General features: G+C 38.5%; 20 protein-coding genes, 8 long non-coding RNA genes and 2 pseudogenes across 49 annotated transcripts; 15 read left to right on the top strand and 15 right to left on the bottom strand.

Annotated features, from left to right (window-relative positions):
• Window positions 1–5,858: 5,858 nt before the first annotated feature.
• LOC132131713 (lysophosphatidic acid receptor 3-like) lies at window positions 5,859–14,100 on the bottom strand. The gene is made up of 3 exons (XM_059543801.1): window positions 13,946–14,100; window positions 12,615–13,372; window positions 5,859–6,353 (listed from the first exon to the last, which is right to left on the bottom strand). Exons 2-3 carry the CDS (start codon window positions 13,354–13,356, stop codon window positions 6,022–6,024), a joined length of 1,074 nt encoding a protein of 357 aa, XP_059399784.1. The 5' UTR covers window positions 13,357–13,372; window positions 13,946–14,100; the 3' UTR covers window positions 5,859–6,021.
• Window positions 14,101–16,588: 2,488 nt separating this feature from the next.
• Window positions 16,589–19,723, bottom strand: LOC132131388 (mucolipin-2-like; annotated as a pseudogene).
• An 8,879-nt stretch (window positions 19,724–28,602) lies between these two features.
• LOC132131387 (chloride channel CLIC-like protein 1) lies at window positions 28,603–34,804 on the bottom strand (annotated as a pseudogene).
• Window positions 34,805–50,745: 15,941 nt separating this feature from the next.
• On the bottom strand, window positions 50,746–58,479 carry LOC132131436 (chloride channel CLIC-like protein 1). Of its 5 annotated transcripts, none has more exons than XM_059543453.1 (12): window positions 58,461–58,479; window positions 57,371–57,549; window positions 53,960–54,079; window positions 53,584–53,694; window positions 53,263–53,487; window positions 53,002–53,142; window positions 52,763–52,862; window positions 52,551–52,648; window positions 52,279–52,425; window positions 51,623–52,204; window positions 51,241–51,318; window positions 50,746–50,909 (listed from the first exon to the last, which is right to left on the bottom strand). In XM_059543453.1, exons 2-12 carry the CDS (start codon window positions 57,539–57,541, stop codon window positions 50,832–50,834), a joined length of 1,851 nt encoding a protein of 616 aa, XP_059399436.1. In that variant the 5' UTR covers window positions 57,542–57,549; window positions 58,461–58,479; the 3' UTR covers window positions 50,746–50,831. The 5 variants fall into 5 exon arrangements, with proteins under 5 accessions (XP_059399436.1, XP_059399437.1, XP_059399438.1 ...); XM_059543454.1 differs by lacking the exon at window positions 58,461–58,479 and adding an exon at window positions 57,668–57,686; XM_059543455.1 differs by lacking the exon at window positions 58,461–58,479 and having other exon boundaries at window positions 50,746–50,896; window positions 51,237–51,318; window positions 57,371–57,862.
• A 22,423-nt stretch (window positions 58,480–80,902) lies between these two features.
• Window positions 80,903–83,814, bottom strand: LOC132131633 (uncharacterized). Its single transcript, XR_009428908.1, has 3 exons — window positions 83,749–83,814; window positions 82,916–83,053; window positions 80,903–81,995 (listed from the first exon to the last, which is right to left on the bottom strand). It is a non-coding gene; the product is annotated as an uncharacterized LOC132131633 (long non-coding RNA).
• A 7,397-nt stretch (window positions 83,815–91,211) lies between these two features.
• LOC132131162 (prolyl 3-hydroxylase 2-like) lies at window positions 91,212–139,729 on the bottom strand. The gene is made up of 15 exons (XM_059543150.1): window positions 139,140–139,729; window positions 111,249–111,401; window positions 110,944–111,133; window positions 101,873–102,004; window positions 101,074–101,201; window positions 98,882–98,971; window positions 96,930–96,970; window positions 96,765–96,856; window positions 96,291–96,418; window positions 96,056–96,151; window positions 95,656–95,806; window positions 94,563–94,680; window positions 94,336–94,411; window positions 94,110–94,250; window positions 91,212–91,519 (listed from the first exon to the last, which is right to left on the bottom strand). The coding sequence occupies exons 1-15, from the start codon at window positions 139,545–139,547 to the stop codon at window positions 91,427–91,429; spliced, it is 2,037 nt and encodes a 678-aa protein (XP_059399133.1). The 5' UTR covers window positions 139,548–139,729; the 3' UTR covers window positions 91,212–91,426.
• A 1,334-nt stretch (window positions 139,730–141,063) lies between these two features.
• LOC132131996 (claudin-1-like) lies at window positions 141,064–144,606 on the bottom strand. The gene is made up of 4 exons (XM_059544207.1): window positions 143,812–144,606; window positions 143,570–143,734; window positions 141,719–141,800; window positions 141,064–141,609 (listed from the first exon to the last, which is right to left on the bottom strand). The coding sequence occupies exons 1-4, from the start codon at window positions 144,020–144,022 to the stop codon at window positions 141,450–141,452; spliced, it is 618 nt and encodes a 205-aa protein (XP_059400190.1). The 5' UTR covers window positions 144,023–144,606; the 3' UTR covers window positions 141,064–141,449.
• Window positions 144,607–146,172: 1,566 nt separating this feature from the next.
• LOC132131913 (uncharacterized) lies at window positions 146,173–146,956 on the bottom strand. Its single transcript, XR_009428971.1, has 3 exons — window positions 146,830–146,956; window positions 146,676–146,725; window positions 146,173–146,547 (listed from the first exon to the last, which is right to left on the bottom strand). It is a non-coding gene; the product is annotated as an uncharacterized LOC132131913 (long non-coding RNA).
• Window positions 146,957–153,409: 6,453 nt separating this feature from the next.
• LOC132131995 (coiled-coil domain-containing protein 50-like) lies at window positions 153,410–173,756 on the bottom strand. 3 transcript variants are annotated; one of them, XM_059544205.1, is made up of 13 exons: window positions 173,410–173,756; window positions 166,245–166,307; window positions 163,395–163,524; window positions 159,894–159,984; window positions 159,572–159,668; window positions 156,520–156,679; window positions 155,852–156,489; window positions 155,220–155,344; window positions 155,094–155,138; window positions 154,899–155,003; window positions 154,705–154,799; window positions 154,517–154,620; window positions 153,410–154,433 (listed from the first exon to the last, which is right to left on the bottom strand). In XM_059544205.1, the coding sequence occupies exons 1-13, from the start codon at window positions 173,456–173,458 to the stop codon at window positions 154,414–154,416; spliced, it is 1,722 nt and encodes a 573-aa protein (XP_059400188.1). In that variant the 5' UTR covers window positions 173,459–173,756; the 3' UTR covers window positions 153,410–154,413. The 3 variants fall into 3 exon arrangements, with proteins under 3 accessions (XP_059400188.1, XP_059400187.1, XP_059400189.1); XM_059544204.1 differs by having other exon boundaries at window positions 155,852–156,679; XM_059544206.1 differs by lacking the exons at window positions 155,852–156,489; window positions 156,520–156,679 and having other exon boundaries at window positions 173,410–173,754.
• Window positions 173,757–175,491: 1,735 nt separating this feature from the next.
• On the top strand, window positions 175,492–176,396 carry LOC132131602 (uncharacterized). Its single transcript, XR_009428901.1, has 3 exons — window positions 175,492–175,629; window positions 175,714–175,807; window positions 175,899–176,396. It is a non-coding gene; the product is annotated as an uncharacterized LOC132131602 (long non-coding RNA).
• Window positions 176,397–181,986: 5,590 nt separating this feature from the next.
• Window positions 181,987–189,213, top strand: LOC132131290 (platelet glycoprotein V). Its single transcript, XM_059543320.1, is given in 2 exon segments — window positions 181,987–182,026; window positions 187,351–189,213. A coding segment is annotated over 1 exon segment (1,854 nt). The 5' UTR covers window positions 181,987–182,026; window positions 187,351–187,359.
• A 1,345-nt stretch (window positions 189,214–190,558) lies between these two features.
• si:ch211-117l17.6 (regulator of G-protein signaling 21) lies at window positions 190,559–194,788 on the top strand. The gene is made up of 5 exons (XM_059543229.1): window positions 190,559–190,993; window positions 191,094–191,159; window positions 193,457–193,500; window positions 193,602–193,768; window positions 194,143–194,788. Exons 1-5 carry the CDS (start codon window positions 190,917–190,919, stop codon window positions 194,320–194,322), a joined length of 534 nt encoding a protein of 177 aa, XP_059399212.1. The 5' UTR covers window positions 190,559–190,916; the 3' UTR covers window positions 194,323–194,788.
• Window positions 194,789–199,492: 4,704 nt separating this feature from the next.
• Window positions 199,493–202,769, top strand: LOC132131497 (regulator of G-protein signaling 21-like). 2 transcript variants are annotated; one of them, XM_059543539.1, is made up of 5 exons: window positions 199,493–200,313; window positions 200,450–200,509; window positions 200,625–200,686; window positions 200,797–200,963; window positions 201,871–202,769. In XM_059543539.1, the coding sequence occupies exons 1-5, from the start codon at window positions 200,198–200,200 to the stop codon at window positions 202,057–202,059; spliced, it is 594 nt and encodes a 197-aa protein (XP_059399522.1). In that variant the 5' UTR covers window positions 199,493–200,197; the 3' UTR covers window positions 202,060–202,769. The 2 variants fall into 2 exon arrangements, with proteins under 2 accessions (XP_059399522.1, XP_059399521.1); XM_059543538.1 differs by having other exon boundaries at window positions 199,498–200,313; window positions 200,622–200,686.
• Window positions 202,770–206,751: 3,982 nt separating this feature from the next.
• Window positions 206,752–209,410, top strand: LOC132131180 (regulator of G-protein signaling 21-like). The gene is made up of 5 exons (XM_059543172.1): window positions 206,752–207,233; window positions 207,322–207,408; window positions 207,615–207,676; window positions 208,006–208,172; window positions 208,262–209,410. Exons 1-5 carry the CDS (start codon window positions 207,127–207,129, stop codon window positions 208,439–208,441), a joined length of 603 nt encoding a protein of 200 aa, XP_059399155.1. The 5' UTR covers window positions 206,752–207,126; the 3' UTR covers window positions 208,442–209,410.
• Window positions 209,411–213,064: 3,654 nt separating this feature from the next.
• Window positions 213,065–221,087, bottom strand: LOC132131069 (ubiquitin carboxyl-terminal hydrolase isozyme L5). The gene is made up of 11 exons (XM_059542992.1): window positions 220,883–221,087; window positions 215,997–216,060; window positions 215,805–215,910; window positions 215,590–215,715; window positions 215,446–215,507; window positions 215,222–215,352; window positions 215,082–215,145; window positions 214,896–214,998; window positions 214,704–214,817; window positions 213,610–213,708; window positions 213,065–213,278 (listed from the first exon to the last, which is right to left on the bottom strand). The coding sequence occupies exons 1-11, from the start codon at window positions 220,956–220,958 to the stop codon at window positions 213,234–213,236; spliced, it is 990 nt and encodes a 329-aa protein (XP_059398975.1). The 5' UTR covers window positions 220,959–221,087; the 3' UTR covers window positions 213,065–213,233.
• A 918-nt stretch (window positions 221,088–222,005) lies between these two features.
• LOC132131386 (glutaredoxin-2, mitochondrial-like) lies at window positions 222,006–222,470 on the bottom strand (the record flags this gene model as incomplete). The annotated part of the gene is made up of 2 exons (XM_059543400.1): window positions 222,006–222,155; window positions 222,288–222,470. Coding segments are annotated over 2 exons (333 nt in total), but the record flags the coding sequence as incomplete, so codon positions are not given.
• An 8,008-nt stretch (window positions 222,471–230,478) lies between these two features.
• LOC132131844 (uncharacterized) lies at window positions 230,479–231,847 on the bottom strand. Its single transcript, XR_009428957.1, has 3 exons — window positions 231,469–231,847; window positions 230,929–231,199; window positions 230,479–230,685 (listed from the first exon to the last, which is right to left on the bottom strand). It is a non-coding gene; the product is annotated as an uncharacterized LOC132131844 (long non-coding RNA).
• A 6,893-nt stretch (window positions 231,848–238,740) lies between these two features.
• On the bottom strand, window positions 238,741–245,915 carry b3galt2 (UDP-Gal:betaGlcNAc beta 1,3-galactosyltransferase, polypeptide 2). The gene is made up of 2 exons (XM_059543208.1): window positions 245,704–245,915; window positions 238,741–241,847 (listed from the first exon to the last, which is right to left on the bottom strand). The coding sequence occupies exon 2, from the start codon at window positions 241,585–241,587 to the stop codon at window positions 240,274–240,276; it is 1,314 nt and encodes a 437-aa protein (XP_059399191.1). The 5' UTR covers window positions 241,588–241,847; window positions 245,704–245,915; the 3' UTR covers window positions 238,741–240,273.
• Window positions 245,916–417,628: 171,713 nt separating this feature from the next.
• Window positions 417,629–436,756, top strand: cfhl3 (complement factor H like 3). 2 transcript variants are annotated; one of them, XM_059544157.1, is made up of 8 exons: window positions 417,629–417,822; window positions 419,244–419,426; window positions 419,504–419,677; window positions 419,762–419,938; window positions 420,134–420,325; window positions 420,492–420,671; window positions 436,320–436,495; window positions 436,584–436,756. In XM_059544157.1, exons 1-7 carry the CDS (start codon window positions 417,753–417,755, stop codon window positions 436,493–436,495), a joined length of 1,152 nt encoding a protein of 383 aa, XP_059400140.1. In that variant the 5' UTR covers window positions 417,629–417,752; the 3' UTR covers window positions 436,584–436,756. The 2 variants fall into 2 exon arrangements, with proteins under 2 accessions (XP_059400140.1, XP_059400139.1); XM_059544156.1 differs by lacking the exons at window positions 436,320–436,495; window positions 436,584–436,756 and adding exons at window positions 426,504–426,680; window positions 426,760–427,486 and having other exon boundaries at window positions 417,636–417,822.
• A 1,737-nt stretch (window positions 436,757–438,493) lies between these two features.
• On the top strand, window positions 438,494–741,018 carry LOC132131954 (complement factor H-like). 8 transcript variants are annotated; one of them, XM_059544147.1, is made up of 20 exons: window positions 438,495–438,651; window positions 438,867–439,034; window positions 439,129–439,234; window positions 439,345–439,421; window positions 439,594–439,776; window positions 439,901–440,068; window positions 440,239–440,433; window positions 440,513–440,680; window positions 440,774–440,950; window positions 444,440–444,616; window positions 529,855–530,028; window positions 530,159–530,332; window positions 530,471–530,647; window positions 530,729–530,884; window positions 531,030–531,209; window positions 738,723–738,917; window positions 738,997–739,164; window positions 739,254–739,430; window positions 740,418–740,612; window positions 740,735–741,018. In XM_059544147.1, the coding sequence occupies exons 1-20, from the start codon at window positions 438,582–438,584 to the stop codon at window positions 740,923–740,925; spliced, it is 3,276 nt and encodes a 1,091-aa protein (XP_059400130.1). In that variant the 5' UTR covers window positions 438,495–438,581; the 3' UTR covers window positions 740,926–741,018. The 8 variants fall into 8 exon arrangements, with proteins under 8 accessions (XP_059400137.1, XP_059400130.1, XP_059400134.1 ...); XM_059544151.1 differs by lacking the exons at window positions 440,774–440,950; window positions 444,440–444,616 and adding an exon at window positions 529,559–529,735; XM_059544150.1 differs by lacking the exon at window positions 444,440–444,616.
• LOC132131957 (uncharacterized) lies at window positions 686,209–688,002 on the top strand. The gene is made up of 2 exons (XR_009428978.1): window positions 686,209–686,287; window positions 687,223–688,002. It is a non-coding gene; the product is annotated as an uncharacterized LOC132131957 (long non-coding RNA).
• LOC132131956 (uncharacterized) lies at window positions 692,396–692,848 on the top strand. Its single transcript, XR_009428977.1, has 2 exons — window positions 692,396–692,464; window positions 692,587–692,848. It is a non-coding gene; the product is annotated as an uncharacterized LOC132131956 (long non-coding RNA).
• Window positions 741,019–742,072: 1,054 nt separating the features above from the next.
• On the bottom strand, window positions 742,073–761,464 carry aspm (assembly factor for spindle microtubules). The gene is made up of 30 exons (XM_059543705.1): window positions 761,073–761,464; window positions 760,249–760,392; window positions 757,742–759,194; window positions 757,543–757,611; window positions 757,328–757,429; window positions 757,100–757,246; window positions 756,762–756,998; window positions 756,124–756,191; window positions 755,852–755,993; window positions 755,555–755,685; window positions 755,264–755,439; window positions 754,985–755,130; window positions 754,811–754,896; window positions 754,447–754,659; window positions 754,069–754,273; window positions 753,810–753,952; window positions 753,548–753,676; window positions 753,260–753,454; window positions 747,670–753,117; window positions 747,396–747,545; window positions 746,997–747,163; window positions 746,750–746,909; window positions 744,739–744,948; window positions 744,404–744,553; window positions 743,706–743,897; window positions 743,354–743,546; window positions 743,119–743,273; window positions 742,814–742,990; window positions 742,519–742,691; window positions 742,073–742,440 (listed from the first exon to the last, which is right to left on the bottom strand). Exons 1-30 carry the CDS (start codon window positions 761,361–761,363, stop codon window positions 742,338–742,340), a joined length of 11,355 nt encoding a protein of 3,784 aa, XP_059399688.1. The 5' UTR covers window positions 761,364–761,464; the 3' UTR covers window positions 742,073–742,337.
• A 969-nt stretch (window positions 761,465–762,433) lies between these two features.
• crb1 (crumbs cell polarity complex component 1) lies at window positions 762,434–781,566 on the top strand. 2 transcript variants are annotated; one of them, XM_059543645.1, is made up of 13 exons: window positions 762,434–762,937; window positions 765,313–765,909; window positions 766,741–766,936; window positions 767,174–767,313; window positions 767,537–767,719; window positions 769,156–770,085; window positions 770,355–770,908; window positions 771,545–771,710; window positions 771,928–772,846; window positions 774,496–774,540; window positions 775,967–776,089; window positions 776,322–776,448; window positions 781,228–781,566. In XM_059543645.1, the coding sequence occupies exons 1-13, from the start codon at window positions 762,853–762,855 to the stop codon at window positions 781,444–781,446; spliced, it is 4,284 nt and encodes a 1,427-aa protein (XP_059399628.1). In that variant the 5' UTR covers window positions 762,434–762,852; the 3' UTR covers window positions 781,447–781,566. The 2 variants fall into 2 exon arrangements, with proteins under 2 accessions (XP_059399628.1, XP_059399629.1); XM_059543646.1 differs by lacking the exon at window positions 781,228–781,566 and adding an exon at window positions 776,531–777,646.
• Window positions 781,567–785,207: 3,641 nt separating this feature from the next.
• dennd1b (DENN/MADD domain containing 1B) lies at window positions 785,208–875,215 on the bottom strand. Of its 3 annotated transcripts, XM_059544101.1 has the most exons (23): window positions 874,822–875,212; window positions 874,173–874,237; window positions 845,872–845,915; window positions 834,222–834,271; window positions 833,402–833,521; window positions 829,388–829,457; window positions 825,491–825,571; window positions 825,113–825,172; window positions 821,256–821,309; window positions 820,649–820,759; window positions 815,918–816,018; window positions 814,535–814,580; window positions 812,913–813,014; window positions 804,522–804,647; window positions 802,007–802,108; window positions 799,632–799,722; window positions 798,652–798,692; window positions 797,680–797,718; window positions 796,290–796,346; window positions 794,866–794,952; window positions 787,891–787,970; window positions 787,495–787,714; window positions 785,208–786,970 (listed from the first exon to the last, which is right to left on the bottom strand). In XM_059544101.1, the coding sequence occupies exons 1-23, from the start codon at window positions 874,836–874,838 to the stop codon at window positions 786,377–786,379; spliced, it is 2,358 nt and encodes a 785-aa protein (XP_059400084.1). In that variant the 5' UTR covers window positions 874,839–875,212; the 3' UTR covers window positions 785,208–786,376. The 3 variants fall into 3 exon arrangements, with proteins under 3 accessions (XP_059400084.1, XP_059400086.1, XP_059400085.1); XM_059544103.1 differs by lacking the exon at window positions 845,872–845,915 and having other exon boundaries at window positions 874,822–875,215; XM_059544102.1 differs by lacking the exon at window positions 825,113–825,172 and having other exon boundaries at window positions 874,822–875,209.
• An 8,456-nt stretch (window positions 875,216–883,671) lies between these two features.
• lhx9 (LIM homeobox 9) lies at window positions 883,672–895,713 on the top strand. 4 transcript variants are annotated; one of them, XM_059543755.1, is made up of 6 exons: window positions 883,672–883,824; window positions 886,364–886,574; window positions 887,552–887,754; window positions 888,405–888,760; window positions 891,662–891,864; window positions 892,282–892,884. In XM_059543755.1, exons 2-6 carry the CDS (start codon window positions 886,401–886,403, stop codon window positions 892,534–892,536), a joined length of 1,191 nt encoding a protein of 396 aa, XP_059399738.1. In that variant the 5' UTR covers window positions 883,672–883,824; window positions 886,364–886,400; the 3' UTR covers window positions 892,537–892,884. The 4 variants fall into 4 exon arrangements, with proteins under 4 accessions (XP_059399738.1, XP_059399739.1, XP_059399740.1 ...); XM_059543756.1 differs by lacking the exon at window positions 883,672–883,824 and having other exon boundaries at window positions 885,617–886,574; window positions 888,408–888,760; XM_059543757.1 differs by lacking the exons at window positions 883,672–883,824; window positions 892,282–892,884 and adding an exon at window positions 894,196–895,713 and having other exon boundaries at window positions 885,623–886,574.
• Window positions 895,714–901,764: 6,051 nt separating this feature from the next.
• nek7 (NIMA-related kinase 7) lies at window positions 901,765–985,736 on the top strand. Its single transcript, XM_059544107.1, has 10 exons — window positions 901,765–901,975; window positions 938,870–938,943; window positions 945,757–945,894; window positions 949,288–949,350; window positions 953,474–953,584; window positions 956,111–956,219; window positions 960,977–961,084; window positions 971,137–971,231; window positions 982,872–982,985; window positions 985,195–985,736. Exons 2-10 carry the CDS (start codon window positions 938,896–938,898, stop codon window positions 985,303–985,305), a joined length of 897 nt encoding a protein of 298 aa, XP_059400090.1. The 5' UTR covers window positions 901,765–901,975; window positions 938,870–938,895; the 3' UTR covers window positions 985,306–985,736.
• A 33,849-nt stretch (window positions 985,737–1,019,585) lies between these two features.
• On the top strand, window positions 1,019,586–1,024,334 carry LOC132131601 (uncharacterized). The gene is made up of 3 exons (XR_009428900.1): window positions 1,019,586–1,019,901; window positions 1,020,327–1,020,593; window positions 1,023,536–1,024,334. It is a non-coding gene; the product is annotated as an uncharacterized LOC132131601 (long non-coding RNA).
• A 627-nt stretch (window positions 1,024,335–1,024,961) lies between these two features.
• ptprc (protein tyrosine phosphatase receptor type C) lies at window positions 1,024,962–1,035,002 on the top strand. The gene is made up of 26 exons (XM_059543398.1): window positions 1,024,962–1,025,197; window positions 1,025,519–1,025,713; window positions 1,026,141–1,026,245; window positions 1,026,373–1,026,507; window positions 1,026,906–1,027,052; window positions 1,027,172–1,027,318; window positions 1,027,991–1,028,202; window positions 1,028,318–1,028,378; window positions 1,029,272–1,029,374; window positions 1,029,474–1,029,505; window positions 1,029,594–1,029,697; window positions 1,029,777–1,029,867; window positions 1,029,967–1,030,034; window positions 1,030,189–1,030,225; window positions 1,030,431–1,030,528; window positions 1,030,736–1,030,861; window positions 1,031,000–1,031,157; window positions 1,031,466–1,031,601; window positions 1,032,189–1,032,335; window positions 1,032,456–1,032,546; window positions 1,032,670–1,032,800; window positions 1,032,969–1,033,103; window positions 1,033,202–1,033,324; window positions 1,033,419–1,033,585; window positions 1,033,669–1,033,804; window positions 1,034,150–1,035,002. The coding sequence occupies exons 1-26, from the start codon at window positions 1,024,981–1,024,983 to the stop codon at window positions 1,034,429–1,034,431; spliced, it is 3,384 nt and encodes a 1,127-aa protein (XP_059399381.1). The 5' UTR covers window positions 1,024,962–1,024,980; the 3' UTR covers window positions 1,034,432–1,035,002.
• A 59,673-nt stretch (window positions 1,035,003–1,094,675) lies between these two features.
• Window positions 1,094,676–1,114,948, top strand: LOC132131075 (uncharacterized). Its single transcript, XR_009428844.1, has 3 exons — window positions 1,094,676–1,094,800; window positions 1,104,615–1,104,758; window positions 1,114,652–1,114,948. It is a non-coding gene; the product is annotated as an uncharacterized LOC132131075 (long non-coding RNA).
• The last annotated feature ends 12,005 nt before the right edge of the window (window positions 1,114,949–1,126,953 follow it).

The following is a 1,126,953-nucleotide window of genomic DNA, read 5'->3' as shown; positions in this document are numbered from 1 at the left end:
CACTGGGGTATATCTGTAGCAATACATTGTATGGGTCAAAATTATATATTTTTCTTTTATGCCAAATCATTAGGATATTAAGTAAAGATCATGTACAATGAAGATATTTTGCAAATTTCCTACTGTTAATATATCAAAACTTCATTTCTGATTAGTAATATGCATGGCTAAGAACTTAATTTGGACCATTTTAAAGTTGATTTTCTCAATATTTAGATTTTTTTTTTTTATGCACCCTTAGATTCCAGATTTTCAAATAGTTGTATCTCGGCTAAATATTGTCCTATCCCAACAAAATATACATAAATGGAACACTTATTTATTCAACTTTCAGATGACAGAATGAGATTTATTCACCAAATGTGCACAAACAAACTCAGAATTTGTTGTAGATTCTATGAGCTGTGGAGTATTACCACAGCATATGTCCCAAAATCTATAATACCATGTGCAAAAACATTTATTATTCTAAATCTCAGGTCTGTCGTTCACTGCCTTATTCTGACCACAAGTGTTTCTGACATACACTGTAGACACAAAAGCCACGGGTGAAACTTTTTGATTCAGTCCCTGACAGGTTTTTGGCAGTGAACTGATTCCACCATCACTGTAAAACTCAGTATCTTTAACAATAAAACACCATCATCTTTTTAAACCTGTCAAAATGATCAAATAAATCCCCTACATCGTGATAATATTCATTAACCCCAAATAAAGTCATAAAATCATGCACTTACCACAGGGAAAACTAGAGCACAGGTTTCCCACAGACTCATATCATCATGCTCGTCAGTTTGGATTCACAATGTGCAATTTTTTATTATATCGCAGTCATAAAACCAAGCAAAAGTATTTACACAGCATTTTTTGAGTCTTAATGGAAAGATTTATGAATAAGCAACAAGAATAGTTATGATCAAATAAAGTATTGTTCCAAAGTCTGGGGTCAGTTTTATTATTGTTCCAAAGTCTGGGGTCAGTTTTATTATTGTTCCAAAGTCTGGGGTCAGTTTTATTATTTTTATTTTATTTAATTATTATTATTTTTCAGCAAGAATGCATTGCATTGATCAAAAGGTATATAAGGACCTTTTATAATTTTCAAATTCAAATATAATCATATGATCAATATGATCATTCGAGTCATTTATTCATTCATTTGATTCGTTCAAATAGCTGATTCATTCAGAAGTAAATGGTTATTTATGAATGGTTCATTGAATCATTAGGCTTGTTCGACTTGAAGCAGGTCATCACCATCAGACCGATCGGTGTGTGACATCAAAGTACCGCAAGAGCTTTAGAGAGCAGATGGCTATTTGTGCTTTTGAATCGCTTTTGCAGTACTTTGATGTCATACACCGATCGGTCTGTGCAGCGCCGCATCAAAGCCAACGCATCCGCCAATGGTTCAACGCGGCAAATGGTTCACCAAATTTGTTCAAAACATGGATTAAGAAATGAAATGCCGCTGTGGGTTGCTCGGGGACGAACAGTTCTGCTTTGTCTTTATCTTCTGGTTGAAAATTGAGCTAAACAGACAACATTGTGTCTAAAATAACACAATATTAACTTCTTAATGAACTGTTGTATAAGATGAGTATGACATTTGCACTCGTGGGATATTGTACTTAGCCTACAGCTCGTGTGATATTTCTTAACTATGTGATGTAAATATGAGACAAAAATTGGCATTTGGCATTTTGCAACATATCTTGAATTTTAGGTATATTTTCTAGGCTCTATCACACAGTAAGTTGTTGTTGTGCCTCATATTAGTCATCAATAGACTGTATTAAATGGCAGATGATCCACGTTAATAATTTTAATGTGTTATTTTTCTCCATAATTAATTAATCTAACGCGTTAAATTACCAATTAATATATATATATATATATATATATATATATATATATATATATATATATATATATATATATATACACGTACAGTGGCATGCAGAACTTTAGGAACCCCTTGCAGAATCTGTGAAAAAGTGAATAATTTTCAAAAAATAAGAGAGATCATACTAAATGCATGTTATTTTTTATTTAGTACTGTCCTGAGTAAGATATTTTACATAAAATATGTTTGCATATAGTCCACAAGACAAAAAAAAAAAAAAAAAAAAAGAAATAGCTGAAATTATTATAATAACCCCATTCAAAAGTTTGGGAACCCTTGGTTCTTAATACTGTGTGCTGTTACCTGATGATCCACGACTGTCTTTCTGTTTTGTGATGGTTGTGCATGAGTCCCTTGTTTATTCTGACCAGTTAAACTGAGAACTCTTCTTTAAAAAAAAAAAAAATCTTTAAGGTCCTGCAGAATCTTCCGTTTTCCAGCATCTTTGCATATTTGAACCCTTTCCAGCAGTAACTGTATGATTTTAAGATCCTTTTTTTTTTACGCCGAGGACAATTGAGGGACTCAAACACAACTATTAAAAAAGGTTCAAACATTCACCAATGCTCCAGAAGGAAACAAGATGCATTAAGATCTGGGGCGTGACAACTTTTGGAATTTGAAGATCAAGGTCAATTGTACTTCATTTGTGTTCTGGGAAACATACAAGTATCTTCTGTTGCTTACGAAAGACAGAACTAAATGAAAAAAAAAAAAAGTTCAACAAAATAAGAAAAATGTTGACATCTTCATTGTGTTCAAAAGTTTTCATCGCTTATCCTGCCTATAATCCTGTTTGACTGATTTGCTTCAAATCGGGTGATTTTAGGTCAGAGTTTTGCATGTGACTCAGTGGTGCTCTCTGCTATAATTGCAGATCGAACGCTTCCGGTGGCTTCTCTGTTTGCAGTTTAGAATGCAATAAGCGATCCAGTCATATATACAGTATATCAGTGGTTAAATGTAAGTCTGAATATCATTTTGTGTGATCTTTATAGCCAAGCTGAAAAATGACAACGGATAATTTACCTCAAATCTTAAACTAAAGGAAACTTAAACGTTCAAGATGTTAGCAAAAATGTGTATTCAGTGGCAAAGAATGTATCAGCCAATCAGTGTGTATTTTTAATAATGTTAAAATGGTTTAATATGTATGAATTAGATTAGGCCTACTAATCAATTTCGTTGCGAATGCAGTGTGTACCTTGTGTACATTTCCTGTTTCCCAGTGTGTTTTCTTTATCAAATCATGAGGACCTGCAGGTGACCATTGATAACATTTTTGTTCAGGTATCAACAGAAAAGGCTGGTTTCCCAGGAACCACTGATCTGAAGCACCGTTGTAGTTTCGTCATGCTGTAATTATACCGTGTCGCAACTCCAGGAGCATGACTGGAGCTCAGGTGAGACAATCTGCAGCAGCTTGTTGCAACAGAATTGCGTAAGATGGGCAATTTCTCAATTTCAGAGCCTAAAGAAAGGAAATCAGTTTATTTTGTACCCCTGACCTAGTCTCGCGAAACCGAATTCAAGGCAGCTTTCATTGGCCAAGGCCCACCAATGAGACCGTTTGACCGACATGTCAAACAACCAATCACAGTTCGTTTCGTTCAGCGGCTGAGGGGCTGTTAAGATGAAAAGCTGAATAAGAACCCAATAATTTTAAAGAGTTTATCAAAAATTGCATAGGTAATTAAAAATTCGACCTTAAAAAGGTCGTTTTCCGCTATTTTGAGATCTGTGGTTATATTTCTAGTTACATTTATTTCAGTTTTAGTATTTCTACTTATTTCTGTTAGTTGCTAATATGTTATGTTAATTTCTGTTAGTCTAATATTTCATTTTAGTGCAGCTTTATTTGAATTACTAAAAAATATTTTAATACTTTTAGTTAACAATAGCATCAACTTTCTGTGAAAGATAAAGTCTCAATTTTGAAAAATAAAATTATTGTTTTTATTAAGAAGCATGTTATTTAAAAAAAAAAATATCATCGTATTTTAGTTCAACACAGTGAAATAATATGTACAGATCAATCAATTCACATTATAACAGCAGTTAACTTGACAAATTAATTTACTTCATATTTAGAGATTTTGTTTATGTTTTACTCCCACTCACAGTGAGTGCATTGGTATATATATATGAAATAAGCAACATTTTGTACAATTTGAATTGTGTAATATTGAATAATGGGAATTCTTTAGACATGAAACCACAAAAACAAAACAAATAAGAAGTACGGATATGTATTTACATGGGCATATTTGAGCACTTATTCATGTATTACATAATCAACATTTTTATCTAATATTCAACTATATACAGTAAATCTTTTAAAAACATCCTCACACATGAAGAATATGAAAATGAAATGCATATGAAATCTCTCAAATGCTTCCATTAATATCTACATCAAGTCAACATATGATCTACATACTATATACATCAATTTAAAGATGTAAAAAAAATATGTCAGACTCCTTTTAAACAGTACATTATACATAAAAAATAATGTAGATTCACACAGATTTATGGCAGTACAGTAAACTAATGAGATCTGCTGAGGATCTGGGAAAATGGTCAGAAGATGAATTAATGAGGAAAAGTGAAACTTTACAAGTGCCTTGCTGTGGGAGACGTGACGTGGTGGGTCATGTACATACTCGAACATGCTGCATGGAGGCGTTTATGTGGGTGACTTTAACTGTAAATTAGGGCTGGGATAAACGATTATTTTTTTAACGATTAATCTAGCGATTATTTTTTCGATGCGTCGATTAATCTAACGATTAATTTTTCAGACCGGTTTGATTTCGATTATCTCCCCATTAATTAACAATTTATACATGTTGATTTACATAACTGAATGAAAAAAACAAATAAAAGACTAAGAATGCATTACTTTGCACTTGTATAGAGATAGCATTCAATAAAACCTTGAAGCTTTGAAAACACATAGCTTACTGAAACAAGCTTACTGAACACATAGGGCCTAGCTTACTGAAAAAAAGTTCTTCTTTCAGATGAAAATAACAACAACTTGATGTCTAGCATTCAATAAAAAGTTCACCCAAAATACTTGTTTAGAGCAATTGAAAGAATACAGTATGTAAATGTAAACTTTAGGGCTTTAAGCTAATACAGAGAGTGCTTTTCCAAAAAAAATAATAATAATAATAAACAGTGGGAGCCAGCAGCCTGTCATGGAGAAAAAAAAATCTCCGAATGCTCCACGTGAAACTTTGGCGTTCCGCCCTTTTTCTATCGTGTTTAATGATTTTGGTTAATATGCACGAGGGAGGGAGGGAGAGAGAGAGAGAGAGAGAGAGAGAGAGAGAGAGACATCGCTCGTGTAGTTTGAAGACTGAATGCGCGAGCGCGCGTGAAACTTTGGTGTTTCGCCCTTTTTCTATCGTGTTTAATGATTTTGGTTAATATGCACGAGGGAGGGAGGGAGAGAGAGAGAGAGAGAGAGAGAGAGAGAGAGAGCAAGACAGCGCTCGTGTAGTTTGAAGACTGAGTGCGCGAGCGAGCGTGAAACTTTGGTGTTTCGCCCTTTTTCTATCGTGTTTAATGATTTTGATTAATATGCACGAGGGAGAGAGAGAGAGAGCAAGAAGCGCTCGTGTTGTTTGAAGACTGTGAGTGCGCGCGCAGCCGGGGCTCTCTCTCGTACGCGCCCTGTCACTGTCACTCACCGATCAAATAAGGCTTTGACAGCCGCCAAAAAAAAGATCAATGCAGAAAAACCCCTGGATTGGTTATATAACGTTGGACAGAATGTTGATCCGGCCATCGCGTATATTCAGCGCACATAAGGTAAACGTTTTGCAAACGTTTTTTAGAGAAATAAAAACAGGTCGACGAATCGATGCGCATATTTTGCGTCGACGTATTTTTTGCGTCGACGTCATTGATGACCTCGACGCGTTGTCCCAGCCCTACTGTAAATGGTAGAAATAATGCATTGCTTTGCACTGTCATTAAATTCCCTTTGAGTTCTGCTCTGACTTTTCATCTCTGAGGGCAGACTGCTGGAGAATTCAGGAGCAATAGCACATCAGGATGATAAAAATGGCTCTCACAGAGTCCAAAAAGAACCCGGCCCACCTTCAAGACGTCAGTATCTCCGTTGTGGAGACCTTGCTGTCCTCTGCGTTGTTCTCTTTCAGGCTACTGTTAGTCTCCCGACCAGAGTTGCGCTGAATGTTGGCCCTGGATGACCTCTGTCGCCTCGTCCCGCTGTAAATGCAGCGCATCAGGTTCTTGATAGTGGTCCACATTTCCTCATCTCTGTAGGAGTAGATGATCGGGTTCATGACGGAGTTGAGGACGGCGAGGAGCAGCAGCCAGCGTTTGAATTTCAGTACTTTGCATTCCTCGCAATTGAGTCCATCCATGAGCAGAACCACAAGTCCAGGGGTCCAGCAGATCACAAATGCTCCTAAAGAGACAAACATTAGGGTTTCAGTTTTTTTTTTTATGATAAAAATATACATTTGAAGATATCACATACATGTTACACATATACGTGTTTATTAATACATAAATAAACATTTAAATAAAACAAAAATGAGTTTTATATTATTTTTATAAAAAAAATATTGTATATAAATTAACTTTTTTTATTTATTTGTCTAAATATATATATTTTTAAATCTATGCTTTATTCTAATAAAACTTATACTAGTAACTTATATAACAGGGTTGAAAGTGTTACAGTTTAACCTTACGAAGGTTATGAAACAAGTTGATATTTAATTTTTTTTTCTTTCCTCAAGGAAATGAAAACAGAGACATTTGCCATTGGTTCCCTCCACAGTTCGTCTCCTCTCACAAATAGTAAATATGCCTTGCTGCACCCCTAAGATCAACCTTAAACACACATTTCATTTTGCATTGTTGTAGACACTGCCGTGATTTTCCTCATTGTTTGTTTTAACTACATTTAGAGAATGCGTTTCTGCCCCAACATGCTCAACACTTTTGTTTTCGATCCTCAGTAGAATGATTCACAGCAACAAAGCTGCTTTCACGGTTCCCCATAATTCTTGTAAATTCATATGAAATCCTGTCTGTACGGCAAAACAAGCTCAGACAAACAGGACAGATCTCAGGTGAGGAACATGTAGCAGCATGTCTTTCGAGATTAGAAAACACTCATGAGGACTAAAATGAACAAAGAGATCGTTGTTTTCAGATGCCAGAGCTTCTCCTGACAAAGCCGTGCAAAACCCACCTCCTGTTTCACTACTAAAAATTATTTTCTTAATCCGTATTTTTGTCTTTTTTAATAGGAAAAATATTCTTACATATAAACCCTGATGGATTTAATTTAGTTTCTTAATTCATTTTAAAAAAGTTTAGATATTGTTCCTGTAAAACATGTCATAACCTTAGTGGAGCGTGTGTAAGGCTGGAGAAGGATTAGCCCTCCCCTGGCCATGGGTCGGAAATTAATGGGGGCTTGGGACAAAATGTCGCTCCACAGTCAGTTAAACTAAATCCATTACAGCTGTCATGAATGAAATCAATCTGTTCATGTTGCACTTTACAACCAATCACACACGATTCCGTTGTGTTTATGAACGCAACGACCAATCAGAAGCGTTCAGATGAGTGATCATCAAATCCTAAACCTCATCAAATGGGGATTCCTCTGTGGTTTCTAGTAAGTTTACCATTTAAGTGAACACTCGTTCTCTTTAATCATATTTAATGGTTGTGGAGGAGGACAGAGTGCCATGTTTTCTGCAGATGTGCACAGAGTTGTAAGAGCCCTTTGCATATATGCATTTATCACATGGCATAACAAACAGCAGTGGTGAGAGGGTTGGGTACGGAAGGGCCACAGAGCCTCAAAGGGGCCACAACTATTTTAAAAGAAGACCTTGAAAGATTTTTTAATTGTGTAACAGACCATATAATGCCAGCACTGCTACAGATGGAACAGGAATCAGGCATAAACAATAAATGAAACTAAATGAAGTAGTTACCTCGCAAAACTTTTGAGTGTTTTGCAATCAAACACAAAAGTTTCTCACAGGATTATAAAGGTTTTGCAAGGGAGCACAAAGTTCCTTTTTTCACAAAGTTTAGAGAGCAACTGCAAAGTTTCTCAGGAAATGCAAAGGTTTTGTTTCTTGGGGTAATGTGAAGTTTTGAGAGCAAGCTTGGGGAACACAAACATTTTGTGAATGAATGCAAAGTTTCTTTGGGAAACAAAGGTTATGCAAGCAAACAAACTTCCTTGGGGGAACGCAAAGTTCCCCCAAGTTTTTACGGATGATCGCAAAGTTTATTTTTCTTTTAGAAAGAACACAGAAGCATTCAAATACATATATATTCCTCCAATCTCATATTTTCCATCACGATGTACAACCCGATATTACGAAATTTTAGATTTAGTCCGAGAGCTCTCAGTCCCTCCATTGAAGCTGTGTGTACGGTATACTGTCCATGTCCAGAAAGGTAAGAAAAACATCATCAAAGTAGTCCATGTGACATCAGAGGGTCAGTTAGAATTTGTTGAAGCATCTAAAATACATTTTGGTCCAAAAATAGCAAAAACGACGACTTTATTCAGCATTGTCTTCTCTTCCGGGTCTGTTGTGAGAGAGTTCAAAACAAAGCAGTTTGTGATATCCGGTTCGAGAATAAATCATTCGATGTAGCCGGATCTTTTTGAACCAGTTCACCAAATCGAACTGAATCGTTTTAGACGGTTCGCGTCTCCAATACGCATTAATCCACAAATGACTTAAGCTGTTAACTTTTTTAATATGACTGACACTCCCTCTGAGTTAAAACAAACCAATATCCCGGAGTAATTCATTTACTCAAACAGTACACTGACTGAACTGCTGTGAAGAGAGAACTGAAGATGAACACCGAGCCGAGCCAGATAACGAACAAAAGACTGACTCATTGGTTTTCAGATCACCAGTACTTCTTTCGGACAGTTTGATTCAATAAACCGGTTGAAGAAACAGTTCACCGGTTCTTTTGCGCTCGACGTAATGACGTCATTGGCGATGATTGCCCTTGATTCAAGCCTTCGGTTTACCCGCACTCAAAACATTAGCACAGAATCAATCACCAAAAGAATCAGTTTGGTTCAGACGCAGTGTGTGTCAGTCTGCTTCACGCTGAATCACACATGCGCAGTATCATCAGCTCCTCGGTTCTCGAATCGAACGCGTCTGACAGAAACGGTTCTTATCTCGTGAAAGAGTCAGTCTATTGTTCGTTATCTGGCTCGGCTCGGTGTTCATCTTCAGTTCTCTCTTCACAGCAGTTCAGTCAGTGTACTGTTTGAGTAAATGAATTACTCCGGGATATTGGTTTGTTTGAACTCAGAGGGAGTGTCAGCCACATTTTTTTAAAAGTTAACAGCTTAAGTCATTTGTGGATTAATGCGTATTGGAGACGCGAACCGTTTAAAACGATTCAGTTCAATTTGGTGAACTGGTTCAAAAAGATCCGGTTGCCTCGAATGATTCGTTCGCGAACCGGATATCACAAACTGCTTTGTTTTGAACTCTCTCACAACAGACACGGAAGACAAGACAATGATGAATAAAGTCGTAGTTTTTGCTATTTTTGGATCAAAATGTATTTTCGATGCTTCAACAAATTCTAACTGACCCTCTGATGTCACATGGACTACTTTGATGATGTTTTTCTTAACTTTCTGGACATGGACAGTATACCGTACACACAGCTTCAATGGAGGGACTGAGAGCTCTCGGACTAAATCTAAAATATCTTAAACTGTGTTCCAAAGATAAACGGAGGTCTCACGGGTTTGGAACGACATGAGGGTGAGTCATTAATAACATAATTATGATTTTTCGATGAACTAACCCTTTCATTTTGATCTTTCTACATGTACACGGAAAATGTAAATTTTTGCACATGTGAAGTGAATATTTACGAGAAAAAAAGAAGGTACTTTTTCCAGTGGTGAGGTTTCTTTTCTGTTTTCAACAGAATTTCTCAAAAGAGGAGTTGTGTAATGGATTAATGTAACCTTTACCACCAATCATGCCACAGGACAACATAGAAATAATGTAGCATGCTTCTGAAACCCAGGCATCTGCTTTTATCTTAAGTTCGTACAAGAAATAACTGATGAGTACTGGGCTATGAATCTTCACGTATCTTCATTATACTGTCTCTCCAAAAACAATCCCTCCTGAAAACAAAGCGATCTCATCTGGCCAAAAACGGATTTTCACACATGTGAGCAATTGCTGTTAAAGACAGTCATGCATCAAGTATGAGTTTCACGCTCTTTTACTCCAAGGCAACAGGCCACTGGTGCTGGTGGTTTGATTCAGATGCCAGGCAGTGTAAAGAGCCACCTTGTGCAAGATAATTATACAGGCCTGGAGGAAGCCTGTTGTGCAGGGAACAAATGACTCCTCCACTTTGGCCCTATTTGCAACTTGAAGCAGTAAGAGATACTCCTATAAACTTGTATAAAACCAGATTTTCTTTCTCTGCAACATGCTGGCCTGACATAATTACATTACATATATGAATATACACTTTCTATAAAGAGCATTTTTGAGAATTTTTTAATTAATAATGATACTTAAGTATCTTAAATACTTAAATGTATTACAAAAAATAATTATATATATATAATATCACATCATGTATATTTACTTCACTGCTTATTAATATTTTAAAAAGTTGTGATGCAACTCTACAAAACATATTAATTAAAAATTTATTAAAATATATTTAACTTGAAAATCACCTTGAACTTTTTATTGATGAATGATGAAAATGCACTTTCACCACATGACATGTTAAGAGTTATTAAATGTAAAAAATTTTATTGTTTCCTTCCCTTTATCACACACTCTTATTTATCAATGGCCTGTTTGCAGACAAAACGTCTGGTAGATTGTTTGAACACACACTTCATAATAAAAGACAAAGTAAAACAAAAGGCAAAAGAAATCCAACCTCTGAATTTATGATGGCAAAGATTGCAATGGTGGAAGGTTTTGTGTTTTGTGTCTCATTGTTAACTCTTCAGTTTCTCGTCTACATCTCCTCATTCAAGTTTAACATCTCCAAAAAAATATGTAGATATCTGCCCGCGGTTAACAAGATATGAGATCACATCTTTCCAATCTAAATATCTGTCATGTCTGTATTAAATTTGCAGAAATATTTACCCACCCTGTCCCACATTTGAGTGGGTTACAAGTCTGGCAAGAAATATTTGAGACCCTACAAGCCTCCGTTGTGAGTAAAATTAACATATTCAGCAGTCTGGGAGCATTTATCATGCTTACAGACTAAAGGCGTGGACTTTGGACAGCTCATCAGAGCAATGGAGGCTTGTGGGAAAACTATAAACCAACATATCCTGTAATTGCCATTGAACTTTGAGTGACTGAGGAGTGATGATACATTCTGATACATATCACAGTCTGGAATGCATGTGGCGGTTCAACGAGCCATATTTGTGCAATGAATTCACTTTCAATTTTATCAGACTACTTGACGTAATTTAGTATTGGCATACTAAGGGATAGTTCACAAAAAATACAATAAAGAAAGAAATTCTGTAATCATTTACTCAACATCGCGTCATTCCAAACCAGTAGTGGTGAACAAAAATAAATATTTTTACCAAGACATCAAACCAAAACTAGTTTGGATAATTACATTTGGGCAGTTGGGTAATTTAACTATTTATGCCTTTTAGGGTGTTGTCATTTCTGGTGATAAAGCAGTTGTATAGAATGTCTTCGGAAAAGAGGCGAAGTCGAACAAATTAAACATACAGCTACTTGAGCATAATTTTTGGTAATGGGGAAGAATGCTCAGACAGCTGACATGTTTACTTGTTTTAGGTTGTCCACATTGTTTACATGAAACAGAAACTGAAACAGTCAAAACATAATTAAAGTTTTGGTTAAAATGCATACTGTTTAGTCAGCTGAATCTGCCAAAAATGTTTTTTCAAATGCAGAGATTTCAGTGCATCAATACAAACTGGTATGATTGAAATGGCAAAAAACTATGGATGAAATAGTTTTGCTGGAACTTTGTATTGATGCACCGAAATTTCTGCAATTTCCCGCCACAAAATTCATACATTTTGACAATTTCTGCCAAGTATTTTCAATATTTCACTGCATCACTACAAACCAGTATGCATTTTGTTCTTCTGTTAAATGTATAAGACAATTTTAATTAATGAACGCTTTAACCATTTTTGACCATACAATGAAATTCAGTTGGGTCCAAACCCACAAAAGACTTTAATGCAGTTAGATGCCATATTGGATTTAACACAAAAATGAGGCTGTGAGGGAACGACTACAGTATTTACAGTAGCACACACTGCACAATGGTCTTAGATCACATAACTTTTATGGGGTTCTTGCCTACATAAAGTTTTTGGAATGACGTTTCATCAGCTGAACAATTAGTAATGATGTTAAACTACAGTACAATCCATTGAATGCACTGTACTTCTATCCTCTTTTTTATTCCTGTCAAAAATGAAATATGCCTAAATCCTGACTAAGGACTCCACTGACTTATAAAATCTCTTCTTTTGCATTCCAAAGAAAAAATAAGTTTGCACAGGTCTAGAACAACATGAGCATTTTCATTTTTGGGTGAACTATCCTTTTCGGAAGACCACATCTAAAGGAGCATCTCCAGAACTTACCAAGTACGGTCATCACAGTTTTGATGAGCTTGACTGGCGTCCTCTTCCGATGAATAGATCCAGAAGTGTGTGCCTTCAGGACAACAGTCTTTCTCGTCACATAGATGTATATCCTCAAGTATATGCACACCATTATGAGGAAGAGAACCAGGTTGGACATAGACCAGAAGATCAGGTAGCTCCGGCTAAAGATGGGTGCCAATGTGGAGCACTGGTCCAGACTGCAGATACAGTTCCAGCCCAAACTAGGAACGGCCCCCATAAATAGAGATATACCCCACACAAGGGCAATCAACAGGGTCACGCGCCGTTTGGTGAGGTTACTGTGAACCTTCCAGTTCATGATGGAGATGTAGCGCTCGAGGGCGATCACCAGGAGGTTGGTCAGAGACGCGGAGAGACTAGTGTCCAGCAAGCCCTGCCGAAAGAAGTAGCCGTGAACGGTGAGCTCGCGAGATATTTCCCCTGTATTGAACATGAGATACACGTAAGCGATCCCGGCGAGAAAGTCTGAGGCGGCAAGGTTGGCGAGGAGATAGTAGAAGGGGAAGTGAAACCTCCTGTTTGTCACCACTGCCGCGATAATCATGGCGTTGGCCACTAGGATGAAACAACAGCAGATGGATCCAGCGCACTGAACCAGGATGAGCTGTGTTTGGTCCCATTCATTTGAGGTTATGTTGCTGTTGTTGTAGAAAAAGCCCATGGGCTTTTCATGGTAGCATACGTTATACCTGGCCATCTTTGGACAAAAACCACTATGAATGGAAGGAAAACAACAAATAAGTCGGCTATATTTTATAAGCTTCAGTTATTAGTCATTTATGGGAAACCCCATAATTAAAAAAGACAAAATGCACAAAGAAATGACAAAGAATGCAACACTCAAACATAACAATAACATCCAAATAAATCTAAATAAAATAAAGACTATCCATATTGCCTTTTTAAATACACTATAAAATAGTTTGTTTTTCACATCTAAAAATATATATTTTTTTGCAGTTAGTTTTTTTTTTTAAGTATAACGTATTTAGTTCAGTCTGTACTGTAGCATTTTTACATTTTTAAACCGTTTATCCAATGTTTCATCGCCATTTTAATCACATTTTGTCTTCTCCAGTTGGTTTTTAAACTGTAGTGTATAGTCTCTAAATTAGTATAAGCCCAAATGCTGTCTCAGATTGATTTGCATGCATGTTGCACCGCAGGTTACAGTCAAAACAAACCACATCAATCAAAATCTCACGAGAAATCAAGTTCTGGCGCTATTGTCGGCTCCTTAAAACATAACCAGATGTATGATCCAGTAAGTAATACAGCTCTCTTACCAGTGACAGACCCGTCAGGTACTCGGTTCACTCTCCATGTGTAGTCCGAAGTATCGCGCAATCCGGCGTGACTCCACAAACACGAGACGACTCTGAAGTGAAGTCAGTGAAGTTTCTGCAGGAGTTGGATCTCGAGAGTTTTAGGGAGGAGAGTGTGGCACTGAACTGATAGACTGTCAGTCAGTGAGGGCGTGGTCAACGCACACCACCCGCAGTGCCGAGGCTTTAGTAAAAAGTAAATAAAAACTCAACGCTATAAAGTTTTTCGAAAAGGAAATAACGCTAACGCTTTTCATCTAACCACGAGTCGAAGACCTCAAGTTTTTAAGTAAAAAACTTTACTAATTTAAGATTGCGCCACTGTAGAATTACGCGTTTATGAGGCGCTTTTTCTCTGTCAGCGTCTATTTCATAATGTTACGCAATTTTACTCAGGTGTGTGAGGTAAAGGTGGATCCACAACATTCAACATCATCAAATATGAAGATTTTGCTCTTGAAAGTATGGCACCTTAGTGAACATTTAAGATTTAAGCAGTCATAATGAGGAAAACATGTATGGAGATTGATAGGAACGCTATTTAGAGGAGAAACAAGCCATATTCATAAAGAGATTTGTTTTTATTTTGGCGCAGTTGCTCTGCATGTCATCATTGTGATTGTAAATGTAAGCCTATGTAAATATTTAACTGTCGGAATGGGCTTAGTTTCATTGAATAGGACTGACAATAAAATAAAATAAATACATAATTAAAAACATAATAGATGTATGTGTCAGAGCAGGTAAATTACAGATTTTGTGTCTGGTTTGAGATTGAATTTCATTCCTTATAGAAAGAAGAAGTGAAACCATCATTCTAAAACCAAGCATTTCTGGTTTAATTGGTTTTTGTGGTCAAGAAAGCACCTTTTGCAAAACTCTCTCTTTTAAAACCCATCTAATTTTACAAGCCTACTTTGAATAACAAAGCTTTAACCCAAACCCCCACCCGTCCGCCTGCCTGCCCAAAAAGGAAAAACACACACACAAAGGGCGTCTTTTAGTTTGCAAATACAAACTCTTTTTTATTATCTTTCATTCCCGCACCCAAGGTCTTTCTCCCAGTGATTGTTTGCTTACTAAGAAAGTCACGTAGGAACTTGTCTGCCTTCCCTGTTAATTGTGGGATGATGATGATAATGAGCTGTGATTCACATCATAAACTGTGATCATCTCCACCAAGACAAAAGTTACCTTAGCTGAGTGGGCAGTTGCATTCTCCAGTGTTGCATATGCACATTACAATCATTCCTTAGACACTTCTCATATTTGAAGCACACTATTAAGAGACTTTATCTTTTAAATATTTCGAAACACCTTTGACTTAACATAGCAAAGGGCTTATATAAATATCAGCACAAATGTGTAATTTAAAGCGACTTCGCTAATGTACAACATGAGCAGACAATCCAGATGAAACATAAATAATATCATAAAAGATATTTCCTCTTCTATCCAACATTAGACGGGGATAATTTTACAGATAACACATCAGAAAGCATCAAACATCTTCTGCGACTGTCATTTGACCCTGAAAACACTTAATTGTTTGCTCTTAATTGCACTTTAGTGCACTTTGGCAAATATGATTTTGCCGTGTATCCGTCTGCTAATGCAGGTTTTACCGGTTCCTAATGAAATTGCCATGTATACAGGAAAATTTAGCTTCCTGTGTAGTGCATGGACCATGTATACATAGAGTGGTAAATGTTCACACAAACTCTCCCTTATTAAGCTGCAAATCCATTGCAGTTTTCAGTAGAGTCAACACTGAATCAGTCGCAACGGTCAACTGATGAGAATGATGGTGTAATCTTTGGGAACCCTGTAAAAGGGACACAAATTTGGCATGTTTTCAAATGCCAGTTCATATATTTGTACATAGATGACCTGAAACCAGTCTTTGAAATGGTTTCTGTCATCTTTGAACCACCTCACAGTACAATTTTGAGTCCTGATGGTTTTATCAGTGCAGATTTTGGTTGCACAGCTTTCAACCTTTATATAAATGTGTTTGATTGCAGTTTCCAAAGGAAGTGAAACTAAAGATTCCTAAAGAAACTCGTTTTTTAGAGTCCTGAAAACTCTGCAGGTTAGTTTCAAGTCAAATTAGGTAAGTTCCCTTAAAATACTATCCATGTAACACTTTTTTGTAAAGAAAAATTTGGTTAGATCAGTAATTAATATTTTACAGTTTGGGGTCAAGAATAAAATTAAAACAATTAATTAATCAATTAATATTTTTCTATTAAATTGATCAGATGTGATAGTAAACATTTTACACATGTTACAAAAAGAACAATGTTTAAAAAAAATAAGAAAATGTTTTAATACTTTTTTTTATACAATTCTGTTTTTAGTCTAGGCTTTATTTTTGATCATATAAGTGCAGCCTTGGTGAACATATACTACCTTCAAAAATAAACAAACAAATAAATAAAAATGGTCTATTTTAACAATAAATGTGTAGTTTTACATTTATAATACATATACAATTTCTATTTAAACATGCATTAGTTATCATTTTTAAAGAACAACTTTGACCATTTATTACAGGGGTGATAAAAGATGCCAGTATAGACTGAATCACTCAGCCAACCAGGCAGGAATAACAAGTTTTGCTTTCTTCCAGATAAAAAGATAATGAAATTTAATGGTCCACTTGTAGAGAAGAAACACCAGTTCTAATCTGAAGAGATGATGGAAGATTCTCATAAAACCCATTTAATCCCAGAGTACTGTAATATCCATGTTATAATATAATCAGTGCAGCATAAGTGGCTTTTAACCTGATACAGTATTTAGACGCAGCATCAAATTATAGCCGGGCTTTCCCTCGCATCTGACACTCAGGCAAACAATGAGCCCTCCTTTCAGAGTTTCGGTTTCACGTTATCTCGCATTGCAACCCAAAACAGCTAGAAACTTACAAGACAAAAAGCTCTGGCAATATTCCCCAGAGGGAAGCAAACAAACAAAAAAAAACAATAATGGGCATCATTATGGGGGCAACTTTTTCTTTTCTAAACTCTCGTTTGTTTACCGTTCCTGCAAGGCAAGGGGAAGCCTTCTCCATTTTTTTCCCTAAAGAGAACATTTCTCTGTAATCAGCACTTTGCTGGGTGTGTCCGTCTTTCTCTCCCACCACTAATTCCATTTCTCATGCCATAGTGGGCTGACCTCAGCTCTGGAGGAAACACTGCTGCCCTGCAGCTGATGTCTGTGATTATATACTGTACCTTTTACAGCAACACAGCATAACAGAAGGGTAGACAGTCTCGGCTTCGCCACACTCTGCGCCGACCCCCTCCTGCCCCTGGAGGGGGAAACCCTCCTTCTGTCCCATCAGAAACCGCTGGAGCTCTGTCATGGGGAAGCCTGTAGTTTGGTTACCCTAGACAAAATTGAGAAGTTGATACGAAACGCTACAAGCGTGTGTAGTGCAGCTTTAATAGTTCTGAATTGTAATCAATCTACAAGGAAGGTTCATACAGCAATGAAAATCATGCCACTGTTTACTCACTCTGAAGTTGTCCTGACTCACACTTCAATTTAATAAATAAATAAAATAATCAAAAGACAAAGAAAGAAAAAACAAAACAAAGACTACATCCAAACAAAAAAAAAAACAACCAAACAAAAAACAGAATGAAACAAAACTAAAACCTCAAACAAAAAACAACCCCTTTCTAAAAAAACAAACAAAAACCAATAAAAAAAGAATGAAAAAATAATAATACTTTCCCTTTCCTCTGATGTTTTGACTAAGATAAAAAAAAATTTACCTAACAAGGAAAATAAACTGTGTTATAAAGCGTTATATAAGCCTTACAGGGAAGACCGTTTTCATTGTTGTTGTTTTGTTTTGTTGCATAAGAAAATAAAATGAGGTTGAAAACATGACTAATTGATGTCAGTTTAATTTCTGAATCTATTTTGAAAATAAATAGTTTTTTTACAGTCATAGTCACTCATTTGATCTTATATTGTATAACTAATAAGGCCTCTAAATTCAAAAATAACTAAATGTATTTATTATATTACCATTAGTCTTTTTGCCCTTCTTATTAATTTGTTTTTTATTATTTGGATAGTCAAAAGTTGCTAGGAAATAAGAGGATAGAAAGAGGTAACAAGACTGAGAAATGTGTTGAAACATGTGCGCTAACCACTAAACCATGGAGAAGTTCTAGTCACAGTATGTTGAGCTGATGGTACCTTGACGGTCTCGTAAGCGTCTGTGATGAGGGCGATGAAGAGACTGAGCACCATGTAGATGAAGAGGGAGATGAACGAGTAGAGATAAGTTCGGCTGTACAGCCACACCATTATTGTGATCTTTTGCTCAAACTCTAGACTCAGACCTTCAAACTGACCCGCATACAGATGGTAAATGCATGGGAGAAGACGTGGACAAAGTATGCATGAGACCATATAATTTTATATTATATTAGGTCAATAGATGGCTCTTTAAATATAAGTCAACATATACTGCCATCTATTGCACATAAGAAATACTACACATCTCAATTCATCCACAGAATGTGTAGCCAAGATAGATCATCCCTGCGCAACAGCAGAAGCACAAGACCTTTGGTAATGCTGCTCGCATAGTGAGGATAAGCACCTGTGTTGTAATACAATTAATTTAGGCAATTGCAATTGACACTGTAATATGACTAGTGGTCAATAAAACAGATGTACTTCACTTTGGCAAACTTGCTATACAAATTTTACCATCATGTTCTGAATGTGATTTTGTGCATTTTTTTCTTACATTGTACATTACATTTACATTGTATCCCAGATACCTTATGACGCCCACCCAGACCATTAGAGTTGACGTTCCCAGGAAGATGCTGATGATCATAGTTGGTCATGCTCTGAGAGGAGAAAGGAACTTTATTAGCGTTTGAATGTAGGCCAAACTTGTGCTTCCATTCATAAACATTTCATAAAACAGTTTCAAAAGAAAAGCACCTTAGCCTGTATTTCAATTTTTAGTATCGATCCAGTGATGGCCATAACATCACTGATGATCACTTTCAAGAACTCCCTCTGATCATCTTCACACACTTCCGATTATAATTCCCAAGACAGAAGCTAGAAAACCTCTGCAGAGAGAGGAAGTGACATGTGAAGAACACTGACAGGGCACAAAATGATCCGAATGGCATGAGTTCACATTGAGTCACTATGACAGAACATTGAAATTAAAAAATGTTAACGTATCTGTAATACTGACAGGCTTTAATGCAGGTTCACCTGAAGTAACCTCAGAGCGAGTATAATAGAGCGTGTGCAGAGCACTGCAGAGCTCAGACAGACTATAATAACAAAGCAGACAATCTGCAAAGAATTCAATTGGGTTTATTCAAGTAATACAAGTTAAAATTGGTATAAATGGATTATTATGCCTGAAACTGGACCTTACCTTCACAAGAAAAATGTCTGGGAGCTCATGAGAACGAACAGTTTGCAATTTGATTCCTTTGAGCGAGAAAGTGATCTCAATATCGACAAGCCTGTATTTCAAACAAAACCATAACCATTACACAGTAATTAAGAGTATTGTTTAAATATTTCGGTTATATAGTTTAGGTTCAAAAACCTATAAAAGTACAACTCAAAAAATGAAGCAATGTTCACTCTCCATGTTTTAGAAGACTCTGGGTCAAGACTTAAGCAATCTGGATAAATGATTTGTCTTATCTGAATAATGTTCATATTAACTGGCATTTTCTCTCACACAAAATTGTAACACGCCCAATCTTAATATTAGTACAATTTATGAATAATAATTTAGCCGTAAATAAAATGACCCACATGATGACCTTTCATCTGACGACGACGACCTCATTCGACCGGGACGATTCCTCACGCCGCACGCGCATTTTGTAATTGCCAGAGTATATTTTCAACACCGTGGAACCTGGTAAGTGGTGTTTCATTCTCAGCGAAGTGATTTTAATGTTTATTTACTTATTGTCATTTTACAAGAACGATTTGATGTGAGAACATGCAGATATGTTGTTTATATTGCTGTGTGTAGCCTGTAGTGTAGAAGTAACATTGAGGGAGAAAAGTTTCACAGGCATCGAGGGATCTGGTCTTTTTTATGTTATTTGACTAAACCAGTGGTTTTCAGCCTGTGGTCCGCGGCCCCCTAGTGGGTATTGCGGCCGCCAATTATTTTCTGTTTATTTCCAGTCCATTCTAGGGCTGTGCGATTAAAAGAAATCGTCATAAAAACACGATTTGAGTGTGCGCGATTACTAAATCCCTTTAGCACGATTTTCCATGGCCCTGACCTCCCGCGGTATGCTATCCGATCCAATCAGAATGCAACACCCCTAGCGTGAGAACAGAACAGACTGGGCATATGTCTAACTCCAGCTTCACACACTGTCTGTGATGCGCCTTTTTTCCGAGCCCATGTTGACGGATCAGAGCGTTCACACTGCACACGGTAAAAGGCTAGAAATAAAAACGTGCAAAAATAATTAATATCTAACACATGACCATAGAGAGAGTTGATAGTGCACAGGACGCAGTTTAAGTGAGATAAGACACGTTTTAAGTGCGCACACTCTCTCCGCGCAAAGCAGCGTGTATCTGAGCAAGCACGTCTGGTTTTGTGACAGCGCAAAGGAAATCTGCGTGCGAACTGAGAGATTTGCACTCATGCATTATTTTAATGTGCTTTCGCGTTATATTTATGTGCTCTCGCTGCTGACCGCATACACATACTGTATTCACACTGCAAACACCTGAGGCACCGCTACAATTAATGAGCTCTATGAACAATGCATGGCAAAAAAAAAAAAAAAAAGTCCCTGTACACGTGATTTATTTTTTTGCCATAAGTCTATACATTTTGTTACATCTTTAGGCTACTATAGGGATAATTTTGACTTATATATGTTCTAGAGACGTTACAACTTTTTGATAAAGTTCTTATTGGTTTGGTTTCTTTTATCAAAGAAATCTCAAAAGGTTTTTTTTTTTTTTTGTCCATATCGCACAGCCCTATTTCATTCAATTAATACAGTTAACAATCTATTTCTGAGTACTACAATAGCGGGGTCAGTTAATTTTTTTGAAAATTAATTAAATTAATTGAAAATTTGTGGTTGTGTGGGCCGCGAGTTGAAAAAGGTTGGGAACCACTGGACTAAACTATTATTATATTAAAGTACTTATTTATTTTTTAACACGTAGAGTGCCTTCAAAATAATTATCACAACACTGGTAAGGCTTATTCAGATTTTCTCATTCTCTGAATTATCATTATGAAAATAAAAACAATTCAGAAATGAATTAAAATATAATTATATTTGAAATGTGATGCAAAAATTTTTTTCCACAATAGCAACAGTGTTTACAACAGCAAGACCACTTTAGCCTGTAAACTAAATCATATCTCTCTGAAAATAAATGTAAAAATATAAATGTCAATAAAACATGCATAATATACCTGACCTGACATCAAAGTGCAGTGTGAAGGATATGAATAACAAATGTAGCCTGTCATTTGTTTACATTGCAAAGGTGTTCAATTTAAACAACTACATCAGTAATAATAATATTAATCACTATATTCCAGTGTATCAGTTTTTTAATGTTTTGTATCAATATTTAAGGTGGACTTATTGATTAGGTGCAAGAGTAGTAGTGATGGTTAAAATAATAGATTAATGCTGAAATAGTAAATTGAGCCTTGTTACTAGATGGACAGAGAGTGGAAAGTAATAGATCAGATGAGGAGATGGAGATAGAGGAAGAAAAAGAGGGAAATGTAGAGGCACAAGTGACAGAAAGAGAGCAGGGAACAGCAAGCCAGGAGACAGAGGCTGATGAGAAAGAGGAAAATGTAGAGGCACGAGCGTTTTCTATAATCTTTTACTATAACTGCTGCTCCTAACTATTCTGTAGAACAGAGAAGAAAAAGCCATCAGGTTGGGACAATTTAAAACATTTCAGTTTCTTATCCCAGAGCTATTATTAGGTGGAAATAAAATATTTTTTTAACTTTTAAACTTCTTTTCTATTGTTTCTTTTTCAAAACTGCATCAGAGCATTTGCTGCTGTATCAATACATAATCATCCATATCTATACGCGAATCAGCAAGGAATGCATCACAATATATTGCTGTATTGATATTTTGAACAGCGCCATTTAAAGCCTGTGCCCCTAAAGCACCTGCCCCTCCAACGGTCTCTGAACACCCCTGTTCAGAGGGAGTGTCAGCCATGTTAAAAAAGTTAACAGCTTAAGTCATTTGTGGATTAATGCGGACATGGATTACTTTGATGATGTTTTTCTTACCTTTCTGGACATGGACAGTATACCGTACACACAGCTTCAATGGAGGGACGGAGATCTCTCGGACTAAAGCTAAAATATCTTAAACTGTGTTTCAAAGATGAACGAGCAGAGCAGCAGAGCAAGAATTATTACTGGAAGGGTATGCTGAGTTAGAAAAAATAATTAAAACGCCAGGGAACACTTCAAAGTGTAAAAGTGCAAAACACAGGAGAGAGGGCTGGCAAAAAGTAGCAGACAAATTAAATGCGTAAGTGTTCCATGTTATGGTTAAATCACTTATTATTACAGTATATATTCTTATTTTAATAATTTCATAATTGCTTAATGTCAGAGCCAGCTCAGGACCCACTAGAACATGGGTAAAGTGAATTACAAGAACATTCTTCAAACTGGTAATCCTATCTTCTTCTACTGTTTAGTATCTGTTACCAAAAAAATTTAAATGATGTGTTTGCCTGTTTATAATCAGCAATCAAGAAAAAGGCGGAGCAGGAAAAAACAGGTGGTGGTCCTGTACCCCCACATTATACCCCGGCAGAAGAGCTGGCCATTAGGCTAAATGAGAACCGACCCATTGTAGAGGGCATCCCTGGGGGCAGCTCTTCCTTAGACCTAAAGCCAGGGACCAGTAACACCTTAATTACATGAAATTAGTTTTAAATCATCTTGCTACACTGTAAATAATTTGTTGCTACGCTAAATTAAGTATGTCTATAATCCAAATGGCTGGTACAGTCATTTCAACAGATAAATATTGAGTCAATTGCTTTGACTTGTGAAGGTAAAAACTGCATAACTTAATGTAAAAATATTTTGCAATATGTTATTGATCATATTTTTTCCTAGTGGATTGCAATACCATTGAGTTCTCCTCTTTTGTGTAGTTTTACATAATACACCAACACGTTTACCTGAAAGGAACTCCAGAGTAAGTGCTAAAACACTATTTTTCACAAAGAGCAGTATAAAATGCATGGGCGCGAAAATTACATTTTAAATTAAATTCAATTTTTTTTAAAGAATTTAAATTAAATTCTACTTCAGGCTGGGGAGCAGTGCGTCTGGGCGTACCTGCCTCAGGCCTGTGATCGGAGTCACAGAGAAGGTGGCACATAAACCGTTTGGAATTGGAAGCGGTTGTTACGATCGGAACCCAGGGAAACACAGGAGATGAGAGATCCAAACGCAGTGTGGTTTATTTAATGGGTAATCCAAATCAGAATCCAACAAGCAAGGGTCAAAACCATAAATCCATCCAACAACAAACAAACAGGGAAGGAACAGGAACGGGAATAGGAACTGGAACAGGAAACTCGGAAGACGAGGAAACTCGGAAGGCGAGGAAACTGGGTGACAGAATGAAAGGACTCCATGAAGACAAACAGAAAAAGACCATATAATATAGGGAGGGTAATGACTATCAAGTGAAGACACCTGAATGCAATTAACAGGAGTGCAATTACTGTGATGAAGGGACAAGGCTATGTGGGAATTGTAGTGCCTACGGTGAGGTGCCTATGGGGAAGTGAGACCACTAGTGGAGACTCAGGGAAAAACTGACAACATGTCTGTGGTCTCGTACATAAATCGCCAGGGCGGCGTGCGCTCCAGAGCTCTATTCAAACAGGCAGCGAGTCTCCTGTTGTGGGCGGACCGACACTTAATCTCGATAAGAGCGTCGCACATCCCCGGTACTTTGAACCGTGGAGTGAGCATGCTTTCGAGTAATGGAATTCCTCAAGGAGATGGAGGCTTCACCCAGGATCAGATCAAATGATTTGGGAGGGAGGGCGGAAGTGGATTTGTTTGCCATGAGCGAGAACACGCACTGTAAAACGTTCTTCTTGCTATCTCACTCCCCGCTGCCGGGAGATGCTCCGACATCGCGTTGGCCCGAAGCCAGCTCATACGAGCTCAAAACTCACTTTCAGTCAGCAGCGAGTGTTTGACATAACGCGATCCGATGTGGATTATAATCACGTAATCCGGTAGTTGCCAGTGTGTGATGAGCATGCGTGGCACAACAATGGGGAGCAACAACGTGACAGATGAGGGAAAAGACCGTTTTGCCTGTAACTACGAACTGTAGTTTCTATATTTCTGTAGATTTGTAAAACCTTTATTTTGTTAGTGAAAATACTACAGAGGGGAATATATATCCGATAAACCTGATCAAAAACCACTATGGCAAAAGCCCTCAAATATGGAGTAGATTGCACCAGAGAGGTTTAAGAGGCTGAATCGACATAAGACAGCAACGTCACCATACAATTAAAAACAATATGTTTGATGACTAAAAATAGCTATTTTGTGTGTGGATATAATAAAGACACAAGTTTAAAATTCATAACAAATTTAATAAAAAACTGGATAAAGCCATCAAGTTCTTAAAAGAACTCCAGCACAGAGAAACAAACAAAAACAAACACACACACACAGCAGTTTGGCAGGTCTGGAAACAGATTGGGCCACCTCCAGTCCGGATTCTGCAGACAGAGGGGAGACATGAGCACATAACTTTCCGAAACACTAGCAGGTTGTTTACTCCTGTTACTTTGCTCTGTGTTGATCAATAAAGAGTAAATGTGATGATACACAGGGCAACTTTTTGAGCAATGTTTCTGGGCAATGTTGCCATAAACGGTCAACCGGATGAGACACAGGGCCCATGACCGATCTAAATTATCCAGATAGCAATGTATTGTATTTTTTCAATGGGAAAGTTCCCAAGCAACAATCACTCGGCAAGACTGCCCAGCAACAACGCTTAAAAAGTTGCCCCGTGTACCATCAGCTTGACATACAGTCAACCAGCTGAATTGTCAGGCACTGATAAGAACTTAAATGACAGCATGACTATGAGAGGTTGTTCTAGTTAACGTTAATGCTATGTTCAGTGTGTCATTAACTTAACGTACATATTTGCCATAAATGCTACAGGGACAAAGTGCCGATACGTCCTCAGTGAACGTTTATTTTGTTGCTGTTGGCACAAAGTGTGCAAGAACTGCTAACGTTAACTGTATGTGCTGTTGTTCTATGCTGTAAACACGTTTGGTTATAGCCACCTATAGCTAAAGGTAAATGATATTATTAGGCTAACGTTAGTTGGACAAGTTATGGGGTTAACTGGCTAACGCCAGGCTTGGTGAGCCGGTTTCTGGGCAGTTTTAATGACAGTGTATAACGTTAACGTACTGGGGTGCAATAAAGTTATTCTTTAATTGTCACATGTCACACAGCTACTTAGTCGAGCGACCGCTTACCTGACAACCCATCTGTGACGAGTGGGGCGGGGCCGAAGGACGTGGGAACGGAGCGAGGCCGGTGGAGTGATTGGGAAATGAACGACACCTGTTCGATCCACCGGTCTTGAGTCCCACGGAGGAGATGGAAGGATATAAAACAGGAGCGACGACAGTGAAGGACGAGAGAGGACCAGGCCTGGGTTTTAGTTTGTGTTTTGATTTTTATTTGTGCACGTCAGTCGTCCGTGAGGGGCTGACGCGCTGTTTTGTATTTATTTTGTCATTATTAAATATCAGTTGATTGTCTGCCGGTTCCCGCCTCCGATGATTATGGAGTTTTGATTATTACAACATCCTGTGAGCGTCGGTCTGTCCGTCCTCTCCCTGTGCTGCCCGCAGGCACTGTCAGCGCTGTGACATCGGGAACGGTAAATGACAATGAGCCCAGCCCACCTATCTGAGAATTGTCAGCTCTTATTCTGAAAAAGGCTAATTAAGGGGGCGTGACATCACATTGAAGCAATACCCCTGATTGGCTGACTACACGTGTGGATCGTAGTCACACACTCTGCGGAAAGATAGTGCCAAAAAGATCTCTAGACGTGTGAAGAGGGATCTGTGAATGCCCTGTGATCTGCATACACAGATTCAACACTTGCATGCTTAGCTTTGCACAGAATGTGTAAGAATGTCTATTTACAGTGGTTTGAAAATGCAAGTTAGACCATTTTTGTTAGCAAATTGTAAGGAGGGCACTTGTAGATTTCTTAATGGAAAGAACAGCGAAACAGCTGTGCCAAAATTCTGAAAACAAATGCAAAACAATCTACAAACTAATAACGACCCTCATGTGCAGACAAATTACTTTGCATTCATTAAAATTCTGGTTTTCAAGTACAAGTCACTGATTTCTATTTGTGAATTTGGATGTGTTTATTTGTGGATTTTTAATCTTTTTGTAGATCATGCTTTGTTTGAGGACTGTGTATCTATTTGTAGATCTTGTTTTACATTTGTGGATCATAAAGATTTTGTTTGCGGATTTTATATCTATTTGTAGATAGTGTGTTGTGTTTACAAGTTGTAATATCTATTTGTGACTTTTAGTCTGTCCATTTTCAAGGGTTTTGGCATCATTTTACCCCCATGGTTATCTTTCGTAATCAATAACCGGATAAGTAGGTTGTTAAGCTAGCTTTGAATAACTAGTCTAGCTGCTAGGTCTGCTGTTAGCTGGCAGATCATTTGGAACACATAAGTTACAGCTAGCAAGAAACGTTGAGAAATGTACTCTTCTAATCATTACACTGGGTGTCTACAGTAGTTAATGCAACTTTTGATATAGGAACTCGAACTCCTAATATTTTACTGTAAGCAGTTATGGAGATATAAACACAATTGAAGCACTAACAGGATTTTCATTCAGATGTCTCATTTTGCCGTGTTTATTACCTGTCTGCGGGAGCACTACAACAATCTGTGACGCTATAGGAACTAACTCGGCTAATAGCTGCCCTGATTGCTGCCTTGCACTAGGAAATAAATAAATTACTGTTATAAATGCAAAACGTCACTAAAACCTATAATTTTCACAATAATTTGTAATGTTCAAATATATTTGTCAGGGACCCCCCAAAATCCAAAAATTAATTCTTATGGGGGATCCCTAATGACTTATGGAGGGTCCGGAACCCCCCTCATTTCGAACCCTGCACGCTCGCTGCTGCTGCTGGGGGGACACTAAAAATTGTGTGAGACTTGACAGTCACGGTAGCATGGTCTCGGGTTGTTTCCACCAGCATAGCACATCTTTTAATTTAGTAGTTTATTATTTATTAATAAACAATCTTTTTCTAAGTCAGTGTGTTGACTGCAAAGATAAAGCTTACGATGTTGATTTGCCTTCTCTGCAGTAGGCCTACAGTGCATACACCTTCAGAGAGATACAACTTTCATACGAAATACATAATCAGAAAGTATTTGTTTTTTATTTGAATTGTTTTATTTTAAAGTAGAAATTTCAAGTCTGTGAGGCACATAGCCTGTACTCTGTTTTGTCTGATTTTTTTGATGCGCTCCAGTTGGAAACCGAGACAGCAGAAAGCACATCCTGTTAGTTTTCTGTAAATTTTACAAAAGCACAACGTTTTTGTTTATATTTCCAGTTGTAGACAAAATTTGTAGTTTTGAATGATTTAATACTCTTAACTGCATCAGCAAAAAGGAAGCCGTATTGTAAGTTGCTTGAGGAAAAAAATTATATCATGCCGACATCTCCAAGGGTTGCATATGATGCATGTGATAAAGCTGATGCGGGAACAGACGTTATGACATAGAATCCAGAAGCGCTGCACCTTGTTTACAAGCATGCGTCTTGATACTCTTGTGAATGGCGGCGGAGACTGACCCGGAGAAGAAAAAAATCATTAAATAAATTTGTTATTTTTGTTTTCTTTGTGCACACAAATTATTCTGGTCGCTTCATAAAATTAGGGTTGAACCACTGATGTCACATGGACTATTTTAACGATGCCCTTACTACCTTTCTGGGCCATAAAACATTTCAGTTGCTTTGCTGTCTATACAGGGTCACAAAGCACTCTGATTTAATCAGAATTTTTTTAATTTGTGTTCTAAAAATGAACAAAGGCCTTACGGGTTTGGAACGACACAAGGGAGAGTAATCAATGACAGAATTTTCATTTTTGAGTGAACTACTGTATCATTAAGCGCACTTTGGCTTCCACACACACTTAGAAAAAGGCTAAATTCATCAAACATTTGGTCAGGGCCAGTGCATGCCTAGGCGAATTAGGCATGTTGGGTGGCATCACAGTCAGGGCGCCAAAAAGGAAACATTTATTTTTAAATTAATATTATTGGACATTCATTTGGAATTATAGCATTCATATAGACAAGTTAGTATCCGTTAATTACTCTAATTCTAAATTAACTTTGCTTCATACAGGTGGTTTCCCCCAATTTTGTTTAATTGTACCGGGGCACTTTTGTCCAATTTGGGGGCTTGGGGCAAAAATGTCACCATCAGACAAGGCCAGACTAGGGCCTAAGTATCTCAGACCAGGGCTGGACTAGGGCCTAGATTTGAACCCCATGAATGGTTTTACTGTGGAGCGTCACCCCCTCCCAAAGCTTCCTCATGCTCCCTTAGTTGAGGAGCTTGTCGCTGTCCTAGAGCAGGAGGCGGCAGATCCCTTCGCCTACCGAGCCGGGGAAAGTGAACTGCTTGATGTATAGCTGCTTGAGCACTTCCATACATGAACACCTGAGAGGAGAAGATGCCTTAGTATGATAACAAATAAATGATCCTACAGTATGTTTGCTGTCCACAGCTCTTACAAGGATGGCGAGTGCAATGATAACCAGCACAGGTAACTGGAGAGTGACCGGTAGATCCTTCAGCAGGGCTCTGAGGAACTCACTGATTCCCTGCCCAATTTGCTTCAGGGGATCAGTGATGAAACTGGTTATGGTGACCGTGATAGCCTAGAATAAAACCCCATAAATCTATTATTAATGCATTTCACCTCTGGTTACAACTCTCATAACAGCTTTTGGAACAATCAGATATCTGATGAACAATAACAATATAAGAAATATTAAAACTAAACAATTTATATAATATGATATAACTTAAGATTTACAACAAATGCTGACTACTAATCTACTGCTAATATTTTTGTCTTGGAAAACACTACCATTCAAACTTTTTTTTTTTTTTTTTTTGAAGAAAATCTTTTATGTTCACCTCATGTTGTATTTATTTGCTCAAACATAAAATAAAACTATAAATGACAGTGAGATCAGTGAGATATTACTAATTTAAAATAACTGTTTTTAGCATAATTTCAGCATTTTTCATTCACTTTCATTCATTTTTCATTCAAAAAAAAAAAGAAAGTGAAGAAGCCGTGGCCTAATGATTAGAGAGTCTGACTCGCAATCGAAAGGTTGTGAGTTTGAGTCTCAGGCCGGCAGGAATTGTGGGTGGGGGGAGTGCATGTACAGTTCTCTCTCCACCCTCAATACCAAGACTTAGGTGCCCTTGAGCAAGGCATCGAATCCCCCACTGCTCCCCGGGTGCTGCAGCATAAATGGCTGCCCACTGCTCTGGGTGTGTGTTCACAGTGTGTGTGTGTGTGTTCACTGCTCTGTGTGTGTGCACTTCGGATGGGTTAAATGCAGAGCATGAATTCTGAGTATGGGTCACCATACTTGGCTGAATGTCACTTTCACTTTTTTCAATATTTTCACATGATCTTTTAGAAATGCTCAAAAAATAATTTCTTATTATCAGTTTTGAAAACAGTTGTGCTGTTTCATACTGCTGTTATATATGTTTTGCATGATTGAAAGCACTTATGTGAAATGGGGATCTTTTAATATAAACGTCTCTACTGTCACTTTTAAATAATTTTTAATGCATTCTTGCTGAATGAAATAGTTAATCTCTGTAAAATGAAAAAAAATCTCTGATGTTCACTTTTGGTTATTATTTGTTTAGATTTTTTACATATTTTCTAAATGGTTTATTGTACTGTTTTTGCAATTAGGTTCAGATTATTTTACACCAAATAATTCATCATAGTATAATGACTAGCTAATCAGTCAGTATCCATTATCAGTCAACCACTATTCTCTTGTCAAGTTAAAATTTCTGTTGTTGGACACTAAAAGAAACAAACCTTTGTTGGTGGCACAAGAAAAATGGTGTTCACCAAAGGTTCACCGTCATGCACAGTCAACAGCACAAGAATAATTACCATATAAAGATGGAACCAGTGTGACGATTGTGCACCAGGAAAACAAGGAGAGGGAGAGATCCAATTGCAGGTACGTTTATTTAACAAAAAGGGTAATCCAAAAAAAACAGTCCAAGGAGACAAACAAAACAAAAGAGGGAACCGGATGGAACGGACAGGGAACTCGGAGGACGAGATAGCAAGGGTAAGTCTCAGGAGACGAGAACATTGGTGACACGAAGGGTAAGGACTCCATACAAACATCAGGGAAAGACAGGTATTTATAAGGAGACTAATGACAATAGATTGCCTGCACCTGGTGCAATTAATTGGAGTGCAATTACTGTGAAGACAGGACCAGACTAGAGAAATTATAGTGCCTATGGTGAAGTGCCGAAGGAGAAGTGAACTCACTAGTGGACACCCAGGAAAACAGAGACTGACAGCGTGACATTACCCCCTCCCCCATGGAGCAGCTGCCAGATGCTCCACCTGAAACCAAGGGAAAACCAACAGATAAAGAAACTAGGAGGGAGGTGGAGCAGCGGAGGACTAGGGGGAGGGACGGAGGGCCAGAAAACATAATACACAGAGACAGGAGAACCAGGTAGAATGTGGAAACAGAGACAAACCAACAAGGTTAAATGGGGAAATAGAGACAAGACAACCAGGTAAAATGGGAAGACAGAGACAAGAGAAGTGTAACACAAAACAAGGAGTCCAGGAGGGTGGTGGACCAGCGGAGGATCAGGGGGAGGGACAGAGGGCCAGGTCCAAAGGAGGAAACAGACAGAAAAACAAAAGAAAAACACAAAAACATAAGTCCGTGAAGGACATCACGTGATGCCCCTCAGGGCGGAGCAGAAGACCACCACAACCATGTGGCCAGACCAACGGGAGGACGAACCTCTGGTAATACTATGGTGTTTCTACTGGATTCCAGAAGATCGGTGCTGACTTGACTCTGCTCATGAAGATTATTGGTGACTTGCATTTGTTCATGAAGATCCCAGGTGACTTGACTCAGTCCTTGAAGATCACCAGTGACTTGACTCTGTCCTTGAAGATCACCAGTGACTTGACTCGGTCCTTGAAGATCACCAGTGACTTGACTCTGTCCTTGAAGATCACCAGTGAATTGACTTGACTCTGAAAGGTCAATGGTGACTAGCCTTGTCTCTGGAAAGTCCATGGTAGCTAATCCTGACTCTGGAAGGTCAAAGGTGACTAACCCTGACTCTGGAAGGTCAATGGTGACTAACCCTGACTCCGGAAGGTCAACGGTGATTAACCCTGACTCCGGAAGGTCGACGGTGACTAACCCTGACTCCGGAAGGTCGACGGTGACTACCCCTGACTCTGGAAGGTCCACGAACACCTGACTTGACTCTGGAGGGTCAACCGGAACCCAACTCAACTCTGGAAAGTCAATGGACACTTGACTCCACTCTGGAAGGTCAACAGCAGCCTGCCTTGACTCTGGACAGTCAACTGGAATTTGACTCGACTCTGGAAGGTCAACAGGAACTAACCCTGACTCTGGAAGGTCGACGGTGACTAACCCTGACTCTGGAGGGTCCACGAACATCTGACTCGACTCTGGAGGGTCAACCGGAAACTGACTCAACTCTGAAAGTCAACGGGCACCCGACTCGACTCTGGAAGGTCAACAGGAATCTGACTCAACTCAGGAAAGCCCAATGTAACTGCCTTCCTCTGCAGTGGCTCCGGGCTGGCGGCTATCTTGTGCAATGGTGCTGGCTCCGCAGACGTGACGTGAACAGTCTTGGGAATCTCTAGGATTTTTGACAGCCTGGAGAAATAATCCAAAAATATCTCTGCTGCCATCTTGGGCGTTGGCGCTGAGCTGGCGGCCATCTTGCACTGTGGCGCTGGACTGGTGGCCACTTTGTGCTGTGGCGCTATGCAGGTGTCCATCTTGCCTCCTGGCGCTGGGTTGGCAGCCATCTTGTGCTGTGGCGCTGGACTGGCGGCCATCTTCCCCCTTGGCGCTGGGTTGGCAGCCATCTTGTGCTGTGGCGCTGGACTGGCGGCCATCTTGTGCGTTGGCACTGAGCTGGCGGCCATCCTGCATTGTGGCGCTGGACTGGTGGCCACTTTGTGCTTTGGCGCTGTGCTGGCGTCCATCTTACCCCTTGGCGCTGGGTTGGCGGCCATTTTGTGCAGCGGCACTGGACTGGCGGCCATCTTGCACAGCGGTGCTGGCTCAGCCGATTTGCATCTCCTCTCCCCTCTCTGTTCATAATGGGGAAATGGCGGCTCCCAACCGAACCCCGGGTCAACGGGAGCCCACAGTGGAGATCGCTGCCGGACCTCCTCTCGACTGCTTACTCCGGAGCGACCTCCCCTGGTTCCACGGAACACAACCTGGCGAGTACCCTCAAAACCATTTCTCTCCCGCTTGATGGCTGGGGAGGAAATTGGAGCAGACATACCGCTGGATCTCTTGGATGGAGTCCTTCTGTGACGATCGTGCACCAGGAAAACACAAGGAGAGGGAGAGATCCAATTGCAGGTACGTTTATTTAACAAAAAGGGTAATCCAAAACAAACAGTCCAAGGAGACAAACAAAACAAAAGAGGGAACCGAATGGAACGGACAGGGAACTCGGAGGACGAGATAGCAAGGGTAAGTCTCAGGAGACGAGAACATTGGTGACACAAAGGGTAAGGACTCCATACAAACATCAGGGAAAGACAGGTATTTATAAGGAGACTAATGACTATAGATTGCCTGCACCTGGTGCAATTAATTGGAGTGCAATTACTGTGAAGACAGGACCAGACTAGAGGAATTATAGTGCCTAAGGAGAAGTGAGCTCACTAGTGGACACCCAGGAAAACAGAGACTGATAGCGTGACAACCAGTTCCAGATCAAGCTAATAAAAAAAGCAAACAGCAAGCATTCTCCAGAACTGGACAAACCAGGGGACCACAGACCAGACCTCAGTTCTGATTATGGCTATGACAATCAGAACAATCAAAGCAACCTGTAAAACAAAACAAAATTATTATTATTATTTCTGAGATTGCTGGAAAACGCCAGTTTTTTTAATATGATTTGAATGTAATTATTTAAATTATCTTTGAATGCTTTTAGAAGAACTGACCTTCAGGGCGGTATCAGCATCTACATAAAATGTGTCTTCAAAACGCCACTTCCAGGATTCGTGGTCGTGGAGTTTGAATCTGAGCAGAATTTGACTGAGAGCCTCATCCATGGCTCCAGTGGTCCAGTCGTTCTCTTCATTCAAAAGCTTCTGGATCTCCACCAGAGACTGCTTTGACAGCTTCACCTCAGCGTCATAATGCTTGGATGTCTGTCCATCATTAGGCTAAAGATTACAAAAAAAGTTGATAAACCATAACCAATGTACAGCAGATTCATGTTGAATCAGTTCCCTGGAGTGAAAACACAGTCACATACCAGGCGAAGTTTTGAAGTGTCTTTAAGAAGCCTGGAAAGGAATCTCTTGAATACTGGAAGACATGCTAGACTTTTAGAGGTGGTGGTCTCCTTCTTTTTCTGTTCATCAAACCAAAAAAAGAGATAGCAATAATATAATATAACAATATGGATATAATTATACAACATATAGTTTCAGTAATTCTGTAGTGCTGAATGGTACAATACGGGACTTTACCAGTTACTATGGAAATTACCATTGTACCAAGTCCAAAAAAACATGCGACTTTCATTTTAGTATAGAGGTCTACTAAAAACAGTTGTATTTAAATATTCTTCAACTCTTTCTGCAAACTCTCTGGTGTCTTGATCCACTCAAATGCATCAGGACACTGTTGTATGGTCATATGGTATTAGAACAAGGAAAGTAAACAGTGGCTGAATTTTCAATTTTGGAGAAACTATGCCTTTAAATTTCATTTGAACTATAACATTTACTGTAAAATACCTTGTATAATTTACAATGCAAAGTTTGAATGGAGTCTATTTACGATGGAAAAAAATGTAAAGCAGAGGGATTTAAGTGTCCTCTAATCACTGTAATACAGTATGGGTCACTATACTTGGCCACACATCAAGTCACTTTCACTTATTGATTCAGTTTATTAATAAACTTCCAGATGGTTTACTAATGTTTTACCATTGCTGGTTTTCTCATGCACTTTGTCGTTGGGTCGTAGTTTATCATGTCATATGGATCAGTCCATGCATCATCCTCATGATCCTGGTGGATATTTTCATTTGCAATAACAAACAAACTACAATAAATGAGCAAACTCCAGAAACCAAACGATGAACAGATTGACACCTTCATAATCCCCTCTGGAACAGAAAAGTAAACAGACTTGCTGGTAAAACAATTACTGATTGGTTGTTATAAATGATGTAAATAAAGTTCAGAATCAGCTTTTGTGGAAACACATTGATGGCTAAGCATTTCCCCACGTGATGGAAGAGAGTTCCTTATGGTCACAGCTGTGTCAGCCATAGATTCATAACCGAAAATATTCAAACAGTGTTAATTTTGTCAACGAAGACGAAAACAAAAATATTCGTTAACAAAAATTTGTGACAAAGATGAGACATTGACAAGCTAAAACTAATATCTGATGATGAAAAAAAAATGACAAAATTTATGCCACGTCTTCATCAATAAGATGGGATGAGACTATAATGTTATTTGAGGTCTACTGGACATTCAAAATACATCCTATAAAATACGGTCTTGTCCTTCAAAATGTGCATCCCTGTCATTGGATTGCAATCGGATAAGGGGCATTTGCATATCTAGTCTCTGTATGGCAGCTGCAGTGGATACATAGACTACCAAAATGCGAACTAGCAATCTGAAACAATGGCCTCAGCACACGAAGGGGTAAGGTGACCAGACGTCCCGTTTTTCCTGTGAGCCACAATTGGTCAATTAACTTAAAGGATAGGCAGATTCACACTAATAAAAGTGCTCTCTCACGCACGCTCCACTAATTCAGTTCAGATATACAGCATGCGATCATTCTCAGGGCTCAAATACACACACAGCAGTCCAAATGTCTATTGTGTAGAGTATATCACGGTAAAACAGTCAGTTGAACTTAAAAAGGTGGGTGAAAACTGTGTCAGTATATGCATGCCTTCTGTCTTAAAGGGCCAGTATTCCTAATAAAGTACCTATCCATGTCATTAGTGTTAACCAACAAAAGATGTTAAATAAATGTACTACCTACTGTAAAAATACCTACTGTATCTGAAAAAATAGTTTAATTTGTATCTGTTTTGTATTTGTCTTTTCGTGCTTCTTTTTCAAAATGTATAAATTATATATATATTTTATAATCTATATTACAACCCGAATTCCGGAAAAGTTGGGACGTTTTTTAAATTTTAATAAAATGAAAACTAAAGGAATTTCAAATCACATGAGCCAATATTTTATTCACAATAGAACATAGATAACATAGCAAATGTTTAAACTGAGAAATTTTACACTTTTATCCACTTAATTAGCTCATTTAAAATTTAATGCCTGCTACAGGTCTCAAAAAAGTTGGCACGGGGGCAGCAAATGGCTAAAAAAGCAAGCAGTTTTGAAAAGATTCAGCTGGGAGAACATCTAGTGATTAATTAAGTTAATTGATATCAGGTCTGTAACATGATTAGCTATAAAAGCTTTGTCTTAGAGAAGCAGAGTCTCTCAGAAGTAAAGATGGGCAGAGGCTCTCCAATCTGTGAAAGACTGCGTAAAAAAATTGTGGAAAACTTTAAAAACAATGTTCCTCAACGTCAAATTGCAAAGGCTTTGCAAATCTCATCATCTACCGTGCATAACATCATCAAAAGATTCAGAGAAACTGGAGAAATCTCTGTGCGTAAGGGACAAGGCCGGAGACCTTTATTGGATGCCCGTGGTCTTCGGGCTCTCAGACGACACGGCATCACTCATCGGTATGATTGTGTCAATGACATTACTAAATGGGCCCAGGAATACTTTCAGAAACCGGTAAACACAATCCGCCGTGCCATCAGCAGATGCCAACTAAAGCTCTATCATGCAAAAAGGAAGCCATATCTGAACATGGTCCAGAAGCGCCGTCGTGTCCTGTGGGCCAAGGCTCATTTAAAATGGACTATTTCAAAGTGGAATAGTGTTTTATGGTCAGACGAGTCCAAATTTGACATTCTTGTTGGAAATCACGGACGCCGTGTCCTCCGGGCTAAAGAGGAGGGAGACCTTCCAGCATTTTATCAGCGTTCAGTTCAAAAGCCAGCATCTCTGATGGTATGGGGGTGCATAAGTGCATACGGTATGGGCAGCTTGCATGTTTTGGAAGGCTCTGTGAATGCTGAAAGGTATATAAAGGTTTTAGAGCAACATATGCTTCCCTCCAAACAACGTCTATTTCAGGGAAGGCCTTGTTTATTTCAGCAGGACAATGCAAAACCACATACTGCAGCTATAACAACAGCATGGCTTCGTCGTAGAAGAGTCCGGGTGCTAACCTGGCCTGCCTGCAGTTCAGATCTTTCACCTATAGAGAACATTTGGCGCATCATTAAACGAAAAATACGTCAAAGACGACCACGAACTCTTCAGCAGCTGGAAATCTATATAAGGCAAGAATGGGACCAAATTCCAACAGCAAAACTCCAGCAACTCATAGCCTCAATGCCCAGACGTCTTCAAACTGTTTTGAAAAGAAAAGGAGATGCTACACCATGGTAAACATGCCCCGTCCCAACTATTTTGAGACCTGTAGCAGAAATCAAAATAGAAATGAGCTCATTTTGTGCATAAAATTGTAAACTTTCTCAGTTTAAACATTTGCTATGTTATCTATGTTCTATTGTAAATAAAATATTGGCTCATGTGATTTGAAAGTCTTTTAGTTTTCATTTTATTAAAATTTAAAAAACGTCCCAACTTTTCCGGAATTCGGGTTGTATATATAAACAACTATAATTTTTTATAAGTTGTTCCCTTTTCACTACTGTTAAAGTTACCAAAATTAATAGCTACCAAAATAAATGTTGGTAACTGCAGTTTGACTAAATAATTAATAAAAGTTGAAAAAAATGCAACGACTTTTCGTCGACTAAAACGAGATTAAAATGATGAAAGTCTCAAATGACTAAAATGTTATTAAGACTATGAAGCATTTTTGTTTGAAGATAAAGACTAAGACTTAATCAAAATGCCTGTCAAAAATAACACCGTATTCAAAATCCGCGAACCTCTTTGTTAATATATATATATATATATACAAGTCAAAAGTTTTTGTAAGATTTTGTGTATTTTTTTTTTTTACGAATTATCTTCTGCTCACCAAGACTGCATTTAAAAAAACAAATAAATAAATCTTACAGTTCAAAACCTTTTGACTGGTAGTTAAGACATTAGGAAAAAACAATTTAAATGTGAATAAAAACTATCAACTGCGCTGACAGTGTGGACATATTGTGCTGTTTACAATTCCTTTGTAAAAAATAAAATAAAAATAATACAGAACTATCTGTATTTATGAACTATATTTCAATAAAAACAACTTGACTTGTGAATTTATACATATTTGTCATGCAAAATAATTAAGCATATTTCAATAAAACCTTTGTCTAACTTACCTTGACATGTAAAGCTTGACACCCTAGCAGCTATCTATCACACAAAAGGATGGTTGTTGATGCCTTTGCTTCGCCTCACTTTGAGAGTAGAAGTGAGCAGGAAGGTGGATTTATGGGAGGAGTGAAATATGGGCAGTCAAGACAGACCAGCTCGTAATTGTTAAAATGTTGCTAATAAATTGGATGTAATTTAAGCTCTGTTGCTTCTATATTAAATATCTATATAAATATAAATAAATCTAATGAACAGGAAGAGTGGGACGACTGCAACACTTTTTGCATTTCTTTAAGATTCTCAGAGTTTGTATTGGAAAGCCCGAATATGAATACATTAGCACCACATCTGTCAGCTACCCAATCACGGTATGTACATATGATAATAATTTATAATTTAATAGACAAATGTAGTCAAATGTTGCAACTGAGCCCATAACAGATGATGGTTGCAACAGTCCACAGAGGCAGTTGCACATTCATTAAAATGTACTACAATAATTATTAAATATCAGGCAAGCTTTTAAATTAATGCTGTGATAAGGGACAGCATGTGTGTCCAAAAAAAATCTGAAGACGAGTGCAGGAAAAGCAGAACTGGTGGAAACATCCTCTACATTGGATGAATAAGTAAGAAGTAGAAGATTAAATGACAATGCAATGTTGATTGATAAGATGTCAGACATTGCATTTATGGCAGAAGTCGTTGTTCAACACAAACAGAAAGCCGAATAGAAAGAATCAAATAATCCTGAGGGCAGCTGGGAAATATTTGGATATGGAAAGAGTAATGGTGGAACAAGTAAATGAGTAATTAAAGGCTCAGATCTCAAATACACAAACAGCATGTGGTGGATCTTATTGGTCTCATCTATTCTTCAGTAGAATGCTAGGAGTTTGATAGCAAATGGTCAGGAAGGAATTAAGAAATTTATTTCAGATGGCATTTTACACCTCAGGTCATTTGTATTCAAGAAACTTGGCTCAAACCACACTTGAAATTTGTTTTAAAAGGATACACTGCAGTAAGAATAGACAGGAAAGTTGGAAATGGTGGTAGTTACATTCATTAAAACTGATGTAGCCTATAAACAAGTGAAAGTGAAAGAAGAATTAAAAATTCAAATTTGGTCAGGATCACAAAAAAATTTGAATAATACATTTGTATAAGATTTTGATTAGATTAAATAATGAAACACTGACAAATATAGGGGGAGAAGGTAGCCAAAGTGAGGTGTGGTGTGGTGATTTCAATGCACAAAATACATTATGGGGTAGTATGTACACTGATCATAATGGAAGAACGGTGGAAGAACTCTTAGAAATGAAAAATCAAGTGTGCATTATTGATGGGAGTTATACTAGGTTGGATATATCCAAAAGTAGATATTCAGCTATTGATTTAACAATTTTGTCTGAATGTTTATCTAAAGATAGTGGGTGGAAAGTTATAAGTATCAAAAACAGACATAGAAAGGGTTTCTAGATGGAAGATTAAGGCAGCAGATTGGAACGCATTTCAGTGTGAATGTGAACCAAGATTACAACGTTTGAACAGTTATAAAGATGATGTAGAGCAATATAATAATACAATCTGTGAAATTCTTTGTGAGTTTGCAGAAGATGTAATACCGTATTTTTCTGACTATAAGTCGCACCTGAGTATAAGTCTCATCAGTCCAAAAATACGTCATGATGAGGAAAAAAAAACATATATAAGTCGCACTGGACTATAAGTCGCAGGACCAGCCAAACTATGAACAAAAGTGCGACTTAGAGTCCGGAAAATACGGTAGGTAAAAGTATAGATAGACAGAAAAAGAAAAATGTGCCATGGTGGACTGATGAGTGTAGTAAAGTAGTTAAAAAATAAATAGGAGAGAATATTGTGATAGAATTGGTGAAAATGTAGATATCAGCGATGTATGGGGAATGATTAGAATTAATTCATTCATTCATTCATTTTAACAGTATACCAGTTTTAATAAGTGGAAATAACAAGTTATCAGTTATAACTGTTTCTCTATCTCTCAAACAAAAAAACAGCTATAAAAATATTTGAAGGAGGGATCAACTGTATTACTTCAAAATATACTCATCAATAAAGAATTTTCTCAAACCTGTTTGTTGATTAAGTTCTTGTTTTTATGCAAATATAACCCACACTTGTCAATGACTCGATTCTTCAAAGATTTCCATTTATACCATATATGAATAACCCATATTTGTGGTAGACCTTCTCAAATCAGATAAAAAAAAAAGACCCAATAAACTTAATGAAATAAAAACAAACAACAATAGTAGAAATCAAACAATGGCCCAAAATAAAATAAACCACAGAAAGCCTAATCATTGGAAAGAATACTGGTATTTGTGATAAAGTCCAGAAACATAACTGTCACGGTTAATGGGTCTGTGCGTTCATCTTGCGTCTCTGTCTGATTGTGTGCATCTGTTAACTAGCACCGCAGCTGCGGTCTATAAGCACCAGCTGCAACTCATTTGCACTTCCTTTATGTTTGGCTGGCAATCCTGGTCGTGTTGTTGATTCATTAATTCTTGTCCTGTCTCTCCTGTCTAGTTGTTGTTCCTGTTCTCGTCCAGTTTGTTTTTTTCACGGTTATTCCTCGCCCACCTGGGATTCCTGCGCTGGGTTAGAGTTACTGCAGCTTAATCGGTCTGGATGTTATTCCTCTGGAGTTTATGCCATTGTCTTCCAACTTTTCTCATTGCTTGCTCTATATATATCAATACATATATATGCAAATAAACAATTTTTTTCCCCGCACTTGGATCTCGAGACTCGATCATTGTGACAGAACGAATCAACCAGGATGGATCCAGCGAGCTCGGCAGAATTACAAGACTTTTTGACCAGCAGTAACTCGCGCATGGAGCGCCAGGAGGATCAGATGATGGCCACGGGTCGTGCTGTCCAAGTCCTGGTTGCTCAGGTTTCGGGACTTACCAATCAGTTTCAGCGGTTCAAGTTAGAGACCGTTTCTTCTCAGGAACCACCTGCGTCCAATCCACCAGTTGCCGTGGATCAAAGCACCCGTTCTCCTGAGCCTTGTCTACCACCACCAGCTTTTTATTCCGGAACCCCAGTTGTGTCGCTCAGTTATATTTCCTTCAACCGTAAACGTTTCCCACCGAGGAGTCAAAGATAACTTTCGTTATAACTCTGCTCACAGGTCGAGCGGCTAGCTGGGGAACCACCATGTGGGAACAGAGACTTCCGTGCTGCGCCTCCTTCCAAGCTTTAATCGTTCCAAGTTTCTTGTTAAACAACGGTTTTGGTGGCCAGCCATGACTCGCGACATTCTTTTTGTTTTTTGCTTGCTCTGTCTGTGCTGTTTCGAAGTCTTCCAATCGACCCCCTAGTGGACTCCTTCAGCCCTAGTTAGTTCCTTCGAGACCCTGGTCCCACATTTCATTAGATTTTGTTTCGGGTCTCCCACCCTCACAGGGAAACACGGTGGTTTTGACTGTGGTGGATCAGTTTTCGAAGGCAACTCATTTCATTCCTCTGCCTAAATTACCTTCTTCCAGAGAAACAGCAGTTGCTGTCATAGATCACGTTTATCGTTTACATGGCCTCCCGATGGACGTGGTCTCTGACAGGGGGCCTCAGTTTGTTTCCAAATTTTGGAGAGAATTTTGTAAATTGCTGGGGGCGACAGTTAGTCTTTCTTCTGGATTTCATCCTCAGAGTAATGGTCAGACACAGAGGCCCAATCAAGATTTAGAACGAGTGTTGCAATGTTTGGTTTCTCAGAACCCCTCCTCTTGGAGCCAGCAGCTCTCATGGGTTGAGTACGCACATAACTCGTTACCAGTCTCAGCTACGGGCATATTGCCTTTTTTCAGTGTAGTTTAGGGTACCAGCCACCACTTTTTCAGAGTATGGAATCCGAAGTAGCGGTTCCCTCTGCCCACGCATTTGTCCAGAGGTGGCGACGCACCTGGACCAGGGCCAGATTGACCCTGCTCCGGGTGGGGTCAGGCACCAAGGTTCAGGCCGATCGACAGCGGTCGAAGCCTCCCGTCTATGTCGTAGGTCAAAAAGTGTGGCTTTCATCAAGAAATATTCCTCTCCGATCCGTCAATAATAAGCTTACACCCAAATTTATTGGCTCATTTACTGTCACCAAGATTATAAGTCCTGTGGCAGTCTGCCTCAAACTCCCTACGGCATACAGGAGAATTAATCCGGTGTTTCACATATCTAAATTGAAGCACGTTTTCACCCATTAATCAACCAGTTTCCGAGTTCCGAGAAGCTTTTTTGAAGCCTAAAGTGGGTGAAGCCGGCCATCGCCATCTTAGCAGTGCGTCACTTCCAGATAATCAAAAATAGACAAAGAGGCGGGACATAGGTGGAGCTGAGGTGCCTGGTTGCTGAAACCACGTTCGCCTACCCCAAAACTACATACAAATCAGTTTATGGTCATTTTGTCAAATCTGAGCTTTTCGCACATGGTGTATGCTCTTCTGTATCAGCCACAAAGATACATATTTACTTGTTTTTACACTTTGACAGAATGGCGCTACACTGATTTGGAGAGACACAGAGTAGAGGAATTGTTGAAAAGTTGTTATTTTAGTTTTTTTCATGTAGATAAAGTATTCTCGACGCTTCATAATGTTATGGTTAAATCATTGTTGGCAGATGGAGTATTCTGACGATGCTTTTCAAACTTTCTTGGACCTTGACACTGTTATTTATTTGGTAGTCTATGGGATAGTCTCAAGTCTACCAGTTTTTATCCAAAATTTCTTAGATTGTGTTCCAAAGATGAATGAAGCTTTTACAGGTTTGGAACGACATCGGGGTAAGTGATTAAAATGCCAAATTTTAAATTTTTTGGGTGGCGTAACCCTTTAAGGAAGGCACCGTATAAAGGCTCTATGTAGACTCATTCATGCAGACTACAACTGAAATCATCCTGGGAATCAGTGGGAATCTCCGTAGTGTTTCATCAGTATAAGATAAGACGTTCTTTTTTATAATCCCCCGTACACCCCCGTAAGGATGCTTATTGTTTGTATTTTATCATAAAATTGACAGAAGGCTGAGACTTTGTAGTAACAAAGCACAAAGCTGTGATTATTGGGTTGCTTGCATGATACTAATAATGAATTAAACTTTAAACATAATTTCCAAGCATTAGCATATACTGTAAATAAAACGGCTTGTGAACAGACAAGACTCACATAACATTGGAGCATTGGAGCTCATAAAGGGGGTGGCATACACATTTTTTGCATATTGGCCCGGGGCTGACTCCCTACGACCGTGATCATAAGGCTTCAGTAGATATCAACACATGAACAATAGGCTACTGTATGAGTTACAGCCTTATTTTAATAGACATAACACTTGTAAAAGAAAATCTGTCGAACTGGGTAAACCAGTTTCAAAACATTTTCAAATAGGCCTATGTTTAACCGTATTAATTATTTAGCAGTATACAGGTCCTTTTCAAAAAATTAGCATATTGTGATAAAGTTTGCTATTAATTTGAACATGTAGAGTAGCTTACAGGAAACTGCTCTTGTAATAAGCAGCTGTATGGCATTAAAAAAACAAAACACAAAAGCAGAACTCTGAAATAAAAGACATCTGCTGATCATACAATTATCTACAGTAGTTTTTCTAAATGAGGTCTACTGTATAATGATTATTTTTTCTTTAGAGACGTGTTGTATTAATTATTACCAGTAAGCTAATTAAAATTAGCCTATATTATTAAATTGTATTATTTCATTTAAACTGTAACTGTGAATATATTTGGACATTCCATGTTAGTCACTCTATAGCCGTACATGATTTTTAATTGTAATATTGCTTGAAAAGGGATTTATAATGAGTGCTAAAAAAACAATCAATTATTTATGCAGTTTATTTTAATATCAAAGTCTAGGTAGGCCCTCTGTGATTACATAACCTGAGGCTAAAAGCTGTGATATTAATGCTGTCGGGTCTCTGGGCTAATCACCTGCCTTTTTGGTGTGTGTGCGCGTGTGTGTGTTGGGATGGTTTGACAGCTCACCGCGTCTGCCTGTTTGTGTTTTCCCCGCCTCCCTTGTTTCCCCGTTGTTAACCTTAATTGTTCGCCACCTGTTCTCTATGTCCTTCTAATTTTTTCCCCTTTATTATTCCCTGTGTTTCTCTGTCTATTGTCAGACTGTTGTTACTCTTACCAATAGCTCTGATCATCTAGCAGCTCTTTGTACTCACCTTGTCGTGTCTTGTCCTCAGGCTCCAGTGTGTTTAGCTGATTTCTCTGCCCTTGTTCTTACAAGCCCAGAGCTCCTAGTAGCTTCCAGCTGTCATCCCTCCGGTTCGGCGGTTATACTTACTTCTGTGGAACTTTACTCATCTGCTTTGACTCATCTGCTGCTCATCCTGTCACTGCGAGTGAAACCTGTGAAACGTGACTCATCTGCTACTCATCCTCTCACTACGAGTGAAACCTGTGAACAGTGACTCATCTGCTCTGTCTCCTCTGTTTGAATAAAGCCTTGAGTTTACCCGCATCTGAATCCTGCCTGCTCTCTCCTGACAAATGCTGTCCACTAGAGAGAGCCACATGAAACGGAATAGGCCTATTTAAACCTTATTTTTAAAAATCTATTTCCACACTTTTGAAAAGAAATGAATAACAATTACATTTCACCAAGATGTACTGACAGTATAGTTTTATATAATCCGTGTGCATTGCTTATCCCAAAGATTTGCTAATTGTTACAATTTTCCTAAATGCTGTCTTATAGTTTCTTGATTCCTAACACACAATTCATGAAATAATTGACCCCTTTCTCACAACTATAAACACATTCTCGTAACAAATAAACTTGTACAAACTTCCATGTCAAAATTTAATTTTCCAATCAAAAACCTTTTTTGTCTATTAATAATTAATATCAAACTTTGGCCTCAGATGACAAAACCTACAGTACAAATACACACACTGTAAAATCCAATAGTTTACCTTACTTAAATATAATAAGTTATCTTTACTTAGATGTTATATTTACTTGGTTTTATTAAGTTACAGCTAATTTTAAGGCGAATAAAACAACTTGCTGCAATGAGTAATTCCTATTTAAAATATTAAAGTAGCTACAACAAAACCGATGACATGAATTCACCAGTGAGAGGCAGCAGTGCTAATGTGTTGCTAATGTGCAACACAACAACAGAAGAAGAAATAAGGACGGTTAGAGAATATGCACAACAAGCAATGTTTTGAATTTCTGCATCGAATTTGCTGAGGAAGACGTAGAGAGACTGCTTGCATTTTACCTCTGGAAAAAGACTGACTACTTCTACACCAGTGGTTTTCAACCTGTGGTCCGTGGCCCCCTAGTGGGTCACGGTGGTATTGCAGGTGGGCCGTGGGAATGTCTACCCGCTGCCGAGCTCTGCCTGGATCTGGTTTTCCTGTTTTGCTGAGCGGTGCCAGCCAGAGCTATTTTCTGTACATTCTAGGGCTGTGTGATTAATCGAAATCGTCATAAACTCACGATTTGAGCGTGCACGATGTCTAAATCGCTTTATAGCACGATTTTCCGCGGCCCTGTCCTCCCACAGTATGCTATCCGATCGAATCAGAATGCAAAGCGCCTAGCGTGAGAACAGAACAGACTGGGCATATGCCTAACTCCAGGTTCACACACTGTCTGTGATGCACCTTTTTTTCGAGCCCATGTTAACGGATCAGAGCATTCACACTGCACGCGGTAAAAGGCTAAAATAATTAATATCTAGCACATGAGCATAGAGAGAGTTGTGAGTGCACAGGACTCAGTTTTAAGTGAGAAGAGACACGTTTTAAGTGCGCACACTCTCTCCGGACGAGAGCAGCGTGTATCTGAGCAAGCACGTCTGGTTTTGTGACAGAGCAAAGGAAATCTGCGTGCGAACAGAGAGATTTGCACTCATGCATTATTTTAATGTGCTTTCGAGTTACATTTACGCGCTCTCGCTGCTGAGGCACCACTACAATTAATGAGCTCTATGAACAATCCATGGCAAAAAAGAAAGAAAAAAAAGTCCCTGGTTAAGATAAAGCTCTTATTGGTTTTCTTTTGGAAATATGTTTAAAATTAATCTTGAATGCATTTATGAAAGTGAAAGTGACATTCAGCCAAGTATGGTGACCCATAATCAGAATCCGTGCTCTGCATTTAACCCATCCGAAGTGCACACACACAGAGCAGTGAACACACACACACACTGTGAACACACACTCAGAGCAGTGGGCAGCCATTTATGCTGCGGCGCCCGGGTTCGATGCCTTGCTCAAGGGCACCTAAGTCATGGTATTGAAGGTGGAGAGAGAACTGTACATGCACTCCCCCCACCTACAATTCCTGTCGGCCTGAGACTCGAACTCACAACCTTTCAATTGCGAGTCCGACTCTAACCATTAGGCCGCGACTTCCCCCACATTTATGACTGTAAAGCATATCTGTGTGTGTCAAAATCGTGATTTAAATCGAAATTGCAAAATTGCTCAAAGAAACCGCAATAGCACAGCCCTAGTTCATTCAATAAATACAGTTAACAATCTAGCTTCTGAGTACTAAGTTATTAACCCAACAATAGCGGGGTCAGTAATATTTCTTTTTTGCAGTGGCCCGCGCAAACATATGTGTTTGGTTGTGTGGGCCTCTAGTTGAAAAAGGTTGGGAACCAAGAGAGTAACACTCAGTGTTGGGAAGGTTACTTTGGAAATGTAATAGGTTACAGATTACAAGTTACCCTATTTAAAATGTAATAGTAGTGTAACTTTTTTAATTACTTTAATAAAGTAATGTAACTAATTACTTTTGAGTACATTTTGATTACTTTTATAAATTTCTAATGAATGTTAATTTGCAACTGTTAATCATCTTCAACCATTTTACACCATGCAGGTTTAACCTTACAGTAGTGCTCAATACTGTCAGACTTTCATCATTCTTCATCACCTGAATTAAGATGATCACATTTGAACACATCCACCACACAATCAGACTTTAGTACTGCCTTTTACTTAGAGATTGATCTGCAGTTCAAAGCAGATTTAAAATCAAAAGAAATAGTTTATAGATACTGTTTTTGAAACCAAATCTTTGCATAACTACAGGCATCTAACTGCATCTAACAATGGTTTCGGGAAAAATAGTTAATAAAAAAAATAAAGGCATATACATCAACTCAAATACGGTTATCTAATAAGCATGTGTCCTATTTTGTGTACTAAACTCCTGAAACATTGCTGTCTTTTTGAAACACTGCTGTCTCTTTGTATATGATATGATGATAGTTTCTCAAAGTAAGTAAAAAATGCTCATGAAGTGACTGTTCTAGAGATTAATTTCCATGAGGGGCGGACTGGGAAAAAAAATAGGCTGGGAAATCTCACACTCATACACCCACAACACATTCTGAAACATGGACAACACTATTTTTTTTTTTGGACCTGACATGAAAAAGATTTGAATCCTTAGGTTGGGGGACTTGCAACGTAATTAAGAGTTCTCTCCTGAACTGCACCTTCACTTCCATTATCCATCCATCTCTCTCATGACTTTAATACTGAAGATTTTTATTTGACTTTTACCATGTTTTGTAAGTGCAATTTTGTTTTTTTTGGCAAATTAATTACCACTTGTATTTATTTTTACTACAAATTCCATAATTAAACCACGGTTAGTGCCATACCATAGGCTATATTAATTTTCCTAAGGGTTGTGTTTTTGTATCCACTAGCTCCCCCTAAACCTATGATAAAATATGATGATTTGTCTGCTAACTTACTACTGGAACATTACAAAAGATAATAATGACGTCGTTTATACAGTATTTTGAGTGATTGCGAGCAATGTGCTGCTGCTGCTTGACTAAGTAAACAAAGACAAAACTACATTAGCATATTTACAGATGAAACTGACCTGCACCTGAAACCCTGAACAGAAGTGTCGCTTCTCTGCTCCAGCTGTGCGCTTACACAGTTCACTCCGGTCTCTCTCTCTCGCATTGATTACTCGGAGTCTGATCCAGACCGTTCGGCGGAGGCGCGGAGAGCGCGCGAGGCGCGAGCCCAACCATTGCCAGTCACGACTAACCGATTCATGATTTATTAGAAATTTAATTATCGAATGGCGGATTCGGAAATAATCGCTTTAGTATATTCGCCCTGCAATTACACAATAACAATATTAAAGTAGAAGGCCAAATCGTCTGCCAGGCCACCGGGAATAGTCCCGGTTCTCCCGATGTCCAGTCAGCGCCTGATTTCCACAGACACGCAGAATGTGCAGGATTCATATTCAGTCTTTTTGCGGCTTAATATTCACAGACATCAGTCCATATCGGGTTTTGATTCAAGTGTACTGACCTACTTTTGATTTATTCGTCCAAAATGTGGCATATTGCGTCCGCGTTATAGGCTGAATTCCATTTTTATGACTGCCCAGATAGCACACGCACGTCGCGCAGACATCTGTGTGACGTCGTCGTTTTCATCTGGAAGACGTTTATATTAGGGCGTGTGCTCATATGGTTTACGTCGCCGAGACATCATTGCCAGCTGTTAGAACGACGTCTAGGCTATGTAAATAAGAAGTAAATAATTTAGAACGTCGGCAATCCGCTCTTTTAAAGATGTTCAGCAGATGTTCATACATCTCCAAGACATCTGATTTATGTAGCCCAGACATCGTTTTAATAAATAATTCCTTCCATTAACAAAATTAATTCCCATAAAATGCAGCCGCTTGTCACGCTGTACGAGAACTAACGCAACTTCAGCAGGCGTGTACCACGTTAAACACAGCAAACAAAACAATGTTTCATAGCAACGGCAAACCGCGCTAAAATCTAATGAGGAAACATAACACTTACAATCTGCTGTTCTCTTCTGTTGCTCGACTGCTTCTTCTAAAAATTACTTGCAAAGGTAAATATGTAGCCTACTTTTACCTGGCTTTGGACATACTCTTCCTGCGTGAGTCTAGTCTACATTAAACCACGTGCTGCTGATGCTGCAATGCTGAGTGCGTGGAGAGTGTTGACGAGTTGTGAGGAAACATATATGGATTCTACGAATGTGTTTTCCGCGTCTCGGAGATTATGGGCCATATGTCTTAGTGCAATTTGGGAAAGTATAAGCTGTATGTGGATGTGTGTAAATATTCAAATGTAATCCTCTTTGTAATCGTTACAATTTTCATAAGTAACTGTAATTTAATTACTCATTTTTTCTTAGTAACTGTAACTGATTACTGTTACATTTATTTTGTAATTAAATTACGTAACGCCGTTACATGTAACTAGTTACTCCCCAACACTGGTAACACTGACCCCTCCTCCTCCTCCCTACATGGTCTATTCTATGTTAATTGCATAGAAATAAACCCCCGATGCAAGAGTGTGAGCGCAGGGGTGGTATGTAATATTATGCATGTTGTGGACACTGTGTTTCGTCTATAGCAATGAGCTGCAAGCAGTGTTTCTATTCCTCTCTATTATGCAGAGTTTGTACACTCTTGGATTATGGCAGAGGCATGTGTTTGTGTTAGATGGTTAGGTTTGTTATAGTGATAATATTTATGTATAATTATTGGGTGGTGGTTTTGAGTGGTTACTACACTGTGTAAGATTTGTGCCGTGACCAGTGTTTGATTTGTGTTGATTTTATATTTATTTAGTTTGTTAAAGAGTGATAAAGTTGTTTTGAATTTTTTTTTTTCTGTTTGACAGATCTTCCTTTGTGGAGTTCTATGTAAATGGACCTCTGATGTCTAGGCCCTGCTGTTTTGCTTATGATGATTTTTTTTCATGTAAGTTTTAAGCTGATGGCCATATACTGATGTTTGTTTTGAAGTTATTTCTTTTCTGTGATTATTGATTTTGTTAGTCGATTTCTGTTTGTACCAACCGCTAAGGGTCTATATGATGGGTGGTGAAAAGTAGTTTTTAACCCATTTTTCTTTATTCTAGGAGCCAGTCTCTGTGGGAGTAACATACTTTCCTCTGGGGTCATCTGGGCCTTTCCTTTACTGCATGTGGTGTGAGGTTTTCAGCACCGCATGGATATTGATTTGACAGTGTTGAGTTATTTGCATTATTCACTACACTGTTTTAAATTTGTTGGTTGGTGCACATCAGTGCATGTGTGGTGTGTGCTCTTGAGGTTGTGGGTCCCTGGCCCAGTGAACTTTTCTCTTCTTCCTGCAGACTTAGTTGATCTTGCATTCATGAATTGTGTGTTATGATTTTAATCTTTGACATCTAGACATCTTAAAATTATGATTCTCTCTTGTTAGATGGTTATACATGTGAAGTTGACTGCTTTACTCAGAGATTTCAGTACTGATTGTTAATAAAAGTGTTGTGCTCGGTTCTTCATTCACTAGCTACAGAACTTGTGTTGCGGTGTTTAATTATTTCCATGGGTATCCATAGTCGAATCAAGTTTGATCACTGTCTATGGCATGATATTAGACCAAGTTGGACCACACATGTACACATTTCTAACTGGCTTGCATTGATGGTTAACAACCTCCTTATGGCAAAGCGGATTCTACAAGCTAACTGAAAACTGAAGAGAAGAGGTAAACGCTTAAATATATCAAGCCTTAAAGATCTCCTCATAAAATTGAGTTTGGTATCACTCTGAGGAACTGGTTTGGCACCCTTGACGACAAAACAGCATTAACGATCAATACTTTTCATCAAGCAACGAGAAGCCACCTTTAATTGGCTCTTTCTAACATCTGAATACTTCAGCAGATTTGATTAAAAATCAGACTAAACACAAAGAAAAAGTAGCAAAAATTTATTTAAATTTCAGAAGAAGAAAAACATTTAATTTAATTTAAAAAAGTGATTGAGAGAGTTGAGAGATCATTTTATTGCAGTGTTTCTTGAACTGGAGGTTTATAGCTTGAATAAATGTCTTCTTCAGCAGTAAGATCTGCTGGTAGCCCCTGCACAAACCAAACACAGATTTCTGGTCAAAATGATGCAAAATAAACACACACACACACATATATATAGTAGGGTATAATCAATGCGTTTAGTAGTGAGATATGGCAGATTATGTATTTGGCATGTTGTTTATTTTATGAAACTGCTTCAGGTTTGATGGGATATAGGCTACAGGACAAGCACAATGAAATTAATACTGCAAATGTGCAGGCACTATAGACAACACACACACACACACAAACTTGTATACAAATACAGATGCAACAGAATCACAAAACATATAATACATCATCAGCTATCAGATAAATGTAGCTGTAATGACAGACATACAATGTTAAGCTTGCAAACCATAACCTGCAGCTTCAGGTCATTTTGAGAAGCCAATATCCTTTTAGTGCACATGAAGTGCTGCAATGTTTGAATTAAAGGAAATAAAATAAAATACAGAAAAAAAATATGAATAATATAAAAACATCACAGGAATAAATTACATTTGAAAATGTATTCTAATAGAAAACAGTCATTTTAAATCGTATTAATATTTCAAAATATAAAAAAAAAATCTGTATTTTTAAATCAAACAAAAGCAGCCTTGATAAGCATAAGAGACTTAATTTCAAAAAGATAAAAAAAAAACATACCAACTTCATAATTATGAAAGGTAGAGTAACCGTGTATGTATGTTTATTTATGTATTCGTGGGGATACTCACATCATTCTCTTGATTAGCTCCAAGTGTTTTCACATCTGTTTGAGCCGAAGGCACATTGGTTTCAGGCTCACTTCTGTCTACACTCCTTGTGTCTTTCTGTTCTTTTTTGTCCACAGTTGCTGCAGTTTTCTCTTTTTCATCAGCTTTCACTTCAGGCTCTGCACTTTCATTTGTACCAGTATTCACCTCCTCGGTCCGCTGCTGTAAATCAGTCTCATCGTCGCTGTACATGTTACCTGTAGCGCGCACAGTCTCTACCCTGTGAGTCCCTCTGGAAGCGTCAGAAAGGTCCGGTCGGAGTGTCATGCTTTCCTCGTGTCTGTTTTGGGGGGCAAGAGCATCTCCAACCCTGAAGCCCTGGTCACCTGCTTGGTTTCCTGCTTGATTTACTCTGTTTCTATTGTCCTGGTGCACCTGTAATGGCTGTGGAGCGTCACCCCCTCCCAAAGCTTCCTCATGCTCCCTTAGTTGAGGAGCTTGTCGCTGTCCTACAGCAGGGGGCGGCGGATCCCGTCGCCCCCCGAGCCGGGGAAAGTGAACTGCTTGATGTATAGCTGCTTGAGCACTTCCATACATGAACACCTGAGAGGAGAAGATGCCTTAGTATGATAACAAATAAATGATCCTACAGTATGTTTGCTGTCCACAGCTCTTACAAGGATGGCGAGTGCAATGATAACCAGCACAGGTAACTGGAGAGTGACCGGTAGATCCTTCAGCAGGGCTCTGAGGAACTCACTGATTCCCTGCCCAATTTGCTTCAAGGGATCTGTGATGAAACTGGTTATGGTGACCGTGATAGCCTAGAATAAAACCCCATAAATCTATTATTACCTCTAAAGTCAGATTATTTTACACTTAACATTTTCACAACAATATAATCATCAGCCGACCACTAGTCTCTTATCAGTTTTAGAAAGATACAAACCCTTGTTGGAGGCACAAGCAAAATGGGGTTCACCACCAGGACCTCGTAATACATTTTGCAAGGATCATCTTGAAGAGTCCAAGTCCGTCTGTACCACTCTAAAAGAAAATAATAATAATAAAATTATATATATATATATATATATATATATACACAAGCATAAATTATTCAAGTTTTTGAATAACAACTTCTTATAACAATAATTACCTTACCTGAAAAACTGTCCTTCCAGTCCAGCGTTTTCAGCCCAGTGCATTTGTCATTGAAGCTCTCCACCTCCACAATGTTCTTCTTGTGTTCTGCAAATGCAACCTAGCCATGGAGAAATATTTCAACCTAATTAACTCTTCATTGTACAATACAGTGAACACATCTTTCAACTCTTCAGGCATCTGTTCAGTACTGCTTAAGCAAAACCGTCATGCACAGTCAACAGCACAAGAATAATTACCATATAAAGATGGAACCAGTTCCAGATCAAGCTAATAAAAAAGCAAACAGCAAACATTCTCCAGAACTGGACAAACCAGGAGACCACAGACCAGACCTCAGTGCTGATTATGGCTACGACAATCAGAACAATCAAAGCAACCTGTAAAACAAAACAAAATAATTATTATTATTTCTGAGATTGCTGGAAAACACCAGTCTTTTGAATATGATTTGAATGTAATTATTTAAATTATCTTTGAATGCTTTTAGAAGAACTGACCTTCAGGGCGGTATCAGCATCTACATAAAATGTGTCTTCAAAACGCCACTTCCAGGATTCGTGGTCGTGGAGTTTGAATCTGAGCAGAATTTGACTGAGAGCCTCATCCATGGCTCCAGTGGTCCAGTCGTTCTCTTCATTCAAAAGCTTCTGGATCTCCACCAGAGACTGCTTTGACAGCTTCACCTCAGCGTCATAATGCTTGGATGTCTGTCCATCGTTAGGCTAAAGATTACAAAAAGGAAAAGCTATTAAACCGTAACCAATGTACAGTAGATTCATGTTGAATCAGTTCTCTGGAGAGAAAACACAGTCACATACCAGGCCAAGTTTTGAAGTGTCTTTAAGAAGCCTGGAAAGGAATCGCTTGAATACTGGAAGACATGCTAGACTTTTAGAGGTGGTGGTCTCCTTCTTTTTTTGTTCATCAAACTAAAAAACAGCAAGAAATAATAATATATTTTCAGTCATTCAAAGTGCTGAATGGTACAATACTACATGTACATTAGACATTTAGCAGAAGCTTCACTTATCCAAACCAACTTACAAATGAAGACAATAAAAGCAATCAAAACCACTAAAAGGGCAAAAATATGTAAGTTTTATGACAAGTCCATGGTAATTTTTATTGGACCATGTCCAAAAACATGGCAGTACCATTTTGTTAGCTAGGCAAGTATATTTTCATATTGCTCACCTCTTTTTGCAAAATCATTAGTTTAGAGGTGCAGTCAACCACATCAGGACACTGTTGCACTTCACAGGACTCTGAGCTGAATTCCCTCCTCTTGGTTGGCACATTTGGGTAAATGGCAGACTGTTAAAAAACAAAATAAAAATAAAAAGTTTTATTATGAGATAGATTTGTGTTGACAGTGCTTACAAGACTTTATGTGATAAAAGTACGAATCACACTTCAGTGAGTTCAGTGAGCGATCTGCTGACTCACTAACTGTGAATCATATTGTCAGAAAGAAATCGTTTACCTGAGTTTAAGGGATAGTTCACCCAAAAAAGAAAATTATCTCATAATTTACTCACCCTCAAGCCATCCTAGGTGTATATGACTTTCTTCTTTTAAAATGAATCCAGAGTTACATAAAAAATGGCCTGGCTCTTCCAAACTTTATAATGACAGTGAGTGGGTGTTTCTTGTCAATAGTCTAAAAGAAGTCCAATAAAGCGCCAAAAAAAAAGTGTCCCACACAGCTCTGGGGGGTGGATAAAGGCCTCCTGAAGCAAATCAATGCGTTTTGTGTCAGAGGATTTTGATATAAGCCTGATATAAGAGACTGGTTTTCCCTTGCTAAAGTAAGGGAACTTTGTTTCCTTTACTTACTGACCTCACGCTACGCCTATGTCCTACTTCATTCACCGGAATAACCGTGTGTACAACAGTTACAGTAAAACTAGAGATTATAGTTTGTGAAGTTTTAAATATTCATATTTTTCTTACAAAAACTTGAACCCCCTGCAGCCATATGGAGCACTTTTTATGATGGATGGATGCACTGTATTGGACTTCTTTTGGACTATTGACAAGAAACAACCACTCAATGCCATTCTAAAGCTTGGTGCAATATAAAGCTTGCCATTATAAAGAGCCAGGTAATTTTTTTGGTAAAACTCTAACTGGACTCGTCTTAAAGATGAAAGTCATACACACCTAGGATGGCTTGAGGGTGTGTAAAGTATGGGGTAATTTTTCTTTTTGGGTGAACTATCCCTGTGCAATCACATGAACTGTTGTTTTGCAAGTCCAGGCATTTCAAAAAGAATCCAGATGATTTGGAATTTTGCACAAGGGTTAAAGATTTCCACTAGCAGATTTTACAATGGTTCATTTAAGTCATGTGAATATGTTGCGCAAGAGATGGGCGCTCGAGTTGGTGACTTGGACTTGAGTCACCTTTTTATAGACTTCAGAATGGACTCGACCTGAAATGACTCCAGACTTGACTTGAGGAAAAGGACTCGTGAATATCTTTTATCCTTAAAAGAGTCATTTGATGTCATTTAAAATTTTTCTTTCTCTTTGGAGTGTTAAGAGCTCTTGATACATGAAGAAGATCTGTAACGTTGCTAAGACTAAAGTCTCAAATCCAAAGAGATATTCTTTATCAAAGTTGAGACTCTGCCACGCCCCCCTAAAAAGGGTTGTTCAAACATGCCCCCACATGTCTACGTCACTATGTAGAAATATTTGCGTAAGGCCGTCCAAATTATTAACTGTCTTTACATTTATTTTGAAAGATGAAGCTCGCGATTATGAAAAGGGGTGTTACATTTTCGATGGTGTTCGGCCAATCACACCCTAATAGGTGTGTTCAAATTAAAGCAGTGCTGTGCAGACTGATGGGTGTATGACAACAAAATATCGCGAGAGGGGTTCTAGAGCATATTTGAGCGCACACTCTTACCTTTGAAAATAGATGAGGAGCATATCTTTAGTAAAGCGGCGTGGAGAGAGGGGAGGGGGCCGGTGATTTCAACCTACTGCCTAAGGCCAGCATAGCTTATCAATTGCACGTGTTTTAAGCCTTGCCAATTTAAACATTCAAAACAGTTTAAAGCATCCAAACAGAAGACACAGAAAAACTCACTAGAGTTTGCACGCAGAGTTTGTTGCGCACACAGAGAGCCGTGCAAACACCAGACCGAGCGCTTCCTCCCATGCCTGAGTGAACTAAAATACCTTCCCAGTTTAAACATACAAGCACAAAAAGACATGAAAAGCTTAATTCAGCACCTGAGCACTGTTCGGTGTGTACAGTGTGCATGCAGACAGCTGTGTCTACAGGGCCTTAAACAGCGAATTGAGTATGGTCTCTTCTTGCTTTTGAAATGACCAATACCTACAAAATTGTCACCTCGAAAGTATCTTTGAAAAAATTGTTGTGAATCAGTGAAAGTAAACAGTTGCGAAAAAAAATGGTGTGTATCATATTGTATTATCTCTTAAAGTGATCGCACCTAATTTACATTAGTGACCTTAATGTTAATCCAAAAACTGAAATGGTGGAAAACCACTCGCTGTTTTATACTGAATTACTTTGTAGTTTTAACAAGAATTAATCTGCATTTAATTTATACAGTAAAGACTATGCAATGCTATTTACATTTGATTATTCATTTTCTGTATCTGGACACCTACAAACTTGAAAAAACTTAAATGTCGTTTAATTTATATATTTGTGCTATTTACACAATTTCAAACAGGGCCCACCAGTAAAACCTTCACCGGACTCAACCACAAACTGCCAGCCGCAATCACCAATAAACAATTATTCTTTTTATTATTATATATTGTGATAAATATGGTTATCTCAAATATTCTTGAAATATTGTGATATAATTTTGAGGATATATCGCCCAGACCTGATGATGCAGATGATGTGGTTATTTTAACAACAACAGAAACAACAAAACACTTGCACTTCACCTTTCTGCACGTATCACTTTCTGGCACTTTTTTGACATCGGGGTGGAGTTTTTTTATATATATATAAAAAAAAAATAAAACATGCAAGTTTTAATCCTGGTGAATAAAAGGAAACGATCCACTCGCCTGTCTCTACTCATGGCGGGGCCTGGATCAGTGAGCTACGTCTTGGACCGATGACATCACTTCTAGGGAGGCAATGTTACACACGCCCCCATCCCTTGACTCCACCACCATGTCAAAACAGTGCCAGAAAGTGAGACGCGCACAAATGTGACGCACAAAGGAAAAATGGTATTACAAGCTCAAACTTGACTGAAACGCAAAATAACCATGGGAAAATGTTTTGCAAAATCATTACTTTTGCACGGTTTCATTTATATTTTGCAATACTTTTTGTTAGCAAAAAGCACATTTATCTTTTCTCAACACTTTCATGTTCATTTGCAAAACTTTATTGTTTTGCTTATATATTTGGCATTATATTGACTCCATATGAGTCACCACACTTGGACACATGTCAATTCACTTTAAAATTGACAATGCAAAGTTTGAACGGAGTCTGTTTTTCACCGAAAACAATGGATTTAAATGCCCTGCAACCAGCTGTAAAATAGGAAATAACTGTCTGGTTCAATAAAAGCATTTTTTTTTTTTTTTTTTTACCTCTGTGGGTTTTCTCATGCGCTTTGTCGTCGGGTCATAGTTGAGCATGTCATATGGATCAATCCACGCGTCATCCTCATCCTGGTTGAGATTTGCATTTGCAATAACAAACAGAATACAAAAAACGAGCAAACTCCAGAAATCAAACGACGAACAGCTCGGCACCTTCATAATTTCCACTGGAACAGACAAGAATGAGAAAACGTACTGGTCAAACTGCTGATCGATTGTTATTATAGTGTAAGTTATATAAAGTTAAGATTCAGTGTCCTTGGAAACTGTTTATTATATGTTGACCAGATCATCTGTCTAGCCTACATATAAGTGTCAAACTCATTATCACTGAGGGCTACTTCTTCATTATGGCTGCCATCAACGGGCTGGTTGTAACTGTAAGACTGTACAAATGTTACAAAAATAAATAAATGCAAACTAAAGTATTTAAAAAATACCTTTTGTGCAATACATTTCTACATTACATTTAGTAGATTACAACACTTTTAATAATAATAATTATTATTATTATTATCATTATTATTATTATATTAAATAGCAAATTCACACACATAACGCGTCTATAATTAGGCCAGAATTGCAGATACCGGTCTTAACTTCCAAGGTTTAGAGAAAATATGAAATGTTTATTGTTATTATAGGTTATAAAAGGTTTTATAATTAAATACATCTGAAAGGCAATCTAAAATGTATTATTTAAATTATTTAAATTACCCCCAACCTCCAAACTAGAGTCCTCCAGCGAATTCTGCCCATTTCCAGCACTGTATCTAATGCACACCAAAGTCCATTTCTCCAAACAGAAACATAAACTTTTGGTATTGATGCGCATTTTCATAATTCACGATATAAAGCAGTATATATATATATATATTTTTTTTTTTTTTTTTGAGACAAGCATATGCTAAATGTTGTGTTGAACAGGAGCGCGGGCCTTGAGTTTGAAACATGTGCTCTAAAATGTACTAAATGCATCTATCGACCGCTTAAAAGTTACAAACTGACGGCTAAATAATGACAAAATACATAACCAACAAATAATAATAATCGAACAAGGAACCAAACATTTCCTTACATAATGGAAGAACTGGAAGAGTGCTGTCATATACTTCCACATAGAAAAACACATCTAGAAACAAAACAGTAATTGTTCAAAACCTCAAATAAGGAATCTATGTCCTCATATCTATGTGCGTGATGGTTCTTCGTTGGTTTAAATCCATGACTCCATGTGCACTCATCGCCCCCAAGCGGACAGTGTTACTATCTACAGTTCAACCTTGACTACCGCAACAAATGGATCGCAAAATAAAAAAAATAAATAATAATAATAGAAAAAATTGCTTGTAGATGCATTCATGTATATATGTATATATATATGTATATATATATGTATATATGTATATATATATGTATATATATATATATTAAATTAAATTTATGCATTTAGCAGAATAATATATATATATATATATATATATATATATATATATATATATATATATATATGTATTTTCATATATTGTGAAAACCTAATTTTCATCAAATTAATCAAATGTTGCATTTGTGTACAGAACATTATAGTGATCATCTCATTACAGATTTGTTTTAGAATGAAAAAAAAAACTCAAGTAGAAGAATCCGTGAGCCATTCATCAAGCTAAATCTCATAGTTTCAAAACTGTGTTTATTACCATGTTCAAATAAATTACTAATACATACTCTGTACATCAGGTAATTGGGAGAGTCCTTTACCTGTCCTCTGTATAAATACAAAAAGGTGCTGAATTCATGTGCAACAGTGATGCATATTATGCATTTAAATACATGCATTAGGAAAATGACATTCCAAAATAAACGCGTAAACGTTTCCACGACACTGAGGAAGACGACTTCCACAAATCATTTATCCTCCGTATTTACAGTGTTGGTTCATTTACAGTTATTTAAATGAAGACATGAATGAAGATATTCTTGCTGCATAAACAGTTGCTGAATGAGTGAAGTCCATAGTGCAATGTGCTATACAGTGATCTAATGCCTTGAATCTAATGCCCAGAGAACCTCACCTCAAGGCACAATTCAGTTCACATTTTCAGTTTCATTCAACCGAAATAGCAAAATACTATTTTGTGTTTGTAAGTTAAGAAACGTCAATAGTTTGTTAGCCCTTATCTGAATTGCAATACATTTGACAATAAAGCTGTATCTTCCAGGAGTGACATGCGTTTCCAGATATAGACGTGACTGTTTTGTCATGTGAGTGTACTGGAGTAAAGTTACAAACAAACACACACGGACACACTGTGATCTGTCCTTCTCAGTCTGAGTGCAGGTGTTTTTCTGTGCTCTTCCATGAGGCTTCTGCTGTGGGTTAAGGCTGACAGGCCCACAGTGTGACCGTCTTACCGGCTGAGGAGGACAGCAGGGACATGTCTCTGGTGTGCCTCCGGCACTGAATCACTTTATCAGCGTGTTCAGCCACCACAGTGACCGGCAGGGTTTGGTGAGATCCCCTGGAGAAAATCAACTCGCATTAAAAAAGGCATTCGCAAATTTTGCTTCCAAAATGTAACATAAAAAGTACAGAGATTTATATTATTATTATTATACTAATTAATATGCTAACTTTTATTACTATGACTACCTCTGCTACTATTATTATTAATATTATTATAAATCCCACTGTACTTAAAACAATAAAAACAAAATTTTTAATGTTGTTTATTAATATACACATACAATAATTAGTGCTGTCAAACTATGAATCACATTCAAAATAAGAGTTTTGTTTACATAATATATGTGTGCGTACAGTGTATATTTATTAAAGAAAAATAGATTGACTTGTAGTTACTCATTACTTCAGCACCTGAAAAAGACATTGTTTTTCCATTCCCACAATTCATTAAGCAGCACAACCATTTCTTAAGGATGGCACAGTTTTGTTTGTAATAGTAAATGCTGCTAAAATGACCACTGCAAGTGAAACTTGAAAAACAAAAATTATTCTTGAATTAAAAAAAAAAATCAGTTACATTTTTTACTGCACTGTGTGTATGTGTGTGTGTGTGTGTGTGTGTGTGTGTGTGTGTGTGTGTGTGTGTGTGTGTGTGTGTGTGTGTGTTTGGGTTTGCCTAAACTGTGGGACCCAATATTCCCACAAGGACAATAAATCCTTTTAACAATAAAATTTTATAGATAAACACACAAATAAAGGTTAGGTTTAAGAGACAGAGCGTATAATTATCTCAGTTCATATACACTCAAAAAAATGATTCAAGGCCTTCTTAGGTAGCTATGACACATTTAAATTGTGTTCATTTTATTTAAATATAGCTAATTGGGGATAATACACACACATATGTGTATATATATATATATATATATATATATATATATATTATATATATATTTAATATAATATATATATATATATATATATATATATATATATATATATATATATATATATATATATATATATATTAATATATATTTAATAAGTCTAACATAAAATGTATAAATAGTGTTATCTATGAGATTTATTTTAATTTGCTTAACTCAAATTAATTTGGCTTCGGAGCGCGCCATTTGCGCATGTGCAAGACAAGGGCTGCGTCCGAAATCGCATACTTTCATACTATATAGTAGGCGAAAAACAGTATGCGAAGCAAGTAGTATGCAAGTAGTATTTATTTTACTGTCTATGGTAGTGGGTGCTTCTCAATATCCCTACTCGTCTCCTCGCTCCTCCGTCCTCCATCCTATGACCCGGAAACCGATCGAACACAGCCATCTTGAAGGACATCTCGGGTGCTTCTCAATTCATATTTGTGCATCCTCGTTTCCTTTCCTCGCTTCCTTTCCTCGTGTCTTAGCTCCACCCTTTCAGGATGCGAGGGAAGGACGCAAGGAAAAGACGTGAGGATGGAGGACTTGAATCAAGTGAAATGATTTATCCTCGCTCCCTTCAGCGTTACTTCAAAGTGTCATCAGCTGTAATTAAAGGGATCTGCCCTTATGTTGTTAAAGTTTGTTAATTAAGACATTCATAAGAAATATTAATAAAGCAAGATGCCCTGTTTGAAATATATGACATGCATGGTTTATTTGAAGTGAAAAGGTAAAATATAAATAAAAATTGTTACAACAGATGTGAAGGGGGAGGAGAATTTATACGTGCGTCACGTTAAGTCGATAAAATACTTCCGCATAGGATACACCTGTGTATCCTCGCTCATCTCTCCTCATGAAGCCTCCTCCATCCTCGATCCTCGTCTCCTCGTGGTGCAATTAGAGAATTGAGATGTCCTTCAAGATGGCTGTGTTCGATCGGTTTCCGGGTCATAGGATGGAGGACGGAGGAGCGAGGAGACGAGTAGGGATATTGAGAAGCACCCATGAATTCTTCACGAGGAAGTCTTTTATCGACTTAACGTGACGAACGTATAAATTCTCCTCCCCCTTCACATCTGTTGTAACAATTTTTATTTATATTTTACCTTTTCACTTCAAATAAACCATGCATGTCATATATTTCAAACAGGGCATCTTGCTTTATTAATATTTATTATGAATGTCTTAATTAACAAACTTTAACAACATAAGGGCAGATCCCTTTAATTACAGCTGATGACACTTTGAAGTAACGCTGAAGGGAGCGAGGATAAATCATTTCACTTGATTCAAGTCCTCCATCCTCACGTCTTTTCCTTGCGTCCTTCCCTCGCATCCTGAAAGGGTGGAGCTAAGAAACGAGGAAAGGAAGCGAGGAAAGGAAACGAGGATGCACAAATATGAATTGAGAAGCACCCAGTATGTCCGAATTCTTAGATGTACCCGGATGGCCTACTACTTCCGCCCGAATTACCCATACGATGGACACTACTCTATCCCATGAGGCCACGGGAGAGGACTCGTCATACTCATATTCATACTCATATTCGAAAATAACGGAAAATCGTGACGCCGCTGTTTTGAAGTGTAAGTACCTTATGGATAAACGCTGTTCATTGTGGTTAAAGTGTACTTGTTTAACATAATCCAAGAAAACGACTGATTTGTTAAAGTTTTACACATTGTAAACTAATGAGACTATTTTGTAAATTGAGTTTAAAAATATGTTTAATAATCATTATCGATCAGAGGCTGTGCCTCAGCTTGTTAAGGCTGCTTTCTACAGACGAGGCTCGTTAAGTAATTTAATGATATAAAGTTACAAAATTTAAGTAATTGAAACAAGTTAATTTACATTTTACTAGTGTTGATATTTTGAAAAAAATTGTTGTATAACTTACATGGCAAACTATTGTTAATAAGTGCCTCAGTTTGATCATAAATCATCAGTAATGTGTAAATCCTGTTCTGATGTTACAGAGACTGATGAACACACTTGTAAAGCATAATTCAGAAAGTAACGTTATATAAATGAAAATTAATCTTAACTACTCACTCTTTCCATGTATTTATGTTAGGATCATCACTGATTTATGCTGTTTTTTTATTACAATATTAATTTCCAGGTATTTCCAGTTGCTATTTTGTCAGTTGCAAAGTGCTTAATAGCAAATAACTTTTGAAGCACTTGTGTGCATGCACACTGATTTTGTAGCAGTTTCCAGTTGTTTTTAAACAAGAAACATCTTAACATCTGAAGAATGTTGTCTTGAGAATGGGTGCCACACTTTAGAGAAATACCAATACACCAGGTCACATTTAAAATTATTCTCTCTATTTATTTGTTTATTTATTTTTCATTTCTACAGGGATAAGAGCACAAAGCTTCAGACAAAACTACATTAACATTTTCGTAAAGTAGTGTAATAGAGTTTAAAGCAACAGCAAAAGGGAATTTCTTAAGACGTTTTTATAATAATGTCAGGAAAATAAACTTCAGCAGCTTCAGGTCAGTTTCTGTATGTGTAGAAGATGAGGACTTTACATTTGGGTATCAAAAATGAGTGAAAAACAGTGGAAATCTAAAATTTACCCCAGGGATAAAGTAATACATATTGTAAAATTTAACTTGTTGCAAATATGTTGGTATGATATGTTATGTGATATGTTACTAGATTTTCAAATAACTGTAATATGAATTCCTGGAGTGTAATATATTTATGTGTACATATAAATACACACACGTTTAAATGTAAATATTTACATGTGTATTTATACATATTTATGTGATTTATAGTATATATAAATTTCATTAACACCATTAACAGCTCCTGCAACCCATCCTGATCACCTCTCCAATCAACCGCTCTCACCATTCACAACTCCTGCAACCAACCCTGAATGCCTCTCCAAACAACTGTTCACACCACTCACAACTCCTGCAACCCACCCTGAACACCTCTCCAATCAAGCGCTCTCACCATTCACACCTCCTGCATCCCCCCTCTCCCCTACACCTGCAATACAGATCAGCGAGGATGCGGTGCGCCAGGTCTTCAGGAAGCAGAAAAGGAAAAAAGCACCAGGCCCAGATTGTGTTACACCAGCCTGTCTGAAATCCTGTGCTGACCAGCTGGCCCCCATCTTCACAAAGATCTTCAACAGATCGCTGGAGCTGTGCGAAGTCCCTTCATGCTTCAAACGCTCCACCATCATCCCCATCCCAAAGAAATCCAAAATTACAGGACTAAATGACTACAGGCCTGTGGCTCTAACGTCTGTAGTCATGAAGTCATTTGAAAAACTGGTGCTGGCCCACCTGAAGGACATCACTGGACCCTTGCTGGATCCTCTTCAGTTTGCCTACAGAGCAAACAGATCTGTGGACGATGCAGTAAACATCGGACTGCATTATGTTCTGCAACACCTAGACAGACCGGGGACCTATGTGAGGATCCTGTTTGTGGACTTCAGCTCTGCCTTCAACACGATCATCCCAAACCTCCTCCTGCCCAAACTAACTCAGCTCTCCGTGCCCACCTCCGTCTGTCAGTGGATCAACAGCTTCCTGACAGACAGGCAGCAGCTAGTGAGGCTGGGAAAATACACATCCAGCACCCGTACAATCAGCACCGGAGCTCCCCAGGGCTGTGTTCTCTCCCCACTGCTCTTCTCCCTGTACACTAATGACTGCACATCTAAGGACCCCTCTGTCAAGCTCCTGAAGTTTGCAGATGACACCACACTCATCGGCCTCATTCAGGACGGTGACGAGTCTGCTTACAGACAGGAGGTTAAAGAGCTGGCTGTCTGGTGCAGTCTCAACAACCTGGAGCTTAACACGCTCAAAACAGTGGAGATGATCGTGGACTTCAGGAGAAACCCCCCTGCACTCCCCCCACTCACCATCATGAACAGCACTGCGACTGCAGTGGAGTCATTCAGGTTCCTGGGCACCACTATCTCTCAGGACCTGAAGTGGGACATTCACATTGACTCCATTGTGAAAAAGGCCCAGCAGAGGTTGTACTTCCTTCGCCAGCTGAGGAAGTTCAACCTGCCACAGGATCTGCTGAAACAGTTCTACTCCACCATCATCGAATCCATCCTCTGCACTTCAGTAACTGTCTGGTTCAGCTCAGCTTCTAAATCGGACCTCAGAAGACTACAGAGGGTAGTCCGGACTGCTGAGCGAATTATCGGTACAACCCTCCCATCTATTCAAGAACTGTACTTATCCAGAGTGAGCAAAAGGGCTGTTAAAATCACTCTGGACCCCTCACATCCAGCACACTCCCTCTTTGAACTGTTGCCATCTGGTCGACGCTACAGAGCACTGAGCACCAGAACGACCAGACACAGGAACAGTTTCTTCCCTCAGGCAATCCATCTTATGAACATCTGATAATAACTGTGGGACACACTACACTATTTATATTTATATACACTACACTTTTTTATCCAACACACATACTTAGCGTACACGTAAATCTTTTGCACATAATATACATGTACATACATGGAACACACGATACTTATTTATATTTATATACACATACACTTATTTATCCAAACACACATACTTAGCGTACAGTTACAATTTTTCCACATAATATACATGTACATACATAAATGCTCTTTTTAATATACCTGCCATACATTGTCAATTTGTATATTGTCAATCCTTACCCACCTATTTGTATTTTTTTGTATTGTTTATTCCTTATTGTGTTTTTTGTTCTGTCGCTGTTATGTTGCACTGCGGAGCTCTGTCACGAAAACAAATTCCTCGTATGTGTGAACATACCTGGCAATAAAGCTCATTCTGATTCTGATTCTGATATATTTATATTTCTTAACTAATATATGTATATCTTGATTTGACAGTCTTAAAATTACCTTCATAACTTACAGAAGCTGAAACAATAGCAATATGAGAACATGAACTGATTTGCAGAGTCTTAACCTGTTCAACTGTCCTACAGGTAATCCTGCTCTTGAAGAGCTGCACACTGTCGTCTGGTGTGACACAGCTGTGCTCAGATTGTCCCACACATGCTCTCCTGTGCTGACTTCTTTTTGGGGTTCCAGTGTATTATCGTCATGATCCTCCACAACTTCTGCATCAACAATGTCTCCATTCAGAAGACTGAGGTTGTGGAGCACTGCACAGCATGCAACAACATCTGCACAAAGGCAGGACTCACTTCCAGGGCCTTGAAGAAGAAGAAGATGGAGCACAGCTTGTCTTCATCATCCTGATGGCTCTCTCAACAATGTTCTGTGCACGAGCATCATTGGTGTTGAATCAAACCTGTGCAGGATTCTGTTCAGGCTCTCTGTATGGAGTGATGAGGCAGATGTGTGCACTCAAACAAGGACACACACCATCTCCCAGGATGTGTTTTCCTGCAGGTGGATACAGGCCTTCAGTGTAAATAGAGCTGTTCTTCAGCACGCTGGCATCATACACAGACCCAGGATACTCAACAAACATATCATGGGACTTCTCCTGCTGGTGACCTGCAGCTGAACAGAATGAAACCGCTTCCTGTTGAAATAACACTGGGCTTCACTTGCTGCTGGTTCAGTTTGTATGTGACAGCCATCCAGTTACCAGAAGAAACATGTTAAACATTTTTGCTAATATATCTATCTTTATCTATATCTATATATGTGTGTGTGTGTGTGTGTGTGTGTGTTGTCTATGTGTATTTATGTATATATTGGGATGTGTGTATATGTGTGTGTGTTTCTGTGTATATTTCTACAATGTATTTGTGTGTATTTATGTGTATAGGTGTGTGTGTGTGTGTGTGTGTGTATTTGTCTAAGCATTCATTCATTCATTAATTGATTTATGTTCCTTTTGTGTAATTTTATTTGTATTCATTTATTACAATAAATTACTTTATATCCTTACATAAAATCAGGCTGTCATTCTGTTCACAGATGTAGCTGCTGTTATTCTGAGGTAGACAATTAAAAGCTAAATTTATATTTAGTAAAGGATTTACAAGCTGTCAACGAAGGCGTGATCTGCGAACAGCTGACCGACGCCTGCTTTGAATTGTTAATTCAAACGACGTAAAAACGCAGACGAAAGCGATAGTAGATTGGGCTCTTTAAATTTACGCGTTGTTGTGACGACGTATGTCACGTGACAATGTCAACATGGCGGATGTAGTACGTCCGAATTCCATTTATACTACCCACATTCATACTATATTGAACGTACTTTTCTAACGGTCGAGTAGTACGTTCAAATTCAAATGTAGTACCCAGTACGCAGTATGCGATTTCGGACGCAGCCAAGCTCAGAGAAGAACAATCTCAGAGAGCGTTTGTGTCCGCCATTTTCTCGTCTGCCGCCAAAAGGACTGCTATGTCGTATTCGTTATTGGTAAGTATTATATTGTTTGAGTATTTGTAATAAAGAATTTACCTAACTGTAAGAGAATGTTTAACCTATCATAATTTTGAGTGAAATATGCAACAGCAGTAAAAGTTGTGCGAGGTGAATTGTTCCAAGTGTCACTTCGATAGCTTAACGTACTCACGCAACTTGCAAATTCTTTGTTAGACCAGTCTAACGATTCAGAATGTGCCTGTAACTGTGCAAAATTGGTTCTTAACTAATTGGTTTGATATGTGGATTGATATATCCGTCATAAAATGAATTGGAGGCTTGCGATCGCCGCGATTGTTTCGGCGCCGAGTCTATTTTTTGCTGCGTCACTAACGCTGAATTGGCCACAGTGCATTGTTCTTGATCCAATTTGACCTGCCTAGAATGAAAAATAAGACATTTCACCATAAAATCCATGCCCATGGGAAATCAGGGGTAAGCCTACATCAGAACTAGGAGTGGAACGGTAGGTACATGTACTCGTATTGAACCGAAACGATACGGGCGTAACTGCTCGCTGCATGAATATACACGGAGAATACACGGTATAAAAATTAATAAAACCCGCGTGCAAATGAATTAATGTAATGCGGATTCTTAGGGACATATAATCTGTAACCCCGCTTTAGTTCTGAAGCTTCGTATAATGAATCTGCGATGTCAAGATTGCAATGCTGGAATATGGTGTGTGTGTGTGTGTGTGTGTGTGTGTGAGAGAGTTATTGTACAGCTTTCTGCAGTTGGCTTATTTCAGTCTTGATTTCCCCCTGCATCCTGAAAGGCCTGATGATCTACCTGACTGAAGATACACTCTTTCTTCAAGGAGTAAGTTATGTGGTAAGGGATTTTTTTTAAATTTATATAACAGTTCTGTTAATACTTTTATGTTTTATAATATATGATTGGTTATTACTAAATGCTAAATTTTCATTTCATAATAAAACAATATATATTAGTGGAATAATAAGATTTTGTTTCATTATGTCCACTGCTGTGTGTGTGCACTTTGGATGGGTTAAAAAAGCAGAGCACGAATTCCGAGTATGGATCAGCATACTTGGCTGTATGTCACATCACTTTCGTCACTATTGAAAAGCTTATTATCAGGCCCGGATTGGCTAATCGGGAGCACCGGGAGGATTCCCAGTGGGCCGGTTTGTTTTTGGGCCGCGACACCGGTGTTGCATGCCACTGGTTTGAACTATGCTGTACATAGACTGCCTGAACTCACTATTTTTATATATTATTTTTTCGCAGCCCATATTATGTTGGATCATATCCGTAATAAAATCTCTATTGATAACTAATCGTTCTTTTTGCGCAAATCATTGTTTTATTTGTAGGTGTGGCAGAAGGCTTTAAGACCAGGCAGAATTGCTGCTCCTGCTTCACAGCGAGCGAGGCTCGCGCTAACTGCACCTTCACCGTGCGCTTTTTAATTTACCAAATCAGTTTAGTCGAATGCAAACAATTTATTTATAATGAGCCCCACATCCAGCACGGCAGGAAAACATTTACTCTACTTGAGGGAAGACGTCTTTCATTGTTAATTAATGCTGTTAAACAGAGAGGGGGAAAATGCATTAAGTCTACAAAATAATAAATAAAATAAAATCCTTCTAACGTAGGCTATTCTTAAACTTGGATGTCATTATTAAAGTAGGCTACAAAATCCAAGCAAGTGGTCCACAATCTCTAAGTTTTCTTTAATTGAAAAAGAAATAGCATTTTCATTCATCCAAAGGCTAAAGTTGCAATAATATTTTAGTTCAAAACTTTAAGAAAAAAAATGCTTGATTGACTGATGCTTCATAGACCTTGTTATGCTTTCAAATGTAATGCCAGTTTTAATTTCACAGTATTTTTACCTAAATTACTTATGTCACAATTCTATGATGGTACAATTTCTCAGGCTGATGACATTTTTTGTATGACATTAAAATTATTTTTAGAATAGTTGTACATAAATAGCTTAAGCAAAAAAATTATTTTTATTTCGGATAACTTTTTAACTGCAGGCAGACTAAAGGCCCGTTCACACCAAACACGATAACTATAAACAGGGTGTCCGCGGATCCTTAAAAAGTCTTAAATTCCATAATGTAAAAATAAGGCCTTAATTAGCATTAAAATGACTTAAATCCGCGTTTCAAAGGTCTTGAAAATACAATCAAACCGACACCATAAAGAAGATTTTATTTTCATTTTAAAATCATGTAACATTTCGTCTATTTGTCACGCAGAAAAAAATAGGCGGAACCATCTAACAAATTACAAGTTCACGGGGAAATTTGATAGGTGCGTGACTGGATCGTTAGCAAATGGTGAATATTTCTTGCTTTAACCATGGGGAAGTGCAGATATAATGAAAACTGGTTACATAACCCTAAATTTGCGTTGTGGTTAAGACCAGTTTGTGGCAATGCTTTCGAGGTCCGGTGTATATTGTGCAAGAAAGTTTTAAAACTCGGAACAATGGGGATCAAAGCTTTGGAGACCCGCATGCAGTGTGAAAAACACAAAGCGGCTGCGGAAACCTGTCGGAAAACAACGGGTATTTCTCAGTTCTGTTCCGTTGCGCCCACCTCAGTGCCACAGAACGCAGCTCCATGCCTTACTCCAGTATCTGCATCCGCTTCAAGCACAGCGGTTTCTACACCACAAGACATCCGAACAACGTTTGGCTCCACTGCAACGCTCAGAGCTGAGGTACTCTGGTGTCTGTGTACTGTAACAAAGCACCAGTCCTATAACGCTAACGATGCTGTTGGGGACATTTTTCGAACCATGTTTCCCGATTCAGAAATCGCTCGTACATTTGCGTGCGGTAAAGACAAAACTGCATTCATTGCCAGATTTAGACTGGCTCCTTACATAACCAAACTCCTCGATGCAGATGTTAACAAGGAAATGTTTGTTTTAATGTTTGACAAGAGCCTTAATGAAATGTCCAAAAATAAGCAATTGGACTTGCATGTACGATATTGGGGACAAGATCACGTCCAGTCAAGATACTTAGGTTCACAATTCATGGGACGTGGGACAGCTCAGGATTTGCTTCACCATTTCAAAGTACCAACCCATCACTAATCATTTTTATGCATTCTAGCTAGCAGTAATTAATCTTTTTTGATATGTAGTGTGTATGTATATATTAGACACATTAATATTTGTAATGTTTTTCAAAGAAGTTTCTTATGCTCATCAAGGCTGCATTTATTTGATCAAAAATACAAAAAAATAAATAATAATAATTTATTAAATATGTATAGCCCAAGTAATTTATTCCTGTAATGGTAAAACTGACATTTCATCATCATTACTCCAGTCTTCAGGATCACATGATCCTTCAGAAATCATTTTAATTAGCTGATTTATTATTAATGTTGGAAACTTTAGTGCTGCAATATATTTTATAACCTGTGATAGTTTCAGGATTCTGATAAATACAAAGTTATAAAGGAATAATGTTTATTTAAAATAAAGCTTTTGACTGACACCATCAGAAAAGGAACTAATAACTTTTCAGATTTTGATGAAAGATTACCATAGCAAACTTTTTTTTTTTCTCTGTGTATTAACTTGCACGGATTAATTGTTCCTTCTATCAAACGGATGTACCAGTGATTCCGTTCCTTGCTTGGCTGAACTGATGAAGGTAATTCTATTACTGCACTCTACTCTGATAATGCTAATAATTAATCTGATCATTTTAATTGTAATCTTATGGAAGTTTGCATAGCTTAGCGGACAATGGTATTAAGCAAACAAAAAGAACAATACTTGTTACAATAGTATACTACAATAGTCTTTTTATGTTGAATGTCAATTAATTAAATTGAAATAAATTAAATGAAATATTTGGGTAACATTCTTTGTGTGTCTTTTGGCTGAGGTATGCTGAGGCGTTTTGTCAAGAAAGAGGTTCTCAAGGATATCAGTTCACTGCAGCTGGTGAGGCTGGATGTCAGTGACAAACAGAGCTGGGTCAACCTAAAGGAAGTAAACATGGGATTGGGTGCAGAATCACTCCTTAAGGTATTCTTTCACCTATAAAATTGTAATTTTGATGGATTCAGCTGAAAGCTTGATTTTATAAAAGGTAATAATAGGTTATAATAGGCTGTTTACATCCTCCCACCAGGAACTACAGAAACAGAAAAAGATAGGTGAACTCACAGCCCTGGAGTTTAGGAAAGACTGTGTCAAGGTTATGTATACCATCACCCAGAAAGTACAGGAAAAGAGCCCATTAAAGTATCCTGTAGTGAGGTAGGTGGCCTGTTTGGACCCCAGCATGATGATGTCTGACCCTGACTGGTGCAAGAGCAATATGACAAAACTGGTGCAGAGGTTTTTGCAAGCCCAACAGTTGTCAGGAGGTGTCTCTGCTGGTAGGAAAGAATAGTTTAGTTCTATCAGAGTGTATTAAATCAAGTTATGAAATATGCTTTTAAATGTCAAAAATGACTTGTGTAAATATTATGTATTAATTTATATGCATACATTTTTATAATTAAATGAATATTATTTTGTTGTTTTCTGCAGGTGATGTTATAATTCAGCAATTCAATGAATTTTTATCTGTTTAAAATGAGAGCTTATTCTCATACAAACCAACAGAAACCAGGCTAGACATATTCCTGCATGGAGTTCTTGGGCAGCGCGATGAGTTATGGAGCTTTTGCAAGAAACTGCTTCTCCTGTCCCATGGGCAGGCAACAGTGGAGAGAGGATTCTCCATTAATAAAGAAGTGGAGACCTGCAATATGCAGGAGGAGACAATGGTCAGTCATCGACTAATATGTGATTGTCAGCATCTGTGGGGGGCTCCTCAATGTCCCTATCTCAAAGGAGTTACTGGCCTCTGCTGCATCTGCTAGATCAAGATACAGAATGCACCTTGATCAGCAGAAAAAAATCAAAATCACTGATGTCCAGGCACAGAAGCGCAAAGCTTTGGAAGACGACATCGAGGACCTGAAAAAAAAGAGAATTCTGATCCAGGTATCTTTGAGCCTGCAGAAGGATGCTGAACAGCTTGCAGAAGAAGCTGAGGTAAAAAGCTGGCACCTTGATGGCACAGCTCATTACAAAATCCAACACACTGAGGAAGCGATATAAAGAAAAAACAAATGAATTACAGCAAATTGAGACCGAGTTGGATACAAAGGGCAAAGAACTGAGATCTATACAGTAAAAACCCAATGTTCAGATTATTGGCATGCAGTGTACATGCCTCATGTTACTGCTGTGCAGTTTGTTTGAAATCTTTGTAGGCTGTCGATGTTCTGCCTAATGTTTAGTCAGTCTTTGCGCTATGTTTTGCAATTTATTGTTCTTTCACGCCTTCAATATGTCAATAAACAATGTGTGTTAAGGATCGTAATTGGTGGTATTTGCTGTTTGCAGATTTGTTGATATGAAATTGGTCTTAAATTTAATTCTGCATGGTATTAAAAAGGTCTTAAAAAATCTTAAATCTAACTTTCAGAAACCTGCAGATACCCTGTATAAAGATAAAGATAACGATAAAGATATAGTTCTAAAAATCGTTCTCAATATTTAAGAATAGCAGAGTCCACACTACAACTATAACGATAAAGGCATAGAGAAACGGTATCGTTGGAATCATTTGCAAAACGATTTTTTCCATAGACCGTAAAAGAAATGGACACAGCGACCCCATTGGAACTCAATTGAGACAAGCGAAACCCATTTTTAGCGATTTTTAGCACTTCCGTTTCTGACGCGCAGACTCAAACTAAGCTTGATGACGTCAGCAACCTGTCTGACAGATGTAAATCTTCTTGTAGCTGTGCGTGCAAACTGCCACCGTTAATCTTGCAGAGACGGCGAGTTTGAGCATGGAGTTCTTTGGCATGAGTGAGCAGGAGTACGTATTCAGATTAATTATTTTGTATAGTATTTTAAAATGTAACGCCAGGGCTTGTATCTATGGGCTTCTCTCTTGACGTCTCCCCGATTGCCTGCGAGCTTCTCCTGTCTGTACGGTAATTTCTCTACTGTGCGACAGAGAGTCGAGTGGTTATGATGCAATCGTTAGCCTATTTTTACACAAACTATTTCTACGGGGCCATAATGTAACATAGAAGGTAATGAGCCCTTTATACATTGTCGTGTATCTTTAGAAATAAATAATGGACAAATGGAGTCTTTAAACGCCTCAGATGTAAAGTTATTCGCTGTCAAAGTGACGCCAAAATGAATGGGAGTCAATGGGATGCTAACGCAAGTGAAGTTCTGCTACAAGATGGCGGCACGCGGCCGACTTCAACTTCCGGTCGACTTCCTTCCTGCATGTTTTTTTCCAGCTGATGAACAATACAAACATTGACATCCAATCAGAATCAAGCCTGCTGTAACGAGCTCGAGGATTTAAAGCAGCAGACGCACATGCGCTCAGAATAAACAGACGATATCATTCGCTGGTGTGGACGCTAATATCGTTATCTTTATAGTTATCGTACTTGGTGTGAACGGGGCTTTAGGCCTACATTATGGTATACAGTACAAATATTTGGAACGTGCCTTATTCTGTCCATTATTTTCTTAAAGAATAAACAATACAAGAATAAACATTATTTTCTTAAAGAGTAAGATAAGGAATCACAATTGTTAATTGGCTTGTGACTTCCCTGAAAGCGGCACCTTGCTCAAAAAAAGCAAGAAGTCATTGTTGGAGATATGCGAGCAAAAGATAATAGAAAAAAATTGTATAAAAGAAAGTGCAAAGGCGGCACTGAAAAGACCAGAATCAAACAGTCCAAGAAGTTAAGGAAGATGTTGAGTTTCAGACTGAAAAGTAGCAATGCAATTTGCTGATTACTTTTAAAATATGAAGGGTCAAATTCACTTAACCAAAGTGTTTTGTGTTTTGTCCAGGCCACTGAGGATGCAGAAAATTAAATCCCAAACACAGTCATGGAGATTTACAAAATCCAAAAAGGAGATTGTACAGAAGACATCGGAGTTGTGGTCGAGGGCATTAAGGTTTTGAGCAACCTAGACTGCGTGATCCTGGCATTCATCAATCTGCCTCATTTATGCTCTTGATCTTAGTTTTCCTGAAAACCTCAAGTATCCCAAAAAAACCTTTCCACTGCATTTCACTGCTGTCATTAAAGGACCTGCTGAGATCATTTCAGTAATCGACTTGTTAACTCAGGTGAGAATGTTGACGAGCACAAGGCTGGAGATCATTATGTCAGGCTGATTGGGTTAGAATGGCAGACTTCACATGTTAAAAGGAGGGTGGTGCTTGAAATCATTGTTCTACCATTGTTAACCATGGTGACCTGCAAAGAAACACGTGCAGCCATCATTGCGTTGCAAAAAAATGGCTTCACAGTCAAGGATATTGTGGCTACTAAGATTGCACCTAAATCAACAATTTATAGGATCATCAAGAACTTCAAGGAAAGAGGTTCAATCCTTGTAAAGAAGGCTTCAGGGCGTCCAAGAAAGTCCAGCAAGCGCCAGGATCGTCTCCTAAAGACGATTCAGCTGCGGGTTCGGAGTGCCACCAGTGCAGAGCTTGCTCAGGAATGGCAGCAGTCAGGTGTGAGCGCATCTGCACGCACAGTGAGGCGAAGACTTTTGGAAGATGGCCTGGTGTCAAGAAGGGCAGCAAAGAAGCCACTTCTCTCCAAAAAAAACATCAGGGACAGATTGATCTTCTGCAGAAAGTATAGTGAATGGACTGCTGAGGACTGGGGCAAAGTCATATTCTCTGATGAAGCCCCTTTCCGATTGTTTGGGGCATCTGGAAAAAGCCTTGTCCAGAGAAGAAAAGGTGAGCGCGACCATCAGTCCTGTGTCATGCCAACAGTAAAGCATCCTGACACCATTCATGTGTGGGGTTGCTTCTCATCCAAGGGAGTGGGTTCACTCACAATTCTGCCCAAAAACGCAGTCATAAATAAAGAATGGTACCAAAACACCCTCCAACAGCAACTTCTTCCAACAATCCAACAACAGTTTGGTGAAGAACAATGCATTTTCCAGCATGGTGGAGCACCGTGCCATAAGGCAAAAGAGATAACTAAGTGGCTCGGGGACCAGAATGTTGAAATTTTGGGTCCATGGCCTGGAAACTCCCCAGATCTTAATCCCATTGAGAACTTGTGGTCAATCCTCAAGAGGCAGGTGGACAAACAAAAACCCACTAATTCTGACAAACTCCAAGAAGTGATTATGAAAGAATGGGTTGCTATCAGTCAGGATTTGGCCCAGAAGTTGATTGAGAGCATGCCCAGTCGAATTGCAGAGGTCCTGAAAAAGAAGGGCCAACACTGCAAATACTGACTCTTTGCATAAATGTAATGTAATTGTCGATAAAAGCCTTTGAAACGTATGAAGTGCTTGTAATTATATTTCAGTATATCACAGAAACAACTGAAACAAAGATCTAAAAGCAGTTTAGCAGCAAACATTTTGAAAACTAATATTTATGTAATTCTCAAAACTTTTGGCCACAACTGTACACCTTCGAGTTTATCCAGAAAACCTAATGAACTTTGATGGACTTGAATGCAAAGATCCTGCAACTCAAAATCAAGCTGTTTGCATGAGATGTGCAATAATTTGAATTATTTGAAAATACATGCACACACACAAAATTTTTTCCTTTTTATACATTCTTACATGCTTTTTCTTACACACTTTTTGTGTATTTCTAGTTAGTCATTTATGTCTTTTTAGGGATAGTTCACCCAAAAATGAAAATTTTCAACATTTACAGATCCTGGAGTTGTTCCAAACCTGTATAAATGTCTTTATTCTGTTGAACACAAAGGAAGATGTGTTAAAGAATATGGGAAACTGAACTGTTCTGGGCCACCATTGATTTTTTGTTGTTTTTTTTCTTCCTACTATGGAAGTCAGTGGTGGCGCAGAACTGTTCAGTTTCCCATATTCTTTAACACATCTTCCTTTGTGTTCAACAGAATAAAGACATTTGTATATGTTTGGAACAACCTGAGGATGAGTAAATGATGACAAAATTTTCATTTATCCCTTTTAAAGTTCACCCAGATATTAAAATTGTCATTAATGACTCACCCTCATGTTGTTCCAAACCTGTAAGTCCTCCGTTTATCTTTGGAACACAGTTTAAGATATTTTAGATTTAGTCCGAGAGCTCTCAGTCCCTCCATTGAAGCTGTGTGTACGGTATACTGTCCATGTCCAGAAAGGTAAGAAAAACATCATTAAAGTAGTCCATGTGACATCAGAGGGTCAGTTAGAATATTTTGAAGCATCGAAAATACATTTTGGTCCAAAAATAGCAAAAATTACGACTTTATTCAGCATTGTCTTCTCTTCAGTGTCTGTTGTGAGCGCGTTGTATGTATTTTCGATGCTTCAACAAATTCTAACTGACCCTCTGATGTCACATGGACTACTTTAATGATGTTTTTCTTACCTTTCTGGACATGGACAGTATACCGTACACACAGCTTCAATGGAGGGACTGAGAGCTCTCGGACTAAATCTAAAATATCTTAAACTGTGTTCCAAAGATAAACGGAGGTCTCACGGGTTTGGAACAACATGAGGGTGTTTTTGACTTTAGAATTCCATAAACTGTTCATGTGCTACAAAGGCTAGAAAAAAAGGCTTCTAAATAAAGATCTCAATCAAGATTTGTCTCTTGTCTTTATAGGGTGCAAAAGAAGGATTTCCTAATAGATTTTTCAATGAAATGTTTTAAGTTTAAGAAGCATAAAACTAATTTTATAAATGTATCCATTGTATAATGGAATGTATCCAAATGGACCAACTTGATTACATTTCATTACATTAATTGGTTTTTTATGGGTTGGGTCTACATATATTTATTGGATGGAAATCCTGCCCTCAATTAAATTGAGTTTGTCCAATAAGTAATTTTTTTGAGTGTATAAACAAAATGATATCAATAAAATGTGAGGTTTAGGTTTAACATCTTTATCACAGTATATTAAACCAAATAAATCATAAATTATTACATAAACTCATTTAAACATAAAGAAATTAATTTAATATAAATACTAAATATATTGATCATAAATCCATAAATGTTCTTCAGTGGGTTAGAGTCAGTCTGTTGTAATTATTATTAACTATAGAAAAATACATTTAAAAAAACAACAGTAATCTATGGTCTATTTTAGGTAAGTAAATCATTCTGCTTCAGTGCACTATGGCATCTGCTTAGTAAATCAAGACACTAGAACTTGTATATTACATATATAAACCTCAAACAATGTAAACCACAATAAATCTATATCGCAAGCCCTTTTCAAACGTAGCATCATTTCACTAAATGTGATCCAGAGGAAAAAATAAGCCTTGATTTATTGTGCCATGCAATCCTGTCAGCAAAGATAATCTTGCATGTGTTTGCATTAGTGCAATGGAGACAATGGGAATTAGATCTGACCGATTTATTACTGAAAGTTCACTACATGCAACCCTCGTATCTGTCATTTTCCCCACATACCTCCCGTCTGTCTCACTCTCTCCATCAGCAGCAGCGGCAGCAGCAGTGCCGGTGACCGGCGGAGAGACGCTCTGCTCGGATCACATCCACTCAGCGCGCCGCTGCATTGCTGCTCATTGGTCTGTTGAGGTTCTCTTATAAATTGTGAGTTTGGGAATCTAAAGTATGACACTATGTGGATCGGAATAAGATTGTATTGTATTGTATTATAAAATAGAGAAAGTTAGATTTTTCTTCATTTGAAATATTTAACATTTCTCAGAATTATGACACTTAATGAACAATATTTATTTATACTGTTTATTTTTATTTTATTTTACTAGAAAGAATAAAAAACTGCTGTTGCGCAGTAAGACCAATTGATGGCAGTATGAAATCACAAGACTGATCCGACTGATGTTTTCGATTTCACCAGGAACTCATCGATGTGTACATTGCTGACCTAATCGGTGAATGGTTGAGCTGAGAGAGAAACTCATTTTGCAGGAGTGGTTTTAGGAGGCCAAACAAATTTGGAACGATATCACATCAAAAAATTTTGGGTGAAATGTGCAGTTTATCCTGTAAACTATTTTGTTGCGTTCATGAATGCAAGGACCAATCAGAGGCGTTCAGATGAGTCACCGCTGAAACACGCTGGTAGATAAGATGAGATAAGAAATTCATCTCACAGTGTAAATAGATCTAGAGATTATTATGGGGGTTTGAGAGTGCTTGAACTCGCTGGACTGAAGTGGAAATGTTCTTTGATAATGTAAAAGTTCTTTGCTTTTGTACAATGAAAGTGTTACAGGCTTATTAGTAACTTACAATGTTTATATTAAATTCACATAAAATACAAAGTCAGTCATTAAAAAAATATTTTATGTTTTGACACCCATGTAAAAAGATGGATTTTAATGCATAAAGTTAATAGATTACACACTATTAAGCTACTTTGCCCATCGCCCATTATAGATAATCCATAAAGGTGCAAAATATATTTGAGAATCAAGATACTTCATGATATATTTTGGGAATATTTAGAATTATATATATATAGTAATAAACCCTGTTTAGTTTGTGTCACCCCGTGTCAGTTTTTTTTCAGTAAGGACATAAGCCTTTATCAGTTAAGCATACCGTGGTATTGTGGTTGCTGTGTGTCACATGACAAGCATTAGAGCAACCCCCCACCCCACCTTCACTCGTGCCCCCTCAAAAGTGATGAGTGCAAGATGCCCCTGACATTGCAATACAAAATTATGTGTCAAATAAATGAATCAAGATGAAACATTAATTTTAGTTGAAATTGTTATAGATTACTCCTAGAGATTGCAGTGATACATGACTGTGGGAAATGACTGAATTTATCTTATTGTTCAGATGAACAAAGAGATGAATTGTGTCCCCTGAAAGCACAAGTGGCCCCCGTCTAACCACCTCAGTTACTTTGGTCTAGAACTGCCCCTGCATTTGAGATGACCTTAGATAACACATGCACGTCTTCAAGATGTCTGTTAAAGATTGTTTCATTTGGAAACTGATAAACATCTGTAAAAATCTGTTTCACCTAGATTAAAGACATTTCCTAAGTGTAGGGTTACCACTGTTTTTTTCCCCAGACACTTCTTGTTCAGGCTTTGTTTTCCTGTTTTATACTTGCTGAAGGTAATGATCGAAAAGTAGTTTGACCAATAACGTGCAGGCATTGCTATGCAAATACACACACATATTAAGTTGGTGTGTGCGACTTTTTTTGAAGCACCTTTGTGCTAGTCTCGCGGAGCTTCAGAGTCAAGCATAACATCACTACTGTATTTGTCAAATATCTTACAAAGTATTAACTCAGTGTCCAAATTATAGTTCAACAATTGATTCTATTTTTGTGAGTCTTCCACTGTTCAGCTTTTGGTGAATCTAGGTCACAAAGGAAGTGCATGAACTGATACATTTTGGGTCACCCAAGTGTCCATCAATTCCTGTCTGTGAGCATGACCCTGTTTGGCAAATGCCTTCAGTGTTTTTTTTGTTTTGTTTTTACGCATTAAATGCAGATGCAACTAGGACAGCATTGTTCTCTGCAGGACTGCGTCCAACTTTTTGCTTAAAACTTTCTGTGCTGTTGTTTATTTATTTGTTTATTTTTTTACTGTCCTACCTCTGCATTTCATAGGCTACTTAATTAACATCTATTAATGACGTTTTACACCAGAAAAATCACAAAAAATAAAAATTTGTGGACGGAAAGATTTTAAAAATGTTTTTGCAAAAAGTGTCCCATGCTCACCAAGGATGTGTTTATTTATTTGAAAAATACAGTAAAAAAAAAAAAAAAACATTAATAATGAATACATGAATAAAAGTATTAATTTCTTTAAAAAAAAAAAAAAAAACATACAACAAAATCAATCATAAAGTACAGCCAATCAGAAGAGCGTGTGAGTGGGCTCTATCCTCTCTCAGACAGAACACCAGTATACTACTGTATCACAATCGAATAGAAATCGATAAGTAGGCCTATAAAAAATAAACAATTTTATCAATGTTCAAAATACATATTCAGCGACTAACATGGAAAGCACTTGTTTGTGCACACAGAGTTCACAGTTTGAAAGTTCTTCTTTCATTTAAAGGAACACGCCACTATTTTTTGAAAATAGGCTCAATTTCCAACTCCTCTAGAGTTAAACAGTTGAGTTTTACCATTTTCAAATCCATTCAGCTGATCACCAGGTCTTGGCGCTAGCACTTTAAGCTTAGCTTAGCATAGATCATTGAATCTGATTAGACCGTTAGCATTTCACTCAAAAATGACAAAATAGTTTTGATACTCTTCCTGTTTGAAACTCTTCTGTAGTTACATTGTGTACTAAGGCCGACGAAAATTTTTTAATTTGCGAACCTGAAAATAGTCCCATGCTAGTTTGTGTAGTTGCAGCAATAGCAGAGCTGCTGGTGACTATTTTCAGGCGCTGCGTAATATCATTGTGCCTGCTGCACACGTGGTACGGCAGCAAAGTTTCTTAAATATTACGCCCCTGAATGAGAGTATACTTAACTAGCTATATCAGCCTAGAGAATCACATCTTTTAATTTTCCGTCAGTCTTAGTACACAATGTAACTACAGAAGAGTCGAGTTTTAAATAGGAAAAATATCAAAACTCTTTGTTCATTTTTGAGCGAGATGCTAACTGTCTAATCAGATTCAATGATCTATGCTAAGCTAAAAGTGCAAACGCCAGACCTGAAGATCGGCCTAATGATTAGAAAACGGTAAAACTCAACTGTTTAACTCTAGGGAAGTTGGAAAATGATCCTATTTTCAAAAATAGTGATGTGTTCATTTAAGTTTTTTTCAAGATTTGAGGTAGGTTATAACGTCGAGTAACGTTATCACATTTTTGGTCCGAATGAAACGAGGCTGTGAGGGGTAGAAGTACATTGCGTTCAATCGATTGTATTGTTGTTTAACAACATCATTGTTCAAAAAGCTTCAGTAGAAAAAAAAACCACAGAACAGTGTTTTCAGTTATTAGGAGTTTTGATATATACAGTGCGTGCCATTGCAAAGACTGTAAGTATGTCCTTCACATTTAATATGTGTTAAATTCAATATGGCATCTAACCAAAGTAAGGTCAATGTCTGAGTTGAGTTATGTTGAAACGGGTGTTCAAAGAAAATTCTCAGTTCCTTTAATGACTACATAAGAATTAATGATTCATAAGTATGAAACAGCTCAATTCCTTATTTTCTTCTCTCATTTGCCACTCTCACAGTAGGCTATGTGGTTTGTTTTCTAATCATGGTCGATTCATCTTTATGTTGGTTCTGAAATGCCTAGACCTACTTGTAGAGTCACAATAATATGCTTTATTAATTGCGAGTGGAAAAGGAGTGTAGCAGATTTTTCTTTTCATTGTTTTTCACATGTATTTGTAACCACAGAATGTTTCAGTATGATACAACTGAAAGTCATTAAAGGAAAAATATCAGGTTTTCTCATGTATCTCTTTCTGACAAAAAATGAAAGAAAGAAAAAAAGAAATATTTACATCTTACCATCTCGGGAAATGCTACATTACAAAATTTAATATGTGTCCATGGTAAGGCATTTGAAATCAGATATTTAATATATTTCTGTCATATGTAATGCTTATGGCCTGCGGATTCTGTTGCTTGAAAGAGTGTCGTACTTCCTCAGCGGTTTAATGGTATCAGTTTTTTTGGACTGCACGTCGCAAATGTCCATCTTGGTCTGGTTTCGCCTCCAGCAGCTTGATTCCACTGGTTTGGTGTTCTCATAGATGTTCTCTAGAAACACATAACATTACAGTAGAGTTACATCAAAAGATTTAACAGTGCAAAGCACAGGCCACGCTGAGGGTATGGAGGAAAATGGTTCTGCTGTGAACGCTGCACCTAACGGCTCGAGTCTAACCACAGACAATGAGAGGCAGTCTAATCATCAACTGGAGCTCACTCTCATAGCACTTAACCACATGACACCCACACTCATCCCGCGCTCAATAGGCGACCAAGGAAATGTCTGACCGTGTACATAGATGTGTAAAAGGATGTGTTGTTTCTCAGCAGAGTCTCGTATGAGGACCCCAAACAGTCTTTGTGAGAATATTTGTGGCATAATTTGGATTACAGCAAGAAATAATCTTGATTATTTCCTCAGTTTATAGCAAAAAGTATAGTTATAAGCTAGACATTCATAACCACAAGGCTTTAGCATTGAGAGTAAGGTTAGTTTAGTAAAGTTCTACAATCGTTGAACATTATCATTATGGTGATATGTTGAACTGCTTTATGATGCTAATGACATGCATTTGAAATAATCTTTTTCAATGAACTGAGCCACATACAAAATACACTGTAAAAAAAAATCCAAGCTGTAAATAAAGATTATTGGAGTATGTTTTAAAGAAAAAAATTAGTTTAGTCATCCAAAATTTCACGCTTAATTCATTGTTTTGCTTGTAATTTCGTTGTAATTGTTGTAGTTGTAAAATTCACTAGAGATTTCTGATTGAAATTTTTTTCTTCACTGATTTTTTTTTTTTTTAAGTGCATAAAACGTGATGATGTGAGACGGACAATGAATTGTTGGATTTTAACGTTAGATTTCCTCAAAGTTAATATAGTTTTTGTTAAAAAAAATAGTTTGGCATTAATTGGCGAGAGTTTTTTTTTTTAAATGCAACATTGAGTCATTGTAAATGTACCTTCAGGTTTGCGAGTCAAGATCCATATGACAACAATTGACACAAGTAGCACTACGCATCCAGCTGCCAATGCTAGCCATATCCACCACTGATCGCTGATGGTCAGTGGAGGGATGCTTGTTGTTGGGATTGTTGTGGCTGTAACACACACAAGATACAAAAAAAATATATATTGTCATTCGGTCAGAAGTGTGGCTCTTCCTATGGCTGCAGTGTTATCGCTAGATTTATATTCTCGACGCATACATGCGTGAATTTGATTATGGAGTTGTATTGAATCAAATATGATAGCAATCTTTTATTTATATATTTATATTTGAAGGGAAAACAATTGATTGCTTTGTAGGTATTTTTGGTCTTGAACTCCAAAAATATATTATCATACATGCAGTGGGGTCCAGAAGGCTAAAATCACATTGGAAATCTGTGGTTCAACGCTTAATTTAATCCTGGACAAAAACAGTAAGGTTTAGGAAAATAAATAAACTGTGAAATATGAAAGTGATATTTTAGATTCAATTGTATTAAATTAGAAAATAAGGAAAACTAGTGGTCTCAGACTACTGAACCCCACTTTGCAGTACTATGTCAGTTGGATGCCTGAAATTCATTTTATAGCAATAGTACACGTTATTTCCTAAAGACTTATATCAGAGAACACATGATATTACTGATATTTTGAGACAAAACTACACACGTACCACACGTGGTTATAGGAAAAGTAGAATCAGTTGTTATCATGCAGAAAATTACTTGCGGAGCTCATACAAGTGACCAAATGGTGTTGAATTGAGTATTTAAAAGTTTAATGAGAGAAAGAAGCTGAATTTTACCAATGTTTAAGCAAGTTGTTGGGGGATCTTGTGTAGTTAGATTTTGTGTTGTTTCCTGCATCTGTGTTGTATATTCAGTGGTGCTGTTGGCGTCTGTAGAGTTAAAAACATCATTGAAAGTGGTTAAAACTGTGAATTGTTACTTTCATACATTTCAATAATGGATTGTGAGCAAAGGTTTTAAAATGTCTTGATGAACACTAATGGCTTTCGACAAAGTAAAGCAACTGAATTCTAAAGCTTTCGTCAGGATTGGAAATTTGGTTATTGGTATATTTTTATACGTTGTCTTTATTTCCCACAATCATCGGATCTGAATTAAGCCATAATGTAACATAATAAATAGTTGGTGCAGAAAATGTTTCACAAATTAGACGTGAAAAATTCTCATGAATTTCATAATGTCTAAGTTTTTGGTTTGCCCACTTCTGCTTTAACGACAACAAGCCTCGATGCATGAACTCGTAACATTTGTGTAAAATCTGATCATCATTTTTGCCAATGTGATTTGAGAATCATCCAAAGCACCTCTTGTGCTTCATTGGAAGAAATATAATCTGTACAAATGAGTCCACATGTGCAGTGTCACAAAATTACTTATTTAATAAGTGACCTAGAAATATATAATAATATATATATAATAATATATCATAATTTTACATAATAACATTTCTATTTTTGATCAAAGCCTTTACTTACCAACCAGAACTTGTGTTCCATGACTGCATTTTTCTTCTAGAACAGGAATATCTCTTATAACCTTGCAGAAGTACCATCCACTCTCACTGAGTTTGATGGAATTAATGGTGAAGCTTGACCAGGTTAAGCTTTCTGTTTTTTTATTAAATTTTTCATGTAATCCTTTTGTTTCAGAATTACAGTCTAATTTAGTAGGACTGTAGTACCACTTCAGTTTATAATTTCCACCGGGCTGAAAAGTGCAGTTAAACGTGACCGAGTCTCCTTCACAGACTTTAATGTACTTTGGTTTTAAATTGACTTTGAGTTCCTCTGGACTTGTATTGCTGATCAAAGATCCTGTTGTGGTCATGAAAAGAAAAGAATAAAGACCATTTATTGGTTGTCTTTATGTACAAACAATAGGTACATGATTAGAATACAGACATCATGGTAAATTGTTACATTAGTTGATCACAGTCGAGTTAACTAACAGCTTTAAAAGCAAAATATTGAATGGCATTTGCCTGTAATAGCTCAATAAACACTTCAAACAAGCTATTTTGGGTCTGTCAGCCAAATTAGTTCATTTGTGACTTCAACACAAAGTTTGTCCATAACTTAGAAGTTATTTCCAATACAAATTAATCAACAAACAATTTTAGCATCAGACATTATAATGTAAACCACGGCTAATTGTCTGACTAAACAGGCTAGGTTTATTTTTGAAAGCCAGTTCCTTAGTCAAATATAAAGTATTTTTACAAAATTTGTTCATATGGGGCATGTTGTCACAATTGGAACGTACCGTTAAATTATGTAATATGCTATACACAAATTTACACAGTCAAACAGTTATGAAACACAAAATGGTTCTTGAATCAGAGAAAATGTAAAAGATAATCCGTTGTTTTAGTGAACAAATACTTTAATTAATAAACTACATTTATAACGTAAAACACGAGTAATAAAACATTTACTGTAAAGGACAAAATGTACAAAATGATTCTAATTGAAGAGATTTTAGAACTAGATGCTTGACACTGATTTACAAAACTGCTCAATTAAACACACCTTTGTGTAATAATCTCAATATATAATATTTGCTGAGATGAAGACTTCTAAAAAATGCTGAGTTGTTTCAATTCAACTTTGGGTAAAATATGGACTAACCCAGTTGTTGGGTTAAAAATGTTAAAATTTAAACCAACATTTGGGTAAATCCATATTTGTCCCAGAATTAGATTGAAACAACACAGCATTTTTTAGAAGTGTAGCCTTGGTTATATTTTGGTCATAAAGTGTCAAAAACTCTTCACAAATAAATATCTGACCAATTCTTTGTGTTAGATTAAATCCAAATCCAAACTAACTAGTCTTTTACAAAAGCTCAAATTTCACTTACCAGTGAGTAAAAGAACAACTATTATAGTGCACCGTCGATCCATGCCAAAGCTGGGCACAGAGTGGGTCTGGAATAATAAACCTCCTTCAGAACAAAATTAGTCTTAGCAAGAAGAAAAAGACTAATTGATAAATGATAGATCCAACTTCAATGAAAACAGCAGCTGGAGTCTTTAAATGAGAACGCACGAGTCTTCCTCGCTCGCTCGTGGTGATGGTTAAAGCTCTTGAAGTCTAGCAGAGATACCTAGACGGGTTCCTGTGTGGTCATGCGTATATGAATAGGTTTCAGAGCTATCTGTTGATAGCCTACGAAAAATAGTATATGCTGTCTTCCTGTAGAAGCTTAAGTCTACTAGACATTATTCAAGTAAGCAATGATTTTTACAAAAGTAACAAACAAGATACTGTACAATGCATTATATAACACACAAAAGGTGAAACTAGAAAATGAATGGTTTCAAAAAATTGTAAACAGTAGACTTACTGCTCTTAAAGTTGCTTTGAAGTAACACACTCAAGTTACAAGCGTGAAAGCAGGTCAGCAGCATGAACATGAAATGAGAAGAACCACAAAAAACTCGACTGACATCCGACGTATCATGAAAACACCAGAGATGCTTTCTGTTCACACGCAGAAACAGCACTGCTCGAGAATAATGCCCCCAAGATGCATTGAACACTTTTGGACCTTCAAGACACTGTTGTCATCCAGAGAAATATTTCATATCCATAACATTGGAAAGGAAATTAGCATCTGCACAAGCTTTCTTAAAATTAATTTAACTTTTCTGATTTGTTTAATCAACTGGTATTTATAGTGAATATTTTAAGTCATGCACTTTAAACCCTAACAAATATATTTTGGGATTCACGTGACAAAATACTTTTTTGGGGGGCCTTATACATTCGACTTATACAAACTCTAGTGACTTGCTGAGAACTGATGCAATGGATGTGGTTTTGATATTAGACCTAAAATCAAGCCTAAACCACTGTTTAAAAGTCGAACTAAACATCAAACTGAAACAGAAAATGTAATACTGCCATTTTTTCTTTAGAGATCAAGCAAGTTGCATTTGTATTGCATAATCCTTATATCACAAAGAATGCAAGGACAAATATATATATATATATATATATATATATATATATATATATATAAACACACACAATTTGCATACAGTAAAAGCAGACTTAAGTGTACATTTAAATACCAGTGAGAAAAAGACCATTGTTCAAATGAGGAAACTGGCAGAAACGAGGCACATTTCCACTTTCCACAGAAAGATATGCAACACAAGAACTGAGGTTTTGCATGCCCACAACAACAATAATAATATGTATGTATAATAATACAAATAATAATGATAATAATACAATTTTCCCACTTTGGCAGATGAACTGATGAACTTGTGTTTTGGGTTTATATGCAGACAGTGGTCATACATAAGATGGCCAAATTAACTTGAGTTTCCATTATTGCATTTTTGGCTAATTACAAGAATGTCTCTCAAAACCAGTACCACCTCACTGTGTAATTTCCACCGGGCTGAAAAGTGCAGTTTATAGAGACTGAGTCTCCTTCACAAACTTCAGCGTACTTTGGTTCCAAATAGACGTTCAGTCTTTCCCCTTGACTTCCACCAATCACATCTCCTGTTGTGGCCATGAAATTAAAAGAACAGTAATGTATTGTCTGTTGCTAAACAAGAAGTATATGACTGGAAACTATTTCTGTATCTTTATGTATCTCTATGTATCTATTCTTTGTGTTCACAAAGAGTGCTATATAGTGTATTGAGAGAAAAGCTCTATTAGTTGGACCTGTTGTCATGTGTGTCAGTTCCTGTTTTTCCTTATTTGGTCTGTTTCCGGTCCTTGTTTAGTTTGATTATAATTGATTCCCTGTACCTTTCTGTTCCTTGTTATCCTGCCTTTATAAGCCCATTGTCAGGTCTACCAGTTATATATGTTTGTCTTCCTCCTGTTCTCTCTGTTGGAGCGACTCCTGTGCTGGATTAATAAAGACTGTTTTGATTATCCTTGGCTCTGTGTTCCTTCCGGCAGCATAGCTTCATAACCCAACAATAACTAGCCCTTACAATTTACTCTTATTAATGTGGTGAAAACCAAGTTTCCCTCTACTTACTGACCAGAATTTGCATTTTATTGCAGATTTCTTTTCTTGTTTCTTTGAGAACAGGAAAATCTCTCTCTCATGCAGAAGTACTATCTGCTGTCATTGGTCGTATTGGTCATCCACTATATGGGGCAAGTGGTCACAGTGAGACACTTCCATTTCATAGCGTGTTGTACACTATTTAACAGTTCTCTGCAAAATGTAATCCGGTTTTATTTATCCTTCTGTTGTTCATATATATATATATAAATATATAAACAACAAAACACATACTGCTAATTTTAATCTTATAAGTTTAACACAACACAATGCAATGCTTAAAGGGTTAGTTCATTGAAAAATCCTAATCATGTTATTAATGACTCACCCTAATGTTGTTTCAAACCCATAAGTCCTCCGTTTATCTTCGGAACACAGTTTAAGATATTTTAGATTTAGTCCGAGAGCTCTCAGTCCCTCCATTGAAGCTGTGTGTACGGTATACTGTCCATGTCCAGAAAGGTAAGAAAAACATCATCAAAGTAGTCCATGGGACATCAGAGGGTCAGTTAGAATTTTTTGAAGCATCTAAAATACATTTTGGTCCAAAAATAGCAAAAACTACGACTTTATTCAGCATTGTCTTCTCTTCTGTGTCTGTTGTAAGACAGTTCAAAACAAAGCAGTTTGTGATATCCGGTTCACGAACGAATCATTCGATGTAACCGGATCTTTTCGAACCAGTTCACCAAATCGAACTGAATCATTTGAAACGGTTCACGTCTCCAATACGCATTAATCCACAAATGACTTAAGCTGTTAACTTTATTTAATGTGGCTGACACTCCCTCTGAGTTCAAACAAACCAATATCCCGGAGTAATTCATTTACTCAAACAGTACACTGACTGAACTGATGTGAAGAGAGAACTGAAGATGAACACCGAGCCGAGCCAGATGACGAACGAAATATTTCATTTTTGGGTGAACTATCCCTTTAATTAAAATACAGGTAAACACCTTTGAAAAATCTATGTGGAAAATTAGTTAATGTTAACTTACATTGCTCCCTATATTGACAACATGTCCTAAGAGTGTACCGTATAATCAATATACATATTTTTTTTGTGTAAAACACATGGCAAAATTTTAGTTTAAAAGACAGAATTCACATAATTATATGTTTACTTTATATGTATTATACAATAAATCAATTCTAAATCATAATTACAATTTATTAAATTACATCTACACACAAATGCTTAAAAAGTACAGAGAAAACTACTGCTAGAGAAACACATTGTGACTATTTAGTGTGACTAGCCCCAGCCATATTTATTTCCCAAAACATTTCACTTTCTACATGATAGATTATATCAAACAATGTTCTTTACTCAACAGGCTTTTAAAATAGCATAAAGCTCACTTACCTATAAATAAAAGAGGAAAGATTGTCCTGCACAGTGGATCCATGTCCAAGTTAGCATAGTTCAGAATAATACTGTAAATCACCCTGAGACTAAATAAAACAATAAACTAAAAGACAACGATGAAGTTACTTGGAACTTTTGTAAACTGCATCAAACAAAACAGCACCTGGACTCTTTAAAGGAGAACACCTGAAGCTTTTCGGTTTACTCAGGATGGTTAAAGCTTTTGAAGTCTGGCAGAGATGCATAAATGGGTTCCTGTGTGGTCATGCATTTTTATAAATATATAAGTGTTATATTAATAGCTTCTGATGCCGTCTTCCTGTAAAAGAGTCTGCTAGAAATTGCTTAAACTACACTATGCACCTTATTTTTAACCTAAGATTACACAGCCATTTGTTACTTGAATGTGCTAAGTATCTGATTTCATCCACTTCCAGTTATTCTAGCTGTACAAAAACAGTTTGTGATATTGCTATGCTAAATGATATTGCAAACTGGTATTTGTTATCATTTTATTATCAGATTTATGAAGACATTGGTTTGTAGAGCAAAAAGTTTAACTGTTTAACACATTTTGTCGTTCTTCCAGTTATTTATCTATAATGACTAATGAGTTGAAACAGATTTGGAGAAATTGGCATGAGCATTGCATCACTTGCTCACCAATGGATCCTCTGCAGTGAATGGGTGCCGTCAGAATGAGAGTCCAAACAGCTGATAAAAACATCACAATAATCCACATGTAATGCACACCTCTCCAGTCCATCAATTATGGCCAGTTTCTTTTTTTGCTTCACAAGACATTAACTTACGGATTGGATTCATGTGGATTATTGTGATGTTTTTATCAGCTGTTTGGACTCTCATTCTGATGGCACCCATTCACTGCAGAGGATCCATTGGTGAGCAAGTGATGCAATGCTCATGTAAATTTTTCCAAATCTGTTCTGATGAAGAAACAAACTCATCTACTTGGTCTGAGGGAGAGAACATTTTCAGAAAATGTAAATTTCTGGTTGAACTACTTCCTAAAAAACCTGATTAAACCTAAGGGCAAGCCAAAGTCACTGTCAAATATTTTGCATGTTTGTTGTGTATTAAAAAATTAGTGCAAGTAAAGGACACAAGTAAGTTTAATTCAGTCTTTAATTTAAAATACATATTGAAAACATGTAATTAAATATCAGTGAGAAATAGTGGCCATCATCCTTGTTCAAATTCGACAAGAGCTGAGGCAAGTGTGCAAAGCACATTTCATCTACCCATAGACAGAGAGATACACGAGTCAATGAATTTGAAAGGAAAGGACAATTAATATGCCACATTTAAGTTCAAATTCCTTGAAACAGGAACAAATAGCATCTTTTATTAAAAAGTTTCCTAATATCAAATGCTAACGCTCGCTATTATAGCAGTATACGATCACACTACAGCACAGCTCGAGTCAGATCATTTGTAAACAGTATAAATTAACTCTTTTGAAAGCATTGTGGTGTCACAATGTGAAGGAAATCACAGTGCACTGTTAAAAAAAACTGAAGAATCACAGAAGAATATACAGTAAGTACAGAACTGTGCAAATCCAAAATTTTCATAGTCTGTTTCATTAGGTAACTTGTGATTATGTCTAGTTAAATAAACTTGAATATAAAATGCATCCAGTATAATGTATATATACTCTTGTACAGTGTAAATTCAGTCTTTGGTGGTATGAATGTCAAGTAAGTCAAACCATACTTTCCTTGATAGAAATTTAAATTATATTCACTGTTTCTTTTAAAGTCAACATAAAAATATATTCAAATACCACGGTATATCGTTGTCGACTTTGATTTCGTGTTGACTTTAAAGGTATGCAACGTAATAAATGTGAGCTGAGATTTTATCTGCACACATGATAATAACAATGCTAAAATTCTCACAAACAGACAGAAACTAAATAAAAACCAAATTTCACACAGTACAAAAATAAAATCATTCTGATCATTAAATAAATAAGAAATGACGTGAACCCTGTACTTTCTCTCCCATTGGCTGATGCACTATAACTCATCTTTAGTGTTTATGTGCAACTCTTGGTCCCTCACAGGATGATTATCCAAGCCTTGAATCACCTCATCAGCTTGAAGCCTCTCCTGCAATTACATTTAAAACACATTATATTTCGTCAAATTTAATACATCACACATTTTTTTGCATTCTATTATTAAACATTATTTATTTCAACACTAAACAATTCTTAAAGTGTTTAATGTTTTAAAATAAAAAACTTAAATTAAATGGTAATTATGACATTTTTACAAAGAAACTGAAACGCTGGCCGATGTGGTGTTGGAGGTTGGAGGTTTTTTCACCTATAATTGTGTGGATTTCACCTTCCATCCGTGAAACCAGAGTGTGAAGGATGAATTAGCAGAGCTATAGCACAGCTGTGCATAAAGTATTGCAATCCACACACAACATAACGGGATGCACTTCAGATTGAAAAGAGGACAGTTTGTTGGTGTGTGCCTCGCGACCTGTGACCAGGACAGCACATTTTTGAGGTGTGTCGAGAGCCACAGTATCTAGGGAAGTGTTAGCATATCACCACAAAAGACATACCTCATCCTACAGGAGTTAACTGTTGCTTTCTAAAGAGGAAGAGGTAGCTTTCTAAAGAGGAAGAGGTAGCTTTCTAAAAAGGATGCGATCCAGATTAAATCCAAAAAACAAAACAACAGTTGTTGCAGAAATAAATGTGCACCTCGACTCTCCTGTTTCCTCTAAAACTGTTTTTCAGGAGCTCCTCAGGATTAATATTCACGGCCAGGCTGCTGTAGCCAAACATTTGGCCACTTGTGCCATCAGTTTGATTAATGCCAGCAGGCAGTGCAGATTTTGGCTTTTGGACAATGTGAAACATGTATAGTTCTCTGATGAGTCCAACTTCATTATCCCACATTTGTGTTGAGATGCCCCAAAGAGGTTTACCACCTGGACTGTTGCATGCCCAGAGTGAAGCACTGCGTGGATCAGTGATGGTTTGGGCTGCAATATCATTGCATACCTTAGGCTTACTAGCGAACCATATTGGAGGACCATGTGAGCCCAATGGTTCAAACATTGCACCCTGAAGGTGGTGGCCTCAATCACGATGATAATGCACCAATAAGCACAGCAAGACTGGTAACAGAGTGGTTTGATGAACATGACTGCTGAATGAAGCTGAACATATCCCCCATGGCCTTCACAGTCACAAGATCTGAATTCTATTGAGCCACTTCGGGGTGTTTTGGAGAACCCCAGGAAACGTTTTCCTCCACCAGTATCATGGAGTGACATGGACACTGTACAGCAAGAGGAATGACTCAAAATCCTAGGACTTGATACGGTGGCCGAGAGAGCTCAACGCGCTGCAATTTAGAAAACATCTCCATCAGTTTGACAACACAAGTGTTACAAATCCTCACAACACATGCATAAAATGAAATGCACTCCAAATCCTCACAACACATGCAAATTAACAAACACGCTGCAAATAGCACTGACCACAATGGAAATGTTTCAAGGAGACCCCAAAAAGTGGCTGGGATTTGCTTATTGTGCAGTGACTACTGGTCAGTGGTGAACTGAAAGGTGAGGTTTTTTTAAACACCCTGATTGCATGATTCCTTTATATTTTGGATATTATTAGCCTAAATAAGCTGAATAATTACATGATTAACTGTGAAACGTTACTAACTTTAACATCCTCAACTAAATATAATTTCAAGGGTAATGAAAATAAATTTGCAATGCTTCATTAATTGTTTCTTAATATGCATGTGTTGTGAGGATTTGCAGCGTTTCGTTGATGAAGCGCTGGTGAAGTCTCAAATCTCACAAATCTCAAGTGAAGATATGTAACACTTGTGTTGTCAAACTGATGAAGATGTTTTCTTCACTTGCTGATGTTTTTTCAATTTGCTTGTGTTTTCTTAAGTTGCAGCGTGTTGAGCTCTCTCGGCAACCGTAACTTGACCTATTGCTAAATTGAAAAAAAAAGTAAAAAGTTCTCAAATTTAATATTATATATATATATATAAAATTTGAGTGGGTAAAAAAAGAAAAAAAAAGAAATATGTCTAAATGCTTGGTTCTTTAGAAGTGCATAACATCTTACTTCCTCCTTATAACCTCACCACAACTGAGAACACCTCATGTTCAGGCCTGGGTTTTCTTTTTCCCCCCAGGTTTTAGATATCAGAAGCATACAGAAGTTTTAATAATACAATGCCCTGTTTATTTCAAAAGATGAAAAAATAATGATTATATTACCCTTCTAACAGTGTACGCATGTACATACACCACAGGTATTCGTTCATTTAAAGTGGTCAGGGTTCACTGACATGCGTGTAGAAATACTCCAGGTCAAAGGCCTTAGAAACTTGTGTGCTTAGTGTATATAAACACAATGGGCATCATGTTAGTGTGTTGTGAGAGCAGGAAGTGGTTTAGTGGTTTGCGAGCACTCACTGGTGGGTATAGGTGGCCATATGTGGCTCAAGACTTATGCTTAATGTACAATGGAAAATTCCACTTCCTTTAAAATGACATTTTCCAACAAGACAAGAATTTTAGTGATATATATATATAACACATTCATGCCACCATGTTAATATAATGTCATTGGTATTACTAAAACCTAAACCAAGACTGAGAAATAAACACTGAATGTGCTTGTTATGACAGACATGTCCTCACCAGCTCCCTGTAGAGGGGGTCTAAAGTGAACCAGAGCGCCACAGCACACCGCTGCCCCCTAGTGACCGCTCGCACACCGTGTGGGTTCTCCCCGCCAGACGAGAACCCCACCATCCGCCCGCACCTGGGCTTCACCGAGGCCTGCGACGGGAAAACAGAGCGTTTAACTGCCAAACTCTTCCTGAGACGACAGACACATGAGCAAAACACAGTAATTCTTCCTTACGGTGACGGTCTTGGCATCTATTTCTGTAAAGATGAATTCTCCGCCGTCAAAATTGCCGTTCAGATACAGCAGCGCACTGAATCACCAAAAAAAAGAGAGAGAGAGAAGAAATATAATTAATATCAATTGCTTTGTGTGAGACTTTGACAAAAAATGACAGATTTAGTTTGAAGTACAACTATTTTGAGTGCTGAAGAGGGTTTTAGAGCAGTTTTAACACTTCTTACCTGTAGTCTCGGTAGGTGTAAGCAGGCGGCTCTTTCCAGCACTCATTCGCTTCTGGGTCCAGAAGACAGTTGTCAGCATGTATTGGATGACTGAGGTCATTTCTGTGGTCCTGCTGACCTGATAAAATAAATTATAATTGGACAACTCTGGACAACAAAACCAGTCTTAAGTGTCCTGAAATTGAGATTCATACACCATACATCAAGCTGAATAGCTAAGCTTTCCATTGATGCTTGGTTTATCAGGATCTGACAATATTTGGACGAGATACAACTATTTGAAAATCTGGAACCTGAGGGTGCAAAAAAATCAAAATACTGAGAAAATCCCCTTTAAAGTTGTCAAAATTAAGTTCTTAGCAATGCATATTACTAATCAAAAATTAAGTTTTGATATTTTATATATTATATTATTTTACAGTAGTAAATTTACAAAATATATTCAACATATCTTAACTTAATATCCTAATGATTTTTGACATAAAAGCGATAATTTTGACCCATACAATGTTTTTTTGGCTATTGATAAAAATATACCCTAGCGACTTAAAGGGATAGTTCACCCAAAAATTTTAATTCTGTCATCATTTGCTCACCCTAATGTCATTCCAAACCTGTAAGAGCTGCTTTATTATGTTGAACAAGAGAGTATTTTCTGAAGATTGATGATAATCAAACAGTTGGTGGTTGCCATTGACTTCCATAGTAGGAAAAAATATATATTATGGAAGTCAAAGGCAACCACCAACTGTTTGATTGTGAACTATCCCTTTAAGAGTGGTTTTGTGGTCCAGGGTCACACACACACACACACACACACACACACACACACACACATATATATATACAGGGCCGGAATAGTACTCATTTTCAGCCTGGCCCACCTTAGTTCACGACTGACAATATCAAAATAATGTAATTAAAACCTCAGAGTATATGTCTACAATAGTGCACTGTTCTCTAAAGCCTTGTAATTCGTCGTATTTTTTCAAAAATATAACCATTTCCAAATTGCAAACTTCATTATTTTCTGACTTAAGTAATCAAAATGTGTTTTAGTCAGAGGTAGAAACTGAGAGCTGAGGTGACGTACCAGATATGGCCGTCCTACACACAAGATGTGTGTATGAGAAATGAAGAGTAGAGTTTAGCATGAAGTATGACTCAATTATCCGCCTGGCTTTCTCGCTGACATCATAAAAGAGGCGGGCACTTTTTAAAGGAGCACGTCCCTCATAGCCATACTGCAACGATAAATAACGAAGAATTGATCATTAATATTCTAACGTTCATGACTGTTTAATAATTCATGACCCTTTGTCCAATCAGAATGTACATACATTCCAATATAACACAAAGTACTGATGAGAAATATTAATTAAAACAACTATTTTATCCAATATTTGTGTGTGCTACATATTTTTTATGCTATTGGCACTGTAATATGGAGTTAATGAGTCACACTAAGAGTTAAAAACTCAGAAAGATCAAACCTTCAGCGTTTTCAATACTGTCGCCCCTTCGAATTTCTCATTTGGTGTGTGTGGAGACATCTTCCCCTTGTAGCCGTCGCCAGCTGCAGTGACACTCTAAGGAAATATTGAGATAACAACCCATACGTAACTGTAAAGTCACAGTACATCTGACATTAAATGAATTAAAATACTATATCACATGAGCTGATTAGTTTCAGACACTGAGAATGGCACAACAGCAGTAGGCGCTCACGTGTGCCAGATGTTTGAGCTCAGAGCACTGGTCCTCACTGATGACATCATCAAAAAGCACCCTCTGACTCCCATTCAGGGTGATCGAGTTCTGTACGAGTCGTACCTTCTCATACAGCAATGGACCGCCTATATACACACACGTATACACACAACCACAAAGGTACTTTTAATAACCAATAAAAATGGTAAAACACTGAAACAGTAATAAAAAATATAACTAATGTGCAGAAGCAGTATATTGTAACCAGGCGAATTTGTGAACTGGATCAATTGGTTCATTGAAAACAATCAACTTTTTGCAGCTTTGAGGTCTCTATATGCCAGGATTTTCATATCTGGTTGAGTTACTCAGTATTATTCTAACTTATTTTTAGTCCCACTTCTTTGATTTTTGTCCAAAGTTATGTTTATGGTAATGTATCTTGCCTTTTAAAATATTTAGTTCATTTAAAAGTCAGAAGCGGCATATCACCTTCCCGCAGCTCTTGTAACTGAGACACTGTGACATTTCTCTTTGCTGATATTGGCACATAGTCCATCCAGCCATTTGTACCAGAAGGAATCCTAAAGACACATATTCAAAACATAAGCTCTGAATATTATCACTATGCTTTAATATATTAATGAAAACGCCTACCTATTAACATCTTCTCTTCCACCTGAACTGCTCCAGTAGTTCTGAGGAAAAACAACAATCAGAAGCGTACATAAAAAAAATTTGAAATGAAGAGCTGTGCATTTATAATAGCTTGTTGATGACCTCACCACAAGGAGGCGATGTAGGCTCTCAAATCTAACAGGCGCACCTGTTCCCTGTTACAGCTGTTACCTGATCGAAACATTTCCTTGTTCATGTTATAACTCATTCCCATTGCCTACATGTTACATCTGAATTTGTTTATGATATTCAGTTCCTCATATATTTACAAAGTGAACTTTTAGTTCAATCTGCAAAAATTGTTTTCAAACAGGCTTCCCCCTGTCTTCTATTGGTTGAACAAACAGATAGTCCCGCCCACTGGAGCTCTATAAAACTGTTTGGGATCATCAGACATCGGAAATACACTTGAAAATGTCTTGAAAATTTTTATTCATGGTTTATGGTTTAAACCTGTTTTCACCAGAAAAAATAAATAAATATATGTATACAGTATATATATATATATATATATATATATATATATATATATATATATATATATATATATATATATATATATATATATATAGTTTAAATGCTATTTTGGCTTGACAAATGAAAAATTCTGCAGAAATTATCGTGGGTTAGAATTGTATTTATTTATTTATTGTTTTTGTTCTTTTGTCATTACGTAACAGAAAAGATGATGAATATTATATATATATATATATATATATATATATATATATATATATATATATATACAGACCTACATTAAAGGCAGGGTAGGTAAAAAAAATGTATAAATAACTTTTTTTCCAAATTTGTTTAAACTTTATTTATATATCAATACATAATTAAAATGTAAGTACTCTGAAAAGGAAAGTATAAAAATCGAGTGACTGTAGACCTCTCACGACTGTTTTAAAGACAGCTCATTATTTCCATTCACTCCACCCCCTCCCTTCTGGGCTCCTTCCAAAGCCTCTACTACGGCTCGCTAAGTAATGTTATGTTAGCTATATTACGCAGCTACGTGTGCTAATGACACATGCTTCATGAAAAAAATATGTATGATCAAAATACAAAAAGAAAGATTTACCTGTCCAGCAGAAATAAAGCCATCAAGGAGTCACTTTTCAGCCCCTTGTGTTCCCTCAGTTCTCGCCATCGCTGGAAAGCCACGCCGATATAAACTCGCGTTTTATTTCTTTGTTTATCCAAAGACTTTTTGTTCATTGCCTTTTCTTATACTGTTACTGTCTTCCTTTTTTGCCTGGTTTGCCTTCACTAACTGCATAGGCTGGTCCTGTGAAATTTGCTTGCTGTTTCTCTGCCATTGTTTTGGTATTCCTAGGATCCGTGCCTGTTGAATTCCTCAAATCAAACGTGCACACGCAAGTGGGCAGGTCATGTGTGGCAAAAGGGTGGTTGCCATGGTTGCGAGAGAGTGACAGTCGCCTAAGCCAATCCTATGTTTCGTCCCGAAATGGAAATAATGAGCTGTGTTTAATACAGATTAAACGGTCTAGAGTCACTCGATTTTTATACTCTTTTTATCAGAGTACTTACATTTTAATTATGCATTGATATATATAGAAAGTTTAAACAAATTTGGAAGAAAGTTGTTTATACATGTATTACCTACCCTGCCTTTAAGTAACAATATGGATTCTAAACATTTTGTTGGAATTACAAATATTTTTGATTAATATTATACCTAATTTAAGGTTTGAACAAATCCTTAAATATATGCCGCAAACTAATAAAGAAAAAAACTAATAGCTTAGAGTATTTTTTTTTCAATGTTTAAATCAACTACAAATTACTAGCTTGGTTACTCTGCATATTACTCTGCATATTAAATTGGTATAGACAGAAAAAAGCAGACTTTAGAAAACTTTAGAAAAGCTTTAGAAAACCATTTCTGGTTCATTTTGTGTACTTACTGCTTCAGTATAGGGGACTCCAAGATTACTGCTGCCGATGAGCAGCAGGTCTAACTCCTGTTTGTGCTGCTTTAGATACTGTTCAGCTTCCTGCGGCATAAAAAAGCATAGATAGACTGATTATATTTCCCACATGCTGTAGCTTTAAGATTATGGCCCTAATTATTTTATCACCCAAACATCTAGTCTACATCACAACAAAACCTGGGGGATGGGTGGTGTAGTCTCAGTCTAAAACATTTTTCAAGATTTTTTATTAGTAGTCTCTGGCACTCATTTAAAGCAACTTGTTGTAACTGCAGCAAAGTCTGCTGCTTCTAAGTGTGGTCGAGACCACATCAAACGGCAGCCTTGGTGCCCTTTTGGGGAAAGAGTTACATGGGTAGCTTTTGCGGCTTAGTGTTCTTCGAATACAAACAGCTCGCAAATTTTTTCAGGGAGCTTTGTGGTGTTTCAGTGAAACTTTCAAATCAGCTTCGAGAAGACTGTGCTGTCAGCACAGCATCTCAGTGGTGAATTAACAAGGTCCTGGAGGAACTAGAAATGGGGCCATCAGACATTGAAGTATGCCCATATACTGTAGATGTAAACACTCTGCAATGGGGTGCAAAAGAATATACTTAGCTGTTATGAGCTAAGAACTGAAGGATCTTGCAGTGAAAGATGTGTTGAAGCCCTCTGGCTCTTGACTTACCAAACTCATCTGGCTTTTAGCTTCCAGGCTTTCCAGCAAAAGACTCAAGAGTGTGTGGATCCATAACTGTACATCTTGGATACCGAACCCACTAAACACATAATTATTCTAGTGTTTTTATGCACACTGGCATCCTGCCAAACTCTGCAATTGGGAAACAAGTATACTATAGTGATTTCGTAATAGATCTGGACTGGGAAGATCTGGATCTGTTCAAAAGCTGCAAATGGCAATCAAAGAACTATCACCATTATGAATTTGAACTTGCACAATGGTGACTGTTGCTAGTTTACGATAAGTTACTTTAAAAACAAGCATCAGCTAAAGAGAACAATAAATTGAGACCTTTAGAACAATATATATATATTTACTGTTTATTTCAGTTAAACGTTTATTTTATTTCAAGTAACTGATCATGAACTAGGGCTGGTCTGAATACCATTTTTTGAGCTTCGACGCTTCCGTAGTAATCAACACCGAATTTTTGAAGCTTCGGAGGGAGCGGCTGAACATACTGTATTCTTCTCTCTAATAAAGGCAGAAATCTCTGTGTTTGTCTGTCTGTTTCCATTTTATTTATGCCGAGAACCGTTTATCCAGTCGACTTCACGCGTGGGGGGAGGTGGTGTGATTTGGGGATGGGGGTGGGTGTTGCTGTGGACCCAAGGGAGTGCAGTGTTGCATTTTGGTACAATATAGACATGCAACATGTTCCGAATTAATAAACTGTTAATAAACTACAGAACAGCGTGAGCCGAAAGTGGAACAAAAGTGGATATCCTTCAGGAGTGTCAAAGTAGTCATTGGATTGGTTGAATTCTACAGGATTTCCGCGAGACGTGTGTGTCCACCTGGAAACAAAGATACAGTGAAACAAAACCCCTCACGAAAGAAGAAAACTGTCGTGTTTACAACTGTGACGACGAGCGCCTATCAGGATCAACTAAGCACTGGATTTTCAAAAGTATGTGAGATATTTAAAGTTCGTGGCATAGAATCTTTAAAATATGTCAGAGATGTTTCACACACAATGGTCTGTTAATGTGGCGACATTTCAACAACTCGAAACGTGATGATGAACGAAACGAACTGTGATTGGTTGTTTGACATGTCGGTCAAACAGCCTCATGGGCGGGCCTTAGCCAATGAAAGTTGCCATGAATTCCAGACCTTCAGTCTGGATGGCAGGTGTTAAAAAAAAGTGTCTCAAAATTGAAAATCAAATGCCAATCCACCGAACAAATATTAGAATATTCTGGTCCAGTCCTATCATGAACATGAATTACTCATTCATAAATAGACTTTTATGCACCACAGTTATATAGGTCAACCTATTCATTTTACTGTGTGTGCAATCGTATTCTCCACCATGAATATGTTCTGATGTCAGCCATACATTTCACTTTCGCCTTACACCATAGAAGCCATAAAGGCCTTAAAGTGCTTGAACCCCAACAATTGATGCTTTTTTTCTGCATGTTGCACTGCCATGTCTCACCTTACGAGGCTGGCCATCATATCCTAGCACTTCCCTGTAATACTCCACATTCTCAGTCATCGACTCTTCGCCTTCGTGGAACAACAGGTAGGTCAACGCGCACTCCAACGCCTCCTCATTCCTTCCAGCTTAACACACAGAGAAGAGAACCAGTTATTAAGTTTTGCCACCAGGGCTCCGTTTCTAGGGTTTTACATCCTGTGAGCCTGTCAGATTTTTTGGAGTCATCTTTTCCTACAGTCACGTTTATTTTCTGACCCACATTCTCAGAAACATTCACATTCCTGGCCAGTGACCACGATGGAACATAAACCAGAGGGATGAGCGAGTGGAAACACACGGCTCTGAGACTTGTAAAAGAGACGGCACTCACACACACACCTGAATGACTTGTCATTTTATGAACAATAAGCAGTGTTTGTAAAACTAAAATTTCTCATCTCAAAGCAAAAGTTCAGCTTTGACATTTTCAAGAAGAAATCAGTCAAGTCTAAAATATTTATCAGACTCTTCCTCTCCTTCACCGTGAGTAATTTCACGATTAATGAGGTTCTCTCATTTAAAAATAATTTTCAAGGTGCTTTTAATCTGATTATAATTACTGTTGACATTTTATTTCCAATACAGGCTATTTCTAATTTGACTGATGGAAGACAGTAGTGTTGTAGCCACGATCCAAGGAGAGAATTGGGGTCAGATACCAAATCAAGCCCAATGAGTTTAACTCCAAGACCAGACGTTGTAAAGTTGAGTACAAGAACTTTAATTCAAGCCAGTTTTGACCTATATGGAGGTTTACCTTGGAAATAGGCAAATTGCAGGTAGTCATAATGCAGTGGCAGGTAGTTTTCCATAGGCGACAGGCGACCGGGGCGTGTGGCCAAGTCTCGGATGCACTCATGCTGGCAGTGAAGAATCTGTGTGTAATGATCTGGAAGACAAAAGTTCAACTTGATTTAGATAAGGGGTCTCAAGGTCAAATCAGCTTGGAGCCTCTAGCCAGTTCGTATTCTCAATCTGGAACCAGTTGAAAAGTTACGACACACATGCAGATGCTTGAATTAGAACTATTTACCATTACACTCTCAAAAAAATAATGGTTCCAAAAGGGTGTTTTTGCAGTGATGCCGCATAGAGGAACCATATTTGGTTCCTCAGAGAACCTTTCAGTGAACAGTTCTTTCAGGTCCTCGATCCATAGATGCCAATAAAGAATTTTTATTTTTAAGAGCATTTGTGGAAAAACCGAAACGGCATTGTGGCAGGATCTAATTGCTTAATTACACACTGTAATTCTGGTTGGTAGTTGAGAATGTGATCCATGTCTTTTCCCAGAGAGTATGGAGTGAGATCATCTTACTGGGATTAAATCAAAGATGTCCAACCAGGGTGCTGGTGTAATTCATGTGGACAATGTTGAGGATTAAATTAGAGAGCTGAGAAGACTTTAAACTCACTTTAAAGGGTTTCATTATGGGTAGTAGGCAGACTGTTCCCACGTCAAAGTGGGATTAAAAAGATGATTTAGAGCTATCAAAAGAGGTTTTAACAGGCATATTATGGGATGGAGAGGCTTTTGTCAAATTTGTTCTTTGGTAGTGTATTCATGTATTCACAAAGGCATGTAACTAGCTCTTGATTGCTTTTGTAAATATAACAAAGATAACCTTGAAGCCACCTAAATCATGCAGACCAACCCATCTTTTGTTAATATGGCAGAAAATGAGCCCATAATTGTAGTAGAGAGTCATGTCATTGCATACTAAAAAAATACATACTAATATACTCTCAGATACGTTAATGTGCACAAATACACCCAATGGACAGCAAATGTCAGTGACATCACTCCAAATATTTTCCAGGGAGTCCTTGCTGAACTCTGAGACATGCCATCACAAAACCCCCTGAAGCTAACGTCAGAAACACTGACAACCCCCTTGAAGAACAAGTCCTCTCACGATTGCCCAATCCTTCACGTTTAGGCCACAAATAAATGTCAATCATTCAACAGCCGTTCACATCCTTCCTTAATCAACAGAATGCAATCAGCAATGATTAAGAACCATTATGGCAGCTCAATGACAAGCATTGTTTTTTTAAAGGGGGGGTGAAATGCTATTTCATGCATACTGAGTTTTTTATACTGTTAAAGAGTTGGATTCCCATGCTAAACATGGACAAAGTTTCAAAAATTAAGTTGTACGTTTGACCTTCCGGTTTGTCACAAGTTTCGGAAAGTTTTTTTCGAGAATGGGTCTGTGTGGGTCTGTTTTTCGAGAATGGGAATGGGTCTGTGTGGGTCTGTTTTTCGAGAATGGGTCCTAAGGGCACTTCTGCCGGAAGAGCGCGCGCTCCCGTAGAGCAGAGACATTCACTGATCAGAGCGAGAGCGTCGCGAAATGTCACAAAAGAAGTGTGTTTTTGGTTGCGAGGGCAAGACAACCCTGCACAGATTACCAAAAAAAAAACATTAAGGGACCAGTGGACGGAGTTTATTTTTACAGAGCATCGACGGATTTGTTCAAGTGTTTTTGTTTGTTCCCTTTCATAGGTCACTTCAATGCTGCGGTGACGTCACCACTATGGGAACACCTTCGGTGTGACGAATGTCTGAAGCCCTATACCATCCCGCCAATCCTATTGGCCAAATAGCGCGTGGCACCGCCCATGCATGCGTACGCATATATATACCTGGTGCCGCGCGCCATTTCACTCAGATTTCATTCCTTCAGTAACGAAGCGAATCTTCTGTGCCCTATTATCTCGCGTTCAACAGCGATCGTTACGAGCAGTATACTCCTCAACCGCGGACGCGATGAGTCAACGAAAGGTAGGAGCCGTATGATGGGTTATCACGAGGAGGCACTTATGAGAGGTTCGTTGCAGCCTCTCTACAGGTTCTCTCCTTGATAGCCTACGGCTACAGTAATATATATATATATATATATATATATATATATATATATATAAGGAAAGTATCCGCGCTCTGGAGTGTATTAAGTCGCCTCGCGTCTAACCCCCACCGTTTCGCTTCTGCGGTCGCCGAGGCCCCGCACGAGGTGTTGGTTAGGGGCGATATGTGCGGCTTGACTATGAACACAGTGATGCTCTGGAGTTCGATGTGCTCGCCCTCCCCCACTCGAGCGCGTTAATCAGCAGTTTTGCTCTTCAAATATGTTGTCCGAGCTGCGGCCTCGAACTCTGAGTAGGCTCTGGCCGGCATACGCGGTTCTCTCCCTCCAAGCGGACAGGAGAAACGCGCCTCTCCTTCCTCAGTGAGCTATTTATGTGGCTAAATCCTGCCGTGGATACGCTTCAAGATTATTCACAACGAAACGCAGCGAGTTTGACGCATGCGTTTTCCTTAAAGTTTGCCAGGGACTGTGCCCTCCACCAGAGAGTGCTGTTGGATTGCTAATGCACACAACCCTCTCACTGCAGTCCCCACACTCTACATTGTCTGCCTCGCAGCAAACAGTGCTTCGAGCAGCATTGGATTGAGCTGTAATGCCAAACGTTCCCTCAGACACTCTGCGCAATCCAGCTTTCAGAATTCGAGGGGCGATTCAAGGGTCCTGCACAGACGACCCATTTATGACGGCTCGCACAGCCGCCGCTTTTCGCTAGCGGCAGAGCCCGATGTTCAATCTGTTGGCCTAATTACTGCCGTGGACACGTTTCAGGATTATAAAACAACAAGACGCCACGGCTCTTATGCATACACTTCCCCTGTGCACGAACGCCACGAGCTTTTCGTGCACGGACATTTTAACATGTATGACAGCGTTGCAGGAAGCAGGAATTTTTAGACCGATAGTACGGTCTCGGGCCGTGTGTGAACGCTTGCCCGACAATTCTCTATGGGTGTTACGCACGATTTGTCACGGATACACCATTCAGTTTCAATAAGGCCCGCCTCCTTTCCGCAGAATTCTTTCCACGGTGGCGAAACCGATGGAAATAGCGGTGCTGCGACAGGAGATGTCAACTCTGCTGAGCAAAGGGGCTATAGAGGAAGTACACCCCTCTCAGATGGAGGCAGGGTTTTACAGCCGTTATTTTGTGGTAAAAAAAAAAAAAAACACAGCGGATTACGACCCATTCTGGATTTACACCATCTGAATCTTGCACTCAGGCCGAGGAAATTCAAGATTTTGATGATCATCAGGAGACTCAGGAAGTTCCTCAGATTCGCTTTAGAGGGCAAAACGGATCAGTACTTCTCAAAGTGCATGGATGGATCTCTGGCCCCGTTGCGGCCCCAAGGCGTTCGTGTTTGAACTATTTTAGGCGATTGGCTGGTATTAGCCCAATCGCAGACTCAAGCACACTCTCATAGGGATCTTGTGCTGAATCATTTAACAGCCTGGGCTTACGCATGGAATGTTTCACCCCGTTGTCTCCGCATCGGACGATTCCGGTGACATGGTGGTGTGTGATGTCGCTAAAACTATGTATGTCAATCGAATTCTCCTGACCGGAGTTCGGCTGGGGATTTGCGCTTCTCGAGAGACTGTCACGACGGATGCTTCTTTGACCGACTGGGGAGCTGTTTGTCAAGGGAGTTGGCACATAAACAGGTTGGAATTACTGGCGGTTTTTTTCTGGCTCTCCAGTATTTCTCGAATCTGCTGATCGGCCGTCATGTGCTGCTCAGATCAGACAACACAGCGGTTGTGTCATACCTGAATCATCAGAGAGGATTATGCTCTCGCCCCCTGGGCAGGCTGGCGAAACATGTTCTTTTGGTTTCAGAACTAAATTCTATCGATCCGAGCTGTTCATGTCCCCGGACGTTGGACTTCGGAGCGAATTTGCTATCCAGGCTGACTCTGGAGCAAGCGGAGTGGGGATTGCACCCCCAAACGGTGAGTCTCCTATGGCAGATTTTCGGGGAAGCGAAGTGGATTTATTTGCGTCAAGCACGACTACGCATTACCCGCTTTGGTTCTCCCTATGCCCTCCAGCACCCCTGGGCTTGGATGCATTAGCCCACAACTGGCTCAGGACCAGTTTGTATGCGTTTTCCCCCAATCCGTCTGATTTTGGCGGTATTATGCAGAATACGGATGGACAGGGTGGAACAGCTGCTGCTGGTGGCTCCGCGGTGGCACACACACAGTCGTGGTTTGTGGATCTGATCAATCTGTTAGCGGGCTCTCCATGGGAGATTCCCCTCAGACAGGATTTATTATCACAAGCACAGGGACTGATTTGGCACCCAAGGCCAGATCTATGGAATCTGTGGGCGTGGCCTCTGAGCGGAGTGAGTTCATATGTCCCGGTCTTTCTGCTGAAACTACCGAGACTATACTGAATTCTAGAGCAGCTTCTACGAGACGCTTATATGCTTTCAAGTGGAGAATGTTTACGACCTGGTGTGAAACTCATAATATGGATCCAGTTTTACTGCCCAGTGGCGTCAGTACTGGAGTTCCTTCAGGAACGTTTTTCGGATGGAGTGACACCAGCTACCCTAAGGTTTACGTGGCAGCCATTCAGCTTACCACGAATATATAAATGGTGCCTCAGTGGGCCGTCATCCACTGGTTTCTCGTTCATACAGGGTGCGCGACGGCTGAGGCCTTTCCGCCCCGTGCGAGTTCCTTCATGGATTTTCCATTGTGTTGCATGGTTTATCAGGGCATCTGTTTGAGCCCTTGGAATTTGTTCCTGACTTTTATAACACGGACTCTGTGGAAGTGTTGTTGCGACCACCTAATTATGTCCCTAGGTCGCATCTATCCCTTTCGCTTTCAGCAGGTGGTCCTGGAGGCTTTTTCCCCTGCTGTGGCGAAGTCTGGAGATCTAAGTCTTGCCCTGTGAGAGCATAAGACTTATTTGGATCGTACTGCCCCATGGTTGAGTCTGACCAGCTGTTGTCTGTTTGGACAAAGGAATAAAGGCCATGCGGTTACAAACAACGCATGTCCCATTGGCTGGTGGAGGCAATATATTTAGCCTATGAGGCGCGCGGGCTCGCTTCGCCCTTAGGAGTAAAAGGTCATTCCACGAGAGCAGTGGCTTCTTCTCAAGCCTTTCTCAGTGGATCTTCTATGGATGATATCTGTGCTGCGGCAGGCTGGTCCTCACCGAACACTTTTATCAGGTCTTACAGTCTGGATGTGAGGATGGCTCCTGGCTCCCGGGTTCTCTCCGTTTGAGCAGATGCTTCCTTGGATCCCAGCTTTCAGGTACGTCAGGCGTTATGGTATAGCGTTCCCATAGTGGTGACGTCACCGCAGCATTGAAGTGACCTATGAAAGGGAACATCTCGGTTACGTATGTAACCTTGGTTCCCTGAATAGGGAACGAGATGCTGCGGTTCTGGCCATGCCGTACCTTGATAGCATTCTTCTTCAGTCATGAAATCTGAGTGAAATGGCGCACGGCACCAGGTATATATATGCGTAAGCATGCATGGGCGTTGCCACGTGCTATTTGGCCAATAGGATTGGCGGGATGGTATAGGGCTTCAGACATTAGTCACATCGAAGGTGTTCCCATAGTGGTGACGTCACCGCAGCATCTCGTTCCCTATTCAGGGAACCAAGGTTACATAAGTAACCGAGATGTTCCCTGCATTTCGAAATGCTTGTTTTACAAACAAGGCCCAGTTTGACGCCGGATTTGCATATTGTTTATTTCTTAAGGATGATGCAATCCCAACGAAAAAGGGTCACGATCGTGTGTTGGAACCGCAGGCGGTGAGTAAAACTGCTTCAAATATCTCTGTGTTGTTAACTTAGCTATTGGCGCGTAAGCACATCAAGTAAACCTTGTACACCTTTAAAGAAAAAAAAAAGACGACAAAGTGGAACTTAGTCATTTTCCAAAACCGCTAAGCAAACATATACAGTTTCAATACCAGAGGTGGGTAGTAACGAGTTACATTTACTTCGTTACATTTACTTGAGTAATTTTTTGGGGTAACGAATACTTTTCGGAGTATATTTAAAGATGGGTACTTTATACTCTTACTTGAGTAAATTTTTGGGGGAAAATCTGTACTTTTACTTCGTTACTGTGGGCGACGCTCCTCTCGTTACTTTATCTTAATGCAATAAATGTTATAAATGCTTCAGTTTGTTCCAAACGCGCCGTCTACTTTTCTCTGGGCAATGAGCGATGCCCATTCGCGAATGATTCATTCTTTTGAGTCAATACTGTTCAAAGGCTTGATCAAACCAATTGGCAAACGAGTGAATTGGTTCATGAATTAGTTTGAATGAGTCGTTCAGTTCCCTGCCGCACGCGCTGAGCATCTGAAGTGGTTCACTCGGAGTTGTAACGTTTAAGAACAGAAAGAGCGTTGAAAACGTGGCTGGAACTGCACTGAATTGAAATCTGCAAAGGTTATTATTTGCTAGCGATGGAGATCCTTATTAGATGAACACCGCGTGTGCTGTCTACTGTTTAACAGGTAATAACTTGGGCTACATTCGATTACAGTACACGATACCACTGTGACATTAGTTTGTTGTACGTGTGTGGCTTATAACAGAGGGGAGTCAAGTTGAATGCAGCTTCCAAAAGACAAAAAATAGCCGATTAAGATTTTATTAATTTTAATACAATCACACTGGTGCAAGTCAGCTGCTAAATTCAGATCTGTGATCGCTTGCTGGCGCTGAGCCAGAGATAGATGTGTTTATACCGCGCTGCGCATTATAACAAATCACACATGATTCTTTTGAGCTTATTAAGAGGTGTTCAGATGAGTCATCGCTAAAATGCCGGTGCTTCCTTCACTCGCTCACTGACTGAATACCTCTTTCTGGCGAATTCTCTCGCAGGAACAACAAAGTGCAGATGTGTGTACGAATCTTTAATTAAGATATTGATTTCACAGTGTTAACAGTTTCAGTGATTTTAATGGGAGTTTCTGAGAGTGATTGAAATCTAGACTGTCAGTGAAAATTATCTTTAATAATGTAAATGTTATTTGCTCTCTTTCTGAACAATGAAAGATTAGTAGCAATATTTAAATCACATTAACTTTCAATGTTAAATTCACATTTAATATAAAGTCAGTCGTATTAAAAATATGTTATGGCATGACACCTATATCTGTTACTTAAGTAAACAGACAAGCTTTTATAATAAATTACATAAATTGGAGTAAAGGATGATGAAATATATACATTTATACACACACACATACATTACATACATTTTATCTATATATCTAAATAAAAATAGGCTCAGTATATATGACCCAAAGTAACTAGTAACTAACTACTTGAGTAGATTTTTTATCCGATACTCTTTTACTCTTACTCAAGTAACTATTCAAGACTAGTACTTTTACTTTTACTTGAGTAAATATTTCTAGAAGTACTTTTACTTTTACTTGAGTACAGTTTTTGGGTACTCTACCCACCTCTGTTCAATACATACCACATAGAGACGTCCTGCTGTAGTCATTGCTGCTGCTGCTCTCGTTCAGTTTCAGCCTCGTGATCTGATTCTGGATCATAAATAAACGGCTGAATCTGACTGTTAGCCATGGTTTGTTTTGGATGATGTTTTTTTTTTCTCACGGTAATGTCACAACTTCCAAACGCTCTCAACGCAAAAGTCTACTCGCGCTCGTGATTCTTTAGCTCCGCCCACACGTCACGCCTCCAGACGCTCGTGTTTTTCCGAAAAAAATCGGCACAGACTATTTTTCTCTTATAAATATAATAAAACTAAAGACTTTTTGGAGATATGAAGGATGCAGTACTCTATAGGTAATCAAGATTAACAGGAGATTGAGTGAAAATGAGCATTTCACCCCCCCCCTTTAAGCCAGATGTTAGGCGGATGTTATGACATAAGTGTTAGAGAGTTTTGACTCCCCGTTTGACTTTCATGGACTTTCACGTAGTTAAAAGATGTCAGTTAGTTATATTAGCTGTAATTAGTGCCCATCATGCAACTATTACAGCAATTTTACTGAAATGTGACAGCCTAAACTGAAAGCGGCTAAAAACTATTAGTCAGCATTGAGAGATCTTTGTCAATATCTATGAATATGATGAATGAAAATATGTAATAAATGAAATACTCCACAGCTGGTGTCAAGGATTTTTTTATTTATTTATTTTTTTGCACACCAATGCTATATTTATTTGATCAAAAATACAGTAAAAACAGAAATATTGTGGAATTTCTTAGCAATTTAAAATAGCTTTTTCTTTTTTAATATATTTTATAACGTAATTTATTCCTGTGATGCGAAGCTGATTTTTTTGCAGCATCATTACTCCAGTGTTTAGTGTCACATGATCCCTCAGAAATCCTGCCCTGCCTTTAAATGGCTATGTTTTTAAAATTGAGGTCAGTTGGACTGTGTGTGACCTGCTGAATTTCAAACAGTAGTCTGGTTTTGAGCAAGAATGCAATCCAGACAAAACATGGCTCATATTATGCATGCTTAACAGACATAAGCCATGTAACTTCACAGGATTAATTTAAAATGAACAGCTTCTGTATCGATACATAATGAACCATAAAAGTGAATCCAAAAGCTTTGATCCAAAGAAGCTTTTCAAGTTGAAAGATTTATTTGCAAAACACTGTACAGGGCAGCTGTATGTCACACTCTTTGAAGCTGTTCATTATTGTCAGACACAACAATAACGAATTATACTTTAACTTTAACATTACTCTTGCCTACAAAGAAAGGACTTGCATAGAGGTCAAAGAACGGGAAGATCTCCATTTCTGGAAACACAAATAGCTCTGAAACATGATATCCACAACAGAAAGTCCCAAAGAACCACTTGAGAATGGAAAATTCCCAGAACCTTCTCAGGACCACAGATGATAGCTTTACCACATTAAGAGGAAGCAGAAAAGCTCTGAGTAAAAAAGCATCTGTACCTGAGATTAGCTCGTAGAGGTTGTATTTGTACGAAACATGATTCTGCTCATCAAAGTGCTGCGGTCCTTCACAGAGGGCCCGACACTCCAGATCGGCGCGGTAATACTCAGTCAGAGCCTCTTCAAAAAACGTCACAGACTCTTCGTACTTGCTTTTGTTGTAGAGCTTCACCCCAGCAAAGAAGGCTTTCTGTAAATAGAAAGATGCACTTCATGATGCTGAACGTGTTTCAGGCTTTGTAAGGTGCTCTTGGAGGTTCAAGAAGCTTCAAACAGTGCCGTAATTGGGGTCAGCAGTCCCTCACCTGGTGTGGACGGGATTCCCGGTCAATAAAGTGTTCCTCTTTTACACCCTTCTGGGCTTTGTACTGCTCCAAGTGCTCTCCCATCTCCACATGCTCAGGGTTGGCTTGGAAATACGTATGAGCGGCAGACACAGCTTTGTCCAGCTGCCCAAGCTGTTTTGAAAAGAAACAGAACACAGAAACATATGAAAAAAATCTACTTTGGAGGCCCTCTCTGGCACAATTTTGAGTTTTACAGCCCAAATATTGAAAAATGGCATTGCAAAATATGTCAATTAAAATTGTAATTGTGATTTCAGGTCACATAAATGCAATTATCTGTAAGAAAATTACCAAACTTTGTGTGTAATATCACAATCTTTAATCAAATCATAATGAGAATTAATAATAATAATTAAAAAAAGGTACATTCTGGTCTAAACTGATCTTTTCGACAGGGAAGCTCCTTTCGGCCTCTGAAAGGGATAACAAATTTAAATAAGTCGTGGACTGTTTAAATCATAATTCCAATAAATTCTGCTTTATCACTGGAGGACAAAATGTCAAAACAAATTCACGGAAGCCATCAGAGGTTATTTTCCGAAATGAAATCTGTTCTGCAGATCTTGAATTGGCATCAATTTCTTTAATCCTTACTAGGAACAATACATTGTATGAAAAGAGGTCTGTTTTAGGTTTTTACTAACTCACGCATTGCAAAAATTATGACAAAGTTAATGATGAACACATTAGCAAGAATCACTTGGATTTTTTAGAGTTTAAGACCACAAATCACATCAGAAGGCTATCAGCATCAAGACTTCCAGGGGCTCGTTCTTCGTACGTTGCTTATTACATCCGAGATCAAATGACACATCCAAGATGATTTCATCGTGCTAATCATAATCCGGCTAATTGAGTTCTTCGAACACACCTGTTGTTTATGATTAGTATCGCTGGATTGAGTTATCTGAGATAACTGCGCGTTCACGCGCTGGTTTAAAAGGGGATATGTATCGATAGTAGAAACATTGATCAGCAACGCTGCTATTGGCTGCTCAGTAGTGATGTGTCGTTCTTGAACGATTCGTTCATTTTGAACGAATCTTTAATGTGACTCGGGAAGAACGAGTCGTCTCGGGGAGTGATTCGTTCAGTCGCGCATGCGCATTATTCTATAGGTTCTGTTCTAGTAGTAGTGATTCACCATACATGTCTATGGATTCACCTGTCAGTCAATGGAGACTTGAGCCGGAAAGAGAATTGATTAGTTCATAGTTCGGGTCTATCGGGTTTTTGACTCGTTCCTTAATCACGTGACAGCCCCATACGCTAACCCAATGCAGTCTGAGTCGGAAAGAGAATTGATTAGTTCATAGTTCGGGTCTATCGGGTTTTTGACTCGTTCCTTAATCACGTGACAGCCACATACGCTAAAACCAATGCAATATGAGCCGGAAAGAGAATTGATTAGTTCATCTCATGAGTCTTCGGGTCGGGTCGAGTCATTCCTTAATCACGTGACAGCCCCGTACGCTAAAACCATAGACAGTAAAAGAATGCAGTATTGAGTCGGAGAGAGAATTGATTAGTTAATCTTTCGGTTCTTCGGGTTGTTCGTTCTTTTGTCCCGTGATGTGACAACATTGGCTAGAGTAATTATTAAATCAGATTGTCTGTATAAACCATACTTTTGTAACATATGACACTTTATAAACATTAAAAAACACTGTGTACATACTTTTGAATTGTTGTTTATTGTTTATTTTTGTGCCATTAAAGCTTTGTAACAAAGAGGACAACTATTCCAAAATAAATCAAAATAATAAAAAAGTATAATAAAGATAAAACTAAAAGATAATAAAGCCACAGGGTCTAATAACCTTAACAAATGAACTTTAAAAGTACAATATAAAAAAAGAAAAAAAAGAAAAACTAAATATTGCACAACAAGCTTTGCTTTTTTATATATAATAATTTAAAATGAATACATTTTAAAATAAATAACACTTTTGTGCCAAAATAAAAACTTTATATCAAAGAGTATAACTATTCCCCAAATAATTTTAAACCATTTAAATAAAAATAAATGAAAATGAAGAGATACTAAAGCTACGGAGCCTTATAACAATAACAAATTACCTTTAAAATCACAACAACAACAAAAATATTGCACAACAAGCTAGTCTTTTTCTAAATAAATAAAAATAAATAAGCTTTAAAATAAATAACACACTGTGGCTATATTTTTAGGACTTGCTTTAAGGCATGTATGCATTAAAAAAAACAAGCTCCCTGACCTTGGATGGGCTGAGTCTGTTTCTTCTATCTGAGATAATCTGCCCAGTTTTAGAAAAAATTCTTTCAGATGGCACAGATGTGGCCACAATGCAAAGTCTTGTCTTTGTGACTTCAGAAAGGCTTTTGTATACTGGTGAACATCTCCTCCACCAGGCCAGAGGGTCTGATGTGCGGGGTAAGAGTGGCTCTGCAAGGTAGGCCTGCACCTTTATAGCATCTGATGTCTTAGAAGAGGTAGCAGAAGGCCTCAAGCTTGCTACCCTCTCGTCAAAGTCTTCCCAAAACATGGCCCCTGCACTGGCAGTAGCACCAGGATCTGAAGTATCCTCCTCACTCTGAGCTGGGTTAAAACTGTTAAAGCTGAAGTTATCATAACCTTAATGTTTTAAACTAACATTAATAATTCAAATTAAAATTTTATTTGCTTTTAATGTATATGTCATTATGTCCTTTTTTGAGCAATCTTCTTATACATATATTACACCAATATGTCAAGTCTGCCTAGGAAAAGCAATTATTATACTAGCAAACTCAAAATTGGAGTAAAAATGAACAAACTAGTATAAATACTTTTTATTGTAAGCTTGAATTATTATATTATTATATAGCCTAGTGTTTATTTACCGATAGACAGTCAAAAAGACAAATTAATCAATATTTTATTTATAACAGGGTTTTATTTATTTATAAAATAATAACAAAACACAGATCCTCAACAAACAGTAACAAAAACACAGTGACAGAAATGTCAGAAATAGCGTATGGGTCTGTCACGTGATTAAGGAACGAGTCAAACTCGACCTGAGACCCGAAAGACTCATGAGATGAACTAATCAATTCTCTTTCCGACTCAAGACTGCGTTAGTTTTGCGTATGTGGCTGTCACGTGATTAAGGAACGAGTCAAACTCGACCCGAGACCCGAAAGACTCATGAGATGAACTAATCAATTCTCTTTCCGGCTCAAGACTGCGTTAGTTTTGCGTATGGGGCTGTCAAGTGATTAAAGAATGACTTAAACCCGAGGACTCTTGTCAGATAAGAGGTGAGGTGAGCTAATCACAGACTGAAGACCCAGGTAAAGAAGGAATTTTTTTTCTGTATCTTATAGCATTTTAGTTTTGTATTGTTTTTAGTGGGATCAACGTTTGCGTAAGTACTAGATGTGTTGGGGAAGTAACACATAACATTTTCATTACATTTTGCTGAAATGAACGAAATGACTCGAAAAAAGATTCGTTCATTTTGCTGAACGAGACTCAAAAGTCCGAGTCGGTAAAATGATCCGAACTTCCCATCACTACTGCTCAGCGTGGCCAAAGAGCGCGCACAGTTTTTCTCCTCAGCAGAGCAAGATAGTCGAAGTTTATTCGGAATTTTAATGTTTAATCAAAACGCCAGGGAACACCTCAAAGTCTGCAAAAGCCAGGAGAGAGGGCTGGCAAAAAGTAGCAGACAATTTAAATCCGTTAGGAGTGGCCATGTTATATGTTTTTTATCACTTATTAGCCTATATTTTTGTATTTTAATAATTGCATAATTATTTTGTTCATTGTAATGTCAGAGTCACCACACTAGAACATGGGAACAAATAAAAGTGAAGTACAAAATATTCTACATGGTATTTTTTTGTTATATTATAGTCTCTTCTCTTCTATAAAAGGCACTGTTAAATAAATGGTTGTCTGTTTATAATAGCAACCAAGAAAAAGGCTGACAAAATAGAAAAGATCTTAGTAGCCTACACTGTAAAATATTTTGCTGCATTAAATTAAGGCTGTATAGTCATTTCAACTGTTAAATCTTGAGTAATGATGAATTGCTTTGACTTGTGAAAGTGAAAACTGATAAACTTATGTTAATGTAAAACTATTTATTGAAGAAGAGTTCAAAAAGAGTTATTGATCACATTTTTCCCAAGTGTAGTTCATTGTAATGACATTGTGTTTTCCTCTTTTGTGCACTTTTACATAATACACCAACACTTGTTAACTTAAGTGGACATTTTCTAACTTTCCAAAGGAAAGAAAGTATAAGACTTTGTAATGTCTATTTGTTTCCATTGCACTGGACAGTGAATAAACCCTCTCAGATAACTGTCATATGGAGGAACTAGCCTACCTGCAAGTGCATAATAACTTTACTTAATTTATACTTGTATGCTTTATGGCTGCAGTATAAGTTGCAGGATTCCACATCTACAGAAAGGCCTACAGAATAGTCTGCACAGATAGAGGAGACATAGGCCTACAGGTGGGCAGTGTATAGCCAACTTATCCTTTTTATTTGTTGCATGAGGCATGTGTCTAATATCTCTTGTTGCAGGCACTTGACCACTGGCTTTTCTTTACAAAGAACAATTGAAATAAAACTCAAGGAACTAAGCATATTTGTCTTTTATTAAACATTTAATGAAAAGTGTTTTTTTGGCAATGTTGTGTAATATGTCACAGGCCCTGTCAGGTGTGCAACCCTCAGACTTTTCAGACACTGAAATCTTCCCTTTAGATAGCCAAAGTTAATCTCATTGTGTGCCCTTGTCCTGGAGCTGCAACTGGTTTGGGTCAGGGAATGGGGTCATAAAACCCCTGTCTGCAGGCAGGAACATGTCATAATCACCTATGAAATAATGCAGTTCTGTTAGGATCAGCATAAGTGTAATATAGTTCGATATTTAATTGTGGAACTTTGCTTACCACTTTTCAAATAATGTGCATAAATGTGAATCTCTGCAAATTCTTAAGTCATGCACAGATCTTGGCCATTTGCTTTCACATTTGTGATATGGAAGATTTGTCAACTGCCTTTTTTTATTTGATATAATATTATTATTCTGGAATATTAAGAATCACAATAGTAATTGGGCTGCACATTTACATTTTGAACCCCCTTTCTGTTCACATAATCCCCTTCATTGAGGCCTTGATGGCAGTCTATGGTCTAGCATAAGCCTGAGTGACATATACTGTAATCAGCATGGCCATGATTGCATGATCTTCATTAAAAAAAATATTTAAATAGTCTAATAAATACTATAGTCGTCTAATAAATAAAAAAATAAAAAACTGCTTAAAAAACTGCTTTACAACTTTGGGTCTAAAGTGGCTTGGAAATGTCACCAAAAAAACGAAAACTGTTTTTTAAACCTAAAAGCACCAGGCAAACTCCGAATGGCACGACAGACAGCACTTTCCATCAAGTTCTCCGCATCTCCAATAGTAGGCTATAAACGAAAGAGCCACTCGCAAATAATCTTAGGGTACAGTTTGTTCTGTAGTTAAAGCCAACTCCGACAAGTCGAAAATAAATGTGCCTTTCCAACAAATTAATAATGTAAACGACAATCTCAAGAGTCACGAGAAAAAAAACATATATATATATATATATATATATATATAAAAATATATATATCTCAGAAAGTGCACTATCGCGCTGGACTTCCCGTATCATCTCCGTTTATGAGCCGCGGTCTAATCCTGTTTACATGAAATAAGCCTGCTCGCGAGCAGGTTTAAGATTGCGCACCTGTTGCTATGACAGCAAGTCCGGGATGAGCTTCGAAGAACCAAACAATCCAAGATCATGCCAAATCGTCAACAATCAAATCCAGCTAACTGAGTTAGCGACGTACGAAGAACGAGCCCCAGGTCCAAACAGATTATGATTTAATTAAGACTGAACACAAAAGCTTTAGTTTTCAACAAAACATCCTTAAATACATAAACTACGTACTGCAAAAAAAATTAATAAAATATCATGTATTATATTGGATGGTGCTTTATCATTCTTTTTGAAGCATCCCTTGGTCACTATTTGTTTTGTTTGTTTGTATGGAAAAGAGCAGCTTAAACTTCTCAAAATACCTTGTTCTGTGTTCCACAGAAGAAAGTCATACAAGCTTGCAGTGACATGAAGAACCTTCATGGAACCAACGTACAACATATGGTTCTTTATAGTGGAAAAATTTTCTTTATAAAGAAATATACTTCACAGTATGCAAAAATGGTTCTTTTCAGAACAGTTCCCTGAAAGGTTCCTTTGGGAAACAAAAATTATTTTTCTATTACGTTGCTACAAAAGCCACTCTTGGAAACCTTTACTTTAAAGACTGTAGGACAATGTTATGGAGCTTCTGATGTCTCCAGATACAACCATAAATGGACCACTGCACAGTGGAAAAGATGATCCCCAATCATCCACGTTTTTTTCCCCTTGTCTTTTGCGACTCGGCCAGGGTTTGGTCTTTTATGTTAGGGAATGAGGCAGGGAGACTGAAGGCTTAGGAGGACATGCTTGGTTACCTCTGAAAGGCCAAAGAGCAAGCTGGCGTCGACTACATTCCAGTGTCTTCTTTCTACTACCCGTCGTCCATACACACACACACACACACACACTGCTGTGTGTCCCAGCTGCGAATGGATCACAAAAACCATGAATGAATACAGTAAGGGGTATTTTTATATCCCATCCAAATGCTGACCTGTCTGCTTTCATCTAAAGCAGGTCAGATTCCAGGAGCTGAAGCCAAGACACGACTTGGCCCCTCAAATCTGACTGTTATGTTCAGTCACCTCACCTGGCATGTTTATCACATGTGCAACAGTAGCGTATCAAAAAGTCCTCATGCCCTGACAAATCCTGTAATAGTCACAGAACAGAGACCAAAGAGTTCACAAGAGGTGACTGAAAATGGCCCAGCTAGACACAAAAGCTCAAATGCAGCTAGGATCTAGTCTGGATTGGTGCATTGTCTGCTTACATTCACACATCTCTCGCAGCTGTTTTCTCAATTCTATTTACCAAAAACACAACAGTTTACCAACAACACAGACAAATTTTTCTCAACAGTTACATCATCTTCAAACAGATATTTTTGTCCAAACTAAGTAAATGTCAAGGTAAATGATGAACTGATCTATTGTGGCACAAAACATCAGTCAAAACAGATCACATTTTCTTCCACTTACAATGTCTCAACTAACAAGAGTCAATGAAGAGGAAAATACAGTCTATTTTACCCAAGTATCCCATGTTGACCTGTCTTTCTTAATGGCAATTGAACCTCAAAGGCTGGTGGGAATCCTGTGGATGGTGTCATCCATCCTCTCCACACACATGTTGGTTTAATAATGTAATGTCTGAGGAACGTCTTTAAAGCAGGATGAACAGACAGCCTCTTTCATTACAGCAAAGCCATGGGATAGCTGGAAAAAGTAAAAATAGGTTTACAGTAATCCAGCTACTGTATGCTACCGCTGAATGGAAGTCTGTGTACGTGGAGTTTGGTTTTCTAATGGTTTCTTTGGTCGTCCCCTTACTTAGAAGAGGTGTTCGGCTGTAGTTGATTAGTTTATACATAATTAGAGGGGAGATCAAAAGATAACTATTTAGATTAAAGGGCAGGACTAACCTGTTAGCCATTTTGTTTGGTAAACAGTACTTCTATTGTGTCTGAAAGAAAACCCTCAGACGATAACATCTCATACTCTTTGAAATGCACCTAATCAATTTTTCATTTAAATTTGTTTGGTTTTTCTTCGTAACACTAACTTTATTAGTAGTATACCACATTAATAATACATTAGAACAGCTCTACACAAAAACAAAAAGATCATGTTCATGCTGGTCTAAAGTGTCACATTAAATTAAAATATTTAATGCACTACATTTTTGCATCAAACATTCATCTTGGTGTGAACCACCATTCAGACTTCACTTCAATCAAATTAAGAGTTTTTTTTAAATGTTGGAGATGTGGGCTGCATCAAAAAATGTCATACTTCCCGACTATGTAGTAGGCGAAAAACATTGTGACAAAAGAAGTGTATCCGAAATCATAGTACTCATAAAAGTGTAGGTAAAAAGTACCCCGGATGACCTACTACTTCAGTATGATTCTGAAATGTGCATAAAATGAACACTTTACTACCCTAGGAGGCCACAGGAGAGGATTTATGAATGAAAGTGTTGCAATGCAACTGGCACTGGTAGGTCATGTGATAATGACATGGTGAATGTAGTACGTTCAGATTACTTTCATACTATACTCATTCATATTACATAGAACTTAATCATTTTGCAGTCGCAAATTACTTCAGCAAAAAAGTACCATTTAAGAGACTATGCGATTTCTGATGCAGCCATGGCCTACAGGGTCGCTCCCTGCTCCAACCAAGGAGATTCCCATTCCCATTCCCATTTTAGTAGCACCGGGGTGTCCAAACCTGTTCCTGTAGGGCCACTGACCTGCAGAGTTTAGCTCCAATGTCCACAATTAAACACACCTGAAGCAGCTTATCAAGATCTTCAGTCTCACGTGAAACTTCTAGCAAAGTGTGTTGGAGCTGGTTGGAACTATAATTTGCAGGACATTGGCCCTACAGGAGCAGGATTGGACACCCCTGTCAAGGAAGTTTCTCAGCTGTATCCCCTATTTGCCTCCAGACTTGCCTAACCCATCCCACTATTTCCTTTCTCTTCCCTACTTATAGCAATCCCATTAAAAGCTTAAAAAGACCATAAAATAGTATTAGGTCTATAACTCATTGCAGGCCATTTTCCTAAATCTTCCAGCCTTCCCTTGCCTGCTGCATCAGGAGAGATGGTTTTGTTTTACAGTTTATGAGTTGAAATCCTATTGAAACATCATTCATCTTCCATTTGTTTTTTGCCCCACGACTATTTGACCCCAAGTATCTGATAAATGCACACAGTTAATAGTCCTCAACATCTTCTGTTCCAGCACCTTTCATGTCACTTCATGGGATCTCTTGGCCTGGAGTGGAGGGGTGAGTCAGCCCTCCCTCAACATCCTCCACATTCCTGCAGAGCCCTGGGCCTGAGAGAGGGCAGCCCCCTCGGATCATCGCTCCCGAACTCATGCTGGCTTCCTAATGACCAGACTCCACACTGAGAAGAGCAACATTTGTTTAAAAAAATAGCCTAATTTATCTCTTGTTCAAATATGAGCCTGATCTGAACTTACATTCATCCCCCTTCATGTGCTTTTCATGAGCTGAATTGAGCTAAAGTTTTATTCAATATACATCACAAAGAACTTTTTTTTCTGATGATGTTTAACGATGAGTTCCTCTAGAGTTCAAAAAGCCCATTAAGTCTCTTGTTCTAGTGAGGCATATCAGTTCTGCTAGTGCACTGTTTAAACGCATGGATTGGAAACCGAGCGGGATGGGGGTGCTGTACTTAAGAGTTAAATCTAAAGCAGGCCTGGACTTTGTTCAAATACAACAGACCTTTATAACGGAGACATTTGTATCACAGTGTCTTCACAATGCTGCCTTTCATTCTCCTACGAAGCACCAGCACCCTTGATTTTCCTCCCTGGAGGTCTGCGTACTGTATTTTGTCATGTTGCAGATGCCCATCTGCATCTGTATCTCTATACTGAGTGTAGGAAACTGAGCAAAAGCTACTCTATTGGCTCTGACAGGTGTGAACGCTCCTGAATAGCCCTCATAGGGCCCCAGTGAATTCTGGGAACCCTGAGGTTCTGAATGCAAAGTGATGAATGATTTGCCCTTTGTGATTAACAAGTTGACAAGTTTTTAATGCAAACTCAAAGTAAATACCAGGTATTGGGGTTTCTAAGTCTGTTGGACATTTCTGTCACGTTTTATTGTTCGAACGAAGAAAATTGTAAAACGTTTTGGCAGTTATCAATGTTACTCCTATTCTGCTTGCTTTTTATAAAGCACCATAAACATCCTGTCAGTAAGCTTAGAAAGTCTGATTGATGTTTGTAGAGTTAAGCCCGTTTTTCAAAATCCCACGCATAAAATACTGTGAGCACAATGCAGCAAGTTTACAGCAACTAATGATTTTCTTGTCTGTACTGGATGTGAAACTTTTGTGCGAAGTTACACAATAACAGTCAAACAGAACAGATTTGATGTTTAATTTAGTGCAACAGTGCTTTTTTTTAGCAACTTTAGTTAAAGAAGTATTTTTCCTATTCATTTTTTCCTATCGTGAGATGTAGCTTAAACAACAGAGACTTTGATTTGAACCAAAAACGTTTTTGAAAATTGGACAAAAAGACAAAAGGAAAAAGACTGTATACTATATCAGCTTTCAAGAAGGAAAGGACTACAATCCCATGAAGCATTGCAAACGACATATTAAAAATTTAATCATAAAAATGTTTCAAATATATTTATTGAAAAATATACATACAAATATATGTGTTTTGAGAGTTCAACTATGCCCTTCACATTTTTTTGGCACAATTTATTTGTTGAGATTCTCTGATTGGTGAACGTTTCTCCTGAATTGTGGGTTATGTCGATTTTTCAACAGGAAATCCAGAGTAAAACAAAAAAATATTTTCAATAATGCGGGCTGATGGCTTCAACATTAGCATCTACCATCAATATCCACATCAATAGCTCACAGTGGGTCTGTCTTTAATGGTTTAAAAGTCAGCATTAAAAATAAATTCCTCAATGCTCATCCGATGAGTTCTAAATATGAAACTAATAAGATTTTAACTTCCAGAATCCAACTGTTGCACTTTATACAATTAAGTGATGCAGAATTGTGGACCAATTAAATTTTTGCAAGGTTAAACTTCGAATTGTATTTATTTATTTATTTTTGTCATTTTTGCCTTAGGACAGTTTTTAGACAAGAAGCAAAGTGGGAGAGATGGGGAATAGGATCGTGTCTGTGAGCCGGGACTTGAACTAGAAGCGCGATGGCGTTATGTGTCGGTGAGCTACCCACGAGGCTACTCCAATCAAAAACCTAGATTTACATGGAATAGGTAGTTTGACCTGTTAATGTTTGTCAATTCAAGTTATGCTGTTGTAATACATTTTAGCACAGTAATTACTAATTAAACAATTGAAATATCTAGAAGCACAACAATAAAAATATTCAACATTGTGCCTCATCAAGAGGCTAAAATATGGGGTTTGTAAAAAGTTTAGTGTTATGAGGTTTGAAAACCTATCTGTTTGTTGGTTTATGGCAGTGGTTGCACAGGCCAAAACTAAATGTATCCAAAGTGAGCCAATCATAGCTCCTTGTTTCAGATCACAGCATGAGGCAGTTTAATTAACCCAGGGAGACTGGTGGAGGAGGTGCAGTGGCCTGTTATCTTTGGAGTAGTGGAGTGCTTAATTTTTGACAGTAGCCTGGCTAGCAGCACTTTTGGCTGACTGCTGTGGTGAGCATACCAAGTGGAAGCCCCCTTCAGCCTGGGAGCCGCCAAAAGCATCTCCCCCTGAGACCCATCCTGGACCCCCACTGAAGTAAACACCCACTGTACTTTGACAAATGGGAATAAATTGCTTTCTTGGGGGCATTTCTGGGAGGTGACCTCTTTCTGAAATGGGCTGACTGTTTTATTATTGCCTGCCTTCACACCCTGATATAATTATGATTGATGATGAGTGGTTAATTTAATAACACTTTTGGCCAAGGAGGTGTTTCCAAACCAAATCATCTGCAAATCAGCATTTTCTAAAGTCTCAATTTTCGAGGCTCGAAAACACTGGGGTAGTCTAAATGACAGGCATTACCATAGCAAAAGTTATGCGGTTTAAAATGAAAATGCACTAGTGTAAATGTAGCCTTAGATTTACTACTAACTAATTTAAAAGTGCATTAACACAACAAAATCACTATCTAAAAAGCTATTCATAACAACCAACAATAGGGGTTACAAGAGATTTTTAAATCATTGTTTAAATCTTTAATTTCAAAACTTAGAAAGTAATCGAATAAACTGACTAAATGTCATTAATTGTGTTTACATGCAAAAATCATCTCATAATACAAAGCGACAATAGTAGAGATATTAAAAATACCATCTAGTTTTAATGTCAAAAAATATATAGATATTGAATTACCTGACTTAACAGCAATCATAGTGTTAACATGCACAAATCTAAGTTTCTGTTAGGTTTTGCTTAAATTGTTGACCTTTCGTAAAAAAAATAAAAAATAAAAATAAACCAATGTTCAAGGCATTTACATGACTTTTACACAAATGTTGGCTGCATTCAATAAAAGCAAGAGCAAAATCCACATGAACCACAGGAGATCTGACATGATTTCCAACTACAGAATCAGCTTTAAGAGAGATGGTAAAATGAGCAGAAATAATGAAAACAAAACTGCTCTCCTGACTTCTACACTGACAGAAATGGGTCAGATCAAAAGGCTTAAGTTAAGTTTGGCCTGCCATGTATTTATGAGAGGCAAAGGACATGAGGGCCAAGCCCAAGGGGGGCAGTGACAACACAACAGGTCATCTCTTATTACACTGTGTGATTCAGTAGGTCAGGGGTGGTGACCTCACTAGGAGACGGCCCGGCCGGAGCCACGAGTCTTTAGTGGTCAGGAATCCATGGACGTTTGAACTGGGACGGTTGTAAAAAGGTCAAAGGTCATGACTGGCAAGATCTGACACATTCCTCTTGCAAAACTTGGAAATGCTCAAAACAGCTTATTCACAAACAACCTTCTGTCAAAACTAGCAATTAAGCCTGGGTAGGTTAAATGCGCTAACATAATTAGCAGTTCTGTCATTATTAAACTTCAAGTCCATGGAAACAAACTCAGGTTGTAAAAAATAATAATAATAATAATAATAATTAAGCAAATAAGTACTTTTTGTGTTTATATAGACCAGTTTTATACAATGTATGTGTCCCAAATCATTATTTCTCATGCTAAATAAAAATGCTAATGCTAATGAATGCTTAACAGAGCTCACATTCAAGCATCATTGTTCACTGTTGTTCAGTACTTTAAAATTGTAACTTTTCATGCCATCCACCAAAATAAACCTAGACTAACTGACAAATGTCAACTAAGGTTCATAGATGGAAAGTTCCAGTGAATCCAGAAAATGACAAAGCCAAATAAGGAATCTCTCAGAGTGCAAATTAACACTGAACACACTAACATAAAAAACACAGGTTTTGATGTAGCTGAAAGGCCTTCTGTTTCCTTCATTAAAAGCATCATCTGCTCTAGAGGTAGAAACTTTGAGCTTTATGTTGAGACTATAAATTTGACTGATTTCAATGAGTTGGTTTAAAGCCATAGGGACTCAATTAAAAATACATTTTACTTTTGCTTGAAAGAGGGGATGTCTTTTCTCTCAAAAAAATCCTTTGCCAAAGAAAATTTGTTAACCTGAAGCAGTCTTGGTTGTTTGACGCAAAGCATGTGATTTTTAACAGATGCTTAAGAGCACTGAGCAGACAAGGCTGATTTTTAAACATTTAGTATCTTTTTTTCATGAAGTGACAGAGAAAACAAACTAGCAAACCAGATGCACCTGGTTTGCTCAAAGTGTTTCAAACTCCACTCTAATCAGGAAAGTAGGATAAATAATGCTACTATAAATTATTTAAAAGATTCTTGGCTTAATTGTCGCTCTTTTCTGTGCATTTCCCCAGAGTCCTGTAAACCATATAAGCTTGAAATGCTGAAAATGTCATGCGCTTGTTTACCCTGCCTCTGAAAGAAGACCTCACAGTTATTTCGATTTAATTGGCAAATTTGTTTAGCAAAGATCAAGTTTTCTGAGTTGAGAAAACATATGTCTGGTTTAGATGTTTATGTACTATGAGGATTGACTTCATTATCTCAGCACACACTATAGAGTTGCATAAAGCGGGGGTTCAGGGCTTAAAACTTCTTAGAGCATGGCCAAATACACATCCCACGACATTCCTTAGTTACACAGTGGTGTGCTATAAGCATTTGTGAGCAGACGGTTTACAATTACGCATCTGTTAAATGTAAAACAGCATTGCTTTTACCACTGAAAGAAACTGTTCCGTTCAGAAAAGTTTAATTATTTAGTGGCTAAACACAATTCTAGAGCACAAAGCCCTTGATTATTCTACTCAGACGTCAGTATAGTGGTTTTATTCCAAGTCGGTAAACTTCAGTAATCAAATTGTAAATAGCTCTCTGGATTCAAAATGGGGGGTTGAGCAGGTCTGCAAGACTAACACACCTTTAGAAAACAACACTGAGGTGTTAGCTTACACCCCTGATGGTTTTAAAGTATTTATAAAAAGTATTCAGAGCTAGAGATTTTCCACTTGACTAAAACTGTGAAATGCAAAATAGTTGTATTAAAAACCTAAACACATGTGTGCCCTAGTGAAAACATTGATATGGGTTGCCAGAGTCTATTTATAATTTAAGTTAAGAACTTGTGGTCTTCCCAGTGGCACATGCTAATGAAAGAGCTGCTTTCATGAGCAGAACGAGCCCTGAGAAAAGTCACAGCCTTATATAATTTCTTCATTTTCTATGTCGCAATAATCTCATATACTAAAATAAAATGGTAAAATAAAACGACATTTGGATTTCCTGAAGGAAATAACCACGCTCAAAAGGCATCAGAAAAGTTTTTGTTAAAAGTATCCAGAAAGGGAAAAAGAAAACCAGAGCTCTCTTCCAAAACCAAGTGAGCTGCCTACTAATTTTAGCCATCATAGGCATGTTCACAAGACAAGGCTTGCTCCAAATATAGGGAACATTATATTACCTAATAAGATACCTTATTTAAGAAAGTTTCCAAAACAGTAACAACAAGCTACCTGAAAATATTAATTCAAGATGGCACAAGTTAAGAGAAATGGGTCAATTTAATTCAGTACGTAGTAAGTTTGATTAAGTATTGATAAAATGAACTAAATACATTTGTATGGTTTTTGTATTTATGCATTTTTGCTTAAAGTATTTAGTTTTCAGCTTAGCAACATGGTAACGTAAAAAAACTACTAGAATCAACTGTGAATTATGTTTGCTTCATAGTTTTGCATCATTACAAGCACTTTAAAGACTATTATACCAAAAAACATGGGGACAAAAAACATGCTAAGAAAGTTTGCTAACTTAGCTTGTTTCCCATCCTAGTAAAGTTGGTCTTATTTGCTGGTATAAATGATTTAAAGGTGTTTTGAGACTTGTTCACACCAGCTTAAATCAGCTAAGACCAACAAACCACCTTAGGTTTCTTAATTCTTGACCATGACAGGTGAACCCGACAAAAAGGTGTCCAGAAGCCGCTAATAATATTGTTGTTTCTTCTGGAACATTTAGGAGTGTGTCAAGCAAACATTGAAAATGTACCGTGACCACAAGCACGTGTTTAAAATAGTCAGGGAGAGTTATTATCTCTCTCTTGTACCTTTAAAAGAGCACCCAAAAACAGTCTCCCAGAACAGTGAGTCCAACGATTTTACCAGACCTGCATTTAGTCTACACTTAAGTGAGTCTGACATAGGATTCAACAAAAATGCTTTTCAGCTTCACATACTTTAATTGGAAACACAGTGCATGCTCTCAGCAATTTCTGGGTGACTCGTGATTAAACATTAGTCATACGCAAGTCTGTTGGCAATCAATGAGAGAGCACATTTCTGTGGTTGCAGAAACAGACTAGCATGCATTTACATCATCCGCTACCAAATTCTGACAGCAAGGTACGATCCAGACAAAAATGTGCCAGTTTTCCTGTGGTATTTCCTATTTGGCTAGTTAAACAGAAAAGATGTACAGGCTGTGCTTTCCACACAGGTTTAGCTTTAGAGCATGTTAAATATAGATATCTCGGACAGGAGTAATGTACCATACGCTATCCTAAAGGTTGTGAGACTCACTCAAGCATTTTTATGGGCCGTGCAGGAACTACTTAAACGTTACCTTAGGCACAATTACGCAAGAGTACAGCTTAAGTTATCCCTTTACAATGATAGCCATCTTTAAACATGGACTCTACTAGTGGGTATGGAAATATAAAACACAGGATGTCTGTATTCCTGAAAAAAAGGAAAATAACAGACTGCATTGGGAGTCAACAGAATGGAAGTTCTGCCGGTTACGCTCCTTGGGACCAAGGCAAGCACACCTGGAGGCCTGGTCAGGGGGTTAATTAAGCTTCCAGAAGAAGCCAAGAATGACACAAAGCCAGATGGCATGTCATCATTGGTATAATTAGTGTTATGATATGCCATTATGACCTCAGAATCGCAGTGCTTCTTAATATCGAACTACCAACATTGTGGCAGCGATAGTAGAAGGATGGAATGATTGGTAACAATAGCTGAGATGATCAAACTTGACTGATGGTGTGGTTGAAGGAGGGATACATCACAGTAATTTTTGGACTGTGAGATCACCCTCATAAACCATGTTTGGTCTAGACAGCTAATTTGGGGGAAAAGAAAATGCATGTCATCCATGTCTTTCTGGTTGCAAACTCCTTAAGTGTCCTAGTCGAACTCAAAGGACCTGACCTAGAAATACAGTTCACATAAATCCCTCAGCTGTATTACAAGGTTCAAATTATGTTATACAGGGAAAAGGTGCATGCTTCAAAGGATTACGTACTAAAACTCACAGCTGTGGTGTACATATTAATAACTGCAAGCAATTTTCCCCTTTAAATCACTACTTGGGAGTTCTTTAAGACAGTTTCAAAAGGGTTCAGAGTGCAGCTATGCCAAAGTGTGGGAAGTGCAGATGGAAGTACTTAGTTACCTTCTCTACTGAAATGAAGGCACATCCATTGTCGAACAATCCCATTCCACACACCTCCCAAGATATCTTGATGCCATTAAATCCCAGTCAGAAAGTTGACTAAGTCAGTCTTCAAGAATCAGGAGTTGTCATGTACATGGCATGAAGAGGAAGGAATAATTTCCCTAACCTTTCACGTAACTGTCTGTTGTAATTCAGATTGCTGCTACTGTGTTTCATGTTGACAAAAGGTCAAAATTAACTACCATGCAAGTGGCTGAAAGGAGACCTCGGAGTATAGGGAAAGGGTGACAGGCAGCTTTAGAAATGAAATAATTGGCTGGTGGTTTTGGAATTGAGAGGAAACCAGATAGGACACATTTTAAAAGCTTTGGAAACATGCAGGAAAAACATTAGTGAGGTAATAGGTGATGTTCCCAATAGGGCAATTGCAGCAGAGTGTATTTAATTACAGTGCAGTTGACAGCTGAATGCTTGACTTTAAATGCTTTGACTTTCACTGGCACTCCAAACGGTAAGTCAAAGTAAGCTATAGTTACAGGCCGACATAATACCTAGCTTCTGTGAAAAGCTGAGGGGCTGCAAACTTCCATGTTCTTCTCTGACAGTTTTTGGGTGAGGCTTAAAGCAAAAGTTCACAGAGGAAGGGACCAAAAAGGAACCTCTTCCCTGTAGCTCTCAAATCTCATTTGGGCATATTAACATTTGGCACATTAAAAATGCTTTGTGTCAAGTTTGATGTCTATGACAATCAATCATGGAACTGAGAAAAATTAAACTGGGGAGCTACAGTGAATGTGATTTTGAGTGGATAATAGTTTAACAATTGCTCTGTTGATCACCCAAAGCTATATTTGGCTTTGTTAAATTTGGAATATAATGCACAAATATAGTTAATAGCAAAGATGAAAGTTTTTTTTTTATAAACCACAAATAAAAACTTCAGCATTTCCGAAATTTGCAGTCCTTTGCAGGAGGGTATTATGGCTTTCTTAAACATATCAAATCTCATTGAGACACCAGAAGTTTGAGGCCATGACAGCCTTGGTGAACTCAAGGTAAAGGACTCTTAGATTGTGGTGTGTGTTCCCAACTGACAAAACAATGATTAAAAGGACATCCAGGACATGAAATAACAGATTCCAACACTTCTTTTGTGCTAACATGGTGTGAAAATAATCACTCAATAATGATGTGTAACGCTCTGTGTTAGAATTCATAGAAAATGCTCTCCGAAGAAGGAAATACTGCCTGCAGTATCAATGAAATCACAACTTCTATAATACTACCCAACAGCATCCTGGAATGATGGTAGCTCATGTTAACTTTGAGGTTTCCCATGACAGAGCATCCAGTTCATGTTTGCAACCAAAGTAGGAAATGGGATTCTAATACTTTCAGGTGTTTTTGCTGTGTGTTGTGATATCTATTGCAGAAAACAAGCGATAGAGCATTTCATATGCATGTATGTTTGAGATAACAGAACCTTACTATGGTTCCCATTGACAGGACAAGCTCATAAATCTCACATAAATATAATTTTATTGAAAGAATGTCCAACATTTGCAGTGTTGTAAATATACAACCAGCCAACCAGGAGACTTTAATATTTCAGAGACTCCTTAAACTCAAATCAAAGCGGTCTGTAGCTAGATGATCATTGTGTTGATGTTTTGATGAAGTGCCTGTGGTTTCTACTGCAATGACAACACAGATAAAAATCTGTTTTAATGGAACAAAAGTTGCAGGTTTAACCTGCATCTCGATAGTGTGTATTGTTAAAAAGTCCCTATGGAGTTTCTTCTGTTTGAAGATTTAACATTGAAGAGCACTCAAGAGTAGCCAAGAGAATAGTTAAGTCAAAAAAAAAAAACTTTCCATTGGTTTATTGCACACAATTCAAGCTTGAACAAGTGCCTTGAAAAGCCAACAAGTAAAGGAAAATTCCTCACCGCAATGTACTAAGGTGATCTGATGATTCCACAAGTCATGAAAAACAAATCGACTAATTGTGGTCGAGAGGTGTGATCTCCAAGCTGAGAAATTATTGGTGGAAATTTCTGTTGGGAAACATGCTCATGTCAGAGTTGAGGAAAGCAATGATTAAAGTTATGTTGAGCACGCCCATGACAAGAACGTACAAGAAAATGAACAAGATGCAAATACCAAAATGATTTTTACATATTAAGGCCTGAAAAAGCAAATGACAATCAAATGATATTTTAATGATCAAAATAAACACAAAACAAATAAACAAAATCAAAATCAAAACACAAACTAAAACCCAGGCCTGGTCCTCTCTCGTCCGTCACTGTCGTTGCTCCGGGGGACTCGAGACTCGGGGGACTCCGTGGGTCTCGAGACCGGTGGGTCGAGCAGGTGTCGCTCATTCCCAATAACTCCACCGGCCTCGCTCCTGTTCCCACGTCTCTTGGCCCCGCCCCACTCGTCACACCGACATCATCCTTTTGGCAGACATGCTGAGACTACACACTGTCTGTGCTTAAAGTAGGTCTACCACAAGTGTAGGACTGCACTTTCATAAATGATACCAAACCCTCAATGATTTTCACATGTACTCTGCACATATCTCAGTATGCTTACACTACACAAAACAACCAAAAAACCAGACAGGTTATATCAAATAATATCCGTCTACAATAGTATAACAAAAGCCACCTTTCCACTATCTCTGACAAAAGACAAGCAACAGACTGGAAATCATTGATTTCCAATGGAGAGTAGTAGTGTGGGAGCTGCATGGAGTTCCATGGCAATGCGTTAAAATATTTGAACATCTGTGGCTTCAAAGCTTGCCACAACTCTGTTTATCAATGGCTCTGGCTTTAACTGAAGCGCTACATTTACACCACATTAAGTGTGCCAAAACTGTATTTTTTTATCTAGTATTAAAACTATCAAAATGTAAACTGACAGTTTGTTTCACATCATATGTAGGCTTGCCAAATTGGCGTGAGATTTACATGAGCAGAGTGAGAGCGTGTGACAGATCCTTGAAGCGTGTAGTCTCGCTTAGTCAGACCTGGAATCTATAGCAGCTTTTATTGGCCATGTCCCGCCCATGAGTCCGTTTGACCGATATGTAATAAAAAACAATCACAGTTCGTTTTGTTCATCATCACGTTTCAAGGCGTAGAAATGTCACACAGACCGGTGTGTAAAACTCTCTGACATAGTTTAAAGATTAAATGCCGCAAACTTTAAATATTTCACATACTTTTGAAAATTCAGCATTTAGTTGATCAGGATAAGCGCTCATTGTCACAGTTGTAAACAGTGGGCTTTCTTCTTTTGTGAGGGGGTTTGGTGTCACGGTATCTTTGTTTCCAGGCAGAGCGTTAAAGAACACGACACACACGTCTCGCAGAAATCCTGCAGAATTCAACAAATCCGATGAGGACTTCCGACAATCCTAAAGCGTTTCCACTTTTGTGTGCCATATGCATCAGACGTATAGCCAACAGTCCGTAGGTGTGACTAGGAAGCGTGTGACTCATGCAAAATGCGTAAGAGTTTGCAACCCATTCATTATATTCATTAAAAACTTTTTTAAAACTTTAAATGTAAAATTAAATTAAAAAATTTGCCATGGTGATAAGCCGAGCGTTATGGTTGCTTAATGACCAGTTTGAAAGGGGGAGAAATATGGCAATAGTATCCAAATATCGCTGAAAGTGGAAAGGCAGGGGTCCTCTCTATGACATCATTTTCTGTTTATGATTTCTTTTTTCCTCCCAGTAAGCAAAGTTAATAAAGTTATGCCTCTCTTAGGGACGCTCACATTTCCAGGAAAGCATTTCGTTACATTCCAACGCTGGACAGACTAGTAATTCTTATTTATGTTGTAAACATGAGACCTCCTCAGCTTTTTGTCAAATCCCACAAGATTAAATACATGAGAGAATGAAAGTGCAGGGCAACATGGTTAAAGGGCCAATAATCTCTCCAGTTTAACAATTTGCCAACAATGGAGTAGTGTACTTAACCCCACTCACCATTTGAGACCAAGCTGATACTTCCCCATACAGCTGTCTAAAGATTCTGAGTTCATACTGAGTAATTGTCTTAAACTTAAGCAGTAAAATGGAATAAAGTTTATGCACATTTTTACCAACTGAAGAACTTCAAACCATCCGTTTCCAGGGAATTGCTGCACAAGCAAATAACATACACTGTCAATAAAATGAGCAAAAATCTCATCATCTGCCAAATAAATTGGGCAATGACTTGAACAGGATTATGTTTATGTCCAAAAAACAAGATGACTGATCGTTTTTCCATGCTCACATGTGCTCCTGACTCCTTCCAACAGTGCTCTACATCCCATTGCAACAACACACTAGCAGGTACTTGTTGACAGCGATGTTAGCAGTGGTTTACGGAGGTGTACTATTACAAACAGATGCAGACATGTAGTGGAGTTTGTTCCAGGTCATTGCATGGTCCTGGAAAATAAAGCCAACCTTTGCTTGCCATTTATGAAAGAGGCAGTGAAGAAGTGCTGTAGATGAGGAGATGAGAGAAATGGAGGAATGAAAAAAAGTTTTAAACTTGTGTAGTAGATAACATTTTTTTCATTGCTGTGGACATGGTGTGTGGCCCGTGACGTTATGTTGAATTATTGCATCTAATAAAAAGACACATGTAAATAATGCATGCTTTACTTGCCAAGACATTTTTAGTGCAGATAAGACATATTATCATGGGTTTCAGTGGGCTAAAAAAAGATGTTTTGCAGAAGTTCACACTTCACCTTTCTGAAGCTGTCAAACTTCAAAATGGACAAAAACATAAATAAATAAAAAAGAACATTTAAGTAAATGGCTACTTGTTGGGATATTCTTCATTAAAAAAAAACTATCATTCAGCTACATAAAAGTTATTATATAATGTAATACTAGTCTTAGCCTCATACATCACGCCCAGGGACTGTTGGCTAAACATATGATGAATATGGGACACAAAAGTGTAAACACTTCAGGAGTGTCAGAGGCATCATGGGATTGGTTGAATTCTACAGGATTTCGCCTGGAAACAAAAATACTGAACAACTGAACGCTGGATTCTCAAAACTATGTGAAATATTTAAAGTTCGCGGGATAGAATCTTTTAAAATATGAGAGTTTTACATGAGAGTGTTATTGTGGTGACATTTCCACACCTCAAAACGTGACAAGGAACGAAACGAATTGTAATTGATTTTTTGACATGTCATGTCGGTCAAACTGCCTCATGGGTGGGCCTTGGTCAATGAAAGCTGCCATAGATTCCAGACCTTCAGTCTGAAAGTCTGGCTATCGGAGACTAGAGTAAGACAGACGGCTTTTATGATACTAATCAGTCTTTTTTGGAAAAAGAATCACACTTAAGAAAATGTTTTATTACAAAAAAAAGAGTACTTGTAATAAAAAATAATACACTTCAAAAGAATATACTTAAGCGCAAAATGAATGTAATGTTTTCAGACTCTAAACTGTATTTGATCTGTAATTGCACAGAAAATGTATTGGTTTCTATTACATACATTTCCCTATTAAATGAAGTTTAATTTTAGAGTGCTTTTTTGACCCCACTTAAGTGGGACTTAAGTATGAATTTATATGTAATTTAATAATTACTTCAATTGTCTTTGAAATATGGTTTAAGTGTATGCCTAAATGCACCAACAAGCATTTATGGCAAACTAAAATATATTTTATTTCTACTGAAACACTTATGTCATGTATTTGAATATATATAATTACACATTAAGTAGCAATTTAGTACATTTAAAAGATCTTAACTTGAAAATGTTATATTAAATAACACATCAAAATAAGTGTACTTAAAAAAATGTGTAAGACACATAGTCATGAACATGTAAACTCCTTAAGTGCACTTAAGTGGCCTTTTATTTAATTAACATTATATTATCTACAAATACAGTTACAGTTATTAAAAATATAAGTTTAATATTTAAAGCAAACTACAAATGCACATTCAATATATAACAAATTGCAGAGGGTGGTGTCAGTATATTTTAACTGCATGGAAAAGAGCAGCATCAACATTCTGCAAAACATCTTTTGCTTCCTAAGAAAGTAAGTCACACAGTGAGGAATGAATTTGAATTTTAAGGTGAACTATTCCTTTAATTTACTCTATCTGCCTGACACTACATGTAAGTTTAAGAGGGTTAAAACTGGACAAGGTCTCATATGACCAAAATAGAAATGATTTCCTTTTCACTGACACATGTGCGCCACACGCAGAGCTATTGTTTTGATGGATTTCCTGTCACTTCTATATGCAGGCAGAGGTGCACTGCAAAAGATCAAGTTTACAGCAAAGGCTACAAACATAAGGTTTTCTCTAAATATGATTTGACAGACACTGAAACCAGCATGAGGCCCTCTGGAGTTTCAAGACAACCATTTACCACACTCTGACGAATTTGCTCTCAGAAGCCCAGCTGTCTTCAAATTTTTGATAAACATTTGTAATACTTAACACTGTTCTTCATAGACTCTATAGAAGAAAGCCATAAATTAATTCAAAATAAGCATGAGAAAAGCCAAGCGTGATAGAGGAACCCTGTTCCAGACTGCAGTCAGCCATTTGTCAGAGCAAACAGATGTTTGCTTGGCTAAAGCATCCTGTTTTCAACTCTTTCTCGGGCTTTGCCAAATTTGCCAAGGGTCTTTTCATTCACTGGCTTTGCCCAACAGCTCTAGGCCTTTCCTGGGAATCCTTATAGAGTCACGTTATATCTGACGCAATTTTACGAGGAAATAAATCAAAAAAGATCCATCTATGAGGGACCGAAAGTGGAATATGCAACGTAAATCAAGATTTAACAAGAAACGACTGTATATCTGTGAGCTGAAGTCGAATCTAACCAAAGCCCAGTTGTTTATCTCCACTCTCCGTCTAGAACAAAATTCTGGCCTGTGATCTGGAAAACAAAGGCCCTCCATGAGATACGAATCTGCTGGATGGAGCAGCTCGATCTTGCAGAATTTGCAGACTCTTGGAAGCGCACGCAATCCAGTGGTCGTGTTTTCTTCATCGTAATCCCTGACTGGGCCACTTATTGTGCAATGAAATAAGGCAAGGTGCCCAAACATTCCTGCTGCGCTGTTACGCGCTTAGAGTGGGTCATGCAGAAAATGTTTGGCAGAGGAAGAGCCATGCTGTCTGGCTGAGCGTGATGATGGGCATGAACCAAACCCCGCCGAGCGGCTGGGGAAACCTGACACACTCACACACACACAACGCAGGTGTACTGTTTGCTTAGTATTCAAGTCCTTGCATAGCGCATGGGTAAATGATTAGCTTATTAAAATGATAACATATACGATGGAGTTCTATTCTAAACTACAAATGGATATTTTCTCGACCACTGTTTTTGTTCAGGGTTGTCGATGAAGAAAATAATAATGGAAAGAATGTGATACGATGCTGAGCATAATGTGTTTTCATGATGTTATCTGTTCTTGCATTTGTGGTATTACAATAGAATTTTTTTTTTTTTGTAAGGTTCTGAAAAGAATGAAAGACAATAACAGCGACATTGAGGTCACGTTTGGGAAACTAAACTTCTGAGTATCAAAATAAGATATGATTTTAGAGATACACCCAATGATTAAAAAAAAGACTATTTCTTTAATTACAAATTTATCATGTCTGCTGATAAAAGTGAGAAATACACATTTTTTTTTACATTTAACAGTTAGATAACTCATTATAAAGATTAAATAAGAATCTTAATTTATAGAACTACCACATTAAACTTTGTATAAATAAGATAATAATAATATTTGCAATCTTTGTAGCAATATGGTGGCATAGAAATAATAATTGTAATTTTTTTATTATTATCATTTTAACTTTACATTCTAAATTAATAATTAATTTAAAATTTTAATTAATTTTATATTCATTTAAAATTATTATTTAAAACATTGTAGCAATATAATGGCATAAAATAATTATAATAATTATTATTATTTAGTAAATACTGTGTCATAATAGCAGATATAGCTTTAAATAAAGAAAATAATACTTATAAACACTTGTAATCTTTATTTTTATTATTCTAATTATTTGATAAGTAAACAGAGTTAAAACAACTTAAAATCTGCATAAAAGCTCTTAGACACTTTAAATAATCATAAAATATTGTTTTTTAAGTAAAATTATCTATTTTGAGACTGATAACACTGAAAAAAAACAACTGTTTTTAACAACTGTTACTGATTCAGATTTATTCAGTGCAAGATTCATCAGACGGATTCAAACTGGTAACTTACAGTACCGTGATATTTTTAAAAAAAAAATGATCGTACTGAACAAACTTCAAAATATTTGTTTGTGCTTTAATCAGACTACACATATTTCAAACACTTTTGCACAAAAAGTGTGTTTTTTTAATCGTACCAAATTCAATTCAGACTGCAAACTCGCATTCATAACTCCGATAAAATATTGTTTTAGCAGTGAGCATACAATGAAACAGTGCAGAAAACCATTTCTCTGCAGTCTATCCAAGTTCACATAGTAAAGCCACAGTAGCTTTTCACATGACAAGATCTATCTACAATGCGAGAACGGGCATTTTTGAAGAGCTTTGATGCTTCTGATTGGTCCTTTTAATGTAAAAGGAACTAACCAATGACAGAGCACCAGGGGGCAAGACTGCTAGCACAAAAATCCCCCTTTCATTAGCCAAAGCAAGCTGAGGCCTTTGCTTTCAGAACAGCAAACACACTTTAAGAGGAAAACAAAATATTTGCTTAGATAAATGCTGATTGACTCAGGAACACAAACACACAGACTTGTCAATGAAGTAACAGTTGGCGCCTGTGGCCACTCCGTCCAGGCCGAAAAAACCCTCATTATGCCAGTAATATGATGGGAAAGGGGGCCGTATGGTTAAAATATCAAAGAGCGGTAGAATGTTATATATTTTCACAAATATCACCCCATACACACATAGTCATCTCTTTATGACATTAACTGAGCAGGAGGGCTGACAGGAATGTGTCTGATCTCTCACCCTGGTCATCAATAGAACTGTGTGACTTCATCTACTGAAGTCTAAACTACCGCTTTTCTCTCTATTAATCACGTTCTGTCCCTGGGCAAAGGCACGAGTCTGGTTTGGCTCGCACAGAGCGCTGCTCTCAGAATCTGTTCCCATCTGTCTGGACTGCGGTCCAAGCACTGTTTTCAATATCGCAATCATTTTAGGATTTTAAGTTGAAGACTTGTTATGACAAAACACAGCTGCCTGTATTCCTTCGTCTGTGTGAGCCTATTCTGCCTGTTGATATTCTATAAATTAAAAGAGTACTGTAGTTCACCCAAAATTGAGAATTTCCTGAAAATGTATCCTCAGGCCATCAAATATGCAGTGGAGTTTGTTTCTTCATTGGAACAGATTTGGAGAATTTTAACATTGCATCACCTCTTCAGTGAATGGGTGCCGTCAGAATGAGAGTCCAAACAGCTGATAAAAACATCACAATATTCCACAATTAATCCACACTACTCCATTCCATTAAATTAACATCTTGTGAAGTGAAAAGCTGTGTTTGAAAGAAACAAATCCACAATTAAGACCTTACAACTTTTTTTATACACTTCAAACAAGTGCACTGTCCATAATATTACCTTTTACCAGTAAGAAAAGTTGTCTCATCTGAATCAGGAGAAAAATATGCACATATCAGGATTTCTTCATGAGCAAACCCAGTTCTAAACAAATATATAGGACTTTTTTCCCTTTTACTCGAGAAAGCATTATGATGGATTATGTATTTTAGCCAGAAGCAAAGATTTCACATTAAAATGCATTATTGATGGATCTGTTTATTACAAACACACAGCTTTTTACTTTTTTAGGATGTAAACTGATGGACCGGAGTGGTGTGGATTATTGTGATGTTTTTATCAGCTATTTGGACTCTCATTCTGACGGCACCCATTCACTGCAGAGCATCCATTGGTGAGCAAGTGATGCAATGCAAAATTTCTCCAATTTCCTCTGATGAGGAAAAAAACTAATCTACATCAAGGATGGCCTGAGGGCGAGTACATTTTCATCAAATTCTCATTTTAGGATGAACTATTCCTTTAATACTTAAAAGAGCTGGATTTGAAATATGGTCCTGACAACCTATTAAAAATCTAATAGGTGTCAACTATCTAACAATTTACTAAGGTAATGATAATATCCACACACAAAAAATAAAAGAAAGAAAGAAGCATAAAAAGTTAATATCACATGGGGGAAAAAACAATAATATCGTGTTAATACGTCTTCAAATCTGCAAATCTCAAATATTCTTCATTGGTTAAAAGAAGCTTCCAGAACCTTTCTGTTGTTTTGTATAATATCCTTGATTAACTGGTTAATGAAAGTGGCTAAAGGTTGAAATAGTCCAAACTTTGTGTTCTGTATCGCAAACTTTAAACCGTGAGCCAATTGTAACAAATTTTGAGGAGGATTACAATGAATGTGAATCATTTGACGTTATGAGACGTGCAGCCACAAACATTCTAGAGTTTTCCTCTGTCCCATCCCCGTATGTGGCTACAGTAGCTCTCAGGATTGCGTAACGAGCATTTCGTTCCACAAAATACAGGGGACTAACACAAAACCAAGTCCGTGTGTCAAAATTGTGTGAGCTGCCTAGACAACTGCTAGACAACTGCTAGACAACTGTCCAGCACAGGCGCTTATGACCAAAAAGATTTCATTTGAACTTTCAAACGTACATAATACGCAGAAAAGTTTGATTCGAACCTTCAAAGATGAATGAAAACATCCGGTTTGAATGACCTGAGCATGTACAACATGTTCGATTCGAGCACACATGACATCGTAAACACAAAATCCAGAACATGTTGGACTCGAACGTTCGATTTGTTGCGTCATTCAACAGGTTTCATTCGAACAGATACAGTACACTGATGCTCAGAAACCTTCAAGCTCTCACATGTGACGCTCAAATTCTGCTTCTGTACGCATCTCAGTGCTTTTAAACGGAGCCTTTTTTAAACGTGTACTCACTTTTCTGTAGGCGAGCTGCAGGTAGTTATAGGGAATTCTTCTATTGAAATCTTGAATGACATCCTCACTAACTTTATGCATGGACTGGGCTCCGATTTTTTCCTCGATGCATTGATTTATACAATGCGCCCTATAGAGAATAACTTCAAAAATCGCATCAGTCAGAAAGCCGTCAAAGCGATGCTGTTCACCGCATTTCAGCCGGCATCTGATTCTGCTCTGGCGCACTTCAGAGAAACTGTTCAGCGCGCCCTCCATGTACCGCACGACACTGCCATAGTCTCCTATATTAAACGCATCCACTGCGTTATCATAAAGCAGATCGAACGGTTCCAGGGTGGTAGAAGACAGTAGAAGTGAATGGAGGATAAATGCCAATAAGCCGTAGATTTTGGAGTAAACATCCATGTTCTGAAGCTGCTGCGCAAAATATAATGCGCTCTGGGAGTGAACAATAAACACCGTCCCGGCGAGTCTAGTGTGGGATTTTACAAAAGAAACTGGCTAGTGAAAGTGACGGCTTGACTAGCGTAAAGCTTCAACGCAGTTTCGTTGTTACTCATAATGAATGGCGACATTTCAGCAATGACCCCCGTCCCTCCCATCCATTCTGCACGAACTCCTCCCCTACAGCCCACACAAGAATAACAGTTGTCTACCATGACGACCCCCAGCTGCCTGACTTATTTATTGAACGGCGACATAATGATTTAGAACACAAAAGAAACTTTTGAAATATTAACTTAAAGTCTCTATTACAGACACAGAACGTTCTAGAGAGGTCCTCATAAAGCCCTCGAAAGCGCAGACCTCCTGTCGCCGATTCAACAACTCCCTCTAGAGGACAGAAATCATACTGCAGCTCTCCTGAAAATCCACAATGTTTTTTTTTTTTTTTTTTAGAAAATTCACAATGTTCAATATACGTTCACATCAACCATTACATCACTGCTATCATTAGATTAAAAAAAAAATTAAACGAGTAGGATAGGCATATATTCAAGGGATAATTAAGGTGCTGAAGCTTCCGCTAAGAAAATAATGCTACACAGAAGTAAAAATAATAATTAAACACAAAAAAATTATTTTTTTCGTGAAGCCCGTTGTTTTCAGCGTCTGCCATCTCATAAACAACATCCCCAAAACTGCTCTGAGAGATAAACATTTGTTCGATTCATTTGAGATAAAACTACGATCATGTCCCAAACAAAACTCTTCATGGCAACCCGTCTGTACAGTAGAATGCACTTAATACTACTACTGTTACTACTACTTATAAAATGTAAATTTAAGGAATAATCACACAAATTTTCCTACGTTTTAATTTTAGCAGTAGCCTACCCAGGACTGTGTTTGCCAAATACAGTTTTAAAATTATTTTGTTAAACTTTTAATACATTTCTGCAGACTTGTATATCTTTCATGATTTTAGTTGACTTTTTGTTGTTGTTGTTGTTTGTGAATTAAATTTAAATAATCAATTAAAACATAAAAAGTCCAGAAAAAAAAATCATTTTATTGAGAAAAACCTGAATTTGGAAACAAAACGCAATTTGGGGGGGGGGGGTGAACAAAATTAAATAAAATGATTTTCATAGGGCCCTAATCAGTGGACCATCCTTGTATATTTCAACAATATGGCTATATTTTTGTTACTAATTCAAGCTAATTTTACAGTTTATCTGTTGATATAAGATCACAGTGCCCCTTTCCTTGAGACTCTTGAGCTTGAAGACATCTAACAGTTTATCCTCAGCATGTAATACCATAAATAATATTAAAATAACATGATTAAAAGCATAGTAAATGTTTGAGTCGCAAGATGGCGCCAATAACACATTCAAACCAGTGTTTGGCGCGAAACCAAGAAAGCTACACGCAGTGTCAAGAGAGACATACTAGGTTACTGATTTAGATTTTTAATACTGAAATTATTTAATTATAAAACAACCAAACAAGCATGAAAACCTAAAGCTGTCTTACAAGCTTAGAATCTTCTTCGTCTTTAAAAATACATAATATAGTACAAACATCCCTAATACTGTAACACTTTTACTGGATTATAACGCCACTTTCCTCTGTGGTCAAGGCAGAACTTTTAGTTAAGCAATCCCAGCCTTCTCCTTTTCTAGCAGCTAAACTGATTCACAGGTCAAAGTTCAATGTCGTGCTCTTCCCACACATCTAAACATACATCAGAAGCTGTTAAATCATATCACGTTGATGTTAGTCAGCAAAAATAAGAACAATATATGCAAAAATGCAGTAGTTAACAAGAGTTCAGGTGGTATTCAGAAGGTCTCACGATCATTAAACATATTCTTTTCCAGGATTCACGGAGACCGGACGCTTGCTGAGAATTTTGTTGGATTGTAGATGTGTCACGCTGCAGGCGCATAAGAGGATGCCTCCAAATAAACAAAGCACAGATGCGACAAATGCACCAATCAGAGATCTGCCGACCACATACCTACAAAGACCCAGCACAGGTATCAGTATTGAACATCGACCTTTTAGATTCCTAAAGGCATGATGCTCCAATGAATATCAGAAGATATATGAAACAGAACAACACCTACCTATCCGTCTGTGTCTCATTCTGGAAGAAAGCATCAACAATTTCATATATAAACCAGCTGGTTATGCCCAAAGCAAACAGACCTGGTGATAGAAAGAAGAACAAATATATATATATATATATATATATATATATATATAGACATAAGGCTGAATTCTATTTGTAATTGTAGATGTGAAATTGTAGATCATTCTAAGGATAATTTGCTGCTCAAGAAACTATAACAACTGCTATTATTATTACCAATGTTGAAAACAGTGTTTTTGTAGAAACTGTGTTATTTTATGAATAGAATGTCAACATTATTTATTTGAAACAGATTTTTTTTGTAACATTATAAAATATCTTTGATGTCACTTTTTATGTCACAATTTAATGCATCCTTTTTATAATTTTGAATAAAAAGTTTATATGTAAAATATCCAGTATTTTTATTCAGCTCTGATTGACAGAACAGAAAGTTCAAAATAATTTATTTAAATATTTGTTTTTGTAATATTATAAATGTCTTTATCAATGTATTATATCCACCGAAAGTATTAATTTGTAACAGAAAACGAAATAATAAAAAATAGAAAGTTCAATTTGAAAAAAAATCTTTTGTAACATTATACATTTCTTTACCGTCATCAAAAGTATTAATTTAACAAAGTAATCCTTATAAAATACTGTACCTTTTAAGTTTTCTACTCATAAATGCATGTAAATGGTTTCCAAAGAAATATTATATTAGTTTAACTTTAAAGGTGCTCTAAGTGATGTCACACATTTTTTAGGCCAAAACATTTTTTGTCACATCCAACAAACATCTCCTCACTATCCGCTAGCTGCTTGTCCACTGAACACATTGTAAAAAAACGGGGTCTCTCTAGACACCACAGGCTCCACAAACTGGGCTCACCCGCACCACAAAACATAACAAACTGCTCCAGCCAATAACCGACAAGAAAGATTTGGGGGTGGGGTTTGGGGGGTTAGTGCACGGATTAGGAGGAGGGGAGGGTCTAGCTAGCCTCCGTTTTGTTTGACAATAATTTGAACGTCAACAAGAAGTTACAACTCCCGGCATCCCTTAGAGCACCTTTAAAGGGATAGTTCACCCCAAAATTAAAATTCTGTCAATAATTATTCGCCCTCATGTCGTTCCAAACACGTCCTTTGTTCATCTTCGGAACACAAATTAAGATATTTCAGATGAAATCGCAGAGATATCTGACCCTCCATAGACAGCAACGCAACTGAAATGTTCCCAGGTCCAGAAACGTAGTAAATAAATATTTTTTTGCGCAAAGAAAAAAAAATTACATAATTTACTCAACTATTCTTCTCCCCCGAGTCACGTCTTCCACCATTTTAGAAAGTATTACAATGCATACGCATGCCTTCCTCTTAGCTTAAACAATGATTACGCAGATTACGTTTATGCACGACTCCCCCCCCTCAACACACCCCCAATACGTTCCTGGGTACTTTCCAAAAGACGCAACTTGAAGAAGAAGAATGGTTGAGTAAATTATGTTATTTTTGTTTTCTTTGTGCCAATAAAAAAATCGCAAAACTGAAGTTGAGCCACTGATGTCACATGGACTGTTTTACTGATGTATGCTACGATTCAGTTGAGTTGCTGCGATTTCATCAAAAATATCTTAATTTGTGTTCCGAAGATGAACGAAGGACTTGTGCATTTGGAACAACATGAGGGTGAGTGATTAATGACAGAATTTTCATTTTCGGGGGAACTATCCCTTTAAGCAATCAAGACATACAACATATACCATATAAAATCACTTCTATACAAATTAGGTTTCACTCCAGTTTCTGGCTCCGGTTTATTTGGGGTTTTTGAACTCACCACCACACACAGAAAGGATTCCCCCTAAGAAGGCAGCTCTATCTTTCAGCTTCTCGTTCTCTTCTATACATCTCGTGCACTTGAGACCAGGAATGGCCACCAGTGCTGCAAGGCTTGAAAAGACGATGCTGACGATCATTATTGCTCGGCCCAACTGGATTTCATCTGCAACAACACACAGCAGCGGTAAGAACAGAAGTCAGATGACAGATGGATCCATAAAGCACTGGACAGATACTCACAGGTTTGATGAAGAAGAGAATTGTAGTTTGTGCAGACCACAACAGACGACCTGTCTACCGAGCACTGCATCCACAGTCCTTCGTATTTGTCCTGAAACACAGTCTTGTCGTTGTCATGTCCTAGGATTTTCCATTCATTTGTAAATGTGCCTATAATAAGGCCACATAATCCAGTAATGGACAGAATATAAGCGATGATCTGAAGAGCCATGGATGGATTAGAAGACGAATGCACAAGTGGATTTTTCTGTCTTTAATACTACGTGTCCACTGTACTGTAATGCAAGCTGAGAAATCTGGGCTGCTATTTATTATCAGGAGAGTAGGTGGGAATCAACCGTCTTGTCATTCGTAGACAGGACATTAGGTCAGATTTCCCTGAAAGCAGTCCGGAAATATCCAGCTTGAACTCGTCTAGGTGTGAAGTAGCGGTCAAAGTTTTGGGTTGGAAAACAGAAGGTTGTTGGTTCGATTCCCTTAAAATAAGTCAATCCAGATAAAAACATGCTATAAATAAACTATTGCAATTTTATTCTGATTTACTAGCAATGAGGAGGTAATAGATGAGTAGCATTTCATGTGAAATGATGTGATAACAGTCAAACTACACAAATCAACACATTCCTTCTGATGATAAATGCACCACGATCATGATGAATCTTACGGTTTGTTTCACTCCTATTTACTATTGACAAATCCAAAAGATATATTTATCATTTCCATTTATAATCAGGTTTCCTCCTTTTTGTGGGTTGTGATTGTAACACGAAACAAATAGGTTGGTGGGCAGATGGAGACTATAAGTCAGGAAGGCAATTCTTGCCATCCACTACGACAAAATGAATTACCTTTTATCTCAATTCTAGAGCTGTTTCATTGTTAATTTAGAAGCATTTTTAGTATTTCTTACCTCAATCCTTTGAATTTTAACAATATTTATTATTACAGTGTATAATAAATGCAGCTTTGATTAGCACAAAGACTTCTTTCAAAAACATTTACAAATATGAGTTATAACAAACTTTTGACCACCGGTGTATGTGAGTATTTATATATTTATCTACAAGGATTTGTATGTTGCTGTCTTTTTTTTTTTAATTTTTTTTTTTTATTCAGATTTCAACTTTATGTGGAGGTCAGGATAAAATAACCTGGGAAACATTTTGCAATGCCTATTCTTTTATTTATTGTTAAACTTTTTAAATATAATTTATTTTAGTAAAACACCTTAAAAACAAATGTTTTCGATATATATATTATGTGCAAATGAAGAACTGCTTTTTGTTGAGACTCGAGGAGAACTTGTTTGTGTGACACTTTGAAGTAAACAGTGGCTTTAAAGAAACCGAAGAATCCATGCCAGAAACACCAGTGTGATCTACTGCATGCGTTGGCTCTCACACAAAAATGTATTTCAGTATTCAGTATGATGACTGTACAAACACATACTCTTTTTATCGCACGAGTCATTTGTTGCTGCAATTTCCTGTGATTTCATTCTGTTACATCTCCTCAATAAGCCACAAGATTTCAAGCAAATTTTTTTGTTCCAGGCACAAAAGGACAAATTTGATAATGTCTTATATATATATATATATATATATATATATATATATATATATATATATATATATATATAAGGGCATAATCTAGTGCCATCTTGTGTTCCTTCTTTATACTATCTGATTGAAAAGCACATTATCAGTGCTGCAAAGCAAACTGTTCACTCAAAGATCATTCCAGTTATTCCTAATGTGAGTTTCTTTCTTCTGTGCACATTCTTCTAAAATAGCTTCTTCTGTGCTCAACAGAAGAAAGAAACTCATCCAGGTTTGGAACATCATGAGAACGCGTAAATCTTTTTTAGGTGATCTTATCCCTTCAAGTAAGCATAATAATAATTTAAAAAAAATTAATAAATCTGCTTAAGAGTGGCTGAATGAAGAAGAAAATGACTATTTGACTCATATTATACAACTCTTCCTAAAACGATAACTATATTAGTGTCCACACCAACAGATACACTATTTAGGCTTTTATAAGTTATATTTTATTTCCTGCTACTTCAAATGCTCTGGCTCTTAAGAATCCAGTCCCAAAAAAGAAGTAACTATATATATATATATATATATATATATATATTTAGAATATTTATCTTATCAGTTAATAAAATAAATTGAATTATAATTGTATATACTTAAAATGTATACTTAATCTATTACATTAAACACTATTTATGTAATAAATATATATATATATGTTTTTTCTGGAATTATATATATATATATATATATATTTTAAAAAATATATATATTTTTTTATAATTTATATAAATTATAATTTTATCTTTAGCAGGGTTAATTCAGAATAATCAGGGCATTTCCCCAGTCATCTCGATGGCAGAATGTGTCCAAAATGACCTACGTTCACCGGATAAAGTTTCTTAATGACTTGCGTTTGGAACTTAATGGAAATAGCTCTAAAGTGTAAGTGGACAAGCAGTCAAACGTCAGTTACTTGTTCATGTGAGAACTCATGGTGTGTGTCCTTCAGGACTGCGTCTGCTGCTCTCAAACCAGTCCGATGTCATTCCTGGAGACACAGCCCGGGGCCCAACGACACACAACTGTGGGAGTGTATGTGGCTTTCTCTCTCTCTCTCTCTTTAAACCACACTAGTCTGGTGTGGACTGAACAAGATTTTCTGAGGGAGCAGGCTACTACAGGTTACTAGGCCCTAAAAACACAGAAGAGCAAGCAAATAAATGAATAATAACATTCAAATCACTCACTTATAATTCCCTCTGCATATTACGATGTGGAAAGTATGTGGAGGAAAAAATAAATAAATACATAAATGCTCACTTAGCCTCAGCTTTAAGTTCGACTCGAGTTTAAGGCTGGAGTTTCCATCTCTGCAAAAGAAAAACAAAATAACCAACAGGGTGGACTTATTTTGTAGAAGCCTGATCAGTATGTTTTTATTCAAACAGAATAAGTTTTTACATGCATATCGAACCTGTTTGAGGCTGGTCTGCAGTGTGAGTCGACACACCCTCATGTGAGCACCTGTACCGGTTTTTCCTGAAGATGTGCCGCAGGCTCAGCGGCCCGAACAGAGTCAACGACCAGAAGAACGCAACGCCTATAGAGCCACATTCACATTCACATTCACACACCCACAGCCTCCACTTCACAGTCACGGACGAGGACAGTGTCGAGGCGAGAGCTTTAAAGCTGTCTGGAGGGTGTCAGCTCTGAGTGTTGGGTGTTTTCGGGTGTCTCGGAGCGCTGTGTGGAGGATCGTTCAGGTGAGCCGCTGTCATCACTGACAGCAAGGTTTAGTGGCGCGTGGTTGGACGTGCTGTTAAATACGATAAAAGTTAACACTTACAAGTTTTTTTTTTTTTTTACAGAGACTAGGTGTACATGTTTGGTGGGTTCCTGCGCTCTTTCCTGGAATGTAATTTTATTTTTATTTTATGTTTTTAGCACGCATGTACACCTCTCAGGGCTTTGGTAGTTGTGTCGCGTCTCACGATGCGTCGCGTTTTTAAGATGGCGCGTCAGTCATGCTGCTGTCTGTTCATAACTTATTTATTTTTATTTATGTGGTCCTCAAAAGGAAATGAGAATCCAAGAACGACAAGGGAGCAATAATAATAATAAAAAGAAATAATAATAATAATAATAAAAGGCAGTTTACAGGGTGTGTGCGCGGTTTTTTTAAGTTCCACAGTAACTTTTACAGCTAAATCACATTTATAAAATGGAAAAATAATAAAAAATAATAATACAGCAGAAACCGAAAAGCAGTAGGCTAAATAGACCCAGAAAGGCGTCTGTAATACTTAAAAAAAATTAAATTATATATACAGTATATAGTAGCTAATACTAGTATACTTAGAGCTTTATTTTTAATACTTAAAATTAATAGGTTTGGCATGTTCAAATGATAGTTCAGTTGCATTTAATATTTTTGAAAGTAGGCCCACTTGAATATATATATATATATATATATATATATATATATATATATATATATATATATATATATATATATATATATATATATATATATATATATATAAATTCAGGTTTTATCAGAAAATCTAACATCGTATTAATTAGCTTTGTTGCATTTCACTGCATTTCTTGAATTTTCACTGTGATAAATTGATTTTAAAAGTAAAGATGTTCCATATAACCCCCTGGTTTATATAAGGCTATGTAATAAAAAAGCATGTATGATTACTATACACAAACTTTAACATTTTTCAAATATGATCGGAAGAAGTGATAAAATGTTGAATTAAAACAGAAAAAAAAAAGTTTCGGCTGAAATATTGCAGCACTATACTGCTTGAAATTTAATATTCAGCACCGATGCTCAAAGATAATTTCCTGTTAAAGCCTGTTAAAGTGGACATGTGGATGAAATTTCAGAAACATACTCCTGTTCTGTTTCAGATGTTGCATAAAAGCTGTTTCCCTGCAGTTTCTGACCTGCAGTGCACACTGCTAGGAATCGTGGCTGAGATGAACAGCAGGATTTCAGTCATTGTTTCTAGTATTGTGCGCTGCAGACATTCAGCTTCTTACCATGGACTGCCTCGAGCCATATGCACAATCCCAAGAAGAAAAGTCTCGAACACAGTAAATGTATGGCACACATATGTACAAGAAGTACTCTTGAGTGCCGCTGGATGGCAGCAGAGCTTAAGGAGAGTGAGGCAGAAGCACAGGAGAGGCTTTCTGTCACCTGTGAGGATCAGTCTTCGGCATGCAGGTGAACCCATAGACATAATATACGTAGACGCCTCATGACGTGCTGGAGCGTGATCCAGCGTCGCCGCCATATTGGTTGGGTCTCTCCACTCAACGCTAGCACCAGAGTCAATCGGAGTCAACGGAGAGCGAGCAATTATGCCCGTATTTTGTGCAGCTTATGGTTGCAATAACCGACGCATTATTGATACCAGATCGCATGGGATTACATTTCACAACTAAGATTGAATAAGATTGAATAATAATTTAGGTTATTTTACCATTTATACAATTAAGTCATCGTAACTAACTTTACTTACGTTTAACGTTCAGCAGAACTGGTAACTTTCTCTCATTATCTCTTGCTGTTTTTTTCTCTCTCTTCACACACAAGGTTTCCCAGTGATACAGGCTTGAGGAGGCAATGGGAAGTTGCTATAAGACGGGAGGGTTTTGTTTTTGAGAACCATCATTTTATGCTTGTGTCATTTGTGGTGTCTGTATTTCACAAAGTAAGGCTGCACCACATCGCAAAATTAACTATCCTGGAGTTACAGAGTGCAAGCATACGCAAGAAGCTGTGCAAAACAGTTCTTTTTAAAGGATTTTAGCTCCCCAGTCCCAGTTGCAAGCCTGACAGGGTAATGTAAGATGCTGGAATGACCTGGAATTATAACGTTTACTTTAGGCCTTTAAACGCCACACCACCAATCTAACCTGCACCAGCTCTTTTACTGCACTGGTCACTGTACTTTACACACATGCATTTGCACTAATCATATTTTGCACAGACTGCACACTGTTCTAGCTATTACTGTAAACTGCCTAAAGCTGTTACTGTACAAAGCACAGTAAACTATTTCTATGAAAACATCATTGCACTACTGTTATTCTGTATATACTGTAATACATTGTTTAACAATACTTTTACACACTCATCCAACTGTATTTATTATCACTGTTCTCACATTGCTGCTGTTCATAATGCATATATAATCCTACATTGCTCTGTTCATAATGTACATACAATCTCTACATTTGCATTCCTATTTATATTCTGTACATACTCTGCTCAATACTGTATATAGTAATTCCACTATACATTCTGTATATCATAGCTTCACTTACTCTGCACTTTTATGTATATAAAACACTATATTCTTGCACTTCTGGTTAGATGCTAACTGTATTTCATTAGCTCTGTACTTGTACTCTGCATAATGACAATAAAGTTGAATCTAATCTAATCTAAAAAAAAATCTGAGCTGGTACAGTATATATGGGAAGCTTGTACGTATATGTGTTACAGAAAGTGAGTGAGTGAGTGAGTGAGTGAGTGAGTGTGTGTGAGAGTGTGTGATAGTGTGTGCGTGTGTGTGTGTGAGAGAGTGTGTGAGAGTGTATATGTGTGTGTGTGTGTGTGAGAGAGAAATAAATTCAAATGAAAAATCAAACTTGTTTCTTTATTAAAATATAAAATTCATTCATTTATACATTTATCAATATTCCTGTGTGAGTGTGTGAGGGAGAAATAAATTCAAAATAACAATCAAACTTTAAAATATGAAATTCATTCATTTATACATTTATCAATATGCCATTGTTTGTGTGTGTGAGAGAGAAATAAATTCAAATGAACAATCAAACTTTTTTCTTTATTAAAATATAAAATTCATTCATTTATACATTTATCAATGTGCCATAGTCTACCATATGTCTTTGTTAAAGAGCGTAATACAAAGTCTTTCAACATGAAAGCAGAATTTTTCAATGTGTGACAGCGTCCTGTATCATAACTAAGTCTCTGCCGTTTGTAACAAACCAAACCGTGTGAAAATCCGGTAAAAACTCGGGGAGTTATGATCATTGTAGTTGAGGATACACCTTCCTCGGTAGAAATAAATGCGGCGGGCGGCGCATTGGGGACCCATCCAAGATGGCGCCGCGCTGATACGTCCGCTCCAATAGGCAGCGTCAGTCTATGAGGCGTCTACGTATATTATGTCTATGGGTGAACCTGCCCAGGAGACTTTGAATTCATTAGTAATTCAGTGTTTTCTGCACAGGATTTTGCATTTCATCATTTATTTCCACTGATTTTAAAGCTTCTGTTTAATTGCTGTTGTCTTAAGTTAGGTAGTTTTATGTAATTGTCCAGGATCAATGACAAATAAAGATGAAAAAGAAAAATATCGGGGGGAAAATCTTGTATATGTAATATATATAGAATGTAAGTTGAATATTCATGGTGGTGTTGTGGTTTTCCATATATATATATATATATATATATATATATATATATATATATATAAACAATCATTATTTTACTTAAAAATATATGTTTAAAAAGCAAGCTCCCCTTTGTGATATCACTTCCTGTTCTGGTTTGTCAAAATGGCTTACTGGTTAGTGATTATACTGTTTAAATCATTTTAAAATTAAAGTGCTTCAAAACTTAATAAAGAAATAATAGAATTCCAGACTCCCAGTGATTTTAGCACTTTAATGATCGGTTACATGCTTCTTTTCACTGTACATTTAGTCAAATGATAATTTGCAACACTGCTCTTCTATATTATAGATTTTTTCATAGAACTATTTTATTTTTAATTTTTCACACATTTAAAAAAAAAATCACAGATATTTAAAAGGTTTTTTTGTTAGAAATAAACAATTGTTGTTAAAGATAAATCGGGACAAATGGTTTTAAAATTGTATTTACACAGGTGTTAAATATTGGTAAACAAACGGAAATCAAATAATAGCAATACAAAACAAAAATCAAAGCAAAACAAAACTTTTGTAAAGTTTACACACTTAACTTCACTGATCCTTTCACTTAAGTTATTTGTATCAGATAAACTGGATTACAAACACTCACCACTGACACAAACTTTCCCTTTTAAACTCATTTATTTGGTATGTACAGTTGGCCATTGGAAGCTATGAGAATGTGCAAGATACAAACGTTTCCAGCAGCAGCTGATTGAAAAATAAACAGCCATGGACGTCTTCTTCATATGTTGAGTGGAAAATGCTTAAGTCTCTTGTCGCTCGTCACACATATACATTTACATCGGCATATCAGGTGCGAAAACTTCAGTTTGTTTGTTACAGCCTCAAGCACAACATCTGTAAACCGGATGTTTTTCTACCGGATCACACGACCATCAGATGTTGACAGTTTTACAGCAATACTTTTCTAGAAATCCCTGAATGCTGAATGAGATTTGGCACATAACCCATCTAGCCAATTACTATCAGAATGGTAAAGTACAAATTATCTTGTCAAATGCTACAGTGTGTTGCAAAATGCACCGTGTTATGCACTAGATTGAAACGGCATTAAAGAGAGAGAGAGAGATGCACATTCATCACTAAAACACACACGTAACGTGATTCAAAACTGATTTCAGCAAAACAATTCCACAAGAAAAAGTCTTTAAATCCCCTTTAAGCGTAGCAGCATGGACGCATTATATTGGATGCATTTCTGGCCATGCCTTTCGCTGGAATGCACGGATACAAAGAAGCATATCGTCGAGAGCAGAAGATGCGAGCTCTAGCGTTCTAACACTGGTCTTATAGAGGCACTAATGCGATTCAAAGTAGCTGCTGTGTCTAGTTGTATCTGTACAGGATGCTACATGTAGCCTGCACAATCATATTTCCATTCCCAAAAGCCTAGAGGTATGCAATCCCTTCAAAACACAGGAACATGGGATGTAAGCGATGACTGTAAGGGAAAAGGGAGAAAACCCTGAAAGAGTGAGGCGCATTTGGCACTTTCCGTAAACAGGGTAAAAATTTGACTTTTTTTCCAAGCAATAAATGCTAAATAAATAAATAATAGCTTCTTAAGAGGAAACTATTAGATATGCTAGATAAATTATTTTATATGTAGCTAGTATAAAAAACATCAAATGGGTTTGTAAGATATCACAAAAAGTATCATAATACTGTTAAACCGATTTTAATTACTAAAAAAGTCATTGGTATTTGATCCCAAACTAGTGAGCTCACTCAGAATTACAGATTAATTTAGCGAAAATGTGCAACACAGTTTGTATATACTTTTTAAAATTTGTTCGATTTAATCCCCCCCCCCCCCCTTTTGCTAGAAATAAACAATTGAGGGAAAAACAACAACTGTTTTTACATTGTATTCAGGGATTTGCTTAAACTGCGAAACAAAAACAGACTCTAACAAAGAAAAACTGCAAGCAACACAACAAACAAAAAGCAAAGAGCAATGCAAAAAATAAAATAAAGCAAAGGAAAGGAATGCAGTGAAAAAAAAAACAAGGAAAACAAAACATTTCCAAAGGTTACACAGTTATTTTTTCTGATAACTTGATGAAAAAAAAAACGTAAAAAAAAAAAAACAAAAAAAAGAGAAATGAGGTTTTTATATTTTGATTTAGAAAAGTTAACAAAAATAAATAAGTTTAAAAAAATCTAAGAAAAGCAATGCATAAAAAATTAGTAAAGAAAAAAAACAGAAGGTTATCCACTTATTTTCATGGATTTTTTTCGTCCATGAAAAAACCCACAGACACACAAACACAAAAAAAAGAAAAATAATTCAGGCCCTGTGTTTTTTTTTTCAGTACTCTGTTCATTGAAAGTGCCAGATAAACGCCAATCACTTGTTTGCTGCCTTGATCTATTTGCTGGTCAGTTTTTACGTCCCTGCTTAAAGTAAGTTTGACACCAAATGCAAAGCACTGCAAATCTGAACACTGATATATTATCATGAATTACATAGAATGATGCAAGCAAGAAAACGGTTTACATCTGTGCCATTAGCAATGCCACTAACATGCCTTCACTTGTATTTTGAATTTTTATTGAATTATAAATAAAACATAAAAATATATAAAAATGAGTAGAGATGTTTTTGGCCATTTTTGTTTTGTTTTGTTTCCAGATGATGAAAATTCATATAGACCCCATAGAGTTCACATTCAGCCAGCATGCAGTTGAACACTGGAGCACATCAGTCCTGAAGCACCTATGAAGCAGATGAGAGAATCGCTACAGACACTACAGGTGAGATATCACAAAAACAAAGGCACCCGAAGACGGAGCGTCTCGAACCCTAGCTGTACATGAGCCCTCAGTGTGAGTAAAGAGTCTCTCATTAATGATATGAAGGCAAAATGAAGAAGCACTGACAACCTTGATATTAGATTTGATTCGAAGACTGAACCTGCTTCTTAAGATGCTGAGATAACTGGAATTTTGCATCTCCACAAATTGGATCATTCCCAGTTTATGCTAACAATCTCTTCAGGTCGATCGAGGAAAGCGTAAAACAATCAGCGTTAAAAAAAAATATGGATCAAAAAAATAAAATGAAATATATCCTCTGAAAATAAATCAATAAATACAAAGCACAAACGTGTGCTGTATATAAATTCAAGCATGTTTTCCATTAAATAAAAACAAACTGCTGGAAAATTGCTGTATCCTGAACTCAACATGGAATCAAGACGAAACTTCATTTATAGATGCCAAGAGAAAAGGGATGTTCATAAGAGCTGTGCAGTAGATCCCTTCCTGTCCAGTCATCCACAATAAGACAAGAACATGAGAAGCATACAGGAGTAGTTCAGTACAGTAGTTCGTAGCTCCAGGGTAAAAGACTCTTTCACAACACGAAGACGTGACATTGGCTCATCTGATGCGATGAACTGAGAAACTCCAAGAGGGAAAAATAAAATAAAGTGTCAGTAGCTTCTTCCGAAAGCCTCAAAGTACTTTTGAATCGCTTTCTCCTCTATTGATTCGCAAAATAAAGGGCCGAACGAACTCATGATTGGACAGCAGTTGGTCACGGTCTGTAGGGGGCACCTAAAAGAGGACGAGATCAAGACGGCCAAAGTTAAAAAGGCATTCGAATTTAAAGAATCATGCTTTATTGGTGTAATGTGAACCTTTGTATGGCTCTGGTCTTGATGGAGGGCGAGGGGAGTAAGGGCTGTCTGAATACGCGTAGCTCGGGTTTATGTTCTCGTAGTGCTGTGTTGGAGGAGGCGGCCTGAAGTAAAGAACCGAGAGAAACATGAGACTCCTGTAGGACTTCTGACAGAGTGAGTGTGTTAAGGATTTAGAGAAGTGGTACCTCGCAGGTTTGTGGTTGCGTGCTCTCTGGTACTCGTCCTCTCTGATGCGCGGCTCTTCTCGAATTCGTGGTCGGACGACTTCTTCTTGCACTGGCTAATATGACAGAACAGAAGAGAAGATGTCAGTGAGAGTGTGCTGACGAGGGCAACATCACCAGGCCCACGTGAACATTTCTGAATGGATGTTGCTTACCTTATATTCCAGCTCAGGCCGTCTTCTCTCCATCACTTGTTTCTCCTTCTCTTTTGATCTCTTATACTCCCTTTTCTCTTCCTCCATCAGCCGTCGAGCTATTTCCTTAAAATTCAATAACAAAACAAAATAATGTTTTATCTGGATGTTGCGACATCTCTGAAAGTGCAGAAAAAACTATGAACCATGCCATACCTCATCTTTTGCAACTTGAGCGGCTCTTCTGTCAAACTGACTCGCCTGTAAAAAAAAAAAAAAAGTCATGGTTATATTTGTGGATTACAAATCACCAATAATTACAACCACCAAGACTCAAGATACCTTGATTTCTTCTTCCTGCAGCCTGCGTGCCACCTCCAAGTCTTTGAGCTCCTGGTCGCTTAGGTCTAAGTGGGCCAGTCCATGCGTTGCCTCCTTCAAGCCAAATTCTCCTCGCACCTTCCGACCTGCAGGGGGCATCAAAGGACATCAGTCCACATTGTAAGCATAAAGAAGGACACACTTAAAGGTATAGTTCACCAAAAGTTCACCATACTATGGAAAAAATGACTATGGCTACTGTCAACTGTTGGTACCAACCAACATTCTTCAAATTATCTTCTTTTGTGCTCAAAAGAAGAAAGGATCTTATGCAGGTTTGGAATAACAAGAGGGTGAGTAAATGATGACAATTTTCAGTTTTGGGTGAACTATCATTTTAGGCCTTGTGACCTATTGACACAGTAACCCAAGCAGTCATTTTGGTTTGGTATTAAGAAAGATTGATCTAAAAAGGCCCAGATTTAGTGCACAAGATTCCCCCGAAATTATTTTAGAGAGTCCCGATCCAACAAAAATGAGAAACCCAAATCACCAATGCACAGGAAAAAGGAAATCTCTAAAGCACTCCCACCACCAGATGGCACCGCAAAGTCCAAGCAGGTTCACTCAAACACATGGACCTCGGTCCATACCTCTCTCTTTGGGAGAATGACCAGAGGACCGGTCCTCATTTAGGGGGCCTCTGAGAACGGGCTCCTCAAACACCTCATTAGGACCTGACGGGAGCCTCTGCCTGTTCCTGAGATCCTCCCACTCCAGGCTTTCCTCGGGCAATCCTGTAGTTGGGGTGAGACTGTAATCGTCCAGTTCTCGGTCCCTGCTTTTGTGCCTCCCTCTGTTCCGATCTCTGCCTCGTTCTCTTTGCCTGTCTCTGCTACAGTGTCCATAGCCATTTCGGACCATCTCCTGGTCCACATTCCTGCCCCTGTCAACTTGCTTGGCATCTCCGCTAAACAGCCGATCTTGACTTCTTGTCTCGTTCCGATCTCTCGACCTTTCTTTGGTTCTCCGTCCATCCCTTTCTCGTTCTCGATCCCTGATCCTCTCCTTGTCCCCGTCTCCGTCCCGGCCGGCAGAGTAATCTCTGGGAGGTTTCTCCTTCCGGAGCACCACTGGCTCCAGGTCATCCCATTGATCTTGCTTCTTCCTTCTACGAGGTTCTGTGTCATCGAGATCAAGTGGTTTGTTTCTCTCTCTCGAATAATCTTTTGGTCTTCGCTCAGGTGAGCAGTACTCTGGGACCCGTCCCTTGCTTGGACTCTCTGGATGCCTAGATCGGCCTAACTCAATAGGCTCATACTCTGGATATCGACCATGGCTATTGGGATATCTTTTTCTGTCTGGCTCTGGAGAGTCATACGGGGAAAGAATTTGATTGTAGTCGTGATTCTTCCCTTTTCTGTGACCTGGAGAAGCGGAACGGGGTTTCGACTCTCGTAGGTCCAGTGGAAATCGGGGGGCTGTGTGAAAGTGAGTGTGAAATGGAGGAATTCAAGAACAAGGAGGGAAATAAAGCTTAACCAGATTAGTACACAAGGGTTAGTTAATTTTGGATGATGTAGAAAGTAAAATGGTAAATAAGGCTACTGTTTGACAAGTAGTACCAAGCCATTCAAACGAATAGGTTAAAGTCCAAAATTAGCTAATGCCATGCAAGCCAAGGTCAAATGATTGGAGAACATTTAACTTGTACTTTTAAGGCAATTAAACTGTATCTCATTTTTAATGTAAAAATATAAATGCATTATTGGTTAAAAATGTATTTATATTTACATAAAACATTTTCTTTTTACATTTACTCTTTTTGATCAATGTACTTATTTAGCAGGTTTTTTTTCCTTTGCCGTTTTGTCACTCATATACTATAGCATACTACAACTTTGTCACAAAAACTGAATACTCTGTTGTGATTTGAATTAATTGCATGCGTCTCAACGCATGGAGTTTTGGTGGAGAGAATAATATTGATAAATATAATAGACTTAATCTACTGTTTACAAAAAGTATTGTTTTGTCAAATTTATAAATGGAAAGTGCATTTGGCTGAGTGTTAATTTTGAATCCAACTCCAGTTTAGCACATTAGAAATGTCTGCATATTCCTTATTCAGAATGTTTAATAAGGAGTAATTTATGGATTGGGACTGAATATATAGCTAAAAATGTGTTGTTATGTCAAGTAGCTGGCTGCAAACAAAATATACAAAATTCTTCACATATTTCTTAATCTTAATGCCTTAATCTTTTTTTCTACAACCAAATCTCAAATTAGTGTGTATGGCAGACATATATAAATAGGCACATGTGCATTTTCATTCAGATTTATGCCCAAAACCAAGCCTTTTTCAATACTATCAGACATCAAATCATTTGTTTATCCTTCTACAAATACTTCCTTATCACAGATTCATGCATCAAGGATTCAGCTAAACATGTCTGATCTCCTCCCCAACACATCCCTACAGAAGCACAGCCCAGGCCTAATTGTTAGCATCCTGGAATGAGAACGGAGCCCAGCTATGCGGTCACAGTTTGAGAGGAAGAGAGAGAGCTAAATATACTCCCTAAGATGCTGAATCTTTTATGTTGTGACCTGTAGGTGGCTGCTCACTTGTGCTTATCATGTCAGTGTCCTTACAAACAGACTATCAACAACATGAAGCAATGCACTATGTGCTCAAGTTTCAGTCTTTTTGGGTTAGAGGGTTTAATTAATTCATTAAACACCCATGAATGAATGATTTGAGCATGTTTAATAAGGCAAACAGACCCTATGGGTACGATACCGGGTAACCAGCAGGAGACCCTGAACACATTTAAATGATGGCATGAGAGAATGATTACATAACATGTAAAAGCAAACCGTGGGATGCATGGGCAGCCAATCAGGGAGGGTGGTTAACAGATGCCGTGTTGACATGAACTTGTTTGTCCAGTTCGGTAGCATTTGTCACTAAATGGTAACCCATTAGGAACGCAAGAAGGTCTGCTGATGTTTTTTTAGATGTGAGGCAATAAAGCCTTCCCAGAGTTCTCTAATGTTTACTAAACAAACATAAATTGCAGACTAATATGTGGTCAAGTTAGTTGACATTTTGTTTAACTACACAACATAGAGTTCACATGCTTGGGGCTTTAAATACATGACATTAGTGTTAATTACGGAAATTACAGTACCTCTGAAACAGTTAAACAGGAAAACGCACAGGAATGTTAAAACTCTAATGTCCTTCTACTGACTCACTCCCATTGTTAGTCCTAACTATATATGAAACAAAACTATTATATTTTTTTCTAATGTTTTAATGTTAGTATTCTTTATATTTGAGCATTTTCTAACATACATTATATATTTTATGTAAGCTACAAAATATTAATGCTATTAAAACTGTACAAAAACATACATGATTAACCAATCATTTGGTAATTTTTATTTTCAAACATGTTTCAAATTCAGTAACTGGATTCAGAAATTAGTTCACTCAACCAGTGTTATTATTAGTTTTTATGTTTATTAGTTTTTGTTAAATATGTCTTTAAATATTTAGCTGGATTCAGCAATTTATTTACCCCAAAATGTTATTTTGAATTATAATTTTAGTAGTATTTATATACAATAATTTTTTTTATAATATTTTGAATTAGCTTTTATTTTTATTTCCACTTGAATTTTTGTAAAATGTTTTGTGATTTAGTGTTTTGTCATGTTTATTATTTTTTATAATATATATCTTTTTAACTTAAAATTTATTTTAATTTCAGTTTCAGTCATTTGAGTACTTAAATGTCAACTTTCAGTTAGTGAATCACTAACTATATTCCTCAATTAAGTCACACATAATTTCTGTTACTTTTTATTTTTAGATTTAATTTGGTTATTTTTAGATTACTTATATACTATTATTAATCTTCTTAAAATTGAATTAGCTTTTATTTTAATTTGTACATTTTAGTGATTCTGTTCTGCGCTTTAGTAATTTTTTATTACAGCTGATTTGTTACTATTGTGTCTTAACACTTCCCAGAAGGATTACTTGTCTTTTGACTGATTCACTGTAAGAAAGAGTTAGCTGTTCGTGAATCAGACTGCACTGCTTGTGTTTGTTTTTGCATGCTACAAACAAAGATGTGTGTGTTTTGTCTTTGTGTATCCATTGAATATAGACTTCAAATTCACTACTGTGGTAAAATGTGATGTGGTGCTGTAGACTCAGTGAACAGCCATGCAGGAAACACTGCAAAAGCAGATTTTCCAGTATTCAAATGTGCTGACCGATCCAAACCCACATATTCTCTTCTGCAAACCCCATCTTTGCTTGATAGCACACTTTCCACCAGAGGGCATTTACACACCTTTATCTTCGTAGTACTCCTCAGAGTTTGCTTCCATCTGCTTTTGTCGTTTTCTCTCCTCTTTCATCTCTCGCTCCTGCAGCTTACGGGCGATGGCCTGGTCGAACGCATATAAACATGAATTCAGAGGAATGAGTGGGGAAACAAGCATTGCAATGCTGTAACAGTCATGGGTGTGCACACATCTATGCTTTTCTTATGACCAACACATAGAGTATGCATTCAAGTGTTACAAACACAATGAGGTCATGTGACTGCTGTGGGTGTGGCCAAACTGACCGACCTGAACCGATTGTGTGAATGTGTTGTGAAAGACTCCCACCTCATCTTTCTCCTCCTGCTGCCTCTGTTGTTCAGCCTGCCGGACCAGTTGTTCTTGAATCTCCTGAGCAATTTCAATGTCGCTGCGTTCACTGATAGGACAGAGAAAAGAAAACACTTGTGTTTACACACCGAGTTCTCATATCAGCCACCATGGCTTTCACTTCCTGTGCCTGAGATGGAAGTGTTCTTGGAAGACAGACTGCAAAAAAAAAAAAAAAAAAAGTGTTTGATGATTTAAGTGCCTTAAGTTGTCCATTATTCACATTAAAGGTCCTATGACATGAAAATTTCACTTTCTGAGGTTTTTTAACATTAATATGACTTCCCCTAGCATGTATGTGGTCCCCAAGTTTCTAAAAATTTTAATCGGTGTAAATCGAGATTTTGCTATCTTTCTCTGCCTTTGAGAAAACGGAAGCTCAAACGGTCTGATCTGGAATCTCCTCTTTGTGACGTTGTAAAGAGAAATGTTACCTCCCCTTTCTCTGCTTTGCCCGGCCAAATATTTACATATAATTCAGTCGCAATGTCAGCACAGGCGTTATAAACAGAATTTTATGATATGGATTCGACAGCACCGGCACAAACAGTGAGTAACAGTGTTTATTAATGCCTGATCTGTGATCAGTGATTTCTGATGTGTAGTTAATCATTCAAGTTCACACAGACTTTCTTTCTAAATCGTTTAATACTGTTTATGCATCAGTGAATCAAGCCAGTGACTAAACGATCAACTTCACGTTGTTTCTCTTAGTAGCATGAAACAAATCTGTTATTTAAATTGTGATTTAACTACAGAGAGCGATCAAAGAACTGCCGTTACATTGAATGACGCTGTTATGCTGCACAACGGAGCTCTTACTGTATTCATGTGTTTGCTGTTAGTTGTGGTGAAAGCATTTTGTGAGAGAAAACGTGTTGCAATAATGACGAGATGACATTCACGCGATAAACAGACTCTGTCTACTCAATGCTCATCACTGCAGCCATTCATGTGATGGGAAAAGATCGATAAAATAATTATATAATCAACAAATCCACGATTTGTTAATCTCGACAGCTGTAGTATATGTATAAATATATATATATATATATATATATATTTATTTGAGAGGGGTCCACACGTAATACGCATTTCAAATGCAAAGATGTCAGCCAATCACAACAGTTGTTGTTTACTCGGAGTCTCACAGCAGACACGCCCCTTCAAACAGAGCATTCAAGCCAGAGGGCTAATATCAGGATATAAAAAATGCTTTTTATTTCTAAATTTTAAATGTAAAAATGATACTAACAATATAGGTACACCTAAGGAAACATTAAAAAGCATTTAAAGAAAAGGAAATAATCCATGTCATGAGACCTTTAAGCTTGGAATCATACAAAAAAAATTTGTTTTGTAGTATTTATTTAATAGCATGTTGAATATACGTTTATATTTTCAGAATATGTATACTTTGAAAAAATCCCATTACAACCTAGTCAGTGTAATTAGTTGGACTTAAGACATGTTTAAGCTACACAAACTTCTCAGTCAAGTAGCACAGAAGACAACAACTATTAAACTATTAGGCCTAACATTGTTTTTAAAAGAAGTGCTATGCTCACCAAGGCAGCATTTATTTGCTAAAAAAACACAGTAAAAATAGCAATATTGTAAAATTGAAAATAAAAGCTTTTTATTTTAATATACATTAAAATGCTATTTATTCCTGTGATGTAAATCTGATTTTTCAGCATTCATTACTCCAGTCTTCAGTGTCACACGATCCTTCAGAAATCATGCTAATATGCTGAAAACAGTTGTGCTGCTTAATATTTTTGTGGAAACCATACTTTTTTAGTCTTAGTATTAATTTATTTTTTTTAAAAAACATCTTTGTATTGAACTGATTTACAATCTGCAACAGTATCTTCTATCTTTTTATTTATTTTTTTACAGTATCTGAGCTTTGGAAGGAGTCTCCCCTCAGGCTCATGGGTCGCTCACTCTGCCCCGCTCAAACTCTGACGATAGCATCAGCTCAGAGACCTTGAGACATCGCCCAGCAGGAAGGAACACTTTATCCGCATGTGTCATGAGCAGAAGTCAAAACATATTACTGCCACAGTGCACTACGAGAAGGCACTAGGGCTGTCAAAATTGCTCAAATATGACGTTCGAATAATCCCTCTAAAAATACACGAATATTCGAACTATTCGAACATCTGGTGGCGCATGTTGTCCATGACGCGCATTACGTCAATAACAGGACAAAATAATACAAAGAGACATAACTACTTGTATAGATAATCTATTTAAGTTTAAACATATATGACAACGTGTTACCTACACAAAAAAAAGAAAATCAACTAATGGCCAAGACTGCAGACCTCACGCTCTCTCACCCTCACGTTCTCTGCGCATAATGGTTTAAATGAACAAACTAATTTTTGTGCAAGCAATTTAAGGTCGCGACTGTTGTCCCAAATATAGCAGGCTTCATTCAGTGATTGAAACAATATTATTAATATTAATTTAAGTTTTACAGCATATAGAACTGACATTGAATGCTCCGAGCGAGCTATGCTGTGGTAAACATGGAACTTTTCCTTGACATGAAACGATAAATAATCAAACCTCGGATGCATTGCTTGACAGAACTCCCCGAAGCCTGCCCCATCCGCGATACTGATCGGTCTCATGTCCTTAAAAATGAACGAAATTATTTTATCCGCTATGGCCTCTTGTCGTGTTGCAGACAAAGTGCTTGCGGCGAGCGATGCAAAGTAACGTTAAGTGTCAAGACGTGACTGTGTAGCTGGAGTTCCACACATTATGCCATACTCATTTGGGTGCACATTTTTGAGATGTGACCTCATGTTGCTAGTGGTCGAATGTGCGACTCCTGTGAGGCTGTGACCTGTCCCTGAACCCTCAGGCACGCTAGCGCGCCCACTCGCAAAGCAGACAGCCACGCCTCTACTACCGGGGGCGTTTTTTTTCCACATTTCTTTTTTATTCAAATATTAATTTTCACCTTCGAAATTCGTTTTTTTAACTATTCGAATACATATTCGAAGTTAGAATATTCGTTGACAGCCCTAGACGGCACAAGGCCTTCGTGTTCAGACACAAGGTCAAAGCGCAGCAGGAGCCAAACTCAACTCCAACTATTAGGTTTGTGTACGTGAAGTGGAGACACAGCTTTACATAATGTCAACATCTGAGTGACAACACGAGTTATCAATGTCTGATAACGCAAGTACACACTCATGTACTTTCAGCTCCTACTTCCAGCTCTTATCTCAACAGACAACAAAACAAGCACGATTTCCCAACTGACTCTGCAGCAGCTGATAATACTGAGAGCTTCGGTAGATATGAGAAAAGAACAGCCTTCTTCTCCGCATTAAGTTGGCGTTCTTCCACAGATACAGTGCAGTTTGACCTTTAGCCTCCACATGATTATCTTCCTGGCCTCATGTAGTCTTGTGGTGAGGGTTTCAGGTGACTCACATGCGGCGATGTTGTCTCTTGCTCTCGGCTTTGGCCCGCTGGTCCTCTTCCTCCTGCAGACGTTTGGCCACCTGCAGGTCCTGCTGCACCAGACGGCTCTTGTTGACGTTGGATGCCAGGTGGCTCTCAACTGGAAGAGTAAAGGAAGGGAAACCTGACGTTAAGACATTCACTTCGCACCATGTCTTATACAAATAAGTGACGCAAACGATATCTCAAATAGCCTACGCTGTGTATCTGAAGCAAATGACTGGTTTAGCAAAAGCTTTATATATGGGTCACACAGATTTTTAAGAAAACATTAAATATATAAAATAAATTAAAAACATTGAATTAGTTTAGAAATTTAATACTGTGTAAATAGTAATAATAATAATATATTTGTGTAATTATTATTAATATTATTATTACTATTATTAGTGTTTGACGATAAATCGACAAGGCCGATATATCGGCCGATATCTGCCATTTTGCCATTTTGTTTGTCAATGTGTTCATTATTAATTGGATTTCTTCTTATTATTCTTCCTTCTTCTGCACAAGTTAATGGCAGCCCATAGAACCGCTTGCAGGAAAGTTATGAAATTTGACACACTGATAGAGGACAGTCTCAACATTAAGGCCGCTTGTGTACCAAAGCGTTTTTAGCCAGTTGAAAACACCCAGCTGTGAACGCTTGAGAGCGGAGCGTATTTTCAGCAGCGCTGTGGTTGCTATGATACAGAATATCCACTGACATTATATGGCAGAAGCATCATGAAAGAAATGTTTCACAAGCATTATTTTTCATAACAATAATATGGCAGTCTGGCAAAACAGTGGAGGAGCTATGACCTCACGGTTCCATCATCCCAGAGTCAATGGGTTTTCTGAATGAGTTATATAAACTAATTCATATTTCTAGTGATTATATTTATACATTATTTAGCCATTTTGGCTAAAATCATCCTTAAAAGCTTTAATTACACATTATTGCAGTTGAACTGATGCTCAATGTCATGCTTCGCTCCTCACCGAACAGTTTTCTCAAATGAAACGTTAAATTCTCATGAAGTGACGGTATATGAGTTTGTGTCCTCATATAGTGACAAACGGCATGAGACTACAAAACAGCGAGCACCCGCGCATCTGCACCTGTCACCCACAGAGATGTAGAATTTGCAGAAGTAATATTTAAATAGTATTTTGCAGTTTAATATTCCAAGACACTAGTATATATTCAGCTACAGCCTGAAGCCCTGCGCTTAGACTAACACAGAAGCGACTGAACGCAGCTGCGGGTAACGAATATACTCGAACTTACTACCGGTACTACAGAGAAATATATATATATATATATATATATATATATATATATATATATATATATATATATATATATATATATATAGATAGATATATATATATATATACATATAGATAGATATATATATATATATAATTTTTTTTTGATAAAAATAACCTAGCACTATTCATAATTATAAATAATCATTCTTAAAACACAATATAAAAATTTTAATATTCAGTGAAAACTACCAACACAAAAACATTTATAAATAAATTAATAATAATAATAATAATAATAATAATAATAATGATATAAATGTTAAATAAGAAGAATAAAAACAAATGACAATATTTTTGTACATTCATTTTTGTAAAATTAGTAAAACACAACTGTGGATTGACAATTGAAAAATATGACAATTCAGTGACCACAGATCATGTTTAGGAAAGGCAGTACATCTTAGACACTGATGCAATTCTAGCAGACATTGTGCCTCATCTTCCCAAAGTCTGAACACTTTTATTGATCCTGTGACCATGAGCGCACGCTGTATTTAAGAAAAATCACCAGAAAGAAAAAAAGCTATAAACTGAAACATTTATGTGATGGATAAACCTGATGTCAGTCAAGCTGGAAATTTTTTTTACAAGGAGCCATTTTGAACGGTAAATAAAATAGAGAACGAGAATGATGAAATACTTCAAACTAAAATAAAAATTAGAAATGCTGCAATGGCGACTTACCCTCACATGTTCATTTATAGTATTGATGCAGCAGATCAAAGTCTTGTAATCACATAGAAATATGAATTTGCCAGGAGACTTTTGAATAACTGAATTTCAAAAGAGAAGAGCTGTGTCTCTAACAACTGTCCACATTGCAAATCTAAAAGAGGGAGATGTCAGATCTTTCCAACGCCATAAAAAGAAAAACTCAGTAAAGCCTCTTTAAGAAAACACAAGAGCTGTGAAGTGCAGCTGGAGGACATTGAATCAGATGCTTTGTCTAAAGTGCCATTTCATTAGAAAAAAATTCTATTTTCAACAATGTATGAAGCACAGCTCACACAGAAATCACTTTCAACCCAAGCAGCTTTCTGCTGGTCAACATGGGGAATTCGAGTAACCAGATGAACTCATCTGCTTGTGGAAATCTTTCGCCCTCACATGAAGTTCCCAAATGCGTGGATTCCTACTGAAATTACTAGACATTGAAAATTCACCAAACAACAGTAAATGTGACCGCACAATTACCACTGACCCCTCAAGAGCTCTTTGTGACTTTGAGCATGGTTTCCTCAAAATTAAGTGCTAATAAATCCATGTGATGACTTCTGGGATCTGTGGTAAAGGTCTAAATCCTCACACTGCAGTAAAAGGGGAAGATGCTGAGGTGAGTTTGGACTTTTCTTTTCACTGTCATTAATGCTCTGTTAAGGATTGGAAAACACCACAGTGGCTTTGAATGACTCATTTGGTGTCAACAAACAGCTTCAAGATTCCAGGTCATAACTTTCCATGCATTGAAGTTCATTTAAGATGGAAAGGGTCGAGAAGACTTACTTTCCTGTTCCTGAAGGTTGTGGGCAAGACAGTGGTCTTCAAGCACAGCAAAGTCCCGGCACACTGCAGATAGACAGAAAGAAATAGAGACCAGATTATTTACTGTTAACAAAGAGCTAAGTCACAGTTAACCGGAAAAAAGGTTTAGCTGAATATCGTCTACGAGCATTTATCTGAATGTATGGCATAATGTACTCACACTTTATGTGTAAGAGCACTTTCCTTGGCAGAAATACATATATATCTACCAGTTCACATTTACAACTCTGCTCTGTGTTTGCAATACATAAAAAAACATCAGTTGATTTTCGCATTGGTCTGAACAAAAACAGCAGATGAGCTGGTTGAAAATGCAAATACATTCTCTGCCAGCAGGTGGCGCTTTTGGAACTGCAGAAATATAACGGTTTCCCTGGTAATGGCTGTAAACAAGCAAAGCTGCACTCATGAATACTATATATTTATATGAAATCAAAGATTTTCTGAAGTTCCCTTCAAAGATACTTTCATATGAAAATGCTGCCTTCTGATTTTGAAACGCACAGAGCTCATGTTTATTCAACAAAGTGAAAGCTTTTTGGAAAATCTATTTGTGGCTGGCTGCCACAAAAAAACAACAACAAAAAAAAACAATGTATGGGGAATACTGAACTTATACTACCATTTAAAAGTGAGATTTTTTAAAAATAAATTATTAATTCTATTCGGCGAGGATGCATTAAATTAGAAAGTGAAAGTGAAGTGTGGTGGCCTGTAGAGCTGGTGACCTGTAGGGCTGGGCAAAAAAATAAAAAAATAAAAATAATAAGTTGTTTAACGTTAAGAAACATCAGAATATATTACTATTTAGCAGTCTTAAGACTCAAATGCTACTACTGCTAATACTTATTAATAAATCTTTTTTTTATTATTTTAACAGTAAACCTGTGTTGTGCAGCACTTTGTTTGCCAAAAAATAAAAGGGTTTAATGTTCATTTTATTATGATTAATTAAATTAATGTTTTATACATTCATTTGATTACCAGAAAAAGAACATTTTATAGGGAACTATTATTGTTTAAAAAAGTACCATAAACAAAAAAAAAAGAAAAAAAAATAGGTTTAAAATACAGGCCTGTGGTTCTTAATTTCTTTTTATGAATTTGCCATTTCTAAAATGTTGCAAGCTGTTATTTTTGTAGGAATATCGATAGCAACTATATTCACTCAATGTAATAATAATAAAAAAAAAAAAGAGAATCTAATCGAATGCTTGCGAACCGAATCGGGACATCTGAATCAATACCCAGCCCTCGTGACCTGAGACTAGGGCTGCACGATATTGGGAAAAAATGACATTGCGATATTTTATTTTTCTGCGATATTGCGATATTTTTTCTTACAAACAAAAATGGGGTGAGCACACTTACATTCTCATTTTAAATGATTTAAACATCGACACCACCATATGCGCGAGGGAGAGAGTGCAAGACAGCGCTCGTGTTGTTTGAAAACGGCTCGCTCTCTCTCTGTCTCTCTCTCTCTCTCTTTCTCTCTCTCTCTCTCTCAATTCAATTCATGTTGCTTTATTGGCATGACATACAAAAGGTACATATTGCCAAAGCATTGCACATAGCAGAATAGAAACAAACAAAACAAAAATACATATATATTTATAAGAAAAAAAAATTACATGCAAAATAAATCCATATACATTTCTATAAACATTGATGGTACTTCTAATGTGTCTGTATCTCTGTCTGTCTCTCTCTCGCGCGCGCGCTCTCTCTCTCTCTCTCTCTCTCTCTCTCTCTCTCGCACGCTCTCTCTCGCGCGCTCGCTCTCGCTCTCGCGCGCTCTCTCTCGCGCGCTCTCGCTCTCGCGCGCTCTCTCTCGCGCGCTCTCTCTCTCGCGCGCTCTCTCTCTCGCGCGCTCTCTCTCGCGCGCTCTCTCTCTCGCGCGCTCTCTCTCGCGCGCTCTCCCTCTCTCTGTCTCTCTCTCGCGCTCTCTCTCTCTCTCTCTCTCTGTCTCTCTCGCGCTCTCTCTCTCTCTCTCTCGCTCTCTCTGTCTCTCTCGCGCTCCCTCTGTCTCTCTCGCTCTCTCTGTCTCTCTCGCGCTCCCTCTCTCTCTCGCTCTCTCTGTCTCTCTCGCGCTCCCTCTCTCTCTGCCCTGTTAAACTTGCATGTGGTTTTCAGTCCTGTCAATTATAAACGTTCACTCTATGATGGTTAAGCTGTGCAATTAATCCGCGAATCACATTCGTCAAGGGCAGGGGAGTAGCTGGCCCGTACAGTTAATGAATAACGGATCAACTACGACAGCCTACATCGCACATCCTGCGATGTGACTATCGTGGATTCGTACATCGCGATATCGATGCTTAAACGACACATCGTGCAGCCCTACCTGAGACCCTTGGGTTACAAGTCCGACTCTCTTACCATTAGGCCACAACTGCCCCAGTTGATCATAATATTACAAATGATTACTATTTTAAATAAATGCTTTTCAAAAAAATATAAATAAATAAATTAGGAAGCTCAACTGTTTTCAACAGTGATAATAATAATAAATAATAAATAAATAAATAAATAGTAATTAATAATTATTTCCAGAAACCTTAAAAAAAATCTTGCTGATCCCAAAACATATATGAATTTGGCTATATGGCAAAAATTTATGATAAAAAGATACAAAAAAATTCCCTTTGAGCAGTAAAGGCTATATTCACGTAAAACATAAAAGATAAAATAACATAAAAAAGACAATACAACTCTGTTTTGACAACATACAATAATATTCTATAGTTGAATATCTAAAACCCTTTAAAATATATTTTTAATCATTCAAATACATATCAAAATACATCTATCAAAAAATGATGTTTGTGCTACAATGCAAACCTTTTTTTCTGTGGAAATTCTGTGGAGTCTGCATTACTCTGAAACTGCAGTGGAACAGACCATTATCACCTCAGTTATAAATACAACTCGAGAAACTGAAACCACGTCCTCCACATCCTCCCAGCGGTTTAGACAGGTGCAGGTGTAGAAGCAGTGAAATCCACCTCTTGTCTTAATTGTCTTAAGTGACAGATGACACAACCAACACCCTCAAGCCTTCGATACAAGCTCCGCTAACCCAAATCAGATAAAAGCTACTTTTGCATTTCGGTCTGCAAGGAAAGCTGCTCTACTCTTTCTGGGAACTGAACGTGATTAGCATAACCAAACACACGCTTCAGTTTCACACCATAATCAGACACTGTGCTAAAGATGTGAGGGACTTTAGTGGCAGGTTTATTAACGATGTGAAGGAACCATTCACACAATACTGATTTACCTAGTGTCCAGTGTTTGTATGCTTAGCTTGGGTGAGATGAGGATAAGATTAAGCCAATTCTGTGATTAAAGCCGTCACCCATCAGCTGCTGATAGGCTTTTTCACTGGCATCTTGAGAAGAACAACTGCGGAACCAAGAGTTTAGGATATTCATAGTGCTAAATGAGGAACCAAGAGCAAAATGTGCATCTTCTGTTATTTCAGTCTACTGGCTGGTGGTGAAACAGTGTTATCTTAATGTCCTATCTGACAGAATTCAGAGAAACGCTGAGAATCATTTGGCAGGAGGAACCAAGAAATTTCTATGATATTTTGATATTAATTTATGATAATAAACATCTTGATGCTGACTGTGCGTTTACTATAGGCCTCATAGGCTAATTTTAGTGATTCAGAGGCCAATTTGTTGAACCGGTGCTGGAAATGACCCTTTTTTCGGGGCTATATGGTGAAGTTATGTGGCTTATCGTTATGAAAACTGGATTTATGGCACAGTTAAATACTAGTGGTAAACCAATATGGGCCAGGTTGACAAATTTGAGATATAAATAACAAATAAGTGTATTTATTTACATTTTATATAATAAACAAATACACTACTGTCAAACAGGTTTGAAGTATAAACAGATATATTGTGAAATATTACAATTTAAAATAACAATAATAATCTTTTTGAATGTTTTTTGAAATATAATTTATTCCTGTGATCAAAGCTGAATTTTCAGCATCATTACCGTGTCACATGATCCTTCAGAAATCATTCAAATATGCTGATGAAACATTTTCTTATTATAGAAGTTTATACATGTAATTTTGAGACTATTTTTGACAAGATTCTTTGAGGAATAGAAAGTTTAAAAGAACAGCATTTAATTAGAAATATCCTAAATCCTCTGTAATATTATATCTGATTTTTTTATTCTATTTTTGCTAAAAACGCTAAAATTAAACTTGTTTTAATAATTCATCATCAATTCAAGTTTCTCAATTGGGGTTAAAACCGCCACAATCTAATATACCATGTTTCAATGATAAAGGGCTTTTACAAAAAGAATATGTTGGCGAATCTTCTCCTAATATTTAAAACTTATGGGTCATCCTGGACCAACAGCATATTTGGCAACGAGTATAATCATTCTGGGATTGAACTGTAAGTAGTTAAATAAATGTGTGAGAACGTGATACCACACAGAATGAAATAAATACAGCCTAAAGTGACAAACAGTACGACGTCAATTAAAATGTCTGATTCAAGTAACAACAAGGAAAAGCAGTAAGTTCTTCAAAGCAAACACGAAACCAACACTGGTCTTAGCTAGGCAGCAAAAAATGTCAATTTTTTTTTTAAGCCTGCACATTTTTCAGCCAAACATCCCAATCTTTGCCTTTATGAGAAAAGAGTAGCTGCAACACAACAACAAAATGCTGAATCCACATGCACAAAACCACAAGGACATTCTTCAAGGAGAAACAAACAAATTCATGCTCGTTGCTCGTCTTCATCCTGTTAATATGCTGAAAACATTCAGATCCACATTTGCATAAACATGCGTAAACTTTTAAGCGGTACCAAAAACTACGACATTCTGTAGTAGTGGTGCACAATAAATATCGGCCGATAATCAGTAAAGCCGGTTCTCTAATCAGCGGTAAATTCCATCAGGTGCGTGATTTCTCAGAGCAACTGTTAGTACACAGAGCTGTTGTTAACTGACAAGCTGTGCAAATCCACATTCATTATCAAAACTGATTTGCGCAGCTTGTCAGTGCTGACGAGATGCGCATTAATTATCGGCCGATATTTATCGTGCACCCATATTCTATAGTTTGCTGTCGAGGTTTTCACGTGATTTGTTATGGAGTTAATATTAAAAAAAAATAAACAGAAACGGATTACAAAAACCCACCTTTGTGTATATGAATAACTGAGTAATATACACGCTAAAAGGGTTCAATGATTCACGAGGCTCAGCTGTGATCAACAAATTTCATACATGTGCAGCAAGTAAATGGCTATTATACTACTTTCTTTTTTCTTTTTAAGCATTCACAGGCACAAAGTCACGTTTGTTGTTTGCAAAAATAATATGATTGGTATGGCATCCTACATATTATCCATCATAAAATGAATCTAACTTCAAAAGTAGACCTCAAATTAAAATGTCTTAAAAGTTGTGAATATGGCCTATCCCGTTTTTTTAGCTCTAAACCTTCGGGACTGTATTTAGGGCAGTTTATACCTTGTTGATATAGTTTATTTCACATTAAATTGTTACCTAGAAACCAACATTTGGTCACAAATTAGCTAGAATTACTTGATTTTTGAAATTCAGTTTCAGACTGAATCTGAATGAAAAGCACTTAATAATAAAAACATCAAACTCCTTAAAATTGGTGAATTTGGCCTGTCCCACTTCTAAAGGTCTTAACCTTCTCGTATTTAAGTTAAAGTAACTTATATTATTAAATTCATAAACAACATTTGGTCACCAATTAGCCAGACTATTTGGATTTCTGTTCCACACCAATCATGGAATCTAAATGAAAAAAGCTTGTTTTAAACATCTTAAAATTTAAGAGGTCTTAACTTTCTTGACTTTCTGTATTTAAGTTAGTCTTTTTTATTTTATTTTTTACTTTAAATAAATAACTATTAGCAATTAGCTAGAATTAGGCCACTTGATTTCAGAATTTCAATTTCAGATCAATAATTGAACCTAAACAAAAAGTAGCAAATTTTTAAACAACTTTACTGCATTTAACAGTTAAAATCATCTACTGTAGCTATATGCAACTACAAATCAACATTCGGCTCCCAATTAGCTTTGTTTTTTTTTTAGAAATTCTGTTTAAGACCAACAACTGAATCTTGAGTGAAAAGCACATATTGAAACTTGCTGATTTATGATGTTGTATTTTTATTTTATTTTTGAAGATTGCTGGTAACCAAACGGTTAACGGTAGCCTGTGACTTCCATAGCATGTTTTCATATGGATGTCAATGGCTACCAGCAACTGTTTGGTTACCAACATTCTACAAAATATCTTCTTCAATGTTCAAATGAAGAAAGAAGCTCAGAGATTTGGAACGGCATGAGCGAGAGCAAATAATGGCCTAATTTTCATTTTTGGGTGAACTATCCTTTAATGTCAAAATCACTTATTAGATATGAAATAACTAGAAACCAACATTTGATGCCCCATCATCTAACGTTTCTGGTTTCAGACCAATATCTGAATCTGAACCTATCACAAACTGGATTTGGGGCAGAAATGACAGGGTCTGTAAACACTAATCCATCCTGTACTTGAGGATCCTGCAAAGCTAGCTTTTTTTTGCTTTTTTCGGTAAATAACATGATCAGTCATCAACAGCTTGTGTTGCACCACAGTCATTTTCATGATGAATCTCACAACACATGTGCCAGCATTCACACTGCTGACCGCACACACACACACACACACACACACACAGCAACTAAAGCTAACGTCAGGCATCTATTACATGATATTTGAGTCAAAACAGGCCTGAATTCAATCCCTTTCTCTTTCTATATCAGATGAATATTAATAGCGTTTTCAATGGCTGTTTGACTTAACGTTAACTCCCTTCAGTAAATATCTCCGTTCATGGTACAAAAGGTAACCAATTTCTTGACAGTCAAAAGTACCGTTTACATTCGTAATTCAGAACAACGTTAATGATTTTTAACCGTGTTTGGTTGTTTTGAATCATCTGAATTAAGCTCGCGTTTATTTAAACGCAGAAACACACAATGTACGCGCACCACCAGCACCACCACCATCATCATCTTCATCACCTCCTTCTTCTTCTTCACTCACCCTCTTTTACCCCCGGCAGGTTGTTCTGATCAATAGTAAAGTCAGCCATGTCGTCGTCGCGTAATGTTTATCTGGGGTTTCTGAAGGTTATTGTTTGACAGACTGATGGCGGTTTCCGTCAGATAAATGAATCCCGATCGATGTCTTCAGTAATGTGGCGCTCTGATTGGTTTCTGTCGCCAGCCGAGGTTTCTGTCCCTCCCTCTATACACAGAGCAGATGAATATTGTGAGCTCACACACACTCACTCACACAAAAACACCGAGGAAAAGCAGAGTGTGTGTTTGATACGGATTGCAGGGAGGGTCATCACGCGCTCACAGTCTGGCACGCAGAGGAGCGCGCGCACGCGAGCAAACACACGTCACACACTATGGTCACACACACACCAGTCTGAAGTAGGCTACCTGCATGTTTTGTACGAATGTTAAAACCCAGTTTATGGTTGGTATTTAAGTTTGATGAATGCCAAATTTATTTCAGACCAATATAAATACTTATTAATCGATTATTAATTTCTCTATCACACTTGGAAAATGCAGCAGTGCTTCCACGATTTTAAAATCTTAAAAAAATATAAAGGCGTGTGTAACTATACGATAAAATGTAAATGTGTTAATATAAAAAGTTAGGTATGGTTAATATTAATATAAATTAAATAGGCCTACTCTATATGTAAAATATAGAATAACCAAGTATATATTAATGGATGAATTATTTACTGATTATTGTAAGAAAGCTTAGAGTTTGTATCAAATGAAAAAAAGAAAGAAATCAGCATTGTAACAAAATATTTTATTGTAAATACAGAGTACACTATTTGGTGAACTATTATTTTAAGAAATATAATTATTACGTTAATTATTTTATGATTGGTAGATATTGGGGGAGAAAAAGAAAATAGAAAAAGTTATAGGCTAAAATATCTAACACAGAAAATAACATGAACTTATATATTGTTTTAACACGAGGATATGGATCTGATTTTCTTTTTCAGGTTTTAATAGGATTTCTATTAGATGGACAATGCCTTATACCTTACCCAATACAATAGAAAAGAATTTAAATATTTTTTTTCTTTCTGGTAAATATGCAGCAGAGTAAAAATAATTTAATAAGAATTAGAAATATGATTTATCATTATTTTTAAGAAATATATAATTGTTATTCTAAATATTTAATTGTAATTAAATGTTATGTAAATTGTAAAAAAAAAAGAAGGGGGGGGCAAAAATAAGAACACAAAAAAATAAATATTCTTTTAACACAACCTTTTGTTAATTATGGATATGGATCTCAATGTCTTTAAGTCTTTATCCAATTGGAGTATCTATCAGATGTAAAAGCCACCAGAATATTATATATATATATATATATTTATATTTAAAAAAAAATTCTAGGCACTGACTCGTATATACTTTTAGTAAAATGAAAATGCCAGAATGCCAGGAACATTTAACCATCCCCAGATGAATGATCACCAGTGATTTACTCCAGTCCCAACATACACCGCCTCTGACTGATTGATTGTCACTGGCCATGAGACCACATCAGAGCATCAGTCCTGGCTGTCACGGACCCTTTTTAGAGACGGAAGGTACACGTCACACTTTTGATGTACAGCAATGACACATCCTCACACCTGATTAAATGTATCCCATCTGATGAGCCTTCAGCAGAAGAGCCTTGGGTCAGGCAGGAGCAAATACACCCCGGGATCCTTCCCTCAGTGCCATGGAAAGACTATCCTCAAGAAGTCTTCTTCCACGACTTGCTTTTTTACTTCTGTTTGGTGCTCTCAACTTTCACACAAGAAGCTTTGCAAGTCCAGGTGAGTACAAGCCACTAATTTGATCTAAATGGCTGGTTGAAATGACGTTTTTGATCAGAGAATTATTTTAACCAGTCTCTTTGTATCTTAATTGGCTGATGGTGTACTACATTTCCATTATTAGTCAACCAGGTTTTCCATTCAAAGGATGATTCAGACGTCCAGAACCAGATTTTGGCTTTTCTGTGACGGAAAAACATCATGCCTGTTCAAGAAAAGGATGTAATAGGTAAATAAAGGCATTTTATTTCTGTGTTGCACAAATTGTCTTACCCCTAGCAAATGTATATGAATTAAAAGTTATTAAACATTCTATAATCCGCAAACCTAAACTTAGTTACATGTTCCTCCTGAATTGCAGGGCTACAAAAATCGCAGAGCTGCAGGAGGTATGTTTCATTTTGGTCATGTCCAATTCATAATTCATTAAGCGACTATTATTACAAAAGCTAATTGTCAGCTTGCTGTTTCAGCTTGCATAGAGAGAAGAGAAGCTTAATGTCGAAAGAAAATTGGTGTTAAATGCAATAGAAAAAGAGAGATTGATGACCAGCAAAAGAGATGATGGTAGGTGTTGCTTTTTATGGACAGATATAATGTATTTCTTCAATGCAGTGTCAATTTCATAAATGCAGATGTATTATTATTATTATTTCAGCCTGTTTCTGGAAATACTGTGTTTGAGGATCTTAAACTGAAGAGCCTGGAGCAAGAAAATCTGCAAAATCATCTAATGCCTTAGATGTGTCAAACAAGCAGAACTTTTTCAGATATGGAATTATATGGATTCATAATGTGTCATGATGATCACGATAGTTACAATGTACTCATGGCTGTACTCTTATTACAAAAATTCGGTTTATTTAAATGTCATATCAATAAAACATCATGAAAAATATTGATTTTACTCTTTCATCTCATTGTGCAAAATATTCCTTTTTTTTTCTTGAGTTCAAAGAAACATGTATACATTATTAAACAATTGAAATAGTAAAATTATGTCAAAATAAAATCAGCTAAAACTAATTGGCTTTTAAGGGCTTTTGTCTCCCTGTAGTGTTAAGACTTTGTTTGACAACACATATTACACATATTATCTCTCATAACTCATACAGGTTTGGAATGACATGAGGACCAAAAATGAAGACAGAATTTTCATTTTTGGGTGAACTGTCCTTTTAAGGACAAATATGAATATGAACAGAGAGAATAATGGACATATATATATATATATATATATATATATATATATATATATATATATATATATATATATATATAGACCCAAAGAAAGAAAAGAAAGAAAGGACAAAAAAAAAAAAACTCATCAAGACGAATGCAGGCTTCCATGTGGGCTTCACTGCAGAGTATGATAAGTGTAAAAAGGGAAGAGCTATTTCCAATATGGCTATTAAAAGCAGAATGCATTCATTTTAACTAGACAGTCTTCAATACTTGTGAGAGGTAAGTTCAACATTGCTTCTTCATTCATTCGTTTCGGTAACTTAAAGGAATAGTTAGCCTAGAAATTAGCCTAGGGAATTGAACGTTTCGCGCGATACGCGCGTTAAGCCGCTTGTCCACCAGCGTCGGATCAATTTTTGTTCCGACGCAACGCCTGTGACGTTTTCGCTGCTTGGGGGCGGAATTTGTGGGCTGGACATAGTACGGACGTCATTTGTGAAGTTTTGGAGGGGAAAATACTTTTTTATCATTTATTTATCATTTTGCAATGGATCGACGACGAAGACTCGCTATCATTTCTATATATGTCCAGGCTGGAATCATATATAACCGGAAAGTTAGAGACCGCAATAATTAATTTTTCCTCCATTTTAGCTCCTGGAACTTTAAATATGAAACCATAGCAATGGCCATACACAAATTCTCGCCGCCGAGTTTCCATTGGCTGCTGCACCGCGTTTTGACGCTCTCATTTGCATAAAGTATCCACCGAGATACTTTTTTGACGCGCTGCTGTTGACCAAATCGACGCGACGCGACCCATCATGCTTTGCGGGGCGTTTTTGCTGTCTGACGTAGTTCCATAGGAAATGAATGGGCTTTGACGTCACGTCAGAAATCCAGACGCTGGTGGACAAGCGGCTTTAGGCGCGAATGGTGCTTTTGTGCATTTAAGCGTTTGACGCAAATTCACGTCTGCCGCCCGAGTTGAAAAATTTGAACTTTGGCGTCAATTCGCGCCGCGTTAACCAATCAGGAGCCTGCTAGGAGTCACTCAATAGTATGTTCCTGCAGCCTCCGGTTGTGTAGGAATACCCTTCTCCACTCAATCAACAAGGAGGAACGACTGATGTTGTCAGTGAGCAGTGAACCAGAGCTATATTACAAAAGTTCATTTTTCTATAGAGACAGGAATAAAAAGGACCTATATATATATAAAACATATTAATAGATTAATTGAATAAAGGCCAAAGATAAGAAACGTTTCGTTTTACTCCAAACGAATTATATTTTAACTTGAACCACTAAAGAGACATCAGAGCCAACGGCAAATGTCAGAGGGTCTAGCCGAGGTGAGGCTGCTCTTGGCGGATACTTGAGCTCTGAGCTCCCGCTGATCGCATGAAGCTCATCTCCGAAATCGGCGAAACACATTTTTTTTAAATAGAAACTGTCTTTCTAAATAAATCACATATTTGAGTTTAAAACAACTACATTCTCGCCTGAAATACTTTTACAACTACATTTCATGACAACAGTAATATTTAGAAAAGTATCCGAATAAAATGGCGGTTGAAAATGCTGAGTGAACTAAAGCTGGCAGAAGCCCTCCCATGACGCGAATTCAATTTAACCGGCTCTTCTTAGTGAACCGGTTGAACCAGTTCACCAAATCGAACTGAATCGTTTGAAACGGTTCACGTCACCAATAAGCATTAATCCACAAATTACTTAAGATGTTAACTTTTTTAACGTGACTGACACTCCCTCTGAGTCAGAATAAACCAATATCCCGGAGTAATTCATTTACTCTAACAGTACACTGACTGAACTGCTGTGTAGACCGAACTGAAGATGAACACCGAGCCGAGCCAGATGACGAACGAACACGCCCACTGCTGGAGAAGTTCTCGTTCTCGAGTCAAGAGCCGGTTGCATCGGTTTTCGGATCACCAGTACACTGAACTGAGAATCGTTTCTGTTGGACGCGTCCGATTTGAGAACCAACGAGCTGATTCTCGTTCTCGAGTCAAGAACCGGTTGCATCGGCTTTCGGATCACCAGTACACTTAACTGAAAACTTCGGACGCGTCCGATTTCAGAACCGATGAACTGATGCTACTGCGCATGCGTGTAAAGTATTTCGTAAAGTGTGATAAAAGATCTATATACATTATTATTATTATTATTATTATTATTATTTTTTAAGATGATTGTTTCTAATCTGTATATTGTAGATTATGTATAGGCCAGAGGGGGTTTCAGGGAAGTTGGACAATAATTAAGAACTCTAAAGACTCTATGTTTAATAGGAATAAGGGATGATTTATGAAATATGTGTACTGTATTTATAGTTAATGATGACACATTCACAAATTGAGTTTGTAGTAAACAGAACATGAACACGAGTAGAGCAGCTGATGATACTGAACTGCAGCACGTGCCGGTTAGAGTGTTTCTCGTTCTCGAGTTAAGAACCGGTTGCATCGGTTTTCGGATCATCAGTACACTGAACCAAAACCGTTTCTTTCAGACGTGTCCGTTTTGAGAACAGAGGAGCTGATGATACTGCGCATGCGTGATTCAGCGTGAAGCCGACTGACTCACAGCGCGTCTGAACCGAACTGATTCTTTTGGTATTTGATTCTGAACTGATTCTGTGCTAATGTTATGAGCGCGGGTAAAACGAGGGCTTGAATGAAGGGGCAATCTGGCGAAACGTAAGTTCATTTAATAACAAATACATCGCAATGGTTTATGTATAGTGGTTTCTGCGGTGATGACACCTAATTTATTTACTTTATATCTTCAAGACTTAAATCCTCATATGCACATTATTGCTGTTACTGTATTTGGGTGCGTTGTTGCAAAACTTAATTGTAAACTTTTCATGATTATGAAGTTTTTATTTGACGAAAGTTATGATTACTGACTATATATTTTTGTATGTTTGATAGACGTGACGCCATTACATCATCGCCAATGACGTCATTACGTCGAGCGTAAAAGAACCAGTTAACCGGTTTTTTCATCCGGTTTATTGAATCGAACCGTCCGAAAGAACCGGTTTGCGGAAAAGAATCGAACTTCCCATCACTAACGCGAATTTGACGCTCTATTCGCGTTTGGTGTGAACACAGCATTATGATAACACCACATGTAAATACTTGGTAACAGTACCTGGTTGAGTGCCCAGGTGGCAGTATCGTGTAGTGATGGGAAGTTCGATTCTTTTCCACGAACCGGTTCTTTCGGACGGTTCGATTCAATAAACCGGATGAAAAAACCGGTTCACCGGTTCCTTTACGCTCGACGTAATGACGTCATTGGCGATGATGTAATGGCGTCACGTCTATCAAACATACAAAAATATATAGTCAGTAATCATAACTTTCGTCAAATAAAAACTTCATAATCATGAAAAGTTTACAATTAAGTTTTGCAACAATGCACCCAAATACAGTAACAGCAATAATGTGCATATGAGGATTTAAGTCTTGAAGATATAAAGTAAATAAATTAGGTGTCATCAGCGCAGAAACCACTATACATAAACCATTGCGATGTATTTGTTATTAAATGAACTTATGTTTCGCCAGATTGCCCCTTCATTCAAGCCCTCGGTTTACCTGCGCTCATAACATTAGCACAGAATCAGTTCAGAATCAAATACCAAAAGAATCAGTTCGGTTCAGACGCGCTGTAAGTCAGTCGGCTTCACGCTGAATCACGCATGCGCAGTATGATCAGCTCCTCTGTTCTCAAAACGGACACGTCCGAAAGAAACGGTTTTGGTTCAGTGTACTGATGATCCGAAAACCGATGCAACCGGTTCTTAACTCGAGAACCAGAAACACTCTAACCGGCACGTGCTGCAGTTCAGTATCATCAGCTGCTCTACTCGTGTTCATGTTCTGTTTACTACAAACTCAATTTGTGAATGTGTCATCATTAACTATAAATACAGTACACATATTTCATAAATCATCCCTTATTCCTATTAAACATAGAGTCTTTAGAGTTCTTACTTATTGTCCAACTTCCCTGAAACCCCCTCTGGCCTATACATAATCTACAATATACAGATTAGAAACATTCATCTTAAAAAAAAAAAAAAAAAATAATAATAATAAAAATGTATATAGATCTTTTATCACACTTTCCGAAATACTTTACACGCATGCGCAGTAGCATCAGTTCATCGGTTCTCAAATCGGACGCGTCCGAAAGAAACGGTTTTCAGTTAAGTGTACTGGTGATCCGAAAGCCGATGCAACCGGTTCTTGACTCGAGAACGAGAATCAGCTCGTCGGTTCTCAAAACGGACGCGTCCGACAGAAACGATTCTCAGTTCAGTGTACTGGTGATCCGAAAACCGATGCAACCGGCTCTTGACTCGAGAACGAGAACTTCTCCAGCAGTGGGCGTGTTCGTTCGTCATCTGGCTCGGCTCGGTGTTCATCTTCAGTTCGGTCTACACAGCAGTTCAGTCAGTGTACTGTTAGAGTAAATGAATTACTCCGGGATATTGGTTTATTCTGACTCAGAGGGAGTGTCAGTCACGTTAAAAAAGTTAACATCTTAAGTAATTTGTGGATTAATGCTTATTGGAGACGTGAACCGTTTCAAACGATTCAGTTCGATTTGGTGAACTGGTTCAACCGGTTCACTAAGAAGAGCCGGTTAAATTGAATGATTCGTTCACGAATTGGACATCACTAGTATCGTGCCTTAAAGGGTAACTAAACCCCTGGTCAGAGCCTGACTCCACCCACTGACAATATTTGAAAAATGCTGAAAAGTGGGCAGATCACAGCGGAGATAGAGAGGACGAACCGAGGGCGGGGCTGAGCGAGTGCGGCGTGAACCGGAGACCCGCAGTGACGGATTGATTGACAGCTGCTGTCAGAGACGCTAAAATGGAGAGTGACTGTAATGACGCAAGTAGCTTTGCAACAGAGCGATCATTTGAAGTAGAGGACTTTTCTCCCCCACTTTTACCTAAGTGGAGGGTGTCGAGGTGTGTGTTCATATCAATTCGAGCAACTGGCTCAAACTGCGGTCTTAACTCCCGCATCACGTCGCTTTTAACTTGAAGATCTAAATAACTATATAATTGATATGCTAAATAGATGCTATAATAGTCTATCCTGATCGTTTCAATACTCGCAATTCCAACTCCTGACTCACTTCAGTGATTTTGACGGAACAAGATGGTTTTATACTGACAAGGGCGTGGTAGCTCGTACCAAAGGGCGTGGTGAGCTGGAAACTGCTTACGTCACCTGCCACCGCTTACGTCACTTGCCACCGCAACATCCAAAAGGAAAAATCAACTGCAGTAGCCACCGTTCAACCTGAAGAGGGCAGCACTCAGACGTTTTTACACCATATATTATAGAATTAAAACACTTTATACTCAAATGTCAAATAAGTTACCTGAAACAATGAACAGCACTAATAAAGCCCCATTCTTATAGATCATTAACTAAAAAAAGTTGGTTTAGGGTTTAGTTACTCTTTAACTCTGACAACTGTCACACAAGAAGAAGACGCAGCACTCGCAGCTACAGTACTCTGAGGAGAGCTGTGTTCATCAGAGTAAGTTGTTATTATTTTACTAGTCATAGACTGAGAAATATTATATCACCTATTAACAGCAGTTTTCTGTGTTCAAATACTTAAGTAAAGGGTGATTATTTTAATAAGTACCGCGTTTTCTTTACTCGTCTTATTTTTGTATTTGCAATCAATACGGCCTGTGCGTAGTAACACTTCATTTCTTTCTTTGTTCAAATCTATAAACAGTTACACGATTAAAACGGGTCTTGAAAATCTGAGTGACCACATTGCTACATTAAATTCTGTAAAATGTTAAGTTGGTCACAGTGCCATGCACTTAATGCCTCATCTTTATGGAAGCATATGGGTAGCATTATTCAATTTGGGATGTAATATTCAAAATGACAATGCAATATGTAAAATGGCAATGCATTTCTGTATTTTCCAATACATTTGTGCAACGTTTGGTGCAAAATGAATTGAGTTTTAATATGTAAAATGAATACTAATTGTAACGCTTTATAAGTTGCAAAATTAAAATGAAAATGTATTACAGAAATTATTAGATATGTCTAACATGTTCAAGCAAAAACTGTGGGAAAATGATCATTTAAATGCTATTTTTCTTAATTGCATTAACACTCACAGTCAAGACACTTACGATTGCATTTTCATTCAATGTCCCGCAATGAATGTAGCAAAATTTAATGTGCACATTGAAAATGCATTCCGAGCCGATCACGTGTCCGCCCCCTCAAGCCACGTCAATCACTACGTGAACAAGGCGGGGCTTGCAGAAGGTCAGAGACTCAAATCTCAAGAAGAGGATTCAAGTGAGAGAACATGGACAAGACAGTTGGTCCGTGTACGTTTTGATCATTTCGGTTTATGGCTTCAATATTTCATTCGCACTTGTGGGCGGAGCTGAAACGCTGCTTTCATCTGATTGGTCGAATCGCTCCACCTTCAGCTCTGTCTTTTCATTCTTTCAGGCAGAATAAGAGTCAGTGCGAGTGAAGCACTGTAATGTCTGAAACCACCGCTCACTGTTAATTAGCATAATATTTGAATCAGATGTAGCTGGACACATAATTCGTGCTGCTGAGACCTGCAAATTATTTCTAGGTTGTAGTACTGTATGAATATTGTCCCACTGATAAATACAGTGCAAATAGTTCTCTCTCTTTGGATAAAAGTGGAAATAAAAATCAATAATAGACTGAACAGTTCCATGTCTGTAACATTTACCACTCTCATATTTTAAGTCATAAGGCACTAGGTATGTGTGTGTGACAATAATAAATAATTGTAAAAATGTATATAATAATAATAATAATAATAATAAACTTTATTACAGACTCACAGGTCCAAATAAAAAACAACAACCACTGACAGTACACACAATACAATAAAAAACTTCAGAGGAGACAACTATACCAATGCTTCCATAACTTGGACTTATACCGTGAAGTGCTAAACTTGATGCTGATCAATGCCATAATTATGTAATTCTCTGAGTTATTCAGCCGACATATAAATTTGTACATAACATTTCTCAGTGTGGCTTGCAGTGTATTAACACCTGCAGCCACAAACATCTCACTGGCACTACACCAGCGTGGTCTTCTCAGCAGAATTCTTAGTGCATCATTGTAAGCTACCTGGAGTTTATGCAAGCTAGCTTTGCTGAAACTAGACCACAAGTGTGCATTGTGGAGAGGAGTGCAGTATGCTCTGAACAAAGCAACTTTCACTCTATCTGTGCACCCACCAAACTTGCGAGCCAAACTATTCGCCTGAGCATATAAAGAACGGCATTGCCTGTAAACATCAAGGTCATCCTTCAACTGGTCTGTAATGAGATGCCCAAGATACTTGTATTTGCTCAAAACTCTCAAGGTATTACCTGCCAATTTAAAAGGAGGAAACATTAGACATTTATCCTCCTTTGTTCTGCAAATCATCACCGCACTCTTGTCTGTATTAAATTTCATGTCATGAACAGTTCCATAGTCAGAGCAAACATTAAGAAGCTGTTGAAGACCAACACTGCTAGGACTGAAGACCACAAGGTCATCTGCATACATAATATGATTCACTAAAGTGTTACCTATCATACACCCAGTGTTACACGAATTCAGGCAGACAGAGAGCTCATCAACATACATATTAAAAAGAATAGGGGAGAGGATTCCACCTTGTCTGACCCCGTTCCTGACCCCAAAAGAGGCAGAAACACAGTGGCCCCATTTTATAAACATAGACTGGTTGGCATACCAGTAGGACAGAATTCTCACAATACATTTAGATACACCTCTCTTACTCATTTTATCAAATAACTTGCAGTGATTGACGCGGTCAAAAGCTTTTGAGGCATCAATAAAACTCATTAGAACTGAGGAGTTCTTATCTCTATAGATATTAACAATTTCCTTTAAGGAATATATGGCCATATCTGTGCCATGTTTAGATTTAAAACCAAATTGGTTGTCAGTAGAGGGGATAATGTCCACAATTCTGCTCAACAAGATGCTTTCAAAAACTTTAGACAATACACTAGCAAGGGCTATTGGTCTGTAGTTATCAGAGCAACCAACCTTACCAGACTTATCCTTGATCACCGGCACAAGCAAGACAGATATCATTGTATCCGGCAGGAAACCATGAATTAAAAAGGAATTAAAACAGATACCAAGAAGGGGGGCTAACCTCATGCTGGCATATTTAATGTGCTCAGCAGTGATGTGATCCAACCCGCTTGCTTTATTATCTGCTAGCTTATTTATAGTGCGTGATACCTCATGTGAAAAAATTGCCTTAAAATCAACACACTTAACATTATCAGACATATAAATATCACTTTTAACACAATTACACAAGGTCCTGTAGTGCTGTCTCCACATCTCAGCAATATTCTCAACACCTGAGATACCATCTACAGTGCATGGGGGTGGTATACTACATTTGTTAATACCCTTTACCTCTTTCCAAAATTCAGTAGTGTTGTTATCCATTACCTTCTCGGCCATAGATTCTGCCCTCATAGCTTGCTCATTTTTACAGATAAATCTGACAGCATATTTATACGCTGCATTAGCATTTTTCATGATTTAAACGCTAACTTAGCTTCCTCATGATATCCGGCCACATACTTATTCCAGCCAGGCCTCATTTTTGTAATGTGCTTCCAGTCATTACAGGTAGGATCACTACACCTGATTGCTTCACTGGGAAGACTGCAATATCCTCCCTTGAAAGGGTAGACCAGTCCAAAAAGTCAGTATTACAATCATAACTATCACAAGAGAGCATTGGCATATCCTCAACATTTATCATATATAGTTACATTTCTAAATAAAAATAGTAAAATTAGCTCTGTGCTGCTCAGTGCTCCTGTAGCCTACCCCAGAGCGCCCTCTCGCGGCTGTAGACGGTAATGTTTTCTCTTGGTTCTGAATAAATGCAACTTATAGTCATTCAAAATTCAGCTCAGATCTTCAGACTCGTCTAACTCGTGTTGCTGTATAACTGGCTCGACTTACCTTCCCAAAAAATCCTATTTAATTTTATTTGATAAATTTAACTATATTTATTTCCACTTCACTGTTATCCAAGGAGACAGAACTATTTGCACTGTTTTTATCAGTGGGACAATATTTATACAATACTATAACCTAGAAATAATTTAATTTAACTGGCCAGACTTACCTTCCCGAGAAATCCTATTTAATTTTATTTCATAAATTTAACTATATTTATTTCCACTTTACTGTTATCCAAGGAGACAGAACTATTTGCAATGTTTTTAGCAGTGGGACAATATTTATACAATACAGTATACAACCTAGAAATAATTTAACGGGGTCTCTTGCAAGTCGCAGCAGCACGAATTATGTGCCCAGCTACATCTGATTCAAATATTATTTGGGGAATTATTATGGGGGAATGGGTGGCGTACACGTGATCGGCTCGGAATGCATTTTCAATGCGCACATTGAATTTTGCTACATTCATTGCGGGACATTGAATGAAAATGCAATCGTAAGTGTCTTGACTGTGAGTGTTAATGCAATTAAGAAAAATAGCATTTAAATGATCATTTTGCCACAGTTTTTGCTTGAACATGTTAGACATATCTAATCATTTCTGTAATACATTTTCATTTTAATTTTGCAACTTATAATGCGTTAAAATTAGCATTCATTTTACATATTAAAACTGGTGTATGAAATGGCAAATTAAAGTTATGTAATTTAATTTTCATTTTCATTTTGCACCAAACGTTGCACAAATGTATTGGAAAATGTAAATGTAAATACAGAAATGCATTGTCATTTTGCATATTACAGTCCAAATTGAATAATGCTACCCATATGCTTCCATACATCTGTGGTCATTCTTCAATAAGGTTCATTAGTTAATTACATTAGTTAACATATATAAATAACATAAATAATAATGAACAATATTTCCACAGCATTTATTCATCTTAGTTCATGTTAATTTCAGCATTTACTAATGCATTGTTAAAATCACAAGTTGTGTTTGTAAACATTAATGTACTATGAACATGAACATTGAATAACTCGATTTTTATTAATGAACAAAGATTAATAAATTGTGTAATAATTGTATTGTTCATTGTTCATTCATGTTCGTTAATACATTAATGTTAACAAATGGCATCTTATTGTAAAGTGTTACCATTAATATTTATTCATCATACTGTTGAACTTGACAGTATTTTCTCTCTTGTTATTTCATAAGAGCTTCAAAGAAGACGGAGAAAGCCAGAGTCTTGTGCTCTGCGTTTATCAGTATCAATATTATGCTCGTTGGGTGAAAAAGAAAAACTCAATAAACAAAGTAAAAAATAATTTGACTGATATCTTCCCCACCCCAAGGTTTCTATAGATATCAGGATATATCGACATTGTGAATTCTTATGGCCACAATAACCGTGATATGAAAAATCTAATATCGTGACAGCCCTAATTCTTATGTCTTTCCAAACCTGCATGACTTTCTTTCTTCTGTGGATCATAAAATAACATATTTTGGAAACAGTTTTCTTATCAATATAATTAAAGTCAATTGGTTCCTAAGGTGTTTTAGAATGGACATAATTTGATCCGATGCTGTTTTGGACTCAGTGAACAATAAAAAATTAAATAAAGCAGGAAGAAGTTCACACAGCCTTGGAACAACATGAGTCATCCCTTTAAGCATGACCAGTTTTATTTAATGTTTTCAATAGTAGAGCTTATTTTTATTGTACATGCTACAATTTATAAAATGAAAAATGATCAGTTATATAAAGAAGATGACTTTTATAATGACATTTGCCTGTATTTGTTCCCCAGTTTGAGAGTATGTGGTTCACATTTGTTCTACTTCAACTTCTGCCTTTGCTCACCCTCGGTGCCCGTTGTCCCGATGGGTGCGTTTGTGACATTAGGGGTTCTGCAGAATGCACTGGGGACATCACTGACATACCCCCTCTCAACCCAGCTGCAACCTTCCTACTCCTGCTAAACGACACAAACATAAAGGTCCTCAAAGACAGAAGTTTTCAGCCGTTCTCTCTTCTGATACGACTGATGATCACGCATAGCACTCTTGACATCATCCAACCAGAAGCCTTCCATGGTGCTCCACAGCTTCGGTCCATCAAGCTCTCTTCAAATGCACTGTCTGTCCTCCCATCCAAGGTGTTTAATGAGTTGAGTAACTTGGAGGACCTGCAGCTAGATGGTAACCGAATAGCTTCCATTAGTTCAGAACTCTTTGAGGCGTTGGTCAACCTAACTGAACTAAATCTGAGCAAGAACCGCCTTTCGCAGCTGGACGCCGACGTCTTCCAGAGATTGACCAAGCTGAATTACCTAAACTTAGCTGATAACCAACTGAGGAACCTCCCGAAGACCCTTTTCCACAACCTCCGGCAACTCAAATCTCTGGTGCTCTCGTCCAACCAGTTGGAGACTCTTGAAAGTGGTTCCTTTGACCATTTAAGCAATTTGTTGGTGCTAATGCTACAGAGGAACCAGATCCGAGAGATTCCTCCACGTCTTTTCTGGCACTTGCCGTCCCTGCTCACCCTTTCAATGTCGAGCAACCAACTCCAGTATATTCCAGCCAAGAGCTTCTACTACTTACCCAACCTGACCAAGCTAACCTTCTACAAGAACCCCTTGATATCTCTACCTTACCAGCTAATGGGACACATGCCGAGACTCCAAGATCTGTATCTTTATGAAACCAATCTATCCACTGTCCCTTGGAACCTTTTTGCTAACATGACCAACCTACGGACTCTCAATTTATACTTCAACAAGTTGACCTCACTACCAAAAAGCCTCTTCTGTTGCCTGCCCAACCTGAAGAAACTGTCTCTGAGGAACAACAACCTTCGGGAACTGGACCCAGAGCTTTTCTCGAACTTGAATAGCCTTGAAATTCTGATGCTTAATGAGAACAAGCTTGAGACTCTCCCATCGGCAATCTTTCGCAACACCTCAAAACTAGAAATGCTAGACCTGAACCACAACCATCTGAGGTATCTCCCAGGAGATGTTTTTGCACACCTAATGGTGCTAAAGTACCTCTCTCTTAGCGGCAGCAAATGGAATTGCGACTGTAGCATTATGGGTATTGCAGAATGGATTCGTGAAAACTCAAAACTAATCAGTGACTTGGACAAAGGAGTAACATGCTATGAACCATATCGCTTAGAAAACCATCCTCTACAAACTCTGACTTACGCAGAACTCCATTGTGGTGTTTTCCAGACAACATTTATTGGTTTAAATGCCATTACCAATAGGGCTCCAGTGAAAACAGCAAGAAATACTGCGACTGCAACTACAACGACTTTTCCAACAGCCACCTCTCTACTTTCTGATCATATTTAGGTGGAACAAGGCTATGGTAACAACAATGATATGGCATTCTACGATACAATTGTGCTGGGTAATGAACCTCAAATTGTGCACAACAATCATTATAATGGATGGGTGTACCTGTGGACTGTCCCATCGACGGGTCCCTACAGTGGCTTCATGATGGCTTTGTACATTGTTCTCTTGGTCACTGGTGTGGTTCTGATCGCGGCAAGCTTATATGCATTGTATCAGCTTCATAAGATGATGCGGGTGTTAGAAAAAGTCACTATGGGAGAAAATCAGAGACTAATTGCTAGAAGAGTACGAAGCTTCCAAATCTAACTCAAAAGAGAGTCTCTTCAGTTATCCTACAGCAAACTGTTTTACCTTATAGTGCATATTGCAATTGGTCAAATTCCACTTCCTATTTATCAGGAATATTTTGAATTTTTCCAATTTTACACAACAAATCTGAGTACACATTATTTTTAGAACAGCAGCTTTTGTGACAAGTTTTAAAAGATATATAATCATTTTCATAAGCATTCATTTATACAGCCATTAACAATTAATTGTTGTTTATATTCAAATAGCCTACACATGTTTTCCATTCTGCAATTTCCAAATTCCAGTGTTTTACCATCACAAAACTGATAAGGACACACCCTTGGTGGTTGTTTGCAAAGCTTAAGACCAAATAAAATGTTTGTGCCTTGCGAGTGGTTTCTTTGCCTTGTTTGCCACCTGGTGGTAAAACAACATAAAGCAGAAGTTATACAATATAGAGCAGAAGCGAAATATGCATATGCTGACATATTTACAATATATATTTTATAATACTAATTTCCACAAATTATTTTGTTTTTCTATTTATAATTACTATATTTGTTAATTGATTCTTTAAATTATTATTATATATTTTTTTTATATTATACTGTTTAAATTACTATATATTTAAATTATATTAATAACATTTGTTAGACTATGATAGCCTACTTATTTTTAAACGTGCATAGTGTCAACCATTGTTTTTATTTTACAATACAATGATTGCTTTTATTTTAGATTAGATTAGCATAGTATAATACAATAGTATAGTATTAGTATCATTGTTATTCAGGGGAAATAGTGAAGTGTGTCTAACAATAATTATTATTTTCGTGGCACTAGAGGCACAGACGTCTCACACTTCATCTTTAATCATTAAAACAAACCACCGCGATGAAAAGATGCGGCTAAACTCAATGTTTGCACATTAGCCCACTATTGCAGCATGGTTAAGCTCACACTGTTATCAAATTCTTACCACTCCCACATGACTAACAATACGCCTCAATGAACGAACCCACCGTTGATGTTTGGTGTGACTCTGAAACTCAAAGAAAGTGTTCGTTGTTTGGGTGTATGCTCGTCTGTGGGCGCGGTCCATCCGCACATGAAGTGTGAAATCTCCTGAAGATCTCTATTACAACATAAACAGGATGTTTCACTTGTTTGAAACGATCCGGTTCTCGTATAGACTAACGTTACTACAAAACTGAAATAGGCGTCGACGTTAGAGTCATGTTCTATAGCTTTCATTAAATGAAGAAAACAGTTAGTAGCTTTACAAAAAAAAAAAAGTTAAGAGTTCTAGCTCTTAGACCATCCAGATCTCGTTACACTCACCCAAAAAATAGTAATATTGACGTACTATGTCCGTCTCAAACATCTCACTGAAGGCCTAAATGTTATTATATATATATAATCTTCAACTGTTGCTCTGTCATAGCAACAAGAGAACCGTCGCAATATTAGACTACACGACGTCTCCAATTCAAGAGTAAACTTGTGTGAATATGCGTGTTTTATGAGTCACGGAGATCAGATTAAAGACTTCGTCGTGTCAATGGCATCCAGAGGTTTGTGTGAACATGTTCAGGTATGACAAAATCCCTCTCCAATTGCCTGTCGACCGTATATACAGACGCTAGACGGGAAAAGTCTGTCAAAAACACTAAACACATAGAGGAACATCCTGAAGAAATATTTCCCGCCACTCCACGATGCCTAAAATGGTTTCCCCGAAGAGTCGGATTTACGAGTTCAAGGACCTCCTTCGGAAAGAGAGACAACCCAAAACGTAAATGAATTTTACTCTTCTCTGCATTCAATTGTTTTGAATCGACTGAAAGATGGACATTTATTGAAGTGTTGATTTTAATTCGTGTTCTGTTGAGCAGGAAAAAGCAGAAAAACAATATCCGATGTGTTTCGATTCAGAAAAATACTGAAGACTCTCATGATCAGTAAGTTTTTTGAATCATACATTTTTAACTTTAAACGTAACATTTCAACACTGAAATCATCAGTTTATGAATCACCCAAAATGAATGCATAAGCTTATATATATTTACAGGGGCGTAGCACCAAATTTTGGGCCCTGGGTACAAACCATCTTGCTGGGCCCCCAATACCATAGTGATACCAATGGGTAAGGTATTGCATTTTTATCATAAAAACACTTAAAATGTAAACAAAATAGGCCACACTCTGATTAATATATTTTTGTTTTATTGTCGAAAGTACTACTTACTGAGATGACAAAAGGTCTAGCAGGTCCAAACCTGGACTAAATCAAATATACTGTAAAGCAGTTCTGAAAATGACCATACCAAATGAGAAAAACTTTGGTCTGAAACACAAACTAAATAATGTCAGTTTTTACTAAATGCCCATTGACGGGTCTTTGCATGCGCAAATTTGCTGATCAGGTCCTTAAAGTCCAGTTTTTTGGCCAACTGACTTTCTACAGAGAGTATGGCAAGGCTGTTCAGTCTATCCTGGGACATTGTTGATCTTAAATAGTTCTTTACAAGTTTAAGTTTACTGAAAGCACGTTCCCCTCCAGCAACAGTCACTGGTAGTGTACAAAAGATCCTCAAGCCAATGCAAACTTTTCCAAAAATGCATAATTAACATAAACTAAAATTATTAATGTTTTAGTTCACTGACTTCATATTCATTTATGTAGTTTTAATTAGAGAAATTGTTCATAGTACAGTACATTCATATGAAAATAAGCACCTTTACAATAAGAATTTTTGCAACCACCTTGTTTATAAAATAAGGCATTTGTAAGCCCAAAAACCGAGGTACAATCCATAAATTTTGTGTGGCCTCACATCCCTAGTTAACACTGAGTCTCAGTTCTGTTTGCTGCTGGTTATTAGATTATATATGATAGCATAGAAATCATATTATTTCGCCTTTAAATCATATTGTTTCACCAAGATCTGAATTTAGATCATAACCATAAAATCTGTAGCAAAAGCCTCAAGCTAAAGCTCTTCAATGTCAATATTCACATCTGTTTTCTTTCTACAGTATTAATTGTATAAAAATGCTTTCTAGCTGCATTTTGTATATGGCATTCAGCAGCTCCAGTGGTGAATGAGTATTTGGAAATGTGTCTGGAGTGGCAGTGTGTTGAGCTCCGTCTGCTTCTCACTCCCTGTTATTTACGTAAGGGATAATGTATAACGTTAGATTACATTATCCTCCGCTTCGTGTCGGGGTCCTGTTCAGCCTGTCGGGGTTGTTATTCGTTATAACGACCGCCTCTCTATACATTATCCCGCTTATTACATGACTACCCACAAAATAAATAAATAATTTGCCACGAATTATTGATTTAAAAGGAGTTTATTGATTTAAAAACGATTGTATTGCTTCCGCCAAAGAAAATAGTCCGTTCCGCGTCCATAGCAACGCGCTGTTTTTCATGGCAACGGTCTGTTATACTTCGCAGCGGTCTGTTATCAAGAAATAACAGACCGCCTTCTACATTGGAATTCAGCCAAGCCATGTAATAATCAGAAACATTTTTTGCTCGCTATGAAGGGTGTGATACTATAAAGTATTGGTATATTATTCATAAATGCAAACATAAATGTATGCTATTCTACCGGGAGTAGATATTTATGTTAAAACAATGTCAATGCTTGATGATGCATTTGGAGCTCACCTCTCTTTTCAAAAAAATTTGTGAGCAACTGCTTGCCCTCATTTGCCCTTCTCTCTTTATTCTGCTTCTCTTTTTTCGTTTTTGAGCCCCTGATTTTCCTTTCTTAAGGAGAGACATGACTCTTCACGGCTCACTCCAGCTCCTGTCTCATCAACTGATTCAATCACCGCGGGTCCGCAGCAGAAGCACCTGACCTGCGGGTCGTACCATTTGCATTGATTCGAGAGGGGTGTGGGGCCCTGCACAGCATGAAAATGATTTTTTTATACCAAACCAGCGCCTAACTACAAGTTTAGTTTTGCACAGGAACTTTTTTAGTTGTACATAAATGCTATACAAATGTTAGTGCATGTTTATGTATGTATAGAAAATTGACTTCTAAGGGCCCCCCCCCTGCCTCGGGCCCTGGGTACTCGGTACCCTTTACCCCCCCAGTCCGACGCCCCTGTATATTTATATAGCACTAATCATAAATTTTTTTTTAAATACAAATGTCCATGGAGTCTTCATAAAACGATTAGAAAAAAATGTGTAAAAATAAAAAGAACTAATTTCTTGAAAATTCTTCATCTTTTTAAGACAAGACCATGGGCCAAAGCTAGCTGATCTGCTTGAAAATAGAGGTTAGCTCACCTACCAATCACCTCTATATCATTTATTTTTATATGTATATAATTTTTTTATTTTTTTTTTGTATATAAATAAATGTATTCCTTCTGAACAGACTACCTGGATGCCTTTCATTCATTTCTCCAGTCTGAGTTTAGTGAGGAGAACATTGAATTTTGGCTTGCCTGCAGGGAATATAAGCGGATGACTTCATCTGGCAAGCTCTCTAACAAAGCAGCAGATATCTACAAAGAGTTTCTCCATCCCATGGCTCAAAAAGAGGTCAGTATGGGAACTCATTAAAGTGTTAAATAGAGTAGAGCCTTTCTAAAACAGTTACACTGCATTATGACGCATGGAAATAACATTGGACCATAATAATGCTTATTAATTGAGGGGGACAGAGAAGGGTGTTTTGGATAGTGACTGAAAAGTTGTAGGTTCAAACCCTAGAGAGGAAGACACCAAATTTTTTCAAAAATAAATGTGCCATTGCAGGTCATACATTAACTTTTTAAAATGCATTAGTAATGCATCAAAAGAAAAATAAGGCAGAATTTTTGCATTTGCCATTCGCTTATCAAGCTAAACACCACTGTCACTATAGAAATATACTTCAGTCATCTTTCATGGATGTAAATGTTACAATTTCACAGGTAAACATCGACCATCACACTCGTGAGAAGATCAAGAGATCCCTGGTGAAGCCTGACCTCACTTGTTTTGATGAAGCAGAGATGCATATATACAGACTTATGGAGAAAGACTCCTGCCCAAGGTTCCTCAAATCTGAGGCCTATCAGAACCTGAGGAACTCAACCAGGAACCCAGTGTAAACCACTAATTCACTGGAAAAAATGTTTCTTAATGAGCCGGCGCGTAGAAAGCGGACATATGCACGTGGTTTAGAGGAAATGACAGAGCAGAACAGAAAGTATTTGGTGTGCAGAGGCTCAGCTTCATTGGTTTGAGTGATAAGATGAATGAGAAAAAGAAAAGTGTCGCCGTTACAGGAAATGATCAAGAATGAATGTACATTACATGTTTTCCAGCGTTATTTGAGAGATGGGCTGGTCCGTTCTGTGAAATGGGTGCCTTTTATAAATGTTGGTCTTGAAAGTAGATTTCTTTTAGACTGTATGAAACAAATGTGTTTAAGTGTTGAGAAATTGTATTGAGGAATCTCAAGATTAACATTGTTAGTTGACATCAAACAGCATTTTGCAAAAAAATAAATAAAAAATTGAAACACCACAGGGGACCAGTTACAGCATTTAAACAATTCATTTAAATAATAATAATAAAAACTATGAAAATGGAAGTCAAATGGATTTTGGAATTTTTTTTTTGTTAAAGAAATATGGTGGTTACAGGGTTGACGCATAACCTAAAACCAACTATCTATCTATCTATCTATCTATCTATCTATCTATCTATCTATCTATCTATCTATCTATCTATCTATCTATCTATCCATCCATCCATCCATCCATCCATCCATCCATCCATCCATACATCCATAGTCTATCTATCTATCTATCTATCTATCTATCTATCTATCTATCTATCTATCTATCTATCTATCTATCTATCTATCTATCTATACAGTATATCTATCTATCTATACATCTATCTATCTATCTATCTATCTATCTATCTATCTATCTATCTATCTATCTATCTATCTATCTATCTATCTATCTATCTATCTATCTATCTATCTATCTAGAGTTGCGAGTTGCCTTTAGGCTATGTGTCAACCCTGTTTTCTCTCTCTCTCTCTCTATATACATAATGTATACTTTGTGTTTAAGAAAATTATTTGAAAGTAATGGAATAGTTCATTAACAAAATGGTAAATAAAAAAATCTGTCTGTCTGTCTGTCTGTCTGTCTGTCTGTCTGTCTGTCTGTCTGTCTATCTATCTATCTATCTATCTATCTATCTATCTATTTTTCTGTCTGTCTGTCTATCTATCTATCTATCTATCTATCTATCTATCTATCTATCTATCTATCTATCTATCTATCTATCTATCTATCTATCTATCTATCTATCTATATGTCTGTCTGTCTATTTGTCTGTCTGTCTATCTATTTGTCTGTCTGTCTATCTATCTATCTGTCTGGCTGTCTATTTGTTTGTCTGTCTGTCTATCTTTTTCTGGATTTATTTGTTTATGAAAATTCCATGGAATGTTTAATTGATGGAATGTTTATTACTAAACAGTAAAATATGGCAGTAACAGGGTTGATGCCAGACCTTAATGTATATTTTTGTTCAAGTTTTTATTTTAATTAGGAATCTAATGAGAAAAGTTTAAATTGAAAGCTCAGAGGAAAAGTTTGAGAAGCAACAACTTTAATAGACATCTTCATATGTTCTCCATTATCTTACTACTGAAGAACCAAAATGTCTTATTTACTTACAAACATTCACTTTACACTCACCCCCCCCCCCACCATCACCCCCCCCCCCACACACACACACACATACTTTATGTACAGATATGCAGTGAACCGCAGATGAGCTTTACTTAGAAAATCTGTGGACACTGCCTAATTATGAGCAGAAAACCAATTCTGAGAAGACGTTTTCCACACTCTGAGAAGAACTGTGTTTTGGTAACATGTCTGACCCTATCTAACTGATGCAGAGATGAGCCTTAAGTGAGAGACATTCCATAAAGTACAATAATAATCCATGTCAGTGCTTGACCCCAGTGTGACAATGACTCACTTCCTAAGATTCATAGCTTAAAAAGGCAATTCAGAGTGTCTAAGAATACTATGTTTGATTAACCTAAAATTCCACCAACACAGTGAATGTCAACGGTCTGATGCATGTTAGATCTCCCTCAGCTTATGTCCTTCTTGGGGAAGTTAATTCTATAATAAAGACACCGCTGATTTAAGACTAATGGAAATATCTGTCATCATCGGATAAAAAAAAAAAAAAAAGAATATATATATATATATATATATATATATATATATATATATATATTAATAATATATTATTCATTATTGATATTTCAATGTTAAGTATCAATAAAATACTATAATATATTTTATTAATATTTTGAATTAATTTTATTTTTACATTTATTGCTTTATTATATTGCTTTTGCTTGAAAAGTACAACCCGAATTCCGGAAAAGTTGGGACGTTTTTTAAATTTTAATAAAATGAAAACTAAAGGAATTTCAAATCACATGAGCCAATATTTTATTCACAATAGAACATAGATAACGTAGCAAATGTTTAAACTGAGAAATTTTACACTTTTATCCACTTAATTAGCTCATTTAAAATTTAATGCCTGCTACAGGTCTCAAAAAAGTTGGCACAGGGGCAACAAATGGCTAAAAAAGCAAGCAGTTTTGAAAAGATTCAGCTGGGAGAACATCTAGTGATTAATTAAGTTAATTGAAATCAGGTCTGTAACATGATTAGCTATAAAAGCTTTGTCTTAGAGAAGCAGAGTCTCTCAGAAGTAAAGATGGGCAGAGGTTCTCCAATCTGTGAAAGACTGCGTAAAAAAATTGTGGAAAACTTTAAAAACAATGTTCCTCAACGTCAAATTGCAAAGGCTTTGCAAATCTCATCATCTACAGTGCATAACATCATCAAAAGATTCAGAGAAACTGGAGAAATCTCTGTGCGTAAGGGACAAGGCCGGAGACTTTTATTGGATGCCCGTGGTCTTCAGGCTCTCAGACGACACTGCATCACTCATCGGCATGATTGTGTCAATGATATTACTAAATGGGCCCAGGAATACTTTCAGAAACCGGTAAACACAATCCGCCGTGCCATCAGCAGATGCCAACTAAAGCTCTATCATGCAAAAAGGAAGCCATATGTGAACATGGTCCAGAAGCGCCGTCGTGTCCTGTGGGCCAAGGCTCATTTAAAATGGACTATTTCAAAGTGGAATAGTGTTTTATGGTCAGACGAGTCCAAATTTGACATTCTTGTTGGAAATCACGGACGCCGTGTCCTCCGGGCTAAAGAGGAGGGAGACCTTCCAGCATGTTATCAGCGTTCAGTTCAAAAGCCAGCATCTCTGATGGTATGGGGGTGCATAAGTGCATACGGTATGGGCAGCTTGCATGTTTTGGAAGGCTCTGTGAATGCTGAAAGGTATATAAAGGTTTTAGAGCAACATATGCTTCCCTCCAAACAACGTCTATTTCAGGGAAGGCCTTGTTTATTTCAGCAGGACAATGCAAAACCACATACTGCAGCTATAACAACAGCATGGCTTCATCGTAGAAGAGTCCGGGTGCTAACCTGGCCTGCCTGCAGTCCAGATCTTTCTCTATAGAGAACATTTGGCGCATCATTAAACGAAAAATACGTCAAAGACGACCACGAACTCTTCAGCAGCTGGAAATCTATATAAGGCAAGAATGGGATCAAATTCCAACAGCAAAACTCCAGCAACTCATAGCCTCAATGCCCAGACATCTTCAAACTGTTTTGAAAAGAAAAGGAGATGCTACACCATGGTAAACATGCCCCGTCCCAACTATTTTGAGACCTGTAGCAGAAATCAAAATTGAAATGAGCTCATTTTGTGGATAAAATTGTAAACTTTCTCAGTTTAAACATTTGCTACGTTATCTATGTCCTATTGTGAATAAAATATTGGCTCATGTGATTTGAAATTCCTTTAGTTTTCATTTTATTAAAATTTAAAAAACGTCCCAACTTTTCCAGAATTCGGGTTGTATGTTCACTTCTTTTTTTATTATTATTTATCGAATAGTTCATTACTAAAACACAGGAAATATAACTGTAACAATTATTTTTTGTTTGTTTGTTTTCTTTTTTGTGGCTACATATGTGCGTTTAAGTAAATTAATGTTTTGGACATTATTGGACACCAATGGCTTTTATTCATATATTAGCATTTTCCCGTCTCAACCCATATGTTGTCACTCAGATGTGAGGCTGATGTGAAATCATGTGGTAACACGGGTATAAGGAAATGTATTTACAAAGGCGACTGTTAAAAGTAAGCTCCCATCATCCAACTGTACAGTGGATGCGCCAATTATTCATGAAACGTTTCACCAATCTTTCACAAAATCTCTCCATCATCTGCTGCCAAATACACAGTCACCATGGCAACTAAAAGGAAATGAGTAATGTTCTGAGGCGCTGACATTGCCCGAGGTACAAAATTGCTCAATTGCGCACAATGGAGAAACTGACAGTGTATAGAGCGCTCTGGTCAGGTGACTCTGAGGATGTCTACACACGCTGTCACTAACACGGTGTCACCGTATATATATATATATATATATATATATATATATATATATATATATATATATATATATATAAATATTGTAAAAGTTTAATAATTAGTTTTTTTTCATTATTTTTTTTTAAATAATCTTCAATGTAAAATGTACTTTAATTTTTTTTTTTTTACAAATATCCTGAATTATTAGTTTTTTTGTTGAGCTGAAATGTAAAATTACATTTTACAAACTAATGCAATCTTATCTTAATAAAATATCAGATGACTTCGATTTGATGAGCAAGTTAAAAAAAGTGAAGTTCAAAAAAATTTATTCATTTAATTTTTTAATGATTTTTTTTTGCACCACGACTTTGACAAGTTTTTAAAATATATTTTTCAATGTCAAATGTATTTTTACAAATATCATGTTTTTGTGGAGTTGCACCACACAACATTTTACAACCTGAACTCATCTTCTCAGAATGTTTCTGCATGTTGGTTGCACCATATGACTTTGATTTGATGACAAAAGTTTTATATATTATTATATATTTTAAGATATTTTTCAAGATGTACTGACCTCCACAAACAGTCAAGAGGGTCTACATGGGGTCTGCCACATGACTTTAATTTGACAACAGATGTTTTTTTTTATTTTTATTAACAAATGTTATGAAATAATTCATAAATATGAGGGCCTGTGATGCACGTTGTTTACTCAACCTGACTTTAACTTCTACAAACAAAAGTTAAAATGAATATTTTGTTCAAGAAAACAATTGCAAAACATGATTTTAATTAGTTGGATCAGCAAATAACCATCTTCAATACTTCTGTATTTCTGGCCATACATCTCTTTGATAAGTTTCATTATAGGTTCTTCTGATCAGCATGTTGGTTCCTAAAAAAACCACCAGAGACCTTGCAGAACTCCAGCACTTGTCCTCTGACATCAGGCAGTAAAATCTTTTGGTTCTAATTGAGGCTTTTATTTTCAAGCGCAGGTGAAGCTAGTTACTCATTATCTATATGTTTGCAAACTGAATCATTTGTGCAACTACTTCAATGCTAATAAAACAGAAAACAAAGAGTGATGAAACGGCCAGACCATCTCATTTGCCTCTTATTTCCATTTGTGCTCCATTACGGTTAGGCCCTGTTTACGTCTGTAGATAAGTGAAAGACCCAAAACATGCAAAGTCATCATTTGCTTATCGGCTATTTTAGCAAGGTACATTTGTATTTACATGGCTAAAAATATGGAGAAACAGGCTATGCTTTTCGCACATGAGCTGTTAGGGAGGAGGGGGAGGGTTCGATGGGGCTTCCTCTTTGTGGTCCCTGTTGGTGACACCAGCACCTAAGCAACCGTCGCAGGGCATAAAAAGCAGAGCCGGATACGCAGAAGGGAAACCTGTAGAGTGTCAAGTGCAGTATGATCACTAGCAGGAGTGCATGGCTGTGGATTCCTGGGCAATAAGCCCTCGCTCTACCATGCCTGGCCTAATCCCACAACCTCTCCCAACACATCTCAACATGGACAGAGACGACTACAGGAGAAACAAGACCTTGTAAGTGTGATCTACAGGCATTTGCACTCAACTATCAGCTCAGGGGGAATCGATTGTGAGTCCCAGCATGCTTTAGTGTAGGTTTGCATGTGTGAAGCGTAAAATGCAGACAACAAAGCTGACTTTCTCTCTATAGAGGAAAGAACCTCATGTGCCGACTAAAGTGTTTGTTCACCAGTTCATCTGCTCCTGAGAGGTAAGGAAACAGTGACACATCTTATAAGGACACCAGGTCCAAAATAGTTCAAACAAGAGTTATTGCTTCTAATCCAGTTACGGTCAACTAATGGAAACCCGTTTGATCTCAGCAGGCTAAGTTTAGAAGACACCCAACAATGGTCGCAATCTTTGGAGCGACTTCTCGGCTCCAAATGTAAGTCTTTTCCAAAGCTATTTTTGGCATTGGTTTGCTGAGGCCAGAGTAAACTAAAACACGAGTAAATTAAAGAGGTTTTCATTCGCACCGTGTGTTTTGACGCGCAGATGGCCTGGCCACATTCCGCACCTTTCTGAAGTCGGAGTTCAGCGACGAGAACATCGAATTCTGGTTGAAGTGTGAGGACTACAAGAAGATAACGTCGTCCCATAAGATGAGCTCGAAGGCGAGGAAAATCTTCGAGCAATTTGTGGAAGCTGAATCTCCGAAAGAGGTACATGACACACAAGTCAACACCCTGTCGCTATATAAATCAATGAGGCAGTGCTAGTAGTGTCTGTTGTGTTGCGATATGTTTTCAATAGAGTTTTTGACATGCTGCAGAGCCACTTTATGCTTTTATTTTCTCCATTTGTATGAAAAGAACTTTATACATTTCATATTGAATATATATAGTAGCAATACAATTTTATAAGAAATTAATTATTAAAAATTTGCTTTCATGAATAATATAATACAAATAATAATTAATCATTCATTGGAAGTACATTTGTATTGAAGTTGTATGTATATACAGTAGTAATGTAATGTAATTCTCATTCAAGTCAATGAATAGAATATACTATTATATATTTAAAATAATAATTATAAATAATTGCAATGTAATGTAATAATGCTATTTAATTACAATAACAATATTAAAATAATAAAATATAATAAGTACATTTGTAATGGATAAGTATCTAAAATAAAGGACGATATGTATATAATAATAATATATAAATATATATATAAATGAAATAAGAGTTATTCACCGCTAAAGTCTAGAAGTGAGTGTACAGCTGATTGGTTCATACTTGGATAGATTATGGACTGGCAACTAAAGCCATTTTCCTGGGGCCACTAACTGTCAGGGGCCCCCAGCAGAGGAGCTTGATCCCTGGAAACAGGCCACGGCAGATCTAAAACATATATAGATATAGAAACAACTATTGATTGTGAAATAAACAAAGGAATTAGTAATATTATCTGATACCGGCCTCTTCACAGCACAAACTATGGCTTCTGAACACCTTAATGGTGCGTTGTTTTATACTAGGTATGTCACTGTCTCTTTTATTTCTCACAATTGGTCACTTCCAGTGTACACATAGTGTCAATGGCTCTCATTTGCATCGCAGATAAACATCGACTATCAAACACGGGAGGAAATCAAGAGGAAAGTGAAGAGTCCGACGCCGCAGTGTTTCGACGAGGCTCAGAAGATCGTTTACGGACTGATGGAACGCGACTCTTACCCCAGATTTCTACGGTCTGAGATGTACAAGACCCTTCTTGAGTCCTTTGCTGCGGATAATGCTCAAACATGACTCTATGGATATATCACACCGAAGCTAAAACTGGAACTGTCTGGTCTTGCAGGACCAGAACCCTAAAGCTTGCGCCCCTGCCGTGTGGATCAGACCCCAAAAGACCCTTGAGACTAGAAGGAGACAATATGGAGCGATGGTTGGGAATGTGCCATTGATATCAAAGTCCAACATGTTACTGAAGCACCATTAGTGCTTCTTAACCGAGGCTGCTTCCTGTGTAGATAAGGATGCAGCTCCTTCAAGCCCTTCCGGTGGTTTCTGAAGCTACAGTGTGGGCACAACACTATTTTATTTTCCTGGCACTTCCAGAAGATCTTTAAGAACTTCTTCACCATGTCCTACAATGACTTTAGTAATGAAAAGCTACCTCAGCCAATTAATTGGTTGAGTTAGTTTGGACACTTTTGTGAGAGGAACTTGACACATCCTATTTCAACATCGGTGTCTTCTTGCCACACAGATGTATAACATTAAAGAAAGTGTGACTTTATTACCTTCTCGAGAGGTCAAGTTTAAATATATATAGTTTACAGTTGTAGCATATGTGCCACACACAAAAACTGTAGGCATTACCTGTAATGTTAAAACGTTTAATTTAAATAAATATGTTTTCTATTTATTAGCCACAGCCACTGGTTGGATGTTGATTTTTGTTCTGTCCACTGTCATTTTTGAGGAGAATAAAATAAAGATTAGACACTGTTGAACTTTTGACTCTGTTTTCCTTTTTGTCTTTGGTTTATGAAGCCCTTTGCTTTTCTTTTTTGCGAAATACAAAAAAAAAAAAAACCTTGAAATAATGCAATCACCTAGATCACAGATTTGTATTTAAGAACAAGCAAAATATTTCTATACTTTATATTATGCCTTACTTCCAGTCAAATAAACTAAAAAGACACACACACACACACAAAACATTCACAAATATTTATTCTTTTAAGTATTCTGGCCAACAAGACGAAATGATTAATGAATTTGCTATTCTAGCCAATAACCGATAAACGGTATTATTTTATTATAGATTTTATTTCCCCCCCAAAAAAACACATTAAAATGTCAAAAAGTTCCACTATCGCTTAAGTTTTTGGAAACAATTCCACTATCACTTAAGTTTTTGGAAACAATTCCACTATCGCTTAAGTTTTTGGAAACAATTACCGATAAATACCGTTAAATGAAAAAAATAACCAATATGGTGTCAGTATGTTGTGTATTCCCAATGAAATGTCTTAGCTTTACCGTGTTGCCTCTTAAGCTAATTTATCCTGTTTAAAAGGTGTTTTCACTGCAAAACAAGATAGTACATCCACTACTGATACTGTATAAAATACCAAATACATCACTTAATGTGAACTTTACAGCTACTGTCTACTCATTCGATTAATATAAGAATTATCCTTTTCTAACCGTTGGTCAACAGGTCCCATGACTACACAGTGAAACAATTACCTTTGAAACGGGAACAGACGAGTTTCAGTTCCCACAGAACAGGGAATTAAGAAAGAAAGACTTCATAAGTGCCAGAGAAGTGTGCATCGCAGCGGCTGCTGAAAAGTCATGAGATCTTGCAACTCGCACATTTCTGCTATTGCATGTCTAATGTTGCTAACCTAGTTCTTGACGCAAAGCCTTCCTCTATGAGACTTGCCATTTAGTAAACACTTCACACTAATTGTAGGGACTGTCCCGCTGGATAAACTTGAATGTGTTGGTCTAGGGCACATAAGCAGAACTGTGACCATAAAAACTGACTCCTTTTAGGGACTTAAGTCTTTAGACATCTGTTTCATGGTTTCTCGTGCAGAACGCTAATGCCTAATTTAGTTTATAATGAATTTACAAGCTTTAAATATAGAGCCATTCAGTAATGATGTCTATTTATAGTCAATTGGGAATGGTAATGTGCCGTGTCTTAGAAGCAAGATTTCCCAGAGACTTGGATATGCTAGAAAATGGTTCATTTCAAGTCATGAATATTAGCTTGTTAGCCTGTTCGCATATTGTGTTTACAAAGCACATGCCAGTTTTGTGTGTACTTTATGTTGTAACAACATAACATGAATGCATGATTTAGCAATTCTAATAACAGGCATAACTAAAAAACAATCATTCTGTTTCGGGACATACAGCTCTACCTTTGTAAGGTTTTGAAACAGAGCTAATAGCTAACATAAAAAACTGTTGTTCAAAGATGACCAAAAGAGTTTTGCAAGGGGTGAAAACTGGTCAGAAGATTCCAGAGATGAACTGTCAAGCTGGACTAGAACATGACTGCTTTATTGATTTCAATCTATGAATAGTAATTCATTAGCATGTTAGCATATTGTATTTACAATGCACACAATGGTTATATATTTAATGGGAGTGTATGTATGTAGATGTTATATGTAAATGTTGTTTAAATGTAATTTATGTTGTAGAACACACATCTTACGCTTACATAGGCCACAACAGGTTTTGTGTAATTTATGTTGTAGAATATAACATGAACGTTTATTCAAGTAATGCTAATCAACGTCATTACTGAAAAACATTCATTCTGGACAGATTAACTTTTGTACTTTTACTTTTACTCGCACACACACACACACACACACACACACACACACACACACACACACACACACACACACACACACACACACACACACACACACACACACACACACAAACTACAAAGCATGAAGGTTATTTCAAGTTCACCAAACAAGCTGCCTCTTTTATGGGAAAAACATTGTGCACCCTCACCAAAAGACGGTGCTCTTGATTTCATGCTAAGGTACTTTTGGAGTCCCCCCATGAGTACAGCACATGTGTCATTGCTGGGAAATACCTCGTGCGTAAAGCTTTTGGACTATCGTCTATTCGAACGGAAACTTGGCAACAATCTCGCTGGGAACCACTTAAGAAACTCACTGATATTTACAGTCTGACCACCATAACAGATGATAAATCTTTTAAAAACACTGGGTCTGACATCTGCAAAGCTGCACAATATGAATGGGGTCATAAAAATGGACTTTATATGGAGCAGTTGTAGCGAGTCCATTTGGTAGGTCTCCTAGCGTGTCTTTTTCCCAAAAACGCTGATCTTCTGAGGTTTACTAAAAAAAACCTGCCTCAACAGCAGATGTTAATCTTTGCAATGACAGTATGACATAACAAATAGGAAGTGGTCAGAAAAGCTCATTGTGTTGCAAAAAGATATTATTCATGCAAAGATGTGGAAAATGTGGAAAGATAGCATTAAAGATGAATTCTTTTTAATTGGGCCGGAAACCAATAACCTGGCAATGACCTTAACAACCAAGTCGCACAAACACATTTTTTGTGAAATGTAAAAAATTCAGTTCTTTGTTAGTGTATCGCTTCTGTAAGTGCATGGAAGTTTCAACTTAGTCCAATTTTAATGATCCCATGTCTATGCAAATCAATCTATTTTCCATACCCTCTTTAGCACCATATAAGGCATTGACACTAATCATGCGCATATCAGAATTTGCATCTCATTGACTAAATGAATGGAAACATGCATAGTTCTGATGCCACACTGGTGACAGGAACAAACCGCTCTATGTGTGGTATTCAGGGATGTGTCCTCTTTCCAGCACCTATGGCTGAAAACCAGTATTTCATGTTCAAAGTGAATAGGATTAGGTGAATTACACAGTGTACCATTACTATGACAAATGCATATTTCATAACTATTTCCATCTATGTTCTAATTTGAGACATCACATGCATGAGGATTTGTAGATAGATATGTATGTATGTTTATATATAAATATATATTGTAATATTTTATTTATCTATATATCCATCTGTCTGTCTATATAAAATGTATACGTGTATATAATATATTGTAATATTCTATCTATATATCTAATATTTATATCAAAATTATATAATCATAAAGGAAAACTGCATATAACCATTTACTGTAAATATATATAAAAAGTGTAATATATAAATAAAGCATATATATATAATATATATAAATAAATATGCATATCTGTGATCCATACAATGTTCACATGCCCAATATCATAATTTCGCCATCTGACTTGAGAAATGCACATGTTGGATGGAGTCTTTTGAATCTGATATTTAAGTTGCATCAGAAATAAGTTAGCATTTACCATCTGGTCATGCAGTTTGTCATGCAAACAGTTCCTGTGCAGCAGTTAAATCAGTGATAAGGGACGTTTTTGCATTAGGCTCCACTCTTAAAGACAAAACAAATTCTCATGCTCAAGAATGGCTAAAAACGGTTTGTCTGTCAGCTGCAAACATTTTGAGATAATTTAGTCAAGGGTTCAATCTTGTCACAGATGTTTAATCTTCCACCACACTGTGTGTTTATTGGTGAAACCCTAAAGACACGAAATGTGATCTACTGCTCTTTTTCTTCAGGAAATGCATTTTTCGGTATCATCTAGTAAATCTGAAATCCTTCAACCGATGCAATAAGCACACTGATCATTTTAGCCTGATGCTTACAGTTAAAAAGCAAAAATGGCACAGATTTCAAGTTTTTTTAGTAGTCTGACTCATCCAAAGTAATTAAAACGCTGAGCTTTTTTTTAGAAACAAGTTTCTATAAATAAAGCACTGTGGAATGCTGGTTGGGAACAAACCTGTTTGCTTAGTACTGTTTGTCTGAGACGGATATTGCGTCAACATCCTCAAGTTACAGACGTGACTCAGTATTGATCGTCTTGAAACGTACACATGGTCTTGGTCTTTATTTTCACAACTTTGCGCATTCTGTAATAAAAACAATCAAAATGATTTAATAACACAAATGGAAAATTAAGGGGAAAGGGGTTGCATGATATCAAATAATGTTAAATAAATCAAAACCTAATTTCACAGACATTAATCCTAATCTAATGCATTCCAAGTCAAAAGCTGATGATTATTTGAGAAAGAGCTGCACACTCACACACTGATGCAGGGCGGCCAATCAGATTCTTCCCCTGTTGATAAGGCCCCACCCAAAGCACTGAAAATGGTATAAAACCCCCACACTGCAAGTCACAGCATGTTTCAGTTCAATGGAAAATGATGGATAGAATGGCAAAAATGAAAAAATCAACGCAAGATTTGAGCAGGGAGCGTTTGATCTACTTCAGGAACCCTGATACGACTACAGAACAGAACGAAATGAAGTGAGACTTGCATTTTATCACTTTGCTTTTTGTTTTATGCAGAACAATTAATCCGTGGTTGCTAATGTTTCTGGATTATGATTAACAGACAAACAAACTGGAGATCGAGAATGTTTTTTAAGACTTTTCCTGTGAGAGAATCATGCCACACAATGCCACAGATAAAATCATACGGGTGAGCATTAAAAATACTTATCTTTTGCATAAATCACTAGGCATATGTGCATGTATTAAAGTGGGATAATGGATTTATTAAAAAAAGATGTTAGATGAAAATCTAAAATTTTAATCTAAATAAAATAATAAATAATTATATTAAATTGAAATACAATTATTAATTATTTAAAATTAAATAACCCTTCTCTCTTTAAATTCCCACAGGCCAACTACTATAGAAGTTACTCGATGGGCTCAGTCTCTGGACAACTTGCTGAGTAGCAAATGTAATTATTATTTAACTTATGAATTTTATGTTCATCTTTATAATATTTGATTAAATCATTTTTTTGAATATTTTCTTTTTAGAATTTCTACAAATATAAAATATGATTTGTTATTTATTAATATTCCATAATAACTATACATAAAATCACATATATATGTGTGTGTGTGTGTGTATATATATATATATATATATATATATATATATTAATTTTCATATCTTTTATCACACGCACACGTGTACAAAAATTTTCTTATTTTTTTATTTTAAGTTGGAAATGCACCACATAGTGTAATGTTAACTGATTGGATTAATATCCTCATTTCTCAGGTGGATTAACTGCTTTGCGACTTTTCATGAAGTCTGAGCACAGCGAGGAGAACATCGAGTTCTGGATGGCTTGTGAAGAGTTCAGAAAGATCAGGTCCAGATCAAAACTCAAATCCAGGGCAAAAACCATATACGATGAATTCATCAGGCCAGATTCTCCAAAAGAGGTGAGGTTTAGTCAATGACAACAAAGCGGATTCATTTTCATTTAGCTGCACCACACATTCTCTTGATATCTTTCAATTCTTCGCTCTAGATCAACCTGGATTTCTACACAAGAGAGTCCCTTCACCAAAGCCTTCTGATCCCAACGCAGTGGAGTTTCAAAGCAGCCCAAAACAGAGTTTACTTCCTGATGGAGCACAACTCGTACCATCGGTTCCTGGACTCTGAACTCTATCAGAAGCTCTGCAGAATTGCTGCAGGAGAGCGATAATGTGTTCAGATGGCCGGTCCGTTTTAGAATGCTGTGCATCCAGTGTTTCATGTTCGATGTAGTGATAGTGCTACTGTGATTTCAGTGTATTTAAATATTGCATATTTTGCACAGATTTGTAGATAGTTAAGACGAATGTCTGGCATTGGTATTGAATGTTCACATATGTGACCCTGGAGCACAAAACCAGTCTTAAGTCGCTCGGTATATTTTTTAGCAGTAGCCAAAAAAAACCATTGCATGGATCAAAATGATCGATTTTTCTTTTATGCCACAAATCATTAGGATATTAAGTAAAGATTCCATGAAGATATTTTGTAAATTTCCTACTGTTAATATATCAAAACTTCATTTTTGATTAGTAATGTGAATTGCTAAGAACTTCATTTGGACAACTTTAAAAGGGGATTTTCTCAGTATTTCGTTTTGTTTGCACCCTCCGATTCCAGATTTTTAAATAGTTGTATCTCATCCAAATATCGTCTGATCCTAATAAACCATACATTAATGGAAATCTTATTCATTCAGATGAAGTAGACATTCTAATATTGAAAAATTGACACTTAAGGTTTTGTGGTCCAGGGTCAAATATATATTATGTTTTGGTGTTTACTTGTAGGTCTTTTTTATTATTATTTTTGCTTTTCAATGCAATAATGAATCATTTTTGGATGAAATAATTTTTTAATTGTCATTCCAGTACTTTCTGGAGTTTTGGGGGCACTGCTAATAAAACAAAATGTAAGCAAAAGGTGTATAAATGTTTAGCGGCTGACAATGGATTTTTATTTTATTTTTTATCAGCATTGGTTAATATTGAATATTTAATTAATCATACTTATTTCCCCATGTTTTTTTTTTACTCTTAGATTTTTTTTTTTTTACCTTTGCTATCATCTAAACGTTTCTGAAAGTTAATCTATAAAAACACCAATAACAATAATAATAATAAAAATATAAATGAATAATATTCATTTGTCATTCCATTCTACTGTAAATAATAATAGTAAATACTGTAAATAAAAGATTATTGGAGTAAGTATTACAGGAATACTTTCTCCTGTAATTCTATTCTTTCTACTTCTACTTCAGAATGTAAAGTTTAAATTCATGTGCACCATGATACTTGTCAATCTCTGTAAATATTTGTGAAATTTACAAGCAATATATGAGTGATAATTATTTCTACACTATTTTTTAAGCCTTCCTTTCTGGATTAATAATAATAATTATATATATATATATATATATATATATATATATATATATATATATATGCAACCAAAATGCTATAGGTATATTGTTATTATATACAGCAGATCCTATCCCTTCCTACTTCATATTAATTCAAGTTGAAGTGTAAATTCAGTTGCATCACAACAACAGAACATTTCACAAACATCCTTGCACTGCTATTGGTTAGGCAAACAACTAGCCCCGCCCCAAACTCACAACATTAATTGCTCTGATACCTTTAAAGTTATTTTTAGATTCTGAGAGAAAAAAACCAAATAAATGCCTTTCAAGTAAACGATCAGATCAGTTCAACCCATGACCAGTTTTACAAGTTTGTCTCATTAACCAAAACAAAAGTAAAGTGCAGTTTGCGCAACAAGTTCACCCACATTTGATGAATTATTGCAGACTTCAACTCTCCAAACATTTACAGTATACTCTCACATACTCACGTCATTTCACTGGTATATCGAACTTAATCATCTTCCCATTTAAGGCATGACTGAAAGACCTGAGATGTACCTGCAGAACAAAACAAAACTCACGTAGAGACAAGCACTGAATGCACATAACAAGCAGAACATTCTGAGCTTAACATGTTTGTTTTGTTCCAGCTGCAAACAGCACACGTTTGACACAGCTAAATGTGTGTGTGTGTGTGTGTGTGCAAGGGGTTTAATTTACCTCCAAGGCACATCTGTGTTCCTTCTGGTCCTGTAGATGATCTCATGGCTGTCCGACACTGAACAGACACCCAACACTGCGTCTGTTTAACCGATTCAAGAACGTGTTCACAGACTCAACACCTATTTACAAACAGAGCTGGCTTTCTTCAACTCAATTGCCATGGTTCACCTTCATCTCTGCAGTGGGCCTGGGACACTTACTGGATGACTAGCTTGATAATATATGAATCTCAAAGCAAGTGGCTTTTATTTTAAAGACATGGCATGTTTTTCAAAGCAAAATATTTAAAAATGAAAAAAGAAAATTATGAATGGGATGAACTTTACCAGTGGTGACTCTGCTAGGAGACATGGACTTTATTACCACACTAAAAATCAGCCTGGGATCAGTTGGTTTAAAGTTAAAAGGCAAAATGTATTAGAAAAGAAAAAAAAATATTTACAATTCAGACTTAAAAATATGTACTTGTGATTCACACACACACACACACACACACACACACACACACACACACACACACACACACACACGCACACGCACACGCACACACACACTAAAAAAAATCCTTCCACAAATTCTGAAGTGTGACTTCAGAGTTTAAAAATACTTTTTGGGGACAATAGATAAATTAACACAAATGCAATTTAAAACAAATGTAGTAAACAAAAAAAATAAAAATAAATAAATAATAATAAAAATTAATAAATACTTATTACATTTATTCAAATATGACTTAAGTGTTGAAAAAGACTTCTGAAGGCAGCTAAAAAGCAGCTATAGAAAATGTGTTTCTCGAGACTTCTGTAGTGTGAAGGTATTCAACACATGTTGATAACGCAGATGTTCGGAATAGTTCTGAAATTCAGAACATGTTCACAACTTGCACACTATTAAAGACATAACTCAATTTTGTTGTTGTTGAAAAGAGTAAGATTTTTCACATCATAGGATCGAACTGGACACTTTCACAGTGCGTGCGCGCGTGCGTCACACAGCAGGTAATGGCGATATCATCATCACGCACCGGCGCAGTTTCGCGGTATTATCGATGGCCTCGATCAGCTCTGACGGCACTGATGTAAGATAACGCGTTCTTTCACGGCGTTGTGACACGGTTATCATGTACTACAGCGGCTCTGTGAAGATCACTAGTAGTCTTGGGAGTTTAAAAGAATGTAAATAAACAGTCCGGCAAATATAGAAACGCAAGTCACTGTGTAAACGACTGTCGCGCGCTGCGAGTACAGATGAAAAACACAAGGCTTGCCAAACTCTCGGCTGATTTAAGCCTCTGCTTTAACGCTGCAGACCATTGAAAGGCCCGTTCAGCTTTTTTTGAACACTTACTAAAGTGTCCACAACTTCATGTGTACGCCTGCACGAGAAAGGCAAAAGTCCGAAAATGCGAAGGCTATACGTTATACCTACTTGAAAATGCGCGTGCTTTCGCATGTTATAGTTATAGCACCTCTAGCGTCATCAAACGGAATTGCACAAATTACCACCGCTTTCATTCAGAGAAGCGTGGATTGGACTTATTTTTTTTTTTGCATGAATAAAAGGTATTTTTCATGTTTTCATATATATATATATATATATATATATATATATATATATATATATATATAGTAAAAACTTACTTAAACTTAAAATAATAATGCCGTAGTATATAAATAAAGCCAAAATAATACTGGCCTCTATATATATATATATATTAGAAGAAAAAAAATAAGACATTGAAATTACCCATTACTCAATCAGTGAATATTTCTGAGTAATTTCATTTTTGAATTTAACACGACTTTTAAGTCATTGAAAAAAAATTAATTATTAATAATAATAAAATAAAACTGTTGAACATTCGTACAAAATGACTACAACTCATATATAAACAATAGTTTATAAATAATATTACAATGACATGGCCTTATATATTTTGCAATTAAAAAACCACACACATGGAAATTACATGGAAATATTACCCATTACTTCACCAGTTAATATTTCTCAGAGTACTTACTTTCATTTTTTAGGTTAATGTTTGATTTTAAAGTCAATGTAGACAAAAAAAAAAAAAAAGATGTTGAACATTAGTCCTGTTATTTGTCAATGGAAACACACACACACACACACACACACACACACACACACACACACACACACACATATATATATATATAATTAAACACCTTTTCTGCATTAAAGCCATATTGAATAGCTAGTGAGTTATTTTTGAGGATTGCAAACATGCAAATAGAGATATATTTTCAATACTGGTTGCTACAGTTGGAACAACAATCCTGACGGCAGTCTCTCTGCCCACGAGTCTGCGTCACACTCCCAAATTAAACATCCCAGATGACAGGAAACATCAGGACAAAAACCAGCTCTACTTACAGACATGAAAAACATGTAAAGCAAACCAATCCTTTGAAAACAAGAAGCAGTTTGACATTGCTTAACAGACTGGAAGAAGTTTTCCATGTGATATTAATACAGATTTATGATACATCATAATTTAAAATCTTTCTCGATTCGGCTGTTACTAACCGAAGAGATTTACCATTCTGATTATGCACATTATTAATAGGTCATGAATAACAGAATAATATATAACTTAGTGCTTTAATGTACAGTATTTTACAGCAATTTAAGTAGTCTTTCACTGTGTGCTAATAAGAAAAACATGAAACAACACTATTACTGAACAAATGAAATTTATATGAAAATAAGACATTATTTAAACATCTCTTCGCATGCATGCACAGACATGAAGGAAATGACAGCTGCTCCTTTTATGGATACTGAAGACAAATGCACATCAAGATATTCCGTGGCATAAAATTAAACTGGGTCTAACAATGTGGGGTTACTTGGCTTCTTGTATTTTTTTGGCACTTTGTTTTTCCTTTGCCTGAAGAAACAGAGAGGAGAAGAAAAAAGACAATTTCATTTGAGAATTTTGAATATGAATACTGGAATATTTCCAACACTGCACTCTGGGTGTATAAATGCAAATGTACTAGCGTATTATATGGATGGTCTTACTGCAGAACTATAATAAGTTTTATTTATTTTTATTGTTTTTGCATAATACCATTTAAAGTTCACTGTCTTATTTGCTGTAAGGTTTCATGCAAATCCAATTACCAAGAGAACAACTGCAAGCTCAACAGCAAAGTCAAGATAACGAGACAGCACTGTCCTCTAGTGGTGTGAAGACACACTGGTGTGACTGGACTTACCTTCTCCACCAGTGGAATCAGCTGCTGATATTCAGCCAGCGTCTTCAGTAACTCCATTATAAAGGGCAGGTAGTTGTGCTTCCTTCTAATGTTCTCAACCTTCAAAAAAAAAAAAAAAATAAATAATTTTTTGATTAATTTTTTTTTAACGTTTCATATTCTTATACTTTATTTAAGAAGCATTTTGCAACCACCACCACAACAATAATAATAATAATAATGTTATTGTTTTCATCACTGGTCCTTTAAGTTTTCTTTAACTTTGTTATAAAATATCACTTTATAATAATTATTAATTATAATAATAAAAATAATATTATTATCATTTATTTATATTTTATAAACGAAAAGTAAAAGTAAATCAAAAGTAAACATAATTATTAAAAATATTATTATAGAATTACAAATATTATTATTATATAATATAAAATATGTGTGTTATAACTAGTTTTTTATAATAATTTTAATAATATTACTATAAGAGTGATATTTATAACTTCAAAAATAAATAATAATTATTATTGTTATAAAGTTACATTTTTAAAACATAGTTTTTGAAGTGTCAATGAGGAAAACAACAAAATTGAGATATTTGACATTTCATACTTTATACCATATTATAGTACGTATTAATATAATTCACATTTTTAAAACAAATTAGGAAAATAATAATAATAATATTACTATTATAATAAAATCTATTTATAACATATATAACTTAAAGGTTATCTTTTTAATGATCAATGAGGAAAACAAAAAATGATATTATTAATAATAATGTTATCTTGTTTTAATAATATTAAATAAATATTTAATAATGTTAAAATTTATGATGCATTATACTCATTTGTAATATAACCTTTTAAAAGACAAATTAATAATAATAATAATAATAATAAGTATTATTATGATTATGATGATTATTATTAAGTTATATTTTATAACATGCATAAATACATTTTTTGTATTGTTTTTAAAGGCTCAACAAAGAAAACCATATCAATAACAAAAAAGAAAAGTAGAGTTATTCTTAATAATACGCTATTAACAAATGACTTTTTAAACGCTCACTGACGGACAAAAGATGTGCATACTTTGTATCTTTTAAGTTTTTGGTTCTCTTCATCGATCAGGAGCTGGTACTTGGCGATCTCTGACTGGATAGAGCTGAGATGATTTCCACTCTGGTCAGTGTCCATCGGCTCTTCCTGTGAACAGCAGAAACGTCTTTAAACAACCTTCAACATTCGGTCGTTCCAGCATTTGACGCAGTCAGAAGATCTCACCTCTGCGAGCTGCGCCTGCAGTTCAACGATCTTCTTTTCATAAATCATCTTGCGGTCTGAAACAATGGCCATCAAGTTGAATCGAATCTCACCCTCGCTGTATCTGGATGAGTTCAAAAGCAGAAATGCTTCAATAAAAAACGGTTCTGTAGAAATATCACTGGCTCAAACCAGTTTGACGCTTACTTCTGTATTCTTTTCTCAATGACGGGCCGCACAGCACTGATCCAATCATCCTGGTCACACACACCTGAGAATATAACAAAATCATTTAAAAACACGAAACAACCGCTCAAATACAAACGATTCAATGCCGATTCATCTACCCAGGTCTATGGGTCCTTCACGAAGTCCGTCCAACTCATACAATCGGCCGTTAACAGGAACATAGCTCACAAAATGAAAAGCGTCCTCTTCTTTAGCCGACGACTTCGCGTCAAACTCAAACATCTGTTGTCTAAAAAAAAAAAAAAAGACAATTTCCAATTACATAACATTTCTCATATGGTACAACAGAAAACAAATGCACATAAAAGCAAGTGAAAATAACCTGGCGAAGCTGTTGTGAACTTGTCGAATCACTTCAGAGTTACTGAGAGCAAGGCCCTTCATCTTAAACATAAAAGACAAAGACAAGCTTAATAAACAATAATATTGAAAAATATCCATTAAAATAAAATATGCACCAACTTACCGCAGCATCAAAACTCTGTGAAAACTCTTTAAATTCGGACAGCGTTTCCCCGAGGTGCATATCAGGATGCGTACAGTTTAACAACACACTGACGATCGCTTGGGTCGCACAGGCATTATTGATGACCTGAAACAGTTTGCGAATATTCATTTCTGGTTATCCTTTTTACACTTTGTTACAGATCGCTGGATTTAATGAAATGCATGACTGTGCACCTGCTTGGCGAAGAAGATCTGATCCAGCCTTGAGTCTTGAACTATAGACCCCGCTGGCTCCTCACCGGGTTGCCACTTGAAGAGGAAAATCAGTCCATGAACGGGCCTGGAATGAATTAGAAGTATATTTCATTGCAGTTTAAACACTGGAGGAAGACTGGATATAATAATTGATTCAAGGATGTTGCTTACTTGAGATTTTCAAAGTTTTCTGGCTCCATGCTCCATATCTCTTCCACCTGAGCGCCTTTGCACCCTGATGACAACAACAGAAACATGAATCGATGCTTAATCGAAGATTCAAAACCCACAAATTTTGCCTGTGTATATTCTGAATGTAATGTTCAAATGTACCAGTAGGGCTGCACGATTATGACAAAAATCATAATTGTCGATTATACCCTTGACATTGTAATTGTGATTATTAATTACTTTTAGTTCTTTTCTATAAAATTAAGCCTCAAACGTAAACTATACATCAGATTGGTTTCTACTTTAAATTAGGCCTATAGAAAAGTAAAAATATGAATGGCATTTTAAAGTTATACTAAAACTAAAATTAAAATAAAAAACCCTTAAAATAAAGAAAAAAAAACGCATCTTAAGCACGCAGAATAACATAAGTGGACTTTGAATGATTACGTTATTGTGGCATCCATAATTGTAATCGTGATTAGAAATTCTATTAATCGTGCAGCCCTATGTACCAGTATAAAATAATTTTAAAAAATCCTTAATCTTATGTTTGATTACACCATTGACAGTCCAAAAACATTCAAAAATACCAACAACGCTCAAAAATAGTGTCTCAATTGAATCAATAATGCCTAAACATGATGTGAAGTGAGGAACACTGGGCAAAATGCCCCCCCCCCAAAAAAAATGCTCATATTGTTCATATTTTTACACAAAAATATGAACTGAATCCTCAGATATTCGGAACGTGACATAAAATGAATTGACTCTTTGTAACCTGCATATGATATTCGAAGACACTGAATCAAATGTTTGGTTGATGTCCACTTATTAATTAAAAAATGTATTCAATATTCAGAACACACAAATGATGTCCAAATAACGTTGACCAATGACATGCAAATGATGCTCTATTATAATGAACTGAAGGTTTGAACACAATATGAATGTCCAAAATGTCCACAAAAATATGAATTGAATGTTCAGAACGTGTCCAAATATAGAGTTCAAATGTTCGTAATGGGACCAGGGGCCAGTTGCATAAACTTAGCCTCGGTGTTAATACAGTGTCTTAAGAACTAGTCTGACCAACTAGCAGTCATAGCGTAGTCCATCCGTACACGATTTGGGATGCTACTTTACTTATTTAAGGTATACCAAAAAAAATTCCAAAATCCTCATCACTAATATCTTGGCATTTGATGTGTTTATTGAACCAATCAGATAAGAGTGAATGGAGAGTCAGTGACAGCCTCATATGATTGACTTCAAGAAGGTGAACCCGCCCCTTCCTCATGCTCGGGTGAGAGAATCTTGCTAAAACTGTACGCACTAGTATACGGGTTACTTCTGAAACCTTTTGTCCTACATATGCAGTCATTTAGACATTTGCAAATGTTTTACACATACAGATTGGTTTTCTACGCAGTCAATCCATTTTTGCAGTTTTTTTTTAACTGTTGTTTTTGCTTGCGAATCACAGGCTTGCGGTGCTTTGGACGTATTCCGAAAAAATAAATAAATAAATAAATAACCTGTGCCAAAAATGTAAGCAGTCCGAAGAATAGAAATCATATTTATTTTGTATCAGCATGAAGCAAGCTGCAGTTTCTCACTGAATGAATAACAGTTAAATTAAGCAAATATTTTTTTCTTACGTGCTTGAAAGACGATTTACACCTTTACAAAGATTATCTTGAGCATGCAAATTGTATTTACCCTTACAGTCTTATGTACACTTCCACAACTCTCACCTTTCGCATGCAAATCTTTATGGCATCATTTTACCTCCATACCATTAGACACAGGTTAAAAGCAGAGGTGGAAAGTAACGAATTACATTTACTCGCGTTACTGTAATTGAGTAGCTTTTTTGTGTACTTCTACTTTTTTAAGTATTTTTTTTAATCTGTAATTTTACTTTTACTTAAGTATATTTTGTTTGAAGTATTGTACTTCGCTACATTTTAAAACACATTAATTACTGAGTAAAAAAAAAAGTCAGTAAATAATGGGCAGGAGGGCAAACTGGCGCTAAAATCACAAGAAAGATGCAGACGGACAAAACAGGCGTTAGTGGTGCAGACACCGCTGAAAACGAAACCCCGTCATATTCTGAAGTTGAACTCAAGGAAATGAAGTGAACCCCTGGCCATATGTATGCTCTATTATGCTGTGTATGCTGTGCTTGCCTAGGGAGACCAAACTAGCAGTTTATAAAATCTCGACAAGACATCAACCCCACGTAAGCATATAGAGGTGAGCTAAATAATTGCGTCATTGCATTGGTGGTTAAAATGATGCTTTGACATTTTAGCAAGAGGTTTTGCACAAATTAGCCAAAAAGACTGGTGCGGAGTGTGCGATATATATTGTCTGCGATAATATCATAATTGTTGTTTTAATGATGTACGCGCGCATTTAGAGTGTTCTTTCACTGTGTGATTCAGTCTGTTGAAATGCATTTAGAATGAAATCAATCAAAATCATTTAGAATCAAAATCACACAAAGAATGCTGTCTTTTCCTCTAAAAATCATAATCACACACACACACACACACACACACACACACACATATATATATATATATATATATATATAGATCAGTGGGGATTTCTTTAAGACTGCAAGGGAAGCTCAGCTTCCCCTCTAATGTAAAAAAAACCCAACGGTCAAATATGTACTATTGTGTATTATGTATTGTGTTAATCAGCTACATGTCGGCTGACTCGATTTTCTTCTCATACATTCCCGTAGCGTCACAGTGCATTTCCCTGTTGAAGCCGAGCGTCCATTGACTTCAATGGGGCTGCTTTGAACAGTTTTTTTCAGTGCTCCGAAGCTAGACGGTCATTGGATAAATGCTGCGATTATGTCCCGCCCACGGACGCTCAGCGTCTCTGGAGGTGAATGAAGACTGGGCTTCCGCGTGATGATTGGAGGATCTGTCGATCTCCTTTTGACTGACAGCGGTCTGCACCATAAGAAGTCGGCGAAGCTGTTTCACGCTCAGTCCCATGATCGCGGATTTCTCAAGTGTATTCGAAAGACAAACTGCGGCAATATTTCTTGATATTTGTAAAATGCAGAACCACCACAAAATTAAATTGGTAACTAAGACAGATTGAAAATGTGCGCGCGCACACACACACACACACACACACACACACACACACACACACACACACACACTATAGCCATCTAGTGGTTAAAGTGATTTATTACAATTTTTAAACTGAATTTCCCCAAAAATGGGCAAAAATCTTACATTAAACCTTATAAAATTATCCATGGTATCCCCATGTATGAAAGTTAGAAATCTGGGTCTTTTATGAAGTGAATTTTACCTGAAATGCTTTTTTCTTTTTTTGTAAAAAAAAAAAGCCTATTTAAATAAATATTTATTTATTTATAGAAATGTAAAAGATTTAAATCCTCCAAAAACTGTACAAAGTTTAGTAAAAACATAAATGAACAGAGTAAAATTATATTTGTAAAAAATGTAAATATTTTACTATTACAAAATGAAATGTTATTGTCTGGGGTCAAAAAGACCCCGAGTGTCATTACAAATGAAGACCATTAGAGGGTTATAATGTAGGCCGAAAATGAGCTTCCCCTCTTTGAAAGACCAGCAGCCGCCACTGATATATATATATATATATATATATATATATTTTTTTTTTTTTTTTTTTTTTACAACAGGACAGTAAACTAAGAGACTTGCGTTTTAGACACCATATTGCCATTGTTTTTGCTCTATTTCTACAACAAAAATTTATTCCAAACACAGCCACCAAAGCAAAATTTTGCATCTCTGAGCAACATGACAGTGTTTCGTTTCTGAATGAATCAACTGTTTAAATGATTTGGTTCAATCGCAATGACTCACTTATTAACAGTGACTAGCTGACACATACTGGCCATTTTAATTTCACATTTAAAGTATCTTTTGATTTTTTTTTTTTTTATAATTAAGTTTTTATAATTTCAAATGAGTATTCAACATTTTATGTCTGGCATATCAAAACATTATTCATGCATTTGTAACTGCAGGTTAAATGCATTCTTGTCCTGCACTAAACAGTGTAATACATCTAAATGTCACGTCCGATGAAGCTTCTGCATTTCCTCTGTATTGAAAAGATGAGTTTGTTGATACTGATTTGCCTGGTAACAGCCCAAATGTTTTATTATTCTAAATAACTGATTCCTTTAATTAAAAACAACTAGTTTGAGATTAATAGACCTATCCCAGGGGTGTCAGACTCAGTTCCTGGAGGGCCATAGCCCTGCAGAGTTTAGTTCTAACCCTGCTCCAGCACACATATCATGTAGTTTTCAAATAAACCTAAATGATTAGATTAGCTGGATCAGGTGTGTTTAATTAGGGTTAAATCTAAACTGTGCAGGACTGTGGCCCTCCAGGAACTGAGTTTGACACCCTTGGCCTGTCCCATTTTTGACTCCCTCCCACTGGTTAAAATGTAACTAAGTAATTTTTACTCTGAGTAAATTTTAAATGAGCTACTTTTTACTTTTACTTGAGTGGATTTTTTAGACTGGTACTTTTACTTGTACTTAAGTAAAATTTCATTAATGTAATGGTACTTTTACTTGAGTAGAATATTTTTGTACTCTTTCCACCTCTGGTTAAAAGCAGCAGCACTGTCTCATTCCGCTTTTTATTAACAAGTGTAGTGCAGCGCTGACTCCCATTCAATTAATTCTGTGAATTATATGGATTTAAACGAGATTGCTGGCTGGCAGGGAATCACACCCTATATAATCTACAGATCTTGCTGAAATTCATAATCACTCAGCTGAAGCAGGACTGAAGCCCGCACCGCTAGTGTCTCTAATATAACATTAGAGCGCTCACCAAAGCCCTTGATCAGTTCTGTGAAAACCCCCGGGTCGCTCTCCATGAGACACCATTCTCCAGCGCTTCCCGCCATCTCTGGAATTATTATTATTGTTTTTTTTTAATTGTAAACGGAAAATTGTGTTCGTGTAGCGGTTAGTCGAGGCTAATGGGACTCACTCGCGCATAAGGTACTTTTCCCGGCATTCCTTTCGACATGCGTCATGTTTCTGCTTCACGTGGTGCTTTAGAAATGTGAGGCGCGCTTCTGCCTCCACGTGTCCAGGAGCGAATTCGAGATGTTCTTTACATTTTTATTTTAACATTTTAATATTTCAAAATGTTTACATTTTCATTTAAACTATGCCAATATTATGTCAACACACGCTTTATATTAATATATATATTAGCATTTAACAGAGCTTTCAGACTAGAAACAGGGTTGACATAATTATTTTCATGACTATACATTACCATGGAAGCCAAAATAAATATAATAATAATAATAATAATAATAATAATAATAATAAATATATGAGGTAACTATTTTTTTTAATCATACAGTTCAGACCATTTGTTTTCTCGCAAATTCGAGTTTATAGCTGTCAGTAACAGTTTGTCTTTGTAATTGCGAGATCCAAAGTAAAAAAAAAAAAAAAAGTGTGAGTCATTTTTTTTTTCAGATTAGCAAAAAAAATCTGAAATATAAACAGGCTTCCATACATTACTTCTCAAAGCCAGAAAGATATTTATTACCATCAATAATTTGTTTACAATGATGAAAATAAGGTTTTATATCAATCCAGTTTGTGTGCTTACATCAGAAAAAAAATGTGCACAAACATTTTTGTAAAAGATTTTATTTGGAATATTTATGTACATTAAGAAATGCTGAGGTATTGTACTCAGGTAAAAAGATGTAATCTAAAATGCTTAGTGTAATACCATTTGGTATTGTTTTTTTTGTTTTGTTTTTTTTTTTTACACAAAAACATACAGTGCATAATAACACCAAAATAACAATACTTACAACAAAGTCAATCAATCAAATACATATTAAAATAAAACTACTTAACCTCTGTTTGGGCTGTTCAAGGGTGACCAATGTGTATAAATACATATTACAAAACATTAGGACTGATTATTGAGCGCTGCCTGAGCCCTCGGGGCTGGAACTCAAACAGCATGGCCTACACTGTTCAGTAAGAGACAGAAGTTTCCCCTGCTGGTGGAGCTGTTTTGTATCTCTGCCTCCTCCAATGCACTGCCTGTTAATAAAGACTCTTAGCACCTGAAAGAGTTGAAAGGATTAACTTCAACAACACCATCTAGACAAGAACAATAAATCTAATTGCGTGCATAATTCCAATCAGCATCCAGGACTGGAACTGTTTTATACATATAAATAAACAGCAAGACTCACTGTTATGGCACCTGTCATTTGCGCTAAGGTCTCCTTGAGACGTCTACCATCATTGTGCTCATCCAGTTCAACAACTTTATATGCAGCTCCGATCTCAATAAAGACATTCTTCGCCCTCTTACAGTATGGGCTTGTGGTTTTGGAGAATATCACAACACAGTTACTGGAGACAACATTCTGTATAAAAAAAGATCCAGGTTAATAAATAAAAACAGGTATTAAAGGCATAACATATACGAAAGGGCTGCACGAGTTGGGGATTTTGTAATAATATTTCAATATGAATAAATAACTATTATTAATAGCAATTATATATATATATATATATATATATATATATATATATATATATATATATATATATATATATATATATATATATATATATATATATATACACATTAAAAATACACAAATCAGTCATCGTTTCCAAAAAGAATTCAATGGGTCATCTAGTTAATGCTATATATTAATTAGGCCTACAACAATAAAATTAAATTTCATCATGAATATACATCAACAATATCACATTAAACCACAGATTCCAAATTCCAAAATGACATTTCCCTTACATTCAACTTCCAAAACTGCATTCATGTTACATTCATTTAGTTGACTAGTGCTATACGCTGTATAGACAAAAACATTAATGGCATTATTAAAAACACTTACACTGACAAGCTACGCAATATGGTGTTCATAATTAAATGTGACTCATCTGCGATTTAAAACTCTATATTGCATAACTTGTCAGTGATGTACGATTAAATTATGATTAAATGCCGCTCCATCTGAAAGCACGCGATGGAGATTCATCACAGAATGGGCTTTACTGATGAGATGTACATGACAATCCCATGCGATTTATCATGCAGCCCTAAGTTTGTTTGGTGATAAAGTACAAAGTAGAAGAGGAAAACTAGGATGCCGGGTGCATTAGAAAAAAAACTATATATATATATATATATATATACTGTCTGAGTAGGTACTACATTTGAATTGACTTCATAACTGTTAAAAAAGTACATTCTATATGAAATCCGGATATACTACATCCACCATGTTGCTACTGTTACATTTAATGAACCTATAAAAACAGCATAAGCCTTCGTCTCCTAAAGTAGGTTCACGGGTCGTCCGAATACTTCAAGTGTACTTTGCCACCAGCCTGTCCTGTTCATTGGACATTGGACACTTGTTTTCCTCTAGGGGGCCTTAGTGGCTCAGGAACCCTAAATTCCCATTAATCTGCATCAAAATTCTAGAATGACTTTGTATCATTGCAGATATGTGCACACTATATTTTTTATGTATTCATTCAGAGGAATGCCACTTGAAATACAAAAACAGAAATTCGCAACAGTATTCCGAAGCCTTAAAACGCCTCCTCCATAAATCATACACGGCATTGATTGGTTCACCAGTGACGAGAAAAGGAACAGATTTTACGTGCTTAGTCACACTTTACAGTACTAACTCTATGGCCAGTGGCACACCCAAACCTTAACATCCATTTAATTAAACCCTTAACAGTAAAAGTACATTTCCTCACATTTGTATAGCTATCTTATTTTTAATATTTAAGTTTGTGCTATCTGTTTCACTTCTGAAAATGAGAGCATGTTTTAATGAGACTCTAGATTCATTAGCCACTGGACGAAAACAACTAGAAGAAAAACAAAGTGCAGTAAATGGTAACTATTTGAGCTACAAACCAGTGTGTTTGCAGTTATGACAGTACATTAATATGATAAGAATGACCAGTTTGCAGTATCAACCAGCATAACGAGCTGTTTTGTACAGAGCCACCAACATTCAAATGAACATTAAAATTAAGGGGTATAGAGTTTTTTTTGTCTTTGTCCTTCTAAGTTACGTTTATAATTTTGCATCCATTGGGTGGCACTATGCCATTCTGTAAAATACATTACACAGAACCAATACAGGATTATTTTTTTCTTCTTGTGATCTCAGTTATCCATTTTTTGGGGTCCTCCTTTTTATGACAAGTGATTTAATGGTGCTCCATATCTCTGATTTTCACAAAAGCTGCCATATTGCCATTTGCAAGAAAAAATAAATAATAAAAAACATAAGGCAATTGATTTTTCTACCCACTAATCCTTATGAATTAACCGAAGAGAATTAAGGCTGTTCTTGTCACTTTGTAAAAGAACATCAGTTATCCATCTCATAGTTATTCTGTCGACAATACATGTTTCGAAAACCCAAACAATGAGGAATTCAATGTTAAATTTTAAAGCACAGAACTGGCCCTAAAATTGTCATATAGCCTGAGGTTGCAGCTTTCTCTCTTTTAGCAGATTTGAAACAAAAAGAAACTTTGAATAATTTATTGCTTACATATTTTAAAGTTTAATGGCCTGAACTCCATACTCATTAACATTGTGAAAAGAAGATAAGCAGTGTGTCTTCATTTTTCACTTTTTTTGTAATAGGCCTCATACTTAAGGATGCACTTAAGGAAAAGTTTAGTTTGTTGTCCTAAATTTCCAGAACCTGTCCTTATAGGATCTCTGTTGTAATTCACTCTTATTTCAAACCAAGTTTTTTTTTAAGGGTTCAGTTCCTATGAAAGACCCATGTGTGTATATAATGAGAGAATGAGAGTGCAAACAGCTGGTAAAAGCATCACAATAGTCCACAAGTAATCCACACCACTCCAGTCTATCAGTTAACATCTTGTGAAGTGAAAAGCTGCGTGTTTGTAATAAACAAATCCATCATTAAGACTTTTGCTTCTGGCCAAAATATGGGTTCAAAATCCTGCAGTGAAAAAGTCCATCCACTGTTCTCCTCTCACATTAAAATCCACCCACATATTTGTTTAGAACTATTTAGGTTATTTTTTCTGCTTGTAAACAGTGCTTCACCTGTGCATATTTCTCTCCTGATTCAGACGAGATTACTTTTTCGAGACCCATACTTTTTTACTGAGACGAGACCCATGCTTTTCCATAATGATAAGTATCAATGATGACAAAATCGAGTCAAAACTAAAGTTACAAAGATTTCTAGAATGTTAATAGACCTGTGGGACAACATAAGACAAAAAAACCCGGGAAGCAATGCTTTAGACCATGATCATTAATTATTAGTTATCTTATTATGAACACAAAAATCCATAGGCCTTTATAGTGCAAAAGCACACTCACTCTTCTTCGCTACAGAGGCCCTGTAATCTTTTTTTTCTTTTTTTTTTTCTTTTGCCCTGTTCCGATCTAGCAGTTGTCAAGGGGCTGTGTGTAAGCCACATGTCACAGTAATGGCGAAATCCTCCTTAGTATTTACAGTCTCATGACAAGTAATGACCGCCATACACGAACCGTCGGCGAACTCATTCCCCACCACAGCCAGGAGCAGACGCCCCTCGCCCACGCTCCCTTCAGTGCAGTGTCATCGGAATATGCCCCGCTGATTTAATATCTGTTTGCTGCATGCATTTGCGGGTAGCCATGCAATCAAGCAAGAGGCCACTGCTGCGGCTGCTCTCATAAATCATCGTCCCTGGCGGACAATCATGCCTGGCTTTATGGAGGCAGGCACTAGTGAAGCCACTGATTACATTCACTGCCTTATTAAAACCGTTCCCGCCGATGGAAAGGTGTGCCTCTTTATTTATCGGTCTGGTGTCATTTGCGGACGCTCTGTCTTTCACTCTTAAATGATTTGGCACAGTAATGGAATGACGCCTCATTTGAGTTCACAGGAGGAGAGGGTGCCGTTCCAATAATCTCTCGAGTATCACTTCACTGAACTGCCCGCGATTCCTCCCTCCTGTCAAAGCCAACTAACATCTCCTCCTGAAGAAGGTACAACAGACTCGTCTTGGCAATAAGCTGTGGCATTTCGTTAGAGAAGGTTACTGCACTTTGTCACATAAGGGCTTGTCTCGAATGCTGCATTTTGCACTTTCAGGTGGGCTTTAGACTTTTACACTAGACAGAAGCCATGGTTGCAACTGATGGGGTGAAAAATGCTAAATCTTTGAAAGATTTTGCAAATGTCAGGGAAAATGACAGCTGGGTTAGCAAATTCTCACTATTCTAATTGCTACGTTTTTTTTGCTTTAAAGCACAAACACAAATTGCTTTTAAAAATACCAAATTATAACAGTGCACCACACCAACAGCTCATCTGCAATAAAACAGCTGAACCTTGCATTAGATGTATTTGCTTCTACCACATGAACACATCAGAAGTGTAATTCGTCTGAAATAGAGTTCAGAAATGATATGAGCCATAAATGAGATCAAATGTAAGAGAACAGAAACGGAAGAAAAGGACACAGAAGAACAGTAAGGGAATGTGAATTAGATAAAATAATAAAAAAAAAAACAGACTTGAAGAAGTGAAGATAACTGTGATAAACTGCTAAATATAACATTTTTAATTTTGCTGGTTTCATTTAAATTGAAAAAGATAGCAATATAGAGTGAACGGCCCTCAGATGTGTTTTAATACTGTATGATGGGGGCTTCTGCTCTGTATTCAAGAGGGATGGTTTGCCCTTGGTGGCATTTGTTGAAAGGTCACACATTGGTGATCCCAGTTGTTCAAGGTCTCAGAAGGGATTTCACAGCTTCTTGAGCACAGTAATCCACTGGTGTCCATTCAAGACGGCAAATGAAATCCACCCCAAAGAGGGACTGGGGGAAATAGATACCTCCACCTGAGTGGAGCGCCGCTATAATTGGACAGTTCCAGGTGTGAAAAAGTGTGAATCATATTTTGATTGGGAGGAAAAAGCAATATGTCATGGAGGCTTCACAGCTTTTCAAAGATACAGTGCAAGGCTGGTTCTGCTGTGTATCAAGAGAGATAGAAACCCCCCCCCCCCCCCCCCGCAGTTGATGAAGTACAAAACCTTCATTAGCTACTTCTTAAAGGAATAGTTCATCCAAAAATTTTAAATTGACTTTATTTGTAATCACCCTTTAGCCATCCAAGATGTAGATCGAAACTGATTTTGAGGAAATAAGCATTGCATTGTCTGATATTTATCTGTTAAAATGGTTCCATGTACACTTGGCCACATAAATGTTCCCACAAAAACGGATGTAAATCTGATTCTAATTCCCATGTATACGTAATTTAACAGATGTCACATCAACGAATGCAACTTATTAATAATATTATTACAACAAACTCATTAAACTGTGAAAGTTAGAAAAAAGTCTCTTGAAAAAGAAAAAAGATGAACAAAGTCAGCATATGAACAGAACAAATAATAACATGAACAGAAATGCAAATGCTACACTAAAATAGTTTGATTTAATAAAACTTTATATTAAAATATCTAATAATGCAAAGATTAGAATTGAAAACTCATTGCACTTTAATAGAAGCCTACCTCTCGAAAAAACAAAACCGAAAAGAAAAGAGGCTGAACTAACATGGGACATAAAATGAAAAATTAAAATGACATACAGTACAGGGACAGACTCACATCTATACACTATATATATTTTTTTGGCTGTTATGTTTCCACAAAGAAACTTTAACAGCACAAAAGCTTCTTATTATTAAAATGTTCTTCACACCAAGACAAAAATGGTTATTTTAAGAACTGTTGACTGATATTTTCTTTTGACAACTAAAACCCATTCTTCTATGGCATTGCTGTGAAGATCCACTTTTTGAACCTGTAGCAAATTTGCAGAATTGATATTACAATTAACTAATCTGTTTAAACATTCAGTGTAATTTCAAATCAAGAAAATATTTTCGTGTCCATAGAAAATAACTTTCTTACATTGCTAGTGCAGTAGAGCATGAAACAAGATCAGGAATTGTTAAAGGGACATTATCCACAAGCAGTCACAGAATCAGAAACTCATGTAATTTGTGCACAGAAGTTTTATTAACTAAACACTGACACACACACACACACACACACACACACACACACACACGGGGGTTATGTAAGTAGATGAATGAAACCAGAGAATGCAGCTATGGAAAATGAGTCAGTTAACCACATGAGTGAAACCATTAGTGCCATTTTAAACGTTGGTCTGATACTAAACCTAACTAAGTTTTGTTTAGTTAAATGTGTGATATTTGCATTGCCTTAGCCGTTAAAACAAGCATCTGGATGCAAGGAGATAAGAGTGCCGAAGAAGAGAGAAGAGAGCAGTGGGTCACGGATGTGAGGCCTTTTAACTTCTGTTAATTGTTGATTTTTCTGATGTAAATAACGTCATGTGACTATTCACAGGCTGTTTTAATTATAGTATAAATGCTTTGAAATAATATTTAGTGTTTTCAAGTCCATTTAATGTAGCACCCAAGCCACCCAATAATCGCAATAAGCATTGTGCTTTTTTATTATAACACAAAGTCTCATGCTTCTGTCAATTTTAAGATCAAAATACTAACAATAAATATGTTTTACTCTCTTTTATTCGTAGTGAGATAACTACCGGTACATTCATCTCAGTTCAAGTGGCATGTGAATCAAGGATATTTTCCTTTTTATTATTTGCAGCATGAAAATGAACATGAATAAATATTTGAATACATATTGAAAAAATAATAATAATCAGAACAATTTAATACAAATGAATGTCTCATGAAACTGATCAATTAGAGTTTCAAAAACGTCTATAAGCCTGCGTTTTACTGCTGTGAAGTTAGTGTTGAGAATGACAGGTTGGATGCTTTTTATTTATATAGGTGTAATTTTCTAATTATCACTCAATATAACATGATTTTATTATCGTAATTTTGACTTTATTCTTAAAATAGTATGACCTTAATTTTATTTATTTAGTTATTTTTCAGCGTGACACTAAAATGCCGCTGGCTTTTTGTACTGTATGCAAACACAATCTTGGCACAGTGGCCCAAAAACAAAACAAAACAAGTAAAAAATAGTAATAAATTAAGTTAATGACACTGGCTCCCCATATCTCTTTATTGGATGAAATGCAATGGATTACATAATGAAAGAGTTTTTAATTTTTTATTTGAATGATTTTGTTTTGAAGTAGTACTTTATAGCATTCTATAAATATGTTTATCATGTCAGTGAGGCAAGCACTTGCTGAGTTTCAGTTCAGTTTGTGTGAAGCCTTTGTGCTCAAGATTGAGACTGCAGAAAGTGATCCTGTTTGTTTTCTTTATTTTACACAAGCACAATATATTGTTGATATTGTGATAGCACACAAATAAAACTATTTGCAGTTCTGAATGATGTATACTCTCTCCTTTATGAGGAAAAATTATGCCATATTTTAATTTTCCACTCTTACAAAAAAAAAAAAAGTGATCGTGTTGGTGCCTCCATTTACTTCAAATCGCACATCAGCTTCCATTCTTCACACAGAGGATTAGGTATGTATCACACATTTATCTTCATTTTTTGTACTGTATACTGTGAAATGCATTAAGTTTTTTTATGTCTCAAATTGTCTTTATTTGAGAAGGTTATACTGATCAAACATATGCTCAACTCACTGTCTGGTGCTGGCCACTGCAAAATATAAAATATATTATTGTAAAATATAACAAATAATTGAGTGTCTGATCCAGGTGTTACAAACCTTTTAAGAGTGCATGACAGACACATTATATTGAATTGATTTTCTGTAGTTCTACAAAACAAATAAATCAGAAACCTAAATGGAGGAGGAAGCTGAGACCTGAAATATTCTAGATAAACTCTCTCGTCTCCATACTGTACGCTTTGAAGGTATTCTCAATCGTATCAACCTGTCACTTGATTTGTCAGCCCTTCATTTCCCCTCCAAATAGGTGGCCTGGATCTTAAGACACATCTATGTTATCAGTACCTTTACGCCCAAGACGTTCAGCATCCTCAACATTGGAGCTTTTATCAGTTGGCTTCAGAAACTCCTGCTGCCCGCCAACAGCTTGACTACTTTCAGGAATTGCGTTGACCTTGCAGCATCTCCTTATCGAGGCTTCAATAATCTTTTTTCACAGTAAAACACATCATGTGTTAAATGACAAGTAAGCTCGCTCCTCTACTTCCCATCGTGTGACTGCCGTCTCTCTCTTAACATTTACCATTTCAGCAGTTTATAACTGCTAATACATAAATAATATATTTATAACTGTATACTAAATATTGTCTTTGAAATGGCTCTTCTTGTTGAAGGAACAAATTGTGTTTGCTAAACTCTGATAGCTGATGTAGACTGTCTTAATGTAAAAAACAGAATACATTGTGCTAACTGATAGCATGGTTAATCAGCATATGTTGTTAGTATTGTTTCAACACCCGATTCACAAAAGGTACAAGCGTATCAGTAAACTATGCAAATACATTTCATCATTTAATGAAAAACTGTTGCCACAAACAAAGATTTATTTTAATTAAATGTTGTGTTTAATGCAATTTAAATTGCAACTAAAATTTTGCATTTATAAATTGAATTTGCGTGACAAACATAAACACGAGCAAAATCTTCATGGGGAAATTTTTGACCTTTACTTGAAATTCCTGATTGCATGAATTCCTATTGAAATGACAGGATTTCAGCTTATAATATTTGCAAAACAACAGTAAATGTTTACACAAATTTACATAAAACCAGGTGTGTTTTACTGAAAGGAATGTCTATTACTTTAATATGATCTAAGATATTTACACACATTTTTTTTCCTTCTGTTTAATACAATTTTGAATAGAATGGAATTTTATCAAGAAAAACATATTTAAAAAAGGAAGTTGGCATCTTTGTAAAGATGAACGTCCTCAAAACATTTCCTTCAGTGTCTTTTAAGATGGCATGGGTCATTTGATCAAGGTTAATGATTTATCTAAAATGTGTTAACATCTATTTGTAGATTTCATTGAAAAGGAAAGGCTCCGAACCCCCAACTGCTCCCCAGGCGCTGCAAAGAAAAATGGCTGCCAACTGCTCCGGGTGTGTTCAAATTCTGAGTATGTCGTAATTGGCTACACATCATGTCACTTTAACTATTCATGAAAACACTGGTTTGAAGCTCAGATAGTGTGACCATTTACTACACTTTGTAATTCTTCTAGTTATACAAGTCTTGCACATTTACAGGAAATAGCTTTCTTTCATGTTAACAAAATTAGGTTAAACACCACTCAACCAATGCAGTGAGTTGGGGGTGGCACTATGGGTGCATTTGAAATCACGCACTGGCTAGTAAGTAATACATTTGATTTGAAACTTACTTTGCAACCTTTAAAAAAGTTTGTTCCATAGCAAATTGTTTTGAACTAGTGGTTCGGAGGACATATAAAACTGTCAAAGTCACATGATTTTAATAAACAAAGCTTTGTAATGCCATAATTGTTTAGAAATGTTTAAAAATGTCAATGGTTCACCAATGGTTTTATACGTTTGGCCTGAGTTTTTGTTGCATTTACACAGTTTTGACCAGCAGGCGTCAACTAGCGTGAGGAGTTTTGAGCGCTTTGAAACTGTGAATCATTTTGTGAAGTGATTCAATTGATTCAAATCTTTAAAAAGGTTTCACTATACCTGGGTTCTTTCACCTACTGTTTTTCAAATACTGTGAATTCAGACATACAATTCTTTTGCCATACTTTTTTGTTTTGTTTTTTCACATACCGTATAGTATCGGAATAGGCATATTTGGACACATCATGTTTTTTTTTTTTTTCAAATATGCACCATTTATTTTAGAAATAATTACACATTTAAACTTCAGCAATCTTTAAGGCCTATTCACACCAGGAATGATAACTATAACTATTGCGATAAAGTTCTAAAAAATGTTCTGAATGGTTCTAAAATTGTTATAAATACATAATAGTGGAGTTCACACCACAACTATAACAATATCGGGATAACTTTCACAATAATTATTTTTCCCCAGCTGATGAATGACAAAATAATGACAGCTAATCAGAATCCATTAGAATTTAAAGGGCTCACACATTTTAAACAGCAGATAAAAATTGAGGAGCAGCTCTACACAGCAAAATACACAAAACATACAATTCTCTCAAGTATTCAAAATTCGTTTTCGCGACCGGCTTAAGCCTTCACTTCACTCTTAATCTATATTAACTGTTTAGATGCACTCGAAATATAGCACGCTGGTTAAAGCATGTAAATGCATCAAGAACAGCAAAAACTGAAACTTCATGCAGTGACAACCATTTTACAGAAATTATATGCAGTGTGTACGGAACTGAACTGAACAGCGTATTTAAATGTGTATCAGAATTGTGTCTTTTCTGTATGTGTGGTGCAAGAAATCACACATTTATTGCATGTTGGTATGTTCTGACTCATGAATAATGCCAGATTTGCTGGGGGGGGGGGGGGGGGGGGGGGTTGGGGATCACACATTTCTTGCATGTTGGTATGTTTTGACTCATGATTGTTGCCAGATTTGTTAGGAAAAAAACAAAAACAAATAAAAACAAGCTCATATAAACCACAATGTCCTCAAATCCAAATGTGTTATCTTGGAATAAGTTACATACCAAAATATTGCAACTGTATTAACTCCATAAACTGGATTGCTTTATGAGCCGTGCCCAAACAACAAGCTCAAAGACACTTAAAGGGAAACTCTACCCCAAAATGAAAATTTAGATGGTGTGGATTCATATATAGTAACCGTTCCTGGTGTGAACAGGCCTTTACTTGCCAAGTTAATGTATACAGTATGAATCACACACATACATTCTTAATTTCTTCCCACTCAGTCCATCACAGGTGTCTTTCACAGTTTCATATATCATTCTCTCTGGCCGTCCCTCTTACACTTTTCCTTTCCTCCTGTGCGCTGTGATGTGTCTGTCACTTTCTCTGTCACTGCCATTCCCCTCCACCACAACTCCGCAGATCAATGGTTGGTTACCATGGCAATGCAACAGCCCAGTTCCTCCAGTGGATCATAACACCAAGGCTACCTGCACCCAACCATACTTCCTCTGGCTCCGAGATTTGAAATCGTCACCCACCCGTGAACATCCCTCTCAAGATAAACAGCCAAGAATAGCTGTTCACACTACAGACACATTTCAAATGCGCATACCATTTTTGTGATCATTTCCTAATGCGGGGCAAGATGTTTTCAAAAACAGCAGCCTCTCACTGATGCACTCGCCGTATAACGTGCCATGTTCATGCTTGAAGAATCTGCTCCCGCGGAGCGGAGGAAGTCATTTGTTTTTCCTGTCATTCCTGGATGCGCCCTGCCCCGCTTCCCACCAGCGCTCGCTCCAAACACATTGAGCTGATCCGCTTTATTTATTGAATGACAGATGGGCCAATTATCATAAAACCAAGAACGGTGCCCTTTCCTTTTCAAACAGTTGACTTCATTATCTGCAAGAGTGGAGGGGAGGATGGAGAGGAAAGATGGCGAGCTTCGCACCCTGCCTTCACCTCTGGAGCCTGACCTCACAAAAATAAGGTTTCCTCGCATAGTAACAAGTCCTGCGAGATGGAGCAATGGGAAGGGGCTGGAATAAGCTCGCGATTGGCTCTTTATAAGTGTGTGGAACTTTATCTGCAGGAGATTGAGGAAATTAATAAAGTGCTTCTGCAACAGCAACACCTCACGAAAGGTGATTTTGAGGAAAAAACGAAAAGGAAAGGTAAGGGCCTGTGACAGAGGAGGGACAGCCATATTAAACTAATATTTTTTATATTATTACATTTCTGATTTTTAACAAAGTATGGCCCTGTCCCAAATGGCATAATTCATGTGCACTTGTGGTCTTGCAGACTTGCAACAGCCACCGCGTGCACATGTTCATTAAGTTCACGAGACCGTAGGGTGTCCCATTCGTCATTTTAGCTTTCAGAAGGGTGCTCGCAAGCGCCACCTTTGTGGGTGCTATGTGCTCCCTTGATGTACATTTCTGCTGTGGCCGCATGGGGCGATTGCTGTGGCAGATTTCTACCCAAGAGGCATTACATCACAAAAGTGTGGGAGGGTTTAGGGTGCGTTTTAGGACAGGGCCAATAACAGCTGACAGGACAGCCCACCCTTGCTCCACTCCACGCTAATATATAGCTCCTACAGTATATATATATATATATATATGTGTGTGTGTGTGTGTGTGTAGGACGTTGGAAGAAGACTGACTGGTTGGAATGTGTTTTAAGAAGCTTTATCTAAAAAATGTTGACAGAATAAGTTAAAGCACTTCCTAGTGGTTTACTGCAGTTACATATTTAGAAAATCATTAATTTTTTATGACATCTAGTGCATGACTGAACTTGTTTCAACTGTTCTCGATCCGGTTCCTGTGTTTCAGTTCTCAACAAGCTTAAGTGAAATCCCTCTAGATCGCCTAATGAAAGCTGTGGACATTAGAGGCCTTTCAAAGACCTCAAGGGAACCCCTGATGCCTTCCTCAAGTTCTGCACGACATACCAGACTGACATACTGACTGTCTATCTGGTTATATTACACATGCTAGGGAAGCAGTCAACCCTGGAGTCTTGCTCCAGTTGACAGCTTGAAGGGTGTTACCATGAACTGTGTTTCTTGGGAATTGAGATGTAAAGCTTTAAGACCTTCCAGCAATAAGGCAGCTTTATTATTATTATTATTTTTTTATAAATATGCTTTTCCAATTAAATAAATGACAGCGAGAGAGTAGCAAGGGTTCTTCCTTTTGGGAATTTTCAAAGCAGAGTAGTCAAATGTAGAATGATTCATAGGAAAACATTAACATTGTGGGGATTTTCATTTATATGATTGTTAATGACATTCTCAGAGGGTTTGAACCATTTTGGTGATCTCAAGTTCAGATTAATACTATGCGTCATAAATTATGAATCCACTGTAAACAGAAATGGTCAGGGTTTGCCGCTTTGGCACAGACTCTGTGGACCACTAAATCAATTGATAGCGCAATAAAAAATTCATGCGAACTTGAAGTGTTTGAAACACTGTGCCAACAAATTCTTTGAAATGTGAACTATTTTATAGCATATTTCTTGTTTAGGACTTTTAAGATGTGACTTTAATGTCATAAATGTGAGGAGATCTGTCAGGTTTTAATTAAACCAAGATAAAAGAAATTCATTTTTAAGATATTTGTTGTTGTATAACCAACAGTCTTCAATGAAAATGCATGTCATATATCAGGTTTGAGTCAGACTCAAATGAATATTTATTCAATATTTATGAATATTCAGTTTTTATGAATAATTAACAACTTGCTGTGAAATACACAAGCCTTTTCATGCTGCAGTATGGATTTTTTAAACAGACAAAAATGTTTTTAGAAGGGATTTTCAGTAAAAACATATGCTATATAATCTTATTTTACAGCTATTATCATATAATATCTTGAGTGAAAATGCTTTGGAGTTGGTGGATATGAGAAATTATACAAAGATATGCACCCATTAATTGTGCTAGTTGTAAATGATCTCTTGCGTGTTTCATTTTGATAACACATTGTCCATGATAATTAGTTGCACTCCATCACCCTGTCTATCTGCTGCTGGAATCAGGAACTTGTGGAAGAGAGACAATTTTGGGAATATTTACAACAAATGTCAGCCATCAGCCGAATTTGACGGTTGAAAAAAAAATACAAATTAGTGTGAGCTTGTCATGGGGTTACAAAGGGTTCATAAAGTGTGAATGATTCTTAGAGTCAGCAAGTCATTTAGCCAGAAGTAACAAATGGCCACTGGAGGCCATTATGTTGGATATAAAGCTTGTTTACAGTGTTTTTGAACAGATAAAATTGTATGAGGGTTATAAAGGATGGGTTCTTGTTGATGCGTGTTATGTGGTCAAAAATAGTGTTGGGGTCTGTTTTTTGTCTGCTTTTTCAAGAGCCTTTTATAGCAGTGTTGCCATCATGAAAGCAAGCTTCTCAGCTTCTACACCTCAAAACAGATAAACACATTGATTTCTCCATTCGGACATCTCCTGGAAAACATAGCCATTACTACTCAGAGAAATTGTGCAGTGTTGTGCTCCTTAAAGAAGATGTGTCTAGATGTGTCTAGGATATGTCTAGTCCTAGAAAGTACTGGTCTAGGACTATATTTCCTCACTAAAGTTCTACATCCATGAGGAGAATGTTTTCAATCAGGTCCAGAATGGATTTGTTTTGCACAAAAGTAATCCTGCATCGCTCAGTTCTCCTGTACATTATTCATCGTTATGAGGGAGTCAATGGGAAATGAGAGTATCCATTATAAATAAAAGGAACATAAAAAAAAAAAAAGTTCAAAAACATGCTCATCACAGAAGTGTCATTTGTGAATAAACTATTAGATATGAACACAAAGAACATCATTTAACTGACTCCGATGTATTCACACATTTTTATTAATATTTTTACTCCCATTTGCTGTCGGAATGAACATGTCTGAGTTAATGAGGAAAGTGGGTTTAGCTAAACTCACTGAAATTCTTCACAATGTTCTTACACGTTAAATTTTGCATGGTCTGGTAGCCTTGCAAGGAAAAAGTGCTCTACGTACTAATCCAACTTGTTGGATATTTCAATTAAAAAGGTATGTTTACTTGCACAACAGATCTTGTAACCATGGTTATTAAAATAGCAGGCTGTATGATTAAACAGTGGTTACTATTCACTTATTATAAAGGAGAGGTTTAGTGCTGTGTTGTAAATGTCCCACATGTACATGTTTCGGGAAGTCGTGGTGGCCTAATAGTTAGAGAGTCAGAGTTGCAATCGAAAGGTTGTGAGTTTGAGTCTCGGGCTGGCAGGAATTGTAGGTGGGGGGAGTGCATGTACAGTTCTCTCTCCACCTTCAATACCATGACTTAGGTGCCCTTGAGCAAGGCACTGAACCCCCAACTGCTCCCCGGGTGCTGCAGCATAAATGGCTGCCCACTGCTCTGGGTGTGTGTTCACAGCGCGTGTGTGCACTTTGGATGGGTTAAAAGCAGAGTATGAATTCCGAGTATGGGTCACCATACTTGGCTGTATGTCACGTCACTTTCACTTTTTTAACAACGATCCCCAATTTATCACCCATTCCCACTTGAAAGGCGGCAACAACTCAAAATCATGAAGCATGTGGGCTCAGGAATTACCTTCCTTAAAGGGGACACCGCATGCCCATTTTCACAAGTAGGTATGATTCTTTAGGGTCTTCATGAATGTCTGCAATGTATTTTTAGGCTTTTTAGGAAAAAAAAAAGGAGTGAATAGTTTTTTATTATTGTAGGGTGGTTGTGTCCACACACTATAAGGCCCATTTATATGCAAACGCCATGTAAAAGTGAATTTTGCATCCGATGTCTCCTAAGAAATCTGCCAAAACTAAATTCGCTTTATATGTTTACATATCAAAAAATGACCATGCAAAGTTACACCTTACTGATTCAATGAGAATTTCTCTTTTTCATTCTCATTGCTGTGCTATAGGCTTTTGGCACTATTGGGACATTCATCATACTCTGGTACCTGCTATATTTCTGGAAACACGTCTCTGGGGCAGGGCCTTTGGCGACCCACTCCATCATGGTGGACATCAGAGTTCTTTTCCCAGGTTCACTTTTCACACGTTTAGAGCAGCACAGGTTTTCAATACTGATCAGTCAAAGCCTCTTTCCTGTTCATTCATCACTCGCCCCCAGTTATCCCCCCACCCCCGGTTTCTCTCTCTCTCTGATAAATCTGTGGGACAAACTGTTGTGGATGAAATGCGATAATCTTTCTCTGTGATTGCACGCGGCACGGCGGAATGAAAGATGCTTCTGTTTTATATTCTCTCGCCCTTGGCCACGACTTTGATTCCTATTAATTGAGGGAGATAAATGCTTAACAACAGATGAGGATTTAACGGATTGCAATGCACTGGAATTGCAAGCTGTTGTGTGAATTGAATTCCGTCTAGCAAGAACATTATTCTTAATAGATGGTTTTAGGGTCTAAAGCAATGAGGTCCTAGAAATCTCCTGATTCTCTGGAAAATTTGTTACATTCTCACATTTAAATGTAGTGATTTATTTATAGTCCATATGATGCATCAAATTATCTTTTTTTTTTTTACAAAATATTTTAACAGGTAAATTATGCTGTTCATAAACAAGTAAAGTTTACCACTTCTTATTTTTTCTTACTATATTTATATTAGGCAGAAGGGATGTGAAATTTCAAGAGAATGCAAGTAAATTTATGTTTCCTCTGTTAAAGTCTGTAGTTAGTATTTCTGGGTGGATGTAAAACCAAACTTAAAGACAAGTATAGGCCTACAAATGAAATGACACATTATGCCATAATTATGTGAAACTCAGAGTGCTTATGATTTGTTAGAAGAACAATTATAAAATGATCTGTTTTACATGATACATCATTCATGACTGCACTATGAGATAAACGACTGCAAAATTCTCAAGTTACTGTAGTTCATAAACAAGTCTTTACCACTTCCTATTTTTTGTTAATATATTTATACAACACAAAAGTGACATGAAAACAAGTAAATTGTTCCATTCTTACTCTGAAGTAAAGTCCCGTCTTTTATCTTCAAAACAGTTTCATTTGTCAAAGTTTTCCAACAAGTATAGGCCTGTAAATGAAGCAGCTGCATGGTTTGTGCCACAATGGTTATATTGTGAAACTCAAGTGCTTATGATTTGTAAGAAGGGTACACTGAAATGTCTTCTGAGTCACCTGTAATTGATGCGCAAATTCTGCATCTAGCACTTATCGTAGTCACTCGAATATGTGGTTAATTCAAATTAGACTGACAAATGAGCAATGAAAATGATAAATAAACCCTTCAAATGTTGCCAACGTCAATTTAATTGGATTTCTCTCTGCTAATGTGTTGTGAAGCCCCCCCCCCCCCCCCCCCCCCCACTAATTATATATTTTGACCCAGAGCAACATTATCTACTTTATCATTAACGCATTAGTCTTCGGTTCCATCAGGGTACTGATTCTGGGATTTTTCAAGTCTCATTTTAATTTAACGTAGAAAATGGCGATTTGAATGTTGATATTTCTCCGTAATGTTTTGAAATTTTCATGAATTATGCAAATTTTGACAACTAAGGCATGTTTAGTTTTGCAGCTGAAGAGTGCAACTGTCTTTAAATGTCCATTAGAAGTCAATTATTTTCAGTAATGCTTATTTTATCAGATTTATGCTGATGACAGTTTGTGGGGGTCACTGATGTCAACTTTTCATGCTTTGCATTGGCTATATGTGAGTTATGACAATTTTACTGTATTTCTTTAGTGCAATGTGCCTGATCTATATAACTGCATTTTAAAATTGGGTTTCAGCTCTGGCTGAGTAACATTATTTGGACTGTGTCATATTAATTGAATAACACTGGAAGAGACCACACCTCCAAGCCAATATGCTTAAGAAATACATTTAATAAATAGCTTTAACTTGCCCTAATCAAGGGCAGACCTGTATATTTAGTCAGTGTAAAGGTTCGAAAAATATTATTTTGATCTGACATCTATGATGCAATTAAATTCCATATATTATCTTTTACACATACTGTTTTTATAAATGGTTTGGTTATAGTAAACCATTTGCAGGTGTTAGGTAGATAAAAAAATCAACATCATCTCAATGTCAGAGGTGGACATCATTGAGAATAAAATGTGTCACAGTACAGATACACCACCATATGATATTCTTGAGTTTCTTCTTCTTTTGTATATAGAAACAGTGAGGATCTCAATATTGGCCCTTGGTAATATCACTTGAACGTTAGCTTGTAGAGGAAGTAGTTCAGCAACCTCTTAATATGTCCCGGTTAATTGGCACCTGAAAATGGCGGGGTAACGCCACTTGATGGTTTGTGTTGTGCATGCTAGATATTGCACACGTAGATATTTCTCACTTCCCTTTAAAAAGACAGGTTTACAATACATATCTCTCTGAAATTAAAAAAATAGTTTTAATCGACAATACCAAAAAAACACTGTGCTGTTCCCTACCTCAAAAACTGCTGAATTTTGCACATGCTGTGATAATACTACAGTACCCTGAGCCCTGGCTAATCACCGAAGACCTTCCCACTGCAATTTCCTATGGCGCGGCCGCCCGCTCTTATCCTTCGCCATGTTAAGGCAAGGATTGTGCTTGTTGCTTTGCAAGTGACTCCAGTATTTTATGAGTTCGTTGGGCTGGAACTGGTGAGAGGTGATCAAGTGACTGTATTTGCAGCTGGAATATGACACTCTCCAGTGGTTGAAGAGAAACTCATTTGGTGGTGGCACTGGGTCGATCCGCAGTTTGGCCAGGCAGATTCCCACATACACATCCTCGAGGTGAAGGCGACGAATGCTCAACGAGGCATTGTAGATTTTCTCCGCCATGTCCCCCGAGAACACATAGCCCGTCCCAGAACAAAAGATAGGATATCTCTCGCTGGAATACAGCTCTGGTGGCATGTACCACTTACTGTCCTTGTTGCGGTTCGGAGCGTAGCCTCTCATTAGGTAGCCTGTGAAGTAATTCTGTCGAGGTGCCATGTTTGGCTTCAGCAGCTTTTGGATGAGATATTCTGTGTTGACAAACATGTCACTGTCCGTCTTCATGACATAGCGGGTGTGCGGGCAATAGCGAGCAACCCAGTTCATGCCCATTAGCGTCTTGATGGTAAGATTGTAATAGGTGTCCAAGAAGTCCTGCTGGATGATGTCATGGTACTGCAAGCTCTCCTCCTCAATGGAGCTCTGAGGATATGCATTAGGTATCCTTCCCAACAGAAAGAGCCGCACGAACCCATAACCCATGGCCACGCTCTCATTGCCCCAGGTCCGTCTGATGGCGTTCCTTGCCTCCAACTGCCTTGGCGCTGCAGCAATTAGCAAAACCAGGAAGGGACTGCTTTCGTTGCACTTATAGGGCTCATTAAGCAGCCAGTGATAAGGCTGGGCTGCCAGACGCCCTCCCACTCCCATTTCCCTGTGCAAGCTCTTGGTGTTACTGTTAGTGCTCGAATTGTTGCCACTCGGCGAGATCTCCAATCCCACAATCCCACGGGCAGTGATCTCAGCCTGGTAAGAACTAAAATTGAAGTTAACAGATGGTTTGGGGAGCACATAACCATTGTCTTTCCAGAGGCTTCGCAGTGAGCTTTGGTTTCCCTTTGCACGCTCCTTGTGGGGGCGCAAACCCCGCATGGTATAAACCAAGGGGTTGTCTCGCAACCAACTCCGGCCCTGCAGCAAATCCTGATGGCAGTAGATTAGAAAGAGGGCGAAGAGTGAGGCCAGCGAGAGAAGGCCTGCTACATGTGTGCGGAAGAGTGACCGCTTGACATTCCAGGTCATCTTGATGGGGCAGCAGTGTCGCCGACGCCACTGCATGATGTAGAGTGGGGCTGCTTAGCAAAGCGCGGCGGTCACAACCAATCACATCAAACATGTGTTGCAAACAGCCTGAGGGTTATCTGAGCTGGCAGATGGGTGTGTTCAGGGTCGCAGGTGGACCTACGAGAGAGATGACTAACTGTTCATGAGAGTTGCAGGAATGCGTTTCTCTGACACTCCCCAGTGACAGACGGTCATGCTTCGGGGCAGTTCCCTTCTGAAGGACGACTGCTTCCTCAGACTGATGTCTCTGTGATCTAAGAATGAGGAGATAAAAACAATGAGTAATACTGAGAAGTGTCACAGTAGAATGGATAGCAGAAGATCTTAAATTACGTTGACTGTGTACCGTGTACTGCTACAGTAGTAGTATTGTTGGTAAATGGCATCGCCTGCAAAATCCTTGGTGATTTTGAAACAGCCAAGGTTTATGACAATATAAATATTATCTCTAAACCACTAACGTTATGTTTTTTTCAGTCTCCTGCATTTTGCGGTACATGGCAACACTGTGGGGGAGATTGCTAACTGGGATCTTTGCATATCATGAGCTAACCTTTACTGCCCCGCGTGAGAGTTTAAATTGCAGGTTTGCACAACATGGCATTCAGTGAGAACACTGCTGCCTCAGAGGCCCTCTAAGCCACCTCCCCACCCAAGATGCACTCTTAAAGCCAGAGAGGGGAAGCATTCGTCAAAATGAATTTTCAGGCTCCAGCAAGCAGTGTTGCAGCATCCGCAGCCAGAAGCAGCGAGTGATAACAGCCCTCACCCCTTATTCACCCTGCACCTTAAACTTATCAACACTGCACCAAAAGGAAAGGCCTCCCTGCCAGCAATTTCCTCTCTTAACTGTTGCTTTCTCACACTTGGGGTTATTAGATTCTAGAACCTCCTCCCAGTAATGGTGATCTAAAAATAGGAAAGAAATATTTACAAAGGTAAAACAGGGGCCTTGTTTTTGAAAGTCATGTTTTGTTCTAGGATTGTTTAGAGATCATCAAAGGAGGAAGTGCTCTATGACATATTCTATGACAAATACGGCACATTTTTTTTAAATATATATTTTTTAAGCATTAACATAATATGACAAATAGGTAATTTTAATTAAATATCTGAATATAATTGAATCTTATGTATAATCATCCAATCATCATTTATGATCTTCCATTATATTCCATTTTCTTATACAAATTGCAGTGTTGACTGCACTCATCAAGATCAACCATTTAACCCTGTTAACCAAGTTATTTTAATAACGTCAATATTTTTTACACTGTAATATTTTAAGTATATATTTAAAAAATATTTTTTAATTAATGAGAAATATATGCCTTATTTAAAAATGAAATAACTTTTTTTCTATTTTAATATAGTTTAAAATATAATTTATTCATGTAATGGAACATTATTGTTTACAGCATAATTACTCCAGTGTTCAGTGTCACATGATCCTTCAAAAATAATTTTAAAATGCTTATTTGCTGCTCAATAAATATTTCTTATTTTCACTTAAATAGTTGTGCTGCTTAATATTTTAGACTAAACTTTTTTTCAAGATTATTTGATGATTACACAGAACAGAATTTGAAATTACAAATGTCTTAACAGTTACTGTTGCCAAATTGTATGCACCCTTGCTGAATAAAAGTAAATAAATAAATGATTGACTCCAGACTTTTTAATGGTAGTGTAACAAATTGTGTTTACGTAATGTTTACTGGTTAAAAATAAAACCACACAAATTATAGGGTTATAAACTGAATTTGTACATGTCCCAAAATTTTTTATTTTTTTTGTTGTTGCAACAGCTGAATCAGAGGATGATAACCTTTTCAACCAAATGTGCTCACCCAGCATGGGCAATTACAGTAAGATGGAAAGAGGCTGAGTCTGGCTTTACTTTAAAGGTTAATACACTTCAGAACAGAGCGAATGAAATGCTCCAAAGGTTTCCATTGTCATCCATTTGATATCTTGTAATGAGAGCCTCACTAGAGAACGCTATGTACTGCACTCACTCTGGTGCTAGGTGTTTTTGTTTTTGCCAATATGCATGCTTGTTTGGAGGAACAAGAGACTACATAAATATTTATGCATTTGTTAACAACGGAGAGGAATTAACAAAATCAGCTGCTTTCATTGTTTTAAGCTATACCAGTTTTTGCTTCATACGGTTACGGAAATTAGGAGCGTGATGTGGCCACAGCGGTCAGCAATTAGAAGAGCAACATGAGACTATTTCACTTCTAAGAGGAAACACCTGCAAACAAAGTTTATATGATGGAGATCAGCATAATTCAGCAAGCAGTTTACCCTATAATAATAAATGCAGGAGCTTTTTAATGCACAGCTCCCACATGATTTTTGTAAAAAATATTTCCCATAGCCAATGCATTGTTGAGATTTTTCTACTGGTTATCCAAGTATCCATGTAAATACTGGTTACAATTGAATAAGTGAAAGGTAACATGTCTCTAAAAAGGAATCAAATTTGCATTGACATCCATTTGCGAGCCTGATGAATAATTTGCCTTGCATATTACGTTTATGTAAAATATGTTTAATGTCAAACAAACATTTTCCCATAATTTGAGCATAATCCTTTCAACAAAAATAAATAAATAATGGCCAATGAATTACAGATTTAAAAAAAAAAATGGATAAAAAAATTAAAATAGGGAGGGAAATAAGTGCCATGTACAACCATAACAAGCGCACACAAGATTCAATCAATCCCCAGATGTGCTAGTGATTCTCTCAGAAAGACTGATTAATTTGACATTGAGTGTCCCATGTGAAAACACTCATCATGGGTTCTGAATTTTCATGGTCACGGTTCATATCTTTGTTGGTTGTGTTTATATATATATATATTAGATATGTCACCATATTTTTATGTTTGCTTAAACATATACGTAATATGGTGCATACTGAGACACATTCGGGCAATGCTTGACATATAATTGCACTCATTACTCAAATGCCAGGGTCTTTATAAACCTCATTCAGAAGTTTGCGAGCGTTCCTTTGAAAGGTGAGTTTAATGAATCACATATCGTGAGGATGAAGCTCAAAGCATTTTATTCTCAGAGCATCTGTCATCCATAACTTGGACTGAGATGAATACCATCCCTACAGTTCTGCTGAGAGAATTGTAGCCAAATTAACACACACACACACACACACACACACACACACACACACACACACACACACACACACACACACGCACACACACACACACGCACACACAGTGGAATAATTCGTACAAGACAATTGAAGCATGCCAGCATACATCTTGGACCTTGCAAACTTCAGCAGGTTGTTTTTAACTGGGTTTTTTTTTTATGTCAATTTGGCTTATGTGACTAATCTGATGTTTCATCTCCCATGAGAGCAAATAGGTTTGTTGATTCATGCACATTACTGTCACAATCTGCCGGCCTTTGTGCTGAACAACGTTACAGTCCTTTTAATGAACTGCAACATATTTGCTGCATTAATATTAATAAAATGGCCCTACTTTAAAACTACAATTAGTCTTTATGCTTGCATTTGCATTTTACTCACAATGTTTTATTATCTGGGCAACTGGAAGAAAGACTTGACAAGTCCTAGCTGGTCTTTTATAAGATCAGCACAGCTTAAAAGTGCTTTCGAACACAACAATGAGCCGTGGGTGGTGGTCAGTTCGCAAAAGTCCATGCCTCACCCCTCACATTAGATCTGGGGTACTTCTCCACATTTTCACCACCTGGCAGCAGCTGCATTTCCAGCAATTTTTGTTTCTTTTATTAGTCCATCTGCTATCAAATTAATATCCAATACTGCGGTCTTGGGTGGAAATTTGTATTTGATGTTTTTAAGGCTCCTGGTGTGGACAGTGTTCAAGCATTTGATATGCAAGTCTTCTGCATTGCCCTTTAAACATGGCCATCTAAACACTGTTTACACACAACTTAGAGTCGAACTAATTACTGATCCATTTTCTTCCTCAGTATGCATTATGGGCTTTATAATTGAGCTCGTTACCCTTAAAGGACACCAAAGAGTAATTCGAATAAGGGAAAACAATATTATATTGAGATATCTATACATTATGAGACCTACCTCACTCTGTGACAGAGTGGAAAGATGCGTGCGCCGTCTGTCGACCCACACCACGCGCCATCATTCCCTCCAGCACTACCAAAAAACCAGAAGACAGACCCTCCAGCTACTCGCAAGAACTTAGTCTCATTTCTTCGTTTTCCATCTTGAATTCGTGAAGCCGAGCCCCTCCTTCCATCTGCCAGGAGCTATTGTTGTCTGGCGCTGTACACATTAGGTGGTACACAATTGTGGTACTGTCATTGAAACCGCTAACGTTACTTTCGCTTCTTCTTCAGTTAAAAACCGAATGCCTGTTAATTTCGCCGCTGATATAAACAGCAGCGAGAGGCGGGAACGAAGAATAAAAAAAAGAAAAGAAAAAAAGAACTTTAACGGTCACATTCTACATCGCGCGTCTGCAATCATTATGAGGTACGTCCAGTGAAGTAACGGGGGGTGTAAACAGCGGCGGAAAGACAGTAGGGCTGCTGTGGCGGATTTTTCCTGTCAGAATAACGGTAGCAAGGCCCCTCTGTGTCTGGTCCAACGGAACACGACCCTGAAGTGCAGTAGACGGCAGCGAAGCCTCCCCTCTTCCTCAAATGATGGGAGGGAAAGCAGCTGTTGAAATGACGCCGCTGCTCAGACTGACTGACTGACTGAGCCCCTGCAACGTCACCGCCTACTAATGGGAGAATCCCACGTGATCCATCTAAAATCACGCCCACTCTCCAAATCCCAGCCAGACCCCTTCAGTCCCTGCGTCCGATCAGAGTGAATTCGTTTATTTTGACGAAACATTTTTATTTTTTTGCAATGAGAATTGGTAGTAAGTAATTATTTTGTAGTAAATGTTTTGCCAGTGACTGTGTGTGTGTGTGTGTGTGTTTAGCTTGAAACGTGAAATTAACTCGCCCCACCATTAGATTAGATTAGATTAAATTAGATTCAACTTTATTGTCATTACACATGTAAGGTACAAGGCAACGAAATGCATTTAGCATCTAACCAGAAGTGCAATAAGCAGTAATAGCCTACAGGATATACAGTGTCTACAATATGTTACAAATTTACAATAAATATACAGATAAAGCAGGACTATGGACATACTTTAAAGTCTTTTAAACAATATCAGCATGAGATACAGATAGGTGTACTAAGAACATAGGCTACTATACAGATGGATTATGTGTATGTACACCATAAGCAGAAGCTATGAACATAGGAACATCATTTACACTAGTGCAATAGACATTAAAAAAAGTGCCTAGAAAAACATTTCACTGTGCAAATCATTCAGTATTCCGGCTGAACAGACAGTAGTTCAAGTAATAACAAGTGTAACTGTTTTATTTTTTTTGTAAACCAGATGTATTGATGAGGAGGGGGCAGAATTCCGTAAGGAGACAGCTTTAGGGAAAAAGCTGTTCCTGAGTCTGCTGGTCCTTGTCCATAGGCTTCTGAAACCCCGTCTGAGAGCAGGAGGTTAAACAGTCTATGGTCAGGGTGAGAGGAGTCCTTGAGGCACTGGTGAGCATTCTTGACCACTCTGGAGATGTTTGTGTTTCAGGACAGGTTATCCAAGATGGTGGTTCCCAGGAACTTGAAGCTTGTTGTCAGTGCACCATGCAGCCAGGTGCTGTATCTCCTCCCTGTAGGGAGTCTCATTGTTTTCTCTGATCATCATTTTAATTTTTCATTTCATTTATGCATTTTAGCAGACACTTTTATCCAAAGCAACTTACTTACATTTTTTTTACCAGTATGTGTGTTCCCTGAGAATTGAACCCATAACCTTTTGCGCTGCTAATGCAATGCTCTACCACTGAGCCACAGGAATCACTGTGGTATCATCTGCAAACTTGATGTTGGAGTTGGATCCATGCACAGGATTGCAGTCGTGGGTGTAGAAGGAGTAGAGGAATGGGCTCAGCACACAGCCCTGTGGTACGTCGGTGTTGAGTGTGATGAAGTAGGTGTGGCCTGACCTAACATGCTGAGGTCTGTTGGTCAGAAAGTCCATAATTCAGTTGCAGAGGGAGGTGTTAATGTCCAGGTGTCCAAGTTTTGTGGTCAGCTTGGAAGGAATGACAGTGTTAAATGCTGAGCTGGTCAACAAACAACATCTGTACATATGGGTTGTTACTGTCCAAGTGTGTGAGTACCGAGTGCAGCACTGTGCATACTGCATCATCTGTGCTTCTATAGCTACAGTAGGCAAATTGGTGTGGGTCCAGTGTAGGTGTTAGGCAGTTCTTGAGGTGTGCTAGGACCAGTCGCTCAGTCAAGTCAACTCAAGTCAAGTTGAGCTTTATTGTCAATCTGCTACATGTGTGGACATACAGTGGAACGAAATGTCGTGCCTCACAGGACCACGGTGCTACGTAAATACAGATATACAACAAAGTAAAATTTAAATATACTATAAATAAATGAGTACCTATACTTAAACTAAAAAATACAAACTATACAAATGCTACAAATAAACACTGTACCTATACACAACTAACCTACTAAAAGATTTTGAATATGTATATACTATATATAAATGTTTACCTATACAAAGCACTTCATAACAATATGTGTGAGTGCTACATGGCAGTAGTCATTCAGGCACATCGGGGAGGAGTGTTTCGGTACTGGCCCAAATAGTAAAATAAATAGTAATTAAATGGTTTAAAATTTGGACAACTTGTCCCAATAACAATGTGACAACTATTCTGTGTGACAACTAGTCCCAGTCTCACTGACCTGAAATGAGGCGAGTTCTCACATCCATTGTCTATCAGCCTACAACACATTTCACATTTTCTAAGGTGTCTAATTTCACCTTTTTCTAATTATCCAATCCAAGGGGAAATGCACTAAAAGCTGACTTGACCTGTGTCAGCACTGGCCGCAGGCTGTTGTGAATACCACATAAGGTATCACTGTGGTTTCAGTGAGACTGAATAATTAATAGAAGCCCTCTCGTTGACAGAAGTACTTTGGGAGCCATTAGCTCAGGTACCTGACCAGCGTGAGCATATTATAGAGAAAGAGGTGATTCTAGAGAGATTGATTTCCCAGCAAACTGATTAATCAGAAGCCGGCACATTAAAGGAATAGTTTACCCGAAAACGACCCAACCAAAATTAATAATTACATCACTTGCTTACCAATGGATCCGCCACAATGAATGGGTGCCTAAATGGGAGTCTAAACAGCTGAAAAAACTTCACAATAATCCATAAAACACAGAGTCCATCAATTAATGTTGTGTTATTTTATTAAACAAATTCATTATTAAGACGTTAATAAGACTTCAAACTGCTGCTTCTGGAAAAACATAGCTCCAGTGAAAAAGTCATCTTGTCTGAATCAGGAGAGAAATATGCACAAGCACAATTTACTGTACAAGCAAATTAGTTCTAAAACATATATGTTGTGGATTTTGATGTGAGAGGAGAACAGGGATGAATTTTACACTGAAGGAAGCATTATTATGGATTATGGACTCATATTTTAGCCAGAAGCAATGATTAAAACTCCTTAATGATGGACTGTTTCTTACATTAACACGGCTTTTTGTTAACAAGATGCTGATGATTGATGGACTGGAGCTATGTTGTAGATTGTTGTGATGCTTTTATCAGCTATTTGGACCCTCATTCTGACGACACCCATTCACTGGGATCTATTAGTGAGCAAGTGATGTAACAGTACATTTCTCAATCTTTTTCGATGAAGAAATGTTTTGGATGGCCTGAGGGTGAGTACATTTTGAGCAAATTTCTATTTTTGGTTGAACCATTTCTTTAATAATGTGAGATTTATTTGGGTAGGGATTTCCTAGCAAACACCAATAGGCAAAACATAGCATAACTGATTTATAATATTCTAGATTGCCAAAAAACAGTAGGCTTTTATGTAAAAAATTACACTGTTAGGGCACTATGTATATATATATATATATATATATATATATATATATATATATATATATATATATATATATATATATATATATATACACACACATATATATACATATATATACATATATATATATGTATATATAGTTCAGCTTATTAAACTTTGAGTTCTTGAACTTTTATTTTGAGTAATATGGTATGCCTTGGCACATAGTGTATAGTTCTAGTTTGCAGAGACAATAGCTCTGTTCCAAACCTAATGAGCTGCTTCACTGCCTACATAAGCAGCTACTTTTCAGGCAGCATCCGTACTGAAAGGAAATTGACTTTCTTAATGGATGTTCTTAGTGTAATTGTGAACGATTAACTGTTGCATGTGTTTGCAATGTGTAATCAAAATATAATAACCTGTTCGTGTCAGGAACACAACTGGACACAGATGCAGGTTACAGTGTGAGACCAATTTATTCAAAAAGTCAAAAAGAAAAACTCCCTCCAACGAACAGAAACAGGCCGGGAAATAAGGTAAAAGGTCCAACAGAAAAACAAGAGACTTCAATGTCCTTGCATAAACACCTGGCAAACACAACGGCGCGGCCGCGTAGAGAGTGGAGAGGATTCCTTAGATTCCGGGAGGCCAGTGACAAAATCAAGGGCCAAATGTGACCAGGGGCGAGAAGGGATGGGCAACGGGTGGAGCAGACCAACGGGAGGCGCATTGGAAGACTTGTTCTGAGCGCACACCGAGCAGGCAGCCACGAACTACCTGACATCCTTGGCCATGGATGGCCACCAGAATCGCTGACAGATGGCAGCCAGCGACCTCCGGACTCCTGGATGACAGACCAGCCTGGATGAGTGACCCCACTGGATTACTTCAGAGCGCAACTTGGTGGGAACAAACAGATTACCCACTGGACCCCCCTTCGGCACAGGCCCCTTAAGTAGGGCCTCCTCTATTCGTCTTTCAATGTCCCAAGAGAGGGATGCCACCACCACCCCTTTGGGCAAGATGGTGTCTGCTGACTCCTCCCCCCAGGAGCCTCGAAGAGACGAGAAAGAGCATCAGGCTTAACATTTTTGGACCCGGGCCTGTAAGATAGGTTGAAATTGAACCAGCCAAAGAAGATAGGAGCAGAGATAAAACGGGACTTTAATTTATCAAAGGCCTCCTGTGCCCCAGTATTTCACTTGAACGGTACCTTGGGAGAGGTGAGTGCCGTTAAAGGTGCAGCAATCTGACCAAAGTTCCGGATGAACCGCCGATAGAAGTTGGCAAATCCCAGGAACCGCTGCAGAGCTTTACAAGAGTCAGGAGCTGGCCACTCGGCAACGGCCCTTACCTTACAGGGGTCCGCTTTGATCTCCCCCGCAGAAACAACGAACCCCAGGAACGGAACCGACTGGGCATGGAAGACGCACTTCTCCGCCTTAACATAGAGCTGGTTCTCCAGCAGCCATTGTAACACCTGGCGAACATGCTGAGTGTGTACCTGCAGAGATGGGGAAAATATCAAGATATCATCAAGATACACAAAGACAAAGTGATTCACCATGTCTCTCAACACGTCGTTAACCAGGGCCTGGAAGACAGCTGGGGCATTGGTCAGACCAAATGGTAGGACCCGGTACTCAAAGTGTCCCGTGGGTATGTTGAAAGCTGTCTTCCACTCATTCCCCTCACGTATGCGAATCAGGTGATAGGCATTCCGAAGGTGTAGCTTGGTGAAGACCTTGGCTCCCTGCAATAACTCAAAGGCAGACGACATAAGAGGCAAGGGGTACCTGTTTTTAATAGTGATGTCATTCAGGCCTCGATAATCTATACAAGGATGCAAGGAGCCGTCCTTCTTCTTGACAAAGAAGAACCCAGCACCTGCAGGAGATGAAGAGGGTCGGATGAGACCGGCTTTGAGGGATTCATTAATATATTTGTCCATGGCCTCTCTTTCACGGCCTGAAAGGGAAAAACAACAGGAGTTAAAGACATCACCAAACTGAATTGAGACAGGAAGGAGAGTGCGAGAGGAGGGGGGATGCAATAAAGAGGTAGCGCTCACCAGGATCCCCCTCTTTACTGGTGAACCTTGACTCTCAACAGACAGCCTGCTGCGAAGTGACCTGATTTGCCACAATACAGACATAGCCCTAGGGCGAGGCGTTGCTGCTTCTGTTGAGGAGTGAGCTGAAGGCGCCCCACCTGCATAGGCTCAGGCTCAGTGGTTTCTGTGGGGGAAACAGATGACGACTCCTCAGTCCTCCAGGGTAGACGAACTGCCAGGCGCTGATGATGGCGACGAAGGCGACCCTCGATCCGCAATGCCATGTTAACAAGATCGTCAAAGTCACGTGGCAAGTCCTGAGTGGCCAGCTCATCCTGGATGTCATCCTCTAGCCCAGCACGGAACATAGCTCGACAGGCCCCCTCATTCCAATCGCAGGTAGCTGCCAGAGTCTTGAAATGAATCGTATAGTCCGTCACTGAGCGACCCGCCTGACGGAGCTGTGCTAGCTGGTCAGCCGCTTCCTGACCTCTGGCAGAGCGGTCAAATAGCCTCTCCATCTCCTGGCGGAAATCTTTAAAAGAAGCAAAACAGGGAGCTTTAGTCTCCCAGACGGAGGTTCCCCAGTCTCTAGCCTTGCCGGTTAGAAGAGTCAATACAAAAGCCACTTTGGACATCTCAAGCGCGTATGTGCGTGGCTGCAAGGCAAACACCACAGAACACTGGGACAAGAAGGCCCGGCAGGAATTGGGGTCCCCATCATAGGGTGGTGGGTTATTGCATCGGGGCTCAGGCTCATGGCGAGGAAGATGGTGAACTACACCACCCTGTGCAGCCTCTCGTTGCAGCTCTTGGATGCGGGTGGTCAGCTCAGCCACTTGGTTGGCTAGGAACTCCACCTCCCTTGTGGTGTTCGTCAGTCTAGTTTCGTGCTGGCCCAAAAGAACACCCTGCTGGGTGACTGCGGTTCTGACAGAATCTGCACCTGCTATGTCCATCTTGGCCAGATCGTCTTGTCAGGTCAGGAACACAACTGGACACAGATGCAGGTTACAGTGTGAGACCAATTTATTCAAAAAGTCAAAAAGAAAAACTCCCTCCAACGAACAGAAACAGGCCGGGAAATTAGGAAAAAGGTCCAACAGAAAAATAAGAGACTTCAATGTTCTTGCATAAACACCCGGCAGGGGGCGCCCAACGGCGCTGCCGCATAGAGAGCGGTGAGGGGAGGAAGCCACGAGAGAGCCAGTGACGGAGCAAACAAAAACTCTTCTGAAGAATGCCAGTGCCCGGTCTAGGAAATGAGGGAGGGGAAAAATAGAAAAACAAAACAAAACCAGTAGCAGCAAACAATGGCACGACAGAACAAGACTTGACTGGATCAGACAGAATGGCTACACATGGACTATTGTCGAACAACTATCTGGCACCGATCGGCGCGACAGACGGAAATAAATAGAGCAAGAGATGAACAGACATTGAATTCAGGTGAGCGGAGTCAAACAATTAGAAGCGGAAACTGTAGTGATGAGGGGGAGGGAGGAACGCCACAGATAGGTGCAAGACGAACGATCAAAACCAAAACAAAACACCATGTGCACACGAAATGCAGACATATACAAAAACACACAAACACACCGAAGAACAGGGTGATCAGACAGCGGACATGACAGTTTGTCCTTTGAAACTCCACACGAGTTAGTGCTCTGCATGGGAGACTTGACTTATTTATTGTCACTAAACTGAATCTGTATTTACACATTGTATCTGTTCAAAACCAAGTGGTTGGCATTCAAGGTTATTTTCCATGTGTGTCCCTGGAATTGAATCCATGACCTTGGTATATCTGGTGACATGCTAAGTTATCTACAGTTCTAAGAAAAAAAAGCCTACTTCACAATAAACCTACTTCAAAATGCCTTTAGAAATGAAAGCGTTCATAAGATTCACTGGATGGACAAATCACTCTCAAGCATGCAAAAGGGAATACAGCACTTTTGAATCAAATGCACCCATTGTTGACTCCAAACAGAGTTTGATATTTGCATGTTGCTAAGCTAGCAGACAATTTTTATTGCTACTTCAGTACTGAATAAAATCATCCATTTTAATAACAGAATAAACTGCAGTATTACATTTAATAAAATTGGAATGGAACAAATAAATCATATTATCAATTCAAAAACACATCACATTTCTGAGAGATGTATAGAACCATTAAAAGCACTTAAAATATACTCCTAATAGACTGCTGAAGGCAAGCAAAGGTTTACATATTCCTGATAATGGTTAACTTTAGCAGGAAACAGGATGTTTGCAGTCAGTGAACTCATGGCCAAAACACTCTCAAAAGCATGAAAGACATCTTTACAAATTCAATGAGAGGCTTGTGTTGCTTACACATTATTAAAATTGCTTCAAGTCAAATAGTTTTTAAATAAGCCCCTAATGTCCAAATGTCAAATAATGTCTTAACTTTGATAAAAAAAATCTGCTAGTTAGAAAACTTAGATATAGATATACACAGAAATATAAATTTATATATCTAACCTGTGTAAATTAGAACCAAGCTCAAAGATTACTGTAAAGATGGAAAATCTTCACTGTAAATTTTTTTTAAAATAACATAAAATGTAGAGGCCGTTCACACATAATGAGTTGTTGCATTCTATTGCACTGCCTTTCCTTTATTTTCCTCTGTAAATTTGCGCTTGGTGGACATGCTTGACCATTGCTGTCGCATCTTTTGCAGCGTCTCAGATGACATGGTGTAACAAAAATTCAGCGCTCTCATTAAATATATTTTTAGAAATGCAGTGAGTTTGCTTCCTTCATTTCTGAGAAGATCATATCAGGAAGGCGATTAGCACGTCCTCAAGTAATGCAGAGGTCAGACAGATTCGACTGCAACATCAAAAAGTTGCACTATGTCTATTTTTGAGGCAACTGATAGCAAAATTTTGGAAGAAATAGTACAGCACCTAAAATATTTTTTTCAAAAGTGTGCTTAACTGTTTAGAAGCAAATCTCTCACTTATTTCTGGGACATTTCCAAACTCCCTGAAAACTACAGTTATTAAGCCCCTCCTGAAAAAGAGCAATCTTGATAACACCATTTTGAGGAATTATAGACCAATATCAAATCTTTTATAGGCAAAATTATAGAAAAGGTAGTTTTTAATCAGCTGAACAAATACTTAAACTCAAATGGATACCTGGACAATTTTCAATCAGGTTTCTGACTACATCACAGCACAGAAAAAGCACTCATTAGATAATAAATTATATTCGCTTAAATTCTGACTCTGGCAAAATATCAGTGCTGGTATTGCAGTGCTGCGTTTGACACTGTCTATCATAACATACTACTAGAGAGACTGTAAAACTGGGTTGGGCTTTCTGGGATGGTACTCAAATGGTTCAGGTCATACTTCGAAGGGAGAGTTTATTATGTGAGTATAGGAGAGCATAAGTCTAAGTGGACGTCCATGATATGCGGAGTCCCACAAAGGCTCAATTCTTGCACCGCTATTGTTTAGCCTGTATATGCTCCCACTAAGTCAAATAATGAGAAAGAACGAAATTGCCTATCACATCTATGCTGATGATACCCAGATGCACTTAGCCTTATACAGCCCCATTGACTCCCTCTGCCAATGCATTGATGAAATTAACAGTTGTATGTGCCAGAACTTTCTTCAGTTAAACAAGGAAATAACTGAAGTTATTGTATTTGGAAACAAATGCATACCTTGACTCTAGAGGTCAAACAACTAAAAATCTAGTCAGGAATCTTGGTGTGATTATGGAGACAGACCTTAGAAACTTGTTCATGCCTTTATCACCAGCAGGGTGGACTACTGTAATGGTCTCCTCACCGGCCTTTACAAGAAGACCATTAGACAGCTGCACCTCATCCAGAACTCTGCTGCCAGGATTCTGACTAGAACCAGAAAAACTGAGCAAATCACACCAGTACTCAGGTCCTTACACTGGCTTCCAGTTACATTTAGGATTGATTTTAAAGTACTTTTACTCGTTTATAAATCACTCAATGACCTAGGACTGAAATATATTGCAGATATGCTCACTGAATATAAACCTAACAGACCACTCAGATCATTAGGATCGAGTCAGTTAGAAATACCACGGGTTCACTGTGACGACTGGGTGAAGGAGGAGCTGGAAACAAGTGCGAGTTAAACAGTTTAATGAGTATGAAACAGACAAACAAGGGTACAACACGATGCTGGGAAAACGACAATCCAAGATGGCGGTGAGGCGGTGAGGAATCTGGATGGTGACGGTGAGAAGGCAGCAGGAGAGGATGGCACAGGAAATGCAGGGAATCGAGCCGAAGGTAAGTCGTGATGCTTTGTGGAAGTGCGGAGAGTGAATGAGGTTCCGGGGGAAGACACGGACATCCAACGCAAAAAACACAGTAGCAAGAGACAAAAATCAGACATGAAACAACGTTCTCACAAACACAAGACGTGAGACAAGCCAATATATAGGAAGTGTGTAATGAGTGACAGCTGCTGCTGATGACAATTAACGGAGACGCCCACAAACTAATCAGTGCAGACGCGAAACACACAGACTTCACCACAAAGTGCAAAACCCAGAGATCACGCTTTACCAACCGTGACAGTACCCCCCCCCCCCCCCTCTAAGAACTCCTCTTGGAATTCCCAGAAGGGCCTACCTGCTGATTGTAATCATCAATAAGGGAGTGATCCAATATGTCCCTAGCAGGTACCCAACTCCTCTCCTCCAGACCGTAACCTTCCCAGTCCACCAGGTACTGGAATCCTCGTCCCCTCCGTCTCAAGTCCAGAATACGATTAACCGAATAAGTCGGTTCCCCATCTACGAGACGCGGCAGCGGGGGAACCGGAGTAGGCGGATTAATACGTGCATAAAACATGGGTTTAATTTTGGACACATGAAAGGTGGGGTGTATCCTCCTGTACGCGGGAGGTAGTTTGAGGCAGACTGTCACCGGACTATTGATCTTGGTGATAGTAAACAGGCCAATAAATTTGGGAGCTAATTTATTAGATACGGAACGCAGAGGAATGTTACTGGTAGAAAGCCATACCTTTTGACCCATGTCGTAAACGGGAGGCTTTGACCGGTGGCGATCGGCCTTGGTCTTAGTGCACTCCCTCATCCGGAGCAGAGTCTCGCGGGCTCTGGTCCAGGTGCGGTGGCACCTCTGGACAAATGCGTGAGCAGAGGGGACCGCGACTTCAGATTCCAAAATGGGAAAAACTGGTGACTGGTAACCTAAACTGCACTGGAACAGAGAAAGGCCTGTAGCTGACACTGGTAACGAATTGTGAGCGTACTCCACCATAGAGAGTTGTTGACTCCAGGAAGAAGGATTCTTGAAGACCAAACATCGCAACGTCCTCTCTAAATCTTGGTTGGCTCGCTCAGACTGTCCGTTACTTTGGGGATGATAACCCGAAGACAAGCTAACTGATGCTCCTAGCAATTTACAAAACTCTTTCCAAAATTTGGATATAAATTGAGATCCCCTGTCAGAAACCACGTATACCGGGAGGCCATTAAGCCGAAAGACGTGATCTAGGACGGTGACCGCTGTTTCCTTGGCTCTCTGTAATTTGGGCAAGGGAATGAAATGTGCCGCCTTCGAGAACCGGTCCACTACGGTCAAAACGACCGTCATGCCATTAGAGGGCAGGAGGGCGGTAACAAAATCTAGTGCGATGTGGGACCAGGGTCTCGAAGGGTTAGACAGCGGTTGAAAAAGCCCATCAGGAGGTCGGTTAGATGACTTCCCACTGGCGCAAACTGAGCAAGCCAAAACAAAATCGCAGACGTCACGAGCCATACGTGGCCACCAGAATCATTGTTTAACCAACCCATTAGTTCGACTTATCCCTGGGTGACAAGCCACGTTAGAGCAGTGACCCCACTGGACGACTTCGGACCTTAACCCCTCCGGCACAAATAAACGGTTCGGTGGACAACCGGGCGGAGGCATTAGCCCTTGTAAGGCCGTCTTGACCTTCGACTCGACCTCCCATACGAGTGCTGAGACCACTAATTTCTCAGGTAAAATACACTCGGGAGTCACCTGGCGGGTCGGAGGGATCAAAAAGACGTGATAAAGAATCGGGTTTGACATTTTTGGAACCCGGGCGGTACGATAAAGTAAAATCAAAGCGACCGAAAAAAAGTGCCCACCGAGCCTGCCTGGAATTTAGTCTTTTGGCAGTTCTAATGTATTCTAAATTCTTATGATCGGTCCAAACAATGAAAGGTACCCCTGAGCCTTCCAGCCAGTGACGCCACTCCTCTAAAGCTAATTTGACTGCCAACAACTCTCTGTTACCAATGTCATAATTGCGTTCAGCAGGAGATAAAAACGCGATGGGAAAAAAACGTGCACAGATGTACCTTATCGTCCGAGACAGCACGTTGGGACAACACTGCTCCTACCCCCACCTCTGACGCGTTGATCTACACCACGAACTGCCGTGTGGGATCAGGGGCCACAAGGATGGGAGCCGAAACGAAGCTTTTGAGGTTAGTGAACACAGTCTCAGCTGCGTCCAACCACCTGAACGGAGTACTGGGAGAGGTCAAGGCTGTCAGAGGTGAGGCTAGTTGGCTGAAATTGCGAATGAAACGCCGATAGAAATTGGCGAACCCCAGAAACCGCTGTAGGGCCTTACGGGAATCTGGAGATGGCCAATCTATCACAGCCTTAACTTTGTCAGGGTCCATACGTATTCCCTCGGACGAGACGATATACCCTAGGAAGGGAACAGACTGTGCATGGAATACGCATTTCTCCTCCTTGACAAAAAGCCCATTCTCAAGTAACCTCTGGAGCACTCGTCTGACTTGTTGAACGTGTTCCTGGAGAGATGAAGAAAAAATCAGTATGTCATCCAGGTAAACATATATAAACTGATCTACCATATCTCTCAACACGTCATTAACGAGTGCTTGGAAAAACTCTGGCGAGTTGGAGAGCCCGAACGGCATCACCAAGTATTCAAAGTGCCCTCTGGGGGTATTAAAGGCGGTTTTCCATTCATCCCCCTTCCTGATGCGGACTAAATGATAAGCATTACGTAAATCCAATTTTGTGAATACGGATGCTCCCTGTAACCTCTCGAAAGCTGAAGACATGAGTGGTATCGGATAAGTGTTCTTTATCGTAATGTTGTTCAGCTCTCGGTAATCAATGCAAGGTCGCAGAGAACCATCCTTCTTACCCACAAAAAAGAATCCCGCCCCTGCTGGAGAAGAGGAAGGACGGATGAACCCAGGTGCTAAGGAATCAGAAATGTATTTCTCCATGGCCTCCCTCTCAGGAATAGAAAGAGAGTATAACTTGCCTTTAGGCAGAGACTTACCTGGCACTAAATCTATGGCACAGTCGTAGGGACGATGCGGAGGAAGAGAAGCAGCACGGGACTTACTGAACACCTCCTTCATGTCCCGATACTCTGCGGGCACGTTTGGCAAAACCATGTTCTACTTCTGAAAGACAGAAACGGGGACAACAGGACAAGCAGAAACCAGACAAGACTCATGACAACTTTCACTCCAAAATGTGACTGTGTTGGAACCCCACTCCACTCGTGGATTATGTTTTATTAACCAGGGGTGACCTAACACAATGGGAGCTACAGGGGAGTCCATGAGGAAAAAGGATATGGTTTCACAATGATTGCCAGAGGTGAGCAGAGTGATGGGTTCTGTGTAGTGTGTGACGTGAGGCAGTTCCTGGCCGTTGAGTGCGGTGACATGGATGGGAAGAGAAACAGGCAGGACAGGAATGTTCAGGTGACGTGCAAGGAGTGAGTCGATGAAATTACCTTCGGCTCCGGAGTCCAGAAGGGCGTGACAGTCGTGAGTGTGATTCTCCCACCGCAGTTACACCAGAAGGAGAGTTGATGATGTGGTTGAGGACTTCCCAGCGGAGATCCCACCCGATAGTAGCCTCAAGTTTACTACCGGGCTGGCTCTTTTACCGGGCAGGTGAAGATGTTATGTCCTGAGCCTCCACAGTACAGGCATAGTCCTTGGGACCTCCGCCATTCTCTCTCCCTCCGGGACAGCCGAGCTCTACCCACCTGCATGGGTTCGTGGTCGTCGACGGGACCGGCAGCATTCTCTCGACATGAATCCACTGGCACATGGCTGCCAGGGTGCGGAACTGAATGGAGTAATACGTGACCGAAGAGGTTCCCTGATGTAAGTCTGAGAGCTGGTGAGCGGCTTCCCTGCTGGCCGCGGCTCGATCAAATACCCTCCTCATTTCCTCCGAGAGGGAGTGGAACGAGGCGCAACACGGATGTTGATTTTCCCACACCGCCGTCCCCCATAGGGCGGCCTTGCCCGACAGTAGAGTGAGTGTGAACGCCACTTTAGAATCCTCGCTGGCGAAGGTGCGGGGCTGCAAGGCAAAGTGCATGGAACATTTAATTAGAAAAGTTCTGCAGAAAGCTGGCTCACCGGAGTAGTTTTCTGGCGCCGGAAGTCGCAGCTCTGGCCGGAAGTGGTCCTGGGGGGTCTCCCGGGGGACGGGCGGCGCAGGCGGTGCGATGGGCGCAGTGGGAGAAGTGAGCTGATGGATCTGCTGGGTGAGCTCGGACACCTGTGCCACCAGTGCTTGGATAGTGCGTCCGGTGTTAGAGATGCTCTCCTGCTGCTGATTCATGCAGTTGACACTGGGGTGCATAAAGTCTGTTAGAGTGTTGGCGCTCGCTGATTTCATGATGGTGAGAACGTTCTGTGATGACTGGGTGAAGGAGGAGCTGGAAACAAGCGCGAGTTAAACAGTTTAATGAATATGAAACAGACAAACAAGGGTACAACACGATGCTGGGAAGATGACAATCCAAGACGGCGGTGAGGCGGTGAGGAATCCGGATGGTGACGGTGAGAAGGCAGCAGGAGAGGATGGCACAAGAACTGCGGGGAATCGAGCCAAAGGTAAGTCGTGATGCTTTGTGGAAGTGCGGAGAGTGGATGAGGTTCCGGGGGAGGACACGGACATCCAACGCAAAAAACACAGAAGCAAGAGACAGAGATCAGACATGAAACAACGTTCTCACAAACACAAGATGTGAGACAAGCCAATATATAGGGAGTGTGTAATGAGTGACAGCTGCTGCTGATGACAATTAACGGAGACGCCCACAAACTAATCAGTGCAGACGCGAAAAACCCAGACTTCACCACAAAGTGCAAAACCCAGAGATCACGGTTTACCAACCGTGACATTCACACAAAACAAGGGGAGTCCGCCTTTAGTTACTATGCCGCCCGCAGTTGGAATCAGCTTCCAGAAGAGATCAGATGAGCTAAAACATTAGCCACTTTTATATCTAGACTCAAAACTCATCTGTTTAGCTGTGCATTTATTGAATGAGCACTGTGCGATGTCCAAACTGATTGCACTGTATTTTACGTATTCAATGCATTTTATCTAAAATCACTTTCTATTTTTAACTGTTTTAAATTCATTTTAAATCAATGTTTCAATCATTTTCAAAGTTGTTTAATATCTTGTTTTACTTTGTAATTATTTTTTTTTTCTTTTTCATTATTATTTTACTTTCTTTTATGTAAAGCACTTTGGATTACCATTGTGTATGAAATGTGCTATATAAATAAACTTGCCTTCATCAGAACAGATTTCAGCAGAAATTCAGCATTCCATAATTTGCTCGCTAATGGATCCTCTGCAGTGCCATCAGAATGAGAGTCCAAACATCTGCTAAAACATCACAATAATCCACAAGTAATCCACATGACTCCAGTCCATCAATTATTGTGAAGTAAAAATCTGTCTATTAGTAAGAGACAAAGCCATCATCAATATGTTTTTCAACTCCAAACATTACCAGCTGAAACATGAATCCACTATCCATAATATTGCTTTTTTTTTTTTTACAAACGTCCATGAAGAATAATCATTGAACAAAATGTTAAGCTAACGTATATGTCTACTTGCACACTGACCTCATATTTGTCTAGCACATAATGCAAATGCTGATCTTATTATTTATCTTCTCATAAACATTTGTGGGAATGGATGTGTACGCAAACATCATCAGCGCACGCAAAACATTGTGACATCTGGCACACACTAGTTATTTCCAGAGACCTCCAACACGTAGAGTGTTTCATATTGCACTTGGGCTGAGCTGTTGTGACTGAACCTCACTCATCCTTTGTTTACTATTTTCCAGCATTTGCGCTTTCGACATCAAGAGCAAAGATGAAAGACGATGCTCAGACTTTAGCATTCAAATTGGAGCATGAACAGCATGGGAAGTGTCGAATCACATATAGTTGTTGGTTTGATGTGGAAACAAGCACAAGAAAGAGCTGATACCACAAGATCCACGGCAAACTGAATACAAGGCCAAAATACAATATTACTCGGTTACACCTGTTTTGGCATTGTGTCAGAAATGATTCTGCAGTTTGTGCACTACATCTGCAAGTTACAAATAGTAGATGCTGGTAGGGTTGTAAAGTATTTGAATAATTATGACATTATTATGTTTTATTTTAGGGATGTTTTATGTGAATACAGTTGAAATCATGATTTGAGTAACACTTTCTATGAAGACCGTATTTATAAAACATTATAAAGGTATTCTTAAGGCATTATAATGAATGCATAATGCATTATAAAAGACCTTATAATATGTTATATCAACTCATGAATAATCATAACAACAATTATAATACTTACGTATTTGTGGTTATAATTTTAAGAGTATGATTATTTATAATACACCATGAACACCATATTAAATCTACTTCATTTACAATATAATAGACTGTATCATATCTTGACATTGATTATTTAAGATCTGCACAGTATCTTACTACAGCTTGTGAGTGGTTAGGTGTTGAGTGTTATTTGAGTGTTTCCTGTGGAGCTAATGTTAATTAATTGATGTGAGATTAATATTCCAAATGAAAACAAAAAAAATGCAATGTTTTATATGGTTACATTTTATTTTGATGGTCCCCTTAATCAGTCGACTATAAGCAACTTTGCCACTACTACATGCCATTTAACTCTCATTGGAGTATTAGTATACTCGAGAATGGTAAAATCTACTATGGTAGAATAAGATGATGTACTTGCAAATACACTTATAGTCAGTTTATCTGTTGGTTTACCATCAAAATAAAGTGTTAGCATATATTTACAGTAGCAGACATACTAATACTCTAATGACCACTAGTTGATATGAAGTGACAGACTTACTTATCAACAGCTGTCTAAAGGGTACCATCAAAATAATCAAACTGATATTGCAATAAAAATAGTTCAAAGCAAATGTGTCAACACAAGTGGATGCAACGTGTTCATTGTTATAAATAATCATACTCTTAAAAACTATAACCACAAATAAGTAAATATTATAATATATTAAAACTGTTCTTACGAATATTCATGAGATGATACAACATATTATAAGTTTTTTTTTTATAATGCATTATGCATTCATTATAATGCCTTAAGAATACCCTTATAATATATTATAAATACGGGCTTCATAGAAAGTGTTACCATGATTTGTAATCATAATGACCATTTTAATATGTAGTAGCCATTAAAGATAAACTATGTTCCTCTAAAAATCCCACCCTTTTTGACTAATGAATGTCTGGATCATGGTTACTACAGTTATTTATTTATTTATTATAGAAATTGCTGAGGATATTTCCAATTATCAATCTCTGAAAATTGTTTATATATATATGTATATACACACACATACATATATATATATATATATATATATATATATATATATATATAATATATATATATTGTTACGGATCACTCGGAGACAGAGGAGTAACAGATGAAAGATGTAGTTTATTAAATGGACACAAGCAGAGGAGCGGGAAGTAAGGAGTGGATGGGTGCTGGGATCCGTGCCGGGAAGGAGGGTACCACACACACGCACCGTGGGGTCTTTGGGAGGATCTTGGAGGTAATCCTTGGAGAGAAGACGGAAGAAGAGACTTCGGAGGTTATCCTTGGAGAGAAGGTAAAGAGGAGTTAGTCCTAATAGTTAGCGCAGGAATTATCTTGTCGCGAACGTGACCGGACAATGACTGAGTGCGTGTGTGTGGCTTTTGTGGTGCTGAGGTGGATGAAGGTGATGCGATCAGGTGGTGGTGATTAGTACTCAGGTGAGGGTGTGTGTCGTGATTGTGTGGAGGAGGAACCTGGCGTGTTTGTGACAGTACCCCCCTCCCCAGGGCCCGCTCCTGAGGGCCGGGGACCCAGACGTCGTGGTGGGCGTCCTCTACCCCTGGGAGCTGGTCGGTTGGGGTGTCTTGAGTGGAAGGTATCCAGCAAGGAGGGGTCCAAGATGTCGTTGCGTGGGACCCAGGAGCGTTCCTCTGGACCGTAGCCTTCCCAGTCCCCTAGATACTCAAGCTGCCCACCACGCCGCCGGGAGTCCAGGATGTCCTTGACCGAGTAGGCTGCGCCGTCATCTAGGAGGAGAGGAGGGGGGGCTTCTGTCTCGCCAGGTTCTGTGGAGAGAAGAACAGAAGGATGGTGAGGTTTCAGGAGTGAGACATGGAATGTGGGGTGAATCCGGTACTCGGGAGGAAGTTGCAGTTTGTAGATGACCGGATTGATCTGCTGAGTGATAGTGAACGGGCCAATGAATCTGGGACTAAGCTTGCGGCAGGGTAGACGCAGGCGGATGTCCCGGGTAGACAGCCAGACCTTCTGACCGGGTTGGTACTGGGGGTACCGGCTGCCGTCCTGCGTCTACGGAGCGCCCGTAGAAGTTGGTGATGGGCCGCGTCCCAGACCCTCTCGCTCTCCCGGAACCAATAGTCGACCGCGGGAACGTCAGAGGGCTCTCCAGACCAGGGAAACAGGGGTGGCTGGTAGCTGAGTACGCACTGGAAGGGTGTGAGTCCGGTGGTGGGTTGACGGAGGGAGTTCTGTGCGTACTCGGCCCACCCCAGGAATTGGTTCCAGGAGTTCTGGTGGCCGTGACAGAAGGTATGGAGGAAGCGTCCGATCTCCTGAACCTTCCTTTCCGTCTGCCCGTTGGACTGCGGGTGGTAGCCGGAGGACAGGCTGATGGCCACACCTAGGAGGGAGTGAAATGCTTTCCATACCCGGGAGATGAATTGGGGGCCCCGATCGGACACTATGTCCTCTGGGATGCTGAAGTACCTGAAGACATGGTTAAACATCAGTTCTGCCGTTTCCATGGCAGTGGGGAGACCCTTCAGAGGAAGAAGACGACATGCTTTAGAAAATCTATCCACAACAATCAGAATACATGTGTTATTGTCAGAGGGAGGAAGGTCGGTCATGAAATCCACTCCCAGGTGTGACCACGGGCGGTTGGGGGATGGGCAGAGGATGGAGTTTGCCAGATGGTAGATGGCGAGGACTCTTGGACATGGCGCAGCTGTTACATCCACTCATGTACCTTCTGACATCCGAGGCCATGTTGGGCCACCAGAAGCGTTCGTGTAGCAACGAGAGGGTTTCATTGACCCCCGGGTGACCAGTGCCAAGTGATGTATGGGTGGCATGGATGAGAGGAGTGCGAAGCGGGTGAAGAATAGCGCCCAGCGGGCTTGTCTGGGGTTGAGTCTCTTGGCTGCCCTAAGGTATTCCAGGTTTATATGGTCAGTGAGAACTTGAAAGGGGTGTTTGGCTCCCTCCAGCCAATGTCTCCACTCCTCCAGGGCAAGCTTGATGGCAAGTAGCTCCCTGTTGCCAATGTCGTAGTTCACCTCCGCCGGGTTGAGCTTCCTGGAGAAGAAGGCACATGGATGGAGGCGGCTGGGCATCCCCTGCTGCTGAGACAGGACCGCACCCACTCCGGTGGTAGAGGCGTCCACCTCCACGACGAATGGTAAATCTGGGTTAGGATGCACGAGGAGTGGGGAGCGGTCGAAAAGGCCAGCTTCAGGGCCTGGAAGGCTTCGGTGGCGGCTGGAGTCCAAGACAGGGACTTGGGCTTCTGACGAAGGAGGTTGGTTAGAGGACTGGTGATGGTACTAAAGTTCGTCTGTGAATGAATCGTCTGTAGAAGTTTGCGAAGCCAAGGAATCGCTGTAGTTCCTTGATGGTGGTAGGAACGGGCCAATCCTGGACGGCGCTTACCTTCCCCTCGTCCATCCGGATGCCACTGCGGTCGATGGTATAGCCAAGGAACTGCACTGAGGGCTGATGGAATGAGCACTTCTCTGCTTTTAGGTAGAGCTGGAAGTCCCTCAGGCGTTGCAAACCTCCATCCTTCTTGGCCACGAAGAAGAAACTCGAAGCAGCAGGGGAGGTAGATGGGCGGATGTATCCTTGAGCCGGCGCCTCCCTGATGTAATCCTCCATGGCCTTCTCCTCGGGAACGGATGGGGGATAGATCCGTCCCCTAGGCACTGGTTCACCCGGCAGCAGATCTATGGCACAGTCCCATGGCCGGTGTGGAGGCAGCTTGGAGGCCCGCTTCGGGCAGAAAACATCACTGAAGGGGGCGTAGCACTGGGGTATGGAGATGGATTGGTTGACGACAGGGCTTTCAATAGAGGTGGTGTAGACTGGTAGTGATTCGGAGGGACGTTCCACGGGAACTGGACAGCCGGAGATACAGGATTGAAAGCAGGCTTCGCCCCACTTCAGGATTTCTCCGGTCTTCCAGGAGATTACCGGGTTATGCTGCTCCAACCACGGGCGCCCTAGGATGACGTCAGCGGTGGAATCCTCCAGAACCAGCAGATGAATGTTCTCATGGTGGAGTCCAGTTTGGAGAGAGATTGGACCCACGGAGTGGCGTACATACTTCCTGCTTAACGGCCTGCCGGTGATGGTGTGGATTTGGTAAGCGGCCGCCGTGGACGAAGTTGGGAGACTGAGTTGACGGCAGAGGGCACTGGAGATGAAGTTGCCGGCTGACCCAGAATCGAGGAGTGCGGAAACTGGAAGAGACACATCAGCCGCATTAAGTGTCACAACAGTGGTGAGTGGTTTCATAGAATATCGTGAAGGAAGGATGGCACTCACCATGGGACGAGGAGGACGGACGGGGCATATGCAGCTCCGGATCTATTTCGCGTATAGTAGTTTCTCTAGAGAGAGAGAGAGAGAGAGAGAAAGAGAAAAGATATCTAATTATTTGCATTGATGATTCCATGTAGAACTTTTAACATCCATAGGACCTTTCCATTCCATAAAAGTTTCTATATAATGGAAAAAAAGTTATTTGGATCATTAAAATGTTCTTCAGACTAAGAAAAAAAAAAGTTATTTTAATGTTCTTCTAAGGTATCACTGGAACCCCCACCCCCTTTTCAAAACTGTAATTTGTACTGTATTCATTAAAGTACTTTTTTGAAACTGTTTATAGGTTAATTAATGATTTCCAAAGTTTAAGTGAAACAAAGTAAAACAAATGTTGTGAAGATATTACATTAATGATTTCAAAATGATAGAATTCCAAGGTTTACGTGATTTGGCTCAAGCAAGTGTTTTACAACTTTACAATGGGCTTTTATGTCTCTTTAGTGGTTAAACATAAAATATCATTCGTTTTGGGTAAATCTAACAGGTAATCTTTGGTCTGTATTCAATTTGTCTATATGTTAAAATGAAAATAAAAAAGGCAAATTGATGTAATATTTCGTTTCATTGTAATGACAGTATATATACACATTTCCCTGAACTAAGTACATTTCTGCGATTATTATTATGTTCAAATGAATACGAAAGGAGGCAGTGGTATTTGATATCCTATTTCGTTTTATTGTAAATATACAGTGAGGAAAATTGCATTAGCCATGGTCAGCTGACTGAAGTTATCTAGTACGCTGTTTGCAGAATTACCGGACTTGCATCGTCGCCGACATCACACTCCCGAGTCGAATGCGCAAAGTCTGAACTACCGAGGATGCAAGTCCAAAATCAGCATACTTTGTATTGAGAAACGCGCGCAGACCTACGTCACCAGTCTGCAGAAAGCAACAGGTCTGGGGGGAAAAGTTCCTGGGAAAAAAGGTTCCTGGTAGAAATGTTCCGGGTAATTTCGGTGGAAATGAGGCATTTGTTTACAAAAGGAAATAAAATTTACACAAATGAAAACACACCAACCAAAATCCTTATTTACAACTATAAACAAAGAAAAGTAAAATAATACAAATTTGAAAATCCTTGGACAATAAGAGAATGAGTGGTGCTAAACAAACGAAAATAACAAAAGCAAAACATTCACAAACTAAAGCCGCGTTTCCACCACTGGAACTTTACCCAGGAACTAGGGACTTTGAGCTGGTACTCCATGTGTTTCCACTGCAGGAACCAGAGTCTATATAAAGTTCAAGGTAAAAAATTGCCCCTCAGAAAGTCCCTGCTCACAAGGTTTTTTTTTTTTCAAAGGTCCGGAACTTTCGGGGACAGGACTTGGGTGCTAAACATGGGTGCATTCATTACTCCATCTGTTGGCACTAATGTAACTTTGACCTGCAAAAGCCGCGCCAGTCCATCAAAAGTCTGATTAAGAAAAAAATCAATTTTATACATCATCGTTTCCGTTTATATAACGTGTGAATATATCCTCTATGGTATTCTACAACAAAAACAATCAGAGCGCCTCGCTATCACTAGTTTTATTTTGATCTCCAGGGTCCGCTATTAGCTTTTAGCCCGTTAGCATCAGCAAGCGTAGTTGCAGCTAACTGCGCTTACATTGCTAATACTCTATTCACACACATTACCACTGCTGTACTCACTGTTACGTGCTTTAATGGCGGATGAATGTCTCCACTCTGTGCAGCTCGAGCTCGAGGCCGTGGGAAAGCAGATTCGCGACCTGGAGGTGAGACAGGCCCAGCTGAGAGAGCGGAGAGCCACGCTGGAATCATCCCGGGCTGACGCTCACAAGTCCGGGGTAAGTTTACCGCGTGCTGCTAACAGTCCCACCACGTCTACACCGTGTGTTTCTCTGCACAGGCCCGGTGCACCCAGGACGCGATCTTCCCAGATGTCCTTCACTGCGACGCCGGGACACCACGGACCCTGGGTGCATCCACAGCGGAGAGCGCGAGCCGGGTCCCGAGCGACGACTTCTCCCCCTCCTGCCTTCGACATCTCCATCCGTAACCGCTTCGCTCCCCTCCGCGAGACAGGACGCGACGCTGTGATCATCGGAGACTCCATCGTCCGACACGTAAGTGCTACGTTAGCCGAAGGTAAAGTGCACACTCATTGTTTGCCTGGTGCTCGTGTTCTCGATGTTTCTGCGCAGATACCCGCGATCCTGAAGGCCGACGAGAGCCCCAGAGCGGGCGTGCTTCACGCCGGGGTTAACGACACCACGCTGCGGCAGACGGAGACGCTGAAGAGGGACTTCAGGAACCTGATCGAGACGGTTCCCAGCACGACGCCCGTGGCGACGATCGTCGTGTCAGGACCACTGCCCACGTATCGACGAGGACACGAAAGGTTCAGTAGACTTTTTGCTTTAAAGGAATGGTTGTTATCATGGTGTAAAGAACAGAAACTGCTATTTGTTAATAACTGGAATCTTTTCTGGGAGCGTCCTAGGCTGTTTCGCGCTGATGGATTACACCCCAGCAGAATCGGAGCGGAGCTGCTCTCTGACAACATCTCCAGGACACTTCGCTCCATGTGACTAGTAAGACAATTCTCTAATAACTATTATGATGAGTTTTGTTCCACCCGCTTAAATGATAAAATTACTTGCACTGTAAAAACTATTAAGACTGTGTCTGTTCCTCGAATAGTGGGGTCAAAATATAATGTAGGATCTAGAAAAAATCTTATCGTAATTAAACCAGAAAAATTTAAAGTAAATGAACAAAAACAATTTTTAAAGTTTGGGCTCATAAATATTTGATCACTCACACCCAAAGCAGTTATTGTAAATGAAATGATCACAGAAAATAGTTTTGATTTGCTCTGCTTGACTGAAACCTGGCTAAAACCAAATGATTATTTTTTTCTAAATGAGTCTACTCCACCGAACTACTGTTATAAGCATAAGCCCCGTCAGACTGGTCGTGGCGGAGGTGTCGCAACAATATATAGTGATATTCTCAATGTTACACAGAAAACAGGATACAGGTTTAACTCTTTTGAAATACTTCTGCTAAATGTTACACTGTCAGACATGCAAAAGAAATCTAATGTATCTCTTGCTCTGGCTACTGTGTATAGACCACCAGGGCCTTATACAGAATTCCTAAAAGAATTTGCAGATTTCCTCTCAGACCTTCTAGTTACAGTTGATAAGGCGCTAATCATGGGAGATTTTAATATTCACGTTGATAATGCAAATGATACATTAGGACTTGCGTTTACTGACCTAATAAACTCCTTTGGAGTCAAGCAAAATGTCACCGGGCCCACTCATCGTTTTAATCATACACTAGATCTAATTATATCGCATGGAATCGATCTTACTGCTATAGATATTGTACCCCAAAGTGATGATATTACAGACCATTTTCTTGTATCGTGCATGCTGCGTATAACTGATATTAACTATATGTCTCAGCGTTACCGTCTGGGCAGAACTATTGTTCCAGCCACCAAAGAAAGATTCGCAAATAACCTGCCTGATCTATCTCAACTGCTATTTGTACCCAAAAATACACATGAATTAGACGAAATTACTGACAACATGGGTACTATTTTCTCTAATACATTAGAAGCTGTTGCCCCCATCAAATTGAAAAAGGTTAGAGAAAAACGTACTGTGCCATAGTATAACAGTAATACTCACTCTCTCAAGAAAGTAACTCGTAGTCTTGAACGCAAATGGAGAAAAACTAACTTGGAAGTTTTTAGAATTGCATGGAAAAACAGTATGTCCAGCTATAGACAGGCTCTAAAAACTGCTAGGGCAGAGCATATCCACAAACTCATAGAAAATAACCAAAACAATCCAAGGTTTTTATTTAGCACAGTGGCTAAATTAACAAATTACCAGATGCCACCTGATTCAAATATTCCACCAACGTTAAATAGTAATGACTTTATGAATTTCTTCACTGATAAAATAGATACATTAGAAATACAATAGCGAATGTAGATTCTACAGCGTCTAACACTTCAGTTTCATCCATCGCACCCAAAGATAAACTGCAGTGTTTACAAATATAGGACAGGAAGAGCTAAATAAACTTATCACTGTATCTAAACCAACAACATGTTTATTAGATCCTGTACCCACTAAATTACTAAAAGAGCTGTTACCTGTAGCCGAAGAACCGCTTCTCAATATCATTAACTCGTCGTTATCTTTAGGTCACGTCCCAAAACCATTCAAGCTGGCGGTTATCAAGCCTCTTATTAAGAAACCAAAACTAGATCCTAGTGTACTGGCAATTATAGGCCTATTTCAAATCTTCCATTCATGTCTAAAATTTTAGAAAAAGTTGTGTCTGCTCAATTAAGCACCTTCCTGCATAAAAATTATCTGTATGAAGATTTTCAGTCAGGTTTTAGGCCACACCATAGCACAGAAACTGCACTTGTTAAAATTACAAATGACCTGCTCCTTGCGTCAGATCAAGGCTGCATCTCATTTCTAGTCTTACTTGATCTTAGTGCTGCGTTCGACACCATAGATCATGACATACTCATAGATCGATTACAAAACTATACAGGTATTCAAGGGCAGGCTCTAAGATGGTTTAGATCCTACCTGTCCGATCGCTACCATTTTGTTTACTTAAATGGGGTGTCATCTCATTTATCATCAGTAAAATATGGAGTGCCACAAGGATCCGTCCTAGGTCCCCTTCTATTTTCAATATACATGTTGCCCCTTGGTAATATTATTAGAAAATACGGAATTAGCTTCCACTGTTATGCTGATGATACTCAGCTATATATCTCAACGAGACCAGATGAAACTTCCCAATTATCTAAGCTAACAGAGTCTGTTAAAAATGTAAAAGATTGGATGACAAATAATTTTCTCCAATTAAATTCGGATAAGACAGAGATATTAATTATTGGACCAAAAAACACCACACAGAATCTTGTAGATTACAATCTGCAGCTAGACGGATGTACTGTTACTTCCTCTACAGTCAAAAATCTGGGTGTTTTATTGGACAGCAAATTGTCTTTTGAAAATCATATTTCCAATGTTACAAAAACTGCATTCTTCCATCTTAGAAACATTGCCAAGCTACGAAACATGTTATCTGTTTCTGATGCAGAAAAGCTAGTTCATGCATTTATGACCTCTAGACTGGACTATTGTAATGCACTTCTAGGTGGTTGTCCTGCTTCGTCAATAAACAAGCTACAGGTAGTCCAAAATGCAGCAGCTAGAGTCCTAACCAGGTCAAGAAAATATGATCATATTACCCCAATTTTACAGTCTCTGCACTGGCTACCTATTAAGTTCCGTATCAGTTACAAATTATCATTACTTACCTATAAGGCCCTAAATGGTTTAGCTCCTGCGTACCTAATTAGCCTTCTACCACGCTACAACCCATCACGCACCCTAAGGTCACAAAACGCTGGACTTTTGGTAGTTCCTAGGATAGCAAAGTCCACTAAAGGAGGTAGAGCTTTTTCACATTTGGCTCCCAAACTCTGGAATAGCCTTCCTGATAATGTTCGGGGTTCAGACACACTCTCTCTGTTTAAATCTAGATTAAAAACGCATCTCTTTCGCCAAGCATTCGAATAATGTATCTCTTAAATTGTGAGTGTAGTTGCATCTGCATTTTTATTCTTTAGCTTGGGTTAAACTAATTTTACTTTGTTGGATCAGCAGCTATGCTAAGAGAAGAGATGATGCTGACCCTCAGAGGACCCCAGATGATGCTAACCTTGAATCAACAAACAGAACTAACAATTATTGCTACATGTGTGACTGCATCATATAATTACTATTTATTAATATTGATATTTATATAATTATATATATTTATATTATATATATATATTTATATAATTAATAATATTGATAGTTCATCGTCTAGCTGACTACGTCTTGTATTATTATTATTATCATTTTTTTTCTAAAATCCTGTCATCCTGCACAAACTACTAGCTACTACTTAATATTGTAGAAACATAATTTTCTGTAAAGTTGCTTTGTAACGATTTGTATTGTAAAAAGCGTTATACAAATAAACTTGAATTGAATTGAATTGAATGCTGAGTAGCCTTGCAGAACTCACTTTTAGCCAAATTCGATGTTAATGAAGCATCAGCAAGTCATGAAACCCCATAGCCAACACTGACACATGCTCAGTCCAGGTAGCTGTATATACAACCCAATCATCTAAATATTCACTACAGTTAGGTACATCCGCCATCACTTTGTTTACTAACCTTTGAAAGGTAGCAGGTGCATTTCGAAGGCCGAACATCATACTCCACATCACGAGGAAATGATGGTTCTGATTCACAACTCACAACAACAGTTGAAACCACGGGCCCTGTGTTCTCCTCTGAACAGTGAAATGCTTCCTCCCTGGAATGGTAAACTTTAAGCATATTAATGACACACATGTTTTTGTCTCTTACAGTCAGGTGTCTCAGTGTAATCAGTGTCACTTTTTTTTACCCACTACCTCATGAGTACCAGCAAGACACGCAGACCCTGGAATTGGTAGTAACACAAGTACCTTGTCACCCACTGAAAATGAACAAGACTGTGGTTTTCTCAAAATATCCTTTCATGCTAGACTGAGCAACTTTAGCTTCTTTAGCACACACACACAGGCTTCCTGTACTCATTCAGGAAAAAGAGCCACATTATTAAGAATGTTCTAAGTAGGACTTAAACAGTTGTCAAGACCCAGCACCTTTCAGTTGTCTTCGAACACTATGTCCAAACACCATTTCAGTTGGACTAAACTGCAGAGACTCCTGAGTAGTTTCACAAATAGCAAAAAGAACAAATGGCACACCCTCGTCACATTCGTTACCTGTCTCTCAGCAATTCTTCTTCAACATTTGCCTTAAGTGTCTGGTGAAATCTCTTAAGCACACCTTGACTCTCAGGATGATATGTACTGGAAATTTGATGACTGATACCCAGCGAACACAAGGTTTGAGTGAACAACTTAAAATTTGACATAAAATTTGTGCCTTGATCGGTTTGTACTATCTTTGGCAGACCAAAAGTTAAAAAAAAATTAACCAATGCCTTAATGACTGCTTTGGAAGTAATTTTTCACGACACACATTATTGTGAGCAAGAACTGATGGCCAGGAAATAATTTCATTTGGTTTCCTTATGACTCGACAGGTAGGGCATATACGACAAACTGCAACATCCTTTTTCACCCTAAACTCTGTCCCCATCGTCTTTTTCTGGTGCACGAGTGGCCACACAAGCTGGAAAACATCAGGATACCCCAGAGTTAATTCTTCTGTAACCAAATTAAGAACAGGTTTATCCAACACTTTCAAAACTGGCAGCATTCTACCCCCGGCCAAATCATGGCCCAAAATGAACTCAACAAACAGGCACTGGCAACTCAGGTCGAACACCCATGTCTACAAAACCTGCAACAAACTCAGTCTGTAAATACACACTATGAAGCGGCACTTTCAATACTTCCATACTAAAACCTTGCACCAGGACACTAGAACCAAAACAACACTTCTCTGAAAAAGGCAACACATAACCCCAAATGAACGAGTGCGCAGCTCCAGTATCTCGCAAGAGTCAACAGGAGCTGGAATACTTGACCAACAGGTTGTCCACTGGCAGTTTGCTGACATTTTTAATAGTTCTTTTCACTCACTAATTCTCCATCGTCTAAACTAATTGAAAACAAAACTAGAAAATAAAGAAATCTTCGGTGTTCAACATGCCATACTTAAAGGTTCACTAACAAACAAAACAAAAATTACACAAGGTTGCACTCGCTCCTTCCCTAGTGTGTCTAACAGAGATAATTAGTCATATAAAATACTTCCTTTTCATTTCCAGAGACAAGATGCTCTCTGTGACGAACTGAAGAAGCAAGCAAGCAAGTGAACCACCACTAAACAGCAGCATCAAACAAACTGCCATGAAAAAAAAAAAAACCTCCAAGCTCCTCCTCCTCCGTTCTACACGGCGTATTTTATCTTGAACCAGTTAACGATTGGACTTTTCACAAGATGATGATGATAATCATGAAAGGTCAAATTACCTGACCAATCACAGCACCTAAAAACTGAGAAACAGCAGAGAGCTGGAAAACAAGAAGAAACCAATAAAAAGGGGAGAAATACAGCAACCACTAACAAAAAGGGTATATACAGTACAGACCAAAAGTTTGGACACACTTTCTCATTCAAAGAGTTTTCTTTATTTTCATGACTATGAAAATTGTAGATTCACACTGAAGGCATCAAGGGCTATTTGACCAAGAAGGAGAGTGATGGGGTGCTGCGCCAGATGACCTGGCCTCGAGATGGTTTAGGGGTGAGCTGGACTGCTGACTGAAGGCAAAAGGGCCAACAAGTGCTAAGCATCTCTCGGGGAACTCCTTCAAGACTGTTGGAAGACCATTTCAGGTGACTACCTCTTGAAGCTCATCAAGAGAATGCCAAGAGTGTGCAAAGCAGTAATCAAAGCAAAAGGTGGCTACTTTGAAGAACCTAGAATATGACATATTTTCAGTTGTTTCACACTTTTTTGTTATGCATATAATTCCATATATAATTCCACATGTGTTAATTCATAGTTTTGATGCCTTCAGTGTGAATCTACAATTTTCATAGTCATGAAAATAAAGAAAACTCTTTGAATGAGAAGGTGTGTCCAAACTTTTTAAAAGGGGAGGGAACAACAATCCAAGCATGTAACAATATATATAGCTTTACCTTACACAGTTTCTTTCTCTTTATATCACTGGTCAAAAGCCAAAGATATATAACAAAATTATATTTAAGAAGAATTAAATGTAGTATTTATTTAGTTTTTTTTATTTTAAAAAAATGACTAGATATCGTTGACTTTAATTGAAAAATGTTATCAAACCAAAGGTCCACTGCCACTCCTTCACCCAGTCGTTACATTGTGTTATTATGCGTACTGTAAGCCGTCATTTTATTCACATAATTCTAACAGGCCTGCACACTACTGCGGCTTGAATCTAAAAGTAAATCTTGATGTAGATAAGTAGTGGCCTACAAAGTGAAAAATTTATTAAATTCCAATGGCTTTGAAGTTCAGAATCATGGTGGAACTCTAGAAGTGGAGCCTTCACTGTTTGCTGGGAGGAGGATTTTCACACTCTTGTTTTTACTGAACCCAGAGCAATCGTGTCTTTAATAACTTAATAGGGAAAAATACCTCCTACGCAGAGCATCCTCACGTATTTCTCAAGATAGATAAGCTAGATCGTCAGGGAGTGAAGTGAGAAAAAATGAGCAGTTGCATTTTGTGGAATGAACCCCAAACCACGCATACACAACCATAAGAGAGATTAGCCCTTTATTTCCATTAGGTTTTCTTCGTCTAGCTTAATGAGCTTCCTCGTAGAATACCAGCTTCCAGGGAAAGTGCATTGTGTGACAGTGTGTACAGTTTACACTAAGCACTAATGGAGCATTGCAAAGCAGCGCCGTATAAGGAGCTCATAAAGCATCTCATGAGGCAGGTTCATTTGGGGCCTGAATGTTATTAGGACTACACGGTCTCTCATCTACAGTCACAAACACCCAAAGCAATGTGAAAGCTATTAGAAGCAGTTCCAGAGGTATTTAGCCTGTAGTGCATACTGTACTTCTTAAAGTCTCTTTATAGGTTCATTAATGCCTTCCAAAGTTGAAATAAGTGATTCTGCTCAGACTGCAAGGAAAACATGTCGTGATCTAAAACTGTGTACAAACTTAGATGGCAAAAATAATTATTTTAGAAAACTAAATTAAAAAGTTACATTGTAATGGCAAAAGTATATAATAAAAAATACATATCAACTAGACCACATACATATGTAAATAAATAATATATACAATTTTCATATAATATATCATATAATATATATATATATATATATATACATATATATATATATATATATGTATGTGTATATACACACACTTTTATTTATTTACATTTATTTATATATATATATTTTAATTTATTGAATTTATTGAATTGATGAATTTTTATTTTATTTATCAGACTAATTTATTTATTTTGTTTTGCTGTATTTTGTTTTGTGTTATGTTAGTTGGAGTAAAGCCTGTCTGACATGCTGATGTATTGGCCTCCTCTGGGAACAGACACACAAAATCCTGTTTCACGCAGCCCTTCAGAACTCCCTCAGTGGAATTGCTTTGCTCTTGAAATATACAATTAGTTATTCCTGTTTGGAGCAATCAGGAAACGCTTAAATAGCCACACTCAGCCTTTGGTAGGTGCGTACAACGTGTGGATCCTTTCTCTCCACATGTTCTAATGCACGTCCCTAGGGTACACCTGTAGTGTTTTTTTTCTAGCCCATATCATTTTGATTACTGCTGTGTAAATTGTGCATATATGCCACATAAACATTGGCTTTAAGCCCTGCTCCAGTCCAAGGTAGTCAAATTGTGCTTTATTAAATCACTAGGGCCAATGGTGCACTATAAACCCAGCTGTTTGGCAGGATAAAGGGAAGTCGTGGCCTAATGGTTAGAGAGTCGGACTCCCAATCAAAAGGTTGTGAGTTCGAGTCCCGGGCCGGCAGGAATTGTGGGTGGGGGGAGTGCATGTACAGTTCTCTCTCCACCCTCAATACCACGACTTAGGTGCCCTTGAGCAAGGCATCGAACCCCCAACTGCTCCCCGGGCGCCGCAGCATAAATGGCTGCCCACTGCTCCGGGTGTGTGCTCACAGTGTGTGTGTGTGTTCACTGCTCTGTGTGTGTGCATTTCGGATGGGTTAAATGCAGAGCACAAATTCTGAGTATGGGTCACTATACTTGGCTGAATGTCACTTCACTTCACACTTTTAAGGTCCAGTTTAAATCACGTTGTACTACCTGCTTGCGGCATTGACCCCACTACACCCTTGCCACGTGCAATCAACAAAGACATAACAGGCCAAGCATGCAGGCAGCACTGCTATTAGCTGCTCCTTTTTCAACTCGCTAAGTGTTTTCCTGGCAAACTGAGACGTTTTTTTTTTTTTCATTATTTTGCTGCAAAAGGATTAAATTTAGCTTGTTACGTAAAATAGGCTAAAACGAAATAAACTCCATGGCCTAAATTTGGGTTTATTGACTTAGCAATTACCTTCTTTACATCTTCTCAAATCCACAAGGATTAGCAAAAAGACGACAACTGCAGCCGTGCTTATGGGTTCACATGCTTCATTACTTTCCATCATCATGTTATCATCACTTTATAAACATGAGGAATTAATCGACTGAGTAGAATAAACAATAATGATAAACATCATCTGCTTTTGTATTATTTTAAAATTACAGTATCTTTATATTTTAATTGTATTTACATTTATGTATATTATTTACGTCTCATATAACAGATAATATATCAATACATTAAACTTTAAGCAATACGTATGAGGAACTATGCTAAATTGTGAATAGCCAGGGTCTTAAACCAATGTATGGTGGTAGGAAGAGACACTGCGGTCATATACCCCACAAATACGGTCTTAACATATAATATGATAAAAAATCTAGTGTCTCTGACTTCCTTCACCATAGTGCAGCTTCATTTCCATGGCAATAAAACACTGTTTGCCATCTCCATTTGCCTGGTAATCTGGGACAATGCCCAAGCAAAATAGCACATTTACCAGCTGTGATCTGTGTGGAAACTGCTAAAACCATGCAGCCAAAATCCACATAATGCTTTTGCTTTAGCTTCCTACTCAAAGCGTTTTGTAAATGCTTCGCCTCAGCTCCACGCCGGTTTTTCAATGTCCCATTTGTACAGCTGTTTTTCCTGTAAAGTTCTTTTCAAAATGTTTTTAACAGAACATGAACACAAGGCTTATTAAATGGAATTATATTTCAGCAGTTCGTTGTGAGGGCAATACATTAGTATCACTTCCCTAAATTTAGCAAATTTACACAATTCTATGTGAAAGGAACACTTAGACATGTATCTTTCTTTCAGACTGTTAATTATATTAACACTGTTTTTAACACTTGCTGATGTGATATGGCTTTAAAACACATTATGCTCATGATCAGTGGGATCTTAGCTTTCTCTAGCTTTCCTTCAGGCAAAAATCGAACTTTGCTCTTCGCTCGCACATACTCTGCTCGGTGGTATGTTCTGTTAAAGAGATCATCTTTGAGCAACAGCTCATTTAACATCTCTGTACTATATTAGATATTTCCTGATATAACAGTAGTACAGTCCTATATTTGCCACAGCGGCGTATCAAATAACATTCTAGCAATGTAACTTTGTGATTCCCATATTTGTCGTGGCAACATTATAGTGGTATGTTACTGGATTGCGGCAAGTAAGTCATAACCAGGGTCATGTCTAGAACATTTTAAATCGAGGGAGTGGGGCCAGGCTGGGGAACTGCCTCAAAAAGGGTGGCTGTAAAATGAGCATGTGGCCAACCAGATTTCTGTGGGGGCCAGCATTTAGACCAGCCAATGTACGTTCCCTGATAACAGCAGTACAATCACTAATATTGAGCATCTAAGGTGCCATTTACACGACAACTTTTTCAGCCAAAAACAGGAAACTTTTTATGCATTTTGACTGTTCGTTTACCTGACAATGGTGTTTTTGGGACTGAAAACACATATTTTTGAAAAAGGGGTGGAAAGAACAAGATTTTGAAAACGGCAACATTATTGTTTCTGTGTAAACAACCAATATTGGAATATTTGGAAACTGTGACATTGTGCGTGTGTAGTACGTGTTAGGTATGTAGACATGCGCAGTATGTGTCAATTTTAAACAACCATTACATTACCATTGTAATGGTCCATTACCATTACATCATAAGAACGTCACTTCCCTATAGGTACTGTTTATCAACAAGGTGACAGCACCAACTACTGGCCTGGCATAAGTAATAAAGTATTTTGGGCCGTTTTCCTGCATATGTATAAACGCAAGTCATTTTGGAAACATTGTAATGTATATGTGAAACTTTTAAAAATGCAAGAGAAAAACGTTTCAATTTTAGACTACATCATTGTCGTGCTAATGTAGCCTCAGTCTCAGACCCATCAATGCAGCTTCAAGTTCCATTAATTGACTACAAACAATAAATGTATTCCTTTCAACTGGTTTTATACTAGTTGTCACTTAAAGGTCACTTTATAACTATAAGCCTATACTTTAAAGCAATATATTTGGATTATTAAAGACTCTTGTTTTGTGAATTCCTTGTCCTCTTGCTCCTGGCTTCCTTGTGTAGTGTGACAGAAGAACCGACCTAAACAGTTACCTCTGTTTGTTTCTGTTTTTTCCCAGTATTTTTCTTTCCAATGTGCTCGAGCCCACTATGACGAAGATCCAATTGAACTGCATCCAATTCCTGCAGCGATCTGTGAGCCAGCGCAATACCAAGCGATTGAGTGGAGGATCGCCCCGGATGGAGTGCCCAAACCGCCAGACCAGGTGTGAGAGCCGGCTACAAAACCCACCATGAGGGAGAAAGCCGCGGATGGTGTGGGCACGGAGAGGAGCTCCGCCCCCTGCATCACGGCTGGTGTGAGCTGACTATGGATCAGTGTTGGTGCCTAAACCAGGAGGGGGGTCTAATTGACTGGTAGTCTGAACTGGAGATCGAACTAACCCCTCTCCTCTCTCTGTCATCTCCGCTGGTCCCGTCCAGCCCGCCTTCATATTTGGTTCACTCTTCCAGCCCTGAGGGGCTTCCGGTACTCCAGAACACATTCCTCAAAAGTGCACTCAAGTGCCTGTTCCTCGAAAAGCTTCTCCTGCACCTGCTCCCCCACTGTTGGTCGGCCCCCAGGAGTCAACGGCCATTCCTCCTCTATGGCTCCTCTCTCCGTCAGCTCCACCGTGGGTGGACATCATGGTTGTGACCTAGGTCCAGCTGGACTCCTCTTGCTCCAAGCTCCTTCTGTCCCCTTCCTCCATTGTCTCCACCCTGGACTTTGTCTGCCAGCCCCCTCCCAGATAACCGTACCCCTCCTGAGCCTCCTCCCTAACTCCCACCCACTCCCCTCCCCATTTTGTTCCTACGGCGCGAGGATGCATCTTACAGAAGGGGGAAGCAATGTCACATACCTGGACTCATTATGTTGTGTTTTCCCTCCACATGTGTTCCGTGTTCCTGTTAATTAGTTATTCCATGCACTTGTGTTTCCCACAATTTTCTGTCTTTATAAGCCCTAGTCCTTTCAGTTTGTGTTGGTCAGTTCTTTATGTCTGAATGTCTTCCATGTGCTCTATGTCCTCCATTTGGATTATTAAAGACTCATGTTTCGTGAATTCCTTGTCTCCTCATTGCTGGCTTCCTTGTGTAGTGTGACAATCAGACACTTGCATTAAGAAAGCAAATATTGTCCTTTTTTAATAAAATTTTTACCTATTCACGCCAAGAACTCTAATGATGAAGAGAACTATAGCGCCAACAGACAACAATGTACTGTTTATTAGAAGTATGCACTGTAGTTATGTCATCTATCACTTTAAATGCTTGAGCAAGTCAAGTAGATTCTGATTGGCTGTCAGTTTTACCATTTATCAGCCAGGAAATATAATCTGGGGTGTTTTTACCAAAGCTTTGTCAGTAAACTATGGTCGCAAGTTCTGTTGTTACCAACATAAGTCAATGATTTGGTATTTTCAAAATCTATAGTTCCAACAAACATTATCAAATTTCTCTTCGCTGTGGTTACCTTTCATAGTTTCTTGTTAGCAGACTTTGCAGAAAATAGATTATCCATTTGAGCAAAATAAACTAGGTAACGTAGTGTATTCCTTCATTCCATACATATGATGTACAAATTTCATTCTAGGTCCTTTAGTTTGTTAAGAGAATTAAAATGCTGATTTTAAAGAGTGTGTGCTTTAGTACCATGTATATATACCATGATATAAGGAAACCCACAAAATAATGGAAAACAAAGGCATGGGTTGAATTATGTGTGTGGCGCAAAGTTCCTAAGTTTTCAGGAGCCAGCTGTGACTATCTAGTATGTACTTCAAGATACATCAAGAAATGTTCAAGGCTCCTTGTTTTGCGTCAGTAATGTTCATATGAGGTCAATGTCAGGCCTGTACATTTTTCTGGGCACTTTGTGGACCTTGTGTTATGCTCCATGGACTACATTGTCAAATGGTAATGGTGGCTTTATAGACATGCTTTTGTAGCATTCCATGGAGAGCCACTGAGGGAAAAACAGATAAGTCCTTGTTTTCCTCTTCGCAGTTACCTCTAAAAAGGCAGACATTGAAGGGATCTATAATTGGTGAGAGCTTGAAAGGGTACATGCTCTGAAACTGCCACATGCCTCACATTAATGAATTAAAGATGAAAAAAGAGCCCATCTCTCTCCCACTCACCCCCTCTTTCATTATTCTAAAGGCATATTCTCTTAATTGGTCCTTTTACAACCAGCAAGGGCTCCTCTCTTCAGCTTTCATTTTATTTGAGGTCTGTTCAGATTGACTGCGCCAGCGGTGAAGACCAGTCTCATTCAAGCGGTCGCATGGAAGTACAGTAATTCTGTGATCACTGTAATGCTATGAAAGGAGACAGGAGCCTGCCCTTAGATATCTTCTCAAAAGAAATCCATTAGAATAAATTACTCTTTGGAAAAGAGATGAAGAGTTGGGACCATAAATTCCTTAACCTTTTTTTCCCCACTTGAAATGTTCAGGAAAGCTGAGAAAGATATTTCACCAAACTATATATGACATGGCTCTGGAATTCTTGATTCTGACTGGTCGATCGCAACATTGTGCAGTCACATATTTTCATATAATGACCACATACTATTATATTTGACCATCACCCATGGCAGTTTGATTTCATATCTACTCTATTAGTAAGCACTCTTACTTTTTTAATAAGCAACTTCATGTCGTGAGAACCACATAAAGGTTTGTTTTGTGACTGGCTTTATTTTGGTACATACTGTATGTCCTTGCAAAAACTAAACAAACACACAAAACATGAAATTCTGTTGACATTCGAAATTTACATAAATTATATGTTCCTGGATTTTTGTGTTTGTTTTTCTTGGAACAGCATTACAATAATTTGGCATCAACTTCTGTAATCTAGATTTAAGATGTTTGGTTAAGGATCACCTGACAAGAATGTCATTCTCAGAATAACCAGGGATTATTAATGTATTATTCATATTACAGTTGCGCAATGCAATGTATAGCAGTTTAGGCAAACTGCACTCTTTATATTTTTCTTTGAGAAAAGTTTATGTTTGAAGCAAAGCTTTGATTGACTTACTTTTATTGATACGTGTTTGCCTAGCTTTAGTCTGCATGTCCCATTATTTGGCACTGGAAATGTATGAGATTCTAAGAATCATACTATTTGGCACTGGAAATGTATGAGATTCTAAGAATCATACTATTTGGCACTGGAAATGTATGAGATTCTAAGAATCATACTATTTGGCACTGGAAATGTATGAGATTCTAAGAATCATACTATTTGGCACTGGAAATGTATGAGATTCTAAGAATCATACATACACACACACACACACACACACACACACACACACATACATACATACATACACATATATATATATATATATATTAGGGGTGTAACGGTGCACAAAATTCACGGTTCGGTTCGATACAATACACTAGTGTCACGGTTCGGTTCGGTATGGTTCGGTACGTTTTAGATACAGCAAAAAGAAAAAATTAGCAGATAAATTTTCCTTGATTTTTATAAAAATGTTTTATTTATTAAAACTAACAAAGTATGTTTTTTTTTTACATTGAACAATGATGGAGCTATTCTTTACCCATATTCTATGGTGTTTTCTTAGCAGCATACTGTATAAAACAAAAACAGCTCCTTATAAAAAAAAATGAAAATGTTATATTAGTTATGAACAAATACAAAGATGTAACTTTTTATATGGAACTCTATAACTCTTTATATTGAGTGTGTTTTTACTCAATTGGTTCTCTATAGGGCTTATGTTTTTTGGAACAAAGCAGGAATTACGGTCTGTCTGAAATGGGCTCGTGAAGGAATATTGTAATGGGGCTCAATTACATTAAGCATGTTCTTAAAACCTACGTTTTCCACTACAGCACAGTTACTCATTGCGCGGCTCGTCAAGCTATAACTGGCGGCTCGCATAGTAGCTTAAAGTATCACACTGCCACTTGCCTTCAGAGCATGTGAGGCGGGAGCGAGCGGGGAGCGCGAGCGGGCGGATCTTGGACAGAGCGCAGAGCGGCAATTTCAAAAGGACGGTGGACGGAGCGTCGCATTTCCCGCTCCAATTTCGCTCTGCTCACACCACGAGTCTGAAGCATGCTCATTCAAGCCTGACCCTGAATCCATTAGTCTTGCACAGTCATCAACAGTAGACTATTTTTAAGCAAAACGGCTCAATAATGGGGTTCAAAAAGTAAAATGAGAATTCATACAGGTGTAGCATATCAATATAAGTCGCACTAAGACTGCTTTAAAACTTTCACTGAGACCTCAAACAGAAAGCACAAAGCCTGTCTTTAAATTTGATTTCGTTTTGTATTAATTGTATCTTAATTTTAATCAAGGTTTCATCAACCAATTGTCTGGATTTAATAAGAAGTAAATAGAAAATAGATAACCACAATACGAAGGAGCCGGTGTGAACCTGGAGTTTGTCTCATGAATGAACCGAAACTCAGCGTATAGCCTACTTGCCTCACAGTCCCGACACATAGGCTATATATAAAGATTGAAATGTCTACTTTTAAACAAAACAATTCAAAACGAAAGAAAACACTGCTCTCCCTCCCATATGAAATGTGCATTTCTCTCAGGCGCATACTGCGAAGATCACGAGTCAGCATCTTTCTAGCCGACAGACATAAAAAAAAATTAAATGTCTTCTGCTATATTTTACATATTCATAATCATTAATTTTGCCGGTTCGTTGTGACAGCTTTTAGGTGCCCTTAAATGTAACATGAATGCATCAGCACTGAAAACATAGAGATTTTTTTTTCTTTTGGGGGCATTTTGTTTGGCATGCATGCCAGCTTTCGCTCATCCCACTATTAAAGTAATTCTGGTCTTAAACGAAAATGTATTGGCCGTGTTATTTCTTTTTTTGTGGGATGTCCAATTTATATGTAGAAATGCACATTTGCAAAGGTGACTTAGTATGTTGTCGTAAAAGTGGCTCGCCTTTTGATTTTGCTCTGCCAATGTGGCTCTTGTGAAAAAAATAGTGAGGATCACTGCACTACAGAGTAAAGGTCCTTTCACACTGGACGCGATTTTGACGCGCGAATAATTCGCGCGATGGTTTTATTTTTTGATCAGCTGTTTGTGTAATGAGTGCTTTCACACCGAACGCGAATGTGCTGAGGCGAAAAAACGACTTTTATTTTTTTCGCTTAGATGACGATTTTTTTTACTTTTGAGGCGACAAATGATTTGATGTCTGCATAAAACTAGACATAATAGATTACAGAGAGTTTTTGGGGCATCCTTTCACTAATTTTATTCACTGCAGAAAGCAATAAACTCTAAATATATTGTTCCGGGTTTGCAAAAAGTGCTACCTTTTCTTATGATGGATTGGTCCAAGGAATTGAAGACCCTGCGATTCTTTACTGGAAATGATAGTCTAATAGAATTCAATAGCCAGCCTGATCCATATGTGGAAATGCGACTAACAAGGCATGCTTTTCAGAGGCGTCATTCGTATAAAAGGGTTAGTGTCAGGGTACAATGAAAGAAATTTTAATGGAGGGAAATTAGATGCCTCATTTTTGTGCTGCTTATTATTGCATAATTGCAAAGGCTGTTACAAATGGCATGCAAAACTTAAATTACCTGCTAAAAGCTCAATATTCAATGAAAAGTTGTGCAGAGACCGAACATTTCGTAAAAGGTTTGAATTTCCTAAGTCAAAAGTTCTTGGTCAGTATGAAGCTATTAATCTCCAGATGGTACTAGATGGATTCTTTTATCATTTTTAGCATCCTCGCCTTTTCTGTTTCACCGGTTTCACTTTTCATCCATTTTCTGCTCTGACACCAACAAGCATTGATTTTCATCAAGAATTAAGTAGCTTAAAAGGCATCACTCAGTACTGCAATGCTAGCCTTCCCTGGCAAGACATCTTTCACTCTGTTTACTTAAAGCCAGCCTGTGTGAAGGATTCAATTATAGTGATGACCACAGACATTTTGTTCCAACGGTAAAATATGAAGTACCGTTTGGGGTTAGTTCACTCACAAGTTAATTCTGACATCAATTTACTCACTCATATGTTGCTACAAACGTGTAGGGCGTTATTTCTTCCATGGAGCACAAGAGGAGATTTTTATCAGAATGTCCTGGCTTCTCTTTTCCATAAAACCAAAGTAAATGAGGCCAAACGCTTACAGTGATCTTAAAAAAAAAAACCTTCAAAGCATGATAAAGTCTAATTAAATTCTCAGATGCCGTTTATGTTCACATGCAGAAGAGCACAAGAGATTTATGACACTGAACATTGTTGACAATTTGACCATTTTGACTCAATTAATGTATTCCTTGAAAACAAGTTATTGTAGATTAAAATTAAAAACATTTAATGAAATTAAAAGATAAAAAAAGAAAGAAAAAAACAGGTGATGATAAAAAATAATTTTTAATTAAATGTAAAAAAAAAAAAAATTCTGAAGAATTTACATTTTAAAATGTATTAAATAATGTCACATAGTATAAACATTACCTAAAGAGAAATAACATTTTACTTACTCATCTTGCCTTCTCATAAAAAGGAAAAAAAATATCAGATATATATTACAATAATAATATATAAAATACAATAGTTTTTAAAGGAAAATGTAAAAAAAATGGATATGAAAATCAAAAGACATTAAATGTACATCAATTGTACAGTAGAATGACTCATATCGTTGCATGGACCATTTTAAGTTTACTTTTATAGTGCTTAATTGTTATTTATGGAGCTTGTCAAAGTCACTTTGATTGTGTTGGAAGAGCTGTGAACTTTTCTGCTCAATATCTCCTTTTTTGATCCACCAAAGAATAAAAGTTGACATCAGGGTTCTAAACAATAATAGATTTAAAATTTTGGGGTGAATTTCTTTTGGAAAGATATTATTGGGTTTAGAAAATGTCATTATGGCATCAATTATCTTTATCCAGCTACAAACAGTACTACATCCTTACTATCCGAGTTATGTTAACCGAAAATAGCAAAGTTTCACTGAAGGACTTGTCAGCCGGTTTCAAAACAAACACCATAAATTTCCATGTTCTCTGCGAGCTCTTCAATTGTTTCCCCTTTGGGGCTCAATTTATACTCCTGGGGAATGTGTGTCAGAATTCCTGGAGGATTCAGAGTATTTTGGGTTGTGATGAGAATGATTCGTGAAGCGGAATTTCGCTTTAGAGTATGAAGAGCTGCCATCTCAAGTAACGACAAGCCACAGTCACTGGGATGAATTTCCACAGCCCAGCAAATACCAATTTATGGCAACAGAACGAGGCTCTTTGGTGTGTGTTAAGGGTGAAAAGTCAGTACTCTTGATGTTTGAAGTGTGTGTGTGTCGTTTCTGCCCTTCCTTCTTGCACCGCTGCCCTGTCATCAAGTTTCCTTCCTGATTACGGACCAGTGTTTCTGTCTTTTTATCAGCCTCTGTGGAGCCAGAGCCGAGGGGATGAAGGAGCCTGACAGAGGCAAAGCCAGAGGAGTGGAGTCCCAAGGTGCAGGATGGTCGGTGCCAGACTAAGGTGGAGCTGGAGGAATGAGGGAGCCTGGCAGAGCTAATGGACTTCAGGGCCACGGCGGAGAGGAGGGAGCTAGGAGCCATGGTGCAGCCGACGGATCCACGGGCCAAGGTGGAGTACGGGCAGTGCTTTAAGTGGCCCAAAAGAGGTGCCGGTACTCTATTATAGCATATATATGTATGTATATATATATATATATATATATATATACATACTTCCCTCATCCCCTGAGGTAACTACAACTATATTGAAGGGGTTTTATATACAGCAGTCAACAGACGACCTTATAAGGGGGGGGGGGGGTAAGGGGGGTGTCTGCGGTCTTGGGTGACGGGATGGGGGGCTTATGATATTAGACTTCGTAGCCTATAACTGCACTCTTGTACGCGTGCATCACTGTCCTCCTCGCAGCTGCAGAAACTTGTGCTCTATTCATCAAGCTTCAAAACAAAAAGCGGACAACAAGGTCGTATTGTCTTTGTGCAAATAGATTAATTAGATAAATGAATATCTAAATTCGTGCCTAGCCGCCTACGGTATTTTTTTAGAACTTAGAAAAAAGATGCTGCAGCCAATGAGCAGCCGGCGGGGGCTGGTTGCAGGACGACTCAGCCTCCGCAGACAGTTTTTAATGTTTATCAGACAATAACTACTCAAGATTTTGCTTTAGTATAATTTTCGGGACAATTAGGGCCAGATTCGCGACAACAGTTTAGATTTCAGGCAAAAGAATAAAACCTCTATTAAAACGGATGAGCGTACCGGTACGCTAAAAGCACGTTCTGGGTGCACGGAGAGGTGGCGGTATGCTCAAGAGCTATATTTGGAAGTGGCGGTACTGAGTACCGGTGCGTACTGGCCCACTTAAAGCACTGAGTATGGGCATAGAGGCTAGATGTGGAGTCAAGGGAAACTCCAGCCACGTCTATGCTGGAGGATGGCTCACACTGTCCGCGGCTTTCTCTCACGTGGCTGGCTCTTGCACATGGACTGAGGTCACTGCCTCCGGCTCCGCAGCTCTACCGCTCTCTCTGGCATTGGCTTGTCCGTCGCGGCAGGCTCTGGCCCTCCGTCAGTGGTGGGAAACACATGAACATAACAAATAGACCTGACAGGGATGGACTGCACAGACTAGGACTTAAGTACACAGGAAAGAATTAGGATAATTAACTAAAAACAGCTGGAAACAAATGATGACCTAATCAGGGAACCTAATGGAAACAGGAAGGACCAAATAAGGAAACACAGAAACAGAAACAGGGCAAAACATGACACAAAACAGTCCAGAATCCTGACAAGTGAAAAGAGAAACAATCATAAAATTACTAAAACATAAATCCCATTTAAAACGAACATTTAAAGTATAAAAATTAAAAGATAATTAAAAAAATTATATTAAAAAGTTTAAACTGAAGTAAAAAGTTTTTAAAGCACATACTCACACACAATTTTTACAGTTCATTTTACAGTTCAATTCATTATCCACCATAAATACTTAGATGTGGACACAAGGAGCATAATTTCTTTGAAAATAATCAGGTGGATCAGAAATTACCTGAAAGACTTGGTGACCAAACAGGACTGAACTCACCCTACACCCTTTAAATAAACACAAAGTCAGCAGCTGTCATGCATTTGTTTAAGTGCACTGAGCATGGCTGTTTGCTACAGGAACTGCTTGAGGATCTGAAAATGTACACATTGGTAGAATGGGATGAGTGGGTTTTCTATTTGTGATGCGTGGAAACGGAGCAAGAAAAAAAAGCTCTTTAAGTTCTCGGATGTGCATTATCAGGGATTTAATTTAGTTTCAGCAACCTTAATGGCACAGCAGAGGGTTTCCTAATAAGTGCCATGGTAACCTATCCACTAAGACAAGATAAAAATGACCTCCTTTCAGAAGAAATGCTGCAGAAGTACTGACAGTACAAAAAGTAACTGTAAATGGGTGCATTATAAAAGAACAGTTAGATAAGGCTGCTTTTAGTGTTCACTTGAGAAATTTTTCACAAAATAGTCAACTAAATATTTGGCACTTGTGCAAAACAGTCATAGATCTTGATCTCACATTGACATAAAAAGCTCAACATAAACAAAGGTGAATCTATTTATTTTGTTAAAATGACAAACATTCTGTTCTACCTGAATGTCCTGATATAATATCTAGCATCATCAGCTGACAGTCTTTGTATAGCAGATACAGGCGCATGTAAAAGATGTTAATAAAAGCATAAACTTCGAATGTTCACGCTGACATACAGTATGTCTTTGGATTATATTTTTGGATGGACAGCAAAATGTAGACAGCAGCTCAGATGCAGAGCAGATGGCTGACAAATGTCCTGGCTAGAAGCAACGTTCTACATAATTTGATAATCCTCTGTGCTGCTACTCTGTTTTATAGCTCAGAGTACGGTGGCCGAGACTTAAGAAACTTAAGAAAACACATGCAAATTGAAAAAACATCAGCAAATGAAGAAAACATCTTCATCAGTTTGACAACACAAGTGTTGCAAATCCTCACAACACATGCATATAACGAAACGCGCTGCAAATCATCACAACACATGCATATAACGAAACGCGCTGCAAATCATCACAACACATGCATATAACGAAACGCGCTGCAAATCATCACAACACATGCATATAACGAAACGCGCTGCAAATCATCACAACACATGCATATAACGAAACGCGCTGCAAATCATCACAACACCTGCATATAACGAAACGCGCTGCAAATCATCACAACACCTGCATATAACGAAACGCGCTGAAAATCATCACAACACATGCAATAACGAAATGCGCTGAAAATCCTCACAACACATGCAATTAACAAACGCGCTGCAAATAGCACTGACCACAATGGAAATGTTTGAAGGAGACCTAAAAAAGTGTCTGACCCGACTTGGATTTGTTTATCGTGCAGTGGCTACTGGTCAGTGGAGTTGTTGGTGAACTGAAAGGTGAGTTTTTTTTTCATGGTGTTTTTTAAACACCATGATTCCTTTATCTTTTGGATATTATTAGCCTAAATAAGCTGAATAATTACATGATTAAATGTAAAACGTTACTTAAGATGGCTAACTTTAATATTCTCAACTAAATATAATTTCAAGGTTAATGAAAATAAATTTGCAATGCTTCATTAATTGTTTCTTAATGTGTATGTGCTGTGAGGATTTGCAGCGTTTCTTAATTTATATGTGTTGTGAAGTATTTGCAGCGTGTTTTGTTGTATGCATGTGTTGTGAAGTATTTGCAGCGTGTTTCGCTATATGCATGTGTTGTGATGATTTGCAGGGTTTCACTATATGCATGTGTTGTGATGATTTGCAGTGTTTCACTATATGCATGTGTTGTGATGATTTGCAGGGTTTCGCTATATGCATGTGTTGTGATGATTTGCAGTGTTTCACTATATGCATGTGTTGTGATGATTTGCAGGGTTTCGCTATATGCATGTGTTGTGATGATTTGCAGGGTTTCGCTATATGCATGTGTTGTGAAGTATTTGCAGCGCGTTTCGTTATATGCATGTGTTGTGATGATTTGCAGCGCGTTTCGTTATATGCATGTGTTGTGATGATTTGCAGCGCGTTTCGTTATATGCATGTGTTGTGATGATTTGCAACACTTGTGTTGTCAAACTGATGAAGATGTTTTCTTCACTTGCTGATGTTTTTTCAATTTGCATGTGTTTTCTTTAGTTGCAGCGTGTTGAGCTGTCTCGGCCACCGTATCAGAGAGACTGTACAAGCTTCTTGTAGGAGGAGCAAAATTGAGTCAGACTGAGAAAACAAGAAAAAAGTGAAGGAAAAGACAAAAAATAAATAAACCAAATAAATAAATAACTAAAATGAATAAAAAAATAAAAAAAGTGAGAAATTTGGATCTGAAGACAATCTGGATGCGAAACTATATAACATTACAAAGCTCTTATTTTGGTTGTGTAAATAAGTAGAAAAGCTTAACATATATTTAAATTAATGCAGCAAAATATTTGAAACGTAAATGAGATTAAACAGGGTTTTGCATTGAAGTTAACTAACACAGTATACACAATCTTATTTTGGAAGATGGAACGATAGAATAACTCCTTTCCTTAGCTAGTAATGACTCTCTTATCACTGAAGGGCTGTAATCTTAAAAGGCTTCCTGTGAAGTTTTCTTGTGTGCAGAACTTTAAACATTTAAACCATATTTAAAGCACCAAAATGTATGGTAATGGCAACAGTGAGCCCATTCCTGCCCTCTTAAAATGTGGCAAAAAGAAAACTTTGTTATTTTATACAAATTATTTTTATAAAATTTATATTTGTACTCTTAGCAACATACTAATTCAAAATTTTCAAATAGGATGAAAGCACATGATATTCCCTGAGCCCATTCCTGTCCTCTTTAAAAGTGTCTAAAAGACCAAAAAAAGTTGGTGGAGAATGTGGGCAAAATATATTTAAAAAAATACTTTAACATTTGACATTTGAAATCTCCAAAACAAACATGCCCCTACCCCAAAAGGGTCTCGCCCCTATTTGATAGCACCGCCCCACACATACATACGCAACCCAGGCAACGATTATTTCTATGAAGCAAAGCAAAACCAATGTTACACTGTGTCTACACTGCACGTGAGTGCCACGGCGCGACAAAATACTATGGAACTTGTTTTAACCAGTGATGCTGTCTACACCATATATACAGTATACAGTATATATTAAGGGTGTGACGGTTTGCTGAAAAAAACCGAACCGTTTGGTTCTCCACACACAGTTTGGCATGCCGTGGGACCGCGCTTCAACTTAAATCTGACAAAGCATCTGTAATATGATTTGCTACAAATAACACGTAAAACAAACAGGGTTCAGCTAATATATGTTTCTGTTGATGGATGCGCATTCCGGTTTCCCAGACATTACAACAACAGCGATGTAAAAACCAAAAAAACCTTGGACAAACCATCGACTCTTGTTAATGCGAATGCCGTATGCTGGAATATTCACGTCATTTATCCTACCATCACCCGGGTGTTGATAGCGCGTGCACACAGGTGAGACCTGAACAGCGCACGTTGATATCTGTGTTTAAACTAAACTCATTTAAGCTTTGCCAGTTTAAACGTTTAATAGCCAAAGGACACAAGCTCCTGCGTGCACTCTTGTGCAAACCCGCGCCTCAGAACATGCGCAAATATTAATCTCTCTCTGAAGTATTGTTTGAATAGACAAATTCACACAAATATTGTCAAAGAAATGTATTGCTGAATCACGTTACAAAGACCGAGAACTATGTAGTACTGAATTGGTGATTTTAGTTAGATAAATAGTTTTACACCATTTTTGTGTTTTGTGTTTTTGGGCGGACCTGAAATCATGTCTTGATGATGCACCGGAGCCTCTGAGAATGGCCCCTCCCCTAAAACTAAGAGGTGTGTTCGACTTGAAGCAGCGCTGCGCAGACTGATCGTTGTGTAACATCGAAGTACCTTAAGAGCAAAAAATAAATAAATAAATGTGTATTTCACGAGCGCCAACCTCCCGCTCTCTCTCGTGAGGCCAATAAGGAAGTGACTAAAACTGCAATTCATCGACTGGCCGCTTGAGGCTGGCTGCAAAAGGGAGTCGGTCCCATAGACTCCCCATGTTAAAATGCCCAACTTTACAGCAGGAAAAAACATGTTTACAGCCTGGTTCAAAAAATGATTTTGGTCTAAATAGCTAATTTTGCCCTTCATGACAGCTGTGAGGGGGATGAATTTTTTTATAACTCATCCGTTTAAATTATATTAAGACTTAAAGTTCTGCATAATTAAGGGCGTAGCCACTTGAGTGACAGGTGGATTGCCGCTGCTGACACTGCCGTCGTGCTAGGTGGGTGTGGCTACAGCAACTAGCTCCCGCCTTTTTGCCCTTGTTTGATTGTCCGGGAGAGGCGCGCGGTGACGCGCTGCCAAGATGGCGACGGCCCGCTCTACACACTTTAGGCTTCAAAAACTCTCTTCAGGAGTCTACGGGTGACATCACGGACACTACGTCCATGTTTTTATACAGTCTATGGTATTTCATCATTGAGGATTTCTTTCATCATTGAGGAAGTCAAAAAATCTTGTCTCGTGCTCGTGAACCCAGTCTCGTGTCTCATCTCGTCTTGAGGGATTAGTATCTCTTCACATCCCAACACAGACTTTAAATTTAATTTAACTCCAAAACTTCTCAATAAAAACAGCTGGCATTTTTTTCCAGAATGGACTATTTTATAATTTTATATTTTTTGTACATGAGTGTTAGCTTTTTTTTTTTTTTTTGGAGTATTAGTATTTGAGTACAATTCCAAATCTTGAAATAAAATAACTAAAATGTATTGAAAATCAATTCAAGTCACTCAAGTCTGCCTACTGTATGTAAAAAAAAATTACACTTATGTTCATGGCAAAGATTAAACAAACCACATTCTGTCATAATCAAATCTGCTTTGAAACAACTTCCAAAAACACATGCATATAGCGATACTTTTGGATATTATTAGCCTAAATAAGCTGAATAATTACATGATTAAATATATATATATATTATATATATATTAAATATATTCTCAACTAAATATAATTTCAAGGTTAATGAAAATAAATTTACAATGCTTCATTAATTGTTTCTTAATGTGTATGTGCTGTGAGGATTTGCAGCGTTTCTTAATTTATATGTGTTGTGAAGTATTTGCAGCGCGTTATGTTGTATGCATGTGTTGTGATGATTTGCAGGGTTTCGTTATATGCATGTGTTGTGAAGTATTTGCAGCGCGTTTCGTTATATGCATGTGTTGTGATGATTTGTAGGGTTTCGTTATATGCATGTGTTGTGAAGTATTTGCAGCGCGTTTCGTTATATGCATGTGTTGTGATGATTTGCAGCGCGTTTCGTTATATGCATGTGTTGTGATGATTTGTAGGGTTTCGTTATATGCATGTGTTGTGATGATTTGCAGCGCGTTTCGTTATATGCATGTGTTGTGATGATTTGCAACACTTGTGTTGTCAAACTGATGAAGATGTTTTCTTCACTTGCTGATGTTTTTTCAATTTGCATGTGTTTTATTAAGTTGCAGCGTGTTGAGCTGTCTCGGCCATCGTATCAGAGAGACTGTACAAGCTTCTTGTAGGAGGAGCAAAATTGAGTCAGACTGAGAAAACAAGAAAAAAGTGAAGGAAAAGACAAAAAATAAATAAACCAAATAAATAAATAACTAAAATGAATAAAAAAATTAAAAAAGTGAGAAATTTGGATCTGAAGACAATCTGGATGCGAAACTATATAACATTACAAAGCTCTTATTTAGGTTGTGTAAATAAGTAGAAAAGCTTAACATATATTTAAATTAATGCAGCAAAATATTTGAAACGTAAATGAGATTAAACAGGGTTTTGCATTGAAGTTAACTAACACAGTATACACAATCTTATTTTGGAAGATGGAACGATAGAATAACTCCTTTCCTTAGCTAGTAATGACTCTCTTATCACTGAAGGGCTGTAATCTTAAAAGGCTTCCTGTGAAGTTTTCTTGTGTGCAGAACTTTAAACATTTAAACCATATTTAAAGCACCAAAATGTAAGGCAATGGCAGCAGTAAGCACATTCCTGACCTCTTTAAATGTGGCAAAAAGAAAACTTTATTTTATACAAATTATTTTTATAAAATGTATATTTGTACTCTTATTTGAGTATTATCTTAGCAACAGACTAATTCAAAAAAAGTGTCAAAAAGACCAAAAAAAGTTGGTGGAGAATGTGGGCAAAATATATATAAAAAAAATACTTTGACATTTGAAATCTCCAAAACAAACATGCCCCTACACCAAAAGGGTCTCGCCCCTATTTGATAGCACCGCCCCACACATACATACGCAACCCAGGCAACGATTATTTCTATGAAGCAAAGCAAAACCAATGTTACACTGTGTCTACACTGCACGCGAGTGCCACGGCGCGACAAAATACTATGGAACTTGTTTTAACCAGTGATGCTGTCTACACCATATATACACAGGTGAGACCTGAACAGCACACGTTGATATCTGTGTTTAAACTAAACTCATTTAAGCTTTGCCAGTTTAAATGTTTCATAGCCAAAGGACACAAGCTCGTGCATGCACTCTTCCGCACCGGAGCCTCTGAGAATGGCCCCTCCCCTAAAACTAAGAGGTGTGTTCGACTTGAAGCAGCGCTGCGCAGACTGATCGTTGTGTAACATCGAAGTACCTTAAGAGCAAAAATAAATAAATAAATGTGTATTTCATCAATTGAGGATTTTTTTCATCATTGAGGAAGTCAAAAAATCTTGTCTCATTCTCGTGAACACAGTCTCGTGTCTCATCTCGTCTTGAGGGATAAGTATCTCTTCACATCCCAACACAGACTTTAAATTTAATTTAACTCCAAAACTTCTTAATAAAAACAGCTGGTTTTTTTTTCCAGATTATTTTATAATTTTATATTTTTTGTACGTGAGTGTTAGCTTTTTTTTTCATTTTTTTTTTTTTTTTTTTTTGGAGTATTAGTATTTGAGTACAATTCCAAATATTGAAATAAAATAAAAACTAAAATGTATTGAAAATCAATTCAAGTCACTCTATAGTCTGCCTATGTAAAAAAAGATTACATTTATGTTCATGGCAAAGAATTAAACAAACCACATTCTGTCATAATCAAATCTGCTTTGAAACTAACTCTGACCCTTCCTGTGTAATTCTCCCACAATTCAGTCACACAATCAAGATATCAGTTCAGAGTATTCTGGCCTTTACCAGAGGACAAGAGTCCAGATTGATTTTCTTTCTGTCTTAATTCCTCCCCACAGTTTTAAGGGCAAATGAAGTTCTTCCATTTAGCTGCAGGCGACTGCTGCCATGCCACAGTGTGAGCCTGACAGTCTGCTGTGAATTTTTCCAGCTACATGTTGTTTATTGCACTATAATCTGACATGGTCTCATGTGACAGATTTAGCTGTTTTTTTATGTTTATAAAACATAAATTTGATGGTCTAAAATTGGAATGTTGGAGTCACATTGAAAGCATATGCGCACACCTGTGACTGCACATCAATAATATCAAAGTGCATAAAGAACAACTGAGAGACTTTTACAAAACCATTACAAAAAGTACAAACAGTCACTGATGCTCTAGAAAGAAACAATATGTATTAAGAGCCTGGTCGTAAAAACCTTTAAAACTTTTTGAATTTGATGATCGGGGTAAATTGAACTTATTTTATCTTCTGGGAAACATGTAAGTATCTTCTGTAACTTCTAAAGTGCAGTATATATATGTGTGTGTGTGTGTGTGTGTGTGTGTGTGTGTGTGTGTGTGGTAATGCTTTACAATAATCTTTTAGTTAAGGTTAGTTAATGGGTTAACTAACATTAACAATGAGCAACACATTTGTTACAATATTTATTCATCTTTGTTAACATTACTTAATACACATACAACTGTTGATTGTTATTTGTGTAAGCATAAAGTACGAATGTTAACAGATGTTAACTTTTAATTTTAATAATGTATTAGTAAATGTTAAAATGAATCAATGTTTAACAAGTATTGTGCATTGAACCTTTGTGCTGTATTTTCTGTTTTCAATATGACATGCAGTTTTCATATGCTACGCTTTATGTAGGGCTACCCACTAAAAATTTTTTGGCCTCGCCCCAGTCATACTGACAAATAAAAAATGTAGTTTTAAATAAATTTTCAGCTTTGACCAATATATATCCAATATTGTTACTGATAAAAAAAAATAATCTCAGCAGATAACTGATGTGGTACTGGTACATTATGCATCGCTGCAGAAAAACATTATTTTTAACATATTTACTGAGTGTGATAGCACCAGTATGACCTCAATGAAAAAAGATTGATAAATGGATTGGCAAGTGGCCATGAATAAATAGGAAATGCATCTGCTTGAGTGCATGCTGGAAAATGGACCTACCACAGATAACAAAATGATCCCCCTTGGAATGGACAGGTAGCTAATGTGCCTTAGCAAGACCCCTCATTGCAGCTAATTCATGCTTCAGTGGCACCTCTGCGATATGGAGCCACATCCACCGTCAAGGATGGAGACACTGCAGTTGGCTTTAAAATCCTTTTCACTTGCAGACGTATGGTAATGAATAGATATTAGCTTCCTGGAAAGTCGTCTTTGTGCTGATTCATCTGAGTAATAAGTACCTTAAGCTGGAAACTGTCTCAGTAAAAGTATGGGGCTATTCTCTAATGTGCACAGTTACAAGGCAAACAGAAAATGTGTGTGCAGTCCCTGCTGAGAGACCTCAGTGTGCTTCCTTCCTAGTATTGGCACACAACAAGGCTCTCAGCAGGAGGTGTGGACATCCTCCTTCTCACTCTCTCTAGCTCTTACTTGGAAAAGAAAAAAAAAAAAGATTTTTTTTTTGGCCACTTTTATTGATTCATTCAGCAGGGAAAAACATCAGGAAATAACATGAGCCAAACTTAAACTTTTGTCACCCATATTCGACTCTATGACCCTGTTTAACCCATGTAGTAACATCATTCTCAAAGTTTTTTGTGATTGCATTGCAAGTGTAAGGTTTCATTCAATTGTCACATAAAAAGTATCTAAAAAGAAAGGAAAGACCAAAACCGAATCTTAACCACTTAAGACATTGGTTCTCGGTACTCTGGTTCACTAAATGTGAAAATAAGACCTTAGATAATGTGAGAGTAAGTTAAGAGCCAAATATCTCCCTTCATTTAACATCTTCCGACATGTAATCCTCTGCAGATGTGCTTCATTGCACCTAATCAAATAAATATGTAATTGAACAGGGATGAACTGCCTGACTGCTGCCCATCGCGTGGGAGCACTTATAGTTTCAGGAATTTGAAATGAATGCATTAACATATTCATTCTACAATCACTGGGAAATTACTCAAATTCATTCAAATGAGCAGAAAGGTTTGGCTGGTTAGCATGGTTCAGCTAGCCCTACAGGTGGAGGTGAAAACAAAACAAAAAAAGATAAGCAGCTGCTACTGAGATGAATGGGAATACTAACAGCTGTCTACACATTCATGATGTTAACAGAAAGCTTTCTTCAGGTAGACCTGCTTGACGCTAACGTTAGCTTTTAATAGATATTTTACGTCTCCTTGATGCTAACAGACACATTTCTTCATGTATTATTTAACTCCCTATTGCTAACATTAGCTTTCTGTGAGTGTTATAAACCTACTAGATGCTAACATTAGCTTTCATGGGTATTTGATGTTAATGAATTAGCTTTCTTGATGTATAATGCACCTCTTTGATGTCAACAGATGGCTTTCTTCAAGTTGCTATTATAGCCTTTTTGATGCTAACATTAGCTTTCTTTGGTATTTGATGTTGACAAATTAGCTCTATTCAGCCATAATACACCTCCTGATGCTAGCTTTCTTTAGGCATTTTAGACCTCATTGATGCTAATGTTGGCTTTTTGCAGTTATTTTTGACATCCTTGATGTTGACATTAGCTTTCTCAGGAATTTTCTTGAGGTACAATATTACTTGATGCTAACGTATAACTTTCCCCAGGTATTATACAAATCTTTGATGCAAAACCGATAGCTTTCCCATGGTATTATAGTCTCCATGATGCTAACACATAGATTTCTGTAGGTAATATAACTTTATACTTGTTTTTAAGACATTAATGATGCTAACATTACATTTCTCAATAGCTTTCTTCAAGGTTCAGACAGCCATACTATTTCTGGAGTTAACAGATTGATCAAGAAGATGATTAAAACAATGCGATGCTCTTAATACAATGAATGATAAAGTGCCATATGTCTTAGTGTTTGCATGGAACATTTTACAGTAATGCTAATATTACAAACTCAGAGGGAATTATTCATGGCCACACACAGCTGCTACAAGGGAAAATGAATTTTCTTTATACATGCTCATGAAAAAAGGAGTCATACTTCAGTTTCTCAGTGCAAGAATATAATGTCATAGGTCTTCTTAGCTTAACATTTATGGCCTGTTTCACACTGTATACATAAATGGTGTAACTGCAACATCAGGTTTGCACTGTGCCTTCACACCGACAACACTTCTGCCGCATGACAAAGTTAAACATAAAATTAAATTTGTTTCTGTGTTAACAGATTTAATAATCTAATTTATTTTTTCATTTGTGTGATTTTCTCAGTAAAAATGTAATCTGCTCATAATTAATATATGAATTACTTAAGACTGAAAAAAAAAATCATAGAAATCAAAATATTTCAACCCCAAATAATTAGTGAATTTTTCCCTTTATTAATGAATTCTGCAATATTTCTTATCTTTCCAAGTGCAACAGACTTGTGTTTAATTGTTAACTTGTAATTTCCCTCTAAATTTCCTCTGTTCAATCACTCCCTGCGGAAATTTAGCTGAAGCTTTATTAATCAAAGCCTTTGACTTCAGGAAGGATTTCTGTGACTGCTGACTCATAAAAGTGATGTAATGATCCTGTTGTGTTGATTGCTGACATCAGCTCCGTGTAATTCTATTTAAGCAGCCATTTATCCTCAAGATTTCATCACCCTTGCTTTCAGTGACCGAAATGAACCCCTTTATATTTATCTTACAGCTGAGCTTTGGGGCAGCCGGTAAAACATCTAGCCTCCACAGAAAGATGTCTGTGCTCAATGAAAACACAAATAATAACCAGACCTTTATATTTGCTACCAAAACTCAAGTGGTGCATCTAGAAGGTTTTGATAGGGCTAATCTAAGTGTTTGTCTACTGGTTCAAAATTAGAAGTGCTCACCAATAAATTTCTATAATATTGCTAATCTTGCATAGCCAGTCTTGGTAGTTTTAGCATATTCTGACCAAGTACCATCTATTTAAAAAAGAAGAGACCTACTGACTGACAAGTAAAGTTAAATCAAATCATACATAGCCAAATCATACAAATTCATATAAAAATAGCAACACTGGTAAAACAGTTTCATTTTCTCATGAAAGTCCTTGGTCCTCAATTTGTGGGTCATAGGTCTGTTCTGATGTAGTTGAGTACAATAATGAAAAAAAAACATTCAATTCAAACAACAAAACAAACAATACTTAATATAATCATGATAAGGTAGGATACAAAAAATGAATGGCCTGATCAACCATACTCTTTGTTGATGTTAAAAGGTGTTGTTTTGAACTGAACACAATAGTATTTTAATGTAAATGTCATTGCAATGTGCAAACTAGTATTGGCAAATTGGTGGCAACAAATTTTGTAAACATTTTGTATTTGAATTTTGTATCTCACTTGTGAGTTTTCATATTATCAGCTTACACCCCATGGATGGATTGGTTTAGGGTTGGGACCTTCATTCTTATCATAAAAGTCATCGATCTCCATACAAATCGAAGCATACAGATTCATATGAAAATGGCAACTCGTAAAAGAGTTATGTGTTCTCATGAGAGTGAACTCCCAGTTAGTTTATACTAGCCAAAATTAGCCAGATGCTAACAATAGGATGTGCATGGCATGCCATCATCCTTGAAAACCATGAACAAAGCTATCAAAAAAGAAAACAAGAAAATATTATTGACTACATTTTTTTTCAATACTTAACCCTTAAGTATTAACGACACTAGTTTAGAAAAAAATACTACAAAGCATTTGAAATATATTTATTTTAAGTGTACCGATAATCCATTTACATATTTATTAATAGCATGCAATTGTACTTTTGGTATACTAAACTGGTACACTTAAAGTCTGCTAACCTAATAATTTTGTGCTTTAATGCATGTTAATTGTGCGGAAGTAGAGGTCCAACTAAAGATATATTTAAGTGTATATGATTTTTCTAAAATGGAACTATTTCATGAATACTTCAGGTACACTTTAAATATCTTGCATTTAAAGACTAATATTATAAAGAGATCATACAATCCTTATTAATAGTGATATTAAAACACATTTTAGGGAAACATTTAAGAAATATGCATTGTCTATTAAAGAAATACTCCAAGTAAAGTTTAATTATAATTTTATATCAGTAAGTCTTAAGTAAGTGGCAGAAGTTTTTTTTTTTTTTTACTAGATGATACTTTTTCATTGTACCAAACATCAATAATAATCATGTACATAAAGCTCAATGTCTCATTACAACAGGGCAAACAGGAAATGAGAGAAATAATTTCACACATGTAATTTTACACGTGTGCGAATCTACTGGTGGATTCTAGGGAACTTTATTGCTCACTGTAAGCTCTACAAAGATCGCACCTCTACAAGGCTGTGATTAAATGGGACTGTGCCAGGGTCATTAATATGCACTGCTCATTACATCACACTCATTTCTCCGAGTATGGTGTTTCTGGTGCTAGCGTGTGAGGTGTTTTCACAACCCGATGACACCTACCTTCTGTGTGCTATGGCTCAGGAAGTGTCTGAAATGTGGGCCGTAACAGGTGGCGGTTGACAGGGTACTGCATCTTCTTGTAGCCCTACCCAGTCTTTCTGGCGAACTGAGAAAAGTCTCAAAATGGTGAGTTTAACGTACCCCATTGACTCCGGGAATGTGCATTGTAGTGGGAGGTCCACGATACAAAGGACTCCAGGACAGTCGAGGCGAAAAGATGGGCAGAGTGATCTAAATGATGCATGAATCTCCCTGAAGGCACAAAAACTGCAGAGGAGCATTCTAAGACTCGTCATTAATTAATCGGGCTGTTGAGTGTTTTTTTAAGTGCACTCGAAAAAGGATGAGTAATCTGTGTAAAAGCAAACATATAAATAAAATGTGAATTTTACAAGTTAATTTAGTGCAATTAATTATAGAAAAAGAATGGTGTGATAAAAATAAAATGTATTCTCTTTAGCAATTGTGAAGCTACACAACTTTGAAGCACAATATAACTATGTATATATATATATATATATATATATATACATATATATACATAGTTCACCCTAAAATTACATTTTGCTAAAAATTTTCTTACCCTCAGACCATCCAAGATATGGATGAGGTTGTCCATCAGAACAGTTTTGGAGAAATTAAGCATTACACCACTTGCTCAACAGTGGATCCTTTGCAGTGAATGGGTGCCGTCAGAATGAGAGTCCAAATAGCTGATAAAAACATCACAGTAATCCACACCACTCCAGTCCTTTGGTTAATGACTTTTGAAGTAAAAATCCAGATAAAATTTGAGTCCTCTAACCATAGTGTGGTTAGTCATCTGAATCAGGAGAGAAATATGCACAGATCAAGCACAGAAAATAGTCCAAAACAATGTCAGTGTATTTGACGTGACAGGACAAAAGGGAATGGATGGACTTCATTTTTTTTAACTAATCTTTTTTATAGACTCATATTTTGGCCATAAGTGATGGTTTAAAATTATTTTTAGGTTTCATTTTGTTTCTTACAAACAATCAGCTTTTTAGTTCACAAGATCTTAATTGATAGAGTCATGTGATTATTGTGATTTTTTTTAAATCAATCTATTCGAACACGCATTCTGGCGGCACCCATTCACTGCAGAAGAATTTTTCAGCAAATTTTGATATTTGGAGGGTGGGGGGTGGGGTACTGTTCCTCTAAGCCACCTAAGATCCTAGTAATATCATGTTAAGCTTCACATACACATACCTTGGCTGAGCACACTGCACTAAATGGATGGTGCTGGAGAGTTCAGGGCCATTTTAGCCTGTCTTAGCCTTTTATTCCTACTTAGGCCAAACCCTCCAAAGACACTGAAAAAAGCAATCGCACACTGCAAGAGCTCGGACTTCACTAAGACTATCTGAGAACACCGAAAGGGATTTCAGCATTCCAAGATTGTCAAGCAATAGCTTGGATTTAATATGCCTATTGTAAACTTTTTTATATTTTGCATATCGAGCTCCTTGTGTTCTTAGCGTGGATTGAATTAATATTGATTCAGACCGTGGCTAGCTGGCTCAATCTCCAACAATAAAACAAAGAATATGGCTGTTTGCAGACTTAGGTGGCCCGGATCTATCTATCCGCTCCTACCCTTAAAGTGAAAATTCGCAAGAATAGCAGATTACCTTGAGCTCGCCAAACTGGAAAAGCCAACAAAAGCACTTTATTCTCTTTTCTCCTGACTTAAGCCTCTGTCCTGGCCACAGTGATTTATCGATTCTCACTTGTGCAACCTGAGTTAAGGAAGGCCTGTTTCCTTGTTTCCTTGGTTACTGTGCTCTCACTGTTATAACCTAACAGTTTCAGAAGCTTTGCCCATAAATTGTCCAGCAACAAAGCTCGGTGTGGAATGTGTATGGCTTTTATCTCCCACAATGAGTTATTTTCAATTACTGTAAAGTATTAATTTAGCACATAAGGTTATGAAGCTGTTTGTTGTTTAATTCAATGCAGGCCTTTACACTACAGGTAGAGTTGTAGCAACAATCATGACACACATATAATTGTAGGCATTCCTTTGTTTTAGAAAGTTGTGGGACACAGATGTTGCAAGTTGAGATGTTTTTTAAATTGCCTATTGATATTAATTCGATTCTGCACAAATTCGTTAACATGATGTTAAAACATTAAGTCTTGATAAACAATAGATGTGACCGAATCTGAAACGTTTATTCTCTAGCAGCGCATTTCTAAGTCAAATGTAAGCGAGCTGCTCATAAACTAGAGAATATTGGCAGTTTCTAACAGCCAACCCACCACTAACCACAACAATCACTCAGAAAAATATAAAAAAATGACTAATTACAGCACTGGATTGTCACTCACAGGAAACCTGTGAGAAAACCTCTTCTTGACATTCTGAAGATGCATCCTCTCTGGTACTTACAAGTCTGCAATAAGCAAATTCATAAAGTGGTTTAGAGGAAAAGAAAAAATCACAGACAAAAAGTGATTGACATGCCCCACTCAAACTCATATGTTAAAAATGTTATCAATAAAAATGACTTTGTCAAAAAAGAAACAAAGCTGTGCCTGTCTGTTTTGCTGCTTTTCTGAAACAATGTTAAATTAATGTGACACGACAACTTGTGTAGCAATTACTAGTCTGCAATTAGTCTGCTGAGCCTAAGGCCATGATATGCTAATGATAATGATGAAGAAATTAGGGTGTCAAAAAAAAAAAAACAATAAAAATCAGTGCATGAGAGTTGAAAAACCACAACATCTTGCTAATGTGTAATATCTAAATTAAAATCAGCGAGCATGATTGATAAAACGCTTACAGCAGGTTTAGCCTACTTGCATATGAATGTGAGTGAATGAAATGTGACTTTAAATATTGCTGGCTTTCTTCTTACTTTTTTGATCGTTCTGCTGATAACTTTCCAATTTCAAGAGGCAGAACGTCAGAATAGCTGGTGAATGATCAAGTCTCAGTCATTTGTGAATCATGTTGGAGCAGTAATAGTGTTTCATATCTTCAGAATGGTTAGGCTGTTTATCAGATGCGTCTTGGAAAACATTTTTATGTTTATTTACTTCATTTTTATGTGTACTTGGGTTAACAATACATCATTATAAATCTGTATTAGAACACACTGTCCCTGTTGGAGAAAGTTCCAAACATAATGAAACATTCTATTGATTTGAGGAACAGCTGACCCAAAAAATAAGATGTATAAAAAAAATATGCATTTTGTTTTGCTTTATCCTTATACTGTACATCCTTTACTGCTGTGACCTTCTCTGAGGACCTTATTTGTCCTAAATCCAGCCTGAGCTTGGTCTAGGTGACGTGGGCCCAGAGCATTTTCATCATCTTTTCAGTGCATTTTCTCTTCTGATAGGACATCTAGTAAACATGTTTCAGACAAGTCAATCAGCTTTCTCTCCTAACCAATCAATTGAGTGGCCAGGGCTTAAAGCGCCCTGGAAATAGATTGAGGATTTCAAACAGTCCAGAGTGCACTTAAGCATGAGGATAAATCGGCTAACATTTCCATCCGCAGCCCAGCAGAGCATATTAATGGCTGTTATATTTGGTTTTGGTCACATCTGACCGCCAAATAATGCTTTTAAAGCTTCCACTCGACGTAGTTTGACTGGAAAAGGGGAATACAACAACTAGAGGCATCTGCATTTTCTGGGGTTTATGGATTTGAGCTGTCTGAGGAAGCGAACTGCTGCCCACACACAAAACAAGATGCCGAAGATAAAGCAGGAGGTGACATTTAGGGCTTGCAAATGCAAAATCTAAGGGCTTATAATGAGGTCTGGGTTCGTCTCTTGGTTTCTTGGATTTATGCTCAAAGGCCATGTTTCTAACTTTGGGCTCACAGAGGATAGTGCAAATTCCATCCTGCTGTAAATGAAAATGTACTGAAATTACAACTTGCTCTGGGCAGCAATGTAGTTTTCAGCCCAAAGCATACACCATGGCATTCATAATGCATTTAACTGCCGGAATGTGAAGTCTTTCTGAAGAAAACAAACGATGCATTCAAAAATATTACATTTCTATTTTGTTTAATAATATAATATAATATAATATAATATAATATAATATAATATAATATAATATAATATAATATAATATAATATAATATAATATAATATAATAATATGACCTGGGACAATTACTTAATTTACATGAATTATTGTTCGTTTTATATTAGTCTTCAAGTCAGATATTTAGAATTAGTTGTAATAATTTTATGTTAATTTTGTATTTATATTTTATTGTTATATATTCTATTATTTATTTTTTATTTGTAATAATTTGCCAGTGATGCATCTGTTATGACCACCACATGTGTGATCAGTGTTGTTAACAGTGTGTGTGTTGCCGACCCTGCAGTCTGCTTTCGTTGTCACTAGTTCGTCTGCATTTTGCTGCACTCTACAGCGTTTTGTGGCTCCAGGAACTGTCTGCAGCATCAGCAAATGTGGCACTTTTCAACGGATAATCTCCCACGATAAGAGCCCCACCGACCCATTTCACATTATCTGATGTTATCACACAAGCCCAAGGTCCAATTTCTCAGTTCAATCACAAAAAAGCGAGCAGATAAGAAAGTCACCCTCAACTTACACACCTTGATGAGCCAATGAAGATGAAAAGCTGCATGAGAGATAGCAGGCTTTTGTGGGACGGGGTGAAGATCTTCGGTCATCAGAGCCATCCAGTGGGTCAGTCCTGTTAATCAGGGTCTTTTAAAACATGAATATGTCAGTGTTGTGATTTAAGAAGATTTCTTTAAAAAAGGTTTATCAGAAATGTGCTTTGATCAAGCTCAGACTCTTTTTTTTATCAATTATAAATTATTTACAAAATTCCAATGCAATAAACAAGACAGAAAGATACAGAGCTAAAGTTAGCCACTGATCAGAACAGAGGGACTGGGAGTTAGCTTACATGAGGTTGTAGACTTGGAATGCAGTCTTGATTTTTAACCATCTTTTTACATTAAAATAAATTAAGAGTTTGGTTCCAAAACGTGATAAATCCATTTTGATTCATTTGAGTCAAAATGTGGTTTCTTTACCAAGAATGTGGCAAGATGAAAACCACTATGTTCTATTTCAAACATTCACATAGCATCTTTAGGTTATAATAACATAAAAAAAATGTAAATCCAGGTTTTGATTTTCAAAGATTTATTATAAAACTGTATTATTTTTTCCCCCAAAATGCAATAAATCTATGGTATTTTTTTTTCTTCTCAAAATGCAATAAATCCATTGAATCAATATGGAAGTTATTTTTCATATTGAAACTGATGAAAATACACAACATAGAAAGTTGATACACATAATATGAACTTGGTCAATACTAATCTTATATACAGCCTCTGGACTAAAAACACATTCATCAGTAATCGCTTCCAGCATGAATTCAGCGGATCATCTTGTTAATGCTATAAATTAATTACAGCAATAAAATAACAATTCATCATGAACAAGAACATGAACAACATCACATTAGACGACAGAAATTCCAAAATTACAATTTCCTTACATTCAACTTCCAAAAGTGCATTTATCTTTGCCATGTTACATTCATTTTTCGTTGACTAGTGCTAAGTGCTGTATTAACAGAAACATAAATGCCATTAATTAAAACACTAACACTGACAAGCTACACAATATCACGTTCATAATCGAATGCAATATAGTGTAGCTTGTCAGTGATCTATAGCTCTGTGTATTAAATGCATCGGAATAACTTCCATCTGAAAGCACATGATGGAGATTTACTGGTACTATTAATTACAGAACCTGCTTTACTGATGACATCTGCGCATGACAATTACATGGGATTTATCGTGCAGCCCTTGTTTGTTGATCACAAAGTACAAAGAAGATGAGAAAAACTAGGATGTTGGGTGTATTCAAATGCACTGCTATTATTGTCTAGTGTGTGGAATGGTCCGATATGTTTGGTTAAGTGGATATAACACATTATGCAAAAAAGGGTGACTGGAGTTTGTCGCGTTTTGCAAAAAAAGGGAGAAAACATGACCTAATAATAATCAGAGCAAAAATTTCAAAATTCACAAAATGCTAAATATAAAAAATCGATTTTGGGTAAACTGCTTGAGGGTGATATTGTAATTTTGTAAATTCCATCCAAAATATTACACTCAAATATAAAGGTGCTTCACAATGCCATAGAATAACCTTTTTGTTTAAATGGTTCCATAAAGAACCTTTAACATCTGAAGAACCATTCTGTTTCACAAAAGTGTCTTTTTGGTGGAAGAAGGTTCTTCAGATTATATTCAATTCAATTCAAGTTTATTTGTATAGCGCTTTTTACAATACAAATCGTTACAAAGCAACTTTACAGAAAATTATGTTTCTACAATATTTAGTAGTAGCTAGTAGTTTGTGCACGTTTGACAGGATTTTAGAAAAAATAAAAAAAAATAATAATAATACAAGACGTAGTCAGCTAGACGATGAACTATCAATATTATTAATTAATAGTTATCATATGATGCAGTCACACATGTAGCAATAATTATTTAGTTCTGTTGTTGATTCAAGGTTAGGTTAATCTGGGGTCCTCTGAGGGTCAGCATCATCTCTTCTCAGGTGTTCTGGATCCAGACTGGAGCTTGTGTAAATCCTAGTTACCACGGGATGTAAATCCCATGGCAAAACATAGAAACAAAACAGAGACATCATTAGCATAGCTGATGTTCCAACAAAGTAAAATTAGTTTAACACAAGCTAAAGAATAAAAATGCACATTTGATCAGATGCAACTCACAATTTAAAAGATACATTTTTCATATGCTTGGCGAAAGAGATGTGTTTTTAATCTAGATTTAAACAGAGAGAGTGTGTCTGAACCCCGAACATTATCAGGAAGGCTATTCCAGAGTTTGGGAGCCAAATGTGAGAAAGCTCTACCTCCTTTAGTGGACTTTGCTATCCTAGGAACTACCAAAAGTCCAGCGTTTTGTGACCTTAGGGTGCGTGATGGGTTGTAACGTGGTAGAAGGCTAGTTAGGTACGCAGGAACTAGACCATTTAGGGCCTTATAGGTAAGTAATGATAATTTGTAACTGATTCGGAACTTAATAGGTAGCCAGTGCAGAGACTGTAAAATTGGGGTAATATGATCATATTTTCTTGACCTCGTAAGGACTCTAGCTGCTGCATTTTGGACTACCTGTAGCTTGTTTATTGAAGATGCAGGACAACCACCTAGAAGTGCATTACAATAGTCCAGTCTAGAGGTCATGAATGCATGAACTAGCTTTTCTGCATCAGAAACAGATAACATGTTTCGTAGCTTGGCAATGTTTCTAAGATGGAAGAATGCAGTTTTTGTAACATTGGAAATATGATTTTCAAAAGACAAATTGCTGTCTAATATAACACCCAGATTTCTGACTGTAGAGGAAGTAACAGTACATCCGTCTAGTTGCAGATTGTAATCTACAAGATTCTGTGTAGTGTTTTTTGGTCCAATAATTAATATCTCTGTCTTATCCGAATTTAATTGGAGAATATTATTTGTCATCCAATCTTTTACATTTTTAACACACTCTGTTAGCTTAGATAATTGGGAAGTTTCATCTGGTCTCGTTGAGATATATAGCTGAGTATCATCAGCATAACAGTGGAAGCTAATTCCGTATTTTCTAATAATTTTACCAAGGGGCAACATGTATATTGAAAATAGAAGGGGACCTAGGACGGATCCTTGTGGCACTCCATATTTTACTGATGATAAATGAGATGACACCCCATTTAAGTAAACAAAATGGTAGCGATCGGACAGGTAGGATCTAAACCATCTTAGAGCCTGCCCTTGAATACCTGTATAGTTTTGTAATCGATCTATGAGTATGTCATGATCTATGGTGTCGAACGCAGCACTAAGATCAAGTAAGACTAGAAATGAGATGCAGCCTTGATCTGACGCAAAGAGCAGGTCATTTGTAATTTTAACAAGTGCAGTTTCTGTGCTATGGTGGGGCCTAAAACCCGACTGAAATTCTTCATACAGATCATTTTTATGCAGGAAGGTGCTCAATTGAGCAGACACAACTTTTTCTAAAATTTTAGACATAAATGGAAGATTTGAAATAGGCCTATAATTTGCCAGTACACTAGGATCTAGTTTTGGTTTCTTAATAAGAGGCTTGATAACCGCCAGCTTGAATGGTTTTGGGACGTGACCTAAAGATAACGACGAGTTAATGATATTGAGAAGCGGTTCTTCGGCTACAGGTAACAGCTCTTTTAGTAATTTAGTGGGTACAGGATCTAATAAACATGTTGTTGGTTTAGATACAGTGATAAGTTTATTTAGCTCTTCCTGTCCTATAGTTGTAAAGCACTACAGTTTATCTTTGGGTGCGATGGATGAAACTGAAGTGTTAGACGCTGTAGAATCTACATTCGCTATTGTATTTCTAATGTTATCTATTTTTTTCAGTGAAGAAATTCATAAAGTCATTACTATTTAACGTTGGTGGAATATTTGAATCAGGTGGCGTCTGGTAATTTGTTAACTTAGCCACTGTGCTAAATAAAAACCTTGGATTGTTTTGGTTATTTTCAATGAGTTTGTGGATATGCTCTGCCCTAGCAGTTTTTAGAGCCTGTCTATAGCTGGACATACTGTTTTTCCATGCAATTCTAAAAACTTCCAAGTTAGTTTTTCTCCATTTGCGTTCAAGACTACGAGTTACTTTCTTGAGAGAGTGAGTATTACTGTTATACCATGGCACGGTACGTTTTTCTCTAACCTTTTTCAATTTGATGGGGGCAACAGCTTCTAATGTATTAGAGAAAATAGTGCCCATGTTGTCAGTAATTTCGTCTAATTCATGTGTATTTATGGGTACAAATAGCAGTTGAGATAGATCAGGCAGGTTATTTGCGAATCTTTCTTTGGTGGCTGGAACAATAGTTCTGCCCAGACGGTATCGCTGAGACATATAGTTAATATCAGTTATACGCAGCATGAACGATACAAGAAAATGGTCTGTAATATCATCACTTTGGGGTACAATATCTATAGCAGTAAGATCGATTCCATGCGATATAATTAAATCTAGTGTATGATTAAAACGATGAGTGGGCCCGGTGACATTTTACTTGACTCCAAAGGAGTTTATTAGGTCAGTAAACGCAAGTCCTAATGTATCATTTGCATTATCAACGTGAATATTAAAATCTCCCATGATTAGCGCCTTATCCACTGTAACTAGAAGGTCTGAGAGGAAATCTGCAAATTCTTTTAGGAATTCTGTATACGGCCCTGGTGGTCTATACACAGTAGCCAGAGCAAGAGATACATTAGATTTCTTTTGCATGTCTGACAGTGTAATATTAAGCAGAAGTATTTCAAAAGAGTTAAACCTGTATCCTGTTTTCTGGGTAACATTGAGAATATCACTATATATTGTTGCAACACCTCCGCCACGACCAGTCTGACGGGGCTCATGCTTATAACAGTAGTTTGGTGGAGTAGACTCATTTAGACCAAAATAATCATTTGGTTTTAGCCAGGTTTCAGTCAAGCAGAGTACATCAAAACTATTATCTGTGATCATTTCATTTACAATAACTGCTTTGGGTGTGAGTGATCTAATATTTATGAGCCCTTATTATTCTTATTCTATCCCTTAATATTCATCCGCCATTAAAGCAAGTAACAGTGAGTACAGCAGTGGTAATGTGTGTGAATAGAGTATTAGCAATATAAGCGCAGTTAGCAGCAACCACGCTTGCTGATGCTAACGGGCTAAAAGCTAATAGCGGACCCGGGAGATCAAAATAAATTTAGTAATAGCGAGGCGCTCTGATTGTTTTTGTTGTAGAATACAATAGAGGATATATTCACACATTATATAAACGGAAACGATGATGTATAAAATTGATTTTTAAGTTAGAAATAGTCAATGAAAAGAATATAGTGACGGAGCTCAAACGCAGTACAGCCGCCAACAACAAACAGGAAGTGACGTTGGAGAACAATATGTAACTACCTTTATAAAAAGGTAAGAAGGAGATGGTTCTTTAAAGAACCTTTGAAGGAATGGTTCTTTGTGGAACCAAAAATGGTTTGTCAATGGCATCACTTGAAGAACCTATTTAAGCACCTTTATTCTTAAGAGTGTATGCCACAAATACAGTATGGTGAGGACCTGAAAATGCGGTGCATTACAAGAATGGGGCTGTTAATTATATGGCTGTCGATGACTCTGGCCATTCCTTCTGATAAGGGGAAGGAAATGAAAGCCATAAGAAATGACACCAGGGCTAGTATTCACATGTAATTGCTCACCCAGGGAGGAAGCAAAGAGACTTGTGGTCTAGTGCTCACCCGGGGTGTCAGGTTCTGTCGGGATGATGAAACTCCACACAGCCCACAGACTAGCTTTGAGACTGCAAGGTGCCAGGGGGGACATCAATTTTTGACTTTATAAATCTAAAATTGATGAAATATGAGGACACTCTTCACTGGCTATGGCTTAGTTTTATATTTTAGAGGTCCTTTACTGTAGTCGCTCGGGATCCGGCCCCTGATTCATGTTACAACAAAGCTAAGAGCCTTTGAAATGTGCGAGTTTGTTCCAAATACCGCAACACTGTGTACAGCAGATCTGATTTCAGCCACTTCATCTGATTTTCACTCTGCTTATCATATGGAGGAATTCAAAATAATCAGTGGATTTGCACGTTTCTTCAACTATGGGCATTTTTGGACCGCGTTGGCAAGTTTCGGACACAATGGCAATTCATAGTGCTTTAAAAATAATAATAATAAATAATAATAATCACTAAAATAAAACAATGAATTTAAAAACTTTGAAGATTATGATTTTTTTTAATGAATTTAAGACAGTTAAAAATAGAAAATGAATATTCATACATAAAATACAGTGCGATCAGTTCGGACATCGCACAGTGCTCGTTCAATAAATGCACAGCTAAACAGATGAGTTTTGAGTCTAAATTTGAATGTCACTAGTGTTTTAGCACATCTGATCTCTTCTGGAAGCTGATTCCAATGGCGGGCGGCATAGTAACTAAAGGCGGACTCCCCTTGTTTTGTGTGAACCCTTGGTATTTCTAACTGACTCGATCCTAATGATCTGAGTGGTCTGCTAGGTTTATATTCAGTGAGCATATCTGCAATTTATTTAGGTCCTAGGCCATTGAGTGATTTATAAATGAGTAAAAATACTTTAAAATCAATCCTAAATGTAACTGGAAGCCAGTGTAAGGACCTGAGGACTGGTGTGATATGCTCAGATTTTCTGGTTCTAGTCAGAATCCTGGCAGCAGCGTTCTGGATGAGGTGCAGCTATCTAATGGTCTTCTTGTAAAGGCCGGTGAGGAGACCATTACAGTAGTCCACCCTGCTGGTGATAAAGGCATGAACAAGTTTCTCCAAGTCTTGACTTGAAACTAAATATCTAATGCTTGCAATGTTTTTGAGATGATAGTATGCTGATTTAGTTACTGCTTTGACATGACTACTAAAACTAAGGTCTGTCTCCAGAATCACACCAAGATCCCTGACATGATTTTTAGTTGTTTGACCCCTAGAGTCAAGGTATGCATTCACCTTGAGAACTTCAACTTTGTTTCCAAATGCAATGACTTCAGTTTTCTCCTTGTCTAAGTGAAGAAAATTTAAGCACATCCAACTGTTAATTTCATGAATGCATTGGCAGAGAGAGTCAATTGGGCTGTAGTCATTTGGCGATAAGGCTAGGCTAGTGAATCTAGGTTTCATCAGCATAGCTGTGATAGGCAATTTAGTTCTTTCTCATTATTTGACTTAGTGGGAGCATATACAGGCTAAACAAAAGCGCTGCAAGAATTGAGCCCTGTGGCACTCTGCATGTCATGGATGTCCACTTAGACTTATACTCTCCTATACTCACATAATAACCTCTCCCTTCTAAGTATGACCTGAACCAGTTGAGTACCATCCCAGAAAGCCAGACCCAGTTTTCCAGTCTCTCTAGTAGTATGTTATGATAGACAGTGTCGAACGCAGCACTGAGATCTAGCAATACCAGCACTGATATTTTGCCAGAGTCAGAACTTGAGCGAATATCATTTATTTTGTAATGAGTGCTGTCTCTGTGCTGTTATGTGGTCGGAAACCAGATTGAAAATTTTCCAGGTATCCATTTGAGTTTAAGTTGTTCAGCTGATTGAAAACTAACTTTTCAGTAATCTTGTCTATAAAAGGAAGATTTGATATGGGTCTATAATTGCTCAAAATTGTATTATCAAGATTGCTCTTTTTCAGGAGGGGCTTAACAACTGTAGTTTTCAGGGAGTTTGGAAAAGGCCCAAAAAAGAAGTGAGGTGTTCACCACTTCTAAGAGATCTGCTTCTAAACAGTTAAACAGTCTTTAAAAACAGATGTGGGAAGTGTGTCAAGATGGCAGGTGGATGATTTTAGGTGCTGCACTATTTCTTCCAAAATTTTGCTACCAATTGCTTCAAAAATAGAAATAGTATCTTCTTTTTTACATCTAGATAAACAAACATACAAAGGGGTTCTCTTGGGTTTAAAGTGTGATAAACTCCAAAAAAGATGTTATTCTGACTCTGTGGTGGTCAGGGGAGTTTTTTTCCCAGGTGGAAGGTGAAGGCGTGGCTGTAGTTGAGGCCTGCATAATGTAAAATTGATTTGAACAGTTTGATAATACACTGAGGTATATTCCATATGCAGAAGGCCAAGACACACAAATCACCTGAAGTGGTCATAGATGTCTCCTGGGATGCAAAAAATTAAAGTTCTGACAAGAGTATAGTACAGTTAAGTACAAGAGTAAAGTACAGTCTCACAATGACCAGAAATAACCACAAATGAAAATGGTTTACTGTCAAAAACACTAGTTTGCCTCGGATGATTATAAAATGTATATGATGTATATGTATATGAATAATATATATATATGAAGAGTTCAGTTTCAAAACGCGATAAATGCCATTTAAAACATGTTTTATTGTACCCACGCACTCTAACACAGTAAGAGTGGCACTTAAAATACACCCGGCATCCTAGTTTTCCTCATCTACTTTGTACTTTGTGATCAACAAACAAGGGCTGCATGATAAGTCCCATGTGATTGCGCATCTCGTCAGTGAAGCTGGTTCTGTTCGCAAAAACTGGATGGAAACATGGCTAGTATTAGTATTTTTATTAATGTCATTTATGTTTTTGTTAATATAGCACTTATCATCTAAATGAATGTAACATGGCAAAGATAAGTGCACTTTTGGAAGTTAAATGTAAGGGAAATGTCTTTTTGGAATTTTTGTGGTCTAAATTTATATTGCAGTTCATGTTCTTGTTCATGATGAAATTTAATTTTAACGCTGCAATTAATTTATAGCATTAACAAGATGACCCATTGAATTCACGCTGGAAGCAATGACTGATGGATATGTTTTTAGTCCAGTGCCTGTTGTAGGGGAATTTACAGTTAAAACCCAAGGACCAGATATGTCGCAATGAAGACCAGGAGTCAGAGATGAGTTCAATTAATAATAATAATTTTACTTGAAGAAAATAGTTTGCAATTTCATCAGCAGAAGTCAGCTTCAATACTCTCGACGGAGTTCGTAGGCCACCCCCCGTACAACTCAAAATCAACCACAGTTATACCCTGACAGAGGATACTAATTGCGTCAATACATAAGTCAACAAAATTCTGATTGGTTCCAAAACCTAGATAAACTCTCCAAAGACGTATATCTGATACGCTGGACACTGGTAGTTGATCGTTTGTCCTGGGACTGTCTGAGCTTCTCCCTGTACAGACAGATACTAACACACATACACAGATGAAGGATATGGCAACTCGGCATCCACTCCTTCACTGTATATAAGATTAGTATTGACCAAGTTCAGAGGCTGTCATATGTGGATCAACTTACTATGTTGTGTATTTTCATCAGTTTCAATATGAAAAATAACTTTCATATTGATTCAATGGATTTATTGCATTTTGAGAAAAGTAAAGTATCATGGATTTATTGCATTTTGGGAAATATATATTTATATATACCTATATATTATATTTATACATATATATATATATATATATATACCTAAAGATGCTATGTGAAAGTTTGAAACAGGTTTTCATCTTGCCACTTTCTTGGTAAAGAAAACTGTGAAATGCTAACTGTTCATAACTGAAAGTCAACCGTGTCCAAAAATCAACTGTGGACCCCATACATTTTATTGTATGGACAGAAAACCCAACAAAATAACTATTTGCTTCTTTCATAAATCAAGTTACTGCTGTATTGGAGCGCACATAAAACTGTCATCTTTTATATTCAATAAATGATTGTTTGATAACAGTGTAATTCCAGGATCACAGGTGGAATCAAAGCTTCCATTAGCTGCCTGTCAGATGGATGACAGCGAATGCTGTGTTCAATAAAAAAGATTAAACACGCAAGAGAGCTGTGACCCTAGTCCAGGCAAAGAGGCATGAAGTCAGGCGTCAAAATGATTTTCATAGCAGATTAAGCTGGCAGCCAGGCCGTTTCAGAGGCGGCGCAGCAAACATTCTGGATTAGGATCAGTGCTTATGTGCTCGTTTAGATGATTGCGTTTCAGGGAAAGTTGCTTTAATCGCGTTTACTGAACACAAGGATTTATCTGATCCTCTCGGTCAACTCAGATCATTTAATTAAAGTATTTGTTGATTTCGTCTTGCAACCAAACCCTTTAATATTGAGCCAACCAACCTGGAAACCTGTGCCAACCATCCCTGTGCTGTGCCCACAATGTAGAAAAAAAAGATTCTTACGAAAATGTGAGTTTTGGGGGAAAAAGTAAATAAATACAAATCATGAAGGTCCACCTCAAAACCTAAACCTTAGTGGGTCATTGGAATGTACAAAAACATATGAATGACACTGTACGAATATATATAAGTTGATGAGAATGTGTTGGATATCATGTCTTTAGTCTTTAGTAATATATTTTTGGATATTTAATGTATTTAAATATGCATGCTTTTTAATAAAATTATTTCTGATTTTTTTTTTTCACAGATAGTTGACTCATGAGTATTAATTACCTAAAAAGTGTGATCTCTGAGTTCATTTGCATAACCTAATTATTACTCTTGAGTCACAGACATCCATGCTGTCATGGTATTGAGATACAGCATCAAGCCAGTTTTATGTTTGCTTAGAAATTATTATAATATTTACTTATACACAGATAAAGGATCTAAAATGTTTGGTGTAGTTGGCAGGATCTAGTAGTAGTAGATCTAACTGAAATATTAACAGTTTGACATCAAAATATATTTCTATAATATTATTCATTTTATAGTGAATAAAATCTATTTTTATATGAATTTGTAGGTTTGATTCGAATGGCATCACATGGGTTTTGGGAAAAACTAAGAAGCATTGTCCAGACCTAAACCTAACCATCGGTGGGCCATTAACAAAATGCACAAAAATATGTGAACGTGATTGTATAAATTCTCGTTGGGGTAGTCAAACCTGAAATATAATCAGTTTGACAACAAAATATAATTAGAAGTGAATAAAAGCATTCAAATAATTGTGATTTATTTATTAGAATAATAAATGTATGGATCAGAGCAAGGACACTTTGACCCATTTGAAACAACATCAGGTGCAAAAAAAAATAAAATAAAAACAAACATCAAATTATGGTGTAAATTTAAATAAGGGCTTGTAATGTGAGCCAAGAGATGCAAGACATATTTCAGACAATGGGCGGAAAGCTGCCTTGGGTTACGCAAATATAATCATTAACATAAATGAATTTGCTAAATGATTCCTAGAATGCGCCAGTATGTACAATCCATGGCAGCTCTAGCTGGGGTACTGGGAGAAATATTGCATATTTTGAACAAATCGCTCTAAAACTGGGCTGGCCTTTTTTTTTTATTTCACGTGAATTTGAATAAGCTCTGATGCTGCTCTAGATTCCTCAGTGGAAAAACATTTAGCTGGTCTTTGAATGAGAATAAGGGCTGAATATCTGCATGGTCAGCCAAACTATTTTTGCTTCCCCCACCGGTTTGCACAGCGGTAAACACTATCTAGGTTAGTTGGGGGGGTGGCTAGCCTAGAACTTTCTTATCCTATAAGGGAACACCAAGGGAATAAAAAAGAGAATCCAGGAGCAATGATTTTCTTAGGTACAAATAAACTGGGACATTTTTTTCTTCTTCTTTAGTTGATTATTGAAGAACCGGAACATTTCACTCTCATTTGCACCTGAAAGGCAATCCTGGATAAAGAATGAAGATAAATTATTCAACGAGTGAGCGATTTAGTGGATGTGAGTGTGGCTGTAGAGTGCATTAACTTGACATTGAATGTTTCAAATGATTTTTCTTAAAATGGTTGATTTAGCGTAAGCAGTTAGAAGCTAATCCATCTCAGCAGGGATCTTACATGTAGGTAGACAACCACGAAGGATAAGCCAAATCTTGCCTGCAATTTCCCCCAACAAGCTTTCCGAATCCATTTGTCAATGAAAGAGGGAGTCTTTGGATTTCCATCAGACCAATATGTTTGAGCCTCTATGACCTCAACACATGAGAACCGAACTGTACCTGCTAAGACAGAAATTTCACATCCTAATTAGAGAAGGATGTTTATAGTCTAATCAAATCTTTTTACTTCTCAAACTGACTGGAAGAAAAGAGAAATGAAAGCGTCTGGTTGAGTAGCTTGAAGTGACATACAGAGCTGGAGTTTTACATTATCTAAAGATAAAACTATTGGTGTGCTTACTAAAGTTGTCAATACCGTCCCTCCTCAACAAAAATGAATGAAAAACAGTCGGGAAATGTGATTTGTTCCAACTAATGAAAAGAGCTTTTCTCAATCAGTTAGCATATGATAAGCTGTTATCTCTTATGAAAAAGTAGACTTAAACACACTTTTAATAGGAGCACTTATCACAAAAATAATACACTTAATGCAATGTTTTCAATACCTAATTGCATGTTAATTGCAATTAATGAAAATGTATTATTCAGATCCTATTAAATTCACTTAGCTGAACTTCAGTGTTTTTTTAACAGAAGACAGAACAAGACAAGACAAAACAAAACTAAACAAGACATAACACAAGTAAAAAACAAAACAAAACAAACAAAAACAAAGCAAAACAAGGCAGACCATAACAACAAAACGGATAAGACAAGACATAAAACAAAGACTGAGCTGTAAGATTTCTTATCAAAGGCTTACTGGAAACGCAAATAAAGGAAAATGTGCAGTTCAGCCATTTTAGCTTGGATATTCAATATTTATACGTTATACATTTGCTATGGTGTAACTGTTGAAAGTCAAAGACACATTTTTATAATATTACAAAGCCTAGGTACAGCTGTTGGATTTTTCTTTTTCTTTTGCCTGTTTTATCATCTGCCAGGCAAAACATCAAGAGAAAAACACCTGTTTTAAACAAACCCCTAAGTGTGAGAAATAATAACAGTGATACTTTTCTTAACAAACAACCGATGCAAGCCATCTTTTTATCAAAGTGGATTTTGTCTAGTCTCCAAAGACCCTCCCGGCTGGTAAAAAACAACAACATTTAATTTACGTCATAAGAGAATTGTTTAATTATTCATCGTGTTGCGCAGTGAATTCATGCTCAAGTACCCTTTAAAATCTGCTTGACATAGGTTCTGTTCAACTGCGCTGAAGGTTCAACAGAACCTGATTTTCCCAGTTGTTTCCTAGACTCAGGGTGACCCATACAGTCAAAATCAGTGCTCTTAGGCGCACATTTTCCCTCTGTATACTGAAGCAATAATGATGAATGAAATCTCTTTTCCCCACCATTTCACTTCAGGGTGTATGCAATATGTTGCTATGGCAACCATATATTGCAATGTTTCATACAAGCCTAGCTCCATTATAATGCTGCTATCTAACACTGCAAGCACTAATGAAATTGCAAAAAAAAATAAAAAATCATATACAATAAGTTTTGGCCCACATTTGGGATCCAAAATCAAAATAAACCATTAAATAGAAAGGACGGAAAGGATTCTGAACAACTTAAACAACAATTAAGAAATATTAATTAAATTCAATTCAAGTTTATTTGTATAGCGCTTTTTACAATACAAATCGTTACAAAGCAACTTTACAGAAAATTATGTTTCTACAATATTTAGTAGTAGCTAGTAGTTTGTGCATGTTTGACAGGATTTTAGAAAAATAAAAATAATAATAATAATACAAGACGTAGTCAGCTAGATGATGAACTATCAATATTAATTAATAGTAATTATATGATGCAGTCACACATGTAGCAATAATTGTTAGTTCTGTTTGTTGATTCAAGGTTAGGATCATCTGGGGTCCTCTGAGGGTCAGCATCATCTCTTCTCAGATGTTCTGGATCCAGACTGGAGCTTGTGTAAATCCTAGTTACCACGGGATGTAAATCCCGTGGCAAAACATAGAAACAAAATAGAGACATCATTAGCATAGCTGCTGATCCAACAAAGTAAAATTAGTTTAACCCAAGCTAAAGAATAAAAATGCAGATGCAACTACACTCACAATTTAAGAGATACATTATTCAAATGCTTGGCGAAAGAGATGCGTTTTTAATCTAGATTTAAACAGAGAGAGTGTGTCTGAACCCCGAACATTATCAGGAAGGCTATTCCAGAGTTTGGGAGCCAAATGTGAAAAAGCTCTACCTCCTTTAGTGGACTTTGCTATCCTAGGAACTACCAAAAGTCCAGCGTTTTGTGACCTTAGGGTGCGTGATGGGTTGTAGCGTGGTAGAAGGCTAGTTAGGTACGCAGGAGCTAAACCATTTAGGGCCTTATAGGTAAGTAATGATAATTTGTAACTGATACGGAACTTAATAGGTAGCCAGTGCAGAGACTGTAAAATTGGGGTAATATGATCATATTTTCTTGACCTGGTAAGGACTCTAGCTGCTGCATTTTGGACTACCTGTAGCTTGTTTATTGACGAAGCAGGACAACCACCTAGAAGTGCATTATAAGTGCATCCGTCTAATTGCAGATTGTAATCTACAAGATTCTGTGTGGTGGTTTTTGGTCCAATAATTAATATCTCTGTCTTATCCGAATTTAATTGGAGAAAATTATTTGTCATCCAATCTTTTACATTTTTAACACACTCTGTTAGCTTAGATAATTGGGAAGTTTCACCTGGTCTCGTTGAGATATATAGCGGAGTATCATCAGCATAACAGTGGAAGCTATTTCTGTATTTTCTAATAATATTACCAAGGGGCAACATGTATATTGAAAATAGAAGGGGACCTAGGACGGATCCTTGTGGCACTCCATATTTTACTGATGATAAATGAGATGACACCCCATTTAAGTAAACAAAATGGTAGCGATCGGACAGGTAGGATCTAAACCATCTTAGAGCCTGCCCTTGAATACCTGTATAGTTTTGTAATCGATCTATTAATGATTTTACACAAAAATGATTTGGTCACTAAGCAGTTGTCTCAGACTTTTGTACCCTGTATAGTGATGAATTGAGAATTGCTTGCTGTTAATGGCTTACACATCAAAGTGACTGAACACATCAAAGTCACGTTGGCCTATTCATTTAAGAAATGTCTCATTTAATGACATCACTGGTAAAAACAGGGTTAAAAATTGACCATCTTTCTCCAGTTGATTAATCACAGTATAATTAAGAAAATTATTTTGTATTACAAGCTAAGTTTAAATATGCAAATATAGTTTTGTCTAATTAAAAATGCCCTAATTTGCATAATTTTCCAGAACACAGGTTAAAAAAGGTTCAAAAGTCTTGTTTCATTATGCAGACATATTAAAGGCTTTTAGAGGGGATTTGGATTTCTCTTATCACTCCATAAATCAGAAAATACTGCCTGAAACAAACACACACACACACACACACACACACACACATGCAAACCATTTTCACCATGTTTTTAGAAAAAAAAAAAGTTATATAAATCAAGTTAATTATATATAAACAAATTCCTCTGAAAAAAAAAAATAAACACTTGATAAAACTAAACACATGCTAATGGGGATATAGAGTAATAACTGATATTTATGTTGATTTCATACGAATATCTGTTATACTGTTAGAAATATCTTACTGATTCACATTACAAGCATCATAATTTCATCTAACTTTTTGGCCATATTAAAATCAGCAACTGCACTTGATTTTTCAGTTTTGGTCTCTGAATAAAATTGAGGTGTGTTTTTTTTATTTAAAGTTTTTTATTATATTTTTTGAGCTCCACATTCCCACTATATCATAAAATATGAGACAAAAACCTGGTGTATAAAATGTGATACTCATCAAAATGTCATCCCTTCTCACTTAAGCTTATGCTACGGTACTCTCTTGTGAACAGAAGTACTAGAGTTAGCGGAAACGTCTCAGTTACGTATGGTAACCCTCGTTCCCTGAAGGAGGGAACGGAGACGCCACATTGGTGACCGACGCAAAATGGGATCTACCAAAGCGCCATGGGTGCTGCCTCTTCCAGTGCCCTGTGCAAGCAGCCTGCACCCCTATTAAGTGTAGGCCGGGGCTCGGAACAAGTAGTTCCACTCACCATTGTCAAAGCACTCTGGGTGAGATTGGATAACACTGGGTAAACGTACCCGTTCCGCTTGGAACAGGGATGCTGCGGAAGCCCCATCCTTCCCGAAGGAGGTCTCGGGGGCAAATACACATATAGCATCCGTTTAGGAGTATATGGAGAAATTTGAGGTGATTAAAACCCTCTTGGAAAGGCAGAAGTCTGCCAGGGAAACACGGGCTCTAAAGGCTATACCGTGGACTATACACATACGAGTACCGCTTAGGTCTCAATATGGAACCCGGCCTTCCATGGTTCTCACAGATTCATCATGAAGGCCTGGCACCGGACGTTCCGCCGCGTCCAGCTGCTTAGGGTGATGGAGGATCTCAACAGGGTCTACAGTACGGACACTCTGGAGCAGTTTAAGCAAGCCGACACTAACCGGGGCCTCCCGAGGAGGAGGATGAGTGAGGTCCGGTGCTTGGCCGTCCGCAACTCTCCGTGCCCTCCTGGGACCCAGAAAGGAAGAAAACTGCTCTCTCATCGAGATTTCCAGATTCTCTGCCTGGCCCTCCTCCAAGGGAGGGAGAGGTGCCTGCAGCCGAATCGTCATCCGACAGCTCTCCCTCCGATGCTGACATCGACATCTGGTCGGGGGGAGGCCCACTGGATACCGCTGGTACTATTTAAAGAGGGCCCAGCGCATTCCGTTGTTTGCCCCACTGGATCGGAGGTGCAAGAGGAGTGATGGTCCCCAGAGGGTTGCCACCACTGTAATCCTCAAACCACCCGCGCTACTGCCGGAAGTGGTTCTCGTCTGTCGTCTGCCAGAACGAGACCGACATCGCGGCAGCAGCAATGGGACTCCACCCCCTGAAGGTAGCAGAGCCTGGTTCGCAGCTCCGAGAAGGCCACCTCAGCGTGCTCGTTGCCCAGACACGTGAGGCAACGATCGTGAGAATCACCCGTTGCCAGGTAACGACCGCACCCAGAAACGCACGGGTGAAACGTCATCCTTATAAGGATACGTCGTCTTCACCAAGACGCACCCGTGAAGCTCTTTTAGAGAAATTTTCTCTTTAGGAAATGCTCTTTTAGTGCTGAGGTGCACAGGGGAATTGGCTGCTTGCAACACGACAGGGGTAGTGCAGCCTGAAGTTTGCAATCCACTCGACACAGGAACGACCGCCGCTGAAGCGCCGTCTCGCCAACAGACGAAGCTTCCGAGAGGGTGCTGAACTTTAGTTCACAGCAGACACAGTTGAGAAGAGGGATACTAATGCTCGGCTCCGAAGTGAAAAGCTGGTATGCATTGCACCTGCTGCCTTCTTATACTCAAGCTGTGATCAGCAGCAGCTGGATGCAAAAATAATTGCATGCCAATGTGCATTGGCTCGTTTAGTTTACACTCGAAGTAGATTGGTCTATCGAAGCGATATCCCATTTTGCGTCGGTCACCGACGTGGCGTCGAGAGTGACCAACTGAAAGGGAACTATAGTGTTTATGAAGTTTTAAATATGGATATTTTTCTTACGCAAACGCATCGCTCCGCTTCAGAAAGATTAATTAACCCCCAGAGCCATTGGAACAATTTTTATGATGAATGGATGCACTTTTTATGTGCTTCAAAGTCTCAACCACCATTAACTGCCATTATAAGCTTGGAAGAGCCAGGATATATATATATATATATATATATATATATATGGTATAACTCCAGTTGTATTTGTCTGAAAGAAGGAAGACATATATACACCTAGGATGGCGTGAGAGTGTATAAATCATGGGGCAATTTTCGTTTTTGGGTGAATTATCCCTTTAACACATCTTCTGTATAAGTATGCAAAAAGATAATCGGTTTGTTGAAGAAGATCATAATGCACCCAGCACTTTCAAATGAAAAAAAAGCCTTAAATGAGTAAATGTAATGACTCACTGATGTGTGGACTCTGCCATTAAACACCTACACACTGCTTGTTGTAGTGTGTCGGGTTTCATTTTCTCTTATTTATGCTCTCGATCTGGTAATTGAGAGACATAAAGTGCACCAGGGGTCAAGGATGTGTCCCCCTCCACACACCTCTCTGGTATGATGAGGAGAGACAAACATCCGGTGTTGTATTGAAGAGGTAATCACCTTTATCCGTTCTGCCACATAACCCTCTTCAGGTTATTGATAAACAGCCAGTACTCATTTCTTTTCATTGGAGGTTCCTCTCTGTCTGCTCTGCCTGATGAAACAAGGGACACCTTAAACACAAAGACCTACTTTCCCGGATTCAGGCTTTGGTGTCGCTTTACCTTAATCTGGGCTGTCAGAAAGGGAGCTCTTGTTTGGCTAAAGACAGAGAGGGATCTATCCGAGAGCCACGAAACAGCTTTTTTTGCGCCGGTCAGAGCAAACGTGGATTGGTGCTGGACGATCCTAATGAAAACCAGATAAAGCCTGCTGGAAGAGCCTCCCCCACTGACAGATGGACAGAACAATCACTCAGCTCAGCTCTTAGGCTGCACCAGTGCTTTTTCATCAGTCTGTGGGAATAAAGTGCTTTCATCAACGTGTTGTGATATTAATTTCTTACACAAAGCCTGCTTCTGATATTTTATATGAGTTTTGCTTTGAATTAAACTAGTCCAAGAATGAAAAACCTTATCTCTATGAATTCTGTCCATATAAATATCCTGTTAATATATAAACAAATTAAGATATATATATATATATATATATATATATATATATATATATATATATATATATATTTCAGTAATTCAACTCAAATTGTGAAACTCGTGTATTAAATACATTTAATGCACACAGACTGAAGTAGTCTCAACAAATTAGGATACTTCATAAGACCAATAAAAAATGTATCTATATATAAAAAATTAGTGAATTGTTGGCCTTCTGTAAAGTATGTTAATTTACTGTACATGTACTCAATACTTGGTAGGGGCTCCTTTAGCTTTAATTACTGCCTCAATTCTGCGTGGCATGGAGGTGATCAGTTTGTGGCACTGCTGAGGTGGTGTGGAAGCCCAGGTTTCTTTGACAGTGGCCTTCAGCTCATCTGCATTTTTTGGTCTCTTGTTTTTTCATCTTCCTCTTGACAGTACCCCATAGACTCTCTCTAGGGTTCAGGTCTGGTGAGTTTGCTGGCCAGTCAAGCACACCAACACCATGGTCATTTAACCAACCTTTGTTGCTTTTGGCAGTGTGGGCAGATGCCAAATCATTCTGGAAAAGGAAATCAGCATCTTCAAAAAGCTAGTCAGCAGAAGGAAGCATGAATTTCTTGGTAAACGGGTGCAGTGATTTTGGTTTTCAAAAAACACTACAGACCAACACCAGCAGAAGACATTGCACCCCAAATAATCACAATCTGTGGAAACTTAACACTGAACTCCAAGTAACTTGGGCTATGAGCTTCTCCACCCTTCCTCCAGACTCTATGACCTTGGTTTCCAAATGAAATACAATACTTGCTCTCATCTGAAAAGAGGACTTTGGACCACTAGGCAACAGTCCAGTTCTTCTTATCCTTAGCCCAGGTAAGACGCCTCTGATGCTGTCTGTGGTTCAGCAAATTCCTTGACACGTCTGTGTGTGGTGGCTCTTGATGCCTTGACCCCAGCCTCAGTCCATTCCTTGTGAAGTTCACTCAAATTGTTAAATCGATTTTGCTTGACAATCCTCATAAGGCCGCAGTTCTCTCGGTTGGTTGTGCATTTTTTTTTTCTCCACACTTTTTTCTTCCACTCAACTTTCTGTTAACATGCTTGGATACAGCACTCTCTGAACAGCCAGCTTCTTTGGCAATGAATGTTTGTGTCTTAGCCTCCTTGTGAAGGGTGTCGATGTTTGCATCTGGACAACTGTCAGATCAGCAGTCTTCCCCATGATTGTGTAGCCTAGTGAACCAAACTGAGAGACCATTTTGAGTTGATTAGTTGATTGGCATGTCACCATATTCTTATTTGTTGAGATTGTGAATTGGTGGGTTTTTGTTAAACGTGAGCCAAAATCATCACAATTAAAAGAACCAAAGACTTACTTCAGTCTGTGTGCACTGAATTTATTTAATACACGAGTTTCACAATTTGAGTTAAATTACTGAAATAAATGAACTTTTCCACAACATTCTGATTTATTGAGATGCACCTGTGTATGTGTGTGTGTGTGTGTGTGTGTGTATATATATATATATATATATATATATATATATATATATATATGTGTGTGTGTGTGTGTATAGTCATGATTGAATTATCATTAACATAAAAAAGACCTTACACAATGGCCAACATGTAAATAAATATTTTAAATAATAAAATGATTCTAAGAAATTATTCTAAAAGTGAAAATAAGGTCTTAACTTATAAATAACTTAACATAGCTATAATTATGAATAAATGTGAAAACATAAATTAGCAAATTAATCAATTTATAATGATAAAAAATAAAGAAAGTCTTAATGCTAGTTTTATAAATATATATAGATGGAAATAAATTATTAAATAAAAAAGTCCTCGTTGAATGATGTTAAGAATGAAAACATGATCTTAATCATGTCGAACAGTAATATATAAGCAGCTCTTAATGTGATGGTTATGTAATTTGGCTCAGTATATCAGCACTCAGTGCTGTAAGTAGGGAAATGACGAAACAACACAAGCCATCTCACCTTTTACCAGCACAGACGTAATGTGACAAATGGCGCCACATCCATCTCATTTTCCCTGCCAGTGATTTCCGGTGTCTTTAAGCCCTGGAGGTTGTTTGATAAGAATTTGATTACGGTTTCTTCTTGCAGAAATTGAACACTGATGGCTACCGGCACAGAAAATTCCTTATCTGGGATTCTTGCTGTGGTTGTGCGCCTATTTCAATCCCCCTAAGGAATGGATTCGGGGGAACGGTAACTACAAAACAATCCAAAATAGATAACGTTAATTTGTACAAGCATGTTCAGGGGAGAAAAGGAAGGATATCCTTGAAATTAGATATTTGCACCCAAAATGTAATGATATTTGGTGTGCAAATTGCATTGTATATCATTTTCATTTTCACTTTGGAGTCTTGCAGTGACTAAAGCCCTATTCACACTGCATTTTAGGATTATCTAAGGGCCTTGTGTGATTTTGACCCCCCCCAACATCTAAATTTCGTGTGATATGAATTATATTATTTTATTTTTTTAAACCTTTTCTTAAGATGTCTCTAATGCTCAATAAAGCTGCATTTATTTGGTCATAAATGAAGCAAAAAAAGGAATATAGTGAAATATAATATATGCATCATTACAATTTAAAATAACCATGTAGCGTTTTAATATATTATAAAATGTAATTTATTATTGTGATGGAAACATTGAATTTTCAGCATCATTACTCCAGTCCAATCTATTATGCTGATTTATATTAGTAATACTGAGAAGTATTTTCAGTGTAATTTTGTGTAAACCATGATACATGACCATAAATAAATAAATAAATATTTATAGAAAGCCTTGCATCATAGGAATCAATTATATTTTAACATTTATTTATTTAAAAATTTGAATCGCTAATATATATTTATACATATGCGCACACACACACACACACACACACACACAGATATAATAATAATAATAATAAAAAAAATAAAAATAAATAACAATACTGACAAAAATACTCACAACTTACAGAAAATGCTCCTATCATGTACTTTTGGGGAAATTTAAAAAAAAGTTTAACTTGAACTTGATTTTGCATGTGAGACAATTGTCATCCATAACAGCTAAAAAATAGGACAGCTGGAGTATCCGGACAGTTTGTCTCTATTAGAGAGAGGGGGAAACACAGTAAGATGGAGACGGGGATGTGGAGCTATAGAGCTCAGTGGTAATAGGTTTGGACACAGTTGTGTGCACAGTACCAAACTCCACAGACCCTGCTTATCGTGGCTCAGGAGATTTGGTTTTGTAGGACACATACGTCTGTGGTTCAGGAGAAGGTTTCTGTGAAGTTTGCTTTTCACACAATATGAAAGATTACAAGAGTTAAAACGTTTGACTACACACAACTTTCTGTGGTTCTTTTATGGGTTCAAATTCAGGCTAAGCACACAAAATATAATATAATGTTTGTTTTTTGTTTTTTTTTACTGGACCCCTCTATCCTAATATCTTCTGCAAACGGTACATACACGTTTTCAGTTTTATTACTCTTCAAGTTTCTGGTCTAATACTTTTTTAGTCGTATAGTTCAGCACGACTGCTATTTTTTCTTTTTATCCATGTTCACAAATTCATCTGGGTGTCTCCAATCAAAAGCAAGCATGCTTGGTTACTTGCTGCAAAATGTTGTGGATTTTAGTCAGAATACATGTGGACAATGGAGATTTCTTTCTTTTTTTTCCCATAAAAGTTGTGAGATGTTGCTGGAAGCAATCCCTGCTGATGCTCAGTGGGGCTGAGCTTTTTGAACCAGAAAGAACAAAGACCCAAAAAGGCTGCTCTTGACAAGGAGAGGGAAACAAGGAGCAGGGAGCGCGAGGGGCCGCATACTATACTTGGTTATGAAAAAGAAGCTGTGGATATGAGAGGATATCGCTATAATTTGACATTTGCAGTCAGAGATGAGATTCAATTTAGAAAGGGTTCTTGAGAATCACAAATTGCACAGGCTCCTTTGGATGAGCTCCCATGCTCTTTTTCCAATCCACTTCCAATCGCTCATTGCTCGCCTCCAGAAAGGTTAGCTTTGGTTTTTCCCTCAGCTGGCAATGTTGTGCGCTATCTCTTACAGTCCACACAGCCCTATTGGGAAGCTTTAACCGCTCTTATCTAATTCCAGTATATTTATATTTGACTTTATACTCAACAATGCCAATCCACAGACCTGAATTCTCTTATGTATTTTTTACTTTTTTTGCCAGATGTAATTGTGCCAAACTGGGATTAGAAAACTTTTGCCATTTCGTAATCCATTTGTTGGCATGCTTTGACACAACGCTGGTGCAACATTTAGTTATTAGTAGATGTGGCACTGGAGATCCTAGAGAAATATTTGATCTTTTTTTTCTCTTCTTTACCTCATTTGCAAACAACCTGGCTACAATAAGCTCATCTCAGAGAGTAAATGGAGAGCTGTTATCAGAGCAAATAAACCAGAGTAAAAAGGAATATTCAGGAAAATATTGAAAATGCAGTCAGTTGCTCTCTCATGCAATGATGACCTTAAGGTAGATAATAAGCCCTATTGAATGAGCTTGATTTCTAAAAAATATAATAAAAATAAATAAATAAAAAAATAAAAATAAATAAATTAATAATAATAATAATAAAAAAAAATTACTTGACCTTTTTATGCACACAAATCATGGCTGTTATTGTTGTCTAAAACAAAAAAAAAAAAACAAACAAAAAAAAATATATATATATATAAAACTTTTCATTTAAGTTTGTACTAAAAGTACAAATCCTAAACTTCAAATAAAATAAACAAAGGAACTTTACATTTTATATTAAATAATAAAGAAACTTACTAAACTAACTAAAATTGAAACTAAAACTAAACATTTAATCTAAATCAAAATATAAATAAGTACTATAATAGTATTAATAAAGAATACTAAAATTACACTCTTTTTCTATCAATATTTAATAAAAATACAGAAAAAAAATAAAATAAAATACAACTTTTCCAGAAGGAGGGTTTGTAGCACATGGACCCTACTGTAAAAAAACATGTGAGTTATTTTGATGTTCTGTACATTACTAAAATTCATGTTTTTAAACCAACACATGGTTTTCAGTGAGTGGAACAAAACTGACAGAAATAATGATGTGCACATCTGTCATGTCCAATACCCCAGAGATAAAAAAATGATGAACTAATGAGCCTATTTACAGTACATACGTTAAAGCACACATAACAGCTTTGCTGACAAAACCCAGTCAGGTATTGGTAACCAAGGCGTCTTATTCAGCATACATACACTAAAGATAATAACTCTGATGGCCTAATGCTTAACTTGACAAGACAGGCCAGTAAACAAAACCAGGTTCCATTACAGCAACAGAATAAGCAGAAATTCAACAAACATTTCTCAACTATACAAACATAACAAGTGTTTGGTGTTAGTGGCTGTTGACAGAGAAAGATGTTGAAATGTATATTTACAATACATTTATGCATGCGGCAGACGTTGTAATCCATATATATTATCAGTGTTTTTGTTCCCTGGGAATGGATCCCACGACCTTGATGCTAGCGCAAAGTCTTATCAGTTGAGCTGCAGGAGACGTTTAGCATTTGTGGCTACAAGAATGTGATTTGATTCATTTCTCCTTCAGTTAATTGGTCTGATGTTTGGTTTGGTGCGTTGCTTCACACCACATGTGCCTTCTGCTAACTTTAGCAGTTTGTTTTGTTTCTGTGTTGTGTGGAGTAAAAAATAGCCAGTTATGTTTGGACATTTGTGAAATGTTAAAGTAAACATGGACAAAATATCGCAAGGATCCATAAAGCAAACCCACAGACTTCGAACTTCATTGAGTTTTACACCACATCCGCAGTGCTAACTTTCACAGGTTAGCTTATATCGGCTAGTTTTTGTTTGTAGTGCTCTGTAAAGTGAAACAACCCAACACTTTTAATATAATAAAACCATGTTTAAATTTTCGGAAGGGCATTTCTAGCCTATCTAAATAAACCATACCCTATAGCCACCAGACATTAGTTGTCAAGCATAGTCTCACTAGTTTATTTATTTCACTAACAGTCCCTCATATAAGTATTTTCGCTACTCTCTGTAACTATACCCTACATTTTAGCATCTTCAGCATCTCAATATCAACTAAAACAAATTAAAGCAGGTAGTATGCCTGAACTGAAAACCAGTTTTAACGTCTACATACTGTATCTATTGTGCTTATTCCACAGTTTTGGACCTCTGGTTTGAAGTAAACAAATTACAGCAGTCCTAGCGCTCAATCTCAGCACATCATACTTTGGAGATCTGCAAACCTTGCAAACACCCTCACATACTGACACTCTCCAAAGTTTGAAGCAGTACATTATCTGCAGGACTCCAACCAAGGCAAAAGGGAAAGGATGACAGCAGGATATAGATATAAAAGCAGAAAAGGAACTAAGGACTTGAAACCAAAGAGAAATAAGTCTGTCAGTCTGGAGGCTCTGGGGAGCAGCGTAGCACCTGAATCTGCTGCCAATACTTTGGAAGAAAAAAGTGAATATCTTCGTCCTTTGACAGTCGTCTCATATTTGACTGATGGACAGCCCAAAACAAGTAGTAACTCAGATAGCACTAAAGGAGATGAAATTGTTGAAAATGTCTTTACCCTGAGCATCAAATTCCCAATCTGACTAAAATAGCGATGGCATTTGCTTTTTGCCTTTGCTAAAGTTTTCTCTCACATAATGCTACATACTTCAAAAAGCCTGTGGAGAACAAATGCTGTGGTTGAAGTCTCACAAACCACTTTATGGCACAGTTTCAAAATAGCACAGTGCAAAAAAAAAAAATGTGTGTGTATATATACAACCCGAATTCCGGAAAAGTTGGGACGTTTTTAAAATTTTAATAAAATGAAAACTAAAAGACTTTCAAATCACATGAGCCAATATTTTATTCACAATAGAACATAGATAACATAGCAAATGTTTAAACTGAGAAAGTTTACAATTTTTTGCACAAAATGAGCTCATTTCAATTTTGATTTCTGCTACAGGTCTCAAAATAGTTGGGACGGGGCATGTTTACCATGGTGTAGCATCTCCTTTTCTTTTCAAAACAGTTTGAAGACGTCTGGGCATTGAGGCTATGAGTTGCTGGAGTTTTGCTGTTGGAATTTGGTCCCATTCTTGCCTTATATAGATTTCCAGCTGCTGAAGAGTTCGTGGTCGTCTTTGACGTATTTTTCGTTTAATGATGCGCCAAATGTTCTCTATAGAGAAAGATCTGGACTGCAGGCAGGCCAGGTTAGCACCCGGACTCTTCTACGACGAAGCCATGCTGTTGTTATAGCTGCAGTATGTGGTTTTGCATTGTCCTGCTGAAATAAACAAGGCCTTCCCTGAAATAGACGTTGTTTGGAGGGAAGCATATGTTGCTCTAAAACCTTTATATACCTTTCAGCATTCACAGAGCCTTCCAAAACATGCAAGCTGCCCATACCGTATGCACTTATGCACCCCCATACCATCAGAGATGCTGGCTTTTGAACTGAACACTGATAACATGCTGGAAGGTCTCCCTCCTCTTTAGCCCGGAGGACACGGCGTCCGTGATTTCCAACAAGAATGTCAAATTTGGACTCGTCTGACCATAAAACACTATTGCACTTTGAAATAGTCCATTTTAAATGAGCCTTGGCCCACAGGACACGACGGCGCTTCTGGACCATGTTCACATATGGCTTCCTTTTTGCATGATAGAGCTTTAGTTGGCATCTGCTGATGGCACGGCGGATTGTGTTTACCGACAGTGGTTTCTGAAAGTATTCCTGGGCCCATTTAGTAATGTCATTGACACAATCATGCCGATGAGTGATGCAGTGTCGTCTGAGAGCCCGAAGACCACGGGCATCCAATAAAGGTCTCCGGCCTTGTCCCTTACGCACAGAGATTTCTCCAGTTTCTCTGAATCTTTTGATGATGTTATGCACTGTAGATGATGAGATTTGCAAAGCCTTTGCAATTTGACGTTGAGGAACATTGTTTTTAAAGTTTTCCACAATTTTTTACGCAGTCTTTCACAGATTGGAGAGCCTCTGCCCACCTTTACTTCTGAGAGACTCTGCTTCTCTAAGACAAAGCTTTTATAGCTAATCATGTTACAGACCTGATATCAATTAACTTAATTAATCACTAGATGTTCTCCCAGCTGAATCTTTTCAAAACTGCTTGCTTTTTTAGCCATTTGTTGCCCCCGTGCCAACTTTTTTGAGACCTGTAGCAGGCATTAAATTTTAAATGAGCTAATTAAGTGGATAAAAGTGTAAAATTTCTCAGTTTAAACATTTGCTACGTTATCTATGTTCTATTGTGAATAAAATATTGGCTCATGTGATTTGAAATTCCTTTAGTTTTCATTTTATTAAAATTTTAAAAACGTCCCAACTTTTCCGGAATTCGGGTTGTATATATATATATATATATATATATATATATATATATATATACACACACACACACACAAAACACACAAACACAGCTGGATAAAGTCACATAATACAAATTCCTTAATGCCCAAAGTATACTTCAGTTTTGACACAAACACTAATGTACACGGACAGTTTGTTGTTGCTCATCTTTAAAGGAATAGCTCACCCAAAAAGTCAAATTTGCAGACAGTTTACTCATTCTCAGGCCGTCCAAGATGTAGATTAGTTTTTTTTCTTCATCATAACAGATTTTGAGAAATTTAGCATTATAATACTTACTCACCAATGGATCCTCTGCAGTGAATGGGTGCCATCAAAATGAGTCCAAACAGCTGATAAAAACCATCAAAATAATCCACAAGTGATCCACGCCACTCCAGTCCATCAGTTAACATCTTCTTATCTGAAAAGCTGCATGTTTGTAATAAATCATACATAAAAAGTTTAACTTAAAAAAAAACGCAGCTTCCGGCTGAAAAACGAAAAAGTCATCTCATCTGAATAAGCAGAGAAATAAGCAACAGATCGAGCACCATTTACAAGTGAACACAGTCCAAAACAGTTGTAAACAAATATGGCGCAACAGTGGATGGACTTTTTCACTGGAGGAAGCGTTATTATGGATTATGAATTATGGGGAAATTGTATTATCTATTTCGGCCTAAGGCCACAATTTAAAGTTAAAATGCTTTAATGATGGACTTATTACAAACACACAGCTTTTCACTTCACAAGATGTTAATTGATAGGGTCTTGTAAATTATTGTTATGCTTTTATTAGCTGTTTGGTACGGAGCCCCGCACATGACATGCAAGAAAAAATAAATAAAATGTGCGCACGATTTACTAATTAATTCCCTCAATGTACTAAAACGTGGACACAATTACTATTCCGTTCCCTCGATTTACTATTTAGTTCACTCAATTTATAAATTGTGCGCACGATTTAGCAAATCGAGTGAATGCAATAGTAAATCGAGGGAACCAAATAGTAATCGTGAGCACGTTTTAGTACATTGAGGGAATTAATTAGTAAATCGTGCGCACATTTTATTTATTTTTTCTTGCATGTCATGTGCGGGGCTCCGTACCAAACAGCTAATAAAAGCATAACAATAATTTACAAGACCCTATCAATTAACATCTTGTGAAGTGAAAAGCTGTGTGTTTGTAATAAGTCCATCATTAAAGCATTTTAACTTTAAATTGTGGCCTTAGGCCGAAATAGATAATACAATTTTCCCATAATTCATAATCCATAATAACGCTTCCTCCAGTGATTGTGTACACGATTGTGTACACGATTTAGTGTACACGATTTAGCCTAATATTTTTTCCTGTATGTCACGTGCGGGGCTCTGTAGTTTGGACTCTCATTCTGATGGCATAAAGAGTCTATACATAGCACACAATGATTTTCTCGCAACACATTCTGAAATTGCCTTCACCTCTTAGTCAACAATACGACTTGTTCAATTCAAAACTAGATGGTTTTGTTTGTTTTTTTTAACTGGGGGACAAAACCCAAAAGCTCATTAATCACTGGATAAAGATCTACAGCATATAAAATTTAAAAGTCAGAAAGGAAACAAGATAAGACCAGGAAGAACAGAAACACACAGAATACCAAGCAAACAAGGGATGTTAAAACAGAGACCAGAAGGGAGTGTTAGGATCTGACTTGAAACGCAGTTGTGAAGTAGCCAGACCAAGTCAAATCAACAATGGGCATTTTTAAACCACCGGATAGACATGCTGAATGATTTATTTGTGCATGGTATCTAACAAACTATTAACTTATATCAAATGACCTTTAGCTTCACTTTGGTTGTTTGTCGCTAAATCTACCATTCAAAACTTAGAATATTTCTGACTCAACTTAAATTTGTGTCAGAATATGGCCAGATGAAGTCATCTTAGGAGACTCTTGTGGAACAAAGAATTCACTTTCTTCAAAAAGCCTGCAGAAAACAAATGGTGCATTTGAAATTTCACATGTCTCTCTCACAAATCTCACTGCTTTATGGCTCGGATTCAAAACACAAGTACAAAAGAATCCCTTGTGACAAAAACCTCAGCGCAAGTATACAGCTATGTTAAGTCTGATAGTACAAAATTCTTGCCACAAAATAATGAGCAACCCAAAGTACTGAGAAAACAGCCATTTAACTGCACAACTGAATTAAATTATGTGAACTCTACACTTGCAAACAGCTTCTAATTTCAGTTCGTGGACTTGATGTGACCTACACAACACTTACTAATCTTGTTCCCTTTGTGCAGTTAGTGATGATGGCATTGTGCTGGGAAATTTGGAACCTATCATCGACTGAGGCCTGGTCCGCGGCAATCACTGGGCGGCAGGGTTTAATAGTGCTCAGTGGTGATTGGAACCCCCTAAGAGATTAAACCACAGTCTTTACATAATGAACAGCTTAATGATGGAATTACAGAGGCACTTAATGGCATCGTAAATACTGTCATCGCCCATGCCGACTGTTCCAAAAATGTATTAACCATCTGTAATTGGGGCATTAAATAACAGTCAGTTTACAAAAATCATTCACAATGATGTTACCTGGAAACTCCTTAGAAATGGTTAATTATTGACATTAAAACAATCAGTAGTGCATTTAGAGTGATGCTGGCTGTAGGGAGTCACAGAAAATGGCATTTTTAATAGATATGACAGCCTTCCTTAATATGGCTAACAATGTTCATGCAGCAGCTAATGTGCTAAAACAGACATTACTCCAACATAGGCTCACCTAAAAATGTGCCTCTACCTAGATTTTTGCAAATCTCCAAAAATGTAACTATACTTATATTTTACTGCAGTTTCCAGCTGAAATTAACACCAGTGCTAGCAAACCGTTCCCTGCGCAATACTTTTACTATATTGAATGATTTGTAAAGAATAAAAACTTTTGAAAATAAAGCTTTAACGCATGGTTGTTTGAGCAAATGCATTTTTTATCTTAGGTTTCCTTTTGTTAACACTATTGGTAGGTTTTAGTTTAGGTAGAACGATATTTGTATACGTTTGTTACTCAATGCCACATTCTTGCTCCTGACAACATCTCTTCAGCACATCATGCCTCCATTCTTCTCAAGATGTTTTGCTAAATTCAGTGTGCAGTATGTACCGTGCATGCCTCCAGATATTATGCTTCCCTGGGGAAATCCGGCTTCGACAACACACACAACCCTTCCTCTCAGTTCCAGCTGAAATCCTTGCAAGTCGAACCTCAAACGGCTCAGCGCTGAGTGCACGTAGCCACACATGCAGCTTCTCCAAGGTCAGCAGCTCCCTTCTTTCCACTCGACTTCAGCAACTCGCGACTGGCAGAATCGAAAAAGTTTTTTCTTGCTGATTAAACTCGGAAGGCGTTATGCAAAAAGTGTCTGATCCCTCTCCCACACTCGTGCTCCATGCTCTTATTTAACAAGATCAGATGTTATGTCACAGCAAGGTGCAATTTTCATTAACCTCCAGCTGCGTTATGATTTGAATTTGCCAGCCCTGCAATTAGTTGATTGTGATTGATTGATGAAGTCAGTGGCTCCCTCCCTCACTCCTTCAAGGGTTCAGGTAATTCTTTCAGAATCCTTTGCTCCTCCCCCTCACAGCTTGTGCATTATTCTCCGACAGGCTTTTCACGTTTTCTACTTTCATCCACGAACCAATGTGTGATACAGTGTGAAGGTACTGATACAGTGTGGATTATGACATTATTCTTATTTTGTATTCAAACTGAATCATAAGAATGACTGCTGTATACAGTGGGATCAGATCGTCTTCATTGAAAATCTGCATTTTCTGCAAGTTTTAGGATTTCATGAAACAAAAACACAATGACGTAAAATTAGATTTCTAGGTCACTAATCAAATTGTTATCCTAAGTCGGCCATTTCCACAGATTCTTATGTTAAAGTAAAAGCTTATTTGTGACATTGACCATGTTGACTCTTCTGTACAAAAGGTCAAATTTCCTTGTCCCCAATAAACAAATTGCAAAATGGATGTCATTTCAATTGTGTTCTCAGAGTTTTGGACCTTTAAAATGTGACACTGACTCACGTGAATTCAATATTTGCTTTGTTCAAAACCTTGCTAGGTTTTCTGGATGTATTAATGGTGGATTTTTGGAGGTGGTTGGATACCACCAATAAATAGACGTCTGACAAAAAGTGCTGTGGGATTTACTTTGGAACAATTTTCAACTGAAATTGCTACTAAATTTCACAATTACAGAGAAACAGCTAATCACTCATTGATTTAAACATTTATTTAGTAGAAATACTGAAATAGTATTTTCTAGTAAAATGTATTCCATTATTCAACTTTGCTTATGAAGGTGCTTAGGAGTGTTTTTGTGAGCACTGATGGCTGCATCATTATTTGAAAATAGGTTTCAAGGCATTTGGATATATCCAAGTAGATATACTGTACTGCATTATAATTTTGTGGTTTGCAGTTACTCCTGACTCTAACTTCAAAAGTTCTGTCAAAAGTCATTTTTGAGGAATCCAAAATAATACGTTTGCCTGCTAAAATATGTCAGTAAAACCAACCATCCAAAACATTGTTTTTTCTCTTCTATAAATTTTTTTTTCAAGGGCCAAAATGCACAGTTATGCATGCATAACTTAATTTTGATGACATTATTTGCTTTAAAAATCGGAATAATTGCACTATTACATATTAACATGTTAAATGCCTAAATAAATGGCACAAAATAAAAGCAGAATTTTTCACTCATTCACAATTTTATGGTTCTGGTCAAAACCTAGTGAACTTCACAGGCAGTTTCTCTTTAATGTAGCATCCTTACTGAAATGTTACCTCTTAAGTGACTGATTTGGAAAGATCTATATAGGCAGCAAATGCGTCATTCAAACAGTTTTATAAAAAGTTTAATGATAGAAAGGCTTGAAAAATAAGATGATGTGACATGAAAACGTCTCGGTTACGTACGTAACCCTCGTTCCCTGATGGAGGGAACGGAGACGTTATGTCGAACGACATATGGGGTCTCACTTGGGAGGCCAATCATCTCTGAATTTAAGAGAAAACGCCAATGAAAATTGGCTAGTGGATTAACACACCTGAGCCACTCCCCGAGCCACGGGTATAAATAGGGCGACAGGTGCATCCACTCATTAGGTTTTACGCTGAGGAGCCGAGAACGTGTTCCGGCAACAGCGAACGGTTCAAGGTTGTGGCATGGGGACATAACGTCTCCGTTCCCTCCATCAGGGAACAAGGGTTAAGCACGTAACCGAGACGTTCCCTATCTGTCGGTCACTACGAGTTATGTCTAACGACATATGGGGTCCTATGGAAAACGCCACAACTTGAACATCGTCACAACCCTGTGGCGCTGCAATTGTCGACAAGCCCTGGCATGCCACAAAAGCTACGCTTAAGGTCGTAACCTTCCCAAAGCCCCAGCGCAAATTCACTGACCTTGGTACCGAAGGGGCCAAAGGGTGAGTACATCGCTGCTGGAGAAGGCCACGCTGCTGTTCCGCCCACATAAGTTAATGGAAGGGATTTCAACCTTCAGAGAAAGATAGCTTCAAATCTTCCCTATTTGTTCTTTCAGCTTTGGCAAGACAATGGGGAAGCGAGCCTAGGAAAAGGTCGCTACGGAGACCACATCCTACCCGTAGGGAGGTGACATGTGGATATACCGATATGGACTGACCCAGGGGGCAGTACTACATATGGAAGGGGTCTCTGAGGCAGGTCCTAACTTGGAGTAGGGATGGAACGGCTGCCAGAAGAGACTGACAGAACTGGTCTGTCAAGGGAAGACACGGGTTTGCCAAGAGGGAAACCTTACCATGGAAGAATACCCATATGGGATTACCCGTAGGGAACCAAGCCATATGAACACCTAGCCCAGTACAGGGGCTGACTGGAACTCCGGGCATGCTAACGCCAGTACTGGGCCTGGCGACAGACTGCTCCGCCAAGTCTGACTGCCGAGGGTGCTGGAGGATGCTCGACCAGGGTACGCCAACCGGGGAACTCTACTGGGAGAAGAAAGGCGCTCACATCCCCGTGTTAGGGGGAATGGCGCAGCAAGCGTGACACCCAGCCAGCCCTTCCCGCCAATTACCTGTTACCCAACACACGGGAAGAAACTGGCTACACACGGAGGTTGTAAAACCTCGCAAAGGTTTTAGGTGTCGCCCAGCCCGCAGCTCGACAGATGTCTGCCAGAGAGGCGCCGTGCGCCAGTGCATAGGAGGAGGCCACACTCCGTGTGGAGTGGGCCCTCACCCCCAGGGGGCACGGCTCGCCTTGGGAATGGTAAGCCAAGGCGATGGCATCCACTATCCAGTGGGCCAACCTCTGCTTAGAGACAGCCTTCCCCTTCTGCTGACCTCCAAAGCAGACCAGGAGCTGCTCAGAGCTTCTAAAGCTCTGGGTGTGGTCCACGTATATGCGAAGCGCTCTTACGGGACACAGCGACGCCAAGGCTGGATCTGCCTCCTCCAGGGGCAGCGCTTGCAGGTTCACCACCTGGTCTCGGAAGGGAGTTGTGGGAACCTTGGGCATGTATCCAGGCCGGGGTCTCAGGACAACGTGAGAGTAGGCCGGCCCGAACACAAGGCACTCTTCACTTACCGAAAACGCTTGGAGGTCCCCGACCCTCTTGATGGAAGTGAGCGCGATCAGGAGCGCTGTCTTGAGAGACAGGAACTTAAGCTCGACTGAATCCAGCGAATTGATCCCCGAATTGACTCCAGATCAGCTGGACCGTCTGGGGATGGAGTCGCCATTCCCCGGGGAAAGTGAGCTGTCGTGAGAGCGCGTCGGCTGCACGATTGAGCTCCCCCGGGATGTGGATAGCGTGCAGCGACTTGAGCACCTCTTCATGCACCTCCGGGAAGAAAGGCACCGGAGCAGAACGAGGTTGTGAGCTGCGTCCCGCGCCGAGAAACCAATCATCCAGCCGCGAGGGCTCGGGACTGGGCGGTGTAGTCACCTCCAGCCCGATACTCACGGCTGCCCGGGCAAGCATGGCCGACAACTTCAAGTCAGATTCGGCAGCAGCGAAACACCCAAGGGGGGCAGCCCCGCCAAATCCTCATCCTCAGAGGTCAATAACCCATCCCCCGATTCAGCGATCGACATCTGATCTTCGGGCGGCGCACCGAAAGACACGCTGGGACCGCCGTGAGACGGCCCAGCAGAATCAATCGGCAGCTGCACGGGACAGGCGCTGCGGGAGGAGTGAGAGGTCCGTGGGGCGTGGCCCGGCGGAGAAGCTCTCACTGTAACCCTCAGATCTCCCAGAACGCCAGCCGGCGGTCCTCTGCTCGAGCCAGAGAAAACGGGACGGGTGGCGACAGAGGGGTCTGCTGCACTCCCCTTGAGGAGTGAGAGACGCGATCGCAGCGCTGCCATGTTCATACGCCCACAGTAGACGCTTGAATCATCCACGAGCGCAGCCTCAGCGTGTTGGACGCCCAGACACTGCAGACAACGCTCGTGACCGTCCACCGAAGACAGGAAACGACCGCATCCAGAAGGACACGGACGAAACGGCATCTTGAAAAAGACGCGAATCGCCCGTGATTTGCTCTTTTAGAAAACTGTCTCGTTTAGCCGAAGCGCCCAGGGGAATCGCCGTCACAGGGACACCGCTGTACCGCGCCTTCACACAGACCAGGAACAGCTTCTTTAAAACAAAGATGAATGGCTTTGTAGTGACTGCTCTCATCGACTACTCGGCTCCGAAGCAAAAATCTAATGAGTGGATGCACCTGTCGCCCTATTTATACCCGTGGCTCGGGGAGTGGCTCAGGTGTGTTAATCCACTAGCCAATTTTCATTGGCGTTTTCTCTTAAATTCAGAGATGATTGGCCTCCCAAGTGAGACCCCATATGTCGTTCGACATAACTCGTAGTGACCGACAGATAGGGAACAAGAACTATTTAAGAATATCTATACTTTAAATGTATTTGCGAGTTGGGAAGTCATAATTACAATGTCAGGTGCGTTCAAATCATGTTGGTCTGAGTAAAAAAATAAGTATAAAAATAATGTCTATAACACAAACAGTGTGTGTGTGTGTGTGTGTGTGTAATACAATTTCACTAAGTATCATCAATACAGACTCTGCATCCATTAAGTCCACCATGTTTTCTAAATGAAGCACGCTCAACTCGGAAACTCGTAATTAGAACTTTACAGTACTGTTCATCTGTGCTTAACTCATAAATACAACCTTTACACTATAACTTGAATGCACCATGAATTTACAGAGCAAACACAAAAACCATTGAAAATCTTCTTTTTATATATCTAACAAATTACATGTTTTACTGACTCATCTTATGATTTTCTGTTTTTCCCACAGAGCTAATGCATTTTGGTTGCCTTGTCCATGTAAAGGATATATGTGACACTGGCTTGGAATTCAGCCAAAACGAGGTATCTTCTGAGGCAGCATACAGACAGCTCACTAGGTTATGGAACGCAGCGTATTAGTCAAAAAAAAAAAAAATGGAGCCAATTTCCATAAAGTATTTTGTGTTTAATCCTGCTGTCACAGCTGAGGATGATTTTGCTGACATGTGAATATAGCCTCAATTTTTTACCTTGCAGCCCAAGCCTGTCCGCGGAGAACTCAAATATTGAGCGTAGCTACCTTTATCACAGGATTCGATCGATACATCATTGCACAGCTGTCAAATAAGTCATATCAGCCACGTAGATTCCAGCCTGCCTGTCTGTATGCTACTCTTTTCTAGCCTGGCTTGTTTTCACTGGCCCCTTTTAAAATTGGAAATAGCTTTGGCAGGTACGTTCGAGCTGCTCTAACAAAAGGTGAACCGTCATCTAGGTAAAGGGTATCAGACGTGGCGCCCTGTAAAGTTTCTGGCACTCGTCCTGAGTGCCGGCCAATTCCAGGCTGGATAAGCAACACAAAATGTGTCTCCTTGCTGAAAAAGCCAGACAATACTCCAGTGCCAATTAGTTTGACACTGTTGTAAAACACAGGCGATGTATCCTGGAAGAACCCTGCTTGCATCATGCTTCATGCATTGGTAATGACAAAAGAACTTAAATTGCCTTTGTCTGCTGCCCTTGAAATTTTAAATCGCTTGCTCTGTCTCCTTCCATTTGTCTTTCATGGTTCCTGGTCCCAGAGTCATATTCTTTCAACAATATAAAGTGTTGTAAAAATGTCCGGATGCCTTTAGAAATCTTGGTTTAGATTTGATTTAAAGAACAACCTTTTTTTTTTCTTTTCGCGGAAAATATGTGTTAAGCCAACTGCTATCTATAAAAAAAAGGATCTATCAGTGGCCCTAACAATTATTTTGACAGTTAAGTCATACTAAAAAACTGTCATTGTCATTGAATGCCATTACTCAGATATGAAATAACAAGACAGTAAGCAGAGGCACAGTTGAAAACATATAAAAAGAGAGAATCTGTTATGTTCCAACTTCAGGGTCAGAATTATTATTAAAAATAATAAGAAACAGAAATCTAATTAGAAATTTTCATCATGGATTTGCCCATTTTGTACATGGTATTAGACTATATAAAGGGCCTTTTTACACGTCTTATCTTGTCAGCAAACATCATTAGCTGGTTCACCATGTGGATTCATATTCATTAATATCAGAACATGTGGTCTATTAGATTAGCTCAAAGAGTGTAATGAATATAGCGATAAGGAAATTAACATTTTAACTAATGCAAACAGTATACTGATTATTCAGAAAACACACTGTATGTGCAAATTAGTTGATTAAATTTTTATATGGACCACGCGTTACATAAGAATATTAGTTTATGAGGCAATAAACGCCTATTTATGGCAAGCTACTTAGATTTCCAAATACCCTCCCAGTATGAGAAATATAAATGTGCTTATTTCCAATAAATATCTGCCTATAACATCTGCTCATTTGGTCCAGTTTGGCTCGCTTTGCTTAGCAATGGTACTTAACCTCCAAACCAGCCATGTATCTAGCATTTTTCAGTGAATGATGAAAAAAATAGTAATAATAAAAGGTTAATTGCTAGCATTTATCATTATTTATTATTATTATTATAAAATATTATACATTTGAGACTTTTCCTTGCAATTATGTGTAGAAAAAAAAAAACTAGAATGACCAGACCCAACTCTATAACTTGCAGTTATGAGATATACATTGAAAATTGAGAGAAAAAAGTCAGAATTGAGGGAGAAAAATTCCAGACTCTTGCCACTTCACCCTGGACTCCATTTCCCATAATCTTTTGACCGGACTCATCATCACTTGCAATCACCTGTCTCTCATCACCTCATCAGTCTCGCACTATAAGAACAGCACACACACATGCTCACATCGCTGGTGATTGAATGTTTAGCCCTTCCATGTTTTCTAGTTTCCATATTCCTAAGCTTTGCCTTTTTCGTGTTTTGATCCTTGGACTGTTACCTTGTTTATGATTGTATGCTGCCTGCCCTGAACTTCGCCTGTTTAGTGAATTACTCTTTTGGATTGCCTTGTATGTACAGTTTTGCTGGTGTTTGACCTTGCCTCTTCGACTACGCCCTACTAATAAAGCCTGCAAGTGGATTCCCACTCCGTTGTCACAATGCCTCTATCTTTACAAGACCACTGAATGTTGTGGCTGACCAATCAGAATCCAGCATTCCTGGGTGCCACATATTAAAATAGTGATAAAATACTTGTTTGCCGGGTAATCTAAATAACTTAAATTTACACTATGAATTAATATGCCATCTCAAAAATAAAAAAAATTAAGTATACTCTATACATTGTTTAATTGTGGCACTCAGTCTACTGGTGTAAATATACCTCCTAAATAAGATAATTTCCACGCCAATATTATGTGCTGATAAAATATTCAATTTCCACCACAATACCAAAAAAATAAATAAATAATAAAGTAAACACACATAAATTATATTTTAAAGCCTTTTTATACAGTATTCTGCACATTCACTTATATAGGTGCATATGGACCATAAACTTTAATGATTAAAAACCCTAGAAAAGTGCCAGATGGTGTCAAAAAACAGGTGGCTTATTATCTTACCACAGCTTTGCACCTCTGCCTCAGACAATAAAATGCAAGCACCATTTAGACACAGTTAAGAGTAAGTCAGCTTCCACTTCCGGGGGTTTGCGGTAATGAGCAATGCAGTGAAGTGAGAGAAGCCATAAAGATAATGAGGATCCGGGCTCCACAGAAAAACTCCACCAAAGATGGCTCGAAAACTCTATGTGACCCTGTTTACTAGGAGATGCTGCTTGATGCAGACCAATGGCATTTCTTGAAGGTGAACTTTTCATAAAAGCATTAATTAGATGTACATTATTTTTGGTGCTCTATCTGGAATTTAATGATCATGGAACGCTTTTCAAATAATGAAACATTTTAATGGACATATTATGTTATAAAAATATTTCTACTGATTTATTTGCAGTCCTCTGCGGTCTAGATTATTACTTGTACTGAAGCCAATTTAGATCTTCAGAAGAGTAAAATTAGGATATGCAGCAAGCACACACACACACACACACACACACACACACACACATATATATATATATATATATATATATATATATATATATATATATATATAGGTATTTATTTTGGAGGAAAAACCTGACATGGAATTGATTTAAATAGTAATGGTACTGAGAATATTGATAGCTGAACACATTATAAAATATTACATATTATTAAAAAATATTAAAAATAAATAAGTACAGTTAACAAAACATAAGATTAAAGCATTTTTTGTCATAGTATATAATAAATAATTAATGATTAATAAATGTCATTGTTAATTATTAAATTATTTTATCATTAAAAATAAATGTAATTTTTTCTAAATAATATGCTAGATAAAAATTATTTCTGAATGATACTGTGGAAACCTCTATAAAAACTGAAAAGGTTATCAACATATTGAAAACAACAAATGGAGAAGCACAGAAGAGTTTCCAATAAATTTTACGTTTTTCATTTTAGTGTCCATCATGATTCCTTGTTGTAAAGCACGCAAAGCTAGGCTGACAAAACCGCGAAGTACACAATTTCAGCAGAATGATTTAAAGGTTTAAAGGCTATTTCCGATCCATGAGGTTACATCTCCATAATGGCCTCATTATTCATGACTATGGCCTGAAACACTGAGGTTGAGGTAATGAGCTCTTCGCTAGTTGTTGAATATCACCTTTTCTGAATCATTATGAATTCTCATACTCAAAAATTCAGGCCAGTGGAGACAATACTGCTGTGAATGCTCTTCCATGCTTGCTATTAGTTTTTAATACTGACCAATGATCAGTTTTCACAAAATAAATATCTCTGAGAGTCAACTAGACAGCAAATAAATAATGTTGTATAAAAATTAAAATTAAAATTGTGTAATACCTTCAGGTTCAGGTACTATACAAATTCTGCTGAAAAAAGAAAACCAAGTAAAGCCTAAGGTGGGTTGTTGGTCTTGCATGTCTAAAACAAACGTGAACAGCATCACATCACATCACATTACGGTAAGTCAAGTCGAGGTTGTTCACCGGAGCAGAAAAGCTGAACATCAACTCAGAAAGTTTTATCAGCTGCAAGATTAAAGCAACATTAAAATGGATAAATAACTATTTGTATGCGTAAATAACTATTAAATACATGACCATTCAAATGTTTGAGCTCATTAAGTTTTTTTCTTAAAGAAATTAATACTTTTATTTAGCAAACACACATGGATTGGTTGCTTCATGTTCTGGTTCCTGTATGCCATGCTGCTGAGTGGTTTGCGATTGTAGCTCCTTGTAGCGTTGTTTTTCTGTTGGAATCTTATGATCACTCTCTGTTGTTTAAACTGATAAAATATAACTTATAAACAACTGATATTCCATTTGTATATATATATATATATATATATATATATATATATATATATATATATATATATAAACTGGATGAATAGAAAATTTCCTGCTGCTAAACTTTTAAAGGTGTTAATTATTGGACCAAAAACCTCTGAATGTAATAACCTAGAACACTGTCTAACACTTGATGGCTGTGCTTTCGATTCTTTGTTATCAGTTAGGAGCCTAGGTGTGCTATTTAATAGCAATTTTTCCTTTGAAAACCATGTTTCTAGCGTTTGTAAAACCACATTTTTCCATCTTAAAAATATATCTAAATTAGGACGTATGCTCTCAATGTTAAATGCAGAAATGTTAATTAATGCATTCATGAAATAAAGGTTGGATTATTGTAATGTGTTATTGGGTGGTTGCTCAGCATGCTTAATAAACAAACTCCATTAATAGCATTAATCAAGTCAACCGGAACTGGGAACACTACCCATAATACCATCTAACTACTCTTTTTACATATATAATGAATAATGGCACAACACCAAATACATCATATCTGACTTGTGCATGACTTGCACCTTTTTTGTGCAAAGACCGGCCATGTTTTTAAGTGACAAGTACACAGTATACAGTTTGTGATGTACTTGATCCTTAATCAAATTCATTTAAATTTTTATAGACTTAGGAAAAAGTAGTTTTAGATTTACCATACGTGCCCACCAATTAAAGCAACATAATCTAGCCATGTAAGTCTACCAAAACATCTGTGACGAATTTGGCATACCTGCCCTACCCAGGACACTGTCTGTGCTTGTGACAAATATCCCAATAAACAGTGAAATCTTGGGGCCCCCGGAAGACACGAAATGCATGGTCACTCTAATTAGGTAGAAGAACTGAACGTATGATCAATAGAGCATCTCTGCGCACTGTAACGTCCCATTATCGGCGTGGCTCATCATTATAGCAGTTTCGACCTCTATTTTTCGTCATGCCGGAACTCTCCACTGTCATTAGCTGTAAATCAGAGGCAGAACATGTGGTGGGTTAAGGAGACACTTTAATTATGCCAGCTGCAAAGCCGTTTTGGCCTGACTCACCTCATGCCACATGGCCATCCATCCACGAGTGCAACGGCGAACGGCGCTTTGAAGCCCACACACGCCATGGGATGACCCATAGCAAACAAACAAGCTGATTCAACTCAGTTCATCATTCTAGTCAAATAAAAGTGAAATAACGAGCAAACTTCTCCAACTCAGTGTTTGAACAATTCTATCAACTTTTCCATTTCCTCCAAACAGGTGTAGCTGTGTGTTGCCCAATTGTGAGCTATTGGTAAAATGAGGTCTAGTCCTTTCTCAAATGGGTGCAGAGGGAGGTTGTCACACCTTTATTGTGATTAATTAATGTTTGCTTCTCAACACAAGCTTGAACCACGGAAGGAAAGTGAATGTTTCTTCATTTGCGTTGTCAGGATTACAAAGGGGAAGGGTAATCCAAATCAGCTTGCTAGACAACAGCTGCTTTATCATCATTACAATGGGTTTACTGGTGTCTGTTTGGGGCTATTTTCTAACCGTCTACGAGAAATAAATCTATAACTGAAGTTGGTTGTTTGTCACTGTTCAGAGACCTCTGAGAGCTGCAAGAATAGATAGACTCTTCTGGATGTAGGTGTACATACGAGCAGGGATGGCCTCAAAGGATGGTCATACTGGTTGCTAAAGTGCTCTGAATGAATTAGTGAATCAGACCAAATCTTAAAACAAATCATTATTCAAAATAAATCATAATTAAAAAAATAAATAATAAAATACATTTAGAAATAATCATTATCAAAAAGGACTGAAAAAGTCATTGAAATTACTGTTCTGTTGAGTCAAATCTTTTCACTGAATCTGATAAACCAGTTCACAATGTGGTCTGAATGATTCATTAGCGAATCAGTACAAATAAAGTATATATGTATGTATATATATATATATATATATATATATATATATATATATATATGTGTGTGTGTGTGTGTGTGTGTGTGTCTATATAGATTAATCTAGATTAAAATGGCTCATTTGAATTCTGCCAAAGGCATTCAGAATATGTGTGCTACCCAAATAAAATAATGACTAAAGGTAGTCTAAGACGATAAGTCTTTTAGAATGGGTTTCTCAAGCCAAGTGGTGCATTAGACCGGTGGCTCATTTCCTGTTTCCAAAATGCATCACAAACTGCTTGAGAAAGCTGTAAACGAATTCCACATTGCACAAGGTGCAAACAACCTTACGTCTGTTTCACACATAGTCCGTCTGCAGTGCGTATGCGTTGCATTTTTTTTTTTTACGCACCCATGTTAACGGATTCTAGCGTTCACGCGGTTGCGGTCCATCAGTGTGTTCCAGGAGCGTAGCGTCTGCAGCAGTGCAGCGATCGTTCACGTACCGAGTAGCGGTATATATATATATATATATATATATATATATATATATATTAAGCTTTTCAAATGCCATAAGTGAATCTCAGGAGAGTGGAAAAAAGGTACATGACCCCTTTAAAGCAAACTCACTTGTTATGTATGGTGTGGCTCCCCACACATCCTTGAGATATGTCTTATGGTGATTGTCTTTTTCTCTGTTCACTTGTGAAATTATACCTCTGTGATCATCACACCGGGGAAAGGAACATCTATAACCATGCATCATCCTATTTTGGGCCCTCAAAACAAACACCAATAAAGCGCAGATCCTTGGAGAACTGCAGGGGAGGATTTCAAAGCAATAAAAGCACCTCTTGCTTTGTAAATATTTGTTTAGCACCTCAGAAAAGAAACGCACACGCAGACAAGTAAACAGGACTGGGGCTAGTTGTCACACTGGCTATATCTCACTAAGTCCAGCAACAGAAATGCATTGTCTCTAATAGTGGTTTTGAATATTCTATATATATATATATATATATATATATATATATATATATATATACATGTTTTCAGCCAAGTTAATTTCAGAACGTCAGTCGAGTCTTTGAATCAACCTCCTTTTGTGATCTGACTTGGTTTTTAGTATATTTATAATATAGTAGGCCTTCTATATACAGTGATAAAGGCTATGTTGATTAGTATTGCAATATAAATATAGTTTATTCGTACAAAGATACCAGAGATGGTTGAGATAAACCATTTAGTCACAATCATATGTTTACTTCATACCTCATTAGTTAAAACGTCTCTATCTGCATTTTATTCAGCTACTGCTACTCAACAGCATATTTTCCATTTTAGTGATTTCCTGGAAGGTCATATATGATTTATTACTTCTATGAGTTTCACTTATGGATTTACTGCCTGAAAGCGGCCTCCTCTGTCTTCCAGTGTGAATGAAACAGACATTGAATTTTGTGCACTCACTAATGCTAACAACACCGTATTTTAGGTAAAAAAAATGGAAAATAATACTTTTGCGCTCAGTTTTTCTTCCAGTGTAGAGGAGACTGTGCATGATCACAGACAGCCTTGTCATATAAGGGAAAATTATTATTATTATTATTATTATTATTATTATTATCATCAGTCAGGCCTTGAAAACAGAATAGCCTGCATTTCTTGTCATTTATGCATATTTGTATGTTTATTTTATTTATTCTTTTTAATTTATTTAGTTTTATGTATACTTAATTTATGTTTTGTTTTTATTTGTTTCATGTATATATATTTACAAGCTCACTTGCAATCCTCTCTTTTTAAATCTGTTTAAATATTTTTACATATGTTGAATGTGTTCATTCATCACACTTAAATATAGAAATTGTCATTTTATGTGCTTTCTCTTCATGATGATGCTATGATGATTTTTACACTAGTGTAAACACAATTACATTTATATAGGGCCCCACAACCCTACAGTCTGGTACTGGCATAATAACATTTAAAGCTGCAGTCGGTAACTTCTGACGCTCTAGCGGTTAATAAACAGAACTGCTTGCGTCTTGCGGAAGAACATTGTAGCCGGAGCTACTTCTCTCTGTTTATGTCTATGAATAATCACAAAGGTACCGGGTTACTCCGCCGTGGTACCCCCTTGAAGCAATCTAAAATAGTCTGAATATAAACACTTATTATAGATGTACCCTAGTGATTCAGGACAGGCTAAAAACACGGTTTGGAAAATGGATTCATGGTGTACTCGCTTATTATATACATTTTGTAAATCTTGAACACAAAAAAAGTTACGGACCCCGCAGCTCTGATTGGTTGTTTATTACCGGGAGAGGTCGAATTTCTGCAAATGGCAATAGGACCACTCGGAGGAGCCAGAGGAGCTTGATTTTTTCACAGATTATCTGTCTCATATTCTACTGTCAGGACATAATGACAGGTTTCACAAATACATTTTTACAAAAGTTACCTACTTCAGCTTTAATATAATATTATTTCATAATTTTATTTTATTATTTAAATTCATTTTTAAAATATTTCATTATATAATAAAAGGCATATTATATTGTACTTTTAAAAAATAAAACTTACATAATTATCATAACCCGAGTTATATCAAAATGTGTACAGTATACAGTATTATATAACAAATATTTTACAAAGACTAATTTGAAAAGAATATAAATAATTGCCGTAATTATACATGAGCAGGGACGTGCACAGACATTTTGAGGGGCAGGGGCTCAAGTGAAATAAAGGGCACTTCTCATAATTAGGTTTTTTTTTTTTTTTTTTAACAAAAAAGTATATATATATATATATATATATATATATATATATATATATATATATATTAACGCAACTCTGACTTCCTTTTAAAAAAAAATAGTTTAAAAAGTTAATTAATTTTATCTTCCTCAAACTCACGCAATTGTTTCATTTTCAAAAGATGTCTACAAAATAATCAGTTCACAGAAACCATGGTCTCCTTAGTATTCACTATAGCAGTAAAGGAAAGCATTCCACAATGTGCATGTTTTGAAAACATTTTCTATGCTACTAGTTTCAAGTATATTTGAAGAGTTCAGATGCAAAAGCCAGTGCCATCTGAAATTTTCTTATGAGCTTTTTTTTTCAAGCTTGTATTTAAGTTCAGTAATTTAACTTAAATGACATTTAATAGGTAATTGTCATTGCCAGTAATGTGAAATAAGTGAACATAACATACAAGCTTGATAAAAATGATCATTATTGAAGGAAACTTCAGATGGCACTTAGAGGATTTTTCATCTGAACTCTTCATATTTAGAATAACCTAAATAACTGCATCAAACAGAGGGGCATGTTTTACTAATAATTTGTTTATTTTTGCACAAGGCACTACATCGTTTTAATTATTTTGGTGTTATCAGAATACATAACACTTTAAAATTAAACTTACCAAAATAATTGAGTAAAAATTCAATAAAAGCCAATGTCATGTATGTATTTGTGGTGGTATGGAATACTATTTTATAAAGGTTTCGAGGAAATAAAAAAAGTTAAATTACTTAAATAGTTAATTTATAAATATTGTTATTTTTAAAGTTTAATGTTAACTTATTTCTACTCAGTTTTATTTATTAATGTACCAGATGCAGTTACTCAGATTTACTACATTTTTTAGAGTGTATCCTCCATCTGTTTGCATCTGTAGATTTCTTCTAAATTCACCAATTTAGATTTCTAAATTTCAGGGGGAAAGACTCTTGATGTAAGTCAATAACTGGGGACGTTCTGTATGCAAATTAGGCGTCAACTAGTTAAAATGCGCACATTTGCATCTAATTGACAGGGAAATGCAGGTAAATAGGATAAACAAAATAACTAAAGCATATCACCTGGTGGTGATATATGCTTATTTTATTAACTTATTTTATTACATGGCTTGGTTGAATTCCAATGTAGAATGCGGTCTGTTATAACCAACAGACCGCTGTGCGGAGTATAACAGACCATTGCCATGAAAAACAGAGTGTTGTTATGGACTCACAGGATTCTAACCGTAGAGACGGAGCGGACTATTTTCTTTAGCGGAAGCAATACAATCGGGTTAACAATCGGGGGAGAGGGAGAGGGAGCGCTTCAGAACTCCTGACCTGATATTTAGATACTATATTTCAATAAATATATTTGTTTGACAGGGAAGCTGTGTGCAAACAGAAATATATGTAATTTTTCAAAAATAAAAAAAAGCATCCCAGAAAAAAGGGCACTTTCTCTCCAGGAATAAAAAGGGCAGGTGCTCAAGCCCCCTTTCATGTCTATGTGTGCACGTGCCTGTACATGAGTAATTTATGACAGCTTAATATGGATAACAAGGAGCGGCACCTAAAATAAAATATATAAATATAATAACATTAATAATAGCAAAAATTAGCAATAATAATAAATCTGTTGGAATATTAATAAATTATTTAACAAAATATACTTTTTTATTTTGAACATTTTTATAGTAAAATTTACATAATAAGAACATGCATTCCATTAAAACGTTTTGTCAAACTAAAGACCTCACAGGCTCTTTAGGTTGACAACTATTCTATTTATCAAATACTGGTTCCAGTCATGTCTATAATGGCTCTCGGGTTAAATTTACACACATTAATATAGCTGTCAAAATGTCCCATGCTATTCAATTGACCTTTTCCACATCTGCGCTGTATTTACGTCAGAGAGCCGACGCAACAAAGACCCAACCACCACGTGTCCTTTCAGTCACCCCGTATGTGTTTTATAACCAGTTTTTGTCAGGCTGTGAGAATAATAAACCGTTGATAAATACTTTCTAGTTTCCCTCAGGCCATTTGTTAATGCTCAGAGTTCGTAGAGCCAAGGGATTCATTTGCTGTATTGCACTGACTTGTCTCTCCTCATTAGATGTGTCTCCATTGTTTAGCTTAGGTGGATGTGTAGAGAAGTTGAAAGTGCTTTTCCTGATACATACATTATCAAATACGCAAGTCCCTGTATACAAACACAAAGACCAGAACTGCCTAAATATGTGAACATTTCTTTTTTTACAATTAATTATTAAAATGTGATGTTAGTCTTGTTGCACAATAAATCCTCTATTTCTAGCCGAAATCTGCCAACTTTACATGTCAGTCAGATGCAGTTCCTTTCAAAGTGACCAATCACAGATTCACAACCTGAATGAATTTAGAAAACATAGTTATTTTAGTGACTCACAGGTTTAAATTGTGTGCTCATTAGGGTGATTGTTTTGTGTAAATGTATATGCAATGCAATACAGAAATACTTATACAAACAGCATGGTCCATTTAGTTTAGTCAGGAATACTGTCTGCTATAATGTATATATATTTTTTTGCAAATACTTTGAAATGAGCAAGGCTGATGGTACCTACAACCAAACACTAAGTCCACATTCATCCAGGTAAATTTTAAAATGCATCTTTTGCCTCTGAATCCAGTCTTTTACTAAAGAACATCCTTAGATTTTAATCCAAAAGTATTATTATATGTTCTGATATGTAATCATAATTCTGTAATGAATTTTCCGTCTCATTCTGTGATCATCAGTCACATCGGGTCACAGGAGGGGGTTGTTTAACATTCGTTTAACATTCAATTATTGTGTTTTGATGCCATGTTACACTTGCATCCTCGCGTATGTTTTATGAAAATTTTTGAAAATTAAATCCACATAAAGTCAGTGAAATGTATATATATATATATATATGTTGGTATATATACCATATTTTGTCGTTTGGAAAGTCATAGAAACGCTATTGTGAATGTGCAACACTTTTTTAATGGCCATCAATGGATAAACCAAATGGAGTAGTTACAGCACTGACCAGCGGGGCAAACAGATCCATGTAACTAGTCAAGCAAACACATGCTGAGACATCCACAGCATCCCGATTTTTCAGTGAGGGGGAAGACTTTTTGATGTCTAGTGCTGCTGAGAGTAAACTAGAGTGAGAGGGAATGCTAGCCGAAGGCTCGTGAACACCTTGACAAAATTTCAGATGGCAGTGGTGTGCAAGGGAGAAATTTGATGATACTTAATCTGCGTCACTGTCACTGCCACGCTAGACTCCAGGGATATTTATAGCGATCTGGAAAAAAAAATGGTGTGAGACAAAAATCTCACTGATTCAGTACTGTCATGTTTGTTCAGGAGTTCAGATGCGTACATATAGTTCCATTTCAAGGGAACTTCAAACTGTGTCCTCTAGGGGTCGCTATGGGGAACGCCTCATCATTACCCGTGTCTGAAGCAAACATTGATAAAACACCAACTACATGTTGGCCAGCGTTGGCCTTGTGCTTTATTTCTGTGGTAATCTAGTGAGTGGGTGGCCAACATGTTGTTGGTTTTTTTTTAATGTATGCTTCAGACACGGGTCATGACGAGGTGTTCCCCATAGCGACCCTAGAGGATGTAGTGTCTTGTTCCCTACTCAGGGAACAATGGTTAAATAATGGTTAAATTTTCATCTACAGTGGTCTGCTTTTGCAGTGATCTATACTATAGGCAGGGCCAGATTAACACTTTGTTGTACCCTGGGCAACAATATTCAAGGGCCCCATCATCACGACCCCAGGATCACCATAATATGGTCATATACAGAATATATTACTGTAATATACAGTAAATATACTCAATACTTCAAATTCTAACTGTCATCAGGTGTATTTTGATTTACAAATATTTAAATGCTCATAGAACTACAAATGCACTACTATGTCCCCTATCAAAGACATTCACTCACATATGATGCTATGAAAACAAAACACATCAGCATCTGTATAATCTGGTAAAATTGACCCACTACATTGAGAGGGAGGGAAATATCCGCCATTTTCACAAAAATGAATAAATAAGCAACCACTTTCAAACCATTGTTTATTTAACAACATTTATTCCCAATAGAAATGTATTGAATTGATATAGCTATAACAGAAGACCACAGACAACACATCAAGAAACATTTTGGTCCTCAGCTCATTTTAAGCAGAAATCACCCTGACAGGGTGACCCTGTTTCCTCAGAATTCAACAAGGCAATCAAGTTATTAGTCCAACACAAACAATTTGAAATCTGCCAGTTTTCCCTCCACAACAATATACAGCATTTTAATAAAGCTGGCACCTCAAGGAAAAAATAAATAAATAAAATGCAGTATCACTATTATCTGCTCATAAACATTTTTATCCTAAGCTCATTTTAACTTGTTTTAAAATAGAACAACAACATATCACAGCACAATTAACCAGTTAAACATTGTAGTGCTACATAAACATTTAGAAATCTGTCAATTTCTCTGAAGAAGACAAGACAGAAATAAATGCTACATAATCTGGCAAAACACACAATTTTAGTCCTAAATAATGAGGAAGTGCATGTTTGAATTTGAAATGCCTTCATTTGGCAAACACATCTTACAATGGCTTTTTTCTGGACTTTGACTGTGCAAACTGGTGTACAGTATAACATCTTCAAAATCAAGGCCACTAACAAGTTCATGTCCAATAGCTAAAATAGAAAGTGCAGAGCCGTGTCTGTGACACAATTTCTCTCTAGAAGACAAGATAAAAATAAATACTACAAAACCTGGCAAAACACACAATTTTAATCCTAAATAATGAGACTGACTCTCAACCGCTCTCAACTCACGTTCAAAGTCATAGGCAGCGCAGCGTCTCTCTGTGCAGCGCAAAAGCCCGTGTTGACAGTTTGTTTAATGTAAAGCGGGAGATTACCAGATACAGTATTTTGCTCGTGCCCTTGCTGCCCTGGGCCCTTTAGAGGTCTTGGGCCCCTGGGCAATTGCCCAGTTGCCCGTATGGTTAATCCGGCCCTGACTATAGGTATGTTCATATTTGTTTTTGTTACGTTCACAAACATGAGATATACTTGAAAAGATGTGCTGGTCAGAATATGTAATATGTAGATTATGACACAGACTGATCAAACAAATTAGAATACTTCATAAGACCAATAAATGGGTGCAGTGACTTTGGTTTTCAAAAAACACAATGGACCAACACCAGCAGATGACATTGCACCCCAAATCATCACAGACTGTGGAAACTTAAAGGGTTGGTTCACCCAGATAGCAAAATTATGTCTTTAATAACTTACCCTCATGTTGTTCCAAACCCGTAAGACCTCCGTTTGTCTTTGGAACACAGTTTAAGATATTTTAGATTTAGTCCGAAAGCTCTCAGTCCCTCCACTGAAGCTGTGTGAATGGTATACTGTCCATGTCCAGAAAGTTAAGAAAAACATCATCAAAGTAGTCCATGTGACATCAGAGGGTCAGTTAGAATTTTTTGAAGCATAAAAAATAAATTTTGGTCCAAAAATAGCAAAAACTACGACTTTATTCAGCATTGTCTTCTCTTCCGTGTCTGTTGTGAGAGAGAGTTCAAAACAAAGCAGTTTGTGATATCTGGTTCGCGAACGAATCATTCGATGTAACCGGATTTTTTTGAATCAGTTCACCAAATCGAACTGAATCGTTTTAATCGGTTCGCGTCTCCAATAGACGGGGAGGAGACCGGTCTGACGCCGGTTTCATATGAAATTTAATGGGACTGACTCTGAGGCGATCGCGAATTTGAGTACAGTTTATGGAGCTAGATTCTATAGCCCGTAATAGCCCCGCTAAAAAAAGCCTAGCGACACCCGTTATTCTTGTGTACATTTCAGAGAACCAGGGACAAATATTTCATTTGATTGCTCAGGCAAGATGCACCGAAATCTGCATTCTTATTTGGTTTGGTGCATACCGGTGCCATATTGGTACTGGGTGTCGTTACCCAACCCTATTCAGGAATGGCTTAACAAGAGGAATATGACGACTGTAGTCAGTTGTGTGATGGTTCTTGATGCCTTGACCCCAGCCTCAGTCCATTCCTTGTGAAGTTCACTCAAATTATTGAATTGATTTTGCTTGTCAATCCTCATAAGGTTGCGGTTCTCTCAGTTGGTGCATCTTTTTCTTCCATACTTTTTCCTTCCACTCAACATTCTGTTAACATGCTTGGATACAGCACTCTGTGAACAGCCAGATCCTATGCCAATTAATTCATTACATTTATATATCTATTTTTAATGTTAATCAATTAAAATAATCAATTAATGTTTGTGGCTTAGCCTCCTTATGCAGGGTGTCAATGATTGCCTTCTGGACAAATGTCAGTATTCCCCAGGATTTAGTAGCCTAGTGAACCAAAATGAGAGACCATTTTTGAAGGCTCAGTAAACCTTTTCAGATGTTGATTAGCTGATTGGCATGTCACCATATTCTAATTTCTTGAGATTTTTGTTAAATGTGAGCCAAAATCATAACAATTAAAAGAACCAAATACTTAAACTACTTCAGTCTGTGTTCATTGAATTTATTTAATATACGAGTTTCACAATTAGTTGGATTACTGAAAAAAAAAAAAAAAAAACGTTTCCACAACTTTCTAATTTATTGAGATGCACATGTCTGTCACAAGTCTGTGACTTATATAACACAATTAATGTTAAGTGTGTTTTGCAAGCATTAGATTGCTGCAGAATGAAAGAGGTAGAGTACATGGGCCCAGGTTTATTTTTATAGCATGTTTCCCACATTGTAATGGTTTCAGTTTAGTTTTAAACAAATCTAGTAAGGCATGAAATTCATAATAAATGTTGTTTTTAGTGAATGGGGTTATATTTATGTTTGTTTACTACTTTATATACATTTAATTCCTGTTCTCCCATGAATAGAGTTAAATGTAAAATATTTGTTGTGGAGTCAGGGGTCTAAAATAGATGTTTATGCTGTTTGTAAAAGTTTATTTATCTGCATTATTACTGAAAATAATAGTAAGATGTGAGTTATACAATGATGTGACTTAATAAGATAGATCACCCCAAAATGAGAATTCAATCATCATTTACTAACCCACAAGTTGTTCCAAATATGTATGATTGTCCTTCTTCTGTTGAACACAAAATTATGTTTTTTTTTCAAGAATGTTTGCAATCAGAGATCAAGATCAATACTACAGATTAACTTCTGTAGTATTGGAGCTAACTGTTTTGTTACCAACATTTTTCAGAATAACTTTAATCTGTGGTTCTCTCTCTCTCTCTCTCTCTCTCTCTCTCTCTCACTCACTCACTCACTCACTCACATGCAATTTTGACCTGGTCTGACATATTTTTTTTCTGAATGGTTCTGGTAATGAGAAATAAGTGGTCAAATTGTGATACCATTACCATACTAATGGTCAAAACTATATCCATCTGCAGTCCTTTATTTATTTATTGTGATGGCATCACAATCTGACCACTATTTCCCCCTCATTAATAGTACTGTATTTTCTCAAAAGATTAGTCAGACTTAAAAGATTAAATTGCACAGGGTCAAATCTGAATCCATCTGCAGTCCTTTATTTGTGCAGCTTATTTTCCAGCAAATACAAATTGGCTACTTTTTTTCACAATAAATAAATAAAGGACTGCAGATGGACACAGTAACTTTCCACTGAATTTACCTACTCCTGTAATGTTATTTCCACCAGCATGATGCCAGATCAATACTGTAACACTTTGATGAACTGAACACTCATATACTTAGAGTCATATCAAGCTTCGATTGCATTCCCCCCCTTTTAAAGTCTCCAGCCAGAAATGACTTTCATGTCCAAAACAAACGATTTAAAAAAAAGAAATGTGGCCAGAGGCAAATATGAAAGGTTGTGCATCTGTGAACCATGTGCGAAGCCCCCAGCAGCCGAGTACTGGTCGTCCACCTCGTCAACATTAACTTAAAGAGATATGTGACACCTTCTGTCATACTGTATCTCCAAGTGCGCAGAAGAAGACCAGTCATGAGGATCTGACAGTTTTGCGTCAGTGCTTCAGACACGGGAGGGTCGGGTTTCTACTCAGTGCTATTCCTGGAGGACAGACTATCTCACTTTCTCCGATTAGCTCTCTGTCTCAGGCTGCAGACTCTTAGAGAGGAGTGGCAAGTGAGCTCGGCCATGTTTTAGATGATTGGAGGAGGTCTGACCCCGTGGTCCACTCCCTGCTGTTGTTTTCAGAGATCCAGAGACAAGAAGAAGGAGTTCTGGAGGAGAGAGTTCTGATTTCTTACTAACTTGTCAAAGCAAGTCGGTCTGCTGGGCTTGTGTGAACTATATATATATATATATATATATATATATATATATATATATATATATATATATAAACAGGCATTTGAAATTTTTATATAAATTTCATAATATTACTGTATTTTTGATCAAACAAATATAGCCTTGATGAACATACAAAAAAAAAAAACATAAATAATATATATATATATATATATATATATATACCGGTATATATATATTGAATGGTAAGGTACATCATTACAGATGAAAGAAAAAATTATAATAAAATGGGTGCTCAAATATTTTTGTTAATTAGGCAAATAAATATCCTGAAACTCAATCAATTCTTGGCTTGGATAATTTAGAAGCTAAGGTATACACCCTAGTAACTGCACAGCAATGCCCTGGAAGCCAGGCATAATGCATTAGATCTGTCAAACACCTGATATGACTGACTCATATATAATTTTTCATATTCAGATAGTGCTGGTCATACCAGTAGATAAATCTGTGATATGATTTCCATGCAGCTTACAGATTCATATGGCATTAATAATTCCTTCACCTCCAAAAAAGTAGTAGGCATTCAAGTTAAAGGTCTGAGCCACAGTAGATCCCTTAGACTCTTTTATTACAACCTTTCCTTTTTTTTCCATCCATCCACTGTTCTGACCATGAACGGCCAATTGGGCTTTTCACAAATGTCAAACAGCATTATCATGCAGAAACTTCCAGATGTGAATTCAGATGTTAATATCAGTTCGGATATTAATTATACAGTGCAAATTAAGGGGGGGGGGCCTTCTAACCGTCATTACTTTCTCTCGCTTAGATGTTCCAAACCTGCAAGACTCACTTTCTTCTGTGGAACACAGATGGAGATATTTTGTAGAACGCACTAGTCGATCTTTTCCATACGATTGGCACTGCAGGGCTTTTTGCCTACTCTTCCCAAAGAGCACCTGTGCTCCTAAGCGTAGAAGCACCTACAAAAAACTTACAAACAAACAGCTAGCTTCAAAAATACTGCAAAAGTGGAATTTTAAAGTGTCCTTCATACAACAAAAGGAATCTATAAGTTGTTTGACATAAAAGGGTCGAAATGAGAAATAAATGATCTCTTTCAGGTGGCCTGTCAGTGCCTTTTGAAGAACACCTAATTACTTGGCCTTTATCCGCACTTGCACAAATACAGTTAGCACTTCCGTTGACAGTTTATGACACAGTCATTAGCAACAGCACAGGCAGTATTTTTCCTGTTAGCTTTAATGAAACGAGGAAGATAATTCTTTGGGTGTTGTTTTCAAGCAGCAGCTTCAGTGTTGCAGAGTCGCTGCAATGTATGCTGGGAAGAGAAATGTGATCCATATTTTAATAATTTGCATCCAGTATTCAGTCTGCCATGAAAAATTAAACAGCATGTCCTGGGGGACCCCGGTAATGATGCAAAATATCACCAACCTCTTATGGAAAGTTCACTATAAAAATAGCCTGGAACTTAAGTGCGATGTACACCTTCTAATCACGGGTTCAAACTGCCATGGTTGTAAGAATGCTCTTTATTATTATTCATATAATATCAACAACAGTTAATAATGTGTGAATCGCCATTTAAACCCCACATGCAAAAGGAATCTATATATGTATATGAAGACTGTGGTTTAAATTAAAGAGGACAACTGATTATTTTGTGCCATTTTCAGTTATGAACGTGCGCACACATGCTAACGGCTTCAAAGGAGGAATTATATAATATATCATTCAGCCTGAAATTATAACTGAATTAAAAGAGAGAGAGAGAGAGAGAAAACAGGTGGAGAAATCATTGCAGGAATAAAAACCTAATAATTTATCCCCAGAATTCAAATTCACCAAATGCTTCATGAAAGAGTATTTGTGCTGCTTTTAAGCAATTAAATATGTTCATGCATTAAAGGCTGGAGATATTAAGTCATTCTTGTTAATGTTATTCTGTGGCCATGGTAACAATCCTCCAAAGACAGGCAGCTTGGCCATTGTCCTGTTACATTTCTAATGACGATTACTACGTGGGGAAAACTTAATCGGAATTTGCACTTCCTGAATTCCTGGCTTTCAAAGTTGCACAATCGTTGGCTTAATGAATCATTATCATTTGATATTTCTGCAGTGTTGTGCTTGCCAGGAATCAAAGCAACAGGCATCTGTAATCACAGATCTGCCAACTCACTAGAAAATGCCAAACAACAACTGAACAACATTGAGAGAGAAGACCTTCTATACTCCAGAGCTTTAGTAGCATTTATCTATATGAATACAGTATATATCCATCTCCATCTATCCATGTGAATATATACTGTATATTATCACTATCTATCCATCTGAAAATATATATACCCATTTCCATGTCTCCAGCTAAATATATATATAATCTCCATCTATCCATCCATCCATCCATCCATCCATCCATCCATCTGTAATAATACCACACATTTTTATATCAGGAAACACAGCTATGAAGCTTCATCCTGCAAAACTTTGTTCAGCTTCAGTTATATCAGGGTTAGTATTTTTCTCTAATAGCTCTGTTCACCCACATCTCTCATGTCACCGAGTAAAAGACTGTAATGAGAGGTTGTAAGCACACGCAGTACAGCATTTGCACATATGTGGCCTGTCAGCTTACAAGGATTTCTAAGAAAATGCTGCTGTGCGCTCTTGACATGGAACACTTTTCATGGCATTCTGAGACGCAACACTGTGTCTGCTTTGTAAGCATGGAACTTCATGTATTGGTTCACGATTGTATATGATTTAGGATAAGAGGTGTTGAATGCTACTTTTCAACTACTGATCCAAAATTTACATATAAGTTTTCACTCATCACAGTGTACAATGCCAACGTTTGCATATTTGACCATTTTTGTTTAAAATTGTAGCCCAATCCTGCAGTGTGGGTGGTCCTTACAGTAAGGTTCTCTAGTGTGCTTTTGAGTGAAATTTAAATTGTTACTACTTTTATATTTAATTGGGTTTAATCATAACACACTAACACCTAAGTGAAAATATATTGTCTAGACTGTAAGAGAACAGACAGGTGCAATCTAGAGCCATTCTCATGCCCCACACCCAACTCTCCAGGTTTATTGAGCTCCAGACCTCCCCTGATCTCAACATCTGTAATCTGTCTGAAAATGATGAATGGCAGCAGGGCCAAAATGCTCACTCCACGGGGCAGATGGCTTATCCTGCAACCCCTTGTTTCCTGATAAATCAATCCTGAGGGTTTCCAGCTCGCAAAAACCTAGCAAGAGATGTCCGAGTCAAAGAGAAAAACAGTTCGGGCTACGAAGCTCAAAATGAACCCCATATGATTTCCTTTCTAAGTCATAAATTACATCTCACTATAATGATTGGAGAGGAAATGGTTTTCAGATATCAAATCTTGAGTATTCAAGTATTAAAATCTGAAAGCATACCGCCCCAATAAAATAAAAAAAGAGACAACTTGCAACTGTGCCACAACCCAAATACAAAGGTTTGATTTCAATATCATGCCATATATATTTCATTACAGTCCTCATCTCTTTGGAATCACTTGATGCAAACACATTATACTTCCACATATTTCAACATCTTGACTAATCTGTTGGTAGTTAGAATTCCGAAGTTATTTTTAGAGGTTACCCTCATCATGCCACGGTCAAAGTGATGCTTTGAGTTTGCAAAATCATGGAGTATTAAATCCTGTCTTCACTGTTTTGAGAAATCTGTGTCTCCGTCTTGTGATGAATTATTCATGCAATGCTGAATAAGGCCTTTGAAACAGTCTCCACTGACATGAGCCATGATTTTTTAATAGCAGGAGAGTAAGTCTTCTCAATGCAGAAGTGAAATTTTCTCTTGAAAACCTTTTTTGGATGAACTCGCAACATTCCCACTTATCAGATATTTTGCATTTTGACTGTGTGATGACACCAGCAAACAAGTGCTAAGTGAAATGAGAAAAGACTCAAGTGTGTCACAGGCTTATTCCCAAGATGCCAGGTGTCACATTTGGAAATTGCCAAGTCTGCATTTCTAAAATGACTGAATCGGCGAAATTACATAATTTCTCCTCTTACAGTTTATTTATTTATTTATTTTTACAGTTTCAAGTTGAAAATGAAGTTTTTTTTTGTGAATTAACAATGTATTCTTCTGATGAAGACTCAGTATTTAACATTTTAATCCACAACAAATAATTCTTTTGGACCAGTCTTTTGAGTGAATCTGTGACATACAGTGCAATCAAGGTAGTCCAACTGATGAACAAGTAACTCTTCTGAACAGGTCCAAAAGTAACCAGTGTAGTCCGATTCATGAACAAATGACTCTTATGAGCTGGTCCTTCTAATATATCATTAAAACACACATGCAAATCTACAGCATAATCAGTGCATTCTGATTTATCAACAAATGACTCTTATGAACCAATCCTTCTAATGAATCTTTCAAAGCTACACACAAACCGAGCATACAGTTTGGATTGGCAGTTCTGTTCTGGGCAAGAACTCTCAGCACATCCATGGTGCCAAGCATGGATAAGAGCAGGGAGAAGAGCATTTTAGAAATTACTCTGATTCAAAGGGTAACAGAAGACTCTGAATCATGATTCTCAGAATCAGAATCATGACTGGACGAGAGGAGGAGCTGGGGATGGAGGAGGGTGATTAGTTATTAAGCCAAAGCAAAAGCTGCTAATAATAATAAGGACCTTATTTATGGATACTGTGGTAGGTGTCGTATCCTTATAAGTAGATATGGTTGAGCCGAGTGTCAGCTGACGCAAGCTTGACTGACGTGACCTACCAGAACAAACGCTACGCTTGATATTTGGACCCTGTTGTTAAAAGTTAAAATTGTACCAAAAAAGTCAGTTAGAAGGTTCCCTGTAAAATTGGCTAAGAATTGCTTCATATAGGCAAATTAGCCAGAATATAATGAAAACAAACTAGAATATAAATGAAAAGACATTAAAGAAGATCTCATTTGTAATTTCCTTTGTTACATTATTCATTTTTACACATCAGCCTTTGCTACAATGCACTTAACCAAAAGCACTTACTGCAGCACAACACATGATCCATATCCAGAAAATAGACCACCTCAGTTTAGCTGGGGTGCAGGAGAAAACTATACATCCATGCTCCCAATCTTGTGCCAGTGATTTATTGCAATGTCTATTTTTGAATAATGTCTTCTGACATCTGCTCTAGTCCTGCCTTTTAAATGGAGGTATGGATCTGTCCCGCTCTGTGATTAATTATGAGAAAGTCATGGGTTAACACTGACAGGCAGCTCCAAGGAGAGCTTAATTCATACAGACAAGACGTATCTACAGTGAGATACTAACCCCAACCCACCCCCACCTCAAACCCTCACAGACACACTCGACAAATATGAACCAAGCGATGGGGGTGAGACTATAGCTCATAGACATTTTAATTAGTGCTGCTTGCTGAGGCAAGCATCACTATAACCACTGCTTATACTTAGAGCAGTTGAATTAACCTCTATGGCTGAGTATTAAACTTCAGTGCATTAACTCATTCTTCTTTGCCTGTGCCACTGACACCTGTATGACACCTCAAACTGTGAAGACTGTTGAGAAGTGTGCTATTACATTCCAAAATGTTAGAAAATATGAGTCAAAAAATATTAGAATGTGTCATAAAATATCATAAATGAATCTTATGCATAAATGAAGATTTGCAACTCTTCTAAATCCTAAATATAATTTTTTTAATTTCAATATCTATCTATCTATCTATCTATCTATAGCAAATGACTGCCTTGATAAAAGGCTCACTGAATCAAAAATGCCAACTCATTCTGCAAAAAACAAAACAAACAACAAAAAACTGCTGTGTGTTGTTAAAGGGTTAGTTCAGCCAAATATTAAAATTATGTCATTAATAACTTACCCTCATGTTGTTCCAAACCCGTAAGACCTCCATTTGTCTTTGGAACACAGTTTAAGATATTTTAGATTTAGTCCGAGAGCTCTCAGTCCCTCCATTGAAGCTGTGTGTACGGTATACTGTCCATGTCCAGAAAGGTAAGAAAAACATCATTAAAGTAGTAATCAAAAACTATGACTTTATTCAGTATTGTCTTCTCTTCCGTGTCTGTTGTGAGCGAGTTCAAAACAAAGCAGTCTGGATATCCGGTTCGCGAACGAATCATTCGATGTAACCGGATCTTTTTGAACCAGTTCACCAAATCGAACTGAATCGTTTTAAATGGTTCGCGTCTCCAATACGCATTAATCCACAAATGACTTAAGCTGTTAATCGTTCACGAGTCAAGAACCGGTTGAAGAAAACGGTTCACCGGTTCTTTTGCGCTCGACGTAATGACGTCATTGGCTATGATTGCTCTTGATTCAAGCCTTCGGTTTACCCGCGCTCATAACATTAGCACAGAATCAGTTCAGAATCAATCACCAAAAGAATCAGTTCGGTTCAGACGCTCTGTGTGTCAGTCTGCTTTACGCTGAATCACACATGCACAGTATCATCAGCTCCTCGGTTCTCAAATCGGATGCGTCTGACAGAAACGGTTCTTGACTCGAGAACGAGTCAATCTTTTGTTCGTTATCTGGCTCGGCTTGGTGTCCATCTTCAGTTCTCTCTTCACAGCAGTTCAGTCAGTGTACTGTTTGAGTAAATGAATTACTCCGGGATATTGGTTTCTTTTAACTCAGAAAGAGTGTCAGTCATATTAAAAAAGTTAACAGCTTAAGTAATTTGTGGATTAATGCGTATTGGAGACGCGAACCGTTTAAAACAATTCCAGTTGGTGAATTGGTTCAAAAAGATCCGGTTACCTCGAATGATTCGTTCGCGAACCGGATTTCACAAACTGCTTTGTTTTGAACTTTCTCACAACAGACACGGAAGAGAAGACAATGATGAATAAAGTCATAGTTTTTGCTATTTTTGGACCAAAATGTATTTTCGATGCTTCAAAAAATTCTAACTGACCCTCTGATGTCACATGGACTACGTTGATGATGTTTTTCTTACCTTTTTGGACATGGACAGTATACCGTACACACAGCTTCAATGGAGGGACTGAGATCTCTCGGCCTAAATCTAAAATATCTTAAACTGTGTTCCAAAGACAAAATGAGGTCTTACGGTTTTGGAACAACATGAGGGTAAGTTACTAATGAGATCATTTAGATTTTGGGGTGAACTATCCCTTTAAGAGATACACGACTGTTCTGCTTTGGCTTTGCTTGGAACTATTTTTGCCATTAATGTTGTGTTTAAAATTTAAGTCACTTAATATTAATTTTTTTTTTTTTTTTTTTTTTTTACTGAATTGTTGTATAAAATCATTTTCACATTTGCAAACATGCTGATACCCGGGAAACAGCCCTCTTGGTTGTGTGGTGTTGCTTATCATCATACACAACATTTTGAATTTTCACCACATTATGCCCGTGTTTATTTGTGTGTGCTAGTTGCACACATTTGTTTTGATTTCTCTATGTGTCTCTCTCTCTCTCACACAAAAGCAGGCTGTGTGAGCCTCATGTGCCTCATGTGACCCTGATACTGTCAATACATTATCCGTTTTCAGTTGCCGCTTACACCGAATGTAATAACATAAGAATCATTCTTGGCGAAGTTTTGTGCTTGTCTAGTTATATTATTAAGTTTTAATCAGGCTACTTGTCTGGACAGACAAGTAAAAATGTCTTTCACTTGCTACATCAAACAAAAAAATACACTGGTTTAATTGACAAGCATTAATGTCAAGCCCTGATTTATCCCATCCAAGTGCACAGACAGACAGATACATACTAAGACTCAAATCCGCGGCCCTAGGGTTACAACTACAACTCTCTACAACCATGGCCACAACAGCCTCATCTCTTAGTAATCACTTTAAGAAAACACGTGATATTTCCTCTACATGTAGAGTTGCAAGATTTCTGTTTGTTTGCTAGGTATTGTATTTATGTATTTTAAAATAAAACAGTCCAATAAAAAAAATAAAAAATCCTTGCATTTTGCCATTAATTTAAATTAATTCTACAATTTACTCGTAATAATACAATTACAATTAAGTAAGAAAAATACAAACTAATGTTAGGTAAAAAATGTTAGCCTGAATGCACTGTAAGTCACTTTGGATAAAAGCGTCTGCTAAATGCATAAATGTAAATGTAAATGTAATAAAATAAGACACTCATTTGCCATCACCTACAGCCATAAACATTTACTCTGAAAACTGTCGCTAAATGTACAGTATAAGTGAATGAATCGGAACAAGGTTTTTTATTTTTTATTTTATTTTTTTTACATTTTTTATAGATTCAAAAGGACTCTATTCCCTGGGATCAATCAAAATCAACACCACTGACAAAAAACACAAGAGATACCACCAAGAAAGCAACTGCATAGTAAAATCTTAGCAACCACTTTCAACACACATACATTGTGACAGTCAGTTTTACTTGGATATGTACCACTTACATAACACCTTTTGGGAGCAAAATCTGCAACTGAGTATCCATTAGCAAATTTTAAACGTGAGGGTATTTTGCCAGCCGAGCAAAAAGCTGTTGGATCCAAAAACACATCAAAGCAAAACACAAATGTCAAACAAGACAAAAACAAACAAACAACAACAACAACTATATATATACAGTATATATATATATATATATATATATATATATATATATATATACAACCCGAATTCCGGAAAAGTTGGGACGTTTTTTACATTTTAATAAAATGAAAACTAAAGGAATTTCAAATCACATGAGCCAATATTTTATTCACAATAGAACATAGATAACGTAGCAAATGTTTAAACTGAGACATTTTACACTTTTATCCACTTAATTAGCTCATTTAAAATTTAATGCCTGCTACAAGTCTCAAAAAAGTTGGCACGGGGGCAACAAATGGCTAAAAAAGCAAGCAGTTTTGAAAAGATTCAGCTGGGAGAACATCTAGTGATTAATTAAGTTAATTGATATCAGGTCTGTAACATGATTAGCTATAAAAGCTTTGTCTTAGAGAAGCAGAGTCTCTCAGAATTAAAGATGGGCAGAGGCTCTCCAATCTGTGAAAGACTGCGTAAAAAATTGTGGAAAACTTTAAAAACAATGTTCCTCAACGTCAAATTGCAAAGGCTTTGCAAATCTCATCATCTACAGTGCTTAACATCATCAAAAGATTCAGAGAAACTGGAGAAATCTCTGTGCGTAAGGGACAAGGCCGGAGACCTTTATTGGATGCCCGTGGTCTTCGGGCTCTCAGACGACACTGCATCACTCATCGGCATGATTGTGTCAATGACATTACTAAATGGGCCCAGGAATACTTTCAGAAACCACTGTCGGTAAACACAATCCGCCGTGCCATCAGCAGATGCCAACTAAAGCTCTATCATGCAAAAAGGAAGCCATATGTGAACATGGTCCAGAAGCGCCGTCGTGTCCTGTGGGCCAAGGCTCATTTAAAATGGACTATTTCAAAGTGGAATAGTGTTTTATGGTCAGACGAGTCCAAATTTGACATTCTTGTTGGAAATCATGGACGCCGTGTCCTCCGGGCTAAAGAGGAGGGAGACCTTCCAGCATGTTATCAGCGTTCAGTTCAAAAGCCAGCATCTCTGATGGTATGGGGGTGCATAAGTGCATACGGTATGGGCAGCTTGCATGTTTTGAAAGGCTCTGTGAATGCTGAAAGGTATATAAAGGTTTTAGAGCAACATATGCTTCCCTCCAAACAACGTCTATTTCAGGGAAGGCCTTGTTTATTTCAGCAGGACAATGCAAAACCACATACTGCAGCTATAACAACAGCATGGCTTCGTCGTAGAAGAGTCCGGGTGCTAACCTGGCCTGCCTGCAGTCCAGATCTTTCACCTATAGAGAACATTTGGCGCATCATTAAACGAAAAATACGTCAAAGACGACCACAAACTCTTCAGCAGCTGGAAATCTATATAAGGCAAGAATGGGACCAAATTCCAACAGCAAAACTCCAGCAACTCTTAGCCTCAATGCCCAGACGTCTTCAAACTGTTTTGAAAAGAAAAGGAGATGCTACACCATGGTAAACATGCCCCGTCCCAACTATTTTGAGACCTGTAGCAGAAATCAAAATTGAAATGAGCTCATTTTGTGCATAAAATTGTAAACTTTCTCAGTTTAAACATTTGCTATGTTATCTATGTTCTATTGTGAATAAAATATTGGCTCATGTGACTTGAAAGTCTTTTAGTTTTCATTTTATTAAAATTTAAAAAACGTCCCAACTTTTCCGGAATTCGGGTTGTATATATATATATATTTTATTATTATTTTTCTTTTCAAAAACACTAAACAAACAATCAAAGTAGAACACACACAAAAAACAACAACAACAACAACAACAAAAAACTAAATAATACAACACAATAATGAAATGAAACAAAAACAAACACCCAAAAAAAAAAAAAAAAAAAAAAAAAAAAAAAATCCAGACGTGAGCACCCAAACTAATAAATAAAATAACCAAAACAAAAACACATACATACAAAAACAAAAAACAAAAAAAAACACACAAATTCAAACTCAAGAGTCCCTTGTCAGCTGAACCAATTGCCACTGAAATTTAATAACTTTGTACATAAATACTCTTTGATTGAAAGCATCAAAACCCAGAATATATATATATATATATACACGCACACACACACACACATATATAAAAGTAACCTCACAAAAGTGTAAGCGAGGCAGGACAAACTGAACTTAACTGGAGAGAACTTAAATACCGGTGATGATGAGGTGCGCACAGCTTAACAACCATGACAACTAAGAAAAATGATGTAAAGAATGAAAACAAAGTCCAAACAGAGTGTGAGTGTGACGCTCACGTTTCCTTTCATAAAAAATCCAGACTGCCAGAGAAAGTCCAAGGGTCAAGAGCATGGCTGATGAAAAGCTTAAACAAGTCTGACAGTATACAATCCTCCATGTCTTCCATGCCACATTTACAATAATCATCAAAAAAACAAGTCTTGAAAGTGAAAAAGTGAAAGTGAAGTGACATTCAGCCAAGTATGGTGACCCATACTCAGAATTTGTGCTCTGCATTTAACCCATCCGAAATGCACACACACAGAGCAGTGAACACACACACACACTGTGAGCACACACCCGGAGCAGTGGGCAGCCATTTATGCTGCGGCGCCCGGGGAGCAGTTGGGGGGTTCGATGCCTTGCTCAAGGGCACCTAAGTCGTGGTATTGAAGGTGGAGAGAGAACTGTACATGCACTCCCCCCACCCACAATTCCTGCCGGCCCGGGACTCGAACTCACAACCTTTCGATTGGGAGTCCGACTCTCTAACCATTAGGCCACGACTTCCCACGACTATTAAAGACTTTGAAGTAGCCTCAAATGCATTTGATCTGAGCAACCACCATTATTTAAAGGCTTGTTAAACTTGGCTTTCTCTGAAAACAGGCTGATCGACACAGCAGCAGTGTAATCTGAATGTAAAAAGCTCTGGCGGAGGACTAAAAATTGTTTATTTATGAAAAAGACATCTCTCTGAGTGGGAAACACGCTCTCAGATGACAATCTGTTCTACACTTATTTTAATGAGACTCCCAAGTCAAGGCATCTTCTTTTATTCAGTGTTGAGGAAATTGGAGTTGGAATATGAACGGTAACAGTCGTCAATATTGAGCAGTCTTACTTTCTCTGATCTCCTTATTAAGAGCACAATTACCAGAGAGTCATTGAACTCGGCTGAATAAGAATGCGTTATTGTTTTTTTCTTTTCAAAAGGACCACACATCATTAGCTTCTGCTCCAGTGACAACGTGTGTTTTGTACAGACAGCGGGTTTTGTTTCACTGAAACGACTGTGTTAAGCCCAAGGGACAGCTCTTTCTTGGGGTTAATTGTTTTATGTTTTAGTTTCTTTTGCAGTATATATTGAAAACCACACACAAAAAAAAAACACAATATAATTGGTTATTCTCTTTACTAACACATTTATCCCACCCTCAGGCAGCTCAGTGCAAGCATGCTACATTCTAGTAAATCACTGGAACATGACCTGCAACATTTCCATGGACGTCTGCCATTGACTACAAGCTGGAAGGGAAGCGATAATGGCATTGCATTGTGGGAAGCAGTAGCCTACCTAAGCTAGTGAGCTCTGGATGTTGCAAAGAGGAAGTTACTGCATATACAGTAGTATATCATCAAGAGGAAGTACCCTTCATACAGTCTCTGCGAAAATATATATTTTAATAGTGTCTTTGCATTATTACTTACTACTCCTAAAAAAAAAAATGCATTATTTGTTATTATATTCCTTATTTGTATCATAAAAGCTAGCAAAACCAACTCAACACAGACACCAGTAACTTTCTAAAACTGCCAATGCACAATATATTCAGCCGTTGACATGAAAAGGTCGGAGCAGTTGACTGAAGTGAACCAGAGCTTAAGAACTGAGACTAATTCACTTGTTGTTGTAAGTATAGTACAAAAGCCTAGATATTTATACAGTAGTAATAGTGCTACTTTTACAGTATACATGTTTACAAGTTGTTCTAGTCACAATTCATTCAGCATTTTTTAAACCCTTTTTGGAAACGATTCATAATTAAAACCAACCATATTTTGTTAAAAAAAAGCTAATTTGCAAATCAAACAATGTAATTACTTTCAAAGAGCCTTTGAATAGAGCATTCCTTTTTCTGTGAAGAAACTCTGTTTGGACCTGATAGGAGCAGAGCTTAATTTGAAACTAAAACACTTTGATCTCTGATGCATGCTCAGTCGGCATAAGCTTACATCCAGAAAATGGCTTAGTTTCTCTTTATGAAAGAAAAATAAGGTAGTATTTTACAAACGACAACAGTGATAAACAGTGTTTAGAGGGTTTCATTTAGTATGAATCTCAATAAATCCAGGCAGCGATAAATACAACACCAGCCTTTGAGGAATGATTTACAAAAAGTAGCAACAACTGCTTTAAATGAGTAGTTCACCCAAAACTGAGCCATCTATCCATAATATTTCTTTCACCAGTGTAATTGTCGTCTTGTTTGAATCAGGATAGAAATAGCACTGATTGGGTTTACGAGCAAAAAAAGTCCAAACCCTTTTTTTAAGCAACCATGTTAGTTAACTTAAAGTGAATACACCTTAATGATGGATTGTTTATTACAAAACACACAGCTTTTCACATCATAAAACATTATCTGATGGACTGGACTGGAGCGGATTATTGTGATGTTTGAATCAGCTGTTTGAACTCTCATTCTGATCATTCTGATCTCATCCACTGGTGAGCAAGTCATGTTGTGCTACATTTCTCCAAAGCTGTTCTGATGAAGAAACAAACACATGCATATCTTGGATGGCCTGAGGGTGAGTACTTTTTCAACAAACTTTCATTTTTGTGTGAACTATTCCTTTCCTATAGTTTTCAGTAGAGTTACAGCAGCTTGGCACCTTTCAAAACAGACTTTTCCCACAACAAGCCTCTTTTTTTATATATATATATAGTTTCTACTGCACTTGCTCACATTATCTAGTCTGAAACACTGTGAAATCAGTCAAGGAAATGTCTTAATTATATACACCTATATATAAAGGCGATGATGAAGTTCCTTCTGATTTTTGCCTGTTACATTACATATATCTGTCCAGTGATGTATACTTCTTAAAGCCCCAATTTACCTCATTTTTCAAGGACAGAAGAAAGCAAAGCGATGTCATTAGAGCGGATACAGTGCTCTTGAATTATTGCTTGGCTTTATCCATTTTCTGTGATGTACTGAAGCACCGGCAGAGTACAAAAGCTCTTACACGGTTAAGTTGGAGAATAATTTGGCTGGAACTAATTTATTTATTGAAACGACAGAATGATATAGCACCGCTCCAGTGGAAGGGGGATGAGGCAGGTACGGATCAGGCAACTGGAACGTTTCAGAATTAATGATGGCGAGGAACGAGAGACTGGGGAAAAACAGCCTCCACTGACACCCACGTCTCAAAACAATTGACTGTGCAGCTGAGTTATTAACAGGTAATATTTTGGTAAGTGCTGGTGTGTTCACATCATGTCAGAATTACCATAATTATGAGTTTCAAACTAGTCAAGTCTTTGTCAAACTTGTAATTATACTGTGCATACTTATGAATCTGATGAAAGTGCTGGCTTTTCTAACTTGACCATTAAGAAAAAAAGGCAGCAGCTTCAAATGTTAAAAGTAGTTGAATACCTCTATAGACACAAAAATGCTAAAATTGCTACATTTTTTCTTTTGACTTTTTACAGTAAAAAATTCTAAATATCTAAATATCTTTTAAAAACATTTGAATTTACCTGAGAAGTAACAATGCGATACTATATAAAAAAGTATTTTATTTTTCTTCTAAATATGGGTTAATATACTTACTTTAAATATAACTTGTTTATAAAACCTGTGGGAAAAGTAGACAAAATGCACTCAAAATAGTCATGAGAGTTAAAAAATAAAATAAAAATAATAATAATAATTAAAAAAAAAATATATATATATATATATATATATATATATATATATTGTAGGTTACATGTAGATTCAACAGCCTGTAGATTCAAATGAACCTAAAAATGGGTTGCTGACAAAACTGGTTTGTTACACTATTCAGAATTGATTTTGTTAAGACTATTAAGGATTACCACTATCTATTCCCTGCGTTTCCCAAGAAATGGTCAATGAACCTCATTTTGAGGGTCATTAAATCCTGCTAAATAGATTATATGCTGTTCAAAATCGGCCGGTTGACAGTGAATCAGTGGAAAAGGATTATCCCAGTTCATTCCATTAGTAAAATAATAATGTTTTCAAACAGACATAATCCAAGGCTTCAAACTCATACCATGCATATCGCTGGTGGGAATGAGCGAGGATGATAATACAGAAAATGTCTTCCATTACACACTGTACTATCAATAAACGCTCTTTTTGTGACTGCAATACTTCGGCACTGCAGATCCAATACATGGAGCGAATCTTTAATGAGCCTGACATTTAAAGACAGGCAAGGAAGAGCAGACCTCGACAGGGTGCATATAAACAGCTCTAGCACCTCTCTTTCTCTCTCTCTCTCGGTCCAATATTCCTCCATTTTAAAACATCCAAGGTACGTCAACCGCTGTAAAAGACTTTTTGCAACACTGAACTGTGAGTCACCCATCTCCGACACATCTGTAATTTTTCTGACACAGTGACAACACACCATCGAGATGCACGGAGCAACCGGGGACAGCACCTCCCATGAGTTCACCGCCTGCTTTTAGCAGCTCCGGCGCAGGACAGCGAGAGGAGTCTGTTGCCTGATAACCTATGGCAAGTGATTCTTTGCCCTAAAAGGTGTAAAAGTTAATTTTCCTAGAACAGCAAGAGAAAGTGTTTTTGTAAGCATCTCGGTTTGCTTTTTAAAATTGTATTTGGAGCTGTACTATTTACACCTCAAAGGGAATGCAATGATACTTTGGTTTCCCTCAGAAAAATAAAGGTTTATGAATCATTAAAAAAAAAAAAAGTATCAATCCCCATCAGATAATAGTGAATTCTGAAGCTCAGAATATAAGTCTTTCATGTCAGGTCTAATGTCAATGATGCTAGTGAATTCACAAAACCAGTCTAACTGAATCACTCAGAGCTTTTCCCAAGTGAATTACTGAATCAAGGACAAAACAAAAAACACAAAACAAAACAAAAACACAACGCTGATATATTTTTATCCTTTTTTTTTTTGAGAGAGCTGAATCAAGGCTACAAAAAACTGAAAAAAAGAAAAAGTTTAGTGTAAATGCTACTTTTTATTTTATTACGCCCACAAACTGGAGTTAAAAAACAAAAACAAAAACAAAAATGGTGTAAGGCTAATTATATGCCGGTCATGACATTCCTATTTTTTTTTTTTTCAGGGAAGCAACTGAATGACAAAACAATACTTTACAGTAACACCTTTATTAATAAAATGAAATACAACATTTCTTATAAATTGCAGTATGTGCCTATAAATAACTTAATCTGAATCTAAATATAGCTACACTATTAAATAAATAGACAAGTGCTGATGTTTAAAGAAAAACAAATGCAATTCACAAATATGAGTCTAAATTGACATCACTGGCTCTTGTATATATCATAAAGAAACATGCCACAGTTTGAACAGGCAAAATGGAGAGCACACAAACTGACATTAAATACACTGCAAAATGAGTACACAGCATCTGCAAAATGGATGGAATATTAAAAAGAAACAAAAAAACCTGCAAAAAGATTTGCACAACAAAAACAACAGCATAAGGATTTGAAAGAACATGAATGTAAATAAATAATGACAGATTTCTAATTTCTTGGCACATGACGAGTTTAATGTCTTTCTCCCTTTACTGTGTTTGTGATGGCTACTCTGGCAGTCCCCTTTAGGAAAAAGCTCCTGCTTCAAACACAGCTGCGTAGTCTAAAGAAACAGTCACACATGTTCAACACATCCTGACAGCTCTTGCTTTTCTTCTCTACGGTTGATGAAAATACAGCTTGACATAAATGCTATAAGATAAGCCTATAGTAGTTTTAATGAGCTGCATATCTTAAACAGGTCGAAATGGAGACATAATGTCTGAAGGCGTTTCGCTTTGATGCGTGTCTGACAGCAGTGTGCACATTCATGACGATTGCCTTTTCTTTGCATATTTTCACTTGGATTTTCCGCCATTTTTGTCATGCGTAAAGACCTCAGGTGTCATAGTCATTCAACCTGAGGCGCTGTTGCAAAGTTTCGCAAAGTTCCCGAGATCCCCTTCCTCAACTGTGCCCTTAAGCAAGACGCCTAACCCCAGGTCGCCCTGAGGGATCCCGACTCCTCGTCGCTCCCAATAAAAATCACCTCGCGCATGTAACCGAGCAAAAATACTGGAGTGAATAAATGCAGTGACATCTTAAAGTGTGACAGGAAGGCAATTTTCAATCAGCTGTGCATGTTTCACAGCTCTGACAGGGTGCTGCGTCTGAGAAAAGGCATCTGTCTTTGCGATATCCTCGAGGACGGGGTGATGATTGGCCGGCTGGCTTTGTAACTCATGAAGTCTGACTGATCCTGACCTCTCATTCCAAAAAGTCGCGATCACAGCTGAGCCCGTCTCTCAGATCTATCACCCCAAATATCTAAAAGCTTAGCTCAGAGATCTGATAGTGGAAGGCCTTTGCCCTGCATCGTACATCGATCATTTAACACCTCTGTCTCTTCTGCAGAGGCAAACCGAGGGTGAGGGGGTTCAGACTAAACTTGGCAACGAGATTGACAGTTCGGGGAATTCAGACACATAGACTTGTCTGTTTACCACTCAAAAGTCAACTTATGAATTTGGGTTGCATTTAACAACGCTGCCAACTGTGGAGGCATGCAAATGTTTAAAAATCCGTTGAGGTTCATAAAACAGGTAGTGTATTATCTTTTTACTTCTACTAAATATTTATCTAATGTTATTTATGTATAGTTCATAATGGGCAACAGTTTTTATTATTATTATTATTATTTATTTTTTTACAATGTTAAATAGTATTATAATGTGCCTTATTACTCATTTATTTTACTACTTTATTTTTTCTATAAAGCTGACTCTGAGAAATCCACAAGAATCCTAATGAATACTATATTCATAAGAATACTATAACGTACATGTTCTAGTAATAATAATAATTTTCCTGTGTTTATAATGAATTAGATTAATTTTAACACCAGGTTTAACACCATCAGCTATTTAACACATTTTCCTAATTATTTTTTACTATTATACATTTTTGATGATGTTTAAAGACTGGTTGGAACCAGCATGACAGCACACATACACACACACACACACACACACACACACACTCATAATGTTGAGCTTTGATTATAATTGCATTCCTACAAATACTGCAAATTATTATCAGGCCCATCTGTATTTAGTTTCTAAATAAATTTGCCTTTTTAAATTAAAAAGGTCGTTTTCTGACATTTCTCTGCTACTGCCAATCTTCAAACAGCTGTTTTAAGATTTAAATGTATCTGAGGATGATCTAACCTTCCGTTTAACATGGTCATTATGTATATGCCTCTGCGTACAAAATGAATTTGGATGAATTAAATTGATCAAAGGTGAAAGTAAAGACTTTTATAATGCTAAGAAATAAACATGTATTTCAAATAAATGCAGTTCTTTTTAACTTTCTATTCATTTAAAAATCTTGAAAAAGATTGCATCATGGTTTTCAACATTTTTAACAATACAAAATGTTATAAGATAAGATAATATAAAAAAATTTAAATGTTCCCAAATATCATAGGCTTCTCAGATCACTGTTAGCCATCAGTTTCAATGTCTTTTCTACTCAAAATATAGACAAGGTTTCATGGGATAATTACAGTTGTAGTACCATAGACATAAAGCTAGTGGGACTCCTCTCATGTCCTATTCTTCATTCGTTTCCATGGTACTAATGTCGAGACCAGTGAAAGCGAGCCTACTGTAATTGAACACACTTGCAGGAAAATCAATCTGCCGCTGTTTGAAGTCAGAACCCGGAGTCCAATCCGCACTCCCTCCTTAAGAGTACTTTCATCCCAGCTCCCATTTCATAGTTATTATCACTCTCCCACTCTGACACTGGCGTGAAAAAAAAAAAGTCTTGTCCATTATTGACTCGAGTGTTTGGTATTCTGCATTGAGAAGTAGTTTTATCTGCAGAAAAAGCCGCATGCTGGTTAAACACAACAGCCATTTGATGAATCTTTATATTTATACACTGATTAGATAAAAACTCACTGATTTATACACATAACCATTTTCAATTTACATTCACTGCAATACAACTACGTAATTGACAGATGTCTGAAGCTGTTCGATTCCAGACGTTTGGAATAAACTCATCATATCGTATACTTTATGCTATATCATTTTCTAATTTATGGAGTAAATACTAAAATTTTGTTTAGTGGCTTTTTTTTTTTAAATACAAATTTTATCATATATCATATATAGATCAATGGCTGTTATGGTGTTTTAGTGATGAACAACTGTGTTTCTGAACGAATCAGTATCACTATACAATAGGGTTCAATTTGTTAACAGTTATTGCTTTAGGCATTATCTAATTTAGGTTAATGTTATATTTTAAAAAATTCTATGGATTATTGTTATTTTATATCTATTCAAAAAACATTACATGCTAATTTATACAACTTGAAAATAAAGTACTTTCAAAAGTATTACCAACAAATCTGCTGAGTGAATGAATGAAAGAAGCACTCACAATTGTCACCTACAGAAAAAGTCACTGAAACAATTAATGAACAAATCTATAAAAGGTGTCTTTTTGGTGAACTGAATTAAAAGATTCAGTGAGTCAATCACATGAATCAATTTTCCATCTACTACCTCTCTGTCACGGTTGGTAAACCGTGATCTCTGGGTTTTGCACTTTGTGGGTGAAGTCTGTGTGTTACGCGTCAGCACTGATTAGTTTGTGGGCGTCTCCGTTAATTGTCATCAGCAACAGCTGTCACTCATTACTCATCCCTATATAGTGAAAGTGACGTGACATTCAGCCAAGTATGGTGACCCATACTCAGAATTCGTGCTCTGCATTTAACCCATCCGAAGTGCACACTCACAGAGCAGTGAACACACACCCGGAGCAGTGGGCAGCCATTTATGCTTCGGCGCCCGGGGAGCAGTTGGGGGTTCCATGCCTTGCTCAATGGCACCTAAAGTCGTGGTATTGAAAGTGGAGAGAGAACTGTACATGCACTCCCCCCACCCACAATTCCTGCCGGCCCGAGACTCGAACTCACAACCCTTCGATTGCGAGTCTGACTCTCTAACCATTAGGCCACGACTTCCCCTTAAAAAGCTAGCTCTCCCCATCGGGGAATCGAACCCCGGTCTTCCACGTGACAGGTGGAGATACTGTCTAGATACAGTGGGGTCACTGCTCTAACATTGCTTGTCATCCAGGGATAAGCAGAACCAAGAGGTTATTTAAACAACGATTCTGGTGGCCACTTATGGCTCGTGACGTCCACGATTTTGTTTTGGCTTGCTCAGTTTGCGCCAGTGGTAAGTCATCTAACCGGGCTTCTGATGGGCTTCTTCAACCGCTGTCTGTTCCTTCGAGACCCTGGTCACATATCGCACTAGATTTTGTTACCACCCTCCCGCCCTCTAATGGCATTGACGGTCGTTTTGACCGTAGTGGACCGGTTCAGCCACAGGCCTCTCTCCATTTCAGTGCAGCTTAGGTTACCAGCCACCAGTTTTTCCTAGTCTGGAATCTGAAGTCACGGTACCCTCCGCTCACGCATTTGTCCAGAGGTGCCACCACACCTGGACCAGAGCCCGCGAGACTCTGCTCCGGATGAGGGAGCGCACTAAGGCCAAGGCCGATCGCCACCGGTCAACGCCTCCCGTTTACGTCGTGGGTCAAAAAGTGTGGCTTTCTACGAACAATATTCCTCTCCGTTCCATTTCTAACAAATTAGCTCCCAAATTCATTGGCCCGTTTAATATCACCAAGATCATTAGTCCGGTGACAGTCCGCCTCAAACTATATATATGGCTTGTCTAGCGTCTTGTGTTCGTGAGAGCGTTGTTTCATGTTTGTAACCCGTGCCTTGCTTTCTCGTGTGTTTATGCGTTGGATGTCCGTGTCTTCCCCGGAACCCCATCCACTCTACGCAACCACCATCAAGCAACACCACTAACCTTCGGCTCGCTTCCTGTGTCACCCTCTCCTGCTGCCAACTCACCTCCGCCTTCCGGATTCATCATTCCTCACCACCATCTTGGACTGTGCATTCCTCCCAGCGTTATTTGTGTCTCAGTTTTGTATTGTCCCATTATTCTCATTAAATATCATTAACCTCGCACTTGCTTCCTGCCACTCCTTACACAGTCGTTACATTCTCAGCATTAGTCTGGGACATGAAGTGTTTTGGAAAGCAAAGAGGCAGAGTGGATTTGATTTGAACACCTATGAATCAAAGCATCAGTTCATGGGAATCGACTCCTAGCCTTGTGAATGTCCTACAAATAAGTAACCAATAAGTTTACAAACAGTTATTCCAATTTAATAAACTATTTTGGAAAAAAACTGCACAATTTGCTAATTTACAGTAGGCATTAAATGCACAAATTGCATTAAGTACAGTTTTTAAGCATGCTTGGTATTGCAGGTGCTAAAACATCCCAGACAATGCATGTAAATAAACGCTATCAACAGTGCAATTATTTCATAGTAAATTCCCACCTAAATTATTTCTGATAAAGAAATGTAGAGCAGATGACTTAAAAAAGTCCAAAAAGATTTGAAGAAAAATAAATAAATAATATTTTGTTACTACCCTCAAACTTACTAAAAACCTCATTAGACTAAAAATATAAATAGACTTAAAAATCTACGTGTTGCATGTTTGTCAAAGGTGTACATAGTCGTGACTGCCTTTTAACATCCAATGTCATTAAAGTTGAGGCACGCAAAATGACTGCTCAGCGATAAACTTTTAATTGCTCGGCCGTCTCCAGGCAGAGACGGTGGTTGCAATTAGCCAATCCAGGGAATACACAAAGCACCGCAAAGCCCCGTCATTTTTATCTCCTGGAGAAGTGTCACATACTGTGGAGAAGAAACTCAAATTAAATTTGGCTGTAGCGTCTCCTAATCACCACAATACAATGTGGGAGAGCTCTTTTGAATGGCGGCCATTCAAGTCATATGTCTTTGATTACAGATGCGTTGTTTCACATTACTGGCAGACTTCAAAATACCTCTAGAATCTTAATAGGCAAAAATGGTGAGGGGAAAACTCACATTTGTGTCATTCACGCTGCCTTCTCCCTCTGCAGGACTCCAGCTGTAATTGCGAACAGCACTTACGTTAATGCCACAGTTTCGGGTGATACATATTGTCATTTTTGAAATCCTGCTGAGTTTGAACCCTGCATAATGTATTTAAATCCATTAGGAAGCATAACACAGTCTATCTTAAGTTGTGAATATTATGTTAAAATAACTGAAATGTAATGCTTTCAAAAGTTTGACTGTATAGTTACCTTTCTTCCCTTAAAGATGGATATTGCCGAATCGCTCTTTCCTTATCAAAAGAACCAGCCCCAAAAGTACATCTCAAGATGGCTATACCTCAAGGCAACTTGGTTTTCTGTTTTCGAACAGAGCAAAGCAGCAGGCTGGGGTGACTGAGTATCTTTGGTCTTCAATCCCCAAAAAATAAAATATGTACGGTGAATCATCCTGTAATACAGTACCTGTACTATGTTCCAAAACTTACTGAGAGGTCTACATAGACAGCACTATAGGTCTTAAGCACACTCTTAATATTGTTTAGGCCAAATAATATGCAGAACAATTCAAGATGGCGGACAAGGTAAGAGAAATGTTGTTTATACCATCCTGGCTTCATGAGAAAGTACAACCCTTCGAGGATTAAAAAATAAAAAAGTATTGAGTACATATTGGGAATGTGTTGATAGATTGTGCCAGGTTTATGGCTAGACTCGTTTTACCCATTTCAGCAATCAAGTTGTGCATTTTCTACTCGTTGTTTAGAATTAGAACCGGTTATGCCGGATATGCAAATAAATCACAGGAGAGGCTACCAAAAGTAAGCTAGCTTTGAAAGCACAAAATCTATCTATCTATCTATCTATCTATCTATCTATCTATCTATCTATATATCTATCTACCAATCTATCTATATATATATATATATATATATATATATATAGAAGGTGCACAGTGTCATTCACACAAACACTAAACACCATTATCATAAACAGTATCAACACATGATACTGAAATAATGCAATAAACATTAATTTAACAACTTTGGATGAAAGCTAAAACCCTAATGTACACAACTGATAAGAAAAATCTACACTTACAGTTATTCACCGTATATAGTATGGAAACTTACTGACCCATCGGCCATGTAAACGGGTGCGGTTCCCATCCGGATCGCGGGTCCGGCAGCTCATGTCTTTAGTGGCGCGGGAGTCCCTCAACGCACCCTTCCTGGACCCACGAGGACACCAGTGTGCATGCACGGGGAAGAGACCGGTCTCCCGAGGAGAGGCGCGTTGGGCTTTTAAACAGCGGCGGTGATGAGGCTCCATTTCCTTCAGGTGTGCCCCATCACACGCCGCCAGCCATGACTCGTCCAGCGCCCCTCCTCTCACACACCCACTCCAGTCGGGAGCCTGGTGAAGGGCGGCGATTTAGGACGGGGTGCCGGTGACAATCAGGGAGGAGGCAGCTGACTCGTCACATTCCCCCTCCCAAGCGACATCACCGTCATCAGGGTGCCGCCCACACGGGAGTGCTACCATCCTCCACCAGGCTCTAAACGGTCGGAGTGGGCGGGGATTCCTCTCTGGGCGGTCCTCCCTCTCGCAGCGCGCCGGAACAGGAACATAGAAACCGGGTTTTAGTAACAGCCTCAACCACCCACAGGGTAAAATGACAATAACAGAGAAGTCACTTACCCCTTTTGTGGTTGGGAGGCTGTCCCCAGTTTTCCTCCGTCCCAGTCCGGGTTCTCGCGAACGTTTGCAAGCGAGAGGGAGTGATGTCACCAGATGTTTCCCAACTGCGCTGTCTAGGCTCCCCCTTGCCCGCATTCTCCACCACTGTGACGGGAGGAGCACAAGACAGACACAGTGGGCGTGGCGTCAGGCCTCGGAGAGGCTTTTATTAACAGAAAATAAAATAAAACGGGATAAAGGTGGCCAAAGGGGAAGAGCGTCCAAAATAAACAGGGAATCTGGTGTCCTCGTCGTGCTGCGGGGTTTGTGTAGGTCGGGCAGCGTTCATTGAGGAAGGGTCCAGGTAAGGGGCGGAGTCCGGCGGGTCTCAGTGGGACAATATTCATACAGTACTACAACCTAGAAATAATTTGCAGGTCGCAGCAGCACGAATTATGTGCCCAGCTACATCTGTTTCAAATATTATACTAATTAACAGTGAGCGGTGGTTTCAGACATTATAGTGCCGCACTCGTACTGACTCTTATTTTGTCTGAAAGAATGAAAAGACCGAGCTGAAGGTGGAGCGATTCGACCAATCATATGAAAGCAGCGTTTCAGCTCCGCCCACAAGTGCAAATGAAATATTGAAGCCATAAACCGAAATGATCAAAAAGTACACTGAACAACTGTCTTGTCCATGTTCTCTCACTTGAATCCTCTTCTTGAGTATTTAATCTCTTGACCTTCTGCAAGCCCCGCCTTGTTCACGCAGTGATTGACATGGCGGGAGGGGGCGGACACGTGATCGGCTCGGAATGCATTTTCAATGTGCACATTAAATTTTGCTACATTCATTGCGGGACATTAAATGAAAATGCAATCGTAAGTTTATTGACTGTGAATGTTAATGCAATTAAGAAAAATAGCATTTGAATGATAATTTTGCCACAGTTTTTGCTTGAACATGTTACACATATCTAATCATTTCTGTAATACATTTTCATTTTAATTTTGCAACTTATAAAGCGTTAAAATTAGTATTAATTTTAGATATTAAAACTAGTGTATGAAATGACAAATGAAAATTATGTAATTTCATTTTCATTTTGCACCAAACGTTGCACAAATGTATTGGAAATGTAAATGTAAATACAGAAATGCATTGCCATTTTACATATTGCATTGTCCTTTGGCATATTACATTCCAAATTGAATATTGCTACCCATATGCTTCCATATTTATGTCTAAAGTAGAATTAAAAAGAAGTATCAAAATATGTGCACATCATTATTATTAACGAAGGAACTGTGCCCCAATTCTGGGTATGTGCAGCTGGATGGTTGAGGTCCAGAAAACCAATGAGGTTGCTTTAAAAGTTTTTTTACATGTAATAATAGTTGATATTATAAAAACGACTCTTTTAAAAGTTTACATGCCCTTGAATACTGCGTGTCATTTTTATTAATTTTTTAATTTTTTTGTCATGGTTGTTTGTGAGTTCCTTGTTTGTGCTCTGTTTCTGCCCACTGCTCTTTAGAAAAATCTTCAAGGCCCTGCAAATTCTTTAACAAAAATGAGAACAAACTGACAAATTTAAAATGTACTGCTTTAGCGGTGTACAAAATATTTGAGGAGACGGGAAGGATTCTTCAAATGTAGGCCTATTTTCTTGTTTCTGTAAATCAAATAAAGCTTGTCTCACAGAGTTCTCCACTATAAAATCTGATCAGGGAAATACTCTCATGCAAGTTTTTGTTTGTTTCACTGGCTCTTCTTCATCCCAGTGGTCTCAGATGTTACGTGGATGCACATTTTACATTACATTACATTCATTTAGCAGACGCTTTTATCCAAAGCGACATACAAATGAGAACAATAGAAGCAGTCAGGTCAACAAGAGAACAACAACAGTATACAAGTGCCATGACAAGTCTCAGTTAGTCTAGTACAGAACGCATAGCCAGGTTTTTTTTTTTTATATAAATAAATGAAAAGACAAGAAAAGTGCTAGTATTAGTTGGTTAAGTGCTGGAGAAAAAGATGAGTCTTTAGATGTTTCTTGAAAATGAGTAAAGACTCAGCTGTACGAATTGAGATTGGGAGGTCATTCCACCAGCTGGGCACAGTCCAGAAAAAAGGTCCGTGAGAGTGATTTTGAACTTCTTTGGGATGGCACCACAAGGCATCATTCACCTTCAGAGCGCAAACTTCTGGAGGGCACATAAGTGAGTTTAGGTTTGTTGGTGCCGTGCCAGTGGTCGTCTTGTAGGCAAGCATCAGTACCTTGAATTTGATGCGAGCGGCTACTGGTAGCCAGTGTAACCTGATGAGGAGAGGAGTAACGTGACCTTTTTTTGTCTCACTGAAGACAACCCTCGCTGCTGCATTCTGGATGAATTGCAGAGGCTTGACAGTATATGCAGGAAGGCCTGCCAGGAGAGCATTACAATAGTCCAGTCTGGAGAGAACAAGAGCTTGGACAAGAAGTTGGGTGGCTTGCTCTGACAGGAAGGGTCTAATCTTCCTAATGTTGTATAAGGCAAATCTGCAGGACCGGGTCGTTGTAGCAATGTGGTCTGTGAAGCTTAACTGATGATCCATCACAACTCCTAGGTTTCTGGCTGTCCTTGAAGGAGTAATAGGGGTGGTGTTAGCGCAGTGGATAAGACGCATGCCTGTGGTGTGGGAGACCCAGGTTCGAATCCACTGTGAACCGCCAGTGTGTCCCTGAGCAAGACACTTAACCCCTAGTTGCTCCAGAGGCGTGCGACCTCTGACATATATAGCAATTGTAAGTCGCTTTGGATAAAAGCGTCAGCTAAATGAATAAATGTAAATGTAATGTAAATGTAGTAATGGTTGACAAACCCAGCGTTAAAGAGAAGTTGTGATGAAGCAATGGGTTAGCTGGAATCACCAAGAGTTCTGTCTTCTTAGGTTAAGCTGAAGGTGATGGTCATTCATCCAGCTAGAAATGTCACTCAGACAGGCTGAAATTCAAGCAGCTACCGTCGTGTCATCTGGTTGGAATGAGAAGTAGAGTTAGGTGTCATCAGCGTAGCAGTGATAAGAAAAGCCATGCTTCTGAATGACAGATCCTAATGACGTCATGTAGATGGAAGAGAAGTGGTCCATGTACTGAGCCTTGAGGAACCCCAGTAGCAAGGTGTTGTGACTTAGAAACATCATCCCTCCAAGACACACTGAAGGATCTGTCAGAGAGGTAGGACTTAACCCACAGGTGTGCGGTTCCAGGAATGCCCATCTTTCTGAGGGTGAACAGGAGAATCTGGTGATTAACGGTGTCAAAAACAGCAGACAGGTCCAGTAAGATGAGTACTGAGGATTTTGAAGCTGCTCTTGCTAGTCGCAGGGCTTCAGTAACCGAGAGCAGAGCAGTCTCAGTTGATTGGCCACTTTTGAAGCCAGATTTGTTGCTGTCCAGGAGGTTGTTCTGTACAAGGAACATAGAAAGCTGGTTGAACACAGCTCACTCAAGTGTCTTTGCAATGAATGGAAGAAGTGATACCGGTCTGTAGTTTTCAAGAAGAGCTGGATTTAGAGATGGTTTCTTGAGCAGTGGGCTTACCCGAGCCTGCTTGAATTCTGAGGGAAATGTTCCAGAGTGAAGAGAGGAGTTGATAACGTGAGTAGGCGAAGGTATGACTGAAGAAGAGATCGCTTGAAGGAGGTGGGTGGGGATCGGATCAAGTGGACAAGTAGTAGGATGATTGGACAGGAGAAGTTTGGAAACGTCCATCTCTGAGAGTGGGGAGAAGGAGGAGAAAGAGTGTGCGTCGGTCATTGTGAAGTTGCACAAGGTTTATGAACTGTTGCCAAGCTGTTTACCTCTGGCTTTGTTCCTTTTTGTTTTCTTTTCTCACTTTCATAGAACCCGAATTCCGGAAAAGTTGGGACGTTTTTTAAATTTTAATAAAATGAAAACTAAAAGACTTTCAAATCACATGAGCCAATATTTTATTCACAATAGAACATAGATAACATAGCAAATGTTTAAACTGAGAAAGTTTACAATTTTATGCACAAAATGAGCTCATTTCAATTTTGATTTCTGCTACAGGTCTCAAAATAGTTGGGACGGGGCATGTTTACCATGGTGTAGCATCTCCTTTTCTTTTCAAAACAGTTTGAAGACGTCTGGGCATTAAGGCTATGAGTTGCTGGAGTTTTGCTGTTGGAATTTGGTCCCATTCTTGCCTTATATAGATTTCCAGCTGCTGAAGAGTTCGTGGTCGTCTTTGACGTATTTTTCGTTTAATGATGCGCCAAATGTTCTCTATAGGTGAAAGATCTGGACTGCAGGCAGGCCAGGTTAGCACCCGGACTCTTCTACGACGAAGCCATGCTGTTGTTATAGCTGCAGTATGTGGTTTTGCATTGTCCTGCTGAAATAAACAAGGCCTTCCCTGAAATAGACGTTGTTTGGAGGGAAGCATATGTTGCTCTAAAACCTTTATATACCTTTCAGCATTCACAGAGCCTTCCAAAACATGCAAGCTGCCCATACCGTATGCACTTATGCACCCCCATACCATCAGAGATGCTGGCTTTTGAACTGAACGCTGATAACATGCTGGAAGGTCTCCCTCCTCTTTAGCCCGGAGGACAAGGCGTCCGTGATTTCCAACAAGAATGTCAAATTTGGACTCGTCTGACCATAAAACACTATTCCACTTTGAAATAGTCCATTTTAAATGAGCCTTGGTCCACAGGACACGACGGCGCTTCTGGACCATGTTCACATATGGCTTCCTTTTTGCATGATAGAGCTTTAGTTGGCATCTGCTGATGGCACGGCAGATTGTGTTTACCGACAGTGGTTTCTGAAAGTATTCCTTGGCCCATTTAGTAATGTCATTGTAACAATCATGCCGATGAGTGATGCAGTGTCGTCTGAGAGCCCGAAGACCACGGGCATCCAATAAAGGTCTCCGGCCTTGTCCCTTACGCACAGAGATTTCTTCAGTTTCTCTGAATCTTTTGATGATGTTATGCACTGTAGATGATGAGATTTGCAAAGCCTTTGCAATTTGACGTTGAGGAACATTGTTTTTAAAGTTTTCCACAATTTTTTTACGCAGTCTTTCACAGATTGGAGAGCCTCTGCCCATCTTTACTTCTGAGAGACTCTGCTTCTCTAAGACAAAGCTTTTATAGCTAATCATGTTACAGACCTGATATCAATTAACTTAATTAATCACTAGATGTTCTCCCAGCTGAATCTTTTCCAAACTGCTTGCTTTTTTAGCCATTTGTTGCCCCCGTGCCAACTTTTTTGAGACCTGTAGCAGCCATTAAATTTTAAATGAGCTAATTAAGTGGATAAAAGTGTAAAATTTCTCAGTTTAAACATTTGCTACGTTATCTATGTTCTATTGTGAATAAAATATTGGCTCATGTGATTTGAAATTCCTTTAGTTTTCATTTTATTAAAATTTAAAAAATGTCCCAACTTTTCCGGAATTCGGATTGTACTACAAAGAACAATAAAATGGACATTCTTTGCTTCAAACCCAACTACATTTTGCCAATTGTTAATAGATTGTTTACTGCTTTTGTGAATTCGCAAAACCTAGACTAGCCTGAACAATAGCAAATTTTGGAAAAACAAGCTAGGTTAACGTAAAACTGTAGTCAACATTTTTGACAAATGTTTTTAAAACAGTTCATTTTTTGTGTGCAAGTAAAATTAAAATCAATAAATAAAGCGTGCAACTTCGCGAAAGCACTGTATGTTTTTTCTAGCTTGATTTTGCCAGCCAAGCAGCTACCATTGACATAAATGGACCAATACCAGAAAGGGAAAAATATAAAACTAAAAGATTTTATTCCTCTGACTGTTAAACTGTTTCAGTTTGATTCAGTATGACTCACTCACAATTCACCATTCACAACTATTCTGAAAATGCAGTTTCTGCACAGCCATTACTTGCTACAATAGTGAAATTAATTTTCAAAGCCATATGCATTCAGTCTTTTGTTTTCTTTCTTTCTTTCATTCTTTCTTTCTTTCTTTCTTGTTGTTGTAGTACTTTTTTCTATTTACCACTAAAGACTTCAGTATGTTCACTTTTGCTACTAGCAGCATTAACTGTTCTTATAGATAGACAGAATTGTAAGTTTTTCTGATGAAAAAGCACAAAACAGTGCTTGATATAACACCTGCAGCTAGATATTAAATAACTGAGTATAATAAATGACTCTAAGGATTACAGACACCTGAGAAATAGTGTAAAACAAGCTGTCCAAGAAAATGATTACATTAACTACATCAATTTATCTTCCTTATAACATTCGTGTCTAAGATCAGTCTGTACGAATGTAACAATGTATCTTTTTCCTGGTAGCTTTGCTGCATAATATGAACCACATTAATTAAACTCACCCTCATGTCCCTCAATAAAGCAACTAGTACAGGTTTGGAATGACATGAGGGTGAGTAAATGATGAAAGAATTTAAAGTTTTGGGTGGACTATCCCTTTAACTAACTTACTATAAGGTAGAAAAATATTTATGCTTTAACCATATATCTATAAACTCCTGAACATGTTTATAAATTAATTAAATTGCTCTGTTCATTTTGCAAACAAATATTTAACAAGGTGCACTAACCAACCCATCACCCGGCAACCAGTCTCCAACACTGTGCTAGTACCATTTCTTTCCTATCACTTTATTGCCTTTCCTTCTCAAATAATAAAATAATTACAACTCAAATCAATACTATATTTGCACTTATTTACTTGTTCGTTGAGCAAGCCATGCAGTATGCAGTAAAACTTAAAATAAACCTGGTCATTATCGCAAATAAATCCAATGAAGTTTATGCAAGTCCTGATTAATAAGTTAGTTTTGCAACTACCTCACCCTTACTTAAAAGATTTGAGCACACTGGCAAAAAAAGTAATTCTCCCTCTACAAACATCAGTTCAATCAGATTTTGGGTGTGCTTGCTTCAAAACATAATATTCCCTTGGGAAATTACACAGGATTGATTGTATAATTTAGTTAGTGACAAATTTTCAAAGACTGAAAATGCTTACTCCAGCATTGTATATTGATGTCTGCAAAGATCCATATTACCAATGTGTTTGCAATGTTCTATAAGCCAGCAGCTTAAACCGACCTTGGGTTGGCTGCAGTATATTCCTTTAGGACACGTGCACATTCTGTGCAACTTGCATATAATATTTACATTTATATTCTCAGCATGCGTCTTCCTACCAAAGTGATTTACAATAAGTGAAGAAGTCACGTTAAATGCCAAGTACCAGGGCAGGTAGATGATCATGCATAACATTTGCAAGCCTTAAAGGGATAGTTCATCCAAAAATGAAATATTCTATCATCATTAACACACCCTTATGTTGCTCCAAACTCATAAGCTCTTTTCTTTTTTCTTTTTTATAACTTATTTCTAATCAGTAGATGGTTACCAATAAAACAGAACCTATTGTACTACAGGTGACTAATAATGCGTATACGCGTTAATCGACTCCAGAGGGTTAATCTTTCATGTAAATTAAGTTGTTTAATGCAGGATTTTTCAGTGTTATATGGAGTCTTCACTCTGACAGCAATCAGTAGGGACATAGCATCCTGGCTTGCACAGTATCGTCAACTCACTCATCAAAACTTTGGTAATCCTCAGCAAACTTCGTCACAGCTCATTTGGTTCTTGTTGAGTCCTCGGTAATCCTCTGCAAACTTTGACAGATGGTTGAACTGGCTCAATCGGTTCTTTTCGAGTTGGACGTGCTACTTTGGCTCTGCATCCTGTGTCATCAACCCAGAACTAAAGTTCCATTCAGTTAGATTTGTGTACCGGCTCGACTGGTTTCTTCCTGAGAACTGACTCATTTAAAAACGATTAAAAACGAAAGAACGATTTGTTTAAAAACTGAACATAACTATTCAGGAGGCAGATTGTAGATTATTTCTCAGACCAGGAAATCTAGCGATTGTGCACTTGCAGCCAGGGGAGTCCAAGTATAATAGGGTTCTGAGGTGATTCAATAATAAAAAGTCTGATGGTTTCCTTGTGCAGAGCTCCAATTTTAAAAGAGATGTCCCCGGTGTTGGGGTGGACATGGACTGACCCACACAGCCACTGCCAACAAAGAGTTACTGGGAATTAGGAGAAGATAATGAGTTTTAGCAAATCAACATGAATGAAGTTAGCCGCAGAGTAAATCATAGCCGTGGAGGTGACCAATCTGCCATTAAAGGTAAGTGTAACTCAACACTTGAGGAGTAATAAGATTGCAAACTTAACACAGTGGTGTTTTGTTGGGGCAGACAAGTGGGACATGAGGTTCTCATGGGTAACCAGCATGTTAGAAGAGAGATCCATGCATGAACTGTGTTCCAATTGGCATGGTCCCTACACAGTTCATTGCTCCCTATTCCTATGAAGTTTACTTAACCCTGGAAAATTATTTATGGTTTTGCACTATGCCACTACCTGCAGCATTTTCACAGACAGACAAAACTTGTGTGACTAGCGGAACTAAGTGTGACATAATATTGTTGGTGTTGGTGACTCAGTCTCCTGTGAGATGCTTTAGTCTTGTGTGGGCAAGACGGAGAAGTTAATGCTACTGTGAGTGATTTCACAGTAGGATTTGTCTTCGTCCACATAAAGCAATATAATATATATATATATATATATATATATATATATATAAAATATATATATATATATATATATATATATATATATATATATATATATATATATATAAATGATTTGTGGAAAACTGTGCAAGGACCTGTCAGTATTCTTTATTTGTGCATAGATAATCGTTCATCTTGTTCATGATATGATGTATTGCACACTGCTGCAATCTATACAGTACAGACCAAAAGTTTGGACACACCTTCTCATTCAAAGAGTTTTCTTTATTTTCATGACTATGAAAATTGTCGAGTCACACTGAAGGCATCAAGGGCTATTTGACCAAGAAGGAGAGTGATGGGGTGCTGCGCCAGATGACCTGGCCTCCACAGTCACCGGACCTGAACCCAATCAAGATGGTTTAGGAGTGAGCTGGACCGCAGACAGAAGGCAAAAGGGCCAACAAGTGCATCTCTTTCGGGGAACTCCTGTTGGAAGACCATTTCAGGTGACTACCTCTTGAAGCTCATCAAGAGAATGCCAAGAGTGTGCAAAGCAGTAATCAAAGCAAAAGGTGGCTACTTTGAAGAACCTACAATATGACATATTTTCAGTTGTTTCACACTTTTTTGTTATGCATATAATTCCATATATAATTCCACATGTGTTAATTCATAGTTCTGATGCCTTCAGTGTGAATCTACAATTTTCATAGTCATGAAAATAAAGAAAACTCTTTGAATGAGAAGGTGTGTCCAAACTTTTGGTCTGTACTGTATACACATGCATAACCTGTAGAATGTTAATTCTGGTGAGTAACTAAGCAATACAAAATATATAAATAAATAAAATCATTATTTTATTATTTTTAAGATCTCTTTTAATACATAATCTCTCTTACATTATAATGATTATTTATAAATGTTCAATATAGACTAATACCAATAAATAAAAAATAATTTTTAATGTCTGCTGTTAATTGTATGGTGCACATCAAATTATGATGCAAGTTTACTAATCAAACCCAAAACATAGTTGCATAATTATAGTTACATAGACTATAATTTAGTAAGAATGAAGTACAAAGAGAACACTCCACTATAGTCTTGCATATTTAAAGACTGAAGATTTCCAGAAAGAAAACAAGATAGTTCATTCAATCATTGATCTAGATATTTCTTTACCCTTAAGATATCTCAGAAACCAATTTATCAGTAGCTTCAGCAGGTTTGACATGCTTTAAGCCTCGCTGACAGAAAATCAATGAGCCCAATTAGGGTTATCCGTAATTTCTCTGAGAAATGATGACTCAAATGATAAGAACCTCTGAGATTAATAACCCAGAAACTAATACTTAAGGGCTTTGTGAGCTAGCGAGAGGTAAAACTGCAGTTAAAGAGTATGTCTAATGATACAGCGACAGAACTTCCTACCTTTGTGCTGTTTAACCAGTTTAATTGGTCTTCAATTTCATTGGCTTCCCTGTTGCTGACACTGACAACAGAATTGTGCATTAATCCCACTGAATTACAACATTCATGGAGATAATGTTTTGAATAAACTTTCCAAAGTGTGTGAAAAAAATCTAGATGTTTCAAAGCAACTGATCGTGACTATGCATTATTTGCACTGCTTCTGAGCTAGCATGATAATTCTTCATTTAAATAGGTGTTTATGAAGTCCACAAAACCCAACTTGCAGAGTCAAAATAAATGCAACAGTGAAGATTATTACCGCTGGGCTGCAGTGTAAATATGCAGGAGGCAGGGGCAAGCGTTGGGTAGTGCTTCATTATCTATCTGTCTGGCCTACATGCAGCCCTTCTTCAATCATAAAATATTGCAATTGCTGTCTCATTTCTGACTATCAATCAAGAGAGCCACAGTTTGCTTCGCTAATGGACTGCTCTGACTGATTCCTCTCTGTGCAGTCGTCTGGGCATGGCAGCATTACGAGTCATGGCAAATTAAATTACTGCAAGCAAAACTTCTAAAACTATTTACTGGGCAAAAGTGACACTGCAAGCACTGGAGAAATGGGGGTTGTGGGAATGTCAATCAGATTATTTGGAGATATCATAAATTCATAATGTTCACATGGCCGAAGTGCAGGGGAGTGTATTGGAGGGATGCACAAGTCATGTGATTGTCAGAGGCAGATGGTGATGCATGAAGTGGGGGCAGGACACGAGGTGCTTCAGGCAAGGGGAGTGTCTGATAAGGAGAGAGGCCTCCCTAATTCCATCCGCTGGTCTAATGTGTTTTTAATGCAGCCTGTGACTTATGTTCCTGTCAGAGTGTGCTGCCGCAGAGGGATTCCAAGACAGTAGTCGGCAGCAGGCGAAGACTTGGAAAGTTGGCAAAGATTAATCGACTAGTGAGGTAAATGCAACTTGATCAAATGTGCATTGATGAGAAAAAAAACCACAAAGGGGCAAAACCTATGGTGTGGAAATGAGACACTAGAGTCATCTTAGCATTTCTTTAAATGGGCCTGTTGTTCCACTGTGAATTGGTGTTACAGTGCTGATTGCCCCCAAACACTTGTATTGAGTCCCAATAGTGTTACCATCCACAACATATTCATTTCCTAAACATACCAATGAGGTACCTTGCTTACCAAATCAGTAAAAAAAATTTACAAAACACCTTATGCAAACTTTTGAGACTCACTAATACACCTTTTACCAAGAAAATATTGTTGGTTTTTGTATCGAAGCAATTGGAAAACTGGGGGAACCACTTTCTGCTCTAATAAAAGTAACAGGAGTTTAAGGTATAGACTATGATTTGGGAACAACATTTTGCATCAGTCTTGTCAGACTTGCTGGTCTAAAAACCTCAGTTGGTAAGGATATTATCCTGCCCCCAATTCTGTGATGTTTTAGGTAGAGTTGGGGTACTTGATTCTAGACTCAGAATCAAGTACGCCAAGTGACTCAAGTGCAGTTATGAATGACATCGGACTTTCCACGCATTTGGATAAATTTGTACTCCAACTTGACATGGAATTTTTACGAGAACAATAGAATCAATGTTGTGTACAACAAGAAAGATACAAAATATGTAGCAGTATAAAATTAAGATAAGGCATTAATAAAAGTCTCCCATTAAGACTAGACTGGTAAAGGACTTGGACTCGCCAAGGTGGACTGAGTTCACCAGTTCCACTTTTAAGACCAGCAGGGGACAGAGAGGAACAAATCTTTCTGGCCCAGGACTACCAGTGGAAACACATTGAACTTTTGGCACCAGCACCCTAATGGTGGACTAAGGGAATACGTTTGCTAAAAATATTCTCTGTGCAGCACAGGGTGAATGTTTGAGAGGGACTTCGCTTACCTCTTTGATGTGCCTTCTTATCTCCCCGACCTGATAATACCCTTCCACTAATCATTCAAGTAGGTGCAGGACGGTGCTTGGTTTCAAGCTGGGTTTTAAAATGCATGTATTCCTTTCTCGAAGGCCCCAGGGATCATCCTTCCCAGGAAGCCGAAAGTCCAATAAAACTACACACAGAGTAATGACATGCATTACTGCCGCCTGCATGCATGTGATAGATCAGCTCCTGAAGGTGAAAGCAGACCTGAAAAAAAAAGACTCAGCCACTGCTCTACATCTTCAAGCCTGCAGCAAGAGATTTCTGAAGGTGAAGGCTTCACAGTCAGCTGTGGCCGGCCTCAGCCTTGAGTCAGCTCATAAATTTGCACCCTTCTCACAGATGAGTTCACACTTAGGTGTTTCCAAAGAAAGGTCACTCATTGGCTGTGGTTTTATTATAGATAGATCCAAATCTGATACACGTGCCATTGTAGATGAGCACTACATGCTGCTTTACAATATCTCTTATCTATTATCATAAAGATGGCACAGTCTTAATTAGTTTTAGACTGATTTATCAACTAAGCAGATGGTAGAAATGATCAGATGAACTTAAAGCTTTGAGGAATACGAGGTCACCTGCAGGTTAACTGCAAAATGACACTTAACTTAAAACTATACAAATAAACAGCAGTGTCATATACAGATATAGCAATATAATATAAATTTACTTGTCTTGTTTATTATTCTGTGAAATCGACAAACTGCCACTAATCGTTGGGCAATGGCTCCTTTAATGTTCCAAAGCAAAATATCAGTCGCCTCATTGGGGAGGGTAATTATGCCCTGTTTCTGGACCCCATCAAATTCACACAAAAACCAATATCACCACCAACCCCCCCCCCCCCCCCCCCTCCCTCCACTCTCCAACTGGCTAATCTCACCACTTATGGGCCATATGCTTCCAAAACCAATCTGAGGTTCAGAGGCTGATGAGCCATGTGGAAAGACCAAGCACAGTCATTCATTTAGAAATGAAATTACAGAAGCCCGGCGCCCACACTGCCTAGTTCTGCCTTTTTCCCCCTGTCTACTTATGCAGCCAAAATGTGCCTTAGCATTTCCATAATTGGATTATTCCCCTACGTATTCACACCCATTTCCCCACTGTGATATTACATTTGATCTAATGGTCACTGCAGAACTGCGGGTTGCATATGGAGAACGGTAAAACAGACAAGCTCAGTTTGATGAATTCCTGAACAGTAGAAGCTTTTGAAGTATGATTGCATGTGTGTCGAGACAACAATGGTGCTGGTAAGGGCTAAAGGTTACAAACTGGCCCGTGTGTGCTCTATCGCTGGAGGCATTTGATCCAAATGCTGGAATACAAACACTTTTTCCATTTTGTTGTTTCCATGCTTTCATATCAGAACATGATATTTGTGATTTATTGATGTCTTTGTTCTCTGTATTACTCTTGTTGACCTCCTGGGACAGCTTAGTCAAACCCGCCTGCATAATTCAGAAACAGCAGCTCGAAAGAACCTAAGACTCTAAAAGGTTTGCTTCCGAGTAAATGTCTATAAAGAAATAATGATATCTGTAGCATAATTGTGGCCATATATGATGCTGAAACACTTAATAAATGACAACTGAGAGACATTAAAATGTTTTTATGTGCTCTTAAAATTTTATGGACCACAGTGAAAACAAGCAAAAAACCCTTATCAAACAAAATTGCAATTCCCTCTCATTCATGATCCAAATGGGTACGATTACTTGAGTTATGATTACTTTCTGCACTATTTTCAACTCTAAAACTAACTAAAATTGTGTGATTTGTACATTGCATGGTTTGCATGATTGACATTTAACAACAAGACAGCAAAATCCCATACACTTCCACTGATGGAGGAACCTGAGCCATATCTAGACACCAAAATATTACAGTGTATTGACAGTGAAATCTTTTAGGCCCCTAGGAGATAACTCAAGCACTCTATCAACCCAAACCAACTCTGAACACTTGTGCATCCACATACTTGTGCACCCTGACAAGCACCTCCCAAAAAATATAATAAATCTAAAAATCTAAGTAATATGCATTCTAGCATTCAAAAAAAACATTGTTGATAAAACAATAATATTATATTTATTCACATGAATTAACTATTTTTGTTTGTACCAATAGTTCAACCTACAGTTCATAAAAAACAGAACTTACCTTTCCTTTATTATTATTTTTATTATTATTATTGTTGTTGTTATTGTTTTTGTTAGCACTAAGCAAAAACAAATGAATACAAAAAGCAAATAAATAAATAAATAAAACAAATGAAAAAGCAAATTCAATATAAATCAAAGTGAAATTATGATAAATTACAATTACAATTATTATTATTATTATTATTATTATTATTATTATTATTATATGCCCTAATTAAAAGATAAATACATAAAACAAATAATAATACTAAATATATAACACAAATACAAAAATAATAATAATAAAAAAATAAGCTAACTAATGTATTATGTATAAAATAAATAAGATAAACTAACAAATAAACAAATACATAAATAATAATAAGCAATTAAAATAAAATAAAATAAAAATAATACATTGCACAATATCAGCTGCACTTACTTTGAAACATTTGACAAATTCACCATCTTTCTTACATATTGCATCACCGTAAAGGCCATTAAATGTGTTCAACCTCCCTGAGACACAATAATGCTGCAAACATGAAGGGACAGGGTCGAATCTCAATTAGGTCAGTGCTTGAGAATGATTTAGATATGCATTGTGAAAATAAGCAAGCGGATATTCATATATTCTCTTTGATGTGCTACCTCGGTGGAGAATCAAACCCCGCGATGGCATATTTTGAGTTCACTGACGGAATGTTGCACATGTTTTGTGTAACCCTGGAAGTCTATTGCTAATGAGTCACAGGTGAGCTCAGCCCCAAGCACCCTCGCCATCACACGTTACCATGGTTATTTCTGGAGGTTAGGACACATGGACACACACATTCGTGACCTCTCAAACACAGACACACACTCACACTCAAAACACACTTATTGACAAGTATTTCAACGGAGTGACTCACATCTGTTTGCACACATTTCCCAGCTGCAGTCACCTCATCACCTAGCACAGCACATACACAGAGGCTTAATTGCTCAAACATAACTGGACAGTCAAAGGTTCAGGCATCCTGACAAGGTGCCTTTCGCAATGTTGTTTCATATTTCAAAGTAGGTTAATTGATTTTTTTAGGTGCAAAAACAGACATCTCAGATGTCTTTCACAGAATTCTACCCAGAAATCTATATTTCAAGAGCCATTGGAAAGCTGGAAACTTGCCATATTGCTTTTCAAATAGACCTCTGTGCTTCTTAACATTTTACAAACCTAATAGGAGTCCTTGCTGATCGCACAAAGCAACTAAAGATTCCATGAAGCTCATGTCCTTACCTATTATACACACACACACACACACACACACATACACACACACATACAATTGCACATATTTCTATATGTCTGTTTCTTATCGTGTTATTTGTATATGAAAAAGTGTTAATTTTATATGATTTCAACAATATGCATACGTACTTCTCCCGTTCAGCAACATAAATTTGTGTTTTCAATTTTTATCCATCACGCTCATGAATCATAATCAGAGGAGTCTTGAAGTCTGCAGTCAGACCTTCATTAATACAATATTTTATTTTTTTATTTTTATTTTTTACCTGCTGTTTGTTTTGCAACACTGTAAATAATTCATATGACCAAAAACTTTGTGGTCTTACACAATTTGTAATATAAACATCTTTTAGCATGTATCTGAGAATGTATTACAGGAAATGGCCTATTAATGAAATCGAAAGCTAATGAAAAACAAAAAAAAAAGAAAACATGAAAATGGAACAGTGCCAAAACTGACTGTGGTTAACAGTTGATTTTGCATCACTGAACTGTTTGAAATGATATGTCGTTTGTCCTACAGTAATGCATTCAACTGCCTGAAGTTATGACTGATGGACCAGTCACCCTTCCTGCCACGAATGGCAATAATGCATTGATTATGCTGAATAATCAAATTATTCATTCAACAATCAACAGCTGTTGGCAAGCAGATATGCTTTCATGTACCACAAGAATTCTGCCTTGGGCAGCATTGAATATTTATGGACTAATCACAAGATTATGGTTCACATGCATTCTTATGCTATGAAAAACACATACTTTGTCAAGGTAATAAAGCCAAATAAGCAGAAACCAACAGAATGCATTTAATATTTGATGTCACATTCGCTCTGCATTCGCTTATTTATTCGATGCCTGTGTTATTTAACTGGTTCAGTAAAGGTATTATGCGAATCAGGTAACTGCAAAAACACCCCCCCAAAAATATCTGTGCTAAACACAATTTGCATGCTGCAGAACTCCATCATTATTAGATTAATATTTGCTCCATCAACACTTAAAATTGTACACAAATGCTCTTTTAAATAAATGTTGTCTATCTCCTACTCTTTTTGGAATTTCAAAGAAACTGCAATAAATAAAATGCCTTATTTACCTAATTTAAAAAAGGCTATTTGCACTGAAAAGAATAAGAGTGATTTAATTTAAATGGCTCTTGTATAAAGCACAGTTTTGAACTGAAATAAAGATGCAAGTGACGCAAGCATTGCCTCACAATTTTGTCATTGATGTCTTCAAGCTATTTATTCACTCATTCGTGTGTTGCAAGTTAAATTTAATTTGCATTTTTTTCTCCTGTAGTCACGAGTCATGCCTCCATTCAGTCCTAAGATAGTCAAAAAAATATTTAATTTCACGCTTTTTATGATGGCAAGAATAAAGTCGAGGACATGTTTCATCATTTTACAGCGTCACATCTCTGCTTCTGAATTTCTGTCAGAGGTCATTGTAGCATTTCTCAGCTGAGTGTTTGTTCATTTGTCTGGATGCTTGAACGCTACCATCTGTTGAGTCAGCAGCATGGAAAAGTTCAAAATGCAGAGGCCGCAGCACACGGCTCGTCAACTGGAAAGCCGCGGCTTTGGATTGATAAAAAAATAAATAAAAAAGATAATGCTTAATAATTTGAAAATATGCTGTTGTGTGTCACATGACGAATCCACCCACACCTCTCACTCATACCCCCTCAAAAATAATGAGTGCATGACTCCCCTGCTTATACCTTAAATAAAATATTATTTTTAAATTAAATAAGCTGTCACAGAGTATGAAATAAATACCCTCCAAACCTGCATTAGCTGTGTTCCAGGAGGAATGCCTTCGCCTTGACACAATTAATATTGATATTTCCACAATATTTACGCTTGCAGAAATATACATTTGTTTACATTTTGCAGAACAGACAGAAGAAGATCCTTCAATGTGCATTTGGTTCGTTATGTTCAGATGTTCGGTAACTTAGCGGTCATGTGAGAAGTTTTCACTCTTCTCCATGTCAGAGGTTATTTGTACATATATATTACATACTTTAAAATATAAATTATTTCAGTGATGCAAATCTGAATTTTCATCAGCTATTACTCCAGTTTTCAGAGTTATGAATCTTCAGAAAATAATTCTAATATAATGATTTATTTCCATTTATTTTATTTCGCTGCTTAATATTTTTTGAAATGTGTTACATTTTGTTTAGGATTATTTGATGAATAGAAAGCTAAAAAGAACATCATTGATAGTAGATCAACATATTGGAATATTTTTTAAGAATTATGTGACACTGAAGACTGGAGTAAAGGCTGAAGAAAGTTTTTTTTTTAATCCAATACTTTTTTACTCTTACTCAAGAAACTATTCAGACTAGTACTTTAATTTTTACTTGAGTACAGAATTTTGGTGCTCTACCCACCTCTGGTTGGTATTTGATAGAATCAGTGATGCCATGTGTCTCAACAAAATGTTCAGGACCTCCAGCAGAAATATAGGCCCACAACATTAAAAATACAGCAGTATATTTCATTTTACACAAGGGGTACTTTTTTTATCCCTGTGTTCATCAAACCCATCTTTAGTGCTGCTAAAAAGCAACATTTTTAGTTACATCTGACATAGAAGCCAGTCCTATTTGAAGTTCCAGCCGTGTCTGACAACAGAATATGCTGGAGATTGTTTTTTGGTGAAAGCATTTTCTTTTCTTGATTTTTTTTTCTTTTTTCTTGAAGCCCTCCTAAAAACATGTGGTGACGTAGGTGCTGTTTGATCATTTTTTAAAAGGTTTTCTGACCCGAAACTCAACCTTTTTCTGCAACTCTGTGATCCTTGAAGAGTCTTTGGCCACTCAAAGTCTCCTCCTCAGCGTGCATTTGGACTATATAGACACATGTCCTTTTATTATTTTTCATGATGGTGGAAATAGGAATTTTCACTGCTCTAGCTCTTTTCTTAAAGACACTTTCTAATTTGTGAAGCTCAATTATCTTTTGCTGCACATCAGAAATATATTCACAATGTTTTTCACATTGTGATGGGTGATTAATTTGGAATTTGCCATTTGTTTTGATTTCCCTCCTGTTTATATTTCTGTGAAACAGGAAACCATGGTTGGATAATTTCATGTTTCGGATATATTTTACTAATAAGAATTTCTAGGGGTATACCAGTAATTGTGTCCAACATGTAAGTGATATATGATGGACAAATATAATTTATTTCATAATGATATTTCCCCCCATTTTAAATTCTTATTCTCCAATGAAGAGTTAGATTTTTGTGATTTGTATTTATTTATTTTTAATGAAAGATCAAAAGGATTAACAATGCATATTTATTTTCATAGCCATTTATTTTCACAGCCTTCTTTGATCATATTTATAAAGGGTACCAACAATTCTGACTACATGTGTACAGTAGGGGTGGGTGATATAGCCTCTGAATTATCTCACAACATTTCAAGAATATTTGCAATATTAATATTTATGACAATATACAAAAAAAATATGGAACAATGTTTTATTGATGATTGCAGCTGGCAGGAAGCAGCATTTCTTAGTACAAACACAAGGTGGCAGAAGTTACTTTAAAAAAGTAATAAGTTATAGTTACTTCTCACAAATAGTAACTGATTTACATCATTATAACCAGGGAAAGTAAATGCGTTATTTAAAAAAAATAATAATAATAAATTCAAGGGCCCTATAATACACCCAGTGCAATGCGACGCAAGGCGCAGTGCAAGTGTGTTTGCTAGTTTCAGTCCGGCGCCATTCGCATTGTCCCATCCAGCGCCACGTCTTTTAATAAGCAAATGCATTTGCGCTTATTTGTGCGCCAATGGGCATTCTGGTCTAAAAAAGAGGTGTGTTCAGGCTATTTTAAGGAACTGAAAATAGACTGCGCCATAGACCAACTCAAACCTGGTCTGAAGTCTGCCGCAATGCTTTTTCTTTGTTATTTAAAGAGCATGTTAGTATAGGCAGGTCCACAACGCACGTACTCGCTGCTTATTAAACACATGGACGCACAGCAGCACACAGCACAAAGCCAAATATTAAAAATTAAAGGATTGCAATGCATAAAAATGTTTTGCAGGCTAATTACGTATATATATATATATATATAAATATATATGCCAACCATTTTTCTGTCGTTAAAATAGCAAAAGTGAATTTGGACACGCCCTGAGTGCACCTGTGCCATGCACTTTACACTTTGCATTTAGAACGTTAAAATAGGGCCCCAAATATGTCAAATAACTTGGATGCCTCCAATATTAAATGTTAATTGAATGAAATGGACACCGCATGGAATAAGTTTTTATTCTTAAACATTGTGCACTAATACAAAACAACAATTTAAAAATACTTAAAGTATTCTTTTTTTCTTTTTTACATTCTAGCTGACATTATAGCCTACCAAAAGCACAATTTAACTTAAAATGAATAAGTTACTAAAATAATATTTTGTGGCCATTTTTGAGACCACGTTCTTGAATAAGGCTTGCAAATAAATGCAGCCTTGCTGAGCACAATGTACCACAAAGTATTATTCTATATTATTACCAATAATGAAAATAATTTTTTATGTTGACCGTTCATATATAATAAAATATATTTTCTTTAAGCGTAATATTGACAAAGAGTTTTAGATATTTCAGTATTTTTGTGTTGATAGGAGCTGTTCTTATTTGACTGGAAATAGAGGTCAAGATGGCCACCAAGTGAAGTGACTTGCTACAGGAATCACCTGGCTCAACCTCCAACACAGTTACATTGAAAGTCATATTCATAAAAATACCCACCTGCATAATGTAAAGTACAAATTTTCAATAATTTACCTTAAAAAAGACGAATTGAAACAAAGATGCCTGATATGAGTTTTCAGATTTATCCTGTATTGACAATAATACATAGTAACTCTTTGCAGAAAAATGCAAGAGAACAAACCCACATAATTAGCAATCCAGCAATCCAAATCTAAACTACATAAAAAATGTAGACTTATGTAAATACTATATATTAAAAAAGATCACGAATACATTTGATCAACACATTTTTTTAATTGATTAATAGAGCATCAAAACGCCCCAATAGCAAAAGGTAAATTCAGATTATTATGACTATTATAATTAGTCACAACGAGCATTTTTAAAGCTAAAAGTAGGTGAATCCGGCCATCGCCATCTTGGAAGCGCATCACTCCCTGATCATCATAAAAGGGCATACAGGCCGGAGCTGGTTGCTGAATCCACAACCACCTAGCTCGATGGTGGTGAGAGCAGAGGCACCTGTCACTCAAGTGGCCACGCCCTTAATAATGCAGCACTTTAAGGCTTAATATAATTTAAATGGATGAGTTATAAAATAATTTCACCCCTCACAGTTGTCATGAAGGCCAAATAAGCTATATAGACAAAATAAACAAACATAATTTTGAACCAGGCTGTAAACATGTTTTTTCTGCGGTAAAGTTGGGCATTTTAACATAGGAAGTAGATAGACTCCCTTTTGCAGCCAGCCTCTAGCAGCTAGTTGACGAATTACAGTTGAAGTCACTTCCATATGGGCTTCACGAGAGAGAGCAGGAGGTTGCTGCTTGGATTAATCACAAGCAGAAAGAAAACACACACCTGATTTTTTACAAAATAATATCTTTCAGTAAATTCTTCCATCAAACGCCACTGATATGCAATTAATAATCCACTCTTTTCTTCCCTAAACACTCCAACTAAATAGGTGTCTATAAATTTTTCTCTCAACAAGATGGCCACCAAAGGAACACAACATGACTATCATTAAAAACAAAGACAAAAAACAATCACCCTGTAGAGGTCTGTCCTTCCATCTCCCCAGTGTTTGACTGCAGGCTATTAATAATGCATTGTATAAGACATCTTTGTTCATGGTCATGGCATATGTCCATGATTTTTATATTTTCTCAAGGTAGCTCCATGTGCCATAGACATGTGCAGTTAAATCGATCATTATAGACGTGCAATTATTTATATCCAAATCAAAACCCTAATATAAAAATAATATTGAGGAACACCTCCAATTAGACTCAAACTGGGTTTTAACAACATTTCTAGAAACAAAAATATATTATTTTCAACAGTTAATCAGTTTGTTCAGATTGTTTGCTCTTATATAGTGGATTCCTTTCATATTTGAAAGTTATTTAGTCATTAAACAGATTTGAGTGGTTCACTGTTTTTTTTTTATGAAAATCAAAACAATATAAAACATTATATATATATAATTCTGTCTATTGCTTGCTTTAGGTAATAATAAGCAATGCTAAAATGCAAATAGCAATGATTTTCATGAATAAAGCACAATTTATAATGCTACGTGTAAAAATGCTGCACTTCTGTAGAGTATTTGCCACTGTATGTCTTATTGATTTTGATTTATTTCAGTTTGCCACTTAACACATACCCCACACTCATGCAGGCAAAATAAACATCCTGGACTAAACCCTTCTACAGAGTTCTAGACTTCCTATGTGAAGCAAAGAGTCATGGTACATAACAGGACCTCATGCTCAACTGTTCTGTGCAATTAGTTCCCCAGGGCTTTGTACTAAGTCCGGTGCTGTTATCAAGCATAATATGAAAGTATGAAAGTGAAAGTCATGACATTTGCCAAGTATGGTAACCCATACTTGGAATTGGGGCTCTGCATTTAACCCATCCAAGTGCACACACACGGCAGTGAGAATTAAACACCCTCGGCTCAGTGGGCAACTATATATCCAGCGCCTGGGGAGCAACTGGGGGTTCAGTGTGTTGCTCAAGGGCACTTCAGCCATGGGTATTGAAGGTGGAAGAGAGCGCTGTTCATTCACATCCCCTCACCTACAACTCCTGCCAGCACATAGACTCCAACCTGCAACCTTTGGGTTACAAGTCCAACTCTCTAACCATTAGGCCACAGCTGCCACGTGTGATTAATAATGATCAATATAATTGATTTTTCCTTTTTCAGCGGTATTGGACTCGTTGCCAAGTGTAAAAACCATGTTTGGTTCAAGAACAACTACTGCTATCTTAACGACTACTGCACTGCTCCTTAATTTCAAGAGTATGGTATCAGAAGAGCACATAGTGCACAGGACACAGACAAAAAAAAAACTACAACAACAAAAACAATACATGTATAAAATTGAATTGTGATAAACAGAGAAAGATGTTTTTTGTCAGCATTGTGGCTAAGGGGCACATGCTTATTTTGTACAGAATTTTAGACTTGAAAAGAGTAGGACGTAGAGTGTTTTACAAATACACAATCATTTAAATGTACATTTTAAAGGTAGCAACAGAAAACATAGCTAAAAGAGCAACCATAGTGCCAGAATTTTTAAACTTACAACTTTTCAACTTACAAATTGCTTACAGTACTTTGCTTACTCTGGATATGAGATTGGGAAAAACGAAAGGATTTTAACTTTGGTTAAAAAATTATCGACTTCACCTTGTATTTAGGGCATTTTATCCTCCCAGTAAAATTATTTGTAATTTAATCATTTTGAAGTCGCTGTGTCTTTTTGTTACAATAAAATGACAGAAATACAGTATCTGAATCAAATAAAAGTAACATATTTTGCACTAATTATAACTGGGAAAATATGTATTTCTTCTTTGATAATGCAATGATCCCCCACCCCCGACCTTCATTCTACGTTTTCTTGCGCGTGACCTGTGATAATTAACAGCTACACACAGCCCTCCAGAGACGTACAGATGAACGCTGTTGATTTCGTGCTCTTGTTTTTTGCTTGTTCTGTTGGTAGTGTGGAACAGGCTGTAGGCGGCCGGCAAATTAGAAATCCTCTGTAAGCTCAATAATTAGCTGCACACCCTTGAACCTGAGGAAAACTCCTCTGTGACATGAATGAATTGAAGCTTTTTCCAAATATCTTACCCAGAGAGTGTGGTGCAGTGCGCTGCGAAGGAGTACCAACAGATGTCAGTCAGAACTGAGCTCAGCAAAACATTTCAAGGACATTTGGACACAGTGGTATGTGCTATGCTTTATGGAGCACATTATTTTATTCAAAAAAATAAAAATGAAAATATAAGCTGTGGTAAATCTTCAGAAGAATGTATTAGAAACAGTCCAAAACTTTACTCTGTCAGAATAGTAAGGAGTGGATCGACAAAGCATGTGGCAACAATTTACACAATGTGTACATGAGAAACAAATGTCAGAATATAAGATTACACTAAGAAAACAACTGAGACAAGCTCAGAGTGGAAATTCAATATCATTCTGGAGTGAATTCCAATATACAGAATTACATGAGGGAATGTACTGAGGGAATTTGCGTTAGGCCTACATCCAGAAAGCTAATAAGCTTAAATCAATATTTTCTGTTTAATTTATTTATACGTTAGTAATCAGTGGGATAATTGATCAGATTGATCCTCGAGCCTGTTTGAATAGCAACCTAGTTCACACCAACAATAAATATAATGATAACAATATTAGCATGCATACCAACAAATCATAACGTTCTGCTTATTAAAAACAAAATCTGCTGTGTTGTCCTCTGTAGCTTTAAATGTTCAAGGACTTTAGAGAAGGGTAGATTCTGATTGGCTGTCAATGTTTTTAACATTCATAAGTAAAAAATAAATAAATAAAACCTGATTAAAATTATTTTTAAAACTAAATATTTATCGCTACATTGATACATTTATAGTCCTTGGTGTGAATGGGCCTCAAAGGTGAAATATGAATTTGCTGATAATAATAATAATAATAATAAAATATATTCCACACAGTCATGTAATTTAAAGAGTCAATTTTATGTTACCTTAATTTTATGTCAATTTAATTCATTTAATTTTTACCCATCTTTTTTTACCCAGTTGTGGGTCCATGCATTCCCTTAAAGCTTCCTCGGACGTCCCCTAAGTAAGACTGTTATTAGAAATAACTTTCTAGCTTACCAAGATGCCACTGAGGTTTGCTTATGGTTTTATTGTACCTCTTCATCAATGGTGTCACTTTCAGATAACTTGCTCTAAAGGTAATTGACGGGTGGGAAGTGCACTAAAGATAGGTTTCTACAAGTTTAGGACTTGACAAGTCTTTGATGGACAGGACAATCCTGAAGCTGCAGTTAGTGGCTGCAGTTTGTACTCCAATGGGTTCAGATCTTTACTAGGAACAGACTGCTGTAGCCCTATGATTCATTTTTAATCTAAAATACAAAGAATTGCATAGAATAGTTTAACAGCACAGGTTTAATATAGAAAGCCACAACAACACAGCAATTATATGTAATGTATAATTATGTAGAGATGGTGAACTAATTAAATGCATAAATATCTATTACTTTTTTCGAGGTTTATGCATATTGTGGATCAAGATGTTTTGCATAAACCGAATATTTATTAAAGTAAATGTTAAGTTGACCAAAAATAAAATTAGCCAAAAAAATAAATAAATATTATATACACAAACCCGATTCCAAAAATGTTGGGACACTGTACAAATCTGTGGTCAGTTCTTTTTGGAAAACTGGGACGCCATGTCATCCGGACTAAAGAGGACAAGGACAACCCAAGTTGTTCTCAGCGCTCCGTTCAGAAGCCTGCATCTCTGATGGTATGGGGTTGCATGAGTGTGTGTGGCATGGGCAGCTTACACATCTGGAAAGGCACCATCAGTAGTGAAAAGTCTGTCCAAGTTCTAGAACAACATATGCTCCCATCCAGACGTCGTCTCTTTCAGGGAAGACCTTGCATTTTCCAATGTGACAATGCCAGACCACATACTGCATCAATTACAACATCATGGCTGCGTAGAAGAAGGATCTGGGTACTGAAACGGCCAGCCTGCAGTCCAGATATTTCACCCATAGAAAACATTTGGTGCATTATAAAGAGGAAGATGTGACAAAGAAGACCTAAGAGAGTTGAGCAACTAGAAGCCTGTATTAGAGAAGAATGGGACAACATTCCTATTCCTAAACTTGAGCAACTTGTCTCCCCAGTCCCCAGACGTTTGCAGACTGTTATAAAAAGAAGAGGGGATGCCACACAGTGGTAAACATGGCCTTGTCCCAACTTTTTTGAGATGTGTTGATTCCATGAATTTTAAAATCAACTTATTTTTCCCTTAAAATGGAACATTTTCTCAGTTTAAACATTTGATATGTCAACTACGTTGTATTCTGAATAAAATATTGAAATTTGAAACTTCCACATCATCGTACTCTGTTTTTATTCACAATCTGTACAGTGTCCCAACTTTTTTGGAATCGGGTTATATATATATATATATATATATATATATATATATATATATATATATTCACCCTCAGGCTATCCAAGATGTAGATGAGTCTGTTTTTTCATCTGATGCCATCTCACTCTAAATTGAACTGGCGATTATGGCAGCGGATACAGTCATTTTCAAATGGACTTCCACTTATCATCAATAGTTTCATTTGCTAGGGATGTTACTTCTCGCTTTGTCATTCACCTCACGCATCAGTCTGGTGGGCTTTTGATCACTGGGCTGTGGGTGTGATTTAAGGTTTCTTTCATAGTTTAAGAACTCCCGGTACCAGGGACGTGCGGTCAGGGTAGGCAGGGTAGGCAGTGCCTCACCAAAGGAAATGTTGACATTACATTTATTAATTCCAAGAGCTTTAATAATTCACCACATTATTAATTGCATTAATTTTATTCCAAATATTATTTTTTTGTAACAAAAATTTTCAGGAATACACATAATATACTCATTTTGCCATTGTTTGCTCCTAAAAACCGTTGTTTCATGCAGGAAATTCAAAAGCCATGGCCATTGAGGCAGAAGTGAGCGGTGCCTCTTTGGTCCATAGAACGTAGTTTATGTAGATTTGCGCATGCGCAGTCAGTTCTCATGCTGTCTTGAATTATCAACATTGAGGCAGAGACCGAGCTTGCTTCATGTCACGTGATCTACTCGCTCTCACTCAATCCGCGCGCTTCCCGAATACTAGCATCTAGTATACTTGCGTGTCGGTGTGTGCGCCTAGCAGTTTGTAGGAGCGAATAAGCTGTTTTTGTACTTTAAAGCTGTACTGCTGACGCAATGTTTTCTGACTGTAGCCTGGCGCGCCGTCACCAGACCAAAGGTGTGTGTGTGTGTGTGTGCGCCGTGGCTGTCTGTGCGCGTTTGCGCATTTTGATGGAGTGACTAGGCTGCCGCGCCGCCTCCTTCTCTGTGTCCCGCACAACACATTTGTTTGTTGTATAAGTCATAAGATAGATTTGTCCATTAATTTGATTATTATATTTGATTGTGCATTAGCCTCACATGACTGACTTTGCTGAATGCAAGCAGCGATCTGATGATGCCTAAAATGAACTTGGGTTGCTAAATTAACTGAATTAATATATGAACATATATTCCACACATTGATAGGTCACAGCCTACCCATGACAAGATTTCACCGCACGTTACTGCCCGGTACATTGGATTTTAGTGTGCCGAGGGCTTCTGGAGGTCATCCGTGTGAAAAACGTGCTGCATGTCTGCTGATGCCAGCTAAATCATCATTAGAAATGCACACCACAAGGATGAACTTTGAAAGATGGTTTTAATAAGCAATAAGCCACTCGAGGCCATGCATTCCAATGAATTTTACCACAGTTTAGGGTTGTTAAAAAGCTCCTTAATCATGGTAAAAATCAATGTAACAAACAGGTTCAAGTGCCTTATGGCTTTCATTAAACGGAAGAAATTGCAGCATGATAAAAGTGTTTTTTTTGTTTGTTTTGTTTTTGCCAAATCATTTGTTGGCGTAACTCTAGGATGCTTTTGGTTGCCAAAAAATTTAAATATAGACGTCAGCTGATGTGCTCACAATTATATGAATATCAGCTATTTTACAATGACTTGGAACATGCATTCAAATGCCACAAAGACATAACATTTAGGAAAGATAAAATTTTTAGAAACATTTTTGTTTTTATTGTGACAAGCACCACTTCCCTTAAAGTTTCTATTGCTGCAATACCAAAAACTTTTAATATCATTACTGTACTTTTCAATATATATATATATATATATATATATATATATCACATACATGTCATGAACCCTGATATATTTTAGAAAATACTTGAAAATAATAAATCATTACATATCATGTAAGCACAAAGGGTTTTATTACTGTTCATATTATACCCTTAATTTTATAGTACACTTTAATAAAATTAAATGTACAGTAATTGTGTCAGTAATAAGGAGGATATTTTGATTTTGATAAAAAAAAAAAAAATCATGATGATGATGATGTAACAATGCATTAATATAACAAGTACTGTGCATCTGCCTTCAAGTCCTTCCGGGAAATCATAATTATATTAGCATGTCTGTACAAGTGATTTTTGTTTGAAAAAGACTGTTTTTAGAAATATCGTGTTTGCTATATTTCTTTCTTTTTATTTTTCAAGGACGCTCAAAGGAGACACATAAGTTGTAAAGGATATAAATTATGTTGTAAATTATGTTTCCTCTATGTATTTTCTCCTTTGTGTACAGCCACAGCATGATGGGAAATGTAGTTGAGTCTCAAGCTCACAAGCTGGTGAGCTCATAAACAAGCTAAATGAGTAAATCCTGCCTATTCCTTCATCAACAGTATAGAAAATTCACACAAAATTATTCACAATAACAACATTTCAAATACAAGTTTACTTTACATTGCACACCCCCAACTCAGAGCAGCACAATGTTTTCATGTATGCTCAATTCATAAATAAAATCATTCTACTACTTGATCTGGTGAGTTTTTAGAGAGATTCACTAATATGTGGCCAGACCTCATAATGGCAGCTCCACAACAAGAGAGTCCCTTTAAAAGCAGCAATAAACAAAAATGCGAAGCAGTCGCTGACAGCTTGGAGTAAGTGCATCTCAAGATTAAGTTTTTGTAATGCAACAGTCCATAAAGCTCCAGGGACGAGAAGCCCGATGAACTGCTCAGCAGGCCAACATCATGTTCAAAGAACAGTTATCTCTCTTATGCTCTGTAACATGTTGTAAGCAGACACACAGCTGTCATCTGCTCTGACAGTGATCCCTTATAAGAGCCACTGTGTGCGTGTGTATCAGGAGCTACATATGTCAAATGGAAGAAACTCCAACTGTGCATGTTTACATTGCTGCAGCTCATGGACTACTATCATGTCAAGAATTAAATCAACAGCTGGGCATAAATACTCTGAACACTGCAAATTTGAATGACAGCCAAATCTGCACATGTCTGTGGTTTTGCGAGAGAATGCAAATGTATTTGCCAGTAGACGCAAAAGTTTTGCATGCAAGAACAATGTTTCTCTGGGGAACGCAAAAGTTTTGCCAGAGAACGCAAAAGATTTAAAAAATAATAATAATTATGCCAACTCGCATTTTTCCCACCATCATGTCACTTTAGAGGCTCCATATTAGCCAATACATATCGATAGTGTGATATAGCCAGTGATCTAAGATTTTGGCCACACTTCCCATCTAAGTCATTCATCCCACATGCACTTCATGTAGGCTCCACTCCTTTTTATTTTGTTTGGGCACAACACATGGTGTAACTATTGCCTTAAAGCTTCCAAGTGGCCTACTCTGGCTCGATTACTATTCCTGAGGTAAAACACGCCCTCCTCATTACCCTACCAACAAAGAAATGTAGCATTAAATAAATGTGGAAATTAATAAATATAGAAATAAATACGTAAATAAACACATAATATGGATATAAATAAATAAATGTATTAATAAATAAAAAGGAAAAGAAATGTGAAAAAATAAAAATAAACATTTTATAAAAGAAAAAAAGAAAACGTTTATTCACTGCATCGGATTCATTGGTGTGTAATGATGAATTTCTCCAAATCTGTTCTAATGAAGAAACAGACTCATCCACAGAGGCCAATTCAACACAGCAGGATGCAACGAGAGTGTGGAAAGTGTCTTTTTTTAACTCCAGGTCTGTGGCATGTCAGATCGCCCTCTGTGAGATCTGTACAAATGAGGCTGCTGGGGAAACAACAGTCCTGCTAGTAGTTTTAGCATTCAAATGTGCATACATGACATTGTCATTCTGCTCATAGTTGCTGCCAGTCTCATGCTCCTGAATATCGCTGCAACATTTGCAGGAAATGGTTTAGATTAAGCTGAACACACTTTTAATGACTACATGCCCATAAAACAACCTATCAAACTGGATCGTTTGCACAATATTTCTCTTTCAGAGGTGCGAAGTGAAGAAAAAATGGTGGAATGCTGCTGTTTTACTGATTGGTTAGAGCAACTCTTACGGTTGCTTTCAAACTTTAGACATGCACCACAGAAGGAAATGAGAAGAGATCCTTTAAAAGCAGCTGCTGTGTCATAGTTTATTGTTCCACATCCGGGAGAACAATTTGATCAAATCAAGCTCAGTAGGTTGACCGAAGAGTTTTTAGTAAGCCCAAATGAATACAATTTCCATTTAATGTGACCTAATAATTGAGTTTAATAGCACAACTGAGAGAGAGAGAGAGAAAAAATGAGAACTCATTTTATTATTACCCTATGCATCAGCAATCAAATGTGAATTCGAAAGAAGCCACACTTGCAAGTTTAAAGCAATCTTTCATTTGGATTCAATCCTATTTCCAAGACATTTGTTGCATATTTAATGCAAGTCCTCATTCTGAATGAGGGGAATAGCTAATCAGGATATGAATATTTAATTACTTCAGTTTATTCACCTTGAATCCCAATTTACAGGGCATGGAAAGACACCGATGTGCGATCATTTCACATAACTCCTGATTTTCTTTTTTAAAAGCACTTTGTTATATGATTAGTTTGGGGAAAAAGAAGAATAACAGAAAGCTATCAGGATACGTTTCTGCACAACAGTCAGGTTACAAGCAGCTTTACTTTTACCTCCTTGTGCACCTGCTGTTTCCATGGTGATTGTGATTGGATAGGTAGTGGGTAGTTAGCACCAGGCCCAATCAGGGTCTATTGGTGGGGTAGGGGTGCTGGAAGACAGTTAACCAACACGCGCATGACACTTCAATAAATCAAACGGTGGGCAATCAGAAAACCATCTGGGACTAATTGCTCTTGGTGAGGAAGAGACATGGAGAATCAATGATTGCAAAAAGCCTTGTTAGACCTAAGTGAGGTTAGCATCGCATGATTCATATGACTTCATTATAAACTTTACGTTTATGGTGAAGAACATGAACACTATCAACACCATCACAGACACCAACAAAAATGAGACAGAACTATTAACAATTTTATAAGGCATTGTGACAGATAATATAAGCACAATGTGTGTGTATGTGTGTGTGTGTGTGTGTGTGTGTGAGTCTGTACATTCTCTCTCTCTCTCTCTCTCTCTCTCTCTCTCTCTCTCTCTGCAATTGCAATAAATTCCACAGAAACTGTAATTTATCTAATTTTATTTCTACAAATGTAAGCTTTTCTGAAATTTTTTTACAAATTAAAAGTGAACGTCAATATATAAATTAATAATTTAGAGGATTTATAGGATTTATGTATGTGTGTATGCGTGTATAGTTATACAGTTATGTCATAATTATTCAACCCTTATTCAACATTTCTGTTTTTAAGTCACTCAGATGGATATTAATACAATTATAATACTTTATTGATGTATTTTTTCCTTGGCTGAACTGTTTTCATAAAATTATATATATATATATATATATATATATATATATATATATATATGTGTGTGTGTGTGTGTGTGTGTGTGTGTGAGTCTGTATAAATTGTATACATTTTCTTTGATAGCACATAGTTATATTATAATAATAGAAATACATTTAATTACTTATTTTTTTATTTAGTTTTATTAATTATTATTATTTTATTTTTTTTAAATTTATAATTCTTTTAGATTATATTTTAATTATAATTCTATATTATAGTATCAGCTGTTTTAAGAGGTAAAGAGTGATAATGTCATAATTCAGAAAATAGATACAATGGTTCATTCTAGTCAAGAAAATTCTACTGACCATCCCTGACATACACATATTTCTAAACTGAAATCTTCCCCCATATTTTAAGAAAACATTAGTAAATCTATCCAAAGATCATTCCTGATGACAATTTAATGAACGCAATGTTTTTTTTTTTTTCACACTTCTAGTGAAGTGCACACCCTTTGTATTGGATATAGTCATTGGCATTCACAAATAGCTGATCTATTTTACTGCATATATTTGAAGCCTAAAAAATAAAACTGCAATAAGCATAAAAATAACTGTTATGGTCTTATCCGATGTGCAAAATCAGATAGTAGAGAGGTTCCTCTCAGCACAGAGGGACCACTGACCCGTAGTGGGCACTGATATCAGTATAATGACAAGCTTCCATGTCAACAGCGCTGGAGAGCACTTGACTGGGAGGATGAGTAAGAGATGGCCTCGAGGCCTGTGCCAGAACTGTGTTTTTCATTTATCTAAATGAACGGAAGATGCATCACACTCTCAAATTTGCATTCCTGCTCCACTCTGTTGTTCATTAATGGCTGATGAATGCAGCTGTGTACGAAAAAGGTTTGTTAAAGTCCTTTAGCACGGTTCATGAATACTTTCTGGCTTTCATTTTCTCTCTCCTCCTCCTCCTCTGCCTCCTCCTCCTCCCTGCCATCGAGGCAGTGTCTAAAGTAGGTCATCTGTCAACCACCCACCCATTATTCTCTGTTACCTTTATGGAAGAGAATGAAGCAGGAGTTTGCACTTTGCCTTCAGCCAAAGGAAACCTTTAGACCGGGTCTGACTCTGAGGACCACTGTAGCCCAAAGTGTGCGCAAATACCTCCCACATCCATAGCTGTATGGACTTTGATGGAGCCATTAATCTTGCCCGGGATTTAGCATTTGGCCTTACTGTTCATTACTTGGGCCTCTGTTTGTTGGGTTAAATGTAAATTCATACAGACATAAATAAAATGCTTCGATCATAGGTCAACATAAAGTTCTCTTAGCAGTATAAAATATTAAAATTAAAAAAAATCATAACAGAACTATATTTTTTTATTAAAGAACTGATTGGATCAAAAATATTTATTTTTTATTTTTTGTTAATGCAAAATAATTTTACCCCCACATATCACAGATGCAGAACCTGAGTTTACCAAGTGAGACATGTTCCTGGGACAACATCTTTGTTGTCCCTGGAACAACATTGTGATTAACCAATCAGATTTGAAGAACCAGTTTATAGATTTTATGAAGTTTACGCTTAAAATCACTGTTTGGTGCTTGTACATCAGTGTCATTCATCTATCATTTCCTCTGATTTTAAGGATCACTCATGGTTAAGGTTAGGTTTAGGTGTAGGGATGTGGCCAAGAATACATTTTTGGAGTAAAATGTTGTTCCAGGGTCAACAAAATATGTTGATCTAGGAACACATCTAACTCAGCAAAATCAGGACGTGCATCTCAGATAATTTGCTCGTCCACGTAAGAAGACGACTGATACGTTCACAATATATCTATATAAACAGTGAAGCATTTTACAACATGCTACTTTCTGTGGTACAGATACTGTGAGTTCTTGTGGCATCTGGATAGATCCTGAGGAACTTATTCCAAGGGTCATTTCTGTCCTCTAGTGGAGGATATAAAGTATTACAACAGCATTAAAGGGGAAAGACCATCTAGTTTTCCTCAGAGTATACAACAAATAAGCATGTGTCCTTTATAAGTGGCACATAGAAAATAATAATAATAATAATAATATCTATAAAATCTTTATATATATAATAAATATTGTTATGTGTGATTTTATTTATACATTTACACTACTGCTCAATAAGTAGATCAGAGTGGCAAAGAGAAATTATTCAGAAAAAATAATAAGGAAAAACTCAGCGACTCAGCATCAGTGTGGAAAGGTCTAAAGGAGATCACCAATTACAAGACACCGTCCCCCAGCAATCCATCTAATGAACACTTGACAATAACTGGAACACACAGCACTATTTATACACATACTCTTATTTATCTAACACACATACTTAGTCCACACTTCAAATTTGCACATAATTTACCTGTCGTTTACTTACAAAACTGTCTATTGCAATATATCTGCACATACAATTGACAGTTTGTATACTGTTATTCATTACCTTCTTGTTTGTATTTTTTATTCTTTTATTATGTGTTTTTTTGTTCTGTTGCTGTCATTCTGTCGCAATGCGGAAGCTTCTGTCACAAATTCCTCATATGTGTAAACATGCCTGGCAATAAAGCTCATTCTGATTAAATATTTTGGAATATTACATATTTTCTGTATTTTTTATCATATAAATGGAGCCTTGGTTAGCTTACTAAATAAGATGGCTGCAACATCAGCCAACAGAAACTGATTTCACTTTCAGGGACTGTAATTTTGTCCATGGGACCAAAAGTAAAGACACAGTTGAAGAAACAACCTGATATTCATGTATTAGCGGGTGATGCAACCAGATCAAAGTTCATAAAGGGTTTTAATTTCTCCATACTCAATACTGTGCCACGTGTTCACAAATGTCCTAGATCATCTTGCTTGACTCTCACTGAATAAACTTTACTCTGGTTGCATCACCCGCTGATATGTGAATGTCAGGTTATTTCTTAAAATACTTTCTGTTGCCTTTACCAAATTCAACAAGAAAGCGAAAGAAAACAGAGGAAGATGAGAAGGCCTCAGTCTTTTTTGGGATTTGCTCCTTTGCTCTTTCCTGTTATTGTGCGAGATGAAAGATATCAGATAAAACTTTATTTTATTTTAAACTAAAAATCCTTGTGGGCGGTCACAGGGGTGGTCTGATACAAAAGCTTCCTCCATTTAACTTTGGTAAATGATTCACTTTTTGATCCCCCACTATACAAATGCAGACCAAAAAAAAAAAAAATCAAAAAAAAAAAAAAAAACTACAGCTCAAGACAGTTTGTGAGGCGAGCTGAAAATGCGAGTTCCTGTACAAATCATCAGCTTTTCTTGCTTTCTGTTTTCTGTTACCTTTGTGCAAGGACAAGGTGAGTCTATTAATTTTCAGACGTAGAATGTTATACATATTATATATGCACATCCAACACTTTTTACTGACCTTAAGTGGTTTTAGAAGGTGATCTAGTTCATCTTTTTGTGTGTTATTTGTGCTTCTCAGAATGTCTTGGAGAGGACATTACATACAAAAACACACAACAAGTTTTAAATGTTTCATATGCTGATGGTGAATCAGTAAGCGTGAACTGCATGACAGGTTATATTGGCTTTTATAAGTTAAAGTATAAAAATGGACAATGGCTGATGTTCATTGCACAAAGATGCTCAAGTAAGAAAACAGCCAATATGACCACTTCATTTTTTATGAAATAAAAATTTGCACCTGAACAGATTGGCACTCATCACAGTTGTTTGATTTCTGTAGAGAAAAAATGTGGTCACCCAGGGGAAACACCAAATGGTAACTTTAAACTTGTAGAGGGAAAAGATTATACTTATGGAGCAACAGTGGAGTATACTTGCAAGAAAGGGTAAATGTACTTCATGCACAGCATTTTATTCGCTTCCCTCTGCTCTCTTTGTGAATTCAGTTCAAATATGTCCTCTTCAACTTGACACTTCTTCTACTTAAAAACTTTGTGTTTGGTTTGTAGGTACAAAATGATAAGCAGAATCAATCGGCGTCACTGTAGAATCAAAGGGTGGGATAATTCTGTCCCTGTCTGTGATTTTCATTGCATGGTACATGAAAACAATTCTAATCTATGAATGATACCATTGAAATTTCCGGCCAGCTCTGTGATAATTATTTACCCATCCAGAAGGTTTTTGAGGCACTTTCTGCCTGTCAATGCAGTTGTGCAAAATTTTCATGTTGGGAGATAAACATCGGAAGAAATCGGTAGAAAATTGGAAACTGACAGCTCCTGTTAATGATGTGCTTGAGTTGTACTTAATAGTGAGCGGCCTAGATGCTGGTGTGGGAAACAGGCGTTGCTCCAATGTTTAAATAACATTTCATGGAGAGCGATTTATCAGGAAACCCAACCTAAATCAGTTCATTTATTTCACAGAGGTGAGATGCCCTGTGATTCACACAGATGGAGAAGTGACTGCATCTGGCAACACAAAGGAAGGAACTTATGGCGATGTTATTCATTTTGAGTGTGTATCTTCTGACAAAAAGCTAGACAGAAATAGTGACATTCATTGTACGGAGAACGGAGTTTGGAGCGGGCCCGTTCCAAAATTCATAGTTTAATACCACAGTTTCTTGATTTATTTAAGGGTCAGTTGAAATGCTTAGAACCTTACATAACTAATCCTGGAAACATTGTGTATAGCACAGATACAATCCAAACATACACAAAGCAGTAGTCATATGTACTGTATAACTTTTTTTACATACTTGACATTTATTTGAACTTAGCTTTGCATTATGTCTTTACAGTAACTTGTCAGCTTGAGGTATCCGAACCTGAAGTAATAAGAACCATTCCAATGGGAAAAACAAATTTCAAAGCTGGAGAAACGGTGGTGATTATCTGTTCTGCCAAAAACCAGGCCTTTAATAAACAGGAAACATTTACTTGCACAAACAATGGGAAGTGGGATTACAAGCCTACTTGTAAGGGTAAGATAGTAGAGAAACACTTCAGGATTTACTGCTGAACTCACTGTGTTACCAAAAGCATGTGAATCTTGTTTCAGAGAGCAGATGTGAAGTTCCAATCAACCAGCACGTGTATCTCCCAAAATATTACTTTAGTGGAGATCTGAATTTGGGAGACAAGAGATCTTACAGTTGTGAGTCTGGATATCGTAAATTAGCTGAAGTGGTCACATGTACACGAGACGGATGGACACCAAAACCACTGTGTGCTGGTATGTTCTGTCCAATGTTAAAATCTTCAAAAAGTCATATAATTTAAATTCTATGATTATGTGGATGTTTGGTTTTTTTTTTAGAAATGATGTGTAATCCGCCAAAAATTCCAAATGCAGAGATTGTGGGACAACCGAGAGCAATCTACAGAATCAATTCAAAAATACAATATAAATGTCGTCCTGGATTTGAACCAGAGGAGCCTGTAGAAATTACTTGTAATCCCCAGGGCCAGTGGACAGGCATACAGCGATGCTCTGGTATGTTACAGCTTGATTTTATTTTATTACTTTTAACTTGTAAGATGCAATATAAATTCTGACTGAATGATCCATGTTTCATATGTGCAACTATGACCATACATCAGTTGAATTTTATATTAGCATAATACTAATAAAAAGGACTACCGTTAAAGTATTGTTTAGTATTCAAAAATAAATTATCTTCATATACAGATGGTACCTGTCAGGAGCAAGAACTCAAAAATATAAAAATTATATTTGGATATCCGAGCATCGCTTTACCTTATACACCTGGACATATCTTAGTTTTTCGATGCACTGATGACAACATGAGGTTTTACGGCCAACGTGCAATTGAATGCCTGCTAGATGGGAGGTGGAATTACCCATATCCACAATGTGGAGGTACTGACATATTCCACCAGCTTTGTTATAGAATGTGTTATACATGTCTATAAATCAGAAGCAAAGTGTTAATCAAATTTAATAATTTTCTTCTATCTGAACTACCATCAACATTAACACCTTACAATGAACTAATTGTATCTTATATATGTTTTGCTTCCTATAGGAAAGGTTCAGTGCTCCCAACCAACAAAGAACTTGCAGTTTGTGACACTGTCAGATGAGAAAACTGAATACAGCAACTTTGAGATACTGCAATACACATGCAATAATCCTTACAATCAAATTCCAAGAGGAGTTTTGATGTGCCACAATGGAAAATGGAACGGAACGTTTGATTGCAAAAGTGAGTCGCCAATAAATTTTGCTGTTAAAAGTTACTGCAGAAAGATCTGAGACATAGAAACATTCTCACAGATACACATTATTGGAAAATTGCCTACTTCCCTCTTCTCAAGTTTTAATTATGAGTTTGTCATGTTCAAGGCAAGTGCTTTGTTGTCTGAAGGAACAGGACTCATGGCCCATTCATGAGTTCATTCTTGCCTCTTTCTAGGGGCAATCTCATTAAAGCCAAAAAGTATAAAATATATTTAGTCAATATCCAAAAGGTTTTGAATAAAATGTATCATTCCATTCATTAGTAGCCATATAAACATTAGACAATATAGATATTAAGCTTGATGACAATTCTGCAGTCTCGGTCGAATAAATGCTATCTTCACTTTGTTCAATACATAACGTCAAGAGAAAGCAATGTAGATGCTGAAGGGAAAACAAATACAACTTTACAGAACTAAAGCTATGTTTCTCCCATCAACTCCAAAGGCATGTGAAGGCAGCATCAATCCTACATTATAGGCTATTTTCTGATGTGAGAACCCTAATGTGTGTCTGTATATTTAGTCTGTGCATTAGCTCTTAAAATGACAGCAGCCTAATATACCTGCTGCTGTCTGTCATTTAATGGTAATTAAACAACCCAGGACAAAAATAAAATCACTCACAGCTGGTGGCTAAATAGCATTTGTAGCATTAATAAAGATTTTAAAATATTGCATTTAATAGACTAATACTATACACTTTTATTTTATATTTGATTATTCAATTTCTGTACCTGAATACTTCTATGAGTCAGACTTAAAAACTTATAACACTGTTTATTTCATTTGTACCGTACCTTTTGTTTTGTTGTTTTTATTTGTGATACTGCTTGTAATTTGTTTATTTGTATTGAAACTGGAAATAATAACTGAAACATTTAAAAGAATATATTAGAACATGAGGTTACGCAAGTCAAAAAAAATATTATTTTTTATTTTATTTATTTTTTTGTGGTGGGACCAATGAAAATTTAACTGGGTCAACTTTGACACATGCCCCACTGGACCAGTAGAAACTAAACTTAGCATTAAGCCCTGCTCTTTCTAATTTAAAATGTGGAGAATGCTAGATCTAACAAGCCAAAGCAACTGATGAAAATAACCATCGTTTTTACCCTTCCAGTAAAAAAAATGTGCTTAAATGCAATGTTATTATAGTTTTGCTTTTTTAAATCATTGATTATCGTTTTCAATTTAGCTTTACATTTAAGTTTAGTTTTAGTTATTTTCATGAATGGTTTTGTTAGTTTTAGTTTAGTTTTTATTTTACAAACACATTTCTATTTAGTTTTGATTTTATTTCATTTCAGTTATTGTTTTAGTAATTATAGTTTAGCAGCTAACAGAACACTTCTAATGTATACCAAAGAAAGCAAAGCAAGACATTTATTTTCAGCAAAATGTAATGTTTGCACAGTTTACAGTTAACTCTTGATAAAAATAACATAGGTTTGAGATGCCAAAAAGAACCAAACAAATGCACCTTAAATGTACACAATACATGATGAACATGCATATGAACAAACATACATATTAAAGATTAAATCTTTTTGCGTTTGTGTGTATGTATTGAATATTAATTTAGCAAAAACAAACTAATACAATCTTAAAGGTTTCAAATGTGCATGTGTGTAGTGTTAATATTACTTGCACTAACAGACTAGAACACAATCTTCAAGTGTGTGCGTAGTGTTCAATTTTACTTTAAACAAACAGACCAGAATAAAATGTATTTATCAGTTAACTGATGTTGCTGTCAGCCTCACCTAACCTCACATGCATAAAGCGCCATCTACAGGTAAATGTATTATACAGCCTGTTTGGTTTTAAACCAAAACACGTCAGATTTTCCGCCATGGGATGAGAGCTTATTTATTATGAAAACAAATACTTATTTTTGATAACTATTATTTTATTTCAGTTAGTTTTTCAATAACTTTTGATAGTTTCGTTTCATTTGTTCAAAATTTTACATTTTATTTCAGTTAACGAAAATGTTTTTTTTTTAACTAATAGTTTTCATCTTAGTTTCAGTTTACGTTTACGAAAATAACCTTGCTCATAAAGTGACCATGTTGAATGGGATAATTAGCTGCTCCTCAGGTGGTTCCTTTTTGTCTCCATGTTGTACATAAAAATTTTGAAATGCATATCTATACCCATGGGTTATCCCTTACATACGGAGCCCCATTGTAATGGAGTTGATGCGGAAGCCGATGAGAACTACACAGTGAAACAAACACTTGATAAAGCAGAGTAAACTGGCAATCCTTCACAAAGATGCAATGTGGTGGCCAAGTTAATATGGCCGCCAAACAGGAAGTAGCTGCAGAAAAAGAGCTCACAGTCAAAACTCAGGCAAGAGCTCCCTCTGCTGGCCTGGCGTTACACCCGCACATGTCATTCAAGGAAAACATTAATAAATCGTGCGCACTTTTTAATAATTATTTTCCTCGATGTACTAAAAGGCCTACTCATCTTATACAACAGTTCATTAAGAATTTAATATTGCGTTATTTTATACAATGTTGTCTGTTTTGATCAATTTTGCCAGCCAGAATAAAAGCCAGATAAAGACAATGCAGAACTGTTCATCTCCGTGCAACCCACAGCAGCATTTCATTTCTTAATCCACGTTTTGAATGAATTTGGTGTACCATTTGGCACGTTGAACCATTGGCAAAAGGTTTTTTTTTTTATGTGCATATGTGTTGGCTTTGAAGTGGCGCTGCACAGACTGATCATTGTGTGACATCAACCAACAGTACCCGTGAGAGCGATTCTAAAGCACAAGGAGTCGTCTGCTCTCTAAGCTCTTGTGGTACTTTGATTTCACACACCAATCGGTCTGATGGTGATGATCCGTTTCAAGTTGAACAAGCCTAATGATTCAATGAACCATTCATAAAGAACCATTTACTTCACTCCTGAATTAATCAGCTATTTGAACGATTTAAATGAATGAATAAATGACTCAATGACTTGATCATTAAGACATTTACCAACACCAACTGGCGGTTTTAGTTTATTATTTAGAGTATTATTTCATTAAATAAATAATTTCACATTTTCATAGTAATAATACAACCCGAATTCCGGAAAAGTTGGGACGTTTTTTAAATTTTAATAAAATGAAAACTAAAAGACTTTCAAATCACATGAGCCAATATTTTATTCACAATAGAACATAGATAACATAGCAAATGTTTAAACTGAGAAAGTTTACAATTTTATGCACAAAATGAGCTCATTTCAATTTTGGTTTCTGCTACAGGTCTCAAAATAGTTGGGACGGGGCATGTTTACCATGGTGTAGCATCTCCTTTTCTTTTCAAAACAGTTTGAAGACGTCTGGGCATTGAGGCTATGAGTTGCTGGAGTTTTGCTGTTGGAATTTGGTCCCATTCTTGCCTTATATAGATTTCCAGCTGCTGAAGAGTTCGTGGTCGTCTTTGACGTATTTTTCGTTTAATGATGCGCCAAATGTTCTCTATAGGTGAAAGATCTGGACTGCAGGCAGGCCAGGTTAGCACCCGGACTCTTCTACGACAAAGCCATGCTGTTGTTATAGCTGCAGTATGTGGTTTTGCATTGTCCTGCTGAAATAAACAAGGCCTTCCCTGAAATAGACGTTGTTTGGAGGGAAGCATATGTTGCTCTAAAACCTTTATATACCTTTCAGCATTCACAGAGCCTTCCAAAACATGCAAGCTGCCCATACCGTATGCACTTATGCACCCCCATACCATCAGAGATGCTGGCTTTTGAACTGAACGCTGATAACATGCTGGAAGGTCTCCCTCCTCTTTAGCCCGGAGGACACGGCGTCCGTGATTTCCAACAAGAATGTCAAATTTGGACTCGTCTGACCATAAAACACTATTCCACTTTGAAATAGTCCATTTTAAATGAGCCTTGGCCCACAGGACACGACGGCGCTTCTGGACCATGTTCACATATGGCTTCCTTTTTGCATGATAGAGCTTTAGTTGGCATCTGCTGATGGCACGGCGGATTGTGTTTACCGACAGTGGTTTCTGAAAGTATTCCTGGGCCCATTTAGTAATGTCATTGACACAATCATGCCGATGAGTGATGCAGTGTCGTCTGAGAGCCCGAAGACCACGGGCATCCAATAAAGGTCTCCGGCCTTGTCCCTTACGCACAGAAATTTCTCCAGTTTCTCTGAATCTTTTGATGATGTTATGCACTGTAGATGATGAGATTTGCAAAGCCTTTGCAATTTGACGTTGAGGAACATTGTTTTTAAAGTTTTCCACAATTTTTTTACGCAGTCTTTCACAGATTGGAGAGCCTCTGCCCATCTTTACTTCTGAGAGACTCTGCTTCTCTAAGACAAAGCTTTTATAGCTAATCATGTTACAGACCTGATATCAATTAACTTAATTAATCACTAGATGTTCCTTCCAGCTGAATCTTTTCAAAACTGCTTGCTTTTTTAGCCATTTGTTGCCCCCGTGCCAACTTTTTTGAGACCTGTAGCAGGCATTAAATTTTAAATGAGCTAATTAAGTGGATAAAAGTGTAAAATTTCTCAGTTTAAACATTTGCAACGTTATCTATGTTCTATTGTGAATAAAATATTGGCTCATGTGATTTGAAATTCCTTTAGTTTTCATTTTATTAAAATTTAAAAAACGTCCCAACTTTTCTGGAATTCGGGTTGTAATAAAATTAAGAAAATAAATTATTTAAGTTATAGTTCACCCAACCAAAAATGAGAATTCTGTCATCTTTACTCACATGGTCCAAAAGAGTAGGCTATCTGTAATCAATTTTATCAAACAAAATATTTCTTGCTGAACATACTTTTTGTAATGCCTGTTTGATGCTTTACACAACATTTACTTTAAATGATCTTTTGGGAGTAATTTCTCCAAGTTTGATGTGTGATTAATTCAATTAATTAATCACCACATCATGTAATTAATTAGATTAAAAATTTAGTCTAGTCTAAATATATTTGAGCTATACTCCTAGAATCCGTGTTTTCATTATTATATGGTAGAGGGTGCTAGTACACATCTTCTGCACAGAATAAAAAAATTAAAAAAACAGATGAAGAAGAAAAAACAAAACAACAGATACGAACACTAATCTAACATGATCATCTGACATGAAACAGCATCAAAACTGTAACATTATGGAATAAAATGTTGACCGATGAAGAGGTAATAATTACAGTCAAGCTTTTGGGTGTTGATCGACTCCATCTACGTTTTGATTATCATTCTGAATCCAATTCATAGTTTTTTTTTATTTTTTCAGCTTTTTGTTCAGAATGTTATTTCTTTATTGTTTACTTTTTTATTAAACTTACCCACATTAAAGTGTTAAAAAAATAATGCATGCAGCTAGAATAAAATGTTTACAAGCAGATACCCTGATCTTTCTTTAAATGTTTTGTATGTTCAGATATTCATATAACAAAATTTACAAAATTAAAACCTAAATAGGGACATAGCAGTATACTTAAAGTATGATGTAAAGTTAACTTAAAAAAAAAAACTTATGAGTATACTTGCAGCACTACACGAATACTTATATTTGTATACTTGCTACGTAAAGTATACTTAAAAATATACTTGAACTTTACTTAAGTATACGTAATAAAATAAACTTGAAGTCTACTTTTTATTAAGGTTTTTTTTTTTCCTGTATGCCATGTCTCCGTACATTCCAAAAGGATGACGCATAAAAACTTGAATGGACATTATAATGCTGGATGTATAATGGATGTAAATGTAAATGTGATATTGTTTTTTTTTTTTTAGGTAGGACCTGTCCACCTCCTCCATATCTTCAACATGGAGACTACAGCATCAACAGTACAAAAGATGAAGTGATCACAGCAGTATCTTACACTTGCCAGTTTTACTATGTGCTTTCCAAGCAACAGGATGTTTATAAGTGTGTGGATGGGAAATGGGAGACTCCTCCAAAATGCCTGAGTGAGTCATTTTTGTCATTTTAATTTATGATAGATTTGTATTGTTTTTAATGTTATGTTTATGCTTGACTCTGTCATAGGACCTTGTGAAATTGATTACATTGTTGAGAAGTACAATCTACAGCTTCCTAAAGAAAAGGTCTACATAAGGCATGCTGAAAAGTATAGACTGAACTGTAGAGATGGATGGAACACTGGAAGTGAGATGAAAGCGTATGTGGATGTGTCGTGCTCCAACGGGAATCTGCAGATTGACAAAAGTTGTGAGTATTGTTTCATTTTCAGAACCTGAATTAGTCATATTGTTAATCTATACAATTATTGATTTGTTATTTATTTGGTTGTTTCTTTAGGTAACTAAGTTTTAACTGGACGGTGACTGAGGTACCCCATTAAGTAAAAATTAGACATTTATTTTTATACAAAAGAAGACATCCCTAAAAAGAGGTAATAAGAGATTTTGTCAGGTTTAACTCACTTCTGAGTATGAATGTATAGATTTGCCCCATAATAAATTTAAGTATCTACTGTCAGTTATCAAGTTCAGAGAAACTGTTCTCAGAGGACTCAAGTAAATCTGTAATATTATTGCAGTTTTTAATGTGTTTGGTAGGCCATTTTGTTTGTACAATGTGATCATGACAAACTATCAATATCACTCGAAATTTCTCACAGGAACCACTTGGTGGTAGAGTTGCTTCACGCTTTTTGGCAAAGCACTAAGACAATGTAATCATAACATTATGACTTTTTGTAAAGCTGCTATGTGAAACACTCTATACAAATAAATTTGCTTGAATTAGCCATTTTCCATTGATTGTTTATTTGGTGAAAAAAGGTAACAGTAACTGATCTTTAAGAAGTGACATAATTGGTTTTCTACTGCATGACAAATAGTTGTCACAAGTACATAATGTTTCATCCATTATTATAAAGCGATGAACACATACTTTAATTTCAGCCTTCAACCCTGTTACTGAACCTATGAAACAGTGATCAAATTAATAATTTTCTTTAATTTATAGGGAGTTTATCAAACCTTTGGTCCAAAGCTACTGTAGCACCTGAGCTTAATTTTATGGGAAATGTAAAACCTTGTTGCTTATTTTGGATTTTTTATGAATAGTAACTAAAACTGCTCAAATAATGTTAAGTTTTTCATTTATGATAAATGTTAAAGTTCGGGGGGGGGGGGGGGGTGAGGGGTTGGGGAACACTCATTTTGAACCTTTTGAATGAGCCAAAACTCAGCAAACACAAATATTTGCATACAAAGTAAAAGACCTTTGAGTTTAACATATCAGTGTTTATCAATCGCCCACAGTGTGAGATCCAGTAAATGACGTCCAACTTGTACGAGAAGAAAAAACAACAACAAAAAAAGAACCAATACTTATATAGTCAGTGTAAGAGGATCATCTATGACATACGGGGACAACAACATGTTTTTTTTTTTTTTTTTTTGCATTATGTATCAAAATCTTTATCTATCTCAGATTTCAATTGCAGTTACAGATATATTTTGCAATGTGTAATTGCAAGTTTGTATATTCTGAAACTTCTGTCATCTCACTCATTTCTGTAGATTTTTTTTCTTTACAATGCTTTGTGGGACAGATACATTTATCAAATACTGTTCTTCTTAAAATATAATATACACTAACCAGAGGAAAAACATAAATGAAAAAAATGATCAGGTGTAATCTGTACAGCACAGCAATTAAAACATTGATTATTTTGCAACTTACTTTTTGCTTCCTGTTTAACTGTATATTACTTAAATGTGACTTCAGAAGTTTGACCTCTCAAACCTGTCTTTTGGTTTATCAAATGTGAATTTCAGTAATAATTGTTGTACACAGAGAGGTCTTTGTTAAAAGTGATGTCTTGTTGTTGATCCACAAAAAAGCAAGGGTTTCAGAGAACTCAAAACTAGAGTTTCTATAAAAATCTTTAGCTTCATATTTCAGTAGTTTTCATTAGGTTGTCGACAAAGTGAAGGCGGTTTATTATTTGTAATGTCATTTTTCTTTTTTATTTAAATGTTATAAATATTGAAATGCACTTCTTAAAACGTAGAAATATCAAAAAAATACACTTAAATAACCTCCTGTGTATTCAGCTGACAAATGTAAACGTCAGAAAAACCTTTTGTTTTAATCAAAATATATTTGAGCATGTTCATGGAATGGTCTGATGTAAAAGCATCCACCTTTTGACTTTAGTAAATTATTAACTTTTTAATCCCCCATCATACAAACAGAGACCTAAATCAGAAAACAAAAGCATTTGTGATATGAACTGAAAATGAGAGTTCCTGTACAAATCATACATTTTTCCTGTATATCGTGTTATATAAAGTATGGTGAATATTCTGTACTAGAGATGGTTTTTGGTAAATACACCATTTAATTTTGTAAACAACACATATAATCACCATGGTTGTTTTAATTAAGACATTAACTTTTAGTCATATTAATGAAATTCAGTTGATGATGAAGAGCAGGCAGAAAACTGCATTAGAAGAGACTGCATGAATCCATGCACAACTGAAGGAGATGAATCAAGGAAAGATCAACATGAATTCTGTTCTGTATTATAATGAAGATGATCATGCACATTACTGATGTTTAACACCTAAGGAGGACAAAGATGATACATTTTTTATGAATTAGGTCTTTTATATTATGATTCTTTGCATTGCATGAATTGCATGGCTTGTGCACCATAAACTGCACATGGTCGCACATTGTCTTACTGAATGACACATTGGCCTTGTGTAATAGTATAATGAAGTGTCACAATATGTATTTGTTGTCTTTGTTTACTGTCAGCACTGTATTCTTGCTCTTGATCTAATGAAATAAATTGAGCTCTTTCCAAATGGGCACTTATGCAGTTTTTTTGGTGTCTTAATTCTAAGATAAGTATGACTTCCAATTTACATAGTGGTATGTTTTTGAAAAGACAACCTAAAAAATATGTCTAACAGTTTGTTGCCAATGATGAGAATATATCTGTTCATTGTTTCCTGCTCTCCCATCCCCAGGGGCCCAGTAGAATCATCTGGAAGAGCAAAACAATTTACATTTCAAATGGCTGTAAATCAAAATCTGAATATAGTTTTAAAAGAAAATTGGCAGGACAACTGCTTATGCTATGTTTACTAAGTAAACTAAGTAATGTTTACTAAGTTTACTAAGTAATGTTTACTAAGTAAATAGGTTTTGCAAGTTCAACATGGGTTATAGGTCGAAAGTTGAATGAACGAGTACTTTTGTCCTTTTGATTTCTTACAGGATGAGTTGTTGTTGCCCATAACACGCTAGCATTCTGCTAATGAATGCTGATTGGTCAGTGAAGGACTGATTACGACCAGAGATACCGCTTGATGGCATCCGAATCAGAATCAGCAGGATCAGAATGTTAAGGCGGACTTTTTCATCCAAGTTTTTCTTTTCAACACAGGCTAAAGACAGAAATGTGGTGCATGTGGAGTATGCTTGGTCTTTCTGTTTTTAGAGGCAATGTGTGTTGCAAAACTCATAGCGAATATGAGACTAAATGGATAACCGTGGTCTCAGTCTGAGGTCTCAGTCAGTCCAGTACAGACAATAACTCTTTCATGTTTTAGGAAGGGATCTAAATTACAAAAGTTACAAAAACTGTATAACAGAAAGTCATCATCCGGCAACGGCCCTACCGTGTCCCAGAGGCTCGTCGGCAGGCTATTGAAGAGGAAATTCAACAAATGCTGAAGTTAGGGGTAATTGAGCCATCAAACAGCCCTTGGTCCAGCCCTATCAATATGGTCCCCAAGCCCGACGGCACCCTCCGCTTCTGCAATGACTTCCGCCGCCTGAACGAGGTCTCGACGTTCGACGGCTACCCCATGCCTCGGGTTGATGAACTTCTCGATCGCCTGGGAAGGGCCCGCAATATTTCCACCCTGGACCTCACCAAGGGATACTGGCAGGTTCCCCTATCTGTAGCCGCCAAGCCCAAGACCGCCTTCAGTACCCCTGGTGGGCACTGGCAATACCGGACCCTCCCGTTCGGCCTACATGGGGCCCCAGCCACGTTCCAACGTATGATGGACCTCTTACTGCGGCCTCACCAGGCCTATGCCGCAGCATACCTGGATGACGTGGTCATCCACTCCGAGCGCTGGGAAGACCACCTGGACCGTCTGTGGAGGGTGCTGATGGAGCTAATCCCCGGAAGTGCCATCTGGGCTTGACAGAGGCAAAGTACCTGGGCTTCCAAGTCGGATGGGGACTCATCCGACCACAGGAGAAGAAGGTCGAAGCGATATGGTCTGCACCCAGACCCAGCACAAAGACCCATGTATGAGCGTTTTTGTGAGTGTGACGAGCTTCCCGATTCCACATCAGCGTCGCCCTAGTAATTCACAAGGAGCACCGGCTCGAGGCTCATCACGGGCTGATCGCCCGCACCTGCCTCTCATCAGCCGGGCCTCATATAAACATCATGCACACAGGAAAAGGGTGAGAAGCCTCTCCACAAGCTAGCACACTGACTCTCCTCTCTCTGCCTTCCAGAAAGCAGCCTGTGACTGGAAGACATTGCCACGAGCACTCCACACTCACCTGCACCTGGACCCGAGTGAGAGCACCTGTGCACGCCGAATCACCGCCATCACCCCCGCAACCCTTCACTGTATAATAAAATCCACCCTCCGGGGCTTTACACTTGAGTTTGCTCCTGCGTATTCCTTCCACCCCGCCACAATATATATATATATATATATATATATATATATATATATATATATATATATATATATATATATTAGTTATAAAATGTATAGGAAGTTTATCAAACCTTTGGTCCAAAACTACCGTAGCACCAGAAGCTTAACTCTACGCTAAATGTAAAACCTTGTTGCTCATTCTGGAATTTTTTTTTATGAATAGAAAATAAAACTGCTCATATAATGTTTACTTCTACATTAAGGATGAATGTCAAATTCAGCCTTTTGAATGAGCCAAAACTCAGCAAACACATCTATTTACATACAAAGTAAAAGACCTTTGAGTTTAACATATCAGTGTTTATCAATCGCCCACAGTGTAAGATCCAGTAAATGACATCCAACTTGTGCAAAAAAAGTTTTTTTTAAAAATGAGGAGATGAGGAGGATCATCTAGGTCATATGAGGACAACAATAAAAAATTTTCATTAAGTATCAATGTCTTTATCAATGTCTCAGCTTTTTCCACTGCAGTATTGCAATCGCAATTACAGATATATTTTGCAATGTGTTATTGCAAGCTTGTATATTCTGAAACATCTGTCATCTCACTCATTTCTGTAATTTTATTTTATTTTTCTTTACAATGCTTTGTGGGACAGATTCATTTATCAAATACTGTTCTTCTTGAAATATAAAGTACACTTACCAGATAAAAAAAAATTATCATGCGTAATCTGTACAGCACAGCAACTAAAACATAAATTATTTTTGCAACTTACTTTTTGCTTCCTGTTTAACTGTATGTTACTTTGAAGTCGATTAACGTTTATACGCGTTATGAGGCATTATCTCATGATAACACCAAAAAGAACTTAAATTGCACTTTCAGTTTTGATAGTAAAGATAAGAGCAATACATCAATCAAATCTGTAAAGGGTCTACTTTTTTTGTATACAAAAAAAGCTTGAATATGCCCACACAACAGAAGACAACGCAGTGAGTGTTACGGTACACAGGCGTTGCAGGACCTCCGCAACGTGGTGACGATGTTCCGCTAGGCTCCGGGAGTAAATGAGGATATCATCAATGTAGACAAGGACGAACTAGTGGAGTAACTCCCGGAGCACCTCATGAATGAAGTCCTGGAATACGGAGGGGACATTGACTAGACCATACGGCATGACAAGCTATTCATAGTGGCCAGTAGGGGTGATAAACGCTGTCTTCCACTCGTCCCCCTCATGTATCCAGATGAGGTTGTATGCACTGTGGAGGTCCAACTTGGTGAAGACAGTGGCACAACGGAGATGTTCCAGGGCAGCAGGGACAAGAGGAAGGGGATAGCGGAACTTGACAGTGATATTGTTCAGTGATCGGTAATCTATGCAGGGCCGCAAGCCTCCGTCCTTTTTCTCCACGAAGAAGAAACTGGAAGCAGCAGGGGAGGTAGATGGACGGATGTAACCTTGCGCCTGTAAGCGGACTGACACAGCGATGAATACATCTTCTACTCAAGGGTTTACTGGTTATTGAATGGACCTGGTAGGCTGACGGCGTTGCAATGGTAGTGAGATTGATCTGGCAGCAGAGGGCGCCAGAGATGAAGTTGCCGGCTGACCCAGAATCGTGAAGGTCAGAAACTGGAAGAGAGATGTCAGCAGCAGTATAGTGGTGAGTGGTTTCATTTGATACTTGAGAATCACCATGGGACGAAGAGAGGGTACAGGGCATATGGAGATGATATGCCCCGGGGATCCTCAATAGAGGCAGAGATCCTTGGCCAGCCGCCTTTGCCGTTCCACAGCAGAGAGTCTGTTTGAGTCGATGAGCATGGGTTCGCTGGCTGGTTCTGGGGAGCTGATGGTCTCTGGATGGCAGAGGGGTGAGTTGGTGTACAACTGGCCCTGGTGCTCTTTGAGGCACGATTGCATATGAGTGGCGAAGCGGATGGATAGTTGGATGAAGCGTTCAAGGCTTGCTCATTCCATCCGCTAGTGGCCGCAAGAGTCCTGAACTTAAGAGCATATTCATTGACAGACATTTAGAATAAGACCGGATGACAGAGTTATTTTGTGTCCAAAGGGAATCGGCCCACTGAAGCGCTTTACCTTGAAGTTGTGAAATCAGGAAGGCCACTTTAGATCAATCAGTGGGGTACAAGTGCGGTTGCATCTCCAGGACCAGTGAGAATTGGAGTAAGAATCCGCTGCAATCCTCCGCCAAACCAGAGAAGGGCGCCGGCTTAGCCATGGGACTTGCATGCACGGCGGGTGAAGAAGCGGTGGTGTTGTTACCGGAAGTGCTTGCAGGTGATGGGGATGCCAGAAGGGAATCCGGAGGTTGAGAATACAAGACGCTGAAGGTAGAGGACACACACACGCACACGATGGAGACAGGAAGACGCTGGAGAGAGGTAAGCAGAGTTATGGTTAGTCCTTAGAGTACGTGTGTCCTTAGAGTACGCTTACTGAGTGCGTGTGCGTGGTATTTATGGGAGTGGCTTGATTGCAGGTGGATGAGGAGCAGGTGGGTGTGATTAGTATTCCGGTGAGGGTGTGCGCTGTGATAGGTTGGTGTTGGAGCCTGGCGTGTCTGTTACAGCGGGACTGTTCTTCAAGTTTTTTATTTTATTTTACTGTTTGCTTTGTGATGAGAGGAATTAGACATAATTCACCCCAAAAAGATGTGATGTGGTTGAGGATTTGAGGTTTGGATTTCCTCAGAAAAAAAAATGAAGCACTTTATTCAGCAGAGATCATAAACATGAGTAAGTCTCTTTTTATTTATTTATATACTTGCACTAGTTTTCATATAACGTGTAAACATTTTACTAGTTAGACTTTTCCCAAAGACTTTTTCCAACCTTTAATTCATGACTAAATGTATAATCAAGTGAAACATTATGAAGTTTCAATAACAATATACAATACTATACCATTCAAAAGCTTCATGTAAATGATATAAATGTAACAAATAAATGTAACTGTAACAAATGTAAAACATGCTGCAAGCTGCTATTTCAATTTTTCCCCTCTAAAAAACCTGAAAAAAATATTCTCAGCTCTTTTCAACATTAATAATAATAATAATAATAATAATAATGATGATGATAATAACAATAAATGTTTTTTTTTTTTTGTAGAAAATAAGATTGTTAAAAGGATTTCTGAAGGAGTGTGTGACTGGAGTAATGATGCTAAAAATTAAGTTTCAAAGTCAACTTTGATTGTTCCTAATAAACTGTTTAACTGCACTCCCAAGTGGATATTAAATTATGTTGTGGGATAATTAAATATATTCTAAATAAATTAAAAACATAAAATTATTTCGTCACATTCTTTCTTGTAACTCCTCCCTCTCAGTGACACTCAGCTGACTGAAAGGCTCATTATGCAGCTCATTATGCAGGCTTTTGTCTTCTCAGGTGTAAATCACAATGATATTCATGATAGTTGAAGCCTACTCACATATGACTTTTACCAACAAAAAGTGTCTTAGAAAATTTAAATCAATATATTGTTTTCTGTGAGTGAGTAAACAAGATGATTTTCACATAATTTAGAAAGAAAATTCTAGGCTACAAGCTCCAGTTCTCAAAAGTCCCGGGAATCAATGTTCTGTATGTGTTTTATTGCCTTATTCAATTGATTTAACATTTTTAGTTTTTCACTAACCACGAATAACCTTTTTTTTCTCAAAAATACAATCATGTACATACATGCTGCTCACATATTATTATAGCCCAGTGTGTGCTGTTTACAGTGAGACTAGACTTTAGCCATTTAGATGTGTATAAGAAACTGAAAAAAGCACAAATGTCAGGGCATGACAAAACTTCTCCAGGATCCAAAAATACCCTTAGAATCCAGAGGGTGAAATGTGACTTTAGAAGTTTGACCTCTCAAACCTGTCTTCTGGTTTGTCAAATGTGAATTGCAGTAAATATTGTTATACACAGAAAGGTCTTTTTGTTGATCCACAAGCAAGCAAGAGTTTCAGAGACAAAGACCAAAAAGTTCTTAAGTGAACAAAACTATTTCTATAAAAATCTTTAGCTGCATATTTCAGTTGTTTTCATTAGGTTGTCGACGAAGTCAAGGAAATTCACTATTTGTGATGTCATTTTTCTTTTCAATTTGATTTAATTGACTTCAATTTAAATGTTATACATATTGTAATGCACTTCTTAAAATGTAGAAATACCCCAAAATACACTTATTCTGTATAACCTCCTGTGTGTTCAGTTGACAAATGTAAACGTCGGACACATCTTTTGTTTTAATCAAAATATAATTGTGCATGTTCATGGAGTGATCTGATGTAAAAACATCCACCTTTTGAGTTTAGTAAATGATTACATTTTTGATCCCCCATCATAAATCAGAAAACAAAAGCATGTGTGAGATGAACTGAAAATGAGAGTTCCTGTACAAATCATTCATTTTTCCTATTTCCTGTTTTCTGTTATACCTTTGTGCAAAGTCAAGCTGAGTTTATTAATTTTATTAAGTAGAATAATATATAATATGTGCTCCTGTTTGTGTACTAATTGGTGTATTAATTGGTGTTGTTTGATTTAGGGGCAATTGTGGCCTAATTGTTGGAGAGTTGGATTTGTAACCTGAAAGTCAAAGGTTTGAGTCTCAGTACCAGCAGAAATTGGGAGTTAAGATTGTCTAGTGTGAGCACACCCTAATTATTCTCCCAGATCCCTCACACACAAGTCTCTACCCACATAGGAAGTGTCCCTGCTGTGATGGGATCTATGATGATTTAATCAAAAATGTGGAATGTTGCTGTAGACTGTATTATAAAATATTTTGCAAATAAGTGCACATGATGAAGTGTACAAGATTGTCTGTGGACACTACAAAATTCTGCTCAAAGTAAATCAAAATTTGTCTGATACGAATATTTGTTTAGGTAAGATCTGTCCACCTCCTCCATATCTTCAACATGGAGACTACAGCATCAACAGTACAAAAGATGAAGTGATCACAGCAGTATCTTATGCTTGCCAGTTTTACTATGTGCTCACCAAGCAACAGGATGTTATAAGTGTGTGGATGGGAAATGGGAGACTCCTCCGAAATGCCTGAGTGAGTCATTTTTGTCATTTTAATTTGTGATAATTTTGTACTATTTTAATGTTGTTGTTTTTTGTTTTGTTTTTTGTGTCTGTCTTAGGACCTTGTGAAATTGATTACATTGTTAAGAGGTACAATCTACAGCTTCCTAAAGAAAAGGTCTACATAAGGCATGCTGAAAAGTATAGACTGAACTGTAGCGATGGATGGAACACTGGAAGTGAGATGAAAGCGTATGTGGATGTGTCGTGCTCCAACGGGAATCTGCAGATTGACAAAAGTTGTGAGTACAATTGTTTCTCACTTTTTCAGATTGTTTTCAGTTTATATACATATTTATGTGTTTGTTTGTTTTTTGTTTAGTTGTTTTTTGGCAGGTGATATACACAATAAATGAAAATAACCTGGATTTGTAACTGAGGTAAAGCAGCCTAATTCATTATAAGAATAATTGTTGAGAATGTTCAACTTTGAAATTTGTGTTTATTTTTAGTGCTCTAATAATGTCACATTCCCTAAACATTTCTCAACATATAATTATGTATTTGTCATATATTTCTTGTATTAGATCTGAACAACCATCTAAAGAAGGAAGAAAAATGAAGAAGGACAGACACACACACACACACACAACCATGTGCATACTGTGTATATCCTTCAGTTACATATTCGAGTTAGTTAAGTAATTGTTACTTTTATTTCTTTTGTGTCAACATATTTCTTCAACCCTTGCAAATAAAACATATTAATGACTAACTTTGGTGTTCTTTATTTCAACATGTTCCTTGCATTGTATTTATATATAACATATAGAAATCAGTCTTTCATTCACATCTAAATGAACCCAATTGTAAATGAAGTGGCACGCAAACTATTAAAACTGCCATATTACTAGCAAGAGAGTTACTCTATCTACAGGTTTATACAAGCGGTGTCATAATAACTCCATACTTCTGTTTCTATAATAAGGATAACAGATTAGTAGTGGAGAAGGCGCGCTCAACTCCCACGTCGTTTAGTCGGTGCGAGTGATAAAGTTATCCAGAAATAAAAAAGAAAAAAAACGCACTCTCAAGAAATACTTTTATAAATTCATTCGTACCATGTCTTACACATTACAGATAACAGGATAACAGATTACACATAAAACATTTGGTGAAAAATTAATTGTTTAAAAAATATTCAATTGAATCTTGTTTAAAAATACTTGGTTAATACAAGATCCATGTGACACTGTGGAAAATGATATTGCCTACAGAGAATTCATGACTAATGCTGACTTTCATTCCTTTCACATATTAAGCAAGGGTTCAGGGTTTGGTAATAGCAATTTTCTTTTTTCCTGTAGCAGTTAATACACCAGAAGGGCACTGTGCATATTATCTTTTTTTTTTTTGTTGAGATAAAACTTTGTCTCAATACTCACAAAACACTTAGTGACAGCAGTTTACATTATGTGTTATTCATTTTACTGTCTACTATACATACATATAAAGTACATAAGTTACTATATACTGTACACTTGAAGAAACCTTCATTAGGTCATATAGGAGACAACAACAATTTAAGCAGCATCAATAGGTGTCAAACTCTTCTTCTGCCTCTATTTTTCATCAGCCCAACAGCTTGCTCAATTCTAATGGAAACATTTTGCAATGGCAGTTACAGACAGGTTTTGCAATGAATGTACTATTGCAATGTTTGAAGGTTTGAAAGTGTTGTGGATCTTTTACCATTTCACTCATTATAATGGGACAGATTCATAAATCACATGTTCTGTTTGAATCAGTCATAATGTACATGAACTGGTTAGAAACATATAACAGGATGAAGCAGTAAGTATGGCAGTTATTTTGGAATCTGCCCTTTGTTTCCCGTTCATACGTTACCTTAAGTTTGACTTCTCTAAGTAAGTTTTTTGGTGTGTCCAAATAACAAAGATGAGTTGCTGCATCAGATAAAGTTTTTTTTTTTTTTTTTTTTTCTCACTTCCAGGAAATATTACAGGTCTGGTGTAAGAAAGACGTATTTTTAACAAGCAAGCAAGAGTTTCAGAGACAGACCAAAAAAGGTTGCCTACTTGTGAACTGTGCTCAAAATGAGAGTTCTTGTAAAACTCCTCGGCTTCGGCTTTTGGTTGCTTTCCTTAAATTTTGCTCAATGTCAAGGCAAGTGATTTATTATAATTATTATTATTATTGTCTTTATTCATTTGAATGTCTTATTTACAGAATATATTTCCAACTTAAATATAAATATATTATATGCAGTTCCCAAAACATTTAACTGTACAATTATCTATGAATGTTGACTTGTTGTGCATGTACTTCAGCATTTAATATACATAAAACATCTTTGTGTAACATTTGTTTGTGCTTCTCAGAATGTCTTCGAGGGCACATTAAATATCCAGACATAGTACCAGCTGAGAAAGTTTCATACGCTGATGGTGAAACAGTGAAAGTGAACTGTGTGACAGGTTATACTGGCTTGTATAAATTGAAATGTGAAAAAGGAGAATGGAAAAATACCATTGAGCGACCATGTGCAAGTAAGAGAATTGGGAATATACGATGGCCACTTTTTTTTTTTTTTTTTTTTTGGTTATTAAATCATGTAAAGTAAAACTTGTCTGATTTCTGCAGAGAAAAAATGTAGTCATCCAGGCGACACACCAAATGGTGATTTTAAACTTACAGAGGGGACAGAGTTTGTTTTCGGAGCAACAGTGGTGTATAAATGCAAGAAAGGGTAAAAACAAAATGCTTGTGCTTTTTTATTCTCTTTTTTTCTTGTATGAAATGTAAACTCTCCTCTTTGAGTCTGACACTCTTGTACTTGTAAAAACATTGTTTTCACAGGTATGAAATGGCAAGCAGAATCAATCAGCGTACCTGCAGAGCTCAAGGATGGGACAACGCTGTCCCTGTCTGTGAGGGTACGATTTACGAAAGTCACTGTTTTTCCTCTTTCTTTCTTTTTTCTCTCAGTCATATGCTTCTGAACCAATTACTCATAAGCTTTATACAAGAAAATCATAACTAATATTATTTATTTATTTATTATTTTGTTTTATTGGTTTCTTTATTTTTCTTTATTTTCATATTCAGTGGTGAAATGTCCAGCCATCCGAACAGATGAGGAGGTGACTGTGTCGGGTAACGCAGAGGAGGGAAGTTATGGTGATATTATTCGCTTTGAGTGTGTATCTTCTGACAAAATGATAGACGGAAGTAGTGAAATTCACTGCGATGAGACGGGAAAATGGAGTGACGTTGCTCCAAAGTGCAAAGGTTCATTTCAATTGATTATTTTTTTGTCTGTCTGTATCTTCATTCAATGATCACAAAATCCTGTCCTTTAATCAAAGCATAACTTTATTTATTCTTATTTATCTCACTCTCACTTTTTATACAGACATAACATGTACAGCACCTGTCATACCAAATGGAAATGTTGTTGATTCACCGCGAGAATACAAGAAAGATGCCCCGTTAAAATACAAATGCTATGAAACATTCAAGCCCAGGGAGGGAATCCCCAAATGTGCTAAATTTGGCTGGACTGTGAAACCAGAATGTGATGGTACTGCAATACTTCCAACCATATATTTTTCATAATGCAAAAGACTTGGTAGCATCACACATGAACTGAATCATTCTTGAAAAAAAAGGATATATATATATATATATATATATATATATATATATATATGTCTTCTTACCATTAGTTCTATATAATTATGTCTTCTACAGAAATAACCTGTGAGCTGAAGTCAACCACAACTGGAGTAAAAAAGATCGACCCAGATGGAAAGATTATTTTCAGAGCCCGAGAAAGTGTGGAGATCACCTGCTCTGAAAAACACTGGATCTTTTTTACTAAAGAATCCAGAAAAACATTTACATGCAAAGATGATGGAAAGTGGGACAATGAGCCTGTTTGTGCAGGTAAGGTTATAGAGAAACATTTCTGGATTTTGTGATGAATTTATTGCATGTTATTAAAAGCATGTGAATCTTGTTTCAGAGATTACATGCGACGATCCACGTGACCACCTTCTGTTTAGACCATTCTACTGGGGAACAATGAAATTAGGAGAAAAACAATCTTACACTTGTGTGTATGGTTATCGTAGAACAGAAGCAGAGGCCACATGTACACGAGACGGATGGACACCGAAACCACTGTGTACTGGTGTGTTCTGCTGTAGAGTATTACAATCTTTGTTATTCTCATAATATCAATTATATGATTATGCTGATGTGTTTTTTTTTGTTTTTTTTTTAGAAATTATCTGTGACGTACCAAAAATAAAAAATGCAGAGATTGTGGGACGTCAGAGACCAAACTATAGAATCAATTCAAAAGAAGAATATAAATGTCACTCTGGATTTAAACCGGAGACGCCTGTACAAATCACCTGTGATTCCGAGGGCCAGTGGAAAGACATACAGCAATGCATTGGTACAGTATGTTACAGCTTATTGACATGTTGCTCTAATTTCATTAAATGTTGTAAAACTCCAAAGGGAGATATTTCATCTTTAAAAATCCCTTTTCAAGAACTTCACAGAATGGCTCGTTTGGACTACAGCGTTGTTTTCTGGGGCTTTTGTTATGTCAACAAAGCAGCCCATTAATTATCATTAAAATAATTCCCGCCTACGGCAATTTGAATGGTCGGGGGGTGGAGAGGGTCGAGGTCATGGTTAGAACGCTTGGTTGAGTGCATCAGGCAAGACGACGACGAAGTAGTGCTACACATGCACCTAAATAATTATGTATGTAAATATGTATGTTACAATTATGAAAACTTTTTTATTATGAATTGCTGATGGTACAATACTGGACAATGATGTAATGTTTAGATTTTACACTTCAATTATGAGACTACAGTATTTCCCATGCATTGAGTGTGGGTGTTTTTATATCATTGTATTTCTGAAGAAAACCAACTGTCTTCAAAAAATGTTGGATATAATTTCCATTTCATCTTGGATGTAACAGTGACATGTTTGGTTTACTTAGCTTCTCAAGGCTAAGACATAACTCGTGAGAACATGATGATATGTTGTGGCCATTTTTATTTAAACATTTTTATTAATATGAAACATTTAATTTAATATCTGTATATTATTATTAGTAGTAGTATAACTTTAACTTATTAGAGCTATATTTTTGTATTTATTGTTATATATGCTTATTTCCCCTTTTCAATTTATAATTTCAATATAATTATGCTAGTATTTGCTAGCCTACCATATATTTAGCAAATAAACGCCTGCCAAGTATGCCAGTAAAGTTTTAACTTTATGATTGTATTTATGCCCTTGTGTGATGATAAATGAGTGTGTTGTGTTTTTATTCACAAATGAAACTACGTGAATGATTAATTCCTCAATGAAACACTATATTATTTAAAACTACAGTCTATTAATTAGCTGAAATAAAATTAAATATGCTCAATTTAAACTACATTACAGCAAAAATTCCAGTCAGGATAATCAAGCTTTATTGGCATGTCAAGCATTTACAGTTGGCTATTGTTTATAAAAATAATCAGAACTTTAAGCAAAGTAATTCGAAAGGTAGGGGAAAAAAATGAATATACGTAAACATATAAAAATATAAACATCAAAAATAATAATAATAATATACAAATATTACGGAAAAAAGACAATCAGTAAATGAACTTACAAGACTGTCGGATAATATATATATATATATATATATATATTTTTTTTTTTTTTGTAGGCCTATTCTTTATTATATTAAACTTAAATTGAATGCTGACTATCGCATGTCAAACAGTCCGGTAGCCAAGGCCTATGGTTAATATAATGATTTAGTAATGTAATAATAATAAAAAAATAAATTATTTTATTTATATATTTATATAAAATTTCTTAATTCAAAATAAAATATTAATGAATCCATATCTGATAATCCCGGGCTGCTATGGTATTGCAGGTTTGTTTATGTGGCCACAAGAAAAATGTCGTACCCTTAACATAAGAAGTCGTGGCCACGAGTAATGGACGTCGTTCATAAGGATGTTGTTACCTCGACAAAATTATCTTGTGGCCACGACATAATATCACATTCCCACGAGTTAATATGACATTCCCACAAATTAATATCTTGTGCCCATGATGTAGTATCACGTTCCCACAAGTTATTATGTCATGGCCACGACAAAACTAAGTGAATCGGCCATGTCACCTCCCGGGCACCGTAGGTAAAGCTGTATTTGTGAGCGGAGTGCTGCTTTGTATACAGAGTTACCGGGGAAACCTCGATTTCTACCACTCCAACAGTGCCTTATGTGAATATGTAAATTTGCATATATATGACACAACAAATAGAGTCTTAGTCTGTGGGAAACTGGACTATGGTATTAATAAATTCAACTGTATAACAGTTTCACTGCAATTCATGTTATAATGTTAGAATTAAAGAACAATTAACATAATACATATGCACTTAACTGTACATAGTAAATGTAGTTATTTTTAAGCGGTTGTTGAGATCCTATCTAAAATGTGATTAGGCAAAACAAACAAACAATAAAAGGAATAACTTTACCACTCTAATATGTCGTGCAATATATGTGCATGCAAAGATTCTTTGCGATCATTTTGCTCTATATTCTCGGGGTCTGAATCAGGCTAAAATCGATATATTAATATTGACGCCATCCTTAGCTAAACCAAAGCAGATGGAACTTGCTGATTTGGCAAGGGGCCTGGCAGTGCTGAAACACCGTCTAAGCTGTTCGCCAATCACAAGACACTGGGACAGCTAACCAACACAACACATTTTGTTTTAAGTAAGGCGGGCTTTAATCAAACCCAGAACTAATCGATCAGAGCTGCGTAAAAACATTTGTTTGTCATATAACATTTTGTTTGTATAACAGACATTTCTTGCTGGATGAAGGGCCATCACCTTCAACTCAACCTAGCCAAGACAGAACTGCTTGTGGTTCCAGCAAACCCATAGTTTCATCACAATTTCATCATCCAGTTAGGGACATCAACCATTACTCCTTCAAAAACAGCCAGAAACCTTAGAGTTATGATTGATGATCAGCTGACTTTCTCAGACCACATTGTTAAAACTCTCCGGTCCTGCAGACTTCAGATTTATTCAACATCAAGACGATCAGGCCCTTTCTTTTGGAACATGCTGCACAACTCCTTGTTCTGTCCGGGCTGGACTATTGCAATGCTCTCTTGGCAGGTCTTCCACCCATTTCTATCAAACCTTCACAAAGTCACTTTTACGGACCTTTAAATTAAATATTCCCTCCTGGTGGAATGACCTGCCCAACTCAATCCGAGCAACTGAGTTCTTAGCCATCTTCAAGAATCGGCTTAAACCCCATCTCTTCCATCTTTATTTGACCCTCTAACTTTAGCACTCACTATTCTAATTATATTCTTAAAAAAAAAAAACGTTTTCTAATCGTTTTGTATTCTGTTTTCTTTCCAGTTATTATACAATTAACAAAAGCAATCATATTATTATATTATTTAAAAGTCCTTGCTACGTGTACTGCGTTTAAGCTAACTGAGACTTGCACTTGTGTATCATTGCTTTTTGTTGATTGTGGTTCCATTGTCCTCATCTGTAAGTTGTTTTGGATAAAAGCATCTGCTAAATGACTAAATGTAAATGTAAATATATTTATCTTTTAGACAATCTTATCGCCATTATTTACCGCTGGCATGTTACCTCTTTTCCTCCTCTTCTTGCATTTTTCACCCTTCTGGCTGCCAGAAGAATGAGTCCTCTTCATGCATAAATTATCAAATGCAACTATTATTTTAAAAAAAGTAACCCCATTCAAATGTTTACATATGCTTAATTCATAATACTGTGGTTGAGTATAATCTTTGTTTTTCCACATAATATTAATTATATGATTATGCTGATATTTGTTTGTTTTAGAAATTATGTGCAACCTACCAAAAATCACAAATGCAGAGATTATGAGAAGTCAAGAATCAAACTACAAAATCAATTCAAAAGTAGAATATAAATGTCGCTCTGGATTTGAACCAGAAAAGCCAGTACAAATCACCTGTGATTCCGAGGGCAAGTGGAGAGGCATACAGCAATGCACTGGTATGTTACAGCTTATTGATATTTTTCTCGAATTTCATTAAATGTTGTAAAGATTATTGATATTTTGCCTCAAATTTCATTAAATGTTGTAAAGATTTTTTTTATTATTATTCTAAATTCAGTCAAATTATTATATGCATTTGTGGTCAAAAGTTTGCATACACTTTGCAGAATTTGCAAATTGGTAATAATTTTAACAAAAAAAAAAGGGAGATGTTTACATTGTTACAAACGTTATGGGCTCCAACCTGGTTAACTTACCTATTGTTGATTTTTCTGAAGTAAATAACATTATGTGAATTGTGACTATTCTCAAGCGGTTTTATTTACAGTGTTACGATCTCCTCCCAGTCTAGGGGAAGTAACAAAGAAAAAGATATTTAAAAAGGGGGGGGGGGTAACGTTAAAACAAAATTACGTGGAGGATACACTTCGGCCTCAGGCTTCAGAGTGAGAGCAAAAACAGATTCAAGTCCAAGAAAAAATATTTATTTCTGTTATAAATTGAAATGGTTGACAAAGGATGGGAATAGGTCTTCCAGAGAGAGCAGGGCCTAAAATAACAAAGAAAACCAGAGGCTAACTAAGGTTTAAGAGAGCTATCTGCCCTGTACCAAAACTAAGATGAAAATCAAAAACTTCCCTGAGCTCCCTCTTTTACCAAAAACAGGAGAAAAAGAATGTAGAAAATAAAAAAGGCACCCTCTCCCTATATTTCCTAGATAATCCAAAATGAACAAAGCTAATAACATTACCTACAATACCTTTTAATTACCCACAGGTTGAGAAGTCAACACTAGAAAGCAAACCTGATCACTTCTTAGCACCAAGAAATGAGTATTAGTCCACTCACAGTTCTCACCATAATACACAAAACACACAATCTCAGTTTGAGGCTGGGGGAGAAGTGTCCCTCTCCATAGGCTTCTCTAAGTGCTGTATTAATACTCTTCGGCTCAGACGAGGTGCAGCTGATGGTAATTAATCTGAGTGAGAGAGAGAGAAACAGAGCGCAATACAGGGCAGACAAGCATTTTCTTAAAACAGATTATATAAAAAGACCCTGGGACCTAACAACGGTATAGGCTGATGCTTGGAAATTGTTTTTTAAGTCCATCCGCTAGTTGTAGCACGCAAACCACTCAATAATCATAGTTGTCAAATGTAGTTTTGTGCTTTTTTACTACAAAGTCTCAGCCTTCTGTCAATTTTGATTATGATAAATTTTTATTTTAATTTTTTTGCCTCAGTTTAAACTGCATGTGAATCAATGAATCAGAATCAGAATGAGCTTTCAGTTAATGAAGAGCAATTCCAGATCAGGGCAGCACATCTTAAGCCTGGTTCACACGGGACGATTTTAAAATTGTCGGCCGATTTTCCAAACCTCAGAGACCCCACACACGGCGATAAAAAATCACGGGTCTAACAGTGTTGGTCGTACAGTGTGTGGTGTGCAGCCACACGGCAAAATCAACACATCACACACGAACCGATTTGACTCCCGAGCATTCCCAGGTCAGACGGGAAATCTCGCAAAATCCCTCGAGATCAAACGTGACTTCAGAGTAAACAATCATGGCGGACGAAGAGGATGCAGTGGCCATAGTTTGTGCTTTGTTTGTAACCAAAAAAAAACATAAGAAAAAAAGAAAAGGCGATGGTCAAAGAAGTGGAGACAAAGTCCTCCATCTCCGACGTCCACCGGACTTTCTGGTGCGCCAAGCCGCCGACTGTTTTGATTTTGTTTCCCGGTACTTCCTCGCCGCCTTGTCACCTCGCTTTCTGATTGGCTACACGCCACAGTTCACAGGCTGCGTGATCGTTTGTCCCCGGGGGAAACCACACACGAGAAGAAATCGGGCCAAATAAATCCAACCTGTTGGATATCCCCGATTTGAGATCGGAGCGGTCCCAACGTCCTTCCGAGCAGAGGAGAGCAGTCTTAACACACCACACACGGGAGGAATATCTGATCAGATTATTTTACGATAATCGGAGCATCCTAAGATTGTCGGAAGGTGTCAATCGGGGCTAAAATCGGCCTAATTATCCTGCCGTGTGAACCAGGCTTTATTTAACACTGTAAAATCTGAACACCATTCGTTGATGTAAAGACATGTCTCGCTGCCGCACGATTTCCCCAATGATTTTCGAACAGTGATGATTTTCCGATAATTTTTCCTGATTATATTTTCCTGTTTAATATAGCAGAACAAAATAAACGTTAATATTTGAATGCAAGCTGAAAAAAAATCAGAACAATTTAATACAAATGAATGCCTAATGAATCGATCAATCAGAGTTTTTAAAAAAAGTCAAAAGAATGACGGATGCCACAGACTTTTTTTTTTTTTTTTTTGAAGGAGTAGGCCTAACTTCATAATATATCATGTTTTTACTATCGTAATTTTGACTTTATTCTAAAAATATTATGATGTTAATCTTATTGATTTATTTATTTTTTTCAACGTGGCACAAAAATGCTGCAGTACAGGCTACTGAATGCAAATACAATTTTGGCAAAGCGGCCCTAAAAACAAATAAAAATGTTAATTAAAAAAACAAAAGAAAGAAAGAAAAGCATCTTCAAAGATTAAATAATGAAAGAGTTTTTGTTTTAGAGTGTTTTTTTTATTGTTTCATTTTAAAATAGTAATTTAAAGCATTCTATAGATAGGACTATATTTTGTCATGTCGGTAAAGGCACAATGTTGAACCTTTGCCGTTCCGAATGATGGATAGGTCTACTCTTACCTTCATGAGCAAAGATTATGGCGTATTTTTAAGTTTCCATTGTTATTACAAAAATAAATGAATACATTTAAAAAATCCAAGTGATTGCCTGGCGAAGCAAAGCGCACATAAGCTTCCACTCTGCAAAAAAACGATTGGGTATGCGCCGTACAGCGCTAATTTATCTAGGATTCATGCTTAAATTAATACTGTGAGATGCATAAAGTGTTTTATGTCTGTTTATTTTAAGTTGTGTTGGTTTGAGAAGGAAAATTAAAAAATGTTACATCTCATTCACATTTTGCTCCAATTTCATTAAATGTTGTGAAACCAGAAATTCAGTCAAATTATTATATACATTTGAACACACACACACACACACACACACACACACACACACACACACACAATAAAATAAATAATAATAATAATAATAATTTATATATATATTATGTTTACAGATGTTTACAAACAATGTTCAAGATCAATTTAAAGTTGGATTAAGAAAATAAGTAACCCCCTTCAAATTATTACATATGCTTGATTCTTAATACTGTGGGTTTTTACACAGATTATCCATATTGAGATTTATCAATGCTGCATTTCTTGGTGATGACAGTCTAAAAATAAAATAATAATAATAATTAATAAATAAAATAACATTAATAATTAATAACAACCACAATGATGAAATATCTTTGCTTTGCCCTCAGAGAAATGCGGACCACCACCAAAGTTCAGCAATGCAGAAACAAAAGAAATGACAAACGAAGAATATAATACAGAGGAGAGAGTTGAATACAAATGCTTTGATAAATACATAATGAATCTGCAATCGCCCTTCTCCAAATACTCTACCTGTGTAAAAGGCGAATGGAAAGGGAAAATTTATTGTTTCAGTAAGTTTGCACACTACACTCCATATATCAGTGAGGCTTTTCTCACTGAATTTTTATTTGTAAAGTTGATGTAATCTCCTAGTTTACATTGAACATTGTGATGATGAATCAATAAATGTATATTTTAACACTGACAGTAACATGTTTATTTCAGAGCCCTGTATAGTGACAGTGGAGGAAATGGATAAAAGAGGGATAAAGTTGCGGTGGAAGGCAAATGAAAAGATGATCTCACCACATAATGATTTCATTGAATTTGCATGTCAGGGCACCAAAACATTTAAAGCCAAAAACATCCCAAGACCAACATGTAATGATGGAGTGATGCTTTTGCCTGAGTGTGAGGAATAAAACACTGATGAAGCATCAGTTGTAATACTAAGCAAAAACAAATGGAGCATACAAAATAAAATAAAAATTTCCTCATTTCAGTTTCTCTGTTTTGGATTTCTCGCAACTTAAAAAAACATTTGTGCATGTACAGTATGAAACCATGAACACATTTACAGTTGTTGTTGTTTTTAATGGTTTACACAATTTTGAAAACTGGGTTCTTTTTTACAAAATATAAATCACAATTATCCAAACACCACACTCAATTTGCATAATTCCTAGATTGTTTGCAAAATGACACACTTCAGTCAAAACATGTACACTTCAGTCAAAACACATTGGTAAAAAACAAATTTTAGGAAATACAAATAGCATGTGCTAGATTTTTGGCCAGACATTGTTATGTAAGGGATAATTTAGAAATAAAAGTGACAAAACCACAACATTCTTTATGATTAGTTTGAGATATAGGAAGAAAGTACACAAATAGGCCTGCTATAAACTTACCAAGCACTGCACAACACTGATGCTGCAGACTGAATATTTCAAGTATTTCAATACTTAAGAGTATTTCTTACCATAATCAGTTACAGTAATCAACCAACAATGAAATCAATGAAACAAATAAAATCTGTAAACAAATAAATAACTGCATGAATACATACACTTTGACTCTGAAGAAAAACTACTGTAAAAGCAAAAAGAATACTGTAACTATTCATCATCTCTCTGCAGGGGTGAACAAAGATGAATGGCAAAATTAAAAGATGATACACACACAGAAGGATAAGTCCTCTTCATGTTTTAATTAGCAAATGCACAACTAACAAATGCAAATGCATTACTCCATGCGTCTTATAGCAACATGATGGGGTTTCGTTCCTGAATGAATCAAACATTTAAATTATTTGGTTCAATCACAATGACTCACTTATTGACAGTGATTTGCTGCTGCTTACTGGCAGTTTTAATTTCACATTCAAAGTACCTTTTTTTATCAAAAAATTCAATTATTAGTATTCAACGTTTTATGCACTTTGTTTTAAAAAATAAAATGTATGTTCTATTATATGTATGCGTTTAACTACTTTTTGTATGTTGTATAATATTGATCAATGTTATATTATTAGGCTATTGACATTTTTGATTGTTCAAATGGTCTGCTGTCTGGCAATTGCCTGCCCCAGGCCATAAGATTTTATCCACATCACAGGCTATGTCTTCATTGTCCAGGCACCGTTGGAAAAATCACCTTGTGTGATGAATCCACCCCTGCACATAAGCTGCTTCGATATGATAACAGGTCTGCTCCATGGCCTGAATGAGGGGCAAATGGTCATAGGGCCGTAGGTCGTATACCTTCCACCACCATGTTAAAAAAAACTCTTCTATTGGATTCAGGAAAGTGGGAGTATGGGGGAAGGTATAAGACTTCAAATTCAGGGTGCTCATGGAACCAATTCTGAACCAGAGCTACCCGGTGGAATGAGACATTTTTCCAAACGACAATGTACTGCATTAGGTCCACTTGGTTTAGTGTTGTGATAATCTTGTGCAATCTGTCAAGAAATGCAAGTATTAGATTTGCATTACAGGGTCCCAGATTTGCATGGTGGTGGAGGATCCCATTTTGTGTAATAGCAACGCAAAGGGTGATGTTAACCCCTCACTGCCCTGGCACATTGGTGATGCCCGGTGTCAATTACATTTCTCCCTCTACTTGTTTTCACAAGGTTAAATCCAGCTTCATCCACATATACTGTATACATTCATGTTGAATTTCTGCAGCATCCATTTGCAAGACTCTCTGAAACACAGTAAAAGACAATACGATGCTATTCAATATCTATTGCACAGTATTTTTTGTGCCAGAACATTATGAGCAGTGAACAACACCACACCAAGATGAACAATACATACCTACATATACTCATTGCGCAGATGTTTCACTCACTCTGAATTTCTGTCAAATGGTACCCGATACAGTTGCTTGCAGTTTTTCTTGATTGCTTAAACACATTTCTTGAAACTATGCCTCGTATTCTCAAAACAGTAAACACGAATCCATTAACTTCTAACTCAATTCACCAAACGTCCTATATTCAGTTCAAAATGAAGCTCTCCACTCAAAAAAACAAAATCTTGCTGAAAAAACAAACTTTTCTCTCAGATATGACACACAGTCACAAACACACACACACGTCACAGTTTTACACATTGATGAGATAAATTCAAAACAATACTACAAAACAGGTAATAAGTGTGGTACTCCCCAAATGTTTTATTCCTTAATTTAATGTACTGTGGAAAAAATAATTATTCTGCCCCAGTCTCCCGTTTTTGGTCTGGAACAGGCCAAAGAACCTCTTCAACATCACAGGCTCCTGGCCTTGGACAGGCAGCGGGGGTAAAATCCTCTCGCATGCCCTGATGTCCTTGTGTCATTGTTCACTAACAAGAGAGTCAAAATGCTCAGTCATGTTGTCAGTATAACACTGCACTCTGTTAGTATTACCTGATATAAACTGTGACAACAGTTTGCATGACAGTTACTGTGTTGAAATGCAAAAAGCTGCACTTATGTATGCCATATATCCATTTCAAAAGTACTAATGTACACATTATTGTATGTGGGGATATTGATTGAAAAAGACCTGGATATGATTCACAGTTACACTTTTACTAGTGGTCTGACCACCCCCACCCCTACAAAAACACACACATTACAATGTCTTTCTGTGAAATAGAAAAGAATAAGAAATATGCGCACAAAGGTAAAAATTAAAATTAGAAAGTCAGAATTTGTAACTCTTGTGTTGTCCTCTTGCTATATATGCTTTCCAATTGAAGGTTCATGAGATCTACCTTTGAGCTATTTCAGAGAACTATATAATACATTTTGGGAAACATGACAACAGCAACTGATAATGTAGGAAATCACAGATGGTAACTCTTTATAATAACGTTCTGTTATAAGTCATTTATAAATTATTAGTTAATGATGAAGTAATCATTTACAAAACATGACTATTCATTTATAAACGATTAATAAGTAATAAGTTAACATTTTAGTAATGTTTTATTAATTCAGTTATAAGTCACTTATAACTTATAAGTTAAGTATGAAAGAATCATTTACAAAACATGACTATATGTTCATAAATGATTAATGAGTGGTAAGCTAACGATTTACAAATGTGTTGTAAGTTATCTTAAAAAAAGTTGAAATCATGAAATAGATCAAATTGATCATTAGTAGATGGTTTATAAGTTATTAGCTGATAACATTATTTATCACTTATAAATAACTGAAGAATTTATGTAAAAAAAAAAATTATGATTATCTCAATAAACAATTGTTAATCATGAACAAATGATGAACAAACCATTAGTAAATGATCAGTATATGATTTTGGGGCGAATTTGTTAGCTGCTCTGTGTTCAAAAGCACAAACATGCAGGTATGCTAAAGCACTATTTTTAAGAGTAACTCATTTGTTTTGAAGTGGATAAACATTTATAAATGCCTTAGTCAGGTGATTCCAGTGGCTTGTGTTAAATCCTTTCACTCATCAGCACAGACTTGTGTTCTCTATGGAGTGTGTGGTATCTAGTGATGAAGTGAACCTCTCAACTGCTTTTACGTCCCACTGAAGCTTACATCAGGTGCACAGAGTTAAAGACTCCATGTGTGTCAGAGAAGACAGCTGTCTATATCCTCACCAGTCAGTACTTAGTACACACTACAAAGTGTTCAACACCTGTTATAGATGATTTGTAAACGCATGAATAAATCATTTACAAAGCTTTCTGCATCCCCTACTCTAAAGTGTTATCTATTCATCACTTCTAAATGTGTTACGTATCACTTGCAGATCTTTATAAATTATGTACAATCTGCAGTTTGTAAATGTACCATGTATTTGCCATATGCAAAGGTTCTGGTATACCTTTCAGTTACAGGATATACAAATCCCTTATATTATATTTAAATTATAAATATTTTTATGCAAATATATTTTACTATTATATAGATATCTTTGAGCCTCTAACTCTCTCCTTATACACAACTTTTTAGCCACTTAACAAAAATAAAAACACATTATAGATAAATTGACAGAGACTATTATCTTAGTTAATATACTATTTTATAAAAAATATCATTTTAATCTCCCTACTCCACCCTCATCTCACTCAACACAATTTGGCATGTCGCAAACAATCTATGGTGGTCGCAAATCACAAGTGACAGCCAATAAGAAGCGAGGTTTGACGTCACTGCCGCAAACCAGTGTCGTTGTGTTGAAGCGCCAATTTTGAAAGTATTAACGGATGAGGTGGCAGCTATGTACTGTTATTAATGTATCATGATTATATTACGGAAAACAAATATTTTTCTCATATGATGGTATCGTACGTATTCTGAAGACTTGGAATAAAATGCACAAAATAATGGACTACGTTTATGGTGCGTTTTCATGTTATGGTGAGCAGCTGTCGCATGGGAAACAAAATTAAAAATAAACAATTAAGTGTTGATTAAATGGAGGCAGAGTGTTAATTTATTTATTTAAAAAAAATTAAGTTCAAGCTTGGGTAAAGTGATGGAATGAGATGGATCATGTAACAGGAAGATCTGCAAATGATATGTAACACATTTAGAAGTGATGAATAGTTTACACTTTAGATTAGGGGATGCAGAAAGTGTTATAAATTACTTGTGTACATATACAAATAATTTGTAACAGGTAAAAAAAAGGTCTACTAGTGATATGTAACACATTTACAAGTGATGAATAGTTTACACTTTAGATTAACAGGTGTTGAACACTTTGTAGTGTGTACTAAGTACTGACTGGTGAGGATATAGACAGCTGTCTTCTCTGACACACATGGAGTCTTTAACTCTGTGCACCTGATGTAAGCTTCAGTGGGACGTAAAAGCAGTTGAGAGGTTCACTTCATCACTAGATACCACACACTCCATAGAGAACACAAGTCTGTGCTGATGAGTGAAAGGATTTAACACAAGCCACTGGAATCACCTGACTAAGGCATTTATAAATGTTTATCCACTTCAAAACAAATGAGTTACTCTTAAAAATAGTGCTTTAGCATACCTGTTATAAGTGATAAATAATGTTATCAACTAATAACTCATAAACCATCTACTAATGATCAGTTTGATTTATTTCATGATTTCAACTTTAAGATAACTTACAACACATTTGTAAAATCGCTAGCATACCAATCATTAATCATTTATGAACATATAGTCATGTTTTGTAAATGATTCATTCATCATTAACCAATAACTTATAAGTGACTTATAACTGAATCAAAAAAACATTACTAAAATGTTAACTTATTACTTATTAATCATTTATAAATGTATAGTCATGTTTTGTAAATGATTAGTTCATCATTAACTAATAATTTATAAATGACTTTTAACAGAACATTATTATAAAGAGTTACCTCACAGACAAATGTACACTATAAGTTGTATGAATACAGTTTTTCCTCGATTGCTTAAACACTATAAGCAGGCTTTTGAGCTAAAATTTCAAGGTCATAATGCCATTTTGTTGATGTGTGACAGGGGTGGATCAGACATGCAAGAGGATTTTACCCTCGCTGCCTGGCTAGGGCCAGTATAGCCTGTGATGTGTACCAGATTCTCTGGTCTGTCCCAGACCAAAGGTGTGATGCTGGGGCAGAATTTCTTGATGTTTGGTGTAATGTACTTTACAGTACGTAATGAATAGAAAATGTGCAAATGTATACACATGTTCATCATGGGAGAACCACAAGGAACACAACTTATAACTGGTTTTTGTAGTATTATTTTGAATTTATCTCACCAGTGTGTAAGGGTCCGTGTACCTTCGTATAATTCGTTTTTTAATTTAATATTGAAATCTGAAAAATTAAAAAAAAAATGCACATTTTTCTTTTTTCATTTGTCCAAACAAAACGAAAAATCAAGACTTCGGCTTCATTTTTTCGTTTTTACGTTCAGGGACAGAAAACGAATAAACAACTTGAATATTCGATCCCTACACTGTAAAAAATAATTCTGTGGCTTAGTAAATATTACAGAAATTTGTAACTTTATTAGCTTAATAAAATCTCTGAATATCGTGTACATGATTGTTTGAGTTAAACATACCAAAATAATTGAGTAAAAATCCATCCATATTAATATATTTAACAAACTCTTAAAATTTGAGTAAGTTTACTCAATTAAAACAACGCACCCCTCCCCCACCCTCTGACGTGACGACAACTCGACGGTTGGTTGAGTCAGTGAGCGCAGGCAGTTTGAACTCTCCAGTCTCCAGACAACAGCTCTCTTCTCAGCGTCGCAGATTTGGTGCATTTCCTCTGTGAAATTCAGGTTTGTGTATGTTTTATTTTATCTATAAAATAAAATATAAAAATCATATCTTTTAAAAATCTTTAAATCATATTTAATGCAAAACAACATACAGAGGCGTAATTCGACACCTAAACGAGAGTCGCGCCTGTCTTTTTGCATGATTGAAATGCTTTGCATAAACACATGACTTCATTCCTAATGATAATAAATATAATTATTATCATTTGGATGATAAAATGTCCTCAGAACTGTCACTGTTTGTTTATTGGCAGGTTATGTCAGTCACTCGCAGTATCTATCGGCTGTGAGTGAAATGCAGGACGGCGGTATGAAGTTCAAAGTTCATCCGCAGAGGCGAGTCCGTCTCCGGCACGAGGACCAGCGCTGATCCGGTGGATATTGGGTTGATTTGATTACACTTGAATTAGGCTACCTGAATTTTTAAATATTTATTTTTTACTTATAAAATGTTTGTTAAATGAGTTTAAATGTAGGCAATATTGTATACAGTGTAAAATGTGCTGTATTGCTGTACTCATTGACAATAAAGGCCAATGTCATGTATACTGGTGGTTGTGTAGAGTACTATTTTACAAAGGTTTAGAGAAAATAAAAAGTTAATATTACTCATTAATAAAAACAGTTAATATTACTCATAAATATTGTTTTTAAATGTTTAAATGTTCAATTATTTCTACTCAATTTTATTTGTTAATGTACCAGATGCAGTTACTCAGATTTACTTAATTTTTTTACTTGCATTTACTCAATTCATACAGTATATTTCATTGATTTAACAGCTTTAAAATTTACTAAATTTTTTTGAGTGTAAAAATGTTTCACCAATAAAATTGAGTAAATAATAGTTAAACTTTTACAGTGTACATGTGGGCGGGAATGAAACGCCCCCCTCCGCTGATTGGTCAACCAAACATTACAACATAATAATAGTCCTAAAAACATAATAAGAGCTTCTCTACGCTTCTACGGATTCTTAACGTGTTTACTTCTACTACATTTTATCTCTTTCTATTCATCAAACAGCAAGATCAAAGAATATCTTGACACAAACCATACAGAGGCAGAGCCTTTTGGTCCTTTGACACTCGGCTGTTTTATTATAGTACCCACCTATCAAAATCTGTCTGGCAAAGCTGCGCGACGCACTGCAGCACAGGGAGAATATTGAATATAGCCTATTGTAGCGAAGCGCAGACCGCTATAAACATGTAGCCATAACTTTTCTTTTAGACAATATGCTGCATTTTGGACTATGGGGGAACTTAAATAAAAAGACATAAATGAATAGAAATTAGCACATCTATTATTTATTATTTTTTCTATTTTGAGTTTTATACATAAAGCACTTTATGCAAATTTCGGAAACCTAATCTGTTATCCCAAATGTTTACCTTATGCTGTGTTCCAGACAACTCGGATACAATATAATATTTTTTTTATTATATTATATTCTATTGCATTATATGTACAATATTATACTTTACATAATAATAATAATTATATATATATATATATATATATATATATATAGCATAGAGAGAGAGAGAGAGAGAGAGAGAGAGAGAGAGAGAGAGAGATTATTTTGGGGTCCAATAGGTTGCTGGTTTCCGTGCAAGTCAGCAAGTCATTTACAGATTATCAATGTAAATTTTGAAGTATATTTCCTATATTATTTTATTAATTTTGTCAATAACTTGCTGACGTGCAAGAAAAACAGCTATATGTATTGGACCTGAAAATCACGTCTCTCTCTCTATATATATATTTATAATTATAATTATTATTATCATTATGTAAAGTATAATATTATACACTCTACCACTCTACCATTATAATATAATATAATATAATATAATATAATATAATATAATATAATATAATATAATATAATATAATATAATATAATATAATATAATATAATATAATATAATTGTTATTATATCCGAGTTATCTGGAACGCAGAGATATTAGGTAAAAATTTCAATTAACGATTGTGTAGGCCTACTACAATTCCGAGCCATTCTATAAGATGACATTTCATCACTTGACAAACGGATAGCGACTCGTAGCACTTAAAGCATGGCTACGTGCAACTGTGTTAAGTGCATTTTTGGGAAACGCACATGAAACAATAACGAACGATCGTAAAATGACTCGTAGAAAACGGTCTTCAGCTCTAAAATCGATCGTTATCGAGAAACGCTGCCCAGATTAACGAATGGCTTACACAAACCGTACCGAGGCAAACCCTACAGCGCTTTCTTTAGTGTAGGCATAAATTATGCAACCTACCAGTGAAACATTTAGTTTATCATGTAAATATTAATTTACTTCGCACCTGCACTCACAACTTCTACTAGCCTACACTGTAAAAAGTGAACATGGGTCTAAGTTGGATTACTAGAACTATTTGAGTCTATTTACTTCGTATTTCTGCTTTCCTAATCGTAATTGATTATTGTACACTCATTCAACTTGAGCGCATAGAAATTCAAAGATACTCAAATATCTCACTTTCACCCAAAGTATAATTTCCCTTTAAAAGGATCTCCGTGTCAGATGTTTTTTTTTCTGACGTCATGACGCACAAGCCCGATTTCAACTTCTGTTGCTCAACTGACAAACGCCATTTTTTCTCTCTGGACTCGGATGAAAAAGGTAGGTTGGAAGTTTATTTTAATTAATATACTCGAAAATTCAACTGTTGGACGTGTGTTTTAGTTGTTTATGAGTTTATTGATGTTGTTTGTGAACATGAATACTAAATGAAATCGTAATTAACCAAATTTTTGAACGTACGCTTGCGATATAGCGTTACTGAACATGTTCTATGTATACAATATGTTGCATTTAACGTTACTCGTTTGTTTTATAAAAATGTGTTCAGTTTGGATCTTGGGAGTGTGTGTATAAAATTATTTTTTAAATTGATGTCTCCTTAAGTTAACGTTAACCGTCTGTGCGCGCGAGATATTGGAAATGCGTTGGGCGGGAAGTGCTCGGAGAGCGGGATAAAAAGCTCGAACTTGATTTCCTGCAGTAAAGTATTGAGTATGCTTTCAATGTAATGTTTGTCTGTTCTTTTATTTGTCTTTGAAAACGTTAGCTCTGATTTAATCATCGATACATTTTTTCGCCCAGCCATGATTTTAATAATGCCTAAAACATCCAGAGCAGTTTGACCAATAACAAGCAGGTATTGTATGTAATCGACCAGTCGTGGGGCTGCGTGTGAGAAGGTGAGATCTAGAGGGAACGATCAAAGTAGTGATGCCCAATTCGTGAACGAATCGTTCAATTTAACCGGCTATTCTTAGTGAACCGGTTGAACCAGTTCACCAAATCGAACTGAATCGTTTAAAACGGTTCACGTCTCCAATAAGCATTAATCCACAAATTACTTAAGATGTTAACTTTTTTAACGTGACTGACACTCCCTCTGAGTCAGAATAAACCAATATCCCGGAGTAATTCATTTACTCAAACAGTACACTGACTGAACTGCTGTGTAGACCGAACTGAAGATGAACACCGAGCCGAGCCAGATGACGAACGAACACGCCCACTGCTGGAGCAGTTCTCGTTCTCGAGTCAAGAGCCGGTTGCATCGGTTTTCGGATCACCAGTACACTGAACTGAGAATCGTTTCTGTCGGACGCGTCCGATTTGAGAACCGATGAGCTGATTCTCGTTCTCGAGTCAAGAGCCGGTTGCATCGGTTTTCGGATCACCAGTACACTTAACTGAGAATCGTTTCTGTCGGACGCGTCCGATTTGAGAACCGATGAGCTGATTCTCGTTCTCGAGTCAAGAGCCGGTTGCATCGGTTTTCGGATCACCGGTACACTGAACTGAGAATCGTTTCTGTCGGACGCGTCCCATTTGAGAACCGATGAGCTGATTCTCGTTCTCGAGTCAAGAGCCGGTTGCATCGGTTTTCGGATCACCGGTACACTGAACTGAGAATCGTTTCTGTCGGACGCGTCCGATTTGAGAACCGATGAGCTGATTCTCGTTCTCGAGTCAAGAACCGGTAGCATCGGTTTTCGGATCACCAGTACACTGAACCGACAACCGTTTCTTTCGGACGCGTCCGATTTGAGAACCAATGAACTGATGCTACTGCGCATGCGTGTAAAGTATTTCGGATGTGTGATAAAAGTGTGATAAAAGATCTATATACATTTTTATTATTATTATTATTTTTTTTTTAGATGAATGTTTCTAATCTGTATATTGTAGATTATGTATAGGCCTGAGGGGGGTTCAGGGAAGTTGGACAATAATTAAGAACTCTAAAGACTCTATGTTTAATAGGAATAAGGGATGATTTATGAAATATGTGTACTGTATTTATAGTTAATGATGACACATTCACAAATTGAGTTTGTAGTAAACAGAACATGAACACGAGTAGAGCAGCTGATTATACTGAACTGCAGCACGTGCTGTTTAGAGTGATTCTCGTTCTCGAGTCAAGAACCGGTTGCATCGGTTTTCGGATCATCAGTACACTGAACCAAAACCGTTTCTTTCAGACGTGTCCGTTTTGAGAACAGAGGAGCTGGTGATACTGCGCATGTGTGATTCAGCGTGAAGCCGACTGACTCACAGCGCGTCTGAACCGAACTGATTCTTTTGGTATTTGATTCTGAACTGATTCTCTGTGCTAATGTTATGAGCGCGGGTAAACCGAGGGCTTGAATGAAGGGGCAATCTGGCGAAACGTAAGTTCATTTAATAACAAATACATCGCAATGGTTTATGTATAATGGTTTCTGCGCTGATGACACCTAATTTATTTACTTTATATCTTCAAGACTTAAATCCTCATATGCACATTATTGCTGTTACTGTATTTGGGTGTGTTGTTGCAAAACTTAATTGTAAACTTTTCTTGATTATGAGGTTTTTAACTGACTAAAGTTATGATTACTGACTTTATATATTTGAATGTTTGATAGACGTGACGCCATTACGTCATCGCCAATGACGTCATTACGTCGAGCGTAAAAGAACCGGTGAACCGGTTTTTTCCATAGACAGTAAAAGAAATGGACACAGCGACCCCATTGGAACTCAATTGAGACAAGGGAAGCCCATTTTTAGCGTTTTTAGCACTTCCGTTTCTGACGCGCAGACTCAAACTAAGCTTGATGACGTCAGCAACCTGTCTGACAGATGTAAATCTTCTAGTAGCTGTGCGTGAAAACTGCCATCGTTAATCTTGCAGAGATGGCGAGATTGAGCGGGGAGTTCTTTGGTGTGAGTGAGCAGGAGTAAGAATTCTGATTAATTATTTTGTATAGTATTTTAAAATATAACGCCAGTACGCCATATTAAGTTAATTGCCTGCGAGCTTCTCCTCCTGTCTGTACGGTAATGCAACAGAGAGTCGAGTGGTTATGACGCAATCGTTAGCCTATTTTTACAAAAACTGTCTCTACGGGGCCATAATGTAACATAGAAGGTAATGGAGCCCTTTATACATTGTCATGTATCTTTAGAAATAAAAAATGGACAAACGGAGTCTTTAAATGCCTCAGATGTAAAGTTATTCGCTGTCAAAGTGACGCCAAAATGAATGGGAGTCAATGGGAATGCTAACGCAAGTGAAGTTCTGCTACAAGATGGCGGCACGCGGCCCGACTTCAACTTCCGGTCGACTTCCTTGCCGTCTGGTTTTTTTAACCGGTTTATTGAATCGAACCATCCGAAAGAACCGGTTCGCGGAAAAGAATCGAACTTCCCATCACTAGATCAAAGCGATTAAAATATGCGTTTGTTCGTTTGATTGACTTGAAGCATCGCTGCGCACAAATCCAAAAAAAAAATTAAAAAGTGCGCCACAATGCTTCAAGTCGAACGAACAAACACGTGAAAGTGATTCGAAACCATAAGGAGCCATCTGCTCTGCTCTTTATAGCTCTCATGAATGTTACACAACGATCAACCTGCACAGTGCAAATAGCCAAAACCTGGATATTTTAGGCATTATTAAAATCCTGGCTGGGACGTGTCCCGTATGAACGGCGCATATGGTCAATCTACATTGGGTGCGTCTCAATCAAGCTCCCTAGTTAAGCAATCAGAGCACTGATCCGGGAGTTAGCCCATTGACTGATTCCCTGATCAGTGCCCTGACTGAAAAAAGGAAAAAATGAAAGTGTTGTCAATGAGAAAATGGCTCTCACGTTTGCTTACAGACGGCAGGAGGTAGTGAACCAGGAGCTCAGTGTCAGGGATTTCAGGGCGAGGTAGCCTGCGCTTTTCAGACATTACGAGGTATTGAAAGAAGTTAAAGTTCTAGTTTTACTGGCTAAATACATTATTTGAGTTGATATAATACAATTTTGCATGTGCAGTTTGACTGTTGTTGACTTTTTTTTTCTGATTTCAGATCAATGCAGAGTTCCATAGGCTTATGGCTGTTCCACTGGAAGACACGTTCTTTTCACAGTTAGATGTATGCATGAGTCAACTAATCGGAGTAATCTGTTCCAAAGGAGGAGCAACCCCTGAGAAGACTGCTGCATTTTTCACATTTTGGATCAGGTACGTCTGTGTTTTTTTACATATCAACTACACAATCTTATTTTAGTCACAGTATGTTTTACAGTAACATTTAATTGTTAAATACTTGTTTCATAGCATGGAAACTTGAAATTGTCATCACCACCTAATCAAAATGGACAATTTAAAAGTGATAGTTCACTCATAAAATAAACAAAGTCTGTTAATTTACCATCCAAGATGTAGGTGACTCTTTTTCTTCAGTAGAACAGTAAATACGTGTTTATTTATTTATTTATTTATTTTTTAAGCTGAAACTGTCATTTGTGATTTATTGAATGAAAGTCAAAAAGAATAATAAAAAAAAAACCTGTGGGTCTTGACAATTCATTGAGGTTTTATGAAGTGAAACGATTCGGTCTATGCAAGAATTATTTTTTTTTACTCTCAAAGTGACTAGCCATTGACTTGCATTATATAAAAAGTCACCTACATACATCTTGGATGGCCTGTAAATTAACAGCAAATTAGAATGTTTGGGTGAACTACTGTGTCCCTTTAATCAAGAATGATTAAATATATTAGGGTGTAAAGCTAATTGTTATCGATTGCTTTATCACAGACTGAAAACATTCACGTGAAAAGAGAGTGTGTCCTGAAGGCCCTCGTTGTTTCCTGTGGGGAAATCCTCAAGGAGTAGGCTACCTTGTGAGTTGAAAGTCTGCATATTCTATTTTAATTTTTTATAAAGTACAAAATGTGTTTTCTAGTTATGAATGAAAATAATTATAATAATAATGTACACTACTCTAGGAGAACCAGCAGATGACTGCGAGGGTGAGTTGGAGCAGCTCATCATGGCGGTGTATGTTATTCGGAAGGAGGGGGGAGAACATCAAGAACCACAGGCTGACATAGGTGTCTTCATCAAGGGTGTTAAAGTTCTGAATGGGCTGCCTTCGTCCACATCAGCTTGTGCCTTGCTTCTCGGGATGATATACATCATCAATCTGGCTTATCCAAAACCCCTTCAGTTTACATTCGAGGTATTCCAGAAAGTTCTCTTGCAGCTCGATCAGCACAAGATGACACCAAAAGTTCAAAGTCTTTTCAGGAGACTACAGTGAACTTGCAGTAATGTTTGAATGTGCATGTGTTTGAAAGAATGTCTCTGTTTTAGTTGAATGGTTCATGTGTTCTTATTGTAAGACTATCTATTTGTTCGTCATATGTCTAGTGTGTAGTTGTTTGAATCTGTAGTTGATTGGTTCCTTTTACATTGGTGAAAGGGTAATTACCTATAACTATAAGCTGTCAAAAACATTTTCCATGAGCTGTTTTAAGGTTTATATATATATATATATATATATAAACAATGCTCAGTTTAGGGCATTACCTGTAAGCTGTTCTAAAGCACTTATAAATGCACTTATGTGGTTCTATTTTAAGAATGTTAAAGGGATAGTTCACCCAAAAATGGTCCAAGTTGTTCCAAACCTGTATGAGTTTCTTTCTTCTGCTGCACACAAAAGATGTTGAAAAATGTTGGTAACCAGACAGTTGACTGTACCCATTGACTTTCAGTCTTTTTTTTCATGCTGGAAGTTGATGGGTACGGTTAACTGTCTGGTTACCAATATTTTTCAACACATCATCTTATGTGCTCAGCAGAAGAAAGAAACTCATACAGGTTTGGAACAACTTGAACCATTTTTGAGTGAACAATTCCTTTAATTGTTTTTAGGTGGTTCATTTAAGGGCATAACAACATTTTATATTTATTTTTATAAAAATATGCAGTGCAAAGACAACGGTAATGGTTGTAAAGTGTGGCAGTAAATGAAATCTCATTGGCACAACAAATATGAACAGTTTGTAATGATTTCTCAAAGTTTGTAATATGGAAAACACTGTTAACGTATAAATGAATTAATGGTAATAAATATCTCCAAAGCAAGTTGAGTCTTGTGTGATTGACCTAGTGAAATTAAGTTGAGAAAATATAATTATTTAGGTTGAGGAAACAATTTTTTTAGGTGTTACCAATTGAAGTATTTTTTTCAGTTGATCTAACTGTAGTAAAAATTCATATATTTAAGTTGGAATGCAGTGAAATTAAGTTAGAATAATGTAAATAATAGGACTGAATGAACTCAAATAATATAAGTGTGATTAACCTAGTGAAATGAAGTTGATAAAACGTGATAATTTAAGTTGAGAAAACTTAATTTCTTTAGGTGTTAACAATTGAAGTAATTTTTTTAAGTTGATCCAACTGTTCACTTTTTACAGTGTATACATCTTTGTGCACTGCAGCGCGGGGAGAATGTATTAGACAAGCGCAGACCACTATTAATTTATGTGAACATAGGTAGTCTAAGACAATAAGCTGAATTTATTTAATTAATATTGTGTAATGGCCATCTAACTGATAGCATAGAAAATTTTTATTTTCTCTGCTAACTAAACCCACGTCACAGAACCGCTGTGTGACTCACAGTAGGTGCAAAGAATGGTGTATCGTTCCTTAAAGAAAAAAAGAAAGAAAGATCCATTATTACAGACAACAATTCACTGACCAATTATTATAGATAGCAACTTTGATTTTATTTCTGAATCAATTAATGAAGCATTTTTAACGAATATATTGAATAAAAAGCTTATTTATTAACACAATGAAACACCGCCACCTAGTGGTGATATTACTTTCATAATTCAAGCTTCATTTTCATTTCATTTAAAAAAGAATTGTTAATATTTCTGTATTAAAAATGTTGTATAAAACAATCTTATTTCATTATACATTTGTATTTGCTATGTAAATGCACGTACAGCTGTCTGATCAGCATTAAACTGTAAATACATCTATAAAAGTATCTTCAGACACGGTCTATATCTCTGAATACTGATTTAATTTGTAACAACCTATTGTCATATTATTCTAATGTTTTTGATGTAAAAAATTTACATTAAATATGATATACAAAAGGTAAAATGTAAAAAAAAAAAAAAAAAAAAACATCAACAACTGAAAATCAGGTGCCCCTTATGGGAAAGTTAATTTCTGACACTGATCTATGGTTTATTGTTCGAAGTGTTATTTCAGGGTTTTGATATGTTCTTATAACTCAAATGAGTTTACATTCAAATCATGACGTCGAATTCACATTTCACTAAATTCAATCACTGGAACAAGCACTCTGACGAACCATTAGTCCCTATGCTAGTGGGAAAACAACCTATGATTTCCGAAATTTGCATAAAGTGCTCTATGAATAAAACTCAAATTAGAAAAATAATAGATGTGCTAATTTCTATTCATATCTGTAATTTTATTTAAGTTCCCCATAGGTCAAAATGCATATATATGTATAATTATCAACGTGCCGTGTCTTCTAATTAAACTATAATTTCTCCGGATTTGAAAGTTCGTGGAAACTGTCGGGATAATGTAAGTACACAACTAAAAAATATATATAACATAGATATAGTGATTTCTGCTATTTTTAAAGCAGAAAAATTACATATTGTGCCTTTAACTGTGGAAATTAATATAGTTAAATTTATTTAATAAATTTGAAATATATTAGTTTTATTACATACTAAATTGAATTATGTTTCTCTTAGTCTTCTTTGTTGGGCTTGAGAAAGCCAACATATATTTGAACATAATTATTAATTATTATGTAATTATTAGTAATTGACACCGACTAAAACTTTAATGTTTCACCAAATTCAGCTCAGATCTTCAGACTCACCTGACTTGCGTTGTATAACTGGTCACATTTTTTCCTTCTCAAAAAAATCGTAGTGACTTTAGTTATCTGAGCAATGAAGGCCTTAACACTTAATGTCCACTAGAGGGGGCGACAGAATTTCTGTTTACATCAGTTTAAATGACAAATAAATACATGGATTTCATGTGTACTGCCATGAATATGCCATATCTGTTTAACACAGGTTATTCAGTGATAGATGGGGTGGGGTATACCTTAGCTCAATGATAGCTGTATAATATAAAACAACTAACTACTACAGCTGGTGCCAAATAAAAATTATTATGTTTTGGAAAACTGCAAGTCAGATGTACTTGCACAAATGACTTGCTGTTACATAATACATAATATTTTTTTTTTGGCACCAGCCGCAGTTAATGTTGACAGCTAGCAGGAGTGTGGTGGGGTGTGAGGTCTGTTTTGACCAGTGGATGGAGACCTCAAGGCAGTGCCCTAAATCTAAATGCAGATCTGAAGATGTTGTCTTTATAGATTACATTTTCCATTGTACTTACTGCCACATGCAATAACACCACTGACCTCCAGGAGTACTCAGAGACTGTCAGTGCCTACATCAACAAGTGTATTGATGATGTAACGGTCACAAAAACCATCACTGTCCGGGCCAACCAGAAGCCGTGGATGACAGGGGAGGTCTACAGACTCCTGAAGACACGGAACGCTGCCTTCAGAGCTGGAGATGAGGTGGGCCTGAGAACAGCCAGGGCCAACCTGTCCCGCAGCATCAGAGAGGCTAAGAGACAGCACTCCAGGAGGATAGCCCATCAATTCAGCGACAGCAGAGACACTAGGAACTTGTGGCAGGAGATACAGACCATTACGGACTACAAGCCCCCACCACGGACCTGTGACAACAACATCTCTCTGCTGAATGAGCAGAAGACCTTCTTCGCTCGCTTTGAGAAACTAATCAGCACCACTGCACAGAAGACTCCACCTCCTCCTGGCGACCAGGTGATGATGCTGACCCCAGACAGCGTGAGGAGATCCTTCAGCAGGATCAATGCACGCAAAGCTCCGGGTCCTGACAAAATCCCTGGGCGTGTACTGAGAGACTGTGCAGCAGAACTCACTGATGTCTTCACAGACATTTTCAACATCTCACTGAGTCAGGCTGTTGTTCCCACATGCTTCAACACTACCAACATCATTCCAGTTCCGAAGAAGCCATCTCCATCCTGCTTCAATGACTACCATCTTGTTGCACTTACTCCCATCCTCATGAAGTGTTTTGAACGGCTAGTCATGCACCACATCAAGTCTGCCCTCCCCCCCCACTCCCTGGACCCCTTCCAGTTTGCATATTGGTCCAACCAGTCGACCGATGATGCCATCTCTACTGCAGTCCACTCAGCACTCACACATCTGGACAAAAAGGACTCATATGTCAGAATGCTGTTCATTGACTTTAGTTCAGCATTCAACACAATCATCCCTCAACAGCTCATTTACAAACTGATCCAGCTGGGGCTCAACACTTCGCTGTGCATCTGGCTGTTGGACTTTCTGACTGGAAGACCTCAGGCAGTACGGGTCGGCAGCAACACATCCAGCACCATCACACTGAACACTGGGCCCCCCCAAGGATGTGCTCTGAGCCCCCTCCTCTTCACTCTACTGACCCATAACTGTACACCGTCATACAACTCCAACCTCTTTATTAAGTTTGCAGATGACACGACTGTGGTGGGTCTCATTAGCAACAAAGATGAGACAAACTACAGGAGCGAGGTGAGCCGCCTGGCCAAGTGGTGTAGTGACAACAATCTCTCTCTGAACGTGGAGAAGACGAAGGAGATTGTTGTTGACTTCAGGAGAGCACAAACTCAGCATGTTCCTCTGACCATCAAAGGTGTGACTGTGGAGAGAGTGAGCAGCACCAAGTTCCTGGGTGTGCACATCACAGAGGACCTCTCCTGGACTGAAAACACCACAGCACTGGCCAAGAAATCACAACAGCGTCTTTACTTCCTCCGCAAGCTGAGGAGAGCCAGAGCCCCAGCCCCCATCATGTACACCTTCTACAGAGGCACCATCGAGAGCATCCTGTCGAGCTGCATCACTGTGTGGTATGGCGCCTTGCAATGCATCCTGCCGAAAGACTCTGCAATGCATAGTGAGAGCAGCTGAGAAGACCATCGGTGTCTCTCTCCTCTCCCTGCAGGATATTTATGGAACTCATCTCACTCGCAAAGCCCTCTGCATCAGAGGTGATCCCACCCACCCGTCACACAGCTTCTTCAGTCTGCTGCCATCAGGGAGGAGATTGCAGAGTCTCCAGGCCAGGACCAGCAGACTGAAGGACTATGGGATGATTATAGTCTCATTATGATTAATAAATGCACACACAATTATCCATGTACTAGATAGTTTTTGTGAATGTATTTTACTAACCACAAACAAATGCCATTTAATTTGAATCTGTGGAATTCGGGATTGAATGAGTGTGCAGCAATTTGTACAAATACAGCCACGTTTGTGAATAAACATGTTCTGTTATCCATTAATAAATCAAAAATCGCTCATTCAAAAATGAATCCGTGCATTTGTGGATCAGAAGACACGCGTGCATTAATTGACATCTTGTTCGAATCGATCGTGTTCGGTTCATTTGGATTTTGAGACTTCCTTTTCGCAGTTTACAGCATTCCACCCACCCACACACACACACACAACTAACGAACATGCAGTGCTATTCATTAACGTGAACACGATTCATAAATGCGTGTCACTATACAATGAAACAAATGCTTTTCAACCGGTGTATGTAGAATTAAGAATTACATACATGGGCATCAATTTGTACAAATAAAGTCATGTTTGTGAGTATACATGTTCTGCTTTGTATTAACGTGTGACCATTTCCGCGTGCAAAAAGGAATCCGTGGATTTCTGGACCAGGCGACACGCCTGCATTTATTGATTCCTTGTTCGAGTCGATCCTGTTCGGTTCATTTGCATTTTGAGACTTGCATTCCGCAGTTTTCAGCACTGACGATCCACACGCAACCGAAAGGCAAGGCAAGCAGCTACCACTAGATGGCAGTCGCAGAATTACCGAGCTGGTAGTCTTCAAATTTATTTAGTTAAAAAATAATGATAATAATAACGTTTATATTAAAATAAGTTTTAATTTGTATCAAGCTAATTGTGTACTAATTATCGTTTGTCTTTTTCGATTGCTTTATTTGTACGTTAAATGTAAGTGTAGTCACGTGGCTTACGCAATCACCAACCCCCCACCATCGATCGGGTCGAATCTAGTTTTTGACAGAGCCATTTTTTAAATCGATTATAGATTGTAGGACACACTACGTCATGGCGGGACAACCTGTGCCAGTGACTTCAACTTCTGTAAGTAATATTTTAATAACGTTCAGTGTATTTTCTTTTCTTTTTTTCATTGATGGTAGCAGTAGCTACTAACATAGTAGAGAACCGCAGCCTAATTTAAATTTATGAAGAATTTTATAAGGCAAATTTTTCGGCACATTCGATGAAAGAAAATAGGCCTGTGTGTAAGTAAGAGCAGGAGAAGAAAAGTGATTTGACAACAACTAACATAACAATTTTGGACCTTAACATGTTTCTAAACTTGACTCAGGTTAATTGTTTACTGAAGTGCATCGTGGCATATTTTTGTGTTAACTTGTTAATTATATTTTTTAAATAGAACACTGTAGAGAGTATGGCTCAGGCCCTTGTCACAGCCATCTCCAGGGAGTTGTCCGCGGGCCACACTCAAAACAATGTTTCTGCACCTGTCAGGCCTCCTCAACGTGCCTCTAGCAACACCTTTACTCCCTCTATTACTCCCTCTATTATTCCCTCTAGTACTTCTTCTATTACTCTCTCTACCAGCACTGATGCATCTGCCAGAGTCAACCAGGCTTTAAAGAGGTAGAATTATTATATTAACACATTATTTAATGTTTTGTTTTGTACATTTTTGACAAAAAAGTTTTATATCATATTTTAATTATAATGTATTATTACTCATTCTCTAAACTGAATGCAACTTCATACTTTTGAATGCTGTTATTAACTTGCATTTTCTTAGACAGTTTCCAAATATGTTTAGTGCAAAAACCGACGCAAAGAGAGGCAAAGGTCGCATTCCAAAGACAGTGCCTATCAAGTGCACAGACCTCACAGTCTGTGTTCTACCATCGCCAACAACCCTAACCCCGAAGCCTACAGTAGAGCTGGAACTGGCACAAGCAGGGTTGGGGAAAAGGGTAGTGACAATTGCAGAGGACTGCAAACATATGGATGTAAGTGATTATATGTCTGATTATTTGGTATATTTGAATGCTTTTAGTATTTAAAAAGCTATATGCAATGTTGACATTTGTTCTATTACCTGGTGTAAATTTGAAATCTTATGTTTGACTTTTCATGAATTATCTATTTATAGATAGTAACAATTATGGAGGAAGAGTTCCCCAAACTTCAACCACTACAGGGACGGTGGATGTTTTATAAAGCAACTGGTAAATATGGGCATTTTGAGCTTGTTTGAAAAGCTCAGTTAACCAATGATCATCTATCAATTTGGATCCATTCATTACATACAAATTCTGTTGCAGGAGGAAGTGGCCAGAGAAGATTGACTCTCATCTCCATGGACACAGAGGGTTACTCTGGTCGGCAAATTCGGTCTGTCTCGAACTGTGGAAAAAATGTCCTTTTTTTGGTGCCCCTTCAGGAGGAGATGGACACTCAGCCTCTTCCCTACAATTCAGCAGAATTTGCAAAGATGCCAAAGGTGCCCTGTGTCACCTGCAACACCACCATGCCACTGCAAATGTTGGCTTTGCATGCCGAGGAGTGCAAACTAAATTCCAATGTGAGTTTTTTACACATCTGCACCAATTGTGAGTTTTGTATAGCCATATTGTCACAGCAGCAAAATACGTTTTTTATTTACGTTACACACAATTTGGTTTTTATTTAAATAAATATATTTGATCCACAATGACTGTATGTGTACATATTGTGAAACATGTTCACACCAATGACAATAACTTTAACTAATAACTTTAACTAAATGTAACTAATGTAACAGAGGTTAATATAATTTTAAAATGACAGGAGAAGATTGATCTTCTCATTGTGGAGGATGGTAATGACAACTTAGAGGAGGAGGTCACAAATATTGCTGCAGGTGCCAGAGATGTTTCCGAAGACAGCCTTGCGGTAATGCTTATTTCTCAAATTTGATTGCATTTAAAACAAGACTTACTTTCCTGCTAACTTTTACTTTTTGTATACATTTTCTTGTCATTACAGATGTGTCCTATATGCCAAAAGGAGTTGCCATTGTCTGTATTACCTTATCATGGCAGTTTATGTGCTGAGAGGTATAAGTTGTGTTTTTAAAATTAACTTTGATATTTGCTTGGCACTAAAATCTTATTATAAGGATTTATGGATTTATGCAGTCAAGCCCGTGGTTTCACAGACAAGGCTTAAGGTGGTCCCAGACTTAAAGACAACTGTTTTAACTAAAAGCATATCTTAAAGGAATAGTTCACTTTAAAATGAAAATTCTGTCATTATTTACTCATCCTCAGGTTGTTTCAAACCTGTATGAATTTCTTTCTTCTGCTGAACACAAAGGAAGATATTTGAAGAATCTCAGTAAACAAACAGTTAACTGGAGTCATTGACTTCCATAGTAAGAAAAAACTTGAGGGTGAGTAAATGATGACAGAATTTTAATTTTAAAGTGAACTATCCATTTAAAATATGTAAGTGCCATACTTTAAATATGTCAAGTAATGTTTTTTTTCTAAGGCATTTTTATAAAAGCTACTTAAATGTCCTAATTGACCTAAGGCCTAATCCTGGCTTAATCTAAGTTCTGTCTGTGAAACCAGGGGCCTATACCATGAAGCCGGTTTAGGTGGCTAGCCAGCTATGTTTCAGCTTAGTTTCCACCAACCCTGGGTTTTAGGTACTATGAAAGTAGCTTGGCTTTAATCGGAGTTTGTCGCCATGGTATCTTACGCTGCATGGCTAACCTGCTCCGGGGCAGGCTATGTTCTGGATTAGAGATCTCAGACTGAAGTTTGACAAATCAGCTGTGGTCAAAGTGACACATCTGATGCGATAAAGTCACTCCACCTGTTTCTGCTCCAAACTAAAGGTCACTACACAGCAATTGATTTTTAAAGACAAAATCTTGTGGCTTATAGTAATGCTAATTTAGAATAATACATTTATATGATTTAAATATTATTTAAGTAATTATTATACCGTTAATCAATCACAGGTACAATTTTAGTTCATCTATTATTATTATGCAGAGTTTAAATGAATACATATATAAAGGTCATATAAATACGCTTTAGAATCAATAGATGAAGCTATAAAATGACTACATGTTCAGTTCTCTCTATACCTTTATCAACTGTATAAACTAACTTCACAAATTTTACTTGCACTGATATACAGTAGTGAGACTTTTACTTTTAGTCATCCTCTTATAGACAGCTGTTTTCTTCTTGCTGTGTAAATGTGTTTAAAATCGTAATATTTTAATTTTATTTAATATGTGAATCGCGCTGCTTCTCTTGCGAGAAATGAATCGCAGTTTCACTCTTTCTCAGCATGCGATTGGCTGTTCGGTAGTTTGTTCAACTAGCATCATGGTACAGGCCCCAGGTCAATATGTATACTATGTTAGGCTATACTTGACATTACAAACAATAAAAGAAGGCATGAATTCAGTTGTTACGAAGGCTGCTATGACCCATAGTTCTAAATGCTTGTGAGATGGATGGAGTAGGATTGTGCATAGCACAACAACATAAACATTAAATTCTTTACAACTGCATCAGTGTTATTTGTAAGTTAAATGTTTTGTATTTTCTTTTGGTCTAAGATCATTCAGTACAAGTGTTTTTGAAGATGACATGGAGCAGCCAGGGCCATCGTCTGGAGGTCATTCATCCCGTATTTCAGGACCATCAACAGAAGGTGAATTATACAATTGTGAATGTCTACAGTTATGGTCATACATTTGTGAAGTAATTAATAATTACATTTTATTGAATGGTATTTTATGATGTACATAAGTGAAAATTGTTGTATGCATTTGAGACACTGTTGTAAATTAAGTGGAAAAATGTTTAAACTGCATAAAATGAAAAGTTCTGAGACTTTTACAGATTGAGGTCATCTCAATGCTACTACGCTCATACAATTCGAATCAAATGAAACTTGATCTTACATAAAACCTGTATACATTTTATGACTCTTGTTCTTTATAGGGGCACATACTCAAAAATAGGATGAATGCATGGCTTGACTACATATGATATGCAATATCTCATGGGCTCCAACTATGATTATCCAACTACTTATCCAACTATAAGTCATTGTCTATTTAGTTTGATAAATTATTTTTAATGGTTCTAATTATTTTTCTTTTCTTTTTTTTTTTAGAATGGAAAACAGTGGAGAACCCTCAGGAGGCTGTACAGCTCTTCTTTGAGCATTTGCGTGAAGGAGGTAAAAGGCAGCCAACCCTTTTTCTGACACTGGATTCCAGGGATACTGATGAGGAACGGGACAGGTCCCTCATTTCATTTTACAAACAACAACGTGAAAAGAACCAGTGGGCTGCTCCATTTAACTGTCACATTCAAGGTATCAAGTTAACAACAGATGATGTTTCTAAAACATATAAGTCAAATAAACAATTTACATCTCTAACACATATATGATAAAAATATAAGATTTAATTTTATAATAATTGATAGCAATAGCATTGATACATGATGCTGAACCTGTCCTGTAGGGAATAAGTCTGCATAAACCAGTAAAACTTAATCTATGATTATTATTTATTAATGGAACACTAATTCTTCTTTGAATATTTGGTGTTTTGTAGGAGACGCTGCAATTGGCATTGGAGTGACTAGACATATCCTGTCAACAGCAATTGCTAAATTAAAGCATGGATTTAAACTGAACTATGGTATGAAATATTGCTAATGCAGTTTTCACATAATTTAGCAAATTTACAGGACTATGCATCAAGTTAAGTGAAGAAGTACATTTATTTAACAGCCATTTTAGGGTCCTCATAGAGAGTTATGTTTTTTGGCAGGCAGTATTTTTTGTTGTTGTTGATGGCCTTAACTATCTAAGGGCCTGAACAATGTTTAGTAAACAGAAAATCTAATTTACCTTTAATATGAATCAAGATGTATCTAGCATTGCTATATGAATCAGACACAACATTATCTAGCAATCTATGTTTCTCAATCCAGCTTTAAAACTGGTAACACCTTACAATAACTTTTCTTTAGTTAACATTAGTTAAGTTAATTCCAACATTTACTACCGGTAATACATTATTAAAATCAAAAGTTGTACTAACTAACATTAAAAAGATTAATAAATATTGTAAGAAATGTATAGCTCATGGGTATTTCATTTTACATGTATTTACAGTTAATACATCAACTAATGTTTACAAATGAAACCTTATTTTAAAGGGTTGCCATAAAAAATCTCAAAATTTAAGTTTAAAAAAAAAAAAATATATATATATATATATAAATATATATATATATATATATATTTTTTTTTTTTTTTTCAAGCTTGTTATGGAGTGTAATTTTCTAATTGCAATGTATTCTTATCAGGAAATGCAGCAGAGACCACTCTGTTTGAGGGGGAAATAGACCACCTTTTGCCCTCTGCATCAGCTGTACTTGTTGAGAGTGAACTTTTTGTGATGGCTGGAAGAATGATTGGCCACTCGTTAATCAATCAAGGTCCTGCTTTGTCAGGCTTAAGCCTGGCAATAGTTCATTCTTTGACAGGGGGCACAAAGGACACAGCCACCACAAATCTCTGTTTAGAGGACTGCCCAGACATTGAACAAAGGGAGACGATTCGTCTAGTGAGTAAAGAAAATTAACCAGGTCTTTCAACAGTGTTTTGTGGTTTCTGATGAAATGCAGACATCTAAAAAAATAGCTGCTAATTCTGTGCACTAAATAATGCTTGTATTTTATAGCTGCTGAAAGATGAATGGACTGAGGATGAGACTTCACAAGTATCCAACCTTTGTTTGGAGTTTTACTTTGCAGTACCAAACAAGAGGAGCAACAAGATGCTGCTCTTCCAACAGCTTCTCACTCATGCTGTAATATATTCTGTGTCCTCCTTTGTTGTCCTCAACAAAACTACAAAGTTAACAAACTTCATCAAAGAATCTTATAGTTTATTATACATATTCATGTAAAATACATACTAATGATTATTTTTTATATTATATTATTATTTTTATAATACTGAAAATTATCTTAATTTACAGGTCCTTGGCCAAGTCGGAGCTCAGCTAAAACAATTAAAAAAGGGATTGAAGGACACTGGTGTCTGGCCACTTATCAGCTGTAGACCAGATGTGTTACCCCTGCTGTTCCCAAGAGAAAGTGAAGCTGAAATCACACCTGAGGTAAATTGTCAAAATGTGCAGAATTATAAATTCACTTGAAAATAATATTTGTTTTGGACTTTGGTAGCATGACTTGAACACTGAATTCATATTTTTTGGAATTACAGATGATCCTGCAAGCCATCCAGTGGCCCCAACCACATCATACAGAAGACAGCGACGACAGCGATGCTGACGACATACAGCCTGAGAAACTTAATCTCGTTACAGGCCTTTTGAGAACCTTTGTTGAACATGGTAAATTTTTGTCTAATAAATAAAATATTATTTTTTTCCTGTTATATGTGACCATTAAACAATAACTTATTTGTATCTCTTTTTTGTCTTAGCATCACCCAGCAACCTGAGGAAACTTCTCAAATTCTGGGTTGGATGGGAAGTAGTGCCACGCACCCTCACGCTGGAAGTTGTTCAGTCCAGTGGACCAAACCAATTACCAAAGGCATACACTTGTCAAGAGCGCATTCGCCTGCCAGATCACTATACCTCCCTCTCAGCTCTCACAGCTGACATGATGGTATGTCTGCAGTCTGTGGACAGTGGTTTTGGCCTTGTGTAGATGTTTATGAATTTCTAAAATTTGTCTTTGTTACTGTTGCTTGTCTATTAAATATGCAAATGTTAAAATAATATAATAACCTTTAATTTGGGCCGTTCACCCATTTTTGTGTTTTACATTTTGTAGTTTAATGAGATAGACTTAATGTTCAATGTGATATGGTCAATAAAAATCGTATCCAAAAACTCAATGTTGTTTATTTGAATTGATTAAATTACATCTTATGGTTGAAAAAATATAATGTTTAGAAAAATCACCTTAAAAGCATTTCTTTTAAAAACATGCAACACTATCTAATTTTCAGCTAGCAAATTCTCAACATATTGAACTGTATTCAAATAAATGTCCATGCCATTGGACTCAGAGGGTTGTAGAGGATTAATATGTTCTCTCAGCATCTCCACTTGCTCAGGAGTTAGAGGGCTGTCGAACCGTGGAACATTCACCACAGTGTGTTGATCCACAATGTACCCACTTTCCTCCCAGTCAATGTAAGGAATGTTCATCTCCTGAAATAAAACAACAGGGAAAGATTCACTGTTTTATTACTAAAGACTAATATTGGTTAATTCAATTAGTGTTACAATCATCTTGAAAATCAACTTGGTCTGTAATATTTGGATTAAAGGCATAGTTCAACCAAAAATGAAAATTGTCATTTACTTACCCTCAAGTTGTTCCAAACCTGTATGAGTTTCTTAGTATAGTATTTCCTTCCTTTTATGAAAGTCAAAGGGTGCCATCAACTGTGTGGTTACAAAAATTATTTAAAATATCTTCTTTTTTGTTCAACAAAAGAAAAACTCGTACAGGTTTGGAACAACTTGAGGGTGAGTAAATTACTACATTTAAATTTCTGTGTAACCTATCCCTGTAAAATGAATTTTTCTTTGTATAACTGCTTCAGTACCTCTGGGTTGTCAATGGGATTTTCCATCTGACCAACCACCCACAGTTGGTTTGGTGAGAGGTTTTGCTCCGTTCTCAATGGGTGGTTGTCCCAACCCTCACGGAACACATTGAGGTTTGCTTGCAGTCGGGGCAAAAATACATAATGGCAGCAAAACAGGTGAAGAGTGCTGCTCAAATCCAGCATGTCCTGCTCCTCTAGTGTGTGCAAGATTTGGTAGAACCCGCTGGTGACTCCCATCCAGAGATCACGCCAGAGTCTCTCTACTCTTAATTTTAAAAAAGACAAATTTCAAAAAAGAATTACATTACAAGTATTTTAAGTAGTAAAAGACATTTAAACAATCTTAGATTAATCTGTCTTGCCTCTGATTGTGGACACTTTTGCCTGCTATAAAGCAATTACTATCTGTCCCACGTACAGAAAACATCAGACGAGCCACGCCAACATTCTCTCCTCTCTGATCAGCTCGCACTCTAAACAAGAATATAACATACATAATGAAGTTAATGAAGTTAACATACATACATTTTTTGTTAATATATCATCAAATTAATATTTATAAAATGTAATTAATGTCAAATGTATTAAATGTAGATTGTTTTTAACTTGCTAGTCTATAGGAAGTTATTTTATTTTTTTTACATATTTTTTTACAGTACGCAATAAAAAATTATAAAAAAATTATAGTTTTACTTCAGTGGGTATCCAAATTCCTCAACAGCCTGACTGAAGAAAGCTAGGGTTGTGTCAGATCGGTTGTTGTCTGCAGCTCCCAGGTACATTATCTATACAAAAGACAAGCATTTTAACACACATATCCAGTATATACTGTACTTTTGGATAAAAATGTGTGCTCACCTTGCGTGAAAAACCATCGATCCCAGCAAAGATCACTAAATTGTACCTGTAGAAAAATGCAATGCTTTTGACCTGTAAACTCTTGAATAATGTTGGAAATATTAAAACAGTCTATTGTAGAGCATAGTACATTTATTGTTTAATACATTCTCAAGTTACCTGATGAGTTTATGGTTTGTGTCTATATGTACTAAGTACTTTGGGCATGGCACTGAGTATGTTCTTCTGATTACACATCCCAACTGATTCATTCTTGAGAGAATCCCAAGACTATCCACCCGGTGCATTGATGCTTTTACTCTGCTCCACTGCAGATGATGACCTTGCGCCTTAAGTGTCCCTTTAATCAATCTGTAGCCTGCATGTGGCATTCTTTCTTTGACTTGGGAAACAAGTCCATCAAGTTCTGCATCAGTGCAGGTACTGTAAAATCCCCTAACTGATAGATTGTTTTCGGCCATCCTCCTAAAGAGTGTAGCCCGGGAAACACCCAGCAAATTTGAAATAGTTTTAACAGGGAGTCCAATCTCCAGAAGATAGGCAATGTGATCTGTAGGCACTACAATCCTTGGACGCCCACTTGAACTTTGTCTTTCCACCTGAACAACTGATTGTGAAATTTGAGTGCGTCTGTGAATCTGGATTGCATTATGGAGTTCAGTTAATCTTTCTGTCACATCCTGAGACAGATGAACATGCTGTGCCACAGCATCAAGAAATACTACTTCCTGCCTACATACAAAATCCAAATAATCAATGTCAATCTGAGGTTGCTGAAGAGCATGTGTAACCCGTGCAAGTAATCTCTCCAGAATGTGGTCATGTAGTAATTCCTAAAGAGACATGGAATTAAGAGAAATGAAATAAAGAAACATGGAAAAATTATGAATGATTAAAATAAACCACGTTTTACATACGGTACATGTTAAAATTTATAGAACGGAGTAAACATTAACTTCATTAAGATTAAACTACGATGCTGGTGATGACGGAATTTGCGTAGGCTACTAACGTTACTTGACTAACGGGAAACCCAGCATTCTAGTCATGTTCTGGTTAGATTTGTCATCCAGTTATTTAGTTAAAATTTGTTACTTACCCAACTAGATTGTTGGTTTAAAATGGTATTATCCATGTTTTAAAGTTTTTTCGGGAGAATGCGAACAATGTCCATTGTCACCCACCGGTTGTCAAACTAGGGCAGCCCAGCTCGGTAATTCTGCGACTGCCATCTAGTGGTAGCTGCTTGCCTTGCCTTTCGGTTGCGTGTGGATCGTCAGTGCTGAAAACTGCGGAATGCAAGTCTCAAAATGCAAATGAACCGAACAGGATCGACTCGAACAAGGAATCAATAAATGCAGGCGTGTCGCCTGGTCCAGAAATCCACGGATTCCTTTTTGCACGCGGAAATGGTCACACGTTAATACAAAGCAGAACATGTATACTCACAAACATGACTTTATTTGTACAAATTGATGCCCATGTATGTAATTCTTAATTCTACATACACCGGTTGAAAAGCATTTGTTTCATTGTATAGTGACGCGCATTTACGAATCGTGTTCACGTTAATGAATAGCACTGCATGTTCATTAGTTGTGTGTGTGTGTGGGTGGGTGGGTGGAATGCTGTAAACTGCGAAAAGGAAGTCTCAAAATCCAAATGAACCGAACACGATCGATTCGAACAAGATGTCAATTAATGCACGCGTGTCTTCTGATCCACAAATGCACGGATTCATTTTTGAATGAGCGATTTTTGATTTATTAATGGATAACAGAACATGTTTATTCACAAACGTGGCTGTATTTGTACAAATTGCTGCACACTCATTCAATCCCGAATTCCACAGATTCAAATTAAATGGCATTTGTTTGTGGTTAGTAAAATACATTCACAAAATCTATCTAGTACATGGATAATTGTGTGTGCATTTATTAATCATAATGAGACTATAATCATCCCATAAAGGACAGGTTCACCCACCAGGCTGTCAGGAAGCTGAACTCCCTCCCGAACTTGCCCCCCCTCCCCTCCCCTCTTCTGCCCCAGGCACCACTGAACTTTGAACCCCGCCCCCCCCCCCCCCCCCCCCCACACTAATATACGATGACATGCACCAATCACTTTGTGCAACATTGGTCTGCTCACTACCTCATTCACCATGGAACTAACTTCATTCCACTAACTCATCAGTCAGTTAAATAAAATAACTGCTCTTGAGCCCTTTGTCACTTTATTCAGAATTAATAAGCTTTTGTTTTTGCACTAGAAAATCTTTTATCTGCACTGTTTTTCAATTCATTGATTTGCACTCTATCTGCCATTTGCCTTGCGCTGCTTTATTTAACTTTATTTTTAATTTTATTATACTTCTTTTTTTACATTCCCTTATTGTATAATTGTATCTACATTTTATATTTGATCTAGATTTTTAGGCTTTAATGTTAATGTTATCTGTGTGCACCGGGGGTCTGAGAGTAACGCAATTTCGATTCTCTGAATGTATGTACTGTACATGTGGAAGAATTGACAATAAAGCAGACTTGACTTGACGTACACTTCTGCATGCAGACACCCAACTGTACAAATTCATTTATAGATTTAAAACTCAGTCCTGAACCTGGAGAACCATGTTCTGCAGAGTTCAGTTCCAACACACTTGCTTGGACATTGCTACTGATCCTGAAGACCTTGCTTAGCTTAGGTGTATTCATTTGGGGTAGCTAAACTCTGCAGGACCTCCAGGAGCAGGATTAAGAGTCCTGACATTAGCTCTTTACATTCAGTGCATGTGATTTATCAACACCTAATACATATTTAAATATACAGCTCATGAAAAATAAAAGTTCCAGATGGACAAACATTAAATGCATAAACCAGTGTGAATAAACAATATCTTGAAATAAATTTGGAGGTAGGTTGAAAAAGCCAGAATGGGAAGTTTTAAGTAGTTGTACCGCTTGAAGTGTGAAGTTTATTCTTGTACACAGATATGGCATATTCATGGTAGTACACATGAAATTCATGTATTTATTTTTCATTTAAACTTAAGTAAACAGAAATTATGTCGCCCTCTAGTGGACATTAAGTGTTAAGGCCTTCATTGCTCAGATAACAAAAGTCACTAGGATATTTTGAGAAGGTAATTCTGACCAGTTATACAGCAACAAGTCAGACGAGTCTGAAGATCTGAGCTGAATTTGGTGAAACATTAAAGTTTTAGTCTGTGTCAATTACTCTCATAATAAATAATAATAATGTTCAAATATATGTTGGGCTTCTCAAGCCAAACAAAGAAGACTAAGAAGAGAAAAATAATTAAATCTAGTATGTAATAAAACTAATATTACAAATTTATTTCATAAATTAACTATATTAATTTCCACAATTAATTATCAATGTCAAAAACACATACCTAGTGCCTTATGACTTAAAAGATGAGAGTAATAAATGTTACATAAATGTTACAGACATATTATCATGGAACTGTTCAGTCTATTAGGGAGGCTAAGCGCAGAGAAGGCTGCTCCAATATATCTCAGCTCTTCCATTCAGCAAAGTCTCACTGAGAAGGTGACTACAGCTGAGATGTATTTCACATCTTTTATTGTGGAACATAACCTGCCATTCCATGTGTGTAGGCACACAGGAAAGTTATTTAGGAAAATGTTTCCTGACTCTGAGATTGCAAAAAATTATGCATGCTCTTCCACTAAGATGGCAGCTATGATGAACCTGGCACTGGAACCTGAGTGTTCAGAGGATTTGTACAAGTTAATCCGGACAGAAAAAAGGCCATACAGTATTATGGTTGATGAAAGCAATGACATCATGTGTGAGAAGGAGTGTGCTATTTTAGTCAGGTACTACAGTGAAGCACATGATAAGGTGACAGTTGGATTTGTAGACATGCCAGTGTGCAATGATGCTAAAGCTGCCAACATATTCAATTGCATTGCATCATCCATGCATGACAAAGGCCTTGAATGGTATAATTGTGTAGGATTCAGCAGTGACAACTGTAATGTCATGATTGGTAAAAACAACTCTGTCTTATCAAGAGTGAAAGAAAAGGCACCTTATATATACAGTGTTGGCTGTCCAAGTCACTTGGTTAACATAAGTGCCAAAACTGCTGCTAAAGAGCTCTCAATGTCACCTGAGGAATTGCTAAATGATATCTACTACTACTTTGAGAAAAGTTCAAAGAGAAGAGAAGACCTTAGGGAGTTTCAGGACTTTTGCAATGTAGCCCAGCAGAGAGTACAAAAGCACTGTCCAACACGTTGGCTTTCTTTGGGAAAAGGTTTGGACCATCTGCTCAACCAATGGCCAGCCTTTAGTTCTTATTTTGAATCACATAGTGAGAATCAGAAGTCCTGTGACATTCAGAAGAGGCTCACAGACCCCACTATGAAACTTTACACTTGTTTTCTCCACAGTGTCACACAGTGCTTTTATAAATTTAATTTGATTTTTCAAAACAAGACACCAGTTCTTTTCAAGTTAAATGAAGAACTCCTGCATTACATAGCAAGCAGATTTATTGCGGCAAAGGTATTGAGAGAACTGAAATTGCAGGAGATAGATGTGAGCAACCCTGAAATTCACTGTCCAGATGAAGAACATTTTGTTGGGTTCTTGACGAGGAGGCATTTGCTAAGTGTGGAAGCACTCTCCACTCACAAGACGAAGCCATTCTTCAAAGATGCCAGAGCATTCTATGTCAGAAGCTTTCAAAAAGTAAAAGAAAGTTCCCAATGAGAGACCAAATCTTGACAAATCTGTCAGTGGTCAATCCAGAGAACCAAGATGATGTGAAACCAGAGCAAATTTTGAATTTGGCAGAGAGATTTCCAAATGTGATGAAGGTAGATGCTAGAGAACAACTCAATTTGAAAATCCTGGATTATGTCAACTAACCTGGAAGCACTGGTACCAAATTACAAGAATTTACCAGTGGATGAGTTCTGGGGGAAGCTGTCCAAAGTAAGATCTGTGAGCTCAGGGCAGTTGAGATTTAGGGAGATCAGTCAGCTGATGAAGGTGCTATTGGTGTTGCCAAATTCTAACTGTGATGTGGAAAGGGCATTCAGCATTGTGCGTCACATCAAGACAGAATTTAGGAGTCAGATGTCTCACCAAACACTTGTGAATCTGATGTCTTGCAAGATAAACAAATTCATTGACACAGAGTGCTATGAGGTTGAGGTTTCTGGAAAGTTGCTCAAATCTGCGAAGCAAGCATCAACAAAGTACAATGAAAGCTTGCAACAAAAGTAAAAGGCATAGGAAATAGGCCTAGGCCTAGATGTAGGCTACATTTGGTGTGTATGTAAATAGTTACTTCATTGTTCTGTTAAACTCAGCTGTATTTCGGTATACAAATAAAGTCATCTTCTGTGGTGAAATGTAATATCCTTGTCCTCCTTCCTCTTTTTTTTTTTTTTTTTTTTGGGGGGGGGGGGGTGCTTCGGGATACCTCCCTGAAATTACTTTTTGCAGGTTGGGATGTCTGCAATACTTCAAACAATTTTCCTAAACTCTTAACTGACCAACACACCTACAACACACAACTGACAAAACAGTTAATTTTATGCTCAAAATCACACATTGTAACTTAAACTTCAACACATATCAAATTACAATAATACCCTAACACATTACATCTGCCAAAACAAACATGTCTCAAAATCTAATTATTATTCCTAAACACTAACACATATTCTCCTTCAAAAGGAACATTTTGTCAAACACTAACTGTACTGGCCTCGTTGAACCCACATTCAATTGTCCAGCAAGTTAAACACCTTCATGCAATAACTCCCGGAACCACGAGGTGATGTTGAGAGTGTAGCTTTATCACATAAATGGTGTGAAACTGAAAATACATAAGTACATACACTGATAAGTTACATATTCTTTAACAGTTTTCTATATTACGTATGAGCAAACTACTGTTTATAGTGACTACTCAACTCAATCAATAGATTCACTATACTTTCAAAAATATATTAACTTGTAAATAATATCACATGTAAAAGATGAAAGAATATGCATTGTATTGGCAAGCATAAACATGCCATCCTAAATAACATCAAAATAAACATCTTTAACTATACAAAATGCAATAAACACAATAATGAGTAATGACAAAACAAGATGGCTTACAGGGAATGCCAGAGGATGTCCTTTGGATTAATGAATGCCCATAACATGAAAGATCTCTCCCTCTGATTCAGTCTCTTATTGATGACATCACTAATTGTATAGGATAATACTGATGAGGTCACTTTCTAATTTCTTGCTAAACCTCATATGACCACAAGAGGTCGCTTGGCTACATGATATCACACCTGACAATGTCAGGACACTCCCAATCTGGGATCTTTGAGATACCACACTCTATGATGAACCTTCAGATTGGGACATTAGAAAGACCAGTTCTGAGATAGGCCTGTAGTAGATCTTTGTCATGCCTTGTTTAACAACCTTCTCTTCAGCTTTCCTTATCATTCCATCTTCGCTGGGAACAGCTTTCGCTATTATGCCCATAGGCCATTCATTTCGTTTGGCTTGTTTCTCTTTAAGAAGGACAACATCTCCCTCCTTGATGTCAAGCTCTTTTTGTGGCCATTTTTTACGACATTGCAGAGTGCTCAGATACTCTCTGTGCCATCTATACCAGAACTCATCAGCCAGCACTTGAACACGTTTCCACTGGCATTTCAACATATCTCCTGTGTTGATGTCACTGAGAGGAGAGGAATGTGTACTTGTTTTCTGGGTTAACAGAAGTTCTTTGTCATCATCTGGATGAATTAACTCAAAACTGATTTTCTCCTCTGGAGCCCAAACCAGTTCACCATGAAGGAAAGGAGGTCCTGTCAACCATGTGGTAGTGAGGAGCTTGGAAGCTGGAATGGAGCGTGAACCATGATCAGCTGGGTTTTCGTCTGATGGCACATAATGCCACTGCTCAGGTTTTGTGGACTGCTTAATTCTTTGCACTCTGTTATTTACATAGATGTAGAAGCGTCATGACTGGTTGTAAATATAACCCAATACAACTTTGCTGTCAGTATAGAAGCTAATTAAATTGAATTCCACTTCTATTTCTTCACTTATGACTTCTGCAATCTCTACGGCCATTACTGCTGCACACAGCTCTAGTCTCGGAACAGTAAGATCAGGCCGTGGGGCAAGTCTCGACTTCCCTAGCACAAAGCCCACTTCTCTAAGCCCGTCTTTGGCTATGACTCTGAGATATGCGACTGCAGAAATAGCCTTGACTGAATCATCTGAAAAAACACATAGGTCCACAATCTGAGCTTCAGGGAGAGACATTGATGAGTATGTGCGGGTTACATGAATTTCACTGAGATCATGCAGAGAATTTTTTGCCAATCCATCCATCTTCCTTTGAAACTCTCAGGGAGGCTTGAATCCCAATCACCGCCTTGCACCATCATATCCCTAAGCAGTAGCCGACCTTGTATCGGTGCCAGGAAACTCAGAGGGTCGAACAGACTGTTGACCACTGACAGCACCCCTCTTCGTGTATATGGTCTTTCTGTTTTTGGAATGTGAAATGTCAAGACGTCTGTCGTGATACTCCATTTAACTCCGAGACTTCGTTGATCGGGTAGGTCGTCTACAAATAGATTAAGATTCTGAAGGTCTTTGGCTCTATCTTCCATTGGAAATGCATCCAACACCTCAGCTTTATTTGAGGCCACTTTGTGGAGCTTGAGGTTTGAAGCAGCTAACATTCTCTGTGTTCTTGTGAGGACGTCAATGGCTTCCTCAACAGTTGGGAATGACTTCAGTGCATCGTCCACATAAAAGTCTCTTTCGACAAAGTGGTGCACATCTGTGCCAAATTCATCTTTTCCCTCATGTGCTACTTTACGTAGCCCATAAATGGCCACTGCAGGTGAGGGGCTGTTTCCAAACACGTGAACTCTCATCCGTTAATCAACAACATCTTTTGCTGGATCATTGTCTTTATACCAGATGAAACGAAGAACATCTCTACAGTCCTCACGCACAAGGAAGCAGTGGAACATCTGCTGGATATCTGCAGTAATTGCTACTGGCTCCTTTCTAAACCTCAAAAGAACACCTAGCAGACTGTTGTTCATGTGTGGCCCAGTAAGTAGCACGTCGTTAAGTGAAACATCATTAAACTTGGCACTAGAGTCGAAAACCACACGTATCTGATTATGTTTCTGGGGTGGTATACTTCAAAAAAGGTCAGGTACCAGTACTCTTTGACTTCTTGCACTGGGGGAGCAAGCTCTGCATGGTGGCTGTCTAGTATTTTCTGCATGAATTCCATGAATTCAGCTTTCATTTCTGGACGTTTCTCAAGTGTGCGGCTCAGAGCCTTGAATCTACTCATGGCATAGGACCTGTTATTTGGCAAACACTGCCGTGGTTTTCGAAAGGTTAATGGGGCTACCCAGCTGTTTGTAGAATCTTGAAAGAAGTCATTCTCCATGGTCCTGAGAAACTTAATATCTTCTACAGAAGGTGCAAGTTTATTGTCATTCACAGACTGGCGAAACACTGATTGGCCTGTCTTCTTTGTTGGCTTCTCTCAGATTATATTGACTATTTTCAAGAGAAAAGTGTTGCAAAGGAGACATGTACTTTTCTTTGACTGACACGTAGCTTTCACATGGGGGAAAGTTACTTGGTCTGCCACTTTCAAGAATGTAGGTTTTCATACTAGTGACCTGTGAGGGCTGATGGGCTTTCCCTAGACACACGTCACCGATAATCACCCAGCCCAGATCTAGCTTTTGTGCAAATGCGGCTTCATTTGGCCCAGTGATCTGTCTGCGGACCTTGTGAACTCTTAACAAGTCTCTGCCAATCAGCAACAAGATTTCAGCTTTTTCATCAAGAGATGGTATTTCGTGAACAATGGACTTAAGGTGACAGTGACATGCTGCTACTGCCGGGGTAGGGATCTCATCCCTATTGTCTGGAATCATATTACATTCCAATAGTGTTGGTAATAGTGTTGTCAAAACTATCGATATTTCGATAAATATCGATACTGAAATATCTGAACGGTACCAATACTAATTTCCCGAAGTATCGATACTAGCCGCGCTTTCACTTTCACTTCTCTCCAAAGGCGCGTTGACAACCACCACACGCGCACGCGCACTCGTCTCATTCGCTCTGGTTAGCAAAAGTGAAGTGAATGGAAAGATGGCGAGTGCAGCCCCCGCGCGACCGGCTTTGGTTGATAAGGAACACAGCAGGATTGCTATCTGGAAATATTTTGCATATGAGGCAAATGAACATGGAAAGCCAAAGGACACAAGCAAGCCAATATGCAAGAGATGCTACAGAACAGTGCTAACAAAAGGCGCTAACACCACTAATATAGCAAAGCACATGAAGACCGACACCCGGATCTGTATAAAGAATTTCTCGAGGTTGGATTTATTATTATACATTACTGGCACTCTATCCTCCAATTTGATACTGTTAAGAGCTTTGACACAATCTGTATTGTTAAAAGCACTATATAAATAAAGGTGACTTGACGACTTCATGTCGATCCAGTGAGCACTGTTTTCGCGTGTGATGCATGCACGTTTGCGTTTAAATATGTTCATAACGTTAATATATTAACCCTCTGAAGTCGATTAACGCGGATACGCGTTTTGAGTCATTTTCTCCCGATAACCTCGAAAAGAACTTAAATTACACTTTCAGTTTTAATCGTACAGATAAGAGCAATACATCAATCGAATCTGTAAAGGGTCTACTTTTTTTTGGATACAGACATAATAACAACAAAACTTTGTGCACTTATAAAATAAAGATAACAAACAAGGTGTGCTGTCTGCAGCCTTTGTCTGCGCTGATCTTTATTTACAAACACGTCATTAAAATGACCTATAACTCCGTGAATACTCAACGAAGAGACATGAGAGAGATATCTATAGAAAGCTTGACATGTCTACTTTTAAACTAAACAAGTGCCGCCGAAAACAGATATTCTGTGAGAAAGTAATCCATATGAAAACAACGCGATGTCTGTTTTTCATGTCTCCCCATCTCTGTCTCCCTTCATTACATCTAATGTGACCACGCCCCCTGCGCTGAACGCGCTATTCAGATTCAAACTGAAGCGCGCGGCTTGAATACACCCATAACAGAAGAAAAAGCAGCCAGACTGTTCTTCAAGTTTTTATTTTACTGTTTGCTTCGCAATGAGAGGAATAAGACATAATTCACCCCAAAAAGATGTGATGTGGTTGAGGATTTGAGAAATGGATTTCCTCAGAAAAAAAAGAATGAATCACTTTATTCAGCAGAGATCATAAACATGAGTAAGTCTCTTTTTATTTATTTATATACTTGTACTAGTTTTCACATAACGTGTAAACATTTTACTAGTTAGACTTTTTCCAAAGACTTTTTCCAAACTATAATTCCTGACTAAATGTATAATCAAGTGAAACATTATTAAGTTTCAATAACAATATAAATCCTAAAAAACCTAAAAAAATTCTCAGCTCTTTTCAACATTAATAATAATAATAATAATAATAATGATAATAATAATAACAATAAATGTTTTTTTTTTGTAGAAAATAAGATTTCTGAAGGATTGTGTGACTGGAGTAATGATGCAACAATTTGTTTGAAAGTCAGCTTTGATTTTTTTCTAATAAACTGTTTAACTGCTCCCCCAACTGGATATTAAAGTATGTTGTGGGATAATTAAATATATTCTAAATAAACTACAAACATAAAATTATATAGATTTAATTTGTTCTCACATTCTTTCTTGTAACTCCTTCCTCTCAGTGGCACAGATGACTGAGAGGCTCATTATGCAGCTCATTATGCAGGCCTTTGTCTTCTCAGGTGTAAGTCACAATGATATTCATGATATTTGACGTCTACTCGCATATGACTTTTACCAACAAAAAGTGTCTTAGAAAATTTTAATCAATATATTGTTTTCTGTGAGTGAGTAAACGAGATGATTTTCACATCATTTAGACAAGCTCCAGTTCTCAAAAATCCCGGGAACCATTGTTCTTTATGTGTTTTTTTTGCCTTATTCAAGTGATTTAACATTTTTAGTTTTTCACTAACCACGCATAACATTTTTTTTCTCAAAAATACAATCATGTACATGCATGCATTTCACATATTATTATAGCCCAGTTTGTGCTGATTACAGTGAGATTAGACTTTTAGATATTTATAAGAAACTGAAAAAAGCACAAATGTCAGGGCATGACAAAACTTCTCCAGGCCCCAAAAATACCCTTAGACTCCAGCTTTTATGACCGATGAGCAATGCTCAAAACTAAATCAGATCTGAAGAGTCTGTTAGCAAACATACAGGGGGGGAAAAAGAGTGAACATGGAGAGGGTTCATCATCCAGAGAAGATGAGGGTGCAGAAACAGAACTCAAAAATGAGTTTTCAGTATATGAAAAGATGCCTGAAATCAGTGCAGGAGAGGACCCACTCACATGGTGGAGGACACATGAGACAACTTTACCTCACCTTGCCCAGTTTGCTAAGAAGTATCTGTGTATCTCTGCTTCAAGTTCAGCTTCAGAGCGTGTATTTAGTACATCAGGGCTCATTTGCAGTGAAAGAAGGGCACGACTTACAGAGGAGCACATTGACATGCTGGTGTACCTAGCTCAAAACAACTGTAGGATACAGTAATGGGTGTCAATCTCACTCACCTATGTAGAGAAAATCTGCATAAAACTGCAGCAACAGATTCCATTTAATTATTTTGTTTACTAATTTGATACTTGATGCATAAGATTGCACTGATTTTGTTTTTGCTTGAAGTTTAAGTATCTTTTGTTGACATTGTGATTTGATTTTACTTGGAAATACAAAAGATTTTTTTTTTTTTTTTTACTTGCACTTTATTGGTTTTTGAATGTAATGCAATCTGAGAGGCTTTTGAACAAGTGCACTACCTCAGGACATTTTTGTTAATGTAAAATATATGTTCTAGACTTTTTATCTATATGTGGTATCGAAAATGGTATAGAATATCGATATTTTTCAAGGAATCGTATCGAAGTTAGAAATTCTAGTATCGTGACAACACTAGTTGGTAATGAAAGACTCAAGGTACCATCAACAGGCTCTATTGTGTAACCAACAGCTCACCTGCCAGCAGTTTCAGTTACTCCAGAACAAGTCTTGAGTGTGAAGGGAAATGTAGGTCCTTGTATGTTAAACATATCAAAGAACTCTGATCGTGCAAGTGACCTGTTACTTTGGTCATCTAGCATGGCGTACCTTCTTTTGTATTTACTGGGATTACCATCTGGGTACACATTAACTAAACATATTTTTGAGCAAGATTTCCATTTTAAACCCCCACTACATACCTCTGTGCACTTGGGTGAAACCTCAGTGTAAGGTATCTCTTCGTTCTCCCTGCCATGCTGTTCAAGGGAAAGAGAGGGTTTGGAAAGCCACGGTGCTTGACCTGGATGAAGGGCTGATAGGTGTTTGTCACTTTGGCATTCAGAACACTGTACAACTGCCTTACAGTGTCGAGCCACATGTGAGTTAGATGCACAGCATTTGAAACAGATATTGTGTACTCTCAGTATTCTTTTATGCTCATCAATCGTCATTTCTCTAAATCCTCTGCACCTTTGTAGAGGGTGGGATTTGCGGTGTACAGGGCATTGCTTATCTGGGTCTTCAACAGTGGGTGAAGATTTGGGAGTAAGTGTGACATCTGTTTTTTGGACAGAGATTACTTTACGACCATGGGTTTGACTCTCACTAAACTTGTCCCTTTTGTATACTGGTAGAGAGAATGATGTGACATGAAAACTGGGGTCATTAAAAGCTTTGGCTTGTCTCCGCAGAAAATTTGCAAAGAAAGAAAAGGGTGGAAAGGCAACTCTGTGTTCCTGCTTGTAGTGAGAGCCTTCCATCATCCACTTCTCTTGGAGTCCATATGGAAGCTTCTCTACTATGGGGTTCACTTCCCTAGCCGTATCAAGATATGACAGCCCCGGCAGGTATCCTTCTTGCTTTGCAAATTCTATTTCAGAGAGCAAATCACTTAATTCCATAAGCCTTTGGCGTTCTTTAGGAGCAATTTTGGGAAATTTTTCCAGTTTTGCAAACAGAACTCCCTCTATAGCTTCTGGTGACCCGTACATTTCTTCTAACCTCTGCCATATTAAATCTAACCCATAAGCGGGGTTCCTCACGTTTACTGATTTAATATGGCGAGCATGCTGTGCTGAATCTGGACCTAGCCATTTAATTAGGAGATCCATCTCCTCTCCTGCCCTAAGATCCAATGCTTCAACGTTACTAAGGAATGATGATTTCCATGCTAGATAATTTTCTGGTCTATCATCAAATCTTGTTAAGCCTGATAGTTCATGCATCTGGGAATGTTTCTTATAAAAATGAAAAAAAAAATTATAATAATAATTATAATTATTATGCTTAATAATTTGCCAATATACTGTTGTGGCTGCTGTGTGTCACATGACGTTCCCCCCACCACCACTCACTGTGCCCCCTCAAAAATAACGAGTGCATGATGCCCCGTCAAGTCAAGTCAAGTCACCTTTATTTATATAGCGCTTTAAACAAAATACATTGCGTCAAAGCAACTGAAGAACATTCATTAGGAAAACAGTGTGTCAATATGCAAAATGACAGTTAAAGGCAGTTCATCACTGAATTCAGTGATGTCATCTCTGTTCAGTATAAATAGTGTCTGTGCATTTATTTGCAATCAAGTCAATGATATCGCTGTGGATGAAGAGAAACTAGGCTCAGTTGGGGGGCCAGTTCTCCTCTGACCAGACGAAACCAGTAGTTCAATTCCAGGCTGCAGCAAAGTCAGATTGTGCAGAAGATCATCTATTTCCTGTGGTCTTGTCCTGGTGGTCATCTGAGACAAGGTCTTTACAGGGGATCTGTATCTGGGGATCTAGTTGTCCTGGTCTCCGCTGCCTTTCAGGGATGTAGAGGTCCTTTCTAGGTGCTGATCCACCATCTGGTCTGGATACGTACTGGATCCGGGTGACTGCAGTGACCCTCTGATCTGGCTACAGACTGGATCTGGTGGCTACGGTGACCTCAGAATAAGAGAGAAACAGACTAATATTAGCGTAGATGCCATTCTTCTAATGATGTAGCAAGTACATCGGGTGGTATGGGAAGTGTTCCCGTTTCAGGTTTACCTACTTAATGCAACCTAAAAACGGATTTGGATATTAAAAGCATATTCGTATGTTATGTGTAGGCCAGGTTAAAGAGATGGGTCTTTAATCTAGATTTGAACTGTGTGTGTTTGAACTGAGTGTGCCTGCCTCCCGAACAATGTTAGGTAGGTTATTCCAGAGTTTAGGCGCCAAATAGGAAAAGGATCTGCCGCCCGCAGTTGATTTTGATATTCTAGGTATTATCAAATTGCTTTTTTTGAGTTTTGAGAACGTAGCGGACGTAGAGGATTATAATGTAAAAGGAGCTCATTCAAATACTGAGGTGCTAAACCATTTAGGGCTTTATAAGTAATAAGCAATATTTTAAAATATATACGATGTTTGATAGGGAGCCAGTACAGTGTTGACAGGACTGGGCTAATATGGTCATACTTCCTGGTTCTACTAAGAACTCTTGCTGCTGCATTTTGGACTAGCTGTAGTTTGTTTACTAAGCGTGCAGAAAAACCACCCAATAAAGCATTACAATAATCTAACCTTGAGGTCATAAATGCATGGATTAACATTCCTGCATTTGACATTGAGAGCATAGGCCGTAATTTAGATTAAATTTTTGAGATGGAAAAATGCAGTTTTACAAATGCTAGAAACGTGGCTTTCCAAGGAAAGATTGCGATCAAATAGCACACCTAGGTTCCTAACTGATGACGAAGAATTGACAGAGCAGCCATCAAGTCTTAGACAGTGTTCTAGGTTATTACATGCAGAGTTTTTAGGTCCTATAATTAACACCTCTGTTTTTTCAGAATTTAGCAGTAAGAAATTACTCGTCATATAGTTTTTTATATCGACTATGCATTCCATTCATTTTTCAAATTGGTGTGTTACACCGGGCCGCGAAGAAATATAGAGCTGAGTATCATCAGCATAACAGTGAAAGCTAACACCATGTTTCCTGATGATATCTCCCAAGTGTAACATATAAAGCGTGCAAAGTAGCGGCCCTAGTACTGAGCCTTGAGGTACACCATACTGCACTTGTGGTCGATATGATACATCTTCATTCACTGCTACGAACTGATGGCGGTCATATAAGTACGATTTAAACCATGCTAATGCACTTCCATTAATGCCAACAAAGTGTTCAAGTCTATGCAAAAGAATGTTGTGGTCAATTGTGTCAAACGCAGCACTAAGATCCAATAAAAATAATAGAGAGATACAACCACGATCAGATGATAAGAGCAGGTCATTTGTAACTCTAAGGAGAGCAGTCTCAGTACTATGATACAGTCAGAATCAGAATCAGAATCAGAATGAGCTTTTATTGCCAGGTATGTTTACACATACGAGGAATTTGTTTTCGTGACAGAAGCTCCGCAGTACAACAGAATGACAGCGACAGAACATAAAACACATAATAAAAGAATATAAAAATACAAAAAATACAAATAAGTAGACAAGGAATGACAATATACAAATTGACAATTGTAGGCAGGTATATTACAAAAATGCAGTTATGTATGTACATGTATATTATGTGCAAAATTTAAGTGTATACAAAGTATGTGTGTTAGATAAATTAAGTGTATGTGTATATAAATGCCCCTCCTTGAACTGCCACCTTAACGTGGTGGAGGGGTTTGAGTACCCGAATGACCCTAGGAGCTATGTTGTCCAGGGCTAAATGCCCCTGGTAGGGTCTCCCAAGGCAAACAGGTCCTAGGCGACGGGTCAGACTAAGAGCGGTTCAGAACCCCCTTATGAGAAGACAAAATCAAAGGACCGTGACGTCGCCCGGTATGGCGCAGCCGGGGCCCCACCCTGGAGCCAGGCCTGGGGTTGGGGCTAGTATGCGAGCACCTGGTGGCCGGGCCCCCCCCCCACGGCTCAGCCCGAAGGAGCGACGTGGGGCCGCCTTCCCGTGGGCTCACCACCCACAGGAGGGACCGTAAGGGGCCGGTGCTTAGACAATCGGGCGGCAGTCGAAGGCGGGGGCCTCGACAGCCCGATCCCTGGACACGGAAACTAGCTTTAGGAACGTGGAACGTCACCTCACTGGCCGGGAAGGAGCCCGAGATTGTGCGTGAGGTTGAGAGGTTCCAACTAGCGATAGTCGGGCTCACCTCTACGCACAGCTTGGGCTCTGGAACCACACTCCTCGAGAGAGGATGGACTCTTCACCACTCTGGAGTTGCCCATGGTGAGAGGCGGCGGGCTGGTGTGGGTTTGCTTATAGCCCCCCAGCTCAGCTGCCATGTGTTGGAGTTTACCCCGTTGAACGAGAGGGTCGCTTCCCTGCGCCTTCGGGTCGGGGATAGGTCTCTCACTGTCGTTTGTGCCTACGGGCTGAACGGCAGTGCAGAGTACCCAGCCTTCTTGGAGTCTCTGGGAGGGGTGCTGGAAAGTGCTCCGACTGGGGACTCCGTCGTTTTACTGGGGGACTTCAACGCCCACGTGGGCAACGAAAGTGACACCTGGAGGGGCGTGATTGGGAGGTACGGCCCCCCTGATCTGAACCCGAGCGGTGTTCAGTTATTGGACTTCTGTGCTAGTTACAGCTTGTCCATAACGAACACCATGTTCAAGCATAAGGGTGTCCATCAGTACACGTGGCACCAGGACACCCTAGGCCGTAGGTCGATGATAGAGAGATCTTCAACTCCCACCTCCGGCAGAGCTTCGACCGGATCCCGAGGGAGGCTGGAGATATTGAGTCCGAGTGGACCATGTTCTCCACCTCCATTGTCGAAGTGGCCGCTCGGAGCTGTGGTCGTAAGGTTTCCGGTGCCTGTCGAGGCGGCAATCGCCGAACCCGGTGGTGGACACCGGAAGTAAGGGATGCCGTCAAGCTGAAGAAGGAGTCCTATCGGGCCTGGTTGGCTTGTGGGACTCCTGAGGCAGCTGACAGGTACCGGCAGGCCAAGCGGACTACAGCCCGGGTGGTTGTGGAGGCAAAACGCTGTCGCTGTCACGCTGTCACGTCTTCCATTGAGGAAGCAGAGGCTGAGGGCTCAGATGTGGACTCGTCCATCACCCAAGCTGAAGTCACCGAGGTAGTCAAGAAACTCCTCGGTGGCAAGGCACCGGGGGTGGATGAGATCCGCCCTGAGTACCTCAAGCCTCTGGATGTTGTGGGGCTGTCTTGGCTTACACGCCTCTGCAGCATCGCGTGGCAGTCGGGGACGGTGCCTCTGGGATGGCAGACCGGGGTGGTGGTCCCTCTTTTTAAGAAGGGGGACCGGAGGGTGTGTTCCAACTACAGGGGGATCACACTTCTCAGCCTCCCTGGGAAAGTCTATGCCAGGGTACTGGAGAGGAGAATCCAGCCGATGGTAGAACCTCGGATTCAGGAGGAACAGTGTGGTTTTCGTCCAGGCCGTGGAACACTGGACCAGCTCTATACCCTCTACAGGGTGCTGGAGGGTTCATGGGAGTTTGCCCAACCAGTCCACATGTGCTTTGTGGATTTGGAGAAGGCATTCGACTGTGTCCCTCGCGGCGGCCTGTGGAGGGTGCTCCGGGAGTATGGGGTCCGGGGCCCTTTGCTAAGGGCTATCCGGTCCCTGTACGACCGGAGCAGGAGCTTGGTTCGTATTGCCAGCAGTAAGTCAGACTTGTTCCCGGTGCGTGTTGGACTCCGGCAGGGCTGCCCTTTGTCGCCGGTTCTGTTCATGATTTTTATGGACAGAATTTCTAGGCGCAGCCAGGGGCCGGAGGGGGTCAGGTTTGGTGACAACACGATTTCGTCCCTGCTCTTTGCGGATGATGTTGTCGTGTTGGCCTCATCAAGCCAGGACCTTCAGCATGCACTGGGACGGTTTGCAGCCGAGTGTGAAGCGGCTGGGATGAGAATCAGCACCTCCAAATCCAAAGCCATGGTCCTCAGTCGGAAAAGGGTGGCTTGCCCACTTCAGGTTGGTGGAGAGTTCCTGCCTCAAGTGGAGGAGTTTAAGTATCTTGGGGTCCGATTTAGAAGCTGAGCTGAACCAGACAGTTACTGAAGTGCAGAGGATGGATTCGATGATGGTGGAGTAGAACTGTTTCAGCAGATCCTGTGGCAGGTTAAACTTCCTCAGCTGGCGAAGGAAGTACAACCTCTGCTGGGCCTTTTTCACAATGGAGTCAATGTGAATGTCCCACTTCAGGTCCTGAGAGATAGTGGTGCCCAGGAACCTGAATGACTCCACTGCAGTCACAGTGCTGTTCATGATGATGAGTGCGGGGAGTGCAGGGGGGTTTCTCCTGAAGTCCACAGTCATCTCCACTGTTTTGAGCATGTTAAGCTTCAGGTTGTTGAGAGTGCACCAGACAGCCAGCTCTTTAACCTCCTGTCTGTAAGCAGACTCGTCACCGTCCTGAATGAGGCCGATGAGTGTGGTGTCATCTGCAAACTTCAGGAGCTTGACAGAGGGGTCCTTAGATGTGCAGTCATTAGTGTACAGGGAGAAGAGCAGTGGGGAGAGAACACAGCCCTGGGGAGCTCCGGTGCTGATTGTACGGGTGCTGGATGTGTATTTTCCCAGCCTCACTAGCTGCTGCCTGTCTGTCAGGAAGCTGTTGATCCACTGACAGACGGAGGTGGGCACGGAGAGCTGAGTTAGTTTGGGCAGGAGGAGGTTTGGCATGATCGTATTAAAAGCCGAGCTGAAGTCCACAAACAGGATCCTCACATAGGTCCCCGGTCTGTCTAGGTGTTGCAGAACATAATGCAGTCCAATGTTTACTGCATGTTTGAAGCATGAAGGGACTTCGCACAGCTCCAGCGATCTGTTGAAGATCTTTGTGAAGATGGGGGCCAGCTGGTCAGCACAGGATTTCAGACAGGCTGGTGTAATACAATCTGGGCCTGGTGCTTTTTTCCAGTCTAAATCCTGACTGGAAATCCTCACATGTACCATTGTTCTCTAAGAAGGAATATTATTGTGAGGATACCACCTTTTCTAGTATCAAAAAGGGAGATTCGAGATTGGTCTATAATTAACTAGTTCTCTGCGGTCAAGTTTTTTGGTTTTTTGATGAGAGGCTTAATAACAGCCAGTTTGAAGGTTTTGGGGACATACCCTAATGACAATGAGGAATTAATAATAGTCAGAAGAGGATCTATGACTTCTGGAAGCACCTCTTTTAGGAGCTTAGGTGGTATAGGGTCTAACATACATGTTGTTGGTTTAGATGATTTAACAAGTTTATACAATTCTTCCTCTCCTATAGTAGAGAATGAGTGGAACTGTTCCTCAGGGGGTCTATAGTGTACTGTCTGATGCGATACTGTAGCTGAAGGCTGAATGGTTACAATTTTATCTCTAATAGTATTGATTTTAGAAGTAAAGTAGTTCATAAAGTCATTACTGCTGTGATGTTGGGAAATGTCAACACTTGTTGAGGCTTTATTTTTCGTTAATTTAGCCACTGTATTGAATAAATACCTGGGGTTATGTTTGTTTTCTTCTAAAAGAGAAGAAAAGTAATCGGATCTAGCAGTTTTTAATGCTTTTCTGTAGGATAGGTTACTTTCCCGCCAAGCAATACGAAATACCTCTAGTTTTGTTTTCTTCCAGCTGCGGTCCATTTTTCGGGCTGCTCTCTTTAGGGTGCGAGTATGCTCATTATACCATGGTGTCATACTGGTTTCCTTAACCTTCCTTAAGCATGAAGGAGCAACTCTATTTAAAATGCTAGAAAAGAGAGAGTCCATAATTTCTATAACATCATCAATTTGTTCTGAGGTTTTGGATATGCTAAGGAATTTGGATACATCAGGAAGGTAACTTAAAAAGCAGTCTTTTGTGGTAGAAGTGATGGTTCTTCCATACTTGTAACAAGAATTAGAATTTACAATTTTGGCTATATGAAGTTTGCAAAAAACTAAATAATGATCTGAGATATCATCACTTGGCTGCATAATTTCAACACTATCAACATCAATTCCATGTGACAGTATTAAATCTAGAGTATGATTTCGACAATGAGTAGGTCCTGAAACGTGTTGTCTAACCCCAATAGAGTTCAGAATGCCTATAAATGTTGATCCCAATGCATCTTTTTCATCATCAACATGGATATTAAAATCACCAACTATTAAAACTTTATCTGCAGCCAACTATTAAAACTTTATCTGCCTTTTAGACGCGCCTCATGTTTATAACAGTAATCTTGGGTGGTGGACTCATTTAAATAATGTAATCATCAGGTTTTAGCCAGGTTTCTGTCAAACACAGCATATCTAGATTATGATCAGTTATCATATTATTTACAAAAAGTGTTTTCGAAGAAAGGGATCTGATATTCAATAAGCCAAGCTTTATCATTTGTTTATCCGTATTGCATCTGTTTTTTATTTTTTGAATTAAATTGTTAATCTTAACTTAGTTTGGGCGTTTTTTGTATTTTCTAGTTCGGGGAACAGACACAGTTTCTATAGTGTGATATCTAGGTGAAAGAGTCTGTGCTGAGAATTAGCTGACTTCTGTGATGTGAGGCAGCTAGCAGATGGTCAGTTTAGCCAGTCTGTCTGCTTCCTGACCTGGGCCCCAGTTAGTCAAGTATAAACACTAAGACTATTTGTCATATTTCTAGAGAGCGCCACCCCAGGAGGGATGAAGACCATCTCTTTTCAACAGGTCTGCCCCAAAAGCTCGTCCAATTCTCTATGAAACCTATGTTATTCTGTGGGCGCCACTTAGACATCCAGCCATTGAGTGAAGCAGGGAGGGGACCAGAGCATATTACAGTGTCTGACATCATGCTTGCAAGTTCACACACCACTTAAATGTTATTTTTAGTGATCTTCGACTGGCGAAGTCGAACATCATTAGCACCGGCATGAATAACAATCTTACTGTATTTACGTTTGGCATTAGCCAGCACTTTTAAATTTGCCAAGATGTCAGGCGCTCTGGCTCCTGGTAAACATTTGACTATAGTGGCTGGTGTCTCTATATTCACGTTCCGTACAATAGAATCACCAATAACAAGAGCACTTTCATCAGGTTTCTCAGTGGGTGCATCACTGAGTGGGGAGAACCTGTTTAATGTTTTGATCGGAACAGAAGAGCGGTGTTTTGACCCACGACTACGCTGCCTCACTGTCACCCAGTTGCCCTGCTGCAGGGGCTCTGTTGCCGGAACCGAACAATGTACAGGAATCCCTGAGCTAGACGCATCCAAAGCCGTATCTAGAGCCCTAACATTCTTACTGTCCTCAATTAAAGTTTGGATGCGTCTCTCTAATTCTGAAATCTTTTCTGTCAGCCTAACTATTTCCCTGCATTTATCACATGTGAATCCCTTATCTGCGACAGAGATAGATAAACTGTACATGTGACAAGAGGTGCAAATAACAATAGCAGGAGAAGCCATTACTCACCGTGCTTGATGAAATATTCTTACCACGGTTGTTTGATGAACTTGAGAAAAACTGGAGCGAGAGAGAGGAGAGGAGAAAAAGAAAACAGCGATAGGTTCGAATGAAAACGCTAATGACAAGCTAACGAGTGCTAACGCAATGCAGGTGTACTGCACTCATGGGTATAAAATAAAAGTGAACGATCAAAATAAATCTGAGAAGATTGATCGATAATATCAGCCCCTGTGCACATTTAACTTTTCCAGCCTCTTATTGCTACCTGTCCCAACTTTTTTTGGAATGTGTAGCTCTCATGAAATCCAAAATGATCCAATATTTGGCATGACATTTCAAAACGAGTTTTAACGAGTTACTAAGTTGGTATAGCCTACTTATCACAACATTGTCAATCGCAAACGCTAATTTATTCAAACGTCTCACTTCCGAACTACCTACAGTAGCTTAATTTGCGGAGGAAGAAGAGAAAGCACCCCTTATGATAAATGAGCCAGTAGTTGAGAAACAATAACTTTTCAGAAATATATTTTTTGATAAATGAACCCAACACTAGCTATGTCCTTGCTGGAGTGTGATATGATTTGTGTCATGTGCAGGTGCGATGGATCACATACAAACCAATAGGGTGTCGGAATGGCATATGTTTATACTTCTCATCCAACCACAATCAAATTTACTCCATCCAGATGGCACAATTTATCTGGATAAGTTTTTTTTTTCAATGATGAAAAGCCGAAATGAAAACAAGCCAAAATGAAATAGCAGTAACGAACCTATTTTTCAAATGTAAGGAGTAGAAAGTACAGATAATTGCGTGAAAATGTAAGGAGTAGAAGTAAAAAGTCGGCTGAAACATAATTACTCCAGTAAAGTATAGATACCCAAAATTTCTACTTAAGTAAGGTAACAAAGTATTTGTACATCATTACTTGACACCCCTGATCCCAAGCAACCAAACCCAATCGTTGTCCAGCATGAACACTGATAGGTTCACCTATTTGGGTAATACTATAGCTCACTCTGCTACACCATGTTGATAAACTAATTTTGGGCACAGTTTTCACACATACAGGTATATGGAAAGGTGGCATGAAGGCATTTTAAGTATTGCTCACAGTAAAATACTGAATTTCAGCCTGGCTCTCAAATATATCATTAAGGTTTGCACAATGTACATATTTAGATATCCTGTTTTCCATTAAAGATATCATTCCATTTCATTAACAAAAGGTTTTAAACTACCTTACCCCTAAGCCTCTGCCTTTCTATTGATGGAACAGGAAAACTTTTATTTGTCGTTCATTGAAGTTATGCTTGGGATTAGGGTTAGGATCTCGCTAAAGGAGTAATTTCTCTCAACATAGTAACACTTCATTGCTGACTTAAAGGGTTAGTTCATCGAACAATCAAAATCATGTTATTAATAACTCACCCTCATGTCGTTCCAAACCCGTGAGACCCGTTTATCTTTGGAACACTGTTTAAGATATTTAAGATTTAGCCCGAGAGCTCTCAGTCCCTCCATTGAAACTGTGTGTACGGTATACTGTCCATGTCCAGAAAGGTAAGAAAAACATCATCAAAGTAGTCCATGTGACTTCAGAGGGTCAGTTAGAAATTTTTGAAGCATCGAAAATACATTTTGGTCCAAAAATGGCAAAAACTACGACTTTATTCAGCATTGTCTTCTCTTCCGTGTCTGTTGTGAGAGAGTTCAAAACAAAGCAGTTTGTGATGTACGGTTCGCGAACGAATCATTCGATGTAACCGGATCTTTTTGAACCAGTTCACCAAATCGAACTGAATTGTTTTAAACGGTTCGCGTCTCCAATACACATTAATCCACAAATGACTTAAACTGTTAACTTTTTTAATGTGGCTGACACTCCCTCTGAGTTAAAACAAACCAATATCCCAGAGTAATTAATTTACTCAAACAGTACACTGACTGAACTGCTGTGAAGAGACAACTGAAGATGAACACCGAGCCGAGCCAGATAACGAACAAGAGATTGACTCTTCTCGAGTCAAGAACCGTTTCTGTCGGACGCGTCCGATTCGAGAACCGAGGAGCTGATGATACTGCGCATGTGTGATTCAGCGTGAAGCAGAACGACACACAGAGCGTCTGAACTGAACTGATTCTTTTGGTGATTGATTCTGAACTGATTCTGTGCTAATGTTATGAGCACGGGTAAACCGAAGGCTTGAATGAAGGGCAATCATTGACAATGATGCCATTACGTCGAGCGCAAAAGAACCGTTGAACTGTTTTCTTCAACCGGTTTATTGAATCGAACTGTCCGAAACAACTACTGGTGATCCTAAAACCAACGAGTCAATCTTTTTTTCATTATCTGGCTGAACAAAAGATTGATATATTACAAACATGATAATATCAGCAAAACATACTTTTGAACCACGATGCCATGTTTAATATGGGTTAAAAGATAGTCCAACCTCAAACAGTGCTGCGGTTGACCAGGGAAATTCACAGCTGGGCAGGGGTGTCATACTTCCTTATCCATTTATGGTCATTTATGATTGTGTTTTATTGATAGGTAAAAATTGATAGCCTGAATGGACTGTAAGTCGCTTTGGATAAAAGCGTCTGCTAAATGCATAAATTTATGCATCTAGCCTTAATCTATAGATTCCTCTCATTAACTATGTAAGGATGAAAGAACCAGAGATATTTTGATCTCCTGAGAAACAGACAATATAAACGTACACGGCATCTTCGAGACACCCCACAGAGTGGAGGTGTGGGAGACCTCCTTCCCTTCTGACCATTTGTTTAATTTTAAATCCCTTCATCAATACATGAAAATGTCAATGCAAGTGAACTAACACTCATGTCTAGTATCATTTGAAATTTCTCAAATGACATGACGCAACTGGTACAATACAGACAATACAGATCCTAAGAGTCAAGTGATATCTTGATTACCCTGATAGGAGTGCCCTTTCCTAGGGTCCTCAATGTAAATTACCTTCTGTTCCCATTGAATAGTAAACCACTCAGGTTTGGGACCTGAGTTAATGCAAATTCCTATTGTTAGTTCCTGTCTCCATCTCGGGGGATGTTTGTCTTGGTCTGAGGTATTTAAACGATTGTAGCAAAAGGATCAGGGCGATTCTGTAGCCAGAAAGCCCGTAGTGTGTCTCTTCACTTCATACTATGTATAGTTCAGGTATGCATATTTTATTTTTAGATGCATCTTTGAGAATTTGATGTTTTATATTGATATTATTTGATATGTTTGAATTGGATATGTAATTGGCAGAATACATACTTACCTGACTGCTAATAAATTGTTACATTTGATTTTATTCTTTTTTACTCTGTAATTAATGATTCTAGTAGATTATGTTGAATCCTTGTTAGCTACATGAGCACCCAAATGAACGAGTTTATATAAAATAAAGAGTTTAACTAGAATAATCAGATGTCAGAAGAATGCTAATTAGAAACAGACATTCAACCAATTTGCATTGCAACCTAAATTTGAGGTCATATTGAAATGCAGTCAGATTAATGGAGTCAGATTGAATACTAAAATAGAGTCAGATGATTAGATAATAAAATGGAGTCAGATTTGAGTTTAACCTAAATTAAACTCAGACAGAGCATGCAGGAAACCTTCATCCAGCACCGGATACCTTCCTTGGACAGAGTGCCTGGACCTTACAACTATAAAAGATGATTTTTTTTGACCAAAGACAAGTGCATTTACTAATCAAATGATGTGCTTCTAACATTTACATTGTAAATTACATTGTTTTTTAAAATTATTCACTTTTGTGTTTCTGTGATTTGCTATTCTCTACCATTTGAACCATAGGAATAAAAACCTAAAAAAATAAATAACAAAGAAATCGTAATGAACATGCATAGTTTTGTAACCCAGAATTTTTTTATATGTCAAGCTCATTTAAAGACAAACAGAGTGCCCAAACTTCTACACTGCATCCTCTGTTACCAAGCTCCTTTTGGCCACAATGGAGAATAAAAAAGCAGTCAATTACAAAAATTTATCCAGGGAGGACTTAAGAAATAATAAATGTAAACAAATGAGAACAGGTGTGTAACTCAGAAATATGTAACAAATAAAGTCCTTAAAAAGTAACTTTATTTGTTACATATTTCTGAGTTACACACAAACAATTATTAAGAACATTGCACATTTTACATTTTAATAGCCAATGCATTTAATTATTTAGACATATTAAGTTTTGGTAACAAAAAGGTTTTGGTATTTCAAAAGGGGCAAACATTATAGAAAATAAAACAGCTCATATAATATTTAGTATCGCATTATATTTTGTTTTGACATTTATGTAAAGGTGTGTGGCAGCCTTTTTTAATATTTATTAATTAATTTATTAAGTAATTATTTTTTATGAAAACATAAATTACAACAAAAACTGCATTTATAGGATTTTTTAAAAAAGGCCCCATTTCAGATGTATTCATTGCTTGTGCTGAGACTCTGTTAGCACGTGCCAACCATTTGCAAATAAAGTTAAAGACCTTTGAGTTTAACATGTCAGTGTTTACCAAGTCCACACTGTAAGATCCAGTAAGTGACATTAGACTTTTAAGGTTATAAATAACAACAGTTTTCATTGTGAGACAAGGAGGATAAGCAGGCCATCTAGGAGACAAGAGCAATTTAAGCAAAGACAGATATGCGTCAAACTCTTCTTCTGTCTTTTGTTTATCAGTTCAATAGTTTGCCCAGTTCTAATGAACACATTTCACAATGCAGTGGATAAATATATTTTGCAAAGCTGAGTGTTGGGAAGGTTTCTTTGGAAATGTAATAGGTTACAAATTACAAGATACCCTATTTAAAATGTAATAAGCAGTGTTACTATTTCAGTTACTTAAAAAAAGCATGTTAACTGATTACATAAATTTTATAAATTTCTAATGTTTTCAACTGTAAATCTCAGTCTGTGTAGAACAAGGCAGGAAACCAGGATAGTAGGGCTGGGTCTGCCTCCTCCAGGTGCAGTGCTTGCAAGTTCACCACCTAATCTCTAAAGGGAGTGGTGGAAACTTTGGGCACATACCCAGGCTCAAGATAACGTGAGAGTTGGCCGGCCCAAATTCCAGGCACGCTTTGTCAACTGAAATGCCTGCAGGTCCCCAACCCTCTTCACCGAAGCCAAAGCCGTCAGGAGTGCAGTTTTCAATAATATAAACTTTAGCTCTACTGAAAGCAAAGGCTCGAAGGGAGCCCTCTGCAGTGCCGCTTATAGAACCACTGCAAGGTCCCAAGAGGGAACTTGCTGAGGGCGAGGTGGATTGAGCCTTCCGGCCCCTCTCAGGAACTTGATGATCACATCATGCTTCCCAAGAGACTTGACTTCAACAGGTGAGCCAAAAATGGTGGCACATAAACCCTTCAGGGTGAAAGGAGACAGCCTTTGTTCCAACCTTTCCTGAAGGAAGGAAAGCACTGACCCGATTGGGCATCTCCAGGAGTCCTCACAACATGAAGAACACCAGTGACAAAGAGTTTCCACTTCAAAGCATAGGCGTGTCTGGTGGACAAGGCTCTAGTTGAAGTGATGGTAGCAACCACATGAGGTGGCAAGGTACCTAAACCTTCCGTGACCTGTCCAGAACCCACACATGTAGGTTCCAAAGATCGGGACACGGGTGCCAGAAGGGGCCCCGTCTCTGAGAAAGAAGGTCTTTCTTCAGAGGAATAGGCCTGGGAGGGGCTGTCGTGAGGAGTACAAGTTCGAGGAACCAGGTCCGGTTAGGCCAAAAACCGATCCAGTGGGGTCAAGGGAACTACAGGCATACCCACGGTGGGGCAGCGAGGTGGAGCAGAGTTCTCGAGCCTGCTCTGCATGGAAACTGGCAAGGGAAGAGGAGAACAAGAGCGGCGAGGAAGCACGTCGCCTACTGTCATTCACTGCCTCTCGGGACCTGGAGGTAGAGGAAACAGCTCTTTTAGTGAACAAAGGATTCTCCCCCGGCCCTCCTCCAGGGGAAGGAGTGGTCCTGCTACCATCTACTGATGAGCTAACATCCCCAAATCCGGGTCGCCCATCTCAGGAACGCCACTTGGCCTGACGCTTGGCAGGTTTAAGGGCAGAGATGGGCTGCACCGCCCTTCTGTGGCCGTCTTCTCTCTGTGGCCGGAGTGAACGCTGATGCTGTGGCCGAGCGGTAGTGGAGGAGACCGCAGGGGGTGCCCACGGTGACGAGAAGGTTGAAGCGGCTGCGCCGGTGGCAGAAGGCAGCAGCAGGCCGCCAGGGCAGGATGTCCTCAGACTGCTGGGCAAAACTGTCTACTGCGTCACCGAAGATGTCAGTCTGGGAGACCGGGGAGTTGAAGAGCTGAGTCCGATCAGACTCCCTCATGTCTGCCAGGGTCAGCCATAAGTTGCGCTCCTGGACTATCAAAGTGGACATCACCTAACCCAAGGGGCGCACAGTAACCTTCGTCGCCCAGAGAGTGAGGTCGGTAGCAGTGCGCGCCTCCTGCAAAACCCCTGGGTCAGCACTGCCCCCATGCAGCTCTTTGAGCAGGTGTCCATGGCATGGAGGGCAGAAGTGGCCTGACCCGCAGCTTTGTAAGCCTTAGCCACAAGCGTGGATGAGAACTTACAGGCCTTAGAGGGAAGTTTGGGACCACCACGGCATCCAAAGGTGCTCTGAAGACACAGTTGCAACGCAACAGAACGCTCCACTGGGGGGATCCCAGAATACCCCTTGGCCGCTCTGCCATCAAGGGCAATGAAGGTGGAAGAAGCACCAGAACGGTTTCTGGCAGTTAAAGGTGCCTTCCATTAACTGGTCACTTCCTGGTGCACTTCCGGCCAGAAAGGAACCAGCTGGGGGTGCTGGCGATCAGCACAAGCAGCCCCCAGGAACCAATCAACTCTGTACCTTTAAGGTAATCGAGTCTCGATCTTAACGCCGAGATGGTCATGTTCCCGCAATGAGAACATGAGTCATCCACAATTGCAGTCTCAGCGTGCTGAAAGCCCAGACACGTGAAACAGCGATCGTGGCCATATCATCCGCACCCAGAAACACACGGGTGAAATGACATCTTTAAAAAGATGCAAATTCAATCCGTTTACTCATTTAGTGAGAGAAAAAGCTCTTTCAGAGGTGCTGAAGCACTCAGGGGAACGCGGGAGCTGACTGCAGGAAACCCAGACGAACCACTGAATCACGCCGTCACACCAACACCAGCTGTCTCGCTTGTAAACACTCAAGTGAAAGCAGCAAGTGATGTGCTCAGCTCCGAAGAAAAAGCTTGAGTGCGACTTGCTCGCGCTGCTCCTTATATAGCCGCACTGTGGGGCAGAGCTCGCGATGCAAATTCCGCAGACCAAGGTACTCTGTGTAAAATTGGCTCGTTTTGTTACCACTCGAAGGTGACTGGGCTCTCGGGCGAGATCCCATTCATCAGTCTCTTTCTGACGTTACGTAGAACGTGACCGACTGAAAGGGAACCAGTACTTTTACACTTTTACTTGAGTAAAATCATGAGTTGATACTTCAACTTCTACAAAAGTCTTTTTAAACCCTAGAATCTATACTTCTACCTGAGTAATGAATGTGAATACTTTTGACAGTGGTTGTTTGAAAGAGTAAGTTTAAATTAATTAATGGTACAAATACAAAAACTGATTAATATACTTCTTTTCTATCTAGGTTCCGAGCCCTTTTAACGACTATCGTGTTTTTGAAGGAAGAAGAAATGGAAGAGACCCATCTTAAATGTCAGTGCCATTGTCGTGTCTCAAGATGCACACCAGTAAAGTTCTTAAGGCATTTTTATAGAAGTTATTTAAATATCATGATTTAACCAAGGCCTAATCCTGGCTTAAGCTAAGCTCTCTCTTTAAAACCCTGTTCAAACATGGAAGTTATACAATGAAACAATGTTGTTGTTCTCACCAGGCATGTACATACATTTAATTTACTTTATGCTCTAAAATGAACCCTTATGCCACCTCACTTATGCCTCTGCCACCTCACTGCATAACTTCTGATCAGCTGTGTGTCATGTGGGTTAACCTGAAACCTGTTCTAAAGAAGGATCACAGGTGCACTGAAAAAAATCATGTACACCCTTAAATCAGATTTGCCCCTTATAAAGACTGTAACTTTAAAGTTTGCTCTTCACAGAAAAGTTGTCAATGACAAGCCTGACAATACCCAAAGGCCAGCTCTTTTTACAGTAACCAGGTATTTATAAGTGTACAGTATGTATTAATATGTATTCATCCCATGTTGTATTTGCCATAATTACAAGATTACAACTTGGAAAAAGAATTTATGTCTTTGTAGAACTCATAATTACCATCTAAAATACCTCTGACTGCTGCAGATTAAGGGGCCGTTCACATATCGCGCCTAAAAACGCGTGGAAAACTCTAGGCGCGCCGCTTTCTCCTTCTTTGAGCAACCATGACCCACTCTCTCCATTAACACGCGGAAATTTCAGCAAAGGATAAATGGATTTGCAGCACTAAGAATCGCTTGCAGTAGCTTTGCTATTAAAGTTATTTAAAAATGACTATACATATACAGCTTTGGTCAGCTTTTAACTCGATGCGGTGCGGCCGCACCAGAAAAAAACGAGCGCGTCGCGCACGCTTCCATTATGAGCGCGCATACCGCGCCATATAGAGAGAGAGTTGCGACAACGGAAGTTCGAAATGTTTCGTTGTCACGTGATTCATGTAGACTTCAGATAGTTCCAGGAAGTGCGTTGGCGGCCATTCAAACTGATAGAGTAGTTACCACTCGTTAGCTTGTCATTAGCGTTTTCATTCGAACCTATCGCTGTTTTCTTTTCTCCTCTCCCTCGCTCCAGTTTTTTTTCACAAGTTCATCAAACAACCGCAGTAAGAATATTTCATCAAGCACGGTGAGTAATGGCTTCTCCCGTCATTGTTACTTGCACCTCTTGCCACATGTACAGTTTATCTATCTCTGTCGCTGATGAGGGATTCACATGTGATAAATGCAGGGAAATAGTTAGGCTGACAGAGAAGATTTCAGAATTAGAGACACGCATCCAAACTTTAATTGAGGACAGTAAGAATGTTAGGGCTCTAGATACGGCTTTGGATGCGTCTAGCTCAGGGATTCCTGTACATTGTTCGGTTCCGGAAACAGAGCCCCTGCAGCAGGGCAACTGGGTGACGGTGAGGCAGCGTAGTCGTGGGTCAAAACACAGCTCTTCTGTTCCGATCAAAACATTAAACAGGTTCTCCCCACTCAGTGATGCACCCACTGAGAAACCTGATGAAAGTGCTCTTGTTATTGGTGATTCTGTTGTACGGAATGTGAATATAGAGACACCAGCCACCATAGTCAAATGTTTACCGGGAGCCAGAGCGCCTGACATCTTGGCAAATTTAAAAGTGCTGGCTAATGCTAAACGTAAATACAGTAAGATTGTTATTCATGCCGGCGCTAATGATGTTCGACTTCGCCAGTCGGAGATCACTAAAAATAACATTAAAGAGGTGTGTGAACTTGCAAGCACGATGTCAGACACTGTAATATGCTCTGGTCCCCTCCCTGCTTACCGTGGTGATGAGATGCATAGCAGATTGTCATCACTCAATGGCTGGATGTCTAAGTGGTGCCCACAGAATAACATAGGTTTCATAGACAATTGGACGAGCTTTTGGGGCAGACCTGACCTGTTTAAAAGAGATGGTCTTCATCCCTCCTGGGGTGGCGCCACTCTTCTCTCTAGAAATATGGCAAATAGTCTTAGTGTTTATACTTGACTAACTGGGGCCCAGGTCAGGAAGCAGACAGACTGGCTAAACCGACCGTCTGCTAGATGCCTCCCGTCACAGAGGTCAGTTAATTCTCAGCACATAGAGACTTTTTCACCTAGATATCACACTATAGAGACTGTGTCTGTTCCCCGAACTAGAAAAAACAAAAAACGTCCAAACCAAGTTAAGATTAACAATTTAATTGAGGTTCAACAAATAAAAAACAGAAGCAATATGGATAAACAAATGATAAAGCTTGGCTTGTTGAATATCAGATCCCTTTCTACGAAAACACTTTTTGTAAATAATATGATCACTGATCATAATATAGATGTACTCTGTTTGACAGAAACCTGGCTAAAACCTGATGATTACATTATTTTAAATGAGTCCACCCCCCAAGATTACTGTTATAAACATGAGCCACGTCTAAAAGGCAAAGGTGGAGGTGTTGCTTCAATTTATAACAACGTTTTCAGGATTTCTCAGAGGGCAGGCTACAAGTACAACTCGTTTGAAGTAATGGTGCTTCATATAACATTATCCAGAGAAACTAATGTTAATGAAAAATCCCCTGTTATGTTTGTACTGGCTACTGTATACAGGCCACCAGGGCACCATACAGACTTTATTAAAGAGTTTGGTGATTTTACATCCGAGTTAGTTCTGGCTGCAGATAAAGTTTTAATAGTTGGTGATTTTAATATCCATGTTGATAATGAAAACGATGCATTGGGATCAGCATTTATAGACATTCTGAACTCTATTGGTGTTAGACAACACGTTTCAGGACCTACTCATTGTCGAAATCATACTCTAGATTTAATACTGTCACATGGAATTGATGTTGATGGTGTTGAAATTATTCAGCCAAGTGATGATATCTCAGATCGTTATTTAGTTCTTTGCAAAATTCATATAGCCAAAATTGTAAATTCTACTTCTTGTTACAAGTATGGAAGAACCATCACTTCTAACACAAAAGACTGCTTTTTAAGTTATCTTCCTGATGTATCCAAATTCCTTAGCATATCAAAAGCCTCAGAACAACTTGATGATGTAACAGAAACTATGGACTCTCTCTTTTCTAGCACTTTAAATAAAGTTGCTCCTTTACGCTTAAGGAAGGTTAAGGAAAACAGTTTGACACCATGGTATAATGAGCATACTCGCACCCTAAAGAGAGCAGCCCGAAAAATGGAGCGCAGCTGGAGGAAAACAAAACTAGAGGTATTTCGTATTGCTTGGTGGGAAAGTAACATATCCTACAGAAAAGCATTAAAAACTGCTAGATCCGATTACTTTTCTTCTCTTTTAGAAGAAAACAAACATAACCCCAGGTATTTATTCAATACAGTGGCTAAATTAATGAAAAATAAAGCCTCAACAAGTGTTGACATTTCCCAACACCACAGCAGTAATGACTTTATGAACTACTTTACTTCTAAAATCGATACTATTAGAGATAAAATTGCAACCATTCAGCCGTCAGCTACAGTATCACATCAGACAGTGCACTATAGACCCCCTGAGGAACAGTTCCACTTATTCTCTACCATAGGAGAGGAAGAATTGTATAAACTTGTTAAATCATCTAAACCAACAACATGTATGTTAGACCCTATACCATCTAAGCTCCTAAAAGAGGTGCTTCCAGAAGTCATAGATCCTCTTCTGACTATTATTTATTCCTCATTGTCATTAGGATATGTCCCCAAAACCTTCAAACTGGCTGTTATTAAGCCTCTCATCAAAAAACCACAACTTGACCCCAAAGAACTAGTTAATTATAGACCAATCTCGAATCTCCCTTTTCTGTCCAAGATACTAGAAAAGGTGGTATCCACACAATTATATTCCTTCTTAGAGAAAAATGGTATATGTGAGGATTTCCAGTCAGGATTTAGACCGTATCATAGTACTGAGACTGCTCTCATTAGAGTTACAAATGATCTGCTCTTATCATCTGATCGTGGGTGTATCTCTCTATTAGTTTTATTGGATCTTAGTGCTGCGTTTGACACAATTGACCACAACATTCTTTTGCATAGACTTGAACACTTTGTTGGCATCAGTGGAAGTGCATTAGCATGGTTTAAATCGTACTTATATGACCGCCATCAGTTCGTAGCAGTGAATGAAGATGTATTCTATCGATCACAAGTGCAGTATGGAGTACCTCAAGGCTCAGTACTAGGGCCGCTACTCTTCATGCTTTATATGTTACCCTTGGGAGATATCATCAGGAAACATGGTGTTAGCTTTCACTGTTATGCTGATGATACTCAGCTCTATATTTCTTCGCAGCCTGGTGAAACACACCAATTTGAAAAACTAATGGATTGCATAGTCGATATAAAAAACTGGATGACGAGTAATTTCTTACTGCTAAATTCTGAAAAAACAGAGGTGTTAATTATAGGACCTAAAAACTCCGCTTGTAATAATCTAGAACACTGTCTAAGACTTGATGGTTGCTCTGTCAATTCTTCGTCATCAGTTAGGAACCTAGGTGTGCTATTTGATCGCAATCTTTCCTTAGAAAGGCACGTTTCTAGCATTTGTAAAAATGCATTTTTCCATCTCAAAAATATATCTAAATTACGGCCTATGCTCTCAATGTCAAATGCAGAAATGTTAATCCATGCATTTATGACCTCAAGGTTAGATTATTGTAATGCTTTATTGGGTGGTTGTTCTGCACGCTTAGTAAACAAACTACAGCTAGTCCAAAATGCAGCAGCAAGAGTTCTTACTAGAACCAGGAAGTATGACCATATTAGCCCGGTCCTGTCAACACTGCACTGGCTCCCTATCAAGCATCGCATAGATTTTAAAATATTGCTTATTACTTATAAAGCCCTGAATGGTTTAGCACCTCAGTATTTGAATGAGCTCCTTTTACATTATAATCCTCTACGTCCGCTACGTTCTCAAAACTCAGGCAATTTAATAATACCTAGAATATCAAAATCAACTGCAGGCGGCAGATCCTTTTCCTATTTGGCGCCCAAACTCTGGAATAACCTACCTAACATTGTTCGGGAGGCAGACACACTCTTGCAGTTTAAATCTAGATTAAAGACCCATCTCTTTAACCTGGCATACACATAACATACTAATATGCTTTTGTTATCCAAATCCGTTAAAGGATTTTTAGGCTGCATTAATTAGGTAAACCGGAACCGGAAACACTTCCCATAACACCCTATGTACTTGCTACATCATTAGAAGAATGGCATCTACGCTAATATTTGTCTGTTTCTCTCTTGTTCCGAGGTCACCGTGGCCAGCAGATCCAGTCTGTGTCCAGATCAGAGGGTCACTGCAGTCACCCGGATCCAGTACGTATCCAGACCAGATGCTGGATCAGCACCTAGAAAGGACCTCTACATCCCTGAAAGACAGTGGAGACCAGGACAACTAGAGCCCCAGATTCAGATCCCCTGTAAAGACCTTGTCTCAGAGGAGCACCAGGACAAGACCACAGGAAACAGATGATTCTTCTGCACAATCTGACTTTGCTGCAGCCTGGAATTGAACTACTGGTTTCGTAGTTCTGGAGAACTGGCCCCCCAACTGAGCCTGGTTTCTCCCAAGGTTTTTTTCTCCATTCTGTCACCGATGGAGTTTCGGTTCCTTGCCGTTGTCGCCTCTGGCTTGCTTAGTTGGGGACACTTCATCTACAGCGATATCGTTGACTTGATTGCAAATAAATGCACAGACACTATTTAACTGAACAGAGATGACATAACTGAATCCAATGATGAACTGCCTTTAACTATCATTTTTGCATTATTGACACTGTTTTCCTAATGAATGTTGTTCAGTTGCTTTGACGCAATGTATTTTGTTTAAAGCGCTATATAAATAAAGGTGACTTTGACTTTGGCGATTTCTGGTAATAAGGAGTCAATAAATCCATTTATTTTATATATTTATACAACACACCGACATGTGTAGGTAGCATGAGTATGTAATTACAGCGATGTTGTTTTTAAAATATCAAATCAGGTCATTTTTGAGGATTAGTGTTCAATTACCGTTATTTAAAAAACTTATTTCAGGCTAACGTTAAGTTGTATAAACACGGGTTGCTGTTGCCTTTTACGTTACATATTGTTCTTTTTTTCACTTATCTCTTGTTAACTAATGTCATATTGATGACTTTCAGATAGTACAGAGATAGGCTGGTGACAGGTAATTTTCAGCTCGCAACGCACAATGGGTCAACTAACTGTTAGCAGCAGTAATTAGCATGTTAACTAAATGTAAAATGAAGCTTATTGTTTACATTTCTTACAATTACATATAGTAATATAATTATGTATTATAGATATGATATCCAATGTATAATTCTTACAATACTTATTCATATATATAATTATATATTACGAGATTACTTTTTCTTTGCATTTTTATTCAAATAAATGCAATTAACTATATACAGCAATTAATGAATACATTTCTAATAAATTTAATAGCATGCCAGGCATTTTGTATGAGTCCTTTCTTTAATGTTGTCCTTGCATAGTCTCCACCATGGTTTACTGTGCTGCATGGGGATGCTCCACTCGGTCAGAGAAAGGTGTGCAGATGTATGGCTTTCCTGCTGACATGGAGAGGAGAAAATAATGGTTGGCTCAAGTCAGCAGGAGCAATCTAAATATAAATAAAAATTACAACAACAACAAAAAATTGTTATGTAATTATACTTAAATTTATTTGCACTTTTTTACATGGAAAATTATTTTCCTGAGTTTCATGGTGAGACATTGCAGGGATTCATCAGTGTTACCTATAACATGCATTTAACCACCATGTGATATGTACAGTATGTGGGTAGACAAAAAAAAAAAAAAAAAAGTTATGTGTTGAAACTAAACTCAAGTCACTCTGCAGGCACATTTTGAGGCAAACCAATTTGTCATGACCAAAAAAATTCAAGAGTAGGCTGAGACCAGATGCTATTCCCACAATCTTTGTGAATCATCCTGTGGTAAAAAGAGGGGGGCCCCTGCTCCACGATGCACCCCTAGACCTGTAAACATACAGCAAATCACTGCTGATCACAGCTATAGAGTATTACAGGTGATACATATATTATAAGTACAAACTCGTACTAGTTGAAGTAATATTTCTAATTTTGAAGTGACGTGACATTTTCTATATTTAAAATTAGCAATACCATGTATTCTGCCTCTATCATTTTGAAAGGTTGAGGAAAAAAAGAATGAGAACACTCAGAGAAGGGAAAGTGACAGTGAAGAAATAGAGGACATGGCTAGAGAGGAGAGACAGGGACAGGTGACACTACTCAGTCAGTCAGCAGCAAGTCAGTCAGCATTCCAGTGAACCATCAGCCAGTTACCTGGGTCTATTAAAAAAAAATTAAAGAGACAAGAAAATATATACAAAAATCCACAGGCAGCACTAGGAAAAATAAAGAATGAAAATGCAGCTCTCAAAAAATTGTCCCCTTAGCACTGTGGCACCAGTAATCCTCCACCTACCAGCACCCACAGTATGTTACTTTTATACACTAACAAGTTTAAGTATGTAATACAGTAGTATTATATAATATACCCAGGTTATATAATATAGACAGGTAATGAATCACAATGACTAAAAACACTCCACCCATGTTTTTTCAAACTCAATTCACTCTAAATGTATATCAATAGGGTGCATTTTATTATTAAGGAATTAACTTATTTAATACGTGTAATAAGGAACAAACTTTATAACTAATAGGCTATGTAACGTTAGCTAACTTTCCCCACTCTGCAAAAAAATATCTTTAGACTGCTTTTCTCTAATTCCAAACACGATGGGTGAAACTGAATTAAGAGAACAGATTTTACAATTAATAGGGTGTTCGTTATTAACTTTATTCAGCTCCAATCCAAGCCTAATCCGTTAGTTATCTGATAACATCCCTTAAATCTACTCATTTAATGAGTAATAATCTACTAGAAGGTTTTAATTTACAATTAATTGTTATTTAGATGTACTGATAATATACAATCTTATTATTTAAACGTCTTACCTTTTAAAAGTGCGTCGCAAACAGTTTGTTCTGCTGCATCTCTACGGCGCGGCATCGGTTTGCTGCTACTTCCGGGAACTTTTGAGAGGCTCCACGAGCCGCCATTGCTGTAAAAAAAAAACGTTCCATTGGAGTCAATGGAGGTGTCGCAACTCTCTCTCTATATGGCTTTGCATAGACCAATGCTACTTTTGCATCATCGAAGGGACACTCCCCTTTTTGGGGGAAAACAAACGGATATCCCCTGAGAACAGAACTCGCTCTAGAGCGTCTAGATCTGCAAAGTAACCGAAGAACAAAACAACATGCCCAAAAGTTGTTGCGTGGTGAGCTGCACCTCAAATGTTTTGAAAAACCCTGGTTTAAAATGTATACCTTTACCATGCCAAATAAAACAAGCAGAAAGGAGAATGTTTTGGCTTCGGGCGATAAAGAGGGAAGCACCAGATGGAGGGTTATGGGACCCCAAGACACCTCACACATATGTATGTGGGAAACATTTCATAACAGGTGAGCCGATTATTTCATTAATTCAACCCCCCCAAACTATCTGTATACATGAAGTAGTGTACTTGCTAGTTACTGGTTTAAATTGTTACCATACCAACTAAACCAGTTAGTGCAAGATAGCATCTAGCTATGGCTAGGCATCTAGGATACCGCCTAGGGTGTATACCACAGTTTTTATACCATATGCTTGTACTGAAATGGTATTTTACAATGTTAAACCAATTCCAGGAAACCATGTTAAAGAACCCCTGCACCCAGATTTTGTGCCCACAATATTTCCTCACCGTACTGTGTCAGACCCAAACCAGAAATTAGTCCAAAAGGTATAAACACGCCAGGAAACGTGAACAGACGTCACCCCTTCTAAAACGCAAGGTGGCAAAAACGACTGCTGTGAGCCCAGATCTACCTACAAGTAAGTTAAATGATATGCACTCGTTGAGATTGTATTAAGATGGTCAGGCTAAAGCTGGATTGGGGTTAGATGTGCAGGCTAAAGCAACTTATTCTTCTCGTTAGTTGTCGATGAAGACCATTGCCCAGTTGACAACGATGACGATGTCCCTGATGAAATGCGTCTTCTTATTCTTTGGAGGAAAATGATGGAAAGTGCCGACAGATGACTGGACTCAGCTGGACGATGATTTTGAGCCTATTTACATTTCTTAACCAGTTTGTGAAGAAGCGAGGCTACATCTCCCTTCCACCGCGGGACCAGCTGTTTATTACACTGATAAAACTACGTCAAAACCCATCCTTTTTTTCCTTAAGTCACGTTCTGAAAATGCCTCAAACAACTGTCAGGCAAATTTTTATCCGATGGCTTGACCTAATGTATGGGAAAATTTCCTTTTTATTTCACTGGCCTGATAGAGAATGTTTTTCAATGATATCTCCAGAAATGAAGGCCCAGTTCCCACGACTCACAGCAATCATAGATTGTTTTGAAATAAGGTCAGAGTACCCCAGCAACCTTAAAGCTAGGTGAGTGTCACAAGAAATGTCTACACACTCTCACATCCCATATTGAAATAAAAGACTAGATAACATTGTTATTATGTATCCTTTCTTAGAGCAAAATCATACTCTAACTACAAGAAATGGACAACAGCGAAATATTTAATAGCATGCAGTCCATCTGGCAGCATTACATTTTTGTCAAATGGATGGGGAGGAAGGGCCTCTGATGTGCACATTGTTCGACAGTCAGGATTCCTGTCCTCATTGTACCATTCTCCAGGTGATCAGGTAAAATTGGAATTACGTGTATCTCAACTAACCACATTCATATCATTTGATTAGGGTGTCATGTCACCACCCTCTGGTGAGAAAGCAGAATATAGATGATACAATGCAATATTATGGTGGATTTGTTTTATCTGTAGATATTGGCAGACAGGGGGTTTACACTCCAGGATGATTTTGCCCTCCTCGGTGTCGATCTGCTAACACCATCGTTTACGAAAGGGAGGAAGCAGTTACCTGGGAGAGAGGTGGAAATGTCTCGTAGGAAGTCAAACATCCGGATTCATATTGGTAATAAAACTAGATTATTGTAATGCCTTTTTATTTGAAAAGTCAATGTACATGTCACATATATGTCACATATATGTCACATAGAATTTGTGTAGTATTTATTTTGTTTTCATGAGCTGGTTAAGAGGTTAAATAATACATATATATAATACATATCAACATATATGAAGAGATATGTATATGTGATAGCAATATATTGTCTTCTATGTAGCATATGACGGCGTCACTAGTGATACAGGAACATATGTCATATATTGCATTTCTGTATGGGTTTTTTGTTGTTGTTGTTGTCCTTGCAGAGAGGGTGATTGGTGTGCTGAAAGGTCGCTTTCACATCCTTGACGGTCCACTCCCTCGCTGTCTGGTTCAGTCTGCATGGGACAAAAACCAAGGGCAAGTAACAGTTGACAAAATTGTAAATGTTTGTGCAGCACTTGTAAATATGGCACAAAGTATTATTAAATAAATGCTCAAATATGTTCAATAGTGTCTCTATTTTTTTTATAGATTTAAAAAAGATTATTATTTTTCTCACCTCACTTTGTAGCACTGTTGTCATCAATCGTGGGTGAATGTGTTTTGCCCAGAATCTGCTGATCACGTCCACCATTCCGTTAATGAATTCATCATCTTTTAAGATTCTAAAGATGGTGGTCTGCTGTGGGGTCCAAGTAACAAAGTCTGCATATTGTGCTGCACACACAAACATTTGCAGATGAACCTTTGGCAAGGAGGAAGGGGGAAAGAAAGTATTATTAAAATGTGCCTACAGTATTTGTTAAAGAATATCACAATTTTGTGTATAGCTTTGCCTTTGCAGAGTAAACTGTACCTGATTGTAGTAAGCATGGTTAGGCTTCAAAGAAAACAATGTGGAAAGGTGCCCTTTCTCATCATCTGTCCAGCTAACTGACTGCTGACCTGCCCACTTATACGGACACTTTACCTCCACCACACCCTTGCCGCAACAATCGCATGACACATAGGCATCACATGATGCACCAAAGTATGGTTTTTCATGGCTGATTCTAAAGCCTGATCTGTCCACTCTTAATTCTTCATGCATTTTGCATACATCTTCAGTTACCAATATGTTGGTAGATAATTGGTCAGTGGCTGGGCTAATAAACTGGGCATATTTGTAGGTCTCTAGGGCATGTTTTTCATTGTCTCTTTTCATTGTCTCTTCCCCACTTAAGGTAAGGACTATTTATGTTTTTAGCCTCTGACATGATTGTTCTGATTACAGTGTTTGAGGGTTTCTCTAGAATAGTGTGAAGAACAGTGTGAGCAAACGAGCTGGTGATTCTTCCTACTCGGTGCCTGCGCCAGGCCTTACAGGCTGCCTGCATTACAGTCTCTGCCTCCACTCTGTCTGCCTCTTCCTTGGTAAAGGTTAGTGTTTCAAACCACGAGGAGTGGTGTGGTGTGGAGCCTGCATATATACTGAAAGTACTCAGCACCACAGGACATTCACCTGTCTCGTGTAGCATTTGTAAAAATTGTGCTTGTTGGCTTGCTGAGGCTTTGGGCATGGGTCTTTTGACCTTACCTATGACTCTCCTGCCTCTGTCTCCAAAATCTATTGAGCGGATTTCTGATGGCTCAACTTTTTTTGTAGAAACAGCATTCCATTGGCAGGCTATACTGGTACTTGCAGTGGTGTTGATGCCCAGGCGGACTGAGGCTTCCAATTTATACAGAATTGCACCCACATGGGAACAGCTTTCCCCTAGTCTAGGGTAAAAAAAAAAAAAGACAGTGTCAATTCCACGAAAACGTAAGCACAAGTACAGTATGGATCTCTTACCCGGCCATGCAGTTGCAGTGAGCTGCTCTAACTTTGCCACTATTTTCCACAGCTACCCAGGTGTTGTGGGGTTGCTAGTCACCCTCCAAGAAGGTTTAACACTGCTTTTAAAAACAAAGCACTTGTCTGTTTTTATGAGTAAAACAGCCTGGACCCAACCACTGACGAAAAACTTATGGCCCTTCAGGGACCTTTTGTTTTTCATTGTTTCTGATGTGTACAGACCTGTCAAACACAATTTCAAACAGATATTGTTTAGTCCTAGCCTGCGACTATTTCAACCGTAAATTAGTTAACAGCCAAGGTAACGGGCCTAATGAGAGCTAACGTTAATCGTATTTCTAACTAGTATAGCTAGTCGACAACAAAACTGTCAATAGCTTAAATCAAGTGAAATATGATCCAAGTAAACCACCAACTCCTCTTGACATGGCCTCATCGTCTAGTTTATCATACTGTGAATGTGTTAATGACAAAAAATAGGCTACTTACTTGGTGATTCCACGAGATAATGGTAGATGTCTGAATAGTCCATATTTGGCCACTGCGTGGGGTCATTAATCCAGTTTTCGACCATTTCAAAGGGACACCTCTGTAAACCCGTATCCAGAAGCTTCTTTAAATACCGCTCACGGTCCTCGGCCGGCAAAGAGAGTGTGTATGTTTGTGCCATTTTTGCTATCAAGAAACTAGAGCGAGTTCTGTATCAGGGGAATCAGTTTGTTTTCCCCCAAAAAGGGGCGTGCCCCTTCGATGACGCAAAAGTAGCGTTGGTCTATTGGAAATAACGAACTTGAGCGCGCCAAAGACGCGATATGTGAACGGCCCCTAATTTAGGTGTCAATAGTGTTGCCATAGAAATGCACAGTTCCCAGTCCAAAAACATGAAGTGCTCCAAGTAGAACATGGTGTGAACACAGCACATGATCTTGAGTATTTGACAACGGCATTATCTAGCTTGGTGATGTCTATATCGATCCGTTTCTTCCTCTGTTAGGACGCAGCTGTCAAGACAGACTCCATTAAGAAAACCTCAGCATTGATCAAGCAAGTCCACATCTAATCCATCTAGAGTGGGAATCATCTGGGAAGAAAACTTTGTAATGATTGAACCTACCAATCTCAGGCCTTCTATGTCCATTTTTTTCAGACTGATTTATGCCCTGCATCGGGACTGTGTTTGAAAAAGCACTTTATATTTTATTCAGCAGGTAATGCTCAACCAGAGAAAAGATGAATTAGCACCTAAAATTCAGTACTGCCAATATTGTGCAATAAAACCTTGTATCTTTGATGCAGTTTGTTGTGATTCTGAGATAAACGTAAGTTTTATGATAGTTTGTTAAACTATTTTTCTTTTCATGTCTTATGGGGAAATGTTTTTTATTTAATTTTTTAAGATGTTTTGTGTTTTTAACTTAACATTTGGTATTGAATTAAATTAAACAAAACATTGCATGAATGTTCCTTTATTTGTTTACTTTTTTCTTAATTTTCTAGTTTGACAAATTAGAAAAATAAAATAACTGATATAGATTCAACTTGGAAAGTACATTTTCATTAAACTTCATTACATTTTCTTTACATTTACTTTACATATATTCTATTTAACATGTAAAAGTAGGATTTCTTTGCAACAGGCTAAGTGTAAATAATAATTAGATGCTAGTTATACTTTATACTGGCAGAAACATTTGCACCTCAGTATTGTTATACATTAACAGGATGCAATAATATCAGACTGTAAATGATTATATTTATTACAATAATAAATAGTTTAAACACTAGTTAGGCACTTTACAACTTTTAGAACATTTTGTTCATTTTTATTGAAAATAAATTCTAATGTGACATGTGATGGGAAAAGTGAGAAGAACGAGTTCGGCAAAATCCGGACTCTAACCCAATCAATCATGTTACAAGCTAGTTTTCCATGCCGAAAACATTACTGCCTACACCATTGAAGCCGTTATTCACATGTTTCGTATTTAACCTTATGTGTCGATGGAGCTACAGGAGACTTGCACTTAGTAATAGACACTCAGAATAATCTTGTTTTTCATTTGCTTTAAGATTATTTTTATTACCACACTGGCATATAATTTTACTTAAATAAAATGCACTTAATCCCCCCCCCCCCCCTTAAAATCCCCCCAGGAAACAAGACTAGAAGTATCTTATATAATTTTCTTATATAGAAAATGAATCTTTATTTTATCATTTATTTATATTTGTACTTAGTAAGAAGAGCATTTTTCCAGCGTGCATTAATGAAGTTTTTAAAAAGGGGGAGGAGACCGAAAGACACGTACTCGGTTACTAATGTAACCTCGGTTCTCTCTAGAAGAGGGAACGAGTACTGCGTCTTAGCTAAGACGCTACGGGAAAAGTCTCTTTTCACGATACACTGAAGCAAAAAATTATCCTTAATTTTGAATTATTGTAAAGCGCATTTGCAGCAGCACACAGCCATAGGCGAGACGGCTAGCTCGCTCATTGGCTGCTCTGCGGCAACTGCATAAGCCTATCGAGCGCAGGCTGATGCAACATCAGACCAAAATGAGGGTGCTCGCGCCCTCCATGCCACTTCCCACCGAAACGGGTGTGGCCTAGCCCTATAAAGGGAGCTCGAAAAGGCTGACTCACCTGATTTATTTCATCGCCGAAGCGAACCAGAGTGAATCGTACGCACGGCAGAGAACGCAGTACTCGTTCCCTCTTCTAGAGAGAACCGAGGTTACATTAGTAACCGAGTACGTTCTCTTACGAGAGTTCTCTCGTACTGCGTCTTAGCTAAGACGCTACGGGAACCCAATGTAAAACGTCGTGCGTGCAGAGATCACACACCAATAAACCTGGAAGCGACGCCCAGGATTTACAGTGCACAATCACCAGAGGGACTCACAGAGAGTCCTAGAACAGGAGGGGAAAACCCTCCGTCCCATATCTAGCAGAGTCCGTAGACGCGGCAATATGACATCACATATTCAAGGCAAGGCCTGACCAATGTGGGAATGTGGGTCTTACGCAATACTGCCCATATAACAGTCGGCAGCGCATAGCACTTGCGGTCTCAGAGTTCCAATCAGGACACTGATTCAACTATACCGACAACAGCTTTGCTTGCAGAGCGGGAACCTCTAGGTTATAGAACCTGATAAATGTAGATGGCGAGGCTCAGCCTGCCGCCATACATATATCCTGTAAGGAAATCCCACTAGACCACGCCCACGATGAGGCGACGCCTCTTGTGGAGTGCGCTCTGACACCCAGTGGGCACTGAAGGCCCCTGGAAGTGTAAGCTAACGCTATAGCGTCAACTATCCATCTGGATTGGCTCTGTTTCGAAACAGCCATTCCCTTGGAACGTCCACTGAACGAGACAAACAGCTGCTCAGTCTGTCTGAAGACAGCAGAGCGAGACACATAAGTTCTTAAAACCCTAACGGGGCAAAGAAGACTCGAGTCTCCATCCTCCTCTGACACCGACAGGGCAGACCGGGAAATAACCTGAGCCCGAAACGGTGTGTTGAGGGATTTCGGCACATAACCGTGCCTAGGTTTGAGTATGACTCTTGAGTCATTAGGCCCAAACTCCAAGCACGTCGGGCTCACCGAGAGCGCGTGCAGGTCACCCACACGCTTCACTGAAGCGAGAGCCAACAAGAACACTGTCTTGAATGACAGATGTTTGAGGCTAATCGTTCGGATAGGCTCGAAAGGGGAACCTTTCATGGCCTCCAAATCGTTGAGAGGTCCCATACAGGGACTGACGGAGGTCTGGGAGGATTCAGCCTCCTAGCTCCTCTAAGGAAGCGGATGACCAAATCGTTCCTTCCTATCGACTGACCGAGCGTTGTCTCAGAAAACGCTGCGATAGCCGCCACGTAAACTTTGAGCATGGAGGGGGCTCTGCCCTTATCCAACAGCTCCTGTAGGAAGGAGAGAACCTCCGTCATCTCACAACTAAGGGGTGAACGTCCCCGAGCTGTGCACCAGCTGGAGAATACTGACCACTTCGAGGCATATAGCCGTCGAGTCGACGGAGCTCTAGCCTGAGTGATAGTATTTAGCACTCCTACTGAGAGATCAGCGGGTAACCGTTGAGCGCCCACACATGGAGGGACCACAACTCTGGTTGAGGGTGCCAAATCGAGCCCCTGGCCTGTGAGAGGAGGTCCCTCCTCAATGGCACTGGCTACAGGGCAGTGTCTGCTAACTGCATCAAATCTGGAAACCATGGTTGGTTCTTCCAAAGTGGTGCTACAAGCAGTACTGAGCATCTTGTTTCCCTCACCCGTTCTATCACCTGCGGAAGGAGGGAGACGTGGGGAAAAGCATAGAGCGGGCAGCACGGCCACCTTTGTGACAGCGCGCTTTCGTTCTTGGAAAAGAACGCGGGGCAGTGAGCGTTTTCGTGGGACGCGAAGAGGTCCACTTCCGCCCTGCCAAATCTCTCCCACAGCAGCTGGACTGTCTGTGGGTGTAGAGACCATTCGCCCGTGGGAATGTTGTTTCTGGACAGTTTGTCTGGACCCAGATTCTGTAGCCCAGGCTCTGATTGACCTTGAGACACAACTGACCGGATATCCACGCTCTGCGCGGTACTTGCGCTTTGAGCCAGAACTGCAGGGGGCGCATGCGGAGCAGGCCCAACTGAAGAACTGGTGATGCTGAGGCCATGAGACCTAGCATCTTCTGAAATTCTCTGAGCGAGAAGGTCGCACCGCAGCGGAGAGAGCTCGCTGCGCGCTGAATGCCCAACGCGCTGTGGCGACAGCCGCGCCGTCATGGAGCGTGAGTCCAGAGCTATAACCAAAAACAGTATCGTCTGACTGGGCTTCAGCGAACTCTTCGTCCGGTTGACACTGAGACCGAGTTTCTCGAGATGATCGAGTAAAATGGCCCTGTGTTCCACGAGCTCTGATCGTGATTGAGCCAGAATCAGCCAGTCGTCCAAATAGTTCAGCACTCGCATGCCTCTGAGTCTGAGAGGAGCAAGCGCTGCGTCCATGCATCTCGTAAACGTACGAGGAGCCATGGACAAGCCGAATGGCAGGACTGTATACTGGTATGTCTGGCCCTCGAAGGCGAATCTCAAGTATCACCTGTGACGTGACGCTATCTGTATTTGAAAATATGCATCCTTCAGATCTATCGACATGAACCAGTCTCCTCTGCGAATATGCGCGAGGAGTTTCCTGGTTGTAAGCATTTTGAAACTGCGTTTCGCCAATGCTTTGTTCAGCTGTCTTAGATCCAGTATGGGTCTGAAACCCCCGTCTTTCTTGGGCACTAGAAAGCATCTGCTGTACAGCCCCCCTTCGCTTTGAGCTTGAGATACAGGCTCCACAGCCCCTTTGCTCAACAGTTTTGATATTTCGGCTCGAAGTAGGTGTGCTACTTCTGTTTTGACCGTAGTTTCGACGCGCGCTAAAAAGCGCGGAGGTCGTCGAAAGAACTGTAGCGAGTAGCCTCTCTTTATAATGTCTAGCACCCAATCCGAAACCCATGGAAGCGCTAACCATGCGTCTTCATGAATGGCTAAGGGTTGGATGCAAAGCGCGCTCTGTTGGCTGGGCAACGGCAGCGCTTCGATGTGCTGTAACATGGGCGTTATGCCTGTGACATTTGAGGCGGGGAGCACGCTGATCACAGCGGGCAGATCGCTTGTCCTCGACCCCGCCACGGTGCTTAACCGAGTGAGGGAGGGCTGAGCGGGTCCCGTGGGACTCGTGCTGTCTGTGAGTAATTGTGGGCTGTAAGCGTGCACATTTACTGCTTTTGACTTGCTGTCTGCCTGGGCAGAACGAACGTGCACGGGTTTCGTTTTTACAGAAACCACATGACGTGTGTGACATAGTGTTTGTGGGCACTGAGGAGTGGACACGTTTACTATGTAGTGCGCGCAAACGTCGCTTTTATGGGCGCGAGCCCTGCGTGAAGGGCTGTGCTTATATGTGGAGATGGGCACTGAGCAGTGGGCATCGTCACTACATTTATAGCACCATCAGCCGTGGCCGGGACACCAGAAATTACACTCTTTTCGGGAAATATCTGGGTAGCTGTGAAAACGGCTTTCGTGTGCAGGCAAGCGGGCAACTGTACAGGCTTGCGCGTTGCAGAAGATGCTGAGACAGTCACAATTCCTGGAACTGAAACAGTGGCGCGCTTGGGTGAGAGATCGGCCACAGCGGGACTCGTACACCGGCGCTTTCCTAGGAGTGCTAGGATGACTTCGCGGCTTCCGGTCTTACCGCAATCCTCTGCCATGGTCCCCGCGGCGTGGGGCGACGGGCGGTAGAGCGAGAGCGGGGCCTCGAGCTGCGTTGCTGTCGCTGTTGTGATGACGCAGCAGGAGGCGAGGGGTGTGTCTGAGAGCTTCGCGGGGCCGGTCTAGCACGACTCGCTGCAGAACCGGAGGCCAGCGCAAGTCAGCGGGGCGTCGAGGAACGCGGTGCGTTCAGACTCTGCCATGTCTGAAAACGTCAGCCAGAGATGCCTCTCAGCCACAGTAGCGGAAGCCATAACTCGTCCCATAGCCTGTGCAGCGGCCATGGTGTGTAATGCAGACGCAGCCTGCCCAGCAGCAGAGAAGATCCGCGCGAGCAGAGATGACGTCATGCGGTAGGGTTTAGATGGCAACACCGCTTTCGTCGGCCATCCAGCAGAGGGCGGGCAAAGGTGCGTCGATATCGCCTGTTCCACCGGCGGAAGTGACTGGTAGCCTCTGTTTTTAGCATCGTCCAGTTCGTGAAGCTCAGGAAGAAATGGAGCGGGCTTTGAATTCGGAGGAGAACGCTCACCCGGAAGATAGCTACCATCCAGCCGGGAACGAGAGGTCTCCCTCGCTGAGTGGGGCTCTGCACGAGCCGCAAGAAGGCATCTTTAAAAATACGCAAGCTCTTTTACGAGTGTGTGTCGCAGGGCGAACACACACACACGCATAAAGAACAGTTGGATATAATAGAATTGAAAAGGATATGGGCGCCGGAAAGCGCAGCAGGAACGGCAGTGGAAGGTGGCGTTGGCCAGCAGCTTCAGGAATGGCTCGTCCCGCTGAGATGCTATCAGACGACGCGTTGCTTCTTCTCGTGATCCAACGATGCGTGAGCTTCGCTGAAGAGATGAAAAATCAGGTGAGTCAGCCTTTTCGAGCTCCCTTTATAGGGCTAGGCCACACCCGTTTCGGCGGGAAGTGGCATGGAGGGCGCGAGCGCCCTCATTGGTCTGATGTTGCATCAGCCTGCGCTCGATAGGCTTATGCAGTTGCCGCAGAGCAGCCAATGAGCGAGCGAGCCGTCTCGCCTATGGCTGTGTGCTGCTGCAAATGCGCTTAACAATAATTCAAAATTAAGGATAATTTTTTGCTTCAGTGTATCGTGAAAAGAGACTTTTCCCGTAGCGTCTTAGCTAAGACGCAGTACGAGAGAACTCTCGTAAGAGAACTCTGGGTTCATCAAAGAAAACCTGCTCCTGACCAGGTTAGGTTCATAGAGTAAGTTACCATGGTTACCATGGTGAATATAAGTTAGCTCTCTTTCAGCTCTCTTTTAGCTCTCTTTTCTCTTTCAGCTCTTGACTTACCCTGCTTTCTCAGGTTTGACAAACCTCCCATTCTGAAACAGAAAACCTAGAGTTTCCCTCATTTCAGGGTTAACATACTCAGAGTTTTCTCTTAACCTTCTTTGTGAAACAGGCCCCAGGAATAGAGAAACTGGACTTCAGGTGAGTAGGTGTAAGTACAGTGGCTCCCTGAAGTATGTTCATGTGGTGTAAAGTAAAACATTCACATTCCCACCCTCTTGTAAAAAAAAAAATAAAAAAAAATTGTTTCAATAATTATCGTCCTATTTCTAGACTACCGGTTTTACTCCATTACAACTTAACAATTCCAAAACAACTCAGGGGCCCCATTTAAAATATATGAATTGCTTGCGCCGAGACTCTGTTAGCACATGCAAACCATTTGCAAATAAAGTTAATGACCTTTGAGTTTAACATGTCAGTGTTTACCAAGTCCACACTGTAAGATCCAGTAAATGACATTAGACTTTTAAGGTTATAAACAACAACAGTTTTCATTGTGAGACAAGGAGGATCAGCAGGTCATCTAGGAGACAAGAGCAATTTAAGCAAAGACAGATATGTGTCAAACTCTTATTCTGTCCTTTGTTTATCAGTTCAACAGATTGCTCAATTCCAATGAACACATTTCACAATGCATTGGTTTAATAAATTTTGCAATGCTTGTACTATTGTAATGTTTGAAGGATTGAAAGTGCTGTGAATCTTCTTTCTTTCATCTCACTCAATTCTAATGAGACAGATACATTCATCACATTATGTTCATCTTGAATCAATATATAAAAAATAAGAACCAGTTAAAATTATTTTAATCTCATTTTGACTCAAGAAGTTTGACTTCTCTAAGGTATTTTCTTGGTGTGTCCAAATAACAAAGATGAGTTGCTGCATCAGATAAGCTTTATTTATATATTAATTTATTTTAGGAAATATTTCTTGTGCTCAGAGAGGTCTGGCGTAAGAAAGACATTCTTTTGACACTAGTAAATGATTTACTTGTTGATCCCCAGCAGACAAGAGTTTCAGAGACTGACCAAAAAAAAAAGTATTTGTGAACTGAGCTCAGAATGAGAGTTCCTGTAAAACTCCTCGGCTTCGGCTTTTGGTTGTTTTTCTTAAATTGTGCCCGATGTCAAGGCAAGTGATTTTGTTGTTGTTGCTATAAATTTGCATGTCTTTTTCATGCACATTCATGTGGTTTTAGAGAGTGTTCACTAGTTGTGCATTTAATATACATAAAACAGTTATGTCTTTTTTGTTTGTTCTTCGCAGTATGTCTTCCAGAGAACATTAAATATGAAAACACAGAACCAGTTGAAAAAGCTTCATACGCTAATGGGGAAACAGTGAAAGTGAACTGCATGACAGGTTATACTGGCTTTTATAAATTAAAATGTGAAAAAGGAGAATGGAAAAAAACCATTGGGCGACCATGTGCAAGTAAGAGAATTGGGAATACAATGGTCACATAGTTATTAAATCAATGTTACCATGTAAAGTAAAACGTGTCTGATTTCTGCAGAGAAAAAATGTAATCATCCAGGCGATGCACCAAATGGTAATTTTGAACTCACAGAGGGGACAGAGTTTGTTTTTGGAGTAACAGTGGTGTATAAGTGCAACAAAGGGTAAATATGCTTATGCTTTTTTATTCTCTTTTTTATCATATGAAATGTATACATTACTCTTGAGTTTGATAATCCTTTTACTTGTAAAAACATTGTGTTCACAGGTATGAAATGGGAAGCAGAATCAATCAGCGTACCTGCAGAGCTCAAGGATGGGACAACACTGTCCCTGTCTGTGAGGGTACGATATCTTGAAAGTCACAGTTTTCCTCTTCTCTTTTCTTATTTTCTCGTATCTCTCCATCGTAGAATAGTGACTCATAAGCTAGAAGAGAATTATAACTAAAGGGATTTATTGATGTATTATTGAGTGACTGGTCTGCTGGTTTCTTTATTTCTCTTTATTTTCATATTCAGTGGTGAAATGTCCAGCCATCCGAACAGATGAGGAGGTGACTGTATCGGGTAACACAGAGGAGGGAAGTTATGGGGATGCTATTCGCTTTGAGTGTGTATCTTCTGACAAAATGATAGACGGAAGTAGTGAAATTCACTGCGATGAGACAGGAAAATGGAGTGACGTTGTTCCAAAGTGCAAAGGTTAATTTCCTTTTTTTTTATATGTATCTTCACCCAAATATCACACGCCTCCACAATAATTATTATTGTTTCTCTCACTTTTCATACAGACATAACATGTACAGCACCCGTCATACCAAATGGATATGTTGTTGATTCACAGCCAGAATACAAGAAAGATGCCCCGTTAAAATACAAATGCTATGAAACGTTCAAGCCCAGAGAGGGAATCCCCAGATGTGCTAAATTTGGCTGGACTGTGAAACCAGGATGTGATGGTAATCCACCACTGTGTTACATAATAAACTATTCATATGGGAAATAATACTCAAATACTTTCATAATGTAAAAAAAAAAAAAAAAAAAAAAAAACATGGTAGGGTCACACATGAACTGAAACATTGTAAAAAATAGATTAAGTCATTTATCCTTTAACATTTAGTCATTAACCTTAAATTGAAATTTTCAAATTAAAAAACAAACTACAAATTAAGTTATCAATCAGTTGAGTATGGCCAAATGAGACTAAATGTTTAAATAATAGTTTGATCTTAGTTTGACTTTTATTATAACTTCAAGGTCAAGCTTGATGAATGAGGTCCGGTTTTTTACTCACTTCTTACTTTTTTAATAACTACTTACTACAAAGATTATAAATTCAAATCATTGTTTCAAAATACTGAGGATATTTTATTATTTTATTTCTCCTTTTTCCTTTTTCTATTTTTTATTTTATTTTATCATATATATATATATATATATATATATATATATATATATATATATATATATATATATATACAGAATGATCTGTCTCCTGCAAAAGACAAAGCATTAAATCTAGTTTCACAAATTCTTTATGCTTCATTTCTTACCTTTAGTTGTGATTAATTATGTCTTGTACAGAAGTAAACTGTGTGCTGAAGTCAACAACATATGGAGTAAAAATTATAATCCCACAAGGAAAAACTATTTTCAGAGCTAGAGAAATCGTGGAGATCACCTGCTCTGAAAAATACTGGTTCTTTGGTCCAAAAGAAACCAAAAAAACGTTTACATGCAAAGATAATGGAGAGTGGGACTATGAGCCTGTTTGTGCAGGTAAGATTATAGAGAAACATTTCTGAATTCGGTGATTAATTTATTGCATGTTATTAAATGCATTGTGAATCTTGTTTCAGAGATTACATGTGAAACTCCATATGACCAGCATGTGTATAGTCCGTATTATTACTTCAGCGGAGATAAGAAATTAGGAACGAAGAGATCGTACCATTGTGAGTCTGGATATCGTCCAACAGAGGCAGAGGCAGTGGCCACATGTACACAAAACGGATGGACACCAAATCCACTCTGTGCTGGTCTGTTCTGCTGTGGAGTATTACAATCTTTGCTACTAACATACTATCAATTTTAACTTGATTGTGTTGATTTTTTTTATAGAAATAATGTGTGCAGCGCCTAACATTGCAAATGCAGAGATTGAAGGAGGTCAGAGGGAAAAGTACAAAATCAAATCCAGAATACAATATAAATGTCACTCTGGATTTGAACCAGAGAAGCCTTTTCAAATCACCTGTGAATCCCAGGGCCGATGGAGAGGCATTCAGCAATGCACTGGTCTGTTACAGTTTATTGACATGTTGCCTCTAATTCCATTGAATTTTTGCAGTATCCAATCAAATTATTATGTATCTGTGCATTGATGAATTCTTATTATTATGATGGATGTTTTACAGCTATGTGTGCAGCACCCAACATCACAAATGCAGAGATTGTGGGAAGTCAGAGACCAAACTATAGAATCAGTTCAAAAGTACAATATAAATGTCTTTCTGGATTTGAACCAGAGGAACCTTTTCAAATCACATGTGAACCCGAGGGCCAGTGGAGAGGCATACAGCAATGCACTAGTATGTTAATTTTATTGACATTTTGTCTTCAATTTCATTGAATGTCGTGATACAACTTGATTATTTATTCAGTTAATTCATCACATATCTGCAATAATGAATTCTTATTATTATGATGGATGCTTTACAGCAATGTGTGCAGCACCCAACATCACGAATGCAGAGATTGTAGGACGTCAGAGACCATACTATAGAATCAGTTCAAAAGTACAATATAAATGTCTTTCTGGATTTGAACCAGAGGAACCTTTTCAAATCACATGTGAACCTGAGGGCCAGTGGAGAGGCATACAGCAATGCGCTAGTATGTTAATTTTATTGACATTTTGTCTTTAATGTCATTGAATGTCGTGATACAACTTGATTATTTATTCAATTAATGAATCACTTATTTGCACTCAAAAACATATTAAATCAGAATTTTGAAATTGTTTTCTCACAGAAATGCCAAAACTGTGCTATACATTATTGTTGGAAAATGGGTTCATACACAAAAACTCCTCCAACAAGGAAGAAATCTTTTACTCCTGCGACACGGGTTATAAACCATTCTCTGGGAACTGGTGGGATTCAGTGACATGCAGAAAAGGATCTCAGTTTGATGAGCCTCGCTGCATCCGTGAGTTTTATTACTTTCAGTCTCAGGAGTTTGATGAATGATAGTGTACTGAAAAGTGCTTCCTGTCATTGGTCTTTACAGGGGAGGAAGAATGTGGTGCTCTTCCCAGTGTTCACCATGGAAAACTAACCCTTCTTGATCGAGAAACCGCTGATGTGAAATGTGATCCAGGGTTCATGTCAACTGAACGCTCCATAAACTGCATCGATGGTAGATGGGAGAAACCAGTGTGTAAGAGTGAGTGTCTCAAACTCTTATTCCATATTTGTAATAGGAGCAGCTGTGCATCCAGTGGGCTGTAGAATATAAACTCTCAACAATATTAATGTCTTATTGGAGTTTGTGAATTTCAATATATATATATTTTTTTTCATTCTTTCAGAGGCTATGCGTTGTGGCATTCCTCCAAATGTGTCAAATGCAGTCATAACATCTAAACCTGAAGAATTTTATTTACCTAAATCTACCGTAACATATGTATGTCGAAGATTATACTTAATCCGTGGAGAAAGTACGGTTTCCTGTCGTAATGGAAAATGGGAAAAAACACCAACATGTCAAGGTGAAGATCTTTAAAGTCTTTTAAAACTTCTTACAGATTTTAAAATATCATTAATGTAGGTGAAAATCAAGAGAGAAAGATATTTAGATACTTGAAAATCAACAAGAAGAACATTAAATGGCCAGATATTTTTGTGGTAATGATGACATTAATTACAAAATCAATTAGCTTTTTTTGAACACCCAGAGAAAACAGAATTTGAGTTTTGGCACTTTTAGGCTATCTGCACTTGATTAATATGTCAATGTTATGGTTAACATTATTATTTGATCTTTAATATGCTTTTAAAATTGACTAGTCTTTTTTTATGGTAAAACATAAGTATTGATGATATTCTGTAGTGGACAATTTATATCTCTTTGAGGAAAACAAACACTTTTAAAAACAAAATTAGCAGGAAATGACCATTATAACCAGTAGATGGCAGCAGATGATCACGCATTAGCTGAGCTGCTATTTCCACTCCCTAGGTCTTATCATATCTTGCTTTAAAGCTTATTATGAAATGACTATTATAACAAATGTTAATATTTCTATTGTATACATAAATATGAAGTATATGAAGGTCAGGAAGTCACAAAGTCACATGTCATTAAAAAAATAAAAAATAAACAGACCCCAACAGCCAGTTAATTCTTAAACATTTTAACTAGTTAACCACAAATTAAATTAGTTAATTATTAGTGATTAATAATTAAATAATAATGTATTAAATACCTTTAATATATATATAATGTAAAGGCAATAAAAAGACAGCTTTTTATCACAAGACAAGACATGCACAGCTAAAAAATAAAATATAAATTATATATATATATATATATATATATATATATATATATATATATATATATATATATATATATATATATATATATATATATATATATATGTTGTATTTAATTTGTTGTATTGAAAAGATTCACCAGTATTTGTATGTGTAAGTGTATTTTTATTTAAAAAAAAATTGGTGTATTTATTTTTGTTTTTGTGGTTGAGGGAACACGTGGGGAAAAGTCCTCTGTTCAACACTGTATCACTGAAAGAAATCTCGGCTCACAAACTTTTACACCATCGACAAACGAATGCACAGCGTTTTTAATGCCAGAGCTGACAAACATGTGTAGTGATACAATGTTGTTTCTACATAACATCTTACAACCCTCTATGGACACCTTGGCAATTGAATCGCCATTGGCTAGTAATGATTTTAGTTTAATCGCCTGTCAGTCAAGCTTTATAATAATCAAGTTTCATTTATGAATAGAACTTTAGTAATTAGAAGTAAAATTGATAACCATGTTTGAATTCTTATTAGTCTTTTTAACTGAACATTTTTAACTGGACTGGTGGTGGTGCTTTTTTAGTCATTCAGTGTTTCTGTAAAAAAAAAAAAAAAAAAACATTGGGGGAAAAAAAAACGTACAAAAATACTGATAAGATAATAATACGATTCCTACTAATAAAAACTACAACCCGAATTCCGGAAAAGTTGGGACGTTTTTTAAATTTTAATAAAATGAAAACTAAAGGAATTTCAAATCACATGAGCCAATATTTTATTCACAATAGAACATAGATAACGTAGCAAATGTTTAAACTGAGAAATTTTACACTTTTATCCACTTAATTAGCTCGTTTAAAATTTAATGCCTGCTACAGGTCTCAAAAAAGTTGGCACGGGGGCAACAAATGGCTAAAAAAGCAAGCAGTTTTGAAAAGATTCAGCTGGGAGAACATCTAGTGATTAATTAAGTTAATTGATATCAGGTCTGTAACATGATTAGCTATAAAAGCTTTGTCTTAGAGAAGCAGAGTCTCTCAGAAGTAAAGATGGGCAGAGGCTCTCCAATCTGTGAAAGACTGCGTAAAAAAATTGTGGAAAACTTTAAAAACAATGTTCCTCAACATCAAATTGCAAAGGCTTTGCAAATCTCATCATCTACAGTGCATAACATCATCAAAAGATTCAGAGAAACTGGAGAAATCTCTGTGCGTAAGGGACAAGGCCGGAGACCTTTATTGGATGCCCGTGGTCTTCGGGCTCTCAGACGACACTGCATCACTCATCGGCATGATTGTGTCAATGACATTACTAAATGGGCCCAGGAATACTTTCAGAAACCACTGTCGGTAAACACAATCCGCCGTGCCATCAGCAGATGCCAACTAAAGCTCTATCATGCAAAAAGGAAGCCATATGTGAACATGGTCCAGAAGCGCCGTCGTGTCCTGTGGGCCAAGGCTCATTTAAAATGGACTATTTCAAAGTGGAATAGTGTTTTATGGTCAGACGAGTCCAAATTTGACATTCTTGTTGGAAATCACGGACGCCGTGTCCTCCGGGCTAAAGAGGAGGGAGACCTTCCAGCATGTTATCAGCGTTCAGTTCAAAAGCCAGCATCTCTGATGGTATGGGGGTGCATAAGTGCATACGGTATGGGCAGCTTGCATGTTTTGGAAGGCTCTGTGAATGCTGAAAGGTATATAAAGGTTTTAGAGCAACATATGCTTCCCTCCAAACAACGTCTATTTCAGGGAAGGCCTTGTTTATTTCAGCAGGACAATGCAAAACCACATACTGCAGCTATAACAACAGCATGGCTTCGTCGTAGAAGAGTCCGGGTGCTAACCTGGCCTGCCTGCAGTCCAGATCTTTCACCTATAGAGAACATTTGGGGCATCATTAAACAAAAAATACGTCAAAGACGACCACGAACTCTTCAGCAGCTGGAAATCTATATAAGGCAAGAATGGGACCAAATTCCAACAGCAAAACTCCAGCAACTCATAGCCTCAATGCCCAGACGTCTTCAAACTGTTTTGAAAAGAAAAGGAGATGCTACACCATGGTAAACATGCCCCGTCCCAACTATTTTGAGACCTGTAGCAGAAATCAAAATTGAAATGAGCTCATTTTGTGCATAAAATTGTAAACTTTCTCAGTTTAAACATTTGCTATGTTATCTATGTTCTATTGTGAATAAAATATTGGCTCATGTGATTTGAAAGTCTTTTAGTTTTCATTTTATTAAAATTTAAAAAACGTCCCAACTTTTCCGGAATTCGGGTTGTATAAACACACTAAGGATTACTAAGGATTAATGAGCTGCTGGATTCATGAATATTAAAAGAGACAATTTGATATTAATCAGGTTTGGTGTGTTCGCTCGAACTGATTTGCTGAAATCAAAACAGGGATGATAATAGGTAAGCGCCAGCCAATGAGATTGCCGTCCGCACATTAAATTCACCTACTACCGGAAAACCGGCTGTTCTCAAAGGGATAGTTCACCCAAAAATCTAAATTATGTCATTAATAACTCACCCTCGTGTCATTCCAAACCAGTAAGACCTCAATTTATCTTCGGAACACAGTTTAAGATATTTTAGATTTAGTGCGAGAGCTCTCCCTCCATTGAAGCTGTGTGCACAGTATACTGTCCATGTCCAGAAAGGTAAGAAAAACATCATCAAAGTAGTCCATGTGACATCAGAGGGTCAGTTAGAATATTCTGAAGCATCGAAAATACATTTTGGTCCAAAATGTTTGGACTTTATTCAGCGTTTTCTTCTCTTCCGTGTCTGTTGTGAGAGAGTTCAAAACAAAGCAGTTTAGTGATATCCGGTTTGCGAACGAATCATTCGATGTAACCGGATCTTTTTGAACCAGTTCACCAAATCAAACTGAATCATTTTAAACGGTTCGCATCTCCAATACGCATTTAATCCACAAATGACTTAAGCTGTTAACTTTTTTAATGTGGCTGACACTCCCTCTGAGTTAAAACCTCTCTAGGTTATGTATGTAACCTAGTTCCTCGAGTGAACGAGACGCTGCGTCAAACAACACATTGGGGAACGCGCTTAGCATGAGCGACTCTGAATATCGTGTGTAATCAGTCCAATGGAACTGCGTGACGTCACAGGCGGGGTGAAGTAAGCGACCACGAAGCTATAAAAGAACGTGCCGCACAGCTGGCGTCAGCTTCGAGTACCAGCAAGCGCCGGCAGGGGTGCCGGGGGTATGGCTCCGAGACGCAGTGTCTCATTCCCTCGAGGAACTAGGGTTACATACGTAACCTAGAGACGTTCCTCTCCAGGAACTCGAGCTGCGTCAAACAACGCTTTGGGGAACGAGTACCAACGCCGCCAGACTACCAAACCCCTGCCTAGTGTGTATCCGAAGAGAACAGCTTAGGACGAGAGGACAGAAGCACCTGGAGTGACTGGCATGTCTAGGCCATAGAATTTAACAAACGTAGAAGGCGTGGACCACCCCGCAGCATTGCAGATGTCTAGCATGGATACACCTGCCTTGGAGGCCGCCATACCCCGAGTAGAGTGAGCCTTGGCTCCCGACAGCGGTGGATGACCAGAGGACTCATAGGTGGCGTTGAACTATCCAACGACTAATAGTCTGCTTAAAAGCAGGAGAACCCCTCTTGGGGGGACCGTAGCATACAAGCAATTGGTCAGTCTTTCTCCACAGGGCAGCTCTGTGGACGTATGCGTCCAGAGCTCGAACTGGACACATACAATTTAGCTTCGCTTGGTCGGGCTCCCGAAAAGGAGGAGGACAGAAGGCCTGCAGCACTACAGGTGGTGGTGTAACAGAGGGAACCTTAGGAACATATCTCGCTCGAGGGTATATGAACGCTTTGGTCATGCCAGGTGCAAACTCAAGATAAGTGGGGGCCACAGAGAGGGCCTGAAGATCTCCTACTCTCCGCAGAGAGGTGATAGCCAACAGAAAGGCGGTTTTAAGCGTAAGATGTCTGTCTGAAATATCTTGAATGGGTTCAAACGGGGGTTTGCACATTGCCTCAACACCACAACCAAGTCCCACGGGGGAATATGGGACCGTACTGGAGGTCTCAGCCTCAGCGCACCACGGGGGAAACGTGTAATTAGGGGGTGTCTTCCCAAAGACTGGCCATCGAGAAGGGCGTGGTAGGCCGCAATGGCCGCCATGTAAACCTTCAGCGTGGAGTGGGTCAACCCTGAAGAGAGCCTGGCCTGTAGAAACTCCAGAACTGTACCAACTAGGCAGTTTGCTGGGTCTAGCTGAGGTCCATGAGGTGAAGAGTTTCCACCTCAGGGCGTACAGTTTTCTCGTTGAGGGAGCTCTGGATTGGAGGAGGGTCTCAACAACCTCGGTTGAGAGACCAGCTGCTAATAGTTGTGCCCCCTCAGGGGCCACACCCACAGCTTCCACAACTCCGGGCAAGGGTGAATTATCGTGCCCTGCGCCTGTGAGAGTAGGTCTGTCCTGATCGGTACCTCCCATGGAGAGCCGTCGAGGAGCGAGACCAGGTCTTGCGAAGCATACTCGGCCCGGCCAGAATGGGGATACAAATAACAGACGGACCCCGTCCCGGCGTACTCTCGCCAGAACTCCCGCCAGAGCAGAGCAATAGGGGGAAAGGTGTACAGACGAAGCCTCGGCCAGGTCTGTACCATAGCGTCCAGTCCCAGAGGAGCTGGATGAACTAGAGAGAACCAAAGGGGACATTGTGATGTCTCTTGAGTCGCAAAAAGGTCTACTTGAGCCCTGCCAAACACTCTCCATATCTGCTTCACCACCTCTGGGTGAAGCCTCCATTTCCCGGGCCTCGGCCCCTGCCTCAACAGTATGTCTGCTCCCATATTTAGTTTCCCAGGAATATATACTGCTCTTAATGAGAGGAGTTTGCTCTGGGACCACACAAGGATCTGGTGCGCCAGCTTGTACAAGCGGTGGTCCCTGGTGGTTGATGTAAGAGACCACTGATGTGTCGTCGGTGCACACCAACACATGGTGACCCCTTAGGTCTGGGAGGAAGTGCTTCAGTGCACGATAAACTGCTAGCATTTCTAGACAATTGATATGCCATGTAAGATGGCGACTGCACCCTGGGCTTCTGGCGTCAGGGCTTCTTGGCCGAGGACTTCTTAGCTTCTATGACTGCCCTAAGATCTTGTTTAGGCTTAGAAGACCTCGGCATGAGAGGCGACGCTCTGTTTTTGGGCCTCGCGATACGAGGAGCTAGAGTGCGGCTGGGGCATCTCCCGCCAGATGCCCCAAGAGAGCGACGAGGGAGGAACTTATGGAACCCCACCACTTGTTTGCGGGCCTCCTGAAACCTGTCGATGACAGAATTGACTGCATCGCCGAACAGGCCAGTCGGCTGGATCGGGGCATCCATGAGGCAGACCCTGTCCCGCTCTTTCATATCAGACAGGGTCAACCATAAGTGCCTCTACGCGGCCACCATAGCTGCCATGGACCGCACAATCGCTCAGGCGGTCTCCTTGGTGGCAAGGAGGGAGAGATCAGCGGTCCTTCTTAGCTCTGAAATATCATGGGGACTTGATCTCCTCTCCCTCGTCTAGCTCTTTAAGCAGGTCGGCTTGGTACGCCTGTAACACCGCCATGGTGTGCAGACTCGCACCAGCCTGACCTGCAGCCGCATACCCTTTGCCCACCAAAGCCGATGTTGTTCTGAGTGGCTTTGAGTGTAATGCTTGGGCCTTCAGAGACGATGCCGCGCCAGGGGACAGAAAGCTCGCGAGCGTCTGTTCCACTCGGGGCATCGCTCTATAGCCGTGCTATCCCATCCCCACCACGTTGCCGTAGTAATCAGATGATGGGATGTAGAGGCGGGCTGAAAATGGGCGTTTCCACGACCTGGTGATCTCATCATGCAGGTCGGGAAAGAATGGAAGGCCCCAGCTGGGAGGTGGCTGACTTGCGTGCAGGAAGCGTTCATCAAGGTTGCTTTGCTGCATTTTGGTCATTTTCTCGGCGGGCCACTCAATGCTTAATTTGGCCACCGTGTGAGTAACCACCTCCAAGAGCTCCTCATATTGTGGCAAATGGGGTGGCGAATCCCTGTCGACAGACTCCACATCAACCTCCTCGGAAGAAGAGAGGCGGAGCGTCAATCCCTTTCCCTGGGTGGAAGGAACCGCAGAGTGTGCTTCCGACTCCAGAGATTGGGCGCCAGATCTGGCGGAAGTGGAAGGAGACAGGGACTGGCCTGTCTCCATTCCCTCCACCAAATCTACTTGCGAACCCCACGAGTGCAGCCGCAGTTGTGCCTCGGCAGAAGCGGGACCAGCACCACGGGGAACGCTGGTGAAGGCCCCCTCCTCGAAGAGGGCCCTCCGGGAACGAAGCAGCCACACCGACATTCGCTCACAGTGTGGACAGTCGCCCCCCTCGAGAGCCGACTCAGTGTGTTTCGCTCCCAAGCAAACCACGCATAAGCTGTGTGTATCCCCACCCGTTATATATCGCGGGCAGGGAGGAACACAGAACTTATAACGTGATTTGGAATCGCCTTCACTATGCTTTGATTTCGCCTTGCTCTTCGGCATGACTTGGAACTCTAACTGGACAGACAACAGTAAATAAGACTCACAAGAAAAACAAGTGACATTCACACACAGAGCGCTTGCTGAAAGACACTCTGGCTTCCTGGACGGGGGACGGGGGACGGGGGACGGGGCACGTGCTTTTATAGCTTCCTGGTTGCTTACGTCACCCCTCTGGTGACGTCACGCTCTTCCATTGGACTGATTACACACAATATTTAGAGTCGCTCATGATAAGCGCATTCCCCAAAGCGTTGTTTGACGCAGCTCGAGTTCCTGAAGAGGAACAAACCAATATCCTGGAGTAATTCATTAACTCAAACAGTACACTGACTGAACTGCTGTGAAGAGAGAACTGAAGATGAACACCAAGCCGAGCCAGATAATGACTCGTTCATGAGTCATGAACCGTTTTAGTCAGACATGTCCGATTCGAGAACCGATGAGCTGATGATACTGCGCATGTGTGATTCAGTGTGAAGCAGACTGACACACAGAGCATCTGAACCGAACTGATTCTTTTGGTGATTGATTCTGAACTGATTCTGTGCTAATGTTATGAGCCCAGGTAAACCGAAGGCTTGAATCAAGGGCAAACATCGCCAATGACGCCATTACGTCGAGCACAAAACAACCGGTGAACCGTTTTTTCCAACCAGTTTATTGAATTGAACTGTCCGAAAGAACTACTGGTGATCCTAAAACCGATGCAACCGGTTCATGATTCGAGAACGAGTCAATTGTTCGTTCATAATCTGGCTCGGCTCTGTGTTCATCTTCAGTTCTCTCTTCACAGCAGTTCAGTCTGTACTGTTTGAGTAAATGAATTACTCTGGGATATTGGTTTGTTTTAACTCAGACGGAGTGTCAGCCACATAAAAAAAGTTAACAGCTTAAGTCATTTGTGGATTAATGTGTATTGGAGACGCGAACCGTTTAAAATGATTCATTTCGATTTGGTGAACTGGTTCAAAAAGATCCTGTTACATCGAGTGATTCGTTCGCGAACCGGATATCACAAACTGCTTTGTTTTGAACTCTCTCACAACAGACACGGAAGAGAAGACAATGCTGAATAAAGTCGTAGTTTTTGCTATTTTTGGACCAAAATGTATTTTCGAAGCATCAAAATATTCTAACTGACCCTCTGATGTAACATGGACTACTTTGATGATGTTTTTCTTACCTTTATGGACATGGACAGTAGACCGTACACACAGTTTCAATGGAGGGACTGAGAGCTCTCGGACTAAATCTAAAATATCTTAAAATGTGTTCCGAAGATAAATGGAGGTCTTCCTGGTTTGGAACGACATGAGGGTGAGTTATTAATGACATAATTTTGATTTTTGGGTGAACTGTCCCTTTAAAAGCTGAAGTCTTCCATAGGAACGCTGTTATTTTGACAGGAAAATACAACAAATAATATTGTTTAAATGTAGCACGTCAATCCCCTATCTCTCTCTCTTTCTCTATGTGAGTGTGAGAGAAAGCGACAGTGATTTGTGCTCTTTGACACTAGAGTTTACGGTACATTATACAGGTGCGCTGCGGATCCATTGAGGAAAAAAAAGTTACATATGCGAGTGATTTACTCGCAATGTGGAGGGTTGACTTACTAGCCACAGAGCTAACTTCTAAAACAGTACTTGAAGACTGGAAATAAAATGCATCCCCCGGACAGTAGTTATTAGACACTCGGCCGATAATACTGTTTGTTAGTTTGCTTATTAAACACAAACTGTCCATATAATCTAAAATGGTGCAGAATGCTAGAGGAAAATTTAATTACCGGGGTCTGACAGAGACGTGACAGTATGCGGAAACTTGTGCGCGATAACAAATTCAACTCTTCACGCGATCTTGTATATCATGAGCGCGTGCTATAAAACGTACTGTAAATAACCAACAAATATATCACTCCGCCAACTGCACTAACTTCAGCTGCAAACGCTGTACTGGGAACAACGCCACCGTTCCGAGCCCGGTTTACACTGCCTTTCTCCACGGAATCTTCACATTTGGAATAAGAAAAGATCAAGCCAGAGGGAAAAACTATTTTCTTAGCTCAAGAAAGTGTGGAGATCACCTTCTTTTTTACTAAAGAAACCAGCAAATCATTTACATGCAAAGATAATGGAGAGTTGGGACAATGAGTCTGTTTTTGAATATAAGATTATAGAGAAACATTTCTTGATTTTGTAATGAATTTATTGTATGTTATTAAAAGCATGTGAATCTTGTTTCAGAGATTACATGTGATAATCCACATTACCAAAATGTCTATTATTTCTAACTATGAGTTATTCATTAAAATCTCGAACCCCCTGAATTTCATTTAGGAACCCCAGTTTGCGAAATGTTGAAGTAGCCTAATATTTAATGCACTTCATGTTGTTAATGACAACAAATGGAATATATTTTCTTTTTCTTTGTATTTTTATATCAATATGGTACAAGATTATAAGCAACTATTTAAATCAATGTGAAAAGCGAGTTAAAAAGTAATCAAAAAGTAGTCTGGTTATATTATCTACAATGTGTAATGTAGGCCAAATGGATTATGTCATGGGTGTCGCTAGGGCATATTTAGGGGACTATATTTGTGATCGCCTCAGTCGCCTTTAAATTTCATATGAAACTGGTGGCAGACTTCGATCGGCTCCTCTCCGTTTTTCAGCATTTTCTTTTTCAATCTGCAGACTGCAGCGAGGCAGAGTGACAAACAGACAGAGGTGGAAAGTAACGAATTACATTTACTCGCGTTACTGTAATTGAGTAGCTTTTTTGTGTACTAATACTTTTTAAAGTAACTTTTTAAATCTGTAATTTTACTTTTACTTAAGTATATTTTGTTTAAAGTATTGTACTTCGCTACATTTTAAAACACATTAATTACTGAGTAAAAAAAAAAAAAAAAATCGCTCCCTTGATACTACGTCAGTAAATAATGGGCAGGAGGGCAAACTGGCGCTAAAATCACAAGATCACAACGGTCAAAACAGGCGTTAGTGGTGCAGACGCCGCTAAAAACGAAACCCCGTCATATTCTGAAGTTGAACTTGAAGGAAATGAAGTGAACCCCTGGCCATATGTATGCTCTATTATGCAGTGTAAGCTGTACTTGCCTAGGAAGACCAAACTAGCAGCTTATAAAATCTCGACAAGACATCAACCCTTCGCAAGAATGTAGAGGTAAGCTAAATAATTGCATCGATGCATTGGTGGTTAAAATGAAGCTTTGACATTTTAGCAAGAGGTTTTGCACAAATTAGCCAAAAAGACAGTGGTCAGGAGTGTGTTATATATATCGTATGCGATAATATAATATTTTTTGTTTTAATGATGTGCGCGCGCATTTATATTGCGTTCTTTAACTGTGTGATTCAGTCTCCTAAAATGCATTTAGAATGATCACAAAATTGAAGATATAGGGGCAGAAAATTCACATATTTATATAATTTCATATATTAAATCAAAATAACACAAAGAATGCCGTCTTTTCCACCAAAAATCATCATGTATATATACATACATATATATAACAGTTCAGTAAACAAGTTAATTAAGAGACTTGCGTTTTAGACACCATATTGCCTTTTTTAGCTCTATTTCTACAACAGAAAATAATTCCAAACACAGCCACCAAATCACAGTTTTGCATCTCTGAGCAACGTGACATTGTTTCGTTCCTGAATGAATCAACCGTTTAAATGATTCGGTTCAATCGCAATGACTCATTTATTAACAGTGACTTGCTGACACATACTGGCCATTTTAATTTCACATTTGAAGTATCTTTAGATTTTTTTAAATAATTAATTTCTTATCATTTCAAATGAGTATTCAACATTTTATGTCTTGTATATCAAAACATTATTCATGCATTTGTAACTGCAGGTTAAATGCATTCTTGTCCTGCACTAAACAGTGTAATACATCTAAATGCCACTTCCAATGAATCTTCTGCATTTCCTCTGCATTAAAAGATGAGTTTGTTGATACTGATTTGCCTGGTAACAGCCCAAATGTTTTATTATTCTAAATAACTGATTCCTTTAATTAAAAACCACTAGTTTGAGATTAATAGACCTATCCCAGGGGTGTCAAACTCAGTTCCTGGAGGGCCATAGCCCTGCAGAGTTTAGTTGTAACCCTGCTCCAGCACACATATCAAGTAGTTTTCAAATAAACCTAAATGATTAGATTAGCTGGATCAGGTGTGTTTAATTAGAGTTAAATCTAAACTGTGCAGGACTGTGGCCCTCCAGGAACTGAGTTAGACACCCTTGGCCTGTCCCATTTTTGACTCCCTCCCACTGTTAAAATGTAACTAAGTAATTTTTACTCTGAGTACATTTTAAATGAGCTACTTTTTACTTTTACTTGAGTTGATTTTTAGACTGGTACTTTTACTTGTACTTAAGTAAAATTTCATTAATGTAATGGTACTTTTACTTGAGTAGAATATTTTTGTACTCTTTCCACCTCTGCAAACAGAGGACAAGGTCTGTATCGATATATTGTTAAAATATCTGTATCTGCGCAGTTCTTTGTCAATGGCACACCGCGGCGGTTTCCTCCAGTGAAAATGAAGATCATATGAAAGCATACTTTATAAAACAATCATGTTGCATTTTCAGTTGAAAACCATTTGACAGCAATTTTTGGTATAAAGGTTAATTATACCATGGCTATTAGTCTTTTTTTTTTTTTTTTTTTATTGTTATTAGGGTTATACATATATATATGCTGAACTAATTTATAAACGCAACACTTGTTTTTGCCGCCATTTTCATAAACTGAACTGAAAGATCTGATACTTTTTCTATGTACACAAAATGCCCATTTCTCTCAAATAGTAAATGCATACATTTTTCTGCTAAATGCATAAATATAAATATATATATATATATATATCAGAGGTGGAAAGTAACGAATTACATTTACTCGCGTTACTGTAATTGAGTAGCTTTTTTGTGTACTTCTACTTTTTTAAGTATTTTTTTTAATCTGTAATTTTACTTTTACTTAAGTATATTTTGTTTGAAGTATTGTACTTCGCTACATTTTAAAACACATTAATTACTGAGTAAAAAAAAAAATCGCTCCCTGGAAGGTATGTCAGTAAATAATGGGCAGGAGGGCAAACTGGCGCTAAAATCACAAGAAAGATGCAGACGGACAAAACAGGCGTTAGTGGTGCAGACACCGCTGAAAACGAAACCCTGTCATATTCTGAAGTTGAACTCAAGGAAATGAAGTGAACCCCTGGCCATATGTATGCTCTATTATGCTGTGTATGCTGTGCTTGCCTAGGGAGACCAAACTAGCAGTTTATAAAATCTCGACAAGACATCAACCCCACGTAAGCATATAGAGGTGAGCTAAATAATTGCGTCATTGCATTGGTGGTTAAAATGATGCTTTGACATTTTAGCAAGAGGTTTTGCACAAATTAGCCAAAAAGACTGGTGCGGAGTGTGCGATATATATTGTCTGCGATAATATCATAATTGTTGTTTTAATGATGTACGCGCGCATTTAGAGTGTTCTTTCACTGTGTGATTCAGTCTGTTGAAATGCATTTAGAATGATATCAATCAAAATCATTTAGAATCAAAATCACACAAAGAATGCTGTCTTTTCCTCTAAAAATCATAATCACACACACACACACACACACACACACACACACACACACACACACACACACACACACATATATATATATATATATATATATATATATATATATATATATATATAGATCAGTGGGGATTTCTTTAAGACTGCAAGGGAAGCTCAGCTTCCCCTCTAATGTAAAAAAAAACCCAACGGTCAAATATGTACTATTGTGTATTATGTATTGTGTTAACCAGCTACATGTCGGCTGACTCGATTTTCTTCTCATACATTCCCGTAGCGTCACAGTGCATTTCCCTGTTGAAGCCGAGCGTCCATTGACTTCGATGGGGCTGCTTTGAACAGTTTTTTTCAGTGCTCCGAAGCTAGACGGTCATTGGATAAATGCTGCGATTATGTCCCGCCCACGGACGCTCAGCGTCTCTGGAGGTGAATGAAGACTGGGCTTCCGCGTGATGATTGGAGGATCTGTCGATCTCCTTTTGACTGACAGCGGTCTGCACCATAAGAAGTCGGCAAGGCTATTTCACGCTCAGTCCCATGATCGCGGATTTCTCAAGTGTATTCGAAAGACAAACTGCGGCAATATTTTTTGATATTTGTAAAATGCAGAACCACCACAAAATTAAATTGGTAACTAAGACAGATTGAAAATGTGCGCGCGCACACACACACACACACACACACACACACACACACACACACACACACACACTATAGCCATCTAGTGGTTAAAGTGATTTATTACAATTTTTAAACTGAATTTCCCCAAAAATGGGCAAAAATCTTACATTAAACCTTATAAAATTATCCATGTTATCCCCATGTATGAAAGTTAGAAATCTGGGTCTTTTATGAAGTGAATTTTACCTGAAATGCTTTTTTCTTTTTTTGTAAAAAAAAAAATATCTATTTAAATAAATATTTATTTATTTATAGAAATGTAAAAGATTTAAATCCTCCAAAAACTGTACAAAGTTTAGTAAAAACATAAATGAACAGAGTAAAATTATATTTGTAAAAAATGTAAATATTTTACTATTACAAAATGAAATGTTATTGTCTGGGGTCAAAAAGACCCCGAGTGTCACTACAAATGAAGACCATCAGAGGGTTATAATGTAGGCCGAAAATGAGCTTCCCCTCTTTGAAAGACCAGCAGCCGCCACTGATATATATATATATATATATATTTTTTTTTTTTTTTAAAACAGGACAGTAAACTAAGAGACTTGCGTTTTAGACACCATATTGCCATTGTTTTTGCTCTATTTCTACAACAAAAATTTATTCCAAACACAGCCACCAAAGCAAAATTTTGCATCTCTGAGCAACATGACAGTGTTTCGTTTCTGAATGAATCAACTCTTTAAATGATTTGGTTCAATCGCAATGACTCACTTATTAACAGTGACTTGCTGACACATACTGGCCATTTTAATTTCACATTTAAAGTATCTTTTGATTTTTTTTTTTTTTTATAATTAAGTTTTTATAATTTCAAATGAGTATTCAACATTTTATGTCTGGCATATCAAAACATTATTCATGCATTTGTAACTGCAGGTTAAATGCATTCTTGTCCTGCACTAAACAGTGTAATACATCTAAATGCCACGTCCGATGAAGCTTTTGCATTTCCTCTGTATTGAAAAGATGAGTTTGTTGATACTGATTTGCCAGATAACTGATTCCTTTAATTAAAAACAACTAGTTTGAGATTAATAGACCTATCCCAGGGGTGTCAAACTCAGTTCCTGGAGGGCCATAGCCCTAACCCTGCTCCAGCACACATATCATGTAGTTTTCAAATAAACCTAAATGATTAGATTAGCTGGATCAGGTGTGTTTAATTAGGGTTAAATCTAAACTGTGCAGGACTGTGGCCCTCCAGGAACTGAGTTTGACACCCTTGGTCTGTCCCATTTTTGACTCCCTCCCACTGGTTAAAATGTAACTAAGTAATTTTTACTCTGAGTAAATTTTAAATGAGCTACTTTTTACTTTTACTTGAGTGGATTTTTTAGACTGGTACTTTTACTTGTACTTAAGTAAAATTTCATTAATGTAATGGTACTTTTACTTGAGTAGAATATTTTTGTACTCTTTCCACCTCTGATATATATATATATATTTATGATGCTCTATTGGGTTGAGATCTGGTGACTCTGGGGGCCATTTTAGTACAGTGAACTCATTGTCATGTTCAAGAAACCAATTTGAAATTATTCGAGCTTTGTGACATGGTGCATTATCCTGCTGGAAGTAGCCATCAGAGGATGGGTACATGGTGGTCATAAAGGGATGGACATGGTCAGAAACAATGCTTAGGTAGGCCATGGCATTTAAACGATGCCCAATTGGCACTAAGGGGCCTAAAGTGTGCCAAGAATACATCCCCCACACCATTACGACACCAGCAGCAGCCTGCACAGTGGTAACAAGGCATGATGGATCCATGTTCTCATTCTGTTTACGCCAAATTCTGACTCTACCATCTGAATGTCTGAACAGAAATCGAGACTCATCAGACCAGGCAACATTTTTCCAGTCTTCAACTGTCCAATTTTGGTGAGCTCATGCAAATTTTAGCCTCTAGTTCCTATTTGTAGTGGAGATGAGTGGTACCCGGTGGGGTCTTCTGCTGTTGCAGCCCATCTGCCTCAAGGTTGTGCGTGTTGTGGCTTCACATATTCTTTGCTGCATATCTCGGTTGTAACGAGTGGTTATTTCAGTCAAAGTTGCTCTTCTATCAGCTTGAATCAGTCGGCCCATTCTCCTTTGACCTCTAGCATCAACAAGGCATTTTCGCCCACAGCACTGCTGCATACTGGATGTTTTTCCCTTTTCACACCATTCTTTGTAAACCCTAGAAATGGTTGTGCATGAATATCCCAGTAACTGAGCAGATTGTGAAATACTCAGACTGGCCCGTCTGGCACCAACAACCATGCCACGCTCAAAATTGCTTAAATCACCTTTCTTTCCCATTCTGACATTCAGTTTGGAGTTCAGGAGATTGTCTTGACCAGGACCACACCCCTAAAAGCATTGAAGCAACTGCCATGTGATTGGTTGATTAGATAATTGCATTAATGAGAAATTGAACAGGTGTTCCTAATAATCCTTTAGGTGAGTGTGTGTGTATATATATATATATATATATATATATATATATATATATATATATATACACCGCGTGTGTGTGTGTTTATGGTACTTTACAGGTGAAACTAAAATCACCAGTAGATGGTGGCAATTCTATCTTAATGAGTGAGCTGAGTGAGTAATTCAGTAAACCAATAATTTCAAATTTGGGTGATCCTCAAATGTGACACATTATAGTCATATCTAGGCTCAGTAGACTGACACATCATGAAGCACCATTCAAGGATGTCTCTAACTGAAGGATCTTTAGGAGACGGTCTTCGTTTTACATCCTTTATTCGGTCTGTTTTGAAGGATGCATCAAGTGTATCCTTCACTTCCTTCATTCACCCACAAAACATTAAACACATTTATTTTCTTTAAAATAAATATATACAGTATATATTTATTTGAAGTGAAGGCATTATGTTTTAATAATGCCGAATGCATAATGTAAACCACTGGGAAACCACAGATGGTTGTTATTACCTGTACTGTACCTGTACTATACAATGCTCTATTGTGAGTAAATCACTCTCATATCATGAGACAAAATTTCACACTAGTTGACTAAATGTCAATCTTTAGCCACAGACCAATAAATTGTTAGATTTCACTTGCCAGAGTTTGAGAATATGTTTACCACAGATGTTTTCATTCACCTACACTTGAACATTGAGAGCATTTGAGACGCTGCTTCCTTCACTAGTGGACAGAAATAAGACAGAATCTCACTTGAGTGAATGCAGACAACGTACTGTAATTAATAGTCATGAGCCCAACAGCTTATTAGACCATAGCGCATTTTATATTATTATCAGTGGTAGAATTAATAGTAGTATTTTTTCTTTTATTATTATTTTTAGATTTTTATTACAGAAACTGAATTATCAATAAAATGTCACGCATTACTACCATATAAAAAAATAAATGCTTAATTGCCCGATTAAGTTTTCTTATGCTTTCAACAATATTGCAGCACTTTGTATTTATTTGTATATACTTTTTTGCATATTGCTCCAAAAATATTTTGCATCATGTTAGATAACATTATTTTTATATATTTAACTGCTTAATATTCTTACATAATATTGTGTTCACTGTATTTCATATTTTGATGCAATTTATTACAATTGCAATTTATTATTTATTTTTTATACTATTTATGTAGATTGATACATAAAATTGCACAAAGTAATCAAATTAATCTGTTCACATAATGAATCAAACTTCCCAATACTTTCATAACAGTGAGGAGTTTCAGAGCCACATGCTGCCTCTGCTGTTAGATAAAAGTCCCTTTTTTTCTTCAGCTTTAACTCAGTTTTCCTAGCTGTAATGCTGCTTGTGCAATATCATATTACAAGAAATGTGATTGTTGTGCTAAACCACATTGCAAGTTGTTAGCACATTACTCCTTATTAACATTAGACCAGATAAAGCATAAATGTTTCTGAGTGTATAAATATGTGACAATTCTCTGCCTTCTCTAGAGGTAACATGTCCTCTGCAGCAGAACACAACAGAAGACTTAAAAATTGAAAGACTCCCTGATATTGAGGGTCCAGCCAGACCAGGACATACATTACATTTTTCATGCACTGGACAAGACCTGATTTTAAAAGGACACACAGAAATCACCTGTCAGTCAAATGGAGAATGGAGCAGCCCTTTTCCTACATGTGAAGGTAAACACAGAGAAATTAAATGTTTCTGACTGGCTAAAGATAGATCTGATAGTGAATGGAGCAGCCCTTTTCCTAAATGCATCAGTAAGGACAAAGATGCTGAAGTTTAGTACAAATCTCTTCAGCACACAAGTTTCTCTTCACTCAGCAACCACGCAGAACAACCTAGCAACAGCACGAAACAACCTATAAACTAGCACTGAAAGTTTGCATGGATAAACAAACATGACTCAAATTTTCTCATTATGTATATATATATATATATATATATATATATATATATATATAAAACCACTGCATGTACTACTGATGTACTGATAAAATGAAGAAAATCAAGTTATTCTTTATTAATATGTAATGCAGGGATTGACAAACTTTTTTGTTTTGTTTTTTTTGTTTGTGTTCTTTTACAAAGCACTACATGATGCCCAAATAGAAATGTATATGTATTGTCCGGACTTCTGGTGGAAAGGAAATATAGAGACTGGATCTCTTAAAACTTAAATTGAATACCCCTGCCCCTGTATAGGGCATTATCAAAAATCCATATTTGCAGTGCAGAGGTGACACAAAAGCAGAATCAGAAGTGGTATTAATATGTTTACACTGCATTTAAAATTGCTTTTATAAAGCTAGTTTTGTGTGTGTGTGTGTGTGTGTGTGTGTGTGTGTGTGTGTGTGTGTGTGTGTGTGTGTGTGTGTGTGTGTTTGTGCTCTTTTTTTGTGACATATCAGGACACAACTCTGTATAATGACATGGGTATGACACAGGTTTTACAGGTTTTTTGAGAAAGTAAAAATGCACAAAGTTTCCTGTGAGGGTTTGGGTTAGGTGTAGAGTTGGTGTAGGGCCATAGAATATACAGTTTGTACAGTATAAAAACAATTACACCTATTGGATGTCCCCACTTTTAAAAAAAAACAAACGTGTGTGTGTGTGTGTGTGTGTGTGCGCGCGCACGTGCGTGTGTGTGTGTGTGTGCATGTGTGTGTGTCTTTTAAAGGGATAGTTTACTCAAAAATCAAAATTATGTCATTAATAACTTACCCTCATGTTGTTTCAAACCCGTAAGGCCTCCGTTTATCTTCAGAACACAGTTTAAGATATTTTAGATTTAGTCCAAGAGCTCTCAGTCCCTCCATTGAAGCTGTGTGTACGGTCTACTGTCCATGTCCAGAAAGGTAAGAAAAACATCAAAGTAGTCCATGTGACATCAGAGGGTCAGTTAGAATTTTTTGAAGCATTGAAAATACATTTTGGTCGAAAAATAGCAAAAACTACAACTTTATTCAGCATTGTCTTCTCTTCCGGTCTGTTGTGAGCACATTCACTGCAGTGTAGTGATATCCGGTTCACGAATGAATCACTCGATGTAACCAGATCTTCTTGAACTGGTTCAAGAAGATCCGTGTACATCCACTGATTCGTTCGCGACAGAAAATTCTCGGACTGAATCTAAAATATCTTAAACTGTGTTCCGAAGATGAACGGAGGTCTTACGGGTTTGGAACAACATGAGAGTGAATCGTTAATGACATAATTTTCATTTTTCGGTGAACTAACCCTTTAAGGTACTTTACAGATGAAACTAAAATCACCAGTAGATGGTGGCAATTCTTAATCTCAGGTCCCATGACATGAAAATTTCACTTTATGAGGTTTTTTAACATTAATATGAGTTTCTCTAGCCTGTATGTGGTCCCCCAGTGACTAGAAATTTTGACAGGCGTAAACCAAGCTCTGGTTGTCCTGCTCTGCCTTTGAGAAGGTGAGAGCTCAGACGGGCCAATCTGGACTCTTTCCCTTATGTCGTTATAAGGGGAAAGGTTACCTCCCCTTTCTCTGCTTTGCCTGCCCAAACATTTACATATAATTTAGTCACAATGTCAGCACAGGTGTTACAAACAGACTTTTACAATATGTATTCGACAGCACCACCACAAACAGTGAGTAAGAGTGTTTATTAATGCCTGATCTGTGATCAGTGATTTCGGATGTGTAGTTAATCATTCAAGTTCACACAGACTTTCTAAATCGTTTAATACTGTTTATACATCAGTGAATAAGCCAGTGACTAAACAATCAACTTCATGTTGTTTCTCTTAGTAGCATGAAACAAATCTGTTATTTAAATTGTGATTTAACTACAGAGAGCAATTAAAGAAGCTCCCTTTATATTGTTCGGAGCTGTCAATCACACAACGCGAGTATATCTGCACACTTGCCCAAACTTCCGTTATAATGAATGACGCTGTTATGCTGCACTACAAAACTTTTACTGTATTCATGTCGATATTGTGTTTGCTGTTAGTTGTGGTGAAAGCATTTTGTGAGAGAAAACGCGTTGCAATGACGAGATCACAGCATTCACGCGATAAACAGACTCCGTCTATACTCACTGCTACATCATTGCAGCCTTTCATGTGATGGGAAGAGATGGGAGATTTAAAAAAATCCTGCTATAATCAACACTTCCACGATTCGTTAATCTCGACAGCTGTAATAGTAAAAAAACATGTAGTAAAAGTAATTTGAGAGGGGTTCCACATGTAATATGCATTTCGAATTAAAAGATGTCAGCAAATCACAACAGTTGTTGTTTACTCTGAGTCTCACAGCAGACACGCCCCTTCAAACAGAGCATTCAAGCCAGAGGACTAAAATCAGGATATAAAAATGCCTTTTATTTCTAAATTTTCAACATAAAAATCATACTAACAATATAAGTACACCTCAGGAAACATTAAAAAAAGCATTTTAAAAATGAAAATAATCCACGTAATGGGATCTTTAATCTTAATGAATGAGCTGAGTGAGTCATTCAGTCAACCAATAATTTCAAATTGGTTTAATGAAAATTTGGGTGCTCCTCAAATGTGACACATTATAGTCATATCTAGGCTCAGTAGACTGACACATCATGAAGCACCGTTCAAGGATATCTCTAACTGAATGATCTTTAGGAGACAGTCTTCGTTTTACATCAGTAGTAGTACTTATACTATACCTTCTGTCAAGATGATTTATGACTTTGACAGAAAGTTTTACCCTATTGACCTAGTTAGTTCTAAATTATATATTTTGACGGCTAGTTTTAAAGGTATAGGAAACACTTCCCACGCATCGATCATGTGGTTTTGACAGAAAGTTTTACCCTATTGCCCTAGTTAGTTCTAAATCATGGTTTTAGGAAACCCTCCCTTATGCTGTTTGAACTCTGTGCCAGTTAGGTTGTTTGAACTTTGTGGCAGTTATACGGTTATGTGTGTGTGTGTGTGTGTGTGTGTGTCCCACTCCCCATTACATTCATGAGCAGTATATAAATGGGATCGGTGAGTTCTACATTTATATATAAAACATCCTATAATTTATATAATTAATTATCATGCTAAGGTTAAAAAACATTTCAGTTATTTCACATTCATATATAAAACATTATATAATTTATATTATATAATAATTATCATGCTAAAGTTGAAAACATTTTAGTTATTTCATATATGTGACAATCAGTTATTTCACATTTATATATAAAACATTCTATAATTTATATGATATTTATATAATTTATATAATATAATTAATTATCATGCTAAAGGTTGAAAAACATTCTGTTCTTTTAAAAAATATACTGAAACCGACTGTTTCAGATAAAACAAGATCCATCTCCAAAAAATGTTTTTTTTTTTTTTTTTTTTTTTTGAGAGGTGACGGAGCTGTTTTCACATCGCCTTTGATCCTGACCCACAGTGCTCCCAGCGTCTGCGTCTGCACGCTACAGTGCACACTCGTCGGAATTTACTAACCAATCATAATATCTTTGAAGCCATTTTTTAATTAAAACCAAACGTATCTCACGCGGGAGTAAGATGTTTTTGGCAGTTTTCTGACGGTTCACCTATGAATTACGGTTGGTGCGCGGCTAGCATCTCTTGTACCCCTCTCTCTCCCTCTCATGCTTTCATTCGTCTCCAAGTCTTATTTTCTTCTTTTAATGAATATAAACACATTATACATTCGCAAACAATATAAAACAAAACATTTACAATAGTTTTAGTCATCACTAAAAATATATATTTTAACAGGATCGTGGAAAAAATATATAATTGAACAGAACGAAGAATATGGTCTAATTTTTTACAGTCTATGTTACGGTGTCTTTAAACCATATTACATTTCATTCCTGTAATAAAACATACATCGCTATTTTATCCGATGTTAGTGACTATATTCATAAACTATGGTATGCTGTTTTTATTTTATCTGCTGATAGAGATATTTTAACACTATATTCATAAAATGCATGTGTTATTTGATCGTTAATGTCTCAATCATAGCCGTACTGTTTGTATGAAAAAATACTTTTATTTTGAAAATATGACGACGTCCTGTGAAAATACTTTTATTTTGAAAATATGACGACGCCCTGTTGACGCGTGCTTAGCTTTCCCTGGGGTGTAAGCGCTCCCGGTTAGGAATGCAGGTTCTACCGGTCTTAGTGAAACGGCTTCTCCTGTGGAATTCATACGCACGGCATATTAATGATTATTGTATCAGCCTTAAACCTACCAACGCAGTAAACGGTAGTATAACTGATCTTTTTCAAAAAGCTGTTTAATTATTTATTTTAACCGTACGCCTACAGTACCACACAATAAAATGCTGCATGCACGTACGTTTTTAAGCGATCTGAATTATGACTACCCTATACATTAAGCATAAACCGCACGTACCCTGTTATATCAGTATAATATCCACGTCGCTATACAAATCTGTATTTTGATAAACCATATAAACGAGCGGACATACGCATGAACATATCAAGTTAAAAAGAGACTTATCTCTATTTTAAACAATATGAAAAAAAAAAAATATATATATATATAGAATTATATATGACAACGTGTTACTAAACCAGAACATACGTTTTAAACAAGTATTCATCATGTTTATAAAACACATAGCAGTAACAGACATGTTACTAAACCAAACCAAATCATTTATCATACATGTTTAATCATGTATTCAACATATACAACATATACAAACACGTTTTAAACATATTTTAAACAAAAACTAATCATAAACGCCGCCTTCTCAAAATTACAGACATGTACAATCATGCTGATCACATATTATGTATATTTAGACTTTTAGCCACTCAGACTCCAGGGGTTAAAGAATATGGAAATAAATAATTATATAATGACATCATCATCCTAAAGCAATTCATTAAACAAAAAAAGTATAACTTAAAAAAAAAAGATAACTTGTTTTAAATGTAATAGCATAGTATATAAAATAAACATTTCTGATGATACATATAAAAAAATATTCCTTACATTTTTAGACCGGTGAGAGATGTCCAAACATGAATGTAATATCCCCAAAATAAAATAATACGACTTAAAAAATAAAATAAAATGTTTAAATCATAAACAGAATCTCACAGGTCCTAGTCCGGGTATTCTCCTGTATGTGAGACCTGAGGGGGTGCTTCACACACCCCGCGCGCGGCGAGGGTGGAGTTCCAGACCGCATGATCTAAGCCAGAGGGGTACATTATTTCAAAGCTAACATTAATGTAATGCACACACACACACACACACACACAATGAAACATGATGCCAAAGTCTTTCCGTATGTTTTAAAAATAAAAATATTGATTTTGCTTTAAATGTATGCTACATTTGTTTGTCATAGCATAGACAGGTTTAGATGAAGTTGTTTTATCTTTTAGAAGAATTCTTTCAGAGAAAGACCCTCGATCGTATTCGGTCATTAAAGATGGTTCAGGAGAGATGGGTTTCTGGACCCACGCATCCTAGAGATGTAATTTGAGAACTGCGCTTTGCTACGGTCGTAAACCTTTCACATATCTACGGTACTTTCAGACACAGAACAGGAAAGACATTTGCAGGGCCTCTGTTTAACCATTCCAAAATACCTCCATTTAAAAGCAAAATTAAAATATAAAAATGACATCTAACGGCTGTAGTTCTATTTTATATTAAAAGTATCCTTACTATCCATATTATATTCTTTATTTAAAACAATATATTTAACCGGCAGTATCCCTCCAACGTGCGTTTTCCATCAGTTGTTTGGCCTTCTGGCTTTTTACGTAGTGTTTTTCAGTTACTGTAAGATCGCTTTACACTAGTGTAATGAAAGTTAACTTTTCTTAAAGTTTATAGTTGTATTTTACTTTATCCGCATCCTTCTATCCTGTAGATTGTATGTGTACTGTAAAATAACAAATATACATTTTGCTTAAAGTCAGTAAAATAATTACACCAACAATTTTAAACCTGTTTAAACACATTGTGTGTCACTAAACCAAGGCACGTCGTCTATCGTCTTACTTTTTAAATAACCTGATGAGCAGCATCATTTCTGCATATAATTTATGCACCCAAGTGCTTTTCTCACACGAGTAGAAAGCCCTTTCTCTTTGGATGTGTTTGCCAGAAACATAATTTCTACATCAGAAATTTTTTTTAAATGTACGACTGAACTTCTCTCATTCGACAGAAATACTATTTTCAAATTATTTACCCGGCCTATAACACTCGATGTAAATGTTCTTACCTGGAACAGAAAACATACGCTTTGACTATTTTGTAGGCATTGTGTAATGTTAAATGGGTTACTAAAAAAATTAAAGCACCGGCAGCTGTGATTTTCAAAAATGAAAGAAATGTACGAGCTAAGGATGTGTCAACTATTATCATCATTTCCTTTTGACCCGGATAAACCGGTAATTAATTTTCTATGCGAGTGACACAATATACAGTTCTCATACTATTTGTGTAAATAGCCGTGCTAAAACATTTATCACTATTTTGCACGTCAACATATCATGTCAAGGGTGTTTCACATCTAAGAATCACAATGTTTTGTAAATGACATTTTTCTTACACCTCGAGATTTAACCGTATCAAGATTTTGGACGACCGTTCGCAATTTGTTTTTCGGACCGTACGTTTTTAGGCGATCTTTGTGCGGCATCATCGTAATAGGAATAAATGAAAATTAAGAAATTAAGTTACAGTTTTTCTCTTCGAGATATTTCTTTTAGCGCAACTTTGTGTCTGTCCAAAAAGTGTGATTGCATGAAGCATCGACGCAAAAAGGAAGTCTAGCTGTTTTACACTTAAAACTATTACAACATCAAACGTTACACTCGTTTAAGTTTCCACACTCTTGTTGAGATACATTTTTTTTTATCCATAACCTTTCGTGTATTCGAGCGACCAAATCACTAAGAAAGACAGTATAGCAAGAAAACTAACGTTTACAACGCATATATAATTCAGAATACAATTGTTAAAGTTTATTTATTTATTTATTTTTTTAAATTTGTAAATTATATTTTTATTACTCCGTTAGATTTAGTCATTGTGTTCGGATAGCCGATGACACAATTCACATTTTGTTTTAAGACTCCTGTAAGTTCATGCTAACTCTCGCGCGGGATAGAGAGCGGGGTGAGCGCATTCTATTCATTTAAATTATTAAACATTTGCCCAAACTTTTTTTATTATTTTGACAAAACACAACACGACGAAAATGTAATTAGTTCCTATCTCTGCTGTACGTGTGTATGTGCTAAACATCTTTGCTTCTCCACTTCTCCAGATTTGTTAGATGGGCTACCGTTGTAATACAATCACATTTGAGAACTACGATGTTCTCACTTTTGTAACGGTTATAGAAAAATGCCGTACACACTTTTGCATTTCACAATTCAGTGATTTTAGCTGTAATGAGCACATAAGACAAAAATTGTCAACGTGTGACTCGTAAACATGTATAATTTTATTTATTTATTTTTACCAGAGATAGTCGACCGATCTGTTGACACGTTGTTTCGCAATTTTCTGATGAAGAGTTTTCTCTGACTGCGGTCAAACATACAGTCCCTGTTCATAGGAATTTTACGGCATAAAAATATCGCCCCTACATCTAGAGATCTTGTTCATATAGCCGATGACCACGTTCACATTTTACTCGTCGTACTCGTTTCAACATTTCCGCTTGACATTAAAGAGTAGGCCTATCCCCCTTGGTCGTAAGCATCAGCATCTACCGCGTGCTGAAATTTTTCTGCTTTGTCCACTTTTGACGGATTTGCTAGAGGGACTATGTCACCTCGTTGTAACGTGATTACGTTTAAGATCCATAAGGTTGCGCTACATTCACCTGAAAAGGTTATAGACACACTCTTTTATAAAGCAAAATGTGAATCAGAATAACAAATACCTAATAGTGAAATCCTCTCTTCTAAACTATTGTGAAAAGTTTTAATGCAACTGTAAATATTTTTTTTTCTACTACTGTATACATTATTGTTTCGTTGTCTTTGTACAGTATTTAACTCAATAAACCGGTGTTGATAAGTCGTTCATTTAAGTGAGAGGCGGGATGATTTTGACTGTTTTAGTCATTCATCGTGCTTAAGGTCTGATCCGGAAAACGCGCTACGACTGGAACTGCGCTTTGTCACGTCTAAATAACCCGTTCTCTCTTTGTTCATTTCATAAAATATTTGATCTCTTACGTTATATCATTATACTATCCTAGTTTATATCAGATACAAGTTTGTTTCTTCATATTTCTCTTACATCTACTCCCGTCCATTCTACCCCGTTAAGAGTATCCACGACTGTATACTCATTGTAGGTCACTTTGGATTAAGACGTATGCTAAATCATTAAAATCCAAAAATGAACTCTGAGAAAGAATATCCAGTGAAGAGATTCAAACTTTTATTTCAACAATACATTTTGAATATACAACCCGAATTCCGGAAAAGTTGGGACGTTTTTTACATTTTAATAAAATGAAAACTAAAGGAATTTCAAATCACATGAGCCAATATTTTATTCACAATAGAACATAGATAACGTAGCAAATGTTTAAACTGAGAAATTTTACACTTTTATCCACTTAATTAGCTCATTTAAAATTTAATGTCTGCTACAGGTCTCAAAAAAGTTGGCACGGGGGCAACAAATGGCTAAAAAAGCAAGCAGTTTTGAAAAGATTCAGCTGGGAGAACATCTAGTGATTAATTAAGTTAATTGATATCAGGTCTGTAACATGATTAGCTATAAAAGCTTTGTCTTAGAGAAGCAGAGTCTCTCAGAAGTAAAGATGGGCAGAGGCTCTCCAATCTGTGAAAGACTGCGTAAAAAAATTGTGGAAAACTTTAAAAACAATGTTCCTCAACGTCAAATTGCAAAGGCTTTGCAAATCTCATCATCTACAGTACATAACATCATCAAAAGATTCAGAGAAACTGGAGAAATCTCTGTGCGTAAGGGACAAGGCCGGATACCTTTATTGGATGCCCGTGGTCTTCGGGCTCTCAGACGACACTGCATCACTCATCGGCATGATTGTGTCAATGACATTACTAAATGGGCCCAGGAATACTTTCAGAAACCACTGTCGGTAAACACAATCCGCCGTGCCATCAGCAGATGCCAACTAAAGCTCTATCATGCAAAAAGGAAGCCATATGTGAACATGGTCCAGAAGCGCCGTCGTGTCCTGTGGGCCAAGGCTCATTTAAAATGGACTATTTCAAAGTGGAATAGTGTTTTATGGTCAGACGAGTCCAAATTTGACATTCTTGTTGGAAATCACGGACGCCGTGTCCTCCGGGCTAAAGAGGAGGGAGACCTTCCAGCATGTTATCAGCGTTCAGTTCAAAAGCCAGCATCTCTGATGGTATGGGGGTGCATAAGTGCATACGGTATGGGCAGCTTGCATGTTTTGGAAGGCTCTGTGAATGCTGAAAGGTATATAAAGGTTTTAGAGCAACATATGCTTCCCTCCAAACAACGTCTATTTCAGGGAAGGCCTTGTTTATTTCAGCAGGACAATGCAAAACCACATACTGCAGCTATAACAACAGCATGGCTTCGTCGTAGAAGAGTCTGGGTGCTAACCTGGCCTGCCTGCAGTCCAGATCTTTCACCTATAAAGAACATTTGGCGCATCATTAAACGAAAAATACGTCAAAGACGACCACGAACTCTTCAGCAGCTGGAAATCTATATAAGGCAAGAATGGGACCAAATTCCAACAGCAAAACTCCAGCAACTCATAGCCTCAATGCCCAGACGTCTTCAAACTGTTTTGAAAAGAAAAGGAGATGCTACACCATGGTAAACATGCCCCGTCCCAACTATTTTGAGACCTGTAGCAGAAATCAAAATTGAAATGAGCTCATTTTGTGCATAAAATTGTAAACTTTCTCAGTTTAAACATTTGCTATGTTATCTATGTTCTATTGTGAATAAAATATTGGCTCATGTGATTTGAAAGTCTTTTAGTTTTCATTTTATTAAAATTTAAAAAACGTCCCAACTTTTCCGGAATTCGGGTTGTACATGCATACATTGAAGTAGGTATAAATATGATCAAATTGTTATTCCAAACAATAGGGATGACATCACAAGTTATCTAGCCAGAAAAGAAAATCTCGGCAGGCCCTCAAGTTTTGTTCTATTATGAAATTGACGACGGTTTCAATAATTTCATGTATCGCGAACCCATAATGTTTAGCGACTAACATCACACACAAATCCGTTATGCACGTACACAGACAGAGAGTCTCGTTAATGTACATCTCGTCGCTACATTCGGCCGTCACATGCAGAATCTTTCTGGTCGTTACACAAATCGGCACCTTGCTGGTCGTATACAGGCTTGTCAAATCGGGCCATGGATTATTTTTCAGGCTTCTTACAACGTCCATTTCTTTCTTGAGATTTGTTACGCGCTTGGAATCCATCGTACAATCATGATTCGGATCAGACGTATCGTCTATGATTTTACGCATCAGATCAATCATTTGCTCTCTGTAACATTGTTTAAACATAGAGTCTATGTTGGCTTTTACAGGACACATCTTTCCTTCGGCACAGCGGCACTCCACTCGCTCATCCGCAGCAGCGCTGGTAGTGGCAGACATCCTTTTCAGAATATGTTCCAAGACGTAAACCGAGCGTTTTTAAAATCCACGACGATCCAGGCCTTGTGCAATTTCATTTTCAAGACGTAAACTGAGTGTTTTTTAAATCCACGACGATCCAGGCCTTGTGCAATTTTTTTTTATCGTTTTGATCGTTGAAGCCGATTCTGACAGTCCACGTAGATAATGTTTTGATTGACAAGATGTTGCAGTAGCTCCATCGACCGTGCTGTATCCTTGTTCGCAGATCATAAGAAATCCTGCGATAACTGCAGAGTTTATGAGGTCAGCCGCTCACAGGGGATAAAGACTAGCCATAGTCACGAGGAAGTAGTGGTGGATCTTCTGTACATTCGAACAAAAAATAAAAATGGGTTGGAGGCGTTGCACTCAAAAAGCAGAGGAGGGTGAAGGGGCCCTGGTTAGGGTTTGACTTGCGAGAAATATCTGATGTAAACTAGGATAGTATAATGATATAACGTAAAAGATCAAATATTTTATGAAATCAAGAAGATTCAGAGAGATATCGCTGCGTATGAACAAAGAGGTTGATGGCAAAACTAGACAACAATCCGCGAGGCCTAGGAATTACACTTAGTTGGTGAAAATAAGATAAGAATGTGAAAGCCCGTTTAAACAAATTTAAACAGAAAGAATGAGCAAAGTCCCGGAAGCGTACGATTGTACTTGTTTAGATTAGATTCAACTTTATGGTCATTATGCAGAGTACAAGTACAGAGCTAATGAAATGCAGTTAGCATCTAACCAGAAGTGCAAGAATATAGTGTTTTATATACATAAAAGTGCAGAGTAAGTAAAGCTATGATATACAGAATATACAGTGGAGTTGCTATATACGTACAATATTGATCAGAGTATATACAGAATATAAATATGAATGCAATGTAGGGATTGTATGTACATTATGAACAGAGCAATGAAGGATTATATATACATTATGAACAGCAGGAATGTGAGAACGGCGGTAATAAATACAGTCGAATGAGTGTGCAAAAGTATTGTTGAACGATGTATTATACGCAAAAAAAATAAAAAAAACAGTAGTGCAATGATATTTTTTGTAGAAATAGTTTACTGTGCTTGTACATTAACAACTTTAGACAGTTTATGGTGTAATAGATTTAACCATGTGCAGTTTCTTAGCATAATGCGATTAGAAAGTGTGTGGTTTACAGTTCGCTACGGCGCGATGAGATCTAGAGTCCGTTAAACACGGCAAAGTCAAGAAATCTCGCAATTTTAGGGCGAAAGAGTTAGAACAAACATTTGTCTATGCGGTGTTAGGCTATATTGAACTCACGGTCATTATAAAGTTTTGTATGTTTATTTTCATTTCAACATATTAATGAACGCTGTTACAGATTTTGTCTTAGTAACGCGCAATACAATAGTTTGTTAAAAGATAACGCTATGGGCTGTTTACTAACCTAAACCTGTAACTCTATCATAATTATTTAAAATAACTATAAAATTCATTCGCGACGCCTATGTAACTGACTAAAACTAATATGTATGCTAAACAAAACATTTGCGGTTGTGAAAAAATGACGTGAATTAATAGATGTCAGAAACTGCTCGCCTCGTGTTTGCTTAAAGAAGAACGGGTTATTTAGACGTGACAGCGCAGTTCCAGTCGTAGCGCTTTTTCTGGATCAGACCTTAAGCACGATGAATGACTAAAACAGTCAAAATCATCCCGCCTCTCACTTAAATGAACGACTTATCAACACCGGTTTATTGATTTAAATACTGTACAAAGACAACGAAACAATAATGTATACAGTAGTAGAAAAAAAATATTTACAGTTGCATTAAAACTTTTCACAATAGTTTAGAAGAGAGGATTTCACTATTAGGTATTTGTTATTCTGATTCACATTTTGCTTTATATGTTTATATGAGTATGTCTATAACCTTTTCAGGTGAATGTAGCGCAATCTTATGGATCTTAAACGTAATCACGTTACAACGAGGTGACATAGTCCCTCTAGCAAATCCGTCAAAAGTGGACAAAGCAGAAAAATCTCAGCACGCGGTAGATGCTGATGCTTACGACCGAGGGGGATAGGCCTACTCTTTAATGTCAAGCGGAAATGTTGAAACGAGTACGACGAGTAAAATGTGAACGTGGTCATCGGCTATATGAACAAGATCTCTAGATGTAGGGGCGATATTTTTATGCCGTAAAATTCCTATGAACAGGGACTGTATGTTTGACCGCAGTCAGAGAAAACTCTTCATCAGAAAATTGCGAAACAACGTGTCAACAGATCGGTCGACTATCTCTGGTAAAAATAAATAAATAAAATTATACATGTTTACGAGTCACACGTTGACAATTTTTGTCTTATGTGCTCATTACAGCTAAAATCACTGAATTGTGAAATGCAAAAGTGTGTACAGCATTTTTCTATAACCGTTACAAAAGTGAGAACATCGTAGTTCTCAAATGTGATTGTATTACAACGGTAGCCCATCTAACAAATCTGGAGAAGTGGAGAAGCAAAGATGTTTAGCACATACACACGTACAGCAGAGATAGGAACTGATTACATTTTCGTCGTGTTGTGTTTTGTCAAAATAATAAAAAAAGTTTGGGCAAATGTTTAATAATTTAAATGAATAGAATGCGCTCACCCCGCTCTCTATCCCGCGCGAGAGTTAGCATGAACTTACAGGAGTCTTAAAACAAAATGTGAATTGTGTCATCGGCTATCCGAACACAATGACTAAATCTAATGGAGTAATAAAAATATCATTTACAAATCAACAAAAAAAAAAAAAAAATTTTTTTTAACAATTGTATTCTGAATTATATATGCGTTGTAAACGTTAGTTTTCTTTCTATACTGTCTTTCTTAGTGATTTGGTCGCTCGAATACACGAAAGGTTATGGATATAAAAAAAATGTATCGCAACAAGAGTGTGGAAACTTAAACGAGTGTAACGTTTGATGTTGTAATAGTTTTAAGTGTAAAACAGCTAGACTTCCTTTTTGCGTCGATGCTTCATGCAATCACACTTTTTGGACAGACACAAAGTTGCGCTAAAAGAAATATCTCGAAGAGAAAAACTGTAACTTAATTTCTTAATTTTCATTTATTCCTATTACGATGACGCCGCACAAAGATCGCCTAAAAACGTACGGTCCGAAAAACAAATTGCGAACGGTCGTCCAAAATCTTGATACGGTTAAATCTCGAGGTGTAAGAAAAATGTCATTTACAAAACATTGTGATTCTTAGATGTGAAACACCCTTGACATGATATGTTGACATGCAAAATAGTGATAAATGTTTTAGCACGGCTATTTACACAAATAGTATGAGAACTGTATATTGTGTCACTCGCATAGAAAATTAATTACCGGTTTATCCGGGTCAAAAGGAAATGATGATAATAGTTGACACATCCTTAGCTCGTAGATTTCTTTCATTTTTGAAAATCACAGCTTCCGGTGCTTTAATTTTTTTAGTAAACCATTTAACATTACACAATGCCTACAAAATAGTCAAAGCGTATGTTTTCTGTTCCAGGTAAGAACATTTACATCGAGTGTTATAGGCCGGGTAAATAATTTGAAAATAGTATTTCTGTCGAATGAGAGAAGTTCAGTCGTACATTTAAAAAAATTTCTGATGTAGAAATTACGTTTCTGGCAAACACATCCAAAGAGAAAGGGCTTTCTACTCGTGTGAGAAAAGCACTTGGGTGCATAAATTATATGCAGAAATGATGCTGCTCATCAGGTTATTTAAAAAGTAAGACGATAGACGACGTGCCTTGGTTTAGTGACACACAATGTGTTTAAACAGGTTTAAAATTGTTGGTGTAATTATTTTACTGACTTTAAGCAAAATGTATATTTGTTATTTTACAGTACACATACAATCTACAGGATAGAAGGATGCGGATACAGTAAAATACAACTATAAACATTAAGAAAAGTTAACTTTCATTACACTAGTGTAAAGCGATCTTACAGTAACTGAAAAACACTACGTAAAAAGCCAGAAGGCCAAACAACTGATGGAAAACACACGTTGGGGGGATACTGCCGGTTAAATATATTGTTTTAAATAAAGAATATAATATGGATAGTAAGGATACTTTTAATATAAAATAGAACTACAGCCGTTAGATGTCATTTTTATATTTTAATTTTGCTTTTAAATGGAGGTATTTTGGAATGGTTAAACAGAGGCCCTGCAAATGTCTTTCCTGTTCTGTGTCTGAAAGTACCGTAGATATGTGAAAGGTTTACGACCGTAGCAAAGCGCAGTTCTCAAATTACATCTCTAGGATGCGTGGGTCCAGAAACCCATCTCTCCTGAACCATCTTTAATGACCGAATACGATCGAGGGTCTTTCTCTGAAAGAATTCTTCTAAAAGATAAAACAACTTCATCTAAACTTGTCTATGCTGTGACAAACAAATGTAGCATACATTTAAAGCAAAATCAATATTTTTATTTTTAAAACATACGGAAAGACTTTGGCATCATGTTTCAGTGTGTGTGTGTGTGTGTGTGTGTGTGTGTGTGTGTGTGTGTGTGTGCATTACATTAATGTTAGCTTTGAAATAATGTACCCCTCTGGCTTAGATCATGCGGTCTGGAACTCCACCCTCGCCGCGCGCGGGGTGTGTGAAGCACCCCCTCAGGTCTCACATACAGGAGAATACCCGGACTAGGACCTGTGAGATTCTGTTTATGATTTAAACATTTTATTTTATTTTTTAAGTCGTATTATTTTATTTTGGGGATATTACATTCATGTTTGGACATCTCTCACCGGTCTAAAAATGTAAGGGATATTTTTTTATATGTACCATCAGAAATGTTTATTTTATATACTATGCTATTACATTTAAAATAAGTTATCTTTTTTTTTTAAGTTATACTTTTTTTTGTTTAATGAATTGCTTTAGGATGATGATGTCATTATATAATTATTTATTTCCATATTCTTTAACCCCTGGAGTCTGAGTGGCTAAAAGTCTAAATATACATAATATGTGATCAGCATGATTGTACATGTCTGTAATTTTGAGAAGGCGGCGTTTATGATTAGTTTTTGTTTAAAATATGTTTAAAACGTGTTTGTATATGTTGTATATGTTGAATACATGATTAAACATGTATGATAAATGATTTGGTTTGGTTTAGTAACATGTCTGTTACTGCTATGTGTTTTATAAACATGATGAATACTTGTTTAAAATGTATGTTCTGGTTTAGTAACACGTTGTCATATATAATTATATATATATATATATATATTTTTTTTTCATATTGTTTAAAATAGAGATGTCTCTTTTTAACTTGATATGTTCATGCGTATGTCCGCTCGTTTATATGGTTTATCAAAATACAGATTTGTATAGCGACGTGGATATTATACTGATATAACAGGGTACGTGCGCTTTATGCTTAATGTATAGGGTAGTCATAATTCAGATCGCTTAAAAACGTACGTGCATGCAGCATTTTATTGTGTGGTACTGTAGGCGTACGGTTAAAATAAATAATTAAACAGCTTTTTGAAAAAGATCAGTTATACTACCGTTTACTGCGTTGGTAGGTTTAAGGCTGATACAATAATCATTAATATGCCGTGCGTATGAATTCCACAGGAGAAGCCGTTTCACTAAGACCGGTAGAACCTGCATTCCTAACCGGGAGCGCTTACACCCCAGGGAAAGCTAAGCACGCGTCAACAGGGCGTCGTCATATTTTCAAAATAAAAGTATTTTCACAGGACGTCGTCATATTTTCAAAATAAAAATATTTTTTCATACAAACAGTACGGCTATGATTGAGACATTAGATGCGACGACATTATGTCAAATAACCATGGGCGTAGGTTTGGTCTCAGCTTTGGTGGGGACACCCCCATACCCCAACAAACACCCCCCCCCCCCCCCCCCCCGAAATTCTTCTGTTGTAAGATACCAGTGATTTAATGGTGATTTTCCTTTTTTATTTCAGACTGTTGGCAATACAGAATATTACAATACAGAAGTGAATCTACTTCATCTCATTATATTGTATCCTGACCCCGATATACCATCCTGTATACTGTCCCTAAAGAGCTAGTATAACTGTATAATCTCAAAAATGCACTCTCAAAAGAAAAAAAAAACACCTGAGACTGTGTAATGCTGAACAACCAAACGTTTTATTAACAAAAATTATGTACATTAGTATCTACACTAACAAAAAAATACTCTGCAACAAGGAAACAAATCTAAATAAATATAATAACCTTTTTCTATTATAAACACCATTTACCCTCCCACTCACGTTTATGTTGACTGCAAGATTCTAAGTTAAGGCTTATTGACATTCAGTTACTTGCTAACGTAGCATTCTATCATCCTGGGTAACACATACTGTCACCAGTTAATACTATTTTCCACAGTAGAATCTTCATTTGAAAGCCTAGTCAGTCAATACTGCTAGTTTATTTATGTGGCTAGCTAGTTATTTTGCCTACTTACACTCTGACTCTGCTTTATGAAAAAGCTTCTTATGTCCCCTTTTTTCTTCTTGGGTGGCATCTCCAAATTACAAAAAGGGGCAAAAAAACGGGAATATTAAAATGTTTTTACTCTGGCCTTTGTATGTGGCAGAGAGACAGCCCTGGTAACTTACCGTCGGCGTCGTCAACATGCGCACGCGCGCACACACACACCACCACCCGCTCGCTGCTAGTGCAAGCACAAAAGTAGTCCCGGCCCGCGCGTGTAGCCTGTCAGATACCCCGCCGCCAATCAAATTACGGCGTTTCTTGTACTGTCGTCGTCCTGGCCGTTAGAATCGATCCAAATAGCAGTGCAAAGATCCAAATAGCAGTACAAATGAACTTGCTAAATATTGGTGGGGACAAATTTGTAATCTCAAAGTATTGATAGGGACTAGTACCTAGCGTCCCCCCCTAAACCTACGCCCATGCAAATAACACATGCATTTTATGAATATAGTGTTAAAATATCTCTATCAGCAGATAAAATAAAAACAGCATATCATAGTTTATGAATATAGTCACTAACATTGGATAAAATACCGATGTATGTTTTATTACAGGAATCAAATGTAATATGGTTTAAAGACACCGTAACATAGACTGTAAAAAATTAGACCATATTCTTCGTTCTGTTCAATTATATATTTTTTCCACAATCCTGGTAAAATGTATATTTTTAGTGATGACTAAAACTATTGTAAATGTTTTGTTTTATATTGTTTGCGAATGTATAATGTGTTTACATTCATTAAAAGAGGAAAATAAGACTTGGAGACGAATGAAAGCATGAGAGGGAGAGAGAGGGGTACAAGAGATGCTAGCCGCGCACCAACCGTAATTCATAGGTGAACCGTCAGAAAACTGCCAAAAACATCTTACTCCCGCGTGAGATACGTTTGGTTTTAATTTAAAAATGGCTTCAAAGATATTATGATTGGTTAGTAAATTCCGACGAGTGTGCACTGTAGCGTGCAGACGCAGACGCTGGGAGCACTGTGGGTCAGGATCAAAGGCGATGTGAAAACAGCTCCGTCACCTCTCTAAAAAAAAAAAAAAAATTGTTGGAGATGGATCTTGTTTTATCTGAAACAGTCGGTTTCAGTATATTTTTTAAAAGAACAGAATGTTTTTCAACCTTTAGCATGATAATTAATTATATTATATAAATTATATAAATATCATATAAATTATAGAATGTTTTATATATAAATGTGAAATAACTGAATGTCACATATATGAAATAACTAAAATGTTTTCAACTTTAGCATGATAATTATTATATTATATAAATTATATAATGTTTTATATATGAATGTGAAATAACTGAAATGTTTTTCAACCTTAGCATGATAATTAATTATATCATATAAATTATAGGATGTTTTATATATAAATGTAGAACTCACCGATCCCATTTATATACTGCTCATGAATGTAATGGGGAGTGGGACACACACACACACACACACACATAACCGTATAACTGCCACAAAGTTCAAACAACCTAACTGGCACAGAGTTCAAACAGCATAAGGGAGGGTTTCCTAAAACCATGATTTAGAACTAACTAGGGCAATAGGGTAAAACTTTCTGTCAAAACCACATGATCGATGCGTGGGAAGTGTTTCCTATACCGTTAAAACTAGCCGTCAAAATATATAATTTAGAACTAACTAGGTCAATAGGGTAAAACTTTCTGTCAAAACCACATGATCGATGCGTGGGAAAGGGTCATAGGTTAACCCATGAACTCATTCCGGAAGTTCAACCCATCCATCATAAGGTCACCGGAAGTTCAAAGGTCAAAGTCATAAATCATCTTGACAGAAGGTATAGTATAAGTACTACTTACATCCTTCATTCGGTCTGTTTTGAAGGATGCATCAAGTGTATCCTTCACTTCCTTCATTCACCCACAAAACATTAAACACATTTATTTTCTTAAAAACTAAATCAGAACCCTGTATTGCTGAAAATGAATATATTTGAAGTGAAGGCATTATGTTTTAATAATGCGGAATGCATAATGTAAACCACTGGGAAACCACAGATGGTTGTTATTACCTGTACTGTACCTGTACTATACAATGCTCTATTGTGAGTAAATCACTCTCATATCATGAGACAAAATTTCACACTAGATGACTAATTGTCAATCTTTAGCCACAGACCAATAAATTGTTAGATTTCACTTGCCAGAGTTTGAGAATATGTTTACCACAGATGTTTTCATTCACCTACACTTGAACATTGAGAGCATTTGAGACGCTGCTTCCTTCACTAGTGGACAGAAATAAGACAGAATCTCACTTGAGTGAATGCAGACAACGTACCGTAATTAATAGTCATGAGCCCAACAGCTTATTAGACCATAGCGCATTTTATATTATTATCAGTAGTAGAATTAATAGGAGTATTTTTTCTTTTATTATTATTGTTAGATTTTTATTACAGAATCTGAATTATCAATAAAATGTCACGCATTACTACCATATAAAAAATAAATGCTTTATTGCATTATTGTAAGTTTTCTTATGCTTTCAACAATATTGCAGCACTTTGTATTTATTTGTATATACTTTTTTGCATATTGCTCCAAAAATATTTTGCATCATGTTAGATAACATTATTTTTATATATTTAACTGCTAAATATTGTTACATAATATTGTGTTCACATTATTTCATATTTTGATGCAATTTATTATGCATTTTATTTTTTATACTATTTTTTATATTGATACATAAAATTGCACACAGTAATCAAATTAATCTGTTCACATAATGAATCAAACTTCCCAATACTTTCATAACAGTGAGGAGTTTCAGAGCCACATGCTGCCTCTGCTGTTAGAAAAAAGTCACTTTTTTTCTTCAGCTTTAACTCAGTTTTCCTAGCTGTAATGCTGCTTGTGCAATATCATATTACAAGAAATGTGATTGTTGTGCTAAACCACATTGCAAGTTGTTAGCACATTACTCCTTAACATTAGACCAGATAAAGCATAAATGTTTCTGAGTGTATAAATATGTGACAATTCTCTGCCTTCTCTAGAGGTAACATGTCCTCTGCAGCAGAACACAATAGAAGACTTAAAAATTGAAAGACTCCCTGATATTGAGGGTCCAGCCAGACCAGGACATACATTACATTTTTCATGCACTGGACAAGACATGATTTTAAAAGGACACACAGAAATCACCTGTCAGTCAAATGGACAATGGAGCAGCCCTTTTCCTACATGTGAAGGTAAACACAGAGAAAGTAAATGTTTCTGACTGGCTAAAGATAGATCTGATAGTGAATGGAGCAGCCCTTTTCCTAAATGCATCAGTAAAGTCACAGGTTTACTTTGTCCAGTTTTATTAGCAGTATCTGCAAGCATCACTATTGCTCATTTTAAAGTAGATGCTGAAGTTTTTTAGAAATCTCTTCAGCACACAAGTTTCTCTTCACTTGAGCAAAAAAACAAACAACTAGCAACCACCCAGAACAACCTAGCAACAGCACGAAACAACCTAAAAAGTAGCATTCAAATTCTGCATGGTTGCACAAACATGACTCAAATTTTCTGTATATATATATATATATATATATATATATATATATACAGACAATTTAGAAAGAAAACCACTGCATCTACTACTGATGTACTGGTAAAATGCAAAAATTCATATGAGGGGCCGTACAAGACTTAATTCATTCTGGCACTCTCACACACTTACATTCTTCTTACACAAGCATACATTTCTACTCTTACACACACATACATTCTCCTTACACATATATATATATATATATCTACTATCACACACACATACATGCTCCTTTCACATACATATACACACATACATATATAGAATGTATGTATGTAAGAGAAGAATGTATGTAATAGTAAGAGAGAGTATGTATGCATGGCCGTAGCCAGGCTTTAAAAATTAGTGAGGTCCAGGGGGTTTCTATAATAACACCTATAAATACAACTAATTATATACTCTAACACTTGAAAAGAGACAGAAAGTTTGATGTTTTTGGAGGGATGCTCATTTTTAAATCATACCCTATTTATGGCATCAAAGTTTGTTAATAATATACTTATGGGGTGGATAATTTTATCAATTGTTTATTATACATGCAAACATACATATTGCCCAGAAGGTTAAAAGTGTGTCATGTTATATTGACACGATCAACTCGGGTTCGAATCCACCTTTTGGCAGTTTTTTCTCCCTTTTCAAATTTCAAATCACATCAGAAAAGCATTTATTTTCAATGAAAATTAAATAAATAATCTAAAAGTTAAGGGTAGGTGTAGGGAGGGCTTTATTGTCCCAATAAGGTGGCATTAGTGTAAATAGCCGCTGCCTTTTTTGATACTGCCAGAATAATGCCGTCGATGCAATGTTGCCAGATGTTGCTATTAAAATAAACAAAAACCTATAAATAAATAAAATAAACCGAAATTATTTCAAATATTTTGGAAATTAGAGAAGATAAAGTTATCGTTGACCCTAAACCGCAACTTCCTACTTTATTAACTTTCTAAAGTGTTAAATTAAGTGGGAAAACAAGTCAAAAAGCTTATAATAGCTGGATCTGGCAACACGGAGGCTACGTCTTGCTCTCTCGCTCACAACTTTCTGAAAACTTGTTCACTTCGGAAGCGTCTCACAGCCAGGGTTCGAAATGAGGGGGGTCTGGGGTCTCTATATTTGTCGGGGACCCCCCAAAATCCAAAAATGATTTATTATGGGGGGTCCCTAATGACTTATGGAAGGTCCGGGACCCCCCATAATAAATCATTTTTGGATTTTGGGGGGTCCCCGACAAATATATTTTAACATTAAAAATGATTTTGAAAATTATAGGTTTTAGTGACGTTTTCTATTTATAACGGTAAATAATTGATTTCATAGCGCAAGGCAACAATCAGTGTGTCAGGGTGCGTACTAGACAGAGGACTCAGAAGCAGAGTAGAGAAAAGGAGAATCTTTATTCTCGCCACAAAACACATAATAACATAAACAATAATAAAATGCTCTGGCGCACACAGAGATCTCCGAGCTGGCCGGCACACTGCCGACCACTCGCGCTGCCGGATCTCCGAACTACGTGTAGCAGGGTGGTGGAATCCACTGTAGGGAATGTCATCCACCTGTGCTTAGTTTAGTAACCCCTCCTCCTTATTTGGTTTGAGATATATAAAGGACATGTTATGGCCACTTGGCATGGGTCCTTGTATTTCCCTCGTGACGTCATCCGTGGTCGCCACAGGCTTGGATTGTAAGCTGCTCTTTTTTTTTCCTTCCCGCTGCTTTGTGCTGGCTGCCCACTCTTCACCGTGGCATTGATAGCACGTCACTCATATGGTCTGACTGAGCCGCTATATTGAATATGGTGTGCAACTACGAAGCGGTTTGCGTGCAGGATCATCCCGTGGTATGTAGGATTATAGTTTGCGTATTTGTAATGTTTTCTTTTCCTGTTTTAATATAGTTTCCTTATGCTCTGCAGGGCTCTCCTGCATAACTGAGTCTTTTTGGGCTAATTAGTGGGAAGTGAGCATCAACACTGAACCGTGATCGCGACTGCGTCGCTGTTTTGCCTCGACCTTTATCACGATAGCAACCCAGCGGTTGATTCACGTTGCTATCGGGGTGTAGTGCATGGTTTCGAGGGCAGGCTGAACGTCTCCCCGGGCCGCCGCATATGGAATTCCCTTGGTCTAACTTGGAATCAGCATCTCGTGTCCACCGTGTGGTTGTTTGATTATTTGGTTTTCCTTGGTTTACGTTCAGTCCGTGCCTCATCTCTGAGCACTGTAAACCGGAGTGAACTTGGTTTATTTCAAACTGTTAACCTGTTTTTGTTACATTGTGCTATTTTGTTTGTGCTAAGTGGTTTAATTTCTTGAATTATTTGATTTATTTTGTGACATTGTTTTTTTTTTGTTTATTTGGGGGTATTGTACTTTATAAACGTTTGTTATTTTTGTTTTATTTATTTCTTTGAGTTTCTGTCAGATTGTAGTTATCAGTTTGTGTTTTCTTCTTTTTTTTCTGTTATAGGAGCTGGGTCTCTGGGGGGTGAAGGCGAGGCTGCCATTTGTGTGGTGTGTTCACGTTACAGTGCTGTGTGCCTGCTGCCATCTAACTTTCACGTGTGCATTTGGGTATTTGTAGTGGACTATTGTGGGGGGGGGTTCGTTCTACAATTTGGCAGCCGACCCGGACCCCCAGCTACCGCTCCTGTTGGCCATTTGGTTTTCTTTAATGGGAATTGATTTATTGTGTGTGTGTAGATGCAGATTGATGGTGTGCCTCCCTGTTTATTATATGGCCAATGTAGAGTTTTCACTTGGAAGTTTTTAGCTATTTATTGGTCAATATCGACAAACATAATAAACTTTTTTTTTATATTATTCATGTCTCCTCACCCACTCATTCAAGACGAACCTGTGTGCCCTTAGGGCTGTTATTTCCCCAGTGGTCTGGGGTGGCGTAGTCGACCATACATTGTCATACATATGCATATTTTGTGTTAAGAGTGTGGGAAAACACCCTTACAACCTCCTTTGCTTTTGTACCGCCACGTTACAAATTGGCGTAGTCGGCAGGATTACTTTTTTTTTTGGGTGTGTTGGGTGAGGACGTGACTATGTATATTTAAAAAAAAAAAAAAAAGAAAGAAATATATATACTTTTGCATACTTGTGTGTTTGTATCTTGTGTTTTTTTTGTTTGTTTGTTTTTGAGGCAAAACAGCGGCGTAGTTGGTGTGAACTGGACCTCCCCTGTCAGTTGGCTTCCCTCTACGATTGGTGAGTGCATTATTATGGAGGAAGAGTTGCAACAGTTAAGAGAGTTGGTGGCGCAGCTAAAAACTGATAATGAAAAGCTCCATCAAGAACGTACTGTTGAATTTCCGGGTCCCAGTGCAGCATTTAGTGCTCCAGTAATGCCTGTGGGGGAACCCGTACCCTTGGGTACGGGTGCCACCCAGCCGGAAAGATTTGTTTTTGTGCCTCGAGATCGAAGGTGCCCAAAGTTTAATGGCCATACGGGCATCAGCATTGAGGAGTGGATTGAGGAAGTACAAGCGTGCATGCAGTTGCGTCACCTCTCTGTGACTGATAGGGCATTTTTTTTGTTTGACCATTTGGAGGGGGAGGCACGGGAGGAGATCCGGCACCGTTCCGCGGTTGAAAAAGGGGACCCAGACAAAATTCTCTCCGCATTGCGAGAGGTATTTGGTTGCTCTCAATCATATGTGGCATTACAGGAGGCCTTTTTCTCACGAAAGCAGCGGGAAGGGGAGACTTTGTTGGAGTTTTCCCTCGCTCTAATGAGCCTCCTTGAGGGCGTTAAGCAACAGTCCCCATACGTAATGTCAAATTCTGAGAATCTGTTACGCGACCAATTTGTGGAACATGTAGTGGATAGTTCTCTGCGTCGTGAACTTAAACAGCTAGTACGCCGCCAACCTACTTCTAGTTTGCTGGAGGTTCATAGAGAAGCAATAAGATGGGAGCGGGAGGGGATGCCGGGTGGTGCACGTGGGCGAAGTCAGTCCGTTCCACTAGTCCCTTTGATTCAATATGGGGTACAGGGGGGATCATCGTCGACTACTACCAGTTTGATGCCAAACTCTGAATTAAGTGAGTTGAGGGAAATGTTAAAATCCCAACAGGTACAGCTGGATCAGCTCACTAAGGGTTTGGCATTATTACAGGGTCCTGCCCCTGCCGCTCGGAGTCAATCTCCTCACCCGGTGGGTTATTCCTCGTATCCACGGAATAAATTTTCTAATACTAATCCGGTAATCTGTAGAAGATGTCAGCAGCCGGGTCATTTTGCTAGGGAGTGTGATGGGGAACGTATCCCTTCTCGTTCTAAGTCTCCCTTTACGGCTCCTCGTGCAGGGGGGAGTGGGCAGCCTCATCTTCAGCGGCCGTCGGAAAACTAATTCCCACCGGGCTGCAGAGCCTCAGCTCGGTTGGGGAAAAGAATGGCTTAGACGTTTGTCAGAATAACAGTCCGGTGCCTCATTTGATGTCGTCATGCCCGCATTTGGTTGTTCTTATTGGGGGGGTTCAGGTGCCTTGTCTGTTAGACACTGGCTCTATGGTGTCCACCATTACTGAGAGTTGCTTCGTACAACATTTCGAGCCATGGGGTCAAGATCGCCTTCGTTCGTGCCAATGGTTGCAGTTGCGGGCGGCCAACGGTTTGGACATCCCTTATATTGGGTACGTAGAATTGGATGTAGAACTCTGTGGCAGGTTAGTGTCAAATTGTGGGGTGCTTGTGGTCAGGGATCCCCCTGGCGGCTTGTGTTCTAAAGTACCAGGTATTGTGGGAATGAATATTCTCAGTCGTTGTTACCAGGAGCTTTTTGGGCAACATGGTCCTGCTCTATTTGAATTACCATCCTTACTGCAGGCCCCCAATTTTGTAACACAGGCATTTCAACACTGTCATGAGGTGGGTGCCCGTTTGGATGTCGATCGGGTAGGTCAGGTCAGAATGCAAGGCCGTCGAGCATGGCGTATTCCAGGTGGTACGTTAAAACTAGTACTGGCAACTTGTTCTGAGAAATTCACGAAGGAGACTGTGTTATTTGAGCCTGCAGAGTCGGGCCTACCAGCTGGATTGTTAGCATCAACATCGTTGGTGCGGGTGAGTCGCGGAACTGTCTCCGTACCAGTTGTAAACGTGGGGACTACGGACGTAGTGTTATATCCTCGAACCCTCTTGGGCTCTCTCACAAGGGTTTATGTGGTGAGTTTGCCCAAGGGGGTTACTGAGGTTAGCTCTGTCATTGCTGCTGTTGGCTCCCATAGTGCTCAGGTTGCTTCCACTATGGAGGAACAGATTAGGTCTATTGACCTATCTGTTTTGTCATTACAAGATCAGGACCAGGTTAGGGCCTTATTACTGGAGTATCAGGGTGTGTTCTCTGCTCATGAGGGAGATTTGGGGTGTACCAGTTTACTGTCACACGACATCCCTTTGCTGGATGACATCCCTGTTCGGCAGCGTTATCGCCGGATACCACCCTCAGAGTATGAGGTAGTGAAGGCCCACATTGATACACTGTTGGAGTCACGGGTTATAAGGGAAAGTTGCAGTCCGTATGCTTCCCCGATAGTCTTGGTTAAAAAGAAGGACGGTAGTCTGCGCATGTGTGTGGACTACCGCCAACTGAACTCCAAGACTAGGAAGGATGCTTTCCCCCTTCCGAGAATCGAGGAGTCCTTGGATGCTCTAACAGGTGCCCGCTGGTTTTCCACTATGGATTTAGCCAGCGGGTACAATCAGGTTCCTGTTAGTGAAAGGGATAAATCTAAGACTGCGTTTTGTACACCATTCGGGCTGTTTGAGTGGAACCGGATGCCGTTTGGGCTGTGCAATGCCCCCGGTACATTCCAACGCCTCATGCAACGGTTGTTCGGTGACCAACAGTGCCAGTCACTATTATTGTACCTAGATGACATCGTAATATTTTCATCTTCTGTGGCACAGCACCTGGAGCGCCTGGAGGTCGTCCTGAGTAGGCTGAAGCGTGAGGGCCTTAAAGCAAGGTTAGAGAAGTGTTCATTCTTTCGTCCAGAGGTAGTCTATCTTGGTCACGTAATATCAGCGGACGGCGTTTCAACTGACCCAAGAAAGGTTGAGGCGGTGGCTCGGTGGCCGAGGCCAAACCGTGTTTCCGAGCTCCGCTCCTTCTTGGGATTCGCTAGTTATTACCGTCGCTTTGTGGAGGGGTTTGCCAAGTTGGCGGCCCCTCTGCATAGGGTGGTGGCGGAGTGTGGAAGTGCTAGGCCCAAGAAGCGAGCGGAGCAGAGTTTTGCTGACGCTTGGACAGCTCAGTGTCAAAATAGCTTTGATGAGCTCAAGGCAATGTTTGTTAAGGCCCCGGTGCTTGCCTACGCAGATTTCTCCCGACCGTTTATTTTAGACGTAGACGCCAGTCTGAGTGGGTTGGGGGCAGTCCTTTCACAGGAACAAGATGGGAAGGTGAGACCTGTTGCGTACGCAAGTCGCGGTCTTAGGCCCCCCGAGCGTAATATGCTGAATTATAGTTCAATGAAACTTGAATTTTTAGCGCTCAAATGGGCCATGACCGAAAAATTCAGAGAGTATTTATTGGGCAATAAATGTGTAGTGTTCACCGACAATAACCCTCTCAGCCATCTTATGATGGCGAAGCTTGGTGCCACCGAGCAACGGTGGGCGGCACAACTGGCATGCTTTGATTTCGAGGTCAAGTATCGACCAGGCAGGGTCAATAAAAATGCTGACGGCCTATCAAGATGCCAGCCCCCAAGTAGAGGGGTGTTGGACAGCATGCTGCCAGGAGCGGCGGTTCCTGCCTCCATACGGCATGCTGAGAAACCAAGGTCTGTCCCTTTCGTCAGCCAAGCCTCTGTGGTGGCCTTGCCTGGGCATTCCCCCACCGACTTGAGCTCACTACAAGAGGGAGACCCAGTGATTAGGGAGGTCTTATTTTTTTTTAGGAGGGGTAAGTTCCCTGGGCCTGATGAGCGTCGGCAGCTCCCTAGGGATGCTTTGACTTTACTTCGTCAGTGGGATCGTTTGATGGAGTTAGAGGGAGTATTATATCGTCGCATTTTCCGCTCTGATGGTGGCGAGGAGCTCTTTCAATTAGTGCTGCCTTCTGCCTTGCAGGTGGAGGTCTTAACAGGGTTACACTAGCAGCACGGGCACCAGGGTATCGAACGCACTACAGAACTGGTGCGCCAGCGCTGTTATTGGCCAGGCATGTCGGCCATGGTGGCGAAATGGTGTCAAGAGTGCGAGAGGTGCCAGGCTGCCAAAGATCTGCAGCCGGGTGCCCGTAGTTTTATGGGTCATTTGCTGGCTTCCCGACCAAATGAAATTGTGGCCATCGATTTCACCCAGCTTGAAGTATCCTGTTCGGGATTGGAGAATGTTCTAGTAATGACGGATGTCTTTACAAAGTATACTATTGCGGTTCCTACCCGGGATCAACGGGCTGAGACAGTAGCTCAGGTACTGGTTACTGAGTGGTTCTACAGGTTGGGGGTGCCTGGGAGAATTCATTCTGACCAGGGCCGTAGCTTTGAGTCATTCTTGATCCAGCAACTTTGTAAATTGTACGGCGTTGAGAAATCTCGTACTACCCCTTACCACCCTTCTGGTAATGGGCAGTGCGAGCGGTTCAATAGAACATTGCACAACCTATTGCGCACCTTACCGGTTTCACGTAAGAGGGACTGGGCGTCCAGTCTCCCTCAGGTGCTCTTCTCCTATAACACCACCCCGCACCAAGCCACTGGTGAGTCCCCCACTTTTTAATGTTTGGCCAGGAGCCACGACTTCCCATTGATTTTTTGCTCTGTAGAGTTCCAGAGCCGGTGGCTGGCGACGTGCACGAATGGGTAGTGGAACATCAGACAAGGTTGAAAGTGGCGTTTGAGGGAGCACGAGAACGGCTGAGACTGACTGCTGACCGGCGTAAAACGCATTTTGATCGACATGTTCGAGATACGCCCCTGGAAGAGGGCCAGTTGGTTTACCTCCGCGATTATGGCATTAGAGGGCGCCATAAAATTCAGGATCTGTGGAGTCCAGTGGTGTATAAGGTGGTAGAGGCTCCTAGATCTGGGGGTGCAGTGTATAGCATTGCACCTATACATGAGGAGGGTAAGGTGAAAAGAGTTCATCGGTCGTTACTAAAGGCTAGGATTCAAAGGAATCCTACCCCGGTTGTACTTGGTGGGCCAGTAGGGGAGCTCGAACAGGAGCCGGCGGAGGAGATGGAGGAGGCAGATTTCTGGCTAGTAAGACCCGAAGGCCCCCAACTCGTGTTGGATTCGGTCGACTCTGCCCCTTCAGTACCCGAGCTTGGAGTCCCAGGTGAGCAACACCAACCCTGTGGCATGGGGGTTGGTCCAGTGTTATCACCTGGTACCTCAGCTATGGAGCAGGCTCCTGTTGAGGTTTGCCCGGTGTTATCTCCAGGTTCCTCAGCCATGGAACAGCTTTTTGCTGTTGAGGTGGTCCCAGGGAGACCGAAGCGGGCCACAGCTGGCCAGCATTCTAATATTCACCGCTTGCCCAGGGCTGTGGTTGAAACGGCAATGGTGGCTGTACCCCCGGGCCTGATGTCTAATACAATACTTGCTTTCTTTAGACCTTGGGACTAATTGGGGAAAGTAAGCGAGTTCATCGTCGGGGCGACGATGTGTAACTGGGGGGTAGACTGTAGCAGGGTGGTGGAATCCACTGTAGGGAATGTCATCCACCTGTGCTTAGTTTAGTAACCCCTCCTCCTTATTTGGTTTGAGATATATAAAGGACATGTTATGGCCACTTGGCATGGGTCCTTGTATTTCCCTCGTGACGTCATCCGTGGTCGCCACAGGCTTGGATTGTAAGCTGCTCTTTTTTTTTCCTTCCCGCTGCTTTGTGCTGGCTGCCCACTCTTCACCGTGGCATTGATAGCACGTCACTCATATGGTCTGACTGAGCCGCTATATTGAATATGGTGTGCAACTACGAAGCGGTTTGCGTGCAGGATCATCCCGTGGTATGTAGGATTATAGTTTGCGTATTTGTAATGTTTTCTTTTCCTGTTTTAATATAGTTTCCTTATGCTCTGCAGGGCTCTCCTGCATAACTGAGTCTTTTTGGGCTAATTAGTGGGAAGTGAGCATCAACACTGAACCGTGATCGCGACTGCGTCGCTGTTTTGCCTCGACCTTTATCACGATAGCAACCCAGCGGTTGATTCACGTTGCTATCGGGGTGTAGTGCATGGTTTCGAGGGCAGGCTGAACGTCTCCCCGGGCCGCCGCATATGGAATTCCCTTGGTCTAACTTGGAATCAGCATCTCGTGTCCACCGTGTGGTTGTTTGATTATTTGGTTTTCCTTGGTTTACGTTCAGTCCGTGCCTCATCTCTGAGCACTGTAAACCGGAGTGAACTTGGTTTATTTCAAACTGTTAACCTGTTTTTGTTACATTGTGCTATTTTGTTTGTGCTAAGTGGTTTAATTTCTTGAATTATTTGATTTATTTTGTGACATTGTTTTTTTTTTTGTTTATTTGGGGGTATTGTACTTTATAAACGTTTGTTATTTTTGTTTTATTTATTTCTTTGAGTTTCTGTCAGATTGTAGTTATCAGTTTGTGTTTTCTTCTTTTTTTTCTGTTATAGGAGCTGGGTCTCTGGGGGGTGAAGGCGAGGCTGCCATTTGTGTGGTGTGTTCACGTTACAGTGCTGTGTGCCTGCTGCCATCTAACTTTCACGTGTGCATTTGGGTATTTGTAGTGGACTATTGTGGGGGGGGGGTTCGTTCTACAATTTGGCAGCCGACCCGGACCCCCAGCTACCGCTCCTGTTGGCCATTTGGTTTTCTTTAATGGGAATTGATTTATTGTGTGTGTGTAGATGCAGATTGATGGTGTGCCTCCCTGTTTATTATATGGCCAATGTAGAGTTTTCACTTGGAAGTTTTTAGCTCTTTATTGGTCAATATCGACAAACATAATAAACTTTTTTTTTATATTATTCATGTCTCCTCACCCACTCATTCAAGACGAACCTGTGTGCCCTTAGGGCTGTTATTTCCCCAGTGGTCTGGGGTGGCGTAGTCGACCATACATTGTCATACATATGCATATTTTGTGTTAAGAGTGTGGGAAAACACCCTTACGACCTCCTTTGCTTTTGTACCGCCACGTTACATACGGATCCTTTGACGGGAAAACAGAAGGTGAGACTGAGACTTGGAACCATACAAAACATGGGCAAAGACAAAACAATCTACTCACGACGACAGACAGAAAAGCAGAGACATATAAGGGAGTGGGGGAACGAGCGACTGGTGGGGAAGAAACAGCTCGTGATCTGCACAACCCCGCCACGATCAGCGCTGATTGCCCAGACCACGAGCTACCGAGCAGACAGGACAACACAGACCGCAGGGGAAGCTGAGACAGCACCCTGCACCATGACACAGTGCAGCTATTAGCCGAGTGAGTTCCTATACAGCGTCACAGATTGTTGTGGTGCTCCCGCAGACTGGTACTAGATGAACGCGCAAAAAGAGACACCATAAAGAGTGAATTCCTGAATGAAAACCCTGTAATTACTTCGATTGTGTTGATATCTCCATAATTGCTTATAGTAAAATATTAGGAGTTCAAGTTCCTATATCAAAAGTTGCATTAATTAGAGATACCCAGTGTAATGTAGAAGAGTACGTTTGTCAACGTTTCTTGCTAGCTGTAACTTATGTGTATGAAGTATACTTGTCCAGTCAGTGATTACGAAAGATAACCAGGACTTAATTCAAGTCTGTGAGTTGATTAAAGTGAATGTGATTTGAGCATGACTGCACATGAGAGCTTGGTAAGCAATCTAGGAAGCTAATATTATTTTTCTTAATTAGCATCCTATACATGGAGAGAAAAAGAGGAAAAGGAAAGATCGACTTTTTTCAAGTGTAAATTGTACTTATGTGATAACATGGCTGTTGTTGGGGGAAATTGTAGATATCAGGGATGCAAAAACAGCGCGCTTTTTGGTGCCTCCCGCCTAGTGTTTCTTTTACTCTCTATGGTATCTGCAACTACATCAAATTCTCATCAAATTCTGCTTTAAAAAACTTCCTGTCAATACAGAACGAAATATGCTGTAGCCTATTTTGCCGTCAATACTGCCAACGTTTTCTTTGTTGTATCTGTAGGCTATACATTTATGTTAAACATCCAAATGTAGACTGGTCTGTCGGCGCACAGAGCCACATAGTCGCAGACAGAAGTTCGTGAACACCGAATTCCCTTGTCTTTCTTATCGGTGTTTGAACGAAAAAAAATGAACGATGTGTTCGAAAAAAGAAGTCAAATTGCCCGTCTCAACGAATTTCCCCGTAAATGCAGTCAGAGAAAGAAAACGGATGCCTGTCATTACCGGTATTAAATACATGCATTCATCTTAAAGGGACAGTGTTGCCAGATCTCGCGAGACAAATAAGCAACCAGGCCTTTGAAAACAAGCCCAAAACAAGCGACTTTTTCTACGGAACCCCCCTAGGTTCTGGGAAGAGAAAAATAAATAAACTGTGTGCATGGTTTTACAATTCGTGGGGACGGATATTAAACTGTGGGTACAGATTGTCAAATTACATCCATGTGGACAGATTGGTAAACTGTGCGCAGTTTTATAAAACCCAATATACCTGCAGCTGTTTGTGTCACCAAAGTTAATCAAACAACAAAAGAGACAGAGAAAATACACTTTTGTAGCTAAAGATGAACTGTATTAATTATATGAATCATATTTAATGTATACATTGAATGCAGTGTTATTTTACATTTGATTATTCGATTTCTGTAACTTAATACAGTTAATTTTGCCTGAAAAACCAAAAGTACTGCTTTATTTCACATGTATTTTTGTTCTATTGCATTTATATATATGCTTGTACTTTGTTTATTATTTTCTATGCAGAGGCACTCTCTTTTTTGATCATACATTTGTTTGCTAATTAATAAAATTTTAGGGACCCCCCCCCCCCCCCCCCCCAAGAGTCCCGAGTCATTTCGAACCCTGCTCGCAGCGATCATTTTCATACCTCGGACGCTAAACATTTTGAATTATACATGCAGACATTCATATGAGGAGTCTAGCATCAAATTTGTCAATCAGAGAACACATTTTATTTTCGAACATGAACAATTTACCGAGGCCCGGACCTCAGTGACCTCATAGCTGGCTACGGCCATGTACGTATGTATGTGCGAGAGAGAGTATAGTGGAAACGGAAGGCGTTTTGTTTGTAATGGAGGGTAGGTTGGGTGCGATTAGGCTCACCGGGTCAGGTCTTGATCAGCATGGCTGAGGCAGATGAGGCAGTCGCAAAAGTATTATAGCAAACTATCTGGGTTTTTAAAAATAAATAAATAAATATTATCATCGTGAAAAGGTTACATGGCCTCGTCCTTTGAGTGAGTTGTGATTGAGGACGTGGGCTCAGCCTCAGTCGTGTTGACAGATAAACGTATTATAAGCGTCCAAGGTTTTTTTTTTCACTTAATTGAGTTAATTAAGTGGGAGTTTGCAAGTAAGGGACAAATATCTTTATATTATTTAAATAACTCAAGACTCATTGCGGTTTATATATTTTTATTTACTTATTTATTCATTCATTCATTCATTCATTCAATTGCAGCTCTACTTGCAGTAATAACTCAGTGCTAGATTAGTGTTCTATAAGCGCCACCTACTGTCAGATATTGAATCTGCATTTTCATCAGAATCCGAAAGAGCTTTATTGCCAAGTGTTTACACACAGAAGAAATTTCGTCAGGAGCTTCCAGTACAGAAAGTACAAACCTAGTGCAGACACACATATGATTAAGGAAATAAAACTAATAATAATAAATAGTAATAATAAAATTCATTCAGCCCATCTGATGTTTTTGTTTTATCCACTTGCTTCATGTTGCATATATTTTTTGTTTGTATGCTCAAGGTTAGTTTGGCCAGTAACAGAGCAAAATAAACATTTAATAAATGTAAAAAAGAAAAAAAAAGAATAAGAACTAAATAAATTGGCAACAAGAATGGGAATCGGCTCATTTGATTGTAAAATGTAAAAAAAATCCTGATCAGTACATCCTTCACTGGAATAGTTAGGCCTACCTAAAAAAACCTGAAAAAGCATGGTTTATTTATTTATTTATTTTTTATCTTTGAACTATTGTACCTATTTGTGCAAAATGGTTATTTATTACAATACAATGTTACAGTCAACAATGAAAACAATGAGTCTTATTGATTGATTGATTGTGGCAAGTCCTGTGAAAATTTTGCAAGGGCAAGTAAAAAAAATTAAACCACTGGCCGAACCGGACCAGTAGAAAATGTCTTTAGCGTTGAGCCCTGTTAATGTAATCAAAATCAGTGTCTTAACACTTGTACACAGATCTGTAAAACACGTAGGTTACATAATGATATGTTCAAGTTAAAAACATAAAATATGTACTTGAAAAGAAAAAAGGATGACTTTGAATAGCATAACTGTAAAATTGTGAGGAAGAGCTGATCAGGTCTTGCACATGTATTTCCTGGTCTGAGAGTGACTTCCTGCTTAAACAGGAAGTAATGGATACCAAAAAAGATAGAATTATATGTATATAAAAGGAGAATTCATGTGTGTGAAAGCAAAAAAAAAATGTATGTATGTGTAAGTAGAATGTATGTGTGTGAGAGAGAGTAGAAATGTATGTATGTGAAAGGAGAATGTAAGTGTGTGAAAGCAAGAATATATGCATGTGAAAGGAGAATGCATGTGTGTGAGAGTGCCAGAATGAATTATGTCTCACGTTATTCTTTATTAACATGTAATGCAGGGATTGACAAATTTTTTGTTTTGACTGCCAGACCATTTTCTCCTAATATATTTGCTTGATGTACCCTAGAGATTTTAAGGCAATACATTAATAATTAAGTAACACAATTGCATGTTCAGGATTCTCTGTTGGTTAATGGTCACATGACATGCAGTTAAACATATACAATCTTTTTTTCTTTTCTTCTTCTTATTTTAGAAAGTTATCCAATATTTATTTTAATTTACAGTTTAATGATTTAATTATTCGTTTTTCATTAAACTCTCTGTAGTTCCTGTAGTTGCTTTAGGCACCCAATTTTGGGAAACGTTGATGTAGCCTAATGTTTAATGTACTTTATGTTGTTAATAACAATAAATGGAATATATTTTCTTTTTCTTTGCATTTTTATATTGATATGGTACAAGATTATAGACTACTATTTAAATCAATGTGATATGCGAGTTCAAAAGTAATCAAAAAGTAGTCTGGTTATATTATCTAAAATGTGTAATGTGGGCCTAATGGATTACAGTGGCTATTATCTACAGTTTCTGTCATGTAATTTGGAATCAGTAAATACAATTTTAAAGTAGGCTAATCTACCCAGCTTTGCAGACTTTGTAATATTTCTTCATATTCCCAGGGGTGATGCAATATTTATATAGGCGGAGGCAAAGCAAGATACTTCACCGTGCCATCTAGCACATTGTGATTGGGTTTACGCTGTCAATTCAGCACCATTTTACTATTTCTAGATAAAGTGAATAATACGTCAAAACAACGGAGCTCAGGGTCATTTATTGCAATGATCTATCAGCGTAATATCCTCTAATATTTTTATCTAGAAACGTGCTTCAGAACCTCATGCAAGCCCTTAATGCTAAAGCGCCATTAAGAGCGGCAGATGAGTGTTACATTAACAACAGTAGTAGAAACACAAGTAAGCATCAAAAAACATTCATACTTTTTGATAAAACACTGCAGAAAACAACAATGCTGCAAATATATCTGATCATTCAAACAAGGTTTGTGACAAGACGATTTTTTTCCATCTACATTTAGCATTTAAAATGTATAATTTTAAAATAAACATAATTGTTATAATTGGGAAAAATATTTGTAGATGGCAAGGAAAGACACCAAACCTTGAAAGTACTAGATAACTTTGTTTTCTGCTCATGATGAGAGCATCCTGATTATCACGTACAGCGTTTTTTGCATGTTTTAGTAGATACTTATTTTAGCAAAATATAAAAATGGTTCAAGAGGAAAAATCCATACAGTATATTTTCTGTCACATGGCCTTCTGCCTCATATATGCAAATTTAAAAATAATAATAGCTTAATAAAACATCTGATCTTACCTTTAAATATTCATATCAATTTGTGATCAACTGATAAAAGTTTTTTTTTTTTTTTATTCTCAGATGCCACTGATGCAGCTTTGGCTTTGAGGACTCACTTTTGATGACTATCTTGACTGTTTTTGTTTGTTTGTTTGTGTTCTTTTACAAAGCACTACATGATGCCCAGATAGAAATGTATATGTATTGTCCAGACTTCTGGTGGAAAGGAAATATAGAGACTGGATCTCTTAAAACTTAAATTGAATAGCCCTGCCCCTGCATATTTGCAGTGCAGAGGTGACACAAAAGCAGAATCAGAAGTGGTATTAATATATTTACACTGCATTTAAAATTGCTTTTATAAAGCTTTTTTTAGGGTTCTTCACAAATGAAACTAAGACTACCAGTAGAAAAAAACCCTACAGTATATATATATATATATATATATATATATATATATATATATAGTTTTCCTAGCTACAATGCTGCTTGCACAATACCATATGACAAAAAAATTAGATTCTTATGCTAAACCACATTGGAAGTTGTTAGCACATTACCCCTCAACACTAGACCAGATAAAGCATAAATGTTTCTGAGTGTATAAATATGTGACAATTCTCTGCCTTCTCTAGAGGTAACATGTCCTCTGCAGCAGAACACAACAGAAGACTTAAAAATTGAAAGACTCCCTGATATTGAGGGTCCAGCCAGACCAGGACATACATTACATTTTTCATGCACTGGACAAGACCTGATTTTAAAAGGACACACAGAAATCACCTGTCAGTCAAATGGACAATGGAGCAGCCCTTTTCCTACATGTGAAGGTAAAAACAGAGAAAGTAAATGTTTCTAATTGGCTAAAGATAGATCTGATAGTGAATGGAGCAGCCCTTTTCCTAAATGCATCAGTAAGTCACAGGTTTACTTTGTCCAGTTTTATTAGCAGTATCTGCAAGCATCACTATTGCTCATTTTAAAGTAGATGCTGAAGTTTGGTACAAATCTCTTCAGCACACACGTTTTTCTTCACTTGAGCAAGAAACAAATAACTAGCAACCACCCAGAACAACCTAGCAACAGCACGAAACAACCTAAAAACTAGCATTAAAATTCTGCATGGATAAACAAACATGACTCAAATTGTGTAATTTCCAAATTTAATTCGGATCTTGTTTTTATTATAAAAAATTACATTATATCATATGTGTGTATATTATATAATTATATCATATGATATTATATTCTGAATATCTCTTCAACATATTGTCTTTTCTTAAACATTTTATTCAAATTACCTCATTCTCAAATGTGTATTACATTTATAACATGTTCTATGCTTTAGGTCAGACCACCAGTTGTGGACCACCACCAGACGTGAACGATGGAGATACAATAGAATTAAAAAAAGATGAATACAATACAGGAGAGAGAGTTGAATACAGCTGCTTTAGTAAATACACATTGGATCTGCGTCCACCTTTCTCCAGATACTTGACCTGTGAACAAGGAGAATGGAGAGGGAATATTAAGTGTTTAAGTAAGTATGAGCACTCTTCACCATAAACACATCATGATGTAATCTTGTGGTTGAAGTTGTGTGATGATTAGTTCATGAATGTATATTGTGACACTGATTGTGACATGCTGGGTTTATTTCAGAGCCCTGTACAGTGACTCTGGAGGAAATGGAAAGAAGAGGTATAGAGCTGGCCTATGTTAATCCACAAAAGATGTTCGCACCCCATAATGATCACATCAGCTTTGCGTGTCAGTGGGGCAAATATTCAGAAGGTGTTCCCCTGAGACAACAGTGTAATGATGGAGTGATGACTTTACCTGAGTGTGAGTGATGGTGAGAATAAATCACTGCTGAAGCTACAAAAACAAGTGTAGCTAATAAAACAAATGTAAAAAATCCCAGTTCAATTTCTAGATTTTTGATTAATTTCAAGTAAAACTAAAGAAATGCTAAAAGCAACATTTAAAAATGTGCATGATAAAAGTGACATTAAGCCATTTAATGACAGCTAAGTGATATGTACAATATGTATTAAATAAAATAACAATAAAAATAAAAAGTTGCAAAAAAAGCTCTGTAAGACCAAAGACAAAGTAGCAAAACATTTTTTTATTTTGTAACTTTTGTCACAATTAAACAATGGTCTTAGTTTCACACTGATTACAAATTTGACCACTACATGCTTTTAAGTATTATGATCCTGATTTATGTGAAAGACTAATAATACATAAATGATAATCCTTTTAATATCTATATGCTCTCTCAGCCACTGTAGTATTGACACATTTTTTTATGCTTACTTTATGGAGATTTGACAGTTATCATCATCTTTTAAAAAGAAAAAATGGAATGCCAGCCATGCCATATGAAATGTTCTGCAATTTCAGAGATGACAATCTATATAAAATACAAAATAAAATAAACTATTTTTAGGCTCTGCAAATAAAATAAAAAAGGCTAATATTTTTGTTCAGACATGAACAAAGTTACAATACTGTTTTGATGAAGCCCATGACTGAGCCATTTGGTATCCAGACTGAATATTCAGACTAAAGACAGTGAATTGAATTGCAACATGAATTTGATGAAGAGAGCTGTCGAGTTTATCAAATAATTTTTTGGGGGTGGAGCAGAGTCCTGTTTGGTGGGGCAGAGGGAAGATGACGTTACATTATAGTTCCGTTATAGACTTAAAAATTCATATCATCGCCGCTCAAGACTGTTCATGAATACATCTTTTGGAAAAAAAAGGCTAATCTGAGGTTTTCATCAGTACTAATTTATGTTTAATACTACAGAAATCTTTGTGTTGATTTGTGTTGAATAAGGAAAGTTAATTAGCCTTTAAAGACTAAATATTTGTTAGGTGATTCAGTCAATACTGTTTTAAACTTCCATAGGTTGCACAATAAATAATAATACCATGTTTGCATATCATGTTTTTTTATAATAAACATATCAAACATACAAAAAAAATAAAGAAGGAGAATCAGTGGGAGGGTCACACATTTCACATTATTCCACAAGGAAGAATCCCTGACCAGTTTCAATTACAAAACACATGCACGAGAAGTGATACAGGGCATGATTGTAAGACTCCTTCCCCTACCCCTCATCTTCTTCCGTGCTCTCTGATTGGCTGTAGTCTCTCAGGCTAAGTTCTTGAAGTGTGTTCTTGGAAGGGGGTAGGGCATTACTGTCTCGTATAAGCATTAGGAACTCACTTGGTGAAGGGAATGACTGACCAGTGGCTCAGACAAAAGTTACCTTGACAACGCTGTGTGTGCAGAATTAAGTGTATTCCATCAGTTGTTGCAAATAAATATTTATTTAAATGCACATTTTCAAAACTCTTAACACAATTAGCACAGCATCTGTCTTTTGTGGCCATACCATTCACACATTTCATGTCGTTTTAACACAATATGCATTCGGTGAACACATTTCCACATTTCTTACATTTTCTTAACAGACAAGCTATACCTCCCAACAAAATTATGGATTTTTTTTTGTGCAGGAGCAGTTAGAGATGCAGTGAGAGGTGCAGGAGCAGTGAGAGATGCAGTGAGAGGTGCAGGACCAGTGAGAGGAGCAGGGCCAGGGAGAAGAGCAGGCCCAAGGAGAGGGCAAGAGTTGTAAGAATGTGTGGGAGATGTAGTGAGAGGTGCAGGAGCAGTGAGAAGTGCAGTGAGAAGTGAGAGGTGCAGTTTGAGTTGCAGGAGCAGTGAGAGGTGCAGTGAGACGTGCAGGTGCAGTGAGAGGAGCTGAAAGGCGTGCAGGTGCAGGAGAGGAGCAGTGAGACGTGCAGGTGCAGTGAGAGGAGCTGAAAGACGTGCAGGTGCAGGAGAGGTGCAGTGAGTGGTGCAGGAGCAGTGAGAGGAGCAGTGAGACGTGAAGGTGCAGTGAGAGGAGCTGAAAGACGTGCAGGTGCAGGAGAGGTGCAGTGAGTGGTGCAGGAGCAGTGAGAGGAGCAGTTTGAGGTGCAGGAGCAGTGAGAGCAGCAGTGAGACGTGCAGGTGCAGTGAGAGGAGCTGAAAGACGTGCAGGTGCAGGAGAGGTGCAGTGAGTGGTGCAGGAGCAGTGAGAGGAGCAGTGAGACGTGAAGGTGCAGTGAGAGGAGCTGAAAGACGTGCAGGTGCAGGAGAGGTGCAGTGAGTGGTGCAGGAGCAGTGAGAGGAGCAGTTTGAGGTGCAGGAGCAGTGAGAGCAGCAGTGAGACGTGCAGGTGCAGTGAGAGGAGCTGAAAGACGTGCAGGTGCAGGAGAGGTGCAGTGAGTGGTGCAGGAGCAGTGAGAGGAGCAGTTTGAGGTGCAGGAGCAGTGAGAGCAGCAGTGAGACGTGCAGGTGCAGTGAGAGGAGCTGAAAGACGTGCTGGTGCAGGAGAGGAGCAGTGAGAGGTGCAGGAGCAGTGAGAGGAGCAGAGAGAGGTGCAGTCAGAGGTGCAGGAGCAGTGAGAGGTGCAGGCCCAAAGAGAGAAAAAGGTAGAGTTGTAAGAATGCGTGGTGGTGGCATTCCAAGGGCTGCAAGAACAGTAGTCAGTGATGAACTTCGGACCACTATCATTGACCATGTAATCAACCATGGTCTTTCACTAAGAGAGGCTGGTGAAATAGTGCAGCCAAATTTGAGGTGGTCAATGGTTGCCTCCATTATATGCATCTTTCAATAAACAAACAGGTCAGGATTGCATTTTACATGGATTGTTTCTATTCTCACTTGATATGTCAATAAGGTCATGCAGTAATGCATATGTGACCAAACACGGAAAGTAGGGACACAAGTCGATTCTGGGGCATTTTGAGTTATTCACAGTTGAGTTATTCTGAAAGTGTAGTCTCCAAGCTTTCTAACAATGTGTAACACTTGGAAATCTGATAATATTTGGAGAAGTTGTGGCCATTTGAAGGTAGGCACTCAAAAAAGCTCAAAAGGGGGAAAATGGCCTCTAAAGATTGTGCAGTTTTCACCTGTTCTCACCTGTTGGGACACAATAGGGCTCATTTACATCTCATTTAGATAAGCCATACCCCCTGTAAAGCTCCCCCTGTCAAGCTGCATTGTTGCATAGCAACGACAAACGCAACGGGAAAAATCGGACTGCATACTATTAATAATAAAGGATAATGTGCATTGTAAATGTCAGTAATTTATCTTTTTTGACTTTTATAAAAATTATTTAGAGGCTGAAATATGTGAGTTTTATTTTTTTATAAAACCTTTTTTGTCAAAACTCTATTTGAACTTGTGCATTGTAAATAACGTTGCAAGACACTCCTTTAAAATCTGGCCATAATTTTTAATGTTATTATTTTAATGTTTATGTAAACAAAAAGTACATATTGATGCATATTTTATTAGCTTTTATTAACTTTGATGTTTATGGAAACTCACCCCATAAGAAACAGAAAAGTATTCTTGCAGATCTTGTTGCCTCCAATAAAAGAAGTCTTTTGGGCACACTTTCTCTTTGTCGGGGTCTTCTTTGTGGATGTAACCATCTCCGAAGTTTGCACTGTGTGTCTGTTTGCCTCTAAATGTCCAATAATTTGCATGTCCTTCCTTACAGGAAGTTGTGGCCTGAACCCCCCAACTGCTCCCTACATAAATAGCTGCCCACTGCTCGGGTGTGTGTGTGTGTTCGCTGCTGTGTATGTGCACTTTGGATGGGTTAAATGCAGAGCACGAATTCTGATTATGGGTCACCATACTTGGCTGAATGTGACATCACTCTCAAAAGAGTTCTCTTTTGTCCTCGTGTAGCATTTACAGTCAAAGTTACGGATTTTCCCCATTTCTCTGTCTTTATCCCCATCAAATGTTACTATCGATATAGCCTCTGATATCTTACGGTCCAACTCGTCTGACGCCAGTCCGATACATTCTTCCTCGTCTTCATATTATTCAGTCTTATGATGCAGTCTTATTATGCTCAGATCGTCTTCAGAATCAGTGAGCACTTGTTCATAAGCATCCGGCTTGTCGAAGAAGTACTTCAAAACATTTTCGGTGTAACGGCCATGGTTCAGCTCGTCTGCGATAATCTTTGCAGCGTCCATCTTCACTGAATTTTGATATCAGCTAGAGCCGACCAGAGCGCTGCATAATAAGTAACCACGCTTCCCTTGGAGGGCGGGGGCAATAACAAAAGAAACAAAAGCCGGCTTATCCAGTATGGAAATACACACAGACAATGACACGACTCTGCTGCATGCTAGAATCTCCGATTTCAACCTCAAAATGTACGCTCTTAAATATACCAATACTGCTATCTCAAACACGGAGAGGCTTCTTTGTGATCTCAACTAACAGATTCTGCAAAAAAAACTAAAATCACCAATTTTGATTAAAAAAAAAAAGGTTTCTTCCTCATTTTGCTCGAAAGTTGTGCTGCCGACTTGTGTCACTGGTTTCCGTGACCGGTCACATACAGTATGTAGAATCTTTTGTCCCTCTAAAGAATGCAATGTCTTCCACCCTCTGGGGGAAGAGAAAAGCTCCTTAATATTGATCAAGAGCTTGCCATTGTAGAAATTGTTGTTGCAAATAATGCAATGCAACTTCATGAAATTACAACTAGAACTGCAGAGGACCATGAGATATATGACAATATCGATAGCATCAGCCTCACAACCATTATGCGGACATTGTCCAATCACAGAGTGCGGAAGAAGCAGCTCTACACTTTTCCCTTTGAGAGGAAGAGTGAGAAAGTCCAGGAGCTACGACGACAATATGTCCAGGTATAGTGTATATTCAATTCAATGTCAAGTTCTATAAGCGTTGCACTTTGCAAGTAGGTAACCTACACAGTAATAGGTTACAGTACAGTATGGTATACAGTAATGACATGATTTACATAAACTTTCAGAGAGTTATGGAATTGAAGGCCAACCAGGCCCCTCATGAAATCATATACATAGATTAGGCAGGATTTAATATGGCCAAAAGGACATAAAAAAAGGAAAAAGGGCCAGGACAGAGAGGGGCAAACATTACTATGTGTGCAGCAATTGCAAATGCAGGATTACTCCTTTACAGATATCAGGTTGGACCCTATATACCGAGTGCCTCCTTGCCTTTCTCAATGATCTCCTCCAGTGCCTGGTTCCAGAGCAGGATCAGGAGGGTGAAAACGTGAGGACTTTTGTAATTACTTGGGACAATGTGTAGGAAAAATTTTTTTTTTTGCTTTTTACTGGAATGCTTTTGAATGTGAACATTACTGTACATGTGGACATACAGTTCCCAACCAAGAAATTTAGCAAATACATGTAAACCTGAAATTCTATGCAGTTTTTGTAATGTCAACAATAGCCAGTATTTTGAAACCTGGTGTACTTTGACTGCATGTACCTTGTGAAGTGAAAACAAGTGTTATTCTTTACAGAATAATTTCATTTTGAGTCAGATTTCCAGTGTTTTGGTAAAGTTGGTGTGTGCAGAGAAAGATGTTCTATTTTGAAATGAAGAGTTAGTATATATTTAACAAAATGTGTTTTTTAAAGAAAATTATGCATTTGGCCAATTGTGTTTTGTAGGTGTGAGTCTGTGTTTAGAGTTTAGAAAAAGAATCTGAAGTATGGGTAAGCGCTTGTTAGCGATTGAAAAAACAATTTATTTTGTAATTCTTCAGTGGCTTTTTCTGTTTATTTTCCTTTATATTTTGTATTTTCACATAATAAATGACAGCTAGATTGCATTTTTTTTTCTTGCATTCTTGTTTTCTATATTTTTCTAATGTCCTGTTGCAAATAAAGCCTTTACTACAGCAATTGTGTCTCTTTTATCCACCATAAACCGTTTATTGCTCTGAGACGGATCACTCAATTTTTGTATGAATTTCTGCAACAAAATAAAATACATGCATTTACTAAACCCAAAAAGAAAAATAAACTGTAGTGTAAAACACAGTGATCAATGCACTATTCTGTTTATTTAGGTCAGACCTGACACCCAAAATAATGCAGTTACTGTAATTGCATTTGATGTTAGTGTTTTTATGATACTTTGCTATGATTGACTAAATGTTCCTGTTTGGAAAAGAACATGTGTTAGTGTTTTGAAATAATAATGTAGTTTATTGTGTTGGTGTACTATTGTGACTTGAAACTTAGTGTTGGAGTTTAGTTTGCAATGTGTGATTTTGAGCATGAAATGAAAAAAAAGTCATAGTGATTGTAAAAACTGTAAGAACAAGCAGTGCTTGAAGTACACCAGTATACCAGCACTTCAGTATTTAGGTATTTAGCACACTGGCACTTCTGACATGTTGCTGGTATACTGAGTCAAAGCGTCAGTGTCTGGGTGATTTGAAATGTCAATATAAAGAACCATATCCAGGATTTCATTTGAAACCAGAAACATTCTGGAAAGTTCAAGGATCCAGTAAAGGAATGCATTATTAATAAGTAGGGATGTAACGATTAACCGCTAGTGTAATACTCCTGTAAAGGATGATATTAAAGGAATGAGCGTTCAAGTAGTATAGTATCAACACAGTATTGACTTAGATGCTGTTACTGTAACCACAAATCACAATTTATGACACAAGGCCAGATATGTAAATAGTTCCACTCGACTACATAGTCTTCTCAGGGCGTCATACATACACTATCAGTGAATAAGCATGAAATAATTTATGAACATATCAATCATTTGCATCTCGAAAAACAATCAATATAGAGAACAGCCTTTTTTACAAATCAATTACAGCAATAATGGTGTGCCTTGTGTACATTTTATACCTGTAAAGGATGATATTAAAGGAATGAGCGTTCAAGCGATGTTTCTTCACCGATGCTTTATCATGAATGAAGCATATCGCGAGAACTCCCGCACGCAGTGGCGCGCACCTTTTCATTCAACCAATCACACACATCCATCTCCAGCTGATAATATACATATTAAATCGGAACGATAACTCTTATGAAAAATCCCGAAATAGTTGTAACATGTATTTTAATTAACACAGCATTTATAATGTGATAGAAACGATAGAAATCAAATATAAATCAAATCAAGGAAAATGGAAATTGCTAATTGTGCATCATGTCACATGAAATGTACACAAGAATAAACTGATAATAATTATGATAATTATTCAGGATACCACACTCTCCCCCTCAAAGTAAAGATGTCGTCCCGACATCAAATTGCTTAATTAGTCACAGTAATGCTCAATTCACAGTATTTAAACTTCTAGGTTTAACCAGCAGTTATCTCCGACATCAGATATGACAGTACTGTTATCAACAATTTCCTTGTACATTTTTTCTTTTACAATTTTTTTTTTAACAAGCAGACATTTACAATGGTGATATTGCCCATCTTCCAGTCCTTAATAGTCAATAGACTAGAGGCACATGGTTGTAAATTGTCCTATAAGGTAGTGTAAAAAAATGTTTTTAAACTGCCAACAAGTCTCTTTAAAGAAAAAAAAACAGTCCATTCATCTGCTCCAGCAAAAATGGCAAAAAGTTCCTCGCAAAGGGAAAAAGATTCAAAAAGTGTCAACAAGATAGTCTCAAAGTGTCCACAGTTTCAAGACTGCACAACAGTCACTTTCTTAATATCTGATAACAGTCCATGGTTTTTGTTTTGCCATAGTTTCTTACTATGCGCAATACACAGTCTCTGGTTAATGTGCTATATAGTGGCATTTCATACCTTCAACACAGTCCATACAGTAACTAATTATGGGAGTTAAGTTCATGTGGTAGCAATTCAGTTAATAGCACATACTGTATAAGGGCTGGGGGCAACAAAGTGGTGTTGCTAACCAGGGTGTCACAGCTGTCATTCCCCTAGATGCAAAGTGTGGGTAGTGGTTATTGCCTACTATCTGCACATTGTAGCATGATGGGGTCCCAAGATTGTCATATGTAAACTTTTTAGGTGGCTGTCGCTTTCTCCTGGTGAACTGGTACCTATTTTCCTCCTCTGAGGTCCTGTCCTTGGACACAGGCACTTCAGTTGTTTCATTAACAGGTAAGTCTCGTTGCATTGTGTCAACAGTTGATTCATTTTCATCAAGTTCTTGTCTTTTTTCAGGTACAGAGGCAGGTTCTGGAAGACCTATCTTTAGTTCGGCTTGGGGTGACTGTGGCCTTGATTCCCATACTGGAGAGCTAGATCGAGGTACAGAAGATGGCTGGCTGTGGTTGTAGCATATCCAGTTTTTCTAGAGAATCACCGCTTTCTCGTGGTCTTATCTGATAAGGCTCCACTAGGAAGAAGTACTCATCCTCTTCGCTTTCATTATCACACTCTGGTTCCATTCCGCTTTCCTTGGGGGGCTGAGTTCTGCTGTTCCTTGGTTCCTTTGGTTTGGAACTCCGAGGTTTGATTTTAAGAGGTAGATGGTCACATGGAAGAAGAAGATTGCGATGCAAAACTCTTGATCTACCCTTACCCTGCTCAGGTTTTACTTCGTAAATTGGTGCATCACTTGCAACCTGGCGTGTGACAATGTGAACTTCATCTTCCCAGTAATTCCTCAGTTTCCCGGTTCCACCTCTTGGACTCAAGTTTTTCATGAGAACCCTGCTTCCTGGGAACAGGTCAGTACACCTCACTCTTTGATCGTAATTTCTTTTGTTTCTTTCAGCATACTTGTTTGCCTGTTCTCTTGCTATCTCACAAGCTTCCTGCATCCCTTTCGTCCATTGTTCCATGTACTCACTATAACTTTGAGAGTTGTTGTCTGAGTTGAGACCAGAGAGAGCATCGATGGGCAGCCTTGGTGTACGGCCAAACAGCAGGTGGAAGGGTGAGAAGCCAGTCACATCACATCTAGTACAGTTATAGGCAAAGATTAACTTGTTGAGTGCATCCTTCCAATTCGATTTTTGTTTTTCAGTCAGGGTTTTCAGCATCTGCAGTAACGTCCTGTTAAATCTTTCCACCTGCCCATTTCCCTGTGGGTGGTCCTTGAGCCAGCGACACCACTGTACTTCCTCAGTTGGGTGAGTAGCTTATTTTCGAATTCTCCCCCTTGGTCGTGGTGAATCCTGGACGGAAACCCAAACTTGAGGGCAAAATCATTGAATAATCGTTCAGCCACTGTTTTTGCTGATTTTGAGGTTGTGGCATAAGCCTGTGCAAATCGGGTGAAGTGGTCGACAATTACTAAGATATACTCATAGCCCCCCTTGCATTTGTCCAAATGTAGAAAGTCAATTGACACCAATTCAAAAGGGTGGGTCGTTTTGATACTTTTAAGGGGTGCTCTTGTCTCACGGCATGGTTTCTTTTGTTTGATGCAGGAGCAGGTTCTCAGGACATAGTTCTCAATGTCTTTCTGCATGTAGGGCCAGAAGAACCGATCCCTAATGAGGCTTGTGGTGCGGTCAAGGCCCTGATGACCCATCTCATCATGCATTTCCCTTAGAACAGTTTTTTGAATTGAGTTGGTAATACCAGCTGTGTCCTTTGAGATGTGTGGCGGAAAAGAATGCCATGTTCATCCAGCTTCAGCTTATCCCATTCTCTCAGAAGAACTTTGGATAACGAGTTGGCCAAACGCCACTGCTGAGGAGGCCTAGTTCCTGTTTGCAAGTGTTCAATGATCCCTTTAATGTCCTTGTCATCCTTTTGTGCTTGTCTAATTCCTTCTTTTGACAGGGGTTTGAGGAGTCCCTCATTTTCCTCCCCACATATTAATACATTCCGACAGGCTACAGAAAGGGAGACATCTGGATTATTCTGGAGCTCCACCGCTTGAATCACAACTCCCACACAGTCACACACAGAACTCCTCCGTACATTCTCTCATTGTAGTTTCCAGATCCGCTGGCATCCTGGAGAGTGAGTCCGCATCTATGTTTTCTTTACCTGGACGGTAGCGGATGGTAAAATGGAAATCTGCGAGCTCTGACATCCATCTACACCCGGTGGCATTCAACTTTGCAGAGGTCAGCACATAGGTCAATGGGTTATTGTCACTAAACACTGTAAAGGTTGGTGCATATTACAAAGGGGCATAATTTTAGGGCTAAGAACTCCAGCTTCCCACTGTGCAGATGATAATTTTTCTCTGCCGCTGTCAAGGTCCGGGAGCCATAGGCAATTATTCTCAGCTTGCCATGCTGGTTCTGGTATAGAACGGCACCTAATCCTTGATTGGATGCGTCTGTATGGAGGATGAACGGCTGGGAGTAGTCTGGAAATCCTAAGATTGGAGGCTCGATCAAGCAGTTAAAAAACTTTTCAAGGATCTCTTGATGGTGTTCTGTCCACTCAATTGGTTTACTCGATGACACCACATGATTCGGTTTGTTATTTTTTTCTTTGTCTCTTCCTTTTCTCTGTGGCTCATTACCATCAGCCTTACCTTTTAGCAGGTCGTAGAGGGGATTGGCGATCCGGGAGAAGTCTTTAATGTATTGTCGATAATAGCTGAGCAGGCCCAGAATCTTGCGCAGCTCTCCCACAGTGCTTGGTGTCTGTTCTTTTAGTGCCGTTACAGCAACTGTGTCTGCTGGATCAATACGACTGCCTTCAGCTGAGACAATTCTGCCCAGATAGCGCACCACCTTCTTAAAGAGCTCACATTTTCTGGGTTTTAACTTGACTCCATGGGACTGCAGCCTTTGCAGCACTCTCCTTACTGCTTCCACCTGTTCGTCGAAGGTCTCAGTAAAGACCAGGATGTCATCTAAATAGGGTATGCATATTTTGTCTCTCAAATCTTCCAGACTTTCCTCCATAAACCGTTGGAATGCTGCAGGTGCATTCATGAGGCCGAAAGGGATACGGATCCATTCATAGAGACCCCAAAGTGTTGTGAATGCAGTAAGGTACCTACTCTCTGGGGACATGAAGCCTTGATGGTACGCCTTGCCATGGTCAAGCAGAGAGACCTACGCATTGCCCCCAAGGCCGTCTAGGATATCCTGCACCCTGGGTATTGGCTGGCGATCAGGGATTGTTTTGCTGTTCAGGTCCCTATAGTCAATACACAGCCTGGGGCTGCCATCCTTTTTACGGACGCAGACAATTGGGGACGAATAAGGGGAATGAAACTTAGCCACCCATCTTTGAGCAATCAGGTCGTGTAAGTAGTCCTTCATTTCCTGGTATAATGGTTTAGGGACTGATGTATACGTGCAGGCAACAGGGGTGTTATCATTTAATGAAATACTCAGTTGCAACCCTGGAACACAGCCAATAACATCATCTGACTTCGAGAAGGCATGACATTCTTCCCGCAACATCTGCTTCACTTGTTGTTGTTGAGGCAGAGTTAAATGGCTCAAATCTACTGGAGGGTCCCATGAATCTCCGTTGCCATCTCCTTCCATTGTTTCCGGTAGAACCTGAGTGACAGAGGTAGTGGCTGCAGACTGTGGGTTTGCTATTGGTAAGACGGACTTGACTGGCTGCAAAGTTCCTATCTCGGTTCTACCACTGAGCATGATGTCATGGTCTGTTCCATTCTGCATAATGGTAGTAATCACTGGGCGGGCTCCCCTTTTCAGAATGTGGAGGGTATCAAAAAGTTCAAGGCCATCAGGGTACAGTGGGTTAACAGGTGGTTCAAACAGCAGCACACTTTCTTGTTTCACATAAGGCACTTTTACCAAACACTGAATTTGCATAACGGTGTGCTTTGGTATGTTTACAGGCTCTTTCATGGTTCTTACTATGTACTCGCTGGAAACATCTGTAGTCACCAAATTGATGAGGGTATGTACACTTTTCTTCTTTATGCTGGGGAAAGCATTTCTAACAGTCCTGTACAAACACACATTAGTCACATCATGAGATCCATTTGTTCAATTCTGTCTCATTATTTGTGCTATCACATTATACCCAATGATGGGTCTGGACAATTCATGGTCCTTCAAGACAAGCACAGGAATTTTTTAACTCTTTCTCATCGGTTACAGGGGATGCCAGCTTGAAAGTCAATTCCACCCATCCACTGTATGGCATGTTTGTTCCATTGGCTGCCACCAGCCGCAGTCTGTCTGGTGCTTCAGTTGCCTCAGAAATGTTTCTCAATGTCACTGCAGGTGCGTATTTGGCTTTCCACTGCTCATCTATAATGCATACTTGAGAGCCTGTGTCCCATAATGCTTCTGTTTTGTTTTTCTGTAGATAACAGGTCACAAGGCATTGGTTGCCTACTAAGGACGTGATGGCAGAATGCTGGTTAACTTGACAAGGGGCAGCTAAAATATTATCAAGCGACTGAAACTCAAGCTGTCTCTCAAGGCCCATGCTACATTTCTCGTATTTTGGGGACTTCCCTACTGCTCGGGTCACACCCTGTCCCTTGGGGGCAACCCGCTCTTGTTTAACGGAGCTCCTATCTGAGGCCTGGCACCTTTACTCCTACAGCCAGCTGAGAAGTGCTCGCTGCTGCCACAGTGGTAACAATGGGTGCAAGGTTCTTCTGCTTTTTGCTGCTGGCAATGGAAACATTGTCTGGCTAATGAGGAACGGGGCTGGCGGAACTGACGAGGGTACTGTTTTGGTGGCACCATGTACTGTTGAGAATAATGCTGCTGTGCTGCAAAACTTGATGGCTGAGTTGCATAATTGAAGGACATGGGATGCTGCGGAGGAGAAGGATAAACAAACGGCTGCCCATGGTGAGTTTCTGGCACTGAATAATGCTGATTAGGCTGGAGGGAATGTTCTTGTGAAGCAGCAGACAACTGAACTGGGTTTGCAGGTGGAAGAGGTATTTTCTGTTCCCTCACCTGTTGTTGGCTTTGTGAGAACTGGTGTGGAGACATGTATGGACCTGCCTGTCGTTGATATATAGCTGTATCTGGCTTCCAGGTCTGATGCTCTTGAACTTGGGTCCATCCTGATGTCTGTTGGGAACCCTGAGATGAGATCTGATGCTGTGAGGATACTGCTGCTGCTGGTTCTTTGTTGTAGACTGCAAAACACTGCTGAGGAACAGTTAAGGGCTGTTGGATTGTCTCTTTAATCTGCATGATATCGTCACTCAGGCTTTTCAGTTGTGACATTAAATCAAACTTAGACTGTTTGGACTGAGATTTTTGTTCAGGGGCAGGCTCGTTTGGCTGCACAGCATTAACGGTAACATTTTTCTCATATTTTCTTCTGCTTTGCCTTTCAGACTCGTTGGAACAAGCCACATTGAGTTTCTCCAGCAACACTTCATCTGGAATGGTGGGATCTGATAGATATGGTTGAAGTTCACTTTGGATGCGGTCGTTTTGCAATCCAGTCAAGACTGTGTGCAAAAACATATTCTGAACTAGTGCAGGATCATATTTTAACCCTGAGTCATCCTCCTGAGAAGCAAACAAAATTTTCTGTCTCAGATCAAGAGCTCTTATTAGGAAGCTTTGTGGCGTTTCTCTAGAGCGCTGAGCTTCTGTGGTGAGCTGCTTATATAGTTCAGTAGCCCTTTTTTTATGAAAATGAGAACGGAGTATCCGTCTCAGCTCAGGGAGTGTTAATCCTGCCTTTCCTTCTAGATAGCTCCGCAGCTGAAGCCCTGGTGTGATAGCTCTGATGACAGAATCTACTATTTCCTGTTCGGCATAGCCCTTATTGAGTCCACCTTCTATCTGCCGTGCCAGACTAGAAAATGAGAGCCGGTCTTTCTGCCCTAGATCTCCTATGAGACCAGAAATCTTGAAGTCTTTCTGCCATGTTGGGGTAACTTGTCTCTGAAAGTTGGGTTGAGAATAAACTTGGCCATGGTCTTCATATGTATGTCTGTTTGCTGCATTTTGTGGTGCTGTGGAACTAATGTGCATGGCAGAAAACAATTCAGTTGCACTTTCTCCACTTTCTTGCATTGCCCCCTGGACTGTGTTAACATCTCCAGGTTTATTTTCCACTCTCTCTGTAACCTGTTCTGAAGCATTAATTGTTATTCCCATTAGCTGGCTCAGTTTATCATTAATTGTTAAAAGTTCAGCCATGCCGCCATCTTCTAGCTCTTCTAGCTCAGCTCTCAGTAGATAATTACTAAGAAGTCGCAACAGGTACAAACGAGTTACATTTGTCTCATCCTCTCGTGTCAGGTGAAGGAAGACACTGAGTTTTGCCAGCTTTTCAAGTGATAGTGTGCATAATTTCTCCCCAATTTCATCCTGAAGATGTTCAAGCTCCTCCATTTTTGCAACTGTGTAGACAGGCTGTTGATAGTAGTGTTTACCTTACTGACTTGACCTGGATGCCACTGGTCACAAACTGAACCCCCCGCGCATGCACTGCTCAATAGACTTTTTTTCTTTCAACCACTCGTCCTGAATGCCTCACACTGCAGTTCATCTGGGTCACTAAAAAAGGGGATGATGTTGCTAAATGGGCTCTACCGGTCAGGGAGTCACTCCAACGTACATCTATCCCAGCGGTGCCTCCAAAATTGTAATACTCCTGTAAAGGATGATATTAAAGGAATGAGCGTTCAAGCGATGTTTCTTCACCGATGCTTTATCATGAATCAATACAAATGATGTGAATTGCACAAGTGCATAGTCTCACACTTTTCACCAGTACAATCACAAATGCATAGTATCAACACAGTATTGACTTAGATGCTGTTACTGTAACCACAAATCACAATTTATGACACAAGGCAAGATATGTAAATAGTTCCACTCGACTACATAGTCTTCTCAGGGCGTCATACATACACTATCAGTGAATAAGCATAAAATAAACTCATAGAAAAAGGAATAAGGAATAACAAACATATATAATGAATAAAATATAACATGAAATGCATACAACAGTACATATATGTTTTACTTCCATGTCCTAATAACCAGCGTGCAATTTAATCACGGCACATTTATGCTAACCATGTGCTCCGGTTTGATGGTTAACATTAAACCGAATTTATGAACATATCAATCATTTGCATCTCGAAAAACAATCAATATAGAGAACAGCCTTTTTTACAAATCAATTACAGCAATGATGATGTGCCTTGTGTACATCTTATACCTGTAAAGGATGATATTAAAGGAATGAGCGTTCAAGCGATGTTTCTTCACCGATGCTTTATCATGAATGAAGCATATCATCTCGGTTACGTATGTAACCTTGGTTCCCTGAATAGGGAACGAGATGCTGCGGTGACGTCACCACGTATGGGAACACCTTCGGTGTGACGAATGTCTGAAGCCCTATACCATCCCGCCAATCTTATTGGCCAAATAGCGCGTGGCACCGCCCAGCATGCGTAAGCATATATATACCTGGTGCCGCGCGCCATTTACCTCAGATTTCATGACGAAGAAGAAAGCTATCAAGGTACGGCACGGCCAGAACCGCAGCATCTCGTTCCCTATTCAGGGAACCAAGGTTACATACGTAACCGAGATGTTCCCTTTCATAGGTCACTTCGATGCTGCGGTGACGTCACCACGTATGGGAACGCTATACCATCACGCCTGACGTACCTGATAGCTTGGATCCAAGGAAGCATCTGGTCAAGCGGAGAGAACCCGGGAGCCAGAAGCCATCCTCACATCCAGACTGTAAGACCTGATAAAAGTGCTCGGTGAGGACCAGCCTGCCGCAGCACATATATCATCCATAGAAGATCCACTGAGAAAGGCTTGAGAAGAAGCCACTGCTCTCGTGGAATGACCTTTTACTCCTAAGGGCGAAGCGAGCCCGCGCGCCTCATAGGCCAAGGAAATAGCCTGCACCAGCCAATGGGACATGCGCTGTTTCGTAACTGCATGGCCTTATTCTTATGTCCAAAACAGACAAACAGCTGGTCAGACTCACGCCATGGGGCAGTACGATCCACATAAGTCTTTAACGCTCTCACAGGGCAAAGACTTAGATCCCCAGACTCCGCCGCAGCAGGAGAAAAAGTCTCCAGGACCACCTGCTGAAAGCGAAAGGGATAGATGCGACCTAGGGACATAATTAGGCCTTGGTCGCAACAACACTTCCACAGAGTCTGTGCTATAAAAGTCAGGATTTATCCGGAACAATTCCAAGGGCTCAAACAGATGCCCTGATAAACCATGCAACACAATGGAAAAACCCATGAAGGGACCCGCACGGGGCGGAAAGGCCTCAGCCGTCGCGCACCCTGTATGAACGAGAAACAGTGGATGACGGCCCACTGAGGCACCATTTATATATTCGTGGTAAGCTGAATGGCTGCCACGTAAACCTTAGGGTAGCTGGTGTCACTCCATCCGAAAAACGTTCCTGAAGGAACTCCAGTACTGACGCCACTGGGCAGTAAACTGAATCCATATTATGAGTTTCACACCAGGCCGTAAACAGTCTCCACTTGAAAGCATATAAGCGTCTCGTAGAAGCTGCTCTAGAATTCAGTATAGTCTCGGTAGTTTCAGCAGAAAGACCGGGACATATGAACTCACTCTGCTCAGAGGCCACGCCCGCAGATTCCATAGATCTGGCCTCGGGTGCCAAATCAGTCCCTGTGCTTGTGATAATAAATCCTGTCTGAGGGGAATCTCCCATGGAGAGCCCGCTAACAGATTGATCAGATCCACAAACCACGGCTGTGTGTGTGCCACCGCGGAGCCACCAGCAGCAGCTGTTCCACCCTGTCCACCCGTATTCTGCGTAATATCGCCGAAATCAGACAGATTGGGGGAAAACGCATACAAACTGGTCCTGGGCCAGTTGTGGGCTAATGCATCCAAGCCCAGGGGTGCTGGAGGGCATAGGGAGAACCAAAGCGGGTAATGCGCAGTCGTGTTTGACGCAAACAATTCCACTTCGCTTCCCCGAAAATCTGCCATAGGAGACTCACCGATTGGGGGTGCAATCCCCACTCCGCTTGCTCCAGAGTCTGCCTGGATAGCAAATTCGCTCCAAAGTCCAACGTCCGGGGACATGAACAGCTCGGATCGATAGAATTTAGTTCTGAAAACAAAGAACATGTTTCGCCAGCCCGCACAGGGGGCGAAAGAATAATCCTCTCTGATGATTCAGGTATGACACAACCGCTGTGTTGTCTGATCTGAGCAGCACATGACGGCCGATCAGCAGATTCGAGAAATACTGGAGAGCCAGAAAAACAGCCAGTAATTTCAACCTGTTTATGTGCCAACTCCCTTGACAAACAGCTCCCCAGTCGGTCAAAGACGCATCCGTCGTGACAGTCTCTCGGGAAGCGCAAATCCCCAGCCGGACTCCGGTCAGGAGAATTCAGTCAGGAGAATTCGGTTGACATACATATTTTTAAGCGACATCACACATCGCCGTGTCACCGGAATCCTCCGATGCGGAGACAACGGGGTGAAACATTCCATACGTAAGCCCAGGCTGTTAAATGATTCAGCACAAGATCCCCATGAGAGTGTGCTTGAGTCTGCGATTGCGCTAAACACCAGCTAATCGCCTAAAATAGTTCAAACACGAACGCCCTGGTGCCGCAACGAGGCCAGAGATCCATCCATGCATTTTGAGAAATACTGATACGCTTTGCTCTCTAAAGCGAATCTGAGGAACTTCCTGAGTGCAAGATTCAGATGGTGTAAACCCAGAATGGGTCGTAATCCGTCAGTGTTTTTTTTTTTTTTTTTTTTCCACAAAATGACGGCTGTAAAAAACCCCGCCTCCATCTGAGAGGGGTGTACTTCCTCTATAGCCCCTTTGCTCAGCAGAGTTGACATCTCCTGTCGCAGCACCGCTATTTCCATCGGCTTCGCCACCGTGGAAAGAATTCTGCGGAAAGGAGGCGGGCCTTATTGAAACTGAATGGTGTATCCATGACAAATCGTGCGTAACACCCATAGAGAAATGTCGGGCAAGCGTTCACACATGGCCGAGACCATACTAGCGGTCTCAAAATTTCCGCTTCCTGCAACGCTGTCATACATGTTAAAATATTCGGGCACGAAAAGCTCGTGGCGTTCGTGCACAAAGGGCAGTGTATGTATAAGAGCCATTGCGTCTCGTTGTGTATAATCCTGAAACGTGTCCACGGCAGGAATTAGGCCAACAGATTGAACATCGGGCTTTGCCGCTAGCGAAAAACGGCGGCTGTGCGAGCCGTCATAAATAGGTCGTCTGTGCAGGACCCTTGAATCGCCCCTCGAATTCTGAAAGCTGGATTGCGCAGAGTGTCTGAGGGAACGTTTGGCATTACAGCTCAATCCAATGCTGCTTGAAAGCACCGTTTGCTGCGAGGCAAACAATGTAGAATGTGGGGACTGCAGTGAGAGGGTTAGATGTGCATAGCAATCCAACAGCACTCTCTGGTGGAGGGCACAGTCCCTGGCAAGCATTAAGGAAAACGCATGCGTCAAACTCGCTGCGTTTCGTTGTGTATAATCCTGAAGCGTATCCACGGCAGGATTTAATCCAACAAGATAAACATTGGGCCACGCTGCTAGCGAGAACGCGGCAGCTGTGTGAGCCGTCATACACTGGCCATCTTTGCCAGCCTCCGTGCCGTCCCTCAAACTCTGAAGGCTGGATTGTGCAGAGTGTCTGAGGGGGCGCGCGAATGAGAGCTCAGTTCAATGACGCTCGAGGTGCCTTTGCTGCGAGACAGTCAATGTTAGAGAACATGAAGGAAAACGCATGCATCAAACTCGCTGCGTTTCGTTGTGTATAATCCTGAAGCGTATCCACGGCAGGATTTAATCCAACAAGATAAACATTGGGCCACGCTGCTAGCGAGAACGCGGCAGCTGTGCGAGCCGTCATACACTGGCCATCTTTGCCAGCCTCCGCGCCGTCCCTCAAACTCTGAAGGCTGGATTGTGCAGAGTGTCTGAGGGGGCGCGCGAATGATAGCTCCGTTCAATGACGCTCGAGGTGCCTTTGCTGCGAGACAGTCAATGTTAGAGAACATGAAGGAAACGCATGCATCAAACTCGCTGCGTTTCGTTGTGTATAATCCTGAAGCGTATCCACGGCAGGATTTAATCCAACAAGATGAACATCGGGCCACGCCGCTAGCGAGAACGCGGCGGCTGTGTGAACCGTCATACACTGGCCATCTTTCCCAGCCTCCGCGCTGTCCCTCAAACTCTGAAGACTGGATTGTGCAGAGTGTCTGAGGGGGCGCGCGAATGATAGCTCAGTTAAATTACGCTCGAGGAGCCTTTGCTGCGAGACAGTCAAATGTTAGAGTGTGGAAACTGCAGTGAGAGGCTTAGATGTGCATTAGCAGTCCAACAGCGCTCTCTGGAGGCGGGCACAGTCCTAAGCAAACATGAAGGAAAAACGCATGCGTCACATTCGCTGCGTTTCGTTGTGTATAATCCTGAAGCGTATCCACGGCAGGATTTAATCCAACAAGATAAACATCGGGCCACGCCGCTAGCGAGAACGCGGCGGCTGTGTGAACCGTCATACGCTGGCCATCTTTGCCAGCCTCCGCGCCGTCCCTCAAACTCTGAAGACTGGATTGTGCAGAGTGTCTGAGGGGGCGCGCAAATGATAGCTCAGTTAAATGACGCTCGAGGAGCCTTTGCTACGAGACAGTCAAATGTTAGAGTGTGGAAACTGCAGTGAGAGGCTTAGATGTGCATTAGCAGTCCAACAGCGCTCTCTGGAGGCGGGCACAGTCCTAAGCAAACATGAAGGAAAAACGCATGCGTCACATTCGCTGCGTTTCGTTGTGTATAATCCTGAAGCGTATCCACGGCAGGATTTAATCCAACAAGATAAACATCGGGCCACGCCGCTAGCGAGAACGCGGCGGCTGTGTGAACCGTCATACGCTGGCCATCTTTGCCAGCCTCCGCGCCGTCCCTCAAACTCTGAAGACTGGATTGTGCAGAGTGTCTGAGGGGGCGCGCGAATGATAGCTCAGTTCAATGACGCTCGATGTGCCCTTGCTGCGAGACAGTCAAAGTTAGAGTATGGGGACTGCAGTGAGAGGGTAGATGTGCATTAGCAGTCTAACAGCGCTCTCAGTGAAGGGCATAGTCCCTGGCATATTAACATGAAGAAAAGCGTGTGCGTCAAACTCGCTGCGTTTCGTTGTATATAATCCTGAAGCGTATCCACGGCAGGATTCAATCCAACAAGATAACATCGGGCCAAGCCGCTAGCGAAAACGCGGCGGCTGTGTGAGCCGTAATCCACCATTTGAAGAGCAAAACTGTTGATTAACGCGCTCGAGTGGGGGAGAGCGAGCACATGGAACTCCAGTGCATCACTGTATTCATATTCAAGCCGCACATATCGCCCCTAACCAACACCTCGTGCGGGGCCTCGGCGACCGCAGAAGCGAAACGGTGGGGGTTAGACGCGAGGCGACTTAAGAAATACACTCCAGAGCGCGGATACTTCCTAATGGCGTTAGTGCACAGGGGAAGTGTATGCATATTTTACTGTAGCCATAGGCTATCAAGGAGAGAACCTGTAGAGAGGCTGCAACGAACCTCTCATAAGTGCCTCCTCGTGATAACCCATCATACGGCTCCTACCTTTCGTTGACTCATCGCGTCCGTGGACAGGAGTATACTGCTCGTAGATGATCGCTGAGAACGCGAGATAATAGGGCACAGAAGATTCGCTTCGTACTGAAGGAATGAAATCTGAGTTAAATGGCGCGCGGCACCAGGTATATATATGCTTACGCATGCTGGGCGGTGCCACGCGCTATTTGGCCAATAAGATTGGCGGGATGGTATAGGGCTTCAGACATTCGTCACACCGAAGGTGTTCCCATATGTGGTGACGTCACCGCAGCATCGAAGTGACCTATGAAAGGGAACGCGAGAACTCCCGCACGCAGTGGCGCGCACCTTTTCATTCAACCAATCACACACATCCATCTCCAGCTGATAATATACATATTAAATCGGAACGATAACTCTTATGAAAAATTCCGAAATAGTTGTAACTGTCACAGGGAGCCTGTGACCTAAGACTAAAAGGACTTTTATTTTGAAAGAACTGCTGAAGTACTTGTACCCCAATAAACAGTTTACACCCATATACACACACAATCTACATGCCGGCAAATTAACATCCTATACTAGATGTGTGGTTATTTTTCTGTTTAGGTGGTGTAATAGGCTCTCTGCTTAGTTCCATGTTTTTATATAATTTTCTTTTCTTTTGTTGGTTGTTTGTTTTGTCTCAATGCTAAATATTTTGTTTTGTTATATGATTTAACCTTCAAAGAAACCACACCAAACTCGTTTACAAATGTTAACAGTTTATTTCCTCGGTAACAAACTAACATGTACACATAAAATACTGTTATACTCACATTGTGGGTCACCTCTCTACTGGCAAACCCATGTGCAGCGACGGCTGCCATTTTAAAGCTGCTAATTGCCCAATTGGAAGGGCACTTTCATTGTCAGTGACATCACAGGGGGAAATCAGGGAAACTATCATTTCTCAGACATTTTTCTTTGTAATGTGGAGACAAAATTTTGTAATTAATAATGTGATGCATAGGTTGCATGTTAATACCATTTATTTAATATATTTGTATAGTTTTATCTTGCCTTAAAATTATCATTTATTTATACATGGTATGTTCCTGAAGTGGGAGGAGCCTAACGCTATAAAAGGGCTCCTGGTAGCCATTTTTCAGGAGAGTGTTTAGAGTGTTTGGAGTGTGGGTTCACTCCTTGTATTTTTGGGCCTGAATATTGGCATAGCCAGAATACATGTGAAACTCTTATGAATTTATATTTATATTTATTTTGCTTTATTTTTGTTACTGTATATATTTTTGCTTGGGAATCACTTTTGCACCAAAATAAACACACTGGATTGAAAATTCTTCTCCATCATCATTGATTTTACACCTTCACCGACGGTACACCCTAACAAGTGGTGTCAGAAGTGGGATTAGTACCGGTCAAGTGACGTGTGGGGGAGATCGCCTTTTCTGACATGCCTCCCAAACTAAGGAGTCAGCCTGTGGAAGGCACAGTTCAGGATGTGGACCAGGGTGCCATAGGAGGTGACCCAGAGGCAAGTGAGCAACCTGCTGAGGTTCCATCTGCTGGAGGGGAGGCTGCAGTGACGGCTCTTTCACGGATGTTTGAGTCCTTCATGCGGTATCAGCAAGAGCGAGATGAACGGCAGGAACGAGAAACAGCAAGACGAGAGCAACACTACAAAGTTCTCAGTCATCAAGTCACCCAAATGCAGCTCGATATGGAGCGTTCCCGAGTTTCAGGCACAGACGGTGATGGAACAGCTGCCAGGGTTAAAAGCCAGGAGCCAAGATTGGCCAGGCTTGAGGACACAGATGACATAGAACACTTTTTGACCACTTTTGAGAGACTGGCGGAAGTTTACCAATGGCCGAGAGGAGACTGGGCCATACGCCTAATACCCCTGCTTACAGGCAAGGCCAGGAGTGCTTTTGTGGCCATGAACTCTTCCCAGACACAGGATTATGACCAGCTGAAGGAAGCCATACTAAAAAAGTATGAGATCAGCACTGAGACCTATCGGTTAAGGTTCCGTTCTTTAAATACCCCTATGCATGAGTCACCCCAAGAGCTCTACACCCGTATTAAAGATCTGTTTTGCAAGTGGGTCCAGTTCAACAAAAGCAGCAAAGACAACATAATGGAGGCTATGGTGCTTGAACAGTTTCTACGGGTGTTGCATCCAGAGGTGAGGACCTGGGTCAAGGAACGGAATCCAACCACTGCTGGACAGGCTGCTAACCTGGTGGAGGCCTATATTTCTGCAAGGAGGGGTCCAGGAAACTTCCACTATACTGGCATCCTGCAGGCCACCAAGGGTAAGTCTGAGGGTTTGGGGGTGTGGTCAAGCTCTAAAAGCCAAGCTAAGATTCTGAAATCTACATACATTGAACCCACAACATCTGTTCCCCTACCTCAACCCATAGTCAAAAATGAAGTTGTGTGTTTTAATTGTGGTGAGCCAGGGCATACTAGACCGCATTGCCCCTTGAAAAAGCCTAAGACAGCTAGTCTCTGTTATGTTCCCCGACAGTATGCAACCCCTAAACATGACTTAGAGCCAGTTGTCACCGTTTTGTTGAATGGGAAACCACTTCCAGCTTTGGTTGACACAGGTTGTGCCCACACACTGGTAGAGGCCAAATATGTACCCAGAGATAGCTGGAGTGAGGAGGAGACTGTGACTGTTTGTTGTGTTCATGGGGACAGTACTAATTTGCCAACAGCTGAAGTCTACATTGAGGTGCATAATCAGCCATATCTCATGAAGGTTGGAGTAGCGCAGAGTCTGCCATACCCCATTTTGCTAGGCACAGATTTACCAGTGTTGGTTGATTTGGTACAGGAGACGGCATGGTGTGGAATAGTAACAAGGGCTCAGGCTAAGAAGCAAGAACAAAACACACCATTCCAAGAAACTGAGAAAACACTGCAATCTATGCCTTTTTTCTGAGGTTATTGTCACAGAGCCAAAACCTACAGCAGAGGATAGGCTGCAGCTACGTAGAGAGTGTGTGGAAAGCTTGATAGAGACCGCAGAGCAAGCTGAGAAACCAGAGGAACCTGACTTGAGTGATGCAGATATTGTCATTCCAAATAACCTAGCTAAGCTCCAGAATGAAGATTCCACCTTAGCTGACTGTTTTAAGCAGGTACAAAATAAAGAAGTGAATGCTTGCTTGGATGAGAGGTTTGTACTGAATAATGGTCTCTTGTACAGAGAAAGTAAGGAAGACGGGATTCAGTTGGTTGTACCCCAGACACAGAGAAGGGAAGTATTAAATCTAGGTCACTCCATTCCCTGGGCAGGTCACTTGGGATTTATGAAAACCTTAATGCGGATTGCAAAGAGGTTTTATTGGCCCAGAATGTACAGCGATGTGAAGGAGTTCTGTAAGATATGCCCTGAGTGTCAGCTTGCTGTTGGTCGTACCCCTGCTTATGCCCCACTTATTCCATTACCTGTTGTTGACTCTCCCTTTGAAAGAATAGGAGTGGATATAGTTGGCCCACTGGAAAGAAGTCAGGCAGGGAACAGATTTATTTTAGTAATTTGTGACTATGCTACAAGGTACCCTGAGGCTTATCCCCTTAGAAAAGTCACTGCCAAACAGATATCCACAACCCTTTTGAGATTTTTTTCACAAGTGGGCATACCACGGGAGGTTCTCACAGACCAAGGACCCAACTTCATGAGCCATACCCTACACAAGGTATATCAACTGCTAGGGATTAAGAGAGTGCGAACCACCCCCTATCACCCTCAGACTGATGGGCTGGTCGAACGTTTTAATCAGACCCTAAAAGCCATGCTCAAAAAGTTTGTCTCTGAAACGGGCAAAGACTGGGACAAGTGGCTGCCTTTCCTTCTTTTTGCCTATCGGGAAGTACCCCAGGCCTCAACAGCATTCTCCCCTTTTGAGCTCCTTTATGCCCATCCTGTTAGAGGACCCTTGGATGTGCTGAAAGAGAGCTGGGAAGACACACATAAGCCCAGTAAGCAAAACATTCTGACTTATGTTCTCAAGATGAGAGAGCAACTCCAAAAGACCACAGCTCAAGCCCAAAAGAACTTGCTCCAGTCCCAAGCCCAGCAGAAAGAGTGGTATGACAAAGCAGCCCGAACACGCAGTTTCAATCCTGGTGATAAGGTCCTTTTGCTGTTGCCAACATTGGAAAACAAGTTGTTGGCGAAGTGGCAAGGTCCCTGTGAAGTAAAGCGGAAAGTGGGTCCAGTGACCTACGAAATCGAAATTCCTTCCAGAAGCCAGCCTCTGCAGGTATTCCACATCAACATGCTAAAGAAATGGCATTCCCGTATACCATCATCAGATATGGCCGAAAGCACAGCAGCCCCAGTGATGGACAACACTATGTTTGTAAGGGCAGTAGCAGAGGAGGAGGAGGTAGAAGAGCAATACATCCCTGGACATCCAGGCAAGAGCGAACTAAATCTCAGTCACTTGACTGAGAAACAGAAACAGCAGCTGATGGGATGCTTACCTGACCAACTTTTCATGGAGTCACCGGGTAGAACAGACCTGATCAGTCACTCCATCATTCTGAACAACCCCAAACCCATCCGGCAATCTGTCTATCGGGTACCTGAAAGACTGCTGCCAGTGATGAAAGAGGAGCTAAAGACCATGCAGAGTCTGGGGGTAATAGAACCATCCACCAGTGAATGGAGCAGCCCTATTGTACTGGTACCTAAGAAGGATGGCACTCTCCGGTTCTGCCTGGACTTCCGTAAACTGAATAGTGTCAGTAAGTTTGACCCTTACCCCATGCCAAGGGTAGATGAGCTGGTTGAAAGACTTGGAAGAGCAAAATACCTCAGTACTCTCGATCTCTGCAAGGGGTACTGGCAAGTTCCATTGAAGCCAGAATGCAAGGAGCTTACAGCCTTTAAGACCCCATTTGGACACTTTCAGTTCCAGGTTCTTCCATTTGGGCTTCATGGTGCTCCAGCAACATTTCAGAGAATGATGGACAAGATTCTCAAAGGCACGGAAATGTTTGCTGCAGCCTACTTGGACGATATTATCATCTTTAGCCAGAGCTGGGAGGAACATCTAGGGCATCTCCAAGAGGTGCTAAAGAGGATAAAGACTGCTGGATTGACCATCCGCCCAGACAAGTGTGGCCTGGCCAAGGCTGAGACCCAATACCTGGGGTATGTACTGGGACATGGGGTGGTCCGACCACAAGTTGGTAAAATTGAAGCCATTAAAAATGCTGAGAGGCCTGTGACCAAAAAGCAGGTACGGTCCTTTTTGGGACTGATTGGCTGGTACCGAAGGTTTGTACCAAACTTTTCAGCCCGGGCAGTTGCCCTGACTAACCTCACCAAAAAGGGCCACCCAAACAAGGTGAATTGGACTATGGACTGTGAAAAGGCCTTCCAGGATTTGAAGGACTCTTTATGTAAGGAACCACTGCTTCAGAGTCCTGACTTTGAGCAACTGTTTACTGTGCAGACTGATGCTTCAGAGCATGGCCTAGGAGCTGTGCTGTTGCAGGGTGAACAAGGTAATCTAAAACCCATTGCCTATATCAGTAGGAAGCTCCTTCCCCGAGAGACAAAGTACTCAATGGTGGAGAAGGAATGCCTTGCCATTAAATGGGCATTAGACTCTCTGCGATACTATTTGCTGGGACGCAAGTTTCGGCTAGAGACTGACCATCGGGCACTAGCCTGGTTAGGCAAAATGAGGGACACTAATGCCCGAATAACTAGGTGGTTTCTAGCCATTCAGCCCTTTGATTTTGAGGTGCTGTACAGGAAAGGAGCACAGAATTGTACCGCTGATTTTCTCTCAAGGGCACCTCAAGAGGTGTCAGGAGAGGGAGGGGGAAATGTCACAGGGAGCCTGTGACCTAAGACTAAAAGGACTTTTATTTTGAAAGAACTGCTGAAGTACTTGTACCCCAATAAACAGTTTACACCCATATACACACACAATCTACATGCCGGCAAATTAACATCCTATACTAGATGTGTGGTTATTTTTCTGTTTAGGTGGTGTGATAGGCTCTCTGCTTAGTTCCATGTTTTTATATAATTTTCTTTTCTTTTGTTGGTTGTTTGTTTTGTCTCAATGCTAAATGTTTTGTTTTGTTATATGATTTAACCTTCAAAGAAACCACACCAAACTCGTTTACAAATGTTAACAGTTTATTTCCTCGGTAACAAACTAACATGTACACATAAAATACTGTTATACTCACATTGTGGGTCACCTCTCTACTGGCAAACCCATGTGCAGCGACGGCTGCCATTTTAAAGCTGCTAATTGCCCAATTGGAAGGGCACTTTCATTGTCAGTGACATCACAGGGGGAAATCAGGGAAACTATCATTTCTCAGACATTTTTCTTTGTAATGTGGAGACAAAATTTTGTAATTAATAATGTGATGCATAGGTTGCATGTTAATACCATTTATTTAATATATTTGTATAGTTTTATCTTGCCTTAAAATTATCATTTATTTATACATGGTATGTTCCTGAAGTGGGAGGAGCCTAACGCTATAAAAGGGCTCCTGGTAGCCATTTTTCAGGAGAGTGTTTAGAGTGTTTGGAGTGTGGGTTCACTCCTTGTATTTTGGGCCTGAATATTGGCATAGCCAGAATACATGTGAAACTCTTATGAATTTATATTTATATTTATTTTGCTTTATTTTTGTTACTGTATATATTTTTGCTTGGGAATCACTTTTGCACCAAAATAAACACACTGGATTGAAAATTCTTCTCCATCATCATTGATTTTACACCTTCACCGACGGTACACCCTAACAGTAACATTTATTTTAATTAACACAGCATTTATAATGTGATAGAAACGATAGAAATCAAATATAAATCAAATCAAGGAAAATGGATATTGCTAATTGTGCATCATGTCACATGAAATGTACACAAGAATAAACTGATAATAATTATGATAATTATTCAGGATACCACACTAGCTGATTGAAAATCGATTCAAATATGTGAATAATCAAATCGGTTGAGATGCTAAACAAATCGTGATTCATTTAGGTGTATGAGTTTATATGAATGCATGTCTAAGGGGGTCTTACTATCTTTAGAAAAGTTTAGATAGTATTTTTTTTTGCGTCTTTATATAATGCATATTTAAGTTCAAAGTGCAGTGCTGCTTCCTTTACAGCAAAAACCAAGGAAATGCATTAAGCGCCACATGCTGGCAGTGCAGATATTTTTATGTATAGTTTCACAAAAAGTCAGTTTGGTCATTCTGTTTTTGCTAAACAATTTCTAAATTAGGGTAAAAGAAGGTGTGTGGGGTCTTCTGTGTGGTTTATATCCAGATGTTTGGGCTAAACATAAACTGGATTGTGGAAAAGCCAACATTGACCCTGTTATTATTGAGGGACCGATACATGCCCCTCATAAACAATACCCCATTCGACCAGAAGCAAGACAAGCTGTGGCAGAGATTGTGGCAGATTTGGAAGCTGAAGGAACTGTCCGATGAGCTTCTTCTACTACCAACAGCCCTGTATGGCCAGTCAGGAAATCAGATAACTCATGGAGACTAACCATTGATTAGACAATACTTAACAGTGTAACGCCAAAACCACATCCTATTGTGGCTAAGCCTGTTACCATTTTGAATGATATTCCAAGAATGCAAGAATCTTCACAGCCTTAGATGTGCTGTCAGCTTTCTGGTCTATACCTATTGATAAAAAATCTAAAGAGAAATTGTCCTTCACTGTCGGCGCAACCCAGTACGTTTGGAACAGACTTCCACAAGGTCTTAATATTTCTCCTGTTGTATTTCACAGATACCTGGACCAGTTTTTAACTGAGCGAAAAGCTGAAATTGAGAGTTCAGGAAGTGTTTGCCTCCAATATGTTGATGACTTGTTGATTGCAAGCCCAGATGAGAATAGTCACATATATGCTGTAAATATTACTCTGCAAGCTCTAAAAAAAAGGAGGATTCAAGGTTAACCCTGACAAAGCACAGCTGGCCAAAACTAAAGTTAATTATTTAGGCCAAGAAATATCTGCTGAGGGAAGGAGATTGACAACAGAGTGTGTAGAGGCACTGCAGCAAATTCCAAGACCCCTGACAGTTACAGGGATGCAGAAGGTGATGGGATTTTTCAACTATTGTCATCAGTATATACTGTAACTGATTTTGCCAGCCTCACTAGTCCTCTCATTGATCTGTATAAAGGGGGGAAGCCTGGAGTGGAACAGATAAAATGGACACCTGAAGCTGAGGAAGCATTTACCTCTATGAAAGAGAGGCTGATTTCAGCCCCAGCCTTGGGACTTCCTGATGGTCGTTTGCCATTTCATTTGTGGACCAGGGTGGGAGATGAGACCTACTATGATATTGCACAGCTACATTGCACCACTTATAAACACAACCCCACAAACAATCAACACCTGCTTACTGATTCACAACCCCAAGGGATAAAATTCATCAACATTTATGTTTCTTCGTTATTTTGGCCAGGAACTGGAGGAGTTCAGGTACCAGACGAGTCCAGGCACTGGTGAATATTTATTACTTTTTCCTTTCCTTTAGATAACTGGGACGTAATTACACACATAGTACACTGGAACATTTCATGGGTTGGGGTATTTTTCTTTTGTTTTGTTCTATTCCTGATTCCTTATGTTTCTATTCTTCTGTCCTTTGTATGTATTTTTTTCTTTGGTTTGCTTTTCCTCTCCTTACTATCACTCCATTAGGTGGCAATGATGGTGCGGAACTGACGGCCCGGTAGTTCCAGACGGGGGAGATGTAGACCAGAAATGTATTATTTTAATATTATTTATATGTATTTGTGAAGTTTTAGTGCATGATGAAGTTATATATACTGCATGAGTTAAAGTCTGCATGAACATGTTAGGATCATATGACAGACACAGGGAGAAGAGCTAATTTTGACCATACAGGAATGTGTACATGCAGGAACGTGTGTACATGTAACATGTTCCACTGATGCCTAGGGTGGCTTGTTCTTTCCATCGATGTATGTATATATATATATATATATATATATATATATATATATATATATATATAAATATATATATATAAATATATATATATATATATATATATATATATATCAGCTGATTTAAGCATGAAGTATACATTCTATTTTAAACAAACTAACATGTTTCTGTACCTTAAAATAAGTTCAAAACAGCGCTAATGCAGAGAAAACACAGGTGATTTCATCATAGATGGCAGAGAGAATCAAGATTCACGTCCAGATAGCGGTAAATTAATAATTTATGTTACTGTTTTGTATGGCAGCTTAACTGGTGCTTATTTATATAAAAAATGCTCTAAACATTTGTCTTTCTATCTTTCTCACTTGTATATATTTATTTATTTCTTAGTTTATTGATCATTATTTCCTGTCTTTCATCTCAAAGCAGCCCGAATCTGCTGTTCACTCCTATACAAATAAAGGCGACCCAACTTGATAGTTCAGAGCACAGCATGTTGCAACAACAAGCATATTGGAAATGACAAGAGAAAATAATACACATTGCTAATATGACCACATAAGCCTAGCAAGAGAATTTTACTGAAAATGACTTAATAAAACCTAAGCCACATGAATAGACTTAGCAACAAGCATGTTGACAATAACACGAAAGCATTAAAAGGAGCTTAGCGTAGCTTCATGAAGACATTCAGAGCTGTGACGTGGATGCTTGAACTCTAGATATCCTTCTTGATGCGGGGAGTGCGGATACCAACTTGTTCTTGAGTCAGTCACATATGTATATGATGAAAATTGGATGACCTCAGTGCTTTAAAAAGAGTGTGGATATATATAAGCTCTGATAAATAAGAAGGTGCCAACCCATTTAAAATCTTAAAAACAAACAATAAAATTTTGACATCGATCTTAACAACAGTTTGGCAAATCTTTTGCCATTACCATAATGGATATGTTCTGACTCCTATCAGTGTCAGTGATTTGATAATGTTATGTAGCGACATCTGGTGGTATTTGGAGTCATTGCGCTTGTAAGGAGATCGTCAACAGGTGTACATGCAGACTGAATGCTCCACCACTAGCGTTATTTGTCTATCCTTGGAATAGATCCATCAGTGAGAATGGTCGCTCAGTTGATTAAAGCCTGGTTCACACGGCACGATTTTAAAATTGTCGGCCGATTTTCCAAACCTGAGAGACCCCACACACGGCGATAAAAAATCACGGGTCTAACAGTGTTGGCCGTACAGTGTGTGGTGTGCAGCCACACGGCAAAATCAACACATCACACACGAACCGATTTGACTCCCGAGCATTCCCAGGTCAGACGGGAAATCTCGCAAAATCCCTCGAGATCAAACGTGACTTCAGAGTAAACAATCATGGCGAACGAAGAGGATGCAGTGGCCATAGTTTGTCCTTTGTTTGTAACCGGAAAAAAAAACATAAGAAAAAAAAGAAAAGGCGATGGTCAAAGAAGTGGAGACAAAGTCCTCCATCTCCGACGTCCACCGGACTTTCTGGTGCGCCATGCCGCCGGCTGTTTTGATTTTGTTTCCCGGTACTTCCTCGCCGCCTTGTCACCTCGCTTTCTGATTGGCTACATGCCACAGTCCACAGGCTGCGTGATCGTTTGTCCCCGGGGGAAACCACAAACGAGAAGAAATCGGGCCAAATAAATCCAACCTGTTGGATATCCCCGATTTGAGATCGGAGCGGTCCCAACGTCCTTCCGAGCAGAGGAGAGCAGTCTTAACACACCACACACGGGAGGAATATCTGATCAGATTATTTTACGATAATCGGAGCATCCTTAAGATTTTCGGAAGGTGTCAATCAGGGCTAAAATCGGCCTAATTATCCTGCCGTGTGAACCAGCCTTAAGTAGTTCAAACATGTGTAGACGTTCTACTACTGTTGTCTAAAAGCATTTATTTTCAGTGAAAATCGGGTTAATGTTAATCCTGATGCTAAACTGCCAGCATGTATTTAGCTGGGCTATATATTCAGAGTTAGCAGGCTGTTAAGCTTAATTTATGATTATTCATTTACCAGTGTTTTATTTAGCCCATTTATTTATGTTCTTTGAGTGAATCATATTGTAATATGTGCTGTGGTTATTATATGTATGTTGATGCTGCACACATTTGACTGTAACATAGTGTTTATTTTATACTGTATAGCACGAACTCGTTCGTCTGTCTCACTAGCATTCCCCACACTGATGATGCTAAAAACAGGAACTACCACTCACTTCCGCCGGTGGAACAGGCGATAGCGACGCACCTTTGTCCGCCCTCTGCTGGACGGCGGCAAAAGCGGTGTTGCCATCTAAAGCCTCCTGTGTGACGCTGCGTCGGCACTACTAACGATGGCTGCTTCATCGAAGCGCAGGTGTACGAGTTCCGCTGTGGCCGAGCTCTCACCCAAGCGCACCGCTGTTTCAGTTCCAGGAATTGTGACTGTCTCAGCGTTTTCTGCAATGCGCAAGCCTGCACAGTTGCCCGCTTGCCTGCACACAAAAGCCGTTATCACAACAGCTTCAGCAACGCAGCTCGAGACCCCCGTTCTCGCTCTACTGGCCGTCGCCCCGCGCCGCGGGGACCGCGGCAGAGGATTACGGTGAGGCCGGGAGCCCCAAAGCCATCCTGGGAAAGCCATCTACGCATGCTGCATGACGCTGCGTCGGCACTACACACGATGGCTGCTTCATCGAAGCGCCGGTGTACGAGTTCCGCTGCGGCCGGGCTCTCACCTAAGCGCGCCGCTGTTTCAGTTTCCAGAGATTGTGACTGTTTCAGCGTTGTTTGCAATGCGCAAGCCTGTACGGTTGCCTGCACACGAAAACCGTTATCACGGCTACCCAGATATTTCCCGAAAAAGGTGTAATTCCTGGTGTCCCGGCCACGGCCGAAGGTGCTATAAATGTAGTGACGATGCCCACTGCTCAGTGCCCATCTCCGCATATAAGCACAGCCCTTCACACAGGGCTCGCGCCTATAAAAGCGACTCAAGTCGATCACGCGCACTACATAGTAGACGTGCCCACTCCTCAGTGCCCACAATCACTATGTCACACGCGTCATGTGGTTTCTGTAAAAACGAAACCCGTGCACGTTCGTCCGGCCACGGCCGATGGTGCTATAAATGTAGTGACGATGCCCACTCCTCAGTGCCCATCTCCACATGTAAGCACAGCCCTGCACACAGGGCCTGCGCCCATAATGTCGACTCAAGTCGGTCGCGCACACTGCATAGTAAACGTGCCCACCCCTCAGTGCCCACAATTACTATGTCACACGCTTCATGTGGACGGTTCCAGAATCCGCTGGAAGCGATGCTTTTACGGCGCCTCAGCGCAGCGGAGAATGCAGGCTCAGAGAAAAAGGCCAGGCGAGTCCTCAGAGTCACCATGGCAACAGCTCGCAGTGGGGGCATCCGCCGTCAGCGAGCGAGCGCTGCATGATCTTCACCCAGGCAGGAGACACAGATGACGTACCGGTCTCCCTCGCTGAGTGGGGTTCTGACGAGCCGCAGGAAGGCATCTTAAAAAAGACGCGAGCTCTTTTACGAGTGTGTGTCGCAGGGCGAACACACACACACACATAAAGAACAGCTTGTATATAACAGGATTGAAAGGATATAGGCGCCGGATAGCGCAGCAGGAACGGCAATGGAAGGCGGCGATGCCAGCAGCTTCAGAATGGCTCGTCCTGCTCTTACGAGAGCTCTCTCGTACTGCGTCTTAGCTAAGACGCTACGGGAAAAGTCTCTTTTATCGAAATACTGAAGCAAAAAATTATCCTTAATTTTGTATTTTTGTAAAGCGCATTTGCAGCAGTACACAGCCATAGGCGAGACGGCTCGTTCGCTCATTGGCTTGTTCAGCGGCAACTGCACAGCCTATCGAGCGCGGGCTGATGCAACATCAGACCAATAAGGGCGCTTCGCGCCCTTCTTGCCACTTCCCGCCGAAACGGGTGTGGCCCAACCTTTAAAAGGAGCTCGAAAAGGCTGACTCACCTGATTTTTCATCTCTTCAGCGAAGCTCACGCATCGCTGGATCACGGAGGAAGCAAGCGCCGTCTGAGAAAGCACATCAGCAGGACGAGCCATTCTGAAGCTGCTGGCATCGCCGCCTTCCATTGCCGTTCCTGCTGCGCTATCCGGCGCCTATATCCTTTCAATCCTGTTATATACAAGCTGTTCTTTATGTGTGTGTGTGTGTTCGCCCTGCGACACACACTCGTAAAAGAGCTCGCGTCTTTTTTAAGATGCCTTCCTGCGGCTCGTCAGAGCCCCACTCAGCGAGGGAGACCGGTACGTCATCTGTGTCTCCTGCCTGGGTGAAGATCATGCAGCGCTCGCTCGCTGACGGCGGATGCCCCCACTGCGAGCTGTTGCCATGGTGACTCTGAGGACTCGCCTGGCCTTTTTCTCTGAGCCTGCATTCTCCGCTGCGCTGAGGCGCCGTAAAAGCATCGCTTCCAGCGGATTCCGGAACCGTCTTCAGCTCAACCGAGCTCGCCGGTTCGCCCTGCTTCACCGGCCCCCCCTGCATCGCTTCCCGGTGGGCAGCGCCCGCTGTTTGCCGGCGCGTCGTCCGAGGAAGTCGATCTCAGGGCCGCGTCGGGGGAAGAGGACACGCGCTCTCTGCTAGCTTCGGGCAGTGAGGGCTGGGCGAGCTCCGAGGATCTCGCGCCTTCTGCTCAGAAGCCCAGCAGACGAGCTGACATCGAGAAGGAGCCGGGGCGAATGCTCGTGTTGGCCGCGATGAGTCTCGGCCGCGAGTGGTTTGCACCAGCGCCCCCCCCCTCTCGTTCCCGGCTGGATGGTATTTCCCTTTCGGATGAGCGTACTTCTCAAAGCCCGCCTCATTTCTTCCTGAGCTTCACGAAGAGGTGGCGAAGGCTTGGAACGCTCCATATTCAGCACGAACTCGTTCGTCTGTCTCACTAGCATTCTCCACACTGATGATGCTAAAAACAGGAACTACCACTCACTTCCGCCGGTGGAACAGGCGATAGCGACGCACCTTTGTCCGCCCTCTGCTGGACGGCGGCAAAAGCGGTGTTGCCATCTAAAGCCTCCTGTGTGACGCTGCGTCGGCACTACTAACGATGGCTGCTTCATCGAAGCGCAGGTGTACGAGTTCCGCTGTGGCCGAGCTCTCACCCAAGTGCGCCGCTGTTTCAGTTCCAGGAATTGTGACTGTCTCAGCGTTTTCTGCAATGCGCAAGCCTGCACAGTTGCCCGCTTGCCTGCACACAAAAGTCGTTTTCACAACAGCTTCAGCAACGCAGCTCGAGACCCCCGTTCTCGCTCGGGGACCGCGGCAGAGGATTACGGTGAGGCCGGGAGCCCCGAAGCCATCCTGGGAAAGCCATCTACGCATGCTGCATGACGCTGCGTCGGCACTACACACGATGGCTGCTTCATCGAAGCGCCGGTGTACGAGTTCCGCTGCGGCCGGGCTGTCACCTAAGCGCGCCGCTGTTTCAGTTTCCAGAGATTGTGACTGTTTCAGCGTTGTTTGCAATGCGCAAGCCTGTACGGTTGCCCGCTTGCCTGCACACGAAAACCGTTATCACGGCTACCCAGATATTTCCTGAAAAAGGTGTAATTTCTGGTGTCCCGGCCACGGCCGATGGTGCTATAAATGTAGTGACGATGCCCACTGCTCAGTGCCCATCTCCGCATATAAGCACAGCCCTTCACACAGGGCTCGCGCCTATAAAAGCGACTCAAGTCGATCACGCGCACTACATAGTAGACGTGCCCACTCCTCAGTGCCCACAATCACTATGTCACACGCGTCATGTGGTTTCTGTAAAAACGAAACCCGTGCACGTTCGTCCGGCCACGGCCGATGGTGCTATAAATGTAGTGACGATGCCCACTCCTCAGTGCCCATCTCCACATGTAAGCACAGCCCTGCACACAGGGCCTGCGCCCATAATGTCGACTCAAGTCGGTCGCGCACACTGCATAGTAAACGTGCCCACCCCTCAGTGCCCACAATTACTATGTCACACACGTCATGTGGTTTCTGTAAAAACGAAACCCGTGCATGCTCGTCCGGCCACGGCCGATGGTGCTATAAATGCAGTGACGATGCCCACTACCCAGTGCCCATCTCCACATGTAAGCACAGCCCTGCACACAGGGCTAGCGCACATAAGATCGACACAGATCGGTCGAGCGCGCCGCATAGTAAACGTGCCCACTTCCCAGTGCCCACATACACTATGTCACATACGGCGCGGGGCTTCTGTAAAAACGAGGCCCGTGCACGTACATTCTGCACAGGCAGACAGCGAGTTGAAAGTGGTAAAAGTGCACACATGCAGCCCACGGTTACTCGCAGATATATCGAGTCCCACGGGACCCGCTCAGCCTCCCTCCAGTCGGTTAAGCGCCGGAACGGGGTCGAGGAAGAGCGATCTGCCCGCTGTGATCAGCGCGCTCCCCGCCTCAGATGCGCAGCACACTCGAGCGCCGCCGTTGCCCAGTCAACAGAGCGCGTTTCGCATCCAGCCCTTAGCCATTCACGCAGATGCATGGTCAGTGCTTCCAGGGGTTTCGGATTGGGTGCTAGGCATTATAAAGAGAGGCTACTCGCTACAGTTTTCTCGACGCCCACCGTGCTTTTCAGCGCGCGTCGAAACTACGGTCAAAACAGAAGTAGCACACATACTTCGGGCCGAAATATCAAAACTGTTGAGCAAAGGGGCTGTAGAGCCTGTGTCTCAAAGCGAGGGGGGGCTGTACAGCAGATACTTTCTGGTGCCCAAGAGAGACGGGGGTCTCCGGCCCATACTGGATCTAAGACAGCTGAACAGGCATTGATGAAACACAGTTTCAAAATGTTCACGACCAGGAAGCTCCTCGCGCAGATTCGCAGAGGGGACTGGTTCATGTCAATAGATCTGAAGGACGCGTATTTTCAAATACAGATAGCGTCAAACCACAGGCGATATTTGAGATTCGCCTTCGAGGGCCAGGCATACCAGTTTGCAGTCCTGCCATTCGGCTTGTCCGTAGCTCCTCGTACGCTTACGAGGTGCATGGATGCAGCGCTCGCTCCTCTTAGACTCAGAGGCACACGAGTGCTGAATTATTTGGACGACTGGCTGGTTCTGGCCCGATCATGAGCGGAGCTCATGAGCTTATTGGTCTGATGTTGCATCAGCCCGCGCTCGATAGGCTGTGCAGTTGCCGCAGAACAAGCCAATGAGCGAACGAGCCGTCTCGCCTATGGCTGTGTACTGCTGCAAATGCGCTTTACAAAAATACAAAATTAAGGATAATTTTTTGCTTCAGTATTTCGTGAAAAGAGACTTTTCCCGTAGCGTCTTAGCTAAGACGCAGTACTCGTTCGCTCTTCTAGAGAGAACCGAGGTTACGTTTAGTAACCGAGTACGTTTTACAAAAAAGAAAACAACTAAGATTTCAGTAAAGAAAACACTCAACTTGGAGTCAAGGCTGAGTCAAAGTCTTATTGTTGATATTCGCTGTCTGTCTAACAATACAGAGATGTATCTGCCAGGACAGAATAGTAAAATGATGAGCACACAGCGGGAATAGACAACAAATAACTTTGTGAACAGTGTTGGGGTAGTTACTCAAAAAATGTAATTAGTTACTAGTTACTAGTTACTTCTGTAAATTGTAATTAGATTACTTTACTAGTTACTGCATTTGAAAAGTAACTTCACTACTTATAACTTTACTTAACTTTTTATTTTTCTCAACTCCTTTTTAATGGTTACATTTAATTGTATTCATCAAAAAGCATGTCTCATTCATTTAATTCATAACACATACATTTTCACAGCAATTTATTAAAAGTTGAACAAAAATTAAATGTTCAGGGCCCTATGAAATGTTTTATTTTTTCTTCACCATATGTTTTATTTTTTTTAGCATGTGTAATTATTTAAATGCATAAAAACAACTTCATTTATAATTTTTTTCTTAAAATAGCCTTATGAAATGTTTTTTTCTCCTCAGAAATTCTGTTGTGTATTTAAATTTTTCTGGTTATCAAATGAAGGCATAAAACAAAACAAATTTAGATTTTATTTTAAAGATAAATTGCATTTCTTTTTTCTTCTTCTGAGAAATATATTTTCAATCTGAGTATGAACAATAAACACAAACTATGCAGCATATAGTAAAAACAATTGCACAAATTGTCTTCAACAATACAGTGCAATAACAGTGCAAATGATTCACAAACTACACACAAAATGAGTGAGAAATATTCAGAGTGCAACAGAAAAAAATAGTGCAACTATCTTTATGAACTGTATAATTATATAATGATTTACTTAGTGTACATAATGTACATATTATAAATGATCGGTTCGTTGGCTGTAATCTGTGTCAGAATCGATTTTACTGGGACATCGCTTTACGACCCAAGACATAAATCCCAGTGCTTTATCAGATATGTGTTTCATCCTTGTTTTTGTTTTGTTTTATGTCAAAGTACTCTGTCGTGCTTTTTCTGAGAGTTTTCTCATGCAAATGTGTTATTGTGTGTTTGTATTCATGCACTCACGACAGACTTTACTTTCACTTTGTTTTCGTTCATTTTTCAAAGCAATAGGCTATGTTAAGTAGTAGTTCAAAAGAGTACTTATTGGTTTAATATGGGAGAGTTTGAACCAATCTGGGCACGGGGGTGGGACTAAGCGTCAACAATCATTTCTGTTTGGCTCAGAGGAACGAAAGCATTGGTTTCTTCTGACGAATCAATGTTGTCAAAATGCGATGACGTAATCACATACACTACGGCACCTCTGAATATCCATAATGAGTCTTTGAGGGTTAAGCGCTAAGATCAATCGTTATCGGGAAACCCCAGCCAGAACTTTACACACAGGCAAACACCGCATGTGTAACGCTGGAAAGCGCGTTCCTATAGTCTAGTAAAGTAGTGTAGTTACCAATATTATAAGTGTAATGCGTTACTTTACTTCGTTACCCCAAAAAGTAATATAGTTACTGTAATCCGTTACTTTGTAACTCGTTACCCCCAACACTGTTTGTGAATAGCACTCAGAAGCATAAACCTACAGACTCAATCAAGATATTGCAAAGATGAGTGACAACGGTGACGGAACACGTCAGTCTCAGCTACAGAGAAGGTCTAGAGTCTCCTCTTCTCTCAAGTCCTCCATAGCCTCAACTCGGACATCTGTCAGCACTGCTGCAATGAGGGCAAGGGCCAAGGCAGAAGCAGCAAAAATAAAGGTGTCTTACGCAGAGAAGGAGGCAGCTATCATGAAAGAAAATGTAAGCATAGAGGCCAATCTTCATGTGTTGCAGCAAGAGTAGGAAGCTGTAGCAGCATCAAAAGAGGCAGCAATATATGAAGAGGCAGCAGCAGCTGAATATATGGAAAGAGACCTTCTTGGTGAGTTTCAGGATTTGACTTTCAAAGATACAATAAAACGCACCAAAGACTACATAGAAACTCAATTATTTGAACAACATGCTAACCAGGAGCTTTATCATGGTACGCCACAGCAGCCAATCCAACAGGACAAAACTCTAAGTCTCCCATGAAATATTAACGGGGCACAAAATACAGTGTATAGACCACTTAAGGAGAAAGAAAATTACAAACCCATTGCAGAGGAGCGCTACGCACCTCCACCTACCCATAAGGCTCCTTATATCCCAGACAAATACCCAGCAGCTACCTTTCCAACACCTAATCAGGCCCAGTACGAGAGATACTTACCGTCAACTCCTCAGACAGCTGACCTAGCCCAGTATCTGGTGAGAAAGGAAATGGTGAGCTCTGGGCTCCTTGCCTTTGATGACCGTTCAGAAAACTATTGGTCATGGAAATCGTTTTTCCTAGCAGCAATAAGGGAGCTAAATCTATCTGACCAGGAAGAGCTTAACCTCCTCGTAAAATGGCTTGGGCTAGAGTCATCAGCACAAGCCAAGCAGTTAAGGTCAGTGCATGTAAACAATCCTAGAGCAGGTGTGTATATGATATGGCAGCGCTTGGAAGAGATGTATGGAAGCCCAGAGGTTATTGAAAATGCCCTACTGAGAAGACTAGAGACCTTCCCAGTCATCTCTAACAGAGACATACACAAGCTTGTGGAATTAGGTGACTTACTAAGACAGCTAGAAGCTGCTAAAGCAGAGGGGTGCTTGCCTGGACTCGTATATCTAGACACATCAAGGAGTGTTAATCCAATAGTGGAGAAGCTTCCTTTCTCCCTCCGGGACTGCTGGATAGGGCAGGGATCCAAATACAAGGAGGATTTTCAGGTACCCTTCCCACCTTTCAGTTTTTTGTGAACTTTGTATGTTCCCAGGCAAAGACCCGTAACGACCCCAGTTTTGCATTTAGTCTTTCCTCTACCCCAAGCCATGCCAAAGTCGAAAGGTCACCAAAATACCTCCTCAGAACAACAGTGACAGTCAGAAAAATGGCAGTCACTGCTACAACTACCTCTCCACAGGCTAATGCAGCTGCCAAGGTTGAACCGGATAAGCAGTGTCCCATACATAATAAACCACACCCGCTATCAAAATGTCATGGGTTTCGAGGGAAACATCTTGATGAGAGGAAAACATACTTGAAGGAGAATTCAATATGTTTTCGATGTTGTGCCAGCACCAAGCATATGGCCAAAGATTGCAGGACAACACTTAAATGTAATGAGTGAGAAAGCGACAGACACATATCTGCGATGCATCCTGGAACTGCCCTTGGTCGCTTGGTGAGCAGCTGCAGCACGCTGCTGAGGACGAGCAAAGCAGGAAGTGTGAACCACAAAAACCTCCTATAGTCACGTCCAAGTGTACAGAAATATGTGGTGGCTCTACCAAGGCCAGATCCTGCTCAAAAATCTGCTTGGTTAAGGTTTATCATGCAGTGAATCCCCCTGTACTCTTAAAACATGCTCCGGCACAGTGGAGACTGCAGGGTGGAAGGTGAAACTTCCTACTCTGCTAGAATGTAATTTCCTACCTGATGACAGATCAGAGATCCCAATGCCTGAGTGCACTAAATACTTTCTTCATCTCACTTCTGTGGCCGATAAGATCCCTCCTCTTGACACCAGTGCTCCTATTCTCCTCCCCCTAGGCAGGGACATTTTGAGCATGCATAAGGTGCTTGAACAGCGTAACGGGCCTCTCAACTCACCATATGCCCATCGCCTTGACCTTGGCTGGGTCATAGTTGGAGAGTTATGCTTGAGTGGTGCTCACAAGAACGAAGAAGTTAATGTCTACAAGACACATGTCCTTCAAAATCGACGCTCCTCTTTCCTTGAGCAATGTACCAACAAGATTCACATTATGGAGAGAGTACAGGGTCCAGTGCAGCCTAGTCTTCAAACATCATCTTACACCCAGGAGATCTTTCAGGAAACCTGTCGAAATGGTTTGGGAGAAAGTGTGTTTCAAAAAACACTTGAAGATGAGAAATTAGCTATGTCAGTAGATGATAACAACTTTCTCAGAATAATGGAAAGCGAAGTGTACATGGATGACAAAAATCACTGGGTGGCACCCCTACCTTTTCGTTCGCCTCACAAGCCCCTTCCAAATAACAGAGGACAGGCCATCCAGAGACTCTCCATTATCCAACGCTCATTCAGAAGGAGACCTGACATGAAACAGCACTTTTTGACTTCATGCAGAAAGTCCTCGACAACCAGCAGGCAGAAGCGGCTCCTCCATTGCAACCAGGGCAAGAATGCTGGTATTCACCTACATTGAGTGTCTATCACCCGCAGGGAAAATTTGGGTGGTTTTGATTCCAAAGCAGTGTTTAAGAATGTCATTGAATGACGTGCTCCTCAGCAGACCTAACCTCAACAACACTCTAGTTGGAGTTCTACTAAGGTTCAGGAGGGAGCAAATAGCCATCGCAGCCAATATTGAACAAATTTTCTATGGGTTCAAGGTCAGAGAGGACCATCGAAATTTCTTGCGATTTCTGTGGCACAGAGACACTGATTAGGAGATAATTAACTTCTGGATGACTGTACACGTGTTCGGGAACAGCCCGTCACCCGCTGTAGCAACGTAATGCCTGAGGAAAGCTGCAGAACAAGGAGAACAAGGATTTCGTCTACATAAATTTTTATGTTGATGATGGTCTCATCTCAGTATCAAAGGAGGTTGATGCCATTGATCTCCTGCAACGCACAAAGGCCCTACTAGCTAAGTCTAACTTAAGACTTCACAAAATAGCCTCAAATAGTACAACGGACATGGAGGCCTTTCCTCCAGAAGAATGAGCTAGTGACTTTAAAGATCTAGATTTAGGAGCAGACCCCTTGCCCTCACAACGCGGTCTGGGTGTAAGCAGGGAACTCCGGACTGACAGTTTTACTTTCAGAGTGTCAAGAGATGTAAAACCATTCACTCAGATAGGCATTCTGTCAACTGTAAACAGTCTTTATGATCCTCTTGGATTTGCTTTCCCCATTACAGTGAAAGGCAAGGCACTTGTAAGAGTCCTGTTCTTCGAGCAGTATGAATGGGACACGCCATTCAAAAAATAAATACAAAAAAATAAATGTAAAAAAAATACAAAAAATAAAACACTCAAACTGGAGTCAAGCCTACTGAGTCTTATTGTTGATATTCGCTATCTGTCTAACAATACAGAGACGTACTATATCTGCCAGGACAGAATAGGATGGATGTTTAGAATAATAGGCTAAACACACACACAGATATAAATAGAAAAGAAGGAGAAGCCTAAAACCAGCCCACGTCTGAGCTATGACTTGAAAAAAAAGCCCGACTCCAGTGGTATAAAAATAAACTTAAAGCCCAGGCTCTGCCAAGGTAGGGATTGAGCCATTAATTAGTCAAAAGTCAAAGTCAAAGTCACCTTTATTTATATAGCGCTTTAAACAAAATACATTGCGTCAAAGCAACTGAACAACATTCATTAGGAAAACAGTGTCAATAATGAAAAAATGATAGTTAAAGGCAGTTCATTATTGAATTCAGTTATGTCATCTCTGTTCAATTAAATGGTGTCTGTGCATTTATTTGCAATCAAGTCAACGATATCGCTGTAGATGAAGTGACCCCAACTAAGCAAGCAAGAGGCGACAGCGGCAAGGAACCGAAACTCCATCGGTGACAGAATGGAGAAAAAAACCTTGGGAGAAACCAGGCTCAGTTGGGGGGCCAGTTCTCCTCTGACCAGATGAAACCAGTAGTTCAATTCCGGGCTGCAGCAAAGTCAGATTGTGCAGAAGAATCATCTGTTTCCTGTGGTCTTGTCCTGGTGCTCCTTTGAGACAAGGTCTTTACAGGGGATCTGTATCTGGGGCTCTAGTTGTCCTGGTCTCCGCTGTCTTTCAGGGATGTAGAGGTCCTTTCTAGGTGCTGATCCAGCATCTGGTCTGGATACATACTGGATCCGGGTGACTGCAGTGACCCTCTGATCTGGACACAGACTGGATCTGGTGGCCACGGTGACCTCGGAACAAAAGAGAAACAGACAAATATTAGCGTAGATGCCATTCTTCTAATGATGTAGCAAGTACATAAGGTGTTATGGGAAGTGTTTCCGGTTCCGGTTTACCTAATTAATGCAGCCTAAAAATCCTTTAACGGATTTGGATAATAAAAGCATATTAGTATGTTATGTGTATGCCAGGTTAAAGAGATGGGTCTTAAATCTAGATTTATACTGCAAGAGTGTGTCTGCCTCCCAAACAATGTTAGGTAGGTTATTCGAGAGTTTAGGCGCCAAATAGGAAAAGGATCTGCCGCCCGCAGTTGATTTTGATATTCTAGGTATTATCAAATTGCCTGAGTTTTGAGAACGTAGCGGACGTAGAGGATTATAATGTAAAAGGAGCTCATTCAAATACTGAGGTGCTAAACCATTCAGGGCTTTATAGGTAATAAGCAATATTTTAAAATCTATACGATGCTTGATAGGGAGCCAGTGCAGTGTTGACAGGACCGGTCTAATATGGTCATACTTCCTGGTTCTAGTAAGAACTCTTGCTGCTGCATTTTGGACTAGCTGTAGTTTGTTTACTAAGCGTGCAGAACAACCACCCAATAAAGCATTACAATAATCTAACCTTGAGGTCATAAAAGCATGGATTAACATTTCTGCATTTGACATTGAGAGCATAGGCCGTAATTTAGATATATTTTTGAGATGGAAAAATGCAGTTTTACAAATGCTAGAAACGTGGCTTTCTAAGGAAAGATTGCGATCAAATAGCACACCTAGGTTCCTAACTGATGACGAAGAATTTACAGAGCAACCATCAAGTCTTAGACAGTGTTCTAGGTTATTACAAGCAGAGTTTTTAGGTCCTATAATTAACACCTCTGTTTTTTCAGAATTTAGCAGTAAGAAATTACTTGTCATCCAGTTTTTTATATCGACTAAGCAATCCATTAGTTTTTCAAATTGGTGTGTTTCACCGGGCTGCGAAGAAATATAGAGTTGAGTATCATCAGCATAACAGTGAAAGCTAACACCATGTTTCCTGATGATATCTCCCAAGGGTAACATATAGAGCGTGAAGAGTAGCGGCCCTAGTACTGAGCCTTGAGGTACTCCATACTGCACTTGTGATCGATAGGATTCATCTTCATTCACTGCTACGAACTGATGGCGGTCATATAAGTATGATTTAAACCATGCTAATGCACTTCCACTGATGCCAACAAAGTGTTCAAGTCTATGCAAAAGAATTTTGTGGTCGATTGTGTCAAACGCAGCACTAAGATCCAATAAAACTAATAGAGAGATACACCCACGATCAGATGATAAGAGCAGATCATTTGTAACTCTAAGGAGAGCAGTCTCAGTACTATGATACGGTCTAAATCCTGACTGGAAATCCTCACATATACCATTTTTCTCTAAGAAGGAATATAATTGTGAGGATACCACCTTTTCTAGTATCTTGGACAGAAAAGGGAGATTCGAGATTGGTCTATAATTAACTAGTTCTTTGGGGTCAAGCTGTGGTTTTTTGATGAGAGGCTTAATAACAGCCAGTTTGAAGGTTTTGGGGACATATCCTAATGACAATGAGGAATTAATAATAGTCAGAAGAGGATCTATGACTTCTGGAAGCACCTCTATTAGGAGCTTAGATGGTATAGGGTCTAACATACATGTTGTTGGTTTAGATGATTTAACAAGTTTATACAATTCTTCCTCTCCTATAGTAGAGAATGAGTGGAACTGTTCCTCAGGGGGTCTTTAGTGCACTGTGTGATATGATACTGTATCTGACAGCTGAATGGTTGCAATTTTATCTCTAATAGTATCGATTTTAGAAGTAAAGTAGTTCATAAAGTCATTACTGCTGTGATGTTGGGAAATGTCAACACTTGTTGAGGCTTTATTTTTCGTTAATTTAGCCACTGTATTGAATAAATACCTGGGGTTATGTTTGTTTTCTTCTAAAAGAGAAGAAAAGTAATCGGATCTAGCAGTTTTTAATGCTTTTCTGTAGGATATGTTACTTTCCCGCCAAGCAATACGAAATACCTCTAGTTTTGTTTTCCTCCAGCTGCGCTCCATTTTTATAAGAAAATAGAGAGTCCATAGTTTCTGTTACATCATCAAGTTCTGAGGTTTTGGATATGCTAAGGAATTTGGATACATCAGGAAGATAACTTAAAAAGCAGTCTTTTGTGTTAGAAGTGATGGTTCTTCCATACTTGTAACAAGAAGTAGGATTTACAATTTTGGCTATATGAAGTTTGCACAGAACTAAATAATGATCTGAGATATCACTTGGCTGAATAATTTCAACACCATCAACATCAATTCCATGTGACAGTATTAAATCTAGAGTATGATTTCGACAATGAGTAGGTCCTGAAACGTGTTGTCTAACACCAATAGAGTTCAGAATGTCTATAAATGCTGATCCCAATGCATCTTTTTCATTATCAACATGGATATTAAAATCACCAACTATTAAGACTTTATCTGCAGCCAGAAATAACTCGGATGTAAAATCACCAAACTCTTTAATAAAGTCTGTATGGTGCCCTGGTGGCCTGTATACAGTAGCCAGTACAAACATAACAGAGGATTTATCATTAACATTTGTTTCTCTGGATAATGTTATATGAAGCACCATTACTTCAAACGAGTTATACTTGAAGCCTGCTCTCTGAGAGATCCTGAAAACATTATTATAAATTGAAGCAACACCTCCCCCTTTGCCTTTTGGACGCGGCTCATGTTTATGACAGTAATCTTGGGGGGTGGACTCATTTAAAATAATGTAATCATCAGGTTTTAGCCAGGTTTCTGTCAAACAGAGTACATCTATATTATGATCAGTGATCATATTATTTACAAAAAGTGTTTTCGTAGAAAGGGATCTGATATTCAATAAGCCAAGCTTCATCATTTGTTTATCCAGATTGCTTCTGTTTTTTATTTGTTGAACCTCAATTAAATTGTTAATCTTAACTTGGTTTGGACGTTTTTTGTTTTTTCTAGTTCGGGGAACAGACACAGTCTCTATAGTGTGATATCTAGGTGAAAAAGTCTCTATGTGCTGAGAATTAACTGACCTCTGTGACGGGAGGCAGCTAGCAGACGGTCGGTTTAGCCAGTCTGTCTGCTTCCTGACCTGGGCCCCAGTTAGTCAAGTATAAACACGAAGACTATTTGCCAAATTTCTAGAGAGAAGAGTGGCGCCACCCCAGGAGGGATGAAGACCATCTCTTTTAAGCAGGTCAGGTCTGCCCCAAAAGCTCATCCAATTGTCTATGAAACCTATGTTATTCTGTGGGCACCACTTAGACATCCAGCCATTGAGTGATGACAATCTGCTATGCATCTCATCACCACGGTAAGCAGGGAGGGGACCAGAGCATATTAAAGTGTCTGACATCGTGCTTGCAAGTTCACACACCTCTTTAATGTTATTTTTAGTGATCTCCGACTGGCGAAGTCGAACATCATTAGCGCCGGCATGAATAACAATCTTACTGTATTTACGTTTAGCATTAGCCAGCACTTTTAAATTTGCCAAGATGTCAGGCGCTCTGGCTAACGGTAAACATTTGACTATGGTGACTGGTGTCTCTATATTCACGTTCCGTACAATAGAATCACCAATAACTAGAGCACTTTCATCAGGTCTCTCAGTGGGTGCATCACTGAGTGGGGAGAACCTGTTTAATGTTTTGATCGGAACAGAAGAGCGGTGTTTTGACCCACGACTACGCTGCCTCACCGTCACCCAGTTGCCCTGCTGCAAGGGCTCTGTTTCCGGAACCGAACAATGTACAGGAATCCCTGAGCTAGACGCATCCAAAGCCATATCTAGAGCCCTAACATTCTTACTGTCCTCAATTAAAGTTTGGATGCGTGTCTCTAATTCTGAAATCTTCTCTGTCAGCCTAACTATTTTCCTGCATTTATCACATGTGAATCCCTCATCAGCGACAGAGATAGATAAACTGTACATGTGGCAAGAGGTGCAAGAAACAATGATAGGAGAAGCCATTACTCACCGTGCTTGATGAAACTTCTTACTGCGGTTGTTTGATGAACTTGTGAAAAACTGGAGCGAGAGGAGAAAAAAAAAAGTCTAGTTGTTTGATGAAAAAAATATGAAATGTAGTTGCAATAAAATGGGTTAAGAATCCCTACAACGGCAGCAGCAGAGGACAAGTATTCTGCTGCACAGAACTGCAGAAGAACTGATGACAGCACGGTTTGATCTTTGACTAACCTATCAGCAGAAAGGGGTGTTTAGGAGTTAGGTATGACTCCCTAACCCTAAGGTTGTGGGTTCAAGTCTCGGGCCAGCAGTACCACGACTTAGGTGCCCTTAAGCAAGGCACCAAACCGCCAAATAATCTCCGGGTGCCGCAGCATAAATGGCTGCCCACTGCTCCGGGTGTGTGTTCACGTTGTGTGTTTGTTCACTGCTGTGTGTGTGCAATTTGGATGGGTTAAATGCAGAGCACGAATTCTGAGTATCGGTGAAAAAAATTTAAAGTAAGTGATGTGACATATGGCCAATTATGGTGATACTTGGCTGTATGTCACGTCACTTACTTTAACTTTTTTTTAACTCCCGCCCACATTTAGAAATAAAATATTCAAGCTGTTTATTCACTTTTATACCCCTGAACATAAAAACGAAAAATTAAGCCAAATTCTTGGTTTTCGTTTTTCACCGCAGCATGGAGATCAGGCATGAGAGTTTTGATCTGCCACCCAGTCCTATAAGTGTCACATCACCATGGTCTGGGTTCTCTGAAAAGGAACCCGTGCAGAATGGCAGAGCTCATCTCACAGCCCGGGAACAGCTGTATCAGTTTGCCCAGGGGTTGTCTCTCTATTGTGCCCCCACAAAAGGCAACCTCCTTCTGTAGAAAGGTCACGCATGGTAAGCATGGCTGCTGCTCTGCTGCCCTCTTGTGGCCCACATGGGGGATTTCATGGACATTGAGCTGGCTAAACGCTGGGGTTTTCCTGTGTTTAATCTAGCTAAATCAATCTCTGCCAAGACACTTTGCGGTACTCCTCTCACCAAGATAACAGCCATCATGGGACTCATTCACTTGATCACATCTGGAAATCACACAGAAGAGATTTGATTCCTCCTCATTCACTCTCCCTCCACTCCAGTAGTTTTGGGGCACACCTGACTTCCTAAGCACAACCCTTTCATTGATTGGACTCACCACACTGTATTGGAGTGGAGTCCATTTTATTTGTCTCAATGTTTGGTGTCTGCTTCATCCCCTGTCAGGTCTGTTTCTGTGTTAAGGGGGAGCCAGTTGACCTAGCAAATGTTCCCCTGGCTTAATGGCATTGCGAGTGGTGTTAAGTAAGTTCCTAGCTTCATTCCTTCCTCCGCACCACCCGTGTGATTGTGCGATAGCTTTATTCACTCTCCGGTCCTGAGAGGGAGTCCATGAAGAAATACATCAATGAGTCTCTATAAGACTTCTTCCTCTCCAGCTAGGGTGGGGTTTTTCTTTGTAGAGAAGAAGGATGGAATGCTCCATCCCAGCATTTAATATCGGGGGCTAAAAGAAATCACAGCCAAGAATAGCCATCCTTTGTCGTTGATGTCTTCAGCCTTCATACTCTTGCTGGGGTGACCATCTTTACAAAGTTAGACCTGTACAATGCTTACCACCTAGTTCAGATTAGGAAGGGGGACAAATGGAAGTTAATTGGAGGAAGATGCCTTCTTCTATCGCTCGGGAAGTAATAACGGTAAACCTGAAACGGAGACTGTATCCTCTGTATCCTCTTCGCAGTGCCCATCATGCCATCCAACCAGGTGGTTGTGGCGGTCACCTGGGAGATGAAGTCCAGGGTCTGCAAGGTACTAGATGGTGTTACTATCCTTGCGAGATGCCCAGATGGTCTGTTATCTGTACAGGAGTCGGTTCGAGCCAGCATCCTTCAGTGGGGCCAATCCTCTAGACTAGCTTGCCACCCAGGAGTGGCTCGGACACTTGCACTGATTAAGCAGCGGTTCTGGTGGCCATCGGTAGATTGTGTTGTCCTGCAGTGTGCGCGGTGGGTAAGGGCTCTAATCGACCCCCAGTAGGGCTTCTCCAACCACTGCCTATCCCTGAGACCCTGGTCCAACAATGCCATGGATTTTGTCACAGGCCTACCCCCCTCTGGTGGCAATACCGTGGTGCTTACTGTAGCGGAAAGATTCTCGAGGGTGGTTCATTTTATTCCCCTCCCCAAAATTACCCTCAGTGAGGGAAACAGCTGTCATTAGCCGTGTTTCCACTGTCAGGCCAGTGCGAGCCAGGGCTTAAAATGGGCCAGGTGGGGCTAATAGCCTCGGGCCAATAACACAGAGGCCAGAATAGCGCAGCGTTTCCACTGTCGGTCCTGAAGCACCGCTGCGCTTCACTAAAACACGCCCTTTACACGCCTCTCAGGAACAACGTCAAGAAACCCCATAATTTCACCAACAAAGAGAAGTTATCAGAAAACTAAGAAATAAGTCTCTGAAACTAGCACGATCACAAAAATGAACATGATAAAAGTGGCCGTTTGTTTGCATGCTTTGTTAAATATTTAAATTCAAAAGCATCAATGTTTTACTATAGAATAAGTGATACATTGATCATAATGAATTAATTTATCAGGACTTAAAATTAGTCACACAGAAATAAATGTATTTCTAGTTTATTTATTTTTAACGCTTAAGCGTTATGAAAATAGCTTGCTTATTCAGTCGAGTCTGTTTCTGTTTATTTTTAGTCACAGTAGCCTATATACGTCACATTTAGAATGAATGATAATATCTCTATTTTTATAAAAGCTCCCTAACAAAAACCATTATTATATTTTCATGATAGGCTACATGGAGCTAAACTCTCAAGACGAGACTTATGACAGATAAAATATGTTACTAAATAAATTCACGATTGTGATAGAGAATAAGAAGCTGACGTCTGATTTCTCCAAGTGGTTGCATTTATCATGTTTACTATGGTAACATTAATATTTAGCGTGCATAGTCTTTTGCATTGCTTATAAATATTTCTGCCTTGTTAAGTGATTATAATCCACATCGGATCAAGGCATTTCAAACATTCGCTGATGATTGAAAGTGAGTTTTTAGCTCAACTTATTTTATAAAGTCTTTAATACTGGTGTTAAAGCTGTTATCTTTCTGAAATGATCTTTAGCGCTGAGCTCTCCAGACGATAGAAACTCCGCCTTTGTTCATAACCACTCCTCTAGCCCCAGCAGGCCCGCTTTGGCCCAAGGTACGATCAAGCCCCAGAAGTGACAGTGGAAAGCGACTGGCCCTGGCACACACTAGCACGCCCTGTTTAAGCTCCACAGTGGAAACGTGGCTATTGTCTTTCATCATGTCTTCCACGTCCATGGCCTCCCAGTGGATGTGGATTCTGACAGGGGTCCCTGATTTACATCTAGATTTACATCTAGACTTGTGATAGTGAGCCTACCCTCCAGTTACCATCTGCAGACTAATGGTCAGTCCGAGCAGGCCAATCAGGACTTAGAGAGGGTCCTGTGTTGCGTGGCATCAGCTGAGCCTTTGACGTGGGGTTCCAAATTAGCCAGGGTCGAGTATGTACATAACTACCTCCCAGTCTCATCTACAGGACTGTCACCCTTCCAGTTCTGTTTAGACTCCCACCCCCCTTTATTTCCTCCACAAGAATCTGACACCATTGTTCCAGCTGCGCATGCATTTATTCGGAGATGCCTTCAGACATCGAGGCTCGCCAGACAAGCCCTTATCTGGACTGGCGAAAGGATCAAGACGTCGGTGGACCATCACCGCTCTAAGCCCCCACTTTATGTATGCGGTCAGAAGGTTTGGTTGTCAACCCAAGACATCCCTATCAAGCTAACCACATGTAAACTGGGATCTAAATTCATTGGACTTTACATTGTTGCCAAAGTGCCTAATAAAAAATGACCTGAGGCGAAGGGGTAGAGGTCACCAATATCTGGTAGATTGGAAGGGTTATGTTTCGGAGGAGAGATGCTGAATTCCAGCTTATGATATACTGGATTGCACTCTCATAAACCAATTCCATTGGCGTCATGGTGCCTCTTCCGGAGATGCCAGAAGCCATCCTTGAGGGGAGGGGTTCTGTCATCCTCGGCACCTCTTTCTCTGACTCATTCCTGCTGTTCATTCAGACCAATCAGCATTAATTTGCAGCACTGTGCGCTCCATCAGTCCCACACCTGTTACTTATTTACCCTTCCTATTTATTCCCGTCTATGGTTTCTCTCTGTGTCAGTATGCCATTTGTGCTATGTCTGCTATTACCTTGCATGTTTTGAGATACCCTCTCTGCAAATAATTTTATACTGTGTCCAGGATTCTCAGGCAAGGATTAATTAATCCACTGGATAACATGTCTGGATTGGGAGCGCTAGACTGAACTCCTTTCTGTCATCCTCCCAGCCATCCATCAAGTTGATGTGGGTACTGGTAGCCCTGTTTTCTCCCAAACTTTTTGTTATTTCTTTTTGATGTGATCATCCAAATTTCTAATAAACTTCATTCTTTTATTTTCTAATAAACTTATTTTTTTCATTCTCATTATTCTTTTGGCACAGCACTTGAGTCTTCCTGTTTTGTTTTGTTTTTTACATCAATTTTTGTGTGACAGGTCTTCTAAAAACAGGAGAGGGTGGTCAGTGTTGTAGGGACCACTCACATTATCCAGAAGTGCACTTTTACACACAAAATCAGCCCAAAGTGGTGGAATTTTACTGTATAAAATACGGTCATGCAATTGAAAGAACCTTAACACCTGAATGTGTTTCCTAGTTGTAATTTACAGTTTAGGAAAAATTTAAGTACTGAAATAACTGTAATTAATTAAATGTTTAGAAATATTTTTACACGTATTGATAGATTTTTTTCTGATTTTAAAGAAATCATAATTCAATTCAATTCAATTCAAGTTTATTTGTATAGCGCTTTTTACAATACAAATCGTTACAAAGCAACTTTACAGAAAATTATGTTTCTACAATATTTAGTAGTAGCTAGTAGTTTGTGCACGTTTGACAGGATTTTAGAAAAATAAAAAAAATAATAATAATACAAGACGTAGTCAGCTAGATGATGAACTATCAATATTATTAATTAATAGTAATTATATGATGCAGTCACACATGTAGCAATATTTGTTAGTTCTGTTTGTTGATTCAAGGTTAGGATCATCTGGGGTCCTCTGAGGGTCAGCATCATCTCTTCTCAGGTGTTCTGGATCCAGACTGGAGCTTGTGTAAATCCTAGTTGGCAAAACATAGAAACAAAATAGAGACATCATTAGCATAGCTGCTGATCCAACAAAGTAAAATTAGTTTAACCCAAGCTAAAGAATAAAAATGCAGATGCAACTACACTCACAATTTAAGAGATACATTATTTGAATGCTTGGCGAAAGAGATGCGTTTTTAATCTAGATTTAAACAGAGAGAGTGTGTCTGAACCCCGAACATTATCAGGAAGGCTATTCCAGAGTTTGGGAGCCAAATGTGAAAAAGCTCTACCTCCTTTAGTGGACTTTGCTATCCTAGGAACTACCAAAAGTCCAGCGTTTTGTGACCTTAGGGTGCGTGATGGATTGTAGCATGGTAGAAGGCTAGTTAGGTACACAGGAGCTAAACCATTTAGGGCCTTATAGGTAAGTAATGATAATTTGTAACTGATACGGAACTTACTAGGTAGCCAGTGCAGAGACAGTAAAATTGGGGTAATATGATCATATTTTCTTGACCTGGTAAGGACTCTAGCTGCTGCATTTTGGACTAACTGTAGCTTGTTTATTGACGAAGCAGGACAACCACCTAGAAGTGCATTACAATAGTCCAGTCTAGAGGTCATGAATGCATGAACTAGCTTTTCTGCATCAGAAACAGATAACATGTTTCGTAGCTTGGCAATGTTTCTAAGATGGAAGAATGCAGTTTTTGTAACATTGGAAATATGATTTTCAAAAGACAAATTGCTGTCTAATATAACACCCAGATTTCTGACTGTAGAGGAAGTAACAGTACATCCGTCTAGTTGCAGATTGTAATCTACAAGATTCTGTGTGGTGTTTTTTGGTCCAATAATTAATATCTCTGTCTTATCCGAATTTAATTGGAGAAAATTATTTGTCATCCAATCTTTTACATTTTTAACACACTCTGTTAGCTTAGATAATTGGGAAGTTTCATCTGGTCTTGTTGAGATATATAGCTGAGTATCATCAGCATAACAGTGGAAGCTAATTCCGTATTTTCTAATAATATTACCAAGGGGCAACATGTATATTGAAAATAGAAGGGGACCTAGGATGGATCCTTGTGGCACTCCATATTTTACTGATGATAAATGAGATGACACCCCATTTAAGTAAACAAAATGGTAGCGATCGGACAGGTAGGATCTAAACCATCTTAGAGCCTGCCCTTGAATACCTGTATAGTTTTGTAATCGATCTATGAGTATGTCATGATCTATGGTGTCGAACGCAGCACTAAGATCAAGCAAGACTAGAAATGAGATGCAGCCTTCATCTGACGCAAGAAGCAGGTCATTTGTAATTTTAACAAGTGCAGTTTCTGTGCTATGGTGGGGCCTGAAACCTGACTGAAATTCTTCATACAGATCATTTTTATGCAGGAAGGTGCTCAATTGAGCAGACACAACTTTTTCTAAAATTTTAGACATAAATGGAAGATTTGAAATAGGCCTATAATTTGCCAGTACACTAGGATCTAGTTTTGGTTTCTTAATAAGAGGCTTGATAACCGCCAGCTTGAATGGTTTTGGGACGTGACCTAAAGATAACGACAAGTTAATGATATTGAGAAGCGGTTCTTCGGCTACAGGTAACAGCTCTTTTAGTAATTTAGTGGGTACAGGATCTAATAAACATGTTGTTGGTTTAGATACAGTGATAAGTTTATTTAGCTCTTCCTGTCCTATATTTGTAAAGCACTGCAGTTTATCTTTGGGTGCGATGGATGAAACTGAAGTGTTAGACGCTGTAGAATCTACATTCGCTATTGTATTTCTAATGTTATTTATTTTATCAGTGAAGAAATTCATAAAGTCATTACTATTTAACGTTGGTGGAATATTTGAATCAGGTGGCGTCTGGTAATTTGTTAATTTAGCCACTGTGCTAAATAAAAACCTTGGATTGTTTTGGTTATTTTCAATGAGTTTGTGGATATGCTCTGCCCTAGCAGTTTTTAGAGCCTGTCTATAGCTGGACATACTGTTTTTCCATGCAATTTTAAAAACTTCCAAGTTAGTTTTTCTCCATTTGCGTTCAAGACTATGAGTTACTTTCTTGAGAGAGTGAGTATTACTGTTATACCATGGCACAGTACGTTTTTCTCTAACCTTTTTCAATTTGATGGGGGCAACAGCTTCTAATGTATTAGAGAAAATAGTGCCCATGTTGTCAGTAATTTCATCTAATTCATGTGTATTTTTGGGTACAAATAGCAGTTGAGATAGATCAGGCAGGTTATTTGCGAATCTGTCTTTGGTGGCTGGAACAATAGTTCTGCCCAGACGGTAACGCTGAGACATATAGTTAATATCAGTTATACGCAGCATGCACGATACAAGGAAATGGTCTGTAATATCATCACTTTGGGGTACAATATCTATAGCAGTAAGATCGATTCCATGCGATATAATTAGATATAGTGTATGATTAAAACGATGAGTGGGCCCGGTGACATTTTGCTTGACTCCAAAGGAGTTTATTAGGTCAGTAAACGCAAGTCCTAATGTATCATTTGCATTATCAACGTGAATATTAAAATCTCCCATGATTAGCGCCTTATCAACTGTAACTAGAAGGTCTGAGAGGAAATCTGCAAATTCTTTTAGGAATTCTGTATACGGCCCTGGTGGTCTATACACAGTAGCCAGAGCAAGAGATACATTAGATTTCTTTTGCATATCTGACAGTGTAACATTTAGCAGAAGTATTTCAAAAGAGTTAAACCTGTATCCTGTTTTCTGGGTAACATTGAGAATATCACTATATATTGTTGCAACACCTCCGCCACGACCAGTCTGACGGGGCTCATGCTTATAACAGTAGTTTGGTGGAGTAGACTCATTTAGACCAAAATAATCATTTGGTTTTAGCCAGGTTTCAGTCAAGCAGAGTACATCAAAACTATTTTCTGTGATCATTTCATTTACAATAACTGCTTTGGGTGTGAGTGATCTAATATTTATGAGCCCAAACTTTAAAAATTGTTTTTGTTCATTTACTTTACATTTTTCTGGTTTAATTACGATAAGATTTTTTCTAGATCCTACATTATATTTTGACCTCACTATTCGGGGAACAGACACAGTCTTAATAGTTTTTACAGTGCAAGTACTTTTATCATTTAAGCGGGTGGAACAAAACTCATCATAATAGTTATTAGAGAATTGTCTTACTAGTCACATGGAGCGAAATGTCCTGGAGATGTTGTCAGAGAGCAGCTCCGCTCCGACTCTGCTGGGGTGTAATCCATCAGCGCGAAACAGCCTAGGACGCTCCCAGAAAAGATTCCAGTTATTAACAAATAGCAGTTTCTGTTCTTTACACCATGACAACAACCATTCATTTAAAGCAAAAAGTCTACTGAACCTTTCGTGTCCTCGTCGATACGTGGGCAGTGGTCCTGACACGACGATCATCGCCGCGGGCGTCGTGCTGCGAACCGTCTCGATCAGGCTGCTGAAGTCCCTCTTCAGTGTCTCCGTCTGCCGCAGCATGGTGTCGTTAACCCCGGCGTGAAGCACGACAATCAGGACTTAGAGAGGGTCCTGTGTTGCGTGGCATCAGCTGAGCCTTTGACGTGGGGTTCCAAATTAGCCAGGGTCGAGTATGTACATAACTACCTCCCAGTCTCATCTACAGGACTGTCACCCTTCCAGTTCTGTTTAGACTCCCACCCCCCTTTATTTCCTCCACAAGAATCTGACACCATTGTTCCAGCTGCGCATGCATTTATTCGGAGATGCCTTCAGACATCGAGGCTCGCCAGACAAGCCCTTATCTGGACTGGCGAAAGGATCAAGACGTCGGTGGACCATCACCGCTCTAAGCCCCCACTTTATGTATGCGGTCAGAAGGTTTGGTTGTCAACCCAAGACATCCCTATCAAGCTAACCACATGTAAACTGGGATCTAAATTCATTGGACTTTACATTGTTGCCAAAGTGCCTAATAAAAAATGACCTGAGGCGAAGGGGTAGAGGTCACCAATATCTGGTAGATTGGAAGGGTTATGTTTCGGAGGAGAGATGCTGAATTCCAGCTTATGATATACTGGATTGCACTCTCATAAACCAATTCCATTGGCGTCATGGTGCCTCTTCCGGAGATGCCAGAAGCCATCCTTGAGGGGAGGGGTTCTGTCATCCTCGGCACCTCTTTCTCTGACTCATTCCTGCTGTTCATTCAGACCAATCAGCATTAATTTGCAGCACTGTGCGCTCCATCAGTCCCACACCTGTTACTTATTTACCCTTCCTATTTATTCCCGTCTATGGTTTCTCTCTGTGTCAGTATGCCATTTGTGCTATGTCTGCTATTACCTTGCATGTTTTGAGATACCCTCTCTGCAAATAATTTTATACTGTGTCCAGGATTCTCAGGCAAGGATTAATTAATCCACTGGATAACATGTCTGGATTGGGAGCGCTAGACTGAACTCCTTTCTGTCATCCTCCCAGCCATCCATCAAGTTGATGTGGGTAGAACTAGAAATGAGATGCAGCCTTCATCTGACGCAAGAAGCAGGTCATTTGTAATTTTAACAAGTGCAGTTTCTGTGCTATGGTGGGGCCTGAAACCTGACTGAAATTCTTCATACAGATCATTTTTATGCAGGAAGGTGCTCAATTGAGCAGACACAACTTTTTCTAAAATTTTAGACATAAATGGAAGATTTGAAATAGGCCTATAATTTGCCAGTACACTAGGATCTAGTTTTGGTTTCTTAATAAGAGGCTTGATAACCGCCAGCTTGAATGGTTTTGGGACGTGACCTAAAGATAACGACAAGTTAATGATATTGAGAAGCGGTTCTTCGGCTACAGGTAACAGCTCTTTTAGTAATTTAGTGGGTACAGGATCTAATAAACATGTTGTTGGTTTAGATACAGTGATAAGTTTATTTAGCTCTTCCTGTCCTATATTTGTAAAGCACTGCAGTTTATCTTTGGGTGCGATGGATGAAACTGAAGTGTTAGACGCTGTAGAATCTACATTCGCTATTGTATTTCTAATGTTATTTATTTTATCAGTGAAGAAATTCATAAAGTCATTACTATTTAACGTTGGTGGAATATTTGAATCAGGTGGCGTCTGGTAATTTGTTAATTTAGCCACTGTGCTAAATAAAAACCTTGGATTGTTTTGGTTATTTTCAATGAGTTTGTGGATATGCTCTGCCCTAGCAGTTTTTAGAGCCTGTCTATAGCTGGACATACTGTTTTTCCATGCAATTTTAAAAACTTCCAAGTTAGTTTTTCTCCATTTGCGTTCAAGACTATGAGTTACTTTCTTGAGAGAGTGAGTATTACTGTTATACCATGGCACAGTACGTTTTTCTCTAACCTTTTTCAATTTGATGGGGGCAACAGCTTCTAATGTATTAGAGAAAATAGTGCCCATGTTGTCAGTAATTTCATCTAATTCATGTGTATTTTTGGGTACAAATAGCAGTTGAGATAGATCAGGCAGGTTATTTGCGAATCTGTCTTTGGTGGCTGGAACAATAGTTCTGCCCAGACGGTAACGCTGAGACATATAGTTAATATCAGTTATACGCAGCATGCACGATACAAGGAAATGGTCTGTAATATCATCACTTTGGGGTACAATATCTATAGCAGTAAGATCGATTCCATGCGATATAATTAGATATAGTGTATGATTAAAACGATGAGTGGGCCCGGTGACATTTTGCTTGACTCCAAAGGAGTTTATTAGGTCAGTAAACGCAAGTCCTAATGTATCATTTGCATTATCAACGTGAATATTAAAATCTCCCATGATTAGCGCCTTATCAACTGTAACTAGAAGGTCTGAGAGGAAATCTGCAAATTCTTTTAGGAATTCTGTATACGGCCCTGGTGGTCTATACACAGTAGCCAGAGCAAGAGATACATTAGATTTCTTTTGCATATCTGACAGTGTAACATTTAGCAGAAGTATTTCAAAAGAGTTAAACCTGTATCCTGTTTTCTGGGTAACATTGAGAATATCACTATATATTGTTGCAACACCTCCGCCACGACCAGTCTGACGGGGCTCATGCTTATAACAGTAGTTTGGTGGAGTAGACTCATTTAGACCAAAATAATCATTTGGTTTTAGCCAGGTTTCAGTCAAGCAGAGTACATCAAAACTATTTTCTGTGATCATTTCATTTACAATAACTGCTTTGGGTGTGAGTGATCTAATATTTATGAGCCCAAACTTTAAAAATTGTTTTTGTTCATTTACTTTACATTTTTCTGGTTTAATTACGATAAGATTTTTTCTAGATCCTACATTATATTTTGACCTCACTATTCGGGGAACAGACACAGTCTTAATAGTTTTTACAGTGCAAGTACTTTTATCATTTAAGCGGGTGGAACAAAACTCATCATAATAGTTATTAGAGAATTGTCTTACTAGTCACATGGAGCGAAATGTCCTGGAGATGTTGTCAGAGAGCAGCTCCGCTCCGACTCTGCTGGGGTGTAATCCATCAGCGCGAAACAGCCTAGGACGCTCCCAGAAAAGATTCCAGTTATTAACAAATAGCAGTTTCTGTTCTTTACACCATGACAACAACCATTCATTTAAAGCAAAAAGTCTACTGAACCTTTCGTGTCCTCGTCGATACGTGGGCAGTGGTCCTGACACGACGATCATCGCCGCGGGCGTCGTGCTGGGAACCGTCTCGATCAGGCTGCTGAAGTCCCTCTTCAGTGTCTCCGTCTGCCGCAGCATGGTGTCGTTAACCCCGGCGTGAAGCACGACCGCTCTGGGGCTCTCGTCGGCCTTCAGGATCGTGGGTATCTGCGCAGAAACATCGAGAACACAAGCACCAGTCAAACAATGAGTGTGCACTTTACCTTCGGCTAACGTAGCACTTACGTGTCGGACGATGGAGTCTCCGATGATCACAGCGTTGCGTCCTGTCTCGCGGAGGGGAGCGAAGCGGTTCCGGATGGAGATGTCGAAGGCAGGAGGGGGAGAAGTCGTCGCCCGGGACCCGGCTCGCGTCCTCTGCTGTGGATGCACCCAGGATCCGTGGTGTCCCGGCGTCGCAGTGAAGGACATCTGGGAAGATCGCGTCCTGGGTGCACCGGGCCTGTGCAGAGAAACACACGGAGTAGACGTGGTGGGACTGTTAGCAGATCGCTGTATACTTACCCCGGACTTGTGAGCGTCAGCCCGGGATGATTCCAGCGCGGCTCTCCACTCTCTCAGCTGGGCCTGCCTCACCTCCAGGTCGCGAATCTGCTTTCCCACGGCCTCGAGCTCGAGCTGCACAGAGTGGAGACATTCATCCGCCATTAAAGCAAGAAACAGTGAGTACAGCAGTGGTAATGTGTGTGAATAGAGTATTAGCAATGTAAGCGCAGTTAGCTGCAACCACGCCGCTGATGCTAACGGGCTAAAAGCTAATAGCGGACCCGGGAGATCAAAATAAAACTAGTGATAGCGAGGCGCTCTGATTGTTTTTGTTGTAGAATACAATAGAGGATATATTCACACGTTATATAAACAGAGACGATGATGTATAAAATTTATTTTTGAGTTAAAAATAGTCAATGAAAAGAATATAGTGACGGAGCTCAAACGCAGTACAGCCGGCAACAACAAACAACAACAAACAAATCATAAGAATATTTGTTATTTATTCTGTTCTAGTCAAGTCAAGTCACCTTTATTTATATAGTGCTTTAAACAAAATACATTGCGTCAAAGCAACTGAACAACATTCATTAGGAAAACAGTGTGTCAATAATGCAAAATGATAGTTAAAGGCAGTTCATCATTGAATTCAGTGATGTCATCTCTTTTCAGTTAAATAGTGTCTGTGCATTTATTTGCAATCAAGTCAACGATATCGCTGTAGATGAAGTAACCCCAACTAAGCAAGCCAGAGGCGACAGCGGCAAGGAACCGAAACTCCATTGGTGACAGAATGGAGAAAAAAACCTTGGGAAAAACCAGGCTCAGTTGGGGGGCCAGTTCTCCTCTGACCAGACAAAACCAGTAGTTCAATTCCAGGCTGCAGCAAAGTCAGATTGTGCAGGAGAATCATCTGTTTCCTGTGGTCTTGTCCTCGTGGTCATGTGAGACAAGGTCTTTACAGGGGATCTGTATCTGGGGCTCTAGTTGTCCTGGTCTCGGCTGTCTTTCAGGGCAGTAGAGGTCGTTTCTAGGTTTTGATCCACCAACTGGTCTGGATACGTACTGGATCCGGGTGACTGCAGTGACCCTCTGATCTGGATACAGACTGGATTTGGTGGCTACGGTGACCTCGGAATAAGAGAGAAACAGACAAATATTAGCGTAGATGCCATTCTTCTAATGATGTAGCAAGTACATAGGGTGTTATGGGAAGTGTTTCCGGTTCCGGTTTACCTAATTAATGCAGCCTAAAAATCCTTTAACGGATTTGGATATTAAAAGCATATTGGTATGTTATGTGTAAGCCAGGTTAAAGAGATGGGTCTTTAATCTAGATTTAAATTGCAAGAGTGTGTCTGCCTCCCGAACAATGTTAGGTAGGTTATTCCAGAGTTTAGGCGCCAAATAGGAAAAGGATCTGCCGCCCGCATATTCTAGGTATTACCAAATTGCCTGAGTTTTGAGAACGTAGCGGACGTAGAGGATTATAATGTAAAAGGAGCTCATTCAAATACTGAGGTGCAAGCACTAAGATCCAATAAAACTAATAGAGAGATCAGACGATAAGAGCAGATAATTTGTAACTCTAAGGAGAGCAGTCTCAGTACTATGATACGGTTTAAATCCTGACTGGAAATCCTCACATATACCATTTTTCTCTAAGAAGGAATATAATTGTGAGGATACCACCTTTTCTAGTATCTTGGACAGAAAATTGTGTGTGTTCTACTCACAAAAAAAGTATTTAACATTGGTTTTTAAAATATCTGCACTAGTGGAAAACAGTTCTACAGGAGATAAATGAAAGTGAAATTGTATAACAGGTAAACCAGCTTGTTATATTTGTTATATATGTTATATAAAAAAAATACTCCTTTTTTATGCCCTGTTGACGGACAAGCAGGAGAGAAAATATTTAATTTCTGATTTGCTGAACAATGAGACATAAATAAATTGTGCAATAGCAGAGGGTCCTTGCAAATTATTTTATTTGGTCCACAGTTTTGCCTCATCTACCTTCAAAAACATCAATTCCAGTATTTTTGTATTTGATCTTCCTATACAAAGAGCATTTCATGTTTGCACAGACTATTTGCTTTGCAGTGGTTCAGTTTGTTGAGTATGTAAAATGTGTTACGACAGCGGTTCCAATGGACCTAGGTTCAAGTTATCAATGTTTATGATTACATCACACATAGGAGAAAAGCATTACAGGGTCTTTTTCAATGTATGTGTGTGTGTGTGTGTGTGTGTGTGTGTGTGTGTGTGTGTGTGTGTGTGTGTGTGTGTGTGTGTGTGTGATTAAGGATGAAATATGCTCCTCCGTAAGAATGACTTTATAAGGTGTTCAGGTCTGGGTATTAAACATACAAAATATGCAGCATTTTACAAAAGACAGAGTGGAGGAAATAAATGGTATAAATCAAAGTGTGACAAACCTCCCGTCTTTGCATTAGCACATTATCCTATTTGTCTATATGAACGTCATAAAACCTATTCTAATCTAGGCCATAAATTCAATGTTTTCTCAGATTTCATTTAATTCATGACTCAGGTTACATAGTTGTGTCATGAATTTACCCAAAGACTTGAATCAATCGACTCCTCCCCCCTTCCCATAATGATGAAAATCAAGGCAATCATTGTAATAGCTCAAATTCAACTTCTCCTTCTGAATGTTCATATCCCACAATGCACACTCTCAATACTGAACAATGAAATGGTAAAGCTAGTGAGAAAATGGCTCCACCTCAATAGCTATACAACCCAAAATATTATTTTCCAGTATAGCTGAGACAGAGGTCTTGGAGTTCCAGATACTGAATTGGTTTACACTGTCTCCAGAATAAGTCATCTTCTTAATATGCTGAACAATGACAATACAACTGTCAGAGAGTTGGCTTCAGTTTCTTAAGTTCAAACTAAAACCAAATGGTAAATTGAACATTAAAACAGCTGGATTTGGTGTATGTTCCAATTGGCTGGATTTTAATGATCTCTGCCAACGTATAGGACTGCAGCTCTCTTGGCAGGGACCTGACAGAGCGCAGTGGATTTTATTGACAAAATAATAACAGACTCATATTTATGTAATCTAGTGGTGCTCAACACAGAAAGTACACCTCGTGAACTATCGACTAATAACTTAAGAGTCTCTCTTCTTCACCTCAGATAAACCCAAAATGCCAAGCATTGGATGGGTTTGAAACTGCAGAGAAAATCAAAAAGTTGTTTTGTTCTGTATCTGAATACCTGCTATTTTTCCTAACTGCTGAAATACCAGCCATTGTTTGAAGCTACCCATCAACTTGACTATCACTGTAAGTAAATGACCCTAGTATTTGGAAGTTTAGGCCATGTGCATAAAAATATGTTTAGAGGGTAGCATTTGGGAGGGATTGAAAAAAAAGCAAAAAGATTAGCAAAATTCTTTTCAGTTTCAGCCATTGTAGGGAACATGCAAATATGGAAACGAAGATGTTTTGTCTATTCCTGAATGTTAATATCATAAATAGAAGGAATTGTGAATGTATGTAAGCCATGTATAACTGTCATTTTGCAAGATGACTTTCCAAGGTATTTGGATCCCTTTTTTTTTTTGCTTGTCTTTCAGATCCAAATAAAATAATGAAATGTGTGTGCGTGTGTGTGTGTGTGTGTGTGTGTGTGTGTGTGTTTAAAAGAAAAACAATCAGATGTAAGCCTTTTGTAATCATTAACATTTTCATAAGTAACTGTAATTTAATTACAGTTTTACTTTTTACTTTTTACTCAGTTACTGTAATTGATTACAGTTGCGTTTATTTTGTAATTAAATTATGCAATTCTGTTACATGTAACTAGTTACTGCTCAGAGAGGTCTGGCAAGGAAGACATTCTTTTGACAGTAGTAAATTATTAACTTGTTGATCCCCAAACAGGCAAGCATTTCAGAGACTCCAAAAAAAAACTGTGAACTGAGCTCAAAATGAGAGTTCCTGTAGAACTCCTTGGCTTCGGCTTTTGGTTGTTTTTCTTAAATTGTGCCCAATGTCAAGGCAAGTGATTTTGTTGTTGATGATATTCATTTGAAAATCGTTTTTTATTTAGATTTTACTGACTTCGATATAAATGTTATATTGTATGCAGTTCCCAAAATATTTAACTGTACATTTACATTTAACATGTAGATTTAGAGAGTGATGACTAGTTGTGCATGTACTTCAGCATTTAATACACATAAAACCAAATATGTCTTTGTGTAATATTTGTTTGTGCTTCGCAGAATGTCTTCGAGAGAACATTATATATGAAAACACAGAACCAGTTGAGAAAGGTTCATACACTGATGGTGAAACAGTGAAAGTGAACTGCGTGACAGGTTATACTGGCTTTTATAGATTAAAATGTGAAAAAGGAGAATGGAAAAAATCCATTGAGCGACCATGTGCAAGTAAGAGAATTGGTAATATGATGCCCACATAGTTATTAAATCAATGTTACCATGTAAAGTAAAACTTCTTTGATTTCTGCAGAGAAAAATGTACTCATCCAGGCGATGCACCATATGGAAATTTTGAACTTAAAGAGGGAATGGAGTTTGTTTTTGGAGTAACAGTGGTGTATAAGTGCAATAAAGGGTAAATATGCTTATGCTTTTTTATTCACTTTTTTTATAATATGAAATGTATACATTACTCTTGAGTTTGATAATCATTTTACTTGTAAAAACATTGTGTTCACAGGTATGAAATGACAAGCAGTTTCAATCATCGTACCTGCAGAGCTCAAGGATGGGACAACACTGTCCCTGTCTGTGAGGGTATGATTTCTTTAAAGTCAGTGTTTCCTCTTTTTTTCTTTTCTTTAGTTTAATATCTCTCCATCATAGAATAGTGGAAAGTTAGAAGAAAATGATAACTAAAAAGATTTTTTGATGTATTAGTGAGTGACTGGTCAGTTAATTTCTTAGTTTTTTCTTTATTTTCATATTCAGTGGTGAAATGTCCAGCCATCGGCACAGATGAGGAAATGACTGCATCGGGTAACACAGCGGAGGGAAGTTATGGTGATGTTATTCGCTTTGAGTGTGTATCTTCTGACAAAATGATAGACAGGAGTAGTGAAATTCACTGCGAAGAGATGGGAAAATGGAGTGACGTTGTTCCAAAGTGCAAAGGTTAATTTCCTTTTTATATTTAATAACTCACTACATTTATTATAAATTCAAATCATTATTTAAAAATTCTGAGGATGTTTTATCATTTGTCACGTCAAGCATCCCCCCTCCAACCACACTTCTTTCTTTTCTTACAACATTTTCTTTAACATTCTATTAAAACACCAAGCATTTTATTTAAGTGCTGCTAATAAAATCAGTACATACCCTTGTATATGAATATGACAATAATAGTACTTTATAGGGCTGGGCGATATAGCCAAAGTAATTATCATGATAAAATGTTTCATATAGTCGATATTGATAAATGTAGTACATATCAATAATTATCTTGATAAATGTAAAAAAAATAATAATAATTATCCTGAGTGAAAGTTTTAGAAACCAGAGAGTTGACTGTGGTATTATCATCAGAAACATGGCAAATATTTGCTAAATGTGAACATTTCACATATTAACATGACATGTTCCCTTTCGAAAGCTTCAGTCGATGCTGCGATGCTCAGCGCATTGGGAAACGTCTTATACAAATAAGATCAGCTGTGAATAATGTGTGTAACATGTCGATAGAATTGACCCGGTGGTAATATAGCCTTGGTTGATGACGTCATCGGGCGTGCGCCCGCAACACGGGACTATAAATAGATACGCCACAGGTGCATCAACAGGTCTTTTGTCTTCAGATCATTCTGTGCATGTGTGCGTCAGGAAGATTCTTTTCGTCAGCTACAGATCTTTGTAGGATGAGTCAACGAAACAGTAAGTGTTGTGTTCCTCCATGCTCTCGTCCTATGTATGAGCTGGATACCAGACATGGGGACTTGTGACTTGGTGACTTGGACTCGAGTCGACTCGAGTCGCTATTTTTATGACTTGTGACTTGACTTGACAAAAAATAAAATACTTGAGACTTGACTCGGACTTGGAAGTTAAAGACTCGGGACTTGACTTGACTTGAGACAGGATGACTTGAATGACTTGAGTGTTAATCACATTATGTTTTCAGTTTGAATATAAAATATATAAATTATTTTAAAAAAATAAAATTGATTACTCAGCTGGAGCGCAGGCTGAGAATCGCGTTGTCATGTCATGACATCTTCAGTCATGCCCTCTCTACCTTACGCAGACCACGCCCACTTAGATCAGATATCACATCACATCAACATCTCAGCTTGAGGGGTACTGAGGGTCATCGCTTTTGTCGTCAATAATTCGCGCCTAAAAACGCGTGGAAATCGCTAGTCGCGCTGCTGTCTCATTGTTTCCAAAGCGCTCGGGCAGTTGCGCCCCTGAGGCGTCGAGCGCGTCGCGACCGCGTTGCTTCCATTATGAGCGCGCATACATGGTGGGATAGGCCACATAGTGCTCGGCTTGCAGACAAGACTCTCGAATCTTATATTTTGCAAGTGCAATACCTTGTAATAGAGGTAATGACTTACGGATGTACTCTGAGAGAGAGATTGTGTGTGTGTGTGTGTGTGTGTGTGTGACAGAGAGGGAGAGAGAGAGAGAGAGAATCACACTCGTGCTTCACCTGATGAAGGAAACCCAAACTGAGTCTGACTCCAATCACAACCCCAACATTCAGAAACTAATTGACAAAAATCTGAAGTATAATTATGATGAAAAATGAAAAAAATTAATTTGAGCTCCAAACCAAACTCCAGTGTTATTCGGCCCTAAACAGAACCACAAAACTGGCAAATTACTTATCACTCAAGCAATTAAAAGAAAGACAAATCCTTTCAAAATATCGACTCAGTGATCATGATTTGGAAATAGAGATTGGTAGACATAAAAGATCCTGGCTACCGAGAGAAGAGAGACTGTGCAAACACTGTGAGCTGAATCAAACAGAGGATGAGAAACACTTCCTTCTGGTCTGTCCCAAATACAGCACTACAAGAGAAACATTCTTCTCACAGTTTGAAGCTTTGAATCCTTCATTCTTGTCTCTAAATGACTCCGAGAAACTACTCTATATACTTGGAGAGAATGAGACGGCAGTCACAATAGCTGCTAAATATTTATACACCATACACACCATACGAAAGGGATAATTTATTGTATTCAACTGTTTTATTTTATATTCTTAATTCTATATAATTACTATTATTAATATTAGAAATATTATCTGCTGCTGCTATTTTTATTGTATTTTATTGTAATCATATTTTATTCTGTATCTAAATGCTAAATTTGGCAATACTGTAACTCAAATGTCATGCCAATAAAGCAACTTGAACTTGAACTTGAGAGAGAGAGAGAGAGAGAGAGAGAGAGAGAGAGAGAGAGAGAGAGAGGAGGAATGTAAGAAAGTTTAATGTTGTATATAAACTGTGTTTGAGGGGAAGTTGTGGCCTAATGGTTAGAGAGTCGGACTTGCAATCGAAGGGTTGTGAGTTCGAGTCTCGGGCCGGCAGGAATTGTGGGTGGGGGGAGTGCATGTACAGTTCTCTCTCCACCTTCAATACCACGACTTAGGTGCCCTCGAGCAAGGCATCGAACCCCCAACTGGTCCCTGGGCGCCGCAGCATAAATGGCTGCCCACTGCTCCGGGTGTGTGTTCACAGTGTGTGTGTGTGTGTGTTCACTGCTCTGTGTGTGTGCACTTCGGATGGGTTAAATACAGAGCACGAATTCTGAGTATGGGTCACCATACCTGGCCGAATGTCATGTCATGTCATGTCACGTCACGTCGTTTGACAGAGAGAGAGGGGGGGGGGGGTGTTCAGAGAGGAGTCTGTTGGATGTTTAGCTGTTATTTGTTTTATGGACTCAATGTTGAAAATGTAAAACATTTCTGTTGGCAGAAGTGAAAAATAAATAATTTTATGAAGTTACAATTTTGTTTGATTCCATGATGTATTTTACTGAACATGAGTATTTACAATGCAAATCCAAATTATTTTAATTTACTGTTACTTATATCTTGTCTTTTAACTTTATTAAGATCAGATTCTGCAGGTAAAATTACAATAAGGTGACTTGACTTGGACTTGACTTGACTTACTACAGGACTTGACTTGACTTGACTTGACTTGACATAACTTGTGACTTGACTTGACTTGACTTGCCCAAGAAAAAAATACTTGGGACTTACTTGAGACTTGAAGGTTAAGACTTGAGACTTGCACATGTGTGACTTGGTCCCATCTCTGCTGGATACACATGTTTACTGTTTTGTTTGTTTGGGGGAAGAGCAAGCAGTTATGGCTTTAGAGACGGGCGAGTGCAAGCATTGTGTACTGCTCTCAGTGAAGATGCTTCATGCTCATCTGAACTATTTTCTGACTGCATCCACCTTTTCATCGGAGGGCTCTCATGCGGATTTGCAGGACGAACGAGCTACGGGCTCGTCCCTTTCGCTTGCGGTGTCACCGGATCCGCGCATCCTCTCTCGTGATCTCGAAGTGCACTCCGGTGCTTCTTCGGTACACGAGGAGTATGATATATCTCTTGGGTCTTCAGGCCATGAGCAGCCCGCCTCTGAGCGTTCCTCTCGCGAGAGGAAATCAGTCGAGGAACTGCTCGAGGTGGTTACTCGCGCGGTGATCATGTTGCAGCTTGACTGGCCACGTGAACAACAGACCCCCAAACGTAGTAAGCTGGAGGTTAGGTTTCTGTCGGGTGGTAGGAGAGAGAGACCACAACATCAGTCTCTCCCCTTTTTCGAGGACCTCCATGATGAGCTATCGAAGTCATGGAGCAAACCGTATACTTCAGATACTTCATCTGTGCCCTCGACGTTGACTTCTTTTTAACTATCGTGGATGCGAAGTTGCGGGGGTATTCAGAGATGCCGCGGGTTGAAGAGACGCTTGCAAGCTATCTCTCGCCCGAGTCTGCATCCTCGGTTACGAAACCTACTCCCCCCACTAAGCCTTGTAAATTAACATCATCGCTAGTGGGTAAAGCTTACCAAGCTGCATGTCAGACTGGTGCTGTGCTGCACACTATGGCAGTGTTACAGGTGTACCAGGCTGACTTGTTGAAGGACTTGAGTGTGGGCAGTACAATCGACGAGGAAGTGTTCGCTGAGCTTTGTCGGGCCACAGATTTGTCCCTCTGTGCGACCAATCAGATGGCTCGTGCCATTGGCCAATCGATGTCAGCTTTAGTCAGCAAGGAGAGGCATCTGTGGCTTAATTTGACAGGCATTAAGGAGAGGAAACTTTTTTTTTCTTTTAGACTCTCCTGTTTCTCTATCGGGCCTGTTTGCGGATTCGGTTAATATGGTTGTCAACAGGTGTAGGCAGGTGAAGAAACATGAAGCATTCGTTCACTTCCTTCCTCGCGGCACTCAAAGGGAGGGGCCGTCAGCCACCCAGCCTCGCCCAGGTCCTTCAAAAGCCAGGGAGGTTAAGAAGCAGAGCGTGGCGAACCGTGCTCCCTCTCGTAGGGATTGGAGACAGGTTCGCCATGCTCAGCAACCTCCCAGGCCAGACATCAGGACTGTCCTTGATAAGAAGTTCGCCAACAAAAGTCTTGCCTCTTGCTAATAGCACCACGTTGGCTGAACAGTGTATGGTTCTCTGGGATAATATCTCTCCTCGGCGGCTCACCATGGTGATTCCGGAGAGGAGGGACCTTCTGTCTCAGGCAGTGGTCACGATATTCCATCCCAGGCCCGACCTGTGGAATCTTCATGTTTGGCCCCTGAAGGGTACCAAATGAGGAACACAGGGCTTTCGCCGGATGTTATTAATATCATTCTTAGTGCTAGGGCTTCTTCCACCAGACAGAGTTCTCGAGGGTCTGGTTGAAACCCCCTTTGAAACGTTAGAATCAGCGTCTGATAAGACTTTTGACTCTAAAATGTTTTTTCTCATGGCAATAAGGGGTGCCCCCTTACAACAGGTTTGTGATGCGGCAGGTTGGTCCTCTCCGCACACATTCATAAGATTTTATAGTTTGGATGTCCATGCTACTCCGGGCTCTCATGTCCTTGAGTCAACATCACAAGCTAATGTCTGAGGCCTTCTTGTGGTTTGATAGCACACCTGCACAACCTTAGGGGTCCAGACATTTTTCAAGCACGGCGGTGTGGGTTTTCGAAAGGGAACTTTCTCGGTTACTAAACTGTAACCTTGTTCCCTGAGAAAGCGGAATGAGATGCTGCGCTGCATTGCCGTACTGAATATGTCCCAGGACTGCTCTTCAGACAAAAATTCCTGTTGATGCACCTGTGGCGTATCTATTTATAGCCCCATGTTGCAGGCGCCCGCCCCGATGACGTCATCAACCGAGGCTATGTTACCACCGGGTCAATTCTATCGACGTGTTACACACATTATTCACAGCTGGTCACGAATAAAAAGTTTCCCAATGTGCTGAGCAGCGCAGCATCTCGTTCCGCTTTCTCAGAGAACAAGGTTACAGTTAAGTAACCGGGAACGTTTTGTCTACTAGACATGCACTGAGCTTGAATTGAGATTTAGATGTACATTTATATTCATTAACAAAAACCGTAACATCTGTAAAAATTATAAAAAACCTACTTTTATATGGTAAAATTGCACTCATGACTAAATTATGATTAAAATTGTTTTTTAGGTGGAATTTGGCTAACGCAAAGACAGAACTCGTCTCCGAGATGAAACAGCTGCTCGTTTGTGAGCAAATAGCCTAATTCTGATACATGCAATGACTATCCATTATGACATGTAGGCATTTATTTATTTATACATATATATATATATTTTAGCCTACAAAAAATTGTATGCATTGCAATCCTGTAATTTTTAATACTTGGCATGTTTGTGTGATGCTGTGCGTTCCTGTGTTTAATAAGCAGTGTATATGTTCTTTAAATAACAAAGAAAAAACATTTTGGCAGACTTTAGACCAGGTTTGAGTTGGTCTATGGCGAAGTCTATTTTCAGCTCCTTAAAATAGCAATGTGCCAGCAATGTGCCTGAACACACCTCTTTTTTAGACCAGCATGCCCTTGGGCGCAAAAATGAGTGCAAATGCATCTGCTAATTAAACAACGTGACGCTGGATGGGAAAATGTGTACAGCGCCGGACTGAAACTAGCAAACACTCTTTCGCTGCTCTTTGTATTGCAGTGCGCCGGGTGTATTACAGGGCCTTTAGTGTTACTACAGTAAATCCATGGTGAATATTTGTGATTTGTGGACTGAAAAGCCTTCTAACTGGATTGCTGTTGCACAATATTTCTCCTGTTTTCTATGTCAGTGTCGTTGAAAATGTCAGTGCTGTTTCATCAGGCTTTAAACTAGTTAAAATTACCAATACATTTGTGGTTTGTATTGGAGAACTCTGCACTGAACCTGTTTTTGGTGTAAAAAACTCTACAATCTTTATAAGCCGGGAAATATAATTAAATATAATTTAAAAAATCTGAAACTGCATTTCATGACCCATTTAGCTTCCACCAGCCTGTATCTCTGCATTTGTAGTCAACAGGGTGCGGTACATAAATTAATTTGAACTAAACTGAAATTGTACAAAAATGAAACCGTGTCAACTTAATACAAAGTAAACATTTTCCAGATATTATGTGAATTACTTTGGCTTTAGTACAGTGACAACATGTAAGTTCACTTTTAAGGGAACTTCGAACTGCGTTCTCTAGGGTGCGCTATGGGGAACACCTCGCCGTGACCCGTGTATGAAGCATACATTGAAAAAACACCAACTTGTTGGCCAGCTACAGCCTCTGACGTCACTACCGGCGTGACTATAAACAGGCACCGGGTGAAACCGTCATTCTCTTCTTCGTCTTCACTGACGGTTCTGTTTGAAGTGTGCATTTGATCTTTCTCTGTATATCATGGCGACTACTAGCAAGCGTTTAGACAATGTGTGCATCTGTGTCGGCGTTGTTTGACACCCAATGACACACACGATCTTTGCGTCATTTGTTTGGGTGAAGAGCACGCATGCAATGTCTTTGAGGAGGCAATCGGCGTGCATTGTAAGCGTTTTTTCAAGGAAAAAAGCTCCGCTCTCATTCGTCTCTCTTCCGAAAAAAAAAAAGAACAAAAGGCAGTCATCTGCTTCCCGCAGTTCAGGACCTACTGCTGCTGAGGCACGAAAGGGGAATGAGCTCATGAGAATACAGGTGGATCTGTTTGAATGTTTTAAAGAGGGGTTTTCTCTTTCGCGCTCGTAATGGCGGCGGACGAGAGAGAGCCTCAGGAGGATGATGTTATATCTTTACCACTATCTGATACTGAGGTTAGTGCTCTGCTGGGTTTCTACCCAGGGAAAGCAGGAGATATTTGAGGTTGGTGAAGAAGCTGAGGATGAGCCTTCTCAATTCTCCTGCCCTGCGTATTTAAAGCTGTTAGAGGTTATGGATCGCGCCACGGCAAAGTTGGACTTGCCATGAAAATGCGCTAACAAGAGGACAATGTAAGGCCATTAAAAAAAAACCCTCAATGAGCGTTTTCTTTCTGACCATAGCCCTCCAGCTCAGGTGAGCCTCCCATTTCTGCATGATCCCCATACAGATATCAAAAAGAAATGAAAGAGGCCGTTTTCTTCTCACATCCCTCGGTTTTGGCATTAGAGTAAATCTGCTGACATCGAGGTGATGCGCGGAGGGGATGCCCCCTGTAGAAAGAGCTAAAAAAATACATTCTTTCTGCTGGGGAGACATCCTCTCTAAAGCTACCTGCTTGCCATCTAAGCCCCTTCAGAAATTCACCTGGCTTAGATGGCAAGGCATACCAAGCAGCAGGTCAGACTGTGGCTTTGTTACACACGATGGTGGTGCTTCAAGCATATCAGGCTGATCTGCTAAGAGACCTTGGATGGAGGCAAGAGCCTTTCTCCTGATCAGGTAGCCATGCCGCACCACGGACCTCTCTCCATGCTACCAAGCAGGCCGCCACCACCATGGGCGGGACTAGGGTGGCCATGGTGGCAGCGAAGTCTGTGGATGAACCTGGCAGACATTGGGAAGAAAGAAAAGGTTTTCTTCTCGATACTCAGGTTTCGCCTTCTGAACTCCTTGGTATTTCTGTTGAGACGGTGATCGAGAAGTTCAGTGAGATGAAGGCGTGCTCTGCTGCTTTCAGATCCTTCGTTCCACGATTGGTCCAGGTCCGAGCCCAAACAACATAGGGGTCCTGGCCTGTCTCAATCTGAGGATCAAAGTCGGGCACAGAAGGCTAGTGTCGGGTCTCCTGTGGGCAGGGGTAAGAGAAATCGTGCGTCATGTGGAGGTAAACAGAACCTAAGGCATGTGATGACGAGGCAGCGTTCTCGTCTGAATCAGAGTGATACCGATGGAATCTCCTCATTCCCTTCAGGGATTTTTTACTTCTGCTTTTATCTTCCCCTTCCTAATTCCCCTGTAACCACCAGCTTCCCACCAGATCGAGGTAAGGTGGAAACATCTCGCATAACAGTCTCCTATACTGGACCTATAATGTTTTTGGTTGGTTTAATGTTCATAGCAACCACCTGACAAATGGTCCGGACTAAAAGGAGGCGCCCCTTGAGCGGGGCTCCAGCACAGGAGGGTGGGTGAGTATGTAACCCTCTCTGTATACACTTATGTGTATTTAATTGCTGGTGGTTATGTGTCTACTAATAAATTCTGTGAGTTTCCTTTGCAGTGCTCAGTTACAGTGTTTACTAAACACTCGCCAGCACCAGCCATCTGGCTTCATGTTCCTGTATTAGGTGGCTGAGATCACAGGTTTCTGCGGGAGCCTCCTTGATCATCAGGCCAGGCACAGCACTGCAGGGAATTTCATGGATGTCCGGCCAGGTCACCCTGAGGGGTCTCCTGGCTGCTTAGTGGTGCTGTCCCATCTAGAGGGAAATGGAGGTGGCAGTTACAGAAGTCTTCTTGTATATGCTGCCTCAGGTGATGCTCCCCTCCCCTGAGGTTTGTAAAATTGAGCTTTCCTCTACCGTGTGATTCAGTGCCTCTGCGATGCTTAGGAACCTTTAGGTACACATGCTAAGCTTTGTGTACTTTCTCAAAACCACATGGTAGTCAGTGTGCACGTGAAAACTTTGCACACTTTCTAAAATCCACATAAGTGGTAAGTGTGCATGCAAGACTCTGCGCACTTTCTGAATTCCTGTACGGTAAAGGTTACGTGCTCCGCCTCGTTCCCTTTCTTGAGATGATTAGACCTTGGTTCCTTGGGCTTCATTCAACCAGTGTGTATTTATTTATACACTCCAAGCATCGCTTCCCTCAACATGAGGGGCTATTTGGGCGATTCTCATGGTAGTTTAGCAGCGCTCCCCTTTTTCCAAAAAGGGTCACCTATGATCGCGCTACTCTGAGCTCGGAGTTCTCCTCTCATATGAGACTGAGTTCTCTGTTTTTTCCACAGAGCGCTTCAGTATTGTTTCCATAGATCAAGTTGATGACTCTCAATCATACTGTTTTGAGATGCAACATTCCATCTATGAGCTGCTCTATCAGAGTGCCACGAGAGCCCCACCTTAGAACAGTATTTGAAAATCCATGTTATGGTAAGTGTGCACGTGAAGTCTTTGCACACTTTCTGAAATCCACACTGTGATAAGTTCACACACTAGTATTCTGCATTCTTTCTAAAATCCTATATGGTGAGGGCTTCGCACGGTTGCTTTGTGCCCTTTCTTGAGTTGGTAAAAGTCCCATTCATCTTGGGCGCCACTCCACCTATGTATCCTCGGATACCTATCTAAACAGGGTGTTACAGGAACTGTTGAGACAGCTCTTTCAGCAAGCTTATGCGTAAGCTAGCGGTAGCACCTGTGTGACAGGCAAGACTTGGTAGAAAATGCTAGGTTCTTAGCCATATCCCTTTAAAGGAATCTTTCCTGATTCCAAGCCTTCAGCTCTACCCTGGGCCGAGGCCCTAACAATTAAGTTGGATATGTAGCTTAGGCCTTTGGCCGTAAGGGGTACTGTCACAGACAGCCGTCTAAACGTCCCAGTGGAAATGGTAGAGTTTGTACTTAGTGCTCGCCATGATTCTGGTCTGCACTCCCCTCAGCATGGCAGCATGGTTATACTGTTCCCCATAGCGCCCCCTAGAGTACGCAGTTCGAAGTTCCCTTGAAAGGGAACATCTCAGGTTACGAATGTAACCATGGTTCCCTGAGTAAGGAACCAGACACTGTGTCCTCTAGCTCCCAGCCATACTTTGGACGCTAGCTTCAGACGAAGTGAATGCCTATTTATAGTCGTGCCGGTAGTGACGTCAGAGGCTGTAGCTGGCCAACAAGTTTGTATTTTTTCAATGTATGCTTCAGACACGGGTCATGACGAGGTGTTCCTCATAGCACCCCCTAGAGGACGAATTGTCTCATTCCCTGCTCAGGGAACCATGGTTACATTCGTAACCTGAGACATTTTTTATTTAATTTCAGTTTTTTTAATTTAAGCTTTTTAGGTTCAAGGCATCTGTAGTTGCATTTGGTGCAATTGTTAGATTTAAAACTGTAATATAAATAAGACACAAACACACAAAAAAAGAGATCAGCAAAAGATCTGAATATTTTTATTTTCATTAAGAATCTTTACATCATTAATCAATGGATTTTTTATTTCTTATTTTTTTTATTTGGGTTGAGTTCAAAACATTTACAAAACAAACTTTCAAGCTGCAGGACGCCCATTTGTGTCCCATCTGACATTTCTGATTGACGGTTCTGTGGAATACTTGATTCTGATAGGTCAGTCACAAGGTCTGTTATCCCAGTAAAAGCTGATAACACAGGCTCATCCGGGTAACTGAAGTTAGCACTATAGGCTTGCTAGAAACTTTCTCTTCATGGTAGCTTTTTGCTTGCTTAGCTAATAAAATATTTAAAATAAATTCAGTATTGTGTACAATTATTCACTCTCTCATTTCTGATGATTGTTTTGTACACTGTAATTGATTATAAGATAACTTACAAACTGGTAAGATTTTAAAACATTTTCAAAACAATAAATGGTTTGACTGCACCGTATGCCTTAAAAGTCCTTGTAGTTTGAATTTGCTGCTTACTTGCAACTGCTGTCTTCAAAGAAGCTGTGTTCAAATATTTCAGCATAAATCAATATTTTGTGTCTAATAATTATGTGGCAAGTAGCCATGTAATAAGCGGTATAATGTACATCCAGCCGGTTATCACAGAATAACCCCCTTCATTGTAATACAACAACCTGATCACCATGTTGGGGGTTAATCTGTGTAGCCGCACTGGGTTGTACATTATAATTAACTCAAATGATATATAGGGAATTTTAATAATTAATCAGGAATATGATTTATATATATCTCATATGACAGTTAAAATTATTGAAGATGAAAAATAGGTCAATTGTATATATCAATAACTCATTACAAGGCACTGTAATTTACTCATTAATATGTCGATATTCTAGCAAGTTCGTAATTCCAGATTAATACATTTTACCAACCTTTCCTATAGGTGGATACTTTGGTCACATGACGATTTCACAGATTCCAAAAATGACATTTATAACTGATAGAAACACGACGTTACATTCATATGCAGAACTACACACATTTAAAGTTTGATTAACACACGATAAAATTGTAGATACTCCAATTTTTGATTATGGAAAACATATAATGCACCAACAAGCAATACTCAATACATTTAGAATACATTGAGAAAATGAAAGGGTACTATTCTCTTTTCTAAGAGCTATCTTTCCTGTCCTGTTTCCCCAGTGGGATCATAAAGTTTTATGATCTGGTCAGGGGGATTACAGAATCATGACTCTTATTTGAGAACATTAAATTAGGAGAAGCATTTCTAATTTACGAGTCAGCAATTTATAATCATCGCATAACAGGATTAACCATTCTATGCAACACACAAACCTATCAAAAAAACATCTTATTAAGAACTTACATAAAGAGCGTAAAGAAAAGTTTGTGTGTGTGTTTAGGAATGTGGGTGTTTCATTTCTCCTTTGAGGCTGCTCGCGTGACTGTGGAGTTTCTCGTCCAGAGTGTCGTAAATAATTTAAATCCAGCCAGGCTGGCGCCAGGCCAGGCATTTAGTTTAGAGAGAGTTGGGTTTATATGCCTGAATTCAAAATCTACAAGCTTTGGGTTTGCATTGTTTTAGATTCAACTAACAATGATTCATTAGTTCAGAACCAATGAATCGATGAACTGCATATCCGTTACATCCCCTCTTTCCGTCGGATGAAGTCCCTGTGTGGACATCATCGGACGGCAATCATCACGATAGGCAGATGACAGGTGAATCATGATGGTCGTGTAGCAGGTGGATCATGATGGCAGGTGGTTCATGATGGCAGGTGGTTCCTGGAGCTGAGGTTTCAGCTTGATGAGGTTCGGTGTGTTCTTTGACTTGGCACCCCCTTTCCGGGGATTCCATCGGAGACCTCCAGCTACGGTTGTCGTGAGTTTGGCTGTAGAGGTTCGCATCTCGTTGAGTCTCCTGTATAGGATGAAGGTCACGCCGAGGGTCAGGGTGTGACCAATGACAGTGGAGATGCACCGTGCAGTGTCGGCAGCAGTCCAGGCTCAGACCGCAGATGACTGGTTCAGAACGGGCTTTCGAGACAGTGCTTGGAGGGCTGTGTCGACTGGAGTAATGTCAATGTGTTGGGTGGCACCTCTCGGTACTTGAATCCACATGCTCTGGTCAAGCAGGTTGACACGGGTGGCGGTGTCATGCTGGTCGTAGGTCAGTGTAGCTGTACTCACTGGAGTGTTGACGAGCCATCTGTCACCTACAATCTCTACTTTATGTTTCTGTGACTTGTGTACGAGGCTTGGCTTCGGCAGGGCAGCGTGTGTCGCTGACCAAAGGTTGCAATGCGCAGGTTCCTTCAGCGTTGTCTCTGAGGAAGGGTTTGCTAAGGCAAAGATAATGAATGTCTTTGGTCAAAGTACACATGTGCAGGTTTGGGGCCAGGTACAGCTGTGTGTCGCTGTCGTGGTAGGCCACCACATCTGGAATGTGTGTCTTGGTGTGGGTGTTGCTTTTCCACACCCTGACACTGACAATGTCTTTAAGTCTGTAGACTTGGCTTGACTCGCTGATGGGTTGGTTCAGGAGCACATTCACTTCTCTCTGTTTGGGATTGACGTGCAGTAGGATGGCGCTATCCAGAGAGTTGGCCAGGTGTATTTGTAGCAGGTCAGCTGGCGTGGTGATGGCGTAAGCCAGCACAGTTAGCACAAGGCTTAAGGGTATCATGTATGGTGGGGTTTTACCCGTGGTTAGGCTGTCATTGGAGGAGCAAACCTCCCACAGCATGTCTGTCATTAACGCTGTAACCAGCTGAGTCTGGGCAAAGTCATTCTGGAAGACAGTAAGCAGTGGTTTCGTGGAGTTTACGGTCTGGTTCGCTGCATTGACACTGGACATACCAATGTTAAACGTTCTGCCGGCAGCAGCGGCTCTGAGCAAAGCTTCTGGGAACTGTTTGGAGTGGTGGTGGTGTCCACCTAACTCCATTTGTGTAACAGTCACTTTCTCATGTTGGCTGAACATGTGTTTGACATTGGCCTCAGTGTGAGTGAGGGAGTCTTCTCTCCATCAGACACCTGTCCAGCTGTATTGGGTTACGGTGCTGGGGTGTGCTCTGTCATCGGTGATCAGGAGTCTCAGTGGTTCTCTCGGTGGCAGCTGTCCTCTCTTTGGCTGACAGCACAGCACGGCAAACCACAGCAGCATCCTGGTACAGATAACAGGGAGAGAGAGAGAGAAAGGGGAGGAAGAAACAAGCGAGGGCTGTCTTTGGTTGGACAGGGCAGTCTCTTTGATTCGTGGGCGGCGACTGGGTTTAGCTCGCCCTGGCCCATGTTTTGCCACATCTTGCTGCTGGCATGACACTTGCTTCAGTGTCTTGTCAGTGGCTCTGGTGCTGCGTTGTGCAGCACATGATGCGTCATGGAAATATATTGGCATTTTCCCCCTTTTGCTCCGTGGCATTACAAGCCCTGGCATTTTGATGTCAGACGGTGCACAACCCACAATGTTGTTCTGTGCACGCAGCATGTCCTTTGTATCATGCAGTGGTCTGGGGCGTTGGTTGTCAGTGACTGTAGACTGGTTGCCAGGGTGGATGGAGGGGTCTGAGAGGTGGTTAAGCAAAGTCATTATGGAGGTTTCAGAAGCCCACATGTCCGCTATGTTGGTCTTTGTAGACAACGGAGTCAGCGTAAGCATTTCTGAGGTAGGCAGTTTAGCTAGTAAAGTTCTTATGCTGTGTGTAATCACTTCAACCTTGAATGTGGGTGGGTGGGTTGGGAGTGACCACAGCCTGTTGTTTAGTGCCCCAGTTTTGGCAAGGGTGTCAGTTTGATCTTTTAAGTCCTTGTCTAGACCTGGTAGCTTCGAGTTTCCTTTTACCTTCTTCCAGTACACAGTCACATTGTGTGTTTTTGTGATGTTATCACATTGCTGGAACAGGTGTTGGTGTTTGACTGGCTTGTTGTTTGCAGTTTTGAAACCATTCTGTTTACAGCACGGAAGATGGCACACGAAACTGAGTCTAGCATAGTTACAGTCTGTACAGGTTTTGTTCAAACAGATGTTGAATTCAGCTGGTGAGTTGGCATAGTCGAACAGACACCTGTTGAAGGTGAACTGTCGGTTGCCAAATGCGAATGGTGGGTAGCCCCTCACAGTTAGTTTTGAGGGTGGGCCAGATGGGGGCTGAGTAGGTGCTGTTGCGTGGATGGATGACACCTTTCTCAAGCATAGAATGAATGACCTCCTGCACTGTTTCATGTGAGGTGATGCGAATCTTGTACTTGTACTGCTCACTCCTTTTCGGCCCACCCCCTTTTCGACAAGGCTGCCCAGGAATGTTGGCATCGGGGCAGGTGTAACGATCGATGGGTGGTTAGGACCGGTCTTGTGTAGCTCACTGCGAAGGCAGGTAGTCAAAGCAGCATTTTCTGGTACCTTGGGTTTGTGGTACCTGGTGTGAAGAGCTGTGCTGTCTCATTCAGGGTGTGCAGCTGTCAGCTGTGGAGCTTGGGTGATGCTGTCACCTTGTGATGCCATACAGATGGCAGTTAGACACTGTGTTGGTTTCAGTTCTTATGCTTAGACATAAGATGTCTGGTTCATCTTTTCATGTAAAGAAGCTCTTTTAGCACCCTCAGGATCTCTGCTGTCTCAGACGTGGCTGCCCTGTGTTATTCTGATGTTGGCTCAGGATTGAGCTTACCAGTGTCATGTCGAGAGTGGTTCCACTGCCGGCTGTCGGGGCTTTGTGTCCTGGACAGTGGGGATCGGCTTTTTTTGGGTCGCCGGTCCCAGAATCTTTCAGAGCACTCGCTCTGGTGCTTTGCATGAGCTTCACCATGATTGTGTTGCCCTCTGCTGGCTTGGAACGGTATTGACTCTCTGTAAAAAGGTCTGTGACTGTGGTGTTGTGGGGCGTCCTCTAGGGTTAACTCCAAGCAGTGCTAAGAGACAGAGATTGCGGAGTTTTTTACATTCTTTTAATAAATAGTCTTTTGCTTGGTGCAAGCTTTGTGGGATAAGTTCCGTAACTCTTGTGTAGTCATGGTACGCGGACACATTGGGACTCTGAGATGAAAACTCCAACTGGCATGTAGGTTTCGGAGGAACAGAGTTTTTAAGTCAACATCCTGTTCCATACCTGGTTCGTTGCATGCTCCGAAGTAGGCTTTTCATAGCTGACTATAGCAGGTCTGTGGGTTTTCAAGTCGGCCCTGTTTGAGGTCCATAGTGTTAAGGAGCCCATGGTGTGACTCTGGATCAGAGAATTCAAGAATCAAAGTTTTTAGCAGTTGCTGGTAGTTCGCTTTGACAGTCTCTGGTTGACGATCCAGAAAACTATGCACATCACGGCTGGATGGGATTTTTAACAGGTACAATGTGTTCACAGCTGTCACGTTGGTGACAGTTTGCAAGTGAAAGTCAATGTCTTGTAAATAAGCGTGAACGTCATGTCCTCCTGCAGGATCTGGATTGAACGTAGGGATTCTTCTGGCTTGCTTGTCAAGTTCTCGGTGAGCCGTGCAGGGTTTAGTGGCATGCATTCTCTGGAAGGGTTCTCCCCCCTCCGTTGTTGTCAGGTGTTCTTGTAAGCTGGCTGGTGATTTCCTGAGCTGTGGGCTTACACCCCCTTTTTCAGCTCTGGGTTCTTGGCTGAAAGGGTTGGAGTAGCGGGCCGTGAGAAACTCTGTGGTGTGCATTTCTCCGATCCAGCCACTCTGTGATCTGTGAGAATGTTTCAGTTCTGTGTGAACAGTGTCAAGTTCATCTTGGAGCTCGTCTCTCTGCAGAGTAAGCTCGTTGATTTTATCTCGGGCCGCTTGCAAGTGTGTTTTGCAGGCCCAGGTTTTAGAGTCTCTTTCTTTCAGTTCAGTCTCTGCTCTTTTTAGGAGAGCGTCACCTTGCTGGAGTTTTTTGTTGAGTTCTTTTCTGGCTTCTCTCTCCAGCTGTTCTCTTTGATGCTGGTTCTGGGTCTCGAGGAGGAGCTGATCAAGGCGACTCTGGGTTCGGGCCTGGTCCTTTCAGGCCTCCTCCGCTTGAAGCTTAAGCGTTGCTGCTTGCTGTTCAAGGTCGATGTTGCTCCGTTCACTGAGCCGTGACTGGGCGACGAGAAATTGAACCAGGCTTCCGAGGATCCTGGCGAGTTCTTTGTAGTAATCGCTTTGGGTTGGATCGTTTGCCATCAGTTCATCTACCTCGGTGTCTAGTTGCTCTGGGTGCTGCAGGTTACTGGCGTCCTTGTGTAACGTATGACAGACACAGGATGTAAATGCAAGGCGTTTTTATTGATAAACAGCAAGATAGTCAGAATCACAGTGCACAAGCGCAGGAGACACACGCGACGGACACAAGGCGGATGGTGGTTGACGCAGGGACTTCGGTGGACAGCTGGTGGTGGTGCTCGATCCAGTGATGATCCCTTGTATCCCGGTGAGTGAGTAATCCACGTGAAGAAGTGGTAATCCAATGTAGCGTGACGATCCAGGAACAAACGACGAAGACAGGAAGACTAGGCAGGTACAAGGACACAGGAACAGCACGGGAGCACATCGGGGAGAAAACAACGATCTGACAACATGAGACACCAGTTACTGAACTTAAATAGGGACAAACAATTGAAACCAGCTGGCGCTGCTGATCATCGCTGATCAGTGACCACACACACACACACACACACACACAACAGCACGCAAGACAAAAGAGAGACAGTGAATTCATGAACCGTGACAGTACCCCCTCCCCTAAGAATGCCTCCTGGCGTTCCTTGGCGGACTTACCTGACCATTGTAATCATCGATAAGAGAGTGATCCAGAATGTCTCTAGCGGGAACCCAACTTCTCTCCTCTGGACCGTAACCCTCCCAGTCCACCAGGTACTGAAATCCGCGTCCCCTCCTTCTCGAGTCCAGAATACGATTAACCAAATAAGTAGGTTCCCCATCTACGAGACGCAGTGGGGGAGGAACCGGGACAGGCGGATTAATCGGTGCCCAAAACATGGGCTTGATCTTGGAAACATGGAAGGCGGGGTGAATTCTCCTGTACGTAGGAGGAAGTTTGAAACGGACTGTCACCGGACTAATGATCTTGGTGACAGGAAACGGGCCAATAAATTTAGGGGCAAGTTTATTAGAGGCGGAGCGGAGAGGAATGTTCTTAGTAGAAAGCCACACTTTTTGACCAACGACGTATACGGGAGGCTTTGACCGGTGGCGATCGGCCTTTGCCTTGGTGCGCGCCCCCACTTGGAGAAGAGTCTCACGGGCTCTAGTCCAAGTGTGGTGACACCTCTGGACGAAGGCGTGAGCGGAGGGGACCGCAACTTCGGATTCCGTACAGGCAAAAACTGGTGGCTGGTAACCTAAACTACCCTCAAACGGAGTAAGGCCCGTAGCTGACACTGGTAATGAGTTATGGGCGTACTCCACCATAGAAAGTTGTTGGCTCCAGGAGGAAGGATTCTTGGAAACCAAACATCGCAATACTCTCTCCAAATCTTGTTTGGCTCTCTCTGATTGACCATTGAGACCATTGAAGAGAGACTAACCGTTGCTCCTAATAATCTACAAAACTCTTGCCAAAATTTGGACACAAATTGGGGACCCCTGTCGGAGACCACGTCAAACGGGAGGCCATGTAACCGAAAGACGTGATCTATGACAGTAACCGCTGTCTCCTTGGCTGAAGGTAATTTGGGCAAGGAAATAAAATGAGCCGCCTTCGAGAACCGGTCCACGACTGTCAAAACGACAGTCTTGCCCTGGGAGGGCGGGAGGGCGGTGACAAAATCTAGCGCGATGTGGGACCAGGGTCTCGAAGGGACTGACAGCGGTTGTAGTAACCCATCAGGGGGTCGGTTGGACATCTTACCAGTGGCACAAACAGAGCAAGCCAAAACAAAATCACGGATATCACGAGCCATTAACGGCCACCAGAATCGTTGCTTAACCAAAAAACTGGTACGATTGACTCCTGGATAACAAGCTATACTGGAGCAATGACCCCACTGAATGACTTCAGACCGATACTCCTCAGGCACGAATAACCGGTTCGGTGGGCAATCGGGCGGAGGCGTTGCCCCTTCTAAGGCCTTCATGACCCTCGATTCGACCTCCCATCTGAGAGTGGAGACCACTAATGTCTCGGGTAAAAAACACTCGGGAGTAGACGGGCGTTCAGAATGGTCAAAAATACGAGATAAAGAATCGGGTTTGATGTTCTTGAAACCCGGGCGGTACGAAAGAGAAAAATCAAAACGGCCGAAAAAAAGTGCCCACCGAGCCTGCCTAGAGTTGAGTCTTTTAGCAGTTCTAATGTATTCTAGGTTCTTGTGATCGGTCCAAACGATAAAAGGTACCCCAGAACCTTCTAGCCAGTGCCGCCATTCCTCCAGTGCTAACCTGACTGCCAACAACTCCCGGTTACCAATGTCATAATTACGTTCGGCAGGTGATAAACGATGAGAAAAAAATGTGCAAGGGTGAACCTTATCGTCTGTGGCAGAACGTTGAGAAAGAACTGCTCCTACCCCCACCTCTGACGCGTCGACCTCCACCACGAACTGCCATGATGGGGCAACGAGGATGGGAGCCGAAACGAAGCGGCTCTTGAGTTTGGCAAATACCGCCTCAGCTGTATCGGACCACCTGAACGTCGTTCTGGGGGAGGTCAAGGCGGTCAGAGGAGCGACTAGTTGGCTGAAGTTACGAATAAAACGTCGATAAAAATTGGCGAATCCCAGAAACCTCTGTAGGGCCTTACGGGAATCTGGACTTGGCCAATCTATCACAGCCTTAATCTTATCAGGATCCATACGCACTCCCTCAGATGAGACGATTGAACCCTAAAAAGGGGACGGACTGTGCATGAAATACGCATTTCTCCGTCTTGACAAAAAGCCCATTCTCTAGCAACCTCTGAAGCACTCGTCTGACGTGCTGAACGTGCTCCTGGAGAGAAGAGGAAAAGATCAATATGTCATCCAGGTAAACATATATGAATTGATCGACCATATCTCTCAACACGTCATTGACGAGTGCCTGGAAGACCGCGGGCGAGTTGGAGAGCCACAGCTGGTGGTGGTGCTCGATCCAGTGATGATCCCTTGTATCCCGGTGAGTGAGTAATCCGCGTGAAGAAGTGGTAATCCAATGTAGCGTGACAATCCAAGAACGAACGACGAAGACAGGAAGACTAGGCAGGTACAAGGACACAGGAACAGCACGGGAGCACATCGGGGAGAAAACAACGATCTGACAACATGAGACACCAGTTACTGAACTTAAATAGGGACAAACAATTGAAACCAGCTGGCACTGCTGATCATCGCTGATCAGTGACCACGCCCACACACACACACAACAGCACGCAAGACAAAAGAGAGACAGTGAATTCATGAACCGTGACACCTTGGGCAGGAAGGGGGTCGTCACTGCTTTCAACCATGTCGAGAGGTGGTCCCCGTGGACTGCTGGACTGGATGACTGGAACATCCTGGCTCACTGTAGGTGAAAGAAGCACAGCACACACACAAAAAGACCAATGCAAATCCGTTCTACGGTTAACGAGCTATATTCATACGGGCTGTGCCGTTTATGAGAATTTTGGGGCTAACTGATGCAAACAGTCAGACAGTTCAGTAGCCAATTAACTTGGGTCAACAAAGGACCTGAAATGGAGATTTGACAGGCAGTAGCCTAGAGGGTCGCGTGATGAGACCGGCTGCTGGTTGTCGCTCTACTATTTAGCTTCTTTGGTGGCTCTCACAGGTTACTGTCTCTATGTGAAATGAAAGAAACAAATCACAACAGAACAGGGGATAGAAAAAGATCAAAGTGAAACACAACACTTGAAATGAGATAAAAACAATAGTAACACGATGTGTTAGTGAGAATACGGAGGCCTAAGCCTACTGCTAGATTTTAAGATAGGGCCAACAGGTGAGTGGGGCTATCTGGGTTGGAAACCTAGAAAGATGGTGTGGCTTGAAGAAGCAATGGGTCAAACACTTAAAATATATCCGGGGGAATATCTAATATTCTGTGTCTTATAATAAGTGGATGGGTTTTATCACATTTGGTTCACCTGGGTGAATTGAAGCCATTCAGGTGGAAACCAGTGGCTTGGTCAACCTCTCCGGCGCTCCCCAAACACTCAACCGCGGTGTCCCTGGCCCTCCGTTACTCTGGCATTGCGCCCTCTCAAACAGCTTGTGACTTTTAACACAACCTGGCAACACCAAGATGTCAACCGCCAGACGGCACTGCAAAATTGGGCTGTTCCCTAGAACCCTCTCTTAAAAGAGAGTGGCCCCCGTTTTAGGCCTCGGATTAGGTACTGGTCCCAGAGATTGCATTGTATGTGTCGGCTGGACTGTTTGACTACCGTTGGAGTGCCAAATTGCTGATGTCTCCACTGCGTGCCGCAACGGACAGAGATAAGAGGAACCGTGTTTCACTCACAGCCAGTGTCGGTAACGCTGGTCGGCCAACCTTGCTCACTGGAAACCTGAGATGACTGTCCAATCACCAAGGGAGTTCTACAATTAAATACACAAGGGATGAACAAAGGAAACTTAAAGTTAATAAAGGTTTGGTTTGTTTAACATCAATTGAGTAAATATATATGTAGAAAGGAGAGGTAACAGCTTTACCTAATAATGATAAAACAAAAACAAAACATTATGATAATGATGGTAATTATCAAAATAACCTAAGCCAAAAGAGAGAATAAAAAGAATAAAAATCAAAATAACAAAAGTCCGGAATGAAACACGGGAGAAGAAGTAGCTGGTTTTCACCACAAGGGGGCGTACTCCCTCTCTGTGCTTAACCTGGTGAGCAGAAAACTTAATTCAAATTAAAAATTCAAAACTGGTTTAAATTGAAATTTAAAATAAGCATGTAAGAAAAATCAAAAGGAAAATTAGAATAATATCCTCTAATAACCAATGATAACAGTAAGGTATCATTAATAATTATGAAGTTAATCAAAAAGGAAATATGCAATTCAAAACAGAATTGAAAAGGGAGCAAAGAGAGCTGAGAGCTGTGAGTCGATTTAACAGGAGACTGCCACTAGATGGCTTACTTCTAAGTGGGTCAATCAGTGGTTGACCTGAAAAATATAGATTTACACTATTAAACAATTAAATTTTAATTCAAATCATGTTTGAACCAAACTCAAAGTAAATGTAAACAGTCAAAGGAAGTATAATTGTCTAACCTGAAATAATATTCGCACGAGCAAAGCTGTAAATGCAAATAATTAGAGAATTTAGACATCTAATTCAATAAATCACAAGGGAATAGGGATTTAGCAGTGAGCGCATTATCTGTAACGGCCACGAGATGGCGTAATTGCACTCATGCAGGCTGACATCAGAAGGCAGGGCGTAATTTTGAACTTCTAAACAAATGACGCCCTCTGGTGTTTAGTAAGCGGAATTACAGCCGACTTCAATGTGATCTAAATTCTGAGCGCTCGTCAGTGCTGATTCTCCAACAGTGCTATACTGCACAAGAGCTTACGGCAGGATTCTTTTCACTGCACTAAACACAAATGTGAACAACAGGAATTTTCCATCTGTTGACTCCCATAAACATTTATCAAAATAGCACTTATGATTTAAATGTTTTAGGTTTACAATCGGGTAGCTAAGCCAATTTTAGACTAGGAGTTTTTATCGTTTATTTTTGAATATCACTGTGGTTCACCAGGAATTCAATAATGATATGTAATAAACAAGGCCTTTTTCAGGACAGGCTAAAAACACTGTTTGGAAAATGGATTCATGGTGTACCCGCTTATTATATAAAATTTGTTAATCTTGAACACAAAAAAAGTTATGGACCGCAGCTCTGATTGGTTGTTTCTTACCGGGAGCAGTGAATTTCTGCAAATAGCAATAGGACCACTGGGAGGAGCCAGAGGAGCTTGATTTTTTCACAGATTATCTGTCTCATATTCTACTGTCAGGACATAATGACAGGTTTCACAAATACATTTTTACAAAAGTTACCTACTTCAGCTTTAACTGAATCAGAGGAACATCGCTCATGTTCAGATTTACATATTGCAATTAATAAAAGAGATTTCTTCGTCTTTTAATTATTAATATTAAAATGTTCTCACTGCAGAGAGATCTTGGTCTTTCTTAACAGGGGACTTTTAACATTATTAATAACCTTTTAATAAATAATTAATAACTTTTAACAAAATTAATAAAGAAATTATTAATAACCATATACACAGATTGAACTGGATTGCTCACAAAACGAAGTTTGAAATGCGCGCGTTATCTCCACCAAATAATATGTAGCCGCACTGGGTTGTACATTATAATTAACTCATGATATATAGGGAATTTTAATAATTAATCAGGAATATGATTAATATATATATCTCATATGACAGTTACATTAAAATTATTGAAGATTAAAAATAGGTCAATTGTATATATCAATAACTCATTACAAGGCACTGTAATTTACTCATTAATATGTCAATATTCCATTCTTCATATCAATTATAGTGATATCTCTTACTGTAAATTACCGCAAATCAAACAGTGGTTTGTCCAGCAAACGACAGTAAGATTAACTTATCAACTTTCAATAAAGTTATCACTTCTTATAATTCAAGGAAAAATATTCTCTGGCCATGAAAACATTATCCTATCATTATGAAATTTCAGTTACTAAAAAGTAAAGAGCTTGTAGGTAAAGATCAGACATTTCATTGACTCGTGATGTGAGCGTTTTAGAAAGAGGCAATCATGAATATATATTGGTTTTTAATAATTGAACTAATAATACATCAAACTACAAATCCAACAGAGTAAATACACGTACGACATTACAGACAGTAAACTTTGTACAAGACATAACGGAATCCAAATGAGGGAGAGAGAGAGAGAGAGAGAGAGAGAGAATGAGTGAGAGAGGATGAGAGAGAAGTGAGAGAATTAGGCACGATCACAGAATTACACTCAATTATGCAAACTCACAGACAGTAACCCTTGAAAGACAACAACGAATCAAATCACCTTGAACAGGTAATAGACAAACTTTAAGCAGCATTTAAATTGTGGTCACGTTGTGACTCGCCAGACCAGCGTGTGCGTGAGCGTGGTCCTTTGTAGCTAGGCGTGTTTTTTCGTGTCTTCCGGGGCTGCTGTGGAATCGCGCGATATTTGAAAGTTCCAATGAGCTAATGATTCAGAATTCGTCTTCCTCGTGTAGAGAGGAACTTAGTAAGTAAAAGAAATGAAAACAACGGAGATGAAAGCTCCCGAAGGAGCCATGAGAACGGCTGTTCTCTCAGCCGCCGTGCTGAGAGGGACCAGACAGGGACAATAGAGCGAAGAAGAGCAAGAACGGCAAGAGAGAGCGGGGAAACTTCCTGGGTCAGTTCTTATGGCTTGACTGGTTCACGCCTCTGTTTGCGTGAACAACCAATGAACGTCCGCGATCTGAAGCGGGAAAAACGTTCCTTTGTCTCTGGGGAACCACCCACTCTAATAAATTATGTCTTATCAGATTTCAGCAATGATATTCTAGCAAGTTCGTAATTCCAGATTAATACATTTTACCAACCTTTCCTATAGGTGGATAGTTTGGTCACAACATGACGATTTCACAGATTCCAAAAATGACATTTATAACTGATAGAAACACGACGTTACATTCATATGCAGAACTACACACATTTAAAGTTTGATTAACACACGATAAAATTGTAGATACTCCAATTTTTGATTATGGAAAACATATAATGCACCAACAAGCAATACTCAATACATTTAGAATACATTGAGAAAATAAAAGGGTACTATTCTCTTTTCTAAGAGCTATCTTTCCTGTCCTGTTTCCCCAGTGGGATCATAAAGTTTTATGATATGGTCAAGGGGATTACAGAATCATGACTCTTATTTGAGAACATTAAATTAGGAGAAGCATTTCCAATTTATAAGTCAGCAGGATAACAGGATTAACCATTCTATGCAACACACAAACCTATCAAAAAAACATCTTATTAAGAACTTACATAAAGAGCGTAAAGAAAAGTTTGTGTGTGTGTTTAGGAATGTGGGTGTTTCGTTTCTCCTTTGAGGCTGCTCACGTGACTGTGGAGTTTCTCGTCCAGAGTGTCGTAAATAATTTAAATTCAGGCATTTAGTTTAGAGAGAGTTGGGTTTATATGCCTGAATTCAAAATCTACAAGCTTTGGGTTTGCATTGTTTTAGATTCAACTAACCGTGATTCATTAGTTCAGAACCAATGAATCGATGAACTGCATATCCGTTACATCTGCATACATTGCAGATAACATTTTCAATATCAAATTATTATACTGTATATCTACACTGTAATAGCAATAACATATTAAACATAATTTTGAAGAGTTCTGAATCTGTTTCCTCACAGCAAAGCAGAAATTGTGTCCTGATCCATCCGTGGAAAATGGGTTCATATACATCCACCCCTCCAACAAGGAAAAAATATTTTACTCCTGCGACACAGGTTATAAACCATTCTCTGGGAACTGGTGGGGTTCAGTGACTTGCACAAAAGGATCTCAATTTGAAGAGCCTCGCTGCATCCGTGAGTTTTATTACAGTCAGTTTCAGGAGTTTGATGAATGATAGTGTACTGAAAAGTGCTTCCTGTCATTGGTCTTTACAGGGAAGGAAGAATGTGGTGCTCTTCCCAGTGTTCACCATGGAAAACTAACCCTTCTTGATCCAGAAACTGCTGATGTGAAATGTGATCCAGGGTTCATGTCAACTGAACGCTCCATAAAATGCATCAATGGTAGATGGGAGAAACCAGTGTGTAAGGGTGAGTGTCTCAAACTCTTATTCCATGTTTGTAATAGGAGCAGCTGTGCATCCAGTGGGCTGGACAAAAAAAATCTCTCAATAATACTAAAATCCATCTTATTGGAGTTCAAAAATCCCAATACACTATTTTTTTCAGAGGTGCATTGTGACATTCCTCCAAATGTGGAAAATGCATTAATGATATCTGATCCTGAAGATTTCTATGTACCTGGATCTACCGTAGCATACGTATGTCGGAGCTCATACTTAATGAATGAGAAAAGTACAGTTGTCTGCCGCAGAGGAACATCGGAAAAACCACCAACATGTCAAGGTGAGGTTTTGGTTGGTGATTTAAAAACTGCAGATTAGAAAGTTCCAGATTAGAAGATTATTTTAAAATGAGAAATTATAAAATGACATAATTATGGGTAAAATCAAAAGAGACATTTGTAAATCAGGAAGGAATAGCATCAAAACTCCAGATAAATTTGTGGTAGTGGTGCCAATATTTACTATACAAAGTCAACTTGCTGTGAAAACCTATCATCGTTTAAGTTTTGGCACTCTGAGTCCATCTGCTAATGCAATGCTACATGCTATTAAAATTGACTTGTTCTTCTCTTCTGGGAAAACAGCAGAACTACTGATCACTCATTCTGCATTTCCCCTTGCAATTTTTGGTTAAATCAAATGCTCTCTACAATCAAAATCCAATCAACTGTTTCCGAGCCACTGTATATATTATATATATATATATTAATATACTATTTTGCATATTGCTCCAAAAATATTTTACATAATGTTAGATAATATTATTTTAGATATTTAACTACAAAACATTATGTTGTATAATTAATATTGTTCAAATTTTATAGATTCTATTTTATAATATATTTCATATTTTGGTGCATTTTGTTTTTAGTTTATGATACTGTTTTTATATTAAAATGCATGTAGCACAGTAATCAAATTAATTGGTTCACATAATTAATCAAATACAATAATTGAGACTTCATGTGGGGTTATGCTGATGTGTGTCAGAATACTTTTGTAACAGTGAGGAGTTTTCAGTCACATGCTGCCCCTGCTGATATATTAAAGTCTTTTATTCTTTTGATTTTAAAAGGACAGAGAGAAATCACGTGTCAGTCAAATGGAGAATGGAGCAGCCCTTTTTATAAATGTGAAGGTAAACACAGAGAAAGTAAAAGCTTCTCACTGAGCAAAGATAGATTTGTGTTACACAAGCTTACTTGACCAGATCTTTCTGTTTTTAGAAACAAAATGTGTTGCACATCTAGCAGAGAACATTAGATCAGATGAACACCGGGGGTCTGAGGTCTCAGTCAGACAAGGACAGACAATAACTCTTTCATTTGTTAAGAGTGGATCTACATTACAAGGACAGAGCAAAATCACCTGTCAGTCAAAAGGAGAATGGAGCAGCCCTTTCCCTAAATGCATCAGTAAGATCACAGGTTTACTTAGTTGAGTTATATTAGCAGTATCTGCAAGCATCACTATTGCTCATATTAATGTAGATGCTGAAGTTTGGTATAAAAATCATCAGCACACAAGTTTCTTTTCACTTGAGCCAAGAAGCAACAGCACAAAACAACCTATAAACTAGCACCGAGGTGACAGGTTTCCATGAATAAACAAACACGACTCTTAATTTGGATCTAGTTTTTATTATAACATATTACATTATTTCATATGTGTTTATATAATATCATTATATTATATCATATATTCGGTATATCTCTTCAAAATACATTATTTTTCTTAAACATTTTATTCAAATTACCTCATTCTCAAATTAGTGATGTTTATTACATTTATAACATGTTCTATGCTTTAGATCAGACCACCAGTTGTGGATCACCACCCGACGTGAAAGATGGAGATACAATAGAATTAAAAAAGGTGAATACAATACAGGAGAGAGAGTTGAATACAACTGCTTTAGTAAATACACATTGGATCTACGTCCACCTTTCTCCAGTATGGGGGTATTATTGTTGCATTATTCCAAATAAATAGATTATGACCCACAAATAAATGTAACGAGATTCACAAAAATATATCTAATTCACAAATAAATGTAAAGAGTTTCACAAAAAAATATAAAACTCACAAATAAATAAAATGAGATTTGCAAATAAAAAAAAAATATTTACAAATGTGTTTTATGTCACAAACACAACTCTACCTGGCATTTATTTGTGAACCGCTGTCTGTGCATTTGTAAGTCGCTGCACGCATGTGCGAATTGCTTCTTGTGCATTTGTAAATCACTGCACGCATTTGTGGATCGGTTCCTGTGCATTTGTGGATTTGAAACACTTCTAGCGTCGACGTGCAGATAAATCTACAAATAAGTGGACTCCACCCACCGTTTACTCAAGCCAATCAAATAACGGCCACATTGAGCGGACCAATCGTAGCACGTTATCGCTTCAACCAATCACGTTTTGGCTTACAGCCGGGGTGGGGGTGGGGGTGGGGGAACGGCTTGCCATACAACAACAGACAGTCAGTCATCAACATGGCCGATCAGGAGGCAAGACAGGTGAGTGATGCTAAATAATTACCACAATAAATCAACTGAAGTTAAGCAAGGTTCCTGTTATGTCAATATTGGTCATAACTAATCGATATTTATTTTACATTTAGGATTAGCTTATAAATAAACTTTTACGGTAACAAGATTGATTGTAACGTTAGATGGTTTTGCCAGCCAATTCTGAAGAAATGTGTGGAGTTGTGTGACGATTTTGACTGGGCCTGACAATTTTTAGTAGGGCTGCCAACTTCCACATATCGTTATAGCCTCATAGCATAATTGCCTGAGTCATTTTTTGTTTCTTCTTGTTTTCCAAAGACATTGAAATATGACTTAGGCAATTATGCTATGAGGCTAACGATATTATACAGTCATCACGTGTTGGTTAGGGGGTCATGTCGTTACACTGCATGTGAGACGCGGTTTTCCCCGCAATGAATCAGGAAAACGACGCCTTGTCCCTATTAACTGAGCCTTCCGTGTCAGTATTTTATATTGATTGGTTTTATGCATTTTGTTATATTCAGATTTTATATTCAATAAATAAAATAGCGTCCCATCTCTGATACTACGATCATGCGTGAACTGAGCCTGTGGAACGACTTGAAAGAGGGGGCTAAATGCAAGTCGTTATTTGTAATGCAATGTGAGTTATTACATGACGTGATGCAGCCCAATTCGCCTAAAAGTTACTTCTACTAACGTTACGCCCTAAAAGTATGTAACTGTTAAACTTTTTGTGAAGAAAAAAAATATAATTTTGAGTGTGTAGCAAAAGAGTAGACAATCTATAGGTTGTGTGGACATTATTTGCGTGCACGGATCCACACGTAAATCTACCGGAAATAGTAGACCATCCGGGGACTTTTGACATAGTTCTTTCAACATACTATGCTTTGGGGCACACTTATTCTATTCTTGCTTGCATATTATTTTTGGATGGATTGTATGGACATTGGAATTTTTAATGCATGGATGAGCATTGAAATGAATGAACTATCAGAAGAAAAACAGTTCTCGGAAAAAAATCTGAATTCCCATTACTAGTGAAAAGTTGGCAGCCCTAATTATTATTATTCCTTGTATTCAAATAGAATGTTTACTCGATTACATTAACCTACAGTTTGTCCAGTTAAATATTAGGCTATAGCTGTAGTTTGTGTTAAAATTACTGTTTGTGCAGGGCCTTTCTGCACAAGTTGAGAGCGCTGCTCGGGCATTAGTGCAGATTATCGCCAGGGATCTGACACCAGGGCCTGGCCACTCCACATCAAACCCCCCACAGACACGCATCCCCTCTCCCTCTGTATCTTTGCCCTCACCCTCCCTCCCTTCCGATGCTAGAGTGTCCCAGGCTCTGAAAAGGTTTGGCTTATATGAAAGCATTTTTGTTCTGTTTGATCTTGAAATGCACTTAAGTTTTCCACCTAAACCCAGCTTTCATTGATGATTTCATTTGATAAACCATTTCATAACTAACTTATTCTTGTTTTGGCTTATGCATTTAGGCAATTTCCTGCAATGTTTAGTTCCCAAGCCGACCAAGCCAGAGGAAAAAAGCGCTTTGTGGCACATCCAAGGCAAACAATTTCATCAATTAAAACAACTGAGCTCCAAATATATGTTTTATCTGAACCTGCTGCTCCGAACACACCAAAGCTCACTCCGAGCAGTTCAGAAGAGCTTATTTTAGCTCATGCGGGACTTGGCAAAAGACTTATCACTTTCAATGAGATTGCCAAACATGATGAGGTAAGATGATTGTGTCTTTTAGAAAAAACATAAGATGCGCACATCTTTTGAATGTATTAGAATACAAAAATAGCTTAAATATTTTAGAATTAGCCCTTGTGTGTTGTGCCCAATCTTATTTACACCCTATTGTATTTGTGACCCGTGCTTGCAAAATGAGTCGCAATTAGCAAATTTTCAAAAATGAGTTCTTGTTCACATTCTGTACTCAATAAAACCTTCAAAATGATGTATGATTTGTTGGAATCAGACAAAAAAAAAGCTACAGTTTTCTGAAAGTTCCAAAATCACAGAGCAACCATACCTTAAAGTCCTTGGTAATAAAACCAAATATCTATTGGAAAAGTATATATTCAACTTTTTTCCCCATGATACCACAATTGTTTGAGTAACATTAATGAAACAGACAGCCTATATAAGAACTACTGTACAGCACAGATATAATATAATGTTACACATCAGATGATTTTCCCCAACAGTTAACCAAACATTCACTTTAGACATAACAGATAGGCCTAATGTTTGCGTGAATACTGGCCAGAATACATATTTTGAAATACTGTAATTCTATGTATATATCTATAGAATCTTTGTGCACACATTTTTTCGGATGTGTCAGTCAGCGCGAGTAAGAATGTTTTGTCAGGATGAGTTTGAAAATCACATTTCATTGGTTCAGACTCATGCCATCAAGAATTCACTATGAATATTCACAAAGTTGTAACACTGCGCTTTAAAAAATACCAAACTTGTATTGAGTTCTGAGAGGAAGTGCCAGTCGTCCAGAAGCGAGTAGAGAAAACTAGGTGCTCCTCTCAGAAAAGACACAAACAAAGATACTTTTAGATGTTTATTTGCTATTTGGAGCACTGGAATTGCTAGATGAGGGCTTAATGAACTCACACTTTTTGTGGAAACCCAAAATTGACAATTTCACTTGTTTTACCTCGTTGTAGCTTGTAATAAGCCTGTGCGCATTCCCACTCATTTTGCCAGCACGTGTCACATATATTGATATGACTAACTGTATGACAAATGACAATTGATTATATCTTCATTAGATTTTTGATCAACTGGAGAATGAGTTTCCAAAATTAAGATGCCTTAATAGAAGCTGGATGTTTTACAAAGCCACTGGTAATGATTTTATTTGTACATTTTATCCTGCATTTGATATATTAGTACATATTATTACAAGATGCCAGTAGAGAATTGTCTCCCCCTATGTAGTTTGAATTCTGTATGTAGTATGAAGTTTTATCTTTCCCTGCTACCATCAATATGGAATTTTTTCATTCTTTTGCCACAGTTTTGCCTCTCATTCCTATGTTCCCAGTGTCCTATGTTCCCCATATTTATATGGCACACAAGGAGCATATAACTATGTTCCCCAGGCTATAAAGTATGTTCTAATCACAGATTCAATTATCATATGCTGAACTGAACTTTTTCTGTACTTCTAACAACTTTCCAAATTTCATTTGGATATAATCACAGACAGTACTCCACTAAATATACCTTCTCCACCAATCAATCTCAAGTCAAGCAAGTGAATTAATAGAGGGATCTCTCTCAGTGTTGTTCAGTCGAGCTAGTGTTAAATTTGACGTATTTTATTGTGGGTTAGGGTTTAAAAAGTTTACTTTGTGTGTTAACATCGGCTACCATTTTACTGGGTAACATAGGTCCCATTTTTTCATGGATTTCTTATGTGCCATATAAATCTGGGGAACATAGGACCCTGGGAACATGGGTATGCTCCCAAAGCATTACATACTTTCTATTAGCTCCCTGTTTAAATTTCTTACAGAGTGGCTATATGACCATATTTATGTCTGACGTTGGAGATGTTAGTAATTGAAATTAAAGCCGTACCCAATTTTCCCTCAACATCTTGCTTAAAAGTCTGCTAATTAAATTAGAAAAATGTTAATATCTTTAGATTGCATCTTACTTTGAGACTTGCTTACTCTCACTAAGCGTTTGAAAGCAAGAAATTGAAATATTGATAGGTTATGTTCTAAGGCATGTGCCTGAGCATCAGACTTTTTTGACAGGCGGGTTTTTTCACTTGCGACAATTTACTGTATCTTGCCATATGATAAAGCATTGAGACATTATAGACATACCAGTATGACTTTATGTAAATCTATTTTGAAACTATTATTGTAAAAAATGCTATAGCCTACATAATTCAAATGACTTGTCAGGGTGATAAATTCATGTAAATAATTCAACTTGATTGCTGGGTTCTTGTGATGTGCTGTACATGTAAAAGAAGAGTGTTGGAACTGACAATACTCAAATATTTACATTTCTATTCAATAAGGTGGAAGTGGGCGCCGAAAACTCTCCATGATTTTAACTGATGCTGAGGGCTACTCTTTGCGTGCACTCAAATCTGCATCCAACAATGGTAAAAATGTTCTCTATGTGGTTCCAATTCAAGAGAAACTTTCAACAGAACCCCTACCCTACGATGCTCCTGAGTTTTGTAAAATGCCCAAAGCAAACTGTGTGTCATGTGGCCAGAAAATGCCTCTTCAGATGCTGGCTCTACATGTAGAGGAATGTTCAGTAAGTTATTTTATATATTCTTTCTCTAATTTTGTTAATGTGTATTCACTAATTTCATCTAGTCGAGAGCATTAAAATAATGAATGCGAATTGTGAAATAGAAAGCCGAATCTGAGCAAGATCTGGAGGATGATACTGAAGAATTTCAGGTTACAGACACTGAGGATTCATTTGGGGTAATCTATATTTTTATATTGCTAAATATTGTAAAATTGTCGCTTCAATTGTTTTAATCTCTTAAATGTTTGTTTTACTTACAGACTTGCCCCATTTGCCAGACAGTGATACCAACTGATTTACTCCCAACCCATGCAAATTTCTGCATTGACAGGTTGTATCACTTGTATTTTTGCAAAACTTTCTAAAAATGTTAAATTTGACAACTTCAAAACCTGAAATTCACTTTGTTTTTGAAAGAAGAAATAGTCCCAGGGATGCCACCAATAACAGTCCCCATCAGACAGAGGAACTTCCTGGACCTTCTTCAGCTGTGGACTCATCTGTACAAGCAGGAGCTAATTCAAACGGTAACCTTTGTGAAGTATAATTTATTATAGTATACCAAGTATAATGGAACAATGTAGGGAGCTTATTTATTCATTCATGTTCATGAGAGAATGGTTGATTGTTTTTATTGTTTTTATTATGATCACAGAATGGATGAAGATTTTAGATCCAGGCATGGCGTCTGTATTGTTCTGCAGGACTCTGCTGAGGGAACAGAGCCAGGCAAAGCCACTGCGTTTCCACCTGGATTTAAAAGACAGTCCTGAGGACCAAGAAAGATCCATTTTGTCTTTTTACAAGGCAAAGGGAGTGAACTGGGCTGCTCCACTGAAGTGCATATTAGAAGGTAATTGTTAGCAGATTTATGAATATTGTAATCGAAGCCTTTCTCAGTTCTTTCCTTTTTTTAATTTGTTGCAGAATTTCTTTTATATAATCTTTAATATGTATTAGCAGAAAGTCTTCATAGCATTTCTCTTACATAACTTATGTTCTATAGGAGATGCTGCAATTGGTGATGGGGTCAATAGACACCTCCTGAGTATGACTATTGAGAAGTTGAGGACTGGTTTTTCTCTCAATTTTGGTATTCATTCTATAATTGCAATATTGTGTCTATCATCCTAATTTATACAAAAAAATTCATGATTATTAATAGTGTACCATTAAATTATTTTTCAGGTGTAGCAGATATAACACTCCTGTTTGAGGGTGAACAGGATCACCTTGTTCCATGCTGCAGTCAAACTCTGCTCGATAGCGACTTATTTGTTGTTGCTGGTCGCATGATTGGCCACTCATTTCTTCACGGTGGCCCTCTGCTTCCTGGGATTAGCCCTGCCATAATCCATGTGTTGGTGGGTGGTGCCATTGAGACTGCAGAGATTCATCTGAAGGACTGTCCTGATTTGGATCAGAGGCATACTATCCAATTGGTAGGTGCAAAACATTTCTATCATCATACTGAAATGAAAATAGGATAAATTATTTCCCTGCATACTTTATACCAGTCTGTGGTAAACTCATATACTGAATATATAATTATCTGATACTAAGATTTGATTGTAATAAAAATGAAGTATTGTAATTGCAAGCTTGTAATAAGAAAAATTATCAGCTGGAAGGTAATCGTCCCATTTCTGAGGAGGAAAGGGAGGAAATCACGAGACTTTCTGTTATGTGGGATCTTCCTGGGTTTTCTGAAGACCACCGGAAATGGCTCTTTAACAGGATGCTGCAACATGCTGTGAGTGTTAATCTTTTAATATCTAATCTTATTTATTACCTTGTTCATTTTGACTTTACTGATGTTGGACACACTGATTGTTGCACTGCAGGCGTTTAGTGACTAATAAGAGTTCCTCAGATCCATTAATTCCCAGAGATGTGTAAAGAAAACACTTCCTTGAAATAGTTGTATTACTGTACTTGATTTCCCTAGGTTTTGTATAGGACTAAATGTCAAGTAAAGCAGCTGAGGTGTGGAATCAAAGAGACAAAGATTTGGCCATTTATCACTGAAAGAGAAGATGCTGTTAAAGTGCTCTTCCCAAGGGCAAGTGATGCTGAGTATGGCCCAGAGGTATATCCTTCAGATGAATAGACGCAAATTCGTCCTTGTGCAGTTTGATTTGGTGATTTGTTACATTTTAATTTTAGGTCATTCTTCAGCACATTGTTTGGCCTGTTGCTGAATCAGATGACGACGATGACGACGACGACGACAGATTGCGCCCTGAAGTTGTCACTCGCCAAATACAGTTTCTACGTGAATACATTCAGAAAGGTAATATGTCCTTTTTCACATATTTGTCAAAAAATATTTGAGCTCCTGTTACTGAATACTTTGAAAGTCAAATTGGCAACAATCATTATTCATATTGTTTTTTTTTTAAGCTTTATCATAAATTGTTTGTTTAATTACATTAATTCTGTAAAAGTATTGTTCAAACTGTTCATTGTAAGACTTCTTTTAAAGGGTTAGTTCACCCAAAAAATTTAATTTCTGTCATTTACTTACCCTCATGACCCGTAAGACCTTCCTTCATCTTCGGAACGCATATTAAGATATTTTTGATGAAATCTGAGAGCTTGCCGATCCCTCCATAGACAGCTACACAACGACCAATTTCAAGGCCCAGAAAGGTAGTAAAGACATCGTTTCAAACAGTCCATGTGACTACAGTGGTTCATCCTTAATGTTATGAAGTGCTCAAAAATAACAACTTTTTTCAACAATTTCTTCTAGTCTGCGTCAGTCTCATACGAAGTTTACATTGTAAAGACAGTGCAGCACTTCCGGAATGGAGATTCTTTATTGTCCGTGGCTGTTCACATGAGCACCACGATGGTGAGCCGGTGTTCTGACGTACATTGCGGAAACGCTGCACTGTTTACTACACAGACAGTTGAATAAAGTTGTTTCTTTGTTTGTTTTTGTGCGCACAAAAAGTATTCTCGTCGCTTCATAATATTAACGTTGTACCACTGTAGTCACATGGACAATTTTAACGATGTATTAACTATCTCTCTGGACCTTGACAGTGATAATCATGTTGCGGTCTATGTAGGGTTTAGAAAGCTCTCAGATTTTATTAAACAAAATCACAAAAATTTGTGTTCCAAAGAACGAAGGTCTTACTGGGTTTGGAACGAGGTTGTGTACAACCTTACAAAAAGTGTTGAGTTGTTTGTATGCATCTTGTGATTTTGTCCACACAGCTACCACAGACCAGCTGCAAAAGCTCTTGACATTTTGGACTGGATGGGAGGTGCCATCCAAGAGCCTGCAGGTTAAAATTTGGAGGGGGAGGTTTTTCAAGGCTTCCACCTGCAGCAGGACCCTAATGCTTCCTGCTGACATACTTACAATGGGTGATTTCACTTCTACTTTGCATGCTTGTGCAAACACAGCATCGACTGGATTTGGACTTGTTTAAGTCCAGACACTTTCAGAATATGTCGTTTGTATTCATTAATTCCCATATCTACAGTTCTTGTATACAACTGTTGCTTCCTTGCAGATATGAGATTTATCAACCAACTTGTTTAATTTAGGTTTTTGCTGTCTATACAAGCAATTTAAAATCCTGTGGAAACACAGCATATACACAGGCACTTTCAGAATATGTGGTTTGTATTCATTAATTCACATATCTACAGTTCTTGTATACAACTGTTGCTTCCTTGTAGATATGGGATTTATGAATCAACTTGTTTAATTTAGGTTTTTGCTGTCTACACAGTTTGCAATTTAAAATCCTGTACAAATACAGCATATACTGGATTTGGACTCAGTTAAGTCTAGACACACATTCTTACGCACTTCATTTATTACATATCTAGTTCTTTTTGTAGGCACCTGTTAGAAATGTTGCCTTGCACATAGAGAAGTAATTCAATTGACTCATTTACATTTGACATTTTCATTGTCTACCATTAGTCATTTAAAATAAACTACCTCAAGAAATAAAATTTTACAATAAATCTCATTCTTCCAAAGTCTTCGTCTTTATTTTACATATCAAAATTCTTTACATCAGTAAGTCTTTGATAGATTGTACTTTATATCCAACTACATATACATTTACAAATGTATTATAATACAATGGGTGTCTAGACAGTTTACAACCTTGCTGTCATCTGGTAAATCTATCCTCTGGCCAAAGGACTCAAAGACCCTGCTTTTACATTCATGATGACAACAAAAATTACAACTGCAGAAAAAGACCCTTCAAATGACCCTTTCTTCAACCAATGTCTGTACATATGTGAGAGTCTGGAGGTATATGTCAACTCCAAATGACTCGGACTCCTGCAGTGGATCAATTTGTGACACAAGCTGCTCAAGTTGCTCATTTGTGAGTTGAGGCCTCTGAATTGCAGGCACATTGACCCCAAAGTGAATTTCTTCAGTGTCTCCTCCACTCTCTTGTTCAACTGCAGCAGAATCAGAATACTGCATCTAAAGGTAAACAGAAAAATCATGACTGTGGTTCTGGTCATTTTAAACCAGGGGGGCACAATCTTGCAGTGTTCAATTCCAACACGCTTGTCTGTAACTGAATGTTCCTGAAGATATTTTTTAGCTGGTTCAGGTGTGTTTTTTTAGGGATGGAACTCTGCAGGAAGGTAAATCTCCAGGAACAGGATTGGGCACCCCTGTTTTAAACAAACATTTCTACCACAAGAAATCAGTAACAGACACAATTGTAAGGTTTCAAAAGATTAAGAAATCAAAAACAAGAATGTACTATAAGAGGAAATAATTACCTCAGGGTTACTTATTGGATTCTGATACTGGCCAGTCTCCCATAGCTGATTTGGGGTTAGGTTGCTCTCTGTCCTCATGGAATGGTTATCCCATGCATCCCTGAAAGCATCAAGGCTAGCTTGTATGCGAGGTAAAAAAACATAATGACAGCAGAAGAGGTGGGTGAAGCTGCTTAGATCAAGAAGGCCACAATCCTCAAGATGATGTAAAATGTTGTAGTACACAGTGGTGACACACATTCGAACATCCCGCCAGAGGCGTTCAATCCTGATAAAACAGCATGTATAAAAATGACTGACATGGTCTGTACTAACTCATAATGTAATGTCAAGATTTTATGTTTTGAGAAAATTATGAACATTTTATTACACTAACAATACTTATTACATAATGTACACTGATTACAATATTAGCTACATGGTGAAAAATTCACAAGCACACTGAAATTGATGTTGAGTTTAAAGGATTAGTTAACTTTCAAAACAAAATTGTGCTGATAATTTACTCACCCCGATGTCATCCAAGATGTCCATGTCTTTCTTTCTTCAGTCGAAAAGAAATTAAGGTTTTTGAGGAAATTATTCCAGGCTTTTTCTACACAGAATGGACTTTAAATGGCAACCAAATATCCCAATGTTCAAAGAAGGTTCAAATGTCCGTCTCAATGCAGCTTCAGAGTCTCGACACGATCCCAGTCGAGAAATAAGGGTCTTATCTAGAGAAACTATCGTCATTTTTTTTTTTTTTTTTTTTTTTTTATATACTTTTTAACCATAATTGTTCGTCTTGTGCTGGTCTAAAAGTGTCTCAATGTTCTTTTCTTTTTTAAAGAAAATGACAGATAGTTTCGCTAGATAAGACCCTTATTTCTCGACTAGGATCGTGTAGAGACTTTGAAGCTGCATTGAGACGGATATTTGAACCTTATTTGAACAATGGGATATTTGGTTGCCATTTAAAGTCTATTCTGTGTAGAAAAAGCCTGGAATAATTTCCTCAAAAACCTTAATTTCTTTTCAACTGAAGAAAGACATGGATCTCTTGGATGACACCGGGGTGAGTAAATTATCAGCAAAAAAATTTTTTTGAAAGTGAACTAATCCTCTAACCATCATCCCAATAAATGATACCGAGTAGGAATGTGTAACATTTACCTTTGATTGTGCACACTCTTGCCAGCAATGAAGCTTGCATTCTCTGTTCCTCGCATTAGAAACATCAGTCGCGCCACTCCTACATTTTCTCCTCCATGATCTCCTCGTACTCTGTAAATACATTTTAAAAATGGACTCTTAGAAATTGCAAACAGGTTCAAATTAAATGATGACACCATCAACCAAAGTAAATTAATTAGTAAATCATAAAGAAGTAAAATGGTCTATTTTGTAACATTCCATTCAAGTAACCCCAAACATCACAATGAAATTGCACAGGCTTTTTACATGATTGGTATAACAAATAAAAACAATTCTAAGGGGCAAGACTGTACAGCGTTACTGATAAAACTTACAATTTAGTCTTTGTTAAATTTGTGGGTTATAAAACATTACCTTAAGGGAAAACCAAACTCATCTACTGCCTCTTCGAAAAATCTAAGAGTTGTTTCAGAGCGGTTGTTGTCTGCAATACGTAAATACATGATCTGAAAAACAAAAATCACCCATGGGGCAAACATTATTTTTTGAAAGAATATAAAATGTATATTTTTAAAATACAGTTAATTTATATTACAGTTCTTCTTACAAATGGATTCTACACAAAGTAGGTTTAAATGTCTTACCTTTCTTGAATATCCATCCACACCCCCAAAGATAACCATGCTGTATCTAATTTAATGGAGAAAACATCAGAGCAAAAACATGTTGCATGACAAAAGAATAATATTACTGAAGTATTTGTCATCATATTAGCTTTCCCTTTAGCCCTAAAATAGACAGCTGTATATCTCTTATACAGACTCGTGTCTAAAAACTGCATGTTACATATTTTGGTAACTGAATGTTAATAATATTTGCATACACATCACATTTTTTGACATAAAAATATGCATTCTAAAAAAATAAATTTACATTACCTTATGAGCTTATGGTTTGTATCTATATGTAGAAGATACTTGGGGTATGGTACAGAATAGGTTCGCCGAGCAACACAGCCAAGCTGGGACATCCGTGAGAGAACACCGAGACCATCAACACGATGCATAGATGCACGAATTCTGTCCCACTGTACTCTATGTCCTTTGGCAATGAGCGCTCCTCTGACAACCCTGTACCCTATGTTTGGCATTGTGCTTTTGATTTCAGACACCAATGAATCAAGTTCTTCATCTGTGCAGCTGCTGTAGAGGGAAGTGACTGACAAATCACATTCTCTCATCCGACGATAGATAGTTGTACGAGAGACCCCTAAAATTTTACTGATGGTTTCCTGGGGTAAACCAAGCTTCAGAAAGTGGATTAGTCTTTCTCTTGATAAATGGATTCTAGGACGTCCACATCCTTGTGATCTTTCAATCTCCACTAAAGTTGCCACCTGCTGACCTTCCTTGTGCTGCTGAATAAGTGAATCCAAGTCCATCAAACCTCTGACCAAGTCCTGTGAAATCCCAATGTTTTCTGACATGGCAGTAATCAAAGTCATTTCTTGACGACAAATAAATTGCAAGTATTCAATGTCCAGAGGAGGGTGTTCCAGAGCATAAGTCACCCTGGAAAGTAGTCTATGAAGGACTTGTTGCCTCACTGTGTCCTATAATGCATTACCACATAAACAAAACATTTGTTCAATGCAATAAACCTTGTTCATAATGAAATATTAGTCTAATGATTGGTGAATACTGCACAGTATAGAATTTATATTCTTAGATTTTGAAAAAACTAAGTGAACAGTAGATGGCTAAAAATATTTTAAACCGTAGCATGCTACATCATGACATGAGAGAGAGAGATCTCACACACACACACACAAGCGCGCGGCGCGCGCGCGCACACACACACACATAACGTTAAATGTTTTCTTTCGGGTATTATTACAATGATGCTGTGATTAGCATCACTCACCTGTCTTGCCTCCTGATCGGCCATGTTGATGACTGACTGACTGTCTGTTGTTGGTCTCAAGTTCCCGCCGTCCCCCCCCCCCCACCCCACCCCGGCTGTAAGCCAAAACGTGATTGGTTGAAGCGATAACGTGCTACGATTGGTCCGCTCAATGTGGCCGTTATTTGATTGGCTTGAGTAAACGGTGGGTGGAGTCCACTTATTTGTAGATTTATCTGCACGTCGACGCTAGAAGTGTTTCAAATCCACAAATGCACAGGAACCGATCCACAAATGCGTGCAGTGATTTACAAATGCACAAGAAGCAATTCGCACATGCGTGCAGCGACTTACAAATGCACAGACAGCGGTTCACAAATAAATGCCAGGTAGAGTTGTGTTTGTGACATAAAACACATTTGTAAATATTTTTTTTTTATTTGCAAATCTCATTTTATTTATTTGTGAGTTTTATATTTTTTTGTGAAACTCTTTACATTTATTTGTGAATTAGATATATTTTTGTGAATCTCGTTACATTTATTTGTGGATCATAATCTATTTATTTGGAATAAAGCAACAATTCTAACCCCATACTCCAGCTACTTGACCTGTGAACAAGGAGAATGGAGAGGGAATATTAAGTGTTTAAGTAAGTATGAGCACTCTTCACCATAAACACATCATGATGTAATCTTGTGGTTGAAGTTGTGTGATGATTAGTTCATGAATGTATATTGAGACACTGATTGTGACATGCTGGGTTTATTTCAGAGCCCTGTACAGTGACTCTGGAGGAAATGGAAAGAAGAGGTATAGACTTGGTCTATGTTAATCCACAAAAGATGTTCGCACCCCATAATGATCACATCAGCTTTGCGTGTCAGTGGGGCAAATATTCAGTAGGTGTTCCCCTGAGACAACAGTGTAATGATGGAGTGATGACTTTACCTGAGTGTGAGTGATGGTGAGAATAAATCATTGCTGAAGCTACAAAAACAAATGTAGCTAATAAAAAAACATATATTGTTCTCAATTCTGTATCAAGATTTTGGATTTATTGCAAGTAAATCTAAAGAAATGATAACCGCAACATTAAACATTTAATGCCAGCTAAGTGATATGTACAATATGTATTTAATAAAATAAAATAAAAAGAATAATAATAATAAATAGAAAAAACTATGAAAGACCAAAGACAAAGTTGCATATATATATATATATATATATATGCAAATGAAAAAAACACATGCGAATATAAAAAAAACACCTGCAAATTAAGAAAACATCTTAATCAATTTGACAACACACATGCTGTAAATGCTCACAACACAAACAAATAAAGAAATGTTCTGCAAAAACAGAAACACTCTGCAAATGCCCACAATACAAAACAAAACAAATAAAGAAACACGTTGCAAATAGGCACAGACCACATCAAAAATGTTTAAGGGAACAGCAAAGTGACAAACATGGCTGGGACATATTTATCAATATTTGCTTTGAAAGGTGAGAGTTTTGTTTTTTTAACATCTTGCTTTGCTTCTTCTTCTTTCCTTTATTTATTTTTTAATTATTAGCCTAAATAAGCTGATGAAATACACAATTACTGTAACTGTGAAAGCATGTCAGCTGGCTAACTTACTTTACAACTTCCTTTACAAAAATTAACCATATGGTTTTACTTTTACAGTTTTTATGATTTGCTAAAACACAAATTATCACTAGTTTAAAACAGTTTGTTAAATAAAGCACTCTTTCTGCTAAACCTTAAACACGTTCAGGTAGTCAGGCTCTATTTGCAAATCCCTTGCACTTTTTTTTTAGCAAAACTCTAAACACATTCTCATTCACTTAAACACTTATCACACTGTGATGCAATTGTGCTGCAAAATGCTAAACCAAAGTGGCAAAGGTTAAAACAAAACTAAAGCACAGTTGTCATCATTTACACACAATGAATCAAAATCATTCACACTTGTTTCTAAAAATGTTCAGAGTGCACACGTGGCACAGGTGACTGAATGATGATACGAACAATAGATGGAAACAATCTGAGAAGGAGAGGAGGAAGAGTACATGAAAGAAGTGAAGGATGAGGAGAGAAAGAGTAAGGTTTAGAGTGTTATCAAGGCTGGATCTGTCAGACCAGAGGGATTTTTCTCTTTGTCAGCAAAAAAGACTACATTACTTGTGATTTGGACTAAGTCCTCAGGCTGGATGCAAGCATGCAAACATGATGCTGAGACAGAATTAATCTCTCATTCACCCTGATTTTACACTTGCACAATTAACAGTATTTGAGTGTATTGTAACATACTATTCATTTAAAGTTTTATTTGACCTTTTTGGCCTTTGCAGTTGGACTGCAGTATTTTTTGCAGTATCCAAGTGCTGAACATATAGAAGCATTCAGTACTAACCAATATTCAGCACTATACTATTCTTGCAGTACATACAGTAGGCCACAAACATTCTCACAATTCCTTTACAGTTTTTGCCTATTGCTTACACACTTTTTTGCAGAATTTGGCTCTGAATTTTGAAATTCTTGCAACAAAACCATACACACAATCACCATTTGATAACCACTGGTGGGCTTTATATAAAACACTGCAGTCTCTGAGTTTCTATTTTATTGTCATTTTCTCAGACTCTGTAAAACCCAAAAGTAGAATTTCTGTAGTGATCAAATAAGAGTTTTTACAAGAAACAAACATTCTTACAGAAATAAAGAAAAGTAGAATCATAAATCATCAAATTTAGCACAGGTGATCTTCTCGCGGGCTAGGCATTGGGGAAAAAATTACCTTGTATGCCAAATCCACCTATTTCCACCGCCACGCTGAAAATAATTCCTCAAGTGCATTTAGAAAGGGGCTGTAAGGGGGCAGATATAAAAGTGTGAAATGGTTATGGTTGTTGAACCAATCTTGCTCTGGTCTGTCCTTCACAACTGCATGTAGTGCATCTTGAAATTCAATGATCTGTCATGTTTTGTAGAGACCTAGAGTGGCATGCTCATGTAGGACTCCTTGGACACTAATTGCAGCACACAAGGTGATATTTCCCCCATGCTGCCCAGGGACATGTACAAGAGCCCTTTGTCCAACTACATTATGGCCCTGATGCCTGGTTATGGCCAGATTGAATCCTGCCTCATCCACGTAGATGAACTTATGTGGCAGTTCCGAACTGTCTGTAACAGAAAATATTGAATAGTAATAACAGGTGATTATGTTTTTGCAGTGCGTTTCTGTTTAGCACAGCGTTTCTTTGTTTGTGTTGTGAGCATTTGGAGCACATTTCTTTGTTTGTGTTGTGAGCATTTGGAGCACGTTTTTGTATTTGGTTGTGTTGGGAGTATTTGCAGCATGTGCTGTCAAACTGATGAAGATGTTTTATTAATTTGCTGGTGATTTTCTATTTGCATGTGTTTTCTGAAGTTGCAGCACGTTGAGCTCTCTCAGCCACTGTAGTAATGACACATTTTCTATGCATTCTTTATAGAGATTTCACAAAAAAGACAAACTGGAATGCCAGCCATGCCATATGAAATGTTCTGCACTTTCAGAGATGACAATGAAAATCTTAATGTAAAATACATCAACTCTTTTTAGGCTCTTCAAAAAAAAATATATATATATCATTGCACAAACATGAACAAAGTTACAGTTCTGTTCCAATGAAGCCCAGATAATTACTGGCATTCAGACTGAATATTCAGACTAAAGACAGCAAATTGAATTGCAACATAAATTTGTGAGGAAGAGAGCTTTCGAGTTTATTAAGTAATTTTTGGGGAGTGGAGTTCTGTTTGGTGGGGCAGAGGGAAGGCGACGGTTGCTTTCAGCTACATTATACACTTCAAAGATTCATATAATTCAGTATAATTAAAACAGTAATATTAAAATATCTAATTCAGTAATAACTATATAAATGAAGCATTGCATAGGCAAGCAGATGAGGTCGGAATATGAACCCTTTCGGTTACTTGACATTACCTCGGTTCCCTGAGATAAGGGAACGAGCATTATGTGTATGGGAAAAACTAAATTTTTCCATTCTGCTGAAGGTTGATTTTTTTCATGTTTGTGTAGCAGCTGCACAAACCGATGGTGCTTCGACCCGCCAGAAAAGGCCTGGCCGACCGCTATATGAGTTGGCCCATAGCACTATTCATCAGATCATTCGACTGAAGCGACAGTCAACGATGCGCGCAGCTTGTAGTTTGGACACTTCATGCACTCAACTGTTGCAGCTTTAATTATGTAGCGAAGTGGGAGGGGCTATCAGGCTCTGATTATGAATGACAAATATAGTGCGTATTTGTGACTCGGCTAAAGTCCTTTTAAGACAAGTCATTCGGCGGCCATCTTTGAAACACCTCTCGGGCATGCAATTACAACTCCTATATCTTTGAATAGGTAAACATCAAAATCTCCAAAACTGTTCTCTAAGCTTACAATTAAATTTCATATTTGAAATCACCAAAGTAATCTGACAACAACTGTATCATAAATTTCTTCATTTTCCGCTAAAGGTTAATAACAAGGAGGATAGTGCAGTAAATGGTAAAACTGTTTGCACTATAAACCAATGTGTTCATAATTAAGATAATAAATAATAATATATGATAATATAATAATATGATAAGACACACCAACTTTAAATATCAAGCAGCAAAACAAACTGTTTTGTTTAGCTAAAAATAGCTGGACGGAGTGGACGCAGAGGAGACTGGAAGCCAGACCCATAGAATTTACAAATGGCCAAGCCCATCTTCAAGAAAAAGGTGGATAGAACATGTTTATTTATTTTTTAAATGCCCTGTTCACAGAAAAACAGGAGATATATTTTTTATTTAATTGTAAACGATTTCATATAATCAGCTTCTGATTTGCTGAACAATGAGACATAAATAAATTGTGAAATAGCAGAAGGTCCCTTCAAATTATTTTATTTGGTCCACAGCTATGCCTCATCTACCTTCAAAAACAAAAAATTCCAGTATTTTTGCATTTGATCTTTACATACAAAGAGCATTTCATGTGTGCACAGAATATTTGCTTTGCAGTGGTTCAGTTTGCTCAGTATGTATAATGTGTTACGACAGCGGTTCAAATGGACCTAAAGTCACATTCAACAATATTTTGGATTACATCACACATAGGAGAAAAGCATTACAGGGTCTTTTGTGTGTGTGTGTGTGTGTGTGTGTGTGTGTGTGTGTGTGTGTGTGTGTGTGTGTGTGTGTGTGTGTGTGTGTGTGTGTGTGTGTGTGTGTGTGTGTGTGTGTGTGTACATACTGTATATATGCAGACTTTGAAACTAATTCAAACTGCAATTTGTTTACAAAGTTTACAAAGAAATTTTTGGCATTAAAGGATATGAAATATTCCATATTCATGTATTTCCTTATGTTGTCTTTTGTGTTTTTCTTTTTTTTTTCATTTCAATTTTCACAGAAATTATTAATAACTGCTGATAATTTCCTTTGTATGTAATGAATAAAAAATAAATAAATGCAAACCTGTACCTGGATCAGCAGCAGCAGCAGAATTTGGACAAATCAAATATATTTTTTCACATACAAAAATAGGCACCCTTGGTAAATATGATAAAAAAAGGCTGTGAAAATTAATGTAAATTGTTAATCCTTTTGGTCTTTTATTTAAAAAAATCACTAAATGTATCCTTTCATTGGATAATAAGAATTTAAAACGGAGGGGAAATATAATTATGAAATGAATGTTTTTCTCAAATATTGGTTGGAAACAATTATTGGCCCCCCTAGAAATTCTCATGAATAAAATATCTCTGAAGTATATTCCCATTCATATTCACAATTTTGAGCACTCCAGCATGATTATAAACATGAAATCATCCAGCTCTGGCTTCCTGATTCACAGAAATATAAAGAGGAGGGAAAACAAAGCCCAAATTCCCTTAATCATCCATCATAATGAGAAAAACGTGGCTTAAAGAAAAGAGCTAGAGCAGTAACAATTCCCATTTTCACCATCAGGGCAATAAATAATAATTTCCAATCAACAGAAAATGTTACGAAACTGCCTGGAAGAGGACGTGTTTCTATATTATCCTAAAGCACGGTGAGAAGGAGAGTTTGAATGGCTAAAGACTCTTCAAGGATCACAGCTGGAGAATTGCAGAAATTCAGCCATGACTAACACTTTAAATGGGACTGGCTTATCTGATCAGATGAAACTAAAAATGAGCTTTTTAGCAAGATGGGTTTGGTGAACACAGAGAAAAAAAGTATGTTTACAATTAAATATACTGCTGTAATCTTGATGTTGTGGGCCTATATTTCTGCTGGAAGTCCTGGACATCTTGTTTAGATACATGGCATCATGGATTCTATCAAATATCAACAGATAAAAAATCAGTAAGTGGCTGACTGTTATAAATCTTATAATGGGCCATGTTTGGATCTTCCAACCATACAATAACTCAAACACAAACCTCAAAAACAACACAGAAATGGGTCACTGAACTCAAAACCAAACTTCTGCTATAGCCATTCCAGTCCTCTGACCTGAACCCTATGGAAAATGAGAGGACTGAACTGAAGAGGAGAAGCACCAACATGGAGCTGGGAATCTAAAGGGTTTGGAGTGATTCTGGATGAAGGAATGGTCTCTGATCTCTTGTCAAGTGTTCTCTAACCTCATCAGGCATTATAGGAGAAACACAAAATCTCTGTGTTGGTTGTTTTGGCTAAGTCCTTGGGGCATTTGCGTGCATTTGTGAGCGTTTAAAAAATAAAATGTATGTATTTTATAAAAATAAAAAGTCTCTGCTCTCTGTGTCTCTCTTTTCGAAAGAGGGGTAGACATCTGCTTCCCTCGAGCTGTTGAGGTTATGGATCACTCCGCGGCAAGGTTGGACTTGCCGTGGAAGCGTGCTAAGAAGGTGATGTCGCGAGGTCGTCTCGATGAGCGTTATCTTTCTGGCCATATCCCTCCAGCTCAGGTGAGCCTTCCATTTCTTCCTGATCTCCTGACAGAGATCAAGTATAAATGGAAGAGGCCGTTTTTTTTACGCATCCAACGATTCCAGCATACGAGTATGCAATATCGGGGTGATGCGCAGAAACGGTTTCAGGATGAGGAAGCTGAGTTGTGCCAGCCTAGCAGATATCTGGAAGAAAGTAAGGCTTTCTTCTTGATGCTCTGGTTCCGCCTTCCAAATTTTTCAGTACCTCCGTTGAGACGGTGGTCGAGACATTCAGGGAAGTGAAAGCATACTCAGCGGCCTTCAAACTTTCATGAACAACCAAGTCTAAGCCCGAACATCAGGTGTCTTGGTCCGTCTCGGTCTGAGGATCAGAGACGGGCACAGAAGGCTAGTGTCATGGCTCGCACTCCTCCCCCACTTGCTGGTAGGTGTATGAGGAATTGTGGGTCAAATGAGGATAGGCAAAGGGAGGTGATCCAGACAAGGTGTCATCACTTTCGTCCGGATCAGAGTGATACTTGAGTATCTGCTCACTCCCTTTGGGGGTTTTTACACCTCCCCCTTCCTAATTCCCCTATAACCACCAGCTCTCCACCTTACCGAGGTTAGGTAGGAACTTCCTGCAATACGGTCTCCTCTTGAGCGGGGCTCCAGCACGGGAACCAGGGTGGGTGAGTATGATCCATTCTATATATATTCTATATATAAATATATATATATATTATATATAAATATAAATTGCTGGTGGTTATGTGTGTGAGTTTCTTTGCATTGCTCAATCACAGTGTTTAAAGTGTTTACTAAACACTCGTCGGCATTATGTCCAGCTGGTATGATAGCCCTGATTCCGGCTTCATGCTTCTGGTATCAGGCGGCTAGATCAAAGGTTTCTGCAGGATCCTTCTTGATCATCAGCCCCGGCACCGCACTGCAAGGAATTTCTTGGATGTTTGGCCAGGTCACCCTGAGGGGCTGTCTGGTCGCTTGGATATCCCTTCTTGCTGACGCATCGAGTGGGAAGCGGAGGTTGCAGTTACGGAAGTCTTCTTGTATATGCTGTCTCAGGTGATGCTCCCCTCGCCAGAGGTTTGTAAATTTGAGCTTGCCTCTCCCGTGCGGTTCGGCACCTCTGCGATGCTTAGGAAGCTCTAAGTACACACGCTAAGCTCTGTGTACTTCCTGAAAACCATATGGTAATGAGTGTATAGATTGAACACACTGCACACTATCTAAAATCCAAGTAATTGGTAAGTGTGCACACTAACACTTTGTGCACTTTCTAAAATCCACATAAGTGGTAAGTGTGCACGCAAGACTCTGCACACTTTCTGAAATCCAGTACGGTAAAGGTTACGTGCTCAGCTTCGTTCCCTTTCTTCGAGATGGTTAGACCTTGTTTCCTTGGGCTCCACTCAACCAGTGTGTTTTTATCGCTCAACATTTCAGCATGAAGGGCTATTGTGAGCCTGGCGCATCAGGTAAAATGGGTCCTTCCTTCGTCTCTCTGATGCGCTGAGTTTTTGGCTAGCTTGCAGTACTCTTACCCTTCTGATTCTCATGATCAGACTGTAGGTCGAACCCCCTGTCTTGTTGAGAGTTGGGGTTGTGCTCCCTCAGCTAGGTAGCCTACTGCTGGCTGTTCCGGCATGGAATATGCTGCAGGTTGAGCCCCCTCTCGAGAGAGAGTTGTGCTGTGCTCCCTCAGATAAGTAAATTTATTTCTAGCTGTTCTAGCTTGGAGCATGCAGTAGATCGAGCCCCCCCCCCCTCATTTGAGAGCTAGATAATTACTGCTAGCCACTGCTAAAGCATCATTACCATAGATCGAGTTGATGACTCTCAAACATTGTTTTGGGATGCACCATTTCATCTGTGAGCTGAATCCCCCCCCCCCCCCTTTAGAACAGTATTTAATATCCATGTTATGGTAAGTGTGCAACTAAAGTCTTTGCGCACTTTCTGAAATCCACACTATGGTAAGTTCGCAGTACTCTGTTAGTACTCTGCATTCTTTTTTTAAAAATCTTATATGGTGAAGGCTTCGTGCAGTTGCTTCGTGCTCTTTCTTGGGTTGGTAAAAGCCTCATTCATCTTGGGCACCGCTCCACCTATGTATACTCGGATACCTATCTAAACAGGGTGTTGCTTTTATTGATCTGTTGAGAGAGCTCCTTCAGCAAGCACTATGTGAAAAGAGGAATTTCCGGGATAAATATGACGTGGGAAATTTCAGTGAAACTTAAGGTGTACAACCCATGAAGGAAAATTTCCGATACAGGATATTTCTGAATACACACACTAGACGTGTTCAGAGATTTCCAGTAAACCAGCCCTCATAAAAACTTAACAATGTTTTACTTATAATAGTAAAAGTGTATACTATGATTCTTGGCAGTTTTACTGCCATTTCTATAACAGTTTTATTACAAATAGGCTACCTGTAATGTAGAGTCAGAGACGTTCAGATCCAATTGCAGTATTTATTTAAGAGTGGTCAGACAGGCATAAATCAGGAACGGCGTCAGGTATGTCAGGGATATCCAGAATCAAAAACAGAAACAAGCAGAAGTCGGGGCAGGCGGCAGAGAATCAAAGGTGGAATACACAATCCAAAATCAGACATGGGAAGAACAAACACAGGGAAAATGCTCGGAAATGCTAGATGGGGCTAAACAAGACTTCGCCCTGAGTTGGCGTGAGTGTGCTGCTTAAATGTGTGGATGTGTATTAGCTGCAGGTGTGTGATCAGATGCAGGTGTGTAATCATATGCAGGTGTGTGTGTGTGTGTGTGTGTGTGTGTGTGTGTGTGTGTGTGTGTGTGTGTGCGCAATCAGTTTTTATATCAATTTATATCAGAAGAAAGTAAGGAAAATTTTATAGAAACATTTTAAATTAGCTATTTACCAAAGCTTAATGTTAAGTTTTGTAATGGATGTATTTGAGTGGGTTTATGTTTTAAAATTAGTCTAGATATCTTGATAAACTACTAACTGGTAACTTATTTAGCAACTGCTACGTAAAGTTACATTTTTAAAAGTTAGCTTTTAATACAATATACATGTTTATTGATTAATGTTAGTTTAGCTAGTGTACTTTTGTTGGCCACATATTCCCCATTGACACATTCTGCTCCTCTGATTTCAGAGTCTCCAAACACTGCAGCTGACTTCTGAATCCCCGGAGACAGACTTGTAGGAGAAATGGTGTGTCTTCATTTGTTAATATATCATAATATTCAAAGTGCAGCGTAAATTTCACTAGTTTTGTTGATGTCTGTGTTCTAGATTTCATTTTTCTGTAAAAATCTACAATGTCTTTTGTTTTATTATGATGTGATTGAATGTATATGTATGTTTTAATGTGTATTTGTATTTAATGTTTTTAGGTCAGATGGCAGATGTTGCCATTCTTCTGGAAAACTGCTGGTCTTTAAAGAACAGCCTTCAATCAGGCAACTTGAACAGTTTTTGAATATCATTCTATTACTAAAGTTATATTTTATTCAGTTACTAAATCACTTTGACTACCTTTTTTTTAATTATTAATGAAGTTTATTTTAACAAAGTTTAGGAGAAACATTTCAGATGATCCAACCAATTAGCATCAGAGGAAGAGGAGTCTATATATCGCCGCTTTTCTCACCTCCATTCTCAGGCGACAGCAGGCCAAATATGCTTATTCTGTCTATCTTATACACATATGTGACATTGTGAATCGCTGTACAGTTCAGCTAACAAAATAAAGTCTCGGTTACATATGTAACCCTTGTTCCCTGAAGGAGGGAATGGAGATGTTACGTCAGAAAGAGACTGACGAATGGGATCTCTCCCGAGAGCCCAATCACCTTCGAGTGGTTACAAAATGAGCCAATGATACTCCGAGTACCTTGGTCTGCAGGATTTGCATCGCGAGCTCAGCCCCGCAGAGCAGGTATATAAGGAGCAGCTTGAGGAACTTCAAGTCCCCTGACTGGGGAACTTACCTGAGGGGAATAGCGCACGTATCCAGTCCGTGGAGTGGAATGGCGAAGCAAGCGGATTTACAATGCGCAGGTCCTTAATGGCCCGAAGGGGTGAGTACCCGGGAGGACACATGCTCTACACGGAGATTATAAAATCTTGCGAATGTGTTAGGTGTCGCCCAGCCCGCAGCTCTACAGATGTATGTTAGCGAGGCACCATGCGCCAGCCCCCAGGAGAAAGCTACACTCCTAGTTGAGTGAGCTCTCAACCCTTTGGGGGCATGGCAGGTCTTGAGCCTGATAAGCCAACACAATAGCATCCACTATCCAGTGGGATTACCTCTGCTTGGAGACAGCCTTTCCCTTCTGCTGGCCTCCGTAACAGACAAAGAGCTGGTCTGAGGTCCTAAGGCACTGAGTTCTGTCCACGTAAGTGCGGAGCGCACGTACTGGACAGAGCAGCGCCAGGGCTGGGTCTGCCTCCTCCAGGGGCAGCGCTTGTAATCTCACCACCTGATCCCTAAATGGAGTGGTGGGAACTTTGGGCACGTACCCAGGCCAGGGTCTCAAGATAACGTGAGAGTTGGCCCGCCCGAATTCCAGACACGCTTCATCAACTGAAAATGCCTGCAGGTCCCACGTCTGGCTGGGCCAAAAAGGCGCAACCCTGCCCTCGTCCTCCCTGATCTTGCACAAAGTCTGTGCAAGCAGGCTCACTGGGGGACATGCATACTTGCGCAGGCCCAGCGGCCAGCTGTGTGCCAGAACGTCCATGCAAAAGGTGCCCTCGGTCAGGGAGTAAAACAACTGGCAGTGGGAATTTTCTGGAGAGGCAAACAGTTCTACCTGAGCGTCTCCGAAGCGTTCCCAAATCAGCTGAACCGACTGGGGGTGGAGTCTCCATTCCCCTGGGCGAGACTGCTGCTGTGAGAGCTCGTCGGCTGCACGATTGAGCCTGCCCACAATGTGAATGGCACGAAGCGACCTCAGATGCTTCTGACTCTGCAAGAGGAGATGGTTAGCGAGTTGCGACATGCGGCGGGAGTGTAGACCACCCTGACGATTGATGTACGCTACGGTCGCAGTGTTGTCCGTATGGACCAGAACGTGCTTGTCCTTCAGCAGGGCCCTGAAGCAGTGCAGAGCAAACCGTACTGCTAGCAACTCGAGGCAATTGACATGCCACTGAAGTCGGGGTCCCGTCCAGGAGCCTGCCGCAGCATGCCCGTTGCACATGGCACCCCAGCCCATGGCAGAGGCATCTGTTAACACAACAACATATCTGGACACAGGTTCTAGGGGCACGCCAGCACGTAGAAATGAGGGGTCCAACCACGGGGTTAAGGTTGGCAGGTAGGCTGGAGTGACGGTCACTCGGAGCTTGCCCAGTTGCCATGCCCATCTCAGGACTCGGTCGTGAAGCCAGTGCTGAAGCGGTCTCATATGGAGTCCCCCGAGCGGTATGACTGCCACCGTGGATGCCATATGCCCCAGGAGCCTCTGAAACAGTTTCAGTGGAACCGCCCTCTTGCCCTTGAATTGTCTCAGGCAATTCAGCAGTGACAGCGCGCTCATTCGTAAGCCATGCGAACATGGCAACCGAGTCTATTTCCATACCGTGAAAAGAGATCCTCTGCACCGGGGAGAGTTTGCTCTTTTACCGGTTGACCTGAAGACCCAGTCGGGCGAGGTGTTTGAGCACCAGATCCCTATGCTTGCACAATCGTGCTCGAGAGTGAGCAAGAATCAGCCAGTCGTTGACGTAGTTGAGGATACGGACACCTCGTTCCCTGAGAGGAGCCCAGGGCTCCCTCTGCGACTTTCGTAAAGACATGGGGAGACAGGGCTAACCCAAATGGGAGAACCATGTACTGAAATTCCTGCCCCTTGAAAGCAAACCGAAGAAATGGTCTGTGTCGAGGAAGAATGGAGACATGAAAGTACGTGTCCTTCAGGTCGATCACTGCAAACCAATCCATTGAATGAATGCATTCAAAAATGCACTTGGGCATTAGCATCTTGAACGGGAGTCTGTGCAGAGCTCGGTTCAAGGCACACAAGTTTGGCCGTAACCCACCTGTCTTCTTCAGTACTATGAAGTAAGGGCTGTAAAAGCCGGACTTCATGTCGGCTGGAGGGACCGGCTCTATTGCGCCCTTTGCCAGCAGGGTCGCGACCTCCACGCGCATGACAGGAGCATCTTTGCCCACCATAGTCGCACGAACTGAATCGCGTAGCCAAGCCTGATCGTCCGGATGAGCCAGCGGAAAGGCCTGGGAAGCTCTAGCAAGGCTCCCAGAAACCGATCCAGCGGGTTCAAGGGGACTACAGGCATAACAACAGTGGGGCAGTGAGGTGGAGCAGACAGCCCCGGCATGGGAGGTATAGCATCCCTTAGTGGGGGCAGAGTGCGGGCACTCGTCTGACTCCAAGTAGCAAAGAGGGCATGAGAAGGCGAAGCATTCTCGAGCCGGCTTTGCGTGAAAACTGGCAAGGGAAGAGGGGAACGAGGGAGGCGAGGAAGCACATCACCCACTGTCGTCCATGGCCTCTTGGGACCCGGAGGTAGAGGAAAAAGCTCTTTTAGTGAAAGTTTGGGTACCACTGGCCCCTCGGAACAGAAAGAAAATGAGAACAAAGGATTCTGCCCCGGCCCTCCTCCGGGAGAAGGAGTGGTCCTGCTACCATCTACTGGCAAACTGACGTCTCCAACTCCAGGTTGCCCATCTCAGGAACGCCGCTTGCCCTGACCTTTGGCCGGTTTAGGGGCAGAGATGGGCCGCGCTGCCCTTCTGCGGCTGTCTCCTCGCTGCAGCCGGGGTGAAGGCTGCTGCTGTGGCCGAGCGGGAGTGGAGCAGGCCGCAGGGGGGCGCCCTTGGTGACAAGCAGGCTTAGGCAGCTGAGGCGGCTGAGCCGGCGGCAGGGTGGAGGCAGCAGTGGGCCGCCGGGGCAGGATGTGTCTGATGGCCTCAGACTGCTTCTGGGTGGCAGAGAACTGCTGGTCAAAGCTCTCTACTGTGTCGCCGAAGAGGCCATCCTGGGAGACCGGGGAGTTGAGGAGTTGAGCCTGATCAGACTCCCTCATGTCTGCCAGGTTTAGTCATAGGTGGCGCTCCTGGACCACCAAAGTGGACATCACCTGACCCAAGGAGCACGCAGTGACCTTCATCGCATGGAGAGCGAGGTCGGTAGCAGTGCGTGCCCCCTGCAAAACCCCCGCGTCAGCACTGCCCCCGTGCAGCTACTTGAGCAGCATGGCCTAGTAGACCTAAAGGGAGGCCATGACATGCAGGGCAGAAGCGGCATGGCCCGCAGCTTTGTAAGCCTTGCCCACAAGCGTGGATGAGAACTTAAAGGCCTTGGAGGGCAGCTTGAGACCACCACGCCATGCGGAGGCGCTCTGCAGACACAGTTGCATCGCAACAGAATGCTCCACTGGGGGAATCCCGGCATACCCCTTGGCCGCTCTGCCATCGAGGGCAGTGAAAGTGGAGGAAGAATCAAAATGGTTTCGGGCAGTTAAAGGTGCCTTCCATGAACTGGTCACTTCCTGGTGCACTTCCGGAAAGGAACCAGAGGGGGGTGCTGGCGATCAGCACGGGCAGCCCCCAGGAACCAATCATCCAGCCTCGAGCGCTTGGGACAGGGTGGAGGATTCCACCCAAGCCCGATGCTCACAGCTGCCCCGGAAAGCACGGCCGTCAGCTCGGGATCAGACTCGGGCAACGCTGGCACTTCAGAGGGAGGTAACGCAGCCGAATCCTCATCTCCTGAGGACTCAAGCCCGCCTTGTGATGCGGCGATCGACATAAGATCCTCCTCCCGAGCCCCGAATGAGATGTCAGGAGCCTGAGAGAGTCCAGCAAACTCATCCGGAAACTCAACCGGCTGCGGCGTTTGTGAGGGGGGGGGTGGCCAGAGGAGGCTGGCTCAACAGGGAAGCCCACACGGTAACCCTCAGATCACCCTGGCCACCAGCCAAAGTAGCCCTCTTACGAGAAGAGGAGCTAGAACGGGGTGTGGCAGAGGGGACTCCATACCTTTTAAGGTAATCGAGTCTCGATCTTAACGCCGAGATGGTCATGTCCCCGCAATGTGAACATGAGTCATCCACAAACGCAGTCTCAGCATGCAGGAATAAGGACAGGCACGTGACAGAGCAATTGTGGCCATCACGAGGAGCAATATATCGACCGCACCCAGAAACACACGGGCAAAATGACATCTTTAAAAAGACGCAAATTCAGCCCGTTACTCTGTTAGCTTAATAGAAAAAGCTCATTTAGAGGTGCTGAAGCGCTCAGGGGAACGTGAGAGCTGGCGCAGGAAACCCAGACAAAGCGTCACACAAACACCAGTTCATTCGTCTTGAAACACTCCGTGTGAAAGCAGCAAGCGATGTGCTCGGCTCTGAAGTGAAAGCTTGAATACAAGTTGCTCGCGCTGCTCCTTATATACCCGCTCTGCGGGGCGGAGCTTGCGATGCAAATCCCACAGACCAAGGTACTTGGCGTACCATTGGCTAGTTTTGTAACCACTCAAAGGTGATTGGGCTCTCGGGCGAGATCCCATTCGGCAGTCTCTTTCTGACGTAAAGTAGACTGTGACCGACTGAAAGGGAACTGCCAGTTTTCATTAAATTTGTATTATCATGTTATGTTTCATCATTCTAACTTGTGTTTAAACAATGAAAACTGTACAATGTATTTATAGAAAAAAGTGTGTTTTATTATATTTTTACAGGATCCTCTGTTCCCAGACCTAACCATTCATCTGAAGGACAGTGAAAATATGAACCCTTTGAACCACTGGTGACAGTTTCCACGTGATAAATAGAAAGGACATGGCAGAGAATGATAGGGGTATTGATATTTCAATGAAATTAAATATAATTTAATTACATTTAGTCTGCTAGTCAGAATTATAGCTGATTAAATAAAAATATATAGTGTTTCACGTTTGTTTTGGGATAGTGTTCCATGAGTCCTTTGTCCTCAACAGTTTAAATGATCCTCCGGAAACGTCACTTTCTCAGGTTTTCCAGCATCTTTTGCATATTTGAACCCTTTCCAGCAATGAATGTATGATTTCAGATCTGTTTTTTTTTTACACTGAGGACAATTGAGAGACTCATACACAACTATTTCAAAAGGTAAGCACATTTATTGATTTTCAAGAAAGTAAAAATTTATTTAGAGACACAGGGTGTGGACTCTTTGATTTGGATGATCAGGGAAAACTATTTTTTTCTGAAAATCAGTATAAAAAAAGTATGTAGCTTCTGAAGAGCAGTACTAAATGAACAGATATGAACTTTAAAAAAAACAAGAAAAATGTAATCATCCTGTTCAAAATGTACGCCTCAAACTCTTAATGCATTGTATTTGGAGCATCAGCGAACAGTGTTTTCACCTTTTATAATAGTTGTGTATAAGTCCTTCATTTTTCCTCAGAGTGAAAAGATAGATCTCAAAATTATTAGTCATTGTCAGATGGAGCCAAATATTCAGAAGATGCTGGAAAACCAAAGAAAAAACGTACTCGGTTACTAAACGTAACCTCGGTTCTCACTAGAAGAGCGAACGAGTACTGCGTCTTAGCTAAGACGCTACGGGAAAAGTCTCTTTTCACGAAATACTGAAGCAAAAAATTATCCTTAATTTTGTATTTTTGTAAAGCGCATTTGCAGCAGTACACAGCCATAGGCGAGACGGCTCGCTCGCTCACTGGCTTGTTCTGCGGCAACTGCACAGCCTATCGAGCGCAGGCTGATGCAACATCAGACCAATAAGGGCGCTTCGCGCCCTTCTTGCCACTTCCCGCCGAAACGGGTGTGGCCCAACCTATAAAAGGAGCTCGAAAAGGCTGACTCACCTGATTTATTTCATCGCCGAAGCGAACCAGAGTGAATCGTACGCACGGCAAAGAACGCAGTACTCGTTCGCTCTTCTAGAGAGAACCGAGGTTACGTTTAGTAACCGAGTACGTTCTCTTACGAGAGCTCTCTCGTACTGCGTCTTAGCTAAGACGCTACGGGAACCCGATGTAAAACGCCGTGCGCGCAGGGATCACACACCGATAAACCTGAAGCAACGCCCAGGATTTACAGTGCACAGTCACCTGAGGGACTCACAGAGAGTCCGGGACAGAAAAAAGGGGGAAAAACCCTCCGTCCCATATCTAGCAGCATCCGTAGATGCGGCAATATGACATCACACAGCCGAGGCAAGGCCTGACCAATGTGGCAATGCGGGTCTTACGCAATACTGCCCATATAACAGTCGGCAGCGCCTAGCGCTCATGAATTCAGAATTCCCCTCAGGGCCCTGATTCTTCTATACCGACAGCAGCCTTGCTTGCAAGGCGGGAACCTCCAGGTTATAGAACCTGATAAATGTAGACGGCGAGGCCCAACCCGCCGCCATACATATATCCTGCAAGGAGATGCCAGTAGACCACGCCCACGACGAGGCGACGCCTCTTGTGGAGTGTGCTCTGACGCCCAACGGGCACTGAAGGCCCCTGGAAGCGTAAGCTAACGCTATGGCGTCAACTATCCATCTGGATAGAGTCTGTCTCGAAACAGCCATTCCTTTGGAACGTCCACCGAACGAGACAAATAGCTGCTCCGTCTGCCGAAAGGCAGCAGAGCGAGACACATAAGCTCTTAAAACCCTGACAGGGCAAAGAAGACTCGAGTCTCCATCCTCCCCTGACACGGGCAGGGCAGACAGGGCAATAACCTGAGCCCGAAACGGTGTGTTGAGGGATTTCGGCACATAACCGTGCCTAGGTTTGAGTATGACCCTTGAGTCATTGGGCCCAAACTCCAAGCACGACTGGCTCACCGAGAGCGCGTGCAAATCACCCACACGCTTCACAGAAGCGAGAGCCAACAAGAATACTGTCTTGAACGACAGATGCTGAAGGCTAACCGATTGGATAGGCTCAAAAGGGGGGCCCTTCAAGGCCTCCAAAACCGCCGCGAGGTCCCACATAGGGACTGACGGAGGTCTGGGAGGATTCAGCCTCCTAGCTCCTCTGAGGAACCGGATGACTAAATCGTTCCTTCCTATTGACTGACCGGACGCCGTTTCAGAAAACGCCGCGATGACCGCCACATAAACTTTGAGCGTGGATGGGGTTCTGCCCTTATCCAACAGCTCCTGTAGGAAGGAGAGGACCTCCGTCACCTCACAACTAAGGGGTGAATAACCTCGAGCTGTGCACCAGCTGGAGAACACCGACCACTTCGAGGCATACAGACGTCGTGTCGACGGAGCTCTAGCCTGAGTGATGGTATTTAGCACTCCCCCTGCGAGATCAGCGGGTAACCGTTGAGTGCCCATACATGGAGGGACCACAACTCCGGTTGAGGGTGCCAAATCGAGCCCCTGGCCTGCGAGAGGAGATCTCTCCTCAACGGTACCGGCCATGGGGCGACATCTGCTAATTGCATCAAATCTGGGAACCATGGTTGGTTCTTCCAAAGAGGTGCCACAAACAGTATTGAACATCTCGTTTCTCTCACCCGTTCTATCACCTGCGGAAGGAGGGAGACGGGAGGGAACGCATAAAGCGGGCAGCACGGCCATTTCCGTGACAGCGCGCTTTCGTTCTTGGAAAAGAATGCGGGGCAGTGAGCGTTTTCGTGGGACGCAAAGAGGTCCACCTCCGCCATGCCAAATCTCTCCCACAACAGCCGAACTGTTTGCGGGTGTAGAGACCATTCGCCCGTAGGGACATTGCCTCTGGACAGCCTGTCTGGACCCAGATTCTGCAGTCCAGGCACATGCACCGCTCTCAGCGAGCGCACGTTGCGTTGAGCCCAAATCAGGAGGCGTTCCGTCAGCCTGTACAGGTTTCGGGACCCGAGACCGCCCTGGCGATTTATGTAGGACACCACGGACATGTTGTCCGAACGGACTACGACGTGGTGATCCTTGATATAGGGACAAAAGCGCGTCAGCGCATTCTCCACTGCCAGCATTTCCAGGCAGTTGATATGATGGAGCTTTTCCCGTTCTGACCATAGGCCAAAGGACGGTCTGCCTTCGAGCAGCGCTCCCCATCCCAAAGTGGAGGCGTCTGTCGACACCATTTTCACACTCGGGGAAGTCCCCAGGCTTACACCTGATCGGTACCAGCCGTTCGCTGTCCAAGGTGCTAGAGCCGCAACACAGCTCTGATCGACCTTGAAATGCAGCCGGCCAGACGCCCACGCTCTGCGCGGCACCCGAGCCTTCAGCCAGAACTGCAGGGGGCGCATGCGGAGCAGGCCCAGACGCAGAACCGGAGATGCTGAGGCCATGAGACCCAGCATCCTTTGACAGTGTTTGAGCGACACAGTCGCGCCGCAGCGGAAAGAACTCGCTGCGCGCTGAATGCCCATCGTGCGCTGTGGTGACAGTCGCGCCGTCATGGAACACGAGTTCAGAACTATACCCAGAAACAGGATCGTCTGACTGGGGTTCAGCGAACTCTTCGCCCAATTGACACTGAGGCCGAGCTTCTCGAGGTGATCGAGTAAAACAGCCCTGTGGTCCACGAGCTCCGCTCGTGATTGGGCCAGAACCAGCCAGTCGTCCAAATAATTCAGCACTCGTATGCCTCTGAGTCTGAGAGGAGCGAGCGCTGCATCCATGCACCTCGTAAACGTACGAGGAGCTACGGACAAGCCGAATGGCAGGACTGCAAACTGGTATGCCTGGCCCTCGAAGGCGAATCTCAAAAACTGCCTGTGGTTTGACGCTATCTGTATTTGAAAATACGCGTCCTTCAGATCTATTGACATGAACCAGTCCCCTCCGCGAATCTGCGCGAGGAGCTTCCTGGTCGTGAGCATTTTGAAACTGCGTTTCATCAATGCCTTGTTCAGCTGCCTTAGATCCAGTATGGGCCTGAGACCCCCGTCTCTCTTGGGCACCAGAAAGTATCTGCTGTACAGCCCCCCCTCGCTTTGAGCTTGAGACACAGGCTCTACAGCCCCTTTGCTCAACAGTTTCGATATTTCGGCCCGAAGTATGTGTGCTACTTCTGTTTTGACCGTAGTTTCGACGCGCGCTGAGAAGCGCGGTGGGCGTCGAGAAAACTGTAGCGAGTAGCCTCTCTTTATAATGCCTAGCACCCAATCCGAAACCCCTGGAAGCGCTGACCATGCATCTGCATGAATGGCTAAGGGCTGGATGTGACACGCGCTCTGGTGACTGGGCAACGGCGGCGCTCGAGTGTGCTGCGCATCTGAGGCGGGGAGCGCGCTGATCACAGCGGGCAGATCGCTCATCCTCGACCCCGTTCCGGCGCTTAACCGACTGGAGGGAGGCTGAGCGGGTCCCGTGGGACTCAATATATCTGCGAGTAACCGTGGGCTGCATGTGTGCACTTTTACCACTTCCAACTCGCCGTCTGCCTGTGCAGAATGTACGTGCACGGGCCTCGTTTTTACAGAAGCCCCGCGCCGTAAGTGACATAGTGTATGTGGGCACTGGGAAGTGGGCACGTTTACTATGCGGCGCGCTCGACCGATCTGTGTCGATCTTATGTGCGCCAGCCCTGTGTGCAGGGCTGTGCTTACATGCGGGGATGGGCACTGGGTAGTGGGCATCGTCACTGCATTTAAAGCACCATCGGCCGTGGCCGGACGAGCGTGCACGGGTTTCGTTTTTACAGAAACCGCATGACGCGTGTGACATAGTAATTGTGGGCACTGAGGGGTGGGCACGTTTACTATGTAGTGTGCGCGACCGACTTGAGCCGACATTATGAGCGCAGGCCCTGTGTGTAGGGCTGTGCTTACATGTGGAGATGGGCACTGAGGAGTGGGCATCGTCACAACATTTATAGCACCATCGGCCGTGGCCGGGACACCAGAAAAAACGCTGTTTTTGTGAAACATCTGGGTAGCCGTGATAACGGCTTTTGTGTGCAGGCAAGCGGGCACTCGTGCAGGCTTGCGCATTGCAGAAGACACTGAGGCAGTCGCAACTCTTGGAACTGCAACAGCGGCGCGCTTGGGTGAGAGCTCGGCCGCAGCGGAACTCGAACACCGGCGCTTTCCCAGCAGTGCTAGGATGCTTTCGGGGCTTCTGGCTTCACCGCAATCCTCTGCCGCGGCTCCCGCGGCGCGGGGCGACGGCTCGAAGAGCGAGAACGGGGTCCCGAGCTGCGTTGCTGACGCTGTCGTGATGGCGCAGCAGGAGGCGGTGGGCGTGACTGAGAGCTCTGTGGGGCCGGTATAGAGCGGCTAGCTGCAGAACTGGAGCGCTTCGGCAAGAAGTGCTTGAACGCCTGCGAAGCTTTCTGGTCCTCGGCGAATCTCTCCACAAACTCGTTGACGGAAGATCCAAAGAGGCCGGCAGGAGTTAGCGGAGCGTCAAGAAACGCAGCGCGCTCAGACTCCTTGATGTCAGAAAGCGTCAGCCACAAATGCCTCTCAGCCACCGTAGCGGAAGCCATAACCCGTCCCATGGCCTGTGCAGCGGACTTAGAAGCGCGGAGGGAGAGATCCGAAGAACTCCTCAGATCCGCGAGACAGATCGCTTCAGGTCCCATCTCATCCAGCTTGCGGAGAAGATCGCCCTGGAAAATCTGTAGCGTCGCCATGGTGTGTAACGCAGACGCAGCCTGCCCAGCAGCAGAGAATATCCGTGTGAGCAGCGATGACGTCATGCGGCAGGCTTTGGATGGCAACGCCGCCTTAGTCCGCCGTCCAGCAGAGGGCGGGCAAAGGTGCGCTGCTATAGCCTGTTCCACCGGCGGAAGTGACAGGTAGCCTCTGTTCTTAGCACCGTCCAGTGTGGAGAATGCTGGCGAAACAGATGAGCGGATTCTCGCCGAGAATGGAGCGTCCCAAGCCTTCGCCACTTCTTCGTGAAGCTCAGGAAGAAAAGGGGCGTGTTTTGAGCTTGAGGAAGAGCGCTCATCCGGAAGATAGCTACCATCCAGCCGGGAACGCGAAGGGGGCGCTGGTGCAGACCACTCGAGGCCGAGGCTCGCCGCGGCCAACGAGAGTACACGCATCAGCTCCTTATCGATATCCCCCCGTCTGCTGGGCCTCTGAGCAGCTGGCGCGAGATCCACGGAGCTCGTCCAACCCTCACTGCCCGAAGCAAGCAGAGAGCACGTGTCTTCTTCCTCCGACGCGGGCCTGAGATCCACCTCCTCCGATGACGCGTCGGCAAGCAGCGGACACTGAGCATCGGGAAGCGATGCAGGGGAGACCGGCGAAGCGGAGGGAACCGGCGAGCTCGGCCGAGCTGGAGGCGGTTCTGGTAGGCGCTGCGAGCGGCGCTTCTTACGGCGCTGCGGCGCAGCGGATGATGCAGGCTTCGAGAAGGATGCCAGGCGAGTCCTCAGAGTCACCATAGGCATCAGCTCGCAATGAGGACATCCGCCATCAGCTAGCGCGAGCGCTGCATGGTCTTCACCCAGACAGGAGACGCAGATGACATGACGATCTCCTCGCTGAGCGGGGTTCTGCACGAGCCGCACGAAGGCATCTTTAAAAAGACGCAGCTCTTTTGTGAATGTGCGTCGCAGGGCGAACACACACACAGAGTATAACAGAACAAGGATTATAAAGGATATGGGCGCCGGATAGCGCAGCAGGAACGGCAGTGGAAGGCGGCGGTGCCAGCGGCTTCAGGATGGCTCGTCCTGCTGATATGCTCTTCCAGACGGCGCTTGCTTCCTCGTGATCCAGCGATGCGTGAGCTTCGCTGAAGAGATGAAAAATCAGGTGAGTCAGCCTTTTCGAGCTCCTTTTATAGGTTGGGCCACACCCGTTTCGGCGGGAAGTGGCAAGAAGGGCGCGAAGCGCCCTTATTGGTCTGATGTTGCATCAGCCTGCGCTCGATAGGCTGTGCAGTTGCCGCAGAACAAGCCAGTGAGCGAGCGAGCCGTCTCGCCTATGGCTGTGTACTGCTGCAAATGCGCTTTACAAAAATACAAAATTAAGGATAATTTTTTGCTTCAGTATTTCGTGAAAAGAGACTTTTCCCGTAGCGTCTTAGCTAAGACGCAGTACGAGAGAGCTCTCGTAAGAGAACCAAACCCAAAACATAAAAACAGCTGTGGGTCATCCAGTGTATGTAAACTTTTGAACATTTTTATAAATTATATATTTTCATTTTTATAAAATCAGTAAATGTAAATATCTATTATGTAAAGTTCCTTATTCATGACAGTACTAAATATAAATAGCATACATTATGATCCCTCTTATTTTGTTAAGATGATTGTATATTCTGCTAGGGCACAGATGGGCAATAGCCACCGGGGGACCATAGACAGGCTAGGGAAACTCATATTAATGTTAAAAAACCTCATAAAGGGAAATTTTCATGCCATGGGACCTTTAAATGACAGAGAGAAATCACCTATCAGACAAATGGGGAATCGAGCAGCAATTTTTCTTAAATGTGAAGGTAAACACAGAGAAAGTAAAAGCTTCTGATTGGCTAAAGACAGACATGTGGAGTATGCTTGGTCTTTCTGTTTTTAGAGGCAATGTGTGTTGCAAAACTCACAGCGAATATCAGACTAAATGGATAACTGTGGCCTCAGCCTGAGGTCTCAGTCAGTCCAGGACAGACAATAACTCTTTCATGTTTTAGGAAGGGATCTAAATTACAAAAGTTACAAAAACTGTATAACAGAAAGTTGAAAATAATAATGTGTGTGTGTGTAAACATACAGTATTTATATAAAATTTTCTAAAATATAAATTTTGTATGTGTTGCGGGTGGTGGGGGGGTGTTGGGGGGCTGGCTTGGCTGGAGCAGAGTCCTGTTTGTTGGGGCGGAGCGAAGGTTACGGTTGCTTTCAGCTACATTACACAGACTTCAAAGATTCATATCATCAGCGCTCTAGACTGTTCATGAATACAGCTTTTGGAAAACAGGTAATCAATGAATCAGCCTTTAAAGACTAGATATTTGGTAAGTGACTCAGTCGATGGTGTTTATACAGTTAATTAACTTGTAAACTGTACATTTGTTATGTTTTACAGCTTAAAATGAAATACTGTAAGATATTTCTCTTTCTTCTATTAATGATCATGGCCATCTCAACAAATGCTCAAGGTAACACAATGATACACAGAGTAGCAAAACCAGATGTTTTAAACATCCAATTTGTTGAACAGTATATAATAATATCATGTTTATATATCATGTTTCATTTATGATATCTGTCTGAATTGATATATTGTTTTTGTTAATTTTCCATGAAAGTTTATTGACAATAAAACCCAAATGTAGGTTTAAATTTGAAGTAAAGTTAGCTGTCATTAAACTGTCGCTCTGGATTTGAACCAGAGGAGCCAGTACAAATCACCTGTGATACCCAGGGCCAATGGACAGGGATACAGTGTAGCAACTCATAATGTAATAAATGCACATAATGTAAAAACTGCATATAATGTAATACATATTACATTATTATTGTGATAAACTGTTAATTATGTTATAATTTTTTGAGCTTATAATGTATTAATTTTTTGAGCTCATAATTTAATAATTTTTAAATGTAACAAAAAAAATCACATCATTTAATAGGCTATTGTATGAGAAATGTATTACATTGTGAAAAGTTTTGGGAGTAACGCATTACAAAAGTAATGCATTACAGTAACATATTACTTTTTGCTGTAATGCAGTAATGTAATGCATTACTAATCAATTTTAAGTGATATTTTACTCGTAGGCTACATGTTCAGTAACGCTTCTCTATTATAGATCAGTGGTTACAACCAGGGGCTTTTTTAGAGGGGCTTCACTCATTTGAAAAGGCTGAAAGCTGTGTCAAGTTTTAGCTCCTCCCCTGATCTGAGTCTGCATCGATTCAGCAGGTTTTTCAAATTTGTTCATAAAAAATGCCTTCAGTTCAAGGACATAGATTTTAGTAGGGACACAACTGAATTGTTCCTAGCAATAGTTTTGACCAATTAAAATATATTTATATGTAACCACTGTCATTGTCATCATACCACAGGCATTACCTGCAATGCTAAATTTACAATATTTATTTTGTTAGTGCACATTGCTAGTATTAAATTTAACAATTAATCTGTGCAAGTTAATCCTCTGAAAAAAAAAGGTTGTTTTGGAAACTTTAATCAAAATTTGTTCATTTGCTTTTGCTCTGGCATGCCTTCTCTGATGATGTTAGTTTGACAGCTTGGGCAGAATATGCTTAACCACGCACCTCTAACCATTAGTCTGCTGTGAGTGAGAGATGAGAGGAGGAGCGCAAAAATAAAACCCCGTCCTCCACTCAGAATGCCGTTTAATTTGGAAATAAGCCACATCAATTCAGTTACTCCCAACACTGTTTAGAATTTAATACATTTCTCACACAATAGCCTATTAGATTATGTGAACTTTTTATTATTACCTTTAGAATCAATTCAAAAGTACAATATAAATGTCATCCTGGATTTGAACCAGAGGAGCCTGTACAAATCACCTGTGATTCCCAGCCTCAATGGACAGGCATACAGCAATGCACTAGTATGTTACATTTTAGTGACATTTTGCCTTTAATTTAATTGAATATTGTGGTACAACATCATCACATTTCTGCACTCAAAAACAAATAAGAATTTTGAAATTGTTTTCTCACAGAAATGCCAAAACTGTGCCGTGAATTATTCTTGGAAAATGGGTTCATATACATCGACCCCTCCAACAAGGAAGAAATCTTTTACTCCTGCGACTCTCTCTGGGAACTGGTGGGGTTCAGTGAGATGCAGAAAAGGATCTCAGTTTGAAGAGCCTCGCTGCATCCGTGAGTTTTATTATTGTCAGTCTCAGGAGTTTGATGAATGGAGTGATGACTTTACCTAAGTGTGAGTAGCAGTGAGAATAAATCATTGTAAATCGAATGTATCAAATAAAACAAATAAAAAAAAAAATCTTAATTCAATTTCTAGATTTTGAATTTATTGCAAGTAAAACTAAAGAAATGCTAAAAGCTAATTTTAAGAATTGTTTTTACAAAATGTTGAAATTTTTATGATGTATGATAAATGTGTAGCATTTGATATGAAAATAAAAAGGTAAGGACAATGTTAATATCTGTTATTCATTAAAACATCTATCATTATACATCAAACATTCACACACAAAACCAGTTCCAAACTGGAAATGACTTTTTTTATAGATTTAGTTTGCTGTCTTTCTTCATCTCGTAGTCAATTGATTAACACTTGACTAATCCAGTCTCTATTATACAGCAAAAAAAGATAAAAAAATATGGCATACTGAAACAGCTGGGCATTAACCAGACATTATGGCTGTTGGCCAAAGTTATTTTCGTGAAATTATATTATTTTTACCTATAAAAAAAACTGTAGTTTTAATCCTTGACCTATAGTATATTAAAACAAATGACAACTTCTGAAGAATGATTAAATAAGTCCATTTATGATGATTGGCAAAAAGTATTTTATATAATTTGAAAAAAAAAAAAAAATACAGAATAGTATTTTGCATTTCAAACACATGTATTTGAAATACTGCCCATCCCTGCAAAGATATTAGCAAGATAAATTTAAAAGAATGAATTGGAATCCACCATCTCTCATATATTTTCTTAATTTTCATAATCATTGGCACAATTTCTACAATTTTACATTTTGCACTTGTTCTATTACCAGGATGTCACAAATCAAATGAGAATTTATTGATGCTGTTAAATGAAACCTATTTGTACAACAACAAAGGAATTCTGAGAAACAAGTGCATTGAGCCATACAATGAAATTCTGGAAAGACAATGCAACACAAGCATCACTTTTGCTCATATTGTAATATGTACGCAAATTGGCACATAAACATTAGATGCAGATACAATAGAAATAAAAAAATATGAATACAATACAGGGGATAGATTATTTCATATCATATTATATTCTGAATATCTCTTCAAAATGTAGTCTTTTTCTGAAACATTTTATTCAAATTACCTCATTCTCAAATTAGTAATGTGTATTACATTTATAACATGTTCTGTGCTTTAGATCAGACCACCAGTTGTGGATCACCACCAGACGTGAACGATGCAGATACAATAGAATTGAAAAAAGGTGAATACAATACAGGAGAGAGAGTTGAATACAGCTGCTTTAGTAAATACACATTGGATCTGCGTCCACCTTTCTCCAGATACTTGGCCTGTGAACGAGGAGAATGGAGAGGGAATATTAAGTGTTTAAGTATGAGCACTCTTCACCATAAACACATTATTAAGTGATCTGTATTTGAAAATTAGCATAAATACTACAACCTGGTATAATGCATCTCTCCTTTTTAAGGTTAATGTATATTTTACAGTGTCCCTGTTCAAATAAATAAAGTAAATAAATAAATCTTGTTAATCCACAAAAGATGTTCGCACCCCATAATGATCACATCATCTTTGCGTGTCAGAGGGGCAAATATTCAGTAGGTGTTCCCCTGAGACAACAGTGTAATGATGGAGTGATGACTTTACCTGAGTGTGAGTGATGGTGGGAATAAAGTATAAGTGTAGCATCAGCTGTACTACTAAGAAAAAACAAGTGGAGCTGATCAAAATAAAAAATTATCTTTACCAAATAATGTTTTTTCTGTTATGGATTTCTTGCCAGGAGAAAACAAACAAACAAACAAAAACCTAAATAAATACTAAATGTAAAATTATAGACTTGTTAAAATGATATTAACGATTTTAACTTATATTTTTCCTAGATACTGCAGGTCAGTGTGTTCATTGAACAGCCCAATGAAACATTGATAATGTGAATCAGTTACTAATTTATAATATAGAGTGAAACTGGAATGAAACATCTCTGGTCAGATGAGTATTCACACTAGCCATGCAAAATGTTCACATGAATTCAAGACAGTTTGCACTTCTAGTTGACAAGTTTAAGTAAACTTTATGGAAGCAAAATAATGACTTATGTCTTTGAAACAAAAAAGCATGCTGAATAGCACTAACTGAAAAATAATGCATTGAATTAACAGTTCTTGCATTTTAATGCCTTGAATTTCCAGGGCTTGCATTGTTAGGTCCTGAAATTTTATATAGTTGTTCATTTAAGCTGTGAATATTTCAATTAAAAATATTTCACACACTTTTTCATAATTAAAAAATCAATAATTCATATTCACGTTCCAGAATTCACTTCCAAAATATTAAATCGGTTAAAAATACGATGTATAATATTCAACAGGCAAATTTCGGTCCGTTTTATTTCACTTTCCAAATTCGCTTCCACAAATTCAGTGGTTAAAATTCGGCAGATAATTCGCCCTTTCACATCCGGGAGCTGCAGGAATAGCAGTAGAGCACAGAGGCATGATCTCTATCTACTGTCAGTCGCTCACCAACAGGTGGTGCAAGCGGCTGTTAAATAAGGCCAAAGCAACAGGTGGATTAAGTAATACAGTTACAAAAACTGATCTGCAGAAATTAAGCAAGCGCTAAGTAGAAGTTTTGATTATCGGGGCATGTGGAAAAGCTGATTGTGCGTATGTTTATTTCAACCTCTTTGCTGTTACCAAGTAAGCAGCTATGATCAGCAGTTACTTCATCTTGGCTGAGCTTTCAACGTTGTTACGGGAAAGGATGAAGCTGAATGTTTAGTTCTTGTCACATGACCCGCGGTGCGCTTGCGGCATTCTGAAAGTTGAGATGTTTTTAACTCGATGCTGTTCAGACGCGCCTGGAAAAAACGGGCGCGTCGCACCGCGTGCGCATCGCGACCGCGTCGCTTCCATTATGAGCGCGCATACCGTGCGCCTACATTGGAAATAACGAACTTGAGCATGCAAAAGACGCGATAAGTGAACGCCCCCTAAGAACTGCGGTCTTCTACAGTACTTCAAATATGCCGTGGAGAATCACAGAAAGTGACCGAATTCAAGAACATTGTTGCAGCATCTCTCATGCAACGAATAAACACCGCTAACTTGGAGAATACAGTGAAAACTCCTCTTCTCGCGTCTGCCCTAGACCCTCGGCACAAACATCTCAGGTTTCTCGATGAAAACATGAGAGAATTAAGAAAAAAAACTTTATTTGAACATTATCAGAACATTTTCCTTGATGCAAGTGGTGCGGATGCAGCCGCCGTCACCAACGATGAAGAGGATGCAATAACAACTCGTAGGAAAAGGCTGGAAAAGGCTGAGCCAGTACTTCAGCGATGATTACAGAGAGTCCAGTCGAGACGAGTGGGAACAGTTCTTGCTGGAGCCATGTATTCCATGTATTCCACCAGATGAGGATCCAATTCAGTGGTAAACGAAAACACGAAGCGCTTCACAAAACTTATTCGCTTAGCACACCGTTATTTGTGAGTCCCGACAACGTCTGTGCCGTCAGAGCGCGTTTTCTCCGCGGCTGGCCTTATTGTTAACAGACTAAGGAGCCGACTTTCCCCCAATCATGTTTACATGCCCGTATTTCTTAACAAGAACATTTGAAAGAATAGAAAAAAAGAAAAAAAGATTTGCTGACAGTTTAAAAGTTAAGTGTACAATAGCCTAATTGCTGCAGGCTGCTTTACGTTTTTTCTTTGTTCACTTATTATTATTTTTTTGCTTTTAATCTGTACTTTTATTTGTTTGCACGCATTGTTAAAGGTTTTCAGCTACAAAACACGATGTGTAATGTTCAAGCTTATTGTGTGTAAGCTTGTTCAAAATGACGAAAACAAATGTTGCTGAAAAATGTCTGACTCATTAAACTTAATTTAAATAAACGAATATTCGAATATTCTTTTTTTTGTGAGCTCAAATAGTCGAATGTGATATTTGTGGAAAACGCCCATCCCTAGTAAGTCAGTCTTGTATCTAGCAATGTACTACAACTGTTGGAACATGAAAACCCTTTCCAGGGATCTTTAATATGTAAATGATTGTATACTGTAAATATATGAAGGGAGGTATTGGCAAAATCTCATCTGTAGAAAATCACTATGAGAAATACAAGATTAAGAATTTGACTTTATTTAGAATTTTAATTAAAACACATTGGACCTTTTAACCCAGTCAGTGGAGTTGTCAGACGGTCCCTTGGGTGAGGTAGCACGTCAATAATTTCTTCAGTTTACATTTTCAGAATATACCTAGATTGTTTTTAACTCATTTTTTTATGTTAATATAAATTGGTTGCATATTGTTAAAACTAATCATGGTATTGATATCCTTGTGTGACTGTCGACTTTATAGACCAGTGGTAATGGAAATCAATTATAAAGAAAATGCAGCGCATTGGATTCTTTTTGATCCCATTTGCTTGCCTGTATATAGTTTGCATAATCCTCAATAAAATCTATTCTGAGATCTGAGGTCTTATTTCACAGTATTAATTGACTGAGAAGCGTTACTCGTCATTGGGGAATTCTGGAGTGTGACGTGAGGGGATCCCCAGTATTACAGCACAGCGACGCACAAGCCATGACACAAAGTTAGGCAAACTAAACAACCGAAAGCAATATGTGTCTTCCTTAGATGTAATGTTAGTTCTGTAATTCAGCGTTGGGTAAAACACCATTATAATCTCCTTTGAATGGATTGCCATTTTGAAATAAATTTAGTAGCAGAGCTACTGAAAGCGATTTTTTTTGTGCTGCAAATCCATTTATCTTTTGCTGAAATTTCCGCGTCTTCATGGAGAGAGCGCGTCATTGTTGCTTAGCCTCAGGAGCGCTTCTGCCCGAGCACTTTGGAAAAAGGAGAAAGCGGCGCACATAGCCTTTTCCACGCGTTATTAGGCGCGATATGTGAATGGCCCCTTATTCATTCATTAATTATTTTTTAAATAAATTAAATAAATTATTTTATATATATAACATGCACTTTTTCTTGTTCCGTAACTTGCGTTCATATCCACATCTGTCTGTATATAGTTTGCATCATCAGTAAGATGTGAGTTTGTCTTTAAATCGCTGTCACTGTTAGTGCGCTGAGCCACGTGTTTTCTTTTCTTTAACAGATTTCTGAGGGAAACCGCGTGAAACCTTGAGCGTTCGTTCATATTTTACATCTGCTTAACTGTCTATATAGTTTGCATAATCATCAATAAAATGTATTCTGAGATCTGAGGTCTTATATCACAGTATTATTTGACTGAGAAGCATTACTCGTCATTGGGGAATCCTGGAGTGTGACGTGAGGGGATCCCCAGTATTACAGCACAGCGACTCACAAGCCATGACACAAAGTTAGGCAAACTAAACAACCGAAAGCAATATATGTCTTTCTTAGATGTAATGTTAGTTCTGTAATTCAGCGTTGGGTAAAACACCATAATAATCTCCTTTGAATGCTGCTTACTTGGTAACAGAAAAGAGGTTGAAATAAACATACGCACAATCAGCTTTTCCACATGCCCCGATAATCAAAACTTCTACTTAGCGCTTGCTTAATTTCTGCAGATCAGTTTTTGTAACTGTATTACTTAATCCACCTGTTGCTTTGGCCTTATTTAACAGCCGCTTGCACCACCTGTTGGTGAGCGACTGACAGTAGATAGAGATCATGCCTCTGTGCTCTACTGCTATTCCTGCAGCTCCCGGATGTGAAAGGGCGAATTATCTGCCGAATTTTAACCACTGAATTTGTGGAAGCGAATTTGGAAAGTGAAATAAAATGGACCGAAATTTGCCTGTTGAATATTATACATCGTATTTTTAACCGATTTAATATTTTGGAAGTGAATTCTGGAACGTGAATATGAATTATTGATTTTTTTATTATGAAAAAGTGTGTGAAATATTTTTAATTGAAATATTCACAGCTTAAACGAACAACTATATTACATTTCAGGACCTAAAGATGCAAGCCCTGGAAATACAAGGCATTAAAATGCAAGAACTGTTAATTCAATGCATTATTTTTTCAGATAGTGCTATTCGGCATGCTTTTTTGTTTCAAAGACATAAGTCATTATTTTACTTCCATAAAACTTTAAGTAAATCGATTATTTTTAGACTCTTCAAACCCTGAAGAATGTTGTTCACATGTGTTACCAGTGGAATAAAATTGATTAAATTGCATAACCTCAGCTAACAAGGTTACAAACAAGGACAAAGTAACAGGGTCACCCAGGCACAAAAGTCCTGTTCTCTTACGAGAGCTCTCTCGTACTGCGTCTTAGCTAAGACGCTACGGGAAAAGTCTCTTTTCACGAAATACTGAAGCAAAAAATTATCCTTAATTTTGTATTTTTGTAAAGCGCATTTGCAGCAGTACACAGCCATAGGCGAGACGGCTCGTTCGCTCATTGGCTTGTTCTGCGGCAACTGCACAGCCTATCGAGCGCGGGCTGATGCAACATCAGACCAATAAGGGGCGCTTCGCGCCCTTCTTGCCACTTCCCGCCGAAACGGGTGTGGCCCAACCTATAAAAGGAGCTCGAAAAGGCTGAATAACCTGATTTTTCATCTCTTCAGCGAAGCTCACGCATCGCTGGATCACGGAGGAAGCAAGCGCCGTCTGAGAAAGCACATCAGCAGGACGAGCCATTCTGAAGCTGCTGGCATCGCCGCCTTCCACTACCGTTCCTGCTGCGCTATCCAGCGCCTATATCCTTTCAATTCTGTTATATCAAAGCTGTTCTTTATGTGTGTGTGTTCGCCCTGCGACACACACTCGTAAAAGAGCTCGCGTCTTTTTTAAGATGCCTTCCTGCGGCTCGTCAGAGCCCCACTCAGCGAGGGAGACCGGTACGTCATCTGTGTCTCCTGCCTGGGTGAAGATCATGCAGCGATCGCGCTTGCTGACGGCGGATGCCCCCACTGCGAGCTGTTGCCATGGTGACTCTGAGGACTCGCCTGGCCGTTTTCTCTGAGCCTGCATTCTCCGCTGCGCTGAGGCGCCATAAAAGCATCGCTTCCAGCGGATTCCGGAACCGTCTTCAGCTCAACCGAGCTCGCCGGTTCGCCCTGCTTCACCGCCCCCCCCCCCCTGCATCGCTTCCCGGTGGGCAGCGCCCGCTGTTTGCCGGCGCGTCGTCCGAGGAAGTCGATCTCAGGGCCGCGTCGGAGGAAGAGGACACGCGCTCTCTGCTAGCTTCGGGCAGTGAGGGCTGGGCGAGCTCCGAGGATCTCTCGCCTTCTGCTCAGAAGCCCAGCAGACGAGCTGACATTGAGAAGGAGCCGGGGCGAATGCTCGTGTTGGTCGCGATGAGTCTCGGCCGCGAGTGGTTTGCACCAGCGCCCCCCCTCTCGTTCCCGGCTGGATGGTATTTCCCTTTCGGATGAGCGTACTTCTCAAAGCCCGCCTCATTTCTTCCTGAGCTTCACGAAGAGGTGGCGAAGGCTTGGAACGCTCCATATTCAGCGCGAACTCGTTCGTCTGTCTCACTAGCATTCTCCACACTGATGATGCTAAAAACAGGAACTACCACTCACTTCCGACGGTGGAACAGGCGATAGCGACGCACCTTTGTCCGCCCTCTGCTGGACGGCTGCAAAAGCGGTGTTGCCATCTACAGTTGTTGCCAAAAGTTTTGAGAATTACATAAATATTAGTTTTCAAAAAGTTTGCTGCTAAACTGCTTTTAGATCTTTGTTTCAGTTGTTTCTGTGATGTACTGAAATATAATTACAAACACTTGTACACTTGTACTGACAATTACATGACATTTATGCAAAGAGTCAGTATTTGCAGTGTTGGCCCTTCTTTTTCAGGACCTCTGCAATTCGACTGGGCATGCTCTCAATCAACTTCTGGGCCAAATCCTGACTGATAGCAACCCATTCTTTCATAATCACTTCTTGGAGTTTGTCAGAATTAGTGGGTTTTTGTTTGTCCACCCGCCTCTTGAGGATTGACCACAAGATCTCAATGGGATTAAGTTTCCAGGCCATGGACCCAAAATTTCAACATTCTGTTCCCCGAGCCACTTAGTTATCACTTTTGCCTTATGGCACGGTGCTCCATCGTGCTGGAAAATGCATTGTTCTTCACCAAACTGTTGTTGGATTGTTGGAAGAAGTTGCTGTTGGAGGGTGTTTTGGTACCATTCTTTATTCATGGCTGTGTTTTTGGGCAGAATTGTGAGTGAGCCCACTCCCTTGGATGAGAAGCAACCCCACACATGAATGGTGTCAGGATGCTTTACTGTTGGCATGACACAGGACTGATGGTAGTGCTCACCTTTTCTTCTCCGGACAAGCCTTTTTCCAGATGCCCAAACAATCGGAAAGGGGCTTCATCGGAGAATATGACTTTGCCCCAGTCCTCAGCAGTCCATTCACTATACTTTCTGCAGAAGATCAATCTGTCCCTGATGTTTTTTTGGAGAGAAGTGGCTTCTTTGCTGCCCTTCTTGACACCAGGCAATCTTCCAAAAGTCTTGGCCTCACTGTGCGTGCAGATGTGCTCACACCTGCCTGCTGCCATTCCTGAGCAAGCTCTGCACTGGTGGCACGCCGATCCCGCAGCTGAATCCTCTTTAGGAGATGATCCTGGCGCTTGCTGGACTTTCTTGGACGGCCTGAAGCCTTCTTTACAAGAATTGAACCTCTTTCCTTGAAGTTCTTGATGATCCTATAAATTGTTGATTTATGTGCAATCTTAGTAGCCACAATATCCTTGCCTTTGAAGCCATTTTTATGCAATGCAATGATGGCTGCACGCGTTTCTTTGCAGGTCACCATGGTTAACAATGGAAGAACAATGATTTCAAGCATCACCCTCCTTTTAACATGTCAAGTCTGCCATTTTAACCCAATCAGCCTGACATAATGATCTCCAGCCTTGTTCTCGTCAACATTCTCACCTGAGTTAACAAGACGATTACTGGAATGATCTCAGCAGGTCCTTTAATGACAGCAATGAAATGCAGTGGAAAGTTTTTTTTGGGATTAAGTTAATTTTCATGGCAAAGAAGGACTATGCAATTCATCTGATCACTCTTCATAACATTCTGGAGTATTTGCAAATTGCTATTATAAAAAATTAAGCAGCAACTTTTCCAATTTCCAATATTTATGTAATTCTCAAAATTTTTGGCCACGACTGTAAAGCCTGCTGTGTGACGCTGCGTCGGCACTACTAACGATGGCTGCTTCATCGAAGCGCAGGTGTACGAGTTCCACTGTGGCCGAGCTCTCACCCAAGCGTGCCGCTGTTTCAGTTCCAGGAATTTTGACTGTCTCAGCGTTCTCTGCAATGCGCAAGCCTGCACAGTTGCCCGCTTGCCTGCACACAAAAGCCGTTATCACAACAGCTTCAGCAACGCAGCTCGAGACCCCCGTTCTCGCTCTACCGGCCGCCGCCCCGCACCGCGGGGACCGCGGCAGAGGATTACGGTGAGGCCGGGAGCCCCGAAGCCATCCTAGGAAAGCCATCTATGCATGCTGCATGACGCTGCGTCGGCACTACACACGATGGCTGCTTCATCGAAGCGCCGGTGGACGAGTTTCGCTGTGGCCGGGCTCTAACCTAAGCGCGCCGCTGTTTCAGTTCCAGAGATTGTGACTGTTTCAGCGTTTTTTGCAATGCGCAAGCCTTTATAAGGTTGCCCGCTTGCCTACACACAAAAACCGTTATCACGGCTACCCAGATATTTCCCGAAAAAGGTGTAATTTCTGGTGTCCCAGCCACGGCCGATGGTGCTATAAATGTAGTGACGATGCCCACTGCTCAGTGCCCATCTCCACATATAAGCACAGCCCTTCACACAGGGCTCGCGCCCATAAAAGCGACTCAAGTCGATCACGCGCACTACATAGTAGACGTGCCCACTCCTCAGTGCCCACAATCACTATGTCACACGCGTCATGTGGTTTCTGTAAAAACGAAACCCGTGCACGTTCGTCCGGCCACGGCCGATGGTGCTATAAATGTAGTGACGATGCCCACTCCTCAGTGCCCATCTCCACATGTAAGCACAGCCCTGCACACAGGGCCTGCGCCCATAAAAGCGACTCAAGTCGATCACGCGCACTACATAGTAGACGTGCCCACTCCTCAGTGCCCACAATCACTATGTCACACGCGTCATGTGGTTTCTGTAAAAACGAAACCCGTGCACGTTCGTCCGGCCACGGCCGATGGTGCTATAAATGCAGTGACGATGCCCACTCCTCAGTGCCCATCTCCACATGTAAGCACAGCCCTGCACACAGGGCTCGCGCACATAAGATCGACACAGATCGGTCGAGCGCGCCGCATAGTAAACGTGCCCACTCCCCAGTGCCCACATACACTATGTCACATACGGCGCGTGGCTTCTGTAAAAACGAGGCCCATGCACGTACGCTCTGCACAGGCAGACAGCGAGTTGAAAGTGGTAAATGTGCACATATGCAGCCCACAGTTACTCGCAGACATATCGAGTCCCACGGGACCTGCTCAGCCTTCCCCCAGTCGGTTAAGCGCCGGGACGGGGTCGAGGAGGAGCGATCTGCCCGCTGTGATCAGCGCGCTCCCCGCCTCAAATGCGCAGCACACCCGAGCGCCGCCGTTGCCCGGTCAACAGAGCGCGCTTCGCATCCAGCCCTTGGCCATTCATGCAGATGCATGGTCAGCGCTTCCAGGGGTTTCGGATTGGGTGCTAGGCATTATAAAGAGAGGCTACTCGCTACAGTTTTTTTGACGCCTCATAGCGGGCGAGTGCTGGATTATTTGGACGACTGTCTGGTTCTGGCCCGATCACGAGCGGGGCTCGTGGACCACAGGGCCGTTTTACTCGATCACCTCGAGAAGCTCGGCCTCAGTGTCAATTGGGCGAAGAGTTCGCTGAACCCCAGTCAGACGATTCTGTTTCTGGGTATAGTTCTGAACTCGTGTTCCATGACGGCGCGGCTGTCACCACAGCGCGTGATGGGCATTCAGCGCGCAGAGAGTTCTTTCCGCTGCGGCGCGACCGTGTCGCTCAAACACTGTCAGAAGATGCTGGGCCTCATGGCGCAGAGCGTGGGCGTCTGGCCGGCTGCATCTCAAGGTCAATCAGAGCTGTGTCACAGCTCTGGCACCTTGGACAGCGAACGGTTGGTACCGATCAGGTGTAAGCCTGGGGACTTCCCCGAATGTGAAGATGGTGTCGACGGATGCCTCCACTTCGGGATGGGGAGCGCTGCTCGAGGGCAGACCGTCCTTTGGCCTATGGTCAGAACGGGAAAAGCTCCATCATATCAACTGTCTGGAAATGCTGGCAGTGGAGAACGCGCTGATGCGCTTTTGTCCCCAAATCAAGGATCACCACGTCTTAGTTCGTTCGGGCAACATGTCTGTGGTGTCCTACATAAATCGCCAGGGCGGTCTCGGGTCCTGAAACCTAGCAGAACGCCTCCTGGTTTGGGCTCAGCGCGACATGCGTTCGCTGAGGGCAGTGCATGTGCCTGGGCTACAGAATCTGGGTCCAGACAGGCTGTCCAGAGGCAATGCTCCTACAGGCGAATGGTCTCTACACCCGCAAACAGTCCGGCTGTTGTGGGAGAGATTTGGCAGGGCGGAGGTGGACCTCTTCGCGTCCCACGAAAATGCTCAAAAGAACGAAAATGCTTTTCCAAGAACGAAAGTGCGCTGTCACGGGAATGGCCGTGCTGCCCGCTTTATGCTTTCCCTCCCGTCTCCCTCCTTCCGCAGGTGATAGAACGGGTGAGAGAAACAAGATGTTCAATACTGCTTGTAGCACCTCTTTTGAGGAACCAACCATGGTTCCCAGATTTGATGCAGTTAGCAGATGTCGCCCCGTGGCCAGTACCGTTGAGGAGGGACCTCCTCTTGCAGGCCAGGGGCTCGATTTGGCACCCTCAACCGGAGTTGTGGTCCCTCCATGTGTGGGTGCTCAACGGTTACCCGCTGATCTCACAGTGGGAGTGCTGAATACCATCACTCAGGCTAGAGCTCCGTCGACACGACGTCTGTATGCCTCGAAGTGGTCGGTGTTCTCCAGCTGGTGCACAGCTCGAGGATATTCACCCATTAGTTGTGAGGTGACGGAGGTTCTCTCCTTCCTACAGGAGCTGTTGGATAAGGGCAGAGCCCCATCCACGCTCAAAGTTTATGTGGCGGCCATCGCAGCATTTTCTGAAACAGCGCTCGGTCAGTCAATAGGAAGGAATGATTTGGTCATCCGGTTCCTCAGAGGAGCTAGGAGGCTGAATCCTCCCAGACCTCCGTCAGTCCCTATGTGGGACCTCGCGGCAGTTTTGGAGGCCATGAAAGGTCCCCCTTTTTGAGCCTATCCAATCGGTTAGCCTTCAGCATCTGTTGTTCAAGACAGTATTCTTGTTGGCTCTCGCTTCGGTGAAGCGTGTGGGTGATTTGCACGCGCTCTCGGTGAGCCAGTCGTGCTTGGAGTTTGGGCCTAATGACTCAAGGGTCATACTCTAACCTAGGCACAGTTATGTGCCGAAATCCCTCAACACGCCGTTTCGGGCTCAGGTTATTGCCCTGTCAGCCCTGCCGGTGTCAGGAGAGGATAGAGACTCGTCTTCTTTGCCCTGTCAGGGTTTTAAGAGCTTATGTGTCTCGCTCTGCTGCCTTTCGGCAGACGGAGCAGCTGTTTGTCTCGTTCGGTGGACGTTCCAAGGGAATGGCTGTTTCGAGACAGACTCTATCCAGATGGATAGTTGACACCATAGCGTTAGCTTATGCTTCCAGGGGCCATCAATGCCCGTTGGGCGTAAGAGCACACTCCACAAGAGGCGTCGCCTCGTCGTGGGCGTGGTCTACTGGGATCTCCTTGCAGGATATATGTATGGCGGCAGGTTGGGCCTCGCCGTCCACATTTATCAGGTTCTATAACCTGGAGGTTCCCGCCTTGCAAGCAAGGCTGCTGTCGGTATAGTCGAATCAGGGCCCTGAGGGGAATTCTGAGTTCATGAGCGCTATGCGCTGCCGACTGTTATATGGGCAGTATTGCGTAAGACCCGCATTGCCACATTGGTCAGGCTTGCCTCGGCTCTGTGATGTCATATTGCCGCATCTACGGATGCTGCTAGATATGGGACGGAGGGCTTTCCCCCTTTTCTGTCCTGGACTCTCTGTGAGTCCCTCAGGTGACTGTGCACTGTAAATCCTGGGCGTTGCTTCAGGTTTATTGGTGTGTGATCCCTGCTCGCACGGCGTTTTGCATTGGGTTCCCGTAGCGTCTTAGCTAAGACGCAGTACGAGAGAGCTCTTGTAAGAGAACGTACTCGGTTACTAAACGTAACCTCGGTTCTCTCTAGAAGAGCGAACGAGTACTGCGTTCTCTGCCGTGCGCACGATTCACTCTGGTTCGCTTCGGCGATGAAATAAATCGAAGCGCCCTTATTGGTCTGATGTTGCATCAGCCTGCGCTTGATAGGCTGTGCAGTTGCCGCAGAACAAGCCAATGAGCGAACGAGCCGTCTCGCCTATGGCTGTGTACTGCTGCAAATGCGCTTTACAAAAATACAAAATTAAGGATAATTTTTTGCTTCAGTATTTCATGAAAAGAGACTTTTCCCGTAGCGTCTTAGCTAAGACGCAGTACTCGTTCGCTCTTCTAGAGAGAACCGAGGTTACGTTTAGTAACCGAGTACGTTTTTTAGTATCAAGTCCTGTTTGGTGGGGCCTTCAGCAGCACAGGCTTCACAAATTCATATCACAACTGCTGAAGTGTGCTTATAACTACATCTTTGGAAAACAGCTAATGAGTTTTTCATCAGTACTAATTTATGTTCAACAGTCAAGAAATCTTTGCATTGATTCATGTTGAATAAGGAAAGTGAATCAGCCTTTAAAGACAAAATATTTGGTATGTGATTCAGTCGATACTCTGCTAACAAGCCATCTGTTATATTTTACAGCTTAAAATTAAATATTGTTAATATTTATTTCTTCGATTAATGATCATGGATGTCTCGACAAAAGGCAACATTGAAACAGATTAGCTAAAGCAGATTTAAACATCAAGAAATCTTATTAAAATGCAATGTTTGTGTAAAACAGCTGATAATTTATAATGCTTGTCTGAATACAGTGGTTGTTGCTTGTTTTCCAAATGTAGGTCTAAACCTTGAGGCCATTCTGATGCAATGCAAAGGGATGATGGCTGCCCTGTGTTTCTTTGCAGGTAACCAATGCTAACAAAAACCTGATTGGAGGTGCTTCTTCCCTCCTTAAAATCAGTCAATTATTATTTGAAAACATTGTTTCTTGAAACATTGTGTGAATGTGTTATTGACAACATTGTATAATTATTACCAGAACAACATACTCAAAATATTGGAGTTAAAATGTTCTTTCTTCGTTAAACTGTCACATTAGAATAATTTTTTATTAAAACATTTCGTCACCTCAAGCCTCAATGATGTTCGCATTACGTTCTACTAATGTGGCCGAGAGAATGTTCTTCCTTTTGTTATCTTGAAACATTGTCACAATGTTTAATTGACAACATTTTATAATCTGCTCAACAACATCCTCAAAACATCCTCAACACGTTACAAGAAGAGTCACTTAACATTAAAGGAACATTCTTTTAAATTATAAACTTTCTTTCAAACATTTTTAAAATCTTTTACAGAATGTTAGCCAAAGTTCTGAGAATGCGATTTTATTAGTATTTTTTATTATTTAGTAAAAAACTAAAATAAAAATGTTTATTTTCTACAAATGGAGAATGGAGCAGCCCTTTTCCTAAAGTTTTAATGTGAAGGAGTCTGAGGTTTCAGTCATACCTTGACACTAACTGTAAAACTGAAAAAAAAAATGCCTATACATTAACTAAACCTTTTAACTTACCTTTTAAAGCATTTTATTAAAGGCCTCTCACAGCGCATTACATTGGTCATGTTTTTTATAGTATTACACCATAGAAAATACAACTTGCTAATATTGAGACTTGTTAATGAAACATTGGTTTACAGTTAATACTGTTTAAAACGAATAAAAATCAAGCAAAATGTATTTAATTAACTGAATATGGGCCATCACCACACCAGAAAAATGCAGACACAGTATGCCAAAAAATGAATATAGTTATGGGGAGAAAGTCAAATACATGTGCTATAATAAATTTACAATGGAAGGCTCCCCCTACATGACCTGTGTGCAAGTGCAATGGAGAGGATAAACTACATGTTTAAGTAAGTATTGACACGTACCCAGGTGCGTCACTAGGCCCTTTTTAGGGGGGCTTCAGCCCCCCTAAACTTATGCCCAGCCCCCCTAAAAAAATATTTGATTAATACATTTTTGATCGCTTCAGTCCCCTTTAAAAAAACTCATTTGAAACGGCGGCAAACTGCGTCAAGTTTCGGCTCCTCCCCTTATCTGAGTCAATCTGCACGTAGTGATGGGATTTATGGCTCTTTGAGGGGATCCGGATCTTCGCGATCCGTTCCTTTCAAAGAGCCGTTCAAAAGAACGGCTCTTTTGGCTCTTTTTAAATATTTAGTCAGTTTTAAGAAGCCAGCTTGGGGGCATCTCAGTTTATCCTGGAAATAATCACTGGGAGGAATGATGAGGTGAGATTTGTAGCCAAATAATTAAAACTCAGATATCACACACCAATATCTGAGTTTGAATTATTCTGAAATATTGATTATTACCTCATTTGTCATGTGTGGACTATATTCCATAGGGTTGCACAAATCCCTCTGCTTAGACAGTGACATCACTATTTTGGATTTACCTTTAGTACAAAGTGTGTGTGTGTGTGTGTGTGTGTGTGTGTGTGTGTGTGTGTGTGTGTGTGTGTGTGTGTGTACATACTACATACTATTACTACTGTAAACTTTGCAAATAGGACATCAGCCCCTTCAAGTCAATGAACAATAACAAAGTGGGCTGCAATGAACATGCACAACTAATAACTAATATCATCACGCTATAAAGGGTTGGCCTGCGCTGGGTGCGCCCCTCCCCCTATAACTGTTCTTTCTCGCGGAGGAGCTCATTTGTGTGCATCTGTGTGAAATACGCATAGGAAAAAAGAACGACAGAAAGAACGGCTCCCCTCCAGCCGCGACTCGGCTCCCATCGTTCATGTTTATGAGCCGTTCAAAAGAATCGGTTCGTTCGCGAACGTCACAACTCTAATCTGCAGGGGCGCCGAGCAGAGCGAACACCAGAGAGCACAAGGTGTGTGTCGTGTGTGCGTGCATTTATTGATAGATTGCTAATGCTATGATATTACATCTGCATCGGTGCAGTTCTTTGTCATAAATGCATTGCAGTTTACATAATGTAATGTTACTGGAGCATTGGGAACACACGGGACGGCTCGGTTTCTCATCCAATACCAATACGTTTCACTGCGTTCACCTTCAGCCCTTGTGTGATAGTTGTTTTTTATTCCTACAAAAATGAAGTGATTAACACCCATGAAAACATACTTTAGATTCAGAAAAAGATTTATTTTCATTTACTTTTTAAAATTACAGACATATTATTATGTATTTTGACATTACATTATGCAGCCATGCACAGAAATGATTAAAGACACACATCATTGTCTGAAAGCACTAGATGGTCCAGAGAGAGAATGTGGAGTTATTTTGTTTTGTATTATTAAATATAGTTTTGTATTAAGTAATAATGAATCAGGAGGAGTGTCATGATACATAAATTAGAGTAATCCTAGAGTAAAGGGATTTTTGATTTTCTTGATTTATACTATTTATACTAGATTTGTACTTGATTTATAGAAGTGGCAAATTGATAATTCATGTTGTTATTTTTAATAAATAGAAATAAATACAGAACAGATTAATCATATTGCCAATAGACAATTATATTAGTACATGGTTTGTCTATATTCTTAATGAATATTAGCTGGTTAGTTTAAATACTTAAAATGACATCAATTTTCATGGGGTGACTTTATGAATATCCAACCGTATTGTTGATTATAAAGGCTAAAAAGCTAAAAAACAAAACTAATTTATATTTTATTGTAGATGGATATACAAAATTTTTTCTTGTCGTGCGGGAGTAGGTCTGCAAATGAGCAACAGTCAGGTGAGAATAGAACGTAGACAGCCTCTCACACACACAATACCACTGTGTTCCCAAGATTCATTTCAGTCATTGAACCCTGACATTGTTTTAATTGTCTGCCAATTTCCCAGTACATTTTATAAGAAAAAGCAGTGGTATCGTCAAAGGAAAAAATTCCTATCTGAGGTTTGTATGTGAGCATAGAAATGCAAACAGTAAAATGTTGTGTTTGTACTGGAATCATGTGTGCGTGTGTTTGTCCAGTGAATGAATCAGGAGGTCTTCATTGTAAAAAAAAAAAGAAAATCGACATTCCCTATTTTCTAGTGGTCACATCCAATAATTATTTTTTTTATTACAGTGTTGTATATGGCTCAGTCAGTACTCCTACTCCCATATATGAAATACAGGGAATACAATGGAATAGTGGATTTCAGTAAGGTTAGTAGCATACCACCCTACCCTAATAGTCAAATAATATTTTTTTAATCATACCCTTATTGGGGGCTGAGCCCCCCTAAAATCAAAATCCTAGAATCGCCCCTGCACGTACCTGTTTTAGTAGGTCTTATTCTCATAGATTAAGTTGTAGGTTGTGTGGATTAATTAATGAATGTATATTGTAACATTTACATGTTGGGATTGTTTCAGAGCCCTGTTGAGTGACGGTGGAGGAAATGGATAAAAGGGGTATAGAGTCGCAGTGGGGTGGATGACAAAAAATATTCTCATCACATAAGGATATAATCTCCTTTGCATGTCAGGCAATTATTTAAAAGAATAAAATACCTTAAGAGAAACATTGACAAGTGGATGTTATGCTTCCGCGTCGGTGTGCATGATATCAACACTTCATTAATAACAAAGTTCCACTGAAAAAAATAATAATTCCCAAAAGCATTGATGGAATAAGTAAAGTGTTGTAGGTCTCATGCATTTCATAGACCCTGCACAAAAGTCACTGACACGTTATGTGGTAAATCAAATATTTAAATAAAATGTTTGTATAAAAATACATCCTTTGTGTCTTTATAATTCATTTCATTTTGTTTAATATCCTTCCATGTCATGTTTAGGAAACAGAAACAAATTATCTACAGCATAAATCAATCTTGAAAGGGTTATCAGGCCTGAGAGTCTATTTTAAAGTAATAGCCATATAAACCATATGTTCTCCTGTGTATTACATGGCTATTTTTTCTGTTGGTGTGGACCCTAATATAATTATTGCTCTTGGTGTGCAATACCAGGTTTGTGATAAAGGAAGAGTTAACAACAACAGCAAAAATACGAAGAGAATCCACAATGTTTTTTGTTTTTTTTTACTATCACCCAGATATGGGGGGAAAGAAAATACCTTTGTTATTAAACTTTTGACTTTGTGCCATGTGCTCTGGGTTTTCTGCTGATTACAAATTTGACCAATGACATGCTTATATATATGACCATGATTCACATGAGACAGCAATAATACATAAATGATGGACCCTTTTATATTAATATGCATTAAAGTGTATTTGGCATGCTTTCTGTGCTTATTTTTTAGAGCTATAACTCCAAAATAGCCATGCTATATGACTGTTCTGTACTTACATATCAGACAAGTCTACGTAAATATATAGACTTTTAAGACTCTTCAAAATAAAACATTCAGCTAATATTAGTTTACAAACATGACCAAATATTTACAGTTTTGTTCTGATTGAACCCATAAAATTATTGAGCCATTTTGCATTTTTGACTAAAAAACTGAAGTCCTGAAGAGGAGGGCTGACAAGTTTTCAACAAATCATTTTTGGGGGCGTTTAGAGCAGAGTCCTGTTTGGTGGGACAGAGGGAAGGGGAAAGCTGCTTTCAGCTACACAGACTTCAAAGATTCATATCATCAGCGCTCAAGACTGTTCATGAATACAACTTTTGGAAAACAGGTAATCTGAGGTTTTCCTCAGTACTAATTTATGCTTAATACTACCGAAATCTTTGCATTGATTTGGGTTAAATAAGGAAAGTGTATCAGTCTTTAAAGACACATTTCGGTAGGTGATTCAGTTAATACTGTTTATACAGTATATTAACTTTGTAAACTGTACATTTGTTATGTTTTACAGCTTAAAATGAAATACTGTAAGATATTTCTCTTTCTTCTATTAATGATGATGGGTGTCTCAACAAATGCTCAAGGTAACACAATAATACACAAAGTAGCAAAACCAGATGTTTTAAACATCCAATTTGTTGCACAATCTATAATAATATCATGTTCATATATATCATGTTTCATTTATGAAGCCTGTCTGAATTCATATATTGTTTTTGTTCATTTTCCATGAAAGCTCATTGACCATAAAACCCAAATAGGTCTAAATTTGAAGTAAAGTAAGATGTCATTAAACTGCTCTGATCTGCTTTATTCCATTAAAACTATAAAAGCTTTCTTTTAATAATGATTGATTTTTTTTTCTTCATCTACAGAAGTTACCTGTGAGGGTGAACTGCTCTTCAATGTTGAGATTGTTGTTGGAATTCCAGGTAAGGCTCCACCTTATAAACCTGGACATATTTTAGTTTTTCGATGCACAGATGTGAACCTGAAGATGCACGGCCAACGAACAATTGAATGTCTGTCAAATGGAAAATGGGATTATCCATATCCAAAATGTGGAGGTATGAAGAAATACTGCAATAATATACCTAAGTATTTAAGAATTGTTTTTACAAAATGTTGACATTTTTATCATATTTAATAAATGTATATATTGTATGCAAATGTATACAAAGTTAATTTCGTGAATTTATATGATTTTCACCTATAAAAAACTGTAGGTCTAATCCTTGATCTATAGTATATTAAGACAAATGACAACTTCTGATGAATGATTAAATAAGTCCAGATGGACGAGACTGTAATGACTAGTATTTAATCTCTCTCTAGATGTAACATGTCTTCTAAACACAAAAGAGAACAACATCAGACTGGATCGATTCCCTGATTTTGAGTGTCCAGTCACACCTGGATATAATTTAACATTTTCATGCACTGGACAAGGACTGATTTTAAAAGGACAGAGAGAAATCACCTGTCAGTCAAATGGAGAATGGAGCAGCCCTTTTCCTATATGTGAAGAAAAACACACAGAAGGTAAAAGGAATAATTTGCCCGCATATTATTATCTCAATCATTAACTTTTACTCATTAAAATATATGTAAAAATTGGCTCACAACTCATCGGCTCTTCAGTCTGTCTTGATTTGGACAGAGAAGCAAGCATCGAGAACAACATAGCAACCACAAAGTTATGAAATAGTAATGTGGCAGCGGGTTTTACATAAATAAACACCGTAATCCAAATCTATTTACCATAGAAAAATATAAAATTAACCCAGACAACAAAAAATAAGTTAAATACTTTGTTTTTCATCTCCCAGTGAGAACCAGCAGCTCTTCAGAAACTTTTAAACAATTCAACAGAATGTCATTTTCTTTAAGCACATTAATAATATTTCATTAATAACATTTTCTATGGTTCAGCGGCATAAAAAAGACATCTGGCTAATACTGAGATTTGTTATTGCCAAATTTCCTTGCTGACAACAGTTTAAAAATAAAATGTGGCCCAACTCCAAACATGAACCACGAGAATGCAGATACAAAATAAAAAATGTATACAATACAAAATAGAATGAAAATCTGTTTAGTATTTCTCTGCAACTGCACTATACCGACCCTCCCATAAGACACCAGATTTAATTAAATGAGATATATATATATATATATATATATATATATATATATATATATGTCCTTCAGACTTGTTCTTAAAAGGTTGTCATGTCCTCAGATTTAGAAATCAAGAAGTAACAAACAGGTCTGATGCTATTCAAGAAAAGAAAAAATTATTAAATAACAGAAAACACATTTTAGTTGCTTCACTTTAAATAAAATATGTTTATCTAAACACTGGGTAAACATCTTAAAACCAAAAAACCTCCATACATAATTGGCCAACAAATGTTAACACTTAAATACAACATAATTATGTCTTGTACAGAAATAACCTGTGAGCTGAAGTCAAACACATTCGGAGTAAAAAAAATCAATCCTGAGGGGAAAACTATTTTCAGAGCTAGAGAAAGTGTGGAGATCACCTGCTCTGAAAAATACTGGTTCTTTGGAACAAAAGAAACCGAAAAAACATTTACATGCAAAGATGATGGAAAGTGGGACAATGAGCCTGTTTGTGCAGGTAAGGTTATAGAGAAACATTTCTGGATTTTGTGATGAATTTATTGCATGTTATTAAAAGCATGTGAATCTTGTTTCAGAGATTACATGCGACGATCCACGTGACCACCTTCTGTTTAGACCATTCTACTGGGGAACAATGAAATTAGGAGAAAAACAATCTTACAGTTGTGATTATGGTTATCGTCAAACAGCAGCAGAAGCCACATGTACACGAGACGGATGGAGACCAAAACCACTGTGTACTGGTGTGTTCTGCTGTAGAGTATTACAATCTTTGCTACTAACATAATACAAATTTAATAATTGTGTTGATATGTTTTTTTTTTTTTTTTAGAAATAGTGTGTGCAGCACCTAACATTCCAAATGCAGAGATTGAGGGACTTCAGAGATCAAACTATAAAATCGATTCAAGAATACAATATAAATGTCATCCAGGATTTGAACCAGAGGAGTCTGTACAAATCACCTGTGAATCCCAGGGCCAGTGGAGAGGCATAAAGCAATGCACAAGTATGTTACAGTTAATTGACATGTTAGAAATAAAAAATAGAGAGGATGCTACTTTATGATGAAAAACCTGAAGTATTATGAACAAACCTGAATTTATCCAAAGATACAGGACTGGGAAGTATTTCAAATACATGTATTTGAAATATAAAATATTATTTTGTATGTAAATACCTTATATATATTTTGCGTTTAAACATTTAATCTGATAAATACATGTATCAACCTCCTTCTTAGACTGCTGATTTCCTGCAGGAATTTGAAATACTATTTTGTATTTAAATACATTTAATCTTAGTTATTTTTTTTGTTTTTAGTAGTTTTGTATACTTGTTGATACATGAAATCAGCAGTCTAATAAAGAGGTTGATTGGCAAAAAGTATTCCATGTATTTTGAAACTACAAAAATACTAAGATTAAATATATTTAAACACAAAATACAAAAAAGATATTTTGCAATTCAAATACATGTATTTGAAATACTGCCCATCCCTGCAAGGATTGATAAATTTAAAAGAATGAATCCATCATCTCACATATATTTCTTTGAGAATTTATTGATGCTGTTAAATGAAACCTATTTGTACAACAACAAAGGAATTCTGAGAAACAAGTGCATTGAGCCATACAATGAAATTCTGGAAAGACAATGCAACACAAGCATCACTTTTGCTCATATTAATGTGTGCGCAAATTGGCACATTAATAGGCACGCAAGTAATGCCTCATTTTTTTTTATTTTATATATTTATTTATTTATTAGGAGGGATGACAGTCTGAGGCTAATGTGGGCTACCACCAAACGTGAAAGATGCAGATACAATAGAACTGAATAAAGATAAATACGATACAGGGGAGGGATTATTTCATATCACATTCTATTCTGAATATCTCTTCAAAATAAGTATTTTTCTGAAACATTTTATTCAAATGACCTCATTCTCAAATTAGTAATGTGTATTACATTTATAACATGTTCTGTGCTTTAGGTCAGACCACCAGTTGTGTACCACCACCAGACGTGAACGATGGAGATACAATAGAATTAAAAAAAGATGAATACAATACAGGAGAGAGAGTTGAATACAGCTGCTTTAGTAAATACACATTGGATCTACGTCCACCTTTCTCCAGATACTTGACCTGTGAACAAGGAGAATGGAGAGGGAATATTAAGTGTTTAAGTAAGTATGAGCACTCTTCACCATAAACACATCATGATGTAATCTTGTGGTTGAAGTTGTGTGATGATTAGTTCATGAATGTATATTGTGACACTGATTGTGACATGCTGGGTTTATTTCAGAGCCCTGTACAGTGACTCTGGAGGAAATGGAAAGAAGAGGTATAGAGCTGGCCTATATTAATCCACAAAAGATGTTCGCACCCCATAATGATCACATCAGCTTTGCGTGTCAGTGGCGCAAATATTCAGTAGGTGTTCCCCTGAGACAACAGTGTAATGATGGAATGATGACTTTACCTGAGTGTGAGTGATGGTGGGAATAAAGTATAAGTGTAGCATCAGCTGTACTACTAAGAAAAAACAAGTGGAGCTGATCAAAATAAAAAATTATCTTTACCAAATAATTTTTTTTTCTGTTTTGGATTTGCCAGGAGAAAACAAACAAACAAAAACCTAAATAAATACTAAATGTAAATTGAAATATTAACCATTTTAACTCTATATTTTTCCCAGATACTGCATTCATTGAAACATTGACAATGTGAATCAGTTACTAATTTATAATATAGAGTGAAACTGGAATGAAACATCTCTGGTCAGATGAGTATTCACACTAGCCATGCAAAATGTTCACATGAATTCAAGACAGTTTGCACTTCTAGTTGACAAGTTTAATTAAACTTTAAGTAAATCGATTATTTTTAGACTCTTCAAACCCTGAAGAATGTTGTTCACATGTGTTACCAGTGGAATAAAATTGATTAAATGGCATACAGCTAATATTAACACACAAACAATATACATTCATTAATTCATCCACACAATCTACAACTTAAGACAGGCAAATATTAAAAGACAAAACTAGTTTAAGAGAAACATTGACAAATGGATGTCATGCTTCTGCCTCGGTGTGCATGATATCAACACTTCATTAATAACGAAGTTCCATTGATAAAAATAAATAAAATTCCCAAAAGCATTGATGAAATAAGTAAACAATAAGTGTGCTAGATACTTGTAAGTGTTGTAGGTCTCATGCATTTCATAGACCCTGCACAAAAGTCACTGACGCTTTATGTGGGAAATCAAATATTTTAATACAATGTTTGTATAAAAACACACCCTTTGTGTCTTTATAATTAATTTCATTTTGCTTACCACCTTCCATGTCATGTTTAGGAAACAGAAACAAATTATCTACAGCATAAATAAATCTTGAAAGGGTTATGAGGCCTGAGAGTATTTTGAAGTAATAGCCATATAAACCATATGTTCTCCTGTGTATTACATGGCTATTTTTTCAATTGGTGTGGACCCTAATATAATTGTTCTTGGTGTGTAATAACAAATTTGTGATAAAGGAAGATTTAACAACAACAACAATAAAAAAAAAGAAATTCATTTACTCACTCATGTTGTTCTAATTCGGTTATTTCAGTCAAAAAGGACACCAGAACATGTGTGAAATCTGGTTCTTTTTAATATTCAATTACAGCACTTTAAATGAAATCAATTCCAGACAGCACTTGTATTTACAGAATCTCACAGCTAACTTGTGCCCTCTTTCAGCACAGACCCCAAATATGCATCTATAAAACAGGCTTCCACAACATTGATAAAACAAAGTTTTAAAAAAATATATATACACAATACAAAAACAGTATTTACAATACTGAGCAACAAATAAACACTTTGTTATAACTTTTTTCTTGCTGCAATATTTTCAAGGCACAATAGCCAGAGCGTTAGCCAGCATCTGAATGGCACGGAGAGGATCCACGATGTCCTTTAATTTGTTGCGCCGTAGAACCCAATCTGGAGCAAACCTGAGGGAAATCAGAAGGTTGGTGGGAATCTAAAGACTACAGTGAGGTAGATTTCATAGATAGTGGATAATTCCATACCTGGCCACTGGTTTTGATTTTCGAGGAGTGGCTTGGAGGAGAAAACTTCCATTGAGAGAGGTGTTCATTTTCTGTCTGACTTTGTTTCTCTCTGCATCCATCTTGTACTTTCGAAGCGTGAGTCGGTAGATGCTACGAATGCGATCCAAGAGCTTTGTAAGCTTTCGAACCTCCTGTTTAAAAAAAGACATTGAAACGATTGCTTTCATGACATTAAAAGGCTACAGGTTCAAGGTGGGCTGTATTGATTTTTCTTTTCTTTTATTGAAACCAGTTGCTTGAAAGGAACACCTACCATTGCTCTTCTTTCATCATGGACTAAGAGGACCAAGAGAAAACAAGTCTTGGTGAAGATGCTGCCTCCTTTTTCTGCAACCTTATCTCCAGCCTTTTCACGGTAGATCTGGAGAAGATCCAGTAGGGTTTCTACGGAGTTGTCCACGTCATAAACTGCATCAGTGGTTCTGTTGTACTGAAAAATACATTGAAATTAAAAGAAAAAACAAAAATCAACATCGTTATATGGAATTAATTAATCAGCATATGAGGTGATTTAATACAGATTAACAACCCTAACTCCTTAATTATAAGGCAACATACTTTTGATAAGTTGAGAAGGACTTGAATGGATAGTGTGATGATCTCCATTGAAGGCACACTTCTGTTGCAGCTCCTTATCAGAGTGAAGATGGTGTGCGTTGCTCCACTTTCAACAAGACGTTCACAGCACTCTGGTGAAAGTCTGGTGGCAGTTTCTTGAACCATGACAAAAAGATAACATGAGCTATCATTTTATGAAATGGCCAGCCTCCTAACTTTAAAAACAAGCTCTTACCCAAATGTTTCAAGGCTGCAAGAATGTACGCATAATTCTGAAATCCGAGCAGGTAGCTTAGCGCTGTTGTGGTCTTGTTACACAGCTTGTCCTCTTCCTTCACCCCTTGATTAACTTCCCTGAGACGACGCCTCATGGAAACGACTTTGCTTGTGTCATGATGTTTTCTTGAACAATGACCCCTCCAGAGTGCCTTAAAACAATTCATCCCATTATAAAAATGTAGTTTTATAATTAACAGTGATTCACCCCTAAAATTAAAAACACTGCCAACACCTATATTAACACTTTTGTGGTCTAATGGAAAAAGTGAGCAAATTAAACGCATATGTATTAAATTAAGACATCATACCTGTGCCATTATTATTCCACGTTGTAGTCTGTCCTTGCGACGTCTCAGAAGGAGCTTCCTAACTTCACGCTGGATAGTAGCGGCAGCCTTGTTGCGACGATGAAGCCAAGTTCTCACTGCCTTCTGGGTCTTGATGATGTCTTCTCTGTCTTTAAGATATCTCTTTCTCTGCAGTTTTGCCCTGAAACATTGCTAGAAAAGTGGGGCAGAGAAAAAGAAAAATTTACACAGAATTTATTATTATTAAAAGAGTAATTCAACGTTGGCAAGACAGGGTTTCAACTAAAAGTTGGCTCTCTATATGTAGTAAAAATTATTATATACTACCAACATTGTGACAATTCAAAGCTGATTGAAAATCTGTGAACTCACTTTTTAAGCTAAATGCATAACAAGCAAGCGTTAACCATTTATTCCATGTTATCTCTATAAACTTGCTACGTAAATTGGCTTTGTTAGCCAATGCATGTAAAACGGCAGTAAAATTCATGAAGACAAGATGACAACTTACAAGATGCTTTTTCTTGGTCACACGAAATCACAGTATTGATTTTAAATTCGGTGCACATGGACAATGCATACATTTTTGTAAGAAATGGTCCCCAGGGAATCACATATTATTATGTGTCTGTCATGGGTTGTGGGGTAAAGTCACTATGTAATTAAGAATTTTTAGTTTTTTTGATGATTAAATGTACCTGGATGTAAAGGACTGAAGAGATCTTCCTCTTGGCAGATTTTAGAGCCCAGTGTGCTCGCACAGCTCTCTGAATCCTTATTGCACAGAGATGATGGTAAACAGCAGCTGTGAAACGGAGGCGTCTTGCAGCACAAGCCATTTCTTTTACCTATAAAGGGCACAGGTTAATACATTGAAATACTGATTAACTTTTAGCATACTGAGTCCGCTCAGTTACTAAAGAATCAGGGATGGGCATTAAGTAACCTACTCAAACTAGCTGGCTGCTTAACAGTTACTTTAATTATCACAGCCTCAATTATAACATTACTCATACATATAAAGATAACTTGCCTGTCGTCTTGCAAGCCAACCGCGCCACAAAGCCTGAAGATATACAGCAGCATTATGTCGTCGTCTTCGATTTTCTTCTTTAATTCTGGCCAGGCGTAAAACTCGGAAATGGTGCTGTAGGATTCTGGCAGCATCCTTCTGTTGGCGATATCGACGTCTTTGGCTAAAACCTCTGAAAGTTGACTGTATCTTCACAGTAGCTGTTTTTTGCTGCGAAGAAAAAAAATAGACTCAAGGCTTAGGTGATGATTTCAAAAAGTTGCTAAACAAAATTTATGTCAAAATCACATTTGTGAATAGTAGGATTGCTTCAATCGCTTCAGCGGTTGTTTGGAAGTCAAAGCAAAAGTTTTCTATGTAGCACATCACACTAATAGGGAAATCGACCAAAAAACAAAAAAAAACCTGGTCAAGGCCTAACAGACCAAAATAAATACTTGGCAACACAGGCAAAATTATACAGGATAACATGTCCCTTCATAAATAAATGGACTTTGATAACAATTTCCCTGAAACTTTTTGTTTTATCTCCTGATAACAAACTTTAGCTAGACTGTGCAACAATTACATCACTTAGTAAATACACACTAAGTCAGTTTTGCTTACCTGAATTTATACAAACTGGTGACAGTTTTTTTTTTATCATTAAAAAGTTTGACACAAAGACAATAATAGCTCTTCAAATAAATGTTTAAAATCATGTACGCTTGCATGAAAAGACTAGTTGTGTCAGTAGCCTAAAAAAAGATTTATGCTACATGGTGCAGGTCGCATTAAAAAGGCTGCCATGTTGAATATCACATCTCCTATTATTGAAATTATATATATAAAAAAAAAAAAATATATATATATATATATATATATATAAAATAGGGCTGCACGATTATGTCACAAATAATTGTAATTGCGACTATTAATTACGATATCACAATTTACATTTAATGATTGTAATTGTACCATTGTTTAATGCAACTGCATGCCATATTTTTATATGAAAATGAACAAGCTGAAATCACTAACTGAAAAACTTTATGCTTTTTTATAGTATTAAGCTTCAAAAATGTGAACTATACATCGGAGTGGTTTCTTTCAATTATAAAAAAAAAATTTGAAACATGTTTATTCTACTGAAGTTTTAAGCGGCCATGCATTATAATATTTTTTCCTTCTTGTTTTTTTGTTATAACGACTTAATTTTCTCGTTATCTTGACATAACGAGAGTTTGTTTTCTCGTTATAATGACATGACAGTTTTACTGTTGCTATAGTAACGAACTCAACTTTGACAGGCATCTGATGGACAACCATGCAGGCGCTCTTACTGTAGCCTATATTTCAGCAAATTTTGCTTCGCCTAGGTAATAACGTCTACAATACTGTACATAAATAAACGCTGATCAATCACTGTTGATTTTTCCAGAGAACGTTTTGTTTTTGTAATTAACATGTTTAAATGGCAACACCACGGACACTTCAGAAGGATGCAGAACTATTCTAAGATCTTTTAGAGCTGCTTGGATTAAACTCACTTTTAATTTTCCCTTTATTTGAAATAAAATTATATTTAATTTTTCATTTTTAGTAGTCATTATTTGCTGTGACAGATATCATGTGCGTTACAAACTTCTGTTTGAAAAGAGCGTTCATGTGTACATGTAGTGTATGTGTGCGCAGAAAAAAAACGATTACAACATTATAAAACAAAACTGAATTAAATTAGCCTATGCACTTAACATATAGATCACATTTCTCATCAATATGTTTAACAATAAAGAGTAATAATAAGGAAAAAAAGCATATCACAAATAGCCTACATCGTTAAATCAAGTCCTACTGTAGACAAAATTCTTAATCTCCGAGAAAATTAAGTCATTATAACGAGAAAACGACTTTTGTTATGTCGAGATAACGAGAAAATTAAGTTGTTATAACGAGAAAACAAGAAGTTAAAAAAATTATAATGCATGGCCGCTTAGAACTTCCGTATTATTCCCACAAAAAGAACAAGTACCTTGTGAATGCAAGCTCTAACTCTTTGACCTCTCCATAGCGCCTGGATGTATATAACAGATTTTCTAAACCTCAGGAAGTCAGCATGCTGTTTTCTGGCGATTAGAGTTTCCCTCCATCTTTGCTGAATGACTCGGACACTGTGCTGGACTGCTAGAGATCTTAAAAGGAGGATGACACATGGCCATGTGACTTCTTGTGACAATTTAAAAACAGAATAGAATAATCTAATATCCTTTATGTGTTACCTTGAACGTTGGCGTCTTGCTTGAATACACCGACTAATGGTTGCAACAGCAGCTTGTTTTAAAATGTAGTTTCGTCTAGCTATGCATCCTCGGAACCAGGCCTGAATTTTCAGAACAGCCTGTGCTCGCACAGTATGTTGTCTTGTTTGATAAGCCCGAAATGCTGTCTGAAGCAAACCAGAGACAAACATAACATGAAAATCAAATCTACTCACTTAAATCCAAAAATCTCAAACAGGAACATCAGCAGAAACACAAAAGTGTATATTAAACAAACAGAAATAGAAGCAGGATTTTTGCATTAACATGCTAGAGGTTCAATGAAAAACAAAAATTAATAAAATTACATAAAACTTTTTTTTTTTTTTTTTTTTTTTTTAAGAGTTGTTACATGCTTACTTGTATCACAACAGCAGACTTTCGCAGTTGAAGAAACTGTGCACGCTCTCTCTGGCAGAAACGGAAAGCTCTGTAATACTTCTGTATGACCAAAACAGATTCCTTGAGTTGCTGAAACTTGCATCTCTCAATCATTCCTCGGTAATGTGCCTGTTTTGGGGTAAGAAAAAAAAGTTTGACCTTCCCAGTTAAGCCTCCTAGTCACTTCTGTTGAATATCCGTAGTGAATCAGGATTAAATAAATGACAAGACAGAATACAAGTATGATGCATACCTGAATTGTGATAGCACTTGCACGCAATCTCTGAAATCTTCTGTGCTCAATGTGTCCACGCACTCTAGCCTGAAGGATCTTTATGCTCTGGAGTGCCTTCAGATAACTGTTCCTCTGCTCCACTGTTGCCCTATGAGCTCTGCAGTGCTTTTGGAGGGTAACGGTTGCTGCCTGCAACCTGCAGTATCTTCTTTGGGCCACAAACATTCTATAATGAGCCTGCAACTGCAGGACACTTGAGCGAAGCGTCAAGTAGCGTTTGCGGTGTAAATGCATGCGCATCACAGACTGAATCTTGATTGCAGCCTGCCTTCTTTTTACAAGCCTCCTCACTAGCATTCCACGCAAGGCAGATTGCAAGGTAAGTGTAGCTTGCTTAAGAGCAACAAAACCATTCTGATCTTTCTGGACCAGTTTAAGTGATCTGTACCACTTCTGGATGACAGTAGCGTTTGCTTGCATCCTTGCATGCTGAACTCTGGCACAATGGCCTCTGTATGCAGACTGAATTGTGATTGCTGCAGCCTTTTCTTTGAAGAAACGCTGTCGTTGGACAGCCATCTTTAGGTAGGACTGGATGGTTCTTGCAGCCTTACTCTGTCTGGCCAATTCTCTCCCCTTCATCCCTCTGAAAGACTTCTGCAGGCATACAGTGGCAGTTCTTACCTGCTGGTATCTATGCATCTGCTTGTCTCGAAGTTTCAGAGCTCTAAATCTCTGTTGGAGGACCCTTGCTGCCCAGCGTTGTCTCTTAAATGCTAACCTTTGCTGGTACATTCGGAAAGCAGCCTGTATGATGATGGATGCTTCTTGCTTTTCTGCCAGTTGTCTCCTTAGAGAGTGTCCTCGAAAAGCTGCTTGAAGGAAAATGGCGGACTTTCTTAAACGTAGATAGTTCTCCCGATCTGCTCTAGCCTTGATGTATGATCTGTAATGGCCCTGGATAATAATAGCGGACAACCTCATGGCCTGGAACTTAACCATCTCTTTGTGTCTCCTAAAATGAGACTGAATCAAGACAGCTGCCTGACGCTGTTGTAGTAGTTGCCTTCTAACCTTAAGACCTCTATAACATGATTGAAGAACAAGTGCACTATGGTACATTTCAAGAAAATGCTTTCTCTGCTGTTTTGCTTCCTTTGTGTCATGGAACCTTCGTTGAATGACAACGGCAGCACATTTCATGGCTAAATACCGTTTACGAGCACTATAAGCTCTGAAGGTGGCCTGAACACTGGCGGCAGCCTGATGCATTTGCTTCAAAGTCTGTCTGGACTTCATGCCACGATAAGCTGCTTGCAGAATCAAGGCAGCACTCTTCTGTTCCTGCAGTGCTGCCATCTCTCGTCTCATCATTTTGTTAGCTCTGAAACGTTGCTGAACAGTACAGACTGCCTGCCGAAGTTGCTGGAAGTGCAACTTGAGAATGTACTTTCTCACATGGGACTGAATGATTGTTGCAGCTTCATGCTCTCTTCGGATCTGTCGCCGGACCTGCATTCCTCTGAAAGTTGCCTGGATTGCAACAACAGCTTGGCGCTTGGCAAAATAGTCTCTTCGATCATGCCTTGCTACCAAAACAGATCGATAGTGTCGCTGACAGAATTCAACAGCAGCTCTTATGGACAAAAAGCTCTTTCTCTGTTTGTAGACATGGTACTTCCTTTGAATAATCGTAGCTGCAAAATTCATTCTAGCAATGTCACGGCGTGTGCGATTTCCTCTGTAAATAGCCTGAATTGCAGTAGCACTATGCCGTAGCTTCAAAAAGTTCTCTCTTGCCTCTTTTCTCAGTAGATGGCACCTGTATTGCCTCTGTATGACCAATGCAGCCAGTTTCATAGCTTGGAATGGCACTCTAGTTCTGTACATTTTGTACATTGCCTGAATCACAGAGGCTGCTTTATGCTTTTTGTCGATTTCTTTCCTTACCCTCATCCCTCGGTACATAGACTGCAAAGTGATGGCAGCTGATCTCATGGAGCAATATCTTTTGCGTTGTTGCCTTGCACTTACAGTTGCTCTGTACTGTTGCTGAACACGAATAGTGGCATTTCTGAGAGTAAGGTAACCACAGCGTTGCTTGTATGCTCTATATGCCTTCTGGATGATTTTTGCAGATTTGTGCCTTCCTGCAATTTGCTTTCTTACCATCAATCCACGGAAGGCTGACTGGATACATATGGCAGCTGTTTTTATGGCTATATATTCCTTCATGACAGTATTTTTGGTCATCACTGCCCTGAATCGCTGCTGTAAAACTGATGCAGCCCACTGTTGTCTTTGGTAATTTCTGAGTTGGGAATGTCCACGGAAACGTGCCTGAATCACTGTTGCAGCTTGGTGAGATTTTCTTAAGTAGCTGCGAACTTTCATTCCCCTGAATGCTGACTGAATAACTACAGCAGCATTTTTCATTTGCAAGTAAGTAGCTTGCATGCGTTTACCAACTCTGTAGGCTCTGTATTCCTGCTGTATGATGATAGCTGCGCACTTTGCAGCAAGAAAGGCAATGCGTACCTTATGCATTCGGAATTGAGCTTGAATGATAGTGGCGGCTTGATGCTCTTGTCTCAGATTTTGCCTCACTTTGGAACCCCGATATATGGCCTGTAGAGTTATAGTTGCCTGCCTCAAATTGACGTAACGGCTTCTTTCAAACTGTCCAAGTGCTAAAGCCCGATGCCGTTGCTGAATGACAATAGCAGCACGTTTTAGAGCTAAAAACCTCTGACGGCAACAAAGTGCTCTTATCACAGACTGAATCAAAGTTGCTGCTTTGTTTTTCTTCTGCAGTTCTTGTCTTGCTCTCTTGCCACGATAAGCACTCTGTAGCACAATGGCTGCTCTTTTAATTTCAGTGTATTCTGCGTACACCTTCCGTCCATCTCTGAAGGCTATGTATTGTCTTTGAATGACTATGGCAGCGAATTTCATGGCTAAATAACGTTTACGAGCACTATAAGCTCTGAAGGTGGCCTGAACACTGGTGGCAGCTTGATGCATTTGCTTCGAAGTCTGTCTGGACTTCATGCCACGATAAGCTGCTTGCAGAATCAAGGCAGCACTCTTCTGTTCCTGCAGTGCTGCCATCTCTCGTCTCATCATTTTGTTAGCTCTGAAACGTTGCTGAACAGTACAGACTGCCTGCCGAAGTCGCTGGAAGTGCAACTTGAGGATGTGCTTTCTCACATGGGACTGAATGATTGTTGCAGCTTCATGCTCTCTTCGGATCTGTCGCCGGACCTGCATTCCTCTGAAAAATGCCTGGATTGCAACAACAGCTTGGCGCTTGGCAAAATAGTCTCTTTGATCATGCCTTGCTACCAAAACAGATCGATAGTGTCGCTGACAGAATTCAACAGCAGCTCTGATGGACAAAAAGCGCTTTCTCTGTTTGTAGGCAAGGTACTTCCTTTGAATGATCGTGGCTGCAAAATTAATTCTAGCAATGTCACGGCGTGTACGATTTCCTCTGTAAATAGCCTGAATTGCAGTAGCACTATGCCGTAGCTTCAAAAAGTTCTCTCTTGCCTCTTTTCTCAGTAGATGGCACCTGTATTGCCTCTGTATGACCAATGCAGCCAGTTTCATAGCTTGGAATGGCACTCTAGTTCTGTACATTTTGTACATTGCCTGAATCACAGAGGCTGCTTTATGCTTTCTGTCAATTTCTTTCCTTACCCTCATGCCTCTGTACATAGACTGCAAAGTGATGGCAGCTGATCTCATGTAGCAATATCTTTTGCGTTGTTGCCTTGCACTTACAATTGCTCTGTACTGTTGCTGAACACAAACAGTGGCATTTCTGAGAGTAAGGTAATCACGGCGTTGCTTGTATGCTCTATATGTCTTCTGGATGATTTTTGCAGATTTGTGCCTTCCTGCAATTTGCTTTCTTACCATCAATCCACGGAAGGCTGACTGGATACATATGGCAGCTGTTTTTATGGCTATATATTCTTTCATGACAGTATTTTTGGTCATCACTGCCCTGAATCGCTGCTGTAAAACTGATGCAGCCCACTGTTGTCTTTGGTAATTTCTGAGTTGGGAATGTCCACGGAAACGTGCCTGAATCACTGTTGCAGCTTGGTGAGATTTTCTTAAGTAGCTGCGAACTTTCATTCCCCTGAATGCTGACTGAATAACTACAGCAGCATTTTTCATTTGCAAGTAAGTAGCTTGCATGCGTTTACCAACTCTGTAGGCTCTGTATTGCTGCTGTATGATGATAGCTGCGCACTTTGCAGCAAGAAAGGCAATGCGTACCTTATGCATTCGGAATTGAGCTTGAATGATAGTGGCGGCTTGATGCTCTTGTCTCAGATTTTGCCTCACTTTGGAACCCCGATATATGGCCTGTAGAGTTATTGTTGCCTGCCTCAAATGGACGTAATGGCTTCTTTCAAACAGTCCAAGTACTAAAGCCCGATGCCGTTGCTGAATGACAATAGCAGCACGTTTTAGAGCTAAAAACCTCTGACGGCAACAAAGTGCTCTTATCACAGACTGAATCAAAATTGCTGCTTTGTTTTTCTTCTGCAGTTCTTGTCTTGCTCTCTTGCCACGATAAGCACTCTGTAGCACAATGGCTGCTCTTTTAATTTCAGTGTATTCTGCGTACACTTTCCGTCCATCTCTAAAGGCTCTGTACTGTCTTTGAATGACTATGGCAGCCCGTTTAATTTCCAAAAACCGTGTCTGTGCCACATATCTGCGGTAGTTCGACTGAATGATTTTGGCAAATCTGTGAAGTTGACCGATCTTCCTCCTCTCAGCACGTCCTCGCCAAATTGCTTGAATTGTCATTGAAGCAAGTTTAAGAGCCATATACTCTTGTCGTAGCTTGCCTCCAAGTACTTTAGCTCTGAATCTCTGTTGCAGAACAATTGTCGATCTTTTTAAATGTAAATAGTGCCTTTGGGCCATAAACCGCCTGAAAGCAGTTTGAATCAGAAGTGCAGCTTGGTGGTGCTGGGCCACAGATTGTCGGACCTTCCAGCCACGGAAAGTGGCTTGCATAGTGAGAACTGCCTGTTGAATCTTAACATACCTCTTCTGTTCTGCTCTTCTTAGCATGCAGGCTCGAAACCACCTCTGAATCAAAACTGCATTTTGCTTCATTTTAGATATGCGATTTCTGACAAGGTAGGCCCTGAATGCACTCTGAATGACAATTGAAGCATCACGCTTTTGTTTTAAAGCCTGGAACTTGCATCTTTGGAGGTGACCTCTGAACCATGCTTGAACACAAACGGCTTTCCTTTTCATATCCAGGTACTGGGACTTACAACACTGCATTCTGTACCATGCTTGAATGCGCAAGGCTGCAGCATTTTTTCCCAGCAATTGTTTTGCATGCCACTTCCGGAAAGCTGCTTGGATCACAGAGGCGGCATGGTTTTTCTTTAAGAGACTTTGAATCCTCCAAGCTTTGAATGATTTCTGTTGGAGGACAAGAAAATTTAAATTAGCTATCTAGAAGACAATCCATAATTTATTAATTAATTAACTAACTGCTGAAAATATTATTTAACTAGGTAGAAAAGTACAGGATGAGCTGTATTACATATCATCTTGAAAATACCTGAATTATAGTTGCAGCTGCATTTTGAAGAGCAAAATGTTTCTCTTTTTTCAGCACTCTCAACTTTTCCCGTGCAACATATCCTCTCCAGAATGTCTGGATCCTGATGGCTGCCTTATTTTGCTGAATCAATCTTCTTCGCAAAATGAACTTCCGCACAACAGCTTGGATTTTAGTAGCAGCCAGGTTCTTTTGCTGTGTATGCAGAGCATATTCAACATCAGAAAAACAATCTAAGCATAACAAGGTTCCAAGCAGCTTTACAAAGTAGAAAAACTGTACCCTTACCTGAATAAGCTCAATGTCCTTCTGTAGCTTGTATCTCCTCCATGCACCCTGGATGATCCGGGCTGCTCTCGTTTCATTGCGGAGATCCAAAAGACGGGCACAGAGGAAAGAGAGGTAGCACATGACAACCTGGGTTAAAAAAAAAAAAATCACAATTTATCAATATGCATTAAATATACCTTCATATAAAAACTTATTTCAACACAACCTCAAAGTTTTGCTGCTTACCCAAAATGTGGAAGGGGATTACAATCATTTTTACCTTTTCATTTGGGATGGTGTTGGACATATCTTCATAATTTATCATAGCAGGAACCCCTCCAAGATAAGACACGGCAGTGTTCACCAACTGAAAGTTACTTCTCTCATTCTCAAGTAGCTCTCTGAAGTTTACTAACGGGGATTCTGAACACAAGGCAAAAAAAAAACATTACAAGACATTTAGTGTTAAAATGTATAAATTACCACACTATTATGGGAATGCTTGATCTATTAAAAAAAAAGTCATTTATTCAAAGTACCAGTTTGTATTGTGGTCAAATTTTCAAAAGAGCAGTCTGAGTCACTTGAAGAATTATTGAGCTCCATTCTTCCACGATGGCCACATTCAATGGTCTGTGTGGTTCTCTGTTGAATCTCTTCTGCAGGGAGATGACCAGGATGGTAATGATGAATGAGGTAGCACAGGATACGACCATCTGAGAATGACACCGTGAAGTTTTCAGCCTGGAAAAATAATGGAGAGGTACTGATCAAAGAAGGATCCCAATGCTGGATATCTTATACACTCATGTATTATTAACACTGCAATACTGCGATACAAAACCAAATACAAGTTTGGATCAACAAACCTGTATTGCATGCATAAACGAGCAAACTCTTTCTTTAATGTGACTCACCTTTAAACTGTAGAACTCACACACTGCACTGACCCAGTCCATAAGCAGTGTCACTTTTTGGCTGGGATGTTCAAATGCTTGTCTTGCCTTCATCCTGGTCACTGCAACCCCACTGTTAGACATTAATGAGGCCAGCTTCTGTTTTGTCCTCCATGTTTTTCTGAGGAAACTTATTTCTTCTTTGAGCTGATTCTCATCAAGTAGCACTTCCACCTATAGAGATAAAAGTGCATCAGAATGGAAGATCAATATTTAAAACAGTCACACATACAATATCAGAATATATTAAAATAAGCATCAGTCATACAAATGATTTATTTTTAAAAAGTGACTGGAAGATGTGTTATTCAGCCCTGATCGATACCTGGAAGGCAAATATGATTTTCCACAGGAGGTTTAGGGTCTTTTCCCTGTGTCCATCCACAATGTCTCTGGAGTCAATGTTCGCTCCTTCAAAAAAATTAAGACAAATTCAGAATTCTTTTTTTCATTCAGATTCTAAAAGGCACTGTTAGTTATTTCACATCAAGAAACGAACCATGCTCATCTCTAAGGTCAACTCCTTTGTCTTTCAAAACCTGTAGAGCAATATCAACATTGTGCACTTTCTGCAGGCGGCTAATAGCGGGTATCCTCAGCCTTCTAGACAAAGTCCAGTCCAGAGTGAAGAGCTCCATGACTCGTCTGAAGATGAATATAGAAACATTTAGTGCAGATATATATATATAGGCTTTCTAAATCTCAAATCAAAATATTGGCTTGTGTAACAACAATTTTATTAAGATGCATGAACAATAAACATGCAAATCAAACATACACCAAACGAATGCCACATCTCAAGTCAACAGCAAGTTTCTTCACGGCAAAGTTGAACTCATCCAGAGGTGTCTGAACGTGGGATACAGCTAGGCCCAAGTGGCTGAGGTGCCGTGACAAAATGCCTTCACCACTGAGGAAGTCCCGAGAGAACGCAAGGAGCAGATCTTTGCTTGACTATAGGAAAGGAACAGAAAAAAAGGGCGCTAATTACTTGAAAATTACTTATTCTGTTTTATCTGCTTTTATGCTACCTTTATTTCCAGTTTACTATATAGATAGACCCACAAACCTTAAATTCAGCATCCATGCAGAACAAACAAGGATCATGTTCGATCAGTCTGGACTCTTTGGCTTTATCCAGGAAGCAGACCAGCAGGATTAGTTTCTTTAGAGTGAAGCGAGAAAGCGCCTCCTCGTGGCCTGATGAGTGAAAGTGAAAAATAAAGAACCTGTTGTAGAAGACACAGTGACACACTTTTTGCAAAAGTAAGAGATAGTATTAAACACTATAAAAAAAAAAAGAAGTAAAAAAAAAAAAAAAAAAAAAAAAATCTGTACATTTATTTCATAAAATAAATTCAATTACCATCTCTGTACAAATGGGGCACTTTAGCATGCCTGAACTCAGCAGCCAAGTCTGGGTTCCACAGCAGACGTCCAAGAATAAACATGGCCAGTCCCATGACATCACTGTTGCTTTCAAGTGATATTAGCTCTCCATAGATTGTCTGAAACAAGGAATGGGTAAGAGATATGTCATACATGAAATCACAGTGTAGCCAATGAAATAAAAAAAATAATAATATTGTCACCAAGCAGACAAATTAACATTACGTTTTCACAAAGAAAAGAAAATACCTCAAGTCCAATTCGCAGCCAAAGTGGATTGTATGATATCAGCCAGTTGACAACTTTCTGACGCTCACCTGAGAAATAAACATAATAGGTGAAAAAAAGGGAAAAAGATTCACCATAAGACACAGATAAAAGTACTGCATTAAAGGTGTTGATTGTAGGATTGACACCGAGTGGTTGGACTAGGTATTGCAGACCTAATTCAAAATATTGGAGAGGGTTTTTTTACCCAGCCCCTTCTCTTCAGACTTGGTTAACATGTAGGTTGCCAGATTGACGAAACCAACAGTAATGAGCGTACTTGATGATGAATGAAATCAATTATGCTATGTTTTCCGCCAACTGGCAAATACAATTGGGTAAACTGGCAATGGGCGGATTTCACAAGCCAAAACAGAGACCGACATTCCGGCCCGGAATTCACATTTTCAAAGGAGAATAAGTGACTGTAGCATTGTTTTTCAGATAAACAAGAATGTTAACTTATGTTTCTTAAATATCTGCTTACATATTATGGCATTTTTCATGAGACACTGAAGACAAAAAATAAATAAATTAAAATCAGTCAGATGTGCAAAGAGATTTCCATGCCCTAAAAGCATAACTCACAATGACAAAACATATTGTTTTGCATCTCATACCTATGTCCTTCCAGAGATGTCTGTCCTTTCGCACAAGGAGCCTCTTGGCTTCCACTTCCAGTTCCAGTCTCTGGATGGCCTTTACCATCGTATCTGAGGTAAAAAGCTTGCAAGCTGCTCGCCGAAGACGGTTTAGCCGTTGACGGGCTGTGTAGGTTCTAAAGGACATCTCTTCTTTTGTTGGTGCTTTGGGTATGTTGAATTTGTCGTTCCCCATAGTTAATGATAATGCATTCACTAAGACACAATAAATGGGATAAAGATGTTAAAAGAATGCTGCGGAAATTACTTAAAATGTTTCCAATTCGAAGTGTACGAACAAAAACAAAAGCACCCACCTTTGGTAACTTCTGTAGCAACTCTGAAGTCATCCGGAGTGAGAACATAATTCATCCACCAGGTGAAGCCCTGCTCCTGCTTCTCAATCCATCGCTCATCATAAAACATGTTCTTTGCAGCAAATGGCAGTGGATGTCTTGGTATGGCTGTCAGGATTTTTACAATGTAAGATACTATACCTCTTAAAATATAACAAAAATTATGAGACTATAGCTGTAAAAACATACCAGTGTGTGTCGGCTTCATAAAAGTCAGATTGGCCTGTGCTACAGCCACGATCCTTGCAGGCTTTCGACTCGAGCTGCTCAGTGATTTCACAGACCGGCCATCTATATCAGTCAAATACATTTAAAATGGTATTTCCACTAAACTTCTGGTATGTTATTCAAAGTCGAATTCAAGGCATGCCTTTCTAAATAGGAGGAACACAATGTATTCTCACCTTTCGGAGTCATTTTTGGAGAGGATTTCATTGGTGGAGGTTTTGTGAACTTTCTTGAGCTTGGTGGAGCTTTAGAAAGAAAAAAAGAAGAGGTTTTAAAAGAATCTCCAAACGTCTCAAATAATGTACACTAGAACGTATTTGATAATGCATACTAGATTTGTTGTATGACATGCGTAAATAAGTACACTTGGCTTACCTTTAGCTTTTCGTTGCTGTCCCGATGTGGTCCTTGACGTGAATGTTTTTTCATGGCTTGGTCTTTCTGTCGCATGTGCTGGAGCACGGCTCTTTTTCGCTCGGACATTTGACTTGTCTTCCGAGTGAGCTCTTAAAAACTCATCACTTTTTCTCTTTTTGCTCTGCACAAATTTACTGCATTCCACAGGAAACTGGTCCTGATTAAGACCTGGTTGCGCTTTGTCACAGACGTTACCAGCTGCAGACTCCAGACCGCTTGACGGACAGCTACTAACAGAAGGCAAAACCCGAGGTCGTATCGGGGATATAGAGGACAAAAGCTGCTCAGGAGGGGATAACTTTGAGGCTGGCTTCTCTTTTGTAATCTGTATTGAAGTTACAGGAAATCTGGGCTCTAGTGCCACATCTGGACTTGAATCTGAGCTAATGACAGGTAAAGTGGAGATACTGTCAGGAGAACTTGTGTTGGATTCTGCATTACTAGGTTCTGAGAGCTCCAAGGTCTTTTCCAACAGCCTGCGCCTGGAGGTTTTCTTCTTACGCAAGCCTGGACTCTTGACAGAGGCTTCTGCTTTGCCTTTGGTCACTGTGGTAGAATTCACAGGAAACTTCTTGGGACCACCAGGAACAAGGGTATCATCCACTTTATTTGACTTGGTTACTGTAGTGCTGCTAAAAGTTAACGCCTTAAGCCTTAATGCATCAAGATTTGACTCAAGGCCTACGACTTTGTTGGGTTTCACACAGTATGTCAACCTTGGGTGAGCACATTCAACTGGTGGTGAAATGACCGCAGCTGCTCTAAATGAAGTTTCTGGATCTGGTTTTTCAGACTCGAGAGAATCTGAAAAATCAAAGCTTGAGCAAGCATTAGGTGGACTCACCGCATGCGACAGATCTGATCCTATAACATCCAGAGCATCTTTTATAGTCAGAGACGGTTTCTCTAACTCTCGACTTTGATCTTGTGCAAACTGTCCAATCACTGGAAGTGGACTCTGAAAGCACAATGGCTTTCCAAACCTCTCTGAAGTGCTGGCAGGAGAGAGTGTTTTATTCAAAACCCTCATGATTTCTCTGCACTCTGCTTTATGTGAAAACGGCACATCCTTGTTACCAGGTGTGTCCAACAATCTCTCTGCTGGTACTAAGACGACCACTGGCGAATTCTTTTGCAAATGCAAATTATCAAATTTATCTGTTACAAAAGCAGGCTTTGACATCTCAGGAGTGGAGAGCGGTGCATTCGCTCTTGTGACATTGGAGCAATAGGCAGACCGTTCCTGGTTTAATGGAGACAACGGGTTGGATGTTTTATCTTTTCTGTATTGCGACTGGCGAGAGACATGAAATGTCTTATTTGCAGACTTTATTGGCATTGAAGACACTTTCTTCTCTCTTGAGGGTGCCGGGACACCCTTCTTGGATTTAATTGAATCCCATAAGGATTTCTGCAAAACAAAAATGTATTAGCACTCAACATTATCCTAAAAACACACATCCTCTGTACATTTTGAAGTGCCCCTTTCATGCCAATTTCAATATTGCATTTCATGCAGTATGTAATGTAGCTGTATGAATGTAAACGATTTGCCAAGTTGTAAAGCCGAATGTGCATGATAAATAAAGTTATTGTTTCTAAAAATAAAAACTCGACTCTGAACAGCCTAAGCGAGTCGTTAGTAATTTGAATTCCACTTCCATGACGGCTAAACCATTTTGCATAATTCCTACCTATGTTCTACAATGGCCGGCCACAAACGATTTGACCCCACCGAGAAACAAGCCATTTTACTAACGACTGCTTCTCTAATCTAAATTAGATAATACTAGATTATAAATAATAGAAGTTTATATTTTCTATTGAGCATTCAAAATACAGAACTATGGCAATGGGTGTATCATTTCTGACATGCGCTGTACGTGGTAGACCAATCACAACAGACTGGGCCATCTGACCAATCACAGCAGAGTAGACTCACGGAAAGGAGACTGAATCTTTGAACTGCTTCAAACGAATCGTTTAAGAATCGTTGGAAAATTAAGTGATATTAAATACATATTTTGAGAAAACTAAAGTGTTTTTTGACCATGCATGCATGTAAACCTATTGTTGTTTCCCACTTAAACTTATGCTTATGCAAAAATGTGCAATATCCTTATATTTATTTGTTACCCCTCCATCCTAGAACATTCCTGCATCTCACTCGATCCTATTCCATTATCATTTATAGCACAATTGTTTATACACTTATTTATTTGCCAATTTGTAATTCTCCCGTAATTTTTTTTTTTTCTGTGTGTTGTTGTGTGTCTGTTTACTGGAAGCTTATGTCACTAAAACAAATTCCTTGTATGCGCAAGCATACTTGGCAATAAAGCTCTTTCTGATTCTGATTCTGATTCTGATTGTAGGAGACTCCCAAAACAATATTAGGAACATTAAAAATGGCATAATAGGGTCACTATAAAAATAAATCGGAGAGAGACAGAAAGAGAGATTACTTTTTTCTTTTTCGTCGCCTCTGCTTTCCCAAGCAAAATGGCTTGATGTTTAACAATACCATTTGCAACTAAGCAGAGGAGTTCTCGAACTCCACCTTCTTCCACTGGGGTCCAAGTGACAGTTAAAATAATGCTGTCTTCAGGCTGAAAAATAGAGAATGCACTTTAAGTAACTTTCCTTCAAGCTGTTCCAAACTTATACCTTACTTTCTTCAGTGGAGCTCAAAATGAGATATTTAGCAGAATGTTCGTGCAGCTCTTTTCCATATAATGAAAGTGAATACTGTCTGAGCTGTCAAGCTCCAAAAAGGATTTTAAAAAAGCATAATAAAAGAAGCCCATTCAACTCATGTAGAATGTACCATAAGTAAATTTAGGTCTTCTACAAAAATATGCATATATTCAAATATAATGTGTCAAGATATGTCCCATCAGGTTTGACATAAATGACCACACATCCAATGCAGCTGCTTCTCTTGTGGTTTTGCAATCTATAACATACTAATTGTTAATATGCTCATATTTAGACACATAACGTTACATTTTGAATGTTGTCCACAGAACAAAGAAATATAAACAGATATAGGCGAATTAATAAATATTTTCATTTCTTGGTGTATTATGAACTACATATTGCAATATTTAGAAACCTTATTAAATGCATAAGTTACACTAATAAACATCTCACAAAAAACGTCTCATTCCCATAGCACGATATTCTTTTATTTTAACATAATTGTAATATGCAATAAACGTTTCATTGTTTTGTTAAGCTCGAAAGCTCACTAGGTTTAAACACATCTTTTTGTTAAGGCTTAACTTACTTGTATTGTAAAAGACTTCTGATCAACCGAAAAGCCTTTAGATGCTGAAATTTTATCCACAATGACTGTCGTTGTTGCATCCTCGGTGGGATTTTCGATCCGTAAAGGCAGAGATTTTGATGATCCCAATTTGATCGTCCCAAATGACAAGAAAGGAGACCTAGAAAACTGAATCAAACTCAGCACGGGAATTGAAGAGTTGTTTTCCTTGCCGGGGTTATCGCGACTACAATGAAAATCAAATGTTGGACTAAAGTCCAAACACTCCGCTTTCGCGACTTTAAACGACATGTTTGTTACTCATCTAAATGAACGGCGATTCGGTAACGTTACATCCATGTGTAATTGATGCAGAGCTGCGTCGAAATAACGTTTAAAACCAGAGTACGTAGTCGCAAGTTTTGAATTTGAGAACAGACCAGGCGGCCAATCATCTCGCTGCAGCTAGCAAAATTGTCCAATCACTGCAATCACAACAAACTCGAACCAATCAAAGTCCTAGGATTCCTTTAAAAAATCTGTAGACACGCCCACAGTGCAGGAAGCTGCTTCACGCACGTTCAACGTTGAAATGTAGTTCAGACACTGCTGTTGTTCACGGTTTACTGATTGGCCATTTGTCGCATGGATGTGGTTTAAAGTGTAAAGACGCGAGCATGCATATTTTGTGCGTTTAAAGCGTTTCTCCACAGCACTTATGATTTCGAAATAAGTCACGAGAATAGAATACTTATTTGCAGTAGCTGTTGGCGTTACAAGTGTTTTTTGCCCCTTTTTTTAGCTGCACAGGAGAAAAGAAAGAGAATTTGCGTTTGTTTTGAGGGTTTTAGTATACAAAACCTGGTGATGTGTTCGTGTATTCATATCTTATGCCAATATGCTCTTGCCTATGTATGTTATTGTTTCCTCTTAGTTGTGCTTAATTGTAAAACTCAAGGTGACTTTTAAATTATAATAATAATTATTATTATTATAGATATTTCCTATTCTTTTTCTGTTTGTAACAATCCAATTTTATTTTAGAAAAATTATGGTTTCTTATATTCACATTTTATGAGAAATGTATATGCTCGTATGTATGATATTATATTTTTTTTATATTGTAGAAGTAGGCTATGGAAGTGTAGAACTGCAAGATGTTTTTTTATAATAATAATTATTATTATTATTTTCCTATTTGTCTTCTGCTTTTCATAACAGACCAAAATAATCCTTATTTTATTTTTCTCTTAAATTAATTTTATTTTAAACCTCACCATTTTTTTTTTTTTTTTAGAAGGTGGAGAATTATTACTAACCACAGATAAAACATTTAGAAAATACAGATTCTCCAGTGCACAATGTTCATGGCTTGAAAAACAAATGAGCAGTGCACATTCTTACCCATGAATCCTTGCAGATGGCATTTTCTGTTTTGCATTAAATTAACCTTAAGAGCTTTTTAAGAGAGTCATTAGACTAGAGTGGATGGAAGGCCATGATTGCAAGAGGTTGAAAAGTACTGCATAGCATTTTGTCTGCTGCTCCTTATTTAATATCCAATGTTATCATCCCTTTCTAATTATTATTCAGACAGCATGTTTGATGGCCCCTCTCTGTTCAAGTCTTCACCAATCCCCAGACGCCTCTTTGTATTGAGGACTCAGAGAGATGCGCCTCATTGGTGCACATGTGAATCAGAGCATGCTAACACTCAAAGAACAGACAGACACACTGGAGGATGCTTGAGTAACACACCGTGATCATGCCAGCTTGCCACCTATCACAATGACATCCAAGTATGGATATGGATCTTACGGTTTTGGGTTCGATGTGGCTCCGATTAGTTACATGTGTCTTGTTTCTTCTTCTGCAGTGGACAGAAAGTAAGTAGTCCAACCTGTTGCTTTATGCAGTAATGACATAATTGTTATTCAACTTGTGGGTTAGTGTTCTAGTGTCATAGATCAGAGATTTACACATGTAAGACATATTATTATTATTATTATTTATTTGTATTAAAAAAATTTTTTAGTAGAATTTAAAGTATTAATTCATATTGACCTGCAACTAAATTTTTAGTGCATAGTGTTTATTCAGGTGATTTTTAAAAGTGTAAAGTCAAACACTTTACTTGATGGTTTGTGTGTGTGTGTGTGTGTGTGTGTGTGTGTGTGTATTTACTAAATGCAAATGTTCTTTTATGGATGGAAAAGCCTTGATATTATTCCCTTTTGCTTTGAAACAGCTCTGCATGAGTGTGTCCAGGGGTATCGTGACCGCAGTGGCACTTAAGAACATAAAAGGCTTTGCATCAGAGACACTTTTTAGAAACAGAGCTGCGCTTTTCATTTTCTGGACTCTATGCACATTTAAAAGGATTGGGGTTTGCTTTCATCACAAGCGAAAATGGCATTTAAATGTGCACAGTTTTACCATAGTGTAACATTTGCGTTTGATGCTTTGCATTATCTTAGTAGAATTATAGAGTGAGTGCTGTTTATATGAACATATGGTTTGACATCCTTGTGTTTTTGGGATGTGTGTGGGCTCATGCTGAGCACTAGTCTAGACTTCCTATAAGCTGATCTTACTGAAATCCCCCAAAACAGACAAGTCAGGTCCCAACTGGTGAACATGTTAAAATATCAACATCTGATTTGAAATTAAAAGAAATGCAGTGAGATTAACACACTCAAAAGTTATAGACTGCATAGCTTTTAATATCCTAAAAACTTGAATTTCATGCCTTAAACATCAGCTAATTTCTATAAGCATTCCCTCTCAAAGGCCCCTGAATTTGAATGAGAGGCAATCCTGATAACAACATTGCCAAATTGCGCTCATGATTGCTTGCACTATTAGCCTTTGTCTCAATGCACAGGCTGAAATAAAAAAAGACACTGCAGACTGCAGGGTTTGAATGGGGTTTTGTAGACACCCCCTTAATGACTGACTTATGTCTATTGGTGGTTTTCATAGCAACAACTGCAAAAGAAAGCTGGAAGTGTGGAATTCGTTGCTATGGGGACATAATTTGATGCTTTGCTGCGACTCCAAAGTTTGCAAACGTCCTTGTGCTGCGAGTGTCTTGAATAGGGCTGTCACAGAGGTTAAGCCGTTTTTTTTGGATAGATAAGAGCGCATTGTTCCGTCTGGCATTTCCGAGAATGACCAGCTGAATACAGGAAGGAGGCTTTTATTTACATGTGCTTTATCTAAAGCTATCCAGACCTGCGGTGTGTAGGTCTGACCAGTCAGGTTGATATATGCATAAACTGAAACTGAAGAGTGGCAGTTTTTAAAGTTAAATACTTTCTCATATCTTTAAAAGGTAAGACGTTAGCCAGAATTTTTGCACGCAACCGGTTTAGGTTTATCTTGTGCAACAGAGGTTGAGTTTTGCAATTATCTTAAAGAAACAGATCTTTTCTTTCGTATTGTGACACATCTGAGAGCCTTCTGATCCTGCATAGACAGCAGTGCATCTGACACATTGGACATTGTTAAAATAGTCCATATGACATCAGTGGTTCACTAGCAAACTTTTAGAGGAGAATTTAAGGGGAAGTGTGCTATTTCTGTGCTTACAGACATTAAACTTTCCAGTGAGCGTGTGTCAAGCACCTGTGTTTTGGTATGAGCTCAAATAGCATATAGGTTGAAAGGCTATGGATTCTTGCCAAGAGTTTGTATCAAAACTAGAGTAAAGCAGTACATTAGAAAAGCAAAGTTCAATTGCCTTTTTATTTTGTCACTATATTTTCCAGCTCTAATCTGCTCAATGCAACTGTAAGCAGAAGATATGAGGATATTATAAACGTCAACATCATCATTTTTCATTTTTCATCATCAGATTTCAGATTTTCAAATAGTTGTATCTCGACCAAATATTGTCCGATCCTAACAAACAATACGTGAATGGAAAGCTTATCAGCTTTCAGATAATGCATGCATCTCTATTTGACATTAAGACTGCTTTTGTGGTCCAGGGTCACTTTTATTTCATTGTCATAATCATAAACACACTGGTTTTTGAGCATAAAAAGCTTTACTATTTACTGCACTTGTTATCCTTCTAGGTATTTACCTATAGTACCTAATGAGCCTTGCACATTCACAGAAAATAGTCTGCTTCTGCATTGCACAAGGCAGTTTTCTGAAGCCTCTGTTACTGTTTCTGTATTTTGTCCCATGTGCACTCGGGAAGACTTTCAACACGAATGAGTGTTTTTTATTATTTTTTTGCAAATCTCTGTAGGTTTAACACTTCTCCAGACCTCAACGCTCTGCCTGGACGAGCCCTGCCAAAACAGGGCAGAGTGCAGGGAAGCCCCATCTGACGTCCTGTGCCAGTGTCAGTGGCCTGCACCAGTCCTGCCCAGCACGCGTTGTGATTCTTCCAGTGCGCTCTGCCAACTGTCCATCTGCCAGGGCAATGCAACGTGTCAGCCCACCGGTGCCCACCCGGGGGAACTAGTTTGTCAGTGTGAGCCCGGCTTGTTGGGGCAGGAATGTCATTCTAGTGCCCAGCTCTGTGCTCAGGGGCTGTGTGGGGACAGTGCCCAATGTCTAGCGGTGCAAGACAGGAACCCAGGGTATGCATGCATCTGTCAAGAGGGTTACACCGGGAGTTTTTGCGAGAAAAAGGTGGACCATTGCTCCCCCAACCCCTGCCGCAACCGTGCCATCTGCCGCAGCAGAAGGGAAGGCCCCAGCTGCTTCTGCGTGCCGGGATTCCAGGGTAAACACTGCGAGATCGAGGTGAATGAGTGCGTGTCATGGCCCTGCAGAAATGGAGCCACCTGTCAAGACAAGATAGGGCACTACATCTGTCTCTGCAGGCCAGGATACACGGGTAAGTGAAGCGAGCGAGGGTCAGACTCACCTGTTAGACTGACATGTGGAATGTCTAGAGTAGGGCCAAATGCAAGCACTGCCATCTAGTGGCTGAATGATGCTGTTGCAGCCTGAAATGCAATCCTGGAGAAAATCCTAACATTCTCTTATGGAAGACTACACATGCAAACATGCAAAGATCTATTTTAATATAGAAGAAGTTTGAGAAGTTATTATGTTTAAACTTATTTTACTGTAATATGTTTTAACCCTAAATGTGTATGTGTGTGTGTGTGTGTGTGTGTGTGTATATGTATATATTTGAAATAATTTTTAGAACCAAACTGTTCAGGCAAACACAATACTATGGAAGTCAATGCCAAAAGTTTTCAGTCCCTTAATAAACTCCCTTATTACTATAGCAAGTACATGTCAAGTGCTACCATAAATAATTATTAAATTGATGATATTAGAGTTTTAGTTTGAAGAACAGAATTCACAAAAAAAAAAAAAAAAAGGTTTTTGAAGTAGGTGTTTGCAAGAGAAATCGAGCATTAATTAAACTTTTAACAACTTCCTTCTGTGACAACAAGCCCCAATCTCTTAAAACTTACACAATGTGAGAATTCATGATTCAAAAGCTGCTTAAAAAAATTTTTTTGATCGAGTGAAGGAAAAGCTGTGGGCAGCATCTTAATAACCATAAAGACAGACTGGGAGCTTCCAGTTCGAGTCTGTTTGATCCAGGATGAGGCCTGTCCAGATGGCATGTGTAATAAACCATGCAAAGATCTGGACAAAAAGCGGATTGGCATCTCTGCACTCAACACCCGTGTCTCTGATGTTCCAGGTAGCAGCTGTGAGGTTCAGATTGATGAGTGTCAATCACAGCCCTGTCTCCACGGCGGCAGTTGCCATGACCACATCAATGGCTTCTCCTGCACCTGCCTGGCGGGCTTCCAGGGGGAGCTCTGTGAAACCAACATCGATGAATGCAGCGACCAGCCATGCCAAAATGGGGCTCTGTGTGTGGATGAAATAAACAGGTACGAGGTACAATATATTTCCATGTTAGGACAGAACTGACACTTTTCAATTAATCTATCCTAAAACCTATTCTAAAATTGTTTCATCAAATTCAACTCTATTTACATTGTAAATGAAATAATAAAATTTGTCTCTGCCTTACCACACAGAAAGTAGGTGTAAATCACATGCACTTTATTGCTGAGTCTAAACATATACTGAATAATTCTGTGAATTTCTGTGAAATCATTTTGCAGCTACCGCTGTGACTGCTCACAAACTAACTTTACTGGTGTTCACTGTGAGATCCCGCCTCCTCCCTGCTGGTCTCAACCCTGCCTCAACGGGGCCCTCTGTGAGGATGGAAATGGCAACTACACCTGCAACTGCTGGCCAGGTGACTTATATAGAGCTCACTTGTGTAAACGGGAATGTAATCGAATTAATAGATTGAATTTAGAATGAAATATGGTGAATCTGGTGTACATATTTATTTATAAAAAAGGGGCTATGCACATGATCGGTATATGTATTAATATTGAAATCGTAATGGGTTTAAATAATCTTGGCAAAGTAGGACACTAAACTTCATTAGGCTGTCTCTGATATCTGTGTGGCAGGTTTCGAGGGTCGTAACTGTGAGACAGATGTCAGTGAGTGTGATAGCAGTCCCTGTGTGAATGAAGGCACTTGCATTGAGTTCTCTTGGAAACCGCTTTATGGCACAGAGTCCCTGCTTCCTACTCAATACAACCCCAGGCATGCTTCCGGCTTCATCTGCAAGTGTCCACCACGATTTTCAGGTATCTGTAGACTCACAAACTCATTTATACTTTTGTTTCACACTTATATTTATTGAATATCGAACTGTTTACATTTAGGATCAAGACAGTCTTTCTACACCCTGTGCCAGGAAATTGGTGTCAAATATAAGATTATTTAATCCTATGTCCCTAAATCAGACGGTTTTGAAAGAAATAGTTTAAATAAGGATAAGGTTATAAATCCAGTACTGTCTCAAGTAGATCAACAACAGGTCACTGTAGGCCCTAAAGTCTTTAAAAATCAATAACTCATGGACAGCTGAGTCAGAGAATCAATAAATCCTAACTGTTTTAATGCCTGGTTAAATTCTGGGCAAAATGTTGCCTACAATGAGCATATGATAAGCAACATCAGGTTGTTGCAACTATACATCAGAACTGTCTTGGCTTTCTATCCAGTTTGCATAATGGAAACCAAATCATGCATTATACAACACATCTTCCAGCATAAATTCACTCTACTGATCCTAAAATTACAACATTTTTACATTTTTTGATTATACAGAAGTGTCTGTCTTTCTGAACATCAGGTTACCAGCTCAGGACATGACTCAGAAGCGGAGGCTATAATTGGGCTTCGCATTGTAAGATGCTTAGGTTGCATTAAGCTAATCCCCCGGGAGCTGGCTTTGATGGGGGCCTAGTGTTGCAGTCCACAGTTTTTCTTGAAGGAACGAATGTACACAGGTGGCTGTCTGTTAGGATGGCCTTTGCTATAGATGGATCCATCAAAAAGCAGTGTGACTGAACTGATGTGTGGCAGCTGAATGGTAGACTTCTAATGCCATGGAAGCTTTAGTTTGGATTTGGAGTGTACTGTTGCTCATGTCAGGTACATTTTCAATTTTTTTAATGGCATTTTGGTTGTATTGATCATTCTCAATGTGAATTCGGTGGTGAAATAAGTTGTGCTGGAGGAAAATTAAAAACCAAGGCTAGTGGAGTTTTTCTGTTTAAACATACAATGAACTTGCAGTGACTTTAGGTCATCAGTGTAGCTACGTTTTTTCTTTTTTCTTTTCTGTTCACAGTTTCCATGATGCATTATTCACAGCTCCTTAATGTTTTATCCAGGCGTTTTAAACTTATTCAGTAACTAAATTCTCATTCAGTAAAAATTGTAACAATAACAATAAGAAAACTCAGTTGGCAGTCATACAGGCATGATGTTGCATGAGTGTTATGCAACTAGCTTTGCATATTTGTTGACCTGAGGGATTATTGACTAAAACATACTCATGTTATCCCCCACGGACACAAAATTGGCACAATTTTAGCAAATAGTTTTAAGGATAAACTCTTATGAAAACAATAAGAACTTGTTTTATAATTGCAGTGAGAAAAGTTCATTCTTGGGTTTGTTAAATGTTTATTTGTAAGGAACTAAAAATCCACTCTGGGATTTCCCCTTTTAGGTGCCTTGTGCGAGCAAAATACTACTGCTTGTACAACCAACCCGTGTCACAACAGAGCCACATGTGAAGACTTCCTGAGCAGCTACAAGTGCATCTGCCTGTCTGAAAGCCAAGATGGAGTTCTCTACGGTGGACTCAATTGTAGTGAGCCCCTGGTGGGTTGCGAGGGCCACGAGTGCCAGAATGGGGCGGCCTGCATGCCCTTCCTGAGCCAAGGTGTACATGGCTACAGTTGCATCTGTCAGCCGGGCTACACCGGTTCTTACTGCCAGACACCCACCGTATTCTCCTTCGAGACAGTTGGAGGATTCCTGCACCTGCAGACCCCGCTGCTGGGTGCGGAAACATACTTTAATATCACCCTAAGCTTTCGCACAGTACTGAAGAACACAGTGCTCTTTCAGAGGGGCAGCGAAGGGGTCACCCTAAGCCTGGAGCTGCAGGAGACACACCTGCTTCTTGATCTTAGGAGTGACCCTCAGCCAGACTCAACCAGCTGGACTCTGACACTGCCTAAGGATGTATCTGATGGCGAATGGCACACGGTAGAGGCCGTGCTTGGAGAGGGTACCCTGCTGCTACAACTACTGGAGCCATGCCAGGATGGAGATAACTGTGGTGCAACAGCCCAAGTGGAGACCGGTGCCCTTGAGCTGGAGTCAGCCCTGCAAAGCACCTTTGTTGGAGGCTCGAATGAAGGAGGGGGCTCTGGCTCATTCATTGGCTGCATGAGAGACTTGTTTGTGGACTCGCAGCTGATGGTACCGGAGGACTGGTTGAGCAGCTCAGTAGTAAATGTCCTGCAAGGCTGTAGCCATCATGACAGATGCCTTTCCGGTCCATGCGAGAACCGTGGAAAGTGTGTTAACCTTTGGCAAGGTTACCAGTGCTCATGTCTGCGACCGTATGTGGGACAAAACTGTGCTGAGGGTAAGAACACCGGGACTGACCTCCCATAAACCTTGTCTACACTGGAAATATCCACTGTGGTGTTGTGTTTTTTTTTAAAGCAAAACAGAAATACTCTGTATATGTGTAGATGTAGAGACGTTGATAGCTTAGCAATAAATGTAAAAGATCACAGGATAAACCTTGGGGGGGTGCTTTATGTTTTTTTGTAAGGCTCCGAGTTGCAATAGAAAAAGTATAATGGTTCTAGAAACTCTTTAAGAGTTGTATGTCTTCTCTATCTCATACAGAGTACATTACTGCGAGATTTGGCCAGGAAGACTCTGCAAGCTATGCTGTCTTCACCATCACCGAACAACTGGAATCAGACGCACTTTATCTATCCATGTTCTTGCGTACACGGAAGGAGTCTGGTATTTTGGTACTGCTTGCCAACAGCACCACTGAGTACTTGCAGATGTGGCTGGAAAAGGGAAAACTCATAGTACAAGTCAACAACTTGACGACTTTAATGGGTAGAACTGTGGTTAATGATGGTGAGATCCATTTTGTCGGCATCACCATTAAGGAGGGCACGATGACTCTGCAGGAGTCAGATCATGAATTCGGAGCAATGAATGTTCAACCTGTTTCCGTTCAGTTTGAGGATGTGGTCTATGTTGGTGGACTGCTTGATGGGCAAGAGACATCTGCCTTTGGTGGCTATTTTAAAGGGTGCTTACAAGACTTGCAGCTCAATGGGAGGAAGCTAGAATTTTTCCCACTTGATGCTTCTGTGTTTTCATACAGGCCTGACCGCATCGTTACCGTTACTGCAGGCTGCACCAGTGATGACTCTTGCTCTGTAAGTTACAATGTTTCGTGAGCCCCCAAGTGTCATGAGCTCTTAACTGCCACAGTTCAATGATTAGGTTTGACCAGATCTGGCAGCTATATAGACAAAACCCACTTATCTCACTTGACATTTATCCTCTTTGGCTTAGATAAATGTTAACATTCATGACTTTGGTCATGTTAATCAAGAAACTAATCCAAAACACTGGCAAGATTCAAACATTTTTTTTTAAATCTGATTTGATTCAATAATCCAATAAACAAATAATCATATAATGTAAGTCCCTGAGTATTTATGCTGCTATTCATCACTGTATAAATGATCATGTATAAAATGGTGTGGTGTTTGCAGGAACTCTATCATATGATAGTATTTATTCCCTGACATAGATTAAATGTAGTTAGCTGCCTTTTATTAGCAAATAGCCATGTAGCTAACTACAGTGTAGCTTGACAATTGTGGCTTAACAGTTGTTTTAACCAGTGGAGAAAAGCTTTCCAAGCTACAAGCTATTCCTAATTCCAAACACTTGATCTTACTATTTCCAAACCTTTTCTTATTTTTTTATAATAATGAATAAATGTATATTTTTTAAACTTTTAATTTAAAGTTTTGTATTGTGTCATTTTTATCTTTCCATTCCAGAAAAACCCTTGCCAGAATGGTGGCATGTGCTTCTCTCTATGGGACGACTTCACATGCAGATGCCCTCCTAGCACAGCAGGGCAGCACTGTGAGGAGGTGAGTTGGTGTGAGCTCACCCCCTGCCCACCACAAGCAACATGCCGGACCCTCAAACAGGGCTATGAATGTGAGTATTTTAGAAGTCTGACCTCAGAAGTATAAAACACAGTATTCAAAAATCATTAAATAATATTTGGATAAATAACCTTCCAGATTTACTTTCCCGAATAGAGTCAGGAAAGAGATTTGCTGAGAGCATCTAGCAGACTTTAACTAAGATTGTTTTGTGAATAAGTCTAATTCTCAAGTTTTACGTAAACTATTTCTGCCTTTGTTTTACATAGGCATTTCTAATGTCACTTTTCAAGACAACACCACTCTTGTATACCATGGGAATGGGCTGATCTCCCGCCACCTGACAAGCATTGTTTTCAGTATCCGAACACGTAAACGCAATGCGGCAGTGTTACATGCAGAGAGTGAGTCTGACTTTGTTACGGTATCCATTCAAGATGGCTTTCTGATGCTAGAACTTCTAAGTGGACCTTCTTCATCATCAACTTTGACACCAGTAACCCTGCGCAGCCCAAGGCCAGTGGCCGATGGAGAGTGGCATGCAGTAGAGCTGTTAATGGCCAGTCCCTGGGCTAACAGCTCCCAGTGGATCATGGTCCCTCTTAATGAAAAGGACGAGCCTACTATATCTGACTCCATGACCGGAAATCTAGACTTCCTTCGAGAAGGTGTCGATATCCTTCTAGGAGGACTTGGCCCAGAGTCTGGATGGAATCTGATTGGTTGTCTGAGTAATGTTGAAATCGGTGGTATTGTGCTTCCATATTATAGTCCTGCCGAGGTGAGATTCCCACGTACACAGGAGGAGAAGTTCAATAAGGTATCGGAGGAACCTGTCCAAACTGGCTGTGTTGGTGAGGTGGTGTGTGAACCCAACCCCTGCTTGCACGGGGGAATCTGTGACGATCACTTCAACCTTTTCCAATGCTTCTGTCTACCTGGCTGGGGCGGTGATCGCTGCGAACTGAATACAAACACCTGTGCCTCCAACCCCTGTCAACACGGATACTGCAGTGTGCAGGACCTTTCATACAGCTGCACATGTGAGAGTGGCTACACCGGCACCAACTGCGAGGTTAAAGTGGACTTATGTGCTGGTCACAAGTGTGCTAACGGCGGGACCTGCTTGCATGGCTTCAACAACTATTCCTGCCTCTGTCACGATAGGTTTACTGGGCAATATTGCAAGTGAGTCTGTTCTAATGTTTGTGATGCAGTTGGCTAGTTGACTTGTTCATTACTACTACTGGTGATACTTTGGTTTTTGAGCAAACCCCAAACTCAGGGGTCCTCAAATCTGGCCCGGAAGTTCATTAGCTTGCAGCTCAAATCAAACCACCTATAATTTGGAAGGTATTATTTAGCTTGCTCTGATGTTTTTAATTAAGCTTGGAGCTCAACTCTACAGGGTAGTGGCCCTCCAGTGCCAGATTTATGGAATCCTGTCCTAACCCTAAGTATTAAACATCAGAATCTGAATCAGAATCAGAATGAGCTTTATTGCCAGGTATGTTCACACATACGAGGAATTTGTTTTCGTGACAGAGCTCCGCAGTGCAACATAACAGCGACAGAACAAAAAACACAATAAGGAATAAAAAATACAAATAGGTGGGTAAGGATTGACAATATACAAATTGACAATGTATGGCAGGTATATTAAATTGAGCATTTATGTATGTACATGTATATTATGTGGAAAAGTTTTAACTGTACGCTAAGTATGTGTGTTGGATAAATAAGTGTATGTGTATATAAAAATAAATATAAATTAAATATAAATATAAATTATAGCCAATTAACATTGGCTTGTAACTGGTTCCTTGTTCCCCTGTTGTGATACAAACATGAGTGATCCCTCAAATCATGTGGTTGAAGAAATGTTGGTTGCTTGTCAAAGCACCTGGACTAGATGGGTGAGCAATTAAACAGGTGAAAAAATGTCATAGGCTTACCCTAAAAGAGGAACCCGAGGCATATCTAGGGACCAAAAATTAGGGTGAGCTCTTCTGACTTTGCCTAGGACGCTACCACAGAAACCACCCTAGCATTGGGTTTTGTGAGGAAAACACTGCCTCTTTCAATTAAAGAGTTTATTTTAACTTTAGCAGATTTTGTGGAGGCTATGTGCACACAAAAGCCTGATTTAAGGCTTCTTAACCAAGGCAATTCACAAATACGTCTGTAAGGAATAGGGTTTGTTCCTTCTGCAAAACACTGAACCAAGTCAAGAAGAGACTTGCCTTAGATATGAAATCAACCTGGTGTTAAAAAGCCATAGCTCAAGATGCTACTCCACTTTTCAAAGGAAAGAGAATGCAAAACAGAAACTCAGACTTTGTACATGGAAACAGGCCACAAACCTCACACAGTGATTCCCATAAAAAAAAATAAAAAAAAAGAAAGCAACCTGAATGATTCAAGATCCCTAAGAGACTGATTTGTTATGAAGGTAATGCAAATCATATAATTGCTTTTATGGTGTTGTTTATGCTAGCTTGACTGCAGAGACGTGTCTGCTGCCATGCGTGTCATTTGAAAGCAGTAATGGTAATAATAGTCTCTGTCGAGAGTGGCCATCCTCCAGTGGATGTGGTAGGCCTTCAGGGTGGCATCTAAGGCAAGTCTGCAGCCATTTATCTCATAAACATGTTTTGTTGCCAGACTGCTTCATAGCACTCCTTTGAAACTGCCTTGCAGGCAGCCGGGAGACATAATACATCTATCTTTTTCCCCACTGCAGAGTTAGAGAGTACTTTGGTGTAAAGTTTTGCTACTTCAAAAAATAAATGACGCTTGCTGTTTGTCTCTTTCCTGTTCCCTTTGTCTCACAACAGCACTCCGACTGAAGAGACTCCGTGGTACGTAGTTGTCAGGAGCGTGTAAGTGCCTATTTACTATTGATTTGTTTTTAGATTTATCTTCTTTTTTATATTTTCTCATTATTTTCTTCCTTCATTTCTTCTTCCCTTCCTTCCTTGTCCTTCCTTTTTTACTATCCCCATTTTCTTGCTTTCCTCACTTCCTTCAATTTTATTCCCCATTTTCCTTTTTCCTTAGTCTCTCTACTTCTTTCTTGCCTTCATTCTTCCTTCCCTTCTTACTACTTTCCTTCTCGCTATCCCTTGTTTTATAACCTTTCTCTCCATCTTTTATTTCTTTCTTTTTCTTTTTTCTTCTCTTCCTTGGTATCCTTTACTTTCCTTCCATTTTTTTATTTTTTTACTTTTTCTTCATTCCTGCTTCCTTCCTTCCTTTCTTTTTTCCCTTTACTTTCTTTTCATATCTTTTCCCTTTTTCTTTCTTTCTTTCCATATTTTTCTTTTTTTCTTTTATTCATTCCTATTTTTTCCTTCTCTTAATTTCTTTCTTTCTTTCTCTCTTTCTTTCTCACTTGGAATCCTTTACTTTCTCTCCATATCTTTCTTTCTTTACTTTTTCTTCCTTCCTGCTTGCTTCCTTTCTTTCTTTTTCCTTTACTTTCTCTCCATATCCTTCTTTCCTTACTTTTTCTTCCTTCCTTTCTTTTTTCTTTTTCCTTTACCTTCTCTTCATATCTTTTCCCTTTTTCTTCTTTCCTTCTTTCTTCCATATTTTTCTTTTCTTTTTTCTTTTATTCCTTCCTATCATTTTCTTTCTGTCAATTTTTTTATTTCTCTCAGATTTCTTTCTTTCTGTCCTTTACTTTCTCACCATATCTTTCGTTCCGTTTTCTTTCTTCCTTCATTCCTTCCTTTTCTCTCTCTTTCTTTCTTTCTTTCTTCTTTTTCTTTCTCTCTTGCTGTCCTTCACTTTCTCTCCATGTCTATTTCTTTTTCTTCCTTCCTGCTTCCTTCCTTTCTTTTTTCTTTTTCCTTTACTTTCTCTTCATATCTCTTTCCTCTTTCTTTCTTTCTTTCTTTCTTTCTTTCTTTCTTCTCCTGCAATAATCAATTTCACATTGTCTGTGTAAAGTAAAAGAAAACCAAAATAAGTAACATTTCCTTTCTTAAAACTCTATTGAAAACTGTATTTGTCATTTCATATCTTGGTCTATACAGAATAACAATAGAGGTGTCTTTATATTAGCTGTATGTTAATCCCCATATATGGCGCCGGTTTATTGTATTCTTTTTGTCTTGTGGTCAGTGGTCCATTCACATGTTAATGTCATTATTCTAATAGTGAGCTAATCCTCTTTTGTGCGGGACAGAGCAGTGGGGGGGGGGGGGGGGGTCGTGATATAGTAAGTAGAGCCCCTTACATGGCTCTCAAGAGGAGAGGATGGATTCTTCATCATCTGTTATGTTTCTTTCTCCCCATCCCCAGACCGCCCAAGCTCCCGGTGTCCATCTGCGGGGATGAACAGCAGAACTACACTTGTTTCAATGGGGGGAACTGTTCTGACACCAACATGATGTGTGACTGCCTCCCCGGGTTTTCGGGTCACTGGTGATTATTCCTCATCTTTCTTTGTTCACATGATCTCATATGTACATGTTAATGAATTTCAGGGTAGTAATTATGCGATGCTATTAACCAGTTTTAAAATGCATGGAATATTCATATTCAGAACCAAATATTAATAACACCACTTACCGAAATATTTAAGTTTGTTAAATATAAGTTTATGTTAAGTTGAAGTAATATTAAGGTTTGTTTCCAATATACATTTGTCACGTAGGTGCGAACTAGATCTTGATGAATGTAGATCCAACCCTTGCTTGAATGGCGGCTACTGCCAGAACATGGTCAACAAGTTCCAGTGTGTCTGTGAAATGACCTTCGCCGGCGAGACCTGTGAAATCGATGTAAGCGACATTTACTTTTACATGGCGGCTTTGTTTTGGCAAAACCTCTTCCAGTTTCTCTCCTACCTCATTCTTCGCTTAGACGACGAACCTGAGGTGGACTGGGGTGACAATGAGTAAACCGGTCTTTGGTGAAGGCTAAGAAAAGGGCTGGTGTAATTGTTTTCTACACAGGTTTAATAAGCTGGAATGGTACAAAGACTCAAAATGTTGCTTCACAGCTGGTGTATAAGATTGAAATGAATATATATTTAAATGTAATTCAAGTATGTATCAAGTAAGTAAATGTATTTGCAAACGTGTATTTGTTAACCTCTGTATTATTTGCTAGTTTGGGAAAAACTATGTGCAAGGGCTCCATTATTTACTGGATCAGGCCAGACGACATCTCAGTGAAATCTCTTAGTGCCTTAAGATGACACGGTTTCATAAACAAGACTGTCTCTAAAGCAAAAAGTTATATTTTGCTGTACTTTATTCAGTCCTAGTGAGAATCGTAAAAATATGTCTAAAAATACCCTATATATATATATATAAAAATAACTACACATTTTGGGCATTTTTTAATTTTGCCTGCGAAAAATAACCGGACAATGGTAAATGTAAAAGCACCTTAATTGCAGTTCTTGTTACTTTTTTAAAATACTTTTTGTCTCACCATTTTTGCGCTACAAATAACTGATTGATTTTAAATCCCATTGCATAATTAATCATTCCAATTTGATAACTATTGAAAGAATCCTAGGAAATAAAATGTTCCGTCAACACCTAAAACCAAAGTTGATTTATAATACATAACACATTTAGTTTCATTTTAAAAAGCATGCATTTCTTAAAGCTAGACAACCTAAAATGGCTTTTAGCATAGAACACACATTTCTGTTTAGGGAATAACAACATAACATTTAAAGTTTCATTTGGTATTTAAATACATCATTTTCCTTCAATTTTCAGAACTGGTTTATATTCAGCAATATCGCACTGTTGATAAACTCATGGCTCTTTTGTATCTTAAAATCAATATATTTTAAACCAATAGTATGTCGCACTCAACATTTCAGTAGTCTCCAGTGTTATGTGTTCATCTGTCTGTTGATGTCTGTTAGCGTTCTGACCAGATTGTGTACAGTGTCTCTCACATCCTGTCTTTAGATGACTGTCTTCAATAAAGCATTTCTCTCCATCCCGTCCATCATCATTCTGTTGTCTGTCCTTTGTCGGTTGTGTTTAGCTGTCACTCTGCTGTCATCACACATCCAGGGACTGTGCCAGTGGCACATCATGCAGGTTTTGAAGAATGTTTCCGCAGATTTTGATAGACAGAGCCACTGAACTAGATGCAGCAGACACATCAAAGATTCAGCGGCACTGTGTTGACTTTTGTGTAATCTTGACACCATAGGACACTGAGACCACACAAAAGTGTGTACTGTGCAAGTCTGAAACAGATTTTTTCCAAATGCAACTTACAGTACATCAGTTGCCCTGACAGCTTTACTCAGAGCTATAAAGGGTACATTGGATACACATATTGCAGGAGAATCATATTGATTTAGTTTACAGTTCACACCTACATGGAATTAGACACTAGTATTACTAGTGGAGTTCTTTAACTACATATTTTGGCTGCATCCACCCTTCTAGATTTTTATAGTCTCTTCTATTAATGTAATGGTGGTCCTGAAAAGTAAAACAGCTTATTAAGAAGTTGAACTATAAATACTTGCACTTGATGTTTACTCTGCTTGGATTAAATCAGACCCTAAAAAAAGGCATGCATTTCAGGTCAGATTTTAAAAGATTTTTCTAGGCAAATATTGAAATGGTTGAGTTGAATATATGGTTTGACAAAGTTTAAGGTTACTGTGACTGAACTGAAGATGTCCTTCTATTCATCTTGAGAGCAGTGTGCAGGTTAAAGATAGCCATGTTGCACTCTTTAAATCCGTTCTAACAGGATCTCTGCTGGTGAGAGGATCTTATCTCACGCTAAGACACGTTACAGTGTCGCTCTCAGAGCTTTGCTGTTTTCTGAAGGACTCGTTAAATCAAAATCAAACTTTTGTGGCTTTTCGTTTAAATCTGAAGATATCTGTTTGCTAGTGTACTCATATAAAAGTACTTTTAACAGACAAACACGTTTAAAACGTAGTCCCTCTCTTTCAGGAAAAAGGACTAATAACATTATGGACTACAAAAACAATTTGTCCAGTCACATGCTCACTAGAATATGACTTGGTTATGTCCTTCCCAAACTTTTCATAATAAAACAAAGTAAGCATATTGCTGCAAAATAAACTGGCAGCCTACTTACATAAATGGGTGAATCGTTTTACTGAACCGGTGCAAGCATTCAAAGAAACCGATTCACTAAAATGAATCAGACTTAGCGATTCTCTTCACGAAGAGGTCGGTGTGCGAAATATGAAAATTGCGTAAAATAGCACTAATGCTTCTTAGGAAAAAACAACAACAACATTTCAGTCTTTCTAGTTAAAGTTTCACGTTTAATTCAATGTCCCTGTAGTGTTGTCAGGTATTAGCCACAAACTGATTCGCAAGATAACTATCTAGGTTAACTATAAATGATTGAAAATATTTCAGTTCTATTACTAATGCAATACATTTAAAAAAACAAAACAAAAAAAAAACATGTTAAAATAGATCATTTATGCAGAGTCAATGCAACGGGGAAGCAAGCCCAGCTCTTGAGGCCTAGTGTTTTTGACTGCTAAAGCATAAATGTGTCTCTGTGTGAGGAATCTGAAGGTCTGTGGTTCTGCTCCATGTCTGCAGAGAAAGTTTGTGTCTTCAGAGTGACAGAATAGTGCTTGGCCAGCAGAAAGACACAGCGACGCTCTGTGTGAAATGCAACTCAGCAGTGCATCGCTGCAGGTCTGAGAAACGAGGGGGGAATATATTGGGAGAAGCTTATCACAGTGACAGGGTCGTTTGTCTGCTGGAAAGTATGGCTGTCTCTTTCTTTCCCGCTTTCTCTCACACACATAAAACCTCGCCTTCAGAGCAGGAGATGAGCTCGACTCAGAGTTTCTGTGGCCATGAGCTTCTCGCCTGTCGCTGTTGCTTCAACAGATGGAGCCCAGTGTTGGGAAGGCCTGGGCTGGATGATCTAATTTTGGTCCTGAAGATCAGTCCTTCTACTCTGCAGTAGAAAATGTGTGAGAAGCAGTACTGATTCTTAAATCTAGGCACTATATACAATTTATAGCATAATTATGATATAATAAAGTATAAGTACTTTTATATATATTTTTTTTAAATATATCACTATTATTGCTATAATTTATTTGATTCTTTCAGAAGGTTTCATCGTTAAGTCAGTAGGTGGTGACAAGTGACTGTATATTAGTTTTGAGTTGGAATTGTTTGGTTAAACGATCTGTTAAAAAATGCTGATAGATTCAGAAACAAAACAATATGAGTGAGTCATTAAGTCCCATAATGTAACTGAATTCCAAAATTCTGATGCATTCAAAAACTTGTGACAGGCTTCCTACACATTTTCTGTATCATAATTCCATACTTTTCCAGTCTTAAATTCCAAACCTCTCAGTAGAAAATGAGTCATAGGCTACAGCGTTAATTTTAGCTTCATATACAGTCATATATATATATCAGGGGTTTGTCTATTGATTTCTCAAAGAAACAACATAAAGAGACCCTAAAATAAATAATAATAATAAATACAGACTTTTGCATGTACACAATTAACTTTTTTGTGCCCTCAAGAAACTATGCTCATATGCTCATGGGAATTTATTTGGCATGCTTACGCATTACAATTTCTTTTTATATTCCTTTGCACATCACTGCCATCTTACTATGAATAAAACGAGAGCATGGATGCACATGAATTAATAGAGATCCATTTGCTCAAAATGTTGCCTTCCTTATGGTTTTACCAATAATATCAAGGCTTAATGTCCAATTTAACACATCCTCTGGCAGTGGAGAAACCTTGACATGAAAAGGGCTGACAGGTGTGTGCATTGTCTTATTTGCCAAGTTCAAGGGTCTATAAAAATGACTGGTACTGTAAAAAAAAAAGATTATGCACATAAAAGATTGTCTTTTTTTTCTATGTGACAAAACAAAAATTGAGTCATTCATTCAACCCATTTGTTTAAAACGCTGTTTTCTGGAACAAAACAAATTGCTCAAAATTAATTCACTGAATCATTGGTCAACTGATTTATTTAAAAACACGGATTCATCCAGGAACGAAACATATGAATAGGTCTCTCAACAGATTGGTGCAAAACATTTGACATATTTAGGAACATATAAGTGAGTTATTTAATCAACTGATTTGTTAAAAAAAAAAAAAAAAAAAGGAGCATGACTGTCTAAATAACATATGTTGTGTTTAAAATGTACTCTATTGTATTAAACATTTTTATTAAGCTTAATGGTGGAACATCTATGTTAGTAAAAAGTTAATTTAAGCATCAAGTTTGACTATGGTAAAAATGTCGAGAGAGGTAGCAGATTGGGACGCTGGGAGCAGATGACTGTGCCAATAAATATAAAGAGTAGCTCACCTTATGAAATATTTTCAGTATGGCGGTGTACATAGACTGAGCCAAGAGAATCTCTATGTGTGTATGTGAAGCATATTAGTGTTGACTAACATCTTAATATAGATTATACATCTTTATTATGCTGTCAAGCGTCAAATCAAAACTACTCTATTATATTTAAAATATCACTTTTACTGACTTCTCATCGCTAACTCTGCCCCGTCTTCTTTTCCTCCAGCTGAATGCAGAGAACATGTCGTCTGACATGTTGCTGTCCATCAGCCTGGTGTCTGTGGTTCTGTTGCTGGTTCTTTTTGGCGTGGCCACAGCTTTGGTCATCACGCAGAACCGACGGGCCACCCGGGGCACTTACAGCCCCAGTCGACTGGAGAAGGAAGGTTCAAGAGTGGAGATGTGGAACATCGTGCAGCCTCCACCAATGGAGAGACTCATCTGAGCCAATCAACCAGTGCTCAGTCAGTCATGCTGTTCGTGGCTTGTTGGTTTTACAAGAAGGAAGAAGAGCGTTTTATTCATTGATCATGTGGCAGCTATCATCCGCTAGCTCAGGGCTGGGCAACTTGTCCTTAGTTTAGCTCCAATGTAAATCAAACACCTGAACAAGCGAATCAAGGTTCTTTAAGATCACTAGAAAGCTACAGACAGCTGTGTTTGATTAGGGTTTTGAGCTAAACTCTGCAGGACAGTGGCCCTTCAGGACCGAAGTTGCCCTGAGCTACATATTAGTCTTATAAATTTTCATTTTGGTTGGACAATCTTCCTCATAAAGGATGTTTAATTAAAATAATATGGGATGAACACCTCCGAAAAGCTTTGTTTTATTTATTGGGGTATTGTGAAGTGTTTTTAATCAAGATAATGCTGCTCAACAATCACGGTTAATTAGAACATATTTAATAGAGGTCGGGCCAATGTGATTTCAGCGGTTCAAACTAATTCGTTTTATGAATCAAACCTGGTCAGGACGTGTCAAGGTCTTATATTTATGAATATAAAAGTAACATTTGCAGAAAAAAAATTATGCGCACACTTCTGGGTCATTTCACGAGTCTTTCCGATTTCTTTATATTTTTACTGTGCACATGCGTAAAAGTTTCGCGTAAGTGTGCAAGAGTCTCAGGATTTCTTTTTTTTTTTATGTTGTCACTTTAGTTCTGTAATAAAAAGGCTCAAATTTTTCAAATACAGTTGATTTTGATCAACATCAACACTTTGATGCTGTTGTTCTGTAAAGAAAATTGTGTAAATGGTTTGTGTCAATTTTAAAAACAATAGTTTTACCCTTCAACTGATTATTGTTTATAATGCTTTACAATACTTTAAGCTGAAGTGAACATTCAGTGAATAAACACAGGTGAGTTGAATGGACATTTATTATTTATTACAGTTCACAGTGCATACATTGGTACCAGTAGTTCCTGTTATAACACATCAGACCGACCTAATTTGTGCTTGAAAACGATATAACTGCACAAAGAAGCACGCGGCAGAATTCATCCAGCATCATTCACTCAAAAGCACTTCAACTTACAAACTGAACTTATCACCTGGTGATTCCATATGTACGTACCAGCAAACATGTAGCATGATTGGTGTTTATCATTACAGTATATTGAATAAAATCAGCTATACAGACTTTTTGTGTAACAAGAGCATGTTGCGTTGTGTTGAACATTCAGAAGCAGAGTTTGAAGAGTCCAGTGATTCAGCTACAGCAGCTCGTTACTCAATTTACAAAAGAATTCAACAGCAAAACATGACGGAAAATTAAGAACGTCACAATTGTACGAAGTAAAACCATGTGAATGGTACCATGGTTCTAAAAGTTGACATCGTATTTTGTCGCTATAAAGAAGTGCGCTCATGCATCTGTAAAAGAATTCCCAGCGTCAAAAAAAAATATAGAACTTTACAACAAAAATGCACATCAATAACAACAGCTTTTGTAAACAGGAAAGAAGAATAAAAAAGACTTTGGGTAGCACTTTCCTCAATGTATGTGGTGACTAGTTTCAAGTAGTGTTTAAATTTAAACAGCTGTTGAACAGTAACTGGTTCAAATTTAATGTAACCCAGCAAAATTGTAAAAATAATGACTGTTTTCATACAGGTTTCCCAAAAGATTACACAGTTCAGCTTAAAAAAAAAAAACACTTGGTAGTTTCTATGCTGCAATATGAACTGTGACCAGATTTCAAATAATCCTAAACATTAAATAAAATGTTAAATCTCTACTTTAAAAACAAATACGTAAGTAAGATAGAAAAGGGGTTAAATATCTTTTCAAGGCAAAATTCTAACTATTCAGAATTTTCAGTCATTACCAAAGACAAATATCGAGACGTTATTCAAAACACAGAGCAGACTTGAAGTCATGGACGACAACGATAAACCAAACTGTACGTTTTCTAAATACAAAGTATAAAAAACAGTAAAGATAATAAAAATATGCAGAAAAAGCAATGTATTGGTAATGAATTGGTAATGAACAGGCTGATGGTCTTTCTTGCATCAACCATATATTTACAGGTTGTTAGGCAAAAAGCACAACTTTTCTGACATCCTCCTATTATTTACTATTATTACAGTATTTCATGTTTCGTTTTGAGTACCAATATCTAGTGATTTAAATCTAAATTCAAAGACAAGACAGCATCACACGCATGAGAGTTTGGTCAAATTTATCATTGTTATGCAAATATTGGTGGGCAAAATCCAGTCATTTCAATAGGAATCCACACAACTGGGACTTTTCATAGAGATTTTCCCACATTTTGTAACTGGTTCAAGTTAGATGGATTCTGCAAGTTGATCAAGAGAAAGTTGCTTGATTTTAAAGTGACTTCAGAGTGAGCTGTGCTTCATACATCGCTACACTATAGACAATGGACCTTTTATTGCCCACAAAATTTCTCTAATCTGACCGCACTTATACTGATAAAGAGCTGCTGTCTATGTAGACTGTATTAAATCAGTTATGCATGCGATTCCATTTATGAGCTGCCTATCTAAGGAGCAGACAGCCCACTAGTATCTGAAACTATATTATTCAAGCAGATAAACTCAGTTAAGGCACAACCTTGCATTTAAACAGGGATTGGGGTTAATATAATTTCAGAAGAACTTCCCTTAAGTTGTTCGAATGTTAAAAATAGTACACATATATGGGATCAAGTTTACAGCAATACCTTTGAGCAATGTTATCAAAAAAATAAATAAAATAAAGGTAATTCAGACTTTACTCAGAATTGCAAAGATATAAACTTAGGATTCAGACTTTTTTTCCTTTAGAAATTCATACAATAAATACCGTTTTGTGGCTCTTTAACTCATGACTGATCACTGTAGCATCTTCAGTTCAAGCGGCACATGAACTGATCACTATATCACAAAATAAACATAAATGATCAGAAAAAGGTATCTTGTTTCAACCGCGGAAAGAAATCGATACCATTTTTCAAGTTCAAGTCCACCAATGTTAATCTAGTCTTCTGTCTGACTGGTTTGTCGGACAAAATGACAGACATGTCCTGCATGTTTTGTGGGTGCCGAGCATATAACACTGATTGGGAATTTGCATAGTTCATCAGCACATCTGATTCGTTCAAAGGCTGAAGCACAGTTTCAGGACAGCTTTGAGTTAAACCGCTACATTAATAAGCCTAGCTTGAGACAGGGGTCCTAAACTTTGAATGCTTTTACAGCTATATCGTTACCACAGCAGATTACGCAGGAGGGGAGAGGAGAGTCATTAAAGTGTCAGACAGAATGGCACGTGTCCTAAATCACTCTGTTCAACAGCCTAAATAATTCACCGGCCACTAAAGAAACAAGTGCTGGATCTAATGACCACTTCCTGTTTGGTGTAGCAGTATAGCTTTGAAGGGGATGTCCACAGCTGATATGAATGAAATGAGTGAAACAGAGGGTGAGGTAAAGCTTTCTCTAACTTAAATGACTGGAAAGCAGTTGCGCTTGCAAACCTGCAAATGTCAGTATTCAAGGAGGCTAGTTACATGCAAACATCTGTTCTTCCAAACCGTACAAGTTAGCAATTTAGGTAGCTAGCTAGATGTCTTGATGCACATCAAACCACCATGATAGTAGTCATAGCCATAGATGAAGACACCCTGCATTTGAATATGGCTACTTCCCTATATAGTAACGTAGGTGAAAAACGGTAAGAGAACAGAGTAGTACAACTGAATCCATGTTATTTATAAAACTGTAGGCAAAAAGTACACAGCTTCTCACTACTTCCGACAATATTTTGAAGTGCACATTCAATGGATCATTTACTATCCCTTGAGGCCATGGAAAAAAGAGTCGCGAATGGCAGTGAAGTGACGCAATAAGTCACATGACAATGGCAAAATGGCAGATGGCACACATTCATATTTTAGAGAACAGACTTTCTGAAGGTTAATAAGTTAGCGCCTCATAAAATACAGTAGCTAATCAGACAATAGTTACGATAATGCTGATACTGCACCCCTTGTGGCAACACTGAGAATGCAACATGTACGTGTTACGTTAGAAATTTCACAACTTTGTGTGAAACTGTGCCTGCTAGATAGAAGCGTTTGTGTTCTTTGAGCCTTTGTACAGAATAAGGGGTTTAAAACATTTATTTGTAACTAAGTATTCCCTTTTGCACTGGGCATTGGCAGCACCAGTATTTTCACACTTCAATATTCAGAAAAATCAATCTATATTCTAAGTTCTTAAAGTTCTTAGTTCTTAAAAACATAATTGGGATTTTTCCTCTTGGATAAAAGCATAAACCTGAGAATTGTTATGAAAAAATAGATTTTTTCCCCCCAAAAAATAGCAAATTGAGAACCAGTCATCCACCTGGCATGGATAAATATCTCTTTACAAGACGTGCGGCATGCAAGAGAGTTGTTAGCAAGATAGCCAGCTACAGTGGCACAGTCAGGAAATACTGTGTAAAAGCTAATTAAATCTGTTTAAGGCATTATATTAAGCTGAGATTGGCTGGCTATTTAAATACTTTCGTACCGTTTAGTAAAATATACAGGGAGAAGTCCATCCCTCATCCACAGTGATTTAGCGAAACAGTGATTTGAAACTACGCATGTGCAAATCATCTGCTGAATTAAATAAAACTGAATGATGAATGCTGACATAAATCCCTTTAAACCTTATTTTTTTGTCCTTTCCAACCACCAGTTCTGAAAGATACCGTTTGTTTCGAACCGAATGTGAGAAATAAGAGGACCGATTATTCACATTCACTACAAAAGACCTTTGCAAACACTTCATGCAATGAGTGCTGGTGTGAGTTCAGAGGATAGCGTGAATATGAAAAGAGAAAGGTTAGATGTGAGTGTTCTGCCGTTTTCTCAGGATTTGTCCAGGCTGGTGTTGGTTTGAATGTGTGTGGGCTCCTGGTTGCTTTTGAGGTCCATGCTGATGCGACACATGGACTCGATCTCTTCTAGCAAGCCTTCCTCTTGAGTCTCACTCCCTCTTGCTGCCATATCTATCTCCTGGGGCTGGTTTTCCCTCTCCCATGGAACGAGGACTGAAGGTTGTCCTCCTGATCCCTTCTCCTGGGCATGCTCCTGAGAGGGCCTCTGGGTTTTTCTGGAATGGACCTTCTGTCGGCAGAGGCTGCGGCCCGTTGGCGACTGGTTGTCCGGGCTCAGCTGGGAACTGGTGGCAGTATCAATGTCCCAGAGTAGCGAGAGTTGAATAGTGGGTGTCTCAGGGAGAGTGTTCCTTGGGTTTTTGGAGACCTCTTCATTGGTGACGTCGTTGGGAAGGGGAGGACGGACAGGAAGGGAACGGGAGGGTTGGCGTCGAGGAGAAGGTGGGAGATGCTTACCGTGAACAGCGCTGTCGTCTTGACCCATATTCCATCCGCCTTGTTCTCCATTTCCTACTTCACAACCGGCCTGAGCAGGACTACTTCCCAGTGGGGACTTGCAATTTTTCTGGAAACAGTACAAATGACACGCTCACAAGGCCATGTCGTTGTTCATGCACACATTCATCTACAAAGCACTAACAATTGTTAGTAAAAAAGTTAAATTTAATGGTAAAAATAGTTTTCATGTTGGGAAAAGAACCCTCTTAAAACTCTTATTTTTCTATTAAGTTTCCAAGATTTTAATACGGGTTTAAAAGATTATTTTTGTTTTATAGAAACAAAATTAAATAAACTAGATTAAAACAATAAACTAAATAATAATAATAATAAAATAAAATGTATAAATAAATAAAATGTTCATCTTTCTAACAAACAGTAAAATCTTGGAATAATTAAATTAAAATGATTAATAACAAAATTTATGCATTTTCAAAATTATTAAAATAAATAAATATTTACAAATATTTAATAAATAAATAAATATCAATTATACCAATTAGTAATAGATTAAAAAAGTCAAAATATTTAAATAATTAAAATAATAATAAAAATAAATAAATAAATAGATAAATAAAATAAATTCCTCACCGTGGAATTGTAGTCCAGGTCTTCCATTGATCTGAAAAAGTCCAGGCTCTTGGCAGCGGACAGTCGCCCTTGTTCAATGTGGGAAGTACTGAGAGAGTCCAAAATCTCCTCCAGCAGATTCATCTGGCCCGTTTGACTAACTTCAGACTGAAACTCTAAATCAGAGTCATCACTGTCCTCATTATATGACGCCACCTCCCCGCTGTCCTCAGAGGATATTCTGCACACACACACACACACACACACACACACACACACACACACACACAAGCTGTTAACTCAAAAGCCATGTGGGAGGGGAAAAAAGCACCAGAGGGCAGTGTTGCCTTGACGAATGGATGATGTTTACCCATAAAAGGTTTGAAAAACATACTGTAATAGAATTGAAACACCCACCTGCTGGCTGTGTCATCACTGTTGTCATAACCGTCCAGAAAACACAGGCTCATGTGTGGAGACGACTTTGGATTTTGATGCTAAAACAGAAGATCGACATGTTAAAATCCCACCTAATCTACTAAAGCAACACATTTCCTGAAAGAAACTTTAAATCTCATGTCCTCATTATAGAGCGACGACATTAATTCCGGTCCCCGACGTAAGTGCTCCTTCTGCTAATCCCTTGGCTTTTATAACACACCTGTGTAACACGTTTAATTGGCAAATTAAAAAAATGAAGCATTATAGGGCACAGCTTCATGCTTGGCCCCAGGCTTTAGGGTTTGCCATTAACTAGCAATCCACGAAGCAAACACGCACACGCAAACACGCCGCCACTCACTAAAGTAGCCCATAAACTGCTGTTTGCCACATTATCAAAGCACACTACTAAACCAAAGCCCTTTTACAGAGGCTGGGGTGCGAGAAACCGGACAGATGGATCAGATCAACTGGTCAAGTCTCGCCGTAATGGCTCGGCCAAGAAGCTTCTTGCCATCTTGGGTATCGCTGCCTGCCGAATGGGTTAACCGCCACCATGTCCATAAAAATAGCTAAGAGATGTGTGTACCGAACACTTCGACATTGGAATAAACTGGAACACATGTTGGGCACTGATTGCCCCACTCGCTAGTAGCCAGCAGCTATTATGAAAGCGATTACGGGGGGTTCAGGCCTTGAATCCTCCAAAAGGCTTTAATGGATTCCTGTGTCAGGCCCATAAATCTGGCCAGCAAGCCACTTTGGCTCAAGTGAAGGGGTTGGATGCACCTGCAGAACTGTGTCACGTTTATTTGGTGTTGGCTGTGTGTGTGTGTGTGTGTTTGCCCTGCAACACTGCTTGCAGTTATGTTGCCCCTTGAGTTGCGGAGCAGGCCGTGTTGTTCAGAGAGCGGCCCCTCTCTGGTGCTTTCTATCAGCAGAGGTGTTTATTAAAACAAGGTGAGCGCAAGTTCTCTGCAGGATGGCAACACCAAGCCTGAATCTCAAACGCCAACCGGAAAAAAGGAAACTCTTATCACATACAGTCAGGTATATGTACTTAAAAACAGAAGAAACCGTTAGTTAAATGCTAATTATTTGAATTATCAGATTTATTTTCATCCAGCCAAGCGGAGTCCTTTGAGATCATTATTAAAAGTAAATATGACCGGTTTGCTCACACAAATATTGCCGCTACAAGACTAAAGTGGTTGCTAGGTCACTGAATAGTAGTTGCTAAGGTGTGTTTTGAGTGTTTTTAGCATGTTGCTACGCAGCTGCTACAATGCTTGCTAGTTTTTTTCTGAACCAAGTCAAAGGAAGCTTATACTTGGCAATATTGGCGTGAAATAATAGTTATAGTAATGCTATTCTTAGCAAAAGGCTAATTACGCTTCAAGACAACACAGCAGAGGATGCTGGGACGTAACAATTAGATAAAGTCAGGCCTAAACTACATTCTTTAGTTCTCTCAACACATTTTAACTGGCTTGCTGCCTATAAATACTGTATATACATGCTATAGTACTCACATGCTATAGTGGTTGCTAGTATGTTGATTTGGGGTTGCTAAGGTGTTTGGACAGTTTTGATCATGTTGCTATGCAGTTTGTAAGTCAAACTAAGTTTTTATTAAATGTTATAGGGTTTGTAAGTCTGCATCATTAATCAAAATAAGGGCTGCAAGAACAAAAACAGAAGAATAGTTAAAAACATTTTAAAATTAAGCATTAATATTGTAATTTTATAGTTGTACTGTAAGGTACAACAACAACTTTTTTTCTCAGCTACTCTAACGGGGCCATTTACACCGGTTTCAGACAAAAAAATCTAACATTTTTGTTCGTTTGCATAGAACGTGTTAGGTTTTTTTTCAGTGTTAGGTATGTAGACATGCACAGTAGATGTCGATTTTAAAGGCAAGCATGAACAAACATAGACAACAGAGTTTGTTAACACTTCTTCAGCAAAGTGTGGATTTACTTCACTAATACTACAACCAACCATAGACACATAATATCCAACATAAAGTGACATAATCATCACTTCCCTACAGGTACTGTTTACTAACAAGATGACAGCGCCAACTACTGGCCTAGCAGCGTTTTTGGCCATTTTAGCGGATACGTGTAAAAATGAATCGTTTTGAAAATGTTATCATGTATACGTGGCCTCAGTTTTTTTTTTCATTACAATGAATAGTGTATTTATATTACTTTTTTTATGAAGTAATAACAATAACAACAATTATAAATATTATTATTATTAAAATTATACTGACATCAGTCACAATTTTAAATAAGAAAATTTTAAATCACAATTTTAAATCAGAAAAATAGCACTTAAGATTGTTTCTACAATCGTAATAGTAAATAGCAATGCTTGTCTTAGCAAATCACTAATAATGCTCTAAGGATGACACAGCAGAGAATGCTAGGAGAAGTAACATTAAGACAAAGTCGGCCCTAAACTTTACCGCCACTTCATTCTTTCCAAAGTATGTTGTGAAACAAAGTCAAAGGCCAGGAAAACGAATCAGGAAATAAATTTAAATAATAAAAGCCATTCGAGCCACTGTTCCGAAACGGACCAAAACTGCTGATTTGGAAAAACAAGGAGACATGTCCATTTGCTTCTTTTACATGTATCCTAAATCAGCACGGACATATTGAGCCGCCATAGGTCAACGTCTGCTCCTTAAACTGCCTTTTCAAATCCACACGGAAAATGGGCTGTCTTCAGTGGAGACTTTAAAACCATTAAAACTTCATCTCTCTTGTCAGGGCAGGCTGTTTTAAGAGAAAATCCCATTTTGCTTTAAGCGTGGCCAAGATGTAAGCAGCAGCAACAGGGCTTTGCATTGCAGCCAATCGTCTCGTCGATTTAATAGCCAGGCTTACATTATATATTTCATATGCTATTTCAGACCAGGCACTGATCTCATGCTCTTGGCAGGCTATGGAAAGGGAAGATATGCCTGGAAAATGCAAACAAAACCCCTGCGCCTCCAAGCCAAAACTTAAGCCAGCATCTGTTGAGCTATTCAAGCAGTTCCTCTTTAAACAAAGCCCAGGACCCATTTTTAGGCAACTTCCCTCCAACTGGGTCCAACTAAAAGCAAATTTCTGAATATAAGAGCAGGAGAACGCAAGAAAGAGTCTGGATGTGTGTGTCATTCGTGAGCATCCAGTAGGTGGCACTTTGGTTACAGTCGAGAGGGACTCCTCTCCGCCTGTGAGCTTTACATCTCCGTCTCATCAACGTCTCATGCAGATGTGCAGCTTCTCTCTGTTTGCAGCAAAACGTCCACCGGCTTTTTCTCCATTTGTACGTCAATGTTTTTTGACACCCAACAAATCCATCTCGACGCTGGCAGTCCTCCAGACCTAAACAGTTTCACAAAGCTCTCACTGGGAGCTCCATCTCAAACGTTCACACATTCATGCATCCAAACAAACAGCCATGAACCCTGTATGAGATGAGTTTAGAAAAAATAAGCCATTTCTAAATATAACTTCACTATGAAATGCATTTAAAAGAATTTCAAGTAAATGCCCATTTTACCTCTGTGGTTCAATTTTGAATGAAAAAGTACATTCAATAAGAAAATAGTTTTCATTATTTTAAAATATAAGAAAAAAAGGCTCTCTTTGAAATAATAATTAATAGTGTAAAATATGAGCAAGAACATGTTTGATAAGAATATTATGGGTTTAATCGACAGTGCTTTGTGCCATAATGTTGACTATAACATCTATTATTTTAAAAATGACTATTTCCCTACTCTTTAAAAAATGTATTTAAAAATATAGGTTACAGTGAGACATAATGGAAGTGGAGGGAATCTGTAAATATTAAAACACTCATTGTTTCAATAGTAAAGCCACAAAATGTGAGTGTTAACATGATCATGACTAGTTCCTGATTTCTTTTTATTTATTTTAAGAAAACGAGGGATAGCTTGCATTGAACCTGGAATATTCTTTAAGAAATTAAATCAGATTTATTTTGATTTCACAACTTGAAGAGTTTCGCAGCTGTAACGCGATCGTGTTTACAGTGGTCACTGCTTAGGGCGGTATGTAAATGAAGGTGGAAGCTCATAAGCCGGAGCAGGAAGTGTGTATGAATTATACACAACTTGAACAGAGCTTTTTGGACTCTTTAATATGCAGTGCTGCTGAACTGGCCACGGCTATAGGGGATCCATCTGCTGGCTTCATCCAGAGAGTGTGTGTGTGTGTGTGTGTGACTCAGAGGAGGCAGCCTCAACACACACACACACACACACACACACACACACACACACACCCACCCACCCACCCACCCATAGCTTCAGATGCGGGGAATAAGCAGGAGATAGAGATCAGCTCCACTCTGCCCCAGGCCCTGCTACTGACACCCAGTCTGGCTTTCACAGCCCCTCAGACTCGACCTGAACACCAGCCCCATGTACTGTACACTGTAGACTCAGAAAACACTGCTAAACTTTTCTGTATTTACATTATATTTATATTTTTTGTTCAATAAGTATAATTATTAAAAATGTAGTTTTACGCTAAATTATTAAATTAATGTTTTTTTAAATGTTCATAATCCTTAATAAAAAGAAATGTATACATATTAGTTTCTGATTGGTTGATTGTAGTCTAAATTGCAAAGTACCACTGAAAAGTTTTTGTTTTCCCACGCAACTGATTTCCCACATTAGCTGAGAGATGGTTTCATCTAGGATCTCGCTTTCCTCTCACATAATAAAATAAATTCTATGTAAATCAGTGCTTCATATCCATTAATTTATTTAGAATGTCGAGTCTTTATTGCACTGGGGTCCTGATCACTTTGTCTGGGTTTATTTTGGGTCCTAAAAAAAAAAATCTAGAAAACGGTTTTAAATAAATCTTTTAATTTGTTTTTACCCTTTTTCACTTCGCAGATTTATTCTGCTGAGATTTTAATGTATCTTACATTTTTTTTTATTAAATTATAAAATGCTAAACTTAAGCATTTGCACAAATGTTCTGATATTTTTGGACACTATTACAGTTTATAAGAAGCTTCAGGTCTCATTATACTCCAGCATTTCTCCTATTTTAATGAACACCAGCAGAAGTCTGTTAAAGAAAAGAGCACGTTGGCCTGGCCCTGAGACCCCGTCACCCGGTGCTCTTTTGTTCTCTGTTAGACTGTAACGAATACTGAACGGTGCAGCGGATTTATTTACTCATTGATCGTGTGGAGGGTCTTTGTGGCCGCCATGTCCACTCTGGTGCACAAACACAGCAAAACATGCGCATGTATGTGATGAGTCTGAGAGCTCTGATAAAGCCGAGGGTTTCCTCGGGGACGGGTGAGTGGAGGGAGTTGGCCGCCACCTTTAAGAAAAGCTCTAATTGGAGAAACTCTGTCTCTACACCTTTTCACGCCACCTATTCCGTTCTCTCCACCTCTCCCCGACAACAAGGATGCAACTAATAGCCACGCTAATTAAGGGCTGGATGGAAGCCAGCGCTCATGATGGCGTGCAGGCGGGGAGAGATCAGGCCAGCCGTGGCTTTTGTCCAATGCCCTTCTGACACGGGGTGTGGAGGTGTGAGCATTGTAAGGGCAACAAGGGCTGGCTGTTCATGCCGGAAGTGTAGCAGAAGTGAGATATTTTTACAGCTAATCAACACTTGGACCATTCAGCTCTGCATTTTTGATCAACATTCGTGTTGCTGAGCTACAGTTGTTGAAAGCCTCAGTAACGAGAGTGAAGGTTCTTTCATGATCCTGGTCGACTGCTGATGAATGTGTCTCTGACTAGGCAATTTATAATTGGTTTGTACCTTTGTCTGTTAATAAAATATCTTGTATTTTAAAAAACATTTTATATCTTAAGTGCAGTCATGAAGTCAATGCTGGACACTTGTTGACTGCTATTCCTTTTACAGCTGGTTTAATATATTAAAAATTAATAAACTTAAAATAAACAGACAAGCATTAGCATTGAAAAGTTTGGACATTTTTTTTTTATATTTTCATTCAGCAAGGACAATAAATTGAATTAAAAGCGACAGTAAAGAAATGTATTGGGTTAATAAATACTGTTCTATTATATTTTTGATTCATCAATATATATATATATATATATATATATATATATATATATATATATAAACTGTTTTCAACATTGATAAATATTTTTTGAGCAGCAAATCAGCCTATTAGAATGTTTTCTGAAAGATCATGTGACACTAAAGACTAGAGTAATGATGCTGAAAATTCTAGGAAGGTGCATGTGTGTTTGAGCTTTTGCGGGATAAGGTATGTTAGGGTGCAAAGAGAATGAAACCTACAGCTGCCTAGTTATAACTATAGCTAGGATACAATTTATAAAGCCTAAATAAAATGCTTAATGGCCACATATCATGAAAAACTTAAGTTTTCTAAACACTAAAATATATGGCGCCTATTGAGTATGAACTACGTTAAGAAGTCCAATCTATCTTCCAGTTAAAACAGAGCTAATTTAAATATGGATCGAAATGCTATTATAGCAAAAAAAAAAAAAAGGGATAATTTAATGTAAAAGAAACACTAAAATATGCTTTTATACACCAGAAAGATACAGTGTTTTACCTAGTGATACATCAAAACCGCAGCCTCGTTGCCAGTCCAAAAACCAGTGGCCTATTTCAGTTGGAAATGGAGAAAGGCCAGTGAATGGTATGAATCCAGGCCACCTCCTGCTTCTATGGGGGGCTCACCGCTTCCCTGCCTGGGCTTGGCAACACATCACTGCATCACACACGCAAGACACACACTACACACGGCCGCTTTAGCCACAGCTGCCAATCAAGCCGCCCCACGTCGGCTCGGACTTACTGGTGTGCAAATGGGCGCTTCTTTCAGAGCGGACTGTCCGTGAACCCCTTCCCCGTGTGTGTGAAAGAGTGTGTACGTGCTCACCGCTATCCTCTGAAGTCTCCTAGGTGAGAGGCTTTTAGTGCTGGTGGGAGAACCTGCACAGTACGGGCTTTCCTCCTCTTCAGCGTCCTGTGGAGAAGCAAAAAAAAAAGAGAGAAACTGAGAAACCATGCATAGTGCATTCTTAATATGTACCCAAATTTGTCAGTGTTTCCAACATTCTTAAAAAAAAAATCTTATTTTACTTTCCACAGAAAAAAAAAAAAAAGTTATTAGAATTTTTTTTTTTTTTTTGCCATTTTATAAAGTTTTGAAAAAAACAATCACTTTAATAGGAATGTGCACTATCGGGAGGTTTAAGTGTAAGTTAAAGAGCTCTATGCAGATTTCACCACTGACACAATTTTTTTACTCGTAAATTATCAACATAATTTCCCTTTGTGACTGGAGCTTTCCTCCACTTTAGGAAATACTTTCTTAATATTTACTTATTTGTATTGTGTGCAATTTGTCAGTGTGTTGTTTAGCTTTTTCAAAATATATGTTGTGTTCCACAGAAAAATACTTTTTTTTTTTTTTTTATTAATTAAGGAGCGGTCACATTTATCGTTGCTCTATGAATTTTTTCAGGCAAAATCTGTGAACTTTTGTTGGTAAAATCCAGTCCAGTGACAGCAAAGAAGTTCCCTATACAGATTTCCCTCATATTCAAGTTAAAGTTGATGCTTCATGCATTGATTTTTTTTGCTTGTGAAATTTAGGCAAAATTGCCCTAATGTGACAACAGCTTTCATACTCTTAAGCATCCTGTTAAAAAAAAAAAGAAAAAAAAAAAGTGTGGAAACTGAGAAATCACACATAATACTTGTACCCAGTTTTATCGTGTGCAATTTGCTATGCTACAAGCCCATTTGAGCCTTGTACCGCATAATTATTTATGCGAACACACACGTTCAAATCTGTTTTGGTTTAGCTGAAGCCGAGCAGACAGAAGCAGCGTATCAACTGTGAGAGGTCTCGTCTCCTCTGGGCTGCCTTTCCAAGCTCCTGGCCTGACAGTTCACGCCACATTTGCCTTATCAAAGACATCAGTGTTATGGAAACATACATCTCGTTACATTAGTTTTGAAGAAAACACTCGCTCGCTGATGAAATATGCAAAAAATATGAAAGGTGGTGTTGGGGAGGGGGGTTGACATGACAGCCCATCGCCAGAGGCGCACTTGTTAGAAATGTACACTCCCGAACAAAGCGCTAAGCAGGTTTCACAAGCCATTTAAAACCCTAAGCGCGAGCCATGGGTGAAGTCACGAGATCCATCTTAAATAGTGTGTGTGCATGAGCCTGTATGAGTGTGAATGTGAGAGATGGTGAGCTGCCTATCCAGCATTTCTGGGGATCAGTTAGATGCTTTTGAACGCCCAATATATACCGTTTTGACAGAATGAGAACTCTGAATAACTCACCTTTTGTGTAATCTTGTCCTTCATGTCGCGTATTTTCCGTTTCGCATGATTTTTGGCCTTTCAAAAGAGAGAGAAAAGCTACTCAATAGCTACGAAATTTGGGAAAATCAAACCATAACCAACAATGAAATGTTAAAAATCACATTAAAGGGATAGCTTAAGTTTACACAAAAACAAAAATGTTCTATTCACCCTCATGTAATTTCAAACCTGTAAGACCTTTTCTTCTGTAGGACATAATAGAAGATATTTTGAGAAATGTCTGTTTTTTCCATACAATGAAATTCAATGGGCTCCAGAATTGTTTGGTTCCAAACCATTTTGCACAAAAGAAATCAAGCTACCATCCCATTTACCATCACATTGGCAAAACTTAGCAGGTGAAATCCAGTTGTTTAAATAGGAATCTGCTTGCGAAGTATGCAAACTATGTTTTCACTTGTATTTAAATTAGTGGTACAAAATCATCATGTTGACCAACAGAAAGCTTTATAGTTTGAAAGTGAACTTTAGCAGAAGTTTAACTGATCTTTTTAAAAGTTACTCTTTGGCAAAACTTTTGCTTAATTCTGATTAATTTCGCTAATGTGACCACACAACTACACTGCAATTCTGGTCATCATAATCCCCATCTTATTATCCTCATAAACACAGTGATGTAGGTCTTAAGAGACAGTAAACAGCTGGAAAAGAAAATCCATATGTAACAGTATATTTATATTGAATACAGACTTCTGTCTTAAAGGGGAAGCTGTCCAATATGAATGGTCCTGTCTGCCATTCATATTAATCAAACAACAGTGAGAGAAAATCTCCCCTGCTCTTGACTAAATCACTTTTGTAACTTTAATAAGAAATTAAGAAATAATAATTATATATTTATATACATGTATAGAATCTATACATAATGAACATGTTATTTATATCTAACTATCGGTCTATCTATCTATCTATCTATCTATCTATCTATCTATCTATCTATCTATCTATCTATCTATCTATCTATCTATCGATCATTATCGTGATATAAGATTTTGGTCATATCACCCACCCCTAAAAGAAAGCAACACCATTTTCAAATGACATGAGGGAGAATAAAGCACAATAAACCATACTGTAATCTTATGTTGTCAAAAGTACCGACCGTGATACAATTAGGTACTGAAATTTTAAATACAAGTGGGAAATTGATGTTTTTAAAATTTCAGTACCAAATGGCATTTCGTTCGGTACTTAAGACAACACTACTGTTATCCCACATCTGCTTATAGCAAATATATAGTTTTATATATAAATATGTATAGTATTTACTATATATTATGTACTATATATTGTATAGTTTTGTTTTTTTTAATCTAAAGCTGGAACACCTTTTCCCCTGTGAACTTACCATCTGAAGGTTTTTCACAACTGGCTTTGCTCTCTGCCGCTATGGAGAAGAGAACAGTTTGCTGAGAACATATGAATTTTCAGAGAACGTGCTAGCATTTTCCGTAAGAATTTAGATGAATAAATCTCACATAAAATAAACACACCTTTACTGTCACAAATCATTAACGGCTGAATAAACACCTTCTTCATGTTTTGCCCCAAAGCAAAGAGAAACACCTTTGCCATTAAAGCAAACTATTTAATAGTTCTGGTCCCTTTATACAAGTGTGGCACCAGAGAGAGGGACGCTCATAGCATTGAATGCTATGTTCTTGTCTGATTTCATCTCTCGTTCCTGGATAACATTGGTCTTTACCGGATGAATGCTGCAAGGCTAACACGCTAAACCTCTGAAATCCACCGGGTGCTGCCGAGTTTACATCCCAAAGCCTTGACCGACATGACGGCGCCACGGCCCTTTCTTATGGATTTGTGTCAGTCAGAGGATGTGAACTTTACACAAAACCTTTTGAAAAAGGCACTCCAGAGAACTAATTCGGCTCCGGCTGACGGACAGAAGGAAGGGAGAGAACGCAAAGAGACAGTCAAAAAGAAAACAGGCGCAAGAGACAGCACGGAGAGAGGTGAGAGGAAGACAGCAGAGGGAAGGAGAGAAGAAAAGAGGGCTTTGCTTTTGTTCAATCTAAGTAATGGCTGTGTTTCCTGCCAGAAGTCTCATGTCATCTCCAATGACTGGCTGTCATATCATATCAAGCCTGTCTCAACGTCTTAACTGTCCCACGCCGCGGTTTTCACCATCTTCCCTGGCATCGCATCTCTACTTTCAAGCGATTCGCTCAACTAGATACGTTTCATCACCTCATAACCAACAGGAAATAATAATGGCGCTCAGCTGCTTTGGGCTTCATTATTCAGCTGAAATTAACATTAACATTATGAGCAGAAAAACTAATAATTGCCTGCTGCTTACCATCTTGGTGTGAATCCACTGTTGATAAGACCTCGAATTACCTAAAAAACAAGGCCGCATGGGAGTGTTAATATTAAATTCAGAATAAAATATTATTCAGAAAAAAATGTAAGATTAATAAGATTATATGTATTTCAAAAGTTTGGGGTCTGTAAGGAAAAATTAATACTTTATTCAGCAAGGATGAGTTAAACTGATTAAAAGTGACAGTAAAAACAATGCAACAATGTTACTAAATATTTTATTATAAATGTTGTCTTTTGAAATTTCTATTCATCAAAGAATCCTGAAATAAAAATTTACAACACTGAAAATAATAAGAAGTTTTTTGAACACAAAATCAGCGTATTAGAATAGTTTAGGACCATAGAAGGATCATATGACAAAATTCAGTTTCACAATCACAGAAATAAATACATTTTAAAATGCATTAATAACAAAACAAAAATTGCAACAATAATCACACAAAATTACTGTTTTTACTGTATTTATTTTTGATCAAACAAATGCAGCATTGGTGAGCATGAGATGACTGTGCAAAAAATATTCTGAATGGCAGTGCATGTATATTCAGAAATATATAATTACTTCATTATTTTTGATTCAGTGTCACAGATTATAAATAACATGAAAGAGGAATCTGACAACTTTTAAATAAAAGAAAACTTAATGTAGTCTAAAACTTGGTGAATCAGCTACTCCGTTAACTAGACAAAAGAAAAAAACTAATTAAAAAATTTAATGTCTCTATATAGCCTGACAACTGCTCCCTTCTTATTTGTATGGAAAAGAGCAGTATGTACCCTCTTCAAAATTTCTTTTTGAAAATGAGTAAATAATGACAAATTTCATTTTTGGCTACTTCCATTGAAATCTTTCATTGTTTAATGTTATTACAGCTACTGTTTCCTAAGAGTTGAAGTCATACTAGTGTGTGTGAGCCATTTTCACTCTTTGAAAGATGGAGAGGTGGCACTCACTTCTACAGAAGCCTCCCGCTGTGATCTCCTCTTCATAGACGTCTGTAAAGCCCCTTCCTGCATTTAATTTGGCCAGTCTGCCTTCAATAAACTGCCGTCATAAATTAAAGTATCACAGGTTATTAAGGAAGAAGGGGGATGGAGAACAACAGCAAAACAATTCCATCTAGACTGCTCTAGACGTGGTCACTGTGTGTAATTTACAGCAGGTGATGGATTAGCATGGCAGAGGAGAATGTTGTGTGAGCAATGCCTTTTGGGAAGTTTAATTTCCTCTCGTCACGTCGAGGACATGTAAGGGATCTAATAAATATGCCTATTAAAGGTAAGCCTATAATATTTATTTGAAAATAGTTTTAAGTATAGCAAAAAAGGCGGAAATAAGTCTAATCTAATAAAAAGTACCAGACAAATACTTGTATTTATGCATTACAACAGTTCTTTTCATATTTTACCAGCACATACCTGCTGTATTTGTATAAAATGTTTGCATTAGAAATACAGTAAATAACTTATTTCATATTGCATATAAAATTTACATTGAAATGTTTACATTTGTCTATATTTATACAGTTTTAGAATTGTATAAGTATGTTTGTGTATGAAGTCATACATTTTATGTAACGTTTGTAGCACAGAATGGTTATGCGTCAGTATTTAATACTGAGCGTCAGGGGTTTTACTTTGAGTGGAGCAATAGTGATGCTCATTGTAGTGAACATCACTTACAAATCACATGTGCTTCTTGATTTTTGAACCATTTTTGAAAACATTCATTTAATGGGACCACTGTAGTAAAAGTAGGCCAGAACAGGTCTCAGGTGTCCCCGTAACTGGGTAAGGACATCTCTAGGGGTCACACCTTTCATTGGACTCTGCTACAGGGTAACTTCATTACAATCTCATAATGAGTGATGAGACCACAGGATTCAGCCTCAGCAACACTACAGCCCAATTACAGCATGTGATCAGGCCAAATTAACATCTATCCGAAACCTCGTCCGTCCGTATCGGGTTACAGACACTTTCGTGCCATTAATTGGACACTGCTCCGACCTATCTGCTTGTTTTGGAGACATTTTAAGACTAGTATCTTAGAAAAAACACTTGATGATGGAGATGATGTTGTTTGCTTTCTAGAACAGCATTTTTATTTTTAACCTTATATTAAGGTTGCAAAAATGTTGCCATATGGTATGTTCAGGGTAAATGCATCGAATGTGTATAAAATTATACTAGTGAATGAAGTTCTTTCCACATTTTTCCAGCCAGTGTTGCCTCGATTTGTCCATTGTTGAATGTGGCACCATATTTACTGACACATATTTAATGACTTACCGTCGTTTGGCAAATAAACAATTCACGGACAGTTACATATGTATTCCCAACCTTTTATTATGTAAAGCTTTTTGTTACTCCTCAATTGACTAGCGAATTCATAGTAACGCTTCCGCAGCACTGTTCGCTCCCAAAAAAATGGGATCGCGAAATGGTTTAGCGAAGTCAAAGCACATTTCTGCCATTTCTATAATAAAAGTTTTGTGATCTTCATGTTCAATTATGACATGAACAAAAGGCAGCATTGCTAGCTGGGGAAACGTTTCCAAGCAACTAAATTTGCTGAACGAAACAATGCAGCAAAAGCACTGCGTCTGAAGGTGTTGAGAGGGTAGTGATGAGAGTCCGGAGGAAGAACCGGTTAACCGGACCCGTGCAGACAGGGAAATGGGGAGATGCCAGAGCGCTGCAAGCTCTCTCTCATTGGCAGGGAGATCGTGAGTTAGCACCAAGCGCTGGGAGACGTGGAAGGGGCCAGGGGAGGGGTTAGGAGACAGAAAGCAGGTCGTCATTGACAGACTTTCCCCACAATCTCTTGGCAGCCAGCCTCTACTCGTTTCTAGGCAAGGCTGGCCTCCAAGCGGATGTGGTTCATGGTCAGAACAGGGCCAGCAGTGCTGGCCTTTTGCAGTACAGCCAAGTTGGAGATAAGATCCCAAAGCTACTGCACAGGCGGGAAGTGGAGATGTCTTTGAACTGCTGGTCACTATCTGGGTTTTGGAGGGAACGTTAGGCGGATGGTGCATCAAGATGGAGATGTGATTAAATGTGCTCGTTCTGGGTATAAATTAAGACTTTAGCTGAGGGGGAAGGAAAGAGACTCGAATATCATGGTTATAAATAAAGCTGGAGGGAGCATTGGTTCAAGTGTATGCAAGATTCCCTAAGAGTTACTGTGTGTTACAATATGTTGAAGGCATATCTATATAAAAATAACACACTTGTCAACTAAAAGCCCAAAACAGAAAACATTGCAAATGTGGTTGAGTAATTTATGGTTGAGGCGGAAAAACTGTTTCCACTCGTTTCCACTCTACCTGCTTGAAGAGTTGCAGGTTCACGGCCATCTCAAGGAAACTTCTCATGGTGCTGGAGCGGTGTGCCACGAAGCTCTTCTCACAGAATGTGATTGGCTCTCCCTGGGGATGAGAAAGCTCTCTTTAATGACTATAGACAGTCCGCTATTGGCTAAAACGACTGAAAACGGTGGTGCTTCATCCGAGACTCATAGACAGATGTTTTGTTTGACTGTGCTCGCTTGTTTATCATCATCACCCGTTGCAATCAATTACATCATTACAATTTCTCCCCAAGTCGCATGAAAATAAAACAAAAAATAGTTGCCAGGAGAGAACTAATGTTTGATAGGAGCACACACTTTGGCTGTATGTGTCAATGAGAAAAGATTTGACATCCTGTGGGCTTGAAAATGGATTTCAATACAAATTTTTAATAAAACCTTTTCTGGGCTAATTCCATTGTAACGTTATGTTGAAAGCGACTATGTAAGAATGGTTTAAAGAACAATTTTTACAGAAATTTGATCTTGTCTGTATGTTTACTACCTGTAAAGCAATTTTTATATAAACTGCACAGAATATAAATATAAATGGTTCAATTTTTAATTGAACAGTATTCACAGAAATTTGTACTTGTATGTCTACTACTCATATCTATTGGTAAAACTATTCTTATACAGATTACACGGCACTGTTGCAATGAAAGCAAATATTTATGTACGAATGGTTTTGAGAACAATTTTAACAACTTCGTTCTGGTTGTTTAATTGCATTTAATTGCATGCGACTATTTATGCAAGTATAGTTTTACAAACAAATTTCAAATAACTCCTGCTTGTTTTTACATATACTATTAGTAAATCATCCCTATATAATTCGCTGCACTGAACGGAGCATGACCACTTAAAGAAAGTTTATGATTAATTTAAACTCTGCGTTTTTTTTTTTTTTACATAAATATAATTTATTATTAATAATAGATTGGTTTTACTAACAATTTTCACAGAAACTCAACATGCTTGTGTATCATTTGTAAAACCCCTCCTGCTTATCACACTGAATTGAGTATGATTACATGCATTTTAACAGAAATTCTAATGAAAGTCTCAGTAGCAAGAAAAGCCAACATTTCTAGCAACCTTTTTTCGTTTTAATTACAGCCCAATTCTAAATTTGTATAACTCACTTTCACAGCAGCTAAATGGCGTGGTGTGCACATTTATTACCATCGTTCCTGGTGCTTGGGGGTCAATAGCAAAAGAGCCCCATGAGGTATTGCACTACAGTGACCTATATAAGTAAATGATTGCCGACTCTTGCATGGAAGCTAATTATGATTTCCCTGCATTGTTTCATTTACAGCTCAGTTAGATGTCGCCATTCTGCTAAGACACTGATGGGAAAGCATACGAGCTCCATAAAGCAGAGCGGTATTTCACACAGATGATTTGTTGCAAACCTCCTTAGAAATGCAGCACACAGAAGAGAAGCCATTATTGCAGGACATGACAGTAATGCTGGTGAAATACTGGGTCTGCTATCCTATTTCAGAAGCATACAGGAATTCAAGGAGGGATGCTCTGAAATGATGCATAGATTATGAATTTAATTATAATAGATTGCAACTAATGCAATGTTTTCAGCTAAATAGCACTGCAATGCTGTCATTTCAAAGACCTGAGGGTGTTTTTTTTGTCTCAGTAATAACAAAGTGAAATATGAATCAAAATAAAACAGCACAAAGGCTGATTTTCAATTGTTCGACTCAGAATCCTAATGAGCTATAGGGCCGACTGTCAAAAGAGCACTCCGTATTTGAGCTTGTGTTTTAAAGCAAATGTGAAGCAAATGAAAGTGGTGAGACTGAGGGCCTTCCATAAAAAAGGACGAATAAAAACAGTGGTAATTCCATGTAGATTTGTCGAAAATGTGCTCAATTGAGGCAACACTTTGAAGGCTGAGAGTTGTGCAGACTTGACTTTGAGCATGTGTATTTTTTTTCTAGTGGCGAAAAGACAGTTTGTGCACAACCGCTGAAACATCAATAATGTATCTTCGCTCTCTGGGTCTACACAAACCAATTACTCTCTGCCTTGTCAACAAAGATGGCCACATTTGAGAAACAGAGAGCACCCTTTGTTTTCCTCAACACCACTCACAGAACCGTGAGGCACATCTCACGAGTTTAGAAGAGTCTGACAAAAGTCCACAAAAGGCCTGAGACTTCAAAGAGACAGTCCAGGCTTTTCCACATCTGACATTTCGGCTATGCAGACAGGCCCACCTTTCCCTGCACCTGTTTTTCCCTTTATGTCTCATGAAATGGCTTTGACTCAAAAATAAAAACCGGCCACTTCTTTAAGTTAAAATTTTACAATTTTAAAATTTGAAATAAAAATGAATTTTTTTCAATAAAAAGCCTTGCAGAAATTATTGTATTATGTATCAAAATGATACATGTTGATACGTGTTGATAATGTGATGGTAAGGTGATTCTTTGTGAAAAGCTTGAAGTGAAGAGCGACAGTCTTACAGGTTTATATCTCAGGGCGTCCCGATAGGAGCCAAACAGTGCAGCCTGAGCATGCAGAAAGGCCCGAGCCACCCCACTTCCTGTAGCAGTCGACTGCTTCTTCAGCTTACTCTTCAGACTGGAGACCTGAAAGAGAGAGAGAGAGAGTTAAATTAACACCTCTGGAATAGGTGGAGGAACAGGCAAACCCATTCAGAGTGTGAAGTGTCACATTTACAGGTCACCCCCACCCTAAAATATAGAGAAAGAAATAAAGAAAAGCCTTCTATCTCTCAAGAGCACCTGCTGCTCTGTTAATTGAAGCGATGGAGCCGTGTGTAGGGGTGGGGCCACAGAGCAAAAAGACTGGCAGGGAATCTTGGAGTCTCGTCCCCTTGCTTTCTTTGCCTTGTACCCCAGCTACTTCCAAACTCTCTCATAGTACATACATGTACTTTCATTATTTCATGGTATACACTACTGTTATCCACCACTCGCTGCTGCTTAGTTGCGTTTCAAAAGACTTTAGTACTGATGAACATAACAGATTAACGCAGAAAATTAGAGAGTTCATGTTGTCATAAGTCAAAAGATATGCCCCAAAGAGAACATTGCAAAATGTCATAATATTAAGAAAAATAATTCATCACTTCAAGTTAAATAAAAATTATTCTGGGGGAAAAAAATACAGCAAAACTGTTTAATTTATTTGATGTTAAAACCACTTGACATTTTCAGGATAAGGTATTCATCATACAAAATATATTTTTTCAATATATAAACTAATTAATTAACTAAACTTAAAAGACAATTATGCTAAAAGTAAACATTTTATTTGATGTTAAAACTACAATTTTGTTGAAAATACAAAAATAAATACATAATAAACATTAAATTGTTTTAAAACGTTACCTCTTTTGTAATTACTCCATAAACAAATATAAATCTGCATTATTGTACATAAATGCATGCTTCATAAATAAATTCATCAAGGAAAATCATCTGAATTGCATGTCCCCTTCAGATTTTTCCTCATACTCCCAAGTCTTCTGTATCGAATCATCCAAGCCTGTCATGAGACACAGCGGTGCACAAACACATGGGGATGATCCATGAAGCGGTGCTTGATCCAGGTAATGTAAGGTTAACCAAATTGATTACGTATGCTGCGTCGCTCACAACCATCTGTTGGCAATTCATTTGCACGCCTGCAATTCACACTGAGCAGCATGCATATCAATAATCAGTTTAGCTTCCTTCATTAGGGAAGATCAAGCGAGGACCATAAACGAGAGCATTTAGGTGATCCACTGAATACCAAGAGGCAGTTGGGTTTAGAAACACAGGTAAACCACCTGGCTGAATCGTCACTGACCCTACTGATCCTGGAAAGAGGTTTTGCATTCAGGATGTTCACAAACTGGCATTTTTCCATATAGAATGGATTTCATTTTCGTTGAATTTTGTTCTATTCGTCTCTATTGGGACGTGCCTCTTTTTTTTCCACAGTGTCCCTGAGCTGGTATGGTGAATCCATAGAAGAAGCATCAAACAGGAAGTTTAGCGGCACTAAATTAACAAATGTCATCTCCATATTCACGCTGGCTAAGTGCTTTTATGTTTATGTAAAGTTGCCGCCATATTAATATTTCATGTTGATGCGTTGTCTTTTTTCCCCTCACTCTCCCCGAACAATACGTTAAACATTAATTTTTGTAGAATCAAAGAAAGCAAAATGCCACTCACGCTCAGGAGAATGTGCAGCATACCCAGTGGGCAAATACGAGGATATAAAACAAAAGGTTGTATTTACATTTAAGATTTCAATTTATATATTTATTTTTCTTTGAAAATATTATTTATTTGTTTGTTCTTAATCAGTTTAAATACTTGAGGTATATTTAATTGGCATTAGATTTTTTTGTTTTATAATTTATTTAAAATATTATAAAATGTTTTCAAAAATTCTGACATCTATAGAATAAAAAAAATACTGTATATAGTCATATTTAAGTCTGACTTATTATTAATCAAGATTTTAAGTCAGATTTAAATTACAAATGCATAACATATATAAAATAAAAATATATAATAATTTTAATATTGTTAAATTGTTAAATATTTTCTAAATTATTTGAAATGTATAGAAAGAGAGAATAATTATTATAAAATGTATCTATATATATATATATGTGTGTGTGTGTGTGTGTGTAAAAATATAAAGTAATTTACATTTTCTAAGTCTTAAACATTAAATGAATAATATATATGTCTAAATTAAGTTTTCAAAAAGATACACACACATTATATATTAAAATTACAACCTTTTAAATTATATAATATATATATACACCTTTTAAAAAAAATACACTTACATTTTAAAAAAAAATCTTAAACATTACATAAATATTTAATGTATATGTGACCCTGGAGCACAACAGCAGTCTTAAGTCACTGGGGTATATTTGTAGCAGTAGCCAACATTACACTTTATGGGTCAAAATTATCGATTTTTCTTTTATGCCAAAAATCATTAGGATATTAAGTAAAGATCATGTTCCCTGAAGATATTTTGTAAATTTCCAAATTGAAATATATCGAAACTTAATTTTAGATTAGTAATATTTATTGCTAAGAATTAATTTGGACAACTTCAAAGGTGATTTTCTCAGTATGTTGATTTTTTTGCACACTCAGATTCTTGTTTAGATATTCAGATATCTTATTAGAACTTTTTTTTATTATTTACAGAATTTCTTACTGTACATTACACTTCAATTTTGTCCTCTTTCAAGATTTGATTCACAAACCACGATTTGTGACACACAAATTCAAAGACAATGGTGATAAACTTCAATTGAATAATTGGCCGGCACAAGCGTGGCCAGAAATTGATCAGTCAGACTAATTAACCGCTACACTTTGAGTTACATTAACGAGATATGAGCGGGGGGCATCAGAGGGGAGCTTAGCTCTACAGGTGATAAACCTATTTGGCAGTGACATTTTTTTAGTGTAAAGTCATTCAGCCTCTGATCTGATCAAAGGAAGACTCCCCCATTGGGTCCAATTATAACGATGCTATTGTAGGAGGTGGATAGTGAGGGAGAAGATGGGGGGAGTGGGGGGGTGAGTTATGTTGAGTTATGATATTCATAATCTATGCAGAGAGGCCTTTCCACTATAGGTCTTCTCCCCATAGCTGTGATCTTTTCAATTTACATCAAGCGAGGATGGCTGAGGATGAAAGTGCAGCCTCCGACTCGCTGAGCCCGCGGAGGGCAAACACAGGGCCTCATTAAACTCTACTGCATGGACTCCCCAACAGGGTTTGAAGTGCGTCAAGTAAAGAGCACAGGGTCAGAGGTGGCCCTGAAAACAGATCTCCATTTAACTCACCAGCTGGAGATGATAATTAGCAGGTGCATCACTGTCTCCTGCTCTAAAGGATGAGACTACGGAGATCTGCTCTGCAGTGGGCTTCTATTATACACCGAGTTTCAACAGAAGACCACTTCTGAGACGCTCAGTCACTCACACACACACACGCCGGCCCTCATCTAGAGCTGAGCTGTTTATGGTCAAGGGATTTTAATTCATTGAACTGGACAAGCCGCGGACAGGTGCTACACACAGACATATCCTCACACACATATTATACACTTCTTCTGCCAGGCTTGTAAACCGAGATCTGATGGATTTTACAGCCTGACTGGGTATTTAGAGTGGAATCTATGTATTACAACAAAACGTACAACTTTTACCATTACTTGTATTTGTCATATTTTTATATTACTACTTAAACTTGTGAGACAAGAAAATATGAAACATTTATATAAAAAGCAACTGAAAAAATTGCCTAAAATACACAAGAAGAAAATTTGAAATTAAAAGCATTTAAGAAATGTGGAGATAATTATGTAAATAAATCCGCTCACAATATCATCAGGTTACACTGTGACTCTTTCGGAGTATGGCTGAAAAAAGACGGAGGGGAAAAAATATGTTTTGTTAAGGATTCTTGTCCAGGGATGGAAAGCCGTTGGGAGGCAATTAGTGGACTACAAAGAAAAAAGAAATAGATATGAAAATCTTCTGCTTTCTTTTGATGTGCACTGTGCAGAAAAGTACATGTACATGCTTTCTGAATTCACATCCTTTTAGAAATACAAAAAGACAAAGAATATTTTCATTGTAATGCTAAAGGATCGCTGACAAAAATGCAGGTCAGTGTCTTAATACACAGTAAACATTTAGACACATGTCAGACATGCTAAAAGATTTCAGACAAAATGCAGGTCAGTGCTTCTTAGTTACATAAAATATTTTCAATAAATAATATATATATATTTTTAACAAATAAATAGAAAATGCTAAGATTTCTGACAAAAAACTCCCACGTTGAAAAATACATTTAAAATAAAAATACAAAATAATAATAATAATTATTATTATTATAACACTACAAAATAATCAAATACATTCAGAATCTAATATTTATATTTAATAAACCTAATATGAAATGAAATTATCATTATATATATATATATATATATATGGTCACAAATATGATGTGATATTTATTAGACAGTAATAAAATATGAACATAAAAAACTGAACTGAAACAAATAAGCAAAACAAATGACCACTCAACAGTGTTCACTAGTTAGCATTCACAAAGCAAATTACTGCATCAATCACTACTTCTTCATATGCTAACATAAGCATGCTGAATGCGCAGGTTACTTGATTTTGGCATGTGGAAGATATACAGCAAGTCTGTAAAAAAATTAATTATTAATACGTCTCAAAATGTACTTTTCATTATTTTTTAATACATTAAAACTCTAAAAGGTCTGACTGAAAAAGTCCTTTGAATGTAAAATTGCATGATCTTTAAGACATCTGCATTTGATTTGAGTCTGACACTCTGCGCCTTCAGAGTTTAAAGCAAAAAAGTGCCAATCAAGTACAGTTATTGTTCATCCACAGACCAATAACGCCGGTGCCTTGAGGCCTGGACACTGCATTAGCCCACTCGGGGTGGAAATGAGCCCCACCTGTCCCGCACAACAAACTGATCCTTTAAGAGGCTCCTGAACGGATTTGACTTGCGATGCCCTGGAAATAGAACGAGGGCTGAAGAACGCAACATTCCCAATTTCCCCCAACAGTAATTGTTTGGTGTGTCAGCTGATGTAGTGCTTGTTTTTGTTTTCTCTCGAATCCCAATTAAACACCACGCCGGCTGATCTCAGAGGAGGCATGCCGATATTGCGTTCTCTCTGATTAATTTTGGTAACCTTCATTTTGGAAGTTTAATATACACGAGGTGGGTGTGCAAACTCAGATTCTCACTGTTGATCTAGAACATAAACGACCAAACGCAGGAAGTACAAATACAAGTTGTGTGGAAGAGATGAAAAAGGAGACAACCGGAATGACACGAGCAGCAAAGAGAGAAACTGGAAAAGTAAACAATAGATCTGGCGTAACTTGAACAAAAGTAATAAACTCAAAAGGAATATTTTATCAAAACCGTCTCAGGATTGATACAGGACCTGTGAAAACGGAGAATCGCACCAAATAAGATTTCAGCGATGTTTGGTAGCACAACGGATTCATAATTTTCTATTTTTAGAGAGTTTTAATGATTGCACAAGTAAATACCCCAATACCCTGCTACCGAATCCAATTATAATTGAATAATAATAATAAAAAAAAAAACAAGTTTCACAATGTTTAAGGAGGAAAACACCATTTATTTTGTGAGAGCGCAAACTTTCCTTTTAACATAATTTATTTTCTTTTTCTTTTGCAAACGCAACAACCACCTTCATTAAAATCTCCTAAATATTCATAAATTCAGTTCTTGATGCAACTATAAAAACTTCAGCACCAAATATCTTCTAAAACAAAGAAAATATAGTGTGAAAAACAAAGTTAGCTTGAAGAGTTAGACTAAAAAGGCATTAAAGTAATATTTTTATTTTAATATTTCTATAAACGTTGGATCAAAAAGTCACGTTATACTCACGAAACAGAGCGCACTGACTTGAACAAAATAAAAAGTAGCATTTAAAGTGTTACATTCATTTTGAACCTTTGTGTGACACTTTCAAAAAGTGTAGTGATTAAAACCGCAACCCAAAAAACAATCCGTGGACTTTCAACCCCGTCCCATCTGATGTTTCTAATAAAAAGCATGTTTGAAATCATTCTCGAATGTTCACCACATCCTCTCAGAGCCACCGCAATTATCATCTCTATTTGTAAAATCCGTAGGTTTGCGCGGAACGGAATCGCTACTGGCGTGGTAGCATTTCTAATAGTCAATAAATCTAAAATATTAAGTGTGAAATTGGGGAAAAACTGCCATTATGTGACGGAGAGCGGAGAGCACAGCATAGGGTCTCGTCTGAAAAAAGGGCCAGGTAATTCAGGACAACTGTCACCCCTGACCTGTCTGAGAGCGGATCTAGTGGTCAGACTCTCCGAATAATAAAGTCCACATGGTAAAAAAAATAAAAAAATAATAATAAGTCTTCAAACGTTTAATTAGATGAATCTCAAAAGGTTCGGCTTGAATCAATAAAAGACTTGGGTGGAAAGAAGAAAAAAAAAACAAGAAACGCTCCAGGGTCAGTTATATTATATTTTGCTTTAGAGTTGTAAAATGCATTGATTGGGTTTTTTTAGAGGCTAGAAATGCTCAAATTTGTTAATAAATGTGTTTTTAAATCATTAAGGAAAAAAGTGAATCAAATTAATTGATTCAATTAAACTGAATCGACTGGTCCTTTTTTTTAACACCAATTTGCAGCAAACACCATGTGACAGACAATTTAAGAAGAAGTACAAATAAATAAATAAATAAACCTAGAGCTTTTGCTCAATTTAAACACATTCCTTGAGTCATGAATTTTAATATCCCCGAAGGTATGATAACCAGAGGGAGAGAAAAATGAATTTTTTGTGGTGAGAAATGTATTATTGTAGGTGACATTTACATTCAGGTGGGGTAATTTAACATGATATGAAGAATACGTTCTATCATTAGTCAATGAAAGATTGCGCAAGAGGATTAAAGCAAACATGGAGCTGCCACTTAATTTATCACACTACGAAGACAAAGAGGTTTTTTCTTTCCCCTCCGTCAGTTTCAAAAGACCCGACTCTTTTTTTCTTTTTTACAACGCTCTCGGTTTGCAATTTAATTTACAAATGGGATGCCAGTGCTGAAATGGCATAACAGAACAGGCTGACTTTTTCTGCTTGGACAGACAGCAGCGGGATCATGTAGGAGTGTTAAAACACCCCCCCACCCCCAGCAGCAGAGAAGAAAAAAAAAACACAAACACGTTTCTTTATATTCAAGAGGACAGATGACAGCCGTGTTTCTGACCCCGATGCTGGATGCACTTCCTGTTGCCCTGACCATGCCACCTAAACATTAATTAAAGAGAGAAGGCGCTGACAGGTGGCAGAAGAGCAGGATCTAATAATTGGCCCCCTTCTTCCCAGCGCCTTCAGAAAATCCAGGACTTCTAGCGAGATGTGCCACTGGGCAGGCAGAACGAAGAAAAGATTTTTAAAAGATAAAGGAGATGAAGGCAGGAGTTTGAAATTCACAGAGATGGCCGTTGAATTGCGACGGCTGTTTAATGTCACGGGGCAGGTTTGCAGAGTGAGGATTTTGGGGATCCACAGCTGCTTCTGCTAATGATGAGAGTACAGAGGAGCAGTGTGTTCCTCTGACCGGAGAAAGACTGTTTGTTTAAACGTGCAGGTGGGTGACAATAAGACAGAGAACGGGAGAATATGACAATCATGTGTCTGTACAGTGTGCTTAAAACAAAAGAAAGCGGAGAGAGAACAGTTGTGTGTGTGTGTGTGTGTGTGTGTGTATGTGTAGGTTTACTTTCACTAACTTCTGGGAACAATCTGGTCTTTAAAGTAAAGCAAAATTAGGGGAAATTAACCATTTTGGGAAATAAAGTCATTTTTATTATTTATATTAAATATATATATATTAAATGTAGTTTTCCTTTTCAGTTTTATATATAGTTTTATATAGAAACTATATTTATTATTTTACTCTATTACAAAAGGAGGTTTTGTCAAATACATATTTTACAAAACCTCATTTTGGGGAGGGACATCTACAGTACTTGGAAAAAAACACTAAATAAATAGTTTTGGGGGTTTTTTATTCTAAAAATGCACATTATTCTTTAGCACTGGAGTTAGTCTGTAGTAATATAATTAGATTTAAATAAAAGCAACAGAAGTCCATGGTGTGTCTTCATTAAGATCTCTAGGTGTGAGTGTCTGTGTCTGTCTGTGTGTGTGTGTGTGTGTGTGTGTGTGTGTGTGTGTGTGTGTGTGTGTGTGTGGGTTTGGGACACTCACCACATCACTGGGCAGGTTGTGGAGGTCGTCTATGGGGCTTTCTAGGGTGTTTGTGTCCACGTTCAGAATGACCACATCCTCCAGGGATCTGCTCTTTACTCTCTGAAAATGCAGCACACTTGGTTACACACATTCCAGCCTATTCCCATTTCCTAGAACCAATTTAATAACCTAAATCTGATATATAAATACTCTTTTTTTTTTTCTTGTAGTATAAAAATATCGTACGGCTAAAATAAAATGTACAAATATTTTCAGCATTAAATTACAGAAATTCAGAGAACATATTTTTTGTTTTTTCCTTCAACAATGTCAAAACCTACTCACATAAAGACTAAAGCAGGAACGATTTAAAAAGATTAAGTTCATGCAAACACTAGACTCTCATGAATTAATCCAGATTATCAAAAATCACACACATACATACATATATGTGACAAAACGAACTAACTAACAAACTGCATTTTTATTTCATCATATGCTTTTTATTTATCTGTGAAACAGTGTTGCAATTGTTTTAACGATTAAATATGAAAGTGAAAAGTGAAAGTGAAAGTGACGTGACATTCAGCCAAGTATGGTGACCCATACTCAGAATTTGTGCTCTGCATTTAACCCATCCGAAGTGCACACTCACAGAGCAGTGAACACACACCCGGAGCAGTGGGCAGCAATTTATGCTTCGGCGCCCGGGGAGCAGTTGGGGGTTCCATGCCTTGCTCAAGGGAACCTAAGTCGTGGTATTGAAGGTGGAGAGAGAACTGTACATGCACTCCCCCCACCCACAATTCCTGCCAGCCCGAGACTCGAACTCACAACCTTTCGATTGGGAGTCCGACTCTCTAACCATTAGGCCACGACTTCCCTCTATATACATAATATATACATATGTATATAAATATATACATAATATCTAAACAACTAATAAAATTATTTAGGCACACTGAATCAAGCACCAGTGTGTTGAGCGGTGTGATGCTTCCACACAATGGTAGTCAAGGTAGTGGTGACAAATGCAATAATTATTCCTCCAGTGCAGGTGGGGGAAACAGCCAAGTGTGTAAAAAATTTCTGGTTTGTCATTTTTGACAGTCGCTGCTACGGCGGCCCGTGTGCTGATTTGGTCTAATTATGTGCAGCCGGATTGGGGAGAGAAGTTTGGGGGGGGCTGTCAGCGGGAGAACGTGTGATAAACACCAGCACCGCTGCGGCTGTCAGTGCTATCAGATCTGCGCATGAAGCTATAGGTCTACCTCCAACCAACATGCCATTTCTCAATAACCACGCACCATCTCTTTGTTTCTCCACCGTTTCACCGGCTCTTTCATTTCTCATGGACGCCCGGGAGATGAAAAGCAAAAAAAAAAAAAACAATGTGTCAATTTTTGTAGGTTTCCCCGCGCTCGGCGATGATGCATCAAAGTAGATGGGCATTATTAGCATCTCAGATGGTTTGAATCCATAGGAACGGTCGGTTTTAAGTGACCCAGAGTGAAAAAAGTAAATAAAAAAATGTAATATTGGAAAGCTGCGACTGGTAGCAATAGTGCTTCTAATCACACGTCTCGAAAAACACTTTAAGGATGATGAATGGTTGCTGACAGTAGATTTATGTGACGTACCTCTAAAAGGCTGAGATGAACTCCGACCAGATATGGCATGGGCGCACTGGAAACAGAGACAAACCACAGTCATTAGCAACAAAATCGCTTTATTGCATTGTAAAAATACTTCATTTATTGTTTTCTTTACTAACAAAACATATTCATAACAGAACAAATATAACACCAGACGAACATTTTCGAAGCAAATAATAATAAACAGGGATCGCAGCATGCTAGAGATCTTCGCCGTTTCCCGGAATGAGCGCTTTTGAGCGCTGAAGGTGATTAGTGTAATTGGTGAGTGTCACTTGAGTCTCGGTGCAGAGCAGGAGGAGGCAGGGCTGTGTAATTAGATAGGTTTGGGTAGCCGCTACAGTGCTCGCTCAATCAGGTTATGTAGTTAATAAGCTGCAGTCTCCCTCGCTGCATCTGTTAAGGCCACAGATTTAACTGACACGCAGACGCGCATGCACATGCACAGGGTGAGCTCTGTCACGTCATTGTTGTCTGTGAGTGTAACGTTGTTATGCCAGTCTAATTCCCATCATTTCTAATAGTGTTCATTATGATCGATGCACAGCCTTATAATATGATAATGCTTTTCAAGGTATAATTAGATGGCTAAAATATGATAAATCGCCTCGGATGTCTGTGCTGGACTGGAAAACGGCACTATTCTTAAAGCTGTATTTATATCAGCATTGTCAGCAACGAAGACCACAAATATTTTCTGAGGAGCTCTGGTGTCAAGCATGGCAGCACAAGTCCGTCAATTTAAGGGTATAGGGTGTTCTGGTAGCTATAGAACAGGGCAGTAAGTTAAGAGTGCGGTCATGGTTTTAGCCCACAGTCGGCATACGGAAATCAGTCTGCCTCTCAAGCCGTATATGTTCCTGAAAAAAAAAGGAGATTGCATGCTGGACTTGGTATGGTGGCATTAGTGCTAATAAATCATGTCCTTCATAAACCCTTTGAGATCTCAGACATGGTGAAAGATATTCATTAGGATGAGGGGTATTTCAGAAAGAAGTACTGCATGTTCAGAAGCTCCATGTTACCGATCGACCGAAGTTTGGCTGAATTTTTTAGAATGTACCTGCTTTGCCGATTAACATAAGTCTGACCTTTTCAATTTCTTGTACTTAAATACTGTATATATATAATATACATATACACACATATACATACATACACACACACACACATATACATACATGCATATATATAATTTAGTATTATTTAAAAAAAAAAAAAAAAAATATTCAGTCAGGGTTGCTTTGACATACAAAGCAAACATCAATAAGCTCTAAAGCTCAAAAATCAGTACAGCCCAAGCTTGAGTGAGATATAAATGAAACCTTTGTGTAAGTGTGTGCATGCGCAGATGAGCGTGGCTCTTACCAGCAGTAATCCAGCAGGTGAGGAGTAAGTACAGGGATGAAGATGTGCTGCCAGTGCATAGGGTAGAGCATTGCGGTGGACCCCTGCACGCATGCAGTTAACTACGGTGAGAAAAAAACAGACACGTGAGCTCCTTCATATGCCATCGTTTAATGCTTTACGCTTAAGGGGTTTGCGTTTATTGCAGGCCAGAAGAGCAGGCAGCATTAGACAGTTACTCGTTTTATCATAACATCACAAGCAGATTAAACGTGCGCTTTTGTTTTTTGCTTTTCTGATGTTAACTGCGCAGGTTCAAACCCAAAATCAGGGCATCAATCAAGGGCCTAAGATTACACCAAAGCACAAGGTGTTGAATGTGCAGCGGCTCCAGCTCCAATACAAAATTAATGATGCTTTATTACTGTTATACACACACACAGTAAATAATCAGACTCTACAAGAAGCGAACACTTAATTGCAATGCTTGTGTGGATGTTTAATGAGTGAACACCCAAGTGACCCCTCACCACACCCTGATTCCCCCCATGGCTACCTAGAGGTTGTAATGACCTGTGTGGCACATGCACACACACCGACTCTTCCTCATCTACCAGATTAAAATAACATGATTAAATATGGAAAAAGAACAGAGGTCTGAAGGCTCCTCTGGGACTTCATTAGGGCAAATTGCCAAAGAATGAAACATGAGTTAGCCAAGAGGGACTGTGAGCTGTTGGAATACCATGGGGAATAGGGGCTGGAAGTGGGGTCTTGACAATTGGAGCTTCCAGTAATGTGTGAACCATGGCTCGGAAGTATCAAGAGACCCCCCAACCACCACCCCTGCTCACTGACACACAAAATATCACAATTGACCACAGAAACCAACCAAGCTTGGCTGTGGCACATCAGCTTCAATCTGGAATCACTTCTGTGTACATCCGTGATGTGTAAGGTTGGTTGAGTGTTGTTGTTGTTGTGTTCTGTGTTCTGTGAAATTGTGGTCGAACGCAACCACTCTGGATAAGACATGACCTATCGAGTCAAAAAATAGCGCATCTTTAATTAACAGTAATTTAGTGTCATGCATTATAACATATGCAAATTTGTTGTGCAGTTCTCTGAAAAGAAAGAAAAGGCTTTAGTAGCGACCGATCTAATTTCGTCCGCCAATTTAGAAGAAATGAATATTTATGGCATTTCTCACAAACTGAAGTTTGGTTGATATCAAAGCTTTGAGACCCATTCTGTTCGAGATCCCTTTTTCTCAAGGTCCAATAAATGAATCATGCTGAGAGGTCATCGCACTGCAAAGAAATACTTTTCTTTGACTGTGCGAACAGACTTCCATCTAGTTTCTTAAAGCTTAACCTTTCTATACAATGTAAAGATTGGTAAAAAAGCCTTATGCCACATTCCAATTATAACAATGTCCACAGACAAGCCCAATTGGCTTGATTTATTCTGGACTTGAAAGTAAAACAGTGCCATCTTCTTTCAAAGACAAGGGCATGAAAAGGAGGTGGCGAAACCTAGATAAACATTAAAAGATGGAATTCAAAAACAAAATCAACTCTTGATATTTTTCCCACGCACAATGTTTTGCTCAAAACCGAGGGATTCATCACAGCGCACACGATCCTGCAAGAAAATCAGTGATGACCTCCTTTTTTGTGACAATTAAAGAGAAAGGTCAGAAGAACTGTATCACTGCCATTGAATCTCCAGTTGTACCCACAATGCACTGTTGGAGTGCTGCTCCCAATAAAATATTTGGCAGTGTTATGAATAATTAATGAAGAAATGCCAAATGAAAAGAAAGCCAAATGGCCACAAAAGGCAAGGTATGCTTGATATTCCTTTGAAAGAAGTCGTCATCTGCAAGAACAAATGCTGGATTACAGTTTGTTTGGATGCGGGACTGGATCCTGCAGAGACTTGTGAGCTACCACTGCTGTTAGTGGTAATTAGTGTGCTGGGGACATGTTAAATGGGGGTTTTCTCTATTATACAAAGGTATCCATCTTTGGAAATATAATAGACCCAAAAAACCAATAATGCCATTCTAAAGAATCCCAAAGAAAACACATAAAACAGTACTTTCATGAAAAGAGGTTTTTACATGAAAACCAAACAAATGTAACGTCAGTTCTGCACATTTTCTTTAGACATCGGCATAGATCTTTGGAAAACCAGCATCGGTTGAGTACTACAAATTACAGGGGGGAAACAAATTCCTGTTTATTAAAATAATGACAAGGCAAAAGTTGAAAGACTCTAACAAGACCAGCAACACATTTCTTTTTACTGCTAAGCAGCAAGCTATAAGCCCTGAGAGAAATAGACCTGCACATTTCTCTTGAGAGGAAAGGAAACAGAAGGATCTTGCCATCTTGGTTCAGCAAACTTGGGATTTGCCCAATCAGGTGACAGTCACAGAACTCTCACTTAATCAAACTACATTCACACTCATCTCTAGGAGTACATTTGTATCATTTTGCCTTGCTGAGATGTATTCCACAGATGAAGTAGAAAGATATGCTTTGTAACACCTTTCCAGTGAACCCTGTCTATGTAAACAAGTTGACGAACATATTCCCTACATCTAGGGAGAAGCTGGGGTTAAAAAATATCCAAGGCAACTTCTCCAAGAATAGACAAAGACCAAAAAAAAGGCCCGTTCTTTGATAACCAAAACAAAGCTCACAGTGGAATCTATGATTGGGGCAGACTGGAGACTAGAGGTGCGATACCCCCTGACAAGGGTGACAGCGCCGCAGTCTGTGCTGACTCCTGCTACCTGCGAGACTTCTCTCCCCTGGCCCTCTCCTTGTTTCCCAATTACCAAGCCTCGCTCTCTCTTCCTGTTGACAAACGCACAGCTTTGAGTGGGGCGCCAACACAGGCGTATCGCTAACAAGGAGGTGGCATTAAAAAAAGAAAAGGTAGAGGTAGGGTGCAAGGCACCAAACACCACTAATCCACCTCCCACTGCAACATGATACCACAAAGAAGAGAACAGGAAGTGCCGGAGGAAGATAAAATGTCTATTAAAGGTGTGGCAAGAGAAATGCTTAAAGAAAGCATGAAAATAAGATGGCATTGCTGAGTAGAGTGTTAAAAAATGGGAGTGTAAGGCCGAAACGAACCTCCGTGGCTAGCACCACAGGCCAAGATGGGATTGGGTCTTGTTAGCATACCACTGACAGCATGATGAGAAGGCGGCTGTCAAGACTCTGGGCAGGCCAAGGGGTTCTCGCAGATGAAATGCGCCAGGGCCTCCCAGTTGACTAGTTAGAGGGATCCTGATGCAGCACAATTATACTGGCATATGACAAGACTGCATGGGCGGCTGCCTCCTGGAGCCTGCGACATGGTTTTAAAACAGTGGTACTCCTTACCTCTGGTCACAAAACAGCAATAAGTCAACTGATGCACTGTTGTTAGATCATGATTTATTCTTTTGCTTTCCAATACAGACAAGTGTGCGCCCATGTTCTGCTAGACTGACACAGCAGGTTCACTAGAGGCCTGAACACTCAGGATCTGATGGCAGAATGCATAATGCATTCGCTCTCTTCCTCTTTCTTTATCTCATTGGCTCGCTGGAGAAACTGTAGCGGTAGGCTGACTACACCATGGCCACTGTCATATGCCCACTCTGAAAAATTCAGGAAACTGGCCATATGTCTACACTTGCGTGAATTGACCATATGTGTCTTTCATACAGTTGCTTGCAACTCTCAAGGCTCTTGAGAAGACGACGGATGGTGTTGGGATTTGAAATGATGAAAGTTTTAACCTTAATATCAATGTTCTTCTTAGTAACTCTTTTGGCATATTAGTTTCATAAACTCAAGGTCGCTCATGCTCCCATTTTTCAAAACTTGTAAATCAAGTTGTGGGAGAGTATTAAAAAAAAAAAAAAAAAAAAAAAAACAGTTTACCCAAGAGACTAATGATTTGCACATTCTAACCCCTCGTGTCAGTGAGCACACGGAATGAAGGCGGCAGCCCGGAGGAGTGAAATACTCCATGGATAGGGTCATTCCAACAGCCTCCTCTGGAGCCAGAGGGTCCGAGGGGAGCCCCTCGGTTCCGGCACTGTCAGCGAGCGCATCGCAGACGCTCCGGGGGGAATTGGAGAGAGATAGGGAGGGAATGACATCACTCGCCGCTTCTACACCAACTATTGTGAAAGTTTGGACCATCATGCGCCCACTCCCTTTTTCAGGGAAGAAGAGCCAGACAGAAAATGTTTGTAAGTGTCAGGGATCCAATAAGTGATAATTTAAAGCTAGCAGACTTGAGCCCGCTGAAAGAGCTGTATCAGTGTACAGTATTTTTTTTAGATGTTTTACATTATTGTATCACTATTTTCTTTCTTACTGTTCAATTAATGAGAAGCAGGTAATCTAAATAACTTCTTATGATGTGTGTCATATCATGATGTAGTTGGAAATACGTGGTCCTAGAGAGCAGGAAGAATAATAAGACTAATATTATTCATAGAATAATTTCTATGATTATGCATTTTCCACTGGTGTAAAAATTCATGGAAGCAAAAAATAAGTCCATCACATATCATGTTTAAATGACAAATTAAAAACACGTTGATTTACATACAAAAATAGTACTGATGGTTCCTAAAAGACCAATTTTAAAATGTATAAAAACAATGTATATTAATATTTTTAAGTAACAGGAAAGCTGTCTGATGTGTAAATGAGAATGACAGCAGAAACTCACAGTGCTAAGCTTGCTTGAGGTAATGATGATGCGTCGCTCATGCAGCATGCTGGCATAGAGGTGCAACATGTTGTTTACATCCACTGCGACAAAGTACTCCGTTAAATTTCTCTAAAAAGAAGGATAAATATGGTTGATTTAGAGCAATTAAGGTATTTGGACACCAAATCACACTTAATGTATAAATGACATTGCATTTAATTAAATATTTTGTTTTTCATGTTTTTTTCATATTTTGATTTGTTTCATATTTTGCTTTACATTTTGTTTGATGTTTTGTTTCACATTCGTTTTTTATTGTTTTGTTTTCCATTTTGTTTTGCTTCATGTTTTATGTTTTTGTTTAATGTCTTGTTATATTTTGTATTGGTTCACATTTTTTTAAGCTTTTTATATTTTTTGTTGTTTCATGTTTTGTTGTAAGGTTATGTTTTTATCTTTTGTTTCATGGTTTATGTTTTTTAATGTTTTGTTTTATATTTGTTTAGTTTAATGTTTTGTTTTGCTCAAAATCACTTGATTTGATATGTAATGCAATGACATTCATTTATTAAGTGTGGCTTAAATTTGTGGCCACTGTATTTGTGACTGGGTTAAACATACTCACATTTTCAGGTATGGTGGGGAGTCCATTAATATCAGGAGCTATGAAGTATGAATGCTGAAGAAAACAGACAAGAAAAGATTACAGTTAAGGTCAAAATTACACAAGCTTACATTACATAAGATTCTAAATACACAAGTATTTAGAATTTACAGACCCTCTAACTTACTCTCTGTTCCACAACCAATAAATAAACTGCAATCAGCCTGAACTCTGTCTGCGCTTGTTAACATCATACATCCAGACAACAGATACATGAAGTCAACAAACGCCGATCCCCTGTGGACACTACCGGAGGAGGCTCCCCGCATCGGAGAGAAAGTCTTTATTAAGGTACAAAAGCCAACTGCTCTGTTCTGATAGTATCAGAGGGGTCTGCCAGGCGTACGTTTGAACAGACGAGCAAGTTTAATGTCTGGATCAAAGAGGCTCCGAAGCAAAGATCCCACGCTGCCTGCTAACTTTAGCACTTTTGTTTGCCTGTGTGGCGCGCTCCACTCTTTCCCAAGGCTGGGTCGCGATTCGTCATGCGTAAAGAATACCCATCTGTTGCTCAACACATAGGTTTAACTTTCGCTGCCTTTGCATATAATCCACAAACAAATTCCAGCGGATCTAGCATCCTCTTATACTCCAAGATGCTTTCAAATATTCATCTTGGATGAACCAATCGAACTAAGTGCTGTGCAATGTCACAAACAATTTATCTGTGTGTCCAAAGCACTTTTGCTATAATCATACAAATATAAACAATTTGAAGATATCAATAAAGCAGACTGACCAAGTTCTCTTCTTCATGTGCTGACATGTGTTTATTTTCCCATACCAAGCAGCTGACTGCCCTCCGTGTTGTGGACTGCAGTTCCAGCTGGTGGTGGCCAACACTTTGCAGCCGTGTTTATAAAAATCACACATTATCAGAGTGCTTGTTATCACCGTGCTCTGCCTGATGCTCCCTGTAGTGTGATCAGAATCCCAGACCCTGCACCCAACACCACTCCCCAACACACACACACACACAAACGTCAGATTTAAACATTACTGCCCACACAGTGCAGATGAAAACCTCTCCTATCACCAAGACCTTCTTCCCAAATTCCAATAGTGAACAAACATTTCATGTTGCCAATCATTTTAACTTCAGAGAAGTTAAAGCAGAACATGATGGTGATTAATGAACCCACCACCTGCTGGGAGACGGTACAGACAATTCCAAGAAACCCCTTTGGATGACCTGATGGGCTTTTAGATTGTAAGCTAAGGTCAATTTGTTGATTACTAATCCTGAGTAACATCAAGCTTTATAACTAATGATGTGAACAAAGTCAACTTTGATGCTGTTATATATATATACACACACATATATATATATATTTATATATATACATATATATATATATACATATTTATATATATATATATATACATATATATATATATATATATATATATATATATATATATATACATATATATATATATATATATATATATATACATATACATATATATATATATATACATATATATATATACATATATATATATATACATATATATATATACATATATTTATATATATATATATATATATATACATATATATATATATATACATATATATATATATACATATATATATATATATACATATATATATATATAACTATATATATCTAAATTAGGCTTTGGTTAAATTATACATTTCTGTGTCATTGCTACATCTAAACATCTAACAAACATCTAATAAATGTAAAGCATATATATATATATACATATATATATATATATATATATACATATACATATATACACACATATATATATATATATACATATATACATACATATACATATATATATACATATACATATACATATATATATATATATATATATATATATATACATACAGTACAGACCAAATGTTTGGACACATCTTCTCATTCAAAGAGTTTTCTTTATTTTCATGACTATGTCACACTGAAGGCATCAAGGGCTATTTGACCAAGAAGGAGAGTGATGGGGTGCTGCGCCAGATGACCTGGCCTCCACAGTCACCGGACCTGAACCCAATCGAGATGGTTTAGGGGTGAGCTGGACCGCAGACAGAAGGAAAAAGGGCCAACAAGTGCTAAGCATCTCTCGGGGAACTCCTTCAAGACTGTTGGAAGACCATTTCAGGTGACTACCTCTTGAAGCTCATCAAGAGAATGCCAAGAGTGTGCAAAGCAGTAATCAAAGCAAAAGGTGGCTACTTTGAAGAACCTAGAATATGACATATTTTCAGTTGTTTCACACTTTTTTGTTATGTATATAATTCCATATATAATTCCACATGTGTTAATTCATAGTTTTGATGCCTTCAGTGTGAATCTACAATTTTCATAGTCATGAAAATAAAGAAAACTCTGAATGAGAAGGTGTGTCCAAACTTTTGGTCTGTACTGTATATATATAGAAGTTTCTTCTGCTCATCAAGCCTGCATTTATTTGATCAAAAATACAGAAAAAAAGTAATATTGTGATATATTATTACAATTTAAAATAATTGTTTTTAAATGTATTATACTTTAAATGATCATTTATTTCTGTGATGCAAAGCTGAATTTTTAGGATCATTATCACACGATCCTTTAGAAATCATTCTAATATGATGATTCATTGGAAATTGGAAACAGTTCTGCTGCTTAATATTTTTTCAGAACATGTGATACTTTTTTAGGATATTTTGATGAATAAAAAGTAAAAAAAAATAAAAAGAAAAAAAAAGAAGCTATGTTTTTAAAATATAAATATTTTGTAATAACAATATACACTACTGGTCAGTAATTTGGGGTCAGTACATTTTTTTTCTTTCTTTTTTTAAATAAAATCAATACTTTTATTCAGCAAGGATGTGTTAAATTGATAAAAAGTGATAGTAAAGAAAATATATTATTAGAATATATATTATTAGAATTGTTTTTTTTATTTTGAATAAATGCAGTTCTTTTTAACCTTTTATTCATCAAATATATTAGACAGCAGAACTGTTTCCAACACTCATAATAAATCAGAATATTAGAATGATTTCTAAAGGATCATGTGATAGACTGGATGTTACATGTGACACTGAAGGCTGGAGTAATGATGCTGAAAATTCAGCTTTGCATCACAGGAAAAAATTATTTTTTAAAAGTATATTCAAATAGAAAACTATTATTTTAAGTTGTAATAATATTTCACAATATTACAGTTTTTTCTGTATTTTTGATCAAATAAAATGCAGAAGAAACTTTTCAAAAACATTAAAAATAGTAATGTTTCCAAACTTTTGGTCTGTACTGTGTATATATATATCTATATGTATAGATACAGATATAGATATATATTTAGATATAGATATATTATTACAAATTCCAATAGGAACAACCTACTAAATTACAGTCAGAAAATAATATTAAAGAGTAATAGTAAAGTATTACAGCTTGAAAAAAACACTGGATGTTTCAATGCAATGTTCTTGAACAGATATTCAGTGGTGCAGTGTTTATTAATTTTTTGTCCATATTTAAATAAAAAGTTAAATGTAGGCTAATGGGCAGGGCATCAAGGAGATTTCTTCAGCATAATTGCCTTTTGCTTTTAATAAAAAAATAAAAAGAATTGATATTTGAAAAAATACAGCCATGTGGAAGAGCATGAAACAAGACCCAGGATGGGGTTTTTTGCCATATTTTTTAAAAAGAAGAGCTGGTTTATTTGGCAAAATTGGAGAGCTGTCTCCCATGCGATTAAGGCAAACGCTCCAAATTTCAGAACTGCCCCGTTCTCTCTCTCTTTCTTTTCATCCCTCTCCCTTCAGCACACTCACTCACCGACTGTCTGCTTCCTGGATCTTGCACTACTTGCCCATTGGCAAAATGCAAGTAGTTGCTCTTGCAAAAATGAAGGAAGAATATAGACAGATTAGATGGAGAAATCAGACAGACAGACATACACATAGACAGATTGTAAAAAAAAATAAAAAAAAAGTAAAATAAAAAACTGATATAGACTGCAAAATATTGGCAGATGCATAGAATGAGACACAGAGTCAAATATAAAAATGATAGACAGAAAGAACAACAGAATAAAAGATAGAAAGATAGAAATGATAAATAAAATGACAGACAGATAGGCATAATGATATATAGAAAGATCTGGTGGTCCCACTTCTGTTTCTAAACAAGGCGTCAGCCCTCCCGAGCACCTACCACACTCAGATTTACTGGCGTATACGGCTTTGGCAAGGGGTGGTTATGCAGCGTTTCCAACATGTCGTTCAAGTCGTCTTCCTGTGAGGACAAAAAAGACAAATTTGAAAAACCAACAAATGAAAAAAAAAAAAAGAAAAAAAAAAAAAGCACAACCAAAGGAGTACGAAAGGAAAACAACGGCAAATGCAAAGCGATTCCTGGATTTAAAGCGCTCAGTGTAGAAGAGAAATATATCAGACTGACACACATTTAACGAGCGATCCTGAGGTTAAGAGACGGTGGGCTAGGCTGCGGCAGACGCTTATTATTCCGGGGATGATTTATGGCGAACATTGGCTGTTCGTAATTAACCAAAGGTCCTTCCTCAGAGAGGGCGGCTTTAAGAAGCCATTGGAGAAAAGCTTCGCCTCAAAACAGGCCTCAGGATTATAACGCTGAGCTTTTACGAGCTTTTATGACAAGAGTGCAATTTACCCTCTCAAACTTGCTGGAGAATAGCAATGCCGCTGCTGTTAAAACGGTCTGACATAGAATAGTAAGGCACATATTTAGATTGCCCTTTCCTTGTAAGCAAGATCCTAGATTAGCTAAGCGGCCAGAGCTCACAGCTTGTATGGTGTGTGTTTGTACATATGTGTGTGTGCGAGCCGCTGTTACGAGAGCCTGGATGCTCACACGCATGGTCAGTAACACAGCCTGAGGAAACACTTCATTTACCCTCGCCATAAACCTTCAGCGCTCTTGTCCTTCTTCGTCAGTCAACATCGCTTCACACGGAAACGGACAAGTCAACCCAATCATGCTTACTCGCTCAAACAATTCATTTATGCGTACTAGTGATGCTTTTGTAGGACAGTTAGTAAGAGGGGAAAAAATTGTAAAAGGTTATTTTAGCATAAGTTTATCTTCATTTTGTTTATAGTTTTTATTTGTATAGTTTCCTTTTTCATTTCAGTTCAATTGTAGTAAACTTGTTGTTTTTGTAATTTTAATAGTTTTATACGTGCCTATAAAATTGTTATTAATTTTTTCTGTCAGTTTTACTTTTAGTTACTTTAGTACATCAAGTTAAACTAAATTAAAATGAGAAATGTCTTCAAATAAAATTTAATAAATACATATCTTTATGGTTTATGGTTTCGGTTTCAGATTTGTATAATAATGCTTCTGCAAACCATTTCAAGTAAAAGAAAGTCAATAAATTAATACGTATCTTATTCTTTTAAAATATAATGGTTTTATTTTTGAAACACCAGCAAAAATAGTTCTATATTGTCATATTCAATGCAAACGCAAATTCTATGAATTTGCTCTGGGTTTAACAAATGTATGTAAATTGTTCATGAAATTAAATCTTAATTTAACAACAACAATTTACTTAATGATTTTATGAATTAATAACACTAATCTTTTGTGCCCACTTTTCGTGAATAAGGCTCATTTTGGTTATTAATTATCCTATATTAGTTATCGTATTTAAAGAAAATTTTGGTTTAAATTGTATGGATTTTTTTTTTTAAATAGAAGTATAAATCTTTAATTGTGGGCAAATAATTTGTAAAAACTTTATTTAAATATTTGCATTTAATGCAAATGTCTGTATAAACAGCACCCCCCATTCTATATAAAATAATAATAATAATAATAATAATAATAATGTCACAATTGTGTAAATGTGAAAGTGTAAATCTTTCTTAAATCGAATCTTACATAAACGGTTGCATTAAATGCAAATTTTTGTCCAGTTGTTTTCTAAGGTCATTTTTACACAAATTATTGCACTGTTCAACACCTGTTCTACAGGCTTTATTTGTAAAAAAAAAAAAATTGTTATTATATTAATAAATATTATATAAAATAATAAAAAAAATATTATAATAAATATTTATTAAAATAATATCATATATTTTATGTACTGTCTAAGTAGTACTTATTCACACATGCAGCACTTCTTTTCCCAAAAGAAAACTTTCTGAATTGCTGTTCTACCATCTGTTGACCACTATAGTCTCATAAACAAAGCTTAATGCTTTGAAAGTTACACTGAATAAGCATCTGTTAAATGCCTTCAATGAAAGCCATAAAGAGAATGTATTTTACATAATGATAAACATGAAATTTGAAGAACGAGGGGAAACGAGGGGAGTTTAAAAAAAGGCATATTTTTGGTACTGGTCGATGAAACAGATCATCTAACAAATTAATTCCTGACCCCTGTGACTCCCAGTGTACTTAGCCCGTGATTTGTTTGTGTAGAGGAGGCTTAGACTTCCTCCCATTTCTTTCAGCGGCTCCGTTACACATAACAGAACGATAACCGACTGATAGAGAAACCTCAGTTAGACTTTCTCTTACACGCTGGCTCCAGACTCTGTTTTTCATTTGATGTTAGCTTAATATTTTCACTACCTTTACCTAATTCTAACTTTTCAGTCGTATCTTACTACTGTGAAACTTTCAGAAAGAAATTTGGCACAGAGTATTTCCTGACAATTTGTTTTCCCATATATCACAAGGACTGATTTCCTGTTCGATGCTCGGTCTGTTAAATGTCACCAACACTGCAAAGCAAAGCGCAACCAACCAACTGTGCCTGATTCGCTGAGATGGATTATAGATATTTTTTTTTTTCCTTTGTCCTTGCACAAAACAAAACCCTCGATTTTTGCTTTGCAGTGGCAGTTTTGGACACAAGCTGGATGGCAGGAACACTGGTAGTTTCGAGACATTATTCACTATTCGTGACATTAGCCGTTTGCTCAATAGGGGGTCTGGCACGGTGCAATCAGCCACATGAAAAAGTGACCTCACAAAGAAAAATGTATTTTACAATTACAAATATTAACAGTTCTCCATAAATTAATTTTCAGATACTGTTTGATCTGTTCACATACTGAAATTTTAACTCTTATGAAAAGAAACTAAAGATGTTTCTTAACTCTCTTAATTTGAAGGCTTCCTCCTTGAATTTGAATTTCCTTCCTTCCTTGAAGGCTAATGTTTTGGTAAGTATTGGATTAAATTAGATGTGATCATTTAAGAATGGTTTTAAGAATGATTTGAAATAGTGTAGCATATAATGCAAGTCTGTGTAAATCTAAAAACCATTCCTGCATTAATTGCAAGAATTTAATGCATATTTCTGTGCACAACATAAAACCATTTTCAGAAATGTGCAACTTTAACTTAAGCCAAAGTTTTAAAAAGACTGCAAGGAAGCATTATTGCATTAAATGCAATAATGAGTGTACAATGGTTTATTAAAACATTTAATAAAGGAGTGCATTTGATGCAAAGTTCTGTGTAAATCTTTTCAAAGTCATTATGTATAGAATTTTTGCTCACTAAACACAAGACTTCAACTTAGCTGCTGTTTTAAAAAGCCTGTAAGCCTATCATTAAAGATGTTCTTTAAATACAATGTATTTAAAAATTGCTAATTTCTTTGTTAACCTTTCATTAACCTATTCTTGCATGTTATTTTGGCCTTTTTCCCCCACTAGCAGTATTTAAAAAAATTTATTTAAGAGCAGTTTTATGAATGATTTTACATTCAGTATAGCATATATACCGAATAGCACAAATTCAAATAAATCTTCGAAAACATTCTTCGTAAATTGCTGTATTTAATGCACTTCTTGTGTAGATCGCAAAACCATTATCAGAAATGCACAACTTTAACTTAGCTGGTGTTTTAAAAACTCTACATCAAATCCGATGATGTGTACAATTGTTCATAAAACAGTTTCTCTTAAATAATCACACTTTATTTTTTAAAGAATCAGATTTAATACACATTTCTGTGTAAATCTTGTGTACTGTGTAAATCTTTGCTACTGTAACTGTGCTCATTTTTGACATGTGAAGACATGTTGAAGACTTCCCTTAACTTACCTGGTGTTTTGACAAGTAGTCTGCAAGGGTATTTAGCAGCTTATAATAAATCTCAAACCATGGGAGATAGCTGTCAAAAAAAAGAGAGAGAGAGAAAAAAAAGTGCATTGAACAATTATTTATTAAAATACTTAACAAGAAAAAGCTATAAACAACACTGTAGCCCCATTCAAAAGGGCGGACCTCATTCTTCACAAATACACCACAGCCGATTCTTCCTCACCTTGACTTTTAACATTGACGGGCTTTAGACTTCTTTTAGCTCTTTTGGCTACAGTGAACCTTATTACCACATTCTTGCTACTCGCTGACACTTGCATTTTAAACATTCCCGCCACGGAGCGGGCTCAATAAAAGTATTTGGTTTCTTCAACAAAAACACGACTGGACCACTGTAGCCTGTAATAAATCAGAGATGGGATGTTTTACAAGCATGCTGCGTCCAGCTGCACAACCTGAACCTCACTGTTATACATTAAGTCACTACATATGTCACCATTTTTTTCCTCCTTAAAATTAATCTCTCTTAATAATGAATTTCTAAAATTACATTTCCAAGCAGGAGTACAGAAATAATTCACACCTATTAACTAATCACACAATGACTAGCCAAGAGTATCTGCAACATTGTGTGTGTTGCTGCCTGACAGAATCTTGGCAAAGTTGACAGGCCTTTAAAAAAAATGGAACGCCGCCAATGTGTTGTTTTGGCTTGAAGGTTGTAAGAACACACACCATTTATTTTGTTATGCAATCTAGTGAAAAAACGCAGCCTGTTAGTGGGCTCTGACTTTTTCTATCCCGGTATGTAGGCATGATTACAACATGCATTTCGACTCGGTCTGAAATCTCACACTTAACCGAAAGCAATTACATCAGCTATTCTTTTTCAGAGCTTCGACTTCTGTTTGGCAATAATGCTTGATTACCTTAATTGGCAAAGACAGAGCAAAAGAAGAAGCTTGAATTAATAGATGCTGCAATTTTTGAAAAAGAAAAAGCAGACAAGCTTTCATATCATCTGATCCCAGTTAAACCACAGAGCACAATACTTTTTTTCCCCATTTTTATCCTTCCATGGGTCAGTGAGCTCTCCAGCAGACTGGAATTAACGGACAACAAAAAAAACACAACTAAGTGTATCTAATGCAAATTTTCATATTGTCAAATCTGTAGAAAGGGGCCAGTGGCACGGCATTCCCAGGAACGTGCGCTCAAGTGTGAGAGTTTCAAATCTGGGTGACCATTAACCTAAAACAATCATCTCTTAACATGCCAATATTTTGACATGCATGACGACGTTCGCAAACCAGGTCACACTATTCCGAATTAAATGTGTCTATGCAAATTTCTAGACGGACAAGAAAAATAATCCATGGTCTGCTTGTTTTGGTTAGCATGACGTGTTGTTTGAAATATCGTAATCGACCGACACCTTGCTCAAGCTGCATTGCACAACAAAGAAAAATCATTATCCATCTCTCTCTCACTCACTCTGTTTAAAATACAAGGCTCCTGGATGCTAATCCTTCATTTTTAACATGTGAAGGAGATTTAAACAGGAGCCTCTCCTTGTCAGAAAGGCACGGCAGGCCTTGGAGAGCACAAACATTCATTTTACTCTTAAATGAGAGCTTTTTTTTTTTTTTTTTTAAGTCAAATAGATCACTGCTCTATAAGCAGCAGATTTGCGTTTATGAAGACATCAAGGGAAGAATACCTTTTGCAAAATCCTGGATTAATTTTTTTAAGTCAAAGCAGAAGCACACAATATTTTCTTCTTGCGTTAACTTTTTATTTTCTTTTTTTACCCCAGCCCGATCTCTTCACAGCTAGTAAGTAAAAATGTGTTTGTATTCTGCAAATCCTCTGATAGAGGAACATTCATCATGCTGAACTGTGCTGAGACGAGCCAATCTCAACGGCCCTTTTAGGTTCTCTAGCGCCATGTGTATTCAGAGAGTAAACCAACTTATCTGTGGCTTACTTGCAATCCCTAACAAACTCGAGCTCCTTACTTCAACAGCCAGAATCATCAGATAAAATTGAGCAATTGGTTTGATAGCTGGAAAACACTGACTGACCACCAATGAATGGGAGAATGTGCAGCTCAAGACTTGATTAGAAAAGATGTGTTAGTATGTTCGAGAATTAGGTGTGAACTACTTGCGTACTACTTCTAGTTTCAAACTTCCAAATTCCACTATAAATCAGTCTAAAGTCATATTATGCATTTATTTTCAAGTTTTAAACTAAAAAAAAAATTATTTTTATAAGCTTGTACGATCTAATTGGCCCTTAAATCAACAAGCATCCTAAATCATTGGAGGTATTTAGGAGCTTTAAAAGAAAGTCAGCTTGCACCTTGTATCCTTCCCAGGATGAGAAACGATTACACGAAGACTTTTCCTGAGTTTTATGTTCAGCAGAGGGAAAGAAATATCACTAAATGGCCACTCCGCTGTCTGAGGAAGACGCCAAGTTGGGTCTCAGGCAGCAAATAAAACGGGCGAGAGGGAGAGAGAGGGTCTATTTCATCTGGGGGTCTCGCATATGTCCGAAGGCTATGTGCTCGGAGTGTCCGAGCGCCGAATGGGTGGAGAGGGTGGGGTAAAACGGAACGCTTGTGCTTTTGAAGTGGTTTGGCCTGAAGGAACCATGGCCTATTTGGCCTGGGCCAAAGCTGCAAAGCTACAAAGGGCTGTCCACATAAATCTGTCCCTCTCATTAGGCAACTTCCTTGTGTAAGCTTAGGTGACAATTTTATGGTCCCAGCACTTCAACAATCCCAAGGACACAAACTGTTTTAATTACTTTTCTTTTATATTCTGGTAGAGAGTGCAATTGTGTGTGAATAAGAAAAAAGTCTCCCCTTATAAAAAAACAATTACTTATACATCAATGTATAGGTTTCATAATATCTAAAAGATCAATAGAAAAATATATTTAATTAATTGAATTTATAAGTCAAACTCCACACTTAATATTGTGTGTATATATATATATAAATTCCTATCCTCTGTTCTTTTGCAAAAAGGCAGAAAAACAAAACTTCCTTCAGGTCTTTTGTGACATTTGTCCATGTTCTTTCCACATAGATGACATAAACAATAGAAGTCTAAGGTCTTAAAGAAAATACAAGGACCAAAACTTTGAATGCATTTCTTATTATGAATGAAGGAAGTCATGCAAACTACTCAGAATGCATAATGAATTTTATACATCATATGTCAAATGAATTAGCATGTAAAACTCAGTGAAAGGGACAGGGGAGACTCTTGCTAATTGGCAGCAGGGCTTCATGCATAATTATTGGTTAACCGTCTCCGGCATGCCTCCGTGTCTGAATAACGAGGAGAGAGAGAAACACGCACACACACACACACACACACACACACACACACACAAAGGGCATCCTGGCCGGGGTGGGAGGAGGAGAGATCTCGACAGGAGCTCATCATGACAATGATAAACCTGCGATTGTCCATCAATACCATGTAGACGGAGGGAGAAAAATGTGATATGTCCCAGATGAGCTGCTCTGAATTACTAAATGTATTTGTATTATTAAATACACCGGTTTATCGTTTATGTAACACAGTCTTCTATCTCTAGCTTTCTAATCTCAGTGGAACAGCTCATTCTGAATATATGATCGAGCACATTATGATCTAATAAAAACAAACAAAAGGAGTATTCCTACCGGTGTTTGCTATTATTTAATAAAACTGAAGTATAGTTTGCTTCTAATCCCTTTATTTCAAAATCTAGAATTTATTTGGAATTTTTCTTTAAAACGAAAAAATGTACAACTTTCAAAAAAATGTCACCTCAGTCCATCAGACTTTCTATCTATTTATGATATATTAATAATAAATTATTGATATGAAAGTGAAATCTCTCCTTATCTATTTGATATGAAATGATTTTGTGAAGCAGATTGGCAAAATTTAAAGTTATCCACCGCAAAATTCAAGAAATGAATAAAACAATGAATCAGAAAAGATCTCTCACCTGAGCAAACAGATGCAGACCCTGCAGCCGGACGTGAGCCGACAGAACCCAAACCTCTGCTTGCTCTCAATGTCTGTGAGCACAAATGTGAAGTTCTGGCCCACCTGAGTCTCGGACACTCTGCAGTCCACCAAACAGAGACACAATTAGTAAAAAGTATTTTTTTATTATTATTATTCAAATACATTTCAATAACATTTGAAGGAAACACTGTATTAGACGGTGACTTTTACTGAGCATTTTCATATTTCAAACTCTTATCGGAGCCAAATTTTAAAAACAAAAACATGCTATAAACATTCACTAATTTCCTATCCATTTGATAGCAGAAAGATTCTATTACATTTAAGGCTGAACCAATGGTGAGAGTGTAGTTTATCTCCACTAGATGGCAGCAACAAAGCTTCAGCCGGAAGGAAGTGAACTTCTCACACAGCACACAAACTATACAACTGAGATTTCCATTTTTAATTTCCAAGCCAGTACACACACACACACACAAACACTTATTCACGAGACGTGTCTAAAATCATGCCAGTTAGGACAGACGAGAAAACAAGCATTGTTTACTGGCGGCAGAGATCTTAATTTCTATAAAGGTGCTTTATTTCTATGGACCTCTCAGTGAAAGGTCTGACATTAGAAACAGAAGTACGGTACTACTGGAACCAAAGGAGGTGTGCGGCTCCACCCTGTGAGTAATTTACAACAGCCTCGTGTGCATGTGTCAATGCGTGTTGGATAAACAAACATCCTCATTTTCCCCCAATTCACACATCATCGATTAACTTATTTTCCGGAAGCATGAAGGACGTCCTACCTTTCAACATCAAATGGGAAGCAGAACTTAGGCACTGTCTGCAGGACCTCCTAAAAAGAAGCAAATAAAAGACATTAAGAGCCATTCAAATCATGTTATTGTTCGCTAACTGTATTACTTGCATTTAATTTAAGGATAAGCCTTAATTAATGGTTATGGCATGAAATGACTTGATAAAGAGAATGATGTGATATAATAGGTTGCCAGAGTGTTGAGGTTGTTAACATATTCGGAGTGTTTTAGTGCACACTGATAAATGGTAGCTAGGAGGCTGCATAAGTCATAAGAGTCCAGCTCCACATCTCTATTGTCCATAGATACAGCTCTAATGCAAGCCTAAGGGATTCCTGGCAAGGTTTCCAGTTTTTTTTTTTGTTGTTGTTTTGTTTAGTTTTTTGTCTGCAAGACAAAAATCAAAAACCCAACTGATTCGAAAAGTAAAAGCACACATTTTCTTAAACCGTATGATCTGAGCTATTATTTATGTTTGCAGCACAAATTGTGTTGAAACTATTTAACTTCAAAGAAATACATGTTAATCAGAACTTTTTTACTGGTTTTACTAAATATTTTTATTGCATTGCTAAATACTTACTAAAAATGTTCTAGATACTTGCATATTGACTCAAATTAACCAATTGAGTAATTGAGTCAAATTAACCAAACAACTATTAAGTAGAACAGTAGCTGACAAACTAATTTCTCATGTTTTTTGTCTGCCATACGAAAATCCTAAATTTCTTTAGAACCGCAAGATTTGTAAGGCAAACTCTATTAATCAGATGAAATTACTATTCTGATAACAATTCATTAGGCAGAACAATACCTGGTAAATGAATGAGCAAACGAATGGATTTAAAGGGAAACGACATCACTTTGACGTAAAGGGGAGGGTGGTCAGAGGCTAAAATAATTAGCGGCCATTAGCTCATTGATCGTTTCGCTAGAGGTGTGGGGACGGCAGATTGTAGGAACAATGGCTGAGCAGCACCAGGGGTTCAGAGGAGGTGAGGGAATGATAGAAAGGGGGCAAAAGAAGGCCCAGCATTTGGGGTTTTACCTTCCCGCCCAGCCCCAGAGCAGCATATGGATTTCCATAGCCATATGGGTTAGCCACGTCTGGCCAGTCCTGCACTGTAGACTAGCCATGGGGAACTGCCAGTGATCCTCTGCTCAATGTATAACAAGCTGCGACCATTCAAATAATCTGTGCGGGTGTGTTTGGGGGCAGCTGGGTAGTTCAAATGCAGGTTTCATACCCATACTCTTTAAAACTAAATTAATCGTTCAAGGTGCATGAGTCTGTGAGGGTGTCTGTTTTTATATGCATATATATATGCAGGTGCGGATGGTTGCGGTTTCTCTCGGTGGGAGGTGGTGGTGCTGATGGGGGGAGACAGAGTGAGAGTTAGTATGTGATACAGAGAGCGGCGAGGAGATTGAAGGGTCTGGCAGGCGAGAGAGGAACGTTGGCAGAAGCAGAAACATCCTCGCCGTGTCGTGGCGCGGCGGATGACTGTACGCCAGTAAAGCTGTCACACGTACGCAAGCCTGATGCTGCAGTATGTGACTGCTACTATCATTAACTCCTATAGGCGCTTCCCCCAAGTGTTTATGCCAAGCTGTGCCACGCTTTTGCAGAAGCGTATGCAAACAGATGCAATGCAAATAAAATCGTCTCTTTCGTAGATGCAGAAGTTGTCGCGGGACCCACACAGGCCTGCTTGACGCCAGTCAACACTGGTCGCTGCTGTCAATCCGAGTTGCTTGTCAGGAATTTGCAATGGAATTCACACTGGAAATAACATTGGGACTAAACAAAAGGTGATATTTGTAACAACATGCAGCAGAATGAACGCATTCATAATGGCATGTCAATTGAAATGGTCTAAAAATTTAATAACCGCAAGAAAAGCCAGAATTACGACCAATGAAACTCAAAGCCTGTGCCTTTTAAACTCTTTTCATTACACGTCAGCATGAAATGGCATTCACAGTACTTGATTTTGCCATTGGGATCATAAAAAAGTGCTCTTGAAATGAAAGATTGAGAGGAAAACAAAAGAAGATATTTTGCATAATGTTTTTAAAGTCAACAGGGTCCAAAACAACTAGATTGGATCCCACTGACTCTGTATGGGCCTAGAAAAATGGTGTGTTCTGCAGAAGCAAGTCACACAGGTTTAAAACAACATGAAGGTAAGTAAATGACAGAATTTCCCGGTTTTGGGTGAAAGTCAAATTAAATGAATGAAATGGATGGTTGAATGAAAGGTTGATGACGTTATCCCAAGAAGAAAGGTGGGTGGAACATGGGAGACATTTATCTGAACAAAGAGTACCAGGAACTGATTTGATTTCATTTTGACTTCAAGTGATTTTCAAATCCACGTGAAATATTCTTACAATTCTCCTCAAGGTTTTAGTAGATCTAGATCTCAGTACGCATGTGCATTACACAACTTTTTTTCCCTATTCATCCAGGTGATCAAGGGACTATACCAAAGCGCGCTTTGGGAGGAGAATCAGATCGTGTGCAGAGGTGTAATGTGAGTCGCTATCGTTCCTGTTGTGTGGTTGTACTGTTTTTTCCCCTTTCCCAGCCTCCCTACCAACCATTTTCCCAAGACAAAAGAATATAAAACAGCTAATGCATTTACAACTCACTGAAGGAGGCAGGGTGAACTCTGCAGGCTGCATTATTTATTTACTGTTGAGACAGGGATATCACTCAATGAGACAGCAGTCTCCATTCCCCCCGGTCCAACTGCGGAGGCCTGCAATCACAGCTTCTCTCCTCTATCACTATCTCTCTCTCAGCATTTATTACCACCCCACGCTACCGGGAGACACTACCGCTCCCTCCCTGAACTCCCTGCAGAGGAAGGGAGCTTCTCTTGGGCTGGATGGGAGCAGAAGATTCAGCACTGGCATCAGCAGCAACAGATATCAGGGGATGTGCTGCTTCACTCGGCTTCTGCATAACAATGACGTTCATACCGCAAGCCAAACTGCCCGATTTTGTTGGCATGGGTGCACGATGAGAGCCAGAAATAGTGGAAACACAACACGGACACCGTGTCTTCAGACACCTCAGAATGTCTACAAACTTGCTTTCAAAAGTGTAATTACGATGAACATCTAGTAGTTAGATCGAGACATTAATGAAAAAATAAATAAATCATGCACGCAATTTATTTCTAAAATCAAACTGGCCCAGATGGGATTTAAATGGGGAAAAAATATTTATAATTTTTCCTCTTAATTATACTGTCTTTCAAAAACTATAGAACTTTACACACACACACACACACACATATATAAACTTTATTTCCCAAAATTGTGACTATTTAACTCTCAATCACAACTATTTCTGGTTATTGCAAGCATTTCTTGCAAAATATGTCTTATAATTGTAACTATTTCTCAATAGAGAAACTTTTTTTTTTTGCACATTTGAGACTATTTTTCACAATTGCAAATCTATTTTGCAAAATTGTGATTTTGCACAGCAGTACGTTATAACTATATTTTCCACATCTTCATCTATATCATTAATGTCAGATTGATTGTGATTTTTGTTCTTAAAACTGTCATTCAAAAACTATAGAAGACCATTTCCAAAAATAACTACTTTCTCAAAATTGTAACTTTATAACTCACAACTTCAACTATGTCTAGTAACTGCAACCATGTCTCAACTTTGGAAAGTCTTCAGCTTTATTTTGCCTAGTTGGGACTATTTTGCACACTTGCAATGTCATTTGCCACAACTGTAACTACTATAGCTAGTTGCACAATTGTGTCTTTATCTCACATCTATACTTTATTTCTCAAAACTGGTGCAGTTTCTTATACTACTTCATCGAACAATTGTGATTACTACGATTTTTTACTCTGAAACTGACTTCCATATATATATAAAAATAAAAATAAACGATCGGTCTCACATCTGTGAGGGAAAAAATCCAATTCGGGCCACATTCAGCTGCAGCATGAACATGTTACTAGGTGATGTGAATGGTAGAGTTGAATATTTAGATGGGAACAGCAAAACAGGAATGGGAGGGAGGGAGAGAGAGAGAGAAAAGGGAGAGAGAAAGATGGTGTAAGTGGGAACTAAGTGGTGCTCCGGACGAGCGAAAAGCATTTCTTCATTCTGTCAATACTGGGATGAAAGAGGGGGGGGGGGGGGTACGAGAGATATGTGGCGAGAAATAGGAGAAAGAAAAGGAGAGAAAGAGGCAGAATGAAGGAAAGGGAGAGAAAGCATGAGAACTGAGAGATATAGACAGGCAAGCATCCAGGCAGACAGACGGAGATAGGAGAGAAAAGAGAGATGAGGTGAGAGAAAGACAGGAATATAGAGAGAGAGACAGCAAACTCCCCCTTTTCTCTTTCCAAGCTGGTGGGATTCCTCCCTAGGGGTTTCTGTCTTTAAACCTCCATGCTCTTTAAAAATTCTGCCAGCCAGCAGGTCTACACGGCGCTATGGAACTGTCTCCAGCAGGGGAGAAGTGTTTGTGTGTGTGTTTCTGAAGAAAGAGAAAGAGAGAGAGAGAGAGAGAGAGAGAGACAGAGACTGGCAGAGCCACCATGCTGACGGCATCGAGATCCCAGTGACAGGTTCAAACCCAATCTCCCCACAGGTCAGTGTTCACTGTACCACCAAACCCCAATTAAGTCCTGCATCTTCTTACTCCATACCCCTCTCTCTCTGGGTGTCAAAGAATGCGGCCGTAACACATTCAGCACCCCGTGGTTATGATGACGAAAGCGCTACTGAGTCTAAAATCAAATAAATGCATCTACTATTACAAAAAAAAAAACAGGGCTCTAAATTTTCTTTAGAAAACGTGAGTGCTGGTCATCTGCGAAATTCGCCTCAGTGATGCTAGAATATTGGTGGTGGTTGCTAAGGTTTCACAGCGCTATGTGGTTGCTAGGCATTTGCTTACCGATATTCCGGTCTAGATATGACTCTGGTTCCACCTACAATTTACAATTATGGGATTTTAGTGCCCATCTTTATCTGCAATATGAAAAAAAGTGTTCTCAACCAGAAGACTCAATCATTACACTCATTGCCAAAATGTCTTTAGAAAACTTCAAGGTTTTCAGAAAAACCATGTGTTCTGGTCAACTGTTACCACTTCTCAAAACTGCAACTTTATTTAGCAAAATGGCATTGTTATATCTCAATATAGCAACTTTATTTCTTGTAAACATATTTTCTGGAAATGTTTCCGGAACATATATGTTTCTCATAAAAATGTCACGGTTAAGGAAAAACCATTAATTAATGTCAACTTAAAATTGCCACTTTATTTTGCAAAACTGCAAAATTCTCTGTTTCTCATATGCACTACTTCATCTTACAATTGCGACTATTAATCATTTATTTGCCTTAATTTCTTGTAATTGTTTATTTATTTGCCACAATAGTGATTGACTGATTGATTGATTGATTGATTGATTGATTGATTGGTTGATTGATTTAAACAGTTTTTAATTTACTCTCTATGCTTTAGGTTTAGTCTTTTAAAAAACTTAATGGTAAAGACAAAGCATTAATTAAGATTAACTGTAACTACTACTATATTCTTTTAAAAAATTTGGCAAGTTTCAACAATCAAATGAAACAAAAATAAAATAAAATTTGCACAGTTGCCAATTTATTCCTTAGTCTTTAGATTTGTTAATAAACAAAAAAAAGCAACATATAAGAAATAAGCTTTATATTGCCAACAATATGATATTAAATTAAAATCTAAAATGAATAATGCCTGCTCTCAGAACATAAGACCATGTCCACCAATATAATGGTCATGCAGTTTTGAGTTGCTGTAGCTTAAAGCGTATTTTCTCTATTAGCAATGCTGTCTGATGCAACAGCACATCAATGGGGATAAAATCTCCAAATCTCCAACCGAGATTCCTTTCATTACATTTTAATCGTATGCTGCTGGCTTGCCGCTTTTGACCCTGCACTACACGCCTTTAATAAGTGCCGACTTCGCCCCTGGACTGAGGAAAAGTGCTAAAGGGGTATCTCTTCCAGAGTTTCAAATTGACACAGGGCATTACATTTTCACTTGAAACGAACCGAGCAGAGCGGGAGGTGGTTGATTTCTCTTCTTTAGCCCTCATCTTCCTTTTCTTTTCGTGGCTTCTTGTGCTGACCCTTAGGTGGTAAGAAGCTAACATTCAGTGTGCTGGCACGGAGGTTATTTCTATCCCATGAAAATACGCCGCCTGTGTGAGACTGCTTAAGGAAATGTAGAAGGTGATGTATTGATCCTCTGCCCACTTAAAGAACTGACAAGTGTGTGACATGACCGCTGGGAAGAGACACGGGGCAGTTTGGATACACAACCTCCACGCTAAACACCCCAAGCCTTGTAATATCAACTTCACTAGGCCTGTGGACAAAAACAAAAACTGGCCTCTGAGACAAAAATGTGAAATGTAAATAAGGAAAAAGTGTATTCCTGATATTCCAAATTAATACAGAGATTCAATCCCATTTTGCTCATTAGCCAATTTGCGCAATCAATGAGCTACGTAGTTGCTAGGACGTTTCCAGGGTGTTCCGGGTGGTTTCTAGGTGGTTCAAATATAAACAAAGCCTACCCACAAGTCTCTGTGATATTCAGGCTACTAAAATGGTGTACAAACAACAAGGTTTCACTTCATTTCGAAAGCAAATGCAGGAGGACAGATTCTCCAAAATGCTCTGCGATGAATACATTAATGTGACGGGTGAGCGGTTTTTGTTCTTTACAATACACAACTGATCTGATATTCTTCTGGGCCAAGCCGTGATTCAGCTACATATGCCAGAGAACCGCAGAGCCAGAAACATCATTAATTGAGTGCCAAGTGGCCTGGGGGATTTTCTGCGTTTAAGCTGTCAACTCCCATAGGACCGCGCATCGCTCGCTCACTCACTCACTCACTCACGCTCGCTCTCTTTCTCTCAGCTGTGGCAAGAAGATACATCAAGCGTGTGGAGTCTTTGAGAAACGCAACCACCACCCCCTCACGCTCTCTCTTTCTCGCTCTCTGTCTATCTCTTCCACCACCTGACCAGGACATCCTCCACTTTGGGCCAATGATAAGCATTTCCTTCCTCGATTGAGGTTTGTCGCGCAATGCACATCTAAAGCTCAGGTTTGCTTAATGATAACATTTAAAAAATGGAAGATTGCTGTGCAGTTCTTAATTTCAGTTCATTAGGTGTACCGAAACTATGTGGCTGCAGAGGGAAGTAAAACCGATGTGTGACCAATCACCCCATTCCACATTCAAAGAGGACATGAGAGAGTCGAAAATATCCTTTTATTTTTTGCAAGATGTCACTTTCTTGATAAGTCAATGTCTGAGACATCCGATGTTATAAAGGTTGTTTCCTACAAGCACCCTCCAGGATTTTTGGCACTGCCAACAGATAAAACCATGAGGAGAACACTTTTTCCCCATTCTCGAAGCCCTAAGGTCAGGGTAATCAGATGCCACGGGCAACAGCGTGGCCTTAGTGACGGAGCTTCAACTAGCCTGACGCAAAGGCCAGCTAACTGGGCCTGGCCCTCACATTACCCACTCTCTTGAGATCTGAGCTAAAGAAAAATCTCCAAAATAAGATAAGTAAGGGATACCCCATGAGCAAGGCATTGCCCCATTCTCATTCCTCCAGCTACTGCAGACTATGTTATCCTCAATCACGGCTCATCTCGCACATGCCCTCCATGTTAAAGCATTGAAACCATATCGGTGCTCTTCGTGCTCCTTGGCGATGCTCCGCTGGTTGGCCTTCCCCCAGGGCTGCTGGTGCATATCCTGCACAGGAGGGGGTGAAGCATGGGGGAAAGGCTACCAATCATGAAGTGTCAGGTTTGGGGCATATGATTGTACACTGTGTCAAAGCTAGACAAATATTTGCCCCGCGAGGCTCGGGGGACACAGTTTCTCGCTTTGTTACATGAGCTGTAGCTTCACTCAGCATGCCAGTTTGCCGCCTAACTAAGGAGATGAAGGGCCGGGTGACATCTGGAGACTCCTGTGAAACTCTCCAACATCCATCAGGTCAAGCACACTCCGCTGGTGGCTTGGAATGTCATGTTAGCACTGCACTATTCCCATCGGAATACAAAGCAACGCTGGGGAAATGTGCAAATCTCAATGATGGGCATGATAAGGTCAAGGTTAAAGGTAAAATTGAAGATAGATAAACAAGACAAAATGATTACCTCCTAAAATCTGAATATTAAGTCCTACTTAATCCCAAATCTAGTCTAACACGACCTCGGATGTTTTTGTTTTGTTTTTATAAAACAGCGATATAGAATATTCAATAATTACATAAAATTAATTACAGCTGAAATGTAGAAATCTGTAACATTAACATGGTATTTGACTGATGTGTGGCCATTGGACATTGGCTATTTTGCAACAATTTCAAAAAAGGCTCACCTGATCAGATTTCAGATGACATTTAGTTTAGTCAGATTTATTAAAGGGGGGGGGGGGGTACAATGGTGTTTCGTGTATTCAGAGTTGTTCACGGTGTTAAATAGATGGATTCTCATGCTAAACATGGCCAAAGTTGTAAAAAATAATTTAGAAGAATTACTGAGAATTTCTGTGCCGAAAATCGTACTTCCGGGTAGGTACAAGTTTCGACTGTTTTTTTTCGATCATGGATATAATGACGTAAACGAGAACGGAAGTCCTTATATGAGCATTTCTCTCGGAAAAGCGCACCCACGCACACAAATTTCCCAGAGGAGAGCGAGACAGCGCACAACGCGCTTCAAAATCGTCAGAAGCGCTGCATAGGATTTGTTTGAGAATGCCTCCAAATAAGTGCATTTTTGGATGTGAGGGAAAGTTTACTGTGTTCAGCTTCCCCAAGAACCCAGCTTTACATGAACAGTGGATGCAGTTTGTTTTTCCGGGGCACCAATGGAGTGTATCAAGTGCGTTTGTGTGTTCTGGGCATTTGAGTGACGAATGTTATATAAACAAGGCCCAAGTCGATGCTGGATTATAGTATTATAGATCCGCTCACGGCACGCCTACAGGAGCTCGGCCTTTTCCGGAGAGAATCGGAAAGCTGTATTTTTCTTTTATAAATATGATAAAACTAAAGACTTTTTGAATATATGAAGGATGCAGTACTACTCTATAGGTACTCAAGATTAACATGAGATTAGGTGAAACGGTGTATGTTATGTACCCTTTAATCTTCTTCTTCATTTCCTATCCTTAAAAAAAAGAAAGCTCACTGGACTGATCATGTTATTTTAAATGAATAATAATAATAATAATAAAAAACAAAAATGTATCTAATAATAATAATATTCAATAATTTGTAATTACAATTATTATTATTGTTTTATAATGTATTGACACTTCTTCCCCCTCACCTTCACATAATTTGATGTTCTCCATTAACTGTTCCTTTTAATATAAAAAGCTAAACTGAACAATCATTAGATTATTAATGAATGATAACATAACATTCACATCATTTAAATTATATAAATAAATAAAAATATAGATTACAATTTTTCCTTAAATACACGTGTGTGTATTTATATATAGATATATGTTTACATTATATGTGTGTGTGTACTGTGTATAGTTATATTATGTACAAACAAACTTATTTTGGATGTGATTAATTTGATAACATAACATGCAATACATTGGTCAAATCAATTAATTGCCTCCAAAATAAAAGTGTGTTTACATAATATTATTCAGTTTACACACACACACATACACACATATACATATATACATATATATATATATATAAAAGTGAAAGTCGTGACATTTGCCAAGTATGGTAACCCATATTCTGAATTGGTGCTCTGCATTTAACCCATCCAAGTGCATGCACACAGCAATGGGAAGTGAACACACCATAAACACACACACATACACATATATATATATATATATATATATATATATATATATAAATATATATGAGAGATCATACACAGACCACAAACTGACGAGCACACAAGACTATAAAGGGCTCAAGGTAGTGCAACACATTCACTGCACATACAGTTATTTACAAGCTGCTGCTCAACCTGCCATCAATGAAAACATGAGCCGCTTCATAGTAAACCCTTTCAAATGACTTCAAATAATGTCAAATAAATGAGTTTCTATGGTAAGCACAGAAACAAGAAAAAAGAAAGAATAACCCGCATATGCATATCAGTTTGTTTTATTTTCTTCTTCCCTTTAAACTGACATCCGGAAAGAGATCTAAGAGAGATCGGGTGATAAAGTCTCACTTTTCCTTCTGTCTGCTTCATTTGTAAAAATGGCCTCCTTGTGATTCAGATATATGCGGCACTCTAACTGTTCCACATGGCAGCTGTAGGTGACCGTGGCCATAGCGAGTCTCTGGGGCCGAGGGATCGCACTTCATTTTTTGCCGCCCTCTGAGCCAGCCTCCAGTCTGTTCACTCCCTCATTTAGAGTCCATATTCGAGAAGAGTGGCTAGTGGAAGAGAGGAGGATAAAAAATCAATTCGTATTTCCATAATCCACAGTCCTGTCTGTCTCAGTCTCTTCCCTTGCCCTCTCTCTCTCTCTTGCTCCCCTGGGGTAAAGTAACCCCTCCACCCCGATCTACGGCCTACAACTGTCATTACGCACCACAACAATAAGAGGATAAACAAAGGAGGCCTGTAGAGATCGGAGCTGCTGCTGCCATATGCTGGCTAACTTGGGGGGGGGGAAAGGATTTCAGCGGCTAGAGAGGGAGCAGCCGTGCAAAGACGCAAAAAGAGCCTAATCCTGGTAATGAGGCGACTCAATGAAAGCCTTTATGTCAATGTGGAAAAGGTCGATCCATCTGTACACATCTTAAACTAGAGACGATCTTGTCACCAAACAAGACTTTTCTGGAGTACTAACGTGTTAAAGAGTTTTTTTATTTAAATCACACTTTTTGTTCTTGCAGGCCAAGAAAAGAGTTTCTGAAGAATCTCTGCAACAGCCTGATGAAGACCAAAGTGCACAGGAAAGCCAAAGACGGCCATGTCTTCCTTCTTTCATTCTGCTTTTAGTTCATAATGAACCATCCAATTTAAAATAAATACCTTTAGACAAAATATTAATATCATTAAATTTAGAAAATATTTTCTAAATATTTTTTTTAATGAATATTTAAAAATAGAAATAATAATAATAAAAAAACAATAAATTTTGGAGTAGACAAGGTAGAATGTGAAGTAATCATCTCAAAACAGCCAAATATCAACTGTTTAGGCTCGTATATCACTCTCTATTATTAGTTACTAGTGTGATCTAGTACCAACTCATGAGCGACACACAGCTGTACAGGTGTTGAGAAACAGCAGTGGGCATACAAACAAGCTCCATCCGCACTCATTCACATCACAGCCAGCTGAAAATTACCAGAACAACGCTTATTGAAGACCTGCTCACTGCATTTCATTATCAGCAACATCACACTGCATGGCAGAGAGAGAGAGATAGAGAAAATGAAGGAAGAGAGGAAGGAGGGAAGCCTCTAGGAGCAGGAGGGGTCGTGGATGTGGTGCTGGTGGAGTGGTGGTGTTTTGTGGAGAGAAAAAAAAAAAGTTCCTCTGTCTCCAACCTGGTCTCCAAAGTCCTGAGGGAACTTCCACAGCACGGTCGGATCTGTAAGAAATTGACAGACAGCATTAATCAGCAACCACGCACCGTTCAGAACACATACATATTAATGAAGGGGGTGGGAGCAAGGGTGGATTCTCCTATGTGTCGGCACACGGCGGCAGCGAGCGGAGGCATGGAACGCTCTGCATATGCAAATACCATCCGGTTATAAACAGGCCTTCAGAAACACACAGACGATTCTCCACTACCTGCAGAAACAGCAGGTGTGTGACGAGGCGCTGCATTAACATTTACTGCAGTAGTTTAAAAATATAAATGTTCGCATTGAAATTTATACTGAAAATATTTTTTTATAATAATTAAATATATGAATTATAGTAATTAAAATAATTTATTTTGTGTGCGTGTGTGCACATGCACTAGAGGCTATACTTTAACAATCAGTCTAATTAATATTTATTTCTATTTGATATGTAATGTATATATATATATATATATATGAAATAAATAAAAATAAAATAATATTAATTAATCATTTTGTATTTGTTTTATATAATAATAATAATAATAATGTATAATTTTATTTTATTTATATATGTATTATGTAAATATGTAATTATGTAAACCAGTGTTTGAACCAGAGTTACTGACATAACAAAAAACTTGCAGTGTTTCATATAGTTTTTAATAGTTTTAAACAGCTCAGTAATATTTAGATTTTTGGTAAAACTCCATGATCTCACATAAATAAGTGTGTGCAGACTTTTAAAAAAAACCTACACGACAGGCAGAGCTGCAGAGTGCAGACGCCTCCACACGGACTTGGACCACAAGACAACAACTCAATGTCTGCTGAAGGTCAATGAGAGGACCCTGAAACCAGACAATGAGTTTGGTGCACAGACACACACAAACAGACTCAAATGATCGAACACCTCAAATGTTGTGACAACAAAGATGGGAATTTTTGCACTCTTTACAATTCAAACTTTGATTCAGTATTGTGTGCTATAGACATTGCAAAGAAACCACCTCTATATGCAATGTTTTCTCCAGAGCATACTTTTCAATAACTAGGATCATTAATTCATGTTATTAACAATTCCAACTATTTTATGAAGAAAAAAAAAATAGGGGACAGCTTCATGAAAATCTCAAGAAAGAAATGACAAATTCTTAAGATAAATTAAATAAAGATGAAGTTTAATTTTAGAACAATTTAAGAACTTCTTACATTTTTTCTTTAGAACATCTTACTTTTTTCATAAGGAAAAAAATGACACGCTTTGGTGTTTTTCTGATTGTATGCCAAATCCTGCTGAAGACTTTCAGTTCTTTCTGCACTGCCTGAAGATTACCATAATAACCATAATAAGTGTGCACACTCCTGGCTCTACTTGTCATTTAACATCTTACCTTTGGGGATTTAAGACAAGTTATAGGTTATCCTAACTTATGAGGATATCTACGATTATTTTTGAGAACACTGTTTTCAGAGATTCGGATTTAATTCAAGTTTTGTCTTTAGAACTATCCTAAGGAAACATTTCTGTCAAGAAATTGTTTGAGAATACAAAATAATCTTTATGTGATTCATTATTAAGAATAAAATTTCACAATGAATCAGTGAATCAATAGGAAATATCTGGCAACCAAACAAAAGTTTCAGACAGCTACACACCATTCAGTTTTCCTTTTAAGGCGATTTAGAAACCTGCATCAAAGACTGGTCTGACACAGGAAGCTCAAATATCCTCTTTGATGAAAGATAAATATGCTCTCAAAAGAGATTAGATGATCACACAGAACTAGTTCAACAAATATGACACAGGACTCGATGTGCGGTCTCATATACGGTTGCTCAGCAAAATTTCACATGTGAATCCGGTCAACAGAAATCATGCGACTTGGAGTTTCACATAAGGATGAAAGATTTCCTCATCTAGATTTTCATCATTTTCAAGTTGGTCAAGCAGACTTGGGCACTGACCAACAAAAAGCTGCTTGGTTTAAAAGCGACTTCTGAGTGAGCTGTGCTTCATATATTGCTACACTATTGATAATGAACCTTCTTTGTGGAGAAATAACACCAAATCATTTAGAACACCCTAACGATGCCATAGCAACCACCTAGAACACATTATCAACTGATTAGCAACTCCTGAGCAACCACCCACAACACTCCAGGGCCACACACATATTATAAAGTTTCAGGAGTGACAACCGCATTTAAATACAAGAGGGAATCCCATAAATGACTGTTTTGCTTATGTACCCAAATTGTGAAGTTGTGATTACTGACACTACAATAACTACAGCAACATTCTAGCATCTCAATTGTTTAATATTTTTTACCAAAGCATATTATGTTCAGATTTGAATCACTCTGAACAGAAGCATTGTCTTTTGTTTCAGTTTTGGAGCACTTCTTCGCAGTTTGTGCTCTTTAAGGTTGCCACATCCACTTATTAAAATGTATCTTTTATCAGCGTCTTTGGGTTGTTTGTTTGTTTGTTGTTTGAGCACGGCTCATAAAGCGATCCAGTTTATGATAATAATATTTAAGTATGCACGTGAATTTCACAATATTTTGGCATGTCGCTTATTTCCATAATAAAGCATTTAAGTTTATTATGGGCGCATTCCTTATTTTATTTTTTTTCTAGCGTGATCTGGCAACACTAATGAGTCTCGATGTACCTCGTTCAGAAGAGAGACATGACTCTGATAAGTTTCTCAAAACAACTGGTTAGGCCTGTCGCGATAGTCGATAAATCAATTAATCGCCTTCACCTCGAAGGAAGCTGATTGAGTTGGTTCTTGTCACATGACCTGGTGCGCTTGCATCATTCTGAACAGTTTAGATGTTTTTAACTAGATGTGGGGCGGACGCGCCTGGAAAAAACGAGCGCATCTCTTCCATTATGAGCGCGCATACCGCATTTGAAATAACGAACTTGAGCGCACAAAAGACGCGATATGTGAACAGCTCTTCATCGGTCAAAATGTTTACTATCGGTAAATGGCATTTTAACATAATATAACATACAAACATACAAAATTAATTAATTTTAAGCCACACAAAGTCAACGTTATTTCTTGCTCTGAATCTGCCATAAAACAAAAGGTTATCGATCTTTGAAAAGGTGTACCTGCGTTATTATGCCATTATGATTATATTAGTTGAAACTGGTCTTAGAAGGACAATATTATCGTTTATTGGGATAATTTCTTGGACAATTTATCGTCCAGCAAAATTTGTTATCGTGACAGGCCCACAACTGGTTGTTCAGCGTGGTTCCGTACACACTGCGTAAAATTTCTGTAAACGTGCATGTCACTACCTGAATTTTCCACGAGTCAATTCTTTTGTAAAATGCGCTTGTCACGCCCATAAAATAAGTGAACTGTGTGTGTACAGAACAGGATTAAGCACCAAAAGGTCAACTGACGATCAGATTTAGCTGCAGCAGTGTATGTTTTTAGTATATATCGACAAACAAACGGCAGCTATGTCAATGAGTCATGTTAAATTTAAAGCATTTGCATGTTAACCGTTTCCTCTTTCATGTCAGCATCAATTTAGATACCAACAATATGAACTTCCTATCATATCTGAAATGAAACTCTTGCTTCTGCATTCTGATCTAATCCACACAGCTACAGTGCTGATGATTCAGTTCTGCTGTGCTGGAACTGATGTCAGATGAAGCACTGGCTAGAAGAATGAACGCTCTGATGATTTAACATGTCGGGCATGAACCCAACTTCAACCTCCAACCTTCCTTCACCAGATGGATTTTTTATAACCTAACCTCTATTTTTGTGTTTTCACTTCTATTCAGAATCTACCCTAGTCATTGCACTGTGTAACAAATGTAAATAAGCCAGTGTATTCTCAACCTGTGCTGACCAGAGTTCAGAGAGGAAGGGGGGGGGGGGGGGGGGGGGGAGTGGAAAGACTGACAAAGGTGCATTACATAATCCCATTGTGAGATTTCACGGACCTTGTCTTATAATATTTTTACAAAGACTGAATTTGCTTCTCTCCAGGGATCTGAAACCCAACTCCTCCATCTGATCTGGCAGAGTCAGGTCAATTTTATGCTGATTTTATGGGTGAGAGGATGGGAACCAATGCCAGGGAGAAAAAGAGGAACACAAGGGACAGAGGGAAAGAGAACAGAAAGAACAGATATGGATAGAGACAGACTGAATGATGGGTAGCTGACAGTAACATCTTTAAATGTATGGCAGTGTATATTGCAAATGCTGTGACTGCTTATCATTTATTTGACCTTTTTCTAATCACTTGTAAGTTTCAATGAAATGTAATTGATCAAAACATAACTAAATTGGAACTCAACAAAATACTAAAATGACAATGATGAAATAAAACAACTTTGTATTAAATTTGCACATACAAGGAGCCAACTGTAGTGTGAATCATAAACAAATGATTCAATTAACTGTGAGCCAGTTTGATTCATTGTACATTCGTTAATTCAATCATTCATTCTCTGTTCGTTCATTCATTCATCCAACCATTCAAATGTTTAGGGTCAGACTGTTTTTTTTTTTAAAAGAAATTAAAACATTTATTAAACCAAGGATGCATTAAATTTACCAAATATGACAGCAATTTCAGCTTTGCATTACATAAATACATTTGCATAATTGTAAAATATATTCAAATAGAACAGTTATTTTAAATTTGTCACAAATTTCACAAAATTGTTGTTTTTCAGTTTTTCTTTATCAAATAAATGCAGCCTTGGCGGACACAAAAGACTTATTTCAAACACATTTAAAACTCCCTAATTTTTGAATGGTAAAAAACAATGCCATGTGATCATAAAATGCATGCGAGACAGCGAAACGAGACAAACTGACATTTGAACAGTTTTAGATGTCACGGTGCAGGACACTGCTGTTAAAACTCTTGCGTCAACTACTTTGATATAAAAAAAAGTAAGAAGAGGGAAAAGACATAAAAAAAAGTGTAAAACAAAAAGAGATGCAATGCCAGAAATGGAGGCAAGAGAAAGCGATAGGTGAGAGAGGGAGGGGGTAATAGAGGGGCATTGCCCTCCAACCACGCACCTTCTGTGCTGCATATCCTGGAGGCTCCCGTGTTCTTACAGAATCAAAAATACCTTGAGACACATGCTTATTCATACACAGAGGCAAAGGACTTGCAAATCTCTATCCCAGTGGGATATTGGCACGACGGGGGGCTCACATGAAAAGCCCCAAAAATTCAGATGAGCTCTTTTATTATTAACGCCCACACTGTCCCTTCAACAAGCCAGATCCGGCTTCAAATCTGAGCAGTGCATTCAAATATTTGCCATCTAGTATGAGTATTCAAAGCAGAGATGTAAACGTTTTGTCACTTTAAGAAAGATGACAGTACCTGATGTGCTCAAGTAACACTAATTCCCACTGACGTTGGAAAAAAAAAAAGATGGGTTTTCTGCTCAAACGTGAGCTTGTTTAGCAATTAACCTCCCAAATGCAGATTTTAAAATGACACACAAAAACGGGAAACCGTGTAAAAATGACCGATTGGGCGGCCAACTGTCTGTTTTTGGTATGGGGGAGGTTTGTACACTGGGGAATGTAGAAAGATGAAGGCCCCTGTCTGTGGGTGAAAAGCTGTCAAAGGGACCCCGGCTCCTTGCCTCTGCAGCCTCCTACTGCCATATTGTGAGTGTGTTTGCGCGGGGCGGGCAGACACAAAGGGATTAATGGGTTAAGGCTGAAAGTTGAAGGTTAGGAGGGTAAACCCAACCCCTGCTGCTGAGCCAGGGAGAGAAAATGTCACCGTGACAGACCTGGGGCTGCTTAATCCCCCTCTTGGCCCTCTCGCTCCCCAACGGCCTCCCCTCCTGGGCTTGACACACTGAGGCCACTCCTGTTCCTAGCAGGTCTGCGAAGCGCCCCAAGCCACTGGGCACATGGAAACAGACAGACAGACACACACACACTCATGCACAGGAAGGGGCTTGACAGACATTTCAACTAGGGGTGGGCAGTATAGAACATACAGTGGGAGAAATGTGTCAGTCGGTAGAGTTTCACATGTGTGAGCGGTCAAGAAACTTGAAACACAGAGGCAGATGTCTGAAATAAATCGAGATGAATAAAAAGTATTTGGCACAACACGTATAGACATGTAATTCAGCTGCTGCACAGTCACAGGTGCGTGTATAGAGAGTGAAACAGTCCAGTTCCAGAATTAAAAATCTTAATTTCTCCACAGAGAACTTGATATTTAATGAATCTCCAGACTACCTTTGAGAAATATGTGCTTTGTATTTTTTCTTTTTTTAAACAATACATATAGGTGAAGAACCACACTACCCATAATCCTAAAATGATCCACCAATCAGGGAATTGTGGCAAACCCACTCCTATGATTGATTGATTTGATGTCATATTCAAATCTAATGCTATATTCATGGCCAACTCAAAAGTAACCAGATTTAAAATAGTCTAAATGACAATAATAATAATAATATACAATGTTTCAGCTTGATATATATATATATATATATAATTTATAACTGAAATAAGTTTAAGCACTAATATTAATAAAAATAAATAAATATATATTTAAAGCTAGATAGAAATATATTAAAAACAAATAAATTAAAACAATCACTAAAACCTAAATTAAAATGTGAACTGAAAATAAAAAAGGCTTATTGTAAATATTAATAAATTTTATAAGAGAATATCAATTAATTATAATATAACACAAATCAGGTTTAATCCAGTTGGTATCTTCTTTTAGAACTTACTTTTTTTATTTACTATTCGTAAATAAGAATATTTTGCAATAAATTCTAAATATGTTGTTTTTATACTCCTAACGAAAGACTTCACAATAAATTTTTTGTAATGTCATCTTTTTCTTTCGATTTATTTACATAATTATTAATACTTCACTGGACTGTGGTTTACTGTGGTTCATGCCCTTATAAAGATGTTATATGTACACATATTGTACCTTTTTCCCCCAGGGTCAGACACTTTTTTGCTTCAGTTTCAGTCTGAAAATAACTATGTAAGTGAAAATTTCATTCATACCACCAACTCCAAGTTTCACATTGAACAGACATACACTCAGACACAAGATGAATTTCATTAATATTTAAATGTCTCAAATGATGCTTTTAAAGCATAAGCCTGTTTTCAACTGTCCTTTACCAATCATTACACTTAGTCTCAGCACTTTCAGTCCGACGTAACACGCCAAGGTGGTGGCAGCTCAATGTATTGCCGTCACTGTTTTCATCTCACCACCATTGAAAACACCTTGAAGAAATCTAAAAACCCATCAGCTGCCGTCGACGGCAAGGAAAACAATCTCACCCGCTAGCATCAGACCAGGCAAGTAATTTGACTGTGGAGCGAACGCCAGCTAATGGGTGAGAATTGAATTGAAATCACCTCGGAGGAGCGAGCTATTTTTCTTTTTTGCTTTCACACCCAATGTTAAGCCGGCCGTGGGTGATAGGAGGCTTGGGAGGGCCCTTCCAGAGACTCTCCCTGGGCTTCGTGCATGCCTAACCTTCGACAGGACCGCCGCTTGCGTGGCAACACGCCACCGCCCCGAGCGCAGACAGCGCAGGTCAGTCGCAAATCAATGTTTTGACATCCCGGGAATGCTTGTCTTTAAAAGTCGATACACACAGCTTTGATAGAGCCGAGGCTGGGGGGAAGAAGGTTAATAGGTGAGTGGTGGAGAGAGCTCACAGCTGACACCACTTTTTACCACCTCTGTCTGTCTATCTGCAAACGGGATGGGTATAGAGCCAATACACCGAATGCACGCCAAGACGATTGAGTTCCCAAGCTGTCATCGTACACTGATGGAAAACCTCAACATACCTTAATGGCTCCTTGGTATCAAACTGGGTTTAATAAACTGTGTCAACAAGTATTGTGAATATGTGAGGTGTCATTATCATAGTATTAAGTATTATCGAAGTAGAGTCTAAACTGTGGAACCCACAATGCAACAGAGACGGTCTGTCAAATTACTAAATATAACGCTGTGTCAAAGCCAGTGAGTGACAAGAGCGGCATCAAATACATTCCTACTGGCTGTTAATGTGGCACAATGTGCACAATTTGTGCGTTATTTGTGGACAGACAAATTACTTGTCGCTGGCTAGGACAAAACAATCAGATTTTAGTAGAGCTGAAACAACGAATCGATTTAATCGATTAAAATCGATTATTAAAATAGTTGTCAACTAATTTAGTCATCGATTCGTTGCTAAATAACTTATTTGCCGTAAGCGGCTCATTTCGGGCATATTTCAAATCTGCGGTGACCAAAGTGTGGCAGTAATGAGCCACCGGAGGTTTTACTCAGCCAGTACAGCAGGAGAAGTAGCGAATAGCCAATAGCTGGCCTCGTTTTATGTCACGTCTCTGCAGCATTCAGCGGGATGTGGGAGTACTTTACTTTGAGCCTTCAAAAAAGAAGATTAACCTGTAAACTCTGCACTACTGAACTGTTTAAGGGGCCGTTCACATATCGCGTCTTTTGCGCGCTCATGTTCGTCATTTCCAATGTAGGCGCGCAGTATGCACGCTCATAATGGAAGCGACGCAGTCGCGACGCGCCCGTTTTTCCAGGTGCGTCCACACCGCATCAAGTTTTAAACATTTCAACTTTTCAGAATGCGGCAAGCGCACCGCGGGTCATGTTACAAGAACTAAATAATCAGCTTCATCCTTTCCCGTAACAACGTTTAAAGCTCAGCCAAGATGAAGGAACAGCTGATCATAACTGTATATGGATTTCCATTTTGAAATAAATTTAGTAGCAGAGCTACTGCAAGCGATTTTTAGAGCTGCAAATCCATTTATCCTTTGCTGAAATTTCCGCGTCTTCAAGGAGAGAGCCCGTCATGGTTGCTTAGCAAAGGCAGACGCCTCAGGGGCGCTTCTGCCCGAGCGCTTTGGAAAGGAGGAGAAAGCGGCGCGCCTAGCGTTTTCCACGCGTTTTTAGGCGCGATATGTGAACGGCCCCTAAGACTTTTATTTGTGCAGATTCTCCAGTACAATGTTATTTGCAAATGTTTTGTTTGAAAAAACTAAAATATAAGTACATAAACCGATTAATCGTAAAAATAATCGACAGATTAATCGATTATCAAAATAATCGTTAGTTGCAGCCCTAGATTTTAGCACTTGGCAAAGTGGACAAAGGCTTCAAGAAGAGTGACATGACTTAATATTAATGTGTTGCACATTGCAGCATTTGTGTTTTCAGTGTGAAGAGGGAAATTACTTGCTAATGCAATTGCAATTTATGCTGTCTTAAAGAAATGCTGTCTTTTTATGAAGGTAAATTTAAAGAGATCATGAACTGAGAAATCTAAATTCCCTTGATCTTTTTGACGATTATATTAGATTTAAAACTTTCAGAAAACCAAATTTAAGGAATGTATCGAATGGAATATGTAAATATGGTCTCCAAATATAAATGTATTTTATTGGCAATGCTTCAAAGTTTGAAAACACAACTTCCAACAGATCTCCATTGCTTTTTAATTAATTGTACAAATAAAATTAACTAGAATATGGAAATAACTTTCACTGTACCTTCTGATCACACTGCAATAAACGTGACGTTCTTCATCAGTATTTTTGCCTTGTTTTCCAGTGCAAACCTCTAAAGATTCTTAAATCAAGATACTTGAGAAGCACAATTACATCAGATAAGAAGTCCTGTTTTCTGAGAAACTGATCAAAATGAAGTGAGTTAATGATTAAAACAAGAATAAATATCGGCCAATTGGCTCTGAAAAATCAACCCAATTCAAAGGACACACAATTGTAGTTGTTTTTGCAGAAATTGCAGAAACTGTGGGATAGCTGACCCAAACTTAAACTCAGTATTCCAAAGAATGTGTCCATGCAATGAAAGTCAATGGGGCCCAAAACAACACCACTGGAGACTGGGACATATTAAAAATATCGACAACCATGAGGGTGAGTGATTTAATCATTTTTGGGTAAACTATACCTTTAACACATGGGATAAACTCACTGCAATAGCTACATATTGTAAGAAGCGTCCCAGATATTTACAGTCAAGTCTCTCTAAACCAGACAAACAAATGCAAACCCATTGAAAACCAGTGGTTTCTGTCCTCATTCAGAGACGAAGAACTTTGTGTTGCATGCCTGCTTTTCCTTTTTGTACCCTCCCTCCATGCCTCCTCTTTCTCCTCTCATCTCATTCTGGCTAAAAGGTTAATATGCTGAACTCGCAACCTCCTTGGCAAAACCTTTTCTTCTTCCGCTCCTTTTTTCGCACATCTTTAAAAGATTTATTTCACAGTATGTAGAGGTCTGGATTAACCCACTCCATGCCCCAGAACAAAGCCATTGTCTTTGTGCCCGAACAGGTCCATGTAAAGAGGAAGCACCAGCTCCTGGATGTCCACAATAATGCCATTGTGCCTGGCATGCTGGAAGGGTCCTGGTTGTCTTTAGGGCTCGTCTACACTTTGAGCCAGCTACTCAAGGAACTGGTAGAAAATCCCATCAAGCAGTGGAGTGAACGTTAACTAAGGTAACCCGCTGTGAACCTGATGAAGATGTCAACCGAACATATGGCAAAAAAAAAATCTTTTGTTAGTACAAGGAGCTTTTTTCTTCCCCTCCAGAATGAAGGCAAGTGGAGAGGGGAGGGAGGCCAGTGTTTGGAAGCCAAAAGCAAGGAATAACTGTGGTCATCAGTTTACTTCTGGATCAGTAACTTTATTCTAGCTTCGAGCTGCTCTGCCCCCAGATCTCACAATTAAAAGGGTAAGCAGATTAGCAGGCATCTTTCAAGCTTGAACTGAAAGAACACTCAGTCATTTTAAAATGTTTTTTCCCCTCACTTTTTTTTTTTTTTGCACGCCACAAATAGCATTACATTTCATGCTACTTTAGCTTGCAACAGCTTTAAAAAAGGATATACTTTACAGCAATGATATGCTTCTTTAAAACATCATACTGATCATTTAATGCCTGTGAACTTCTCTGTGAAAAGACAAACCTAAAAAACGCATTTACCCTGAGAGTTGAGCATGCATCTGTCAAGATTACAAGTTTAGAAAGTTTATAAGAAGCTGCACGAGTTGCAGTGATTATGATATTCTGACAGGTAATTCATATCTATACAAATAAAACTTAATGATTTGCATATGTTCATGACAGTTACAGCATAGGCTTAATACGCCCTGTGTACAGTGTAATAAAATGAATAATCAAATAATAAATTGAAAATATTAATATTATTGTTTAAAATTTTAAATATACACACTACTACTAGTAGTTGTAGTAGTATTAATGTCAATAACAACAAATAACAAAGATATAAATAAAATAAATAAATAAAAATACATTTCTCTCAATATTGTTCACAAATATTATTGTGGCTAGCCTAAGGCACACCTGTGCAATAATCATGCTGTCTAATCAGCATCTTTATATGCCACACCTGTGAGGGGAATGGATTATCTCGGCAAAGGAGAATTGCTCACTAACACAGATTTAGACAGATTTGTGAACAATATTTGAGAGAAATAGGCCTTTTGTGTACATAGAAAAAGTCTTCGACCTTTGAGTTAATCTCATGATAAATCGGGGCAAAAACAAAGGTGCTGTGTTTATAATTTTAGATAAAATCTTTTTTTTATAATTAATAGATAGAGGAAAAAAAAAAAATGCCTCAAATCGCCTAGCATCCTCTTTTATAATTTACGCGTTTTCATCACCTGTGTCACTGTGTGTCATTAGCTTTTTATTATCACTTGTGATGCCCAAAAACACAATCAAGCTAATGGCAAAGTGAACCTGAAGCACGTTGCATTCATAAGCCATATATGAACCCATGGACTTAAAGTGATTCTGTCGCATTTGTATGCAAGTAACGTATTTATCTCATATATTAAGCACTACAATAACTTTTTTTTTTAACTACAGGTGATACAGATCAGTAACTAATATGGTATAACACACTAATCTGGGCAAAAACACAGGCTACCCGCAAAGCTTGAGAATTGGCTCTCCAGCAAACATCAAACACTGATTATTCCTGTGTTTTAACGCAATGTGTGACAATTTGTCAAAAGCCTGTGCGGATTCATTTGCATATTTTACATACACTTATAGAGTTCAGAAAACAGCTAGGAAGCAGCACAGAGAAGGAGAGAGAGGTAGGAAAAAAATTGAAGCTAGTTGGGGTGCAACCCAATTTCACAGCTTCATGATTGAGTGGAGCAGCATATGGATGTCGGCTATGTGACAGTCCCGGCATATCACTATACGTTAGCTCAGTCTGTCAGATACATGTCCAATCGCAGGAATGTTTATAAACTGTCTGCACGTGAAAGATTTTCTTCTTTTTTTTTTTGCATAACATTTGGTTGGGCTCATTGCTTGCATGAAACATCAAGAAAGGAAGCCAGCGCACCACAAAGAGAATAAACAACATTAAAACAATATGCCTTGCAAATCAGACCTTAACTCCTGACTCAAGAGTAATTTATATGCACAGTACAGACAGGGGGGGGGGGGGTTCTGGAGGTATTGCCAAGCCCGCTAATCACATCAGTCATCAAACTGCCTTATCTCAAGCTAGGCTACATCTCATGGACATTAAAATGTCTTTACCTCTTAAAGGGGGGCAGCCGCGACTCCGGTTTGGGTGCGTGAGGAGAAAAGCTGGAAAGGGGCTGCAGCAGGTAATCACAAGTTGCAAACCATATGCTCGCACCATCTGCCTCACACATAACACATCAAAAAATGGGCTACCTTGCAGGAAAAACTCAATTATCTATTAAAGCATATGACAATTAGGCATTGGACAGAGAAGGTGTTTTTATAAGTATCATACACTTTTGTAGTGTCTATGCCTTCAGGCGATCAGCAATGACCTCCGGAAAACCAGCTCTTCTGGGATAAAAACAGAGAAACTTGTGAATTTTTCTGAACTGATGGATCAGTGATATGTTATGATGTGTGATTCGCTTTAGCAAAAGTGCTGAATGTTGTAAGCGTTGAACTGAATGTGATGATAGAAAAAAGATTTGGTACTATAAAAAGGCAAGACAGCAGTTTTCTATTCTATGTTGTCTGATAAGCAAATCATTCTAAAAGACTCAAAAGCTACTGGCTTAAATGAGTCTTTCACTGAATGAATCACTGAATCATTTAGAGTGGTTAATGAATCAACAACTGACTCAACTTCAAGTTATAATTACGTTTACTAATGTCTGTCATAAAATGATGCACATTTTGCATATTTAAGATTTGTGAACCTTAAATATGGATCTTTAATAATTGATTGATCATATGCAATGTAGTTAAAGACTATTTTGGTCTGTGCTCTGGAATCAAAATGCGCCTTTACATTTAAAGTTAACTATACAAGCCATAGACTTAAAAATGGGGAGGGGGTATGCAAATGTGAACTAGATTGTCAACAGGAGATTTTTAAGCTTCAAAGAGGTCAATTTTATAATTATTTTAAGGAAATGTATATTTTCAGTCAGGAAATATATGCTATATTGATATAAATGTCTTTACTGTCAATTTTTTTATGTTACAAAAGCCCTCCATTATAAACAAACGCTATTCTTTTGAACTTTATATTCATCAAAAGTTCAAAATAAATGATACTTTTGTGTTTCCACAAAAATATGTTATTAACATTGATAAAAGCATATTAGAATGATTTCTGAAGGATCATGTGACATTGAAGACTGAAGTAATGATGCTGAAGATTCAACATTGCATCACTGCACTAAATTACATTTAAAATATACTAAAATATAACATTTGCAAGCAATATATTTATATTATTGCAAGTCATTTACACTTGATTACTGATTTTACTGTACTTTTGATCAAATAAATGCATCAAATGAGTTCTTTCAGAAACATTCAAATCTTACTGTCCCCAGATTTCAGACTGGTAGTGTAGTTTGTCCTTTAATACATTTCTCACAGGTAGGGCTGGGATAAACGATTATTTTTTAAACGATTAATCTGGCGATTATTTTTTCCGATGCATCGATTAATCTAACGATTAATTTTTCCCAGACCGATTCGATTTAGATTATCTCCCCATTAATTGACTACTAACAATTTATACATGTTGATTTACATATCTGAATGAAAAAACATCAATTCCTTAACATTGCAATATATGTTTATTGCTCTTAAAATTACAAAATAAAAGACTGACTAAGAATGCATTACTTTGCACTTGTATAGAGATTGCATTCAATAAAACCTTGAAGCCTTAAAAACACATAGCTTACTGAAACAAGCTTACTGAACACATAGGGCCTAGCTTACTGAAAAAAAGTTATTCTTTCAGATGAAAATAACAACAACTTTATGCCTAGCATTCAATAAAAAAGGTTCACCCAAAATACTTGTTTAGAGCAATTGAAAGAATACAGTAACCAAATGTAAACTTTAGGGCTTTAAGCTAATACAGAGAGTGCTTTTCCAAAAAATAAAAATTAACAGTGGGAGCCAGCAGCCTGTCATGTAGAAAAAAAATCTCTGAATGCTCCACGTGAAACTTTGGCATTCGGCCTTTTTTCTATCGTGTCTAATGATTTTGGTTAATATGCACGAGGGAGAGAGAGAGAGAGAGCGAGAGAGAGTGAGAGAGAGAGAGAGAGAGAGAGCAAGACAGCGCTCGTGTAGTTTGAAGACTGTGAGTGCGCGAGCGCGTGTGAAACTTGGGTGTTTTGCCCTTTTCTATCGTGTTTAATGATTTTGATTAATATGCACGAGGGAGAGAGAGAGCAAGAAGCGCTCGTGTTGTTTGAAGACTGTGAGTGCGCGCGCACAGCCGGGGCTCTCTCTCGTACGCGCCCTGTCAGGCGCCGCAGTCATTCTATTCTACATCACTCAATGATCAAATAAGGCTTTGACAGCCACCAAAAAAAAAGATCAATGCAGAAAAACCCCTGGATTGGTTATATAACGTTGGACAGAATGTTGATCCGGCCATCGCGTATGTTCAGCGCACTAAAAAACGTTTGCAAAACGTTTACCTTATGAGAAATAAAAACAGGTAGACGAATCGATGCGCATATTTTGCGCCAACGTATTTTTTGCGTCGACGTCATCGATGACCTCGACGCGTTGTCCCAGCCCTACTCACAGGTAATAACGAAATGGTGGACATGAGAGATGCGTGCTCGTGTACTTAACTAATGAAAGCGCTGTATGCTAATTCCATCTGACACTCGCCGAATCAGAGAAGAAGCCAAGGACCAATCAAGTGAGAGAACACGGTTCCATGTGTGACAACAAAGACCTCATGGATGAGTCACATGATATTCAATGACAAATAGCACAGCAAAGCCCTCACAAAGACAAGCAGTGGGAACTGACCTACATTCAATTGTAAAAAAAAAAAAAAAAAAAAAAGTGGGCTGGAGCCCAGAAAGAGGCCAGCACTGTGATACCAAACAAGATACAAGATACTTGTGCCACAAGTCACTTAGCCGAGGTAGGCCTTTATTGCAATGTTTTAAAAATGAGATCTGAGCTAATGTAGCAGGCCTATTCTTAAGGTTACTAGGAAACGTTTCCTTTGGCTTTGAGGATAATCATTAAACTGTGTATAGCTACAAAAGAAAGATGATGTTTCTGGCAACTAATAAATAAATTAATTCTCCATCTAGTGTAAGATTGATTGTTTTAAATAAAAAAGCATGTAACAAAAGGAAGCCATAACTTTATCCACAAACCAAACCAATATGCACCCAACAGACATTTAAACCTGAAATAGACTGAAAAACAAATATAAAGGTCTTGTCTTATTATCACTAATAACAATCAATTTTATTACTGACGCCCGTTTCACACATACTCCGTGTGCAGTGCGTATGCGTTGCATATTTTTTTTACGCACCCATGTTAACGGATTCCAGCGTTCACACTGCACACGGTTGCGGTCCGTCAGTGCGTTTCAGGAGCAGTGCAGCGATCGTTTACGTACCGAGTCTATTTTTGCTGAGCTGCATGCGCTGAATTAAAGTGACAGCGCATTGTTCGCGGTAAAAATGAACATGGATTGACACGGAAATGCAGTTATTTCACAATTAATGTATACTAATTAAAGCCTAATGCGTTTCACACGCAACACATGGGTTTTGACTACATTTAAAACAAGAAAAAGAGCAACTTTAGAGAAACAAAGCAATATTATATATGCACTTTTGTATAGGCAGAAAAACAAAGTTATTTAAGACCCGTTGGATTGCGTGTAATAAAGATTTAAATGCAAAAGGCACGAGAGTCGACTGCTTCTGTCAGTGGTGAGTTTTAATTTGAAATGTTTGTGATATCCTAACAAGAAAAGTAGGCTAATGTTGTGTTTAAATGTGTTGCAGCTTGTTTCAGCAACTTATTATTAAAACCTAGCAGTCAAATGCATGAGTAATACGTTGTTTATATTTGAATTTAAATATGTCAATGAAAGATTGTTACTGTACTGTGATGAAAGAATATCACTATGCTGAAAAAGCTTTTAGATTTTTTTTTTATTTTTTTTTTACATGATTTGATATCAAAATAATGGACAAATGTTGTGTTTTGTGGTTTAAACAGCCGCGGATCAGTAGCGGACTGCAAACGCATCATGTGTAATAGCACAATGAGTCCATGCTGCTTCAGCACCACATACGTAACGCTCACGGACTGCATACGCACTGCAGACGGATTATATGTGAAACAGAACGTGAGAGTGTGTGTGTGTGTGTGTATGAAAAACCTATAAATTATTTATGAATTATTGTCGTATCTTCATAATAATAAATATCATGTCTTATTGCTTAAACATTATTATGTATATATAAATCATTATTATGCTTAGTAGTGTGTGTGATCCCCACATCATACAATTATTTAAATTATCATTAAGTGATGCATTTTTCTCAATTCTACTCAAAAAGCAGCATACAGAAGAACCATGGAAGCAACTTTTAGTGGATCTTTGTTCAGAGTTGGCCTTTTTAGTATTTGTTGAAGTGAAGTCAAACTTCCTCCCTGGGTTCAGGCTCCAGCTTTTGAAATGACACTGCGTGATAATCTAAATCAGCAGGGTTCATTTTTTTACCACATCCTCACTTTCAGTGTCATTACGCAACCCCAAGAATAGATGTTCCAAGAAGCCTTTCCACATTCTAGCAGACTGACTGTGATGGTGCACTTAAACAAGGAAGTCTGGATGGCGAGGAGTGCCGTGACGAGCCCTGTGGTGTGCAGCCTCTCAGACTACACCAATCAGCAGATTCGTAAGCGGAACACCCATCCCAAAAACACGTCAAACCACCTGACCTGAGAAGAACCAGGCACCACCCTGCAGGGCCTGACTCTCCCATCACATCTGCTGAGCCGGACACTACATTACTGGCCTCACCATCCAGCTGTAGTAAAAAATGCCAATCAGCTGCAGAGCTAAAGCATAAACCACTAACATGACAATCAAAAAAAAAAAAAATAGAAGAAGCTTCTCCATTTTGTGGCACTTGTAGCAACATGAAGGAGTTTACGAACCGGTGACTGTCGGACCATCCAGAGCTAATGAATTTGGCAAAACATCCATCGCAATCATAAATTCATATATTCACAGCCCTAGTCCAATGGCTTCAGACGTTCCACAACTAACAAGACTATTCAGCACGGCGAAAGGAAAGATAAAAGCACCCAGAGTTTCATGAAGTGAAAATCTGTAGCTTGCGGAACTGGAGGTCAATCTGAATTCAGGGGTGAGAGGGATAACAGTCTGTGGCTTCAAACTAAAGCTCTTTTCCATCATTAAGCTGTATTTTTGGGTGATGCTTGCAAAGGGGAACCGGGGAGACTTGATGAAGTTGCCAAAGTATAATGAGGTTAGATCAAACTGAATTGAATCTGCATGACTATAGTAAAAGAAAATCATGCACAAACTAGAACGTAGCCGTTCTGAGTAATGACCAATCAACACCATCTCAGGCACGGTGGCATTGTTAGTCTGACAGCAGAGCCCCACCAATGTGTTAGCTGGCTCTGAACCCGAGACACAGCTGAGTGCCAATCAGGTTATTTAATAAGGTAGGGGTCAAATGGCAAAAAAGACCCTTGGCTCACAGACCTGTCAAAAGCTGGTGAGAGAAACTTGAGTCAGGAAAATAAATGCACTAAAAAAATAGCTACAGGTACATTTTTTTATATTTATTTAGATTAATCTTGTATAGCCCACGAATGTAACTTGATCTCTAAAGAAAAAGTCAAAATTGGTACAGCTTTTTCGACACCTTTCTTTTACCTTACAATTAGAGATGTTTGCTAAAACAAGCTTCATTATTACTTTTGCTCATTATTCCAAAATAAAAAATAACCCTGATATTCAACTTCATTGTACATGTAACTCCCACACCATTTGTGCACGTGACATAAATAATGCACAAGTTATACAGTTTGTCCAGCAAAGTTCACTCAAATAAAATTCTGCCATCATTTACACTAGGGATGCACGATCATGATTTTTCATGGCCGATTCCCATACCGTTTTTTTTTTTTTTTACAAGAAAACTGGCCGATTCCGATTTCCTTTTTTTTTCTTTAAGCAACAAACAAGAAAGAAGCGAAGTGTGCATAAACAAGATGTTTATTTGGTATTTAATAGGCCAAACTGGCTTTTGACTATTGAAAACAATAACCGTAACCATCTGAAATTAACAACAGTAACTGCACAGTAAGTAGCCTACATTCAATACATACACAGATGGTACAGACATCAGCATTTAGCTTTTGTTTTTGATTGTGTTGAAACTACATAGAACTGGCCTTAAATGAAAAGATTAACTGTAACCATGTGAAATTAAAGGCAATTACTGCATAGTTCTACAATCCAAACAACACAATCAACACATATTCAATAAGATGTTTCTAAATCAGCATTCAGTATTTGTTTTAGTTTTTAAATTTGGTTTTAAATAAAAAAAGGTCTTTACCAAATATGCTATATGAATAAACTATTCCAAAATGTTAAAATCAAATAATGTTGGTGTGAATAAAACAAAGATGCAAAGGGTTTCATTCGTCCAATTAAAAAAAAAAAAAAATTGGGTAATGATTCACATCTATATTTTTTTACTTGAGCCAATGAAAAATAAATAACTATTGGCTCAAGTTAAAAAAATATAGATGTGAATCATTACCCTACATTTTTTTTTTTTTGGATGAATGAAACACTATTTCAGTGTGCTACAGCAGGTGATTATTAAATTCTAGATAATTATTAAATAAAGATTCTTATTACAGCAGTAAAATGAGCCGCACCTTTAACTTCATAACTGATCTTACTTGAATTTAAGAATCACATATTTAGGGAGCAGAATATCATTGAAAGGTTTTTTTTTTTATACAACTTGATTTTGACCTTGTAATGCCGCATAACACCCTAGCAACCACACAAAACATCCTAGCATCACTTTTGCACAAGCAAGCATCACAAATTTTCTAATTTTTCAGGTGACAAACCAAAAAAAAGTTTTGGCACTAAGTTTACCACCTTGCCAAACTGGTCTTTAACACCAATGAAATACACATGGCCTGTGCGGAAGAGAAATAAAGCTGTTGGTCATCGGTGGAAAATCACTTTGCTAATTGCAGCAAAAGTGTAGTTGTAAATTTCAGGACTATTATTTTTTATTGCTTTATTACTGGCTCCAATCTGGATGAAAAGAAGCGGCAAGACAGGTAGCATCTGTCTCCACCTACTGCCTTGGCACAGTGAGCATCATCTGCTGCCTTTGGCACAGGGCATGAAAAACATCAATGCACTTCACTAGTGCCAAGCACAAGCATGGCAGTCATGCTTAATCCAACCTGGCAATGTATCCATCTTCTAATGTTAGTTAAAATAAGTCACCTACTCAGTCTCTGGGCCTGTCAACCCCAGACATGTGCTGGAGAAAGAAACAATGACAGTATCCTTCAAACTATTCGTTTCTAAATGGATGCTATTTTATTTATATTAGAGGGGTGCAAAGCTACAGATTCCCAAAATGTATAAGTCAGTGGATTGCCTCGACTGTTTCGAAAAAGCCAGTATAATTAGGTTGTTTTAGGTTCACTTGCTCCTGATCAAAAATCTGTCATAGTGGTGTTTATATACTAATCAAAGGTTTGGGTTAAGAAAGTATTTTAAGAAATTAATAAGTACAGTATGTATTACTTTTTGCAAAAGTTACAGTAGGAACATTTAAACTTTCTTATCATAATGTTACTGTAAAAAATTATGAGTGCACAATAATTTAGTAAAATCTAACACACAGACACACACATATATATACACATATACATACACCTCCTGTCAGAGAGATCTTCAACTCCCACCTCCGGCAGAGCTTCGACCGGATCCCGAGGGAGGCTGGAGATATTGAGTCCGAGTGGACCATGTTCTCCACCTCCATTGTCGAAGCGGCCGCTCGGAGCTGTGGCCGTAAGGTTTCCGGTGCCTGTCGAGGCGGCAATCCCCGAACCCGGTGGTGGACACCGGAAGTAAGGGATGCCGTCAAGCTGAAGAAGGAGTCCTATCGGGCCTGGTTGGCTTGTGGGACTCCAGAGGCAGCTGACAGGTACTGGCAGGCCAAGCGGACTACAGCCCGGGTGGTTGTGGAGGCAAAAACTCGGGCCTGGGAGGAGTTCGGTGAGGCCATGGAGAAGGACTATCGGTCAGCCTCGAAGAGATTCTGGCAAACCGTCCGGCGCCTCAGGAGAGGGAAGCAGTGCCCTACCAACGCTGTTTACAGTAGAGGTGGGGAGCTGTTGACCTCAACTGGGGATGTCGTTGGACGGTGGAAGGAATACTTCGAGGATCTCCTCAATCCCGGTGTCACGTCTTCCATTGAGGAAGCAGAGGCTGAGGGCTCAGATGTGGACTCGTCCATAACCCAAGCTGAAGTCACCGAGGTAGTCAAGAAACTCCTCGGTGGCAAGGCACCGGGGGTGGATGAGATCCGCCCTGAGTACCTCAAGTCTCTGGATGTTGTGGGGCTGTCTTGGCTGACACGCCTCTGCAGCATCGCGTGGCAGTCGGGGACGGTGCCTCTGGGATGGCAGACCGGGGTGGTGGTCCCTCTTTTTAAGAAGGGGGACCGGAGGGTGTGTTCCAACTACAGGGGGATCACACTTCTCAGCCTCCCTGGGAAAGTCTATGCCAGGGTACTGGAGAGGAGAATCCGGCCGATAGTAGAACCTCGGATTCAGGAGGAACAGTGTGGTTTTCGTCCAGGCCGTGGAACATTGGACCAGCTCTATACCCTCTACAGGGTGCTGGAGGGTTCATGGGAGTATGCCCAACCAGTCCACATGTGCTTTGTGGATTTGGAGAAGGCATTCGACTGTGTCCCTCGCGGCGGCCTGTGGAGGGTCCTCCGGGAGTATGGGGTCCGGGGCCCTTTGCTAAGGGCTATCCGGTCCCTGTACGAACGGAGCAGGAGCTTGGTTCGTATTGCCAGCTGTAAGTCAGACTTGTTCCCGGTGCGTGTTGGACTCCGGCAGGGCTGCCCTTTGTCGCCGGTTCTGTTCATGATTTTTATGGACAGAATTTCTAGGCGCAGCCAGGGGCCGGAGGGGGTCAGGTTTGGTGACAACACGATTTCGTCTCTGCTCTTTGCGGATGATGTTGTCGTGTTGGCCTCATCAGGCCAGGACCTTCAGCATGCACTGGGACGGTTTGCAGCCGAGTGTGAAGCGGCTGGGATGAGAATCAGCACCTCCAAATCCGAGGCCATGGTCCTCAGTCGGAAAAGGGTGGCTTGCCCACTTCAGGTTGGTGGAGAGTTCCTGCCTCAAGTGGAGGAGTTTAAGTATCTTGGTGTCTTGTTCACGAGTGAGGGAAGGATGGAACGGGAGATTGACAGACCAGTCCACATGTGACTTCAGACGGATCGGTGCAGCTTCTGCAGTAATGCGGTCGATGTACCGGTCTGTCGTGGTGAAGAAAGAGCTGAGCCGCAAGGCGAAGCTCTCGATTTACCGGTCAATCTACGTTCCTACTCTCACCTATGGTCATGAGCTTTGGGTCATGACCGAAAGGACAAGATCCCGGATACAGGCGGCCGAAATGTGCTTTCTCCGCAGGGTGGCCGGGCGATCCCTTAGAGATAGGGTGAGAAGCTCAGTCACCCGGGAGGAGCTCAGAGTAGAGCCGCTGCTCCTCCACATCGAGAGGGGTCAGCTGAGGTGGCTCGGGCATCTGTTCCGGATGCCTCCTGGACGCCTTCCCGGGAAGGTGTTCCGGGCACATCCCACTGGGAGGAGACCCCGGGGGAGACCTAGGACACGCTGGAGAGACTATGTCTCCTGGCTGGCCTGGGAACGCCTCGGTGTCCCCCCAGAAGAGCTGGAGGAAGTGTCTAGGGAGAGGGAAGTCTGGGGTTCTCTGCTTAGACTGCTGCCCCCGCGACCCGGCCCCGGATAAGCGGTAGAAGATGGATGGATGGATGGATATACATACACATACATATATAAAAAAATACATGCAATAAAATTAAAAGACATATCTTCTAAATGTATAGCACAGGGGTGAGGCAGCAACATACAGTATGATAGGCAGGACAGAACATGTCATTGCATTGAACAGAATCTTTCAGTGCACAAAAGTATTATAACATGAAAGGCTACTATACAGAGCGCTTGAAGCAACACAGAGTAACAGTGTGCAGCGCTCTGCATAAGGTTTAAAGCAAAGGGAAGAGATATTGATGTGTTGTGTATTATATCTGTGTGCAACAGTTTATTGAGCCTTAACTTTTAACCGTTTTAAACTTCAGTTACTGTGCATGTGAAGAACATTGCATGGCATACACTGTGTATAAAAGCCCTACATATACTTTCCATAAGTAACAGCCAACTCACACCCGTTTTGTTTTTGAATGCATTTATAGTTAAATTAATTACATTATGTAAGGAATAATTGATGATGGGCCGTTAAATTATTAGCAAATAATGCACACCCAAGGTGATTTTGGACCCATAACAACTAGTCGCAAAGATGTTAGAAAAAGATTTTTCTTTGAAGCTAGAAACTACCACTAACATAAGCAAAAACAAAATGACAAACTAATGTAATAAATCATCCTCAAGCTTACTGAAGGCAAGTAAACACTCCTAGTATTACTTATAAGCTAAATGATAAATAAATTACTCAAAAATACTAATTAAATCGGTTTTTTTTTTAGGTTTTACGTTTTTCAGATAGTAGCCTAGGCTTCTAAAAATAGCCTACTACAGACATTTCATGAATTAATAATTGTGAAAATAATCTTCACTGTATACATTAAATATAGATTATAATTATTAAAGTTATTAAGTAATTCAGCAAAGAGCAGTAAGTGATTTTCTCCTTTTTTTTTTATTAACATTTATGACGCAGTCGGCAACTGCAGATTTACACTGTTGCTTTAAGATCTGATGCATAGATCAGATATTTTAGTTCCTTGAAGATGGCTAAGGACTCAGCTGCTCGGATTGAGTTGGGGAGGTCATTCCACCAGAAAGGAACCATTCATGAAAAGTCAGTAAAAGTGATTTTGTGCCTCTTTGAGATGGCACAATAATACATTGTTCAGAACGCAGAACGCAAGCTTCTAGAGGGCACATAAGTCTGAAGTAATGAATTTAGATGAAGGGATGCAGATCTAGTGGTGGTTATGTAGGCAAACATTAATGCCTTGAATTTTATGCAAGCAGCTGGTAGCTAGTGCTAGATCGACAATGTGTAACAGACTAGCAGAGAACACGAAACGCGCTTAAAAGTGTTTATACGAAACACACTATCTTCAGACACATAGCAGGATGCTGAAAAAAAGTGCAAGACGCAACACAGTGGTTAAGTGTGCAGTTGCAGTAGCAGTGCTTTAAAAAGAAATTGATTATAAGACACATTGTAAGACACTGTAGAGACATTGTAGACACAGTCTAAAAGCATATTAAAAGCCAATAAAAAAAGCTACAAAAGCTAAACTAATACAGTGCCCTCCATAAGTATTGTAGCAGTAAAGACAAAATTGTTCTGTTTTCTGTGGAGTGGTACAGAAACTGTAATTGAAAGTTTAAAAACACTGCATAGTTTTCTTTTTATAAATAAAATAAAGATTAATCAATTAAAGTTATTAAATATATTCAGTCAAGATCAGTAAATGTTTTTTCTTTTGTTCTTTGATTAACAATGACAGACAGCGTGTTTATTAGGCTGTTGTCTCTTTAAGCAAAAATACTGTATTTGTGTTCTCTTGCGTTCACGTAAGACAAAAAAGGCTGCGTTTATGATGATATACTGATGTAGTTTTCTGCATATTGGTCAACAAAAATACGAAAGAATTCAGTTTCGTTTTCTACAGTTGAAATACACAGAATGGTCCAAGAATGGACACAAACCGGGAACCCGGTTGGGCACGACCGCCAACCGCTGCTCTCTGTGCACACACTTGTGCTTCGAATCATGTGCGCTCCACACAAACAGGGCGCAAATTCTTTCCGTTCCTGCACTTAATCGTTTTTAATCAAACTGAAATGCAAACGCAGGAATCGTTAAGCAGAATCAAAATGCACGCGTCTTATTGAATGGAACCGGTTTACGACACCCAACCCTACCGATGAGACAAAAATTAACCTTTATCTAAGTGATTGGAAAGCAAAACTGTGGCGAAAAAAAGGGAACTGCAAATGATCCGAAGCATACAAGCTCATCTGTAAAGCTTTGTGGAGGTGGTGTCATGGCATGGGCATGCATGGCTGTCTCTAGAACAGGACCTCTTCATTTTAATGATGGCTTAATGTATGATGGCATACATGGGGTACAAAATCATCTTGGCTACCAATATTCAAGAAAAAAACACCAAACTCATTAGCAAGCACTTCATATTGGATCAGGACAATGATCCAAAACACCCTGCAAGTTCAGTCAAGGACTTCATAAGAGCAAAGAAATGTAAAGTCTTTTGTAAAGCCCAAATCAATCTCCAGATTTAAATCCGATTGAAAATTAATTTCACCAGCTGAAGAGGAGACTAAAGACAGATGCTCCCCAAAACAAGCAACAGTTGGAATTGGCTTCATTAAAGGCTGGGGAAAAGCATTTCAAAGCATACGACCAAAAGTCTGGTGATGTCTATGGGTTACCGACTCACTGCTCTGATTGCATGCAAGGGATCTGCAACTAAACATTAGCTTTTAATATTTTACATCTGCCTTAAATTCAACTGTTCTAATACTTATGCTCACATCAAATAGTGGGATGAACTCTAAAAATGTTTGACATGTCAGTTCAGGCACCGTTACCGTTTTAAAAGTATCGATATGGCACCGGTATTGTTATAAACCCAAATCGATACCCAACCCTACGAAAGAAATTTTAGTTTTCCAAAACTTATGGAGGGAACTGTATATAATGTCAAGCTTTAATATACAAAAGATGACCTGTTATTTTTCAGCCTTTGAAAAACAAAAATTATCACAGGTAGCAGGGCAACGTATGACGTTGTGAAACTGAAATGCATCACTACTAGAGAATGCATTCAAGAGTAAACTTGTGTGGACACAGAGGGAAATGAAAGATGACACAAAAGCAGAGGGTGGTTTCCTCTAACCATGCTGGTATCTAATAAAAAAAAACTGACCAACACTATCTGAACACCAAACAGACCTTACCACTCTTACTGGTCAATGTAGCTCAGACCACAAGGTCATAGGTTCGATTCACAAGAACTGCATGAACTGATACAACAAAATATAAAATGCAACTGAAATGCACATGACTTGTCTGACTTCTTTTTCCTCTAGTGAAACTGAGCTGCTCAAATGTCAAATTAGGCTAAATGACACATGAGGTGAATGTCTGATGAGATGCAACGAAAGCCCTTGAATGCTTCATATTACCACAACGGCTCTAGAATCACCCCATTTGGTTACAGAAATATGCAAACCAAGACCCCTCAGGTCCTGCATGTTTGAACCGAATGAAACTCAAGAACTGGCCAGAGAGCAGTCAATCACATGCTTCAATCAGAAACGGGAAAAGATCTGCTATTTTATAAACCACAACATTAAATCTGGAACAAGATATTGTCTGCGGCTAACAACATGTCTGTTATCTCAGGTTGGAATTTGGTTCCCGTCCTTGATAAACTTCTGTTTAGCCCAAAAGCCTCTTAACCCTTGCGCTGTGCTAAAAAATGTTGGTGTTCCCAGTCAAAAATGGCTGGCCTTTTAAAAATTGCTTGTAAATCTCTCATTATGCTATATTATCACTAAATATTGGATCTAGTCTTTTTGTCAGCTTGTTTTCTTTCAGTTATCACAGGTTTTCTATTTCTTTTTGGAACAGATTGATCGTATGTCTCACTGATCTGAGTACAGAGTGAAAAAAGCATTTGTGGATCATTTTGGCAACATTCATAAGCTCAGCTCAATAAGGCCTATGATCAATCAGTTCAATAATATAATAAAAGCAATAAATCATAAGCATTTTCTTTGCAGGCCGGACATATTTAAATTGGAAAACAAGGTGAAAAAAACAAAAACGAAGTAGAAAAATTAAATTAGGAAGTTGTTTTACCCAGTGTGAACAGAGTCAGTAGGTTTTATTTCAATGGGATAATATTAACTAGCATTTTCTGAAAAAAGAAAATCCCCTCTGGCTCAAAACGATAGGAACACAACATGAGGGTTAACTGAAGCTGTAATCTTGAGAGTCGGGGTCAGGAAATGAGACAAACACCAACATATGATGATGAGGGAAGTGGGTTATAGCTTATTTCAACTTTCACTTCAGCAGCTGGACCGGGAATATTTTCCTTTTTTGGTCAGAGCAACAGCTGCTTCTGTCAACCACCTGCTCCTCACCTCTTCAATGTCAAGCAAAACTGTAGTAACGGAGTAGGAACAAAAAAAACAGAGATATTGATATGTTGAACACATAAGCAGTTTTCATATACCTCATATTGAATCAAAGCATGGGAATGTTTCTTCTGGTTACTAAAAAAAAAAAAAGTTCATATTGGTCTCACTTCCAGCACACCAAAGCAGTCATGGTCTGTTAAAGTTGTGTGGTTTCTATTCGACATTGCATACGAAAAGATTCACAAACTGATATCGATATCTCTGCAAATCAACCTTCTTCTTAGAACAAAATACATCTGCAGGTTTTTCTAAAAAGAAGAAAGGTAGAGTGCTGATCTACAATGGAAACGCCCCTAAACCAGCCCATCAGAAGATCTGAACATCAGATCTGGCCACCCTCACAATCTACAGCAATAATTTCCTTCCAGTGAATCCCCTATACACGAAATGCATACTTTCCTCATCCATCTCAAACACGGAAACAGCTCGGCACATCAGCCCAAAACTAGAGTCACACATACAAAAACTGTCAACGTTTCACAATTAAGTGTTTTAGATGGTACAGCGTTATGTATGATAAAAATTCTGAAATTATTTTAAATTCTGAAATTTTTTAAATAAATTTGGGGAAAAAAACAAATCTTTTTTTTTTTTTTAATGTTTTGTCTCATTTGCCTAATTTTAGTTGGTATTATATAAATGATATAGCTATAAAGTTTAAGTTTTTCCATGTTCATGTTACAAATATTTTTCATGATTTGTCTTTTCTTAAAATTGGATATCCATTTTTTTCTCTTTTTTGTGAAGGTTCAAAAAATTGTGTTTATAGTAAGTGTTTTTTATTTTTATTTCTGAAAATGTTGTTTATGCCTCAATGGGCTTCCTTTTTTAGATGGTATTATCAAATATACATATCATCATAATGACGATAAGCTAAATATGACTAATAAGCTTAAATTTGGTTATTAGCTATTTTTTTTATCTTTTTTGTAAATTTTCAGAAATGTATGTTCATAGGTGTTTTTTTTTATTTTAGAAGTGTTGTCATCATTTTTAGATGGTGTTGCATAATGTATATCACCACATCAATCACCCTGATCTATAAAGTATCAATGACACTGAAACAAAATTATTTTTTTTTTTTGCAAAACCGGTCATACATCTTTGTACAATACAAACACACGATATTATCACTTAAAAGCCATGAAATATGAGCAGTGTTACATAAGCATATATAAACATGCCCTTTCAAAGCATACGGACAACAAGTTAGTGACTAAAAGAGAGGTCTCTCTAACTTAACAGCTTATGAGTTTTACAAAAACTCAAACAAAACATAGAGAGATGAAGGCTCACCTTCATGTTCAGATGACGGACATGCGACCTGAAGAGCCAAATCAAACGTTCTCGCAGGATTCTCGCTGAAAGAGGAAATACAAGTAACGTTAGAACTCACTAACTTATCAACTTAAACAACAACCATTTGAGACTGTTCAAGCAACAGAAAAACAAATATTTTGTTATTCTTTACTCTGTAGTAACAAAAAAAACAATAAACAAGATGTTGAGCAAAGTGACGGTCTCTGTCCTAATTCACTCTCATTGCTTATTTTCCTCACAATAAAAGCGAATGGTGACCAGCACCTGCTGCAGAAAAACATACGTTTGAATGCTAATTTTTGCGTGACCTCCTACGTTAAAAGCTCGACATGTCATATGTCAGATTAAAGTAGTCAGTTTGCATATGAGATTTAGATTTTTTTCAGTGTGCTACATTCATAAATGCTAACGTCGTCTAATTAAAAATGTGCAAGCTGTCAAGTTTAAATGGCTGTAGAGGAATGCGGCTAAGCTAGTTAGCATGTCTGAGGTAAACAGCTAACTGATCAGCTGTACCAGCTCCCAAATTAGCACACTAACGGATTTACTTTGAGACTAAGCCGACAGATAACGCATAGCGCGTCAAACTAGAGCACCGTGCAAGATAAACAAAGTGTGGACTTACTTTATCCTGCTGTCCATGGCTAAAGCATCGCGTCAGCAGCAGCTCGCGCCGACAGCGAGGAAATAAAAACACTGTCGCGCGCTGCCTGCGAACCTTCTAGTTCCGCGGCTGCCTGACGGAGAGTCGCAGACACTGCTGCATTCCTCTGTCTGTCGGTGTGCGTGCTCCCCGGTGACGCTTCCTGGAAGCACTGCTGACCGTTTCGGTTCCCCTGGCTGTGATCCTGAAATAAAGCACCAGGAAGCACTCGGGCGCTCGCGCGCGTTTATTTAAGTAGCACAAAAAAATTAAAACGTCGTCATTATTGACTCGCCCTCATGTTGTTCGAAACCTGTATGAGTTGCTTTTTGCTGAGATGACAGACAGAATGACAGTCCCAGTCTCCATTCAGCTTTCATTGAATGGCATACGACGCAATGGGAGTGAATGGTGATTGATAATATTCTACCTTAAGTCTGTGCGTGTGTCTGTGTGTGTGTGTGTGTGTCTCACAGATGAGAACAAAGTCATTCAGGTTTGGAAAAACCTGAGGATGACTAAATGTCATTTTTGAGTGAACTGTCCCTTTAATTGCATCCTTCAGAGCATGCACAGTCATGTCTACTGATGCTGGCTTGCATGCTTTCATTGTTACACAGACCTTTTTTATATATTATTACAACTGCAAACTTTTCTGAAGATTCGAACACAGCTTTTGTGTTTTAAAATAGGCCTGTAAAAAAATTGCAAGGCCTGTTTAGAAGATAAACAGTTTCTAGTGGTAATGCAAAGGAAGTATAAATTCACACCGCCCACTTGTTTAAAAAATAGCTTGTGTTTCTTATGGGTCAACGCCTAGTCATTAAAACCTGTTGCAATAACCTGCCCTATACGGACATGTGTTTGTATTTGTTTCCTGCGGAAAAATACTACAAGGTTTGTGTGAATGTGGTAAATGAAGAGAACTCTCTATACTTTACGTGTCACTGGTTTGTCATTTCAAAGTGAAAAGAACCTCTGTTGTTTCGCAGTGTTGTTACTCCTTCTTGAGAATCCTCTCAAAAAACCACTTCAGTAAGTTGCACATGAGTAATTTATTACATTCTACACCAAGGATTCGAAAATGCTAATCTGTAGGTTAAAATGCACAGGAGAGTCAGCTATATAATGAAGGCAGATGAACTGTAATTACCTGAATTATGTACAAAGATGTTTTTAGAAATGTCAGGTCAGCACAAGTTATCACATTATTGGGGCAAGTTGTCATGTGTTTTAAATGTCACAAATATATTATTCATATAGTATGCAATTTTTAAATGAAATTATTTATCAATCATTTTATGTATACAATTAATAATTACAAAATTGTATGGTTTTTGTATTTTACCTTTACATTTGCTGTGTCAGGAATTGTTTATATACATATATACATATATATATATATATATATATATATATATATATATATATATATATATATATATATATATATATATTTCATGATTATTTAATGTATATATATATATATATATATATATATATATATATATATATATATATATATATATATATATATATATAATTTACACACATAATGATCTTGTGTGACAACATGCCCCATATAGGGTAAGATTTCTCAATGAAATCTTTCCTGTTATAACTTTTTTAATAAAGTTTAACATTAAATACATTTAATAAACATGAAATATATATATATATATATATATATATATATATATATATATATATATATGTATGTATGTATGTATGTATATATATATATATTTTTTTTTTTCCTGTATAGTTAAAAGTGTGCAAACTACTCTCCCGTTAAAATGCATTTTCCCCACTACTGCAATTCCACAGTCCAAAAGAGGGGGCGCTGAAATGCATCTTGTACATGAAACAGAACATGAAAAGCACAATGAGGAAGCACACAGCGGCGATTTTTTACATTTAATGATAGCGGAGGGCGAATATAATTGTAAATCATTATAAAACATCAGCATCTTTTTGTCATGTAGGTAATGGTGGTTTGAACTGTTTATAAAGTTGTACGTAACGTTACTGTAAGAAGTTTGCAAGGAACGTCGCGACAGGACTTTTTAGTTTCTTTTTAGCATGAATTATGCTGCTGCTCGGTTCAGTTAGGCTTTTAACATTAACGCGTTTTAAACGCAGTCCAACTAATTTAATAATGTCAAATGAGGCGTATAATAAGAGCACGCCGCGTCCACATTGCAGCGCGCGAGAGATCGAACCAAATTCGAATTCTGTCGATAAAAACACAACCGCGTCGCCTGACACGAGCAGGCTTTCAGATGAAGACAGATTAATTCATAAACTCCATCTGGACGCATGCAAGGTAAGAGCAAAATCAAACGCTTATAAACTGAAGGTTTAGCAGATGGTGTTACACTTAAAGAGACTCGTGTGAAAACGCTGGAGTCTGAATCAGTGATCTATGTGAGGAAACCTAGCCTACACAGATTGTTCAGTATTAGGCATCAACATGGATATACACTTCTAAGGACATTTTTACATTCTTAGTTTACTAAAAAGAACACACTATACATCTTACTTGCAGACTAGTCAGGCTACTTATGTGTATGGAAGACTGGGTCATTTTTTAAGTTCCTTTTGGCTGTCAGGAGCGATGTAGTTTGATGGCCGACGGAAAGTTATGGAAGACCCATAGAGTTGGAGGATGCAGTGTCAGCTTCACTATGGAGCCAAAGGATGGCATCTGAAATGGCATGCCACAAAAAGTGCCCCGGGCCTTTTTGGCATCGAAGGTTGTCATAAATGTAGCCGCCACTCTTTGAGGAAGACTCAGGATCAGAAATGATTGTACGTTTGTATTGTGTTTCTGCTGTATTACCATTAATTCCAAAAATTGTTAAATATCCAACTTTTAAAAAACAATTGCCATTATAAAGTTTGTGTATTTATGTGATAATCACATAGAAGTTGGATATTTTACCCATTTAATATTTTCTGTATGGAAAACTGATCCTTATAAACAGTATTGTCATATTTGAACATTAAAAAGCAGATGATCTTTTGCAAATTGCATCTGTTCACAGAATCAGAAAAGAACATACGTTGACCCTATAACCGGCTACAATGTGTTTACTGAGTTTGCCCATAGGAAAAGAGGAAGATGTTGCGGGAGTGCCTGCAGACATGTAAGCCTATTTTCTTCTGATGTATATCTTTTACAAGAGGCCTGAAGCAAATGTCAGCCAGTATTGTAGCCTATATATTTTGTAGTAAGCAATTTTTTTTTATTAAGAGTAAAATGTAGTTATATGTCCATGTGTGCACATTAAAAAAAAAAAATTCCTTACAGTACCCATATGTTAACTCTAAACTTTGTGTTTTTCCTGACAGTGTCCGTACGGGCAAATTAATGTGGAGGATCCTTCTCAGAAGAAAACGTTCAACTCTTTGTTTTATGTATAGCAGTAAATGTTAAGATGGGCTGAACAACTTATTTTGTGTGCTCTCGTATTAAATTTGGACTTCATTGAATGCACATTCTTCTTACACTCTGTTTAAAATGATGAAATACACTACAGCAGATGTGCAACCCACACTCCAGGAAACGGTTTGAATCACATCTATCCACTGTGGTTTGACTTACAGGAGTTGGTGTGCTCCTCTGTCAGATGGATTCCACAAGCGGGAATTTTCACTGTGTTTGAATATTCATACGATTACAGGCAATCTTAATTTTGACAGCTGTCAATTCAGACATGCTTCCTCCCTAGTAAATGTTCGACCAAAAAAAACACCATGGAAAATAAAGTCGTCTAGTAAATGTGTTAAATACATAGGCTGCTTCTTTCTGTATTTAAAAATGTTCACAGAAGTATTTATTATTATCATTATTATAATTTGTCCTTTTAACTAATTAAAAACACATTTTTAAAAGTTCTCCTTGAATTGTTTCATGTTTTAGGCAAAAATGCAAATTGGCTTTTTTAATGTTGTTTTGACAAGTCTTTACATTCATCTTTACATAAATTATATACAGGGTTGTTGTCAAGGCCCTGTTTGCAATGGTCTTTTACCTTACATGTCAAGGCAAGGGGCTTGTGGCATCGTCAGTCCGGATGAGAGGCAAATTTATTTGGGTAAAACCTAAGATGAGACAGTGGAGCATACGGCAACAACATTTCCAGTGGAATGGGGAAGGAGACACTCATCAAGTAGGCCTACCTGGGCCCGCCTGCCACGGGTCTGCTTGTTTTGCCTAGGGACTTGTCTGTCACATTAAAGTAGATGCATTGCCATTCAAGACCCTTCCCAGTCCTAGTGCCTGACCATGAAATAGGCCAACTTTCAAGTCTGCCTTATTACTCTGCATCATATGACCTCAAAGATAGCACAGTATTGTCATTTCTTTCTCTGTTTCTCAGTATTTGGTGACTGAGACGCAAATGCTACACAACGCTCAGTCCCTCAAAGCACAGACAAATTTCAAGAAAACTTGCTTTAGCAAACAACTCAACGCTAGTCTTGTCATGCACTGCGATCGGGTGTGGGAATCATAACAACTGAATAAGAAAACATGCTAGTGAGGAAAGGGAAAATGAGTTTAAAACTTCAAGGGACTACCTTGGAAAGAGAGGAAACTGGTTATGCTTGAGTAGCATCTCCATCCAGGAGATTCCTTTGGTATCGAAACTGAGCATCTGGTGAGATCTGTTTATTTCCTCTGTCAGTTAATTATGCATACAAGTCAGCTGAAGGTAACAGATTTTATGTAAAAGCATTGGTTTATTGCATGAATCTTCCTGCCTGTGTTAGCCATCTTGTTTTTCATATTGTCTTTCTGTGCTTATCAAATTTACCTTTGTTTCATCTGCAGGTCATTAAGGTCAGACACACCTAGGTTCTGGCTTCAGTCACACTAAGCTGTCTCACCTATAATTCCCTCTGAATTGAAACCCACCCAAGCTGCCATGGGGGCAACAGTTTCTGCATCTGGAGAGCTTTGGAGTCCGTCACCTGACCTTCAGCCAGAGCATATGCTACAGCAGAGTCCATGCACTGCCACTTCTCTAGAGGCAGAGGGACAGTGTGCCTGGTCCAGCATTCAAATGTATCACTGGTCCAGGCAAACCATACTCTACAGCTCATGGGGACTGGGGGTAAACCCTTGCCCCCCTCAGCAGCATCATGGACTGCTGCCGTTCCTACCATTCAAGTGCCCAGCCCAGGCAGAGGATGACATGCATTGGCTGCAAGGAACGGATGTCAGCCGAGTGATGGCTGGAAAATCAGTTTCAGCATCTGGGCTGTCCCTCTGAGTGGGTGTGGGTGTGTGGTCCATAACGCCGTTGTTGCCATGTTTATGCGTGTGTTGAATCAAGCTGTAGCTGAGCAGCCTGTCTGGTCATGCAACAGAGACAATGTCATTCAGCCTTGGGGCTGAAGCATTACCAAAGTGGTCAGATGGACAACCGGCTTCCCTGTGGTTGCACCAGTGCTCCTGAAAAAGCTCACCACATCTGACTGACAGTCACAGGGCCAGATTCCTTTGGACAGGGCTGTAAATAGCTGCACAAAACAGTAGGGCATCTCCCCAAGACCTGTTCCAATGTTCCAGCCAGACCGTCTGGCCATATCATGCCATATGTGTCACCGTTCAGGGTGGATCAGGTGGTCAACTCATTCAATGAGAAACCTTTACTTTGCCTATTGCGAAAGGGTAATGTGCAATGTGGTGTGAACACCTTCAATTCCCACTATAGATTGCCAGTTGTCCTGATGGCCCAATCCAATTGAAACCACTAAAAAACACCAAAATGTAAATCAAAATCAAAAGTGTAATCATTCCACAACAAAGTAAAATTAATTTTTTTGGTAAAAGTTCCTACAATTTAATGTAAATTAATACAATTTATTCAGGTCTTGTAGTCTTTATAATAAGCTGATGACCTGTATTTGATTAGGGAGACATTCAAAATGTGCATTGTTGATGAGACTCCAAAAACAGGGTTTAGAACCAGACTATTACATGATTTAGATCACTACTTCCCAGACATGTTCTTGGAGTAACCCCAACAGTAAACATTTTGGATGTCTCCCTTATCTGACACACATTTCAGTTATTGGAGCCTTTGCTAATGAGCTGGTGAGTTGAATCAGGTGTTTTAGATTAGGGAAAGTTCCAAAATATCCAGCGTTGGGAATCATGGTTCCCTGTCGTGAATTAGTATATTGTGAAAATATTCAGCCAATAGCGGGAGTCTTGATCCACTAAATATTAGAATGTGATGACTCAATCGCCTGGTAACGATTAAATGTACATACTTGAAAATATTGCTCATTTTATTCATCAACAAAATCACTGTATAATGCATCAGAACTGATATCCTACTTGTATCATTTTTGTTTAGCGCATGTACAGTGATGTCATGAAATTTACTTAGCCTTCATTTCTGTCTGCTTTAGAGAGAAAACATCAACATTACCGGAAAGGGTATTAAGTACTTACTGCTCACTGGTTTTTACAGTGCATTATGGGAAATTCTAGAAAGCAATAATTTCATTATACTGGAGCGATTTTGACAATTGGACCGGTTTTGAAATGCCTGACTCACTGGCAATTGCATTGACTACTAAACTAGCTAGCTAACTGAGATGCAGCCTTAGATGTTAAAATTAATCATTTGACTGTCCTGAAGGAAGTGCTTTTAAGGTAGCAAAATGATGGGGTTTTTTTAGAATAAATGGGTTGTTTTAATACTTATGGTCTGGGATTTGGAAGCAAACCAAACCAGAATATTTGAGGTATTTAAATACCTTTCTGCCTGCAAGCACTGTAATGGAGGTGGATAACTTCATTGGGTTGAGGAAATTCAGGATAGTGGTGCAGGAAGGAAAAAAAAGGGAAAAAACTGTTGGTTAGGCAGCAGTTGGACTGTTGGGATGGGCTATGTGCTGTGGAGCCATCCTCCATCTGTCAACACAGGGAGTTGTGATTCTTGCATCAGCAGAGCAGGGCTCACCATCAAGAGAAAAGGGGTGAGGAGGGAGGGAAAGTGAGAGAGAGAGATTTTAACAGCAGCTAAATTCTCATCAGGCACGGTAGACTGAATGTCCCCTCTTCGAAGCAAAGCACAAAACACCAGTCAGCAGCATCTGCTCTGTGGCTTTGTTGCCTCTTAAAAAAGTGCACTGCGACAGCTCTGGAGAAATCATTGTCCATCTTCAGTTTGTAAACATTTGTTTTGTGGTTCAGCCATCACATGTGGTTCATAAATGGACATGGTTACTGTGTAATTGTCTGTATCCCACCACCATAGTTTTTTTAAACATTATGAATGAGACATGCTAATGTACTATGATTATTCTAGATGATATTGGCTGGGGTATTTTTTATATTTGATTGTTGTTGCAACGTAACGGATTTGGCCAAAGTGGTCAACAGCAACTGAGCCTGGGAATGTAGTAGTGCCGCTTTTTCTCTTACACTGATAGCTTATTTTAAGAAATCAAAATGCTTTCCATTCTTCAGTCAGCCATGTTTCTGAATCAGTGGACAGAGTTGCGATATTTAGTTATTGCATTTATGGCTTTGTGCGTTTCAAAGTGTTGGCGAGCAGATTTTTGATCTTTCACACTTTTTAAAGTTTAAATGCATTTCCACAAAACAGAGTTGAACAATTCCCTACAAAAGCTTAGTGTACTAACTCCACAAAATAAAGAACAAGCCACAGAGGGCCTTGAGCATGTAGGGGTGTACCTTATACTTTAGTCTTTTTTAACAGCAGATTTCAGAGTCAGCAAGATTTTTTCAGCTGTTAAATTAAATGACTCAAATCTGTGCATTATATTACATTTGTGTTGTTGTCTTTGGTTGATCTATGCTCTTCCAGCTGTGCATTTTAAAATACATTTCAATTTAATTACAGTTGGCGCTCTTATAAATGTTCTGTTTTTGTGCTATGCATCAAGACTGGGAGTGCTGTAACATATTTTGTTTAATCTGTAACTGTAACTTCTTTTGTTTTTTTGTGCAGTGTGTCTCAAAATGTGATATAATATTCCCATATTTGTCTTATCCAAATTAAAGCAGTTCAGAAATCATATAGCTACTACCTCTTAAACTGTGTAAATTAATGTCTGATCCAGATGGGCTGTAACACTAACTGAAAACATGGACATCACTTTTCAAATTTTGTGTATGAATTCACGACAATCAAAATTGCTTGTTTGCTTCTGCACTACCCAATTTAATGCAAAACATTTTCATTCGAAATGGCAAATGTAATTATAAAGGCCAAATAAATTAGAAAGTGTTACAACTTTCTCTGGCTATTTAGCCATGCTTCAAATATTCATGTTTGTTTTTTGTTAGTTTTTTTAGACAGAAAGCTGGCATGGATCTTGCATATCAATTTAATGGGGATCCTGCTGATTCAGATGATATCAGTTCTGTCATTTCACATTCATTATAAATCAGAGGTGAAATTATACTTCCTCATCTCAAAATTCTGTGAAAATATAAAAGAATTAAAGGACAAAAACAGTCTTACAACTTCTACTGTCACTTCAGAGGTTGGTGATCATGTATGATGTTGATGATGATGATATCACCCGTAGCTCATTTCTAATTGGTTAAACTGATGTTATTACAACTAACCCGTTTTAGAACACTCCATAGAATTGTGCTATCTATCTATCTATCTATCTATCTATCTATCTATCTATCTATCTATCTATCTATCTATCTATCTATCTATCTATCTATCTATCTATCTATCTATCTATCCACAGAGAAAATTATTAATCTAGCTGCCTCTAACAACTCTCGAAAGCGAAAGACGCCAAGTGCATTTGACAATTGATGTATTTTCAGTGCTCGCGCTGGATTTGTCGTAATTGACACTCACGCGAGAAACAAGGAACAGCCCCCATCTGCTGGTAGGATCGCTCGTGTCTCGCCCTCGTCATCCCTCTCTCACCGCAGCACTGCTGGGGCTTCAGGACGGCGCTCTGCGGCTCACGGTAAAATACCACTCTATATTGTTTATGCACTCTATATTGTTTATACACTGTTTTACCATTAGAAACGATCAATTGATTTGCTTTGCAGAGATTCGAGAAGATTATTTATGCATAATTGACGAGGACAGACCTTCAATTTGCACATGTATATGGCAGGTGAGACAGGTAAAAGTTCTTGCAGATGTCGATTGCAAATCGAATCAAAGATTAACGTTTATATTGAAGCTTGATCCAATAAGAACAGTATTTAGCCGTTTCGCTAGGCTATTCAATTAAAATCCTATAAATAAACCTAAATATCACAAAAGGCTAATTATTAAACCGATTTTCGATTGTTAAAGACAAATTTGATGGTGTTGAGAAAGAGTAAATAGCAAAAAAAAAATTGGTAGAAATGACTACAACCAGATTCGATTTAGCTTGTAATAAAATACAAATTGCTCGCGTAGAGCTGTGACATAAGCCTACAGAGTAAAACAATTAGCTGGTTAAAAATATAACAAGTGAAAAACACCAGAGTTTAATATAATAATATTACTTTTTTTAAAGCAAAATAAATGTTTAATATAGCAATTGCAAGGCATTATACAAACAAACCCAATAAGCTGCTTCGTAGCCAAAAGCAGCAGCTATATTGCATTTCAAATCATCACATTTGTATAAGATTTCTAAGATTTCGTTTGAACCAAATGAACTCACATAAAGCTCATTTGGTGACTTTACAGACATGAAGTTATTAATCTTTTCCGTCGATTTGATGCAGTTAACCGCGCGACTGTGGCCTGTTAAATAGCCTTACATGTATTATATATCTCCAGATCAGGACGAATTCATGAAATATTGTCTAATGGGTGAAATCATTTATGAAAATTGTTTGAGAGGAGGGCATGGAAAAGACTATATTCCGAAGCTAATTAAAACAATGAACTAATTGGGCTGAGGAGAAAGATAAAATGACACAAGAAAGCGGCTGTCTGTCTGAACTACTTAGACTTATTACTTTACATAATCAAAACGAGAAAGATACAATGCTCTCTCATTCCTTATTTCAAAATATCAATTAATTAATTTAACGCAAGGTGTGTGTAAATTTAAAAAGGCAACCCTTGAGCAACAGTTCATAAAATAAATGAACGAAACGAGTGAGTGAGTAAATAAAGAGATGCATAAATATCGCCTACATAAACCATGCTGCCTTTGATACTCTCACGACTAATTGGATTTAGGCTGATACCAAGGAAGTAATTGTTATCATTTTCCAGGTTATTTCTAGACCATTCCTCGCATGTCTTGGTAGACTACAGATAAAGAAACGGTGGCAATGAGATTCATTTGGCGTTTGACATCTGAAAATCAAAGAATGTAAACAACTGCTTATTCCTCCTCCCAACAGCATCGCTCCCCTTCCCTCGCTCGCTCGAAGAGAAAGAGACCATCACACACACACACACACACACACACACACACACACACACACACACCTTGATAAAGCACTCTGACAACTTTTTAAATTATACCACCACTTTAGTCCACTTTCATTTTACATGTGTCATACATGATACTCAAATAGTTTTACATGTTCTAATTCAAGTATAAAGTACATTATTGAATTTATGCAGAGAAGATACAAGGTGCAGAGTGATATATATATATGTGTGTGTGTGTGTGTGTGTGTGTGTGTGTGTGTGTGTGTGTGTGTGTGTGTGTGTGTGTGTGTGTGCATGCAAATATATATATGCATGCAAATATATAATAGGCCTATATAAGCGAGACAATTAACAACAAAATATAAAATATTGTATTTAGGGGTTTAATTGTAAATAACACAAAAAGGCTTCCAGGTGCACATATTGGCTGTAATTAGCAATAATAAACTAAACCAAACCAACTCTGTGAAACAATTTCCTAATCGCAATTTTCCACCAAAACTCGAAACTACAGAAAGATCAGATGAATTACAATGTGAATCACAAATTACAAAGTATATCACTTACACTTTGACTATTCCGTTACACGCATTTGTAGAAGCGTACGCTGAAAACTACAAGAAAAAAAGAAAGACTCACAAAAAAGTGTCAAAACACCAGCTAAACAGAAGTAAAAGGTCTGTACCAGTGCTTTCCGAGCTCGGGTTGCCCATCAGCATCGGTTTGAAGAGAAAGTGACAGGTCTTTGTTGGTGAATAGAAATCAGTGGCATTGGAGAGAGGGAGGACTCCTCCTACCCAATTACCCAAGCTGGGCAGGCGTTTGCTCTCTTCACAAATAGGACACAGGATCTCTAACACACACAGTCCCAAACCTGACTTTCAAGCACTCGGATCCCCAGTAGGAGATTGGGACTATCTGAAAGTATACGTTTAAAACATCCTCCAGACTTCAACTTTGCCTTATATCGTCCGGACTATACTTTTTTTCACCAGCCCAACAAGACCGTGGAGAAGTGGACTGGTTCTCCTGCTGTTCCTGTGCCATCCATCAAATCCAACCGGCTTTATTTTTATAACATTGATTGCATTTGTGTGAATTTGTTGGTGTAGATCCATTTGGATGCTTTAAGGATCCGGAAAGCTGTATATGGAAGTTGTGGGTCGCAAGGCGAAAGAAAGCAGTTGCATATTGCGTCCAGCAGCCATGCTTTTCCACGGCATCTCTGGGGATCATATTCAAGGGATCATGGAGGAGATGGAGAGGAGATCTAAAACGGAGTCTCGGCTGGCTAAAACCGTTCAGGTGAACGGACGAGAGACAGTAAGATCTTGTATTTTAGTGTGTAGCTATTTTCCGTTGGAGCAAATCTCAGCACGCCAAAAACTCTCTCGTCGCACACTTCAGCTTGTAACCCACTTAAAAACACAGCGACGAAAATTAGTTTTAATGTACGATCCTCGTTTTTAAATATTAGCAGGCCTCGGGAAACACAAGAAGACATATTCAGAGAGATTTCAAAAGTAGGCTATAATCCGGCTACAATTAGTAGTAAAATGCATGCTATTTCATTCAAATGTATGCCAACATTATATTTTATAACTAGCTTACATCTTTTTTTACACAAATATTTGACATTTTATTTTAGCAGTTTCCAACAGAACAGGATAATTGTTAAATGTATAGGGCCACGAAGGAAAACTATAAAAGAAATAGTATCTGTAGGCTATAATTTAGGTATGCATTTGAAAATACATTAAACTGGCAAAAACTAATATAATAATTATAATAATAATTGTTGTTTTTGCTGTTAGTAGCCTACTATTATTTTTGCATGCACATTTTAATGTGTAAAAGTAACATTTTTAGAATAGACTACACTGTTTTATTGTTGTTATTAATACAGTTATTATATTTGCATAGCATACATTTATTTTGTAAATTATATTTTATAGAATAGACCACACAGATACACTGTTACATCTTAGGAAAAACAAAACAAACGGTTATGTACTATATATATATATATATAGAGAGAGAGAGAGAGAGAGAGAGGCTATAACTTAACTTAAATAACAAAGCATTATAACTAATTTTGGCTTAATAATTCAGCTCGCACTCTGATAACAATTGCATTTTTTTTAATACATAGGCCTATAGACTTTATATCTACAACAGCAACAAAAAAAATATTCAGCCGATGTTTTTTTTATTTAGTTGTAGTTATTTGTTGTGGCATCAATAGCTGAGAGCAAAAAAACGTCCACTCACTCTATCTGTCGATGTTTTATTTTTTGAAGACCATGCCCTCCATGAGCCCAGAGAAGCCTGCGCTGTGCGCCGGCTGCGGGGGGAAGATCTCCGACAGATACTACTTACTCGCCGTTGATAAACAGTGGCATTTAAGGTGTCTCAAGTGTTGTGAATGTAAACTGGCCCTTGAATCCGAGCTGACGTGTTTCGCGAAGGATGGCAGCATTTACTGCAAAGAGGATTACTACAGGTAAGCTTTCACGCATCGTGCATTAGGCCTGTTTAGTAGGCCCAGCATAATAAAAAAGAGCTATTTCCTCCTGATTTAGCTCCTAAAAAAAGTTCAGTGATGTTAAAATAATATTTCTAATTTGAATGAAACCAGTTGGTTTACATGCTACAATTTGTTCAGTTTGGTTAGTAACTTTTTAAACTCACATAAAGACCTGGTAACATTAGAGGCAGCCATTGACCCATTAACTGACACGCTTAAATCAATCTAATAAATCTAATTAATTCATGCTGAATGCATGTCTACATTGTGTTTTTTATTTCTCAGATTATAGAAGATATATATATATATATATATATATATATATATATATATAATGCTAATCCGATCCGATATAATATATAATATAAAGATCCGATAGCCTAATTGTTTAGTTTCAGTAAAAACACATTCAACTTTGTTTATAAAGTTAAATAACATATGTTTGCTTAACTAGGCCTACCTTGATTTGTTAACCGATGATTCGAAAATAATAATCTTTAAAAATATCTTCAGTGAATATTCCATTATGCATATGCACGAGCTTCCGATACGTTGTAAATGGCCTAATTAAAGTTATTTCTAATCTAAGTGATTAGTTTGATTATAAATGGCGTGTGCTGTTCCAGAAGGTTCTCCGTGCAGAGATGTGCCCGCTGCCACCTCGGCATCTCCTCGTCGGAAATGGTGATGCGCGCCAGGGACTCCGTGTACCATCTGAGCTGCTTCACCTGCACCACATGCAACAAAACACTGACCACGGGTGACCATTTCGGCATGAAAGACAGCTTGGTTTACTGCCGGGTCCACTTTGAGACGCTTATTCAGGGAGAGTATCACCCTCAATTAAACTACGCTGAATTAGCGGCCAAAGGCGGAAGGCTCGCGCTGCCTTACTTCAATGGCACCGGGTCGGTGCAGAAAGGAAGGCCCAGGAAGAGGAAGAGTCAGGCGATGGGGATAGATATCGGCTCGTACAACTCAGGTGAGATGTGCATTAAGCTGCTCAAATGGAAGCCTGACATTTACATTGGTTGCACTTTAATGTTGCAGTTTAATTAGCTACATAAAGTGAACAATTAAGCTTTCGATAAACATTGCTTTGATTTCTACTAGCTATTAGAATGGGGGGGAAATTGACTAATGCGTTTAATTTAACTGGCGTTTTAATATCAGCAGACAACCAAATGCACAAATCAATAAAAATCAGAAGAATCTCTATACCCTTAACAATAATAAAATGCATTCTCGAAGGTATTCGTATCGATTTTACATATTGCAAAATACTGCAAAGTTGCATTGCATAATTTGTGAGAATCTGTCTAAAGTTCCGTAGCGATGCAATAGTAGAACAGTTAAGTTCCCTAAAGGACCTTTTTATTTTCTTAGTGTGAAGAATTTTAATAATCTGAGAAACCTTTTCTACTATAGCCTAAAGGACCTCAAGGTTCCATTTATGTTTGAAGGTTATTCGTGAAACCATCAATACCAATGAAGAACATTTATTAAGAGCATATAAAGTGGAACGGGGTCTTTCAGAGAAAGCGGGACACTTTTAAAACTTGTCCTGCGAGATTATGATTATTAATCTTCATACTGCTATACATAACATAGCATAAACCATCATACAAGGATAGGAGCCTGTCTATTTTCTATAATAGCCTTCAGAATGGCATAGACATGGAAATACACACGCGTTACTTCTCTTTTTGTTTCACGTTGGACCATGCTGGTCCATTAGTTGGTCATAGATATTGAGTCAGATGGATTATCAGATGACAGGGCCTTGGTCAAGATTGCAGATCATCTTGGACTAGTAACAAACCAGCTATGATGTTCTAATAACCATTTGAAAAAGATTTAGCTTAGGTTTTTTTTTTTCTTTCTTTTTTTTTTAAACTATACACTTAATGTAGCCTACACTTTCGATTTGAGTGGAAAGTCTTGTTTTTAGTGTGTTCAGACGCATATTACACACATTAAATAACGTTTTATTATATTTAGCCTGGATGCGTGTAGCAAAATACGCGCTCTATCGCAAATTTACCGAAAAATGTACATCTGCATTGTTTATAATATAGTATAATTGTAGCTACTATAGGCTAATAATAAACTAAACGGGATTCTTGTAATAGACAGTGTAAACTAATGTAAAGTGTTAACCTTAATGTTATCTCGTTAATTGTGTGATATTAATTTTGTGTTCGGATTTTATTTTGGCGAGAGAAAAAAATATTGCGCTTGTGTCTTGTTGACGATTGGATCTGATTAATTAGGCCTCGCTCATTAGTGCGTCATCAAACATCTCATTTGAAAATCTCAAAGGAGTGAACCCGTAACCCAGCCCCACGTGCAATGTAGATACCTCACCTACAGGCCTGTATCTGTCCTCAGATTACCAGTCATTTTTTCTTTCATTTTTATACTTTTTAAATTCATACCTACGTCATAATGCATCCCCGCTGTGCCTGTTTTGTTTTGGTTGTTACAATTATTGTCTGTTTGGAAAAATGTGGCTCTGTGTGCCAAGTTTCTGCCGTTCTTAATGAATGCAGAGAAATAAGGGTAATCTGCCTGTTAATTGTCCTCCGTTAATTGAATGTGACGTCGGAATCTCTGGCTCTCGACCAGTTCCGCTTCAGCCACTTCAAGGTCATAGCCGTTCTCAGGACACGAGCACGAGCACGCGCACGTTTGGATCACTTAACCAGTCCGACTTTAAAACGCGTTGTGAACGTTGTAATATTTTACTGTAGTTTATCTGAAAATGAAACGGTTGTCAGTTGTAATCATTCTCAAGTTATTATTGTTGTTTTTTGTTGTTGTTTAGATTATTATTATTTTCGTTTTCGGTAATTTCAGCATCATTATTTTTGGTGTAAAAGTTATTCTTTCTTTTTTTCTATCTTTTCTATCTTCTGTCTTCAGTTTTCTTCCTTTTTATTGTTCTTCTGCTATTGTTTTACAATACGGGCTCGAATTATTTCTTTATATACAAACTGTTTTTTTATTTTGTAGCCTATTTCAAAATGTCATCTCATTTTAAATGGCACCGTATATTTTTGCATTCGTTAAAAAACCCCAATTCAACAGTAGACTTGTTGCTTAGACATTTGTAGATAGAGACCTCTGGTGGCAAAAAGAAAGAAATCTGGCTTCGAAGCAAACGCGTGAGAACATTTTGTTCTCCTCACAGCTGAATAAATTCATATTATTCCTATTAATTAATGCTTTTGTTGATATTTTACGACGTAAAAACAAAAGTAAACGGTTAGATGAAACGAGCATCGATTGAATCAATTACCAAATATATCACATGAAGCAGCGATTTAACATACAACTGACACTTTTGATTATTAAATCATTTTAGCTGCTTTTATTTATTTATTTTGCACGTAGTTTGCTGATATGAGTGTTTATACATTTAAACGCAATAAATGATCGAGATGAAAGATGATATGGAGATGCATATTGTAATAAACAGCTATTGGTGTAATAAGGCTATATGCCTTAAAGAAGTTGCTTTGAAATGTATCTATTATAAATAAACGCTTTTTGGTGGTGAATTTGTCCATTTATTTACATATTAATTTAATTAAGTCTTGTGTCATGTAATTGTAATGTTTTTTTATTATTATTATTATTATTGTAATTATTAATATGAAGTAAAATTTGCCTAAAATCAGATTTCCACCAGGTGATCTATTTTTATTGCAGTTAGGCTGTGTATTATTATATCATACCTTGTACTGCACTGTATTTGAATCACCAGTTTAGAGTTTGACCGTGTCATATCCAAGTCAAATGTCATCCTCACCTTTGTGAACTCTTTCAGAAATGTCTCATAATTCTCAATGCCTTTTTCTCCCCCTGTTCCGGCTCTCAGGTTGTAACGAGAACGATGCAGACCATTTGGACCGTGATCAACAGCCCTACCCGCCGTCCCAGAAGACCAAGCGCATGCGTACATCATTCAAACACCATCAGCTTCGCACCATGAAGTCCTACTTCGCCATAAACCACAACCCTGATGCCAAGGACTTAAAACAGCTCGCCCAAAAGACAGGACTGACCAAAAGAGTTCTTCAGGTAAGCATTGCCACACAGTAAACTTCATTCCACATCCACACCAACACCTTCTCATCACCTTGCTTTTCGTTTCAATCCATCAATCTTTTTTTTTTGTTGTTGTTGTTGTTGTTGTGTTATGTCATGTAGTTTTTACTAAATAGAGGCATAATTCAAGGGGCAATACTTATGCACCAAAAAAAAATAGTAATAATCCATTAGGGAAGCTTGAAAAGTTAATTTGGAACATGGTCCATGTTTTCCAGTAGAATCCCTAGTAAAAGTTAAGCCCTGTTACTGGCTTTCGATTCTCTTTGGCATTGTTTAGTAGTGATTAAGTATGTGATGGTAAATGATATGACTTATAACTAGGCAAAAATATGGCAATAATTCGAAGCAAAGCTAAAAAAGAGTAAAGACACTGGGATTGGTTTGCAGGTTTGGTTCCAAAACGCACGGGCCAAATTCAGAAGGAACGTTTTGCGGCAGGAGAATGGGGGTGTTGATAAGGCTGACGGCACGTCACTTCCGCCGCCCTCGTCCGACAGCGGTGCTCTGACCCCACCCGGCACGGCCACCACACTAACAGACCTGACCAATCCCTCAATCACCGTAGTAACATCAGTGACCTCTAGTTTGGACAGCCACGAATCCGGGAGCCCCCCACAAACTACCTTGACAAACCTTTTCTAACACAGATTTGCTTCTTTTTTTTTTTGTCTCCACCACCTTTATTTTCAGATTCTATTTTTATTTTCCAAAACGAAAAACCCATTGGCGACCACAGAAAGACTTTTGGAAATGGAAGACGAGACCTACTATGTGTAGCATTTGTAACCGCGTGGCAGCTGAGTTTGTAGTACTTGTCACCTGATTTGTTTTTGTGATCAATTGCGATTCATTTTATTTATATAATTTAAGTTTTTACCCGCCATGTTTATTAAAAGAAAGTGTGTCAGCATACAGAACATGCTATGTTTGCTGCATATTTCGGCAGTGGAATTTAAATATATTTGAGGATATTTCCAGAAAGATGTTCCGGAGACAAAAAAAAATCTTATTTTATGCTCATTGGGAATGTTTCCCATGCCAAGTGGATGCTGTAACCTCAATTTAGATCTGTTTTGTCACTGACGCTGGACTCTAATGACAATTTGAAACATTAAATTTGCCACGATGTGGTGCGAATCAATATTGTGCCCAGTAGGAAGCATTATTAAATATGCATTTAGCAGACGCTTTTATCCAAAGTGACTTACAGTGCATTCAGGCTAACAGTTTTTACCTATGTGCTCCCTGGGAATCAAACCCACAACCTTGCGCTGCTAACGCAAAGCTCTACCACAGGAACACTATTATGAGTGATTTGTGAATGCTAAGCAGTAAGTTAATTATGAACGACACACATCACCCCGTTTTGTTTTTGTAACCCCCCACCCTGTTTTTTTTATGTTTTGCCACCAAACAGGCCAAAAAAAAACACAAAAAAAAATCGGTTGAGGCTCCTCGCTAGGGTGTAACATTTCCTTCTGTGATGACAAATTTGTTCTGTTGTAGAACAAAGTGTTCCACTAGATCTACTTCATGAAGTAGATGCTTAACTCAGTTCTACTATGTGCCTTATGCGACTTGGACGAGAGTTTGTGAAATTCAGGAGATACACGTTTGTTTTTTAAATGATTTCCATCTTTGGAACGCCTCACTAGTTTTGTACTGTTCTGTCTTTCATCTGATTTCTTTTCTGAAGATCTTTTGAATGGTGTATTCCGTTACAAGGGGGCGGCGATGTCATAGACGGCAGTTGTGCACTCTTTCAGAACTAGTTGGGAAATCCGAGAATCATATATATTGATCTTCGTGTTAATAGTACAGTACGTGTTCTATCAAGATTGTCCATGTTTCCTTGTTTCTTGAAAAAAAGATGGTGTATAGAAACTATTTCCCCTTAAATATTTATGGACCAAACAGTTGTTATATCTTATTAAATTTGTGTGAATAAAACTACTTTGCTTTACAAGCGTTTTATTTTTCATTACACCAACCATTTTTGTGTTGCTTTCAGACTTAAACTTCTGCTCACACAGAAAACAACACGATTTGACAGCTCAAAAGTTGTTTTGCTTTCATTCTGACATCGATTTCAGACTTGATTCTGTTATTAAAGTAATGCCCCATGGATTTGAACCAAAGCCCTGTAGTCAAGGGGGGGGGGGGGCTTTTTAATGCATGAACATGGCTATTTTATACAGAAATACCAAGCACAGGAATGCTAGAACAACTAGTAAACATAAACCTCTCAAAGCAAGGTTGCTCTGTAGTTTAATATATTGTTACTTTATGATTTTCTTTCAGGGAGAACAAATCTTGGGGCATTACAGCCATACTTCACGACGTTTGAAAATTCCCTAAGTATTAAAAGAAGCTTTGATCGGAATTCTTCACCATTGAAGACAAAGACAGTATTAGGATCAGATTTTAGAGTGATTTAAACAACAACAACAACAAATATCGACCAAAAATGTATTCCAAAATTTCTTTCTCTATACCTTCAAAAAAAAAACTGTCCTGACTGTTTAAAAACCAGAGAATACACAACAAACAGGATATTTTTCTTACCACCAAAATGAGACAGAAAGGCAAAGAAAAATCAACTGTACAGTACTGTAGATACAAAACAGAGCAACCTTGCTCCAAGAGGCGACTGCAGGAGACGGGATCTACGCACGCATGCATGTCTACACACACACACACAACCTTGTAATTCTGCTTGCTGTAAAACATTCCTGTGCAACAAATGTCACTTATTATGAACACACAGCCTTCCTAAAACCTGGCAGCAAAATGTCCGACCAACAGAAGCTGGAAAGGAACACCATATGGCTGTATTTAAAATGAAAACAAGTAAAAACTAAAATAATTTGCATGCACTTCAAGTTGTTTTTTGATGACAATTTCAGATGGATGTTATTTTATATTGATGTATCATTTGTTGTCTCTTGTAAACTTTAAGGGGTTTTCCTTGTGAATCCAAAATCTTAACACAAAACAACAGTGAAAAAAAAACCAAAAAAAAAAAAACCAAGAAATCAGTAAAAGCATGCTTGATTTGACAATAAAAGCTGGTTATCCTAGAAAACAATATTTTTTTGAGTTCTCTAATTTTCCTAGTAACACATTCTTGCACTGTGGTGTTAGTTAATAAAATAAATGAAGGAAATACTCCCTCATTTCTAATTGTAAGTCTGATGTAGTGGTAAATGTTTTAAAACATTATGTAGAATTTTTCTTTACTGTATCCAAAAAGTATGCTTTATTAAACTAAGCTTGTGTTATACTCTGTTAAGTGTTGCGGAAAAAAGCATCGGGCCACATGGGGGCCTAGTAAACATTAAAATGTTGAATTCCTGCTATGCCAGACATGTCAATGAAGCTTTGAGCTCCATCAGTGATCTACACATGCTGGATGACCACAAAAACAGAATTCCTTTCAGTCTGTGCACAATTTCTGAGCTTCCTTTGTAAAAATGTTCAGTCAGGCAAGCTGAAATGTGCTTTATGGGGTAACATCTAAATCAACCGAGATGCATTAGGTCACATCAATGGAAGGTACATTTTCAGATTTTATAAGTTTATATGGTTATTATGCATTATAGTCATTTAAAAATATAGATTCCTCACATTTATACGTCACATTCAGTAGTCGGCTGACTACTGTGACCGCAGGGGATTCTTGGGAATCGAGGGACCTTGAGAGTTCAAAAAGAGGCGCTGATGAGTCACGCTGGAGGATTTGTTACACACTCGGAGGAGTGGACGGTCACCATAACCTGAAGCAAACAGGAAGATGGATGCCATCCTCCCCTGCATGCAGACTGCACACACACACACACATAAGGAGCCAAACTGCATGAGGAGTCGGGAAGGTTTGTGATTATGATGTTTACATACTGAGCAAGCTGTACTATTGTTTTTTATGTTGCAAAAAACGTCTGGCATGTCTTTTTTCTTTTTTTAAATAGACTACATCACTATCAAAAAAAAAAACTATCACACTATTAAAGAGACAGTACACCCAAAAATGAAAATTCTGTCATCATTTACTCACCCTCATGTTGTTTCTAACCTATAACTTACTTCTGTGGATCATAAAATAAGATTTTCTTCTGTGTTCCACATTGGACACCTATGTGCAAAAAAGATGGACGTAAACAGAGATGGAATAAAAACAAATCTCGATAGCTTCTCCTAGAAATGAAATTGAGAGAAATTGCTTGCCAAATGAATTTAAGACATCATAATGTTGCAAACTGCACTTTGATTTACCAAATTTGAAGTCAGACATCTCAATATGAGCTGAAATGTTAATCAAATTCTTCCATGAATTTATGCTAAAGCTACACTAGTGTGATGGCATCCCTTGAGTAGAAGAAAAACTACTTTTAAAAATAGCACTTAACTTAATACTTAAGTGTGAAATCAATGTAATCTTTTCAGTCACTTCATTGCATGTTATCTACAATTAAATAAATGTTTTATAGTAGAAATAAATTTGATTAAAAGCAGTTTTGGAGTGCATTTTGTCTTTGAAATATGGTTAAACTATACTTCAGAATGTACTGACAAGCATTTATGATAAACTAAAATATACTTTATTATAATTTCTATTGACACTAATATTTACATACAGTATTTGCTATTACACAATTTTAATGAAGTCACAATTTAATAGATTTAAAATATATACACTTTAAATTAAATATCAAATAACTCACTACAGTTAAAATGTAACAAATACTTTACATGCTTATATGTTAGTCAACACGTCAAATTAAGTGTACTTCTTTAAATCATAAAAAAGGTCATCAAAACATACTTTACATTTTTGATTTGTTTTTATTGTCCTCGTTTGTAAGTCACTTTCAATAAAAGCATAATTGATTTAATGTAAATATAAAATGCACTTTAAACTTTGAATTTGCCATTATCACAAAGTGGATACACTTTTTAAAAGTGTAGTTAAGTGTTTTCAGAAACATGAAAGTGTCTATTTTTAAGTACTGTACACTTAAGTGACCATTTATTTAATTAATATTACATTATCTGCAATGGAAGTTTAAAAACGATATGCTGTTAAAATTACAAGAACCCTTCTCTCACAAGTAATGCAATTCATATCATGTTAGACCTCTGTATTCTTACTGTATGTCTCATTATTTAAATTTGTGTTTCTTTTAAGTAATATTAGGCAAAACATCTGAGTCAAAGTTGATGCTTAAGTGAAACTTAACTCCATTAAGTCTCCTGAGCCACGAAAGAGACACCTCTGAGCAATAAAATATTCCTCTGGGGATTCTCAATGGTGTCTCTCTGTGGTTCAGAACACAGGATGGTGTGTAAACAGCTGATGTGTGTGATGTGGACTCAGGTGCTCATGTGACTGACACGGCAGAGTAAGCCTGAGAGGGACACACACACACACACACACACACACACAGACAGGTACATTGCATATACAGTACACTGCTGAGACGAGAAAGCAAGAAGCCTGGTGTCAGATGATGTGTACAGTCAACTTGGTGCTCTGTGTGTGTGTGTGTGTGTGTTTCCAGACAGTGGCAGTTCCACACCAGCACCTTTTATCCCAGGAAAGTATGCATATCACTGCCTCCTACTCAGTCAAAAGTACATGCTCATGTAGCCGTCTGCACTGAACACACACACACACACACACACACACACACAAACACACAGACTCTGTGACCCTTAGCAGCAGCAGTAACCGATGCAGAAAACATCAGATTTGTGAGTAGAAGGGTCAGAGGTCAATGACTTACATGCAGGTCAGGTAAGTCACATGTACATCAATCTACATTTATACATGTGCTATCTATCTATCTATCTATCTATCTATCTATCTATCTATCTATCTATCTATCTATCTATCTATCTATCTATCTATCTATCTATCTATCTATCTATCTATCTATCTATCTATCTATCTCTCTCTCTCTCTCTCTCTCTCTCTCTCTATCTATCTATCTATCTATCTATCTATCTATCTATAGACAGATCTCTATCTCTCTGTCTGTCTGTCTGTCAAGAGCTTTTTTTATTTAGTATTTGGCCTTTAAATAAGCTCTTATTGTTGTTTATGTTTTACATTTTGTAAATTGAATATACTGTACGTGTACAAATGACCCAAACGCTATAATTCTGAAATCACACAGCAGGTTAAGTGGCAAAACTTCTTGAAATAACATGATAAAAATCATATAAAGTCTGTATTATACATACAGAAATTATAGACAATTCCGATCACGGTTTTGCTAACATTTTAATAGGACATCTTAAATCATTATAAGCATTAGTGTTTTAGTTTAGCAACTGCACATTTCTAACAAATGTGACATTTATTTTAAAGCTTTGCATATGTTTTAGTCAATGCTGAAATAATTCATTTTGCTTATAATTAAATAATGGATAATTAAATATTTAAGGAAAATGTTGTCATTAAGAAAACATGCACAACATCTAAGAGTTGGCCCTCAAGTGATGATGAATAAATAGATGTATATGTGTACATTTATGAAAACATAGAAAACAAAATTCCACAACTGCAGACACACAAGCAAACAGAAGCAGACAAATGGACACACATGTAACAGTATGTGTGTGTTTACATACATAAAGATGTGAAGATTTGATTTGAATAACTGTTTTTTTATTGACAGTCACATTGATAAATCAAATCAAGCTGGCTGTTTTTTTTTTCTACTATGCACGACCCTTTCGTGCAGTGCCGAAAAAGTTCATTGTCTGGGGTTAAAGACAAACAAGACCCGAAAAAAGACGCATGGAAGCTCATCTACATTCCAGAAAAATACGAAATCAAACAAGGTTTTTGGCAAAACAAATATCTAAAAAAATAAAAAGTTAATATTACGGAACCGCCGCCGTTCTACTTTTAGAACAATCGACACAATCTGATTATTACACAGATTTCAAGACAACAGACTGCGGTGTTGAACCAGAGCTCCCGTGTGCAGTCACAAGAGCTGCCTCTTATCCATCGATCTAATTATTCCCTCAGAAACCAGAAATTTGAAGATACTAAAGACAGTCCCTATCTGTCATGAAGCAGCATTGATCTCATTGAGAGCAAAATGTGGGTGTTGAGGGAGCCCAATATAACTCCTGCCATTAAATTCCAACTTGCCGTTATTCGCCAACAGAATTGACAGATTTTCCGCAGACGTTTCTTTTAATCTTCAACGCTTGTTCAAGAAGAGGGGAAAACACACAGTGTGTGCTTTACCTTTCTCATATGGTATTTGTGAGCAGGTTAGCAGAACTGCTATTGAAGTGTCAAGACAGAAAAAAAAGAAAGAAAAGCAGCGCACAACACTTGTTGATTATCAACTGTCAAAATGTAGGAGAAAACAGTTACTGAAGAGAAAATGCTCCCCTCAAATGCTCTGACTGAATGAAATACTACTGTATCATGATGAAATTTTACTGCTGACAATACATAATATTGTTTATATGGATAAAGTCTTAGTGTTAATGCTGTGAGATGTAAACAAGAAAGCCTATCTTTTTAAATTAATTTGACACTAAACGTCAAAAGTTTAAAATATAGTAGATATGCTGATATGATTAATATTTTGAAACTAAATAAAACGTTATGTTGTCTATCATGGTTCACAAACAATCTTTGAACTTGCACTCAAGGTAATACAGGCCTATCAATATCAAAATCAAGGAAAGTTGGTGGATAAATAAGGGTGAACTGTGGCTTTTCATATAATTAAGGAAATCACAACACATTGTGAGGTTTATGTTGTTTGTTCTGATAAGATAAGATCATTTTAGGTGTGTAAGATTCAGCTGTAATGACTTTGTGGAAAACTGAAGGTGTTTTATAGCGAGACATTTATAAATAAAACAAAAAACACAAAAAGAGTTCACATATTTAAAGACTATATATTGGGAAACCTTTGATGATTTTGCATTCCAAATACATAGACATTAATATGGAGTTGGTTCTCCTTTGCAGCAATAATAGCTTCCACTCTTCTGAGAAGGCTTTCCACAAGATTTTGGAGTGTTTCTGTGGGAATTTTGGGCCATTAATTCCATAGAGCCTTTGTGAGATCAGGCGCAGATCTTGGATGAATCTCCAATGCAGTTCAAAGGGATTCAGTGGGGTTAAGGTCAGGGCTCTGCGTGGGCCAGTCATGGATGAGTTTTTAAGGACCTTGCTTTGTGCATGGGGCACAGTCATACTGGAATAGAAAGGGGCCGTCCCCAAACTGTTCCCACAAAGTTGGAAGCATAGCATTGTCCAAAATGTATTGGTATGCTGAAGCATTAAGATTTTGCTTTACTGGAAGTAAAGGGCCCAGCCCAACCCCTGAAAAACCACCCCATACCATATCTCTCTTTCATCAAACTTTACAGCTGGCACAATGCAGTCAGGCAAGTAGCATTCTCCTGGCATCTGCAAAAAACAGACACACCCATCAGGCTACTGATTCATCACTCCACAGAACAGGTTTCCACTGCTCCAGAGTCCAGTGGTGGCTTTACATGAGGCTGCTCACCCATGGAAACCCAGTCCATGAAGCTCCCGCTGATATTAATGCCTGTGGAAGTATGCAACTCTTCAGCTATGGAATCAGCAGAGCGTTGCTGACTTTTACACACCATGCACATCCGCATTTGTGACCCTGCTTTGTGATTTTTTTTTTGTGGTCTTTCAACTTCATGGATAAGTTGCTGCTTTTCCTAAATGCTTTCCAATAATACCACTTACAACTGACTGTGGAATATCTATCAGGGATGAAGTTTCACAAACTGATTCATCCTGCAGTACCACACTTGAATTCCCTGAGCCTGAAACATTGCAGTTTTAAATGAAAGTGAGCGGTTCTGGATGTGCATTGTTGTATTTGCACCATGACAGCAGAGGGAAAAATAAGCAATGTGCCGCTAAAGGTGCTCTGATGGGCAGTAAAAGTCTTATGGACAGAATAGATGTCAAGTGAAACGTACATGAAGTGATGTGGAAAAGAATAGAATATTAGTGAAGTGAAACAGAATAGAATAAGAAAACAACAAAACCAATTAATTTACAATAGAGATGTGGTAACATGAAAATGAACAGAAATGAAATTAAGTGAATCTTGCAAAATAGAACAACACTGAAGTAAAACACTGGGGCAACTCTTCTGTTACCTTTGCACCTTATCTAACCCATAAATGGTGCATATTAGTACCTCACATAAAGTGTACATATTAGTTCCAAAACAATACACAGTAGGCCTATACCTTTTGAAAAGATATCTTCCCAAACACAGCTTTATTTCTGAGAGTGCAGGACAGAAATGAAAATAAAATAACATTGAAGCATGGCCATAACCATGTCTTGATTATTGGTGGGGAACTTACAAAATAGAAGGGAAGCCGAAAGAACAGAGTACAGAAAAGTGCTGTGAATTTTTCATAAATGACAATAGATTAGAATAGAAATAAGGTGATGCGAAACAGAATAGCAGCGCTTGCAAAATATAATAGAACACTGGTGGAGTGCAACAGAACAGAATAAAATAGAAATGATGTGAACTTTCCCCCGGAGAATGGTGCAGAAGCGTACAGAAGTGAGGTAAAAGTTGGAGAATGAGGTAGATTAGAGGAGTGAAGGGAGATAAAACAGAATTGAATAGCATCCTTCCGTGTTTCCTTGCTCTTTTCTCTGTGAATGTTAAAGTTACTGGCCTGTGTGGAGTTTCCCGCCCCTCTCCAGCGAGCATGCTGGGACTGGGATGTGTGTTTTACTCAGGTCAGGAATGGCGTGTTAAGGACCGCACGCGCACACACACACACACACACACACACACACACACACGCACGCCCGCGCACACACACACACACACACACTCCCTCTCTCTCTCTCTCTCTCTCTCTCTCTCTCTCTCTCTGTAGGCGCGTCAACAGCTCGCGTGTGTGTCGCGGCGTCGCTCAGGAACTCAACAGGAGCCCGACCTTGACAGACTGAGAGACCGTCCTCCTCATCCTCATCCTCGGCGCGAGGTCCAGTTCAGCTCGCGTGAAGCTCAGCTGGTACTTCCTGGTAAGAGTTTAGTTTCATTCCCTCCTGTCAACTTCAAAAACTTCACTTTTACAATTTACTGTCACGCGACAAGGACTTTCTGCGTCTACGAGGAGTTGTGTATCCGACTAACATGTTCTGACAGCAGAAAGAGCTGAGGAAAAAGTTGACAAAACTTTGGGCTAGTTTGTGTTAGCGCGCTAGGCTAATGCAGCTGTGGCGGTAATTCACCCGAGACAAACATCTAAATGATTTGATTTCACGCTCAAAAACGCGTTAATCACTCGGTCGGTAACTTACACTGTTGAGAAAGTTAGTTTGAAGCTGTTTTAGAGGGTGTCGGTTGTGGTTTTAGCAGTGACATGGCACTGTGCGTTGTGTTGTGGCTAAGCTAACGTCTGTCAGTGTGACACATGCGCTAGAAATGTGAGGAGAAATTGATTTTTAATTTTTAATTACTCTGACACTGGCCATATAACCTTCATTACTATTTTACTTTCTTTTATGTAAAGCACTTTGAATTACCATTGTGTACGAAATGTGCTATATAAATAAACTTGCCTTGCCTTGCCTAAACCCACATAGCAAAGGTATTTAATACTGGTTTTCTCTAGAAATGTCACAAAAAAGCTGTTTATTTGAGAATTAGTCATTTCGTACTTTGGCAACACTTTCCAGCTTTTGACAGCAACACGTTGGTACTTGTTTGTGATCTTGATGAACCCTGTTTATAATATTAACTAACAATGACATAGGTGAATTAGGAGGAAAGTTCACCATTACGTCTTTTTGGCACTCACATTTTATGTTAGAAGAGGATATTGTAAGTTTAAGCAATATTCTACCTCAAAAACCCAGTGGAAGGACAGTGGCTTGCTGTTTGGTGAATTCTGGGTTTGTCAGATTCACATTGGAACATGAATCAGCACAAAAATTTAAATAATCATGGCTGTGGCTTGGCTTGTTGTAGCATATCATTCACTCTGAAAGTTATCATTTACTCACTCTCATGTCTTTCCAAACACGTGTTATAAATTTGATATTAGAATGGGAGACTGAGTCATCTTTTGGTTGTCATTGTTTGATGGATGCAATGAAAGTAAATGGGGACCACAGCTGTCAGTCACAACATTCTACCTAAAAGTTTGTTTTTGTTTTCTTGAGTTCCATGGAAAAAAGCATGTCAAACCTCATGAAGCAACTTGGGTGTGTAAATTATAACACAATTCTCAGTTTTGCAAAATATGGAGTGAACATCGTAAAAACAGTCTTAAAGGGTGAGTTCACCCAATAATCAAAATTATGTCATTAATGACTCACCCTCATGTCGTTCCAAGTTCCAGTTTAAGATATTTTAGATTTAGTCCGAGGGCTCTCAGTCCCTCCATTGAAACTGTGTACAGTCTACTGTCCATGTCCAGAAAGGTAAGAAAAACATCATCAAAGTAGTCCATGTGACATCAGAGGGTCAGTTAGAATTTGTTGAAGCATCGAAAATACATTTTGGTCCAAAAATACTTGAAGTGGAGTATGTATATAAGGGCTTTAGTGGTGACAAGATGATTGACAGGCCAGTTTACGGTGATTGAATGCAACAACATCCATTAAAGACGTAATTATGATGTGGTAGTATTTGCCAAAACTGGCTTACTCATCTACTACACACTCAAAAGTTCTTCAGGAAAAGATTACATAGTGCTTTTAAGGCATAGTGTAAGTAGGTGAATTGGGACACAGTGTGTTACATCAGCCAGTCCGTAAAGTGGTTAGTATTTGGGATACTGTTTGGGATATAAAATATTTTGAGATCAGCATCAACCTCAAACCTCTAAGTGGCCCGATAAACAGAAATGTGAACTCTTTCATGTGTCAGTTTATAGTCTTTGCATTATTGCACATTTGGTCTTAAATTAAATTGCATTAAATAGTCTAATAACACTTAAAAACAATTATTGTGTAATTCATTCGATCAGTTTTATGTCGGTTTAATTAGACATTATTAAATTGAATTATTTATACTATAGCATTGCATATCAGCCACTCCACACTTTCAGTATTGCAGTATTCAGTTTTTCCATATTGCAGTAGGTTTGTATGATCATGTTTCTGCAGTGCCAGTACTTAAGATTTGAATTTAAAAAAATGTCTGTTTGGGTATCTGTGTTTATTACACGGTAGAGCTGCAACTAACGATTATTTTTTCTGTCGACTAATCTATTGGTTGTTTTTTCGATTAGTAGACTACTCTAATGATTATTTTTATTACAATAAATAATTAATCTAATGTTCTTTTTTTGATTAGCTAATGAATCCTTTGGATTACTTTACAAAAAAATATAAGTAAAACTTCTAATATAATATTTCAACCTTTATTCATTTTCAACCAATGTGGTTGAAGTTTTTACAGTATACAATAATAAAGAGGCAAAGAAAATTATTTTACTATGGTAAATATGAGTTTACGATAGCGTTTATAATTAAACCACAGTAGCCACAAATTTACAGTTGTCCGAGACGTCATGAAATGTTCTTTAGCATCACAAACCATAAAATGTAGTCAGGGTTCTGCTATGGTTTAATAGCAGAACCCTCGAAAACAGGCGCGTCCGCAACGCATCGAGTTAAAAACATCTCAACTTCTCAGAATGCCGCAACCGCACAGCGGGTCATGTCACAAGAACTAACCAATCAGTTTTATCCTTTCCCGTAACAACGTTGAAAGCTCAGCTAATATGAAGGAACTGCTGATCATAGCTGTATATGGATTGCCATTTTGAAATAAATTTAGTAGCAGAGCTACTGCAAGCGATTTTTAGTGCTGCAAATCCATTTATCCTTTGCTGAAATTTCTGTGTCTACTTGGAGAGAGCACGTCTAGGAACGGCAGACATCCCAGGGGCGCAACTGCCCGAGCGCTTTGGAAAGAAGGAGAAAGCAGAGGAAGTTGGTCACCAGATCACATGGTAACTGTAACACCGGAGAGCGCCAGGAAGTTTTCCACCTAGGTGCTCGTGCGTCGCAGTTGTGCTGCCGTGGTACACCATATCGGTTTTTCTAAGGGAACAAATGGCCATCTTATTTGGCCTCTGTTTGAAGTATTCCCATACTTTTGATAACAGTGGTCTCTGTTTTTGTGATATAATGCAACTTTCTCCATTCCCAGTATGCCATTACGTGAGATGTAAACAGTGTGACACGTTGCAGCACTATTACACGGCTCTGTGGAATACTTGATTCTGACTGGTCAGTCGCGACATTCCGAGGTATGTTATCCCAGTTTGTTTTGTACGCTGTAATAGATTATAAAATATAACTAACGAACTGGTAAGGTTTTAAAACATTTTCGTCTTAATTTTTTTTTTTGCCTTAATTATTTCCGTGGTGAATTGTTGTGTAATAAATGGTGTGACTGCACATTTTCCCTTAAATATCTGTCTAGTTTGAATTTGCTGCTTGCATGCAACTGCTGTCTTCACGGAAGTTTTGCGTTCAAACATTTCAACTCAAATTAATATTTCATGTCTAATTATTGACTTATGTGGCAAGTAGCCATGTAATAAGCGGTATAATGTACATCCATGTGGTTGTTATCTCAGAATAAACCCCTACAGGTTTATTCTGAGATAACAACTGGCTGGATGTACTATATACCTTACTTATCCTACAAAATGATTGATACACAATTGATTCCATATTCCTGTGCAAAATTGTAATTTGTGTAACTTTATAATCTTTGTGTTGCTAGACAGTGGGTCTTAAATTCTTTTTAAAAGTCTCAATGTCTTAAATTTAATTTCCTTATTTTATAAAAATACTTTTTAAATTGATTATTGTGTAAAGAAATTATTAAATTAATCGATTTATGTCTGTCTCACTCAACATATAAATTGCATTATTTATGATATATCAGCCACTCAACCCTCTAGATATTGATTAGGCCACTGCAAAATTCATTTTGGTCGAATGCTAGATGTTTCAAGGTCAAGGATAGATATTGTATGGTCTTAATCGTTGAAGATTATGATGATTTTTGAAAATATCCATTCATTTTAGATTTAGTTGACTCACATATTTGGCCTTGTATGCATTTTCTTGATATTGTCTTTATCAGCATGTAATTACAACTTATATTTTAGGCTGATCTGGCACAATTTGAGTTTTCCTCTTTGCACATTTTTCCAACCTTTTTCGCCTCTCATTGCTTTAGATTTCCCAGGGGAATGAAGTCTTTCGTGGGATAATTACACGATGCATATGCCACTGTAGACACAGTAATAGAGATGCTGACAGACTGCATTTATCACAAAATATGTGAAAACTGGAGTAAATATGCACTGTGATCCAAAAGAACAACCTCAGTGTCTTCGTACGGACTGCTATCGGCATTTCTTATGTCCTCACTGCAAACGACACTTAATATTTCACACAGGATGACACCGAGAGAAGGCAAGAGGATGTTTGTTTTGAAAGCCTGTCTCTCTTAATACGTAATACCCAGAGTGTTGCAAATAGCCAGGCACGCCAGCTTGGCATACTAACACTCATCAGCTTTCTGCCGAGTTTCTTTGGCGCAAGGGATGTCGTGGTCTGTGGCTGGAGTGAGACGTAACACCCCCTTGTTCTGGGATCTTGCACGACAGTACCCTGCTCTCTGCACTTAATCAGTCAGGGAAACAAACAGCTGGCTCGAGAGCTGCAGGAGGAAGATGTGGCGCTTTTTTTTTCTCTTTCTTTTTTTCAGAAGTCATGCCAAGTTAGAACTTGAAAACCTTTGGCGGTGTCTTTGCAGGGCAGTGAATAAAAAAAAAACTTTACACGTGTTTGAAGCCAAGCCTGGAAGCTCGCGGGGTGTTTGAACTGCTCTGGAAGGTCTCGAGAAGTGGGCCAGTTCCTGGGCCCCGCCGCGAGCAGGCATTGGTGGGGGGCCGAGGGGGCGTAAACCGAGGGCGAGTGCCACCATACTGTGAAGGCTGGGCTAGTGGCCAACATTGTTGACAGTTTAACAGTGAATATTTTACAGCACAGCATACTGCATGCTGTAAACAGTGGTGAGCTACATAAGGCTCTTTATCGTACTTGGGAAGCCTTGAAAAAAAAACAGCATCTTTAAGCCCCGTATTAGAATAAAGCAGATGGCTTGGGCCAGTGTGGCTCAAGAAAAAGCAGGAGATGAAAGCAGGCCAGTTTCTTTGAACAAGGAGTCTGTCACATTACTATCTCCAGGTCTCCGGGTCAAACAGTGTACTGTGCCATGCATTTTTTTCCCCACATCGGCTTTGGCCAAAAATATCCCAGGGAATCTCATTAATATTGATGTGTGATGTTGCAAGCATTTTAACAGGCCAAATGTGTTTTTAATGGTTAAGATCTTTTATTATCTTCGAAGTGTTTTTTTTTAACTGTCATTTGTCTTGACCATTTGTCATCTTCGACCATGAAAAGTACAACAGTAGGAGAAACAAAAGACAATATCTGCTGACTTTCATGGTGGAATAGGGTAGAATTTAAATTACTTTAAATAAGTAAATAAAAAATAAAAAAACTTTTTATTTTCTAAAAACCTGAACAAAATTATTGAGCAAAAATAAGCATAAAGGAGTGGCATTTTGGCAAAACTGTTGCGCTTTGTGTTTATATATATATATATATATATATATATATATATATTTGGGCTGTCAACGAATATTCTAAATTTGAATATGTATTGGAATAGTTTAAAAAAAATGAATTTCGAAGGTGAAAATTAATATTAGAATAAAAAAAAATGTGGAAAAAAAGGCCCGCGGTAGTAGAGGCGTGGTTGTCTGCTTTGCGAGTGGGTGCGCTAGCATGCCTGAGGGTTCAGGGACAGGTCACAGGAGTCGCACTGTCTGGGACAGCATCTCTGCTGAAAGTTGACGTGTCTTCATGGAAGATGGCAGCAAGTGCAGAGCCCAACTCGACCGCAGTAGAGAAAATTAGGTAAAATTGTTGACCCGCGAGATAAAGTTGTATGCAAGCTATTTAAGATACAGTTAGCATACCATTCGACCACTAGCAACATGAGATCACATCTCAAAAATGTGCACCCAAATGAGCATGGCATAATGTGTGGAACTCCAGCTACACAGTCACGTCTTAACACTTAACGTTACTTTGCATCGCCCGCCGCAAGCTCTTTGTCTGCAACACGACAAGAGGCCATAGCGGATAAAATAATTTCGTTCATTTTTAAGGACATGAGACCAATCAGTATCGCGGATGGGGGCACGCTTCGGGGAGTTCTGTAAAGCAATGCATCCAAGGTTTGATTATTTATCGTTTCATGTCAAGGAAAAGTTCCATGTTTACCACAGCACAGCTCGCTCGGAGCATTCAATGTCAGTTCTATATGCTGTAAAACTTAAATTAATATTAATAATATTTGTTTCAATCACTGAATGAAGCCTGCTATATTTGGGACAACAGTCGTGACCTTAAATTGCTTGCACAAAAATTTGTTTGTTCATTTAAACCATTATGCGCAGAGAACGTGAGGGTGAGAGAGCGTGAGGTCTGCAGTCTTGGCCATTAGTTGCTTTCCTTGTTTTTGTGTAGGTAACACGTTGTCATATATGTTTAAACTTAAATAGACTATCTATACAATTAGTTATGTCTCTTTGTATTATTTTTGCCTGTTATTGACGTAATGCGCGTCATTGACAACATGCGCAACCAGATGTTGGAATAGTTCGAATATTCGTGTATTTTTTAGAGGGAATATTCGAACGTCAATTTTGAGCAATTTTGACAGCCCTAATATATATATACATTGGTCTTCCAGCTGTTCCTTATATGTACATGTAACTTTTCTGGCCTCTTATTGCTACCTGTCCCAAATTTTTGGAATGTGTAGCTTTCATGAAATCCAAAAGGAGCCAATATGTCTCACTTTCAACATTTGATATGTTATCTATATTCTATTGTAAATAAAATATAAGTTTATGAGATTTCTAAATTATTCCATTCCTCTTTTACTCACAATTTGTACAGTGTCCCAACTTTTTGGAATTGGGCTTGTGCGTATATGTGTGTGTGTGTGTGTGTGTGTGTGTACATGTATATGTATGTGTATATATAATATATTAGGGATGTAAACGATTAATCGATGATTGATTAATTGTCGATAAGAGATTGATCGATTAAGGCTGTCGATGGTCGGTTAACCGATGTAATGTTGGGCTGTGTGCGGCTCGTGCGCAGAACACGTGCGAGCGGCTGTGAGTGACGGTATATAAATGCATCATCATTAATTCACAATGTACTCATTAAGCTTTTAATGTGATTTTAAACTTTAAAAGTACATTAAAATAGAAACAACACAAAAGTTATTCAACATGAAAAGCAATAGAAATGTAGTAACTAACTCATTTCATCAGATAACTGCACTATGCAGGGCTGCGGGACACAGGACAGATAGACTATTCATTCCTACAACTTGTTAATTCGTTCCTACGACTTATTCATTTGTGGCAATTGTCCATGTTTCATTAATTTTGTTCCCTAAGTAAGCCATTATTTAACTGAAATAAGGGAACAAATTAATAAATTGAACGAATTCTTAATTCATGAAATCTTTCATTTCCCTTCCCATGTTTATCACACACAGTAAGAGATGCCATTAAAAGTGAAAGATAATAAAATAAACCTGCGAAATTAGAGGGTTAGACTTTGAAGATTCAAGAAAAGAAACCGCTATACCAGAACAAAGCCACATAAATGAAGGCTATGTCTTGAACGGCATCCAGAGGCATGGTCTCGATCTAACATTTTCCTAAACCTATAAAAGCACAAATCTTCTGTTTTTATTGTATGTGCGCACAAATGAAAGTAAACACTTTTGCGATAAAGTCTCTGTCTCAGCTGTTTCGATCGTGCCGGAGCCTGGAGCACATGTATATTCTACATTCAACCTTACATCGCAGTCTGTTCATTATCAAAATAAAATACAGTCAACTAAACATTTAAAAGGTTACACTGGTCAGTTTAAATAGACCAGTATACCGGTCCACTCTGCTGTTATGCCAAGGATGTTTTTGCTCAAATTAAGAGTATCATCTTTTCCATCTGTAATGTGCGAATGTGTAAGAAGTTTACATCATAAATAATAGTTTAACATTCAAATGCATTGCGAATATGGGAACATTTGGATTTAAGCCAAATGAGACATGCATTAAGCTCCAAATAAATCTAGCCAAACCCGCGCTCGCTCGGCCTCGTCTGCACGCACTCACTGTCATGATCTAATGCACTGTATGCCGGATTTTTAAAAAGAAATAGGCTAGGCCTAACGAAATGCAAAAATTCTAAATCTGACATTTTCTAGAACAGAATCCAGCAGGATCAAATTAATGTGAGCAACAGTGTTTTGCTGCAGCAGCGCCGATGTAAGCAGTTCACTCACTGCGCAGTGCAGTCACATGCGTTCCACAGTTACGTTTGGGATAATTTTATTTTAAATGCCATAATGTCAGTTGAAAACATTGCAATTGTGTTTTAAAATACAACAACGAACACCAAAAAACCATTTAAAGAAGCGCGTTCATCGCTCAACAAGTAAAATGACCTCAAACGTATGGCGCGCTCTCTTCATTTTATCAAATGATCATAATCACATATTCATTTTTTAATCCTGCTACTAGCATTTTATTCAGGCTAAAACCCCATTAATATAAAAAAGGTGAGAAAGCATTTTGTGTGTGTGTGGCTTTTAAACATCCTGTCATGCCGGTGATTGCTGCCTGCAATAGATGCATTTTGCAGCATTATGGTTAACGATTAATCGATTAATTGATTGTTAATTTAAATGACAATCAATCATGGAATTAATCGATATTTTACATCCCTAATATATATTATTTAAAGCTTTTTGTATCAACATACAGAACAAAATATTACAGTTGCCATACAGCTTGGAATCGACAATGTAGTTTGGGCTCAAATAAACGTATACCTACCAATTGTATAACATGGAAAACTCAAACAACCAGGTTTAACCCTTTCGCACGTGAGTTTAAAATATTCTATCGGAGACCCCGGCGTGAGTGTCTTTAGGCGACAGTTATTTTATAGTGTGCCTTATTGTTTCCATGGCGACGCGTCATGCTTGACATGTGACAACACAGCCATAATAGATCTGTATTGACACATGATTCTCTTTTATTTCAGTTTTCCTGTTTTATTCAAAATATTTGCAAACAGACTCACTATATTATGAAATATCTTATTACGATTCTGAAATATGTGCAAGTAAATATATTTGGTAGCTTAAACACTTTTATATCGCCCGTGTTAGTTGATCTATACCGGGTGATGGGCGCCGCCATGTTAGTTCACGCTGAATTCGAGCTGTGGGATTTACAACACGCAAATTCATCCTCTCCTCCCGAAGCACGTTGATGTAGGTCTCCGGTAAACTCGGAGAAGGACAGGGTAAACTTTATAGTTACCTACACAATCTGTATATGATATCAATAAAAACATGAAGTCAAATTATATTTGTAAGGATCATTGTGACGAGTGGGGCAGGGCCGAGAGACGTGGGAACAGGAGCGAGGCCGGTGGAGTGATTGAAAATGAGCGACACCTGCTCGACCCACTGGTCTCGAGTCCCACGGAGGAGATGGAGGGATATAAAACCGGAGCGACGACAGTGACGAACGAGAGAGGACCGGGCCTGGATTTTAGTTTGTGTTTTGGTTTTGAATTGTGCGCGTCAGTCGCCCGTGAGGGGCTTACGCGCTGTTTTGTGTTTATTTTGATTATTAAAACGTTATTTGATTGTCCGCCGGTTCCCGCCTACTTCTTCCCGAGATTATGAAGATTTAATTCGTTACAATCATTATTGCCATTTCCACAGACATCAGCGTGTCTTTTACGAACTGTAAATGTATGGTTTTGCTAGTACTAGTGTATTTAAATGTCTTAAACCTAAAATAAGCATTGTATGGTTGAAAACACTGAATATGTTTGATAATATGACAAGCGCTCAGCGCGTCTGATCAGGCTCTGCGCCAGTCAAAGCGCGAAAGCGGATTTAAATTCAGCAGTTGATGACTTGACGCACTGAACGTTCTAATCACACCAGTGTGTGTATTATCTTTCTCGCAAGGGTCATATCAAGCAACAGTGTGCAACAACTGGCTTGGTGGAAAAGGGGTAATAAAATACAAAGCAAACCAAGCCTTACGATCTTCGTACAACTACAGCGTTTTTTTTCCCAGCACCTTTATTTCACATGAAAAGGGCAGATCCTTTGCACCCCATTAAAGATTCACCAAAGACATTCTTTTTAAGTTGTGCTCTGTGTTCTGAGGAAAAAAGCGTTGGCTGATAGTGGTATGAGATGGTTTGAGTTTTACAGATGTATTTTCATGAAAGAGGTGAAGGGCAATTGATGAGGCCTAAAAAAAAATTTGTTTGGTTCCGGTTTCCGACCGACCCTGTCAATTTATGTGCGACCCAAATTTATTTTATGAGACTGGGGAAGAACGGTCTTTCACACATCGTTAATTAAATTACAGTTTCCTTTAAATGCTGTTTTACACTTAAGTAATCCATTAAAAACCATTAAGTATTGCATCAAAACCCTTTAACTGTCAATTCCTAAAGTGAGCTATAACTTAAGGTTTGGAAATCGTAACATTAAGAGAAACACCGGGGGAGGGGGGAGTAAACAATATATCGCGGAACAGAGAGGGCACTGACAACATGCTGACAGACAGGACATTAACATTACCAGCTTACTTTTAATATGAAACAAAGTATCATTTGGTTATTTCACCTTTCAAATGTGGTCATTTTTTAAAGAAATGTAAACAATAAATACCGTTTTGTGGCTCTTGAATGTGTCGAACAGATCGCTGTAAGTTAGATCATCAGTTAAAACTAACTGATCGTCTCTTGCTTCTAGTTAATTTATAGCATCAAAATCAAATAAACCACATAAATGAACATAACAAAGAATGTTGTTTGACTACAAAAAGATGTCTGTACACTCCGTTTTTCAAGTTCAAATCCTCCATGTTAATCTACTATGAGATCGCCTGTCAAACTCCCGCGAAGGCTTTTTGTGTGTGTGTGTGTGCGTTTTGCGTGTCTATGGCAACAACAGACTTTAAACGGGAATACAGAATCACTGTCGTAAAAGTACCGGTACACACATTTAAAATCAGCGCGCGTGTGTGTGTGTGTAAAACTGCCACTGGAGAAAAAATAAATAAATTAAAAAAAAATAAATCCCTACCGACCAATGACCTCAACTGACAACCAACCGGAACCAAACTTTTTTTTTTTTTAGGCCTGAGTAAGTGTAGAAGGGTTTCAGAGAAAGGAAGTTTCTAATGGTAGGTGTGGAAGAGAATAGTACTCTCAGGGTTTCTGTGAGCACCTCACGGCAGGAACGGCCAATAATCAATAAATGGCCCCATTGAGCACCCCTTTGTGACTCCTGTTCAACATCCATTCCATTCTGTTGAGTTCCGTTCACCGTGGCTGAACTTTAAAACAAAATTCCCCTTCTTTTTTTTCCACTTTTAATTGCCACTATTTAATTAGCAAGGTTGACTCCTCATCCTGAATATTTTTTTTTTACTTGCAAATTCTGCGCAGGATACACATGTAACTGCCAATGATCAGCCCATACGGCATCAAGAAACCCAGCACAATTTCCAAAAAGTGCTGCAGTAAAGACGAATTAGTTGACTAGTTTTTCAGACAACCTAGATGATTAATTAATTGAGACTTTTCATTCAATACTAAAATATCGCACATATTGGTTATAATATTAGATTTTCTTACGTATATAACGGATTCATTTTAGAATTTAATAAATGTTGAATTTTTTTTTGCAGATTTTTATTTAGCTTTTATTTCATTTTTTTATTGAATGAAATATTGCAAACACAAATATTGTGTTAAATGTTTATTTTGTATATCCCTAATTTTGACATGGTTTTTGTAAATCTGAGATATTACATCTCTTTGCATTATATCCCCTGTATCATTCAGACTTACAGAAAAACATGTTTCTTTCCTCGAATGAATTGTGACGTTGACTAACTGTCAAAGGCCACAGAAGAAATTGTGTTATTATGATATGCGTCTGATTATAGCATCATGAATATTCCAGAGAAATGAAGCATGATCAACATCTGTTGTTTTGGTTCTGAGTGATACAGAGCATAAAGGTAATAATGTAGCGTGTGTTCAGTGATTGCTGGGACGCCAACGAAATCATCGTCAAACTTTTAGTCACTCCATACACTGAGAAGAAAGGGCCCAGGGGCTAAAGATGGAGGGATATTCAGGACTGTAGGCTACTGTTAGAGTGATTGGAGCTGGTGGGCTTGACCTCTGGCTGCAGCAAATAAAAGGAGTTTATCCCTGAAGTGGAAGTTGTCACATGCCATTGTGGTCCGAGGTTAGCTGGAGAACTTTGTGGTCAGTGACATGTTTTAGTCCTCATTAGACCACGTGAAATGGCTTCTCCTGCACGTAGGGTCACGGGTACGGCCAGGGGTCGCAGGTCATAAATAACACGCAATTTTATAATGTAGGAAAACATTTGTTCAGTCTTTGAAATAGTTATCTGTGAAATTTGAAATTGAATTCCTACATAGAAAGGTACTTTAAAAGAGCCACATCCTAACGCACATCAATCCTGATTACTAACCAATTTTTATAACTTTTTAATTATTAACTTTTTCAGTATTGACTTAGCCTAGATATTGCAAATATTGTGGAAAATGGTTCATTTTTAACTTTATTAATACGTTTCAGTGTTGAATTAAGTATCACTCAAAGTTATTGGGCAGTGGCAAAGTTATCTTCTCTTGTTGTTTTTGAAGACCTGACGCACGTTATCTTCACTGTTTGGAGTGCTGGAGGGGGGAGAGGGGGGTTGCAGGAGGTGTGAATGGTGTTTTTTCAAACCTGCAATAACTCGTTCAGATCGTCTGCCAGTTGTTGATCCTCAACAGTGCTGGGGGATGGTGTTTTGTGCAGAAATTGGGTAGAAGAATTCTTGTTAAATTGAAACACTTCAATATTTTGTTATGTAAGTATTGAATGAAATATTGCACAAATATCGGGTAAAGCATTGGTTTCTTATTTACTCTTTTTAATTTGATTGGATTTAAATGAAATATGAATATGCTTATCAGCATTTATTTCCACTGAACTCACTGTAGTGCATTCTGGGAAGAGTACACACACTGCTTCCTCAGAATAGATGAGGTATCGCATTCAGTATCACTTTTTAGATCAGAGCTTTTGTGTTTCAGTGAAAAATGCTTTTTTCCCTCAAATTCTGTTCTTGATGACACTTTTGTTATTTTCGTACAAGACACTGTCAAAACAGGTGCCTGCAGGTGCGTGCGATCTAGCTGAGATCTATCAGATTAACATCTTTTATGCTGTGCTTTCTTCAGAAGTCAATCAGGAACTAACATTAAATCATTTGACAACTCATTGTTTTTGTCAGTCAATTATGTTCAGTTACAGAACGACTATCAAATGGTTTTTGTAATGTGAGTTTGAATAGCTTTTGTGGCTCTGCAGTTTGTCTGTGGGCTGTTCTTTACTATGGCGCAGTCAGATCAACCTGTTTGACCAGGTATAAGGTTGTCAAGTAAAAGACAATCATTGTTTGTTTAGTGAAACTGTATATTTGTTCTGTGTCTTGGTGTTAAGACTGTATATCATCTATTCTCTGTTTCTCAGTTCAGTGACTTTGTTAATGTATCACTGAATGGCAATCTGGTATGTTCTTTCATAATTCACTTTCAAATCAGGGTTTTGCTCTAAGTGTTCATAGAATGTACTGTGAAAAATTGTACCTGCATTTAAAAAAAACAAACATATTTCTGTCGGTCTCACATGTGGCAGGTGGGGTTTCAGGTTAAACATCATATTGAGGCCATCTATTAAGGTTTGCTGACACTTCACCACTCACTTTTTCCACTAGCGCCAGACAGTTGCACAAGCTCATTTTGTATTTAAACTATGATGCAGTGTGTGTGTATTAGGGTATGATGCAGTGTGTCTGTAGTATGGTTTGCTATAAATAACACGTAAAACAAACAGGGTTTAGCTAAAATATGTTTTTGTTGATGTTTCTGTGCACATTCTGGCTTCCCAGGCAAACAAGAGTGATGCAGAAAAAAAAAAAAAAAAACCTGGACAAATCATTCACTCTCGTTCAATGCGAATGCAGTATACTGGAATATGAGCAGTCATTTATTCCATCATCACCCGGGTGTTGATAACGCACACATACAGGTGTGACCTGGACAGCACATGCTGATATCGGTGTTTAAAATAAACTTATTTAAGCTTTGCCAGTTTAAACATTTAAGAGACAGAGGACGCGAGCTCACGCGCGAAGTGAGAAGATTTGTGCGTGCGTTCATCTGAAGCGCGCAAGCCCGTGCCTCAGAACGCACGCAAATATAAAGCTCTCTCTGAAGTATTGTTTAAATGGACAAATTCAGACAAAAATCATGTCAAAATGCCATCTTGGTAAGTATTCTATAGCAGACATAGCCGGCTGAACGTACTGTATCAGTGCATTCTCTTATAGTGACAGTCTTTATATTGATCGAACAGCTACAACAAAGAAATCACTCACTGCTCTTGATTGAAAAGCGTTTGTAAATTTAATAAAGAATAATCTTTAATTTATACAGTACAAAATGCAATGCTGTTTTACATTTGATTACTTTATTCAATTTATTTACCTAAAAACTAATGCTAGACTTACCTAAAAAAAACCAATAGATTTTTAACAAGTGATTTGTTTAACATTTGCATCATGTGTGGTGCACATGGAATAATAAATGTGTAACTTTTGAATCATGTTGTAGTTACATTTTCAAGTTGACTAGTTAAAAATCATAAAATTTGAGAATCGGTCAAAATTTTTTTTTAAATAGTTTTAGCTTTAGTTTCAATTAACAATAATTATCCTATTACATTTAAATGAAAATTTGGTTCTAAAATAATTGTAGACAAATATAAAAAAAAAAAATTACAATGAACATTAAAAACATCTTATTAACTATAAGAGGTCTAAATGTTTTCAATGCATTTTGAGGAAATGTTTATTCCGCACCCCATGTTATTCAAATCGGTCATCTTTGTGCAGACAAACAGGCTAGTCAAGTTACCTCTAATGGATTATTTGCATCACTTTAGGACTCCCTTCACCGTGCTCAAGCTCTGCACATCAAACAGCGTTCAGGGAGATGCGTGCCCCTGCAGGATAATTAACTGTTCCCTCTCAGACCCTACACTATAAAGCACCTGCAGGCTTGACAGCACACTCACAAAAGCTCGAGCCCAGAACTGAATCATCAGACTGGCCCTCGAGAAGACACACAAAAGGCAGTAGGCCGAGGTGGCCCGGGTCTATTGCTGCCCTGCCAGCTCTTCTGAGCACCGTCCTTTTGACTCAAGGATACGTAAAGTGGATCATTACACCTGCACGCACTCTAGCCTCCTACTCCATGACGAATGTTTGTCTGTGTGATGATTGAAGGAGCCAGACTTGGATGAGTGTGTTGCCGACCCCAAAGCAGAGGGGTAGGGCATCTGTAGTGCTCTCAAAAGCGTGCTCCTCTGAGACCTGCCGTAAAATAGAGTCAGGTATTAAAGGCAAAGGCCTGTGCACTACTTTGTGTGTGGGTATAAATCAAAGCCGGCCCTCACATGCAGAGGCCATTTGTGCTGTGCTATTTACTTCCGCTGAGAAATAATCATTACCCTATAAAATGTGAAAGTGAAAAATGTAAAGGAGGCCTATAAATAGGCATAGAACAAGAATATGGATGGCCGGGCCAGACTCCCTCAAGACCACAAGACTTGGTTCCTTATGGAAATACAATGGTTGCAGGCTAAAAGAAAACAGCCCTTTAGATGAAGCAGTGGGGATCAGCATTTTTAGATTTGCAGAATATTATTAAATTAGGCTGCATTTGTTAGTTTATATATGTAAAGCTTCTGGAAAGTTTGAGATTAATGCAATTATTTGTAATATTCTTACATTAATATAAGAGTGTAAATGAGCATATGGTGCATATATGCATTTGTGCAAAGCTTAATTAATACTGACATTGATTAAATCCTACATAGTTATAATTAAACCACATACATGATGTGAATCAGTAGAAAAATTACCTAGCAACAGCCAAAAACACCCTATATTTTAAAATACTTATCGGATTATAGTTACTGTTTATTGATTACACAGTTATGTATTATTCATGCAACATCAATAAATTATCATAATTTATTGATTCTCTCTGATTATTTTCTAAAATAGCCTACCACTTGTATGCAGGTGTAATGATCCACTTTAAGTCTTCCAGTTTTGTGGACATTCACACAAAGACAGAATATTGAGAGGCCACACAGCATTTGACTACTGGATTTACATAAATTGGTAACACTTTAGACTAAGGTTCCATTAGTTAATGTTAGTTAACTACTTTAGTTAATATAATCTAAGCAAGAACAATCCTTCTACAGCATTTATTAATCTTAGTTAATGTAGATTTCAAACATTTTCTAATGCATTATTCAAATCAAAAGTTGTGCTTGTTAAAATTAGTTAATGCACTATGAATTAGCATGAACTAACAATGAATAACTGTATTTTCATTAACATTAACAAAGATGAATAAATACAGTAATAAATGTATTGTTTACTGTTTGTTCATGTTAATTAATACATTAACTAAGTTAAATTCTGCTAAATGCATAAATTTTTAATTTAATTTAACTGAATTAAATTTTTAAATTTAACTAAGTGTTAACCAAAAATTTCACATTTAAGATGATGAACTACACATTAATGTTTATTTAAATTATCACGTTATGCAGGTTTTACAAAGTTTTCTTTCAGCCAAACCTCTTTCACCTAATATATTTACTTGAAATTGATTGATTGTTATTTTAACATCATTTATTTTAATGTTACAATTTTATGATTTAATTAATTATAAGCTTTTCATTAAACTCAAAACCCCCCTGCAGTTCCTTGACGTAACCCAGTTTGGGAAACCTTGATGTAATGCACTTGATGTTAATAACAATTAATATAATATATTTTCTTTCTCTTTGCATTTTTATATCAATATGAAATAAAACAATCCTTTTTAAATCATTGTGATAAACAGGTTAGGTCAAAAGTAATCTAAAATTAGTTAGATTTTACTACCCACATTAATATGTGTAATGTAATGGATTACGTTACTAATAAAATTTTTTGTCATGTAATTTGTAATCAATAACAGATTACAATTTGTATGCAAGATACCCAACTCTGTCCACAAGACCACAGCATTGCCATTTTTGATAATTGCCTTAATCTTTTAAACAACTTAGAAGTTGAGAGAAGTAAAAACAAATCACCTTTCAATTCCAGCAAGTGAAGAACAGATTTATACTTCCTTAGGTATGTTATCGTCCCTGACAGACAGCATGTTAGGGTTAGTGTGAAGCTACTCAGGCCACCGTTTTCTCTTCCTCGGAAAGCAGTGACGTAGTTGAAACATACAGTAGTGCGGGCCTTCCAGGAAATGCACATACTCATTCTGCTTCTTGTAAATACTACCGTGCTTTGTGCACATTCTTTTTTGACGGACATTAAAGTTGTGATATTCTAATGATATGATAAGGTTTTTGTTATTTCCAGAAAGAATTCAGTAACTTGATCGATATGAAGTTTATGCAATATGTTTTTAGTTCTAATATTCCGATTGATAGACAGCCTAAGTTTTTGACAGATTTTATAATGTGCGTGAGGGGTAAACTGATTTTTGGGTGTTAGAAAATGAACTGGAGACATTCAAAATGCTTTTTGCGTAGTCCATTATATTTATTTCATGGGATAAACCAGGAAAGAAGTGCTTTTGATCATTTTTATTGTCTCTTATAACAAAAATCTTTTAATTAAACCCATGAAAATGCATATCTTGGGGATAATCACTTTTTAAAATGGTTCCATTAGTACCCCTTGCAGATTTTGACTCCTATATAATCATTGTATAAAATTTGGCCTTCCACAGTGATAAATATCTGAATTGTCCGGTTAGTCAAAAAAGTTTAAATTCATAAAAGGCATTATTAAATAGCTGCAGAATCTATAGGACTTTATCCTGAATCTTCAAACATGTCTTGATCTCCTTCATGACAACTCAAACTTCTAGGCTCATGTTTCTTTTCGGTGCTGATTAAAATAAATGTGCGAATGTCAGTCCTTTTTAATTTCAGACTGTTCCATCATTAATGATTTTTTCACAGTCATGATAAAAAAAAAAACTCCTTATAATCATGGCCATTGCTTTTACTGTATTCACAGGCTCAAAGCGGCCTTTCATGTGCCGTTCGTACCACGCTCTTCTACTGTTGGCTTTCGTTTCCTTCATCCTCTCTTGGATCAGTGCATATGATCTGGTCCATGTGAACACCTGTGAGCAAAGGCTAATTTAAGTCCAGAGCCAGTTAACATCCAGACTCCTTGATCCACAAAAGACCCTCCTCCCTTTCTTGTTATGTCTTTCTCTTTTCATACTTGAAGAAGAAAGCAGCCAAGAATCTGGGAAAAAAAGACATATAGGGCAGCCTGCCATCACATGCCCACTTATGTTGCCCTGTTGTGCTATCGGTTCGGTTATGTCTGCTTTTATCATGCTGGACATGGGAGCATGGGGTGAATCTCTTCTTTGATTAACTTTTCCTGCTTTTAAGAATGCATAAGTCTGCAGTCCATGCTTACTTTCTGGAAGTTTGTAATGAAATCACTGCAGCTTCCAGGAGTTGATGACTTGTTAAATTGCCAATTACTCCTAATTTCCACATAATTAAAGGTGGCATTGATACATAATGGACACACACATGAATGAAGACATCTAGTACTTCAAGGATAGGAATATGAGTTAATCAATATTTAACAACATATTTAAAGAGGGGAAGCTCATAATGTGAAGGTTAATGCAAATATGCAAATTTTGAAAATAAAATTGATAATTTCTAGCTGTATAACTGTTGCAATGCCAGCAATGTTAATTTCATTGAAAAGTTTGAAAATGATTGTAGGGCCCTACTAAATTTTTTTTATTAATTTTTTCATTTTAAAATTCTCTCTATTCAGTTTTAATGGTTTTAATGATGTAAATCAAAACATCAAATTAATTAAAATCATGAAATGCATACAGTTTAAAAACTATTTATTAGTGTTTAACAAAAGTTGCATTGTTAGGGCCCTATGTTTCCCAAATTTCAAGCTTTCGGTTTTAATTGCTGGGGCTGGGTTTCAAGCTCTATACTTTTTACTGAACTGTGTTTTATCCCTGTAAATGTTTTTCTGGAAGTATAACACACACTCATCGTCTGAGACGAGAATACATAATATGATTGACAGATGAGCAGCGAATGAGCTGCCTCTAAATCAGAACCACGATCGTGGTAGAGACAATGCTGGAAGCAAATAATGCTCATCAGATAGCTTAAATCAGTGGAAAGTGAATAGAAATTATGATTCTGTCTAAGCTACAGTATGTGTTTTAAAATTAAACGCACTAGTGTAAACGTAGCCTATGGACATTAGTCCTGGGGACATCATCAGTCTGTCTCCTGTCACATGTAACTTTTTTTTGAGTTACACGTGTAATGTAATCTTGTTAAAATGGATTTCATAAAATTGGTATCGAAAAAAGTCTTGTTCAGGAACTGGTATCGAAGTCAAGGAATCTGTATCGGTATCGGTATCAAAATTTCTTGAACAATACCAAAATTTCTTGAACAATACCCAGCCCTATTTATTCCATTTGAATGATTTAGACTGATTAAATTTAAATCCGTTAAATTTTAATTTAATTGAAAAATATAAAAGCTTGTCTAATCTTCAAATTCATTAATTATTTATTTTTATTTTATTCTTGATTTATGATTTAATACAAATTTATTATCTAAACAGTGTTAATCTCGCAGCTTTGGAGATAAAGTTCAAGTGAAATTCTGCATTAAATTCCATTTTTAGAACTGGATTCTTCAATTTTTCCCCATCACAGAAATCATAGGGCCCTAAGACTGGGATTTAAACTGCCAGAAACTTATATTTCCAGCATGAGCACAATGTCTCCAGGCTCAGAACCTCTAACCATCAAGCCACAGCTCTAACTTTCTTTTATGTTAGATATATATAGACATATAAGGAAATCCGCACACTATCTTAACTTGCAAAATACAAATTTAATCACACCAACGTTTCGGTCACACGACCTTCATCAGGAGTATACAAATGTTCAAATTCATCTCTTTTAAGATAAACACATGATCAATTAACAGAGCTACATCTGCACAGAATTAAGCTAATTGGGAATACATAATTAGCACCACACAGAGGTGGAAAGTAACGAATTACATTTACTCGCGTTACTGTAATTGAGTAGCTTTTTTGTGTACTTCTACTTTTTTAAGTATTTTTTTTAATCTGTAATTTTACTTTTACTTAAGTATATTTTGTTTGAAGTATTGTACTTCGCTACATTTTAAAACACATTAATTACTGAGTAAAAAAAAAAAATCGCTCCCTGGAAGGTATGTCAGTAAATAATGGGCAGGAGGGCAAACTGGCGCTAAAATCACAAGAAAGATGCAGACGGACAAAACAGGCGTTAGTGGTGCAGACACCGCTGAAAACGAAACCCCGTCATATTCTGAAGTTGAACTCAAGGAAATGAAGTGAACCCCTGGCCATATGTATGCTCTATTATGCTGTGTATGCTGTGCTTGCCTAGGGAGACCAAACTAGCAGTTTATAAAATCTCGACAAGACATCAACCCCACGTAAGCATATAGAGGTGAGCTAAATAATTGCGTCATTGCATTGGTGGTTAAAATGATGCTTTGACATTTTAGCAAGAGGTTTTGCACAAATTAGCCAAAAAGACTGGTGCGGAGTGTGCGATATATATTGTCTGCGATAATATCATAATTGTTGTTTTAATGATGTACGCGCGCATTTAGAGTGTTCTTTCACTGTGTGATTCAGTCTGTTGAAATGCATTTAGAATGAAATCAATCAAAATCATTTAGAATCAAAATCACACAAAGAATGCTGTCTTTTCCTCTAAAAATCATAATCACACACACACACACACACACACACACACACACACATATATATATATATATATATATATATATATATATATATATATATATATATATATATATATATATATATATATATATATAGATCAGTGGGGATTTCTTTAAGACTGCAAGGGAAGCTCAGCTTCCCCTCTAATGTAAAAAAAAACCAACGGTCAAATATGTACTATTGTGTATTATGTATTGTGTTAATCAGCTACATGTCGGCTGACTCGATTTTCTTCTCATACATTCCCGTAGCGTCACAGTGCATTTCCCTGTTGAAGCCGAGCGTCCATTGACTTCGATGGGGCTGCTTTGAACAGTTTTTTTCAGTGCTCCGAAGCTAGACGGTCATTGGATAAATGCTGCGATTATGTCCCGCCCACGGACGCTCAGCGTCTCTGGAGGTGAATGAAGACTGGGCTTCCGCGTGATGATTGGAGGATCTGTCGATCTCCTTTTGACTGACAGCGGTCTGCACCATAAGAAGTCGGCAAGGCTGTTTCACGCTCAGTCCCATGATCGCGGATTTCTCAAGTGTATTCGAAAGACAAACTGCGGCAATATTTTTTGATATTTGTAAAATGCAGAACCACCACAAAATTAAATTGGTAACTAAGACAGATTGAAAATGTGCGCGCGCACACACACACACACACACACACACACACACTATAGCCATCTAGTGGTTAAAGTGATTTATTACAATTTTTAAACTGAATTTCCCCAAAAATGGGCAAAAATCTTACATTAAACCTTATAAAATTATCCATGGTATCCCCATGTATGAAAGTTAGAAATCTGGGTCTTTTATGAAGTGAATTTTACCTGAAATGCTTTTTTCTTTTTTTGTAAAAAAAAAAGCCTATTTAAATAAATATTTATTTATTTATAGAAATGTAAAAGATTTAAATCCTCCAAAAACTGTACAAAGTTTAGTAAAAACATAAATGAACAGAGTAAAATTATATTTGTAAAAAATGTAAATATTTTACTATTACAAAATGAAATGTTATTGTCTGGGGTCAAAAAGACCCCGAGTGTCACTACAAATGAAGACCATCAGAGGGTTATAATGTAGGCCGAAAATGAGCTTCCCCTCTTTGAAAGACCAGCAGCCGCCACTGATATATATATATATATTTTTTTTTTTTTTTTTTTACAACAGGACAGTAAACTAAAAAACTTGCGTTTTAGACACCATATTGCCATTGTGACTTGCTGACACATACTGGCCATTTTAATTTCACATTTAAAGTATCTTTTGATTTTTTTTTTTTTTTATAATTAAGTTTTTATAATTTCAAATGAGTATGCAACATTTTATGTCTGGCATATCAAAACATTATTCATGCATTTGTAACTGCAGGTTAAATGCATTCTTGTCCTGCACTAAACAGTGTAATACATCTAAATGCCACGTCCGATGAAGCTTTTGCATTTCCTCTGTATTGAAAAGATGAGTTTGTTGATACTGATTTGCCAGATAACTGATTCCTTTAATTAAAAACAACTAGTTTGAGATTAATAGACCTATCCCAGGGGTGTCAAACTCAGTTCCTGGAGGGCCATAGCCCTAACCCTGCTCCAGCACACATATCATGTAGTTTTCAAATAAACCTAAATGATTAGATTAGCTGGATCAGGTGTGTTTAATTAGGGTTAAATCTAAACTGTGCAGGACTGTGGCCCTCCAGGAACTGAGTTTGACACCCTTGGTCTGTCCCATTTTTGACTCCCTCCCACTGGTTAAAATGTAACTAAGTAATTTTTACTCTGAGTAAATTTTAAATGAGCTACTTTTTACTTTTACTTGAGTGGATTTTTTAGACTGGTACTTTTACTTGTACTTAAGTAAAATTTCATTAATGTAATGGTACTTTTACTTGAGTAGAATATTTTTGTACTCTTTCCACCTCTGGCACCACATCATAAACAGTTACACATTATTATAGTTCCAACAATCAAGAACCCCCTATAGGTTGTAGCTCTGTTAATTGGTCATGTGTTTATCTTAAAAGAGATGAATTTGAACATTTGTATACTCCTGATGAAGGTAGTGTGACCGAAACGTTGGTGTGATTAAAATTGTATTTTGCAAGTTAAGATAGTGTGCGGATTTCCTTATATGTTGACACGACCCACCTGGTCTTAATTTTCTACGCACCTATCACTTACAGGTGTGCGATGGAGTTCGTTCACTATGTTAGATATAAGAAAAATTGGTTGTTCAAAAATGTCATTGTCATTGAATATGCTGCAGGTGATGAAACTGTGAAAAATGTAGCATTATTATGTGCGACTATGCAGCAAATCGTACTCGGTTACTAAACGTAACCTCGGTTCTCTCTAGAAGAGCGAACGAGTACTGCGTCTTAGCTAAGACGCTACGGGAAAAGTCTCTTTTCACGAAATACTGAAGCAAAAAATTATCCTTAATTTTGTATTTTTGTAAAGCGCATTTGCAGCAGTACACAGCCATAGGCGAGACGGCTCGCTCGCTCACTGGCTTGTTCTGCGGCAACTGCACAGCCTATCGAGCGCAGGCTGATGCAACATCAGACCAATAAGGGCGCTTCGCGCCCTTCTTGCCACTTCCCGCCGAAACGGGTGTGGCCCAACCTATAAAAGGAGCTCGAAAAGGCTGACTCACCTGATTTATTTCATCGCCGAAGCGAACCAGAGTGAATCGTACGCACGGCAGAGAACGCAGTACTCGTTCGCTCTTCTAGAGAGAACCGAGGTTACGTTTAGTAACCGAGTACGTTCTCTTACGAGAGCTCTCTCGTACTGCGTCTTAGCTAAGACGCTACGGGAACCCGATGTAAAACGCCGTGCGCGCAGGGATCACACACCGATAAACCTGAAGCAACGCCCAGGATATACAGTGCACAGTCACCTGAGGGACTCACAGAGAGTCCGGGACAGAAAAAAGGGGGAAAAACCCTCCGTCCCATATCTAGCAGCATCCGTAGATGCGGCAATATGACATCACACAGCCGAGGCAAGGCCTGACCAATGTGGCAATGCGGGTCTTACGCAATACTGCCCATATAACAGTCGGCAGCGCCTAGCGCTCATGAATTCAGAATTCCCCTCAGGGCCCTGATTCTTCTATACCGACAGCAGCCTTGCTTGCAAGGCGGGAACCTCCAGGTTATAGAACCTGATAAATGTAGACGGCGAGGCCCAACCCGCCGCCATACATATATCCTGCAAGGAGATCCCAGTAGACCACGCCCACGATGAGGCGACGCCTCTTGTGGAGTGTGCTCTGACGCCCAACGGGCACTGAAGGCCCCTGGAAGCGTAAGCTAACGCTATGGCGTCAACTATCCATCTGGATAGAGTCTGTCTCGAAACAGCCATTCCTTTGGAACGTCCACCGAATGAGACAAATAGCTGCTCCGTCTGCCGAAAGGCAGCAGAGCGAGACACATAAGCTCTTAAAACCCTGACAGGGCAAAGAAGACTCGAGTCTCCATCCTCCCCTGACACCGGCAGGGCGGACAGGGCAATAACCTGAGCCCGAAACGGTGTGTTGAGGGATTTCGGCACATAACCGTGCCTAGGTTTGAGTATGACCCTTGAGTCATTGGGCCCAAACTCCAAGCACGACTGGCTCACCGAGAGCGCGTGCAAATCACCCACACGCTTCACAGAAGCGAGAGCCAACAAGAATACTGTCTTGAACGACAGATGCTGAAGGCTAACCGATTGGATAGGCTCAAAAGGGGGACCCTTCAAGGCCTCCAAAACCGCCGCGAGGTCCCACATAGGGACTGACGGAGGTCTGGGAGGATTCAGCCTCCTAGCTCCTCTGAGGAACCGGATGACTAAATCGTTCCTTCCTATTGACTGACCGGACGCCGTTTCAGAAAACGCCGCGATGGCCGCCACATAAACTTTGAGCGTGGATGGGGCTCTGCCCTTATCCAACAGCTCCTGTAGGAAGGAGAGGACCTCCGTCACCTCACAACTAAGGGGTGAATAACCTCGAGCTGTGCACCAGCTGGAGAACACCGACCACTTCGAGGCATACAGACGTCGTGTCGACGGAGCTCTAGCCTGAGTGATGGTATTTAGCACTCCCACTGCGAGATCAGCGGGTAACCGTTGAGTGCCCATACATGGAGGGACCACAACTCCGGTTGAGGGTGCCAAATCGAGCCCCTGGCCTGCGAGAGGAGATCTCTCCTCAACGGTACCGGCCATGGGGCGACATCTGCTAATTGCATCAAATCTGGGAACCATGGTTGGTTCTTCCAAAGAGGTGCCACAAGCAGTATTGAACATCTCGTTTCTCTCACCCGTTCTATCACCTGCGGAAGGAGGGAGACGGGAGGGAACGCATAAAGCGGGCAGCACGGCCATTTCCGTGACAGCGCGCTTTCGTTCTTGGAAAAGAATGCGGGGCAGTGAGCGTTTTCGTGGGACGCAAAGAGGTCCACCTCCGCCATGCCAAATCTCTCCCACAACAGCCGAACTGTTTGCGGGTGTAGAGACCATTCGCCCGTAGGGACATTGCCTCTGGACAGCCTGTCTGGACCCAGATTCTGCAGTCCAGGCACATGCACCGCTCTCAGCGAGCGCACGTTGCGTTGAGCCCAAATCAGAAGGCGTTCCGTCAGCCTGTACAGGTTTCGGGACCCGAGACCGCCCTGGCGATTTATGTAGGACACCACGGACATGTTGTCCGAACGGACTACGACGTGGTGATCCTTGATATGGGGACAAAAGCGCGTCAGCGCATTCTCCACTGCCAGCATTTCCAGGCAGTTGATATGATGGAGCTTTTCCCGTTCTGACCATAGGCCAAAGGACGGTCTGCCTTCGAGCAGCGCTCCCCATCCCGAAGTGGAGGCGTCCGTCGACACCATTTTCACACTCGGGGAAGTCCCCAGGCTTACACCTGATCGGTACCAGCCGTTCGCTGTCCAAGGTGCTAGAGCCGCAACACAGCTCTGATCGACCTTGAAATGCAGCCGGCCAGACGCCCACGCTCTGCGCGGCACCCGAGCCTTCAGCCAGAACTGCAGGGGGCGCATGCGGAGCAGGCCCAGCCGCAGAACCGGAGATGCTGAGGCCATGAGACCCAGCATCCTTTGACAGTGTTTGAGCGACACAGTCGCGCCGCAGCGGAAAGAACTCGCTGCGCGCTGAAAGCCCATCGTGCGCTGTGGTGACAGTCGCGCCGTCATGGAACACGAGTCCAGAACTATACCCAGAAACAGGATCGTCTGACTGGGGTTCAGCGAACTCTTCGCCCAATTGACACTGAGGCCGAGCTTCTCGAGGTGATCGAGTAAAACAGCCCTGTGGTCCACGAGCTCCGCTCGTGATTGGGCCAGAACTAGCCAGTCGTCCAAATAATTCAGCACTCGTATGCCTCTGAGTCTGAGAGGAGCGAGCGCTGCATCCATGCACCTCGTAAACGTACGAGGAGCTACGGACAAGCCGAATGGCAGGACTGCAAACTGGTATGCCTGGCCCTCGAAGGCGAATCTCAAAAACCGCCTGTGGTTTGACGCTATCTGTATTTGAAAATACGCGTCCTTCAGATCTATTGACATAAACCAGTCCCCTCCGCGAATCTGCGCGAGGAGCTTCCTGGTCGTGAGCATTTTGAAACTGCGTTTCATCAATGCCTTGTTCAGCTGCCTTAGATCCAGTATGGGCCTGAGACCCCCGTCTCTCTTGGGCACCAGAAAGTATCTGCTGTACAGCCCCCCCTCGCTTTGAGCTTGAGACACAGGCTCTACAGCCCCTTTGCTCAACAGTTTCGATATTTCGGCCCGAAGTATGTGTGCTACTTCTGTTTTGACCGTAGTTTCGACGCGCGCTGAGAAGCGCGGTGGGCGTCGAGAAAACTGTAGCGAGTAGCCTCTCTTTATAATGCCTAGCACCCAATCCGAAACCCCTGGAAGCGCTGACCATGCATTCGCATGAATGGCTAAGGGCTGGATGTGACACGCGCTCCGTTGACTCGTGCAGGCTTGCTCATTGCAGAAAACACTGAGGCAGTCGCAACTCTTGGAACTGCAACAGCGGCGCGCTTGGGTGAGAGCTCGGCCGCAGCGGAACTCGAACACCGGCGCTTTCCCAGCAGTGCTAGGATGCTTTCGGGGCTTCTGGCTTCACCGCAATCCTCTGCCACGGCTCCCGCGGCGCGGGGCGACGGCTCGAAGAGCGAGAACGGGGTCCCGAGCTGCGTTGCTGACGCTGTCGTGATGGCGCAGCAGGAGGCGGTGGGCGTGACTGAGAGCTCTGTGGGGCCGGTCTAGAGCGGCTAGCTGCCGAACTGGAGCGCTTCGGCAAGAAGTGCTTGAACGCCTGTGAAGCTTTCTGGTCCTCGGCGAATCTCTCCACAAACTCGTTGACGGAAGATCCAAAGAGGCCGGCAGGAGTTAGCGGAGCGTCAAGAAACGCAGCGCGCTCAGACTCCTTGATGTCAGAAAGCGTCAGCCACAAATGCCTCTCAGCCACCGTAGCGGAAGCCATAACCCGTCCCATGGCCTGTGCAGCGGACTTAGCAGCGCGGAGGGAGAGATCCGAAGCACTCCTCAGATCCGCGAGACAGATCGCTTCAGGTCCCATCTCATCCAGCTTGCGGAGAAGATCGCCCTGGAAAATCTGTAGCGTCGCCATGGTGTGTAACGCAGACGCAGCCTGCCCAGCAGCAGAGAATATCCGTGTGAGCAGCGATGACGTCATGCGGCAGGCTTTGGATGGCAACGCCGCCTTAGTCCGCCGTCCAGCAGAGGGCGGGCAAAGGTGCGCTGCTATAGCCTGTTCCACCGGCGGAAGTGACAGGTAGCCTCTGTTCTTAGCACCGTCCAGTGTGGAGAATGCTGGCGAAACAGATGAGCGGATTCTCGCCGAGAATGGAGCGTCCCAAGCCTTCGCCACTTCTTCATGAAGCTCAGGAAGAAAAGGGGCGTGTTTTGAGCTTGAGGAAGAGCGCTCATCCGGAAGATAGCTACCATCCAGCCGGGAACGTGAAGGGGGCGCTGGTGCAGACCACTCGAGGCCGAGGCTCGCCGCGGCCAACGAGAGTACACGCATCAGCTCCTTATCGATATCCCCCCGTCTGCTGGGCCTCTGAGCAGCTGGCGCGAGATCCACGGAGCTCGTCCAACCCTCACTGCCCGAAGCAAGCAGAGAGCACGTGTCTTCTTCCTCCGACGCGGGCCTGAGATCCACTTCCTCCGATGACGCGTCGGCAAGCAGCGGACACTGAGCATCGGGAAGCGATGCAGGGGAGACCGGCGAAGCGGAGGGAACCGGCGAGCTCGGCCGAGCTGGAGGCGGTTCTGGTAGGCGCTGCGAGCGGCGCTTCTTACGGCGCTGCGGCGCAGCGGATGATGCAGGCTTCGAGAAGTATGCCAGGCGAGTCCTCAGAGTCACCATAGGCATCAGCTCGCAATGAGGACATCCGCCATCAGCGAGCGCGAGCGCTGCATGGTCTTCACCCAGACAGGAGACGCAGATGACATGACGATCTCCTTCGCTGAGCGGGGTTCTGCACGAGCCGCACGAAGGCATCTTTAAAAAGACGCAGCTCTTTTGTGAATGTGCGTCGCAGGGCGAACACACACACAGATTATGACAGAACAAGGATTATAAAGGATATGGGCGCCGGATAGCGCAGCAGGAACGGCAGTGGAAGGCGGCGGTGCCAGCGGCTTCAGGATGGCTCGTCCTGCTGATATGCTCTTCCAGACGGCGCTTGCTTCCTCGTGATCCAGCGATGCGTGAGCTTCGCTGAAGAGATGAAAAATCAGGTGAGTCAGCCTTTTCGAGCTCCTTTTATAGGTTGGGCCACACCCGTTTCGGCGGGAAGTGGCAAGAAGGGCGCGAAGCGCCCTTATTGGTCTGATGTTGCATCAGCCTGCGCTCGATAGGCTGTGCAGTTGCCGCAGAACAAGCCAGTGAGCGAGCGAGCCGTCTCGCCTATGGCTGTGTACTGCTGCAAATGCGCTTTACAAAAATACAAAATTAAGGATAATTTTTTGCTTCAGTATTTCGTGAAAAGAGACTTTTCCCGTAGCGTCTTAGCTAAGACGCAGTACGAGAGAGCTCTCGTAAGAGAACGAGTTGTTAGTCAGCTCCCAAGCCTCCATTACAAGTAGGTTGCCTACTGTCATCATGACCTGTAATGGCCCTTTTGTCATGCTAAGCTATGTATAGCTACTCAGTAGCTGCCGCGGCCCCTTTTCAGTATTTTACTTTTACAAACAACGCTGCTGTAAACCACGTGTTTCTCGCAGACGCCGTAAATAGCTGGTGGAAAAAGCACAGATGAATGTTTCTGTGGACAGTTGGGTGCTTTTGTGTGTGTGTGTGTGTGTGTGTGTGTGTGTGTGTGTGTCTTTGTGTGTATACAGTCTTCTCCAGAGGATGCGGCTCCTGTAATCATTCTTGTTTGTTTGCTGATATCATGTGGCATGTTTAATTGATTCTGTTAATGAGGGTGTTGGATGGAAACCGCTGATGCCCTGAAGTCATTTTGACACTGAATAGGTCAATTAAAGGAAGCCTTGCTGCCAGTGTCAATCTGAACTGCTTGAAACTGAAGTCGAACTAACCAACAGGGCAACCCATCTCGTGCTGCCATCTCGACTCTACCAAGGGGTCAAAATGAACTTTTTGACACACCTGCTAGTGCAGAGTGAATTATCAACCATAAAACTTGAAATTTACTGCATAATGCTAAATATATAAAATATATATAATATAAAATGTATATATATGTGTATATATATATATATTAGGGCTACACGATGTGTCATTTAAGCATCGATATTGCGATGTAAGAATCCGCGATTGTCACATCACAGGATGTGCGATGTAGGCTGTAGTAGTTGATCCGTTATTCATTAACTGTACAGGCCAGCTGCTCCCCGGCCCTTGACGAATGTGATTAGCTGATTAATTGCACAGCTTAACCATCAAAGAGTGAAAGTTTATCATTTGCATGTGTTTTTAAGTCCTGTCAGTTCAACAGGGCGCATATAAGAACGAGGAGAGAGAGAGAGAGAGAGAGAGAGAGTGCCCCGGCCTCACGCTCACCTTCACCGTCTTCAAACAACACAAGCGCTGTCTTGCTCTCTCTCCCTTGCGCATAATAATCAAAATCAATTGACACGATGGTGTCGAGAGAAAAAAAAAAAAAATCTATCCAGTGATGAAATGTTTTCTGTGTTGTCAAATCTTTTGCAGAGATAATTACACAAGGTGTGCCGTACACGTCTGATTCGCAAACTAATGATTCCTTTGAACCGATTCCATTTAATGAATGGTTTAAACAACTGACCTGTCCAACACTGAACTCACGAGACGTCTGAATTGGTGTATAAAAAAAAATCTGTAACACTTTACAATAATGTTCTATTTATTAAACTATTAACTACATTATTTAACATTTACTATTACTAAACTGCACTTCTACAACATTGTTAATTTCAACATCTAGGCTATAGCCTTCATTGTTGAAATCAAAAGTTGTACAGTATTTGTTAACATAGTTAATGCACTGTGAAGTAACATTACCCAACAATGAACAGCTGTGTTCTTATAAACTAAGATAAACAAAGATTATTAAATAAAGTAACAAAAGTATTGCTCGTGGTAAGTTCATGTTAGTTCATATGTTAACAATTCAAACCATATCCGAAAGTTACAAACAAATAATTTACTCTAATTTAAATAATACTCTGATGTTTAAATCATTTAAAATGAGAATGTAAGTGTGCTCACCCTATTTTTGTTTGTAAGAAAAAATTTGATTAGATTTCACATCGCAATATATATCACAGAAAAATAAAATATCGCAATGTTATTTTTTCCCAATATCGTGCAGCCCTTATATATATATATATATATATATATATATATATATATATATATACATTTTTTTTTTTTAAATATTGCTATCGATAGAGTGTGTGAGAAAGCATTGTAATGTCTAGTGTAATTTTTTTCAGTTATTTAATTTTTAATTGCTATTATTTGATGAATCTATATTAAAATGAAGACACTAAATTGTTGTATTCATTTCTACAAGCATTATAACATTAGTTTTTTATTTTATGCAGTTTCATATTATAATATGACAATAATAAGAAATTATTTAAAAACATTCTTAATAATAGATAGTATTTTTATGTTTTACGTTTTTTAAAAGTTTTATTATACAATTGTTGATTTGCTCTGAAATGTCACATTAGAAAAGTAAAATGCGTTACAAACAGCATTTCATGTTCACTTTAAAAGTCAACAGATTGATTGAAATTTGATTTGTCACTCTGGTTCACGTACCTGCATAAAATTGGGTTAGTTTTTTTATCATAAAAGAGAGACAACAGCAGTGTTGTACAAAGCCAAAAGGAGTGTCATTTGACTGCTGTCTCAAACTGCTAATTATTGCCCAGAATTATTCACCTCAGTCGCATTTTGAAGCTTCGTAAAGAAAGAACAAAGAGAGGGTTTCGTAAGTATCCTTTTTGGGAGCTCGGGTGCAGTTCATTAATTTAAAAACATACTCTTCCGGTACTAATGACATACTTGTAGAAAGGCTGTTTAAATGTGTGGCTTTAACGACTAGTTCTTCCCCAGAGAAAATGCTTCACGCAGGCAGTTTCTACAAACCTTAATGCAGAGACAAATTTAGCTAAACTGCAAAAATGGCAAACAGAAACAAATCTTCGGCAGCAACAAACCCTGTCCTGCGCGCACTGTCACTCAAATCTCAGTTGTGGGGTTGGTGCTTAATTAGTGTTATTAACCTTCAACAAAGCAGGCTGATTTTATTTTGCCTTGGTGACAGCTTCAGCTCCATTTCTCCGTTCACCGGCATGAGGTATTTTAATTGGCTCGAGCTCCTCGATCCACTCAGCCCTGACAACGCACGGAGACGGACGTTCAACGTGGTGAGCGACATGTAAATGGCCTTTCTATGAAAGGAGTGTTTCTTTCTTTTTTTTTATAACCCTCTCTCATATTTTTTCAGTACAGTGAGGACATGGTGAGCTCACCCCGAGCTGCGTGTCGCAGTGAAGTGACAACCAAGCAATCATTAAAAATTTTGATGGCTGCGGCACGCACAGGCCCATCTCACGGCTTGATGTAAAGAAAAGTGTGCAGCCGTCTTTTGTATTTGCTCACTGTCACCGACGAAAGCTCAGGCCTAATTTATTCCTTCTCATCGTCAGCTCTGCAAAGACAACACATCTTCACTGTTTCTTATGTGTGCGTATGCTTTATTATGCCCACATTAATATATTGGTTGGCTTTCCAGGAGCACTAGACTAGACTTAGATACTAGGTGCTTTATGGGCAGCTGTTATTGAAGGTTTTTGTTAGGGATGCAATGATACCATTTTTTCAGAACCGATCCGATACCGAAAATTTGGAGTATCTGCCGATTATGACTCAATCCGATACCAGTGGAGTTTTTTTAATTCAATGTAGAATTTTTATACTTTGCGTTGACCTGATCGTCACTCTTTTGTGTGTTAAACACAATCTAATACATATAAACAACTTGATTTTAATGAGAAATAACAAATGAAAAAATATATATATCATAATCTATGACAAAATACTATTATAAACTAGGTTAGTGGATAGTTCAGCAGCAAAAGATAGAAAAATCAAGGGTGCGCAATAATTTTAGAAAATCTACAGAAATATTTTATTTACAAATAAGTGAATGTGTCTAAAATCTGGTATAATGTTACACATTGCTTTTTGTATTGTTGTAAAATACATTAATGAAAAACAAGTATATGCATTTATATAGAAATCTAAAATGTGTATTTTAATGTTATAGCACAGTAATAAAGGCAGCAACATGTGATAGATAGGACAGAATAAGAAAGGCTATTAATAATTTTTTGATTGCGCAAAAAAGTATTATAATACTAAAGGTGCCAATATAGAGTGGCACAGAGTGCAGCTATGCATATCCCGTGCGCAGAATGATGAGCTTGAAAACAACACTGAGTCACAGTGCGCATAGAAAAGTTAGTACAACACACAAGCTGCTCTTCTTGTGTTCATCTTCAGTTCTCTTTTCATAGCAGTAAATGAATTGGTTTATTCATTGGATATTGGGGTATTGGTTTATTTAGACTCAGCGGGAGTGTCAGCCACGTTAAAAAAAAAGTAATTTGTGGATTAATGCTTATTGGAGACGCGAAATGTTTCAAACGATTAAGTCTGATTTGGTGAACTGGTTCAACCGGTTCACTAAGAAGAACCAGTTAAATCGAACAATTAATTTGCGAACAAGACATCACTAGTACAAAGGGAAGAGATTTTGATACGTAATGTATTAAATCTGTGCATTCGTTTATTGAGCCTTTTCTTTGAACAGTTTTAAACCTCAGTTACTGTGCGCACTTGAAGAGAGTTTCATGGTTTTTACTGTAACCAAACACAACATGCAGTTTGTTTGCTGAATGGAGGATGACAGACAGCCACAGTGGAAAGTGTTTATGTGAACTTGAATTTAATGACTTCAATATTTATTTCTACCTCACATTTGAACTATGGAGCAGCTTCAGAACACTTGAAATATGTGAAAGAAAATATTTTGGTGCTTTATAATGTTTTTGTGCCTTCAATTGGGGTTTTGGGCTCAACAATAACCCAGAATAGTATATCTGATTTGGATCGGTCTTGTCTGATTAATACCCGATCCGCCGAAAATGCCAGTATCGGAGCCGATACAGATCCCGAGTATTGGATCGATGCATTTCTAGTTTTTGTGTGTGTGTTTGTGTAAAAGTTAGTTTGTAATTAAGCGATATGTTTTCTTTAATTTAGTGGCCAAAAACATATCTAGAGAGCAGGATGACAGGTATTTTATTATTTAATTATACAGAATAAAACGTGAACATTTTTCTGAATTTAAATTGTAATTTGTTCTAAATTTAAAAATAACAATTTAAACGATTCTTATACTGCCAAAAATATTTAAATACCAAATATTAATTTTTCTTTGAAAAGGTTCTTGTATGTTGTTTCTGGTACTAGATGGAATGACCACTTGTTGTTAATTAGCGTATTGGCAGATGCCGATTATTAGAGTTGCAATTAATCTGTAAATGTGCACTAGGTTTGGATCACTTTTGCTGATAATGTGCTTTGAAAATATTTACTTTCCATTTTAGCAGACATTTTTTACCAGATTTTTAGTGAGAAAAACATTAAAAGTGTTGCCAAGATTCTTTCAGTTTTAAGCTAAAATAAAGGGGGAATAAAATATAAAATATTAAAGTTAAGATGTATGGATGTGTTTGATGGATGTGTTTGAAGTATTTACTAATTTAATCTTTCTTATTTTCATTCCAAAAATCAAAAGTGAGTCCACATTTAAGTCCAAGTACAAAATGAATGTAAAAAGCACTGGATTTACTTTTGGGTCACTGAAAGAGGCATGAGTCTAAGTTTGATCTAAGTTTGAGCACTTTAGTATTTTGCAAAACCTGACTTCATTTAGAGTCAGAAGGAATCAATTTCTAGTTTATAGTGCTTGCGGAACATACTTAACAATAAGTGCTTCTGTTGATGTAAATGTTGCCTTGATATCTAAAACAAAGCAATTCAAGATGTTAAATGTTTATAATAAAAAACCTTAGAATATTTCAGAAAATTCTGTGATCCATTTACTAACCTTAATGTTGTTCCAAATCTGAATGAATTTGTTTTTTCTGTTGAGCACCAAAGAATATATTTTGGAATAATGTTGGGAACCAAACAATTGATGGTAACCATTGACTTAGTATGGACAAAAATACTATGGAAGTCAATTGCTACTGTCAACCAAAAATGATGATATGGTAACAATATGTAAAATGTGTTCAACAGAAATATTTAGAAGCGGTTAAGGCTGCATGATTAATCGCGATTGTCATGCGCATTTAGTCAGTAAAGAAGATTCTGTGATTAGCAGTAAATCTCCATCACCTGCTTTCAGTTGGACCAGTATTTACTACACAGAGCCATAGTTTTTTGACAAGCTATGCAAAATCGCGTTATGAAATCAAAGAAATCATTTGCGATAATGACAGCTGTTTGCATATCTTCTCAGTGAACTGCGGCCCTGTGTAGTAAATGCTGCTTCATCTGAGAGCATGTGAAAATACCAAATTTAAGAACATGTTTTTACTCCAAACTAACTTCATAACGTCAGTCGAGTGTTGTGGCAATCAGTCAAGTGAGATGATGTGGCTTCGTAAACAGAATAATTAAGGCACACAATACTTCATTATATTCGAAGCATTAAGTGTCGATTAGCATTTTATTATAGAAATACTTTATTATGTTAAAAAAATTATAAGATCTCAGTAGGGCTGGGTACCGAACTTCGATGCCTTTATGGTATCGAACGAAAAACTTCGATACTATGAGTATCGAAAAATTATTTATCTTTCGCAGATATTGCCATAGTCGTGTGTTTATTAGTCAGGTTGAATCTATGAAAGCAGTAAAATTTTCTGTTTATTTGGCTGCAGCAATAGGCATTTCCTGGATTTCTTCTTTGGAACATATTTGTTTTCTCAGCGCGAGAGCTCCCTCTGGCCTTTGGATGGAGATTTACTGCTGATCACAGAACTGTGCTTCAATTGCAGCTTATGCCTAATCGCAATTTATTGCCATTGCGATTTAATTTTGATTAATTGTGCAGCCCTAGAAGCAGTTCATTATTGAGAAACTTCACTAGAAAACACCCTGAATAGCAAACAGTTTAATTGCCTAGTTACTTATTTAATTACCTAAATTACCTCAGTTTCCATTTTGGAATTTGGTTAAATGAAATCTTTAATTGTGTGTCTTTTGTATTCTGACCACATTGTATTTGGTTACAGACAATCAGGTTTTTTTTTTTGTTTTGTTTTTTTTTTTGCTTAAATTTGCCTTGGTGCTTGATAAATGGGCTACAGGTTTTAATTGAGTTTTACCGTTCAATTTGAAGGGTCTCCAGTGCCGTGGCTCTTTGACAGGTCTCATTAACTCGAAGGGTGTCGTGTTCTCAGTGGATTGGGTTCCTCTGTTTCCACGGCAGTGTATGATTTGATTGTCAGGAGCTAGGGATGGGACGGTATGAAAATTTAATATCACGATTATAGTGACTAAAATTATCACGATTATCAATATTATCATGGTTTTGTTGAAACGAGATGAAAGTGTTCAAAAATAGTTGATGCTCACACTGAAAACATTTCAGCAAGTTTTATATTTAATAATCAACAAACAACTAATAAAACAAGCAACTCTATGCACTTAATTTAAAGAAAGATTAAATTCTGTGGCATTTCCTTCCTTACAATGAAAAGTGTAGAAGCATAGAAAAGCATAGAAAAGTCACTGACTTTCGCCATTCCTTCTCGAAAAAAAACAAAAAAAACATTGTGCGCTGCGCTTGCGTCAGACTGTTGCTGGCTGGACATGATTTAATAGTGAGTTATTAAAACCGCGATAATCAAACACGGTTTTAATGATAATTCATTTTTAAACGATATTACTAACCTTCAGCACATTTTATCACGGTTATCAATAAAACCGGTTATCGTCCCATCCCTATCAGGAGCGCTGCTCCGGACCCTAATTCTATTACCGGGTTCACACATCCGCCTTCTCTGGAGATCATTAAAGGAGGGAAGATTTGTTCTTGTAGCCGTGCCAGGAATGGTCGATGCATCTTATTTTGTTTGTTTGTTTGTTTCACAGGGGTGTAAGGGACTGCTGCTGTCACGATGGACGCCCAATCACAAGGCCAGCAGCCTCCAGTGTTTCAGCCACAGGTTTGTGTACTCTCATACATAAACACAAACACGCATACAGTCTAGCCAAACGTTCTTTGTAATCTCGTTATATAGTCATTCTACAAGGCCACTTGAGGTTTTTTTTGGCGTCTACCATCCTGACTCACCACCTGCTTGCTTAGCAGCATGTAGCACGAGCCTGTCGCCCTCTTTCACATGCACATCTGCCCCCGTCAAATCTCCCCTTGTCTGTCAATCCACCCGCAGAGAGACAGGCGGTGGTCTGCTCTGGCTGTCTCTCCGCTGTGCCGGGTGAGAGGTGATAATGAGATTCTGCTCTCTCCACAAGCACACAGGAGCCATCATGTGTTTCCAGTGCCAGAGACAGAGGTGTTGGAAATCTGCTGCTTTTAGCAGTCTTTTGCTCTCTCTTTCTTCCTCATTCGCTCTCATAATCTCTCTTTTGTCGTACTTCCTTTTCATACCCTTCAGACTAATTCCCTCCAATCATCCGACTCATTATTGTAAGTCGTCTTGTGGTAGGTCATGAGTTATGTTTAAATTAGAACATTGGTTGAACATTTTTAATGACTGCCGATACCAGCCTTTGGAGTCTTCATTTGATTATCAAATACAATAAAAGTTTTATTTTATCTATTTTACATGAGGAGCATCTTTCTTGTACTGAATGTGTAAATCAGTCATCATTGACCACTTTTTAAAAAAAATTTATAAATATTATTTATTTATTTTATTATAGAAGAGCAAAATATAGAAACTTGCCTTGTGAAAAGAGAAACTTTACTTGCGTTTTCCATCTGGTGAGTGTTGTCTCAGTGAACATGGCGTCGTCCGCAACCAGCCCGGAGGCTATGAACTAGTCAAAAAAAAAAAGGACAACTGGCTCCATTATATGGAGATATTTCGGTTTTAAGGCATCGGGCGAACAGCAGGCAGATGTCTACTGTAGGGCCCCATGATTTCCACGATGAAGAAAACGTGGACGTAATCGCGGAATCCAGTCATAAAAACGGAATTTACAGTTTAACGTGGAATGTCACAGAATTTGTCAAATTTTGAATGAATCAATCAAAAGTAGGTCATTGCACTCACATCAAATCGCGATATGGACTAATATCTGTAAATATTAAGCCCAAAAAGTCTATTTAAATTAAATCCTGCATGTTCTGCGTGTCTGTGTTAATGAATGGCACAGAAGCGTGTCTTCGTCTATTACACACACACTGAAGCACGCGTGACGCTTGCGGTGATTTCAGCTTCTGTCTTCTCACTAAATGAGGATGTGAATAGATGAACAACATCTCCAGAACTGCACTAAGAGTCACTTCAAGAGCATCTGACCGTTTGATTTGAGTAAAACTAGCGTCATATCACATCATAGACTGTAGTATCACATACACAGAACTGTAAAGGTAAACCTGTCAAAATAAAAGTATTTGCCAGAAATCTATTACTATTGTTCAGCAGAATGTACATAGCCCACTACTACTACTACTACTACTCTTAAAATGAAACAAACATAATTTAAGGAATAATCACACAACATTTCTTCCATGTTTTATTTTAAAATAGTAAATCCCCTTTGTTTACCAAAAAAATAAAGTTGGCTTAATATTCAATAATTAAAATATAAATTAAATGAATGTTTTATGCCTTCATTTGATAACCAGAAAAATTTAAATACACAGAATTTCAGAGGGGAAAAACATTTCATATAAGGCTATTTTAAGAAAAGAAATTAACAAATTAAGTTGTTTTTATTTATTTAAATAATTACAAATGCTAAAACACAGAATTAGGTAACAATAAAACATATGGTGAAGAAAAAAATAAAACATTTCATAGGGCCCTAAATATGTAATATTTGGCATATTTGTTTCTGCAGTATTTTTGGGGGGTTATTTTTCCTGTAAAGATATCGAGATATATATCGTAAATCGAGATATATTTTTTGCTCCATATCACCCAGCCCTACAATATACTGCTTTTGGGATTTCATACGTTTTGGGCTCATATAGTCTCTTGAATTTTTTAAACATACTTTTTTTATTAAAAGGTATTGGCCAATAAATTGGAATATGAATTTTTTTAAACATTAGTAATTAGGCAAAATCCAGTATCGTTTGACCTTCAGTAAGACATTGAATGGTCTTGTTGTACTAAATCTGATGATTGTTTAATACAGCCAGGCGGTGAAAACTTCAGGCCCACAGTCATCAATAAAGCATGAGAGACATTTGACATTAGTTTGAATGCAACACTCAAGGTAACTCTGGCAATGGATTACACCTTGACAGCTTAAGAGAATGACTTATACAAGACTCTCAACAAGCATCCAAGATCGGCTTGTATTCCCTCGGAAGAAAAAAACCAACCAAAAATGCTGAATTGTGTATGCAGTCAGCATACGCTGATATCATATCTTCAAGTCCCCAAGGTTTGATGGATATGCATAGGAGATGCCGGATGAGTCGGTAAGGCGTGCATATTTGATGGTGCATTTGCTCTTTGAGCGAGTGGGAGGGCGAGATCTTCAGATCCGATTTTAATCGTCACGGCAGATTTTTTGACGAAGTGAAATCCCCTTGTAAAGCAATAGTTTTAAATACTTGAGTTGATTGAAGAGGAGTGGGGTGAAGAAGGTATAAATATTGCATGGGTTGGGCCTGAAGAGAGATTTTGATGAAAAAGATGCGAACAGGATCTCCTTCCTTTCCCCCTCCCCCACCACCACCACCACGATCCCCCCTCCAGCACCCACCAACCAACACCACCACCACCAAGCAACATCTTGCAACTCTACCACCTCTTCAGCACTTCGGTTGTCCTTTCCTTGGCAGCCGCTGGCAGTGTTGTGCTGTCAGCTTACACCTAGTCTCCACACTACTGCCGCCCTGTCCTCCGTCATTCTCCTCGTGTCTTGCATCCCCTGTCATGTGGCCACACGTCTGCATTTCTCTTTTTACACTTGTGTCACCAGTGGCCAACCATCCATCCTTTGCTGTTGCTCCTGTGATGTGTTGTCCCTTTCAGTCATTTACCCAGCATGCTCTGCTGCATCTTCCATCCCCTCTGACCTTTTTTTTTTTTTTTTTTTTTAACTAAAGTAACGGTTCAAAACTAAAGCTTAAAATATACTTTATTTTTTACACAAAGGTGGAAACACTGCACATACCTGTTGTTTCACAGTTAAAAAAAAAAAAAAGGCACAGATGAGTTGGAACAACAGCTATAACGCAATAACAATTGTCGCTCATGTTGACAAGCTATTATATAAGTGGAAAAGAGATTGCGTTACTCTAGTTTAAATTAAAGAGACATCTTTTTTGATCATGACCTCTGGAGAGAAATAGCTCTAAACTAGGATCAAAATGTTTTAGTGTGCATTTTTTCATTTACCGTTGCTCATCAAAATTTTACGGGGGTGGAATCCAGTCATTACAATAGGAATCCATGTGATAGGGAGTTTTGAGTTAAGGCGCAAAATGTCCCCTGCACAGATTTATACGTTGGTCACGTGAATTTGCTGCATTGACCAAGCGAAAGTTGGTTGGTACGCGAGTGGCTTCTGCATGAGCTGTGCTTTATTATGCACTGCTATGCTATTAACAATAGACAATTTTTTTTGTGTGCATTTCACTAATCTGAGTGTCAGATCTTTGCTCAAAAGTTGTTTCACATCCCAAATCAAGATATTCTTGGCCCCTTCTTTCCCACTTCTGTGCTAGTGTTAATTTAGTTAATTTAAAACTTTGACAAAGTGTTTGTTGACATTATTGCTTAGCAAAATTTTGCAAGCAATATTAAGTAATTCGATCCGATAGAAATCTGGACGATCAGCAGTTTTGTGCAATGGAGAAAAAGTTCCCAATGCAGATGTCGCTTATTCAAGTTGGTCACACGAATTGCCATACTGACCAACAGAAAACAGCTTGGTTTGAAAGTAACTTCTCTGTTAGCTGTACTTCATGCATCATTACACTATTTGCAACAGTGCTTGCAAAATTTAATAAGACTGCGTCTTATTGCAAAGTTTTGTGTCAAAGTTGTTTGGCATCCCAATTCAAGCAGTTCTTGGCCCCTTCCCTCTGACCTCCGTGGATTATTTTTGTTTTCTCCGCTTCACGCAGAGTGGCAACAAGCCCTTTGAGCTCTCGCCCCTCCTGCAAGCTGCAATCTGTACAAACCGTGTCACGCTGCTGTCGAGTGACCCCGGCGGTCATGGAGATCCTCGGCTGCTGTGGTTCATCTCGTGTCAGCTCAGTGCTCTAAATTGTGTGACAGCGCAAAGCCACGGATAAGACAAGCTGTCAGTCAGTGCGCCCCTGCTGCCCTTTGAAGGCGAGGCCAGGGGGCAGAAAGGTGCCGCAAATGGCCTGTGAAGTTTACATACACTGCCCACTGCTAAACAGATTACCTCTAATGAAGTGTCTGGAGCTCAGGCCGCGTCAGACCTAATCCTGGCTGGCAGTGCGTCCCTTCGGCTGCCAAAAAAGCCGCCACCCTCTGGCCTCCTCCCGCCGCTATGCCGGCCTCCCCAGCGCTGGGAGGTGCCCGTCGTTAATCAGGCCGGACAGTGCGCGAGCTGACATGCAAATGTAGGTCATTGCATATGTAAATGTGTGATTAGTGAGCCGAATGCCAGAACACATTAGCTCGACTTTGCTCTCAGCATGCGCTTGTCATGCCGCTTTAGAGGCTCATGCTAACATTTGTCAAGCGACTATGCAGGAAGTGAAAGCAATGCCTTGGCCCTCTGCGGACCATCCGCTGCTGACCAAATCAGCACCATACATATGTATCATCTGTGGGTCAATGGCAAAATAGTGTTCACAATAAACAAAGGCAAAATCTTTTAAAAATCTATTGTAAAGTTCTTAGTGTACTCTTTGTGTTTATGTGGGGATCATATGGTTTCTAAAGTTATGTATGCTATTTTCAAAAGTTACAATTTCAAGTCCAAAATCATTTGGTGTAACTCAAGTATAATGTCAATATTTATAAGAAAATATAGATTTTCTAAGGTAAAGTTTTTTTATTACACAAATATTATGTATTATTAATTATGTATTGATTTAATTTTTATGATATCTATTATTAATTGCACCACATGACGTTTGCGTGGGTCCACTATGATGTAATTTCCTGTTTTGTTTTTCTGCATCCCATGGTTTTTATAAATATATTTATTTAATGTAATTAAAAATAAGTAATTTACATTCTTTAACTAATCAGTGTTATTTTAGCATTATTTATATACTGTTATAATATTTTAAGCTTCCAGCATTTCTCTTTTTCATTATTTAAGTTTTAATCTAATATTTGTTTTATTTGAGATTTTAATCTACAAAAACTATTTTAATAGTTTTAGCACTATTTTAATAGTTTAATTTTTAATAGTTTTAGCATTAGTAAACAATAACAACACTTTTGCTAATGAAAACATGTGTCATTGACCCTCTAGGTGTTTTAATATTTTTCTTGGATTGCATAACCATTAAAAAAACATGAATTTTCCAACTTCTTATTGTGCTCAAATAACCATTTTTTTTCATAATCCTCTTTGGATTTGACACAATGACTGCAAAAACCTGGTGTCTTGGTATCAAGCTAAAAATATTAGCTTGATATTGTTAAATTTAGTCAGATCCAGCTTTCTGTCTTCACTGCGGTGGCAGAAATAGAGCGCTGCTTCTGCTGCGCCAGATGTGTCCCTGGAAGAAGGGGCTGAGAGCGTGTTGTCACATGGAAAAACAAGCTACCTCAGTGTGTTAATTGGATGGGGCAATTCTTTGGCTCACACCTTTTTTTTCCCCTTAAACCTGTCAAGTTAGAAAACAATGAAATTCTTAAATTGGTTGCCCCTTGATCTACATCCACCCCTCCGGTGTCTATTCAAGCTGCAGTGCTTCTTGCAACTCATTTATTTCAGTTCAACCCATTTTTTTAATATATATATATATATATATATATATATCAGACAGTTTTATACAATAATATTGATGGATTTGACAGATCGTTCAAGTATTCTGGTATTGTAAGAACGACATGGATGCCATTCACACCAAGTCGTCGTTTGTTGCAATGACTGGATATCCTAATGGATGAATATTTCGGGGAGTTGAGCGAAACTTAAGCTTGATATGGAAACATAACATGGAAATATATTCCATGACTATAAATGAAAGAGATTCAACATGTTTACAAAAATAGGTTTGTGTCATCCTGCCCCTGCCTTTCACATCTTCACAATGTAATTTGCCTTCAAGGCCATCTCATGCCCATCCTCGGGTAGTTCGCCATGACGTATTGCATTCCACTGTCTGTCACCTCCAGTTGCCAGAACGTTTGTGGAATTAAAGTTTACACTCGAAAAGCCTCTAAAGGTCAGAAGGCTAATTAATTTATCTATTTGCTCACACCATCTCCACTAACTGGTCCAGCATAAGTCACTTCAGAAGTAGGGATGTTACCACTCGCCTGATTCATCCAGATAGTATACAGCAAATATTCATGTTGTGCTTTGGATTCAAAGTGGATGCTTAATGTTGATTCGTTTCCACACTCTCTCGCCCTGACACATCGCCCTAATGACACCTTTCCCAGATGCCCTCCAGAGTTTTCTTCCTTCTCTTGGCGTATAAACAAACACAATCATGGAGTTTGCCTGGCAATGGCCGATCTGTGGGGACATGTTTGGTTGTCGTAACTTAACATCGTAAACTTAAATTGACTGATTTAAGTTTACGATGAATGGAAAAGCACAAAAGAAAACTGTGTGATGTGCATTTCACTTTCTTGAAATGTTCTTGTTTTGTTCTTCCCTTTCAGAAAATCCAACAGGATATGGGCTATAACAATTTAGCCAATTTTCACATTGAAAAAAAGATTGGAAGAGGACAGTTCAGCGAGGTTTATCGAGCTACATACATGCTAGATCATACACCAGTAGCTTTGAAAAAAGTGCAGGTAAGAACTTTTCATGCTCTGTGTCTTTATTTGTGAAATACGTATATTTTACAGTATCTCTGCAATGAAATGTTTATGTATGTTTTATGTCAGTAAAGTCTGGTGTAAACATTCCATTACTTTCCATTACAAAAATATTTTTTGTTGTAAAAGCAAGTAAATGAACTAAGACTAATAAATATAAATAAATAAATAAATAAATAAATATATAAAAAGATAGCGAGTGAAAGAGAGAGAGAGAGAGAGAATAACTAGTAGAAATGACAAAATAACAATTACTACAACTTAAATAAAAACATAAAATTCATTAAAAACAAAACGACAACAAAATATATATATATATGTGTGTATTTATATATATATATAAATATATTTTATATATTTAGGCAGAAATATGATTTTTTTTTTTTATAAAATTTTTAAATATTTCTTGATTATTTTGGACAATGTATTTGCTCTGAAATTGCTTGACAATGCCGTTTTTAAATGTTGTTTTAATTTTCATTAAATTATTAAATGTTAATTTTGTGATTAAATATTTACTGTGTATTGATTTGCAATCATTTTAATTTCACAATTTAATAATCTTGTTAAAGTTGCTGTATGTAGGATTGACACCGAGTGGTTGAACTAGGTATTGCAGTCCAAATTCAAAATATTGGAGAGGGTTTATTTCACCCGGCTCCTCCTCCTCAGACTTGACAGCGCACAGGTTGCCAGATTGACAACACCAACCATAATGAGTGCACTTGATGAATGAAATTAAATACGCTGCAACCCATGGTGCCGAAATACATTTGGGAAAACTGACAGTGGATGGGTTTCACAAACTAAAACAGAGACCGACATTCCAGCCTGGAACGCACATTTTCGAAATAGGATAACTGACTGTAGCATTGTTATTTCAGATAAACAAGTAACATATTTTTCGTACTATAAGTCGCACCTAAGTATAAGTCGCATCAGTCCAAAAATACATCATGACGAGGGAAAAAACCTATATAAGTCGCACTGGACTATAAGTCGCATTTATTTAGAACCAAGAGAAAACACTGTAGACGGTAATGTTTTCTCTTGGTTCATTTCTCTTGGTTCATGTCAAATAAATTGATAAATAAGGGGCACCTGACTTGAGTCCCAGGACCAGCTAAACTATGAAAAAACTGTGTCTTATAGTCCGGAAAATACGGTATGTTAACTTAGCATGTTTCTTAAATAGCTGCTAACATATTTAAAGAACAAAGTTATTGCATTTAAATGTATTGTAAATATTTAGTTGTGATATTATAAATTTTAAGCCTGTATAATTAACAAAATAATTGCAAATAAATATATATAGTAATATTTGGTATGTCATCTGATTCTATTGAATGCTGAAGCATGAAGCTGCTCTGAGAGATTCATGTTTGGATGGCAGTTTGTTGTAGTTTGTTACATTGATTTATTTGTTCTGCTGCAACACATGATTACACAGCTAAAGGAAATTGTAAACACTTTTTATATGACTTTAATCCAAAGTTGTTGTTTTTTTTGGGAACATTAAGTCATGAATTCTGCATAAAAATAATATTACACGGTAAAACATTACTGAATTGACTGATTGGAAAGCACCAATACACACTTTTTATAGAAGCAGCCATTAATACATTTACAAAATTTACTTTGAACGGAAGCAGGCATCTGATTGGCTTTTTGCGCTGATAATCACGAATTAATCGGTATCTTTTTCTGCCATAAAACATATTCACAGACATAGCCAGCACAAAAAAAGCTCCACAGTTTCCTCCGGATGTGCAGAGCAGACGTGCTGGAAGAAATAATTGGCAAACTCTAGATTAAAAGACTGGTGCCCGGTTACCATCGCTTCTGCTTTCTTAACACACACAGCGGTCGACTCCGTCACTACCACTGACTTCATTAACACTAATGATGAGCCCACAAACAATTGACATTTTTGTATATGCCATTAAAAATGACAGGTAGTAACAGTCTTTATTCAGTGAATATTTCCCATAATGCAGTTCATTCATGCCACTTGTTGTGTTCTCATAGTATTGAATTTAAATACTAAAATACTCAAACTTTAGAGCTCCAGTTACATAATATTTCATACTTATTGCAATGCAGATTTTTGGAGATCAATTATCAACTTCAATCTCTATGATTTTGTATGTGGTTCAAAGCTGTCAGGTTGGAGGTCCACTATGGGCAATGTTTCCACCTTTTGTGATTAGGATAATTATTATAGGAGATGTTTCCTGACGCAAATGTTGTGCAACCCTGATTGCACGATTGGAATAATGTAATATTCGTACTAGTTTCACTCTCTTTAGGTTTGAAAGTTTTGGCTTGATTTTTAGACTTTTGCCTTGAGATGCTCATAACATTTTCTGTTTGCTTTTTACACTGTGTGCTTTATTATAATCAGGACAGACTTGATCAAAACAGTTTTTTAACAGATACATCTAACATACTGTCGGCATAATCAGCTTTGATATTCTAAAACAGCATAAACAAGCTTGTTTTACAAAAAGTACGACATAATTTAAAGTCAGCCCGTTATAGCAAAATAAATTCTCATCAGTGCGAACATGAAACTTTTATTTGTAATTTAAATAATAACAATTATTCATGTAATTGTATTTAAATAGTAATAAAGAAATATGAGATACAAATAAATAAAAAGTATATAAATATTCATTTGTAATAAAAAAATAAATATATTCAAATAAATTAAATATAATAACATGTAATTTAATTTAAATAAAGATGAAATAATTAGTAATAAATTAAAAGATAAATTAATACAAATAAATAAATACATGCAAAGACCAATACATTAATCAATGCAATTAAATAAATAAATGAATAAAACAGAATTGCAAATAAATACTGAAAATCGAAAGATAGAAAATACAGTATTTAATTAGTAAATAGTCAAATTAATTATTTGAAAGATAAATTAATATGGTTAAATATTGATTTGAGTTGCAAGGAGGAGGAGAGCATGAAGTGATAAGACTACTAGTACTGGTTAAACTGGTTAAAACCAAGGGCTGTGATTGACCAGTTAGAAGCATTTAAATGTTAAGTAAAATTAGAAGTATTTTGGAGAAACATGAAATAAATTTGGATGACCTAAAACTGAACCCTGTCTTCTCGCACAGTTTTCCTGAGCTATTAACACAGGTGAATCTGGGAAAATAGGGACGCTTGAGGCAGCAGGGGTGTAGATGTGGTGGGGCAGGAGTTTGGGGGTCCTGGGTTTCAGTGAGACCCCTCCTTCTTTCTTTACCACCCTGTACCAGTAACATTTTTTGCTTGCTTTTTCTTTTTCTGTCTTTATGTCTCTTTCTCCTTTCTCTTTCTCTCTCCCTTTTGATCTTTTGATAGATATTCGACTTGATGGATGCCAAAGCTCGGCAAGATTGCATCAAAGAAATAGATCTCCTGAAGGTAAGAAACCAGAGAAAAGAGACCGACACCATGTGCTGCTATTAGGATCTCTAAAGGTGCCTCTGCCGAGACCTGATACCAGAGAAACAGAGCGAGAGAGAGAGAGAGAGATATTGATCTGGATTAGACCTTCAGCTCTTTCTCCCCACCCATCTCTCTCTCTCTCTCTCTCTCTCTCTCTCTCTCTCTCTCTCTCTTCCCCGTTCTCTTCTTGCTTTCTGTTGCAGAACATGGTCCTTTTTGTGTCATTCCTTCAGGCCAAGATTTTTTTATTTTCTTTGCAGTGCCACAAAATAAAATTTTTCAACATTAAGCATTTAAGGCAATCAGTTTTTCCACTTTGGAATTTGTGTTTATTTATTTGGGCACAGAGCCATAAATATGATAAATGGCTTTATATTTATCTATATATAGCTTTTTTTCATTCAATATTAATTATAATAATAGTAATAATAATAATTATTATTTTTATTATTAGATTATTGACTTCATATTTTAAATATGTATGACTACTTTTTTATTATTTATGTCTGTGTATTTATTTATTTTGAGTATGCAGGTAACACTACAATATAAAGGACATTTAGCACGTTCTCCTATGAGTCATTTGATGTTTCTTAACAAGGTTTTTTTTTTCTTTTCTTTAAAAAAAATTATTTCATCAAAACACCTTAAACAGGCTGCTGCTTGCGGTAGCACAAGCACTAACGAAAGTTAATGACAACTCCAATAAGAGCTGACATCTAGCTGATCTGAGGTGTCTGGATTCTCGCTCTGCTCTGTTGTGTCTTTGTATCGGTTGTCGGATAAACCTTCCTTGAACACACACAAGCGCACACACTACTCTCTGTGTTGTCATGTTAATTGTTTCGGCTCTGATTGCATCCATTGCGGGGCCAATTCGACATCATCTTTGAGACAAGATAATTGCTGCCTTTTTTCTCACTGCTATTTTTTATATGTTTGTTCTTTTGTATATACAGTAATAATCTGACAAAAGGGCTGTTCACACTTACGGTGATCTCCCGCAACAAAGTGACCCAAAGTCATGTGTTTTCTACAAAAGTTGACGAATTTCGGCCACCTGGGTGGCAGCAACGACAAAGTTGAGAACTTCAAATAAACTTCAAAAACAAAGCTAATGATTCAAAAGGCTTTGTCTTTGCTCACATGCTGGATATCATCAACTTCTGAACAATTTTTGTGGCAACTGACAGTAAAGTGACGCGGCGACCTCCAGACTCTTTATGAGAATAGAGAAAGAAGCAAGGTGGCACTTACAAGCCCCCTGAGATACATTTATTCCCACGGGAGGAAGCGGAGGTGGAGGGTTGAGAGGTCGCGTTGCTAGCTGGGTGATAAAGGTCAACGTCACGCTTCATAACGACACTTTGCCAACCGAATGCGCTCGGGTCAGAGAGTACCACAACTCTTGTCTTCCTACCATGTTACTCCTCCTCTTCCTGTCTCTCATTCCCCCTTTTTTGTCACCTTTCCACAATAATTTCTACTCTGGCGCTAATGAATTGTCATTATAACCAGCTCACCTCAAGCCACTTATAAGCCGTTTGTGTAGAACACAGGCTCATGCCTTCTACCTCAGTGGACAAAGCTGGGGGAAAATAAGAAAGAGTCACAAATCAAAATAATGAGGGAGACTGACGCAAGCTGCCCCTCCCCGGCCTATCTGTCTATTTGTTTTTCTGTCACTTTGAAACCACTCCCGTTTCCCATCGTAAACAAACTTTCACTGTTATGCAGAAATGTTTTGCTCTTTACGTTCAGAAATTGCAAACACTTGTATCATACCGATTCCGTAACCGCCCTCAGTTAATTTCTTCCTCTTATATTTTAGTCCATTTGAACCCTCAACTATTAGCATTTCAAGACTCGAGAGGAAGCAACGGGATTGGGAAATTACTAACAGAACCTACAAGTGTGGCTTCTCATAATATAATTGTCATTCTAATTGGCGTCATCATAAACAGAGGGTTGACTTAATGTTGTTCCCAATTGAAAACAAGAGTAAAATTATAGTGTTTAACGTGATTAAAGTCAACATCATGCTGCGTTTCATGTCTGCCACATTGGATGTGCCAGCTAAAGGGAAGCAAGAATGGGGTTGACACACTCACTGAAGCTGTGTGATCCAAAAATACATCTAACGAAAGTCACAGGATGGCGACATAGGCGTGCTCGTCCTCCCCTATATCAGCGCGGGGCATGAACATTTCTATAATAACCCCCTCTGTTGTGTCACAGCGCGTAGCGGGGGCACGACACCCTACCACTCGCAAGGGACTTTGCCTGTCTCGCTTCTCATTGATACACTTGTTTCCTTTTATTTTGCAATCCCCACCCCCACAGCTGTCTTCAGTGCAAGAACCGATTGCAACTTAATGACCAACCAACAGGAAACAGCCAAAAGCTGAAGGCTTGGGCTGGGGGGACCATGCCATACTGCCATGCACTGCTGCTGGCTAGCATACGATGTTAACATCAGCCAGAAAATTCAGTGCATTTGTTTTTCTTCTGTTTATTATTTCTTTATTGTTTTTAGGACAAGCATCGCTTATGCTATTGCTCATATTTAAGAGATGTGAACAAACCCATCTCTCTTAAGCCCCTTTCACACTGCACGTCGGACCCGGCAAATTGCCAGAACATTGCCGGGTCGCCTTCTGTGTGAAAGCAACCACGTCCTGGGATTGATTCTGGCATTGAACCCGGGTCGGGGACCTAGTAACATTGCCGGGTTCAACCCGGGACGAGCGCTGTGTGAACAAAAGCCAGATCTAATGCCGTGTCGAAGTGATGATGCGCGGTATCGCACGACTCTTTTACCGGCTGTTTTGAAGAAAGATCAACGTTCGTGACAAAAAAATATGTGCAAACTGTAATGAAGCAGAGATCAGTTAGTTCCTTACTTTCTGCGCTGACGCCGAGATTGTTTGTTTGCTTCAGTGAAAGTATAACGTGCCTAACGTTTTCGACTCGTACATTACACGTCACGCCCTGATGTCATGTGTCGTTACGGGATCTTTACGGGTTGTGTGTGAAAGCACGCACATATCCCGGGTAATCACTGGCAGTGTGAAAGGGCAAAATCTAGCAACCCAGGAACAATTGCCGGAACATTTTACCCATGTATTTGCCGGAATGGCAGTGTGAAAGGGGCTTTAGTGTTAAACTTCATCTTACACTGTTTGTGCTACATATGTGAAGGATACCTCAAAGCATGCGGCTTGAGCTGTGCTGTTATTGTCAGATACATATTGTACATTTTGCCTGGTTGATGATGAAATCCGTTGGACATAAATTAAATGAGTGTACGGGCCAAGTCTTATGCAGGGACTTCAAGGTGGGCTTTTTGAATTTGGAGCACCCAAAAGACCATTTACTGTAGTAATAACTTCTCAAATGTTAAGAACATTAGCTAATTTAAATTTTTTAAGACTTTCTGAAGGTAATTAGAAGTAGAGCATTAATGTCTAGTTTGAAATGTTGTCTCATTGATGATGTATTTTTGTAATATATATATATATATATATATATATATATATATATATATATATATATATATACACTTTTTAATAATGATGTAATATTATTATTGTTTTTTATTCTCTACACACATATGCATATAAATGTTATTAGTATTATAATTGTTGGTTTATGTGTATGAATAATAACTATATAATATTTATCTATGTATATGTGTGTGTATGTATATATACACATACCCACATACAAATGCACGCGCACACACACACACAACACACACATTATTTGACTGGATATTATTGGAGTTTATTTTTATTTATTTATTTTTTTACCATAATTAACACTTCACAAATTATTTGAACCCCTAATTGTTATCCTTTTTTCAGTTTTTTTTCTGATATTACCACAGTAGTCATAAATGTGTTCCATTCAAGTCATTTGATTTTGAAGAGAGCAGACTAACTCAAACAGACTATAATATCACGTTTACCTTCATACAAGCATCTGCTTTGGTTTCTGTCGCCGTCTTATTTGCAGGCTTTCCTGACCCACAGAGTCTTGTTAATATTTAAACAGTCACTGACATTCTGCCATTTTCCTCTGTCCCTGTTCTACACAGCAATTGAACCACCCCAATGTAATTAAATACCACGCATCATTCATTGAAGAGAACGAGTTAAATATAGTACTGGAACTCGCAGACGCCGGGGACCTCTCACAAATGATAAAGGTAAGGACACATGCCGATTTGTCAGCAGTTTCCTTTTTCCTCCTCCAGAGTATTCCCACCATACCAGCTGCTAGACTACCGACCAAAGGTAAAATGATATACATCCGACCATGTTTTAAGATACCTTTGTTTATGTTACAACAGTCGTATCATGCAGTTTCCACACGTTCGATTCGCTCAGTCATCCTGTTTCCTCCTGACAACCCTGCAGCTCGCATTTACAACCTGATGCTCCACATTTAATGGTCTGCATGTAAAACCCCTCACTTTCAAATCTCCACCTGCATAAATCATTCCCAGCACAAACAAAGCGTTTGCAGTAGAATTGTGTCGGTAAATGAGGAACAGGATGGATTAGTGTGATGATGCCTTCGACATATGCATCATAATGCCCGCTTGCGCAAATATCCCGACTTCGGTCTGCTCCACCTCGCCGCTGGATTTCTCAGCCCTTCTGCTCTGCAGAGCTTTAATTAGTTTTATTTTTTTATTAAACAGTGCCACTCCAAAGGTGTATACAGCAGCTAATCCGCTCAACATTATACGAACGAACATTAAGCCATATGTAAAACAGAAGCTTTTTATTCTTTTTGATTTTTTTTTTTGTCAACCCCCTCCCTAGTTCTCTCTGTCCATCTCGGAATTCAAATTAAATCAAATGGCCCCTTCATTTGCATGTACTTACAGAATATTGCATGTGCCGTGTTTGCTTTTTAAAGGCACAGAGGGGGCTGCCGCTCTCCCTCATTGACATCAAACAGCCCTCTGATATGCAAATAGAAAGGCAGGGGAAGAATAGATCCACCGGCTTTGTTTGGATGTGGGCCAAGGTTTTCTGGGGCTCGAGACCACACGCTCACCACCGTTCTGATCATTTCTGTGAAGAGGTACGAGTGAGGACGAGGCTCAAAATGACCAGAGTGAGCGTTCGCCCAGTGAAGTAATACGTCGCACTAAAATAACCTTTTTTGTTTTGTTAAACAATTCCTGACTTCTTTTAACTGCCTCGACAAGAAGGTTTACTTCATTGCCGGAGCCTCATTTATTGAGACTGCATGTGAAAAGGTCATAATTACTGAGTCGTTTTGACTAAGTAAGCTTCATTCTGTCTTTAATTAATAACGTAACGTCATATTAGTTTCTGCTTTGAAGCGAGGTCGTGCACTCATGGACCTCTAAAGCAACTGCACTGGACAACACTGTGCTAAAAGCTTAGAATCACTGCAGAATTTTAAAAAGGATTTGATGCTGTATCCCACTCAGTGGTATAGGAGAATAATAGATGTTAGCTTGATTAAGTACTGAGCAGAATTGTCAATGATGATAAAACATCTGTTTAATTAAAAAAAACGGTGCGCTCTGTTGTGGAATAGGTGAAATGTAATGCCAAACACACTTGAAATCTGTGTTTAAGAGAAACCAGATATGATTGGTCTGTGCAAATATGTTTTTTAATGAAAATTCCACTACATTAAAAACATGTTAACATTTAAAAGGAGTCGGGTTGGGGTTTTTTTTTTTTTTGCAAATTTTTCTCAGTAAAATCTTTCTTTCGATAATTTTACAGCAGTCATGGAAAATAATTGTGGAGATACAAAAATTGGAAACCCTTGCATCATATATATTGTATCTGATTTATGAGCAGATTGTTTGAGTTGGTACTTTGAATTGAATTCATTGGTAATTCATTAGAGAATTGTTCTGATAATGCATTCACAAAGAACTAGATAGAAAGTCAAGCCACATTATCAGTGTTAGAAATAAAATAAATGTTTTACAGTATTTTAGTTAATTTAAGCATTTATACACACTACCGTTCATTTGTTTTTATGACACTGAAGACTGGAGTAATGATGCTGAAAATTCAGCTTGGAAAAATGGATAAATAATATATTGACCATGTATTTTGAAATAATATTAATAAAGGTTTGAAATTAAACTGTGATCTTTAGCATACGTTTTTTTGGTTAATTAATACTTTGTATTGACTGATAGAAACACAAATATCAGCCAGTAGCTACTATGTTAAGATATATTGTGAATCTGTAATGTAATGATCTTGTTGCCGTTATTAAATTGCATTATATCAGATTCATGAAGATGTTTCTCAGTGCTTGTTGTGCATCTTGAAAGCCTCCCCAAATGTTTGTTTCCCCATGAGGCTCCTGCTGTACTCACAATTTTCAGATGTTTTCCATTGAGGGGTTTCAATCTAGTGCCTGCATCAGATTATAGTCGAACCCAGAGCCCTTCACATTCATTGTCATCCTGTTGTGCTATTTTTAGAGTAGCAGGGGTCCATGCTGAGCTTTTAAGACACTTTACATCTTAAGACATCGTAAATATTAAAATCTTAATTTTTCAAATGGTCATTTAGGTAGGGTGAACAGTTTGACTGCTAAACATTTAAAGTAAAATGTTGGTGTTCTGGGTTGACGAAGATTGCTATGAAAAGTCTATGTGTCTATGAAAAGTCTATGCTGTCATCACAGCATATTTTTTTTTTTATTTGTTTATTGCCTGCAGCATTTCAAGAAACAAAAACGGCTGATTCCTGAGAAGACAGTATGGAAGTACTTTGTTCAGCTATGTAGCGCACTGGAGCACATGCACTCCCGCCGTGTCATGCACAGAGGTACACGTGCACACACACACACACACACACACACACACACACACACACACGTCTAGTGACATGTACATGTAGAAACAGACTTTTAAGGGACTTTTAACAAAAAAAAAAGTTTCTTACCCTTTCACTGACTCTTAAATGAATAGTTCACCCAGTTTTTCTTCATCTGAACAGATTTGGAGAAATTCAGCATTCCATCATTTGCTCATCAGTGGGTCCTCTGCAGTGAATGGGTGCCAAACAGCTGATTTAAAAAAAAAAAAAAAATCACAATAATCCACACCACTCCAGTCCATCAAATAACATCTTAAGAAGTGAAAAGTTGCATGTTTGTAAGAAACAAGTTCATAATTAAGGTGTTGCAATTTTAAACAGTAACTTCTTGCCAAAAATACAAATCAAAATACAAATCCATAATAATACCAGTGGAAAAAGTCCATCTCCTGTTGTCCTCTCACATCAAAATCCACTGACGTATATGTTTAAAACCATTTGGAATGTTTTTACTTGTAAACAGTGCTTGATCTGTGCATATCTCTCTCCTGAATCAGACAAGGCAACCTTTTCACTGGAGAAAACAATATTATGGATAGAGGACTTCTGTTTTCGCCAGAAGCAATGGTTAAAAACATTTTAATGATGGATTTGTTTTTTACAAACATGCAGCTTTTCACTTCTCAAGATGTTATTTGATGGACTGGAGTGGTGTGGATTATTGTGATGTTTTTATCTGCTGTTTGGACTCTCATTCTGACGGCACCCATTCACTGGAGAGGAACCAAATCTGTTCCAATAAAGAAACACTCGTCTACATTAGATGGGTTGAGGGTGAGTACATTTTCCCCAAACTTAAATTTTTCGGCGAACTCTTCCTTTACAGTTCTCTTCCTGCTAAATTTTCTAGACTAAAAAGGTTATTTTTTTTTATTCCCCATTGTAATAGTGTAGCTATGTGTAAAGCACACAATCCACATTACCAACTTGAAAAAATATTCAAGATTCCTGATCTTGTGAATTCCTATTAAAATTGGTGGCAAAAAAACCACTGAACATTGGTAAATGTGACTGTTAAAAGTTGAAGTCTGACAGAAGATGGTTAATAGATGGATAAATAACGTTTACCATGTATTTCCGTTAACCGAATTTAGAATTAAAAAACTCACAATGATGTTCATCAGGGTGGACAAGTTGCTAAAAGGTTGATGTCCATGTGCTTTCTGGTGAGGAGAACTGTCTTTTTCAATATTGACTAGTCGTTGGGTTATCTGGAAGATAATTGTGACTAATCTGAAGTTTTACAAAGTGCAACTGTCAAAACAGTAAAACTACCAAAATAAATCTAAATAAAAACATACACGTATAAACTGGTCAACCAACTTATTATACAGGTGCATCTCAATAAATTAGAATGTCGTGGAAAAGTTTATTTCAGTAATTCATCTCAAATTGTAAAAATTTATTAAATAAATTCAGTGCACACGGACTGAAGTAGTTTAAGTAGTTTGGTTCTTTTAATTGTGATGATTTTGGCTTACATTTAACAAAAACCCACCAATTCACCACCATCATCTCAACAAATTAGAATATGGTGACATGCCAATCCACTAATCAACTCAAAACACCTGCAAAGGTTTCCTGAGCCTTCAAAATGGTTTCTCAGTTTGGTTCACTAGGCTACACAATCATGGGGAAGACAGCTGATCACAAGGAGGGTAAGCAACAAACATTCATTGCCAAAGAAGCTGGCTGTTCACAGAGTGCTGTATCCAAGCATGTTAACAGGAAGTTGAATAAAGAAAAAGTGTGGAAGAAAAAGATGCACAACCAACCGAGAAAACCGCAGCCTTATGAGGATTGTCAAGCAAAATCGATTTTTAAGAATCTGAGTGAACTTCTCAAGGAATGAAGTGAAGTGACGTGACATTCAGCCAAGTATGGTGACCCATACTCAGAATTTGTGCTCTGCATTTAACCCATCCGAAGTGCACACACACAGAGCAGTGAACACACACACACACACACACACTGTGAACACACACCCGGAGCAGTGGGCAGCCATTTATGCTGCGGCGCCCGGGGAGCAGTTGGGGGTTCAGTGCCTTGCTAAAGGGCACCTAAGTCGTGGTATTGAGGATGGAGAGAGAACTGTACATGCACTCCCCCCACCTACAATTCCTGCCAGCCCGAGACTCGAACTCACAGCCTTTCGAATTGCCAGTCTGACTCTCTAACCATTAGGCCACGACTTCCCCTATGGACTGAGGCTGGGGTCAAGGTATACAGACGTGTCAAGGAATTTGGCTCCAGTTGTTGTATTCCTCTTGTTAAGCCACTCCTGAACCACAGACAAAGTCAGAGGTGTCTTACCTGGGCTAAGGAGAAAAAGAACTGGACTGTTGCCCAGTGGTCCTAAGTCCTCTTTTCAGATGAGAGCAAGTTTTATATTCCATTTGGAAACCAAGGTCCTAGAGTCTGAAGGAAGGGTGGAGGAGCTCATAGCCCAAGTTACTTGAAGTCCAGTGTTAAGTTTCCACAGTCTGTGGTGCAATGTCATCTGCTGGTGTTGGTCCATTGTGTTTTTTGAAAAAGTCACTGCACCCGTTTACCAAGAAATTTTGGAGCACTTCATGCTTCCATCTGCTGACCAGCTTTTTGAAGATGCTGATTTCATTTTCCAGCAGGTTTTGGCACCTGCCCTCACTGCCAAAAGCACCAAAGGTTGGTTAAATGATCATGGTGTTGGTGTGCTTGACTGGCCAGCAAACTCACCAGACCTGAACCCCAGAGAGAATCTATGGGGTATTGTCAAGAGGAACAAGAGACCAAAAAATGCAGATGAGCTGAAGGCCACTGTCAAAGAAACCTAGGCTTCCATACCACCTCAGCAGTGCCACAAACTGATCACCTCCATGCCACGCAGAATTGAGGCAGTATTTTAAGCTAAAGGAGCCCCTACCAAGTATTGAGTACATGTACAGTAAATTAACATACTTTCCAGAAGACCAACAATTCACAATTATAATTATTTTTTCGTATTGGTCTTATGAAGTATTCTAATTTGTTGAGAGTTTTGTTAAATGTGAGCCAAAATAATCACAATGAAAAGAGCCAAAGACTTAAACTACTTCAGTTTGTGTGCACTGAATTTAATACACGAGTATCACAATTTGAGTTGAATTACTTAAATAAATGAACTTTTCCACTACATTCAAATTTATTGAGATGCACCTGTGTAGTCAGTTGACCCCCCACTTCATCATCATTGTACTATATTGCATGTTGTGAAGAAAAAACTCGTTCCACTTCTCATCTGTTTCTCATCAGCTCTGAGACGATACTCTAAAGTCTATGCTATGCACAAGCTTGACCAGACACACTGCAGAGCTCATTGCATCAACCTCTTGCCATTTGAAAACAAGCAAGATGACGCAACTGTCCATGGCGACCGAGACAGTGTTCTTCAGTTCCCATGAATTTATGCAACTTTTGCTGAAGTATTGTAACATACGAGACCTGTGCAAGTCTGTGTATTAGCAGAACTGATAAAGGTTACAGCAAGCCACGGGTTTACATTCAGATCATTTCCCTTGTTGATTGTAAACTCTTGGCGGCAGTCAGTTCGGATCTTGTTCTTCTTAACCACCTGGCCTGTATGTATATATTACTGTTGGAAAAGTTCATGTCCAGAGTTGTCTGACATCAAACACGAGCACATGCTTCCAGAACTGTTGTGTATTGGCTGGTCTCCTGAAAGTCATCGTGATGCATAATACCTTGCTAATGGTAACCTTTCCGTTAACCTTTCTTAAACATTTCCTAACATTTATATAGGCCATCAACAGATTCTCACACAATCTGCAAAGTTTTGCAGTTTTCCTGCAGAATTTGAATGCGTGTCATTCACAAAGTAATGTACTTGCCCCTTGTGTTTGTTTAGGGCTCAACAAAAAGTGCTGTGTTGCCTCTGAAAATCGTAGCACTATTGATCTCGTACATCCATATTTTGCACATGCTGATTTTTAGATTAGGTAATGTTATCTAGCTGGCTAATATACTGTAGATAAGATTTTGCTGAAACTGCAAAAAAAGACTCAGTAAAGCATAAGTAAGAATATGTTGAAAAGTATTATCAAGTTGTATTTTATGTATCGATTTACATTAAAAAAACTGATTTCCAGATTGTTGCAAACATATATTTGCAATAAGAATTATGTATGTGTATGTATAAATGTGTGTGTATATATATATATATATATATATATATATATATATATATATATATATATATATATATATACATTTTGTAATGTGTATAATTTAATATCTCTATAATTTATATTATATATATAATGTTATAAAATAACAACCAGAAATCAGAATATCATGTAAAATTTTAATTTTAATTTTTTTGTTATATAAATATAATATAACGGGCGTTAAATATTATAGAATATTTATATAATGCAATATGATATTTATATAATAAAATAACTAGAACAATAGAAATAATTCTTGGAAGTATAAAAATGAAATTTTTACAATTTTTCCTCTGTTTGGGCCATTAAAAATGTTGGTAGGTCGCATAAAATCAAATCAACTGACCTGACTGGGCCAGCAGAAAAAAATCCAAATTGTTAGTACCAGCTCTATTAACCTTCATTGTACAAACTGCAGAAAATATGAAAAAAATAAAAAGGTTGCAGATTTAGTTTGGTTATGCTGATCCGTCGTTAAAACTCTCATTTACTCTCTCTCCACAGACATTAAACCTGCCAACGTCTTCATCACAGCCACTGGAGTGGTGAAACTGGGCGACTTAGGCTTGGGACGTTTCTTCAGTTCCAAAACAACTGCAGCTCATTCTCTAGGTAAGCGCTCCTAACTCCCACCTCCTTGTCTGTTTCTTTCTGTCCTTCATGGAAAATGGGAAAATGAGCATTGAATGCAGCGGAAAAGTACCTTTAATTACTCAGGGCCCGGATGTGTTTCATTAGGGCTGGCTGCGAGCAGAACCATATGTCTGTTATAAAAAAGCGCCTTCCCGACGGCCCCTGGGGCCAGTTGAGAAAAAAGAATGCCAGCGGCTGTATCCATTTCATGGAGCAGTTGGCCTTTCCTGTTGCCTTGACCCCATGACCCTGCTCCGCACATATGATGTCTGGATGAGGACAGGGTCTTGAATCCCTAACGATGCTAGGCCAGGACACCCTATGGTGACAGAGCAACTTTTGGCTACGTTGCCCAAGGAGGAGCTGTTTTTTTACACGCCTTATATTCCAGATGACCTGTTGTTTAAAATCTAATTTCAAGAGTATACAAATTAGTTAACAGCTTGTCTTCTGCTTTATAGCAGTTCATATTGTTAAAAGATTTTTTTCACCAAGATCATATTGTTGGTGACATTCCTGCATTGAAGTATCATAGGTCATATTTCTGTTGTCAAATCCACTTTGACTCCATTTTGGATATGCATTAGGATTTGCTAGTAAGGTCAATAATCAATGTTATTGTTGTTTATATTTGAAAAAGGGAGATATATATATATATATACACACACACACAAACACTATTTTTTTTATTTATCCATACTTTACCATCACTTAACACTCAGTTATTCAGTTAAAAATACTAGTAATTTAATAACTTTAAAATATAGTCTTTAGCCAAAAAAAACTTGTAATTAAAAATGTAATTATCTATTTTTCACTTTTAAATGATCTGTTTTTACTGAACATGTTTTTTTTTTATGTTTTTATTACTAGTTTAAATTAGTTTTAGGATTTTTGTCTAGTTTTTAATTTTGATTCAAAATTTCATTTTTCAAGATTTTTTTAATCTTTTAAAATATGCTAATAGTTTTTATTAATTTATTATTTATATTTTTTGTTTACTTTGATTATTTTTTATATTTATTATACTACATCAGGTTAAGTGGAGAACTGTGGACCATATCTAGGGGCCAAAATATCTAGAGACGATCTAGCATTATGCCAGTGAGTTTTGATCAGCTATCTGACTGACTCAAGTTTTCCTTATAAAATGTACAAATTAACTTAAAATATTTATGACAATTTTGATCTAATTATGATTACAGGACTGTTTCTGCATTTACAATTAATAGGCTGCTGCTGACAGGTTACAGTAAACACAACCCTGTTAGCACACAAGAATAAATTCTAGAAAACTCCCTTGTATTCAAAAACTACAATATGAAACCGTATATAAATGGCGTATATTAATCCAGTATGTTTGTGAAAAGGTCATCTGTGTTTAGGAGTATAACATTATGTATTATGTCAGTGCATGATGAGTATAATGTCGACAAATAAGAAAAAAAAAATGTTTAGCAAGTGTCTATAAATAGCTAAGTTTGCAGCATGTCTTACATTGCAAGCTTCCAGCATTCACCTCAACTGCAAACAACACTTGAGTCTAGAAACGCATTAAAAGCTGAACTCACAGCGCCCTCTACAGGATGCTCCGCTCCCTCGTGCAGAAGTCCGGATTTTTAGGATAAGCTACAGTCTCCACAAGGGCTTAATCAGGGCTGTCCTTAATCATGTCTTAATGGTGCCTGCATCACCTGGGGACCAGAGGAGCCGGTGGATCCGTACAACCACATCATCCATTTGCACCTGCTCTCGGGGCCTGTGCCACACGGTATTATTTACAGACTGCCATGTTAGGGATCTCTAACAAGGCTTTTTTAAGACCCCAGCATGATTTATAACCACTAATGCATCGGGCGAATCATACCACCGAAGTTGCACTTGTCTTTTGTAGAGTTATATACCTAGCTACCTTCCTACCTACCTACTTATTTATCCGAGTGCCTGGAATTCTTCTCTCGGGATGTTTTAGTATTGACAGTAGGAATGTACAAACGAGCATAAAGACGTACAGGTAGGTACAGCACATATGCGAGAGAGAGTCTCCTGCGGTTCTCTGTCACCTGTCCTATAGGTTCTGGCTCTCCATATGAAGGCTGAAGCTTGAGCCATAGCAGGGTATGAAATTCATGAGTGTCTACATGGCAGGTTAAATTCACCCATGGGCAAAGAGACCTTCGATCTGTATCTCCCTCAGGGCGGGCAGACCAAAGCTTCCCGCTCCTGTTTTCACTCGCTCCTCACAGTCGCTTCACCTCTCCCCCTCTCTGTTTCTCTCCCTGCATGGGGGCGGTTTGGGGTGGAGGGTGCAGGGTTGCTTCGGTCTGGTTTGGGGGTTGACAGTTCAGCCTGTAATGAGACAAACCACCACGGTAGAACTCTGGGATGTGCGTTGGATGGAGGTCTGGGAAGTGCCGTTCCATGGCTGTCAATTCTTCTCTTAAGAAGCCGAGCCCTAGCCGTTTAACTCTGTCTCCGAGTGGCTGCGCAGTCCACAGATACAAACAAAGAGCAAGTCTGAAAGAACGGAAAGATGGCTCCTCTTTATATTTCCCGCAAGAGGCTTCCTAGCCTTTACATGAAAAAGAGAGGTGAACTGAAAGAAAGGCTTTTTGAGGGGAAATTGAAAAAATAAAATTAGGATGGGAAGAAAAATAACAATTAATAATCCCAAACCCTCGTATTCTCCAGTTACTGCTAAGAGCAGTGCTAATTACATGCTAGCGTCTCATCCGAGGGTTTTGAGGTGACTGAGAGTGCCGTTCTAACTCAGTTGCTGAGGAGTTAAATGGTCCAAACAGATTCTTCTTTTAATCCTCCACTTCTTTAGTAATTAAGCGTGTTTGTGGATTTCTGCGTAATTAGCGTACCATTGAGAGTCAGCGGTAATCTCTTCTTTTGTTCAAAAAAGTACCGGACCCGTTTTTCAAAGAATGTATTGTAATGTCAAAATTCATAATAATGTAATGAATCCCAACACAACTACGATTTATTTGCATGAATAAGTAATGCACTCTTAATTTGACCTGCTGCTGGAGTAGTTGCTCTGTAATGCTAGGCATTTAAGAAACTGTTAACGTGAGAGGAGACGCCACATGGATGTGCTGTTTTTTCGTTCAAATCAAATTGTAAATATACGTCGAAAATGTATCCGGTAACACTTTAGAGTACTGTTTCTTACTTACTACATAACTAATAAGGAATTATTGAAGAACTAACAGGTGATTATTCATTAACACTTAACTCACTACTGTTAACTACTAAGAAAGATGTGTTAACTACTCAGTATGTAATATAATTTTATGATTGTGTTAAGTAACAGTTAGCTAATCAGTAACTAATATATTCTGTCATACCTCCTGAAGAACTACTATTAATTATCTACTAGTTAAGGTTCAAGAAAAATAACTATGAAGTAACTACTACTGAACAGTTATACGCAAAAAAAAAACACTATAATAATCAGGCTGTGTCCCACAAATCAAGTATTTGAGTAAAAGTACAGATACCCCAATAAAATATTACGCCAGTAAAATTATAAGTAGGTCTATTCATTTTCAAAATTACTTGAGTAAAAGGACAAGTACAAAGTACTACTACAGTAACTTTGTTACAGACCACTTATTAGCCTATAACGGAAATTAAATATGGATTTTGTTTGCTTCTAAATGTTTAACTTTTATGAAATGTTTGTTAAATTAGTTCAAATGTGGGCAGTATACATGTTAAAATGGAATAAAATATATGCTGTATTAAGAAATGTTCTCATCTGAAATAAACAGATGAGAGTATTTGACAAAGTTTATGATTACTTTTATAGGTTGTTCTTAGTCAAAATGATGTAGTTTATTATTATTTACTAATAGGTTCACTTTAGAATTCTGTAAGTCCTGCAAAATTATCTGATAATTCTTTATTAATTACTAATGGGTTCCCTATGTTTTCACTTTAGAATACTGTTTCAGATTCTAAGTAATTCTTGAGGAATTATCTAATAATTCAGCCTGATCTCACAATCAAAACGTACATATTTAGACGTAAATTAAAACTGCCTTTACGTATTTACAGTGTCGTTTAAGTATTATCTGGACGTAATTACAGGTTCAATACGTAACTAAATTTACTTAAAACAACCTCAAATACGTACAGATAGAACGGTTTCTCTGACCAGTCAGTTATCCATAGAAGCTAATGAAGCTGCTTTTCAATGCGTATCGTATTATTATTTTGGTAGCACTTTATGTAAAATAAAGTGCAACCATTATTTTATTTTTATTTTATTTTTTTTCCCTTTTTATAATTTTTTTTGATAAATGTAAGATCCCTAAACCCCACCCGAACCTAAACCTACCCATTTTATACAGAATGTTAAAAGAATAAAACATAATAAAACACAATTTTAGTAAAAATATAACATTAAAACGTTATTTTGAGCCACTAACGTTAATCCTACACCTACCCCTAAATCTACCCATAACCATTTCTTAAAACTACATAACGTTACTGTTATAAATAAACAAATAACAGACAAACAAACGTAACATTAATCATTTATTCTTTGCGAAAATATCAAAAGTGGTACCAAAAGTAGTTCAAATGATAATGAGTTCCAGTCGCAGTCCTCTCTGGAGGTAATAGTTTTTATAAGGAACAGAGCAGAATTTAATTTATTAATCCGTGAAATTATGAATCTTCTCTCCGTGAAGGCGCACTGGCGCAGTACTGATTTCAAATGTCTATCAACTGAAACACGGCATGTCGCAATCTGTGACGAATAAGGTGAGAACCAATGAGAGTTCGATATCAGTGCCGTAAACCATGTCGTAACGTTTCTCGAGGGTGGCGCACTGGCGCTATTTTCAAATTCGAATCATATCATAACGAGCGCGGGCTTTGACCATGATGGTCGCTGTTGCTGAGAATGAAGATGAAGATCGATTGATAAATCGAGGGCTGAATTTGGATATGTTCCTTGCAAACATCTGGATTCTAAAGATATGGAGTACAGCAAACAAATAAAATGGATGTGATTTGTAATTTTATGCTGTGCTTTTGTGTATCTATGGTTGTAATGCCAGTCATTGGATAGGAGAAAATCGCACAGCAAAATATTACAAAATGGTTAAACAATTACATAAATTGTATTCATTTTAAGGTTTCAAAGTGTAGTCTCGTTTAACATTATGTAATCCCCGAAACGAGTTTGCAGCATGCACAGAAATGTTATTTCCTATTAAGTAGATGAGTAACCTGCTTTCAATAAATTCACTAAAAACATGTATTGATATGACAAATACAACAGATTTAAATCAAGGCCACGATTTTAATATTAATACATGGGAATTCATATACATTCACACTTTACGTTAGATTATTTACGTTTTTTTTAGCTGCTAACACGTAAGTATTTTTACGTTTAACTGCTATAAATACGTTAAGGTTGTACATTTTATGTGCATGAAAACGTAAGTAAATGTACGTGTGGTAGAACCACATTTAACATAAAAATACACACGTATTCTCATGAGATCACGTTGCAGCTGAATAATTCTTTATTAATTACTAATGGGTTCTCAACATTTTCACTTTAGAATAGGCCTAATGTTTCAGGTTCAAAATAAGTCCTTCAGAATTATTTGATAATTAATTATTAATTACTAATGGGTTCCCTATGTTTTCACTTTAGAATACTGTTTCAGATTCTAAGTAATTCTTGAGGAATTATCTAATAATTTTTTATTAATTACTAATGGGTTCCCAACATTTCCTCTTTAGAATAGGCCTAATGTTTCAGGTTCAAAATAAGTCCTGCAGAATTATTTGATAATTAATTATTAATTACTAATGGGTTGTCTATGTTTTCACTTTAGAATACTGTTTCAGATTCTAAGTAATTCTTGAGGAATTATCTGATAATTCTTTATTAATTACTAATGGGTTCCCAACATTTCCACTTTAGAATAGGCCTAATGTTTCAGGTTCAAAATAAGTCCTGCTGAATTATTTGATAATTAATTATTAATTACTAATGGGTTGCCTATGTTTTCACTTTAGAATACTGTTTCAGGTTCTAAGTAATTCTTCAGGAATTATCTGATAATTCTTTATTAATTATTAATGGGTTCCCAATATTTTCACTTTAGAATAGGCCTAATGTTTCAGGTTCAAAATAAGTCCTGCATAATTATTTTATAATTCTTTATTAATTACAAATTGGATACCTGTATTTTCACTTTTCCTCAGGCTTTGCCTTACATACAGAAATTGAATTAATGGTAATGTGGTATATGCTGAGGAGGCACACATACAGTACTGTTTATAAAATATAAAAACTAAGGTAAGTTATCACAAGGCACTGGAGTCATGGTGGGGTTCCTGTTGGAAGCTGATTTCTTACAAAACACACTCACAAAACAATTTACTACATAGGCAAAACCTCTATAAAATGTATTGCATTTATTAATATTGCATTTTCATACTACTACTAATATTGCTAATAACATTTATATGAAAGGGTCACAATTCAATGTAATTGTGTAAAACTGTTCATTAGTAGTTACTTCTGACAGAATACATTGGTTATTGATTAGCTAACTGTTACTTAAGATAATCATAAAATTATATTACATACTGATTAATTAACACATCTTCCTTAGTAGTTAACAGTAGTGAGTTAAGTGTTAATGAATAATCACCTGTTAGTTCTTCAATAATTCCTTATTAGTAATGTAGTAAGTAAGAAACAGTATTCTAAAGTGTTACCATGCTTTTCATACTTTTCTGGACTTTGACAGTGTAATTTACTTGGCTGTCTATGGGACAGTCACAAGCCTCCCAGTTTTCATCCAAAATATCTTAAATTGTGTTCCGAAGACAAATTAAGCTTTTACGGATTTGGAATGACATTTTTTATTTTGGGGTGGAGTAACCCTTCAATACCAATGGCTTTTTAACATTGGATTATCCCTAGATATAACAATGCACTTTTGGCCATTGAAGTCAATGATATTGACCAGTCAGATTTCACTGATGCTATTTGGAATTTCTCATAGGCAGCTCTCACTATCTGTTTGACCTTCTTCTACTTGTATAAAAGAAAATGCTTTTTAACATAGTTTGGTTTGACACACTGATTGCATCAATAAGCAAGTCTTTGCTTGTGTTTTTCTCAGCAAGTGTTTCAACCTCAGCCCTGCTACCCACCCAACCATCCTGACAGCGTTTGGTGTCGAGACGTTTCGCTTTGGCTCTTGTTCTCTCCACCTGAGACTTCTTAACACTTTGTCAGATCTGAGCTGTTTGTGCCAAGGCTAAACTTTCATAAACTGCGAGCATCTGTCAGATTGCTTTTTTTACTTTATTCTTTTTTCTTTTCTTTTTTTTTTACCCCTCCATCTTTCTGTCATCAATCTTTCATGGTGCCTGGCTGGTTGGCCACAGTCACTGAACAGTAAGGAGCTTGTCACGGCTTCGGGGAGTACAGCTCGGGGAGTTTGACTGGCCTCTTGGGTCCCGCTCTTTTGTCTGATAGCTATTAGTCACTGCCAATTACCCACAATTCTTTGCAGGGCCACAGACTAATCAACCTGATGGTCTGCTCAGTCTCACGTCTGTCACAGTGCTATTCGCAGTGCCTTCCAACATACAATATACAACATCACGGCATGTAATCTTTGTTTACCTTTGACAGGTTTCCCAAACTTTTCCGTTGTCTTCCATTGGTCAAGCAAACAGATAATCCCACCCCCAATTTGCTCTCTTGGCTATACTTCAAAATAAGCTACACAAATGATATTTAGGAAAAATAGAAGAGCATCGAACGACAAAACCAAACTATTATACATTGGTGGTTAGCTGTCACGCATTACTCTGCGCTACAGTGTGAAATCATCAGATAGGACCTAAATTTTCCTGTGGTGAAGCTGGTAGATCCATCGAAGAAGGTTTTGCTACAGTGGCTGTTTTGATTTTATTGAATTTCAAAGACCGTCAAAGAGTAGAGAGAGAGGGAAAAACATCAGTGAATTGATTAAAGTTTCATTTGGCCGTGTTGAATGGCTCCTGTTGTAAATCACTGAGGTTCTTTTGTAATGAGAAGTGAATGAGGAGATTTGAAATCTCCTCGCATGTAAGCTGAGATTTTCATTCCCCAATACACATACTTGCAGTCTCTCTAAACCACCCACCTACATGCGTTCATGAACATTCACGTTCGGCTCCATCTGTAAAAGTTGTTTTACAAGTCATAATCTGAACGTCAAACCACTGCTGTTCCCAAATTACACAGGTTGTGTTTTTTTTTTTTCTTCTTCAAGATTATGTTAGTTGCACCATACATACCAAATGAATGCGGTTTTATTTCATTGCTATTGTTCAAGTAAATTGTGTCTATATTTTTTTTTTCTTTCTGTTTTATGTTATAGCACAGTACCTCCTTTTCTAGGGGTTAGGGCTGGGCGATATATCTAACGATAAGATCATGCGCATCTAGTCAGTAAATCTGGTTCCGTGATTACTGCTAAATCGCCATCACCTGCTTTTAAATGCAGCGGCATTTAATAGACAGAGCCGTAGATCACTGACAAGCTACGCAATATCGCGTTCATTATCGCAGATGAATCGCCTTCGATAATGAACGTGATATTTTGTAGCTTGTAAGTGATCTACGGCTCTGTCTGTTAAATGCCGCTCCAATTATAAGCAGGTGATGGCGATTTAGCGGTATTCATGGAACCAGATTTACTGACTAGATGCGCATGATCATATCGTTAGATATATCACCCAGCCCTAGTGTTATCTTTAAATAATTAGTCTAAATAAGTTTACATGTAATGTTTGTTGTAATAAGGTGTTCGAAAATAGTATTGTTGTTATTCTGAAACATTTTTTTAAGTTTTCAGACGTACAATAAATGTTCATTAGGCAGAAATGTCTTGGTTTCTGTGTTTTCAACTGGTTTTTCAGTTAAAATATGTCTTTTTTTATGAATTAGTCAAAGAGACTCACCTCAGGTTTTGTTGTAATAAATATGAAAATGAATTCAAAGAAAAAAAAAAGTAATGTATGTTAGGATAACATTTCAACAATTATTATAAATCAGTTATATTTAATAACATAGAAATATATTTTACTGTCATTGTTTACATTTTGGTAATGCATTATCTTCTTGCCAATCCACCAGATTACATTTACAACTGCATGTTTGCAGTGTAAAAACATGGGATGATTTTTACATTGGTCTGAACAAAAACAGCAGAACGGCTTATTGAAAATGCAGATTCATTCCCTGCCAGCAGGAGGCCCTTTTGGAACAGCAGCAATATAGTGGTTTCCCCGGTAACAGCAGAACACTGAGTTTGAGACATGTAGCGCTCATACTTAGTTTAATCGTAATATTAAGCCATATCACAATTCTTGTCTTTCTGTCCCAAAATTAAGACCTCTTGAAATCATAATTAAGACTTTCTTGGACTTTGCTGTGCCTGATATGAATTTGATTTTATTAGAAAATTTATTTGGACTGGAGTCTGCCAGTTGGCGACCCGATATATAGTATATATGCCCAGTCCTAATATTAAGCCACTCCTTAGCAGTTTGAAATTTGAATGCATACTTTACTGTCAATATACACTACAGTTAAAATCTGTAATATCATATAATAGTTTAACAATTTAAAATAACTATATTCTATTTAAAATTATTTTAAAACGTAATTTATTCCCGTGGTGCAAAGCTTAATTTCCAGCATCATTACTCCAGTCTTCAGTAAAATTAGTTTTTCTTTAAAAAACAAAAATAAAGTCCTACTAACCCCAAACTTTTCAACGGTAGTGTACAAATGATTATAATGTGTTTCCCTACACTCTGTACACACGCATCGCTAAGTTTGTTGATAGCAATCTCTCTTTAGTCATCTAAAACTCCTCAGTCTGAAACCTTTGTCAATGAAGCATCCATGGATGTACTCTTCACAAAGCAAACCAGACAGCCTAACTCTCTCTGTCTCTATCTGTCTTTTTTTTCTGTTCCAGTGGGTACCCCATATTACATGTCTCCCGAGCGAATACACGAAAACGGATATAACTTCAAATCTGACATCTGGTCGCTAGGCTGCCTGCTCTATGAGGTAAGGTATAGAAACCCATCCCATCACTCCCCCTCCTCCGTTTATACACCCTAACTCTCCCATTCTCTTCCCGAGCTTCTCCCAGAGCTGTTTGTCTCCTTTTGAGAGACGCAATCCTACACCTTGCAGTCTGTCGTGAAAATTACAATATGGTTTTGTACTCTGAGGTAAATGGTTTCCACAAAGCATACCTGGAGAATGTTCCCGAGCTGATGAGGAAATTTGAATGACATTTACATGTGTTTTAAATAACATCCACTGCTCTTGCTACAAAATTATACTGGCTGCTTTGATTAGGCTTTAATAGCATACGCTTCTCCATGACACAGTGGACCAGATTTCTCTTCAGCTATCAGTCTAAATTGAAGATGAAGTTGCAAGGTCAGCTGTGTTTTTTCTGCTGTGATAAATGTTTAGACCTTAAAGGGATAGATCAACCAAAATTGGAAGTTTAGTCATCATTTAATCACCCTCATGTCATTCCAAACCTTTTTCAATGAAACACGAACGGTATATTTTTGAAGAACATCTGTGCCTCTCTTCTCAGTATAATGAATGTGAACTGGAGCTGTCAAGCTTTAAAATGACACAAAAGCACACAAAAGTGGTCTATTTGACTCTATTCCAAGTTTTCTGAATTCATACGGTAAACTTTTAATTTAAGTTGCTATTCATTAAGAATTTTCACCTCCAGTGAGCTATTATAATTAAAGTTAGCAGTGATTGGATCAATGAGTCATTTTAGAACCAAATCAACCAATTTGTGAACGAGTCATTCACATAGTTTTGTGAACTGGACTTTTTTTTAAAGATTATTACATTCATTAAAAAGAATTATTCAGTCATAAATTACACATTACTAACTCTTGCTCTCATAAATGCACCAAGAAGAGTTACTGTGGATGGATTTTCAGTAAATAACTACAGATTGTGATCTGTTAAAAAAAAAATGCAAAGCTTCAGAAAACTTGTAATACATATCACTCATATGATAAATTTTTTATTATACTTTAACATGCTCTTTTTCATTTTGAGGCTTGAAAGCCAAAATATCCAAATGCAAGAGGTAAATATGTTAGGACTGACAGTGAATGAATATGATTCATAAGTTACTGTTTTTTTTTTGTTTTGTTTAGTTTTTTATCCTCAAATTGATTTTTGCTAATTCTGATCAATTTGATTCAATATAGAGTTCAATTAGATTTAACGGTTGCACTTTATTTTACAGTACGTGTACTTGCATGTACTTATAGTGTACTTACAGTGTATTTATCTAAGAAAGTTCTGGTAATACAAGGTAACTACATGGGGTAGGGTTAGGTTTAGGGGTAGGTTCAGGGTTAGTACCTAGTTATTACATAGTTATTGTAATTACTATAATAAGTACAAAGTATGTACATGGGGAACAGGACTGTAAAATAAAGTGCTACCGATTTAACATTAAACTGAGCTGTCCTTTTAAGCAATCGACAGCTTGGGATCTTACATAACAGATCTGAAATCGCAGATCCCTGTTCAAAAGTGGGCATTTTGTGTTTTGTTTTTTTGGTCCTAGTTTCCTCTTAACCAGGTGACTTGGGCCACCTGGAATGGGTAGCAGCAATCCGTAAATGACACAATGCTTGATCCCATGGGATGTACTAGCTACTACCAAAAACTGGTGTATAAACACATACAAGCTGGCGCAAATTCACACTCGCACAGTTTGGAAATAGACACATTGTTAGTCCGGTACCTGTTCTATTCCTACAAACCCCTGAGTGTTTGTTTTTTTCTTTTGCTTCTTTTTTGGGAGGAAGCTTACCAGTAGCTACACCTCCCAAAGTGCACGGGGCTGAGAAACAACAATCTGAGTTCACCGCTGCTTGGAGACAGTGTTTCTTGGCACTAATTAGTCTTTGATAAAGCACCAGGCCCATCAGTGTGATCAGTCCGCCCTGCTTAGCAGTGGCCATGGGTCAGCCAAGTGCAGGGAGAAGGCAAACGGGGAACAGTTGTGATCCCTTAAGCTTCTGTTAAAGCCAGGTCCGAGCTCGGCCTTGAGCAGATCGGCACTGTCGCCTTTTGGTACACAAAGACTTTCATCTTATCCCGCTTCGAGCAGGTCACGTGACCTAGTGGAGGTGGATAGCTGGGAGGTGATGAATTGACATCTGTTTGAGTGACAGATCTGATGATCGGCAAACCCGCCGGCAGTTGCTGTTATGTTACAGTAAAGGAGGATTTCTTTTTCTTTCATTATTGCAAAGTTTTCAAGTTTTCAGTTGATCATCTCAATGTGTATTACAAATGTTTATAAGTAACTCTAAAAATCAAAAGGTGGCAAAAAAATTTTTTGTCTGTATGTGGGTCAGTGGCATGTCCTCAAAGAAAATGAAGAAAAGTTGTCATTTTACTATCATATTGTTTTTCAAGCTTTACATTTTTTCATATTTTATTTATTTAAAATAAAATGTATTATGTATGATATTACATCTATATATTTTTTTATTTAATGATAAAGAAAATAAGAAAATCCCCTCCCCCTCCATTTTTTTTTATTATTAATTTATTTCTTACAACATTTCATGATTTTTTTTCACAGTTTTGGAAAGTTGCGTAACTTGACATTTTACAACCTGAACTAATATTATAAGTAGGGCTGGGCAATTTTGGAAAAAATTAAAATCTTGATTTTTCCAGAATGTAAACTACATTTCAAGTTACTTTTACTTTATTAACCATATATTTATTCTATTCAAAGTGCAGTACACATAAAGTTGTCAACATGATGTAAATAAATGTTAATCAAATCACTTGTTAAATATCTTTTCAGAAAAGAAGCAAAAACTACAACTGCATATTGTACAAACTTGTCTTATACATATTATGTGTCAGAAATAATACGAGGAATTTTTTTTTAGAAGATCTCAAAGAAAAGTCCAGGTAATTCAAATTCAAAATAATTGAAGGTATAACACCAGTTCTTTAAAAACAACAACAGCTTTCAGCCTGTCATGATGCAAACATGTAATATCAGACATACAGTAGTTGTTTTTTATTCGATCATGCTACTTTTCCATTATTTTATCTCTGTAAACATGGATGTGGTTGACTGTTGCGCTTGCGTCTCTTGTAGTGTCTCATGCATGAAATGCCATTCTAAAAACATGGCGCCCATGTTAAAAGAAATTCACTCCTATCTTCTTGAATGTTTTGCCTATTCCACTGCCCACGTCACATCTTTGTCAAAACAAAAGCACAGTGTGTATGATGCGTAGCGCTAAATTTATGGTCCTTCACAAAGCGTCACACATAAGTGGTTAATCACATGGGTTGACATGCGGTTGGATCATTCTTTTCTCTTTACTGTTATCACCGGCATATTGTCAAGGTGTCTAATTCTAACATTTGGCAATATTTCAATATTTAAAAAAATCGCGATTCCTCAATTAAATTTTTTTTTTTAATTAAATCGTGGCAAAACAATCAATTCAAAATAAACCATTAAATAGGGAAAATCGCCCATCCCTAATTATAAGTTTGTTAAATGTTATTATTACATGCTTCTGTGGAATACTTGACTCTGATTGGTCAGTCTCGACATTCTGAGGTCTGTTATCCCTCGGTATTTTGTGTCTTATTATTTACTTAGTGGCAAGTAGCCATGTAATAAGCGGCAAAATGTACATCCAGCTGTTTGTGATCACAGAATAATCCCCTTCAGGGTCTGGATGTACATTATCCCTTACATAATCTGTGAAGCAGGTTTTTCCAAGTTTTTTTCTTCTTCATTATAATATGAGAACAGCTGCATCTCTCAGACATTTTGCCTTAATGCCATCCCCCACCCCCCAGAATATCAAAATTAATTGTAATTTAGAATAGTAATTTATGTTCATCATAGTAGAGATGTATTCAAGCCATGAATTCATGAATGAAATCAAATTTTAATTTATTTTTTAATAATTTAATAGAAGGGACAAAAAATATTATCATTTTATTGACTTTAATTTTACTTGATTTTTTTTGTGTGTGTAAACATTGTCTTAGTAGACAATCTAAAGCTAGCTGCAGTGCTGAACTGCTAAATTTGTAATTTGCACACTTGTGCCATATTCCATTGATCCTCATTGATCTATTTTGTATGAAAGGCCTATATGTGCGCATGTAATTCCTTTATTCTGAGAGCATGAATCTTTCAGTCGATCTGTTATGGGGGATTCGAGGAGGGTGGGGGGCAGTGCAAGCTGTTGAGGTCATGAGGCCTCGATTGAAAATCATCAATACCTGTTCATTGTATTCCTCGATATGCATCTGCTATTCCGTTTGATGCTGATGCTCGCAGTTGGTGCTCATTTGGTCAGCTGATCATCCTGTGATAAAGAGGAGGGCTGCAAGACAAGGCCAGAGTTGGGGTTGACTCCCAAATGGCCTTCACGGCAGGCAGGACACGTGCTCTCCACTGTGCATCTGTCAATAGCACTCCACTATACTGCATGGTCCATCTGAATTATTGACAGCTCTCTGCAAGAAAAAGTGTGGTTTTGTGGTGAGTGGAAGAATTGAGGGTCACACCATCTGTTTGGGTGTTTAGTTAATATTTTGGGCTTTAAGTAAAATACACAATAAATGATTTAGTATGCTGAAAGCTAACTACTGTTAAACTTGATTCCAAGTTTTACAGCCATTCCCACACGTCCACACTTTTTTGCTAATAAATCAAAAGAGTTGTTCCAAATTTGTTACTGATATCTCAAAAACTGAGCTTTCAGTAAGATTTTGTTTGGGTACAGTACCAGACATTTCCACTAGATGAAATTCATTTCCTATTCATTTCTAATATATTCACTATTTACCATAAGGAGTTTGGACCGTTTAAACTTTTTGAATCTTTTTTGGATAATTATTATTTTTGTGTTCACATAACAAGTGGCAAAACCTTTACTAACCTTTACTTTATTTAATTTCCATTTTATTTCAATAAAAAAAATATATAATTATAATAGTTTTACTTTTAGTTGCCAACAATGACACTGACTTTAATGTGTGTTAAAGTGTGGACTGTGAAGGAGCATTTCATTTCTTGGACTGACTGAACAAATATGCTTCGTTCATCAATCTAGAAGTCAATGAAAACAAGAGGACGTTTTTTTACTGATGATTATGCTTATGATGCTTAAGCACTTTTTCTGGAGTCTCTTCATTGATTTGTATTCTTTTAGTGAATCGTTTGGGTGAATGAATTTTTGCTAAACTGATTGAAATAATTCGAGTTTCTGAGTTGAATCAAAACCCATCATAATTGTTCAGTGAATTCTTCTTTTATTTGACTCCATTTTAACCTTGAATCAGACCACAAATTTTTCTTACCCAACAATCAAGACCATTTCCTGTGGCTGTATTAGCCCGTGATCTCCTAGCCCATCCTTGGAGCACTCATGCAATTGGTTTTAGTGTTGAGTTTTATGACGCTTAAAATGAAAGGATCATCTTGATCTACCCAGATAGCCCTCTCTGAGTCCTTGTTGTTTCCGACCTGCACCACCATCTCTCTATTAAAGACAGGCCGAGTTCATATTGGTGGATCTCTGCACTCACGGTCTGGCCCGGCCTTTTGAAGTCCTCTTAAACCTCTTCTTAATAGCTGTTCTCGAAGGTGTTTCAGATTTAAGTTGGCATAAATAAGAGACTGAGACCATTGCATCTCCCTTCACTGCAAAAACACAAGGCCAGGTTTCCTGCTCCAGGTTTTACAATTAAAACTGTGAAGTCACATCTCGTGTTTTCAGTAGAACGTTGGAGATGAGAACCGAATTGTATTAACGAGCGTTAAAAGAAACAAATTAGCATGCACACCATGCAAAAGGTGTGTTGTATTTTTGATGTGTTGCTAATGATATTTTGATATTAAATAAGAATGCTTAGTCCGTAGTTGGTGGGATACAGTATAGCACTATATTTTCAGAGTTTGGGAAGTTTATATAATTATTTTTTAAAGCAGATTTTTTTTGGGGGGGGGGGGGGGTGGTGTTATTCCCATACCTGAATAGTAAACATCCATCAAAACGTTTGAGCTAATTAAACCTGCCCCGCTTCCAATTCAAATATATATTACCCAATATATCTTGGTGTCTTCTCACCACAGATCTCAGATTTTAATTTGATAGCTTAGTGAATTAATTTGGCTCAGCCGAGTGTACAGATGTGGAATACTCATGTTCTTTAAAGATTTAAATAAGACTTACGTGAACGGCGGCATCTCGGAAGAACTCTTAACATTCTGAAGAGCCCTATGTTTTGCTAATGATGCATAAAACCGAGAAGCGTTGCACACTCATTCAGCAAATTTACAAACATAACACGTCTGAAACTTTTCTTCTCGGGGTGTTGGTGCTACTGAGAGAAGAAGTGGTGATTTTTCTCTTCTCATTTGTTCATGAGGAAAACCCAAAGCTTAAACATCACTGTGTGTGGAGGTTAGGCTTTTGTACAAGTCAGTGACTGTTTGTGGCATCAGACAGGGACTTTTCAAGTCACAGAATTTGGATTCTTATTTAATTGTGTTCCTTCCTTATGCCCGCGCCTCCATTTTATTAATATGTCATTAAAGAAGAGTGCGAGAAGGATGAGCAACACGAAATATTGATGGTTTTCTCACACTTGAACATGACTCTTTTCATGCACTACGCCCTCTTCCATTGGCTCATGAGAACCAGGACCTTTGCTAGGAAATTAATTGGCATGCAAAGAGTTAAAGAAAGATCAATAAAGATAATAGCCAGATCTCCTTGATTGAGACAAATGATGATACAATAAGCCAGTATATTTCATGTTATTTGTGATAACCGGTAAATGGTTGACATTAAAATTCTATATTATTTTGTCAAAATAAATACATTTAAAATGTAAAAAAAAAAAAAAGAAATCTGTTGTTTTAAGTGCTACAAATGAATTTAGGAATCACAAAACAATGTACAGTTTGAAAAATAGATATTCATTTTGAGATTTGTCAATGATTACATTTGTTACTAAAATTATCAGTGTTTTTAAAGGATTAAGATTTAAGTTAAATCAATCTGAATGTAAAAATTGCGTAAATAAGCATGAACAATTATTGACCAATATGATAAATACATAGATATAGATATATGCGTCTCTATGTGAAAAAAACTGAAAATGGCATCTAAATTAACTGTTTTTGTTTTAAAACCGTTCTAGTCTAAAATATTGTTTAACATCACTTAATCAACCAAAATGTATTCATGTATACCAACAAAGCAATTTTTATGATTTAAATCAGGTAGAAATTGCTCTATATGGTACAATTGTAATTACCAATTCTATTCGATATAAAAAAGTATATAGAAACCGTTGACACAATGACAGAAGACCTAAATTTAATGTTGTAGTTGACTTTTTTTGACTGCAGTCTTTTAGTTTGCGATTGATTTGGGTTTTGCTATATTTGGTGTGCCAAAATGCGTCAGAACAATTCGTAAAGCAAATTCAAGTTGCATTCTCAGTGCTACCACAAAGGGCGCTGTGTTAGTGTTCGGAATTGATGTCTGCGTTTGCATCGAGAAAAAATATGCTCTGTATATGTTATGTAAAAAATCTGTTTTGTCTAAAGAGTTCAGCAATTAAAAAAAGCATTGTAGCAAACCAGGGCGGTCAGTTTGTATTCAGGTAGGTACTAGAAAAGAGTCTGTTTTTGTCTTCTTATCTGGGTGGCCTTATGTTTTTATGTATTTTTTAGTTGTTTTAGTTTGTTGTGATATTGTGAGTATCTATGTGTGTGTGTTTCTGAGCAGGCGTGGCTGTTTTTACGTGTCTGGTGTGTATTTGTGTCAGCACACTTATGTGTTGGTGGTTGAGATTCTGTTTAACTATGTTCCTCTGAGCTTTGGTGTCTGTGTGTGCGTTTTTCCCCCCTCTTTTGTGTGCGCATGTGAGAGTGTAAACGCGTGTGTCTTTCGCCACTGTGCACCGGTAGCCGAAGCCCCGCAGACAGACAGCAGGCCAGCGTGGTGCGGGGTGGACTCCTCTGGAATACCAATGAAGAGAGCTGCTGGGCTCCGAGGGTCAGGGAGCAAGTCAATCATCTTGCCCATCGCCTGGGCGCCCCGAATCAAATTAGCCTGAAAAAATTCAGGGGCTGGGAGCACGGGGCGAGCAGCTGTCAGGGCCAAGAGAGCCCAGGCACTAATGAACCAGATGAATAGTGCAAAAACTCCAAAATAAAAACAGGACAGTTGACATTTTTCATCTGTCAGAAGCAGAAGATGCATGAAAATATGGTGGTCCTTGTTTAACCCTTTGCTGGCTACAGCTGCTACTCGCCCCTGACCCCCCTCTGTGGCCACACTTCCACAGGTACACACACAGCATGTAAACAGTCAAAGCCACCACCGCATTTTCATCTCTCTAAGTGCCTTTCTGTGGTACTGCACATCACAATTATCCAGAGGAACTCATTGCTAGAGAGATAGATGTTGCTATGAAATTACACTATAGGTATATAATCTTCTGTATATGGAGGAGAACGTCATCTAGCCTTTTGTTTTGAAGATTTTTTTTTCACTGGAAAACACACCAAATGCAGTCTGGCCAAAAACACTTAACACAGAGACACATTCCCATCACTGTAACTGATGGAGGAACAATGTCACCTTTTGAACACAAAACATTGACGTTTTATATATCTATACATATACTTTTGCCAATGAGATATGTATATTTATATATATTTAAAACTTTATATGTTTACATATATATATATAAAGTATATAAATTAAAAAAAGAGACTTAGTCATGTTTATGATCTCTGCTGGATTAAGAGCTTAATTATTTTTCTGAGGAAATCCAAATCTCAAGTAAAATAAAAACAGTGTCACTGCTCTGTTTTATGTTGTGTGAGCGTATTCAAGCTGCGCGCTTCAGTGAAACATTAGAATCTGAATAGAGCGTTCAGCGCGGGGGCGTGGTCACATTAGAAGATAATGAAGGGAGACGTGAAAGACGGACATCGTTTTTCTTTCATATGGATTACTTTATCACAGAATATTTGTTTTTGGAAGCAACTTTTAAACTTACTTAGTTTAAAAGTAGACATTTCAAGCTTTCTATAGATATCTCTTTATTGTCTCTTCGTTGAGTATTCACTGAGTTACAGTTCATTTTAATGACATGTTTCTAAATGAAGATCAGCACAGACCAAGGCTGCAGACAGCACACCTTGTTTGTTATCTTTATTTTATAAATGCACAACGATTTGTTGTTATTATGTGTGGATACAAATAAAAGTAGACCCTTTACAGATTCAATTGATGTATTGCTCTTATCTGTACGATCCAAACTGAAAGTGTAATTTTAGTTCTTTTCAGGGTTATCAGGAGAAAATGCCTCAACAAGCGTATACGCGGGGAACGACTCCAGAGGGTTAAATGGCTTTTGATGGAAGGCTGTGATTGGATCTAAAACCTTCAGATGACATAACTCACATTTGTTATTCATCTCTTTCTGCTTTAGCAAAGTCATGCCTTATTTCACAGAGATTTTGCTGAAATGTCACAGTGTTTTTTGTGTGTGTGTGTCATTGTGCTTTCTTGGGACAAGAACCATACAAAAAGAAGAAAAAATGCAACACAGCACAGGCTAACCAAACTCTTTCTCAAATACAGGTGTGATTTTGGTTATAGTATTTAATTATCACTCTCGTTAATGTCACTTATGCAGGCATATGTGTGTGGCACATTTATATTAGAAGTACTGGTTGCTCTGAAAATGCTACACATTGCAGAATCATCCCAGTTCCAGCCCTGCCGGTGATTAGAAAGGGCCTCCCCTTCCTCCTCCCCCTCCCATTCCCATCTCGTGCGGAGCAGCGATGAAATCGGCTTTGCTCCATGAGTTCTGCCACTCTGTGCTCCTATCCTCCGCTCCTCCTCTGACAGCCCAGACGGTCGTTTTTGCCTCGCTCTATCACACCCCCTCTCACCCCCACCCCCTTAACTCGCTTGCCATTTCCTCTCTGTCCTTCTATGTCAATTTAATTGAGTTCTCGTCCAGTGTGCGTTTGCGGTGTAGTGGTTTCGTGCGAGTACTCTGTGGCTTGCTTGCTTGGCATCTGGAAAGCTTTTTTCTGAAAGTGTCTTCACCCACAGTCAGTGGATTTGCTTGGGGCTGTTTTTGCCAGTCTGCTTTTGCAGTATCATAATCTCATAACGTCATCAAAGCATTGCCTTCCTGGCTGAGCGGGATTGCACAGCTCCAGGCTACCAGGATGCACTGCATGTCTTCGGTATCGCCATGATTTATGTCCCGAAACTGTGACATAGACATTATTGTTCATCTCCTTCTGCCTTCTTTTCCACAAACCATCTACTGAAATGCTGAAATATCAACATCTTGATATTTTTTACGGCTTTATTGGGACAGAACATCTATAATTGTCCTTGCTAAGTTTCAGACCAGATATAGAAAACTAATTGGCTATGTGTTGTCAAATGTGTCCAGATTTATTAAGACCAACTTATAGTTCATGCACATTTTTAAAAGTATTGGTTCTATTGGAGATACTTGCCATCTGTGGTTATTGGTAAAGCACGATTGTTTTGTTCTGCCATCAGTTACTCTCATGTTGTTCTAAACCTGTATGACTTTGTTTCTTCTCATGAACACAAAAGGAGATGTTTTTAAGTGTCTCAGTGTTTTTGTCTATACAGTGAAAGTCAGTGGGGTCCAGTTGCATTGTTTCCATTACATGGACAAAAAAAGTAGCGATCTACCAATATTGTGGCAATTGAAAATATCCAGTCGAAACGGTTTATTTAACTCGTCTCCAATGACATTTTGACTGCTTCAGTGTCCAGGAGAATCTTCCAACATTTTTTGTCTCTACATTTGAAGACTTTCATTGTATGTAAAAAAAACACTGAGAAGTTGAGGGTGAAGATTTTTTTTTTTTGGGAGGGGGGTTTAATTAGCACATCTTTGATGACTTGTGTCAATGTCCATTTTAAAAACACAAAGTAGATAAGCAGCAACACAGAAATATGTGAGCAGTGTGGACACACTTCAACTTGATCTACAATGATGCATGAGTAGCAATATGTCAAATTTGTACACTTGAATTATCTGGAAGCAGCTCATCGCCCAAGAAATTAACTACGACTAAATTCATCACCTGAGAACACGACAATCCAAATAGTATGGAACATGCTCTACAGACTTGACTCCTAGCTTTCTGACATCTTATTGCCATCTGTGACATGGGACATGCGTCTCTTCCACAAACAGTCAGCCCCTGCTTGATGAAGAGTTAGTGTGTGTTGCAGGATTGTGTATGAGAGATATGGGTACTTCCATTGGAGTGAATGAATTACTCAACCTCCAAGTGTGAACTCTGAAGTCATTTAGATGGCACAACCATGGAAATAACAGTAAAATAATTTAAAGTAATTTAGTTTTTTCTTCACAGAAATCCATTTTTATCACTTACGTACACCTTTGAAATTACAAACTTTTAATTGAATTAAAACAATATGAACCTTGCCAAATAGCTTCATAAGAAAACTTTTTTTTAAGCTAACAAGACGTCTCGAACCAAAAGTCCTTTTCTCTAAACAGGTATTTCACATTTCTTTTCTTCTCGTATAGATGGCCGCCTTGCAGAGTCCATTCTATGGGGACAAAATGAACCTCTACTCGCTGTGTAAAAAGATTGAGCAGTGTGACTACCCACCACTGCCATCTGACCATTACTCTGAAGAGGTATGTTTCAAGCACAAGAGATTTTAACTCCCTTTCTTCTGAAGTTATAGTCACATTTAACATTGTTCGACGAGTTCTCACAGACATAATCCAGTCATAGCAATAAGAATCTATGCAATTAGGAATGCAGATTTTGCAGTGAGTTCAATTTGTGCGTCCATGTTTGAAATTTCACCAAAATGTGACCTCACCTTAATATTTGTGAATATATCACATAGAGGGTCCATTCTGTGGTTGTCCTTTAACAGGCTAGTTCACCCCAAAATGTCAATCTTGTCATTATTTACTAGATATTTTAAAGAACATTCCAACTGTTTTTGTCCCTACATTATAAGTCAGTGGTGGGGTCCAGACAACAACTTTGGTCCCCATTGACTTTCATAGTATGTACAAAAAAAAACAAAAAATAGATTTGGAACAACAAGAGGATAAGTAAATGATATATATATATTTTTTACTTATTAGCAGCATCTTATTTGTAGTTCTCAAGTTCATAGTAGTCCATCAAGTTGACCAACAGCAAACCAGCTTGAGAATTTCCAGCATGGAAAGCTCTGCTGGTCTTTCCTCGTAACGTGCTGTCACTCTCTCATGTCAGCCATCGGAGTACCCTCGAAGTCCTCTGATAGATCCGGCACGTCTGACCAAAGCTGCCATTATAATTATTTACAAGGCTGGCACGACTCATCCTCAATTCAGCTTTTGCAGTGCTGCAGGGAGGCCTGGCTCCCTCCCTGTCTACATGTAAACAATGCTCCTGAAGGTGAAAGGAAAAAAAAGTGTCAGCCGCTCATCTTTGGTGTGTCATTTACCATCTCCTTGTATCTCACCTGACAGTCAGCCCCCCTTAAAACGGGGGGAAAAAACTGTGACCATTGAACCCCCCGCATTTCTCTCATGCAAAAGCATGAATATTTTAGATATCTGCATCCTTACTTGCCCCTCCCCCTCCCCATTTCTTCTCCACTAATTCTCAGACTGTCTGCATTTGCATTTCACATGCCGGCTGATTAGGAGACGCCGCGCAATGCAACAGCAGCCAGGCCCTGGCAAGAGAGGTGGTTGCCATGGCGATCCAACACAGGGGCATCTTCTTTCCTTCCGCTTTTTTTTCCTCTTACCCCCCACTTTTAATGATGTTGCTGCTGCTTGTCTGGGCTCAGTTTATTTCTCAGAGCAGCATCACAACTCTCAATCCCGTCTCTGACTTGCAGAGAATGTTTCTGTACAGTTTTTTTTTTTTAAGACTAGTGGAGAATTAAGAAACGTTCGCAAGGCCAGAAGGCTTCTTGGTAGTAGTTACATTGCTTAGAGCCTATCCCTTGTCTGTCCTGTTCACTGAGCTCTGAAACGCTTGCCATTGTTGTCAATCATTTACCCAATAACTAATACAGGGCTCCAGACTACAACTAAAACTGTTGTACATGTGATGACAGATATATTTTAATATGTTTGTTTTGTTTGTTTGTTTGTTTATCATTATTATATTTTTAAGTATATTTATCAAAATGTCAAAAATTATTTTATGTAAAAAACGAGTTAAATTAGCAACAGTCCGGAAAACTTTGTGCACATTTATATTATATTATATTATATTATATTATATTATATTATATTATATTATATTATATTATATTATATTATATTATATTATATTATATTATATTATATTATAAAAATTGAAAAATTGAAAAATAAATAATTGCTTATTTATAATTATAAATATATTATATATTATAAGTATGTATACTTTTTTACAGTTTGTATACTTGTAATATATAAACGATATCTAAATTGTATGTTGTGCACACACTATAATTTATTTTTGTTTATATTTAATTTTTATATAATTTATATATTATATCTATTTCTTAAAATATATCAAATTATATCTTCCAACATTTATTAATAAATTATTAAAATATTATTTAATGGACCTGAGATAACATGGACTAACAATTGTATTTTTATTACAATTTATTTACATAAAAAAAAAAAATATATATATATATATATATATATATATATATATATATATATATATATATATATTCGATTTTCATGCGCATCTCGTCAGTAAAGGTGCTCCTGTAATTAGTTGTATATCTCCAGCACGTGTGTTCAGATCAGGGTTTTATGTGGAGCACTGTATAATGGATCTGTATTATGAATTAACGTTTTCTCTTTTTTCTTTTTTTTTTCCCTCAAGCTGAGAAAACTGGTAGATATGTGCATCAACCCAGACCCAGAGAAAAGGCCCGACATCACCTACGTATATGACGTCGCCAAACACATGCACGCCTTGACGATCGCAAACTGAGTCTGCTACCCGATTCCTCTTGCTTCTACTTTTAAGACCTTCGTCTGGCCCACAAATGTCATTTAAAGCTTGTTTTGCTCCATCGTAATGCAACCTGACAGCTTTCAGTACAAAAAAATACAACGAGTCACAAAGCTAGGCCTTTTGGTTTACTAGAACTACACTCAAAAAGGCTATAATGACCATTGCCCTTTACATATAGCACTTCTAAGAAGAAAAAGGAAAAATAAGCAGTGTTGTAAACTGGTTTGACTTGATTTTTGCTCTTTCCGATGTTGATACTATGCGATGATTGCATATTTACCTGCATTTTTTCATCATCATTAGCATGAAATGTAAATCTGACATGCTTTTCAAAATCCCACAACGACCGTTCCAAGAACATTTTCACAGCAAAACCTTATGAGAAAAACATCTCTATATAAAAAGAATTAAAATTCCCCTTAAAAGCAAATTTGTTGCATTCGAAATGTCAGAGGTATGTCGTTCTATTAAAAGAGCATGAGATCATAGTGGTATTTGCCGCAATTTCCATGGACTAAATAACTAGTTCAGATCTAAACCTCAGCAGTTTGTTCTTGCATCTTGCTGTGATGCTATAAAAGCATGCATTCAATCCAAGTATTTCCTGTCCATCCGCACCTAAATATATTTATTGCAATACTTCTTGGTTTTCAAGCCTTAGACCTTTGCTGTTTAAAATGTGTTAAATAAATCATAGATCATGACAATACGTGTGCGTTCGCCAGCTATCATGTAACGCATTCAGGTTGAAGTCTTCCTAGTATCCGTACCTCTCCGGCTGATACTTGAACTTTAATAAATGATTAATGCAAAGGCTTCACTTGCAATGCAGTAACTTATAAATATTCACACAGTGCCTTGTTCTGTACTTCAGAAAGCGCAAAAGCAGAGCCTTTCTTCCTGTAAACCAAAACACGTTCTTATACCGAATTGGCAACAATTACATCATTCGGTCGCGTTACATGAAACACAACCAGTGTGTCGAGCGTCCTGAGAGAGGTACGTTTACAAATGACTTTTTGCAATGCATCGTGTGAGTGCGTTTGACCTCGTACAATTCCGCTACGTTTAACCGAAACGTTTTGACCTCTTCCAGACTGTAATCTCTGTGCTCCTGTGCTGCTTTTCCAGAATGTGGCTTGTGATCTAATATGAGTTACACAAGTGTATGAAGTTATACTATACAGACAGCAGCTATTACGCAGCACCTTTTGCAGACAGTAGGATTTGCTGTGATTGTACCAAGTATAAAATGGTATGTTTTTTTCTAACTTTAGTCGAGAGCATTTTTTGTGTTTACTTTTATTCTTTTGTCAGTGTTTTGCAATAATCACCTTTTTCTTTCGTCTTTTGTTAATACGATAGCAGATTATGCTTGTTGCTTTATAGATATAGTATGTATTTATCTTGACGAGGCACGCGAGGCCTGTTCCAGCGAGATCTGGATCCTTTACCGCGGTAAAGCACACATGAATCAAACGCTCACTGTCTGCCAGACTACTTTCACCCAAATCGTTTGGGAGGAGAAGAGAAGAAAGGCAACTTTTTATTTATTTGTCTTTTTTGACGGTTTATTTGAACCTGTTTAACATTCAAGATGCACATTCATTCTTTATATGCTAATTGAAATGGAAAAAATACAATTAAATGACTTAAACATTTTACTTTGGTGTTGTGTTTATTAAAAGTTTAAACTGACCCATCATTTAGCATTTGCAAAATTAGCAAAACATTGAAACTTTTTAACTATAAATCTCTCTATTTTGCTGCTTTCGGAGTCATTTTAATTGCCAATCAATCCCCCAAAGCGTCTCCCACTCGTATTTGCTTGTGTTTATTTGTATTCTTTTAGCGACTGTCTCCATTTAGCCCTGAGCTTTATTAGCTGCCAGCGTGTCGCGCTCGTGCCCCAGGGACCACGTCCGGCTTATTCCCTCCAGGAAAGACATCGACAAGGGGACTATTTCCGCTCATTCTAATGAATTCCTCAAGGAGAGCTGATTTCATCACTGGAAATCGCTCCCTTGAAACTAGCAGATCAACGAAAACAAACTCAAGTAAACATCACAATTGATATCAGGCTTGTTGTTTTTACCTCTTGTAAGCTACTGTCTTTACCCAGACTGGTCTGGTCTGGTGTCGATATTAAATATATATATATATATATATAAAGGGTGAGTTTGTCGTTTTATTTGTATTCTGTGTACAGTGTATGTTCTGCTATTAGAAAACAGATGCAGGTATCCATCTAGTGGCAGCACAGTCTAACTGCACTCCACTGACTAATGGAAGATCTTTCATTTGTACAGTACAGCTCACATATTGCTAAACAACAGGAGTGTCTAGACCATTTATACAGAGCAATTGAGGGGCTTAAAATCATTTGTTTCAGTCATGGAATACCAAAAAAATAAAAAATAAAAAAATATATATATGTAAGGAATCTGTGAGATTTTTAATATCAGTGTTTTCTATCCCTAGAACAGTAATGGGGATTTTATTATTTTTTTTTTATATATATATATATGTAATATTTGCTATTTTGACATTCAATAAATGTCAAAAAGTTTGGGGATTTATTTATTTATTTTTTTAAGAAATTAATTTCCAAAAAACGACTTAAATAATAATTACACTAAAGCAACAAGGCCCCATTTTTATTATGGTTATATATATATATATATATTACTGTAATACTTAACCTCAAACTTTTAACTGTAGCATGTTTTTGTAGCTACACACTCTTTAAAAAAATATTTAGTGGCTCTCAAGCCAACTTATGACTGAATAATTTTTTTGAAGGAAAAAAAAAGTCATGTTTTTTCAATGAATTTGTTGATTTAGTTCTCAAATCTGTGTGAATTATTCATTATTAGCATATTGTCCTGAATCAAAATCACACAAGTAACTGGAATGAGCCATCCACAAAGCATGTTTCAATACTGTTATTGAACAGTATGCTAGCTGTTACCCATTGATCCCTTTCACACTTTGTTGGCAGACTGCACAGGCACTGAGAGATGTCACTACAGAAGCCCAGCTGACTCATATGTCTTTTTACCTTTTGCACCAAGGCCAAATATATTCTCTTTCCTTAAGATCCAGGTGCTTGGTTCAGCTCTCTATATCCGTCTGTTGCCAGAGGGACCAGGACTTGTAACGTGTCCCTTCGGCATTGGCAGCAGATTCAGCTGCTGGAAGCATTTTCATAGATTTCGGCAAGAAAAACGTGCTGTATCTCTTTAAGTCTAGTTCTTGAGGCGCGTTTCACCTTGTTCTTGGCGTCAGAAGTGGCTGGGAAGCTGATGCTTTATTGGCCAATTGTGTGGTCAGCAGACAGTGACAGTCTTTGAGCCAAACTTTGTCCAAGTTTGGAGTTGTGAGTGGAGATGGGACAACAAATACATCATAGTTGGGGCAAAAAAACAAAAAACAAGTAGACAGAATCCGGGTTCCTCACTGTTTGTTTCCCCTGTGGACATGCATAGAGGAAAATAGTTCGAGCATCTCAGGATTATTTATTTTTTGCCTTTATTGAAAGGATTTGTGGTTCAAAACATGAAGTATCAATAGCATGAAATGGCTTGTGGCACATGCTTGGCAACTTTAAACCAATTAGTTTGATAGGGGAAAAGAATTATCAAGGTATGACCTCCAAACATCCACCATTCAAACCGCTCTTTTAATTATTATTATTATTATTTGAAAAGTTTTCTCTAAAATGCTATATCTGACAGTATCTTAGAACGGCGGTTTCTAATGAAAAAAGAAACAACAGTGAGTAAACTCTGCCTTTTGTATTGTGAATGATTCTGTTTTTACTCTCCTTTTTTTCTTTATTGGGTCATTTTACAAAACACGTTCCCTCATGTACATGCATGTAAAAATGACTCCTCTAGAACCTTTTTGGGTTTTTCATTAAATAACTATTAGAAGCAAATGCTAGGTGTAGGTTTCAAAAGAAATCTGATCCAGAGAGTGTATTTACAGGTGGTTTTTTACCCACAGCTGCTTTGAATTCTGAAGCCTTTCCAACCAAAATGTCACATCCCATCCTGTTGCCTCCCTCCATCAAGCTGTGAATGAGAGAGAGAGGGAAGAAAAAAAGTAAATAGACTTGCTTGAGTAAGCATGAAAAGAGAGAATGTTTGCCATTATTTTCTTTTGGACTCCAATCTGGAGTGTAAAGTAATTAAAATCATTCGGAGTCTGAAACAAATAAAATAATTAACAAGAGATAGACAGGGTTCATCTTGTAGGCTGTTGATATGTGATTTTTCTTTTTTATGCTGATTAAGTCTGCAATGCATTAACTGATCATACTTGTCTGGTTATTAGGATTTTGTCATTTCATATAGGTTTATGATACTTGTCTGAATGATTGAATTTTATCCGAGTGCACTCACAAATGAACATTTTTCATGTTAAAATTTCCCACATCTTTTTGTTTTCTTTTGATGAATATATGCTTTAAAATGTAGTGTTATTGTAATATTGTGTTGTCGCATATGTTCATTTATGTTAATTTCACTGTTTTACTGACTATAATGTATCTAACTTTAGGAAAAAAGTGCAAATTAAACGTATTCAAATAAAAAGTTCTCCTTAATTTTAGAAAAATTTTTGATTTCCATGTGTCAAGTTCTCCATAAATAATCACTTTTGTTTGCATTTGTTTACTTTATCAAGAAACTGGAATCATTTTGAATCACTTTGACTTCTTTAAGGATTTTAATGATTTGCATGAATTTCATCACTTTTTGAACTTCCATTAAAAAAAAATAAGCTTGTTGCAGCCAAGATGTTCTGTAGAATTATTATGCAGAACTTGTGTTTTCTTTTTTCTTTTCACCGCTTGTAATGCAAAGAGGTAAGTTTATTGTTTGTGTGTCGCCATGTCATAAACATGTCAGATGTGATAATGTGATATTCTCGTTTCAAGTGTTATTACACTGACATGAGTTCTGCTCCCACTGGAAAGCTTGTTTTTTTTTCTTGCATATTCATACAGAAACTCATTTAATCCAGTGCATTTCATCATGGCCCTGGATGCCAACCACTTTGACCGAATCCTTTAGACTGTGTTCGCCTACGCATTAGAGCCCTTTGGACTCAGGCTCCCACCGTTTTCCAGTGCTGTAATGTTGTGCAGGTCCCTAGTAAATCAAAAAACGCTACCAGATGCAGGCGTCCTCTGAGCTTTGCCTCCCCAACCTCGCTGAATGAAGTGCTGTGTTTTGGGGCCTTGATTTACGCGGTGAGCGTGCAACCACAGGCATTCCTGCATAAACCTGTGGCCTCGCTGCACGCTGAAGCAAAAGCCAGCGTCTGCCTGTACGTTCCCACGCTTTCTTCAGTACTGTCTGCAAGCCGAGGCTGTACTGCTGCTCTCCGGTTATTACGAGAAGAAAGACAGGCTGCGATGCAGGGAAGGCTGGAATGGTCGGCAGAGTCGCCACCGAGATGCTTTTCATTGGCTGATGACCTTGTGAGTCCTTCGTTGAGAAGAATACAGCTTTGAAATCAAAGTGTATATATATATATATAGAGGTGAAACATCTGTTTTGGACAAATTCCTTTGCCCGGAGAGAATGCTGAGAGCGAGCTGTTGTTGGTTCTATTTGTTGACAGCTTTTAACGCAAGAGAAGACATCCTGTGTTTTAAAAGTAGTTTGCTCTGACAGCAACGAAACAACATGACCTGCCGCATCTGTAAAAACATCTTGTTTTTCTTTTCTAAATGACTAGTGTGGACTATCTAGGCATGAGGGTAAGGGGCATCATTGCAGACTACTCTCGACGCAGGCCCCTTGACGGGAAAAATTAGGCTTAGCCCCACCTCCATGTGGCAGAGCCAAAAAAGTGTGAGGATGCCGGCCTGGAGTTTTGCTGGTGATAAACAAGCAGACACCATTCATTTTTTTAGGGGAAACGGCAAGGGGAACCGTTGTGGGAGGATGGAGCTGCCTTTCCCTGACAAACAGCTCTGCATGTTCTTTTCCCAACTCTCTGCAAGGTTTTTTTTTTAAACAGCACCTGTCATACTGTTACTGTAAAGTCCAAAGGTTTTGGTTTTATTTTGTGCGCATCAGTCGTCCGTGAGGGTCTGGTGCGCTGTTTTGTGTTTATTTTGAATTATTAAAGCTTCGTTTGATTGTCCGCCGGTTCCCGCCTCCTTCTTCCCGATGATTAGGAAGTTTTATCATTACAAACATATTAAGTATTCATCAAAATGAATGTTGAAATGCAAACTCAGAATATGACGCAAACCTGCAATAATTAAATTTCTTAACAAAAATGTATCTAATCCCATTTTCTTAACTAATGTCTTTGCTGTTGACCTTTGATGATCCAGTTCAACCATACTTATAAGCAAAAATGACTTTAGATAAACTAACAATTGTGCTTCATAGTTTTTGTGTTTTTTTTTGTTATTGCTGAAGAGTGTTGAACGTTCTTCTCCTGTGTTCTACTGTACAGACTTGAATTTACTTTTCCTTCAGCCTGAGGTTTATTCATTACACTTTTTGGTGTGGAAGGGATTTTACATTTGCTATAAATAGATCTTATATTAAAAACAATCAAGCCGTGCTCATATTTAAAAAGTAACGTAAAAGTAATGTAAAGCATTACTTTCCAACATATTAAGTTACTTTTTTTTAGGGAGTAATGCAATATTGTAATGCATTACTTTTAAAAAATAATTTTCCCCAGGACTGGGAACAAGGAAAACAATAATGTGTTGGATCTTCAATGCAGTTGGTGACCAGTGAAGAATCATTGTCAGGTAAAATGCCATTGAAAGTCTGTCAACAATAAGTTTTTTTTTGCATCAGTCGATTGTTACTGTAGTTACTAATAGAATCACTTTATTCTTTAATATACTGTAATTGTTCATTTCTGTTAAACAGATATAGATACAATTTTGCAATAAAAAAAACATACTAAAGTAGCTACAGACTGCTAGTATTACACTTACATTATGATGTAACTTACATTATGAACTTTAATCACTTTGATGTTTTTTTTTTTTACTTAATTTTAATGTAAATGTAATATAATCATATGTATATAAAACACCTTAGAGTATAAATGTGCAGCAAGTTAACGCATTGGATTTCAACTAAAATTTGTTTCACTCTTTATGACATTTTGAGGTGTTGAGTGTGAAATGCATGTAATATGCATTTATGCAAATACATGGACATGAAAATTATTCCTTGAATTCATTTAAAGGCCAGCATTTGCATACAGAGTCATAATTAACTATTTACAACTTCGGTCCCAATGAGCATGAATGTGAATATTTCTCGCAATGGTCCACCAACCCCCTTTCCAATTAAGTGTGCACATGAAATCCCTTCCACCGCAACAGAACCTCAGACTATGCCTGTGTTTGTCTGAAATGATCCAGAGAGTTAAAAGTTTGAGGCAAGGCACCAGAATTGACTCTCAGCACCTAACCTTTCTGAAAATTTCCCCTGTGTGCATGCGAGAACGGGTAAAAAGTTGCCCTGATTAGTTTACAGTTTGCTCAAAAATCAGCATAATAAAGCATTTGAATAGGATGAAGAGATCTAACATCCTCTGCTTGTTTACGATCGCTCGGCAGAGATGCCACGTCGCCTCCTCTCTGACCCTGAGGCACGGAGTCACTTTATGCGCTGTTTCCATCCTGCGCTCCCATTTCACCAGCAACCAGCAGCGCAGGAGTTCCCAATGGAGGCCGGATAGAGCGCAGCCCCTCCAGGCAGTCCTGGGGTGCAGTTACCCCTGGCATGTGTCTCTGCATGGTAATGAAGATGGGATGCACCACCATAGATGGAGATGGAGGAGCAAGGCTACTGACCAAGAACTGATTCAGAGGACAGGAGACTGGCGCAGTGGGAGAGCCCCTTCGCTCACTGATCAGAGGAACTGCGCCTCAGATGCGACGCTGAAGGCAAAAAACTGATTAGATGTTGCTTTCGTCGCCCATGCAGCTAGCTGGAAAGCCTTTTTCTTATTCTGGGGCTTGTTTGTTTCTTGCCCCCTCTGAGCCTTTTGTCATCCTCAGACAGCGACGGATGCAAGTTCTCTGTGGTGTGGGGCTTTGCTCGTAATTAGCTGAAAGTTCTCAGAGACTTGACAGGAAGAACATGTGGCAGAAGCTCAGAGTGTTCGCTTGTTTATTGTTCCTCCTTTTTCTTTTTTTGCCCCCGAATCTTTCTCTGAATAAATCAAAAACACTTTCGCTGCAAGACTTTAAGATGTGAGTTTTATGGTTAGTTACAGTATCAAAAGTGTATAAACTGAGCAGTCCTTTTCGGTCCAGAAAACAAACTTTTCTTACAAAAAGTTTTGGCGCACAACTCCATATGTTTGATTGTGACGGTATTTCCTGCATTTCACGCAGTTAAGATGCAAAACAAGGTCGATAGTATAGCACAGGGATATCATTTGTAGATTCTGAAGTGTTTACATCTCTCATTATCTGCTTCTTCGGTTATACAAAGATCTCGAGTTGTCAGATGTGTTCATCCCATCTGAAGTTTGTTCAGCGTTAACGAGTAAAATAAACTAAGCTTTTTTATTTATTTTTTTATCATTGCTCTTTTGATATGAACCAAGTCTTTGCCCTATAACTAAACTTGCTTGCTTTTATTAGAGGATACTCCCAACTGAAGCAATATGCAGGTCTTTGACTCTATCCTAAAGTGCCCATGCAGTGAGGGATAAACTTCTTTCCCCTGAATCCAGATCTTGAAGGTAAAAGTGCTTCCATATTTATAGTCAAGGGTATGTTTTAACTCCTATAAGGCCACTTTAAGCAGCTTAATGTCAAAACAATAACATTCATCTAGTCTCATGTCTAATAACACAGGGGAATGTCAACATGCGCTATTTGTACAAGAATTCTGACACTTCCAAAACCAAGGGCTTTAATTCTGCTTAAATAGGCACTGGTGTTAAACTTCCTTACACTTGTGGTGTTAAAGAATAGACTATCCAGGGTCTTGAAGGTGCTCCAGGCATGTACATTAAGAGAATAAGGGGCAGACCTCACTGTGAATGTGTGATGATATGGCCTGGCTCGCCTACCAATAGAGGCCAAACCTGCACCCCGACAGTGCAACCTCCCGGCACAAAGGATGGTCCTGCCGCAGCTTTCCAGCCCCATTAGCACCCGAGCGTCAAGGCAAAGCTCCAGAACCTCATTCATTATTCATCTGTGCACAGGCAGAGGTCCTGATAAATTCTCGCTTTAAGTGACAATGAGTGACAGAGCCTGGGGTTTTTTATGGCCATCCCCTCCCTGCCGCCAGTGGCGCGCTGGCCAAAGGTCCAGCCTGATCCTCTGCTAATGACCGGTATGATGTATGTGCAGCGATGCGTAGGCTGACACCGGTGCTCTACCGTCCCGCTCCCCCAGTCCCACAACCAGGGGTAAGCTCCATCCCATCCTGGGAGCTCACCAGGCCACGGAAACTCCTCATTAGCTTGGACGTACCGGGTTAACCTGGACGGAAGGTGATAAGGTAAGGGGATGGAGGGTGAAAGTGGGATTACGGTCGTGCTGGTGGGACAGTCATCTAATTTTACATCATTTTGCCATGGGATTGCAATGCAAATTCACATAGGCCACCTATGCCCTATTTTTCGGTGGATGTTAAGTCCTTAAAGTCCCAAAAAATGTTTCAAATTCTATTTGTTGTTCAGAAATGCATGACCTTATACAAGTAGACAACATTTAACATCTCCGTGTGAATATGTAGGTAGGACTGTTTTTCTGTGGATTTCATGGTATCTGAAACAATACGGTGAGTATTGATTTGCTCAGGGTTTGGTATTGAAACTTCAAAGGCATTTCAACATTTTATTCTATTTTAACTTTCAGCTGGAGAAGGGAGGGGTCCTTAGCCTCTGTTTGTGTCTGTACATCTCCAGTGATATCGATTGAATTGGATTTTAACCCCTCTTCTTTGAGCTGCACTGAAGACAAATGCTTTCAGTGGAACAAAAGCTGCATACTGTGTGTGGCTAGCTTTTAAGAGCCAAATCTCTGGGGTGCAGCCAATGTATCTTATTGTTGCCCTTATTGTAATGATGTCGTTAAATGGGTTTTTTAATATGAGAACTTGTTTCCTAGCATGTCTAACTTGTAAAAAAAGCCAGACAATGAAAAAATGTATCTTATTATGAGATATGAACGTTAAATTAAATGTGATGTAGTTTTCTTTCCGTGTTATTAGAATCTCTTTCATGTGCAAATCAAGGTGATGATATAAGCTGATGTATGTTCGCTCTAGCCATGACAAAGAACAAACACATTCGTTTATTCTAGTCTTTAGCAGAAGCTCATTAGGTCAGTATCTCGGTTTCATCTCTGATATGTCATCCAGTCAAGAGAATTCTATTATAAAAGTCCTCTGGGAATGGGAATGTTCTCCTGCTGTATCTCGCTTATTTTGTTGTCTTACTCTACTGATTATTAAGCTAACAAACAGTGTTAATACAACAAGCACGTTCAAAGAACTGGGAAAGGCTGCCATCAAGTAATTTCATCATCTCGATTCTGATTGGTTGGCGAACGTTCCATGGTTTACTGATACTGAACATTTCTAATGATCAGTGGAAGATGTATGAATTATTTGCAATAGATAAAGTAAAAAATAGCGTGTGTATGTTGTACTGTGTGCCTGCTTTTGACTGACACATTCCACTTTTACTAGAGAGAGAAATTGGGAAGAACTGAAGGAGTAGAGCTGCCTTGTCAGAAGATACAGATGATGAATACCTCAGGAGAGTCCGCTAGCATACCTGCTGTTTGCTGTTTGGTCAGGAATATTATAGTGAAGCCCAGGAGAGCGCAATTGTATGTATATATTTAAAAATAGATGTATACATCAAAGTGCATTCAAGATGTTTGGAATCCCGTGTGGCAAATTCTTTGCTTCTCATTCTTTTTCACATTCAATTGCTCTTTCTCCATTGCTTTGGTAATAGAAGAGCTAGAAGTTGATGTCTGATTGCTTTGTTGCATTGGCGCATCTTGATTAGTGTCGCACATGAATAAGGTTTGTAGTTGTGCACGGAGCTGACATGAATGTGTCCTTTGATCTGGAATTTTAATGACCACCTTTAGTGATCAAATGTTTTTCCAAGGCATGCCGACAATGAGGTACTCTTGGTTTCCACGTCCAACTGGTGAGCTGTGTTTGTCCAGTTCATCACTTGTGGTACAGTACACAAGACTCGACATTCGTGCTGATGAGAAACTCAACCCTTTGGCAACCAGTAGCTACACAATGTCAGTGCTATCTATCTATCTATCTATCTATCTATCTATCTATCTATCTATCTATCTATCTATCTATCTATCTATCTATCTATCTAAATATTAACAATATAGCATCTTTGCAACACAATACTAGATGTTCAAAAGCTGTAGCGGTAGTTTTTCCCCAACCCTGTCATCAAATCAACACATTTTCCTTTATCAGCTGTTGGTATTTACCACCTGCCTATCTGTGTACATGAAGTGTAATTTACCGATGTTAAAATGTGTAAGCAGGTCTCTATACAGAATGACACTTTGACAGGTCTGAGGGAGTTTTTATCGGTTTCATGGCATGCAGCCAGTCAGAGGACAGGGGAAGGTGTTTTAATGGCTCTTTGTCATCACATCCACCCTGATGAGAAACAGTGAAAGTTCATATTTGTAATATCACACATATATAGCCCTCTGACTGTGTGTGCAGGTGGAACAGGATAAAGACAAGCACATCACACACAGCCCTGTGCCCTCTGGTGCATCATGGGAGAGGAGAGGGGCTTCAGGGCGTGACTCCATCGCTTTAGGCTGTCCTTGTTAGGTAGCTGTCAATCAAAAAGATCTTGCGAACTTGCCTCACCGTGCTGTAACCTTCAGGAAAAGAGAGAGCAAGGAATATATATTTATATGTATTTCCTTAAGAGGCCGGTTTAAGCCCAGTCCTGCTGCACAAATAATCACAGGCCTCAAGATGGTATAATGGGGCTGATGACCCTTTAAAGGGCGGCTGAGGGGGTTCATGCAGATATGTAAAAAATCACAGGTCACCCACATTGGCAAAGAGGCTAAATTCGACATTGACGCAGTCATGGAAGCACACTGCCATCAAGTGGTGGAGGGCTAGGACCTCTCTCTATCATTTCTTTTGTCTGGTATTAGGATTTGAATGGTAGCCTCTCACATTCTACAAATACAACAGTCAGATGCGTTTTTGAATGCCTCATATACAGTGCAAGAGCCAGGATGTTTTCATACGGGTGGGCAGCGAAGGGCCATCAACCAGTCTGTGGTTGAACAGAAATCTTGATTTCATCATAAAAATCTGTTTAACTATAATGTAGCCTACTCGACTGTTTTAGTGCCTAGAACACAACGGTGTACAATTATTGTAGGCTATTCTTAACTCTAATTGAGATATTTGTGAATTAGATCAAGTAACACTGTGAATACGACAGTTTTTATTATTATTATTATTCCCCTCCAGTTATTTTTGGTAATTGTATGACTTAGCTGACGACAGAATTAGTTAGGCTATGTATTCTCATAGTTTCTTGTGTGGGTTAGGCTATTTAAGATGAAGTGATAGAGCGTGCACCACATGCTTGCGTAGGCTACTGCTGAAAAGTGTGCGCTGTGAACACAGTAAAAACGGCTGATGCGACAGGAAAGTGTTTTACTGACATATAGTCTAACAACATCTCATCAGACCACAGTTCACAGTTGTTCTACTGTAGCTCATTTGGCTGCTGTAGCTTTCCCGCGCTCGTCTGACTTTGAGGTGAAGCTCAAGTGCGCGTCTGAATCGGAAAATTCTCCCATTTGATGTGGTCATAAAAAGATAAAAGGAGCTTAATAAATCTTAACAAATCAATAAAAAAAGGGACAAACTTTTTTTTTTTAGTTTCTCTGTTTTGCAAACAACTAGCCTACAACCACGAGGTGGTGTCACGTACCATCGCAGATCACTCGCAATGGACATAAATACCAGTTGTAAAAAGGTGGTCATAAACCTACCTGATGGGGTTTAAAAAATAAATTATTTAATGCGCTGAGAATGTCATCGGCATAGTAAGAAACAGCTGTCCACATGCAGGAACTTTTGGTCTTACTAAACGATTTCTTGTGTAAGGAAGTGAAAGAACAACTGCCCTCACATCACTGTCCATGTTCTTGTAAATGAACGAAACCTGAGCTTCTTTAAAAAAAAAAAAAAACTGTGAAAGCAAATCAGCGTCCACACATCTTTCACACAAATAATTGTGCAGAAATCGAAGGAAACTTCGCACACGGTACATCTCACCCTCACATCTGTTTCCTCATTTCTGTGAACTTTATTCTTCTTGAGAAGGCCCTTGCTTTGCATCAAATAGCTCATATTAAATAACACAATTTACTACACCATGAGAAACGTTCGTTTTATGCAACTGTTGTTTTGCAGTTTCTCCATTCACAATAAAGGGAGCCTGGAAAAGGTTGAAGAGCTCATTTTTAAGAGATTACGATTTTATATTTGATAACAAGTGTTTTATAGTCTGTGAGAATATCATATGACTTTCTTTGAAAAGGTTTTCTGCATATCTGTTGTGTCTACTTGGTGCTCAGCTTGTGCAGGCCGTCCCAATGTGTTTGAGCCCTTCTCCACATCACCTCATAATGACGCCATCTGCACTGTCAGGAGCCTTCAGATGTTTTCGGTACGCATGAAATAAAAGATCTGAACACATAAAGATGTCCTCATTTGGAATCATTCCCCATGGGAACAAGTAGCGGTTTATGATAACATCAGAACATTTATTACTTTCGATCTAGAGATTTTACCATGGTCAAGCAGAGTAAAGAGGAAGAGACCACGGTTTTGCGTAACTTTGTGGTGCAGAGTTTCTCAGGCCTGTTCATACTGCAGCTGCAGCACTCTTAGGCCACGCCTCCTCAGTGTCATATACTTAAATACTTGATGGTTTAAAAAAAGATTTCATCATCCACTGACACACCACTGATCCTAGGATGTTCGTGCTTTCTTCAAATAGATCGACAAGAATAGCCAAACTGGTGTGCTGTAGACCATCAACTGACTATGACATACAAGGAGGAAATTAATATATGTTTTTAACATCACTGATAATTAATTTTCCATATTTACACTGCACACTAAAAGTGTATACTTCTGATTGATTAGCAGGAGATAGTATGCTCATTTTGATGCATACTACTATATCTGAGTAGGTACTACACTTAAAGAAGAAAAACTTTGTGACTGTAAAAAAAAAGTTCCATATAGTATAAATTAAATTTGTACATATCTCACTGACTAGTAGAGTGCCTATTGGATGTGCACTTCAGAGTCACTGTTTTATGAATACTATAAATTCGGACTGTACTATTTACTTTTTTTTGCCTATTGTATTCACAGGATATTCTTTCAAAGTATATTATTATTTGAATAATACTAATACTCGAGTAAACTAATATTGCCACACTTTTTTTCAGCATGCTATGACTTTGGCCACATTAACCTTAATCTCGTTTACCATACGGCCCAGAATTGGGATGCAGCCATCAGTAGCACTATGCCCCAGAGATGTTTATGCAAGCAGGCAGTACAGCATTGTGTGGACCGGTGCCAGACAGCCACAAAACATGAGAAATATGGTTGCAAGTGCAACAAAGATTTCTTTCAGGTCAGAGGGCTGGTTTCATCCTGAAGCAGTCCCTCGAAAGCTGCTGGAGCAGGTCAAAAAGGTCGGAGAAAAACAGGGAACGTAACCAGCAGGATTAATTAGTACATGTGTAGTTGATTTCTGTCCACACACAACGGTAACAGCTTTTTAACCCCAGTCAACCTGCTTAGCCTAGCGTAATCTGTGCTAGCCTAGAATCTCATTTGTTTAAAAAGTAAATATATTAAGATTACTTCTGTCAACAAGGTACTTAAATGAAAGATTAAAGGGTCTAGATAATCAAATATAGTTCATAAAGCTGTACAGAGAAAATTGCTATAGTAAACCATGTGAATTAGCGGTGCTTGCTAAGGCTAGTCTCACTTAAATGTTTTGGTTATTGTTAAATACACAATTAGTCAAAAATCAAATGATGACATTCAAGTTGCTTGAATATGTTGCTGTATTCCTGCTGGAAAAAAAACAAACAGCTAAGCTGGCTGGCTAGTCTTAGCTGGTTTGAGCTGGTTTGAACCAGTTTTAGCCAGTTTTAGGTGGCCTCCTAGCCTGACCAAGCTGGTTTTGGCTTGTTGGTGAGCCAGTTTAAAATAAGCTAACAAAATGTATATGAGCAGACTAGAAGACATCAGGAATTAAGTTTGGTTATATCTCTATGTGGAATGAACTATACGGGGGACTCATTTCTCACATTTCTTATGAATTTTAATTCAGTTTATTGTTGAATACACAATAAGTCAAAAATTAAATGACAGCGGTGAGGTGAGTATTTTCTGGTAACGTACCACTTTTAAATTGTTAGTAGCAAGTGGATTGACAGGTAAATTTTTTAAGGCTTCAAACTTCAAAGGTCTGATTGTGTATTTGCTTGTGCAAAATTGCAAATGTGCTTTGCGTGCGAGAACAGACTTCAGGAAGTGGTTAATCACCCTCTGAGACAGCCAACTACCCACCACGTACTATTTTATTGTAATGTCTATTTGAGGTTTTATACCCTGTTTTACACCGTAATAGCATGGTTTTATTGTTCATTTTAGCCGGTTTTGATGCATCCAATGTGAAACCATTAAAAACCTGAACCTCATCAAAGCAGATATATTTAGCCCATGAACATTCACACTAATACTTGGTATCATCGCCACAGGTTTCGGCAGGAAGTTGATTTTATTGACTGGCATGCATCATCTTTTTACAAAAAAAGCGGAAAAATTGGTTCATTTTACTTACAGTTTCTCTTAAAGTGTTAAACAGAAGTAAAGAATAGAGGAATTAACATATGCATGCACTTTTGATTCACTATATTTTGATACAGAAGAACTCTTTGAATTCTCATCTTGTGTAATCAGTCTCTTTGAATTCTCTTCATTGATAATTGATATTTGAAGTTCATTACTATCTTGCTCTGTCATCTGTGTTCATACAGTCAGTAGGTTGTCACTTTGAGTTTTCATCTTTGCACGCCTATCTCTGTGCTACTTCCTCAAACAGGCGGGAAACCAAAAAAAGAGAGGAGAGAAAAAAAGAGCAAGCAAGGAAGTGGTATCTTGCAGCGCTGCCTACATGCAGAGTACCTTTGGAAAGTGAGAAATAGGCAAGAAGCAATGAAGTTCAAGTTTGAGAAGCCGTGTGAGAGAAGAAAATGTTTGCGTTTGATGTCACCATTGAGTCATTTATGTAAATCGAGGATGAAAAGTCGAAACCGTTTTAGTGTGTACATGTGCCATGTTTAATTCATATATGTCACTTAGACAATTAGATGTTAGACAGGTTTGGTCATATTAAACATGCAAATCAGTGCATAGAAGATGATAATATCATACTTGAAATACAAAATATGGAAATATACATTAGCAATGTTTATACTATTAAACTTAAAGGGATACTCCACCCCAAAAAGAAAATTTTATCATTAATCACTTACCCCCATGTCGTTCCAAACTTGTTAAAGCTTCGTTCATCTTCAGAACACAATTTAAGATATTTTGGATGAAAACTGGGAGGCTTGTGACTGTCCCATAAACTGGCAAATAAATAACAGTGTCAAGGTCCAGGAAAGTATGAAAGACATCATCAGAATAGTGCATCTGCCATCATTGGTTCAGCGGTAGTGTTATGAAGCGACAAGAGTACTTTTGTACGTGAATAAAAATAACAACTTTATTTGACAATTCCTTTGTCAATAGTCTCCTCTTTGCCTCTCCACATCACCGTATGTAGCCAAGCCTCCCAGTTTTCATCTAAAATATCTTAAATTATGTTCCGAAGACGAACAAATCTTTTAAAGGTTTGGAGCGACATGGGGGTAAGTGATTGACAAAATTTTCAATTTTGGGGTGGAGTAACCCTTTAAGTGATGGGGTACAGAGCCAAACCCGTGTGTATATACTATATATATATATATATATATATATATATATATATATATATATATATATATATATATATATATATATATATATATATATATATATATATATATATATATATATATATATATATATATATATATATATATATACACACACACACACACAAAAAAAAAATTATTTTTATTTATTTATCATTATATTTTATTTTTATCCATTTGATTTTTTGTTCCAGTCCTTGAATTAGATTTCAAATAGTGCTTCAAAACTAAATTTATCAAACTAATATTTTGCCTGGCTAATGTGGGTGATATTTCGATTCATGTGCTGCAACACTTTTATTGTCTTTGACATTTATGACACTGGACCACAAAACCAGTCTTAAGTCGCTTGGGTATGTTTTATGCAATAGCCAAAAAAAACAAAAAAAAATCTTGTATGGTTCAAAATTATCTTTTTTTTTTTTTTTTTTTTTAATGCCAGAAATCATTAGGATATTAAGTAGAGATCATGTTCCATGAATATATTTTGTAAATTTCCTACCGTGAATCTATTAAAAACTGAATTTCTGATTAGTAAAATGCATTAAGAATTCATTCAGACAATTTCAAAGGCGATTTTCTCAGTATTTTGATTTTTTTGCACCCTCAGATTCCAGATTTTCAAATAGTTGTATCTCGGCCAAATATTTTCCAATCCTAATAAACCATACATCAATCAAACGCTTATTTATTCAGCTTTCAGCTTATATATAAATTTCAATTTAGAAAAATTGACACTTAAGACTGTTTTTGTTCACACTTCACACTGGGGGTGATTTTAACTTTAAAAGTGCATCTTCTGAAGGTGCGGCTCTCGCTTTGGATGCAGGTCGTCGAAAGCAAAAATGAGATCATTTTTTCTCTCATTTCCCATTTGAAGGACATGACACAGTAGACGGCAAGAGGTGTGTGGCGTAGATGAAAATGCAACTTCCTGTTAAAAAAGGGCCTTAACTCAAAGCTGAAGGAGAGAGTGTCTCTGACACTGCTCTGCTGTCTCTAGACCCAAAAAACTGCTTACGGATTTTTTTTTATTAACAGAACCGACTGATTAGACGCATGAGAACACGTAAGATTACATGAAAACAGAGCAAGAGAAACCAAAAAGCCATTACGCTTTCTGATGGTTAACCCAGATCTGTGTCTGTTTCAAATAGGACATATGGTGTCTTAGAAGCAGCGTTTGAACCTTTGGATATGGCAAGATTTTTTGCGCTAGGACCCTTGGTTTTGGTCCTATGCTTGGTCTTATGTAAGTATACATTTTATATATTTATAGGTGAATTTGTAGTGGTATAATCAATATTATTATACATATTTCATTATATTTACTGCTGTGGTTTATATTATGTGACATTTTGTGAATTCATTGTTTGCATAACTTATCGAAGGTCATTATCGTGGTGTAGATTCATTCATATTTTGGTCCCGTTTCTGTGTTGTGTGACATAGTAAATCTAGTTTATTGGGACTTCTTTATCATCATTAGTCCTAACACTAAAATGAATTAGTGAATGAGTGTTTCCTCGAATTATTCTCAATGGGTACATACAGGACAGACTTATTTTGGAGTCCTCAGTTCATTTGAAGTATTGTTTGTTAGAAATACTATTTATTTTAATGAGCATCTCCACCGTTGTTCACCAAGAAGAAGGGGAATTATTTTTAGTCGGCAGAAGTGAGAAGTTGTTGCTTTGTAAAGCATCAGAGTAAAGCCAGAGATTGGGCAATGTTGCAAAAGAGTGCTTTGAAAAGCTCCTAACGTGATTTTTTTTGAGCGCTTCTGTGGCGGGACACTTTTCGAGAGACGCGTTGGCTTCCAGTTTGTGTTACCTGGCGAAGGAGCTGTCAGAGATCAGGCTGGTTTGGGTGTGTCCCCTCAAACGCGCTCGAGGTTCTGCTAGGGGCCCGAGCTGTCAGTCACTCATCCCTGCTTTCACCTGACACAGTCTGATGGATGCTGATGATGATCTCCTTCTTATAGAGTGATGTCCGGCAGTCTTGAAAGTAAACGTGCATGGGCTCTTCTTGTGAAGAACCATATTTGATGTTCTTGTCTTGAGTTCTTTTGAAGTCTTTGTGGGGAAATTGCGTCAGGCTATTGCATCAGCAGCCGAAACGTCTATTTCTGCTTGTTTAATAATATAATATAATATATTATAACATTTTGAATATAATATGTGTAATATATGTACATTTTTAAAATTGTATACAACATATTAAACAATTTTTTTTTTTGGAATTTACTATTAAAATCGTGTAATATTTTAGTGCTTAAAAACATGGAATTTAAAATAAATAAATGAGAACATTAGTATTGCATTCTGATTGGTCATCACTAGGTACTGTACATTTAAAAGGGGGGTTTTTCCAGGGGCTGTACCTCATCCAAAAAAAAAAGAAAAAAAAAAAGGAAATGATCAAACCAGAGGATTAAGCATAAAAACACAATGTGAAATCTTACAAATATTCAATAATTTTTATTGAATTATTTTCATTTATTTAACATCGTGTCTCTGGGCAGGATGTTGTTACATAAAATGACAGCACTCCATTAAAATAAAATAAAATTAAAGAAGTGAGAGACTGTAAAGTGTGAAAGAGAGTTTTCACAAATTACAATATCAAACCAAAAAAAGAAATAAATAAAATGACTAAGTAAAGTTGAGTAATTTAGTAAGTAAGTTTAGACGTTTAATACAGTTTTAGTTTAGTAGGCACTGAAGTTCCTATCTTTAAAATTTCTAATCTTGTTTAATCTTCATGTTATATTATGTTATGTTATGTTGTGTTGTATTATTCATTTGAAAGTCTCTTGAGCCTGATGCCTTCCTGCACAGGCCACTGACCACTTCCTTGTTCCATTTTGAGCCGGTTTCTGTGCCTCGTAAATTTGCCGGCTAAAATGGTGCTCGCGTGAGTCGCTGTAGAAGTGTCATGAAACCTGTTACAATGAAGTCTTTTGACTTTATATAAAAGTGTTGCGGCACGATACCGGGTGAGAATCCTTGTTACTACGCTGTCACATCGAAAAGGAAGAAAGCCATAAAACACTGGGCCTATGTGTGAGATTGAGGCTTTAGAGTCAGTGCTCAGGGGAATATTCGTGAAATCACTATTTGATGCTTGTTTTTAATTGTCCGTATGTTTATTTAAACTGAAAATGAAAATGTTGTCGTTAATTACTCATCCTCGCGTCATTCCAAACCTCTACGACTTTCTTATCATCTGTAAAACACAAACGTAGATATTTAGCCAAATGTTCATGCTGCACTTTTCCCTACAGTAAAAGTTAATGGTGAGCTTCGAAATGACTAAACGCATCATAAAAGTAGTTCATATGGCTGTATTACAAATCTTCTTAAATCTTCTTCAACCGTTGATGGATTAAAATCTGGGATGTTTTAATTATGAATGTCGGTTATACTTAAAAATATTCAAAAATATGATTTAATATGACCAAATTGGTTAGGTTACACTGACAAAAGTCATTTGAAGTGTCAAAACTCGTAACTGCACAATACGTGCGAAAACATTGAGCTAACAATTAAATAATTGTTATTATCGCAGTAAAAGAACTCTGCACTTTATTATCACAACCCATCAAAACCTGGTTGTATTGCATCAATTCTTATAATAATCCATTTTTTTATATCATTATCAGTGATTGATGTACGTAAACGCAGTTAATTTCAAGTCAAATCATTGGACTGAAGGTTGATTTTATGTCTGCGTCTCACGAATAATAGCCGTTAAAGGATTCCATTTAAGTCATGAAAACTGTACATGCATGAGCTCTGCGGTATATATTTAGGCCTTTTGTCACATTAAATTTATCCACCGTGCATTATTTTTGGTTGTGGGCGACTGCTTTGGCTTCTTTAGTCAGGAAGCTAAAAAAAGAGGCACAGTTTTATTTTTGCTTTTGTTTTTCATCAATTATTTAGAAAAGGAAAATTATAAAGTTGAATAAATGTATATTTTGTCCAGAATGTTCCTTTAACTCGCCCTCAAATTATCTTCAGATCTTTAAATGTTTTTAAAGATGGGAGATAAATGTCACAGCTTTGGGGTTTAAGTTAAAAGAATACTTAAGTCTGAAATGTCAGGAAAGAGCTAGTAAGGACTTTCATGGTGTTTTCCTGTAGCTTCATGACCTTTAAATAGTTTTGAAATGATTCTGTTTTTTTGTCTTTTTGGATTTTGCGGGGAAGATTTTTTTTTAATAATACTAATAACAGTAAACGTACTGCCTTAAAATGTTAAGTAGTAGTGCCATAGTCAAACATTTTCCACGTTAAATAAAGAAAATCAGGTTTACACTCAGAAATTGATTAGAAATTATTGAATACATTGTAACAAGCTAAAATGATTAAACCAAATAATGCTGAAAACAGCTTGTGCAATGTTAGGAAACAATTTGATAGTTTTAAAGGAATTATTTATACTTTTAGTCAGAAAATGTGAGTCTAAATGTGAGCCTTTAATTGTTGGTTTAAAAGCGGTGTATTATATTACGATGCGCAATTACTGAATATGCAATGTGCATTTTTTTAATAGCCAGTGTTTGTGAATATAGCACAGTTTGGAGGTTAAATGTCATCTTGCTGGAGATTGATGTTTTATGCGAACCCCATTGCGATTACTGTGACATGACAGTCAAACTGAGATATCATTTTTTGAAAGCAAATCTCTCAAAACGAGAAGAAAACTTGTTAAAACTGGACGTTTAAAGTCACTTTTCTCATTCTGTCATATGTTCCATGTAATGGGAGGACCTGCTAAAAGAGCAAAGCTCAAAAAATGCATCCGCCTCAAGTTGTGACCTAAGTCATGCAAAACCACATCCGGCAAAGACAAAAAAGTGAAAAGTACCGCCAATCTGAGCTAAAACTACAGTAATTCAAAGTCAACATTTAAGGAAACGTATGAGATTTTCAGATCTATAAAATCTTAGTGTGTAAAAATACCAAATCTTTCCACAAAGTAATCCTGACATTGCATTAGACTAGACTTTTCTTCTTTCATGTACAAGATTTAGTAGAGTTGCATGGATAGAATTTGCATTTCTACAGTCTACAATCTATAGTTATCGTCCCCCACCCACAAAAGTACATTTGACTCCTCCCCCTTCCGCACACGTACTGTGTATGAGTTCTATGTCTGTACATTTGCGAGAACCACATGTACACGGTGTATACTGAGCCGAATAAAAGAAATGAAAGCAAAGTGTCTGAGCCTTGAGAAGGGGGAAGGGTTTTGTTGTGCTACAGGAAGCTGTGGTTAAGAAACTGAAATATTTTGCGTGCATGCTGCGTTTCCATGGCAGCCAGGTCCCGCCACATACAGACCACTGCTAGTAACTCCCTTCCCCTTTCTGACCAAAGACGACCGTTTTACAAGGAGCCTGTCTGGGGTTTCAGAGGAAAGAGATGCTGAATATAATGTGAGAGGATTTTTGGTGTGCAGTAGTTGATTTGTTTTTAAAATAAACAGAGCAATTTAGTTGTCATGGAGCTCATTTATTTTAAACAATGAAAATAAGATTTTTATTATGAAAATTATTTGTAAATAATTGGAGATATTTTCATTGCTACGCTGTATTTTTATATATATATTTTATATATATATACTAGTGAGTAAAGTACTAAGTAGATTCAAGTTAATCTAATGTGTTACTTGTGGTTTCTTTATATATTTATTGGCTTCTATGTTTCTACCTTTTATCATGTAAAACATTGGCTTCATCAAAGAGAGATGAAAGTGTATTTACCAGAAGAAACTTCTTTGGTTTTTTGTATAAATTTGTTTGTATTTAAATCCTGTACTGGACCACCTAAAATGAATTTGCTTTCTGCTTTTTTTATCACCATACAAAAACTAGATGCTGAAATGAAGTGATTTTTCGCATGACATTTCTTTTGCATATACTAAAATATCATAAATTGATAATCCCATAAGTAGTTTATATATCCTACAATTAGCTCATAAACATAAGGTCGTTTTTGTCTCAACTGTACCCATATGGTGTACAGTTGAAACAGTACCCCACTGACATGCTCACACGTTACTCCAGATTATGAAAAGAACTTACATGGCACAATGTCATAAAATATGTCTATTTTTAGAGAAAAGAGTAACGTTTGCAATGATATATGTTAAGTTTAACAATCATAAAAGAATAATACGCTATTCATTGTGGAACGGACTAGTCCTAATGGCTACACCTGGCTTCACATTTAAGATCCTGTGATGTAATTAGGAATATTAAGCATCATCTTTTGTTAATCAGAAAGAAACCCAGATCATGTGCTTTGAAAGTGTGTGACTTGCTAGAAGAAAGTGCTTTTGTCTTTTGTTTGAATTTGTAGTTTTAGTGTGTTTGTCATTAAATTCTGTACTGGACTACCTGAAATGAACTTGCTGTTCCCTTTAGCATCAAGCCCCTCACCCACACACATGACTCCACAAGACACAGAATCAAAGGAAACAGGTAATAATTGTCCTCTTTTGGCATGCTCTCTTGCAGCAGTCAATGAAAATTAAGGATGAGATGATGAAAAGGAAAAATCTTATTAAAATCTAGTTTAAAGTGTGTAGCAACATATTTCGAAGATTTAAATAATATATAGTAAATTTTAAATATTTAACGAGTATCAAGCTGTTTTTCAACTTTTACTTCCATTATCCTTTATTGTTGAAACTGAAGGTTGTGCACTCAGTCAAACTTTTTTGTGTTTTGGTCCAAATTTATCTGTTCTTGATAAATAGAAATAGCAGTTTCATTAATGTTTTACAATAATGTCCCATTAGTTAACGTTAGTTAATGCATTAACTAACATTAACTAACAATGAGCATCACATTATGTAGTGATTTCAGTATATATATGGGTTTAACACGATATTTAGAAGTATTTAGTTCATGTTCAAGGGTTCATATGATGCGATTTCAATTTTTCCTTTCTCTTTGGAGTGTTACAAGCTCTTGGTGCATAAAGAAGATTTGAAAAGTTAGGAAGACTAAAGTCTCAAATCCAAAGAGATATTCTTGATCAAAGTTAAGACTCTGCCACGCCCCCATAAAATGGCTCGTTCAAACACGCCCCCACCTATCTATGTCACTATGTGGAAATATTTGTATAATGCCGCCCAAATGTTCACGCATAGAAAGAAGGTGTAACTTTTATTCTCGCTGTTCCCACCACTGCCATGTTGTGCAAATGCTGTGTGTTTCGTTGGGAAAATTAAGCTACTTTGTTTGGTCTTCCAAAAGAGGACACAACTAGAAATCAGTGGTTAAGTTGTATTTACAACACTCTTCTGGAACAGTTCAACCCAAATATTCAGATGCGTGCAGTGTATTTTACGGAGGATGAGAACTGTTTCCTGAATCAGTAGCATACAATGAGTTCTGTGGCACCAAGGCTGTTTCTATAAAGTGGGGCAGTTCCAATTTTGAAAGTACAGTCAAGCACTTCTGACTATCAGTTTGTAAGTACATTTACATATTTAAAGAATCTGCCACTGATGATTCAAACACGAGTTTTGAGCAGTGTAGATTAGCGCTTGTTGTTTGTTGTTTCTCCAATCTAATAAATTCAATATAATCAGCAATTATGTCACCACTGGATGTAACAAATGCCTCGTTTGTAATGGGTTTTATTCAGTGCTCGAATTGAGTCAAGTCTTATGGGGGGTCCCCAAGTTTTTTTGGGCAGGGGTTGGTTAGTCTCGCAATATACACTTTATACAAAATATACAATATATTTGATCATAATATGCATAAATATATACTATTTATTAAAAACGCTTAAATTCACATACATATATATATATATATATATATATATATATATATATATATCTTCTTTTAAATTACTTACTTGAGTAATATGGATTTAGAGGGTGACAAAGCAGCAGACTCAAAAGGGCAGCTATGGCAAATATACCAGGGCACTACATTTAAGGCACTTGAACACCCGTAAAAGCAAGTGACTTCAAAATACATTGAAATGTCTCAAAAACAGTAGAAAATAATCAGATGGCTTCCAGTCTCACTGGATGGTATCACTGTCAGATTCAACAGTGGCACAGGGATAATTATTTCATAATGTCTCCGAAAGCAGTGAAAAGAGAGCAGTCAGTCATTTTATTTTTCAGGATTTCTTGATAAATAGAAAGTTCAAAAGAACAGCATTTATTTGAAACAGAATCTTCTGTTACATTATACATGTCTTTACTGTCACTTTTGATCAATTAAATGCAACCGTACTGAATAAAAGTATTAATTTCTTTCCCAACATTTTTTTATAAATTCTAACCACAAGCTTTTAAATGGTAGTGTATAATGCTACAAAAGTTTATATTTCAGATAAACTTTCTATTCATCAAACTAAATTTTTTTTAAAATACTGTAAATAACGGTTTTCAACATTGATATTAATCATAAATGTTTGTTGAGCATCAAATCATCATATTAGAAGGATTTCTGAAGGATCATGTGATGAACACTTGGAGTAACGATGGTGAAAATTCAGCTTTGATCACAGAAATAAATTATATTTTATTGTATTATTATTTTACATTGTAATAATATTTCATAATATTACTGTTTTTACTGTATTTTGGATCAAATCAATGCAGGCTTAGTGAACAGAAGAGACTCTTGAACTTTTGAATAGTGTACATCCAACAGAATGATTCTAGCTTTATTTACCAATGTAGTATTTACCCTAAAAACAACTGGATGATTGATGTGACAATGTGATAATGTTTGTTCCAAAAGACTTGATTAAATGCATGAAACTTGTTTATTATAAATTGTGGCAAAACATGCTGTCAGCCTGTGTGTTGGTTGGGATTTTTCAACTATTTCAGCACATACGATTTTTAAATAGTTACGTCCAGTAGGTGGCGAAAAAGCACTGTCATAAGTGAGTGAGTCAGCAGACTATTCAACCATTTCAGTGAAAAAGGCTGCTTTATTCATAAACAAACAATACTATGGCAATCAAAATAAATCATTGCTATTTCAAGAGTGAATCCCGCATAAATGCGTATGTAATTCCCAAAACTTTGCCGTGTTTATACAGCCTTTGGTCCTAGCAGCATGAAAAACAAGTCATATACAAATAAATACAAATTCTGAATGGATATTAGAAAGCATAGAAAGCGCACGAGCGCTCCCTTTATAATTACTAAAAATCTGTTATCCATCTTCATCGAGATCTCTAGCACTAGCACTCCTGTAGAACCAGGACTGTTAATTATGAAAAAAATAATAACGTAAGCCTAAATGTTTCCAATATATGCTAGGAATATAAAAGCCCCGACATGGAGTGGATAACTGTTAGATATAAAGTAGAAAGATATATAGCGAGAGACAATTACCCCTCAAAAAAGTCAGTAAGAAGCTTTCTCTTCCCGACTGCGAGTGGAGGTTTATTTTTCTCCATATTTTAAAAGCTAAAATTAGCTTCACCGGAGCGGCGCCAAACAAACAGTCCTGTCGACGATGTCATGCGCGCGCACAGCGCTCTTTAGGCGGGACGTTTACATTTTAAAGAGACATGACAACTAGCCTATAAACACACTTAAAATAAATTATTGTAAATAATCAATTCACGATATTTACTGTATCCTTTGCATGCATTTATTTTGATTTGTCATTATTATTTTTACTAAAATAAAAATATCCGAGGGACCCCCCTAATTCTATTTTTTACTTCTTATGGGGGGTCCCTAATACCTTATTGGGGGTCCCGGATCCCCCCAGCCCCCCCTCAATTCGAGCACTGGTTTTATTGGTTTTGTCTCATCGCGCTGGAAGATGGCATCACCGTATGGTGAGGAGCATAACATTTCCATCACACACTTGAGGTATTCAGCCAATCACAACGCACTGGATAACTGGCTAATCAGACCACACCTGGCTTTTCAGAACGATGAGCTTTGATTCGTGTTTCAGTAGGTGGGGCATAGCGGAGCAACAGTAATGTACATTACATGGAAAATAATGTGTTTTTTTTTTACCTTAAACCGCATAAAAACATTGCATTACAGCAAATACACAAAATAATGTTCTTTTTAGCAACGTCATATGACCCCTTTAACCAATTAAAGAAGTGCTTGGATCACTTGCAGGTGAATAGATGTAGCTCATCTTCCAGTAATCAATCCTATTCATTCATTTCTGAAAACATTTGCATTCTAGAAAAGTATTTTTTAAATATAATCTATAACAAATTTTAATTTTTATTGCATTTTTAGTAACTTCACAGATAGGTCTGGACAAAACAAATTAGCATTATTGATCACGGCATCACTACTTGAGAGTATTTATTCAAATAGCTTTACAATACAATAAATGTTTTAGCAGTTTAGTTCTTTTATATGAGTGACGTGTGTGTTTCTGGGAACACAGAGCTCAAAACAACACAAAAAACTCCTGCACTCAGCTTACAACAACAAACCACACAGTCTTCATCTCAGCCAGGTAATGAAGCGCTCAGGTTATTTGTAACTGAGTAAGTTTGAGTTTTATAATTATTATTTTTATTATTATTATTTGAATAGGGCATTTAAATAATAGTTTTCTTGTATTCTCAAAATCCCATTTCTCAAAATTCTTAAACATCATTTATCTGTTCTCTATCATTTTCTCTTATATATCTACACATTCCTTTGTAAAAGTGGTTTTCAACAAATGGATCACGTGTCTGTTCTGACTGAAAAAAAAAACATTGCTAAATATCAGTAAAAAAAGTTATCTAGCCACATAATCATGTAACATTAGGATAGCAAAGTCTAAAAAAATAAAACAGACAAAAAACAAGAGAAAATGACTTCCTTTTGGCTCAAAAGCCATTGACATAATGTAATTCTGATGAAAGTAATTAATATGGTTTTATCTCACTTTCAACAGATGCAGGAAATAATGGTGCTGGTAAGTGTCACTCTATTTGTGTTCTGCTGTTCCTGATTTGAACATATGTATCAGTAAATATATATCAATGAAAACTTGATATGTTTTCATATTTCTTCATGCTGTCTATCCATCATTACAGACTCTCAAACAAATCTCTCCACTCCCACCACTTCACCAAACACATCTGCAGATACCTCTGGAGGTAAAGCTGAAATCAAACACACTCCTGCATTATTATACTCACACACACAATCTCTCACACTCTGACCTCCAGCATCCCATCATGCAGTGCTACAAGCACATATCACTGAGTAAGAGGTGTTATTTGTTTGTTTGTTTGTTTGTTGAGACCCAAGCAAGCCCTTTTAGGCTACAGCAGGCTTCACATTGAAAAATCTTGTAATATAGCTAATATAAATCATTTAAAAAAAGATACAGTTCCTATGCTGCAATAAGCAATTGGTATTTTTGTATTTAGTTAGTTAGTTATTTCCAAAATTTAACATGTAGCTATGTAACATTTTGGCCTTTTTTTCTTTAATTTTGAACATTTAAAATCAACATGAAACCAAAATAGACAATTAGTACTTTATACACAATCCTGGGCCCGGTTCCCCAAAATGTTCTTATCGCTAAGTAGTTCTTAACCTATTCCTTAACCTCTCTCTTAACATTATGGCCTGATTCCCGACACGTTCGTACTCTAAGTATATCTTCTGTAAGCAGTGTTGGGAACGTTACTTTAAAAAAGTAATTAGTTATAGTTACTCACTACTTGTTCCAAAAAGTAACTGAGTTAGTAACTGAATTACTCTAAAAAAAAAAGTAACTCGTTACCAGGGAGAGTAACTATTTGCATTACTGTAAAAAAAAAAAAAAAAGAAAAAAAAAAGTTGCTATAAGTCAAAGAATTTTTTATTTATTTTTTAGCAGTTTTCACAAGTCAGTTGAAATAAGTAGAACAGACAGGTGTTCGTACATAACTTTCGAGATTTATTGCACGTCAACAGACAGCAAGAGTTTTATCCTGCACTCTTTGTAAGAAAAGTGTTTTTGGCCACTAGCTTTGTAGATGCGTGTGTCACACATTACATGCACGGTCTTGCCTTTGACTACAAAGAATTTGAACTAGTGCTTATATCTCCACCTTGAAAACGCCATTTCTGCTGCTGCTGCGAATCTCTGTGTAGCTGTTGCGTGCGTGTGACTGTGTGTGTTTGGCGCCGCTGGAGCGTGTGTGTAAAAACACTGGCTCTGATTGGCTACCATGAAACACATGACTCTGCCTTAGCCAATCATAATCGCTTATCTCGTTATTAACCCACCTGCTCACTCGCTGTGTGAGCCAGGGGTGCGTTCGGATTGCATATTAAATCAATGCATAGTAACGCACTGCATTTAACGTTCAGTAACGTTAACGGCGTTGTAACGACGGGAGAAGTAATTAGTTAGATTACCCCGTTACTGAAAAAATAACGTCATTACCTAACGCCGTTCTTTTAAACGCCGTTATTCCAAACACTGTCTGTAAGTCACAATTTCGTAAGGCTGGTCTGGACCATTCGTAAGCTCTCTCTTAGTGTTGTTTGAGCTCAAGACTCTAGTCGCCGCCACTGAGCAGTCTTTAGAAATCAACGCAGTGCAGTTCAAGTCAAACTATGGTATGTTGACAATATTGTGGCTCAACAATGATTTTATGTTATGGACATTTTACAACTAATAATAAAATATGTTCGCAATGGATACAAGCCTATTTATAAAGTTGACTTTATTTGGTATCAGATCTAATATGGTGGTAATTAGCCTAGGCCATTTTGTAATGTCATTAAAGCATTTAAATTGGCAATCACTTTTTTATAATTAAAATCCAGCTATGGCAGCGATCCAATGTGTCCTTTTATTGAATCAAAGACGGCGCCGGCCACGGAGTCCATGTCAGTTCTTTTATTCGGCAAAACTTAAGCCCTTTTGACATTTTGCCTGACATGGCTATATAAAAAAAATTGCTGGCATCCCCAGACTCTTGGGCCTGGTGAATGGCACACTCATCCCTATCACCAATCCATCAGTGATTGATCAGGCGTACATATCACGAAAGGGATATGCGGCCCTTAACGTTCAGGTTATAGTGGACCATAGGGCTGTGATCTCTGACCTGGTGGCAAGGTCCAGCAACACTTCAAGTTCCTCTGACGAAAGGCTTGGTGCCCTTTTTTACGTTGCTTCCCCACCATATTCTGTATCTAACTCTTTCTCTCTCTCTGTTCATTGTAGATAGGTTGCTTTTTATTGAAAAAATTAACCAATGGCAATCAAAACCACAATAAACAGAAGTAACTGCAGCTGCTTGCCAATCAATTCTAATTGTAAAGTACCTTGCCATTAATATAAGTGTATTACATAATTTTTAGAAGTCGTTAAACCCATGTCAAGAAGTGGCACAAGTGGCACAATGGGTTAATGAGGGTGGATGATTAGCGAGGGATACCCGGTTCGTCTAACCGTCACAACATATCGTGTGAACATATTTCTGACTATTTGATAATTTCATTTATACTTTCATTTTACTGATAACTTAAACTGTTAAAATAAGTGTAACTGCAATAATTTGAGGAATTTGAGAAACGGACACTTCGGGGAACACACTTAGGAACATAAACAACTTTGGTAAGATATATCTTTTGAGTCTTTTAAGCGCGCTAAGAGTGAGCGTTATTGGGAAACTGGGCCATGGTCCTTTCATACACAATTTGTCAGTGTATGCTCTTCTGAAAGGAAATAAGTACATGCCTTGTTAATCTTTCATTAAAATGTCACAACCTTTTCCATCTCTTGAACTTTCAACTTTGCTTTTCGGCTGATGTTATCTACTGTAGGTCACATGATAAATAGATATGAGGAATACATACAGGCAGCAAACATATTATTAACCAAAAGCAAAGTCATTATTTTAGGCTACTGTTGCAAGTAATACTGTACATACGAAAAGCAAAATATCATGTCTGTAAAGGTTGGTTTTGTATGCACTGTTGGTCTTCCAGTAATTGTAAATCCCATACTGGACTACCCATAATGAACTAGCTTTTCCCTTTACCGTTAATGCTGCCAACCCACATAAACAGCACCAGAAATCCCAAAATAACATGAAAAAAGTACTGATTATCCTTTTTTGACATACTCTCAAGAATTTCAAGATGATTTTCTATAATGTCATTGCTAAACCTCATTTTGCAATATTCATATCATTTAAAGGGATACTCCACCCCAAAATGAACATTTTGTCATTAATCACTTATATCCCCATGCCGTTCCAAACCCGTAGAAGCTTCGTTCGTCTTTTGGGATATAATTGAAGATATTTTGGATGAAATCAGCGAGGCTTGAGGCTGTCCCATAGGCTGCCAAATAAATAACAGTGTCAAGATCCAAGAAAGTTTGAAAATCATCAGAATAGTCCATCTGCCATCAGTGATTCAACTGTAACGTTATGAAGCAACAAGAATACATTTTGTACACAAAAATAACGACTTTATTCAACAATTCCTTTCCTCTGTGTATCTCCAAAACAGCGTAGCGCCATTTTGGCAAATCTGAGCAGTACACAGGCTGCTTATGCTATTTTATGTCAGCCGCACCTCAATGTATAAACAACCCGCACCCGACCGACGTTTTCAACTAACCCGCCTGCAACTCGGACCGCAAAAAAAGAAAAAGAAAATATTTTACCCGACCCGCTTCCTGACCCGCATTTTTTAAAAGCAGTAAATGCTCATCGTAGCGTCATTGGGCCATAGACGTAGGAACTAGGCAAAAAAACCATTTACAATATATTCTAATTTTGTCAAGAATTATAAAAAATCGGCAATAAGCTCATAATTTGTACTAAAATAGTGTAGTCTGGCTATGTCTATTTTGACAGTGAGGTTTGGGTTTGTTCCGATCAGAGCTCGTGAGCCGAGAGCGCATTTCTGAATATTCCGCTCCGCTCAACCAAGAATGGCCTGCTGGTTCGAAAATATGTGGAATAAAGGCTGCCTCTGACTAATTTTTTTTCTAGTCGACTAGAAGTTGTTTATTTAAGCCGTTCGTGGACAAATCGCCCCTTTATATTAATTTAATTACTTTAATAGGCTAGAGCCTACAGGATAATAAGCGTTATGACCGCATGTATAAAGCTTGCCACAAAGAACCAGTTAAAGTAATGATTATGAATGTGTCTAAATTAGCAAGGAGACATTTAATTGTTTAGTAATAAACTGGTGTTTTTTGTGTCACTGCAAAGATGAAGTGTACGATGCGGACTTGCCATTAACGCCAGAGAGAAATGCACATTTCATATGGATTACATAATCAGAGAGTAGTCTATTTATTTTCGTTTTAATATTTTTGTTTTAAAGTAGACATTTCAAGCTTTCTGTAATATATAGCCTATATTTCTCAAATGCATTGCATTTCTCACATGCAATGCAAGTGATCGTGCCGGCGCCTCATTACATTGTCTGCTATATATTTGCCTCTTATTTATTAAATACAGGAAATTGATTGATAAAACATTGATCAAAATTAAGATACAATTTATACAAAACAAAAATCTTTTAAAAATAATTTTCTATATAACAAAACTTAATGAAGTCATCAAAATCATGTTTTACCAAAAACAGTATCTTCACCTTTTCTCTTGCCGCCTCCATCTCTACGTGCAGACTGAGCTCGTGCAGCATTTGTGCACAATTGTGTCTAGTACTATATAAATTACAAAGGTTTAATTGGCATCTTTATTTTAAACAACCCGACCGACTGCGTCCCGAATATCATTAGAAATATTTTTGGATGACTCGTAACCGCGCATCACTGGTAAATTTAAAAGTACCTGCATATAGTTACATCTTTAATACATTTCTGTAATTACTTTAAAATTACAGTAAAACTTGTTCCTAAGCTGATCCATATCCCACCTTAACAACAGCAAAAGTGTTGTGCAATACAATATAAGCACAATAAGTACATTGAACCAAATAATATATATATTTTTTCAAATATAAAGTAGGACCAGATACTGCAAACATTTCATTTGATCAAATAACCATTATCTTTTAGGAAACAGTTCTGAATGTAAAAACCCAAACTGCACATCAATCTCACCCACACGCACCTCCTCACAACAACAAATCACCAGCACCACTGCAGGTAACAGTGTGTTTAACATGAGATTTTATGTTTTTATTATTATTATTATTATAAATTTACCAATATGGAATTTTCTTCATTCTAAATCTTTAAAAATAAAATAAAAATCTAGATGCTAAAATAATGTATTATAATGTCTTTTTGCAATAGTTTCTTAATGCTTTATATATACATATAAATATAATAATATAATGTATATTATATAATATATATATAATGTTATCTATAACAAACTAATTTTTTTTACAAATCAAATGGGCATCAGTAATCACAGCATCATTACTTCTTCCATTACTTCAGAGTATTTGTTGAGATGTTTCAGCAGTTTTTAGTCATCACCCTTTGAACCACATGTCTGCTCTGACAGCAGAAAAACAGTGCTAAATGCCAATAACAATTAATATAGCCACATAATAATGCATAGTTAAAACAGTCTTATAAAAAAATATATAATAAATAAATAAACCACAAGAATACCTTGACTCAAAAGCCATTGACTCTCTGCTGATTAAAGGTTCAGTTATATAATGTAATTCTGATGAAGGTAATTAATATGGATTTATCTCACACTTTCCACAGATGCAGGAAATAATGGTGCTGGTAAGTGTCACTCTATTTGTGTTATGCTGTTCCTGATTTGAACATATCGATCAGAAAAAAAATGTTTAGACCTATATTTAAATATGAAAAAAAAAAATCTCACAAATATCAAACCATATTTAATTTATAGTTAACCTAAAACATAGTGCATACAATCAAACCTTATGGTATTTTGGTGCAAATTCATCTGTAATTAAACATTGCTAATGGTAATGCTCATAAAATATTTAAATGTTTATTGTTAAATTCTTACTATTAATTATTAGTAACTTGATATGCTTAGATATTGTTTCATGGTGTCCATCCATCGTTACAGTCACTCATTCAAAGCCCTTACCTTCCACCAATGCATCAAATACACCTGCAAAAACCACCACCAAAGGTAAAGCTGACATCAAACACACACTCCTGCATTATTACTCTCTCACACTCTGACCTCCAGCATCCCATCATTCAGTGCTACGAGCACAACATCACTGAGCTATTTATTTCATCTGATGTCATTTTATTTTATTTTAAGCATGTGAGAGACCCAAGCAAACAGTTTTACATATTTGTCATTATATCTAAGTTGACATCTGTCTTAGGAAATGCTACAAAAACAGACGCCTCTCTTCCAGTCACTGCACCACAAAACATTTCAACCACACAGTCAGCAGCTACATCAGGTAATGATGCTCTCAGGTTACTCGTAGGTGAATGTAGCAGGTGTGCCAGTAGTCTTCAAATAAACGTATATCCCGTCCTGGACTAAACCTTTTTACAGTCTTGTTTAAAAATGTGGCAATTTTGTAGAAATGTACTTCTACATCCCATAAAGTTATTGTTGACATCAAAGGTCAAGCACCCTCACTTTATGCTATTTTAGTGTAAATTTGTAATTGTGTAATTTACCATGGCTAATGCTAATATTAGTCCAATATTTAATATGTTTGTAAAGTATATAAAGTGATGCTCAATATAATATACTGCACTATCACCAGGTCGAGGTAATGATTTGCGGTCACACTTTATATTAGCAGGCCTTAACGTCGATGTACTTACATTTTAGTTAATCATTTGATGCAGTGCACTTATTGTTTACATACAGTACATGGTTTACTTATATTTAAAGGTATATGCATATAATTACATTAATACATTTCTGTAATTACCTTAAAATTACAGTGAAACTTGTTCCTAAGCTGATCCATATCCCACCTCAACAACAGCAAAAGTGTTTTGCAATACAATATAAGCACAATAAGTACATTGAACCTAATAATTATTGTTTTTTTTTTCAAATATAAAGTGGGACCAGATACTGCAAACATTTCATTTGATCAAATAACCATTATCTTTTAGGAAACAGTTCTGAATGTAAAAACCCAAACTGCACATCAATCTCACCCACACGCACCTCCTCACAACAACAAATCACCAGCACCACTGCAGGTAACAGTGTGTTTAACATGTTTTTATTTACCAATATGGAATTTTCTTCTTTCTAAGCATCTTAAAAAAACCTAGATCCTGTGCTAAAATAACAATTTATTTATGTTACTATTTTGTATGAAATGTGATTTTAATAATGTCTGTTGTTCTGTTGTAACCCTTTTTCTTTGGTCTTTTTGTGATAGTTTTCTTAATTGTTTTTCTTTCTTTATTTTATTTTAGTTTGTAGATGAAGAGTTAGAACATTCTATCAACAGCACAGGTTTTTAGTAGCTTGTAGGTAAATAGATGTACTGTAGGTCATCTTAAGCTATAAAACATATTAGTTCCCTTTTAGTTGGTCACTCTCGACGCCATGTCGGTGACCAACGAAAATGGGATATCGCTACGATAGACCAATCTACTTAGAGTGTAAACTAAACGAGCCAATGCACATTGGTATGCAATTATTGCATCCAGATGCTGCTGATCACAGTGTAAGTATAAGTATTGCTGCTGCCACGATCTCAGGCTCATTCTGGTGCTCGACAGACGAGAACCACTTACGGCAGTAGCGCGGGTGGTTTGAGGATTACAGTGGTGGCAAACCTCGCAGAGAACCAACCCTCTGGGGACCATCACTCCTCTTGCACCTCCGATCCAGTGGAGCAACCCACGGAATGCGCTGGGCCCTCTTTAAAGAGTGTACCAGCGGTATCCAGTTGGCCTCCCCCTGACCAGATGTTGATCTCAGCATCAGAGGGCGAGCTGTCCGGTGACGATTCGGCCGCGCTGCTGCCCTCCGGAGCGGTGGCAAAGCCAGAGTCAGATCCAGAGATGGCAGCTATGCTTTCCCGGGCTGCCGAGATGGTAGGGCTCAAGTGGAATCCTCCACCGTGTCCCGAGCCATCCAGGCTGGATAATTGGTTTCTTGGGGCAGCCCGCGCTGGTTCTCAGTGCCCCGCCCTAGTGGCGGAAGTGCATGATGAGCTCACCAAGTCGTGGAAGGCAACTTTTACTGCCAAAAACCGGCCGATGAGTTCCTCCTCCCTCACCACTCTCATTGGCAGTGCAGCGAAGGGGTATTTGGCAACTCCGCTGGTGGAGCGCGCGGTAGCGATGCAATTGTGTCCTTAGTCCGCCTCCTGGCATGGAGAGACAGTACTGCCTACCCGGCCTGTAGGCATTCATCAGGTCTAACCGGCTATGCCTTTGCAGTTTACGGGGAAGCTGCTTCCACCTTACATGCCATGCCGTTATTGCAGTTGCACCAGGCTCAGGCACTGAAGGACCTGCACGAGGGTGGTCACGATCCAGCAGTTCTGGAAGAACTCCGAACCACCACTGACCTTGCGCTTTGAACGACGAAGGTCACCGCGAGTTCGCTGGGTCGTGCGATGTCCACATTAGTGGTCCAGGAGCACCATCTCTGGCCAAGTTGTTCTACTCCCTGACCGAGGGAACTCTCATCACGGACGCACTGGCACACAGCTGGCCACGGGGCCTATGCAAGTATGCGTTTCCCCCAGTGAGCCTTCTCGCACAGACACTGTGCAAAGTCAGGGAGGACGAGGAGCAAGTCTTGCTAGTGGCGCCGTATTGGCCCACTCGGACCTGGTTCCCTGAACTAGTGCTCCTCGCAACAGCCCCTCCTTGTCCAATTCCTCTGAGGAAGGATCTACTGACTGGTGTTTTACACCATTTGGCACCCGCATCTAGACTTTTAGAAACTCCATGTCTGGTCCCTGGACGGGACGCAGAGATTCTAGGTGACCTACCTCAGGAGGTAGTGAACACCATCACTTCTGCAAGAGCACCATCTACGAGACATGCTTACACCTTGAAGTGGAGCCTGTTCATTGAGTGGTGTTCTTCTCGGCGAGAAGACCCCCAAAGATGCCAGATTGCGGTCGTGCTTTCCTTTCTGCAGCAAGGGCTGGAGCGAAGGCTGTCTCCCTCAACCCTCAAAGTCCAGGTTGCTGCTATAGCTGCATACCATGACACCATGAATGGGAAGTCTTTGGGTAAGCATTACCTCATCATCAGGTTCCTTAGAGTGGCCAGGAGTTTAAATCCTTCCCGGCCCCCCTCTATACCCGGGGTTTTTAACAGTATTTGCTCCCGAGACCTCCTTCGGGAAGGATGTATCTTCCACAACGTCCCTGTTCCAAGCTGAACAGGTATGTTTTCCCAGTGTTATCCAATCTCACCCAGTTAGATAGTGCTTTGACTATGTTGAGTGGAACTACTTGTTCCGAGCCCCGGTCTACACCTAATAGGGGTGCAGGCGGCTCACACAGGGCACTGAAAGGGACAGCACCCATGGCATTTTGGTAGGGATCCCATTTTTGTCGGTCACCAACGTGACGTCGAGAGTGACCGACTGAAAGGGAACGTCTCGGTTACGTATGGTAACCCTCATTCCCTGAAGGAGCGAACGGGGACGCCACGTCCCGTCGCCACGATTGCTGTACCGCCGCTGAGCTGCCGGGTCTCCGGCTTGGGTCCTCAGCCAAAACCTGGTATGCATTGCACCTGATGTCTTCTTATACTCACGCTGTTATCAATGGCAGCTGGATGCAATAATTGCATGGCAATGTGCATTGGCTCGTTTAGTTTACATCATTAATCATAGCATCATTACTTCTGCTATTACTTCAGAGTATTTGTTGAGATAGCTGTTACAATATTTAACATGTTTCAGCAGTTTTTAGTCATCACCCTTTGAACCACATGTCTGCTCTGACAGCAGAAAAACAGTGCTAAATGCCAATAACCATTAATATAGCCACATAATAATGCATAGTTAAAACAGCAAATTCTTATAAAAAAAGTGCGGGTGGTAAGTGTCACTCTATTTGTGTTCTGCTGTTCCTGATTTGAACATATGTTTCAGTAAATATATATCAATGAAAACTTGATATGTTTACATATTTCTTCATGCTGTCTATCCATCATTACAGACCCTCAAACAAATCTCTCCACTCCCACCACTTCACCAAACACATCTGCAGATACCTCTGGAGGTAAAAATCAAACACACTCCTGCATTATTATACTCTCACACACAATCTCTCACACTCTGACCTCCAGCATCCCATCATGCAGTGCTACGAGCACAACATCACTGAGCTATTTATTTCATCTGATGTCATTTTATTTTATTTTAAGCATGTGAGAGACCCAAGCAAACAGTTTTACATATTTGTCATTATATCTAAGTTGACATCTGTCTTAGGAAATGCTACAAAAACAGACACCTCTCTTCCAGTCACTGCACCACAAAACATTTCAACCACACAGTCAGCAGCTACATCAGGTAATGATGCTCTCAGGTTACTCGTAGGTGAATGTAGCAGGTGTGCCAGTAGTCTTCAAATAAACGTATATCCCGTCCTGGACTAAACCTTTTTACAGTCTTGTTTAAAAATGTGGCAATTTTGTAGAAATGTACTTCTACATCCCATAAAGTTATTGTTGACATCAAAGGTCAAGCACCCTCACTTTATGCTATTTTAGTGTAAATTTGTAATTGTGTAATTTACCATGGCTAATGCTAATATTAGTCCAATATTTAATATGTTTGTAAAGTATATAAAGTGATGCTCAATATAATATACTGCACTATCACCAGGTCGAGGTAATGATTTGCGGTCACATTTTATATTAGCAGGCCTTAACGTCGATGTACTTACATTTTAGTTAATCATTTGATGCAGTGCACTTATTGTGTACATACACGTTTTTACATTGTAATCATATTTTTTAAAATACCTGTATTTAAATGCATCTCTAATTAATTTCTGTAATTACATTTATAGTTACTTTGTTGACCTATCCCTTACACATTAACACACCCTTAAACCTACCCATACCACCAAACCTTTCCCTAAACTTACACATATCCCACCTCAGTAGCAGCAAAAGTGTTTTACAATAATATTTGAACACAGTAAGTACATTGTGCTTGAAATGCGTTATTGATTCATCAGTTGAGCTTTGCAGTAAATCTGTATTCTGGTCAGTCATGTTTAACTCCTCAATTGTCAAGTCGCAACTCAACCAGGTGAAAGGAAAGACACCACCTCACCTCCAAACACCACCATCACACTTCTCACCTCCACGCACCCCAGCCCAAGCTTACACACATTCACCAACATCACTGGTAACACACACTGTTTGTGCTTTCTGAACTAATGATTCAAGTTTATTGGGATGAAAAATGCTTGATTTATGGCTATTAACATTTTTACATGTTCTTTTCTCAGGTTCCAAAAAAATCTCATGTGAGTATGTTTATTGGGCCTGTTACATGAAGTCAGCTTTAGTTGTTTTGTTCATGAAATAGTTTTGTTTTTATGAATTTGTGTATGTTCATATGCACTTTCACACAGGTCGATATAGCCTTATGAAGAGTGTGAACAAAACAACAATCCATATCAAATACTCTGAGAACCAAACATACACAATCAGGATAAAGGAGAAGCAGAATGAGATCCGTGTCATACAAATATTGAACCAAACTCCCTTTGATATACTGTTTGATGGGTTAAAACCATGCACTGTGTACAACGTCAGTGTAGATGACTGCAAATCCAATGGAAGCAAGTCTTTTATTTCTAGTGGTAAGTTTTACCCAGGCAGAATACTATTGCATGAATTAGAACATATTAAACTAGACTCAGATGGGACATACTTTACAGTGACATCAAATAGTATTTAGTCACACTCAAAAATGTCCAGTTTGTTTACACTTAACAGTTTGATATTTTGTTACATAGTGCAATGATATTAATTTTTAAAAGGCATTTCTAAGTGTCCAAATACTGTTTGGGGACTTATATTATTTCTTGTGATAACAATTCATTTATGTCAGACTATTGAACTGTCTATTTGTATTATGTTTCTGAATAGATATTATGTTATGTCTCTTAATTTTTGTACAGAAAATGGAGAAACGGTTCCAAAAACTGTTGTGAAGAGTGTGGCAGAGAATAAAGTGTGTTTGGAAGGACACTTCACTGGTATTAAATGGAATCTGACTGAATGTGTTAAAATAACTGAGCACAACTCTTGCGCATCCAAACACAGCATTAAACTGGAGCAGTGTACCTACACAATGAATGTTGAATTGCCCCCAGGTTGGTGTTTAATAAACTAAACAGATGTATTGTTATTCAATTTAGTTTTCAATGGGAAAACATGCTGAATGTTTACTACTATTTAAACACAAATGTCTGTTGAATAATGTTTAATTATTTACCACAATCACACACTCAATCATGCTGTTAAATTGGCAATTTTTGGTCACAACACACAGGATTTTAATTGTATTAATTGTACATTTATATACATATATAAACAGAGCAGTTATATATGAATGTTATGCTGTTTTGATGTTACTGGAATTTTAATTCTGCAACCTCTGCTACCTTAATTCAAATTCATTGTAGTTTTTCCTGGAGTGAAGTCAGTTATGGTGTCCTGGCGTTTGTTGGAATTGTGTATGTATGCTTTGATCTGAGAAGACTGGCCTGTATTTTTAGCAAATGAATGTTTCTGTTTCAGTCAAACCTAAAATACGGTTCAATGCAACTATTCCCTCCAAGTTTGAATGGACTAATAAACCAGAAAAATGTAACTCTACGCTTAAAGTCAGTTGCATCCGTGACAGTAAGTAATGCAAATGTTTCAATGGCACTGTAAATTTATTTTTATTTTAAATTAAATGTTTTTATTATAATCAAAAATACATTGATTAAACAGATGTTGAATGAGTTTTGTCTTCTTTCTTTGACAGAATTGGAAAAAACTTATTATTATTTAAATGACAGTGTGTCATTATTACCCCAAAAAATTTACAGCTGCACTGGGGAATACCCTTATGAGAAGCAACCTATTAAGAGTGATCCTCTCTCCATTGAAATAACATGTGGTGAGTTGCTAATTAAAAAGTCAGGACCAAGTTCTTCCCGTTCTTTCTCACATCTGGGAATATTTATCAATAATGTCATGATTCACCATAGTTTTATACATTATACTTTCCGTTTACAATACAGTGGCCCTATTTAGACACTTAGACCATAAAATATATATGAATGTCTGTACATTGCCTTGTATAAGTAAAATATTGTTGGACTTTTAATAAAAGTTGGCTGTCTATTGATAATTTGTATTAAGCAAAATAACATTTAGACATTCTGTATTGAGTGAGACTGAGCAATACAATTACTCACATAAGGCCACTGTGTTTGTGCGTTTTGAGTGTCTATGAATTGTAAAGCTTTGTTTTGCAATGTTTGTGATTTTCTTTTTTTATCCCCTCTCTTACAGATTTGGGAAAGAATGCCAATTTTACGAGTATATTGGACCGCTCCATTAATATATCCTGGAATGCACCTGAAGATGATAACTGCTCAAATATTATTTGGAACCATTATTTAGTCACTTGCAAACCTAAAGATGAAAGATCAACACAAGGTATCAGTTGTTCACATTTTCATATTTTATTTATAAATGCCAAAGACTCTGTAGACTTTTAAGATGTTAGTAGGGGTAGTAGATATTTCATATTCAGGTATGTTTTTTCTTTTCACCAGGGACTTGTGAATCTGAAAAGGGGGACAGCACTCGTTGCACTATTGGATTTTTACACCCATTTACCATCTATACATGTGTAATTACTGCAAATCATGAAGATCATCAGTACACCATTTTCTCCAAAACTGTAAAAACATCGTCTGCCAGTAAGTGTTTTAATATCTTTGTTTGTGTGTGTGGTCCTAGTATTGTTATGGGGACCAAAAGTCCCCACAGTAATTTTTGATCTTGTGGGTACATTTTTGGTCCCCATGAAGATCAAGTTTATAAATCATGCAATTATTTTTTTTTTATGTAAAAATGCAGAATGTTTATGTGAGGGGTAAGTTTAGGTGTAGGGTTATTGCAAGGGGATATGAAAATACAGTGTGTACAGTAGAAAAACCATCACACCTATTGAATGTCCTCATAAAACATGGACACCAGTGTGTGTGTGTGTGTGTGTGTGTGTGTGTTTGTTTGTGCAATTGTGTGTGCATTATTTAATCTGCATTTAGCCAGAAAAATAAGACTTTTAACTGTTCCATGTCTACAAAAGAAAATTCTTCTCATTGATAGTTTTCATTTGTGGCAGTTTCTTTAAAATGAAGAGATATTTTGTCATTATCCCTTGGGAATATTTTTTCTCCTTTTTCAAGAAATCTATAATGTACTGTATACTGTTAACAGTTTAGTATTTACAGCTAATAATCATTTTATTGCTGAATTTGTAACATTTTAAAAATGTAAATGCTAAAGGTATTTAAATGTCTAAATCTTTTGTCTAAGATTTTATGTCTAAATGTATAAAATTATTTTTTTCTCGGTCTTTTTAACAGATCCCATATTAAAACCAATTACAGTACAAAAGACTTCTCACAATTCTGTTCAAATAAAATGCTATGATATCATAAATGACTGGAATGGAGACCCTGACGTTTTTGGAGCCGTAATCAAATACAATGGACATCCTATAAAGTATGCTGAAAAAACAGATTCTTGCCTGTTTTCATTCTCAGATCTTCACTACCTTACCACCTATGATATTGAGGTATTTATATCTGACTTAATATCTTGCTAAAGAGTCATGTGTTACAAAATGCATATGATGTATATGATTGCAATGTTTTCTTTAGTTTTTTCACGTACACAATTTTTCCTTTCAGGTTAATGCCACAAATAAACAAAGAAATGTGACTGTCGTACATAAAACCTTTACTACTAACTGTAAGAACAATTTTTTCTTATTGTATTTTGTCAAAGTTTTGCATTTTATTTTTACTGAAAAATAAAATCTGTTTTTCAATAGTGTTACATTATGATTAGAATCAAACCTGAACAAGATGCAACAAAAAAAATATTTGGTGTCTTTAGAGTTTATCATTTATTTCAATCATCTGTTTTTCATATAATTATACAAATTTAATCTACACTTCAGTTATTAACTGCAAGAGAACAAAAATGAACAGAAATAAACTGTTATATTACATACTGAGTACCAATACATGACATTGGTCCTAAATAAATGATAAACCCTAACCCCCCCCCCCCCCCCCCCCCCTCCTCTATGTGTGTGTGTGTGTGTGTGTGCAAAAATATGTAAAAACAAATATATATATATATATATATATATATATATATATCAATTAAAAAACAATCATAAATACTCCAAAAACCACACAAATGTTGAGTAAAAACATTAATAAACAGAATAAAATTACATTTGTTTAAAGAATATACATTATTTTGTTACAAGATTACATTTCGTTGCCTGGGTTCTCCAGAATCCCCAAAGACCATGAGTGTACACCCCAAACAAAGACCTTACAGGTGCACTCAGTAATTGATAATGCCAAAATCAGCAGACATCTTGAACTTATTATTACTTTTATAAGCGAACCTGCAATGACATGGAGATATGTGAGCAATATTCAGCTTGGCCACGTGATCTCAAAATTGTAACATGCTTTGAAGCAAAATTGTTTAGTTAAAACTTTTTTAATGAGGAAAAAAAATGTACTAATTGCACTTTTAAATGTCCATTAGATTTAGCAAATATTCAAAATACTGTAAACCTTTTATTCAGTCTAATGTAATCTGCTAATATGTTCCTTGCTCAGACAACGACAAGGCTGTCATTGGATTCCTGGTTTTCCTGATTATTGTGACATCAATTGCTCTGTTCTTGGTGCTGTTCAAATTGTACCTTCTCAAAAGAAAGCGGTGAGTGTCACAGTTTCTCCCAGCTGCCCTCTGACCTCTGTTATCACAATACATTTATTAAATATTCATCTATGTGTCTGATGGGCTTTCTCACCACAGGAATGCTGAAGATGAACAGATTCTCCTTACACGTATGTTATTCGCTCCTATCAGGCAGTTCAGTGTATTTTGAAGGTAAACTGATTTCAGAAGAATTATTTGTTGTTTTCTGTCCTCCAGCTGCACCCCTGCGCAGAGTTGAGCCCATCCCTGCTGCCGGTTTAGTGGAGGCGTACAAGAACAAGATCGCTGATGAGGGCCGTCTGTTTATGGATGAGTTTCAGGTGATTCTCTTGTCTATACCAAACAACATTTACTGTTTTAATATAATGAGAAATACATTCAGATTCTGCTTCTCCTCAGAGCATTCCCCGGATTTTCTCCAATTACACCATTAAAGAAGCGAAGAAACAGGACAACCAGTACAAGAACCGCTACGTTGACATTCTGCCCTGTAAATATCACTCCAGTTTATACAGAAATCAGTTTACCCACAATTCCTTGTGTAGTTTTCACATATCAAGCATTGATTGTTATGTGCATGAATTCGCAGATGATTATAATCGGGTAACTCTCTCAACCGGAGGTGAAGACAACTACATCAATGCCAGCTTTATCGAGGTTCTGGTCATATATACTCTATCTATCATGTTTGTTTTGTTATTTTAATGTAATTTTATTCAAATTAATTGAATTCAATTAATTCATCTAATTATATTATATAATTTTATTTTTATATATATATTTTTAAACATGTACTCTTTTACCCATACAGGGATATCGAGAGGCAAAGAAATACATTGCAGCCCAAGGTAAAAATCCTCTGCATGGTTATGATTCTAAACTGTGATTGGCTAAGACACATTTAAAGCAGCCAATGAGGGCACATTCTTTGACCCCACATTCTATATGACTGTTGCCTGACAAGAATTGTTTACACCAACAATTAAGATTATTCAAAGTGGCAATGAACTGAGTTTTGAAGATTTCAGTTTTATTGTTGGACATGTTTTCCAGGACCCAAGGATGAGACGGTGGTTGATTTCTGGCGGATGGTTTGGGAGCAAAAGTCATCCATTATTGTCATGGTCACTCGTTGTGAGGAAGGAAACAAGGTAAGAGGTTCTGCTTGGTCCAGTGCTCTTCTACAATTATTTATATACTAGTATGTTATATATTTATAGTGTTTATTTATTTATTCATTCAGCTTTTGGGGGGAATTTTTTTGTTTAATTAAGCTTTAAACTTAATTTAATTTTATGATTGATTTTCTTTCCTCGTTGTGACTTATTTCCACTGAGTGCTGCTGTTTGTCCTCTCAGATCAAATGCGCTCAGTACTGGCCATCTCCGGACAGAGAGGCTGAGATCTTTGATGAATTCGTAGTGCAACTCCGATCTGAGGAACACTGCCCTGATTACATTATTCGCCGTCTGATCCTGACCAATGTACGTGTGTGCAGCCTGCTCTTTCTTATGTGCTTCATTCAGACGGGTTTAACTCAGTGTGTGTGTGTGTGTGTGTGTGTGTGTGTGTGTGTGTGTGTGTGTGTGTGTGTGTGTGTGTGTGTGTGTGTGTGTGTACAGAAGCAAGAGAAGGCGTCAGAAAGAGAGGTCACTCATATCCAGTTCATCAGCTGGCCGGACCATGGTGTGCCAGGAGACCCCAGCCTGCTTCTGAAGCTCAGGAGAAGAGTCAACTCCTTCAAGAACTTCTTCAGTGGCCCGGTGGTGGTCCACTGCAGGTAAGACAGGACTATTATAGGAGATTATTACATATACATTTGTGACCCTGTCTCTCAAATCCAGGCTAAACTCTCAAAATCTAATTATGATATAAAAAGCATCAAAGTTTGATTTCAACCATTTATTTCCCTATGATTTAAATCTTTGACATGGCCTTACTCGATAATAAAGATATAAAGGTTATTTTCACATGTGTTCTTTACAACTTTATTAAGGATGGGTTTTCACAAGCAGGGTCAGATTTGATATGTAAAGGTTCGTTTGGAGTGGATAAAGCTGAATGTGAATGTTGTCGAATCCTCTATAGTGCAGGGGTCGGCCGCACAGGAACATATATGGGCATTGATGCAATGATTGAATCTCTTGAGGCAGAAGGCAGAGTGGACATCTATGGATTCGTAGCAAAACTACGTCGCCAGCGTTGCCTCATGGTTCAAGTGGAGGTGATTTGATTTTATTCACTGATTTATTGGTCATAAATTTGGTACGTCACTCCAAATTTAACGTAGGCATTATTAAAAGCATTATTTAAAAAAAACAAATTGGTCTATATGTTATACTCGAATCGTTTTCTAAATATTTTAAATATAATTGATAATGCAAATAATTCTGTTAACTATTTAACAATTTATTTAACAATTTATTTTGGAGTCATTTGTTTAATTAAAAATTAGAAGTCAATTGTTCATTGATTTATTGTCATTTAACATTCATACATCATTTTTTAAAATGTCAATATGAAATAGTAATTTAATTGTCAAACATTTTGTAATATTTAAAACTGTAATATTTTTACATTTACAATTTGCATGTATATAAATGTAAATGAAACCTATGTATGTGAAAATAAATATTTTCTTTAAATTTTAAATATATATTTTTGCTTTAATATTGAGCTAAATATGCAAAAAATAATATTTTAATGTATATTTAAAATTGACATTTTAATAGAAGATTCATATATATTTTTTTAAGTGTTGAGAAAGATCTGTTAATGCATATTAAACCGTGTGGTTGTCGATCGTGACAGACCCAGTACATACTGATCCACACGGCTCTGATCGAGTACAATCAGTTTGGAGATACAGAGATCTCTCTGTCTGAATTCCACTCCGTGCTCAACACCCTCAGGCAGAAAAACGACAGTAACAATAGTTTGCTTGAACTGGAGTTCCAGGTTTGTCCTCCATCTCTGACTTTCAGCTGATTGCTTATTATTAGGACACTGCAGTTTTCCTGTACTGTGTGTATCTGACTGTTAATGCAGCATGTTTTCCTCTTGCCTTCCTTTACAAAGAAACTCCCTAAATTTAAAAAATGGAGAACAATTAACACGGGAAGCAGTGAGGAGAACAAGAAGAAAAACCGCGACTCAGCTGTTATCCCATGTCGGTTAATATTAATCTGCAGATCTTGGTTTCAAATTCATGCTACAGAATTATACAGTGTTTAATATATAGACAAACATGTATTTATTCATTATGAGTTACCAGTGAGCATTTCTGTTCCAGACGACTTTAACAGAGTCATATTTAGACTGGACATTGAGGGCAACCAGACCAGTGACCCCGAGGATGAGGACGAGTATACATCAGACGAGGAAGATGAATCAGACGAATACATCAACGCCTCATACATTGATGTACAAAACTTTGTTTTCTTGAATTTTATTATTATTACAGTTAATAGAGTGAATGAGAAATTGTTTAATTGTCATGAAAGTAATTGGGGGATAAAATCCTAAAATAAACTTTACAAGCAAGTGATAGGAATATTTAAATCAAATATGCTTGTTATTGTTTTTTAACAGGGCTACTGGTGTAATAAGAGTCTGATCGCAGCACAGGGGCCTTTACCAAACACCGTGGAAGAGTTTCTGCTCATGCTGTACCAGCAACAAACTAAAACACTGGTCATGCTCACAGACTGCCAAGAGGACGGCAAGGTACGACCTCCCACAATAACACATAGAGAGAGAGAGAGAGAGAGAGAGAGAGCATTTAACTGAGGACAGGTTTTCAGGCCATATCTGCATTTTTTCAGGACTTCTGTTTCCAGTATTGGGGAGATGAAAAGAAAACGTATGGAGACATGGAAATTGAGGTAAAAAAGACCGAAAGCTTCCCAACGTACGTGAGACGGCATCTGGAGATACAGTCCTCGAAGGTAACCAGAGTCAGTTCTTCTCCTCAGCATGAATATCTGTGATGTGATTAACTGCAGATGATGTTTTCTGAATCCATCTTGACTCCTGTAACAGAAGAAAGAGGTCCTGGAGATGGATCAGTACCAGTTCGTGAAATGGAAAGGCTGTGAGCTTCCAGAAGACGCTCAGGAGTTGATAGAGATGGTACGGATCATCCGAGAGAACGGCAAATACGACAACAGCAAGATGAACCGGAATGTGCCCATAGTGGTGCACTGCCAGTAAGTGCATCGGTTTTCTTTCCCTGATGGAGACGGGTGGATGAATGGTCGGATTTTTAAACATCCGTGAACTTCAATTTCAGCAACGGCTCGTCCCGTACCGGAATCTTCTGTGCCTTGTGGAATCTCCTGGACAGCGCCTACACGGAGAAGCTGGTGGACGTCTTACAAGTGGTCAAAAACTTGCGCAAGATGAGACAGGGGATAGTGGAAACAATCGTAAGATCTTGCTTTGTTCAATAGGTCTTAGTCGGGTTAGATGCCATACTGAATTCAACACGAATGAAAACAAGTCTGTAAGGGATAGATTAGCAGTTTTACAATGGCACACACTGTAAATTTTCACATTTTTCAACGTTTTTGTCAACTGCAAATTACATCATCTGAAAAATCGGTTTGTTTGATAATCTTGCGTGAAATTTTTGTGCGTAAAAGTGGCTTTAAAGACGTTTTAACCCTAATTAAGTGTCGTTTGCAAATGTATATCACATAAATGTAAATTAACAAACTAGGCTATATTACTCATTAAAATCCTTAAGTAGCTTACTTCTGAACTCCCCACAGGAGCAGTATCAGTTCCTCTACGCGGCTCTAGAGGGCGCTTTCCCGGTGCAGAACGGTGCCGTGAAGACGCCCCCCGCGAAGGACACCGCGCAGGTCATCAACGAAACGACGGCGCTCCTCACCGAGCCCAACAGCACTTCCGGTGCTGACCAGAAGGAGGCGGGAGAGAGCAGTGAGCGGGAGGCCAAGGAGAGCAGCACTGCTGAGGCTCCACCAGCAGAGGGAGACCGAGAGAAACCCTCACCCGAGGCCCAGACCAACGGCCCTGCTGGAGACGATTAAGACTTTTGGGGCTAAAAGTTTTTTTTGCTATTTTGACACCAAGTGTCAAGGAAAAAGAGATTTTTATTACATGTTTTACATTTGAGGTTTACTGTACATTGGATGTTAGATCAGCGTTTGTTTTTGGTTTTGTTTGGAGAATTCGGGTTAGGATCGCACTGATCTGTTCAAACATTTGTTTCACCCTCAGGTTTCGGTTTTCTGTAAAATGATGCTGTTCGTTTGCGTACTGATCATGTTTATTCACGTGTAAAGGTTTGCTTTATGATTTGTTTTTTTAGTCTATCGAATTGCGTTTTGAATGTATTGTAAAATAAGACCTTACCAACGATATTTCTGTTTTGTAAACTGTATTAGAGAACAATGTTATTGCTTCTAAATTATAGTTTCTGAAATGTTTGATGGAATTGAGGGCCTTTACGTTCAAGAACAACCAAAAAAAAGGGCAAAGATGACTTTGCACTACAGGGCTGTCATCAAACTATCCCCCCAGCCTTTCGCTGAATACTTATTTCATTTTATGCAGGTGTAACTTAACAAAGAAGAATAAAGGGTGGCTTGAACAATACAACTGTTGTGTTTTACCTCACTAAAACAGGTGAAGCGAACACGAGCAAAAGCTGATCCAGGCCAGACCCTTCTTAACCCGTCTGTGTCCTCGTCAGGTGCAAGAGCCTGGCCTAGAACATGCAAATAATGGAAAACAGCAGAATGTAACAAGCATTTGTAATACAAACATTAGCCACAAGAGGGCGCCTGCTAACAAAAAAAGAATACAGACAACCATCGAGCCTGTGTGGTGTTTTTTTTATTCTTTTTGTATGAATAATAGCTATACATTTTGAATAAAAAATGTGTGGTATTGGTATTTTGTGATAATAGACTGGTATAAGGAAATTATTTCAGTTATTGTCACTATAGATATGTAATAATATAGCTACAATTCTACATATATTTGTAAATGCATAAATGCAAGCTTTATTTCATTTTACATTTGTATGAAAATATTGTATACAATTATATTTATGTCTATGTGTGTGTGTGTGCACACACACAAATTCTACATTCTAAAACAAAACCTCAAATATAGCATCTTTTATATATAGCAAGTGTCAGGAGGGGGGAAAATGTCAGAAGCTGCTTTAATGACATAAATCATGGTTTGCTGACTGAGGGCTCCAAAAAAACTATTTCTGAACTATTTTTCATTTTCCCCTTTAAGTCAGTAAAAGAAAATGGGAGACCCAGCAGTGATTCAGGACAGAAATAATTGTCTTCTCATAACACAGTGGAATAAATGTATTAATTAATGAAGAATAATTATATATATATATAAGAAGAAGAATTTAAAGCTCACAATCTTTCTATTTGTTGTTGTTGTTTTTTGCTTAACCACCATATTAAAGAAATATAAACCTTAAAATGATCAAATTATATCTGCATCTATTTTGACCTTTTAACGATAAATGTGTAATTGCTAAAGCTATCCTTGTAATGAAATGTTTGGCATCTTGAGGTGAACGCAAGCAGCTTTTATGGTATGGGTCAAAGAGGGAAATTCCCTTTAAATAAATCATCAGTGAATCTGCAGCAGCATTTGCATTCAGCTGTCACAAGTAACTCCACCCAGCCATGCAATTATCATACCATCTTTCCTGCAACATTTGTGACGGATGTTTCCCTTTCAACCTACTGTTGTGTATGTTTGTGGAAGTATCAGAATCAGGCCTCATTTCTCTACTGTATGTTGATTAGGTTATATATGTAACTGCCCTTATACACTCTATAATTAGTGTGTTGCTCTTTGACGGGTTTCGCCTCTGAGCACTTCAAGCTCACTAAATATAGCAAATGAATTCAGAGATGTTCAAATGTTCACTGCGGTTACACGTTATGCATGTTAACATGCTATTGGCCTTCCTGCATATCTGTAATTGGCAGAAAATGCATGAAATGGGCGCGGGACGTTATATTTATATTTAACGCATTTAGCAGATGCTTTTATCCACAGCCACTTACAGATTCTCAGACTAGAAGCCAGAAACCTCCATACATTTATAATACAAGAGTTTTGTTTTAAATGGACAGAAAATGTGTAAATTTTTAAACTGTACACTACATGAGATTTTTTTTGTCTATAATCTCAGTCTTAAAATCATTATAATATTTATGCTTTTTTAATTTAAGTGTATTATTTTTGTATTCGCGTAGAAGAAAAATATTAGTAACTTTATTTTAAGGTGTCCTTGTTACACGTGACAAACTTACTTTTAGAATAATTATTAACTAATCACTAATTAATTCTGCATAACTACATGCAACTAACCCTAAGCCTAACCCTAACCGAAGTACATGTAGTTAATTAATATTACTCAGTACTTAAATGTATGTGTAAATGTCAAAGAACACCTTAAAATACAGTGTAACCCAAATATTCATTTAGAAACAAAAGTTTGCTTTGCCTTGCTTTTATGTTTATTTTATTTATTTATTTTACTTTTGGCTTTTAAGCACTTTTCTAATTATTACAATATTTTTAAAAGAAAACTTAGATGTTATTTATGTCGTTTTTTGTTATTATTAAAATACAGCACTAGTGCTAATTTCAAAGATATTTGTATTCAAACAAAGATATCTGTTTTCTAAATAATCCCCAGTCTGCAATTGGTCGCAAAATATCCTCAGACTCATGCTATTGGCAGAGAGCTACAATATCTGTCAGATAGTCTGACATTTTATGTGTGTTATTCCAAAAATAATCACTTAAACCAGCCTAAGACATGTATTATACTCTTTGGACAAATCAAAGATTCATTCATTGACTGATCTATGACTAATAAATGTCCCGCTTGGTTTGAGACATTGAGACCAGGCCTCAGGTGACGCTTTGAGGCTCTGCACTTATACCTCATGTTACATTCGGATGAATCAAGCGCCCCGAGAAGGCAGTGTGGCTCTGTTTTCATTGAGAGACGGCATGATGGAGCTTGCTGTATGTTTTGGAGTTTAAGAGCGAGGTGTGCACGTGACCGCCCGAGACGGCCCAGCCCCAGACTGAGTATTCTAATGCAAACAAGGTCTCTCAGCACACAAAGAGGCTACATATCTCATACAAAAGATGTGTTGAGCCCGGACACAACCCAAACAGTGTTCAATGTCGTCATACAGTCATGTTTTGTCTCTCTCCCTCGGTCTTTACGAGTCTTGAGTGGTACAGGCCTGGAACAATGAGGAATTCACACACTGGGGGTGCATTTTTTATCTTTTTGGGTCACAGTTGGTATGATGTGTGAATTCAAGATGAAGTTTTCAACATCTTTTCATGTTTGTTTGAATTTGATGCAATTTGAAGTTGTATTAGCTATTTATACACCTGGAAATGCATCAATACCATTTATACAAAGAGCTAAATCTAATTTTTATTTTGCATTTGTTACATACAACATTTGTTTTTTTGGACATATTTGTTTTGGTAGTGACATGCAAATATCATGGTAAATCATGGTTGGACTGGCCATTGGGCATACCGGGCATTTGCCCGGTGGGCCGACGTGCTTTTTGGGCCGATATCTCATACTCATACTTTTTTTTTTTAAACGGCCCATAAAATTTGTACATCGGCGGCCCATTCGTTTTGTTTTGTTTCGCTTAATTGGCGGCGCTGGGTTTGTGCCGGTGTAATGCATTGGTCAAAGTCAGTGTTAGTTTTTTTTTCTGACAGACCAGCCCATGAAACACGTAGATCAGCGGCCCATTGGCTCTTTTCTTGATTGACACTGGGCTGGCCCAATCACAACTTTAAACGAGTGAGCGAGCGGCAGCAGTGTCAGTGTGTATCTGTAAAAAAAAGATGGAGAAGAAACGCAAGGAATGTGCAGATAAATAGCGTGAAAAAATAGAACCAGGCCCTTAAAGCAGACACTGTAAACTGTGTCAAAATATATGTTTTCTGACCTTCATCAGCTCCTGTGGCAGATGATGATAGTGAGGACGGAGAGAGATGAGAAAGTGTAGAGCCAGCGGTAAGCATAACTACTTTCAAAACACTTAGGCCATGTCATGAGTGTAGATTATTTCCACATCTGCATAGTTGACGATTACCGCAATTCACTAGAAATTTAATAAGAGGCGTTTGTAAACCATGTTTTCCGCCAAAATAAAAGCTTGATGCAGTTTGCGTCAAAATAAAAGATCATGTGCTTATCTCTTTCAAGTATAGAAATTGGTACAACTAATTAAGAAAGTTTCCTTTATTTTTTTGTGCATTTGTTTTACAAAATATGGCTATTACTGTCATTGCATTAATATTATAACTATTATTATGTATAGGTGTAATGTAAATAGACACTGTAACTAAAAGAGGTTTGAATTTTTCTCTGTTTAATTTGCACACTGAATATGGGTTGGAGCTTTTAATTTTGAACTCTCAAAGTGCATCAGATTAATGAATTTAACATTAAAATGCACAAAATTTTAAAATGCACAAAATATAAAATTTTGACTTATTTCATCTGTTAACTCTCACTCATTCCTATACTTACTCATTACATGGCATTAGTGGTTTTAATGAATAGGAGTTGGTATGCATATAATTAAGCGCGTGCAAAGATGGGTGGTGTTTATGATCATATAGTGGGCCGGTCTGGGCAAAAATGCCCGGGCCGATTTTTTGTCCCAGTCCAGCCCTGTGGTAAATTAATATGGCAACCTTTCCTATATATAAAAGTATTATGGTAAAATATGTACCATGGAAAGAGCATGGAATTTTGATTAAGTAAAATGGAGTACTGTGATAAAAATACCATGGTACATGAATATAACATTTAGTTTGTATAAAAGTACTGTAGTATCATTTTTTATAAAATATGGCCACATAAACATGGTTTCCGTATCAAGCAGTTAAATCATAGTAATTTGACATAAACCACAATGCTGAAATTGATGTATGGTAAAATCATGGTGACAGCTATTTATTTGTTTGTTTTCTTTTTGGACACAATAACATGGAAAAGGCATTATTTTTTTGACCTATTTTGTTTTGTGGCACTGTGAAGTATCATGTAAACATTTACAATGACTGACAGCCGTTTTTATTTACTTTTTATTTTTATTTTTTTATTTAAATAAATAAATGAATATTTATAATTTATAATTGTATTCTATTATTTATCAATACAATTATTTTTTTGGAGATATTTTGGACAAGTACTTTCCATAGATTATGTTCTTACATTTTTTTTAAATTATTTGCTTATATATATATATATATATATATATATATATATATATATATATATATATATATATATATATATATACATATTCACATAGTGTTCATATTATAATGAAAATAAGCAAGAAAGAAAATAAGCAAGATACTACACATACATAATGTAATTATTCTGTAAAGGTAAATAAACAAACATAATAAACAAATAAACATATGTCAAATAATAATAATAACAACAACAACAATAATAATTAAACTCAAATAATTAATACAAATAGAATTACAATTGTTTACAATAATAAAATCAATAATAACTATCATTAGTATTAGTGTTATTATTGCATGAGACGGTCATGCATGATGTAAAGACATGTGCTACTTCATAATGTAATCATTTTTGTTATATTCTGGCCCTTACAGTCTGTATACAAGACTGTTTGAATTGAGTGTGGCTCACAGGACACGGCGGCTGTAAATGATACATGTGCTGGACTGATTCGTGATTGTATGTGTAGTGAAAGGGTGTGCCTGGCAGGGCCACTGTCCCAAATAATTGTGATGCTCTATTGCATGGCTCATTGTTGCGAGATAACACAGCGCTGGGACGACAGACGCTTCTGCCCCCGCCCCCTGAAACACCAATCAGATTCCCAGTTTCCAGCATATAATTCTCCATGTAGGGGCCATTTATGAGGCATTATGGGAGCACTTTAAAATCTCATTAGACGGGACAGCTGCACTTCGATACTGCATGCTGCTTTAGCCATTTCTATTATTGCTGCTGGGGATAGTGCTACCCCCTCGGTTTTGAGATGAGCCCCATTTTTGGAGCTTAAATAGAGCTAATTGTAAGCTAAGTCAAGCCTTTACAGGCGGCATGATAGAGAGTAAAAACTGTAATGCTGGAGGCAGGAACAAGGCAGTCAAAAATGATTTATTTAAGTGTTTGTGCATGTACAGTACGCATGTGGGGACAAGATGGGAAAATGTATTACTAAATTCATCAGGAGCATATAAATAAACATGGTTTCTTTGAATAATTAGCACACATATTGTGAATCAAGGTCTCGTCAATTCACTGGTGGCTTCATAATCTAATATTAATATATTTGCTAAAGGCAATCCAAAATGAAGCAGGAAACAATGGTAAAATAACAAATAAATATGTTGTGTTTCTCTAATGCTCTCATGTAATTCTCTCCTTTCTCATGAAATGTGCTTCTTTTTTTATACTGTAAAAACTGAAAATGTGTAATTACATTAAGAAATCATTTTGATTAAGTATGAAGTACACTTTTAGGTCAACTGACAGAACATTCTTACATTAAGACAGACACAGCACCTAAAATGATTTTCATAAAATCCAAATTTTCATGAAAGGAGTGCTGTTTGTGTCTAAAACATGTGATTATTATTTTTTTAATGATTTATCAACTTCATATATATTTTATAATACATATTAAAATTAATTAATTAAATAAAATATAATATTAATACATTTATATAATATTTTGTTGTTGTAATTATTATTATTAGTAGTAGTATGTTTATATATATATATATATATTTTATAATAGATATTTGTAGAGGAGTACATGCATTTTGACATTATTATATTGCTAATAATAATAATTGCTAACATAAATTCAATGTGAAATATTTATAAATGTATTAAAACCCCATAACATGATAAAATATGCATTAAGTTTTCCTATTCAAACCAGATCAGATTTATATGAAAATCATTTTGAATTAAAACAGAAAAATCAGACCACTTATTCATCTCAAAATATGAGTGCAATATCACTTTAAATAATCATAAAACCTCCTAAAGAGGAAGTAACATCACCTGAGTTTTCAGAGGAGCCATGTTTTTGTCACATAAAATAAACAGTTTTTGGACTATTTCTGAAAAAGTCACATTGTGGCTTACGTTAACGCTAGTAAGATTAGTCTAGATAACTGAGTAAAGCAACCTTTTTTTACTTTTGAAATGGCAGATACACCTGCATATAAGTGCTACAATGTTTTTTTTGTTGTTGTTGTTGTTGAATCTATTGTGTTTGTGACGAGATGGAAAAGGTATGGTTGATACATACATACATTATATATATACATATATATATATATATATATATATATATTTATTTTTTAATTTTTTTAAGTCAGAGGTTGCATTATTATAAAAATAGTGTGTATTCTAAATTAGAATATTAGGCTATGATATAAAAAGGTACATTTTAATTACATTAAATATTTCAAAACGGCAACATGCTAATGGCCCTCTTTTCAGGGAATGATTTAGTGTTTACTTAGCATTATATTTTCATTGAATGATTATTACATTTAGGTTTGAAGGAATGTCATGTGTATTGTGTAATGTATTCATTGGTTTTGTGAGAACAATCCCTCAGAGAGTGCCGTCGGTGTGTTTGGAAAGACGGAGGTGAGCACACTGGTGTTCTCTGTTCACACCTGATATTTTTGGAGTGCTCTTGTTCCAAATTGTGAGGGGGAAAAGAAAAGAAAAAAAGTTCTGTGCTCAGATTTGCCTGCCATCTGAAGCCAGTGAGAGAGAGGAATTTGGCGGATAGTATTTTTAAACCCCAGAGAAACCTCAAAGGCTGTACTTAGAGGGGGTCAGGCGAGGCAAGATGGAGGCGTGCCATACAAAAACCTCCCAGGCAGATGAGCCTTTGAGAGCCGGTCTGCTTCTGATGTCACAGTCAGGCTTACCTGTGGACCCATACTTCTCTTTTTTCTACAATATTCTTCTTAATGCACCATTATTTCTGAACAAACAGGCCCATTTTGTAAAAGGTTTACTTGTCATTCTGAATAATGGCAGATTTAGTCAAGGTCGTATGCTGAACAAAATGGGTTTGATTTGAACTCTAAGGGCAGCACGTGTGTATTAAAGGGGTCATATGATGCTGTTTTAAAGATCATTATTTTGTGTATTTGGTTTTACAGAATATGTTGACACGCTTTAATGTTAAAAAAAAATACATTATTTTTCAAATACGGTACATTATTTTTGTTCCTCTATGCCCCGCCTCTCTCAAACGCATTGTTTTCTACAAAGTCACACACACAAACACACACGAGATGTGCAAATAGCAAATACTTAAACGAATAAAAAAACATAATTACAGTAGCTGATTCAGAAGCGCCAGATTGTCGTAGCAAAGTCAGAATGAACTCCTCTCCTAGGTTCACGAAACGGTCGTCCATAAAATGCATTGCTGTTCTGTTTTAAGTAATCTTAAAGATTCCTAAATGCATCTACTTTCGGAAGGACAAATAAAGTGCTTTTGCTTTCTCCTAGATAAACACAGCATCTCCCTGACATGGCTGCTTCAACACTAACTGTGGTTACGGAAACCATGCCTTCTTTCTTTGCGTGAACTTTTGGGCAGCATTACACCAATATTTACACATAGTGATGTAGACATGGGGGAGTGTTTGAATGAGCCGTTTTAGGAAGGCGAGGCAGAGTCTTCAATTTGATAAAGAATATCTCTTTGGATTTGAGACTTTAGTCTTTGCAACTTTACAGATCTTCTTTATGCACCAAGAGCTTGTAACACTCCAAAGAGTAAGGAAAATTTTAAATCGCATCATATGACCCCTTTAAGGATTATCTAAGTGAGGATATATACTGCAATCACTGCTGCAGTGTGAGACACATTTAGGATATTGGAGCAGACGGTCTCATAACGTTACTTTAGATCCTTCCCTCTCAAGCTCAGACATGAGGAATAGAGAGAGAGGAGCGATATGACTACTGTTCAAGAGCAGCTACATTTTTTTTAAACAGCTTTTGCTATGCTTTCAATAATCATAAATTTAAACTACACCGTTTACTTTTATAATAAACATTCCTGGTCTTATTGATGGTGATAAACATTCAGATAATGCACACCATCATAAATAGAGCTGGATATTGATAGACATTTCCTGATTCAATTCTGATTCAGTTCTGAAGCTCTCAAATTGATTTTGATTCATTTATTATAGTTACAATGTCCATTTATTTATATATGAAATTAACTATCCTCCTGCAATGCATGGAACCTTCTGTAACAAAGTTAATATTGAGTAACGTCTAGGTTACGTATGTAACCCTCGTTCCCTGAAGGAGGGAACGGAGACATTACGTCAGAAAGAGACTGATGAATGGGATCTCGCCCAAGAGCCCAATCACCTTCGAGTGGTAACAAAACGAGCCAATGATACACAGAGTACCTTGGTCTGCGGAATTCGCATCACTAACTCCGCTCCGCTGTGTGGTTATATAAGGAGCGGCGCGAGCAACTCGCACTAAAGTCTTCGCTGAGGAGCCGAGCCCAGTGACCCGGCCGTTCAGCGGAACTGTGATGTGGCAAAGGGACATAACGTCTCCGTTCCCTCCTTCAGGGAACAAGGGTTACATGACCTAGACGTTCCCTTTCAGTTGGACCAGACCAGAACGTGCTTGTCCTTTAGCAGGGCCCTGAAGCGGTGCAGAGCAACACTTACTGCAAGCAGCTCGAGGCAACTGACATGCCACTGAAGTTGGGGTCCAGTCCAGGAACCTGACGCAGCACGCCCATTGCACATGGCACCCCAGCCCGTGGCAGAGGCATCTGTTGACACCACAACATGTCTGGACACAGGTTCTAGGGGAACACCAGCCCGTAGAAATGAGAGGACCAACCACGGGGTTAAGGTTTGGAGGCAGGCCGGAGTGACGGTCACTCGGAGCGTGCCCTGTTGCCATGCCCATCTCCGGACTCGGTCGTGATCCAGTGCTGAAGCGGTCTCATATCGAGCGGTATGACTGGCGCTGTGGATGCCATATGGACACAGGTTCTAGGGGAACACCAGCCCGTAGAAATGAGAGGACCAACCACGGGGTTAAGGTTTGGAGGCAGGCCGGAGTGACGGTATGACTGCCGCTGTGGATGCCATATGCCCCAGGAGCCTCTGAAACAGTTTCAGTGGAACCACTTTCTTGCCCTCGAATTGTCTCAGGCAATTCAGCAGTGACTGTGCGGGCTCGTTCATAAGCTGCACGAACATGGCGACCGAGTCTATTTCCATACTGAGAAAAGAGATCCTCTGCACAGGAGAGAGTTTGCTCTTTTCCCAACTGACCCGAAGACCCAGATGGGCAAGGTGTCGCACAACCGCGCTCGAGAGTGAGCTAATATCAGGCAGTCGTTGAGGTAGTTGAGGATACGGACTCCTCGTTCCCTGACAGGAGCCAGGGCTCCCTCCACGACCTTCGTAAAGTCATGGGGAGACAGGGCCAAACCCAATGGGAGAACCTTGTACTGAAATGCCTGCCCCTCGAAAGCAAACCGAAGAAACGGTCTGTGTCGAGGAAGAATGGAGACATTAAAGTATGCATCCTTCAGGTCGATTGCTGCAAACCAATCCAACGGGCGAATGCATTCGAAAATGTGCTTGGGCATTAGCATCTTGAACGGAAGTCTGTGAAGAGCTCGGTTCAAGGCACGCAAGTCCAGAATTGGCCGTAACCCACCTGTTTTCTTGGGTACTATGAAGTAGGAGCTGTAAAAGCCAGACTTCATGTCGGCTGGAGGGACTGGCTCTATCCTCCACACGCATGACAGGAGCATCCTTGCCCACCATCGCCACACAAACACCCCGAAACCTGGGGGGACGCCGGGCAAACTGAATCTCGTAACCAAGCCTGATCGTTCGGATGAGCCAGCGGGATGGCCTCGGGAGCTCTAGCCATGCTCCCAGAAACCGATCCAGCGGGGTCAAGTGAACTACAGGCGTACCCACGGTGGGGCAGCGAGGTGGAACAGACAGACCCGGCATGGGAGGCATAGCGTCCCTTAGCGGGAGCGGAGTGCAAGCACTCGTCTGATTCCAAGTGGGAAAGAGGGCATGTGAAGGCAATGTGTTCTTGAGCCGGCTCTGCATGGAAACTGGCAAGGGGAGAGGGGAACGAGAGCGTCGAGTAAGCATGTGACCAGCTGTCATTCGCGGCCTCTTGGGACCCGGAGGTAGAGGAAACAACTCTTTTAGGGAAGAGTTTATTTTTGTTCCGGGGCCAGTGGCGGAACAAAAATAAAATGAGAACAAAGGATTCTCCCCCGGCCCTCCTCCGGGGTAAGGACTGGTCCTGCTACCATCTCCTGACGAGCTGATGTCCCCAACTCTGGGTCGCCTGTCTCAGGAACACCATTTTGCCTGACGCTAGTCAGGTTTAGGGGCAGAGATGGGCTGCGCCGCCCTTCTGCAGCGGCCGGGGTAAAGGCTGCTGCTGTGGCCGAGCGGGAGTGGAGGAGACCGCAGGGGGGCTGTGCCGGCGGCAGTGTGGAGGCAGCAGCAGGGTGTGTTTGATGGCCTCAGACTGCTTCTGGGTGGCAGACCAGACCAGACTCCCTCATGTCTGCCAAGTTCAGCTATAGGTGGCGCTCCTGGACCACCAAAGTGGACATCACCTGACCCAAGGAGCGCGCAGTAACCTTCGTCACCTGGAGAGCGAGGTCGGTAGTGGTGCGAGCTTCCTGCAAAACCCCTGGGTCAGCACTGCCCCCGTAGCAATATATCGACTGCACCCAGAAACACACAAGCAAAATTACATCTTTAAAAAGACGCAAACTCAGACTGTTCACTTTTTTAGCTCGACAGAAAAAGCCCTTTAAGTGGTGCGGGAGTAACGCGGGAGCAGACGCAGAAAATCCAGACAAACCGCTGAATCGTGCTGTCGCACCAACACCAGTTGATTCGTCTTGCAACACTCTGGTGAAAGCAGCAAGCGATGTGCTCGGCTCCGAAGCAAAAGCTTGAGTGTGAGTTGCTCGCGCTGCTCCCTATATACCCGCACAGCGGGGCGGAGCTTGCAATGCAAAATCCGCAGACCAAGGTACTCTGTGTACCATTGGCTTGTTTTGTTGTCAGATACTTCACTTCCGAGAGGACCAAGTGACATTTCCGGGGGTTGGCAGTCAGGCCAGCCCGGCGCAGTTCCGATAGCACCCTCCGCAGCCGCTCCAGGTGGTCCTCCCAAGTCTCCGAGTGTATGATGACGTCGTCGATGTAGGCCGCCATGTAGGCCTGATGCGGCCGGAGGAGGACGTCCATCATCCTCTGGAAGGTGGCCGGTGCTCCGTGGAGGCCGAAGGGAAGGACCCGGTATTGCCAGTGTCCGTTTGGGGTCGAGAAGGATGCTTCGGCTTGGCCTGTTCCGAGAGAGGGACTTGCCAGTATCCCTTAGTGAGGTCGAGGGTTGATATAAACCGGGCCCTTCCCAGACGGTCCAAAAACTCATCGACACGGGGCATGGGGTAGCAGTCGAACTCGGAGACTTCGTTGAGGCGGCGGAAGTCATTACAGAAGCGGAGGGTGCCATCGGGCTTCGGAACAATAACGATGGGGCTGGACCATGGGCTGTGAGATGGTTCAATTACCCCTAACCTCAGCATCTCCTGTACCTCCTCCTCGATGGCGTGTCTCCGAGCCTCCGGGACACGGTAGGGCCGCTGCCGGACGATGGTTCCGGGTGGCGTGCGAACGTTGTGTTCCAAGACGTGGGTCCGCCCAGGCTGGGGGGAGAACACATCCGGAAACTGACTGACCAGGTGCTGCTGCTCGGTCTTCTGGGCGGCGGAGAGTTGAGGGTCCATGTCCACAACCACGGGAGTTGCCTTGGTGTAGGCCGAGAGCTGAGGCCCAGTTCAGACCCAGCGCTTCAGGAGGTTAATGTGATAGAGCTGGTCCCTCATCCGTCTTCCGGGCTGTCGCACTCGGTATGTAACGGGGCCGACCTTTTTGGTGACGGTGTATGGACCCTGCCAGGTGGCCAGGAACTTGCAGGCAGCTGTGGGGACCAGGACATGGTCTCCCCGCTGGAACTCCCGTGGTTGGGCCGCCCGATTATAATGTTGCTGCTGGGCCTGTTGTGCCTTTACGAGGTGCTCCCGGACGATGGGCATCACTTGGTCGATCCGCTCCTGCATCTCACGCACGTGCTCCACAGTGGTACGGTGTACGGCCGGTTGTTGTTCCCAGGCCTCTCGGGCAACGTCGAGCAGACCACGGGGCTGGCGGCCGAAGAGTAGTTCAAACGGTGTGAAGCCGGTGGAGGCCTGAGGGACCTCCCGAACCCCGAAGAGGACATATGGCAGCATCTTGTCCCAGTCCCTTTTATCTTCGGTCGTCACTCGGCGCAGCATCTGCTTCAGGGTCTGGTTGAACCGCTCGACGAACCCGTCGGTCTGGGGGTGGAACACCGTGGTACGGAGCTGCTGGACCTTCAGGAGTTTGCAGAGTTCCCCCATCATCCGGGACATGAACGGGGTGCCCTGGTCAGTCAGTATCTGGGATGGGATGCCGACCCGACTACACAGCAGGAAGAGTTCCTGGGCAATGGCTTTGGTAGTGGCTTTTCGGAGGGGAAAGGCCTCAGGGTAGCGGGTGGCATAATCCACGATGACCAGGATGTGTTCGTGCCCCCGGACTTCGGCAGCGGCCCCACTAGGTCCACCCCAATCTGCTCGAAGGGCACCTCAATGATGGGTAGCGGTATCAGCGGGCTGGGGGGAGGGGTTTGTGGTGAGGTCCGCTGGCAGGTTGGGCAGGCCTGGCAGAACCGGTGGACTTCGGCCTCTAGGCCCGGCCAGTGGAACCGGTCACAGAGGCGCTGGACGGTGTTCTGAACTCCTAGGTGTCCTGCCATAGGGTGTACATGGGCTATCTCCATCACCGTTCCTGTCTTGCTGCGCGGGACGACCAGCAGAGTCTTTTCCTCCCCCCTCTGCTGTGCGACACAGTACAGCAGGCCATTTTTCACAATGAAGTGAGGTGTTGGGTGGGGTGCCGGTTGGATTTCCTTTCCGTCCACCACTCTTACTTGGCCCCAGCAGTGTTTTAACCGGTCGTCCGCGTGCTGCTCTTTGGAGAACCCTTCAGCCCCCGTCACCTGTTGGTACAGATCATAGTAGAGGTTAGGAGTTGGAGGGAGTGACTCACCATCTCTGGGGCTGTCCGAGGCCAGCAGCACGGGACGCCGGTGGGACTTCTTGCTGGGCTTCCGGGATGGGCGGTTCCCGGCCAGGCCGGCAGGCTGAGTGACGGTGGCGAGCAACTGGTCAAACCCTGGCCAATCTCGCCCGAGGAGGACCGGTAGATCCTTGACCAGTCCGACATCTATGGGCCAGGCGCCGGGCGACGCAGCGATGGTAACCCGTCGTGCCAGCACGTCCCTGGTGTTGCTGTGCACACAGGTGATGGAGAGCTTCGTTTTGGCTTCAGGCCGCGAGGGCAACACCACCATCTTCACGAGGCTGATCCAGGCCCACTCCTCCTTGGGCCACGCTTCCCGGGTGGCCACGGTCTCAAACATCTGGAGGTACGTGGTAACGTCATCTTGGGACGTCATCCTCGGCAGCAGCTGCGTGGCCTGGACACGGGGGTCAGGCAGCGGAGTCCATGCGCCGGCAGTCATACGGAGCGTGGCGAGCTCCCGTTCGGTTTTCCCTTGCCGGGAGGGAAATGTGTGCTCCATAATTTGTTGCTGGCGGATGCTCACCTCGGTGAGGCACTTCAAAACTTCTTCCATCGCCGGGGGAGGAGCGCCACCTGGGGAAACCAGAGAAGACACGTGAGCCAACAGGGCGTGTGGCAAAAGAAAAACCAAAAAAAAACAATCAAACCAGTCCAACTGGGGAAACACCGTGTGGGAAGGGGTCGTCGGTGTCTTCTTCACTGTCCTGCCTGCATTCTCCACCAGTGTGGCGGGGTGAAGAAGGACACGACGAGGAGGTACAGGTGAGTTCCCCGAAGGGTGGATTTTATTAATAAATAGAGGGTTTAAGGTGGTGGCGTGAGGTGGCTTGGTGCAGGGTGCTCGGCTTCCTCTTCGGTCTGTGCGCTGTGGTAGTGTGGGTCCGTTGTGCTCTCTCGTGTGTGGTGGGGCTGGCGGTCACACACTGCTCTCTGTGAACAAAACAGATAGATAGGTTTAGCCGAGTCTCGTGGAGACATCTCTCAACTCTGTGTTCGTTTGCTGTGCTTAAGAAGTCAGCTCTTGATGGTGCGCAGGTGTGGCCGCTCAGCCCGTGACGAGCAGGAGCAGGTGTGACTGCTCGGTTTCCAGGGCGACGATGATGAGAGCTCGGGACACGTGTCACACTATCTTTTACATTAAATCTTCAAATTGTTAACTGACAATATATAGCCAAGATATCAGTTATTTGAGTGCAAATTTTTTATGGTTTTATTAGTTATATGTGGTTCATATGTTTCACATGCTTTTAACCATTATGTGGTTATGGTAGCCTATATTTATACTAAATGTATTATTTAGTCAGAATACATGATTGGAACCAAATAGGGAACTAAAGCATGATACTTTTTCAGTAGTTCATTACTATATAGATCTTCCAGTCAGGATTTAGACCATATCATAGTACTGAGATTGCTCTCATCAGTTACAAATGACTTGCTCTTATCATTTGATCGTGGCTGTATTTCTCTAGTAGTTCTATTAGTTTAATTACATTGGGATGGTTCAGTTCGTAGCAGTGAATGAAGAATTTTTTATCTCAAGTACAGTATGGAGTACCACAAGGCTCAGTACTAGGACTTTTGCTCTTCACGATTTACATGTTAAACTTGGGAGATATCATCAGGAAATTTGGTGTTAGTTTTCACTGTTATGCTGATGATACTCAGCTTTATATTTCTTTGCGGCCTGATGAAAAATAAACAAATAAATAAATAAATAAATAAAAAAAACAAAAAAAACCTAGGTGTTATTTATTGGACCAAATACATTGGACCTCTGCATTTAATAATTAAATAAATAATTCTTCATCATTGGTTAGGAACCTAGGTGTGCTATATGACCTTGAAATCTTTCCAATGAAGGCATTGTTTCTAGCATTTGTAAAACCAACTTTTTCCATCTTAAAAATATATCTAAATGACGACCTATTCTATCAATGTGAAATGCAGAAATGTTAATTAATGTGTTTATGACCTCAAGGTTAGATGATTGTAATGCTTTATTGGTTGGTTGCTCTGTGCGCTTATAACACACTTAAGCTGATCCAAAATGCAGCTGCTAGAGTTCTTACTAGAACCAGGAAGTATGACGATAATAGCCCAGTTCTGTCAGGTCATCACTGGCTCCCTATTGAACAGCAAATACATTTTAAAATCTTACTTATAAAGCCCTGAATGGTTTAGCTTCACAGTACATGTGCAAGCTTATATTGTATTATTGTCCTTCATGTCGGCTGCGATCTCAAAACTCTGGCCATTTGATAATGCCTAGGAACTCAAAATCAATAGCAGGTGGCAGATCCTTTTCCTATTTAGTGCACAAACTCTGGAATAATCTACGTAGCATTTTTCGGGAGGTAGACTCACTTTGTCAGATTAAATCCAGATTAAAGACCCATCTCTTTAATCTGGCATGCACATAACACACTGTTACATTTCTATAATTCGAATCCATTAAACGATTGTTAGGCTGCATTAATTAGGTCAACTGGAACCAGAAACACTTCCCATAAAACCCGAGGTACCCATTACATCGTAAGAAGAATGGTATCTACGCTAATATTTGTCTGTTTCATTCTTAATTAAATGTCACCGTAGCCTTCCAGATCCAGTCTCTTTCCAGGCCAGACGGTGGATCAGCACCTAGAGATGACCTCTACTGCCCTTAATGTCAGCGGAGACCATTTCTGCCTACCAATGTGCCTACTTACACTACGCCCTTAAAGTATGGCCTTTTTTGGTTAAGAATAAGTACACACTTTTGAGTGTGTAGTAGACAAGCTTTGAGATATACTATTATGTCATACAATTGCCTGTTTAACGGTCCGCTCTGTCGCATAATTACACGCATTCTGTCACTGTAAATTGGCCTGTCAATCATTGTCACAGTTAACATCCTCCACATTTCATTTCATTTAACTTCCTACCATCTTGGAAAGATGTGAAGTAGCACATTGAGCTGCCAGCCATGGGTCTTTATGCAGAGAACTCTGCTGATATTTTTTGCATAATGATGTATTTAAAAGTTGGCCAAATGTATGTTTATAAAAGTTCACATTGTTGTTGTATAATATATATAACACAGATAACATAAAAAAAAATTAACAGGTTAAATATCGGTTACTAGTAACTCAAACCCCTTTATTTAAACCTCTCTACTTAAGCTGTGCACATCCACCATTTTTGTAGTTTTTTAACGTTTTTATCATGTTTTTTTAGGGATGACTAATTCCTGGAAATATTGTTGGCCTGATTGCACTATTCTGTTTGTTATTGTCCTCTTGCATTAATGACAAACTATTTTCCTGTTTAACACCTTAAAGCTGCTTTGACACAATCTGTATTGTATAAAGTTCTATATATATATATATATATATATATATATATATATATATAGTGACTTGACTTCTAGCTATAGGAAGTGACCCAGATTTCACAGAAATGCATCCATATGCACTGCATGCCAACACATTTGAAAGTGCACATTATCTACATGCTTAAAAAGCACTGACCTGAAACAAGAGCACGTGAACTGTATCGTCCAGCTGACATTCGCCATATGTTTCTTTTATACAGGCGCGGTACATGCGGCGGTAAAAAGGGTCTTTTGAATGTCTACTTAGTGCACATGATAGATGGATTTGTAGCTAACTTAGCACAAACTCGTAATGTAACTTTTCATGAGTTACATTAAAATCCATTAGCGGTCTTACTGACTCCCATATACCACGAGAACGTTGAATCTGGACACGCGGTGGCTGTGTAAATATTGCATAAACATTTTCTCGCCGTACATGCAGTACAGTATGAATAATAATGAACTAATGGCTGGGATTTATGCTGGCCGCTGATGGCTCACAGTAAGAGTTTTGTTCCATTTACCTGCTTGCGTTGGAGTATTTTGAATAAAAAGCCAATAATGTGTGTGTTGGGAAACATCCAAGAAATTACATGAAATGACTCTTGCGCTCAGTGCCTGCAATTCAGCCAAATGAAGTACATTTTTAACATAATAAAAAAGGCCGTTGTATTAAGTCAGTAGAGCGCTTTATAGACTCGGAAACTGATGCTTATTTCAAGAAGCGTGTTGAGATGGCGGTATGCAGATCGGCACACATGCACTGATGTGATTGTGATCAAAATTACAGTCATTAATATTATTGCAATTGACAAATTAAACAACCTGCCCATGCATAAGTTGTGACCCCTCGGCCAATTGAGGATATTATGGCTAGGCTTTTATAAATAGAAATCGCAAATGTTATTTTGCCTAAATAACTGTTTTTCAAGGCTTCTACATGTTTTTTGTTCCTTAATTCTGACTTTTTTTCTCACAATTCTGAATGAATTTTGAACTAAGAATTCTAAGTTTTTATCTCAAAGTTCTGACTTTTTGTTCTCAAAAGTCACATGTCGCCAATCTTACTTTTTCTCAGAATTCCAACGTTGTGTCTTGCAATTGTGACTTTTCTTCTCAGAATTCTGAGTTTATAAGTTGCAATTTGGAGTTTTTTCCTCAGAATTCTAAGTTTTTCATCTTGCATACCATGGAATGAAAAAAATTCAATGGGAATTGCAACTTTTTATCTCATGATTCTGACTTTTGTTCTCACAATTGCAAGTTTATATCTCACAATTCAAACATATCTTCTCAGAAGTCTGAATTGTGAGATATAAATTCAGAATTGCAAGAGAACAAGTCCAATTTGTTAGATAAAATGTCACAATTACCTATTTTTGGTAATTTTATTATTATTTTATTCCATGGCGAAAATCAGCTTCCATACTGATCTGACCACAAATTCCCTGCAATTATTTCTTAATGAAAATGCATGGAGGTTCAGTCAAGTGGGCCGAGCGGCAGTGGTTAGCATTGTGCATTTCAAAAGATACATTCAATAGACTTTCAAAAGCAAATGAATTGCAATTCAAAGAAAAACAGGTTCAGAGTTTGATTAATGGACTCAGGTGACACATGAAATACAGAGCACAGAAGATTAGTGACTGGCCAATAGTGCTGGTGAGTCTCTGAAGTGCTACCTAATACTCCCAGCGCTGGTCAACATAAACACAGCTGTTTAACACCCTCCGCGTGTGCACCCGTGATAAATCACAGCATTGTGTGAGGTCACGGGGCTACCTTTTCCCCGTTTGCTTTCATTCACCTGAAATTATGGGTGAGTTCCTTTATAAAATGCTAAATTAATGGTCCAGGGATGAATGCAATGACAAGTAATTATAGCTATATAACATTAAAATTAGGCAATTATACATGAATACAAACATGACGTTGCGACCGTTACACAGCATTCAGATTAACGTCAAAGTCGCAGTCAGGCTTGTCAGAGCCTTCAGCTCCGTTTACCACATCTGGCAGTCAAAGCCACATTTAAGTTCGTCTTTTGGACAAATAATTATTCACAGGCATTGACAAATCCAAAGCAAAGTTTGAACAAGTGTCTGTGGTGATAGCCATGAAGTGCCTCCTGGCTCATACTCATGGAGTGTATTAATATGTACGAGATTCCAATAGCTCTCAAAAACTTAACCAGCTATTTCTGTTTTTAAATTGTTGCTGGAGCTTTTAAAAATGAAGAGCTGTGAGTTGCCTTTAATATGTTCTGGCTGCGCTTGATCAGTAAATGAGAAAATGGCAACCTAATAGTGTTTTTTTTTTTTTTTCATATTAAGCAGAGAATGCACTATTTTCCTAGTCATATTCATTTCAAAATTTTAAATTATATTAAAGAATAGTTTAGATAAAAAGAAAAATTTAGCTCACCCTCAATGTTGTTCCAAACTTAGAGTTATTGTGTAGAATGTTCTGGCTGCTCTTTTCCATACAATGAAAGTGAATGAAGACTGGGATTGATGAGCTTCAAAAATAACATTAGATGCAGCTGCAAAGTTACTGGAAGTCTTCATCTAATAACAAATTATAATTCAGACTTTTTGTCACATAAACCATGATATGACTTAAGAGGACTTGCGATATAGCATGCATATCAAGGTTTTTTTTTTTTTCTTGATACTTCTGTGTTTTTTTTTTCTGTCATGTATGGAGCCTGACAGCTCCAGTCCCCTTTCACTTTCATTGTGTAGGAAAAAAGCAAACAGGAAATTTTACACAACTCCTTTTGTCATATCATATAGGTCTGGAAAGACATGAGGGTGAGCAAATGAAGAATTTAAATTTTGGGTGTACTATCCCTTTAAGACCACAAGTGACTAACCATTTATAATTCTGTTGGGATGAGTATTAGCAAGTTTCTACTCGTTTCTAAAGGGAAAATTATTTTCAGCCCTCTCTAAGGAGTAAACACAAGACACAGCAGGCCCTAATGCTGAAAAAGAATATCAAACTAATTCAAATAAACAGCATGTCGTCCAGCAGAGGTCAAGCAGGTTTAGGTCAACTCTACTGCTAATGCTGTAGATGCAACGTGTGTATCTGAGGTTCTGTAATTGAATTAATGTGTTCTGCTGTGTATTTACTTGCATTTCTAATCAGATTTTGTGGAAATTATGCCCAGAGATGGCAGCCAAAAGAAAACCGCTTATACTATTACAGTATCACACCAGGAAAAATATTTTTTATTTTGGTTGGTTGTTTTTAGGTTATCCGCAATGTTGGCACAGTGGGCATTAATGTTAGGATGTGATTCTCTATCAAAAGGTGAGTGGATTTTTAGAAACGGTTTGAGATGGTAAAATTGTAGCTTCTATTAAATAGCTACAAATACTGTTGTGGAACCATACTACAGTGATATTTATTTATCATATAACAATGCAAACCATGTTATTCACATGGCATGCCAATACACTTCAAATGATATAATTTAACTAATATATATATATATATATACAACCCGAATTCCGGAAAAGTTGGGACATTTTTTAAATTTTAATAAAATGAAAACTAAAAGACTTTCAAATCACATGAGCCAATATTTTATTCACAATAGAACATAGATAACATAGCAAATGTTTAAACTGAGAAAGTTTACACTTTTATGCACAAAATGAGCTCATTTCAATTTGGATTTCTGCTACAGGTCTCAAAATAGTTGGGACGGGGCATGTTTACCATGGTGTAGCATCTCCTTTTCTTTTCAAAACAGTTTGAAGACGTCTGGGCATTGAGGCTATGAGTTGCTGGAGTTTTGCTGTTGGAATTTGGTCCCATTCTTGCCTTATATAGATTTCCAGCTGCTGAAGAGTTCGTGGTCGTCTTTGACGTATTTTTCGTTTAATGATGCGCCAAATGTTCTCTATAGGTGAAAGATCTGGACTGCAGGCAGGCCAGGTTAGCACCCGGACTCTTCTACGACGAAGCCATGCTGTTGTTATAGCTGCAGTATGTGGTTTTGCATTGTCCTGCTGAAATAAACAAGGCCTTCCCTGAAATAGACGTTGTTTGGAGGGAAGCATATGTTGCTCTAAAACCTTTATATACCTTTCAGCATTCACAGAGCCTTCCAAAACATGCAAGCTGCCCATACCGTATGCACTTATGCACCCCCATACCATCAGAGATGCTGGCTTTTGAACTGAACGCTGATAACATGCTGGAAGGTCTCCCTCCTCTTTAGCCCGGAGGACACGGCGTCCGTGATTTCCAACAAGAATGTCAAATTTGGACTCATCTGACCATAAAACACTATTCCACTTTGAAATAGTCCATTTTAAATGAGCCTTGGCCCACAGGACACGACGGCGCTTCTGGACCATGTTCAAATATGGCTTCCTTTTTGCATGATAGAGCTTTAGTTGGCATCTGCTGATGGCACGGCGGATTGTGTTTACCGACAGTGGTTTCTGAAAGTATTCCTGGGCCCATTTAGTAATGTCATTGACACAATCATGCCAATGAGTGATGCAGTGTCGTCTGAGAGCCCGAAGACCACGGGCATCCAATAAAGGTCTCCGGCCTTGTCCCTTACGCACAGAGATTTCTCCAGTTTCTCTGAATCTTTTGATGATGTTATGCACTGTAGATGATGAGATTTGCAAAGCCTTTGCAATTTGACGTTGAGGAACATTGTTTTTAAAGTTTTCCACAATTTTTTTACGCAGTCTTTCACAGATTGGAGAGCCTCTGCCCATCTTTACTTCTGAGAGACTCTGCTTCTCTAAGACAAAGCTTTTATAGCTAATCATGTTACAGACCTTATATCAATTAACTTAATTAATCACTAGATGTTCTCCCAGCTGAATCTTTTCAAAACTGCTTGCTTTTTTAGCCATTTGTTGCCCCCGTGCCAACTTTTTTGAGACCTGTAGCAGGCATTAAATTTTAAATGAGCTAATTAAGTGGATAAAAGTGTAAAATTTCTCAGTTTAAACATTTGCTACGTTATCTATGTTATATTGTGAATAAAATATTGGCTGATGTGATTTGAAATTCCTTTAGTTTTCATTTTATTAAAATTTAAAAAACGTCCCAACTTTTCCGGAATTCGGGTTGTATATATCGCACTGCTACATGTGTGATATTGCATTTATACAACAGTTTGGTGGCATGATGTGTGTAAATACATAAGATACAACAATGGCGTCTTTAAAAACACTCTTTTGTGCAAACATTGAGTAGCTTCATTGAAAGCTTATTGTATTGGTGTTTTTAAAGCTCACTGTATTATGTATTATGAGCGAGTGTGATGACCTGCATCTGATACAACATTTCTTCTTCAGCTCAATCCCATATTCACAATAAAACATTAGTTTGAATGTCCACTGCAGAAAGCGATATCTTTACCCAAAGAGCACACGAGCGTCTGCAAGATGTCAGTTAAAGATCTCTTCATCTGGAAAGCTTCTGCTGTGTGCAAACATCTAAAAAAAGTCTCTAAGATGTCAGTTTAACATAAATTCTAAATTATAAAGGTCTTAAAGACATTTTTGAAATGTCAATTTGAAACGTCCTATAGATATATTGCAGATGAGCAAACACTCTAAACAATTCATCTTGCAGATGTCAAATACTAAATAGTATTATTATATACTTTTATTTGTGTAAAATATTATTTATTGAATAATGATATTTAATCAACAACAGCCATCATAAGATGATAGGCAACTCAGTCAAAAGTACAAAGGCAGCGCTCTTATATAGCCTACAACATTAAAGTTACATAAAATATAATGAGATGAGATTTTGCCCTCAGCCAAAACTATATGCTCTGGAACAAATAATAGATTAATGAGATCAAAGACTGTCCGTTAGATTTACCCAAAACTAATTATACCTCATGTTTAACCATTATAGAAACATCAAAGCTAGTGGCAAATTCCAGAAGATCTGGCCGAGGTGAGGTGCTCTCTACGGGTTCATGAAAACTGAACGGCCACTGACGCCCTTTAAAGTCTAAACAACTACATTCTCACTTAAAAAACTTATAAAACTACATTCCATGCCACAACAACAGTATCTTTTATGAAATTATATTACATTTTAAGTGTGTCTGTCTGTGTAAATAAATGTATGCATTTAAATAAAATTGTCATACATAAAATTGTTATTAAAACAATATTATATATATATATTTTTTAAATGTCTTAATTAAAATGGAGAAAATATATTTTTACCAATTATATGTTATATATATATATATATATATATATATATATATATATGAAATGAAATTCATGCTGTCAAAGTAAAATAGCCCAGTAGGTGTTTTGGTGTAGTTTTATCTTATTTTAATGCTAAATTCTTTAAGTAATACTTTCTGGAAGCTATGGTCCATTTCTTTAGAATGGCAGAGTAAGTAAACATTTCGCTGCCAAGTTCCCACACCTCTAACAGCAGTGTTTATCTTTCTCTCTTTCCTTTAGCAAACTTATAACACTTGTCAGTTATGAGAAGATTTTTTAGTGTCTCCTGGACCATGAGGAAGCCCGGAGGAACGTTGATCAACCTCCAACCTCAACTTGCAGTGATCAACCACTCAGTAATTGTATTACTTTGGATTGTGCCTTGTCAGGAACGAACACAGTGGCTTTTAAGGTTATGAGATTATTTTTTTCCAAGTCGACAGGCCAGCTTTGCTTTGAAATATGTGTTTAATAGCCAACGTCTAAATAAGTTTAGCTGACCCTCCGAGTGTGATTGAGTTTTCTAACATCAGTCTTGTTACATCAGTCATATTTTGGTAATATTAACGGCTTAAAACAAAGAAAAGATTACAAATTGACACTAGATTTAAAACTACATGACCCCTTGTACAGCATGCGTGTCTCTGATGTGCTATAGCTACAGGGCTCTCCGGAGACTTGTTCCAAGTTATTTATGATTCAGGAATTAATCTCACTTTGCGAAAGCTCCCGAAGAAGCGATCGTCTTGAAAAGCAGAGAGGGGGAGGGCTGCGGCAGGGGTAGGGTAGAGGCTGAAACGCGATTCAAGACTTATTTAAATCCCCCTCGTAGATTAGAAACCAGTTTGACAACCCTTTCACCGCTTGTGATATCTGAGGGGGTTTTTATGCCACTGCAAAAGGAGGTAATCCACTCAGAATTTACAAATGATTTGAAGCAGAGCAGGAGACAAACTGCGCCGGTTGTTTCCGGAGAAATATTTCCATATTAGCGATAATTTGTCAACAGAAATGCAAATAAGGGCTGCATTTGTGCCATTGTAAAGCTGAATGCCGTATTTTCCCATTGTTGGGGCTGAATCGCCCAAGGCTTTTCTTCCCGGGGCTCATCAACATTTCAAATATGGATTATTATTTATGGCTGGGGATATATCATTGGCACATTGCAGAAGTAAATAAGGAAATATTGTCTTGTCTTGAAATAATATAGGGAAATGTATGGCTCATTTAAATGAGCTGTTATGATTGTATTCTACTGGTGGAGGCTCAGCTGGGGCAGGATTTCTGCCTAAAATTGCCTGCACAGAAAAATGATATTTATTGTAAAAAATATATATAATAACAAATGTCCCTATTTATTATGTTCATCTGTGCGAGAAATGGAAAGAGACTTCACAAGGGCCCCAATTAAATACAAGGTATCAAATCTCATTAATTTTACCATTTCTGATCCTGATTTTGCATCTTTGAATTCTCATTACAAGCTTATTAATTAAATCATCGTCGTCCTTGCTACGGTACGTTTGAGTCAACGATCCAATTCGATCATTATGTTTGTTTTTTGGTTGGATTTATTGTTGGTTGACTGTCCGTTACAGTACAGCTAATACACAGATTGCAAATATATGATGTTTACATATTTTAATGTACAAAGATGTTTGTCATAAGCTTCATATGACATTGAGCTTTAGAATGAATGATTTTTGGTGTCATATTTGTCATGAAAATATGGGAATGTGTTTCTGTTGACATTTAGTCTCTAAAGATTTCCTATCTGGTAAGGATGTGTTTACGAAAATTTGAGTATTGATATACACATTTAACATTATTTGACCATTTTTGTGGTTTAGTAGTGACTAATGTGAGTGCTGTGATTAATTTTATGGCCACAAAACTTTGCCAAAATTTCACTCATGTGATCACACTTCCCATTAGGGGAATGGGAAAATATTTTTCTAAAATAGCATTGTTATAATTATGAATCATTATTATTAATTTAACTAATTATTATTATTATTATTCATTAGCATACATAGGGCAACAACTGGTATACAGCTCCGAGTGCAAGATAAGTTCTTCATATTTTTTTGTGTCCATTTTCCCCAAAGAGAGAAAGAACTATAATAATGCATATCTTCAAAAAAAAAAAATAATAATAATATTAATTTTGTTATGCCTCATTTCCACTCAAGCTATGCTAAATATGATTTATTTGTGTCTGTTTAGGATATATAAAATGCTAGCTATAAATTCAGCAGCATCAAGACAAAGCAGTATACTTTTTAATTTCAATAATTTAAATTCCAAGACAGAACTGTATTAAATACAATGAATATGCCATATACTTTTTTAACACAAACTATATATTTACGGGGCAGATTATTGCCTATTAAAGAATTGTTTTAACACAGTTTTTTTATGGTAAAATCATGGACAAAATGTTTTTTTAGGTACTGTAACAACTATGCAGGTTAAAAAGCGTCAGTTATTTGAAGCATACAGCGTTAATTTGCCTGTGTGTGTGTACACATGTGTTTCACTCTGACTGAGCAAACGTGCTCTTCGCAATCTTCTGTCAATCACCCTCATCAGCTCGTCTATCACTCTTTTCTTCCTCTCTTTCCTCATGGGTGTATGTTGTCGTTCTCATGTTGGTAAGAGGCTAGCTTCCTCAAACACACATTACATGCCAGCGAGCTTTAGGGATGGCTGTGCCACACCACAGTGGCCTTAAACGTGTGCCTTTACGTAATTACCCAACTGTCTCGAATCATTAGGGGCAGCCTTTAAAAATACATGTTTCTGCCCACAGCTGCGTACTCTCGACTTTGCCTGCCTTTCAGATCGGATTTGCTTTAGAGGTTCCACTCAGTTATATTTAACCCTGGACACAATGAGCGCTCCGGCGCCAAGGACCGCCGCTATCTGTTCCTTTCTTCGTTGTGAACCAAATAAAGGAATTGTGGGTATTAGTATGTAATTATTCCCAGAATTCCATCAGGCATAGAGGCGTACTAAGGCGTACTAAACCTGGTTCGGTGTCAGTTTTAGAAGCAGATGCTGGATTTATGTGACAAAATTAGCATTAGCATTGCTGTCCTTTGGAAAGAGATTTCAAAGAGGCATTTCAGCAGTCATATTTGTAGTTATTGTCCTCGTGGTCTTTTATATTGGCAGTATTAATTGTTTTATGTAATAATTGAAGCTGGCTGCGTGTGTGTTTGTGCGTCTTCTGTGTAGCATATGAGTGATGAGCACACACTCCGACAGCCATGTCACATCCTGTAAGAACGGGGGCAGTTCAGACGCAGCTGCCCCGCAGACACGCTCCAAAAAAACAACACACACACATCTGTGAGCCAAGCTGAATCACAAAAATATCAGTTCTACTTCAGGCCTTCTTGTTTTTTGACAAAAAAATACATCTAAAAAACCCCTATAATAGTTTTATCCATTCAATTCAATTATAAAATAACATGCAATTATAACATTTGTGTAGTTTTCCATACATGCATTTAAATCAAGTCAAGTTGCAACTGCAAACTATTTTTTTAATCTAAATGCATTACAGATTGTTTTTGTTTGCAGTGGCTCAGACATGTGTCTTACCTGTTTGAAGACTACATACGTTGATGCACACTTTGCTCCAGTTATCATTGCTTGAAGGCACCAACCACAGAAAGAGGTGCTCAGTCAAATCTGAAGGTCACACAAAGGGGGCCCCACGTTCCCAGGGTCAGAAGATGTCACCAGGCTGAGACAAAGGGAGGTGTTGGGCAGGTGGCGGCCTCGAAGGTTTCTGTGTCATTTTCATTCACCACAGGGGCGAATGGTGGCCGTGAGAAAGCAAAGGAAGATCAATACCGTTCAGCCCGAGGGGGTCGCAGCCAGCAAGCCCCCCAAAAATTATTTACACATGTGAGAGGAGCAAGTCTGCCCATATGAGGAAAAGTCTTGATGAATAGTGCAGAGTAACGGCTTAGTGTCGTAAAATGTAATACACTTGTTGGATTAATAAAAGCCCAAATCTTTCACAAATCCTAAATACATGCATGAATAAATAAAATGTTATATAATTAGTTATTTCAATGTATTAGTAATTGTATTAGTTTTTAACAAGAGCAACTAGATATGAAAAGTTTGCTGCTTGTGGAGGAGTGTGAAAAACATCTGAAAAATGTACGTCACTTATTTTTGTTGCTGGTTGAGATGAAAACAGAGCAGTGGAAAGTTTTTTTTTTTTTTAGAAACCTGCTTCTAAATGCAGATCTCAGCCTACACGTGTACAAAAAGCCATAAACAAGAAAACAAACTTACTTGGAAAATCAAAAAGGAAAAAGAATTGTAAAAATCATACACGTCCTTCCCTAGTTCGTAAAAATTCCTCCCCGCATTCGATCCCCCCATAAGTAAATTTTTTTAGGACATTTTTTCAATTTTATCATTGTGTTCACCCAAAAATAAAAAGACATAAATATTCGTTAAATATACAGTTTATTAGTTGTCTATTTTTATGAAATATGTTAAATATGTTATGTTTATATGTTAAATTAAAATAACATTTTGAGGCTGCATTTTTTTTAATTTGCAATTCATCTTTCTAGCTCTGCACCTTCTATGTTTCAACAATGGCTGAACAATTGTCATTCGAAAGAGGACTCTTTATTTGAAAATAGCATCTAATTATGGGCCTCGGACACACCATAATGACAGAACAACTCCCTGTAGCAAAAGACTAGAGTTTTATAGTGACTGGGCCATAGCACTATTAGACCTTATGGGCAACAATGAAGCAGCTAACAATAGAAGGTTTTTTATTACACTTGTATGTTTAAGTTGGCTGTCGAACCCTCTCACTCTCTCGCTCTCTCCAAGCTAAGTAAGAGGAGGCAAGGCGTACTGCTCACAAAGGCACAGGACCTGGTGGGAATAAGGGGGTTGGTTGGTTAATCACTAGCCTAAAACTACAGGAAGTTGTCTATTCAAAGACAGCAGTGCAAACCTTTAATCAGTGCTGGGATGAGCCCAGTCTGGTGGTGAAGGCTGAAACGGGAAGCTGGCATGGTGCTTGGTTGCTCACGGAAAGAGCTATTGAAACCCCCTTTTTAAAGATCTATATTTGAATGACATGAAGCATTAGCGATTTAGCATGTCAATCATACTGCATTTATAGGGTTAAAGATTCAACCCCTAAAGGCCCATTCGTTCCCAGGACGATATTTATAAAGATTTAAAAATATTCTTCATTCAAAACTTAAATGACAACGACAACAACACAGAGGAACGATGTCGCACACAGATAACAAATTTAGTTTATACAAACATAGTGGGAACATTGTTGTGAAATGTTTCTAAAACTTTGAAATGTCCAGTTTTTCTTGACGTGATTATAACGTTATATTAAAGAATACAAAAACGTAAATTTATTTTCACCCAAAACTAAACTTTATTTGAATGTTTATTTTAAAAATTCGAAGAATGTTTAAATAAAGCAATAAGCTCTAAGAAGCCATGGTTTACAGTAAATTTATAACAGCCAAGGGGTGCTGTTAAGCACAATGCGAAGTGGAGTTAAACCACAGCTTCATGGGGATTATTGCTTTTATAAAATGGTTATTCCATATATGTATAAATATAAACTATATTCATCCACCAAACAGTGTAGTTCATCAGAAACAGTTGTGGTTCCAACAAAGTGGTTGCAGAGCAACACAGAAGTAAACCAAGGTGTATGTTTGTAGTTTAATTTACAACAGCTTCGAACGCGGCTCATCCAATCAGAATCAAGGACCGGGAATATCAGTTTTAAAATGTTCCTTTTTCTGTTTGTGAATATAATGTTATTTAAACACTTCTTAGAACATGCATCAAGTATAAATAACTTCATAAGTTTGCTTTCTAAGAATGTTCTAAGAATGTTTTCTCTCAACGTTGAGAATTTATTAATTATTAATAAAGAAAATTCCATAGTCTTTTAAAATATCTTTTAGAACATTTTGTCTTAACATTTATATAACTTTTTGAAAACTTTAGTAAAAGTTTTTTTTTTCTTTTTAGCTGATGAATTATAAAAATATTGACAGCCAATCAGAATCCATCCTGCTTTAAAGTGCTCGAGCAGTTAAAACAGCAGATGACAAAACTTAATTGCTTATAATAAACAGGACATTTTCATGTGTTGGTGTAGACGAGAGTTGTTGATGAAGTTATAGTTCGTGGTGTGAATGAGCCCTAAACTTTAAACGTCTTTATAATAAACACAACATTATCTTGTTGGTGTGAACGATGATATACGGTAGTTGTTGATATAATTGTCGTTATTGGTGTGAATGGGACATAAAATCTAAAGGACCATTTACACCAAGAATGATAACAATAACAAATAGCAGAACCCACACCACAACAATAATCAAAAATAATGTCACAGAAGAACAATATTGAAATCTCTTTCACAACTTTTTTTCTTCCAGCTGATGAATGATAAAAACATTGACAGATTGCTTTAAAGAACTTGTGCAGTTGATGAAACTGCAGTGCAATATATATAGAATAATATCATGTGGATGCAGAACTTCACACACTTGGTGAGAAGCGGCATTATAATGCATTATAAATGTACCAAATCCTTGTTGTTGTACAACAAAGTCTATAAGATTGTACATTTAACATCCTAGTCTACATTTTAATAGGCTATCAGAAACAGTAATAATAGTAGGCTATTAGTTAGATGCCAGATATTATTTATTAAGCTATGACTCTGGATAATTGATTTTTAGAATAGAGATCACCGTTCTCCCACGATTTTGAAAACAAAACATTAGACAAAAATCAAAATAATATATAGGCTAATTCACGGTTTCTTACAAAGTGTTTTTATTGTTATAACAGAGTCTAAAATGTTGTAAAAGAGCCTAAAAATACAAATATGTAATATATTTCTAATAAAAAAATGTATTATATTTGAAATCAATGAATAAACTTGATTAGATCATTTTTGAACGAATCTCTAGGTTGAATGAATTAGACATCAAATGCATTTTAACAGTCACTGGTCGCTATACAGTACCTACTGGCGAAATGTAACATATAGGCCAACAATTTTTATTTGATCTTTAATGAGTTTCAAAGATCAGTTTCTTTTTTTCTTTTTTTTGAATGCGGCTGCCGCATTCAGCTATAGCTATATCCAGACTTTTATCCCAATATTTTCGTCATTAGTATTAAATGTTTGCAACACAGAAATGTAATCTACTTTGTTGACTGTTTGTGAAGCTGTTTACATGATGAGCGCTGATCTCTCTGTTTCAGCCGCTACGCGATCCCTGATTCTTGTAATGAAAGTTGTTGGGACCCCACTGTCTTGCTGTATGGACGAATGACGTGTGGATGAGTAAATGATGACAAAGAACCATTCCTTTATGTTTGCACACGGCTCTTTGTTAAAGACTTTGAATAATTATAATGGTCTCTGTCTTCAGACCACATAAATAAACCGAAGAAGTCTTAAAAGCGAAACAACGAAATGAAACGATTTGTTCCGTGGGATGAGAGAAAAGGTTTCTGACATTACTGTTCCCTAAAATGCCCATTTGGAGGCCCTTTTAGTGTTGGTAAAGATCATTTGAGCAAGCATTTTTGTGAAAGTCCTGCTGGGTAAAACGGTCTTATTCTCACATTAAAAAATTACGAGCATGTGGGGGGACTGGGCTCGATTCCAAAAGCTTTTCCATAAAAGCTATAAATACATTCCATACATTTCTGCGGTAAACGTAAAATGCACATGTATAATTTGACCTGGTATATATAGAAAATCATACAGTACATGTGTCAGGAAAGACCACCAAATTAAATCTTCAAGAGACCCTTGTGTACTACACACCTTACCCCAGAGTACAATTATTAATAAATATAAATATTGTGCAATGACTCACTGTGGATTATATAATCAACATAAAAAAGTGGGGGGACAAAAGAGTATTTGATTAGTGACAGTCTGAAATACTGCTAAATCTTTAGGGTTTTTTTCCTTCTATTTTTCATCATAAAACTCCTTTAAATATTTTCTTTTAAATACTACAAATTAATGTATAATTTTACTGCTCAGATTTCCATGTGGTCTCAGACATTTAGACCTCCCTTCCAGCTTACAAAAATATGCTTTGCTAATGTTCCCATTAAGTTATTTCTGAATGTTCATTACATGTTCGGAACTTCCAGTAAAAAAAAAAAAAAATCTTGATTATGTAAATATTTAAATATAAAAATTTTATTATTTTATGCAAACTTTGTGGAACCATTTCTATTTAATTTTCTCTGAACATTTGGAAACAAGTAACGTTTAAAGAACATTAGAAGAACATCTAACTCAATTTCAGAGAATCCATTAAGAGAATAGTACATTTACAAATAAATATGAAAACATATTGTTCATTGACTCACAGTAGTTTTTTTTTTTTTTTTTTACATTTCATATGAAACGTCTTTAAATTAATAAAAAAGAAACCCCATTAAGTTTTGAAAATTGTATTTCTGAACGTTCTTTGTATGTTCAAAATGTCCAGTTTTCAAAAATATTTTTCTTTGGTTAGTCAAATTATACAGATTATAGGAACATTACATTTTAGCATTTTGCTAATATTATGGAAAGGTTACCTTTGAATGTTCTATGAACGTTTTGTGAAAAGTAGTTTGCAGGTAGTCGATCATCCAACTAAAACATAAAAAAAAAATCCATAAACAATGTAACATTTGAGGGCTTTTTCAAAGACTAGATAAATTTGTGTTCTCTTAACATTTCTGATCCTATTATATTTGAATATTTTTTAATATTAATATTAAATATATATATTTAAATACATGTAGTCATCCCATCCTATATCTTGTGTAAAAATTTTCTTTCCTTAACTTGTAAATTAAAAATAAAATTTTAACATCTCCTCCTGACTAACCCCTGCCATAATGGGTGGTACGAGACGAGAGCTCCCAGAGGCCTGAGAGCCCACAGAACAGGAAGTAAGTTTTAGGTCGACTGAGTCCGTTGGCCCTGGAGCCTCTGAGCGAGCGCATGAAAGCAGGCAGCCATGAGAGGCAACGACCCGGAGCGAGATCTGTGCAGTACATCTGAGGGCTGCTGGGAACAAGGGGAGGTTTTAGCTTCTCAAGATATGCCATCTGAAGCGATTTCGTTGACTGTGTGTGTGTGTGTATACTGTATATATATTTACATATACACGACAGTCGTTTCCGGTCCTCGAATGTGATTGGCTGAGAAGTCTTTCAAACCATGAGATTTTCACCCAGTATCGCCACAGGAACCGTTTCACCATTTGTATCACTCCGCTTGGACTATTTCTCACAGCGAGTGTCATGGCGGATGCCCAAATCCACTATAATTTTAAAATTACTACTGTTTTGTGTCACGGAATGAAGTTTTAAGATTTGTTTTTAGGTGACAGGTGGCAATTTTTTAGACTTTAAATATGTTTTTTTTTAATACAGCAAATGGTTTTGGCTGAGGGCTAGGGGTGCTCTGATCACGATCGGCCGATCGTTAATGCGCATCTCGTCAGTAAAGCTGACGAGATGCGCAGCTTTACGTGGGGAAGAAATACGTGGGGAAGTCGTGGCCTAATGGTTAGAGAGTCGGACTCCCAATCGAAAGGTTTTGGGTTCGAGTCCCGGGCCGGCAGGAATTGTGGGTGGGGGGAGTGCATGTACAGTTCTCTCTCCACCTTCAATACCACGACTTAGGTGCCCTTGAGCAAGGCATCGAACCCCCAACTGCTCCCCGGGCGCCGCAGCATAAATGGCTGCCCACTGCTCCGGGTGTGTGCTCACAGTGTGTGTGTGTGTGTGTTCACTGCTCTGTGTGTGTGCACTTCGGATGGATTAAATGCAGAGCACAAATTCCGAGTATGGGTCACCATACTTGGCTGAATGTCACTTCACTTCACTTCACTTCACTAACAGATGAAAGGACATTACGACAAAGATATGGCTTTCCTCAGCGGACATTCAAACCAATGTTTTATTGTGAATATGAGATGGAGCTGAAGAATGAATGCTGTATCAGATTTAGGTAATCACACTCATTCAGTCCAACTCTCTCTCATCATACTCTACTACTCTTCATAATACAGTGAGCTTTTAATACTATAATACAGCAAGCTTTCAATTAAGTAACTCAACATTTCTTCTTAAGTGTTCTAAAGTGACGTTTTCAAATTAGTAATATGGAGGCTTGGGCTCAGCTGTTAAACTGTCAAACTGAGAAACAAAAAAGGGTTTTTAAAGACACTCAGTTGTTGCCTCTTTTATTTCCACACTTGTGCCATTGAACTGTTGTATAAATGCAATATCACACTCATAGCCGTGGGATATGTCTGGATATCGGCACGCTGTGATTACCTACTGCACAACCTATATAACAGCCGTGCCAATACACAGCCATATCGCTTGCTACTCTTGTGATATTGCTCATGTATAATATGGATAGTTTTTTAAACAGGGCTTCATCCCACAGAGTACATGAGCTTATCTTTGACATTTATAGAGATATGCAATAAATACTGGCACAGGAAATGCTGAACACTCTTAGCACTGTCTTGGGACCACAATGTGCTTTGCTGGTGAAGCCAAATATTGAGCTCCAGCACAGAGAAAATTTTGTCTCCACCCTGGCAGCTGGCAGAGTATAACCATAGTTGGATCATCCGATCGCTCTGATTATAAGTTTGCCATTGACTTTCTATAGGCCCCTTTTACACTGCATTGAATTGTTGGTGTAAAGAGGGGGATGGCACTAATATCCTCCTTGGCCCACTGGACTGACTTTTGTACTGAGAGAACAGAATGTGTAAAGCTACTTTGGTCATTACTACTAGGACAGAGCCTAGATGGGATGAGAAAAAATATTATTTGGAACCTAGTTTAGTGTATAAAATCAAGAAATTAATTGGTTTATTTTCTAATCTTCTGGCATTAATCATTTCAATAAGTGATTTTTTTCCATTGCTGGCATGCATTCCCAATTATTTCACTGCCCTACAGATAATGTTAATTGAATGTAAGGCAGAATTAACAAATAACATGAAATCATTTTTGCAATCCATAAGAATAATTGACAGCACCCAAATTTTGATCCATAAACCAGTTAGTTAGCTGTAATTAATGTCTAAATATCATTAAAGCTACTCATGACCAGGGCATGTGATTTAAACAGTCTGCCTTGTTATTGTGCAAGATGTCTTGTTTATTATATGGTACAGACTTTCAATTTCAGTCAGTGCTTTTATTTTATTTTATTTATTTTTTTCACAGAGAAATGAAACTAAATACAGTAAAATAATTTAATTAGCAACACAAACAATAGTTTGCGGAAAAAAAACATTGATCATAAATACTAGAATTCTGCATGTTTAAGACTGAAAACTGCTTACTAATTTAAAATAGCATATGAAAAGTATAAATGTGCTAAATATTTTGATCATTGTCACATGATATCAAATAAGTCACGAAGGAGATCTGATGAAAAGTTCATATTAGTTCACTCTCAGAAAAATATTGTCACTGCACAGAAACCCCATTCAGGGGTAAATAAGGGAAAAAAGATGTACCTTTTAGCTTTTGTACTCTATGGTACCAAATCAGTGACAGCGTTGTACTTTTTATTTTTTGAGTGTGTCAACCTTGAAAAGTAAGGTTGTGCAACATTACACATACTTTAAACAACATAAATAGTAAGACTAGCATGCTTGTCTTTTTATGTTTGCTGTGGTTACTGTTTGAGAAACTTGAACTATTAAATGTTTGTCAAAAGTTACATCAGAATGCATACAGAACAAATGTGAAGAAAAGAACACATACTGTAGCAAAGCCAGCGGATGTATGCTAAGCTAATCTAACTAAAGCTAAAGCAGGTAGTTTTATATTATACAGGAGTCCGTTATGAAACGAAGCTCTGCCGCAGGCTAGCGGTCACTCAGACCTGAGGTTGAAATAGAAAGATAAACAACCCAAGGCAAGGACTAGTGAGCAGATTCGATGTGTTACAGTAGCTATGTCATGCGTCCCAGATGGAGGATTACGGCAATGTTATCTAAAGCGCAAATGTGATTCATTTCAAGTCCTTCAGCTATAGTTGTACATACTGTACAAGAAGCTGGGCTGACAAAGAAATTTTAAATCAACCAATAAGCTCTTTTGCAAACATTTCTAAAGGTAACTATAGACCTAAAGTTTACACCAAAAATACCATAGTGTTAATTGTTACTGTAGCTAGTAGGCCTATCACTAAGAAGTCAATGTCACCTTTAAATCAGGATTATTAAATCAGGATCTAAAGTCATTATATATATATATATATATATATATATATATATATATATATATATATATATATATATATATATATATAGAGAGAGAGAGAGAGAGAGAGAGAGAGAGAGAGTATATATATATATGTAGTAAGTTCGTAGGAGGAAAGGAAGAGGACAAGGGGTCGGATGGACTGCTGACAAACTTTTAATAATAAAAAAAAAAAAAATCTTTACAAACACCAATGGTGACTTATTATGACACTAGCGCACGCACTATCGCCAAACACTTCTGTCTCTCCTGGCGTTTTATACTCTCTCCACGCCAATTACTGAAACCAGAAACAGGTGTTGATCGTTTCCGCCCAAACCACTCACTTACCGTTCGTCTCCCGCTGCCGACTTCGCTAAACCACACCCCCCTGCCACTATATATATATATATATATATATATTAGCATAGTAGCATATTGTATATATTAAAGGGTTAGTTCACCCAAAAATCTATATCTATAAAATAATGTCATTAATAACTTACCCTCATGTTGTTACAAACCCGTGAGACCTCCGTTTATCTTTGGAACACAGTTTAAGATATTTTAGATTTAGTCCGAGAGCTCTCCGTCCCTCCATTGAAGCTGTGTGTACGGTATACTGTCCATGTCCAAAAAGGTAAGAAAAACATCATCAAAGTAGTCCATGTGACATCAGAGGGTCAATTAGAATTTTTTGAAGCATCGAAAATACATTTTGGTCCAAAAATATCAAAAACTACAAATTTATTCAGCATTGTCTTCTCTTCCGTGTCTGTTGTGAGAGAGTTCAAAACAAAGCAGTTTGTGATATCCGGTTCGTGAATGAATCATTCGATGTAACCGGTTCTTCTGGAACCAGTTCACCAAATCGAACTGAATCATTTGAAATGGTTCGCATCTCCAATAAGCATTAATCCAAAAATGACTTAAGCTGTTAACTTTTTTAATGTGGCTGACACTCCCTCTGAGTTCAAACAAACCAATATCCCGGAGTAATTTATTTACTCAAACAGTACACTGACTGAACTGCTGTGAAGAGAGAACTGAAGATGAACACAGAGCCGAGCCAGATAACGAACAACAGACTGACTCGTTCCCTCACTCGACACCCTTTAAGTGTTTGTAGTATATAGTATATAGTAAATTTATATATATATATACCCACACAAGTTTTTGTTATTTTTTATAATATATGATAAAAAATATAAATATAATCATATATATTTTATTTTATTATAATTGTATTTGTTTTATTTGATTGTTTTTAATGTAATATATTTTTAGGATTTATTAATTAAATGTAATTATTATTTTCATACAATGTATTTTTACATAAAACAATACAAATTTCATAAAGAAAATAAATTAAAAAAACAGTTTAGACCAAAAGTTACCACAATTTATAGAACTATATTTCCTATTTTTGTGAGAACCGAGGTTACCATTTCTTATTAAGCTCTCAAAAGCCAAAGTGTCTAAGTATACAGTACAACCCGAATTCCGGAAAAGTTGGGACGTTTTTTAAATTTTAATAAAATGAAAACTAAAAGACTTTCAAATCACATGAGCCAATATTTTATTCACAATAGAACATAGATAACATAGCAAATGTTTAAACTGAGAAAGTTTACAATTTTATGCACAAAATGAGCTCATTTCAATTTTGATTTCTGCTACAGGTCTCAAAATAGTTGGGACGGGGCATGTTTACCATGGTGTAGCATCTCCTTTTCTTTTCAAAACAGTTTGAAGACGTCTGGGCATTGAGGCTATGAGTTGCTGGAGTTTTGCTGTTGGAATTTGGTCCCATTCTTGCCTTATATAGATTTCCAGCTGCTGAAGAGTTCATGGTCGTCTTTGACATATTTTTCGTTTAATGATGCGCCAAATGTTCTCTATAGGTGAAAGATCTGGACTGCAGGCAGCCCAGGTTAGCACCCGGACTCTTCTACGACGAAGCCATGCTGTTGTTATAGCTGCAGTATGTGGTTTTGCATTGTCCTGCTGAAATAAACAAGGCCTTCCCTGAAATAGACGTTGTTTGGAGGGAAGCATATGTTGCTCTAAAACCTTTATATACCTTTCAGCATTCACAGAGCCTTCCAAAACATGCAAGCTGCCCATACCGTATGCACTTATGCACCCCCATACCATCAGAGATGCTGGCTTTTGAACTGAACGCTGATAACATGCTGGAAGGTCTCCCTCCTCTTTAGCCCGGAGGACACGGCGTCCGTGATTTCCAACAAGAATGTCAAATTTGTACTTGTCTGAACATAAAACACTATTCCACTTTGAAATAGTCCATTTTAAATGAGCCTTGGCCCACAGGACACGACGGCGCTTCTGGACCATGTTCACATATGGCTTCCTTTTTGCATGATAGAGCTTTAGTTGGCATCTGCTGATGGCACGCGGATTGTGTTTACCGACGGTGGTTTCTGAAAGTATTCCTGGGCCCATTTAGTAATGTCATTGACACAATCATGCCGATGAGTGATGCAGTGTCGTCTGAGAGCCCGAAGACCACGGGCATCCAATAAAGGTCTCCGGCCTTGTCCCTTACGTACAGAGATTTCTCCAGTTTCTCTGAATCTTTTGATGATGTTATGCACTGTAGATGAGAAGATTTGCAAAGCCTTTGCAATTTGACGTTGAGGAACATTGTTTTTAAAGTTTTCCACAATTTTTTTATGCAGTCTTTCACAGATTGGAGAGCCTCTGCCCATCTTTACTTCTGAGAGACTCTGCTTCTCTAAGACAAAGCTTTTATAGCTAATCATGTTACAGACCTTATATCAATTAACTTAATTAATCACTAGATGTTCTCCCAGCTGAATCTTTTCAAAACTGCTTGCTTTTTTAGCCATTTGTTGCCCCCGTGCCAACTTTTTTGAGACCTGTAGCAGGCATTAAATTTTAAATGAGCTAATTAAGTGGATAAAACATTTGCTACTTTATCTATGTTCTATTGTGAATAAAATATTGGCTCATGTGATTTGAAATTCCTTTAGTTTTCATTTTATTAAAATGTAAAAAACGTCCCAACTTTTCCGGAATTCGGGTTGTATATTCTGCATAATTTGCTATGACTAAATCATAAGTGTTATTTATTCATAAATTCCCTTTTGTTTTAGGAGCACTCTGATACTTCAGAAAATCTGCTAGGAACTGCTCTGACCATGTTGCTTTACAAAAGGCAAGAAATCTGTAGATTGTGCACAAAGCAAGGGAAATACATGTACAAGAGGACAGTTGCAGAGAGGAAAGTTTGGAGCCACACTGCAGTGTGCTTGAGCGAGCATGTAGGCCATGTGCGACCGCTGATGCATCGTTCACCCCCAGGAGCGAGAGGGGGAAGATTGTACACACGAGTCAAACAAGCCTCCCTGCATTCATGTGACATCCTCTGCCCCAGAGAAAGATGATGCTGCTTCCACAATAAATAAAGTCATATTCAAGAAGACAGGTTCGGTTTTGTAGGATTAATGGTTCATTATTTCATGAAATAATTTCAGTCTGGGTACTTTTGTCATGCATGAAATGAAACAAGTTATATAATGTGCCAATTTGCGTGTATTTCCGACCAACGGCGGGCAGACTGTAAGGTAACCTGTTTAAAAACATTCATTATTACATAAATTACGCATTTGACCTTTAAAATTGACTGCAATGGAAGGTCAAAGAACTGTGGATGCAAATGCAATATGTGTGAAAGAAAATGTTGAGGAGGTGATTTCTTATTCATCAATCAGACGTTGCAACGCTAAGGACTGTGTTTCTGGATTAACATACATCAGAAAGGCCAATTACCCTCGATATCTTAAGCTTAATACGAGATCCCTGAGGTGGTTTTGAAAATGGAGGGACGTAGGTCTGATTATACGTTATGATCTCCCTCACTTGAATGGCTTCCTGCAAAATCGAAACCTGTGAGGGAGTCGTGGATCAATCTGAGCTTTGGATTAAGAGTTCTCTGGTAGCCCCCTGCCGAGATCAGGCTTAGAGAAGTATCTTACGGTTCTCGTTTTAATCGTCTCCTTTTCGCAGTCATCCCACTTTTATTTGTGAGCCTGTGATGGTCTTCAGATGAGCTTATCCAACGCCTCAGACAAGCTAGCACCTTCCCTTCCTAGATATGACTAACCCTGAGGCAACCAGGAAGGTGGAGGTGTAAAATTATCTTTAAATAAAAGTGCAAGAGCTTGCGCCTACTGTACTTTATGCTTTACGTTAATCTTTGATGTAATTTATGACTCAAGTTATTGTTGGGTGTGCTTCATTCTTTTTGACATTTTCCACGAGTATGGTATGCTTTGGTGTCTGATTACTTCTTTTAAAAGTATTAGAGGCACCATTCCCACATTTTTTGGTAAAAACTATTAGTTATTGTACTGTTATCTAGCAGAAAAGTTCGACTAGCATGTAAAGAATCAAGTTTTAAGTTCACCTTAAAGTGGTGAAACATGACCTCCTACACAGTATTTAACTACTTTAACTATTTTACTCATTTTAATCATATATTGTTATAATTTCACCATATTCAACACTGTGGCTTTATTATAATAAAAAATTATAAAGCAATCATTTTTTATTTTTTCAGTTACTAAACACCTACAATGGATCCCAAACTCTTGCTTGCTTTATATGCTTTTTAAAATTCATATATGTATATATGTGTGTGTGTGTGTGTGTATGTATGTATGTGTGTGTGTATGTATGTATGTGTGTGTGTGTGTTAAATATATATAAAAATGTATATTATATAAATGTATTTTAATGTTTATTTGATGTTTATCATTACAAAATCACTCAATCAGAGTTTATTTAACTTTATTTAAAATATATGTCTCAAGTTGTGATAACAGGTTTGCAAAAACGTACATGAAATGAATAGAAAATAAAAAAATAAATAATAATTTCACAATTTTCAACCCTGTTAACCAAATTATTGAACAGTAACAGGGTTTCAAATTTAGCCTAAGTAATATATATATAATATAAATATGTAATTTATTTTTTATGTTTATTAAATGTTTTTTTTATTATTACAAAATTGTATTAAACTTTATTTAAAGTACCTGTCTCAAGTTGTGGTAATAGGGCTTGCCAAACTCTCACATAAAATGAATAGCAAATAAACATGAAGCACATTAAATATTTATTCTGGCTTACTGAGACATTATAACACATCAAATGCCTATATTCCCCTCTTAAAGTGGGGATTTTGGCCTGAGGTCTTGACTTTCTTGACCTTATTTAAAATTATTAATTAAAATCATATGTTATAATGATTAAAATCATATGTCATAATTTTAACATTTTCTGTATCTCTCTGTTTCCTCACTGTTTTGTTATGAACGAAATAGTGACTTTTACACCCAGTTAACGACTGTTTCCCAGCAGTAGCCGCATAACACTACCTTTTAAACCACGGCCTCAACGGTTTTAACCACTTCCACATCCTCTCTGTGTGCTCTACCTCCCCCCAGCCTTCGTGTTTTGGATGGTGCCTGCTAGCACAATGCAGCTGCCAGGACTGATAGCATCGTGCTGGGTAAAAATCGCTGCCAGTGTTTATGCTAGGAAGGCTTGCGCTTCACATGCTAGAATGTGTTTGGGGTTTTGATTAGTTTCAATAATAGTAGACAGGCAGCAAACCAAGATGAGGACTTGAAAATAATCTAGTTGTCTTCTTTAACATCTAGCGCTAGTGGAAGTGATCGCTAGCGTTAAAGAGAACCGTTTTTACATTTCACGGGGTAACACGGTGACAAAGAAGCCCAGAAGCCAATCACTGAAACTGCTAACAACACCTAAACAGCCATTCTCAGAAAACATAGGGATATAAAATGTGCTAGCAAATCAACACCACCTCCGTTTAGCCATGAACACCCTGCAGTTATTTCAGTGATTTACAGCTACTAGCCTATACTTTAATTGTCATGCAAAGCATGCACATCTTCCTTATGCATTTCTGAGTAAGCATGTTTGGAAAGATGACTAAGTTCCCCTTTACCGTAATTAATGATTCATCATTTTGCTTAGTCTGAGAGTGTACACAAAGCGAGAATGAAACACTGATCGTTTTTGCCCGGAATCTAAACTCTCTTTTTTACTGGAGACATTTGTATAAGCATTACATGGATTATATTCAATGTTAAATACAAGTTAAACTCAATCGACAATTTATGGCGTGTTGTTGATGACCCAAAAATTCTTCTTTCTTTAAAAAAAAAAAATGAAACAACAGAAGCCACTTATAACAGAAGTCAGTGGGGACAAATTTTGGAGGATTTGAATAAGACATGAAGGTTATGATTTTACAAAATCAATTATATAAGTTCTTACGCTATAATTTCTTTTATATGAGCATTAAAGACAACTTTACTGTCGTTTTTAAGTTTTAGGCTTTATGTTGTCATGGCATCAAAGTAAACAAATATCATTTTACACAGAACCATCTTTCTGGCTATAGTATTGAAACAATATTTTAATGCTTATGATTGGCCCCATTTTCTTCCATTGTTTCTGCATCACTGTAAACAGATTTCGTGTTTTTATTCATTTATTTTTAGTATTTTATTTATTTATGTAAAGTCAATAACATTTTTGTGGTAGTCAATATTATACTAGAAATTCTGTCAGTTGCACTCAACTTGTTCTGTATCCAGACTATTATATTAAATAATAGGGCTGTGCTACATAGTGGAAAGACAAGCCAAATGGCTGTTATATGATCATTTATTCATAATCATAAACACTTAAAGTTTGGTGCAAACTGTTTTACCATTTACTGGACTTTGTTTTTCTTTTAGTTATTTACCTACTGTATAGTAGCTACACAGCTAACAATACATTTCCAAGAAAGTTTTGTTAACGTTTCCATTAAGTTATGAAAACGTCAATTGTCAATGCTCAACATTCAAATTATGCAGATTTTTAAATATTAAAATTAAGGGAATGCTCCATTTTATATTTTTTTATAATATTAAAAACCAGATATCTCTGAACTAACATTCTATTAATGTTACTGGAATAATGTAGTTCACAACTTCTGATAACATTCTGATAACATTTTATATCACATATTCTGTTAACATTTTATATACACATAGGAAATAGCTTACTTCCATGTTGAAAAAATAGGGTGACTTAAATGCCTTTTGCCCTAAAAGCATTTAAAACCTGAATGACATATTTTATACTTCGTCAGATTCGCTAGAATATTACTAAAAATGTACACATAAGCGTTATGCATCATGCTTGACATTGATTGTATGATTTTCTGCAGCACATGTGATTTCAATTTCTTCAGGGTGCTTGAGACTGAAATAGTAGCCTATCTTAATCTGAATTTCTCAACTTCCCCTTATTGCCTCCCCTCTTTCTCTACTTTCTTTCTGTGGTGTTTCCTAAAGACCACAGATTCTATTTTTGCCCTCCTGTTTACTTTCATATATTTTAAATGCAGGCACCCAGAGTCCCTCCCTTTTAAAGACCCAGCCCTTGTTAGCAATCCAGAGGCCGTGACACAGTACTTCCATTCTTCAGGGGAGCTGTGTGTGTGTGTGTGTGTGTGTGTGTTCGTGCCACGACCCCTCCCTAACCTAAACCCCAAAACCTGCCCTAACAGTATCCAGGGTATGCTGTCATTTCCTGTCAAGGGAGCCTGTCAGTTATTTGGTTAGGGCTGGGACTTGTGATCTTTCTTCGATATTGATGTGGATCTGAAGCAAATGAGTTCCATCATTAAATTGCATGTACTGTCTGGTTAATTATGCCGTTTGAGGGAAGCTGGGCTCTTTTGTTTTTATTTTTCATTTCATTTTTGTTTTTTATTTATCAGCCACTTAATGTATTCACCTAATGGCAGAGAGGCAATGAAAATTCATGAAAAGCATGTCTTTGATGGTCAGATCATTAAAAGTACATTTACTTGTATTCTGTCCAAATTGACATCTTTATTCATTTTTATGAATTGGCTAAACACTATCAGATTGAATAATGCTTCAACAAGTGTTATTTGCTAAATATTTCATTTATTCCATTGATCGGCTTAAAAAAAAAACATACAAAGCTGTGTTATGTGAAATTCAAAAATTAGCAGTAGTTTTAGGTGTAGGGCGATAGAAAATACAGTTTGTACAGTATAAAAACCATTACGCCTATGGAGAGTCTCCGTAAACCACAAATGCAAGTGTGTGTGTGTGTGTGTGTGTGTGTGTGTGTGTGTGTGTGTGTGTGTGTGTGACTAAAGGCACATTAATCATAGATATAATGACATCATGACAGAAAGACGATTATCATCGTTTCCTCATATTTCTTAAACTGTCATCGTTTCATCCCCAGAACTTTTTGTTTGCACAGAGGGGGGCAGGAGATGCAAAATGGCAAAATAAAATGACAACATGTACTTGAGTCACATAGAGCCCCATGTATGTGAAGTAATTGCAAAAAAATTGTTGAGGTGAAGACTGTCTGTATGAGCACTATTTTGAACAGCTCTCAGCTTGTTGTGAAATCAATTTAAAACTCATGCTGTTTATTACCAATTCACTGAAATTAATTGTTTTTGCAGTTGGAATGCAAGTTGATTCAATTTTTGGGGAATGAATATGTGAAATGAGGCATTACTTTTACAACTATCTGATGCGAAAGAGGCATCTGGCTCCTTTAGAAAAGAGATTTAACCAGAGTAATGCATTAACATTATGCTAATAACGCGACTCAGTAGCTCGTTACACACTTCTCGTGAAAATCCATGCTGCGAAATCCATAGAATTCGCCGAGTTCCTATTCTCCGGATTTCCTGCTCACTCTCGAACGTATAGATCTGCTTTGAGGTTATTATCTGGCTCTCCCAGCACCCAACATAATACGTTCGCTTACCAACTCCGTATACTCCTTCTTAGGGGAAGAAAAGACAGAAAAGAAGGACTGACACTACAGTCCTAACTTCAGTTAGCTCAGCGAAGAGCACACAGCTCTAAGCCATCCCTGTTGCTGCCTGTAAGGTGGAGATATTAGAGCTTGTGTAGGACAGATGCAAAAATCTGAGCAGCGCTGGCTAACCTGTGTCTATCCTACTTGTTTCCCCACATCTAAAACACAGGGAACATCCTGGGCTTGATTTGAAACCAAAGAGAGACATATTTTGAAAATATTGGTTCTTGTCGTATCGACAAAAACATTTGTGAGAGAAGAGAAGACAAACCTTCTGAATGCTTATAGTGTAAATCTAAATTGGACGTGTATGGCTATTAGTGCACTTCTGTTAGCTTTGGGCACCTTTTCAGTGGGGAAAATCATTCCGGAACCAATGCCACTAAAAAGCGTGTGAACAGTAAAGCATTCGATATCACCCCCGGTGCTCACTTTCGTTAGCAAAACAGCAAAACATGGGCTGAATTCAAAATAGCACACTACCATATATTTAATTTTTTTTGTATATATGATAGAAATGGTATGTGTGTGTTAGTATGCTAATTTGAATTCAGCCTGTAGCTGTTTGAGTTCAAAGGCTGCGCCATCTGTCGGTTGCATTTTTTGGTCAAATACATCATTGAGGACATCTCGTTTAAAAAAAAACTGACTGTCATCCCTTGTGAGGCATAAATGACTGTAATTTCTTTTTTACTGTGGCATGCAAAGTTTACTTCTGAAGTGAAGCAGCCTCAATGGCACACACAGACAACAAATGAAGGATGCAGCCTTCGAAATGAAACACAGCCTATGGTTGCTACTTGCTAATGCTAGCCAAAAAGGACACCCTCTTAGATATGTCTCCCCAGATCCAATAGGATATAGTGAACAAATTTCTCGAGTTTAAGATTAAAAAGAATCAAAGGACCTGGGAAGCATCTTTAAACATTTTTACTTGCAAAACTGAAAGAATCTAGGTAAAATACATCAAACACCCTAAACACTATAAACAATCCAGGTGGTGCCATTATAGCTCCGGCAGGCTGAATCTATAAGAAGATCTTGACTTGATTTCATATGCACTTTCATGTGGCTTGCCATTTAATTATACATTAGTGTAGGGCCTCAAAATGAGACCCCATCACTTCACAGGTACAAACAGTTGAATTATTGAGCAGCGTACAGGCTGGAAATGCAGTGGCGTAGCTGTTTTGGTGGAAAAACGAGAAAGACTGCAGGGTGATGTATCCCTTTATCCTTACACTCCCAGAGTTACTCTCAGCTCTTTGAGTCAACTGAGCTGCTTTTCTATCACATTCAGCTCTGGAGGAGTGCGATTAAACTTGGTCAGACAGCCTCACGTGGATTTTTGTCATTAGCATTTTGGTCCTGTTCCGTGTTGCCTGAAAATCCACAAATGTTCAAAGCACTGAAGCAGAGACTTCGAAAATGTAAGACAAAGCATTTTGACAGATCAATTATAAGAGTAGAGCTTAAAGTAGCTAAATGTGCATTCTGACACTAGCAGAATGAGGTTTAATTCAGTTGCACAGGACTGTATGAGTGCATAGCTAAAGCTAAATACCCTGTGCATGTATCCTATTGGATACAAACATGTATGCAAAAAGCATTAACATGGAATTTAGGCATCTGAAATGTGGAACGTAAATATAAAATTTAAAGCTGAAGTGTGTAACATTTTTAAATTTTTTAATCTGTAATACTACTATCCGAGCTTAATATGTAAAAGACAACTATAAGTGAGTCATTTGTAGGTTGATTCTCCTGAAAAGTGTAAACACTTCATTGTTTTCAAAACATTGCTCTGTTTGTTTCAGCATCGCAACCAGTAAAGCATAGCAACAGTGATTCAACCAATGGCATAAGTTTGGGGCATGGTTGTTTTCAGACCAATGACAGGAGGTTTGGGAAACCAGTTTGAAAACAGTCATTACTTTTCCTGTTCCTTTTGCAAATTCTATGAAAGTAGAACAGGAATTACATGCCTTTGCATTAAATTAAACCTCTTAAAAGTTTAAATAAAAAATGTAAAAAATATATTTAAAAAAGAGTGCAGGGAAGAGTGTTTTTGTTTTGAAAGAGTGCAGGGTATGTACAAATGTGACTTTAAATGTGATGTCATTTTGCATTGTGCCTAGCTTTTAAAACTTGGATCATAAATGTAAATTTAAAAAAGGAGGGATTTTTATTTTATTTGACCTCTTAAAATGGAATTGTATCAAATTTAAAATGTAAAATTCTAAGGTTTAAAGATTCCATGCATTATATACATCAGAGACTTTAGAAAATGCACTTTTAAAACATTTACTCAGTTCACTGAAGAATTACACCCCAGCAGAATCGGAGCGGAGCTGCTCTCTGACAACATCTCCAGGACACTTCGCTCCATGTGACTAGTAAGACAATTCTCTAATAACTATTATGATGAGTTTTGTTCCACCCGCTTAAATGATAAAAGTACTTGCGCTGTAAAAACTATTAAGACTGTGTCTTTTCCCCGAATAGTGAGGTCAAAATATAATGTAGGATCTAGAAAATATCTTATCGTAATTAAACCAGAAAAATGTAAAGTAAATGAACAAAAACAATTTTTAAAGTTTGGGCTCATAAATATTAGATCACTCACACCCAAAGCAGTTATTGTAAATGAAATGATCACAGATAATAGTTTTGATGTACTCTGCTTGACTGAAACCTGGCTAAAACCAAATGATTATTTTGGTCTAAATGAGTCTACTCCACCAAACTACTGTTATAAGCATGAGCCCCGTCAGACTGGTCGTGGCGGAGGTGTTGCAACAATATATAGTGATATTCTCAATGTTACCCAGAAAACAGGATACAGGTTTAACTCTTTTGAAATACTTCTGCTAAATGTTACACTAGCCTGGACTACCTGTAAACAAGCTACAGGTAGTCCAAAATGCAGCAGCTAGAGTCCTTACCAGGTCAAGAAAATATGATCATATTACCCCAATTTTACAGTCTCTGCACTGGCTACCTATTAAGTTCCGTATCAGTTACAAATTATCATTACTTACCTATAAGGCCCTAAATGGTTTAGCTCCTGCGTACCTAATTAGCCTTCTACCACGCTACAACCCATCACGCACCCTAAGGTCACAAAACGCTGGACTTTTGGTAGTTCCTAGGATAGCAAAGTCCACTAAAGGAGGTAGAGCTTTTTCACATTTGGCTCCCAAACTCTGGAATAGCCTTCCTGATAATGTTCGGGGTTCAGACACACTCTCTCTGTTTAAATCTAGATTAAAAACGTATCTCTTTCGCCAAGCATTCGAATAATGTATCTCTTAAATTGTGAGTGTAGTTGCATCTGCATTTTTATTCTTTAGCTTGGGTTAAACTAATTTTACTTTGTTGGATCAGCAGCTATGCTAATGATGTCTCTATTTTGTTTCTATGTTTTGCCACGGGATTTACATCCCGTGGTAACTAGGATTTACACAAGCTCCAGTCTGGATCCAGAACATCTGAGAAGAGATGATGCTGACCCTCAGAGGACCCCAGATGATCCTAACCTTGAATCAACAAACAGAACTAACAATTATTGCTACATGTGTGACTGCATCATATAATTACTATTAATTAATAATATTGATAGTTCATCATCTAGCTGACCACGTCTTGTATTATTATTATTATTTTTCTTTTTCTAAAATCCTGTCAAACGTGCACAAACTACTAGCTACTACTAAATATTGTAGAAACATAATTTTCTGTAAAGTTGCTTTGTAACGATTTGTATTGTAAAAAGCGCTATACAAATAAACTTGAATTGAATTGAATTGAAAATGTGACTTTAAATGTGATGTCATTTTGCATTGTGCCTAGCTTTTAAAACTTGGATCATAAATGTAAATTTAAAAAAGGAGGGATTTTTATTTTATTTGACCTCTTAAAATGGAATTGTATCAAATTTAAAATGTAAAATTCTAAGGTTTAAAGGTTCCATGCATTATATACATCAGAGACTTTAGAAAATGCACTTTTAAAACATTTACTCAGTTCACTGAAGAATTACACCCCAGCAGAATCGGAGCGGAGCTGCTCTCTGACAACATCTCCAGGACACTTCGCTCCATGTGACTAGTAAGACAATTCTCTAATAACTATTATGATGAGTTTTGTTCCACCCGCTTAAATGATAAAAGTACTTGCGCTGTAAAAACTATTAAGACTGTGTCTTTTCCCCGAATAGTGAGGTCAAAATATAATGTAGGATCTAGAAAATATCTTATCGTAATTAAACCAGAAAAATGTAAAGTAAATGAACAAAAACAATTTTTAAAGTTTGGGCTCATAAATATTAGATCACTCACATCCAAAGCAGTTATTGTAAATGAAATGATCACAGATAATAGTTTTGATGTACTCTGCTTGACTGAAACCTGGCTAAAACCAAATGATTATTTTGGTCTAAATGAGTCTACTCCACCAAACTACTGTTATAAGCATGAGCCCCGTCAGACTGGTCGTGGCGGAGGTGTTGCAACAATATATAGTGATATTCTCAATGTTACCCAGAAAACAGGATACAGGTTTAACTCTTTTGAAATACTTCTGCTAAATGTTACACTGTCAGACATGCAAAAGAAATCTAATGTATCTCTTGCTCTGGCTACTGTGTATAGACCACCAGGGCCGTATACAGAATTCCTAAAAGAATTTGCAGATTTCCTCTCAGACCTTCTAGTTACAGTTGATAAGGCGCTAATCATGGGAGATTTTAATATTCACGTTGATAATGCAAATGATACATTAGGACTTGCGTTTACTGACCTAATAAACTCCTTTGGAGTCAAGCAAAATGTCACCGGGCCCACTCATCGTTTTAATCATACACTAGATCTAATTATATCGCATGGAATCGATCTTACTGCTATAGATATTGTACCCCAAAGTGATGATATTACAGACCATTTCCTTGTATCGTGCATGCTGCGTATAACTGATATTAACTATATGTCTCAGCGTTACCGTCTGGGCAGAACTATTGTTCCAGCCACCAAAGACAGATTCGCAAATAACCTGCCTGATCTATCTCAACTGCTATTTGTACCCAAAAATACACATGAATTAGACAAAATTACTGACAACATGGGCACTATTTTCTCTAATACATTAGAAGCTGTTGCCCCCATCAAATTGAAAAAGGTTAGAGAAAAACGTACTGTGCCATGGTATAACAGTAATACTCACTCTCTCAAGAAAGTAACTCGTAGTCTTGAACGCAAATGGAGAAAAACTAACTTGGAAGTTTTTAGAATTGCATGGAAAAACAGTATGTCCAGCTATAGACAGGCTCTAAAAACTGCTAGGGCAGAGCATATCCACAAACTCATTGAAAATAACCAAAACAATCCAAGGTTTTATTTAGTACAGTGGCTAAATTAACAAATTACCAGACGCCACCTGATTCAAATATTCCACCAACGTTAAATAGTAATGACTTTATGAATTTCTTCACTGATAAAATAGATAACATTAGAAATACAATAGCGAATGTAGATTCTACAGCGTCTAACCCTTCAGTTTCATCCATCGCACCCAAAGATAAACTGCAGTGCTTTACAAATATAGGACAGGAAGAGCTAAATAAACTTATCACTGTATCTAAACCAACAACATGTTTATTAGATCCTGTACCCACTAAATTACTAAAAGAGCTGTTACCTGTAGCCGAAGAACCGCTTCTCAATATCATTAACTCGTCGTTATCTTTAGGTCACGTCCCAAAACCATTCAAGCTGGCGGTTATCAAGCCTCTTATTAAGAAACCAAAACTAGATCCTAGTGTACTGGCAAATTATAGGCCTATTTCAAATCTTCCATTTATGTCTAAAATTTTAGAAAAAGTTGTGTCTGCTCAATTGAGCACCTTCCTGCATAAAAATGATCTGTATGAAGAATTTCAGTCAGGTTTTAGGCCCCACCATAGCACAGAAACTGCACTTGTTAAAATTACAAATGACCTGCTTCTTGCGTCAGATCAAGGCTGCATCTCATTTCTAGTCTTACTTGATCTTAGTGCTGCGTTCGACACCATAGATCATGACATACTCATAGATCGATTACAAAACTATACAGGTATTCAAGGGCAGGCTCTAAGATGGTTTAGATCCTACCTGTCCGATCGCTACCATTTTGTTTACTTAAATGGGGTGTCATCTCATTTATCATCAGTAAAATATGGAGTGCCACAAGGATCCGTCCTAGGCCCCCTTCTATTTTCAATATACATGTTGCCCCTTGGTAATATTATTAGAAAATACGGAATTAGCTTCCACTGTTATGCTGATGATACTCAGCTATATATCTCAACGAGACCAGATGAAACTTCCCAATTATCTAAGCTAACAGAGTGTGTTAAAAATGTAAAAGATTGGATGACAAATAATTTTCTCCAATTAAATTCGGATAAGACAGAGATATTAATTATTGGACCAAAAAACACCACACAGAATCTTGTAGATTACAATCTGCAACTAGACGGATGTACTGTTACTTCCTCTACAGTCAGAAATCTGGGTGTTATATTGGACAGCAATTTGTCTTTTGAAAATCATATTTCCAATGTTACAAAAACTGCATTCTTCCATCTTAGAAACATTGCCAAGCTACAAAACATGTTATCTGTTTCTGATGCAGAAAAGCTAGTTCATGCATTCATGACCTCTAGACTGGACTATTGTAATGCACTTCTAGGTGGTTGTCCTGCTTCGTCAATAAACAAGCTACAGGTAGTCCAAAATGCAGCAGCTAGAGTCCTTACCAGGTCAAGAAAATATGATCATATTACCCCAATTTTACAGTCTCTGCACTGGCTACCTATTAAGTTCCGTATCAGTTACAAATTATCATTACTTACCTATAAGGCCCTAAATGGTTTAGCTCCTGTGTACAAGGTCACAAAACGCTGGACTTTTGGTAGTTCCTAGGATAGCAAAGTCCACTAAAGGAGGTAGAGCTTTTTCACATTTGGCTCCCAAACTCTGGAATAGCCTTCCTGATAATGTTCGGGGTTCAGACACACTCTCTCTGTTTAAATCTAGATTAAAAACGTATCTCTTTCGCCAAGCATTCGAATAATGTATCTCTTAAATTGTGAGTGTAGTTGCATCTGCATTTTTATTCTTTAGCTTGGGTTAAACTAATTTTACTTTGTTGGATCAGCAGCTATGCTAATGATGTCTCTATTTTGTTTCTATGTTTTGCCACGGGATTTACATCCCGTGGTAACTAGGATTTACACAAGCTCCAGTCTGGATCCAGAACATCTGAGAAGAGATGATGCTGACCCTCAGAGGACCCCAGATGATCCTAACCTTGAATCAACAAACAGAACTAACAATTATTGCTACATGTGTGACTGCATCATATAATTACTATTAATTAATAATATTGATAGTTCATCATCTAGCTGACCACGTCTTGTATTATTATTATTATTTTTCTTTTTCTAAAATCCTGTCAAACGTGCACAAACTACTAGCTACTACTAAATATTGTAGAAACATAATTTTCTGTAAAGTTGCTTTGTAACGATTTGTATTGTAAAAAGCTCTATACAAATAAACTTGAATTGAATTGAATTGAATTGAAGACATTTTTTGAATGCAACCGCCCAGGATGCATCACTCCCTTTAATTTACACCTCCGCAACTTCAGATATGCGGTATACAGCTGACTGGGTGATGCGACTCAAAAGAAGCTGACAGACTGCGTGTTTTTCGAAGCAGGATACGCATGAGTGGGCTGGTTGAGGGAATATCTACTGGGGTTGGTGGGTGAGGGGCGTGTGTGTGCCAGGCAGGAGGGCTTCATGCCAATGACAGGTAAAGCCTATTACTACAGCTGAGACCTCGCAGCTGACCTATATCTACTCCAGATCCTCTCTGCAGAACACGTGACATGTTCCCAGGATTACTATGGCCCCTTTGAGACAACAGTATGCAGCTCATTCTTAAAGTGTAATAGCAAACTGAAGTGTGCATGGTCAGTGCAGAGCTTAGATTTAGAAAGATGCAATCGTTAATAAAACTACAACTTACTTTGAAGTCAAAATGTCAGCCTGAAGCTTTTTTTTTTACTAGGACGGCTTTGAGGTGCTTAAAGACTGAGAACTAGAATGTGACACCTTCTTGCCTGTGAACCAGTGCTTGCCTGTGATGTAAGTGCTTTCGAGAGTTTATCCCATTCAACCATATCTGTCCTCTGACTGTATGACTATTATAGATTTAACCGTCTTGAAAATCTTAAAGGTTTCTCAGAAAGGCAGAGACAGAAAAACATCACCAAAAGTTCTGCAAAGCAACCCAACCTTACGTCTTGTTAATGGGTCTCTTGAATAACCTCTCAAATCTGATTGTATGAGCCTATTCATAGCTGTTGCAGTCACCATTATATTCAGACCAGTAACCACAAATCTGTTAAATTTATAACAACTTTGTAATGGACCCAATGTTCTTGGAAATCTTCAGGGCTTCCGTGTGAGGCATCGGGAGATTAAATGAGGCCACCAAAAGTTCAGCAAAAGAAACCCAAACTTACAACTGGTTTTTCAATGTTTTAAAAGGCCTCAAATATATTACTGTATGTTTTAAGTAATTGTAAATTGCCAAAATACAGCATACATGCAAATGTGACATTTAATTAAATTATGTAATAATGTGGCAAGCAAGTTGCAACATCATTTTGCATTGCTCCTAATTTTCTTGCAAATCTTTTGGCCTTCACTGCAAGGGATCAAGAGACCAAAGAAGAGCACCAAATGTTCTGCAAAGGAAGCCAACCTTACAACAGGTTTAGCAAGGTCTTAAAGGGTCTTTTGAATACTGACTCAAAAATACGATTGTATGTTAAAAGGTGCTGTAAATTGTACATTTATACCTTGTATTGGCAGTTACCCCACATTAAGAACATATAGGCAAACCTTTATTAAAACTAAATTATGTAGTAATTTGCCCACTTATGGCATAATTTTGCACTGTGCCTAGTCCCTATCTTTGGAGCTTCTTTGCAAAACAGGGTCGAATGCAAGAAAATGGGAATGTAATGTCATACATAAGTCTGTAATTTGAAGGTAGGCCTAAATTGTCTAGATCTCCCACTCCATCCTGCTATCAACATACCCACCTGATATCGCTTTGTTGTGTGATTGGTGTAAGGCATCAGGAGATGGGACCACCAAAACCCAACCTGGTTTTGCATGGTATCAAAAAGACTCTTAAGCACTTTCTTAATATTCCGATTGAATGACTCCTGTTGGAAGCTGATGTGAAAGTTTTAGTATGAATTGTTAGATGATTGAACATGTTCAAAGATCAGATGAGGTGCCTGAGACATTGCAGTGTTACACATGCTCTGTGTTGACTTTTTTTCGTTGGCCCTGAAATTGTGAACACCTTGCACCTCCACACTCTGAGTAAGATGATTTTCAGTTCCCACGAGTGAATCATCATTTGCTGTTTTTATGAAACCTGAAACCTTTAGCTCCACTTCGTCATCCATCAGACCCACCGAATAAACTACATTGGCTGCCTGAGACCCAAATCGAGGGGTCAAATCTCATAACCTCCATTAACTCCTAAGACATCTCATGCGGCAAATGCAGTGTAATGAGGTTAGGTCTCCTTCAGCAACAGATAATGCTTGGTCTCAAGGCGTATTGCGCTCACACACCAGGGTGCTTTTAGGGCCCAGGCCATTTTTCTGGAGAAATGTCATTCTTTGAAGGAAAACCCGGGTGGTTATTATCAGCATCTCTCAGCTGAAGCGTGATGCCTGCCAGGTTCCTCAGTGTGCTCGACTGGCAGGCTGTCGCTCTGAGCAGTAGGGTTTTTCTTTCCCCTTGTTTTGGCACGGAGGCCAGGCCAGATGCCATACTCTTCCCTCGGGGCTTTGTGTGTGTATGTGTGGACCTGTGGCTGCGGTGTCATAAGGCAGAGGAGGCAAGCATTAAATAGTCCATCTATGGCATTGTGAAGGCAATAGCGAGGTCTTCACAACAGATGGATGGAAAAGCTGACGGTGTAGCAAACCTCCGTGGAGTAGATGTAGGGAACGTGGCACACTCAGAATTGGATTAAAGCAGCTAAATTTATATGGAAAGAGTGCCATTTTTCTTTCCTAATCTCCGATTTAGAACGAAACTGCCAGTGTTGCACAATTTTGCAAGGTTTTTTTATGCAACACATACTCAAATCTTGAGGTTTGCTAGGGATGTTCTGATTTTGACTCATAATTTTAAATCTTAAACGTGATCGCATCCATATTCGTAGGTGTTGGGGTCGGAAAGTGTGGTTCTACCGCATACCTTTTGCCATTCGGATAGACGCCAGTATCAACATAGAGAGACGGTTTCTAAAATGTCAATATGTTTTATGTATATACAACTTTTGGGATGTGCATATAATGTGTGTTTTTGACTTATATTTCATTGCTAGTGAGTTATGCTGATAGTTAAATTCATCCATATTAAGAGTGCAAATGACTTGACTGATTAACCCCACCTGGATTTTATTTATTAATCTATTAAATTTATTAAAAGGTTTTTCTCAGCCAGTGTTTCTGGATCATTTGCTTCTGTCTTTTGAGGATTCATAAAGATTTTTGTCTCTTAAGTTGTACATACTGTGTATAAAAGTTAGTTTTAAATCCTAAAAGTATGTCGATATAGTACATGTAAATGTACATGCGCAAAAAAGTACCTAGAATAACAAATGCGATTTTTCTTTTTGCATAAATATTTTTCTTTTACTATCAGTTTCCATGGGATTTTTTAGAAAAACATGACACTGCTATTTATAGTTATTACACAATTTATTGTTGATCTAGATACATATGTCATGGAGCATTGCTACCGCAGATACTTTGCACACACATGCCTTTGAACTGATTAAACATTAATATTCATAAATATGATGTTAGATGATGGTAATCACACATTGTGAAAAGTGGAAAATTATTATTGTACTTTCGAAAAAAGTCTAAAAATGAAACAAGAAATATTTTTTGAAGCCTAAGCGGGCAAGGCTGTTTTATGTCCTTGCATCAGAGCTAAGGCTAAAATTAGACCTAAATCATCATGCATTAATAGTTCTCTGAATCCTCTTTCCTCTCCACAATATATGCTAAGCATTGCAAGACGTCAGTCTAAATTTAGGAGTGGAACAAAGATAAGATTTTGCTCATTTTGCGATGAGCCAAACGCTTTGCTGCTGATCTATTTTGAATTTTGTTTGTTGATTGGCTGCCCCCTCCAAATGCATATACACACACACACACACACACACACACACCTGCAGCAGGATACTGACACATAACTGACGAGCCCTTATAGAATAAATAAAAATGAAAGCAAGACGGCCATTCTGTGTATGACTGTGCTTCTGAACAGAGACTAATGGTAAAATATCTCCTTAATATATTTGCACAAGCCTATTTCCTGACATGATACATGAGTGTCAGCTGGAAATGATGCTAACAATCCTCAGGCGGCCATTCTACAGAAATGTCACAGTCAACAGCCCTTGTATAATTGACTGAGTCACAAATAATATATATATTTTTATTTAATCATTTAACAAAATCATCTACTCTCTTTTACAGAAGATAGTCTTTTAGTATCCTTAGGGTTTCAAACTAACCTTAAAGGGATAGTTCACCCAAAAATTTCAATTCAGTCATTTATTTCTCCCTCTCATGTTGATCCAAACTCAAAAGACCTTTGTTCATCGTCAGAACACAAATTAAGATATTATTGATGAAATCCGATAACTTTCTGACCCTCCATAGACAACAATGCAACCGACACGTTCAAGGCCCAGAAAGGTAGTAAGGACATCGTTAAAATAGTCCATGTGACACCAGTGGTTCAACCTTAATTGTATAAAGCTACGAGAATACTTTTTGTAAGGAAAGAAAACAAAAATAAAGCATTTATTCGACAATTTCTTCTCTTCCGTGTCAGTTTTTGTGACAGTAATGTGTCTGCATTCCTCTGCTTGTAAAAAAAAGTCCTGTTTTCTTTGTGAACAAAAAGAAATTAAGGTTGAACCACTGATGTCACATGGACTATTTTAATGATGTACTTGCTACCTTTCTGGGCCTTGAAAGTGTCAGTTGCATTGCTGTCTATGCAGGGTCAGGAAGCCTTTAGATTTCATCCAAAATATCTTAATTTGTGTTTTGAATATGAAAGGAAGTCTTTATGGGTATGATGGGAATGACATGAGAGGGAGTAATTAATGACACAGTTTTCATTTTTAAGTGAACTGTCCCTTTAAGATTAGTTTGGAACCCTAAAGGACTTGAGCGTGTTAGTTTAATCAATATTTTATAATAATTTAATAAAATAATTTGTATTAAATATTATATTATTATAAATAAAAAATATATATATGGACTTTGCTTGAAACCTTTACAGTACAGTATGTAATCTGTTTAATTGGTTGTATACTGTTGCAATGTTAAAGAGCCTTAAATCTCGAAAAGAAATTAAATGCAAAGCTAAGTTCTGGTAAACATCTCCATAGCATGAATGCTTTTTACACCACATGTTATAGCGGCTACCTAGAGCTAACCAACCAACATGAGAAACACGTCATTCTGAGAGTGGAAAAAAAGGATGCTGATGCTATGTCTTCCAGTAGCAGGTGCGGCTCGATTCAAATGCCTGTCAAAGCTAATATACGCTAATCAGCTGTTGGATTTGCCCTTTTTGGCTGACAAGAATATGTCATCAGGCACATTTTTTTCTCCTCTTGCAGAATTATCAAAGCATGAAGGTGGTGGGCCATACACATGAAGGAGAGAAAGAGTGGTGGGGGTGTCACAAAATATCAGAAAACAACTGCACAACCCACGTGGTGGATCATGACAGCAGTCAAGTGAATAACTCAAGAAGGGAAAGCTTTGCAGAATATTGATTTAATGCTGCATTCATGCAGGGATGATGTTCACCCGCATTACGCACGCTCTAATATTCCCCAACATACCTTGGGCCTTTGGTTTTCCGAGCCACTCGTAGAGAAAGAGGCCAGAATATTCCTCTTGCCTGAGGATTTAAGCACAATTCAGTGTCTTCAAATTGAATTGAACTCCACAGAAAACAGCTTCCTATGGTGAAAATTTTACTCAATACTGTGTTTAATGCCATGTGGGACATTTATCCAATTAAAACAACTCGGGGAGTGAAGGATATATGTAAATGGAAGTGGCTTACAGGTGCTAGATGCACAAATAAACAGGTATCTTGTGAAGAATACGTCAGTCTTGAGAATAAAGGAACACTGAATATTATTCAAGCTAAATATTATAGTCTTCCGATGAATTTGTTTAACCCAAAAATAAATAAATAATAATAAAATAAAAGTAATGAACCATTCAGGATTTTATGTTACAACCAAATCACCATAAGGTGCCTTTCTTTCTTTACATGGTTTTTTTTCAGTAATTTCAACATTTTCTTATAGGTGCAAGCAATATCAAAAATGGTCTATTGTTAAAACATAATTTAGTCGAAATGTGATTGGTTTTCAATATGATTTGTATTCTGTAAAAGGTTAATACGTGCAAAGGTGTGTGTATATATATATATATATATATATATATATATATATATATATATATATATATATATAATGCTGTAGTTAAAATGTTATTTGGTTAAAAGTGTTTAATTAAGACGTCTTACCATATGAAATAAAATTATATTTATAAAGACAATATATGTAATGGTTTTAGACTTGTTTCATTTTTAAGCTTTGGTTTTACAGAAAATTTCTAGTAGCAACACCTTACAGTTTTCGTTTATATATATATATATATACAGTACAGACCAAAAGTTTGGACACACCTTCTCATTCGAAAAGTTTTCTTTATTTTCATGAATTTGGAAAATTGTAGATTCACACTGAAGGCATCAAGAAGGAGAGTGATGGGGTGCTGCGCCAGATGACCTGGCCTCCACAGTCACCAGACCTGAACCCAATCGAGATGGTTTAGGGGTGAGCTGGACCGCAGACTGAAGGCAAAAGGGCCAACAAGTGCTAAGCTTCTCTCGGGGAACTCCTTCAAGACTGTTGGAAGACCATTTCAGGTGACTACCTCTTGAAGCTCATCAAGAGAATGCCAAGAGTGTGCAAAGCAGTAATCAAAGCAAAAGGTGGCTACTTTGAAGAACCTAGAATATGACATATTTTCAGTTGTTTCACACTTTTTTGTTATGTATATAATTCCATATATAATTCCACATGTGTTAATTCATAGTTTTGATGCCTTCAGTGTGAATCTACAATTTTCATAGTCATGAAAATAAAGAAAACTCTGAATGAGAAGGTGTGTCCAAACTTTTGGTCTGTACTGTATATATATATATATATATATATATATATATATATATATATATATATATATATATATATGTATATATATATATATATGTATATATGTATAATGATAAATTAAAACAGTGTTGTTTTGAAATCAAAAGAAACGTCTTTCATCAGAGGGTTACACGTGTTTACTAATAAAACTATGCCCTTGCAAACATCAATTACTATATAGAATATTTTGTTTATATGATTTATACTATTTCTATTTATTTAGTCTAAACTATATAATAATTATAATAATATTACATAATATGATCAAATTGAATTGCTTAATATATTTGGATACTAACGACTTTATCTGAATATCAAGTTTGTGTGATGCTATATTTAAAATGCATGAAAGCAACATGATTGTTATGATTAAAGCAAACCATGATCAATGTGTAATCCATAAATTAAACTACCTATGCAGATTCTCACTGGTGCAATGTTTGTTCCAGGAGCATTGAAGACGTTTTGACCTCAGACATCAGAAGACATTCCCCATTTTTCATCTCACACATTCTTGCGCACAGAAATCAGCGAGGAGGAGCGTCTGTCCCTCCGTTTGCGCCCAATGGAACAAAGAGCAGCGTTATCAATGTGCACGCGTTCAGCCAATAGGAGCGCGTCTCTTCTGATGACGCGTCGCGGCGGCTCTGGTCTCTTCTCACTGCGCAGGAAGCGAGACGCGCAAAAGAGTGAGAAGTTAAACGCAAAGGTATCACGGCTCGCGCAACAGCAAGCAGCAGCTTTTACTGTAACCGCTCGGAGTTTCCCCGCGAATGCAAGAGGAACTCTTCGTCTCGAGCAGAATTAATGGTTAGTATCGATATGACTTTTTTAATTCTACGAAAAACACTTTGCAATACGCGTTTAGATGTTTATCGCAGTAGAGTTTTTAATCAGTTTTTGTTTTGATCTTTACAGACGTATTCTGCAATAACAAACGTTTAATGCTAGCCCGCTTATACATTTTTTTATTATTCTATAAATTATATTATATCATAAGACTATTTTATAGTACTGTCGGCTTTTTGTGAATTCTTACATGCTTCATGCTTAATTTTATTTAATTTTGATGCTTGTCTTTTCGCGAAACACACCTGTATTATGTTATGAACATTTTAAACCTAATGTAGTCCAGTGTAAACCCATTGACCCGTTAAGTCAATAGTTGTATTATTTCAGAAAATGTAATCTTTAAAAAAAAAAAAAAAAAGTTTTATTTTAATATTCAAAGGAGATTTATGTGAAAATCTGATGATGTTTGTCTGATTTTGTTTAATTTGACGCGTGCTGTAAAGTTGTGACAGCCGGTGACCTGTGTCAAACAGTTGTGTGTTTATTGATCTTATGCACATGCATGTTTAAATGGGGATCATAAGTATGAATAATCCTTGTATTAATATAAATTTACCATCTTGAGAGCTGGGAAAGCTGAGTTCAGAAAAAAAAGGTTTATTTAGGCTAGATCGCAAAGCAATGCAGTGAGACCTTGCAAGAGTGTTTGATGTCTGAGGGTCTACAGATGTTTTTAATTAGGACCTGTAAAAAAATCTGTTTGTCCTGTTCTCTGGGGCAATGCTTTGAAAAAAAGGGGAAAAAAGGGCAGGAGAACACAGAAAGTCACTTCAGTAGAGGATCGCCTAATCAAATTTTTATAGCATTTTCTCTTTTTTTTCCTTTCTCGCTACCCTCTCTCTCTCGGTTTCTTGATCCTGGTGAACGAGTTTCTCTTTGTCTGCTTCTTTGGAAACCACACCTCCCCCCAAAACGCAGCCGGCTCAGACACCTGAAGGCTAGACATAATGATCAACGCAGTCCTCATGAGTCTGGATGCCTGCCAGTTGTTTTCGCTCTTTTTTTTTTACTACTTTGTCTCTTCTTCTGTTTTTTCCTCTTGCATCTCTTGCCCTGCACAATCAGGGGCCAGCGTTCAGTGTTTGGTGCCAATATGCAGCATGTGAGGGGCCAACTATTCTGCAATGTATGGACCACGGAGAAAGAAATCTGGCACACATGCAAGGAGAAGCATAAACAACGTCTCCTTGTGTGTGTGTGTAAGCGGGAGTCTTTATTCAACGTGCTGTTCAAAATTACATTTGTTTTTTTGTTTTTGTTGTTTTTTTCCATACAAGCCCTGTCATTTTACAGTGCATCTTTTGCTTTAGTATAGAGCAAGGTTGGTTTACTACGATTGCTTTTCAGGATCCAAATAGCATGTTTTGTCACTCTTGGTTTTCTTTAATCTGTGGATTAGACAGAGCGTTGGATTCTCAGCTTGTTTAAGTGCTTTTTCTTTGTAAGATTAGGTTTAGCGCATGTGAAATAACATACAGTTAGGAATAATAATGCAAGAATGAACGTGCGATGAGGAAAGCTGAAGGATAGAGTTCTGGGTTGATAAAACAACCTTTTTGCACAGCATTCTGAACACTGTATTATAATTTGAAAAGAATTGTATGTTGAGGACTATTAGTCGACAAATGACTTTCTAAAAACCACCTTTTAGACAAAACAAATTTTAAAAAGGGAGGAAAAGCACAATTAATCTGTTTGTTGGATTTCAGTGCAGGGTTCTTATGTGTTTAATATGGCACTGAAAAAAATAGATGCTGATTTTTATTAATTTGAGTATTTTTTTATTATTATCATTATAGATATGCTTACAACACCTGAATCTCTATTACGTTGAACAGTGTCTGTTTCATCATATTTTTAAAAGCATCTTCCTGAATCAGTGTCCCAAAAATCGCCATTTTGTCTCTAGCTGGAGCACTTTGATTTGCTTGACGTGCAATATTTTGGATGTAGCCTGCTTGTGTTTTCTCACACAGCTCAGAGCCGACATGTTGGGAGTACAATGGCACTAAGTAGACGGCAGATCCTTTCTTTCTCGCTCTCCTCCTCTGCCATAAGCCTTTGAAGGGGCATAATAAAAGGTTCAATAGAAGCAACAAGCTGTTTTTTCTCTCCTCTCACATGTTCTTTGGGCATTCTACCTTCGCATGAATAGGAGGCCACTGAGACTCTCTGACAGAGGAAGGGTGTTTATTGAGGGCTAAAGGGCTCAATACAATCAGACAGCCTCACGTAGTGCACTGCACGGCTTGGGTGAGAGGCCATGGGCGTGTGTTCTCCCTACTGTCACAACCATCGACTTGAAACTATTTTTGGGCTGCAGAGGGAAAATTGTATAAAAAAAGCACATTGTGAATATAGATATCAAGTATGTTTTTTAGTAGATGTATTTTTGATCATCACAAGACTTTACTGGAGTTTATGGTTTCATGAAGAACCTTTAACATCCTTGGAATCTTTCCATTCCACAAAAGGTTCTTTATAGTGGAAGAAGGTACTTTAGATTGTTAAAATGTACTATGCACTAAGAAAAAATGGTTCTTTTAAGAACTGTTCAGCCCGAAGGAGCCCAAACTGGCATCTCTGTTTTTTGTTGTTGTTTTTTTAAGAGTATAAATCTAATTAATAATTCAACATTTTGAGGGACCAAAATAGAAGAGATTGTTAAATGATTATGTACCATCAACACAGATGAATTCTGGGAGTGGTTCGCTATGCTAATGAGCAGTTTTGCTTTTCAGTTGCAGCTTTCGTTTGCAATCCTTTGCACAGTATAGCTGACTTAAAAAAGAAAAAAGGAAAGAGTAACTGATTGTCTTTAATGTGTTTTTTTGGTAGTTTATGGGAGAAAATAAAACACATTAAACCACTACAAATCTTGGTCTTGACATGTCCCTCTCAATGTATAGGGTGGTTTAAAGAATAATTTGGCCCAAAATTAATCTTTTTAAAAATTTTAGAAATTTGCAGAAGAAAGACATTCAGGCAGAATTTTCTTCTAAATTTTAAGATTGAACCTTTCTGACATATCAAACAGCATCAGTAAAATGGGTTTATACTCTACAGATATCCCTCCTAAAAATGTCATTTTTTAATGAATATCTTCTTATGTAGCACACATAGCAGCTTTCAGTTCAGTATGCATAAAAATACTATCCATTATTTCAGCTATACTTAAACTAAACTGCATTAAAGGAAAATATGTAATAATATTTATTCTTGCTGAATTATAGGGTGGAATTTGAATGGAGGGTTCTTGACTTATTCCTCTCTTGCGCTCAGTGTGAAAATGCTTCGCCGGGTAGAGGTTAATTGTTTTTAGATCTTTATGTGTCAAGAGAAAATGGAGAAACTGGTGCATAATTGAGCTCCTGTTCATTTGAGTGATTATGGATTAATGCGCCTCTCCAAAGGAGAAAGACAGCGAGGGAAGAAGCGGAAAGAAAGGACGAAAAGACCCATGTCGTGAGCTGCAACCACAGGGGTTGTCTGGTCTTTTGAGAGCAAAAGGGAGTGGAGGCTTGTTTAGTCAGTGGCCCTTGGGGGCTTGACCTTTGACCTGTACTGTGCCCCTCTGTGCTCCAGGTGCAGGTCGGTTCTCCACGCTTTTTGTCACACACACACACTCCAGAGGCCTTTCGGGTAATGTTGCGTGATGCCTTTTTTATTTTTTGCTTGTATGAGTTGTATGAGGTGTGGCAGAGACCAAGAGGGTTGCGAAGGTGGGCGGAAGAACCTACTTTTTTGTAGTGTTTGTTAAAACAGCCTTGAAGTTGTTGTTGTCATGTATAATTATTACAGTGTTTAATAATGCCTGAGCAAATCACCTCAGGCAGTGATGATTGCTGCTTGATACTATTAATGTTCTTTAATAAAATGCCCGTGTGGGCCGAACCATCAGCGCAGCCCGGTAGTTAAGTGCTGTAAGGTTAATGAGGCAATTTACATACGTTCTGCCACCATCTGGATGCAGTAAGAGACAGCTGCTTGCTCTTATTTCATACTGTGTTTTGGGAGCTAACCTACAGAAATGTCATTCCAGTACATGCAGAGAGCTTGTTGAACACTTTTGACTTTGTCCCGTCAACACAGATGAATTTGCTATGCTAATGAACAGTTTTGCTTTTCAGTTGCAGTTTTCATTTGTAATCCCCCACACAGTAGCTGACTTAAAAAAAAAATGGAAAAAAGAGGTACTGATTTGTTTTTAATTAGTTTCTGAGTAGTGTGCGTGCTAAAAGTTCTTTATTTTTTTGCTTTAGCATGTGGTTATACATAAGGTTGCTTGTTATAATTAGTTGTGAACAAAACATCAAAAATACAAGAGCTTTTTAAAAAAAAGTCTAAGCTCATTGTACATGGCGTATACATGTTCAGATGAGTCTTTAATGGTTTTACAAGTCATTTATCACTGATTAAATGGCTGAAAGTGATCCAAAGAAGTAAAATGAGTACCACGCAAGATATGACTTACCATAACCTAGAGATCTAGGTCACCAGTTTTAAATCAGAAGCTCTTTCACTTAGTGGTTCTTTAGCTGGAAGAACACTTAAAATAAAATAAGAATTGTAGACCCCCTAACACGTTAGCTACCTCAAAACAATTATGTACCTGTATAGTTTTAAATAGTGCCCAAATGATCCTTCATTTGTAACTTTATACTGACATTCTCAAATTTTTACTGATCAATAATGTTGCTAGATGGTAATTTTGTTTTTATATCTTTAATTGGACAACTTCTTTTAGCTAAACTAAAATGCTAAGCTAAAAGGTTTGCTAGCTTAAGCTAAGAAGTTACATCATCAGTCAGTTCATTCAAGGTTGGTACTTTTCTGCAATTATAATGATTTATTTAAATCTGGTCTTAAGTCCTTCACCAATGGCATCGGTTTGAGAACTAAAGGTACTGTATGAAAGCCTTTGAAATTATGCTGTATCTTGTAGGCCAGCCAGCATTTTCAACAAACAATTTGCTTTACACCAATTGCAGTCGATATCTTTCCTTAACAGTGACAAGAATAAATGGTCTAGGGTTCAGCGGGCTTCCTTATATACAGATAATTTCATACTTCTTCCAAGGAGTGGACAAAGAACAGCCACTCTGCAATCGATAACCAAGTAAAAGAATGACAGAGGGCTGTTAAAGATTTGCAGTTTGGATCCGAAGTAGGTAGACACAACCAGGATCCCCTCCGACAACTGAAAGCAAATAACTGTTACTGTGCTATCTGTAAAATTGCAGAGATGGACCGTGAAAGGGGCAAGGCAAAACTGTGGAATGAGTGGATTCCTGCTGGCTTTGTTTCAGGCTAGGTAGACTAACGGGAGTTTAAGCAGCAAGTATCGAGGGCTCGCCCGCTGAAACCTGACAGCATTTTCTGACAGGCCGAGTGGAAGAGTGGAATTAATTCACTGTTGCCTCTATTTGCTGCTTGATTCTTCAAGCTTCTCTCAATCCCAGCGTTTTAAAAAATTATTCTACTCGCAAAAAACATTGTGTTAGATTTAGCGGACGTGTTTTTTCCAGTCAGTAGATAGAAATTAACTCTAATTGTCAGAAGCTCAATCCAAGATGAAAGCCGTCAAATGCGCAGTTTTGACAAATTCAGCATTTGTCCGGTTTTGTGGCTCTATCAAAGCAGAGCAGCACCAGGGAGCCTTTATTTGATGTCAGTTGTGCTGCAATCCGTAAAAGATATAGTATCATTTTATTGTTCGGCTGTCCCTCATTTTAAATCGAGACTCTGTTGTGTGATCCATTCAGTGCATTCCAGGGACCGGTCCAACTTTCAAGTTGCTGTTGATTCATTTAATGTCTTTGAACCCTGTTCATAAGTTTAGCAAAGTGAGCTAAAGACCTGCGAGCGGTGAACTTCAAAGCACTTCCATATTGTACTTATTACAAGAAGTGCATCCAAGCATTAGTGGTTCTCGTATCCAAAGCATTTATCCATAGCTAGCAGAAAGGAAGCTTAAATTGGCAAGCAATTTGGCGTCAACACTTTTTGCTACGTCTTGCAACATTTCCACAATGAATAAACCACCAGAAGGTTACTTTCTGTTATCTCTATGGTGGCACATGCCAAATTATTGGTTCATAGTGTGCAGCTGGGATTGCCAGTTTCATTATCAGGCTTTGTGTCTATTGCTTTCTGACCTTTCTGAGACAGTTTGAAAAATGTGCCATACACAAGAACATTGCAGTTTGTTCGATGTTGCTTGGGTACAGATGCCAGTTTGATGGATGTTTAATTGAGACATGGTGGACAATGAACTTGAAGCCCCCAAGGGACCACTCAATTAGTTTAGCACCACTGCTGAAGCCTCCCTGTTTTGTCAATTTGAGTACTGGGACTAGTAATCTCAAGAGGTTTTCATGGTCTGCTTACGAATGCATCCAAACTCCCTGTGGTCCTGCCCTGGTCACCTCCTAATTTGAGTTAAACAGTCCTTTTGAAGAAAAAAAACATATGTGCTGGAGTAAATTTGGTGTGTGACTATTGTCAAGCTTCCCCCTTTGACTTGTGGCATTGCCTTTGTTGGCATTTGCATTAGCATGGCTTCTGCTTGCACCTGAAGTCAAACCCACTTAGGGTGTAGTCATCAAATTTGAATTGTCATTGAAACATTTCAACATTTTCAACGTATTTCAACACTTCTTCCTAGTATAGAGCATTTACTTCTTTTCTCAGCTGCTGTATTGAATTTTATAATCCCCTAAGCCTTTGTGATCAAAAATGACAAAAAAGATTAGTTAAATATGTATATTATACTTCATGTATTGTTGTGATGTAATATGATAGATTTGGATAGGACAAAAGAGAGATGTTTTACAATCAGTATTATATGTCATTGTTTTAAAAATGCTTTTCAAATCCTTCCTGTGTTAAAGACCAATAATGTTAAGTACAATCTCGAATTATTCCACTCAATGTTTATCCAGGGATTGCGGAATCAGCACAACCACTACAGGAGTGCTCATCTTCAGTCCAAACATTTGTCTTGCTGCTCTACTCACGATTACAAATGGATCCGAATGATTTCTTTTGCGTTGTGGAAAAATGCTTATGATTTAAAACCTAATACATTACGTACATACTCAAAATAACATACTCTGTGCTAGTATGTGAAAGCAAACGCTTCGAGCTATGCAGACTTTGTACTCTCAGCATTGCCACAGTGGGAGCTGTAGTGAGCCTTGGCATGATCTGTGTTCTTCTACACACTCCTCATGTTTATATCTACAGTAGCTACCTGTGTATGTTTCTGACCTACTCATGCGCTTGGGATTTTGCATAAAGGCATAAGTCTAAAGACACAAGTCTAACATAAACAAGTGGAGGAAGTGAACATTATATGTTTCAAAGGGGATGTCTTATGCTATTTCATGCATTCTGACTTATTTACACTTCAAAAATTTGTATTCTTAGGCTAAACATGACCAAATTCTCCAAAATATTAATCGGACGTATGACAGCATATTTATGTGACAAATACACTCAGGGTTCGTACAAGTTTCTGAAAGTTTTTTCAGAGTATGGCTCTGTATTACATCATAAAGGGCGGAATTCCCTATATGGGCGCTTCTCCTGGAAGAGCGTGTGCATACATCAATCAGGGCGTGAGCAAGAGCACACCCATCAATGTGCTTCATTCGTTAATTTGTTAGCCATAGTTATTTTAAGTCAATAGAGTTTCGGTTCCCATTTTATTTGTCGATGTCACCTCTTGCAGATGACCACTACGAAAAAGCTTTGCATGCTTGTGACTCTTAAGCTCCGCTCACGGTACGCCTCCAGGAGCTTGGCTGTTTTTGGAGAGAAGCGTAAAGCTGTATCTGTCTTTTATTAATCTGATAAAGCTAAAGACTCTACAGGGATATGAATGATGCCATACTAATCTGTAGGTACTCAAGTCATGTTTAACATGAGATTGACAGAAACTGTGTATTATGTCCACTTTAAGGTTTTTAAGATGTTTAAAATCTGTCTGCATCTTTCCCAAAGTAAAGCGATACCATAAACACTGGCACAAGTAGCACTATGATGGGCCTTAACGTGAGATACGACATACTCTTGAAGTGTCAATTTGTTAACAGCTAGCTAGTTAGTACCTGAATAAAGTAATGGTTTTAAGTCATCATGAAATCAAAATGGACATTATTTTTAGTTATTGAGCAGTGTTCATTATAAATAATGCATCTATCTACATCACTATAAAAAAGTGCCCTGGTAATGTCTAATTAAAAACATTAACATCCTGCCCCCTTTGCAACAACATCTTTAATGACTTGAGTGATCGTAGCAATTAGCAAATTACAACAATCCAATCAATCCCCAATGGACAAAATGAAGATATACGTTACAATGAGGAAGAAAAGACGAACAGAAATAATGTTTCATTCCGACTTTAATGGCACAAACAGGTAACTCTGTCGGCCACTAGACTACTGACTACTTCCCCAAGATAAATGGCTACCATAAACATGGATATTAAAATAAAACAGACCATAAAATGACTATTTAAATTAAAACCAGGGAAATTATGGTTTCTTATGATCTAATGGTGAAGGGAACTGGGCCACAGGGGAAATAAAGGCGCATATATACAGGCTGAACGTCTTACTTGAATGTCTATCTTAGTAATGGGATGTTATGCAGATATTTAGAGGAAATTTCGGGTTGTAGTTGTGAGCGAACTCAGGGAAGCATACAACACTTTAGCCTTGGATGTTTTTTCAAACTGGATCCTAGAAAGTGATGCATAGCTGAATTATTGATTCTTAGTGTAAATCTACAGTATCTTAGTCTTTTTTTGGAGGGCTTGTACACTGACGGATGCTTCATCTCCTACCCCCTTTTGAAGCCCCCTCTGGTATTGCTGAATTGACAGAACTGCAGGAATGGTCAGAGCTTGAAAAGGAGAGACCCTCCCCGCTTCTCTCTCTCTCACTTTTCATGCTGTCTTTCCCACTCTCAGTTTTCGTGGAGCTTGTACAGGCATGCCTGTCAACCGAATGGATGGTGGATGGGGGGCGCCGAGAGAGGAGTGGTCTGGGGTGAACAAAGGAGCACTGTCACCGCTTTTCAGGGGTTCTGGGCTGTGCAGGGTGAGCGGAGAGCCAGGTGGGGGGTGGCGGGAATGGCAATTAAATATGAACGGGTGACCATTGAAACTGAACGTAGAGGAGGACAAGCATTGAGTGTTCAAATGTATAGCCAGCCTCGAAAGAGCTGTGGAAGCTTTATGTTTGTCATTCATTGTGCAATATTTGCCTCACCCTTTATCTGTGCAGCTGTGGCCTAAAAAAAAAAAGAAAGAGGGAGAGAGTGTTGAATAGCTGCACAGCTGCTGGCGATTTGATGAGCGTTTATTACCACTACAGAGTCATCCTCTTATGCTGAAGTCACCTCTCCACACAGTGTAATATAGAGCAGGGCAGGGCAAATGTTTGATTTGTCAAGCCTTGATCATCCTTTTAGGGCAAAAAACACAGCTGGTAGTCGCACAGTCATGACTCTGATGACTGGGAGGTGTTGTACTGTCAGGACCTTTCTCCATAATACCCTTTGTACATCTGGCGGGTGCTGCGGGAAAGATAACGAAAAGGATTTGAATGTAATGATTGGAATCCGCAACCTCATCTCATCTTGTCAAATTGAGTTTTTTAAATGAAATGCACTGCCTTCTGCTTTCGCCTGACTTTAGACAGTTCCATCTGGTGAAATGATTTCCTTATCGTTCTTCCTTCCCCCCCTCTGTATTTCATAGGGTATCAAGACACCAGAAGCAGTGCTAGAGCGAAGGAAAAGATGCAGTGTTGGGAGTATTTTAACCTAGCCTGGTTCTTCTGGCGACTTGACAGAGCTCAGCCACCGAAGTCAGACCACTATGGGCCGAAGCTGACCGATAAAGGTAACGTATTTACCTCTTAGGAGTTGTGGTGAAATTGAAATGCACATTCTGTGTCCTCAAATGGCTGCTCAGCAGAGTCTGCAAACGTGCATGTGTGTGTGTGTTGGGCATTTTGCCATGTGATCCAGGTGCAGAACATGTCGTTTCGTCTCTGGCTCATCCTGCACACTCAGGCGTCAGTTCCTTGACTGATTATCTGTGCCTTCATCTAACCTCGTCATGTTAAACCGACATCTGAGACTCCCTGTATTTTACTCACTGCAATTACCTCACCGCAAGGCAATATGACTACTATTATGAGATAGTCTGGAACAATATGTCATCTTTAGGGTTAAGAGATGCAGCACAAGAATTTAATTTTGAAATATAGCTATTCCAAAACTTTGCTGACAATGAAGATGTCTGGAATTATGTAAAAGTTAGTTTGCAGGTATTCTAAAAGAGTGACCATTAAAGTGTAACTAAACCCCTGGTCAGAGCCTGACTCCACCCACTGACAATATTTGAAAAATGCTGAAAAGTGAGCAGATCACAGCGGAGAGAGAGGGGACGAACCTAGGGCGGGGCTGAGCGAGAGCGGCGTGAACCTGAGACCCGCAGTGACGGATTGATTGACAGCTGCTGTCAGAGACGCTAAAATGGAGAGTGACTGTAATGACGCAAGTAGCTTTGCAACAGAGAGATCATTTGAAGTAGAGGACTTTTCTCACCTACCTTCACCTGAAGTGGAGGATGTCGAGGTGTCTGTTCATATCAATTCGAGCAACTGGCTCAAACTGCGGTCTTAACTCCCACATCACTTCACTTTTCAGCGCGAGCTGTGGAGAAGCCCATCTCCACCTCCATTGTGTTGGAGAAGCAAGCCCGTGTAAAATGCAGTTTGCACACTCCAGCTCTAGGCGGGAACTCACGGTCTTCCAGGCCAAGTGCATGCAACCACTGGCGCCTAATTTTAAAGTCTGCTGGAAAACTATGCAGTCCAGCAGTGCTGTCACAACCAGCAACTCACCTACGTACCATCCTGACCACTGTACTAAATACAGATAAATCTACGCTAACTTGAAGATCTAAATAACTATATAATTGATATGCTAAATAGATGCTATAATAGTCTATCCTGATCGTTTCAATACTCGCAATTCCAACTCCTGACTCACTACAGTGATTTTGAGGGAACAAGATGGTTTTATACTGCCAAGGGCGTGGTAGCTCGTACCAAGGGGCGTGGTGAGCTGGAAACTGCTTACGTCACCTGCCACCGCTTATGTCACTTGCCACCGCAACATCCAATAGGAAAACTCAACTGCAGTAGCCACCGTTCAACCTGAAGAGGGCAGCACTCAGACGTTTTTACACCATATATTGTAGAATTAAAACACTTTATACTCAAATGTCAAAAAAGTTACTTGAATCAATGAACAGCACTAATAAAGCCCCATTCTTATAGATCATTAACTAAAAAAAGTTGGTTTAGGGTTTAGTTACTCTTTAAACACGAGCATGCAGTTATTTGTAGCTACAGCAAGGAACAGTTTAACCAAATCACTGCCCTTTATATTGTTCCAAAACAGTGGGCTTTTTTTTGGCTGAATGCAAAATAAACATTTAGGGATAATCTTTATAGTGAACATGTCTTTTGGACCCAAAAAACCACCATGAAGTATCATAAAATTGATCCAAACGACTGAATAGTCTTCTGATGCCATATGCTTCAAAGATTTAAGTTCTTATTCACTGAAAACTCTTGTCGCTGGTTGGAAGTATTGACACCAAACAGGATGTAGTGTACAGCGTTACTTTTACAGTGCTTTTAAAAACATTACAGACAGTTGTTGTGTAAAAAGCGGTGCAAAATAACAGCGTGATGGTTCTGGAATGACATGAAGGTGAGTAAATAATGACAGAATTTAGTTTTTCTGTGCATTGCTCATTTAAATGTTGCTTGTGTGCAATTATTTTTTTTTTTTATACAGCTCTGCCCTTAAATCCAAAAAGATCATAGTTACTCATCAGCCGTTTTATTTAAAGTGTTTTCTTTCTCCAGGGCCAAAACTGTTGCATTGTGCTGCCAGTTAGTATTCCCAAAACAAACTCTCAGCCACTTCGTCTAAGAGTATTCTTTATCCAAACTAAAAGCTTGAGTAAATTATCTCTAGTCTGTCAAGTGGTCAGACAGAGACTGGCCCTGTAGGATTATAGGTAACACGGATAGAAAAGCTTGATGGCCAGAAGGCTATAATTTCTTCCTTCTCTATCCCCCATTGGACCCTCCCTCGCTCTCGTCCGTTGTAAAAGTCTCAGCATACTTTGCCGGGAGACTAGTTAAAAACACTGGCTGTCTCTTTTTCAAGCAGACACTTTCTATATTTCCTTATTTCCCCGCTCCGCCCTGTTGTAGACCTCCACACGCCTCAACAAGTGTTTGAAAGCTACTTTTATTCCCTCTGGCGACTACCTCTCCAGCTGTTGTCTTCCTGGATGTGATTCACTCAGCCGTTTGAGTCCTTTTCTCTCGCACCTCAGCCTCATCCTCTCCTGCTGTGTTAACAACACACCTCCAGCCTTTGACTACTGTTGCATGGCGGGTGAATCCAACTGAAAGCTCCCTCCAAATAAGTGAGACTGGACACGGGGGTTGGGGTCTGTTATTGAAAGCATTAATTGAGAATGCTAAAACTCTGCCATTTTAGATATTTCTCTTACGTATTTGTAAGAGTTCTGCCTCAAGTCTTCACTCCCATGCTGGGAAGCCCCAAGGTGCACTCACCCTATTCTACGCACCCAGCAGGAGGGTAGCAGCTAGCATGCTAGCTGGTTTTTGCGAAGCTAACGGTGCATTTCATGGCGTATAAGCAGACATGGCCCTTTTATAGGTTTATAAAATCACACTGCAGCGGGACGGCTAACGTTGTCCTGTGGTAATTGGCACAAACTTGGTGGGTTTTAGACCTGTCAAGGAGGATTTTAGGGACGGTTGAACAAAATGGCAGAGTGCTGAATTTATATAAACGCCTGATTACTTACAGTTACGTATTTGGTTCTTCGTATTTGCTTGTAGTATCTCTGTAGTATCACTCTGTAAGTACGTTTATATGCGCTTTTTGCATAGTTGCGCTAAAGTCTTTGTCTTTCTGTTAAAGTTGATGAGATGTTAATAATGTTTAAATAATGTTCTAATCACAACAAGAAAAGTGGACATTTCAGCTTTTTAGAAATACTTCAAAACAGTGTTCCCACAACATTTTTATAATCTACGATGGTTAACTGCTTCAGCACCACAGGCTGAAGTGTTCCTATAGCTCAACTGGCTAGCATGGTGCTAGCAACGACATGGTCATAGGGCCAAATGTATATCTTAAATGCACTGCAAGTCGTTTTGGATAAAAACACAGATTATAAATGTAAACATTATAGCACATGTGCTAACCCTTAGCCTGTGTTGCATATTCATAATTTAGTACTGGAAAATAGAACTGAATATTGTCTGGAAATTGTGTATATTTTTGTAAGTGGGAGGATAGTTAACCTGCTACTTTACAGCATGCTAAATGAGCGTGTTTCCCGGGCCTGTGATAATTAGGTAGCTGGACTACAGGACCTGAGCGATAGTTACCGGCATGAAATCTGGACAGCTTTGCTACCTCCGAGAGCAGTGCCAGGCCCACAGGCACTTGACCAGAGAGAGATTATCTGGCCTTTCGTTCCTACCTGCCTGCCAATGTAAGCACAGCCAACCATTTCACTTATCACCGGAGGTAAAAAACCACTGGCGAACCACATTGTGTCTTTATCTTGGTGGTTCGTACTGTAGCGTTTGAAATGATCGTAGCATTTTAGGCAAACCTAGATGGAATCTGAGAATGTTATTCCTACTAAGTTCACGAACACTTGAAATCCTCGGCTCTGTGGAGGCTTGTTTTGGACACAGTGGTGTTCAGTACATTCCCGACTTGTTTCTTTCATAACGTGCTGAATCTTCAGATGGACTGAAAGCACTTTAGAGCCCAGGGTTTGCGAAGGGATAAAAGACTCTTCACATGACTGTGTTTATAGAAAGACCTGGAAAATCTCCTCAATATGGGTCCTTTCTGTAGCAACTTTGTGTACATTCATACCCATGCTTGCCTTATACACAAGGAAACTGCCATGTCTTTTTGAACTAGATATTGATATTCTCCATATAAATCAAGCACTAGGTCAAGATGTCTAGTCCAAACAAGCAACACTGTAATCCAAAACTGATAAAACGAACAATGCTACAACAGGCCCTCCTTGCCCGTAATGCTTTTAGAGAGATAAATGGTCTCAAAGAGATTAAGTCGGTACAACCACGAGCCAAAGCGGTATAAAATGTGCTCATCACACTCAATTTGCCTAGCAAATTTGTAGCCGTTAATGCTGCTGTGGGAAAATATATTGAGTTACTTACCACCTTGTGTCTTTGCAGCCCAGGAGCTGCTCACGCGAGTTCAGGGTCATTACCCTCGCTGTCAATGACAAATGGAGCTTGATAGCATCTGCGCTTAGCTACAATGGAAACAGATTAATACCTCGGGGTGAAACTTTGCATATTATGAAGGGGAAGGAGGGGGCGATCGCACCCTTTTCTGTTTTCTTTCGGCGTCCCGTGTTTTGCAGCCTGAATAGTTGCTGCTCTTAAATGAGCTCGTTTTATGGGATCATTTGAAGATTTCGAGGGGAAACAGTTTGTTTGGATATGCTAAGAAGATGAATGTTTCTAAGACAAAAGATGAATCATTAAAGTGTGGGGGGAAGCCTATGTTCTCCTGCTACCCTGCACTTTGCCTCCTGCTTCGTGACTGTCCCTGATATTGTCATTGTAAATTACAGACTATCAGAGGCCATGGAGCGTCTTGTTTTAGGAGTCTTTTGTTACAGCGTCTCCGAATTTATGATGTCCTTTCATCTTAAAAACTTACCTCTGAATGCTCCTGCTTACAAGCCATAACATTTCTTACCTCAAAGGTGTTTACGTTGTGCTTGTAGGCCTGTGAATTTCATAGATGCTTTTATATAAAGCAACTTATATTTATTGTATGTTGTTTTTTAGTATATTTACCAGTGTGGGAATTGAACCCACGACCTTGGAACACACAATACAGGTTTACAAATAAAAATTGCTACCTCGCAGATGTGTTTTTTTAGCCCTGAAAATGTTTACACATTAATCGTATAACCTTGTTTTTTAGTTCTGAGCCTTTCTCTCAGATTTCTGTAGGTTTGTTATAGATAAAATTGAAGATGGTAGTAATTTTATCTTGGAAAATGCCATTGTAAATGCTGAAAATATCTATTTTCGATATATGGTTTAGGGGGGGTAATAGCTGGTTTTCACTGTGTCGAATTTGTACTCGGTATAAATCTTGAAGCACAAATGATGGAGATAACTGCTGTTATGTCGACGTACTTTCAAGTCAATGACACTCCCAGAAGATGGAGACATTTAAAACATCTAAGGCCTTGTTTAGACCGCTAATCTGGGTGGTCCAGAGCTTGGGGGACAAGTTACAACTGGTTAACACCACAATAAAGTCTAGAAAAAAATTAATGGGTATGTATGGAGGCTGATCTGCAGAAGTCATGCCACTGTGTAGATATTTGAGGTTTTAAATGTTTAATTAAAACATTAAAATCGTCTCAGTTTCATGCATTGACATTGATGTTATTAAATGATATGTATTTCTAGTCTGTTGTGCACTGTAAGGTTTCAGAGCAGTTTGTGGGTGGTCCTTGTTTAGGTTTCTGGCTTGTGCATATATTAGCTTGTGGAAGACTATTGCAAATCGCAAACCACAAGAAGTTTCCAAAATAAAAATGTTCCTCAAGTTGTCAAGTAGATGAAAGCTTGGAAAATGAAACCGGATGACTTAATATTATTCAATTCAGTGCTTCACATGGGTGTTGGAGTTGTAGACATCTGTGATTTGAACAGATTAAACAGATCTTTATTAAAACTGATTTTAGGGGTTTCAGTGTGCCTGGAGAGCTAATAATTCATAAGACAGATTTAGATTCTCAAATGTTTCTCCCATACTGTGATGAGATTAAATGATGGAGACTTCCGTCGTCTTCCATTTTTATCCTACAATTAAAAAAAGGCTCAGATTTGTCAAGATACCAAAGTCTGCTGTCGACATTTATAATTATAAATGCTATAATTGTAAATGTTTATAAATTTGAGCAATTATAATTAATTTCATAATTTAAAATGATCAAACTATGTAACAGTATAGAGCTGATCTTGATTATAGTATGTCAACAATTGTCCTAGTTTTCTTCTTCTGGTGTGGAAACATCAAATGTGTAGCTGATTTATTACATCTGAGCTCTTACAGAGAAAGATCTGAGCAAAAACAAATCCTTTGGTTCAACTTTTGGTTTAATTTTTGGTCAGGATCAATTTATTTATTTTTTTATTAGAAAACAAGCAATATATTGACTTGTCATTTCTACAGCTTCAGTAGATTTAATTTCTTAATTATTTTTCAGACAGATTTTATGCCAAAATACAAATTAGTTTGATTAGATACACTACCTTTGAAATTAAACAAAGAAATATTAAAAACTTATATTATCATTATTGCTGTCCTAACTATGCATTTAAATGTATAACATGTTTAAATGTAAACTTCGCCCTTAATTTGTCTCCAGGTAAAAAGCTAGTTTTGCCCTCAGTGTTTCAGAATGAATTGATGTAGTTTCAGCTCTTGTCTCTCAGGTGCTCTTTGTATCCTACAGCGCCGTAGAGACTTGCATGTTTCACATGTTGTCAGTCTCCTTGGCTCCTTTCTTTTCATCTTCTGTCTCTGCTACATGTGAGATTGGCCATCACTGTGTTCTCACATATACCTGGCATTTGAGATATCGAAGGTTGACTGCCATCTGTCCTAGCAGGCTAACACAGACGTTTCTCACTCAGGTGAAGCCTCTTGGCTCTGAGCAGCTTTATCTGTGACACACAGAGGCAGAATGTGTTAAAGGACCACACAAGGAAATAGTTCAGTCTTTTGAAATTGTATCTTTAACCCACCTATATTTTGAATGTTTTGTTTCAACGTGCAGCTGCAGTTTCTTCAAAAGCTGCTTGTAATTTTGAATAGGGAGAATCCATTTGACTGAATTGCAATTGTTTATGCAAATTATGGTTGAATCGGTTGAATTTGCAAATGCTACTGTACCTAATTGATAAGAACAGATATAACTTACCACTGCTACCTAGTAGCATTCAAATTAGAATCATGTGATTCATTGCAAGTGGTAGTGTTGTCAAAAGACCCGGTACTTCTGTACCAAGTCGGTACTAAAAAAAAATTTATGTGACGGTACCAGGTTTCTTTAAGTACCGGTGGTACCGAGATCCCGTTCAAACCCGGTTCAGCGCTATGATTTCCGCGCTACGTGTTCTGCGCGTCTCTGTGTGAATTAATGAATGGCAGAGACGTGCGGGTTTGTTTACTACATAGACTGAAGCGCATGACGCTTGCATTAATTTCAGCATCTGAGCTTCAGAGTTCTCTCTCCATCAAGCGATCTGAACTTTTCAGTTCATCTCAATGGACGCACAGCGCACCTGTAATTGATGCTCTGTAAACTCTTTGTGAGGACGCACGACTCACCGTCGCTTTACCTGTTTTTTTACTTTTACTTTTTTTTGTTTCTCACACATGCAAAGAGAGAGAGAGCGAGAGTCTTACCACGCTGAATCGACACGCTATATGTAAACTATTCTTTGTTGTCTTCTCCAGTCAAAATAATGGAGTTCATATAGGATTATTCATATTTATTTTCGAACAAGCAGAAGACATACCGGTTTCTCCGGTAGTGGGCGGAGCTAATGTGCAAATGGCAATTTCATTGGCTGGCGCTGATTTCTTACCGTCCCTGTTTTGATTTCAGCAAATCATTTTGACCGAACGCAGACAACGTGATTAATATTCATGAACCCAGCAGCTCATCAATTCATAGTGCATTGTATATACATTAGTATGATACTAGAATTAGTAGTAGTATTATCTTTTAATAATAATTAATATGATCTATTACCATTTTTTTACAGAAACCCTCAATGACCAAAAATATCTTAAGCATCACCACCAGTCTTAAGTTCAGTTAAAATGACAAATATGCATTCATTAGGCCTAAAAGTAAATTTTTACATAAAGGCATTGTGCTAGAAATATTACTATTATTTAGTAAAATGTATGTGATACTGCTACTACTGTTGAAAAAAAAATGATAATACTTTATTTTTTAAAGAAATAAATCACAATATTTCTTCCATGATTTAATTTTAATAGCAAATCCCCTTTATTTACCAAAAATAAAATGTGTTTAAATTTCATAAATTAAAAGACAAATTAAATTTGGGTGAAACTTGTTTACTGTTTTTACTGTTTTTATATAACTTGTAGAAAAACTTTAAACACAGTTGTAAATAAGTATAAAGAATGGCATTGGTTTTATTTTTAGTGCTAAAAAGTTATTTTTATTTTTAATTAGCATATTTTTGTGTTTTGCTTTGGTACCGAAATTGGTACCGAGAACCGTGGATTTTCACTGGTATCGGTACCGAATACTGAAATTTTGGTACCGTGACAACACTAGCAAGTGGTTATTTTCAAACTTCCTTTAATACTATTGTGCGATACATTGCTAGACCACTAGGCTAATTATTTATGGTCTCAAATCACACTGCAAAAATAAATAATTGTTTAATTTATTTAGTTGTTTAAATATCTTTTTCATTTTCATCTTTTTATCTTTTGGATACATTCATTTTAATTTCATTTTTATCTTTTTCATTTTTCAGGCATTTATTTCTGTCTCATTTTTATGTTTAATTTTGTTCATTCATTTATTTTAGTTTCATTTTGGAGCTGTTATTGAATTATTTGTATCTTTATTTATTTGTTTAATTTCAATTCATTTGTATTTTCATTCATTCATTAATTCATTTTCATCTATTTTTTATATTGCTTTGTTTAAGTTATTTTAATTTCCTTTGTATATTTGTTTTATTTATTCGTTCATTCTTTTTCAACTCATTTTGATTCATATGTATTTTTCATCAATCATTAACTTCATTTTCATTTCGATTTATATCTTTTATTGATTTTTTGTCTTATTTTTACATTCATTTTCATTTAATTTGTTTCATTAATACATCCATTCATTTATTGTCATCCCACTTTATATTTTATATTTATTCAATCATTTATTTTAATTATATATGTAGGCCTATCTTTTTCATTCATTCATTCATTCATTCATTTTCATAAAATCTTTATCTTTTATATTTATGTATTCATTCATTTTCATTTCTTGTCATTTTATTTATTCATTCATTCATTTTCATTATCTTTCATATTTATTTATCTTTTTAACAAATAATATTATCTTATCTGAGATATTATGACTTGTTTTCAGAGAATATATCTTTTTGAAGGAAGTTTACTTTTCTTGCCTCACTGGCAAATTGTTTAAGCATAACTCTAACAAAATGTTTCAGAATTTAATAAAGCAGAACACCTGCCAAAAGTTCACGGGCTTCCCTCAGACTGACCCCTCCAAGTGTAGAATTTGTACACATCGTGAGTGTTTGCAAAAGGAAGTCCAGAAGTCTTTCAACTTCTTTTCAAAGTGCTTGGAGAAATCCTTCAGGTCCTCCACGCCCTTCAATGATTTGTAAGAAAAAGAAAAATGACCCAAAATGCACCGGCTCCTCGTGCACTTTTTCTTCTAAACCACAGATATGTGGCTTAAATCTCCTCAGTCTATTAAAATATCATTCTTCTACTATATATTATGAAAGTGATTTGCCCGAAAGAGGCCATTTTGTTAAATGTTTTCCTCTCTCTCCCCATCTCTCTCAGGTCCAGACATGAAGGAGACAGGGTCTTGTCTGTAGCATCTCACAATGAGAAGAGCTTTCAGCGTGTCGCGAGGTAATTACTCTCCTTGAGGGAGGGCGAAATCTTTTTATTGTAATTATGTCAGAGAAATGAAGAAGCCTGCTTGTGAGATCCTCAAACATTGTCTCAACGTATTTGGGGGGAGATTTTCCTTAGTTATGTGTGTACATAATACCCCAACATCACATTCCCAGCCAGCTATCACATTCACTTGTGTTTAGACCGTCAGGATAATGATGTGCTAACTCTTGTGAAACTGTATCGTAATGTGTGTGTGTGTGTGTGTGTGTGTGTGTGTGGGGTGTGGGGGGGGGGGGGGGGTTTACAATGAAATCCGTGGCCCCATACACTCGACGGCGACCGTTCCATCCACACAATAGAAAAATATCCTGCTTCTCTCCATAACAACAGTCCTGCTGAAGTGGCAGGATTAGAGCATGCCAGTCCTGGCCAGGGGTTGCCATGGGAAAGAACCTCCCTTATTCTGGATCTGTTTTCCATTTACTCGGCCGGTCGGGGATCGAGGTTTTATGTGCTTACACTATCAATGTTTGGCCCATTAATTCACATCTGCAATTATAATGTCCAATTAGAGGCCAGGTTGTCTTGCCTTTGTGTTACGAAGTCAGAGGGGGTTGGAAATTAGCGTAAATTTGGACTGGAAGGGGCATCGGCTTGTATTGTGATTATGTTGTGCCCAATAGCAATTAAGTGATGGTAGGGTAGTAAAGATTGCTAAAAGAAATCAAGGAGAGTCACAACATGAACACAGGAATTGAGGGACTGGAACGCCACATGAAGGTACAGTAATGTTCGGAACAGAAATCGCAGCTCTAACGAAAATAATCCTCGTTTTACTACAGTAATCATGGTCTAGCTATGGTTTTTGGAGAAAACTGTAGTAACTACAAAAATAACCATAGTTTTACTACAGTGATCATGGTCTAACTATGGCTTTTGTAGAAACAGTATAGTGACTACAAAAATAACCATGGTTTTACTACTGCAATTGCAGTAATACCATAGGAATACAACATGGCCATGGTTTTACTACAGTAACTATGGTCTAAATATACTTTTGTAGAAAAACCATGGTAACTACAAAAATATCATGATTTTATTAGAGTAATCATGGTCTATTATTTTTGTAGAAAAGCTATATTAGCTGCAAAAATAATAATGGTTTAACAGCAACATTTACTGTAAAACAATAAAAACTACAAATATGATCCATGGTTTTATTACAGCATCTAGAGCTTAACTATGGTTTGTAGTAAAACCATAGTAAATGCAAAACTGATTATGGTTTTACTATGAGAGTGACTCATTTATACAGTGGAAGCAGTTCATTTATTAAACTATTTTATCATTAGCACTATTATTAAACTTTGTGCCATCAAAAATACAGTCAAATATTATGTACTACATCTTAGGATATGCAGTGAGATCCGAAAGTCTGACAAGACATTGAAAATCTATGATTTTTCTTTAATTTTTCCTGTTTAGTTAAACCAAGGTTTTATTGAAGCCTAGAGGTTTATTGACATTTTCTCTCTCCACAATACCTACTGTTTGAATAAAAATAGCCAAAAAAGCACACGTGTGTATATAATCTCTCATCGAAGGTGTTAAGATCGCAGTGGTAGAGGCTGCCAAGCTGCGCGGCGCAGGCCTCTGAGGAAACCAGCACACAGCAGTAAATAATCCAGAAAAATGATTGTGTCTACAGTGGAGGAGGTGGGAGACTAACGAGCCCACTGTTACTCATACTGTCATTAGCTTCCTGCTCTCTAAGAGCCTCCCACATCTCACTTGAGGGAAATTTAAATACAAGTAGCGCAGAACATGCACCTAGTGCATCTTCTACTCTGCTAGCTTAGCCGCTAATGTTGTGTTTTTTAATCTTAGCTCTGTTAGCATGAAATAGCATGACTGCTAATCTTTAAGAAAACATTTTGGTTCCAGTATGTTTTTCTTATGGTTTTCTTTACATTTGTTTTGTATGTCTTTATTCTCACACACACACACACACACACACACACACACACACACACACATATATATATATATATATATGTGTGTGTGTGTGTATGTGTGAGAACTTAACATAGCTTCTATTAGTTTTTATTGCGCCAAAAAAAGCTGTTTTAACATAACAACAGTACAGCTCCCACTTTGGACTGTTAGCATAGAAATATCACAGTTGCTTCAAGCAACATGTATCCAATAAATATGCATTCATTGCATTCTTAATACATTTTTCACATGACTACTTAAAGATTTTCAGTAAGATTTTAGACTTTTTAGCTCCCTCCAGTAATTTAACGAGCAGATTGGTTCTTTGAAGACTTGCAGTTTATTGAATGGTTTTTCTTCTGGACAAACATCTAACTCAATATGCCGTGAGAGTCCATTGGCTGCTTATTACTGCAGGTGAACTTCCATCTTGTGACCTCTTCAGTAACTTTAGATGACTAGAAGAACTTCATTAAACATTATATTGTAGAACACTCTGTTTCTTAACATGTGGTGCAGACTTAGAGTCACTATGGCTGCTTGTCATAATAAAAGTCTCTACTAAAACAGCTCTTTCCTAAGCAGTTTCAAATTAAAAGTCTTTAGCAGAACACTTGGAAATAATTAAATAAGCATTAAATATAAACTGATTTAATATTCAGTTCCAATTAACATAACTTTTTAGAAGTTAGCTTTTACCTCTTGTCACTTTATCACATAATTTATTTTTCAAAAGGGCACTTTTAACATAACAATGAGACTTCCTTATTTTCCCTATTTCGTCTCCTCCTTATACAGGTTTTTTTTTTTTTTTACATGCTGTGACATTGCAAGATGGTGTTTATGCAAGCAACCGCAGTTAAAATCTATCTTATAATGTTTCACAATCCCAAAAATTTGTGAAACAGACCAAAAAAATGTCATGAATTCAGATGTCCATGATGGAACGATTTTCAAGGTTATTGAGATGCTATCCTAGCATGCTAATATATATCCACAATGCTATTTTGTATGAAATCTTTGTGCATCTTTTTGACAGGCCTGTGGGCTTCCTGTTTGTCAGTAAGCTTCAGTTGGCCATTCAAACACACACAGTTTTTTTTGGACTTTGAACGGCTGCATGTCTGGTATACATCAGTGTAGATATTTTTGTCTGCCTGATATGTGAGGAAGCCATGTTTTTCAGTATCACCAAAGCATGCAATTAGAAGCAGTGGCATATGTATGTGTGCGATGTCCTCCTCCTTCGTCCTGATAGAGGCCTCTTGTGTGAAGATCTTACAGACCCAATTACTGTAATTATGATGATCAAAGTGAGGGTGTTGAAGAGAAGAGAGCGGCAGTTAAGTCAAAGTGTGGCAAAGTATGTGTGTGTGTATCATTTGCGTGGGGGTAGGGGTGTGGTTAGCTGTTTGATTCACACCCATCATCTGTTTAATGTACAGATTTGTTTTCACCACTCTCAATCTCTTTCTTTATGTGTGTGTGGGTGTATGTGTGGGTGTCTTGGCAGTTTCAAAAGTTGGTTCAGCAGATACACTGGATGAGGTGGGAGGCCAAATCACTCCTGGAGACTTATCCTGTCCTGCACCACTGTAAAGGTAAGCGTTAATGTTCAGATGACAAAGGACACATAATATGTATACTGGCTTAAAGAGATTCAAATGAAAGATGAAAATTCTGATTACTCACCATCAAGTTGTTCCAAATCTAAAATCTGTACGAGTTTCTGTCTTCAGTTGAACACACAAAATATATATGTTGAAGAATGTTGGTAACCAAACAGTTTCTAGTCCTCATTGACTTATATAAAAAATACAATGGAAGTCAGTGGCTAACAGCATCTGTTTGGTTACCAACATTTTTTTTTTTAAATGCATACAGGTTTGGAACAACATGGGGTGAGTAAATGATGACAGTATTTAATTTTTTTGGAGAACTATCCCTTTAAAGGTGCACTCATTATTTTTCCCCCTTGTTAAAAGTTATACACAAAAAGAAATAGTACTTAACAAATATTATGAAACAGTAAAAAGTAAATGTGATTTTAAAAGACATAATCAGTAGCCCAATAAAAGCTTTTTTATTTTACATGGAGTGGGTCGCCTCATGGAGGCTACCACTTTAAGACATTTTTTCCTGCTGAAAACTAGTTATTTTAACCATCCTATTATTGCAAACTTTCAATTGCTGAATATATTAATCATAGTGAACTATGAAAACGTTTAATGTTATTAGTAACAAAATATTTTGGTTTCACATCATGCTACATCCATAACACTAGATGTCAGTATGTCATGTTAGAAATTGCGACTAGCACAATATAAACCAAAGAAATACTAAGCGTGCCTTTAAAGTATCTGCTTTTTTCTCATCTTTTGAATAAACTTAAGATAATAGTTCTTATAATGGATCCTTTTCAGTATTTATTGAATAATAAATTATAAGTTTCATATAAATATGCAACAGATCTTCCATATAACATCTGTTCTCTTTTTTTGTTTCCTTTTTTTGCTTTCTCTGTCTATTACTGCTTTCACTTGGATTAAGGGCAGATGCAAGATATAGATACTGAATTTAATCATTTTTTTACAGCAAGACTGTGTTTGCTTTATAGTCATGTTAGCAAGACTGTGTTTGTTAAAAGCCATTACCAATGATGACATGTCTGTCAACTCTATTTTTAATCACTTGTATATTCACTTAGCAACAACTTCTGTATTGTATTTTCAAATGAAAAATAATATTGAACTGGAAAAAATGTTGTGCGGGGCTTGATTTAATAGCGAAGAAGTGATCAAATATCATTGGTTCATATGTTCGCCCCTCCCATATTGCCTTGGTTACATCAGCAAAAAATATTTCAGTGCTATTACATCTCAACTAAAGATTATAAAAACTGTAAATGTAATTGTACATTTTTAATAATGCACAATAAGACAAAGGGGAGTAAATACAGTCAATTGTTTTGTTATGTTTTCAAACCATCAAAAGGGCATATAAGTTTGAGAGCAGAATTCATTGTGTTGTATTTTGGAGTAGGTGACCTGTCTTATGTCCTTCCAGCATAGAGAGGTGGGATGCACCCACCCGCTGCTTGCCTTGTCTCCACAGTGACCTCTGCGCAGACTGTCAAGTCGACTCACCATCAGGCCACTGTTTGCCTCAGTGAACATTCAACGCTGTCGGTGAGTTTAAGCTAAATAGAAAAAAAACCATCGACCGTTGATTGTACCCTGCGGCCGAGCCCTACCGAGCCTCGTGTCTCCCCACCGCCGGCAAAGACGAATTCTAGCATGGACTCCTGGAGACACAACGGTTTTGTCTTCCAACACTACTGGCAGCCTCGGACGGTGCCTGAAAAGTTTGACTTTGAAAACTACAACAAAAGGTCACAATCAACATTCATTGCTGTCGGTGGGTTGGACAGTTAAAGAAAGCTCACTGAACAATGAATGCAACTGTGTCCCAGATTTCCTTCTCGCAAAGTGCCATCGGATATAAATATTAACTGACAGAGCTGGATATACTCATTTGCTCATCTGAGTTTGTTTGTGGCTCTTCGACTGAGAACACCATGTCAAAGGCCCCTTTAAGGCCAATGAATGTTTCATTTGTATAATAAATAAAGACAAGACCTATCCAAACCCTGTCCAAGCCTGTGAGTCCAAAACTTATTATATCAACTGGAGATGTGGTATAGATATAGGCACATGTGTTGTGCTGTGGTACTTGCGAGGACTATGCAGGTTGGATTCTGGCATTTTCCGTGATTCTTTTATTCTTATATACCATTTGTTGTGTACCTCCAGTAATTTTATAGAAATAACAGCCATATATAACAAAAACAGTTATTTTTACAGAAAAATAAAAATGATTCTGTAAATATTCCAGTTTACAAAAGCTGAGATAAATACTTATATACATAAAGTGCGCAGTGTCATACCCACAAATACAAAACACTACTATGGCAAAACACAACATAACAAAAACTGTTAAGAAACACCATTATTTAAATGAAATACCATGAAGTGTCACACTAAGATTTCTGGGAATATCAGTTTACAGTTTTTCACTTTAAATTATAAGACGATGTTCTTTTTTGCTTCCAAAAATGATGCATTTAATAGTACTTTACTGTAAAATTACATGAAATCTTTGTAATGTTTGATTTGTTACAAGTTTCCATTGGCCTATATAGTAACTTAACTTACCATTAAACAGTTAACAGGTTTTTACTTTAGCATTTTCGCAGTCTTTTACAGTTAAAACTGTAGTCATTTTTATTGTGTATGTGTGTCTATGTATCTGTTTATATGTCTTTGGCTGTGTGTGTAGAGATAATTACACTTTTATGTGATTATACAGCGTGTCAAATTCAGTTTTGTTTAAGATCGACTGCCATTTTTACACATTAACCCACCATCTTGTAATAAATGGCTGAAGGAAACTGCGAATATGTGGTTAAGCACTCAATAAATAAACAAAATACCTTAAAATACTCATCTTATTTAAGATTTATTGCGCTTGAGCTATAAATTCAAGGCTTGTGAAATCATCTACACGTCTCGTTTGAGCTGAACTAAACAGATCACGGTGAAATCAGAGGAGGATAGCACGCTGCATTTACAGGCCATATCTTAATTAGAGGCTAACGGTTTTACTGTCCGTTTCTAGGCCAATCCAAGATTATTTCACATTGCCGGTAGTTTATGAAAAATTAATCCAAATTAAATTTGTCAAGAGGCTGAAGTGGCTTATCGTATCACTGTGGGTGAGGGCCCCATGGCACCTCGTGACATTGCTGACAGAGACTGACTCCTCCGCTCGCCGCCACAGTCAATCCACCAGATTAATTAACATCAGATTACGGCTCCATCAGAGACCTGCTGTGTGTGATTTCTTCACACTGGGCTACTTTACTTACCGTGGCAGTGAGGACGCTGGTCTTTGGCGATTCTACTTAAGCTATTTGATGAAAACTGTCTCTTGAAAGATATTTGGAGACTGCATTAACAAATTCAAAGCATCCTGGCAAAGTAATTCTGATAGCCTTCATGTTGTCAAGTTCAAAGACATTGTGTTTTGATTCCAGTCATGGACACTGACAGTGACTGTCATTTGATCAGACACATTTATTAAACTATTTAAAAAACTATTAAAAAAATTAATAGGCTTTATTATTTTAGTACTTGTTGGGTAATGCACTTACTATATATAAACTACATTTTTACTTCAATTTTAAATAGCCAGTACTGATTTGAACATTTGATACTTGTTAATTGGCTGAAGGGTGTTAGGGGGCGGGGCGTTCACACTTAGAAGAATTTGATTGGATTAAAATCTGTGGCATGCAAGGTTGAGTTACCAGTGACTGTTGTCCAGAGATTATTTGTAAATTTAATTTAAACTTTAATTTGCTAAATGGCAGAATAACACAGAGAACTAAGTAAATAGTTTATTAAATATATGCCTTTAAATTCCCATAATTTTTTTGGTTTGCTATTAATAAATTATATTTATATGAATGACTTTTTTAATATATCGTATTATATATAGAAGAATTATATTGGCCATATATGTTTTCTGTGCCCCTTAAGTACAAATCAATGTAAGACCTTTCAATTTCTCAAAAGTAGTCAGAAATATAAAAAAATAAATGTTTAAGTAGTTTAAGCTGAATTAACTGCCAAACATTTTTGAGAAAAACAAATAGAAATAAATCCTTTTTGAAGTATCTTATATCTTGTTAAACTCCTTTGTTACACAATGAGCTATGGAATACTTTTCAATATAGTAACAGCATGTAATTTTCTGGGAAAAAAACAACTATATATATATATATATATATATACACATATAGTAGTCCTGTATAATTGAATTGGACTGCTTTCATGCAGGCACTTTTTAAATATAAAATGAAAATTGGCCAGTTGCAATATAACTAGCCAAACAATAAGATCAAACATTAATTGATAAGAATAAAAGGGGGTAAGTTCCATTATACCCAGAGGGCCTGAGAGCACCACCCCAACAAACACACATTTCCCTAACGCTAGAATTTGACTCCCACTCGTTTATTTGTTTGGAACCAAATGGATTTTATTTTATAGAATTTTAATGTTTTAGGCCACGTTTTGTTAAACAATTGAGACCCATTTTCAAGCCTCTGTAGGCTATACTGGACAATTCCTGCTTCTTGTTCTCCTCGAGCCCTCGTTCCCATCATAAGCATGTTGGCTTTTCTAAAATAAACACAGAAATGAGTATTCTGTATCACCTTCGCCTCGCTTGAAGCCCCTCATTTGCTCATTGTGTGGGTATCTATAATTAAAGCCCTGAGGCTTCTCAGCTCTTGTTTTCAAAGTTACAGAAATTCAAAGTTACAGACCTCAGCAGTATTTTGGGACAGACTGTTCTTCTCTTTTTTTGTCGATTTCTGAATGTCACTGTGGTTTCCAAACTGGCAACAGGAAATGTGAAGACTGCAAGTGTTTGAGAAGAAGAGGCTCCTGGAGAGCCGAGCATCAGACAAGAGGATTGACTCGAGTGAATATTCGCGGCTAGACATGTCGAACTGTGCACATACTCGATGGTTTCCTCAAATATGACACTATTTTGAGAAATACCACAGTGCTTTTATATTTCCCCCTGCTCAATGGCTTCCTTTTGTGGAGTTGGAAGAACTCAAAATGATCGTGACACATATCAGCGCGTAAATTACATTCAGGTTGACGTTCCACTAAAACATCAGCCCACATCAGATGAATAACCGAGTTATTTATGGCGTTATTTCCCTGTCAAATGTCGAGAGAGCATAATTGTAGCGCGAAAGTACATTAATATAATAAATTAATATAACTTCCAGTAGCTGCTTGCATAAAATAATGCATTGATGTTTGCCTACAAAACTACCACTGGCTCTGCACCCATTTACCTAAATGTGTTACTTCAGACTTATGTGCCTCTAGAAGCTTGCGTTCTGGAAGTGAACGTCGCTTGATTGTACCATCCCAATGAAGCACAGTCACTTTTACAGACTTTTAAATTAAATATTCCCTCCTGGTGGAATGACCTCCCCAACTCAATCCGAGCCGCTGAGTCCTTAGCCATCTTCAAGAATCGGCTTAAAACACATCTCTTCCATCTTTATTTGACCCTCTAACTTTAACACTCACTTTTCTAATTCTATTCTTAAAAAAGAAATCTAACTACTTTTCTAATATTTTTGTATTCTATTTTCTTTTCATTTATTATGCAATTGTGTGTGTGTATATATGTATGTGTATGTATATGTATACAGTATATGTATATGTGTGTGTGTGTGTGTGTGTGTGTGTGTGTAAAGACCTCTAACACAGCTTGCTCTATTCTTTTTTTTTTATTCTGTTTTCTTATTATATTATTTAAAAGCCCATGCTTAGTGTACTGTGTTAACCTAACTGAGACTTGTTATAGCACTTATATTTCATTGCTCTTTTTGTTGTTTTTGATTGCTTCCACTGTCCTCATTTGTAAGTTGCTTTGGATAAAAGCATCTGCTAAATGAATACATGCAAATGTTCCATGTGCGGTTCAATATCAACCAATAACAATCCATGTACGATGTACGTTTTCATTGGTCAGTCGTTGAAGCCTATTTCCGATTGGTTGTTGCCGTTTTGACAGCGTTTATGCCAAGAGAAAGAAATCGAAGAGAGTAGCCTACTTGGCCATGCGTGAACCCACGGGACGCAGTCTAACGCCGCCTTCACACTGGCAGTTGAAATCAGCTCCGATACGGCAGCGAAACGACCGGAAGTCATTCATTTTCTATGGAGATTCGCAGACCGCATGCGAATGGGTCCGAACCAGGTGCGAACGAGTGCGGTGCGAAAAAAAATCGTGTCCGTTGGCCATCCGGATGCGTTCAAAAAAATTGAACTCTTGCGAAAGGCTACGGACGGTTCCTATCCGACAATTCCAGCGGAAGTTGGCGTTGCTATGGTACTGAAACAAACCTGAATTCTTAACTTTTAATAAAATAAATAATGATTTTATAATAAAATTATATTATGGCTAATCGTAGACTTGTCAATGCTCTTGCTGTTGCTCTCCTATACTGGAGAAGCAAGCAAAAAAAAAAAAAAAAAGAGAACCATGTGGGTAAAATACTACCTGACAGAGAGGTATCAGTACGGGGAGTTTCACCGCCTGGTGGGTGAGCTGCGTCTGAACAACGGTGAGGATTTCAGGGAGTATTTCAGGGTGTCGCGCTGTCAGCCTTTCCAACCTTTCCGCCATTTTTGTTCTACTCGGTTCCGAGGCTTCCGACACTTTTCACCGGTGTGTACGACGTCCACTGGGGGCGTATTGCGGAGCTGATTTCAACTGCCAGTGTCAAGGCGGCGTAAGCACGTACACGCTTACTTTAAGCGAAGAGGAGAGATTCGCGATTGCACTGAACACGTTTTAAGTGCAGGCATACTCTTAGCGAGCCCAGAGAAAATTCTTACAAGAGCAACGTGTATCTGAGAGCGCGCGCCCAGTTCCTGCGCTCGAGCAGAGAGATTCGCGCTGGCGCACATTATATCCCACGCGCAAGCAGAGAGATTGACGCTTGCGCATTATATTGTAACAACCGCACAAAGGACAGGGAAGGCAGAGACCCGCACAATCATATGGCAGTTTATACACGATTCTTTATTGCTTGTTAAAATATGACATTCTCATAAAACAGATTACCCCCCTTGTTAGCCAAAATTGGCCCACATACAAAGCGGACGAGCTCACGTCAGGCGAGGAGGATACACAGGAAATCTTCAATTATCAGTTTAGGAGTCCATCTACTCACCTTCTCCAATCTCGGTATTATCTTAAACAGTTACATCGGTCACGAGCTCTCCTAGCCCAAAGTCGTATCCCTAGCTGTCTAACACATTTACCCCACCACTGACTGCCTATCTTCACCAGAGATACTAAATATCCCGAGCGGCCGTCTAGCGTTTCCCCATCAGTGAGAGCTCGCGGAATCTCTCCCGAATCCATCCTTAAATAATCATCATCTCCTCCCACATCAGCTGTACACTTTAATTTAATTAAGCCACAACAATTCATTCAAACTAAGGGGCGTGTACATTAATAACACCTAAATTCCAATTATTTCCTTCTCATTACAATATTAATGTACTTTCGCGCTACAATTATGCTCTCTCGACATTTGACAGGGAAATAACGCCATAGTTATTGCGCTACGGTTTTACGAGAATGACCGTGCTTGCAAAAATCTTGATGCTTGCGATTAGTCAGCGAGCCCCTGAAACCCCAGCGGGCTTCTGAAAGTCCCCTGTTCAGTTTCGGCCAACATTAACATTTGTCAGGTGTTATTAGCATGTGTCAACATTTGATTTGGAAGATGTGAAGGTTCAGCGGGGTCCTGTGAACAATGTACCAGCAGCAAAACGAGTAAATAAAGAATTAGGTTTAAATAGCACAGTGTGTCCTGGAGGCGAAAAGCTGTCTGGAGTTTTAGGGAGAAAAATAAACGCTGCGTTGGCTACTGTGGGAAGCCTTACATTTTTATTAGGCTAATCATTTAGTATTTAAAAAAAAAAATCTTTTTGAGCAGTTATGTATATAAATGTTTTTTAAATGTAACAAAAAATAAAGTAAATAAAGTAAACTTCAGTTTTCCGGTCTTCAATTTTCTGTTATTTGACACCTCATTAAATTTTGAATATCTTTGAATATTAGTAGATTAGTTTTTTTTTTTTAATAGACTACTTATAGGCATAGGCTTACTGTTTTATAGTAAAACACTTTCAAATAGAGAGGCCTATTATAGGGTATTTAAATAAAAAAAAATGTGTGTGATAGCCTATATTTATTCATTAATTTAAAATACTAGCCTAGTAATGCCACTTTCTATTTGCTAACTGATCTACTGTTTAAAATATTGAAATAATAATATTTAAAAGAAATATGAAATACAATAATGATAGCGATTAAATGTGTATAATCCATTAAAACTAAACAGACGCCGCCACCTAGTGGTCATACTGTGTGAATGGTAAAAGATTTGTAGTCTAATAATCATAGTATCAAAGAGCATGTTGCAAAATTCACGATTTTAGGCAGCCGAATCGTGAGTTTTGCAACGTGCTGATTATATATATATATATATATATATATATATATATATATATATATATATATAATTCTGTTAATTCTGACATTTCCTGCACTTTTAGTATAGGCTAAATCTGAAT

This window comes from Carassius carassius, chromosome 48 (assembly GCF_963082965.1).
Source record: "Carassius carassius chromosome 48, fCarCar2.1, whole genome shotgun sequence".
Taxonomy (NCBI): domain Eukaryota; kingdom Metazoa; phylum Chordata; class Actinopteri; order Cypriniformes; family Cyprinidae; genus Carassius; species Carassius carassius.
The sequence above is the reverse complement of the archived record's forward strand: the minus strand, read 5'-3'. Positions and strand labels throughout refer to the sequence as shown.

Excerpts from the sequence above, each read along its gene's own strand:
- LOC132131162 (XM_059543150.1), bottom strand. The coding sequence starts at position 139,547 with ATGGATGTTTACTCCAAAATCTACGGCTTATTGGCATTTATCCTCCAT. Across the intron at positions 101,202-101,872 it reads GCAATTTGCCTATTTCCAAG|CTGGAAGGAATGAGGAGGCG; the intron begins GTAAACCTCCAT and ends CTGTGTGTTAAG. Across the intron at positions 91,520-94,109 it reads ACCCCCTCTACAGGGAGCTG|GAGAGGCTTCAAGCTGATGA; the intron begins GTGAGGACATGT and ends ATGTAATTGCAG.
- LOC132131713 (XM_059543801.1), bottom strand. The coding sequence starts at position 13,356 with ATGGCCAGGTATAACGTATGCTACCATGAAAAGCCCATGGGCTTTTTC. Across the intron at positions 6,354-12,614 it reads AACTGTGATGACCGTACTTG|GAGCATTTGTGATCTGCTGG; the intron begins GTAAGTTCTGGA and ends TTGTCTCTTTAG.
- dennd1b (XM_059544101.1), bottom strand. Across the intron at positions 845,916-874,172 it reads TCCGTCATCTGAACATGAAG|ATCCGACCGTGCTGTGGAAG; the intron begins GTGAGCCTTCAT and ends AATTTCTTACAG. Across the intron at positions 833,522-834,221 it reads TTCCCATTTGATGTTGAAAG|AGTGTCCGAGACTCAGGTGG; the intron begins GTAGGACGTCCT and ends GGTGGACTGCAG.
- lhx9 (XM_059543755.1), top strand. The coding sequence starts at position 886,401 with ATGGAAGTTGTGGGTCGCAAGGCGAAAGAAAGCAGTTGCATATTGCGT. Across the intron at positions 887,755-888,404 it reads TGCAAAGAGGATTACTACAG|AAGGTTCTCCGTGCAGAGAT; the intron begins GTAAGCTTTCAC and ends GTGCTGTTCCAG. Across the intron at positions 891,865-892,281 it reads TGACCAAAAGAGTTCTTCAG|GTTTGGTTCCAAAACGCACG; the intron begins GTAAGCATTGCC and ends ATTGGTTTGCAG.
- LOC132131497 (XM_059543538.1), top strand. The coding sequence starts at position 200,198 with ATGGCTGTGGATTCCTGGGCAATAAGCCCTCGCTCTACCATGCCTGGC. Across the intron at positions 200,687-200,796 it reads GCGACTTCTCGGCTCCAAAT|ATGGCCTGGCCACATTCCGC; the intron begins GTAAGTCTTTTC and ends TTTGACGCGCAG. Across the intron at positions 200,964-201,870 it reads AAGCTGAATCTCCGAAAGAG|ATAAACATCGACTATCAAAC; the intron begins GTACATGACACA and ends TTTGCATCGCAG.
- LOC132131180 (XM_059543172.1), top strand. The coding sequence starts at position 207,127 with ATGATGGATAGAATGGCAAAAATGAAAAAATCAACGCAAGATTTGAGC. Across the intron at positions 207,234-207,321 it reads ACAGAACAGAACGAAATGAA|ACAAACAAACTGGAGATCGA; the intron begins GTGAGACTTGCA and ends TATGATTAACAG. Across the intron at positions 208,173-208,261 it reads GGCCAGATTCTCCAAAAGAG|ATCAACCTGGATTTCTACAC; the intron begins GTGAGGTTTAGT and ends TCTTCGCTCTAG.
- aspm (XM_059543705.1), bottom strand. The coding sequence starts at position 761,363 with ATGTCGTTTAAAGTCGCGAAAGCGGAGTGTTTGGACTTTAGTCCAACA. Across the intron at positions 757,247-757,327 it reads TATGAAGCCGACACACACTG|CCATACCAAGACATCCACTG; the intron begins GTATGTTTTTAC and ends AAATCCTGACAG. Across the intron at positions 755,440-755,554 it reads GCATGGATGCTGAATTTAAG|TCAAGCAAAGATCTGCTCCT; the intron begins GTTTGTGGGTCT and ends CCTTTCCTATAG.
- nek7 (XM_059544107.1), top strand. The coding sequence starts at position 938,896 with ATGGACGCCCAATCACAAGGCCAGCAGCCTCCAGTGTTTCAGCCACAG. Across the intron at positions 953,585-956,110 it reads ACCTCTCACAAATGATAAAG|CATTTCAAGAAACAAAAACG; the intron begins GTAAGGACACAT and ends TATTGCCTGCAG. Across the intron at positions 971,232-982,871 it reads TAGGCTGCCTGCTCTATGAG|ATGGCCGCCTTGCAGAGTCC; the intron begins GTAAGGTATAGA and ends CTTCTCGTATAG.
- LOC132131069 (XM_059542992.1), bottom strand. The coding sequence starts at position 220,958 with ATGGCGGGAAGCGCTGGAGAATGGTGTCTCATGGAGAGCGACCCGGGG. Across the intron at positions 215,353-215,445 it reads GTTCACAACAGCTTCGCCAG|ACAACAGATGTTTGAGTTTG; the intron begins GTTATTTTCACT and ends TTTTTTTTTTAG. Across the intron at positions 215,146-215,221 it reads TGAAGGACCCATAGACCTGG|GTGTGTGTGACCAGGATGAT; the intron begins GTAGATGAATCG and ends TTATATTCTCAG.
- cfhl3 (XM_059544156.1), top strand. The coding sequence starts at position 417,753 with ATGCGAGTTCCTGTACAAATCATCAGCTTTTCTTGCTTTCTGTTTTCT. Across the intron at positions 419,427-419,503 it reads TTACAAGCCTACTTGTAAGG|AGAGCAGATGTGAAGTTCCA; the intron begins GTAAGATAGTAG and ends ATCTTGTTTCAG. Across the intron at positions 419,678-419,761 it reads ACCAAAACCACTGTGTGCTG|AAATGATGTGTAATCCGCCA; the intron begins GTATGTTCTGTC and ends TTTTTTTTTTAG.
- LOC132131436 (XM_059543453.1), bottom strand. The coding sequence starts at position 57,541 with ATGAAGGTGCCGAGCTGTTCGTCGTTTGATTTCTGGAGTTTGCTCGTT. Across the intron at positions 53,143-53,262 it reads ATGCTGATACCGCCCTGAAG|GTTGCTTTGATTGTTCTGAT; the intron begins GTCAGTTCTTCT and ends TTTGTTTTACAG. Across the intron at positions 52,863-53,001 it reads ACTGGTTCCATCTTTATATG|GTTGCATTTGCAGAACACAA; the intron begins GTAATTATTCTT and ends CTCCATGGCTAG.
- LOC132131995 (XM_059544204.1), bottom strand. The coding sequence starts at position 173,458 with ATGGCTGACTTTACTATTGATCAGAACAACCTGCCGGGGGTAAAAGAG. Across the intron at positions 159,985-163,394 it reads AAGAGACAACATCGCCGCAT|TGAACGCAGCGACATTGAAA; the intron begins GTGAGTCACCTG and ends CTGTCCTATCAG. Across the intron at positions 154,434-154,516 it reads AAGACCAGAGCCATACAAAG|GTGCCCCCTACAGACCGTGA; the intron begins GTTCACATTACA and ends GTCCTCTTTTAG.
- LOC132131954 (XM_059544147.1), top strand. The coding sequence starts at position 438,582 with ATGAGAGTTCTTGTAAAACTCCTCGGCTTCGGCTTTTGGTTGCTTTCC. Across the intron at positions 440,434-440,512 it reads CAATGAGCCTGTTTGTGCAG|AGATTACATGCGACGATCCA; the intron begins GTAAGGTTATAG and ends ATCTTGTTTCAG. Across the intron at positions 530,333-530,470 it reads AGGCATACAGCAATGCGCTA|AAATGCCAAAACTGTGCTAT; the intron begins GTATGTTAATTT and ends GTTTTCTCACAG.
- si:ch211-117l17.6 (XM_059543229.1), top strand. The coding sequence starts at position 190,917 with ATGCCTAAAATGGTTTCCCCGAAGAGTCGGATTTACGAGTTCAAGGAC. Across the intron at positions 190,994-191,093 it reads AAAGAGAGACAACCCAAAAC|GAAAAAGCAGAAAAACAATA; the intron begins GTAAATGAATTT and ends TCTGTTGAGCAG. Across the intron at positions 193,769-194,142 it reads ATCCCATGGCTCAAAAAGAG|GTAAACATCGACCATCACAC; the intron begins GTCAGTATGGGA and ends ACAATTTCACAG.
- b3galt2 (XM_059543208.1), bottom strand. The coding sequence starts at position 241,587 with ATGCAGTGGCGTCGGCGACACTGCTGCCCCATCAAGATGACCTGGAAT.
- LOC132131996 (XM_059544207.1), bottom strand. The coding sequence starts at position 144,022 with ATGGCTCTTCAGATCATCGCTTATATTCTGTCCATTACTGGATTATGT. Across the intron at positions 141,801-143,569 it reads AATCCTTTCTGTGTGTGGTG|GTCTGTTTGCTTTGGGCATA; the intron begins GTGAGTTCAAAA and ends TTCTATCACCAG. Across the intron at positions 141,610-141,718 it reads AATGAGACACAGACGGATAG|GTATGTGGTCGGCAGATCTC; the intron begins GTAGGTGTTGTT and ends GGGTCTTTGTAG.
- crb1 (XM_059543645.1), top strand. The coding sequence starts at position 762,853 with ATGGATATGGATCTTACGGTTTTGGGTTCGATGTGGCTCCGATTAGTT. Across the intron at positions 767,314-767,536 it reads CACCTGCAACTGCTGGCCAG|GTTTCGAGGGTCGTAACTGT; the intron begins GTGACTTATATA and ends TCTGTGTGGCAG. Across the intron at positions 776,090-776,321 it reads CCCGGGTTTTCGGGTCACTG|GTGCGAACTAGATCTTGATG; the intron begins GTGATTATTCCT and ends TTTGTCACGTAG.
- ptprc (XM_059543398.1), top strand. The coding sequence starts at position 1,024,981 with ATGAAGAGTGTGAACAAAACAACAATCCATATCAAATACTCTGAGAAC. Across the intron at positions 1,033,325-1,033,418 it reads TGGAGATACAGTCCTCGAAG|AAGAAAGAGGTCCTGGAGAT; the intron begins GTAACCAGAGTC and ends CTCCTGTAACAG. Across the intron at positions 1,033,805-1,034,149 it reads AGGGGATAGTGGAAACAATC|GAGCAGTATCAGTTCCTCTA; the intron begins GTAAGATCTTGC and ends AACTCCCCACAG.